Here is a 1,153,433-nt window from a genome sequence, read left to right as displayed (position 1 = left end):
ACTTGCTATGATTTCTCCCAGACCATCCCACTTTTAGGATGGTTGTGGTAAACTGGGGTTTGTCAAAGGAACATGATCAGTATGGTGAGAAAGGCGTGGTGCAGAGATCATGGCACCACACTGACAACTGTGGATGCTTATCATCCACACGCTGAAGGGCTTCTCAGTGGAAGAAGGATGATGTTTGTCATGGCTTAACATAGAAGGTCAAAGTGAAGATAAAATTCTAAGTCAGGGGACACCTGGGTGGCTCAGTGGTTGAGCGTCTGCCTTTGGCTCAGGGCGTGATCCCAGGGGTCCTGGGACCGAATCCTGATCGGGCCCTCCACAGGGAGCCTGCTTCTCCCTCTGTCTATGCCTCTGCCTCTCTCTGTGTGTCTCTCATGAATAAATAAATAAAATCTTTAAAAATTTCTAAGGCAGATTGTTGTTCAACATAAGAAGCCACTTTCTGAAGCCACCAAAATGTCCATCGAGTTAAAAATAAGTGAACAAGATGTGACATATCCACACAATGAGATATTATTCAGTGATAAGAAGAATGAAATACTGACACCTGCTACAATATGGATGAATCTTGAAGACATGATGGTAAGTGAAAGAAGCCAGATGCATAAGGGCACCTATTGTATGGTTCCATTTATATCAAATGTCCAAAATAGGCAAATCCGGAGACAGAAAGTAGATCAGTGGTTGCCTGGGCCTAGGGGTGAGGGGGGTGGTCAGAAGACATTGGGAAGTAACTGCTAATGGGTATAGGGCTTCTTTTTAAGTGATGGACATGTTCTAAAACTGGGGTGATGATTGAATAACTCTGTGAATATATGGAAAACCCCTGGTACATTTTATGTACATTATGTAAATTGTATGTTATGTAAATTGTATGTTATGTAAATATCTCAAAAAAGCTACTCTAAAATTCAGTTTACCTGTTTTTAACTTTGAAAAAACACAAACCTGCCTTTTTAACAGAGAGTGGAAGAATATACTAGCACATGCTTGACCCGTGGAGAGCCCTGGATGCCCTCTGGCTCACTTCACTTCTGACCCTCTGACGTGTCCAGCAATGGAAGACTTAGCTGAGGAAATCAGAACTGTTGTCATTCCTGGAGATACCAGCAAATACAGGGTGGCCACCTGAAAGGGGTTGTAGAAGGTTCTTGCAGTAAGAAGGAAAGGACATGGGTCAGGGTTTGGATTTCCTTGGGGGTAGAGTCTAAGGCAAAGACTTGGGGCCAGTAATTGATTTGAGAGGTGATGCCAGGAGCCAGTAGTTTGGAGCAGGACAGGCAGGGCAGGGAAAGAGGAGCTAACGTAAGGAGCAATGTCAAGTTCACTGTTGTGGTCCTTCTGAGAAATGTACAGAGTGCCTCTGCAGATGTTCTGCTTGAAGGGAGGAGGCTGGGCCAGCCACCCACCAGCTCCTCTTCCCACTGGCTGACAGCCCCATACTTCCAGGTGGTACTGGTGTAGCAGCCTGAGGGACTACCACCAGGCCCCAGAATCTGTGTACCGCATGCCTGGAGAGGAATGCTGTGAGTGAAGTGAAACTGAGCTCGCATGGAAATTTCCAGCACAGCTGTGATTGAAATCAGGGGTGGCTCAAGGAGACGTGTTACAGGCACCAGACACATCTGCCATAATGGGCAATTTTGGCTCAAACAAGCAACTTGATGGCTCTGAGGAGCATTTTTTTTGAGTGAAGTAAAATAAGATAGAAGTGACCAAATGTATTGCATCTGAAAAATACCATTTCAGGAAATTTTTGTTTCATTACATGCTAAACATGTTTGTGTGCATATGTATGCATTGGGTTGCGGCATAAGGAGTATTTGTTTCTGTGCGTCACAGAGAAAAATGCTGCTCCACTGGAACAGCCTCTAAATTCTTGCAGAAAGTGAAGTTCATTTTAGAGTCAGTTTTTAGGTTGTAGTGGAGTAACTTGAAGAGAGGTGTGTCCTGGTAGAAAGAACAAGAATGAGGTACAAGTCCAAGGAGATTTGGGCTCCGGTGTTGTCTCTGTTTCTTAGCAATAACAATCTGGGACCACCTACCTTATGTAAAGAGATTTATTTTGAGGAATGGCTTATGCAATTGTGGGAACTGACAAGTTCGAAATCTGTAGGGAAGGCCACTACTCTGGAAACTCAGGCAAGGTTTCTATGTTACGGTCTTGAAGCAGAATTTCTTCTTCTTGGGGAAATCTGTTTTTACTTTTCAAGATCTTCAACTGGTAAGATGAGGCCCACCCACATGACCAAGGGCAATCATCCTCACAATCAACTGATTGTAACTGTTAACCACATCTACAAAATACCTTTCTCAGCAACACCTAGATTCAAGTTTGATTAAGTCACTGGTACTATCATTTAGCCAAGTGGACACATAAGCGTGACTCTCCCACCAGACCCATAGAGGCCTTGGTTTTTTTCAGTTTGGCAGCCCCTTGAATTTGAACTCATTTCCTGACAGCCTTAGAGCTAAGTGCTTTAAGGAGAATGGCATTTGCAGCTGAGGCTTGGGTTCTGTTATTCTGAAATTCCAGAGTGTTCGAACCCAGCCCTGTCCCTGTTTTTCCAGGTGGGAGGACCGAGATACAGAAAGTCCAGCTCATTCTGTAGAGGTCTTGCCATGCACTTGTAGCCAAGCCCTTGCTCTCAGCAAGGCATCCTGTCATTCTTAGAGAGCATGAAGGATTCCAGGAGGATCGTTTGCTCCAGCCAAGTAGGGAAGGAAATACTCTGTCTTAACGGAATCTCCATGTTACCGCGAGTGGTTCTCATTCTCTTGAACAAGGGGAGAGTTGTGTTTTCATTTGATGGTGAACATTATTGAGAGCACATTTCCTATGGAGAACAGGCCCGGGATCCTTCCTTATGGGAGAAGAAAGGGCGGCGACAACTGTTCTGGGAAACTCAAGCCGCTCCAACTTGGATGGGTTGTCAGTCATCAGAACCAGATGTGCAAATGTGTCTGGGCCCCTTCACCTCGCCACAGGGTGACCGAGCCCGGAAGGGGGGATGTGGCCTCAAGAAGTATCTTCCTCATCTTGGATGCCTGTGATCCTCCAGTGCGGGCTGGAGGAGGGGGCCCTGTGGTTGGGAACTCATTGGCCTTTCTCCTGCATTTCCTTCCTCCCCACTCGCTGGTGTTCTAATCATTTCAACATGGAAGCAACCAGGTCCCCATCTTTACATGCGTTCCATTCTTACTGTAGCATGGCATCGGGGGGGGTTGGGATTGGTCAAGCCCCAGTCTCCCCTGCGTGGCTTGTAAAGAGCTTAGCTTAAGCTGCACTTTTATCTGTTTTATGTTGGGGATCTGGGTGAGATTTCACTTGAGTAACTTCCACTGCATATATATGTATAAATAAAACAATATATATAGTTATATATAAATATAATAAATATAAACAATAAATATAATATAAAATAATATATAAAACATTATATATATACTCATATATATATATATATATATATACTCTGAAAATCATTGCTGAGGATAATGGGAAATCATTTAAGGTGATGGTCTTAGATGTAATGAATGTAATACAAGGTTAAAACATGACATTGTGGCACCTGAGTGGCTCAGTGGTTGAGCATCTACCTTTGGCTCAGGTCATGATCCTGGGGTCCTGGGATGGAGTCCTGCATCGGGCTCCCTGCAGGGAGCCTGCTTCTCCCTCTGCTTGTGTCTCTGCCTCTCTCTCTGTGTCTCTAATGAATAAACAAATAAAATCTTTAAAAAATATATAGGAAAAATTATTAAATCACTTATGACCTTCCAAAATACTCTTTTTAATACCCTTATTTACAGTCTCCTCCATAAGAGTCAAAGAGTCAAGCATTCCTGTATACAATCAGAAATTATTAAAGACGGAAAGGTGTATGTGATACAAGGCAAAATACCTCTTACTTGGACAAAGCTGGAGGATGAGTGAAAGCACATGGTGCTCCTTATCCAAAGGAGCAGTACCTCACCAATCTCACCCCTGTCTCCCAGACCATGCCTGGTGAGTCTGTTCAGTTTAGCCAGCTGAACACTGGCTTTCCATCAAATGGACCTAATCTCCCAAGAGTCTCGTTTCACGCTCAGACAACATAACATGTCAAGCCAGGAACGCAACCTGTTTTTTAGATGAGAGAAAGTTCTATTTTTTATAGGAACCTCAAGACACCTCTAAATTCTGATATTTTCCCCCATGTGTATGTAATTAAACAAAATAAAAAGATATTGCTTGGCTTTGGAGGGAAAATAAACACTTTCTGAAATTAAAAAGGCTTGGCATGATGTTGACTTTTAGCTGGACTTTTGCTCGTGAGAAATAGTAGTGCCTTACATTATAACCAGATTTATTCAAAGAAACCATTTTGGCATTTCTCTCTAACTAAAAGGTGCAATGACCACCTGACTGCCCTATGGTTGGCTTTTGCTTATACTCTTGGGGATAATGAGAAATAAGCGTATGCCCTGGCACAGGGGTTGTTGCCAGGAATTGTAAGAAGCATCCAAGGAGGCAAAGGGCCTGGGGCAGGGGGTGCCCTATGACAGCCGGTAGTAGCACAGCATAGCTGCACAGAAGCTTGCCCTGGGCTCTGGAGTTCCTTGAGTGGAGCCATGGAGCCATCTGTCATGGAGCCATCTGTCATGGAGCCATGGATATTTCACAAAATCCTGTGGGTAGACTTGTGGATTTTCTGTCTTATGCATCGTCCCTCCACAATACTCATCCTCTGTCAATCACATCCATTTTGGATCCCAGGGGAAGGGAATGTTCTTATCTTGGGCATGTTTCAGGCCTTCTCTCTTGGGTATTTTACTTCTGTAGAGAACTGGAGGATAACAACAATGACCCAGTGGTTTGGCTCAGATTTCCTAGTTCCCCAACTTCCTCTGTTTCAGCTTCCACCTGAGAAACCCAAGTACTCCTACTGAGTATCTCCGCCTGGGAATTTGCATCCTCCCCCTCTTTTACCTCCCAGCTCCTTTCTTCTGAAGGCAGTTAGAAGTATTCTCTGCCAGTTGCCTGACACTCTACTATGGCTGTGGCCCTGGGTGAGGACCAGGGTGTTATAACACAGGTCTATAGGCAGAGATAGATCCTGGGAGAAGTCATGCTTGTCATGCCAGGATCAGCTTGGGCTGTTCTAATTATGTTTGCTGTCTTACTTAGGATCAAATGAAGAAAAATTAAATACTCTTCAACTTCAAGCAGATCTGGGCAGGTGGGTATAATGCCTTCCATTCTGCTCTGGTTTATTTTTCAGCTTGTATCCATCTATGGCTGTAGAGGTGACTTCTAGAAGCCATTCAATAAAGAACCTACTATTATTGCTACCGTATCTTTCATTTACTGAGTGCTGACACTCTGCCAGGGACTTCACATACATCCGCACCTATCTCAACCATGCCAGGTGTGTGTGATCTTCATCCCCACTTGGTGGAAGAGGAGATGGAAAGTCAAAGAGGCTAATCAATTTGCCCAAGACCACACATCTGCAGAGGCAGGACCTAAATCCAGACAGTCTGACTCCAAAGTGGTCTTTCTCTACTACTGAAGCACATTGCCATCAACATCATTTTTATTTCATCACATTTCCAAGCACATTCAAGTCAATGTCTTCTTTCTAGGTTCTCCTGTTCTTTCCTTTTCAGTTTCCACTGCTCTTGGTTGACTCAAGCAGAGTTTACTCATTTCTTCAGCAACATGTAATTATTGATTGCCTACTATATGGCAGCCACTGTTCTGGACACTTACACTAGAACAATAAAAAAATGAAACAAGCCCCCACCTCCATCATGGAACTAAGATGAGAGAGGCCAGTATATAAATGTTATGAAGAAAAGTAGAAACAAGGAAACAGAATATTTTCCAGCATAATCCTGATACTAAAACCAGACAAAGACATCACCAAAAACAAAACAAAATAAAACAAAACTATAGGCCAATATCCTTCATGAACATAGATGCAAAGATTATTATAGGAGGTTGATAAATTGAATCCATAAATATACAAAAAGAATAATATAATGCAACTAAATGGAGTTTGCTCTAGGAATTCAAGGCTGGTTCAATATTAGAATATCAAAACATCCTACTTATTAATAGTTTAAAGAATAAAAACAACATGGTCATATAAATTGTTATAGAAGAAGTATTTGACAGAATTCAACACTTGTTCATGATTTGTAAAAATCTAAGCAAACTAGGAAAGGTGCTTTTCAATCTGATAAATGATGTTTATGGAAAAACTGTAGCTGAAATCACACATAATGATAAAAGATTGAATATTTTTCCCTTAAGATGAAGAATAGGGTAGTCTCTTCTCGTCACTCCTATTCAACACTGTACTGGAGGCCCTAGCCTGTGTAGTTAGGTGAGAAAAAGAAAAGGCATACAGATTAGAAAGGAAAAAAAAAATTGCCCCTAGACAATATGGTTGTCTATGTAGAAAATCCCAAGGAATTTACTAATAAGCTTCTAAAACAAACAAGTGAGGTTCACAAGATTGCAGGATACATGGTCAACACACAAAACATTGGTCATATTTCTATATACTTGCAATGTATAATCTAAATTGAAATTTAAATTTAAAAATCAAGAAATTTTACAATAGCCCTCTCACTCCCAAAATGAAATACTGAAATACTTTTTTTGTATCTAACCAAAATTGCTCCAGATCTTTATGTTGAAAACCACAAAAACCTTTGTTTTCTGATAATGGAAACCAAAGAAAATTCAAATCAATGGAGAGACATACTATATTCATGGATTGAAAGATTCAATATAGTCCAGATGTTAATACACCCCAAACTCATGTGCAGAGTTAACATGATTCTAATCAAAATTACAGGAAGATAATTTTTTACAGATAGAGACAAGCTGATGTTAAAATTTATATGGCAAGGAAGATAAGGGACTAGAATAGCAAAAATGGTTATCAAAAACAATAAAGTTGGAGAAATCATGCTACCTGATTTTGAGAGTTACTATAAAGCCACAGTAATTAAGAGTATGGCACATAGGTCAATAGAACAAAAGAAAGTCCAGAAATAGGCCCACACAAATACACTTGATGCACAGATAATTCAAAGAAGAAAGTTAATGTTTCAACAAATGATGCTGCAACAGCTGGTTACCCATAAACAAAAAAATAAAACTTTACCTAAACTTCACATTTAGTACAAGAAAATTAACTCAAATGCATCATAGATGTAAGTTCAAAATGTAAAGAGTAAAACTTTTAGAAGAAAACATAGGGGAATATCTGTGACCTGGGATCAGGCAAAGTTCTTGGACATGAGATCAAAAGCATGATCCATAAAGTAAAATATTGATAAATTGGTCTCTATAAAAATTGATGAATAAAATGGTAGCGACACTTTGAAAAGTAGTTTGGCAGCTAAAAAAAAAAAAAAAAAAGATGAAAGAAAGAAAAAACTAAACATGCACTTACTATATGACCCAGGAATTGTTTCATGGGCATTTATCACAGAGAAATGAGACATAGAGCACACAAGAATCTATACACAATTATTCATAGCAGCTTTATTTGTATTAGCCAGAAACTAGAAACAGCCAAATGCCTTTCAATAGGTGAATGGATAAACAAATTGTAGGACCTTCATAGCACGGGCTATACCACTCAGCAATAAATAGAACAAACAGTGGAGAAACACAACACAGATAAATTTCAAAAGCATTATGTTAAGTGAAAGAAGCCATTCACAGAAGGCTACATATTGTATGATTCCATTCTGGAAAAGGCAAAAGTAGGGCAACAAAAATCAGACCTGTGGTTTCCATCTGGGGTGGAGGAGGGGATAGATTACAAAGGAGCACAAGGGAATTTTTTGGTGTACTGAAGATATTCTCCACATTGATTGTGGTGGTAGTTACACAACTGTGTACAGTGGCCAATACAAAAAGGGTGAATATTCGTCTATGTAAATTATGCCTCAAGAGGTACAACTTTAAAAAGAGTTGAGGATGGAGATGTAATATGCAGCATGGTGACTAGAATTAATAATACTGTGTTGTATATTTGAAAATTGCTAACGCCGTAGATCTTAAAAGTTCTCATCACAAAAAAATTGTAACTGTGTGGTAATGGCTGTTAACTGGACACACTTCACACAGGTGAACATTTTACAATATATACAATATTGTTATATTGTGCACCTGAAATTAATATAATAGTGTGTATCAATTACTTTGCTGTGTGTACTAATTACTAATTACTAATTACTAAGTGTGTACAATTATAGCTCAATAAAAAAATAAGGCAGAAGTATCTTCAGATTAAGCCTCCTTTCCCCTAAAAAATGAGTCAAAGTAAGGAGCCAGAAAGTGGCCAGAGTTCCAATTTAAATTAGGTGGCTGGGGAAGACCTGTCTGAAAAGATGGTATTTACACAATGAGGGCAATCAGCCAAGCAGGAATCTGGGGAGTGGCCAGCCCAAGGGCAATGAGCCACCCTGGAGAGTGAGAAACCTTCAGGGACTGGGGTTGTGTGTCTATGAAGGGAGGTGGAGGGGGCCTGGGAGCTGAACTAAGCACCATGGTGAGGACTTTGTACTTCACAAAGGGTGAGAGGGGAGCCCTGGAGCATTCTGAGCAAGAGGGTGACAGGATTATTTCAGGTCATTTCCATTTTTAAAGGTTCTTTCTGCTTTCTGTGTGAGTAGTCTGGTGGGGACAAGAGTGGAAATATGGACACCAGTTGGGCGGCCATGGCAGTAGTGTGAGGAATGAAGAAGGTGGGAAGATGAAGAAGAGGTAAGGACAGAAGGGAGAAAGACGGGCAAGAGGAGACAAGAGTGGCCCTGTAACATCCAAACCCCCTTCATATGCAATGTGACAACTAAGGGTTAACTCTGACTCAGAAGCCATTCTCTTGGGCTGTCCTAGAATGCAGAGAGAGTGGCCCCTTGGTGACTGCACTGGGTAGAGTGTGAGAATTCATGCATGAAAAGCAGGACCCCCGCCCCCAGCCTCCTTAAAATTAGTCACCATCAGGCACCCTGCAGCCTGGACTCTGGAGCCTCTTTCAGAGAGTCCAGCCTGTTGCTGAGGGGAAGAGGGAAGGATCTGGCCTCTGTTCAAGAGAACTAATGTAGGGCAGACTGAATAGAAACAAGACAAAGCTCACCGTCAAAGCTGATCATGATTCAGTATCCAGGTAATAGAGCTCTGAACTGTGTCTGATTCAGCATTTGGTTTTGGAAAGTTGTTTTCTGGCTCATCCAGTCCCCTGATGAAGTGCACGCTGAGACTGCATTTTAATGTTAGAAAGATTTCCACCACAGAAATTAATCACCAAGTGTCGACATTTACGGGGAAAATGATTTTAGTCAAGGAAGTGCCCCATCTTGGGGCTCCTGGGTGGCTCAGTGGTTGAGCATCTGCCTTTGGCTCAGGTTATGATCCCGGGGTCCTGGGATGGAGTCCTGCATCAGGCTCCCCACAGGGAGCCTGCTTCTCTCTCTGCCTATGTCTCTGCTTCTCTCTGTGTCTTTCATGAATAAATAAATTTTTAAAAGAAAGAAGAAAGAAAGGAAGGAAGAAAGGAAAAGAAAAGAAAAGAAAAGAAAAGAAAAGAAAAGAAAAGAAAAGAAAAGAGCCCCCTCTCCTCAAAGTGATGGGAAAATGTTTCAATAGAAGACAGAAAACCAAGGATTAAACATAATTTGCTTTCAGCATTGAGGAGAGGGTGACAAATAGTAGTAGCTGTCATGAACTCCTTTAGGGTGTTGCCCACTAAGCCTAAAAATAGTGTATGACTGGCAAGAACAGCTACACAATATGCAAAGTCCTTGGGTAACATTTAGGTTTTCAGCTATAAGATTGGCTTAGACAGTCGGGATTTATTATCTTATACATCGAGAGGTTGGAGATTAGCATTTGCAAAACTGGTGAACTCCATAACTTGCTGACATTAGAGCTTTATGCCTAAGATTTTTGGGGGTTTTGCCTCATGGTCACAACACAGATGCCAGCACTCTATGCACTGTATCTTTATATCACAGTATCTGAAGGCAGAAAAGTATGAGTGGGCACCTCTTTGTGTGCCTATTTTTACCAGAAATGAAATGTTTCCCAGAAAACCCCAGCAGATCTGCCTTTCTCATCTCATTGGCCCAAACTGGATCCCCTGCCAACTCCTAAACCATCACTGGCAAATCATGACTTACGTCCATGAGGTTTGGCACACCTTCACTAAATGTATTGCTGCTTAGTAACCTGAATGAAGTCCTAAGCTAAGTTTTAAATATATCTAGCGACATACCATAGTGCTATGAACTGAATGTGCACCCCCAGAACTCATACGCTGAAGCCCTATCCCCTAGTTTGATATTAGGAAGTAGGGCCTTTGGGAGATAGGTCATGAAGGTGGACGAGGCCGAAGAACTCTTTTTCTCTCTCTCTCTTTCTCTCTCTATCTCTCTCTGTCCTGCCATGTGAGCACACAGCAAGAAGGCAGGGTCTGGAAAGAAGAGGGCCCTCATCAAGAGCCCAACCATACTGGCACCCTATTTTCAGACTTTTAGCCTCTAGAACTATGAGAAATGTTTCTGTTGCTGAAGCCACTGAGTCTTCGATATCTGTGCTATAGCAGCCAGAACTAACTGCTAAACTAAACACACATCGTTTGTATTTACTGTGTAAATGGACCATGGATTATGGACCATGGACCATCAACCAGGTCCCTTGCTCTGTGTTCTGCGTGTATTATCTAATATTTATAATTCCCAGTGAGTTGGACATCTTCGTTTTGCTACTGAAGAAATCGGAGTTCCAAAATGTAAAGCAATTTGTTCATGGTCTCACAAGAATCTGGAATTGAAATCTTGTTCCAGTCAACTCCAATGCCTGTGCTGCTAATGGTATCCTATGTTAAAGAAGGGAGAATGGAAAACAGACTTACCAAGAACTTATTTTTAAGGGGACCCCTGAGAAATAACTCATTCTGAGTGAGGCATGCCCAGACTAAACCAGTGAGAAAACTTTGTTTGTCAAAAGGAATAGGCAATCTAGAACATAGCAGGGCCTCTGTTGGCTCAGTCCCTACTGTCTGAAACATTGTAGGAGATCAGGGCCAAAATATCACCCCTTGGTTACCTCTAACAAAAATGGAGCAATGTGTTAGTTTCCCAAGGCCACCATAACAAATTGCCTCAAGTATGGTGACTTAAAACAATAGACATTCATTCTCACAGTTCTGGAGGCCAGAAGTCCAAAATTAAGATGTCTATGACCAGACCTGCATTCCCCCTCAACCCCAGAAGCTCTCAGGAAGATCCTATTTGTTGCCTCTTCCAGGTTCTGGCAGATGCCAGCATTCTTGGGCTTGTGGCTGTGTCACTCCAATCTCTGCCTCTGTAGTCACGTGGTCATATTCTCCTCTCTCTTGTGTGTCTCTTAGAAGGATACTTGCCATTGGTTTGAGGACCAACTCAGGTAATTCAGAATGATCTCGTCTTACAACTCTTAACTCAATTACATATACAAAGACCCTTTCTCCAAATAAGGTCTGATTCACAGGTTCTCAGGATGAGGACACAGACAAAACTGTTTTTTGGCTGGGGTTGAGGGAAGGGATTCACCCTTCAACCCACCACAAGCATATAGGGCTCTTTTCGTTTTATGTGACAGAACCACTACCCAAATTGAAATAATCAAAAGGGAAATTTGCGTGTTCATGGACATGAGAAGTATGGGGGGGGGGGTTCTAGCTTCAAGTGGATCTAAGGGCTCTATGATGTTAGCACAGCTCTTTTCTAGTTTCCACTCCATTTCTCACCTCTACTTGTCTTAGCTTGACTTTGTTCTTTCTGCAAGCTTTTTCCATAAGGCTCTTCGAAGCTCACACTTGTTACCTTACAGTTGGAGAAGACAGTCTTCTTTGACAGCGCTTTAGAGCATTCCCAGGGAAGACTCTGATAATCATATGTCTCTTTTTGCAGAAATAAATGTGAGGAGAGGGACTTTATGATGATTGACAGCCCCACTCAAAGTATATGGAAGAGTAGAAGCATTCCCCAAGGAAGGGAGGCAGGGCAGGCAAACTAAATATGCCTACCATGGGACATTCTTCTCCCCTACACTATGGAAGGAGGGATAGCTTTATATCTAGAGAGCTCCAGGCTTCCACGAGAAGTGACTAGCAGATAACACACTACACTGGAAATTTGCATCAGAAAACGATGGGAATGGGGTGGCCCCTGAAAGGAGATAACTTACTCATGGCCACTTGTAAGAAAGACACCTATGAGGAGTCCCCAAAACACTTGTGGAAAACCTTAAGGGAAATGAGAGCCTGTGCATAAATTCACAGACTGGTGGCACCTGGAAATAATTTTAAAATATCCAGAAAAGCCCTGAATGTTTGAAGATTAAGCAACACATTTCAAAATAACCCACAGGTCCAGTAAGAAATCACAATGGTTATTAGAAAATATTTTGAACTGAAAGCTAAGTAAATTGTGACATATTACAGTGTATGGGGATGCAACTGAAGCCATCCTTGGAGGCACATGTATATTGGTTGGCATGAGGGGCTAAAAAAAATGAGATAGATATATATTTCAAAAAGTTGGGAGCTTGGCCAAACGGGGGGATTCATTGCCTCCTGTAACTAAAAAGTCCAAGCAACGTTCTGTTTTCAGACATACCTGGATCGGGGTGTCAGAACATGTCATGAAGTGTTAGTAGCTGCTCATCCTGTTTCTTTTCTTGTCTCCATGTTAACTTCCTTCTCAGGTAAGTTCTCTTTGATGATGAAGACACATTAAGTTTGTATCCTCCAAGCTTGGCAATTTCATGAAAAGAGGAATAAATAGCTCTAACTAGCTCCAGAAGAGATTTCTGGGTGGATTCTGAATAATTGGGCTGGGGACACAAGCTCTCCTCCGAACTAGTCAATGTGGCTTGGGGTTAAGGTAGTCCCATTAGATTTGAATATGAAACAGATTATTTGGACATTTTAATATTTAGTGATCCCTAGGAATCAGCATACTGTCTCAAAAAGCAAACCAACCTCATTTGTTTTTGTGTTTGTGTTTTTAGAGGTTTTTGTTTTAAAATTCAAGAGAACAGTCCTTCACAAAGCATTTGACGAGGACTACCATGATATCTTTGCGGTGGGAAGGATAGAATCTTAGTGCATTTATAGCTGAGTTCAGTTAACTAGCTGGTGACTGGTGATGATCACCTCATCCTTTTTCTAACAAACTTCCAAACCATGTGCTTAAAACTTGTGGATGATCAGTGTAGTAGGATGCCTCCCCAGATGACATTCTTTAGAGAATTGTCTTTAAAAGGGTAACCCACTGCTTTTTTCCTGCTTTTGGCAGAATTTCTTTTCAATGTTTCTCTTGGACAAAAGTTTAAGGGGATTTTTTTTTTTCAAATTTGATGATAGGAAACAAAAAGTCTAAGTTAATGTCATTGATAAGAGAGCATGTTGAATTTGACTAGAATTTTGTTTTGAAGGAATTAAGATGTGTTTAAACAATAATCTATCAATTTAAAAGCCTACATTCAGGTTATCCAAGTTTAGAAGGTGGGGAAACATAACTGGTGGTATTTTATGGGAGGAGACAGGATGGAAGGGAGCCAAGGGAGCGACTCAGCTCCTAAGGAAAGTAAATGCAGCCCAGCACCCCAAGCCCTGCTTTGAGGGGGACCAGACCTACCCTCCATGCTGCCTGCTATTCTCTTAAATTCCAAGATTGGGCTCCATTCCTAAAGCTTCAGTTTAAAGGGGATCCTGACAATCTTGAGAGTATCCCATTCAAGGCATTCTGAATGGTGAGGCTTCGGAACCATCCTGTTGGAATAATGGATGGAAGAACTGAATATATTTAGCCCAGGAAATTGGAGCCAAAAAAAAAAAGAACAGCTGCTTTTAGATATTCAAGGACTGCCATGTAGAGGAGGAAGCAACTTTGATCTTGTTACTCCAAAAGATGCAGTATGAAGATGGCAGGGACTTTTAAGAGAGTAGATTTGACTCCAACTGAGACACTGCCTGACAGTTACAGTTGGTTAAAGTGGAGTGAGCACCGCCTCTCTGTTTGCTGGAGAGCTCTAGCAGATGTGAGGGGGGAACTGCTTCAGGTAGAGATGGTGCTTTCAGGAGTTCCCATGTTGAGTAGGTTAGAGAGTTGGGACCAGCTGAATGAATGGCCTTTCCCAGTCTGAGTCCAGGTTGCAGATTAGGATTGAATGAGTTGGGTGCGCAAGTGGGATTGACACAGATATCTGATGGGACAAGTGAGGGAGAGAAGACCCACGTTGGAAAGGAAATGGGTCTCCTCTTACAACTATCTTCGGATATTTTGCCAAAGGGCATGCTGAGTACATCTGCTGAAGTTGAGGCCAATAGGAGTTGGATTTTACTGTGTTAGGCAAGGCAGGTTGTCTTTCTAAGAATTTTTGTTTGTTTATTTGTTTACATGCTGTCAAATGATGTCCTAGGAAGAGTCCTGTTAGGGATGGGCCTCCCTGCAGTGGGATCCCACATGAGGATAGGTCACTGGATTCTGGCTGTGGTCTAGGACCTGGTGACAGCTATGACAAATTGATTCTCTTGGGGGACTCACAAATGAGCTGTCCACATTGGCAGCCTATCTAATGCCCAACCTGTCAGGCTTTATCAGTTTGCTACCAGAGCTCACTGGCTCCAGAGAAGGAGACAGGAGGAGAAGGGACTGGTTCTTCTCTACAGTCTCCGTGGGATGAACACTGAGTGATGGCTCACCCTCTAAGTGGCTTGAGGGGTGGTGGGAAGGAGGATATGCCTGTACCAGGAAGGCAGCCAACTTGCCCCCTAAGAAAACTAGAACCTCGAGAGACACAGTGAGATATATAGGAAAGATCGGCTTCATGAGTCAGTTAGGACCATTCCTGAGTCTGAATTCCATCTCCATGTATGGAATTCATACATGAACTTGTATGAACTTGGGCAAATGACGTGGTCCCTTTGCACCTCAGTTTCCTCATCCATAGAGTAGAGGCAGTAACAGTACCTACCTCATAGAATGCAGTGAGGTAATACTTGTGAAAGTTAAAATAGTGTCAGGAGCATAGAAAGTGCTAGAAAGGTGTTTAAAACACACACAAACACACACATACACACAACAAATTGAAATGAGATAGACTCTGGTTCATACCCCAGTTCTGCCATTTTCTGGCTGTGTGACCTTAAGAAGTGTCTCAACCTCCCTGGGCCACTTCATCCATGAAATGGAAATGGGAATCCAACCTGACCAGTGAGGATGGTGTGAAACAGCATGTAAACTAAGCAGGGCAACCAGCCCTCCACCACAACCCTTGTTAGTAACCAAAGATGCTGAGAACAAGCAAGACTGAATGCCCTTGACCCTTGAACAATACCAGTTTGAACTGCATGGGTCCACTCATACATGGATGTTTTACAATAAACCCAGTCCAGTACTATAAATGTATTTTCTCTTCCTTGTGATTTTCTCAATAACATATTCTTTTCTCCAGCTTCCTTTACTGTGTATTTATTTGTAATACATATAATATACAAACTATGTTACTCCACTGTTTATGGCATCAGTAAGGCTTCTGGTCAACAGTAGGCTCTTAGTAGTTAAGTTTTGGGGAGTCAAAACTACACACGGATTTTTCAACTGTGTAGGGTGTGGGAATCAGCCACCCTGACACCTTCATTGTTCAAGGGTCAACTGTATTTGGCTTCACAATACTATTTTTCCTAAGTTTCCAATAAAAACAGGCTCAGAGAGTCAGAGATCATTTTGTAAGAGTGGTAAGGAGGACCAGGTGACCTGAAGTAATCATAACAGTAGCAAGAAGAGTGACAGCAGAAGCAGCAGGAATTTTCTATGTCCTAAGCCCTGGGCCAAACCGTTTGTGTACATATCCTATTGAACACTAGCAAGCCTGTGAGGCAGGGATGGTCACGATCGTGACCTCCATTACCTTGTCACAGATGAAGAACATGAGCCCCAGTGTAACTTGTTCAACCTCACACTGCTTTTCAGAGTGAAACCTGGATTGTAATGGGTGTCTTCTGACTCTATCCCCACACTCTAGACCACCAGGCACATAGCCTCGGAGCCCCTGAAGACTGGATTCATCAGGGTCTAAGAGTCCCATGAGGAGGAGCCAAGGGTCTTAATGTCACATTTCTGGCTCATTTAGCCTTGTGGGACTAAATAGCTACTAACCAAAAAAAAAAAAAAAAAATGATTTCACACAATTCTGGGCATGTTCTCATTGTCATCTGCCCCACCCCGAACTGGTTCTGGATGTTTGAATACAGTCACATTTTGGTTGGCCCGAGTTAACTAGAATTTTCCAACATCCTGGATCACCTTTAACCACAGTTTTAGAGATAACCCTTGAAATGCAAGTACTCCAGATCTGGACTGTAACTTCACTGAAATTCACAGATACTGAAGAACGAATTGCCAACATCTTTTCCCCTGAAGAATGCCTGATCCATGTCAAACTACCTACAGTTGCAGAGGAGATGAGAAGACTCAGATTAGGAGGCTAGGGCTTCTGAGGGAATCCAGTTTCCATCTTTGGTGCCTGGGGCTGTGGATGTAATCCCTCAAGACTGTGTCTTCCTGCTGGAGCTTCAGTACAGATTCCAGGCTGTTCTCTGCAAGTAACTAAGTAAATTCTCATTTCTCTCTCTTCCTCTCTCTTTCTGTCTCTCTGTCTCTCTCTGTCAGCCCTTCCACCTTGGAGAAGTGTGAGGAGAGACAGAGAAAGAGAGAGAAAGCACAAAGCCCACATTCCCAATCCACAAGGGAATCAAGGAGTGGGAGAGCCCCTCCCACAGAAGGGAGGAGACCAGGAGGGTAGCTGCTCTGTGGGGAAGGTCAAAGGAAAGAGAAGTTCATGAACAACGTGGTGGGGGGAAAGCAAGCATTTCTGATGAAGGCTTTTAAGCAACAGAAAGAATGACAGTGATAACTAACACTAGTGTGTATTTCTTGTATCCACACTCAGCCTCATTTTACGTGGATATCTCAGCTTACCAAGAAAAAAATAAGTAAAGGATGAAGCAGGCTTTCAACAGGAAGAGGTTGGTTCAAGTCTAACTTTCATGCTTTTCCAAGACCAATAATATTGACCCTGGTAGGCAGGAAATGTTATTGTCCCCAACTTACCGAAGAGAAAACTCAGACATTATAATTTAAGTAACTTGCCCAAGATCAACAGTAAGTGGTAGAGCTGGCATTTAAACCTGTGTTTTGGCTCAAATGTACCATATCATGCAGAACTGCCAAAGACATGAATGGATGGTTGCCACTGCGATGTGTGATGTAAACCTCTCTGGCTTCCCTATGAAATATTCAGCAAAATACTATTGCTTACCAGTTCTGGTATAAGGTTTCTTGTTGGAGCCTGGGAAGTGAGGTTGTGTCTTGCTGTAAGCCAGAGCAGTGATGAAAACAAAGGGCATGTGTGGAAGCAGATGACATCAAGGTCACACCAAGGCTATAATAAGGAGGGTGGGGGGAGCTCTATCTAAAGCATAGAGCAGAGGTAAACTCATCCCTCCACAGAATCTTCTCATGACCCAATAGTCTCCCTGCCTGTCCAATCTGAGATCAGCTCAGTAACAATGACCCCTAACCCAGAATGACTCACAGCCACAAAAGTTTGTTCTTGCTCAAGCTGCATGTCCATCTTGGGTTGACTATGTCCCTGCTCTTGTCCTCTTTTTTGAAATCTAGGCTGATGAAAAGCCTCTCTCTGGATCATGTCCACTTTGTAGAAGAGGGAAGCAAACCATGCACTACTTCTTAAAGCGTTTGCTGGACATCACACAGGTCACGTGACTTTTGCTTGCATTTGTTGGTAACCGCAAATCACAGTGCTAAATCTGACACTGGGGGTGAGGAGGAGAATAGCAGAGCATCGGGTCCTTCTGGAAGGGCCAGCGTATATTTTTGAATGATACATTCTAAAACAGTCTCAAAACATTAAACCCTTGAGGACAGACAAAAAGTGCCACCCCTAGCACCATGACCCAATAAAATGTCCTTGCTTTTCATTATAATGCATCCTGTGGGGAGGAGGGAGGAACAGAAGGGATGGGGAGCTGAGAGGAAACCCCTGGAGGCCAAGAGCATAAATTAGTGATGACAAGAAAAAGGGGACAGCCAGCTTCAGCTGATAAGTGACAAGGGTGAGTGCCCTTGGCCCAGAGAGGAGGAGAGGTTGCAGAGGAGACCTGTCCAGAAGGTGGGCCCAGAGGAGGGGAACCTGGTACTGTCTGAAGCTACTGTCTGGTTAGAAAATGGAGCAACTATTTTCTATGACCCAGTTTTAATAATGTGAGTTTGTAAAGAAGCTGGGGGAGCCAAACTTTAATCTCTAAAGGAGCTTAATTTCTATTTAAAAAAAAAAAAGCACTTCTCTACAGATAAGTGCAGTTCAGTTCAAGTCTTAGAATAGAAAAAGTAAGTCAGAGAGCAGGCCAGAGGGAGTGGCTCGTGGGGAGTGGTCCTAAGTCGGCTAAGTTCATGCCTTCTGGGGTTGACTGTTAAGAGGACCTGAAGTACAAAATGTATAAAGCAATGGCATTCAGCTGAGGGGCTATGGGGACCATGACCACATTTGTCCACAAAAAGTATGGCACACACACTAAGACATTTATGTAAACTGGGCCAGAATATTTTAAATTAAATTGTCATAAAAATCTAGGCTATAGGGGATCCCTGGGTGGCTCAGTGGTTTAGCGCCTGCCTTCGGCCCAGGGTATGGTCCTGGAGTCCCGGGATCGAGTCCCACATCAGGCTCCCTGCATGGTGGCTACTTCTCCCTCTGCCTGTGTCTCTGCCTCTCTCTGTGTGTGTCTCTCATAAAAAAAAAAAAAAAAAAAAAGAAAAGAAAAAATCTAAACAAAAAAATCTGGGCTATAGAGTTATGGTGCCAATAGGGCCTCCTACAACTCCTGAAACCAGGGTTCACTCTGAAGTTTCCTCTCTGGGCTAGAACCATCTGATTTGACCTCTTCATGGACTTGAAGAATTCAGATTTGAGAATCGAATATTTTTAAAAGAGTTCTGGGCCAACTTCCTGGGTGTAAGAAACCCTTTGGGGGAAGTGGTAGATTGTGTTGGTTAGCAAGGGTGGGGAACAGGCAACATTTGGGCATTTTGGCATGAAAAGGTAGGCTCAGGTTTAACTCTCACGGAGCTCAATAAGCATGCCTCATAAAATGCAGATTACTTATTGATCCTGTTAGGATCTATTGGTTCAGCAGTTTTAACAGAGATGAAAATAAGAGTAATTTAAACAAGATACAGGGTTGATTATTCTCTCATTTATTATTGCTTTTAAAAAGATTTTATTGATTTATTCATGAGAGACATACAGACAGAGGCAGAGACATAGGCAGAGGGAGAAGCAGGCTCCCTATAGGGAGCCCGATGCGGGACTCGATCCCAGAACCCCGGGGATCACAACCTGAGCTGAAGGCAGACCCTCAACCACTGAGCCACCCAGGGGTCCCTATTCTCTCCTTTAAAGTCTAAGGGAGTGCAGCTGCTGTGATCCACCAGGTCATGGAGGGATCTAGGTTTCCTCCTTCTCTCTGCTCCATTGTTCTCTGTGATGTCATCCTCATTGGAACCACTTCACTAACCCCAAGTCCACCTTTTAGCCCTGGTAAGAGAGGTGGAGGGCAAGCAGCCTCCCTGAAGGGCAGGACCCTGGGAAAGGCATACATCACTTTACAACATCCATTGACTGGAGCTAGTCACGTGGCCATGGCCCCTGCAGGGGAAGCTGGGAAATGTAGTCCAGCCAGGCAGTTCTATTGCTACCAGGAGGAAGGGAGGGCAGGTCCTGGATCGTGGTCAGTAAATGACATACATCCCAATGAAATAATAAACAAATATTTCATGTTGTCATAAATCTCTAAATAATTAGCTCTAGCTAACAACTGCAACTGTGAATATTTCTCAAAGCGAAAAGAGTTTATTCATGATCTCCTGCCCTGGGGCCTCTCTGTGGCACCTGCAAGGCCTTCGTAGCCACTTGGTAGCATGGTGTGTCCAGAAGGGATGTACCCTTTGTGCAGTGGTCCATGAGCCACATGTTACCTGGTCCTGATGTTCTTCACTCAAGGCAGTAAAGCCTTCAGAGGTCCTGAGCTACACCATGATCTCGGGGCAAAATTGAGAAGATGGAGTTTGAGATGGGACCTCCCCTCTCCACTGTGTCTCCAAGGCCCTGATCCTGCGCACGGGGAGGTGCAGCAAGACTCAAATGCCTCTCTTCAAAACCAAGTCTTCTGCTTCTGTCCTGAGCCTTTCTCTATGAGGGAACCAGGCAGCTTTCTCTCCTCCCTCTCTCTCTCTCTCTCTCTCTCTCTCTTTCCATCACTCCTTCCTACAAGTAATAACCCCAAACACCTAGGGACAGCAAACCAAAAGTCCCCAGGCAATTGGCAAGATAATCCATTTAAAATGTTAGTTTGTGTTTGTGCTTCTTTTTTTTTAAATTTTTATTTTTATTGAGTATAATTAACATACAGTTCCATTAGTTGCAAGTATACAACATAATGATTCAACAATTCCATACAGTGCTCAGTGCTCACCACAGTGTGGTCACCATCAGTCACCAAACAATGTTTTTATGGTCTAATTGACTGTATTCCCCATGCTATACTTTTCATCTCCGTGACTTATTTATTCTGTAGCTGGAAGTTCATGTCTCTTAAAACCCTTTATCTGTTTCACCCATTCTCCCACCCACCTCCCCCTCTAGCAACCACCTGTTTGTTCTCTGTATTTCTCTGTATTCAGAGTCTTGGTGGTTTGTATATTACCTGTTACCCCCATTTCCAGCAGGTGGCCAGGTTTTGTAATTCTTCACCAGAAAAGCAAGCTGGGGCCCAGGGAAGGTGAGTGAGGGCATCCCCCGAGCCACAGACAACACCTAACACAAAAGGTTGATCACTGTCCCTAAACTCTTGACATCTTGTCCAGAGCCTTTCCAGTGGTGGATCAGAATCCCACTAGAGTCCCCACAGGCACTCGGGTTTCCACAGCAACTGCAGCACTGTCCTCGGCTGTCCAGGCCCATGCCTCACAATGTCAGAAAAGCAGGCTGACTGTCAGCAGGGCGGCGGGTGTCCTGTGACAGTGGGGAGGGAGAGCCAAGGCATCGCCTGAAGGGTTGGGATGACAGCATGAGGGCCAGAGCAGTGTCTCTGCAAGTTCAGCTGCTGCTAAAAATGGCAGCGGAGACAAGGTTTGCAAAGTAGAAGGACATTCAGATGGAGACTGGCCTCCTCCCCCTTCCCTGGGGCCTGTGAGCTGTCTGTGAGCTGCATCCGGCTGGTGCCATTCTGGGCAGCCTGACATTCCTCATCTGTGCCTCTCACTGGGCCTCCTAAGGAGATGGACAGATGAGCAGATGGGTGAGGGCAGCAGCAGGGGCACAGGTAATAGAGGGAAGGAACAGGAGACAAGAGAGAGGAAGGGAAAGAAGCAAGAGAAGGTATTGGGGAGGGCAGGAAAAACAAGAAAGGAAGGAAGAATGGAGGAAGGGAACGGGGGTGGGGTGGGGGAGTCCTATTAACTCAGTTTAGGGGCTCAGGCATTTCCAACTCAAATTCCTTCTAATCCCAGTTGTTAGGGGTTAAATTATAACACTCATCCTCACCACCACCACCACCAAAAAAAGAGAAGGATATGTTGCTGTCCTAATCCTGAGTTCCTCAGAATGTGACTTGATCTGGAAATAAAACCATTGCAGATGTAAGATACCATAGAGTCCACTTACTCCAATACGACTGTTCTTTTTTTTTAAATTCAGGTATAATTAATATACAGTGTCATTAGTTTTAGGTGTAAAACATAACAATTCAACAACTCTATATATTACTCAGCTCTCATCTTAATAAGTGCACTTTTAATCCCCATCACCTGTTTCACCCACCCACCCCGACCTCTCCTCTGGTTACCTCCAGCTTGTTCTCTAGAGTTAAAAGTCTGTTTTTTTTTTTTTTTTCTGTTTGTTTGTTTGTCTCCATTTTCTTTATTTGTGTTTCTTAAATTCTGCATATGAATGAAATCAGTATGGTATTTGTCTTTCTCTGACTGACTTATTTCACTTCCCTTTATGCCCTCTAGTTCCATCCATCCATTCATATTGTTGCAGATAACAACATAGGTGTTTCTTTAAAAAAACACAGAGACAAGGGGAGAAGGCCAGGTGAAGAAGGAGACAGAGATTGGAATGACACTGCCACGAGCCAAGAGATGTCTGGAGCCACCAAGAGCTGGAAGAGGTGAAGAAAGATCCTTCCCCTACAGATTTTGTAGAGAGCGTGGCTCTGCTGACAGCTTTGGGCTTCTAGCATCCAGAACTGTGAGACAATAGATTTCTGTTGCTCTGAGCCACGCAGTTTATTGTACTTGGTCACAGCAGCTCTAGAAAACTGGAACAAGAGATTCTGGAATGAGGATGGGGAGCCCTTGAAGAAGGTGACCCACAATGGAGCTGACTGATTCTGGTCAAAGGTAGGTGGCTCCATGGGGGTTGAGTTGCCATGGAGAGGGCCCTTGGTGAAGAGCCTAGGGCAAGGAGATTGGCAGGTGATGGGACATTCACAGCTCATGAGGCTGGAGTAGTCAGCAGAAGATGATTCTTGCTGCAGGATGACTCCTGGACACTAGAACAGTGCCCCTTGTAGTGGCCGTGTTTTCAGACTCCTTTAAACTCCCCTCCACGTGTCTACCCACATTACCTCTACTGAAAGCTCTCATCTTCCCCTATAGATCTTTTGTGCCCAGATCTGGAAAATCCTTGGTGGGCATTAAAATCAGAATACATCAAAGTCCACAGGGGGTGAGAAATACAAGCTCTTGTTTCTAGGGCATTCCTACCTAGGGGAACAGGGAGGGTTCTTCTTCAGAAAAGTGTACTTGCTTCTTGCAAGAGAAGGAGTGCCTGTATTCCAGCCTGGGAATGATTTTCCTACTCACCCCTCTCCGCCCCCAAGGGCCAAGTGACATATCTAAAAAGAAAGGTTTGCAAGGAAGGGAGGAAGAAGAAGCAGGTGGTCTGCTTCTTGCAAATCATCCACAAAAATTGTGTCTCTCTTCAACCTGTGGTCAGGAAAATGATCACAGGTTGAAAATCCTTGAAATTTCATCTGGGTGAGAGCTCTGACTTCAGGGTTTTTCAATGTCCTTCACTTTAACAGACCCTGCTTTTAAAATGGGTTTAAAATGAAAACCTTTCTGAGTAAGTGAAATTGGCAGGGGGTTGGGAGGTATGGCAGCAAAGGGGACCCGGGATTCTGAGCCTTCCACATGCCAGGACAAAACAGGGTATTGTCATTCTTTCTCCATCAGAAATATTTATGCTACAAAATGTTGTTAATTCTACAAGAAGTATTAACCAAGCTTAGTAGAGCGTTCTCCATAAAAACTGATTTAGGAGGGCTTTTCTCAAAAAGCCGGTCTCACCACAGATCAACTGAATCTGATTCCTTGGACAACAGAGAAAAGGGACCTGATGTTTTCTCAAAGATCTTCAAGCGATGCTAGTGCACTGTGAAGTAAAGACCAATGGTCTGAGGTCTGTAGACAGAAAGCTAAAGAGAGGAAGAGCTCTTACTCAACAACATGATACCTGATGGAAAGGAAATACAGACCCCACACTTCCCAGGTGGAAAGGGTATTCAACTATCCTGAACTCCAGGTTTCCTTTTTCTTTTTTTTCCTTATAGCTTGTGCATCAATAGTCTCCCTGGTTACACAGGGCTGAAAGATTGGAAGGGATGGTCCCTTAGTTTGCAGCACAGCGCTTACTGAATGGGAGCAAGTTGGCCCACGAAGCTTCATGGAGACAGTTGTTTTTCCACATGTACAATAAACCTGATGATGCACCTAAGGCTCATTCTGCAGCTTAGAAACTGAGAATATCCTCTAAACCAAACCCCAAACCAAATAAGTTTAACTTGCAGAAGCCCTGAGCCCTTCAATGACCATAAACATCATTTACCCTGTCCAAGGGTGCCTATCTTATTAGCAATGGGTCTGGGATTCACATGTATGACTCAGTCTCCTTGCCCTGTCTCATAGCAAGGAGGGGGAACAAGAGTTGAAAAGTCAGACGGCAACAAAAAATAATTCAAAAGGATCCTAGACATTAATGTAAAATGCAAAACCATAAAACTAAGAGCTAACATAGGCAAAAGCTGACATGATTTAAGGTATAGCGATGCCTCTTTAGATATGACGCCAAAGGCACAATTCATGGAAGAAAGACTTGAGAAGCTGACCTCATTAAAATGAGAACTTCTGTTCTACAAAACATAGTAACAAAAGAATTAGAAGATAAGCCACAGACTATGGAAAGGAGTAAAGGATATTGTAGGGTCCTCACCACCAAATAAATAAAGATTTTCTTAACCAGAGCACATACAGAACAGATGGAAGTCTGGTCCAGAAAGTTGGAATAACCTGATCAGGACTCTATGATCTGTCTCCTCAGCTGTGCTCTTGGCCTTCACAGGAACTGCCCTAGTTTGGATCCTTAAGCCTCTGGACTATTTCACCTATGCCATAATTGGTCTCCTTAGCTCCTGTATCGTTTCCATATAATATTCTATATCACCTGCAATATTCTAAAATTGCATTAAAAATGCAAATCTAATTATGTCATTTCCCTGCTTAAACTTCTTTGATGGCTTCTCACAGCCTAGAAAACCAGGTCCAATCCGCTTAGCAAAGCACTGGAATCCTGGTCAACTTTTAACTCTCATCCTCCATTGCCCCTACATCATTACCCTAATAAGCTCTAGGCAGATGAAGACATTAGCAATTCTCAAAATGCTACAACCTCACACTTCATTACCTTTGTATGTGATGCTTACCCTGCATGTGAAGGCTCATCCCTGCTTTGTCCTTCTGCTGAGTGGATTCAGCTCAGTCTTCAAGGACTGAGGCTCAAGATGTAGCTCCAGTGTCCCATATGTGGGAAGCTAAGCTTCTTTGAGCCCCTGGGCAAGGTCAATCACACTGGGAATGGAGAGAAGTTAGCAGACCTTGGAATCAGACACATCTGGCTGCAAGAGCCCACCTTGGCCACTTACCAGCTGGGTGAACCTGGGCAATTTCTTATGCCTCATTTTTCTTAGCAGGACAGAGCTAATTATACCTCCAACATAACATTATTATAAAAATTAAATATGATAATATATATAATTCCTGACACATAAAAGATATTCAGCTCATGGAACTATCATTAAAATGATTACTCTGTGTGAGTTAGGGTAAAGCTAAATTGCTATAACAGAAATACTCTCAAAACATCTAGAGAAAAGAAATGACCTTTGCTTAATAGGGATTTTGGTAATGTGGGTGCAATGTTTGTCAAAATTCAACAATTATAATTATACAATAACAGTTTGTGCCTTTCATTGTATATGAAGTTTTCTTCAAGAGAAAAAGAATTATTAAATTCTAGTTAATAATACACATGCTGAAGTACTTAGAAGTCTGCAATATACTGTGAATTATGTTCAAAAAGAAGGACTGATGGCTGATCGATGAAAAGATGGGTAAAAAGATGGATAGATTTGGAATAATGAAGACAAATATAGTGAAATGTTAGTGGAAGAATCCAGACTGGGAGCAGATGAATGTCCATTGTATAATTCCTTTAGCTTTTCTATGTGTTTCGAAATTTTCATAATAAAAATAAACAGACTCCATCACAAAATGGTTTTAAAACTATAGTTGTTTTTTTTCCCCCTTCAAGTAACAGAACCAAAGTGAGTGTGCCAAGTGTGTGGGCAGTTCTGTTCCATCTGCTCCTTCAGGGGTGCCAGGCTGCTGGGCAGCAACTCAATCTCTTCCAGGTTGTCTAGTCATTGCTCCATCATTCCCGAGATCCAAGGACGTCGTCTTCATTTGTGGCCAAAGTGGGACCGCTGTGTCTCGGTTTCAGGAGGGAGAAAGAGTGAAGGAGGTATGTTCACCTCTTAAAGCCTAGACCCAGGTGTAGACAGCGTGACTTCTGTGTATATTCTGTTTTAAGAACTGAGTCATGTGGCCCTATGTGACCAAGAAGGAAGACTAGAAAATATCTAGTTCTAAGCTCAGGAAGAGGCTGAGTTTCTCCCACCCTAGGCTCTGTGAGAACATTCAGGAGGCCATTTATTCTGAATTATAGTCATTTGGAATCCCCAGTGGACTGCTTTAGGACACAGTATTTTACATATCTTGAAATTTCCAAAACTAAACATGGGGCCTGACATGACATAGGTCTTAAAGAAATGTTTGCTGAATAAAAGAGTTTGTGGAATAATAAATAGAAGAGTTAATAGTACAAGGTGAAGAGTTAATAGTGCCTTCTTGGACCATACATTTCCCAGGATGTACCTACTTTTATCTGTGGAAAGCAAGCCATCTCTTGATCTATAATACGCCAACTCATTCAGGGGCACTGAGGTGGCTCAGTGTGTTAAGTGCCTGCCTTCGGCTTAGATCATGATCCTGGGGTCCTGGGACCAAGCCCTGTGGTGGGCTCCCTGCTCAGCAGAGAGTCTGCTTCTCCACTTTCTATCAGGCTCTCTCAAATAAATAAATAAAATCTTTTAAAAAATATGCCAGCTCATTCAAGTCAAGCAATTCTTTATTAATTTCAGCCTCCCTCCTATCTTTTCTCCTCCCTCAAGTTTTATCTTCATGAGAGACAAGAATTACTATTTTCCAAGTTTACCCAACAATATTAGATGACCTGGAAGGAAAATATTTAAACTAAGAATAGAAATGATTTTCCACATTATTAAAGCACTTAAGTAACACCAGTTTCAATTAAAATAATGTGAAATGACATAGGAAAATTGTCTTCCCATTACAATTGACCCATAAGATGTCTATTTGGTTACCATTTTTAAAAAATTTATGTAAGTACTTGGAAGTAATATAATTGTTTTTCTTCCACTATATTCTGTAATTCTGTCATTAATTTATATGGGGCTCTTTGCCCATTGATTCAAATTATTGTGGTTTTACTGCACTTCTCCAGCATTTAATCTGAGACTTAAAGAAACATAATACTGTTGTAGATGGCTTTTTGCTCAAGTGTTAATTGGATCACCATTGAAAAAAATAGAATAGGAAATCTAATGTTCTCTCTTGCATATGATGGATTTGTCTTATAAAAGCTGCAGGATTGTCTTTTCCAATTCTCATGTCATTTCTTTTTGTACAATTCAGGGACTTCCTGCTTTTTTGCATTTACATCAAGACCGCCACATGTAGTTCTGTGATAAGTCATGAATTTCCTACATTCTTTTGGCTAGATCTCCTTGTGTCTGTATTTTGGAGTTTATCTGAGCAAGTTGGTGTGATATGCAAATGTTGGCATGAAGATATGGTAAATTCTGATGGTTCAGGAATTGATTGTTAGAAGGAGAATCTTATTTGGATAGGTATGAGCCTGGGGTGTGTGCCTGACCAAAAAAGGCAGTAATACAGAAATGGGAGATATTTTTATAAGAAGATAAATAGAAAGAGGGATGGTTTGAGAATGAGGCAGGGATGCCTGCAAAAGTCAGTGGTATTAGGAGACTGTTCTAAGCATGGGGTAACTTTGAAAACACCTGTTAATCAGGATGAGAATAATAATGCAATGTCCTCAAGGTTTGGGATGAAGATATTTGTTGCTTCTCATGGGAGTTCTGGCCAGGTAGGTTAATGCTGGTGTTCCACTTTTAGAGTTGCAAAGTTCAGGGTCCCCAAGACCACCCTCAGTTTTAGTAATTTGTGACAAGACTTTACAGAACTCAGAAAAGCCAAACGCTCTTGGTTATGGTTTATTACAGCAAAGGATATTGATTAAAATCAGCCAAGGGAAGAGGTGTATAGGCCAGGGTCCAGGAGTCATCAGACATGAGTTGTGCCTAGAACACCTTTCTCCAGGATACAATATTTTGTGTGGTGACAAGCAACAGATTATTACTAACCAGGGAAGTTCAAGACTTACTGTCTAGAGTTTTAATTGGGACTCATCCACATGTCTGAACTTTGTCTCCAGCTAGTCCAGACATCAAATTAATACCATATGGTCCGAGACCCTCTACTATAAATCACATCATTAACAAAGACCCTCTGGCATGGCTCAAGGCCCCCAGGTAAACAAAATCACTCTTATCAGTCAGGTCGTTCCAAGGACTTAGAGGTTATCTTCCAGGGGCTGAGGGCAAAGGCCAAACATTTATTTGACAAGGTAAATCTTATATTGCACACAGGTGTCTTTCTTGATCAAGGAGGCCTATCATTTGATCCCCAGGGAAGATCAAAGGATATAATATGTGTCAGAGGATCAGATAGAAACTCAGCTGTTCTTTATCCAAGGGGAAATCTCAGGATTATAACAGGAGATAAAGCCCCAAAACCTGGATAGGGAAATGAGCAGACATGATGGCGGCAGGAAGGTGGTCATACCCAGGGCTGAGAAACCAGGAGCTTCTTCTTATCGGGTGCTTATCCTATGATCCTTGGATGGATCTCTCTAATAAAAAAAAATCCAAGACTAGAGTGGCCCAACTGGAAAAAACTTTTTAAAAATCCAATGAAATAAGTATTTGGATTCACATTAGTTATGACAACTAATTTGAGCACCTGAAAGTTTCCAAGTTATATATAGCTTGACCTGTTTGTGGACCAGATAATTATATCCATAATAACTGACACTCCATGTGTGCTGATGGTCAGGCACAGAGCCGGGGTGTGGGGACAGATTATAGACTTCAAATGGTACACAAAGAGCACAAGCTTCCTTTCTCATTGGGGTGGGAAGCAAGAGTGACCACAGGAGAGTCCACGAGTCTTCAAGAAGATTGTTCACAAGCCCATGAATAGCAGATTCATGCCTATCCTGCCAAGAAAAAAATCCAATTCATAACCAAACTCCTCCCTTACCTCTCAGACCAGGTCATATTGGGTTTAAATGGGAGTGTCGAGTGTCTCTAGTGTCTAGTGTCTCTAGAAATCACATGGAGGATCCTTATATAAAGACTTTGGCAGAACCTGTAGCCAACACATTTATTTAATCAATCAATCAATCTGTATTTAATATCTATTGAACACCTTCTATGTGTTCATGGCAATAGATTGAGTTTCAGGGATATCACCTTAAAGCTTACCCTTACTCCCACTCTTAAGGAACATATGTATTGGGAATGCCTGGGTGGCTCAGTGTTTGAGTGTCTGCCTTTGGCTTAGGTCATGATCCCGGGGTCCTGGGATCAAGTCCCACAATCGGGCTCCCCACAAAGAGTCTGCTTCTCCCTCTGCCTGTCTCTGCTTCTCTCTGTGTGTCTCTCATGAACAAATAAATAAAATCTTTAAAAAAAAGGAACATATGTATTGAACATTCACTAAATCCTAGGAGTACATTCTCTTATTTGTCTGGGGTCTATATAGATTATGTGTGGTGTCACACATGAAAGGTGAAAGGTAGTAGTTAGGATCTAGTTGTCTCTTTACTTCCTCTTCCTGGATCCCATGGATTTTAGAGCTTTGGAGAAGTTCTAGAAGCCCTGGTGAAAATGCTAGTATGGGTGATCAAGAACAGGGTTGAAAAAATCAGCATTATAGCCAGTACTAAAGTAACAACTAGAGACTACTCTGATTGTAGGGTTCATCCCATACAAGTTGTTAAATATTTTGAATATCATCCTGGCTGGATCCTCTCCTCGTCTTTCCCTTTCCCAATGCTTTTTCTTCTCAAAGAGGAATATGATCTTCCTGATGGACAAAGATGGCCTCAGAGGACACTTTCTGGAAACTTCCACTTCTCTTCTTGGATGATAATTCTGCACACACACACAGACCCCGTCTGTGTCCTAAAGGGGTCAAGACCTTGGATTGACAAGACCTAAGGATTCACCTCTGGACAATAGGCAAATCTTCAGAATCATTTCACTGGTTCATTCTACCCCAGGGCACAGTGTGGTGTTTGGTTCTGACAGGGCTCTATTGTGTATGAGAAACTGTTCTGAAATCTCCTGACAAGAAACTAAGTCATATTACATTGCACTGTATGGGAAATCCACACCATTTCTCTCTCCCTAGCGAGGTAATCACTGCCAATTCACGGTGCTATTGTGAAAATGAGTCATTTGGGGGCATGCCAAAATGGCCAAAGAAAGGAGGACAGCAAATTGGCCCAATGGATTTGGTGGCATTAAATAACACAGATTTAAACACGATCTACTTTGTGTTGTCGTGTCTTTAATCCTTGCTGAGAATGCTGACCAAAGAAAGACATTACCTCGATTTGTGACATTTGGTCCTGTGGTTATATTCCCTTTAAGATTTCTTATTTGTCACTGGATAATATATACACATGTTTAAAAACTCAAAATGGTACGAAAATGTTCCCATTAAGAAGTCATGTTCCTAATCTCTTCACATCCACCCTCCTCCAACAGGTAACCACTTTTGTATCATTTCATATTTCGTTATGCAAATTCAAGTGGTGAACCTTCCTCTTTAAGTTAGGAGGATCCTACTTTAGACGCTAGAGCTCGCTTCCCCACTACAAGCTCATCGTAATAGATGCATTCCCAGCCTTCCCAGCACCTGTGGTGACGACATATGATCTAGGCTCAGTCAATCAAAAGCACTGTCTCCATATCTTGAATCAGAAGGTGGTGGCATAGCAAAGCAAGCATGGGGGAGAATTTTTTTTACATCTCATTTCCAGACACGGTGGTGCTAGTGGTTCAAACTGCAGCTTCTTGGATGGATCCAGGGCCTGTGGGGTCAATATGCATATGAAGGCATTTGCAGAACCAGATTACAGTAAGTCTAATGACTTAAATTTCCGGGCTCCTCACCTGAATGAGCCTCTTCCTAGGACCAAAAGGGGGTTCCTGCAATCTATTCACTGTTTTTATAGAATCTGCAAAAGCAAGCTATTTTAACTGTAATTGGTTAAGACCACTGATCCCTTCCGCTCCAAATACCCATTTGTCACACTTCCTTTTGTTTTGCATGGTGTCAGAGAGGCTGCCACATTTTGGGGAACAAGCTAAAGGGAATCTGGGTTAGGATACATCTAGTTTGGGTTTAGTGTGACACATTTATGTGCTTCATAATTACCTCCATAGTCTTTGCTAGCCACCCTAAGGTCAGAATGCTGCCAGGAACATTTCTACCACCCAGTGCCCATTCACTGAGCCTCACGAGATGAAAGGGCAGGGCCAGCTTTTATACTGAAGTATGGATATGTCTTTAGAGCCAAGCCCTGGGATTATGTAGAGAGTGGAGGACAGCAAGATTCAAAATGCACAGAGCCAGAAGCCGGTCTAGGAAAATTCTCCTAAACCTTCATGGCACAGATGAAACTCAATAGATTTTCCCAAATCTGACAACAATCCCACAACTTTTCATGATGTGGCCAGTGATGGCTGTGAACTGAAAGGAACTTTTAAAAATTATAAGTAATATAAGACAAATTTGGATCTCAACCAGGCGACCACGTTTACATCTGATGGAATAAAAGTGGCACTTTGTCTGTGAGGTCTTCCTCTCTAAACCTACCATCCTGGACTCACCAGGAGAAAAATATTAGACAAACCCATATTGAGGGACATTCTACAAAATCTCTGACCAGTAGTCCTCAAAACTGTCAAGGTTACCAAAAACAAGGAAAATCTGAGAAACTCAGGGTCCGGCAAAGCCCAAGGACACATGATGGCAAAATATAATGTGTTATCCTGGGTGACACCCTAGAACAGAAAAAGGAAATTAGGGAAAAGCTAATGAAATTCAAATAAGTGCAGAGTTCAGTAAATAGTAATGTATCAGTCAGTGTTGTTTCATTAGTGGCAACAAATGTAAATGGTGGAAAATGGGTGAGAGGTCACAGGAATTCTTTGTATTCTCTTCACAACCGCCCTATAAATCTAAAACTACTCTATATTAAAAAGACCACCTTAAAAAGACATTTAAATCAGCCATGCTAAAAGAACAAGTGACTTATCTCTTCTTTCTATGGAAAATATTATACAATTAGGTTTCATAACCCTGTTCTTCAACAACCAAAAAGGAAATGGAGAAGTCTATTGCAGCAGTATGTCAAGCAAAAAATTGAAAATATTAGAATACTATGTAGTATTTCTAAATTTTGTGACATTTATGGTATTTATTTTTCCCCTCATCCTACATATTTACTTTTGTGCCTAATTTTCTGTTTATGATTTTATATCTTTTTAACCGAGAGAAAAGATGATCTCAAGTGGCCTGTGGGCCCAAAGCCCCTGGATTTTAATATTAAATATTTTAATATTAAATTTAAATATGACTCCAACAAATCCCTTTTTTGCACAAATTATCCATGGGTTATTTCTGCTGCCTGTAAATAAGAATTTGACAAAAAGGTTGAGCATCTTTTAAGACAGTGCTTCTAAGCCCTGGTTACACATTAGAGTCCTCTGGAGTGGGAGGGGGTGGGGGGGTTAAAATATACTGATGCTCAATCTCAGAACAATTAAGCCAGCATCTCCAGGCATCAGTAGCATTTCAGACTCCGCAGATAATTCTAATATTGAGTCAGGGTTGCAAACCATTGAACAGAGTCTGGTCTCCAAGTGCTTCAAATCAGGGATTTATACTATGAGTCCTGATTTTGTGCCCATGGTGTCCTAGGCATGAGGGATGCATAGAAGTATGAAATAGACCATCAAGGAGCTTTCTGTCTGGACATCCTACACTGGCATTGAGTATCTGTTTTTTTCTTGAAGGAGAGGCTGAAAAGAAAATTGAGTTCAGACTGCCTGCAGAGAGTAACATATGAAATGTGTCCAGGATAACTGTGCTTTGCTTTATCACATCTAAAGGGTGTTGAGAGTTTCTGAAAGAGTGTTCTACGGATTCTCAGAAGCGTCCAACGAATTTGCGTCTATGAAGAACCTGCCATCACATCTCTTAGATTTGACATTAATGAGGGAAAAGTCAATCTCACATGGCCTGTGGGCCCAGAGCCCCTGCCCTCATGGAAAAGAAAAGCAAATGTACTAGCATCCCACCAGCAACTGTGGGTGTTGGGAAAACATAAAGGAAAAAATAAATCTGCTCACAATGGCAATAAAAATAAACTACCGAGGGGGGAAAGTATTTGGGAGCTAGGATCAGAATACCACAAAATTTTACTGAATAAAACTCACTTTATAAGTAGAAAGAACAGAGTTGGGAAAGCTTACCACTGAAAAATTATTTATTCGTCCCAAACTAACTGCATTACTCATTAGAACTTTAGCCTCTATCTCAATAAAGTTATTTTTGGAATTTGACAATGATTTCCAAGTTGATTTAACAGAATGTGTGAAATGGGTCTTTTTTTTTTTTTTTTTAAGAAGGAAGGGAACTTGTTTTGTCAGATATTAAAACAGATTTTTAAAGTGACAAAGATATAAAAGGCCTGACACTTAGAAACCAATAAATAAAGAGTAGAATAAAAACCAAAGAAACAGCTCTGCTTATATATAAGAAATCAGGAGGTAAAATAAAAATAGTGTTCCAATCAGTGGGGAAGGACGAATCACTCGATACATGATTTTGAAATAACTGGCTAACCATGTGGAAAAAATCAAGCCAGACCCCCTCCTCGTAACACCCATGGTAATAATGTGCATATGGGTTATATATTTTTTAAACGCATAAAAGTCTTAGAAGGAAAAAGAGGTAAGATTTTATGTAAAGTTGCAATAGGAAAAATGTTCTAAGCATAACAGCAAAGGGAAAAAAATCAATAAAACAACATATTGGGAGAAATGATTTTAAAAAATATTTTACTCTTATAAATCTAAAAATAGCATGAAAGGTAAATTACATCTGGGAAAACAGCTGTAACATACGACAAACACAGGGCTTAATATACTTAAAACACAAAGAAAGTGGACAGACAGTAGGAAAGAGGCAAATGGTTCAGCATAAAATAAACAGGAGAGAATAAGAAATACTCTTATAGTAAATAGAAATAGCCAAGTAATGTATGAGAAAAAGGGTTCGGCCTCCTTAGTCAATAGAATATATATGAAAACCAAGAGAAACCACTTTTTGCGTAACTGGGTTTAACAAACAGAATATGAAGCTAAGTTTTCAGCCCCCAAAATACAAACTGATGTGCCATTTCTGGAAGACAACTTAGCAGTAGGGCTTCAAAACCTGGCAAAGATGCATATCCTTTGGCTCAACCATCTCCTTTTGGGGGAGTCATTCTAAAAAATGATGGCACCAAAAGCACAAAGAGATAAAATTAAGTACGTGTCTAGATGTTAGCAAAGCAAAGCAACCTTCTTTCTTTTGAGAGTTACTTATTTGATGTTTCAAAAAAGTACTAGAGTCATCATCATAGACAAACCAGGATCTTGTGGAGCCTCCTTTATAGTTTACGATTGTTTTTATTTACTAATTTGAATTGGACAAGGGAACAGGGTGGGAAAACCCATGAATACTTTTTTTTTTTTTTTTTTTTTACTGTTTCAGTTATGTTGAGATGTCAACTACACTCTATAAAATGTTCAACTATGGCTCTTCACATCACCAGCACTTTTCCTGGAAAGACTTTTTTTGATACCCATGAGCAATATCCTATAGATTATTATTATTTTTCCCGAAAAATATGTTTTTTAGCCTTGTAGTCTGACATATTATATTGTTCTTTTATCCTTGTTTTTTTAAGTTCAAAATGCTTGCTTTTCATGGAAGAACAAATTGTGCATTTCTGGAGGGCCCTTATAAATGATTTAAAATCATTGTTTAGCAAAGATTTAGTGTAATCATGGTTACAGAGCTAATATTGATTTGTTTGCTTTGCTGCTTGACCTCAGCTAAGATTTCTTGTGGAGGAAGACAGAAGGGGCTAGTGTGGGGAGAGGCCTTGGCCAGAGGGTCTCTGGAATCCGAGGGTCTCTGGGTTTGGGGTATGTGGAGATAATGAAGGACAAAGCATGGCAGGCAGAAACCAGTGACCTCTCATCCTAGGAGAAGTCACAGTATGGAGGGCAGAACACAGGAGATTTACCTTCCTTCCCTCTGTGACTTTGACCTTGGCCTGCCCCTTTCCTCTTCAGAGGGTTCAGAACATGGCAGAGAGCCAGCCCAGAAAGCATGCGGCAAAGGACGTTCATCCAGTAAGAAGTGGAATCCAGTGAAATAGCAAGGCTTGGCTAACATTTCCTAGTTTTCCTATCACTTCCCAAGGGTTTCCTCACTTCACACCCTACTTTTCTGAACTTCACTTGGAGGAGGAGGAAGACAAAAGGAGCCTCTGCTTTGACCCCAGATTGGAGTGCGTGGTGTCTGGGAGACGACACCAACGTGGGCCCCCTGCTTGCTGTCTACACATCCAGTGTTGGCCACTGCCAACTGAGTGTGCTCCACACTGTGTGTTATCCTCAAGAATCCCCCTGCAGGTACTGTGAGGCCCACACCCAGGCTGGGGGAGCCCTGAGCAGCTGAGTCACCTGTCCTTGGTCACCAGCCTCGCTGGCTCTGCCCAGCTCACCTCACTCCTCTGAGCATCCAGTTGAGGCCTGTCCACTCTCACGTGACTGCTTACAACTTCCCATTCTGTGGAGGCCAAGGATATCCCTCAAGTTCTTGGAGTGGACTACAAAGACAAAATACCATTGGGATCTTCCAGCCCCAGCCCAGGGCACCTCTCACACTCCACCGGGCCTTAGACATGCGCAGCTTGGTCTGTGTTACAATGACCAGAACCATGGGGACCTCCCCTCCTTCCACATGGCCTCTGGGGCTGCTCAGGTTGAGGGATCTCCCCGGAAGTTCTGGAAGCAGCCGGAGAACTGAGATCAGCCCCTCTAGGATAGTCCTAATGGGTGTGCAGGGGAGTTGGAGGCCTCTGCAGACCTCAGCTAATTTTGCGGATGTCTCTAGCACCTTCTTGGGAAAAGTCTCAGGAGCAATCACATCCTTCAAGCAGAGGAAGGATGAGGGCTGATGTTTACTAGGTTTTCTCTCACAAAGGTGATCGACTTGGCAACAGCTGAGGGCAAGGAGTCTAACCACTCATGGGGCAGCTGAAGGACCCTGGAATCAGGCTGGTCCAGTCCCCTCAGTAAAGGGTGGAATGGACACTTAGAAGCAGCTTTTTGTTTTTTGGGGTTTTTTTGTACATAAAAACCCTTTATTGATATTTTAGGAGGGAAGAATGGATAACATCCTCCACCCCAATTAGATGGCCCCTAATCCTGTGTGGCTGGTGTTTTTAGAAAAGGGGGAAATCGGGACAAAGACACGCATGCATGCACCTGCACAGGAGGAACATTATGTCAAGGTGAAGGCAGAGATGGAGAGGGGCACACGTCCACAAGCCCAGAAACACCCAATAGGGCCAGCAAGCCACCAGAAGCCAGGAGAGAGGCCTGGAACAGATTTGCCCTCACAGCCCTCAGGAGGAAGCAACCATGCTGACACTTGATTTCAGGCTTCCAGCCTCCAAGACTGTCCAACCATCAATCTCCGTTGTGCAAGCTCCCCAGGGTGTGGGACTGTGTGATGGCAGCCCGAGCAGGCCGAAATGTCACCCCAGAGCTCCTTTCCTCGCCGCCAGTGGGACAGGCACATGCTCTTCTCTGGGGACAGTGGCCTATTTTGTACCTCATTACATGAGTGCAGGCAGGAGTCCGGCAGCCAAAGGGTTGCTTGCTGGAGACAAAGTCCTTCTCAAAATGTTCCGAAATGGAGCAGCTGTCTGCTCCAAGCCTCCTGGTGGAAACTAGCCCTCCTGGGCCCTGGGAGCCTGAGCTCTGGTGTAGGTTTAAATTACTGCCACATCGGAGGAGTGTGGCCTTTTCCCGGTCAGTGGTCAGAGCCCTTCTGCTCAGATCAAAGCACCCACAGGGCCACGAGGACAAAGCAAGGAAATAGAGAAAGAGACATCCAGAAGGGCTGGAAAGCCATGAAAGCACCCCCGCCCCCCACTAGCTCTGCCAGACTCCAAATGACCTGCTTTTAGGACGGGGCTCCCCTTTATCCAGACAATGGCTTAATTCAAGCCAGTTGGCTTCCCTCCTTGGCCCAGGGCTATGCCAACAGTGTGTAGGCTGAATGCACCTTCAAAAACCAGAGACTATAGACCTAAGCATCATGGTGTTGAGCCCTGGGGGAGGACCCAGGCGGAGAGACCCTTGGCTCCAGCATTAATCGCTCACTGATGCCTTAGTAATAAACAGCATCCTTCCAGCACTTACTCTGCATCAGGCACAATGGGCATTTCCTGTGTTTTATGCCTTTTTCATCTTTCAATCGTTCTGGAGGTAGGTTCTTTCATGGTCTCATCTTACCCATAAGGAAACTGAGGTGCAGAGGGTTGAGGGATTTGCTCAAGACCACTGAGCAAATAGATGGTGGACCCAAGCCACTGTGCCGAACAGCTTCCACCTCTGCTGTGTCCTATTCACTTGGGGCAGACAGGGGATGGGGCGGGGGGAGGACTGGGAGGGGCTCCTGATGTTCTGAAGACCCAGTATTGGCATTTTGTGTCCCTCTGGAGGCCACTGGCCCTGCAGAACGTAAAATCACACCCTACGGAGGTCGAGACTCATCCAGTCCCCATTTGTCTCACAAAGAGGCTGAGGTCTAGTGAGGTGACTGACTGGCCCCAAATCCCAGAGCAAATTAGTGGTGAACCAGGCCAAGAGCATCTGTCCTGGTTTCCCAACCAGCGATGTTTGTTAAATACTATGTTCTGTCTTAACGAGAGGGAGTGCTCCTCTTCCACAGTCTGGCAGATTCATAAAGGATGCCGAACAACCCATTCTGGTCACTAAGACGGTGATGTACTTGGTTGGCTTTGCAATGACAGATCTTTCATGGAAGTTTGAAAAGCAGGGCAGATACTGTGACTTCCAATTGGGACAAGCATTCAGCCCTTTGTAGGCAGACTCCCTTGAGGAAGACCAAATGTAGGTTGAAATATCCCAAGACCATATTCTAGATGTGGAGTTGAGTGAACTAACCTTTTGCTAAAAGTCCACCAGTCCTCCTATATTTATTGTACCGATCACTGATTAATGTCAGCTGAAGAGAAGGGAATCACAACACCATGTTCAGAGATAGCTCAGAGAGCAGATATCAACTGTTGGTGGTTCTTGAGACACACCTACAAAATCTGTCCATCCATCTGTACATCCACCCATCCAACCATCTATCTGTCCATCTATTAGCCCATCTGTTCATCCATCCATCCATCCATCCATCCATCCATCCATCTATCCCCCTACCCATCCATCTATCCCCCATCCATCCATCTATTCCCCCATCCATCCATCTATCCACCCATCCATCCATCAATTTACTGGGTCCTTACTTTGTGCAAAATATTCTGCTAGACCTTTGGATTTACAAAAGAACAGACAAGTTCCTTTCCTCAGAAAAGCTTGGATTCTAGTAGAGTCAGATTGGAAACCTGTAATTATAATTCCATGTATTCAGAAAGGGAAATAGCCAAAGGGCTGAGGAGGCTGGAGAGAGTTTCTTGGAGGGAGTAATGGTTAATTGAGTAAGAATTTGCTAGGTAGAAAATGGTGGAGAGGGAGCACGTTCCAGTTAGAGAGGCAAGGATGAGCAATAGGGTGGTGTGGCTTTGGCAGGTAATGATCATGACCCTTGCATTAGTTGAACTTCGAATTGTGTTTGCAAGGTACAGTGTTGACAACTCCTGTCTCGATCAATTCTCCAGCAACCCTATAAGGTAGGGGAGGGCGATGCCAGGAAAGGAAATGTGACATTTGTTCGGGGTAGTGGCACAGCACTAAACAGCTAACATCTGTCGATATTAGCTCACTATGTACCAAGCTCCCACAAGAAATCCATGAGACATTGGCTCTACTTCCTGGACTAGAAAACTGAGATTTAGAGAGGTTCCTGAACTCACCCAGGGTCACACTAGCTGGCGGCAGAGATCTGAACTGGACCTTCAGAGCCCAGTCCAGGTTACACACATCCATGGTCTCTCCAGGTGATGGGACAGGATGAGCTTGGATGATGGCATTGGTAGGAATCCCAGTACTGGAGTCAAAGCCTTGAGTCTTCACTCCCTTTTCTACTAAATGTTCCCACGAGTTGCTGTCAAAGCAGCAGACAGGCTGCCCCACAGAGATGGGAGTCGGGAAATCTGCATCAACAGAACACTGTAGGAAGGGGCCTGTGCCTCCTTGTCTTCATGTTTTATGACCACCACCCCCTGCTTGCGTCCTCCCAATGCCCCCAGTCACCCACCCAGTATCCTGATCGCTTTCTTCCCAGTGAAGACTAACAAAGTTCCAATGAAATGTGAGGTCAAAAAAAAAAAAAATGAGGTCAGCCCCATTCGTCATTCTCAAATGCAGGCAAACGAGGTCTGGTGAGGCTTGTCAGAGGGAGGGAACCCCCAGAGCTGGTGGTGGTTATAGGGTCAGTGCCTGATGGTGGGTCTTGGGTTCTTTTCTATCTTACTTACATTTTGCTTTGTAAAATGGGTCTGCAGGTCAGTATCAAACTGTGAAGCCACCAGAATATTAAGACCAAGATATTCATATATCTCTTGATAGTAAGCATTTTGCACTTCAACAGGCATGGCTAGGCCAGGTCACTAGTCTTGTCAAGAGACCCAGAGGCTAAAAAATGGACCCCCTACTCCCAGCTTTGGAACTTGAGGAACTGATGGTAAAAGTCCTGAGGGTGGAGAATGGACCTTGGTCTGATCTAGAGGCTTAGAGGCCATTCTGGCAAACGATTTCTCAAAGGATTACCTGCGGCAGAATTGCTCTAAAGGATGGTTAAAATGCAGGATTCTGGATGCAGACACAGAGACATGGAATTTGGGGAGATGGGCCTCTGAGAATCTACATTTTTAACAAATTCTATCCCCCGCCATGCCTCCCACACTGGCCACAGTGACACTGCTCCCGGGTGACTGTTTATCCCCAGCTCACTATTTTGACTTCACATCTCTCCTCCTAGGGGCCAGGAGCTCTGAGCATGGGATGGGGATAAGTGGATGACATTTGATAACAGATAGATCATTCATTTATTACAGAGCAATGTCGTCCACATGGATTGCTGGATTCTTTAGGATGTGTATAGGGTTCTTCAAAGAAGTAGAACCAATAGGATATACATACAGATGGATGGATGGATGGTTGGATGGATGGATGGATGGATGGATGGATGGATGGATACATAGATACATAGATGCTATCTTTCTAAAGAGATTTATTTAAAGGAATATGCTCATGCAATTATAGGGGCTGTCAAGTCCAAAATTTGTAGATTAGGCTGAAAGACTAGCCAAGGGGACACATGAAAACTAACCATCAGAGGACGCTTCTTAATCGATTTAATCTACCTACCCAAGGTAGACCTGTAGGGAAAGAACACTTGTTGCATAACACGCAGTAGCATAATTCTACAGTTTATGGCAACAGCTGACTTCAAAGAGAAAAGCACCCCACATCTGCTGCCAGATAGAATCTGTGTAAGCTAGTCAAGGCAGAGGGTCACCTCACTAATAAGAATCCCGGGTTCAGCAAGCAGGGGCCTTTCATAATCCCAAGGGGGTTTCCCCTCTCATCTTGCCTCCTGGCAGCCAATGCTCTGATCTCAAAATGAGCACTTTAATTAAGGTGAGTGTTTATAAGAACCAAGGAAAAGTAAAGCCTGTGCCTTAATTACTTGGTCTCCAACCAAATAATTTTCCCTTGTATTCTTTCTTTCTTACCAAGAATTTTTAAACAGACGAGCAGAGGGCGGGAGCGGGGGTGTGGTTGAGAGAAAGTTAATGAGTTCATTAGGTTGTGATTCTCAACATGGGTCTGTAAGTTCCCTGGGAACCCCTGTTATTATTACTTATAAACTGGGTGTGTGTGTTTGCATGCGAGTGTCATTTTTTATGTGAAGACAGTCCACACTTTAATCAGATTCTCAAAAGGGTAAGTGACTCCCCAATAGGTTAAGAACCTCCTTACAGAGTTTGGGAAGATAATAGCACCTCGTTTAGAGAACAGTGAGGTGGGTGATCAGCCAAGAGCCACTAAAATGCAATTTTTAGAAAATAAACTTTCCCTTTGAAGAGCAGATTTAGGTTTGCAGCAAAAATGAGTAGGAGGTACGGAGATTTTCCATACACCCTCTGCCTTCTGCCTCCATGCCCCCTCCACCATCAGCACCCCCCGCTGAAGGGACCTTTGTTATTATCCATAAAGCTGCATGGACACATTATAATCACCCGGTGTCTGCAGTACACCGTAGGGCTTGCTCTTGGTGTTGTACATTCTGTGTGTTAGGACAAATGTGTAATGACATGTATCCATCATTAAAATATCACACAAGGGCACCTGGGTGGCTCAGTCAGTTGAGCACCTGACTCTTGATCTCAGCTCAGGTCATGAGGTCAAGGTCATGAGATTGAGCCCCACGTAGGGCTCCATGCTCAGAAGTCTGCTTGAGGTTCTCTCTCCCCCTTTCCTTCTCTCTCTGCCCCTGCACCTTGCCCTCACACACACACTCTCAAAAGTAATAAATACATAAATCTTTAAAAAAAAAATACACAGTCATTTCACTGCCCTAAAACTCCTCTGTGCTTCACATACTTACCCTGTCTTCCCTCCAAACCCTGGCAACCACTGATCTATTTACCGTCTCCATGGTTTTGCCTTTTCCAGAATGTCATATACTTGGAATCATACAGTGTGTAGCCTTTCCAGAATCGCTTCTTTCACTTCGTAATGTGCATTTAAGGTTCCTTCATGTCTTTTCCTGGCTTGATAGCTCATTTCTTTTAAGCGCTGAATGATACTCCATTGTCTGGATGGACACTCACCTGCTGAAGGACATCTTGGTTGCTTCTGAGTTTTAACAATTAGGCATAAACTGGCATGTGCGTGTTTTTGTGAGGACATACGTTTTCAGTCCCTCTGGGGAAACATCAAGGAGCATGATGGCTGAATCAATATGAATATTATAGATTAACGAGATTTTCTTTAAGCTTTGACTTGCAATAGAGCAGCAATCAGCCCAGTGGACTGAAAGTAGATTGCCCATTCCTGAGAGTGGAGAAGCTTCTCTGTATGAGACAGTAGGTTCTCAGACTGTCTGGGCAGAGGGTTCTGAAGCTTTGTGACCCAGGTTCAAATCACGCCTCTGGCACTTATGGGCTGTGTGACCTGTGCGAGTTACCCACCTTCTCTGTGCCGGTGTCCCCTGGTGTAAGGTGGGAACAATACTAGTGGCACCTGCCTCGTCGGGCTGGGAGGTCTATGTGAGTCTGCACATGGAAAGGGCTTAAAGCAGTTCTTTGCACAGCATAAATGTTAGATGCGACCCATTTGGTGGGCAGTGGGTGGTGGTCCGTGGGTGGGCCTAGGAATCTGCATTTTCCACAAGCTCTCCTGGAGATTCCATCTGCAGGCACACGTAACCGCATCACTGTGAACACAGGACTAAACCCAATGTGCCTGTTCAGGGCACGGGCCCTGTTTTGTATGTCAGCACCCAGGGTGCACGAGGGCAGGATGCAATCCAGTGTCTCCTGGCAATGCGGTGGGAACCAAGGATGAGCAGAGCATGCCCACAGAGACACGGGGCATGCCGGCAGTTCCCTCTGGCCCTGCTCGGGGCCGCACAAAAGGCCAGTGCCTGCTGTCTCTGCTGGAGAGCACTTTCCCAGCTGCCACCTCCCGGCCTCTTCTCCCCAGACACCACAAGTCAGCCAGACCCAGGCCCCTCCCACGAAGACAAGCCACACAAATGCCATCAGTGGAGAGCCAGGTGCACAGGAAGCAGCACCTCGGTCCCCAGGCCAGGAAGAGTGTCACCAGTGTCTGGGCAGCCACTGCCCTGTTGGTGACACAGCAGGAAGGCCAAACGTGGGTCCAAGGTGGAGGTTTGCCGCAAGGACAGTCATAGGGGGCAAGAAGGAGAGCATGGCCACACTGGCAGTGGATTAACCCAAAGGTAAAGAAACAAGGTCTTCACCCATTCAAAGGGACCGCCTTTGGCTCAGCATTGCTTTGAAAACAGGGCCCGCGTCCACATGTGGACATCAAGTGGCTCCCACTGTGAGGGGGAGGTGCCCCAGAGGGCCTGGGACCACCGCAGAGAAGCAAGCTGCGGGTCCTGGTGCTAGCAACCATCATGACTACAATCTGAGGCACCTGGTAGTGTGCCTCAGACCTGAGGACATGCTGGACCTGCTACAAGGACCCCATACACCAGCCTTGGTGATGGAGGGCGAAGAGCTCCCAAGGCCGGGAATGGGGACTTGGAGCAGAAAGGCAGCTCTCCATTGGCTAGCTGTGTGACTGTGCTAGTTTCTTAATTTCTCTGATTCTCAATTTCCCAGTCTGTAATACGGGAATAACACAAGGAGTTCCTGCCTCCATCAGCTGCTGTTTAGGGTTAAGTGAAAAGATGCACATGAAGCACCAAGAAGGCACCTGGGTGGCTCAGTCGGTTAGGCATCTCCTTCGGCTCAGGTCATGATCCTGGGGGTCCTGGAATCGAGCCCCACGCCAGGCTCCCTGCTCAGCAGGGAGTCCACTTCTCCCTCTCCCACTCCCTCTACTTGTGCTCTCAGTCTCTCTAACAAATAAATAAAATATTAAAAAAAAAAAAAAGCACCAAGCAGAGTGCCTGGCACCCCAGGCACCCAATGGCAGCTGCTGGCACAGTGTCATTGTTATTATTATTCCTCGTAGGCTCACCCTGAGGGCTGTGCTCCCCTGGCCGGGTCAGGGGGAGGAAGAGGAACGGAGAGGTAGGCAGAGACACTCTTGAACAACGAGACCTGGCCTCGTTGAAAGGACAATGCTTCAAAAACGTGCTTGCAGCGTGGGTGGCTCAGCGGTTTAGCGCTGCCTTCAGCCCAGGGCGTGATCCTGGAGACCCAGGATCGAGTCCTGCGTCAGGCTCCCTGCAGGGAGCCTGCTTCTCCCCCTGCCTGTGTCTCTGCCTCTCTCTCTGTGCCTTTCATGAATAAATAAGTAAAATCTTTAAAAACAAAACAATAAAACCAAAACATGCTTGCATTTGTTTCCCTTTAGGGACAGAACCAAACACTTTAGGGACAGAACCAAACCGCAAGTGGCCTTCCGCATGATCTTGGAAATGCAGCCATACCACTGAGCAATAGAAACATCAAAACTTTCCTCAGACATTCTTGCAGGCAGACTGTCTGCAGAAGACAAGGAAGGGTCTTCAGTGAAAAATAAAATCCTTTACTCAAAACATCAATAATAATTCTACTGAGAGAGGAAAATAGTGTGGAAATAAAAGCAAAGTCCCTCAAGGCTTCTTGTAATCCTAATGTGCCAATCTTTGCACAAACCACCTCTACCCTGGCACGTCATCTATGTACGCTGCCAGAGCTTAGAGATAAAGAGCCACCGCACCCAGTGATCTATCTAATATGGTTGCATCCCTCTGGGCACCAAAAGGAGGACCCAAAACATCTCATACAAATGTCATCATGTTGCAAATGTAGATGTGGAATGTGGAGGAGCTATGTGTAGGGGGTAAGGATACGCAGACACATTGGTGGGTGCAGGCAAGCAGCAAGAGAACAGAAAGGAAAGAGAAAAACCCCTAATGGGAAAGGGCTGATGTATGGTGCATGTTTGGGGGAAAATGTTGGGTCATGATGCACTGACCCATCATGATTGGGGACCATGAACCTGCGGGGGGAGACTGAGGCAGAAGAACAGATTGCCTCGGGGTTGACTCCCAGGGCTGCCATTTCCCACAGGTGATCTTGAGCAAGTGCCTCCTTAACCTGGCAATTTCTATATTATAGAAATATAATAATTGATGAATTATTGATGAATTGATGAATTATGTTTCTAAAATAATTGATGAAGCAGGGCACCTGTGTGGCTCAGGGTTGAGCATCTGCCTTCGGCTCGGGTCATGATCTCGGGGTCCTGGGATCAAGCCCCACATCGGGCTTCCTGCTCATCAGAAAGCCTGTTTCTCCCTCTCCCTCTGCCCCTCTTCCAGCTGGTGCTCTCTCTCTCTCAAATACATAAATAAAATCTTTAAAAAATAATTGAAGCATGTTTATAATTATTATAATATTTATACATATATGAATAGAAATATATATACTTAAAAACGTCTGAGCTCCTGTCTCCAATGCACTTTGGAAAGGCTGGCTGGGTAAGCACTGGTAGGTTGCACGGTGGGTATAGGGTCACAGTCTGGAGCAGACACCCTGCCAGGCCTCCTCTGGCCTGAGTAGTAGTGAAGCGTCTGTTGGCCGCATGTTATTTAGACTCTGAGTTCCTAGGGGCAGGGAGGGGTGGTGAGGGTCCTGGCTGAGGTCTCACATTGTCCACACGGTAAATATTTAGATAAATCAAGTGGCAGAGTGGAAGCCAGCTGGGGGTGCTCACAACTAGTCCATGGAGCGGCCCAAGGCCTGGTCTCCAGGAGGCAGCGATGGATCTCTGGAAATTCCTGGGTAATGGGGTACCCGAGTACCCATATAGGCGAGGGGTCTGGAGGGGAGTCTTCTGGATAGTCAGTGCGGTTCCTCAACAAAGCACACTGGCACACTGGCACCATGTGACTGCCCCACCCGGAGACACCTGGCCCCATACTCAGGCTGGTAGGTCAGTGTAAGCTGGGGTTGTGTCTGAGGCCTCTGAGTGGGGGCCGGAGATGGCCTCTGTCAATGGCTTGTTGACCCTTGTTGGGGACAGGAGTTCTGTGGATGAGGATTTTAGTGCATTTCAGAGGATCACAGGCCCCTGGGGACAAAAGAACCCCCACCTAGGACTTACTGGCAGCTTTGGAGTGTGGCTCAGAGAATCTCTGCCCCCCTCTCCCTCCCTCCTCCCCAGCCTACCCCCTCTGCCCCCCATACTGCAGAGTGGGAGAAAATAATGCCCGCTAAATGTTTGGAAAGGATTAATGCATAAAGCCAGATCAGATGGTTAGCTCTGGGGAGGGGCAAGGGGGATGAAGTTACAGCCTTCATTTCAACCTAGACTGAAATTAATTCCAGATGGCTTAAAGAATTAAATATAAAACATGAAGCCATTAAAAAAGAAACTTCAAAGGTGCTGTGGGGTAGAGGATGAGACCAGAGATGAACCTCCCAAACATGAAAGCCAGGGGAGGAGTCACAAAGAAAAGGCTTGCCAGATTGGAAAACATAAAAACACAAACTTCTCCACATCAAAAAGACACCTAAAGAATCTTAAAGAGCAACTCAGAAAACACTCACAACTTATACAATAGTGTTAATATTATTACTATTTAAAGAGTTCTTACAAAAACAATAAGGAAATGAAAAAAAAAAAGTAAAACAGGGGCAGGGAATGCAAATTTCTATTTCACAGGAGAAATACAAACTTGGAAGTAGCAAAAACAACTGGAAATCAAATAAATATCACATGAACCGGGAATAAAATATCATTTTACTTATCAAAATTAGCAAATTTTTTGAAGATGATATTGCTCTTAGGCGGTGATTATGATCACGCAGGTACATTGTCGTGAATTAGTGCAACTTTTCTGGAAAAGCGAAGCGGCACTACGGATAAAAGATTTTAAGTACACACCTAGTCTTCGAGGGGCATCCCTGCTTTTGGACTTGACTGTAAGGAAATAATAAAAGACATGAAGACATAGAGGAAGCCTTAGATTTAAAGATACTCACTGTAGCATGACTTCCAACAATGGAAACTGGAAGAGGCCCAGATGTGCATTAGGTGGGAATTGGTTTGAAAAAGGCACATCCAGGGATGCCTGGGTGGCTCAGTGGTTGAGGGTCTGCCTTTGGCTCAGGTCGTGATCTCGGGGTCCTGAGATCGAGTCCTGCATCGGACTCCCTGCATGGAGCCTGCTTCTCCCTCTGCCTGTGTCTCTGCCTCTCTTTGTATCTCTCATGAATAAATAAAATCTTTTAATAAAAGAAGAAAGAAAGAGAGAAAAAGAAAGAAAGAAAGAAAGAAAGAAAGAAAGAAAGAAAGAAAGAAAGAAAGAGCAAGGTACATCCAGGGGCACCCAGGTGGCTTAGTAGGTTGAGTGTCTGACTCTTGGTTTTGGCTCAGGTCTTGATCTCGGGGTCCTGGGATTGAGCCCCACCTGGAGCTCTGCATTGAGTCTATTTAAGATTCTCTCTCTCCCCCTATATCTCTCCCCTCCTCAGATAAATAAATAAATCTTAAAACAAAAGGCACATCCATGTGTGGCGGTATCAACCCACCAGTGATACTCCTAACTCAGTGTTTGGTGAATAAAACGATGCGATTTGATATATAAATCATTCCAGTTTTGAAGTCTGTCTCTCTTCTCAATCTCTCTCCCTGCCTCTCTCTGTCTCTCATGTTCTTTCTCTTTCTTCTGTCTCTCTATCTTTCTCTCTGTCTCTCTGTCTCTCTCACACATGACCACAAGGAAAATAACCAAAATATTAATAGAGGTAATCTCTGAAAAGTGCATATAATAATTATACATTTTTGTGCTTTTTTTACAAGATGTAATACTTCTATGATCAGGAAAAACCCACCTTCATATTGTAAAATACACAGTGAGAACGAGGCCCTTCTCATAACCTGCTTAGGTGACCGCCCAGGCTCTGCTAGCTGGCTGCCCCGGAACTCTGACACGCTTGCATGCCCATGGCTCACCTAGATACGGAACACTGTTGGGATCTATTAGGAGACACACAAAAGGGTGACAACCTAAGGATTCTAGGAAATCCTTCCACCAGGAGCTTTAGTGCCAAGTTCCATCCTGAGAGTTACCTGATGAGACTTGTGACCCTGACTGCTGAGAAATGATGGGATGAAGTGCCTCAGGCTGGGGGAGCCACAGTCAGAGCAGCAGTCAGCAACTGTGACCCACAGGCCACTGTGACCCGTAGGCCAAATCCAGCTCACCACCTGTTTTGGTGCAGCCATGAGCTAAGAATAGTTCTTACATTTTAAATATTTATCTAAGTACTTAAATAATATCTTCTATTTTACCTCTTAGACCGTAAAGCTTAAAATATTTGCTAGCTGGCCCTATCCACTGCCCCCCACCCCCCGCAACTTGGCATTTGGCTATTTGGCATCAGAACATATGTGTACTTGAGGCAAATGTTAGTAACAATTTTCAAAAAGCAGTGCCTTCCTGAAAACCAAAAAAGAGTGAGATCACGTCTAGTTTGGGAGCACATAGACGCAGGGGGATTTCTCCCCTGATACCCCTGGGGAAGGTGGACAGTTTTGGTCCCCGTTGTCATGGTAATTTGAAATTATATCTCAAAAAGGCTTCACTATAGGCAACTTGTTTACTTAGCGAGTCCACTTTTTGGCATTTGTAGTAAGGAAATAAGTACGTATGTGCACAAAGATGTAGCTACGCAGACGTTCGCTGAAACATTCACTATGGAATTGAAAAACTGAAAAAAATAAAATAAAATAAAATAAAAGGAATTGAAAAACTGGAACCAGCCTCGAATGTCCAGCAATAAGACATTTGTCAAATTATGGACCATCCATTTGATGCACTATTATGAGGCCCTAACCCATATGCCGTTGATAGACATGCAAAGATGCTCATGATCTAGTGTAGAGTGAGACACAATAGCTAACAATCACACAGTGTGAGCCCACTTTTTTATGATTATTAGCATGCCTCAAAAAAATCCCTGGAGAATATAAACGGGGGGGCAAGGAATGCAAATTTATGTTTCACAGAAGAAATACAAACATGAAAGTAGCAAAAACAGCTGGAAATCAAATAAATATTACATGAGCCAACGATAAAATATCCTTTTACCTATCAAAATTAGCAAATATTTTGAAAATGTTATCTCTGTGTGATGGGATAGTGGATAATTTTCATTTTCTTTGCTTATCTGAACTTCGGGGTTGTTATGCAGGGAACATTCGTTGTATTTGCCTCTCTGTTCCCTTCCCACCCTGGACCCTGCCAAAGTAGACCAGAAACTGATGAATATACAATCATACCGACACGTCTTATAACTTCTTGCAGTGTGTTGTACAAATATTACTTGGAATTATTTTTCATCTGGGTTGAAGGGAAGGATCTACCTTTATCTCTCTCCTCCTCAACCCAGGCTGACCGGCTGATCAGGCTCTGTTGGCTGATCCTTTGCAAACGCTCCATGCATGTGACTTCTCCCTTTCTGTATATTTTGAAGGCATCGTGTCTCTCTTGCCTATTGCTGCAAAACAATATACCCCGAATTTAGTGGCTTAAAACAGCCACCATTGTATTATTTGCTCAAGGTGTTGCAATTTTGGATCGAGTTTGGTGGGGAGAGCTTGTCTCTGCTCCACATGATGTCAGCTTGGTAGCTTGACCAGCTAATGAAATGATTCAACTTGGGTCATATGTCTGAGGTCTCAGCTCTCGTTACTGGGGAGAGACAGAGGGTCCCTGATTCTCCTCCATGTGGCTTCTTCACACAGTTTCCACTTCTTTCCAGCATCTCATCTTAGGGCAGCTGGACTTCTTACACAGCAGCTGGCTTCCCTAGAGTACAAAGCAGAAGCTGATGGGTTTTTGTTTTTTGTTTTTTGTTTTGTTTTTTTAAAGAGCTAACCCCTAACTAGCACAGTGTCACTTCCACACATTTGTTAAAGCAGGCCTAGGCCAGCCCAGATTCAAAGCAGGGAAGACTACGATCCGATGGGGAGCCACCAAAGGAATAGTGTCCCACACTCAGCACTTATAGGAAAACTGTCACAAATTCTCTGAAAGGGTATACCAATCAATTACTAATATAATTTATATTTCCCTAGATAGGAGTTCTTAAACTCAGCAATACCTGTGAAAGGATGGTTCCAGGCACCTGAAGGGCTCTGCCAGTTAAGCCTCTGACTCCTGATTTCAGTCCAAGTCATGATCTCAGGGTTGTGAGATCGAGCCCTGCATCAGGCTCTGTGCTCAGCTGGGAGTCTGCTGGAGATTCTCTCCCTCCCTCTCTCCCTCTGCCTCTGCCCCTCCCCCTGCTTGCTCTTGCTCTCTCAAAATAAATAAATAAATCATCTTTTTTTTTCCAAAAAGGATGATTCATTATATATTTACTACTGATTTACACCTCTCATTTGAAATAGTGTGTATTCAATCAGTGCAAACATCTTAAAATGACTGCATTTGTATAGGCCACTCAATAAAATAACCATCATTAAAATATCAACAGCTACTTATCGTTCCCTTAAAAGCAGCTAATGGCAACCAATGCATTTGGGCTCAAATGTTGTTCAGGCTCCAGATGTCTTTGGTGAGAATTACCAGCCTAGGTGCCTTGGATATAAATTTCAAATTTTTTTTCCAGCCAGATCAGCATTTATCCCAGGTGTGTGGGAAGGATGGCAGGACACTGTAGACCTTCAGCCGAAGTCACTCTGGCCATGGTGGGCGGCTGAGGTATTGCCTAGTGGGTGCAGGGGAGCATGGGAACCTGGGGAGTCAGCAGCACACTCTCCCAACCCCCTACCACTCCCACCTACAACCCACACCACCTCCCAAAGGACCAGAATCTTGCTTCTAAGATTTCTCTGCTGTCTTGAGCATTTTCAACCGCTCTGTCTGCTGGTTCATTGCCAAAATATAAAACTCAAGTCCATCTGGGATTAAGACAGGAGCAGCACCACACACCAACTGTCCACTGCCATAATTGTCCTCTTTTCTCACCCAAGCCCTTGCAGAAAGGCCTGCATTCACTGTCCACTCTTCCTCACCTCCCACTCATGCTCCAGCCCTCCCCTCACCCCATCTTCCTTTCGGATGTCCAGGCAAAGCTCACCCATGACCACAACCACCAAGCCTCCATGAGATGCTCTTCAACCATGAACCTAAACTTCTCTATGAGCACAGAACACTTTGATCCTTCCATCTATCCTTCCTCGGACATTTTCCCCCTTGGCTTTGTCCCTAAGCATCTAAGTTTTCTTCTAGTCGTTCTGACCAGCCTCCTTAGCAGACTCCTTTTTCTCTGCCCACATCTTAAATGTTTATGTGCCCTCACAAGGCTTGACTCTCTTTTTGCTCTCGAGGGCAGGCCAGAGATTCTTGATCTTGAGTCCAGGACCTCATGATGTCCATGGTTCTAGAACCGAGGTCCATATGAAGATCTTTTTGAGTGTATTCTTTTTCTGGACAGAGGACCAAAGCTTTCAGTAGATCCCCCAAGAGTCATATGACCCATACAGGGCCAAGGCCATTGTTCTAGGCTAATTCACCTGCTGGCTTCATCGATGCTCCACAAGCTGATGACTTGTGAATCTTCATCACCAGCCCCTCTCTTTCTTAAGCTCCAGCCCTGTCTGTCCAACCATGATGTCTCACAATTATGTAATTGTCTTCTCCTGGATCCTTTTTCTCTTTCACCAAAATTCTCAAGCCTGAAAATGATCTCTTTTCCTCATCTCATATTCAACTTGTGGCCAAGCCCATCAACTCTACTTTTTTCCATCTGGGCCCATATCTTTCCACCACCTCCACCTTACTGGCTTGGTTAAAGTCAGGAGTTGACAAGCTTTTTCTATAAAAGGCCAAATTGTAAACATGGTAGGCTTTGTGGGCCATGTGGTCTGTGTCACAATCAGTCAACTCCATCAGTGTAGGTCAAAGGCTACATAATGTGGAAATAAATAAATGTGGCTCTGTTTCCATGAGCTATTCATAGACTCTGAAATTTGAATTTTGTATAATGTCATGATATATATCTTTCTCAACCATTAGAAAATGTAAAATCCATGCTTACCTTTCTGGCCTTACAAAACCAGATAGCAAGCCACATGTGGACCACGGGCCACAGTTTGTCAACTCCTAGCTTTAGGACATCACATCTCTTGCCTGAAACAATCTTCCTTCCTCCAGTATTCCCTGACTTAGACCTGCCATTGTGCTCCTAAAGTGATCTTCTTGAGAAAAAAATCTGTGGGGGCCAATCTCCAGCTTTTAAAACCCTCCAACAGCTCCAGTTACCATGGGAGTAGATTTCTCAACTATTGGTATTTGAGGTTGGATAATTCTGTTGCAGGGGGAGCTGTCCTGTACATTTAGGATGCTCAGCAGCATCTCTGGCCTCTACCTATTAAATGCCAGTAGCCTCCCTGCCTCCCTGGTGGTGACAATCAAAAATATATTCAGATATTGCAAGATTGCCCCTGGTTGAGAACCAGGAATCTGGGAGGACAGCACGAACTCCCTGGAAGAGCACACAAGGTCCTCCCTGACTCAGCCCTCCTTCCTCCCCATAGCACCTCTTGCTCCCCACACTCTAGCCATGCTAAACCATTTTTGGTTTCCTAAGTTTGGCAGGTGTTTCCCTCCTCTGTTCCCACTGAGCAAATGCCCACTCACCTTTCAACATCAGGTGTAGTCTGTCTTGTGCATCTCTCTCTCTCCTCCACGTGTCTCCTCCACGGGGACATGTGAGTTTTTCCTCCACTGTGTCCTCATGGTCATCCCTACTTACTTCCATCAAAACCCCTAAGATACCTTTAAACCCTTGTTTTCCTGCTTGTCTCTCATCTTAGATTGTAAGCTCCTTAAGAGCCTGGGTTTGTGCCTGATTCCTCTCTGTCACCCCAGCACCTGGTTGAAGACATAAATGGGTAAACTGAGGCTCAGTGTCTGTGAAGGTAGAGCCCAAGATCAAGAACATGCCTGGTACAGCCGGAGCCAGAGTATCGAACTACCTAACTCTACATCCTTCTACCTCCCCTCTGCCATGAAGAACTACCCACCCCCCCGCCCCGCCCGGCCCCACCAACCCTTAGCTGTTGGTTCTGGCATCTGAAAACTTTGCTCTCACCAATACACAGGAATCATTGCTTGGTGAGAAGGCTAAGTTGGAGAAAATTTGGGACATGCGTTGCCACATCCCAGGCCCATAGACCCCCCTGTTAAAGCTCTGGAATTTACTCACTCTGCCATGGGGGAGGGCAGACTAGCTTACAGTGTGGTGACAGGCCTCTGCAGAAACCCAGACCAAGATGACCTAAAGGAATAAAAACAGCAGCCTCTCACCAGAGGCCAGGTCATCCAAGGTAGGTGAGAAGTCAATAAACACAAGATGCACAGTCCCAGCAACCTGGATCCTTGCATGTCACAGGGAATTTGCTAGCTGCTGCGAGCTGAGAAAAATTACTATAATTAATCCATGCTAAAGAATAATATTATGACACACAATCTCTGCAGCAGGGCTTCTGAGCACCTCAGAGCCACCAGTGCCACACTGCTAACGGCAGCCAGGTGCTGTCTGAGACAAGTGGCTTGGAAGGAGTTTTAGAAAAACATTCATTGGACTGAAGACATCAAGCACCTGTTTTCTGTTTTGGAAACCCAAACCTGGATAGGTCATGGAGGTCACCAAGAGGATCATGAAACAAAGGCGAGACATTGAAAAGTGGCCTGGACCTTTTGGTCCTGCTGGTGCTTCTAAGAAGAGGCAGTGCCGCCAGCAAAGGCCATCTAGCACTGGCAACCTTACTGCACCCAACAGCCCAAGCCCTTGGGTTTGACACGGCGGATGGGCCATGAGCACTCAGCCATCTGGACTTGATTAGGAAAGCTTCCTCTGCCTGAGTCAGGACACTTCTCCTCCTTCTCCCATATTTCCTTCCTACATGTGCAAACCACCATCATTTTGTGCCCGGGCAGGAAGCAAGGAATGTCTTCTCTCTAAGTTTCCCTCAGAACCCCTACTTGAGAGCACACAGGAGGAGGGACTAGGGGGTCATAGACCCTGACAGCTGGAAAGCAGGCTGTGACCATCTCTCCAACTGCGTGTCTTACGGAGGAGGAGTCTGAGGCCACAGACTGCAATCACCTACCCAAGAGAGGGTCACTTGCTAGGACGAGACTGAATGGGCTCTAAAGCTCTGGTCCGGCACCTGGGTGGCTCAGTGGTTGAGCATCTGCCTTTGGCTCAGGTTGTGATCCTGGGGTCCTGAGATTGAGTCCCACACCAGGCTCCCCCCAGGGAGTCTGCTTCTCCCTCTGCCTATGTCTCTGCCTCTCTCTGTGACTCTCATGAATAAACAAATAAAATCTTAAAAAAAAAAAACAAAAAAAAAACAAAGCTCCAGTCTCTCCAAATGTCCAGCAATAGAGGATGTGTCCTGTATATAGTGGCATCTTCCCCAACAGAGAGCTCTGCAGGCTTAGAGATAGTGAGAAGACCCTTGAAGAGGCTCATATGGAACAATTTTCTTTTCTTTTCTTTCCTTTTTTTTTTTTTTTTTTAACAATTTTCAAGATACATTGCAAAGTGAAGAAGAGCAAGGTGCAGAACTTCACTTGGGGCAAAGAAGATATTGAATATTTGTATTTGCTTGGAAGCTGCAATGTTCTGAATTGTATCTCCCAGAAAGATAGGTCCAAGTCCTAATTCTCGGTACTGAGGGGTGAGACCTTATTTAGAAGTAGGGTCTTTGCAGATGTAAACAAGCTGAGGATCTTGAGATGAGATCATTCTGGATCTAGGGTGGGCCTTAAATCCAATTATAAGATAATAGAAAGGAGAAGGATATTTAATTTGCAGAAAGAAAAGCCACTTGGAAATGGAGGCAGAGGTTGGAATTTATGTTGCCAGGAGCCAAAGAGCACTGGAAACCACCAGAGGCTGAAAGAGGCCAGGCAGGACTTTCCTCCAGAGCCTGCAGAGGGAGCATGGCCCACTGCAGACTTCTGGCCTCCAGAACTATGAAAGAATAAATCTGTGTTGCTTTAAGATTCCTAATTTGGTCATTTGCTGTGGCGGCCACAGAAAACTAATCAGAAGCTAAATGATAAGTATTTTTGGAAATGAATCTAGATTTTATTGAATGCAAGATCAATATTAAAAAAGCAAAAATTAATAATATTTCTATATACCAATAATACATAATTAGAAAATAAAAAATTTAAGCTATTTCATTTACAACAGGGCCAAATCTATTAAATACACAGAATAAATATAACAAAGGACATGCAAGACTTCTACATAAAAATTTTTAAATATGAGGAAAAATTAAAGAAGATTTAAATAAATGAAGGTGTATGTTTTGTTTACGGATTGGAAGGTTCAATGATGTAAATAAAAAATACCACTTCTTTCCCAAATTGATTGATATAATTGCAATGTATATTCGATGTAGCCCCAATCAAGATCCAGGCAGATATTTGTGAAAACTGGTAAGCTGATTCTAAAATGTGTATGGAAGTTCAAAAGTTCAAGAATAGCCAGGACAATCCTGAAAAACAAGAGAGCGGAAGCACTTACGGTACCTGGAAATCAAGATTTATTATATAGCTACCGTCATTAAGGTGGTGTGTTCCTGGCAAAGAGATGAGACGAACAGACCAAGGGAAGAGAATAGGACATCCAGGTGCAGAGCCACATGTACAGGAACACCTTTGTTTTTGTTACACAATGAGAGATTCGTGCTGTAGAACAGGGGAAGTAGCAGCTTTTTGGTAAGCGGTTCTAAGCCAGTTGACTATAAGGAAAAATATTTCTCTTGCCAGCCACCTCACATCCTACATAGAAATCAATTCTAGACCAGCTGTGGCTCTAAATGAGAACAACAAAACCATAGGGATTCTAGAAATACAACAGAGGAATGTCTTAATGACACAGGCGTGAGCCAAGATTTCTTAAAGACACATAAAATAATGACCATGGTGGAAAATACTGATTTACTAGATTTCACCCAAATCAAGAACTTGTATTCATCAAAAGACACTGTTAGAAGAATGGAGTGTTGGTGGTGGGGGCCTGCCTGGGGGGCTCAGTTGGTTAAGGATCTGTCCTGGGTTCAGGCCATGATCTTAGGGTCCTGGGATCAAGCCCTGCATCAGGCTCCCTGCTCAGTGGGGTGTCTGCTTCTCCCTCTCCCTCTGCCCCTCCTCCTACTCGTTCTCTCTCTCTGTCTCTCTCTGTCTCTCTTTCTTTCTCTCTCTCTCTCAAATGAATGAATAAAAAAAAGAGTGAAACAGGAAGCCATAGAAAGGGATAAGACATCTGCATTCTACTCACCTGACAAAAGATGTATATCCAGACTCTATAAAGAAATTCTCTAATTAAACAACAACAAAAAGACAGCTCAAAGGAAAATAATGGTTAAGAAGTTTGAATAGTCGCCTCGGAAAAGAGGCTCTCCTAATGAGCAGTTTAGAGGATAGAGAGAGAGAGAGAGAGAGAAATGGATAGATAAAAGTTTGTGATAATTCGATATGGCAAATAATACAGACGCCGGGAACACTTTGGGAAACGAATTTAGATCTTAAATTTCTGTACTTCATGGATCTGCCATGGGTCAGGCCTTGCTGAGTCCACAGCCAGAAGATTTTTAATTGTGTCAAAAAATAAAATCAGTGAAAATAAATTAGAAGGCGCTCAGTCTCATTAGTCTGCAGAGAAATGCAAACTAAAGCCATAAGAAAACCCACATGCACCCATCAGAAAAACTAAAGTGAAAGAGACTGACGCTACCATTTGGGGGCAAAGATGTGGAGCAGTATCTCGGTGGTGGAAGCTATAACTCCACTTGGGAAAACCTTGGCAGCACCTCCTACAGGTGTGCCTGTCCGTATGTTTATCCAAAGATAAACAAGACAACAAGATAAAATAGCTGCATTATTACGGAAAGTGTGACACACTCATACAACAGGATACCAAGTAACAGTGAATGAACGTGTCACAGCTACAACCAGGAACACAAGGTAAGGGACAGAAGCCAGCCTCGAAATAAGGCAGATCTATCATATTTAAACAGCAACTTGCCAGGTTAGAATTCAGGGTAGAAGAAAGGACACGGCAATTGGGAGGAAGCCTCAGATCCTGATAGATTTCCATTCCTTGACATGGCTGTGGCTACACCAGTGTGGTCATTTGTGACGATTCACTGAAGTGTATATTTATGATGTTATGTGTGTGATTGAAATTTTCATGTGTGTATGTTGGATATCAATGAAAATTTTCTTCTAAAAAAACTTTAGGGAAGGCCTGAAAAGCTCAGACATCCGTTCCCCATCCCTCCAAAAAAAAAAAAAAAAAAAAAAAAAAAAAATCCTAAAAGATCTGAAAGCAATATTAATTGCTGAGGAGGCCAAAATTTTTAAAAAGAAATTATAATTACACCTTGTTCTTCCCCTCGTTCCTCTTGCTGTCCACCTTTGGGTAGTAGGAGCCAGCCAGCTACAGGCCAAAGCTGGCCTTGAGAGCTTTCATCCCCCATCATCTCCCTCCTCCTCCTCCTCCTCTTCCACACCCCCTTCCTTTCCCTGCCCTGCCCTGGCCCTGGCGAGGATGTAAGCTCGGGGGCCCAGAGGCCTCACCGCGTGCACCTGTCCAGGGGGCAGACTCAGTGCTGCTTGGATTCGACGTCGGCCAGCGAGCAGGTGCCCGTTGCGATCACTTCTTAGCTCCTTGAGCTCCCTCTGGGTCAGTACAGCTGCCACCCAGCCTTCTGGACCGCTTTTCTCATGAAGAGGCCCTCTGGCGACAGTGGCAGGTGCTCTCCCCAACTCCTTGCCTGCGTCTTTGGCCGGCCTCCCGCAGAGGCTGCGGATCTGACACTTGCGTGCAGCTCGTGCCTCGCCACAGGCTGGCCAGGTTCCTCTCGGGTGCAGGTGCCGCATTTCCTCCTCCGCCAGTTTTCTCTGAAGTTGCAGGATGTGTTCTTGGTGTAATTCAGGCAGAATTTGAAGCTGCAGCTTTAGCCGCTGAATCTCCCTTTCAAGCTGTGAATTTTCACGCTGCAAAGATGCTTCTTCGGTTTGGAGACTTTTATTTGTCGTCTAAGCTCTTCATTCCCTTCGCTTTTCTTCCCACGCTTGTCTGGCTAGTTCTTGATGTTCCTGGTCAGAGCTCTGAAGGGACACACTGATCCCAGCATCATCAGTGACACCCTTGTGCCCGATGGGCGGGGTGATCGCTGTGTCCTGCTCCCCACTTTTGCTGGACTCCCTAGGTCCCGGCACCCCGATGATCTGCAGGGAGGTCAGGCGAGGGGCGGCCTGCAGCCCGGGGCCTGCCCTGGGCTGGGACTGGCTGGCTGGATCTTTCGGGGCGGCTCCACGCCTGCCTTCCACGGCTCCAGCCTTTCTTCCCCCTCCTTTTCCTGACCTCTCTACTTCCATGTTGAAATTTCTTGGTTAAGCAGTACTGGACTTTTCTGGAAAATGAGTGTTTTTACTCAAATGATCCATTACTTTCTTTCCAAAGTTGTTCTCCATCCTTCTCTGATACCCTTAAGATGGGTTTTTTCACCAGTGACTTGGGGAAGTTTAGGAGGCTGGCCCATCTGTGCCTTTTTCAGAAAGTTGACAGTGTCCCGAAGTGAGAGCCTGCTCAGGTTTGCATTCATTGCTGACGAGCAGGTTTACAATGTGGGAGGACTGGCCTCCACCCCGGGCGGCCTGAGGGCATCATTGGCTGGTGTCATCTGTCCAGTGTTCTCACTGCCTCCTCCACGGGCTTTACCATGGGAAGAACACCTTTTGCCCAGCGCCTTCACACTTCTTAGAGTGAGTCGTCTCTTCTCTAGGAAAACCAGCACCTCAGTACATAGCAGCATCGCCCCAGGGAAACACAGGGACACTTGGGCTACGTCCCCAGCTTCCAGAAATCACCAGAAGTACATGCGACATGAGCTCCAGGATGAACTGGAAAGAGAATCCGGGGGCCAAAGGTGGGCCCTCCATGGCTGCGTAGGGCTCCACAGCTCTGCCTCCGAGTGCCAGCCCGTGGGCCACAGCTGACCACTCAGAACCCTATGGAGAGTTCCATCTCTAAGGTAACAGGTGTCTGGCAAACAGAGAAGATCAGCTGGGCTGGGGGAGGGGAGGCCAGCCACATTCTAGAGAATAGCTCCCCCCTAACTGCTCTGAAGTAGAAAGCACTGGGGGAGGCTGGAGGGGCCGATCCCAGGCTGGAGCTCACCATTCTAGGCCCCTGTGGCCTTCCTGCAAACCTATGGGGTCAAAGCAGGGCCAGACCATGTCCCTTTATGAGCACAAGAGAAGTCAGGGCAGAATGGTAGAGATCCTTCCCCTGGATGAGTCTCAGTATCTGGTTTAAATTGTCCTTCTGCTTTAGGAACTCTGGCGCTATCCACAAAGTTTCTGGGATCTTCCTTCTGTGAGGTTCCCTTTCTCCTTGTGTGTGGTCACTGTGGGTAGGCAGGGACCCAGGACTGAAAGGTATCCCCTAAGAGACCAAGAATCCAATCCTAACAACTCATAAGAAGTCAATAGGAATTGTCCAGCAGACCCAGGCTCAGAGCCTCCTTGTCTATCCCCTGAGACTCTGTCATGAGCCACTTGTCCCCTGTCCCTCTACCCAAGAGGGAAACAAGAGAACTGTCAGCCAAAGCCAGTCTGGGGCTCCCTAGGGGTGCCAGGGTTCAAGGTGCAGAGGTTCCCTGCCTTGGTACCAGTATAGTTACTCTCGCTTTCATTCCACGTTGACATGACATATCTTTCTCCCTCCCTTCACTTTTCATCTGATTATGTGTTTAAAGTAGGTCTGTTGCAGGCAGCATATCGCTGGGTGTTGTGTTTTGATTCCCTCCAACAGTCTCTGTCTTTGAATTCCTGTACTGTTGACGTTTAAAGCGATCAGTGATACATTTGGACTCATGTCTATCCTGTTACTGCTTTCCGTTCGTTGCCTTTTGTTTCTTTTTTTTGCCTTCTCTGGTTTTAGTTGACATTTTATATGATTCCATTTTGTCTCCTCTCTCAGCATATCAGTTACACGCCTTTAATAATTTTTTTTTTAGTAGTTGTCTTTGAGTTTGCAACATTTGTTCACCAGTGATCCAGGAAGGGGTCTTCCAACAACATTCTACCTTCTGACAGGCAGTACAAACATCTCTTAACAGGGTATTCACCTCGTCTCCCTTCCCATCTCTTTACACTGCTATGGTCGGATCACTTATCCAGTAAGCTATAATCACATAATGCATTGTTGTTATGATTATTTGGAACAGACTGTTCTCTGTTAGCTCCATCAAGAATAAGAAAAATAAAATATTTTATTCGACCTTCATTTATTCTTTTTCTTTTTTTAAAATTTTATTCACTTATTCATGAGAGACACAGAGAGGCAGAGACACAGGTAGAGGGAGAAGCAGGCTCCCTTCAGGGGAGTCCCTGATATGGGATTCGATCTCAGTACCCTGGGATCACGACCTGAGCCAAAGGCAGATGTTCAACCACTGAGTCACCCAGGTGCCCCTCATTTATTCCTTTTCTAATGCTCTTCCTTTATCAAGTAAATCTGGGTTCCTCACCTCTATCATTTTCCTTCCCTCCAAAGAAAGTCTTTGAACAATTCTTGCAAGACAGGTCTAGCAATAACAAGTTCTCTTGGTTTTTGTTTGTCTGAGAAAGTCTTTGTCTCCCCTTGGCTTTCAAAGAATAATTTTGCAGAGTACAGAATTCTCGGTTGTTGGGGTTTTTTCTTTCAACACTATAAATACGTCACTCCACTATCTTCTTTCTTGCTTGCACGGTTTCTGAAAAGAAATCCAATGTGATCATTATTCCTTTTCCTCTATAGGCAAGGGGTTCCCCATCCCCCATGAAATCTTTTCAAGATTTTCTCCATGTCTTTGATTTCCTGCAGTTCAAATATGATATACGTAGGTGCAATGCTACTACCCCATGTGTGCAGCTTTATGATCACTGTGTTCCTGCAGCAACAGAGCAGAGAATTCTCCTCTTGTGCACTCGTGTATGTGTGCACACACACAATCATACATACACATCACACTATGTCAAGAAATTCTAAATCAGAAAAATAAGAGGCTCCCTCAGCATCTATAAATCTTCCATTTTATGTGAACAAGTTTTCAAACCATATTTTATGGGATCCTGGAAACACCAGCCACAGTGACCCACAACCATCCTGTCTATCCCTTGGCCCGGCAAATAAACACTTTGAGTTATGCAGTATTTTGGGTTTCAATGGCAATGCAAAGTTCAGGGTCAGGGCATAGTCCCCACCGTGAGGTTCAATAATTCACTAGAAAGACTCATAGATCTCACTGAAAGCTTTATACTTATGGTTACAGTTTATTGCAGGGTAAGGGTACAGTTTAAAATCAGCCATGAGAAGAGGAGCACAGGGTGGAGTTCGGGAATGCTCCAAATTCGGAGCTTACAATTGCCCTCTCCTGGTGGAGTCAGGACAGCCTCACCCTCGCAGCAGACATGTGTGACAATCTGCAAAGAGCACTGCCAACCAGGAAAACCCTCCAAACCTTGGAGTCCAGAGTCTCTATCAGGGCTCCTTCAGGTCCCTCTATCAGGTTGACCTCCTACCTGGTTAGCCTCAGTATCCCTCTGGAAGGGATCTGATCCCAAGTAACCTGAAGCCCCCACCCTAAATCACATTACTGTAGCTGCAAACCTCCAGGCAAACAAACACTCTCCTGCCAAGCAAGATGTCCCAAGGGCTTAGACATCTCCTCCCAGGAGCTCAGGACAAAGACCAGACCTCTCATCGGGCAGAGCTGAATTCTCCACCACACAGAAGATGAGATTTCTCTCTCCCTTCAAAGGAACCACATCACACCTCCCATCCACTTCTCTTCACTGGGCCTCACCAATCTGGACAGACTCAATTCCCAGCCCAGTTGTCTTTTCTTGATCAGATGCCACCTCCATACTCTAATCCAAATAAGTCCCTGCAGTCCACCAGTGATGTGGATGGGGACTGGTGAGAACGGGAGTTTTGTATCCCTCTCCCAAAACTTCCTTGTAGATGATACCTAGGTGTTTTAAGTATAAGACAGATCTGATTCACTTTTTTCTTTTTGTAATCTTGGGAATTCATCAGCCAAGGTACAGGTCATGAGCAGACATAACATGAATTGGTACTATCATTTGAGGATATTATACTCTGCTATCGAGGACAGGAAAACAAATGGATTGGATGAAATTAATAAGGTGAAATACAGAGAATGAGCAAGCACGTAGTCTTTGAGACATAAGCAGAATTCATAAGGAATGTTAAGTGTAGATAAGAAGTTAGTAACTTGTAAGAGATGTATGTGATTTACAAGAAGGGGGAGGAGGAGGAGGAGAAAGAGAACGACTAGAGTGCTACTTGGTTTTGGAAAGACCAAGTCAATGGGTATGGGTCATGCCACCTCTAAGCAGATGGTTTTGTCATCCCTATATCGGCCACCCATCTGTGACACTCAATATGTCCCAGTCTGAATCCCTTATGTACCATCCAAGAAATGCAGATAAAACCCATAGCTGTTGGCAAATTATAGCAGTGGCCAGGCATAACAGCCCCTGCATCCCTCCAATAGAACAAGTGTACACGGACTCCCCCTGCTGAACCCCTGCTCAACCTTGACACCAAGCCATTGTGGCAGAAGGTTGACACAGGCCGCAGAGAGACAGGACAGGTCATGCAACCGGGATTCAGGGGGATGGCCTTTCCACTGCACCTGCACAACATCCCAACTGCGGTGACTACCCCGTGCTTCTCCCCCTGCTTCTTGCTGTGTGTTTTGGACTGATTTAACAAACCAGCAAACCACAAGAGGCAAGCATCTTAATTTGATCTGCGCATTCTCTGCCCAGAGACCACTGGAATGGTTTCCAGGGCAGTGTCCACAAGACCAAGGTAATCTCCCCACGTGGCAGCAGAGATTAAGTGCTACAAACTATGACAAGATAAAGTTCAGCACAGAGCTCAGCATTTCACCAACCTTTAAGGAAGAAAGGAGGAAGATGTGGGCAGTGCTCTGGAGGCCCTGGTGGCAGCAGCATCTGATCCCTCCCAGCCCAGGGGAGGAGCCTGGATGTTCATGCCAATGGTGAATCAGGCAGCTCTTGGCCTTAGCGATTTGCACACGGGAGGGAAAAATCACGAAGCCAGGATTTGGGTATTTATTTTGCTTCATACCAATTAGAATATGAGTATTTTACTTTTTAAAATAAGACAGGGTCACCATGAACATCTATGGCTTGTCCTCAGAGGAGTTGCACTGGAGAGGGGTTCAGCATCCCAGACTAAAGTTCCTCTCTCTCCAAGTGAAATGATTGAGAAGAAAAGGCTTGAGAGAATAAATGATCTTAGGAGAAGAGAGACCTCCCCAAAGAGACTGCACTTGGCCTTGGGGAAAACAGTGGGAACGAAGTAGAGGGAATCTAGCCCAGGAGAAAGGAAAGGGATGGGTTGCCAGGGCTGGGGATTGGGTTCGAGAACCTTCCTCCCACCCTCCCTTCTGCTCCTCCCCACACCATCCTCCACCACACGTCTTTTCCTTAATAACCCCCAATAAATCTAAAATTTGTTCTAGGAGAGAGTTAGCGAAATAGATGTGGCCAAAGGCTCTGGGAGAAATGTAAGTGACTAATAAATGTAAGACGCTCAACAGCACTAGTAACTCCAGAAATAGGAATTTAAAACAACACGATTCCTTCGGAGAGTTTGAAATAACTGAGGGAGACAGTCTCAGCTCTTTCCAAGTCTGGAGACCTTCAATAACTCCCTGGTATGCCTTAAGATGTAAATGATTCTGATTTTAGAAGTGAGGTTCCCACTCCCACCCCATGATAGTGAAATAACACTATTCTATCAACAGAAGTTGCAAGTATTGGGGGATTTAATAAAAGCATGGTATCCAGGATTTATTGAAATCGTAACTCAAGGTAGTCTTGTGAGATGACAGTCTTTTTTTTCTTTGCCATTGTTCGTGCAGAGATTTCATTTGGAGAAATCAGATCTGACAACTAGCATTGAATTTCTCAGGAGGAAATTATCCCATCCTCATATGCCCAGAGCCTTCTCTTTCTTTCTCCCTTGGACTCTCCCCCGACCCTCAGCCCTGCCCTGCTCCCTCCCCCGTCCACTGGAGCGTGGGCAGTAGAACTCATAAGCTATCAAGACCCAGTTACTTTTTTGTTAGCAGTTCCTCCTCCTTCCCTGTCCAGAGAAAATTGAGGTTTGGAGGTACAGTGAAGAGCTTTCTGGCTGGCGTGCCCATGAAATAAAGCTGAAACTACCTAGCATCATCTACGAATAGCAATATACGAGATGGAATGTCCACATGTTCCTTCCAGCCTTCACTTGTTGAAGACAGATTTTTATTCCATACGCCAGAAGGAATTTCCTCTCCTCTTCCTTCCATCTCCTCCTACGCGCTAGGAAAGAGGTTATCAGTTCAGAAGCGAACCTGAAGCTTCTAGTACTGCAGAGCTGCCAAAAGGCATTTCCCTTGTGCTTTGGTTTAGCCACATCCTACCTCCGAAAGTGACAGCTCTACAAAAAATGTCAAGGATGCAGGATGTGAGGGATCTGGCCCATCCCTTGGAAAGTTCTGCAACATTCCCCACAATGTGAAGATGGGAGAATTCGTGTATTGTGATCATGAGGGATTCTGGAAGCACTTTCCAGGATTAACGTAGGAAGATCGAGTAGGGCTTCTCACTGACCACCACCTTTGTGATCAATAGGAAAGTTCACCAAAATATTCTAATCAAATAGCAGGACTTCGAGAAACAGAAATGCTGGCCGAACCTCCTACTTGGGGCTTATTTTATTAACTGTTCTAGCTTCAGTAGTGGTACATTTTGCCTCAACCTTCGAAACTAACAAGTAGGCAGCAGGGAGGACCACAGACTCAGGTTTTGAATTTCCTGGTTGTTTTTTGTTGTTGTTTTTAATTCCCTTTTGCGTCAGCCCAGGGGCTGCTTGGCACCACATGGCTGGGAGCAGGCTGGGTGCCAGAGCATCCTGGCTGTTCCAGCAGCAGATTAGGATGTCTGAGAGGCTGCTTCATTCACAGTTTGCCTGCCCTTTGCCAACGTGAACTCCTGCGGGAACCTCCCCACCAGCCATGTAGAAGGGGGGGCAGTGCCCAAGACCCCCCTGCCACTCACACTCCTGGCTTAGACTCAGTGCAGTTGAGTCAGCAGCCAAAGGGAAAGATCAGCCTGGGGGGAATGAATGGGGGGCCCTGGAAACCCCCATCCTCTGTGCAAGCATGCCAGGTCCATCTGTGGCAGCCAAGGCAAGGGTCCCATTATCCACACAAGCACCGAGGCATCAGCTGGAGGCCAGAGGCAGGATTATTGCCCAGAAAGGCTCCTTTAGGCTTGTGTGTTTTGCTAATGTATTTGTGACCAGTCTTCATGGGGAGATGTTAGGGACTGAACTGTCTTCCCCAAATTCTCAAGTTGAAGCCTCAAGCCCCGATGTGACTGTATTTGGAAGCCTAGGCACAGGTAAATAAAGATCTTACCTGAGGTCATCTTACCATCTTAAGATCTTTATGATCTTACCTGAGATCATAAGACTGAGGCCCAGTATAAGAAGAACAGGTGTCTTTTCCCCAGAAGGGCCTGAGGTGACCTCTGGAGATGGTTTGCTACTTGCTGGACCCAGAAAACCCTACAAAATCATGCAAGTCAAGAGGTTCAAATCTTTGTGTTCACTTTAAGAACATGCGTGAAATGGCCCAGGCCATCAGGGGTATGCATATCCTAAAAGCCACCAAGTATCTGAAAGATGTCACTTTGCAGAAACAGTGTGTGCCATTCTGTCGCTACAATGGTGGAGTTGGTAGCTGTGCACAGGCCAAACAGTGGGGCTGGACATAGGGTCGGTGGCCCAAGAAGAGTGCTGAATTTTTACTGCACATGCTTAAAAATGCGGAGAGTAATGCTGAACTTAAGGGTTTAGATGTAGATTCTCTGGTCACTGAGCACATCCAGGTGAACAAAGCCCCCAAGATGCGACATAGAACCCACAGGGCTCATGGCCGGATTAACCCATACATGAGCTCTCCCTGCCACATCGAGATGATTCTTACTGAAAAAGAGCAGATTGTTCCTGAACCAGAAGAGGAGATTGCACAGAAGAAAAAGATATCCCAGAAGAAACTGAAGAAACAAAAACTTACGGCCCGGGAGTAAATTCTGCATAGAATAAATGCAAATAAAAATAAAAAATAAAAATAAATAATAAAAACAACAAAAAAGAAGAACAGGTGTCACTTATAGGAAGAGACTCCAGAGATCTCTCTGTCTGCACTTGCACAGAGTAAAGGCCATATGAGGGCACAGGGACAGCCAGAGTCGGCCGTCTACGAGCCAGCAAAGGAGGCCTCAGCAGAAACGACCCTGACAGTGCCTTGATCTTGGACTTCCAGGCTGGACCGCAAGAAGAGAAGTATCTTGTACAAGCCTCCCCATCTGCAGTAATTTGTTCTGGCGGCCCAAACAGACTAATATGATAGATATGATAGAGCAAAAGCTGGGCAAGTCCTGGGCAAACCCAGACACCCTCATCACCCTACCTAGGGGTCTGCACACCCTCCCGTACCCTTCCTGGAAAGCTGCAAGGGTATATAGTGCCAGCCCGCCTCCCACCATGGGAGGGCCAGCACCCCTACCTAGCATTATCTCCAAGGATTATGGGTCAGCCCTGGGTGACAGGCTCCCCAGGAGACACACAGTCCTGGAACTTCCTCGCCAGGCCCCTGCAGACCCAGTCGTGGGCCTCTGAGGGTCACAGGTACAAGCAGGTAGAAACAAAGCTATCTGTTGGCAAATTAAACTCCAATAAAAAAAAATATATATATATTAAATATAATATAATACATAATATATAAATAAATATAATCTAATATAATATATAAAATGTATTATAATATATAATATATATATATTTAAAAAAGAATTAAAAAAGAAAGAAAGAAACAAAGCTGGGGGGATGCTCGCACAGAACGGATAAATGAAATCCCTGGAGTGCTGGAAAGAGCAGCTCCTATATTTTATAGATGAACAAAGTGACCTACAGGGAGATGAAGTGATTTGCCCAAGACTGGAGAGTTTTGGTTTGGGGCATCTTGATTTTAGACTTCTGGCCTCTGAACTTAGGAGAATAAATGTTTGTTTTAAGCCTCTAGTTTGTGGTACTTTTTTATGGAGCTGGGGGAGGGCGGCTGGTGGTGGTGGTGGAGGTGGTGGTGGGAGGGGAGCCGTGATTATGGGTTCCAGGGCCTGGTTGTAAGGATCCTGGGCAGCCAAGGATCCTGCATTTTAGTGTCGGAGACAGCGAAGACCACTGCTGAGATCCCGAGGTCCACCCACCCCGGCTTCCCAAGCCCCAGACCAGTCTCCCTCCTGCAGACTTCTGTCTCTGAAACTGAGTGGGAAAAATCAGAGAGGGTGACAAAACATGAGAGACTCCTAATTCTGGGAAACGAACAAGGAGTAGTGGAAGGGGAGGTGGGCGGGGGGTTGGGGTGACTGGGTGATGGGCACTGAGGGGGGCATTTGATGGGATGGGCACTGGGTGTTATACTATATGTTGGCAGGTCGAACTCCAGTAAAAAAATATACCAAAAAAAATTAAAATTAAAATTAAAAAATTAAAAAAAAAGAACTCCATCTCCACCATCAGCTATTGTCAGTGTGAACCTCGTGCAAACCTAAGCCAACCCCAAACTGTTGTTTTCTTTCCTGAGCCTCAAGAACACATGTTAGGAATCAGAGTTCCCGCTGGACCTCCTACCGGGATATTTCCAAGGCTGGTGGTTTACTGCTCCGAAGAGCTGAACAGGAGCCAAGTGCACGCCAGGAAGCGTCCGTTCTCCCACTCGGCATCCCCTCGGCAGGTCACCCAGGACACAAGGGACCCAGTGACCTGCTGGCCTGGCAGCGAGCACCAGTAGGCTGCCCCAGCCTCCTGGAGGGCCCACTCAGGACAGGGAAGCCGAGGCCCTGGGGCAGACAGGGAAGCTGCCAAATAAAACAATATGTAAGGAGAGGTTTTAGTTACTGCTTTTGTTAGGTATTCGTATTTTATCAAGCAAATGAAACCAGTGGCAACAAAGATTGCATATGACTTAAAAAGAAAAGAAAAAGTCTTAAAGACTCATATAGTCTCGATAATGGTACTGTGGTTACATAAGATCTTATCACTGGGCGCAGTCATTAGGATGGCTGTCATCAAAGCACAAACAAACAGGGACCCTGGGTGGCCCAGTGGTTGAGCGTCTGCCTTTGGCTCAGGTCATGATCCCAGGGTCCTGGGATCGAGTCCCGCCACAGTCTCCCCGCAGGGAGCCTGCTTCTCCCTCTGCCTGGGTCTCTGCCTCTGTCTCTGTGTCTCTCATGAATAAATAAATAAGATCTTTAAAAACAAAAAACAAACACAGCAAGTGTTGGTGAGGATGTGGAGAACTCGAAACCCCTGGGTGTTGGTGGGGAGAACGTGAAGTGGTGCAGCCACCAAGGAAAACAGTATGGCGATTCCTCAAAAGACTAAATGTGAAGTTGCCATATGATTCAGCAATTCCACTTCTGGGTGTATATCCGGAGGCAGTGACAGTAGGATCTTGAAGAGGTGTTTTTGCACACTCATGTGCATAGGAGCTTCCTTCACGATAGTCAAGAGACGGGAGCAACTCAAGTGTGTGTGGACAAATGAATGGGTGAAGACAATGTGGTATATTGTCCACACCAAGGACTATGATTCAGCCTTAAAAAGGAAAGAAATTCTGTCACCTGCTATGACATGGAATAAGCTTCAGGGCATCGTGGTACGTGAAAGAAGCAAGTCACCACAGGAGAAATACTGTCTGCTTGCACTTACAGGAGTCAAACTCGGGGACAGAAGGTAGAAGGGTGGGTGCCAGGGGTTGCGGGGGGAGGAAATGGGAGTCAGTGTTTGCAAAATGAAAAGTTCTGGATGGGACACCTGAGTGGCTCAGTGGTTGAGCATCTGCCTTCAGCTCAGGTCGTGATCCCGGGGTCCTGGGATTGAGTCCCGCAGTGGCCTCCCCGCAGGGAGCCTGCTTCTCCCTCTGCCTCTGTCTCCACCTCTCTCTCTGTTGTGTCTCTCATGAATAAATAAATAAAATCTTTAAAAAAAGTTCTGGAGGTGGATGGTAGTGATGGGTGCACAACAATGTGAATGCGCTTATGCCACTGAACTATACACTTAAAAACAGTTGAACTAGTACATTTTATGTGATGTATATTTTTCCACAAGTTTAAACAATGCAAAAGAGAATATCTCTGGGGAAACCAGGCAAATGGGGAACGGCGACTCTTTATGCTAGTTTTGCAACTTATATGAGTCTAGAGCTATTTCAAAATAAAAAGTTAAACTATAAACCATTTAAAGGGTAAAAAAAAAAAAGTCTTTATAGATGCATGAGAAAAAAATTCCGAGTATATACCAAATGTTGTTTTTAGATCATGGGATTTGGGGGAGACATTTTTTTCCTTTTTTAAATGTTCTAAACTTGCTAAGATGCAGCAGTGTTATTCCAACTGGGGGGGAAAGAAACCCTACTTTTAGAAAGTCCTCTGACACTTTTTTAGTTAAACATAGAAACCTGAGTCTCTTTTGATATCCAAAAGCCGAAGCTGAGTCTTATTTTAAGATCTCCAGCCACTTGCAAAATTTATTTATAAACAAATATTTATAGATTTGCAAATCTATATTTATAGTAGCAAGTAAATTTTTGTTGAAGGAATTATGACCACCATCCCTGTAATCAGCAGGGAGATGAAAACAAGACAGACCAGCTGCTAAAAAGGAAATAGTTGTCAGCCGAGGCTAGTGGCGGGATGCTGTATTCTGAATGGGGAAAGAATGTCATTGCCACCAACAGACTAGGGTCTTGTCAGTGGCAATCGGGAAGCTTTTTGATGAAGCTCAGTCACGACGTAGGGACACAAAGGCTCCAGTGTCCTCCATCAGCCTCCTCCACCCCTTCCTCCATTGCAACCCGCAGCACAAGGTGCAGAGAAAAGTTTTCTTGAGAAAATCTGAGCAAAAATTCTCACCGCCTAGTTGACAGGCTGTTATGGGTTAAATTGTGTGTCCTTCCCCCACCTCCAAAAAGATACACTGGAATCCTAACCCCCAGTACCTAGCATGTGACCTTACTTGGAGACAAGCTGTCTTAGAGATGGTGACGTTAAGAGGAGGTCATGACGGCGGCCCTAGAGCCATGTAACTGGTGTCTGCATGAGAAGGGGGCATATAGAGGCAGACATGCACAGAGGGAAGAAGACATGTAGACACAGGAAGAAGACAGCTTACAAGCCAAGGAGCAAGCAAGCCAAGGCTACCAGAGACCAGAGATAGGCCTGGAACGAAGTCCCCTTCGCAGCCCTCAGAAGGAGCTAAACCTGCCAAAGCCTTGATGTTGGACCTGGAGCTTCCAGAACTGGAATACCAGATGTTTCTGATGCCTAAACCTCCTGCTGGTGGCAAACAAATACACTGGCCTTCCTGGCACTGCTGGGCCTGCTGCTTTCCCGATGGGCCCATTCTCAGGCCCCTAAGTGTAGGCTCTGCCTCTGGATTCAATCACTGCTGGTTCAAGCTCTCCTTTCTAGACTGGCATCAGAAGTAGCTGCTTTCCCATTCGTACCCGAAAGGTACCAGCCTGTCATCTTTTGCCCTGTTACTTTCAGATCTGGTTGATGTCTTGACAAACTGGCTCCTAACCCGTCCAGAAGACCCACCTCTCTCACTACAGCCTGGAGCAGGGACATAGGACCTAATAATAACCTTTGGGACCCAAGATGCTGGCCACGCTGGGAACCTGAAGGGCAGAAGGACAATGGGTTCCAAAGAGACAGTTATACAGCCTTGCATTTCCAAGGTCAGCAAAGTGAGTGGGCACAGCCACAGATCGGGGTGCATCTCCCACCCGTGCCAGGATTGGATGGTGGCTCCAAACCCACAGCTTGTGGCTCAGCCCAGAATGAAGGAAACGTACAGCCCGCTCGCCACTGCGGGGAGGGTGGCTGGTGAATTCAAATGGAATCACGAGCTCCAGCTCTGTGTGGTTTGGCAACAGTAAAAACCCAACAATACTAACATCTTCAAACCTCAAACCTCCTCTGCGTGAGGAGGAGGGACCCTCAGCGAGCCTTCCTTACCCCATTTCCAAGGGGCCTCCCTGCCTGTGCACCCCTGACCTGCATGCAGATCCTTGAAAATGGTACATGTTGCTCCTCTGGGGGCAGGGGTATTCCCAACAGCTTGTTGCGCCCTTTCTTCTCTGAATTAGTTACATTCTTGGGTGATCTCTGCACACATCAAGTCCAGCCAAAAGTTGGATCTGAAAGTTACAATAATGTCCCTATTTGATCACTCAACAAATGTTTGCTGAGCACTTCCTATGCTCCAGGCACAGTGGATACTGGGAATACAAGATGAGAAAGATAGGGTTCCTACGCTTGGGGAAGAGTATACAGTTGGAGGTAGAAGGGGAGAGAAGGATGCAGAAATAGATAATTATAAACTAAGATAATAAGTGATCAGAATATGTATATATAACCAGTTATGGGAGAATCAGAGAGGAGCATCGTGGTCAACCGAGTAATATCCTTGCAAAAGATAGCCACGTCCTACTCCCCAGAGCCTGTAAGTGCTATTTTTTATGGCAAAAAGAACTTTCGATCATAGATATGATTGAATTAAAGGTCTTGCTATGGGGGAGGTTATCATGGATTATTCAGATGGGCTCCATCTAATCGCAAAAGGCCTTCCAAGATGCGGGGATGAGAGCTTGAGTTAGAAAAAAGAGGTATATGATGATGGAAGTGAGGATGGGTGTGATGTGCTCTGTAGGGGCCATTAGCCCAGGAATGTAGGCAGCCTCTAGAAGCTGAAGAGGCAGGGAGACAGATTTGCCCTTCAGAGCCTCCCAGACAGACCAGCCCTGACAACACCTTGATTCTAGCCCCATAAGATCCATTTCAGACTTCTGATCTCCACTGATGCAAGAGGATAAACTTGTGTGGTTGAGCCATTAAGTGTGTGGGGATTTGTCACGGTGGCCGTGGGAAGCCAACCCAGTCCCAGAGGTTAAGGATAATGATTTCTCGTGGGAAAAGCGCCTCTGACACCGTCTTACAAAACAGGCAGGAAGGGGAGCCCAGCAGAGAAGATGGCAAATGTGCAGGGGAATATTCGAGCCGTTGGGCATGGCCAAAGCATAAAGTCAAAGGCAAGAAACAGTGAGAAGCAAGTTTGGGGGTGGGCAGGGCCCAGGCTGCCCAGAGCCCTGCATTCTGGCTAAGGGGTAGGGATTTTAGCCACTGGCTCCCAGGAAGCCAGGGGAGGGCCTGGAGCCAAGGATTCACGTGGTCAGAGCCTGCTATTATCAGGAAGAGCGGGGGCCAGGTAGACGCAGGGTGGATTTCGAACAAACTAGATGCTTGTTACAACGGACTTGATCAGAGACGATCAGGGTCGGTATAGAAGCCTCTGAAGGGAAGTGGCCCCAGTGAAGTGTGGAAAAGGCACAATCCTGAAGTGGGAGCTGAAGCACAGGAATCAAGTACGACAGCCAGGATTCTGGCCAGGGGGTGGGGTGGGGGGATGGAGGTGTCTCAGGGCCAAAGGAAACAGAACAGAGGAGTGAGAGCAGATCAAGAGGGGAAACCTGGTAAGTCTGGCTTTGTAGGTGCAGACGTTGAGGTGCCTATGGAGTCTCTGACAGACATCCCCCTGGAAATGGACACCCACTTTTGAAGGTCAGGGAGATACAGATGGCGACAACTTTGGCCAGCAAGTAGGAGCCAAGACAGTGAGAGAGGGCGGGATGGCTGGGGACAGGAGGGGAAACACCATTATTTAGAAAGCAGGTGAGGGAAGAAGAAATCCAAAGGGAGACAGAGAGGGAAGAGTCAGATAGAGAAGAGGAGAATCAGGGAGCTGGGGTAGGAGAGAGTTTCTGGAAGGAAAGTGTCAGCTTGGGCTGACATAACAAAATACCATGGGATGGGCTTGGACAACAAATACTGCTTTTCTCCCAGTTCTGGAGGCTGGAAGCTCCAGATCAAGGTGTGGGCAGGCTCCATCTCTCCTGGTAGGTGGCTGTCTCCTCACTGTCTCTCCATGTGGCCTTTCCTCTGTGTGTGAGCATCCCTGGTGTGTCCCCTTCTTCTTACAGGGCCACCAGTTCTATTCCAGTAGGGCCCACCCTTATGACCTCATCTAGCCTTAAGTACCTCCTTAAAGACCCTATTTCCAAATACAGTCATGTTGGCAGTTAGAGCTTTAACTTGGGAATTGGGGAAGGGGAGCAGAACTCAGTCTGTAGCAGAGGTAGTCCAGGGAAAAAAAATGAGAGATGTCCACTCTAAGCCTGTCAGTCTGGCTGCAGCTAACAGGCTCTGTTCCAGTGCTGCAGCAGCTTCAGGAGCACGTGGCTGACTAGCTGGTGGCTCTCAGTTTCAGGTCCTGGGAGGATGCAGGGGGGACAAAAAGAAAAACAAATCTTATGTGTTTGACAATGAGAAAAGTCCTAATGGTGCTGGAGAACAATTTCAGGGAGGCAGTGGAAGAAGATGCCAGAATGTGGTGGTGCACGGTGGATGGAACATGAGGAGACAGTGCAGCAAATGTGAGGACATCTATTTTTTTTTGAGGGGGGTGGAGGGGCAGAGGAGGCAGGAGAGAGAGAGAATCCTAAGCAGGCTTTGCCCTGGGGCTGGATCCCACAACCCCGGGGTCATAACCTGAGCCAAAATCAAGAGTCGACACTTAACCAACTGAGCCATCCAGGTGCCCCGTGAAGACATCTTTAGTGAGTGTGGCTATGTTGGGATGAGAAGGGAAAAAGAGAGAGCAGATACAAGTTGGAATGGTGTTGGGTCAAGACAAGGGGTGGCTCATTGTCGTTTCTGGGCTCTACAGAATAAAGCTTTGTGGGGAATTTGGGGGGTGCCTCCTAGCCAGACAGCACATGGCCCTCTTAGGCCAGTGTATTTGATGGGGTTTTCCGGAGGAACAGAACCAATAGAACCAATGTACATACATATTACCCCTATATGTCATATATGCGTCCACGAGAGAGAAACATTTATCAAGAGGAATTGGCTCATGTGATGATCAAGGCTGCAGAACCCCACAATCTGCCATTTGCAGAGGCTCGGGAAAGCCGGTGTTATCATTTACTCCAAGTTCAAAGACATGAGAACCAGGGGAGCATTTGGTGTAAATTCCAGTTCAAAGGCCACAGAGGATGAGATGAGACGTCCCAGCTCAATCAGTGAAGCAGGAGAAAAGGGGAGAATTTCTCCTTCCTCTGCATTTTGTTCTATTCAGGCCTGCAAGGAATTGGGTGATGTCCGTCTACACTGGGGAAGAAATTCTACTTACTGTGTCCTCCCATTTGGGAATTCAAATCTCATCTGAGAACATGCTCACAGACAGACAGATTAAACATTTAATCTGACTAGCACTCCACAGCCAGTCAAGTTGACGGGTAAAATTAATTACCCCGGGCAGGGTAAACATTTGAACTCTGCACCATGACTATCTGTCCACTGAAGTGGATTTCTGTGAGCCCAAAGTAGTGGCCTGTGAGGCCAATGGAAGTCAATGACTAATCTTAAAAGGAACTTGCTCCAACCCATCTACGTCTGGTGGCGGCAAGACCCCCCACACCAGGCAGGCAGGTCTAGGCCAGACGGTTGAAGAAGACGTGCCTGTTGCTTCATGCCCGAGTGAATGGTTGTAGTTTTAAGGGCGAAGGCTCTCCAAGTTTGTATAAGGCAAAACAATGGGCAAGCTAGACATCTGACGTATTAAAAAGAAACATTTGGAGAAGCCAAGAACAGATGGGAAAGAAGAGAGGCTTAAGGAAGGCGGGAGCCGGTTCAGTGATGGAGCACAAAGGAGTGGCCTTGTCACTCACAAGAGCAGTGGAAACACTGAAAGGTCAGCATGTGGGACAATTAATCGTGAGCGTGCTGGCTGACGTGTTACATTCACTTGGAAGAGAACTTGACCACCAGAGGAATTTCTGTGAAAACTTGCCAAGGATTCTGAATGATGAACTTAAAACTAAAAAGCCTTGGCATTTGCTCTCATTGTTCAGGGGTTGGGGAGATGGAGGGATGTTTGGGGGGGAAAAAAAAAGCACACGTTTTTGAGAAAAATAGTAACTGATCACTGAACATGGTGTTTCTATTACGATCCAGAAGCAAAGCGTCAATGTTTGTGGTAGGAAGCTTCAACGTCCCTAAGATTTAGAAGGAACACCCATTTCAAAAGCAAAAGTGAAGAATGTGCTCATTTGCTTCTTCAACAAATTGTTCATGCTCGCAAAAGAGAGTTGACCAGATTTTTATGCAAAACCACACACGATAATTAATGCTTCCATTGCATGTACTTTGTACCAGCGTGGGCTAGGTGTCTTTATAGATTAACTAATTAATCTCATTTACCCTATTACCCCCAAATTCCTATTTTGCAGATGGTTCTGGGTTTAGTACCATGCTAAATGGCAAGAGTGGAAAAAGAGTGGGTTTTATGCCTCCCACGTGGAGTTTGTACTGATGGCCCTTGCAAGCCCTCCATCTTCGGAGGATGGTAGCAACAGGTGCTTTGGGGATGTACTAGATGTGGGAGGTGAGGGGAGAGTGTGGTCCAGGATGATTCTCAGGTTGGGGCTTCAGGATAGAGTCTGGGATGTCCTTTACTGTGACAGGGAGCATGGGAGAAACTGGTCTGGGGCATGAGATCATTTGTTTTGAATATCCTTGGTTAATATGGGCCTTCTCTGGAGCTTGAGAAACATGCCTAAAGCTCCAGAGAATACTCTGTTCCAAAGATAGAGTTGATGACTTGATAGAGTTGAACTGGGTTTTGTGAGGACTCACAGGTCACATCAAGATTCCATAAACCCCTGGGCACAGCATTCCCAAATTGGATGTCCCACTCCCTTCCCCAACCCCTCCAGCTGTCCCTCTGTGAAAGTCTATGTCAAGAGGACACCAGAAATCTACCTGCTTCAGTGTCTACTCCTTTGGGACGGGCATGCCAGTCACTTCATGTGGTCAGGGGTGGATTCCTCTCCTCTCTGCCTCTAAGCATCCCAAAGTTTCCACCCAAAACATCACATCCTAAATCCTCTATTCTGAACATCTCAAGACATTGCAGAGTTGACTCCCCTGTGGTGCCCAAGGCCTAATGCCAAGTCCAAGATTTGCCAGGCTTCCGGCCCTGGTGACAGCAGGACGAGGCCCTTAACCAGTAGAGTGTGCTGAATAGTGACTCCTCCAAAACTCACGTCCACCTGGAAGCTCAGAATGTGCCCTAATTTGGCAGTAAGAGTTTTGCAGATGTAATTAATTGAGATGAGGTCATTTAAGATGGCTCTAAATTCAACGACTGGTACCTTTATATAAGCAGCCATGTGAAGACCTTCAGGGAAGAGTGTCATGTGAAGACAGAGCAGACATCGAAGGAGATTGGCCACCGGAGCTGAAGAACGCCAAGCCCTGCCTAGAACCACCAGAAGCTGGAAGAAGCAAGGAAGGATCCTCCCACAGAGCTCCAGAGAGAGCATCGCCCTGCTACACCTTGATTTCAAACTTCCTTCTCCAGAACTGGGAGGGAGTTAGTTTCTGTTGTTTGAAGTCACCAAGTTTGTGGTGCAGTCCTAAGAAACTAATACGGCCTGATAAATGGGGTGAGAAGCCATCCTACTTCCCTGCAAGATACAGAATGGACAAATGGACAATGGCTAGAATGGATACAACAGCTGAGCTCTGACCCACAGCCTCTGCAGTAACCTGAGCCAGACCACACCCTCTACACCAATCAGCCCAAATGGTTAGGACTTGGTTGGCAGGTTAGTCGCCTGCCAACTTCCCTAGGTTTGCCCCTGCTTCCAACTCAGAACCAATCAGAGACACCAAATATGCTCCCCGAACCCATCACCCTAGGACCCCCCTTCTAGTTAGCCTACTTCCAGCTTCTCCATGACAACAGTCGCCCAGCAGGGCACCCCTGAAACCTTCCCTTTATTCCACTGTAAAGCTTTCCTTCTCTGCCTGCCGCTGAGTCTCTGTCGAACACAAGTGATGGTTCTGACCTCTTTGCTACAGCAAGCTCTGAAAAATTGCCTCTGTTTGTTCTCATCAGCTGGTCTTCGTTATTTCCACACCTGCGATTTGTGGATATGTTAGTTTGCTGTGGCAGTCATGACAAAATAGCATAGCCTTGGTGGCTTAAGCAACAGAATTTTATTTTCTCACTGTTCTGCAGGCTGAAGATCAAAGTGCGGGCAGATTTGGGGGACTCTCTCTTGGGTTTGCAGATGGCAGCCTTCTCGCTGTCCTTGCATGATCGTTCCCCTGTCTTCTTGCATCCCTGGTATCTCTCATTGTAATCAAATCTCCCCTTCTTAAAAGGATACCATGGAATTGGGTTAGGGTCCACCCTCCCAGCAGCCTCTTTTTTGACTTAATCATACTTTCAAAGGCCCTATGTCCAAATACATTCACATCCTGCAGTACATGGGTTCAGACTTTGATATATGGAGTTTGGGAGAGCACAATTCAGCCCACAAGAATGGAGGTTAGCTGGGGGGAGACAGAGGTGTTTGAATGTCATCCCAATCAGCCACATAACCTGCCTCGTAAAAATGCATTATCTGTGTGTAGCTTGTAGATGGTTTGTGCACAATGAGGCTGGAAGCTTGGGGCGACAAGATGTGAGTGAGGATACCGGTAGTTCAGAGTCAGCATTAGGCTACAGAGTAGAGTCTGGGCCTCAGTGTACTGCCCCAGTAAACAACTGTGTGAGTAGAGTTGGTGGGCCAAGGAATTGGCCCCACATCTCACATTGTTGCCTCATGTTCTTGCCAAATCTCTCTAAGGTCACCAAAGGAAAACAGTCACATGGACGTACATGCATTTAACAGATGAGGACAATGGCTTCGCTGCACCACTAAGGTCCATGATTACTTGTTTCCCAGGTGGCGAATGGATTTAGAATAGGAGGACGTAGTGCTTTGGCTGCCCTCTGTGAAGGATATTGGTATCCAAAGTTTGTGCCCTATTTATTTCCCAGGCTCTTCATTTTTATGTTTAAAAAGTATTTGAGGGCTTATTCTTGGAATTATTTCCCTTGTCCTTAAGTGCCCTTCAGCCATCCACTAATCTAAGTCATTTAACCACTCTTAGCATTTACTCTCAATCCTATTCATTCATCATTTAATCCACCCACCTATCCATTCAACCACTCACCCATCCATTCATCTTCCCACCCACCCAGTCACCCATCCATCCAACCACCCGCTCATCTACCACTATCCATCTACCATCCACACCCCCGTCCATTCATCTCCCCAGCCACCCAGCCACCCACCCACCTATCCATCCACTATTTATCATTCACCCATCCAATCCAACCACCCACTCATCCACCGCTATCCATCTCCCATCCACTCACTCATCCCTTTATCTCCCCACCCACCCATCCATCCACTCATCTACCACCATCCATCTACCATCCATCCACCTACCCATCCATCCATCCATTATCCACTCACCCATCCACCCACCTATTCACTATTAATCCATTCATCCATGTGTTTAGATCACTGGTTATAGATACAAAGATGAGTGAGACAGTGTCCCAGAGCCCTGAGGACAGAGCAATGTGTTAACAAGTATTATAGTCAGTGCTACAACATGTATACCTAGGAGTACTCAAAGGCAGGCAAGACAAATGAGGCTTGGGAAGGTGGAGAGAGCACTTATACGTACCCTCTCCCTTCAAACACTCCTCACAAATCAGTTTCCTTCTTTCTATTATCATCACATATCCATTATGTGGCCCAAAAATCTGAAAGGGGAGCAAGTAGACCCAAAATCATGACATCCCTAAACAGCCTCAGCCTTCCTTTTACTCTGGGGTCTTTGCCAGGGATAGTGGAAAGAAAACTGACCATGGAGGCAGACATTGCCACTGCCAAATTGTGACTTCTTCAATGTATCATTTCTCCATTTTGGTGTCAAATACCTCATGTAAATCAATGTAAATGAGGAAGGTTGGCACTGACTTCTGCCTTTAAAATTATTCCCTTGTGGCAGCCCAGTGGCTCAGTGGTTTAGTGCTGCTTTCGGCTCAGGGTATGATCCTGGAGTCCCGGGATCAAGTCCCACGTCGGGCTCCCTACATGAAGCCTGCTTCCCCCTCTGCCTGTGTCTCTGCCCCCCCCCCCATGTGTCTCTCATGAATAAATAAATAAAATCTTTAAAAAATATAAAAATAAATAAAAAATAAAAATTATTCCCTGAACTATCCAAAGCAGAGAGGACAATGAGGGTTGGACTCACAAGACTCACACTGATATTGTAGCTGAATACATGACGCATGTTAGTTGTAAGTAAGAAAAATAATAATAAAATTTAAATTAGCAGTGAGTTATAAAAAACTCTGCTCCATGAAGTTGTTTTGTGCTTATTCTAAGAATCTATGTTTCTTGGTGTTCTTCAAGGACTGCCCCAAATTCCAGGGGACCGAGCTTAGGACTGGGTGACCCCCAAAGTCCCCGTGATTCTGTGACTCGGGCCCGAATGTTCTGGAAGTGAGAATGGTTCATATAATTGAAGTGGTCATGGGTGGGAAGGACTCTAAATGGGCTCTTTGGAGCTGATTCAGATGACACGATTCATCTTTCAGTAAAGGGGACACTTGTCCAGCCTGGCATGACACCGCATCATTCAGTGTGAGTAATGGCAATGATTCGTCTATGAGGCATCATCCAGCGTCACATCTGCTCTAGATTTAGGCTTGTTCCCTAAGACTTTCAGGAAGCTCTTTCTTTATAAGCAATAAGAACCCATTTTTGAGAGGCCATTCACAGAGAGAAAGGGGACATGGCTTGAATGGAAAATGATTTGCACCCCATAGCCATGCTCCTGCGCAGATGAAGGCAGGAATGAATCTGAGGGTGTGGACTCCATGGCAGTGGCAGACTTGTGACAGGGACAGCTTTCCTGAAGCACTGCCATGCCTGTTGATGGCAACCAACTCTGGAGATCCACCTAAAGTGATACAGGAAAGGGCAGCAAAGAGAAAGGCCAGAGTCTCTCCTCACCTCCAAATTTCCTTAGGTTAAATTCTAGCCCCTGGACCCTTCGCTGGTTCATTGCTATTAATGAGGACTCCTTCTGAGCACCTACGAGCCCAGATATCACAGGAGGAGCTTTCTTTTTTTTACAAGTGGCAAGTTCCTAAAATGAACACCTGTAGCGTGTGGCTGAAGTCCTGCTTGTGTGAGCCAAACTACCTACACTCACGTTGTCAGTGGCAACAGGACCACTTTCCAGGGTCCTCAGGAAGGTTACAACCTGAGGCCTCAGGGCCCCGTCTGCAGTGGCCTGTTTTTATGTGCCCACCAGGTAAGAATCATTTCCACATGTGTAAAGGGTTGTAGAGAAAACAACCCCAAAACTGCAAACACAAAGAATATATGACAGACTACATGGTCGGCCCCTAAGCATAAAATATTTACTACCTGGCCCTTTACAGAAAAAGTTTGTACGTCTCTGGATTAAAGGAAGACATATTCTTGAAAACAACTGCCATAGGGCTGAGCAACAGGGAACACTTGGAAAGGTGAGATTTCACTGCAGAATAAAAAATACTACTACTAAAAAAAGGATATTCTGTGATTTAGTTGTAAGAAAATATAAGTGGGATGAAGCAAATGGGACAAAATTGTCAGATTTGTGGAATGTGTAAATATTCCTATCTGGCCTCCTCACTGTGTTGGTCTTCTAGGGCTGCCATAACAAAGTGCCACAGACTGGGCAGCTTAGCAGAAATTTCTTTCTTTTTAGTTCTAAAGGCTGGAAGTCCAGGATCAAGGTGTTGGCAGGTTTGGTTTCTCCTGAGGACTTTCTCCTTGGTTCATGGTCTCACATGGTCTTTCCTCTGTCTAGTGTCCCTCTAAGTGTCCAAATTTTTTCGTCTTATAAGGTCACCAGTCAGACTGGACTAGGTCCCACCCTAACAGTGGAGTTATTTTAACTCCCCTCTTTAAAGGCCCTTATCTCCAAAGACAACCATATACTGAAGTCCTGGGAGTTAAGGCTTTAATATATGAATTTTGGGGGGGTACAATCCAGCCCATAGCACTTCCCCCTTAAATTAAATGAAACATTAATAAGCAACAATGCTTATCCCTTTATTTAAAACCAATAATCCGTACATACTAAGAGGTGCCATAGCTGTGTAACTACGGAGAAGGCCAGTCCAGTTTCAGGGGCCTATTAAATGTAGGCATCCTTACCTTCCCTGGAGCAGAAACAGGAACTGTACCCCAAATATCCCTACAAGGCCCCATATTTCTTAGCCTCTTGCTCACAGGAACGCCTCATTTTAGCCCTCAAACACTCAAGGGTAGGGGAAAGCCCTCCAGCTCACCCTTCCTCTGCCACAGCAGCCACAGAACCATGTTGAGTGGATGGAGCCACGAGGGCAAGGCAGCCTGGATCCTTGAGTCACCACATGGAAGACGGCTGCTCTGGAGTCGGCCAAACTGCATCAAAATTTGTGTGAGAAATAAACCCAACAGGTTGGGTTGCCAGAGAAGTGAACACTGATGAAAGAGTCACAGAGGCATTCTCCTCTCACACGTGCCACGAATTCACCACCTAACTTTGGGCAAGAAGCCTTGTTCCAGGCTCACATCCTGTCCTTTCCAGCTGGCTCTGGTAACAAGGCCTATAAAGAAGACGTTATTCCTGAGGGTTTATAATACCAGCCAAAGACTTTCCTTTTAAAATAGCTAATGGGTCATCTTCTGAGCCGGGAATATGTTGTGTAACTAGCTCGGGCCCTGAAGCCGGACCCATTTCTTCCTTCCACCTGAGAGTAATGCATTTCCTGGCATTGTCTTCTCTGAGACATGACATTGTTTGGTTTTTACACCATTAAAGTTCCAGCTGACCCCTGGGTTCGCTACACACCAAGCTCCTCTATGCTGCCGGAGCTGGTTGCCCCAAATGCCTCATCCACACACCAGCTCAGAAGTAGATATACCGTGGAAGGGGATCGCAAAGGTTGAAATACTCCCCATCCTGGCCCCACCCCAGTCCCTTGGTGCCACAGACATCTGATCTCGGAGATAAGTGTGTGTCACAAAAACAGGTCGACAGAAAAGAAGTTCAAATATATACCCCATTCATCTTTGGAACCAGATGTCTGAAAAGCTCCCTTGACGAAAAAGCTGCCACAAATAATGCACTCATTTACTACTCAGGAAATATGCTCCTTTCATTGAGAAGTGATGACATTAAATTGAACCAGCTCCCAGTACTGCTCTGAATTATTCTCACTGTGCCTGTAGCACATAGAGGGTCCTACATAGAAAACAACTATAATAACCGAGAGGCTTCCGGACCCCCCCCCTAAAAATATCAGTCTTGCGCTCTTTCTGAATTCGCTTCATTTTATGACACGGCTACTTAGAAAATGTTTTATTGATTTAATCTAGTAAAACCCAACGGCCTTTTAACAGCTAATGCAGATAACAAAGACTTCCAGCCAGGGGTTGCTCCTCACTTGGAAGATCTGTTGAGAAAGAAAGTCTTTCTCCAGCCTCAAGAGTCGGTGGTGGGTGGTGGAAAGGGCATTATGCACAGAATCTTAAGAAGCCATGCAATTCTGATAATGACCTGATACTGCAAAGACCCGGTCTATGTGAGGGCCTCAGAGATACCTGTTGCAAGGACAGCTTGATCTGCTGTTGACTCTCCACTCTGTTCATGACGGTCACACTCTGAGTTCTGTGTGCTCAGGGAGGAGCTCGGTATCCCAGACCAGCTCTGGGACCAGCTCACTTAGGGACTCTGGGGAGCTCTTAAACCATCCAGGACCCCGTTTTCTCTTCTTCAAGAGGATTGGGGTTGAAGCACATAATCTCAGGTCCCTTTCTGTTCTAGAATGTTCTGACCCCTAAGAGAAGATAGCATCACCAAAACCAGGTACTCATTGTGGCACCCCAACCCCATCAAACTTCAGGGTGCTTCGTGTGCACTTCCACCATGCCATCCTCTGAGCCACACCATACAGGGAACACAAGGCTTTAGGCAAGGTGGTCTATACGAAAAGCTTTTTGCAAACTGTGATGAATGAAGCCAGAACTGGAACAATCCAACCCTCCCATCCCACCTCACCACCCTTCTTCCTCCATCCCTCACCCATCCTTAATGCAAGGACAAAAGCTAGAGGCAATGTTCACAGACTGTCATTCTTCATGTGCCATTTTCAGAGCCTCCAAGAAAGATCCTGAACCCGCTAAAGGAGAAAAAAATGCTCATTTGTCTTGAACCGCCGGTTGCTGTACGTTGGTCAGGTAAGAATTCTGTAGATCGTACACCTGCTGCAAGTAAAATGAAGCGGTGATACAGGACCAGATGATGCCCTCAAATGTCCTGTGCCCCAATTCCCACTTGTATCCGGTCAGCGGTGGGGCCAAGGACTTTACCTAGAGGGCAGCCCAACTACTGCAAAGCACTCAGTGGATTAAGATTTATCCGATGCAAATAAACGAAGCAGTCAGAGAGAGGGAAAAGTGTATTTCACAGTCATTACAAAAGTACATATATTTAATAATGGTGACATAAATACAGTCCTTACTTATGACCAAATCGCACAATTACAGTCGACTTTTCCTCCTGGACTTTACACGGTGACAGGTCAGTCATTTCCGTTCGTAACTACAGGCTGACTGAGGTCATGGGCACAGGCTAATGAGAGACAGTCACGGGTCAAACAGACAACATACTCTGTACTTACCAAAGGGACGGTCAAGTTTCCCATATAAATATAATAAAATAATAAAGAATTTAACATTTCTTCTTTCACTCGGTTTCATAGATTTGTCAGGTGCTCACATACAAAAAACTACAGTTGACCCTCCCCTTTCCTCACTCCCCCCTCACCTCTCACTGGGTCTGGAATAAACCTGAGTTCACAGTTCAAGTTACCGATGGTGACACGGTTAGTCGTATGACAGCTGGAATCGAGGAACAGAAAACATGCCCGATGAGCTAATCCGCGATACAGGAAGACACTCATGTTCTCAAGGAAGGTACAATACAAGAAAGAGACATAAAGGGATAGATGTTCACAAGGCACAAGGACACAGCCTGCAAACCTGCAGAGCGGGACACCTGCAGCTAGCAACCATGTTCAAAAAAGGTTCCTTCACTGATCCAAAACCACACGCTTCACGTCACTTGGAGAGGTTTTTTCCAGAGGCGTTTCTTCTTTCTGCTTAGCAAGCTCCATTTTCGATGGAAAGTTCTGGAACCCGGTCTGGAGCCACACAAAGGAGGAACACCGACAACCTGGAGCCTGACTCCTTCCCAACAGGCCCCAGAGCCGGGATGACCCCCATAAGGGGGAAGCAGCAGCTCCGGGTCTCGTCAAGGGTCAGCCAGGACTGGGCCTCTGGGTGGCTTCCAGGGTCAGCCAAGTATCCACCGTTTCCTTGCTCAGTCAGAAACGTGTGGGGCCGACGGAGGTCAACATTGCGAAATGAGACAAGATGAAGAACCACCCCACGGCTCTCTGGCCCGGGCGGGCTGCCAGTGGAAATGAAGGCAGGCTTTGCCACTCCCCACGGCCACGGCCTGTTTCGGAATCAGGGGGCGGAGAGGCCTCGCCTGGGGGTGATCACAGCTGTGGGTTCTGCTCATGCCTGCACTCGTCAAGGAGCTGAAGACCCCAAGCCGCTGAGTGACCTGTCTCCTGAGCTAACCGCTCTCTAACCCATGCTGCTGTGATCTTTTTGTTCCAATTTTGCTCCTGACTGAGCGGCCCCCGCCCAGCGCCAGGGCCCAGGCCCCACGCGGAGACGGCCCCAGCAGGCCCCTTGCTAGCCACGGTCACACAACACTGGGATCTGCAAAATGTGCACACGGGATGGCGCAGACACAGAACCGGAGACGCATCTTTGGTTCGAGCCTTGGCAAAAGGTGTGAAAACAGAACGTGGACTCAGAGCACGTTGGAGGGACGCTGCCTTCCTCCGAGAAGCCGCGGTGCCGCATCCGAATGTGCTCGCCGCCCGGCGAGGCTGCTCGCAGCTTATAGCAAACTAGTTCAGCGCTAAACCACACTTGTTTCCTTGGCAGCGTGAAAACTGCGCTGGGCAGAGGTAATGAACGGTGCCTTCCGAATGCACCCACATCCAACCTTGGCATTTTCTCTCTTCCTAAAGAACCAACTGTAAGCATGTCCCATGCCTTCCAGAAGGATGAGGCTGCGTTGATAGGGCGGGAGAAACGCAGGGGCCAGCGCCCACGGCAGGCCGCCAGCCACTGAAAACATCACGGGGGTGGGGGGGTGGGGGGGGTCTGAGGCCCTCCATGCCTATCTTCTCGAAAAAACAGGAGTTTGGTAGGATCGCTTCTCATCTCCCCATCCAGGGGTTTCTAAATTACGCTACTTCGCTCTGACATCACATAAAGGGGGAAAAAATCATCTTTGGAAAAGATAACTCAACGCTTAGCAAGTTTCAACCAAAATAAGAAGATGGCAAACGCATGTCCCCTTTGGCCTTTTCCTTTCATTGGGCTGCCCGTGGTCTGGCTCCGTGTCTGCCCGGCTGCCCCTGCCTGCGCAGAGGGGCTGGTGCCGCTGGCGGAGGCTGCGGCCTGTCCTCCTCTGACGTGCCTGAGCCCTGGCAGTTGAGTCACTGGCTCCTCGGGCCTGCAGGGATTCACCCCTGCGAGAGGAAAGGTTGCGTGGCCTGCAGGAGGAGCCACCGTGTGACTGGCCGACTGCTGAGAAGCCACAGTCCTGAGAGGCACACACAGAGCAAAAAGTGAGGAAAGATCTTGCAACAGGCCGTGATGTGAGGAGCCCAGGGGCTGATGCACGGTTTCCACCCAGCAGCGGGCCCCGGGCAGGGGGAGGCAGGCGGATGGAGGACATGAACGATTGAGACTGCACCTGTAGCCAGCCCTCCTGGGAAAGCGCAGCATCTCCGGGGTCCCTGCGCAAGGCCGGGTTGTGCAGGCTTTGGGTCTGCGGGTTTCAGCTGTTCACAGTCGGGACAGGGCACGGCAGGAGGGGAGGAGACCTCAAAGGAGGCTCCCACGAGGCCTTCCGATCTTCACACCCCAAATCGTGCGTGGAACTCTGGTCATCGCTTTCTTCCGAAATCCCCAGAATCCTGCCAGTGGCCCAGGTTAGCACTGGCCTTTGACCCCGTCGGGCACGTCGAAGGAGAGGCTCACGGGGGCCATGGGCTGCAGCGGGGGCATGCTGGCCTCCAGGGGCCGGTCTGCGGGGGGCTGCAGGCTCTGCTGTCGCTTCCGCAACATCTGTCCGATGCCCATCATGGGGAACCGGCCCCGGCTTTTCACGCAATTCGGGCTCCCCAGGGGCTGCGTGCCGCCGCTGCTGGGAGCTGGAGGTGGGGGACACATGCCCTCCTCCTTTGGGGGGCTGTTCTTCTCCTCATGAGCAAAGGAGACCAGAGTGGGATGCAGAGGGGTCTGCAGAGGGGACAGGCTTCCAGGCAGCAGGGCCGGGGAGAGTGTCCGCTCCCCGGGATTCCCACGGGCCAGGCCCCCCGGCGAGCCTAGGATCCTGTAGTGATGAGACGGGGACGGCGGTTCAGTGTGGTCCTCGCGATCCACGGACTCGAAGGAGCGCACCATATCCAGCACCAGGGGGTCTTCCTTGGGCGGGACGCCAGCACCCCCAGGGCCCTGCACGGGGGGCTCTGGTCTCTTGACAATCCTGGGGGTCCTGGGGGGTGGGACGGGGATGAACTCCATGGAAGACGAAGCCACACAATTGGAATCTGAGGCTTTGCGGAAAATATTGCGGCAGCCGAAGGCATCTGCGTCCGAGAAAGCAAAGAAAATCGTGAAAGCCACAGAAACAGTGTGAACGGCCCTCCCCTGGCCGCTGTGGCCTCCTGACCCAGAGGGACCTTTGCTGGGGAGGCCAGAGGACACCACGAAGCAAAGCACCCCACGTCCGGAGGCCTCCACAGGGAACCACATGCTCCCTCTAGGACAGAGGGGACAGCAAGCCCCTGAGGCCAGTGACAAGAGGCCTCCCAAGTTCTAACCTGCCCATGGCGCCACCTTAACACCTGTTCTCCTTTGGTTGCTTAAAATTCTGGACCCTGCCAATGAGTCTTTGAATAAAAGAGGGACAGGGGAGCCTGGGTGGCTCAGTGGTTGAGCATCTGCCTTTGGCTCAGGTTGTGATCCGGGGGTCCTGGGATCGAGTCTTGCATCAGGCTCCCTGCGGGGAGCCTACTTCTCCCTATACCTGTATCTCTGCCTCTGTGTCTCTCATGAATAAGTAAATAAAACCTTTTTTTTTTTTTAAGTAAATAAAACCTTAAAAAAAAAAAAAACTCAACACCTGCCCCTTGTTCCATAATACTATGCACCCCGGTCTCTACTGCATCCTAATCTCTATCCCTGAAATAATCTGTGCCCCAATCTCTGCTCCCACAATACCACATACCCTGTCTCTGCTCCCACAATATAGTGCGCCCTGCCTCTGCTTTCCCAAACCCCGCTTGCCCAGCTGGCTGATAGCACACCGTCTGGACCTTGACTGTCCTTGGGTTCCCTTGGGCATGCTCACAGCTTTCCCACGGGCACAGGAATCGTGTGTGCCCCAGGGGCCCAGACAGCCACCCAAGGACACACAGTGACTGAGCAGCCCAACACCAGCGGCCTAGATGGTAGCCAAGGCAACTTTGCAAATGAAATGCAACCACTTCCATCTTCATGTCTACTCCTGTGCATTCAGTCAAGCCAAGGAGGTAGACAGCAAGCCCAGAGGGCCCTGAGCCATCCTGGGTGTTTCTGACCCACCTTTGTCGGGGAAGCCAGACTTGGGGGCCTTCCGGTCCTTCAGCAGAGCTTTGGTGTTCTGAATTTGTGTGATGAGAGAGGGAGAGGGCTGTTTGTGTGAGGGCAGGTTCTTGTCCAACTTCTTGGAAAACGGCCGATGAAGCAAATCTCCTCTTTTCTCTTGTTCTTTGGGCTTTTCATCCTTCAAGTCAAAGTAAACATACGTACTCAGACACACGCAAAAATACACAATGTGGCTCCCCTTTGAAGAGTCGTCCAAGTAGATCTGAGAAAGCCCAGCCTCTCAAATCTCTGTTCTCAACTGCGTGTCAAACAACAGGACAGCTAAGGCCCGGCGGATGCTCCAGGGACCCACCTCCCTCTCCCTGGGCCACAGGCAGGCTTCCATCATCCCCAGCTCCCTGCACGGCACTGTTCCCAGGTGCTCCAGCAAGGGCGAGCTCACCCCTAGGAGGTCAACTGGTCCAGAACAAGCTGAAGGAACAAAGGCAAAGTGCATGCGGACTTCTAGAATTCTATGGTCTTATTTAAAGCAGGGACCTGGGGCGCCTGGGTGGCTCAGCAATTGAGGGTTTGCCTTCGGCTCAGGGTGTGATCCCAGAGTCCTGGGATGGAGTCCAGCACCAGGCTCCCCAGAGGGAGCCTGCTTCTCCCTCTGCCTATGTTTTTGCCTCTCTCTGTCTCTCATGAATAAATTAAAAAAAAAAATCTTTAAAGCAGAGGCCTAAGATTTTGCCCACAGCAGTGGTTTTGCAAAGGCAACTTTGCAAATGAAATGGAACCACTTCCATCTTCACGTCTACTCCTGTGCGTTCAGTCAAGCCAAGGAGGTAGACAGCAAGCCCAGAGGGCCCTGAGCCATCCTGGGTGTTTCTGACCCTTCTGCATCCTTGGTCACGCGAGCCCTCGCCAATACGCTTAAAAGTGGCACGACTTGGCCATTTTTGCTCTAAGTCTTGCTTTTACTGAACTGTATTATAATCCCTTTGACAGGAGTGAATTTTACTGTTTTATGTAGTTTCAACCCCACAGCCTCTGGCATAAAGCCAGGCACAAAGAGAAGGCTTAATAAATAGTTACTGAAATGTCAGAAAAAAAAAAAAACAAAAAAAGCCAGTGAAAACCAAACTGAATGAGAATGAAGTTCGAGCTTCTGGGAAGGGTGCTTCAGCTCAGACGTTCCTTCTCTAGCCCTAAAGAGTGTTTGATGTTTACTGTTTCACAGAGGTGACTGAATTCCTGACCCCACCACCAGTGAGGGGGAAAAAAAAAGACAGTTTCACAGGTTTGCCTTAAATGTTAAGAACATTTGCAATTCAAGAGAGCTCATCCATTTTTCATTGATGCTCTTGAAAAGCTTCTTAAGGAAGCCTCTGCTGGTGCTCTAACAGCCCTTTCCAATGAGGATTTTCAAAGCTTTTATGGATTGGGGTTCATTACACCCAGCTGGCGGGTGGGAGAAGATGGCAGGGAAGAATTGCAAGTGGGGGTGCCAGGCCGGGGGGGGGGGGGGGGGGTGGTCACCGTGAGGGCCGCAGCTCCTTAGGGCTGCAAGTCTGTTCCCAGTGGAGGGCTAAGGGGGAAGAAAGGAGAAACAGCTCTGCAAACTCCTTCCCCTGCGTCCTCAGAGATTTTTTGGGGAGGGAACTTGGGGTGCCGGGGGTTACTCCTGAGAGCATGGCCCACGACAAAACAAGACCTGGCATCTTCTCTCACAAGACCAGGGAACAGCCAGGAGCGGTTAAATAATTCACCCAGGAGCTGGGTGAAAACGCAGATTCCCACAAAGTGGGTGTTCTCCACCCTTGCCTCCGCACACCTTCTGGAAGCCTGGGGCAGGGCCGGGCAAGAGCAAGGCAGCCACACTGGGGCTGGCGGGGGACAGGGACCAGGCTGTGGCCCCAGGGCTCCAGGTCGGCATCGGGGATCCCAAGAGGAGGCTTGCGCTCCAGGTCATTATGCAGGACGGTAAGGAGGGGGACCGGGACGTCTGCTCCAGCCCATCTCGGTCAAGGCCACGATCTTCCACTATTTCCTTCTCCCTGTTTCCCTGAAGACGCCAACAGCCTAACTTTGCTCCCCTAAGGCCAACGGGAGTGAGCGTTCACACTCCCCGTGCCCCAAGCATCAGAGGGCATGTGCCAGGCTCATCCTGAAAAGTCTGGCAAAAATCTCCTCCTCTCGTGCTGTTCTTTCTCCCTCCGTTTTTATGAGAAAAGTCACGAGTTCTACTGTTTATACTTTAAACAGCACAAAGGCAATCGAATGCACTTCTATGAAACACTGTAAAAAACGGTCTTTGGAAGAAAAGACAAAATCGCAGTTCCCTCCTTTTCAGGACTGTTTTCTAGAATGATGAGATCTGCTTCCTTTGGGGTGTTCTGTGATCCCTACTCTTTAGGGGAATGCCTGGCTTCACGGCTTCATCTTGGCTCCTCCTCAACTCTCTAGGTTCTCAAAAGCCAAAGGATCCCGAAGCAGTTTCTGGGGGTCAGTATTGCCACCTAACTAGAGTGCAGTAGCACTGAGAGGTGTGCCAGGCATGAATTTTCTGTAGAAAGAGCCCAAGGATGGCTCTAGAAATCTCTCCTGGTAACTGACAAAGGGATATTTGGCATCAAACAGAAAGCCACTGTAGCGGTAGAAGGATGGGAGGAATGGAATGAGGACACCTGCTAGGGCCACCTTGCAGAACTTAATTCTAGAATCCTGCACCCTGGTGTTTTCTCCCAAAGCCCCCTTTGTTGGGAGAACGTCCTTCTCCAGCCCAAAAGAATGAGTGATTTCACGGTGACCCGTTTCTTAGGGGGATACCAAGAATTCACCACCCAACAGATCCAGGCCGAGGAGAACTGCTGGATCAGTCCGTGTGGATGGGTCAACAGCCCACACGAGAAACTGTTTGTGTACCCCCAGCCAGTCTCAGTGCCCCCTGAGCACAGGTGACCAAATGCAGCCAACCATCCAAGTATACCTTTCCATTTGCACACCCTATTTTCTCCACAAGAGATCTTCCGGGGAGCAGGATGCTACACTGCTTTATGTAACAGAAACAGATCTGCAGAGGGACTCACTCTGCTCCCCCTTCGGCATGCCTACACCCACTCCCACGCTCTCCTCCCAGCAATGCTGCTGCCTGCACGGCCTCTTTGACTTTCTTCTGATTCTCACACGCTCTCCACACCCACCGCAGCCCCCCACCCCAAACTCCCCAAGGCAGATCAGAGAGGGGACCCCATGAGGCCCCACAAGCAAGCCCCCCACGAAACAGCTTCTGGTTTCCTTTAAACCACTTTCCACCCACTGCACGTGTGCATGGTCATTTGCAAAGCTGGGCACTTTGAAGATGTGGACTGGACTGTCTACCCAAAGCTCTTTCAGTGTCAGGACTGTGTGACAGAAGAGAGCTAGTGAGCAATGGTGCACTGGGCTCCTGGAGGGCGAGGTCTAGAGGCCCGACAGCCAGGGAGTGGGAGGAGGAAAAGCAGGTCCTCAGCCTCTGAGAGCTGAGCCCCAGGGCCGGTCCCTTCAGACTCGTCTCTGGGACTCCAGCCTCCTGGGTTCCAGAGTGGGACTCCTCCCCCTTTCTCCCTAGTTTTGGTCCTCGGGTGCAGCAGGGTGACCTTCAGCAAGTCACTTCCTCTTGAGAGAAGTGTCTTCCGATCTACAACCACAAGTATGCTCTTCAAGGATTAAAAACGAGCCTCACATCTTATCTGCTTCATGATCTGAAAAGCACAGGTGCAGCCACACCTCTTCACCACCCCAGGCTGCTGGGAGAACTGTTGCCCTGGAGAGTTGCCCTGCCCCTCACATGGTGGAAGCTGACCACAGAGCAGAATGCTTAGCAGAAGAGCCTGGGGTCTGGAGGTGAGCTGAAGTTGTTTTCTTTGTAGAACTATCGAGTCCAGCTCATCATGGCCTCTTCTGAAGGCCTGGTGTCCCTGTGAGGATGAGCTAACCTCATCTGATCATTTGGAACATCAGAGCCGGGTGTGGACAGGGAACACCTGGGATGGCCCAGGGGCCCGGATGGTGCTTGCTGGTGGCTTTGGGAAAGTCACAGAGAACTGAATCTGTCACAGGAAAAACACAACAGAGTTGAGAAAAAGAGGGCTCGGTTCCTAAGTGAGGCCCCTGAAGCTCTGGACTGCTGCAAGGCTCACTTCTCATACAGGTAGATGCACGAACGCAGAAAGGCAAGACAATAAAAAAATGGTCAACTAAACATAGAAAGCACCAGTCTGATCTGAGGGGATTCTGATAAACCCACTCATTTTGGATCCTGCATTCTAATTCAGGACTGAGTGGGGGGGTGGGGGGTCTGTAGAATCCAGAGCCCTGAGCAGAGACGTGAATTTCAAGTGTCAACGTGACTAGGCCATGGTGCCCAGTGTTTGATCCAACAGCAATCTAGATGTTGTTGTGAGGGTATTTTTTTTAAGATGTGGCTTTGAGTAAAGAGGATGACCCTCCACAATATGGGTGGGCCTTATGTAATCAGTTGAAGGCCACAAGAGAAAAAGACAGAAGTGTTCTGAGGAAGAAGGAATTCTGCTTCCAGAAGGCCTTGGGACTGAGCTGGTACATCCACTCTTCCCTGGGTATCCAAGCATGAGACACATGCACACACACAGTTTGTTGGTTCTCCCTGGAGAACTCAGACTAATCCATCATAACCCCCCAAGCTCTTACCTGCACAGCATGGAATTCAAGGTCTCTTGTCCAGGTGTCCAGGGAGGCCTATGAAAAGCAACATTTACAACAATTTAAGAAGCTGTACCTGCTGTTTATCCCCGAAACTCTATCCCCTATCACTTGCAGCTCTGATTGAGAATGATTGGTTTCAATGTTTAGAGGCAAGAAACCAAACTCCTAAACCATCATGCACGTCGGCAGCAGGTGTTCTAATTCATGCACTGAATAGCTTTTCTAGGTAAGTTTTTTATTAAAATCTAAGACACACAACGAGGGAATGCTCTACTGGTGAGGAAGCGGTTCAATCAGTGCATTTTCTCCAAGAACCAAAACATGCCTGAAAGCAGCACCCAGATCAAGATACAGAACCCAACTGGCAGCACCTGGAAATCCCTCCCACCCCCACCCCTGTCCTCTCCCAGTCCCCAAAGGTAACTACCATTCTGATTTCCAACAGCACAGATGGTCTGATCTGATTCCAAACTTTATTTTTACAAGTTGCCTAGGTTTGACACAGACGCCAAGCGAACATTTTAATATCTTACCTTTAAAGTTATTGCCCCTGGGATGGGTTGAATTGCATTCCCCCCGAATTCATAATCCCCAGGACCTCACAATGTGACCTTCGTGGAAGACAGGGTTAGGACAGGCCGATCGTGTCCACTTTGAGGCTTGGGGGGGGCGGGGAGGGCGTGGGAAAGCACACTGTCCTTTGCCCTTGAGGAGGGGGCCTGTCGGGCAGTCACCTTTACAGAGGTCGTCCAGCCCCAATGCAATGGGACTGGTATTCTCATAAAAAAAGGGGGAAACTGGCGCAGAGATGCACACACAGAGAAGATCAGGACAGTGCTATAAGCCGAGGAAGCCCAAAGTGGGGGACCCCAAAGATCCCTGCAGCCAGGTGGCACAGGACAGGTTCTCCCCTCACAGCCCTGGAAGGGAACCAGGCTTGATCTCGGACTTCTGGCCTCTGGAACTGAGAGATGGTGAATCACGGCCGGGTGAGCCACCCTCGGTGTGACGCTGTGTGACGGGACGGCAGCCCCGGCAGGCTGATCCGATCCCCCTGCCAGCCCCCTGCACGACACTCTTCCAAGGCTGCCACGTGACTCTGCTCTACAGAGAAGCCCTCTGAGCTCGATTTTGCATTGCTCTGGACATTCACCTTTTTTTTTTATTTTCCAAAGATTTTAACAAAAACAGCCTCTGGTTCTATGGGGTTTTATTTAATAAGCCAGTGGGAAAATGATGACTGCCCCTCCTCCACCCCACTATCCTCCAGGGCCTATTTTTATTTTTATTTTTATTTTTTTATTTATTTTATTTTATTTTTTATTTTTTTATTTTATTTTATTATTTTATTTTATTTTATTTTATTATTTTATTTTATTTTATTTTATTTTATTTTATTTTTTATTTTATTTATTTATTTATTTTTTCAGGGAAAGGAATCCCCGGAGCACATGCTCGAGGTGTTCTTAGATGAGACATGTGTCCCACTTTTACAGACATATTTGCCACCTTTTCAAGGAAGTTAGTGAAGTCATACAAGAACAGCACTGTGATCCCAAGGGGGAAGTTTTTTCAATTTAATTCAGCTCTTTGTCTCCTAGGAGAAAAAGAACTGGGACTAAGAAAGAAGGGGCCACACTCCCTCCCGGGGCAGGGACACATCATGGAGCCACCTCCCTGGCCAGCTTGTGTGCGACCTGAAGCCCATCCACCTCCTGGTGTCTTCTCCTGGACCAGCTGATGGCAACTGCAAAGAAGCCCACAAAGGCTCTGAGTGGGCTTTTACCTAGAAACTCTGGGCCCTTTCAGATCCTCCGAACACTTTTTCTAACTGGCCCCACTCCATTCCCCGGGTTCCAACAGAGGCGGGTTGGATAATCTAGTAATGGCCTGTAATTTAATTAGTCCAAGTACCACTACCGTTTGGAGAAAACAAATGGATCATAGAAAATTGAAATGCTCTTTTCCCATTAGTGTTCTTGTTTAAACCCTAACTGTTAAATATTTCAACAAATGTTTAAGACGCTTGCTGTGTGTTTTCAGGCCAAATGAGATAATCACCTGAGAAAAATGATCTGGGTGAAAAAAAAAGGGGGGGGCCCCTTTCCCATCACAGACGCTCTCAAACAATCACAAGGCAACCACGGACACAGGCGTCAGCAAAGTGGCTCAGAGGCCACTTGGTGCACCTGTGGGTGCTGTTACTTGAGTTGCTTGAGTCAAATGCAGGGGCACCTGGGTGGCTCAGTCAGTTACAGGTCTACCTATGGCTCAGGTCATGATCCCAGGGTCCTGGGATGGAGCCCCCCACCATTGAACTTCCTGCTCAGTGAGAGTCTGCTTCTCTCTCTCCCTTACCTGCTCCTCCTGCTTGTGTGCTCAATCTCTCTCTCTCTCTCTGTCCAATAAATAAATAAAATCTTAAAAAAAAAAGAAAAGCCAGATGCAGACCAAGAAGCAAGGGAGTCTTATGGTGAATCCTACATCCTCTGTACCCCAGCTGAGGCGACAACCTCCGAGCAAGTGACCAGGAGATGTCCCTGCCTGCCTTAGGGCACGGACACCTGGTAACGATGATGGGACATGGGTGCTAGGCTGCAGGTGTGCACTCACCCTGGCATCAGTCAAGCGAGGTGTCCCACCTGGATCATTCCACCTTCTCCCCTTATGGTCCCAATTCTACCTGGAGACCCAGGTCAAGGTCCATTTGATTCTTTCATGTGTTCATTTGGCAAATATTTGCTGAGCACCTACCACGTGCCAGGCATCATGCAGATTCTAGGGATATCGTGAGGAGCAAAAGGGATGAGGTCTCTGCTCTTCTGGAAATCAGGGTCCAGAGTGGGAGAGAGGTGTGGGTCAGACACTCCCGTGCAAACAAAATGTGCAAATGGGACAAGCTCAAGGATGCAGAATGGGGCATGATGGCCTGTGGAGAGCCGGGACCAAAGGTTGAGCACAGAGAATGGCAGGGATCCAGGAGGAACTGACCCTGCCTTGGAATCTGAAGGTAGAAGATATCACTCAGCAAAGAGAGGTGAGGGGAACATTCTGGAAGAGGGGACAGGGTGTGCACAGTGCTGGCAGCCAAGAGAGCACATAAGTCTGGAGGCCCCGTGGGACTGAGCATACAGCTAGAAGCTGGGTGGCATGTGGGGTCCGGGGGACAAGGCTGGAGAGGCAAGCAGATGCCAGTCTAATCCAGTGGCCATGGTACCAACTTTGCCTTCCAGGTTAAGGAAGCCTTCGAAGGTTTGGAGCAGGGAAGCGATGGGATCCCATCTGAGTGTGGACGGCTCAGCTCCGGCTGGCATATGGAGAGGTGAGAGCCAGGCATTCATGGGGGGAGGGGGGGGCAACCCGTTAGAGCTGTAGCAGACATCCAGGGCTGGGATGGATAGGGATGGAGGGGCCGGACAGGGTTTGAGAGGTTTAGGAGTCAAGCCGGCATAACCTGCTCCAGGGGTGAGGAAGAGTAACTCCTGGATTTCTGCTCTGTACTGAGGGGTAGGGATGCCATTTAGAGACAGACACTGGGGGCCGGGGGGGTTCTGGGCACGCCGGATTAGAGACCCTCGTTCACACAGTGAGCAATTAGCCGGAGGGCTCTGGAGCTCAGGGGACCCTCCTGCCCTCAGCCTGAAAGCCATGCATGGGCTTGCAGCTCAGCCTTGATGCACTGCCACCCCCCACCCCCCCAGCTTATCCCCATCCTCATCATGCTGGTGCTGCAGCCTGGTTCAGAGGAAGGAGGCCTCCAGCCTGGGGTCAAGGCTAAGCCCCCACCCCCAGCCCCAGCCATCCCTGGAGTTCCCCCCAATTTCCCTGCCCTCGATCCTCCCCAACCCCGGCATCCTTCCAGCAGGGGCCATGGCATGGCCTCTCCTGCTCTTCACTGTCAGAGCCACCAACAGAGAGGTCTACGCTCACTGTCTTCACTTCCCTTCTTCCTCTTCTGAAACCCATGCAATCTCTTTTTGCTTTTGCCACTCCCACGAGCCGGTCCCTGTTAGACCCCCAGGACAGCTAACTGCTCAGCCGACACCACTGACCATTTTAGACGTGACCTTTCCCATGGTCTCCCTGCCGCCACTCCCTGCAGTGTCTCCTGCACGCTCCCAGGCCGCCCCTGTCATCCCTGCTGGTTTCCTTGGCTGGGGTGCAGGGGGCTCCTCCTCTCCATCGCCTTCAATCTCACCGTCCCTTGGCTGTGCCCAGATGCGACAGCCGTGCCACTCATCCTGCCCTACCTCGATGCTCAGGCCTGGCCTTCCCCTGGCTCCCGTCACATCTACACATGGTGCCTGGTAGCTCGGCTCTCCTGTCACCTGTGTCACTGGACTGGCCTGGGCCATGCCCCGGTGCTCCCCGTCGCTGTCGAGGAGCCTGGCACGATGCTCAGTCACCATCCATGGCCTCACTCAGCCTTTGCTCAAGAAAAACCCGGGAAGAACTGCCTTCCCTGGGGTCAAGCCCTGCTCGTGCAATCAGGATGTAAACTGATCCGTAAAGGGAAGCGGGAAGCGGGCAGGCCTCATGCAGGGCACGGAGGAAGGCTCCCCTTTTGATCAAATGGAACCATTCCGGGGACACGCGGCAGAGGCTCTGGAGGGGAAATCAAGCAGATTCCCGGGAAAATTGGGGAGAAGGCAAAGGAGCTGCATCTAAGTGCTGAGTGAGGAGTCCTGGAAGGGTGGGTGGGGGGGCACCCTCACCCTGTGCCCCTCGCCCGGGATCCGGCTTTCCCAGGCACAGTCTCTTCACAAGCACGTATTTGGTACCACTTGCCACATGATACCAGTTTTTACTCTGAAATCAAAGAATCTTGGTATTTTCTCTTAGTTATGCACTATGTAGCATCAAGTTGCCAGGAACAGGTGCCTGGAAAAGCTTGCTTTCCCCCAAAACCTTTCCCTGTCCTTCATTTTACTGTCTCCTTCTGGTGCCAAGTGTTACACTCATGCATATTTTTGAGCATCTCCCTTTTATCTTTTGAAGCCCTGACAATGGTTTCCAACCTTGGCCACTCAATGGAATCAGCCAGGGAGCTTTAAAAATACTGACACCCCTCCCCCCCACTGCCCCTCCGCCCTTCAGCTCCCCTGCCCTGAGACATGAGATTCAGGGGAAGTGGTCTGAGGTGCAGTCTGGGCATTCAGATGTTTAAATGCTCCTAGGTGGAGATCCCTGGGTGGCTCCGTGGTTTAGTGCCTGCCCTCAGCCCAGGACGTGATCCTGGAGTCCCGGGATTGAGTCCCACATCGGGCTCCTGCATGGAGCCTGCTTTTCCCTCTGTGTCTTTGCCCCTCTCTCTCTCTCTCTCTCTCTCTCTCTCTCTCTGTGTCTCATGAATAAATAAATAAAGTCTTTAAAAAAAATGCTCCCCAATGACTCTAATGCATGGCCACAGCTGAGAACCAGAATCAAACTGATAGTGGCTTGACTGTAAACCATTTTGGGGGAGACTCATTTAAGCAAGTAAGTATTTGTCTTTTGTCCCACAATCATTGGTTTCCTTTCCATTCTGCTCTCAAAATGGAAATCCACTCTTCCTAAGCAAACCTGGCTTTTGCTCTGGGGGGTCACTCACCTCATAGGGCTCCTTGGTGGGCCTGCACTTTTCTATCTGGTAGAGCTGGGTCTTGTAGCAAACGCTGTCCTGGATGTCAGATTTCTGGATGTCAGAGGAGAAGGAGGGGAAAAAAGCAGGGCTTAACTCACAGGAAATAGAAACATCCACTAAGCAGTCATTAATTTTCAAACCAGCACTTGGCTGAGAAAGTGCCCAAAGTGGTTGGCAAGCCAGTTAATTGTGATGCAAAGCCTCGTCCGAGGGTGGCCTGCAGGCAGGATGTGGGCCTCTGGGAGAGCCCCAGACCCAGGGCCAGGCAGCTGACTTCTGTTACTGGCTCTGGCAGGACAGGGCCAGTTAGTCCTGGGCACGTCGCCACTCCTTGCTGGTCTCAGTTTTTTTCATCCGTGCAATGAAGTCTACTCTAAGATGTGAAAGCAGAAACCAATTATGTGAGCTAGAAAGAATAACTTATTTTATTGACCTGCTAAACAGGATATAGATCTTGCTTATTGGCTTATTGAAAAACAGCCCTCGTCTGCCTGCCCACCCAGTGAGTCACAGCACATTCATAATACAGTTTAAAGATGATGGAAAACTGTTATCTAAGAGATGTAGGTGCATGACTAAGGTGCGATCCTGTCTGGAGACGGGCAAATTAAATGACTAATTAATTTACCAACCAACAGATATTCACGGAGTGGCCTTAAAGGCTCCCACACAAAATCCACACTTCTTGGTTTTAGGAAGAAGAAATGAGAACTGGGAGACAAAAGGGAGAAATGGCAAATAATTAAGATATGTATTTTACTTTTTCATTCACTAGTTTTGGTTTTAAAATTACACATGGGTTGCTAGGTAATTGGTTGATGAGATTAATAGTTAGGACAGTGCGTACTGTGCAATTAAATCAGCGATGTGTGGAAATTACGGAGCAGACCAGCTGCAGCTGTTTGCAGGGATCAATTCACTCGAGTTAAAAGCAGCCCCTCGCCTAGGCATTGGTTCTCAGACCAGGTACGCCCCATGATTGAAGGGTTAAGTGCAAAACAGACACAATAAAGTAAAAACCTTGTCCAGCGAGAACTACACTCACTGAGTTTCCAGGGAACATGCTCAGTAAACAAAGCCAAGCCCAGCTTTGCCACACTTGCATGCCACCCCGATGCTGGGCAGAGCGGAAGAGCAGAACAAGCAGATGGCAAGAAACAATGACAAACAAGACACAGCCTAAGAGCATCAGGGATTGTTTAGGAAGAGTGTGAGTAACCAAAGTTTGTATCTGTAGATGTGGAGGTGGACAGAGGAAAGAAAATATTTTAAAACTGAAAGTCCCAGGGTGCCTGAGTGGCTCAGTCAGTTAAGCATCAGGCTCTTGGTTTTGGCTCAGGTCTTGATCTCAAGGTCAGGAGGTCAAGCTCCATGCCGGGTTCCACGCTCAGTATGGAGTCTGCTTGGGATTCTCTCTCCTTCTCCCTCTGCCCCTCCCCCTGCTCACGTGCCCCTGCGTTTTCTCTCTTTCTCTCTCTCTCTCTCTGTCTAAAAATAAATGAATCCTTTAAAAAATAATAAAGTCCCTTGGGGTGCCTCACTGGTTCAGTTGGTAGAACATGCAACTCTTGATCTCAGGGTTGTGATTTCAAGCCCCATGTTGCGTGTAGAGATTACTTAAAAATAAATCGATCGGCATCCAAAGAAGTTCTGCCAAAACAATGTTGAAATAGGCTAGCTTATTTAGGAAAGTAGCAATTTCATCCTTTAAATATGGAATTGTGAATTTTATAGTCAGCTTCATGGAGACACTTTTTTTAAAACTAATTTTAAAACTAATTTGAACAACAGACTTCATTCGAAAAAAAAAATCAGCATGTTGATCCTCTTTTGTTCCCTTTTACTTGACAGCTATTTATATTCTTCACTACTAACTTCTACCACAGTGGTCCCCAAATGGTGTGACCTTGAATCCCATATAAGTGAAAAAGGTATAGGAAGGCACCTACAGTACATGCATATTTATAGCTAGAAGCATACGCCACTGTACTAACATACGACACACATTATAAAACATAGATCAAATAGGAATTTAAAGGGATACAATAAACAAGAAACATGAGGCATGAGGTCTTCTTATTAAAAAGAAATGGGTGGTGCCTGGGTGGCTCAGTTGGTTATCTATCTGCCTTTGGCTCAGGTCATGATTCCCGGGGTCTTGGGATGGAGCCCAGTGTCAGGGTCCCCACTTAGTAGGGAACCTGCTTCTCCCTCTCCCTTGGCCCCTCCCACTGTACTCTCTCTCTCTTTCAAATAAATAAATAAAATCTTAAAAAAAAAAGGGGGGAAATGGGAAGCAGCTTTGAGCCCAATATCTTTTAAGTTCATCGTTGCAAGAGAATAGAGAACCTGGACACAGCACAAGAGATTTTCTGACTCCTATCACATAATAAAATGATATAAAAAATACAATGTGTTAGGGCACCTGGGTGGCACAGTCGGTTAAGTGTCCAACTCTTGTTTTCGGCTTAGGTCCTGATTTCAGAATTGTGAGGTCGAGCCCTGCATCAGGCTGCATACTCAGCTTGGAATCTACTTGACTCTCTTTCCCTCTGCCCTTCCCCGAGGCACTCATGTACATGCACACTCTTTCTCAAATAAATCAATAAATATTAAAAAAAAAAAACCACATCAAAGGTGCTGTCTTTCTGGCCCCAACTTCTCTCCTGCAGTAGCTTTCCTGTAACTGTGACACCATCTCTAACATCTAGTGTCAAAGCTGCATATCTGTCCCTATCGGAAGTGTCATCCCATCACTGCTTATACAGGGCACATTTTATCCCATAAAAAAACACTGCTCTTATTTTTAAAAGCCTTCTACTGTTGAGAATGTTTCTCCTGGTGTACATCTTTCCTTTGGCGATTCACCCAAAAAGTACTTCTGTGGATAATTTCAACTGTTGGAGCAAAATCCAGCAAATTCCCTAAGCTGAGTCAGCTTAGAAACATCTGCACGCTCATCCAACTATTTAACAAACCTCCCGATGAGCTGCTTCTTCTATTCAGCAATGTTTTCTACACATCTCCCAAATCAATTTACTAAAGAGATGCCCTCGGACCATCTCGTCTTCTGGGCGTTATTGTGTGATCATTTCTGCCACAGCAGGGAGAATAGCATTTCCCCAATTGTAGGTGGATTTCCATCTTTAGCTCTAACACAAAAGCCTCACAAAAGGCTTCTAAGCCTATTGTTTAGTGGAATTTTGTGAAACACTGCGTTGGCTATCACATGACTTTAAATTACACTGAAAAAAAAGTTAAAAAGCACTGAACAAAACTCTATAAGTTCTTCATGTTCTGTTTTCTAAATGTCTTCCTAGGGGCACCTGGGTGGCTCAGTGGTGGAGCGCCCCTGCCTTTGGCTCAGGCCGTGATCCCGGGGTCCTGGGATCGAGTCCCGCATCAGGCTTCCTACAGGGAGCCTGCTTCTCCCTCTGCCTGTGTCTCTGCCTCTCTCTGTCTGTCTCTCATGAATAAATAAGCAAAAATTTTTAAAAATTAATAAAAAATAAATGAATTTCTTCCTAACAGTGATAGCCCCACATCATCAGATCTCAAGGTGCCATATACACACATAGGGTGAGGGTCACCCTTCATGACAGTGGATTTGCAATCAAATCTCCAACAGGCACCTTGACAATTCTGAATTTCTCTACCCAGTGGACTTCCTGTTAGAACTGGCCAGTCTCCACTACTCCGAGTAGGAGAAACAGGAGTGGTATAGAGAACCATACTGCTTTTGATCAAGTTTTCTACACAGAATTATTTTTAAGTGGAGAGAGATGATTTAGTCACAGCTAGATACCGAAGCACGGAAATCCCTTCCCCAGGCATATATGAACTGCCTGTGGCAGAGGACAAAGGTGACCCAGGCATGAGGGAACCACTAACCCACCTCCGGCTTGCAGGACTCCCAGCTGTACCTCATCTGTGGCACAGGACACCTGTACCCTCTGATGCCCGGACTGAAGGCACCAGGGATCAAGCCAGTAAAGCACCATTTCATTTTTACTTTCCAGAGAAGTAAAGATAAATAATGGCCTCCTCATAAATCAGGCTTCAGGGATGAAATCGCCCGAGAGGCACTGCCCCCCAACATTTATGACCACAGAAGTCCCCAACACCTTTACCATGGGAACCCAAGGAGCTAAGAGGTAGACAGAAAAGGCAACAGAGAAACTGAAGGGAAAAGTGGCTTGAGTCTCTCATAGAGCTGCCCAGGGCTTCACTCTGTGGGAGGATATTTGAAAAACACCTCAGATAAAAAGCACTAGCTACCTGAGAAGCAGGTTTGGCTACTATTTTATCCCACATTCAGAAACTCAGCCTCCCACTAATTTAAATTAACAGCTCAGATCAAGTGTCAGCAAGTGAGAAATACTCTAGGTGTAAGAGCTCCTTTTTCCACAGCGAGCAGAGCAAAACTGCCACTAGGGCCCCACTCACCCCTGACAAATAGCGCTCGAGTTTCTTGTTTAAGAGGAAGTAGATGGCAAGGATGTGGCAGGCACGGTTGGAGAGCACAGTGTTGATCACGTCACTGTTCTTATAGCCCAGCTTCTCCGTCATGTGAAGCACCACACTCGGGCTCAGGTCCTCCAGGGAAATCCTGCACAGGACAGCGAGAACCTGTCACCTCTCCATCTCCACTGAGAGGCTCTGGGGCCCCCTCAGGGATGCTCACAAACATGGAGGCACAAAGTACCCCCTCTCCACCACCACCAACCAGGGCCCCTATGGAAAAAGTGTCCATCCATCCACCCATCCACCCATCCACCCATCCATCCATCCATCCATCCATCCACCCATCCATCTACCCATCCATCCATCCATCCATCCATCCATCCATCCATCCATCCATTCATTCACTTGACTTGCTATTAGGAACGATTTCACACACACAGAAAAGTAGTGAGAATAGTGTAAGTACCCTTTGTGCACCCAACACCGGAATCCACCACTGTTAACACAGTGGCCCTATTTTCTTCATTTATTTATTTATTTGTTAGCTTATTTAGTGCTCAAGTATTTTAAATCACAGACATCATGACCTTTCTTTCTTACACAGCCCAGTGTGCACCTTTAAGATCCAAGGACATCTCCTGCAGAATCCCAATACTGTCCACACACCCAATAATTTAATAATTTTTAAATAATTTCTTAGGATTCTCTAATATCTAGATTATATTCAAATTTCCCCCAATGACCCTCAAATTTCTTTACAATCTGGCATTCTTTTCTAAAAATGTGTTTATTGGACATGGGTAGAACCTACACTTGAGTTGGGTGTAAGTTGGGCTGGGAATGGAGCACATTTAGGGGCCAACCCAGACTGTGTTTAAAGAAACAGCGTGCGATCCCACGTTCATAAAGAGGGAATTAGGGGCTTGGCTATAAAGTGGGGTGCTCTCAGAGGATAGATCAAAGCTTCTTCACAGGAGTATTATGAAGATAAACTCCTTAGGAAGAAATACATGCCTGCCATTCATGTATCCACTCATCCACTCATTCATTTAATCATTCCTTCCACAAGTCCCTGTCTCGTGGAGACTACATTCCAGTGGGGAACAGAGGAAGTAAATTCATTTAGTCTTCAGGACAATCTTATGAGTAGGAACTACTATTATCCCTATGTTACAGATGGAAGAAACTGAGGCCCACAGCTTAAAGTGACTTGCTCTAGGTTACACAGGCAGGAAGGAGCAGCCTCTGAATGCAAACCCTGGTAGCCTGGCTCAGGGTCTAGATGCTAGACGTCTACACTCAGCAGCTCTCATATAAATAGACACGAGGAAGGCTATGGAGAACAAGAAAGCAGGCTGAGGAGTATAGTGTGTGTGTGTGATGGTAGTAGGGGCTTCATCACCAAATAGAACATTCTAAATCCCTTCAGGGAGCTATAAATAGGGCACTCTGAGCAGAAGGCAAGGCAAGGACATCTAGCCCTAGAGCTCTGTAGCCCGCCAACACTGCACCAAGGGTCCAAGGACATTTTTGTTATGGGACCTCAGACCATAACACCCCGGGAAACCACACAGAATAGCTTCATAATGATACAAAAGGGTAAGTTGGCTTGCCAGAGTCATGGGCCAGTTGGAAAGGGCAGCAAAAGCAGACCTAGGTCTGCAGACCCTCTTCCACCACCCATTGGTATAAACTATGGCAGCACTCCCTCCCTAGATATGGGTAAGTGCCATCCAAAGAAAACACGCCCAAGGAACCACAAAATCTGCCTCCCCGCCCCCCTCTGTTTGCCACAAAATCACTAATTTTAAATAATGGATGGGAAGGGGGTTGGAATGACTAATGGTAAAAATAACGTCTATTAAAAAAAGAATACAAATACTTGAAGTTTGCAAAGCACTTAACTAAAGCAGAAGACTAGATTTTGGAAACTACCCAGGAAGTGTGCAGGCGTGGCCCTGTCCCCTGGCCAATCAGACCACTGCCCTGTGCTCTGTCCTTGGCCAATCAGACCACAGCCTTACGGCCTCATACCTGGCCAATCAGATTATGGCTGTGTGAGCCACCCCCTGTCAGTCAACCCAAGGCCACCCTCAGCAGCCTGCCCTCCACCCCGGGGAGGGGAGAGCCATCCAGGAGAGGGGTGCCACCAGGGTGGGGCTGGGAGGTGGAGGGGAGACGGGGGTGGTCAGCAGGGGCAGGCACCCCATCTCTGCCCTTCATATCCACTGTCTTCAGAAACAGGAGAGCTCTGCCAAAAGGCACTGTCGACTCTATTGATTGAGGTACAATTTAACATTTGCAATAAGCGACCTGTACCTTTGGAATTCTGCAATACCAGTTATTTAATTCTTGCTATCTCCCCACGTTTGAACGATAGAGACACTAGGAAAATGTTCCAGAACACTTGGTGTAATTCTAAGTAAATTCGCATTAAATCCCTTGTTACACTACTATGGCTTAATCCCACCCTGTGTTACCCATCACCTTCTTTCCCTCCCGCCCACCTCCAGAGCTAACTGGATGGGGGAGACTGTCCAGCCCCCACCAGGGTGCTGAAGGAAGAAGGCAGCCAAGGTCGCCTCCCTAAAAATATCTGCTCCCAGCACAGGGAGGCCAGCCCGGTGCACAGCAAACTGCTGATTGACTGGCCTGAACTTTTATTATAAAAGGTTGACTTTTAAAGATATTTTCCTCTTGCCTTTTGGAGATAACTTGGAAGCCCAAATGACTTAACAGAAGGCTTTACAGAAGAGCGATATAAAACATAAGCCCTGTATTCTCACTCTTTCCCCAAAGCAAAACATTTTAACATCTAAAATCACTGAATCTGAGGCTAGGTATGTTGGGAAGCTATAAAATATAATACAGCCTATATTCTTTCCCTGATCACATGTTCTTACTGCATTTATCTGTGAGCCAGTGATGCCAGAAAAATAACGATCAAAAGCACTTTATTTACTTATTATTATTATTAATTAATTTTTTTTTTTTTTTCGCCCTACACATTTTTCAAAATAAAGGCTCCCGCAAGAGTTTAGATCTCCGGCTTCCGTACTTTACAACGGAACGTTGATTTGCCTCTGGAACAAAGTGAGCAGTGGGCCTTGTGTAACAGAAGACAGTAAGCGGTTGTTTTCTTTAATAAACAGGATCTTAACCAGTTTCACAACCCAACTGGTTCACGTGCAGCCTTTCGGCTTTCTGACCATGTCCAAATGCAAAAATTGCCGACCTGGCCAAACCAGGAGGGGCTCCCCGAATTGAAGTTTCAATCTACAAATGCCTGCCTACCACCTGTGGAAAAGCTACAGCACGAGGCGCCTCTTCGTGAGTGAGGATGCGGCCCACCAGGAGGGGGAGAGTGTACTTCCAATACCAGCTCCGCTTCCTTTGAACAGCTGCCACGTTGAGTGGATTGATTATGCTCATTTAGGCAGTGATTACATTAGCTTAATGACTCATGTGTCTGCCTCCAGTCGCCCCTCCTTTAGCAGAAAGCATACCTGTGTGCTCCCAGCCTTCAGGAGCATCGGTAATGAGGCATGGCTTCTCGTCTTTGCTTTCCATCTCACGTCGAGGTAATATTTCTGGTGTCTGTTTCAGACACGGGCCAAGCAGAGCCAGTGTTGGAAACCCGCAGTCTATTTCCAGGTTCCCTTGGTAACCTAAGTAACCTGGACTTTGTTTAAATTACCTCTCAAGAGTCAAATGCTAGAATTCTAGACGGCAACCGAGTGAAACCACCTGACCTATGGCCATGGGGAGTGTAAATCTGGCTCAGAAGCATGGATGCAGACTCCACCTGTGGCCTTTGGAGTTCTTCTAGAACTTTCTCCCCAAGACAGAGCCCTGCCTGCCTATTCTCTTTGGAGAACTCGGTGCGACAGCTTTCCTAAGGCTTGGTGGATGTTTCCAGGCCTTCCTGGACATTTTGAAAATATCTGTTCCCCCTTCACCAGTGGTCCCTGTTCTCATCTGAGCTTCAGACTAGAGTGAGCAGGCCTGGGACCTAGAGTATGGGTCCCAGGCCTGGTGAGGATCCTCATTCCTTCACTCGGGTCGGTTAACAATATGTCAAATGGGTAGGAAGAGGGTACAAGGAAATGTGTTCTGATGTTTGTTTTCCAATCTGCAGTCAGTACAGCAGCAATGGAGACATGTAGGCCACCAGGAGGTGCCCCTCAGTGTTTCCACGCTGTGGCAATGCTTGCTCGAAGCATTCTCCTCTTGGAAGCTCCTGAGGTGAAGCCCTCACCGGAAGCCCACAGGAAAACATGGCCTGAAGCAACTGTCTCCTTCTACTGCCTTTTCTTCGTGCCCCCAACATTCTAGGGCAGGGGACTTGGGGCTGAACCAAACATCAGAGCAGAGAAGCAGCAGAAGAGGAGTCCAAGGGGTGGTCTGAGAGGGGAGCGGGTCCATTCTACTGGATGCGGCCTGATGTTGGCAGGAGAGCTCAGGAATGGATCTCACACACACTCAAACACAACCAGCTATAGGCACAGACACACTCAGACACACATACACACTCATTCAGGCCACAGCTAGTCTAGACTAGACTAGACTAAATGGTCCCTTTGTGTGAATTAGAAAGAGGTGCCAGACTGTGAAGATGCAAGTCCCCGGGATGAGTGTGATGAGGGAATGTGGGATGGACTTCACCTTCCATCCACCCTCTCCCGGGTGCAGGACATACTCTGCACAACCACCTGGGATGGCCCTACCCACACTTCCCCTTGGGCACCGAGGTGGGCTTGTCTGTGGATGTGTGGGCTTGGAGTGGGGGATGGGCAGCCAAGAAAACACACAGCTTTTCCTTGAATCCCCTACAGCTTCCTGTCCAGAAGTATTCAGGGCTCATATGACGGTCCCATCTGGCCTCAGAAGGGGTCCCTCTGTGTGCATTTGATTACCTGTTGGGATAGGTGACATTACACGGCACTTTGCCCGTATAATTCTCATTAAGCCAGCGATTCGCCAATGCTTGCTGAATATTGGGCCTCTTCACAGGATCTGGTTCCAGGAGAGAGCGCAGGAAGTTGATGGCGCCTGTGAAGACAGTGGGCAAACATACTCATGTTATAGGCTGAATGCACATGCCACCGAGACTCGAGGCAGGTCCACTACCTCTCCTGAGTCACTGCCAGCATTGATCTATTCCCTGGATCTCTGGGTGCCTCAAGTCCAAAGAGTTTAAGATATTTGTCCAAGGGATGAAACTGGTACATGGTAAAGCAAGAACCAATTTGGGTCTCCCCATGCCCTGCACTTCCCAGTACAACCTGTGGTCTTAGCTTGCAGCGCATCTCTAAATGCGAGCCAAAGAGATGTTCTAGCTCCAGGCTTGGAGGATAAAAGAAAGTAAAGAGAAAATGCTTGTCCTCAAGGTGAATTTTTGAGGAAGTACTCAGAAAGGAACCAGAGGGTGAACGCCTTCAGAATTATACCCTCTAACTTGCAGCTCACCACGTGACACACAGAGTCTCAAGAGACTAAGGGAGGCCCTGCTTTCTTTCCAGTTTTTGTTTTGTTTTGTTTTTTAGAGTAGGGGAGAGGATAGAGGGGGCAGAGGGAAAGGAAGAGAGAGAATCTTAGGCAGACTCTACACCCATTACGGAGCCTGACTCGGGGCTCCATCGCACGACACTGAGATCATGACCTGAGCTGAAACACGAATCAGACACTTAACTTGCTGAGCCGCCCAGGCACCCCCGATCCTTTCTTTTAAAGCCATTGTGCATGGCCATCTGCTTAGTCTTCAGACCCTGTGGGCTACTGACAACACAGCACCCCAACCAGCCGGAGCCCATGCCCATGTAGCCAGGCCCATCAGAGAGCCAGTTTCAGGGAGAGTGTCAGTAAACTCTGTAACAGCCACCCAAGTTTTAAATTCCTAGTCTGTATACAAGGTTCCAGTAAGTGCCACACTATACACCTGTGTCTACGTGATGGGCCCTTTCCTGTTGTGCTCTCCCTTAAGATGAAGGGGCTGCTTGTGCGGAATGTATGCCACTCAAGTTTGTCTTTGTTTTGCAGCCCACTGAAGTTCACAGTGGTCACATCAGCTAGGCTGAGCCTGGTATGTAAGGAAAGAATATGAGAAGCAGCTGACAAATAAGAAAATCCCGACAGCCCCCTTTCCTTTTCATCTGAGGCAAAAAATGATTTTTTCAAATGCCCTGGGTCTCCTTTCGTTAAATGAATACTTAACAAAGGGCCTGCTGTCCACCCAGGGAGTGAGGATAGGAAGCCGGTTCATCTCTAAATAGATCTTTGCATCCCATGGAAAAACATGTTTATAATGCATAGGAAGGACACAGGCTCAAAACTGCTAGCAGGAGAATATGCATGAACACATATGGACCAAGAATGCTAGGGATTACTTCAAAATGAAGATGGTCTAAAAAAAAAAAATGAAGATGGTCTGTCTTGCTTGAGTTATGAGACTACGATTTTCCTTTTATTCTATGCTCCTTCTCTTATGGAGCACAGTCCTATCATCTTTGCGCTATAAAAAAATCTTTTTATGTAGCTTTGTCCATGATATCCAATTTCCAATATACTAAGGAACAGACTCTAGAACATAATCCTAATTTTTGGTTTTCAAAATTTTCTATCCTTCTCTCCAAAGCTATCTTTCAGTTTTCTTTTCTTTTCTCTTTTTTTCCCCCCCAGGGGAAAGCACGAATGCAGTCCCCCACTATCTTTCAGTTTTCTAACATAATCTCTCGAAGAGAGACTCTCAAAGAAAAGTCACTTTCTCACAGACTTTAGTTGTCATTCAATACTGTTCTGATAGAATGGTGGGTGTTTTCCGCAGGGTGGAAATCAAGCCATCAAAAGAGGGGCTGTGGTGATGCCAGAATCAACCCCAAAGAAACAACTTCTACTTGGTCATGCCACCAGGTAACTTCTCTAGTGGGTTCTGATCCAGTTGATGTGGTCACCAGAAGGTCATTTCTCATTGAGAATGGAGTGGGTAAAAATAGATGTGCAGACACCAGAGCAGTCATGAGGTACATTTAATTAATACTCTAAGTTTTATAGCTGGGTCTCCAAATAAAACTTCCCTAAAATATTCTTCAATGGTCTGAAAAGCAAACCGATCTCCAAAAAAATAAAGAAGTTCCTCTTTCTGGAAACTCTATCTCCCTTCTCTCAACTCCCTTACATTGCAAGAGCCATCTGGATGCCTAATCAGGACCACCTATTGGTCAAATCAGAAAGATGTGAGCTTAATCCATTAAAATGTGGAGGCTGTGAGTTCAAGATGTTTCTGAGACATCTCTGTCGCTTACCCTCAAAGGACCCATACAACCCAGGCTACTGCCAGGCCTTTTCAGAACATGATTAACCAGAAGAGCTAAGAACAGACTGGATGTGCGTTTTTGTTCTATTTTCAGAACCACGCACTCGGCATCTTCACAAATTGCTGATGAGCTCAAGTAATTTTAGTTCTGATCTCTACTGATGAATTTTATTTCTTTGGACATCACAAACACTGCATTACCATCCAAAAAGGACTTTGAAAATGTCGTTAGAGTTCTCTGAAGTTTGTCTTAGGGTCTTGAAGATCCCTATGTTTCATGAGCACAAGAGATTCAAATTCTCCAAGGTCTTGGAAAGCCATGGTGGGCATGGCCACTTACAACTCTCCACTCTTCTAAGCTGTAGCTTCCATTGAGGGCACAAGGAAAGGATGACCCACACTGACAGCTCCCTCTCTGTGTTCCACATCACATGCACACACACTTCTGTAGTGCAAAACCTTCTTTCCTCCACGAGGAGTGTGCTCTCTACTATCTGCACTCGCTTGTGTGAGCCCCATGACACTGTGCCTAGCTAGGGAGAGGGCTACAGGACACAGACATAGCCATTTGACTTTTCACAGTAATACAGTCCATCAGATAGATGCAAGTGGAGTCCCATCCCCAACCAAGGCTCTTTCCTCATCACCTCCTACGCAAAAGCAGCAACAATTATTTGACAGTTGAACCTTCTCAGAAATCTTAATTGGTGCTGGCTCAACCCTTGCCAATGCCAACACCCAGCCTTCGGCTTCACTTCCATGACTTCATGGTGCAAAACGCTCTTGATCAGAAGTGACTGTTTGGCAGTAGAAGTACCATCCCTGAGATGTAGAGATGTAAAGATAAACTGTCGGAAAAATGTGTAAGCCATGAAAGGCATTTCCAACTCTGTGATATGCAAGTGCCAACAAGCAGAAAGAGACTGTCTCGAAGCAAGAATTGGAAAGGCCCCAAAAGCTTAAGTTTTCAAACTACATGATAGAGATGAGGGACAATTCTTCGAAAGCATGCACAAAGGAGTCACAAGGGCAGTGACTTTTTTTATCTTTTCAACTCGGCAAAAATCCTCCCAACTTAATCTAAAAAAGAGTACTATTTTTTTCTTGTTTTTAAGATTTCATCTGTTTACTCATGAGAGACACAAAGAGGAGGAAGAGACATAGGCAGAGGGAAAACCAAGCTCCCCAGTGGGAGCCTGATGCAGGACTCCATCCCAGGACCCCAGGATCACAACCCGAGCCAAAGGCAGATGCTCAACTACTGAACCACCAGTCACCCCAAAAAGAGTACTCTTATACAGCTGATGTGTAGAAAGTGTCACAAATATGAGTGAGAGAATCTTTAAATGAAAGATGTGTTGGTGAGACACTTAATGAAACTGGTATATTTTCGATTTGGACATCTCAATTTTAACATTACCCAGAACATAAAAGCAATAGATAATTTTCCCCAAATCGGGGGTGCAGAAGGGGAAGCACCTCATACCAAATAAAATTTAAAAAGGGAGAGAGACAGCTCTGTATAGTAGGAAAATCCAGGTTTGGGAGCCAAGCAGACAGAAATTCAAAAACAGAGACGCTACATAAGCTCATTGAGACTTAGCATCCTCACTGATAAATTAGGACCAAGAGTACTTATCTTGCAGGGTTCTGGGGAGAGCAAATGATAATGTGAAAAGCACTTGCACTTGCACATGGACATTCAGCTACTCCTGTCGCTGGTGAATGAGTATTTCTGGATTCTAAATAAGATAGCACCACACGGTCTCCTAAATGAGGGTGGGCCAGGCTGGTTGGAAAAAAGAGGTAAACCTGGCAGGGTATTTTAAATTGGAGAAACAGGGGGCTGCCAGGAGGCCAGGGGCTCATCTCCAAAACAGAGGTCATTCACTGTGTAAACAAGATAAGGTGACCTGCACTGCTCCAGCAGCCAGCTAGCAGCTCTGGGCCCCAGTGCATCAGCTCAGCTCCTGTCCCCGAGCAGCTGGGCGGATCCATGGGCTGCCTTCCAGAGCCACACGCGTTGACCACTCAAATCAGCAACCTAGATCCCCTGAGCGTCTATACTGTGCAAACACTACGCTTGATACCTGGCACAAAGCTCCAGTTGAGGAGAAATAGGAGAAATACCTACACATCCCAATAGTTTAAAAAGTTTTTAAAAAAAGTTTAGGGGAGGGGTCCAGATTCCTTAATTGGAAAACCAAATCTAAAAATGCAATTCTTGGAGCACCTGGGTGGCTCGGTAGGTTGAGCAACTAACTTGGTTTAGGTTCTGGTCATCATCTTGGGGTTGTGAGATGGAGCCCCGAGTAGGGCTCCGTGCTCAGTGGGGAGTCTGCTTGTCCTTCTCCCTCTGTCCCTCCCCCTCCACTTGTGCACACACTCTCTCTCTAAATAAATAAATAAAATCTTAAAAAAAAAGAAGAAGAAAGAAGCGCAATTCTTGCTTGTTCATGCTTGACAAGTCAAGACAACCAAGTCCCTTAGGAATGTGAAGATCTTTAAAAAGCACACACAGCTTAAGGCCAAAGTCAAAGCTGTCTGCTCAGAGCAGGAGCCAACTCCAGTGGTGCTAAAATCGCTCAGAACATTTCTAATATATCTTCTTTGGAATTTCTTCTGGACTATTTTTTTAAACACCTTCGGGGTAGAGTTTTTACTTATTTAAGGTAAATTTAATTTTCACTATCAGAAAACAGTCATAGACCAGGGGTTAAAAGAATGTTGATTCTTTTCTTTTTCAAGATTTATTTATTTATCTTAGAGGGGGAGAGAGAGACAGAGACAGAGAGATAGCACAAGCAGGAGGGGCAGAGGGAGAGGGGGAGAGAATCTCAAGCAGCCTCTACACTGAGTGCAGAGCCCGACGTGAAGCTCAATCCCAGGACCCTGAGATTATGACCTGAGCCAAAACCAAGAGTTGGATGCTTAACCAACTGCACCACCCAGGCACCCCAAAACAATATCAGTTCTGAAGTTATGAGACTGACTTCTTGGGCTACTAATCTACCTGCCCCTGACCTGCTGTGCAACCCACCCCAGGGACTACCACAGATCGAACTGCCTGCTCCTCCTCCCACAGCCGGTGGCTCACATTCATGCTGTTCAACAGATATTTCTGGTTTTCTGCCTTTTAGACACACAGTAGGGCTGTGTTTCCCCAGCCTCTTTAGTTGGGTGAAGCCAGGTGACACGCTTCAGAAAGTCAGGACTTATGAACAGAACATTGGTGGGAGACTTAATTGCTAACGAGAGATGTTCTAGACTTCTCTTTTCATCCACATGGACCAGGTATGTTTGAAATGGTGTCTCCTCCATCAATCCGGGACCCTGACTGACGAGGATGGTCAGAATCCTCCAACCCTTGATCCAATTCTCCACAGACAGGTGGCATGAATGAGAAATAAGTCTTTGTTGTCTTAAGCTGCTAAGATTTGGGGGCTATTTGTTATTGTAGCATAGCCTGGCCTATCCTGACTAAAAGAATGAGAAGCCTTTCTCCAGCTCCTCAGGGTCCTACTGGGATTCAAAATGAGCCCTGTCTGCCTTCTCCAGGCAGGAGATTCTATCCTCCCTAGCAAAGGTGAAAGTACAGACCAAATTAGATCATTGCGTACGAGAATGCATTTCAGCTTGAATTCCATTTGACAAGCATAAATTCAAGGTTAGCTTCATGGATGCTTTATAAACTCCAGAGGGGGGGAAAAATATGTAACAGTAGTAAAATAAAAATTCTATATTTTAAATCATGTATTGTAAGTTGAAATTAAATGAATACTTTTTTTTTTTCTTGGTCACATGCCTTATCTCAGGGAAGCTGAGTTTATTCTAAGGAGCCAATTAAATGATCACCAGGGCCAACCTGAAGCCAGGAACTTGAAGTGAATTGTAATCCAAACAAAAGAACAAATTGTGCTAATTTACTGGATCTGAAACCAAATCTTAATGTGACCTGTTTACCGAAATGTGAACCTCCTGAAGTTTGAGAACACTTGCCAAACACACCTGATGATTCAGTCTAATCAAGTAAGTGAAACTACATACACTTAAAAGCTTTTGAACAGGCTCAAAAGCTCAAAGAGCAAAACAAATTACAGACCAAACTCGAATGAAAGTAATATTTCTTTACACTGAATTGACTAAGGAAAGCACAACAGAACTGTGATTATAAATGCTTTTTTCAAAGTCAACATTAGAATAGTGTAAGCATTAAAACAATCAAGACTGCAATCATTTCTCCAAGAGCCTTTAATGCGTGTGTTTTGTGCAGAAGGAGGAAGGAGGAAGTTAGGGGTTCAGAGTTATAACAGAGAAGGAAAAGATCAAGGTGAGATGAACGGTTGCTTAGCCATGGGAAACTCAACCACCTCTGAGTCAGGGTTTAATCCCATAAAAAGGCCTAACACCATTTCTGCAAAGCAAATACTGCTTCATGGATGGACCAAACCTGGTAAGCACACAAGTCCTGGAACCTGGAATCCAGAGAGGCGAGGGTGCATTACCTGTGGAGAGCTGGGTGGGGAGGGGATTCATTTCCTTGTCCACCATCTTCTGGTACAAAGCCCTCAGGCTAAAAGGCTCCACCGTGAAAGGCAGGGTCCCAGTCAACATAGCATACATGTTCACGCCTCTGAAAAGAGAGACACCAAAGTATGAGACCAAAATGAGGCTCCCGGGAGAGGAAGACAAATAGGGCACAGGCTTGGCACAGCTTTAGCCCTGTTGCTTTCATGCTGACCTCAAGAGGCCTTCTTTCTGGAAAACTCGGTGACGTACTGGAGGAGCAAAAGTGAAAAGCATGAGAAAGAGCTTGTCTGTAAAGACTTGGACAATGGACTGTGGAGATCAAAGAAGTCTATGGAACTTCAAGGGCTACCCCCTAAGGAAGGGAAATCATGTCCTTCCTTCTGGAAGGAAGTCCAGACCAAATTATGTGAAGAATACCAGCAGCAGGCTGGGAGCCTGGAATAAAAGTAGTCTTGCCATTATGTGGTTTTCCAAGTATGGCTGACAAGGTGGAGCATGGAGGAGGCCAGACCAAAAACATATATAGGGCAAGACCCTGCACTTGCATAGGAGGGCAAGCCACAGCCTAGCCAGCAGCTCTGGTTACTTGTAAGTCCTTTGAAACAAGAGTCTCACCCCCAAAATGGGCCTGTTGCTCTTCCCTTGAATTCTGTTTGGGCCTGTAACTATAGAATTCTCCAGGGTGGGAATGGGGAGAGGCGTCTCCTCCCCACTCTTAGTTTCTCTATCATTGTTCATTGTAAGATCCCAGCACCCTGGCCCCGTGGCCCAGACGTGGTCGGAATACCTTCTGAATGGGCTTAACTGCTTATATCCAAAGCCAATCTAGCAGACGGCAACAGCTTCTTGGAGGACTTTTATTTTCCTGAATGTGCAAACCTAATATCATTTTGATGAGATTTCCTGATGGGGATGAAATGCCTGCCTGCCAAGAGGTCTCAAGTGTTCAAAAGTGCCCGAGGGAATATGTTTTAAAAACAGGCAATAGGATTTCCAGTCAAAACAAATCCAATGAGACTGATTGAAATGAAGACCCTTGGGGCCCAATTCCACGGAGGCGCCTCTGATTTACAGTGCTCCAGATCACGACAGGTACAGAGCCCCCGTGCTCCAGCCAGAAATCATTCTCAAATTGCAGCCATAACTCTAAGACCCCGTTCCTCCTCTGTAACTCACAGTGCAGTTATGGCCACAGATACATAAACATTCAGTCCACAAACACTTGCTGGCTGGCTCTCCACCCCAGGCAGGGGCTGGGTAGGGATGAACCAGATGGAGCCCTGCCATCTTCGATTGTGGGGGACAGTCAACAGGTAATGTCTAAGCACAATCCTTTCAAGTACTCAGTTTATACTAAGTGCCTGAAGGCAGGTGGCCTCTGCCAGGAAGGTTGAGTATATGCACCCGAGCTTCCACACCTTAGGGATGGGGATGACAAGTTGGGAAGACAAGATATGGAGACCAGAATGAGCCAGACATACACATACACAGAATCTACAGGAGCACTTCCCTGTGTGTTTGATGGAACACGCTCCCCAGGACAACAACAGATGTTGGTTGAATACAAGTTCCAAGGCCAAACAATTTGGGGAGCAGTCATCTGGTATCAGGTGGATTTAAGGGGCTCAGGACAGGGAGCAGGAGCTCAGGGCAGTATATTGGCATGTTGCCACTGAAGCCTGAGTGGGAGGGATGGCGGGCCACAGAGAGAAAGGCTAGTAAGGAATAGGTATGGGAAGGAGATGTGTCACTTTGTAAACCTGAAAGAGTGATAGAACTGAGGAAGCCAGGAGGGGCGGTGGGATGGGGTACTAGGGCTGGTAACACGCTTGGAAACCTACCATGCAATGCTAAACATCCTGGCTCGGAGGATTCTTGGAGACCAATCAGAGAGAAAACTAAGGAACCCCTCCACCCCCCAATCATAGAATTTCTTCATTCAAAGGGGTCTTGGACACGTGGCTTTTATAATAGGAAACCCTCCCAGAATATCCAGAAAGTTACTGTTGGGAGCCCCTGAACAATTTTCAAGACACGTGTTTCCAACTTCCCCAGTGCAGTTCATTCCATTCAGGACAAGCCCAGGCACGAAGGAGGCCCCCCAAGTACTAAGCCACAGTCTCTCTCTTCTCCTCTTTGGTGGTACAATGAGATCTGTCCTCTCTTCTCTGCTCACTTCTGGGCACCTTTGTCTTGGTCTAACATTCATTCATACCTAAAACTGAAGAGTCTGGTACCTACATAATATCATCCCCCCCCCCCACAGGTAAATATTGTCTAATACCCAACCTATACTTGTTTCTCAAACTGAGATACATAGGACACATCCTCGGGGATTCAGCAATTCCAAGCTTTGATTTTCTTTTGGTGATATACTTAAGCATCCTGGAAACCGCAACCAGGGCCATTGGACAGTCACCCCATAACCAAGTGCATACTGGGTTTCGGCCACATAACCAAGTACACACTGGATTTTGGTGCTTGCTTCTGCTTTGGTGCTCACCAACACACAACCTTTGCCAGAATAGATCACTTTTATTGTCACAGGTAATGAGAAAGGTGCAGCACCAAAGTCTGGTGCTCAGTAGAGCAACAGCATCACCTGGAAATGTTGGATTTGCAAATTCTTGGTCCCCACTCCAGACTCAAGGAATCAGAAGCTCTAGGGGTGGGTCTCCGCAAACTGGGTTTACACAAGCCCTCCACGTGCTTCGGATGCAAAGTCAGATTTGAAAGCGCTGGAGGGGTGAAAACGGGGTGGGGGGGGGAGAACTGATCGAGCCCATGGCAATGAGCCAACCAGCTCAGAGAGCCTGTGCCCAGCAAGGAGAAGTAACGCCCAGATCTTTTGAGCAATTCAGCTCTCACCAATCAGTAGCCATGGCACCTAACTAATGCTATTCATTTGAATATTTGGGGATTCTTTTAGTCTCGGTTATATTTAACTTGTACATTAGTTTTGGGTTTTTAGTTGTACAGAGCCATAAATAAAAGGAGTTTAATTTTACATTCGTGTACATTAAGCAAAATTTAAATCAAAGTAACGAAAGTCAACACCAGGGGTTACCAAGAATGTTCTTCCTTGATAAGAAGAGTGTTCAACACTCCAGTTTGAAGAATACTGCCCTATGACCTTTTATATTTCCCCTTATCTTTAGGGGACATGGAGCTTCTTGTCACGGGGTGGGGGGGGGTTGTTGCATAAAATAGTGCCAAATGCTAGAGGAGATAGGCCATGACAGTAACGGAGGGAAATCCAAATGAAGGAGTTCAGTGAATGTAATATGTAATATGATGCCAGGGGGCCAACTCTAAAACCTTTACGAAAAGTCTCTGTCTTCGAGGTGTCGTTGAGACATCTCCTTGCCACCAAGTGGCTTCGAAAGATGATACTCTGGCCACTGAGTATCATTCTCCATTATCTGGCTGGGGCCACAGATAAAGGTAAAAGATGCCTGTTTTAAAGACTGTGCTGGTGAACTTGCACAAAGTAGTCCAACCAGGGCGAAGCAAGTGGTTTTTATAACTGATTATTTTACCAAACTGACTCCAGAATTTCATTTCACTTGGGGAAGTTTATCATCAAAGTCATCATTGAAAACAGTCATAAGTCCCTAAAGGGGACCCCGCTGTCTCACCCAGGGTCGCTCCTCTACAAAACATGGGTAACAAGAGTACGTTGGATAAGGGTCAAATGAACCAAGCCACAGAAAGTACTGGACGCTGGGCCTGGCACAGATTCAGTGCCTGATAGATGTGAATCTATCTACTGCTTCATCGGTAAAGTTTTAAAAACAACAGATACAAAGCTACAATTATATTTGTATCCTGTTGCCAGATAATGATGGAAATCTACGTGGAGAGTCATGCAGTCCCAGGAAATTTTACAAAGGAAACCAGATTGAGCATCTTCATTCCTTTCCCCCAGGCTTTTCATACATGTTTAATATCGGGATAAAGAGAAATCTTATCCCTTTGACATTTCAGAAGTATGTGAGGATACCAAGGGAAAAATGTGGAATGCAGTTTATAAACCTCTGTAATCCCATAGAATTAGTAGGAGTCCCAAGACATGTACAGAATTTCCTGATGTGTCTTTTGAAATATGGTCCAGGGGCTTTCTAACTTCTCCATGGCAGACATGGGAATCCCAAGAATCACAAATAGTGGGGCACCTGGGTGGCTCAGTGGTAGAGTGTCTGCCTTTGGCTCAGGTCATGATCCTGGGGCCCTGGGATCGGGTCCCGCATCAGGCTCCCCCCTCCCCCCTCCCCCAAGGAGCCTGCTTCTCCCTCTGCCTATGTCTCTGCCTCTCTCATGAATAAATAAATAAAATCTTTCCCAAAAAAATCACAAATCTTTTTTTTTTGTTTAAGATTTTTAAATTTATTTATTTGAGAGAGAGAGAGAGAGCGTAAGCACGGAAGGGCAGAGGAGAAGGGAGAGAGACCCTGAAGCAGACTCCACACAGAGCACAGAGCCCAATTCAGGGCTCAATCTCACAATCCTGCGACCACGACCTGGGCCAAAACCAAGAGTCGGACACTTAACCGACTGAGCCATCCAGGTGCCCCAAATCATAAATTGAGAAAAAAAAGGGATGAGAGACCAGAATGAAAGTCTCAAACAAATACGATATGTGAGTTTTTCCAAACAGAAAGAAAGAAGGCTGAGTCATTACTGGGTGACAGAAAATCCAAAGGTAACTGGCCAGTGTGGAATATGCTGGCATCAGAAGAAAAAGGTAAAGTGACAATGAAGAAAAACAGAAGGATGAGGGGATGGGGCCCCATGAAATATAAATGTGGAATCTTTGGGATTCAGTCAGGAAGCCCAAAGGTGGTCCCCATGTCCCATCAGATAATGAAATACTCCCTGGTGGGAAAGCTGGAGTGTCACTTATCATCCAAGAGAGGAAAGACAAGGAGTCAGACCACCCTGGAGAAGTTGGCCAGCAGCTTTAGCAGGACACAAGAGACAAGGTAATGGACAGAGCTGCGCTGGCCCGTGTTGGGAACATCTGGCTACTGTTCTCACAGGGCCAATGGGCAGCATCCTCAGGAACTGCCCAGTTTACACCAAAGCGAAGCTGTGAGAACCTTCAGCTGACACACCCAGCTTCTGTGTGATTCTTCAAGAAAAGAATTGCCTGTGAAAAACGTTTAAAAACCCTCTCTGCCTAAAAGCAACATCTTTCCATCTTTTAGTATCAACTTTCAGTCCAACTTCTGATTTTAAGTCTTGAAAGTAGACTGGGAAGAGATCTGTCCACTTGGAGAATCTCAAACTTCATGGCTACTCCTTAAAATGGTCTGTGTTCCACGAGAAATTACTATCTTGTGGATTTTCAGCCTTTTTTCTTCCTTTTCCTTTCCTCCTTCCCCTCTTCTACTTTAAATGCACAAGCTAACTACACACACACACAAGTCTTAGATTTTATAACTGAAAAATCTCAGAAGCTAAAGGAATTTCTCTGTTTAAAGTCAAAAGCCCTAAGCTACCCAAAAGAAGCCACAGGGCTCCAGTTTCCACCTCCTTCTCCTGTCATTTTGAGGGGGGTATAAATGGAGAGAAAATGCTATCCTTTCACATTTGACCACTGGCAGCTGGTGGTGTCTGGTAGTACTTTTTACAAAACAGAATCTAAGGCCTGAATGCCTGAGCAGGGCTGGAAACAAGATGGGTCCCCTGGGTCCCCTCAGCCAACTTGTCTACCCAAAGGGACAGCAAAGGGGAGAGATTTTTCCCACTAAGTGAAAAGAGATTCAGTGAGACTGGGGTGGTGGTCTGGGTGTGTTGTACACGACCTTCCACTAGGCACTAGGTCTTCACATAAATGTTTCGCCCACCCCGTGCACTCCCAGGGGAGCAAAGAGCAGCTTTGGTTGAAACAATACAGCATTTCCAATGCTTTGGGGATAGATCTCCTGATTCCCATTTTCCTTCCTCTTAGAGATTCACCAAAGTTCTCAAAAGAGCACTGCAATACTCTGAAAATAAAGTTAATTAGTATTCTTTTCATTTAAAAAGTACATCTGCATTAGTGTTTTTTTTTTTTTAATTAGCATATATGCCACTCTGAGGAAAAGTCAGTTAACCATAAAAGCAGTTCACTACCACGGAATGAACATTTTTGATTTCGTGCCTGAAATCTCAAAGTTCACTGGAGATCAAGATATTCCAGGCATCTCGATTAAAGGTAAGACGTGAATGATTTGAAAGATATTCATATATGAAAATGAAGAAAATAGTGGGAAAAGCCCCAAGACAGCATACACCATCCCACTGACATTGTTAATGCCTGATTCACTAGAAGAGGAGGGTCCCGGGGGCCCCATTTGTCGAAAGAGCTCTCCTTCCAGAGGTTTCCGTGAGTGACAAGCTGGTTTTCTTTCCACGTCAGTCCCAGAAGTCTTGGAGAAAGGCCCCAGCCATCCGTCAAGGTCCAAACCTCCAGAGGCAGAAGTTTGCTTTTGATTTGAGAAGTGAATTCTTCTTCATTCTGTTGTTTCAGAACGATAAAAAGGGATGTTTTATAATAACAGTGTCTGACCCAGAAAGAAAATTGGTTCCATTTTCACTCTCTTAAATGGCCTTTTAAATTAAATTCTCTTTGGGTTTTCCATTTCCAATTCTGCCAGCGAAGTCGTGGGCACCAAACAGGAACCTAACCAGTATCTCAGACACAACACCCCGAAGCAGTGGAGAATTAATCTCTTCCAGAAGGTTCTGAAGTTTTTCATTTTCTCCAGGATCAAGAATGATAGTAATCAGGTTTTCATAGGTTCGAGCCTCTGCATATGCTGTTCCCTCTGCCTGGAAATCTTCTTCTCGCTCCCACCTGGCAAATTCCACTTAATGCCTCAGAAGCAGATTAAATTCTCCTCTGATGCCTTCTTGATCTGAGCCAGCTATGCAGCTCTATTTGTTCTGTGTTGTACCTTCTGACAGGCTGTAATTGTTTGCAGGCAACACTCGTGAGGTAAGTAGGGGTCTTCGTCGGCTCAGACCTCCGTGACAAAATACCACAGATGGGGTGGCTCAACCAGCAGACATTTATTTTCTCAGAGTTCTGGAACCCAGAGTCTGAGATCAGGGTGCCAGCATGGCCAGGTTGTGGTGAGCTCTCTTCCTGGCTTGCAGAGAGCCACCTTCTTGCTTTGTCCTCACTGTTAGAGACCAAGCAAACTCTGTGGGGTCTCTCCTTAAAAGGACTCTTATCCCATTATGGGTACCTCCACCCTCATGACCTCACAAAGTCTCCACCTTCCAATTCCGCCACACTGGGGAAGTAGGGCTTCAATATATGGATTTGGGGGGGGGGGCGGATACAGTTCTATCCACAGCAGCAGATAAGTGTGGTGGATTATAAACAAAACAAAACAAAAACCCAAAGTCCACAAATTCTTTCCCACTCGCCCCACTACTGGGTGCAATCTGATGACCTCTCTCTCCTTGATTCCGGGTTGGCCATGCAGTCTGCTTTGAAAGGTTAGCAAATGTGACACAGATGCTTCTTGGAAAGTGTTTACACACCACAGCTTGCCCTCTTTTACTCCCGGGAACTCTTCCGCCATCGTGTGAATGAAATCCGGACTATCTTGTGGTTTTCATGCAGCCAGAAACTTATTACCTACAGGTAGCAGCAATGACTGAGAATTTGGATTTATAATTGAACCATGGAGTGCTTTCTGCTGGGTGGCTGATGGAGGCTCCCGCTCCCGCTGGCTAAGGGATGAGCAAGAATTCTGTGAGTCTACTTCGTTCATCTGTTAGTGACCTTGATTCAGTGCAGGAAGCATTTCATACTTGCTGGGAAGGAGGACAGCTCTTGGGATCTGGAACAGTTGAGTTGTTACTCATCAGTTTACTTTTGACCTTTCCCCAGATTTCAGAGCTTAAACAACAGAAACTGATTTTCTCACCGTTCTGGAGGCTCACAGAGTCCAAGAGAGTTGGCAGGGGTTGGTTCTTTCTGAGGGCTGTGACCGAGATACCTGTTCCATGCTGCTCCCAGAGCTTCTGGTGGTTGCTGGCCATCTGGTGTTTCTTCTTAGCTCGGAGATGCAGCACTATGATCACCGCCTTCAGCCCCACGTGTTCTCCCTTCATCTCTCTGTGTCTAAACTTCCTCCTTTATAAAGATATCTGTCATACTGGATTTTACGACGTTTTCACCGGATTACCCTGTCAAGATCTTCTCTCCAAATAATGTCACATTCTGAGACACTGGGACTCCTGCATATCTTTTGGGAGGAGAGCACAATTCCATCCATGACACGTTGTTACCCTCCTGCTTATAATTTTCCAGTGGCTTCTCACGACCTTTAGGGTGAAACCCAAACCCCTTCCCACACTCCCCCACCCACCCGCCCCTGGCCTTCCCACATCCTGTTCCCTGCGTCTCGGGCCTTCCTCCCTGACACCTCTCTCTTCCCAGAGTTTGGTTCTACTCATCCCAAGGATTTGGCTTTGAGGTTTCCTCCTCTGGAGGCCACCACCGTCCTCATTCACTGCATCCCACCCACTTCCTCCACAGCGGTTCCCACTCCCAGCTTATAGCTTTTAAATAAAACTGCCTGTCTGCCCCCTGAGACTGTAAACCCCACAAAAGGAAGCACACCATTGTAGTAGAAGCAGAAGAGATTGACAATTTAAGGCAAACTCTAGAGTCAAGCCAGCTTGGTTAAATCCTGGCTGTGTAGCTACTAGCAGTGCCACCTTGGGCAAGGGCTGAGAACTCTTCGGGCCTCAGTTTCCCTGTCTATAAAGTGGGATAACAGAGCATTCCCTTGAAGGACTGTGAGGCAGATGAGATGAGTTAATACTTGCAAAGCCCCTGGAACAATGCTTGTCACTCAGTCAGAGGTGTGTGAGCGTGAATAGCGATCTTTGTAGGAGCAGGGACCCACCAAGGCTACTTTACTCACCCTCGTAATTCGGCACAGCACCTGGCTCAACAGATATTTGCCGAAGAAACGGATAGTTGGTAAGCTGTATGCTGCTCACATGGCTTCTTTTTATTCTTTTTAAGCTTTAGCAACAGCTTCTAAAAGGGGCCTAATTTATGCCATCCCTGTGAATCAGGCATGGGTCATGTGGCCTCATCTCGTCAAGAATGTTCTAGGGTCAGGTCACCCAGACTTGCTCCAGGGAAACCTCATTTCTTAGAATAAAACATGGTACTCCGTGGCTTAATGAGAGTGAGAATCTCCACCTCAGCTCCACACCACAGGGCACTGGATCCCAGACTTGTGCGGCTAGAGTTTCTGGTCTACCCAGAGATCCTCCGTCAGCCCCCAGAGCTATGCCACAATCAACGGAAAGACCACAGTCTGTATAGTGTGTTACTATTTATCAAAGACTTTCCCATATACTACTCGAGGGCACCAGGATAAGAATGAGGCCTGATTAGAGCTTTTCAGAAGGCTTTAAGCTGCACATCACCTTCTTGGGGGTGGGGGTGGGGAACAGGCAACTATGTGGAGAGGTGAGCAAAGAAATGTCCAGCTGCTCCAGACAGCCCAACCACGACAGAAGCCAGGGCGGAGGAGGGAAGTGAGTGTTTTGGGGTCACCTTCATCTCTCTTGCAGCTTCCCTCCACCTTCCCTCCTTTGATGCCACCATTACTTCCGAGTAGAGTCACTGCTTCTGGTTGATGGATGGTGACACAATAGGTGTCAGGAGACCAGGCCCCTCTGCTGTTATCCCTGAGTCCCGAAACTGAACAATCAAGCACCTGTGGTCGCTAAATGCGGATTTCTTTCCCAAGTCAAGGGATTTGGCAGTCAAGGGACTGAGGCAAGGGACTCAGGCAAAGTCTGAACTTATACCTGCCCCACAGATGACACTGCCTTTTGCAGCTGGTGCTTTTCATTACCCTCCTTGGATGTCCCCAGACGGGAGGAGTGATTTATTCCCATCCCACAGTCAGCACGAGGGGACGAGATGTTCCACGCAGGTGATACAGGTCCAGGAGCTCTCTTGCAGCTTTGACAATCTGTAAGGCTCCTTCCTTCTACCCACACTTCTAGACTCTAAGGAGCTGCCTGCTTTGCCAGTCATGGAGTGAAAAGGTCCCCCCCTTCATAGGCTGAGCCCCGTTACCATGACAACTTGTGATGACACTTACTCTGTCCCTGAGAGAGCAGAGTCCCTGGGAAAGCAGGGCCGGAGGAGTAAGTCGTCACCTGCCCTCCAACCGCCGGCTTCTCTTCCCCGTGGTCATTACGCCTCCCACTCCACCAGTCACATCACGCCCCTGAACCTCTTGGCCTTTCAGGCTGCCTATTCTCCATAGCCTTTTTATTTTTGTGTGTGTGCAAAAATTGTTCCTCATATAGCTCTCCCTTTAGCATAACTGAGTTCCCTAACTGTTTTGGAGAGAAGGTGATTATAGACTCAAACATTCATATTCATCCGTTAATCAATATTTACCAGGGGCAGATCATATGCCCGACACGTGTGAGAGTTCTTAAGCATTGAAAGAGACCAAGAATGGATTTCACCTCAAGTATCGACTCTGATCCATGGGCAGCGATTCCTGATGGCTGTGTTAAGAAGGATTCTGAGGCCCTTCTGGGCACAGGATGAAGAATTTGTGAATCAGCAATGCTCAAACAACCCAGGGTACCTGGAGGAGAAGGCTTCCTCTGCTAGGGCTTCCTGCTACCACTCCCACCCACTCCAGCAGCCCCCAAGCCTTACCCCAGGGGGTCACAGCACACACTCTCCATTTACAGCCTCCTCCTGAGAGGTCAAGAAAGTAATGGGGAGCTCAGGCTTCTGTGTGAAGAGCCCTGAGTGCAAAATGTACCTCCACTGCTTACACACTTACCCCCGGGCCTCCCTCCTGTCTGTAAAATGGGCACGAGAAAGCTGCACTGGCTGTCCTGAGGATCAAAGGGGCAATTAGCTCTGAGCACTCGGCCTGCCCAGGAACAAGAGCTGACGCCCCACTAACTTTGTGACCAGCGGCACCCAAGTCCAGGGAATTCTGTTGTCCAAGTCCAGGGAATTCTGTTGTCCCCTGAATCTCATGCTGGGCTCCAGGTTCCCCTCACTTCCGACTAGAACCTGGACTCCCTTCACTTCTCGACGCTGGCCCTAGGTCCCATTGCTCTGTTCGTTTCCTCAGTCAACTAAAGCCCCTGACCCCGTAGCTTCTGTTCACCGGGATGAAATGCCTGTCCCTCCCCACCCCTTCCCTCCTTCCTCTATCCCAGGCTCCATGCCAGGTGTCCCGCCCCATCGGCCTGCAGTGCAGGGTTTCCGGTAGGTGAGCTGTGACCACAGGGGAGCACCAGGGGAGCAGGAAACAGATGAGACACAGAGGCTCAGAGCCAGCTTGCGAGAGGCAGGGAGGGCTGCCCTGGGGAAGTGGCATCCCAGAAAAGAAGAGGGAAAGAGAAGGAGTATGGGAACAGGAGCAAGAGCCCCGGCTGAAGGCACAGTGCGTGCAAGGGACAGGAGACACAGATGTGGAGTCAGATGGGGAGAGAAGCAGAGGGAGGAGGATGGCTCCCAATGAGGCGATGGGGCCATGTTCAAGAGTCAGGCCTTTCTCTTCAGACCCTTGGAGTCGGCCTGGTTCAAATCCCAGCTCCACCACTCAGTAGCCCCGTGACCTTAAGAAATTTTATTAATGTCTCTTGCAACGGGTTTTTTCTTCCATACAATGGGGATACGGAGTGTAACGGTTTCACTGGGTTACCATGAAAATGAAGTCCCGTGGTGCCTGCCGTACACCAAGCAGCAGCAAACATTAGCCTTTCTCCAAACTAGATAAAGGAAGCGTAGCGAGGAAGGAGAGACATCGGAGAATTCTAGAAATGTACTGGATCACCACACTCTTGGTTCAAATTCGCCGCTCTCATCCCCAGCTTCCATCCTAATCAGCAGCCCAATCTCTTTCTACAGCCCGTTTCCCATTGGTGAGGAACTTGGTCCCAACCCCAGAATCCAGGACCCTCCCCGCACCATTCACGCATGACACTGAGGGACCCACCCACCGGGGGGACCTTAGGGAGACAGACTCAGCAGCCCTGCTTACCACCCATGACTCATCCCTTCAGTGTGTCCTGAGTTTGCCCCTGGAGACCTGTGCTATGCGAGACACTAGCAAAGCAGACCTGAAAGGTCCCATCCTCACTCAGCATCCTTCCCAACTGGGGACTTGGACAATAAATGGATTAACGAACACTAAAATGCCAGGCCTCCATGGGTGCTAGAGAGGGATGTGTGAGGGTGACAGGAAACTCAGAGATGGTCTCTACAGTGGTGACACTGCATTCAAGCTGGAATGTGGGCAGGGACAGGCCACCTGAAGAGCCAGGAAATGCCATCCCAGACAATGGAAATAGCAGGTGCAAAGCCCAAAGGTGGGAAAGATGCAACAGAGGCCAACGTGCCTGAGGAATTGTGAGCAACACATGGAGTAGATGGCGGAGAGGTGGGAGCGTGGGCCAGGCAGGGGCTGCTTTCTTCTGACGAGGATGCAAAGCCATGGGACAATTTTCAGCAGGACAACCACAGGAATGACTCATGAAACTAGAACATGAGTTCTGTGAGTTCAGGACTTTGTTTTCTTGTCTCCCCAGCAACGGAATGAATTTTGGTACAAGCCTCTCTGGTGGTCTGGGGAGAAGGGATCAGCTGTTCCAGAAGGAACAGCAGTGGAAAGCCGGGTCCCCAAAGAATCATCGAATATCTATCCCAGAGCCTGTAATATAACACCTCCTCATCAAATACTCCAAGGTTATTTCATCAGAAAGGGAGAGCGGACACAACAGGAGGGAGTGTTCCCTTTTATAAGTTCCATAACTCACATGGACCAGACATCGATTTTGGGGCCATATTTCTTCCTGGCAAGAAGTTCGGGCGCGGCGTAGGCCGGGCTGCCACACTGCGTGCTGAACGGGTCGGAGTGGCCCAGGATCCTTGCACAGTTGCTCAAACCAAAGTCTGCAAAGGGGGGAAGACAAAGCCGGCTCTGGATTAGGAAACTGTGAAAAAGAAGAAGGAAAAAAAAAAAAAAACACAAAAACCAGGGGGCAGCAGGAAAGGAAACGTTCTCTCATGCTAACACATCATTTAGCATCCCAGAGGAGCACCAGCAGCTGCAGACCATAACCTCTGGATATGGATCTCAAGCCTGGAAACATTTTATATCAGGCCTCGCTATAAAATCCAGCTAGAGCTAAAAGTATGTTGAACCAAAACATTATTTTCATCAAACCTTGGAAATGAGTCATCCAGGAAAAAGAGAGGCTTCGCTTTCTAGGACTAAGGCAGGAAGGGAGAAGGAGCAGAGGCCCTGCAGTCAGCAAACTGACTTTCAAGTGGCCACGTGGGGGGAAAAGCTGAAGGAAGGTTCGTTTTCTCTGGCTGGGGTTGGCGTCACCCGGGGTGACACGCGATCCCACCATTTGGACTTGACTTTTTTGGCTCAATGTTTTCATTTCGTGCAAGTCTCTTAAAAATGCTCCTGATGCGTGTGGGGAAATATGGGGATTGGAAGAGGGAAAACTATACACCCAATGATTTAGACGATGCTGAACGTTGCTGGAAAGCTACCGCCAGGAAGATGGCAATGAGAACTGAACTAAGCGACCTCCTAGCGTTGCCTTGCTCTTGGATGATGGAGCCAAATGGGAAAAGTAAAGAAGAGCCCAGTGCATCCAAAGCTGTGCTGGGCGCAGTACACCTGCTGTGTCGTGCTTACTCCTTTGATCCTAAGGCCGCTGCGACTGGAGGGTAATCAGAGCTGTCAGTGTTCTGTCCTCATCTGACGTCTTTCCTCAATCTTTGCTGATTCCAGAAGGAAGATTGTGGCTTCTCCTTTGAACTTCAATGTGAATATTAGGTTCTAGTCTCCCAAACAGGACATTCTGCTCACAGGGCTCTCAGTGGCCAGAGACTGGCTTGAACCAAACCCTTATACTTTCTCAACTGGCAGGATTTAGACCTAATTTCACTACTGGGTTTTCTCCTTCACTAACGTGCCTCCACCTGCAAGCACATGATTACTATAAAAAAAACTCAGGAAAAGAGGAACATGGGACAGGGTATGAAGTGACTAGAAGTCCATAAAGTGACTCACACTCTAGTGGTCAGGATGCACCACTAGAAATTCTCCCTACAGTTGCTGTGGGGACTGTGTCTGGAGATGGGGTGTTCCCAAATAGAACCCCTGCCAAGCAGAGCTCAGAAAACTCTTCAAAGCTCTGGGCTTAGAGATGAAGAACCAGAACCTACCCCAGGGATTGGCAAACCACCCGGGGAGGCTGCATGTGGACACATTTCACTCTTCCTTTGTCTTTTATGATTCCATGTTTTTTTCTCATAACATCCCTTTGCTCTCTACTCTTGCACCCCCACCTCCACCCGGCCCCCAATTCCTTGCCCCCCACCCAGTCCATACCAGTAGGTCCCATATAACCTGTTCAAGAAAGTCCCTACAGGAGCCACGGGGCCCTTGGCCTCCCATCTCAAGACAAGATCTCTGTGCCAAGGACCTGAGGACCCCTGTTCTCAGACCTCTCAGACCTCTGTAGTATCAATGACACAGGAAAAAAGGAAAAGGGCGAATATTTTTCTAAGAGGAAAAATCATAGCATGTTTGAAACTGGACAGTTGCTTAAATGCTTTGGGTCTGCAAATCATCCTAAAGGAATTTTAATAAAACAACAAATACATAGAGGACCACGGGGGCAGCCCAGGTGGTCAGCGGTTTAGCGCCGCCTTCAGTCCAGGGCCTGATCCTGGAGACCCGGGATCGAGTCCCACGTTGGGCTCCCTGCATGAGCCTGCTTTTCCCTCTGCCTGTGTCTCTGCCTCTCTTTCTCTCTCTCTCTGTCTCTCATGAATAAATAAATAACATCTTTAAAAAAAAAAAAAGAGGACCATGGAATAAAGATTACATTGTTGGGGGCAACATTTTAAGGGAAGCTTTACAAACAGTCATGTTAAAGGTCTGATCTCCCTAGGAGTTCTGTAAAATTTCTCTCTAGATTTCTGACATTAAATCAAGAGACTCTGTGTCTAATCTCAGTGGGGTTCCATTAACAGCAAAGCATTGCCTCATTCAGGTCACTCCCTCCACTCCCCAACGGGGGTCTGTAAAGAACTGCTGGACACCAAGAGGGCAGGGCGAGATAAGCAACTGGGTCACCCCCAACCCCCCTCCCACCACCCGCCTTACCCTCCCTCTGCTCCCAGGCAAGCTTGAGAACACAGTGCCTTGCCTTATCTTAAGCACAGTTTCAAGAAGATAAATTAGCAGATGATCTGGTGAGGGGAGGAGAGAAAATCTGCATTTTAAATGACTTAATGTCGACCTAGCCAGAAGGGTTTCATTTAAAATATACTAGAGAAAAACAACTGGTCTTCTCCACACTTAAAAGGGTAATTATTAAAATATTATACGTGTGGCTATAATTAGAACCCTGAAACTACAGTGAAGTCCACCTGCCCATGTGTCACCCAGGTCTGCCTCAATTAGAGTTGGTAAATACATAAACCCACTATCATTAAGTTTTCCAAGAGCTGCAAAATGAATCTTGCAAAAACGCCCCAGGGAACGCTCCTATGGAAAACTGAACTGCAAAACCTTCTAAACTATCAGACATCAGATTGCTTTTTCTTAAAGGGAGGGGGGGGATCTTGATTAAATCAGATCTTACTCGCAGTTAACTCTAGTTTATTTGAAACATGGCGGACATGGCTTAAGTCAATTTATTTGAAATCAAATTATTTCAAAGAAGGAAAACTATTATAAGAAGAAATGGAAATAGCTATAATCCATCTTGGAAAAATAACTAGGTAATTCCTTTGAAGCAAAGGTTTGAAGAGCTTTCAGTTTGCAAAAAGACATTGGGATCCAAATGGCCCGATCCAGGGGCAAGAAAACGCACAAGACCCCAGGCCTTCTCTCCCTCCAGGGCCCACCACTATCTTTGTGACTGACCCATTGGGAAAAAATGAGGAAAAGCGGGTACAGGTAAACACAAGGCGATTCCCAGTTGTCTGCTCTGGTACTATAATGTCTCTTTTGAGTACAGATGTACGATAGGCCTTTTGGTTGATGCTGGTCACAGGGACTGGGAACCACATAAGAAGTTTAAATAATGGGAAAGCCAACGATCAGAGCCTCCTCTCCAGCAGTCTTAGAATCTGTGGTCTTTGACACCTCGCTTCCGACAGAACCCACCGATGTCCCAGCTTGCGTGCCAAGCCAGCAACTGCCACACTGAGCAGAGACTGAGCAGAGATGAGTCTGAGGCTTCTGAATCCAAAGAACCTCCTCCCACCCTCCTCAAGGGGAACTGTGGGCTCCCACTGAAATATATCATAACTTCCTCTTATTTGCATGGGTCCCCTCTGGGAGGGTTTGTTGGGCAATCTGTGAGCTAGTTACAAATGCATCCACTGTTCACAGAAATTGGTTCTTCTAGAATCTTAGAGCAAATTTCTAACCAATAAAAAGAGCTGTCCTTTAAAAAAAAAAACAGATTTTATTTATTTGTTCATGAGAGACACACAAAGAGAGGCAGAGACATAGGCAGAGGGAGAAGCCGGCTGCCTGTGGCCAGCCTGATGCAGGACTTGATCCCAAGACCCCCAGGATCATGACCTGAGCTGAAGGCAGATGCTCAACCACTGAGCCACCCAGGCGTCCCAGTACATTTCTAGTTTTTATACATGATCGTCTAGGGCTATCACTGGGGGGAGAAAGAGAGAGCAAGCCCAGAGGGGAGGGGAGGGAAGAGGAAAGGAGAGAGGCTATAGGAGCAGTGCCCAGTTAGGACACGGAAACTTCCCTCTGGTGACCTGCTTCAGCCTCTGAACGGTGCAAGATGGAAGTGAATTATTTTAACTTTTACTATAACAGACATTTGGCCTTCACGTGGCCTGTTTTCTTATCATCCGCTGCCATTAGGGCAACTCTGTCTCTGACCCCTCCACATTTTCTGAAGACAAGTTCCAGGTCAGCGCTGCCAGAGAACCTAAATAAATCTCCTTTCCTCGCCCCCCTTCCCACCATGATGGGCCTTTGTTTAATGACACGGATCCCGGAAACCAGGACCAGAAAGACATCCTGCAGGCATTTCAACATCTATCTTGTCTTAAATGCTTCTGTGTTTGGTTCTCAGGATAACTGAGATGCAATAGCGATGATAAAAAAGAAAATTCTTGGGACGCCTGGATGGCTCAGTGGTTGAGTATCTGCCATCAGCTGGGGTCATGATCCCGGGGTCCTGGGACTGAGTCCCACATCAGGCTCCCCTTGGGAAGCTGCTTCTCCCTCTGTCTGTGTCTCTGTTTCTCTCTCTGTGTCTCTCATGAAAAAAATAAGTAAAATATTTTTAGAAAGAAAGAAAGAAAAAGAAAGAAAGAAAGAAAGAAAGAAAGAAAGAAAGAAAGAAAGAAAGAAAGAAAGGAAGGAAGGAAGGAAGGAAGGAAGGAAAAGGGAGGAAGGGAGGAAGGGAGGAAGGGAGGAAGGGAGGAAGGGAGGAAGGAAGAAAATTCTTTGACTTGTCCATTTTAAGAAATATAATCCTTAAAATCTTTGGGGGGTGGATAAAAACATGTTTCCTCTTATTAGTTTTCTAAGGATCGTTATGTTCAGTCATTAACACCTGTCCACGGTGCTTAATCAGCCAGCCAAGGCGTCTGGTTTGGGGAGCCAAAGAATCTAATTCGTTATTTGAATGATATGTTTCAGAACCTAGAGATGGCTTTTAGTATTTGCCAAACAAAATTTCCTGCTTGGGTACAAGAGTTAAATTCACGACGTTCTATTGATCGTTCCCTTTTCTCCTAATATAAAGCCTTTTTCAAGCCATTGAGAGGGAAGAAATTGCTTGCACCTGAGGTGGGAAAAAAAGAAAAAAAAGAGAGGAAGCAACGATGGTGCTAACATCTAGGTGTAAAAATGATGCCATGAGACTTTAGCCAAGAGCAATCGTATAGGCAAACAAAAATGGAATTCTTCTAGAAAGTGAGTCATGGAGTGAACTCGCTTATGGCCTTTGAATTATGAACCAATTATGACTCACTTTATCCTGGAACCTCCTTCTGATTACCTTCCTTCTAAATTATCTCTCTGTGGGGACTTCCCTCTGCACAACCACCATTGTACGATGGGGCTTCAATAAAGATTATAATAAAAACGGAAGGTTAGGGGCAGCCCTGGTGGCTCAGTGGTTTAGCGCTGCCCTCAGCCTGGGGCGTGATCCTGGAGACCTGGGATCAAGTCCCACAACAGGCTCCCTGCATGGGGGCCTGCATCTCCCTCTGCCTGTGTCTCTGCCTCTCTCTCTCTCTCTGTGTGTGTGTGTGTGTGTGTGTGTGTGTGTGTCTCATGAATAAATAAATAAAATCTTAAAAAAACAAAAATAAAAAAAACCTGGAAGGTTAGTTGGGTTCCCTTTTACATGGGTACCCCATAGTCATTGAAAAGTGAATTAAGCCATGGCTAAGCTTAAAGTATTACTTCTGAACTGAACTATTTTCCACTATTTTTATGAAATTTTATGGTTAGGGGCACCTCGGTGGCTCAGTGGTTGAATGTCTGCCTTTGGCTCAGGTCGTGATCCTGGGGTCCTGGGATCAAGTCTCACATCGGGCTCCCTACAGGGAGCCTGCTTCTCCCTCTGCCTATGTCTCTGCTCTCTCTCTGTGTCTCTCACGGGTAAATAAATAAAATCTTTTTTAAAAAAGAAGTTTTATGGTTAATCCAAATAAAAATAGCCTCTATAAAAATTTAGGTCCATCTTTTTTTGCAATTTTTGCAAAGCTGAATTTTGAATAATCCAAAGAACCAATAACCAACAAATACTTATTTATAGCTGTGGAATTCATTTTATGGTCACTTTACAGTTTTTCTACCTTCCTGATTATGTTTACTATTAAAATTAATTCTTATTTTCAAAACCATTATTAAGTATTGGAGTGTTGTAAAAGGAGGTGATCTAGAGTATTGTCTGGGATTAGAAATAGACCATGAATAATTTTCAAAGTCAATAATCCAGCAATAAATAACAGAATTGATAACACAACACTTAAAGGATAATCTTGCTTTAAAAAAAAAAGTCATACCAATCAGCTTGATATTATTGTCTTCATCTAGTAGCAAATTTTCTATCTTCAAGTCCCTGAAATAAACAAAACCACAGAACATTACAGAGAGGCATTTGAAATCGTGGAATCAACATTTTGCTTCTGAAGGCAATCAAACTGTTTGAGAGCCACTTTGAACCAACCCAAAAAGCTTTCTGCCAAAACTCACACAATCGATAAGTAAATATTTATAAAGATGATATCATTAATTGCTGCAGACTGAAAAAGCCAAAGCATTTCAGAAAAGCAGAGAGCACTGAGGGCAAAACACATCGTGAGAAGTTTCCGGAAGGCGTGGGATCAAAGCTGAGACCTGGAGTTTAAATAAACGGGGTTGGGAGAGGGTGAAAGAATTATTCGAAACAGGCGCTGCCTGAACAGGTGGGGAAATACAAATGTGGCCACACGTTTGTGAGCTGGTGAGCCACCAACCAGCGTGAGGAACAGTTTCGAGGAAACAGCTAAAAAAAAAAGTGAGAGGTGACATAATTTGCCAGTCTTTCAAACTCCATGCATGGAGCCCAAGTGTCATCCACAAGTTGGCAAGTGAAAATCTACTTAAGCAAGCAGGTACCACGGTGGGCAGAAAACCACCTCCAAAGAGGTCAGGTCCTAATGCCTGGTATTACACCCGAGTAAATATTAATGTTACATTCCCAAAAGGAATTCAGTGTGTGGATGGAATGAAGATCGTTAGTCTGTGGGGGACTCTGATCATTGACACAGAGGTGACTTGAAGAGCAGAAGGAAAAAATGCACAGGCTCATGCTGGATGGGAGGTGACTTTGGCATCTGTGCTCGCGGACTGTAAGCGGGCAGGAAATATGTTGGCCTTGCTTACCACTGTACCCTCAGGACCTTTGCACATCCCAGGTACTCAGTAAACACACATGAATCTACATTACCAGAGAGATAGTTTGGGATTTCAGAAGAAAAAAAAGCCACATGGGCAGAAATACACATTTGGGGGGATGCTTGGGTGGCTCAGTGGTGGAGCATCTGCCTTTGGTTCAGGTGGTGATCCCGGAGTCCTGGGATCAAGTCCCGCATCGGGGTCCCTGCAGGGAGCCTGCTTCTCCCTCTGCCTATGTCTCTGCCTCTCTCTGTGTCCCTCATGAATAAATAAATAAAATCTTAAAAAATAAAAAAGAAGTATACATTTGGTCATCAAAACCATCAAAGTCGATGAATACAGTATAAGCATCTTTAAGCTGTAGCCTGTCAACTCAGATACACCTTGAGGATTGGATGTTAAGAACATGCTTCTCTTACAAACACACCAAGTTTTATTCCATGGTTCTGAAACACACAGCATTCTTGGTCCAGTTTTTCATTTTTCCCATTTTGAACAGAGAGGCACAGTCACAAGAAATCTTTTTTCCTCCTAGCCCTACTGAAAGGAACAGAATAGTGTGATCATAAGCAAAAATGGCAATGGACAGCAGTACTTCCAAGTCGTGAGACAAAAGGGAGCAGTTGCTAGGACTTTTGGTAAACGGGAGAGCAGTGTCCCATTTAACGGGGACAGTTGCTCCCAGCTCGGTCACGGCACCACCAGCTCCTCCTCTTCTCCAAGAGAAGCTAGAAATCTGGATTTTATCCCAAGTTTTAAATGCTAGCAACACATTCACATTTAAAACAGTAACAACCACACCGCATGGGCCAACCTCGCAGGCAAGACGTGGCCTGCAAACCACCAATTTTCAACCTCAGTACTGGGAGGGGGGTGCGGTTGCTGAGTCTTAAAAGGACAGGAGATGAGCACTGGGTGTTATACTACTATATGCTGGCAAATTGAACTCCAATTTAAAAAAATACCAAAAAAAATACCAAAAAAATAGACATCACCTATAAAAAAAAAAAAAAAAGACAGGATATTGCTCAGGGAGAAGATGGGAGGGGAGACGGGAGTCAGGGACACTGTTGTCACGGGAACATGAAAAGGAAGCATTTCAGGATGGAAAGAAGTCAAGTGTAGAAAAAAGTGAGCTCTCGGAAGTGTCCAATGTCTTTCAAAATTGGAAGGTGGCTGGGAGCCTTAGGGATGGGCACTTGGATGAGAAGGGAGGTCTGAACTGAAACTTGCAGCTAGAGAATATGAATATTCCCCAACGCACATGCCCCCACCAATGGGGGGAAGAACTGGATCCTTTCACCTGGATCCAGTTGAAACAACACACAGATGATATAAAAACTATGTCAGCCTTTAAAAGGTATCATCTATGTCCAAATGCAGGGTAATCCCAAAAATAAGGTAATCTCCCCCTCATTTTTCCAATGGGAGGATTCTCATTTCCCCCTCAGCAAAGGGTTTTTGGAAAACACAAATACATAATTTTCAAAAATGCAATGGAATTATCAAATGTCTATCTAGGAAGCTGCACCATCACCTTTAAGAGCATATGCCATATAATGTCAACTTTAGAAATATTAACCCCACACCTTCACATTTCGTGAAACAATTTCATTGAAATCCGTCACAGCCAGGATGTGAGCGGGATGACGTCTACGTGTGGCGTCACCAGGGCAGCACAATCTTAAAGTTGACCAGATGTTTGTCAAAAAGCACTTTTTGAATCACTTGCTGGTAATCTTACCACACGCTAATGAAATAACAAGCACCCATTTAAAATCTCTGTAGATTAACCACTCAGTGGATTGTTTTTAAGAGTTGTCTCCCAAACCTTCACAGCTAGAAGTTATTATTAAAGCTGCGTAAAGGGACACCTGGGTGGCTCAGTGGTTGAGCATCTGCTTTGGCTCAGGTTGTGATCTCGGGTCCCGGGATCGAGTCCCACATCGGGCTCCCTGTAGGGAGCCTGCTTCTCCCCCTGCCTATGTCTCTGCCTCTCTTTCTGTGTCTCTCATGAGAAAACAAATAAAATCTTAAAAAAAAAAAAAAAAAGCTATGTAAAATGTCCTGGCCTCCCCTTTCTGTCCATTTCTTCAGATTTCTAGAGCTTCCAAAGTCATAAGTGAGTCCAGGTGAATGTGTCTTTTCCAGCTAGTACTCTGTTGTTGGAAATGAGACACATTCTCTCTTTGGAGGAGAGCTAGGACATGATCTGATCTGACCTTATATTCGAACATATACGGTAATTCCAAAAAAAAAAAAAAAAATACTGCAAAGCACACACAAAACAGTGGGCCAGCATTAGCCCAAACTGTGATCCTGTGAAAACTGATTATAAAGCAGCAGTGCTATTTAAATCTAAAGGAAGGCCACAGTTTGTTTCTTGCAAAATTAAACCTCCTCCCCTGGAAAGAATGGAAGCCACACTAAGGTATTGAAGGTGAAATTTGGTTCAGAACATACACTACGGAGAAAAACACTTTAAAGAGGTGAAGGATCAGAAAGCAATTGCCAAGAATTATAAAGCCAAGCTGGATATTTCTGGGATGACAAAAGCCTAAGAGAACAACCATAATGATTAGAAGAATGATATAAATGAAAGACTAAAAATAAGAAAAAAATGCAAAAGACAAAAAAAAAAATGCCCACTTTTGAAAGCGGGAAAATGTCATAAAACCAGGGGTGGAATGAATAAAAGGTAATAATTAGGCGAAATGAGAAAAATAAAATGGGTTTTCATTTTCACCCACCGCATCCCATAGTAACCCTACTCCAGCCCCCAGGGTGAATACTCAGAACAAACCTGTTAACCCGTTGTCTGGCCATGTATGACCCTTTCGCCAATGTTTCTAAAAGATTTCAGCAATAACCCATGTCACTACCTAGAGATTCCATGACTCGTTAAAGGTGAGCTCCATTTGTCTCTGTCCAGGAGATGAGACCACCTAATGCACCCAAAACAAAGGAACATTCAACTGCTTTTGGCTTCATCTATTTCTATCTCTTGCCTTGTCTTTTGAAATAGTTCTAGAATGAGGGGGAGAGGTTTTTCCTTCTGACTCTTCAGGAAAAGGGCCTTTAAGATCCTATTTTTAAAAGTACATTTCACCTAGGTATTTACTCAAAAGAGTCAAGAACTTGTAGACATAAATGTTCACAGCAGCTTTATTCATAATTTCCAGAACTTGGAAGCGACCCACCCATCCATCAGTAGGTGAACAGATAAACTGTGGTCCACCCAGACAACGGAATGTTATTCAGCAACAAGAAGAAATGACCTATCAAGTTGTGAAAAGCCAAGAAAGAACCCATATGTGTGTTTCTGAGTGAAAGAAGCCAGTCTGAAGAGGCCACATACTGTGTGATTGCAACAACCATATATCCTCTGGAAAAGACTAAACTATGGAGACAATAAAAAGATCCCTAGTTGCCTCAAGGAGGAGGAGGATGAATAGGTGGGGCATATTTTTTATGGGTGGTGAAATTATTTTTTATGATACTGACATCATGCATTTGTCAAAATCCACAGAACTGTACACCACAGAGCGAACCCTCATGTAAACTATGGACCTTAGTTAATAATAGTGTATCAGTACTGGCCCATCAATTATAACAAATGTACTGCACGATCACAAGGTATTAATAGGGAAAAACAGTATGGAAGGGGGATGGGAAGGCATCCCATGTGGGGACGCTTACAGTTTCAGCACATTTTTCTGTAACCCTAAAACTGCACTAAAAAATAAAGCCTATTAATTCTTTAAAAGTAGCTTTTGGATATTTTCCCATTCCTGGGAGGTGGGTCCTAGGAATGTTACAGCTACAATCAAGTGCCTCATCCCGGATGTTCCCCCCGGAGGGAGCATCCTTACCACCTGAAATTAAGGATGAGTCCCATTCAGCACCATGGGCCACTCAGACCCAGCCCAGCTGTTCGACAATGGTCAAAGAGGCCACGAATATTCCCAAGAGGCCACAAAATTGGGAGACATCTTTCTGGATAATAAAAGAGGGATGAATCTATTCATAAGGTTTTAGCATTAGCGTATTACGGCTTATCTTTAAAAGAAAATACTCTGTTATCCAGAACACCTCCCTGCGGTCCATGTGAAAAGCACTGTACTAGCTCCATCCCAGAGAACAAAATATTTGGTTCTGTTAAGTGTCAGATTGGCCACCTAGGAAGGAAGGTTCTGGACAGCTGACTGGTTCGCACTTGATGATGGAGGCAATGCTCAATTTCACAGTAATGTTCTCTGATCGGATTAATCACTTTGTGGAGGGGAGAGAGAAGTAAGGGGCTCTTCCCACAGTCCTGCAGTGTGAGGAGCTTCTCCTTGTGGCAGGCAAACTGGAAGTTCAGAGTAAACTTATAACTCAGAGGGGAAAAAAAAAGGAAAGAAAAAGGCCCCTAGATGTGGAGAAACAGCTTTTTTCCCTTGGCCAAAGGAGCTTCAAAGAGGAGACAGGACAAGCAAGAGAGGGAACTGGCATGCCCTAATATAAGGGGGCATCAGAGGATGGGGTTACCTAGACAGCCCTGGGGTGGGGTGCATGTGTCTTGGGAACTTACTAAAGGAAATTACCATGTGTCTTGGGAACAAAAGAGGGAGCCAAGCCCAGAAGAGGCCTCCCGAGGTGCAGGCACAGACCTTTCTCTGGAAACTGGGCAGTTCTGGGAGAAACGCCCAAGGGTCTCTCATCACAGCGCACTGCAGATCTGACCTTGGGTCTCCAGGTGCACTGTGCTTCGGGAAGAAGGAGACTGGGAGAGGTTGGTGGATGTTTCTCCAGCGACTGAGAGGGCCCACGGGGAAAGCCCTAATTACCAGCCCTTTGTTCTAGTTTATTTCAAAAGAACAAGCTCCAACAGGGCTTAACCATTAAAGGTTCACCCACAGGCTCTCAAGCACACCCCTCACACTCCCCCTGCACCCACCCACTCACCCAAACTCTCCTTGTATTTCTTGAATGATGATAATCTCTAAGGTTTGGAGGCTAGCCACCAAGAACTCCAGTCACAGCCTTCCCAGACAGAGGGGTGTGTGTCAGGGAGGACCCCGTTGCCATAACAAACATACTGGGCCCTGGTGCTCAGTGGGGGAGGGGAGGAGAAGCAGCAGCTGGGCCTCTTCCGAGCACAGGCAGCCAGGAGTAGTAGTGGGGAAGTGCGGAGCTGAAGTGTGTGTGTGGCCGTATGTTTGTGCATGTGTGTGTGTATGCACAGGTGCATGCATGGGTACAAAAGTGTGTGCATGCATGTGTGAATGTGGGAGGGCGTGGCATGTGTGTATATATGTGGGGGGACACGTATGGATGCCTGTGTGCATACGTACATGTGTGTATATAGGCGGGTGTGTGTGTGTATGAGTGAGTGGGCATGTGTTCCTGAGTGTGTGTGTATGTGCATGTGTTCCTGAGTGTGTGTATGCATGGATGCATGTGTGTATGTGGGCAGGCGTGGCATGTATGTGTATATGTGGGGGGTGAGCATGTGTGGGTACATGTGTACATGTGTGCATGTGTGTATATAAGGGGGCATGTCTGCGTGCAAGCATGTGTATGTGTGTGCATGTGTGTGCATGTGTGTGGGGGGGTGCGCCATGTATGTGTGCATATAGGCAAGCATGTGCACACATGAACGCACGTGCACACACACCCAGAACACTAGGATGGGAGTAAAGGAAGAGGTTCTCCTTGGCCTCCCCAGGCCTGGCCCAGTCCCGTAGGGAAGGTCAAAAGGTCAGATCCCTAACAAACCTCAGGCCTAGACAAAGGGCCCCTGGAGTGGGTGCCACTTGGGTGGTGACGGAAGATGGAAGGAGGAACTGAGCGCAAGGTGCCGCCAGGGTTGACGGCAGCGGAGAGCGGATGGTGTGACCCATGAAAGAGGGGGGAGGACCTGGGGCAGAGGTGCTGAGCACAGTTCAGGGCAAGACCTGGAGACCAGTGACAAAGACAGACAAGCTCACTGAATGACAAGCTCGTGGCCTAGAACAACTCACTTAAACATCGAGTGCCTGATTCTGGTCTGAAAAACTGCATTCTAAAGAGTGGCCGCCTGGCTAGGGCCCTAAGCAGGAGGAAGTAGGAAAATGTGCTCAAGTGTTTGGTGGCCACTGGGAGGCTATCCAGGAGGCTACCTCACCGCTAGCAGAGAAGGGGTGAGAGGCTGGAGCTGGGGATAATAGAGGTGCTAAGACCAAGTGCACTGGAGAGCCCAGGGAAGACTTGAAAGGGTGATTAATTGGGTGATAAGCAAACAGCATCGGGGGCCATTAGCCCTTAAATGAGAGGTCAGAGAGAAGGAGCCCAGGGGGTGGCCAGAGCAAACTCATACAGGATTAGGTCTGGAGAAGTTTGTGCCGGTGGAGATGGATTTTAGCAATAAGCTAAGAATAAAGCATCCAAGAAAAGCACATAACTCCCCAAGGTCATCAGCATTTTGCAGGAAAATGAGAGGGGTTTTTTGGGTTAAGTTTATCTTCAAAAGCACTGTATTAAAAGCAAATGATATTTTTTAATCGCTGATTTACTTGCGATATGGGCATTTTGATAAAACACAAGAACAATTCGTTAAGCATGCACCTGATTTATTTATTCAAAACGAAACCTTTTATTGAGATCCTCCAGCACTCCAGAAACGAACCATTTGTAAAATGAGAGAGCTGCTCAGTCACTAGAAAGATGCCACTCTACCGATTGTGACCTGAAAGTAAACAAATTGGTACTAAGTCAATGCAGGAACTCCCTTGAAATTCCAGGGACAACGTGGAATATTCCAGAATGAACAGGGAACTGGCCACCAGGAAGCTTCCATCCCAGTGCTAACTCTGACACTAGCTGTATTCATTCAACTTCCTTTCTTTCATTCAACAAAGTCTTGCTGTGTGCCTCCTGGGCTCGAGGCTGAGCTAGCTGATGGCCCGTGCAGAAAATAGATAACAAGCAAAGTAAGTCATCGTTCGAAAAGGGTTTGGAAAGCAAAGCCTAGTTTAGAGCGAGGACCTGAAGGATGAGCAAGATGAATACAAGCCCAGGACATCTGTGAGGCCTCGAGCACACAGAACGCTGAGCCTGTTTCCCACGTACAGAATGAATGAGGTGGGATCAGTACTAATGATAGCAAACACGTACTCGGTACTCTCTCAGTTTTGACACTTTACGTGAATTGGCTCCTTCAATCCTCACAAGCACGTGAAGTGGATAATCCATTATCCTTATTGTGTAGGGAGGCACAAGAGCCGGAGGGATTTGCCCAGTGCAGCTTTTAAGTGGTAGAGCCAGCGTCTGGGTGCAGGTGGTCTGGCTGCGCAATCAACACCGCTGACCACTAGACATCACGCTCCACAAAGCTGCTGCGTTCGAGCTTGGTGAAATCTCCTTATTTCCAATCATATTTGTTAAACCCAACTTAAACACAACACCTTTGATAGATATAACCAGCACCTTCGATACGTACTCTCTCTTAGCAGAAGGCCCTGGGATCCCAACTAGTTCCCGACTGTGAGCAGAGGTTACCCTCTTCTCATCTGCCTCCCCCCGCCCCACTCCAAAAAACCTAAAAGTTAAAAGAACTTAATAACCTACAAGTGCTTCTTGTCAGGCCCAAGAGAACAAAGAAACATCCCTTCTCTTCTAACTGCATTCCTCTTGAGCAGAGAGGGCCCTTTCCCAATATTGATGAATGAGTAAGGTCATGGCCTTGGGAGCGGCAACGCTGACGTACATCCAAACACAGGCTCGCACTCCCTTTGATCATGTGTCTCTCTGTCCTGGTCCCGCAGGCCCCACGGCTTGTCTCTTCCTGCTTAGGGACAGCGGTATTGTGTTACCCTGTTATGTTTTGTCTGTACAGTTTGATTGGACTTTGTTATTTTGAATGAACAAGATGAATCTCAAATTAGCCTCTTGGTATAATCACACTTTTCGTTGATTGATGTCAAGAGTCAACGCTCCATATACAATGGGCAAATCATCAGGTTTTGGTATCGTGCTGGGTGAGCATGTTTGAGAGAGAAAAAAAAAACAAAAAAAAGGACTTGCTATATCTTAAATGTGGAGCATCTCAGGCAATCCTAACATGGGGTAATGAAGACACGAGACCGTACTCTCCTTTTGTAAAAGTTAGCCCCAGCCCGGTTACAGCAAAAGACACGACGAAGGCCCTGGCAGGTCCAGTTTAAAATGAGCTTCTCTGCCAGCTAAGGGAGTCTACTATATAGAGCTTTGGGTTCCTTTATTCTTTTTCCACTCACAGTATTTACATGATTTTTCGAGATTTGCTGCCTTTCAATGATATTTCAGTAGTTCTGAGTAGATAATTAAATATTTAGATTTCGTGTCACGGGAAATGAGGGCTTTGCCAACATTAAGTTGATGAGAACATGAGGATATAGTATCGGCCTAATCAGCAACTGCGCATTTAGAGCATCCTCTGACACACATAACCAAAAGCGTTTTAAGTCATTGTCTATGCACAGCCACCCGAATTCATCCTAAGTCCTTTTGGATGATCCAATCTATTTGCTCAGAAATCTTCCCACCAGCGACTCCGGGCCACCTCCGAGATACTGTACTCTCTTACTCATTTGAAAAATCTAACAGCAAGATAATCATGAAATTCATTCCATCTTCACAGCATAGAAGAGAAATCTCCATCATGGAGAGGGTCTACAGTAGAGTATACCAGCTATGAGCTGCGGCACGTATGCTAAAAATTGGTGTTAATAGCTTCTGGGAGAGTCAAGACATCCAGCTCAAGTCACCCACGAGTCTCTTCCGAGCAAACACTTTCATGTGATGTCTCCACCACCTAAAGCACCTCCTGTCTGTGTGCACTGGCGCCCGTTAACACGAGTTCTAGAGAGAAAAACGAAGAACTCCTCCTAAACAGCACCTATGTCTCCAGTCTCCCCTAACTTTAAAAGATCTGAGCCTCTGCCATTTGGGGCTTATGAATATCTTTCCAAGGACAGAGGGGGAAGTAGAAAGCCGGGGATCAGAGGGAGAAAAGCACACCGTCTTTGCTATCAAAACATTATTAAATTCCTTCCTTTGACATTCTGACAGTAATTGCACTGAGAGGGATTGGAATTTGTTAAAATTACTTTAAAAGGGTTGCTGAGAGTTTCCTGCGGGAGAGACCAGCGAGCCATGCACAGCCCTCACTGGTTTTCCCTTTCTTGTCCTCGGAGGCCTGCGACGCTGGGCACTCATCTGGTTTCTGACAGCACGAAACCCTTGTCACATAACACCCCGTGTGACACCGCCCCCCCCCAGCGAGCCCCACAGAAAGCCCTGCCCCCGCTTCTAGCCTCTGCTGTGACCAGCGGAGTCCGTTATCCTGGCTGATTCATTCGTGAGGTTTCTGCCTTTGTCATCGTAATAAACCAAGATAGAACCAGGCTCACTCACGACCGTCGTTTTCCTAATAATGGCAGAACCGTGACACGGCAGACTTCAGAAGGGTATTGTTGGAAAGAGCCAAAAATAGTGTTATTCACTTAAAATTTCTGAATGTTCCCTTCCTTGCTGATCTAAACTCAAAGAGTTCCAATGAACCGTGATTTCATGATGACGTGTGTAACTAAAAATATGTCCACGAAGAGACTCTCTCACCTTGGTGAGGAAATGATCCACCTGCAAAGTGCCCCACCAAGGCTGACCCCGGAGCAGCCCCAAGCCAGGAGGCCTCCCCCCGCCATGGGGTCCCCTAGGCTCAAGCACCAAGGGGAAGAGCATCCAATCCCATCAGCAGGGAAAGACCCTCTTCACCTCGAAAGCCCATAAATCCTGTTAATGAAAGGCCTAGAGCTGCTTTCTTCATCGGTCAGAATACGAATGGCTTTCAAACACGAGAAGTTGATATTACGTCTACTCTAAAGGTCGAACATCGAGCTGCCATATGACCTGCCAGTTCCACTCCTGAAAGTAGAATGCTGCAAACAAAGAGAGGACACACGTTCACACCGTAACTTGTATGTGAAGGTTCACAGCCGCATTGTTCGTAGTGGCCAAAAACATGCAAACGCCTGAATGTCTATCAACTGATGAATGGAAAGACAAAATGTGGTCTCCCTACCACGGACTAGGCTTCAGCCATAAAAAGGAGAAGTACTGATAGATGGCACGCCAGGGAAGGGTCTTGAAAACATGATGCTAAGTAAAAGAAGCCTATCATAAAAGACCACACACTGTTCTTTTCCTTTGATAGAAAATGTCCAGAACAGGCAAATCCATGGACAGAGAATAGAGTTAGTGGTTGCCAGGGGCTGGGAGGAAGGGGGAAGAGAGAGTGACTGCTGATGGGTACAGGGCTTCTTCTTTGGAGGGATGAAAATATTCTAAAATCAGATAGTGGCTGCGGTTGCACAGCTTTGTCAATAAGTTAAAAGGGTCTGAACTGTGCGCTTTATGGTGGTGACTTTCAAGGTATGTGAATTGCACCTCAACACAAAAAATATTAAACGTACGCATGCATGTGTGTGTATATATAGGTGTATACACACACACATGCACACAACACATTTCATGACTTGATCTTGCTTTTTTTTAAGATTTTACTTATTTATTCATGAATGACCACAGAGAGAGAGAGAGGGAGAGAGAGAGAGAGAGAGGCATAGACACAGGTGGAGGGAGAAGCAGGCTCCCTGCAGGGAGCCCAATGCAAGACTTGATCCCAGGACCCAAAGATCATGACCTGAGCCGAAGGCAGATGCTCAACTACTGAGCGACTCCGGTGCCCTTGATCTTGCTTTTTAAAAAGGACAATCTATAAACCATGACCCCTAACTTTTCTCAACAACCCAGAGTAATTATTGATCATAATTTCAAGAAAGAAGGACTATGCATTTATTGGTGAAATCCACATTTCCTTGGGAGGAAAAGGGGGCCACTTTTAAAATATTTTTTCTTTTCCTTTTCATTTTAATACATTTCATTTCATTTTATTTTAATACTAAAAATAGGTATCACCACCAATGGCAACCATCTCTAAGGATGCTATTTCCACTCCCTTTTCTTGTGGAGCTCCTCCTCAGGAAGGAACAGCCTGTTCAAGAAAAAGTTTGATTTTCATAAGGATTGGCATCTGGCTTGGGGGAAACACCCCTGCCTTGCAGGAACAAGTTCACAATTTAAATGGGGATTCAATTCAGTTGAATAAAACAGCTACTGAGCAACTACTGCATATAAAGCAAATACAGCGGAAGCACCATCCCTTAGCACTCGCTGAAAAACCATCTCATGCCATCTTAACATTGAGTCTTCTTTCAGGCTCCTGAGCCCCTGGTCTCATTACGCTTTGCAAATAAGAACAGCAGCCAACCAGTAACATGACCCTTATTATGTATACCAAGCAATGTTCCAAGCACTTTTCATATATTAGCATTCTCCAAATTAACCCTTACACCAACCATGAGGGAAGTATCATCATCATTCCCGTTTTATAGAAGAAGAGACTGAGGTTCAGAGTGGTTAACTAACTTGCCCAGGGTCACACAACTAGGAAAGGGGAGAGCCAGGAGGCAAACCTAGGCACTCTGGCTTCCGTCACCCACAATGGTGCTGTCAGTTCACAAAAATAAGCACGCAGAGGAATCATAAAGCACGCTGCAACACCTGAGCCTTGCTCAGAGCACACTGAAGCGCTGTGCCGTCGGGATAGTCAGCACAGGGTCATCGGCACGGCATGGCCCTTACCTGTGGACCACCCCAGCCCGGTGCAGGTGCTCCACCGCAGAGATGAGCTGCCTGATGTATCTGCGGGCTTCAGATTCCTCCAGCCGCTTCTTCTCATAGATCTTGTGCATCAGGTTGCCCCCAGGACACAGCTCCATGACCAGGTAATAGCTATTTTCCGTCTCCAAGATATCAAGGAGCTGGGTGATGTTGGGGTGGCGGATCATTTGCTGAATCTGCCCCTCTCGCCGAAGGTTCTTGGTGACATAGGTGTCCTTTTTGGCTCTCTTCTTGTCAATGACTTTTATGGCCACCTGAGAAGACACCAAGAACACGGCTGTTGTCAAGCACTGCAAGCAGAGGGTATTCCCTAACGAATCCCAAGAACTCTAGGAAAATGCGTAGCTACTTCTCTGTCCGAGGAAAAAAAAAAAAAAAAAAAAAAAAACCTTACCTAAAATAGCAGCAAGGGGGTAAAAGAGGGAAAAAATGTAACATCAGGAACCAGATCCAATTAATTTTTTTTTCCAGATCCAATTATTAAGCCAGAGAGTGAAATCAGGCAGACTTGAATGGTCATCAGGAAGGCTCAGTGAAGAGTCCGTGTCCAACTTGGTTTTCCACAGCCTGAAATGCCAAGTTCCACTCCAGCCAAGGGCTCCCTCTCAGGCCAAGCCATTATCCATCCAGGGGCTGGGTTCCCTGGGGGCCTCCACTTCTGAAAGAGCTAAATCTGCTCCCATCTTCAGTTCAAGGGCATGGTTGGGGACCTGGGGGATGCAATGCCCTCTCCTTCCACCCTTTCTCTGCCCTGCACCAGGCTCTGTGGCCCCCAGTGTTCTCCTTCCCTTCCCTTGCTGAGTTATGGTGTAGGTTAGCTCTTGGCCCTAAATCAGGATCCAGAAGGTTGCTGCTCTAGGTTATAATTTAACTATCCACAGAACACCCCTCCTGGGTCACTGCCCCTACAATCAACATGTCACATGCACAGACCCTCCAGCTTTGTATAAAGATAGGGAAAGGGGGGGGGGGGGGCGAAGATTGTCCTTTCCAGCCAAAACTGCACCCCTTCCCTTCAGTGGCATTCACCTCTCTGCTCACCAGGCCCTAAAACACACCACTGTTATTGCCCATCTACGGCTTCTCTCCTTTTACTAAATGACCAGCCACCAATATCATGTCAATTCCTTCTTTTTTTTTTTTTACGATTTTATTTATTTATTCATGAGAGACACAGAGAGAGGCAGAGACATAAGCAGAGGGAGAAGCAGTCCCACTGCGGGGAGCCTGATACGGAACTCAATCCCAGGACCCTGGGATCATGCCCTGAGCCCAGTGCAGATGCTCAACTACTGAGCCCCAGGCGCCCCTCCTTCACCCATTATAGTGGGGGATTTTCAGATCATTAATCCACAGACATGACTAGGAGGAGATAATCAGCCAATAGACCAGACAAGCTGGGGGCTGGTATGTAGCCCCAGTCAACCTGAGGCTAATGCTGTCTCCCTACAAAAGTTAAAGTGAGACTCTGGCTATAGTTTGGCCTCAACAAGGTTTAAAAACTGTACTCATTCATGACCCAAAAAAAAGAAAAAATACATATACATAAATATATATATACATACACACACGTACACACATGCACACACATACACACCCATAGACATACAGACATCCACGCCCACATATACACACATATAGGCAGGCATGTGTGTGCACACACGTATATGGATATATCCATTGTCTTGCGGGGGTGGGGAGGAGAGATGCTGAAAAGTACAATTAGATTCTGTCTTTGAGTCTATGTTGCAATGTTTTAAAAATTACACCCTTTGGCAACGAAATTCTTAAAAGTCCTATGAACAAACAATAGTTTGAAAGCCCGGCAGTAATACAATCTGCCTTTTGCAACAGAGCACACAACAATTACTAGGATCATTTATTTAGCTCTTCAACTGCCTGTAGTAGGTTATATAATAACGGCCACCCAAAGACTTTCAATAATCCTACTCCCTGGAACATGTGAATGTGGCCTTATTCGGGGGGAAAAAAAAAAAGTGAAGGATTTTTTTTTTTTTTTTTAAAGCGAAGGATTTTGAGATGAGATGAACCGGGACCATCTGAGTGGGCTCCAAATGTCAGCACAAGTGTCTTTATAAAATAGAGGCCGACAGGTGGGGAAGATCTTGCGCAAATATTCAGAGGAGCAGGGTGTGGAAAGGAGATGACCGCGACGGCCCACGAGCCAGGGCGCACTGCAGCCACCAGAGCCATCGGAGGCAGCACGGCCCTATCTACGCCCTGATGTTGGTCCAATGACATTGATTTTGGACTCCGGGCCTCCGGAGATCAAAAAATTTTTAGGAACTGCAAAAGAATCCATTTCTGTTGCCATAAGCCACTGAGCATGTGGCGCTCTGTTACAGCAGCCCCGGGAAACTAGCCCACCAGATGTGCCCCCCGGTCACTGGGGATCTTGGTTCCCAAGTCCTCCTGGTTCTGAGAGCCCCCCGGTGAAGACCCGGAGCCCCCAAGTCACCTCACCATCCCCCCTCTCCCGTTTCCACGCGCCACCCCGTTCCCAGGCTTTTTAATTCACCCCCTACCCCTTATCAACTCTGCCTTGATAATACTGAAAATGGAATGCCGTTCTTGATTACAGCAGCTTCATCTGTAACAACCGAAATGGGAAACACTGAGCAGGGAAATTAAGGAAAAAGCAGTCAATGATCAGCAAAGGGAGGCACCTAATTTAATTTGACAGTAATCAGAGATTTGCAGGCAGAGTAAGATCTAACGCTGATTCTATCCAGTTGAGGCTCGGCATGATGAGGGGTCTCTAGCAGAAAAGAGAAAGTGCTCGAGTCAGGAGAGTTTTAAAAGGTAAAAATTAAACGTGTGCAGACGCGCTGAAGACCAAATCTAAGGACCCAACTGGATGAGTGTGTTTGGGGAGGGCGAGGACGGGGGTGTCAAGGGAGTAAGGAAGCCTGCATGTCATCCTGAGCACATCGAGAGGAGCAATTTTTCGTGAAAGGTGAATCAGACAACTCCAGCTCTTCAACAGATTCAAGTTGCAAAATCTCCCGAAATCTTACAAAGGAATCCGTTTTCAAAAACTGCCCTCAGGTTTCCAAGAGGAGTCGCCGGGTCTCAGGGTGGTGGTGGAAAATTAGATGAGAGAGAGAGAACAACCTGGCTCCAGGATACCACAGTTGAAACACATTATTCACCAACTTCTCTCATTAATTAAAAAATTGCATTTCTTAAAAAAAAAATTGCATTTCTCACAACCTGGCAAGTCCTGCCATCCTCCCCACCTCACCCTACACCACCAAAAGAAAAAAAAGAAAAAAAATGCCTACCAATGATGGGGAAGACCAGCAAATGCAAATAGCTAAACTCCTAAGAAAGGAAAGGAAATCCTCCAAAGCCAAAATAATGAACATATCTAAGATGACTGGGTGGCCCCTATGGGGTGGGGAAATAAAAGAGACAACAGAGGGGCACCTGGGTGGTGCAGCCAGTCAAGCAAGTGTCTGACTCTTGGTTTCGGCTCAGGTCATGATCTCAGGGTCGCAAGACTGAGCCCCACGTCCAGCTCCAAGCTCAGCATGGAGTCCAATGCTTGAGATTCTCTCTCTCTCTTCCTCTGCTCTTGCACTTTCTCTCTAAATTAAATAAATATTTTTTTAGGAAAAAAAATGCAAGAGAGAAGGGGCGATTGCAGGCAAGAAGACCCTGAGGAAGAAGACGAACAGGTGGAGGAGTCCGCTCTGCATGAAAGGGGAGCACCACTCCCTCCAACATAGGAAAGGGGGAGGAACTCAAGCATGTGGATCCCAGTTCATCAGGAGAAAGATGAGTTGCAGAAAGGAATTCATGCTTAATGCCCTGCATTAGGAGAAAAAAAATTCCAACACTGAATCATACTCAGAAGGAGAGATGCACAAAAGCATCTGACCCCGTAGTGGCACGTACTGGTACCTAAGATAATGTGCGTAAGGCACTTAGTACAACGTCTGGCAGATAGTAAGTGCTCCTCAAATTGATGCTCTTAGTATCATTACCATGTTACTTTCACTGAAGCAACCTATGGAGAGGGTGAAAAAGCACTCCAGCTTAGTTCAGCCAAGGAAAAAAAATGTGCATTTCCTTCCCTTGCAGATGAAAAAAGAAGCCAGGACCACATTTCGGCGTCCCAAACTCTCTGGGATGGAGTTGCTTTTAAATCCCAAGGCAGTGGTTTAATATCAGTCTAGTCTCTCATCTTTAAATATTGACTTAGTTGAGACTGTCTACATAAGATCAGAGTTAACAGGATCTAAAAATGCATCCCTTCATCCTCGATCACCCTCCACTGCCTTTAAAATTCATTACTCTCCAACACATCAAGAATTGTAGATGTGTCCAATCTCTAAAATGAAAAGACAGATGTAAAATGGATCTTCCACATGACTAAGAAAAAGAATGCTGCCCAAAGACCTACTCTTAATATCACAAAAACATACATGCATGTTTGCCCATTCTACAATGTGGGCTGTGTTTTTGAAAGTTCAGGCTTTCTTTTTTTTTTTAAGATTTTATTTATTTATTCATGAGAGACACAGAGAGAGGCAGAGAGGCAGAGGGAGAAGCAGCCTCCATGCAGGGAGCCGGATGTGGGACTCGATCCCGGGTCTCCAGGATCACACCCTGGGCCGAAGAGGGCACTAAACCACTGAGCCACCTGGGCTGCCCTCAGGCTTTCTTTATAGCGTTTTTATACCATACTTTAAAATCAGAAAACATGGTCCAAGAGGCCATGACCAACTGAATTTTCTTATTATGTGGAAATTAGCCAAAAAAGGAGCTTTCTTCCAGAATGCTTTGGTTTCTTTTTTTTTTTTTTTTAAGATTTATTTATTTATTTGAGAAAGAAAGTGTGTGCACACAGGAGTGGGGCAGGGATAGAGAGAAGAGAGGGAGAGAACCCTCAAGTAGACTCCTTGCTGAGCACGCACAGAGCCTGACATGGGGATCGATCCCAGGATCTTGAGATCATGACCTGAGCCGAAATCAAGAGTTGGACCTCTTAACAGACTGAGCACCCCAGGTGCCCCCAGAACGCTTTGGTTTCTTAATGAATAATGTATACTAAACTCAAGTGACTCTTATCTTCTTCAGCAAACATTTATTAAGCACCTAAAATACACCTGACACTCTTCCACATGTCCCAAGTCCACACAAGGAAAGAGAAATGGATCTTCAGGCTCTCTCAGGGGGATAACCCAGGTGCTCTGTAGTGGTTCCAGATTACCATCTGTTATGGACTGACCTGTGTCCTCCTGCTGCAAAATTTGTATATTGAAGCCAACCCCCCAAGTGACTGTATTTGGAGAAAAGGGCCTTTAGGAGGTGATTAAGATTAAATGAGATAAGGGTGGGGCCCTAATCTGATAGGACTGGTGTCCACATATGAGGAGGAAGAGGGGCACCTGGGTGGCTCAGTGATTGAGCATCTGCCTTTGGCTCAGGTCGTGATCCGAAGTCCTGGAATCAAGTTCTGCATCAGGTTCCCCACAGGGAGCCTGGCTCTCCCTCTGCCTATGTCTCTGACTCTCTCTGGGTCTCTCATAAATAAATAAATAAAATCTCTAAAAAAGAAAAAAGAGGGACGCCTGGGTGGCTCAGCGGTTGAGCATCTGCCTTTGGCTCAGGGCATGATCTCGGAGTCCTGGGATCGAGTCCCACATCAGGCTTCTGGCATGGAGCCTGCTTCTCCCTCTGCCTCTGTCTCTGTCTCTCGTGAATAAATAAATATTTTTTAAAAATAAAAGAAAAAAGAGCCAAAGTGGCTATCTCCAGAGGTAATTCATATTAAAAAAGAGAGAGAGAGAGAGATACATAGATTTCTCTCTTTCTCTCTCTCTCTCTGTTCCTCCCTCCTCCCCCGCTTGGCCCCCTCTGCCTCTGTGCATGCATAGAGGAAAGACCACATGAGGACACAGCAAGAGAATGGCCACCTACAAACAAGAAAAGAGGCCTCACTGGAAACCATCTCTCCTGGCCCCTGATCTTAGGACATCCAGCCTCCAGAGCTGTTAGAAAATAAGTGTCTGTTGCTGAAGCCCCCAGTCTGTGGTCTGTGGTTATGGTCACCCAAGCAGACCACTAGATCATCTAAGCATCATACAATTCTATGGACTCCCTCATCCTGCAGAAGAATGAAAATATAAGAGCCAAGGGCTCGTGTCCCTTCACCCAGGGCTGGAGCCAGACCTCAGTTTCTTTCCTGATCTCACCTGTTTTCCACACTCTGGCACTTGGGCCTGCAGGCTCCAAGCCCTGGAGCCTTGACTCCAGAGCCTGTCCCTGCCACTTGGTGGCCTCTCTTAGCCTTAGTTTCCTTACTTTCAAAAAAAAAAAAAAAAAAAAAAAAGCAAGGAGGGATAATAGCGCCTACCTCCTAGGGACGTTGGGAGAAATACACGAGGCCACCCAGGAGGGTGTTCAGCACCAGGAGCATTCCTGGAAGCCCTCAGGAAGTGTTCGCTGTCAGGAGCTGCATGTTTTGTGCGAGAAGAATGAGTAGACACGGAGCCAGGAAGCCTGGCTCCCAGGCTTCCATGCCCACTGCTCCCTGTTATCCTCACGGGCAGGTCTGGGGCCCTCGGACCACCCAGCCAAGGGGTCAGAGCAGACTGTGCTTCTCCCCACAGCTCAGCCTCCTCAAGCTTCTGCCCCAGGCCTCTTCCCTCCTTACAAGACGATGGGCCACCATGCCACCCACTGACCTCTCCTTCCAGCTCCTTCACTTCTGCGACCCGTCTGCTCATGCCTCTTTTCTGAGCTCTGACTGCCTGTGGATGTCTCCACCATCCCCTCTGCACTGCCCGCTCCGCCCACCCCACCTCTACCTGGAATTCCCTCCCACAGAGCTCTCTTCCCTGGCCAGGTCCCACTCCTTCTGACCTCAGAGGACAGCTTACTTCTCCACCCCAGGCTGCCTCAGGTCACCCACACTTCCCCAGCTGTCACACCCGCCACATACACTTATCAGTCTGGGACACCTTCACTTAAAACCTCCGAGAAGGCAGCAGTATGGTGGCTTCTTGGTCACCTCTGCTCCTGCCTTGGGTAGGTCTAACCACTCAAGCCCTCCCCATCCTCAGCTACAAGACAGGCAGACCAAAATCCTTCCCTTGGACCATTAGTTGCAAAATGGGATGCTTCCCACTTTTTAGTTTCCCACTAAGTTGTGGTTCACACATGCCTTGACGTGTTTCAGCTCGTGTGTGATTATGATGCAGAGACACAGACTCTCCCTCTTGGAGAAATGTCACCTTCTGTGAGAGGCTTCCCAGACCCGCCTAATTCCAGCTGCTCCCATGTCCTCTGCCCCCACCATGCCACTCCCAATCCCTTATGCCATCCTGTGTTTTTTTTTTAAGATTTTTTTTTTTTTTTATGAGAGACACACAGAGAGAGGCAGAGACATAGGCAGAGGGAAAAGCAGGCTCCCTGTGGGAAGCCTGATGTGGGACTTGATCCCAAGACCCTGGGATCATGCCCTAAGCCAAAGGCAGATGCTCAACCACTGAGCCACCCAGGTGTCCCTCCGCCCTGTGTTTTGCTGTCCTTCCCTCCCAGCACAACATTCTCCCACCTCCAGACCCCCTTTGCAGACTCCAGGATCGGCCGGCTGGGCCCCTCTCACCTTTCTCCAGAACCCTCTTCTAGAAGCCCCTTCATGGCCCTAGCCCCACTGTCACTTCAAATGGTGGCTTGCCCTTGCGTGCCCAGTGCCTGGCACAGCCTCAGAGACAGAGATGCTCAATAAACATGTACCAGAGCCATGACACAGCCGATGCATGTGCCAGTTAAGGAAAGGAGGAGGGAAGGGGGTAGGACGGATGGCTACCGCCATCACCTATATGCCCTGGGAATGCCACTTCAGCCTGGACAGAAGCCATACAACCTAGGCTAAATGCTGACAAAAGCAGATCAGAGGACCCTGAACAAAGTGTACCTCTGGTGGCCCTCTCTGGGTGAGTCAGAGAGAGAAAGAAATTTGGGATCGCTGCCAAGCTAAAGGCAGTGGGCTGATGTCCCCTGCTCATCACACGTGAACTGGAACCATCCGCCATCCTCCTGCATAAAGCCATCTCTTGCTTCCTAAGCATCTGGCTGAGTATGGGAGAAGTCACCAGGGTGAAGAGCCCTGGAGAAGCGCCATGACTGGTGCTAAAGCATGTGTCTGGGACCCTGACATTCCAGCACAGAAGAACTGTCACTCTTCCGCAGCCACTCCCTTGTGCCACCCTAAGTCCCTGTCACCATGACACCTGACTCTGGACTGTCCATCTGCTGGGTAGCCTTTCTTCCTCCCAAACTTGTCTGATCCCAACTGTCATCTTCTTGAGAACTGATGGGGGTTGGGGGGGTCACAAAAGCTCTCCAAAAACAAGAACCAACCCCCATTTCTCCCAGAGGAAGAGTCAAAGTGCTCACGGTGCCCACAGGTCCCCATCATGCAGCCAGCTCGCCCCCTGACTCCATCTCGCTCTGGTCTCCCTCTCATTCCCTCAGGTCACCACCCAGTGCCTCCTTACTGTTCCTCAGATGTGACAGGTATATTCCCACCTGGGGGCGGGAGCCACAGACTTACTCCCTCACCTCCGAGACTTTGCTGAAATGTCACTTCTCAGAGGGGCTTCCCGGATCCACCTGTTTACAGCCACAGCCGCCTGGCACTTAATACAACCCCCTTACTCCAACCTGTTCTCCCCACTTAGTGCCAGTCACTTCTTAAAGCCTACACAGCTCACTGAGTGAGGGTACAACCTGCCTGACCCTCGGATGCTCTGGAAGGGAAGGCACAGTCCTCTGTCTCCTTCACTGATGTGCTCTCAGCATCCAGAACAGTCTCTGGCACATATACAGCACTCTAGGATTTCTCGAATGATGAATGAATGATGAATGAATGAATGAATGAATGAATGAATGAATGAATGAATAGCAGTATAGTTGGAAGAAAAAGATTCTATTAACTGTATCAGAATCTGTTATAGGCTCAATTGTGTCTCCCTGTCCAATTCACATGTTGGAGACCTAACCCCTTCATGTGACTATATGGAGACCAGGCCTTTAAAGAGGTAATTACACATAAACCAGAAAACAGGGGTGTCCCCTCATCCAATAGGACAGGTATCCTTACAAGGAGAGGAAGAGACACCAGGGGTTCACGAGCACAGAGAAAAAGCAGCAGCCATCTGCAAGCCAAGCAGAGAGGCCTCTGGAGAACCCACACCTGCTGACACCTTGATCTTGGAACTCCAGCCTCCAAAGCTATAAGAAGATAAATGTCTGTGGCTTAAGGCAACTGGCTGTGGCACTTTGTCGTGGTGGCTCTAGCAGACTAATGCAGAACCTTTTCAAAAGTGTTTAGTAATAGTAGCCTAGAATACTAAATCTCATTCTAACAATAAGGTCTGGGTGACCATACGGGACGAAATGAATGGGGCAGGGGTGAGCTGGAGGGACTGTCCCTACAGCCGTGAAGAAAATGACAAGAGCCCAGGGGCTCTGAGGCTCCAGGCTCCAGCCTGAGCCTGAGATGATGCAAAACGGCTGGAAACGGTGGTGATTAGCATGACCCAGTGGGGAATTCTGAAAATAAACTGGTTTCACGCCTTCTTCCCAAGAAACGATATGTGTAGATGCATCCGAGTGGAACGTGCGCCTGTGTGCCGGATACTTATTTAACAGAAAGCAGAAAATATCCTGTGCTGGCTTTATAATTAATTTCAAGGTTGCTCCAACTCACAGAGAGACGATGCTAGACAGCAAGCACACATCGCTGTCTTTTATAGGGGTCCATTAATTGCTGCTATTTCTGCAGCGGAGCGCGACAGCTTCTGACCCCTGGCTCCCTGCCGGCCACCCTCCCGCTGCTGCACGCTAAAATCTGTGTTCTTGTAAATGAGGGGAAAAAAGTTTCTTTCCCCAATTTAAACAACAGAGCTCATTAGGGCTGATTTGGCAACGATAGCAGAACCCAGCGCTGGGGAAAGGCAAAGAGCTCAACTCTGGTTGAAGGAAAAAAAAGTCGGCTCGAGAGGCACGCCTCTCCCCTGGAGATCTGGAACCACTGTCACTGGGATTCTCTGTGCCCAGACTCCGGCTCCGGTTCAGAAAGCAAATCAACGTCCTGACACCCTAGAAACGTCCTGCTGGTGGGAAACCAGAAAGTGGTTCTGGCAAGGAAGGAAAAATGCAAACTGGAGAATTTGCAGATGGCAAGGTGCACCGGTGGGGCTGCACATAAAGGCAATAGCAATGCAACTGGAATCCTTTATCGAGGCCTGTCTCCTTAGAATATGCACGCCTCGTTGTCATCAAAATGCTATTTATTATCTGCAGGATAAAAGTAATCCCAAATTCCAGTGCGCAGACTTCTCCACAATTCGGGAATCTTAAGGGGAGGTGAAGTATGAATTAAAACAGGGAGTGCCAAAATCATTTCTCTTTGGTTCTGGAAAAGAGCCAAAGGCCCAGCTTGGCCACAGATGACAAGTTTTTGTTGTTGTTTTTACACTGCGTAGAATTAGGCATGTTATTCCCCACCATGCTTGGCTCCTGAAGCGCCAAATATATTGAATCCATAAATACGTAGGTTAAAAAACTCAGTGTCCAGTTGTCTCAAATACCCCTCAACTCTGATCCCTCAGCAACCCCTTCTTGCTCCATTTCTCTTTCACTTTGGCCCCGTTTTTCATTACCCAGAGTATCACTTGGTGACAAGGGACAGGAAGCCTCGAATTACATCACCTGAAAGCAAAAAAATTGATGAATCCAAAACAAAATGCATTGGTTAGGCATGACTTCCCCTGGCCATCCATGACTGTCAAACTGCTGAGAAGAGCAGCTTCCCCGCTGGCCACGTGGACAGCCGAAACCCCAACCCTCCCTGGCCAGCCTCACAGAATCATAATTGTCACCATTCTCTGTGCTCTTGCCATGGAGGCCACCATCATCCCCACCTGGTGCCTGGGCAGCTGACTCTTTTCCCCCCCTCCCCTCCTGGCAACCAGTCATCAGAAGGTTCCTTCCTTGCCGTGTCTATTGTCCTGGCCAGCCTTCTTAGGGATTCCCTGCACTCCTTCAGGTCTTCCCCCACTTCTCCTGTCTTCACATTGAGGCATTAGACATTTTCCTTCTAAGGATGGTTATGATCATCCTTTAAAATAAACTCGATTCTGGGACACCTGGGTGGATCAGCGGTTGGGCAGCTGCCTTTGGCTCAGGGCATGATCCTGGGATCTGGGATTGAGTCCTGCATCAGGGTCCATGCCAGGAATCTGCTTCTCCTTCTGCCTATGTCTCTGCCTCTCTCTCTGTGTCTCTCATGAATGAATAAATAAATCTTTAAAAAAATTAATAAAATAAACTTGATTCTTTAATGAGAAATTTAAAAATCCTCCTTGATCTGGCAACCAGCCCCCCTTACCTCCTCCTCTGCTTTTTTTTTTTTTTTTTTTTTTTTTTTGGTGGGGGATATTTTATTCTGAATAGCTTCCAGCTTACCAACTTTCAGTGACCCAGCTCCCAGATGCTTTTGGTCAGATATTTTCACATAATAGTCACAGTGAAACATATGGTCCTTAGGGTCTTAGTTGTTCTTTTTTTATGATGTCTTTTGATAAGACACTTACCATCAAATAAACCACTATTAAATATGTTCACATTTGTTGTGTGGCCATCACCACCCTCCATTTCCAGAACACTCTTTTTTTTAAGATTTAATTTATTCATGAGAGACACAGAGAGAGAGGCAGAGACATAGGCAGTGGGAGAAGCGGGCTCCCTGTGGGAAGTCTGATGTGGAACTCGATCCCAGGACCCCGGAATCATGACCTGAGCCAAAGACAGACATTTAACCACTGAGCCACCCAGGTGTCCCCAGAACACTTTTCATCTTGCAAAACTGAAGTGTCTGTCAGTCTCTTCAACAAATGGTGCTGAGAAGACTGGACAGCTACATGCCAAAGAATGAAGCTAGACCACTTAACTACACTGTACACAAAAATAAACTCAAAATGGACTAAGGACCTAAATGTGAGACCTAAAAACCGTAAGAGTCCTAGAAGAGAGCACAGGCAGTAATTTCTCTGACCTCAGCCATGGCAACATTTTTCTAGATAGGTCTCCTGCGGCAAAGGAAACCAAAGCAAAAATAAACTATTAGGACTATATCAAAATACAATCTTCCGCACAGCAAGGAAATAACCAGCAAAACTGAAAGACTTCTCCATACTGAATGGGAGAAGATATTTGCAAACGACATACCCGATAAAGGGTTAGTATCCCAAGTACAGAAAGAACCGATGCAACTCAATGCCAGGAAAAACAACAACAACAACAACAACAAAAAACAAATAAAGACAAATAATCCAATTAGAATATGGGCAGAAGACATGAACAGACATTTCTCCAAAGAAGACATCTGGATGGCCAGCAGATACATGAGAAGATGCTCAACATTACTCATCATCAGGGCAACGCAAATCAAAACCACAATGAGATAGCACCACACACCTGTCAGAATGGCTAAAATCAAAAAAAACAAGAAACAACAAGTGTTGGTGAGGATGTGGAGAAAAAGGAACCTATGTACAGTGTTGGTGGAAATGCAAACTGGTAGCAGCCACTATGGAAAACAGTATGGAGGGTCCTCAAAAAGTTAAAAACAGAGCTGCCACATGATCCAGCAATTCCACGAAAACACTAATTCAAAAGGATGTATGCACCCTTATTGCAGTGTTATTTACAGTAGCCAAATTATGGGAAGCAGCCCAAATGTCTCTTGATAGATGAATGGATAAAGAAGATGTGATGTTATTACATATGTGAATGTTATTCAGCCATAAAAAAAAATGAAATCTTGCCATTTGCAAAGACCTGGATGAATGTAGGGAGTGTAATGTTAAGTGGAATAAGTCAGTCAGAGAAAGACAAATACCATATGATCTTACTCATATGGAATTTAAGAAACCAAACAAACGAACAAAGAGAAAAAAAGAGACAAACCAAAAAACAGACTCTTCTCTGTAGAGAACAAAGTGATCTTGGGAATTATTGTGATTGTTAATGAGATATTTTACATTTTTTTTTCATACTTTCTGAAGTCTGACATGTATTTCACACTTAGAGCACATCTCAGTTTGGACCAGGTACGTTTGCAGGGTTCAATAGCCACACGGGGCGAGGGGCCGGTGTGTTGGACAGCACTGTCCTGGCTCCATGGGTCTGACCAAGTCACTTACCCTCTGAGTCCCGGACACGAAAAAGTCTGAATGAATGAATGAATGAATGAATGAATGAAGAAATGCCCCATTGTCTCATCTACAAACTGCATAGGAGATTACCCATCACACAAATTTGTAGTGAGGATGAAATCACACCTTTTTAAATTTGTTTAGTTTCAATTCAATTAGCCAACAGAGTGTATCATTAGTTTCAGATGTAGAGTTCAATAATTCATCAGTCGCGTAGAACACCCAGTGCTCATCCCATCACATACCCTCCTTCAGTGCCCGTCACCCAGTTACCCCATCCCCTCACCCAGCTCCCCTCCAGCGACCCTCACTTTGGTTCCCAGAGTTAAGAGTCTCTCATGGTTTGTCTCCCTATTACTTCACACCTTCTAGAATAAACGCAAGGTAGGAGTCCCAGAACTGAGAAATCCTGGACCAGAAAAAAGCCAAACCCAGGAACCCTCAGATTGTTCATCTTGAGGGGGGTAATCGCGAGGCCAGGGGACATTACGTAAAGTGCTCGGTACACAGTAACCATTCATTAGCTGTAGTTACAACTGAACAAACACAGTGACAACACAGCGGGAGAGGGTATGATTGATCTCTGCAGATAGTGCTAATGGGGGCAAAAAGGAAAGGCAGTGCGGAGGGGGGAGAGGGGGCTATGGCCCGGAACCCTGGAGGGGTGGGCTGTTCCAGGTGGAAGAGCGTGGGGGAGGGCAAAGACCCGGGGTGGGGCTGGGGGGGGAGAGGCGGCTCCAGGAAGGGGGAGTGGAAATACTAGCTGTGCATTAGCTGAGCACAGAAATCCTTATCGGGCCTCCCTCTCCTGCCCCCGGGACTGCTGGTGACCCTTTCTCACATGAGGTCCTCAATAAACGTCCGCAGATGGCCTCCCCGGGCCACCAGCGCGCCAGGCTGCCCACCCCTCCGCCTAAATCACCCACTAAATGTCAGGGCCGGCCCCAGAGCCGGTGCTCATCAGAAAGAGAAAGCTAGGTCTTTTTTTCGGCCCTGCTCTGATTTATACGTGTACATTGATGATGTCAAGTCTGTATGAAAGCAGAATTTGTGTTCCTGCAACGACACCATAAATCCTCCCGGCCTCCCTTCCGCTCACTGGGAATACTGAATGCTCTGCTTCCACTGACAGCAGATAACGGCCCTTAGGAAGGGCAAGGAATTCACAAGCAGATAACAAGGGGACTCGGTGGGAGGTGTGTGCGTGTTTGCACACACGTGTGCACAGGCTGGGGGCTGCAGGGAGAAGGCCTGCCAGCAGAGCTCTCGAGGTCCTGATTCTTTTTTTTTCTTTCTTTCTTTAAATACAGACTGTTCTTTCCATCATTTTTAATAAGTATCTCCCCGTGTGTTCGTTTGCAAAAAGGCTGTCGAAACAACCACTTAAACAACAGGAATTTATTTTCTCACAGTGCTGGAGGCTGGAAGTCTGAGATTCAAGGGTCACCAGGGTCGGTCTCCTCTGAGGCCTTGCTCCTCGGCATCTACATGGCTGTCTTGTACCTGCGCATGACATGGTCTTCCCTCTGCCCCCGTGAGTGTCCTAGTTTCCCCTTAGGAGGACACCAGGCAGACTGGGGGGAGGGCCCATCCTAATGACCTCATTTAAAAGTAATTACCTCTTTAAAGACCCTACACCAAATAGAGCCACATTCTGAGCTCCTGGGGGGTGAGGACTTCAACAGATGAAATTTGGGGAGGAGATGACTGAGCCCGGAACATCCACCAAAACTTCTCACAAATTTTAGTATTTTTTGGTTTAAGCTCAGGTCATGATCTCAGGGTTGTGGGACTGAGCCCCAGTCAGGTTCCATGCTCGGCACAGAAACTGCTTGAGATTCTCCCTCTCCCTCTGCCCCTCCTGCTCATGCTTGTTTGCTCTTTCTCTAAAATAGGTAAATAAATCTTTAAAAAAATAAAATAAAAAATAAGACTTAAAAAATAGAAAGAAAGAAAGAAAGAAAGAAAGAAAGAAAGAAAGAAAGAAAGAGAAAAGAAAGAAAAGAAAGAAAGAAAACAATGGGATCCCTGGGTGGCGCAGCCAATTAGCGCCTGCCTAAACTGCCTAACGAGTTAGGGATCGAGTCCCACGTCAGGCTCCCTGCATGGAGCCTGCTTCTCCTTCTGCCCGTGTCTCTGCCTTTCTCTCTCTCTCTCTCTGTGTCTATCATGAATAAATAAATAAAATTAAAAAAAAAAAAAGAAGGAAAGGAAACAATTAATCTAGAAGATACTCACCAATGCTCCCAAGTGAGAGGCAATGTGATTTGAGTCAACTCAGTTCCAATAATCACAGTGCTTCGATTTCCTTTTATCTGTCACCTGTCTTCTCTCCTGATGAGTTTCAATATACATACTACTCTAAGTCATTAACTTTTCTAAATAAGTGTATATTTTACATCTTAACTTTGAACATCCCCTTGCTGCTTATCTCTAGAAAAGGAGGCCACCATCTTTTTATTTGCATTTGCAATGGTGGGTTTTTTGTTTTTGTTTTTTTTTTCCTCCTTTTCTTTGCTTTTCTTTTTTGGCTGCTTTTAGTGATAATGTGAAGTTTGGGAAACATCAGATATATATGCTTTCTACTCTTTAGCATTTGTCCATTTAAGGTTTAGCCAAAAACAAAGCAAAAGCAATCAGAGACAGAAAGGAACAGCAAAAGTAGAACCAAAAAGATTTCCTGAAGCAGATCCATGTCAAAAATCTGCCAGAATTTCAATCTTTGACCATAAAAAAAAAAAAAAAAAAAAAAAAAATCCTTTGTACTGAATAGTCATGACTTGAATACTTGACTAGAGGGCTGTGATTAATTGCTTAGCTTATAGGAATGAGGGGACCCGAGATGGTGCTAGGCAAAAACAGAACTGGTTTTTGGCTCCATCCTCCTTAAAGAGGGCTTCAAGCCTCTTGTAGTAACTCCAAGTATCAACTGAGAGAGTCACACCCAGCCCCAAAGGGGCTGTACTTTCTGCTGCTATTGAGTTTCCTTAAATGGTGTCATGACTTAATTGCATTCATCCCATTAGATACAATTCAAGTGTGTTTTAGAAAGAGTTTACTTAAAACCTTTCTCTTATTTTCTCTAAAACCCCTTTCATTTGTGAATCGCCATTTTTCTTAGTCAATCCCACTGAAAATGTCACCATTTAAGAAAAGATTGGGGGTTATGTTTTGTTTCCATTAATAAGACGGGGTTAACTGTATTTAATAGAGGTGTTGGGACTTGCCCAGGGTGACACAGTGTTAGCAATTCCCGGACTGGGACAATCATTCTGATTTTATCCAGGACACCAATGCTCAGAATTCCTTTTCTTTTCTTTTTAAGATTTTATTTATTTATTCATGAAAGACACACACAGAGAGGCAGAGACATAGGCAGAGGGAGAAGCAGGCTCCCCACAGAGAGCCTAATTGGGACTTGATCCCAGGACCCTGGGATCATGACCTGAGCTGAAGGCAGATGCTCAACCACTGAGCCACCCAGGTGCCCCAATGCTCAGAATTCTTGTAAAATATACACACGTTATTCATCATTAAGTCAACTGCCTGCTATAAATGTTATTTAGGGAGGGGGGGAAGAATAAATCTATTTGGAGAAGAATTAAAATTATTTTCAATTTAACATTATTTTCAGTACCTCCCAAACATTTTTTCTATTCCGATGGCAAAAAAAAAAAGTAACTAATGAAACAATATAAAATATATACACACAGCAACATGAATATTTATACAGTCAAATCCAATAAAAGAATCATTTCAAGAGAGCAGACTATACCGACTTCAAAAGGATGTTTCCCACTTAGAAGTATGTGATCGCTAACTCTGAAAATACATTTTAAATTCTGAGATATCTTTTCTTATTTTTCACAGTCGGGTTCCTGTGATTGGGGGATATTATTCTGTTTGTGATTTCCTGTGCTTCTGGGTCCCCACTGCAAATTTGGGTCAAGTGCCAGTTATCTACTTCTTCCATCAAAATTAATCAAGCTTTGTTATGTCAAAATCAGGCTGGAAAGGTTTTAATAGTGCCTTTTATAGGAGACAAGATATACTGGTTGCAAAGCTCACCTCTCCTCCTCCAACAAAAACAAAACAAACAAAAAGCTAGACACTTTGATTATTACCATAGCTTTCTAAAATAGATCAATAGTGATAATCTCATTATACTGAACACATTTTTCTCATTATATAAAGAAAAGATTAGCTAATAGTAGGAATAATATTAAAAATCCATGTTGTAATTAGGTCTGGGTCTCCAAGGTCCAGATCAATCAATCAATCAAGATAGACAACTGTCTGAATAACTCAAGCTAAATAAATAATCAAACCCACTGGAGATCCATTTAGTGATCTAAACTACATAGTTCAGTTATCTATAAGCATAAAATTAATGAGCTATTTGGACAATTGCCGTTTCTCTGTCAAATGCATAGTGTGAAAACAAGTAAGAAGGCACGCGTATGGATCGCAGTCCCCAAGCCATATAAATCTCAGCTTGGGACTAGTCCCATTTAGTAAGCACTTGACAAGCAAGACTCTGCAAGACATATTACGTACACTGTCCCTTGAAACTCCCACAACCCTATGAAGAGGATCCTATTGTTTTTCCTTCATACAGGAGGGAAAACTCTTGGTTTGCACAGATTAAGAAATCTGCACATAAGTTGCCCAGCTGGGTCATCGTACAGCCTGGATTGGATTTGACTCCCAACCCACAGCAAAGCTGCTTTTGCCCTGTAGAGGGGCCATGTGATCTGGTTTGGGGCCCGAGCTGGGCCACCCAGGGGGCGGTTGATTAAAGTAAACAGCTCAATCAGGAAATTCTATGTAACCAAGAGAAACAAAAACTTATCTTACTCTCCACATTGATCACTAGAAAAGCATAATTCCCAAATCTCTACATCATTTCACTGCCTCATGAGACGTGCTTGGCGTCACGGAAGTAGTTCAATCACGTCGATGATTAGAACTCGGTTAACAGAGGAAGCAATAGCGCAAGTGGAGTGTAAACAGAAAAGTGAGCTACAAGTTTAAACATTAGTTAAATGCAGATGTGACTGATGTTAGGTCCTTATCTCTGAGATCTCAAAAGCTCCTACCAAGATGGCCTAACAATCCCTCCCGACCAGAAGAGCAGGATTGACCACTGCCCATCCCCCAGGGCCAGAGGGTCACTCTTGCCAGCAGCCTGAAGCCTCCACGGAGAGGAGCAGCTGGCACAGCATCAACAGCAGACCCAGGATTGTGTCCCCAGGGACGGGAGGGAAACAGTGTGGACAGAACAGTCATCCCCTTCTTTCCACCTCCATCTTCTCTGAAGATCTATCCCCCTGACCTGGCAAGCTTCAGTGACTTACCCAAGTTGGACACGCTGGCACTCACTACTCGGTATGGGTTCAACTGTGTAAAATTTCACGTTGAAGTCCTAACCCCCCAGTACCTCAAAATGTGACCTTCTTTGGAACAAGAGTTGCTGGGCACCTGGGTGGCTCAGTGGTTGGGCAGCTGCCTTTGGCCCAGGGCATGATCCTGGGGTTCTGGGATAGAGTTCTGTATCAGGCCCCTTGCAGGGAGCCTGCTTCTCCCTCTGCCTACCTCTCTGCCTCTCTCTGTGTGTCCCTCATGAATAAATAAATTAAATCATTTTTTAAAAAGGAAATAGAGTTGTCGCAAATGTAATCAGGTAAGATGAGGTCAGTGGAGGGGAGGGCCCAATCTAATATGACTGGTGTCCTTAAAGGGGGCAAATTTAGACACAAAGACACACAAGTAGGGAGAAGACGACGGTCACAGTGATGCTGCCACAAGCCAAGGAGCTACTGAAAGCTAGGAGAGAAGCCTGGGACAGATCTGTTCTAGAGCTTTCGGAGAGAGAGCCCCCCCAATCAACACCTTGCTCTCAGACTTCTGGCCTCCAGGACTGCACCAGAATACATTTCTGTTGTTCTAAGCCACCCGGGCTGTGGTCCTTTGTCACACCAGCCCCAGGAAACACATGCAGTCCTCTGAGGTTACCTGGATCCCATCCATTCTGACACCTGGGAAATTCTTTGCAGCCATTCTGCGTCCAATCCATCAGGAAGTTAAATATAAACCATAGTAAACTCGGCAGCTGACTTGGGATAAAGGCTTATTTCCAGAGTACTGATTAACTTAGGTTTCACACAGGGCTCTACAGAGGGATGTTGTCCAGAGAGAACCTTTGGACCGTGACAAAGCCTTAACAGGGCAGCCAGAGCTTCCACAGGAAGACCTCTGTTCCTTTTTTTTTTTTAAGATTTTATTTTTTACTTATTTATGAAAGGCACAGAGAGAGAAGCAGAGACACAGGCAGAGGAAGAAGCAGGCTCCCTGCGGGGAACCCAATGGGGGACTCAATCCCGGGACCCCAGGATCACAACCTGAGCCGAAGGCAGATGCTCAACCACTGAGCCACCCAGGTGCCCCAGAAGACCCCTTTTCTACTGAGCTGCCCAAGGACCACTGTTTGTGAAACATCAGGATGGAAACAGATGAGAATTTTTCTTTTTCCATGCTTAAAACCTGGTTCTATCTAAAGAACCATACAAACATACACTCACAAATGTCCAAAATGTCACTGGGAACATCATGCGAGGGAAGGACATGCAGCAGGTGAGACAGAGGGTGGAAGAAAATGCTTCATTCAGGCTGGGCGGAGCAGGGAAGACCCCACGGAAGAATGGGGGGCATTTCGGTGGACCTCTCAGGGCAGGGGGTGGCAGGCAGGGAGCAGAGGCACCCCAGCGGGGGGGGGGTGGCCAAGAAGGACACTCAGAGGACAGAGAACCCACCTTGCCTGGATCAACACGAGGGGTGATGGGACAGAAACGAGAACGGAGCCCGGGGACTGAGCAGAGAGCCCTGAACACAGGGGCTGGAAGCCGGAATTCACTCTGCAGGGAAAGAGGGAACCAACCAGTCTAGAGCTTTTTTTACTTTTTTTTTTTTTTTTGAAGCAGGGCCGTTGCATGATTAGAGTTCATTTCTACATGGTTAGGATGGATTATAGCCATGAGCAACTGGAGATGCAGAGGATTAAGAAGCCTAAACCCGCATGTGGCCAAGGGATGGGTCAGTAGGAGGTAAAATCAGAAAGCAACGTGGAGGGGAGCCTGGGTGGCTCAGTGGTTGAGCGTCTGCCTTCGGCTCAGGTGATGATCCCGGGGTCCTGGGATCGAGTCCCACATTGGGCTCCCCGCAGGGAGCCAGCTTCTCCCTCTGCCTGTGTCTCTGCCTCTCTCTGTCTCTCATGAATAAATAAATTAAATCTTTAAAACATTAGAAAAAAAAAAAAGGAAGCACTGTGGTCAGGGGCAGCAGACAATGGATTGCGTTTGCAATGTATTAGGGGATGAATTATGTCCCTTCAAAAAGATCCTAACTCTCCGTACCTCCCAACCGGACCTTACTTGGAAACAGGCTCATTTTGAGTGTAACTAGTTACAGCAAGGTGAGGTGAGACAGGAGTAGGAACGGGGGTCCCTAGTCCAATAAGGCCAGGATCCTAATTAGAAGAGACAAGTGGGCTCCACACTGAGCAGGTGCCTGTTTCTCCCTCTCCCTCTGCCCCTCCCCTTGCTTGTACGCTCTCTCTCTCAAATAAAATCTTAAAAAAAAAAAAAGGAGAGAGAGAGAGAGAGAGAAGGAGAAGGCTTTGGGAAGATGGGAGGGAGGCTGAGTGAGGCCATTTCAAGCCAAGGAACACCCAAGATTGCTGGCACACCACCAGGGCCTGGGAGATCCCCCCACCGGTTTCGGTGGAAGCGGGGCCTGTTCGGACTCCTAGCCTCCTGAGCTGTGAGACCACGAGCTTCTATTGCTCTGAGCCACCTGGGGTGGGGCATTTTGTTGCAGGAAGCCCAAGAAAGTAACACAGGGTGTGAAAACAGAAGATCTCAGTAAGGTTAGTTCACCAGGGAAATTGCTGCCAGCCTTAAAATCACTTCCCCGCAGCATCGAGTGCGGGGAAAGCGTCTCCCCTTCTACTCACCAACCTACAGAGAGCAGTGGAAGGCGGTGATAACTTTAGAGCAATTTCCAATCATTAAAACCGTCTCTGCTATAACATACATTATAAATGTGCGTAGCATTAAGCCATCAAAGAGAGTAAGTTCACTAATGGTATTCCCCACGAGGCTCCTGACAAACTAACGAGGCATGCCAACTGGATGCTTCGTGGACATTAAGGGCTTCGCTTTCCGACCGGTCTCTTTCAGGATGGGCAGACGCTCCCCTTGCTCTCAGACCTCCCAAATTCATTGCTTCACACAAAGCTCTTCTGACAATCAGCCTCCTTTCACACTTCTGGAAGCCTCTGTCTCACCCCCCAGGAGTTCAATGCTGGACTTCTCCGTGGGGGTGACCAAGACAGGCCTCCAGAGTCCAGAAGGAGAGCGAGCTCACAAAACCTATATTCAACACACCTATCTTTGCCCTAATAACACCATGAGATGTAAAGCTTGTCCTGATAACCACAAACCATAAAGTGAATGTGCCAGGTGGGGAGTCACCAGGCCAGGCAGGCAGACAATGAGGCTGAGAAATACAGCTCTGTGTTGCTCACCCCTTTGCCTTCCCATGGAAGCCAGCCCACCTGGAGGGCTCGGGGCTCTCAAGGCTTCATCCAGGGTCTGGTGTCTCCTCGACAGCACATTAGCATAACCACCTGCATTTCTACATCACCTCTCTGTTCCACGCTGTCCCCCATGTTTCTCTCTCCAAGTTAACTGTCACTCCAGGATGAGCCCCAAGCACTCCCAACAGTGGCCAGCATCCCAGGAGGAAATGGAGCCAGATCAGTGTCCCAGGAAGTTAGAACACAGGGAGCAGGGGTGATGGAGCACCACGGAAGCAGACAGTGCTCTCCACCCAAACCCCAAGGACTCCCATTGTCCGGGTAATGTATCTTTTGGTCCTGACCGCTCCACCTCCTTCACTGTCCCCTTGACTGTGCCTGTCTCTTGCTTTTTGCTTTGAGGGTCCAAAGGCAATTAGGGGTTAGTGAATGAATGAGACAGGTTAAGGAGAAAAAAAAAATCCTAGCATGATGTAATGGATTGAATTGTATCTCCCCAAAAGATGCTGAAGTTCTAACTCCTGAGGACCTATGGATGTGGCCTTATTTGGAAATAGGGTCTTTGCAGATGATAAATTTAAGAGGTCATTAGGGTGGGCCCTGATCCAGTAGGACTGTGTTCTTATAAAAAGGGGATATTTGGCCACAGAGACGGGTGTACACACACACACACACACACACACACACACACACACACAGAAGATGCTGGGAAAATACCATTTGCAAGCCAAAGGATACCTGAGACTACCAGAGGCTACGAGAAAGACCTAGAACAGACGCTCCCTCGCAGCCCTCAGAGGTAATCAAACCTATTGCATCTTCTTTTTTTTTTTTTTTTTTTTGCATCTTCATTTTAGACTTCCAGTCTCCAGAACCAAGTAAGTTTGGTTGGTTTGAGATAATTTCTGTTGTCTAATCCACCCAGGCTGTGGTATTTTGTTATGGCAGCCCTTGGAAAACTAATACACATGACCAAATGCTATCAGCAATAACAATATTTTCAATGTAAACATTTTAAGAGATATACAGAACTGTCTTTTGGGTTCACACAAATCATATGCAAATTATCTATAAGCCCATGTGTCAATATCTCACAAACAAAGTTTAAGTATCTCTGTGGGATGTCTTCATTATTTCATATACCTAAGTGTATCCCTTAAGATATTCTAGTAGAGGGGCACCTGGGTGACTCAGTCAGCTAAGCACCTGACTCCTGATTTCAGCTCAGGTCATGATCTTGGGGTTGTGAGATCAAGCCCCGTGTGAGGCTCCGAGCTAAGCATGGAGCCTACTTGGGATTCTCTCTCTTGCCTTCTCCCTCTGCCCTCTTTGCTGCACTCACACACACGTGTGAGCACACACACACACACTCTCTCTCTCTCAAAAAAAAAAATTCTAGCAGAAATTTAAAACACTTTATTCTTCTGAATGCTATAGAAATAACTATACCAGAAATATAGAACTACTATTGGCATTGAGTATTTTCAGAGGGTTGGTTGGCTGGTTGGTTGATTGATGGATGCATGGATTGAACTATTCCTACAGGAAACGGCACGCAGCATCACTCACCAAAAACAGATCAGGAATTCAATCAGCAATATTAATTTCCTTACTGAGAGAGGGGGTCGTTTCCAGGTATCATACTACCTGGATACAATGCAATTCACTACGGCGAGGTTGCCCACTAGCATGATTCCGGAGGTTGGCCCTAGCTCTCAGGACACCTAGCAAATATGGATTATATAAACACTGTGTGTGTTTGCTGGAGCCACCATGACAAAATGCCACAGACCAGGATCTTAAACAACAGAATTTAGGTTCTGAAAGTTGTAGAGGCTGGAAGTCTAAGATCGAGGTGTCGGCAGGGTTGGTTTCTTCAGAGACCTCTATCCTCGGCTCGTGGATGGCCAAGCCATCTTGGCTTCTCCATGTCCTCACAGAGTCTTCCCTCTGGGTCTGTGTCCTAATCTCTTCTTATTCAGACACCAGATGGGATTATTATTATTATTATTATTATTATTATTCAGATGGGATTAGGCCCACCCACCTGACCTCATTTTACCATAATCACCTCTTCAAAGGCCTCATCGCCAAATACAGTCACATTCTGAGCACCTGGGGGTTAGGACTCCAACATAGGCATGTGGGGGGACTCGATTCAACCTAATCCAACACCTATACAGACGCAAGACATGAGCTACCACCACGTGAAGAAGCTCAGGACAACAGTGGCTTGACAAGCACTGCAAAACACCAGGCACCAGCTCACGAGCCCTTTCGGAGGCAGGAGCCACACTGAGCAACAATATTTAAAAGGTTGCTTATGCCTGTGCACCAATGAGGCATGGCCCACCCAGCTGTTGGTGATAAATCAGAAGTTACTTTCCTAATGCCGAAATTTTCCTCTGTCACGTCGAGATGGATGAGTCTCTCAGATTACACACAGAGAAACCCAAAACCATCACAGTCCTTTCCCAGGGAATAAAAAAAGAAAAAAGAAAAGACACACCTCTTTTCTAACCCTTGCTTTTGATTCTCTCCACTTGCAAGTAATGGTCACTGACCCCTTATTAAACTGTCACACTATTTACCCATCCAAGGAAGGAACTGGAAGAGGGGATTGATGTGTGATCCGCATATTGGGGGGATTTCTCTCTTTGAGCTTACAGAGTCGAACAGCTGTTGCAGCTCTCAATGCACAGGAAGTCTCAGCCTTGGGCCCCTCCATCAGGGTGAATGATGACTCAGAAGACAGAGGGATCACAGGTCTTGAGGCTCCAGGAAAGGGCATTTCCCCCAAGATCCTAATTGTTACATATGCTGGAGGATGTCTTGTGTCTCCTGGGCAGTGAGTGACACAAACAGACCTGAATTTATTTCTCATCTTGCATATCTTTCTCTTCGACAGCAAAGCAACAAAGGGGCTTTTCCAGACAAGAACCAGGACTAAGTCTGCAGAGTCTTACTTGAGATCCCCTAAAACCCTAGAACACAGAATCTGTCGCTCTTTAAAAAAAAAAAAAAAAAAGATTTTTATTTATTCATGATAGACAAAGAGAGAGAGAGAAAGAGAGAGGCAGAGACACAGGCAGAGGGAGAAGCAGGCTCCATGCCAGGTGCCCGACGTGGGACTCGATCCCAGGACTCCAGCATCACACCCTGGGCCAAAGGCAGGTGCTGAACTGCTGAGCCACCCAGGCATCCGCTCTGTCACTCTTTAAGGAGAAATTTCCACCGTAATGCCATAAGTTCTGTTTGTGGTTCACAGCTTAATTCTGACTCTGAGACCCACTTTCTTTGAGGGCAGATCGGATTCTTGTGCCTTCGGTGCCTTACACAAAATCATCCATTGCAGGGGGCCCTTTGGGACAGAAACCCAGGCCTCACTTGGCTTGCCATCCTAGGTGCTCTGCAGGAAAGGGTATATTTTCCCCCCAAATACTCACCAAATCACACCACAGAGCTGCAGCCACTCAGAAGGAGCCCCTTTTTTCCAACTGTCTACCCAGAGGGGATGCCTTTTTCTAAATGGTCTGCCTAGTGATACCTTTTTCTGATTTGTACAAAAGCCCATACAGGTTACCAGCAGCTCTGCATAAAGGTGATCGATAAATGTTTGAAAAGACATGATAATTTCCAATGGCCAACTAAAGGTAACGCTTTTTAAAAGATTTTATTTATTTACTTATTTATTTTAGAGACAGCAAGAGTGGGGGGTGGGTGCAGAAGGGGAAGGAGAGAGAGAATCTGAAACAGCCTCCATGCCCAGCACAGAGGTCCATGCAGGGCTCGATCTCATGATCTGAGATCATGACCTGAGTCAAAATCAAGAAACAGACACCTGACTGAGCTACCCAGGTGCCCCAAGATAACGATTTACTTATTTATTTTGTTAAAGATTTATTTATTTGTAAGAGAGAGAGAAAGAGGGCATGGGGGAGGGATAGAGAGAGAGAGAGCATCTCAAGCAGACTCCACTCTGAGCATGGAGCCTGATGGGGGGCTTCATCCTAGGACCTTGAGATCATAACCTGAGTCAATACCATGAATTGAACACTTAACTAACAGCCTCCCAGACACCCCAAGACAACTTTTTTAAAAAACCATTTACAACTGGGAAATTTCACTAGCAGTAACCATTCTGACCTCACAGTACGCCTAGCAAATGGCTTTAGATTAGGAAATAAATATTAAAAAAAAAAAAAAAAGATGTTCAGAAAATGAGAAAGGTTTTCCATGGGTGTAGAGGGAATGATTTTGAAAGGCAAGAAGTCATCATTTTTTTTGTGCTTTCCCTCTTCCCTTCCCCTAAGCCTTACATGACCTTCTCTTCCATAACAAAGAGATCTTAGACATGCTTTCTTCAAAATTCGACATTTAATACATAAACTCCAAAATTAGCCCTAATTCAAGAAGTATTCCTGTCCCAAAGGCAGCAGAAAACAATCAGTAGTGTATTCTCACGTCCTGAACAAAACTAGCAGCCAAATGTAGCTGAAAAGGTACATGAATAAAGTAACCTTTGGGTGGAAGGGGGTCTTGGGGGACACTGTAGGAGCCGGAAACACAGAAATTTTGACGATAATAGTCCAAGACAAAATTCTCAACCCAATCCTGGAATCTAAAGAGGTCTTAGATCACAGTGGCAATGGGGACTTCTAGCAGAGGGCCAGTCAACAAAAACAGCATCATACCTCCAAAACCACAAATGTAGAGGACCTCATAACCCCTATAGATAGTAAAATGTTTTGCTGAGTGTTGAATAAAAAGTTGGCTACCAAACCAAAACATGGGGAATTAAGTTGTCCAATAAATTTTTTCCCACTATACCGATCTGGTAACTCGGTGGGGAATTATCTCTAGATATCCTCTTTCTTCATCATTACAATAACTTTCTACTGTTTAAGGATGCTCTGTGCCAAGAAGGTGACCAGAAGGTAAGGCCAATAAGGATTCAATGATCATACCTTCCTAGCACTTTGTCACCAATCCAAGAAATGTAAGGGAACCATTAGTACTTAGAAAGAGCTCAAAGTAAAAACCAGTCAGCAAAGAAGCCACCAACAGTATGAAGCCATGAGGCAGAGAAGAGAGTGGACAGAGGAATATTCCCTGTGAGCCACGGAAGCTGCTGGAAGCTCCAGGCAGAGGCAGAGAGAAGGAAAGTGGGATTCTGGGAATGCAGGTCCTCAGGGAGGTGTTGACTGTGGGGCTGAGAGGTGCAGCCCTAATCTTCTTCCTCACTTTCCTTTATGCCTAAAATAAAACTCCAAGACCCATGATAAACTCAGTATCTATTTCTCAATCTGAAAAATCCTCATTCACACATACCTTTAATGGTTAAGTATAAACGTGAAAGTCTAACAGAAGAGAATAACCACCTGCCATTTGTACACTGACACAGTATTGAATATATTTTCAGGATAAATATGTGCTTCACGCAGATATACATATATAAAATATATACCTACATTGTATATATGTAAATTATATATACATAATCTACCTGTACATCACATACATGTGTATGTATGTCCATCATCTATATGTGTGTGTGTGTGTGTGTGTATAAAATATCAAATCCCCATTGAATACCCATGAGGTATCATCATTTTACAGACACAGAAACTAAAGTTTGGAGGACTTGAATACTTTATCCAAGATAACATAGCTACTAAGAAGCACAAAGGTGATAGGAACCCATGACTGTCAGCCCCTAATGCCTGTGCTAATATCCTTAACATGTAAAAAGTTTGTACAAATCAATAAGGCAAACAGGAGAAATATCATTAACAATAGTTAATAGAAGAAACATTTTTTCAATCAAGGACACAAATTATCCTTATCGCTAGTAACTACCAAAATGCACTTTTTAAAAGTCACTTCCAGGCAGCCCGGGTGGCTCAGCGGTTTAGCACTGCCTTCAGCCCAGGGCCTGATCCTGGAGACCCAGGATCGAGTCCTATGTCAGGCTCCCTCCATGGAGCCTGCTTGTCCCTCTGCCTGTGTCTCTGCCTCTCTCTCTCTCTCTCTCTCTCTCTGTGTCTCATGAATAAATAAAAATCTTAAAAAAAAAGTCACTTCCATACGTTGTATCTCTTGGCATAATCTTTTCAAAGTGCAATTTGGCAATATGTCAAAAGCCTTCTAAGCATTTATCATAAAGAATGGCTTCCCCAATGTGTATACATATAAGGATAGTAAGAGCAATATTATTTATGTAAGGGCATGTTAAAAATAAGCTCAATGGCCAAGAGTTGGGAACTAGTTTGTAAAATTACAGTAATTCTAAATAATGAAATGCTATTTATCACAAATCAAATTTTATTTTATTTTTTTCACAAATCAAATTTTAAAAGAATATTTAACATTATGGGAAAATGCTCTCTATATATTGAAGTGGGGAAAAAACTAGTAAGAACATTGGAATCTCAACTTCATAACATATGAATTCAAAGGGGAAAAAACCAACTGTGTGTATATGTATCTGTATTTGTATATGTGTATATGTCTTTGTATCACATGTACCGAGCTCAAACACCTAAAAATGTTCATAGTGATTATTGCCAGTTTGTGCGACAGCAGGTGATTTCTCCTCTTCGTGCTTCTGTTTATTTTTCACAAGGAACCACAGAAAAAAAATTCATGTTTAATTATTCAAAAAGAAAAAAAAGGACAACTATTTTAAGGTACCTAAAACAAAAGGGGAGTAGACAATGAAGTGTGATTATGAAGTATGAAGTGTGGTGGCAAGTGGCAAAGTTAATGATGAAGAGAGTGTACGTAAGTAGCTATGCAAGAAAAAAGGCATGACAATGAACAATTATTAGCCGGGAACAATTATTCCCAATTGAATAATAACCTCAAATATTCTGGAACACACCTGTAACTGGCCTGGTTCAAAGAATTTTAAAACACTTAAATGCCTGGTCAAAAATGCTTTTATTTACTTATTTTTAAAGATTTTATTTATTTATGTATTGAGAGAGAGAGAGAGATAGCACGTATGAATGTGTGTGTGTGAGCTGGGGAGGGACAGAGGGAGAGAGAAAGAATCCCAAGCAGACTCCGCACTGAGTGCAAAAGCTCAGCTCGAGACTCGATCTCACAACCCTGATATCATAACCTGAGCAGAAACTGAGAGTCAGATGCCTAACCAACTGTGCCATCCAGGCACCTCTGAAAATCCTTTTAAAAATTATTTTTAAAATATTTATAGTTGGTCATATGAAAAACTCATTTATATTAAATGATTTGTATTTGTTTTTAAATAAATATGCCCCTTTGAAATCTGGAAGACATTATTCTAAGTCTGATTATTGGAAAGAAACGATTTGTTACTCCACACACTCTCAGGCGCTTTCATTTAATGACCTTCTATGATTTAAAAAAAAAAAAAAAAAAAAAGCAAGCTCATTCTTGATCTAGGAAAAGAGCATCTCAGAGTAATGAATTAGGTGAGAGTACAACAGTCATATAGCCATTCCCTCCAGAGGGAAATGCAAGTTTCATTACCTCAAATTGGGCTTGAAATTGCAACTACTGCTCACAAATGTTAGTTTTTAATAGAATAAAATGTCATCCTGTGGGAATGACACTTTACAAACCTGGAGAAGTGTTTTCAAAACAAGTTTTTTTATTAGTATTACTAAATATAAATGTTCAACCGAGAACTGAGTCAGAGACTACTTTCTCTAATTAAATTTTTACCCTGGAATAAAGAATGCACTTAGAAAGCTAGACTTCTAATCAGAGCAGCAGTAATTCCAACTGAAAACCAGATTACATAAGTGATAAACACTTATCTTTATCCACTTGGTTTCACCAAAGTAAGGTTCAGATAAAATGCTAGAATATTCTGAGCCCACACTCCACAGCCAGCTTTCTTCCCTGATGCCTCTTCTTCACCTGGGCACTTTCTCATTCCCTTTGTCTCTAATGCCCCTTCTCAGCCGGCCCAAGGGGAGCTTGGAAGAGCTGGCCGAGCTCCAGACAGTCTGCATCATAAGTAAGGTGAAAGCACTGAGTGTTTTGTTGAGTTTTTAATAAATAATCTGTGTTCGTTCTCGTAGGAGGATGGTTGAACAGGACTCTAAGGGACTGTGCGGGCAGCTCCCTCAACACATGGCCTTACCTGCAGCTCCAACATTTGAGTCAAATACATCTCTCCTCCCTTAGAGATGTGTCTCCCTCCAGCGCAAAAGAAGGTACCAAAAGTAAGACAATTGCTAACCAGAGCTACTCAACGTGCCTACCAGTCCTCACCGCTCCTTCATTAAGAAAATCTGCTGCCAAAAAGTTATGCATTGATATTTACATTTATCATAGTATTCTAAGATTTCTATTTGATAGATACACACATTTGTGCGTATATATGTAATTAAATATATATTAATTACATATTAAATATATATTATTTATCTATTATAAGATTTCTATTTGATAGACATGCACACATTTGTGTTTATATGTATAATTAAATATATATTATATAAATATATATTATTATTTATCTATTATAAGATTTCTATTTGATAGATATACATTTGTGTGTATATATATAATTAAATATATATTATTATTTATTATAAGATTTCTATTTGATAAAGATACACATATTTGTGTTTACGTGTATATATAATTAAATATATATTAATTATATATTAAACATATATTATTATTTACCTATTATAAGATTTCTATTTGATAGAGATACACACATTTGTGTATATGTATATACATGTATACATTTATATGTGTGTGGTATGTGCACACGAGCGCACGCGCAAATCTCAAGCTTCTCATCTCATAGTGAACTCGTAAGACGTGGCTGACCACATCTGCTGTCCACACTTTCAAGACTCAGAGTGCACTGCGAACCTGGCACAGTGGAGCCAAAGGGTGGGGAAAGCACCCTTCACTACCCGCGACCACACAGGGAGGTTGTCACCCACAACAAGCTCCCCAGGTATGCCTAGGACTTTGGGCTTTGGTTTATGCATTGCTGACTCATGACCTGATTAGCTGCTCACTAGAACTTTTATTTGAAAGCCCTCAGAAGGATTCCAGACACTCTGACGAAATGTTTTCTAGGGTGAATCTGGTTTTGCCATTCTCTGAGGGGTTTCCCAAAATGTGGGATTTTCACTGCTTAACTTGAGAGAGTCCTGGGCACAACAGCATGGCTGGTGACTCGGCAAAATGAGCACAACAGTGCCTACCACAAAAGGCCACTGTAAGGAAGAAATTATTTTATGCAGCAAGCTAGGACCTGGGACCTAGGACATAGCCTAGCAGGTGGTATGAGGTCTATAAATGTGCATGATGATTATTGTTTTCAGTGTTACCTCTGGTGGCGGAAGCAAAGAGCAAGCATTCATTTCTTTCCTGCAGGTTTTTGGTGATTCGGGACCTCATGAAATCCCTGTGTTGCTCTAGTAGACAAAGGGTTCGCCGGGAGTCTAATTTCATCCTACCACCCCTACACAGAAATAGCAAGACTCCCTGAGGGCAGATGCTACAGCGCCTGCCTCCTTTGTCCCTCACCAGCCCGCTCTGTGCCCAGTGGGTACCCATCACTGCTGTCCACTCTCCCGTGTTCTATTCACAGATCCCCGGCAAAGGGCAGAAGTGACCGAGAGTGGAGCTTCATCGAACAAGAGGACCTAAGCAGAGGCAGAAAGGAAGCCAGACACCTTAGCAAAAAGCCATGGGATGGGATGCAAGACTACAAGGACTCAGTACGCGATAAAAGTGGCAGGGAGATGAAAAAGAATCAAATGGCTCAGAGAACAGGCAAGAGAAGCAAGCAGGATTGCCAAATGTTTTGGCAGCAATTTGGCTTAGGAGACTGATAAACTTATTAAAAAATTATAGTCAAAGAGACAGATCCAAACCTCCATATATCTCCATGGGAAACATCCAAAAAAATGTATGTTTGCAAATAGCAAATTTGCCATCTGTTGCAGTGTTAGTACATTTTCTCAGGAAAGAGCTGAGGGTCCATTAGCAAGTCCCATGACATTGCAAAATAGTCTTCTGCTTCTAGCTGGTCACCTGTCACTCTGATACCTAGGTGCCATCCGTAACAAATCCCTGCAGAAGGCACAGCTGTTCCGGGGCTAGGATTTTTCCCAAGGAACGCCACCTCGACAACCAAGTCCATCTAACACACCCCACACGCAGGCATACCTATGAGCCATGAGGAGTGGAGTCACAGTGTGTGCAGAACCAGTCCCTGCCAACTTGGACACTGTCATCCAGAGGCTGCCCTCATGTCCTAGAAATCTCAAAGCATTTTTTGATGCACTCAAAAAATATTTACTGAGCACCTTCTCTGTTCCAGGTACTAGTCTAGACACCAGTAAGAGAGTGGTGATCCCTTCCTCATGGGGCTTATAGTCCAATGAGGCAACAATAAATGTATCAACACACAAATATACACCATAGGGTCAGGTGACATTATAGGTTGAATTTCATCTCCCCCAAAATTCTTATGTTTAAGTCTTCTCCGAATCCATCCAAGCTGCTATAACAAAATATCATAGACTGGCTTATAAATAGCAAAAATTTATTTCTCACAGATTGGAAGTTGGAAGTCTAAGATCAAGGCACTGGAAGATTTGGGGTCTGGGGCTGTATTTTCTTGCTGTGTTCTTGCAAGAGTCAAGGGAGCTTTCTGGGGTCTCTTTTATAAGACTGCTAGTCTTCTTCATAGGGGCCCTGCCCTCATGTCCTATCACCTCCTAAAGGCCTCACCCCCAAATACTATCACACTGGGGCTTAGGCATCTACATATGAATTCGAGGGGCGGGTACAAGCATTCTCACTACAGCAAGTGCTAACCCCCACTACCTCAAAATGTGACTTTATTTGGACATACAGTCTTTACAGAAGTAATCAAGTTCATGTAAGGTCATGAGGATGGGCCCTACTCTAATATGGCTGGTGTCCTTATAGAAAGAGGAAATGTGGACACAGAGACAGATATACATACAAGGAAGGTGACGTAAGAGTCACAGGGAGAAGACAGCCATCTGTAAGCCAAGGAGAGAGGCCTGGAGCAGATTCTCCCTCACAGCCCTCAGAAAGAACCAGCCCCACCGACACCTTGATTTTGGACTTCTAGCCTCTAGAACAGTGTGGCAATATGTTTCTGTTTAAGCCACCCAGTTGGTGATGCTTCGTTACAATGCCCCCGGCTAACTAACAGAGATGGTGAGGGGGGGAAGACAAATTTTATCTATTGCCTTTCCCATGAAGAGATTACAGGATATGGATTCGGAGTTGTCCCAGCAAGAATCAAGGTTTTCCAAAGATCCATCCATACACCATCATGCCCCATGCCTGTGATCCAAGCACAACAAGAGCAGGGGGTCAGAATACCGTGCTCAGTCTGAGGTGATGGTTGTAGAGTCAGCCTGCCCAATCCAAGTGTAATCTGCAATTTTTGCCCAATCAGCACAGGCGCTAGCACACCAAGGTGACCCAAACCCTTATCCCAACAACACAGAGCAGACAGGGCTGGGCAACAAAGCAGTAGCTCTTAACTTTCTAGAGGGAAAGAACTCTTTTTAGAAAGAAAGTCATGGAATGGACACTCTCCTCAGAAATATTTAATTATCCACATACAATTTACAGGGGTTTGTGGACATACGGAGTTCATCTATAGTCCCTCTCTAGTTAGTGGGATCCAGGGAAATAATCTCTGCAATGGCACGAATCACCAAGAAACAAAGACAAAGAATAAACATGGAGCAAGAGAAGGTGGGCAAGGCTGCCAAACATATCACTGAAAGAGGACTGATTTCCTTAATATATAAAATGCACCTAGAAATCAATAAGAAAAAGACCCCAAACCCAGGGGAGAATGGTGAACAGACAGGAACAATGAACAGAAATGGCATGCAAATTGTTGTTAAACGTGAAAATATCCTCACTTGTTAATTGGAGGAACTATGAATAAAACCAGATACCATGTTTAATCTACAAGACTGGTAAAGATCAAAACATTTAAAGAGGGTTTGTATTGAACAAAGATACAGAAAGATACTCCCACAGCAGGTTACTGTGTGCAGAAATGGGGATAACCTCTATGGAAGGCAATTTGGCAATATTTTTCGATGGTTGAAACGGTCATAGCCTTTCACCTAAGACTAGCAACCAATCCCTCCGATATACTCGAAACATTTACAAAATAACCAACGGGCACAGATGTTTACTGCCGCAGCCTTTGAGAAGGACAAAAAATTCCATACAACCTAAATGTCCCCTCTTTAATCGTCCTTAATTCTTTAACTAATGTCCTTTGACTTAACCAACAAGGAATGATACAGCAAATATGTTAGCTCTATCCGATGAATAAAATGCAGTAATTAAAAATAATGAGCTGGGGCGCCTGGGTGGCTCAGTTAGTTAAGCATCTGCCTTCGGCTCAGGTCATGATGTCGGGGTCCTGGGATCAAGCCCTCTCCCGCCCCCCACCTCACCCTTGTCAGGCTCCCTGCACAGCAAGGAGTCTGCTTCTCCCTTTCTCTCTGCCATTCCCACCCCCCCCCACTTCGTGTATTTTCTTTCTCCCCTTTTCTCTCTTTCTCAAATAAATAAATAAAATCTTAAAAAAAATAATGAGGCAATCCTATAGTAGTTTGCAGGAAGGATGTGCAACACATATTATTACTAAGTGAGAAAAATCAAGACACCAACAGCACATAGGTGTAGAAGCATACTTTGCCACACCTGAATGCACAGAGAGCATCCCTGGAAGGACACACAGGAATCTGGAATCAGGGTTGCCTCTGGGGACAGAAAGGCACACAGGTAAGAGGCAGAATGACCTCTCACTACCTACCCTCTTGAAACTTTCGAACTGAAGAGCATGTGTCTGTATGAACTACGCCAAAACTGAACCAGATGAATCTTAAAACACACAAATATGATTAAAAACCAAAAAGAACCCAGTAATTAGGAAGGGCAGAGAGGTAAGGAGGGCAGAGCCAGCACGGTGAGGTGGTAAGAAGGTGTTAAGAAACGGCTCTGACCCAGGTAGTCTTCTGTCCGCTGGTATGGCCAGAATCATGAACTCTCATCGGCTATAATCCGGTTTCCCACAGCTGCTTCGACAACTCTTCCCACAACCCAGGAGGGGATCGGGGAGGGAGGGTCCCTCCCACTGTCTCTGAACTGGGCACGCTGGTCAACAAGAGCGCCCAGGGATTCCAACCGAAGAGAAACACGAGGCAAGAATATTTCCCAGGACACGGAGTGTTTGGAGTGTAGACCTCGCCGATGCTCCCTCGTGCCAGGCTGAGAGGGATGATGACAGCTGGGTCAGCAAGGTGGGGCGGGAAGCTACCCACTTCCTTTATGGACTCAGACTAAGACTCCCTCCCAGTCGGGCCCTGGCCCCATGCCCCCCCACCCCCCACCCAGTAAGCCAGTAAGCTGCGGACACTGGGCTGCTGCCCAGCTTCCCATTTAGGGCTAAGGAGCTTCCTCCCTGCTGTTGCTGGCTCTCAGCTGTGAGCCCCCCCAGGAACTGCCCTCAGCAAGTGCCCAAGGTCATGCCCCCTTCCCAGGGCAGCCCCCATCCAATGATGGGTCCATGCAGAGGCCCAGTCCCCTCATTCCAACTTGGGACCCCCATGTAGGACCATCTTGGCTCCACGGCATGGGCAGGGGCGTCGCTGAGACTGCACTGGAGCCCAACATCTCCCCCTGCCCTTCCTGCCGTGCCCCTCCTCACCCCTCCCCTCCCAAGTACTGCTATGAGGATAGCCCTGAGACCATATCCTTCTCCTGCTCAACGCCTGCTTCCCAGGGAATCGCCTGCAACACAATCCTAACAGTCTTTGGGGGCGCTGTGAGCTGAGCTGCGTCCCACCAAAAGACACGTTTGAGTCCTACCCCCTGGTACTTGTGAATGGCACCCTCTTGGAAACGGCATCTTTGCATATGTAATCAAGACGAGGTCCTACTGGATTAGGGTCAACCCTCTAAATCCAGTTATCAGTGTTCTTATACGGAGAGGCAGATTCGGAGACACAGGTGGCACCCAGGAGGAGGAACGCCACGTGAAGACGGAGGCAGAGACCGGAGTGGCAGAGCCACCAGCCAAGGAATGGCAAGGATTGCTAGTAAGTGGCAGAAACTAGAAGCAGCAAGGACGGGTCCTCCCCTAGAGCCTCCAGAGGGAGCACGGCCCTGCTGACACCTGGATTTGGGACTCCTGGTCTTCAGAACTGTGAAAGAATAAATGTAAGCCACCAGCTTCGGGATTATTTGTTACGCTGCCCTAACAGTAGAGAAGTGAAGGTTGCAGGGAAAACCTACTCAGGGCGCTCCCTCTACTTCATCAATACAGGTAAGGACCCCCGCCAGTTGGTTCTCACCTGCCCAGGGGCATTGCTAGCACGAAGTGAGAAAATGCACAGAGGGCCCCCCCCCAAAAAAAACCCCACAAAACACACTACACCTGCAAGAGCTGGCACTTGTGATAAAGGAGAGGTAGCAGCCCTCCCTGCCTTTGTACAGGTGATCAGCTTCCTCTGGTCCCATTCAGCCCCCCGGGGGTTCACCTCCCTCCCCCTGGTCATCTCACCAGCCGGCCGCACCCCATCCGAAGCGAGCGCCTGGAATTCAATTCAGGTGGGCACTCAGAAGTGGCCGGGGGTCCCCCGGTGAGCAGAGGAAGAGCTCTGGTCAGTTTGCTAAAAATCGGGCTCATGGATTTATCTATGGGTTTCAATGAGCCAAGAGAGCCGGTCACTGGGTTACCACGGATGCTCAGAGAGGGTGTGCGTCCCAGGGCAAATGAGACCGTGGCCAAGCCACCTTGTCACAGAGGACGACACCGGGGCTCCTGGTCATTCTGGGCAGATGCAGCTGCCACTGGCCCCCACCTTCTGGAAGGTAACGGTGGGGAGGGCTGACTGCCAGGCTTCACTCCAGACCGCCGTCATCATCCACCCCCCCATATGGGGACTCCACCCCTACAGAGAAAATGTAGGGCTGTAGGGCTCCAGCGCTGTTAGGCCCATTCCAAGCTCCCTTTGAAGTCCACGGCCCCGCGCATCAATGAACCCTAAGAACTAAGCCCTAAGTGCCAATTTCCATCATTCACACGGACTTCAAAAAGATGAGATGGGGCAGCAAGTTCAAAAAGAAATGTGCCCGCAACGGCGGCATGCAATCTCGGAAATTATAGGCACTGCCTCGCCACACGCGCCACACTGAGCAGGTGCCTTTGCCGAACGCCTCCTCCTTGCCAAGAAATCCCTGCTGCGGATTAATAGGAGTTTCCAGTTCTCTAAGCATTGCTTGTTCCTCGGAGCTATTACCCCTACATTTCTAGCACTTCAGAAAATAAAAAATAATAATAAAAAATACAGGATTTAGCACCTGTTTGTTTCAGAAATACTTGCTAAAAACAGATCTGCCAAAAGGCCATCTCTAAAATTAGTCATATTTCCTGTTCTGCAAAACATAGTAAACTGTATTTTTAGTAACTCCTTCACTCCAGGTATCTGGCACCGTCATGCTCCCAGCATAATTATTGGCAACTTACTAAGCAGGCAACCCTTATTTTTAGCTGCAGAATAGCTCCAACAAAAGTGATAAACAGGCTTATTATTTTTTTTAAGCAAGGGTTAGAACAAGATACTTAAACATCTTAACCAATCATTCATGTATCCAACTTTGTATCTTAGAAAGGTTTAATCACAAAAGGAGGTACTTTGTGGCATCAGCCAGGGTCCCCTTTTTGCAGCTTTGCCTATGAAACCAGCTCCCTACCTGAGATAGATATATACCCTGCTTTTCTCCATAAGCTTTTCCAACTTTATCAAGTTTATTTAAAAACATACAATAATAACCTATTGTATGTCAAAATGAGGCGTTTCATAGGTATCAGGATGAATTTCAGGGGCAGCAGACACAACCTCTTAGGTCTTTCAAAGTCATCACTTGGGGACGCCTGGGTGGCTCAGTGGTTGAGCAGCTGCCTTTGGCTCAGGTCGTGACCCCAGGGTCCTGGGATCAAGTCCCATATCGGGCTCCCTGCAGAGAGCCTGCTTCTCCCTCTCCCTCTCTCTCTGTGACTCTCATGAACAAATAAAGAAAATCTTAAAAAAAAAAAAAAAAAAAACCAAAGTCATCACTCAATTACCACTCCCACCCCCCACCCCCCCATCGGGGGGGGGGGGGGACTTGGTTTCAAAGCCACAGAGAATACTACGCAAAATCTGATTTTGTGGTCACTTTTCCTCCTCCAATGATCAGCCTCCAGTAGTCACAGACACTCTGCCCTAAGAACGTACCGGTTAAGAGTCTCACATGACCAAGAGAATTATTTATTTTCTTTTTCTTTTTTTTAAATAAATTTATTTTTTATTGGTGTTCAACTTACCAACATACAGAATAACACCCAGTGCTCATCCCGTCAAGTGCCCCCCTCAGTGCCCGACACCCATTCACCCCCACCCCGCCCTCCTCCCCTTCCACCACCCCTAGTTCGTTTCCCAGAGTTAGGAGTCTTTATTTTCAAAGCCATATTAACAGAGATGACGTTCACTCAAAGCTAAAGGAGGGCAAAAGTAGGTGTCACCCAAACCCATTCTTTCTTTTCAAGCAGTAACAGGGCCATCTAGATGCAAATAACTTTCAAACAAACAACTTCACAGGAAAGGCAGGCGAAATACTGCCCTGCCCAGCAGACAGCGGTGGCCAAAGGAAGCTACTTGATGAGATAGGATTGAAGCCTGAAATGAAAGTCAGGAGAAAGTGGTTTTCTATCATCTCAGACAGTAATTCCCAGCAAACCACGGAGGATATTGCCCAAATCTTTTTGGAAATGTGCACCGAGTCGAAACGCCACACACACACACACACACACACACACACACACACACACACACCCTAAGTGTCCTAAACCAACAGTACTCTATAGAGTTTGGCACAAAACACCCAAAACACAGTGTATAGTTTGAAACTGTAACTGTGAAGCTGGCGAAACGTAGGTACCCCTTCTTCTTCCCTTTCTCCATCCCACCTTTGAGCTTTTTCAAGAACTGATTCACCATCACAAGCTGCCCCGGTCCTGCCGCGGGGGATGGCATGGGGCCATGCATCCATTTACTACAGTGTTCATGACTTAATGTCTCTCCCACTGTGATCTATCTCCTTTTAAAAATAAAGGGAAGGATAAAAGTGAAGTGCTCTAACCAAAGTATGCGCCCCCAAAACGAGGGCAGTATTGGGGTGAGAGGCTTAACAGGGCCATTTTCATCACCCACTGGGAGGGTCAACTCATTTCCCTCCCCCTAGGGTACTGTCACCTCGAGGTTTCCCCTTGCTAGGTTCACATAAGTACCCCTTCGCCAGCCTGAAAACCCTCTTACTAGGTCCGCTTGTAAAAAGAGGGCAAGTCTGAACATAGCAGGAGGTTCACTTCACCTTTGTTTGGCTTTAGTAAGACAATATCCAGAACTCCAGTGTGGATGGGGACTCAGGAACTCAGTAATCCTTCCCCAAGTCATGCATGCGTGTGCATGCACATGCAGGCGCGCACACGCACATTTTAGTCTCCACGATCTGCCAAAACCCTAATCTATTAGTTAAGCTTTAAAGGTGTCAGATTTGGGAGATAAAAGCCACGAATGACACCCATTGTTTCCTTAAAGCTGGCAATTAAGGGAACTAAAATCCAGATTTCTGGTGATGCTTGTACTCCCTGAAGCACTGATTCTCATAGCTGGAGAACAGTCAGAAAAATCTCCCCACCTTCTCCCCAACCCCAGGAACCGCCCTCAATAACTAGAGCCAATCAATTAGTCTAGAATGACTATTTCACTTCCAATTAATGGTCTCTTCCCCACTGGCTGAAGATGCACTGAGAGCTCCTGACTTATCTTTGATGGTGAGACTCATCATTTAAGAAAGATAAGACGGGGGTGCCTGGGCGGCTCGGTTGGTTGAGCGTCGGACTCTTGATTTTGGCACAGGTCATGATCTCAGGGTCCTGAGATGGAGCCCCAAGTCAGCTCCCTGCCGGCAGGGAGTCTGCTTCTCCCTCTCCCTCTGCAGCTCCCCTGGCTTGTGCTCTCTCGAGTGCACACGTTTTCTCTCTCTCTCTCTCTTTCTCTCAAATAATAAATGAATATTCTGTTCCACTAATGTGTCTTTCGAGTTGAATACTGATACCACAGCTGTTTAAAAACATAAAAAGGAAAGACAGATAAGACAAGGGGCGCCTGGGTGGCTCAGCTGGTTGAGTATCCAACTCTTGCTTTCGGCTCAGGTCATGATCTCAGGGTCCGGGGTTCGAGTCCCAGGTCAGCTCCACTCAGCGGGGAGTCTGCCTGAGATTCTCACCCTCCTTCTCCTTCTCCTCCTCCCCTCCCAGCTCACATGCACTCTCTCTCCCTCTAAAATAAATAAAATATCAAAAAAAAAAAAAAAAGATAAGTCAGGAGCTCTCAGTGCATCCTCGCCCAGTTCAGCCAAGGCCAACAGCCTTATGTTATGGAGCAAAAATGCACCGGTGAGGAGCCGGAGGCAGAACACAGCATGGGAAAGTGGAGAGAAGCCAGGGGAGGCAGAGCGGCAGGGCCAGGCGAGATGGACGTGCTCCTAATGTTGGCCACATGCTGTCAGTTTAAAGTCTCGTCTCTTTTTGCTAAGTTTCAAGCAGGAACACACACAACCAGACTAAGTCCTATATGTTTCAAAGGAAAACAAAGTTCTCCCACCCGTGCCAAGAGGAATGTCCCCGGGGATGGGGACGTGAGTGCGCTGTGGTTAGCCAGGGGGGCCTGGGCCGGCCGCGCACCCTGGCCGCCTGTCCGTGGGCCAGCCCGACTGCAAACCAAAGGAGGAAAGTCTGCTGTGATCCCTTTGGACTAGGAGGAGGTTAGGAGTGTTTTTCCTTGAAGAGGTACCCGATTTCGAGGAGTGCATTCTGCACACTCCCTTTTTACGTGGAAATTCAAGAAAAAGGCACTTTTTAAACTACTCACTCTAACCGCAGCTACCCCACCAAGGTACCCCCCCACCTTCCCCTGCCCAGAGCAGAGGTAGGAACAGAGAACAAATGAGAAGGGTGAAATGCAAGGAGCTTCAGGACACAGGAGGGGGGAACCAAAGGTAGGTGAGGCTGGGGACACGGGTGCAGGGCAGTTCACCCTGGCTTCGAAGGTCCACAGTATGGCATCGCCAGGCATCCCAGGCTGGGCAGAGGATCCCAGGTCAGCGGGCAGAAGGGGAAGTAGGAACCTACAGCCTCCTGCCCCCATATGTGGATGCTTCCCTGATCAGTGAGCCAGCAGAAGGGGATACTCTCTGGCCATGGGCTGAGAGACTCCAAGCCTTGCAGGGGGAGCAGGGGAGAGGAGGGCGCTGGGGAGGAGGGAGAGCCTTGAGTCTCAGATGACCATGAGCTTGTGGCAAGCTTGGGCAGCCTCACTACTTGGGGTGACCCAGCATCTGGGCCACTCAGCTCCAAAATCAGTCATCACCTCCTGGTTTTCTTCTCACAGATCCAAGCTACAACTTAGATCTACCTTAGCAAACCCTGGCAAGGGTCACAACCATCCAACTTCTCACAAGTTGCGGAGGGTGCCCCTCTGGGGGCTCTGGGGGCTCTCCCGGAAAGATCGGAAGGCACCTCCAGACCCCCCTAAGCCTGGGGATATCAGTGTGTAGTTCTGTAGCGCCCCCCCACCTCCACGAAGAGGGTCCTTACAGCAGCTCCTACTCAGTGGCTTGAAGAGAATGGAGGAGGGATGGAGGGATGGAGGGACGGAGATGGAAGTGGTTGGGGAAAGAGGGGTGGGTCAGATCAGAAAGCAGGGGCGGGAGGGGGCCTCATCTGAGCACCAAAAGCTGCCCTAGCTGCCCCAGCCTACAGGTGGAAGAGGTCCCCGGGGTCTCGGAGCCCAGGAGGGGAACCTAAGGCTCCCCAAGGGCTGGCACCCTCCACGCAAGGGCCTGGCTCCAGCTCCTCCACGGATCTGGGGGGCCCCTGGGGGGGGGCGCAGGAACCGAGCCTCCCCATCATCCATCATCCCCCTCCCCCCGCGCTGGTGTCCACCAGGCGGCGCCCTCGGGGGAGCAGGAAGGCTGCGGGCGGCTCCGCGGGTCCCCCGCCGCCCCCCGGGGAAGGGGGGCTCGGCCCCTGTCTGCAGCCGCGAGCTCGGGCAGGCGCGGCCGGACTCCCCGCGCAGTGCTCCCCGCGGCCGGGCGGCTCACCTTCTCTCCGGTCAGCACGTGCAGCCCCTCGCGCACCTTGGCGAAGGAGCCCTCGCCCAGCTTCCTGCTGCCGATGAGGTAGTTGCCCACCCGCTTGTGGTGCTGGAAGTCGCGGAGCCGCTCGCGGGACACGCCGCTCACCCAGGCCGGCAGGAAACTTCCCTCGCAGGCCGCCGCCGGCCTGGCCGCGTCCTCCGCGCCGCCGCCGCCGCCGCCGCCGCCGCCGCCGCCCCCCGGCGCCGCCGGCTCGCCCAGCAGCCCGTCCCCCGCCGCCGCCGGCATCGCGCTCGCCCGCAGCCCCGCAGCCCCGCAGCCCCGCAGCCCCGCAGCCGCCGCCCTGGGCCCGCGCCCCCCGCGCCCCCCGCGCCCCCCGCCGCCGCCGAGCGCCGCGCAGACAATAGCGGGCGGCCGGGCTCCGGGGACCCGCCCCCAAGAAGTTCTTCTTCGGAGGGTCGCCCGGGGGCCCCAACGGGTCCCGTCCGGCGGCTGCTGACAGTCGGCCGGCTCGCGGGCGCGGGTCGCCGGGGTCGCCGGGGTCGCCGGGGTCGCCGGGGGTCCCCGGGGTCGCCGGGTCCCGGAGCTCGGGGCCGGCTCGCGCGTCCTAGCGGCGCTCCGGGGGCAGCGCGCGGCGGGCTGCAGGCGCCCTCTGGAAGGCAGCAGAAGAAAGCCCCATTCAGTTTGAATTTGCAGAAATTCAATCCGGGCGCGGGCGGCGGGAACAGATGCGAGCTGCACTCGGCGGCCCGAGCACTTTCAAATCCCTCGTAGCCCCTCCTTCGCCGCGCGCCGCGGCCGCGCTCGACCCCCGCCGGCGAGGGGAGGGCCCCGGGGAGGGGGCGGCGGGGCGCGCGGCGGAGTCACCTGAGCGCCAGACGGGGGACCCCGCGCGGCCTCGGGGATGCGCGCGCCCGGGCCGCCCGGGTCGGGCTGCCTCCCGCGGCGCCTCCCGCCCGGATCCCGGGCTCGGGCTTTCTGGACCTTTCGGCGAGGCGATGCGCCCGCGGCCGCGCCCGCCGGGGGCAGGGGGAGGGGAGGGCGGGGGAGGGCGGGGGAGGGCTCCCGGAGCCGGCGCTGGGCTCAGGGGCTGGGTGCGCAGCCCGGGGCCTGGCACACAGTAGGGCCCCGCGGCCCGGGCGGGAAGGCAGGATGGGGAGGCGGCGGGGCGTCCGTCGGGCTCGCGCGCAGCCGGGTCTCCGCTGCAACAATAGTGGCGGCGGCGGCGGGGGGGGCGGGGTAGGGCCGGGGCGCCTGCGGCCGCCGCTCGCCATTCACACCTCTGCTCCCCCGGAGGCGCGGCGGGCGGGCGGGCGGGGGCGGGGGCGGGGGCTGGGGCCAGGCGCTCGCAGCCCCTCCTGGCTTTTGTTCTGTGCGCGCCGCGACCGTGCGCATCCCCTCGCCCGCAGGCGCGGCTGCCCGGCTGGCTCGGGTTTTCTCCAGGATCCCACCCCACCCCCAGCCCACGCCCACCCCCACCCCCAAGCCAGCAACGTCTTCCCTGAAACGGGGACTCTCGTGAGGCCGGAGCTTGGGGTGGGGGCGAGGGGGGAGAGGTAAGGGGGAAGCGCTTACAAAATACTACCTGTTGAGCCGCGGAAAGGCGCCCGCGCTGCCTGCACGCTTCCAGGCCCTGGCAATTGCATCAGAGTTGAAAAGGATGCGGTCCTAACCCAAGTTCCTTGCTTTATTGACTGCTCCGGGTGGCCGGACCCCGTCAGTGCTCGGAGATGGGGAGAGGAGGGGGGGGTTTACCCGGGGTGGGCCGAGCTGTCATGAATCCAGTTGGGGGCCTTGTGGCCCATCTGAAAAGCGACCCCAAGAAACGCCTCTTCTAAATAGATCTGACGTCACATGTGCTCTCTAATGAACTACTCGCAAGTTAGGAGGCAGCAGCCTCGTTAGGACTGAGCTTGTGGGTTCCGGACACTCTGTTTTCCAATATTACATTCTTTTAAAAAGATTTTTAAGATTTATTTTTAGAGGGGCGCCCGGGGGTGGCTCAGCAGTTAAGCGTCTGCCTTTAGGCCCAGGGCGTGACCCTAGAGTCCTGGGATCCAGTCCCGCATCAGGCTCCCTGCATGGACCTGCTTCTCTCTCTGCCTCTCTCGGTGTCTCTTATGGATAAATAAATAAATAAATAAATAAACTTTAAAAAATAAATTCATTTTCAGAGAGAGAGCGAGAGCACAGAGGGGAGGGGGAGAGGGAGAGTCTTAAAGCAGGCTGAGCGCTGAGCTGACCAGGGGCTCGATCCCAACACCCCCCACCCCCATCCCCAGATCACACCTGAGATCATTCCACTAGGAGTGGAACATGTTAACCAACTCTGTGCCCCGCTCCAAGGCCCCCAACATTACATGTTTTTCTTGCTGTGCCGACATCCCAACCCCACAATTCTGTGTGTCGCTTTAATCGCTTTAATGTGTCTGATTCAACAATCAGGTTTGAGGACAGGGACGTGAGGTGGAGGGGAAGGAGAGAGCTGTATGATCGGTGCTGGTGCCTGCAAAGTAAAATGATCAACAAATGTCCAGTGAAGGGAGAATATGGAATTCACTTTGGGGTCATAACCATTCAGAAAAGATTTTGGAGTTTCCCCAATGTTGTCTTCATAGAGTCTGATTTTTTTTTTTTTAATTTTAAGACACTGGCTCTATATGAAAATTTGGAAGCTCCTTTTTTATGGTGTAAGGCAAATTTCAGAGTCGGTTCATCAAAGTCTCTTCATAGCCTAAAAAAATAAATAAATAAAGTCAGCTTCAGGCACAAAAATGGTGGAAGATGTTTACAATAAAACAGAGATTTTTCTTTCCTTTTAATTATCCTCTCAGGGTAGAGGTCAGAAAATGGGTGAAGAAGAGAGAAAATCCAGACCCATTAAATCTTTTTTCGAGCCTGATGTCTGGGTTTGATTCAAGTTCACTGCTAATTCCATCATCTGGGATGGATGCCAAGGAGAAGTCCAAATCCTACGTTTGCCTGGGCTTAGGAACTGGTGTTTGAGCTACAGGTCCTGTTCTCCGAAATGGTCTTGTTTAAGAAGGAATAACCCCCAGAAGTTCCTTTATGTAAGATGAATTAGCACCCCAAACAGGCTACTGCCCTCATAATAGATATGCAGAAAACATCTGGTTGAAAAGCAGTAGTCCAGCATTCTAGATTCGCTATGAATTATCTTACACTAGATATCTCATCCTCCTGTGGGATCTCCCTGGGCACTGCATTTCAGTTGTCTCCATCCAGGATCCGGCTTCCTCACCTGTGCACCTTTGCTCGTGCCACACCCCCAGTCTGCTGCCTCCCACCCATCTCTACCCAGTACAGATGTCCCCTTTCCCATGATGCCCTCCCCGGTCAGGGAGCTGCAAGAGGCTCATCTGCCCCACTCTCTCTTACTATATGTCATGCTTTTCACATTTTTCTTATGTCCCGCATTGCTTACCAAGAGTCTTTCTTCTCTGTTCGACTCACTGAAAACAGGACCTGGGTCTTACTTTCTATTCTGTCTGCCCCAGGGCGCCTAATCCAGTGTCCACGACATAGTCATCGTCCAATGAATATTTGTTGAATAAATGAATGAAAGTAATCATCCCCGGATTCTCCAGTGAGTGGAGTTTCATGGCTCCCGACTGCAAGACTCCATCTGTCCTGGGGAAGAATATTTCTAATAAGCATCTAAAACCATTTGCAGGGGATCCCTGGGTGGCTCAGCGGTTTGGCGCCTGCCTTTGGCCCAGGGCGCGACCTGGAGTCCCAGGATCGAGTCCCGCGTCAGGCTCCCGGCATGGAGCCTGCTTCTCCCTCTGCCTGTGTCTCTGCCTCTCTCTCTCTCTCTCTCTCTCTCTCTGTCTATCATAAATAAGTAAATCTTTAAAAAAATAAATAAAACGTTTTGAAGTTATATTGTTGGCTGTCTGGGGGGGTGGGTGTTGTCAATGGATCAAACGGTTCGGTTTGTCTTGCCAGAGATGAGCCACTAACTTGGGTGAGTTAACCCTTTAAAAACCGTGATCAAAGGCACCTGGGTGGCTCAGCGGTTGAGTGTCTCTGGCTCAGGGCATGATCCTGGAGTCCTGGGATGGAGTCCCACATCGGGCTCCCTGCATGGAGTCGCCTGCTCTTTCTGCCTGTGTCTCTGCCTCTCTCTCTCTGTGTGTCTCTCATAAATAAATAAACAAAATCTTAAAAAAAAAAAAAAAAAAACGTGACCAATGACAACAGGCTGGAAAGCCACTTTTGCCCTTTGACTTGTCCCAGCCCCTTCCTTCCTTCCCATCTCCTTCCCCATCTCCTCCCTCCAGATGGCCTGCGACTGTCTCTGTGCTCCCAAGAAGGCAGTGAGGAGGCCCAGCTGGAAGCAGTCAGAGACAATTAGAAGCCATCAGGCTGGCACAGGCAGGAAATGAAAGTTGGCTAGAGGGGGTTAGGCTGGCGGGTGACTTGGAGCCGGGGCTGAGCTAGCAAAACAAGGACAGCAGGCACGAATAAACGCTGCCTGATGACATTTTGTGAACTCTGCTCCTTAATTCTCCCCCAAAACAAAGCTTCCAATAAATACTCCGGGCAGGACTTGCACCCACGTCCCCAGAGTTCAGGCCCGCCGCTATTCTTCCGCGACATCCAGCTGTTGAATGTGCATAGTGCAAGGCTGAGGAAGGGAGGATCCCCCAGAAGGAAAGGCGTGGTGGAAGCAGCCTGGTGTGGTGCTGGGGAGCAGGCCGCGGGCAGCACCCCGCAATGAAGTTCTCTGATGATGAATCATGACTCACCACCTCCCTGTGCCTGGGTCTCCTTCATCTGTAAAGCTGGCAAGTGAAGGAAGTATGAAGATTAAATGAGATGATGCCTGCAAGGCATCCAGCCTGGTGCCCGGCACTTAGAAGCATAGGGTGACCTTTGGCAACACTTCTTTCGATACTTAAATCAACGCCACCCCCATCGCAACACGGAGGGAAGTCATCGGAGAAGGACCCAGAATTCCCCCGACACACTTGTCCCTGTTACTGAGGAACTCAAAGCATTTCCTCCAGGCTGGATCTCTTCCCTGAATCCAGAGTCGTGTAGCCAACCCCCTTCATCTCCACCAGGCTGTCTGCTGGGATCTCGGACTGAACCTGGGCTACACACACACACACACACACACACACACACACACACATCCTGCTCTTTGCTTCTTCTCCTTTCTGACCCTCAGCAAATCCTACGTGCTCTGCCTTCATGATACACCCACGTGTGACCACTTCTCACTCCCGCCCACCCCCCCGCCCCTGGCACCCCCTCCAAGCCCATTCTCTCTCATCTCCTAACTGGTATCCCCTGCCTCCATGCCCAAGCCAAAACCATCTCTTAAAAATGGGAATCAGCTCACATCGCTTCCCCACCTCAAACCCTTTAATGGGCCACCACCACGAGAAGATACCCCAAGTGACTCAATCTGGTGGGGCCCCTGCCTGCCCTCCTGAGACCAGCTCTACCTCCTTCTCCCTCTTCCTTGAAGGCACCAAGCCCTTTTCCATGCCAGAGCCTTTGCTCTTGCCACTCCGCGCACCAGCAATGCATTTCTTCTAGAACTTTGGGTGGACTGTCCCTCACTTCATTCAGGGCTCTGCTGTGGTGATCAGAGAGCCATCCTTACCCCCACACCCTGCTCAGTACTTCTCGTGCCGCTCCTCAGCAGCCGACAGAAGAGCGCGCATTAGCTTATTGTTCACTGTCTCCCACTCCCTCTAGCATTTAAGGTTCACGGAGCAAGGACTTTTCTGTATCCCAAGCCCCATGCATGCCTAGCATGTCGTGGGTGACAGCAACACCTGTGGAACCTCATGGAACTCCTGATCTGCCCTACAAGAAAGGAGAGAGCCCCAGGTGCAGCATGGCACCTGGAGTGTGATGGAGCGTTGTGGATCAGGTGGCACCAAGCCCGCCCTCCCATGACAGCGTCCCAGCATCTCTGGCCTGATGATCGGGACAGGAAAAGTCCATTGCTTGAACAAAATGCTAACAAAATGCTAACAGGCCCCTGTGAGAGCCTGGCTATTGCCATGATTGTTTTCCATCAGTCCTCCAGGGCCAAATGTCAAGGGCTATTTCCATAAGAAGAAGGATCCCCTACCTCCCAGCCATAGGGGAGCCCTAGGGCTGCAGACTCCACATTTTGAGGTTTGCCTTCATCCTCTAAATTTCAGACAGAGTCTATGGAGAAGGAATGGAAGTTAAAATATTCTATAGGAAGAGGCCCTCACACATAATCCTCTGGCCCGTTTCTCCTTGCATGAATTTCTCATTTGGAAGGGGCTTCTTGGCTTATGTCAAGTCAACAGCACCATGACCTATGAAGCATGCTGCCCAAGAGGGACCCGTGCTCCTTCCCTTGTCTCTTCATGTCTCTGGCCTCACTTGCTCTGTTCACACTGCCTGGCCACATTGGCCTGTTCCCTGCTCGCCATACATACCAACCTGCTACCATACTGGGCCCTTTATTCTCTCAGCCCCCTAGAATATCATTCTCCCAAATACCTGGAGAGATGGCTCCCTCACCATCTTTGCTCAAGTGTCACCCATTCTGCAAACGTGTCTGCCCTCTCCATGTACGATGCACATTTCCTCTGACTCCCTATTTTCCCTGCTCTGCTTGATTTTTCTCCATGGCCCTTAACACCACATGACAAAACCTAAGTCTCCCTTATTTATTTTGTTTGCTAGCTGTCTTCCTCCCTACGTTGGAGGCTCCATGAGGCCTGGGCTTTTGTTAAGTGCTCTATGCACTTAGGAAGAACTCAATACAGATTTGTTGTGGTTGAATGAATTTGTAATTCACAGGGTCTCATGCTGCAGTAGAGGAGACCATAATACATGAAAAAGTGGGTAAAACACACACACACACAACCAAACTGAGTTCTGCTGGAGAAAGCATGCGTCATCAAGACATATTTGAAAAAAAAATCAATATTCATGCCACAAAGATAAACCTCCATACAAGCTCCACATTTGTATTATGGCAGGAAAGGAAAGGCTATTATTAGCCCTAAAGGCTTGAAATTTATGGCCTCTGTTTATGGGTGCTACCGCCTGGCCATTTCTTGCTGGGGACGGGGTGGAACCGGGCAGCATCACCAGGCCTGCAGCAGGACCTGGCGGGGGAGCACACACATGGGGGCAACTCTGAACTGGGACACGCAGATGGGGAGGCAGTGAGAGAAGGAGACTCTGGAACTGAGTGGAGTCCCCAGCAAGAGCCTGGGAACCTTCTGGAAGCCTGATGGAAGAAGCTGGCCCTGGGTGGTCAGGGGACCTCCTGCGGCCCAGAAGAGGCAGGCGCCCCCTGCTGGTTGACTCAGCTCTTCTTTCCCTCCCCGGCAGGAAAGGAGGCCCAAAGGAAATGCAGACAGGACACTAGTGGGGAAGCCAAAACCTCCCTCACCAGCTGGCTCCGTGACCCTGAGCAGGACACTTGCCACCTGGGATCATCAGTTTTTCTCCAGCTGTAAAGGGAATAGCTCCTCTCTGTCATTCCTAGCTCACAGGACAGGTGCAGGGATAAAATAAAGCAAACATAAGTGAATGTGCCGCAAAAAGAGAGACTTTCTTGGTTATTGTTGTCTGAGGTCAACACGGAAAGTGTCTGCCACATAGATTAGAAAACAGTGGATTTAAAAATAAATAAATAGATGCAAACAGTTGAATCAAAAGGGTTGTTTAGCACCTCTTCCTTTCGAGGGGATAGTTTGCCGACGATCCTTGGCATGGCTTTAAGTATCTATGTTTTGTGCCCACGGCCTTAAGTCCATCCACATGCCCCTTCTTCAGGCCACCTCAACCCCAATCTTCCAGCTTTTCAACTGCCAGGCATCTGATCGACCGGCCAAGTCAATTTGTTACTGCCAGTGGGTCTGTGCATGTAGAGTGATGGATGGATGGTAGATATTCTTCATCTGGACCAAGTGGATAACCAGGGGCACCACAGAAGCCCCACCTCTTAGAAGGAATTCCTTTTCACTGTCATCTTTAAGGCCAATCCGTGGGCATCCAGAGCACAGTCACTGTCTATTTTTGGTGGGTACCCACACTTACCATCCGAGAACAAGCTCATGCTTTTTCCTCCTCCATTGGTGTGTCATGAGGGGATCTCCTTTCCCAGTGGAGCCACAGGTGTGAACGGGTAGAGAGCTGGTGGGACAGACAATGGGGCAGGTTATGGAAGTCTAAGCTGCCTGCGTGGGTGCTCACCCCACTCATGTTGACTTCTGGAGGCAGCACCTCGATCTTGCTGTGGAGGCTGCTGAGCACAGGTGGTCTTGGAACCTGATGACTCTACAGAATCCAGCCTGTGATGAGCAGTTCTGAAGGTGGGCCCCTCGGTGTCCCACATCAAGATGCTCCCTCTCCATTGGGGTCCAGTAGCAATGCACCAGGAGCACTTTTCTAAAGAATGTGAAATTCCCCCACTGCAGTGGGATGGCCTCACTCCAGAACCCTAGGGCTCTGTTATGATTCTCCCATTCAGATTTACTCTCAACTGCTCGTGGTGGTCTTTTCCCACCACTGATGTCTCTAGTAACCTAGGGTCTGCTGGCTCGTATGGCCTAAGCAAGCAGGAACACTTGTACTACATTCTGGATCTCCTCCAGAGCCTTCCCTCTGCCTGGCCCAGCAGCTGGCAGCCTTCTGTGTAACCCAGCCTATGTGTCAGAAGAATATTCCCAGGGACGCCTGGGTGGCTCAGTGGTTGAGTGTCTGCTTTTGGCTCAGGGCGTGATCCCAGGGTCTTGGGATGGAGTCCCGCATCGGGCTCCCCACAGGGAGCCTGCTTCTCCCTCTGCCTATGTCTCTGCTTCTCTCTGTGTGTCTCTTGTGAATAAATAAATAAAATCGAAGAAAAAGAAGAAGGAGGAGGAGGAGGAGGAGAAGAAGGAGGAGGAGGAGAAAGAGAAAAAGAGGAATATTCCCAGGCATGGAAAAGGCCACCTCTGGAATTATAGGACCTATGAGCATTGTGGTGCCTTCTTTGTGGTGGGAGATGTGAGATGCAATCATGTGTCCTTTATCATGCAGGGCACACTCCAGCAGTCCTCAGACCACTAGATTCCTACAGTGATGTAGCAGTCCTCTGAAATGTGGAGTCTATCTTCCATGGTCTGGAATCCATGTGACTAATCGATGCTCCCACTACACTCGCTGCTTCTTGCTCATCTATTTGAGTGGCATGAGGCATTGATACAGTCCTCTTCGGGGAGTCCTGTTCAGACTACATATGACAGAGAGTGGGATAGTTAACACAGCCCAAAGGAAAACTATTATCCGTTCTAAATAAATAAAAAGTATTTTTTTCTCCTTTCCTATAGTGATAGAAAAGAATACATTCACCAGATTAAGGGCCACAGAACATACGTAAAGATTATGCTCATCTGCTTTAGTGAAAAATACAATCCCAGACATAGTAACACACCAATTTGTGCTACCTCTGGCTGGGTCTGCACTGATTTACTGTTGAGGTCCAGGATCCAGTGGTTCTTGCTGGGCCAGACTAGTGAATTAAATGGAGAGATGTTGGGCCATCATAAATGCATCCTATAAATCCTATAATCCTATAAGATTGGAACTAATCTCTCCTATTCTTCTTAGCTTGCACAATTGTCTTGGCCTTCCCCACTACAATGTCTCTTGCCCCCATAGGCCAAATAATCAATGCAGTGGTTGTGGCAGTTACATATGCCCATTCCAATTGGACATTTGGTTTTATTTATTTCAGTAATCTTTACACCCAACGTGGGGCTCAGACTCATGACCTGGAGATCCAGAGTGGCCTGCTCTTCCAACTGAGCCAGTCGGCGCCCCTTATTTGGAAACTGGAAACATCGCTCCATGAGTCTCTGGATATGATGGACCCACTGTGAGCTGGACCTGCACCAAGATTCCATTTATTATCTTACTCCCATATACCTCTACTTTTTTTTTTTAAGATTTTAAAAAAGATTTTATTTATTTATTCATGAAAGACACAGAGTGAGAGAGAGGCAGAGACACAGGCAGGGGGAGAAGCAGGCTCCATGAAAGGAGCCCAATGTGGGACTTGATCCCAGGACTTTGGGAATCACGCCCTGAGCCAAAGGCAGATGCTCAACTGCTGAGCCACTCAGGCATCCCCCCAACACTTCTACTTTAACAGAGGACCCATGATGAGGCTCTAGGTGTCTGGAAATTAATTCAGGCCTAAAGAGTCATGGAAATATTTGGGCAATTCCCTATTAATTATCTATTACTATGTAACAAACTGCCCCAAAATTTATGGCTTAAAACAGTAATAAATATTGCCTATCTTACAGGTTTCTGTGGATAAGGAATTTGGGAGTGACTTACCTGGGAGGTTCTGGCTTAGGGTTTCTCATTAGGTAGCAGTCAAGATGTGGGCTGGGGCTGTGGTCTGCTGAAGGCTTGACTGGGGCTGGAAGATCCAATTTCAAGATGCACCGCTGGGAAGTGCATGCTGACTGCAGGGCAGGAGGCTTCAGTTCTGGTCATGTAGGACCTCTCCAAAGGGTAGTTCAACTATCCTCCTGACAAGCAGTTGGCTTTCCCCAAATGCAATGATATTTAAGAAAGGGCCAGATGGAAGCCTCAATATCTTTTTTCCCCTATTTTATTGTTTTAGTTGACAATTTAAAATTGCATCTATTTAAGAAATACCATTTGATGGTTTTATGTATTAAACACTGAAATGTTCACCACAATCAAGTTAATGAGCACATCTGTCATCACTCGTACTTACATTTTGTGTGTATGTGGCTCTGATCATCCCTTTTAGCAAATTTCAAGTCTACAACACAACATTGTTTACTACAGTCACATTGTGGCCCATTAGATCTCCAGAACTTATTTATCTTGTATAACTGAAATCTTGTACCCCTTGGCCAACCTCTCCCCATATTCCCCTCCCCTAGCCCCTGGTAACTACCATTCTGCTCTTTGTTTCTATGAGATTGGCAATTTTAGATTCCACATATAAATGACAACATGAAATATTTGTCTTTTTGCATCTAGCTTACTTTACTCAGCATGTCTTCCAGGTTCATCATTGTTGTTGCAAATGGCAGGATTTCCTTTGTGTTTGTGGCTGAATAACATTCCATTGCATATGTACTCTTTGTTTATTCATCCATGGATGTTTAGGTTATTTCAATATCTTGGCTATTGTGAGTATTGTTGAAATGAACATGGAAGTGCATATATCTCTTCAAGATAATCATTCATTTCCTTCAGATATATAATTAGAATTGAATTTGCTGGATCATAAGGTAGTTCTATATATATATTTTTTTGAGGAGCCCCCCCATACTGTTTTCCATGGCTGCACCAGTTTACATTCCCACCAACACTGCACAAATTTCCCTTTTCCCCACATCCTCGCCAACATTTGTTATCCTTTGTCTATCTGAAAATAGCCATTCTAACAGGTGTGGGATGGTATCTCACTATGATTTCAAGTTGCAATTCTCTGATGATGAGTGAAACCGAGCACTTTTTCATGTACCTATTGGCTATTTGTATATCTTCTTTTGAGAAATGTCTATTTAGGTCCTTTGCTTGTTTTTTTTTTTTTTTAAGATTTACTTATTTATTTGAAAGAGAGAGTTTGCATGCAAGCGAGGAGAGAAACAGAGAGAGAGGGAGAGAGAACCTTAAACAGACTCTGCACTGAGCACAGAGCCCAATACAGGGCTTGATCTCAGCACCCTGAGATCATGACCTGAGCCGAAACTAAGAGTCATATGCTCAAGGAGTGCCTGAGCCATTAAGGCACTTCTTCCTTTGCTATTTTAAAATCAGGTTATCTGTTTCTTTGTTATTGGGTTACATGAGCTCCTTATATTTTGAAGACTAACCTCTTATTAGACATATAAACCATATTTTCTCCCATTCCATAGGTTGCCTTTTCATTTTGTTGACTGTTTCTTTTGCTGTGCAGAAGCTTTTTAGTTTGATGCAGTCCCACTTGCCTATTTTTGCTTTTATTGTCTATGCCTTTGACGTCAGTTCAAAAAAAAATCATCACCCAGCTTGTCAGACCCAATATCCTAGGAGAGTGTTCCCAAATTGATGAGCTCTTCCTTATCCAACTTTATGTTCCACTCCCCTTGATTCAGCACCTGCAAATCCAATTCCTTTTTTTTTTTTCTTTTTTTTTTTTTGGCTTCTACCAGCACATGTTGGCTGGGTCTTACAGCTCCTTCAACATATGGTCACATTGCTCCCTTATTCAGACCAGCATTTCACCGGCTGTGTCATGTTGTGACCTAACTCTAGCTATTGGCCTCTTGGCCAAGAGAGGAGATTGGACCAAGGCTCTGCATCATCCTCAAGAAAGAGGAAGGTACTAGCCCTTAACAGGGAGATGAGACTACAATAGTAAAGACAAATGAGTTCTCCAGCTCCAAGATGGACATGAAAACTAAAAGAAATGTAAAAATGAAATGCTGTTTTTAGATCAAAAGCATAACATTCAAAGTAACAACCAATTTCAAAAGAGAAGCAATAAAAATAGGCACATTGATGCTTATACATATAAATCTAAATGCACAATAGCCAGTTCAGAGTCCAGACTTGTAACCAAAAACTGTATTAAAGATTTCAATGAAGTCTATCTTGCTTAAAGTCAAAATTATAGCTTTTCGGTGATGCAGGACAGTACAAAAGAAAATAGGCATAACATAAAGCTTTGGTAATTGACCAATGGTATGCATTTGCCTCTAAGAGAATGCTGAAGATTATCAAGGAAGAAAAACACAAGCACCAAGGTAAAAGCAAAAACTCGATGGAAATATGCTGAGAGGAAACACTGGGCAATTTTCCCCCACTTAATCCTCAGGAAAAAGAAATGTGAGAAGGAGCCATCGTTCATGAGTTGAGACAGTGGAGTATTTCTATTTTAATTTACTTATGCCATCCATGAGTTTCTGGGCTTCCTGGAATTTTAATTAAGAATAAAGATATTCTGGAAGCATTTTTCATAATTTTTGCAAACTCTAAATAGGATCAGACAACTATGATGTGGATCTGAAACGTGTGGGGCCCCTGGAAACATGTGGAACTCTTCACAGGCATCGGGAGAGAGACTCAGTTGCGGTGCTTCATGGCATCATGAGTTATGGATATTAGCCATTACTGTTACTTGGGGAAATTTCTTTGCCAAGGGACCTCTGGATTTTATAAAAATGACAAGAAATAATACAGACATTCCTAAGTGTCCATGGTTATCCTTCAGAACCCAAACATCCCAGAAACCCTGTTGATCTCACCTAGCTAGGACAACTTGTTTTCAATGCATACTCTTTGAATTATTCTATTCCCATAGTCCTAGCTGATACAAAGTACAAATACCTTGACTTGATATAACAGAAATTTGCTTGGTCTGACTTAATAAAAAATGTTGCCTGAATCTGTTGTATGAACTTACACAAACTAATTTGAACTAACCTGAAAAGAGGTTTATTTTTTTTTTAAATAGATCAAGCAGGGGTACCTGAATGGCTCAGTCAGATAAGCATCTGCCATTCGACTCAGGTCATGATGAGGGGTGGGGGTGCTGCTTAGCCAGACGTCTGCTTCTCCCTCTCTCTTTGCCCTTCCCCCCAGCTTTCACTCCCTTGAAGTCTCTCTCAAATGAATAAATAAAATCTTTTTTTAAAAAAGATTTTCAATCATTAGTTACTCTACCTTTTAAAACTCAATTTATACCTCCTTCATGCACTAATTTTCACCTTCTTCCCAGAGCCCAGAGAAATAACAGAGAAAGTGCCAATTTCCCAAATGTACTGGTGAGGAAAATGAGAAGGCAAGATTTGAGCCCATAGTCACAAACTCAATCATGGAAAGCTGTAGCTGAACCAACATTCAAACTATGTCAAAGGATTCCTCATGATGCCAAAAGTCACATAACCAACACAGAAAGAGGACACATTAAAAGGGCAAGAACATAGAAAGACATAGCAGGAAACTCCTACCGAACAAAGATCTCAATACTGTTCATTAGAGGCTGGCGTCAGGAATAGTGACAATATCATTGAAAATGAACCCAGCTATATAGAATAGTCATCAGCTGCTGCTATAATCCTGCCAAAGAAAATGACTATAGATCATCTCGATGAGTGCAGAAAAAGCATTTGACACAATTCAACATCCATTCATTATAAAAGCTTCCAACAAAGTGGATATAAAGGAAACTTACCTCTACATAATAAAGACCATGTATGACAAGCCCACAGCTGACATCATACTCAACAATGAAAAACTGAAAGCTTTTCCTTTAAGATCAGAAACGAGACAAAAATCTCCACTCACCATAGTACTAGACAGAGCAATAAGCCAAAAGAAAAGAAAAAAAGAAAAGAAAAGAAAAGAAAAGAAAGAAAAGAAAAGAAAGAAAAAGCATCCAAACCAGAAAGTAAGAAGTAAAACTGTTTTTACTTGCAGATGACTATGTATAGAAGATATATTATATATAGAAAACCCTACAGGCTCCATCAAAAACTGTTAGAACTAATAAAAAATTCAATAAAATTTTAGGATGCAAAATTAATGTATAAAAATCAGTCGTCTTTTTATACAACAAACTCTCAGAAAGAGAAGTAAAGAAAACAATACCATTTACAATTGCATTTAAAAATACCTAGGAATAAATTTAATCAGAGGTAAAAAATGTGTACACTAGAAAACTTTAAGGTATTGATGAAAGACCTTAAATTTAAGAAGACACAAATAAATAGATATTCCATGCTCATGAATTGGAAGAATTAATATTGTTAAAATGTCCATATACCCAACACAATCTACAGATTCAATACAAGCCCTTTCAAAATTCCAAGGGTGATTTTCACAAAAACAGAAAAAACAATTCTAAAATTTGCATGGAACCACAAGAAGACCCTTAATAGCTAAGGTAATCTTGACAAGGAAGAACAAAGCAAGAAGAATCGCACCCTCTGATTTCAAAGTATATTGCAAAGCTATAGTAACCGAAACAGAATGGTTGGCATAGAAAAAAAGACTCCTAGATCAGTGGACCAAAACAGAGCCCAGACATAAACCCACATATATATGTATGATCAATTAATTTATGACAAAGGAGGCAAGAATATCCAATGGGGAAAGGATGGTCTCTTCAACAAATGGTGTTGGGTTATCTATATAGCCACACATGAAGAATGCAACTGGACCATTACCTTACACCATACCCAAATATCAACCCAAAATGGATTAAAGATTTGAAGATAAGAAACCACAAAAATCCTGGAAGAAAAGATAGGCAGTAAGCTCCTTGACAACAGTCTTGGCAATGATTTTTTGGATTTGATATCAAAAGCAAAGGCAACAAAGGCAAAAATAGATAAATTAGGACTACATCAAAGCTTTTGTACAGCAAAGGAAACCACTAACAAAATGAAAAGGCAACCTAAAGAATGGGAGAGAATATTTGCAAACAATATAATTGATGGGGGTTAATATGTAGAATATGTAAAGAACTTGGGATGCCTGGGTAGCTCAGTGGTTGAGCGTCTGCCTTCAGTTCAGAGTGTGATCCTGGGGTCCCGGGATCGAGTCCCACATCGGGCTCCCTGCATGGAGCCTGCTTCTCCGGAGCTTTGCCTATGTTTCTGCCTCTCTCTCTCTCTCTCTCTCTGTCTCTCATGAATAAATAAATAAAAACTTATTTAAAAAAAGAATATGTAAAGAACTCAGACAAGTAAATAACAAAACAAAACACATGACTGACTTGAAAATGGGCAGAGGAACTGGACAGACATTTTTCCAAAGACATACTAATGGCCAACAGGTACATGAGAAGATACTCAGCATCACTCATCAGGAAACGCAAATCAAAACCATAATGAGATATCACCTCACACCTGTTAGAAATGGTTATCATCAAAAAGACAAGAGATAACAAATGTTGGCAAAGATGTGAAGAAAACGGAATTTTGCATGCTGTTGGTGGGAGTGCAAACTAGTGCAGCCACTCTGGACAACAGTATGGAAGCTCCTCAAAAAATCAAAACTAGAACTACCTTACGATCCAGCAATTCCACTTGTGGCTCTCTATCTGAAGGAAATGAAATGTGAAATGACTATCTTTTTTTTTTTAATTCCATAGCATTCATTATTTTTAAGTAAGTTAAACACAAATTCCAATTTCTTAGTTTAAATTTCGAATAAGTAAATATTGGTCAATACTATGCATATGAACAAAAGCTCTTTGGAATCTTCCATTGTTTTATAATTTATTTATTTTTTATTAGTTTCAGAGGTAGAATTTAGTGATTCGTCAGTTGCATGTAACACCCAGTGCTCACTCCATCAAGTGCCCTCCTAAATTCTCATCACCCAGTTACCCCATCTCCCCACAAACCTCCCCTCCAGCAACCCTCAGTTTGTTTTGTAGAGTTCAGTGTCCCTTATGGTTTTCCTCCCTATCTTAAGAGATATCTGTACTCTCATGTTCATTGCAGCATTATTTATAATACCTAAGACATGGAAACAACCCAAGTATCCATCAACAGATGAATGAATAAAACATGAGATTATGTATTATATAATACATTATACAATGATACATAATATTATTTAGTATAAAAAGAAGACAGAAATCCTGCCATTTGGGACAATATAGATGGAACTTGAGGGCATTATGCTAAGTGAAATAAGTCAGAGAAAGACAAATACTGTATGATTTCACTTATGTGAAATCTAAAAAAAAATAACTCATAGAAACAGAGAAGAGATTGGTATTTCTAGAGGCAGGGGAGGGAGTGCTGGCAGGAAATGGCTGAAGGTGATCAAAAGTACAAACTTCTAGTTATAAGAAAAATTAGTCCTGGGGATGTGACACACCACATCCACTATAGTTAATGGTACTGTATCATATATTTGAAAGCTGCTAAGACAGCAGGTCTTAAAAATTCACACCACTAGCAAAAGAAAAAAAGTCACTATATGTATATGAAGTGGTAGATAGTAACTAAACTTATTGTAGTAACCATTTCACAATATATTCATATGTCAAATCATTATGTTGTACACCTTAAACTAATACAATGTTATATATGTCAGTTACCTTTCACTAGAACTTGGAGAAAAGAAAGTTGCTATAAATCATTTTATTTTTGGTATAAAAACTTGGAGCCTTTAGTATTTTTTTTCCACTAATATCACTTGCTCTAAGGAAGATAGATAGACATAGAAAAAGATAGATGTATGTTTTAGAGGCCATCTTCCTGACACATTAAAGAAGTTAGACATCATGCTGGCTAAGCTAAATATTACATACCGTGAAACCAACCAATTCATAGAATGTGCCAATTTTAAGCATGTGGAATTTCAAATACAAGTTTAAGGAGAGCTTGGTTACACGTAGATTATAAGTTGTAAATGCAAGTTCAGCTGTGTCATATGATATATGATGTATGATATAATATGTAATAGCATTCTTCTTTACTCTCCAAGAGACTGGAAAAATTAAATTATATATAATTTATATATATATATATATAAACTCAATGAATATAACACCCATCACTAATATAACTAAAAGTATGCACAGATGAAAGAAACTGGATAATCCCTGACCAGATTAAAACACATGGACTACTATCATGTTCTAGGGGATAAAGTGTCATATCACTGTCATGAAACTAAAAACTTGAATTTTCTCTTCGTGTACATCTAGACTCTGGAGTCTTGTTCAAACAAGTTTGCAAGTTATGGGTAATGTGCTACAGTCACGCCTCTCACTGTGCAATTTTCTTTGCTCCTTAGAACTGAGATGAATTGGTTTGCAGTGGGATTCAATTGCTCGGGACACACTCTGTTTTAAATCTGAACATTTTTGCAAAGATGTGATATTTTTAGAAAGCCTCCTGATATTTCTTTTCAGAAGCACTTCTGATTCTATTGCAATATCAACTATAAACAAACCAAAAGCCATAAAGATAAACATTTAGAATAGATGAAAATGTATTTATGCTTTATTTTTTCAAAGAAAATAAATCTATTTCAAAACATGCAACATGACTTTTGTTGAATCTTCACTTTTGATTCCTCAAAAATGAGAAAATCATATTGTATGAATATGTGTCAGAGATCTTGGAAACATACATCCCTTTTGACCTAGCAATTTTACTTCTAGGAATTTATCCCTAAAAGAATTCCTAGAAAAGCGTTCAAAGCCATACACACAAATATGTTCATTGCAGTATTTACTTATTGCGAAATCCTGGGAAAAATCCAATTGCCTCATGCCAGCAGATCAAATAAATAAAATACAGTACTTTCAAAAATGTGCAACTAACTAGACAGCCCTATTGTGGTGTAGAAGAAAATTTGTGGACGTGGGAAAGTCATAACATTAAGTGGAAAATATTATACTGTTAATGGTATTTATAGAGCAATGGTATTTATAGGGCAATCGAGCAAAAAGAATATATGCATGTACAGACCATGTGTTGAAAAATTAATGGAATCATATTTTGATAGCGATTATCTCTAGGGAGTAGAATAAGTAACATTTGTCTTGTTTGGCCTCGGCTTTTTTGTGTGTGCAATCAACAAACATTTGTTGAGTATCTTCTATGTGCTAGGAGCCAGGTTAGGTGCGGAGCACGTGAGACAGTCTGAAAACATCACCTGAAACTTTTTTCCAGCTTTGTTGATAGACTGGACATATAACACTGTGCAAATTTGAAGCATACAGTGTAATGACCTGATATATGTATAATAGTGAAATAATTACCACAATAAGGTTCGTTAACACCTCCATCATCTCACATAGTTACCGTGTGTGTGTGTGTGTATGTGTGTGTGTGTGTGTGTGATGAGAACACTTAAGATGGATTCTTTAGGGACGCCTGGGTGGCTTAGCAGTTGAGCCTCTGCCTTTGGCTCAGGGTATGATCCAGGGGTTCGTCAGATCAAGTCCCACATTGGGCTCCAAGCAGGGAGCCTGCTTCTCTCTCTGCCTCTGTGTGTGTGTGTGTGTGTGTGTGTGTGTGTGTGTGTGTGTGTCTCATGGATAAATAAATAAAATCTCTAAAAAAAAAAACAAGATGGATTCTTTTAGCAACTTTCAAGTATACAGTATTGTTAACTCCAGTCATCATCCTGCACGTTAGGTTCCCAGAACTCATTCTTGTAGAACTGGAAGTTTGTGCACTTTGACCATCACCATCCATTTCTCCCAGCCCTAAGCCCCTGGCAACCACCAATCTACTCTCTGTTTTGTGAGTTTGGATTTTTTTCTGATTCCATAATAAGTGAGATACGGTATTTTCTTTCTTTGTCTTAGTTCACTTAGCATCGTGCTAAGATCCCATCCATGTTGTCCCCAGATGGCAGGATTTCTTTTTTATGGCTGAGTAAGTCTACTGTGTATATCCCACATTCTTTAATCCATGTTTGAAATCTTTTCTGATTGAGAGATCTGGGTCCCCTTGTCTTGAATCTGAGCTGAAGACTGCTTCCACCGCCGGGTACAGCAGAGATGATGCGCTGTGGCTTTTGAAACTAGGTCATAAAAGGCCAAGCCACTTCCACCTGGCTCTCTCTGAATGCTCCCTGTCCAAAGACCGCCCTTGAAAGTTCCCTCTCGGGGCACCTGGGTGACTCAGTGGGTTAAGCATCTGCCTTCCACTCGGGTCGTGATCCCAGCATCCTGAGATCGAGCCCCACATCAGGCTCCCTGCTCAGTGGGGAGTCTGCTTCTCATCCTCTCCCTTAGCCCCTTCACCCACTCATGTTCTCTCACTCAAATAAATACATAAAATCTTTTTTAAAAAAAGAAAAGAAAAGCAGAAACCATTCCCTCCCAGTTACCGTGCTAGGAGACCCTCAAGTCACATAAGAGGCCATGTGTAGGTGCTGCTGGCAAAGGCTCAGCTGGACCCATTCTTCAGCCAGCCCAGACAGGTGCCAGGCAGATGAGTGAAGAAGTCACCTGAGAAGTGGTGCCTGCAGCCTTAGCCCTCTCAGCCTCCCACCTTGAGTCTTGTCAGCTGAGGCCAACACATGATGGAGGGGAGAACCCTCATTCCCACGTTGTTTCTTTCCAAATTCCTCACCCACAGGATGCATGAGCACAATAAAATGATTGCTGTTTAATCTACTTTGTTACACAGCAAAGATAACCAGAACAGCATGTAACCGTGAATGATACCCTGGACGACAAGGTAGACGACAGAAAAGATCCACGGGCCAGTTACAGATGCGGTGAAGGAAACAAAGAAGGTTATGGATTTCCTCCCTTGCATTATCACTATCTGTGTCCTCTATCATTTATTTTACTTGTTTATCTTGCCTATTATATTCATCAGGATTCTCCAGAGAAACAGAACAAACAGGGGGTGTGTGTGTGCATGCGTATGAGTGTGCAAAATGAGAAAGAGAGAGATTTGTTTTAAGGAATTGGCTCACAAGAGGCACCTGGGTGGCTTAGTTGGTTGGGCATCCGACACCGGATTTTGGCTCAGGTCTGATCTCAAGGTGCTAGGATGGAGCCCGTGTGGGGCTCTGTGCTCAGTCTGCTTGGGGATTCGCTGTCCCTCTTCCTCCACCCCGCCCCCTGCTCGTGTTCTCTCTCTCTCTCTCTCTCTCTCTCAATCTCTCAAATAAATAAATAAATAAATAAATAAATCTTAAAAAAAAAAAAAAAAAAAAAAAGGAGTTGGCTCACATGATTGTGGAAAGGCAAGTCCAGTATCTGCCGCCGGCTGGAGACCCAGGGAAGGCTTGGTGTTCCAGTCTCAAGTCTTAAGGCAGGCTGGAGGCAGAAATCCTTCTCCCATGGCAGAGGTCAGTCTTTTCCCTTCAGGCCTTCAACTGATTGGATGAGGCCCACCAGGCAGATGCTCAACCACTGAGCCACCCAGGCATCCCTGCCCTCAGTTTCCCCACCCAGAAAATGAAAGTGGAATGAGTCTCTTGCAAGATTAACAAAGGTTCTGCCACAATTCTGACTCAACTGAATTTACTGCATTACTCAAAGCCTACAAATACAGATGTCAATCACATCTGAAAAATACTATCCCAGCAGCATCTACACTGGCGTTTGATCAAGAATCTGGGCACCACGGCCTAACCAAGTTGACACAAAATTAACTGTCACATCTGTTGTTTGACTCTGATCACAAGCAAGTAACATCCATGTGGGCAGCAATTCCTGCTTGTTGGATTCACTGTTTCAGCACACACAGCACGTGCCTGGCACAGATTCATTAAACATCTGTGGAATCACGAAGTAAGGGTGTGAATTGACCAGGCAGTCACGCCTTTAGGGGGGTTATATCTGGACCAAGACCCAAAGACTGAGAACGAGCAAGTCATGCAAAGAGCATTTAATGCAAAGAGACCCACGACTGCCCCAGCGTGGAGGTGGGAATGAGCACATCCACAGAAGGGAAGAGAGCGAGCTCCCTGTGGCTGGAGCACCTGAGACTCGGGACAGAGCAATGGGAGACAAGCCAGAGAGAGAGAGCAGAAGCCGGCCCACTAAGGCATTGCAGCCAGGGCACCTAGCATAAGTTGGAGAAAGACATCCTGTCCCCGGAACAGAGGGCCACCCTGTGGCAGGACACAGAACTGAGATCGGGCTGGATGTCAGCCCCTAGTCCACCTTGGCCATGCATGGCAAGCAGGATGCATACCAGCCAACTCTACCTGTGGCTCTGTTTACCACTCACTGTAGGGAGTTTTGACTTTGTTCTAGGATCCATGAGAGAGATGATTTTTGATTTAAAAAAAACCTGGGGGACCCTGAGTGGCTCAGTGGTTGAGCGTCTGCTTTGACTCAGGGCATGATCCCACATCAGGCTTTTTGCAGGGAGCCTGCTTCACCCTCTGCCTATTTCTCTGCCTCTCTCTGTGTGTCTCTCATAAAGTAAATTAAATATTTTTTAAAAATGCGAGTCTGACTCTTTTGGCAAAGTACAGAAGCAGGAAGTCCCTAAAAAGACTTCAATGCAGATGAGTGATAAAGGCCCTCTAGCTGAGTGGCATGGCCATGGAGGGGAGAGAGGGATCTAACATCGACTCTGGAAGGTGGGCTGATGGGACTTCCTGATAGATTCAATTAGGGAGGACACAAATAGGCTTTTGGACATGCAAACCCGGAGCTCAGAAAGGAAGAACTGGAAAAGGATGCAACCCGGGTGGGGGTGGGGGGGTCAGCCCACAGATGCATTTGCAGCTCCAGGCCAAGATGGGATCACCCAAGAACTGAGGGTGGAACACAGAAAAGGAGAACAGCCAGGCCAACCTCTCCCGCTTTTCTGCACTGGGTCTTCTATTTCCAAGTTTTATGCACTAAGCATAAATTACAATTTGAATCGGGTGTGGGGGGGAATAAAGATCATCTTCGAAATGTACAAGCGCATCACACCGAGGTGGCTTCCTGTTAGGAACAGTTGGCACCTTGGAAGGGGAAGATGGAAGATGAGTCCACGAAGGGAGGACCATCAATCAAAGCGTGGGCAGGGGGGAGACTGGGTGGCTCAGTCAGTTAAGCATCTGCCTTCGGTTCAGGTCATGATCCTGGGGTCCTGGGAACGAGCCCCTACATCAGGCTCCCTGCTCAGTGGAGAGTCTGCTTCCTCATCTGCCTCTGCTCTTCCCTCCTGCTTGAGCTTGCTCTCTCTCTCTCTCTCTCTCAAATAAATAAATAAAATATTTTTTAAAATGTATGGGCAGGGTTGAGGCAAAGCAGCAAGGGAGGAAGCCCACCAGGCTCTGGAAAGCAGGGGCAGCTCTTGGCACCAGGGCTTGAAGGAACAAGAAGAGGGAGGGTGTGCATCCCACCTTGGCCACAGGCGGAGACTAGCACCCACCAGGGAGGCAGTTGAGGGCTAAATGCTCCTCTCTTCTCTCTCTGGCCACTCTCAACTCTGGCTGGGTCTTCTGATGCCCAAACCCAGTGGGAATTCAGAGGGCAAGGAGCCAGTCAGAGCCCTCTGAGAAGCCTCAAGGAGGGTGGAGAATGCCAAGGGCAGCCCTGGAGGGGAAGCAGAGAGAACCACACAGGGCAGCCACCTCCCCTTGCTTCAGAGAGCAGCCAGCCATTCTCAGCACTCTGGAACACGAGGCTGTCCTGACGTGAGTCAAACAGCAGCCCGCTGGGTCCCTCCAGCTGTGGGGTATACAGAGGAAGTTGAGTGGTTCCATGGGAGCCCCTTTCCCTATTCTTAGCTAGAGGACCAAGCACCCCATCACCCTTGTAGAGTAGGGAGACTCCAAATTCATGAACCTTCTCTAGGAAAACCCTCCTCTAGCTGCGAGCTGACTTCTTTACACACCCTATATTGTTGAGAGGTTAAGGGTCACAATTTATCTTGAGTCACCCTTCTGCCAACCCTTCAAGGCATTCCCACCTGGTTTGGGAGATGCGGCTCTGCTCTCTTGAGGACCCAGCTAAAATAAGACAAAATAACTCTATTATCACTTCCTGCCACCCATGTATAAATGGGAATTCAATATTGGACACAACGAGTATTTCAATCAGAAAGAGAAAGACCAGCCATTCAAGAAATGGTAATGGGACACATGGTTATCACCTAAGGGAAAAAATTAAATCCCCACTTCACACCACTAATACAAATAAATTGTGTCGGGATTAAAGCCCTATTTTTAAAGTATTAGCTGGAAATGGAGGATAATATGTTCATCCTCAGCACTCTTAAGAGACAAAGAGCAAAGAGCAAAAGCCACCAAAAAAAAAAAAAAAAGATGGAGTTGGTCACATTTGTAGAAGCTGTGAGAATGTGCCTCATAGACTTCCAATTACGGGGAGCCTGACTGGCCCGGGGCCCCAATTACTGGGCTCTGAAAATCCATCACACATGGAGCTGACACCATCCTTCCCAAGGGCTGCTCCCGGGCAGTGCCTGAGTACAGTGGGGACACTAAGGCAGCCAATTCCTGGGGGGCAGTGCTGGCTCATGGGCACCAGACCCATGCCATCCCCTGGAACCCCACACTTAGAAGGGTCCAGTGCTTGGTTTAGTGTCCCACTGTTAACAACCTTTAACAACCAGTCCTGTGTATTCATTTCACACTGGGCCCCACAAATCACGTAGCTGTTCCTGCCTGGAAGACAGATGACTCCCAAATGAGCTCGAGGACAACCTGACATCCTTGCAAAATATTCCTTAAACTGAAAATCGGCCAGGGACACTCTGTCTCAACCTTTTCTCCATTCTCTCAAGGTCTATAAGCCCTCTCAAATTTTCCCTGATCTCCCTCTCCATTTTTCTCCCGGGCATTTGCCCTAATAAAATCCTCGTATGCTTAAGCCCATTTCAATGTCTGCATCTTGGAAGACTGAGGCTAGCCTCAGTGGTGCCCAGAGAATCAGACAATACAGATGGAAAGTGGGAATCTGTGACTCCCTCACTTGCTACCTGGTGGGCAGAGAGGATGCCATCCCTATTGGTAGGTGGGGGAAGGACAGCCCTGTCACGAGGTAGCAGATTAATTGTTAAATTTCACCAGTTAATGGCCTGGGAAAATGTCCCAGTGGAAGGGAACAGTGTGGTAGGTGCCATGATGTGGGCATATTAAAAATCTGGGGGACAGGGGCACTGGGTGGCTTAGTCAGTTAAGCATCTGACTCCTGGTTTTGGCTCAAGTCATGATCTCAGGGTGGTGAGATCGAGCCCTGTGTCGGGCTTCGCACTGAGAGCGGAGTCTGCTTAAGATTCACTCTCTCTCTCTCTCTGCCCCTCTCCCCACGCCCTGAATAAATAAGTAAATAAAATCTTTACCAAAAACCTCTGAAGACAATGCCTCCAGAGAAAGCAGTGTTGGCTGAGTGATACTAAGTCATGCTGGCACCCCACAGGAGGAAAATAGGAAATGGAGAGCTGGCCACCAGCAGCAAATGGCAAATGGCCAGAGCCAAAGAGTTTTGGTGGGAGCTCACAAAGAGGCCCGTATCAGCTGCAAAGGAAGGACAGACACTGCCCAGCAGGCTACGACCTAATTCTGTTGCACGTAGCTCCAGAGATGCTGGAATGCTCAGCCAAGGCAGGTGCATTCTGCAAAGAGCAAGGTCCAGGTGAGGAAAACCAGGATGGATGCAACCCAGCCTGCAGAATAAAGCCAAACAAAAATAAGGAAGATAGGGAGACAGAGACAAAGACTACACGTCGTTGCGTACCTAAGGTCAAATCCACCTCTGCGCTTCTCAGCTTTGAGAACTAGTAGTAGTTCCTTTTGCTCAAGACAGCTTGCACTACTGAGTCCAACCATAGCTTTTCTTCATTTTATCTCTTTGCACAGAGAAGCAAGTTTCCTCTGTGTAGTCCAGCTACATCAAAATTTTCAGTATGCTCTCCTTCATACTTTTGCACAAAAGGGGAAAATGACATAGAGTCACGGAGAACATGATTTCATCAATTGGTCTTGGTTCAATCAAGAAAATCCTCCTGGTAGTCTGGAAATCATTTCATTCCTTCATACTTTGCAACCCTTTGAGGCTTCCTCTTGGCGGACAATTTGTTTTACATAGGATGGCTCCAGATTACTTTTTAAGCCCCGTTTTATACAATCTGGCTCTCGAACTAAGCTTTTCAACTCCTTGGGGCTTACAGGCTGACTTTCTGCTGATGCAAATTTCTTCTTAATCCTCAGAAGTTCCAGACCTTCTTCCTGCTAATATTTAGAACGCATTTTGAAAAGGCAGAAGGGATGTGGGGTTGGGGGAATGGATGTTATGGTTTTGGTACCCAGTGTTGAAGAGTAGTTGTTACTGTGTTGTGGTCGTAAAAATCTTGAGATGGTTTTAACCTAACTTCAGCTCTTTTCACAGTTCACAAAAGCACACAACCGTGGACTTCTCAGAGAAACAGACTAGCATGCCTGGGATTTGGGAATGCATTGGTACATGATTATTTCTTGCATAGAGTTGTTTAATCACTAAATATTTACTGAGCACTATGGCACTTTGCATTATCACTCTCAAATATTTGCTGCCCCTCCCTATGAGAAGATTATATTTTCTTGTGCCAGTGACATCAGGCAAAGCCACATAACTTGCTTTAACCAATGAAAAGCCCATAGTAGGGGCGTCTGTGGTTTCCAGGTAGAAATTGTAAAACCAATGTAAATTCCACCATGTTCTTTCACCCCTGTCATGGGCCAGCAAAGATCCAGATAGAGCCTGCTTTGTCAGCTTGAGTCCCAAAAATAGGATGACATGTGAAGCAGAGCCACAGACATGCAATAGACATATAATATCAACAAGAAATAAACCTTTTGTGTTGGGGATCACTTTTTTATAGCAGCTGAAGATAGCCATCCTGAATAACACACACCCCCACTACATGTTCATCATTGTGCTGGATATACAATTTATTTATACCTATAACTATTAGGCCATGGTCCCAAAATAGTTTTGCTTAATAGAAACTTCTTTTATTTTTTTAATATTGTATTTATTTATTCATGAGATACAGAGAGAGAGAGTCAGAGACACAGGCAGAGGAAGAAGCAGGCTCCTCACAGGGAGCCCAATGCAGAACTCAATCCCAGGACCCCGGGACCACGCCCTGAGCTGAAGGCAGAGGACCAACTGTTGAGCCACCCAGGTGCCCTAGAAACTTCTTTTAAATAAGTGTACTACGTCACAGAAGATTTTGAACTTTCTTTAAACAGCAGAAGTCCCATACCCAGGACGCCAACTATAAAACAGATACCATCAGGGCTGCTCTGATTGAAAGAGTAAGGGCCAGAAACTTGGCAGTTCTATCTCCCCAAAGACCATGCTCAATCCAGTGCCAGACATCTGGCCAGCACTCAGTGAATATTTGCTGAATAAATAAACAGATAGATTATTTCCTGCAGGATTCTTTAAGGACTCTCTGGAGAACTCTATAGTTCTATAGAACAGGGTTTAAAATTCCCATAATAATAGTATATAGTCCTGTAGGAGGTTTCAGGTTCAGTTATCAAATTCATATATAGAGAGAATAAGAGTAGAGGTGGTGAAGATTCAGATCCTATTTTAGCCCATCTTTCCCGTATCTTTCCAATTACAATTCCATCCAAGATATTAATGATTGCGTACCTGTGATTTCGGCTCAGGTCATGATCTCAAGATGATGAGATCAAGCCCTCATCGGAGAGTTGAAGCTTGCTTGAGAATTTCTCCATCTCCCTCTGCTCCTCTCCCTGCTCATGAACTCTCTCACTCTCAAATAAATAGATAAATCTTTTTTAAAAAGGGATCTTAATGATTGACCTGAAAGTAATACAATGCTTTAGGTCAACTACACTGGAATTAAAATAAAAATTTTTAACGTAAATAATTGTTATAAAATAGTTCTGTTAAGTATTTCCTGTGACATTTTTTCCCATGGTCCAGCCAACAGTAGAGACATTAACAAATAGAGAAGAGGAATGAAGGCAAAAGATCTAATAATTCACCCATCAAGTAATTAGTCCTAAAACAATAATTCAACCCCCCACGTTCAGACTATATGTTTGGAAAACTGAAAAGCCAATAAGACCTAGTGAACCAGCTCAAATTATGCCTTCAATGTAATAAAAATTCTCCTTACTCTCTCTTCCTCTGTCCTCTCTCTTCCATTAAGTGCAGCCTGCTATAGATAGTGAGCTGAATATTCATATTATTCCGGTAACAGTGATCTGTTAGCAAAAAGTTTTTAAAAACAACGATGAGAGGGGCAAGATGGTAAGCTAAGATAACACAAACCTCCCTCAATAAAATCCTAGATACACTGCCTTTTCAAAACATAGGTTTTTAAAGTCTTTTAAAAATTTATTGTTGTGCTCACAAGGAAGTAGAAATCCCAGGGGACCACATAGAAGACAGAGCTGAAAACTGTCCTGGGAACTGACACTGTAGTAGGATGGAAGGTAGTTGTTGGTCCAAATGACCAAGAGACTTGGATTTTAGTGTTCTACTGGGGTAGATGAAGAGTGAGGAGCCAAACGCCCTGTGTGGAGCTGGATTGTCAAATAGCTGTCATCTTAGCCAAAGGGTGGACCAGAAAAACTTCATTCATCAGTACTGTCTGTAGTTAAGAGAGAAAGCTCATCTGTTTTCTTCTTAGTCTCTGGGTAAAAAAATAAAAAGAAATAAAAACCTTAAGCCATTGCCTCGTGTAGCTGAGATTTTAATTTATGCTAATTGTAGAGGCCATGAAACATCAATGCTAGAAATTAATGTAAAAATTGGTTCTGGGCTAGAAAAAGAAAACACAGCAGAGGAAAATGCAACATGCTCTCTCAGATTCTCTGCAAGGAAACCTCTGTAGACTTCCACAAAACAGAAGCCTTACTGAAGATGAACTTACACATATATATTCTACACACACACATATACATATACAATCCGCAGGTATAAGACAAAAGAAACAAGAGGATTGGAGACCCCAAAAATTTAAGATTTAAAAAATCAACAATCTGTAAAATAATACAAGTTAAATATGTTAAAAACAGGTTAAGAATGAAATAGGATATATGAAACCCTAAGAAGCAAACACATAGCTATAAAAGAAAACAAGTAGATTTGAAAAGAAACCAAGTAGAAATTCTAAAAATGCAAAATATATTCAATGGCATTAAATCTCAATAGAAAAGCAACAGATTATACACTGCTGAAAAATGACTTGAGGAAATAGAAGATAGATATGAAGGAATTTCTCAGAATGTAATACAGAAAGAAAAACAAATAGAAGGGTGGCTAAGAGATTTGAAGGATAAAGTCAGAATATCTAATGTAGGTCCTCAGAATTTCATGAGAGAGTGGAGATATTAGAATATAAAGTGGATAAGAAGATCCTAGTATCTTAGTATCTTAGATATGACAATAAAGGCACACACATCCCAAGGAAAAAAATAGATAAATCGGAATTCATCAAAATTAAAAGCTTTTGTGCTTAAAGAACATCACCAAGAAAGTGAAAAGACAATCCACCGAATGGGAAAAAAATGTTTGCAATTCATATATCTAATAAGGGGTTTGCCCCTACAATATAAAAAGCTCTTGGGATCCATGGGTGGCTCAGCGGTTTGGCGCCTGCCTTCGGCCCAGGGCGTGATCCTGGAGACCCGGGTTCGAGTCCCACGTCGGGCTCCCTGCATGGAGCCTGCTTCTCCCTCTGCCTTGTCTCTGCCCCTCTCTCTCTCTCTCTGTCTCTCATGAATGAATAAATAAAATCTTTTTAAAAATAAAATAAATAAATAAATAAATAAAATAAAAAGGTCTTACAATTCAACAATAAAAAAAGCCCAAACTCAGTTAAAATATGGGCAAATGATTTGAATAGATGTTTCTCCAAATAAAAACATAAACATATAGACATAAAGATGTCTAATAAGCACATGAAAAGATGTTCAACAGCCATTAATCATTAGAAAAATGCGAATCAAAACCACAGAGATACACCTGCTAGGATGACTATAATCGGAAGATGGACAATAACAAGGCTTGATGAGGATGTGGAGAAACAGGAACGCTTATATATTGCTGGTGGGAATGTAAAATGGTGCAACTATTTTGGAAAACAGTTTAATGAGTCCTCAAAAAGCCAAGCACAGAATTAACATGTGATCTAGTCATTCCATTCCTAGGTATGGACCCAAAAGAACTGAAAACATATGTTCAGACAAAAATTAGTGCACAATACCTGTAGTACCATTTATTCATAATAACCAAAAAGTGGAAACAAGCAAAGTATCCATAAACCAAAGAGTGGATAAACAAAATTCTGTATATCCATACAATGGAATATTATTTGGCCATCAAAAGGAAAGACATACTGATATGTGTTACCAACATAGATGAACACCAGAGCTATTGTGCCACGTCAATGAAGCCAGTCACAAAATATCATGCATTGTATGATCCCATTTACATGAGATGTCCAAAATAGGCCAATTGATAGAAACAGAAAGTGATTCACGGTTGCCAGTGACTGGGAGGAAGGAAGGAATGGGAAAGAACTGCTTAATGGTATGAGGTTTCTTTGTTGGGATGACAAAATGTTCTGAAATGAGATCATGGAGATTGTTGTACAATTCTGGAAATATGCCCAAATCCACTGAACTGTATACTTTAAAAGGGTGAATTTTGTGATGTTAACTATATCTCAATTTTTTAGAAGACATTAAGGTATATATGGGGAAATAGACAACCTTAAATACAATAATGCTTTGATTACAAAATAAAGAAAAGTAAGAGGTTATAAATTCATTCTGATGTTTAAAAAACAAAGCAACAATAATTGCAGAGCTTCCAGACAGTTTTCAACTCACCTTGATACTGATTTTTAAAAGGATCATCAGGACTGATCCTTATTTTGGGTCAGTGGTGGCGCTAAACTGGAAAGAAATGACTAGTTTTGGGGGGCTGCCACAGGGAGCTGTGGGCTTTGTAGAGAGAAAGGGCCAATCCACGGTGCCTGGCAGGGAGGGAAGAAGGTAAAAAAGAAAACCAAGTTCACTCTTCTCCCCATTGACCTCCTGCCAGTGCTTTCCACTGGCCAAATCCAAATGGAACCCAGAGGTTAAGGAAGTCCACTGATGTAGGCTATGAAGATCAACTTTCTGAGATGCTAAGCAGGATAGATGGCTGGAGAGTAGTACTGGAGAGACGAATGAAGAATGCCCAGTACCCATTCTTATGTCATTTTGCACAGGATTTAAAGTCAGAGGAGAACCCAGTTGCCTGGATGGGATCTGGCTCTCACCCCTTGGGCAGAGCATCTTGATTGACTGTCTCAGTAAGACATCAAGAGGTAAGTGAAGATAATTTTAAGAAAGTAAAGGTACACCGGTTGCCAGAGAGTGAAATCTACCAAGGACATCTTTTAGAACTCTGTTTTTTTTTTTATTATTTTATTTATGATAGTCACACACACAGAGAGAGAGAGAGAGGCAGAGACACAGGCAGAGAGAGAAGCAGGCTCCATGCACCGGGAGCCCGACGTGGGATTCGATCCCGGGTCTCCAGGATCGCGCCCTGGGCCAAAGGCAGGCACCAAACCGCTGCACCACCCAGGGATCCCCCTAGAACTCTGTTTTAAAGACATCAGGACTTTTGTCATCCCTAACAACTGACTACAACACAAAAATGAAAATGAAATGGATTGGAAAACCAACTGGTACCTGATCACTCTGATCATCACTGTCTGCAAACAGTGATGAAGGAATTAATCGCTTCACTCGTTGGCACCCTCTGTGTTGGAGTTTGTATTAGTTGAGGGGAGGTGTCTGACAGCCCACGTCTAGATCAGAGAGTTGCACTTCACGCCATCTCAGGGACATAGACATCTGATCCTTTCTGCCGAGTGTTGGGCAAGAGGTATGGAAGGTGGAGGAGAGAGTTAAGGTTTCCTTCTGGCAGGTTCTCCTGGCCACTGTGAGTACAAGTCTGAGACAGTACTAGTGAATGAATGGTGTGCTCTGGTGGGTAGGAACACTGGCCTGGGTCTGGGGGGGAAGGCAATCTTTATCTCTGGTGGTGCTGTGCCATCAAGGGCAGTGGAAATAAAATTCAGACAGTGAAATTAGCCCTGTGAGTGATTTCCAGAAATTGCCAGTCTGATACAGGTGGATGCAGGTTGGGTTGGCTATCATGCAGTTACCTTCCTTCACAGACTCAGAAAACAGACAGACACATAGGCCTGCAGAATCTTAGTGCAGGAGATAGTCTCTGAGACACCAAATACCTAACATTTGAGGGGTACTTATTATGTGTCAGGCACTCTCAAAGGATTTTGCGTGAAATCACCCAACAATCCCATTTTGCTGATAACAAACTGAAGCACACAGTGGTGGTTAAAGCAATTTGTTGAAGATCCCTCAAGTAGTATGTGGTTAATCCAAGATCAAAGGAACCCTTGCTCTCTCCAACATTCTAGGCTGCTTAGAGATAATCTAGTCAGATAAGAGACCAGAGTGGTGGTTAAAGTAATTTGTTAAAGATTCCTCAGCTACTATGTGGTTGATCCAAGATCAAAAGAGCCCCTGTTTTCTCCACCTCACAATACTGCGTAGAGATAGTGTAGCCAACGCTAAACTCAATGTCTACTGAGGCTACCAAGAACCAGAGACAAGAGAATTGCTCAATGTCACATGGCTGGTTACTGACAAAACTGAAATTAAATAATCTTCCAATGCCTGGACCAGTGCATTTTCCAGTACACAATGGAAAATGCAGAACATTGCATTATTCCACAGTTGCCTGTTCTTTTCATCATGAAATGGAAGCAAAAGGATTGAATGAGTAAGGAACAGGAGAGGATATCTAACCAAGCTCTGGATTTTATCTCGGTCTGTGATTCTGTATAATTCCCCTTTCTTTCTTTGGGGTTGCTTGAACAAAACTGACATAAATAGCTCTTCATGTTCTTCCAATACTGGAGCCCACCGTATAGAGCAAAGAGAGTATGCACCGTCAGAAACAGTATGCAAATTTGGATGTGGAGAAAACTCATTTGATTCTCCATCTGTCTCCCTGTTTAATTACTTAGCCATAAATTAGCACTTTTTATAAGCTACCCTCAGCAAATGTGATCAATTCCCCGACTTTAATGTCAAATATGGAATATTTTTACTTCCCAGTATTTAGCCTTTTGATTTATATTCATATTTTGAAATATAAATTAGCTATTGAAAGCTACCCAAATACAATGTTGGGGAATTTTTTTCTATTTACGTTCTCATTAAGACATTTCTTTGATTGAATCATTGATGAGATGTTTTTTGAAACATGGCATTTTTTCCTAAAGGGCAAGAAAAGAGAGTGTTTTAACATTTAAAGAATACAGTTAGGAAGCACACGGTGGGTAGTATGAACTAAAGCTTTAAAGACACAGAGTCTGTAACCCTACTCAAAGTTGCTATGGCCCGATGGGATGGCCATATCCCACTGTCTCTATGCTCACCTAATCAGACCCTATCAATAGAAGAGCAGCACCACCTTCTAGCACTCTCCTGCACATACTATCCTGAAGAAGTCAACTTTCTGGCTTGTCTGTTGATGAGATCACCCCATATTTATTGAGTACTCACTGTGTGTCCAAACCACTATATAGGCCCAATAGGGAAGTAAAGAGGACAAGTTGACTTCTGGTAGTCTTAGAATATCAGGAATGAGAGCAAGCTCACAAGAGGTAGAAAGTGTCAAGGAAACATAAGATAATATGTATGTGAAAAAAAAAAGATAATATGCATATGTATCTACTAGTATACACTAATATCCTATTTCTTCTTATTCCATAGAATCCCATAGAATCCCAATTTTGTTTAGGAAGTAATGGGCCCAGCTCCAAGCAATGCATCAGGATTGGTTGACAATCATAACAATCCTGTTCCCTAAATTGCTCCTTTGCAACTACAGCTAGCCATGGGACACAATTCTAACTAATAATGGGAAGAGTTCTGTGAGCTTCTAGGAAAGCTTCTGTCTTACTATAAGCTCTGGGATGCCCCTCCCGCCCTTTCCTGCTATGAATGTGGGCGTGATATTTGGAGTGGTGAAGCCATCTTAAGATCATAAGTGAAAGGCAAAAAGAACTGCAAAGATGCCAGCCCTGAAATCTTTGAGTGTCTGAATTAATGCCAGGAAACACCTACCTTCGGACTTCTTATTAAATGAGAAAACTACCTCTTCTGTTACATGCAACTGAATGCATTCCTAGCCAATAAATATATGAATTGAAAAATATATTTAACTACAAAAGTACTAAAATACATTCACAAAAGGGGAAGAGTTACTGGAAAGCTAAGAGTTAGTTCAGTGCTTCCCAATTAGCCTCAAAACATCCAGCTGGTTCAATTTCAGTTCCTCAATTGGGTGGTGATTCATCAACCCACTAAGACAGTGGGTTCTAAAGTGTAATCTCTAGACTGGAACAAATGTGAGAGAGGGATATGTTGGTGTTTTGAATGATGCACTCAGCCAGTACTGGGAGAAAAGATAGGCACTGAATGTTCCAACTGGCTAACTGCTTCAAACTCCCCATGGACAGAGCGCTGGGCAGTTGCTAAGCCTCCTGCCTAAGAATTTTCAAGGTCAGTCCCTCCGGAATGAGGTGAGAAGACTTCTTGATGGTCCTAATAGTCCAGGAAAAAAGCAAGAGCTAGACCCACAGTGATGTACAAATTCAACATACTCCCACCACTATTCCAACAACTTTTTTTAAAAAAATGTGGAAAAAAACAATCCTCAAATTTATATAAAATTACTAGGGGCTCTGAATAGTCAAGGAATCTCAAAAAGGAACGAAGAGGACTCAGATTTCCCAATTCCAAAACTTAAACTACAAGGCAAAAATAATCCAACAGTGTAGGACTGGCATATGGAGAGACATAGGGATCAATGTAATAGAACTGAGAGTCCAGAAAAAATATATATGAGCAATTGATTTCTGACAAAAGCTCCAAGATCATTCAATGGAAATAGAACAGTGTCCCTAACAGATGGTGCTGGGACAACTGGATTCCACATGCAAAGGAATAAAGTTGGATCCTTACCTGACACCATACACAAAATTAATTCAAGATGAATCAGTGACCTAAGTATAAGAGCTAAAACCATAAAGTTCTTGGAAGAAAGCATAGGGCCAAATCTTCCTGACCTTGGATTTGACAATGGATTCTTGTTATGACACCAAAGCACAAGCCATTAAAGAAAACAAAGAAAAACTGAGATTGATTAAAATGAAAATATTTTATCCATCAAAAGACAAAAGAAACCTGCAGAATGAAAGAAAATATTTGCAAATTGCATATCTGATATAAGTTTAATCATATACAAAAGTACTCCTCCACTCAACAACAACAAACAAACCAGTTTTTAAAAAATGGGCAAAGGACCTAAATAGGCATTTCTCTAAAGAAGATATACAAATGGCCAATAAGTACATGAAAAAAAGGCTCAACATCATCAGTCATTAGGAAATACAAATTAAAATTACAATGAGATACCACTTCATACATAAAAGAATGGCTATAATAAATTTTTTGTATATTTTTTATTGGAGTTCGATTTGCCAACATATACTATAACACTCAGTGCTCATCCCATCAAGCGCCCCCCTCAGGGCCTGTCACCCAGTCACCCCATCCCCCAGCCTGCCTCCCCTTCCACTACCTCTTGTTCATTTCCCAGAGTTAGGAGTCTCTCATGTTCTGTCTCCCTTTCTGATATTTCCCACTCATTTTTTCTCCTTTTCCCTTTATTCCCTTTCACTATTATTTATATTCCCCAAATGAATGAGACCATATAATGTTTGTCCTTCTCCGATTGACTTACTTCACTCAGCATAATACCCTCCAGTTCCATCCACGTCAAAGCAAATAGTGGGTATTTGTCGTTTCTAATGGCTGAGGAATATTCCACTGTATACATAGACCACATCTCCTTTATCCATTCATCTGTTGATAGACACTGAGGCTCCTCCCACAGTTTGGCTATTATGGACATTGCTGCTATAAATATTGGGGTGCAGGTGACTCGGTCTTTCACTGCATCTGTATCTTTGAGGTAAATCCCCAGCAGTGCAATTGCTGGGTCGTAGGGCAGATCTATTTTTAACTCTTTGAGAAACCTCCACACAGTTTTCCAGAGTGGCTGCACCAGTTCACATTCTCACCAACAGTGCAAGAGGGTTCCCCTTTCTCCACATCCTCTCCAACATTTGTTGTTTCCTGCCTTGTTAATTTTCCCCATTCTCACTGGTGTGAGGTGGTGTCTCATTGTGGTTTTGATTTGTATTTCCCTGATGGCAAGTGATGCAGAGCATTTTCTCATGTGCATGTTGGCCATGTCTATGTCTTCCTCCGTGAGATTTCTCTTCATGTCTTTTGCCCATTTCGTGATTGGATTGTTTGTTTCTTTGCTGTTGAATTTAATAAGTTCTTTATAGATCTTGGATACTAGCCCTTTATCTGATAGGTCATTTGCAAATACCTTCTCCCATTCTGTAGGTTGTCTTTTAGTTTTGTTGACTGTTTCTTTTGCTGTGCAGAAGCTTTTTATCTTGATTAAGTCCCAATAGTTCATTTTTGCTTTTGTTTCCCTTGCCTTCATAGATGTATCTTGCAAGAAGTTGCTCTGGCCAAGTTCAAAAGGGGTGTTACCTGTGTTCTCCTCTAGTATTTTGATGGATTCTTGTCTTTCATTCATTTTGAGTTTATCTTTGTGTATGGCATAAGAGAATGGTCTAGTTCATTCTTCTGCAAGTGGCTGTCCAATTTCCCCAGCACCATTTATTGAAGAGACTGTCCTTTTTCCAGTGGATAGTCTTTCCTGCTTTGTCGAATATTAGTTGACCATAGAGTTGAGAGCCCATTTGTGCGTTCTCTATTCTGTTCCACTGATCTATGTGTCTGTTTCTGTGCCAGTACCACACTGTCTTGATGATCAGCCAGCCTTATTAAAAAGAGAAAAGACTCAAATTAATAAAATCATGAATGAAAGAAGAGAGATCACAACCAATACCAAGGAAATGCAAACTATTTTAAAAACATATTATAAGCAGCTATATGCCAATAAATGAGGCAATCTAGAAGAAATGGATGCATTTCTGGAAAACCACAAACTACCAAAACCAGAACAGGAAGAAATAGAAAACCTGAACAGGCCAATAACCAGGGAAGAAATTGAAACAGTCATCAAAAACCTCTCAAAACACAAAAGTCCAGGGCCAGATGGCTTCCCAGGGGAATTATATCAAATGTTTAAAGAAGGAATAATACCTATCCTACTAAAGCTGTTCTGAAGGATAGAAAGGAACGGAATACTTCCAAACTTGTTTTATGAGGCCAGCATCACCTTAATTCCAAAACCAGACAAAGACCCCTCCAAAAAGGAGAATTATAGACCAACATCCCTGATGAACACAGATGCAAAAATTCTCAACAAGATACTAGCCAATAGGATCCAACAGTACATTAAGAAGATTATTCACTATGACCAAGTGAGATTTATCCCCAGGATGCAAGGGTGGTCCAACACTTGTAAAACAATCAACATGATAGATCACATCAACAAGAGAAAAACAAGAATTATATGATCCTCTCAATAGATACAGAGAAAGCATTTGACAAAATGAAGCGTCCATTCCTGATCAAAACTCTTCAGAGGGTAGGGATAGAGGGAACATTCCTCAGCATCTTAAAAGCCATCTATGAAAAGCCCACAGTGAATATCATTCTTAATGGGGAAAAACTGAGAGCCTTTCTCCTAAGATCAGGAACATGATAGGGATGTCCACTCTCACCACTGCTATTCAGCATAGTACTAGAAGCCCCAGCCTCAGCAGACGACAACAACAAAAATAAAATAAAAGGCATTCAAATTGGCAAAGAAGAAGTCAAATTCTACCTCTTTACAGATGACATGATGCTGTACATAGAAAACCCAAAAGACTCCACCCCAAGATTGCTAGAACTCATACAGCAATTCAGTAATGTGGCAGGATACAAAATCAATGCCCAGAAACAGTGGCATTTCTATACACTAACAATGAGACTGAAGAAAGAGAAATTAAAGAGTCAATCCCACTTACAATTGCACCCAAAAGCATGAGATACCTAGGAATAAACCTAACCAAAGAGGTAAAGGATCTATACCCTAAAAACTACTACAGAAGAATACTTCTGAAAGAAATTGGGGAAGACACAAAGAGATGGAAAAAGAGTCACTCCATGCTCATGGATTGGAAGAATTAATATTGTGAAAATGGCTATACTACCCAGGGCATTTTACACATTCAATGCAATCCCTATCAAAATACCATGGATTCTCTTCAGAGAGTTGGAACAAATAATCTTAAGATTTGTGTGGAATCAGAAAAGACCCCAAATAGCCAGGGGAATATTGAAAAAGGAATCCTGAGCCAGGGCACCACAATGCCGGATTTCAACTATAATAATTTTTAAATGGAAATAAACCAGTATATCAGCAAAGATGTGGAGAATTGCAAGCCTCATACATTGCTGTTGGGAATGTACAATGGTGTGGCCATCGTGCAAAGCAGTTAGCTTCCTCCAAAAGCTAAACAAAGAATTGCTGTGTGACCCAGCAATTGTGTTCTTACACCTGAAAGAATTTAAAACAGACATTCAAACAGATATGTGTACACTCACATTCATTGCAGAATTATTCACAATAGCCGAAAAGGTGGAAATAACCTAAGTGTTCATCAACAGATTGGATGGATGGGCAAAATATGGTCTATCCATACAATGGGATATTATTGAACCATAAGAAGGAAGGAAATTCTAAAACATGCTACAACATACTTGAACTTTGAAAATGTCATTCTTAGTGAAATAGGCCAGACACAAATGCACAATACTGGGTGATTGCACTTGAGGAATCCAGAATAGGCAACCCCATGGAGGCAGAAAGCAGATTCGAGGTTCCGAACAGTTGGAGAGAGGAAAGAAAGGGGACTTATTGTTTAATAGATATGAAGCTGGGGCAGCCTGGGTGGCTCAGTGGTTGAGCATCTGCCTTTGGCTCAGGTCATGTTCCCAGGGTCCTGGGATCGAGTCCCGCATCAGGCTCCCCACAGGGAGACTGTGTCTTTCTTTGCCTGTGTCTCTGCCTCTCTCTCTCTCTCTCTCTCAGTCTTTCACGAATAAATAAACTCTTTTTTTAAAAAAATAGGCATTAAGCTTCTCTTTGGGGTGATGAAAATTTGGGGGCCAGATAGTAGTGATGGTGGCACAACGTTCCAAATGTGCCTAATGCCACTTTAAAGTGGTTATTGTGGCACATTTTATATGTATTTTACCATAATAAATTTCTTTTTTTTAATATGAACTTTTACTTTTATTTATTATTTTTTTTAATTTATTTTTTATTGGTGTTCAATTTACTAACATACAGAATAACCCCCAGTGCCCGTCACCCATTCACTCCCACCCCCCGCCCTCCTCCCCTTCTACCACCCCTAGTTTACCATAATAAATTTCTTTTTAAAAAAGCAAGAGCTAGGGCCTGAGCCCTGGTGAAGGGGATGGTCACCCACGTGCTTTTATCTCTATGAGAACCCAAAGATTTCTGATCAAAAGCCCTGAAGCACATGTTCAGCAACCAAGCCTTGAATGTCTTAGGGCTGCTGCCCTGAAGAAGTTGGGTTTTTTCCCTCCCTTTTAATTAGTGATTACAAGTGGTTATAATGGAAGCATTTTTCCTGTGGGGTTTTTTTCCTGATGGAATATCCATGGAACAAAGGTGAGAGACACATATGGGGCCATCCTTTGGCCCAAACATCGACCTTATTTTCTTCCATACTCTTCTTCTATAATTTGAGTGGCTTCATAATCCCAGTGTCTGCTAACTAAGCAGGTCCTGTCCACAAAGCAACAAGGTTGCCCTTCCCCTACTTAAAGGGTCACCTTCCTTTTGGTCAGGCTTTCCAATATGGAACCCGTGTGCTCCGGGGCTACTCAGCCCAATCCCCTGGGATGAAAGCATAGATTGTTAGAACCCTCATGTTGATCTCCAGTCTCTTCTCTTTTTTTAACCTCAATTTTTACATGTGTTTTATAATGTCAATAGTATAGTAGAATATATCGACAAAAACCAATGCATATACATATATATGGAGAGGAGCCTCCATGCCTAAAATTTTTCTTTACTGATAGGGGTATTTAATCATAAAAGATAGGGCAGGATTCATGGCTCACCCTTTCTGAACTGAGGCTTACTATAGCCAGCTTCTCTGCTGGTTCCTGTCTCCTAACTGAACCCCTTGGGTCCCTTTCCAAGCTAGTTCCTAGGCTGGGCCTCTTCTTTATCCACAAACAACTAATGGCACAAGACTGGTCTGTAAAACAGACTTACTGGGAGTTCCAGAGCAGTAGAAAGAGATTATAACTCATAATAGTAAGCATCTTCAAATATTCATTACTTTTCCAGAAAGTTCCTTTTTATTTCCATCCCTGGAAACTTTGCTCAGTCCATCTTCTCCTCAAACCCTGACTACCTGCCTACCAAGTTGCTGGGCCTCTCCTCTCTTCCTCTTCTAGCATCTTCTCCTTCACAGGCTTCTTTTCTAACAATTTCTAGATTCTTATTACTTGATTATGCATGATGATGAGCTCCACACTGTCTTTGCTCCCATCTTCTTTCAGTCTCCATTCAAAGGCTTTGCCTTTGACAGCCCAAATCTGCCAGGTAAGATGCTCCTATAAACCAAAATCAGTTCCATCTTTTTTTTTTTAATTTTACCTATTTATTAATGAGAGACAGAGAGAGAGAGAGGGAAGGAGGGAGGGAGGGAGGGACACAGGAAGAGGGAGGAGCAGGCTCCATGCAGGGAGCCAGACGTGGGACTCTATCCCAGGTCTCCTGGATCACGACCCAGGCCGAAGGCGGTGCTAAACCACTGAGCCACCCCGACTGCCCCAGTTCCTTCTTTAAGCGTATTCTGTAGGCTCCCCAAATGATGATTCTCAAAGTGTGGGCCAAGAGCCTCAAGCATCTGAGTCATATAAGCATGTATTTAAAACACAGATTTCCAGGTCGCAGCCCAGCACTTGTGAATCCAATCACTAGTCGGGGGTGGCCTGGGATTCTGCTACCCCCAGTGATTCTAGTGCACACTGTTGTTTGAGAACCACTGGTGTTACAAGGAGGTGACTCAACCACAGACATTTCTTTTTCTTCCCATTACAGCTGATTTGCTACTGAATGTGTTTGGGCAAATCTATCTTTTGTCCCGTTATCCAACCCACATTTCTGTTCAGACTTTTGTAAACCACACCTTTGACAAGTGTTTAAATGTGACCCCTCCGGAGGATGAGCCCCATAGATACACAGTTTAATGAACTTATGGTACCTCTGCAAAAATTAGAGAAAAGCATCCCTTACTCTGGGGATACAGTCCCACTCCGTGGCAAGACACTTGCCAAGTGGTCATGGGTTGGGGTTCAGCCGGGAACTCTTGTCAAGAAACAACTTATACATCCTTGCCTTTGTTATAAACCAACAGAAAATAGTAATCATCTTAGCCTTCTCTCTCAGCCTTGTGCTCCCCAGAAGTGGGGTGGGAGCTAGTGCTGAAACTTCCTGAAACCAGCGTGGCAAACAGCTGAAAACATCTGCATTCAAGCTTCTGAGAGGTTCATCTTCTCAAAGAAGAAAGAAGAAAGTATTCTGATACTTGTTAAAACAGTAAGGAGGACTTTATTTAGGACTATTGCCATAGGCATCAAGACCAACTCAACAGGGGAGAAAGATGGGGCTCAACTCCTATTATAGGGATGGGTCAGAACTGATAGCCAAGGAGTAGGGTAAGGAGCTAGTGGGTACAAAATTATCAAGAAAATACACCAAGGGTAAGAGTATTCTTGTCGAAGCCTACCAGAGTGACCAGATATCAAGGGTAGGGGATGAGACATTTGATCAGATATTGGGGATGACCAGATATCAAAAGTGGAGGGTTCTCTCTAAACCAACTTAGCAGGATTCTTGCTACAATGAAGCTATGCAGACCTGGCAAGGACAGGACTGACATGGAGGCATCATCAAGAAGGGGGTTCAGAGGAGGCTGACTAAAGTTTGGTCAAGGAGAGACTCTTTGTCATTAACCAGTGATATCAGATATCCTTTTTTCTTAAATTTTTTATTTATTCATCTGAGAGAGAGAGAGAGAGAGACAGCACAAGCAAGGGGAGAGGCAGTGGGATGGGGAGAAGCAAAACACCCTGCCAAGCCAGGAGCCCAATTCGGGGCTCAATCCCAAGACCCGGAGATCATGCCCCAAGTCAAAGGCAGATGCCCAACGGACTGAGCCACCCAGGCGTCCCCAAAGTTTGTCTTCCTTGTTACTCAATGGTGGCTTTTTGGTCTGAAGCAGCTGGCGTCCTCAGGGGCTACTGGGTATGCTGGATGGGTTGTTCCTTCACCAAAAGTCTTCCCAAATTCGCAAGTCTGGCTCTAATGTTTTAGTTGTCATTATTCTTATTATTCAGTTAGCTGTCATCTTTGCTCTTGCCAGGACCCTTGTCTTTCCAATTTGTCATCTCCGGTTTGCCATGAATTAAGAACCAGACTGCCTGGCTTGCGTGAAATATGCCTGAGTAGAATAGTATTAACTGGGATTCTGGAATGCTGGTTGATTAGTCTTGGGAGACCTTTGGTTGAATTCCCCCTTAAAAGCCTGGCACTACCCATCCTCATCATTTATAGTTCTTCTCTCTCCTTCTGGGGAAAAAACAAATTAAATTAATACCAGTAGGTGTTGTATTCAAGGTGTACTTCTTGCAGAAATGCAAATTTCACAGCATTGCAACAAATGAAACCCATGTATGCTTGCAAAGCTCTTGAGAGAAATCTGTTCCACAAAAACAGAAAGGGGGGCTCCTTAAGCCTGCCCCCATCAGGTAAAGGGGATGAGACTAGACCCTGCTGCTGTCAGTCAAATTATCCCCAAGATAGAGATCCTGAAAGATCCAGCACTTGGTCCTCCTTCTGAGCAGACCCCAGTGGCAGGCTCCTTTCCAGCTGGGAGCTTGATCTGGTCTGCTCAGACACATGCAATAAGTAAATCATCTCACCAAACAGAACACAAATCTGCATGATTATATCTAAAAACTATTTTATATATTTTTTTTAGATAGAAAATAAGGAGAAAGCAAAAGGACTCTTCAAGGATTCTAGGTTTCTGGATATCCTAAAACATACACCTTATCATCAAGGGTTGGTCTTGACCAAAGGAGAAAATCCACCCCTGAGCCTGGCCCATAAATACAGTATCATAAAATGTTTTAAAGTTAAAGCAATGCATCTTTTTAAACTACTAAGGCCTAAAATGAGAATAAAGACGTTGTATGAGGGCCAGAGGAGCTTTCCTGTGACTACAGCTGGTAAACTTCAGGTCATGGATTTTATGATACTGAGGCTTACTGACTTGTAAACTTTCTGGCTTTCTTCTATGCTCCTGGGTACATTCCAAATGGCTGAGCTCACCGGGCAATAAGTTGCCTACTCTAAAAAAAAAAAAAAAAAAATCAATATAAATAATTTGTACTTAAAGAGTGTTGCTTTGTTCTAACATATTCTTTTGCCCTGAAAAAAAGAGAAACACTGGATTTCACATACAGAATAGATGTCTCCCTCTGCTAAGCCAAGGGCTTCTCTTTCTTGCCACTAGGGATGCCATAGGCAGCCTTTGCTTGCCCTTGTTGAGAGAGTCAGTGTCCTGTCACCATTGTCCTCACCCGGAGGGCTACAGATGGTGTCTCAGGCTCGCTTTCTGAATATGGAAATATTGTGGCCTTGTTGTAACCCAACATTCGTCAATAATTTTAGGCTGTAAATCTAGAGTAAGAGAGTGTGTGTGTGTGTATATGTGTGTGTTTGCATGTGTGTGTTTGCCTGTGTGTATAATTAAAATCAAAAGTCCACAGAATACTACTACTTATTAATTTGCTAGAGCTGCCATAACAAAGTTCCACAGACTGGATGGTTTAAACATCAGAAATCTATTTTCTCACAGTTCTAGAAGCTAGGAGTTCAGACTAGGGTGTGGGCAAATTTGGTTTCTTCTGAAGCCTTGCTCCTTGGTGTATAGATGACTGCCTTGTCCCTGTGTCCTCACATGGTCTTCCTGCTACATTATGTCATTTGGTCTCTCCAGATATGATCACACAGTGTATCAGCGGAACTGGGCTGTCCTTCCTCAAGGGAAATTTTATTCCTCACTCACACCAAGTCTCCCATAAATCAGACACTGTACTCTGAGAGTCTGCTTCACAATCAGCCCTCTTCCCCAGGCCTCAGAGAACTGTGTTTCGTGTTATATAAAGGAGCTCCTATAATTAGTGTTTCTAATTTGAATTATTTTTTTAAAAGAGATTGTTAACATCCTTACCTTTTTTCAATTTAATTCCTAGTGAATTAATTCTAAGTGAATTTCTCTTGTGCATAATTAGATTTTTTTCTTTTGAAAAAAAAAAGCCTTAAGTATAAAAAAAGGCAAGCTGGTTATTAAATATGAATTTAAATTCTCTCCACCTACATCTCAATGCTCAGTGAAGTTTCTCGGGCCAACAGCATCAAATAATCCTGCTTTCCAACCCAGTGAGAAAGGGGCTGTGTACAAAGCTGAAGACGCTAGGACATTCCCTGGGAGAAATTTAAGTACCCTGAAGGGGAAAGAGTAGACCTGGGGGTTAGAGACCTGCATATTTAGAGAAAAAGGAAAGTTCAGAGGCAAGTGCCCAGGAAAAAATCATGTACACAAGAAAACCTAAAGGGAGGCCCTCATTTGGATACAGAAGAAATGTGGGTCCCTTGGTGCCAGGAGGAGCTAGGACTGCAGGCATTTCTATCAAATCTGACAAGGGGTATTTTCACTTTCTGGCTAAGGAAATGAGGTGAGAGGCGCATTTGAGGAAGAGATCCCGCCAGCACCATTTTTAAGAGCAGAAAGGATACCACCTGTGGTGACGGAGATGAAAAGCATTTCTTCACCACTTTTTTTTTTTTTTAAAGTGTAGTGGACACAGAGCACTGCATTCATTTCAGGTGTATGACATAGGGACCCATTATGCGGTGCTCACCGTGGGCCTGGCTACTGTCCGCCCCCCTACAACGCTCTTACAATATCATCTGTGCCACTTCCTGATGGCATGTCATCCCTCCCTCTCCATCTTTCTCACCTGCTTCTTTCCGCCTCCACTGTCTCGCTCCAGTCTCTCATCCCACCACCCAGTTTCCAAAGTTCTCTTTTTACCTCTCTCTCCTTTTTTTCTCCTCCCCTTTTAGAGGCATCATCAAGCGTTCTCTAACACCATGCCTAAGCCTCCATCCCCTTCCACACACCTCCACCCCACAATGTGGAATTTGGGGCCCAAAAGGCTATTGATCTCGATTCTAGATTTGATGGTACACACATTACTGTGCTATGCTACACTTTGGCCCTTGTCATCTGAGAGCTTACAGTCCATACTAGACAACAGGTACTGGTCAGCTTTTGCTGGGTAACAAACAATCCCCAAATGTCAGAGGCTTCCAGCATCAAAGCTTTATGGTTTTGCTCCTGTTACATAAGGGCTGCAGGTCAGCTGTGGCTTTGTTCCAGGTCACAGGATGACTTTGGGTCTGCGCCCCGTGGAACCCTCCACTCTGGAACCTAAAATGAAGGAACAGCACCTATGCTTCACCATGTTCCCCAGCGGGGAGCAGAAGCAAGAGTGACCAAGGCAAACCACAGAATAGCATTTAAAGCTTCTGCTCTGATGTGGCCTCCATTATGTTCGCTCACATTCCATTGGCCAAAACAATTCTCATGGCTGACTTTGTCCATATTCTCCACCTACAGGGAGGGAATAAATAGTTGTAACCAAAAACCACAACTAACAAATGTGTGGGCATAAGCAGGAGACCAGAAACACACAGGAGTGGACATCTTGTAGCTGACAATTAATGCATCAGTCTTTCCACCAATCTAGATAATTCTTCCTCTTTAAAAAAGATGTCATTTTCTGGGTAAAAAAAGTTAATTGCGGTTATTATAAAAAGTTTGGAAAATGTGGAGGTAAAATAAAAATAAAAGAGAATAAAACCATCCATAATATCACTACCCAGAGACAATTTTAGTACATCTCCTTCAGGAATTTTATCTACAAGTGGGTGTGAGGGGGAGAGGGTAGTTAAATGGTGATTATATTTCAAGGTTTTGTATCCTGCTTTTCTTCATTAACATATTGCATGTCTTTCCCCATGTCAGTAAAATTCCATCACAAAACTCACATTATATAAATGTGTAATACTTATTTTTATAATGTAGAAGAACAATTTACATCTTCCTATTATTGGACATTGAAACTGCCTCTGACTTTTTATGCTACTGTAAATATTTCTGCAATGAACGTCCTTATAAATACATTTTTATGGTGATTATTTCTTGAAGATTATTTCCTAAATATCTGTGATTATTTCTTAAAGATAGGAGTTATTGAGTTATAATTGTGGTATATGGTAAGCTACATATAAAGTGTGCAATTTGATTAGTGCTGACATACGTAACCCCGAATGAAACCATCACAAGCAATAATGGATAATGAACATATCCATCATCTCCAAAAGTTTCCTTCTGTGTCTTTGTAATCTCTCTCTCTCTTACTTCTCCCCACACTACTCAACCTATTAAAAAGTTTCCTGTCACTACAGATAAATTTACTTTTCTAAAATTTTGTAAAAAATAGAATCATAAAATGCATACTTTTTTGGCTGGATTCTATCACTCACATAATTATTTAGCAATCCACACATGTTGCCATCATGATAAATATGTGGTAGCATCTCAGCGTGGTTTTATGATTTTTATTTTTTTAAATTTTTTTAATAATAAATTTATTTTTTAGGTGTTCAATTTGCCAACATACAGAATAACACCCAGTGTGCTCATCCCATCAAGTGCCCCCCTCAGGGCCCGCCACCCAGTCACCCCACCCCCCGCCCTCCTCCCCTTCTACCACCCCTAGTTCGTTTCCCAGAGTTAGGAGTCTTCCATGATCTGTCTCCCTTTCTGATATTTCCTACCCATTTCTTTGCCCTTCCCCTCTATTCCCTTTCACTATTATTTATATTCCCCAAATGAATGAGACCATATAATGTTTGTCCTCCGATTGACTTACATCAGCGTGGTTTTAATTTGGATTTCCCTAATACTAATGATACTGAGCATCTCTCGATGGGTTTATTTGCCATCCATATATCTTTTGGGGTGAAGTATCTGTTCAAATTTTTTGCCCATTTAAAAATCTAGATTATTTTCTTATTATTGGATTTTGACATTCTATATATGTTCTGTATATAAGACCTTTATTTGATGTATGATTTGAAAACATTGTATCCCTTGTCTTTTCATTCTTACAGGGGCTTATAAAGAATAAAAGTTCTTAATATTTTTAATTTAATATGGTAAGAACACTTAACATGAGATCTACCCTCTTTACAAATTTTTACGTGTATAATACATTGTTGTTGACCATAAGCACAATGCTGTACAGCAGATCTCTGGAATTTATTCATCTTGATTGATTGAAACTTTGTGCCCATTGATTAGTAACTCCTCATTTTCCCTTCTTCCCAGCCCCTGGTAACCACCAATCTACTCCTTGATTTTATGAGTGTGACTATTTTAGATACCTCATGTAAGTGGAATCATGTTATTTATCATTCTCTGACGGGCTTCCTTCACTTAGTATAATGTCCTCAATCATCCATGTTGTCACAACTTGCAAAATGTCCTTTTAAGGCTGAATAGTATTTCCATTGTATGTATATACCACATTTTCTCGATTCATCCACCTGTTGGACTTTTGTTTCCACATCTCGACTATTGTGAATAGTGCTGCAGGCATATTAATATCTATTGGAGATCCTGATTTCAATTCTTTGGGGAAAAAAACCCAGAAGTGGGATTGCTGGATAATATAATACTTCTACTTTTGATTTTTTTGAGGAATCTCCATGCTGTTTTCCATAACAGTTGCCCTATTTTGCATTCCCCGGACAGTGTGCAAGGTTTCCAATTTCTCCACCTCCCTGACAACACTTGTCATCTTTCTGTTTTTGTTTTTTTTTAATATATATAATAGCCATCCTGTTATACACCAACAGGTGTGAGGTAACATCTCCTGTGGTTTTGATTTGTTTTTCCCTGATAATTAATGATGTTGAGTATTTTTTCATACACCTGTTGGACATTTGTATGTCTTCTTTGGAATAGCATCTATTTAAGTCCTCAGCCCATTTTTCTTTCTTTCTTTTTTAAGATTTTGTTTATTCATGAGAGACACAGAGAGAGGCAGAGACACAGGCAGAGGGAGAAGCAGGTTACCTGCGGGGAGCCTGATGTGGGACTCGATCCCAGGACCCTGGGATCACGACTTGAGCCAAAGGCAGACCCTCAACCACTGAGCCCCCATGGGTGCCCCAGCCCATTTTTCAATCAAATTATCAGTTGTTGTTTTACTGTTGAGTTCTAAGAGTTCCTTATACATGAAGATTAACCACTTATCAGATATATGGTTTGTAAAATTTGCTCCCACTCTATGGGTTGCCTTTTCATCCCATAGATTGTTCTCTTTGCTGAACAGAAACTTTTTAGTTCGATGTCGTTTACTTGTTTTACTGTACTTTTAGTGCCATACTCATGAAATCATTGCCAAGACCTGTATCAGGCAGATTCTCCTCTGTTTTCATCTAGGAGTTTTACAGTTTTGGATCTCACTGTTAATTCTTCAGTCCACTCTGAGTGGATTTTTGAGTGTAGGGTAAGGTGAGAGTTCAGTTTCCTGCATTTGCATGTGGATATCCAGTTTTCCCAACACCATTTGTTCAAGAGGCTAAAAAGTGCTTAATTTTGATGAAGTCCAACTGAAGAATTTTTTTTTTCTCTTATGGGTCATGTTTTGTGTTGTATCTAACAAATTTTCACCTAACTCAGGGGCATAAAGATCTAATTTCATGTTTTATTCTAGAAGTTCGTATAATTTTACATTCTAAAAGTTGTATAATTTGCATATGGATGTATAATTCTCCCAGCACCACCTGTTGAAAAGACTATGCTTTCTCCTCCACTGAATTGCCTTTGTAACTTTTTGTAAAATCAGTTGTCTATATATACAGAGAGCATATATGAATGTTCTATTTATGAACTTTCCAGTCTATTCTATTTCTATATTTGTCTAGCTTTTAGCTAATAACACACTGCATCTTGGTTACTGTAACTTTATAATTAGTTTGAATCGAGGTGGTGTAAGTCCTCCAACTTTGTATATATTTTTGAAGCTGTTATTTTGGGTTCTTTGCATTTCCATATGGATTTTTAGAAATAGTTTAATCAATTTAGCCCAAAATAGCTTGCTGAGATTTTGATTGTACTGCACTGAATCTGTAGATTACTTTGGAGATCATTAACATTCTAACAAGATTGAGTCTTCAAATTCATCGACATGGTAGGTAGACCTAGTTAGGTCTTCTTTCATTTATTTCAACAATGTTACATAGTTCTCAGTGATAGGTCTTTCATGTCTTTAGACTTCCAAGTATTTCATATTTGTTATGGTTTGTAATTGGCATGTTTCTAAGTTTTGAATTTCTGATTTTTTAATCACTAATATGTAGAAATTCTATTGAGTTTGTATGTTGGTTTTGTATATTGATCCTGAAATCTTGCTAAGCTTGCTTATTAGCTCTGATATCTTTTCTACAGATTTCATATAATTTTACACATAGACAATCATGTCATCTGCAAATTAAGTCAGATTTACTTCTTCCTTAACAATCTAAAAGTTTATTTCTTTTTCTTGCTTTATTGCACTGTATAGAACCTCCAGTACAATGTTGGATAGAGTGTTGGGCACCTTTGTCTCATCCCTGATCTTAAGAGTGAAGCATTCTCTCTCTCATTAGTATTATGTTAACTGTGGATTTTCATAGATGCTTTTATCAGGTTGAGGGAATTCCCTTTTATTTCCAGCTGCTGAGAGTTTTATCAGGAATGGATGTTGAATTTTGTCAAATGCTTTTTCTGCATTTATTGAGATAATCACATGCTTTTTCTTTTTTATTCCATTAATGTGTATTATTCATTTTCTTTTATTGTTATTTGGTTAATATAAATTACACAATCAATGTAATTTAATGTTAAATGTTAAATCAAATTTGAATTCCTGGGACAAACCCCATTTAGGCATGATGTATTATCCCTTTTACATACTGTTGAATTCAATTTGCTAAAATTTTGTTCAGCATTTTTGTATTCATGTTCATGAGGTATGGGGGGATGGCTTTCTTTTAATGTCTTTTTCTGGTTTTGATATCAGAACGATGCTAGACTTATGAATTGGAAAATGTTCCTCTATCTTCAATTATCTGGAAAATTTTTGTGTAGAACTGCCAATAGTTTTTTTTTTTTTTTTTTGGATGCTTGATAGAATTTCTCAATGAAGCTAACTGAACGTGAAGTTTTCTCTGTAGAAAAGTTTTAAACTAGATATTAAATTTCCTTAATAGCCACTGGGCTATTTAAGTTATCTGAGTTATATTAAGTTTCTTCCTGGGTGAGCTTTAGTGGTTTGAGTCTTTAACAATTGTGTCCTTTTCAGGTAAGTTATCAAATAGCCTGGCATAAAGTAATTCATAATATTATCCTTGTAATATCTGTACAATCTGTAGTGATTGGGATCTTTCTCCTTCTTAATATTGGTGTGTCTCTTTTTTTTAAAATCAACTTTGAATTTTAAAATAGTTTTAGGTTTACAGAAAATTTGTGGAGATAGTACCGAGAATTTCTATGTACTTCCACCCACTTTCCTCTATTATTAACATCTCATATTAGTATGGTAAATTTGTCACGATTTTGGAACCAGTGTTGATACATTATTATTAACCAAAGTCCTTACTTTATTCAGATTTTCTTTGTTTTTACCTCATATCCTTTTCCTGTTCCAGGATCCCATCCAGGATCCCACGTTATGCTTAGTCACCATTTTTCCTTGGGCTCCTCTTGCTGTGACAATTTCTCAGACTTTCCTTGTTTTTGATGATTTTGATAGTTTTGAGGAGTACTAATCAAGAATTTTTCAAACATACCTCAATTTGGGTTTGTCTGATGCTTGTCTCACGATTATAAAGGGATTATGGGTTTTGGGAAAGCAAACCAGAGAGATAAAGTGCCATTCTCACCGCATTATATAGGGAGTGGATTCTATCAGTATGACTTATCACTATTGATGTTGACCCTGATCCCAGATGAGGTCATGTTCATCAGGATTCTCCACTGTGAAGTGATCCTTTTCTCATTTTCCATGGTATACTCTTTAGAAGGAAGTCACTATGTGCATTCCACACTTGGGGAATGGGCAATAGGCTCCACCTCCTTGAGGATGTAGTATCTACATGAATTATTTGGAATTTTTCTACACAGGAGATTCTTCTATTCTTTCTCATTCATGTATTCACTTTTTTATATTAGTATGGGCTCCTGGACATTTATTTTAGAGTTTGGGTTATAATCCAGTACACTTCAATTATTTTGTTGCTCAGATTGTCCCAGTTTTGGACCTTGGAAGGTCTTTCAGCTGGTGTCCCTTTGACACATGCCTATAGGGGCAGCAGTTAAGCACTTCCTTATTCTCTGGCACCACATGATGCTCCAGATTCATTTTACCTCAATCTTTCTACTGATCAGTCTGTCTAATAATAATAAGCTAAGTTCAAAAAGGGAATATTTCCAAAGTCAGTTAATATGGAGGCTAAACAAAACCAAGAACCCAGACTATTTTTGTTTTTCTTTTTACCACCCTTATGTGGGATTTTTTTTAATAAAAAATATTTTTTTATTAGAGAAGTGTGAAATAACAAGTCTGAGCTGAACAAAACCAGACAATGGAAGCCCAGAAGACAACCCTGCTCCGGTGGGATCCCATACCAGTCAGGTCTCCAGGGTATATACTGGCATATCCTTTGAGTGGGCTCTTCTAATGGTCCCAAAAAGGCTGCCATAGTCCCAGGCATCATCTCTTCACATACATACACCAGAAGCTGAAAAAACAAAACAAAACAAAACCATGCCCACCTCTTCAGAAAGCAAAGGAAAACTTCCCCATAAGATCCCTACCAGCTTTCCCGTCTCATCTCAATGGCCAAAATTGTCTCTTTTTTTTTTTAATTTTTTATTTATTTATGACAGTCACACAGAGAGGGAGAGAGGCAGAGACACAGGCAGAGGGAGAAGCAGGCTCCATGCACCGGGAGCCCGACGTGGGACTCGATCCGGGTCTCCAAGATCGCGCCCTGGGCCAAAGGCAGGCACCAAACCGCTGCGCCACCCAGGGATCCCCAAAATTGTCTCTTAAGCCCACTCATAAACTAATCCCTGGGAAGGAAAAACAAGATTCCCTACTCTGGGTCTGAGGCCATTGCAAGGCCATCCTAATCTGAATAGCACTGCCACACTTTGGAGGGTAATTAAAAATGGGATTCTGTTCACTTGGAATAAGGGAAGTTAGAGTGATGGCCATATGCATGAAAACTAACAGTGCTAACACCCATGGAAGGCTATTAGAATTAGATAACTCAGATATATGCCTTTAATGATAGAAGAGATATCAGTCCACTGCTGGGATTTAGTCAGAAAGTGTGAGTGAGGGAAGGGAGTCTTGGAGGTTTTGCTGAGGATAACTTGTGAATGCATGGAAATGCCAGTGATACAAAAGACTTCCTTGTATCTTTCCTTTTCTTTCATTACCACCGTCATTTTATTTTTACAACTGCCCTTCTCTCCTGTTCAAATTTCTCATGAGTTTTTTGCTGGAGGTCTTTTTCTTCTCAAAGAACCACGTCAGTTTCTAAATTATCTGCTTCCCTTCTGGGCACCAAACAACAAAATAAGTAAAGCATTTGTGAAAGTTTTCATGAGTACAATGAAAGAGTTTAGGTGTCTGCCCTGTGCCCTATTGGAAATTTTTTTTTTAAGATTTATTTATTTATTTATTTATTTATTTATTTATTTATTTATTTATTATAGACAGAGAGAGAGAGAGGCAGAGACACAGGAGGAAGGAGAAGCAGGCTCCATGCCAGGAGCCCGACGTGGGACTCGATCCCGGAACTCCAGGATCGCACCCTGGGCCAAAGGCAGGTGCCAAACCGCTGAGCCACCCAGGGATCCCCCCTATTGGAAATTTTCTGATAGCTTGACAAAGGTACAGTGAGAATCAACAAGGGGGAAATTTCTTCATATCAGTAGGGGTGGTGCATGTGGGCTTGATATGGGCTAAAAGAAAGAGAAGACGTTAGGTAAGTACATGTGGGTAAAAACACGGAAAAGAAAAAGTGAGTCTGTCTTTAAGATTTACAACACATAAAATAATTAGCAAACAAAACCACATTCCCACTGGTGCCTTTACATCACCCTATGCTCCAAATAAGTTCTCTCCTCCCTGATTTCTCCTCACTGCTTATTCTATCAGTCAGCACATGGTCAACTAGAAGTAATGGGAAAATGTTAACCCCTAGGGAATTTTTTTTTTTTCATGTATTTAAAATCTGGAGAGAAGCCCTTGCTGCCATTAGGTTAGCTGATCAAGCATATTAAGAAGCCAGCTTTTTCCATCCTGCCACCCTCTGTTTGTCGGCTTTTTGTCTTGATATTTATTGCTTCATGGTCACAAGGTAGCTGTCACAGCCCCAGGAATCATGGCTGCATTCAAAGTCAAGATGCAGTAAGGCAGTCAGATAGAGAGGGCTAATAATATTCTTACCATCAGGGTAATTTTAACAAGTCCTTAACAGATCTCTCTTTTGCTTCACTGACCAAAACTTGGTCACACACACCCACATACACACACGAGCTGCAAAGGGGGCAACAAAAGTGAGTACATGGCAAACAGTATTATCTTGGCCGTGACTGGGTTAAAATCAATCAATCACAAGTCTTCCCTAGAAACTGGATGCAATGTGCTTCCCCCACACGTTGCTTTCCTTACCCTCAAAATCAGAGTTCTGTTAGCAAGAAAGAAAACAGAGAAATGACAGGTAACTAGATCTGCCAAACTCATTCACACACATGTATCTTTTATCCTATTTGCCTCATCTATATAGTGGTGAAAGAGTTTAGGTGTCTGCCCTGTGGCCTGAACGTCTCACCAATCCCCTCCTCTTACTGAAGATCAATTCCTATTTCAAGGCTCCAGGTAACCTTACCTTTAGGACTTGCCCAGGACCTGCAGTCCCACCTCTGGTCCAGTGGAAAAGCCCAGGCCCTGGGGTCTGCTTTCCCAGATGTGAATTCTGGCCAAGCCACTTTCTACTTATAGTCTTTTAGAAATTTTTTTTTCAGTCTTTTAGAAATTGATTTAGGAATTGATTTGACCTTCTAAGAGTGAGGACTCTTCAATTTCTTCATCTGTCTAAAGAACATGAGTACAGGGATGCCTGGGTGGCTCAGCAGTTGAGCATCTGCCTTTGACTCAGGGTGTGATCCTGGAGTACTGGGATCAAGTCCCACATCAGGCTCCCTGCAAGGAGCCTGCTTCTCCCTCTGCCTGTGTCTCTGCCTCTCTCTGTGTCTCTCATGAATAAATAAATAAAATCTTCAAAAAAAAAAAAAACAAACAAAGAACATGAGTACAGCGGTTAGCACAAAGCTGTCTTCAATTTTTTAAAAGATGTTGGATGGATTGAATGGATGAATGGATGGTTGGATGGATGGATGGATGGATGATTGGATGGATGGACGGGTGGATGGATGGATGGACAGATGATTGGAGGGTCGGATGGATCATATTCAGCCCCACAGAACTATTAAAAAGGTTAGACAGTGTATATGAAAAGACTGAAAGATTCCTGGCGCACAGTAAATGCTCATTAGACACAAGTAGAAACTGATCGTATCACTTTCCTACTTCAAAACCTTCAATAGCTAGTTACCCTTAGGGTGAATGATCAAGTTCAAACTGCTTGCACAATCTGGCCTTTGGCTTCCCCTTGGGACCCTCCCTGTCAGCTTCACTCACACTGTCATCGGCACCTGCACACCTGCTCCTCCTACCTGGAACTGGATGAGCCTGCTCTTCCTTCAGCTTCTAGCCTTAGGAGACTTATCCTCCTGGGGATCTTCATTTCTGCTCCTCTCACAAGCTATGCCAGATAAGGTTCCCAGGGGAACAAGAAGCTGGGACATCCAAGAAGAATTTACTCAGAGAGAGTTTTCAGAGCTGGGAAGCGAAAAAGCATCCTCTCAAAATCTGCACTGCCAAGGCCCCAGGCTAAACCAATGGGACTCATCTTGTTCTGTATCTTGGGAACTTGTAGGAGTTGGGGACTGCAGATACAGAGAGGACTGGGATAGAGAGGATTGGAACTACAATGAACAGGCAGGTTCCTCAAGGAACCAAGAACAAGGCCCAGATAGAACTTAGAAAGACCAGTAATTACTCGGGAACCTACAATTTGCCAAGTTATAGTTGCAATCTCCTGAGATCCTTCATTTTATAATAGTTTCTTATACTCCATGGATATCCAAAGCTAAACTATTCATCTTCTCTTCCTTCCAGCCTCTCCTCCCTGACTCCCTATCTCTGCCCATGATGCTGCCATTCATCCTCCCAGACATCTTTCATCCCTGACTCTCACATCATCGGTTTCTGCACGGTGGTCCTCACACTATTCCTGTGGCACAGCCTCCACTGGCCCACTGCCCCTGCTTAGACCCTTCCTCATTCCCCTGGGGCTTCTCCCCACCCCAGGCCACTCCCTGCTCACAGAGCCCGAATCCTTTCTTAACCTACCACTCCCATCCCCTCAACTGACTCCCCATGTGGCTCCCCATTGTCTTTGTTAAATGCAACGTCTCACCTGGTGCTCTGGACTCTGCACCATGAATGCCAGGTAACTTTTGGTCCTGCCTCTCCTTTGGCCTCCTCCTCCTCCTCTCATTTTCTATTTCTTTATTTTAAGACATGTCATACATTCAAAAGATTGTTCCTAAGAGACGTACAATTATTTTTAAAAAGATCGTGCCTGCGAAAACACCAGTTGCAGTAAGACTCAGTTATGTCGAGTTTGTTAGATGGCCACTGACTTCTGTGCTCCCCCATTTACCTGCTGCCCTCCTGCCTCCAAGAACAAATACTCTCCTGACATTTGAAGGATCATTCTTTTCATTTCTTTTTTTATTACTGACATACAAGTGACATTCAATATCCTACGGTATCCCCACAAAAAGTCTAGTAATCATCTGTCACCGTACAAAGTTATTACAATATTATTAACTATATTCCTTTGATTTCTTTATAGTTTTGCCACCTATTCTTAAATGACATGTTGTCTAGTGTTGCCAGATTCCGAATTCTCTACAGATTGTATCATCTATATTTATTGTGCTGTGACTAGTTCTTTTTTTAACAGCCTTTTTGAGATAGCATTCACATACCATGCAATTCATCCATTTCAAGTGTCTAATTCAATGGTTTCGATATATTTGGTGTATGTAAGGTAACCGACATCTCAATCAAATTTTAAAAAATATTATCATCCCAGCAAGAACCCCTGCACTCATTAGCACTTCTTCAACCCTAGGCAAACACTGATCTACTTTCTGTCCCTATAGCTTGTCTACTATATTCTAGTTCATTTAATGGACTCGTACTCATGTGATTTTTGGCACACTCTGTGCTGTCACAAAATTGGAGCACTCTTCCCCCAAGCTGTGCCAGAACACTGGTCACTGTCGGGAGAGCCTCACAGGCCATTGGTTGCCCATCCAGGGCTGATGGCTTCTGCAGGACCCATCTCCATCCTCTCTCTTCCAGGAAGCCTTTCCTCTTTTCTACTCCACTCCTATGTGATTCTCCCTTTGTCAAATTCTCAAAACCTGCTGTCATGGAGTTCATGGATTCAGCTGAGTCCCGCACATAGCAGGTGTCCGATGAGTCTTTGCACTCGTGTTCTCTTGTGCACTAAGGGGACAAGAGACATGCATGTTACTCTGGCTGAGTTCATCATTGTGTGTGCATACAGTCAGTACTGTAAAGAGGGGAACTCACCAGGCACAATGAGAATACAATGCCTCCTTACCCTAAAAGAATGGTCCCACCCTCTGGAGGGGCTAGCTCTTTCCCTGCCCCCAGACGAAATCTCAGGCAGGATCTGTGGCTTCCTGCTTCTCTCAGATTATACATTCCCAACATCCAGCCCACATCATAGTCAAATGTCCATTTAACATGAAGGTCCCTCTCTCTCAGTTTGGGTCTCCTTCTGGCAGGCCCTGGAACTGTGCAGATGGCTTCTTCTCTTTCCCTCTTTCCCTCGCTTGTCCACCTGCACCTTTGACCTCCCCAAGGTTAGAATCAGGGAGCAGGGCAGAGTAAACTGCCATTGGCCACAGCTCACATGTGAAGCCAACTCTTTCTCCGAACCTCTCTCCTGTCCCCCCAAAACTGGGGATATTTCCCACCTGTCATGCCTATGAGTCAGGCAGAAGGGTCCCATCTAGCTGATCACTTAGAAGCCTTCCCTTGGTCCCTGGTCACCTAGCAATACCTCTAGCTTCTTTCTGCTCTGGCCCTTCTTTATGATAATCCCCCAGGGCTCGCTCTCTCTCTCTCTCTGTTTCTCTCTCTCACATGCTCACCTCTGGTCCACAGCGAACATACGTCTTTGGCCCGAGTTCAGTACAAGTACAGCCATACAGCTCTCTTCTCTGTGGCCTCAGCCAGCCTCTTGTCCATGAGAATTCACATACCTGAACCATACTCTGGGCCCCTGAGAACTCACAGACCAAGGAAAGAAGGTAGCAACCCACCCCCCCACCCCCATGGAGGGATAAAATTCAATGCATAATGCGTATTTCTCTTCAAAGAAGTGCTCTGTCTAAACTCCGAACCCTCTCTTGGCCTCTCCAGTGTGTTTTGTTATGTTATGTTTTGTTTTGTTTTGTTTGAAGTAAGTTCCATGCCCAGCATGGAGCTCAATGTGCAGCTTGAACGTATGACTCTGAGATCAAGACCTGAGTTGAGATCAAGAGATGGATGCTTAACGGACTGAGCCACCCAGGGAATCCCTCTCCAGTGTTTTATATCGGCTGCAGCTGGTGGTCAGCTGGGGCCTCAAATCTGGCTTCCAACACTCCCCTTTGCAGTCCTGCCTGGGAAACCACACACCTCCCTGTGCAATGTCATTGCTCTTGCCTCTTTTGACTTGCCACATCAGCCAAAATGGAGACAAGAGTCCCATTTCAACATCCTGTGCTTCTCTTTTCTTTCATGAGACCATGTGCCCCTGGGAGGCAGGAACTCTGCCCTACTCACCCTCTTGCCTTCTCCCCTCTTACCTGATGCTTAGCGGCGCCATGCTCTAGGTGCCAGGCAGTGTTTTGGAGGAAGACAGCAGTGGCAGTGGCCCAGCAGCAGGAAGGAGCCCTGGGGAGAAAAAGGCAGAAGAGTTCAATTTTAGGGCAATGGCTCAAAGGGAAGGGAAGGCTTTAGAAGTTCCATTTTAGAAGTTGCTCAGCTTGGTAGCTATTTTTCAATGAAGTCGGGGATCTATCTGGTCGGGTTGCCTCTGGTGTTGGGTCGAAAACAAGCAGATCACATAAGAAATGTCATAAAGTAATAGTCTCAGTAATGCTAAGAACATACAATGTAAGAATGATGAGGTTTAAGAGGGAACAAAGGATTACTTTCACTGCATCTACATCCCTCCAGTGATTTTTCTAGATAACTCTGTTCCTGAAAATCAGATCTGTCACCAATCTCTTCTTTGGAATATTAGGAAATATGACTGGCCCCTTGGTTTGGAGCTGATGGAGGTGTATGCTCAAGCGCTTGGGCACATACAGAAGCAGAATGTATTAGCAGAGTGAGGAGATCTGGAATAAGAAATTATTACCGTAAGTGTCAGACTTCTATCTCAGTAGCACTTGGCTGGATCTCACCACGTTGTGGTCGCTGTTCCTATTACATCCTGAACTCATGGGCTTCCATCCATACCCATTTATGTGTCAAACATTTATTGACACAAGGTAGGAATTTTGAGTTAAGGGTTCCAAACTTCTCCCTTCTAGTAAATTCCCTGCTTTACTTTTAGCCAGCAGCCTCCTCTCAAATGCCTCTCCAGTCTATCACCTTCTCCCTGTCCCTACGTGCCCCTCCCCTCAAATCCGGTCTTCACTATCACAGTGGGTTTGTTCAAAAGAGCTTTAAACTAGTTCACCACTTACCAGTCTCTGTTATCCAGGCTACCTTCAGCTCGGATGCCTGTTATGGCCTGAATTGTGCCCCCTGCCATCCCAGCCCCTGCTCAAATTCATTATTTTGAAGTCCTAATTTCCAGTACCTCACAATGTACCCATATTTGGAGATAGGGCTTTAAGGAGGTGACAAGTTAAAATGAGGTCATTAGGGTAGGTTCTAATTCAATAGGACTGGTGTCCTCACAAAAGAGGAAATTTGGACATAGGCATCCCAATAGAGGGAAGACCGTGTGAAGACACAGGGGAAAGATGGCCATTTACAAATTGAAAAGAGAGGCCTCCGAAGAGACCGAACCTGCCAACACCTTGATGTCAGACTTCCAGACTCCAGGATTGTAAGAAAATCCATTTCAGTTGTTCCAATCACCCAGCCTATAGAACTTTGTTATGGTAGCCCTAGAAGACTAACACAATGCCCACTAGCTTCCGACACATAGATCTGCATAGTCTCTTGTTTAAAACCCTGCTCTAGGACCCCTGGGTGGCTCAATGGTTGAGTGTCTTCCTTCGGCTCAGGTCATGATCCTGGGGTCCTAGGATCGAGTCCCACATCGGGCTCCCCGTGGGGAGCCTACTTCTTCCTCTGCCTGTGTCTCTGCCTCTCTCTGTATGTCTCTCATGAATAAGTAAATAAAATATTTTAAAAAAACAAAAAAAACAAACAAAAACCCAAGCAAACAAAAAACCCTGCTCTAGCTCTCAGACTTCCCATTTCCTTTGGGATCAGGTTCAAAGTCCTTAGCACGGCATATCTCGATCTTCCAAGCTCAACCTGCCTCTCTGAGGTCATCTCCTGCTGACCAATCCTAGCTCGTGCCATCATTCCTAGTACTATGACACAACATATAAGCACAAGTGTCAGAACACACTGTGCCTGGACCACCCCCCTGACCTGGCACATACTGTCAGCTGTCTGAGAGTCACCCTGACTATGCCTCCCTAGTCCTTCAAGAGATGCTTGTAATGTATACAATTGTTGAATTACTATGTTGTGCACCTGAACATTATATGTTAGCTATATCTCAATAATAAAATTTTAAAAAATAAACCTGAGGCAAAGAAATAATAATCTGTTAAAACTGTGTCATAGTTTACCTACCTGCTTATTATTTATTATCTTATTCTTCCAGAATGTAGTCACCAAAAGTCAAGTATTTTTGTCTGACTCATTGAGAGCCATAACTTTGGGCAGTAGAATAGGACTTACTAGACACTCAATAAACGTTTTTGATTGGGTGAATGAGGTCAGAAGGAAAGAGATGGTGAGAGAAGGAGGGAAGAAGAAAGGCAAAAAGGGGAAAAAAAAGAAAAATTGTCACTCAGATGTCTCATAACCTTAACCCATACACCCCCAGGGAGAGCCTGCCCCTCATTGTGCTCTCCCAGCACTTTCTCTACTAGAACACTTACACCTTTGGGTGGTCACTGTTTGCATTGAGTTCCTTGAGGCAGAGACAGGGTTTTATCCAGCACTTAGTAGGTGCTCAAAAAACATTTGTTGAATGGCCAATGTTATGTATCTATTATTTGTCTTCCCCTCCAAATTCATGTGTTCAAGCACTAACCTCCAATGTGATGGTATCAGGAGTTGGAGCCTTTGGGAGGTAATGAGGGTCATATGAGGTCATGAGGGGGGCTCTGGTCTTCCCTTATTTAATTTTTTTACGATTTTATTTATTTGACAGAGAGAGAGAGCACAAGTAGGGGGAGTGGCAGGCAGAGGGAGAGGCAGAAAGAGAAGCAGCCTCCCCGCTGAGCGAGAACCCTGATGCAGCACTCGATTTCAAGACCCTAGGATCGAGTCCCACTAGGATCATGACCTGAGACAAAGGTGAATACTTAACCCACTGAGCCACCCAGGTGCCCTCTGGCCTTCCCTTATAAGAAGAGAGAACAGAGAGCTTTCTTCCTCCCTCCCTCCCTCATGCCTCCCCTACCTCCCCTCTGCTCCCTCCCTCTCCCCTCCTTCCCTCACCACACCCTGCCAAGTGAGGACACAGAAAGAAGGGAGCCACCCATAGGCCAGAAGAGTGCCATCACTAGCAACCAAATCGGCCAGCACCCAACCTCCAGAACCCTGAGGAAAATGAATTGCTGTTGTGTAAGCCACCTAGGCTAGGGATCTCGTTGCAGCAGCCTGAGCAGATGAAAACAGCTGGATGGCTGAATAAATGAAGGGGACACTTTCTACTTTTTTAACCAAGGGCTCTTCCCCAGACCTGGCCACTGTTCCCTTACGTGCTGTCTGCGTGACACGCAGTCGTGGGCAGGCCCCATCCGTCTTGTCCTCCTGACACGGATGAACTGCCCTCGGGCCTCAGACCTTTTCTGGGTACCGTAGCATCATGTGTGCTATATCCTCTTTCCATCCACTTTCTCCTTTCAGGGCTCAATAATGAATTGCCTTTGACTTTTGCTAAAAAGTATGAAATTGACTTTCTCCACCCTGGAAATTCCTTGTCCCCTCCTTCTCCCCGGAGCCTCTTTGAGTAAATCCACCTTTGCCAATCATCAATCTTCCTCATCCAGGCTCTTGGCCAGCATCACCCGCGGTCACAGTCAGATTATTCTGTCCTGGAGATACGGTGTTTCCTCCGTTGGAGGTTTAGCTCCAGCCCAAGCTGCTTTCTTTCTGCTTTCCTTCAGTGCAAACCCAGGACTCTTCACGTTCTTCTCTGGTTACGTAATTGCAATTTTCACAATTTGCACAGGCTTCCTCCTAAAGGTTCATCATCGTGTAGTACCTTCAAGCAAACCTAACTTCTGTTAGTTCAAACGGGCATTAAAGCTGTAATGGAAATATCACGCACCTGAGACTGCAGCAGGCACCCCATTTCGGGGTGAGCCACAGAAAAACCTGTTGCATCAACAAACAAAACGCTTGGCGAGGAACTAAAATTTTCTTACCACGCTCCTGACATTTCAGTAAGCCTTGCCCAACACACCCTCCCACCCTCCGTGTGGAGTCTGAGAGCTGCAGAAATTGCGAGGCAACCAGAGGAGTGTTTGCTTACTTCCCTCTCTGTCAAGGAGCCTAGGAGAGGGGTGCTGAAGCGTGCCTGGATCACTTACGATAAAAAAAAAAAAGAAAAGAAAAAAAGAAAACCAGCCGAAGTTGGATTGGAAAGGTGCAGAGGAGGAGGAAACCCTAGGAGGTACGTATCTGCTCTACCACAATGCTGTTCCACAGTGTGGCCTGCAGTCACCTGCAGCTGGTTAAATTTAAATTAATTAAAATTATGTAAAATATTGGGGCGCCTGGGTGGCTCAGTGGTTGAGTGTCGTGATCCCTGGATTCTGGGATTGAGTCCTGCACTGGGCTCCCTAGAGGGAGCCTGCTTCTCCCTCTGCCTCTCTCTGTGTGTCTCCCAGGAATAAATAATTAAGATCTTTAAAAAAAAAATGAATGAAAAATTATGTAAAATTTTAAGTATGGTTCTTCTGACACAGTAGCCACATTTCAAGTGCTCAAGGGCCCCAAGTAGTGGCTACTGTATATTGGACAATGCAGTTACAGAATGTTTCCATCCTTGCAGAAACTTCTTTTGAGCAGCTCTGACGTCTATTGTAAGTAATATGGTAAGGAACACCCAAATGAGAATGAAGTTCCTACTGTTGAAATGAGCATTGGGAAAATATGCATCGGGAAAATATGGAATGAACTTTGGTGACTGCTAGAAGCATGATTTTTTTTTTCATCACTTGCAGGTTCTCTGTTAACACTAGAGAGAGAAAAGAATGAAAGGCAGAGAGAAGAAAGGAAGAACAGTCAGATGGTTATCAGTGTCAAGGTGTCTCACTGCAGATCAAGAGAACCTACAGTTTTTACACCAAAAGAAAGCCAGTGGCCGGAGGCCAACTTCTCTGAAGTCCTGTCAGGAGGTGGCACACAGTGTCCCATCTGAAAAAGTGACTTCAAACGTCTCTGCATGATCCTGCAGACATGGGTCATGGGTCACGCAGGTTTTTGATGTGGCAATTTAAAAGACAGAATATGAAAGAGGAGAATGATGTCACCTTTAAACAGCTCCTAACCCCTATTCACATACCACTTCCTTTACTTCTTCTTTAAAAAAAAAAAAAAAAAAAAAAAAAGATTGTATTTATTTATTTATTTGAGAGAGAGTGTGTAGGAGCAGGGGCAGAGGGAGAGGGAGAAGGAGACTCCTCACTGAGCAGGGAGCCCAGACAGACAGACAGACAAATGTGGGCCTCGATCCCAGGACCCCAGGATTATGACCTGAGCCAAAAGTAGATGCTTAACCAACTAAGCCACCCAGGTACCTCGCAGCACTTCCAGTCCTTAAGGCCACGCTGGATGACGGGCCAGTTGTGCAGTAACTTACGTGGGCACCGTTGCTGGGAAAGAACACTCACGTGCCCAGGACCTGGCTGCACCTGCCTAAACCTGACAGGAGACAAAGCCCAAGGAGGCTCTGATATTTGGATTCTGGGGCTCCCTACAGTGAGTGCACACCCACATTCTTGGCTTCTCCACTCCCCAGCCTGTCTCTCCAGGTTTTTAAACCATTGTTCTGCTTAGTAAGACTTCATTTCTTCCTCCACTGTCATGTAGGAAGTGGCCAGTGTGCATCCCACCACCGCATAGATTTGTCAAGACCTCATAACAGCAATCCTGCAGGAGTAGCCTCGACTTCTGGGCTTTGTGAAACATCTGAAGCCAACCAGCTCGGCTGACACCTCACCCCAGCCACCCCATGTGGTGGGCTGGCCGAAGCACGGAATTACCCAAAGAAGATCTGGAAGTGAGTGGGACCACTCGTGTGAGCGGTCACTCAGCCTCTCGCCAAAATGAGGAGCAAGGAAATGTCTCTGCTCCCACATTCAGGAGCTGGCAAGCTTCTTAATCAGCCGACACCAGAGCATAACCATCAACTCTTGGGGATCCCTCAAGAAGGCTGTGTGCAGGGGCGCCTGGGTGGCTCAGAGGTTGAGCATCTGCCTTCAGCTCAGGTCGTGATCCCCAAGTCCTGGGATCGGGTCCCGCATCAGACTCCCCATGGGGAGCCTGCTTCTCCCTCTGCCTGTGTCTCTGCCTCTCTCTGAGTCTCTCATGAATAAATAAATAAAATCTTTTTTTAAAAAAAGCTCCCCTTTTTTTGTGCATACTTGTATGTGCATGTACCATACACAGACACGGACATACAGATGCAATCTTCTCACACACACATTCACACTCACACATACAACATACACCATTCCCCCCCCATGCACACGTACACACCCATACACATATACACCTGCTCACACATGTACATGCTTTTGAGAGTCCAGCCCTCACCAGAGCCCTTTGGCCTGGACACCCAGGAGGCAGTAGCCACTGGCCTGGGCTCAGGGTCGAGAGGTGGTTCAGCGTTTTCAGCTGGACTCGCCACATTAGTCTAACTCTCCTGAAAAGATATGTACTATCTATTGATAGATTAGCTTATGGTCTGTGATGGTACAGCTATGGTACACACAAGGTTGATGATACACACAGAGAGGAGATCCGTGAACAGGCCAACAACCAGAGAAGAGGAAGGGAGGAGGAATGCAAAGCCTTCTAACAGGAGGACAACAACCTACTTCAGAAATCGGCCCACCCGCCGACCAGTCATGCTGCCTGGGCCCCCGGGAGGGTTTGCAGTCGCATTCACACAGGCATCGGGCAGTGCGGCCTGCCTCTGTTGTCCCAGCGAGAGGCTCACTACGAAACCTGCAGGCATTCAGCTATTTCAAAGGAATTGAGAAGAAAGAAGGGATGATGGAACTGCAGAAATGTGTGTTTTTTTTAAGGTGGTGCTAACAGGCTAATAATATCTGAGTTTTCAGGGTGTGCTGCACGCACTCGAAGCTTCTGCAAACATGAGCTAATTAACCTGAACTCAGAGGTAGGTGCACCTAGGAACTGTTAGCACTTGAGCTTGCAGAGCCACTTCTTGTAGCCACATGTCACACTTCTTGTAGCAACATGCCAAGTAATTGCCAAACACACGCAAGGTCTAAAATATCCGGATTTAAATGAACAGAGGGCTAGCACCATGCTGTCCATGCATTTGCATTAGCGTTCTCACTCTCCCCTCCCAGCTCTGGGCTGTCGTGCCTTCATCTAGCCTCCAACACCACTCAGCTATCTTCCTCCTCTGCAAAGCCTTCCCCAGCTGTTCTTGCCAGATCCTTCTCTATAGCGGCCAACTCTCCCGGCTGGCCCAAGACTGTCTCCATTTTAGTGCTGAAAACCCCACATGCAAGGAAACCCCTTAATCCTGGGCAAATGGAGCCCATTGGTCACCCTGAGTCTCTCACTGCCCTATAGGATCGGTAGCATGTGATTTGCTATTAATGACACTGTATGCTGTCTAATAACCTAACCCATGACATTGACTGAATCTGTCAAAAGGTTATAACTGCTCAAGTCAAGGGTCTTTTATTAATCTCCTTGGTATGCCTAATTTAGGTACCAAGAATTGCACATTGACTTCATTTCTTTTCATACCAGGTCTCTGCTTTGACACAGTTCAAAATAAGACCCCTAAAAGGCCCTTGAAAGACAAGACGAGCTTTCCCATCAAAAGGTGTCCTGAGCCCTGATCTTCAAGGTTGAAGGTCTAGACCAAGAAGGATCTATGGGTTTTGCCCTGATTTTTGAACTTGGTCACAGTAACTTCTTGCAAGATACATCCACAAAGGCAAGAGAAACAAAAGCAAAAATGAATTATTGGGACTTCATCAAGAGAAGAAGCTTTTGCACAGCAAAGGATACAGTCAACAAAACTAAAAGACAACCTACAAAATGGGAGAAGATATTTGCAAATGACGTATCAGACAAAGGGCTAGTTGTCAAGATCTATAAAGAACTTATTAAACTCAACACCCAAGAAACAAACAATCCAATCATGAAATGGGCAAAAGACATGAACAGAAATCTCACAGAAGAAGACATAGACATGGCCAACAAGCACATGAGAAAATGCTCCGCATCACTTGCCATCAGAGAAATACAAATCAAAATCACAATGAGATCCCACCTCACCCCAGTGAGAATGGGGAAAATTAACAAGGCAGGAAACCACAAATGTTGGAGAGGATGTGGAGAAACGGGAACCCTCTTGCACTGTTGGCGGGAATGTAAACTGGTGCAGCCACTCTGGAAAACTGTGTGGAGGTTCCTCAAAGAAATAGATCTGCCCTACGACCCAGCAATTGCACTGCTGGGGATTTACCCCAAAGATACAGATGCAATGAAATGCCGGGACACCTGCACCCCGATGTTTCTAGCAGCAATGGCCACAATAGCCCAACTGTGGAAGGAGCCTCGGTGTCCATCAAAAGATGAATGGATAAAGAAGATGTGGTTTATGTATACAATGGACTATTCCTCAGCCATTAGAAACGACAAATACCCACCATTTGCTTCGACATGGATGGAACTGGAAGGTATTATGCTGAGTGAAATAAATCAGTCGGAGAAGGACAAACATTATATGGTCTCATTCATTTGGGGAATATAAAAAAAAAGTGAAAGGGAATAAAGGGGAAAGGAGAAAAAATTAGTGGGAAATATCAGGGAGGGAGACAGAACACGAGATACTCCTAACTCTGGGAAATGAACTAGGTGGTGGAAGGGGAGGTGGGCGGGGGTGGGGGTGACTGAGTGACGGGCACTGAGGGGGCACTTGATGGGATGAGCACTGGGTGTTAGTCTACATGTTGGCAAATTGAACGCCAATAAAAAATAAATTTATAATAAAATAAAATAATAAAATAAAAAAAGAAAGATAGCTCTCAGGACACCTGAGTGGTTCAGCAGTTGAGCATCTGCCTTCGGCTCAGGTCGTGATCCGGGGTCCTGGGGCTAAGTCGGGCATCAGGCTCCCCGGCAGGGAACCTGCTTCTCCCTCTAAGTCTCTGCCTCTCTCTGTGTGTCTCTCATGGATAAATGCATGAAAAGAAAGGAAAGAAAAAGAAATAAAGAAAGAAAGAAAGAAAGAAAGAAAGAAAGAAAGAAAGAAAGAAAGAAAGGAAGGAAGGAAGGAAGGAAGGAAGGAAGGAAGGAAGGAAGGAAGGAAGGAAGGAGAAAGGAAGGAAGGAAGGAAGAAAGAAAGGAAGAAAGAAAGAAGAAAGAAAGAAGAAAGAAAAAGAAAGAAAGAAAGAAAGAAAGAAAGAAAGAAAGAAAGAAAGAAAGAAAGAAAGAAAGAAAGAGAGAGAGAGAGAGATAGCCTTCAGTGGCTGTTTCTTAATCAGTCCCTAGAAGTTTTATTTAAATACAGATTTCCCAGAACTTTGGATTCAAGACTGCAGCTCTTCAAGTAGTTCCTGACTCCACCAGTCCTTGAAAAACAGAGTAGAAACTCTTTAATCTAACTCAGGTGGAGGACATGTGGGTAGCTCAGGCCATTAAGCATCTACCTTCAGCTCAGGTCATGGTCCTGAGTCCTGGGATCAAGCCCCATGTCCAGCTCCCCGCTCAGCAGGAAGTCTGTTTGCCCCTCCCTCTGCTTCTGTGAGCTCTCTCTCTCTCAAATAAATAAATAAATAAATAAATAAATAAATAAAATCTTTTTTAAAAAGAAATCTAACCCAGGTGGGACTAGATGTTGGTTGCTAATCAAAAAAGGCCATCTACAGTGAAGATCCATATTAAAAAAGGAAAAACTACATTCTTGTCTTAAACACTTCAGTTTACCTTAAAATATGTAAATGTCCATTCCTTCACCTATTTTTTGATGAATGCCCAAAGCCCTTCTTGGGTAGGGACTTGCTGATTGGATGGCTTCGTTATTTTTCTTGTATAAATCACATCCATATATTTCTAGTTTTGACTTCTTTAAAATAGAACAAGAATTTAAAGATACTTGTGAAGTGTTCTGAGTGTGGAATCCTTCCAGATCCTTGCAATGTGTTTTCATATCTCTTTACAGTTGTCGCAACCACACCAAATTAAGCAGAACTTTTGAGCAACTCACATTGTTGAGTCTCCTGGCAGCATGCAACTCAGTTCTCAGAGACACAACTCTCTGAGATAGATTATATCTTTTTGCAAAGAACATAAGTTACATAAAAAAAAGAAATCTTGGGGATCCCTGGGTAGCTCAGTGGTTTAGCATCTGTCTTTGGCCCAGGGCGTGATACTGGAGTCCCAGGATCAAGTCCCACATTGGGCTCCTTGCGTGGAGCCGGCTTCTCCCTCTACCTGTGTCTCTGCCTTTCTCTCTCTCTACCTCTCTCGGTCACTCATGAATAAATAAATAAAATCTTTAAAAAAAAAATCTTTAGGGACACCTGTGTAGCTCAGTCGTTGAGCATCTGTCTTTGGCTAAGGTCATGATCCCAAGGTCCTAGGATCGAGTCCCACATCGGGCTCCCCGCAGGGAGTCTGCTTCTCCCTCTGCCTGTGTCTCTGCCTCTTTCTGTGTCTGTCATGAATAAGTAAGTAAAATATTTTTTTTAAAATAAATCTTTCTTGCTTTGTTGACCAATTTATTCCAGGTATGAGGAACAGAGCCTGGCACAGGGCCGATGCTCAATTTGTTCTAAAAAAGATGTTTCCCTGGGGGCCTGGGTAGCTCAGTCAATTGGCCGTCAGACTCTTGGTTTTGACTCAGGTCATGATCTCACGACTGAGGGATTGAGCCTCACATTGGGCTCTGTGCTCAGTGTGCAGTCTTCTTGAGATTCTCTCCCTCTTCCCCTTTCCCCACTCATTCTCTCTCTCTCTCTCTCTCAAATAAATAAATCTTTTTTTAAAAAAGATGATTCGGGGATCCCTGGGTGGCGCAGCGGTTTGGCGCCTGCCTTTGGCCCAGGGCGCGATCCTGGAGACCCGGGATCGAATCCCACGTCGGGCTCCCGGTGCATGGAGCCTGCTTCTCCCTCTGCCTGTGTCTCTGCCTCTCTCTCTCTCTCTCTGTGTGATATCATAAATAAATAAAAATTTAAAAAAAAAGATGATTCGCATAATATTTAATTAAATTAATTACAGTAATAGTACGACCAGCATAAAAATGTTTGAAAGCTAACACAACAGACTCAGTAGGCACAGTAGATAAATCAGCAAGCAGGTCAAAGTGGTCAACCATCTATGAGCATGAAACTTGCCTTGGGCATTGATTAGTATGTGTTTTGGGGGAGATGGGAGTGTCCACAAACTGGGGAGTCCATTAGGTGAAGATTTGTAATGAGACCCTTCTTTCCCCTGAAAAGTTAAGAAGCTTAGGTCAACGAGGGCTCAGAGAGAGAAAGTCAAAGAAAGGAGTCACATAGAATTTTAATGACTTCTGGTTGTCAAGAAGGTCTTCTCCCCCCAAAAAAATCATATGAATTCTTTCCACCTATTTGAAATAACTGGGGGCTGCTATGGTTCCCAGGTGGAAGAAGACATCTCACCACTGCTTTAAGAGCAAGATATCCACCTGCTACCTAAGTTCTTTATTCATGCCTTTCTTCACCAAGAAGGCATAAGGCATTTGAATAAAATCATTTGAAACCACATCTAGAATGGTGTCACGGAGTCAGACTGCCCTGTACAGATCCTATTGTTACAGCAGCAATGCTGATTCCTCAAACTAGGAATAAGTGCTTCCATGAAGCTGGAATGGTAGCGAATTCTGTGTGTGTATTGCCCTGGCAGGAAGATTGAAGTGGGGGTGGCAGCAGTAGCAGAAATGCCAAAGGAGTGGTGATTGAAGGCATTGAAGTCTTGGCTCCACCATGGGAGCCATGCTTCCAGGTGGGCTGTGGGACCACGCTCTCCCCTGTGTGGTGTAGTGGTAGGTATTTTCCTCCTTGCTTCCTGGTGCCAAGCTTAGTTCTTCAGGTCTTGAAGTTTCCATGAGATAGATACCTCCTTTGCTTGCAGTAAATTCCTTTTCTGCTTAAATCAACCAATCATTCATCTTTCATGCAACCAAGAATATGGACTGACTCAGCACATGTGAGATTGATAATCAAATACACATTCTATAGCCTGACCCACATCTCAGTCCTGAGGCCCATGACTAGACTGTCTCGAATTACTCCATCTTCCTCTTTCTTTTGTCACATTTCACCAATTGTCTCAATCCTGATCCTTGTCTCTGCTTATGCCCCTTTGCCTAATCCTTCTAGGGGCTCCTCCAACTCCTGGGCACCAGGGCATCTAGAAGAATAGGACTTCTAGACTCTGACAACTCTGGTTAAAAATTGAGATTGCATTTGGCTTGAACAAGGCTCACATAGTCTTAGCATTGTGCTTCTAAGTTTCCACCAAATGTCCTTCCTTTCTGTTATTTGCCATTTTTGTTCTTGTTTTCATTTTCTTCCCCCACTACCTGATGGCCTGGCTTCGTGCTTACAGTTTTGGCTACTGCAAAGTGACTAGCCATCTTCCTGCCACCAGTGTTGGTGCTTCCCAGCTTCTGCAAGGCTCTCACCACTGCTGTCTTCTCTTGGTGGTTGTACATTTCCAGGGCCCCAAAAGGTAGCCTCAGTCTTTCTGACTAGGCCAGAGGTGATTCGAGGGTCACCCGCTGGTACTACATCAGACACAGCGGTCACTGCACCAGAGCAGGAACCCCAGAACAACCTAGGCAACCCCAAGCCATGTTCCCTACTTTCCTGAAACACCTAGATGGCCCTTGACTATAGCCAAGGTGGTCAGGCTTTGCCTCCCTAATTTGAGCAGAATTGCCCAAGTAGGTATTCAGAGGCTCGACCACAAGTCCCAGGGATCTCCTTCCCATTTCTCCAAGGAGACGTGGAGTTCTCATGAAAACAGGACTTCTGGTAACCTTCTAGAATCCCAGCATCTTTAGGCAGGTAGACAGGTTAGCCTAGATTATGACTCTCACATGCAGTATGGTCAGTAGGGAAGCAAATTGTCCTGTTTGTGGCACCCAGGGCCATTCTGGTTTTAGTGTTGACAGTCCAGCATCCTAGGAAAATCTTCGTCTCAGGAAAACCAGGGCAACTGGTCACCCTAGCAATCAGCCAAAGTGAAATAAAGAATGTCTACAAGCTGAGGTCGACCACAGGTTAAGGCAAAATGATTTGATGCCCTTAATGTTGGCACAAAGCTGTTTTCTTTCTTTGTATCTACACACAGAGCGTCCTTTTAGACCTGCCAAAATGCTAAAGTAATTATGTTCCCTCTTTGTTGTAGCTTGAAAATATTCACAGAAGTCCTGGAGCCTGCTTTCTTCCAGCCGACTGACTACTTAGTGAAGCATTCCTTGCTTAGCTGCTTCAATCTTCCCTCTTTTCATCATTTTAGCTGATCTCTTCTGAACCTCTGCCAATTTATCTGCATCTTCTTGATACCATGGCACTCTGGATTGAACACCAAGCGCATTTATGTAGGCTTTCACCTCCTCGTCTCATTATATGCCCCAGGCAGCAAATGCAGCAAAACCATGTAAGCATCTTATCCAATTATTGTAATTGCTTTCAAGACACACGCACACAGAGACAGATATACTCTGTTAGTCAAGAGAATTAAACACCTTCTGAAGGTCAAAAAGCCACATCTCTTTGGGTTAGAAAATGCAGGGCAATAATCTGGGAAAAATGATGAGCAGAGTGGTAGGGAGGGCAGTGGATGGAGCTCCGAAGACCTTGCTAGCCATCTCTCTCTGCCCCCACCAGCTTGGACACTTTGGAGAAGTCAATTCCACCAACCTGGCTCTCCATTTCCTCATGAATAAAAATGAAAGGGTTGGACAAGTCATCACAAATGTCCTTTCCATCACTGCTATTTGAGGAAAGACAAAGATGGCTTCAGGGTAACACCTCACCCAGGGGATCTCAGTGGGAGCCGGGCTGAATCCGAATCGCCTGCAGCACTGTTGCGACATACACCTGCTTCTCCAGCTGGCCTCCTGCTGACCCCTTCCCCGCCCAGGGCACCTTGACATTTGGAGACATTATGAAAACTCGTGTGGTGATTATGATGGTGACTGTGGTAGGAAAATATTCCCCTTCTACTCCCTGGAACCTATGACTATGTTAGATTTGAGGGAAAAGAGGAACTGAGGTTGCATTCAGAATTAAGACTGCTAATCAGCTGACCTGAGGATACAGGATACTGGATTAGCCAAGGTGAATAAGCCAATGTAATCATGAGGATTCTTAAAAGTGGAGGGGGTGACAGAAGAGGGGGGCAGGGTGTGCAAGGTGGGGACTCCACCTGCCATTGCTGGCTTTGGAGACAGGAGAAGGAGCCACAAGCCAAGAACTTGGGCAGGTCTCTAGAAACCACAAAAGGGAAAGAACAGATTTTCCCCTAGAGTCTCCAGAAGGAACACAGCCCTGATGTCACCGTGTATGAGCCCAACGAGAGCCATTTTGAACCTCTGACCTCCAGAAATAGAAAATAATAATTTGTATTGTTTCAAGCCACTAAACACGTGGTCATCTTGTGACAGCGGCAACAGGAAATCAATCCGGTGACCTCTGGGGCCACTGTGGCACATGTACACTCGCTCTCACCTACCATTCCTTACACTCTCACACATCCTCACATACTCCTGTGGTCATGCTCCCACACATATCCCCACTCGGCCACACTCACACACACACACACACACACACACACACACACAGCTACACTCTCACACTCACATACACTGACACACTCTTTCACACATTCATACTCTCACACATGTACACTCACTCCCCGAATGCACCCCCTCACATACACATACACTCACTCCCCAAACACACCCCCATACACATACATATACTCCTCCCAAACACACGTTCATGTAGACTCTCACACACAATCACATACACTGACACACATTCTCTCACACGTTCACATACTCACACACATGCCCACTCACTCCCCAAATGCACACACACTCACTCAGACCTATGCACATTCTCACTTGCCTTTAACCCATTCAACTGTCCTGGGTTGTATGGAATAACATCTATGGACTTTTCAATGTTCCCAAGAGAAAGCCAGAACTCTCTTCTAACCATATCAAGAAGCAATTTGCAATGAAACATGCTATGGAATGTGAGGGGGGGCTCCTGGCAACCCCGACACCAGCGAGGCTCACCCGCCACCTCCCCAGATACACTGGAGACGCTCTTCCTGATACCAAGATCTGATTTTGTTTTCTTGGCTTAAAACTCCTTGAGGCATTCAGTGCACAATTCTGTACTGCAGTTGGTGAGACTCATTGGGGTCAGTGGCAGCTGATCTGATGGGAAAAATACTGAGCAGGGAGTCAAGAGGCTTATGGGCAAGTCCCGGCTTATCCTGTTATTTTGTGGTCACTTAATTACAAAATATGTCACTCTCCACAAAGTAAGTTAGGCTGCCGGCCTCTGAACCCCACATGAAATGCTTCTTCATTATTAGTGTGTTTTCATTCACAGGGAATGTTCCATGTACTCCAGAAAATAGAAGTTCCTTCAATGCATGAGGTGAGCCTCTATTTATTTTTAATTCACCCCCATACCTAGTAAAATGTGCCATACCCTGTGAGCATCCAGTAAACGTGGATTAGCTGATGGCTGGCCTCAAATGAACAAAGCCTGATTCGGTTCAAACCCTGCAGGTCGTGGCACAAATGTAGGTGTGTCTTTGGGTCTCCTTCCTAGCACCAGTGACATAGCAGGAATCTACCAAAATTTATAAAATAAATTTTGGCACGCTATAAAATAATTATTAGCATCATCTTATCTTCATGCTACAAATATGTTTTTAAGGCAGAAGTTGCTTCGTGTGGAAACGACTTAGAAACATCCTTATTCTATTGAGAAGGAAAGTCTTATGGACTAAAGTGTGCTCCCATCCCCCACAACTCTTCCCCCACCCTGCAAAATTCGTATGTTGAACTCCTAACCCTCAGTTAGTGAGGAGTCAGTATCTCGGAATGTCCCTGTACTTTTGAGACAAGGTCTTCATAGGGGTGATTAAGTTAAAAGGAGGTCATTAGGGTTGGCCTAATCCAATCTGACTGGTGTCTTTGTAGAAAGAGGAGATTAGGACACACACACACACACACATACACACACACACACACACACAAGGAAAACCATTTGAGGACACAGGGAAAAGATCCTCATCTACAAGCCAAGGAAAAAAGACTCAGAAGAAACCAATCTTGCTGATGCCTTGGCCTTGACCTTCTAGTCTAGATCTGGGACTGTGAGAAAATAAATGTCTATGACTCAAGCTGCCTGGTCTGTGGTACATTTTTATGGCAGCTCCAGCAAACTCATACAGCAAGTGTATAGACTGCTTTTGTTTATTTTAGATGTTTGCGGAAAGCAAAATTTTTTTTAAGATTTTATGTATTTATTCATGAGAGACAGAGAGAGAGAGAGAGAGAGAGAGAGAGGCAGAGACACAGGCAGAGGGAGAAGCAGTCTCCACGCAGGGAGCCCGATGTGGGATTCAATCCTGGGACTCCAGGATCATGCCCTGGGCCGAAGGCAGGCGCCAAACTCCTGAGCCACCCAGGGATCCCCCGGAAAGCAAATTTAATTTGAAATTACATACTTAATTGTTGCAAAAAATTTTTTTAAGATTTTATTATTTTGAGAGAGAGAGAGTGCAAGCATGTGAGTGCAAGCAGGGGGAGAGGCAGAGGGAGAGGGAGAGGGAGAGGGAGAGGGAGAGGGAGAGGGAGGGGAGAGGGAGAGGGAGAGGGAGAGGGAGAGAGAGAGAGAATCTCATGTGTGCTCCACACTTAGTACAGAGACCAGCTCAGATCTCCATCTCATGACCCTGAGATCACAACCTGAGCTGAAACCAAGAGTCAGACACTTAAGCAACGGAGCCACCCAGGCATCCCCCCAAAATTTCTGAAACAGAAAATAGAAACTTGATGAAATTTAAATTGTCCCTTCCCTCATTGCTGATGCATATCTTTCCAAAACTTTTTCCAAACAAAAATATATGCACGTAAATAGATTATTTTTTTAATTTATTTATTTAAAAGAGAGAGAGAGGGCAGCCCGGGTGGCTCAGTGGTTAAGCGCCATCTTCAGCCCAGGGCCTGATCCTGGAGACCTGGGATCGAGTCCCACATCAGGCTCCCTGCGTGGAGCCTGCTTCTCCCTCTGCCTGTGTCTCTGCCTCTCTCTCTCTCTCTCTCTCTCTGTCTCTCATGAATGAATAAATAAAATTTTAAAAAATAAAAAAATAAAAGATAGAGAGCACAAGTGTGGTGGGGAAGGGCAGAGGGAGAGGGAGAGAGAGAGAGAGAATCCTCAAGCAGACTCTGCGTTGAGTGCAGAGCCCCACATGGGGCTCAATCTCACAACCCAGAGATCACCACCTCAGCTGAAACCAAGAGTCAGATGTTTAACCAACCGTGCCACCCAGGTGCCTCTGTATATAAATAGATTAAAGTTTTAAATGAATAATACACAGTCGGGATCCCTGGGTGGCGCAGCGGTTAAGCGCCTGCCTTTGGCCCAGGGCGCGATCCTGGAGACCCAGGATCGAATCCCACGTCGGGCTCCCGGTGCATGGAGCCTGCTTCTCCCTCTGCCTGTGTCTCTGCCTCTCTCTTTCTCTCTGTGACTATCATAAATAATAATAAAAAAAATTAAAAAAAAAGAATAATACACAGTCTATAATCAGCTTTTTTACTATATATATATGTCAGTTTTATTCCCCCATTTTAATAAATACAAGTTTAATTTTAAATGGTTGTCTAGTTCTCCATTATGTAAATGTATAAAATTCACTGAATCAGTCCTCTATTGTTTAACAGCTAGATTTTTTTTTTCTGGTTTTTACTCTTATCTGATAAAAAATGCACCCTTGTTTATCCGTCTTTGCCTCTTTATCCCGTATTTTCCTTAGGGTAAGTACCTAGGAGATTGCTGTATCAAAAAGGAATGCAGTTTAAATACCTCAAAAAATTTTTTTCCAGGACTCCTGGGTGGCTCAGCGGTTGAGCATCTGCCTTCGGCTCAGGGTATGATCCTGGGATCCGGGACTGAGTCCCACATCAGGCTCCCTGCGGGGAAGCCTACTTCTCCCTGTGCTTATGTCTCTGCCTCTCTCTCTCTCTCTCTCTCTCTCTCTCTCTCTCCCTCTCTCTTTGTGTCTCTCATGAATAAGTAAATAAATCTTTTAAAAAAAATGTTTTCCTTTTCTAAATTTCATTTTTTTAAAAAGATTTTATTTATTTATTCATAAGAGACACACAGAGAGAGAGGCAGAGACACAGGCAGAGGGAGAAGCAGGCTCCATGCAGGGAGTCTGATGTCGGACTCAATCCCGGGTCTTCATGATCATGCCCTGGGCCCAAGGCAGTGCTAAATCGCTGAGCCACCTGGGCTGCCCTAACTTTTATTTTTTTAAAAACTTTGTTTATTGGAGAGAGAGAGAGTGTGTGTGTGAACAGGGTGAGGGGCAGAGGAAGAAGCAGATTCCCTGCTGAGCAAGGAGCCTGATTCAGGGCTCTATCTTGGGAATCCAGGATCATGATCTGAGCTGAAGGAAGATGCTTAACCAGTTGAGCACCCAAGCACCTCTTTTTTTCTTTTAGAGATAGATAGAGGACCTGTGCACACTTGCAAGTGGTTAGAGGAGGGACAGAGGGAGAGACAGTCTCTAGCAGGCTCCACATTGAGCACAGAACTGGACGCAGGGCCCATCTCATGACCCGGAGACCACAACCCAAACCAAAACCAAGAGTTGGACACCAATAAATAGAGCCACTTAGAGTCCCCTAAATACCTTTAAAGGGACTCGTTAGTTTTCCACCACATTCCTCATCCCTCAAACAAGGCCTGACACAAAATAGAGGCCAACCAATATTTGTTGAATTAATCAGTATTGCCAAATGAAATAGATGAACTCGTGACATGTTATTTCTAAATCTATCTGTAGATGCCATAAAATTAAAAGTGAATTGAAGACCTATTATTCTTGGTTAGCCAGCTAATGGTAAAAATGAGGCCTTCAACTTCATATGCATCAGTGACTCCTACCCGGTACCTGAACCAGAGCGATGCCTCTCCCAGGTAACGTTGTTCTCAAAAATCTGTGCTTTTAGCAATGTTTGAACTTAAAAAGAGTGGAAGTGGGTTAGACTAAATCAGTTGCCACAATCAGAAAACATATTAAACACTAAACACACACACTCACACCTACACACCCCACCCCAGCTCAACTTTTTACATCAAGATGCCAGAGTATGCCTCCATCTCAGCCCATTCAGGCTGCTATAACAAAGTACCATAAACTAGGTGGCTTATAAACAACAGAAACTTATTTTTCACAGTTCTGGAGGCTGGAAGTCTGAGATAAAAGTGCCAGCCAAGTCAGTGTTTGCTCCCTAGACAGCTGTCTTTATGTTATTACATCATATGGCTGAAAGAGGGACAGAGCTTTCTGTTGTCTCTTTCATAAGGGCACTAATCGCACTCATGAGAGCTTCACCTTTGTGACCTATTCACCTAATCCCGAAGGCCCAAATCCTAATGTTATTACACTAGGGTCAGGTTTCAGCATATGAATTTTGGAAGGATACAAACAGGGGCACCTGGGTGACTCAGTGGTTGAGCATCTGCCTTTGGCTCAGGTCAAGATCTGCGGTCCTGGAATTGATCCCCTCTGCCTGTGTCTCTGCTTCTCTCTCTGTGTCTCTCATGAATAAATAAATAAAATCAAAAAAAAGAAAAAAAAGAAAGAAAGAAAGAAGAAAGAAGAAAGAAAAGAAAGAAAGAAAGAAAGAAAGAAAGAGGGATCCCTGGGTGGTGCAGTGGTTTAGCGCCTGCCTTTGGCCCAGGGCGCGATCCTGGAGACCCGGGATCGAATCCCACATCAGGCTCCCGGTGCATGGAGCCTGCTTCTCCCTCTGCCTGTGTCTCTGCCTCTCTCTCTCTCTCTCTGTGACTATCATAAATAAATAAAAAAAAAATTAAAAAAAAAAAATTTAGAAAGAAAGAAAGAAAGAAAGAAAGAAAGAAAGATTCAAACATTCAGTCCACTGCAGCCTCCAACTTCCTCTTCAACAGAGACAAGAAAAACAACCCTTTGTCTATAGCAGTGGACCATCTTTACACCAAATATTTGAATCATCTACTTTACTATTCTGACATGAAATCCATACATAGCATGGCCAACCCAAGAGAAGACATCGGTAGGAATTCAGGTACTTGCCTTCCATGTAAAACTCCGAGAACAGGACAATGACAACCGCAGACTAAAATGGGTGTGTTGCATTGGCACCTCAAGTCTCATGAGCAATGTTGCCATTAGCAACGTTTCCCACAAAACAGAATACAATGTCGTTTCAATTTGCATGGTTGTTCCCCCAATTGGGTTCATTACATATTAAAAGTATATAAAAATAATAAAATAAAGAGTGGAGTTCAGATCTAGGATTAGATCACCCTCAACAAATTTTTCACTTACATAAATGACCAGCAAGACATTCCAAAGTAATGCAGGCTGGGGGACACTTCCTCATTGTGAGAGGGAACTTCACACACTGTGGGGTGACTAGCAATCCAGGCTCCCACCTGAAATTATTGTAACTGCAAAAACTGTCCCACAAAGATTTGGAGCAATTAGAACCCTTGTGTTTTGCTGGTGGGAATGTAGAATGGCATAGCTGCTATGGAAACAGTAGGGTGGTTCCTTAAAAAGCTAAACATAGTGGGGCACCTGGGTAGCTCCGTCAGTTAAGCATCCAACTCTTAATTTTGGCTCAGGTCATGATCTCTGGGTCATGAGATTGAGCCCTGTGTTAGGCTCATGCTGAACATAGAGCCTGCTTAAGATTCTCCCTCTCTCTCCCTCTGCCCCTGCCCCCTACCAACTTGCACATGAGGATGCACACACACACATGCTCTCTCTAAAAAAATTTTTTGAATATTGAACATAGAATTACTGTATTTCTAGCAATTCTACTTCTGAGTAAATCCAAAAGAAGTGAAACTAGAGTCAGATGCTTACACAGCCATGTTTATTAGCAGCATCATTAATGATAACCAGAAAGAGACACTTGGGTGGCTCAGTGTTGAGCATCTGCCTTTGGCTCAGGGCATGATCCCGGGGTCCTGGGATGGAGTCCCGCATCGGGCTCCCCAAAGGGAGCCTGCTTCTCCCTCTGCCTATGTTTCTGCTTCTCCCTGTGTGTCTCTCAAGAATAAATAAATAAAATCTTAAAAAATAATAATAACTGGGATCCCTGGGTGGCGCAGCGGTTTAGCGCCTGTCTTTGGCCCAGGGCGTGATCCTGGAGACCCGGGATCGAATCCCACATCAGGCTCCTGGTGCATGGAGCCTGCTTCTCCCTCCTCCTGTGTCTCTGCCTCTCTCTCTCTCTCTCTCTCTCTCTGTGACTATCATAAATAAATAAAAATTAAAAAAAAATAATAACCATAAAGTGGAAAGAACCCATGTGTCCACCAACAGATGAATGGATAAATAGAATATGGTACATACATATACATACAATGGAATATTATCCAGGCTTAAAAAGGAAGGAAATTCTCACACGTACTACAACATGGGTAAGCCTTAAAGAGATTAAACAAAGAAAATAAGCCATTCATGAAATGGCAAATACAGTATGATTCCACTCATGTGAGCTATCTAAAGTAGTCAGATTCATAGAAATGTAAAGTAGTGTGGTGATTACCAAAGGCTGCGGAAGTAGAACAGGGAGTTAATGTTTAATGGATATAGAGCTTCAGTTTGAGATGATGAAAAGATTTGGGAAAAGCTCAACAGTGTGAATGCCACTGAACTGTCACTTAAAAATGGTGAAAAAGTAAATTGCATGGTGCATATGTTTTATCACACACACATACACACAAAAAAAAATAAAACTGGAGGAGCTGATAACAGAAAAAAATAAAATAACACCAAAAAACATGCCTCATGGATTTCTAAAACACTCCAGTGGAACCACCCGACTAAGCATCACTGAATAAATATGTTCCTTAAAATAGGAAGTGCCAACCCTGTACTTGGAATGGGGAGTGATGGGAGAAGTGTGAAGTAGAACATCTCAGGGATGCCAGATTGGTTTTATCTCAAGTGCCATTGGCTGCTGGAAGGTGGCTGAAAGGCTGTATTGAGAAAACACCTAATAATGCCTTTGAACTCAGCAAGGAAGAACAATACAATCCATTAGCAGAGCCTTCCATGGGCAAGAGAAAGAGGAAAGGATGGCCCATGTGCCACATGTATGCAGGCCTTGAAACGTAAACCCTCTTATTCCAAACATCTTTTGCCTATGACTGGAGCCTAAAATCAAAATAGCTTTCTAGCAGTGCAAAAAAAAAAAAAAAAAAAAAAAAGCAATGGACACACCAAACTCTGTTTTCCCACATTTCACAAAACGTTTCAGAGTTTAGAGCAAAGAGGAAAACATTGGGTTCAAATTTTCAAAGCCATATGTACTTCACTGAACGAGAAAAACTTTACTGTGACGAAAAAAGAGGGAAAAAATAGGACTGCTTAGGAGATACATAGAGCATGGTCTAAGGAGCAGTCTGGAGGAATTTACACACAGGCAGCTCCCAAATTCAAGAACTGAATAAAATTCTTATATTTTTTAACTTTGAGCACATTTTCCTTCTAGGCATAGTCTGCCCTCTGGTGACATTAGCAAGCAGCAAACTCATGTGAAATTGAAATTACTGAGGAAAAGGAGCAAAGAGATTACTGCCCTGAGATCTTCTGATAATGGAGGAAAAACAACAATGCTGTGGCTGCTACTGCTGATGACACTTATGACAGTGGTAGTGGGGGCAGTGATGGTAGAGGTGATGGCAGTGGCAATGGTGGTAGTGGTGCTAGTGATGATGATGATGGTGGTGGTAATGCCAGCTGTGCTGATGGTGATGGAGGTGGTGGTGGTGGTGGTGGTGGTAGAGATGATGATGGTGGCTGTGCTGATGGTGATGGAGGTGGTGGTGGTGGTGGTGGTGGTGGTAGAGATGATGATGGTGGCTGTGCTGATGGTGATGGAGGTGGTGGTGGTGTTGGGGCAGTCATACCTAACACATATGTAGCATTTCTCTATGCCAGGCTTTAGTATAAATGCTTTACATGCATTCATTAATTTAATCCTCATAATAACTTGGGGGGTGGGTGCTTTTATGATCCCCATTTAAATGCGAGGAGACTGAAATAGAGAGAGGTTATGTCACTTGCCCAAAGTAACACAGCCAAGAAAGAAACAGAGAGGCCACTGACACCCTGCTCTAAAGTACTGATTAAACAAATTTTCCTAAATAGGAACAAGAGTTCTATTTAGAGTTTCATTAAGATATTCTTTTAAGGGAAAGTACAACATGGTAAGTGAAGGCTATCTGTCATTCACACATGTGAATCAAACATTACTCCAAATACCTGGGAGCTTTCACTGAAGGTGAGAACAGAGGGGCGCCATTGGAGAAGACGTTTGGGGGTTTGGGGAGGAGGGAGTCGCTATAGTTGGGAAGGCTTCTCTCTAGCAGCCAGAAGGCAGACACTTTTGAGTCAGGAATAGGATGTCTGAAGGTGGGAGGGTTGCAGGCATGAGGCCTGCCTCATGAATTTCCCAAGAGACTGCCAGTGGCATGTATGGCCTTGGTTAATTGTTCTCCACCTTGGATTCCCTCCTTAAATGGCTGGTTATAGCACATCCTAAAGACCTTGTATTGGTTCAATTGGAGATCACGACCATGATCATTTCACCTTCCTAGTATTTGCAGCAGCCTCTCCAAAAGCCAAACATGCCTTTAGGAATAGGCTTAGAGGAGTTTTCACATCCTGAGTCTTAACAAAAGGAAGAGGGGGCAGGGTTGGGAGAAGGGAGAAGCCAATGCAGGAAGGTTGGCCCTAATATTACTTATTATGACTTCCCCAACATTTGGCACAGCATAGATGCTCAGTAAATGTTTGCTGATAAATAACTAAAGGGATGAATACATGAACGATGCAAGGGATTTTGTTGTTCAACATTGATGACATCACTGTCATGGTATCCCATGACAAATGAGTAACTCATTTGTAGCCATATTTTGCACAGATTTTCCCCCAGACTCTGAAGTCATTGCGCCTCTAAGTGGAGTGACAATACTAAGGGGTTGTGGATGACATCTCTGTTACAAAACAGCATATGCCTTTGCCTTGATATGGTTAATAGAATTACATCAGTAGTTGTGATTTGAATATATGTGTTTTATTAAGGACGTGCTATGCTTTGTAGATGATCATTTCACTGAGCTGAAGTGGGTGGGTGAAAAAGAGTGACTGGCTCACTATTTTTGATTGGGGAATCAGGGATGGCTTCCTGGAGGAGATGGCATTTGAGCTGAGAATCAGATGCATGGAAGGAGTCAGCCACGAGAAGGAGAGCTCCTGTGTGCAGTGTCTACAACATGGAAAGAAGGTGAAGGTATGGAGTATAGGAAGGAGTATGGTGAAAGATGAGTCTGCAGATGCAGGAAGGGCATGATCAGGTGGGTCTCACAAAGCCAGGGAAGGGTCTTCATGGCTTTTAAGTGCAGTGAAGGGGGATCCCTGGGTGGCTTGAGTCCCGCATTAGGCCCCCTGCATGGAGCCTGCTTCTCCCTCTGCCTGTGTCTCTGTCTCTCTGTCTTTCTCTGTGTGTGTGTGTCTCTCATGAATAAATAAATAAAATCTTTTTTAAAAAAAAGTGCAGTGAAGAAGCATGTAGGGGATTAAGCAAGGGAGTGGCACGATGTGCTTTGTTTTAAAAGAACACTGGCTATTTTGAGGAATGGGCTGAAAAGGCCGAGACAGGGGGTGGGGAGACCATGAAGGAGGCTCCTGGCACAGGTCCAGGCCAGCAATCATGGTGACTCCTGGTAGACTGGAAGCAGAGAGGGCAGGGAGAGAAGGGCAGAGTCTCCAAAGGAGAGTAAGCAGAAACTTCTTTGGATTAAAGGAATAGGAAAAAGCCGAATCAAGGATTTGATTTTTGGCCTGAGCATCTGGGTGAATATGGGTGTCCCTCAGGGAGATGAGGAAGACCAGGGCTGGAGTGAGAGGGTTTATTTCTTTTCATTTTGTTGGAAATGGGATATGGAGCAGATCGAGCACTCTGTTTCGGTTTTGTTACTTAAGAAACGTCTATTCCACAGTGGGGAGGAATTCCAAGCAGAAGATTAGGGATGCAGACGTGCTGAAATTCTAGAAAGGGGCCAGGCCTGGAGAAAGGGCCTTGCACCCCATGCAAGAGGGCAATAACACGCATGCATGCAAGCATCTTATGGCTTACAGCACACCTGCTGTGTGCCGGAACTCATCAAGCTCATAGCAATCTCATGAGGTCGTTATTACTTCTAGTTTGACTGATTAATAACCATATTTTGTAAAGATTTTATGTATTTTATTTATTTATTCATGAAAAATACACACACAGAGAGGCAGAGACATAGGCAGAGAGAAGCAGGCTCCTAATGCGGGACTCGATCCCAAGACTGTGGGATCATGACCTGAGCTGAAAGCAGATGCTCAACCACTGAGCTACCCAGGTGTCCCATAACCACATTTTCATGTGTATCTCACCTTAGAGTTGCTAGAACACTTCCTCACAAGCTGTCTCTGTCCCCTTCTGCTCCTTTCAATGACACTAGGGAACAGAAAGGCATGGGTGATGGTGGCCACGAGCACAGGAATTATACCTGTTGCAACATATACCAGCAGAGACACACAGATGAGGACATACGGTTTGTGCACCTGTGCTTATTATGCTTTTCAAAAGCAGTTCAAATTTTTGTTACGTACATAAGAGCCCTCTGCTGTTCAGACTGAGTTTATCCATCAACCGAGATTTTTCAGCTGAGCAGAATAAAAGTATTCAGAGTTCTCTCTAATTTTTTGTGAAATGCTCTTGGGATAGAAATCCCACATGCTGACCATCGACGCTTTTTAGAATGGCTTAATTTGTCATAAATTTGTGATAAATATTAGAGAACCCAATATTCTCTTGTTCGAGAAAGCAACGGTGAATGAGAAAAAAGGTGCTTTTATGTCTGAGACCCACCTTCAGTGACTGGATATTTCAAAAAATTGTTGCGAAGTCTTGGCATATTCACCACTATGCCATACCCATTCGTGCAGAGAATAGCATCTGAACGGATCCCAAAAGGCTGTAGAGGCGTAAAAGGGAAGGGAATGAATTGGTCTGGTCCCTGATGATGTGGAGGTGGCAAAAAAAAGGTGAGGATTTTCCAGACAGCAAGAATTCCCCAAAACCAAGAGAACCCTAGACTTGAGCTGGGATGTAAAGCTAGAGGAATATCCCAGTAGGGCTGGAGGTGGGTCTTCAGCACCCACCGTGTTTGGCCTTCGGTGAGGACCCCAGAAGGCTCATTAACTGGCCAGTGACCTACGTCCAAGCAGGTCTAAGCTTTATTTAAGCTTTATTTTTTTAATTAATTAATTTATTTATTCATGAGAGACACACACACAGAGAGAGAGAGAGAGAGAGAGGCAGAGACACAGGCAGAGGCAGAAGCAGGCCCCATGCAGGGAGCCTGACGTGTGACTTGATCCCGGGTCTCCAGGATCATGCCCTGGGCTGAAGGCAGCGCTAAACCACTGAGCCACCTGGGCTGCCTAAGGTCTAAGCTTTAAAGGAAACTTTGGAAGGTGTGTGTAGGGTGGTCAGAGTAGGGAAGGGAGGACAACAAATGGCCATCTAGGTGGCTCTAAAAGCTTCGTGAAGGAAAATCACCAGGTCCTCAGCTAGTGTGGTGAGAGAAAGAAGAGAGAAAACAGAATAGAATTGAGAGGAAGGAAGGAGAAAAAGAGACGTCTGGGAAAACAGAGGAATGGCTATATAAACTATTATAGAAGTTCCATTGTTATTGATAACAAAACAAAAACAAATATTTTGTACTCCTTAGGCCTACCTGTATGCACTCCGTCTCCTTCTTCCTAATGCTGCCTGGCTTAGTGACCCGGGCTCATAGCTGCCCCTCAGCCTAGAGCCCATGCTAACCTTAGACAGGTGATCCCTGAGTAGTAATTGAGAGCATTACCACCCCACACAGGGATATTTGAAAATGCATGAGAGCATTTTCAATACGTACAATGACTGAGGCAGGGTACTGACATTTAGGGGCGGCAACCAGGAAGGCTAAGCATCCTGCAATATCCAAGAAAGTCCCACACGATGCAGAATCAAACCACCCATAATCCGGTAGACCCATCACTGAGGAACATGGATGCCATCTGTCCCCGGGTCCCAGTCTGATAATTGGGCATCTGCTGTGTTCTCTATACTATACCCGACAAGACCCCCTGAACACAAGTCTCCCAACTCCCAACTCCTGCAGTGAAGCCTGTGGTATTCTCAAGATACTCGGCATCACCGCCTCCTGTCTCTGTGTTTTGAGAATTTATCAAGTGCCCAGCACCGTAGTCACAGCTAGTAGCCAAGAGACGCAGAGAAAGAGCCCAAGATTTTATCCCTCCCCACAAAGGATTTAACACTCCACCGAGGAATAACAGGCTAGCCCATGAGAGAAATCCTTAAACCAGACTGGATGTACACATACCAGCATATAACTCAGAGCTAAATTGCTCCATACAAACTAGAAGGACTTTGGAGTTTCAGAAAAGGGAATGAATGAAGACAGGAAAAGAGGAAAAAAGAGCAGATAAATGCTCTTCAGTATTTCCCAAAGTGGGTTCCTTGGAGCACTGGTTCAGTGAAGTAGCAAATACTGTGACTGGTGAGGGGGAAAGGTTCTGTGGTCAAATAAGCTTGAGAATTGCTGGTTTGAACAAAATTAATCAGCTTTCTTTATTCCAGGACATCTTAGATGGTCCATAGAGACCATCTCCATTGAGAACCATCACAATTCTCTGAGAGTGGATTTTACTCTTCAGAATTCACTTGGTTTATTTGACCATAGCTTGCTCTCTCTCTCTCTCTCTCTCTCTCTCTCTCTTTTTAACAGATTTCATGGTCCTGAGGTTGTATGGCACGTACCTGGGAAAGACCGTTGTAATCAGAGTACCAGGCATAGGAAGGCAAGTGCAGGAAAGTCGGGAATGTGCATGAGATAGTGAGATGAACGGCACAGCCAGAGGAGAGGGGAAAGCTAGGCAAGAAATGAGTATATAGGTTCAAGTACTACCTCGGCCATCTACTAACCACATGAACTTGAGCAGGGCCTATTTGCTCACACATAATACACAGACAAGCTGTTGTTAGGATCAGATAGAGTAATATAATATAAAGCACTTAGGGCAGTTCTTGGCACAAAGTGATGTTATTGTCTCAGAATATTACAGACCTGGAGGCCAGACAGTGGAGGGTCTTTAAATTGGACAGAGCAATGTAAGTGCTATGGGCAAGACAGAGTCCCATAGAAGTTTGTTTTTGTTTTTTTTTTTTAAGATTTTTTTTTAATATATTTATTCAGAGAGAGAGAGACAGAGGCAGAGACACAGGCAGAGGAAGAAGCAGGCTCCATGCAGGAAGCCTGATGTGGGACTCCATCTGGGTCTCCAGGATCACACCCCGGGCTGCAGGCGGCGCTAAACTGCTGCGCCACCGGGGCTGCCCCAGAAGTTTTTTTATTTGTACAGCTAACCAACCCTTGAACAGCACAGGTTTGAATTGCATGGGTCCACTCATGCAGATTTTTTTTTTTTTATAAATACAAAATAGTACCATAAATGTGTTTTCTCTTCCTTAGGATTTTCTTAATGACATTTTCTTTCCTCTAGCTTACTTTATTGGAGGAAAACAGTATATAATACATAGGATACACAAAATATGCATTAATCAACAGTTTATGTTATGACTAATCTTTTGGTCAACAGTAGGCTATGAGTTGTTACATCTGGGGGAGTCCAAAGTTATACTGGATTAGAGCGCCTGGGTGGTCTCTCTTGGTTGGACATTCTGACTCTTAGTTTTGGCTCAGGTCATGATCTCAGGGTTGGGAAATCCAGCCCCATGTCAAGCCCTGCTTCAGGTTCCGTTCTCAGCAGGAAGGTTTGCTTGAGATCCTCTCCCTCTGTCCCTCCCCCCACACTTGCTCATTCTCTCTAATAAATAAATAAATCTTTACCAAAAAAAAAAACTCTGCTGGATTTTTGATTGTGCAGGGAATTGGTGTCCCTGTCCCTAACCCCAGCCTTGTTCAAAGGTTGATTATAGGGGCACCTGGTGGCTCAGTTGATTAAGCAACTGACTCTTGATTTCAGCTCAGGCCCTGATCTCAGGGTCATGAGATTGAACACTGCATGGGGCCCTCCTTCTGTGCCTCCTGTTCATGCTCTCTCTCTCTCTCAGATAAATAAATAAATCTTAAAAAAAAAAAAAACCCACAAAGGTAGACTGTATATTTTTCTATTACTAAATGTTTCATACAAAATGAAGGATATATGTATACATGTGGGTATGTGTATATATGTGCACCTTATGGACCCATTACCCAGCTAAGAAAATGACCATCACCAATGCCTTCTAATCCCCTCCTCTGTCTCTGTCCTTCCCCATCAGAGGGAACTACCAGTCTGATTTGGGTACTTGTGTTTCCCACATTTACCTTTATAGTTCAACTACATTCGTATGTTCCTCTACATATACAACTTAGTTTTCTGTTTTCTGAACATTGTCTAGATGCAATCATATAGTGCTTATTTTTATGTGACTTTCTTTTCTTGTTCAATTTCATATTCCAGAGACTTACCCATGATGATGCATCGACTCTAGTTCATTAGTCTTCAGTGATCTTTAGTGAAGTATTCCCTTGAACACATTCCATACTTTTCTATCCCTTCTCTGGTTAGTGGACATTTGGAGTGATTCCCATTTTTTGCTCTAACAAAAATGCTGGCAAGGGCATGTCTCCTGCTGTACCCGTGCAAGAGATTCTAGATGTCAGTATACCTCCAGCTTTTCTAGGACCTCCCAAATTGTTTTCTGAAATGATCGATCTCACTGGCCCCCTTATTACATATTCCTTTCTTCACATCAGTTACCCTAGAAACTTCTAAGTGAAAAGGACTGACCAGGCAAAGGCTACATTAAGGAAGATCTGTTTGCCAATGACAGAAGAAACCCCTGGCCAGCTAAGATGGATAAGAGAGCAGACGATATTGGGGTGCCTGGGTGTCTTGGCTGCATCTAACTTTTGATCTCAGCTCAGGTCTTGATCTCACAGTCATGAATTCAAGCCCCACGTTGGATGCTACACTGGGCATGGAGCCTACTTAACAAACAAACAAACAAACAAACCAGAGGAGACATCAACAGGCACATCTCTACAAAGACCCATGGACCCAGCAAGGAACAGGCTTCTTTGGGGGCAGAACCCCTATTGTCTCTCCTTTGTGTATGAGTTGGTATCCACCAATAAGTTCACGACCCTTAGAATGGACCTAGAAGTCTATATGACTTAAAGGAAGTCAAATACATAGCTAAAAACTGGGAATTCTAACATATGTTCCTGGCTCTCCTATAAGAATCTGGCCCCAGGCAAGGTACTTTGCATCTTCAAACCTCATCCTTGTCAAGTATAAATCAGGCATCATTACATGCACAATAGAATTATTATGTGGTATAATTAATTGATGGCAAAGGGTCCTTGGCACCTATAAAACCAGATGTAAATATGTAGTAGTGCTCTTAAGTAAGAACAGGTTATGCACACATTAGGATGGAAGTAGGTTGAACACAATTGGCTCATATGGTGCTTCCCAGTTACACCTTGAATCTCAACTAAATATTAAACTGCTTGGTTTTGTATCAGTAGGACTTTTCCCAAACCATTGGTTTCCTTTGTCTCCTACATACAGCACAGCGCTGGAGAGGGAAGCAGGTTTCCTGAGAGGTCCCATGTCTCCATTCAAGCCTGCCCAGCTCCCACCGACCAACCCTCTACTCCTGTACAAAGGCCTTGGCCTCATCATCATCACTGGGAGTCCAAACAGACGGCTGATGCAAGTAGGTGTTCTCATGCAGCCTAATTGGGATGCTGTTGGAGCAGCAGTGAGCCTCTAATTTGTGAACAACCACAGAGCAAAAATGAGTGCCAAGAGATGTGATTGCAGGACCCTCTCACCCACAAGCACAAGGATGGCTGGACCAAGAGGTTCGCTGCAGCAGTGTTTGTCCATCCAAAAACCTCCAGGCCCAATCTAAACACCAAAACTTCAGTAGAGGAATAGATAAATAAAATGTGATACAGCCGTCAGATAGAATTCCCTACAGCAATGGAAACACGTTATTAATTAGACCGGGGAGGGAGTAGTGATTAGTTCTCAGAAATATAGCGTAGAATGAAAAAAAATAACTTTCTAAATGAATATTTAGTAGAGCATGATCTCTTTTATAAACACATAAACTAATGTTCTATTTTGTTCATAGAAAATCTATTTAAAGGCAGAAACACTTAAAGTTGTGTAATGCAGATTTGTTATGGGCCAGAGCATATTCATCAAATTTATAGCAGAGATCATCTTTGAAGGAGAGATGCGGGGACTGAGGTAGAACCAACGGGACTTCCTTTCTATCTGCAATGTTTAACTTCTTATATCAAAAAAGAGGGATGGGAAAGCAAATATGGATGGTTAGCCAGTGTCCATCCTGGTGGTGAGAGAAAAAGGCAGAAGAAGGAGAGTAAAGATCAAGAGCCAACTGCCTTTATTTGGTCAACAGGGCTCTGGACCAATCTGAGAGAAGCCCTTCTCCCCTGCCCTATGAGGGCAGATGAACCTGTTCCCTCATCTGGGCCCAGGTGGGATGCTTCATGTAGCCTCCGCCCCATTTCTGCAGAGGCTCACAAGGATTCCCCCATCAGGCTGAAGGCCTGGCTGCTCCCACCTCCCTCCTCAAGGCCACACATGGCAACTTTGAATCAAGAACACCTATGATGTCAGCCTGGGGGTGATGTCTCAGGAAAGTCACAGAAGGGTCTTGTGGGCCAATGCATGCCCCTTCCTGGGAGCATGTTTTCAACGATAAAGCTGAAGTCTGCCAACAGAAAAGAAAAATAACAAGCTCTGATCCTCAGGCCAAGAGTAAATCACAGCCCTTGCATCATGCATGAGGGTCACTGTGACCATGTCTAGTCACCCCAGCTCAGAGATCAGTCCCCCAGTTCAGCCTGACCTTGCTCAAGGGCAAGGTTTTCTTTCTGCCCCACCCACCTCTTCACACACAAGGAGCATCCATGGTTGTCCGCCATTGTTTGACTTTGGGTTGATCCCAGCATGTCCCCTCTGCCCTAGGGACTCTGCTCCCTCCGCACCTGCTCCTTGCATCCCATATGTTCTCTGCTGCTGTCGCCTCCTGCTCCCTGCTCCTTCCCAGCCCTCAGCTGTCTTCCTCAGTGGAGAGTTAGCTTCCAGATCTTTCTTTCATTGAGGTTAGTGGTAACCACGCATCTGTTTGTGCTCCTGGGTGGCCTGGGGACAACCGCAGCAGAGAGGAAGGAAAGTGCACAGAAAACCAACTGTTCTTCTGCTCTGATAGAAAACCCGCTTCCCTTGTCCATTAGCTCGGTTGGACCTTCTACACTTTGGGAGGTGGATTTTGCCATTACTCCTACTTGGCAGGTGAAGGAACCAAGGCTTTGACTCTACCCCATGCCTGTAATCACTAAGGAAAATTTCCATTTCTTTCCTTCTTCCTCCATGCAAGGAGAATCTGCTGGGATGGAGACTTGGGAGGATATTGAGAGAGGAGAAGATAAATGAGAGGTGTGCAGGGGACGGGGCAGGGATGGGGCAAGTCTTTTGGGTGAGGTCTTTTGAGAACAGCTCCTGTGGTGTACCTTTTCAGTGAATGGGAGACAGAAAAGCAGGATTTCAGGAGCTCCTGGTGGGTGATTATGGCAGGTTTCCAGGTGTTCAAGAAATAGATAGAAACAAATCTGAGTCATTTTGAATTTATTTTGGGGTATTTAGACTGTCTTGTCTGAAGGGAACAGCTGAGCCACGAGGGTCCCACCTTTACAAGCTTTGTCGTATGAGGTGAGGGCCAGGAGCCAGCCTGAGGCCTCTCAGCTCTGGTACTGTATCCTTTCAGTAGTCCTAGGTGCCTGTTCACCATGTGCGAGGCCTCAACCCAGTCCCAGGGCAGTTGGCTTGCTGAAGAGTCCAATAGCTAATGTTCTGCCTCGGATGTGCAGAACCAGCCAGCAAGGCCCCCGCAGCATCTGCTGGTGACTGGGTGCTCCTGCAGGGTGGGGCTGGCCTTTAGCTATAGCATCTTCTCCTCTGGAAGAAATTCCGCTCCTGGGTCCTGAGCCTCTTGTCTCCTCTGGTTCAGCTCTACGTCCCCTTTAAGGTCCTTCCTAACCAGCCAGAGGCCAGGGAACCAGGACAGGGCAGGGACATTCCTCACTGAGACTGTGTATAAGCAAAAAACAAAACAAAACAAAAACAAAAACAAAACTAAACACCAGAAAAGAGTAGAACTTAGAACTTAGAAATGTGTGGAAATAGGAAGCCAAGGACCAAGATGCAGAAAGGGAATCTGAAGAGCCAGAAGCAGGTCCCAAAGCTTACAATTCCAATAAGCCTTCATCCATCCATCTTCTCCATTCATTCACTCATTCTTTCATGCACTCACTCCTTCTACAAATATGTCAGGCCCTGATCTATGTGCTGGGGACACTATAGAGAACTTCATGATGCCCCCAGTCCTTGAAGTGCTCATATGCCAGTGGAGGGGACTGACATCACACAGCCCCTTTTGTGAGATAAGGTCAAGTGATGGTAAAGCTACAGAGAAAAATACATCTGAACAAGAGGATGAAGAAAGTCTGGAGGGAGGCTGGGTCCTTCAGGTTGGGTGATCAGGGAAGGCCTCTGAGAAGGTGACATGGCTGCTTGGATAAAGGTAGAGGATGTTCCAGGCAGAGGGAACAACAGCAAGTGCAAAGGCGCTGAGGCAGTACCCGGCTAAGTGATGCCAAGAAACTAGTGGTGTGGCTCACAGGTAGCAAGGAAAAGAGTGGTAGAAGATGAGAAGAAGAAACAGTAAAGTTTAGGCCATGGAGCCCTTGTCAGCCAAAGGAAGGACTTCTCAGATTTTTTTGTTTTTAAGTGAGATGGGAACCCATTGAACAGTTTTTTTTTTTTTTTTTAAGATTTTATTTATTTATTCATGAGAGACAGAGAGAGGGAGAGAGAGAGAGGCAGAGACACAGGCAGAGGGAGAAGCAGGCTCCATGCAGGGAGCCTGACATGGGACTCGATCCCGGGACTCCAGGATCACGCCCTGCCATTGAACAGTTTAAAGCAGTGTAATAACACAATCTGATTTTTTTTTTTAATGTACCGTGAGCCCAGCCATACTCAGGTCAGCTCTCCTCACTCTGGAGTCCCAGAGCCAGAGGTCTCTGAGAGTAACCCACTTCACAGCCCTCCTGCTAGATTTAAATTTTCTAACCCTGCTTTCCAGCTGTTTGCCCTGGTCTTCTTGTGTGTTGACTCACACTTCCTGCCCCTAAGCCCTGCCAGCTCCAGCTTTGGCAACTGTTCTGTCTCCTTTCTGTCAATCTGGGGCCCAGGAAACACAGCAAAGTCACAAAAGGCACATTTGCATCTCACCCGCATGAGTAGTGCAAAAAGGGGGGGGGGTAGCTCTAATAAACAAATATTTGGAGTAGGAAGCTCTCAAGCAAAAAGAGAAGGGAAAAATGATCCAAATACAATGAAATAAAGATTCCCCTGCTGGCCACGTTGCTGAGGTGCTGACATGGATAGCAGGTGTTCACTTCTATTTAAGACTCTTTGTGATCATTCTGAAGCCATACAGCAAATGGGCCCTTCAGGAAAAAGCCCTGCCCATAGCTTTGTATATGGGAGCTTGAGAAGCAGGGAGGTGAAAAACTCACCCACAGTTACACGGTTGCATGCCAACTGTCAGGGCTCAGCTCCATCCTAGGCTCCGGACAACCAACTATGGCTTCTTTCAGCAACCCCATGTTGTCTCTCGGCAAAGATTTATGAAAAGCTGGACGGTAATAAAATTATCTTATGCCACACTTCCCCCTAATGCAAATGAAGAAACTGATTTGAGGAACAGAAACTCGGTTACGATTTGCCCACCAACAAACAATGTTGAGGAGAAAGTTGAATGCCTAAAATAGAAGGACATACAAGAAGAAAATAGCCTCTCATGTGACGGAGAGCATTATTTCTACTCTGAATAATGGAAATGCTGCCTGTGAGAAGTCATATCCTCAAACAGAGAAAGTTCAAGGTCTGATGCAAGCCTCTTCGATTTACCATAAAATCACTGCTATTTGTAGAGTTCAGTATTTTGCAAAACATGAGCATCAGACTCATCCTCTCATTTGCTCTTTGCAATAACCCTGAGAGGAGCTGAAAGTCAGTATCGTCATATCCCCATCCTAAAAATGAGGGGACTGAGGCTCAGCAAAATAAAATGACTTCCCAAAAGAGCCTTGAACCTGGGGCATTGGGGTGGCTTAGTGGTTGAGCATCTACCTTCAGCTCAGGTCATGATCCTGGAGTCCTAGAACCCCCCAGCAGGGAGCCTGCTTCTCCCTCTACCTATGTCTCTAACTCTCTGGGCGTCTCTCATGAATAAGTAAATAAACAATCTAAAAAAAAAAAGATCCTTGGGGATCCCTGGGTGGCGCCGCGGTTTGGCACCTGCCTTTGGCCCAGGGCGCGATCCTGGAGACCCGGGATCGAATCCCACGTCGGGCTCCCGGTGCATGGAGCCTGCTTCTCCCTCTGCCTGCGTCTCTGCCTCTCTCTCTCTCCTCTCTGTGCATTCTCATAAGTAAATAAATAAAATCTTTAAAAAATAAATAAATAAAATAAAAAATAAATAAAAAAAAAAGATCCTTGAAACTTAGGCTGCTGAATTCTTTCAATGAGGTATAGTAGAAGGAAGGAAGCATAGAAAGAAGTTAGGAAGTCATGGGTTGGAATTCTGACTTTGCTACATACTTCCATACCAAGCCTCAGTAGGCTCATCTGTAAAATAGGGAGAATAAATCACACCTACCTGGCAGCCGTTGTGAGGATCAAATGGGGAAATGTGTGAGAAGCACTCAGCTCAGTGCCTGACACAATGTAGGTCCCCATGGTTATTAATATATACAACATCTTCTCTTTCTTCTTCTTTTTATTAATTTCATTTTAAACACATGATTGGCAGACACAGAGGGGAAGTTCTTTTCCTACCTATGAAGTCACTGCTGCATTGATTGGCCTGGTTTCTTATTGAGAAAGATGTTGGCTTAGTTTAAGCAGAAATTCATTTAACAAAAGAATCCATTGAGGGGGGTCACCAGAAAGGAAATGTACAGGAGAAGATGGCCAGAACTTCATTCCTTCATTAAGCGCATATTAATGAAGCATTTACCCAAGTTGAGCTTTAGGGAGACCACGTAGACAAGGTGGGGATAACCCTGAGCCTCAGGGAACATCAGTTATTACTCAAGTCACATATGACAAATTTAAGTTATATATGATAAACATCAAGCAGGTCATTTGCATCACCAAGATGGCTGTCTTAGTCTGTTTAAGTTGCTATAACAAAACACAATATACTGAGTATCTCATAAACAATGGAAATTTATTTCTTATACTTGTCAAGGCTGGGAGTCTCGGTGTCTGGCGAGAACCCCCTTCCTGATTCACAGACAGCCATCTTCTTGCTATATCCTCACATGGCAGAAGGGACTAGGCAGTCCTCTGGGGCCTCTTTTATAAGGGCAGTAATTCCTAATCACCTGCCCAAGCCCCATCTCCTAAGACCACCACCTTGAGGATTAGACTCCAATATATGAATTTTAGGGGACACAATCATTCAGACTAGAGCAATGACTTAGATATGTCTGGTCAACCCTGGCTCTCTGAGAGCTCAGAATTAATAAACAAACAGAAGCACTTTCTTCCCCTCTGTTTCCTCCACTTATCTATAAAATCCACTCCCGTTAAGTGAGCATCCGATCAAGGCAGAGAAAGTAATAGTCCTTGGTGATTCCCATCACTGCTGCTCACGTTCCATTACTGATAACTAGTCACATGACTATACCTGGATGTAGTCCTTGACGGGGCAGTCACTTTCCACGCCAGGCAGTGGTGAGCAGGAAGCTTTGGTGGTCGATTGGCCACCTCTGCTGCAGTCAGAAAGGAGGCTGACCATACCAACACCTAATGAAAATAACACAGGAAAGTCGAATAGAAAGATATGGAAAGAGATAGAAAAAAGTATGCCAGATTCATACTAACACTATTCATTTCACACAAAGTAAAATTCAAAATGAAAAGCACTAAAAGGAATATCTCATAATTACAAAAGTACAACCTACTTAATATGTCACAAACCTTTATGTACCTAAAATCTTAGCCTCAAAATGTATAAAGCAAGCCCTGATAGAAATGCAAGTAGAGGGGATCCCTGGGTGGCGCAGCGGTTTGGCGCCTGCCTTTGGCCCAGGGCGCGATCCTGGAGACCCAGGATCGAATCCCACATCGGGCTCCCGGTGCATGGAGCCTGCTTCTCCCTCTGCCTGTGTCTCTGCGCCTCTCTCTCTCCCTCTGTGACTATCATAAATAAATAAAAATTAAAAAAAAAAAAAAAAAAGAAATGCAAGTAGATGCTAATGAGTTCTCATAATGGTGGCTATTTTTTAATTAAGTTTTTATTTTAATTCCAGTGTAGTTAACATACAGTGTTATATTAGTTTCAGGTTTATATAACATAGTGATTCAATAATTTCATACATCACCTAGTGCTCATCATGACAAGTGCACTCCTTAATTCTCATCACCTATTTCACCCATTCCCCACCTACCTCCCCTCTGGTGACCATCAGTTTGTTCTCTAGAGTTAAGAGTCTGTTTCTTGGTTTGTGTCTCTCATTTTTCTTTTTTCCTTTGCTGATTTGTTTTCTTTTTTTTTTTTTTTCATTTGTTTTGTTTCTTAAATTCCACATATGAGTGAAATCATGTGGTATTTGTCTTTCTCTTACTGACTTACTTCGTAGCCACTGTGGAAAACAGTATGGAGAGAAACCAGTATTACACTGTACTTCGACTACCTAGAATTTAAATAAAAACTTGAAACTATGAAAAAAATTAAAAATAAATAAAATTTTTAAAATTAAAAGAAACAATATGGAGATACCTCAAAAAGTTAAAAATAGGGACGCCTGGGTGGCTCAGCAGTTGAGCCTCTGCCTTTGGCTCAGGGCGTGATCCTGGGGTCCAGGATTGAGTCCCATGTCGGGCTTCCTGTATGGAGCCTGCTTCTCCCTCTGCCTGTGTCTCTGCCTCTCTCTTTGTCTTTCATGAATAAATAAATTAATATATATATATATATATATAATGTTGATATATATAAATGTTGATTATATAAGAGATGATATATACATACAGACAAAACAGAATATTATTCAGCCATAAAAAGAATGAAATCCTGCCATTTGCAACAACAGGGATGGAGCTAAAGAGTATAATGCTAAGTGAAATAAATCATGATAAGTGGTGACTTTAAACAAAGTCAGAAATTAGCTGATCAACTATTACAGGAAGGAATAAGACTCAAGAAGTCCGGGCTAATAAAATGAACAATTATGACCTAATAGATACATGGAGAGAAATAACTCTATATCCAACAGAGATTATACCTTCTTTTCAAACTCTCACCAGACATTCTGGTGTATTAGGTCACAAAAGCACTCACAACAAATCCCCAGAAGGAAAACTCCGGTAGTATAAATTCATGAACTATAATGGAACAACATTAGAAAAAGGGTACCTTAGCAAAAGGGTAACTAACAAAAATCTATTGTCTTGTGTATTTTACATGACTCATGAGTCATAGGCTTGAAAGAAAGTAAAGCCAGAAATGACAAGCTATTTAGAATCACATTAACAACAGTGTATATGTATCAAAACCCATGGGCTATGCTGAGGCAGCATTCAGAAGAAAAATAGATAGCCTTAAATGCTTAGGATGGAAAACCAGAAGGGTTAAAAATAAATAAATCAACCAAACTTTCAACTCAAAAAGCTGAGGGCAGAGATGAAAAGGGGAGAGAGAAAATAAATATAGAGAAAGTTGAAGGGGGAGGGGGAAATTAAGGAGGATAAAGGTAGAAAATAAAAACAGAACAGAAAAAGGAAATAGAATTGATGAGTTAAACTGGTTATTTGAAAGAACTGATAGAAAGACAAATCTTTGCCATACCTGTCAAAAGAAAGAAACAGGACAAAATCATAAGTCAAAAATTATAAGAACGTAAATTACAAAGTTAAAAAATTGTAAGAACCTTTATGGCAAGCACTTTGAAAATCACTAGTTGAAGTGACCAATTTCCTAGGAAAATATTTATAATAAAGATTCATTCAGGGAAAAGTAGGAAACTTGACTAGCTTCTTAACCATAGAGGGGTGCCTGGGTGGCTCAGTTTTTTAAGTGTCCAACTCTTGATTTCAGGGTTGTGAATTCAAGCCCTACGTTGGGCGCCATGCTGGGATTGGAGACTACTTAATACAAAACAAAACAAAACAAAACAAAACAAAACAAAACAAAAAAACCTTAACCATAAGAGAAATTGAACAGTCCTGGGATTGAGCCCCATGCCAGGCTCCCTGCTCAATGGGGAGCCTGCTTCTCCCTCTCCCTCTGCCACTCGGCCTGCTCATCCTTTCTCTCTCTCTCATGCTCTCTCACTCTCAAATAAGTATTTTTAATTTTTTAAAAAGATTTTATTTATTTATTTGAGAGAGAGAGAGCAAGCACAAGTGGGGGGGGGGCAGAGGGAGAGGGAGAAAGAGAGGGAGAAGCAGACCCCCCCTGATCAGGGAGCAGGACACAGGGTTCAATCCCAGGACCCTGAGATCACACCTGAGCTCAAGGCAGACACTTAACCGACTGAGCCACCCAGGTGCCCCTCTCTCAAATAATAAACAAAATCTTTTTAAAAAAAGAATCTATTAAAGAGATGAAAGTAGAAAAACAGTATGATCGTATTAACAGATGTTTTAAGAGCACTTGCTGAAATTTAACACCTAGTCATGATAGCAACCCAAGAAAAGAAAGGTCTTAAACCTGAAAAAGTGTGTTAGTAACCTAAATAAGACCATTTTAATGTGTCAAATATCATAAATCTCTCCCATAAAAGTCAGAGATAAGATGGGATTCCTATTCAACATTCTACTGCAGTTATGAGATATTACATTAAGAGGAGGAATAGGTCACACTATTCATCTTTTTTCTTTTCTTTGGATTAATGGAAACAATCCTGTTTGCACTTTACAATTTACAAAAGACTTCCATAAGCCTTATCTCCTGTGACATCCACCCCTCATAACCAAATGAGATCAGGTCCAAGTATTGTCATCCCAACTTTGGAATGAGAAACCCAAGGATCATAAAATTTTTAGATTTCCCTAAAGACACATAGCTGGTAAGCAGTGTTGGGGAATAGACCCCAGGTTTTCTTATTCTTAATCACATTCAATTAGGAATAAGAAACCAGGGATGCCTGGGTGGCTCAGTGGTTGAGCATCTGCCTTTGGCTCAGGTCATGGACCTGGAGTCCTAGGTCGAGTCCTTCATTGGATTCCCCAGGGAGCCTGCTTCTCCCTCTGCCTATGTCTCTGCCTTTCTCTCTGTGTCTCTCTTGAATAAATGAATAAAATCTTAAAAAAAAAAAGTAATAAGAAATCAGACTTTAAAAACAATACAGTTAACCTTTGAACAACATGGGTTCAAACAGCACAGGTCCACTTATATGCAGTTTTTTTTTTTTCAATAAATGCAGTGCAGTACTTTATTTCTTTAAAGATTTTATTCACTTATTTGAGAGAGATGGAGCATGAGCAGGGGGGGAGTTTGGGAAGGGAGGATGGAGAGGGGCAAAGGAGGGGCGCTGGAGGGGAAGGAAAGGGGGAAGGGGGAGCGGGAGAAGCAGACTCCCCAACATGGGGCTCGATCCTGGGACTCCAGGATCATGACCTGAGCTGAAGGCAGACAGGCGCTTAACTGACTGAGCCACCCAGGCACCCCAACAGTACAGTAGTTTAGATGCATTTTCTCTTTCTTAGGATCTTTGCCAGCCTACTTTACTGTAGGGATGAGTATATAATACGTATAACTACAAACTATGTGTTACTCCACTGTTTATGTTATCAGTAAGGCTTCTGGTCAACAGTAGGCTATTAGTAGTTAACTTTGTGGGGAGTCAAAGTTATACATGGATTTTCGATTGTGTGGGGCTCAGTACCCCTAACTCGAGTGTTGTTCAAGGGTCAACTGTATATCTCGTTACTACCAGTGATCGACCCTGACAAGGTCACTGTGCCTCTGAGCAAGCTACGTCAGTACCCCAGGAGCTGACTGGGGTGAGGATAGGGGGACACTGCACAGTGAATAAGACAGAACGAAGAGAGGGGGAGCACTAAAGACAAACTTCTTGGTATCAGGGCATATGTGCCTGGATGCCATTTGATGGGGCTGGCCGACACTCATGTTTGTGCCAATGATGCTACCAATGATGGCACTCTTCTGAGTACCCATCTATGTCAGCTCATAGACCCTCACAAAAACTCTGAGGCCAGCCCTATTACCATTTACCCTCATTTTACAGATGAAAAAAGTGAGTAATATATCCCAACTTACAGATTTAATAAGTGATAGTGCCAGGCAGCCTGGCCCCAGAGTCTTTGCTTATAATCACTACATTACAGTGTCTATAAGCCAGTACCCTGGTTCTAGGAGTGAGTAGAAACCAACCTTTCACAGGCATGTTATAGACATAAAAACATTTCTAAAAGAAAAAAGCCTTAATTTGCTCACTAAGTTTTTTTGATATTGAATGAGACCGGAGGGGGGAAAAAAGGTTCTAACACACACACACACACACACACACACACACACACACACACACAATCTGCTTAGAAACATCCGTTTTTATTAAGTATCTGGTTTGCTGCTTCCTAAAATTAGACTTAACTCAAAAAAGAAAGGAAGAAATGTTCTCCTTGGCTCATTTCCTTCAGTCTGTAGACCTGTACGCTAAGAGTCTTACTCAATAGAACTGTAAAACAGAAAAAAAAAATATGATTGCCCAATTAAGAATCTAGATAGAGGGATCCCTGAGTGGCTCAGCGGGTTGGTGCCTGCCTTTGGCTCAGGGCGTGATCCTGGAGACCCAGGATCGAGTCCCACGTCGGGCTCCCTGCATGGAGCCTGCTTCTCCCTCTGCCTGTGTCTCTGCCTCTCTCTCTCTCTGTCTCTCATGAATAAATAAATAAAATATTAAAAAAAAAGAATCTAGATAGGGACCAGAAAGAAGTGCTATTCTAAAGAATTACTTACATAATTATAATTCATTGCTCTAAATTTCTTTTAGCTACTGCTATCCCCCCCCCCCTTTTTTTTAATGTCAGAGGTCCTTGGTCTCTTTTTTGGCCCTGCAAACTGTTCTAGACCTTGCTTCATCTCCCAGAGGAAGCATATTAACACTTGCTTTTCCCAAAGCACATATATTTATGACTGCGGAGTTAGCTGGTCTGTGTTCATGTGGACCTGCTGGAGATTACCCAAACAGAACTACTTTACTTGACACAACCCATTCTTGAAACCTATCCCAACCTAGCAACAGCCTGCTTCCTTTAGGACCTATTTCACCTCTTCTAGGATGCCCTCCCTGATGATGCCATTGAATGCACTCCAGTAAAACCTATAGAACTCACTCAGAAGAGTAGTTTCTTTAGCACTTCCCATTTTGCTTTTTTTTTTTTTGTAATGAACTCCATGAGGGTAGGGACTCTGCTCTATTTACATCTGGGTCTCTACTGACTTTGGATTAAGAAATAGATTAGTATTTCAAGCCTAACAATTTGTTGTGAGAATTGAAGATCAGTGTTTTCAAGATATGAAAAATACATTATAGTTTTGTTTTGTTTTTTTTAACAAATGGGCCTTAAAGTTTTAAATTTCCATAAATATTAAATGTTAGTTAGAGGCATCTTGGAAACAATTTATAATGCTTCTAATAGCGACATTATAAATAATGTTTATAAGGAAAAAATAAAACAATGGTCCTTCATCATTAGCAATATATTTGGACACTTCCTTAAAAGTTTGGTATAAAAGTCCATGAACTATCTCAATAAATCAGCATGCAGACTGGGATTGAGAGAGCTACTGTCTTGTAGGTAATAATATTTCATTACCAAAATCGTGATTAGAGAAAAATATCCTTCAAGGAAATAGGTTAAAAAGAAAAATCTTTGAATTTATACTTTGCACAGGGGGAGAGGGAGAAAGAGGGAGTTATGAATGATTCTGATAGATTGATGGAGGAAAGATCAAGTATTAAATCTTACCCAGGCTGGGATGGCAATAATGTCACTTTGCAAAAGAAGTCAATGAAAATGTCACAGATAATAAGTACAAAATCTGTCAATCTGAATAGTAACATACATTAAAGATTTATGAAGCGATGTCATTGCATTATAGAGTGATAGGAATTATGTCTAGGGGAGACAGATTCTCAGAGTGGCAGGTACTGCAGAAACCAAGATAATTTTAAGAAGCTTTAAAGACAAATTGCTGAAAATGATCTGTGAAAGGCAATTCGACTAAAAGAACTAGTGTGGGACGATTTTACCACAGGCACTATCTAATAGATCATTTTAAATCATGAAACATCAGAACATTAAAAATACACAATGTTACAGCCACATGCCAGGCACTTATAGTGGGTCTGTTTATGCAGGAGACACGTGTCATGTGCCCCAAACTATTTTCCCAGGGGAAAAATCAGAAGGGATTTGACATGATCCATCCCAATTCTTCTCAAATCTCTTATAAGCACAGATTTAGAAGACCAATACCCAAGATGAAGGGGGTGGCTGCAATCATGAGAGAGTAGAAAGCTGAGTGGTATAACCCAGGATCAAACTTGAGAGCTGCTCTGCTGCAGGAAGTATCAGCGAAGTGAGGGGTGGGGAGGGCACGAGACCTAGGCCCCCCACTCTGGCTTTGATCTGATCTCAAGGGGAGATGAATCACTCCTTTGATCTCAAGGGAGAGCCTCTGATCATAAGACATGATTAAGGAGAGAAATGAGCCTCCTCACATACAGAAGAGCTGAATCCACAAGCTTCTTGGCAAGCATGAGCAAGGCAATGACAATCTGTACTTGACATAATAATAATAGATTGATGATAATAATAATAATTGCTCTTTATCTGTGATATAGGAAATGTGGGTGAAGTTTTGTGGGCATCATTTATAATTGTGATGTAATAGGAACAAAACATTTAGTTTTTTTTAATTTAAAATGTGTGAGATTTCCTCTTTTGAAGACTTTAACACTGTAAATGTGTCCCTAAAAAATATGTATCTAAAACAGGAATCAGCAAATGTTTTATGTAAAGGGTCAGATAATAAATATTTTAGGCTTTCTGAGCCATACTGTCTCTACTGGAACTACGTTTGAAAGCTGCAATATGCAAATGAATTGGCCTGGTTGTGTTCCAATAAAACTTTATTTATAAAAACCTGTAGTGGGCCTGTTCCAGATAAGGAAACTAAGGCATGAAGAGGCTAAGTCCTTTGCCCAAGGTCACAAAGCTAATCACCATAGAAATATTATCAGAAAACAGGATTAAAATTCTCCTTTCACCAATAACTGGCCAAACTGGTCTGCACACTTCTCCAAGTACCAGTTTTATCCTCAGAAAGTTTTGATCATAACGCAGCCCTCCCTCCTGACTGCACAGAGTTCCTGCACCTCTCAAACATGATTATGCATTTGAAGGTGCTTTATTCCTTCCTTCTGACCCTCACAAAATGTTAGTCATTATCAGTCTTCAGTTATCTAACAAAAATATTGAGAGAATATCAATAATAATGCACTGAGATATAAAGTCACACCAACAGACTTGCTAGCTTTTTCAAATATAGAAGCCAGCAACCAAAATAGGAAATGAAGTGTATATACTAGAACTAACATTCATGGATGATTGGTGTGACCCATCAGCCCCTGCAGGATCCGTACAACCATAAAACCTGTCTTTTCACTGCCATGGGCTCTAGAACAATTTTTCACCTATATGAATTAATTTGATGCTAACAATTGTTCTGCAGACTAGAAATCTAAAATTCAAAGAACCAAATTTACCTGCCTCAAGTCATATTAGAAACCAGTTCCCCGGACTCTTTCCAAGACTCATAATAATAAAGTAGTTCAGTGAGAGAGAGAGGGGTGTGAGGTGAGGCATCCCCGGTTTCTTATTTTATTTTCATAAGCGTTTTCTAAATGCTTAAGAGTGCCTCATTTATTTTATTACTTGGAACTGAATTGTCAATAGGCTTCAAATTTTTGGTAACTAAAGTGTATCTCTTTCATTATAAAAACTACACAACTCAATCTTCAATCAATATTTACTTCCTTTCATATCAATTTCACATTTGTTTCATTGCCTGCTTAGTCTGGGTTTCAGCCACTCCCATCTTGTAGGACAGTAGTGATTATTATAAAAGAACACCAATTCTGGAGCATGCCATTAGGACTTAGAAGATTCTATATTAAAACAATCTGGATATTTTCAATCATCAAGAACAGAAAACCCAACTCAATCAAACTAGCTTAAAAAATAAGGAAATGGATTGGATTTCATAACAAGATCAGGAGTAGTACGGGCTGGTTTATTTTATTTATTTATTTTTATTTTTTATTTTTTTTTGTCATTTGTCACTTCCCATTTTTTTAATTTAAATCCAATTTTATAAATAAATAAATAAATAAATATCCAATTAACATATAGTATATTATTGGTATAGGCAACTGATTCATCAATCTTATATAATACCCAGTGCTCATCACATCATGTGCCCTCCGTAATGCCCATGACCCAGTTACCCCATTCCCCCCACCCCACCGCCTCCAGCAACCATCAGTTTGTTTCCTATGACTAAGAGTCTCTTATGGTTTGTCTCCCTCTCTGATTTCATCTTGTTTTATTTTTCCCTCTCTTCCCCTATGATCTTGTTTTGTTTCTTAAATTCCACATATGAGTGAAATCATAGGATAATTGTCTTTCTCTGACTGACTTATTTCCTGTAGCCTAATACCCTCTAGTTCCATCTATGTCGTTGCAAATGGCAAGATTTCTTTTTTTTTTTCTTTTTAATTCAGGGTTGGTTTAATTCAGCAGATCCAGTTCAATTTCTCTTGGACAATCTTGGTTCTGCTTACTTCCCTATGGTAGCTTCATACTCAAGCAGGTATCAAGATGGTTGTAGGCATCCTATAAAGAAGATACTACTATCTTTTCTAGTTCTCTGGAACACAAGAAACTTTTCCCTCAGAATCCCCCAGAACACATCATTTTGCATCTAATTAGAACAAAATGTGTCAGATGCCTATACATACACCAACTTTTGAGGTCAGAGGAATGCCCTGTGCTATTAGGCTTAGGTCTGAGTTTCTGAACAAATCACTAGCAAGGAGATTACATTATTAAACTTGGCTTGGATAAAGCATGGGCTACATTTGGAGCTGGGATTAATCTTCTAAACCACATTGTTGTTAAACAAAAGAGGGGTGAAATAGATTAGGGAAAGCATGTGTCATTGTTTTTGGCTGAGCAAGTTCTGAACCTCCGTCTTATGTTTGGGATAAAAATCTGGATTTATTTCCCCAGATTATAAATCCTGGTGGAAAGCAGACTCTACTTCCACAACTGAAACTGAAAAACAGATCTGCGACTCCACAATTGCTTTTGCAGCTGGGATGTGAGCAAGTGACCCAGGCTTGACCAACGTAATAACTCTCTTTACCCAAAGCCACCCTTAGTGAACAGGAGCAAGTGACCCAAAGAAGCAGGGCCAAAATAGAATCATAATGGTCTGCCTTGCAGAGATCTTTCACCATGGCTAATTGACCATAGAATCTCTAGGACCAAAATCATGAGGAGCTCACTCAGGTCTGATAAAGAGAGGCATAATCTATGCACTGCAGTAGATTCTCCTACTTGGCTCGAATGAGTTCACAGACGCAGAACCTCTTGGATGAAGTAAAGACCAGAAACTCTTGCTGAAAAATACTACAATAAGATCGCAAAGATATATTGTAAATCTTCATCCTGATCTTCCTCCAAAACAGATACCATCATTTCAGGACAAATGTGTGCTATGGAAAAGGAAATACCTAGATCTTTGGAGGATTAATGGAAACTGGGTTTATGGCTAATGCTAATTCCCAAGGGCCCAGAATGCCACCGTTGTCCACCAGTCAGTAGAGCAATTCTGTAGGGAATAAGGCAGTAAACTGAATTTTGACTTAAGTTTGTCTTCAATAGGATTAAGGAGCCCCCAAATCTGTGTTTATGTCCTCAGTTCATGAAAGTGTAAGTAGAAGAGATACACAGAACAAACAGCAAAACCCCACATTGGCTGTCTACTGGGTGGTGGAAGGCCTATTATGATAGGAATGGCCGCATGTAAACTCATGGAGCTCTCCTTATAAAAAACAGCACATCACAACTGATACCACATCCCGCGTAGAATTTCAAACATTAAAAGACCTGAAAGATCCAGAGGTGATGACTGCTATCATATTCCCATTTGACTCTCTAGTTTGGCCAGTGAAGAAAACCAGATGGATCTTGGAAAATGACAATGGATTATCATAAACTTAATCAGTTACATCTGCTGTTCCAGCTGGCTTCAGTTGATAAACACAAACGTACAAAGACCCTGGCACATGGTATGCATCTATGGATTTGCCGAAGGCATGTTTGCTTTCTCTGTCCCATCACAAAGAACACCAAAAGCAAGTTTTTGTTTATTTGTTTGTTTCACCCAGCAAAGACAACAGTATACCTTTATTGTCTTACCTGAGTACTGATACCTCTCTGGTGCGGTGCCATGGTTTGGTCTGTGGGCACTCGGCCATTTCACAGGACGTCAAGCTGATAGAATCCAAGGAGCTGAAGTAGCAGAAACACATGATGCCTGGGGAAGATAATTCACATCAAAGAGTGGAAAATAAGTCTTACAAAGCAACAGTAGATTTGGGGCAGAAACGGGGGAAGGTTTCCAATAACCCAGAGCATGCGGGGCTCTCTGTCTCCAAATAAATGGTAAGATGACATGCCTTGCATGTCTTATCACTAGGAATCAGGTCCAATGTGTGTGGGTTTATACAGGATTATAGACCTGCACAAACTATTTAGGTGCACCATCTGATCCCATGAGGGACTCAACTGACTCTCGGCTTTAAGAACAAGAAGGTCCAGAGCTGGTCCAGGCTGCAGTGCAAGCAACTCTGCTGCTTAACACCTGTCATTCAGCTGATCCAATAAGTCTGAGTGTCGGGGCAGCCCCGGTGGCTCAGCGGTTTAGCTCCGCCTTAGGCCCAGGGCCTGATCCTGGAGACCCGGGATCGAGTCCCACGTCAGGCTCCCTGTATGGATCCTGCTTCTCCCTTCTGCCTGTGTCTCTGTCTCTGTCTCTCGCTTTCTGTGTGTCTCTCATGAATAAATAAATAAATAATCTTTATATATAAAATAAAAAAGTCCTGAGCGTCTCTGCTCCACTGGAATGCAGCAGAGCCTGCAGCAGGTTCTGCTGATAGAAGAACCTAAAGAGAAGACCCTGTGGTTCCAGGGAAAGTCAAGACCCCTCAGCAAATAACAAATCTCTAGAGAACCAGTTGGGCAGCCTGACATAGTCTGGGAGCTTGACTGACTCTAAGTTGCCCGAGTTTGAATCTCTTCTCTGCTACTCACTAGCTCTGAGGCTGTGGACCACAGCTTATCTTTCCTGTATCTCAACTCCCCATCTGTAAAACTGGCTTAATACTAGAGATTTGATGGGAGGATTAAACATGGTAACACATGAAAAGTGCTTGGCATGATGTCTGACATATACGAGTGCTCAATAAATATTAGTTATTGTACCCAGTATGTTAACAAGCATGAATCATGCCACCGACAAAACCTTAGTTCTGTGTTTTTCCCCTCGCTCTTCAAGCCTTCTTCAGCAGAGGTAGTCTTTTCATGAGCTTGGATGAAACTCTAGCAGGTCCCATAGCTTATCTACTCATTTCTGGGCAATAAATGAGCCACATCAAGTAATAAGCAATTTTAATTTAGTCATTAGAATTTCAGAACACTGAACTTGACAGTGTCAAAAGTTCCTTCCCTGACTTTTTGGCTGGGAGCTTGCAGTGGGGAAGAGTGGGTGGCCCTCTGCCCCATCTCACCCCCTGCTCACGTTCTCCTCAAACAGGGTGAAACATGCATGGAGAAAAGGGAGAGAGAAGGGTCTAGATCAGCTCTACCTTGGCTGGTGGCTTCTTGCTGAGTCTGTCGACTGGCAAGATGGTTAGTATTGGCATTTTCTCAAGGATGCTTTGGTGGGCTCTTCAGAGGTTCTTTTCTGGATCCTTTTCTCCCCCAGTTCTTTTGGCCAAAAAGACAAACCAATTGTGTGTAGTCTCTTGCAATTCTTTTCTTCAATCCCTGGTCAACACAGGCTCTTCCTATGCAGGTCTCCAGGTGGACTATCCAATGAAACCCAAAGGGAACCATATCACTGCTCTCTGTCTCCCACTCAATTCTGAATGCACTTCAGGAAACAGTCACTCCCCCTACTTATCCTAGATCCCAATGTCCCAGTACCTGCCACCAAAGTAGCTATTCAGCCCATTGCTCACCCTCTGGATCTCCTAGGAGTCAGACCCCAGTCCACAGACTGCCTTAGCTGCCTCAGATATGGTTTAGGCACCGTCCTCAATCTCTCACCACAGTGAACACATTTCAAAACCCTCCTAATGACACCTGAAGTCTTCCTCATGAGTCCTGAGGTCAGAATAGAGGTCAGAAAACTTCTTTCTCAAGATAGCCAGGGTATACTTCAGGCTTTATGGACTATCTTTCTCTGTCATAACTACTTGGCTTTGCTTTGCAGCTTAAAGCAGCCATAGATGACACACAAACTAATGAGCATGGCTGTGTTTCAATAAAACTTTATTTATGAAAACAGGCAGTGACTAGATTCGGTCTGTAGGCCAAACGTTGGCTGACCCCTAAATTAGAGGTAGCATTCCGCTACCCCTTCATTTCACTTCCCAGATAGGGGAGGGATGGGAGCCTGAGACAGGCAACCACTTTCTCATGACCAGTCTCCTTGCACCAATTTCTCTCTCTCTCTCTCTCTCATTCTCTCTCTCTTTCTCTCTCTGTTCCAGCCAATTTATTTTCCAAAAGTGGGGGAGGGTATTTTAAGAGTTGTGAAATACTTCCTCAAACCTTTCCCTTGAAAATCTTCATAGATGGATTCTACTCACACTTTTGTAACTGATAACAAATTGGCACCTGAATTGAAAAATGAGATGAGAAGAGTTTCAAATGTGTTGAACCTGAGGTAGCCATGGACCTGCACTGAGGCATCCAGTAGAGAACTGGAATCTATGCCTGCAAAGTTACAAGAATGACCTGGGCATAGTTCCTTTCTGGAAAAAGGCATAGCCATCCTCCTCCATTTCTATCATATGCTGCCGTGCTCTCTTAAACAGAGAATGCAGTGCATACCCTCAATTTCTTTGTTAACCAGGATCTGACATTACAGCAGCCTTGCTGGGACTTGCTGTAAAACACGTGCCACCAAGGATTATGGAGGTTCCAAGAACTAGTTTCCTTTAAACTCAATGGCCCCGGCAGCTGTGCCTTTGTACATTCTCGTGGCTGCTGTCTACAGATTTTTCTGTCTCCTCTGTCACTGTCAGCCTGTCAGCAGCCACTTCTTGTTGCTGCCAGTCTGCCTATCTCCAGCAGGCTCTTTCCCTATTCTGCTACTTTTAATGTACTTATACTTAAAAATCAAAGACTCAAGGGGTTAGAATTGTTAGATAATTATTCTAGGAGTGAGTGCTGAGTGTCCAGTGGGTGGCACGTGTGATCTTAATTTATGGACAATGAGATATCCATTTTTGCTGTTTACATACTTGTTTTCATGTATTTGTTTGTTTAGATGGAACACATGTTATGGCTGCTTACAAAATTGTTGGTTTATTCATTCATCATTCATTTATTTATTTTTTGCTTTAATTCAGTTACTCAGCCATGTTGCTGATATGTTGCCCCAAAAAGGACCTTTGTTTTGGAGGGGGCTGGGATCCCTTTTTTAATCTTCTAATTGGTATAGTATTCATATATGTACAGAATTTTATATAAATGCATACATGTGATCTATTTTTAAAGCACTTTTTTTCCCCCAGTTTTGCTGCTTTCACCTGGATTAAAACATCTTTTCCCCACTTTGATGTATCATTTGCCAACAACTGGGTATCTATCCTTTCATATTTTCTGCATGCTTATACAATCATAAACACACCCTCACACACATAGGATGTCTTTGTTTGTATGGCAGTCAATCTTGCCCACTCAACAGCCAAACTTCTGCTCCCTTCCTCCTCCTCTGTCCTTGCTAACAGAATTTTTTTGTTCACATGTAGGCAAATATCTCTTGGTCTAAAGGAAAAGCACCCATATTTTAGCTGACAAATCCTGGTCTAGTTTTAAACAGACAAGTCCATCCTTCTTTTCATTTGTTTAGGGATGAGCATGTGGCTCAGTTCTGGTCAGTAAGAAGTAAGAAGAACTCTGGAATAGCTTCCTTTCTTTACATAAAGAAGTGTAGTGTGATTGCTGGATTTCACAAGGGGCCCACTTGAGATTCATGGTCATGAATATTAATTGAGAACCAGATATCTCAGGATCCCTGGGTGGCTCAGTGGTTGAGTGTCTGCCTTCAGCTCAGGGCATGATCCTGGAGTCCTGGGATCAAGTCTCACATTGGGCTCCCTGCATAGAGCCTGCTTCTCCCTCTGCCTGTGTCTCTGCTTCTCTCTCTCTCTCTATCTCTCTCTATCATGAATAAATAAATAAAATCTTTTAAAAAAAGAGAGAGAGAACCAGATATCTCCATTAAAATATCAATAGATTTTGTTTTTTTCTCCAAAATTGACAATTATAAGCTATAAAGTATATAGGGAAAGGCAAAGGAACTAGAACAGCCAACATAATCTTGAACAACAAAATTGGAGGACCTACACTTAGGGATTTCAAAACTCTAACTATAAAGTACTAGGAATCAAATAATCAAGTGTGGTATTAGTGATCAAAGGAACAGAATAATGATTTCAGAAATACAATCCTACATATGCAGCCATTTAATTTTGACAAAGGTGCCAATGCAACCCAATGGGGGAAAGAAAGCTTTATGGTATACTGGAACAGAACTTATTTTAAAAAATGAAACTTGAACTCTATCTCATATATATACAAAAATTAATTTAAAATGGACCATAGGAAAAATAAATGGACCATAGACCCAATATGAGCACTAAAACTCCCAATAAAGCTTCCAAAAGAAAAAATAAATAAATAAATAAATAAATAAATAAAAATAAAAATAAAGCTTCCAAAAGGAAACATGAAGAATATCTTCATTATTCCAAGGCGAGCAAATATTTCTTAGACAGAATACAAAGAACTATAAAAGAAAAAATTAACAAATTTTACTCCATAATAATTAAAAACTTATGAAAACTTCTAATCATGAGGTAGTAACAAGATCCAGAATTGCCCTTCCACCATAAAACAAACAACCAAAAAAACCAGAAAACTGGAAAATATGCAAGAAACTAAACAACACTAATACTAATGTATTGTGGGTTTATAAAACATGCATAGAAGTAAAACAACAATAAGTGCAGGATTGGAGAAGACACAGACAGGTTAAAAGTAAAGGAATGGAAAACATATGTCATGCAAATACAAATCATAAGACCAGAGTGGTTATATCAATATCAGATGAAACAAATTTCAAGGTAAGAACTATTACCAGACAAAAAAGGAAATCTTCTTAATAAAAACAAGGTCAATTCATCAAGGAAAAATAATAATCCTAAATTTGTACACACCTAATAACAAAGATCCATCATACATAAAGCACATACTGACAGAATTGGAAAGAGAAATACAAGGGGCACCTGGGTGACTCGACTGGTTGAACGACCAACTCTTGATTTTGGCTCAGGTCATGATCTCAGGGTTGTGAGATCAAGCTCTATGTCCGGCTCTGCCCTGGGAGTGGTGCCTGTTTAAGATTCTCTCTTTAAAAAAAAAAAAAAAAAAAAGATTCTCTCTTTTCCTCTACCCTTTCCCCTAACCCACTCACTCATGCATGCACTTGCTCTCTCTCAAAAATAAATAAATAAATAAATAAATAAATAAATAAATAAATAAATAAATAAACAGATAAATAAATAAAATACATTTTAAAAAGAGAAATAGACGAATCCATAATTACAGCAAAAGGGATCAAATTTCCTCTCTAGGTAACTGAAAATGAGTAGACAGAAAATGAAGAGATAAATACTTAAACAATACTATCAACCATGCTGACCTAACTGACATTAATAGAACATTCTCTCCAACAATGGCAGAATAAACATTAATTTCAAGTGCATGTGGAACAATCATCCACATAGATGATAGGCTGAGGCATAAAACAAGTCTCAACAAAGTCAAAAGGACTGAAATCATACAAAGTCTGATCTCTGACCACAATGGAATTAAATTATAAATCAATAACAGAAAGGTATTTCTTAAATTCCCAAATATTTGCAATTTAAGCAATACATTTCTAAATAAATGTGGGATAAAAGAAGAAACCATAAGGAAAGTTACAAGATATCTTGAAGTAAATGGAAATGAAAGCACAACATATCAAAATTTTGAGAGGGAAATTTAAAGTTTTAAATGCTTATATTACAAAAGAAAAAAAGTGCCTCAAATCAATGATCCAGGCCTCCACTTTAAGAATCTAGAAAAGGAAGAGCAAATTAAATACAAAACAAGAGGAGGAAGAAAATAATAAAGATAATAGTGAAAATTAATAAACTAGAAAGCACATAAATAATGGGATTAGTCAATAAAATCAAAAGCTGCTTCTTTGAAAAGATCAACAAAATAAACAAACTTCTAACTACACTGAATTAGAAAATTTTAAAAAGAACATACAAATTACCAACATCAGGAACGAAATAGGAGACATCACTACAGACATTAAAAGGGCAATAAGAGACTATTATAAAGAACCGTATGGCAGTAAGTTGTTAAACTTTATTTTTTTATTTTTATTTTTTTTTAGTTGTCAAACTTTAAATAGACAAATTTCTCAAGATACCATTATCAAAATTGACCCAAGAAATAGAACATCTAAAGAGCCTTGTATCAGTGTTAAAAATTGAAATATGAATATGAAGCCTTCTCATAAAGAAAGCATTAGACCCAGGTGGCTTCTCAATTCTAACAAAATCTTAATGAAGAAATAATACCAATTCAACACAAATTGTTTCAGAAAATAGAGAAGGAAGGAAACTGCTCTCAACTCACTTGGTAAAGACAGGCTGCTCAGACACCAGAACCAGTACAAGATAGGAAACTACAGTCCAATATCACTCATCAACAGAGAAGGAAATATTCTTGACAGAATCTCTACAAATTGAATTCAGCAAAACAGGGCAGCCCTCGTGGCTCAGTGGTTTAGCACCACCTTCAGCCCAGGGTGTGATCCTGGGGACCCAGGATTGAGTCCCACATCGGGCTCCCTGCATGCTTCTCCCTCTTCCTGTTCTCTACCTCTCTCTGTGTGTGTCTCTCATGAATAAATACATAAAATCTTAAAAAAAAAAAAAAAAGAATTCAGCAAAACATATAAAGGGTAATACTCCACATCAGTGGGGTTTATTCAAGGAAATATTTAGGAAAAAATAAATAAACTGTCTATATTTTCACAAGACATGATCATGAATAAATGAGCAATATGCATATGAAAAAAAATGCTTAATGTCAGGGCCAGGTGTCAGACTCTGGGGAGTAGTTCTAGGAGAAAAGAACTTCTGTTTTTGTTTCCTATAGTATCTAAACACCTAGCACAAGTGCCCATCCTTGGAAGTTGTCATATTTATTTTGTGAATGAATGAATGATTGAATGAATGGGCAAATATTAGATTGAGGTGATTCAGTCCTGGAAGGTGACGTTTCATTTCAGCCGAGACTTGATTTTAATAACTTTCAATTTTGGAAAAAGTATATTAGATCCCAATCTTAAGTCAAAAAGGAAATTGCCAAAAGAAATTGTCTTCCTTTATCACTTACTTGTGATGGTTAATTTTAAGCGTCAACTTGACTGGGCCATAGAATGTCCATGTTAACTGTGACTTCTGGGTGTGCCTGTGAAGGTGTTTCTTGATGAGGTTAGCATTTGAATTGATGGAATCAGTAAAGTAGAGCGCCCTCTCCAGTACTGGTAGGCATCAGGTGATCTGTTGATGGTCTGAATAGAACAGAAGGTGCAAGAAGGAAGAATTCGCTCCTTTTTTTTTTCCTCCCTTAGTGCTGGAGCTGTGACATCTCATCTCATTTTTTCCTACCCTTGGACTAGAATTACACCACTGGCTTCCCTGGTTTTCAGGCCTTCGGTCTGGGGCTGACTGCTTGCTTTCTTGATTCTCCAGCTAGCAGATGGCAGATTCTATATACACATGCACACACGTTATGGGTATATATATATATATATATATATATATATATATAGAGAGAGAGAGAGAGAGAGAGAGAGAGAGAGAAGAGAGAAAATATATATTAGAATATGAGAATTATGTTATAAATTATATAATTACACTATTATATGTAATATATGATATAGCTGTATGTTATTAAATGTTATATATTATATTTAACCTTTAAAAATTATATTAAGATATATTAGAATGTATTTATATTCTGTATGTGTGTGTTTAGTCCAACACTTCTTTTTCTCTGGAGAACCCTAAGACATTACTCATACACTCCTATGCTTACTATCATAGCCGAGATCTTCAATCTAAAACATTCTAGGTTAGCTGCACACTTATCTGTATTTCCTTTTTTAAGGAGCTTACTCCTTCTCATAACAAAAGTAATACATGTTTTCTGCAGGGAGTCTAAAAAATGCTGAAGAATTAAGAAGGAAAGGAAAATTCCCTAAAATATCATTGTCCCAACCACCACTGAGTTCTTCCTCCTTCCGGTTCCTGTTTTTCTCACAATGTTCCACTAATTTGGCACCAACAGTCTACAGGCATGGAGATAGAGGTTGACATAAAAAGGAATCATATGGGTACCCTGGGGACAGAGGGGGACAACCATGTGGAATTTTACAGTGAGCAGTTGGAAACGCAGTCGTAAACCAGGAGAGAGCTCCAGTTACTATGTGGGGGGTAAGAGGGATCGCATAGGTGTCAGGTGAAATCTCAGGAAGGGGAGGAGGCTAGGCAGAGGAGACAAGCAGACCAAGGAGAAAGAAGAGTCTCTTCCAAGATAATTAGTTTAGAATTAGTTTAGAATAATTATACTTGTTCCAGAAAGTGTATGCAATAAAGCATTAGAGAGAACTTGATTTCTCTTGGATTCTTATCTGTTAAGTGTTTTCCTGGGCTCTTTAGGAGTGAGATGCTTTCTGTAGTCTCTACAGCTGTGGACTGTAGCCAGCATTCCTTTCAACAGAACAAGTTGACATGTGAAGGACATAGAATTAACCAGAAGATTACTTCCTGAATCTCATCTTTTCTTTCCTCTGAATATTGATTTCACCTACTCTTTAAAAACACAAGTATGTTTGGAAAGGCTTTTCAGAACTATTTTCACACCCACATTAAGAACACATGAATCTGCTTAAATCTGTGTTCTCTGAGAGAAGGCAAGTTTGCAAGTAGATAAAATGTCTTGCTGAGTTTTATCAGTTGCATGTATTTATCATCCTCTGGCCATCTTCTTAATAGGCTGCATCCCTACTGCTTCAAGGTCTGCTCACAAAGGACAGCCCTCCTGACTTTTTGTCATTTGCCAAAAACTTCCTCTTGGAAGATCTGACTTGTCTGCCTGGACAGATAAAGACCGAAGTCTAGCCATAGCTGTATGAATGGCTGCTGCATGTCCCCAAGCAGACAGAGGAGCTGCCATCTTCCCAACAAAAAAAGTGGGAGAATACCACCAAGGCACCCATGATCTAGCTGATAACACATGTTCCCCAAACAACGTGTTTAAAAGACTTCCCGAACTTGAGCGACACAAAAACCCAACAACCCATCTAGGAAAACTTCCCAGGGACGCCTGGGTGGCTCAGTGGTTGAGCATCAGACTCTCCACAGGGAGCCTGCTTCTCCCTCTGCCTATATCTCTGCCTCTCTCTGTGTTTCTCATGAATAAATAAATAAAATCTTAAAGAAAAAAAAATAGAAAAGAACTTCCTAAATCTAAATTATCCACCTTGAACACAAGAATCATAGAAGCCAAATCTTCTTCCTTATGCATTCCAATCTCAGTAGGACAATACATAGAAAACGTTCTCCTTCAGGCCCTCAATCCAAAACCATTATAGGCCCCAATCACCACCATGCATTGGATCCCAAAACAACACACTTAAAATGGTGCCTCTCTTTCTCATGGCCACAGCTCAAGATTTCAGCCTCTGATAGCCAAATCTACTTCACTGACTGACAAGACCAAAAAAAAAGACTGCTAGCATGATTTGGGGAAAAGGGATCCCTTTAGGCTTTGTAGGCCCATTTTTAAGTTCTGCCACTGTTCCCAGAAAGAGGTAGAGGCAGAGTGGGGGGTGCATAGCATGTCCAAGTAATGCAGATTTTTTCCCCCCAGATAACCGCAAAGCAAGGTAAAAAGTGCTATCGCCAGGTCATGGAAGCATATGGAGGGAACAGTTGAGCCCCGCTGGGAGGAGTGGGAAAGCTTTTCAGTGCAGTGCCTGGTATACAGTAAGTGCTCAATAGCAGATTAATGGTTGAAAGGAGGTGATGTCTGAACATCAACTGGGTGCTCAGTGGGCCTGCATATGTGCAGGAACAAGGAGGGATTTTACATGACAGCAAAGGCCAAGCTGTTGACACAGAGGTGTCCAGAGAATGACAACACGTGGTTGTACCCTGGCAGTAGGCTAGAAATATGGTGTGGGGACCTTGGATCTATTAAGCACATCATTTTCTAATGCAACGTGTGACAACTCTTATGGAAGCAACATGTGACAACTCTTCCATAAGAGTGGGTTTTAAAAAATGGTAATAGGAGCTGAACTGAGAGATTAAAAAAAAAAAAAGACAGTAATATGAAGTAGATGATGGGTGGGCCTGAAACGAATATTTGGGATCTATTTTGCTACTGCAGCAAATAATCAAGAATATGTGTCTCTCACCTTAAAAGACACAGGCATACCCTCCCTTCATCCTGTCGATTTCTCTTGGTGTCTTCACCACCTGCCTTCACAGCCAAGTGTCCGTGAACTATATCTCCTGCTGCCTTCCTCTCTTGGGTGCACATCAGTTTGGCTTCTGTCCTCCCCCCACTCCTACCAACGTTCTCCGAGGGATCCTAGATGCTAACGGGTACTCTCCAGTCCGTATCTTGCTGCTTTCTGCCTTCAGTGCCAGACAGGTCTCCTGGACTCTCTCAGCCTCTTCTTCCACCTTCTTACCTTCTCCACACCTATGCTCCCTGCCTGCTTTCCCTACTTCAGCTCCTCCCACACTAGCTGTGCATTAATGACTCCTAGGTTTCTACTTCCTCTCAGCCAGCTCTCCTGGCTGCACAGGTGTTTACCCAACTGCCTCCTAGACGTCTTCACTTATTTGCCCCAGGGGCACCTCCAACTCCACGGGCCCCAGAAGGAAATCATCTGGCTCTGGGCCTGTTAGTTAACGGAACTGGGCTACACTTCCTCAACTATAAAACAGGGCATCCCTGATAGCCACCTCATACAGAAGCCTGTTCCGGAGATTAAATGAAACAACACAGAATTGTATATTGCACAGACTCTGGCACATGATAAAAGGTCTACAAGTGTTTACCATTATTCTTTCTCTCCATCTCATCCCTTCCTGCTCATAAGAGTTCCAAATTGACTTACGAATCCAGCACCCACAACTCTCATCAACCCAGAACCTTGAGCATTCTCTTTGACACCTCAACCCCACCCTACCCCAAGGCGTTCAGTCCACTTCTTAAACATTGACCTCGTCTTTCCTTCTCCACTTCATTGCCTCAAATTCACAGCATCCCCTGGGGCTTAGAGCCATTTTTCTCCCTGCCCTCTCTATTGCTGCTCTACACCTTTGTTTTCAAAGAGCACATTGCAGGACACCACCCTCCTCTTAAAACCCTTCAAAGCTCCCCACCGCCTCAGGGACAAAATCCAAACTCCTTGGAAGGGCACAGAGGCTCTTGGGACCTGGGCTGAGTCACTTCCTCTCAGTTCACCCCACTCCCTAAGCTCCAGCTGATCCTCCTCGAGGGAAGGAGATGCCAAACTACTCATCAGGCTCAGTCAGCCTAACGGTGTCTCCTCGGGCCGCTGCTGCTTCTTCCAGATGTAGCTTGAGTGCCACGTCTCCTGAGAAGGCTTTTGGACTTCCAGTCGGATGATTATCCTTCTTCTTCGTCCCCTTGGGTCTCTGCCCTAACTGACCATCCTTTAGTTTGTAACTGCTCATTTGTCTGTCCTCCCCGCTACACTGAGTTGTCTGCTGCCAGAAACATTGCCTTTCATTTCCGCATCCCCAGAACCCAGCACAGCGCCCAGCAGCCAGTTGGTAGCCGAGGTAAGTGAATCAGGGCAAACGTGTCTCCACCAAAAAGGGAACGTTTGTTTGGGGGAATCCACTCCTTTCCGCGGCACACGGCGGCAAGGTGAGGGGGGGGGGTTCCGGTGGGCCTGCGTGGGTATCCACTGCCTGCACGTCGTTCTCGGTGCCTCACTCTCGCACAGAGCAGACACAGGGCTGCACGGGCAGAGAGGCTGCACACACAGACACAGGGCTGCACGGGCGGAGGGGCTGCGCGCACAGAGCAGACACAGGGCTGCACCGGCGGAGAGGCTGCGCGCACAGACACAGGGCTGCACGGGCGGAGAGGCTGCGCGCACAGACACAGGGCTGCAAGGGCGGAGAGGCTGCGCACACAGAGCAGACACAGGGCTGCACGGGCGGCGAGGCTGCGCACACAGAGCAGACACAGGGCTGCACGGGCGGCGAGGCTGCGCACACAGAGCAGACACAGGGCTGCACACGTGGAGAGGCTGCGTGCACAGAGCAGACACAGGGCTGCACGGGCGGTGAGGCTGCGCGCACAGACACAGGGCTGCACAGGCGGAGAGGCTGCGCGCACAGAGCAGGCACAGGGCTGCACAGGCGGAGAGGCTGCACGCACAGAGCGGGCACAGGTCTGCACAGGTGGTGAGGCTGCACACACAGACACAGGGCTGCACAGGCGTAGAGGCTGCGTGCACAGAGCAGGCACAGGGCTGCACAGGCGGAGAGGCTGCACACACAGAGCAGGCACAGGGCTGCACAGGCAGAGAGGCTGCGCACAGAGCAGACACAGGGCTGCACAGGCGGAGAGGCTGCGCGCACAGACACAGGGCTGCACGGGCGGAGAGGCTGCGCGCACAGACACAGGGCTGCACAGGCGGTGAGGCTGCGCGCACAGAGCAGACACAGGGCTGCACCGGCGGAGAGGCTGCGCGCACAGACACAGGGCTGCACGGGCGGTGAGGCTGCGCGCACAGAGCAGACACAGGGCTGCACGGGCAGAGAGGCTGCGTGCACAGACACAGGGCTGCAAGGGAGGAGAGGCTGCGCACACAGAGCAGACACAGGGCTGCACAGGCGGCGAGGCTGCGCACACAGAGCAGACACAGGGCTGCACACGTGGAGAGGCTGCGTGCACAGAGCAGACACAGGGCTGCACGGGCGGAGAGGCTGCGCGCACAGAGCAGACACAGGGCTGCACGGGCGGTGAGGCTGCGCGCACAGACACAGGGCTGCACAGGCGGAGAGGCTGCGCGCACAGAGCAGGCACAGGGCTGCACAGGCGGAGAGGCTGCACGCACAGAGCGGGCACAGGTCTGCACAGGTGGTGAGGCTGCACACACAGACACAGGGCTGCACAAGCGGTGAGGCTGCACACACAGACACAGGGCTGCACAGGCGGAGAGGCTGCGGCACAGAGCAGGCACAGGGCTGCACAGGCGGAGAGGCTGCACGCACAGAGCAGGCACAGGGCTGCACGGGCGGAGAGGCTGCGCGCACAGAGCAGACACAGGTCTGCACAGGTGGTGAGGCTGCACACACAGACACAGGGCTGCACAGGCGTAGAGGCTGCGTGCACAGAGCAGGCACAGGGCTGCACAGGCGGAGAGGCTGCACACACAGAGCAGGCACAGGGCTGCACAGGCGGAGAGGCTGCGCACAGAGCAGACACAGGGCTGCACAGGCGGAGAGGCTGCGCGCACAGAGCAGGCACAGGTCTGCACAGGTGGTGAGGCTGCACACACAGACACAGGGCTGCACAGGCGTAGAGGCTGCGTGCACAGAGCAGGCACAGGGCTGCACAGGCGGAGAGGCTGCACACACAGAGCAGGCACAGGGCTGCACAGGCGGAGAGGCTGCGCACAGAGCAGACACAGGGCTGCACAGGCGGTGAGGCTGCACGCACAGACACAGGGCTACACAGGCGGAGAGGCTGCACACACAGACAGGGCTGCACAGGCGGAGAGGCTGCACACACAGAGCAGGCACAGGGCTGCACAGGCAGAGAGGCTGCACACACAGACACAGGGCTGCACGGGCGGTGAGGCTGCACACACAGAGCAGGCACAGGGCTGCACAGGCAGAGAGGCTGCACACACAGACACAGGGCTACACAGGCGGAGAGGCTGCACACACAGACAGGGCTGCACAGGCGGAGAGGCTGCACACACAGAGCAGGCACAGGGCTGCACAGGCAGAGAGGCTGCACACACAGACACAGGGCTGCACGGGCGGTGAGGCTGCACACACAGAGCAGGCACAGGGCTGCACAGGCGGAGAGGCTGCGCACACAGACACAGGGCTGCACAGGCGGAGAGGCTGCACACACAGAGCAGGCACAGGGCTGCACAGGCAGAGAGGCTGCACACACAGACACAGGGCTGCACGGGCGGTGAGGCTGCACACACAGAGCAGGCACAGGGCTGCACAGGCAGAGAGGCTGCACACACAGACACAGGGCTACACAGGCGGAGAGGCTGCACACACAGACAGGGCTGCACAGGCGGAGAGGCTGCACACACAGAGCAGGCACAGGGCTGCACAGGCAGAGAGGCTGCACACACAGACACAGGGCTGCACGGGCGGTGAGGCTGCACACACAGAGCAGGCACAGGGCTGCACAGGCGGAGAGGCTGCGCACACAGACACAGGGCTGCACAGGCGGAGAGGCTGCACACACAGAGCAGGCACAGGGCTGCACGGGCGGAGAGGCTGCACGCTCAGGGGGCTGAGGTTAAGTCCCGCGCCCTTTGTTCCCGACAGCGGAGAGCCAATGGGTCCGTGCCCGCACGCCCGCCCGCCGCGCCCGGGGTGCACGGCCTGCTCCGGCAGAAATGGCTCGAAAGCGCACCGGGGAACGCCGCGTCGGGCAGGGGCGCGGGTGTGCGCGGGCCCTCTCCGTGCGCGCCTCCCGACTCCGGGGTCCCGCGCTCTCCGGCGCCCTCGGCGGGGCCCAGCCTCAGCGCCAGGCGACCTCCCGGGGCCTCTGCCGCCGCCGCCGCCGTCGTCGCCGCCGGCGGGAAAGCGCCCAGCGTCCCCGCGTCACGCGCCAGCAGCCGGGCGCGCGTTGCGCGGGGCGGGGGGCGGGGCCGGGGGCGGGGGCGGGGCCAGCGCGCCCGGGGCGGGGCGGGGCGGGGCGGGAGCCGGGCACAGGAAGCGCTGGGAGGCCCGAGCCGTCCCAGGGTGCCCCGCGCGGCGTGGACTCGGGCCGCTGCCGCCATCCCGCTGGCGAGAGGGAGAGAGAGAGAGGCCCGCCCGCTCGCTCGCCGGTCGGGCCAGTGTGGGCCAGTGCGTGAGGGCGCGGGGGGCCGTGTCAGCGAGACGCAGAGCGCAGCCGCCACCGCCAAACGGACATGTTGGAGCCCAGCGCCGCCGCCGCCGCCTCCTTTTCCTCATCCTCCGAACGGGACTGAGAGGGGGCCCGCCACCCTCCGCCTCGGCCGCCCGCCCCGCCGCCTCGGCCGCAGCCGCTTCCTGCCCGGCCTCTGGCTCCGCCGCTCGCCGCCTCCCCCCCGCCCCTCAGGCCCGGCCGGTTCCCCGGCCCCGCTCCGCCGCGGCGCGAGGTCTATGTGACCGGCGGGCCCGGAGCAGCCGCCGCCGCAGCGCGAACATGGACGCCGTCAACGCCTTCAACCAGGAGGTGAGGAGTGCTCGGGGCCGGGGCTGTCGGGCCGCCGGGGCCGCCGGGGCCGCCGGGGCCCCCGTGTCTCCCGTGTCTCCCGCCGCCGGAGGTTTAAAGCTTCGGGCGGGGTGGGGACGCTTCCTGCCCGGGGTTCCGGGGCGGCGGGGCCTGCGCGGAGCGGCCTGCGGTCGGGGAGAGGTCGCGGCGGCCCCGGGCCCCGGGCGCCGACCCCGCACCCCTCCCCCACCGCCCACCCCCGGGCGGCGACCTCGGGCTGCCCCGGTCGCCCCCTTCCGGCCTCCCCCGGCCTCCCCCAGCCCGCGCCGCCGCCGCCGCCGCCGCCGCCGCCGGCGCCTCTAACTTCGCCCTCTCTCCAAGGTCCGGGCGCTCCCGCCGGCCGCCCCCCCGGCCCCGCTACTGGCTTCGCGGTGCCGGGAGCCCGCAAGGGGCTAAGAAAGAAGCGCGGGCGGGCGTGTGGGGTTGGTTGGGGGCGGGGGAGCGGGAGCATCTGCCGGTCGCCGGGCTGGCGGAGCGGCGGCCTGGGCTCTCCTGTTGCTCAGGCCGCGGCGCGGCGGCGGCTGGACTCTGATCCCGGGCCCCCGGGGGCAGTTTGGAGAGAGGGTGTCCGTCCCCCGGCTCCCGACACTCACACGCACGCTCGGGGAGCGGGGTTCCCAGGTGAAGACGGGGTGGCCCCTGACGGTTCCCAGCCGGTGACCACGGCCCTCCTAATGGGCTCCGCGGCCCCAACGCGACACCTAAAAAGTTGAATGGGAGAGGAGTGCTTGCTCCGCCTCAGTCCGGCGGAAAGCCGGCTTCGGCCTCGGGTCCCCGTCCCCCCCCCCCCCCCCCATCCTCGCGCTCCTCCCGCGGTAGTTAATCCGCGGCTCCCTTCTAGGGGGAAACATTTACATGTGAAAACCTCCCCAAACCGGGAACAAAGCTGCCTGCCGCCTTAGAGCTCGATAGTTTTATCTCCAAAGTCATTCCAGGTGCTGGGTTTGGGGCGTAGAGTCCACACATTCTCTCCCGTCAGAATTTATTTGGGGGTGGGGGAGGGGGGGGGACTTGACCATTGATTTTAAAATACAGTTACGGGATGGAAACTGTTGGCGTGTGTTGGGTTGGATTAGCTCACTTCGCCAAACACTCCAGATAAACCCAGCATTGAAAAAAGTCAGATGTATGTAGTGCTGTAGCTCTAGAGAGGTCTTGATAGGGCGTTAACAACTTGCTGCGTCTCACCCTAAGATTTTGTGATTTTACTCGTGGCAGAATTGAGGTGCGGTAGCTTTTCTTTTAGATCTGCAGTGCCGAAATAATAGGGGACCCTCCAGTAACCCTGCTGTTAGGACCTTTTATTGCCTTAGCAGAGTATCCTGGAAATAAGTTGTCTTCAACCGATGGGTACATAAAATGTCTTAAACGCAGTAGAAACGGGTGTTGGACAGTGTGATGGTTTTCAAGATAACGAAATATTTCCTGATATTTACTTGATGGCTAGGGAATTTGTGATAATGCTCCCAAGGTAGGTTTGGAAGCTGGCTTGGTGTCCTGAAGGCAAAATTCACTGGAATGTTGACTCCATGAGGGCAGGGAGTTTCTGTTCTTTGCTCCTCCCCTCACCGTAGGAGGCATACTAGTAACTTGTTGAATGCATGAGAATTTTACAAATGGTACAACAGTTTTTTAAAGATGATGAGTACGTTTCTTTCTCGAGGTAAAACATTATTGACTTTTTTAATGTCAACTCTTAATGCACAAAGAGCGGGAATTTCTAGAGTATTCTTAAGATCCGAAGTATTTAATTCTGAGTTAAGCATTGTGGAAGTTGACATTAAACAAAATACGTTCTGGAAAACTGATCAGTAGTTTTTACTTTGGAAAACCAAAATAAGGTATGATATTGACTTCTCAAAAAAGGGAAATGGTATTTTAACCTTTTTAAAATACACAAAGTGAGAATTTTCATGTCATTGTTCACCTTTCTGCTCAAATACTTTTTATTTCCATTTCCACTCTTACTTTATGAACTACAAATTACATTATGTTAGGTGTGTTGCCAGTTTTGACTTTCTTCTGAAAAAAACTTTCTTCCAGAGAAACTAGCCTAACTTTAAAACTTACCTTGTACTGTTTGATTTGTAGTGCTTCTCTGTTACTTCTCCTCATTCGTGAAATGTTATTGGTTAGTTCCCTGTAACCTCAAATCTCCCAAATCTTACCTTAATTTTACAAACTTTTGAGCCCGTGCTCAATTAGAGAGCTGTTCTGTTACTACTAAGGGTCTCTGTCTCCTAGGAGCCTGATCTAATAGAGGACACAGGAGTTAGGCAGATAATTCTAACGTGTGATAGAACAGCCTCCTTTGGGGCTCTTAAAAAGTACTGTGGGATGGCTATGGGGGTTCAGTGAAGACCTGGGGAAGATAAAGTGGAGTCAGTTTTAGGATGTAGAAGGTGTAAAAAGTAGAGATTGAAGGGTAGTAGTGCTGAAGAATGAACAGTAGTTTGATTCCAAAGGCTACTACTGGTTAAGTAATTGGGGGGCATGACAAGCTTCATGTCTGTCTAATGTGTTTACATTTTTAGGTTCTGGATAAACTGAAGATTTTAAGTAGTAGGGTGATATAGTCACAAAAATTGCTTGATTTGTATATATTGTAGAAAGCAGAGATTTGAGGAAGATTGGCATTTTGAGGACTGAGGTAGAATTAAGTAAAATCTGAACTTGGCATGTGTATAAGTGGCAGGGAGAGGAGGAGAAGCATATGGGCCAGAGGAATCCATGGACTTTGCCATCTGATAGGCTTCTAAGCACCTTTTGCCCCCACTGGGTGCTTGGAAAGCGGTGATGCTATTAACACAAGTCAAGCAGTCATCAAAAGCGTATTTAGTGGAAGGGGGAAAATGTTTGGTTTTTGAACAGGTTGAGTTTGAGACTGAGTGGAAAAGTCGTGTAAATTTTTGGCAAGCAATTGGGCATGTAGAACTCAAACTTGGAAGCAACCAGGAAATAGAGGGAGACATCTGGAAGTCACTCCCAGATGTGCCCTGGAGAAAATTCAGAGAGGGTGAGAAAATGAATTAATATTTTTAATAAGCATCTATGGCATATCCGGCATTTTATAAATATGTACCTAATATTCCTACAACTTTCCACAGACGTCCATTTATAGACAAGGAAACTGATTTTCAAAGCAGTTAAATAATAATTGGCCCAGGGGCATGCTATTAGCTAATGGTGGAGTTGGGATTTGAATGCACATCTCCCCATCTTAATTGCTGCCTAAAGATAATATTTTGTGTAATACCGGGGGAGTGGTTACAGGTTAAGACTTAAGAAAAAAGCTGCTAAAATTTGAGAGTAATGGCATCTGAAGTTTAAGGTTGAAAGATGATGAGGGAGATGAGGAAATAAAGGTCACAGATGTAGTCTTTTGTAGAAGTTTGGTTTTAAGGGATTTAAGGACAAAGTCGCTTCAAGAATGAAGGGAAAGAACAGTTAACAGTGTAGTAGACACTGGTGGTAGGCTATTTGTATATTTACATAGGATGTATATGGTCTTAGCCTTAATAAGTGATATTGAAGCCTGGTCTCCCATGGGAGTAGAAGTTTGAGCACGTTGTGAGAGGGGAAGTGTAGAGAAGCACAGTTTAAAGCAATGAGAGGGCATGCTTAGAATAAAATTGTGGATAAAAGGAAAGGTACAGATCAGCACAGGTAAAAGAGGTCAGTATCTGATGAAGGAAGATAAAAGAATGAAGTTGTTAGAGATACTCATTAAACAGGGGGCTTTTTTGGTGAGATACTTTAAGTGTTGTAAAAAGAGTGGGGAAAAAAATGATCATTTATAGCCAATATTTGCTTTACGCTGCGTTTATGTACTCCTTAATGTGAAGAGTTTGGTATTTTGTAAGTTTGTTGAAAGAATGCAGGTTATAGATTGGATTTTTTTTAAAATCCATGTATTGCATTTTTAGCTTTTAACCAATATTCTCTAATCTCAAAAGAACGTATCTCCCCACACTGTTTTGGGAAGGGGCAGCATCTATGAGTTTTAAGACTTTTAATTAGGGGCACCTGGGTGGCCCAGTCAGTTAAGCATCAGATTCATGGTTTTGGCTCAGGGTCCTGAGGTCCAGCTTCACCTTGGGCTCCAGAGTTCAGCATGAGGTCTGCTTGAGACTCTCCCTTACCCTCTGCCCCTCCCCTCACTCGTGCAGTCCACACGTGCTCTCTCTCTTTCCCTCTCTAAGATAAAATATTTTTTTAAAGAAGACTTTTAAAGTATGAATACTCTAAGTATGAATTTATGTTGGTACACTTATCCACTTGGGATAAGTGTTGAACCAACTTATCTTGAACCAACTCTTACTGTGAAGGAAGAGTTGAGTTCCATATGGAACCTACCACCCCTTTCTTTTCCCACCGGAAATTTTTGTGTATGGACTATTGTATGTTTCGCCTATTGATTACTAGGTATGATTATCGTCCAGAATTTAAATCACATGATGAAGATGCTTTGTTAAAAGGTTTTGTTTTTTTTTTTTCTTAACCTGCTAATGTTAGTCTTTAGTTGTTTTTGATCATTCCCTTCTTGGAGAGGTCTATATAGAGCAGTGGACAGAGTTGACACAAGATTTTTACTGCGTGGAAGAGATGTAGAGGCCCAGGGCAACAGTTGAGGCAAAATTGGAGGTTTTCCTTGCCTCATTTGACCATATTATGCTGTTACCACAGGAGTTTTAGATATTAAAAAGTTACCGCGTTATTCCTCTGTTCTTTCTGGACTCTCAGAAAATTGCTTATCTCCAGCAACAGTAGAGGTCTGGTTTTGTGGTGAATGTAATAACGCTGGCTCTTCAGAGCTTTCTGTTGCAGCATTTATCACTGATGTTCTTGTTGAAAATATCCTCTTCTCTAGAAGTATAGCATTTCATTTAGTATTTTGGTTCAGAAAAGATTACATGGACACATGATAAGGAACGGATTCAGAGAAAAATTGGAATAATGGAAAAGTTGGCTTATAAATCCTGTGAGAGGGGCGGCCCTGGTGGCGCAGCAGTTTAGTGCTGCCTGCAGCCCGGGGTGTGATCCTGGAGACTCGGGATCGAGTCCCACATCGGGCTTCCTGCATGGAGCTTGCTTCTCCCTCTGCCTGTGTCTCTGCCTCTCTCTCGCTCTCTCTGAATGAATAAGTAAATAAATCTTTAAAAAAAATAAAAATAAAATAAATCTTGTGAGACAGAATTCAGGACATAAAACTACCTGGCAGAAAGTTGACAAAATGGTAGTTGGTGTTGGGGCAGGGTATTTTTTGCCAGATACAAATTACAGGTTCTCTGCCTTGGAACCCAAGTGAATATAATACACTTAAAGCATTCCAAGTAACTTCTGTAGATATTTGCACACATTGAAATCTTGTTTTGAATATATTTTGGTAACATGGTAGGAAAAAAGTTGTTACATAAATGATGAACCTTTAGTATTATTCATAACATTTGTTGAGATAATATATGCCAGATCCTTTTTTTTTTTTTTTTTAAGTATACTTCAGAGCAACAGCATACTTCTTTAATTATGAGCTAAAAACAAGCTACACTATGTTATCAGGTATACAGAATGAGTAATTTACCTATTTTGGTAACATTGGTTAATATTCTGTTCCTATGGAACAGGAAAAAGTAGAGTTTGGTGGTAGTTTTGCTTGCCTTAGAACTAGGCCTTTAGGGCAGACCCAGGTGGTTCAGTGGTTTGGCGCTGCCTTCGATGCAGGGCGGTGCAGGGCGTGATCCTGGAGACCCGGATTGAGTCCCGCGTCGGGCTCCCTGCATGGAGCCTGCTTTTCCCTCTGCCTGTGTCTCTGCTTCTCTCTCTCTCTCTGTGTCTCTCATGAATAAATAAAGTCTTTTAAAAAAAAGAACTAGGTTTTTAAAAGATTTGTTGAGGGGACCCCTGGGTGGCTCAGTAGTTTAGTGCCTGCCATTGGCCCAGGGCGTGATCCTGGAGACCCGGGATCGAGTCCCGCATCAGGCTCCCTGCATGGAGCCTGCTTCTTGCTCTGCCTGTGTCTCTGTCTCCCTCTCTCTCTCTGTCTCTCATAAATAATCTTTAAAAAAATAAAAAATAAAAAAATAAAAGATTTGTTGAAAGCTTAGACTTGAAGAGACCTATGTACATTTCTGTGTTAATATTACATGTGATTATCACAATTTTTGAATTTTTTGAACTATTAATATTTCACAAACAGTATTATAATTTATTATACCCTGATCACCTTCGTCCTGGTAAATATTTGCATGGTTTATTGATGACATTTTTTTTTAAGATTTTATTTATTTGTTTATGAGAGACACAGAGGTGCAGAGACATAGGGAAAAAAGCAGGCTCCCTGGAGGGAGCCCGATATGAGACTCAATCCTAGGACCTTAGTGGATCATCCCCTGAGTTGAAGGTAGACACTCAGTCAAGGTAGACACTCAGCCGCTGGGCCTATTGATTACGTTTCATTGCTTTACATCTATAGCTCCTTACTGGTACTTGTGAAGGCATAGATAAATACAGAAGCTTTGATATTCCAATGAAGCACATTGTACTGATTAGTAGCGAATTCTGCAGGAAATCCAATGTAACTCTGGAGTGAAGTTAAGAACTAGAAGCTAAGATTTTGACGGATTCATAGGGTGGTGGGGGTGGGGGAGATAGCAGGGCTCAATTAAAAGTAGAGGGCCATCCAAGTTCCTCTGAAAGTTATCATTTGTGTTTGGATAATTGGTGATTTTGGTATAAATCCATGTGGGTCAGTAATCCTAGTTGGAAGAGACTATAGAGCAGTGGCATACCTTGCATATTTGACATCCAGAGCGCAATTTTTCTTTTTCTTTTTAATACATCCCTCTTCTACAATAAAATTAATTCCAGAAACAATCATAAGATTGGCCATGAAAGAAACTTGAACTTTATGCTATTTGCAAATATATATTACAGTGGGAAAAAAAGGAGTTAATATTTTTTAATTGCATTCATACTTTTTGGGGGGAAAAGCAAGAAAACTTATCTACATACTGCTGTCATAATGACTTACTATGATATCCTAGTTTCTTTTTAAACCCTTACTTTCTATGTATTTGTCAGTGACTGTCAAGATGATCTTTACATATTTGTGTTTAGTAGACAGTTATAGCCCAGTTGATCAATCTTCACCTATAATTGATTGAAGAACACTTTTTATTAGTTTTAATTGTGAAAAGTTGTGCATAAAGCAAAAGACCTATACTAATTAGGGAATCTTAAACATAAGTTACCTTTGGTTAGAAATTTAGGAAAAAACCACTTCACAAAAATTCTAGAAATCTAGAATGTCTTTTTTTCAGTTTTATTGTAGCAACTTTCAAATGTCTCCTCAGTCAAAAAAATTCACTGAAAATTTTCCACCAAAAAATTAAATACAGATTTCTATTAGTTAAACATTCTTTACATGTAAGTGGCCACTTATATTTTGTTGAGTGGTAATGGCATTCTCCATGATTTTTGTTTATGGTTCTTCAAGCTCTGTGTTCAAGGTTGATTCTGGCTGTTTGTAAATATTGATAGCAGAAAAAAAGATTTCAGAAAGAGGAGTTGCACTCAAGTATCATATTCTGAATATACTGTTTAAACGCGCACACACACACAGGAACTATAGGATTGGAGAAACAAACTGAGCCTGGGTGCAGACTATACTAAATCTCTTTGTAGTGACTCTCCAAATGAATAGGTACAGCGAAATCTGTGTGTTTTAGTCACTGCCCGCATAAATGGAGGATTTCCTAATGAATTTCCCCTTCGAAAAGATAGTTTAGTAAAGGATATGTAGTAAAAATGTACAGATTTGGTGCTTATATATTGTTAAAACTTAACAGTAACCACAGCAATGGATTAAAAACTTAAGCATCTCAGTCAACAACATGTTTTAGGGGAAGGAATATTTTATACCTCATATTACTTAGAATTGCCAGTGCTTAGTGATGATAAAATGATTTCAATCAGTTTTATTATTTTATTTAGAGTCTTTAGAGACAGGTCACCCACTGATTGCCTGACCTGTATTGGCTTCTCCCGTTGTCCCACTGTCCGTACCCTGTTAACTTAGCAATAGTTGGCCAGCTCTATAGTCTGTAAATCTCTCTGTGGTATTTTTAATGTCTTTATGCATTTTATCATGAGTATTCCACTTTTTTCCTTCCTTTTGACTTTGTCAGAGCTGAGTTTTAGCTGAAGTAGAATTATACCCTGCTGAAAGGAAGCCTATAATATGGAAATTTACTGTAATATGCCTTTTAAGCCTTTAGGAAACAAAATATTCTTTAGACTTTAATGGCCATATATCACCCTGTTCACCTTAATTAAGAGATGCTGAGTGAGAAGAAGTCACTTTGGAAAGGACAGCCAAGTTTGGGGTTCATTGGAGATATGTTCAAATCTTTATAAAGGCTCTAATTATTGTTTAATGCCAAAAATAGGCAAATCCATAGAGACCTGGATTATTGGTTGGTGGCAGGGAGGAATGGGTATGGAATTTTTTGGAGGGGATCAAAGTATTCTAAAACAAAATAGTGCTGATGGCTGCTCAACTCTGAATATAGTAAAAAAGAAAAAAACCCACTGAATTTTATACTTTAAGGGGGTCAGTTTTATGGCATATAAATTATATCTCAAACTTGTTTTAAAAAATAGGAAAACGTTCATTTTTAGCACACCATTTTCATTGTTTTGTTGTTTGGTCGGATTTTCTTTCCATTGAAAACAGTATGTGGTAGCGACCAAGAGGTTCTGTAAATTTTTGTTGATACTGAATCCTAAGTTTGTTTTATAGGGTATCTTTAGTTTTTACATACTATTTTAAGAAGTAGTCCAATGGGGCTGTCCAGGAGAACGACAGACAGGAAAAGTATCGGGCATTTGCTCATTAACTACCAGATGACAGCTGATGGGCTAAGAGTTTTATATAGGTGTGCCTTTGTACTCTTTCCATTTTAAAGGTAGGGAAACCTAAGAGATGGTGTGAATTAACCAAGGTCACACTGTGTAGAAATGTCAGTTCTGAGATTTGACTGATTACTCTTAAGTACCCATCTGAGCCCAATCCATAGCCCCATATGGTTGTGCTGAAGTTTTTTTGAGCAGATCTTTGTCTACTCGAGTGTTTATGAGGGGAGAGGGCTCACTGACAACTTTTGTACATCTGAAGCATGGCAGCAAGTGCACTATAATGCATACTTTTGGAAGGATTTGTAGAAGTTTAAGAATAATGAAGCTTGGTAAATTTTTAAGTCATGCATATATGATCCATGTTTAAAACTTAAAGGCATTTGTATTTCTTTTACTGATTTATATTCAGAACTAAAATCTTAAATTGAGAATTTTATTTATTTTTTAAAAGATTTTGTTTGTTTATTCATGAGAGGCAGAGACATAGACAGAGGAAGAAGCAGGCTCCTCGAAGGGAGCCTGATGTAGGACTCGACCCCAGGACTCTGGGACTACCCCCTGAGCCGAAGGCAGACACTCAGCTGCTGAGCCACCCAGATGTCTCAAACTGAGGATTTTATAAATGCTAACATTTTCAGTTTTGTCCCATGCTTGTGTGTAAATCCATTCATAAGAACTTTGTGGAAATAACTGGTTATAAATGAAATACATGAAGTATGGGATGATTTTTATTTTTTCTTCTAATCAAATGATTCCATATCCAAGAACTAATTTTATTTCTTCTATTAAAGTCTAGGAGGAGGGATCCCTGGGTGGCTCAGCGGTTGAGCACCTGCCTTTGGCCCAGGGCATGATTCTGGAGTCCCAGGATCGAGTCCCGCATCGGACTCCCTGCATGGAGCCTGCTTCTCCCTCTGCCCCTCTCTCTCTCTCCCTCTCTCTCTCTCTCTCTCTCTGTCTTTCATGAATAAATAAATAAAATCTTAAAAAAATAAAATAAAAATAAAGTCTAGGAGGAAATACCTAATTCACAAAAATTTTTTTTTAAGATTTATTTATTTTAGAGAGAGAGAGTGAGCTAGCGAGAAAGCAGACGGAGAGGGAGGAGCAGATTCCCCACTAAGCAGGGAGCTGGATGAACGCTGGACGCAGGGCTTGTAGGGCTTGATCCCAGAGTTGAATTGAAGACTAACGTTTAACCGACTGACCCACCCAGGTGCCCCTCACAATAATGTTCTGTAGCCAATTTTGGGGGGACACAAAGTTCACTAATGAAGCACAGTAGAAGTAATTTTGCAATTTTGCATCTGTACTAGTAGAGCAGTGGCATGGATAAAATATTTGCCATTTCTTAAAGTCACCCTCTGGTCTATTTCTTGATCAAGTGAAAAGAAAGAAGTGGAGGATTGATTGTAGTTCAGTGAACCAAAATGCAGGTTAGAAATAGAAAAATGACCTGTTGTCCTAAGGTGGAACTGAATAGGTTAAAAGCTCTGCTAAAGAGAGGCCGCCTTGGTTCTAAAGTGAAAAGTTTGAGTGAGGGGCACCTGGTTGGCTGGGTCATTAGAGTATGGGACTTTCCTCTCCATCTTGGGGTTGCGAGTTTGAGTCCTACGTTGGGTGTAGAGATTACTTCAAAAGATTTTTTTGAGTTAAGGGTAGACTCTTGGAAATTGTAGGAGAGTTAGTCTTAAATGAGTAATAAATTAAGGACATATTTGATAAATTAAGTTGTCAGAAATTAACTGCTTAGAAAATTAGTTATGCCAGCAGCAAATGGTAACAAATGGGGCTTGGTGATAGAAGTAAAAAGTGGGGAATAATGCAGATGACATTTAAACTATTGTTTGCCATATTCTCTTTCCCCTTTTTAAAGATTTATTTATTTATTTTAGAGCTTGCGAGCTCTGGCAGAAAAGGCAAAAGGAGAGGGAAACAATATCCCAGGTGGACTCACTGTTAAGCACAGAGCAGACTCAGGGCTTTATCTCAAGACTCTGAGATCACGACCTGAGCTGAAACCAAAAGTTGGGCGCTCAACCAACTGTGCCACCCAGGCACCCCTGCTGTATTCTATTTTCTTAATGCACGTAGAGATATAAATAGTTAACTCAAAAGTAGTTTTATGTTGAATATTAAATATTTTTATTTGTATTTATAGATGTGTATTTTGTAAAACATTACTCCAAATTCTGGAACTAGGAGAAAAGTTGGAGAGTTTGTAGGAAGATACAGAAGGTAAAGCAATGTAGGAAAAGCTTGAATTTTTTTTTTTAATTTTTGAACTTGAGAATATTCTGTGCAGCTGCGTGGCTTGTAAAAATATCTGGTTAGGGTTCTTTAGAAATCTGAAAAGTGAATTTTGTAGAGAAATAAATGGAACTATTTTCTAGTGTTTAAGTCAAATGAAAAGACTGCTCAGTAGGAGCAGGGAGACAATGGTTTCTTTTTCCTGACTCTTTGTTTTAAAAAGCCTTATAAATTTGCTTCATCTTAGGAGTATTTCATATTAATACCAGACTGTCTTGTTTCTGTACCTTCCTCTAAGCAAGTTGAGAATTGGTTAAACATTTGGGTTTCAAAAGACTTGATTCTATGGAAAGTAAATAGAATTTGCTTGGCAGTAAAGTATGTCAGTATTAAAGGGGGTACTTTCTTCAACGCGCGGGGTCAGCAAAACACAAAGACAGTGATTTCTCAAATTTGGGTTTTATATCCACAAGAGCACCAGTTACTGCAAAGTTTAAAGAGGCAAAATTTTAAATCTATTTTTAAAAAATTGTTTTAATAATTTTGAAAAACTTGCTAAAGATTTACAAGCCATTGGGACACCTGGATGGCTCAGAGGTTGATCGTCTGCTTTCAGCTCAGGGTGTGATCCTGGAGTCCCAGGATCAAGTCCCACATCATGCTCCCTCTGCCTGTCTCTGTGTGCATCTCATGAATAAATAAAATCTTTAAAAAAAAGATTATAAGCCATTGACTTGAAAATAACTGAACTTCAGAGACAAGGTTTAATCTGTGAATAAGCTGTATCTGATAATGATGGTTCTATATGTTTATTATATTTATCATATTTATAATCAAAAGTTGAGAAATGGATTTTAGTCTCAGACACAAAATCTTTCATTTTTAAAATCAATGGATTTTAATATTTTTCCTTGTGAAATTAATGCAAGTTATGTAAATTTAAATTAGGAAATAAAAGAAAATACCATCCCATTGAATACCATTAATGTTTTAGAGTGTTTGAGTCTTTTTCTCCTTCCACTTGTGCTTGGAAATTTTTATATGGTTCCCAGAGATTTTTGATAACAAATTATTTTCTAATTTTTAAATGGTCATCATGGAAGATTTGAGGACCTGATTATTGTTTAAGATAAACGTCTAGACGTGGAATTGTTGGCTTAAAAGATATGGTTGTTATTGTTACATAGCTTTATTTTATTTTTTTTTTTAAAGATTTTATTTATTTATTCATGAGAGACACACAGAGAAAGAGGCAGAGACACAGGCAGAGGGAGAAGCAGGCTCCATGGAGGGAGCCCGACGTGGGACTGGATCCCAGGTTTCCAGGATCAGGCCCTGGGCTGAAGGCTGTGCTAAACCGCTGAGCCTCCAGGGCTGCCCTGTTACATAGCTTTAAATTTTTTTTCTGAAACTAAAACTCCCCAGTTAGGTCTCATCTGTAGAGGACCCTCTTTGCTTGATGTTGATCTACATTTATGCCAGTTAGACAATTGAAGAATTGTATCTTACTATTTGCACTTCATTGATTTTTGGAAAGGTTGAACTTTTTTTCCTGTGTTTATTAATTGGCTATTGGGATTTCCTTTGTTAATTGAACTACCTCTTTATTATTTTTAGTTTCACCATCTCTTATTGTTTGTACATGTCTTACCTTCAGGTAAAACAGCATAGGTGGTAGAATGGCATTGTGCATGTGATTGGTTTGCAACTCTCTTTACCTCTCAACCTATCTCCTATCATGTTGAATTGCTCAGAACTAAGGAAGTATTGGTTTAGGGATACCTGGGTGGCTCAGCGGTTGAGCATCTGCCACTCAGGACATGATCCTGAGTAAATGTATTGGTTTGAACAAACCTTTGATAAAATGTACTTAGGCATAAAGTACAATGCCATGTAAAAGGAGCTATTAGTTATCCCTTTCCTAATTGTTGCATTAGTATTTTATAAAGCTGTCTTTAAGCTGTAATTAGACAAAGCATCTTTAGAGAAAAAATGATTTTAAAAAGTTTTTTTTCCTAATTGTTTCCCTTTGTTAAGAAATGTAATGTGTACTTTTATAAAGTGTTTATATGTTAATAAGCATTAACGTTATGTTGGATTTAACTCTTTATTCAGTTACAGTTCATGTGTCTGATAAATTAAGTCAAATGAATGAAAGAGGAAGAAAGACTAGAATTAAACATTTTGATATCTGCATCTATCAGGAGGGAGATTGAGTAGCAACCTGTCGCTGTCAGTGTACATATTTCCTTTTGGAAGCATTCATATTTTTTGTTTAAAGTTTGTAATTAAGTATTAATAATAGGACCTTAAAGCAGAATTTGTCATCTTGGAGGTGATAATAGGAAGGAATATTGCATATATAATTAGTGTAATTTTTTATAAAATAAATTTCAGGAAAGCAAAATTTTTCAAGTTTAGGGAAAAAAATGTAGAGGTAAGTGCTCCATTGAAAGATTTCTAAAGGAAACATTGGGATTAGATGTTAGAAGGGTTATTTAGACTAATACAATCTTCTAATTCTTTTCCCTGCTTTGACAGCTCTCTTTCAAAGAATAGGAAAACACATATTCCAGAACTCAAAGACTCAATGCCAATAACTTTTATCTTTTCTGGTTCTGTTGATTTGTTTTATGAACTTCTGGAAATTTCTAATCTAGGAGCCAGAACAGATCCACTAACAATTCATAACTGACCGAATTAAACTTTTTTTCTTCTGTGAAGTGTTTTGTCTAGTGAGGACTATAAACCAGATATTTCAGAAAGATATTTGTCATGACTTCATCATGAATAAATTAGAAAAATATAGGTAGGATGAGAGTATTGTTACGTGAATTTTACCTGACAGGCAGTGTCCAAGGACTATCAGATAGGGTCATCCCACAAGTAGGTCCTGTTCTTATTAATTAAAAAAAAAAACCTTGATTTGGAGGAAGGCATATATAAAGTGTATTTATGAAAGTTCATGAAATGTATAAGCTGATTGGAGTAGCTGCTGCATCAAGTAGCAGAAAATTATTTCCAGATGACCTAAGCAGGTTGAAAGGACTGTTAGAAAACAATGCAAAGCCAACATGAAGATCGAATTTTGATAGAGATTCCATTGAAAACAGTTTGAGAGTTTTCTCTCTGTGTCAACTTTTTTTTTTTTGAAAGATCGATTGATCTTTCATTCATTTGTTCCTCCCCCATCCACTTCTGGAATCCTGGAATCTCTTATATGTTGCCTTACTGTGCAGATCTGATTGGGTTACAGATCTTGGGATGGGTTAATTATCCTGAATTATCTAGATGAGCCCAATGTAATCCCAAAGGTCCTTATATAAGAGAGACAGGAGAGTCAGAAAGTGATGTGACAGCAGAAGCACAGAGGTCGAGGAGGACAAGATGCTACCCTGTTGGCTTTAAAGATGGAAGAAGAGACCATGAGCCAAAGGAATGTAGATACCTTGCAGAAGCTGGAAAAGCCAAGGAATAGATTCTGCCCTAGAGCCTCCAGAAAGAATGTAGTAGCCCAGCTAACACCTTAAATTCAGACTACTGAGATTCTGACCTCCAAAACTATAAGATAAATTTGTGGTGTTCTTAAGCTTCTAAGTTTGTGGTAATGTGTTATTGCAGAAATGGGAAACTAATAATAATACAGTCCACTAGTTTCCGTTAACAGTAATGCATCTGGATGATGTCAATTTGGGAATACCATACAAAGGAATTAGCCAGGATACATCTAGAAATCATCATTTTACTAATAGTTGAAGAAGATAGTTGAGTGGGAAACATATTTAGTTCTCTTTAAATATTTTGTCATGCAAGAGAGATCACTATTCAGAATGGAAACGGGGAGGGAAAGTATCAGAAGGGAGATTGGGAGTTAGCACACAGGAGGCCTCTATAACCATCAGAGCTGATTAGTTATGAGATATTAAGCCTTATGTCACTAGGCAGGAGCTGCAGGTATAAAAGTATTTCTGAATTCAGTGTAAGTACCAGATTAGGTCCTAAAATGCTATTACAGCTTTAAGAGTCTTTGATACTACAGTATTGTCACTGTAGAGAAGATTTCTCTAAATGCAGTATTTGAATAGTAGGTGAAATACAAAAAAGATATTACAAAAAATGAACTCTGCGTGTGTGTGTAGATCTCAGGACATTGTATAGCTTTATTTAGTGAGTTACTTAATATGTCAGGTACGAGGCTGAGATTTATGTATATTATCATTTAATTCTAATAGCCTTATGAGATGAAATATATACTGTTAATCCCTTTTTTCATATTTGAAAGATCCTTGAAGTTCAGAGGTTAACTAGTCAGTTTATACTGTTAGCAAATAGCAGAGTATCATGTTACTTTGACGACCTCAAACTGAATTCTACAGGCATCATAAGCCAAATATTTTCATTCTTTACCTTTTTTTTTTTTTAAGATTTTATTTATTTATTCATAGAGACACAGCTAGAGAGAGAGAGAGGCAGAGACACAGGCAGAGGGAGAAGCAGGCACCATGCAGGGAGCCTAATGTGGGACTCGATCCCGGGTCTCCAGGATCACGCCCTGGGCTGCAGGCGGCACTAAACCGCTGTGCCACCGGGGCTGGCCCCATTCTTTACCTTCTCTTGAAACTATTCCTTATTGATATAAGGGATCATGATGAATTTTTGGACTATTTTGTATCTCAATCTTCTCTATATGTCATGTAGCAAGACTGTGTTTACATTTATTTATACTTTTTGTAGTTACTCAGCTAGTGACAGCAAAAAGCCAAACTCACATCTGTTTCCAGCAAGTACATTTTTTCTACTAATGCCTTCCAAGGGGGTCTTGTACCCTTTTTTGCCTACTGCTTCTGCTGTTTTATATGAGAATTGCATGGGTTTCTCTGGCTGCTTTGATATCCTTGTTTTCATTGACAGATTACATTTCTTGGGAATAGGGGCTATAATAGGGAGAGTGCTGCTCCTAGTGATACTTCTGGAGCACTTGCAGGTGATACACTAGTCATTCCATCTGCCAAAATGAATTCAGTTCTCATTGAAACCTCTGAAGTAGATTAACTACCATGTCCTTTTTACATATGAGGACACTGCACCCTACAGAAGTTATGTAATTTGCCCAGAATTGTGTACATGGCTGGACCCAGAATCAAAACCAGGTCTTTCTGACTCTTTGCAGAATACCTACAGTATCTGATTTTTTTTTTCTCCAGTAGAGTTTGTCGGAATTAAATTTTATGGTTCTCACACATTTATATAAAGCCAATAGGTTTTTTTCCTTGAGGTTTGTTGGCTGAGATTGGATGTTGGTCAGAAATAACTAGAGCCCAAATTATCTTTACCTTCTTTCTACTCTATGTATACTCTGTATTCTAAACTTGATTGAAAAGTAGGAAATTTTTTTTCTAACTTAATAGTGCTGCTTTTTTCCCCACAGTATGTTTATAAGAAATGTGTTAATGTCTTAAAGAATCTATTCATTACTGAAAGTTGACAGCAGTTGGTTTGGGCTTTATTTTCCTCATTTCTAAAACAAAAGAATTTTTCTCTGAGTCATTGCCTTTCACATTATTTGACTGTCACCCCTATACTAAGATATATAATTTTACATAGAGAGGTGCTTTTGCATACATACCCACACACAAAACTGAGAAATTTCACCAAATAGTACTTACCCTTGCTGTGTACAATGCTGTTTGTTTTATTTTTTACTCTATTCCACTAAAAAACTTGTGTCACACCCATTAAGCTCATTTTTATATTCTAATATATCTCAACCCACAGTTTGAAAAACACTCCTGGGTTATTTTCAGGATTCTCTCTCCTTTCAATAAAATTATGTGTAGTGTTAATAGTAGGTAACATCTATTGTGTACTTACTCTGTGCTAGGTGCCGCATTAAGTGCTTTTTATATGTGTTGTTTGTATAAAACTTCCCTAAAAAGTAGGGGCTATTATTTTCATTTTACGGATGAAGAAACAATTTCTCATAGCTAGCAAGTGGGAGAGTCACGATTTCCCAGACCGTTGATTATTGATCTTGTGTTCTGATCATTTCTTTAACAGAAATTTGTTTTTTAAAATTCAGGAACTATAGTATGAACCTTAGATCACCACAAGGTCATATACTTCTGAGAGATTCCTCAGCCAACATATCAATTAACTCTTTCTTACCTAAGATTATTGTCATCATCTTCAATGTCTGTGCTATTCATTCCTCCAATGGAATATAGCATTAATTAAATAATTTCTTTATTGTTAGATAGTTGTTGGAAAGAACTTGAACTTTGTGTAGTAGTGAACCACAGATTAAATTTACCACTTTATTAGCTTTATAGTTTTTTTTTAAATTTTTATTTATTTATGATAGTCACACAGAGAGAGAAAGAGAGGCAGAGACATAGGCAGAGGGAGAAGCAGGCTCCATGCACCGGGAGCCCGACGTGGGATTCGATCCCAGGTCTCCAGGATCGCGCCCTGGGCAAAAGGCAGGCGCTAAACCACTGCACCACCCAGGGATCCCTAGCTTTATAGTTTTGAGCAGATTCTTGAACTTTTGTGCCTCATTGTTTTCATCTGTAGAATGGAATTGAAATATCTAACTACCACAAAGGCTATTAGTGTTTCTATTTAAATAGGTGGTGTCAGTGCACATGGTTATAGGTAGGTGTATCAGTTTCAGCATAACTTTTGGGTCTCTATATCCAATGAAAGCATTGATCTAAATGTCTTGGAACCTTTTTGCCTTGTGAAAGGTGTAGACACCGATAAATTTGTGCTTTGAAGAAGTCAGTAAAATGTTAGTAACATTCATTGAGCTTTTAAAAGGTAATTTTTAAAATCTCTGGTTTTGAAACTTATCTGCCTGTAGTATTTTTCTTCATAAATTATATCAAATACAGATTTTCAACTTTAAGATTTAAGAAAGGCATTTGTAAAGGAAAGTAAAGAACATCTAAAAAATTTAAATTTGATAGAAGCATCATGGTGCTTACAAGTAAGAGGTATTTTAAGAATGGTCATTTGTAAGGCACTGAGACATGGCTCAATGTACCAGACACTGAACTTGATACTTCCTAATAAGCCCTCAGAAATTTGTTAAATTAATGAAAAATAATCCAAAACTGCATTTCCACCCCCTCAACTGCCACTTCTTTACTAGTTGACTTTGAAATCACTTTCAAAAACAGTTCTCTGTTTAAGCCACCAAACAAGGTTTGATTTGCACATCTTTCCATATTCGACCGTGCCAAATGCCTTTGATTTCTGGTATTTGTCCTGATGTTCATTTGTGCAGTCCCTTTCTCTATACCACAGTGGAATTTTTGGTATATGTTTTTGGCTTTCTTCTTACTACAGATTTTTCCTCACCTGTACTCCTGGCTTTTATTCTGTGACTTTTCATTTTCTAGCCTGGACCTTTTTTTTCTGTGTCCAAGATCCCTAATTTTATATCTGCCTTCATTTCAGTAGGCATCCCAAATTATATTCAGTATGTTTTGTCATTATCCCTGAGTCAGTACTATATATATATAGACAGGCACAGGTGCCTGCTTGATAGTTTGTCTGTATTCCCTATCATAGTTAAGGTCCTGTATGTATTTAATCCCTTAGCAGCATTGTGTTAAAGGTATGAATGTGCTATTAGGACTTTTGAGCTATAAAATCTACAAAGTATAGTTCAAAACCATTTCCTGGGCATCATTCAGAACAGGTGGGAGATAATCTGTGTTAGCTGTTAATATGATTTTTTTTCTCCCAAGTTTTTATATAAATTCTAGTTAGTTAACACACATGGTAAAATTGGTTTCAGGTGTAGACTTTAATGATTCATCACTTACAACACCCAGTGCCCATCACAAGTACCTGCTTTAATACCCATCACCCACCTCCTCCAATTGTTAATAAAATTAAATTATATATCACTGAATTTAATTCTTTCTTATACATTGTAGGCACTCAGATGTTGGTTCCCTCCTCTCTTCCAAAAGTCATCTTTTTCTTCATGAAGTGTTTAACACCTTTTTCACTATCTCTTAGATAATGGATATAGCACTTGAGGGTTCTCTTGCTGGTCTTTTGCATGAATGGTTATACTGCTATATGATGTAGTCTGTAATTTAATTTTTTTTAACAAGTTATGGAGTATTTTATTGAATGGCACACTAGTCTGTCTTGTGTGCTCAGTTGGCGGGGGTTTTTATATGGCAGGTTGCTTGCTGCTGACATAATCAAGTGCTTTTTGGTACATTAAATGAATATTAGCTTTTGCTTAGACTTCATGAAAATATGATTCTGTAAGCTTTTAATGACCAGAGAAATAGTTCTCGTTGTTCATTCTCAACATCCACGTATAAACATTTTTGCATTCCTCTTCTCTACATTAAGGTACAGAGAAGGAAATAGAACAGCAGTAATAAACAATTGACTTAATAAACTTTATAGCTTGTAAATGGTAAGAATATATCCTTTATAAATGCATGCAATAGGGCGGCCCTGGTGGCTTAGCGGTTTGGCGGCGCCTTCGGCCCCGAGCATGATCCTGGGCTCCCTGCATGGAGCCTGCTTCTCCCTCTGCCTGTGTCTCTGCCCCTCTCTCTCTCTCTCTCTCTCTCTCTCAATCTCTCTCTCTCTGTGTGTTTCTAATAAATAAATAAAATCTTTTTTAAAAATGCATGCAATATACTTTTTTTACATTGTTTACATTTTTATAATTTGGAATTAAGTTGTAATAGTTTGTTTTTTCATTTCCCATCAGTTTGTATAGTCTCAAAGTTTACGGTTTCCTTTTTAATTGTTATCTGTTAGTGGGCATTTATTCTCAAGGATAATTTTTATTACATTGATAAATAATAATCATGACATTATTTAGAGAATCATATTTTTTAAACAAATCCCTTTGTAAATATCTTTGTGTTTCTCCCTTTTTTTTTTTTTTTAAGATTTTATTTATTTAATCATGAGACACACACAACACACAGAGAAAGGCACAGGCAGAGGGAGAAGCAGACTCCATGCAGGGAGCCTGACGTGGGATTCGATCCTGGGTCTCCAGTATCATACCCTGGGCTGAAGGCGGCGCTAAACCGCTGAGCCACCAGGGCTGCCCTCTCCCATTTTCTTTTTAAATCTTAGTATTACCAAAGGAAAATTTCTACCTTTCTCTGCTTAAACCAGAGTATCTGGTTCTTGTATTGATTATTTCTGGTATTCCATACCTTTTCTAATATTATGCTTACTGTTTTCTATATTATCGTTGTGTTTGTAGTTGTGAAAAGCTGTGAAAATCCTCTGAATTTTTAGGATATGTTGCCAATTGTGGGGCTATTTATACTTTGGTACTTTAGGTTAGCTTCCTAGTGCTCTAGTAAAGATCTGTGTCTTAGAGTTTCCATATTTGGAATGTCAGCATAATTTGGAAAGAAATGGAAATATCATATAAAGCCCTAAAACTTAATTATTTCATAATGTCTTTTTAGGGGTGCCTCAGTTGGTTAAGCATCCAGCCCTTGATCTTAGCTAGAGATGAGTTCAGGCCATGCTGCATTGGGCTCCACACTGCAGCTGGCGCCCACTTAAAAAAAGAAAAGAACCCACAGATTACCTTTTTAGAAGTCCTAGGGTACATACCCATGATTAAACAAAAGTAAACAGTGGCACCTGAGTGGCTCAGTGGATTGAGTGTCTGACTATTGGTTTAGGCTCAGGTCATGATCTCAGGGGTCCTGGGATGGAGTCCCATGAGTGGGCGCAGGCGCACACTCTCTCTCTCATATCTTAAAAAAGAAAAAAAGTTTTTAAAGATGTAAGCTTCTTGATGTCAGAATTTTATCTTTGTAACTCTGTGGGCTCTCATTAAGTCTTGGTTGGATTTAAACTTTGGGGGAAGTATGTATATGTGGTTAAATCTCATGGAGAGCACGTGATTGTTGGACTTTCTGTTGTGAGATTTGTTGAATATGGCACTATTTTTATGCTGATTAAATCAAGAAATTGTTAATTCCAGCATTTTAAATTTCTTGCCTGATTGAATACATCTTTCTCCAAATGAACCTTAGAATTATTTGAAGTTCTCCAAAATCTCAATGAGGTTTGCATTAAATATTGAGTCATATTGTTGCCACATTTAGTCCAGAAACCCCCAGTAGGTTTCCATTTAAATTATTTTTGTGTTCTTCAGTAAAATTTTATGATTTTTTTCAGTTATAGGTTTTGTAATTTCTTAATATTTTTTCTTTTTTTGTTCTATTTAGTGTATTTTCCCATTGTATTTTCTTAGCAGTGATGCAGGTATGTAGGAAAGCACTTTTCTTTACTAGCTAAATTATTCAACTTAGTTCCAAAAGTTTGTTATTCTTTTAGTTAATAAATTACATTATCTTTGTAGGACTGGAGGGAATTGACCTCTGACTTTACCTTTATTTTTAAATTATTTTCGTTTTTTAAGCTCTTTTCACTTATGGATATGAAACCTCCCATCTCTCGAGCCAAGATGATTCTTATCACTAAAGCTGCTATTAAAGCTATTAAGGTAAGAATAAAATAAATATATTTAATTCAAAAAATGTTTTAGAAATTTTGAAAATAACTGAGAAATGTGAGAATTCATTCTGTTAGTTTAGGCCTGAATCAAAGAGTTCTAACTAGCTTTTGCTGAAGGCACATGATAATAGAGTGTGTTCAAACTGTAACGTATTATTTCAAAACCTGCTTTTTTCCTTTTTTGTTGTTTAGTATTTCCCCTTTATATTTCTTCAGCTTTGCTGAGGTATAATTGACAAATAAAATTGAATATATTTAATAATATAATAGAACATGTTGGTTTGATACACATAACACATTATGAAATGATTAACACAGTCCAGCCAATTAGCACATCTTTTGCCTCATATAGTTGCGTGTGTGTGTCAGAAAATTGAATTAACAGAAGTAGACAGGAGAATGAAAAGGGTTTTTTTCCTTTGTTTTACTTAATTCTTGTCATAAATCAGCCGAGTATTTGCCTCATATATTTAGAAAAAAGAAAAAAAGCTTAGGCTCCATGAAGTTAAATGTTTTCCTCAAGATCACACCTTAAATAAGTGACTCATATTAGAAACTGCATTATTTAGTTCCAGTTCCACTGTTTTTATCCCTTTTGTAAAGTTGTCTGATACACTGCTTTATTAAGGATTACTGATTAAGAATCTAAGAAAAAGACCTCCTTTTTGGAGGGATTTTTGTAATTTCTGTTTTGGTTCTCTTTAATTTATGATTCACTTATTGACAAGGGATTGTCATGGGTCATTCGGTATTATCTTGAGAATTACTCAGATTGTGCAAATTATAAGGTTTTAAGTATTTTCTAATACCATTACTGAAAATGTAGAAGTATATAAATTGTACAGTAATTTTCTTCTAATTTTTTTCAGCTTTATAAGCATGTAGTTCAAATAGTAGAAAAGTTCATCAAAAAGGTAACTATCCATTTTATTAGTATCTCATTTTAGTTATGATCAATATTTGTAATTTACTTTGTAAATTGTAAATTTGCATGCTTGCTTCTAAAGCCACTCTACAAAGAAAGTTGTCAGTAGATGTTCTTTTTAATTACTCAGGTTTGTATTTTTAACAAACGTTTATAGCAGTTCTTTTGATTGAGCACTTAGTCTGAGGTAGGCACTCAAGTTTCCTGTGTACTTGACACGACTCTTCCCTGAGCTTGATGTGCCTCCTCTGCTATTTGCTCTACTTTGTTGACCTTTAACTCATCTTGAAGTATTTCAAATGAAATCACTTTGTAAAGCTTTTCCAGCTTTTCCCTGCTTCTATCATAAATCATTTTTCAGTTTTGCAGTTGTATCTGGTTTTATAACCATGTGATTAGCACACATCTGTCTTGTCAGGTTTATACATCTGTCCTCTCCCCCCATGCTGGAGCTGTGCCATGTAGTACATACCAATACATGTGTGTAACATTGTCTTTGATCCATGGCCTTTGACTACTAGCTGAGAGGTAGGAGTTAGGAGTCCCAACAGACCAAAAACATGATCAGTAGAAGCTTTCATAGTAGCAAATCAAAGTCCAAATAAGTAAAGTGGAAAAAATTTTAAAATACCTACATGCGACCACCCCAAATTACTCTTATATTTATGTTTGGATCTATTCTTTTTTTATTATATACACGTACGTTCATAAAAAAACCAATGACATTCGGATGCTTGGGTGGTTCAGTGATTGAGTCTGTCTGCCTTTGGTTCAGGGCATGATCCCAGGATCCTGGGATGGAGTCCCACATCGGGCTCCCTGCAGGGAGTCTGCTTCTCCATCTGCCTGTCTCTCTGCCTCCCTGTGTCTCATGAATAAATAAAATCTTAAAGAAAAGAACCTCACTGACATTGATAACCTACTTTTCCCACTGAATTTATCATAAAATGTCTACAAAAAATTCCATTGCATGATTGTTTCCACAATTTATTCAGTTCCTTTTGGACATTTCACTTCAGTGGCTGGCCTGGAAGAAAAAATTAGATGCATCTTAATTGTTTTCCTTACAATAAATTTCTTAATGTAGAATTGTTGGATCAAATAAGACTTTGCTTTTATTGCTAAATCATCATCCATAAAGGTTGTACCACCAGAAATGTATACAGGTGTGTGTTTCTCTTTTCTTTTTATCTTGTTAATTTGATAGACCAAAAATGATCTCTCCTTTTAGTTTTTCTTTTCTCTGGTACTGTACTTTAGTAGAATTAAAATTGATGTTAAAATGGTCTTCTTGATAATTTTAAAAATTATTTTTTTAAGCAGGATGAATTAGAGTAGAGAGTATCATAACAATTGGATTTGTGTGGACGTGGCTTAGGGATTGGTAAAGTAATGTTGATTCTGGGAAATTGTGGTGAGTTAGAGGGGTCAGAGAAAAGTAAAATACTGGGGGTCTGAAGTATCAAAAGAATTGGTAGTTTGGTACAGACCTGTGGGAAATTTGGTAAGCTAGCCAAGAAGAGCTAAATATTCGAGCAGTTTCTAAATGAAAACAGTCACTAGATACACAGAGTTTTATTTTAAAAAGGGAGATTAATGGATGTCAAATTGTGATTTTGCTTTTATTAACTTGCATCTTTATCTTGTAGTGTAAACCAGAGTACAAGGTTCCTGGATTATATGTAATCGACTCAATTGTACGACAGTCTCGTCATCAGTTTGGAACTGATAAAGATGTTTTTGGGCCAAGATTCTCTAAAAACATAACCGCCACATTCCAATATTTATATCTTTGTCCATCTGAAGATAAGGTATAGTTAATAATTTTTAAATTAAAACTTGTATTCTTATTTCTATATTTAAGCCTATTTAAATGTATATTTGAAAGAGAATTGTATGATGATCTTTGTGAACTTGAAACAAAGCCCAGCGTTTTCTGTTGTGAACATCTCATCTTTGTGTATTTTCTTGTGAAGTCCTTCAGGAATTATGTACTGTTGAAAAAGGAGCTTTAAAAAAGACATTGTTGGAAAGACTTACTTGTAATTGAGTGATAAATTCTGCCATAGAGAAAGGCAGTACTCGTATTGTTGCTTATTTCAGAAGGAAGGGACCAATAATTGATGGCTTTCCCCACCATTTTGAGAGGCTGTAGCATAAATGTTATTCATTAACAATCAGACTACAGTATTTATTTCTTCATATTTATAGCTGATTTTATTATGTACTATATAAAGGTAGAAAAACATTAAAGACATAATAATTGAACTCCCAATAGGTGGGAGAAACACACTGCTAAATCTACTCTGAAGAATGAAGAATAAAGACATTTACAGGAAACAGTGTATAAATTTGAATGTTGTGGATTCTGTATTTATATTCTTGGAGGAGTGTTCTTGTGGGAAAAAATATACAAAAGTTAATTTGTTGATTAGGACATAAGGATTATTCCCATGAATAACACGTCTTCTCTGTATCTTCTTCATATGTACTGGTCTGTAAAGCAACTTACCTATCTGTTATAGACCAGTTTCTTAAATATTTTAACTGTTAAAATCATCCTGAAGAAATTCTTCTTCACTTCATTTACTTTTGTTAAGATACTATTTTTGTCAGTGATGGTATTTCTTTGTAATCATAAATATAATGAAAACTTGAAATAACAATTTTTTATTCTATTTGTTTTGATTAGGTTGTATTTCTTTTCTGTTTCCTCTCCTTTGTTTCCCCCTTCTTTGTTTTTTACTCCAGTTTATACTACTAAAGAAAGGCTGATTTAGAGCAGTTTAACCGGTTGTAATTCTAAAAATAAATTTATTTTTTCTGTTTATGAAGTGGACTTAGCATGGAAATACTAGCTTAGTGATTTATTTCTTTTTTAGTTAAAGGTATAATACATTATTTATGCAAATATTAATTGTATATTCATGTTTTGTTGCACATAACAGAGCAAAATAGTTCGTGTACTGAACCTTTGGCAAAAAAATGGAGTATTCAAAATTGAAATTATCCAGCCCCTTTTGGACATGGCTGCAGGAACCAGTAATGCTGCCCCAGTAGCAGAAAATGTTACGAATAATGAAGGTATGGCCAAGTATATCTGTGTACTTAGAGAATGGTATAACTTTGTACATGAGAAATTTTGGAGTCTTTTTATATTGGTGGAATTTTTCCATAAGAAGGAAATTTGAATTTATATCTTGGAAGGTATGGGTTTCTTTCCACAGTTCTTATTTCTAATAAAAATATGCTCTTTCATGTATTTGCTATAGTATCTTTATTTCTCCTATATGTTAAACTGAATGGAATATTACTTTAATAAAAAAGCTTAATGGAGTTTAAAAAGGAAAATTGGAAGATTAAAGTTTTCATAGATCTTAATGACCTTTTCTTATTTAGGTTCACCTCCACCTCCAGTTAAAGTTTCTTCTGAACCTCCCCAAGCCACTACAAACTCTGTACCAACTGTACCACAGTTGCCTAGCTCTGATGCTTTTGCTGCTGTGGCCCAGCTCTTTCAGACGACTCAAGGTCAACAGGTAAACTACCTATCTAAAGATTAATAAATTCCTTGCAGTTATGTGTACAATTGTCAGTTTTTATTTTCCATTTCTAACAAGTACATTTAAGGGAGGAAATATTTCTACTTTTCACCTAGAAAAACCTTCACTAGGAAGGTAATGGCATTGGATAACAGAGGAAATATGGGGGAGGTGAGAAATAAGGGAACCACACACTGAGCAGTAGCAATACCCCTGTGAAGAGAAGTTCAGAACTGCTGACTGGTTGGTATCGCTGCTCATGGTTCTAGCCTTTCAGATTAACTTCAAAATTATTTGGATTGGAGATGATTTTTACATTATTCTAGAAAACATTTCTTTACCTTTGGAAAAGCTAAAGACCATTTCTCTTTTTGGCTGTCATTTTCTGGGGTGTCAGCTTACATTTTTAACCTTAAATGACACACATTGTATCCCTGATATTTACAAGAGACTTAACCTTTACTAAAAGATGTATTCTTGGGCAGCCCAGGTGGCTCAGCAGTTTAGCACTGCACTCAGCCCAGGGCGTGATTCTGGAGTCCCACGTCGGGCCCTCTGCATGGAGCCTGCTTCTCCCTCTGCCTGTGCCTCTGCCTCTGTGTGTGTGTGTGTGTGTGTGTGTGTGTGTGTGTGTGTCTCATGAATAAATAAGTAAAATCTTAAAAAAAAAAAAAAAGTATTCTTTTTCCAGTTTACTTTGTGCCTGTGCTATTTTGAGTCACCTTTAAGATTTTTTTTCCTAGTAAATAAACCTTTGATACAACGATTATACTTTGTTATGTTGCTTATCAGTTTTCCCATTCTTTAAGCTTCAGCAGATCCTTCAGACTTTTCAGCAGCCTCCAAAACCACAGTCTCCAGCCATTGACAATGCTGTGATGGCTCAGGTCCAGGCTATCACAGCTCAGTTAAAGACAGCTCCTGCACAGCCACCTGAACAAAAAGCTGCTTTCCCCCCACCTGAGCAAAAAACTGCATTTGACAAGGTAGGCTTCTTATATAACCCACCTTAACTGTTTATACCACTCAACCTGGAATGTGGAAGTACTTCTCTATGTTCTGGGTTTTCATTTTGTTGTTTTGTGGTTTAAAAGATTTTCCCCCTTGACAACAAAACATTGGATTATTTTTCCTAGTTATAAATGTAATATGTACTCATTGCAAAAAATGTTCAATGAATAGGAAGTAGAAAAGTAAACAGGAGAGCTTTCACCATTAACCCCCAGACTTGGAGATGACTACTGTAAGTTTTTGCTGTATATCTCTTCTGGATTCACTTCCTGTTGATGTATTTTTATTTGGTCATAATATATGTGTAATATATAAATACATATACACAATCTTTTAACTTGCTTGTTTTGATCTTAATCTGCTTGTCTCTTTGTTGTCATTAAGGTTAATAGATCTATATTTTCACTGAGTGCTTATTATGAGGAGTATTCCATTGCATGTACACAGCACACAGTTTAGCCATTCCCCTACTGACAGACATTTAAGTTGCCTTTTGCTTTTTGCTCTTAGAACTTACTTACCATATGTATAAATTGAGTGTTTTGTTGGTTCAGTGTCTTCCAACTGGGTTGTTGGGCCCTAGGCATGTTTAAGGAGCTGCAACTAAGGATACAGATGTGCTGGATTTGCAGAGCTTCTTGTAGAAATGTTAACCCAGACCACTGTGTCTTAGCTGTTTTATGTCTTGTCTGTTTATTGGGCTTATGACTTTATAAAATCTCATTTCATTTTATCAGTCTCACTGCCAAAACCACAAAAGTTCGAAAACCCTAGAACTGTTAATCTTTTAGCTTTATCATCTCTAAAATGTTTTATTCTTTCCAGATTTTAAGATAAAATTTTATTACTGATAGTCCAAATTAAGAACCCATTTGGTAAATACTGGTTGTCATTATATCTTGGTGATTGCTGAACAACTACTGATTAAAAGAAGTTTGGATAAAATTTCAAGTAGATAAGGAATAATACTTACAAGAAAAAAACATAATACAGGAAGTTCTAAAGTAAAAAGAGAAGCAATTATCTGCTTGGAACAGATTTGTGTATGTTCTTTCAGAGTTTAGGAAAACTCTCCCCACATGTATTTTTTTATTTTGGTAGTTTTTTATTTTTGTTTTTTTGTGTTTATCTCTTCATTCCATCTGGAACCTATTTTAGAACTACGGGTTCAATATAGTTGAGTCTTTTTTTTTTTTTTTTTTTTCTTTTTAAGATTTTGCTTACTTATTCATGAGAGACACATAGAGAGAGAGGCAGAGACATAGACAGAGGGAGAAGCAGGCTCCATGCAGAGGAAGCCTGATGTGGGACTCGATCCCGGGACTCCAGGATCATGCCCTGAGCCAAAGGCAGACACTCAACCACTGAGGCACCCAGGCGTCCCAATATAGTTGAATCTTGAACTTTTTGGAAATAACCACTTCTCCCTCACTTTTTGTCATTAAATTTTAAATTCTCATTTGTTTCTGTCTGTGACATTTGGACTGTTGAGTCCCACTAATATATATTTTCTGCATCTTAACAACTTAAATACTTGAGGCTTATCTATGTGTTTTATATTTCATTTTCAAGTTTATCACACACACTGCTTCCATTTCAGACTCTATGGCATATGTATTAGTCTGTGTTCTCCAGGGGAAAAAAAAAAAAAACTCATTACACACACACTAGAGGGAAAGGGGAGAGAGAGAGATTGATTTCTAAGGAATTATTTGATGTAGTTGTGGAGGCTGGCAGATTGAAATTTGTAGGGCAGAAGGCAGGCTGGAAATTTAGGTAAGAGTTAACGTTGCAGTTTTGAGTCTGAATTCTACAGGGCAAGGTTTCTTTGTTGCTGTCTTGAGAGAATTCCTTCTTTAGGAAACCTAAGTCCTAACTAAGGCCTTTGGCTGAGTAGTTGAGGTCCACCCAAATTATGGAGGGCGTTTCTTTATTCAAATTCTGTTAATTTAAAAATAATAAATGTTAATCACATTTTTAAAAGACCTTCACAGGAACATCTACATGGATATTTGACCAAACAGCTAAGCACTGTAAGGTAGCCAAATTGATACAATTAACCATTACAACATATTTTTCAAGATGAACTTTAGCATAAATTTTAATATTTATAGATTAATTTAAGAAGTACCAAGAGCTTACACAGAATCTCTATTAAAATCTTTTTTCAAAAAAAATAAATAAAATAAAATCTTTTTTCATACAAGTGTTATGCGTTGATTGCATCATTTATTCCCAGAGTATTTAGTCATTTTTCATGTTCATTTCTTTTATCTTTTAAATGGTCATGACATTAAACACTTAGTTTTCTAGTTGATGTTCTCAGATTTCTGGAAAGCTACTAAATATGACTTTTCCTCTTCAATATCTATGCCTGTTTCTTTTTCTTAATGTACTGGGGGCTAGGACTTCCAAAAATGTTGAATAACAACCAAAAAAGTTGAATAACAATAATGCTGATGGAATCCTTTCGTTGTTGTTTTTAATTTGAATTGTAATTCCTCTATTTTACCTCAAGTGAGTTGGTTGGTCAGTGTTTGTCAGTTATGTGAAATTTAGAAAAGTAAAATCTTTGCTTTTCCTGTGAGTAAAAGGTCTGTTTTAAGCTAGTAGAACAGCTTGATTGGAAACAATTCATTTAGGCTGCTTCCTAGATGTTCAGTTTCCTAAAAAGCAAAAAAATGTCTTTTTAGATCTCAGTTTAATTTTGTGATTGCTTCAAATCATTTTCCAAAGCAATAGGTAGAAATCCAAAAACTTTAAAGAACATATCCATAGATGATAAATGTCAAAGACCAAAGGTTTTGCTTTTTTTTTAGACAATCTAAATCTGAGCTTTAATTTTGACTCCTGTCACTGACTCTGTCTTGATGCTGAGTTACTTATATATTCAGTGTGCAGCACTGTAAAGTAGTGATGGTAATGCCTACACTTAACTGTTGCTGTGAGGGCTAGATATGCCAGTGTATGTAAAACAACAAGGTGTCTGCCTGGGTCATAATCAGATCGCTCAGTTACAATAACTTAATGACATGACCTAGAATTACAAAGAAAAAGTGTTGTCCAAGAAGGAGACTTACTTACTTACTTACTTACTTTCTTTCTTTCTTTCTTTCTTTCTTTCTTTCTTTCTTTCTTCCTTCCTTCCTTCCTTCCTTCCTTCCTTCCTTCCTTCCTTCCTTCCTTTTCCTTTTCCTTTTCCTTTTCCTTTTCCTTTTCCTTTTCCTTTTCCTTTCCTCCTTTCTTTCTTTTCTTTTTTTTGACTTTCCTTTCTAATTTAGGAACCTGTTGTCCAGTAAAGTAGAATCATAATTTCTAGACAGAACAACGTAAGTTTAGGAATTTGAAGTTGAAAATCTATGGCCAGAATGGGCACAGCTTGAGGGAAAAGACTGCTTGTTGAATGCCAGGGACTGAGAGTTTTGAAGTAGTGTCCACATCCTAGTTTCTACCATTTGCTGACTTTGCAGCTCTAGTAATGTTTCTTAATCACCTGGTCCTTAGATTCCTTGTCTGTAAAAAGAAGAAACTGTATCTAAACTTCGTCTATGTTGCAGGCTTGTGTGATGAAATAGCATATGTAGGTATTTAAACACAGTAGGTAGTAATAGAAGTAGTAGTAGGTGTTTGTAGTGTTCCCTTCCTCCCTTTCTGAACAGAGGTCATCTTATTTTTAAATGACTCTTCTTCCAGACACGTGATCTTGTGAAGTGCTGGGGTTTCCTCCCTCCCTCCCTCCCTCCCTCCCTCCCTCTCCTCCCTCTCCTCCCTCTCCTCCTTGTTTCTGGTAATCTGACATGAGCTGTGAAGTCCTAAGGAAGAAACTAGAGCCCAGGTAGTAAGTTTTTCATGTCCCTGTCTATGCCATTCTTTTTTTTTTTTTGGTCCTCTCAGTATGTTTTTGAGCAACCAGCATACAGACATTTTTCTTTAGGCATTTATAGTGATTAATTAGATAAGATGGTCTTGGTACATTTTACAGTTAACTGAAAATGTATACCCATTTTCATGCATGCAAAGTTCCAAAAGTTTTTAGTGTGTAAAAGAGAGTATTTTCATATTTATATTGCTAAATTAACAAAATAACCATACACAAAATAATCAGAAAGAAAATACTGCTCTTCTAATTGGTGAAGAAAAGCAGAATAAAAAAATCTTTTTCAGATGGCATTTATGTGGCAGTGGTTTGTCTGTGAACCAAGATCCTAAGAGGCAAGTGGGAACGTGAGATGGTATATGACAGTGTGCTGGATCACAGATGTTAGGAAACATCCCTTGTTTTTATCAGTCTTGTGTAGTGTATCCGAATCCCAATTTTTAAATTTTTTTTTTTTTTTTTTTTTTTTAAGATTTGAGATTATGGGGGTTAGGCAGAGAAAGATGCAGACTTTTCACAGAGCGGGGAGCCCAACACAGGGCTCAATCCCAGGACCCCAGGATCATGACCTTAGCTGAAAAGGCAGACACCTAACTGACTGAGCCACCCAGGCATGTCCCCCCACATACCAGTTTTAAAATATTGATATACCTATTCCAGAAGCTACTTGATAGATTTGATTATGATGATGAACCAGAAGCTGTGGAAGAATCAAAGAAGGAAGATGCCGCCGCCACTGCCACCGCCACACCTACTGTGGCGGTTGCTCCTCCAGCGCCCACCGCCACCGCGCCCACCACCACACCTGCCGCTTCCCCTCCACAGGCACCCTTGTAAGTTTCTTTCCTGCGCTCCTCAGTGGGTACAGAGTTTGGGAATCATTATAAGGTATAACACAAGTGCATTTGACCCTTGCACAGCATGGTGGTTAGTTAGGTGTGCCAGCCTGCCCAGAATTGAAAACCCACATCATAACTTTTGGCTCCCCAAAACATAGCCTACTGTTCACCAGAGGCCGAACCTGTACACAGCTTGTATATGTATTAACATACTGTGTTCCAATAAAGTAAGCTAGGAAAAAAAAAATGTTAAGACAATAATGGAGGAGAAAATATATTTATAATACTGTACTATATCCAAAAAAATGTGTGTAAGTGGACTCACATAGTCATTGTTTTTTAAAATTATGATACGGTCTTCACTTGAATGGGGAGGAGATCCTACCAGATTTATAGTTAAAAATGGCTTTTATTTTGGGAACAATGGTAAATGTATAAATCAGTGTAGGCAAGTACATGATTCAGTAAGATACTGATTATTAATGACTTCTGAACAACACATTCTTAATGTCTCTGGTATAAAAATGTGGCTTAGAATCTTATGTGTTTTTGAATGGATAAAAAGATTGCTCATCTTTTTTTAGTGGGTTTCCTGGAGATGGCATGCAGCAGCCAGCATATACACAACATCAAAATATGGATCAGTTTCAGCCTCGAATTATGGCAATACAGCAGGATCCAGTGCACCATCAGGTATACACATTTTTCTTGCCGCTGAGTTTTAAAGTGAAAATCTATTCATTAGAGCATATGGATTGCACTTCACAGACCATTATATTTAGCTGTGTGTTTGGCTAAGTAGTACTGCAGCTGCAATCAAAGCTGTTGAGTATATAATTGATTTGAGTTTTTTTTTTAAAGCTTTAATTAAAACAAGCATACTAAATATTACATGCTTGTAATTTAATAATAGGTGTTTTTGTTAAAATCATTTAGAGATTATAGTTCTGTTTCAGGGACCTGGCTTGCTTAATGGTGTAGCTCTTTCTCTCTTGTGTTGAGCCTTTTTTGGTGTAAATGTTGAGATGCTGAAGAGGGTTTTTAGTTCTCAGCATTCAGGAATATGGTTTGTGAAATCTGCAGTGAAAGGAACAAAGTACTCTGGATAACCTCAAGTTAGTAAGGGTTTGTTTTTTGGGTTTATTTCAGCAGATCTTCTATTTAGAATTTCCTAAACTTGACTACACAGCTAAATTATAGAGGTATAGGGATCCACTACTGTAGTCAAATCTAAAGAATCTGTATTAAAATTCTGTAGATTCTCTTTTATAACCAGCCTTGGGAAATAACTACTTCATAGTCTTGGTTTAGAAAGAGTTCTCAGAAATCTCTTCAGAGCATATTCATCTTCTTATGTGTATTATGTTTGGTCCATTCTGTAATTTGCTAACAGGAAGTTAATACTGTGATTTTAATGACTTATTGATGAATGAAGTTTGGGAAGTCTTTTATAAGCTTGTTTAAAATATGTTTAACAGTTACTGAAAGCTTATAAATAAATTAGAAAGAATACTTTGTGACAATAATTACACTTCTTTAAAGATTTTATTTATTTGCAAGAACGAGAGAGCATGAGCGTAGGGGAGGGACATGGGGGTGGAGGGAAGAGAAGCAGGCTCTCATTGAGCAAGGAGCTCAACATAGGGCTGACACAGGGCTTGATTCCAGGACCCTGAAATCATGACCTGAGCCGAAGGCAGACGCTTAACCGACTGAGTCACCCAGGGACCCCTGTAATTATACTTTTAATATTGTCAGTATTGGAATGGCACATGCAGAAATGTGTTATGTTGTGGTTTATTATTAGGGTATTCTAAACCCTAAAAGTAGGCATGTTAATTGAAACTCCCCTTGGAATTTTTAAAAAGTATGAACCTGTACATCAGTGCCACTCTACCTCCCAAAAGGCCTTTGAAGTTGAAGGGAGACAGTTTGCAATGCAGTACTTCTCTGACTTTTAGTCTGTCACATTGTTCCTCATATAAATGCAATTGTCTTTAAATATATAAAGTCAAGCCTGTGTATTCATAATTTAAAAAATAAGTTATAGGATTTTTAGCCTGTGTACTTAGATATGTAACAGTTCTTCAAATATATATTATACCTATGGAAATGGTTAATCATTGGGTGTCACTACATAGTTTTTCCTTGATCAAATTTATTGAAGATATTTTAGTTTTATATCCAGTAACTAAGGATTTTTCGTAATTATTTTTGATATCTGTTATTTAAAATCTACTCACACACTTTCTTAAAAAACAAAAGGTTCCACTTCCTCCTAATGGACAGATGCCAGGATTTGGCCTTCTTCCTACACCTCCATTTCCTCCCATGGCTCAGTCTGTGATTCCTCCAACTCCACCCGTGCAGCAGCCTTTCCAAGCTTCTTTCCAGGCACAAAATGAACCACTTACACAGAAGGCACATCAGGTAAAACTTTATTCTCAAATTGCTTTTCCTTGATTTAATGTACAGATTCCTGCCTGTTTGCTTGTGATCCTCATTTTTAAATGTGAAGAAAGTTTGTTCATTGGGCCACATATTCACCCTCTCTGTGCCTGAAGCATCTGAAAAGTGGTCGTATTAATAACACCCATTTCCATAGGATTCTGTGAGGACTGAGATAGAGTATAGAATGTTTAACCAATGCCTGGTTCACCACTGTAATCAATGGTTTAGTAACATTGTATGTAACCTCTATGAGTTTCTAGAAGTCAAGAAGTGTTTCTTCTAATTTTGTGAACCATATAAAAAAATTTTTCCTCACTGATGGGAAGCAGTCATTAAAGTAGTAATGTGGTGTCAAGCAAGTAGAAAAAAATTGTCAAGGCAAGAGATTTGTAATTTAACTTTTTTTAGATTTTGTTGTCATCTTGCCTCTCTAATTTCCGGTTTTCTCATTTAATGATGTGTGGTTGTTTTTGTTTTTTGTTTTTTATTTTTAAAGGAAATGGAAGTAGAACAGCCTTGTATTCAAGAGGTTAAGCGGCACATGTCTGATAACAGAAAGTCAAGATCTAGGTCAGCATCCAGGTAATTGATAAAAAATGTTTTTCCAATCCTGTATGTTTTAGGAGACATTAAAATGAAAATGGGATTATTTTTAGATACACAGTGTTAATAACATTTGGTATATTTGTATGTCTGTATGTGTAGAGTGGGAGTAGAAGTAGTTCTGTAAAAAACTAAGGTCAGTCATCTTACCCATGCTTTTCCCCTTGAGTTGCTCCAATGTCTGTATGCATGTATACTTAAAATGATAGAAACTATGTATTCAAAGTTGCTTTACAAGCTTATCAGCCAACAACAGTGAAAAGGTAATTAGTAATACTATAATCATAATATTTTTAGTTGTTGCAGAAAAGAAGTTAACTGAAAAAATAGATACCAATAAGCAATTTTTCTCAATGATGACAGCTTCTTAAACTCCCAAGTACATAATTAACCATAGTGTGGAGTTATCAAAGATGAGAGACACTTAAAAGTTAGCAACCTCATTTAAAATACATGCATGCTTTTTAACTTACAACATATAAAAATTTTTTAACAAATTCTCTGCTATTGAATTATTACATATCCAAACATTAAACTACCTAGTTAACATTTTTTCTTTCTCAGATTAATACCTGCTTACATTTTCAGTTTTTTCTCTATGTTCTATCCATTCTCCACCTCATGAAAATGTTAGGTCACCAAAAAGAAGGCGATCTCGATCTGGCTCTAGATCTCGAAGGTCCCGTCATCGACGTTCTCGATCTCGGTCCAGAGATAGACGCCGGCATTCTCCTAGATCTCGGTCCCAAGAAAGGCGAGATCGAGAAAAAGAAAGAGAACGCCGACAAAAAGGGCTTCCTCAAATCAAACCAGAAACTGCGAGTGGTAAATTAACCTTTACATTCAAACTTGAATTATTTTTTTCATGTCCTGGGTTTAAAATGTTTTATAACTGTTAGTAAAATAAAGCTTTATTAAAAAAAATAATAATAAAGCTTTATTGTCTCTTGTTTGTGCTTTGGGGTACACCCTTGAATTTGCTTTGATGGTTAAGCTAGATGTAAGGCAGTAATAAGGAGTGAACCAAACAGTGGTAAGGAATAAAGTAATGTCTTGAATTTAATGTATGAAATGGAAAGCAATTAACTAGTTCTCCTATACATAATGGAGAAATTTTATTTTTTTCCAGATTAACTTTTATAAAGATTTAGCTTACAGAATATATTAGCTTGCATTATCTCCTGAATCTCATCATGTATTTAAAATTTAATAAGGTATGTTATATTATTGAGATTTACTAGTTATTATTGAAGTAGTTGTTATAGTTATTATTGAAATTTTAATCTGTAATGCAAGTAGAGCATATGTAAAGCCTCTGATTCCAGGAGGCTTATTACCTAGGACACAGCATAAGAGAAAAACCATTCAGGTATGCTTGGTAGTCTGTAAGGGACAGTGGTATTAGTGGAGAAAAGTGTGGGCTGGTTGTTGATTGAGAGAGTTGGGATTAGGTCTTCTGCTGCTCACTTGCCAAGGGTGACCTTGGGCAGATTATTGCACCTCTGGCCCGAGTTTTCATAGATGAAGTCTTTAGATCTGTCCACAAATGAGCCAGATTTTTTCAACTCTTACGTTGTTCACTATCCTATTCCATTTATGGAAGTACTACCACAGTTTTGTTTTGTTTTTCATTCATGAGAGACAGAGAGAGGCAGAGACACACAGGCAGAGGGAGAAGCAGGCTCCATGCAAGGAGCCCGATGTGGGACTTGATACCGGGACTCCAGGATCATGCCCTGGGCTGAAGGCAGGTGCTAAACCACTGAGCCACCCAGGCGTTCCCCACAGTTTTTTAGAATGTTTTTAGTTGTATATAGGATTTACAACTTAACCTTATAGTATCATGTGACTTGTGCTTTTTTTTTTCTGCAGTGGTTTTCTTTTTATTGTACAAAGTTACAGTGCTTATTACCACATATGTATATATTTATGATTATAATTTTATTTTAAGTTTGTAGCACTACACTCTGGGTGGGACAGCTGGACAAAAGGACTACTCAACAGGATGTTGCCAGTCTCCTAGAAGAGTTTGGTCCAATTGAATCAATTAATGTGAGTGTTTATTAAATTATGTAATGACAGTGGACAGGTGTGATTAATGTCATTTTATGAAATTAAGAAGTTGAGACCCAAGCTACATTTGCCCAGCTTTGTAGAAGATGTGGCTAGTGTAGGTGTTGAGTCCATATTTAGAATTCTCTATTTAACCGCATTTCTTAGGTAACCAAGTTTAATTTGAAACCCTTTTCTAGAAAACTATATTAACAAAGCTTGGAGAACTGTAAGTTTATTAAAAATTGGCAGTTGAGACCAAACTTGAATTGCCAGTTTAGGATAAGTTAACTTCGGATTATAGAACCTGTCTTGGTGTGGGGTGGGGAGAGGGGGGCAGGAGAGTGGGGGTTGTTGGAACTGGTTATTATTTATTCTATTGCTCTTTGGTTTTGTTATATTTTATAATATTAAAATGTTTTGGAGCAGATGATTCCTCCCAGAGGTTGTGCCTATATTGTTATGGTTCATAGGCAAGATGCTTATCGTGCCCTGCAGAAACTGAGCCGAGGAAACTATAAAGTGAACCAGAAATCCATAAAGGTACAGTTTTATACCTTATAATTCATTTTTTAAAAATTTTAACACATAATATTTTTTTTTTTTTTTAACACATAATATTGCTTGGCTTTCTAAAAACTAATTTTGGACACTGAGGTATTTCCTATGTATCTTTTTTAAAGAGGTTATCTCCTAAATGTTAACATTTTAAATGTTAGGTTCTTGTGGAATTTCATTTTTTAACAAAAAATGGAGGTAGGTTCATCAAGGTATTTTTATTTGTGCTTTAATATAATGTATTTTTTTTTTAAGATTTTATTTATTTATTCATGAGTGACACAGAGAGAGAGGCAGAGACACAGGCAGAGAGAGAAGCAGGCTCCATGCAGGGAGCCTGATGTGGGACTTGATCCCGGGTCTCCAGGATCACACCCTGGGCTGCAGGCGGCATTAAACCGCTGCACCACTGGGGCTGCCCAATATAATGTCTTTTAGTAAAGTATTTTGTCATTCAAGATTTCTTGGATTTTATACGTCTTGAACATTTTTTAAAGTTTTATTTAAGTAATCTCTATGCCTAATGTGGGGCTTTTAAGTCACGACCCCGAGATTGAGAGTCACATGCTCTTCCAGTTGAGCCAGCCAGGTGCTTCTGGATTTTATACATTTTTAAAGTTTGCTATCTCATTCTTAGAATAAGCTATTTAAAATACTCACTGGGATAGAGAAAAAGATATAGGTACATGGATATTCTTCCATTAGGGGCCAGAGTCTACATTTCCTCAGTGTCATAACACTCTGCTCTACCCTTTGATTGCACTGCAAAAGGATTTTTGTCTGATCTTATATAAATTCTAAGCTACCCAAGACTTTGGGACGTGGTCCCCAGTATGCTGGGCTGTGCAGGGAACTTCATTTGGCCTCTTCCTGATAACATTATTTTCCTTTTCTCTAAGTTTTATTTTGGCTAATTGAGAAGTGAGTGATTGGAGGAGTGGATAAGGGGGGTAATGCTGGTTAAATTCGCACAAAGTAGGAGAAAAGGTCAACCAGTTTCCTCACGTCAAAGTGAAATCTGGGGATAGTGAGGCCAGATTGCTTTGCTCTTTTGGTCAGGTCTGAGTGATTAGAAATGTGAGGAACAGTTAACTCTCAAAACTGATGTTCTCCTTTCCTTTCTTTTTATATTTAACTATTGGTGCTGTAGATTGCCTGGGCTTTGAACAAAGGAATAAAGGCAGATTATAAGCAGTATTGGGATGTAGAACTGGGTGTTACTTATATTCCATGGGACAAAGTCAAGCCTGAAGAACTGGAGAGTTTTTGTGAAGGAGGGATGTTGGACAGTGATACACTTAATCCAGGTAAAGCAGTATTTAATTTCTCTTAAGATTCATCTATTTTCTTGATTGTACATATGAAAAATGTACTTCACAATAGGAAGTGATTTTTGAGATTTCTCAAGTAACCACTATGTGCCAGTCTCTCCATTAAAAACTGAGGAAACAATGGTAAATAAGACAGATACAGTCTTTGCCCTTAATACAACTTCTATTTAGTATGATAAATTCAGACATAAATAATACTAATTGTGTTAATCATTATAGTGTAAATAGATCTTAAGTAGGATTTTTCACTGTGAAAATCTCTAATGTATCAAATGAGTCAAAGTGAACATTACTGGTACTGTGTTTTAATTCAGTGCTTCATAGTAATTTCTTTGAAAGCCTTTAAATGTTCAGAGAAGCAGTCGAGAGTAAATATGTATAGTTACTTGTGGCCTGAATATTAAAAATGCCAAATTGACAGACAGTAGGATTATAGTGGGGAAAACAGCAGGTGTGGGCATGACCTGGAGATCGATAGAGAGGTGGACAAGGAGGAGTGCAGGGTGATATGGCAAAAGAGAGTAAGTGATTAAAGGAGTTTCAAGCAAACGGAGTTGGTTCGAGAGCCAGAAAGTAGTGGAACAATGCTGGGCCATTCCCATACCTTGATCTCTTTCCGCATAGTGCGTGATGCTTTCACTTAAGGGTAGGGTAAGGTTTCTGTTCAGGCATAGATATCAAGACTCTCCTGTGTGTCAAGCTTTCTATGAGAGTAAAAAGAACCTTACTCCTCCCTCCCGGAATTTTTAATCCAGACAGTACACTATTGTGGTTAAGACCATAGATTCAAGCCAGATAAGTATATATTGAGTCCCGTTTCTGCCACTTATTGGTATGTGACCTTGTTTTCCTTGATTTCCAAATTGTTTTCCTCATATATAAAATGGGAGTAATAATGGAACCTACTTATAGATGGTTAGGAGAATTCACTGAATTAATACATATATATATAATACTTAGGTAAAAGAATACCTACCAATTGTGTGACAGGCAAAATTGGCATTCTTTTGCTTGTTATTGTTCATTCGTTTAAATAATTAATATTTGTAAGCATAGGAATTTCTTTTTTTAAAAAATTTTATTTATTTATTCATGAGAGACAGAGAGAGGCAGGCAGAGGGAGAAGCAGGCTTCATGCAGGAAGCCTGATGTAGGAGTCGATCCCGGGTCTCTAGGATCACGCCCTGGGCTGGAGGCGGTGCTAAACCGCTAAGCCACCTGGGCTGCCCCATAGGTATTTCTTTAATAATAATCATGCTGCTGGTTTTTATATAATCAGCATTTAAAAAATGATTTCTAGATTTAAAATATAAACTGAAAATGCTAAATTTGTATTGTTAAATTTCTTTAACTCTCATAGATTGGAAAGGAATTCCCAAGAAGCATGAAAATGAAGTTGCTCAAAATGGAGGGGCAGAAACCTCACATACAGAACCAGTATCACCCATACCTAAACCTTTACCAGTGCCTGTCCCTCCTATTCCTGTTCCTGCACCTATAACAGTGCCACCTCCACAGGTAAGAATATTTGGAGCACTATTTAAACTTGTGTCTGAAAGATAAACCTTTCTGAAACTTAGATGTATGTCTAGATTAATGTTCAAAGACATGAGTACATAAATGTGCATATTCATATTTTAGTGTGTTGAACTTAACTGTTTATAAACTCAACATATTTTTTCATAAACAATAAAATCAAAATAAATTCATATTGCCTTACATCTATCTAGATTATTCATTGTGTTTCAGACTTGAGGTGCAAACCTAATAGCATTTTTTATATTCGTCTTCCTCTTGTTTTCTTTTATTGGATCTCTATATTCTTCGGGGACTTTTATGTTCTGAGGAGACTTGAAAAGTATTTATCCCAGTAAGCCCGTTTTGAGGGGAAAAGAGGTGTTTTTTGAGAATTTCTTAATTTTCAATTTGTGGTGCTATCATGAAATTTTTAAATAAATGGCCATTTAACATGAAGGTATATTTTTAAACCTCTGCTATCTGGTCAGTGTGTTACTTCAGAGGAGAGAATCTGGATTCTGACAGAACATAGTTTGAATCCCAGCTCCACTGTTCATTTTCTACATTTGCTCCAAAGGTGACTTTGGGCAAGTCACCTAATCTAAGTTTTAATTTCCTATCTATAAATGCACAGAATCCCTTTTCTTTCTTGGCTTTGGCTCTGGTGTTCCTAGGTCAGAGCTGTTGTGGGGATTAAATGAGATAACGTATGTTAAATACTCAGCATGTTTCCTGTACCTTTTTTCACTTTTTTCAGATTAAATCTGAATCAGATAAATCTGAGCTATCACAAAAGTGGGTTGCCTCGCCCCTTGATTTTCCCTGTGTAAGGAGAAAATTCTATGCTTTGATACATTAGTTGTCATATTTTATAAACTTGATTTCCTACATTGGCAATTTTTTTTTTTTTTTTTTGGCAAATTCTTTAATTGATCTTTTGGACATGCCCATCCAGCACAGGCTCTAAATAAGATTCAATGTATAGCATCACTCATTTAAAGAAATCTGACTAATGCATTAAATTTGATCCTCTCTCTTTTTTTTTTTTTTTTTTTTTTTTAATAGCAACATTTTTGGGGTGTTTAAGTGACAGGCACTAGCACTTAACATGTATTATCTCTTTAATCCAAATAACATACCTCAGGGTCACAAAGCTAGTTAAAAGGGGAGAAGGTGGGATCCCTGGGTGGCGCAGCAGTTTGGCGCCTGCCTTTGGCTCAGGGCGCGATCCTGGAGACCCGGGATCGAATCCCACGTCGGGCTCCCGGTGCATGGGGCCTGCTTGTCCCTCTGCCTGTGTCTCTGCCTCTCTCTGTCTCTCTGTGACTATCATGAATAAATAAAAATTAAAAAATAAAAATAAAATAAAAAGGGGAGGAGGTAGAGAATCTGTGATCTTAAGCACTGTAAATTGCCAGGTAGCTTTTAGAGTTGCATTTCTCACACTTACCTTTACCATGGAACTTTTTTTTTTTTTGTGGATTTTTTAACATACCATATTCTCAGAACACCAGTCGATGCTCATGAGATAAAATGTGAATTTGCTGTCATAGAGTAGTGAACAAAAATTTGAATTCTGTTATTTATAGTGGGCAGTAATTACCATCTGTTATTATATAAATGTATTCACACAATAAGCACAATTTTAGAAATAACTTTTTTAACAAGATCTTTTCTTCATCTCCATTTACCATATGGATGGGAACATGTCTTCATTATTTTTTCTTTGTCTTCAGGTCCCACCACATCAGCCTGGTCCTCCTGTAGTTGGTGCTCTTCAGCCGCCCACTTTCACACCTCCTTTGGGCATTCCCCCTCCTGGTTTTGGCCCTGGTGTTCCTCCTCCACCACCTCCTCCACCATTTTTGCGCCCAGGATTTAATCCGATGCATTTGCCACCAGGTACACTGAGTTGTTTAAGACGACATTTTTTTAGGGCCCAAAATAAGGTACACATCATAAATTGACTTTTTTCTCGTTCTAGGTTTCCTTCCTCCTGGACCCCCACCTCCTATAACTCCACCAGTATCTATTCCTCCTCCTCACACTCCACCAATAAGCATCCCAAACTGTAAGCATGTTTTTCCTTTGTGTTCACTCGTCCTCTTGGAGTTGGGAGTAGGAGGGAGAATGGACCAATATAGGGTGTATAGTATGGCAAAAGAATGTTGACTGGGGAGATAATTATTCAGCTTCACATGTTGATGTAATTATATTCCTTAGCTACTATCGCTGGTATAAATGAAGACACTACAAAAGACTTATCTATTGGAAATCCCATTCCAACAGTGGTGTCTGGGGCTAGAGGAAACGCCGAGTCTGGTGACAGTGTGAAAATGTATGGCTCTGCTGTGCCACCTGCTGCACCCACGAATCTGCCCACCCCTCCTGTAACCCAGCCTGTTTCACTTCTTGGTAAGTTAATTTTTTTATCAGTTTTTTTTCCCCCACCCAAGTTAGGTTTTTTTTTTTTTTTTTTTTAAATAATGCTAACTAACATTGATAAAATGTTCTGTGAGACTGATATTTTTCTTTGAGGAAGATCTTCCTCTTAAATATGTGCACTTGGTCTTTACCAAGAGTAGCCCAAGAGACAACCTCAAAGATGAAATCATGTTTGTTTGTCCTGAAGAAAAGTGTGGATTTGTACATCTTAATTTGGTATAGGAAAGTGATGAATCTCTGAGAAGGAATTGGTTACGAAGTCTGTGATTGATATAACCCCAGACATCCAGCTTTTTAAGAGATAGCACTTATTTGACAACTTAGAATTTTTTCCTGTCTGGACCAATTTTTATAAAACCCTGGGCTGTGGCAGCATTCTCTGTTGGCTAGCAAAGAAATTCTCTGATATATTGTAATAAAATGGCTTTATTGTCTGAGTGACAGTTGTACAGTCTGAGGCAATGCTTTCTCACCCCTCAATTTTCTCTTGCTAGCTTATCTGTTGTACTCTTTACCCACAATTTTACTATAATCAAGGGAAGTATGATTTAGATTGTTTACATCTTTTAAGAGGCTTTACCCTTGCTTGCTTGAATTATAAATGCTTATTTCATATACTTGTTACGGTGACCATCTTTTAAATAAATTACTGTATTTTGAAGTGGTTTTGCCAAGTATCATTAACACCTGATTCCCCTAATGGATAGTTAATTCATCCTCCGTATTATAACATTCTAGTCCTGTGAGCCCATTTTTTCTTTCAGAGGTATATGTATGTGCACATGTGTGCTTTCATAATCTTAGATTTTTTTTAAGGTGAGAAAGAGCACATTAGTTGCCTCTGAGATGTAGGACTATTGAACATTAGTTTGTGATGCAGGACTTTCACTTTCGCCTACACCTTTCAGTGCTGTTGGAAATTTTTACTTTGTGCATATACTACGTTTATAATAAAAATCAATTTGTTTTCAAATAGCATGCTGTCTTCTGACCTCTCTAAGACTGAGCTTAGTCTGATAATAAACTTGCTTTTTATTTCCCTTAGTACACAGACCTGGTAATGGTAAAAGAGGATTTGGGATTAAAATTTGTCACCAGTAATGTGGCAGTAGTCCTCATAATGATAAGAAGTAGTTTGTTTAATGAGGAAGTTGCTTAAGAGGTCTACACCATAATGAAAAATCATGTAGTAGAAGGAACATTGTTCTAGGAGCCAGGAAACCTTAAAGTCTTTGGATCTGTTTTGTTAGCATTTTGTTTTTCATATTTGTAATAAGATGATTGCATAGGAATCACAGAATCTGAGTTGGATAGTATTTTCTGATAGCCCCTTTCCTCCACCTCACACTGACACTCTGATTGTGAATTCTCTTTGTAATGAAATTTCCTAGTCTAGCATCCATGGATATTAGGTCACCTGAAACTCCTTACAAAATGGCATGCATTTGTGGTTTTTTTCTGGTGTTAGTAAATTTACTGAATGAAAGCTTTCTTCATCCTCAAGAGTTTAATAACCACTACTTTCAAATAACCTTGAAGAATAAGTAGCCTGCCTCTAATTTTTAACATTTAGGTCTTGAAGACTCTGCCCTTTACTTCTTATCACTACTGAGATGCATAATTTAAACTCTGCATCTAACATGTGAAACAAGATAAAGCACAGATCAAAAGTTGGTGACCTCGAAAAACAAACTTAGGAAGTTAAGCATTGCTAGAAAAATAATTATATTTCTTAGCATCTGTCATTACCTGACATCCCTCTTTGTATGTCTTTACTGCCTTCTCTCTCCCAAATACGTACTAGAATAGAATCTTCATGAGAGAGGGACATTTCTTACTTAAGTAAACAGATAGATGGATGGTTTTCAGTGCAGGGCTGTTATACTTCTGATGATGATCTTTGTCTATAACTTTCAAAATAAAATTTAGAAATTAAAGGCTGTCCTAAGTCTGGAAAGATCAAAATATGACATAAAAATGAAAACTGTTTTGTTAAAATAAGTACTTTTAACTAAAATAACAGTTGAGTTCCCGTCATGAGAAAGAAAACCTTTCATTTTCCTTCAATTAGAAATCTTGAATATCCCATAAATTTTTAGCTTTAGAGAAAGGAGACTTTTTAATGTGTGTGCAAATAAAGGAAGATTTATCCAAAAGAGGAATCACAGTTCCAGCATTTTGATTAAAAAATGCAGTAATCACATGTAATACTGCGGCACTGAGGATTACTAATTAGGTTGGGATATTGCTGATATGTTAACCAAGTAATAGAATATTAGAATTCTAAGATGCTTTCAACTTTTCTTCTTGGTGCTCTAATGTTTTCTCTTATGATAATAAAAAGAAATGCTATGCTGTACCAGAAAACTTTAAGCCTAGAAGATGATATGAAACTCCAGTTTCTTCATCTGTTTAAAAAAAAAAAAAAAGAATAAAAATGACACACCAGGGTGTTGTGATTCTGTGGGCTTATGTATATAAAACGACTGATGTGGGACCTGCCACAGGGTAGGCCATTGGTGATGGTAGGTGCTTATTACAGGTAAGGAGTGTCTTGGGTCATATTTGAAAAATCTAAACAAGAAGATCTATACTTTGTAATTCTCATTATAGTACTTTAGCTATGATTCATTTTAAACTGTTCTATTTGTTAGCAAAGGAAGCAAACTTTTTAGGGGAAAAAATGTATCTTGACATAGTTGACTCCTATATTTTCATGGTAGATTAGACCAAGTCAGAAATTCACACATATTCAAGTACTATCACTTGGCTTACTGAGGGAAGTACATGTTAGTCATAATGGTATTTCTTTGAAATAGCATAATATCTGTATTCTCACTCATGATACTCAGATAGTTTTCTTTCAAGGGAAGATGAACCTATCCTTGGGACTTAACTGAGTTCTTGGATCTTAATTTCTGAAACATGGCAAGAATGTTTTTAAAGTAGCAGGGGCCAAACAACTGTTCATCAGATCTCCCAAAATTCAGTAGTAAGGGATAAGCACTGGGTGTTATGCTATATGTTGGCAAATGGAACTCCCAATAAATTTTTTTTTTTTAATTCAGTAGTAAGGCCTGATGATATGGAGAAAAGGCAATGCAGTTCTGCAAGGATTGGCTTAAAGAATTTTCTGAATGATCAGATGTTAAGTGTGGTTAGTTTGGAATAGATGATTACCTGTTTATGGAATTGGGCTGAGCTACCACCACACTACCAAATTTGTAGAGAACTAAACCTCCGTCTTATAGAGATCCTGATTATTTTAGTAACTGGTAGTCTGAAAATATGAAGTTATATGATGCACAGTAATACTTCATTATCACTTAATTTTGAAGAAATCCATTCTTAGTGCCACACACTCCAAAACAGGACAGTGGTGGTTTCATAAAAGCTATTGGTAACAGTTGTTGATCATTTAGGAGAGAAGGAATATTAATGATAATAGCAATTCAGTTTATTCTCTTTACTGTATAAGTGTATGTGTTTACTTTTCAAAAACTTGTATAACATGTATCTCTAATATGTATAGTTTATTTTTATTAAAAAGCTCATTGTAAATGTGAAATTTGGGTTACTTTGGTGTTGCAGACAATAAAAAAAATACACAAAAAAATGTTTGTTTGTGTTACATATCTCTGTGTTACCAGTATATCCAAAATAATCATTTCAAGGAAAAATTTGCTAACTTGGACTCCTTCCTTTTGTGGAAAATTAAAGCCTTTTCTCTTGTCAGATACATCTATTCATTAATTGTTAACATGCAGAGTCTCCCTAGTTTTGTCACATTGCTATAGATGATGGTGAAATTTATAAATAAGAATTGGGTATTTTTAAGATTGCTTCCTACTTATAATTTTGGTTACCAAAGATCAAATGCAGAAGTCACAGATTGGTGGCCTCCAGAGTGAATTGCTAGACAGTGGTATGATGCCCTTCAGACTTGGTTTCGACACATCCCTGCATGAACTCAATAAGCATTTGAGTTGATGTTCCCAAATTTGGACACTTCAAGAAATTATGTGTACAGAATTGGTTTGTGAGTTATTGTATACTTAAATGGGTGTGTTTGCTTTCATGCAATGGTTATCCTTAAAACTTCTTACAGGATAAATAGTTTTACCATCACATTCAGTAATTAGTTTAAAATTGGTATTTGATTTGTGGTGATTTCACTTAGCTTGGATTTCTCTGCCCAGAATTTTTATTTTTTTATAGTTAGTGTTTTTTAACATTTAAATTAGAACATTAGAGCACCAATCTAGTATGAATAACATTCAAAGAAAACTGGAAGAAAATTCTAGAAAGTAGTTTTTTTAATGATAATACCTAATTTTTAATAGAACTTTTTACATTTTAATATTTTTTCTTGTGAATTTTGCTGTAATGTTTGGTTTTAAGTTATAAGCTGGAGGGAGCTAGTAGGTATTTGATTTATTTGGTACCCCAAAAATCCTGTTGTCTTTATCCTATAAAGTGTTCTTTGTAGGCTTTAAAATATTTGAGTTGGTACTCTTAAGTATTAAATTGGTAATTATTCCACTAATGTTACATAGTGGAATGTTTCCCACATACTCACCACAGTACCTTCAATTTAGTATAGAACATTGTTCAGTAGATAATTAACAGCTATTAATCCACAACAAATACTTGCCTTGGATATGAATTGATGGATGAATACACTGTATTTTCTCAGAAGGTGAAGTACTTCAAATGAAACACATAGGGAAGATCTTGTACAGAAACTTGAAAGCTGCTTATCACATTGTCTCCATGTCCCTCTGCGCTTCCTAGGCTATAGAATTCCAGCCTGAAGAGTCTCTTAAATTTAAATCTGTGACATACATCACTCTGGGCTTGAGGAAGGTGGGAGGGGCAGACACTCCGGGCTGTAGATCAATTTTGGTAGACAAAGATGTTGCTGTGAAGAATTTCAGGTAAGATTTTTTTTTTCCAGCTAACATTGAAAGTAGAATTTCCTAGGGAAAAATCTCATTCAGTGATAGGTTAGCCATTTATTTCAGACTTCTTCACTCTAATAGTGCTACTTTTAATTAAGTCAGAGCTGTTACGCTTTGCCAGTTAAAGTAAAATAGCAATTTGTATACAAATTCTAAAAAAGCAACTATACATGAACTATAGGAAATAGACCAGACAGCCTATTGTACATTACTTTGCAAAAAGCCAAGGAGTCATTTTAAAATAATCTGTGTCTGATTTCTCTCTATTTAAAATTCTGGTTTTCACATATTGGATTTTATGAAAACCTGATGTACTCCTGTGCTAAAAACAGATCCAACTCTCGGTATACCTGCACTATTAAAAATTCAAATTTCTCTTAAAATCTCTCGTTAACATTCTAGTCACGGTTTTTTGTTTTTGTTTTTGGTGTAATCTTAATGTATAATACTAAAACGTGCTTTCTCATTCTTTGAAAACTAGCTCCTTACTCTTTTGTTCTCCCCAGCTCCCAACATACTACCTGTTAAAAGAATTGCCTGGGAGTCTTTTCAAAATAGTTATACTCTAAATGTTACTAAATAGTAAATCTAGGCAAAGGAAAGACATGTATGGGTTGTACTATTATTTCCATTTTCTGAAGGTCTGGGATGAAAAGACAGTGATTTTTAAAAATTACGTGTATGCATACCAAGGGATTTCAGGATATCAGTAGGAGAGAGAAGAGTGATAATTTTTTTTCCTTGTGTGGGAAAATTTTATTTTAGGTTCATGCAAATACCACAGTCACATTCATTTTATTGGGATCAGATCAAAAAAGGTGGAACTGCAACTAAGAACAGAAAAGGAGGTTGTGAAAGAAAATTCCAGCCTTTCTCAAAATAAATTTCAGATCTTTGTAAGTTAACAGCAGAAAGACACTCCGCATCCTGGGGGAGAGACCTGGACCTTATAGCCTCTGCTCTTGGCCTCCTGAGAGAGATTTTCTCCTTGATGAGTTTGGTCGTCATCTCTGCCACCACCATTCATTTGAACGTTTCAACATTTGTCTATTCAGTACCTTATTGTGTCCCAGGCACCCTTCAGGGTGCTAGAGATAACCCGAATGAACGAAAAAAAGCCTGTCTTTTTAGAGCTTATATTCTAGGAGGGATTTAGATAATAAACTAGTGTTTTCACATGGAGATTAATCCTATAAAGAATGAAGCAGGAAACACTTAGGGATTGGAAGAATGTCACAAGGGATGTGCTGTTTTAACAAGGATGGCTCAGGAGGGCATCTAAGAAGGTAATATGGAGAGAAATGATGGGGAAAAGCCATTGAAGTAGAGGAAAGACATTTCAGGTAAAAGACCAAAAGGAGGCCAGGATTGAGAATGAACTTGGCTTGTTTGAGGGGGGACCCAGTGACCTAGTGTGGCTGAAGCAGGGTGAAAAAAGAGTGTCAGGCAATCAGTTCAGAGAATGTCAAGGGCCTGGTTATGAGAGCAATGGGGAATATTGTAGTTATAACTGATGTATATTTTTTAAAGGATGACAGTTCTATATAGAAAACAGACTATAGGAGTTGGTAAGAGTGGAAAGGAGACTCTAGATGCTGTTGCAGTCCATGAGATGCAGGCTAGCCACTTGCATTGGGGGTGATAAAGTGAGGAAATGATGTAATTGGGCACTGAATTATTTTGCAGATTGGGCCTCCTTACTAAGTTATTATTTAAATACGGGATGAGAGAAGGGAGTCAAGAATGAGTTTTTGACATGAGCAGTTGATAGGATGTAATTTTCCATCCCTGAAGTGGGCAAATGTCAAGGAGGAGTGGCTTTGCAAAGAGGATATCAGGTTAGGATGTTAGGTATTTTAACTTTGAAATTTAGGTGCAGATGGTAAGTAAACAACTTGATGAATAAAGTCTAGAGATGTAATTTCGGGTGTCATCCACAAACACATCAGCAAAGCCACAGGAACCTGTGAGAGTACCTAAGGAGGGAATGTAGAGACATGGTAAGAGGGACAAGCCCAGGAAGCCTTCAACACTTAATAATTGAGAATACATTACTGAGAACTAAGATAGACATGGTTCCTTCCATATGCCAGGAACTCTTCTGAAGAGTTTGTGTCTGTCATTTGAGCCTTACATCTCTAAGAGGTAGGTACAATTACCCCATTTTATGGATAGGGATGCTGAAGCAGAGGAAGTAGCCTGGCCCAATCAACAGCTAGAAGTGGGGAATCCATAATTTAAGCTAGCATTGCTCCAACACACCTGTGGTTTTAACCACTGTTCTATACTGTTATATTCAGTAGAGGATACTGGAAGTTGCAGCCAGTGGGCTAAGGAGGTAAAGTAGAGGGTATTCTGGATGCCAAGTAGAGTTAGGGAGCAACCTTCAGTTATATTGATGAGTCAAGGAAGGACACTGAAGCTTGCTGCCTGGATTTAGTAAAATGAAGGCTCCCGGGTAACCTTAGAAATATTTCCTCGGAATGATGGATCCAAAAGCCCAATTATATGGGGTCAGGAGAGAATGAGAGCTGAAGAAGTGGATACAGTGATTTTTTCACATCTCTGAGATTTGTTACATAGAGGAATAGTAAAATGGGGTGGTAGTTGAAAGAGATGCAAGGTAACGGAGAGTTTATTTCTAAAAAATGGATGAAACTAAAGCATCTTTATTGGCAAATCAGTAGAGGGGAAGGTTTTGGCGCAAGAGAGGAGGTGTTTGCTAAGTTGATATCCTTACGTAGGTAAGAGGGCATGGGTTCAGGTTTTGATTAAAGGGCTTAGCCCTAGGAACATAATGTTCTCAGTAGGAGTGATGTGGATACGGGTAAATTGATAGATGTGGTGGTAGGTAAGTGAATGAAAAATTCTTCGAACAACTTTTATTTTTTTTCCATGGTAAACCAATGTAATGGTTTCCATTATAAACCATATAATGGAATAGTACTTGGTAATTTAGAAGCACTTTTACATGCTACAAGATGAGTAAACCTTGAAAAGATAGACTAATAAGTGAAAGAAGGTCTAGTCATCAGAGGATCACATATTGTATGATTCCATTTATATAAAATGTTCAGAATAGGCAAATCTATAGATGGAATATATGGTTGCCTGGAAGGGGCAGGAGGAGGCAATTGCCTGAAAATGGTGGGTGATGGCATTTGGGTTTCTTTTTGAGGTGATGAAAATACACTAAAGTTGATTGTGACGGTTGCCCAGCTCTGAATATACTAAAAACCACTGAATTACATACTTTTATGTGGGTGAATTATAAACTTGAGTTTATCTCACTGAATTTGTTATAAAACCCTTTAAGACTTGACAGGATTAAGAAGAAACCAGAACATGTGGATTAGATATCTAGAGAAATGAGAATGTGAACTGACTAGGAAAATTTAGGGCTACTAACCAGAATTAAGGAAGCATTTGTGGTTGTAGTTGTAAACTTTAAAAGAGACCAGTTCACATGTTGCGGGTGGGGTGACCCTCAGCTCTGTTGGTGTCCAGATGAGTAGAAGAGTTGCATCCAGTAACCATTGAAGGTTTTCCAGGCAGCTGTGGTGAGGGGGAATCATGAACTCTTGAGACAGGTAAGGAGGGGAAAGTAAAGACAATGAAGGGCATTGCTGAGCCTCATGGGATGGATAAAACCTTCCGAGAAGGGCGTCAGAGAGTGGGGTGCGCAGGTGAGAATTCGGCAGTGATACAGGTGTTTGTAACGAAAGTTCAGGACTTCCAAGAGGCAATGGCTTTGGTAGGATCTTGGCGAAGAGAGTAGAACTGCCTTGCTGCCTTAGATGTTCCCTCCACCCGTCCTCCCCTTTCACCTAGTTAGTCCTTGCTTTCCTTGAAGGATCCCACTTAAATTTATATCCTCTTTAAGAAGCATCCAACTAACCTGCAGCAGTTGGGTCACTGCCGAAGAAAGTATTACGAATTCAAACCTTGAGTAATTTTCTCGGTGTCTCCCTGTCCTCCCTGCCCACCGCTATGGTCCTTCGCAGAAAGCTACCTTTTGGGCAGACGTTGTGTCCCTTTATTTATGTCCTGGGATTTCCAGGTGCACATTGGACTCCAGCCATGATACCACCTTCCCCTCTCTCACTGCCCCTGTAGCCTTTTAACATACCTGTTCTTAATTTTTTTTTTAAATTTATTTATGATAGTCACACAGAGAGAGAGAGAGAGGCAGAGACACAGGCAGAGGGAGAAGCAGGCTCCATGCACCGGGAGCCCGACGTGGGATTCGATCCAGGGTCTCCCGGATCGCGCCCTGGGCCAAAGGCAGGCGCCAAACTGTGGCGCCACCCAGGGATCCCAACATACCTGTTCTTAATGTCACATAATTCCAGCTGGACAGCTTTGCTCTAGACAGCACTGGCACCTCCCCTTTAATCTTGACTTTTAGTTTTTAATTGTGAAATGACTGGGTTTTGGCTCGTTTTAGGAATATTCACAGTTCAGTTTTGGTTATTTCGAGTTAAATTCCAACATGTTTCTTGTATTCTCAAATTTGAAGGCAGACATTTGGGGCTGCCCTTTTTTCCTGCCTTAACATCTTGCTGTATTAAAATTTCAGACACTTTTGAGGTGGTGTTTGCCCTGAACTCTTTCTTCCCTTTTCTCACCGTACCGTGGGTATCACTGTGACTTCTCTTGTGAACTATAGATACACGTACCAGGTTCTTCCACACATTTCCACCAGATCTGACCCAGTCTCTTCCAGCTATCAGTAGAAATTTGTCATATGTCTCCCCCAAAGTAACTTCTCTTCTAAATTCCTGCACTGCATTGATACTTCCATCTGCTCATTCAGAACAGAGAGCTATGTTTCCTGCACCTCAAATTTCAGGCCTGCCCATTACATGTTTTATGTCTCTTCCTCATCTCTGTCCCCTCCAGTTCAGTCTCATTTCCGTCTCCTGGATTCTGGGGGTAAGAGTCTTCCTGCTTCCCAGTGTCTTTCCTCACCTGGCTCTCCTGTACACTGCTTGCAGGAAAGGTCTTTCAAATATGAACACGGGATGATCCCTGCCAAAAATGGCTTGGTCGTCGCCCCATCCCTTAAGTCAAAGTCCAAGCTTTCTTCTTGTGGCTTATCAGCTCTGAATTGTGCTAGCCCGCTCGCTCAGCCTCATGAACCTCTTTCCTTAACTGGTAGTAATTTGTATTCACACAAATTCTTTTCTTGCTGCTTCAGTAGTAAACCTCATCTTCTGTTTTGTTTTCTCTCTCTAGCCCAAAGGCACTGTTGCAGTTCTCTTGACTAGTTATGTCCTTTGTTTTGAGACCCCGTTCATACACCCTAGGCTTCGCACTCAGGGTCATGCACACATTCGGGTTCATGCAGGCCAGCAAGCAGTTCCACCTTTGCCACCATAGTAGCTCGTGCCATCTCTTCCATCACGTGTCAGATGTCTTTGTTTCTGGTTAGGCTATATATCCTGTTTGAAGGAATGGACTATGTCTTATTTATATCTCCAGCACATGAAATCTCTTAATGTAAAGCTCAGGTGTTCAACGTGTGTGAATTTTTTTTTTAATTTGTAACTCAAGAAAAGTTGTCAGTGGCATTGCACGTCCTACTTCCAGAGCAAATGAATAATTGTTTTGAATGCCCTTTAGACCTCAGTAACTCATAACTATATAGCCCATTGATGTATATATCATGTCTGCTATCCTAAAAAAATGAAATTCAGCTAGCATACCCATCAAGGGCTTATGCCATCTGGTATGCTTTTAGTTAAATACAACTTCTATTATAAAAGCAACACATGTTCACTGCAAATAATAATAATAATTCACAATTTTATCACTTCTGTGGCCTAAAGGCCCGCATTTAGGACTATGGGAATACTCTTGTCAGGAGAAGCTGTAAATGCCAATCCAGGAAGGATTAAATGGAAATCTACTTACTTACAAATGAGAGAAGGGACTTGAGTGTGTAGTGTTTTAGGCAAATAAAAATATCCACACATAATCAATGAACTAGGCAGTATTTTTGCTTTATAAAAAAGTGTGCTTTGTAGGTAGTTTACATGATTACCATAAATGTTAATCCCATTGAGTCAATCTCTGTACTCAAATGCATGTTACAAAGGATTTAAGAGATGTGTTCCTAGAGACAGGTTTATATTTTAAAGAGAAACATTGCCATCTGTTGTGTATAATGGTAAGGTGGCCTTACATCCTTTGGCCACTGTCAAGATTGGTGGTTAAGGGAAGCCAGTCTTCATGGGTAAATCAGGAAATAGGACTTTTCTATTGTCCAGCAAGAGTCACTGTTTTCTTTTAAAGATTCATTTGAACCTAATTCTTTTGTTATAATATGCTTTGAACCTCTTACCCATTTTTCTAGTGTTAATTAAAAATTTGGCATTGGCCTCTTGAACCTATAGATAAGTAACTCAAATGTGCCATAGTAATTTCTGTAAGAGAGTAAACTGGTCATGTTTTAAAGGTTGGTGGGGAAAGTAAAGCTCGTTTAAGTGTGTCTATGTGTGGTGTCTCTATTAAAAGGAAAGTACTAGATACAATACATTTTATATTTGAGTTAGAGTCTACAGATATTGGGACATTTCTTTAAAAAGTGAAAGGACATATCTTAGGTGCTTTTGTTACCCTGCTGTATGGTATACACTCAGTGTTTACTAAGGGATAGAAATAATGTTTGCCATCATGAATTCATTTTGATCTGAAATACGGATATGTGGCGGTTCTGTATATGTTCATTGGGATTTTCAAGGAGTCTGAAGAGTATGTGAAGAGACAAGGTCTTTGCCTCAATCGTCTACTTCGTAATTTCTGCTGTAACTTTACTGTGGTATTTATATTTAGCGTATTTTTACCTTTACACCTGACATGTGGAAGCTCATTGTGTTCACATTTTCCCAGCTACCAAAGTGCTGGACTTTAAATTCTGGTGGGTATTGGGGGATCACAAGAGGTTTTAGTATGATCTGAATCAGCAATGAAAAAAAATGCATCTATTTTTGTGAAGTCAGATATTTAATGTTAGGATATTTATCACCCATGAAAATAGATGTGATAATTTCAGCATTTTAACTATGGAGAAGGCTCTGAGCTCACTCTCTCATTTCTGAGGCACATGTCCAAAGTCATTCCTAAGTGAGATTAGATTTCACCAAACATACTTTTTAAGCATTTGAAAGAAGGTATTGTAAGTAAATACCAAAGCTGGTAAGTCTTCAGGTTAAAAGTTATAAACTGGTTTACATATATTTTTCAGGTACACTCTGTTTAGTCAAATCTGACAGTATCAAACAACATGTGAGGAGCACATACTGAAGTAGAAATTCTTGTTTATGTTTAGTATTGCCTGTACAAAAAATTTAGGAGCCAGCAGGACTTGTTAAATGTTTGCTGAAGCACATGAGAGGAAGTGGTTCAAGTTGAAACCAGAAAATAACCTGATGTTGGGGGAGAGGGAAAGAAAAATACTTAAAAGTATTGGGTTTGCTCTTGGGGGGTTTTTTTGTTTTTGTTTTTGTTTTTTTAATCCGTGTCACCCAGGCATTTCTCTACCATTGCTGGTCTAGTCATAACCCATAACTTGCACAAAGGGGTCAACAGTATATATTCTGACAACATATAGAACATCCCCAATGTTACAGTAACTCCTGTTGGCCATAGTATGTGCCTTGTGATGTTGATGCTTGCAAAGAAAGAGAGAGATGATGCCTTTCTGTTATTTAAGTCCTGATCCGAAACAGAAATCCATCCTGTTTGCCATAGCATTTTAAATGATGGGTTGTTGTATGACTTTCACCAAAACCTGAGGAAACCCTCATGTAAATGGGAAATAAAGCTAGTAAGTCCTTGCCACTGTCAACAGCACCAGCGTCTTGTCACCTTAGGAAGAATGAAGATGAATACCTCCGTCATTGTGACCTAGCAAGTGACACCTTATGCTGTGCTTTGAAAAAGGACCTGTAAAAATAAACTTTGCACTGGTGTATCGATCTTTATTTATAAGCATTCCTGTTTCAGGTGATGGTTACTGTATAGTAAGGCATTTGGATGACGTAGAATCAAAGAGCCCTCCCTCTTCAGTGGATTTTCTGGATCAGTGACCCCATTTGTTTCTAGTCTTAAGACTTTAAAGTGTAAAATTTCCTAAGAGTACACCTGAGCTGGCCTTCAGTTGGTTCAGATATTTTGCCCTTTCTCATTAGGCCTAGTACATCATATTTTTCAAATGTTTTTTAAGTATTTTTACCAAACAGCTACTAATGAAGGCTGTAGGAGACTTTAACATACTTTTTCCAAAAATCAGTATATTGCATTTTCCTTTTCCAGCTAATTTTGATCTCTCCCAGTATTAGATACTAATTATCTATATATTAGTAATACATATGTGTATATATATTCATAACAAACTTTAGTATGTGCTATTCTTCCATATATATGGTATGTAATAGATCTTTAAGAATGCAGGTCATTTGTTACTAGGCCCTCATGTTGAGTTTTTCACAGGTAAACTGGCAAACACCACGAAATCTGAAGATTCTGGATTGAACTTCATTCACTTTGATTCAGGCTCCACAGGAAACAAGTGAAAATAGAATGCCATCTTCTACATTACTTTATATATAGATTTTTATTTTTGCTTTCTTTTAGGTACTCAAGGAGTTGCCCCCGGCCCTGTAATTGGGCTCCAGGCACCATCCACTGGTCTTCTTGGAGCCCGACCTGGCCTGATCCCACTTCAGCGCCCTCCAGGAATGCCTCCACCTCACTTACAGCGATTTCCCTTGATGCCACCTCGTCCCATGCCACCACATATGATGCATAGAGGTCCACCTCCAGGACCTGGGGGCTTTGGAATGCCTCCACCTCACGGGATGAAAGGCCCCTTTCCACCTCATGGCCCCTTTGTTAGGCCTGGCGGAATGCCAGGGCTTGGGGGCCCAGGGCCAGGCCCAGGGGGTCCTGAAGACAGAGACGGAAGGCAGCAACAAGCACAGCCACAGCAGCCGCCACCGCCACAGCCACAGCCGCAGCAGCCGCCACCAGCGCAGCAGCCACCACCAGCTCAGCAGCAACCACAGCCGTTTAGAAATGATAACAGGCAGCAGTTCAATTCAGGTAGAGACCAAGAGAGGTTTGGAAGAAGATCTTTTGGAAATAGGGTGGAAAATGACCGGGAACGGTATGGGAACCGTAATGATGATAGAGATAATAGTAATCGTGAAAGGAGAGAGTGGGGAAGAAGGAGCCCTGACCGGGACAGGCACAGAGACTTGGAAGAGAGAAATAGACGCTCTAGTGGGCATCGAGACAGAGAGAGAGATTCTAGAGATAGAGAGTCTCGTAGAGAAAAGGAAGAAAACCGAGGAAAGGAGAAGCCTGAGGTGACAGACAGGGCAGGTGGTAACAAAACCGTTGAACCTCCCATTAGCCAAGTGGGAAATGTAGACACTGTTTCAGAACTTGATAAGGGGGAGTCTGAGTCTGCAGTTGTAAAACCTTCTGAAGAGTTACCTGCTGAGGCTACCTCATCCGTTGAACCCGAAAAGGATTCTGGCTCAGCAGCAGAGGCTCCTCGTTAGAGACTGGAATTTGTCAAAATGTGACAGTGACACTTCTGGAGTGTAGAGCTTGAGGTGTACAGATGCTGTATTATATTTGCTCCTGCTATATCACAGCCCCGCAGTAGTTGGTGGGGAATTGTAAGCAATTTGATTGCTTCCCTTCTATTTAAAAATAGCCACAAAATAACAAAAAATACTGAAAATATGAATAAATATTACCCTTTTTGCTGTAACTTTTTAAAAGTTTTGACTTTAAAAAGTTTACAAATCGTAATTAGAAGTGCTCTCTATTTTTTTTTTTTTAATTTAAGACAAGGTAACGGTGAAAGCTCCTCAAAACAATAGGGATGTTTTTAATAAACTCTATTTTCATAACAAACTTTAATGTGTGCTATTCTTCCTACACTGCACTAAGGTGGAAAAGGATTGTTCACCATCAAAGTTTGAGCTGTTAATACTGTATTGGGAGTCTAAATTAGACTTGTTTATTTGATGGAAATAGACATCTTTATGTAGTTCTTCTCAAACACTTTCATTTGTAATATTTTTGAATTTTAGCCTTTCAATCATAAGGTGTAAAGGTTAGTTTTAATGTTAATTGAAAAGCTTGTTAGTTTTGCAGTTCAATCAAGGTTATCTTTTTTGCCATTGGCTTTGTGGTAAATGTTGCCCTAATTAATTTGTAAAGAGAAATTTTGCTGGGGGAAAACTGGATCCCAAACTACCCAATTGTACTATAGAATTATCTGATTGCCTGGGTATTACTTATTTAGAAGGTTGAGTGTTTTCTTACCATCCCATTAAATTTTTCAGAAGGGTGAAAGAAATCAAGGTTAACATTTGCAACCTAAAAGCTTTTTGTCTTATTTTATATGTTTAAGGACTTAAATGCAACCTGTTGTTTCCTTAAAAGCCTTGACTGTTGCCTTTCTTTACCATTTTTTAAACTCCCCTGCTGGGCAGAGGTAGACTGAACTTTTTGTCACATACAAGAACATATATTTTCTTTTGCTTAAAATTGTTGGGTTAACTAGGAAAAATAGATGTAGGTTTCCAAGAACTATTATGTGAAGACATCCAAAGCCAAATCAAACCCTATATCTAACAAGTACAGAAAAGCAGTTCCACAAAACTGCTTTCCCCAGTGCCAAGGAAAAGACCTGTTACACAATCCAAGTATTTATGGCCTTGTTGAAGGCTTTTTTTTTATTTTTTAATTTTTTTTTTTACATTTTTAAACTCCTAGTTTTGGTACATTGAGCAGGTAACTTCTTTGCCCTCATCCCCAGGTGAAGCTGCTTTATTACTTTGGTTTTTAAATAGTAGTCTACAGCAAGATCTTTGTTTTGATGGGGAGAATGTATCTAGGACAATGTTCTTGTGTTCCTGACTTGAGAAAATCCAGGTTGATATCTACACTTGAATCCTAAAACTTGTCCTTCGTTTGTTGGCCCACCTGAGAGGTTTAAGAGTCCTAACTGAAACTGCTTCTGTAAAGAAATCTACATCTGATTATTTAGTCTATTATTATTATTTAGTTCAAGGACTTAAACCCCAAAACCCGTATTTCCAATTTTAAGTATTGGAAACACCCTATTTGCACATGACAAGACCTCCCCCCAAAGTACTAAGGTACTAAGTGGTAGTGATTACACTTGAGGCTTTGAAGGTCAGAAGCGAGGCCCAGTAAGAGTCTTCTCCCACATACATGCACCAAAATTGTACACTAGTGAAATCCATTACAGTTTTTAAATTCTGGCTGTGATTTTAACCACTTCCGAGGATGTTTATCACCAATTTTAATACTTTGAAAAACACTACAAATTGTCTTTTGCCAAATTGGCTTTTCCTCTCCTCACCAATATCCTACATTTGGTAAGTGTACCATATATTTATGATCAATCAGAATTGTAACATTTCTTCTGGTTTATCAGAAATAATATTCTACAGTTTTCAATAAATGAACTGTAATCCCCAGTCAAACCTGAATTAACATTTCATTTAAAAGCAGTTTCTCATAGGTACATAGTATTTACAATAAGAGAACTAGACTTAAATTTAATTGGATGTGTAAAATCTTAAGGAGCCATAACATTTCTTTGGTTCCATCTTAAAATGCTACGGTATCTTTCTTTAAACGGCTAATCTGAAAGCAGACTGTGCCAACCTCTACTCTTATTATAAACTAAATGTTCATAGGTGTAAGATATGTGGAATATGTGCCATTTTGGCAGGTAGGTGAATTTTTTCTTAGCTGAGGCTATTAACTTGCTGTTCACAATTTTGCTACAAGTTATCAAAGGGTTCTCTCAAACCATAACATCTACTTTTTAAAATAAACTTACTTACTTTTTGAATAAAAAAGCTAAAGTAGCTAATCAGGGAGACCACCTTAATTTCCCCCAAAACTGACAAAAAGGAGAGGAGATCTGTCCAACCAAGATTCCAGTTGAGGTTAGTGTTAGCTAAAAGACCAAGCTGCTAAAAATTTAAACATCTTACCTCATTTAAAACACTTTAAAAAGCGACCTCTATGAAACGGAGTATCTGTTAACATATTAATTACTAAATCTGTTCCGTTCAAGCTCTAATGTAGGAGTATGAAGAGCTAATTAAGAGTTTCAATTTGGATATTTTAATAGGTTAAGAATTCAGTGCCATATGTTATATTTGTTTATTGCGGGCTTGAATGAGAATTGAAGAAATTCAGACAATTAAGTTTAATACCCATATATGATTAAGCCTGGCAAAATACAGAGATCGTTGAAACATACATTTTAACTGAATAGGAGTTTTATAAAATTATACAAATCTTCCAAGTGATCATAAATCAGTTCTCATTACAGGTACTTAAAGCAATTAAAAAGTCACACAAATTACACTTTTAAGGTTACAATGTTTAATGTTTATCAAGTTAAATTTCTACGACTAGCAAGATAACATAGGAGTTAACTAGAACTCAGATCGCATCCTAGGGAATATTTACTTGGCGATCCCAATGACACCACAAGCCAAACGACTCCCGGCGTTTCCTGTCTGTGTACTTTCTTCATTGTCACCTTTGCCCAAGTCATCTCGTTTCTCGTGGACCTTTAAAAAGTTTTAAGAACATTAACGTAACTTAGCGCTATCAAGTGATCACCACCTTTTCCCAATACCCAAAAGACAAATTTTAAGAAGCACTTAATATTAGGAAAAAAACCATGTTCAAATAATCCTAGCAAGGAAATATACTATACTAATATTTAAACTAGTGGTAAACAACAGAAACTACTACTCAAAGTTTTTTCTTGATGATACCGACTAAGTTCATTATAAACACTAGGTATGTGTTGCTATCTCTAAATGAAATACTAAAAATCCTCCAGGTGAAATTTTAGTAGCCTGAGTTATACTATTAATAATCACTGTTTTGAAAGAAAAAAAACAATGAGTGAATTTTTAAAACCTCAAAAATGTGCCTAATGAAACTATAAGTCTGTAAATAAGTAATCCCAAAAATATCTTCAACTATTTAAACAATAGTATTTTAAGATTTGGCTCCTCAAACATTGATCAATGATTTTTCTGCTTCACAACTATAGCTGAAGAAAACTCTAGGGTCACCTGGAAGGAAAGGACTACAGAGCCTTTAACTGTCCTCTTGGGCAGGCAACACAGAGCCTAAGCTACTTGGTATCTGCGAGAACCAGATGCAGCTCCTGTGGGTAACTCTGGGCAATGGCTTCCCACACACTAAACAAGTGATGGTGACTTGCAGACATGAATAAATACTAATACTGAGGTTCATCTCAGATTTTAGACTTAAATGTTCTATTTACAAGGGGGACACTAAATTGTGGCAGGAAAATCTGGCCATCTTAAAACCAGAAAAGACTACTTCTGTTTCCACGATATAGATCTAATATGACCAAATGTAACCTAGTTAACCATCTTATCTTTGCAGAACAGTGTCATAACCAACCTACATCATTAATTCACCTTCACTGTAATCATCCAATAAAATAATTGCCCTTCCTAATCTGAACTAAAGGTACAATATGTATGTGGATCCTTAGAAACCAGGATTAACAATCATGAAATCGTGAAAAGATAGGTCTGTGTATTAGAAGAATTGGTATGCATATCCTATCATATGAAAACTCACCACCATGGTGCGGCCAATGATGGAATAGTCTCCTGAGAGTGCAATCAGAGAATCTTCTATGGACACAATAGCCACGCCATCCTTGCCAGCAGTCACATTGCCCAGGTCTCCAACATGCCTAACAGTGAAAAAGCATCAGTGATTAGGACTGATTCAGGCTAGTTTGTGAGCTAAATTAAAAACTGAGTCAGATACAGAAGGGTAGACTAAGAGGTGGACATAGTATGTATCAAATAGGACCCACTCCTGCAGATTGAGTGTTTTGGAACATACACAAAAACTAGAAACAACCTGACATTGTAGACACACTGCTCTTCAAACACAGCTTCAAATGTACAAAGTAATGCTCTGGGAGGAACTGTGGGATGGGGGCACATCTCTAACTTCAGAGGTAAAGTACCAAAGGGTAAACTCTGAGTTACTGAGTTATGCCTGTTAATTCTTGGCATGGCTAAGAATGCTATGCCCCAATGCCTGTTATAAAGATAAATTAATCCCTGCCCTTAAATTTAATATTTTCCTGAAAGGCTCTCAGGAAACACACATACAAATGGACTCACTGAATTTTCAGTATCCAATTTTCATCTATAAGGCTTCCTATGTTTCACAATGATGGTTTATGTTGCTAGTGGTTGACAGTACTGTTATTCATGACATTTCCTGTATTAGTTCCCTTTGGCACTTGTATTAGTTCTATATTCAATAAATGCTACAAAACCAATTTGTGTTAAGTGTCCCCATTTGTCAATTCCTCAGCCCAGGGAGTAAGCTACTCCAACACTTGGGAGGTGGGGGGGGGGGGGGGGGGGGACTTGAGGGACAACAAAAAGAGCAGAGGTGGGGAGGCCTACTCAGTTCTGCCAGCGTGCAGTCTGCAAGGAATACACCCGTACTGACCCCAAGCCACTGCCATAATTTTAGTAAGAGTTAAGCACTTTGTCACTTACCTCTCTTGATCTTTTGGCCCACCATGTTTTTTGGACAGAGGATTAAAGTGAGGACCTGCACTAGTACAGCCTATTTGCCCGAAAAAAAAAAAAGAAAAAAGCTGAATTATGAATTCAGAATACCAAAAAAAAAAAAAAAAAAAAAAAAACTGGCCATTGCTAAAACCTCAAATACAGAAAATACTGACATACATCATGACTTCTAGGTTCATAAAAACAGGAAGCAACACTTCAGTATCAACAAAATGGGCAGGCAGTAGAGACAAATTTTAATTAGCGTGTTAACACTGATAGAGATAATACCCTTCTCTGGGCTTTGGTTTCTTCGTTGCTCTGTAAAATAAAAGGGCTAGGACTTGATCTTAATGGTTCTGCTTTTATTAAAATTTCATGATTATGGTCTAAACTTATAAGGTAGCATACCTTAACTATAAGAGACTTACCTCCCTAGCAACATACTTCCAGCAACTACTGCTGGCGGCCTCTACTTGGTGCATGCAGAATATAATGGCACCTTGTATCACTGCCCCACAGAATTCCAAGGGGTGGCATTCAGAATATATTCTGTAAAAATGGCGCTTCTGTAATTCAAGGAAGGCCATTCTCACAGAACACAACCACAACAATGCAGGGCGTTCTTTTGTGACAGGCTTTCTTCACTCAGCAGGTGATGGGAAGTTTCCACTGTTTACAGCTTCTAACCCAACTCCCCCAGGGAGAAGATAACACAGGTTATGAGAAGTAGCAGAGTAAGTCAAAGACTTAGGCAGATGTCTCCCAAAGCACAGGGGCAGTAAAAAAAAGAGAGCAACTTGAGGAATTTTAATCGTCAAAATGGACCAAAGCTGGTCATTAATCGTAATTTCTAGAAGAACCAAATTATAGAACATAAAAACAAATCCAGCAAAATGAATCCATCAAGTTATCAGAAAAAGTCTAAACACCAAGTTACCTGAATATGGAAAATGATGACTAAATGCATTTTACCCCGTAAGTTTTCATTAAGTTGCTTTCTAATCCCAAACTGAGAAAATGAAACTCAAACAAAAGCACCAATAGTTTACATTCTTTTTTTCAGATTTTACCTTACTTCTGTCCCCCCTAAGGCTCTTGTGTTGAAGGTAGGGAGCTATTCTTAAACGGTAACAAAAATAAATGCAGACCCTGGGCGTGAAGCACTCACCCTTGACCCCCAGCTCACAAACACCTGAGATCACTATGGAAGATAAAAAGGTAGCTTAACTTCTTATTTTCTATGCTCTTAAATACTTGAGACTCTTATAATCAAAATATAATAATGATTTTTAAAAAATCAACTTCTGGGACACCTAGGTGGCTCAGTGGTTGGGCATTTGCCTTTGATTCAGGTCTTAATCCTGGAGTCCTGGGATCGGGCTCCCAGCTTCTCCCTCTACCTTTGCCTCTGGCTCTGTGTGTCTCTCATGAATAAGTAAAATCTTAAAAAAAAAACAACAACAACAACTTCTTCCCTTTCCTTTCCACACTTCAATAGAGTCAAAAACCGGCTTTGTGGATCATTTCCCTAAGGCTGACCTTAGTAATCCTATTGACCTTTTTTTTTTTTTGGCATGTTGAGGATTTTCAATGTTTAGGAGTAGCTCTACTCAGTCCTATCTTACTAGATGAAACAAATAGAAGAGTCACTAGACCAACACAACACCCACCTTGTGTATTATCTCCAAACTGATGGACGTGGAATCCATGCTCGCCTTCAGTCAGCCCTGTAATGGTTCCTGATACCACAACAGGCCCACTTCCCTTCAGTCAAAGAAAAGCACAAAAAATGAGAGAGCAAGTGCTTCTGAACAAGAAAACAGCTGTATTATCTTTACCAATCACAAGAAAGTGGAAGGAACATGGACTTGAGAGTTTAAAGATCTGTGCCCAAATCCTAGGCCCACCACTTTCTAGCAAGCTATTTAACCATTCTAGGCTGGGGACCCAACACAAGGGAGATGTGACCTTGTTCTAACACTCACAGCCCAGGAGCCCTGCAGCCCGCATCACAATTAATAAAATAGCACAGGAAAAGCATCTAGCAGTAGGGCAAGGAGAGTGAGCACTAAGGTGGTAGGTTTACAGACTTCATAGGATTTGACCTCCTTACAATGAATATGTAATATGAAAAAGTTACTTTGTAAATGCTTTCGAATACGTTATATTTGCACTCCCTGAATAAATGTATTTACATCAAACTTTTTAATCCAAATGTTAGCACACCATATACCTTGTTTTCTTCGTGCACTCTTCCATAGAGCAAACATATAGATTTGCCACCAAAAAAAGAAAAAGACACCCTGAAAATGTCCAACTGGTTACTCTAGGATCCCTGTTCTCCACTCTCCTCCCATTAGAGGGGGATTTATCAGTTCCCGGCATAAATATTTTTTATTAATAGAAAATATCCTATCCCACTTTCCCTGGGGGACTGATTCTGGTCTAAGCAACTGTTTTCTAAAGTCATTTTAGGCCCTCAAACCTAAATAACCTTTCTGCTCAAGACCAAAAAGGGGCGATAAAAACACTAAAGCAGAAGAAGGGCGCCTGGGTGGTTCAGTGGTTAACCATCTGCTTTTGGCTCAGGTTGTGATCCTCAAGTCCCACATCTGGCTCCCCTCAAGGATCCTGCTTCCCCCTCTGCCAGTATCTCTGCCTCTCTCTCTCCCTGCGTCTCATAAATAATAAATAAAATCTTAAAAAAAAAAAAAACGCTAAAGCAGAAAAACACACAGGTATCATGATGCAGGTAATGGTGATAGATAATAGAGCTGCAGGGCTGCATACAGAAATAAAGAAAGTTAACTATTACAGCTAAGAGATCTTAGGAACTAAAATAAAACATACACAGCATCCATACCACACGGTAATACGATGACGGTGTCTTTGCTTTTAACTTGGTTTGCTTTTTAATGGCCAGGGCCAACAGTTACAAGACGTGCTAGCCTTGAATTTTTTACTTTCCACTGGATAAACACTGCTGCTCAAAGTAGTGTGGTTTAACTGCTGCCCTTCTTTGCTTTTCTTTTTGAAAATACGTAGACTAGGATTCTTCTAAGTACAAGCTTTAATTTTGGAAAAACTAAAACATGGAAACACACTGTGTTACCAACAGCACAGGGACAAAAGGGCAGGTTTTTCCAAGCCTCCATTAATGGGTAATGCACAGAGCGCATAGGAGCAGTTCAACAGTAACCTGTCTGGGTACAACCCTATAGGGACCAGGCGGGCTGTTACCTTAAATGACTAAAACAGGTCAGGGAAGCAAAAAAGAAATATAAACTTGTCCTGCAGGGTGCTGCCCTGAGCTAATGAGGGCTCAGCATGGGCAGATCTCCAAATTTTTTCAAGGGAAGCTAGGAATTTGGACTTACAGCTGAAAATTTCTTATTTTTAAAGACAGGAAACTAATCAACAATTTTAAACCCTCTATAGAACAAACAAATATGGCTCATTTCCAATTTAACATTCTTGCATATTCGTAGAGCTGTAATGCTTCACTACACAAGGATCTTTTATCAGGTACAAACAGCACCACCCAAATGAAGTTTGGAACTTAAAATGAGGGAGCCACACACGCTACTCAGAGAAGGTGGGAAAACTCAGTTATGCATGGATTCAAAGCTTGGCTTCTGAATGTAATGCCCAAGCTAGTTCTCCATGGCCAGAGGAATCCCCTCACCCCCACCCCCACCCTTGAGATTTCTCTAGTATTGGCCAAGGAGGGAAGAGCAAAACAAAGTCTGGCAAATGAAAACAGCAAAATTTAGTCAAATGACAAAATGCCGTTAGCAGAAAATCTGGAAACCACTTAAAGGAAAGAATTAAGCTCCCTCCCATAAATTTCAAAGATCAGTTTTCCTGTTCCTGTCCTCTTACATTTCTGTAAGACACTTTGAAGATTAAATCTCATTCATATGTTAAATATTACGATCATCAAGCCAAATACAACAAACAATTTTCCATCAATTCCTAACTTCACTAAGATTTGGGGGACAAGTCTTAACCACAAGCACCTTCCTTGTAAAATGTGTTCTGCAGTATTATTATTTCTGTACATTTTATTTTTTTACCATCTCAGTAATGGGCCTGTTGGTAGAGCAATTTTAAGACCACTTTACAGAGAATTTGGTTAAATGAATGCCCCAACAGAGTCAAACGGAACTGTCCACACCTCCTGACTTCCAACTCCCAAACCCCATCCAGTACCCTCTACCAACATTAGTTCTCCATCTTTGGTGCAAACTAGCACTTCTGTGAAAACTTTAAAAACAGCAAAGCTCAGACCACACTCTGACAGATTTTGATACACCTGGAGTTGAGCCCTGATATCGACATTTTTATTAAAAAGCTCCCCAGGGACGCCTGGGTGGCTCAGCGGTTTAGCGCCTGCCTTGAGCCCAGGGCGGGATCCTGGAGACCCGGGATCGAGTCCCACGTCGGGTTCCCTGCGTGGAGCCTGCTTCTCCCTCTGCCTGTGTCTCTGCCTCTCTCTCTCTCTCTCTGTGCATCTCTCAGGAAAAAAGAAAAAAAAAAAGAAAAAAAAAAAAAGCTCCCCAAATGAGCCCACTGTGTTTTTTTTAAACCCAGGGTTTAAAAAAAAATAAAATAATAAATAAAACACATGTCTGGAAAATAACCAACAAGGGAGCCGTTTAGCTCTCTGGCTTCTGGAGCTTTGGAGGCGGAAAAGCTTTATCCAATGCCATCTCCTTTGCCTTTACAGCCTGACCCTGACCTAGAGCAACGGCTACCAAACTTTTCTGTAAGGTGCTACCTAACTAAGGTCTCTGTCCAGCTAAAATCAAAACCAAACGGGAGACCAGCCTTGAAAATTCCCTGATCGGACAAAACCAATTTTAGTCACACAAGCACAGCTTAATTGGCTTCTTTTGCAGGACTAACTCGACCTGGGTCATATCTTACCTACGCCGCTGGAGATCCTAAGCCTATGGAAACACTGTTTCCCAAGGCCGGGGTGTGGTGACCGCTAACCAATTTCTTATCGCTTAAGAAAACTGCCGTGACCCCCGTCCCTGCCTTCTCCCCCATTTAAGCCGCTTTAGGACAATATACGCCCCCACCCACCCCCTCACTCCCCCCGCCCCAGCCTCCTTCCCTGTTTTTGGTCTGAGTGCTCCCCGGTTCACGACCGCCTTCCGCTGTGCGCACAACAAACTTTTACTCATTACCACCACTTCAGGGATTCGATGGTTTCATTTCTGACTCCTGAGACGGTCGCAGGAGTCTGGTTTCCCAGGACCCTCTGAACTCACGAGGCACAAGCCACCCCCCTAGCTCCGGGGGCTGCGCTGCACCCGCCGCGGGACCGGCCGTGCCCACGGGCTGCGGGCTGCGGGCTCCCGGGCGGAAAGGAAGCCCCGACGCGGGGTAACGGCTGCGCCCGGCCCCAGGTGGCCCTGCCGCACTCCCCACCCCCACCCCCGACCTCAAGGGCGGGCCAGGCCCGGGACTGCGCCACTCCGAGTCCGCAGGAGCCTCGGGACCCACAGAGCGACCCCGCAAGGAGGGGCCGCCAGCCGCTGCGGAAACGTCCCGCCTCGGCCCCCGGGGCAGCCGGCCTCGCCCTCCGTCGCGGGCCCCCGCACGCCCCGCACCCGCGGGGGGCGGCCGGCGCGCCTTCCCCGCGCCCCCGCCCAGGCCTCGCCACGCACCGCCGCCCCCGCCGGGCCCGCGCGGTGACTCAGCACTCGGCCGCCGCCCCGCCGCGGGGTCCAGGCCTCGGGCGGCGCGAACCCGCAAACCCGGCGCCGCGGGGGCGTGACGAGGACCGCCCGAGGCCCGACCGGACGCCGCGCCGGGGCACAGGTGCGCGGGCGCCGCCCCGCCGCCGGCCGCCGGCCTCCGCCCCGCCCTTGCCTTCTGCACGAAGTGGATGGTGCCCTCCACCGGGCCCTGGCCCTTCAACACGCACACGGCCTTCATCTCCATGACTCGCGAGGGCGGGCGCGCTCCGGGCCGGGCTCCGACGGCTGCAGCAGTCCGAGGGCAGCGGAGGACGCCGCAGCAGACGCCGACGCAAACCGAGGCGGGCGCGCCGCGCGCTCTTATAGGCCGGAGCGCCGCGCCCCGCCCACCCCAGCCCGCAGCCAATCGCCGCCCGCGCATCCGGCCCGCGCCCCTGGGGGCGTCGGCACGTGAGTGGCCAGGAGGGGCCGGGGGGCGGGACCACGGGGGCCGCGCGGGGAGCCTCGCGCCCCGCGGCGCCGGCTCCCTCCGCCCAGCGGCTCTAAAACGCCCAGAAACATGGAACTGTGGAAAAATTCGGCCTTTCCCTTCCGATCCGTACGTCCGCGAGATTGCGACAGCGAGGTATCCGTGGCGCGCCTCCGATATCCTAAGTCGCTTTGTTTGCAAGTGTCCTTGGTGATACGAACGTGGCGAAGACGGGCGCATCCGTTCCTGGGAGATGGGGGGCGCGTCGAGCCGGGGGCTTTCGGCCGTTTCCATTGCTTGTCATGGTTTTTTTTTTTTGGGGGGGGGGGTTCTGAGGCTGCGTGAGGTCGGCGCGTCACAAGCCCCGGCCTCCCCTTTTCTTCGGTGGGTCGGCCCGCGCCCCGCGCCCCGCGCCCCGGTCCGGCCGGCGGAGTCCGCGTTCTCTTGGCCCTTCCCTGTGTGACGAGGCCGCGGCGCGCGCCGGCCTGGGAGCGCCCTCGTGTGTGGTCGGGGCCTGCTCCCGGGCGGGCAGGCTCATCCCCCCGGGCCGGAGGACTGCTCGGCCTTCAAGGGAGACCTTTCAAAAACATGTGAAATGAGCCGACAGGGCGCCTGAGGGGCTCCGGGGGCGAGCGTCTGCCTTCGCCTCAGGGCGTGACCCCGGGTCACGGGATCCTGTCGTCGTCGTCCCCCTCCCCCAGCCCAGGGCGTGATCCTGGAGACCGGGGATCGAGTCCCACGTCGGGCTCCCTGCATGGAGCCTGCTTCTCCCTCTGCCTGTGTCTCTGCCTCTCTCTCTCTCTCTCTCTGTGTGACTATCATAAATAAATAAAAATTAAAAAAAAAAAAAAAGAGGTGGGATTACAGCCTCCGGTCCATCTTTCCAGCACCCAGTGAACATGTTTATCCTCAGAATACACAAAAAATAGTTTGTACTGTTTGCTTATTTCATTTCTTTAAATGATTTATTTATTCATGAGAGACCCACAGAGAGAGAGAGAGAGAGGCAGAGACACAGGCAGAGAAGCAGGCTCCATGCAAGGAGCCCGATGTGGGACTCGATCCCGGGTCTCCAGGATCGCGCCCTGGGCGGGGGGAGGGGGACGACGACGACAGGATCCCTGAGACTGTGATCCTGAGACTCCAGGAGCACACCCCGAGCTGCAGGCGGCGCCAAACCGCTGGGCCACCCGGGCTGCCCTTTTTTAAGATTTGCATTTATTTATTCATGAGAGACAGAGACACAGGCAGAAGGAGAAGCAGGCCCCATGCAGGGAGCCCCACGGGAGACTGGATCCCAGGTGCCCCGGGTCACGCCCTGGGCCGAAGCCGGCACTAAACCGCGGAGCCACCCGGGCTGCCCTTATATATATATATTTTAAAGATTTTATTTATTTATGAGAGGCACACACAGAGAGAGAGAGAGGCACAGACACAGGCAGAGGGAGAAGAAGCAGGCTCCATGCAGGGAGCCCAACACGGGACTCGATCCCAGGACTCTAGGATCAGGCCTAAACCGCTGAGCCACCCAGGCTGCCCTGTAACACTTTTTACTAAGAATTTTTTTTTTTCACTAGGAGGGTGAATTTGTTGGCTGCAGTATGGCTTTGAGAATCCAACCCCGCCCTCCCCCCACACACACACTTTTTGTCCCGGAGAGTAATTTGATAAGCCCCAGGGGAGGGCGGGGAGGGAGCACGGAGGGGAGCAGAGTCTGCATCTTCCATCCCCACAGGGCATGCCTGGCCAGCAAAGGTGGCTGAACTGTTTTTGGAGGAAGTGATGGGCTTGCCTTCGTGTGGAAGTGTGCCTTAGACTCACCCCAGGGGCTCGGGCAGCTGGGCCTGGGATGGGAACCCAGTACTTAAACTCCTAACTCGTTCCCAGGCAGCCCTGGCGCTGCTGGTCTCAGACCTCACTTTGAGAACCCGTGACTTTGCAGGTGTTCGTCAGGCAGATTGGGGCCATGAGCTGGACCTGCTTGACTCCAAAGCACAGATTGGGGAAAGTGTCCTGAAAAGAAAAGTGGAAACAAGGAGACCCGGATGGGCGCCAAGTGAGAAGAGCTCTGCCTGCTGGGGATTTCTGTTGTTTGCTTTGTGGGATTTTTAAATCCTCCCCGTTTCCTGAGAACTCTTCACCACGAGCCATATTTCCCTCTTGGACTCAGGAGGATTCAGTTGTGAGGATGACAAAATACTGAGGCCGCCTTCAGAGCCAGAGTGAAACTAGGACAGAGGCTGCTTCAGCCACATCTGGGCTGCACTTGATTTTGTTTACTTATGTAGACCCTTGGACTCTAAGCCGTCCTCAATCAAAGATGCACAATCCACGTTTTTGTTTTTTTTGTCATCTATCTAGAAAGTGCACATATTTGTAATTTTGCTGCTTGTACTTACTAGTATTCTCCAGATAATTGGCACATACTAGTAAGTTGCATAAATGTGCAAATGCTAGCCAAAGGGCCTTTGCCCAAGGTCTAAGTTTCTTTGGGTTCCAGGAAGTTAGGGAGTCAGGTTTCAGTTCATTGTATGAACCTGCCAAAGCACCAGCCCAGGGGCCAACCCATGGATACAAAGAGTGACCCTGAGACAGAGAGTTGGTCCTCTTTTGAAATACTAAGATGAAGCCTGGACAGCCCCCCGTTTTGGTCAGTGGAAGGGCTTTGTCTCCCGAAGGTTTAGAGAACCCCGGAGGTATTCTAAATTCCTTCCCAGTACTGCCATCCCACCTGGGCAAGGGGGTCCCTGGCCCTGGGTCCGCATACTTTAGAAGGCCCTGTTCTGTCCCTTCCAGAGCCAGATCTATGGGGGAGAATCTGTAGAGCCAAGAGAGTGAGTATTCCTGCCCAGAACTTTACCCCTCTTTCTGGAACAGGGTTAAGGAATTTATTTATTTATTTTTAAAGATTTTATTTATTTATTCATGAGAGACACAGAGAGAGAGAGAGAGAGATTGGCAGAGTGAGAAGCAGACTCCATGCAGGGAGCTGGACATGGGACTCAATCCTGGGTCTTCAGGATCAGGCCCTGGGCTGAAGGCAGCGCTAAACTGCTGAGCCACCTGGGCTGCCCCGGTTAAGGAATTTAAATACAGGCATACGCCGTTTTATTATGCTTCACTTTATTGCACTTTACCTGCAGATGTTGCATTTTTTACAGATTGAAGGATTGTGGCAACTTGATGGAGCAAGTCTGTTGGCACCATTTTCCTTTTCTTTCTTTTTTTTCCCCAGAGATGTTATTTTTAAGTCGTCTCTACATCCAACATGGGGCTTAAACTTACAACCCTGAGATCAAGAATCACACACTCCACTGACTGATCCAGCCCGCTGCCCCTTGGCACATTTTTCCAGCAGCGTTAGCTCACCTCATGTCTCTGAGTTACATTTTTGGTAGTTCTCGCAAAATGTCAAACTCTTTTATTATCCATTATATTTTTGTTATGATGATCTGTGTTCAGTGATTATGACTGGCTGAAAGCTCAGATGATGGTTGGCATTTTTTTTTAGCAATAAGATATTTTCAAATTAAGGTTTATACTTTTTTAGACATAATGCTATTGCACACTTATTGGACTATTGTATAGTATAAAAGTAACTTATACATTCAGTAGGAAATTTTATGCAACTTGCTTTATTCCAATATTCGCTTTATTGCAGTGGTCAGGAACCAAACCCACAATATCTCCAAGGTATCTTGTGATCTTGAATAGTATTTATGTCCACCTAAAGTAGGATATCTCTGTCTTGACATTGTTAACATTTTGGTTCAGATAACTACTTGTGATGGTGGCTGTCCTGTACCTTGTAGGACAGCATCCCTGGCCTCTACCCACTAGATGCTCGTAACACTTCCCTCTTCAAGCTATGACAAACAAAATACCTCCAGAAATTGCAAAATGTTCCCTGAGGGGCAAAATTGCCCCCAGTTGAGAACTGCTGTTCTATAACACTCATTGAATACTTTAGAATTTCTTGGCACCCTAAGCCTGTTTCCAGGTCCTGGACAGACTAAAGATGGACTGTGTCATCATGGGTATTACACCTAAGTTTGACCATAGTGCAACATGAAACCTGCCGTGGGGAAAGAAGGAAAGACCGGGTGGGGGGCTTTCATTCTATTGCCTTCCTTCCTACATAGGACTCAAAGAAGTCCAAGAATTCCATATTTGAACCTGCCTTCTAGGTTTTTTTATTAAGATATATTTGTTAAAGCAGAAGATAGGATATATTTTAATTAGTTGTTACCTTGATTTATATCATTTAAATATTTAGTGTATGGTGTGGGGGGCTCCATTTGTGCTCTTGTCCAGTCTTATAAATGTTAGGGCAGGCCATATTCATTTTAACCTTGAGATTCCATAATGGCTTTGAAGTGCTCCTGCCGTAGAATTTAGCCCCAGAGTTCATGTGTTTCAAACTGGAGTATGACCAGAGAACTCAGGTAATTTTCAAAGGTTCACTCTTGTACCAGGCCAATCCTATTGAGAGTCATTATCTCCAAGAAGTCAAACAAATCCTAAAGTACCTTGGGTTGTCTTGAATGTGGTTGGAATCGGACAGTCAGAATGGGGCACGGGTAATCAGAGAGATTTGGATTTTATAGGGAATAAGGAAGAGGGATAGAGGACTCCCATCATACTGCAACTTGTGCAGATGACCAAGCAGCTTACCCTGTGTCACTCTGGCATTCCTCAAAGTAAGAGTCCGTGTTTGGGGACCTCTGTAGTTAGGAGGTGAGCCAGAAGGTAGACCAGAAGTTCAGTCTTGCATTTCCATTCTTTTCTTCTTCCTCTGTTTCCTTTCCTTGAGCTCATTTTTCTATTTCTCTCCTTTATCTCATCTTTTTCTCTAAATCATTTTTATTTCTGTGACTTAAGGCAATTTCCCCTTTATACCTTCATTGTTCTCAGTAAATATGTAGTTTTTTGTTAATCTCTTTCACATCACACATCACAAAGGGATTATCACCACAGCCTTTGATTATAAAAGACATATTTTTTTAAGATTTATTTTTTATTTTTTAGAAAGAGAGAGAGAGAGAGAGGAGGGGGAGGGGCAGAAGGAGAGAGAGCATCTCAAGCAGACTCCTCACTGAACTGAGAGCCAGATGCAGGGCTTGATCTCAGGACCCTGAGAGTATGACCTGAGCCTAAATCAAGAGTTGGTCAGTCAATTGGCTGAGCCACCCAGGTGCCCCCTGAAAGACATAATTTTTATGTGGATTGCAAGAAAATACCAGAGCTAGGGAAAATGCAAAGAACAAAGAGAGAGGTTTTTTTAATGCTGAGAAACAAATGCACCAACAATAGGAAGCAAACAAAAAACAGTTAAAAGTGGCATTAGCTAGTTCCGCCTGCAGATGTTAGTAAAGCCCCCAAACTGAAACCTATTACCAATAAACCCTGTAAGAAGATTATATCACAGAAGCATGAAGTATCTGAGCCATTCTTAGAAGTTGGAAAGTGAAAAGTGTAAATATTAATGTAGATTGTTAGTAAGCAGGAGTGAACCATCTACAATTAGAAGTTTGCAAACTGTATTTGCAAGGTAGCTGTATAATTAATAACCTTGTCAATAACCTATGTGATATATTTTCAGCAGTTCCAGCCTGGACTCTGGCTCAGTCTAGCCCACAGTATCTCCTTGGATAATTTTCTCTAGACCTCAACTATAAATCAGAGGTACTGTGGATACACATTAGGGTGACCTGGGAGTGGGGCGCCTGGGTGGCTCAGTCAGTTAAGCACTGACTCTTGATTTTGGCTCAGATCATGATCTCATGGTCCTGGGATCAAGCCCTGCATCAGGCTCTGTGCTCAGTGGGGAGTCTGCTTGAGTCTCTCTCTCTCTCTCTCTCTCTCTCTGCCTCTCTCCTGCTCATGTGCTCTCTCTCTCTAAAATACATCCATACATCCATACATTAAAAATAAAATAAATAAAAATTTAAAAAGGAACTACCTGGGAGGTTTTTTGAAAATGCTGGGCTTGGGCCCCAATTACATTCAAATCTTCAGTATACACATATAGTGTATATGAAAACTATAAGTGCACATTATGTTACTGTAAGACATAGGATACTAACAGTGGTTTGGGGCGCCTGGATGGTTCAGTTGGTTAAGCGGCTGCCTTCAGCTCAGATCGTGATCCTGGGAACCCTGCATCAGGCTCCCTGCTCATTGGGGAGTCTGCTTCTGCCTCTAACCTTTCCCCCATCCCCACTTGGGTTTGTCCTCTCTCTCTCAAGTAAATAAAAAAAAAAAAAAAAAAAAAAAAAAGTAAAAAAGAAACTAACAATGTTTGCATTGGGAATGAACCACTTATTTTGGCCCTTCATCCCATAAGAAAAATACACCTTTATTTGGTTAAATAAGCATAACCAGGTTTCTGTTACAGGAGTCAAAAGCAGTTTCTAACTGAAAAGATGAGAAGCTACCCAAGAAGTTTTAGCAGGAATATGAGTATGCCCATGCATATGTCCATGTATATGAATGATCACAAGGCGGGTGCCTGGGTGGCCCAGTCAGTTGAGTGTCAGATTCTTGATTTCAGCTCAGGTCATGATCTCAGGGACGTGAGACTGAGCCCCACGTGGAACTCTATGCTAGTGTGGAGTCTGCTTCTCCCTCTCCCTCCACCCACCCCACCCTCCACCACCACTAGTATGCCCTTTTTCTCTCTCTAAAATAAATATATAAATAAAATCTTTTAAAAAAATAATCCGGGGATCCCTGGGTGGCTCAGCGGTTTAGCACTTGCCTTTGGCCCAGGGTGTGATCCTGGAGTGCCAGGGATTGAGTCCCTGCATGGCTCCCTGCATGGAGTCTCCTTCTCCCTCTGCCTGTGTCTCTGCCTCTCTCTCTCTCACTCTCATTCTCTCTCTCTTTTTCTGTGTCTCTCATGAATAAATAAATAAATCTTTTTAAAAAAATAAAAAATTAAAATTAAAAAATGGTCCCTAGGATATCTGAGTGTGTGGACTGACCGGGTGGGGTGAGACTAAAGGCAGTGAGTCCATTTGGGAGCCATGATAAGGTTCTGGCCTAAGGCCATTACTGGAAAAAAAGGGGAGAGATAATGGAAATGGAAAACAAGCCTCAGTGACTATCTAAAGTACAAGGTGAGGGAGGGGGAAGGAAAATGTAGTTCCCCCATTTCAGGCCTGGGGCAATGGGTAGATGGTGGTGCCATTTACCAAGGAAAGCAAGTGGTGGGATAGCAAGAGCCTCATTCAGGACAAGGTGTATCAGGGGTGCCTGAGGAACCCAGAAGTGCCAAGCTGAAATTGTCCACTTGGATATGGGTTTAATCTCAGGGTCACTTCTAAGTCTGAGCTCTATATCAAACTTAACACACATGCTTTTCAGATTTATAAAGAAAATGTGGTTATTTATTCCCTGTAGGGGATGCAATTGTCTTCATGATCTTCTACTACTTTGGGTGGATAAGAATCAGGTAAGAATCACTTTGAAACATCCCTCTTGGACAGCCCCGGTGGCTCAGCAGTTTAGTGCTGCCTGTGGCTCGGGGTGTGATCCTGGAGACCCAGGATCGAGTCCCACGTCGTGCTCCCTCCCTGCACAGAGCCTGCTTTTCCCTCTGCCTGTGTCTCTGCCTCTCTCTATCTGTGTGTGTCTCTCATGAATAAATAAATAAAAATTAAAAAAAAAGAAACATCCCTCTTTGTCTCTAGTGGTGTTCCATGTCTTAACATCTATTTTAGCTGATACCTGTATAAGCCACTTCAACTTTCTTATGGTTATTATCTTCATGGGGTATCTTTTTACTTTCAGCCTATTTGTGTCCCTGAATCTTGCAGATAGCATATATTTGGATCATGCTTTTTGTATCCAATCTGAATATCTCTACTCTTTGATTGGGATTTGTAGGCTATTCACTTTAATGTAATCAATAATATGTTTGGATTTACATTTGCCATTTTGCTCTTTGTCTCCTATATGTCTCATCTCTTCTTTGTTTCTTTGTTCCTCTTTTATTGCTTTCTTTTGTGTTAAATAGGTGTTTTTTTGTATATCATTTAAATTCTTCTGTTAACTTTTTTTTACTATTTTAAAATGTATTTTCTTAGTGGTTGCTCCATAGATTACAGCATCTAAACTTACCAAAATCTAGTTGAGACTAATACTCATTTAATTCTGGTAAAATGTAGAAACTTTACTATAATATAGCTCAATTGTCTTCCCTCTCTTTTATATTACTGTTGTTATACTTATTACATTTATATGTGGTATAAACCCCAAAATACAGTGTTACAAGTATTGCTCTACACAATCTTATGTCTTGTAAAGAAATTAAGAAGAGGGGCACCTGAGTGGCTCAGTGGTTGAGCGTCTGCCTTCAGCTCAGGTCGTGATCCCAGGATCCTGGGATGAATCCCACAGGGAGCTTGCTTCTCCCTCTGCCTATGTCTCTGCCTCTCTCTCTCTCTCTCTCTCATAAATAAATAAATTAATTAATTAAATAAATGAAATCTTTTTTTAAAAAAGAAAAGAAATTAAGAGGAGAATTTAGGCAAATATATTTATAGAGTCTTTTATATTAACCACATATTTACCATTTCCAGTGCTTTTCATTCTCTGCTATGCATCCAGTTGCCATCTGATATCACTTCCTTTCAGTCTGAAAGACTTCCTGTAGTATTTTCTGAAAGGCAAGGCTGTCATCACTTTCAGTGACAGTGCCACTGAACATGGGTATCACCTACAACACCAAATCCTGTGAGCCCCCCTCAACCACAGTGGCGTGGCTGCTAGCCCTCATGGCCCTGTCCCCGCATAGCCTCCACACCATCTGGGCTGGAGGAGATGGAAGCAGTCTTAGGCCAGAATGCCTCAGACCTGCACTATTCTTACTCAAGGTTAAGCAGCTTTCAAGCATAAACACTTCTCAAATTGTCATAAGACTTTGGTTGGTTTCCAGAGCACTGAAATAGTCACTCTTGTCAATTTTGTCTCACTTTATAGTTGCATTCTGGGGAGAAAATTTGCTGACCTTTTCACTTAACCATAGCCAGAAGTCAGCTTTCTCCCCTATATTTCTGATTCTTTAGCTGGAGAATTTACATTTTGGTGTGTTCTCAAGTAATACTGTTGGCCCAGAGACCACACTTTGAAAGCCACTGCTTTAGATTAACTCAGAATCTTTTAGATACTCAAACAGCTTTCTCATGAATTATGAGCACACATAATATTTTATTTCAAATTGCTGCAGGGTGGGGTGCCTGTGTGGCTTAGTAGAGTATGCAACAGGATCTCGGGGTTGTGAGTTCAAGACCCACGCTGGGCATGGAGCTTACCTTAAGAAAAAAATGCTGCAGAGGAACAAGCATGGAATAAAGCCAGGTCAGAAATTTCTTTTTGGTAGAAACTTTTTTTTTTTTTTAAGATTTTATTTATTTATTCATGACAGACAGAGAGAGAGAGAGAGAGGCAGAGGGAGCAGGCTTCATGCCGGGAGCCCAACGTGGGACTCGATCCCGGGTCTCCAGGATCACACCCTGGGCTGAAGGCAGCGCCAAACCGCTGGGCCACCAGGGCTGCCCGAAACTTTTGTTAGAAGCAAAGGCGACTAGATAATATTGTTAATGTTAGGTTCAAGAAGACCTGTCAGGTGAATGATTGTCTATTCAGTGCCAGCCTGATGGTTCAGGTGATTCATAACAAGACAGTGCAGGTGAATGTAACTGCCCACAGAGGCTCTTAATCTCATCAGAGTCTATGAGAAAATTGCCTAATTATTTTCTAGTAAATGCTAGTCACTTTCCAGAGGAGGTGGTTAATTATCCCAAACACCACAGTTCTCAAGACTGCCTTCCTTAGACTGTGGACAGTTTCCTGTCTCACTGGTAGATGCTGAATTTTCTCCCATTCCTGTGATTGCACTCTAGGATGGACTCTGGGCATCTTGTTGGCAGCAGTGGAGGAGGGCACTCCCATCCGTGTGATGTCATCTGGGTCTTTGTTGGTTTCTGCTGCAGAGCTGCTGGTCCAGTCTGGTTCTGGACTGATGACAGCTATAGTGTGACTGGTCCGACCACTGTCGTCTGTGGTTCAGACCATTTGTCTTGTCACCAAGTCCTCACTTCTTTGCACTCCCTACAGCCTTCTTCTGGTCCACCAATTGACTCAGTCTTTTTGTATTCCAACACCGGGGCCCATGGAAACTTCTGCGTGCTGTAGATGCTAATCATAGGCATTGCGAAGCTCTTCAGACTTCCCTCTCCTGACACTGCCCTCTACACCTAGCTTTGCTGGCCTGGTGCCATGTTGTTATGTTTCCCATGGACCCTCGCCAAGACCTTTGATCTCTTTCCATTCATTGTTGTATACATGCCACTAAAACTTAAAGTTCTCAAGATCTTCCATTTCTATCTAGATGTTTCTACCTCAGCCCTTGGAACTCACAGGGAGAGAGGAAGTAAGGACCTATGTGGCTCACCCATGTGGCTTGCTTTCTCTACAGCTCTCCTTTTTCCTTTCTTCCCACAATATTGAAGAAAAAGTGTTTCACTTGCTCCACTTCATAAGATCTCAAACTTTTTTTCAATCAAAACCCCTGGAGAGCTTGTTAAAGCACATGACTCAGCTCCATCCCCCAGAGTTTCTGAAGCAGGTCTGAGATGGAGCCACCCCCCAGAGTTTCTGATTGAGCAGGTCTGAGACAGGGTCTGAGAATATGCATTTCTAACAAGTTCCCAGGAGATGCTGCTGCTAAACGACACTTTAAGAACCACTGTTCTCGGATCCCTGGGTGGTGCAGTGGTTTGGCGCCTGCCTTTGGCCCAGGGCGCAATCCTGGAGACCCAGGATCGAATCCCACGTCGGGCTCCCAGTGCATGGAGTCTGCTTCTCCCTCTGCCTGTGTCTCTGCCCCTCTCTCTCTCTGTGTGTGACTATCATAAATAAATAAAAAAATATTAAAAAAAAAAAAGAACCACTGTTCTCTACCTTCTACCCTGATTTCTTGCTACTCCTGATTTATAGTAAAATTCTATAGGCTTTTTAAAAGGTTTAACTTTTGATTTGTTTTTGTTTTTTTTTTTTTTTTTTTGATTTGTTAATAGATGCTAAGGTACTTAGCAAATCCTTTTTTCTCAAGAAAAGGTTTTCAAACTATTACCTTCTAAGGTGGGGTGATTCTGTAGTTTACTGTCCAAACTGGAACACCTTTGAGAGTAAAATGGATGGCTACTTAAAATAATGCTAAGACCACAAGTGTAGATGGGACTGTGCTAGACATGCCAGGATGGCTGGTCACCCCATTCTATGGCCCCAAGATAATTTACTTTGGAACTCAAAGCAATCACTTATTTCCTTATTCTGGGGGGTGAACAGCCTCTCCTTTTCTGTGACAAAAAGGCCCATGACTCAGACTTGCAGATGGGAGGCTACCAGGGACTGTGATTTCAGAGACAAACAAAAACACAGTAGTTTTATATTTTCAAAACACCACATCCATCATAAATATTTATAGTTATCCACCTGTGGTCCCAAAAAGCCTTACTAGTCTAGCCACAAATAAAGGTATTTTGCATTTTCTGCTTGGCATGAGCCCCCACCAGCTTGATTGGGTCTTTGCACTTCTCTTCATCCCCAGGTGTCTTTAGTTATTTCTGGGCATATCTCTGCTACTGCCCATCATGAGGTTGTTACTAACTAAGATGGTTGGGAAGACTGTAAGTGGAGCAGTTTTGAGGGAAGATATCAGTGGTTTCATTTTGGATATAGTTCAGTTTATGATATCCCTCAGTTATGTAAGACAAAAGTAATAATGGGCCTTCCTTTTCAACATCTATCCAATTACCATAGACAGAATTGAACTGAACTGTAAAGATCACTTTCCAAGGGCATTTGCATGGCTCAGTTAAGCATCTGACTCTTGATTTCATCTGAGGTTATGATGTCAAGGTCATGAGATCAAGCCCCGTGTGGGTCTCCATGCTGGGTGTGGAGTCTACTTAAGATTCTCTTTCTTTCTCCTGCTTCTCCCCACCCCTCTGTCTCTCAAAAAAAAAAAAAGTTTTTTCCAGTCCTAGCAAGCACTTTTGATCACCAGCCCCATAGCCTAGATTTCTTTTCAGAGTCTGCACCCCATCCCATGACTGGAGGAAATCCTGATTATCTAAACCATCGAGGGTCACCCCATTCTGTATGACAGTGATGAGTTTAGGGATAAGCCTGACACCTACCCAGTGCTGGTCAGTGAGACATGAGGGGCATGCATTTGGAGGCTTCTGGGAAATGTTCCTTTTCTTTAAAAAAGATATGCAAAATGGGGTGCCTGGGTGGCTCAGTCGGTGAAGCATCTGCTTTCAGCTCAGGTCATGATCCCAGGGTCCTAGGATTGGACAGGCCCCACATGTGGATCCCTGCTCAGAGGGGAATCTGCTTCTCCTTTTGCCCCTTCCTCCGATTATCTTCTCTCTCGAGCACGTACTCTCTTTCAAATAAGTAAATAAAATCTTTTTTTTTTTTTTAATGATATGTAAAATTAATTGGTCACCATCTTCTGGATGTCCTGGGGCAACCAACTTGCAAATGTGACAAGAGCTAAACTGAGCAAAACAAGCTGAAGATGGTACAGCTGAAAGATGGCAACTTCTAACCTGTTGCTTAACTGGCTGGAACTGCCCATCTCCAGAACTCCTCTTTAAGATCATGCACCGCTTCATCAGTGAAGCCACTTCTAGATGAGTTTTTCTCACTTGTTAAGGCATCACAACTGTACAACATACAAAAGGAAGGTCATCCTAAGGAAGAAAATACAGCAAGTTCCAGGCAGTAGATAGAGTCCCAATATGTTACTGGAAAGGTCCAGCAGGACGATTTCCAATGCAAGGACCTGACTTGCTCATGAACTTCCATAGAAACTGCCTGGGTGGTCATAGATCTATACTTTTCTTTTGCCAGTGAGGGCAGGAGTTCCCACATGAGGGTATCTACACCCGTGGTTCTAGTGAATGAGGCCTGCTGTTGACTCCAGGTTCCCCCCTCATGTCCAGAACTTTTCCTCAGCACCCAGAGTAGAGTCTGTGAATTATTCTCATGCTCCTTATTCCATGCAGTACTCACAAGCACTTGTTAGAAGACCAGGATGCTATCATAATTCCCACTTTATAAGTTGAAGATTAAGACTCAGGAAGGTGGTCATAGCCTAGAAAGGCTAAAACCCAAACTTGAACCCAGATACTCTGAATTCTAAGCCAGCACTCTTCAAAGTACCATGGGATTTGTTTTAAAGCCTAAAATAACATCACTGTCCTTGCTTGATTATTCTAATTTTGCATATTAAGTATGATTAAAGGAACTAAATATAACATGCCCATGAGTCTTGATTCAAACAAAACACATATTGAGTACCTAAGGTCTATAGGATATGTTATTGGTTTTACTAAACTGTTACCAAAAATAACAGTAATCTTTTTTTTTTTAGATTATATTTTTAATTAATCTCCATACCCAACGTGGGGCATGTTCCACTGACTGACCCAGCCAGGCATCCCCCCTCCAAATAGCAATAATTAATCTTCCTTCATTCATATGCCACTTTATCAGGACTCTTTTCCCCTCTTACAGTTTTCATACAACATGTGCTTTCTGTTAAGCTTTCACATTAATTCTAGAAGCAACCTTTTTATTACTCTTGACAGTGAACACAGATTTAAATTTATAGCAGTTCTGTTGCTCATGCGTTAACTGTACATCCAGTGTCCTTCCAACCTGTTCATGTGTGTTCTTTCTCTCAAATAAATAAACCTTGTTTAAAAAATCCCTTCTTAAAAAAAAGCTTGCGTTTATTTTCATTCCCACCCTCAGTGTTTGTTTCCCTGCAGCCTCACCAGACTTTTGTAGGACCAGTCTCTCTATCCTCCAGTCTGAGAGCTTAAAATAAAATCTCATTTTTCATTTCCATTTCTTTAATTATCTTTGTTAATGAGCACACCTTCATGTGTTGTCTCCGAAAGTCCGTAAATTGCTAGGGGCCTATTATTCCCCTTTTAACTGCTGGTCCATTTCTTATTTACTCTATTTCAGACACTTTACGTGCTTTTTTTTTTTAGATCACTATCTTTTTTTTTTTTTTTTTTTTTTTTGTTCTGTCATTTGAATGAAACTTGATCTTTTACGTAAACCTAAGGCAAGAGATTGTGGGAAACTATGTTTCTACAGTGAAGGGGAATTAGCTTCTTGGTGTTGAAATTATTTGATGCAGCTGTGAGGTGGGTATGGAAAACACCTAATAAAATTATGAATCTGTGCTGGGTGCAGTTTCTGCACACACACACACACACAGAGTGTAAACAGACCAGAAATGAGGTGCATTTGAAAGTATGTCAGTGAGTGGGACTTTCTATGAATCTGTAAGAAGGCAAAAATCCCTCTTTCTTTAGATGAGAAGGCTTCAGCTGGGTTATCAAACTGGTGGTAGTCCAACAGACTACCTGTCCATCCTGATTTTCTCTTGTAACCGAGTCATTTAGTTCCTAATTAAGAAAAGTGAGGAGAGCAACTCCTGGGCATATACCCAAAAGAATTGAAAGGGTATGAACAGCTGTCTGTATACCCATGTTTATAGCAGTCTGATTTACAGTAGCTGAAAGATGGAATCAAACCAAGTCTCCATGGACAGTTGAATGGGTAAGCACAACGTGGTGTAGAAATACAGTGGAATATTATTCAGCCTTAAAAAGGAAGAAAGGAAATTCTTACACTTGCTATTACATGTATGAACCATAAATTACCTTTCATTATGCAGAGGATATAAGACAGACACAAAAGGACAAATACTGTATGATTCCACTTATATGAGGGAGCTAGAGCAGTCAGGGCCATAGACAAAGAAAGTAGAATAGTGGGTGCCAGGAGCTGGGGATGGGAAATAGGGAGGTTTTGTTAAATGGGTACAGAGTTTCAGTTTTGCAAGATGAAAAAAAAGATCTGGAGGTGGATGGTGGTGATGGTTACACTAGTATGAATGTACCTGGTACCACTGACCTATGTACTTAAAAATGGTTCAGGTAGGGCAGCCCCGGTAGCGCAACGGTTTAGCGCCGCCTGCAGCCCAGGGCGTGATCCTGGAGACCCTGGATTGAGTCCCACGTCGGGCTCTCTGCATGGAGCCTGCTTCTCCCTCTGCCTGTGTCTCTGCCTCTGTGTGTGTGTCTCTATGAATAAATAAATAAAATCTTAAAAAAAAAAAAAGGTTCAGGTAGAGGGGCACCTGGGTGGCTCAGTCGGTTAAGCATCTGCCTTCAGCTCAGGTCATGATCTCAGGGTGCTGGGATGGAGCCCTGCATCTGGCTCCCTGCTCATCAGGGAGCCTGCTTCTCCCTCTCCCTCTGCTCCTCCCCACTGCTCGTGCTCTCTCTCTCTGTCTCTCTCAAATAAATAAGTAAAACATTTGTAAAAAATTAAAAAAAAAAACAACAGTAATCGTTATGTTATGTATATTTTACCACAGTTAAAAATTAGGTAAGTGAGTAAAGGACCAGTGAAGAGGGGTGATTTTTGCCCTGTTTCACACCAGATAATTTCACACACAAGGGCATACCCAGGACCGTGGCCCTGTGACCAGTGTACACTCGCTCCTTTCACACTGGGCCACATCTCCAACCTACTGGCTATAAGAAGTCTTACTGGAAATCAGAGATGGCTCCTTGTCCAGAAGTGACAGTGCAGAATACTGCTTGGAGTGTTCCAGAAAAATGGGTGACTCACTGGACCCGTGTGTTGTGAGGTCTGTTTCATTTTTGTTGTTGAAGGAAAGCACAAGAGAACATTGTTAGGGTTTGCTTGTTCGTATTAGAGGCATTGGTGGTGGCCTTGCATTGTAGATGATTAAGGAAGGAGGGACTCATACTTCCCAGCTTAAAGCTCTTTAGTTTCCAATTTGAGTAGTGAGAAGGGGGATTTTTTAAAAAGATTTTATTTATTTATTCATGAGAGATACAGAGAGAGGCAGAGACACAGGCATAGGGAAAACCAGGCTCTTCTAGGGAGCCCGATGTGGGACTTGATCCTGGGACTCCAGAACCATGTCCTGAGCCAAAGGCAGATGCTCACCCGCTGAGCCACCCAGGCATCCCAAGGGAGATGTTTTTGCCCTGGTTCTAACCTCAGGCCCTCATCAGCCCACCCCTTCCTAGCTCTTCACCTCCAAGGAGGAAGGGTGGCTAATTCCCGTAATTTACTTATCATGTTTATTTTTCACTCTGCCCTCCCATGTTAGAATGTAAGCTCTCATGAATGCAGAGTTTTGTCTGTTTTATTGGCTGGTGTATTCCAAATGTCTGGATCAGTGTCTGGCAATCAATAAGCATTTGACAATGAATGACTTCTATGTCTACTCCAAACAGCAAGTTGGATATGAGAACTCAGGGCCTCCCATGGGGCCTGGGGACTTGTCCTCATTCCTGCCCCTTTGTCCAACAAGCCAAGACCCTCTGGTCCAAAGATCTCAGATAGGACTGAGGAGGAAGGAGAGCTGGCTAGGAGGCGTTAAGCCCAAACCTCACCTACCAATCCTGGGGGAGGGAGCTGGAGATGGGGTTGGGTGACGAGCAAGGGGCAGACTCTTACCTGTGTACTTTCTAGGGCCATTTGACTTGGCCATGATCATGTACTGTGTGAGCTTTTCCAAAATTAGTATAGTTTTTAAAAATGCTGAACTATTGAAAATACTCCCAAGCAAATCTTTATAAGATACAAGATTCACCTTTGGTTGGGACTTAAAAACAAGGCAGTCAGCCTAAAATTGGGGTGCTTATGCTAAATCCCACATCACAAAACCAAGACTTAACTGAATTACAGTCTTGGTGCTCCCAGAAATGGAATCTTAAACCAGTCAGTCAGGAATCGTGCTAGTTAGGTATCCCCCTGACAGACCCCTTGCCATCCCCTACAGGATAGTAACCTTGAAGCAACCAGCCTGTTTTTTTTTTTGTTTTTTGTTTTTTTTTTGCCTCATATAATTTCCTTCTTCCTGCTGCCTTCTGACTATAAGAGTCTTTCATTTTGTGAAGCATCTCAGGACTCTTGTCTGCTAGATTAGATGCTGCTGTCTGATTCCAGTCGATTTTTGCTCAAAGTCTAAAAATGCTTAATGTGCCTGAGTTTACTTTTCACAAGACTGAGAGGTAAATTTTTCAGTTCTCAGAGAGTTTTTTCCTCAAGAATTAAAAACAACCGAAAGCCATCTCATACGGGTGTCTTTCTTCAACTTCGACTTTGCCTGTCTTGTTCATCATCAAATCTCTCTAGTGCCAGTATAGCGCTGCCACAGAGGAAACCCTTAATAAATATTTGATGGGGCAGCCCGGGTGACCCAGTGGTTTAGTGCCACCTTCGGCCCAGGGTGTGATCCTGGGGACCCGGGATCGAGTCCTGCATTGCACTCCCTGCATGGAGCCTGCTTCTCCCTCTGCCTGTCTCTCTCTTTTTCTCTCTCTCTCTCTCTCTCTCTCTCTGTGTCTCTCATGAATAAATAAATAAAATCTTTAAAATAAATGAATAAATATTTGATGAATAAATTAGTTGGTATCAAAAGAAAATCCAAGCTGCTTATATTCCTCAATTCTGCATTTTGCTAAGGAAAGGATATTTGTGTCAAGTGTGCTACTGTGATTATGTATATATTTGGTCTTCCATGTCTGGCCCAAAGCCCCCCCTTGAATTCCCTAAGTGATAAGAACATTAATGAAATGACTGCTGGAAGCACCTAAGAATGGGAACTGGTTGCCCTGAGAACCAGCCATGTGATGAGACGGTTAGAACTGGATGGAAGTCCCTGACCTACACTAGGGAGAAGGACTGGAGATTGGATCAATCACCAGTGGCCAGTGGTTTAATCATTCAAGCCTATCCAATAGGTCTCCGTAAAAACCTAAAAGGACTGGTCTAGAGAGCTTGTGGGTTGGTGAACACGTGAAGATTTAGGGAGATTGGCGCCCCTAGAGAGGGCATGGAAGCTCCACGCCCTTTCCCCAAGCCTGGCCCTGTGCATCTCTTCCACTTGGCTGTTCCTGAGTTATAATAAACCAGAAATCTAGTAAGTAATGTGTTCCTCTTAAGTTCTGTGAGCCGCCCTAACAAATTAATCAAGGCCAAGGAAGGGGTACTTGGAACCTCCAGTCTATAGCTGGTGGGTCAGAAGCCCAGGTGACAAACTAATAGGAAGTCCTATTTCAGTCATGTCATATTCATACTGAGGGAGCTGACCACGAAACGATCATGAAATGATCACTGAGATGGATCAGGTCTCTGGGATCAATCCACAGACTGCCACATTTGGAAGACTGTAACAGACCCCTATCCAGGAATATCAGCTGAAGCTCCAAACCAAGAATAGCAGTGACATGTTACAAGACCCTAACATTCTTTTTCTTTCTTTCTCTTTCTTTCTTTCTTTCTTTCTTTCTTTCTTTCTTTCTTTCTTTCTTTCTTCCTTCCTTCCTTCCTTCCTTCCTTCCTTCCTTCCTTCCTTCCTTCCTTTTTTCTTTCTTTCTTTCTTTCTTTCTTTCTTTCTTTCTTTCTTTCTTTCATTTATTTATTTGAGAGAGAAATAGAGAGCATGAGCAGGGGAGAGGAGCAGAGGGGGAGGGAGAAGTAGGCTCCCCGCTGAGCAGGGACACCCTTTCCACTCAGGGCTCTATCATAGAACCCTGAGATCATGACCTGAGCCGAAGGCAGCTGATTAACCCACTGAGTAACCTCAGAGTCTCTCAGGGTCCTTAGGGTCTCCTCCAAGACCCTAACATTCTTTTTTTCTTTTTTTTAAAGATTTTATTTATTTATTCATGAGAGACACACGGAGAGAGGCAGAGACACAGGCAGAGGAAGAAGCAAGCTCTCTCTGTCTCTCATGAATAAATAAATGAAATCTTAAAAAAAAAAAGAAAAAAGAATGTTAGGGGAAGTGGGTGGGGGGTTGGGGTGACTGGGTGATGGGCAATGAGGGGGACACTTGGGATGAGCACGAGGTGTTATGCTATATGTTGGCAAATTGAACTCCAATAAAAATTTTTTTTTAAATAATAGTAATTGGGGGGAAAAAAAAGCAGGCTCGACACGGGACTGGATCCCGGGTCTCCAGGATCAGGCCCTGGACTGAAGGCGGCACTAAACCGCTGAGCCACCTGGGCTGCCCTGACCCTAACATTCTTTTTTTTTTTTTTTTTTTAAAGATTTTATTTATTTATGATAGACATAGAGAGAGAGAGACAGAGACACAGGCAGAGAACAGGCTCCATGCAGGGAGCCCGACATGGGACTCGATCCCGGGACTCCAGGATCACGCCCTGGGCCAAAGGCAGGCACTAAACTGCTGAGCCAGCCAGGGATCCCCTGACCCTAACATTCTTAAGAGAGAGGTAGGGATCTCTCCTTATAAGTTGCTAAGAGGTGACTGGACCAGTTTTTTTGTTTTTTTTTTTTTAAGATTTTATTTATTTATTCATGAGAGACACAAAGAGAGAGAGAGGCAGAGACACAGGCAGAGGGAGAAGCAGGCTCCATGAAGGGAGCCTGATGTGGGACACGATCCCAGGACTCTAGGATTCCACTGTGGGCCAAAGGCAGGCGCTAAACCGCTGAGCCACCCAGGGATCCCCCTGGACCAGTTTTTGACCTGGAACCATGCCCTCCTGTGGGCTTTATAGGAGAAAGGGAGGGATCAGTCAGCCTGATCAGAGTGAGCATTTCTTTGAAGAACATATTGGCTTATAGAAGGGAAGGATGATTTTTTAGTGCTACCCCCCAGACTCAAGGCAAATAATGCCTGGAGTGTGGTGGTTGCCTGCCTGCCAAGGACAAAGACCCCCAGGCCAAACTGGAGGAGGTTCAGAGAATGGCTAATGGGGGACAGGAGTTGTAGGGGTGTTGTGGGGTGAGGAGGAGTTGGGAGATGGAGGAGGACTTTTTTTTTTTTTTAAGATTTTATTTATTTATTCATGAGACACACAGAGAGAGAGAGGCAGAGACACAGGGAGAGGGAGAAGCAGGCTCCCTACAGGAAGCCCAACGTGGGACTCTCAATCCGGGGTCTCCAGGATCACGCCCTGGGCTGAAGGCGGCGCTAAACCGCTGAGCCACCCAGGCTGCCCTGCTTTTCACTTTACTTTCTGTTCTGCTTACTTTTTTAAAAAGATTTTATTAAGTAATCTCTACACCCAACACAGGGCTCAAATTTACAATCCCGAGATCAAGAGTCACAAGCTCCAAGATTGAGCCAGCTGCTTAATTTTTAATTGTTAAAAAGCTGGTTAAATTTATTGCTTGCTAAAAAAAAAAAAAAAAAATATATATATATATATATATATATATATATATATATATATATATATATATTGCTTGCTTTGGCAGCACATATACTAAAATTGGAACTATACAGAAAAGGTTAGTATGACTCCTCCACAAGGATGACACGCAAATTCATGGTGTTCCATATTTTTATCAGGATGAACACTGTGTAATGTATAGAATTATTGAATCGTTATACTTGAATAAAAAGTAAAAAGACTGAATAAATGGGAAAGACAGCCCATGTTCCTGGATAGGAAGAATAAATATTATAAAGATACCAATTCTCAAATTATTTTATATTTTAATGTAATTCTAATGAGAATTCCACTGGGGTGTTTTATTGGTTTTTTTTTTGTTTTGTTTTTTGTTTTTTGTTTTTTGGTGGAATGCTGATAAAGGATTCGAAAGCTTGTTTGGAAGAATAAATTGGTGAGAATGACTTAGCAAATTTGTTTTAAAAGCTGGTTATATTTATATTTAATTTGTTTAAAAGCCACTTTGGCTCCTCTCTTATGAGAGTGACACTTGGAGATGTTAAATCAATGTTTCCCTAGTGTTTTTTTGTTTTGTTTTGTTTTGTTTTTGGCTTTTTAAGTCTTCGTTTTTTTTTGTTTGTTTGTTTGTTTTTTTAATTTTCTTATTTATTTGCGGGAAAGAGCAAGCAGGCACAAGCAGGGAGCAGCAGAGGGAGAGGGAGAAACAGACTCCCCACTGAACAGGGAGCTTGACATGGGCTCAATTCCAGGACACCGAGATCATGACCTGAGCAGAAGGCAGACAGAACCAACCAGCTGAGCCACCCAGACACCCCTGTTTTCATTTAATTCCGGTTAAGAGGCACCTGGCTTGATCAGTAGGTAGAGCATACGACTTGATCTTGGAGTCATGAGTTCAAGTCCCACATTGGGTATAGAGATTACTTAAAAAATATAACAACAACAACAATAATAATTCCAGTTAGTTAAAATACAGTGTTATAGTAGTTTCAGGTATGCAGTACAATGAATGCTTCCCCACCTCTCATGTGCATAAAATCACCTGAAGATCTTGTTAATACAGGCTCTGTTTCAGCAAATATGGGGTGGGCCTGATGTAACACATTTCCATCAAGCTCCCAGGTATCTGTCTACTGCTGGCACATGGACCACATTTTGAGTAGCAAAGGTTAAGTAACTTGCCCAAGGCTACCCAGCCAGGACTGAAATTCTGATCATTTTTGTACCTAAATAAAATTGATACTCTTTTTTTTTTAAGATTTTATTTATTTATTCATGAGAAATGCAGAGACACAGGCAGAGGGAGAAGCAGAGTCCATGCAGGGACCCCGACGTGGGACTCGATCTCAGGACTCCAGGATCACAACCTGGGCCGAAGGCAGGTGCTAAACTGCTGAGCCACCCAGGGATCCCTGACAAATAAAATAGGTCTACATATTTACCAAAAAAAAAAAAAAAAAAAAAGATGGACTCTTGCCTTTTTCTTTCAGTTTATGTTGAACAACCCCTAGAAACCAGAATGTTCTAGATGGTTGCAATGCCACCTGCATTGTCTGTTATGGTGGCTATTTCCATGTTGGTGTGGGGAATGGTTTATTTTAAAACAATTACAAATGATTCTGTTAAATCGCAACCTTCAGTAGAGTTATGTTTCCCCTTAAGCAGTTATGCAACCAGTTATATAATCAGCAGCGTGGCATAGTGCCCTTTGTACTTGCCAGGAGTTTGCTAGAAAAGAGCCCACCAGAGAGTAAAGATGTTCCTTACTCCTTTCCTAACCCTACCCCTGGGGCCACCAAAGGGAACCATGCTTATTCCACTGAACTGTCATCCTTGGCCATCCCAAGGATCTTGGGTGGCAATGAGTCACTCTCTGAAGTCCTGTGTGCCGGGCCATTCATTGCATGGTGCCCTCCTGGCCCCACTGAGTGGGAGTGTTCATTAGACTCCTTTTACAGATAAGGAAAGGGAGGCTCCGGCTCATTATTTTTTGCCTAAGGTTACAAACCCAGGACTCAAAGCTTCATCCTTCTGAGGCCAGAGTCCCTGCTCCTTCTCACTTCACTGTGCAGAAAATCATAGGGGTCCCCATCGGGCAAGTGTTGGAGGAAGCCCTGGAGCCTTTTTGGTGGGTTTCAGTAGAGCAGCCCAAGGCCCTTTTCTGTAATCTGCCTTTCCTCCTCATGGAGAGCACTGTAGCTTTCTTAATTTTTCTGTAAAGGAGATTCATTTCTGTTTCAAACATTTGGAAGTCACATCTCAGCCAGTTCAGTTCACCTTATTTGATTCCACATATTCTGGGGTGAGTCAGGGCTTCTTCATCAAGTCAAGGTTGTTTCTCTTTTCTTTTCCCACAGAAGCTCTTAACATTGCTGACTCATTCTTGTCTTTCAAGCCTTTATTTCAATGTCACCTTTTTTTTTTTAATTTATTTGTTTTAAGTAATCTCTGCACCCAATATGGGGCCTGAACTCACAACCCTGAGATCAAGAGGTACATGCTCTTCTAGCTGAGTCAGCCTTCTTAAAGAGACCATTGCTGACCACCAGAAAACCACCCAAACACTGTTTTACTCCCCTATAAACAGTGGCCACCTGCTAGTATGTATTTGGTTTATTTTTGTCATTTGTGTCTGCCCATCATCACTCCCACCAATGCTTGACATTAATGGGTGCTTGACATTAATGGGTAAATATTTGTTAATCAGTCAGTATGCCTGGGAGGAGGCTTTTGGTTCATTTGTGGGAATGAGACAGGGTAATGGAAGGGGGGCATCGATCACTAATGACAAGGCTTCTCATTATTTCAGTCTTGTGCCCAAAATAAGCACCCATCAAGGCTTTGGCAACCCAAGTGTTGAGTTTGGGTCTCTCCAAGCTTTTGTCTGTGTTAGGAAGAAATAAAATAGTTGCCTCTGGCTGTGGCTTCCTTTCCAAGGAAGGCTGGAAGAGAATGAAAATCCCGAGAACAGCTGGGATGGGTTTGGGGAACTGGACAGAAGTTCTGTCCTCCTTTAGGACACAGAGTTGCGCTTAGAGGAAGCTCTGAGGGAAAGTGAACAAGCCTTTTCTTCTCACTCCCAGCTCCCTGCTTGCCCCTCCTTCTCCTCCTCCCCTCTATTGTAAGGTTTGGCCTCATCTCTATTGAACTTTGTCCTATTTAGAGGTAGAATAATTTTCCAAGTGTCAACAACATTCCCACGGCTAAGATTTAAAAAGTGAATAAAAGAGGTGAATTTACACCTTTTGCACAAATTGCAAGCCAATTTTCATTGTAACAGTACCTCACCAGGAAATGTAATTTGATGAAGAATGAGGTTTGTTAATCTTTTGGATTCCTTTTTTTTCTTTTTGGCTGCCCAAACTGAAAGTGTGCACCCCCTAAGGGTCTGGCTGCACTCAATCAGAGAGAGATACTGAGGCCAGCTGGACCTGACCCCAGAAACAAGTGGGGTCAAGGAAGCACTTTCCTTCCATCCATGATGAGCAGAGGGAAGTATGGGACGCAAATTCTCAATCACCAGAATCGACTGCTTTTTTTGCAGAGGGCCGTTGTTAAATTCACTTCTGCGCTCCCCTATGCCACTCCTTCCTTCTGCTCTGCTCAGTTTCCATTTTCCAGGCCTGCTACGCAGCCAGGTTGGGATTTCTCCATCAAAGTTGTGCGGCTGCAGAGGCTGAGAGGTGCAGGTACTCCACTTGTTGTAATGGATTACAAGGGAAGGGCGTCATGCAATAAAGATTTAACCTTGCCCAAAGAGAGATCTGGTCTTTTTCCTGAACCCCCAGGGGGTGATCTCTAAACCCTGAGAATGTGCTGCCTGATAAGAGCGATTTTGTTTACTTGGATGTCTTGGGTCATGCCAGATAGTCTAACAATGCGATTTGTAGTGAGGGCTTTGGTCAGGTCGTATCGGCTCAGCCTTGAATAGACCGGAGACCGAGGTCAGCCATGTGGGCAGCCAACCATGTCCACAAGATCCCAAGAGCCCCAAGAAAAACTCCGCACTCATGGCTTGAGTAAACTTTCCTGGTTGGCAATAGTCCATGCGTATTGTCATGAATTGTTGCTAAGAATCAACACTCTCCACGACTTTACTGGGAGAGGACAGCTGAGGCTTTGTGTATGTATGGAACTCTCCTGGGCCCTACCTGACGCATCTCTTCCCTTGGTTGATTTTAATCTGTATCCTTTCACTGTGATAAATCAGAACAGTAAGTATAATAGGTTTCAGCAAGTGCTGATAGTCCTTCTTGTGAATTCTTGAACTTGGGGAGCTTAGGGTGGGGATCCCTAGACTTGCTCTGGGTGTCAGAAGTGAAGGTAGTCTTGAGAACTGTTCTGTAACTTTACAGGCACTTACTAGGAATCCGAATGTGTGCTCTCTAGTCCTGTATTCTCCACTTGCTGGCTGAATAAGCCACTTCATCTCCTTAAACCTCCTTTTCCTCACCACTCAAGGAGGAGGGTGTTGTCTGTGTGCCCTCTGGAAGAGATTGCTGTGCAGATTGAGATGGAAGCAAAATGTCTGGGCAAGTTGTCCAGTTCTATGCAAATGCACCACTGGCACAAATGTATCGAGTGCCCACTCTCATTCTAGGCAAATTTGATGATGATGATGATGATGATGACCGTGAGGACCCCATTCCTGCAATCTGACTAAGCTTATCTGTCTAGACAGGGAGGAAAAAGGGATTGGGGTTGAAAGAATACCTGGAACCTGAGTGGAAGCCATTTCTCTGATAGAATGTCTTAGGAGCCACTTATCGGGTGAAAGAGTGCAAGCTCTGTGCACATCACAAGACACACATTGAAGCCACAGTGCACCGTCACCAAGACAAAAACTCAGAATCTTGACAAACTACTCTGTGGCAAGTGGGGAAGTGGATATTCATACTTGACTGGTGGAAATCCAAAATGGTACATCCCCTGATGAAGGGAACAAAGCAATATCTAACAAAAGTATGTAGTATTTACCTTTGACCTAGAAATATCACTTCTAGGTATTATCCTGAATCACACATCCCCATATATATTTTCTCTATATCTTCCATCCATTCACATTTTTGGCCCATTTGCTCATTAACACTCTCTCCATATATGTACATATTTGTATACGTCCAGATATACATGTGTATATATATATATATATATATATATACACACACACATATATAAAGAGAGACATCTATCTTATGTAGTGACATTTTTGCTGAATCACTGAGACTAATTATATACTCTTTGCACCTAAATAATTCAGAGTATATCTCTTAAGAACAAAGACATTCTCTTGTATAATCTCAGAAAAATCATCAAATTCAAGAAATTAATATAATATTGTTGCTTAATATATTTCTCATAGTCACATTTTGCTGATTGTCCCAATAATATCCTTTATAAACCTTTGTTCTCAGACTTGGCTCCAACCATGGATTAAGCAAGATATTCAATTGTCAAATCTCTTTAATCTCCCATAATCTGGAAGCACTCCTCCGCCTTACTTTGTCGACATGTACATTTTTGAAGAGGACAAATGCCTCATTTTTTAGAGGGCCCCTCAATTGGGGTTTATATGATTGCTTCCTTGAGATTATTCTGGTTCCACATTTTGGTCTGGAGTAACATGATTTCAGTTTGTCCTGTTAGTGTTTGAGTATTGGACACTTGCTGTGGTGGTCAACATTATGTCTGGGATAGTTCTCCACTATAAGAGTATTTTTCCTCTGTATAATTAATAACTCACTTGTGGGGAGATACTTAGAGCCTTCGTTAGTATCCTACTCCAAACTGTCTCACCCCAAAGAATATGTTAATGAACTCAGATTTTGTAAAGAAAACGGAGTCTTCCCTGACATTGGCAAGATCCTAAAAATACACCCATCGGTGCTGTATCGATTTTCAGGGTAAACAAGACAGCTTCAAGCTCAGGAGTCTTTACCTGGTGTCCCCAGGGTATCCTTGGATAGAACTCAGGGGGTCCTAAATTTGGCTGAGAAAGCAATTAGGTTGATATTTTCACCAACCTCTTAGTAAAATTCATTATTCTTTTCAATTATGAATGAGACAACAAAGCATAACAGTACCAATGGCTGTGTCACCCATGGAAATTCCAGATGTTTTATATCACATTACAACTGACACAGAATATTATTTACATTCATCATTCCTTTGATATCCTAAGAGTTATTAGACTCACCACTAGTTATTCATTGTATTGATAAAGAAAGCCCATATATTACATATCAGATTTTAAATACGTTTTGCTGTTAGGATTTCAACAATATTTCCTTTGTAAATCTGTGTATCTTATTTTCTGCACTTGTCTTAATGTGTTTGGGCTGTTAGAACAAAATACTAAAGGCTGGTAGCTTATAGACAACAGACATTTATTTCTTAGAGTTCTTGGGGCCTGCAAGTCTGAGATCAGGGGATTGGCAAGGTCAGGTTCTGATGAAAGCCATTTTCTGTTGGCTGCATCCCCACATGGTGGAAGGGGCTAGGAGCACTGCCTGGTTGGTCTCTTTTGTAAGAGCACTAATCCCATTCATAGGGGCTCCTCTCTCCTGACCTAAGCCACCTCCCAGAGGCCTTGTTCCTAATTACCATCACACTGGGCGTTAGGAATTCAACATATGAATTTGTGGGGGACACAACCAACCAGACCATAGCAGCACTTAGGAACATTATCCAGAGCAGGAATCCATGGCATGGGAAAGGTTAACAACACTTGCCTCTGTCTTCTCTCCTTTCCAGCTAGTCCTCCTTACTTGTGCAGAATCACCTTTTGGGGTTTGTTTTGTATTGTTTTTTAAAGATTTTATTTATTTATTCATGAGAGACAGAGAGAGAGAGGCAGGGACATAGGTAGAGGGACAAGCAGGCTCCATGCAAGGAGCCCGATCTGGGAATCGATCCTGACACTCCAGTATCACGCCCTGGGCTGAAGGCAGGCGCCACACCGCTTAGCCATCCAGGTGTCCCCAGAATCACCTAGCGCCGCCTGCAGCTCTGGGTGTGATCCTGGAGACCCGGGATTGAGTCCCATGTCGGCTCCCTGCATGGAGCCTGCTTCTCTGCATGGAGCCTGCTTCTCTGCATGGAGCCTGCTTCTCCCTCTGCCTGTGTCTCTGCCTCTCTCTCTCTGTCTCTCATGAATAAATAAATAAAATCTTTAAAAAAAAAAAAAAGAATACACCAGCCCTCCGGGTTTTTCTCCATGGAGCCCGACGTGGGACTCGATTCTGGGCCTCCAGGGTCACGCCCTGAGCTTAAGGCTATGCTAAACCACTGAGCCACCTGATAGTTAATTTTATTTATTTATTTATTTATTTATTTATTTATTTATTTATTTATTTTTCCCGATAGTTAATTTTATGTGTCAGCCTGACTGGGCCCTGGGGTACCCAGACATTTATTCAAACATTATTCTGACTGTATGTAAAGGGTTTTTTTTGTTGGTGGTGGTGGTTTGTTTTGTTTTTTTATGAGAGTGACATTTGAATGGGTAGACTGAGTAAAGGAAGTTGTCCCCTCATTCCCCATATAGGTGAGACTCATGCAATCAACTGAAGACCTGAATAGTTCAAAAAGACTGAATAAGAGGGAACTTTTCCTGCCTGAATCTCTGAGTCAGAACATCCATCCTCTCCTGCCCTCCAACTGTTACGTACATCAACCCTCCTGGTTCTCCAGCTTGCCTGCTTCTCAGCCTCCATCACCACATGAGTGAATTCCTTATTTTACATATTATATATATATATAAAATATTATATATGTGTATATATATTATATATTATATATGTGTGCATGTATATATATATATATATATACACACACACACACACACACACATATGCACACAGGCAGTGTGCAGCCTATTGATTCTGTTTCTCTGGAGAATCCTAATAGACTTTGCTACCAAGTCATACATATTCCTTTATGTCCCTGTGCAAGCATGAACTTGTTGCATGATGGGCAGGCACATGCTTAAGTTCTCTGTGTTCTGAGGCCCCTCCCTCCAGGCTGGATGAACTTGGTTATGCAACTGCAGCTGTGTTGTGAGAGTTTGTGACACCTCACATTTTCATTGACACTTTATTTGCATTTTTTTAAGTTTATAGCATCTCCTTTCTGCTCGACAGCCTTACTGGCTGCATTCAGCAGGAAGTTGAACACGTGTCAAAGGGCCCACAGGAACTCATGTCCCACCTCCTGTCTTCCCACTGGGCAGCTTTTTTGCCCCATCTCTTATTCATGAACTACCCCCTCCTGCTTCTAGCCAAGTGGGCCTTGTGATGTTCCTCAGCCACACCCCTTGCTCCGAGCCCCTTGCTCTGCCTGGACAGCTCCTCCCACAGACACACTCCATCACTTCTCCTTAAAGATGTCTGTGATGTTGCAATTTATAATAAGAAATATGTATTTGGTCTTTGTCCTCAGCCCTGGCACAGAGCTCCTAAAACCCTTGGAATTTCCTAAGTGACAATAGTGATAAGGTGTCTTGATATTCAGAAGAAGCCCCTCTCAGGCACACTTGAGCTTATGTTAACACAGTGACTTTTGGAAAGCCTTTAAGGATGATGGCTGGTTGCCAGAAACAGATATATGATTAGAGGCTGAAACTTTCAGTCTCATCCCCTGACCTTTGGGGAAGAGAAAGAGGCTAGAAGTTGAATCAATTGCCAATCAGTGATTTCATCAATCATGCCTCTGTAGTGAAGCTTCCATAAAAACCCAAAAGAATGGGTTTCAGAAAGCTTCTAGGTTGGTGAATACATGGAGATGCTAGGGGAACAGTCACCCAGAGAAGTCATGGAAGCTCCGCACCCCTTCCCACAGACCTTGCCCTCTGCATCTCTTCCATCTGACTGTTCCTGATTATACTGTTCTATAATGAGCCAATCACCCAGTAAGTTAAATGTTCCTCTCAATTCTGTGAGCCTCACTAGCAAGTTAATGCAGCCCAAGGAGGGAGTTGTGGGATCCTCCAGTTAATAGCCAATGACCAGGAGCATAGATAACAACTTTGACTTGCAATTGGCATCTGAAGGGTGTGGGTGGGGGGAGGGAGGGAGAGTCTAGGGGGACTGAGCCCTTAACCTATGGGATCTGACACTATCCGCAGGTAGATAGTGTCGCAGATACATAGTGTCAGAATGGAGTGAACTGCCCATGGAGCTGGAGAAAACACATATTGGAATTTCATTCCGTTATCTTTGCCTCTGGTGGAGGTGAGCATAAATTCATATGACTTCCATTCACACATGTTTTCTTTCTACTCACGGTTTTTTATATAATCCCTTGTTTCAGTTAAAGTTATTAGTCTTTTTTTCACCCTTATAGTGTATTTATTAGATTAAGAGAACTTCTTTCCTGGTGATAATAATTTCTAAGTATCATTTTCCTTTTAATTGCAGTAAAATATACACAACACAGATTTACCCTTTTTAAGTGTACACTTCAGTGGCATTAAAGTATGTTCAGGGATGCCTGGGTGGCTCAGTGGTTGAGAATCTGCCTTCGGCTCATAGCGTGACCAGGGTCGTTAGGATCAAGTCCCACATCGGGCTCCCCATGGGGAGCCTGCTTCTCCCTCTGCCAATGTCTCTGCCTCTCTTTCTGTGTCTCTCATAAATAAATAAATAAAATCTTTTAAAAAAAAAGTACGTTCACATTGTTATGTAAACAACACCACCGTCCATCTCCAGATCATCATTCCTGGCTGTAATTATTTCTGCTCATTCATTCATCCATTCATTTATTTATTTTTTAGTCATCTCTACACCCAGTGTGAGGCTTGAATTTATAATCCTAAGATTAAGAGTCCCATGCGCTATTGACTGAGCCAGTCAGGTGCCACTTTTTTTTTTTTATTGTGGTAAGATATACCACAGTTAAATGCCACTGTGGCATTAAGTATATTCACATTGTTATGTAGCCATCACAACCATCCATCTCCAGAACTTTCTCATCATTCTAAACTGAAACTCTAAACCCATTAAACAAGAACTCCCCATTTCCCTCCCCCAGCCCCTGGTACCCTCCATTCTACTCCCTTTCTCTGTGAATCTGGCTACTCTGGTATCTCCTATAAGTGGAATCACATAGTGCTTGTCTTTTTGTGACTGGCTTATTTCACTTAGCATAAAGTTCATCCAGGTTGTAGTATCTGTCAGAATTTCCTTCCTTTTTTTTTTTTAAAGATTTTATTTATTTATTCATGAGAGATATATATAGAGAGAAGCAGAGACACAGGCAGAGGGAGAAGCAGGCTCCACGCAGGGAGCCCGACGTGGGACTTGACCCCGGGACCCCAGGATCACGCTCCCGGCCGAAGGCAGGCACTAAACCACCGAGCCACCCAGGGATCCCCAGAATTTCCTTCCTTTTAAAGGCTGCATAATATTCTGTTGTGTGTATGTACCACATTTTGTTTATCCGTTCATCCATTAGTAGACATTTAGGTTGTACAGTATTGGTTTTGATACTCAGATTTTCTCAGCTTGGAGCCTTGGGAACTCCATCAGATTAGTTCTGAGTTTTCATGACAGGACACTACTGGTCTTTGTTCTTGCTTTCCATGGCAGAGATCTCACTCCTCTCCTACATTCCCTGCCAAAGATCTGAGTTTGGTCTTTTTCAAAGAATCCTGGGTTTCTTTTAGTTGGTAATGGCATTTACACACCAAAATGTGGGCCTGTGTACTACCTGTGTCTTAATTTTCTTACTAGATTCTCTTCCTTGAAGAGAGCAGCTACATCTTATTCACCTTTGTTTCATTACAGTACTTTACCCATAGCAGGTATGGAATCAATTTTTATTCCTTTAGATTCAAAAAAATCTCTTCACTCTTGGGGTGCCCGAGTGGCTCAGTTGGTAAAGCATCCAACTTTTGATTTCAGCTCAGATCATGAGACCAAGCCCTGTGTCTGGCTCTGTGCTGGGCATGGAGGCAGCCTGGGATTCTCTCTCTCCCTCTGCTCCTCCTTTCCCCCCACCACGTGCTTGCTTTCTCTCTGGGGGAAAAAAAAAAAAAAGTTTTATTGAGGTATATAATTGACATATAATGTTATATTTGTTTCAGATGTACAACATAATGATTCCATATTTGTTTATGTGGGGAAATGATCACTAGATTTCTAGTTAGCATCTGTCACCAAATGTACTTATAAATTTTTTTTTCTTTTGGTGAAGACTTTAAAGATCTACTCTCTTAACAACTTTCAAATATGAAACACAGTATTATTACCTATAGTCACCGTGCTGTACCTTATATCCCCAGGACTTCTCTGTTTTGTAGCTGGAAGACTGTACTGTTTTGTTCCTCTTCACCTGTTTCTCCCCTGGCCCACTTGTCTCCCCAGCAACCACCAATCTGTTCTCTGGATCTATGGGCTTGTTTTTTTGTTTGTTTTGTTTTTTAGATTCCACATATAAGTGAAATGATATGGCATTTGCCTTTCTGACTTATTTCACTTTGCTTAATGCCCTTGGGTCCACCCATGTGTTACAAATAGCAGAATTTCATTGTATACCATGTTTTCTTATGTAGTCATCCATCAGTGGACACTCGGGTTGTTTCCATGTCTTGGCCATTGTAAATAATGCTGCAGGGAACATGGGGTTGCACATATATCTTTTCAGATTAGTGTTTTCATTTTCTTTCTTTCTTTTTTTTTTTTTTTTTTTTTACAGATTTTATTTATTTATGAAAGACAGAGAGACCACGAACGAGGGGTGGGGAGAAGGAGAAGTAGGCTCTTCCCTCAGTGGGGAGCCTGACGTGGGGCTCAGTCCCAGGACCCTGGGATCATGACCTGAGCCGAAGGCAGATGTTCAACCACTGAGCACCCAGGCATTCCAGTGTTTTCATTTTATTAGAATAAATACCCAGAAGTGGAATAGCTGCATGAGATAGTAGTACTATTTTTAATTTTTCTAAGTAAGCTCCACATCCAGTGTAGGGCTTAAACTCAAGACACTGAGATCAAGAGTCACACACTCCTTCTACCGAGCCAGCCAACATGCCCCAAAATACACCTTTTTAAAAAAGTAAGCTTTAACACTAATGTGGGACTTGAACTCACAACCCCAAGATCAAGAATTGCATGTTCTCCCAGGTAAGCCAGCCTGGCGCCCCTCGATTTTTAATTTTTTGAGGAACTGCCATACTATTTTCTATAGTGGCTGCACTAATTCTATAGTGGCTATACCAAAAAGGGTACCCTTTTCTCTACATCCTCACTCACATTTGTTATTTCTTGTCTTTTTGATACTAGTCATTCTGACAGGTATGAGGTGATAGCTTGTTGTGGTTTTGATTTGCATCTCCCCAATAGTCAGTGATGCTGAGGATCTTTCCATGTGTCTGTTGGTCATCTGATGTCTGTATATCTTCTTGGCGAAAATGTCTATTCAGATCCTCCACCCATTTTTAAATGATCGATTTCTTGCTATTGAGTTGTGTGAGTTCTTTATATATTTTGGATATTAACCCCTTATCAGATAAATGATTTACACATATTTTTCTCCCATTCAGTAGGTTGTCTTTTCACTTTGTTATTTCCTTTGCTGTGCAGAAACTTTTAAGTTCGATGTAGTTTAGGTACTTATGTTTGATATAACAAGGCCCTGTATCCTCAAGCGATTATTTTAGCTGATGCTCAATTGAAAATGAACATAGAAATAGCAATCTGCTCATCTCTGGTGTCAGGGAAGAGAACTATTTTGGACAGCTAATATGTCACTCATCAGCATACTGTGTTAAGATGGTCCCCTACTGAGAACTTAAGATTCATGAGGGTAATTCTGCCAACTAAAATCCAGCCTTTTACGTAGTCTTTAAAATTAAGTTCCTGGGATCCCTGGGTGGCGCAGCGGTTTGGTGCCTGACTTTGGCCCAGGGCGTGATCCTGGAGACCCGGGATCAAATCCCATGTCGGGCTCCCGGTGCATGGAGCCTGCTTCTCCCTCTGTCTGTGTCTCTGCCTCTCTCTCTCTGTGACTATCATAAATAAATAAAAATTTAAAAAAAAAAATAAATAAAAAAATAATAAAAAATAAAATAAAATTAAGTTCCTGAGAAAGCAGAGTCTGCTGTTATTATCCTGCAGAAGGGCTGTATCAGTCAGGGTTCTCCAGGGAAACAATAGTATGTATGTATACACACACACACACACACACACACACATAACACACACACATACACGCATATATTTTAAGAGATATTGATTTTAAGAGATGCCTGGGTGGCTCAGTGGTTGAGCATCTGCCTCTGGCTTAGGGCGTGATCCCAGGGTCCGGGATCTAGTCCCACATCGGGCTCCATGCAGGGAACCTGCTTCTCTCTTTGACTATGTCTCTGCCTCTCTTTGTCGGTGTCTCTCATGAATAAATAAATAAAAATCTTTTAGAAAACGAGATTGATTTTAAGAAATCTCTTTAAATTGATTGATTGATTTTAAGAGCTTGATTTTAGGGAATTAGCTCATATGATTCTGTAGGCTGGCAAGTCTGAAACATTAGGGTAGCCTGGAAACCCAGGGAAGAGTTACAGTCTTGAGTCTGCAGTTAGGCTGGAGGCAGAACTGGTTCCTCTTCTATACACCTCAGTCTTTTCTCTTAAGGTCTTCAACTGATTGGATAAGGTCCATTCATCTTGTGTAGGGTAACTGGCTTTACTCAAAGTCTAAAAATACCTTCACAGTCATATCAAAACTTGTATTTGAACAAACAACTGGTACCATAGCCTAGCCAAGTTGACACATAAAATTAACCATCACAGTGCCTACAATGGGAATCCACTGAATGAATAAATGCCTAATTAATTCCTTCATTGACTTCATTCCCTTTTCTTTGTCACCAAAAGCAGTAATTTGTTTGACAAACTGAAATCTAAATGATGGAGGAAAAATATCTACTGCTTTCCCTTAATATCATCAAGACATAGTCCTTGGAACTCTTCATGAATAATGACTGTACCTTGAGAAGTGAGAATAGAAGAGTTTGAAGACTAGTGTCCAAGGAGAATCCAAATAGATGGAATCACCAAAATCTATAAAGAACTTATCAAACTGAACACCCCAAAACCAAAAAATCCAGTCAAGTAATGAGCAGAAGTCATGAACAGACATTTCTCCAAAGAAGACATACAGATGGCCAACAGACACATGAAAAAATGTTCCACATCACTCAGCATCAGGGAAAGACAAAACCACAATGAGATACCACCTCACACTAGTCAGAGTGGCTAACATTAACAAGTTAGGAAACAACAGATGTTGGTGAGGATGCGGAAAGGGGAACCCTCTTACACTGTTGGTGGGAATGCAAACTGGTGCAGCCATTCTGGAAAACAGTGGGAGGTTCCTCAAGAAGTTAAAAATAGAGCTGCCCTATGACCCAGCAATTGTACTACTAGGTATCTACCCCAAAGATACAAATGTAGTGATCTGAAGGGGCATCTGCCCTCCAGGGTTTACAGCAGCATTGTCCACAATAGCCAAACTATGGAAAGAGCCCAGGTGTCCATCAATAGATGAATGGATAAAAAAGATGTAGTGTGCGTAGGCACACACACACACACACACACACACACACAAATAATTACTCAGCCACCAAAAAAGAAGACATATTGCCATTTGCAACAGCATTGATGGAACTAGAAAGTATTATGCAAGTGAAATAAGTCAATTCTTAAGTGATCTCACTCATATGTGGAATTTAAGAAACAAAACAGAAGAACATAGAGGAACGGATGGAAAAATAAAACAAGAGAATATCAGAGAGGGAGACAAACCATAAGAGATTCTTTTTTTTTTTTTTAAGATTTTATTTATTTATTCATGAGAGACACAGAGAAAGAGAGAGAGGCAGAGACACAGGCAGAGGGAGAAGCAGGCTCCATGCAGGGAGCCCGACGAGGGACTCGATCCCAGGTCTCCAGGATCAGGCCCTGGGCTGAAGGTGGCGCTAAACCGCTGAGCCACCCGGGCTGCCCCCCATAAGAGACTCTTTAAAAAAAAAAAAAAGATTTTATTTATTCATGAGAGACAGAGAGAGAGAGAGAAAGAGGCAGAGACACAGGCAGAGGGAGAAGCAGGCTCCATGCAGGGAGCCCAACATGGGACTCGATCTCAGGTCTCCAGGATCATGCCCTAGAACGAACATGGTGCTAAACCGCTGAGCAACCGGCTGCCCCATAAGAGACTCTTAATCACAGGAAACAAACTGAGGGTTGCTGGAGGGGAGGTTGGCAGGGGATGGGGTAACTGGGTGGTGGGCATTAAGGAGGGCACGTGATGTAATAAGCACTGGGTGTTATGTAAGACTGATGAATCACTGAATTCTACCTCTGAAACTAAGAAGATACTATATGTTAATTTAAATTAAACAAAAACAAGCAAAACAAAAAATAAACACATGGTAGTGATAATCTATTCCAGTCAACTCTTACCTTGTGGGAATATGGTATCTAGTGTTGCCACATCATACATTTTTTAAAATTTTATTTATTCATGAGAGACACAGAGAGAGAGAGAGAGAGGCACAGACACAGGCAGAGGGAGAAGCAGGCTCCATTCCATGCAGGGAGCCTGATGTGGGACTCGATCCCGGGTCTTCAGGACCACACCCGGGACTGAAGGTGGCGCTAAGCCACTGAGCCACCCGGGCTGCCCATTATGCATTTTTGTAAGAGAATCCAGAAAATCAGATTTTATGTGAAATCTCCAGATTTTTAAAAAGAAACAATTGGGATGCCTGGGTGGCACAGTTGGTTGGGTGTCCAATTCTTGATTTCAGCTCAGGTTATGATTTCAGGGTCATGAGATTGAGCCTGCATTGGGCTCCACAATCAATGCAGAGTCTGCATAGGATGCTCTCTCCCTCTGCCCCTCCCCCCAATAAATAAATAAACCTTAAAAAAAAAAACAACTTAAAATAAAGAAACAGATGGAATCAAAGGACATGACATCTGTTGACACTACTTTCAGCAGCTATAGCTTCAGGGATGCAGAGGCAGAAAGGCCTGGGGAAGGAGCTTCCACCAGGCCAGAGGAACTTCCTGAGGATGGATCCTGGATGTTGTCTTGCATGGAGCCATCTGGCTTTAGGGGCTGCTGAGAAATCCCATAATCAGCCTATTAAACAGAGTTTATCTTTTTAAGCACCAACAACATAGGATAAACCAATGGTCTATTTGTGAATTATTAAGTAGAGCTCAGCAAAATGTGGGGCAGAATGGACTTTAACTAAATCTGATTTATTTTGTTAATGTATTAATGATTTATATAAATATGTTTATTTCATTAAATAAATAAATTTGCTGATCTCATGGCGGAATCAGCCTGGCCACATTTTCTAGATCTCAAAGATTCCACACCAAGCCAGGGATTCTCACCAACAGATAAAAAGGTTGATTTCATTCAATAGGTTGACTTTTTGTTTTGTTGATGGTTTCCCTCACCATGCAAAAGCTTTTTATTTGAGTGTAGTCCCAATAGTTTTATTTTGCGTTTGTTTCCCTTGCCAAAGGAGATGTATCAGGAAAATGTTTCTACAGCTGACGCCATCAACGAAACAAAAAGACAACCTACTTAATGGGAGAAGGTATTTGCAGATGACATACCCGATAAGGGTTAATATCCAAAATATATAAAGAACTTCTAAAACTCAACACCAAAAAACCCCAAATAATCCAATTAAAAATTAGCACAAGTCACAAATAGACATTTTTTCCTAAAAAGACTTACAGATGGCCACAGACACCTGAAAAGATGCTCAGTTGCAAGAGCATGCAACTCTTGATCTTGGGGTTGTGAGTTTGAGCCCCCACGTTGGGTGTAGAGATTACTTAAAAATAAATAAATATAGGGCAGCCCCGGTGGCGCAGCGGTTTAGCGCCGCCTGCAGCCCAGGGCGTGATCCTGGAGACCCTGGATGGAGTCCCACGTCGGGCTCTCTGCCTGGAGTCAGCTTCTCCCTCTGCCTGTGTCTCTGCCTCTCTCTCTCTCTCTCTCTCTGCATCTCTATGAATAAATAAATAAATAATCTTAAAAAAATAAATATATTTTAAAAGATACAAAAGCTTCAAAAAATTTAATTTGCATGGAAAAAAATTGATTCCACTTTGCCCGAAGATTGGGGGAATTTATCTCATGGTAATGTATCTCTCCTTCACGCTCACCAGCCCCCTCTGAGTCCATCTTCGTGATGCTCCAGCAGGTGGAGAGAAAAATGAATGATGGCAGAACTCACAGAGAGCCAGCCCACTCTCCAATCCACATGGCTCCATTTTCTCTCTTTGATCTCACTGACATCAACAACGCTACATGTTAGTGACTAATAAAAGAGGAACACCTCAGTCCTGTGACCCCTTTCTGCCTTTGTCCATGGGCAGAGCTTTCTTAAGCTGAAGGCACACTCAAATGGAATTGTGGAAATACTTTAACACAGCATCTATTTACAAAGTGGCACTGCAGGGATAAGGGATACAGAGAGGGATAGTAAAGACCCATTAGACTGGTAATGATAATAGAGGCAAAGAGAGGGTTAAGTAGAGGCAAGAAGAGGAAACAGTGTTGCTGAGCTTTGTGGAGCCAGAGAGGAGGAGCCAGGTGCCAGTGCATTGAACAGGGAGATGCAATAAGAAATACCCTGGGGCTCTCTGATCTCTTCAGCGAAGCTGATGGATCCCTAAGCAAGGACCTCACCACTGCTGGTTCTCATTCCAATGCCTTGAAGTGCAGGCTGATGTGAAGAGCCCAAAAACCTCCCCACGGAGGGGTGTCTGGCTGACTCAGGTAGTAGAACAGTCAACTCTTGATCTCAGCGTTGACAGTTCGAGCCCCACATTGGGTGTAAGCATTACTTAAAAATTAAACCTTAAAAAAAAATACCTCCACAAATAAGGAGTATTGGCGAGGATGTGGAGAAACAGGAACCCTTGTGCATTGCTGGTGGGCATGGGAAATGGTGCAGCCATTGTGGAAAAGAGTTTCGCTTGGAGCTACCATGATTATTCAGCAATTCCATTGCTGGGAGTGTAGACAACAGGACTGAAAACAGGGACTCAAACAGATACTTGTGCACCATTCAGAGCAATGGTATTCACAATAGCTAAACGTAGAAACAGCCCAAATGTCCATCAACAGGTGAATGGAGAGGCGAAGAAGAGACATCCGTACCTTAAGAAAAACGAGGTTCTGATGCACATTATGTTCTGTCGGTTGTGCTGAGAGATGAGCATGGACCTGGGGCTCTGCCTATATTAGGGTCAGAGGGTGGGCTGTCTAGTGGCTAATTTGAAGCATCAGAGCAGGAATTGGGGCACAGGAAAGTGGAGGCAGGGTCACTCAAGTGGTCAGGTATCTCGGCAGTCCAGGGTTTCCATAAAAGGAGCATCATGGGTAGGGAGGCCCAGCTCCTCTGGTCGTTTTGCTCATAGCCCTGTCATATAGCTGGCAACATGTTTATTCAAAAGGAATGTCTTTTAAAATGAATGCCTCAGCATCAAAAGCTTAATGCCAGGTATTTACACTACATGCTACAACATGAATGAACCGTGAAGACGTGATGCTAAATGGAATAAGCCAGTCACAAGAAGACAAACACTGCATGACTCCACTTACGACGAGGTACCCAGAATAGGCCGATTCAGAGACGCAGAAATAGAATAGAGATTATAGGGGCTGGGGTACAGGAGATCGGAGAGTTGTTTAAGGGGTATGGAGTTCGGGTTTAGGATGATGAAATGTTCTAGAGATGGATGTTGGTGATGGTTGTAAAATACGGTGGATGTACTTAATGCCACTGAATTGTACACTTACAAATAGTTAAAATGGTAAATATTATGTTGAGCCTATTTTACCCCAGTAAGAAAAAAAGAATCAAAACAAAACCAAATCCCAGTTGCTTCCAAAGTGGGTGTGTGGCCAGGATGCTGTCTTCAGGGAGGAGCTGCCTCAGGGTGGGCTTGCCTCGCTCCAGCACCCCCACCCCCACCCCATTCCACCCCACCCCAACCCGCTCAGGGCCTCTGGGCCTCATCACTGAACTGGGCTTCCTTCCATAGCTCCCAGCAATGTCAGGGAGGCAGAGTCCACTGGGAAGTCATTTGACCAACCGCCACTTTGGTGCCCTTTGCTGTCCGTCTTAGAATCCTGGCCCCAGTTCTTTCTTCCTCCCGGGCATCGCTCCTCGCTCCCAGGTCCCCACCTTTTGCTTAATTGGCTTTTCATCCTTCAGGCTGGAGTAGAGTTGTAGGAGACCTAGCTGAAGTTTTGGTGATGCCTCTGCCTCACCAGGGGGTGTTGTGCCCCACGCATCAGCATGGAGCATCCAAGGGCCAACTCAAGCCAGATGGCTTGGCCCATACCCTGCTCCCCTGCTTCCCAGCTATGCAACTTCCAACAATAGTTTAACCTCTATGTGCCTTAGTATTCTCATCTGTGACACAGTGATGACACATGTGTCCCTCAGAGGATCACTGTCAGGACTTTGATGGTGACTGTGTCCCATGTTGCTCTCTGGCCATCTAGAGGTTGGCCTTTCTACTCTATGGTCTCTCATATGAGTGGCTCCCCTTCCCCCATCCATCTCCTGCCAGAGGTCCATCAATTAAATATAAGCTGTGGGAAACTCCTGCCTCCATCACCCCTCCTCCCCTGCCCTCCCCTCCTAACCATCCAGGGCTTCCCCAACCCTTGGATTGCCATCTCTAGTTCCACTTTTTTTTTTTTTTTTTTAATCATAAGAGACACAGAGAGAGAGGCAGAGACATAGGCAGAGGGAGAAGCAGTCTCCCTGCAGGGAGCCTGATGTGGGACTCAATCCCAGGACCCCAGGATCATGACCTGAGCTGAAGGCAGAAGCTCAACCACTGAGCCACCCAGGTGTCCCTAAAAACCATTTTTCATGTTAGGTTGTTGCAAAAGATGTAATTCCTGTCATATTGGAGATACTGACATTTCCAAGTAAAACTCTTAAATCACTTTGTTGAGTGTGTAGTTAACAGGTCTGTACTGTACACATAAGAATTTGTTTAGAGGGTAGATCTCATGTTAGGTGTTCTTACCACAAAACAAGCCTCTAGGATCACTCACAAATGTGTCTGATGGAACCTAAATACCCCAGAGATTTAAAATCCATCTTTGAAAAAAAAAATCCATCTTTATCCATTTACAAAGCACTGAACCATCTCTTTACCAGTCAGAAATTGGCACCATTTCCCCCTTCAAATTATACTTCTATTCCATATCCCCTACAGAATTCTTCCTAAAACATGCTTGAAGACCTTCTGTTGATCACCTACTATTTCTGTCCAATTAAGTTATCTAAATTGAAATATTTTCCATTTCATGTGATCATAAGTTATAAGGTCTAAATCTTCCTTAATTTGGATTAATTTACAATGGTCAGTAGTATTTAATTGATTAAAAGAACAAAAATATATTTTTTAAAGATTTTATTTAGGGATCCCTGGGTGGCGCAGCGGTTTGGCGCCTGCCTTTGGCCCAGGGCGCAATCCTGGAGACCCTGGATCGAGTCCCACATCGGGCTCCCGGTGCATGGAGCCTGCTTCTCCCTCTGCCTATGTCTCTGCCTCTCTCTCTCTCTGTGACTATCATAAATAAATAAATAAATAATTAATTAAAAAAAATAAATAAAGATTTTATTTATGTATTCATGAGAGACAGAGAGAGAGAGAGACAGAGACCTCTAGGGATAGGCAGAGGGATAAGCAGGCTCCCTAGGCAGCCCCCGTGGCTCAGCGGTTGAGTGCCACCTTCAGCCCAGGGTGTGATCCTGGAGTCCTGGGATCAAGTCCCACATCGGGCTCCCTGCATGGAGCCTTCTTCTGTCTCTGCCTCTCTCTCTCTCTGTGTCTCTCACGAATAAATAAAATTAAAAAAAAAAAAAAAAAGAAGAAGAAAAAGAAGAAGCAGGCTCCCTGTGATGTGGGACTTGATCCCAGGACCTTGGGATCAGGCCCTGAGCCAAAGGCAGATGCTCAACCGCTGAGCCACCCAGGTGTCCCAAAAGAACAAAAATATTGACAGCTATTAAACATAAAAAGTAATTTTATCAAAAGTACTTATCTTCATGAGATGGATGCTTTTTTGGTGACACTGAGTTTATCTTGTTGGTAATAAAAATTACTTACTGCTAGAATGAATCAGGCTTTGGCATCAGTTCTAGCCCTGTTCTTCATGTAGAAAGATGTATGCATCAGCATACAAAAAAATTGGATTCATGTGACAACTTGGATGGATCTCAAGGGCATCCTGAATACTAAAAAAAAAGCCAATGTGGTAAAGTAAAATACTGTATTATCCCATTTATATAACATTCTTGAAATGACAGAATTATAGAGATGGAGAACAGACGGGTGGTTATCAGGGGTTGAGGATGGTGGGGTCGTAGGGGTGGATGTGACCGTCAGGGGACAGTATAAGGAAGATCTTCATGGTGAGGGAATAGTTCTGGACCTTGATTGTGGTGGTGGTGATGTGAATCTGCGCGAGTATGAAAATGACATAGAACTTTACACACACATTGCACTGGCGTCCGTTTCCTGTTTTTTTTTTTGTTTTTTTTTTTTTAGTTTGCTCATGAGAGACACAGAGAGAGGCAGACACACAGGCAGAGGGAGAAGCAGGCTCCCTACAGGGAGCCCAATCGGGACTGGATCCCAGGACTCCAGGATCACGCCCTGGGCTGCCGAAGGCAGGTGCTAAACTGCTGAGCCACCCAGGGATCCCTCCTGTTTTGATATTGTCCTATACCTACATAAGATTAATCACTGGGCGAAACTGGGTGAAGGGTACATCAGATCTCTCTGTATTATCTTTACAACTGCCGGTGAATCTATAATTATTTTAATTTTTTTTATTTTAATAATGATTATAAAAAGGATGTGTCTTCTGAGAGACCAGCTTCACCTAGATCAGTAGATGGTCTGGAAGGAGTTTTATCACACGGATACCGTTCAATTCTTTTAATTCCTTCAGCATAATATGTCAGAAATCATTTAGTGATGTTTTATTAAATGAACTTTAATGAGCTAGTAATGAGCAATTCAATTAGGTCCTCTAATTTTGCTTAAGACAATGCATGGGAATGACCCGATTTATCAGGACTGGCTATATTGTCATTAGTCATTCACATTCTCACTGCAGGCACGGATATCTCCTTTTGTCCCTTTGTTTGGTGCCCCAGGATCACCCCCCACCCCCCGCCCATCCCTTCCTGGGGACTGGGCACTTTATTTTTTATTATTATTTTTTAGATTAATTTATTTATTCATGAGAGACACAGAGAGAGAGAGAGTGAGAGAGAAAGAGAGAGAGAGGCAGAGACACAGGCAGAGGGAGAAGCAGGCTCCATGCAGGGAGCCCAGCATGGGACTCTATCCCGGGACCCCAGGATCATGCCCTGGGCCCAAGGCTGCGCCAAACTGCTGACCCACCCAGGCTGCCCAGACTGGGCACTTTAGTTAGGCTGAGGGTAGATGGCAGGGATGCCTTCCTTCTGGGAAGTGGGAGACGAGAGCCTTAGGAAGAGGGAGGGAAACTGAAAACCAGCTTGACCCTTTATCCACACTGTTGTCAGATCAATCAGGGAACCAGGGCAAGAAGCAGCTAAGGATCTGGAAACTTGCTCAAGTAACCCAAACACTCTCCGTCACCCCTGGGCGGGTGTAGCCAGACTCCTTTCAAAGACCCTGTTAGTGGCTCTATTTTTACAGCAGAGGAAAGGAAGTTAAGAACGGTTAAGTAATTCACCCAAGACTACCAGCGAGTGGCTGAGCTGGGATCCGGACCCAGGTGACTCATCCCCAATTCCGTTTTCTTTCCGCCACGCTGTCCTGTGAAAACAAACGGTTTCCCCTAGTTTTCAAAGCCAGCTTCCGTCCCCACAGAATTGTTGCCTCGTGACCAGCAGGTGGCACCACCACCTCATAGTTGCCCTGGTCACCAAGCAGCTTGCTGCTGACTCATTGATTTGGGGAACATTCTGTTTTATGATCAGCTGGAGGTTCCGAGGTTCCAAGGTGCTGGTGACATGGGAACAGAGTTTGCAGCCCAATCTTCTCTCCCACTCACATCCTCCCCCCTCAAAGATGGGTAGCCTCATTATCTGACGCTCATTGACGGGTTTCCCTGAATTTCACTTCTTCGATGCCAAAGAAAATGTTAGCTGGGGCGCCTGGGTGGCTCAGTGGTTGAGCCTTTGCCTTTAGCTCAGGTCGTGATCCCGGGGTCCTGGGATCAAGTCCCACATCAGGCCCTCCAACCCCCTGCAGGAGCCTGCTTCTCCCTCTGCCTGTGTCTCTGCCCTTGTCTCTGTGTCTCTCATGAATAAGTAAATAAAATCTTAAAAAAAAAAAAGGGGGTGGGGATCCCTGGGTGGCTCAGCGGTTTCACGCCTGCCTTTGGCCCAGGGCATGGTCCTGGAGTCCCGGGATCGAGTTCCGCGTCGGGCTCCTAGCATGGAGCCTGCTTCTCCCTCTGCCTGTCTCTCTCTCTCTCTCTCTCTCTCTCTCTCATAAATAAATAAAAATAAATCTTTAAAAAATAAATAAATAAAAATTAAAAAAAATAAAAATAAAAAAAAACTTTAGCTAATAGTTTGGGCCATGATTAGGCGAAGAACAAATATATTATTGTATTATTCTAAACATTCACTTCCTGAAAGTTCACTGTGTACCAAGCACTTTGCTTGGATTGCCTCATATAATCCTTTCAAAAGACAAGGAGGCAAGTGCTGTTTTGATACAGTCTTTGAGGCCTGGGGCACCAAGATTCTGGCTTATTGTTTTACTCTTCAACATGGTTTTGGAAATGTTAATAAAATATTACATCAGTTTTTCTCATGGCAGATTTATTATTTATAAACTTTAATTGGATAAAGTGGTCTGTTCTGGGTGACTATAATCAAATGATGATGACCAAGTGGTTCGTAAATATTTTGATATTTTCTCTTATTACATGTACATGTATTTATATTTACTATGTAAATACGTATGTACGTGTGTGTGTGTATCACTGGGGTAGAGAAGACTGGGCAAGGTCTGTGGGTACCAATTCTCACCCACTCATCTGGTACCACATCATTAGCTTCAAGCTTTAAGGAAATATGTACATGATGTACATGGCTCCTTCCCAAATAAAATACTATTATTAAGTTTCACTATATGGTGAAAAGATTTCCAAGCCCAAGTAAATAGCTTACTTAGAATCATTAGATTAGGGTCACCTGGGTGGCTCAGTGGTTGAGCACCTACCTTCTGCTCAGGTCAGAGTCCCGCATCGGGCTCCCAGCATGGAGCCTGCTTCTCCCTCTGCCTGTGTCTCTGCCTCTCTCTCTATCTCTCATGAATAAATAAATAAAATTTAAAAAAAAGAATCATTAGATTGACCTGGTATTACTCAGCTAAACCCCTTACCACTCATATCAAGATACCATGTTCCAAAGAAGTGGTGATTTACTTTAGACCCCCTACCAGAGTTCCTTCCACATAGATAGCTCTGATCTTATGTAGTTAAAAAAAAATTCCCAGGGACACCTGGGTGACTCAGTCTGTTAAGCATCCAGCTCTTGGTTTCTGCTCAGGTCCTGATCTCTGGGTGGTGGGATTGAGCCCTGAGTCGGGCTCTGTTCTGGGCGCTCATTGCAAAGTCTACTTGTCTTTCTCCCTCCCTCTCTGCTCTTCTCCTTGTTTGCTTGCTTTCTAAAATAAATAAGATATTTTTTAAGAAATCCCAAAGATAAGGGTTTCTCATTTATCTCTTTTTAAATGTCATCTTCTTGCTTTGGGCTTCATGACCATTTAGATTTCTTGCTTTGGGCTTCATGACCATTTAGATTTCTTGCTTTGGGCTTCATGACCATTTAGATTTCTTTTTAAATATTAAATGTATCATCTAACTAATTGACAATATATCAAGTTTGGTGCTGTTTACAAATTTCATGTTTTCTATGCTCTCTCTTGTGACTTTTTAAAATATTTTATTATTTTTTTTAAAGTAAAAATTTATTTATTTGAGGGAGAGAGTACGCATGCATGCACAAGTTGGGGGAGGGGCAAAGGGAGAGGGACAAGCAGACTCCCTGCTGAGCAAGAAGCCTGATGCAGGGCTCCGGATTATGACCTGAACCAAAGGCAGACACACTCAACCGCCTGAGCCACCCAGGAGCCTCCTCTTCTGTGACTTTAAGAAAAATGTTGAGTGACCAAGTTTGATGCTATAACTTATATAAAAATTCCATTTAGGGCCATACTGATTCATCAAACCCAGAACTGGCTAATTTGTGGGCCCCAGCACAAAATGAAAATGCAGGGGCACCTGGCTGGCTCAGTTGGTGGAGCATGTGACTCTTGATCTCAGGCTTGTGAGTTCAAGCCCCACACTGTACGTAGAGATTATTTTAAAGATAAATAAATAAACAAAATTAAAATGCAGGGCCTCTTGTTCAAAACTTGTTCAGAATTTCAAGGTAAAGATAGAAGAGCATTAAGCCAAATGTGGACCCTTCTGTGTGTGGGCCCCTGTGTGATTGCACAGGTCAGATACCCAAGAAACCAGCTCTGATTTAACCTCTTTGGTTTCCTTCCTCCAACTTGCTACAAATTGACTTCTCTAAAGTAAGCTGGAATTGCTTCCAGCTGTAAGTAACAGCTATCCCAACCAAACAAGGGTTTAAACAATTAAGGTTTTACTTTTTCCATGTCACAAGAGATCCAGAGGCAGATAACGCAGGATTTCTGCCCTTCTCTACTCTTTTTAGAATCAGCTTTCTCAGGATGCCTGGGTGGCTCAGTGGTTGAGAGTCTGCCTTTGGCTCAGGGTGTGACCCTGGGGGTCCTGGGATCGAGTCCCCATGAGACTCCTTGCAGGGAGCCTGCTTCTCCTTCTGCCTATGTCTCTGCCTCTCTCTGTGTCTCTCATGAATAAACAAATAAAATCTTAAAACAAACAAACAGGTTTCTCCTGGCACAACAGAGCTGCAGAACCTCAGACCATCATATTAACATTCTAGGCAGGAAAAATGAGGCATGACAAAGTACAAAGAGCAAAATTCCTCTCAAGTATTTGCCTTCCTAAGTCAGAAAGAGAAAATCTCCCCAGAGATTTCTGCCTATATTTCGTTGGCCAAAACTGTCACATGGCCACACCTCACTAGAAGGGAGGCTTGGCATTTGAAAATCCCATTTTTGGAGACTCTGGTGTAGAGAAAGACAAGTCAGAAAGGATATAAGAAGATGTAGGAAGGATTTCAATGATCTGCTGCTGAACAAACTACTCCAAAACTTAGTGGCTTAACACAAACATTTTATTATACCCCATGACTTGGGAAGTCAGACATTTGGGCAAAACTCAATGGGTGACATTTTTGTTTCTTGTTGCATCGGTGGGGGTCACTAGATAGCTGAGTCTATGCATTCACATATCTGGCATGTGCTCTCTGTGCTGAAACTTTCATGGCTGTTTGGGACTCCAGAGGACTTTCCCAGAGTGCTCCAGCATGAGTGGGAGTTACACACCTTTATGACTGGCCTTTTGGAATCACTTCCACTGGACTCTTTTTTTTTTTTAATGTTTATTTTACTTTATTTAAATCCAGTTAATATTGAGCGTATTATTAGTTTCAGATATAGAATTCAGTGATTCATCAGTTATTTGTAATACCCAGTGCTCATTACATTACATGCCCTCCTTAATGTCCGTCACCCAGTTACCCCATCCCCTCACTCCTCTCCATTAGACCCTTGATTAAAGCTGCCACAAACCTACCTAGATCCAAAAGAGGAGACATAGATCCAGTAGGGTAGTGGAGCCAGCAAAATTTTCAAAAACTCTGTGAGTCAAGTTGTTAAACAGTGATCTTTGACATTGATCATGGTGGAAGTATTTATACCACAGGGGGACCTAGCTGGCTCAGTCAGTAGAACGTGTACCTCTCAATCTTGAGGTTGCAGTTTGACCCCCATGCTGAATGTAGAGATTACTTTAAAATCTTTAAAAAAAATTTTGTCCCACAGAAATTGTCAAGTACTCTAAATAGGGGCTTTTTTTTTTTTTTTTTCCCTCAGAGAGGTGGCTGTTAGACATGTAGCGGTGTGACATTGCATAGACCTCACCTTTCTTTGGAAGGGTATCAAAACATTTGCAGCCAGCCTTTAAATCATCCATAGAAAACCAACATCAGTATCCTCTAGATAAACTTTTTTGGGCCAGCCCACATTTCTCTTGGTTGAGAAGGATATCTTTTTTTTTTTAAGATTTTCTTTTTATTTATTCATAGAGACAGAGAGAGAGAGAGGGAGAGACAGAGACACAGGCAAAGGGAGAAGCAGGCACCATGCAGAGAGCCTGACGTGGGACTCAATCCAGGGTCCCCAGGATCACGCCCTGCATTGCAGGTGGTGCTAAACCGCTGGGCCACCGGGGCTGCCCTTGACAAGGATATCTTGAGAGATCTTTTTAGATACTTTCTGCAATCTATGGCCCATTAGCCTAGTAACTCTATGGAAAACAAAATTCAGATGCTTTTGGCCCAACTTATTCTAAATAAACCCATGCTGGCAGTCTAGCATCACCACTTTCAAATCACATGTATTGACGCTGTCAGTTTCATACCTTATCCTAGAATTTATTTTCCAAGGATTATTTTGGTTTGTAATTTCCAGAAGCCAGATTATTTCCAGAAGCTTCCATTTGTTTATTGGAAATTAGAACATGCTATTTTTTAAAGCTTTTTATTGTGTAACACATTTTATGCATTAACATGCATAAAATATAAATATGTACTAATTAATGAATAACTATGAGTCAAACATCCCTGGGACTATCCATAATCATTAAGTTGAATGTTGAGAGAATCCCAAAAGCCCAAGGAGGAATTGCCTCCTTCTCCGCAGGGAACATTTTCCTGCCTTTAGTGGAATTCACTCCACCACTTTTTCTTCATGGTTCCAGCAAGTTACTGCACATTCCTAAGTCACATAGTTGATCCAGTAAACATCCTATGAAAGGACTCAGACTGTCTGTATGATTGGGACAAACTTTGTCCATTGCTGACCATCTAGTTTCTCAAAGATTAATGAGACTCATTTCACAGTCCTAGTTGAAAAGTCTTTTAGACAGTTTTAGGCCCAAACCTAAATCTCTGATGTGCTGGCATGAGATTTTGTCAGCATTCACCAAAATGTTAGTTTTTCAGGAACTAGGAGATCGAAAATTTGAATGTTTTTTTGGTGAGCTGAGTCTAATCATTTGTCAAATCTACTTTGAGAAAAGAAAAAAAGAACAGTTACAAATATAATATGTATGGAACATAAATAATGTATAAAATAGTATACATAGTTATAGATATTTTACCACATAGTTTAGATCTACATTCTGTTTAGCCCTGCAGTTCCCACCGTGTGTTTATGTGTTTCTCAGTGGGGCTACCTTGACAAGACTCTCTCCTAGACCAAACTTCAGGTTCATCTGGGTCTTCTTCTGGGCATTGACCTTGACCCCCACCTCCAGTTTTAGCAAGAATATTGCTATGTAACTTTAAAGAGAACCCCTGTGCAGCCCGGGTGGCTCAGTGGTTTAGTGCTGCCTTCAGCCCAGGGTGTGATTCTGGAGACCCCGAATCAAGTCCCACATCAGACTCCCTGCGTGGAGCCTGCTTCTCCCTCTGCCTGTGTCTCTGACACTCTCTCTCTCTCTCTCTCTCTCTGTGTGCCTCTCATAAATAAATAAACAAACAAACAAACAAACAAATAAATAAATAAATAAATAATCTTTTAAAAATAAGTATAGAGAACCCCTTATGGGGGCACCTGGCTGGCTCAGTCAGTAGAGCACGTGACTCTTGATCTTGGGCTTGTGAGTTCGAGCTCCAAGTTAGGCATAGAGATTAATTTTTTAAAAATCCCCCACCCTTGCTATCTGATCAAGTTTCTCATCCCCAACCTTTGAGGTACAAGTCCTTGACCTGCCTTTTTTTTTTTTTAAAGATTTTATTTTTTTATTCATAGACACAGAGAGAGGGGCAGAGACACAGACAGAGGGAGAAGCAGGCTCCACGCAGGGAGCCTGATGTGGGACTCGATCCCGGGTCTCCAGGATCACACCCCAGGCTGCAGGCGGCACCAAACCGCTGCGCCACCAGGGCTGCCCTTGACCTGCCTTTAGTAGGAATCTCATTAGGTCAATTTAACAAGAATCCCCCTACTCTTGATGTCTCCTCTTCCTAATTTTCTACCGACTGGCCCCCTCACACATGACCCTTGACTAAAATTCCATCTGTCCTCAGAATTGAGCTTGGTCTCTCCCCTATTGCACTAGTCTTGACACGTACAGTGATCGTCTTGAATAAAGTCTTCCTTGCCATTTTAACAAGTATCAGAATAATTTTTTCTTAACAGCTTCTTAAATCCAGTTTTCATACCTGGTGTTTGCTGATTTCTGGTTCATTTCTTTCCATATGCCAAGTGCTGAGATCCCAGTGTTTCTTCTTCAGGCACCTCAAACCCCACTGATTAAATTTGGTGTCCTTTTTTAGACTTTTTTTTTTTTTTTGTCCTAATGTTCCTCAGCCCATTTTAGCCAGTCTCATACCTGGAAACCTGTGAGGGCTCAGAAGGAGGGGGAGAGAAACCAGCCTCCCACCCTAGGCAGCCATCTGTCCACTGCGTCCCTGCTCACAGCCTCATTAGACACACATGGACGCACACTTGCCTCCAAACACACACACACACACACACACACACACACACACACTCTCACCCATTCTGATACAAATGTTGTGTGGGACTTGGTCTACCCCAGCACTCTCAGGATGACTACCGAGACTGAGCCTCTCCTTTATTGTGGAGGATTTGGAGAACCTACAACATCTTCAGGCACTTTACTAGGCTCTCTAACTCATGGTCACTTTCTTTTAATTCTGTTCAACTTCAGACCTTTAGACATGCAGGTGCATGGAGAATGAACATGACTACAACCCACGAAGATAGTTCATCATGCAGTAAAAGAAGGAACGACAGATCTTTCTCCCTTCAAAACAACCTTGTGAAATGTTCGACACAGAGTGAGCAATTCACAGTCTAGTGGGGGCAGGGGATCCTTCCGCACCAAAATGAGTCTCAGGATGAGTAAGGTCTCTAAGATGTGCAATGTGACTTTAGGGCATGAGGAAGGCCTGGATGAGCCTGATTGATGGGGGAGGGAAGAGCTTAAATCAGAAGCACAGAAGCTGGCTTCCTCCTCCTGCCTTCCACCCACCTCCAGCCTGGTCTTCCTTGTATTCCCAATTGTGTTCATTTTCTAGGGCTGCCATAACAAAATGCACAGACTAGACGGCTTAAACAGCAAATGTATTGGGGCACCTGGGTGGCTCAGTCGGTTAAGCATCTGCCTTTGGCTCAGGTCCTGAACCCAGGGTCCTAGGATTGATCCCCATATCAGGCTCCCTGCTCAGCAGGGAGTTTGCCTCTTCCTCTCCTTCTGCCCCTCATCCATACTTGCTCATGCTCTCAATCTCTCTCAAATAAATAAATAAAAATCTTCAAAAAAAAAAAAAAGCCAACAAATTTATTTTCTCATAGTCTGGAGGCTGGAAGTCCAAGATCAAGGTGTTGACAGGGTTGGTTTCTCCTGAGGCCTCTCTCCTTAGCTTGCAGATGGCTGCCTCCCACTGGCCTCACATGGTCTTTCCTCCGTGCATGTACATCCCAGGTGTCTCTGCCTTCCTGGGTCCTGATTTTCCCCCCCCTTTTTTTTTAATTTATTTATTATAGTCATACAGAGAGAGAGAGAGAGAGAGAGAAGCAGAGACACAGGCAGAGGGAGAAGCAGGCTCCATGCACTGGGAGCCCGACGTGAGATTTGATCCCAGGTCTCCAGGATCGTGCCCTGGGCCAAAGGCAGGCGCCAAACCGCTGCGCCACCCAGGGATCCCCTGATTTCCCCTTATAAGGACACCAGTCATGTTGGATCAGAGCCCACCCATATGACCTCATTCAACCTTAATCACCTCTTTAAAGACCCCATCTCCAAATACAGCCACATCCTCGGGTTTAGGACTCCAACATAGGAATGTTGTGGGGACACACGTCAGCTTATAACATCCATCTCGGTCAGTGTTATCACCATTCAAGACCATGAGGTAACAAACATAGACTCAAAGTCAACATGTCAAGGACAGTGGAGAAGAAGGTTGGAAAACCTGGGTCCTTGAAGGCATCAGTATCCTATCTCCCTCCAGACTGCTTGTTAATCAAATAAATGTACTTATGGTTTAAGTCTGTTATGTGTCCTGTCATTTACTGCTAAAAGCACTCCTCCTACTTGATGCACTTCTCCAGCATTTAGCGCCATGCGTACAATACAGTAGGTACTCGATAAGCATATATAAGTAGGGATGCCTGGGTGGCTCAGTTAAGTCACCAACTCTTGATTTTGGCTTAGGTCATGATCTCAAGGTCGTGAGATCAAGCCCCGTGTTGGGCTCCATGCTCATCATAGAGCCTGCTTAAGATTATTTTTGTCCCTTTCCCTCTCCCCCGCCCCCAACCCCACTCCCTCCCTCTCTCTCACTCTCAAAAAAAAAAAAAAAAAAATATATATATATGTATCCTGCTGCTTTGGTAGCTCCTCTTCCCCTCGGTTGTGGAACTGAAACGCCTTAGCAGATTCTATAGGACTTTCTTCTGCTCAGCATCTAGTCTCATCCTGCATCTCCAGCTTCTTTTCCTCCATCCACCCCTTGGGCAGAGTCCATCCTTTGCTGGGGATAATTAATCAAGAGGGATACAGAGAAAGCAAAAGACCAAATATGTGTTTCAGGGGCTTAGGGAGTCAGGGGGATGTGTGAATGGCACAGAGGAGCCATGGCCCTAGAGTAGGAGGGAGCGCTCCTGGCAGACAAGCTGGATAGAAAGACACAAGCTTGGGTGAAAGATTGGGAGGTCTTTGTGGAGACACAGGAAGAATGACAGATCACAAGGTTAAGGGGAGATTAATTTCCTCCCACAAAATAGCCCTGTTGAAACGGGAGGTTGGGCTTCCTAGGGCTACCATAACACAGTGCCACAAATTGGTTGGCTTCAAACAGCAAAAATGTATTCTCTTGCAGTTCTGGAGTCCAGAAATCCAAAATCAACGTGTCAGTTTGGCAGATTTGGTTCTTTGTTGGACGCTCAAGAAAGAATTTAGTCCGTGCCTGTGTTTTAGCTTCCCTGACACTTCTTGTCTTGTAGCTATGTAATTCCAGTCTCTGCTTCCACTCTCTCATGCTGTCTTCTCTCCATGTGTCTCTCTGTCTCTGTGTCTCTTCTTATAAGGACATTTGGCATATTAAGGATCAACCTCACTGTTGTATGACCTCATCTTACTTTACATCCTTCTTTTTCTTCTTAGTAATCTCTACCCCTAATGTGGGGCTCGAACTCAAGACCCTGAGATCAAGAGTCTCATGCTCTTCCAGCTTGAGCCAGCCAGGTGCCCTATACATCTTAATTACATATACAAATAAGGTCACATTCACAGGTACCAGGCCAAAATCTATGATTGGCTCCTCCTGAGGGCCATGAGGATCTGTTCCAGGTCCCTCTCCTTGGCTTGGAGATGGCCATTTTCCCTCTGTGTCTTTTCACATCGTCCTACCTCCATGCATGCTGGGGTTCCACATGTCCTTTTGTGGGACACAGTTCCACCCCCGACAGTTCTTTGGAATGTTCCTTCCTGTTAAGTGAATTTCCTGAATGGTTGTAATTGACTGCCTGAGAGCTCTGTGACCAAAAGAATGAGGATTTTCCAAGACATTTTATATAATAGTCTTTTTTTAATTAAATATTTTATTTATTTATTTATTTATTTATTTATTTATTTATTTATTTAATAGAGAGAGACAGTGAGAGAGAGAGCATGAGTTGGGGAGAGGGGCAGAGGGATAAGCAGACTCCCCACTGACCAGAGAGCCCCATGTGGGGCTCAGTCCTAGAATTCTGGGATCATGACCTGAGCCAAAAGCAGACCGTTAACTGACTGAGCCACCCAGGTGCCTCTATATAATAGTCTTAAGAATGATTTGTTGTTTCTTTCTCTACTATCTGCTCTCTTCTTGTGCCTCATTTTTCTTTTATTCTGCAGAGCTCCTGACACAGTCATCATATGGAATAGGGGTTCAGTAAAAATCCATGGAGCTCACTGGACTTTTCCTGTGTACCCCCAGGAGCAGGGCTGGTGCCTAACATTTGTAGCAGAGGCTGGAAATTGGGAGGCTAGCCTTTCCACTAGACAGATTGGGTTCAGATCCCAGCTCTGTCTTGTTTTGGCTCTGTGGCCCTGGATTAACCCTCTAAGCTTCTTGCTCATCCGTACAATGGGAACCATAAACTGTTTACCCCAGTCGTAATGACGATAAAATGATTCAGTGCAGATGTAACATTCAGGATGCTGGCTGGCTCATGACAAGTGCTTAACAAGTACTAACTGCCGATGAGCACACATGAAAATATATTGACTTGAACTGTGTAGAATCACAATGTCCCCACTCCCAAAATGTATTGACCTTTCAGCACTTGCGTGTGGATCATAGAACATGGGGCAGTGCCTGCATTTTCTTTTGCTGGGTTCTTGCCTAGCTCCACGTGGCCATCTGCATGAAGGGCAGAGGAAGCTTCCAGGCTTTACTCACCTGAATGCAGCAGTCATCTGATGCAATAGTTCATTTCCATGGCTACGAACTTTGCTTTGGTTTGTTTGATCTTGGACTCCAGATCCGTGTGAGTGCATGTGTTTCACAACTCAACCTGGAAGGAAAAAAAAATCAGAGGAAGAGCCACTTGGCAGGAGGTGCACCTTGTTTGCCACACGCCACAGAGTGAGTGGGTGGGGTCCTGTTTGCCTAATACCCCCAAAGAGAAGATGGGAACCTTTGTTCCTTGTGCCCTTGGCAGATCGGAGCACAGAGATATGATGGGATTCGGGAGCAAGATTCCACAGGCTGAGGCAAAGTGAGGAACAAAGGAAGAAGTACAGAAAGCTATTTCCATTCCAAGCAGAGGGTGTGTGGATTCCACACCTGGCCTCCCCAGCTCTGCAAGATCTGATAGACCTGGGTTGACAGAGAGCTTGCAGAATAATTTTAGTGTCAACATGGATTTGGGGTTCCCAAAGGCAAGCGAATAAAGACAGGTGGGCAGAGGGGCTTGATTTAACATCAAGCTGGGTTCAGATCAGCTAGAAAGACCTAGAAAGACCCTCACCACCTCTGGGTAGAGAAAGTAGTTGGAACTGGTAAAGGAGGGTCTTTGCTTCTCTGAGTTGACGCTGAGATTTCCTGAAGGTGTGGGGGGCAGGGGTGGAGTGGGGCAAAGGATATTAATGGACCAAATACTGGTAGTAGGTTATGATCTTTCATTTCCAACAATGAAGACAAGGGTTACCATTTGTGAGATTTGCTGGAGGTCAGGCCCAAATTAGGTGATCTCCATATGTTATTTCTGATCCTTACGACTCTGAAGGTAGACCACCGGGATCCATTGATTTATGACTGCATAATAAACCAACCCCCTCAAAAGTGACATGAAAATATAGTCATTTTATTATGTGCAGAGATTCTTTGGGTCAGGATTTGGAAAGAGCACCCAGGGGACTGCTTGTCTCTGTTCTATGATACCTGGGGCATTAGCTGGTGTATTCCAACACCAATTCTCTGACACCAACTGGCACCAATTCTATCTTTTATAATAAACCAGCAAAGTAAAGTAAGTTTTTCTCCTAAGTTCTGTGAGTTGATCTAGCAAATTACCAAACCCGAGGAGGGTGGCAGTATGGGAACCTCAGATTTTTAGTCAGCCAGGCAAAAGTGTGGGTAGACTGGGTGGCTCAGTGGTTGAGTGCCTGCCTTTGGCTCAGGTTGTGATCCCGGGGTCCTGGGATCAAGTCCCGCATCAGGCTCCCCACAGGGAGTCTGCTTCTCCCTCTGCCTAAGTCTCTGCCTCTCTCTCTCTGTCTCTCATGAATAAGTAAATAAAATCTAAAAAAAAGAAGAAGAAGAAGAAGGAGAAGGAGAAGGAGAAGGAGAAGGAGAAGGAGAAGAAGAAGAAGAAGAAGGAGGAGGAGGAGGAGGAGGAGGAGGAGGAGAGTGGGTAGCCTGGACTCCCTAGTCGCAGCTGGCTTCTGGAGCAGGACTGAGCCCTTTCACTGTGGGTAGATAATGTCATCCCTCTGACTGCAGGCACACAGTATCAGCACTGAATTGAATTATTGGACATGCAGTTGGCAGAGAATTGGCTGCTGATGCAGAGAAAAAACTCCACACAGACTCCCATAAGCTTCTAAGTGCCAGCTTTGAGATCTAAACCCAATCTAGGGCAGCCCGGGTGGCCCAGAGGTTTAGCGCCGCCTGCAGCCCAGGACCTGATCCTGGAGATGCGGGATCGAGTCCCACGTCAGGCTCCCTGCATGGAGCCTGCTTCTCCCTCTGCCTGTGTCTCTGCCTCTCTCTCTCTCTCTGTTTCTCATGAATAAATAAATAAAATCTTTTTTAAAAAATAAAAATAAAAAATAAGCCCAATCTACCTGGATTCAAGGCACTCCTCAATCCATATCATTGCACCATGGTACCAAAATCCCTAAAGCTTCTGGGATATCATTTGCATATCAAATGATATGCATTTCTTTGCATATCATCCTCTCCCCCCTCCTGCTGTCTGACCATTATTTGACTTCCCACAATCCCCTCAATTCTCTTTTATCATCCATTGAAGTATTTATTCCCAAACTTCATATCTGCCTGGAAACAGGGACAGATGTGTTCTGTGCACGGCACATTCCCTTTGGGGTCCCAGGTCCCAGGTGGGGGAGCTCTGGGGACGAGTCACGGAGCTAACATTGACCTCACCCTTTCCTTTCTGCTCTCTAGAGCACAGGAGATAGCCCGAGTGGGAGCTCATTATTGGAATAAAACTGCCGTCCACTTTATTTTTTTTTTTAGGATTTTATTCATTTATTCATTAGAGACATCGAGAGAATGAGAGAGAGAGAGAGAGAGAGAGAGAGAGAAGCAGGGACACAGGCAGAGAGAAAAACAGGCTCCATGCAGGGAGCCCGACGTGGGACTCAATCCTGGGATTCCAGGATCATGCCCTGGGCCAAATGCAGGCGTTAAACCGCTGAGCCACCCAGGGATCCCATGCCATCCACTTTAAAACACATAAAAAGTAAATCCTTTGCCATATTGGGTACTTGAGTATTTTTCCTAATAATCAGTGAGCAACCCACTTTGCCACTGGACGAGACACTGTGGTTTGAGGTCACAGCGTAAGGTGGTTCACCCAGCAGGTCAAAGCTAAATTTTCTTTCTATAAATCCAATACGCAACCATTCCCATGTTGATTGTTTATTGTTCACACGTCTTACATGTTTTCCTCCTGAAAAGCCAAGGATCTTTTATCAAATACAATATGCCTCTAACCTCCTTCCGTTCACCAATTTCCAGCCCAGCATTCCTGTCCCCTCCCAACTGGGTCATTCCTTTGTCCTATGCCACTTGAAGTCCCCACATCCTCTTTTATTGATTCTTCCAAGGCTAAAAGCCTCCTCAAGAGGCTCCTAATGTGTAAGAAATTGTCAGAAATGTGCTGTCTCAGCTGCAGTGACCCAACTCAGGAGACACGAAGCCGTCCACAGCATTGATGGGCACAGTTTGGGAACCTGCCATTAGCTTTTAAGCTTCAATATCTTCCCCAGGGCAACCTGACTTTGTAAATGAGAAAACACAATTGATTATTCATTTGTGAATAAAGAAAAGAGGTTTCTCTCAAGATTTCCCAATTTCCCATTTCTCTTATGCAGTATAGAGCAGACAGGCTTGGGAGACCGGGTACCTAGGGTTTGGATCCTAGCTTCTCCACTTACTCGCTGTATGACCTTGGACACATAGTTTAACCTCTCTGTGCCAATAATGTTACCTACATTAGAGAATAGTTGGGGTATTATATGACATAAGACAGGTAAAGTATTCAGGCTTTTAAAAAATGTTAGCAGGTGTCTGAGCAGCTCGTTGGTTGAGCATCTGACTCTTGCTTTCAGCTCAGGTCATGATCCCATGGTGGTGAGATCAAGCCTCTGGCTCTGAGCTCAGCTGGGAGTCTGCTTGAGTTTCTGCCCTTCCCTGCTTTGTGCTCAGGTGTGCCTTCTCTCTCTCAAATAAATAAATAAATAAATCTTTAAAAAATGTTAACTATCATTTCTCCCATGTAATGGTAGAGGTGAGCTAGTTTCCTGTTAAAAGAGTATAAAATGTAGAAAAGGAAAGTGAAAGGGAAAGGCTGAGGTGGGAGGGACAATTGGGGAGGACATGGGGTTAGGACAAATGTCTAGAGGATTTGCCCACAGATCTAAAGCATCTCTGCCCCATAGAAATGTAGTGCAACCAAAAAAATAAATAAATAAAAGAAAGAAAGAAAGAAAGAAAAAAAAAGAAAGAAAGAAAGAAAGAAAGAAAGAAAGAAAGAAAGAAAGAAAGAGGAAGGAAGGAAGGAAGGAAGAAAGAAAGAAAGAAAGAAAGAAAGAAAGAAAGAAAGAAAGAAAGAAAGAAAGAAGAAAGAAAGGTAGTGCAACCCACAAATGTGAGCCACAAATGCTAGTTGCATATGGAATTTTAACTTTTCTAGTAGCCACACTAAAAAAGAGATGAAATCCATTTTAATCATGTTATTTAACCCAATTTATTTAACCTATTATAACCAATATATATATAATATATATATGTCCCAAAGAGAGAGAATCTTAAGCAGTCTCCAAGCTCAGTCTGGAGAGGATCTCCTCACCTTGAGATCATGACCTGAGCAGAAGTCAAGAATTGATCGCTCAGCCAACTGAACCACCCAGTCTTTGAAACCCAGTACACAGGGCACCTGGGTGTTTAGTCGGTTAAGTATCTGCCTTTGGCTCAGGTCATGATCTCAGGGTCCTGGGATGGAGCCCCATGTCGGGCTCCCTGCTCAGTGGGGAGTCTACTTCTACCTTTTCCTCTGTTGCTCCCCCTGCTTGTGCTCTCTCACTCTCTCTGTCAAAATAAATAAAATATTTTAAAGAAAGAAAGAAACCCAGGATGCATTTTATGCTTACGGCATATCTTTTTTTTTTTTTTTTCACGGTGGCATCATCGTTTATATGCGTATTTTCAGCTGCTTCAAGTTATTTTGCCGTTATGAATAGTGAACATATGGACATCCTTGCACAGAAATCAGTCTGTTAATGTCCTTAGAAGTGAAATTTCCAGGTCAAAGAATAGAACATTTTTAGGCTCCTGATGTATTTTGCAAGTTGCTTTCTAGAAATTTTTCCCTGTTTACATTCCTATCAGCTACATATGACTTCCATCAAAAACAAGTTTGTTAACTTAAATCATAATAAAGTGTTTTAAACTTGCCTTAATTTAACCTTTTCAGCTTTTAATGGCAGTTTTAACTTGCTTTCCTTTGATTACTTGTAGGAATAAACACTTAAATGTTTATTAGTCACCTGTATTTCCTCTGGGACTTGTTCATTCCATTCCTAAGGTATTAGAACATCAAATTTTTGTGTAGTTTCTATGGGACCTTTATGGAAAATAATGTCCCATGTTTATATAGTTTTAAATTGTATTTATGCCTATAATGTTATAAAAGCTGAAGCTTTTTACGAATTTGCAACTAGTAGATAAATAATTCTTAAGGTTTAATGCACAGCTTAGTTATTATGAATAATATTATATTATAAACTGTGAAGTGGCTAAGAGACTAGATCTTAATTGTTCCCACCACAAAAAAGAAATGATAATTATGTGACATGAGATAGGTGTTAGGTAACGCTATGGTGGTAATCATATTGCAATACATATAATAAATGCGTTAAATCAACAGGTTGGGGCAGCCCTGGTGGCGCAGCAGTTTAGTGTCGCCTTCGGCCCAGGGTGTGATCCTGGAGACCCAGGATCGAGTCTCACGTCAGGCTCTGCATGGAGCCTGCTTCTCCCTCTGCCTGTGTCTCTGCCTCTCTCTCTCTCTGCATCTCTATGAATAAATAAATAAAATCTTTAAAAAAAAATAAATCAACAGGTTGCATACCTTAAACTTACACAATGTTATATGCCAATTGTATTTCAATAAAAAAAAATTTTAAGAGAATGTTTCTAAGAGCCCCTACCTGGCCTGAAGTTCATTTCATTTACTTTTTTATTTTTGAAATTGTTTTTTGAAGATTTATTTATTTATTTTAGAGAGAGAAAGTGTACAAATAGGAGGGGCAGAGAGAATGAGAAAGAATCTCAAGCAGATTCCGCGCTGAGTGCAGAGCCCACGTGGGGCTCCATCTCACGACCCTGAGATCATAATCTGAGCCAAAATCAACAATCAGATGCTTAACCAACTGCACCACCCAGGCGCTACTACTTATCCTTTTTGCAATCAATATTTGTTTGTTTGTTTGTTGTTTGTTTAAATATTTTATTTATTTATTCATGAGAGAGAGAGAGAGACAGAAGCAGGCTCCACGCAGGGAGCCCGACGTGGGACTCGATCCTGGATCTCCAGAATCACACCCTGGGCTGAAGGCGGCGCTAAACTGCTGAGCCACTTGGGCTGCCCCTAAATCAATATTTGTTAAAAAAAAAAAAAAAAAGGAAAAAGAAAAAATCTAAAGCTTTTAATTTTTTTTTTTTAGGATTTCATTTATTCACAAGAGACACACAGAGAGAGGCAGAGACATAGAGGCAGAAGCACGCTTCTCACAGGGAGCCCAATGTGTCCTGCTTTTAATTTTTTGGTAGTCAAATCTGTTATTCTCTTTGTGATTTCCTGTTGTTCATACTCTTAGACATTCCTGCGCTATCCAGAAGTCACCTAGTTTTTCTACGTATGCTTTTGCTTTTAACTTTTTAATCCCTCAGGAGTATATTTTGATAAGTGAGATGAAGGACCAACATTCCCCTACCCACCCACTATGGCCATGATCCTTCCAGCCCATCCTCTTTCAGACTAGCCACATTTCAAGTGCTCAGTCACCACACGTGGGCCAGTGGCTACCATATTGGACAGCACAAGACTAAAGTTTCAGACATTCATTCTCATTTCTCTGGGTATTTGCCATGACTTGCAAACACCATATAAAGAGCATCTTTTTAGCAGCTGTTAACAAATTGCAACTCCAGGCAGCAACCCTCCAGCTGGCTGCCGCTGCCGTATTCTTATCCGGTGTCTGTCTCTTGTCATGATGTCGCTTAATTTCTTTTAAGGTGTTGGAGCACTTCTTTTAGCTTCCCACTTGAAGGCTGATATTTAAGGGCCTGTTTTGGTACCATCCTTAGTTTTGAATTCATGTAACCCATGGCAACAGTGAGACTCCTGAGCTGACTGCTGTGCTCAGTTCCTGCAGCACTGATAAGGAGTCTGAAAAAAGCAGTTGGTCACAGCAAGGACTATGGCAGCAGGGCCACAGGGAGACATTGCTTTGGCAAACTCGGTAGCATTGTTGGCCACACACACTCTCAGGGGCACGTGACTCCTCCTCAGAGCCTTCTTTAGTGGAATGAAGTCCTGAGAGCAGAGTTAAGCTGAGGCTAGGATCTGGGGGTCAAGTCCACATGGGTCACTTGGCTGCAAATGGAGAAATAATGTTTCCACAGCCACAGCCTACATCACCCACCTGGGTCAGTCTCTCAAAAAATGAGCTCTCGGGGCACCTAGCTGGCTTAGAAGGGCATGTAACTCTTAATCTCAGAGGTTGTACATTCGGACCCCATGTTGGGTATAGAGATTACTTACATAAATAAATAAATAAACTTTAAAAAAGAGAGAGAGCTCTTACAATTACACCTAGAAATAGCTTGGTAATCTCTTTGGGCACAGGACCACTGCACAACTCCAGGAGGTGCCAGTTGATTGTATTCCTTAGAGGCTGGTGGACCCTAGACTATGCATCTGCATGAAATACAATGAGAAAGGTACTCCCAACCCCCGTGGTACAGCTTGGCATCCTTGTTTGAGAAGGCGATTTGGGAAAGGATTTGGGAAAGGAAAAGAGACCTGGTTTTGATCCCAACTCCACCATTGGCTCATTTTGTGACTTTTCTCTGAGGTCATTTCTCATTGTATAGAGTGATTCAAGCAAGCAATTTGAACTTCAAAGGATTCTTCAAGCTCTAGCATATCCCAGTTCTCAGTGTATATGTTTTTGAGTATAAATAATCACCCTTGGGAAAACAGTCACAAAGAGAATAGATGGGTGGGTAGTCATCGTCATGGATCTCTTAGCAAACACCAACCCAGTGCCTACAGGGCTAAACCGAAATCTCTTTGAAGGTCCTTACAATCCTTCTTCTCCAAACTCATGCCCACACTTCCTAGTACAACACCTGCCTACAGCGATGCTCCTATGAAGTCTGATTTTTCTCTACATTCCCTCTGTGTTAAATAGAAAAAAGTAAAGTAAGAATGAATAAATAAGTGATTACAGAACCAATGCAGATTATACTCAGCAATGGATGTCTGAATATTCAGTGTCAAGATTGTTTTGTGTCTTGAGGGTAGAGCACAGAAACTATATATCAAGTTGCCATTGTACCCCATCTTCCCTCCATCGTTCATTCTGTTAGGTAGCTTTAGCAAGAGAGAAATGCTAAAATTTCTTTTGAATTGACCCATATCAACATGGATAGGCCTTTCCTCCTTATATAAAAACAAGATTTAGGGTGGTTAGGAGTCTTAGAGATAGGGTTGCCAGATAAAATACAAATATAAGACCACCAGTGAAATTTAATTTTTAGGTAAACAACAAATAGTTCTTTAGTATAATAATGTCCCAATGTATAAGGCCCTCACCATAGGAAATACACTAAAAACGTATTTATTGTTTGTCTGAAATTCAAATGTAACTGGTGTTCTCTGTTTTTGTTTGATACATCTGCTCATCCTTCCTAGAAACCTCCACTGATTTTTATCCAGGATAGAAATAGCTTTGATAACAGCAGTGACATGCGATCATCGTTGTTTTTTTGTTTTTGTTTGTTTTTTAAGATTTTTTATTAAGGGGACGGACACCTGGGTGGCTCAGCAGTTGAGCATCTGCCTTCGGCTCAGGGCATGATCCCGGTCCGGGAATCGAGTCCCACATCAGGCTCCACGCAAGGAGCCTGCTTCTCTTTCTGTCTATGTCTCTGCCTCTCTTTCTGTGTCTCTCATGAATAAATAAAATCTTAATTTTTTTTATTAAGTAATCTCTACACCCAGTGTGAGGCTTGAACTCACAACCCCAAGATCAAGTTATATGCTCCTCCAACTGAGCCAGGCACCCCCATCCTGTCTTTCTTAAACCATTCATCCTACAAGTTATAGTGAGGAAAAATCTGATTTCTATATTTTCCACCCCGTGATCTTCTAGTCTTGAAAAGCATCTCATTACTCTTCTTCCATAATAATTTTTAAAACTACGTATTTGTTCACGCAATGAAATCAACATCTCCCTGTTTCAGTCGTTCCCACCGCAGAGCATCTCTTTCTAAACTTCAGCTCTTTATTCTGGTAGATACCTAATAGTGCTCTTTCTTTGTTTGTGTCTGTATTTATACTTTTTTTTTGTATTTATACTTTTATTGTGAAAAATGTCAAACATAAATGAAAGTATGGAGAACATTATATACAAACTACAAGTACCTATCACCCGGTTTCAATGATGATCAACTCCCAGCCAATCTTATTTTACCTAGATTCCCATACCTCATCCCTCTCCTTTCTCCCACTGCTGGATCCAGGACATCATATTATTTCATCTAAATTCTTCAAATACAGCTACTTCTTTATTCAGCACTTTGGACATTGTCTATTGGGCCTGTGTTAGTCCATTAGGGCTGCTGTAACAGAATGCCACAGACTGGATGGCTTATAAGCAACAGAAATCTATTTCTCACAGTTCTGGAAGCTGGGAACTTCAAGATCATGGCACTGGCAGGTCCAGTGTCCGGTGAAGACCTACTTCTTGGTTCATGGATAGTTCACTCTAACCACACATGACAGAAGGGAGAGGGGAGCTCACTGGGGTCTCTTTTATTTTTTTTTTTAAGATTTTATTTATTTATTCATGAAAGACACAGAGAGAGACACAGAGACATAGGCAGAGGGAGAAGCAGGCTCCCTGCGGGGAACCTGATGCAGGACTCGGTCCCAGGACCCTGGCATCACGACCTGAGCCAAAAGGCAGACACTCAACCACTGAGCCACCCCAGTGCCCCTGGGGTCTCTTTTATAAGGGCATTTATCCCATTCATGAGGGCAGAGTCTTTTTTTAAATTATTTTTAAAATTTATTTTATTTCATTTATTTCTGATAGGCACACAGTGAGAGAGAGAGAGAGGCAGAGACATAGGCAGAGGGAGAAGCAGGCTCCATGCACCGGGAGCCCGACGTGGGATTCGATCCCGGGTCTCCAAGATCGCACCCTGGGCCAAAGGCAGGCACTAAACCGCTGTGCCACCCAGGGATCCCCCTTTTTTTTAATTATTAAAAAAGATTTTATTTATTTGAGAGAGAGAGAGAGAGAGCATGAGCAGGGGGAGGGCCAGAGAGAGAAACAGACTCCTTGCTTAGTTAGCATGGAGCCGGTCTCCAGGGGCTCTGCCCTAGAACCCTAAAATTATGACCTGAGCTAAAGTCAGATGCTTAACTGACTGAACCACCCAGGCGCCCCAAGACAGAGTCTTTCAAAGGCCTCACCTAATACTGTCACATCGGAGGTTAGGATTTTTTTCCTATTCTTTTGTTTTTATGCAATTTTATTTGAATTCAGTTAATTAACATATAGTGTATTATTAGTTTCAGAGGTAGAGGTCAGTGACTCATCAGTCTTATATAACACCCAGTGCTCATTATATCCTGTATCCTCCTTAATGTCCATCACTTAGTTACCCCATCTCTCCACCCCCAACCCCTCCAAGGAACCCTCAGTTTGTTTCCTATGGTTAAGAATCTCTTATGGGATCCCTGGGTGGCTCAGCGGTTTAGTGTCTGCCTTCGGCCCAGGGCGTGATCCTGGAGTCTGGGGATGGAGTCCTTTATCAGGCTCCCTGCATGGAGCCTGCTTCTCCCTCTGCCTGTGTCTCTGTGCCTCTCTCTGTGTCTCTCATGAATAAAAAAAAACAAAAAAAAAACAAAAAACAAAAAAAAACTAATAAAATAAAAGAATCTCTTATGGTTTGTCTCTGTCTCTGATTTCATCTTGTCCTATTATTCCTTCCCTTCCTCTATACTCCTGTTTTGTTTCTTAAATTCCATATATGAGTGAAATCATATGATAATTGTCTTTTTCTGATTGGCTTACTTCCCTTAGTATAATACCCTCTAGTTCTATCCACATTGCTGTGAATGGCAAAATTTCATTTTTTTGATGGCTGAGTAGTATTCCATTGTGTGTATATATGTGTATATATATGTGTGTGTACATATATACATATACACCACATCTTTATCCATTCATCTGTTGAAGGACATCGTGGCTCCTTCCACAGTTTGGCTATTGTGGACATTGCTGCTATAAAACATTGGGTGCAGGTGCCCCTTCAGATCACTACATCTGTATCTTTGAGGTAGATACCTTAGATAACTAGTAGTGCAATTGATGGTCCTAGGGTAGCTCTATTTTTAACTTTTTGAGGGATGGAGTTTAGGATTTTGACATATGAATTTGGGAGGGACACAAATATTCAGTCCATAGCAGGGTCCTAATATACAAGAAGATCATTTAGCACCTTGAAAGCATTAACTGCTCCTCATTTTCTTCTTCTCATTCCAATAGTTATATGATGAATTTGGGGTTAAATCAATGTTTCAGAGTTTACTTATTAAAAGTATACAAAATATCAGTCATTGGTAATCAACTAGTCTACCATGGCTGTATTTCCTTTCTTTTTCTTTTAAAAGATTTTATTTATTTATTTTATTTATTTATGATAGTCACAGAGAGAGAGAGGCAGAGACACAGGCAGAGGGAGAAGCAGGTTCCATGCACCGGGAGCCCGACGTGGGATTCGATCCCAGGTCTCCAGGATCGTGCCCTGGGCCAAAGGCAGGCACTAAACCACTGCGCCACCCAGGGATCCCTATTTATTTATTGGAATGAGAGGGAGCAGAGGGAGAAAGAGAAGCAGACTCCCTACTGAGCAGGGATTCCCTACTCAGGGCTCGATCCCAGGACCCCAAGATCATGACCAGAGCTGAAGGCAGATGCTTAACTGACTGAGCCCCATAGGCAGCCCTGTATTTCCTTTCTTATACAAGTTTTTGCTCTTCCTGAAGTTTGTAAGTACTTCTTTTTCCTAATAGTCCGTAGTACCCATCCTCCCCTTCTTCCCTGTCCTAATAGAAATCCGCCCACCCAGTTCAGAGAAACAGAACCAATAGGATATATATATGGAGAGAGACAGGGAGAGTGAGAGAGATTTTGAGAGAGAAAGCTCATGTACAAAGATCAGAATGGAATCTCAGAAGCTAGAAGACAACAAAGCAGTTACCTTCAAAATTCTGAAGGCAAACTATTTTCAACTCAATATTCTACACAGTCAACTTAATTCTCAGATTCTTTTTTTATATACAACATCTCTCTCTCTCTCTCTCAAAATTTGTCTTTCTGTCTCTGTTTCTCTCTTTCTCTCTCTCTGTTTCATCTGCATAATCCGAAAATGCCGCAGTGAGCTTCCCTGTGAGGTTTTCTTCCTGGCGGGCATACAGTAGGCTCTTGTAATTGGGAAACTCAATTCTCTCAATTCCTGAACCATTCTTGGAATGCTTATATTCCCAAGCATTTTCTCAAATTATTTCAGCGGTAAATTTTGGTATTCTTACTTCTTTGTACAATTTGTCTGATTTGGCTGACACCTTGTGGACGTCTCCTCTAATTTTTTTTTTTTATCTTATCTCTTCTGTTTATTTGCTTTTTTTTTTTTTTTTTCTGGAACATTTCCTCAATTTTATCTCTCAATCATTGGTTGAATTTTTATTTTGACTACAAAATATGTTTAATAGTAGATTGTTCTTATTTTAGGGACCTAAAATTGTCCTCTTACTTTCCCAAAGAAAGTAATTATAGGTTTAAAATTGTAGTCATTCTGTTCTCAGGATTGTCTTTGTTTTCTTCCAAACTTCAAAATACCTCTCTTTGGTTTTGGTCTTTGCTTTCATATTGGACACCAGCTACTTGTGATCATGTGACAGTGCTGGCCAGTGAGCCACAGAGGAAGGCAGCGAAGAACTGGATGGGAAGCTTTTCCTCTGTGGGTAAGAGGATGTGCGGCCTCCTCACCTCTTCTTGTCTTCCTGCTTTGTGTTTAGAGGAGATGACTGAAGTCAGAGGAGCCAAAAATGCTAGTTCTCAAAACTGTGGTCTGGGGGCATAGGGGTTGGGTGGGTGGGGGTAGCCCGGGTGGTTCAGCAGGTTAAATGGGTTAAGTGTCTGCTTTCAGCTCAGGTCACGATTCCGGAACCCTGGGGTCCAGCCCCACCTCAGGCTCCCTGCTCAGTGGGGAGTCTCCTTCTCTCTCTCTCCCTCTGCCCCTCCACCCCACTCATGCTCTATCGCTCTCTCTCTCTCCCTCAAATAAATAAATGAAATCTTTAAAAAAAACAAAACAACAACAACAAAAAAAACCCCACAAATAAACAGGGATGCCTGGGTGGTTCAGTGGTTGAGTGTCTGCCTTCAGCTCAGGTTGTGATCCTAGGGTCCTGGGATCGAGTCCTGCATCGGGTTCCCCACAGGGAGCCTGCTTCTCCCTCTGCCTATGTCTCTGCCTCTCTCTGTGTCTCAAATGAATAAATAAATAAATACAATCAATAAAAAATAAAAAATATCAAAATAAAAAAATAAAAAAATAAAAAACTGTGGTCTGGGGACCCATGAGGATCCTCAGGAACTTTCATAGGGCTTTATGGGGTCAAAATATTAATAATAATACTAAGACATTATTTCCCTTGTTCTCATTTTTTCATGAATAAACAGTCACAGCTTGCCTGCCTGGAGTCTGTCTTCCCTCTTGGCCTCGTCTGCTTTGCATCTTACCACCGAGTCACACTAATGACACAGATGTGGTTAACAGCACAGACCACAGGATGGTGCAGAGTTTTCTCCTCTTGCTTTGGTGAACTTAATTTATTTGTTTATTTGTTTTAAGGAGGCTTCATGCCAGTTTGGAGCCCAACACGGGCCTTGAACTCATGACTCTGAGATCCTGACTTGAGATCAAGAGTTGGACGCTAACTGCCTGAGCCCCCCAGGCTCCCCTTCTGGGAACTTTATTCAGTGAAGCAAGCCCACACCGTGTTTGCTTCAGTGAGGGGAAGCAGCGGTGTGGGGAGTGCAGGAAATCAGCCTGTCCATGGTTTTGGTGCAGACTGAGATCGTAGTAAACTGAACGTCCTAAGCCTTTGTCATGAGATCAGCTATTTTGGTATACTTGGTATTCTGAACCTGTGAGCCAGACTTTACATTTATCCTGATTAAATTTCAAATGTTAGATTTTTGTCCATTATTCCAGCCTGTCAAGATATTTTCCAATCTTAATTCAATCACTGGGGATAGCGTTTATCCCTTTGAGCTCCTGATAAGCCACCATCTCGGCATCACAGCATCGCAGCGACAACACCAGACGGAAATGGACAGCACCTCTGTGCTCACTGCTGCTGCTCTGCTCAGGTAAAGAAAGAACGGATGGTGGAAGGAGCCCTAACCAAGGATTTTTTTAAAAAGATTTTATTTATTTATTCATGAGAGATGCAGAGAGAAAGAGGCAGAGACATAGGCAGAGGGAGAAGCAGACTCCCTGCAGGGAACTCAATGCAGGACTTGATCCCAGGTCTCCGGGATCGTGATCTGAGCTGAAGGCAGACTCTCAACCACTGAACTGCCCAGGCGTCCCTAGGATTTGGTGTTTCAAGGATAAACTCTTGGATCCTTTTTCTTGTACTTCTGGCTGTCAGTACTAGCACTCAGTTTCTGGCCCTGCTCCCCAAAGTCTATGGACCAGAGATGGGAGTTCCAAAGGAAAGTCCCCAGTGTAAGTTTCTGAGAAGGCCCAGATATACTAAACAAAGAAGAGGTGGCTTTCTGGTCACTCTTTTTTTTTTTAAGATTTTATTTATTTCAGAGAGAGCGAGAGAATGAGACAGATCACAGAGGGAGATGAAGAGGGAGAAGCAGATTCACTGTCCCTCTGCTCTTTTTTTTTTTTTTTTTTTACTTCCTTTTCTACCCCTGGAGTCCACAACACAGATTACCAGGATGGTAGGCTTCTGGAGCTGCATTAGAGAGTGTACTAGAAATCAGCCACCTAGTTGTCCAAGTAGGTAGACGAAGGATCAGTGAAATTATGTTCCTGGCCTTGTGCACCCTGGAAGAGGGCAACAGAGCCAGGACCAGAACCCCCATCCCCTTGCTCCACACTGAGCCATGTCAGTCAGGTAATCATGATCAGATATGCCTGTCACCAGTTCCTAGAGAATGAATGTGCATCCAGAATCTAGGAGACAACATTGATTTCTTTTAAAAATATGCATGGATGGGGCACCTGAGTGGCTCAATGGATTAAGTGTCTGTCTTTGGCTCAGGTCATTATCCCAAGGTGCTGGGTTCGAGCCCCTGTCTGTCTCTCCCCTCAGAGGGACTCAGAGGGAGTCCCTCTCCCTCTGCCCCTCCCACTGTTCGTGTGCTCTCTCTCTCACTCTCTTTCTCAAATAAATAAATAAACAAACCCTTTTAAAAAATAGGCGAGGATAGGTTATGGCATGGAATGCAAAAATCACTCGGAGTTTCAAGATGAAAGAGGAGGATTCAGAGAAATGTGCATTTACTAGTTACTTGGGCCATAGATGCCAACTCTCCCCAACAACACAAAGATAGATGATTTTATCTCAGGAAACAGTTTTGAAGCAGAGAAATAAGACCTCACATAGACTTCATGAATGTAACAGCACTGCTTATAGAGATAGGTCTATGGGAAGTGCGTATGGGGGTACCATCATTCTTTCCCTGTATTATTATTATTGGCTATATGTAGAGTGTGATCAATGCACAGAACAGAAAAGAATGTGCTTTCTTCTGGGGTGCTGGAGTGACTCAATTGGTAAAGCGTCTGACTCTTGATTTTGGCTTGGGTCATGATCTCAGGGTCATGATCTCAAGGTCATGACGTCGAGGCCCACATCAGGCTCTATGCTCAGCAGGGAGTCTGCTTAAGATTCTCCCTCTCCCTCTGCCCCTCACCCAACTCACACACTTGCTCTCTCTGTCTCTCAAATAAATAAATTAATTAAAAAGAAAACAAGAGCGGCGGGACACCTGGGTGGCTCAGTGATTAAGTGTCTTTGGCTCAGGGCATGACCCCCCAGGTCCTGGGATCGAGTCCCACATCAAGCTCCTCTTGGGGAGCCTGTTTCTCCCTCTGCCTGTGTCTGTGCCTCTCATGAATGAATGAATCAATTAATTAAAAAAGAAAAGAAAAGAAAGAAAAAGAAGAAAAGAAAGAAAAGAAAAGAAGAAAAGAAAAAAGAAAAGAAAGAAAAGAAAAGAAAAGAAAAGAAAAGAAAAGAAAAGAAAAGAAAAGAAAATGCTTTCTTCCAGGTAAGAAGCTTTATGAGGTGGCTGGTATGCCCCTGAGTCCTCTCTGTGATATATTGGCACATTCATTTCACTTTGTGAGGACATTGGTCAGTCCTTGCTAAATTCCAAGGAGGCAGAAAGACTACATGATTGAGACTCATTTCCCCTGGCTGTGGACTGACTTTATTATCCATAATTAACGGTGAGTAACTCGGTGGATGGTATCCCTTTGCAGGCATGAATTTCTAACCAAGGAACATCTTTCAGCTCAGAGCGTTATTCAGTTGATGTTGCCATGGGACTGCGGCTGTTTATTCCCCAGGATGTTTTCCCAGAGAACTGCGACGTGGCTCTGGTGACGGAATGGATCTTTCATGGCTACGTGATCTTTTCTTATTCTCCCTTATTTAAAAGGAGAAAAGAAAGACCCTCACTATTTGTATAACATTTCCGTGGATGTGTTAGAATGCCAGAGGGGAGACCAATGCCAGAAATCTTGGCAGGGTAGAGGCCCTTCTGACTGTGTAATTTCTTTTTTAATCTGATGATGTGGTGGAAAGTAGATTTGCTTGGAAGAACCAAAGATCATCTCAATTTTGCTGAACACTCCGATCCTGTGCATCAGTGGTTACAAACCGATACGTCCTGTAATAAGAAGTCCATGGGTTCTAGAGTAGTATCCTCCTCAATCAGTACCTTGGTGTCTGTGTGTTTCACAATACAGATGTGTATAGAGAACATCTATTGGGCTTGCCTGTCTATTATACATTCCTTCTTTTTCAGCAAAAACACCTCAAATTTCTTTGGGGAATCCACGCCCCCTCTAGGGGTGATAGTCAAAATGTTTAACAACTGGAATGACACGGATATTCCCACACCCAGGCAATCGGAATGGAAGCTGACTGTGACAGCTGCTGAACCCAGACGTGCTCATCAGATATTGTTTTGATGGGTCCTGAAATCAAGATGGCCCAAGGGCCAAATCAAGATGCTTCTCCAAGGGCCAAGCATGAACCAAACCAGGCCAAACAGACTCCCTGTCCTGAGAATTTGCATATTGATCCATGACACAGAAAACATTTGGCACAGATCGATCCCAAAGGTTGCCTGAAAATGCCAGCCTCTGGTGTGCCTGCTTCCTGTCCTTTATAACATGCCCTGGTTCAGCTTTTTCTTTGTTCTATAAGCTACCACCATATCCATCCAATAAACTGTATTTATTTACTTACATACTTATTTCTTGCTTACGTTCGCTAGAATTCATTTCTTTTGCTTACCAACAAGGAACTCTAAAACGGTAATTCAGAAAATAAGGTTTTATTTTATTTTTTTAAAGATTTTATTTATTTATTCATGAGAGAGGGAGAAGCAGGCTCCCTGTGGAGCCCAATGCAGGACTCGATCCCAGGACCCAGGGATCATAATCTGAGCCAAAGGCAGATGTTCAACCACTGAGCCACCCAAGTGCCCCCAGAAAATAGGATTTTAAAACGAATTTTCTGCAACGGGAATCTTGCTTCCCTGAATCATTTTATTATAAAATTGTAAAAATGATTCCATGGAAAGAAATAAAAGCCTTCAATAGGTAGAAAATACGATAAAATGGATTTAAGAAAAGCAGGGTTGTTGGGGTTGAGGAAGGCTTCAGTTTACTCACTGAGTGGCAAGGGCCTTGAACCAGGTACAGCAGTAGCTCTTTGCTTAAAGAAATTAAAGTAGCTTTCTACTTCTAGAATTGCCCTTTGACCCTTAGTCACTAGATTAAATCTTCCAGAACGTTTCTTTTTAAATCATTTTTTAAAAAGATTTTTATTTATTGGGCAGCCCGGGTGGCTCAGTGGTTTAGTGCCGCCTTCAGTCCAGGGCGTGATCCTGGAGACCCAGGATCAAGTCCCACGTCGGGCTCCCTGCATGGAGTCTGCTTCTCCCTCAGCCTGTGTCTCTGTCTCTCTCTGTCGCTCATGAATAAATAAATAAAATATTTTTAAAAAAGATTTTTATTTATTGATTTGAAAGAGAGAGAGAGAGAGAGAGAACACAAGCAGGGGGAGCAGTAAAGGGAGAGGGAGAAGCAGGCTCCCCACTGAGCAAGGAACCTGACCTGGGGCTCAATTCCAAGACCCCAGGATTGTGAACTGGGCCAAAGGCAGACGCTTAACCCAACTGAACCACCCAGATGCTCCCCTGCCCCACCTTTTTAAAGATTTTATTTATTTGAGAGAGAGAATGAGTGAGAGAGAGAGAGAGAGCAGGGGCAAAGGGGGAGGGAGAAGTAGACTCCCTCCAGAACATGTTTCTTGCATTCTAATGCACATATGGTCACTTAGAGGATCTCATAAAAAGACAGTCTGCTTCTACATATCCATCAAGCTCCCAGTGACTCCAGGGCTGCTGGCCAGGACCACAGTTTAGGCATCAAGGATCCAGGTTAGAAGATTCCTTTTCAGCCCGGTTTCCCCAGATTCCCCGCTGAGGGTTTCCAGACCGCCTCCCTTTGTCTGTGTAGAGTCCTCTTGTCATTCCACCCCTAAGCAGCAGGTGTCACCAACACACTCTGAGAGCCCCTGCTGGACTGACTCCTTGCTGGGGACCAGTTGATTGGTTCCAAAAGGATTCATGCAAAGCAACTTTAAATTTCCAAAGTAAGGATATTCCATAGCATTTGGTGATGGTTTGAACCCCAAGCAAAATGACCAATGAGGGGAATTCTCGCTACGTTTTTATAAACATTTTTATTTCTTTCTGATTTTTTTAAATGTTGGTCATTCATTCATTCATTCATTCATGAGAGACAGAGACACAGGCAGAGGGAGAAGCAGGCCCCTTGCAGGGACCCTGATGTGGGACTTGATCCCAGGTCCCCAGGATCATGCCCTGAGCCGAAGGTGGCGCTAAACCGCTGAGCCACCCGGGCTGCTCTTCTTTCTGATTTTCAATTCATCTGTCCATGCTTCACTGTGGCAATCTGGCTCTCTGCATTTTGTAATGGAGAAATTAGAAGTGGTTTAGTAAAGCTTGTAGCAGTTCAACTATTTATTCATGAGAGACACAGAGGGAGAAGCAGGCTCCCTGCAGGGAGCCCATCGTGGCACTTGATCCCAGGACCCCAGGATCACACACACCCTGAGCTGAAGGTAGATGCTCAACCCCTGAGCCACCCAGGCATCCCAGCAGTTCGATTTTTGTAGAGGGCTTTCTTATGCATTCTCTCTCTCTCTCTCTCTCTTTTTTGCATTCTCTTATTGATAGAAGAATCTCCACTATTATTATTCCCAATTTCCAGATGAGAAAACACAAGCACAGAGGGGAGAATTTAGTGACTTGTCCACTGCAATAATGTTGGGGGGACAGAAATGAGATCCCACCTTGAGCTTCTTAATCCTTCACTTTATCCTACTGCAGATGGACAAGCAAAAAGACTATCAGGGTTCTCTTCTGCATTAAACCTTGTTCTCCTCAGCAAGATTGAAAGTTAACTAATCTTGGGGCACCTGGGTGGCTCAGTTGGTTAAGCATCTGCCTTTGGCTCAGGTCAGGATCCCAGTGTCCTGGAATTGAGAGCCCCTCGGGCTCCCTGTTCAAGGGGGAGTCTGCTTCTCCCTCTCCCTCCCCTTGCTTCTGGTCTCAAATAAATAAATAAATAAATAAATAAATAAATAAATAAATAAATAAATAAAATCTTTTAAAAAGTTTCAGGCATCAGGACCAATTGTCCTGGGCATAAAGTCTCCCCAAATACAATGATGCACTTTGGATGCAATTATCTGAGATTGCAAGGTTTCTATAGACATTGTGTCTATTCACCATGACCAAGAAGTCCCTGTCCCACCCATGGTATCAGAGCTCCTTTGGAGAAATTTGTGGGGAGGTTAGACATTAGTGAAGAGGTAACATTTTGACTATATTTAAATTAAAACAGAGGCTTTGTTTTTTTTTTAATGCCTGAGGAGAAAGGAGTTGTCTTTCATCTTGGAGAACCTCCCCCAGGTTTTGCAGGCACAGTAAACTCTGAGGGCTACTCCGATCTCATCCTCCCCTTGGTGCTCCACACCCCTGCCCACCCCACCCCCATCTGGCACAAAGCCTTTGTTGTCACTGGGCTGGCTGGGGAGTGCCAAATCTCAGGATAGGAAGTGCTCCCATGAGTGATCCCTAAAGCACCCTCTGGCTCCGGGAACCTCAAGATCCCCTCCTATGTCAAGCATTTTGCACAATGGTTTCTGCTGGATGTTAATATGGAAAAATCAGGAAGACAAATGCCTCTGTGGTCAAGCAAATGCAAGCAACGCTTGTTGTTTTGTTTCTAAAGATTTTATTTTTAAGTGATCTCTACACCCAGTGTGTGGGGCCCAAACTCACAACTGTGACATCACCAGAGTCACCCCCTGCACTGACTGAGCCAGCCAGGCACCCTGAGCGGCGCTTGTTTAAATGGAGTTACCTGCATTTCCTTTTCAGCAGGGCTTCTCAGAGGTTTTCCTGTGCACGGAGAACCTTTCAGAAAAGATTCTCCCAGTTAGGAGATGAAGGCAGCTTTTGTTCCTGGAACATCTGAAGCTTACAAGACACTCGCTGAAAACCCCGGCTGCGCTCACCTTCCTGTATGGGCTGGACGAGCTTCCCCGGGGGGCCACCTGCACAGCGTCGGGGCCTCACGTTTGGTTTATTGCTCTGCTGTCGCTGGCTTGAAATTCTTAATCAGTGGTGGACAAAAGCTCTGTATTTTGGTTTTGCGCTCAGCCCCACAAACAGGTAGCTAGGGCTGCCTGTGGAGGCCCCGGAGGAGGCCCAGGAGGAGGCCTGGGAGACCCAGGAGGATGGGGTCTCCTCCTGGCCTCAATGTTCCAGAGGCTTTCTGAGTTTCTCTCCCTGCAGTTTACCTCCCTCCTCTTTCCACCTGTGCTGGTGCTCACCTGCCCCATCCCTGCTGCTTCTCTTCCTCTTGTACCTCCCCTTCCTCCTCCTCCTCCTCCTTCTCCCTTCCGTCTTACCCTTTCCCATCTACCCTGGCACACAAGATCTTTCTCCGGCCCAGGTTTATGGATCGCTGGAATAACGTTCTCTGTTCCGAGTCTCCTTGGCGCTTTTAATTATGGAAAGTACCCTATGCTTTAGCCAAGTGTGGGCACCCGGGAGTGTGGTCAGATGAGGCTGGGGCGCCTGGGGGGGCTCCGTGGGTTGAGCACCCAACTCTTGACTTCCACTCAGGTCGTGATCTCAGGGGTCGTGAGATCTAGCCCCCGTGGGCTCCGTGCTCAGCGGGGAGTCTGCTGGAGATTCTCTGTCTCCCTCTCCCTCTGCACCCCTCCACCCCCGCTTGCACGCACACTCTCTCTCTCTCCAAAAATCAATCAATCTTGAGAAAAAAATAAATAAGGCTGGCATGCCAGCCCTGCTCTGGCCACTGCCACATCCTCTGGCTTCCATCTGGCATTCGGGGAGGCAAGCACAGAACAGAGTTGAAAGCAGGAAGGGAACACACTGCAGTGATCCTTAAAGCAGCGCTGAGACTAAGAGGCTCTTTTGTCTGTCTACACTTATAAAATCAGTGGTTTGAGGGACGCCTGGTGGCTCAGTGGTTGAGCATCTGCCTTCAGCTCAAAAGTCGTGATCCCAGGTCAGGGGATCGAGTCCTGCATTGGGCTCCCTGTGAGGAACCTGCTTCTCCCTCTGCCTATGTCTCTGCCTCTCTCTGTGTCTCTTATGAATAAATAAATAAAATCTTAAAAAAATAAATAAAATAAAATAAAATAAAATAAAATAAAATAAATGGTTTGAAGTGAAATGTTGCTGTTAGCCTCTTACTGTTAAAGGGAAGGATCGGTGTGGTACCCCTCAGGTCATGGAGGGAAGAATCAGAACTGAAGATGACGATAGCTTCTCTCAGCAACAAGTCCACAAAAGCACTTAACTTTTCATAACAAGGCGAACTTCCATGCCTGGCTTGCAGAGCCCTGGAAGACCACGCATCCCGCCCAACCCTGCTTCCTTCCACCTTCCTCTCCTACCTTCCATTCTTGTAAGGCTCTGCTTGTTGCAAGTAATGTAAACTCAGTTCAAACCACTGTAAAGAAGAAACATGTATTGTTACCTTATAACTGAGGAATATTGCTTAAATTGAGCAATAAAGCAATAAAAGGGTGTGAATGGCTTCAGGTATAGCTGGATTCAGGAGTCCAAGTGATACCATCTAGATTCCTTTCTTGCTCCATCTTTATCTGTGATCCCTGCTTTCCTTTAGGGCACATTCTGTAAAAGGCGAAAGATTTATACGATCTGAAGAGAAACCAGAGTATAGGGCACATTCTGTGTCTAGATCTCTCCACCTGGATGCCAGGACCATTCCCAAACACCTCTGGGCTTGCACTTTCTTTGTGGCTTGTGATCTATAGAAAAGGTCATTCTCTGCCCCGCCCCCAGGGTTCCATAGCAAAACTGAAGGGGAGATTTGGATTGGCTGCAGACTATGATCATATCTGATGAGCCCACCCCTCAGTTAATTACAGTGACCTAGAGCGTGGAATGCACTGCTGAGGGTCATGTGCCCACGTGGTGGTGCTGGTGATGCCCAAGGTATTAGAAGGATGAATGGGATCTTGTCCAATCACAGAGATTGGGTTCTCTTTACAGAAGAGGGTTCCTTGGAGCACCTGAGTGGCTCGGTCCGGTGTCGGCCTTCAGCTAAGGTCATGATCCCTGGGTTTTGGGATTGAGCCCTGCATTGGGCTCCCTGCTCAGCAGGGGGTCTGCTTCTCCCTCCCCTTCTCCCCCTACTCATGCACTCTCTCTCTCTCTCAAATAAATAAATAAAAATCTTGGGACACCTGGGTGGCTCAGTGGTTGAACATCTGCCTTTGGCTCAGGTCATGATCCTGGGGTCTGAGGATCGAGTCCCGCTTTGGGCTTCTGTGGGGAGCCTGCTTCTCCCTCTGCCTGTGTCTCTGCCTTTCTCTGTGTCTCTCATGAATAAATAAGTAAAATCTTAAAAAATAATAATAAATATCTTTTAAGAAAGAATAATAAACAAATGTCTTTTAAGAAAACATGTCTTCTTCCTGCTAGGAGAGAAAGATGTGTCAAGCAGACATAAAACAACCACTTTAGGTAACTACACCTTCTCAGTTTTGTTCCTTGACACTTCCTCTCCTCCATACTTTTCTGACTTCTGCTTCAGAGTCTGGCTATAATCACCTCCCTTCCTCCACGTTCCCAAATCTGATCAGACCTTCAAGGCTGAACCCACAGTGAATGCTCAGAAAGTGCTTTATGGACTCTTGGGGGCCAATGGAGCATCAAAGTGGTTTCATGAAGGAGCAGATCTTTTGTTGACTTAAAATGAGTTAGTTCTACTCTACTATTCCTTTTCATCATTCTTATGTGAGACTCTATGCTGACCAAGGCTTTTTAGTTAAAAAGATCAGCTAGACAAATGAATTAGTATAGAGGAAAGGGGTTAGACTGGAGGAGCTGAGGACATCTTGTAGAAGCAAAGAACGACTACGCCTCAGGGGAATCAGGAAGCCATTAAGTGATAGAATGAGACCCAGTCCTTCTAGTGCTCTGGAGAGAGACAAGGTCTCCAGCCCTAGTATCTGTCTGTCTGTCTGCATGGCTCTCTTGCTTTCTTCAGCAAGCTGCTATTGTTTGATGACTCATCACTGTGCTCTGTGGGAAAGATGACTTTCCAGCCTGGTACTATCACCTTTTAGAGTACATTCTCTGGGTCTCTTTGTTCAGCTTTCTGAGAAAGAGAGAATACATTTGGTCATGGACCAGCAAGTGTATTGGCTCTCCTTAGCCACTCCCCATCTGTCCAAGAATCTGTTCATTAGGGTTATATGGCACATGTATGGTTGCCTAGGCCATTGGTGGGAGCAGGTTTCCAAGGAGGGGCCGTGGACTGGGCAAGCCCCCCAAAACATGCTTCTTGTAGATACACACAGCAGCTGTTCCATAGGTTAATCAACTAAAGAGAAGAGAAGTTAAATGATGCATGCAAGGCCTCCCAGCCAGGGGAGAGGTCAAGGATGCTCTAAAACCCAGGTGTCTGCTCCAAGTGCTACTTTCTACCCCAAGGAAGGAGGGGGTGCCCAAAGCCCTAGCATGGATTCGTTCTCTGAAGGAGCAGGGATGTAGGAAAGGAGTCTAGGAAAGAAGTTGGACTTTGGTGAACCCCACAGAAAGCACTGAATGTGGGTGCCCACATGGAGGGGAATGGAATAAGATCCTTGGATTTGATTAGAATAGCCTTGGTGACCTTCAGGGGTCACCAAGCAGGTTTGGGGGTGCTAGAAATTGATAGTGGAGTTAAAGGGGAGGTGAAGAAAAGATGGAAATAAACAGAATAAAAGGGAGGAATGGATTATAAGAAATAACAAATGGTGGAATCTTGGTTCATGCTCTGGCACCATGGACTGCCCTCTGCTCCACTGAATTACAAGAAATTCTGGAAGAGCACACTGTCCAACAGTTTCATTAAAATGAGTGGGAAAACTTGCTACTTAGATACACATTAAGTTCTCAGATGCTGGTATACTTCAAAGAAACCAGGAAGTATGTGCTAAATAGGATCTGGGTTGAGAGGGTGCACTTAATAGAATAAAGTTCAAGGAGACGGCTCTATTGAGGGATTATTGCTAATACAGGCAAGGCCTTTTTCCAAATTATAGGGAAGTATCTTATTTCTTGTTGTATTAAATGCATTTTGCCTTCTAGAACTCTTCCTCAATTAGGAATGTTCTTGGGGGTGGCTGGGTGGCTCAGTAGGATAGGTCAGGGACCTTCAGCTCAGGTCATGATCCCAGGACCTGGGATCAAGCCCTGTGTCCGGCACCTGCTCAGAGCAAGGAGTCTGCTTCTCCCTCTGCCCCTTCCACCACTTGTGCTGTCTCTCACTCACTCTCTCAAATAAATAAATAAATAAACAAATCTTTAAAAAAAAAGAATGTTCTTAGCTGCTCATAATAGAAAATCTAACAAAGACCAGTTTAGATAATACAATCTTGTTGACAAATTGAACAATAAATAAATAAATAAATAAATAAATAAATAAATAAATATTTTTAAAAAGATAATAGAATCTGTCTCAGCAAAAAGGCCACAAGTAGGCATTCCCAGGGATGGTTCAAATGATCATATAATCCAGGTTCCAAACTATATTTTTCTTTCTCTCTTTCTTTTTTTTTAAGATTTTATTTCTTTACTTGAGAGAGAAAGAGCATGAGAGAGAGAGAGAGAGAGAGCTCGAGCAGGGGTGTTGGAACGGGCAGAGGGAGAGGGAGAAGCAGACTCCCTACTAAGCAGGGAACTCAACATGTGGCTTGATCCCAGGACCCCAGGATCGTGACCTGAGCTGACAGATGCTTAACCAATTGAGCCACCCAGGTGCCCCCAGACTATAATTTTCATTTCACCAGATTTTTCATTCCTTAACTGTTATCAAGATGACTATGGAAGAAAGGGAAAGAATGGCATCTTCAAGCCCCCTTCTTGCACTTGTCCCTTTATATTGGGAAACAAATTATCTTCTTCAGAAGTACCCCTGCAGATTTCCCAAAGTGTCAGTAAAGAGACCAGGACAGTTGGCCGATGTAGCTGCAAGGGAAGCTGGAAATGTAACTATCCATCAGAATGGAATGTGACAGATACCCTTGACATGCTCAGCTCAATCATGACCCATCCCCTGGAGATATGCCAGGGTTGGACCTATTCCATCTGAGTAAAATCTGTGTTCCTTTAACAAAGAAGAAAGAGTAAAGGATACTAAGAATATATTTTACAAATACTAACCTCTACTAGGGATACCATTTTAATAGTAAGCCTCTTCACCATGAAGACAAATAATGTTGAAAGCATTGTGCCAATGTGCCAATGGTGGAGCATGTGCCTAAATCAAAATGACTCCAATATTTGGAATAAGATATAATTCAGCAGAAATTACCAGGGAATACATAAGAACTCCTACTTGTCACTTAAGTAGCTTGGGTTTGCAGATAGAATGCTCTTTAGCAAAGGAATTATTTTATCTTTTTTTTTTTTTTTTTTTAAGATTTATTTATTTGGGAAGGGCAGGCAGAGGAACAGGGAGAAAATCTCCAGCAGACCCCCAGTGAGCATGGAGCCTGTCATGGGGTGATCCCGTGATCCTGAGATGTCCAGAACTGCAACCAGAAGTCCAATGCCCAACTGATAGAGCACCTAGATGCCCCAGTGAGGCAGTAATTTTTTAATGACATTTCTTTTTTTTTTTTTTTTTAAGATTGTATTTATTTGACAGAGAGCAAGCACAAGCAGAGGGAGCAGCAAGCAGAGAGAGAGGGAGAAGCAGGCTCCCCACTGAGCAGATAGCCTGAGGAGGGGCTCTATCCCAGGACCCTGGGATCATGACCCGAGCTAAAAGCAGATGCTTAACCGACTAAGCCACCCAGGTGCCCCTAAATGACATTTCTTACAGTTAGTTTATATAAAGGACCTCCATCCATTACAAATGTGTAATTGTGTGACATGTCACAATATCACCATTGGTTTAAGAATGAGTGGTAAGTGGCCTTGTCCCAGTGAGCAGAAGGTCATGTGGATCCTGACTTCCCCTTCAGGACTGGAGAATTTTTTCTCCCAGCTGCTGGGAAGGTTGTCCACTGACACCTCTCAGCCATCAGCCTTCTTTGGAAACTGGTATCACTAAGGGAACCTGCCTTGCCCAAAGACCCAGCCCTCTGTCAGGGCCCCCAGCACTCATGACCTCTTGTCCTGATAGATTAACTAAGCTCTGAGCAACCCACAGGGTTTCCTGAGGTCTTCACTGAGACTCTATTGTATTGAGACTTCTCCCTCTGCCCCATCTGGCCCTTCCCTTCCCAGGATCTCTGAATCCCAAGGACACTTCCTACAGGCTTATCTCCAGCTCAGTTCCTGCCTCCCCTGGAACATGATCTGTGACACTTGGCTCCTCTCTCTGTCTCCTTTCTGTGACCCAAGTCAGTGTATTTAAATGAGTCAGGCCAACCTAAGATAGTGACAACTTTTTTTTTAAATAGATTTTATTTATTTATTTATTTTTAAATTTTTTAAAAGATTTTATTTATTTATTCATAGAAACACACAGAGAAAGAGAGAGAGAGAGGCAGAGACACAGGCAGAGGGAGAAGCAGGCACCATGCAGAGAGCCCGACATGGGACTCGATCCAGGATCTCCAGGATCATGCCCTGGGCTGCACTAAACCTCTGTGCCACCGGGGCTGCCCTAGATTTTATTTATTATTTTAAAGAGAGAGGGATGGGAGGAACAGAGGGAGAGGGACAAGGGACAAGCAGACTGTGCTGAGCGTGGAGCCAGATGGAGGGTTCCATCCCATGACCTGAGATCGTGAGCTGAGCCAAAATCAAGAATCAGATGCTTAACGAACTGAGCCATCCAGGTGCCCTAATAATAGCAATCTTTGATGGAGAGATTGTCCTCATCAAAGATTTTCTTCAAGAGATGTAATTTGAAAGGAGCTCCCTCCCTTCACACACATTTATTAAAAATACAGCCTTAGGGGCACCTAGCTGGTTGAGTCAGTAGAGCATGCAATTTTTGACCTCAGGGTTCTGAGTTCAAGTCCCATGGTGGGCGTAGAGCTTACTTTAAGAAAAATACACACCTAACCAAAAAATGTATGTAGACCTGCAGAGGAACTTTCTGCAATGCCTGTTCGACAAATGAACCGCTTCTTCCACCTAGTATCAAACTTGAATGAGCTGGAAACCTCTGTGACAAGTATTTGATGAAACAGTATTCCACTAGCCCAACAGAAGACTGGAGGCCAAGACCCAGACCAAAATGTGTTTGCCTGGGTAGATGTCAGGATCCCATAGAGCCCCATTTTTAGAATCAACTCAAGAGTTGATATGAGGGACACCTGGGTGGCTCAGTGGTTGAGCATCTGCCTTTGGCTCAGGGCGTGATCCTGGAGACCCAGGATCGAGTCCCACATCACACTCCCTGCATGGAGCCTCCTTCTCCCTCTGCCTGTGTCTCTGCCTCTCTCTCTATGTCTCTCATGAATAAATTAATACAATATTAAAAAAAGAGTTGATATGACTATTTATGTATTCATTTATTATTGATTTATTTTTAGTTTTATTTTTTATAGAGGGAGTGGGGAGAGGCAGAAGGAGAGGGAGAGAGAGAATCTTAAGCAGTCTCTCTGCCCAGTGTGGAGCCTGATCCGAGTTTCAACCTCTCCACCCTGAGATCACAACCTGAGCCGAAATCAAGAGTCAGACGCTTAACCAACTGAGTCCCCCAGGTGCCCCAGTAGGGGCTATTTAAATAAAGCAGGTTCAGAAAGAAAAAGCAGCGGTTGGGGATGCTGGAAGTTTTGTTTGTTTTCCCTAATGATTGTAAAAAATAAAAGTCACTCAGTTAAGCCTTTCTCTTCTAAATCCGTGCAACCCCACACTGAAGGGTTTGTTTTATAGCACATATTTGGAAGGGCCATTCATTTCTATAAATAGTGGTAATAATACTGGAGCGGGTATAATAGAAGAGAAGATCCAAACAGATAAGAATAAAAAGGGAAATGATTATCTCCCTCTATTACATTTGCAGATGCCAGTGGGAAAGATGTCAACGGAGATCAAAATGACAGATGTTACACATTCTCCCAGGTGCTGCTAGACATAAACATTGTTTCCTCCTCACCCCCTACTCACTACTTCTTCTTTGAAGTATCTCTACCAAACTGTCAACCCAAACTCAGGAGAAAAAAAATTAGAGAAGTACAAATTCTGAATGTACTTAATGTTGTAACGATGATCATTTCAGGACCAGAATTTCCTCGTCTTGGCCTACACGTGTTTTCATGATCAGAACAAGAGGAACATTTGTCATTTTTCTACTTAATGACTTAAACAGAATCGGCCCTTTCCAGAATCTCCTACTACAAAAGCAACAAACCTAATACAAAGCCAGCTCTCTTCCCCCGGCCTCCCTCATCTCCAAAGCCATAGTGGAAATTGCAAGCGGTACTTAAAGATGGGGTTTTCAAAAAGGAAGTATTGACCAACGCTGTTAAGTCAGCTATAGAGCGAAACAAATTTAATTTGTCCACGGCGGAAAACAACTAACTGTGGACAAATTTATTGAATTGTTTCTTGACTAAGGGATCCCTATTCTGAGCCAACAATTAGAACTGGTAGGTTTCTTAGAAAGGATGATACTCAAGGATCTCTTAGTAGCAAGCCCTTTGGGGAAAAAGAGGGAAGTGCATTTAGCAAGAGAAGGAAAGGAATGGTATATACTATTTTGATCATGTTATATATGTGCAGATTGTTTGATTCCAATTAAGACCTAAGAAGGGATGCCTGGCTGGCTCGGTGTGTAGAGCATGCGACTCTTGATCTTGGGGTTGTGAGTCTGGGCCTTTTGTGGCATGTAGAGATCACTGAAAAAATTGGAAAAAAAAAAAAAGAGTAATAGGGAAAGAGCATTTTGTAATATTTGACATCAAATCACTATGTCGTACACCTGTAGCTAATATAATGTGTCAACTATACTTAAATAAAACAAATAGTAGGGGGAAAGTCTAATAAATCTAAACAGATACAATAAACAGCGCACACACACAACTCCTGAGATACACTGTATTTTCATTACTTGTCATTAAGTGGGTATAGTAGGAGAATAATGGCCTCCAAAGGTGCCCACATTCTAATCCCTAGAATGTGTGACTACTGTAGATTACCCAACAAGGAAGAATTAAGATGGCAGATGGAATTAAGGTTGCTAATTAACTGAGTCTGGTGTGGGGAGATTATCCTGGATTATCCGCGTGGGCACAAAATAATCACAAGAGTCCTTGAAAGTGGAAGCAGGAGGCAGAGCTGAGTCAGTGTCAGAGGTGTGCAGCATGAGAAAGGCCCCGCTGGCCATTGCTGCCTTTGAAGATGCAAGGGCTCCATGGACCAAGGAGTGTGGGCGGCCTCTGGAATCTAGAAAAAGAAAGACAACAGATTCTCCCCGAGAGCTTCCAGAGAGGAATGCAGGCCTGCCAACACCCTGATTTTAGCCCAGGGAGACCCATTTCAGGCTTCTGACGCCAGAAGTCTAAGTCAGTAAATTTGGGTTTCACTAAATTTGAGATAATTCGTTACAGTAGCAATAGGAAACCAGTGTAGCAGGTCAGTCAAGGAGAAGCAAAATTCACTCAGGAGGTAACCTCTTCCTTAAAGTGGTATTTATCACATGATCAATATGAACACACCTTCTACGCTCAGATATTTTATTCCATGTGACCCACTTCAGCAAAGCACCTGTTGGTCCCGTTTTGTACATTTTCTCTTTAGGATTAGAGCCAGAGTTTATTACATGAAACAATTTTTTTTTTTTTTTTTTTTTTTTTAAAGCAGGAGGGATTATTTTGTCCTTTGGTAGCTGGCTATTTGAAATGTCTTGCAATAACATCCAAGCTCTTTTTTTCCAATCAGGAATTACTTTAGAGTGGTAAATGCCGGGGGTGGGAGGTGGGGGGGATGGGGGTTGGATAGCGCACATTTTATATTTCCATCAGTTGGCCAAAGCAATACTATAGGAGTCCTAAGTAAGCACAGGGGGGGGCGGGGGTGGGGGGGAAGATGCCTGGGCAGCTGCACTGGGCAGTGGTTTCCAGTTACCAATTTTATGTGAGGAAGTTGGGGTTTGGCCAATCCAAGGAGCTAGTTGTAGTTACAGGGACTCCAAGGCCCTGGAATGTTGCTTCTCACATTCCACACGTTTTGAAACAATAAAAGCAACACTTGTTTTAGAGGGAAAAAAATTCACATAAATCCCAAAGGGAAGGATTAATGCAGCTATTGAAAGGCACCTATGGACTACTGGGTGGTGGTGGGGACTGTACATGCGGTGAGAAAGGGGCCTTCTCCCAGGCCCTGCCCCGCCCAGCTCCCCCCTCAATGCACCTGCTTCCCCCACTCAGTGCACCTGCCCTCTTTGCTGGACTCCTCTCTCTGACCCCAGAGTCCCTTGACTATGATTCTCCTCCACTCCCAGGCTTTCAAAGAAGCACTTAGAAATCCCAATAATGCATCTTGCCCTTTCCTCTTCAAAAAGGAGAGAAGAAATGCTTCTGAGGAGAGAGGACACTTTTTCAGTGACCCTTTGCTAACTAACCAAAGAATCCAATTGAATTCAACCAATGGTTACTCAGTCAGGAGAAGGGACCCAAATATGATGGGACAAGGGGATCTGCACTGACCCTTCATGCTCCGCAGCAGTGGGACTTGTTAGGGGCCGGATGGTGCCTCCCCTGTGAATCCCTGTGTTGAAGGCTTCACCCCAAGGGGGTTAATGATGTTAAGATGAGATCCTTCCCACGGGCCTAACTCCCATAGGACTGCTGTCCCTTAGGAGAAGGGGAGGCTGGGGCAGAGAGGGAGACACCAGGGACCCTTGTGCAGGATGGAAAGAACACGTGAGGCCCCCAGGAGACATCGACCATCCATAAGCCCAGCAGAGATGCCTCAGAAGAAACCAGCCCTGCTGACACCTTGCTGTTAGACTTCCAGCCTCCAGGACAACAAGGGAGTAAATTTTGTTGTTTAAGGCCCGACCCCCTGCCCCGTCGGTAGCACTTTGTCATGGCAGCCCCAACAGACTATTACAGACTATTACAGTCCTTTAAAAAGTCAAACTGTTATACTCCCTGGGAGCCAATCACTGTTTCGCCTTAACAGCAGCCCATGCCAGAGCTCTGGGGTTCTGGGGTGCCTGGGGGGCTCAGTCGGCAAAGTGTCTGCCCTCAGCTCAGGACATGATCTCAGGGTCCTGGAATCGAGCCCGACATCAGGCTCCCTGCTCACTGGGAAGTCTGCTTCTCCTCCCTCTGCAATCTGCTCCCTCAGCTTGTGTCCGCTCTCTCTCGCTCTCATGATCTCAAATAAATAATCTTAAAAGAAAAAAAAAAAACTCTGGGGTTCCAGTGTGGAAGTCTGAAGCTGGCTCCTGCCCCATGCTCAGCACTTCCCTTCCAGGCAGTGCCCCCCTTACCCCCCTCCCCCGCCCAGTGTTTCCATTCCTGCTTTCGATGCTGCTTGCCTCTCTCCTCTCTCCTCACCATGCACTGTGCACTGTGGAAGCTAGGAGAAGCCATGGCTTCTCTGTCTGTGCATTGCCCCTTGCCTTCAGCCCTGGCACATTACGTGGCACAGAGCAGACGGTTTTAAATGCCTGCTAAATCTGATCATGTCCCTAATCAGTGCACATTGCTTATCTTCCACAAAAAGCAGTACAGACAACTGCCCTGGACACCCTAAAGGGAGGCACCACCAGACCCTCTGGGAACGGAGGGCACTGGGTCCAGAAAAGAAATGAGGCCTTCCGGGATGCCTGGGTGGCTCAGTGGTTGAGCATCTGCCTTTGGCTCAGGCCATGGACCTGGAGTCCTAGGTCAAGTCCTTCATTGGATTCCCCAGGGAGCCTGCTTCTCCCTCTGCCTCTGTCTCTCTTTCTGTGTCTCTCATGAATAAATACATGACATTTAAAAAAAAAAAAAAGAAAAAGAAATGAGGCCTTCCGATGGCGATTCCTGTAAACACCTCCGAAATGGATCGGTCTTCTGCCTCAAATACGCTGTGCTAGGTGTCCTGTGCACTGGCTGCGTGTGTCAGCTCTGAAAATGGAGTGACAGATTCTGCTTGGGAGGCGGGGAGCAGGGGCTGGGGAAATAATCACAGGCCTCCCTCTGGGAGAATCACTCATTAGCACTCTGACCCGGGGCAAGTTAGTCAATCTCTTTATCTTCTAAACAGAGATTATAGACCATATTTTGAAAAGATGACGTGAATATGAAATGGAAAGTCGAATCAGAAACCGCAGTAACGTAAGGCCTCACACATCGCAGGTGATCAGTAGCCGTGAGGAAGAAGAGGGTCCCTGCCTTTGAATGGGCAGCAGGCTCACACTGGGCATTGAGGGCTGGGACACGAGGAGGTATTCCAGGCAGAGGGTGGAGGAGAGAAAAAGCTGGCCAGGGAGCCCTGGGTCATCTCGTGCAGACGGGGAGCAGGACAAGTTCGGGAGCATCGAGGGAAATCAGAAAGGCAGAGTGGGTCTTCAGGGCCCAGGAGAAATCAATGTTCTTTATCTTCTATTTAATGGAGAGGCTTTTCCAAAGAGTGAGTGACAGAGGGGTGGAGACCTGCCTTGGAGGGACCACTGAGAAGGCTATGGTCCTTGCCAGAAGGTGGGAGTGTGAGCTGGGGCAGGGGCAGGAGCAGGGGCCTGCAGATGGGAGGGGGCCAGAATCATTTCCAAGGTTGGATTTACCCATAGATAAAGCTTGGGCCTTTATTTACTGAGGAGTAAAGGGTGGGGCAAGTCCAAGCTTCCTCCCATTTTTCTAGCCTGAGCACTGTCTCTCTAGGTGGTAAGGCCAGAAAGTGACCTGGGAGACAAAAGACGTTATTGGGTGGGGACGCTTGGCTGGCTCAGTTGGTAGACATGGGTCTCTTGATCTCGGGGTTGGGAGTTCGAGCCCCACATTGGGTACAGAGATTACCTAAAAATAAACTCTTAATTTTAAAAAAAGGGGTTGTTGGAATTTGTCTGTTGTTTGGGGGAAGGTGGTGGAGCAGGTGCAATGAGATTATGGGCGTGTTAATTTCACGAAGCTTTTTGGGTACCTGCGAAGAGATGTGTGGCGAGCTGGTCAAAACTGGGCCGGACTCTCTGTAGGGGAGCTGGGATCCGTAGGTGTCTCTAACGTCGGCAAAGTGCTGGTCTGGGTTCTTTTTTTTTTTGGGTTCTTTATTGTATGGAGTCATCCCATCCCCATAACACCCCGTGAGATGGACAGTATCACGAGCCTCATTTTACCGAGGAGGGCTGTGATGAACTCAATTGTGCCGCCCTCCCCCAACTCATAGTTTGAAGCTATCAGTCCCCAATACACCTGTATTTTGGAGACAGGGTGTTTAGGAGCTACTTAGGGTTACCTGAGGTCATAAGAGGGGAGCTGGCGGGGCTGGAGGGGAGCGCAATCCACTAGGGCTAATGAGAAAAGAAAGAGACAGCAGAGTTCTCTCTCAGCACGCACACAGAGGAAAGGCCAGGTGAGGTCCCAGCAAGAAGGCAACTGTCTACAAGCCGCCAAGAGAGTTCCCTGGTGGCACCTTGATCTTGAACTTCTCCTCTCCAGAACTGTAAGAAAATTAACTGCTTTAATTTATTCTAAGTTAAAAATAAATGTGTAAGCCACCCAGTGTGTAGCGTCCTGTCATAGCAGCCCGGGATAAAACAAAGGCACTTAAGCACAGAGACATTAATTAAACTTCCTGAAGGTCACACAGCCGGTACGGAACAGAGGCAAGATCTGACTTAGGGCAGTCTTTGCTTTTAACCACTAGCCTCTCTGCTTTAACTCCTCCTCCTTCTTTTTAAAAAGATTTATTTATTTAGAAGATTTTATTTATTTATTCATGAGAGATATCCAGAGAGAGGCAGAGACACAGGCAGAGGAAGAAGCAGGCTTCCTGCGGGGAGCCTGATGCGGGACTCGATCCCAGGACCCCGGGATCATGACCTGAGCCAAAGGCAGATGCTCAACCACTGAGCCACGCAGCGGCCCTGAACTCCTGTTTCTCTAGAAGATGTGCATGCATGCGTGTGTGTGTGTGTGTGTGTGTGTGCACGCGCACGCGCGTGGAGGGGCAGGATCTCGAGATGGAGAGAAAATGGGCTGTCCCCTTCTTCTGGGAGGTTGACGTCTGTGGCTCCACTGCACCAGTGTGCTTCCTGGGATGAGCAGCTTCTTTTAAGTCCAGTGATTGTTTTGCTGAGGCAGCATGGCTGCCTTCCAGCATTTTCCATAGCGTGCTGTCAGACCCCGGGGGGATGGCCCTTGCGTGGAGCAAGAACAAGCGGCTGGCGCGAGGCAGGTGGAGCCGTCTGGCTTGTTGCGGCCGGGCGCCAGCAGCCCTGACCTCCCCTCTCGGCCTCCCCGGGTGTGTAAGCCACGGGACAGTCACAGAGGCACCGCCCGGGGATGTCATCGGCCAGGTCGTCAGAGCCCCGTGCAGGGGCAGGTGGTGGCCGTGCTGGCGGTGAGCACAGCAGAGCGTGCAGACTTGTCAGGTCACTATGTTGCACACCTGGATCGAACATAACACGTGCAACTATAATGCAAAGGGGGGGGTTGTCCATGAGGCTGAGACCTGGTAGAGCATCTGGGAGCCCCACCGCCAGGCCGTAGCTGTGGTTTGCAGGGGAGCTTTTGTTCTTTCCCTTGTCGATGAATTAATAATGGGGCGAGGGTGGGAGCACACAGAAGGAATAGCATCGAACTGGTTTTCTCTGGGAGACCCTCGGATGCATTCCCGGTAATTGTTTTGGATTTCCAGCTCTTTCCCCTTAAAACACATTTTAAGGAATTTCTTTTCTTTTTTTTTCCCCCGTAGTTGTTTGTTTGTCCCTTTGCCTTGAAGTTTCTGAAATATTCCACAGCGCTGTCCTTGCCAATTCTGCAGAAGTGTTGCTGTTGCTCAGAGCCTGTTCACAGCCAAGTGGGAGAGTTTCTCCACAAACTGCCATTTCAGTGAAAACACAGAAAATAAAATGCAACCAAGCACATTACACAGAGGAGGGAATGCTAAGTTCCCCGGCTGTGATGCGGCCTGGCTGTCTGGCCCTGCCTCCTTGACCTTGAGTTTCTTCGCATTGGTTGGACACGAGTCTGCGTGTTGAGGCTTCCTCGGTCTCTTCTCCACCATTGAAGGTTTGTCATGGCTGGGAAAGTGTGCTGGCTCCCTAGGTCCTTTTCTGGAACCTCCTTCACCCTGCTCCCAACATGTGTCCTCAGGTAAGAAACTAAAGAAATTCTTTTAGTAGGAAGGTTATTCTTACCATTTTTTAAAGATTTTATTTATTTGAAAGAAAGTGCGCACAAGCAGGGGGAGAGGCAGAGGGAGACGGACAAGCAGACTCCACGCTCAGAGCAAATCCCCACAATCTGAGCTGAAATAAAAAGTCGGGTGCTCAACCCACGGGGCCACCCAGGTACCCCAAGCAGTTGTTTTTAACATCGTCGTTCATCTCAGGTGTCTTTCATTTTCAAAGAAGGCTGATGAGTTTCCCAAATTTTATGTGAGGATGAATTATGTGAGGATTTTATAAAGATGTAGATTTGGATTCGGTGTGTCGGAGATGGGGCCTGGGACCATACATTTTCTGATACCGGCCGACAGTGCTGGTTTACAGACCACACTTTGAGTCACCAGATGTAGAGAAACACTGAATGGTTGAGTGGTTGTAGGGAATACTATTGGGGTGTACATTAGTCAAGGTTAAAAACAAATCAAAAGGAGATATTTACATATACACACTCACACACACTCACACACAGAAAGGTGTATGGCGAGAAGGTTTATTATAGGAATTAGTTCATGTGATTGCAGAGACTGACAAGTCCCAAGCTCTGTCATCTGCTTGCTGGAGACCCAGGAGAGCTGATGGTGTAAGTTTCCATCTGAAGCCAGCAGGCTCAGCCCCAGGAAGAGCTGAAGTTTCAGTTTGAGTCTGAAGACTGGAAAAGACCAATGTCATAGCTTATCCGGTCAGGAAGAGGAAAGCCTCCTTACAGAAGGGTCAGCCTTCTGGTTCTATTCAGGCCTTCAACTGATTGGATGAGGCCCATCCACGTTAAGAAGAGCAATCTGCTTTGCTCAGTCTGTTGATTCAAATATTAATCTCATGCAGAACAGCCTCATAGACACACTCAGAATAACGTCTGACCAAACGTCTGGGTACTCTGTGGCCTAGTCAAGTTGACTCATGAGATGAAGCACTATGAGAGGGTGTATCCTCTCTTGGGAGTCTTCTTCATGGCTCTTGGGTTGTCCTTGTTTATCTTCTTGGCATTCTTCGGTCAGAGGATCCAGATGCGTCCCCTTGTCAGCCTGATGTCCATGGCTGGACCCGATCTCCACGCTCTCAAGGGCAACTGTCTATATAACACCTGGGCCTGCCTCACGAATTCTGGCATAGAAACACCAGATGACACTTTACACTTATGTTGAACCCCATAAGGACCTTTCACACAGCAAACACCTAGTACAACTCGTACGTGAAGGACAGGCTACATAATGTGAAAATGTCGGGCTCCTTGTTCAAAACTTAGGGTTAAAAAAATTAGGATTTTCAAGACAGCAATAGCAGAGCAGGAAACCAAGTGTGCAGCCCTTCTGAGTGCAGGATCCTGTGGGATTACAGAGATCCTACATCCATTAGGCTTGCCCCTGTTCAAATGGACACCCGGGTCAGGAACAGAGGTGACACAAGTAAGCACGTGGGCCCATCTCTGCGGTGTAGCCTTACTAGGGAAGGCTACTTGTTGTGACTTAACTACATTTGTATTTCGTGAGGCTCTCAGTCAACAGTGGGGAAGAAAATGTTGACTTGGGGCTGGAGGTGAGGTCATGTACTAGAAACGTAATTTCTGCTCGTTCTCTTGTCCTACACCCTTAATTCTGCCTCCGACCGCTCCCTTTTCTCCTCTTTATGCCAACGCTGTGTTTTCTTTAGATGTCAACAGTGCCCTCAGGAGATGGGATGCTAGAACACTCTGCCAGATGGCATTTGTCTGTGTTTTAATCAAAATGCCCCCCCGCTCTTTGCCACAGTGTGAAGCAACAAGATACTGTGTGAAGCGGACAAGAAACAGCACAAAAGCCTGCGGTAGCTTTTGAGGTCAAGAAATGTACCCGAAGGGCGGATGAGCTGAATTCTGCTAACCTCCGGGGTAGCACCGTGATTGGGGGAGAGGCTCCCCAGGTCGGCCCGAGCAGATCCCGAGAGGCAAAGTCCTCATGTGTTGATGTGGGTGGGGCTCAGGGAGGGAGCGCATGATGGAAAGAACCCAAAGGGGTGCTTTCCTTTATATCCACTTCCTCCTAATGGGCAGGGCTAAGCCTTTCTCATATGGTCTTGCTCAGGGTTTTCAACCATGTAATGAAATACCATTATTCCATTTTTTTCTTTCCTTTCTTTCCTTCCTCCCTCTTCTTTTTTTTAAAGTCCTCTCTATGCCCAACGTGGGGCTTGAATTCATGACCCTGAGATACAGACTTGCACACTCTCCCCACTGAGAGTGCAAAATTATTCCATTTTGTTTTATTTATTTTTAAAAAGATTTTATTTATTCATTAGAGACACACAGAGAGAGAGAGAGAGAGAGAGAGAGAGAGAGAAAGAGAGAGAGGCAGAGACACGGCAGAGAGAGAAGCAGGCTCCATGCGGGGAGCCCAATGTGGGACTCGATCCCAGGACTCCAGGATGATGCTCTGGACCGAAGGCAGGCGCTAAACTGCTGAGCCACCCAGGCTGCCCCTCATTATTCCATTTTAGAGATCAGGACACTGACTCCAAGTCTTTCGTAAACGTAGCTAAACCCCAGAGCTAACCTTTATGAGTGCGCGCTGTGGGCCGTGCGTGACCTCATTTGAACCCCCTCAACATCCTTACGGGTTAGGTGGTTACTCCTATTTCATAGAAGGAAAAAGTGAGGCCTGCAAAGGATTGAGTATGCTGCCCGAAGCTTCAGAGCTGGAGAGTGGTGGAGCTTGGATCCACACCGGCCAGTGAACTCCTGAGTGCCCTTAACTGCTTTTCAGATTTCCTTAGAACAGCGGGAGCTGTGCCAAAGGCGATCAGGCGGGCCACTCGGGATTCATCTGAAGTTCACCTTGCAACAGTGGCACCTCCTTCACAACATGGCCACGCTGGCGGTGGCCCTGAGTGAGGCAGAGAGCTCCAACTGCTCACCTCCCGGGAAGCCTTTAGTTACCTCCCGCTGACACAGGGCGCCTCAGCAGCTGCCACCACGCGCGTCTCCAGTGGAAGATGTTTACCAATTGATTTTTCAAGATTTCGTTTACTTATTTTAGAGTGAAAGAGCACAAGCAGGGGGGTTAAGGATAGAGGGAGGGAACCTCAAGCAGACTCCTTGCAGGGCGCAGAGATGGACTAAGGGCCGGATCTCACGACTGAGACCATGACCTGAGGCCAAATCAAGAGTGAGATGCTCAACTGACTGAGCCACCCAGGCACCCTAGGAGATGTTTATTTAAGACACAGTATTTTGGGACGCCTGGGTGGCTCAGCAGTTGAGCGTCTGCCTTTGGCTCAGGGTGTGATCCTGTGGTTCTGGGATCAAGTCCCATATAGGGCTCCCTGCAGGGAGCCTGCTTCTCCCTCTGCCTGGGTCTCTGCCTCTCTCTCTCTCTGTGTCTCTCATGAATAAATAAAATCTTAAAAAAAAAAAGACTCAGTATTTGATGTTACTATATGCCAGGCACTCTTCTAAGCTTATGACTAATATTAACTCATTCATCCTCATGCCAATCCTATATAGTGAGCACTACTGTCATCTCAGTTATAACGATGGGGAAACTGAGACACAGAAGTCTGAAGTAACTTGCCCAAGGTCACAGCTAGATGATGATGGGCTGACTTGAAAGTAGGCAGCCTAGCTCGAGGACATGCACTTCTGAACATACTTTGCAAAAAACACTGTATTCATATTCATATATATATTCCCATTATATATATGAATATACACATATATTCTCCTTCCAATATGATGACTTGTAACTACTTAAGAAATTGCTCTTGGGACACCTGAGTGGCTCAGTGGTTGAACGTCTGCCTTTGGCTCAGGGTGTGACCCAGGGTCCTGGGATCGAGTCCCGCGTTGGACTCCCTGCAGGGAGCCTGCTTTTCCCTCTGCCTGTATTTCTGCCTCTCTGTATGTCTCTCATGAACAAACAAATAAAATCTTAAAAATAAAATTGCTCTTCCTGCTGGGATGAAATCTTCACCAAGGAACGATTCTTCATTGAGAAGCTTCAGCAAGGTATTGGCTGAGACGAAGGCAGTTTTTTGAAAGGGTATCTTTTGGAAAATTCTCAACAAACTTCACTCAGAAAGCTCCCTGCAACACCCATCCTGGCACCTGGTAGACATATCAGTCTTCAATCTCCTAACCATTCTCAAAATTGATGCCTAAGAAGCACTTCTAATCTTCAAAGGTCTTACCTCTAATTATAGCTCCTCTATATTTATTGATTAAATATTTTTGAGTGCCCCAAATATACCGGGCTTTGCTCTAGGCACTAGGAAACAGCAGAGAACGAGACAGATAAGATTCTGGATGGAATGGAGTGCTGTGCTGGGGCAGAAGACATACTTAATTGGCATTTCAGCCCACAGAATTCAGAGGCCAGCGGAGCCCTGGGGGTGGGGGGTGGGGTCTCTAACCTTGACTGGATACAGGAGGTTCCCAGTACCTAAAAGGCTGCTGCACAGTTGGAATTTGGCAAATGTCTACTGCATGCATGTATTGCCTGCAAACTGGGTTCTGAAGAATGGGTAGGAGCTAGTTAAGAGAGGGAAAAGTAGTGTGTGTGTGTGTGTGTGTGTGTGTGTGTGGTATTCTGGACAAAGGCAAGAGCCCAGTGGTGAGGGAGCAAAAAAAGAGATTTTTCAGTTCAGAAGGATGATTCTGCAGAGCAGAGATTTCAGGAGGGCTGGAGTAGAAAGACGTGGGAGGCCCTTGATGTGGTCGAGTGAGAGAAAAACCCGGAGGAGGGCATGGATTTGGGAAGTAGGCGACAACAGAGGGGAGGAGGAGGAGGGAGAAGCCAAGGAGGATTTTTAGTCCCCCCCCCGCCCCCCTTCGGGTTTACCCTCTAGGACACAGGCAATGCCTTCACGGTTCCTTTTGTTTTCAGCCACATGACCACGGGAGCCCAGGCCGGCCCACCTCTCAGGTAGTCAGGGAATGTTCCCCCAGCCTTTGTTCTCCTCAGTGGCGAAGTCCAAGGCTCTTAAAGTGAGGAGGGAGCTGTGGCCCAGCGTGGGGAAAGCCTGGTTACTCTCCACCGTGCCCGTCCCCGTGCCCGTCCCCGTGCCCGTCCCGGCGTCGGCCTCCCCCACGAGCTCCCGCAAGGTAAACGCAAGCCTCGTTTCCGAATTTTACGAGCAGGCACCAGGGGTCCCCGTGAACCGTACTCGGCCCCGTAGGGGGATGCAAGGCCCAAGCCCCGCGCTGTGATCTTAGGTCCATTCGCCGGCAAGGCGGGTCCGCTCGGGGAGTCGGGGCTCCCGGCGTTGGGGGAAGGCCGCCTGCCGCACCTGGCGCCCGGCTGGCGCTAGCCTCCCGCAGCGGCCGCGGGGCCGGGTGGCCTTGGGGTTTCCCTGCCTCCCGCAAAAAAGTTCCCGTCTCCCCCTAGAGCCAGGCGCACGCCTCCCGAGCCAGACCACGTGTCGCAGGTACGTCTTTCTGGGCTCTCCCCCGCCCCCGACCCGTCCCCCTCCCTCCCAGCCCTAGGTGGCAGGAAAATCCTTTACCTCCGACCAATCCCACTGACGCCGAGCCGCGCGCGCGCGCCAACCCGAGCTCCTTCTCCGTACGTCATTGGCCACCTCCACCTATGCGGAGTGACGGGCAGCTCGGCCGACCTATAGCCGGGGGAGGCGGAGGCCGCTCGGCCCTCTCGAAGCCGCTTTGTTAGGGGCTCCCTCGCCGCCCCCCAGCCCGCCGCGCCTCCGCCGCCTTCCCCCGCTCCCCGCCCGGCCGCGCCGCCGGAGCCCCGCCGGGTGGCAGCGCCGGAGCGCGCGGCGCCCGCATCCCCGCAGCCGGGCGGCCGGGGCCGGGATGCCGCGCGGGTACCCAGCGTGCTGCTGTTGTCACTCCGGCCCCAGTCCGAACGCCCCGCTCCCGCATCCGCCGCCTCTGATTGGCCGCCTGGAGGCGGAGCGATTGTCGGGCGGCCCAATCGGAGCTCGGTTTCCCACGGGCGGCCGTGGCCCCGCCCCCCGGGCCGCCGGCGGAGGCGCCCTGACAGCTCCCATTGGCAGACGGCGAGCGGGCCGGAGCGCGGCCGGGCCGAGCAGCGCCGCCGCCGTCGGGCGCGCAGCTCTGCAGCGCCCGCAGCCCCCGGAGCCCCGCGTCCCCGCATTGTCCCCGGGCCCGTCGCGGGAGGTCCGGGACGAGCGTCGCGGGTGAGTACGGCGGGCGGGCGGCGCGGAGCCGCCCCGGGGGCCGCGGCGAGGATGCCCCGAGCCGCCGCGTGCCCGTGGCGGGCACGTCCCGAGCCCCGGCCCCGCACCCTGGGCCTCCCGGCGGGTCCTAGCTCCCCCGGCCGCGCTCTCCCCGTATTGTTCCCGCGCTCACACCCGCGGGAGGTGAGGAGCGGGCGAGCCGAGGCCGGAGGCTGGAGGCTGGAGGCGACGGGGAGCCGCGGGGGGCGGGCGGGCCAGCGGCGCCCAGGTGCCCGGCGCCCGGCGAAAGTGACAGCGCCCGGGCGGCGGCGTTCGGGCTCCGCGGCGGCGGCGGCGGCGGCGGCGGCACTTTGTGTTTGTCGGCTGATTTTATCAACTTCGGGGAGGGCGTGCGCGCGTGTGTGTGTGCGCGCGTGTGCGTGTGCGTGTGCGTGTGCCGCGGCGCCCGACTTGGGCAGCTCCAGGCCCGGCTTTCCGGCGACGCCGCGGGCGCTCACCTTGGCGATCGGGGCGGGAGCCGCGGGGCGCAGAGCCCGGGGGCCGCCGCTCGGGGCCGGGGACCCGCTGCCCGCCCGGGAGGCGGCGTCTCTAGCGGCCTCGGCGCGCGCGCAGACAATGACTGGCCCGGGCGCGGGGTCCGCGGGGTCCGCGGGGTCCCCGGGGCCCGACCCCGACCCCGGCCGCGCCGCGCTGTCCCGCGGGCTCCGCCGCCGCGATGCTGCCCGCCGCGCGGTTCGCCGCCCCGGCCGGGGGGACCCGCTTTTGTTTACGGACCTCGCCCCTGGGCGACAGCCGCGCGCTGCGCTCCCCCGGCCCAGGCCGCCGCCGCCGCCGCCGCCGCCCCCTCCGCGCCGGGAGAAGTCGGTGCGCGCTGTCAGGTGACGCCCGGAGACACGCTGCGGGGAAGCCGGCCTGCCCGCGCCCGCGCCCGCGCCCCCGCCCCCGCCCTGCACCGCGGCGCCCCGGCCCGCGGGGGGCTCTGTCTGTCCGACCGCCGGCCGTCGGGGCTCGCACCGCCGCAAGCCCCCCCGTCCCGCTAGCATCCCGAGGCCTTGCGCCATCAGCCCCGCGGGATTCCGAGCCTGCCTTCCCCTGCGTGCTGGCGAGTCTTGAAGGACGCGCGCGAGCCCTGGGGGACGCCGGCCAGCCCAGCCCGCCTGACGGGAGGGACCCACGCGGCCGCGGGGCATCCGCGGGGCATCCGTGGGGCATCCGTGGGGCATCCGCGGGGCATCCGTGGGCCCGGCGCCGCGGTCGGCTTCCCCGCGCGTGCCGACCCGGTGCACCTTGGAGCTGGCGCTGAGGTCAGAGTCTCGGGTTCCCCGACCTGCCCAGAGCCCCTCGCGGGCTGGGTGAGCCAGGCCGGGCTGCTTAATCTGCATCTCCCCGAGTCTGTAAAGTGGGGATGATGTGTATTCCCGTCTCGGTGTGTGTGTGTGGGGGGACGGGGGGCAGGGGTTCAAAAGACAGTGAAAAATAATCAGTTTAGCGCAGTGATTGCCACAAACGAAACGCTGCAATGATGTTCCCCAGTTAGAGGGGATCTAATGATCTAATGATGTTCCCTAATGAGAGGGGATCTATCCAGGGGATAGACCCGTGTCTCTTCTCCACTTCCCTGGCTTCTGTTTCATTTTAGAAAGCTTGAAGGACTGTTTTCAGCCTCAAAGCCGGGTTTATTTTACTTGGCCTTAGGTTTGATTATAGTTATCTAATCGCTTTCGGCTCCTTTTTTTATGTGTTTGAATTTCCATTAGGTTTTCGTTGTTTTCTTCTTCCCTCTTCGTTGAGGCTGTGCTGAGGCCCAGGCCTGGGTTGGGAGGACACCTGGGCCAGGTGGGAAGCGGTTGCCAGTGAACCAATGGGCACTGTGCAAAGTGATTAGCACCCGGATGGAGGGAGGTTTGAACAAAGAGATACCTGGAGGCCGGGAGACAACACTTCCTGGTAGAACTGAAATTCGAGCCATGTCTTGTGGCAGAAGTTTAGTTAATCCTTGGTTTCTAGAATACGCTCTTTTGTACCCCCGCCCTAAAGAGCCCCACCAGGGAGGTTGTCTTTGCGTGGCAAACACCAAAGTTGCTAAGTAATGATCTTTGAGTACAGGAGAAAGAAACCCAAGGTGGAGGCTTGACTGTCCAGGGAAGGTAGAAGGAGAGACTTGATTTCACTGGGTCTTTAAAATGCCCTTATCTGTGTTTTGACTGGTTTTTCCTCTGCTCCACCAGCCCCGCGTTGCTAGTTTTTCTAGGCAAAGAGAGAAGCCAGTTCCATACAGGGAAAACAAAAACAAAAACGAGAAAAAAAGCCCCTCTACAGCCCCAAATCAGATAGTTTAAAAGAGGCAACCTCAGGTTTGGCTGCAAAGAAAGATCTTATTGGAAAAGATGTTTCCAGGTTCAACACCCTTTTGCTGGTTGGGGCACATGGTTGAGTTAGGTGCAGTAACACGGCTTCAGGGGTCTCGACCGGCCCAGTAAAGCACGCAAGCCCAAAGTAGGTGAGGGGCTTGCAGTCTGTCCTGGGGGCGCAGAGGCCCCCAGGGAATGCTCCCTATACCATGCTGCTCCCCGCGCCTGCCTCAGGCACCCCCAGGAGGCTGGCTCCCACAGACAGAAGAGCCAGGAGCGTTCTTGCTAGATAGATATCAATTAATATACGAGATAACCCATTTAATGTTCTGCTAACGATGATTCCGAGCCTTCTTGCACTTGTTCTGGGAATTCTCTGGCCCTTAGGGATGTGGAAAGGCAGCTGTGCCCCCTGCTGCCGTCGGGGGATCAAATCAATTGGGGGCCTACACTTAAAAGGGAGCACGTGGCTCGGAAATCTCATTAGCTGACAATTTCACTCCTCTCTAACGCTCGTCCAAAGAGCTTTGACAAAGACTTCCTCCCCCCCCCCCCCCCCCGCAAGTTCTCCCTCCCAGCTTCCCTCTCCTCTCCTGCCCCCCTGCCTGGAAGGAAAGGCAGCCCTGGACCAACCTTCTGCGGGTCAAAATTCCTGCCATCCAGGTGGCCTGCTGAAGCCCAGGCTTTCCGGGGGGTGGGGGGGGTGGGGTGGGGGGTGGGGGGTGGGGCCTGGTCAGAAATCCCATCCCCAGAGCTTTGCTGAGGGCCTACTGGGTGTGCTGGTTCACAACTGGTTGTTTCCTTTCCACGAGGAGCTTGCGGTCTGCAGGAGAAACGGTTTGTGCGACTGCACTTTAGTGGATGGGGAAGGTCAAGCCTGTGCTTCCCTTACCAGGAAGGCAGGTGAGAATATAGGAATCACATTGAGACCTCCACTGGGAAATATCAGAAAGGGAGACAGACGGTGAGAGACCCTAACTCTGGGAGACGAACAAGGGGTGGTGGAAAGGGAGGTGGGCAGGGGGTGGGGGTGACTGGGTGACGGGCACTGAGGGGGGGCACTTGATGGGATGAGCACTGGGTGTTATGCTATATGTTGGCAAATTGAACTCCAATTAAAATCTGTAAAAAAAAAATAAAAAATTGAAGTAAAAAAAGAACCCTCGACTGGAAGTCGGATATGGCAGGGTATTCTGCTGTTGGAGAGTGCAGGAGGGGCAAAGGCGGGAAGGCAGAAAGAGAGGCGGTTCCTATGGGCAATGTCCAGATTCCTGACCACCATGCAGGCTCGTGATAGAGAAAGATCCTTTTTTTTTTTTTTTTTTTTTTTTTTTTACGATTTTGTTTATTTATTCATGAGAGACACACAGAGAGAGGCAGAGGGAGAAGCAGGCTCCCTCTGGGGAGGCGGATGTGGGACTTGATCCCAGGGATCACTACCTGAGCTGAAGGCAGATGCTCAACCACTGAGCCACCCAGGCGCCCCAAGAAAGATCCTTATTTTCGCTGTCTCCAGCCATTGGACTCCTGTATCTAAAACACTGCTCTGCGGGGGTTGTGTGTATGCACAGTTGTGTATATCCGACAGTCCTGCCTGTACATATACATATTTTCCTTTCTAAATTAAGCAGATGGGTAGAGTATGTTTCTGAGTGTGTCTGTCTTGTATTTTTCTCAATATAGGACCAGAAAGAACTGGCCCCAGCAATGTTTTTCAGCTTTTTACAATTCTAGACTTCAGGTCATTTCATCTCTAAAAATTATTTTTTTTAAAGATTTATTTATTCACGATAGACACACACACACACACACAGAGAATGAGAGAGAGAGAGAGAGATTGGCAGAGGGAGAAGCAGGCTCCATGCAGGGAGCCCGATGTAGGGCTCGATCCGGGGACTCCAGGATCACACCTTGGGCCAAAGGCAGGCGCTAAACCGCTGAGCCACCCAGGGATCCCCTAAAAATTCAGTTTTTTATATAGGTAATCACTCCTGTGTTGAAAAAGAAAAGTTCTCATCATTGTAGGCCAAGTCACTTATTTAACAAAAAAAATTTTTTTTAAAGATGAAAGAAAGAAGGCCCTGAAAGATAAAGCAGTAGTTGGCCAGGGACAGAGTGTTTGAAAATAAAACAATGCCCCAGTGTAAAAGGTACGGGGTATTAGTAGTTCGGTGGGTTTTCCCCCTCCATCCCCTTTCCCACCTCCTGTACCTTCCTCCCCACCCCTCCAGCATAAGACTTGCACTGTTCCTGGGGTCTCCAGGGACCTCATTAAGAAATTCATAAAGGTCTAGACTGTGGTTACAGAAAGATTCCTCCTGTGCGTGGGTGAGATTCTTCTAGAAGACCTCGGAGCTCTTTTGCTCTGTGAAGAGGTTCCTCCCCAGTGGGCTGAGGCTGAGCTCAGAGGCTCGCATTCCCCTGCAAGTGGGGTCTCATTCATTCAAATGGTGGCAAGACTTGGGGTGGGGGGAGTGCACAATCCTGCTGTGATAGAGGAGCTGGTCAATTGTGTGCCTTCAAAGGGTGTTACCCAGAGGGATGATGCAGGGAGGAGCTCCGTGGGAGGAAGTTTCTTCCAGGCGAGGGCGCGCACCCTCAGTTACAGAATGGGCCAAGGCCCTTTGAGTTTTGGTGCTGCCACAGAGTTTCTTTCCATACAGGGAGGCTTGGGTGCAGTCGGGGAGACGGGGGTCCCAGCATTTTGCCACCCTCGAGCAAAACCAAAGTATGACATGAGGGGCATTGCATGTTCTTCTGGCCAGGGCCACTTTGAATTTATGAAGGAGGAGGGTTTTTAACAAAAGCCACCTATGTTATTTAGCACCAGGACCTGCCCCCACAGAATGTGATTTTATTAAAGACCTGCTGATTAGTGTACAGACGTGCGAGGAATTTAGAGGGTTGGAAGACGGTGGACCCGGGTGCCCTCCTTCCCCGCTTTGGCTTGGGATAGGCCAGGTCGGGGAGGGGATGAGACATTAGGCTATGGAGGTAAACTGAAGTTGCTTTTCCTTAAAAAACCCCAAACACTGTTCTCCATGGCGTCCATGGCAGAGACAGGCTGTCCCACGGAAGGAACCTGTCTTTGGGGTGGCTGTCTCCAGGCCAGAGCTCTCCTGTCTGCCCACCCACCCTCCCTCCTCCTTGGCTGGGAGCTGCTAACCTTGTAAATAGAGATCAATTCTGGTTCCTGTTCCTGGATTCCTCTGTCCTCTGCAGAGGCGATAATGGCCCTGGAAGGCCACCAGGTCAGCCCTGGGAGAGGGGGGAGGTTAGGGTCTGAGAATGGGGCTGGGAATTCATTCCTTCTATGGGATTGTTGGCACCAGGGAAATGGAGGCCTTGGGGTTTCCACCCTTTGCTCTTCAGGAGAGGGGCTGGCATGGGCCTGATGGCCACAGGCTGAGTCCCAGGCGTCTGGCTTGCCTCCCCTTTCTCCTAGCCACGTTGGAGGCCTCCCCGGGTCTAGAGGATCCCAGCCCCAAGCCTGACCCGCTCAGGGTGCCTTCAGATCCTGGAGACAAGATCTCTTTGACCCACCTGGGCTGGGTGGAGCGCGTTGGCTGAATTGCGGGCGAGTGGAGATGTCCAGCGGGAAGGTCTGGGAGCCCCTGGAACTCATTAGCTAGTTTCCACTCGCTTTTTGGGCAGTGTTTTAGAGGCCCAGAACTGTGGGTTTATTTTGCCGTTAACTTCTTATGTGGATTTGGGGTTTTTTTGGGACTTAAAAGGAGCCTGACCCAACTGAGCTAATGTGTTCATTTTTTCCTTTTTTTTTTTTTTTTTTTTGTGGCAAAGTGTGCATCTTCATCTCCTCCCATTTCGCAAGGTTGTCCTTGGAAAGTGAGGGCATTTAGCCGGCCGTAGGCCTCCCCCCCACCCCCCTTCTGATACCTGCAAGGGGGCCCCTTGCCATGCCAGTGAGGCCTGAGCTCTCCAGGTACCCAGGACACTCCTGCCCTGCCTCTTGCCTGGTGTCATGATTGGATTTACCATCTGACACCCCCAGAAGCACCCTACTCCCGCTGTCCAGAATCAAGTCCCGGGTGTCCGGGGATCCCTGGGTAGCTCAGTGATTTAGTGCCTGCCTTTGGCCCAGGGTGCGATCCTGGAGTCCCCTGATCAAGTCCCACATCAGGTTCCCTGCATGGAGCCCGCTTCTTCCTCTGCCTGTGTCTCTGCCCCCCTCTCTCTCTCTCTCTCTCTATCATGAATAAATAAATAAAATCTTAAAAAGAAAAAATTCCTGGGTGTCCGAGTTGTGACTCTGACGATGTTTTAAATAGCCATGGGTAGTACTTTCCTGGTGGCAAATTCTGCTGCGTTCTGGTGGTAAGCAGTGTGTCTGCCTTCACCCTTTGGTTTACATATTTATCTACTTATTTATTTATTTAGATTTTTTTATTCATTTGAGAGAGGGAGCTGAGCAGGGAACCTGATGTGTGAAGCTCGATCCCAGATCCCCAAGATCATGACCTGAGCCCAAGGCAGCCACTCAACCGACTGAGCCACCCAGGCACCCCACACCCTTTAATTTTTAATCTGTTGTTTAAACAGGGGTCCAGTGTGTGTGTGTGTGTGTGTGTGTGTGTGTGTGTGTGTGTATGTGGAGGATGTCATATGCACTTTCTTTCATCTAAAATGTCCTTTGGATCCCACAGCTAGTAGGTCTTTTGACTCTTCTTGCCATGGTGAGGCTCTGACCCAATGATGGTTCTTCCCCTCTGCTGTTCAGAGGGAAGGGCCTTGTACATGTTTTTTGTTCTCTTAAGGGTCTAACATACGTGCCTGAGTTTGCCTTAATCGGGATGCAGTCTCTGACTATGAAACTTGAGTCGATTTTGCTCAGTAGATTTTTTTTTAAATTAATTTTTTTGCTCAGATAGATTTAGATCGCAGTTTTACTCAGGGATGATGATCCAGTGTATTATTTTTCCCTGCCATCAAGTGTATTCTCCTATCATCCATATTCTTGCACTCCGGTAATGCCAAGTTTGATTTCTTTCTAAAAACGTGTAAATAATTGCATATAGCATTAAGAAACTCCTGGAACAGGCAAGCTTACAGGAAGAGTGTTTTGTTCCCATCCCTCTCTGTTCTCGCCCACTCCTGTACTCTCCAGAAATGATCACTTTTGTTCATTTTTGGATTTTTTTGCTCTTCTGGTGGTTGTCTTTGTATCTCTAAGTAATGTGCTTATAGCACTTTTATTTATTTATCTGCTTCCTGTTATGATGCAGGACCATTTAGCTGGCTTACCGCTTCTTACGCCCCTTCATTCTCCAGATTTTTAATGGTTATATTTATAGTTCTTTTTAAAAAAAGATTATTTATTCATGAGAGACACAGAGAGAGGCAGAGACACAGGCAGAGGGAGAAACAGGCTCCCTGCGGGGAGCCCAATGCAGGACTCGATCCCAGGATCCCAGGATCATGCCCTGAGCCACCCTATTTATAGTTCTTATATTGATTATTCTTAAGTCTTTGTTACTTATATAGACCTCTAATTTAGCTTTGTCAACTGAAGCCTGACTTTAACCTCCCCTTTGTAAAGTGAGCATATTGGCATCCTGACCAGTCTTTTCTCTCAACTTCCCACCTTCTCCCTTACACCCCCTATTTCCGGTCACCTTGGGATTGTTAAGAGTGTGTACTATAAGTGTGATTGAGTCTTCTATGGCCTTGTCTATAGGTTGCTTTTTTTTTGTTTTTAAGATTTCATTTTTAATCTCTACACCTGACATGGGGCTCAAACTTAACAGTGCTCAGGTCAGGAATCATGTGCTCTACCATCTGAGCCAGCCAGGCGCCCCTGGTTTGCTTTTGTTGTTATAACAGCTTTATTTATTTATTTTTCAAAGATTTTATTTATTTATTCATGAGAGACACTCAGAATGAGAGAGAGAGAGAGGCAAAGACACAGGCAGAGGGAGAAGCAGGCTCCATGCAGGGTGCCTGACCTGGGACTTGATCCCAGGACTCCAGGGCTGAAGGCGGCGCTGAACTGCTGAGCCACCCGGGCTGCCCTATAACAGCTTTATTATTATATAATTTACATATCACACAAATTAGTTCCTTAAAGTGTGCATTCAGTGGTTTTTGGTATCTTCACAGAGTTGTGCAGCCACCCCCATAATCAATTCTAGAACATTTTTTAAAAAAGATTTTATTTATTTGAGAGAGAGAGCACAAGTGGGATGAGGGGCAGAGGGAGAAGTAGACTCCCCGCTGAGCAAGGAGCCCTACCCGGGGCTCAATCCAGGGACTCCGGGATCATGACCTGAGCTGAAGGCAGATGCTTAACCGACTAAGCCACCCAGCACCCCTAGAACATTTTCATCACCCCCAAAAGAAGCCATATACCCATTATTATTCACTTCCCTCCCCATGCCAACCCCTCGCCTCTGGTAGCCGTGAATTAATTAATTAATTAATTAATTAATTTTTTGTAGCCATGAATTTATCGTTCTCTGGATTTGCCTGTTCTGGATGTTACATATAAATGGAATTATATACTATCTGGCCTTTTGTATCTGTGTTCTTTCGCATAGCATCATGTTTTCAAGGGTCATCCATGTTGCCCCTTGTGTCAGAATTCTTTTTATTGCTCAGTAATGTTTCACTTTTTGGATATGCCACATTTTGTTTATTCATTTATCAGTTGTTGGACATTTGGGTTGGTTCCACCTTTTGGCTCTTTGTGAATAGTTACTGCTATGAACATCAGTGTACAAATCTTTGTTTGAATACTTAAGAATTTTTTTTTTTTTTTTTGGTAAACACCTAGGAGTGGAATTACTAGGTCATAATAGTAATTCTATGTTTAATTTTCTGAGGAACTGCCAGATTGTTTTTGATGTGGCTGCACCATTTAACATTTCCACGAGCAATGTATGGAGATGCCAGTTTCCCCATGTCCTGGCCAGCATTTGTTCTCTCTTGTCTTTTTGATGACTGTCATTCCAACAGGTGTGAGGTGACATCTCACTGCGGTTTTGATTTGAGTTTCCCTGATGATGAGTGATGTTGAGCCTCTTTTTCACGTGCCTTTTGGCCATTCGTGTATCTTCTTTGGAGAAATATCTATTCAGAACCTTTGCCCATTTTTTAAATTGGGTTATTTGGGTTTTTGAGTTGTCGAGTTGTAGGAGGTCTTGATGTGTTTTGGATTTTCACCTCTTATTGGATAGATGTTTCGCAAATACCTTTTCCTCCTTTGTAGGTTGCCTTTTCACTTTGTTGGTGGTTTCTTTTGGTATGCAGAAGCTTTTAAGTTTGACGTAAACCCACTTTAGTTTTGATTTTGTTGCTTGTGTTTTTAGAAATGATTTCCAGAAAATCATTACCAACACCCACATCAAGGAGCTTTTCTTCGTATGTTTTCTTCTAGGAGTTTCATAGTTTCACTCTTAATGCATTTCAAGTTAATTTTTGAGAGTAGTGTAAGATGGGGGTCAAGTTTCCTTCTTTTACATGTGAATATCCAATTTTCCCAGCACCATTTATTGAAGAGACTGTCTTTTCTTTACTGAATATTCTTGGCTCCCTTTATTTCACATTTAAAAAAAGAACAATAGTCTGTTTACTTCAAAAACTGGGTGTGTATGATTCAGTTATTTTATTTATTTACCAAAGCTACATGAAGGAAATATTTGCAAAGTAATTTGAAAGTGAGCAGTCTTTGGGTATCAGCTTTTGGGCATTACATTTCTGCTGGGTGACATTTTTTGTTGTGTTATGTTAGGACAGAGGTTCTTAACTGAGGGCAGTTCTCCCCAGGGGGCCTTTGGCAGTGTCTGGAGATTTTTTTGGCTGTCACATTTTGGAGGTTATATTGATATCTATCTAGATATAAGGAGATACCAGGCATCTAGAGGCTAGGGCATTGCTGACATCCTGTGATGCATAAGACAGACCCCAGGACAAAGAATTACCTGGTCCACAGTAGTGCTGAGATTGAGAAACCCTGAATTCAAAAGACACAAATATTAATAGCATGCATTTAAATTTTTTCACTTGGGAGAGGAGCTTATGTTTGCTGGATATTTGGAAATGAGTGGTCAGATTAGTACTAATCTGGGGCATCAGATTATTTTGCTTATTATTTTAGCTGGCATAACTTAATACGGTATCTTTTTTTATGATAGAAAGTGTTATTGTGTGTGTGTGTGTGTGTTTTGTTGTTGTTGTTTGCTTAGAGAGGGGGAGGCAAGGGGCAGAGGGAGAGGGAGCGAGAATGTTAAGCAGGTTCCACGTCCAGTGCTCAATCTCATAACCCTGACTCATGACCGGAGCCCAAATCAGGAGTTGGACGCTTGGCTGACTGAGCCACCCAGGCGCTCTGAGGGTAGAAAATTTTAAAAATTTGGATAATAATTTCAGAGGTTTCGGGCCTCTTAGTGCTTGAGCAAGTTCACCCACTTAATGACTTCAGAATGTTGCTAATAACAGCGTCAGGAACGGCACATCCTTAGCCCTCAACTCTGCTGTGGTTAATGTTATGGGAGGAAAAGTATTTGCAGTCTGATCATTATAGCGTTACTCCTTTTAGGCAGTTCACGGAGTATTAAAAACATTTTCAGAAAAAAAGGACGGTGCAGGATCCACTGTGACATTTTAGGAAAATTTTTTGAATGTTAGAATAATTATCTCATCTTGAAATCTCTGATTAGAAATGATCATTTTAATCTATAAATATCAATTGAACTTTAATATCTCATTGTAATTAGAAAAATTAAAACCTCATAGCTGGTTTTTACTTAACTAATAATTTAACAGTCTATTGTTTTTGAATAGATATTTGTTTAAATTTTATTTTGTTTTAAAAAGATTTTATTTACTTATTCATGGGAGAGGCAGAGAGAGGCAGAGACACAGGCAGAGGGAGAAGCAGGCTCCATGCATTAAGCCTGATGCCCCATCCCAGGACCCCAGGATCATGCCCTGAGCCTATAAAGCAGACACTCCACCACTGAGCCACCCAGGCGTCCCAAGTTTTTAAAAACTGATCCTGTGAGTTTTTTCCCCCCCTTTTCTCTTCCCCTGCTGGCAGTTAATGCTTTAATGTGGGGATTGAATCTGCCTGCAACCTTGGACCTGGGAATCCTCACCCATAGTAGCAGACCATTCAAATTGCCTTAAAAAAAAAGATTTGTGGGAGCTGTTTGTTGTGGGGTTCAACTTACTTTGAGTAAGAACACCCAAATGTCCTTCTCTCTCTTTGAGGAAATGGGGTTAAAACCAGATGGACATATTTATAAATGTTGCAGGTTAGCATTAGGAACTTGGGAATCTTCTTGCCAAAGACATTAGAGATCTCAGTTAAAGGCCCATTCTTTACACCAGGACTAGTTAACAGCTTATTAGAGTGAGAAGGGCTAAAATTATCCCTCATGGACAGGCTCTGAATTTTAATTGTGGTAATCCATGTCTCCTCAGCCTGTGATACAGCCAGTTCTGAATCCCATCCAAGTCAGAAAAAGGGAATTTATGGGCCTCCTAGCAACCAGCATCTAGCAATGTAGAGCGCCCGGACTTTATTAGGGGCACGTGGAGCCCACTCCCCCAACATTCGGGGGCCCAGCCCACAGCAACGACAGCCGAGAGCCACAGGGGTTTCGGGGAGACTGGTTCTAGGAGCATAAGATATGGTCTTGGTTGCTATGTTATGGTTGCTAGAAAACCATACATGATTTGGGGGAAAATGGAAATCTCTGAAGGAACTATTAAGGTACAATTTTTCCATTTGGGAAAGTTACTTTCTGGAATTCAGAAATGGAGAGCTTAATTAGGACATGAGTCAGGTTAGATAGTTTCATACCCTGAGTATTGCAACAGCCTCTGTGACTCAGATTTTTGAATTTCTTCCTTCCATTTGAATAAAATCTGTGACATCTAGCAGCGTTGAAGTGGTTAATGGCTTTTGATTACCTGGGTTCATCCTTTTCCATTTTCCCCAGACAGTCTGTGGGGTTTTTCCCCTTCCCATTTGGTGGTTCTTCCCAAATATATCATTAGTGCTTTTTCCCTTTAATTACAAAGTATTTTTCTTAATTACATTAGGTACCGATACTGCAAACTGTGTAGCCAAAATACCAACAATAAATATCTTTCAGTTTTGAGATGAAGGGGAATTCCTACTTTCTTATGAAAGGTTTTGCAGTGAGTAGGGGTTCCTTTGATAATCAGAAAAATTGCATTAATTAAATCCACATTCAGCTTTGGGTTGGTGGTGGCCAGTGGGAACTTAATCTCCCAAGTCATATTTTCTTGTTCGGTAATCCACTTACACATGGGGATTAATAGCAAAGTGCTCCTCTCAACAATGAGGACAATGGGAAGAATAAAGAATATGTGGATTCTGGCTGGAATGAGCAAAGATGAGAAAGCCTGTAGGGCAGCCAAGAAGCCCAGTGATTAAATATCAATGGAAGGATTAGCTTCATTGTTGATAGGGCCTTTCAGGCTAGGATTGAACCCAGACCCTCAGTCATTAGAAAGTTGTTGACTTTGTAGTGTTGACTGCATCCCAGTCTTTAGAATGCTTCCCCAGAGAGTGGTCTTATATCCACAGTTCCAAACATGGTTGTGCCTCTTGACCTCGTTTTTTTTCCCCCTGGGATTGCCTCCTTGTTCATGAACTATCCCATCTTCTCCGAAGGTCCTAAAGCAGGGATGATTTTTCAGGTCAAGTGTAATTCATGTCTGTGTTTGTATTTTAGGGCTGCTGCAAAAGGAACTTCCAACTGGGTGTCTTAAGACAAATGTATTCTTTCATAGTCTCTTTGCTAGAAGTCCAAAACCCAGGTGTTGGCAGGGCCAGCCTCCCTCCTAAGGCTCTTAGGGAAGGGTCTTTCCTTGCTTCTTTGGGCCTTTACTGGCCCCAGGTGTTTCTGGGCTTGTGACAGTATCACTCCCAATCTCAGCCCTCTCCTTCACACAGCAGTCCTCTCCTTGGCTGTGTGTCTGTCTCTAGATCTCCTCTCTCTTATAAAGAAACCAGCCATAGGATGTAGGGCCCATCCTAATCCTATAAGACCTCATCTTAACTTGACTATATCTGCAAAGTCCTAGTTTCCAAATAGGGTCATACACATAGGTGCTAGAGGTTTAGGACTTAAAAATGTCTTTTGTGTGTGTGGCGGGGGGGGGGGGGGGGGTTGGGGAGGCACAGTTTAACCCACCAGAGTGTCCAATACTCCATTAGATTAGACTGCCTGCCTAAAGTGCTGAAGTACATACAATATGGATGTGTACTTACTGCTGAGAGATTAGATTTTCCTAAAGCTGATATGTCACCATGAGCCTATCACTGTTTGTTTGTTGCTTGTTTATTTAACAAAGTAGGCTCTATGCCCAACGTGGGGTTTGAATTCATGGTCCCAAAATCAAGAATCACAGGTTATATGGACAGAGCCAGCCAGGGGGCCCCTATGTCACCATGTGTTTAAACTTTCGAAGGTTCTTTGGTTCCCAGTCCTGCTTTCCCCATTTCATCTCTCGGGAGTCTTTTCTCAAAGACTATGAGCCAGTGAAACAAAAGTCCATTTTCCCCTGGGTTATATCCTATCCTAACCCATCCTATCATCTCCCTCCCTCCCTCCCTTCCTTCCTATTTGTTGCTTACCTGGCCTCCAGATCTGGACTGTTCCCATTTTTGCTCGTCAGATTTGCCTCTTCTTCCAGGTCTGGTGCAAACCAGCTGTCTTCGAGAAGTTTCCTTGGTGTTCCTAATGGTTCTGTTAGATGTGTTCTCACCATCTGCCTTGTGTCTCCTTGAACTCTTCTCTTGGACCTCAAACTCTTTGAAGGTAGGGTCTCAGCCGGATTTACTGTGGCTTTGCTCACAGCACCGCCATGGAGGAACTTGATAGATGGTTGGATAAACTTGTCCCCAGTTTACAACATCAGCAATCAGTATATATATGCCCAGTGAGTGCACGGGTCATTGCCAAGACGCAGGCCGTGGAGGGTGGCAGCTAAGAGATGAGCCCAAAGCGAAAAAGGCCTGTACTCAGGAGAGACTAGTGACAGACAGTGGAGTTCTGTAAGGACCCACTGGCAAGAGGAAGGTGTCTCTTAGCTGCTGGTGAGCGGTCTTTGGCCAGGATGAATCTGATGCTATAGTAGGAACCAAAATTAGACAGCATGCATTCTGGGGGAAAGATGGGTGGGTTGGTGTCTTAGTTCAAGCTGATCTAACAAAATATCGTGGACTGGGTGGATTACACAACAGACATCATTTTCTCTTGGTCTAGAGGCCGGAAGTCCTGAGATCAGGGTGCCGTCATGGTTGGATTCTGGGTGAGGGCTCTTCTCTTGGTTATGTCTTCATCTTCCTTATACTTACGGCCTTTCCTTGGTGCGTGCACGCTCAGAGAGAGAGAGATCCCACATTTCATTTTCTTTTTATCAGTTCCATCGAGGGGCCTCTTCTGTCACGACCTCATCAAAACCTAATTATCTCCCAAAGACCCAGCCTCCAAATACCCTCCCCCTGGTGATTAGGTCCTTACCGCATGAATTTTTGGAGGACACAGACGTTCAGTCTATAGCAGCAAGCAAGTGAGCAAGCAAGCAAGCAAGCAGGTCAGCATTTTGTAATTGGGAGGGGAAGAGAAACCTGCAAACCAAAAATCTGAGAGCACTGTGTCTGACGTGCCTTTGATTCCAAGGTGAGCCTGTGGGGACCTGGGCTGGGTTAGGGCTTCCCGGGGCTTGGGGCTGGGCAGCCCAGGACCTCGCCTGCAGATGGACGGGGAGGAATTTGTGCCTGGATACCGAAAGTATGTGTAGTAAATCATGGAAGAGTCTGAAAGTGGTAGTAAGCGGTGGGGGCAGGGAAAACAGGGCAGAGGCGTGCGGTCTTAGGAGAATGCACCTTGGCTGCAGGGTAGGATTGCTCAAGGATGCGAGCAGAGAGGGAGGCCGAGTGGAAAGGCGATCTTCACGGAGGGGGTGCCTAGGAGCGTGGTTCGCGGCTGGTGGTGGGTGTAGGGTCAGGGGCATAGAGGGGGACAGGTGGTTCCAGGGAAGGGGAACTGGTTCCAGGGGAGGTGAACGCGTTGCTGATTGAGACCTGATAAGGCTCCAGGCCTCTGCTGTGGCATTCTGGGCAGGGGCTGCGGGTAGACCTGCGCAAACGTGGGACTTCTAAAAAGACCTCAGGTTGCAAACGACTCAGATTATTCTTTTTTTGTTTTTAAATATTTTATTTATTTATTCATGAGAGACACACAGAGAGAGGCAGAGACACAGGCAGAGGGAGAAGCAGGCTCCATGCAGAGGGAGCCTGACGTGGGACTCGATCCCGGGTCTCCAGGATCACGCCCTGAGCCAAAAGCAGACGCTCAACTGCTGAGCCACCCAGGTGTCCCAGATTATTCTTTTTTTTTCTCGATTATTCTTTAAATGTATTTGTATTGGGGTGCCCGGGAGGCTTTGTCGGTTAAGCGTCCGACTCTTGGTTTCAGCTCAGGTGGTGATTTCAGGATCGTGAGATCGAGCCCGGCTCCGGGTTCTGTCCGGCTCCGGGTTCTGCGCTTGGGTGTGGAGCCTACTTGGGATTCTCTCTCTCCCTCGCCCTCTGCCCCTCCCCGCCATCAAAAAAATAAAATGTATTTTTATTTACTGCATGATGATTATGGGAACAATCAAATGCATTCAAAAGGAGACCTTCTCCCACATTCCTAGTATGGGAACATGCCGGTTGCTTTTGGTTTTCTCTGTTCCTTCTAATCCGTAATTATCAGGTTTTTTTTTTTTTTTTTAACGTATTTGTAACTCTTGCACAGATATATTTTGTTTCTTTTCACATCACACTGCATCATCAACATGTGTGGTTTGGCTGCATCTTCCCCAGCTTGTCATTTATGATGATCACACATTCCAGTGAGCTGATCATTTACTTAACCATTTTCCTCTAATTGAATATTTGTGTTGTGGTTTTTTTTTTAATCACTAAGAAAAAATTTTAAAGTTCCTTATACGTATATTGCTTTTTTTCCCCTTTTCTTTTCTTTTCTTTTCTTTTCTTTTCTTTTCTTTTCTTTTCTTTTCTTTTCTTATTTTTTAAAAGATTTTATTTGTTTGAGAGAAAGTGAGAGAAAGCAAGAGAGAGAGAGCACAAGCTGGGGGGGGGGCAGGGCAGCACTAGAGGGAAAGGGAGAAGCAGACTCCCCACTGAGCAGGGAGCCTGACTCGAGGCTAGATCCCAGGACCCTGGGATCATGACCTGAGCCGAAGGCAGACGCTTAACCAACTGAGCCACCAGGGCACCCTGTTTTTCTTTTTTAAAACTTTTTCTCTGGTTAAATTCCCACTATGTGGTATTTGTATTGAACATGACCTTTAAAAAAAATGCTGTTAATTTGAAATGCCCAGCTGCCTTCCAGAAGTCTTGATCTGTTCATATATAGGAATATATTGGACTCAACACAACCCAGCCAGCACGGGTCTTAATCATTAATTTTGTTACTCTTTTCTTTTCTTTTCTTTTCTTTTCCTTTTCCTTTTCTTTTTTTCTTTTCTTTTCTTTTCTTTTTTCTTTTTTAAGATTTTATGTGTTCATTCATGAGAGGCACACAGAGAGAGGCAGAGACATAGGCAGAGGGAGAAGCAGGCTTCCCGCAAGGATCCTGATGCAGGACTCGATCCCAGGACCCCGGGATCACGCCCTGGGCCCAAGGCAGATGCTCAACTGCTGAGTCATCCAGGCATCCCTGTTGTGTCACTGTTAATTGAATCTCTCTCTTTTTTTGCTTTCAGGAGGGGGGGACCTAACTTTTTGTGTTTATTATTTCGCATGTTGTTTTGAACTTTTAGCAAATACTGTCATTGGCTTGTCTTTTAAACACCTTGGAACAAAACAAATAAACAATCTGAAACAAGGATTTTATTGTTTGGGTTCCTGTCTGTGAGACAGACGGGATGAAGCCAGTCGTGCCTGAACGTCTTCCTGGCTTCCAGAGGCCCGCGTCTGACTTCATGAACCCAAAGTGTAGAAGGTCAACAAGACGTACCATTAGGAGTTCTGAGGCACAGGCTGCTCAAATGGTTGTGGGTGATCTGCTCTTGGATGGTTTTTGTTAACTTTGCTTGTGGACTGGTTTTTTTTTTTTTTTTTTTTTTGGAGCTGTTTTAGGAGAAGAGAGTTTCAGTGTACCTCCTGTCCCAACACACGCACAGCGTGCCCTATAGTCACCATCCCCCATGCAGTGGTACATCTGCTGCTCTTGATGGACCTGCACGGATGCGTCATTGTCACCCAGAGTCCATGGTTTACAATCGGGTTTGCTCTTGGTGTTGTACATTGTGGGTTTGGACAAATGTATAATGATGTGTACCCACCACTAATGTATCCTACAGAATAGTTCATTTCTCCTTCACCCCCTAGCCCCTGGCAAACACTGATCTTCTACTGTCTCTGTAGTTTGACCTTTTCTAGAATGTCATACAGTTGACCTTGACGGTCATTCCTTGGGAGTGTCTCTCCACCATTTCCTGCCCTCCTGCTTTTGCCTGTAGATTGGGATTTTATTGTATTTTATCATTTAATTTGTTTTCTTAAAATATTTTATTTATGTCTTCATGAGAGACACACAGAGAGAGGCAGAGACACAGGCAGAAGGAGAAGCAGGCTCCCTACAGGGAGCCCGATGCGGGACTCGATCCTAGGACTCCGGGGTCACGACCTGAGCCGAAGGCAGATGTTCAACCACTGAGCCACCCAGGTGCCCCTAGATTGGGATTTTAGAGTCGGAAGGATTGGTAAGGCCTCCAACCCAGGTGTCTTTTCTGTGACGCCGTGGCTGAGGAATGTCAGCTGAACCTTTGTTGTGGTTCCCACTATGAAGCCAAGGGAAGAATGGGCGCCCTGCAACAGAGAATCTGGGTTCCAGCCCCGGTGCCGACTCTGCTTAGCTGGTTGACCCTGGTGAAGCCACTTCCCTTTCTGAGAAAGGCCCTATCTGACCCCTCTGAGGAGTGACGCCAGAGCAGTGCCCACTCCCAGGGTGTAGGGGTGACACGGATACAATGTTGGCTGGCCTCCTTTAACCCCAAAGGAAGGCACAAGAGTCAACCAGAAGAGCCTGGACAGCCTGGCTCTTGGCTGAGCAAGTGAATCTTAGAAAGTTGCTCCCTGCAGGGGATGGAGGTCTGCTTCCCCAAAACTTCCACTGACGGTGACTCTGCCCTGGGGAAGAGTGGGGGCTGGGGAGGTTAAGTCAACCCTTCCACATGTAACCATCATGGTTGGTAGTCACGCCACCCCATCGAACTGCAGTAGCTCGTTTCAAGTGAACCTTCTCGGCGACTTTAACTGTCCATCGTAGCACATGGACTCTTCAGTTCTGTGAACACCCAATCCAATGTGGCAGCTTTTGGTGCAGAGACATGAGATGGGCTGGACCGTAGCCTCTGCCTTCAATTCCTGCGGAGGCCCCAAGCCACAGAGTGTGACCATGTTCGCAGGTGGGGCCTTTTGCAGGTGGCCAGCTTAGGATGAGGCTGTCATGAGGGCCCTCATCCCATCTGACTGACGTCCTCATGAAGGAGAGGGAATCTGGACCCCCCAGCGAGGCACCGGGACCCTGGAGCGCGGAGAGACGCAGTGAGACGCAGTGAGAGGGCCGCCCTGTGCCAGGCAAGGAGCGAGGCCTGGAGGAGCCAGCTCGCCTGCTCCTGCACCTCGGTCCTGGCCTCCGCAGCTGTGGGCATGTACACTTGTGTGGTTGAAGCCACGCACTTTGTGCTGTTTTGTGACTGCAGCCCTCGAAAACGAATGCAGGAAGTAATGCGATTTTTGGTTTTTATCCCCAATTCCAGGGATCCCAGTAAATAAAATCTTAAAAAAAAAAAAAAAAAGAATAGGAATCTGGAATGGTGCATCTGGTTGGACCCAAATGAAGTGGACAATATTGGGCATCCTGGGTGGCCCAGCAGTTTAGTGCCGCCTTCAGCCCAGGGTGTGATCCTGGAGACCCGGGATCGAGTCCCACGTCGGGCTCCCTGCATGGAGCCTGCTTCTCCCTCTGCCCCCCGCCCCTCGGTCTCTCATGAATACATAAATAAAATCCTTAAAAACAAACAAACAAAACCAAACCATAAAAAGTCCCTGTAAGTGGCTCTGGCTGTCCCGTTTCACGGATGAGAAAGTGGGGGAGCGGAGCGAGCGGGGGGCCCGAGCAGAGCAGATCCACGCACAGCGTGTCTATTGTGGGTCCCCGAAAGCCACGCGCGCGGCCGACGACAGCACGTGGGTGGCCCTGGGGGGCCCGGGGCTGGCTGAGTCCCCTCCCCGCCCCGTCGCGGCCACCGCGCCCCGCCCGTCCCCCGGGCCCCTCCGCGGAGCGCTGCGGGCAGACCCAGACCGCTACTGGGGAGTAGCCGGGCCGTTCGCTTTCCTCCGCTCGTTCGCTGCAACGCAGGCGCTCGGGGTACCCGTCAGAGGATCTGTACTGAGCAGGGCCATTTAAGAGTGGAAGAAATTTCCTGTTGAGAGGTTTTATGTATGTGGGGTGTGCGCGCTCCTGACGGCTCGCGGGGCTTTAAGTGTGTGTGAGGCGAAGCACAGCAGACTCCGGAAGTCTGGGGACCACTCAGGTCTGTAACCCTCGCTCTCACACCAGCTGGCCAGCCCCGCGAGCCCTTCTGCGTTTCCCATTTATGGGCCCTTTTACTGTTATGACACCTGTTTAAATCTGGCGTTTCCATTACGGGAGGCGCGCTAGGTGGCTGCCTCGAGCGGCCCCGCAGGTCGGAGCCGGGCTGCTCCTCCTCCTGCCACCTCTTGTGGAAAATCCATTTTTGGTGTTCTGTTTCAGTGAGAAAAGCATAAAAATATTTTCCAGGACCCCTCCCCCTTGCCGCCCCCCCACCCCTTCCTGCTTGCAGCTAAGGTTTCAGCCTTTGCCAGTGGAGGCCAAATCTCTCTTGAAACAGAGGCGGCGCTAATCAAAGCATCGTTGTCTCCACATTTCTTTTGGAAAAAGGATGATCATTTATTTATTTATTTATTTATTTATTTATTTATTTTTAAAAGATTTTATTTATTCATGAGAGGCACACACAGAGATGCAGAGACACAGGCAGAGGGAGAAGCAGGCTCCATGCAGGGAGCCCCACGTGGGACTCGATCCCGGGTCTCCAGGATCACACCCCGGGCTGCAGGCGGCGCTAAACCGCTGCACCACCGGGGCTGCCCAAAAGGATGATCTTTTAAAGCAGGTTGCGTGGACCGTGTTCTGCGAAATTCCTTGATGTTGAGATTGCGTGGCAGCAGCATTCTGTGTCATCGCCCTTAGACTCGTCGACGTCCTCGGGCAGGAGAGCTTTGTAGATGGGGCGATCGCACTCACGTTTTGCAGACAGGAAGTTACTCACCAACAGTTGCGTACGTAGGTGCCCATTTATTGAAATTGAAATACAGCACGCATCCGGAGAAGTGTACGTGATTGGAAGTGTCTGGTTTGATGGACTCTTACGAGCTGCTGTACTCATGTAACCGGCATTCTGATCCAGAAGCAGAATGTGCTGGGACCCTGGAACCTTCCTTGTGATGAGATGGAAGGACGCTTCCCCAGAGCCTCCAGGTGGAGCACAGCCCTGTGTGCATCTTCACTTTAGATTTGCCTCCAGACTGTGAGACCTGCATCGCTACTGTTTACATCACTCCCTTTGGGCTGCTTTGTTACAGCAGCTCCAGTTGGCTGATACGCTCTCCTTCCCCTCTCTCCTGGCCACACCGCTGCCTCCCCCCTGCCCTGCCGTCGTGTTTTACTTTGCATTTCATCTTCCCCGTGGAGGTGGGCCATCCCTGTAACGTGTGTCTGACCACAACAGTCCTGGCCTAGAACCAGCCAGACTTTCCCCATTGTCTGCTGGGTGAAGCCCAAGCTTCTTGACCTGGTGCATGTGCCCTGCTCTGCCCCTCCTGCCTCACCTCTCGCCCAGCCCAGCCTTGCCTACTCAACCCCAAAGTGGACACAGACTGGCAGCTGCCGGTGGGGTAGCTGTGTCCTCCTTGAAGAGTGCCGGGTGTGACTTTGAACTACTTGATGTGCATAGCTGACTCTTCTAAGGGCTCCAGTGGTCTGTCACTGACATTGTGACTTTGTTCAAAGGGTTTTGCATTTAAACTCCCTTCCTGGCCCCCAAGGTGGTCCAGATTACAGCCCGCACTCACAAGTCCACAAACACAACATGCTCCCACACGTGCTGGGACAGGAGTGTACTGCTGGTTTGTATCGTCCGCTTGGCTGCTTATGAACAGAATAACCTTGTTCCATGCCTCAGTTTTCTTATCTGTCAGATGGGGATAATAACAGTACCTACCTGGTAGGGCTGTCATGAGGACTAAGGGAATTAATTCCCGTAGATGTTTCCAGTGGGCTTGGCACCGGCCCAGAACCTCTTTTCTGAGTAGTGTTTTCTCCCCTTCTGGTCTATTCTTGCTTACTTTTCTTTTTTTTAAAGATTTTATTTATTTATTCATGAGAGACACACAGAGAGAGGCAGAGACACAGGCAGAGGGAGAGGCAGGCTCCGTGTATGGATCCTGATGTGGGACTCGATCCCGGGACTCCAAGATCACACCCTGGGCTGAAGGTAGCACTAAACTGCTGAGCCACCCAGGGATCCCCACCCATTGTCTTTTAAAAATCTGTTTGCGTGCCTCTCTTCCTCGGGGCCCTGAGATTCTTCTTTAAAAAAAAAAAGATTTTTATTTTTATTATTTGTTCATGAGAGACACAGAGAGAGGCAGAGACATAGGCAGAGGGCAAAGCAGGCTCCCCACGGGGAGCCTGATGCGGAGCTCCATCCCAGGACCCTGGGATCATGCCCTCAGCTCAACTGCCCTGGGACTCTGAAGTTCTTGAGGGCAGGTCCATTCTAGATTCCATCCTCCTCATTCCTGGCATGGGGGCTGGCACCCCAGAGGCCTTCAGTTTGATGCTTTCTCAGGAAAAGAATAAGGGCGGGGAGTCTGTGTGGGGTGAGTCTGAGCCCCATGAGCCATCAGAGTTGTAGGAAGAACAAGACTTGGGTGGAGAAGCTGGGCCTTCTGGGTCCTGCTGCTGTTGCATCGCTCCCCTGGCATGTGATAGACCTGGTCTTGGGGGGGACAGGCAGCCTTATTGCTCACCCCACTGTACCTCAAGTGGAGTCGTATTCCCACTGAGCTCTACAAAGCTGGGCATCCATACCTTCCATGAATTTTAATCAGAGTATTGGAATAAGCTTTCTTTTTAAGGTGATATGAGAAAAAAATTGGGTTAGCAAAGACTTCCCGGATCAACTTAGAGCAACAAAGACGCCGAGAAGAAAATGTCAAGCATTGCAAATACCCTAACAGTGGTGTTTCCTTTAGAGTTCTTGGGGTGGTGAAGATTCAAGTGATGGGCAGGCAGATATGAAGATTTTCATGTGCTGATTTTGGATTCTTTGGTTTATCCTGGAACTAAGAACAGGGCCAGGCCATGAACTCAGGGACTCCGTTTCCTGTAGTTAAAGATGTTTGCCTTCCCAATGCAGGCACTGAGATTTAATGACTTTTTAATAAAGCATGGGGCTCTACAGAAGAAAACATCCCCTGGCCAGTGTGTTGGGGGGCTTAGATGTTAATAGTGAGTTTGGACACATTTCTGTTTCAGCCCCTAGCATGGTTTTTCTTCCTTAGGAGTTACTCAATAAATATTTTGCATTTTCCATGATATTGAAGGTGTTAGGTTTTTGGATCTGAAACTCTGGAGTGTGGAGAGGTTTTCCTGGTTCCAGGCAGCTCTTTCCCACAGCCCCAAGGGCATCTTTGTCCCTTGAAAGGACAAAGTGAGGGGAAAGCTCAACACGTCCTGGAATTGGGGCATTTATGAGGTCAGGAATCCCTCACACTTGGAAAATTCTTCTTCTTTTTTTTTAAAAAGATTTCTATTTATTTATTCATGAGAGACACAGAGAGAATGCCAGAGACATAGGGAGAGGGAGAAGCAGGCTCCCTGTGGGAGCCCAATGCAGGATTTGATCCCAGGACCCCGGGATCATGACCTGAGCTGAAGGCAGATAGATGCTCAACCACTGAGCTACCCAGGTGCCCCACACTTGGAAAATTCTGGATTGAACTTCATTTCCTCCTGGCCACACATTTTATTCGGAGAGTCTTTAGCTGTCCTGCCCACTATGGTGACCACTAGCTACATGTAGCTACTGAGCCCTTGAAATGTCTGAATTAGGATGTGCTATAAGTGTGAACTATAGACCAGATTTCAAAGATGTAGTGAGAAAGAGATGAACGTAAGTTATCTCAGTAACTTTTTCTTCAATAACTTTTCAATTAAAAAATTTCTTAAAAAATTTTTAAGAATTTAAATTTAATTTAAGAATAGAAATTATTCTTTTTTTTTGGCAGTTTTTAAATTTATTTATGTAATCTCTGCACTGTCGTAGGGCTTGAACTCATGACCCTGAAATCAGGAGTTGCATGTTCCACCGGCTGTGAGCCAGCCAGGCACCTCTTAATAACTTTTGTATTGATTTTATGTTGAAATACTATTTATGGTATGTTGGATTGAATAAAATGGGTTATTAAACTTAATTTAACCTTTTTGCTTTTTAAAAACGGATTTTATTTTTATTTATTTATTTAGAGAGCACACACGTGAGCAGGGGAGGGGCAGAGGGGGAAGGAAAGAGAGAATCAGAAGCTGTCTACATAGGGGCTCGATCTCACAACCCTGAGATCGCGACCTGAGCCGAAATCAAGAGTCAGATGCTTAACCAACTGAACCACCCAGGCGCCCTTGTCTTTTTTACTTTTTTTTTTTTTTGATGTAGCTACTAGAAAATTTGAAGTTATGTTTTTATTGGCTAGCCTTGCTCTAGAGAATGACTGCCCACTTATTTTCCTGCGATAATAACCCGTGAGAGTGGGTGAGTTATCTTTTATTTTAGGAATCTCATCATTCTGATGGGCCTTGCAAAGCGTGTTTGAAGCCAGGGCGTGGGGAGAATGACAAGCGGAAGGGAGAACAACTTCCCAAACAGTGAGTTTTCATATCTAGCTCATGGGAAAGACAGGAATTTCCACCGCGGGAAAATTAAGTCAGGCAAATCTGGACGATCCAGAAGACACGACACCAGCGCCACATACTTGTTTGACTCCCCTTTAGAAGCCTGAGTATAGGGCAGCCGGGTGGCTCAGTAGTTTAGCGGCACCTTTGGCCCAGGGCCTGATCCTGGAGACCCGGGATCGAGTCCCACGTCAGGCTCCCTGCATGGGGCCTGCTTGTGTCTCTGCCTCTGTGTGTGTGTGTGTGTGTGTGTGTGTGTGTGTGTGTGTGTGTGTTCGTCTCATGAATAAATGAATAAAATCTTTAAAAAAATAAAAAATAAATAAAAGCCTGAGAATAAAGACATGCATGGTCACAAACCCCCAGAATAGTTTAAGAAAAATTAATCACGAGCGTACAAGCTGTAGCCTAGCGAAGGAAGGCGGGTGGCACAGCACGTCAAGGTGAGATTTCATAGGCCAGTTTGTCGCATCTGTCATCATGTGTCAGTGCTGGGCTTGTTTGGGGGTAGGTCTGGAGACCTGCGTGGTTTAGTTGGTCTGGGGGGCAGACTGGGGGGGGGGGGGTCTGTGAAATCTCCACTCCTGCGCCTTAGCCAGAGTCCTTGCTAGTCTCTGCATCTCCGTGGCTCCGCAGGAGAATGAATGATACGCCTGTTTGCGTGTTGGTTTCCTGTTCCTTTCCCTTGCCGCCGGTTGCAGATTTGTTCCTCCCGAGGGACCCCAAAGTTCTTGCGATGGGAGATCCTGTTTTATTTGTGTGACTCCTGTATTGTTGGGGTGGCCGGCTGGCTCAGTCGGTAGAGCATCCGACTCTTGCTCTTGGGGCTGTGGGTGTGAGCCCCAGGATAGGTGTAGAGATGAGTTAAAGAAGCAAACAAAGCCCCTGTATTGTTGCACGTGGCACGCACCTTCAGTTTGTATTTGTTTTTCTAGTTAGTGGTTAGGAAGAAAAGCACACCCTCCTGCCCTCTTTCCCCTTCTCATCCCACTTTCTCCGTTTCTTTCCCGCTCTTTCTCTCCACACTGCTTGCTTGCTTTTTTTTTTCCCCTCCTAAGGTATGGGTTACATGGAGAAGCCCTGAAAAACGTGCATTCACCTGGCCTGTCTGTCCCTCTCTTTTTCTGATGAAGCATTGCCTTCACCGAGCGTCACTTTAGTTTTTTCGTTGACCACCTCTCCCCTCCCTCGTGCAGGCGGCCCCAGGGGTGGAAGGCCCTCACGTGGGACCCAGGGGCTGGCTCCGCACAGGCCTGCCTTGGACGAGAGCCAGGCCCGGCGTTGGAGCTGGGCAAACACTGTTCCCCCGGGGAGCTGATTGGACGGAGGCCCAGGGTGGAGTACCCATGGGCTCAATGGAGGCCTGGTTTTACTTAAGATATTCCAAAGAGTGAAGGGGGGGAAGTAAACAGTCTTTGCTAATTAAATCTGTAGGTGGTCATAAATTTGGAGGTGTTGCAAAGCCCTCCACACACACAGAGGACGTTGGGAAAACACAAAGAGCTGTAGAAAGGTGAGACAAGGCTCGGGGAGATGAGATTTTGCCTGGAAAAGTACAAGCCGCCATCTGGAGAGCAATTAGCCATGGTAGTGTGCTCTGTGGGGCGTAAGTCAGTGGCGCTGTGATTGACTTGGAGCCAGGACTGTGAAGTCCTGTTTCTTGGTCTTGATAGTTAGTAGTAATCGTTTATTTTTTAACCCCTAAGTTTATCACTCAGGAATCAAGCCAGCCCTAGTGTACCCTGTTTAGAGGGCGTGGCCCGAAGGGCAAGCAGATAAGGCAAGCGTGGTCCTCAAAATCATTTGCCCATCCGCTTACATCTCCATTGCCTGTGCACCCCGAGGATGGCCAGGGGTCCAGGATCTTGGGGGTTGCTTCTTCTTTTTTTTTTTTTTATAAAGATTTATTTATTTATTTATTCATAGAGACACAGAGAGAGAGAGAGGCAGAGACACAGGCAGAGGGAGAAGCAGGCTCCATGCAGGGAGCCCAACGTGGGACTCGATCCCGGGTCTCCAGGATCATGCCCTAGGCTGCAGGCGGTGCTAAACCACTGAGCCACCTGGGCTGCCCTTGGGGGTTGCTTCTGAGCCCTGGAAGTACGGCTGGCCAGCTGGCGGGGGCAGGTGCCTGCTTGGTGTAGATCAGAAGGCGCCTTGCTTCTGGGCGCAGGCCCACCTGGAGGGCCCATGCAGTTGATTTCTGGGGCCCCCCCTGGTTTATAGGTTTACAGATCTCCATCCTCCTCTGTGGGCTTGCTTCTCCCAGGACCTTCATGATCGTACAAATACGCTTCAGTGCTCTGAGCGGGCTTCCGCCGGCCGGGTCGAGAGACCATATGCCAGTGATGGGAGACACGACCGCCTCGAGAGCAAAGAGCAGCATATTCCGGTGTCCGATCTCCGTTCGGGCCGCTGGACCACCTTGGCCACCTTGCTTGATTCCGCAGCCTCCCTTGCCTTCTCTGTCCAATGGCAACCGTAGGGTCAAAGCGACGTTCTAGATGGAGGACTTTGCTAGAACCGTGGCGTGCGGCTGGATGAATGGGAGCCATCCCCGAAGAGCATGCAGGCAGGTCACATTCGAGACCTTTGCAGTGTGAGTTCAGAGGGGACTACCAGGTGAGGCTGCCCTGGCAGAGGGCATTGACCCAGGAAGCCAGGAGACTGGGGATCGCGTCCCCGCCCCTAGGCCGGCGGTGCTCAGACGAGGCCTACGTTCCCACGGGAGTCTCCCGATGTGGTTGTTGGAAGGCCAGCTGCCCCCTTGCCTGCCGACGTGTGCTGGAGTGAACGAACGTTTGCAGGGAATTTATGAAAGCGGTGATCGAGAGCAGTAGCTGATGGGCTGGTTGCGATGGAAACTGATGGGGGTTCGTGGGGGGGGGAGGGCAAGATGCTGTGACAGCGTCTTGCGTTGTCGCTTATAGACATTCCCTGGAGGAGGAAGGGCCACGACCCAGTTTCTCTGGAGCCGGAGGAGGAACGATGTCTGGGTTAGAGGTTTCGGACTTTATGTTTCTAAACACATGTCTACATGCAGCTGCTTTGCAGTGACTGTCACTCTCTTGCGTTTGAGGAGGGACGATTTTGGGGGCCAGGGGCGGGGCTCATGGGTGACCTGATTCATTTCCTTTTTTCACTTCTGGCCAAGACTGGGCAGGGAGCCCTGACCCACAAGGTCTTAAACCGCCTGAAAGGAAATCCATTTGCTGATAGAGAAGATACACTGAGAGATAAAGAAGAGAATGTTTTGTTCCCAGCTTCCTCCTCTGCCCGGTTCCAGGTATCACAGACCTGGAGACTGGACCATTCTTTTTGGGTTCCTGAAATCTTACCCTTGGAACTCAAACCAGACCGTAATTACCTTGGCGATTGTCTCCTCATTGATTTATCTGCCTTCATTTCGTCTCCCCCACCCAGTGGGACGACCAACGACCCTTTGAGGACAGACTTCATGACCTCTCTCTATTTTCCACCATGAAGGGGCTCCCTAAGTACCTGGCTGAAGGCTCAAAGAGGGATTTCATTTTTCTGTAATTTATATCCTTCCTGTTTCCTAACAGGCTGAGATGAATGTGTGTTTACCTTGAAAAATATTTTTTGTTTCTATCTTGAGAAATATTTTATTTATTATTATTATTATTTTCAAAGATTTATTTATTGGAGAGAGAGAGTGTGAAGGGGGATGGCCAGAGGGAGAGAATCTCCAAGCAGACCCCCAGCTGAGCATGGAGCCCAATGACTTGAGGCTCGATCCCATGACCCATGAGATCATGACGGGAGCCGAAACCAAGAGTCGGATGTTTAATCGACTGTACTGCCTGGACGCCCTTAATTTGAGAAATATTTTAAATGAAGGTCATATGCTTGGTGCACTGACTCCCCTGCCTGCTCTGGAAGAAATGTCTTTATTGATTGTCACCCTCCCCTCCTCAGTCCCCAGTCTCTCTAGGTATCTGTTTCTGTAAATGAATGACTTGGTGTTTAAATATTGTGCTTGCTTCCACCCCCTTATACTCTGGGAAGCTCAGAGGCCACCACTGGTTGGGGCTTCCCATCTCAGGTGTATATATATATATTTTTTTTTTTTAAATTTTATTTATTTATTTATGAGAGACAGAGAGACAGAGACAGAGGCAGAGACACAGGCAGAGGGAGAAGCAGGCTCCATGCAGGGAGCCGGATTCGGGACTCGATCCTGGGTCTCCAGGATCATGCCCTGGGCTGAAGGCGGCGCTAAACCGCTGAACCACTGGGGCTGCCTTTTTTTTTTTTTTTTTTTAAATTTTATTTATCATCTCAGGTATATTAACCCGTGTATCAGCGCCAGCCTGCCAGAGTTTTGGGATGAACGGATGGAGGGAGATCCCATTCTGTTTCTGTGTGTGTGGAGCAGAGGAGCAGCTTCCTTTTGGGGGGAGAGTTTGTATGTGAAACTTAATAATGGGGCTTGGTCAGGGACGTGACCGCCAGGAGACTGAGGACCACGAGTGGTTTAGGAGCGTGGGGGCTGGCAGGTGGGAGATGTGGAGGGAGATTCCAGCATTGCATTGGAGCCGGTGAGGCCCTTTCTGTAGCTTAAGGTTTTATGATAAGTGGCAGGGTGAGGTGGGTTGGGGGAGGTGGCTAACAGATGGGGGATTTTAGCCCAAACCGTTCCCTCTGGGAGTCTCTGCACCTGCCTGGGAGTAAATGGTTAACGTGGGGGAGAGTCAGCTCTGAATTCAGTGATGCTTTAGGGCAAACTGCCTTTATTATTATTATTATTATTATTATTATTATTATTATTACTATTACTATTATTTTTATTTTATTTTTTTTGCTGCTCTTTGATGTCTAACTCATCCTTGTATCTATCCATGTAGATACACAGTGTTTGTTATTTAAATAATAAATTATTTGTAGTTTAAATTGCCTTTGCCTGAAGTCTTTAGGACTCTTTATTTTTAGTGCTTTCCACCAGGCATTGAAACTATGGCACAGGCTTCCTGTAAAGTGGAGGAGGGTCAGTGTCCTTTAGTGTTGGGCCTCCCCAAAGAGTCTAATAGCCTGGGTCTCCCCCACCCCCTTCTGCCCTTCTGGAACATGCCTGTGTGTCAGCATGAATCAGTTCCAGTGGATATGATGATGAGTTGCCGTTCAAGGGGATGCAAAGAAGCCCCGGCTGTTGAGTTAGCAGAGGCAGGAGATGTGATGAGTTTTGGGGGGTGGAGAGGGGTGTCTTCATCGATATACAGGGCTTCCAGCTCCAGCTGTTGCCAGGGTGTTGCATTTGGGCAAGAGTGTGCTAAACTGATTCTTTCTGCTGGAACCCACTTCTCACGTGTCTGCTCCAAAGTGGGTGGCCCAGACATCTTTGAGAGTTCTTGGAAGTTTAACAGAAGACCAAGAAACAGAGGCCACAAGCCTGTGAGAATCCCAAAGATAATCTATGAAGGTAAAGTATGTGATGATCTATGTATCCCCCACCTCAAACTTACTGAAGGACTCCTTCATATGGGCATTGGAGACCTGTGTAAGATTGAGGAGCATTAATGTATTGTTTTTTTTTATGATTTATTTATTTAATTTTTAAAAAATATTTTATTTATTTATGAGACACACACACACACACACACACACACACACACACACAGAGGCAGAAACACAGGCAGAGGGAGAAGCAGGCTCCATGCAGGGAGCCTGACATAGGACTTGATCCCAGGTCTCCAGGATCACACCCTGGGCCGAAGGTGGCGCTAAACTGCTGAGCTACCTGGGCTGCCCTATTTATTTATTTATTTTAACAATTTTATTTATTTAAGTGATCTTTACACCGGACATGGGCCTTGAACTCACAACCTCGAGATCAATTGAACTCAAAACCCCGAGATCAAGAGTCAGATGCTCTCCCACCTGAGCTAGCCAAGCACCCCCCTATTTTTTTAGAGTGAAGGGGAGACCTAGGGCCTTCCCCAAGGGACTTCCTCTCTAAGTGATCCGCTGAGCAATTCTTTTTTTCTATTCACATCGATGGAAAGTACTTAGAAGGTCATTAATTTTCCAAACGAACTCAGCCGTTAGAGCCCCTGGCCACAGACAGATCGTTACTTAGAAGCTGGACTAGAAGTTTCCACCAGGCAGTATGGGTTCATCAAAGTCAAAAGACACAGGTGATTTGGCCTTTGGCTTCTTTTGCTTGTGTTTCCTGCTCCCTACTGCCCCTACTTGCTTCTCGCTTCTCGTCCTTTCCTTCTCAGTTTGCTACTGTGGGTCCCTATCCCATGTGGTTACTCATCTGCCCAAAGCCAGGGGTGCCCTGGGGGAGCACACCTCTGCCAGCCAGGCCTGGCAGGTTAGCATGGTCATAAGTGCCCAGATGATGAGGCCAGGTAAACCAGGTTGGAAGCAGGCATGTTCACTGGGGGGAGGTATTTAACTTCTGCCTCCTTGGGGGTCTTCCTTCATTTGCAAGATGACAGATGACAAGAGTCTGTGGGTTAATAGCACAGACTGGCATTGAACTACCCGGGTTTGAATTCTGGCCTCATTGCTGCTGCTGTGCGACTTTGAGCCAGTCACTTGACCCTGCCTCAGTTGGCACATCCATAAAAGAAGGTGCAAATGGTACCTGTCTCACTGGGATGTGGGAAATGGTAAATGGCTATGCAGACACCAAGTACCGTGTAACCCTTTGGTTTAAGGAATTACCTAAAGGGACGTTATATAATTAAATGAATATAAAACACTTGGGAATCATACGGGCTCAGGACACTCTAGCCCTTCTGCTTATTAACCTTGGCAGAGAATAAACTGATGATTCCTTCTGACTTCTAATTAGATTTTCCATTGTCTTGTTTCAAAGCTCTCAGGATCAAAACTGTCACCAGCACATGAAGGGCAATCTTGGTGCTCCTTGCACCTAGGCAAGGAAGAGCACTGGCCTTGGAGGCAGACTCAGACTCGACTTTTGAGTTCTGGGTCGAGCCTACTGGCCGTAGGATTTGATCCTCTCTTGGCTTTTTTTTTTTTTTTCACCTGAACATTGTGAGTTAAATGCCTGGAGGGTAAGCTGGGTGTGCATTCTTGTCTCTACTGAGTGACCTTCAGAAGTTCGCCCGCAGTCACACAGTTTGTAAAGTGCTGACTGAAGCCCAGAAGCTCTTCAGCTTGTGTCCAGGATTGTCTGGGAGTCCCTCTGTTATGTCATCATGCTCCTGCTCTTAAATCATGTTCTTTTTTTTTTTTTTTTTAAAGATTTTATTTATTTATTCATGAGAGACACACAGAGAGAGGCAGAGACACAGGCAGAGGGAGAAGCAGGCCCCCTGCAGGGAGCCTGATGCGGGACTTGATCCCAGGACCCCGGGATCACGACCTGAGCCGAAGGCAGACACTCAACCAATGAGCCACCCAGGTGTCCCTGAGATTCCTTTTATAGATAGTGAGTTATAGACTCTGTGGTTGTCACTAAGACACTTGTCATGTTGAGATAGCAGGTAATATCAGTTACCACAATAGGGAAACAAAATTTTAATTTGTTGTTTAAATTGGTCAAGTCAAGGAGTGCCTGGCTGGCTTAGTCAGTGGAGCATGCGACTCCTGGACTCCTGATCTCTGAGTCGTAAGTTCAAGCCCCGTGTTGGGTGTAGACATTACCTAAAAAAACGAAATCTAAAAATAAATAAATAAATAAATAAATAAATAAATAAATAAATAGGTCAAATCAAAAGATACTTCCTAGTCATCACTATTTTCAATTCTTTTGTTTATTTTCTGCCCACCTCTACCATCTGTTTTCAGTTCTTGATATGTCATTGCCAGTGATCCCATTAGAATAAAACTATTGGCAAAGGACTGCTTCAGTTGAAAAAAAAAAAAAAAAAGGGAGCCTAAGGCCCAGAAACAAAGGCCTCCCTAGAACATAAATGAGAATATTTAATAATTTCATAGTAGGGACATCACAATGTCTTTTTTTTTAAGGTTTTATTTATTTATTTATTTATTTATTTATTCATTCATTCATTCATGAGAGACACACAGAGAGAAGCAGAGGCACAGCAGAGGGAGAAGCAGGCTCGCTGTAGGGAGCCTGATGTGGGACTTGATCCCAGGACCCCAGGATCAAGACCTGAGCCAAAGGCAGATGCTCAACCACGGAGCCACCCAGGCGTCCCGGGACATGACGATTTCTTAACAGAATCCTTCTCACCTCTACTTTGTCAAGGGGCTCAATTGTCTATACGTGTTTTATGTCATCATTTGTGATGTGAAAACGAAAGTTCCCATAGGCAAAGTAATTTACCCAAGGTCACACACACAGTGAGTGCTGGAACCTTCGGTTTTCTGGAATTTTAGAATATGATCTTTAACGAAAACTCTAAAAACTATTTTCTGATTTAAATGAAGACTTCCAGCTTGATTTTCTTTGGCCAACTTTTGTCCTTTCCAGGCCATAAAGTAAAGAGCCAGCCTCGTTAAGAAGTTTAGGATACGGGTACATTTTAGAGAAGGTGGTGGAGTTGAGGTAATTGAGAGTCAATCAAGCAATCTGTCCCTTCTTAAGAAGTCCGGAATAAGCAAGCGTAAAACCACTTGATGTGTGAGTTCATGGACTTGTGGAATGAAAGGAAGCAAGCATGGATCATTTATTAAGCACCTGCTCTGTGGCAGGCTGTGTTCTTTCACTCGTGCTGTGTATAAACCCCTGACATTTGTAAGCCGTGGGTCCTTTTCAGGATTTATTGTCACCATACGAAGCAGGTGTTGCTTCGCTTATGGAAAAGGTGGCAGACGCCTGGAGATTTTTTAATTGGTCCAGCAAGGGGAGTCGGTGGGTGAAGCAGATCTTGAATTCAGCTTCTGATTCCAAGACCAGCCTCCTCCTCCTGCCCCACAGCTTATGTTACATAATGTTTCTTTATGTTTATATGCAGTATAAATCTCTAATCGGACGGCTGGGAAGTGCTTTTGGCCGGCTTTGTTGCTTCAGCTGTCTGGAAGGAATGGCTTTCATAAACACGGGGGGGGGGGGGAATTGGATTTTTACTTTGTGATAATTCATATTACAGGAGTGGGGAAGGTCATTACCACGGGAATTCCGTTAATCCCTGAAGCTGGGGTCTTAGATGAGTTGGCTTGCCCTAGGACAGTCACATTTTTTTTTTTTCCTTTTTGATATTAAATGCCACATATGCCTTTTTTTTTTAAGAGAAATTTTTTTTTTCAGATTTTATTTATTTATTCATGAGAGACACAGAGGTAGAGATAGGCAGAGGGAGAAGCAGGCTCCACGTAGGGAGCCTGATGCGGGACTCGATCTGGGGACTCTAGGATCACGCCCTGGGCCGAAGACAGACGCCAAACCACTGAGTCACCCAGGGATCCCTTAAGAGAAATTGCATGAATGAAACTTTAGAACTCAAAAATAGAACCTCACCCATAAACTTAACAATCTTAAATAGTTCTTGTTACCGTTTCTGGTCCTTTATTGTGGTGAAATATATATAACATACAATTTACCATTTTAACCATTTTTAAGTGTCCAGTTCAGTGACATCAAGCACTCTCACGTTGTTGTGCAGCCGTCACCACGTCTGTGTCCAGAACTTTTTCATCTTCGCAGATGAAAATGCCATATGCGTTACACACTAACTCCTCACCCCCACTCCCAGAGTCCCTGACTACCTGCATTCTACTTTCTGTCCCTGAGTGACTGCTGTAGACATCTCATATAAGCAGAATCGTGCAGTATTTGGCCTTCTGTGACTGGCTTATTTCACTGAGCATCAAAGTTCATGCATGTTGTAGCAGGTGTCAGAATTTCTTCCCTTATTTTTAATTAATTAATTAATTTATGATAGAGAGAGAGAGAGAGAGAGAGAGAGAGAGAGAGAGGCAGAGACACAGGAGGAGGGAGAAGCAGGCTCCATGCCGGGAGCCCGACATGGGACTCGATCCCAGGACTCCAGGATCGCACCCTGGGCCAAAGGCAGGTGCTAAACCACTGAGTCATCCAGGGATCCCCATTTTCTTCCCTTATTAAGGTTGATAATATTCCATGGTCTGGGCAGACCACATTTGGTTTATCCTAAGTCATCTGCTGGTGGACACTTGGGTTGTTTCCATATCTTGGCTATTGTGAATAATGCTGCTATGGACATGGGTGTGCTCGTATCTCAAGTCCTCGCTTTTCGTTTCTTTTGTGTATACACCCAGAAGGGAATTGGTGGCTCCTACGATAGTTCTGTGTTTAATTTTTTGATGAATCTCCGTCCTTTTTCCACAGTGGACGTGCCATTTTGCATTCCCAGCAACAGTGCACAGGGGCTCCAGTTTCTCCATAGCCTCACCATTCCTTGTTTTCTGTGTTTTGTTAATGGCCATCCTCTTGGGCGGGAGGTGGTATCTCATTGTGGGTTGGTTTGCATTTCCCTAATGATTAGTGATGTTGAGCATCTTCTCATGTGCTTATTGTTAGTATTTCACAAACTAGTATGTCCTCCCAAGTGTTTTACCTTGACATCTGTTTTTATTTCATGCATTAATCATGGTCTGCACAAAACTATGTTTAGTATATTTGGTATTTTCTACCGACCGTCATCAATAGGGTTACTGTTGCAGTAGAATGTGAAGGTGTAGTTCAAACTCACCTGATTGATAATTTAGTGATAATTCCCACCGCCTCAAATTATTTTCCTTAGGACACCTATGATCATTGGCTTTAGCAGCCCTCTGTTGGTGATACCACAGGGTTGGGTACATTGTGAATACTCTTCTGGATTTCAAGTGGAGGGTTCTGGACTTAATTATGGAGTGACAGGAGCTTTAGGGCGAGTTACAACTTTTCTTTAAATGGTGATGCCCAGACAATAGGGGCAGCTTGTCTGTGCCATGTATGACCGGTATCTTGGATCCTTCAGTGAACGTGTTAATTGCATTGCTTCAGTTTCTAAGTGGAAGACTGGTCCCTGGGATGCGCACCCTCGTCTCTCCGCTGGTGATGTTCTCAACTTCCTCTTGTCTTCTGTTTGGAATCTGGAGCATGTTTTTCATGGAAACTGTGTTTCCGGGGTGACAGTTTCCCAGGTTACTTCTAAAGGCCACGGGAACCCACAGGAACCCACATGTCGATTTGCTGGAGCCAGCACGGCATGTTGGGAAGATCAGATGGATGGAGTTAGCATCTGGCTTGCTCTGTCCCCGTGATTGGGAGCCCGCTGTCCCATCCTGAGTCCAAGTTTCCTTGTCCATCCATAGGATGGGGATAACAAGAAAGGGAGACAGAACATGGAAGACTCCTAACTCTGGGAAACGAACTAGGGGTGGTGGAAGGGGAGAAGGGCGGGGGGGTGGGGTGTGACGGGGTGGTGGGCACTGAGGGGGGCACTTGACGGGATGGGCACTGGGTATTATTCTGTATGTTGGCAAATTGAACACCAATAAAAAATAAATTTATTATTTAAAAAAAAAAAAAGGATGGGGATAACACAAGCTAGTGTGCAAAGAAGTGGCCAGGTGATCAGTGAGTTTCCTAAGTCACAAACCTGGTAGCTTAAAACAATGCTCACTGATTCCCTCCTAGTTCTGCAGGCCAGAAGTCCATAATCAGTATCAGTGGCTCAAAATCAAAATTCTTGGCAGAGCCACGTTCCCTCTGATACTCTCGGGAGAAGCTGTACCTTGCCTCTTCCAGCTCTGGTGGCTGCCGGTGTTCCTTGCCTGGTGGCTGCGTCACTCAGGCTCTGACTCTCGTGCTCACGTTCCTTTGCTTTGCGTCCTTCTGCCCTTATATCTATGCAGTCTCCCTCGGCCTCTGTTTCATTAGGATGAGTGTGATTGCATCTTGGTTAAGATCCTTAACTCAATCGTATCTTTTCTCACATGAGGTAACATAAACAGGTTCTGGGGATCAGAGTCGGCAGATGTCTTTGGGGGACATTCCTTCCACGATGAAGGAAAAAAGTAATAGTGTTCTCCACAAATGTTTTTATGTGATAGGGATTGTCTTTTTTTTTTTTTTAAGATTTGTTTACTTTAGAAGAAGAGAGAAAAAGAGTGGGGGGAGGGACACAGAGAATCCTTCAAGCAGACCCCCTGCCCACAAGCACAGAGCCTGTTGGAGGGCTCGATCCCACAACCCTGAGATCATGACCTTAGCCAAAACCAAGAGCTGGATGCTCAACCCACTGAGCCACCCAGGTGCCCCATGTCCTAAGTTTTCTATGTGGATACCTGAGATCAAGTGATGGAGCAGGGAACTGGTGGCTTTGCCCCCCACCCTGTGAGTCTTTAAGCCCTTGGCACAGGGCCTGGTGCAGACAAAAGCCCAGTACATACTAACTCTTAGTTCTGAGAATGTTCTGCTGTGCTGCCCTGACTCTTACTCATTTTCATTCTAATTTCCTTTTGTCCATCTTCTTCTTCTCTTCCTCCTCCTCTTCCTACTTCTTTTTTTCCAAATCCAAATCATCTGAGCCCATAGCGTGTTGGGTTTGGCAGGGTTGGGACTTGGGATCAGTAGCTCTGACGAGGCAAGAAGATGTCATCCCATATTTTATTGCAGGTTGATCACCCTTCGGCAGTTCCCTTACTTGGGGAGCCCATGGGGATGATTCAGCTCTACTGTCCCCATGGAGCCAGTAGAGACCCCTTCTAGGACAGAAGCCAGTGTCGTTCCCAACCATCCCTGTGTGTGTTTTGACTTGCCCAAGGCAGCTAAAGCGTACAGTGGGCCATGACCGAGAGCCTTGCATTCATGTTTCTTAAGTCGCTTGTTCATGAGAGTTCTGACCAACTCTTGTATTCTGGAGGATTCCTGGGTGTTGGTGCCGCTGCGTGCCTCAACACGGAGGTGGAGGTTTCTAGCCTGTGAAGTTGCTTATTTCACATTGCCCTTTCCGGTTCTCCAGAAGAGGTTCATTAGGTTAATTCAACAAGCATGTGTTTCTCTGATGTCTAGCTTGTGCCAGGCTCTGAGGGGCTTACAAAGATGAAGCTCTTTAGAAAGTGGGTGAAGTAGACTAAAGTTTTGCTTATGACTCTAGCAGTGAGTGCCAAGCTTGGGAGGGCCTCAGAACCACCCAGAGAGCTTGTCAGAGCACAGACTGCTGGCTCACAGTTTCTGGGGTGGAGTGCCAGAATTTTGATACTGATGCTGCTGGTCCGGGGACCACTGTTTGAGAACCGCCATGCAACAAGGTCATGGAGGACAGAGTATCAAACTCAACCAGAGGACAGGAAGGCTTCACAGAGGTGGGGGTTTTCCAGCGGGACTTAGGATGAGTCTGATTTTCCTTGATGGATGAAAGAGGATGGGGCATTTCAGACCAAGCGGGGGTGTGTGTGTGGCGAGGTAGGGAATGGAGCGGTGGGTTGTGATCTTGGAGGGGTTACCTGTGGCTAGATCGTGAAGAATTCTGGAAAAGTAGAGAACAAAGTGTAAGAGTTTTTTGTTTTTGTTTGTTTGTTTGTTTGTTTGTTTTTGGTTGAGGGCACAGGATCTTGTGTGTCTGTAAAAGTGTGGTCAGTGTCTCTGGAAAGCTAAGAGAGAGCGCCTTTTGGCAAAGAGTTGCCTAACCAGGTGAGGTCCTTCTGCTGGCATCTTGTGTTGGAACTCACAGGTGAGTCTGGAAACCACCAGGACGAGTGTGATAGAAATGAGGAGAGCTGCAAGTGAGAATTAATGCGGCTCTACCTCCCTTCCCATCTCTCCCATCTTCCAACACAGGCTTTCTACCTGAACAGAGTTGGCTTTGTCCTGTCCTCCATCCCTCCCAGCTTCGAGCTCCAGGAGGCCAGTTTCTTGCAGAGAGAGGGCAGCTCAGTGATGATGACGGACCAGACCCCCCTGGACCAGGGACCAGACCCCCCAGACCCATAGGCACAGGCCCCACCGTTCAAATCCTGAAGGATTGAAGGACTTGTAGTTGTTTCAGAATTGGAATCAAAATGGGTTTTTATTTTCTTTTCTGCCTCGTAACTTCACGTTTTCCGCAGCTGCATTCCCCGCCCTGAGCAGCTGGTGGCTCACCTTTAGAACTAGAAGCAAGAACCGGGGAATTTGCAGATTCTCCCGTTCTACCAGTTTGGTTAGATAATTGCCTTTTCAGTTGAAAACAGTCTTTATTTTCTTTAGTCCTGGGTTTGCAGCACATTTTGGGAGCAAACAACTTTGATTCTATAGTCTGTTTTTTTTTTTTAAAGGATTTATTAGAGAGAGCAAGGTGGGGGGGTGGAGAGGGAGAAGCAGACTCCCCCACTGAGCAGAGAGCCCAACTCGGACTGGACTCGGGGGCTCCCTCCTAGGACCCCAGGATCAGGAGATCAGCATCTGAGCCGAAATCAAGAGTAAGGCACTTAACTGAGCCCCCCCCAGGCGCCTCTCTATAGTCTGTTCCTAATTTCAACTCTCAGATCATGAGGTGGAAGGAATTGGGGGTGGGGGGAAGGGTGGGATCAGAGCAGCTTTTCAGATACAAGGGGGTATTTTCTTCCCTCGAGAAATGTCCCTCTGTTGCAGTCCTTTGGGGGAATGTGCCAGAACCTGGCACATGGTACTTTTTAATGTACGGCACACGTGTGTAAATGTCTGTTAAACAAAAGAAATAAATTTCTAGAGGATAAGAATGATGAAAAAAAGTATTTATTTATTTGAGAGAGAGCATGATTGGGGGAAGGGACAGAGGGAGAAACAGAGCCCTGCTGAGCAGGGAACCTGATGCGGGTCTGGATCCCAGGACCTTGAGATGATGACCTGAGTCAAAGGCAGATGCTTAACTCACTGAGCCACCCAGGCATTCCTTTTTTTTTTTTTTTTTTTAAAGATCCTATTTATTTATTCATGAGAGACACAGAGAGAGAGGCAGAGACACAGGCAGAGGGAGAAGCAGGCTCCATGCAGGGAGCTTGGTGCGGGACTCGATCCTGGGTCTCCAGGATCATGCCCTGGGCTGAAGGCAGGTGCTCAACCACTGAGCCACCCAGGTATCCCCAGGCATTCCTTTAGTAACTTTTTAGAAAGAGCTGTTAGCCCTCTGGAAACCCTGCAAAGTCTGCTTTGTCCAGGCTTATGTGGTTTGTTCTAGAACATTCAAGATTCTTTCTGTTTAGAGATCATCTTAGACTTTGGAAAAGAAAAGGAAGGGCTTAGAGTGTTCTTTAGAATTTAGTTTCTTAAGTTAAATATGTTGGAGAAAACAGACAGGAAGAGTCTTGCAGAGAGAGGGTCATGCCCATGGTTTTCAAACTAGGTCACAGGGCATTTGTTGGTTTATTTAGGGCAGTTTAATTTAATGTAAAAAACTATAGTAGAATAGACAATTTCAGTGCATCTGACATAAGGCCAGGCAGGTGTCTTGTAAAACATTTTTTTTGTGTTCCATCCTGGGTGTCTGTAGCAGGTTGCCATGTGATATTTCTTTCTTTCTTTTTTTTTTTTTTTTAAGATTTTATTTATTTATTCATTCAAGAAAGACACACAGAGAGAGAGGCAGAGACACAGGCAGAGGGAGAAGCAGGCCCCATGCTGGGAGCCTCATAGGGGACTCGATCCTGGGTCTCCAGGATCACGCCCTGGGCCAAAGGCAGGCACCAAACCCCTGAGCCACCCAGGGACCCCCCCCCCCCATGTGATATTTCTTACCACCAACTGTGGTTTACCCTTGGACCCTGACTTACTACCCTCCTTGGTATCCACGGGGCTGGGATGGCGCCTCTTGTCTTGTTTCTGCTGGCTCGTGCTAACTGCCCGTCACTTTCAGATGGATTTTCGGGTTAGATTTTCATTTTCTTTTTTTTTAAGATAGAGTATGTGCGTGCATGAGCTGGCAGGGGGTGGGGTGCAGGGGGAAGCAGAGGGAGAAAGAATCTTTTTTTTTTTTTTTAATTATTTTTTATTGGTGTTCAATTTACCAACATACAGAATAACACCCAGTGGGGAGACAGAATCTTAAGCAGGCACTATGCTCAGTGCAGAGCCTGATGCTGGGCTCCATTTCATGACCCTGAGATCATGACCTGAGCCAAAATCAAGAATCAGATTTTTCACTGACTGAGTCAACTAGGCATCCCTTCTTTTTTTATTTTTATTTTTAAGATCCTGTTTATTTGATAGAGATTGAGAGCACAAGCAGAGGGAGCAGCAGGCAGAGGGAGAGGGAGAAGCAGGCTTCCCACTGAGCAGGGAGCCTGACATGGGGCTCGATCCCAGGACCCCGAGATCATGACCTGAGCTGAAGGCAGACACTCAACCCACTGAGCCACCCAGGCGCCCAGGATTCTATTTTCTTGAAAATATTTTCCCCTTGCTCTAGGAACCAGGTGTAAGTTTGAAATTCTGTTTTTCATTAAAAAAATTATGGTTTTTAAAGATTTTATTTATTTGAGAGAGAGAGAGAGAGAGAGGACCAGCAGGGGTGGTGGGGGCAGAGGGAGAGGGAGAAGCAAACTCCCCGCTGAGCAGGGAGCCTGATGTGGGGCTTGATCCCAGGACGCCAGGATCATGACCCGAGCCAAAGGCAGACACTTAACCCACTAAGCCACCCAGGTGCCCCTAAGCTTTTGATTTCAGTAATTTTGAAATATTTTATTAGTACTATTGCATTTTTCCTTTTGCTCTTTTCTGCCTGGAAAATGTGGTAAATTTTGGGGTTGCACATGATCAGTCCAGGATAGGAAAGGCCCGATGAAGGATTTTTAGGGGTGTTATAGACAACGGAGAGAAGCGTGCCTTGGTGACATAAATCTTTGTTAGGATTGATGAAATCCCTTTAGAGCTTGGACTCTATGTGCCAGGCATATGGAGCTTTCTAATAGTACCTCATTTGATTTTCATAATAGTAGTAGCTAGATATTATTATTATTATTATTATTATTTTTTTTTTTATTGACCCTCTTTTTACATCTGAGGAAAACCCAGGCCCCGAGGGCACAGCTCGGTCAGGGTAGGGTGGCTGGTCAGCGACAGAGCAGGGATCTGAGCCCAGGCTTCTGGCTATGGACACAGTGCTGATGATCACTCTGCTATGTTGTGTCATAAATCATTTTCTTAATTAAAAGCTAATCATTTTGATTGAGTCTCTCTCTCTATTGCTCAGTGCCACCAAACTACTCAACGCAGGGTTCCTCGGCCTTAGTCCCCAGGGTTGCACTAATAAGGTACCACATACTGGGTGAGTCAACACAACACACATGTGTCCTCTGACAGCTCTGGAGAGGAGAGCTCCATGATCCAAGTGTTGTAGGGCTTTGCCTTGTGCCCTCTGAAGATTGTAGGGGATCGTCCGATCAAGCCTCTCTCCTAGATTCAAGGTTGCTGGCAGTCCCTGGAGTTCCTCGGCCTGGAGGCACCTCACGCTAGTCTCTGCCTCCACAGCCACGTGGTCCTCTGTCCTCTTGTCTCTGTCCCTTCTTCCAAGGAGACCAGTCATGTTAGATGAGGCGCGCCCACTTCCCAGTACATCCTTAGTCCATTGCATCTGTGATGACCCCGTCATAAAAATGTCAACAGTTGGGGGATCCCTGAGTGGCTCAGTGGTTTAGCGCCTGCCTTTGGCCCAGGGTGTGATCCTGGAGTCCCGGGATCGAGTCCCACATCGGGCTCCCTGCATGGAGCCTGCTTCTCCCTCTGCCTGTGTCTGCCTCTCTCTCTCTTTCTCTCTCTGTCTCTCATGAATGAATAAATAAATAAAATCTTAAAAAAAAAAAGTCAGCAGTTTCCAAAGTTACTGTTGTGGCCCCCCGGCTAGTCATATGTTGAAGCCTTAACCCCCCAGAACTTCAGAATATCACTATGTTTAGAGACGGGGCTGTGAGGAGGTCAAGTTTAAAGGGTTGGCCCTTAGGGTGGGTCCTGATCCAGTCTGACTGGTGTTCTTACAAAGTGAGGACATTTGGACACACACACATACACACATGCACGCACGCACACACACATCATGGATGCTCACACACACAGGCCTCAGGAGAAACCAGTCCCCCAGCACCACGATCCTGGACTTGCAGCCTCCAGAGCTGTGAGGAAGTACATTCCTGTTGCTGAAGCTCCCAGTGTGTGGCACTTTGTTAGGGCAGCCCTGCCAATGAGTCACATTTGCGGGTAGGAGGGGTGAGGACGTCATCATTTTGGGGGGACAGAGCCGAACCCATAGCACCAGGGCTCCATTCCACCTGTCAGATTAGGACGTCCTCTGATGCCCCTGCCTCGTAATGATGCCAGTTGTGGTCTGGGGTCACAGGGAAGGGTGGCTTTGCTCTTTCCTGCCTGGGCACTAATACACCTGTCTGGGCACTATTATACCTGCCTGAAACACACACACACACAGGTGTCCTGCGGGGCGGGGCAGGGCCTGCAGGCAGGTGCACAGGCCCAGGCTGTCCCCCAGCTCCGCCCCAAGCTAGCAGGCTGTGGAGGCCCCGGGAACCTGCCAGCTTGCCTTCCCAGGTAGTTCCTGCTGAGGGAGAGGAACAGTAGGCTCCTGGAAGGGAACAGCCTCTGACTTTTATCCCCTTCAAAGATGATCTGATGCTCAGACCGAGCGCTGGGGCCTGACCTGGAGCTCCCCCTCTGCCAGGCCCCTGCCTCACCTGGCCCCTCATTGCTGCTCCTCCTCCCCTCCTCCCCTCCCCTCTCCTTCCTCGCCCTGCCCCACCCCTTCCCTTTCCTCCCCCTCTTCTCCTCCCCTTCCCTTCCCTTCCCTTCCCTTCCCTTCCCTTCCCTTCCCTTCCCTTCCCTTCCCTTCCCTTCCCTTCCCTTCCCTTCCCTTCCCTTCTTTCCTCCCCTCCCTCTCCTTCCTCACCCTACCCCTCCTCCTTGCCCTGCCCCATCCCTTCCACCTCCTCACCTTTCCCTTCCCCTCCCTCCCCCCTTCCCCTCTCTCCTCCTCCTCCCCTCCCCTCCTCCCTGCTTTCCCCTCTCAGGTCCTCCTGGGGAATGGGAGAGGCACAGCTCCCCTGGGGAAGAGGATGAGCCATCGCTATGAGACGCCTGGTTATTTTTGCTTCCTGCCTGGCTGTGGGCGTTTGTGTTGACAGTGGCGGGGGAGGCGGTGACGGGCACTGGAACAGTCGGGTGCCCGTGGAGCGGGTGGGAGGTGGCGCCTGTGCCAGGCAGGTGACTTGGCACTCACGTGGCCCCTGGAGCTTTGCAGGACTCTGGGGGAGCTGGATTTGCTGCTCGGTGCTGGGGGTCCCATTCTCTCCTCTGTGTCACATGTGGGGGTGGTGGTGGTGGCATCAGGCAGCCAAGGGGTGCAGTGGTGACAAAGTGGGGGTGATTCTCACTGGGGTGACCTCTATCTCAGCAGGCAGGGTTTGCTGTCAGTCCTGAAGGATCCTGCCGAGGGCTCTCCATCCCCATTGTCTTCATCAAATATGCGCCTAGTGCATTTAAACATAAATCCTGTGCTTACTCTGCAACTCCCCCCCCCCCCCCCAGTGGTTCTCAACTCAGCACCGGCTGTACTAGAAATATGTGTTTATCATATTGGGGGGGCGGTGGTTCGCTTGAGTTAATAGTATTTAGCCCAGTTGGCTAAACGTCCTGCAGTGTGTCCCACCCTGCATGTTGAAAAGGACCTTGGGACTGTTGAAACCCAGGTCCCTTCAATGTTAGGGTCACCAGTGTCACCTGAGGCACCTACTTATTCCACAGTCTTGGAAGCTGAGATTCAGGTCAACGGGCCCAGATCATAAGTGGTTGTTATTCGGTTAGAAAATTCAAGATGAAAGTCTAGTTCTCTGTTTCCCTATCTCTTTGGTCCCACCACAAGAATCCCAGTCTAGGGCTTTCCCCACTTTCCACCCTGGTTGGTTTCCTAGGACTGCAGTCACCAAGTAGCACAAACTGGGTGGTTTGAAAGTAGATTTATTCTCTCACAGTCCAGGAGGCTAGAGTCTGAAATGAAGGTGTTGGCAGCATCATGCTCCCTGGAAGACTCTAGGGAAGAATCCTTCCTTGCTTCTGGCATCCGGTGGGCCCAGCACTCTTCGCATTCTCCCACCTGGAGCTGCATCCCCTTGGCCTCTGCCTCCAGCTTGCTGGACCTTTTCTGTTTTGTGCCTTTGCAGGGGAGGCACACGCTCTCATCCTGTATGGTACTCACTATGGGGTGAAACAGATCATTTGCCAGGACTCTGATTCCCATCTGTCTGTCAGAGTGGACTGTAAACCCTAGCAAGACAAGGGACCCCGTGACTTGAACTCATGATTGATTTTACCCCTGGTACCTAGCCCAAGGCCTAGCATGTAGCTTGTGTTTTAAAATTTTAGTTGGATAAAAAAGAAAACTCGCTGTCCTATTAAATGGAGCTAGGGAGAAGTATAATATAACTTGTAAAAGATACATGTGCCTCCAAAAACAAGTTAAAAATAGAATTACTGTAAGATCCAGTAATTCCACTTCTGGGTCTATGTACAAAAAAATCGAAAGCAGAGACCTCAAGAGCTATTTGTACAAACTCATGTTTGTAGCAGCATCATTCACAGTAGCCAAAAGGTGGAGGCGACATTAGTGTCCTTGGACAGATGAATGGGTAACATGTATATATGTGCAATGGAATATTATTCAGCTTTACAAAGGAAAGGGATTCTTTGCTGAGAGAGAGAGAGAGAGAGAGAGAACGCAGAGGGAGAAGGAGAGTGAGGATCTTAAGCAGGCTGCACACTCAGCATGGAGCCCGACATGGGGCTTGATCTCATGACCCTGAGATCATGACCTGAGCCCGAACCAAGAGTCAGATGCTTAACCAGCGTAAAAGTCAGATGCTTAACCAGGTGTCCCCCAAAGAAAGGAAATTCTGGCACATGGATGAACTCTGAGGACATTATGTTGAGGAAAGAAGGTAGCCCCAAACAGAGAAACACTGTATGATGCTATTTATCGGGGTCACCGCGTCAGATTCAGAGACACAGACAGTAGGATGGGGGTCGCCAGGGACCCTGGGCTGGGGGACAAAGAGGAGGGGGCGTCTGTGTTTAATGGGAATGGAGTCTCAGTGTTGCAAGGAGGAGAGTTCTGGAGATGGATGGGAGGTACGGTCGCACAGCAGCGTGAATGTGCTTCATGTCACTGAACTGTGCATTTAAAAAACGGTTAAGATCAACTATATGTTGGGTGTAGTTGACCACACAGTGGAAAAAACAGATACGGCAGGAAGCACGCGTGCACACACACACACAGCTGCCTGTACACGTGCGTGCAAGAGAGAGGGTGGGTTTCAGGAGAGCGCCCTGGAGCAAGGGAAGGGAGATGGGACTGGAGAGGCAGCCAGAGGAGCCGGGGTGCCTGCCAGGATGAGAAGTAGCTGGGCTGGAGGGAAGGGCATCGGGGTAGTTATCAGTGCCCGGGGTTCTAATCAGAGCCCTGTCTCCAGCTAGCTGTGGGATCTTGAGCAAATCAATGGTTTCCCATTGCGGCCATCAGCTTTTAACAGGAGCTGGAACAGTAACCTCTGAAGATCTTTCCAGCTCCAAAACTTCAGAGGCTTTCAGCCTCTAACAAGGTAACGCTGATTCACTGATGTTATTTCACTATTCTCCGCAGTATCTACGCGCAGTGAGTGCTTTCCTGATTCTGCTGGCTCTAGAGTGTGTCTGTTTGAAGCAATCATCTTCCGGTCAGGAATTCTTTTTTCTTTCTTTCTTTTTTTTTTTTAAAGATTTATTTATTTATTTATTATGATAGACACAGAGGGAGAGAGAGAGAGGCAGAGACACAGGAGGAGGGAGAAGCAGGCTCCATGCAGGGAGCCCGACGTGGGACTCGATCCCAGGCCTCCAGGATCACACCCTGGGCCAAAGGCAGGCGCCAAACCGCTGAGCCACCCAGGGATCCCTCCCCGCCCCCGCACCCCCTCCCCCCCCCCCCCCCCCCCCCCGCCCTGTCAGGAATTCTTGGTATTTTTAATGGCACCCGTTAGTTTGCTGTAAGAAGAATCCATTCTTTTTTTTTTTTTTTTCTTTTTTCCTTTCTTGATCTTTCTACTTGCCAGGTCTTCTCATTTCAGAATCACCCTGGTCTTTTTTGCTTTCTTTCTCTCAACATTTGGACACCTTGATCTTGTATTCTAATTATTGATGCTGACCGTAGTATCTCTTTGCATGAATTATGTTGAATCCTTCTGGCAACACTGGTAGGTGGATTCATGATCTTTGTTTTATAGACGAGGAAGCTGAGAGGTTAAATACCTTGCTTGGCCTTGAGGTCACCCAGCTGGTCAGTGGTTGAGCTGTGATTGCCCTTGGCTTGTTCCCAGCTCTCTACCAGGGGGTACTGCCCTGGACTCCTGCAGTCCCTGTTCCTTCTGGATCCTGGGTCCTTTTATGGTGGGGATCTTTTTTTTTTTTATTTTTGGTACTTCTGGGGTGTCTAGTACTGGCCTGTCAGAGACTAATATATATATATTTTTTTTCAAAGGGAACTTGCTCATTTCTTTTAAGAGGCATCATTCCTGTCTCTCTGTGTCAGGGAAGGAATATCTGTTATGCTGAACAGATCACAGTGGTCAAGTTCTTGGCTTCTGGGAGAGAAGGGTTGGGGGGGTCCCCAGAAGTTTCTCCTTGGTGGACAGAAGAGCAGTTATTAGTGATCTAGCTTTAGATCCAGTGTTTTGGGCTAATTAAGAAGTAGGAGGTTTCCCCACTTTGGAAGTTTTTGTGTTGTAGTCTTTGAAAAGCTAGCAGAGGAGGGCCCTAGATCCCAGCCACCCGTATCGCTTTCATTTCTCAAGCTGGCATTTTTGAGCTTGGAGGGATGGGGGCATCGTTTTCAGAGTGGCTTCTGAAAGAAAGGCCAGGTAGAGAAGTCACCCATCAGAGCCACCTTCTTTCTGACAGAGTGGCAACCCATCCTTGGAGAGTATAAGGTGAGAGAGTGACCCCAAAGGATTGGATTCTTTGCCCTAAGCTGACATGCCCACTCTTCTGTGTATGCATCTTGCTTGCATCTCCGTGAGGATTAAGTCCGGCCTCTCGTTCACCAGCAAAGGCAACCAGTGTCAGGCTCATTGATTTTTCTGAGCAGGGCTCTGTGGTAATATAGGGTAGGTTGCTCTGTAGTGTACTTGTGGGCAAGCAGGAACCTGTAATTCTGCTAGCAAGTCAAGGCAGACAGCAGGCCAACCGTCAGCTCACTCCTATCTCACTTGAAAAGAGGTCATGCTTCCTTTGGAAGATGTAGGCCCTTGGTCACCGTCAGAGTGGGCATGGTGTGAGAGGAGAGACAGTGAATCTCATCCATTTGTACGTGATACCTCATAAGCATTAAAGGTCCGCTCTGGAAAGTGGGTGGGCTGGTCCCAGCTCCTGCATTAGGATACCTGGAGGGTTCAGCATAGTGAGTCGTGTCCTTTGAGTTTCGGTGGTGGAAGGGGCCATAGCTTGACCTCACATTTGATAGTTGAGAAAACGTCAGCTCTTCAGCACTTTGGCCCCAGGCGTGTTCCTTCATGGAGTGGGCTGGGTTAAGCTCTTCCTATAAGATCTTCCCCAAAGTTGTAAGCCATGTGCTAGATTGACTCCCATTCTGTACTGGCAGGATCCTCAGCCCTAAGCATCTTGTCTACCAAGATGAAAAGACAGCCTCCTAGTAACTTGGGGCGGGGGACAAGCAAGAGATGTATTCGTGATTCAGATGACATGGGAAGTACCAAGCTGGCAGTCCTCATACGCAGGGACCCTTGGGTCACCTTGGACTTCAGCTTCGTGTTCAGTGATTCTCGATTTATGGGACAGAGACTGGGATCAGTCTTTTTAGATGTGACGTGTGGAGTTGCTCGTCTAGAGGGTGTGTTCACACGACCCAAACTCAGGGGATAGACCTGTGCAGTCCGACAGGGCGAGGGCAGGCCCTCCTGGTGGCAATGCTGGGAACGGGGAGGGACGTATTCAACTTTTCCATATAATTGATTAAATTGCTTCCCTCCTTGAATGCGTGTAATCGGGACCAGACTCTTGTACTGAGAGTGGACCACAGCTAGCAGAGCCTCTTGCGATGTTCATTTTATCTTTTGAAGCCTCACCTGGCATAGGTTTGGTGCTGAGCTCTGAGCAGGCCTCCTGCCATACCTGTGTGTTCCTGGTTGCAGGTGGGACCAGGACGAGGAGTGCCCTGCTGGGGACCAAAAGCGCGGTCAGTCCATTAACAGGAACCATTTTTGTGATTTTTGTCTCGTTCTCAGTGGCCCAGTTCTCTTATCTGTAAAATGAGCAGAGAACCCCCAGTAACGAAATACTCTGATCCCAATATTCCAGGACTTTCCTTTCTGAGATTTTTTTTCCTGTCTTTTACAATACCCACCCCCACCCCTGCCTTTTTTTGAATCGACTGCTGCCAAAGCAAGTCCATCATCTTAACTCCACTAAGAGGTTTGAATGTGAGGATCCCTTGCCTGACTGATTGCTTCTCCCGAAACTTCCTTTGCCCACCCTCTGAGGGAGATGCTGCTAAGCCGAGAAATGGCAGGCGGCCCATGTCAGAGTTTCACCACCTGCATTAACAATCCTGGAATAATTAGGATCCAGTGTACAGGGAAACCATGGGACGCATTCAAGGATGCCCTCCAGGGTCAACCAGGAAACTGAAGACAGATGATCTGGGCAAAAAACATCTTAAGGCAGCTTCCTGATTGGAGCAGAAACTTCTAGAACCCGCCTGACCCATTTATCTTAGCATCATGGTTTCCTCTCTCCTCTGGTTGAAATCCTACTCTGTCTTCCTCCCTGGGGCCTGGTGCTGCCCTGGATTCGGCGGGTAGTGGTAGTGGTGGTGGAGGTAGAGACGGATACCTTCTTAAATTGCTTGCTTCCTGGCAGGGATTGTGTCCTCAGTGGCCTCTCTGGTATACCTGCCTTCACTGTTCCCTAAGATATGTCACCTGGTGGACTGGTTTGGTAACCTTATTAGAACCAGCACTGCTGGTGCATTTCCTGACCCTGGCGATTTCCACTGAGGCCTCCAAACATCTGGGTGAGAGCTGGCAAATCTGGGGAGAATAAAAGGATCTCCAAAGCCCACTCTTTGGTCACTTTTTTTTTTTTAAGATTTAATTTATTTATTTGAGAGAAAGAGAGAAAGCATGAGTGGGAGGGGGAGTAGCAGAGGCAGAGGGAGAAGCAGACACCCTGTCAAGCAGGGAGCCCGATGTGGGACTCGATCCCAGGACCCTGAGATCATGACCTGAGCCGAAAGCAGACGCTCAGCCGCCTGAGCCACCCAGGTGCCCCTATGGAGGTCACTCTTTAGTGAGTCTTCCTCCAGTTGGATCTTAACCAGGGCTCGTATCTGGACATACAGCCTGTTGGACACACATAAGCAAACAAACGGCTTCTTTGTTAGGAGTAAAAACCACTTGTGGGTTTTGTGGGTTCCAGCGAGAAGACTGGTTTTGTGTTGGTGGAGTAGCAGTTTGTCTTAGTCTGTTTGGGCTGCCGTAGCGAAATACCACACACTCATTGGCTTGAAAGCCACGGGTGGTTATTTCTCAGAGTTCTGGGGGCTGCATGTCTGAGATCAGGGGGTGGGCATGGTCAGTATGTGATGAAGGTGCTCTTCTGGGCTGTAGGGTGCCCACCTCTGGCTGTGTCCCCATGTGGGAGGGGCCGAGAGCTCTGCGTGGTCTCTTTTATGAGAGCCCTAATCCCCTTCCTGGGGGCTCCACCCTCCTGACTTAAGCACCTCCCAGAGGTTCCACCTCCTAATTGTATCACACTAGGCCTTAGGATTTCACCATATGAATTTTGAGGGATCAAAACATTTAGATCTTAGCACAGGTAGAGATGAAAGACCTCAGGAAGGGGGTGGGCTTGTGTGACTTTGGTTGGGTGAGTCAGACTCAAGCATCACTTTGCTTCCTTCTAGTCCCACAGATGCTGTGTTGGATCAACTCTGGCCCCCTCTTCTTTCCATCCTGATCGACCTGTGGCTTACTGTCAGCAGATTGTATTAAAAAAAAAAAATCCAGTGCCTTCCCTGCCCCATGGTGGCCTATTAGACTTCCTGAGGGGGTGTGTTTTGGGGTTTCCTGGAAGGTGGGCTGTGTGTAGGATGTGAATGAGTCTCTGCGGTGGTCGGGTTTGTGGTCCTCACCTTCTGCCCAGCATTAGAAGGTCATTCTTCAGCTGTGTCTTCATTCCTCTGGGAAATGCGAAGGACCCCAAATGGTGGCCGCCCCCAGTAGGAGAGGGGGAGGGAGGAAAAGGAGACAAAAGGAAAAAAAAAAAAAGAATCAGGAAAACACCGTTATATCTCAGATTGCTCTTTCTTCTGCAAAGGCTCATTACTGAAGATCGCCTTTCCCTGCGTGTTACTTGTATTTGTCAAAGTGTCCTATTTCCTCGGGGGATCAGGAATTTCGTTTTTCCTTAATTCCTTAAGAGAGCAGGAGAAGAGGATGGTTTCATTTCCCTAGCTGCCCTCACAAAACACCACAAACCAGGTGGCTTAAAATGAGGATTGATTTCCTCACAGTTCTGAAGACTAGAAGTCTAGGGTCAAGGTGTCAGCACGGTGGGCTCCTTCTGGAAGGTCTGTGGGATGGTCCATTCCTTGCCTCTTGCTAGCTTCTAGTGGTAGTGGCAGTCCTCGGAGCACCTTGGCTTGTGGCTGTGTCTCTCCAGTCTGGGCCTCTGTGCTCCTATGTCTGTGTCTTTCCTGTGGCTTCTTCCTCTGTGTCTCCTCTTCCATAAGAACACCAGTCCCGGGGATCCCTGGGTGGCTCAGGGCTTTAGCACCTGCCTTCCGCCCAGGGAGTGATCCTGGGGTCCCGGGATTGAGTCCCACGTCGGGCTTCCTGCATGGAGCCTGCTTCTCCCTCTGCCTGTGTCTCTGCCTCTCTCTCTGTGACTCTTATGAATAAATAAGTAAAAATCTTAAAAAAAAAAAAAGGAAAAAAAAAAAAAAAAGGAACACCAGTCCCATGGGATTTTAGAGCCCACCCTATTCCAGTAGGATCTTAACTACTGACTTCTGCAGTGGCCTTTTTTCAAATCAGGTCATAGCCTGAGGTATTGGGGGGTTAGGACTTCAACAAGTCGTTTTGGGGGGGATGCAATCCAACCCACGACAGAGGCTTTATGGAATGAGCCTGATGTAAATTGATGGGAGAGAAAAGCCTTGCTGGCCAAGGGTCTGCTACGTGGCAGGCGCTGTGCGAGGCACTTTCAACTTCTCTTGCTTGAATTCATTTGTTCTGACGGGTCTGAGGGTGGGTGGTGTTCTGTCCATTTTACGGATGAGGCAGCTGAGTTTCAGAAATTAAGTGGCTGGCCCTGCAACAGCCAGCCTGTCAGTGGAGCCCTGGGCTGGAATCCAGGTTTCTGATGGCGGGGTGCTCTTGGCCTTTCCGGCTTCCTTCCATCTCTGCTGCTGCCCATCCTAGTTAAGGTACGTCACCTGCAAGTACACATGCCTTCTTCAGACATGGAGCAGCACACCAGGCAAATGGCCCGAGCACATCCTTACATTATTTGTAATTAATGTTTGTCTCCCTCTACGAGACGGGGAGCCCTTGTCGTAACTTTCTCGGGGAGGAGGACCCTCTTTTACTGAACCTGTACCCTGCTTTCTGACCATTTCCCCAGCCCCTATTCAAAGGCAAATATCTATTTTTTAAACAAGATTTTATTTATTCATGAGAGAAACAGAGAGAGGTAGAGACATAGGCAGAGGGAGAAGCAGGCTCCCTGCTGGGAGCCCAATGCGGGACTCGAACCCAGGACCCCGGGATCACGACCTGAGCCAAACAGCAGATGCTTAACCACTGAGTCACCCAGGTGCCTCCAAAGGCCGATATTTATTGATTTTCTGATGACAGTTCATGTGGCAGTTTCAGGCACAGACACACACAAGTGTGTACACCCCAACAGTCCCCCAAAGCACAAGAAACTGGAGCCAAGATCTTGACTCAGAGCAGCCGTGGGTTTCCTAACGGGGGAGAGAGGTCCTGGGGGGAGGGTCCCTTGCCTGATGTTCTGACAACCAGAGAGCCACATAAGCTCCGCCACCTTCTCAACCTGGCTTCTCTGGACACTGTATCTTCTTAGCTTTCTACTGTTGTCTTTTTTTTTTTTTTTTAAGATTTTGTGTATTTATCATGAGAGACAGAGAGAGGCAGAGACATAGGCAGAGGGAGAAGCAGGCTCCCCATGGGCAGCCCGATGTAGGACTCGAACCCACGACCTGAGCCAGAGTCAGATGCTCAACCACTGAGCCACCCAGGAGCCCCTCTACTGTTGTTTTTGAACATGTTCTGCCCCCGTGAGGTTTAACAGAAGGTGAGTCTTGACCTGCGACTTGCCAGGCCCTTGAAATCCATGCCGTGGATCCTCTTGGAAACCCTTTTACAAACTACTCCTCCGATCCAAGAGTGGCTTTATTTCAGAGACCCAGCCACCGGCCGGCTTGCTGGCCGTCATTTCCAGGGGAGGGTGGCTGCCCTTGAAGGCAGATGGACGCAGCTGGTCTTCGGGGCTGCCCTGCCGAGGACCGGAGGCTCCCAGAGCCGTTCACCAGGGCCTAGCAGGTCGTGGTGTGCGAGGCGGGCCGGACGTGCCATGTGGCAGATGATCAAATCTCAGAACCAGGAATATGAGTGTGGGGGACAGGGCTATGGGGAACCGTCTGTTGTAAGTAAGTTTTATAGTTTATTTTCAGGGACATTTCTATCCAATTGAGGCTGAAACTTGATAGAACATGCTTTTCCAAGCCCCCAGCTCTACTTGTCTGGAGCGAGCCCTTTCTAAACAGGCAGCTGTCCAAGCACAGCGGCCCGTGGGGTCACATCTGGGCAGCACCCTGCCAAGTGGCTTTAATCCCGTGTGCTATGTTTCTCTGGTCTGAGTTACTCCAAACCATATGCTTGCAATATTATTTTCCTCTAACATTTTTAAAGGTCACTATATTTTATGTATATATTTGACTAGGTAATATATTCGCATGGTTCAAAATTCAAAGTATGCAGGCATTTATAAATATGTATATATATAATTTATATATAAATATATATATACATATTTTATTTATTTATTCATGAGAGACTCAGAGAGAGAGAGAGAGAGAGAGGCAGAGACACAGGCAGAGGGAGAAGCAGGCTCCATGCGGGGAGCCCGATGCAGGACTCGATCCTGGGTCTCCAGGATCACACCCCTGGCGGAAGGTGGCTCTGAGCCACCCGGGCTGCCCTGTATGGGCATTTATAATGAAAAGCTTCCCTTTCACCTGGCTCCTTGCTACCCCATTCTTCCCAGTAGAGAAGCTGTATGATGTTTCCAGTTCCTTCTGAGTCATTACAGGTATATTACACACAATGACTGCATCTGTGTGGGTGTGTATCTATAATTCCATCTACACACACATATATCCTTTCCCCCCCTTTCCTCTCCACCTCTTACACAAATGGCAACATTCCATACATTCCATTCGGCATGGATTTTTTTTTTTCACTTAACAGTGGATTTTAAAGATCTTATCAGTATTTAATTGCTTCCTCATTCTTGTAACTATTTGTTTTGCTATTATTTCAAACCTACAGAAATGTTGCAAATAATAGTATAAGAAACTTCCATATACCTTTTACTAGATTTCACTGATTGTCTATATTTTGCACGGTTTACTTTATAATTCTTACTCTGTGTATGTGAGTACATAGCATGTGCATTTACACCTGCACACATTTATCCTCCCATGCATGTGTGTATACACACACACACACACACACACACAATTTTCTTTCTTCTGATCCATTTGAGAGTGCGTTGGGAGCCTCATGTCCCTTTACTGTGTGAGTTCTTCAAGTGTGTCATTCCTAAGAGCAAGGGAGTCCTCCCACAGACTCAGCGTTTAATCCCATTGTACTTAATTTATTTGCACTTTCTTCCAAATCTTATTTTCTGTTGGTTATGTAGGTAAACTTATGTGGGTTAATTTTTAGAACCAATCTGCTGTGACATTTTTTTTGTAAGAGTATAGAGGGACCAAGATGTTTTTTCATATCGAGCCGATGAGAGGCTCTTCCTTGGATCTGTAGCCCTTTTCTGTCGTGTTTGCTGAGCTCCCATACTTTCCTGAGGTTCTTCCTCTGGGAGAAAGAGTGTTCTTCATTGGGAATGTGAAGGGGAGGGCTCTTCATCCTGGGTGCTCTGGCTTTGAGCCTCTTGATGGGCTCACTTGTAGTGGAAGACAGGCAGGAAGTACACCTTTTGGACACTGCATTATTATTGAGCTCCTACTGAACCTTTCCAAACTCTAGGAAAAAAATCAGGCCCTGTCCCTACTCCTAAGAAGTCTAGTTTGATTTAACACATATTCATAGAGCTACCTCCTCTGTGGCAACCATGTGCCAGCCCTGAGTCTATACTTCGTACTTCTGCCCAAGTTGGAGCAGAGGCCTCCACTCCTGCTTCTCCAGCCCCAGACCTCGTCACCCACGGCTGCTGGATTCACTCCTCCGAAGCGCAGCTCTAGTGGGTCATGGCCAAGTCACGATTTGCCTGACCCTCTCTTGCCTATCAGGCCAGGCAGGTGCCTCAGCCTGGCACCGAGTCCTGCCCGTCTCACTGTCTTCTTTTTCATTTTTTTTTCTGTCTTCTTTTTCAAACCCATGATTTACCTGGACATAAGCTGCATTCCACACCAACTGGGTGCTAAGCGCCACCCCAGGATTCTTGGGGCCCCTTCTCTTTGACTTCGCTTGAGCTGTTTGAACTCTGAAAATGCCTGACCGCCTAATTCCCATCCTTAAGGATCCGTTTCTGATGATACCTGTCTCATGAAGTCTTCCCTGAAATTCTCAACTCAATAAGATCTTTCTCTTTTAAAGTCCTTTGCCATCTCATATCCCTTTAATCTTTGTGTGCCCTAGGTTAAATATTTGTGTATTTGCCCCTCTCTTACTGCTTTTCTCATTAAATTACCCTTTCTTAGAAGGGTAAATCCATTCTCCCTCCCACCCTCCCTTATTTCCTGTGTTCCAGAAAGAATCCAGGTGCCACCTGGCCTGTGTCTGAAACATAGTTGAATTCTCTACAGGCCAGCACCACCCCTGGTATGTAGTTGACCCTCCACTATTACGGTCATTCAGTGGTTTTGGTAAATTTATAGTTTCAGGCACTGGAGATGTTTGGGAATGTTCATCTATACATTAACAGCTTAAACAGCTTCATTAAAAGATATACGTATGTTAACTGTCAACTTCATTAGAAAGGCAACTTCATTAAAACATACCTTAAGGATCTTTATCTACCCATATTCACCTCTTTGTTTTTTTTTTTTTTCCTCTTTGTTTTTTTTATTGCGCACATGTGCGCTTTTGTTTGGAACCAGTACGTATGTATTGTGATACCTGGGTTTTTTCCTCACTTAGCTTTTCATGTCTACATATTAAAGTAATTATTTTGAATGCTTAGGTAGTTTCAGGAAACTAGTTCTTGAAGAATAATTTGCAGGCAAACAGAGGAGAGATTTTCTTTTTAGTCAGATGCTGTTATCACTTCTTATATGTCTGTTTTCTGAGGATAGAGAGCCTTACATGAAATTCATATCTTTAGCAGGATGATTTATGTAGTGCCTATTATCTACCACTTATGCCTCTCACCAGCCTCCATTCCTGAACAAATTGCTTTGAAAATTTTCCTTCCCTAAGTCTTATAGATTCATGAGTCAGTTTATTTAAAGGCTAAATTTGGGGACGACTTTTAGCAGCTGGTAGTCTATGAATTGCTAAAGCAGAAGAGATAAATGTGTAAGGTCTTTGGAATTCTGGCTTGCATTGCTCTTCTTGGGTGGCCATAGAGCACCCATTTCTACGTCCTGATCATGTTTTAAAGGATGTCAGCTGCTTAACCTCTGTTGGAGTGGGCTGCAATCAGGGGGCGGAGGATGCAGAGTTGGAAACAGACCGGTGATTGACAGGAAGTCATTAAGAAGGTTCTAGTCACTTGTCTGCTCACTGACTTGCTGGGGATCTGGTCCTAACAGTCTGATACATTCTTTTTTGCTATTAAGTTGTTAGTAAGACCCTGGACTCTTGGTAGTAGTCTTGGTGTAGGGCTGTATCAGGATATTTTCGATGCCAGAAAACAAAAGACCCACCTAACAGTACCTTAAACAGTATCTCACATGATGATTCCAAGGTTAATTCGGCACTTCAGTGATGGCATCAGAATTGAGTTCTTTCCATTTTTTTCAGTTCCACTGTCCTCAGGGTGTTTGCTTGATCCGTGGGCTTATTGCCATACAGTGGTACAGGCGGTAGCTGGTCTTGCAGCAGTGGAGGAAGGTGCAACAACACCTGGCCAAAATACAAAGCTCTTTCCTCCACCTTGCCTTTTTTCATCTGCAGTGAAAATGCAACCCAGAACCGCTTTTATGGCATCTCCTCTTCTTCTAGCTGGAGCTGGGTCACGTGGCTGGCCCTAACCCAATCACAGGCCAGGAGCAGAGGGGTGCTCCTGATTGGTGTCAGGCCTCATTGAGGCCTGGGGAGGTGGTCTGCTGTCCACTGTGGTCGGGGAAGTGACCCTGAATGGTCCATGCACTGTTGGCAAGGAAGGAGGCCCCCAGCAGTGGCTCTTGGAGACACAGCTAGGGGTTTCTTATTTTTATTTATTTATTTTTTAAGATTTTATTTATTTGAGATAGAGAGGGAGCACAAGTGGGAGCAGGGGTAGAGGGAGAAGCAGACCCCCTGCTGAGCAGGGAGCAGGGTCCTGGTCCTCTCCATCCCAGGACCCCAAGATCCTGACCAGAGTCGAAGACTGATGCGTCATGACTGAGCCACCCAGCCACCCCGGGATTTATTATTTTTAAAAATAGATCTAGGCTTGCTGATGGTCTAACAAATATTATTTTATTCCCTGCCTTACCCAGTGGTGACATTTGGGCATTTTGAATTTCTGCCTTCAGAGGTGTGATATCTTAAACTTGAGACATTCTTCCTGAAACTTGATGATAACTGCCAGAATTTTTTTTTTCTATAACTGTGAAACACTTAAGCATTTTACGCAGGGTGGAGTTAGAGGGGGCCTCACAGGGACCCCAAATCATGGTGAGGGGGAGAAGAAACACCTTTTTTGAAAGGAATAATAACGAAAAGGTGCGATAGATAATGGGCATCTCTGCAAAGTGTAGGTTTTTATGGTGGAAATAGGCTTTAACGTAGTGCAAATACAAATTCTATGGGGGGGAAAAAACAGGAAAAGCAGACTTTTCAATGTATCCTAGAGTTATTTTCTTTTTTTTTCCCCCTAAAACAAATTTTCCTATTAGGCCCAGGATGAAAAATTCTTCTTTTTCCTGTTACTCCGACTGGTTAATAAAACTGTTGAAAGGAAATTTTAATGAGCTGGAAACCTTATTTTTCTGGAAGTCGTCTTGAGCATCTCGAGCATGGAAACAGTCAGGCGTGGAGGAGGGTCTTGACCTCGAACCTCCATGGCTCTCCCTGTCCCGGTACTCTCCGCTGTGAGATAGATGAGGAGCTGACAGGCTGTCTCAGATTCAGGGCAGCATCTTTGCTCAGAAGCAGATCTCTTGCAGGTGTGCTGTGTGAACAGCCTCCTGGGGTTGGCTTTCCCACATGGGCTGTCATCAAGGCAGTGATGGGCTGGAGTGACCAAGGGTGTCCCCTTATGTCTGCCAAGGGCGGGGGGGGGGGTGTCTACATCTCTTTTTCTAGCAGATTTGTTTTTTAAATTTCTTTATTAGAGAATGAGAGAGAGAGAGTACAGTGTGGGGGAGGGACAGAAGGAGAGGCAGAAGCAGACTCTCCACGGAGCAGGGAGCTCGACCTGGGGCTCGACCCCAGGACCCTGAGATCATGACCTGAGCTGAAGGCCGATGCTTAGCCGACTGAGACCCCAGGTGCCCCTCTAGCACAGTTAGAGATGCCTGGTGCTGACGACAGTTTTGAAATGTATGCTTGGCAGGAATTATTTTGTTTTGCTTACTATTTCTTTTCTGCCCATAAAAGGCATTTTTGTTGGAGAGAATGGAGAATACAGAAAGGCCCAGCGAAGAAAACAGAAGATGCCCAAAGCCCACCGCTTACAGACGTTTCCATCCGTCTTTTTACAGTCCTTCTCATATGTATCTCTGCCCTCCCTCCCTTTCTCTCTTCCTGTCCCTTTTTCTTCTCTTGGCACGTAATGAGGACCACACAGGATAGAGGTATCACGTTATATTTTTTTCTCCAAGTTAATGCACCATGTGGGGTCAGACAATCAATTCAAGCCACAGCTCCTCTTCTAAGCAGTATGTGATCTTTCTGGGCCTCCATTTTCCTAATCTGTGGAAGGGGGCGGGTAGTGGTTGTTTGAGAACTGATTGTAAAAATCTCAGTGGATTGCTCCATCCGGTGTCCGACATTGATGTCTCTTGACATGTGTTCCCTTATATCTCGGAGACTAAACTCTATCACACTGACCACTACCCCCTAGACCTCTTGCCCAGCTGTAAAGTAGGGCTGAAGACCTTAGTTTGCAGGAAGAGGAAAGCAGAATGTCTGTCCCAGGTCGCTTAGAACAGGGCTTCTCAGCCCTGGCACCACTGACCTTTTGGGTCTATGACTTTATCACTCAAGGGGCTGAGCCGTGCATTGCAGGGCTCTACCCACTGGATGCCGGGAGAACCTCCCCAACTCCAGACCTTGTCGAAATTGCCTTTGCTTGAGAACCACTGGGCTAGACTGCTCAGGATTTGTCACTTGGGGTTGCCCATGGCCATGCTGAACAAGACTGGCAGGCAGCCAGGATGAGCACCCTTGAAGGGTCAAGCACAGGCTCTCCCTGCCTATGTTCCCAGACTCTCTGAATAGCAGGCGTTTTGTTTCAAGGGGGAAGCTGCAGGATCCAGCTGTCCTCGGTAGCGTGAATCCAAGGGAAGATCTACCCGTGGCTGTGTCACCATATCTCAGCCAGGGCACTGCCTGTCCTTCTTGACTCCAGGGGGAGACACCTGTGGTCCCAGTGAGTTATCAGGGAAACGGGCCACACAGCAGGAAGTCCTCTGAGCAGTGACATCACTCCCCTTTCGTCTCAAGCTGTGGGCAAGGCGGCTTCACACAAAGTGCTTCTGTTCCCAGACTCCCCCAAATCAAAGACCACTGGGTTCTTTTTTTTTTTTTTTTTTAAGATTTTATTTATTTATTCATGAGAGACACAGAATGAGGGGCTGAGACACAGGCAGAGGGAGAAGCAGACTCCCTGTGGGGATCTTGATGTAGGACTCGATCCCAGGACCCTGGGATCATGCCCTGAGCTGAAGGCAGATGCTCAACCACTGAGCCACCAGGTGCCCCAGACTACTGGGTTCTAATGGTCCATGAAGAAGGGTGGCTCAGCTCATTCCCTCTCAGAGGAAAGCGTGATAGCCGGAGCCCTCCCTGCACTGGGCCAGACTGCTGAGCTACTGACCTGCTCCTGGACCACATCCGTGAGCGAAGCCAGGGCTCGTCGTCAGGCTTTAACATCCATGAACACATGCCTGCCTGACCACCACGCCCACACACCCAGCCCCGTTTCAGAGGTGCCATGCCAACCTTTGGTATCCACTTTTTATAGAACTCTTCTCTGGGCTGCCTTAGGCTGCCTATAGATTGAAGAGGGGACTGTGGCTGCAATGGTCCACTTCTGGGGTGGGGATTAGTCTTCTCTCTGTGTCTTACTTGGAAAGTAGAGAAACTTCAGGAAGAGAAACTTTTTGAACCTTTTTGGAAAAAAAAAAGAGTTCGAGGAGGAGTCAGATGGAACACTACTTGGTTCAAAAATGCACAGCTGAGCTGAGGGTGGCACCTAAGGACACAGGATATTTGTCAAATGTAAACGAAGTGTTTAATAAATCTTGCTCCTGCAGGCTGCCCGGGCTGCTGGGGCTGCCTTAGCCTCTCTCCTCATCCTGAAGGATAGCCCAGCCCAGCTGGTCATTTCTCCTGCCTGTGGTTCCCCTCAGGGGACTTAGTGGCGGGACAGTGATGGCACAGCTAACCTCCAGGGGGCACATGAGTTTTGTGAGGCCACTGACCAGCAAGGGTTTTCATTCTGTCCTGGGATGATCCAAAGTGGGAAATGGTCGTTGGTCCAGTCTGATAGTAGATGGATGGGGTGTGCCATTGACTGGCAGCTGATTTCTAAACCTACGAAGGCCTAAATGATGTTGATGGGCATGATCCTGGCAATCAGCCAATTCGAGCACCTCGAACCTCTGTGTGGCTAGGTGGCTGGCCTGGGCAGAGCTAAGAGGACAGGCTCTGGGAAGAGCTGTGACCTGCACTCATCAGCTGTGTGACCTTGCATGGGACACTTATCCTCTTCGAGTTTCAGTGTCCTCATCTGCAAAATGGGCATGATGGAAGCACCTGCCTCTCAGGAGTGTTCTGAGGATCGAGTGTGCTTAGACCAGTATCTGACCCATGTTCATGGTTAGCACTCGATAACTGTTGTCTGAATCATCCTTGGGACCCCTTTCCTTTCAGGAGTGTGCTGTCTACAGAGCGCAGGCTGTCTTTAGGGGTGTGGGGGCTTTATTGAGGTTCCTAAGGCAGTCCCAGCTATTGGAGTCCCCCAGAGAGAATATGGTCACTTGAGGTTTGAGGTGCCAGGTGTCAATTTTGACTTGTGATTCTAGAACTAGCCCTTCTCCCTGCATCTTATCTGGTGGTGGTGGCATGTGTTTGTGTGGGGGGGCTTGGAACGTGAAGATGACATGGCTGGAGTCAGGATCCTTGATGCTTTATAGACTCCCCTTCCTGGGAATCTGAAATTTCAGGACGCACTGTGCTTTGGCTTCCAGGGATTGGCTTAATCGCTGGGCCTTGAGTGGGTTTATCCAGCTGGAAAGTGGATGAAGGATTGGAGACCTGCATATTCCGCTCCTGCAGACTTCCACACATCCTTTCTGTTCCTCTCCTTGATTTTCACACTGGTTGAGAAGAGTCGATGTTCAAGAAAGGTCCTTGCTCAGGAGGCAGCTGGGTTTGGAGGCCACCCACAGCTGCCCGCCCCAGTCAACTTGACAAGCAGGTATCGAAGTCTTGGTGTGTTGAGCTCATACCTGTTGGGTATAAGCCCTCAGATGAAGTAGGAAACAAGAGACACAGTCCTCACCCTAGCCGCCTCCAGGTGGAGGCCATGGGGGCCATGAAGAGCAATAGGTGGTTGGGGCACAGCTCGGTGGGTTATTGTTCAGCGGTGATTGGCAATCTGGAATGCATTGGTTCACTCCCTTTTTTCCAAGGCTTTCCTAGTTTCAGCCAGATCCAGGGTGGTCTCCCCTTGGTCCTGGGTTGGCAGCTCTCTTGAGTGCTCGCAGGACCCACACCACTGCTGCCTTGGGTAGAGCAATGAATCTTTGCCCTTTGGGATCCCAACGTGAATGTCACAGAGCAGCTGCTTCTACTCTTAGACATCCACAAAGCAAGGAGTGAGTCTCACCATGTTGAAACTGTGACATGTGTTTGAAAATAAAAAGTTTTAATTAGAAGGAGCATTTCTCAGCCTCAACCTGGTGCTGGCTGTCTTAACATTGAGACTAAAATAAATCGGCTCCAACTTCTTGGCACAAGACCCACTCTGCCATTTACTCACTGACTCTTGGGTTGGAGCGTGTGGTGTAGTTGTCTTTTCGAGAGCTCAGACTTCACACAACAAAGGAGAGGGAGGGCGTTTGTCCCCAGGGTGGTGGGGTCTGCAGCACCATTTGCTTTGGGACCTGTCATGTTGTCCTATTTGTGTTCAATTATGTTTGCAAAACGCCTCCTTCTTTATAAATGTAGGAGCCATGAAAGGCAGCGTGGCATATGTAATGCCAGGGCCATGGCTTTGGGAGATACCCGTGGGTTCATATTCTTGTTCATTAACCAACCATGTGGCCTTGGGTGGCTCATTCAGTCTCCGAGCTTCTGTACCTTTATTGTAAGGTGGGTATCACACCTTCTTTGCCAGCCTAACGATGATGGTTCTAGATTATGTACACGTAGTGCCTGGCCCAGTAGCAGCTCGACGAATGGTACCTGTTATTATTCTAAAGTACTGGTGAAAAAAAAAAAAGTACTGGTGAGTGCAGTGCTCTGGGTCACTGCCATGGTCTCCCACGGTGTTTTCAGCACGGGGGTGGCCTTGACTGTGGATGCTTCTGGTTTCTCTAAGGACTGGCAAGCCTGAAATTAACTATGCCAGATGCGCATGGGCTGGCAAGTGGGTGTGCCCCTGAATGTCAGCCTGACTTGTTGTGTTAGCCTTCTGGCCTGCTTCGGGCTCCCACCCTGCACACACACACACACACACACACATACACACCCGCCTCCCAGCACAAGCCATCACGGGCACTAACGAAACAAAGGGGCCTAGTCCAGGGAACACAAAATAAGCCCTTTCTTGGTTTCCTTATGCCAGTCCCAGGTGACTAAGAGGTTGGATCTTGAGGTTTGTGTGCAAAGCAGAATTTCCACTCGAGATACATCATTAGCAGCAGGTCCCCTCTTGGACTCTGGGTTGGATTTTATTATTGAGCTGAAGAGGACACTGATGATCATCCCAACTCACTTTCTTCTTAAATGCAGGAATTTCCTCCTCCCTCCCTTTGTTTCTTTTCTTCCAGAAATCCTATTTATTTATTTATTTATTTATTTATTTATTTATTTATTTATTTATTTTTATTTATTTATATTTATTTATTTAAAGATTTTATTTATTTATTCATGAGAGACACAGAGAGAGGCAGAGACACAGGCAGAGGGAGAAGCAGGCTTCATGCGGGGAGCCCAGCATGGGACTCGATCCCGAGACTCCAGGGTCACACTCTGGGCTGAAGGCAGGTGCTAAACTGCTGAGCCACCCAGGAATCCACCCCTCTGCTTTTATTTTTATATTTTTTAAAGAGAGAGAGAGAGCACAAGCAGAGGGAAGGGGCAGAGGAAGAGGGAGAAGCAGGCTCCTCGCTGAGCAGGGAACCCCATGTGGGGCTGGACCCCAGGACCCTGGGATGGTGACCTGAGCCAAAGGCAGATGCCTAACCATCTAAGCCCTGCAGGCACCCCCAGGAATCTCTTTTAAAATATCTCTGACCTATGGACCCCATCTGTACCCCTGAATAAGGCAAGACAACCTAATACCATTGGCATGATAGCCATTGAGTGTCTGAAGGTCATTGCTGTGTCTGCCCTATACCTCTCTTTCAGGTTAAATTTTGCCATTTGCTCAAACTCATTCCTTGGGCTTTGTTTTTAGACCACACAGGATTCTTGCTGCTTTCTTTCTGGGGTTCTCCAGATTGTCACAGACTCCCTTGAAATGGCTTTCATTTCCTATAACTAATCCCATTATTCCAGCTGGGCTTTGACCATTAACCTTCCCATTCTCTAGATGTGTTCTTTTTTTGTTTTGTAAAGATTTTATTTTTAAGTAATCACTCCCCCCAACATGGGGCTCAAACTTGCAACCTCTGAGATCAAGAGTTGCATGCTCCACTGACTGAGGCAGCCAGGCCCCCCTCTCTACATGTATTCTTAGCTTTCGTAGTATGCATTTCTCTTTTCTCTTTTGCAGCCGCCTGTCCCTGTTGTCTCCTTTAGCTTCCAGTCACCCAGCCACTGTGAATCCCATCTGAACCTGTCTTCCCAACCCGTGCCTATGTTGTTTGTTGCATGTAAATGTACAGGTAGATGTTTGTATAGATCTAGAAATTTCCAGTGAGTCTAGATCTTGTCATTGTCTCTGTCAGCTAAGTTAGTGAGTCAGCAGCCATGGTGTTCTTTGGTTCTGTAGTTTGGACATAGGATGGTTTCTTAAGAAGTAGTTCATTTTGGGCACACGGGTGACTCAGGTGTTAACCGTGTGCCTTCATTCACTCAGGACATCATCTCAGGGTCCTGGGATCGAGCCCTGCATCTGGCTCCCTGCTCAGCGGGGGGTCTGCTGCTTCTTCTCCCTTGGTCTCCCCCTCCCCCCCCCAGCTTGTGCTCACTCTCTCTCAAATAAATAAATAAAATTTAAAAAAAAATTAAGAAGAGGAAGAGACACCAGAGTTCCTCTCTGTATGCCTGTGTCCAGAGGCAGGGCCATGTGAGGACATGTGATGAGCCAGCTGACTATAAGCCAAGGAAGAAGCCAGAAGCCAGCTCTGCTGACACTTGCTCCTGGGGGTCCAGCCTCCAGAGCTGTGAGACAACACACTTCCATGGTGTGAGCTCCCCCAGCCTGTGGTTCTTTGTAAGGCCGCCTGGGCAGACTGAGATACTTTCCTTTCTTCCAAAGGCCACAGCTGTGTGCGGCTCTGTTTGCAGTAACGCTGGCCCTGTTGAGGTCAGGTCCGGGGAGCCTGCCTTTGCTCTGGCACAGGGCAGCATGGGGGCTTCTGGTCTGCGTTATTTCCAGGCCCTGTCTTCATTTAATGGATTGGATAACTAAGGATGAGAAAGTGTAAGCCGTTTTCTGAAAGCCACTTTAGTAGATTAGGCAGTGAACCTGAGGGTGAATCCCAGTGCTCTCAGAGCTCGCTTGGGTAAATCCAGGACAAATATATTTAATTCCTTATTTAAAAATGCAATTCATAGTGACGTGTGGATGTCACTGAATGGCAAAGAAATGAAACAAAGTGGGTCAGTGACACACTGCACTGTTTTGTGATAAATGTAGGTTAACTGATTTAATGGAAAGCCACAATCTAAGGGAAAGTGGACTTGAAAAGCTTAAGCCCTCGAAAAATCTCTGACTATCCACTTATGCCCCAGAGAGAGTAGTGTAGCTCTTTGAGCCTAAACCTGTTATCAGCCAATTCTTTTTTTCTGCCTTAAGTTGAAACCATTGCTTTAATTTAAAATATTTGTATTGGATGGTGATTATGTGCCTGGCTTTGTGCTAAAGCATTAAACACCAGAGCTAAAATGTATGGTTAGAGGGCACCCAGATGGCTCAGTGGTAGAGTATCTGCCTTTGCTCAGGTCATGGTCCCAGGGTCCTGGGATTGTTCTCTCCGCATGGAGCCTGCTTCTCCCTTTGCCTATGTCTCTGCCTCTCTCTCTGTGTCTCTCGTGAATGAATAAATAAAATCTTAAAAAAAAAAAAAGTACGGTTGCTGTCCTGAATTGACAGCAATCTAGAGGGGCTGGCTAAGGGGCTACACTATGTTGTAGGGGTGACCTGAGAGGGCAGAGGGAAGGAGTTGTAGCATGCTATGGGAGTTATACATGATGGGAGGGCAGTAGCTCACACAGGGTGAGGGCAGACACCAGGGTTGGCTTTCCTAAAAGAGGTGAGACTCGAGCTGAGTTTGGGTAAGAAGTCCTGGTTATTCAGGCCATGCTGAATAATGGTGTTGCAGGCAGAGAAAATAGTAAGCGTATCAACATGGAGATGTGGGAGGCCACCCACATGGAGGACTGTGTGCATACAGATACTCCTTTCTACTCTTCATTTCCTTCTTCTCTTTCTTCAGTGATGTTTTGGTAAGCCAACTCTGTGGGGTGAATAAAAAGGTCTGATTTATTTCCATGGTATAAGTATACCGTCCGTGACTGATTCCAAGCTACCAACATGGTGTTGAAGGCCCCCTCAATTTCTAAAACTCTAACAGTTGGTCACAGCCTGTATAATCCCATTCAGTAGACCACTGCCTCCCATCTATGCGTCATCTGTCCATTCATCCATCCATCATCCATCTATCCATCACCCATCATCTGTCCGTTTGTCCATCCATCCATCATCCATCCACTTCCCCAGTATCTCTCCATCCATCCATCCATCCATCCATCCTTCCCATCCCTCATCCATCTGTCCATCCACTCATCTATCCATCCATCCATCGTCATCCACCCGCCCATCTGTCCATCTATCCATCATCCATCCATCCACGTATAAACATAGTTTTAACTAAACAGAATCTGAGCAATAAATCATGTTACAGATTTTAGAGTTCCTTTCGTCAAGTCTTCTGACTTTATAGACGAGAAAGCTGATATCTAGAGAGAGGAAGTGACTTTCTTAAAGTCTATTTGTAGAACTTAGATTAGGACTGTGGTCTTCAGAATTTAGGTCTGCAGCTGCTTCTCTTGAGTAAAGAATGCACAGCGTGAGATATAGCTTGGTAATTTCCAAGTTGGAGCAATGTGGAATCCATGGTGTACGCACCAGTTCTGTGAGTCCCTGCTTTTCTGTGATAGTCCTAACGCTCATCAGAGTGTTTTTGTTGTTCGTTGTCTCTATTGTTGCTGGTTCCCAGCAGGCTCACAGTTTCCTTCACAGGGGGTTCAGAATGTCCCTGTGTAAATTACATTCTTCTCCCAGTTTGTAGCACTGAGCTTCAGAATTTAATTTAGCACTTGGTTCTTGATATTTATTCAGTCTTTGATGTTTCTTGATTTCATTGGCCCCCCTCCCTCTCTCTTTTCATTTTTCTTCCTGGCAGTATAGACAGCTCTCCTTTGGGACTCCCAACTCAAGTCACCCATTTGTGGTTTTAACCGGTTGCTTCTTGGGAGCTTCATTCGTGCCAGGCTAAATTTCTGTGGACGTATTTATAGAGTTGAAAATGTCTCTCTTTCTTCTTGGGCTTCTAGCAGTGTGTCCTGGAGCTCTTGAGAGATGGCAAATTGACTCTGCTTTTGATGGTCTTTAAATTGTTGTTACCTCTGAGAGAGGAAGGGTCACTCTTACTCTCCGAGAAGCTTTATTCTGGAATCATGGACAGACCGGCTGGTGAATTGGATGCTGCAGAGGACTCTATTTAAAACTAGCTTCTGTGTTGTACTGTTGAGCAAGAAAAGCAAGCGTATGCTGAGCTACGCATAGGGATGCCACTTTTGTAAAAGAGTAAAGCAAACTAATTGGCGGTTACCTCTGGATGGTGGTGGAAGGTGGAAACCAGTTGGAGAGAAAACTTTCACCTTTTATTTCACCTTTTAACTTTCTATGTTTCTGCATCGTTTAATTTTTTTTATTTTTAATTATAAGCATGCCACGTAAAGCCAATCCAGACTAACCAGCCTGCTTATATTTTAATCAAGCTCATCTGGGCAGGGGCGTTAAGCTTTCTGTTGCCTTCTTGCCACAACAATTTGCCATTTGCCCAATATAAAGTTTACAAGTGCCTAGTTTATAAACTGTAACCTCGTAATTTTTAGATACAATTAATCTCGGTTGCTAGAAAGTGGTAATTGCCTTGGTATTCAAACCTGTTCGGTAAGGGCAGCATTTAAATCTAGGCTTCCCTGTGAATTCTCCCTTTACCTAATAATTTTAACCAATTCTTCCCTAATGAGGTTAATCATCTACTCGTATGCACCGCCTAAGCTGGTCATTATTCGGGGCTTCCAACCGAGATTCTAAAAACCTCCTGGAGACATTCCCTGAGCTGACATTGGGTCATTATTTTTTTCCAGCGCCCCTTGACTGCGGCGCTCCCAGCTGCCTTGGACGGGGAGTCATTAGATTTCACGGGCTCCCCGGGAATAGCCTCGTGTTCTTGATACCAGCGACCCTGCCTTCCCTCCTCCTTCCCCTTGAATGAACTCCTTTCACGTACTTGGCAGTTCTGTCCTCCTCCTTAGAACGGCCTTTGGCATCCCCGTTCTCGAACTGGGAGGAATAAATCTGGTCCCATTCCCCACGGCTCGGAGCATTTGACAAGGCAGGATGGTGTGGCTGTTTACAAGACCCAGATCGGTTCCGAAGGGTCCGAGAAGGGTCCGAGACGGAAAGAGAAACGTGACTTCTTGCTCAGGGGTTTGCAAAAACGATGCACATTGCCTCTGCCAGCTGCCTCCTGCTTATCAGAAGAGTTTTCCGAAATGTGCGGACGGGGCGAATGCTGGGTTACGGACTCAAAGCACAGTTGTGATGATGCCAGCGGAGGAAAATCATCCCTCTGTTTCACAGCCTTTGCGGACCTCTTTTAAGTTACTAGGTTGAACCGTCTGACTTGCCAAACCGAGCTGCTACGAGGGCAGTTTCATCCAGTTCGACCTGAGAGCGCGTCTTTGCTAAGTTGTCAGACATGGGAAATCTGTGTCTAACATCAGGAGAGGCACGGGACGGCCGTGCTTTAAGGAAACGCCTGTCTCTCACGGTTAGTGTCCTCCTAGCTGACACTTGGTTGTTGCCACACTAGCTTTCAGAAAGTATCTAGAGCAAAATGGGTTGCCTAGCAACGTGCTCCGGCCCACGAGGGTTGGAGAATGGGTCAGTGATTAACAATTATGTACAATCAAGTCTAAAAATGCACAGCGGCCTGCAACATCCGAGCTCTGACCACCGGAAAAACCTCAGCGTTCCGCCGCCCCAGGTGTGTGTGGCTGTTGTGTGTGAGTGGATTGCGACTGTGGTGTGGACCTTAGGGCTGTGGTCCAGACATGGGCGGATGGTGCCCCTCTGTCCGACGATCGAATTTGCAGAAGCATCTGACACCCATCATTTGGTCGGCTGCCTCTCTGGACACTCTTCCTCTTGGAAGGTGAAAGGAGCAAAACGGAGAGTTTGGATATTTATGGTTGTTGTCGTCTCAACAAATTTGGCCCCTATTAGGGAATCTGTAATTTGCCAGAGAACAAATACACAAGATGACTGACAAGGGCTCACTCAACCCGAATCATTCTTTCCAGAATTACGAATGCTGTGCAAATGCTCTTCCTGAAATGGCCCCAGCCCTTGATCGTTTCTCTTCCTTCCGTTCCAGCAAAAAGAGAAGACAAATTTTGCCTAATCCAGTCCTTACTTAATCTTTCTGTCAGCACAAATATCGATGGTGTAAATCCTGAAAACGGCAGTAAAGCTGGGAGGCATTTTTATAACTCTGGCAAAGCTAATAATGCACATTTCTTTGTTGAGAATCATTGAGTTTAATTGGCTAATCAATTTCGAGGCCCTTTCCATTTGTATTTTGTTTAATCAACAAAAATAAATCGCCCTGCCAACCTTGAAAGCTCCAAGTCGGAGAACAGTGGCAAATACTTCGTTTGTCCTGCCAAAAGTGCTTTCCAACCGAAATGTCTTAATTGAAGATGATTTATATTCAGAAGCGCGGATGTTTTATCATTTGTCTGAAGAAGGAAAGAGCTGTGTAAGCAAGCCGTATGCAGCCGTTTTAGGCATTGTTTTTGACATTTATCTACTCTCTTTATCCCTCAGACGTTTATATAAGAACGACCTTCCCCAGTCCTTCTTGCTAATGATGCAGGCTCCAGCTCCTGAAGCGGTTGTCAGGTGTTCCCTGTAACTAACGGGCGGTTTTGGCTCAGAGTGCTTCTAGAATCCTGACCTTTGCTCTTTCCTCCTGGGTTTTACTGCCCCGGACTCCTGTCTCTGGGCCCTTGGAGGGAAGTGGCTGACTTCTTGGTGCTGGAAGACTCTTAGGCCCTGTTCACCTCCTCCCGGGAATAGGGCCTCTGCCTGGTTTTGTCAGCGGGTGTGGTGGGGGGGGGAACCTCACTAGCGGTGGCTGGGGTCTCGGTCCACGGGGCCTTTGAGCGGGGTGGGCCACGGGGTCAGGTTTTGCTTTTGTTGCCTTCTCTGCACTCCGGGGAGGGAGGAGAGATGACAAGAAGCCACATGTGTTTAATTGCCTGTGTGATGCGTTCTCACTTCTTCCGACAGCCCTGTGTGGTAGCGAAACCCCATAAGTTGAGATGAGGTTCCGAGGCCATGCGTGACAGCTTGTACGTGGAGGGCTGCAACTGGAATCCGTCCCCAGGTGTGTTCCCATGTCCCTGGCTGCTGGAAGCTGGACCAGAACCCCCCTCCCGCCAGCATCACTCACCCCGTTACCCTTCCCGGGCCCCTGGGGTGCGGGTACCATCTAGCATGACCGTGGCTACGGTTCATGACTGCTTGTTGTGTGTCTGGCACTTTTCCAAGAGCTTCACATGTACTAATTTATTGAACCCCCACTCGCCTGTTAGCTACTGCTACCCTCATCTGACATGTGAGGTGCAGAGTGGTTGGGGCACTGACTCAAGGTCACACTCAAGTAGTTGGGGCCACCGGGATTTGAATCCAGGTGATCTGACCCAGCCCCCGTGCTCATAGGGGCCCACCCTCCACTGGCTATTCCCTTGCCTGTTCAGTACCCTACATGCCTCCAGTGCAAAGAAGAAGCAGCTAAGATGTAAGACGAAGGGAAAATACTTTGGTTTGATGGAACTTGCTTTGGACCTTGTTTTGGACAGTAGAGGCCAATGATATGCTCATTGCCTAATTCATGGCTCATTCCTTAATCTTTGGCTGAACTGGGTTGCCCTTCCTGCTACCGTTTCTCCATTCTGAGAGTTCCCTTTTAGCACCTCTGCTCAAGGTCCACCTTCCGTGGGGTCCTCTCTGACTGATGGGAGGCCAGCTGTCCTCTAGAGGCCACCAAGAAACCAGCATCATGACCTGCAAGTTACTGTGAGGGAAAAAACTTAAAAAAACCCAGGAACCAATAACAACAACAACTGCTACTGCTATTACTACTTCTACTACTTCTTTTTAAGATTTTATTTATTTATTTATTTATTTATTTATTTATTTATTTATTTATTTATTTATGAGAGAGAGGGAGAGAGGGAGCGTGAGCGCGTGCACAAGCACAAGGGGACAGGCAGAGAGAAAAGGAGAAGCAGGCTCCTCGCTGAGCAGGGAGCCCAATGCAGGGCTTGATTCCAGAACCCCGTCTGACCTGAGCTGAAGGCAGATTCTTAACCAACTGAGCCCCCAGGCACCCCTAGTTTCACAACTAAACAATTCCTGTAAGTACCTAGTTCCAGGAAGCCCATGGAATGGTAAAAACCCAGCAGCCGTGGTGTGTACGAGGGGTTTGACTTTTCACTTTGCAGCCCCAAGCCACAGCATCTTTGGGTACAGGGGATCAGGTGATCCCTGTATCAAGGAAGACTGTGGAAGACTCTTCATATTTGGCTAGAGTGGGAAGGCCTGCAGCAGCTCCGATGACTTAATGTCCTGATGATGATAATATCTGCAGAGAACCATTTCTGACACCAAGCCCCGTCCAAAGTGTTTTGCATAAATTAATCGTGAGTTTTCTATCAGTCCCATTAGGTAGATGCTGTAGTCCTCATTTTACAGATGAGAAAATCGGCAGCGTTAAATGTGCACGTGTATTGTAATTTTAGGAACATTAACATACAAAACACAGCTTCGAATCAAGGACATATGGTGCTTGGCTCGTGGGTTGGTGGAGCTAGTGTTTGGCTGCTCTTCGGAGCACAGATGCCTCCTTATTAGATGGGCCTTGGAAACTAGCTTAAATGTGTGGGGCAATACTACAGTCAGCATTTATTGAGTTACTACTGTATGCCAGGCACTATTTTAAGAACTTGGCATGAATTTTTTTAATCCTCACAGAAAGAGCTACTACAACTATGATTATAAATGAGGAAACTAAGTCAGAAGGGTAGTATAACTTGCCCAAAGCCACCCAGTCAGTACATGACAGGGCCACAGGTCAGGAGAGGCCATTGGGGTCCTGAGTGGGGCTCTTTTTTTTTTTCCCCCTTTTCCAAGTTTTATTATGGTTTTACTTATTTTTAATTTAATTTAATTAATTAATTTTTTTTTTATTGGAGTTCAATTTGCCAACATGTAGCATAACACCCAGTGCTCGCCGACTGGGGCTCTTAATCACAGTGGTCTCTGCCTCTGAGCTAAGACCCCTGGTGCAGCTGGGTGAAGGGATGGTGGCATAGGGGATGGACACAGTCACGGGGCCCTGTGTGGGTTAGAGGCTGTGTGGTGCCGGGCAGGTACCCTTGCCCCTGTGGCTTGTCACTTGTATAGGCATCTTCTGTGGTGTGGATTTGGAGGATGATTTTTTTTTTAAGATTTTATTTATTTGAGAGAGAGAGAGAGGAAGAGGGAGCATGAGCAAATGGGAAGGGGCAGAGGGAGAAGCAGACTCCCCGTTGAGCAGGGAGCCAGATGTGGGACTCGATTCCAGGACCCAGAGATCATGAGCTGAGTCAAAGGCAGATGCTCAACCACTGAGCCACCCAGGAGCCCCTGGAGATTGATTTTATCAGTCTTTCATAGGCTTCTGTTCATATGTAGCCAGGACCATCTTAGGAGTGAAGAAAATTAAGAAGAGCTCTGATATGAATTCTAAATCTCCCTGGAAGGCATTCTGAGTCTTGGATGCACATTTTCTCATTGAGCCCCACAGCAACCCTATGAGGTTCCTACTGAACGGTGGTCTCCATGTGGCAAAGGGGCAGCCCTGGCCCCGGGGGAGGGCCAGCCACCATCCTGGCTCACACAGCAGGGGAGGGGCCCACTAAGGGAAGGGCTGACTCCCCGTGGGGGTGCTCTCCCCGGCCCCTGGGATGGGGTGGCAGCTTTGCTAGTCTAGTGCTTTTTCCCTCGTGCTTATCTGCCCCCACACTCTCCCGTGCCTCAGTGTCCTGAGCTTTTCAGAACAAAAAGATGAGATTTTCCACAGCCCTGTTACTGTTTTTGCTTGTGCTTGTGCATCTGAACACCTGCTGGGCTGATGAGCTTTTGAAATGTCACTTGGCTGTTGGGAGGGAGCTGTGAGTGATTGGTGGGAACACACCATCCCAGCTGCCTCCGAGGAGTGGGTGGTGGCGGGTAGCAGTGCGGTGGGTCCTCTTCCAGCCCGGCCCTTGGTGGGGGGAAGAGGTTGTGTTTCTGCTCATGCAGCCCACGCAGGTACCCACTGTACCTTGCCACATGGAGGCTGTTTCTACGCTGTGTTTCTCTCACAGCATTGGCTCTGCGTTTTGGGGTCCGCTTTTGAGAACGCAACTATGTTTTTGACCTTTTTCTGTGTGAGTTACGCTTTTCAGAAAAAGACACATGTACATTTATATGCAATTCTGGATAGAAATTCTGGATTTTTGTTGGCACCCTCCTAACACCCAGAGCCTCTTTAGCCATATCCTACCCTCCATATTCACACCACCTAATTAGCCCCCAAGGTTTCACCTCCTAATGCTATCATATTGGAGGTCAGGTTTCAACTAATTAATTTGGGGGGCCACAGTCTATGGCACCCTCCAGCACCTAGAACTAAGGATAAGGGGGAGAGGGTTCTTGAGCGAAGCTGTGACCTGTGGTAGAGAGACGTCCAGGTGACCCTGCAGGGAGGAAGCAGGGGGATTTCTGCTCCTTCCTTCTTACCCTCCTCCTCTCCTGGCTTCTACTATCACCTCCCAATTGGCCAGAGGGCAAGGGAGCCAGGTTGATAGAGGCCACAGAGGTCAGCCTCCCAGGGCACAGCTCCCACTGGAAAAAGATGGGACTTAACCAGAGAATATTTAGCAGGTGACCCTTCAGATTCTTAAGTACCTTTTATCCAGTAGATGGAACTTCTGAGATTGCAAAAGGAGCAGCTTTGTCATCCTTAAATGCTCTCCTTGGGGGAATCCGGCATCATGGGAAATTGCTTAGCTTGTACTATGGAGGTTTTATAATCCTGTTCATGATTGGAAGCTTCCTGCTTTCATTCAGATGCTTTTAAATCCAGGCTTTTAGGGTTTTTGTTTTTCTTTTCCTATTTTATTTGTATGCCTGTTATTCCAAGATGACTTTGAAAGGCTTCATTATGCCATGATGGTGAATCAATTGTCCTCAGTATCAAGGAATTATATATAAATTACTCACATGGCGTTGTGTTCAAAGGTACTTGTCTCTTATATGATAGCGGGGTGTGTAGGAATGGGCATTTCTAGGTTTTGCAAAACAGAGAACTTGCATGGGGGGAAGCAGCTGAGAAATGAGTAAGCGTCCTGCAGTATAAGGTATGGTGAGGCAGCAGGAGGTGTAACTGACACCACCCAGCTCGGATCTGGGGGTCTGGGATCTGCTTCTGGGTCCCGCTTCCACATTGTGTCCTCTAATACCATCTCTGGGTGTCAGCATCTCTATCCTAAGGCGGGGTCACCGTCACTGACAATGACTCCTTAAGCAAACTTTGTTCAGGGTCCTCTGAGCCCCCTTTTTGATTAGACACAGACCTTGCATGGTCCGTGCCCTGCCTTTGGCGAGCCCAGGCCCATTTTAGCAAGAATCCTGCTAAATGAGTTTAGAGGCAATGCCCCACACTTGGCATGTCATTACCTCGGTAGGTGACATTGGGTCACCCTGGGCTGCCTTCAGCCAGGAATCCTATTTTCTGTTGGATTAGTAAGAACTCCTCCCCCCACCCCCTTGATGTGTCCTGTGACTGGTGACCCCCTTGCTCTGTTTGTTTGTTAGAAATCCCCAGGTGTCTTTGCTGCTTTCGAGGTCGAGCTCCATCTGTCCTCTATTGCAATAGCCTGGAATAAAGTCTTCCAGATCATATATTTTTTTTTATACATTATGCCCCCTAAAACCTTGGAACTGTTTGCATTCCTCTAGGACTCGGAGGCCAGCCCAGTCAATGTTGAGAGGCAGGTGGGCACTGCTGCGAGGAGCCCACTCAGCTGCTGGTGGGCTGGTGCTTCTTGCTACTGAGCCCTGCCTCGATCTCAAGCTCAAGACTCACCTTCATTTTTGCTCCTTGATCTCAGTTTTGCTTTTCCTTGGAACCCGTTTCCTCTCTCGTGAAGGGAATAAAGGAGCTTCTTAAATTTTAACCATCTTAATGAAAATAATTTTAAAGTGGTTTCGATATTGACCCTCTTTCTTTCTTTTTTTTTTTTTAAAGATTTTATTTATTTATTCATGAGAGGCAGAGACACAGGCAGAGGAAGAAGCAGGCTCCCTGAGGGGGGCCCGATGTGGGACTCGATCCCAGGACCCGGGGATCAAACCCTGAGCCAAAGGCAGATGCTCAACCACTGAGCCACCCTGGTGTCCCTGACCTTGCTTTCTTTAACAGGATTCTGAGCCTGGTTGGTACCATGTTGAGGACTCGGGGACCATGTTGTTACTGTAGAAGCTGTGTTGGGGTGATGCCCCCAGGGGCTGAGTCTGTGTGGACCGTCTTTGTTACAAACTCCTGGATGGCTCTGCTCCCCTGCTCCTAATTCTGAGCGCTCTGCTTTTTTCCTCTGCTGTTCCTTCTTAACGATGCCTTGTTGGATACACTTTTATAAATGAAATTCTTCCTTTTCTTTCATGGAGAAAAGTGCATGGGCTTTGTGAAAGCTTTGTCACTCAGAAGTATTTTTCTTTTTTAATTTCCAGATGGCTGTGTTCCAGATATTCACATTATCAGAAGCCTGACCTCCACATGGTGAGCAGTTTATATTCTCCTATACGCTTTGAAGGACTTTCCAGGTACATCAAGGGTATATAAATATATTTGCTGTTTCATTTATTTATTTGCCATATAGCCCTAAATCTGTGCCGGGTGCTTCGTTGATTTTCGCTGCCTATTCTTTCTGGCCTCACCTCATTTATGGGTACCTTTGAAAAGCAGTGAGTTCTATAGGATCAGAACAACCAAAGTCCTTTGCTTGAAGAAGAATTTTAAGATGTGGATTTAAGAAGAAAATCAGATTTATTTATAAATATTTTACTACGACTCTGTAAAGATAGCGTTCTTTTATACACATCAACACGCTGTTATCACATAAAAATAATAATTCATTTCTTAATATCACTGAATGCTCACATTCAGATTTCCCTGATTGTCTGATAAAATATTTTTTCACAGTTAAAAATCCCTCTGAGTCATCAAAAAACTGAAACAGAGTCCACATACGGCATTTGGTTGATAGTGTCTCTTAAGCCCTTTTTAATATGTGGGTTTCCTGTCCCTGTTTTGTTCTCTCTTGCAATGTGTTTGGTCAAGAAGCTGGCTCTTTTGTCCCGTGGAGTTGCTCGTAATGCAGACTTTGTGGCCAGTATGCCTGTGTTGTCATTAAACATGTTTTATGGTTTCTAAAATGTCCTATAAACTAAAGGCTTTATTAGATTCGGGTTCCTAGTTTTGGGCAACAGCGTTTCATGCATGATAATGCAACTTCATCAGGTGACATATTTTGTATCTTCTTGAAGTGTGACTATTGGCAGGTGCCTTGAATCTGATCCTCCTTTTTAGGGCCCTACCCACTTTGTCTCTCGTGGCTTCAGCAGCCACTGATGGTCAGTCCAGAGTGGATGCCTACATCATTTTTCATTTAACCCTATAGAAAAAAGTGTAAAAACTGAAAAAATGTTTACAAAAAAGTGATAATCTCATTCTGTCATTTCTTCTGCACTTTTTTTTTTAACCTGGAATGTTTTAATAAAGAACTTTATTTCAGTCTTTTAAAAGAATTACTTTGAGGTATGGTTTGTATATAACAGTCAAATAATGACTTGGTTCTTTTATTGACTAGAATAATGAATTGATTCCATATTATGCCTTTCAAGGTGATCAGTGAGTTTTTTTAAGAAAGATATTGTTGCAAACTCTTGGATTCTTTATGTATTTGACAATAGAGTCAGGATTTGGTAGAAGCAGTAATTTAAAAAGGCCTCTTTTTAGATGGATAAATCTATTTAATAAACACTTGCAGATAATAGGGACACCTGGGTGGCTCAGTGGTTGAGCGTCTGCCTTCAGCTTAGGTCGTGATCCCGGGGTCCTGGGATCGAGTCTTGACTTGGGTCAGGTTCCCCGCAGGGAGCCTGCTTCTCCCTCTGCCTATGTCTCTGCCTCTCTTCTGTGTGTCTCTCATGAATAAATAATACAATCTTAAAAAAACAAAACAAAAAAAACCACTTGTAGATAATAAAAGAAAGGAGGGAAGGGAAGATGTAGAGTGAGAAGGGAAGAAACAATCTATTAAGCATGAGGGAATGAGGATGAAGTTAGGGTAAAAGATAAAGATGCTGAAAATGAGGAATGGAAAGAAGAAAAAAGGGAATCATCTAAGATTCTCCAGGGCAGATAGATAGAAGGGGATTAATTTATTCAACAATTTATTATTTTTTCTTTACCACCCACCTGTGTGCCTGTTTCAGTTCTAGATCCTGAATTCCTGCCCTCATAGAGCTTACCTTCTAGTGTGTGTGAAGTCTGATCTAACGTGCAGCATGTCCGATGGTGATTCATGTTTTGGGGAGAAACGAAGGAAGGGTAGTAGTAGTGCATCTTGGGGGTGGGGTTGGGGGGTGGGACTGTGATTTCCATTGGGTGATCAAGGAGGATTTCTCTGAGGATACATTTCACAAAGACAGGAAGGAAGTAAGAGAGGAAGCCGGATGCCTTTCTGGGAGAGAGCATTCCAGGTCGAGACAGGAGAAGCGCAGAGGTCCTGAGTTTCAAGTGTGCCCAGACATGTCTGATGTGTTCAAGGAATGAAAGGAGCCTGTTGCCGCTGTTACAGCGTGAATGAGCAGGAGAGGACTAAGGGGGTCATTGGGGGTCATCGCCTAACTGCGATAGGCAATGGGGGTGTGTGTGTGTTGGGATCCAGCTTACATAGGGCCCTGCAGGCCCTTGTGAGGACTTCATATTTGGACTCTGTATGGACATGCTCTCACTTATTTATTTATTTATTTTTTAAATATGAGAATACTGTTGGGGCGTGGGCAGGAGCAGAGGCAGAATTAGTAAGACCAGTTGGCAGGTGGTTGTGACCAGTGTACTGGTGATGGAGCTAGTGAAAAGCAGCCAAATTCTTGATAAATTTTGAAGGGAGAGCTGATAAGATTTGCTGATGGATGGATGGGGTGTGAGGTGTGAGAGCTACACATATGTTGGGGGGGTGAGAGGTAGCATTGGTGGACCTCGTCTGCTCCAGGGTCTGTGGGCCCTTCCTGGCTATTCAGCAAGTAGGAGGAGTTCAAGGCCAGCCGTGGGAAGGCTTGCCTATGGAGTTCTTGATTCTTTTTTTTCTTTTTCTTGAAAGATTTTTATTTTATTATTTATTCATGAGAGACACAGAGAGAGACAGAGACACAGGCAGAGGGAGAAGCAGGCTCCCTGCGGGGAGCCCGATGCGGAAGTTGGTCCCAGGATCCCAGGATCACAACCTAAGCCAAAGGCAGACACTCAACCGCTGAGCCACCCAGGCGTCCCTGGAGTTCTTCATTTTTGAGTGGCTTATGGGTTGCCAGATGGGTGTCTTCCCTCGTGGACAGGTCACTTCTTTTAACTCAGTGACCACAACCTGTGCTCCTGGCTCTGGCCAACTGCCAGCCACAAAAATGGCCAGCATTGGAGGAGGTGGGTGCCGAACCTCTGATGGACGCCCAGTTCAGAAGGCAAGCCCCATGATAGAGTCAAAGGTGCTTCTGTGAGGGAGAAACCTTGTATCTTAAGAACACAGGGTTTTTTTTTTTTTTTTTTTCTTTATAAATTTATTTTTTATTGGTGTTCAGTTTGAAGAACACAGGTTCTTGAGGACTGACTCCTACTTCGTATATCTAGACTTGGTCTTGGTCTTGGAAAAATACTTCTGGATGTGAGGGGAAGACTATTCTGAGGCTCAGCGTCTTGCTGGGTCGTTTCAGATCACTCCTGTCTCTCTGCTTGTTCCTGCTACTTTCCGACAGGACTATTTGAAGGGTGCTGTTTCACTTCTCAGCACCCTGAGCACTGGACCAGGGGCAGGCAAATTAGAGCCCCTGGGCCTGGTTTTGTTGTTGTTGTTTTTTTAAAGATTTTATTTATTTATTCATGAGAGAGAGAGAGAGAGAGAGACAGGCAGAGGGAGAAGCAGGCTCCATCCAGGGAGCCCGACACGGGACCCGATCCCGGGTCTCCAGGATCACACCCTGGACTGAAGGTGGCTTTAAACCGCTGAGCCACCGGGGCTGCCCTTTTTAGTTTCAGGTGTACAGTATAGTAATTCAGCAGCTCTGTACATCACTCTGTGCTCATCTTGATAAGTACACCCCTTAATCCCCATCACCTGTTTCCGCCCCCACCCCACCTCCCCTCCGGTGGCCATCAAATTGTTCTCTAGAGTTAAGAGACTTTTTTTTGGTTTGTCCCTCTCTCTCTCTTTTTTTCCTTTTGCTTGTTGGTTTAGTTTCTCAAATTCCACACATGAGTGAAATCATATGGTATTTGTCTTTTTCTGAACGGCTTATTTCACTTAGTGTAATACTCTCTAGCTCCATCCCTGTCATTGTAAATGGCAAGATTTCATTCTTTTTTATGGCTTAATAATATTCCATTATAGACACGTAGTCTTCTTTATCCATTCATCAACTGATGGACACTTGGGCTCCTTCCATGTCTTGGCTCTTGTAGATAATGCTGCTATAAACACAGCAGTACGTGTATGCCTTTGAATTAGTGTTTTGTATTTTTTGGGTAAATACCTAGTAGTGTGACTGTGGGGTCCTAGGGTAGTTTCATTTTTAACTTTCCGAGGAACCTCCATCCTGTTTTCCAGAAGGGCTGCACCAGTTTGCAGCCCCACCAGTAGTGCACAAGTTTCTTTTTTTGTCCATCCTCACCAACACTTGCTGTTTCTTATGTTTTGGATTTTTGCCATGCTCCTAGGTATGAGATGGTATTTCACTGCAGTTTTGATTTGCATTTCCCTGATGAGGAGTCCAGAGGTCTGTTTCTCTAAGTAAAATTTTAAAGCCTCCATTCTTCTTCTTTTTTTTTTTTTAAAGATTTATTTATTTATTTATTTTTTAGAGTGAGGGAGAGTGTGCATGCAAGTGGGGGGAGGGGCAGAGATGGAGAGAATCCTCAAGCAAACTCCTCATTGAGTGCAGAGCCCGATGCAGGGCTCCATCTTAAGAACCCAAGATCATGACCTGGGCCGAATCCAGGGGTCAGCTGCTTAACTGACTGAGCCACCCAAGCACCCCTATAAATAAATTTTTATTGGAACACAACCACACCTCTTGTTGCCATTGTCCATGGTTGAGTTAGTGCTACATTGGAGGCAGAGTTGAGTAAATGCTTGGACGATCACCTGAAATATTTACTGTTTCACTCTTTATAGAAAGAAAGTTTGCCTACCTATAAGCTAGAAAATAAGTAGAGGGGGCACCTGAGTGGCTCTGTTGGTTAAGCGTCTGCCTTTGGCTCAGGTCATGATCTCAGGGTCCTGGGATTGAGCCCCGCATCAGCATCATTGAGCTCCCTGCTCAGTGGGGAACCTGCTTCTCCCTCTTCCTCCACCCCAGCCCCTGCTTATACACATTCTCTCTTTCTCTCTCTGTCAAATGAATGGATAAGGTCTTTAAAAAAAAGAAAAGAAGTAGAGGATGAATAAGACTATCTGCATATGGATTGCACAAAAATATTTCTTGTCAGTTATTGAAATGCTGCTCAGCCTTCGTGTGTGTGAATGTGAAATTCTATGTCTCACAAATTGTGGCTTAAAATTATTAAAATTTTACTCTTTTTTGCTCATTCTCCTACAGTTAGATGACATTATCTTTATACTTCAAAGGAAATATAATTCAGCATGGGTAGGTTCACATTTTGTTTGAAAGATTTTGTTTATTTGAGCGAGATAGAGCATGAGCAGGGGGAGGGGCAGAGGGAGAGGGAGAAGCAGGCTGCCTGTGGAGCAGGGAGCCTGATGTGCTTTTTTTTTTTTTTTTTTTAAGATTTTATTTATTTATTCATGAGAGACACACAGAGAGAGAGGGACAGAGACATAGGCAGAGGGAAAATCAGGCTCCATGCAGGGAGTCTGATGTGGGACTTGATCCCAAGGACCCCCAGATCATGCCCTGAGCCAAAGGCAGACGCTCAACCGCTGAGCCACCCAGTCGTCTCTCAATGTGGGGTTTGATCCCAGGACCCTGAGACTGTGACCTGAGCCGAAGGCAGATGTTTAACTGACTGGGCCACACAGGTGCCCTGAGTAGGTTCACATTTAATAATGGTCTCATTTCACTGGGAAGGTGGTTAAATATGAATATTCAATTACTATTAGTACCAAATATTAGCGTTGAATATTTAGTAATCCCAGAGTTTAGCATTTGAGTCCAGATTTGCTGTGTCCTTTTCCTTGGATGATAGAGAGCTTTCTCTTTCCTATGAATGGACGAGTATGTGGTTTGTTTTGCCTTCGTGTGATCAAGAATTCTCTATCCTTTCAGTAAATGCCAAGGGTTTTCAAAATAAGTACACTTGCATTTATTTCCCCTCAAATGGAACTCCGCTAGTTTTTATCTAAGTTGTTCCTTTTGTCTTTCGACTATATCATGTGCTATGTTATTGTGGAAAGGCTGTGGAATTCTTTATGTTAAAAAAAAAAAAGAATGAAGAAGACTTAAAATACAGAGGACTTTTCTTTCTTAATTGCATCTTAATGTAATAAAAGCCAGAGAGTAATTATTAAAAATGATAGAAGAAAAGAATTAAAATAATAAAATTGCTTAGCAAAGATCCTGTTTCATAATGCATTCGGATATAATTGGTATCATAATGTGTAATTAACGATCTTTCTTTGAGGTATGAAGCGTACGTTTGGGCAGGCAGGGGACCTCTTAGGACGACGTGGTGATGTCTGAATTGGTTCTTGCCGTAGCGCTTCTGAATCTGTGCAGCAATTGTAGCATCTTGCTTCCTTCCTGCCTTGTTAGTTGCTTTTTGTGGTAGATAATAAACTAAGGACTATAGGACAGAGGGTCCTCCAAGTCTAGACCAGCCAGCCACCCACGATTGCCCCGGGTTGGTCAGGTGAGAGAGGAGAAGACAGACACCTGCACACAGACTCTGGTTTTCACTCCAACCGCAGGGTAATTCCCTGGAGATAGACCCGGTGGAGGACTCTTTTTTGGTGCTGGTGTCAGGTGGGCCTGGAGCTTATGCTTTAAAGGGGCCGAGAAGCCTCCTTCACCTCATTTTCTAGACCCACCCCCATCCTGGCCCCAAGGATCTTATTGCAGGTATGACCAAGAATAATGAGTCTCAGGAAAAGTGCTCCCAGGAGAAAGAGGGGGGAAGGTAATGGATTTCCAGGCTCAGAGCCTCACTTTGTCTACTGCCCGCCTTGGCTCCTGTTGACTCTTTGAGGATTGGGAGACCAGCACATTCAAGAGTGTAAATAAAAGTCCTGGCAGAGAATATTCCAGGCGGATCGGAGCTTTTGCTTGCTATTCCTTTGGTTCTAGAGTTCCTTGCCCAGGAGGTGCCCTGTGTAGGCTTCTCAGAGGGGTGGTGGGTGCTCTGCATTGCCCCCTGGTGGGGGGAACTAGCTCTGTGTGCCCGTAAAGAGGCTGATGTCAGCCGCTCTAGGGCGTCTTTTGAAAAGGGTCACTCAGTGGAACCTGGGGAGGCAGCACTGGAAAGAGACTGCCTACCACTGGTCAGAGATCTGGTCGGAGATCTCCAGTCCAGATCTGGAATCCTTACCATCCTTCCAGATTTTTCCTCTTTGGAAATAGCTTTTAGAATCTGTGGCATGGTCTTTGGAATGTCTTCCTCAGTGGCAAATCTTTCTCTTTTTGGGTGGTTTTGATTTTCAGTAAAATTCTTTTTTTTTTTTATTAGAGATTTTATTTATTTATTTGAGAAAGAGAGAGAGCGAGCGAGCAAGAGAGCATGTGAGTTTGGGGGAGGGGCAGAGGGAGAGGACGAGAAGCAGACTCCCTGCTGAGCAGGGAGCCTGATGCGGGGCTGGGTTCCAGGACCCCGAAATCACGACCTGAGCCGAAGGCAGATACTCAACCCACTGAGCCACGTAGGTACCCCTGATTTTCAGTAAAATTCTCAACGCCAATTGCCTCTCAGTTGGTTTCTACTTGTATTCTTGTCCACTTGATGTCTGCTCTCTACAGTGTAGTCAGAGGGCTCTAAATGGCAATCACATCTCATTACTCCTCTGCTTGGAACTTCCAGTGGCTTCTGCTACCATAGGTTTGAAAACCAACCTCCCTGCATGGCTGCAAGGCCTGAGGTGATTTGTCCACTGCACCACCGCCCCCCTCCCCACCATTTCCTCTTAACTTTGGGCCCTTCCCCTACCTCCTTTCTGGGATTAGAATACAACCAGCCTCAGGCCTTCCTCCTGTGTGCTGGGGAGACTCATCTTCCAGCTCAACCAGTCCTTTACTTCCTCCAAGGCTCTATAAAATGTTCCCTCCCCAGACAGGCCTCCTAGACCATCCAATACAAAGTAGCCACCCATCAACACACAATGTCCCCCAGCCCCTTCTCAGCTCCCATTACACCTCTCTAGTCTCATCATGGCACTGGGGGGCCATGGGAACTCCCGTTCTTACTCACTGGCCTGTTCATTTCCTGTCACTTCCTTGAGAGCCAAGGAGTCCCAAGGTCACTAGTGGCTCATTGCCTCAACGAGGCTGCCAGAGTGCAGGTGCTGTCATCCCAAGATAAGTCTACTACACACGATGAGTTCTTAGTTGGGTGATGTCTTCCCAGATGACTACATGGAGGGAAGAGTTCTGAACTCTTACGAATTCACGTGAATGCAGAAATGTGTGTTCTGATTTATCTTGTTAACCAAACCAAACCAGAATAGTCTTTTTATCAAACGTCCTGTGTTGGAGTGGTCTGCAGTGCAGAAGCCTGTGATATATCGTGTGTATCCTGGGGTTTAGATGTTAGTGGCCTCCTGCTGAAACCCCGAGCACAGTATGGTTTCGCCTGGTAACTAGGAGGTTCTCGCAGGATTTCTCAACCTCTGAGCTGCTGACCCTTTGAGCTAGAAGCTTCTTTGTGGTACACACTGTCCTGTACACTGTTAGGTAGTTAGCAGTACCCTGGGCCTCTGTGACAGCGCATCACCGCAGCTGCGACACCCAGATTGTCACCAGATGTTGTCAGATTTCCCTGTTAGGAACCACTGGTCTAGAAACACCCACATACCCCAAATTTTACCATTAATTTGGTACCCTCCCTTGTCATTTATCCATTTATGTGGCTCAAATTTGAAACAGTGGCATGTTATTCAGATTTGGGTTATGCTGATGACTGAAGTTTTGTTTATAATCAGCATTTGTGGTCTTAGTTTTGTTGTCATTACCCTCCCCCAACAAAGGAAGGGGGTGTTCTTTGTTAACACATTGTATGACTTTGATACTTAAAATCATAGGCTTGGCTGGAAGGAATCTTGAAGGATCTTTGGGCACTAAATGCTCAGTTAATGTCAGTGTCTTAATTGTGTTGTTCATCTTCATATTTTAAACATTTTATTTATTTATTTGAGAGAGACAGAGAGAAAGAGAAAGAAGAAGTGTGAGCAGGGGGAGGAGCAGAAGGAGAAGGAGATGATCTTTGGCAGCCTCCAAGCTGAGCGCACGGTGATACAGGGTTCAATCTCGGGACCCTAAGGTCATGACCTGAGCTGAAACCAAGAGTCAGAGGCTCAGTCGGTTGAGCCGACTGATGACTGAGCCATCCCGGAACCCCTCATCTTTGTATTTTAAAGGTGAGGAAAGTAAGGCCCAACAAGGACAATGATTCACCCAAGTCATGGCTAATTGCAGAGTGTTGCTCAAATGGGTGTTTCTGGGGAATTTTCATGCGCTTTTGCTTTCTATGTCTGTTGATGGTGTCATTGGCCAGTAAGCTCTTGGCAAAGGCTCTTACCTCCTCCTCCTTCCCCTCCTCGGATCCCTGCTGGAGTCCGAGTGTCAAGTGCCACTGTCCTAGGTACATCCAGGATTTACCGACAAAATAGCTTTTAAAAAGATGATCAGAGAGGAGGTTAGGGGAGTCCGAGAAAGGGAGGGATAGAGGAATACCTTACATGGTATAGACATTTAGCTCTACAGGGGACATGGAAATGCAAAGGAAATAAAAAGAGAAGGATGAAGAAGTCCTGAAAAAAGGAACCAAAGAATCAGCTGAATGCAATTTGTGGATCCTATTTAGATTTTGATTTGAACAGACCCACTCTAGATGTGTGTGTGTGTGTGTGAGAGAGAGAGAGAGAGAGAATACTAGAGACATTTAGAAAGTAAATGGAAAATTAGTAGCAGAGAGGAATTTTTGGTATAAAAATAATGTGTTGATATTTAAGAAAAAGGTCCCTCTCTTTTAGTGATATATATTATGTATTTATGGATGGCATAATCTGATATTTGAGATTTTCTCCAACACGAAGAATCCAGTGTGGGCGGGTTATAGTGAAACAGTATTGAATAGTTGAAGTTGGGTTATGGGTACATGGGGATTATGTAACTATGATAAAAATTATCACAGTAAAAATTTAAAAAAAATTGGAAGCTGATCAACTTTAGTAAATTGCACAGTTCTTTGCAGTTTAAAAAAAATGTAAATACAGTATGAGACATTTGTCAATTTTGTCATCTTATCTCAGAGAGAATCTTCCGAGCCCAGCAGATGCTGCCAGTTTTGCTGGCAAGGTCCCTTTGTCTGGAGCTACAGGCGGATGTGGGAACCAGGGCTGGAGGAAGCTTGTCCTCACCAGGTAGGCAGGGAGGCTGATTCCATGTCACTCGTCACCAGGTCTCGCCCTGTCTGTGCCTGGGGTGTCCCTGGGGAGAGGTGGTGATGCAGGCTGGCAGGGACTGAGGACCCAGAGGCGGTCCCACAGGACCAGCCAAGAGGGTTCTTGGCTTTGCATAGGATAGAAATCAAATGCGAGCCAAGGGGAAGTGAGAATAGTATTTATTGAAGATACAGAGCAGATACAGAGCATCTGGAAGACTCAGAAAGGAGAGGAGAGCTAGTGACGTCTTTGCTTGGGGTCTAGGGTTTTCATTGAGGATTATGGTGAAGTGTACGTGTCATTTCTATGGACCAACTCCCCTCCCTCGCCCCCCACCAGATATTTTATTATTTAAATATCATATAAAGAAAACATGTTTTTAATAAAAACCATGCAGAGTAAAAATGAAACTTCCTTTCCTTCTGTTTCCCCCATCAATTTCATTGCCCTTTCCAGAAATAACCATTTATGATAAAGTGAAGGGTATCTTTTTAGGTTTTTTCTCGTTTGTTTTTTGCTATTACCTTCAAGACAGGGTTTTTAACAATGCTAAAAAAAAAAAATAAAAAATTGAAGCAGTCACAGAAAGTTGGGAGTACAGTCCAAGGGAGCTTTCTCCTCTGCCCTCCCAGAAGCCTCGAGAACATGTTACTGATTGATGCTCCATCATCTTGGAATTCTTAGTTGGTTTTCCTGCAGTCACAACGTCAGGAAATTAACACTGACGTTACCACCTCCTGATCCTCAGACCCCAGTCAGATCTCGCCTGTTCTCATAAAGACCTTTATAAGCAAAAGGATCTAGTTCCAAATCATATGCTGCATTTCCTTGTCCTGTCTCTGAGTACCTGTTGTGAGCTTTGCCCTGTTCCAAACCCTTGCAGTTGATCAGCAGAAAATAGAGGCAGAAACCTGTCATCGTGAGGCTTGCATTCTAGCAGGGGAGACAGAAAAACAGTAAGCATGACGAGTACTAAATGTTGTAGAATGGCAGAAGGGGCTCGACGCTGTAGATAAAAGTATAGCAGGGCACAAGGCAACTGGCGTGCGATTTTATTTTATTTTATTTTATTTTATTTTATTTTTTTATTTTATTTTATTATTTTTAAAAGATTTTGTTTCTTTATTTATGAGAGATACAAAGAGAGAGAGAGAGGCAGAGACACAGGCAGAGGGAGAAGCAGGCTCCACGCAAGGAGCCCAATGTGGGATTCGATCCCGGGTCTCCAGGATCACGCCCTGGGCTGAAGGCGGTGCTAAACCCCTGAGCCACCCAGGCTGCCCTGGAGTGCGATTTTAAATACGTTGGGACTGCCCGGATGAGAAGGGGCTTCTGGGCAAACCCCAGGGAGAAATGGAGGAAGGACATTCTGGAAATAGATGGTGAGAGCCGGTGCGGAGGCTCCTTTTTTTTTTCTTTTTTTTTTTTTTTTTTGCATTTTAATCCTTTTATTTCCTCTGATCATAGTGTATATGAAAAAAGTTAGAAGATACACAAAAAGTACATGAATATAAAGTATCTGGACATTTTCTAAAGATATGAGAGTGTTGAGAAAGTCATTTCCATATTCTGATCAGTGACCAACTTTGTTTCTGTTAGAGCTGTTCTATTAAAAGCTACAACATAAACAGTAAAACCAAAGTTACTCTTACACACATTTACTGGAAGTGCCAATTTCAAGAGGCTAAAGTGTTTTAAGCCCCAAAGAAATCCTAAAAAGGATTTATCTACTCAGTCATTTTTGCCACACAGCAAGCAGGGATGATCTACCAGCAGTTAGAGTTCCTGTACCTTGGCTTGGTACAGAAAATAGAGGGGAGGACCTTCTGCTCTGACTTCCTTGGTCAAGACATCCTCTGCAAATGTCTTATCAGCAGCCGTCAGCTAGTCAAGAAGAGGAGCCTAAAAAAAAAAAAAAAAAAAATAGAAGAGGAGCCTTATGAACTGTAATCTGGTATGGTTAAACTGTTCTTTCTACATTTTTAAATAACATTTTAAGGTAACTTATGACTATTAGCCTGGTCCTTCAAACAAGGTCACTCCGACAAGTCATATTTTGTGATTCATATTCTGTCAAACAGATTCTCTCAGTTACTAGGTTTTACTGATCAGTGTTCTTCTTCCAGTACCTTCCACTTTTATGGAAATGTCTACAGTTTTGTATTTGTTTCACTCTAGTTTGATTTTTGGGATTTGTAACAAGTGTACTTAAGGCTATACATTTTCTTCTGAGCATCCTGGCGTGTCTGAGCAAGGAGAGGCCAGGTAAGGTGGGCCAGATCCTTCAGTCTTGGAGGCCAGTTAGTTACCCCACCCTACCTCCCCTTTGGGCTTCTTCTTTTTTTTTTTTCCCCAAGATTTGATTTATTTATTTTAGAGAGAGAGTATGTATGAGTGGCAGGGGGGCAGAGGGAAAGAATCTCAAGTAGACTCTGCGCTGAGTCTGGAGCCCACTGTGGGGTTTGATCTCATGACCCAGAAATCATGACCTGAGTTGAAACCAAGAGTTGGACGCTTACCCAACTGAGCCACGCAGGTGCCCCAGCATGTTTGGCCTTTGAGGACTTAACCCAGCCTGTCTCCTTCACGGGTGCTTACTCTGGAGCAGATATCATTTTAGGCACTAAAAAATTACTTGATGAGATAATCATCAGGAGCAATCTTGGGCGATAGGTACTGTTATTTTCCCATTTTATGAATGAAGAAACTGGGATATGGAGAAAATACGTAACTTGCCCACGGCCACCCAGCTGGGAAGTGCTGGGGCTCAGTCCCAGGCATTTGATTCCAGCATGTGGGCTCTCACCTACCGTGTTATGGACACAAGTCCGTACCTGACTTCTCTCCTGAACTTGAGCCCAATTGCTCCGATTTCTGAGAGATGAGTATCAAGTAACCACAAACTTAGGATCTCAAGACGGCACGCACTTCCGATCTCGCTGTTCCGTGGGTCAGGAGTCTGGGCACCATGTAGAGGGTTTGAAGGCTGTACTCAAGGTATGGGCAGCTGCATTCTCAGCTGGCGGCTGGCCTGGGGAAGAGACGGCCTCCAAGCTTGCTCATGTGGTCAGCAGAACTCATTTCCTTGTGGTCACGTGGGACTGAGGGCCCTAGATTATTATTATTATTATTTTTTTTTAATTTTTTTTTTTTTTTTTTTATTTATGATAGTCACAGAGAGAGAGAGAGAGGCAGAGACACAGGCAGAGGGAGAAGCAGGCTCCATGCACTGGGAGCCCGATGTGGGATTCGATCCCGGGTCTCCAGGATCACGCCCTGGGCCAAAGGCAGGCGCCAAACCGCTGCGCCACCCAGGGATCCCCCTAGATTATTTTTTAAAGATTTTATTTATTTATTTATTCATGAGAGACACACAGAGAGAGGCAGAGACACAGGCAGAGGGAGAAGCGCTCCCCACGAGGAGCCTGACGTGGGACTTGATCCTCAGACCCGGGATCACGCCCTGAGCCAAAGGCAGACGCTCAACTGCTGAGCCACCCAGGTGTCCCAGGGCCCTAGATTCTTGACAGCTCAAGAATCTGGGGGCCACCCTCCCCTCCTAGCAGCCATCCACACTTCCTGCCATGGGGCCCCCCTCTCAGCAGTTCACAGCGTGGCACTTTGCTTTTTAAAGGCCCTGCCTGCTGAGACAGAATCTTCTATAATGAAGGGTAATCAGGGGGTGAAGTCCCATCACCTTTGCTGTATTCCATTGGTTAAATTCAGCTCACAGGCCCTACCCACAATCAAGGTGGGGGTTGAGCGGGCGTTTTATAAGGGTGAGGGTCATGGGGGGTGGGGAGGTCCCCGCAGAATGTGCCCTCCATAGAGCAGCTCACTGATCTGGGAACCTCAACTTGAAACCAGATTCATTTCTCCTCCTCCAACCCCCACATACCTATTAGCACGACCACTAGTCTTCCAGCACCTGATTTTAATCCTGCTGGTTCATGTTGACATCTCTTTTTGTCATTTTGTTATTCTTTCACTTACTGAGCCCTTAAATTTTCCTTGAAATGCTTTTGAAATGTCTTCCTAAACTGTGACTTTTGAATCCCTCTCTCCTTCTTTGTCTCTGTCTCTGTCTCTGTCTCTCTCTCTCAGACACATGCACATGCGTTGAGCCACCCTAGAGTCTGGCCTAATCTTCCCTAGCCTGATTGTCCAACCTTTACCCAATGAGCAAGTTGCCTCATTCTCGAATTTCTGCCCTAATAGTTCAAAGCTTGTCTGTCCCTCCAGGAGTGTCCTCAGCAGCGCCCTCTGGTTATCCACCCCTCCCAAGCCCTTTTGATTTTTCCTTTCTCTGAACTCTGCTTACACCTGGTGCTTTTCACCAACACCCCCCCCCAGCCCCACCCCCCATGTTGAAATCATCAGGGTCACTTGAATTGGATCGTTCACCCATGTGTAGCCTTGGCTAGCTTCCTGATACACAGTACTTTTTTTTTTAAATTAAAGTAATGTGGGGTGAATGATTTTGAATTAAAAAATTCATGGGAAAAATACAATTTACTCAATCAAGCATGCGCTTTGGCCGTCTGAGTCACCGAGTCCACCTGTCCCCGTGGCTGGCTCTGGCTCTGGCTGCAGTTGGGCATCCCAGACAGCGGCAGGCATGACTGATGGCCAGGCAGCAGAGTGCCCGGGGCCGTGACACTGTGACAGTCTCCCCGGCTGAGCTGTGCCTGCTGCCCGAGGCCTGATTTGTGCTCACCTCGGAGCTGCCAACCACTCCAGGGGGGAAGAACGATGAGGACGTCTGTCCTAGCGCGTGGGGACCTCAGCCTTGTCCATTGTGCGTGGACCATTTCCCTCTGAAATTCTCCGGTTGGCACCACAGCTTAATTGACATCTGGATCAATTAGGTGCTGCATAGTGTTGTCCAAAGCCCCCTCACCCCAAGGACTGTCCTCCTGGACTCTCAGAGAGAGGCCTCAGTGGACCCCCGTGTGGGTCAGGGCCGTTCTTTGCGTAGGGGTCTTTTTTCTTGGAAAAGATTTTATTTATTTATCCATGACAGACACACAGAGAGAGGCAGAGCCATAGGCAGCGGGAGAGGCAGGCTCCCTGCGGGGAGCCCGATGCGGAACTCGATCCCAGGACCCCAGGATCATGGCCTGAGCCAAAGACAGATGCTCAACCACTGAGCCACCCAGGCGCCCTGCATAGGGGCCTGCTGCGTGCTCTGCACTTGGCGAAGCCCTGGGAGGCAGGATGCAGAGAGAAAGCCCGAGTTCTGCCTCTAAGGCACTGAGATCTGGGCACCCCTGAGAAAGAGCAGCGCCTCCTGAACCGGGCGACGAGCTGCCATGGTTACACAGGACCTCCTTCCTACAGAGCACATCGGGGAAACCCACTGGCGAAGCATCTTAGACTTGCTTCTCTGCGGTGGGAGAGAGGCCCTCCTGTTTATGAAGGGGCCCCTTTGAAAGGAGATGATTTGGGGGATTCTGATTCTTTGGGTAGGCTCCGAAGTTGTCTTGGAAAGGGAGGGACTGAGCCTGCCTCTGTAGTGACAGCGTATGGGGAGCAGTTGGAAGTGCTCTTTTAGGCTCTGGGGGTCCCCTTGTCTACAGCTGCAGCCTTCACAGGCCTCCCTGAGGTTCTGCAGAAGGGAGAGGCGAGGCCGGCAGGTGCCTGGTTGCTGCCTGACACCAGATTGGTTGTTCAGAGGAAGACCCCCAGGCCCCACGCTCCTTCTTTCTTTTTCACATCTGGTTATGCCCATGGGTGAGCTGTTCTTGCTTACTCCTGGTCAGTCTGTGGGGGGCCCTTCTGGTGTTTTGTGTAGTAGGTCGTCCTTGATGCCAACAGAAAAGGGAGCTGTGATGGTTGCCAGGCAGGCTTCTCCATGGAAGTAACTGGTATTTTTCGGAGTGGCGACTTTGTGCAGGGAACTAGTGGTTCTTTAAAAACAAAATAGCAGCTACTTTTTTTTGTTTTGTTTTGGAGCATCTAGTATGTGCCTGGCATTGGATGAAGTCCTGACTGTCCAGTGCTTCATTTACTCCCCCGAATGATCCATGTAGGCGGATGCTATTCGCACATTTGCTGTTGCAAATGGGGAGACTGAAGCAGGGAGCCGTGTCAAGTACCTTGGTCATAGGGATCTTTAGTAGGAGTGGAGGCCAGGGGACTCTACTGGGTCGAGTTGGACTCTCTGACCCCAAAAACTCATGCCCAGAATTTGCGGATTTGCCAGCCCATCTTATTTTAGTTGCCCATGCCTTCTGAGAGCTGCCACAGTTCTGCATGTGGAGTCCTGAGTGATGGGGGAGCTGTCGTCCCAGAGCTGGAGCTGGGAGCCACACACCACCGTAGTTGGCCTCTGTCCTTGGGCTTCTCTACGGTGTCCTTCTAACTCAGATTCTGTCCTCTAATCTTGGCCCGTATAGATGTTTTAGTAGTAACCAGTGTTTCTTGCATGTTTATATTGGGCCCTGTTAACACTTTCAGTGCTGTGATGGTTGATTTTTATGTGTCAAGTTACCTGGGCCACCTGGTGCCCTGATATTTGGTCCAAATATTTTTCTGAGTGTTTCTCTGAGGATTTTTTGTTTTCTTAAAGGTTTATTTGTTCAAGAGAGAGTGAGTGGGGGAGAGTACCGGGTGAGGAGCAGAGGGAAAGGGAGAGGGACTCTTTTAAGCAGACTCTGCGCTGAGCGTGGAGCCCGACACGAGGCTCGATCTCACGACCCTGAGATCATGACCTGAGACAAAACCAAGAATTGGACGCTTAACTGACTGAGCCACAGAGGGAGCCCTTTCTGAGGATGTTTTTGAATTGATAAACTAAGTAAAGCAGATTGCCTTCCTCATGTGGGTGGGCTTTGTCCAATCAGTTAAAGACCCGAATAGAACAAGAAACTGACCCTCTCCCAAATAAGGGGGGATTTCCTCCTGCCTGACTATCTTCAAAGTGGGACTTGAGTCTTTTTCCTGCCTTTGGCCTTGGACTGGAATTATACCCTCTGCTATCTTGGGTCTTTAGCTTGCTAGTGGCAGATCTTGGCTTTATCAGCCTTCATAACTGTGTGAACCAATTCTTTAATAAATCTCCCTGTCTCTCTCTCTCCTCTCTCTCCCTCTCTCTCGCTCTCTCTCCTCTTTGTGTATATATATACATATATATATATATATAGTATATAGATCTATCTAGACACACATTTTTTTTCTATTTTTAAAAATTAAAAACCTATTTCTCCTGTATCTCTGGAGACCCCTGACTAATACAGTGCTTATGCCTGGTCAGTGCCCATCGCCTCATTTCTCAGGTCAGCAGTCACCTGACTGCTGTTCCCACGGATGCTACAAGGAGGCATCTGAGCCATAGTCTCTTTAATTCCATTTGGTTTCCCCGCTCCTTCGTCTCTGACCCCACAGCTCACTTTTTTTTTTTTTTTTAATTTTTTATTTATTTATGATAGTCACAGAGAGAGAGAGAGGCAGAGACACAGGCAGAGGGAGAAGCAGGCCCCATGCACCGGGAGCCCGATGTGGGATTCGATCCCGGGTCTCCAGGATCGCGCCCTGGGCCAAAGGCAGGCGCCAAACCGCTGCGCCACCCAGGGATCCCCCCACAGCTCACTTTTGATACAGATCATTCTCACATCCCTCCTCCTCATCTAATTCCTTTTCGGTGGCTTCAGGAATGTTTCTTCTCTCTTTCTCTGCTTGTTCCATCTTCCCTGGTCTTTTCTCATTTTCTCTTCCCTTGCTTTCCTTTCTTTCTTATTTTCCTATTTAGGATCCATAATGTCCCTAGTCATTGTGGTTTATAAAGGTTCAGGGTGATAATGGTATTGAAGATAACTTCACCTGAATTTTTTTTTTTTAAGATTTTATCCATTTATTCATGAGAGACAGAGAGGCAGAGACATAGGCAGAGGGACAGCAGGCTCCCTGTGGGGAGCCTGATGCAGGACTGGATCCCAGGACCCCAGGATCATGCCAAAGACAGACACTCATCCACTGAGCCATCCAGGTGCCCCTGCACCTGAAATTCTTTTTTTTTTTTTAAATATTTTTATTTATTCATTCATGACAGACACAGAGAGAGAGAGAGAGGCAGAGACACAGGCAGAGGGAGAGGCAGGCTCCATGCAGGGAGCCCGACTCAGGACTCGATCCCAGGTCCCCAGGATCACACCCCAAGCCGAAGGTGGTGCTAAACCGCTGAGCCACCAGGGCTGCCCTGCACCTGAAATTCTTAATGATGAATGAGGCCACAGGTCTCAAGCCCACTCCAGAATTTCCAGGAGTGACTCTGGCCCCCCTGTTTTTTCCTGTTTCAATCTGGTTTTCTTCATGCACCGGCTTTTATGATGAATAAAGTATTGCCTTTTGAACTTTTCAGTCTCACTTTAATTTGACTGCAAGCTTTGTAACTTTTCTGTTTTTAGCATTTTTCATTGAAGGTGTGCAGCCCATCTGTGACATTTGGGATTGAAAGGCTTCAGGGGGGTTGCCTGAGGGGGACCTGGGTGCTGCTGTGAGGCCCTTCCTTGGAGCGGAAGGCCTTTCTCGTCTTACTTCCTGACTATGGTGAATGAATACCTCTCATTGGCATGTTGGGGATAATCCGTGTTTATTTCCTGTGTCTTTTGCCTTCTCTGCATTTTTTTTTTTTTATTCATATTTCGGCTCTCCCTGGTCTTCACTCAGGAGCACCCATCATCTTGCACTTGGTCACGCCATGTGATGCTGCCAAGGAAGCCCGTGTGCAAACTTCACCTGCAGGCCCAGTGAGCTCCATGAGAATAAGCGTGGTGCATTGTAGGGACAGATGGTATGGTGTGTGCTGCCTCTGCCCCTGGGATGGATATTTGGGTCATGATACATGGGATAGCCAGAACTTACCTACTACCAGTCTTTGCTAGATAATCACAAGAGGTTGCTTATGATTTTTAGCTGCAGGAATTGTGCAGAGTTAGTTTAAAAAACAAAATAACAAAAAAATTGTCCTGAAACTACCCTCCCCAAACTCAAGCCAAAAATACAACCAACAAAATGCCAGTCTCCTCTTGGTTGTGCTCTTTCCCCTGGCTGCCTTGGTTTTCCTGGGTCAGGTTGGGCGAATTGATAAATTCAATGGATCTAGGCCAACTCAGGAAGTAATGGATGGTGGTGTTAACGATTGGATTTTTAGAAGGATTCAGGATATTGTAGGTCTCTTAGGAAGAGAACACACTTTTGGATGTTGCCAGGAGTTTGGGTGTCTGAAATCTCTGCCAGGGAGGTGGTGACGGGGCAATATGTGTGACAAGAGTCAGAATTCTAGGTAACTGTTAAAGGTCTGAGTGAGTCTCCTTTAATTGGAATTATAGACAACATCCAGAATGGCAAGGGGAGCTTAACATTTCCTTGATTTGCTAGACCATTTTCCACAAAATTGGCACCTTCCGTGAAGGAGTCTTCTGGAGCAAGCATTGCCCCCCCTTTAGCAAAACCCAAATGTAATATAATAGAGCTGTGGTCAAAGAACATTCTAGAAGACACTTGTATGAACCACAGTAAGGCTTGTCATGGCATTACAGAATGTGAAAGCCAGCAGGCACACAGTGATAAAATGAATTTAGATCCTTTATTTTACAGATTAAGGAACTGAGGCCCTTGGAATTCAAGTGTTTTGCTCAAAGTCAAGATCCATTCATCACCATAGACTGTTTCTCACATTAGCCTATGATGTTTGATGCCACCCTATACTGGGTGGTATTTCCCACAGAAACATTATCTAGTTGTTACTGATCATAAAATTGTCTATAGCAAAAGTGGTCGTTGAATGAGTATTCTTTTATTCTTAGAAAAGGTTGCTGGCATATATATTTTTTATTGTTCAGTATTTAGTAGCAGACTCCAGTTAATTTGGATATTGGATCATTATTTATCTGAGGTTCTGATAAACAGTTCAGTCTCATTTTCCTCAAGTTGACAAATTTTGCCTCAGTGCTTGTGGGGAATGTAAATATGAAATTAATATTGTAGCAATTAGTCATCTATCCTGAATTTTTTCCTTGTACATTCCCAGAGCATAAGCATGAAATTCATTAGTCGTGACCCCCTATGCTTTAAAACCGTTGTGGCATTGTAGATTTATTTCACTCCTCCTTTGGAATTTAATGTAGCAAGGAGTTTAGTAGAAACCTGCCATCTTTTTTTCTTTAAGATTTTATCTATTTATATGGGAAAGAGAGAGAGAGCAGGAGTGGGGAGGGCAGAGGGAGAGAAGTAGACTCTCCGCTGAGCAGGGAGCCTGATGTGGGGCTCGATCCTAGGACCCTGGGATCATGACCTGAGCCAAAGGCAGTTGCTTAACTGGCTGAGCCCCCAGGTGCCCCAGAGCCAAAGTATTGATCTACTACTTTTAAATCAGGAAGCTGTATTCCTCAGTTGCTGTTTTCCTGTGTTGGTGTAGGCTCTCCGTGCTATGCTTTGCACGGCGGGAAGAGCCAATGCAAATTCTAAATTGTCAGTGCCTCTGCTTAGGAGACTGTATTAAAGTCATTTGACAACCACTGGTGTAATTTCTGCCGTGGTGTCGTTAACACTGTTGGTCTAAACACAGGTCCCAGTTGCTGGGAGCTAAAGGGATTAGGATCGATTTTCCGGAATTTTTCACTTAATGAAATCTCATCAATTTCTACCCTCCCGGCTGTTTTAACTTGAGACCAAGGAGGGCCCAGGGATGAACGGTTTATAGACTGTGGCTTCTCTCTGGCTTTCTGGGAGGTAGCAGTACATGAGGTCCAGCTTTCTTGAAATATGTTGCGAATGACTTGCATGGGAGCCAGCTCTGTCTGATGTCTTAAATTACATAACAGGTCAGATTTATGTTGCCCTCAGGGAATTCCAAATCCTAGTTTTTTAGGGATTTGCAAGAGGGGTAGGGATATGGTTAACTTACTTGAGAAGGAGAACTTGGGAAACCATAATAATTCAGGGCTCAATGGAGAAACCATGGCTATGCAGTAGGTTTTTTTTTTTTTTTTTGTTCCAGATAAGCCTGTCAGAGATTGTACTTTGAGAGCTGAAAGAGATTCGCAACTTAAGGCCACAAAAATCTGAGGTCTGGGGATTTTATTCCAGCATTGGTGGTGGGGAGGGGTCAGGTGAATTTATTATAAGAGGACATTTGAACTGATCGAGTAGGACTTGCTGGTCAACCAAGTCTACAACGGGTGAATCAGCAAGGGAAAGGAAGTGGCTGGAAGCAGAAGAGGGCACTGAAGGAATATTAATGCTTCACTCTACGTGATTAGTTGTTAAAAAGCCATTTCAATGAAATCAACCCCCTTTTTCCAAGAGCAAAGCAATAAACTAGGGAGGATAAAGAGAAGAATGGTTGATGGGACTAAACCCAGCTCTGAAGTGTTTGGACTGTAGGGACATGTGACTCTCTCAGGTGAGGGTCTTGTGGGAAATGGTTACCTGCTTCCCATTGTCTAATAATGTCTGGGGAGCTGGCCCTGAAATGTCTGTTCATATTCCTGACCCATTACTGGAGGGTCTAATTACTCCCAATGACTACAGGCAGTTGGGGAATCTGACAGGCCTGGCCATGCCCCACATTGGGCTCTTGTGTAACCCGTTCCTTTCCATAGTTTTCTTTCCTTTGTTCTTCAGAGTTAAAGCTCTGACGGGAAGTGTAAGAGTCTAGGATTTTCCACTTTTTAGGTAGAGATGGTCTCTGCTTAAATTACTCTAAGGTAGTGAAAAGTTGCTCTCAATCCTGGATAACATCTGTGTACAGAGACACAGTTGAATTTGGTATTTTGTATATTAGTTCACTGAAACAGTGCATCGTACCTGAACCTGACTGAGTCCTGGCTCTCTAAGTATCTGGCTGGGTGGCCTGCCATGGTAGGGTACTTCTCCCCCTTCAGCTTGTTTTCCTTTTTACATCTCAGGGGGTTTGTTAACATGCAGAATTCCAGCGCCCTACCTTGACCAGGTCTCTCCTCTGGACCCGATTTTAACCAGCTCTCATTAATTGGGTTCTGTTTTTGACTAGGTCTCGACTTTTTGACCTGCCCAGCCTGGTCTTCGCAAAGAATCCTGCTGAGTTACCCCTACCCTTGATATCTGATCAAATTCCCCATCCCCCACCTCTTATGTCCTGGGCCTACCTTTAGCAAGAATCCCATTATGCCAGCTTAGCAGGAAATCCCCCTGGATGTCTCTTTGTCCTGATTTTTCTGTCCATTGACCCCCCTCACCCTGCTCCTCTGCCATAAATCCCCACTTGTCCATGCTGTATTTCAGTTTAACCTCTCCCCTATTGCAATCCTCCTATTGGTAATCCTTTTTTCCCACTATTTTTAGATTTTATTTATATTCAAGTTAACATATAATGTATTATTAGTTTCAGGGGTAGAATTTAGTGATTCATCAGTTGCACATAACACCCAGCGTTCATTCCATCACGTGCCCTTCTTAAAGCCTATCACCTAGTTACCCCATCCCCCCCACCTCCCCTTCAGCGTCCTCAGTTTGTTCCCAGAGTTAAGATCTGCTCCTATCGATAATCTTAAATAAGGTCTTCCTTACCATTTTAGCAGCTGTCAGAATAATTTTTTCTTTAACAGCCTCTAGAGTCTTCTTGATGTGTTCAGATATCTATGCATTATTGGCCAGGGAAGGCTGACTTCTGAAAGAAAATCCAAAATCATAGTGGCCAACAAAACTTTATTTCTTAGCCACACAAAGTTCTCTCCCAAATGTGATTCCAGGACCTGGTGTCCTTTTGTACTATGGCTTTGTCACCTCCAACACGTGCCCTCCTTGGTGACCATATTCCTGTGAGTCAAATCATGGGAAGGGAAGGAGCACAAAGGCTACACATTTTATCGGCTAGAATCAAGTCACATGGACACATTTCTCTTTAAAGGATGCTGAGAAATGTAGGCCAGAGGAAGAAGGAATAAGCTTGTTGAGCACCAGCCCGCCTGTCTTCATTTTAAATAAGTGTCCACGTAATTCTGATGGAAGGGTTGCTTGGGCCATACCACCATGTATGAAATGATTGCCATCTAGACCCAACGTTCTATGATCCTGTCACGCTGGGATTATTCACACAGAAAAAAGTGAATCCTTCCAAAGTGAAGAGAGAAGTTGAGCAAGCAAAATCCCAGTTGGTTTTTCTGCACATATTCTAGGTTTGGAAGAATGTGTTGACTTGTTCTGACCAGCTGATTAAATGGTCAAGGTTATCAGCTCTTCTTCCCCATGGTCCATAATTGTCTTGTTGACATTCCTCTGCTTCCAGAACAAACTAGGATGTTACCTTCTGATGCCTCATTACATAATGGAGTGCTGGGGACCAGAATGGGGAGCACAGGAAGTGTGCTTGTTTCCCTTAGCAACGAACTACAGTGAATGGTTTCTGTCTTTTATTTGTCTCTTTAAATCCATTGAAAACATAAGGATTTTATTAACCTCTTCTGCTTGGAATCACTGATCTGGGACCGTGAAAACTCTCATAGGGTTTGTTATTGATTTGATCATTTATGTTGTGATTTTTATTTTTATTTATTTATTTTTTAAAAAGATTTTGTATATTTGACAGAGAGAGAGCACAAGCAGGGGGAGCAGCAGGCAGAGGAAGGGGGAGAAGCAGGCTCCCCAGTGAGCAGGGAGCCCGATGTGGGGCTTGATCCCAGGACCACAGCATCATGACCTGAGCTGAAGGCAGATGCTTAACCGACTGAGCCACCCAGGTACCCCATGTGTTGTAATTTTTAAATGGGCCAAGTTTATTTTATTTTTGTGTCAGGGATCGGGTAGGGACAATCATGGGGCTGGGGAGGGACAGTGTATAGTGATGAGCTTTTCCTTAACTCGAGCAAGGAAAGCTGGTGAGTGAGAAGAAATAGTTTGGATCTGTATGAGCTATGGTTTGGGCAAATTGCAGTCCTATGGGGAAATTAGATCGTGAATATGGAGGCTCTGAATGAGACTCTTTTGGGTTTCTAATTTCTCAATACCATCCGTTGCTAAGCTACTGGCACATATAACACAGGCTTGTGGATGCTGTCTAGATTGAATATAGCACTGGCATCAAACAGGAGTAGCTAGCATTGATAGACTACTTTCTGCCTATAGTCTTGGTTATTATTTGCTCATCCTAACAACACTAGAAGGTATTAGTGCGATTTTATCCCTGTTCTACCCACTGAGGGAAGCTGAGGCTGAGGCCCAGGGAGCTGAGTAACTGTGCAAGGCTCCATTGTGGAGAATCAAGACCCTGCTCACCATCAGAAGTAGAAGTAACCCATGCTTTTCTTCTTTCTCAGTTGGATTTGTTCTGCATTAGCCCTTATATTCTTATACAACCAGTGGCTTTTGGAGAGAGCCTTCTCTCTTTCTCGTTCTTTGCACAGAGATTACATGGTGCAGAAGAAAGTGGTTCCACTTCCTTTCATGAAAATTATGGTTTGGGGGTTAGCATTCAGCACTGCCAGCTTTTTGAGGCTGTGTGGGTAGTGTCAGCTCTGTTTCTTACCAGCCTTTGATAATGTACATACAGCTTGCTGCAATAGTACAGGAAGTTTATAATTAATGACTAGCCAATTATGTTTCTTTTAGGGATCATTTCATAGAATGTTAGCAGTCAAATGCATTTTAAAGAATAGAATACGTTTGGGTTCTTGTTATTTTTCTTATAGTCAAGGGCAGATGGCTCTGGGTCTCTTTGCAGGCAAGTTTCAAACATTGCACCCATCCCCACCTCCTGTCCAGCTATTTTTGGTGAATTAATGGAAGTGGCAAATACCCATTCCCAACCCATGGCAGACATCATCAATCAACTGTAGCACTTTTTCCTGGACATGACATCAGGTGAACACTATCAATCGATCATAGTTAGCAAAGTAGTTGAGACCAAATTCTCAGTCCTGGTTGGCCATATCTCTGCCTTTATTATCAAATACCTAAATGGTTAATGCAATCAGAGGTTCTCAACTGGAGATGAAATTGCCCTCTTGGAGATATTTGGCAACGTCTGGAATTAGTTTGGCTGTCACAACTTGGGGGACTTTGTTACTGATGCCTACTGGTTGGGGGCCCAGTGATGCTGCTAAACATCCTACCATAGGCTGAAGCCCATCTACACGTCTCATGACAAGGAATTATCCAGCTCAAAATACCAACAGTGCCAAGGTTTTGAAACTCTGATTTGACCTTGGGAGGGCTTCTGAAAAATTAGTAGGGGATAAGGAGGAGTATATGGAAGCGAGATATCTGGGAGAAGAGGAGAAAAAGAGTTTACGCCTGACCATGTTAGCTTAAGGTGGGTCTGTGCACAGACCTGTTAACTGTCTCCAGTTTGAGAGACAGCATAGAGTGCCAAGTCAAAGACAAGATCACAAGTGCATGTATATGGCTTAGTAACATGGTCACCTCTTGGGACTTCTTGTTGTCTGGTGCTTGGGGGTTTTGTAAGGACTAGATGAAGAAGGTAGCTGTGTCTTCACTTCCAAATGGTGGACCTTTCATTAATAAAGCAATCTGAGATTTGGATAAGGGTCTATCCATATAATGCCTAGTCTAAGCTATTAGAAGTAATCTAATTGTCCAAACATGAAGAAATCGAGGTAGGCAGGCCAGGTCTGAGGACCCAGAGGGGATCCCACAGGACCGGTCAAGAGGATCCTTGGCTTCACACAGGATAGAAATCAAATACAAGCCAGGAGGAAGAGAGGGTAGAGTTTATTGAATAGTGTAAGTGATAGAATATGGCAGATAGAGTGTCTGGGAGACTCGAGAAAGAAAGGAGAGAGAGTCCCCATTGCTTAGGGTAGTTTGTTTGGAAAGGGGTCTGGAGTATGTGTTCCTTCAGGTATCCAGGGTAGGGTCTGATCATGGGTGAGTGTCAGGTCTTATTCCTTATTCCATGAATTACCAAAGGTAACGGATACTGACATCAGTGTTGACCAAGGTTTGTTTGAAGCTAATGTCCAAACATGTTCGGGACCTGGTTCTTCTTGGATGTTATCAGGTGTATGGGGGCCTACCATGAAGCTCAAAGAATGATTAACTTTGTTGCCTCCTCCTTGCAGTGGGAAGATAGCTTCTTTAGTTTACTCAGATGCAAGGTGAAATATAGAACTGGAGTAGATGAGGCCTAGCAGAGAAATAGGGTGGAGTCTTTCTAAAATAGTCCTTTCAAAAAAAGAAAATACATAAAAAATAAAATAGGGGCGCTGGGTGGCTCAGTCAGTTAAGTGTCTGCCTTCGGCTCAGGTCATGATCCTGGGGTCCTAGGATGGAACCCTGCATCGGGCTCCTGCTCAGTGGGGAGCCTGCTTCTCCTTCTCCCTTTGCCCCTGCTCGTGTGCTCTCTCACTCACTCTCTCTCTCTCTCAAATGAATAAATAAAATCTTTAAAAAAAAATTAAAGTAAAGCAGAACGGGATCCCTTCCCTTCAGTTTCTCAATCTCACAATAGTTAGGTAAATGATAGAATATGTATATAACATAATTTAAATAATTTTTAATGGAAGCATTTTTAGGGTGTGTTAATAATGTATATAATATGATTTTTAAATTGGTTTCTATTTATATCAAAAATAGACTTGGAAGGCTTCCAGTTTCAATAGTAGAGTACTGTTTTCTCTATAGTTTGATGTATTTTCCAGATTTTAATGAGGACAGTTTACTTCTGAGATGGGAAAAATGTAAATATTTTAATGTTAGCTGCAGTGATGAAGTTTCTATGTTTATTTTATTTTTAAAGATTTATTTTTTAATTTGAGGGGGGGAGAGAGAGAGAGAGAGAGAGTGTGTGAGTGCCAGCAGGGGCAGGGGCAGAGGGAGAGGGAGAGAGTCTCAAGCAGACTCCCTGCTGAGCACAGAGCCTGACACGAGGCTCCACCCCATGGCCTTAAGATCATGACCTGAACTGAAATCAAGAGTCAGATTATTAACTGACTGACCCCCCCAGTGCCCCTGAAGTTTATGTGTTTAAATGAATTTATCACTGGGGACAAGGATAATTTGGACAAGGGTTATTTGTTTATCAAGTAGCTGCTGTGTGAGCTATGGAGCTAGGCACACCATATGTGGATATGTGGATGGAAACATTTCCCCATAGTGGACCAAATGCTGATGTAGGGATGGGAATAAAGTTCTGGGGGAATAATAGAGGATGGTATAGCCAAGCTTCCTTACAGATAGGAAGGAAGGCTTCATGGAGGAGGTGGCATGTGAGAAGGGTCTTGATAGCAGACGAGGAGTTTACAAGGCAAAGAAGGGCTGAGAAACCCAGGCCACTTTTCTCATCGCTTCCTGGACTGTGGATGGGAGTTGCCTGGTCATCTATGTCACCGATCTGTGAGCTGCTCCGTGAGTGGAAGTTACTTTATTATTTAGTACTATCTATAGCAGAAATGTGCAAGTGATTTGGGACTGACTTCCCTCTGGTCCTTTCTCTACGACAACTGGATCGATCATTTCCCCTGCATTAATTTCAGTTTTGTTTGCATTAATTGACACGGCGGTTAGTGGCCTTATGGGCACGTATCTGTAGAGTTTTTACATTTCTGGGGCCCTAGAAGAAACCCCTTTTTTTACCTGTTGTATTGCCATGTGGCTTTAAAATCCAGGACTAAGAGCCTTTCAAAGGCTACCTTGAATGAAGTTGGATGTTGGTTTTAAAGACATGAAGATTCTTTGAAGTCTGAAGCTGCCCATTGTGGAATGTGGGTTCCATTGTTCCTCTACAAACAGGTTCAGTGCAAGCCAGCAGCCCCGAAGTTCCTGATGGAGTCCTGGTTGTCCCTGTTAGTGAGGAAGTCCAGAATTAACCAGCTAGGAACCGAAAGGTGTCTGACCGATCTGTTTAGGTTGACCTGAATGTGAATCAGTTATGAATTTAGAAAACAAGATACATGTTGCCTGAGACTCTTAGTCATATTTTATTCATTCACTAATGAATGAATGAATGAATGAATGAATCCAGGAATTATTCATTGTGTGCCTACTGTATGCTGGGCCAGGGGTCACCTGCATGGCAAACTTGACTCCCCAGAACAACGCAGAGAGTGGGAAAGGTCAGGCTGTTAACACAGATGACCCATTGATGCTCTTGGCTTCCTTCTGAAGCCTGCAGGTCTTGCACGGAGTCCACTCCCTTTCCCTCATGCTGTGGCGTTTGGGAATTAGAAAAAATGGGAATCATAATGAACTGTGATGGAAACACATCATCTGGTGACTGATGTTGGGGGGCGGGGGCGGCGGGCAACAACCTGTTAGAAAGAGAGGAAATGGGAAGCCATTATGAGAGCACACCTGGAGTTAGAGTTTACCAGCACCAGGAAGAAGACTTTCCAGCTATTGACCATGGTCTTAACAGTGCTAGAGTGTGATGGAATACCAGGTGACCATTTGGCATCAAGAAACACATGGTTTGGCGTTCAGTAAGCTCTTTGGCTTGCTCATTTCAAATGTCAAGGTGGCATGTGATCCATCCGAGCTTTGTCTCCTCCACGCTGGGTGGCCCCACCCGGGTTCCCTCTCCTGGGCAGTGGTAGGGCTCCTCTCCTCTGTGTCCAGTCTGTTAAGGATTACTGTCCCGCACCCCTGTTCTCCAGTGTCTGAGAACCATTGTTTCATATATTTTGACCGTTTTTAACAATTATTTCTGGAGAGTGTATACAACTGGCCCCTGTTACTTTGTCTTGGCTGGATGTGGAAGTTCTGTAATATATTTGACAATGTTTTCTTTCTGAATAGAAATAGTTAGATTTTAAGAAATTAGGGAAAAAAAGTCTGGACAATGGGAAATACTAAGCTTTAGTTGCAAGATAAATTCACATATGCGGAATAGCGCATGCCCCGACAGTCTTTGATAATTAACTTGTTTTTTGCATATTAGCTTGATATTAAGATGTGTCAGAGTATAATAAGTCAATTATCACCTTTACCTTAAAGCATAATTAAAACCTCTTTTCCTAGCCATAGGGGATCAGTTTTTTTTTTAAATCTGCTGCCTCTTCTTTGTATGTTTTGAGAAATTTGTTCTGAAAGAAAAGCTTGCGTTTCCAGAGTTCGGTAGGCCTTGGCCTAGCTTTGGACCAGAAGTGTGGACTATCAAACATAACTGCAGCTGAAGTATAAGTGAAATTACTTGATCTGTTTTCAGAGGCTCTACTCACAAAATGGCATAACTTATGGGTGTGTTTTCATCCTCTTTACACCCAATGTGTTCATTTAATTACTTGAATGTTGTTAATCTGGGGGTAAGGTGCATTTCTGAAGACTTTGGCTTTTAAGTAAAGAGCAAGGGAAATTGAGCTCTTCTGCAAAGTCTCTGATGGTATCAACAAATATATGGCATTGTTCCTTCTAGCAAAGTCTTTCTTTTTTTTTTTTTTTTAAAGATTATTTTTATTTATTCATGAGAGACACAGAGAGAGAGGCAGGCAGAAACACAGGCAGAGGGAGAAGCAGGCTCCATGCAGGGAGCCAACATAGGACTCGATCCCGGGTCTCCAGGATCATGCCCTGGGCTGAAGGTGGCGCTAAACTGCTGAGCCACCCGGGCTGCCCTAGCAAAGTCTTTCTTAACTATTAAAGGCCAGGTTTGTATCTTGGAACACTTACCGGTCTCCCTTGCTCTGAAGAGGTCTGGTTTTTCAATTATTTACTTAGCTTAAGTAGTTTTTGACATGAGTGGAGATGGAAGGAAAAGAGAAAATAAAAGACCTTTATTACTTCAATGGTTGATAAAGACATACCTCTACTAATTTTGGTTTGTTTCATGTTTCCTTTTTAATTTCACTTAAGCTTTTTTTGATTATCAGTAAAACAGAACACACCTTCCCCGAGGCCTTTTTTGCTCATTCATTCAGCCCTCAGAGTTGTTTCTCCAACATATGGGTCTGATCATTGTCACTCCCCTCTAAGGGGAGTTACTGCATCCAGACTAGAGTCTGTTTGTGACCTAGTATTTTAGACCCACCACCGTCTGACCCCAGATTGTTTTCCAGTCCTGGCTCCATCATGTGGTACATTTCAGCTATAGGGCAAACGTCTTGGTGTTGCTGGGACATGCCATATGTTTCAACGCCTCTGTGTGTTTGATTCCATTGTTTCCCTGGCAAATCTTTCTCCCTGTGCCCCTTGTCTCAAATCATGCATGCTGGGACATCTCCCCAGTCTTCACAGGAGGAATCGGCTTCCTCTCTTGTCTAGATTCCTGTAACTTTCTCCCAAACTGGCTTTAGGGTATGTCTGCGCAGCTGATGGTCACTGTTATTAGGAAGGTAATTTATAAGCCTGTAGGTCAGGTTATCTGAGTGCTGCTCCTAGATTTAGCACCGCCAGTCAACCATATAATTGTACAGGTAGAAGAGGAGGGACAAAGAGAATATATAGCAGGGGATTTGGAAAATGGTCTAGCCTTTTACCATTGAGAAGTTGGGAGCAAAAGAAAAGCCAAGTGTTCTCTGTCCATCTCCTATTTCTGGCTTCATTTCCTGTTGCCTGGAGCAACAGAGAAAAGCACAACAGTTATGTAAAATGTGGAGAGCTTTTCATAAAGAGTGTGTACGAATAAAAGGAATCTTGGATATTTGACATTTTCACCCTGATTTAGCACGGTTTCCAGATTTCACAAAGGTATAAATGAGAAAATAGCCATAAGATTTTGTCTAACTCTGCACATCATGTTATAGTGCATTCTAGTGACGATAGCCATAGTATTTTCAAGAGTAAAATAAATAGAAAATATCTTTAACCGATTCTGAGAACCTGCTAAGCACTTTTCTCAGGCCTTTGGGATGCTCCCATGAATAAAGCACAGTCCCCCCAGTTCAAGGGTCTCAACTGTTTTCACAGTGTGGTCCCTAGACAAGCAGCATTAGCATCAGCTGGGAACTTGTTAGAGATGTACGTTCTAGGGCCCCACCCCAGACCTGCTGAATCAGGCACTCTGGGGGGTGGAGCCTAGCAATGTGAATTTTAACAAGCCCTCCAGCTGGAGAGTTGGACTCATTCACTACCGGTCTGGCCAGAGAGGCTGAATGAAGGTCGAGTATACTGACGGGTAGCTGGGCAGAGGAAGTTGATGCCACTGGAGAGTCAGGTGGGTCTTCAGATGAAGGAGGTTCAAATTAAGCCTTAATTGGTGAGTGCTTTTGCAGATCAATAATGGCGAGAAGAAGAATGTTTTTAGGCCAAGAGAGCCACATGCAAAAGTGTAGAGCAATCAGAGGGATCACAATTATTATTCTTGTCATTATGTCATTATTACAAGTTATTCTTACGTCAGGGTCATATAAGATGAGGTAAGTTGGCAGGATCAGTGGCCATATCATGCCAAGAAGTTTGACTTTTCTCCCCGAAAAAAGCTGGATAGTTTTTTAGCAATGAAATGGAAAAATATCAGATTTGCAGTTCTGTTGGATATACACAAAAACAGGGCCTTCTTGAAATTAGGAAAAAGTTCTTTTTTTTTTAAGATTTTATTTATTTATTCATGAGAGAGAGAGAAAGAGGCAGAGACATAGGCAGAGAGAGAAGCCAACTCCCCATAGGGAGCCCAATGTGAGACTTGATCCCAGGACCCTGGGATCATGACCTGAGCCAAAGGCAGATGCTTAACCACTGAACCATCCAGGTGCTCCAAGAATGTGTTTGGTTTAATAAGAAACTGACAAACTGTTTTCCAAAGTGGCTCTACCATTTTGCATTCCTTCTACCAGGGAAGGAGAGTTCTTGTTGCTCTACATCCTTGTCAGCATTTGGTATTGTCAGTGTTCTGGATTTTGGCCTTTCAAATAGAAGTGCTGTCTCATTGTTATTTTAACTTGCATTTCTCTGTTGACATATGAAGTGCAACATCTCTTCATTTGTTTATTTCCCATCTGGTGAGGTATCTAGTAAGGTCTTTGGCCCGTTTTAAAAATTGGGTTGTTTATTTTCTTATTGTTGAGTTAGTTTTTTGCATATTTTGGATGAGAGTCCTTTCCCAGATGTGTCTTTCCCAAATATTTTCTCCCAGTTGTGACTGGTCTTCTCCTTTTCTTGAAATTTTCACAGAACAGAAGGTTTTAATTTTAAGGAAGTCCGGCTTTTCAGTTACTTCCTTCATGGATCGTGCTTCTGGTGTATCTAAAAAGTCATTGCCGAACCCAGGCTCCTTGAGATTTTCTTCTATGTGATCTTTTATAGTTTTTTTTTTTTTTTTAAGTTTTCATATAGTTTTGCCTTGTACATTTAGCTCTGTGATCCATTTTTGGTTAATTTTTGGGCAAGATCTATGTCTAGACTCTTCTTGTTACATGTGGATGTCTAGCTGTTTCCCTCTCCTTCTGTCCCTCCCCTCCACTTGTGCTCTCTTGCTCCCTTAGATAAATAAATAAAATCTTTAAAAAAAAGAGAAAAATTTAAAATTAGAAAATACTAGAAGAAAGAAACAAAAGCTATTTCCTAGTTCAGCCTAGATGGAACTACTGTTTAGTAGTTGGTTGTACTTTAATGTAGTCTTTTTTTCTCTTTGGTTTTTGTTTATTCTTTAGAGTATGAATAATAAATTTAAATTTTAGCTTGATATTTCCTCCCATCTAATGGGAAAAGTGGTCCTTAAATACTTTGTAAATGTTTGTTTTAACAAGCGTTTAACATTCCATGGAGGACTGTACTGGGGTTTACTTAGCTCTCATTTGCATGCATTTTGTATCACACACAGAGTTTGATTGAGTGTATTAGTCAGGGTTCTCCAGAGACACAGAGTCAATAGGATATATATATCCATATATATCCATAATCATGCAATTATGGAAGCCAAGAAGTCCCATTATCTGGCTGCTATCTGCAAGCTGAAGAATCAAGATAGCCAAGATATCAAGATAATTTAGTCTGAGTCTGAAGGCTGAGAACCAGGAGCGCCTGTGTCTGAGGGCGGGAGGAGATGGATGTTCCAGCTCAAAGAGAGGGACTTTGCCCTTCCTCCACCTCTTTGTTCTATTCAAGGAGTCAGTAGAGTAGATGATGCCCCTGTATTTTAGTGAGGGCAATCTCCTTAACTCAAGTCTACTGATTCAAATGCTAATCTTTTCCAGGAGCACCCTCAGACACACCCAGAAATAATGTTTTACCAACTCTCTAGGCATCCTCTGGGCTGGTCATGTTGATGTGTAAGATTTACCGTCACAGTGAGGGATGTGGAAGAGGGATTTACCAAGAAAATTTGACCCCTGTGCACTTGTTAGGGCTGGAAGTCTGTGGAAGGCTGTTGTCTCTGCCTCTGGCTGGTCATGTAGTCAGGAAGAAGAGATGAAGTTGGAGCCAGAAGAGCCACGGCGTGCTGAAGCTCAGTCTGCCTCTTCCCAGCCTCCACCTCAGTGACTTGAGGTGACTTGCAGAAGACCCCATGGCCTTGCCCTTGGAGCTCAGTGCACACTGACGTCAGGAGCTGGAAGGGCCGTGGCCCTCCTGTAGCCCCATATGGAGCTCACCACCCTGACCCTATTTGCTTCTCCACTTGTGGTTTCAGATCCTGGGCACAATCCCCTCATGGCTGGCCCTAACCCAGGACCCTCTGAGAGAGAAGATTCTGGGAAATGTAGCTCCCATTTAGCTATAGCAACACAGAACAAAATCCTCAGAGCTTATCTGTAATTCTGACTGTATTTTTACAAAATACCTCTGTGGTTGTTTTTATTCCATACGGCACCTTTTCTAAATTTTAGATCATTTCCTTAGGATAGATTTGCAGAAGAGGAATTACCAGATCAAAGAGTCTAAATATTTTTAAGAGTCTTTATATGTTACCAGTTTACACAAAAAACGTTGGATCGTCATGTCTCACTAGGCAGAGTAGGAAAATTCTCATCTTCCTGCATAACGGCTGGTATCGAGCACCATGATCTCTTTCCTTTAACATCTTGAGCTTTCCATTTGAATTGTTTATTCTTGTCTATTAACATAAAGGCATTTTAAAATAAAAAAATTAAATTGACATTGCGACCAGCAAAGACTCCTGGAAGGTGAGTGCTTTGAACCCTGAGAGAATCACAGGATAGATATTGTGAGTAATAGGTAAACCACCCTCTCCTATTTTGGGGACTTGCTAATCATCATGGCAATAAAATGAAAGGACTAATTAGTTGACACAGATAGAGGAATGGGGATTAGCAGCTGCAGTGAACGTTAGAAGCTCATTTGGTGCAAAGTTGCAAAGCAGCCACGCTTAGTTACTATAGAGTATTTTGGGATCGTTTTTGATGGCAAGGAGCCGATTCTTTCTCTTTTTAAAAAGTTTTGTTTTTTCCCTACAAGAATAGTTTTAATTTTCGTTGGTGACCTCTAACCCTAAAAACATAATCTGTCATTTTCATTCCTGGTTGTTTGTCTTTCCCTCTCTATCATCTGTCCCATTGATTGTGGGCTCTAGCCCCTCACAAACCTCTTATCATTACTGTTGGGGTGATTTTTTTTTAAACTTGTTAATTTTCACTAGGAACTGGCATGAAACCAAACCTTCGTGGAAACCAGTGTTGTCTATGATTCCATGTCAAGCAGAATGTTTGGGCTCTGTCCACGTTGTGGCTCTTGCCACTATGGCTTTACTGAGAGTCGAATTTGTGAAGCAGATGTTCAGCCAAATTCCACCAACTTCTGCGTTTTAAGTCTGATTTAATATTCCCTTTAAAGAATGGACCACAGTTGGTTTTTTCCCCACCTGCCCACAATCAGGCAGGCAACCTACTGACCCAGTTTTAACATAAATCAAACTTAACATTTTCATAAATCAGAACATTTAGAATGTGTTTCTTTTCCAACTCAGGCCAAAATAAGCTGAGCTTTATTGGCTTATGGTCATGTGCTTAGGGTCCTGAAAATAGAATGAGTCTGTGGAGCCCCAAGCTGCTGAGGGTAGCTTCTCATGTGGGGATCGGAGGGTAGGATGGCCTTTCATCTCTGGCTATCTGATGTGTCCAAGAGCGTTTCCTGGGACCAGCATGACACCTGTATCATCTGAGCACTTGTTAGAAAGGCAAAATCCTAGGCCTCATGCAGGTGAACCAGAATCCCCATTTTTTCCCAAGAAATGGACCCCAAGATTGATTCCTATGCTCGGTTCGGTGTGGGGAGCTCTGTCCTGGAGAAGGCTTTCTCCCTGCTCGGCACTCATCGCCAGCTATCTTTTGCAGCCATCCAGTTACTTCCTGGCAGGGCTTTGCTCTGGGGAGACCCAGACTTCTGAAGTGGCCTCTATTTTATTGATCTGCATACTGAGATTTGTTAAAATTCTTGAAATGCCTTGGAAGCAGTGGCCTAAATCCCTCTGATTTCTCCATTAGTGAAGTCTGACTGAGCAGAGCTGGCGCTCCTCACCTGGGCGTCTGGGGGGTCTGGGGAGTTATGCTGGAGGGTGTGGCCGGGGCAGGAATTATAGGGGACTTGAGGTCGAATCTCCTGTTTTTAAATTGTAAAATACACAAAACATAAAATTTGTCATCATCGCAACCCTTTCTAAGGGTACAGTTCAGGAGAAACAGTTTACCTTGTGCAACCAGTCTGCAGAGCTTCATCTTGCAAAACAGAAACAACAAACACCTAAAGCAGCAATCCTCATTCTCTCCTTCCCCCACACCTGGCCACCACCTTCTACTTTCTGTGTCTGTGGCCTTGGACGACTCTGCATCCCTCACATAAGTGGAATCACATAGTATTTGTCCTTTTGTGTCTGGCTTACTTCACTGAGCAGCATAATATCCTCAAGGTTCATCCATGTTGTAACAGGTGTCAGAATCATCTTCCTTTTTAAGGCTGCGTAATAGTCCATTGTCTGTGTGAACCCCGTTTTGTTTATCTGTTCATCCATCCGTGGACACCTGGGTTGCCTCTGCCTTTTGGCTGCTGTGAATCATGCGGCCGGGACTGAGTTTGGATGTTAAGCTGCCAAGCTGTGAGATCTCTGACAAATCCCCAAACCCAGGCACCTCCAGTACTTGAAAAGTGAGAAGCACAGACTTGATGCTTTCAGGCATTTTTTAAAAAAGATTTATTTATTTATATCAGTGGGGGAGGGGCAAAAGGAGAGGGAGAGAGAGAAGCTCAAGCAGACTCTGTGCTGAGCGCTGAGCCCAACGAGGGAGGGGCTTGATCTCACGACCCTCAGATCATGACCTGAGCCAAAATCAAGAGTTGGAGGTTTAACCAACTGAGCCACCCACGTGCCCCTCAAGCATTCTTTTAAACTCTAATTATTGGATACTAAATTAAATAAAATATGCCTCTGTTCACAAAAAAAGAACATTATATGTCTTCTGAAGATTTTCATGGTTTCTCCTAATATCATTCGCTGTCCTTTGAGCAGACTTCATTTTTTTCTGATTTTTAATTTTTATTATCTTTTAGTACTCTCTTCACCCAGTGTGGGCTTGGACTCAGGACCCCAGGATCAAGAGTTACATGTTCCAGTGACTGAGCCGGCTGCACACCCCAACCAGACTTTGTTTTTGGATATCTGTAACAGCAGAACTTCTAAAACTGTTCTGAACAGCTTTATGGAGATATAACTCACTTATTGTGCCATTTACTGCTTAAAGTGTACGATCTAAGGATTTTTAGCATATTTGCAGGACTGCACAGTTATTACTGCAGTTTCAAAACATTTCTATCACCCCCCAAAAACCTGTGCCATCAGCATTCACCCCCCCACCCCACTTCCCTCCTCTTGCGCCCCCCACGCCACTGATCTTCTTTCTGTCTCTGGATTTTTCTCGTTCTGGACATGTCATATTAATATGATTATGCAACATGTGATCTTTTGCAACTGGCTTCTCTCACTCAGTGTAATGTCTGCAAGGTCCCTGGGTAACTTTCTAGGATGTCAGCGGATCTCTCTCACACGTAAAAGATTGATTTGTCACCATCTGGGTGTTCCTAATGCCTTGAGCCAGATGCAGGGCTGGGTCTCTAGGCCCCAGCAGTGAACACCCGGCATGTCCCCTGGCTGCAGAGGCCTCTCAGTCTTATGGGGAAGATAGGCATTAATTAAATGATTACATAGATACTAATCACCCAGGGCTGATTTCTGTAATGGAGAAGACTTGGATACTCTGAAAATATGTAACAGGGAAGGTGAAGGAGGCTGCCCTGAATTACTGTTTGCATCTTTAAAACAGCACTGTCTGCACAGCAATCAGTGTTTACGAAATGACTGTTAGGCAGCGGTGACAGGTAAAGAGTCAGACCCTGTCTGTGTCCTTGAGGAGCTCACCCCGTCACAGGGCAGTACTGGTTGGCATGATGCTGGGCCAGGGCTGGTCTCCCTGTGAGGCCTTGATGTGTGTTTGATTGTGGCAATGATGGTGGTTGATTCAAGTTTTGAAGAATGAGTGAGATTTCTTCAGGAAGCCAGTGTATGCATGGGAGGAAAGCAATTTCTAAGGTCTCAAGAGGTCTTAAGCAGAAGTGGGAAGACACTTGGTGTGTTCATGGGGATAGACAGGGAGCCTCTGGTGGCCACAGCGTGGAGAACAGCCACAGCAGGCTGGAAGGGTGGGTTGTTGCCAGTTTGTGAAGCATCTTACAGCAAAGCTTAGAAGCTTTATCCTGTAGATTTAAAGATTTTACTTAGTTATTCATGAGAGTTGGTAGCATAGTTAGGATAATGAACTGTGGCCTTCCACAGTGACCACCGTAAAGGAGACACAGCTCATTTGAATGTATTGAGTTTTGGATGTATTTGTTTTATTAAAAAAAAATCATATTATTTTATAGTGTCAAAAGGAAGAACTAAGATTAAGATAATGTCTTTGGTTTTTCTATTGCTTGTTATTATGTAAAAAGAAGCGAGTGGCAGTTCAGAAGGAAGACTGTTGTAACTGAAGAATGACAACCAAGAATTTTTGATCATTAAATCAGATTTTATAAACAGTGGAAGGAGCATGGACTTAAAGCAAGACATGCTTATTTGGTTGTGTCAAAATTTTAAGAAAATATGTGATATATATTTATACTAAAACTATGTAATCCTTAGATTTAGGAAAACAATCAGTTAATGTCTTTAGCAGATTAAAGCAGTATTAAATACAGGTGCAACTTGGAAATTGTAGAAAACTGAAAGAAAAAGAAAGACAAAATGTCTCTGGTAGGGAATGAAAAAGTTTAAGATGTTATAAAATCATGTGTATTTTCTTCTCTTTTACATATATCATTTGTGAAAAATGTGCTACATTTTTTAAATAGGAGTGATAATAATTAGGACTTATTTTTCAATGTAATTTGGAGACCCTTTGTTACCCAAATACAAATGACAAGTTTCTGGAAAAAAAAACACAAAAAACAGAAAGAGGCAGAGACATAGGCATTGGGTGAAGCAGGCTCCCTGTGGGGAGCCCGCTGCAGGACTTGATCCCAGGACCCTGGGATCACAACCTGAGCCAAAGGTAGACAGTCAACCGCTGCCACCCAGGTGACACCTACTTTGCTTTAAAAAGAAAAAATCGCATGCATTCACAGACAGGTTAAACAAATTAACAGTAACAACCCCAAGAAAGACTCCCCACGGTTGAGAGGCATCCGTGGACCGGGTGTTTTCTTGCATGGTCTAATTTAATTGCCACTGTGCAGAGGGAGGAGGCGGCTAGAGGCAATCTGTTAGGTGCCCAGGGCCTCGTGCGTGGTGGGGCCGAGCTGGCTGCAAAGTGGAAGCTCCTGCCCAGCATGCGGTGGGGCCCTGGTCAGCGGGGTCGTGCCTGGCCCTGTCTGGGAAAAGAGGGGTGCAGAGAGTGGTTCTCTCGAACCGTCAGCCCGCGTTTACCAGGATAGACTACTCCGTGGGCAGCTGGGGGGCCTGGGCCAGAGCTGGGCTTCAAAGCCACCTGAGTGTGGAACCTTCACTTTCCTTTCTTCCCATCGGATGCAGTTAGAGAAAGGGCAGCTCCGTGAGGCCTCGCTACCAGCCAGCTCTGGAAGGCCGTCTCTGAGATCGAGTCCGGGGCAGAGGCCTGAGCCGCTGGGGTGCACAGGCCGCCTTTCTTCTCTGGAGGTGTGTTGTCCTCCCTATTTCCAGCAGGGCTCCCGGGAGAGGTTTGTTTCTCAGTTTCCTTTTCATCTGGGGTGAGCTCTGTGACTTGTTTAAAGCTGGGCTAAGCTTGCTGCTCAGCTCTCTGGTCATAGCTTCTGGGCCGCTGTCCTGAGAGCTGCAGGGGCTCCCCTTACATAGGAGTCCTGTGCTCTCCCTCGCTGGGCCCTGCTGCCTTGCTTCTGTCTAGAGCTGCTTCGGTGGGCGGGGTGGACACCCGGGGGCGTCCTGACGTCCAGTTTGGGAGCTGATGCATAGACCTCACTCAGGGTGGCCGCTGTTCTGTGTGTGTTTGGAAGCCCCAGAGCCTTCTCCCCTGAACTACCGTGCTGACCTCTGCATTGGTCCCTCTGCTTTTTTAAATTAAGTAATTAATTGAGAGAGAGAGAGAGCGAGTACAAGCAGGGGGTGGGGCAGAGGGAGAAGCAGACTCCCCACTAAACGAGGAGCCCGATGTGGGGCTTGACCCCAGGACCCTGAGATCATGACCTGAGCCCAAGGCAGATGCTTAACCAACTGAGCCACCCAGGCACCCCATCGGTCCCTCTGCTTTTGTCTTGCCCTCTCCCCTTCTGTCTGAAGCCAGTAGCCAGAGGACATCTTTTAGGTCAACCTTCCTGTGCTTCTCAGTCGCCCAGCATAAAGACCAAGGCACTCACAGTGGTTTCCAGGTGGACAGGCGCTGTCCTTCTACTCCTCTTCCCCTTACTTACTGTCCTCTGCTGTTGCTCAGACGTACTGGCTAAACGCCTGCCCCAGAACCTTCGTCCTGGCTGACCTCCACCTGGAGCACTCTTCTCCAGGGAGCCACACGGAGTGCCCCTCCGATCCTCCAGCTGTGGACTCTATCCTGTTTTTTTCAGTGAGACTGTGCCCAGTCATCCTATTGTAAACCACCCTGAATGTGCCCGGCCCCCCCCCACGCCCACGCCCTGTCCCTGACTCCTTAGATAGTATGTGGCCTTGAGTGTTGGCCATATCCGCAGGGACCATAGGTGTGAACCAGCACCTATGTGGGTGTTCTGGAATGTATGCGTCTGTTCTCTGCTTGATGGCGAGAGCTTTCTTCTCGCAGAATCCTTGGTGGCCATCAGGTGTTTCATTCCCGTGACTTGGGGTGATTCCGCATCAGACCAGGATCTTTGCTTGGCTTGTGTTAAATATAAATTTGATTCACTTCAGAGGCCACTACAAGGTGCCCTCAAAAAGTCCCCCAAGCTGCAGTCGCCAGATCTTTGCATTTTCAGCCGTGAGGCCCTCTGGCTGTGAAGTTGGTTGGTAGGATTTAACTCTCTAATTAGTAATGGGTGTGAGGCATTTGTGCTAAGTGAATCCCCAGGTTTATTTTGGCTCTCTGGGAGGTATCAGGTCTTGCAAACCAACAGGTTAGTACTCCTTGGTTCGGGGGCCTGGGTTGCAGACTGAAAGAGAACAGCTCTGTTGAATTTCAGGGGCAGGTTGATAGTTATGAAGGTCCTTACTGTGCACCGAGCAGCTCTTTTCGTTTGGGTCTGATCTGCTTCCAAGGTGAAGAGGAGGGTCAACTTGGACTCTCTACTCTTTCCCAGTGTTTTATTTTTATTTAATTATTTTTATTTTTATTTAATTTATTTCAGAGAGTGAGAGCGAGCAAGCACAAGTAGACAGAGCTGCAGGCAGAGGTAGAGGGAGAAGCAGACTCTCTGCTAAGCAGGGAGCCCGATGTGGGGCTTGATCCCAGGACACTGGGATCATGACCTGAGCTGAAGGCAGACACTTAACCAGCTGAGCCACCCAAGCGCCCCTTTTGCAGTGTCTTAATAAAATGTCTTCATTTCTAATTCTGGTGTGTATCTGTTTGTTGTTTACTGCGTGTGAAGCAATGGAGTTGGGTACTGGAGCTCTTGGGGATGACTCCTGTCTTCAAGGAGCTTATAATTTGCTGGGGATACTTATATCACACAAACCTTTAATCTGCGTCAAACTATAAGCAAAAGTGGGGTGAAAGCCCTGAGCAGGGAGTTCACTTTTGTCCAGGCAATAAAGATCACCTTGCAGGGTGTACAGCACTCGAGACACATCCTGCAGCCTAAGTGGACTTTTAGCAAGAACTGGGCGGGGGCAGGACCCCACGGGGGTAGGGAAGGCGAGCAGGGGTGGGCGAGCAGCACATGGGAAATGGTGGAGTGTTAAAAGGAGGGGCTCCATAGCAGAAGAGGAACTGTCCTCGGGGGCTGGGGGGCTGGCGGGTAGGGCTTGTGAGGGCCTGGGTGGGAGGGAAAAGGAAAGTGCAGTTGGGGTCATGTTGCAGAGAGTTTTAAAGAAGTGTCAAGGAGCTTGAATTTTATTAGCAGAAGATGGATCACCATCGGGAAGTCTGTCAGGAGGGTCTGATGAGAGCCTGTGAGTCTTTGGTAGAATGAGATCCATGATCTAATAGAGAAACCTTAGGGTAGCATCAGGAAGGCTAGTTGGTTGGTGGCAGTCAAGGTGACAGGGAAGCTTGTTAGGAGCTGGTTTCCACGGCCAGGTTAGAGATGAGCTTGAGCTGGGTGGTGGCCGAGAAACAGTCATGGAAGAGAAGGGTGGAAGAGATCATGTAAAGAAGGCATTCTTCTGGGTCATGGCCCCAAACAGAGAGACCAGTTTTCTTCTAAACTACTCAGGAGCTCAAAAGACTGAAATTCTCAGGGCGCCTGGCTGGCTCAGTCAGTGGCGCATGCAACTCTTGATCTCAGGGTTGTGAGTTCAAGCCCTACACTGGGTGCAGAGATGAAAGAAAGAAAGAGAGAAAGAAAGAAAGAAAGAAAAAGAAAGAAAAGGAAAGAAGGAAAGGAAAGAAAAAAGAAATCTTAAACAACAACAACGGGGGATCCCTGGGTGGCTCAGCGGTTTGGCGCCTGCCTTTGTCCTAGGGCACGATCCTGGAGTCCCGGGATCGAGTCCCGCGTCAGGCTCCCGGCATGGAGCCTGCCTCTCCCTCTGCCTGTATCTCTGTCTCTGTCTCTCTCTCTCTCTGTCTCTCTCTCTATCGTGAATAAATAAATAAAATATTTTAAAAAAAAGCAACAACAACCAAATTCTCTTCTCTAGCCAGTGAAGTAGAGTTAGTTAAAGCCAGAAGAGGCCTTAGAAGCCTATCTTCTCACCATGTGGAGGAGGGGGAGAGAAAAATCTGGGTATCTGAGAAAAGCAGCCGGGAGAAGGCCGAGTGTAGACTTGAGTCTCACTGGAGACGCTGGCTGCTAGCCTCACGAAGTGATCACCCGCCTCCCTGATCCCTGGATTAGAAATGGGAGGGAAAGAAGGAGCATGTGCTTCAAGTGTTTCCATGTGGACGTACTGACTTGAAGAGAATATTTTGGATAGCCATGATTTCTAGAAAGTGATTTGTTAACTAACTCAGTGGATTTGCTTTGGTTAGAACTCAGTTTTCATCTCTGGAAGGAACAATGCAGGCTTCAGCGACAGTCATGAATGTTATTCTTGGCGTTGTTAGTAAGATAATATTATCAAAAACATGACCTCACTACTGAAAATTCCCGGCCTGTGTTAAGCATTTTATAAATGCATCTTCTATAGAATTCTATAAGGATTCTCTCTCTCTTTGGAGCCTGGAGGGTAAGCAGGCCCTCTGAAATTCCCTCTCCAACCATTTATTTTATACTGAGTGGTTTTGTGGCTTTCGTTTTAGTTTTACAGGTGGAAGGAGACACTCATTTTTGGAAGAATCACAGAGAACATTCCCCATCTCTCAGGGGTGCACCTTTTCTAGTGGCTTCCTGACCACCTGACCACATAGGCTTTCTCAGGGGCCGTTTGCAGCGAGGCTCCTCGGGGTTATTGGCTATTTGCAACTGGTGATTGCTTTCTCCTCCTCTTGTGGGTGGTGTGGGTCCGCCCGCACATTCTGGGACTATCCTAGTTTGGTTGATAGATTTGTTTGGACATGACCTTTCTCAGTTCCTCTTCCCTGGGTTTTTGCCTGCTGAGGAAATGATCCCGGATCCCATCCATCTGCACTGGTGGCAAGAGAAGAGAGATTTTCTCTTTCCTATGGTCCAGGTCCAACCGCGCAGACACCTGTCCTTCAGGGGCTCATATTGTTCTGGTTGGTATCCCTTCCCGACGCAGAGAGACTTTTTTACTCCCTAGTTCTGGAAGTCATCAGGTTGGATGCGGGACAAGGAGGAGGCGCTAGAGGGTCCTCGGCTGACCTGGGATGCTTTTATTGATTGCACCCCGGACACATGGGAAGAACCGGTTCCCCCCACCTCCATCCGCAACCTGGCCCCGTGAGGACGCGTTTCCCGTCTGTGGTTGATTCATTCTGAGAGCTTTTCATGTCCTTTGGGATTGTTCCCTCTTAGATTTGAGAAGAAAAAGGACAGTTTCTCTTTTAAGTCTGATGGAAACCATGTGAGCAGGACATGTGTACAATATGCCGTAGACTAATGCTTTTCTTATGGGTACTCAATGACTCCCCTGGCTATTGAGGAAATCCGTAGGAGGAAGGGAACCTTTACTTTGGGACTCTTGGAGCGTGTGTCCTCATGTTACAAAGAAAATGAATTCTGACCATTTCTGAGGCTTCTCAGAGGTCTTTCTCTGCAGCTCTGGAATTTTCTGTCTTGTGCTTTCAGAGTGGCCAAATCTATGGGCTCCTGGGACTCTGGCTCCAGAGAGACCCATATGGGGGGATGAAGTGCAGGGCTGAGCCAAATCATAACTCTTGTAGGCCTTTGCCATCTGCCCAGTGTCATGTGTGCAGTCCCCATGAACTTGGAAAAGTGCTCCCCGAGCACTGCTCCCATCCACCAGGGTCGTTCTGTGGATTTCCAGATGCAGGTGACGTAACCCCAGCTGGTGTAGCAGGGGGGCCAGCTGAGTCACGCTCATGACTTGGAGATTGAAGGGCCATCTCATTTGGAGGCAGAAACCCTATGGAGGAAGATGGTGCTTGGTTTGTCTGTTTGCATGTTCTTCACCTGCATCTTTCCCCCAAAACCGAGGTCCAGACCCGGTGTCAAGTATAAACACACATGTTAGATGGGAGGGGATTGGCCAGCTCTGGATAGTACATTTCATTTGCCTTTTTTTGTTTTTTTTAAGATTTTATTTATTCATGAGAGACACACAGAGAGAGGCAGAGAGACCTAGGCAGAGGGAGAAGCAGGCTCCCCGCAGGGATCCTGATGAGGGACTTGATCCCAGGACCCTGGGATCCCAACTTGAGCTGAATTCAGACGCTCAACCACTGAGCCACCCAGGTGCCCCTTGCTTTTTTTTTTTTTTTTTAAGAAGCAGGATGATAATTCATCTTTATAATATCCCTTTCTCAGGGGCACAGAGATGGGGGCTTGGTTTTGGGGGGAGAATATAGCCCACGACATGATGTGTGAGGAAGAGCCAAATTGATGTGTGAGGTGGATGTTCCCATCTTGACACAAAAGTACCTGGGAAGGGAACATTAGTTTACTGATCATCATCTTGTTTCTTGAAAAGAGTGGAGGCGATACACTTTCTCCTGTTGCCCCATCCTGTGCCTCACACGTACCTGTTAGGAGCTGGCAAACACAGGCCATGGGCTAAATCCGTCCTGTCACCTGTTTTCCTAAATAAAGTTCATTGGAAGAGGGCCACCCCCATTCCTTTATCCTAGTGGCTGCTTTCACACTTCAAAATGGCAGAGTAGGGGATCCCTGGGTGGCTCAGTGGTTTGGCGCCTGCATTCAGCCTCTGTCTCTCATTGATAAATAAATAAAATCTTAAAAAAAAAACCCAAAAAACCCAAAAAGCAAAATGGCAGAGTTGACCGATTGAATGGGCGCCAAGGCTGGAAATACTTCCTCCTTGGCTTCTTACTGAAAGTTTGCCAACCTTTGCTGTATATCCGGACAGTGAAATCTCAGCCATCCACTCTATTTAAAGTCTCTAGTTTTTCACGTTTGTTGGCTGCTTTATTTATTTATTTATTTATAAGATTTTATTTATTTATTCATGAGACACACACACACACACACACACAGAGAGAGAGAGGCAGAGACACAGGCAGAGGGAGAAGCAGGCTCCATGCGGGGAGCCCAACACGGGACTCGATCCCAGGTCTCCAGGATCAGGCCCTGAGCTCAAGGCGGCGCTAAATCGCTGAGCCACCCGGGCTGCCCTGTTGGCTGCTTTAAACCCAACCCTGAGGCTTCCTCTTGTTCCTCTCCTCTTAGCTCTTGAATAATTTTAAGAGTTGCATTTTTTGGCGGCGTGCTCTTTCCCTCTCGAGGACATTGGAGATTGTGGAGGTTGGGTTATGATCAGGGGTCAGCATATTGTATTGTGGGGGCAGGAGAGGTTCCAGATATCCTCCAGGCTGCAGGACAGCCTTACTCCACATGGCAGGAGCACATTTGCTTTTAGCACCACTTACCTGGTTTTCGTTTCTGTCCATGAAGTTTTTCAGGGGATCTTTGTCCCATCTCCTGGCAATGAGATTGTCCTTAGCGCTTTGCCTACCTTATTTTAGTTTATTGAGTTTATTTTATGTGCCTGCCAGTAGCATGGAGAACTCACTCTAACTTATCTGTCATTACACACATACACACACACACACACACACACACACTCATACACCTTCATTGCTGCCTTCTATGGACCATAATGACTCTGCTTCAGTCAAATCCCAGGACAGGATGCTTCTTTCATTTCTCAGACTGTTGGAGAAAACTTGGATCTCCGGTTCTCTCCTAGGAATCACCAGCCTTTGTAAATCCTGCCTAAAAAATAAATAAATCAACATCTTCCTAACTGCACTCCCCTCCCCCCACCCCCTACCTGGCCCTCATGGCTTCTGGGATCAGGCTTAGAGCTTTTCCTCAGAGGAAGTTGGCCGGACTTGCCCACCAAAGACAGAGGCTCAGCGGGAGAGGGATGTTCCTCCAGCCCCAAGACTGCAGCCAGGCTTCCTTGAGAGGTGGGGAGCAGGGCAGGGCTGCCATGGCAGGAGGGAGCAGGAGAGCAGGGATTCCAAGGGGAGTGGGGTTTGGGAGGGGTGGGGCTCATGGGTGAAGGGCTAATGTGCTTGGCATTTGAGGAGCCAGAGTCAGTACAGGGTGACCCAGGACTGTGGACCCTCCGTCCACCTAGAGACTTGGGAGCAGTCACTGGGACAACCCGCTTCTGAGATTTCCAGAGAGATCTAAAGAAAGGAGGAAGTCTGAGTTTCAGCCACGTGGGGTGGGGTGGGAGGGTCATGGACACAGGTGGGGTGGGGTGGGGAGCCGTGTGTTTGACATATCCTTAGGACTACCAGCCTGGTGAAGCCCAGGGGACATTTGAGAGACACAGATGATGGGGTTTCTATGGCCTAGAGTGTAGTGCTCACTCTGCAGCACACACTGGAACCAGCTGGAAGCCTTGTTAAACGGAAGAACGCCTGCCCCTAGGGTTTCTGGCTCAGTAGGTCTTCATTAGGGCTGGGGAATTTGCATTTTTAACAAGCTCCCAGGTGAAGCTGTAGCAGGTCTGGGAACCACACTCCTCGCATAAAAGAGAGAAGCAGTGACACGAACCCGTTCGTGTCCGCAAAATGAAACTGAGCGAAGAAAGGATTCTAAGATGTACTATCAAGCGAATTATATATTAAGAACAGGAACTTGGTCCCCATCGGGCTGATTACTGTGTCATAATTTCTAAGTCCTAGAAAGGCTTAAGCTCTTCAAGTGCAGTGCTCTTGAGCAATAACATCATAGGGGAGACTTTCATTAAAATCTAATTCCTGTGCATTTGGGGAATTTATTCACTCTAAACAGGAAGAGTGTTTCAAAACAGAGTTTTGGCTCTTTGTAATTTTGAATGCTTTTAGCTGACTCAGTAAAGAGAGTCCCTCATTTGAACTTTTATTTATAAGAGAAGATAATTCAAGGGTCTGAGCAGCTCCCTTCTTTTACTGTCTTGGTTTGTCCTCTCAATATCAGGATGGACATTTGATGGCCTAAATCAGACAAACTCTGATTTTTTTTTTCTCTTTTAATTTCTTACTGTAATAAAGATTGCTGTAAGGTTTTGGCCACAATATAAAAATAAGTAAAATACAAATAAAAGAATGCAAGACAGACACATAATAAACAGTGTAACTGTATGCTGCAGAAATATCCTGAATGCTATGGAATGATCTAGAATAAATGCCATGTCTTTAGGAGCACTGATGGCGGTGCCTGAAGTTAGGATTTACTTTCTCTGAGATGGAAGCACATCGAAATGGCAGGGAATCTTTTAAAATGCAACGTGCTAATTTCAGAAGAGCTCTTAATTATTTCTCTGTTCACTTTAGCCAGGTCAGTGATTCATGGAGTCCTTGAAAACCCTTGAAAGGATTAATTTGAGTGCAACTGACTATTTTGAAAAGGAGGGTATTGAAAACCCTGACCTTGGAATTGGCACCTGCTCCTGGTGGCTTGAGCCATTGACTTTGGGTTTTACCCAGGGTATCCATTCGGTCCTGCCTCAGCACCAGTGGTAGCAAGAGGGCTTTGGGGCTGGGTAACACTCTGGGTCCTTTAGAGCTACATTTATTCACAAGTTGTTGGGATTTTGGCCAAGGTGCTCTGACATCTCCATGTAGCCATCCCACCATCTGTGAACCCTATTGACGGTGTATAAATTAATAAAGTGCTCTGTGAGCACTTTCAGGGTGCCAAGAGGAATCATAATAAATAATATTAAACAACTCCAGGGATTTTAACAATATTTACAATTTTGGCTTTCACATGCTTAGGGATTTGGAATCATTTTTATAAAACCGGCTTGAAAAATCATGCATCAGGCTTCCTTTATGTGATTGGCAATATTTCAGAAACCACAAGGATCCCGGCTTTTCAGAGTTGTTTGTGCAAGCCCCGTCTGTATGGGTCGAAATTCTGCATCCCTGTAAGGCGTTTCTTTATTGGAATCTCTCTCTTGATCCCAGGGACGTCGGTGGTGATGGTGAGTGAGCATGAATGTGTCTGCTGCAGAAGAGAGACAAGCAGGGGAGATAATGGTGTGGCTAGGAGTTTCAGTGTTATTGGGGAAGCTGGTGTCTTAATAGAATTATCTGCAGAACTTGAAAAACTTGCCTGACCACTCGGGCTTTGGGCTTTGTGAGAGACAGTGCCCTGTTTTAGGAATTCATTGAGCTTTAAGGTGAAAGGTGAGCAAGGGAGGGAGGAGTAGGACTTTCACAGGTTTGTTCTGTTGGGGTTTTGTCCGGTTTTTTAGATTTCTCAATCTTAGGGCTTTACCACCTGTGACTCACAGGTTCTACATGAAACATTCAGGCTAGAGGCCGAAGAAGTGGTTCTTTGGGCTGGGGAAGCCAACTTGGTCTGCTCCTTTTCCTATCCCCATATTTGATAATTTATGGATTCTTCCAGAATAATAGCGGTGCCGTCTTTTACCTTGGCTTTGTAGAGTTTGGGACCTGAGTGCCCAATAAAAGTTTCTTGCAATAATAACAACAGCAAAGATAATAATAACAAATGGCAATTTATTGCACTAATATTAATAGTAGACAAATTTATTGCATTAATAATAATGGACAACACCTTAGGGTGCTCGCTATGTGGCAGGTACTGGTCTGAAACCTTTTTAAAAAAATTTATTTAAAATTTATTTTAAATTTTTATTACAGTTTTTTTTGGTCTGAAACATTGACCGACCTTCCTTCCTTCTTTCCTTCCTTTCTCTCTTTTCTTTTTTCTTTCTTTCTTTCCTTTTTCTCCTTCCTTCCTTCCTTCCTTCCTTCCTTCCTTCCTTCCTTCCTTCTTTCTTTCCTTCTCTTTCTTTCTTTTCATTCTTTCTTTTCTTTCTTTCTTTCTTTCTTTCTTTCTTTCTTTCTTTCTTTCTTTCTTTCTTTCTTTCTCTTTCTTCCTTCCTTCCTTTCTTTCTTTCTTTCTTTCTTTCTTTCTTTCTTTCTTTCTTCTCTTTCTTTCCTTTCTTTCTTTCTTTCTTTCTTTCTTTCTTTCTTCCTTCCTTTCTTTCTTTTTCTTTCTTTTTTTTTCTTTCTTTTCTTTTCTTTTCTTTTCTTTTCTTTTCTTTTCTTTCTTTCTTTCTTTCTTTTCCTTTTCTTTCTTTCTTCCTTTCTTCCTCCTTCCTTCCTTCCTTCCTTCCTTCCTTCCTTCCTTCCTTCCTTCCTTCCTTCCTCTTTCCTTCTTTCCTTCCTTCCTTCCTTCAGGAGAGGGGCAAAGGGTGAGAGCATGAGAGTCCCAAGCAGTCTTTGCCCTGAGTGTGGGTCAGATTCCACCACCCTGAGACCACAACTTGAGCCTGAACCAAGAGTTGGATGCTCAGCTGACTGTGCCACCTGGGCGCCTCATGTATCCACTTATTTAATCCTCACAAAAGTCTCCTGGGGCAAGATCCTGATCCTATTATTATGTCCATTTCACAGTTGAAGGTTATTTGGGTGGTACATGGTGGGCTGTGAATCCAAGTAGATGCTACGGGGATTTGATCCCTAAAGCATCAGATTCTTTGTTTTTAATCAGTGCATGATAGACCCAATACCAAAGTTCTCACGAGTTTAATATATTATAGAGATGCTTGGATTTTTGTCTTGGAAATAGCTCACAAGTATCAACATTAGGGCTGATTACATTTTCTTTAAAGATTATGACTCTGAAGACATGGAACTCGGTTCATGTTACCTGACACAGCTGGTTCGGGGGCTGGACCATGAGCTGTACACATAACTGCTAGGGAACTATCGCCAAGGGGGCTTTGCAGATTTGTGTATCTTCCAGAAGAGTGAGGATGACAATCTTTTTGAGTACATCTTGTGTTTTGAAGTATGTAGGAGCTCAGTGGTTCAGACTGTTACAGCAAACTGGTTGAGGTTCATTCCTGTTAAGTCTTGGGAAGACAGAGGTGAATTTTGTGGCTGAGACGTTCTGCTGGGTTTTGTTTTTCTTAACGTCGTGTTTCAGTGCCCCTCATCTGTGTTGTGTGTTGGGGGTGTGTTTCAGTGCCCCTCATCTGTGTTGTGTGTCGGGGGCTAGGGAGGGAATATCAGTGGCAGAGCAAACTGGGGAGTTCTGTAGGGAATTGGTCCATGGTGGGACTAGGCTGAGGAATTGAACTTTCTTGAACTCCCGTGATGAGAGTGGTGAACTCTCGCTTGTAAATGCCCCCTTCCCAGGACAGGGCTAACATGTTTGCAGAATTGTATCTGCAAGTTTTTGAGGCTCAATGTCAAAGTGGAATCTAGGAGGAAAAAGGAACTGCTAGATGGGGACAAGCCCTGCGAGGCTAGCGACGCTTGTGATAAGTGACTTTTCTTTTGGACCTGAATAATCACAGACTCACCAGAAGCAAAGAAAAGAATACAGAGAGGTCTTGTGTACCCGTCACCTAGTAGCAACATCCTGTTTGACTATAAATAGTGTTTGTCAAAACTAGGAAATTGGTATTGGCCCGATGCAATTAACAAAGCTACAGAGCACCCTGGGATTTCACTAGTTTTTGCATGTACCTCTTTTATGTTTTTTTTTCTTTTATGTTTTTGATAGTACTGGTACATATAATTTTAACCAGTGTTTCTTGATGGGCAGGAGAACCTCTGACTAAGGCTGTCATAAATATTTTACAGACACATGATTTTTAGTTTAACGTGTAAGTGTTTTTAGCAGGGCAAACAGTAGAGTGGAATGTGAAGTTCAGCAGCTGAGTTAATGGAGTAGAAACCAAACTGTTTGATTATTTTCATTTATGGTCTTGAACTCTTTGGAGGATATTATCTTCATTTTTGTTGCCTTTTCAGAGGCAGGAGGCTTTCCAGAGATAAAGGATAATTCAAGGTTAGTATGTCATATTAAGAGCTCTTGCAGAGAATGATAAACAGATGCTGTTATCCTTGGAAAAGGGAGAGATTTTGAATAATCAGATAAAAGGTATGGACTGGTAGGACTCAGAGATCCTGGATGCCGTTTCATGATAAGTGTTAGAGTGGATTTACTTTTAAGATGACAGCCCTGTATGAGGTGGGCTAAATGTTGGCTGCCTGGCTCACCGTGATTGATTGCTTCTGGCTCTGTGGTCCTATCACACTTTGCTGAGACTTCCAATTAGCCTCTGTCACTGTCTGCCTTGGATTCGAGCTATTGGCGGGGGGGGGGGGGGGGGGTGCCTGTCTTCTCCACTAGACTAGGAATTCTTTGAGGGTAGGGACTGGTTCATTTTAGGACTTTGCTCTTTCTCCTTTTCTTCCAGTATTGAGCAGGATGCTTAGAAGTAAGGGATCTCTAGTTCTCTGCCTCTGGCAATCTCGAGACTATTCCTTGTTCTAGCTGCACTTCCTTATGCATTTAACTGGGCATTTGTTTGCATCTCATGTGTATTTGAAATCAATACAGCTTAATTCATGATAGATTATTGAGTAATTTGGGGCTATCATGAGATAGGCTGGCCTTGTTCTGTGGTGTTATTGATGCAGCATTAAAACAGCCTCAGGGCTTGGTAGATTTTCTTCTTGGATAAAGCAGTAGAAAGGTAGTGTTTGTTTGTTTCCCTGTGGTGTAGAATTTTTCCAAAAAGTTAATCATCTTTTACACTTAACTATTAACACCTGGGATAATTATTTAAAATTCTTCAGACCCATGACTGCCTTTTGGAATTGGGTACCAGGGATGTTGGCTATCTGTCTATGATTACGACCTCTCTAAATTGTCAGTGGTGCTGTGGAGCCTTGTCTTCCATGAGGACTTTAGGAAGGTAGGTTTTCCTGTCATTTTTTCCTAGTGGGGCAGTCACAGGGAGGGGAAATGCTGTGTCTGTGGGATCATTTGGTTATAGTGCGATGGAAAGAAGTTCTCAAATAAACCTATGCAAAAATGGTACTACTGAAGTAACAGGGGAGAAAATTGTGGGCAGCCAACGATAAGCCCCTGAGGGGATGAGAGCAGGAAGATCAGGAAAGGATACCACCCTCCCATTTTTCAGTGGCCCATGTAGTCTGTAATTTTGGCTTTTCTTGTTAGGCTCTGCCACTCTTTTGCCATTCTCTTGCCTCTGCCTGCAGACTGGCTTTCTTGCTTGAACTCTGGTTTCTCAGGTTCTCATATTTACTGCTTGTCAAATGGCTTTGACTTGGTATAAAGTCCTCTGGTTCAGTACTACAAGATCATTCTTTTAGATGACTACCTTGGTCTCTCAGTATTTCAGTTCAGTGGAGTCTGGCCTGTGTTGAGTCATGTTGCTCTACAGCCCTGGTCTTCCCAGTTGTTGCTGAATGAAGGGGTCAGTTTGTATGTCGGGTAGTCCCAGACTTGTCTAGGCAGGCTCTCAAGAAGGTGGAGTTGGTGGGAGGCTATGATTGGCATGGCTACCATATCCCAATCAAGGAACAATTCACCCTTGTTTGTATTTGGCTCTAGGTTGCATTAGGAAAATAGGACCATTCCTCATTGGCCTCATCTTGGCTTCCACCCTTCCCAGTTGGAATTTCAGGTCTGGGCTGTACAATGAGGAAGAGGTGTAGAAGTGCTGTAGCTATTTATTGGTAATGAAGAGTTGGCTTCTAACACTAATAAAAACAGGGGCGGTTGGATACATGGCATCACCTATTGCTATTCAATTTAGAAGATATTTTAACCCGTGCCTTTGGATTAAATTGATGCATTTGAATTTTTCTTTTTATATATACTTGTTTACCTTTTGAGTTGAGTTAAAACATACATACTCATTATGCAGAGATTCCAGTTTTACAGCCAAAGACTTCTGGTATGTGTCACAGTCATTGAATGACTGGGGTACAGTGACAGACGTTCCAGAAGAAGAGGGACAGGTAGGCTCTGAAGGCTTCATTTTCCCACTACCAAGCTGTGTCATCTTGGTGACTGAGTCCTTTGAAGCTCAGTTTCCATACTGGTAAAATGTGGCAAGAAAAGTATCCATTGCAGAATGTTGTTGAGAGGAGGGTTCAATGAGATAATATTCAAAGGCACATTTTAGGTACTCAACACACAGGAGCAAACAAAACATGTAACAATCTTGTCTTCCTAGAGCTTATGTGTCAGCATGCCACCCCTCTAGCTTATAAATCAAAAGAATAGTATCCTTGTATTACTTTCAACTTTAAAAAAAATTAGGTTTTTAAAAAAGTAAGGCATGGTAGCAGGCAGGGGGGCTTCTTTGTCTTGTGAAAATTAAGAGTATGTGAGTGCGTGTGCGTGTGGGTACATGATGAGGGGCCATTCAGAATCAATACAAATGTCAGCATTCTTTGAAAAAGGTCTGTTTTTCAAGGCAAACATTACATGAGCTTTATTCGAGTTCAGAGAATAAATAAAATTTGCCAGAGATGTTTTATGAGCTGATATCTTGGCTTTGATAACCTAGGGAAAGACATTCCTCCTGGTGCAGAGGATAACTCAGTTTGCTTTTATGAAATCAAAGTTAAAATTCTTAATGGATTTTAATAACCCTAAATGTCATTGAATTTAAATTTGGACAGTTTCAGGTAACACATCTTTATAGTTGCTGTGGTTTACTCATTCCTTGGGGTATATCATATAACTAGATATGAGGTAGATAATCCTTATAAAGGATTATATATCCTTATGAATGAAAAAAATCCTTCATTTTTAAGAACATTTCATGTTTTGCAACCTTTGCTATTGTGAAATAGAAACTTTTGGCGGGAGTGGGGGACAGGCTTTTTTAGAGGGAAAGAAATATATTTTTCCCCCGTGGATCCAAACAAATCATTCTACCAGCCAAAGGAAGCAATTTCCTTTCTTTGTCTTGGGATTTGAAGCAGTAATATATTATATACAATTATTTAACTTTGTTGACCTAAACTTTATTCTTTGTTTAGCATTTATAGATTGTTATATACCCTAAATTCAAATTGTGACAGTTTTTAAAATGGTACAAAAATTTTAAGGATATGCTGGTTGAAATTTTCGGGAGAGAACTTTTCCAGATTGGTCTAAAAAATAATTTTATTGCATTACAGACAAATTGTATAGATATCCATGGATCACTGATGTCATATTTAAAATGTTAAAGCAAGATCCGTTATAATAGAAAGTTCCTACTCTTTATCATACGTTGTTAGTATCATTTAGTAAAGCAACCAATTCCATCATATGGAAATAACTCTGGCTTTGTAATTTCTTTTTTATTTATGGCAAAGAGCATCATTAATTGTTTGAGAAGTGACAGAGCTTGGTGACAAGGGATGGTGGGATTTACATATTTCTTTCTTCATCAGTTTCATAGGACAAGTGATCAATTCCATATTTTCACATCACACTAACTCTAAAATAGCCAGTGCCCTTCTTATTATAATTCTTCTCCTTCATCGAAGGAACACACAGTAACTTTCAGACCCAGAAACAATGTCCGTTGCTGTGAGGATAGTAAAGTTCTGCGAGGAGCAGGAATTTAGCAGTTTAGCAATGACCCTTCCACCCCTTGTCCATGTGTCTGGCCATGTGCTTAGGTATTTGAATGCAAGGGAGGATAGAAAGATGTGGCTACTTCCAAGGGTTGTATTAGCTTCCATTTTTAGTGGATTAAAATTATGTGATGGTTTGTTTTAAAAATCTGCACATTTGCATCAGTAATGTAAACCGTTACCCTTGTGTGGGAAACCTGCCAGGTCTCCCTGAGGCCCTTCGCATCCACAGCTACTCATTCAAGAGGACGGCATAAAAAGTAAGATTGTTTAAAAATTTTCCACGCCATTCCGAAAACAGGTGCTTCCTTTGTGAGTTCAAGTTAGTGAATTTATGTGGTCATTTCGACCCAATTTAAACCCTCGTTCTAAAGAACAAAGACATTTTCTCTGCCCCAAAGATTGACATTTGCTTGCAGAGATTAGGCACTTCCTGTGACCCTGGGTCCCATTCTGCTGGTGCAGTCGGGGAGGTCAAAGGGAAGGCAGCCCTTGGTGCATGGTGTTCGTTTGCAGTGGGAGGTGCTCAGAGTTTGTGCCTGTCCCCACAGAGGCAGGCTGAAGCTTGCTGAGATATTTATCAGGTACTTTATGGTGCATCCATTCTGTAAGTTAGCAGTGAAAAGTCTGCCATCCTTTTGTTCTCCAAAAATGGTCAGTGTTGAAACCTGTTGCCTCTGTCCCTCTGATCTCCTCCTGCCCTTTCACTTTCCCTGCCAGAAAGCTGCCCCAGCATCTTCACATTCTGACTTCTGGAGTGGAATGAAAGAGTTTCTTTCTGTATAGAGAGGTTTGTTTTACACAGAGCTGTCTTTGACGGGTAGGGCTCCCCCCCCCAACTGATTTAGAACGCAAAGTGTTGGCACCAGGCCAGAGAGGACAGTCATAAATAGTCATTTGAACGAGGTTTCACCAAGTCTTTGTCCTGCCATCTTATTTCTGGCAGGGACTGTTGGGCATTCTGTTAAACCAATAGCTGGTTTGGTCAATACAACTGCAGTACTTTAAATTAGAGACACCACATTGAGATCCACAGGATGAGATTAAGGTACTCGGGCAGTTAACAAAACGTCCTAAAGAGTAGGAATAATCGTTCCAAATTGATGCTAAGAAATGCTTTTAATTTATACTAAGTTCTAGTTTTACAAGTAGCAGGATGTCTTGCCAACACCTTTTTTGTCGTGTCTTTGAGTAAGAGAATAGGTGATAGGATTTCTGGTTCATTTTAGAGAAACTGAGAAGGAGCTCTCTTGGCAGTTTTTAAATTCCTAGTCGGGGTAAAAAGGTGACCTGGAGCAAATCTGACAAAATGTAGTGTGTTTATTTGTGGGGGAGGGGCAGGCATAAAGATGTTTGTATATGGGTCTCTAGTTTTCTGAATTCTTTTCAAGAGAAAGAGAAAAAAGTAGGAGGAATGTAAGAGGAGAGAGAGAGAAAGGAAGGCAGCAAGCAAACTGAAGCATGAACAGTTAACAGTGCTCCTTGACGCAGAGGGACCTGTGTAGGAATTTGGGACTGTATGTGCGGCTCTGGCTAAGCCAACTCCTCTGCCTCTGTTTTTGTCATTTTTGTAAATGGGCATGATAGTCCTTTAAGAGATAAATATCTCTTTAAGTGCCTAGTACATAAAAGATGCCTCTCCCCCCACCCCCCCTTGGTTCCCTTCATTACCATTTTGATGTTGCCTCTCAGATCTTTAGCTGAATCTGCAGACATTTGTCTGCTTGGTCTTTTTTTTTTTTTTTTTAAAGATTTTATTTATTTATTTAAAAATTTTATCCATTTAGTTATTCATGAGAGACACACAGAGGGAGGCAGAGACATAGGCAGAGGGAGAAGGGAACCTGAGGCAGGACTTGATCCCAGGGCCCTGGGATCATGACCTGAGCCTAAGGCAGATGCCCAACCCCTGAGCCACCCAGGTGCCCCTGTCTGCCTGGTCTTATGATCAGTTTTGCTGCGTTGTTAATGCATTTATATATAGTGATACCACAATGATCGAAGGACCTCTTCCTTCTGTTTTTTTCCTGCTGTAAAAGGGTAGTAGGGTAGAAAAGGTGATTTTTTTTTTTTCTCTTTTAATTTAACCATATTTATTGAGGACCAGGTCAGGACCAGGCTGTGTTCTGGGAGCTAAAGGAAGCTGGGAGTAAGGTGGACCGAATCACTGACAGTCCAGAGGGAGACAAAAACAAATGTCAGGTGGCAGGAGTGGTTGAAGAAGACTAATGTGGGATACGAGGCTAAACGTCAAGGCATGGTTGTGTATGTATGTGTGTGTGTGTGTGTGTGTGTGTGTGTGTGTCTATTTTAGGCGGGGAGGACTGGGAATCCTTCTCTGACTGGGTATTGTCTTGACTGTCTACACAGCAGGAGGGAGACAGCCTTGTAGACATCCCGGCGGGGAAAGAACGTTCCAGGAGGAGGGAACTAGGAACATGTTGAAAACTGCAAGAGGCGAGTGTGGGAAAGGCAGGAAAGAGTAGAGACGAGCCCAAATCACCTGCAGGAGGTTCTCGCTTGGATTTTATTTGCCCGAGATGGGAAGCGACACAAGTCAGACCGCAAAACCGGCCGCTCTGCTACTCTTCCCCGAGACTTCGTGCAACGTGTTTTGCAGAGAAGATGGAAAATAATAGTGTATCTGTTCCTTTGATTACAATTCCCATCATATAATAATTAACTGCCAGCTGTAATTATAGGACTTCCTCTAATTTAGTTTAGCACCCTTGGGACCTCTATTAGCCTAGATCCCAATCAATTTCACAGCTAGGAAGAGAGAAAACGCTGTCTTTCCTGTTGAAATTTTAAATCTAGCGGGAGCCCGGGCTGCCGATCTGCTTTCACCGCGCCGGGCTGCTTTATTTCCTTGCGGCGCGTGAAGTCCCCCCCCCCCCCCCCCCCCACGTGCTGATTCGGGCATGTAGCATGTTGTTTTCCTAATTAGGATAGACTTGCAGAGATAGTTGTTAATGAATTCCATGCAGCTCACGTCCTTTCGGTAACCTCTCCGATTCGTCTAACAAAAATTCTCAGCTGCCAGCCAAGGGAACACGTGTCCCCTCCCCTAGACGGATGTTCTCGGCAGTATTTATTCTCACGTCTCGCACCTTTCACTACCCTCCCGTCCTCTGCGAAAGTTCATTTGTGTAGAGACGCGCAACCACATCTGTTTCCTCAGTCGGGTCCAACAAGAGGTTCTGCTGTCCTAGGAAACTCAGGGATGATCCTTTTTTCTTTTTTTTTTTTCCCTCTTTTGCCTCTTTGGCACCTCGGGTGACTTACTGTGTTGGGATGACCTTGGCCTCCTGAGGGCTCCTCAGTCCAGTTTTCTCTGCTGCTCTCGGGGCAAGAGCTGTGGTTGCCCTGGTGCATCTGTGCAGAAGTGGGTGCTCCGTGTCCCCCCCGATGGCTTCTCTCCGGAGAAGTCTCCGTGCTCTTGGTGACTTCACTAGAGGTAGCCCCTTGAGATGCAGGGCCGTCTCCAGACAGCTCAGGCTCATTAGTTTTGAAATTAAGCCTGTAGCCTGTGGGTGGGAACTAGAATCCCTGCATACCACGGGGGGGGGGGGGGGGGGGGGGGGCTGGGGACTGGGACTCGCAGGCGCAGGCAAAGAAGCAGTGTGGGGGGTGGGCCTGGGAATGATGGCCCAGTGCTGGGAGCCAGGTCATCATTCTCATGAGTCCTGAGTCCACTCATGCGTTCTGGTGGCAAGCCAGTGTGGGTGAATGAATGGATAGACTTTATTTTTAACAGTAGTTTTAGGTCCACAACAAAATTGAACAGAAAATGCAGGGAGATCCCATATACCCCTTAACCCCCATTCCCCAATCCCTCTCCCCCTACCATAGGGGGTACATTTGTTAGAATCCGTGAGCCTACACTGATGCATCATTATCACTCGGAGTCCACAGTTTACGTTAGGGTTCACTCTGCTGTACGTTCTGTGAGTTTTGACATATGTGCAGTGATGCATATCTGTCATTATAGCATCACACAGAATAGTTGCAAAGCCCAAAAAATCCTCTGTGGGCCACCTGTTCATCCCTCCTTGGCCTCTGACCCCAGGCAATTGCTGATCTTTTTTACTGTTTCTCTAGCTTAGCCTTTTCCAGAATGTTGTGTAGTTGGACTCATATAGTGTATAGCCTTTTCAGGTTGGCTGCTTTCAGTTAATAATATGCACCTATGTTTGTTCCGTATCATTTCTTTTTGTGCTAAATAATGTTTCTTTCTTTCTTTTTTTTTTTTTTTTGGATTTTATTTATTCATTTGACAGAGAGAGACAGCACAAGCGGGCAGGGCAGCAGGCAGGGGGAGAGGGAAGAGCAGGCTCCCCACTGATCAGGGAGCCGGATTTGGGACTTGATTCCAGGACCCTGAGATCATGACCTGAGCCGAAGGCAGATGCTTAGCCAGCTGAGCCACCCAGGTGCTCCTGAATAGTGTTTCATTGTATGATGTGCCCTAGTATATTTATCCTTTCATCTCCTGAAGGACATCTTGGTTGCTTCCAAGTTTTGGCAATTATGAATAAAGCTCCTGTAAATGTTCACGGGCAGATTTTATGTGGATATGATACACACACACACACACAGACATATGTATATGTATATACACACACGGGTATTATATATATGTATATTCATGGATATTGTATATATATTCATGGATATTCTATATTAATGAAATTTCATTTTTTCTGATTATTTGCAAAAGCATGTGCTCATCTGTGTAACACTTGGAAAATAGAGAAAAAAGAAGAAAAGTTAAAAAATTCATTCTGGGGCAGCCCAGGTGGCTCAGCGGTTTAGCGCTGCCTTCAGCCCAGGGCATGATCCTGGAGACCTGGGATCGAGTCCCACGTTCGAGTCCCACGTCGGGCTCCCTGCATGGAGCCTGCTTCTCCCTCTGCCTGTGTCTCTGCCTCTCTCTCTCTCTGTCTCTCATGAATAAATAAATAAAAATCTTAAAAAATATTCAGTCTGTATTAATTTAATATAATGAAACACATGAAATTGGAGCTGTCCTGGGAAATGCAGAACACAGGGTTATTGCATTTTGTAACAGTGGCTGTTAAAAACAGGAAAGATTTAAGGCATTCCAAACGCTGGTTCTGTTTCTATTAAAAGTGCTTCTTAGGTAACTTTTTATGATAATTGGCATTCAGGCAGTTAGTGTCAGCTTTACAAAATAACTTAGAAGTCTCTTGAACAACTGACCTCCAAGGAGGTACTGAAATTCTTCCATTCAAAAAATTCCAGACTAGGGATGCTTGGGTGGCTCAGTGGTTGAGCATCTATCTGCCTTTGGCTCAGGGCATGATCCTGGGATCCTGGGATTGAGTCCCACATCGGGCTCCCTGCATGGAGCTTGCTTCTCTCTCTGCCTATGTCTCTGCCTCTGTGTCTCTCATGAATAAATAAAATCTTTTACAAAAATGCGAACTTAAACAAAACAAAACAATCCAGAACGACCTTAGGAATGGCTCCTAGTGAGGGGAGTCCTTTTCATCCCTTTGGAATCCAGTGGTTCACATGCACACATATTTCATAATGCCTGATGTGACTGCTTTGGGTTGTAGGAGCATTTGTATGTCCTGGCCATCTTCTGGGTGGAGAGGTGGAGGGTGTTGCTGGGGGAGGGAGGGGCTAATAGAGTAGTGATCCCTGAAAAGCGACTCCAGAAGTGGACTTAAGTTGACCTGGGCAACTTTTTGCTTTTTGTTGTTCATTTTTAATGAGGTAACCAGAACCTAACTCAACTCAGAAATATTTTTTCGTGATTTCTATGAATGAGAGTATATGCCTGGCCATTTTTTCCCTTTTTCTTTTTAAAGATTTTATTTATTTATTTATTTATTCATGAGAGACAGAGAGAGAGAGAGAGGCAGAGATACAGGCAGAGGGAGAAACAGGCTCCCCATGGGGAGCCCGATGCGGGACTCGATCCCAGGACCCCAGGATCACGACCTGAGCCAAAGGCAGACACTCAACCACTGAGCCACCTAGACATCCCATTTCTTTTCTGTAAGTAGGCTCCATGCCCCCAGCATGGAGCCCAATTCAGGGCTCAGACCCATAACCCTGAGTACAAGAACTGAGCTGAGATCAAGAGTCAGACGCTCAATCAACTGAGCTACCCAGGCGTGTACCCCCCTCCCTCCATTTCTTTCTTTTTTAGTTGTAATTATCCACAGTCTCTTTTTGGTAGAACAAAGCAGATCTGAGGCAAAAGTACCAATGAAAGTTCATAGAACCTATGTCTAAATTTATACAAAAGTTGTAACTGAAGTTAACAAATTGTAAAATAAACTGTTTTCTTTTCCTACCTTGACAAATTTTCCTAATGACTTAGAGATCTGGATTCAAATGTAGAATGATTAGGCTTCTTGAGATACCACAAGGAATTTTAGAGGTGATGGACAGCCAGCTCCCAGCACATATCCAGTTTTATCCCCCTACACTTGGCTCCATCTTGAACCATATGAGGCTTCATGAACCCTACAACCTACACAAGCAAGCTTCCTCTACAGCCCTTGCGAATGGCTGCCCTTGGGAGCCATAAGAGTACACATGTCTCCTCCCTGCCCTTGGGAGGATAGAACTAGAGAGGCCTCATGGAAGGGCTTGGTGTGGGCACTTGGGCCAGGGTTCCTACGTGTTGTCTGGCGATGAGTAGGGCTGGACTCTGTGCTCTTGGACTCTGCCTGTTTTCCATGAAGAGCATGGCTGGTGGAGGGTCAGAGAAGGCTCTGCAGTGTGAGTGCCCAGGTCAGGAGTCCTTCATCTCTGGGTTTAGGGATGATTCTGGAAAAGGGAATCAAGAATCCTTTGCTACTAGGAACCTTTTAGCTTTGGTTTTGGTCTTAGGAAAGTTAGCCATTACTTTTAACATAGCAAAAGTAGAGTGAGAAGCATCCACTTCAAATACATGGGAATTCAGCAGCTTGCGGTTCAAAAGTTGTTGCTTTTATTTATTTATTTTTTAAATTTTTTTTAAAGTTTTTTTTTTTAATTTTTATTTATTTATGATAGTCACACAGAGAGAGAGAGAGAGAGAGAGAGAGAGAGGCAGAGACATAGGCAGAGGGAGAAGCAGGCTCCATGCACCGGGAGCCCAATGTGGGATTCGATCCCGGGTCTCCAGGATCGTGCCCTGGGCCACAGGCAGGCGCTAAACTGCTGTGCCACCCAGGGATTAAAAAATTAAATTTTTTAATTTTTTAAAAAAGATTTATTTGTTTACTTGTAGAGAGAGGGAGAGAACGAGAGCATGAGCAGGAGGGGGGAGGGGGAGAGAATCCCAAGCTGACTCCACAACAAGCGTAGAGCCTGATGAGGGAGGGATTCGATCTCACGACTCTGAGATCATGACTTGAGCCAAAATCAAGAGTCGGACACTTAACCGATGGTGCACGCAGGTGCCCCCAAAATTGTTGTTTTTAAGAGATGAATATATTGAATTCCAGCATAGGTTCATTTAGAAAGCTCTAGGCTTGATCTAGTAGTGAAATATACAGTATATTTAAACAAGTGTTTTTATTTTCCCCAAGGGAAAAAAAAAGAACCATAATAAAGATTTTCACTTTTCACGATGCTTAAGATTTAAGCATTTGACACTGTATTTTGGGGCTCGATCCAACGACCCTGAAATCATGACCTGAGCCGAAATCAAGAGTCAAATGCTTAACTGACTGAGCCACCCAGGTGCCCCAGAAAAAATTTTTAGAAAGCATAAAGACTTTCTGAAGCAAGAGTCTGCTTCTCTGCCTCTCCCTCTGCCCCTCCCCCTGCTTTCACATGCTCTCTCTACAATAAATAAATAAAATCTTAAAAAAAAGTTTTTTTCTAATAAGAAAAGTTTGTCTAAAAAGTCTCTTTAACGTGAGGGTGCTCATATTGAAAAGGGTTCTGTTCCAGAGTTTTCCCCCACTGCTGAAAATATTCCTGATTACGGAATGTAATGAAATAAATTTGTCATGTTGGACGTAATGCGTGGTAGAGCACAGAATGAAGAGCCCAAACCTCACAGTGGAGGCCTGACATTTATAGTTACAAATGTGTACCTTAGGAATTGATTTATAAAGAAGAATATCAGTGCTAAGATAGACAAATTGAAGCTTGTTCTCACTCTGTAGGTTAGATAGTTCATCAAATATTGGTTAAAAATCTCTCTCTGTGCAGGTTGAAAATAAGAGATTAAATGTCAGCGTCCAAGGCAGGGGTCTTGGAGGGTCCAGCTGACTGGTCAGTTCAGATGTGTATAAAATGTGGTTGGGCAACATGTGTGTTAGCACATGGGTAAGGAACTGAGGATGCAAAGACCAAATCTGGTCTACTACCTTTTTTTTTTTTTTTTTTAAATCCCTTATGCTGAGAGTAGGTTTTTCCATTTATCATGGCTGGAAAAAAAATCATAATAATACTCTGGGATATGAGAAAACCATATGACATTCAAGTGTCCACGAATAAAGTTTTATTGGAATGCAGCCATGACCATGCATTTATGCACTGCCTATGACTGCTTTCACGTTACGCTGGTAGACTTGCGTAGGTGCAGCAGAGACCATCTGGCCTGGAAAGCCTAAAATATTTACTATCTGTCCCTTTGTAGGAAACATTTGTTGAGCCCTGGCTTAGCAGAACCAGAGCTAGCTGCTGCTGACAGCCTGTGCCCTCTGTTCCCTCCCCTTATCTTTTTTCTTTTTTCTTTTTTCTTTTTCTTTTTCTTTTACTTTTTTTTTCCTTATCTTTTTTCTGATATGTGAGTGGATTGGTGCTTAATTGCAGTGATAGATAACACTTGTATAGTGCTTACCATTTTTCCATTTTATTTAACATCATAACTCTATTATGTTGTTCTCTCCATTTTATAGATAAAGGGATCAGGGCATAGGGACCGTAGAAAACTACAACTGGTCTTTGACATGGATTTTTGCTTAGCTTTTTTGTTGACTCTGATTTTTAGATTGAAAACAAACTCAAACCGTTCAGTCCTGAAATACAAAGTAAAATCTAGAATGCTTTAAGGAAGTTGGAACATTTGACAGAAATGTAGACATCTTCCTTCTTGATCTTTGACGCTTGTTTCATTTGATGAGATGTTTATTTGATTACTTTTATTTCCCAAATCCCTTCACATGTGATGTATTGACTCGAGTATCCTGTTAGATTCACTCATTCAACTCAGACCGACTGTGTGCCCAGCGCTGTGAACACACAACATCTGTGGACCCAACAGGATACACAGCTCAGAGTGAGTTACAAGAACATAATAACATGGTCAAGCGCCAGCAAGTGTCTTCACATGCTCTATTTAGATTTTAGCAATTTGTATGGCTCCTTAGGTGTTCAACTGGTATGATAATTTAGAAACAGCAGGTCCCAACAGATAGCAGGGCAGCTGTCAGATCAGGAAACCTGTCCATTGGCCCAGATTGTTCTGATGATTTGCGGCATAACCTTGGAAACATCATTTTATTTTCCATTCCAGATCTTAATTCTGGAAAGTGGAAAAGAACCAGCAAATTAAGCTGGTCTAGTGCCCCAAATGATGTCATATGCTCTATTTATATATTTCTCATGCTTTCCTTGTTTGCATGGACACAGTTTGTTGGTGTAAAACTTTATTGTATAGATGCTCTTTATAAGTAGATGCATACATACCACGTGATACATACAATCTGATATAGACACAAGAACTGTTTCCCTAGGCATACTTGGAACTGCTATTGGAGAGGGCTAGCCTGAACTAGGTAGGCATGCAGTGTGGACAAGGGCAGAGTCAGTTTGGGGAGTCTATAAAAGCACATTTGGAACTTGTTTCTAAGGAGTAGTGATAAACCTGTGCATGTGTGAAGAGATTCTGGGAAGGATTCATCCTACAAATGTTTGAGTTCCTGGTGAATGATCAGGGTCAGGCACAGAATAGGTGTTCAGTGAAGATCATTTTGTACAACTTATACTGCTCAGTGGCCCCCAGCACTTAGGGAATCACTGTATTTGAGACTGAGAGGGCCAGGATCAAAACATTTTATTCTGTTAAGTATTCTAATTTTATAAAAATGGTGATTATATTTTGTACTTTTTAAAGTGTTTATCATACTGAGAAATATGCTTTTGTTTATTTTTTTATGTTCTTTTTTCTTTTTTTTTTGGTAAGTTTTTAATCACCCAGTGCTCCTAAAGACAAGTGCACTCCTTATCCCCATCATCTATTTCACCTACAGCCCTCCTGCCACCTCCCCTCTGGTGACCATCACTTAGTTCTCTATAGTTAAGAGTCTGTTTCTTGGCTTCTCCCCCACCCCCCTGTTTGCTTGTTTGTTTCTTAAATTCCACATATGAATGAAATCATGTGGTATTTTTCTCTTATTTCATTTAGGATTATACTCTAGCTCTATCCATGTTGTTGCAAACGGCAAGATTTCATTCTTTTTTATGGCTGAATAATATTCCATTGTATATACATATGACATCTTTATCCATCAGTTGATGGATACTTGGGCTGCTTCCATAACTTGGCTATTGTATATAATGCCGCCATAAACATAGGGGTGCATGTATTCCTTTGAATTAGTATTTTTGTACTCTTTGGGCAGATGCCTAGTAGTGCAATTGCCGGGTCATAGCGTAGTTCTGTTTTTAATTTTTCGAGGAACCTCTGTACTGTTTTCCAGAGTGGCTGCATGAATTTGCATTCCCACCAACAGTGGGTGAGGGTTCCTTTTTCTCCACATCCTTACCAGTGCCTGTTTGTTGGGTTTTTGATTTTTGCCATTCCGACAAAGGTGAGATGATACCTCGTTGTAATTTTGATTTGCATTTCTCTGATGATAAATGATAAGGAGCATTTTTCCATGTGTCTGTTGGGATTTGTATGTCTTCTTTGGAGGAATGTCTGTTCATGTGTTTTGCCCATTTTTAAAATGGATTATTTGTTTTTTGGGTGTTGTGTTTTATAAATTCTTTATACATTTTGGATACTAACCATTTATCAGATGTCATTTGCAAATATCTTCTCCCATTCCATAGGCTGCGTCTTAGTTTTATTGATTGTTTTCTTCGCTGTGCAGAAGTTTATTTTGATGTAATCCCAATAGTTTGGTTTTGCTTTTATTTCCCTTACCTCCGGGGACATATCTAGAAAACTATTGCTATAGCCGATGCCAGAGAAATTACTGCCTGTGCTCTCTTCTAGAATTTTTATGGGTTTATGTCTCACGTTTAGGTCTTTAATCCATTTTGAATTTATTTTTGTGTACGGTGTAAGAAAGTGGTCTAGTTTAATTTTCTGCATGTTGCTGTCCAGTTTTCCCAACACCATTGGTTGAAGAGACTTTTTTTGTTCATATTAGATATTCTTTCCTGTTTTGTCAGAGATTAATTGACCATATAATTGTGGATTTATTTCTGGATTTTCTTTTTTTTTTAATTTTTATTTATTTATGATAGTCACAGAGAGAGAGAGAGAGAGAGAGAGAGAGGCAGAGACACAGGCAGAGGGAGAAGCAGGCTCCATGCACCGGGAGCCCGATGTGGGATTCGATCCCGGGTCTCCAGGATCGTGCCCTGGGCCAAAGGCAGGCGCCAAACCGCTGCGCCACCCAGGGATCCCTATTTCTGGATTTTCTATTCTGTTCTGTTGATCTATGTGTCTATTTTCATGCCAGTACCAGACTGTTTTGATTACTGTAGCTTTGTAATATAGCTTGGTATCTGGAATTGTGATGGCTTCAGCTTTGTTTTACTTTCAAGATTGCTTTGGCCGTTCAGGGTCTTTTGTGGCTCTATACAAGTCTTAGGATTGTTTGTTCTAATTCTATGAAAAATTCTGTTGGTATTTTGATAAGGATTGCATTAAATGTGTATATTGTTTGGGTAGTGTAGACATTTTAACAATATTTGTTTTTCCAATCCGTGAGCATAGAATATAAAAAAATATACTTTAAACATGCAGTACACTGTAATAGTTCACCAAGGTGAAAATGATTAATATTCTATCTCAAAGATACAGAAGAATAATTCTTAAACCAAGAATGTTGTGTGGGTAGCTGTTTTACATTATTTTGAATCATATGCTTTTATTTTTTAAGTTTTTTTTGCTGTGTTTTGTAGCAAATATTTTGACTTTGTATTTTATTTTCCCCAGCTTTATTGAGCTATAATTGACAAATAAAAATTCTATATGTTTAAGGCATACAACATGATGTTTTGATACACATATACATTGTGAAATGATGATCATATCAAGTTAATTAACATGAGTTACCTCACATAGTTATCATTGGCTTTTGGTGGTGAGAATACTTTAAGATTTTTTCTCTTAGCAAACTTCAGGTATATAATACAGTACTATTAACTATAGTTATCTTGCTATAATACCATTAGATCTCTAGATCTTAGTCCTATCGCATAGTTGAAATTTTGTCTTCATACCAGTGTCTCCTTATTTTCTCTTCCCCTACCCCTGATAACCATCATTCTATTCTCTGCTTTTATGAATTCAGTGTTTTTTTTTGTTTTTTTTTGTTTTTAGGTTCCACGTAAGTGAGATCATGCAGTAGTTGTCTTTTTATGTCTGGCTTAATTCATTTAGCACATAATGCCCTTCAGGTTCATCCTCATTGTTGCAAATGGCAAGTTTTTCTTCTTTTTCAGGGCCAAATAAAATTCCATTATATCTATTTGTGTTTATGTCTGTGTCTATGTTTGTATCTATACGTAAGTATAGATATAGATCGCATTTTCTTTATCTGTTCATCTGTTGATGGACACTTAAGTTCTATTTCTCTCTCGCTCTCTCTCTCTTTTTTTTTTTTTTTTTTTTTTTTAAGTAGGCTCCACACACCCAGCATGGAGCCCAACATGGGGCCTGAAATCCTGATCCTGAGATCAAGACCAGGAGTGTGAGATCAAGAGTTGGATGCTTAACTGACTGAGCCACCCAGGTCCCCCAAGTTGTTCTATATCTTGCCCATTTTTTATAATGCTACAGCAAACATGGGAGTACAGATATCTCTTCAAGATCCAGATTTCATTTCCTTTGGACACATCCTGAGAAGTGGAATTCTGGTTCATGTGGTAGTTCTAGTTTTACTTTTTGAGTAGACATTTCTTTGGAGAAATATCTATTCAACTCCTTTGCCCATTTTTAAATTGGATTCTCTCTCTCTCTTTCTCTCTCTTCCTCTCTCTTTCTCTCCCTCTCTCGTTGAGTTCCTTATGAATTTTGGATATTAACCTCTTATTAGATGTGTGATTTGCAAATATTCTCTCCCATAGTATGTCTCTTCACTCTGTCAATTATTTCCTGTGCAGGGTAGAAGCCCTGTACAGAAGCTTTTTAGTTTGAAGTAGTTTAACTTGTCTATTTCTTCTTTTGTTGCCTATGTCAGATCCAAAAAAAAAAAAATTGCACAAACCAATGTCAAGAAGTTGTTCTCCTATGTTTTCTTCTGCTAGCTTTATAGTTAACAGGTTTTACATTTAGGTCTGTAATTCACTTTTTAAAAAACTATTTATTTGAGAGAGAGAGAGCTCATGTATGTGCACAAACAGGGGTAGAGGGAGAGGAAGAGCAAGAATCTCAAGCAGAATGTGCACTGGGTGTGGAGCCCAATGTGGGGCTCCATCTCAGGACTCTGAGATCATGACCTGAACTAAAATCAAGAGTTGGATGCTCAACCGACTGAGCCACCCAGGGACCCAAAGTCTTTAATTCTTTTGAGTTGGTTTTAATATATGGTGTGAGATAAGGGTCCAGTTTCATTCCTATGCATGTAGCTGTCCAGTTTTCCCAACACCATTTATTGAAGAGACTGTCCATTGCCCATTGTATATTCTTGGCTCCTTTGTCATAAATTAACTGACCATATATGTGTAGGTTTATTTCTGAGCTCTGTAATCTGTTCCATTGCTTTATATATCTGTTTATGTCCACACAATAATATTCTGGTCACTGTAGCTTTGCAGTATATTTTGAAATCAGCAGGTGTGGTGCCTCCAGTTTTGTTCTTCTTGCTTAAAATTGCTGCAGTTATTCAGGGTCCTTTGTGGTTCTGTATGAATTTGAGCTTTCTTTTTCTAGTTCTGTGAAAAATGCCATTAGAATTTTGAGAGGGATTGCATTGACTCTGTAGATCACTTTGGAACATTTTAACAATATTAATTCTACTGATCCATGAACATGGGATATCTTTACATGTATTTATAGCTTCAGTTTCCTTCATCACTGTTTTATAGTTTTTAGTATACAGATCTTTCCTGTCACTAAGTTTATTCCTTAATATTTTATTTTTTTGATGCTATTGTAAATGAGATTTTTAAAAATTTCTTTTTTTGGGTAGTTTGTTGTTAGGGTATAGAAATACAACTGATTTTTGCGTGTTGATTTTATATCCCATAACTTTACTGAATTTGCTTTGTATTTTGAACAAATTTTTGGTGGAATCTTTAAGGTTTTCCTATACATAAGAACATTTCATCTGCCAACAGACATAATTTAACTTCTTCTTTTCTGATTTGGATACTTTTTATTTCTTTTTCCTACCCAATTGCTCTGGCTAGGCTTCCAGTAATTTGTTGACTAGAAGTGGTGAGAGTGGGCATCCTTGTCTTGTTTTTGATCTTAGAGGAAAAGTTTTCTGCTTTTCATTGTTGAGAATGATGTTAGCTGTGGGCCTGTTATCAATCCTTCTATACTTAAATTATTGAGAATTTTTATCATGAAAGGATGTTGGATTTTGTCAGATGCTTTTTCTGCATCTATTGAGATGATTGTATTTTTCTCCCCTTCAGTCTGTTAATGTGGTGTATCATATTTATTGATTTCCATATGTTGAACCATCATTAACATCCCAGGGATAAATTCTACCTGCTTATGTTTAGTGATCCTTTTAATGTGCTATTGAATTTGGTTTGCTAGCATTTTGTTGAGGATTTTTACATATCTTTCATCAGAGACATTGGCTTTTAACTTTCTTTTTGTATGATGTTTTTGTCTGATTTGAATTCTGGCCTCATAAAATGAATTTGGAAATGTTTCTTCCTCGTCAGTTTTTGGGAGAGTTTGAGATGGATTGACATTAATTCTTTAAATGCTGAGTAGAATTTACCACTGAAGCCATGTGTAAAGACTTTGACTTTTATTGACTCATTTTAAATATCACCAATTGACTGACAATCCTCTTTTTAAAATTTTGTTTTATACAGTTTAAAAAGAAAGAGCATGGATGCTTCAAGTATGTTTCATTTAGTGTGCTACATTCTTCTTATTGGCCACCCTTCAGAGAGCAGTGTCATTGGAACAGTGTCAACAGAGAACTTCCGTCTTTGAGAAGAAACAGACCATAGAGTTATCAAGAGGTTGTCAGGCTCTGTGATGATTTATTCTTTTATGCCTTTAATGAGATACAGAGGAGTCTGATAGCTAGTGGTCAGAAATGTTGAGATTGGAGATTTTATGTGTTTGATTTGCTGTTGTGACTTTGTTGAACTATACGATGAATCTCTCTACTGTTCATTTACTTGTGCCCTTAGGTTGGTACTATATGAGTCTCTATAGTCATGCTTTGTGTCACCTGTGATTTTAGGCTGTAGTTTTCATAACTCCTTGTGATTCTTCATACAGATATACAATGTGCTGGTGAGTCCTAAGACTTCAGCCTCACAGGCCTCTGATGTTTGTGTACGAGGTAGCAAAACATTGCATGTGAGATGTGCTTATCGTTTTGTTCCATTCTTTCCTCTTTTCCATCTCTGGTTCAGGAATTTCCAGTTGACCCAGTTCAAGTGTCTTCTTCTACACAAATCTCCTAGTGTTTCACTGATCTGCTTGGCATTATAGTTGAAGAAGCGGACTACATTATCTGTGTCCTCTCAAAGGGCTTGGTTCATTGCACATAAGTGCTTGTTGGTTCTGTTGTTAGTTTTATGTACATATGTGTTTATATATTCATAAAGTTAGTATCGGATTGCTGTTCTGTGCCAGGTACTTAGCAGTTTTTAGAAGTTTTTTAATTCATTTTTCACAACAACCCACTGGGAGAGGCACTACTGTTTTCCTCTATTACATATAAAGAAACGGAAGCTTGGAGAAGTGTGGTGGGGGCATTCAAGGTCACTTAACTTGTGAGTTGGGATTCAAATCTAGTTCTAATCCCAAAGCCCCTGTTCCTAACCAATCTGGTATAATGTCGGTTGTGCTGAATTAAACATATAGACTGTTCTATGTAAGTAGTGAGTGTTAAATTTAGGATTTGGGCCAACATGTTAATGAACTAGAAAAACTAGGGTACCAAGTACATTTCTTTTTTTATACCATGATTGGCAATGGGATTGATCATATTCTGATGGTCTTTTTCTTTTCTTTTTTTAAAATTATTTCCCCCCTCTCCTGGACTTTCTCTTTTAAACAAGTTTAATGAGCTATAATTCACATATTATACAATTCATCCATTTAAAGTAAACAATTCAGGAGTGTTTAGTATATTCACAGACTTTTATTTTTTTATTTTATTTTTTAAAAATTTTTATTTATTTATGATAGTCACAGAAAGAGAGAGAGAGAGAGAGAGAGAGAGAGAGAGAGAGAGAGGCAGAGACACAGGCAGAGGGAGAAGCAGGCTCCATGCACCGGGAGCCCGATGTGGGATTCGATCCCGGGTCTCCAGGATCGCACCCTGGGCCAAAGGCAGGCGCCAAACCGCTGCGCCACCCAGGGATCAATTCACAGACTTTTAGAACTATCCTCACAAGTCATTTTTAGAACAGGAGAAACTCTGTACCCATTACCATCCTCTTCCTACTTCTCCCCAGCCATCCCTACCCTGTCCTCAGCCCTCTGGCAACCATTAACCTAATTTGCTTCCAGATCTCCCTGTCCTGGACTTTTCATATAAGTGGATTTATACAACATGTGGTCTTTTGTAACTAACTTACTTCCACTTAGCCTAATATTGTGAAGTTTCCTCTGTGTCTTAGCATGTGTCTGTGCTCCATTTCTTTTTATTGCCAAACAGTATTACACTGTATGGATACACTGTATTTTATTTATCCATTTGTCAGTCCTTGGACATTTGGGTTATTTCCACCCCTTGGCTGGCTATTACCAATAATGCTGCCATGATACATCCATGTGCAAGCTTTTGCGTGGACATATGCTCTCATTTTTCTTTCTTTTTTTAAAGATTTTATTTCTTTGTTTTACAGAGAGAGAAAGCTGCGCACAAGCGGGAGAAGTGGTAGGCAGAGGGAGAAGGAGAAGCAGACTCCCTGCTGAGCAGGGAGCCCGATGCAGGACTTGATCCCAGCACCCTGGGATCCTGACCTGAGCCAAAGGCAGATGCTTAACCAACTGAGCCACTCAGGTGCCCTAGGCTTTCATTTCCTTAGGAGTGAAATCTCTGCATCCTTTGGTGACCGTAGGTTGACTTTCTTGGCGACTACCAGACTGTTTTCCAAAGTGGCTGCATCTTTTTATATTCCTACCAGTGACAGTGAAGGCCCCTATTTCTTCATATCCTGGGCAACACTCATTATCTCTCTTTTTGATTACAGGCATTCTGGTGGGCATGAGCTCATATCTAGTCGTGATCTTGATTTTTGTTTCCCGAATGGCTATTGCTGTTAGTGTGCATCTTTTCATGGGTAACTGGTTTTTACATATAGATTTTGTCTGTGTGTGCTTTCTGAAGCCAGCCACACCTGTGCCGGCGGCGAAATTTTTCTCGACTCCTTAATTCTTACCAACCTGGAGTTGAGTCTGGGGTTGGATATGACTTGCCTAAAGTCCAGCCTTTGTGATTCTTTGGCTAAGGGCACAGCACAATGTTTTGGAAGCAGAAATTATTCATGACTTCATTAACGTATTAGGTAATGTGTTGGCCAGATTGTGTGGCTGAACACACATGTGGGAGAAGGACAGGCTTTGGGGATTAGGGGAAGCCAAACAAAGATGAGGGGAAGACAGTTAAGTCTGGAGGATTAAACAGGTTAAAAACTTAAAATGTCTTGGGGAAAGATACATGTAGGTTGGATCTGAAGCTGGTTGGAACATATAGAGTGTTAATGAATCAGTACCATACTGGGAGGATGTATAGTTTACCCCACAAACTGCTCAGTACTTTAAAAATACCTGGCAATGGTGACGTACATGGGACACTCACTATTTATTTATTTATTTATTTATTTATTTATTTATTTATTTATTTATTTATTTATTTATCTATCTATCTATCTATCTATCTATCTATTTCTCTATTTTTAAGATTTTATTTATTATTTTTAAAAGATTTTATTTATTTATTCTTGAGACACACACACACACACACACACACAGAGGCAGAAGCAGGCTCCATGCAGGGAGCCTGATGTGGGACTCGATCCCTGGTCTCCAGGATCATGCCCTGGGCCGAAGGCAGACGTTAAACTGCTGAGCCACCCAGGGATCCCGGACGCTCACTATTTAAAGGAGAATACAGTCTGTGTTATAGAGGACTCATGTTTGTAGGCAACAGAAACTGACTCAAGATCACAAAAGTTTTTTGTGTGTTTGTTTTTGGTTTTAAAGAGATTACTGGGCAGCCCCAGTAATCTCAGCAGTTTAGCTATTTACAAAGCAGAATGTAATGTCCTACATGAGTTTGGGGAGAACAAGAAAGTTGAAGGGAGCGTTGTGTACATCTAGGACAGGGAAGGTAGGACCTGTAGCAATGCGCGTCGGAAGACTTGATATTGGTCACCAGAAATAAGTGAACCCCTTCATAGGCTAAGGGAAGCCTTGTGTCCTGGTCCACTGGATGTTCACCCGGCCAGCCAGCACTTGAGGACTGTCTAGCCCCCTGACGACCATTACAAGGAAGACTTTGAGCAAGTGGTAGAGTCTGAGGAGCAGAACCAAAATGATAATAGAAAACGGGTAGCAGCTTAACTTGGTGGCAGGAACAATAAAGGGAAGACAAGACCACTTTCTTCTGCTGTTTGAAGGGTTAGTGTGCAAAAAGGTTAGAGATTGGATCTGGTTTCTCCAGCAGATGGGAATTACAGAGAGGCATCTTTTAAATTCATCTAAGAAAAGACTTTTTGAGTCTTAGAAACAGAAGTTGCCCATAATTTTGTGCTTCCCAGTTGGGGCTATATTACTTACTCTTCCTCCAGGGTATTATGGATACATAAAATCATAATCTAGGAGGTGTTCTAGATTTCCTTGGTACTTTTCATATCATTTGATTGTGACGTTAGCCAGCACTTAGGCTTTGTAACTGGGTCACCGTGGTATGTAGTAGGTGGATGGCAGCTGCGTGAGAGATGTGTACGTGCATGTTTGGGCATAGATTGTGTTTTCCACGAACAACTCTTGGAGTTGCAAATACAGAAAATGTTCTTATTTCGGTCCATCTTCTATTTCTGCCAGCCTCCCCATCACCCAGAGAGCCTTCCAGTTGTCGCATCTGCGTTGGGGGATCACTAAGTGTGATGGTAGCCTAAGCAAAATGCAATCAGGGAGATGGTGTGCCAAACCCGCATCTGCTCCAGTGTTGCCTTCGTTAGTGTGCGTAATCAGGAGTTTGCTTTAAATGCTGGAGGACCCTCCCCACTAGAAAGCGAAGAAGTGAGTTTGTGGGAGGTGCAGTTGTCTGGCCTCCCCTGGGCCTCGAGCAAGGACGTGCAGTGCCCTCCGAGAGCACTGGTGGCCCCGAGACAGAGACTCAGACAACAGGTATTATTAGCAGCTGGGCAGGAGCATGCACGCGTGTGTGTCTGTGGCCACCTGTGAGTGTGCACATCCGTGTGTGTGGCATGTGTTCGCTCTATAGGGGGAGGCATGATTAGGGGAACAGAACAAGAGAGCTAAACCATCAACAAAGGGGAAGGATGTGACATTGCAATTTATGAGCTGGAGGATTAAACTTCAGTTATAAAACGGAAAGACACGTGAAGGGTATAGATCACAACGTGTTACAAAAGGCCTTTCTTTTCTTTTTACTCTTGGTGAACAGGTTTACTTTAGAAATGAAGCAGAGTTTTTCTCTTTTGACTGTATGGTTATTTTGGTATCACATGTGTGAAACTTGAGATATTTAGTGTCTGGGTTTTGTTTTTGTTTTTTTTGATATAAGGAGCTGAATGCCCATTGTAAACACATAAGTCGTCTTATATGTGATAAAAGATAAAGTTTAGTTTTCCTTTTCTGTGCATGAGTGATCATGTTGGAAAGTTTGAAAAACCAGATAAATATGAAGAAGGGGAAATAATTGCCTGTTTCTTTTCTTTTTTTTTTTTTTAAAGACTTTATTTATTTATTCATGAGAGACACAGAGAGAGAGAGAGGGTCAGAGACACAGGCAGAGGGAGAAGCAGGCTCCATGCAGGGAGCCGGATGTGGGGCTCGATCCTGGGACTCCAGGATCACGCCCTGGGCTGAAGGCAGGCACTAAACCCCTGAGCCACCCAGGGGTCCCCAATTGCCTGTTTCTTTACAAATAAATGTTATAAAAGCTATGATCATACTTGGGTATTTTTTCCATTCTTTCTCCTTCTTTAGTATTTGGATATACAGATGATGTGTAATATACGGAAGTATGTGAACATGCATGCACCAATGATGTACATTTTTGCCTACAAATACCTGAGTTTCCTGGATACAGATGATCATGCATGTTAGTGATTTTTAGTCTGTTGGTGGTAACTACCGTCACTTTTTCCATTAAACGCAGACCTTTTTTTTTTTTTTTTTTTTAAGATTTTATTTATTTGAGAGAGCAAGTGAGAGAGAAGAAGGAGCAGAGGGAGGGACTGAGGAAGAGGGAGATGCAGGCTCCCTGCTGAGCAGGAAGCCCGATGCAGCACTCGATCCTGGGACCCCAAGATCACTACTTGAGCCGAAGGCAGACGCTGAACAGACTGAGCCACCCAGGTGCCCCTAAACATTGACTTTCTGATTGTTTTTCTGAAATGTTAAATTCAACCCCAAACTATATGCTTCTTAGAATATTATTCAGTAGTAAAGAATATAAAGAATAAAACCCCAAAATTAGGAGTTTAAAAGTGGGCATATTTTTCTCTACTTGTATAGAAAACAGAATTCTGATTCAAGATCAAACGCAAAAGCATCTATTGTGCTGGTTATAAAGTATAGACCATGGTTTTCTAAAGGCCAGAAATTTTGCCCTTTCTTAGGCATTTCTTGCTAAGTTACTCCCTGCCCCACCCTTACCACTTAAAACCTAGCCCAGGCTTCATTTCTAATGGTTAAAAATAGAATCAGCCTTTTTTTTTTTTTTTTGTTTTTTTTTTAAAGAGGGTATAGGTGGGAGCATAAAGTACATTTAAAATAACTTAATGGCCAGAGGAATAATGAATATTTGTTTTTCTTTACAAATACACTCCAAAATTATTAGTTGCCTGGTGGTAGCTTTGGTCTTAGAAGTTGAATAAATTAATTCTGGGAATCAAATCTTGTCCATGTTACCTCGGGGAAAAAATTTCACCCTGCCAAGAACTTGATGTTTCCTTTCCTGCGCCATGGTGCTTTGACAGAATGGGCTTCTCTTAAGGGAGGTAGAGGGATGGGTGGGACACGCAGAACCTGTATCAGAATGTCCCAAGGAGTCTCAAGATACAGTGCTTAGCTCTCCACTCTCCATTTTTTAAAAAAAGTTTTATTTATTTACATAATCTCTATGCCCCAAGTGGGGCTAGAACTCATGAACCCAAATTGTATGCTCTTCTGACTGAGTCACCCAGGCACCCCAAATATGCAGTTCCCCTCCCCTCCCCTCCCCTCCCCTCCCCTCCCCTCCCCTCCTCCTCTCCTCTCCTCTCCTCTCCTCTCCTCTCCTCTCCTCCCCTCTCCTCCCCTCTCCTCCCCTCTCCTCCCCTCCCCTCCCCTCCCCTCCCCTCCCCTCCCCTCCCCTCCCCTCCCCTCCCCTCCCCTCCCCTCTCCCCTCCCCCCTCCCCTCCCCTCCCCTCCCCTCCCCTCCCCTCCCCTCCCCTCCCCTCTCCTCTCCTCTCCTCTCCTCTCCTCTCCTCTTCTCTGTAGGCCCCACCAACATGGGGCTTAAACTCAGGACCCAGAGATCAAGGGTTGCATGCTCTACCAACTAGACCAGCCAAGTGCCCCTCTCTTCTCCATTTTGGTCCATCCCTTTTCCCACCCTGAATTCTGGTCATTTTAAGGGTATATCAGATTCCTTGGTTCTGAGTGAGGAATAGAGTGTATGTATGAGGTTACAGAAGTTTCCTAGAGGGTTATTCAGTGTAGTAAAAGGAGAGGGCTCCAGTGGGTAGTGGTAGGCATGCACAGGGAATTTTCTGTACACAAAGGGTTTGAGGTGACCCAAAGAAAGGGAGCTAAGGGGACTTTGAGAAGAAATGGTCACAGCTATAGGAGAGAAAACGTACATACTAGTAGTGAACATAATTTTCATTGTCTATGCAGCATTCATTTCACATCTTCTTATCAGTGCCCAGTATATGATTTGTGGCAGTTGACCCTGCTGATTGAACACTTACCATGCAGTTTGGGAGGAACGGATTCTACACCCAGTGTTGATGTTCTAACAATTTGCCCAGCACTGATCATATCAGGCCCAAAGCTCACATGAAATTTTTGGTAATTGCTATAGAATTCCAATGAAGAGGCTTTCCTTAAGGAAGGGCGTGGCTATTGGTTTCTGGTGCTGTGCAAATACCAAGAAGGTGAAGACCTTTCAGAGTGAACATTGGGATGGTGTCTGGTGACTTTGGCTGGGATTACACAGTAGTGAGAAGAGAAGCATCCAGAAGGAGCTGTTGCTTCTGTGACTTTGGCTTTCAGGGGCAGGGGGTGGACAATAACTAGAGGGGTTGTAAGACCAAAGAAAGGGATTTTATTTTATTTTATTTTATTTTATTTTATTTTATTTTATTTTATTTTATTTTATTTTTAAAAAAGGATTTATTTATTTATTTTAGAGAGAGAGCATGTGTGAGCAGGGGGAGGGGCAGAGAGAGAGGGAGGGAGAGAGAGAATCTCAAGCAGACTGCACGCTCAGAGCAGAGCCTGACTCCAGGTGCAATCTCACCTCCCTGAGATCATGATCTGTGCCAAAATCAAGACTCAGATGCTTAACCAACTGAGCTACCCAGACACCCCGGGTTTTTTTTGGTTTGTTTGTTTTTTGAAGATAGGGGAATGGTAGGCATGATTTATGTAGAGGAATGTCTCCATCAGATCATTTTCTTGAATTACCCCAAGTTTCTTCTGCCCATTTGACTGCACCTCAAGCCTGACATCTCCCTGAATGAGGTTACTTTTCTCATCTCAACTTCTCCCTTTCAAAACAACAGCAACAAAATCCCAAAAGCATCCTGCTTCTCTTTGTGCATCTTCTCCTTATTCTCTTCTGCTCCCTACTATATCCTCACTGTTGGACATAGTGCCCATCACATATTAGGTGCCCAAGAAATATGTATTGTATGAACAGAGTAAGTTTGGCTTGTATCCTCAGGTCATCTGGGTTTGCAGCATCTCTAACTCCTCAAGCTCCTCCCCTTCATTCCTTCTCTTCTGTGTGGCTGCTGCACCAGTTGAGACTTTTGTCCTCCCTTGGCCGACTGATTCCCATGGCTGTTTTCCACAGGACTCAGTGGTGCTCAGGTTTTGGCCAAGCAGGGGTTGGCCACAGATGTTCCCTTAAGTCCACAAAGCCTCCATGTTTCATACTGGGGATTTGCTTCAGACCTTTTCAACTTACCCTGGTGAGCAAAGGATGAGTCCTAACCTGTGCCTTTATTCAACTAAGGTAGTATAACCACTGATGATTGGCTCTTTTCAAGTCCAGATGCTAAGAAAGCTGAAGAAGCCCAGCCAGGGATTGCTGCGGTGCCTTTAGACCGTGGATGGGAGAAGAGCATTGCTAACCTTGGGTATGTGCAAGTTATGAGAAAGTAAGTAAGGTGTGCCACACATGAGACCTCACTAGAGGATGATGAGAGCTCCCCACTGGAGCGTTAGGGGTATGACTTGTATGCCTCTGTCATATCTCATATACTGCTCTGGGTGTTTTTTCTTCTTTTGACTTGTTTGCGTTGAATTAATTAAATTTCAACAGTACTCTGTTGTTAACTGGGTAAGGTCACTTTGGGAAGTACCCAAGCTCAGAGGTGGCTGGAATATAGTGGTCACTGTAGGACTCTGAGAACTTCCTTTGATTCAGCTTCGTGGAACTGGATCCAAGGAATGAATGAGTCTGAGAGCTGTTATAGAGCATCCAGGTTCCAAGTCTTCAGAGAATCTGAGGAGTTAGAAGGACTGACCTTACTCGTTTTGTTGCTCAATGGGCAGACAGCTACATGTACAAGTGAGGAATGTTGGTTGGGTGTTAGGAAGTCTTGCTGAATGATCATTCCACAGAGAGTGGTCAGTTAAACAGGAATGTTAGAACTCAAGTGCTTCATTCAACCTTTGGGGTTGTTTTGTTTTGTTAGATTTTATTTATTTGTTAGAGAAAGAGAGAGCACAATAGGGGGAGGGGTAAAGGGAGAGCGACAAGCAGACTCCCTGCTGAGTGTGGAGCCTGACACAGGGCTTGATCTCAGGACCCCAAGATCATGACCTGACTCAAAGTCAGATGCTTAACCCACTGAACCAGCCAGGCGCCCAGCCTTTGGTTCTATGCAAGATTCAAAGCCTGTCTTTTTCTAGAGAAGCATCATACTGGAAAACTATTTTAAAAGGACTAAAAATACACAGGAGTGGATTACTGTCCAGTATCTGGAGAGTGTCTCTTGCTATGTTTTCACCCCCATCCCTTCCTCTGTTGACCTCCCGTAAGATGGGTGGGTGAATTAGTCAACCTCCATTGGCCTGACCCTTGACTGTAAGATGAAGGGGGCAGGTGAGGACCTGAAAGATCTCTCAGCTCGCTGGGAGTTTGGAGTAGAACAGGAGCCAGTCCGGTCGCCTGAGTGATAAGGAAAGGCAGCAGAGCTGGCCAGAAGTCCCAAGCCAAATCAGCTACAAGAACTAGAGCTTTCTTTTGCAATGTCTTCACTCTCCATGTGTTTCCAATCACTGCTTTGTGTAATATAAGCTAAAACTGTCCAAGTGCCTGTATTGAGGAACTTTTGGTTACTGTTCAGAACACAAAGCTCCAGTGGTTTGGGCTGATAGTGGAGCATGTGAATTTTGGAGACTCTGGCTCTTGTGTTGGCACTCTGTTACTGCTCTGAGGAGCCCTGTACACGGGGGGCCAAACTCAATGATCACAGCCCAAGGAGGCCGTATCAGTGAATGAGTGCCAGGGAGACATAGGGCGGTGGTGGGTCACACACCAGGGCTTGTTGCCATAGTCCAGCATTGCCAGACCTTATTATTTTTCAAGAGAAGTTGGAAGTTCTGTTTTTTATGTGAAATTATCTTATTTTTAAATGCTGGATCAAAAAAAAAATTGTAAAAGCAGTCCCACAATCCAAGCAAAACATGTCTACAGGCCACACACACCCACAGGCCACCCGGAGGCATTTTTCTGGGCATACAGACCACAGTATTTCTTGTATATCCCAAATTTTAAGAACCTTTTTATTATGGATAATTTCAAATATCCACAAGTGGCAAGAATAATATACTGAACCTTCATACAAACTCCTTATGTGGGATCCCTGGGTGGTGCAGCAGTTTGGCGCCTGCCTTTGGCCCAGGGCGCGATCCTGGAGACCGGGGATCGAATCCCACATCGGGCTCCCGGTGCATGGAGCCTGCTTCTCCCTCTGCCTGTGTCTCTGCCTCTCTCTCTCTCTCTGTGACTATCATAAATAAATAAAAATTAAAAACAAAAAAAAAAACAAAAAAAACAAACAAACTCCTTATGTACCTATTATCAGTGCTTCAGTGCTTGCTTCAGTGATTATCAACCTGTGGCCAATCGCTTTTGCCTATAGTCAACACACAGAGACACACAGACACACACAGAGAGACACACACATACACACGTACATACACACCCTAGATTGTTTTGATGTGAATCTCAGACATTGTATTATCTTGTCTGTAACTATATCAGTATATGTCATGAAAAGGTAAGAACATAAAAAAAATATTGACTGTAACTCCTTAATATTATAAAATATCCAGTCAGTTTTCAAGTTTACCCTCCTCTTATAATTTTTTAAACAGCAGCTGATGGACATGTTTCTTTAACTGTTACATAATCAGCAGGTTCCCCAACTACCTTCTTTTTTCCCCCCTCTTTTTACTTTATTTGTTGAAGAGACTTTTATAAGTCTCTGACCCATAAAGTTTCCTGTATTCTGGATTTTGCTGATTGAATCCCTAGGGATTTGGTCAAAATTTATATACTAATTTAATATCTTTAGTTTTATAGCGTGATGAAGTCTAGATACTTGTATTTTAGCAGCATTTTTCTTCTTCTCTGCAACTGCATGGTGTACAAGTTTCCTGTTTTACAGGAAATTTCTGTTTTACAGAAATTCTGTAATTTCTTTTTTACAGGGATTTTCTCCTGATAATATGATATTGTTAAATGTGTACCTAATGTCCTTTTGCCTTGACAAATAAAAGTGTGTGGGAATGACCAGATCTAAGATCTTGTCAGCCTGTAGCTGGCTTTTGGGATCTGTCCATGGATCTTTTTGAAGCCTTTATGCCTGAAGTGCTGTGTGCTGCCTTGTGATGTGAAAACCTGGTTGCTATTTTTAGCTTTTCAAACTCCTGGCAGCAAACAGGAAGCCTACCGAATCATTTTGGATTGGAATATTTTGGACTTGAAATCAAGGCTCACTGTGGCACCCTAATTAAACATGGTATGTGTGTGGCTCAGCTCAAATGAATAATTTGTTGAGCTACAAACAGTCACCCATGGCAGAAATGATTCACCTGGAATTTTAGAAAAGGTTATTTGAAGAGCTTAGGATCAATTATTTTGAAATGTTTAAGGTCTTTTAAGAATGGCCTAAGAAACAACGTAGAGAGTTACTGATAGTGACCTTAAATGCTTTCCCTTCAAATTTTTCAGGAAGTTAAAATAACTGGTGAATTTCTTTTGTCAGCTTACAAACAACATCGAGTTGTTTCAAGTCCCTCTAAGGTAATGCCATTAGGCTTGAATTTGAGGAAAGTATTTCCATATTAATTATTTTAATATGAATCTTTGCATGAAGTGGAACAAGGTGAGCCTGCTGTAGAAATGTACAGGTCGGCTCTTTGTGGATCTCACACATCGAGTTGCTGGGACTCAGCCTCTGATTCTGTTCATCTGGCATCCATTTGTGGTTCATGCAGCCGTTTAGAGAAGACAGACAACCAGTAAAGTTATATTGATAATACGACTCAAGTTTAGATGTTCTTTGAAGTAAAATATTGTAATATGGTGGCCTATGGGGGCACCTGGGTGGCTCAGTGGTTGAGTGTCTGCCTTGGCTCAGGGTCTGATCCTAGGGTCCTGAGATCGAGTCCCATATCAGGTTCCCTGCATGGAGCCTGCTTCTCCCTCTGTCTGTGTCTCTGCCTCTCTCTGTGTGTCTCTCATGAATAAATAAATAAAATCTTAAAAAAAAAATACAGTGGCCCATGAGGATGCAGAAAGTACCAGCACACAAGGACAAATGTGTAAATAATGTGCACAGTGAGCTGATCGAGGGCTGACAAATGATGGGAGGCTGCCACCTTGGTGGAGCAGCAAAGCAGATGTCTCTTGGTTGTCTGTTAGCCTAAGGAGGATGCATGAGGCTTGTCCCATTTCCTGGGCTCCCCACTACTGCGTAAGAGGAGACATTTCTTGCCAAATTCATAGGGCGGGTAAGCTTGGATTGAATAATACCAAGGTATTCAGGTTCAGTTGCTATGGAGATTGCTTTTCAAAGAAAGAGAATACACATACCATTTAAACTGGATTGCTGATGAATTAAGAAATGCATTATGTTCTTTGGTCTGCCTGCCAGGTACTTCCGGCTCCATTATGTTGACTAGGAGACTAAGTCTCAGTGCGATTTGATTCAAATCTAGCAGTTACTGAAGGACATCGAATAGAAAAGTGGTGTCAGCCTCCCCTAAGTTTTGGGACCTGTTTGCTCTTCATAGTACTTACAACCTCAGAGTATTGTTTGGTCCCATTATGAAGGCTGGGATGGGTATAGGGGTGGAGGGGGGAGTGCTGAACCCAGCCTGAGTTACACTGCTGCTGTCCCCTCTCCCTCCACTCTCCTTCTCTTCTGTCCTTCCTTCTTGCTTGCTTGCCTGTATGCCTGCCTGCCTGTGTCTGATAATGTCTCTAGAGTCATACTTGAGGATCTATTCAAATCTGAATAATCATGAATCATTTCTGTGCATATTCTCCTTGTGGTTCTTTATATTCCCTTTGTACACAGATTTGATCCCCGACAACTTCCAGTGATGTGTCAAAAGTAGTCCGAGGCAGCATCCTGTTAATAGACTCTGTCTTCCTGGGAAACATGCAGATATTGTAGATGCAGACTGTATGCAGGGTCCAGCTACAAAATGCTCATTTTTGAAGATGGCATTGACCTTTTTTCCTGATGGATGGATGGATGAGAGAGGAAGGAAAATGCTGGAATATGTTCCTTGCACATTGATCTTCGAACTCAGGAGTCAAGGACCACATGATTTTTTTGGTCCTCTGCTCATGGAGGGGAATGTTTCCTTTCATTCGGGACAATGAATGAGTTAAGTAACGTCCACGAGGCCATGGCAAGGATATCCAGTATTTTCTGCCTTGTTTAGTGCGATAAACTGAGAGTTGCTTTCGAAAGAGGTCAAAATCCAGCTTCAGGATGATGTGTGGGGTTTACTTTCTGTGCTCTTTGTCAGGCATCCCAAGGGAATAGTAACATTCAAGGCTCTGATACCAGACAGGGAGAGACACTGGGGTGTCTTTTCCTGGATTGCCCCTCATGTCATACTTTGATAGCAGAATCCTGTGATGTTGGGAAGTATGACCCGATTCAGGGAATATGTGTGGAGTTCCTGTTATGTTCAGGTAGTATGAGAGGTGCTAGATGTAAAGGAACCTGTGAGACATGCACCCTGCCCATAAGGAGCTCACAGCCCAGTGCACAGAACGGACTCACAATCACATACATGGAGAATGGTGTGTGATAAAGGCAGAAGGAGAAGTATATAGAGAACACAGATTACAGAATTGTCTGCTGAATTGGAATCTACTGGAGGGAGTCTCTTGTGGCCATTTTCCCGAGTGCTTGGAGAATGAATCCAGGATCCTCAAGCTATAGCCTGATGACCAAATTCTGCTTGCTTCTAGTTTTTGTAAGCCTATTATATTTTACATTGTTTAAATGGTTGGGGGAAGAAAATCACAAGAGATGTAATAAATGATAACATGTGAAAGTTATATGAAATTCAAATGCTGGTGTCCAAGAATAAAGCATTATTGGAACAAGGCCATGTTTTTTGCCTCCATATTGTCCATGTTGCTTTTACATTAAAATGGCTCAGTTGAATAGTTACCAGAGAGACTGTGTTGCGCACTGTTAATCTACTCTCCTGTCGTAACAGAGGACCACAGACAGGGTGCCTAAAACAATATAAATTTATTTTCTTGTAATTCTCAAAGTTAGAAGTTTCAGATCAAGTTGGTGATTCCTTCTGGGGCTGCTTTTTTTTGGTTTGTAGATGGCCATCTTCTCCCTGTGTCCACACATGGTCTTCCCTCTGTAAGTGTCTGTCTGAATCTTTTCTTTTTATGGGGACGCTAGTCATTGGATTTAGGGTTCACCTGTCTGAGCTATTTTAACCTAACTACTTCTTTAAAGACCTCTCTCCATATACAGTCACATTCTGAGGTACTCAGAGTTAGGACTTCAGTATATGAATTTCAGCCCATAACACTTACAGTGCCTAAGATATTTACTACCTGACTCTTCACAGAAAAATTTGCCACTCTGGACTACACCGTTACTTAATTATGGTGTGTTCCACTTGTCCTCCTTCCTCTCCCTCCGTCAGCACATACCCACTTACTTGTGACCATCACCATTCTCTTCTCAGTCCCTCTGTCCATCCAACTACCTGTCCAACTACCTGTCCAACCACCTGTCCAACCACTTATCCATCCATCCATCCATCCATCCATCCATCCATCCATCCATCCAACCACCTTTCCATCCATCTATCCATCCATCCATCTAACCACTTGTCCATCCATTCATCCATCCATCTATGGTTTTGGGCCATGATAGTATCAGCTACTGCAGGATTTGTTTATAGAGAATACAGAACTCTTACCAATAATTCCTGTAGGTTGAGCTGTACTTTGCCCTCCATCCATGACTGATGTTCCAGTATATTCTCAGTTCCACCATTTCACTCTCAAACATAGCTTCCTCCACTCCCCAACACCCCCTCCAGCTACATGTTGCTAAGTCCACAGAGTAGATATTCAGCAGAAACCTTTGAAGCACTTCTCATTTAATCACAATTTCAGGTTGAGAACTGGAGCCACATTTATTATGGCTCCAGTTCTCATAGTCCAGAGTAGGCAAAATTTTCTGTGAAGAGCCAAGTAGTAAATAACTTAGGCACTATGAGTGTTATGAGCTGAAATTCATATACTGTGAGAGAGCTCTCCACAAGCAATTTTATTTTCAAATGGCCCTTTGCTTAACAAATTTACTCCACCTGGAATACTTGTAAATTTTTGTGGCCCATAGAAATGTCAAACAATGCGGTGCTGGGGCCTCTAATCTTGTCTCTAGAACTTGCAATAGTGGGAAGCTCACCATGGGATTGAGAGAGCGATTGGTTGGTGTAACTAGGAATACATTTTGACCTTCCTGTAAAATGCTGAAATTATGTTCTTTATTATCAAAATAGTGGAGAGATGTGTGAAGTCAATGCAAATTACTTCTGTGGCCTTGAATGTTTGCATGCATCATGAAGCTGTTTTGCCCTACATGTTTCCCCGTAATGTTTCTTTCTTGAAATTGAACACCATGATCTCTCTTTAAGCAGGATGCTTCAGAAAATATACAGGAAGAGGCTTTTATTCCCTCTTTTCTTTCTGTGGTTCCATTGCATGCTGTGTGGTTTCAGAGGCACTTCCTTTGGTTGCCCCAAGCATGGAGTTTCCTCAAAACCAGAGAGCTCTCTTTTGGAAGGGCTCTAAAATCATAACCTGCGTACTGCAAAAGCATCTCCAGCCACTGCTCCCTGGTCACTTTTTAATTTGGGAGTGATCAGCATTCTCCCAGAAGAGAGAAGAATCTAAGACATTCACCATGTGGTCACTCAGCGTTTAGAAAAGGGGAAACAGGGATCCCTGGATGGCTCAGCAGTTTAGCACCTGCCTTTGGCCCAGGGGCGCGATCCTGGAGTCCTGGGATCAAGTCCCACTTTGGGCTTCCGGCATGGAGCCTGCTTCTCCCTCCTCCTGTGTCTCTGCCTCTCTCTCTCTCTCTCTCTATCATGAATAAATTAAAAAAAAAATCTTAAAAAAAAAAAGAAAAGAAAAGGGGAAACGGGCTCAATAAAGAAATAAAGAATGAGGCAGGGAAGACACAGAAAGTACACTTTTAAAAGAAATAAGAGAAAGCTTAGTGGCTCATAAAGGTTCCCCATCCCCGCCCCCGCCTCCACCACAAACATGGAATGCAGAGGTGTGATGTGACTCCCAGGGGCAGATCTCTGCTTTTTACCCCAGCAAAATAATAACACCAACAGCAAGACCATTCAGAAACAAACAAAATAAAACCCAGAAAAGAAACCTCAACCCTCTTAGTTTAGACCTTTCGTTGAAAGGGTTAGATGCCTGAGTTGAGTTAGGCCAAAGTGGAAACGAATTGGCCCCTGTAAGGAATAGGATAAAGGTGGATGTAGGGGACAGTTGAACCCAGAGAGGCCAGTGCATCAGGCTTCTCTTTCTAGTTTTCATCTCTGTATTTCCCTGTCTTGGATTAGTTTTTTTCGATCTGGCTTGAGCCTAGCATAGGCATGGCTGCCAGCAGCTCTAGGCTGACATCCTACTTTTTAAAAGTTCTCTGATTGGCTACTGTAGATCATTAACCATATCTGGACCAGTCACTATGTCCAGGGTGTTGAGGTTCAGTGATTTTCCTTGACTAGGTCATGCTCATCTTTGTGGCTGGGGGTGGCGGAGAAGAAAGCATGGAGGTGCTCTGCGGAGAACAGCAGTCACAAATACAGGAGGAAAGGAAGGGTCCCCACCACTAATCTTAGGCAAAAAAGACATTGGAGAACTTAATGTTTCTGTTATCTAGGGTGCAAACTAATCAGAAAATAAAGCAATTAACTGCTCACAGTGCAGGTAAGAAAGATGAGTGGTCATCGCCCAAGAGGTGATAGACGGACATTTCTTTACACATAAAAGCATAACATGTTCATAGGTAATGGGTCCATGATTTGTCATGAGAAGAAAGGCAGTATTGGATGGATGGCTTGAATCTTTGGGCTCTATATGAGGACAACCACTGCATCTTTCCCAATTCCTTTGTCATGCCCTTGAGTTGTAAGCATCAGATCCTGAAGCTCATCCGGTCCAGTGATACCAGAGAAGAGGATGTATGCACTGAACCTACTCTTAAACGCTGCTTTCATTTTTAAGTAAAGTCACAGCAAAGGGTATATTCTTCTGTTGGCCACACATACATTCATGTGTATATAAACATGTGTGGGTATTTGCATACATAAATATATACATACTTTGTCTATCTACCTATCTACCTATCTACCCACCTATCTCATCAATTTAACTGACAATATTCCTTAAAGAAGAGTCACCTGAATCTATAACCATATGATCTACTATTAGTTTAATGGTTGGAGGAGAATATCTTCATGAGTTAAATATCTCCTTTAGAACATGCATTTTATCTTATGTGTCATTAGCTGTCTTACTCATTGAACTTTACAGAGACTTAATGTAGTGCTAGCTGTACAGGATTTTATATCTAGAGCCTAAAGTTAAGAGGCTTTCTTATTTGGGAAGTGGGAATTATTATTTGATGGGAAATGTTTTTCTTTAAGAGAGTTTGTTTTCTTGTAATTTGATGCACTTTTCTTAACTGTGAAATATACCAACCCCTCCAGAATGGTACCCAAAACTTGAGTGTACAGCCCTAGTGGGTAGCACGGTCATCACCAGCTCAACAAGGGGAACGTTGCCAGCTCCCCAGAAGACCTCTCTTTCCATCCTCTTCCTACCTGTTAAGGGTAACAGCTGGGCTTGGCATGTTTTTGCTCTTCTTCATACTTCGGTGACTCAAATATGTATTTCCAAGTACTGTCGTTTAGTTTTACTTGCTTTTGAACCTTATATGAGTGGAATAATTTTTTATTTAGTATTCTAGGTCCGGTTTCATTTTAAAAAATGAGATTCATTTCTTTTGTATGTAGCTCTGATTTATCCGTATTCACAATTGCACAATTTTATTGTGTGCATAGACAGTGACTGATATAGTAGCCATTCTATGGCTGATGAACACTTGGGTGAGTTCTAGTGTTTGGCTATTGTGAGTAATGCTGCAAGGACTGTCCTGGGAAATCTTCCCCAGAGGACATGTGCATGCATTTCTTGGGGTATCTCTAGGAGTGGATTGCTGATTCTTCATCTTATTGAAGATGGGTGAGGTAGGTGACCCAGTTATATTCTCCCTGGAAGGATAAGTTAGGGAGTTCCTGTTGTTCCAGGTCCTCAGGGAAACCTTATTATCACTCATTTGAATTCTAGCTGTTTTGGAAATAAATGAATTTCTTGCTTTTCATTTACATTTTCCTGGTAATCAATAAAGGTAAGCTCCTTTACATAGGGCCATTTGGAATATCCTTTTTTTTTTTTTTTTTTTTTTGTGGGCTACCTATTCAAATCACTTGTCATTTTCTATTTGGTAGTTGGTCTTATTGATTTGTAGTGTGTAGATGTGTATATGTTTAAATAGTCTGGATAATGTGCCTTTGTTGGTTGTGTGAGTTGCAAATATGGTCTCCCAGTTTAGCTTGTCTTTCATTCTCTTATTTTTTTAAATAAAAAATTATTTTAAATAATTTTTAAATAAATAAATATTTTAAAATAAATAATTTTAATTTTTAAAATAATTTTTATTTAAAAATAAAAATTATTTAAAAAATAAATGAATTTTCAGTCTGAATGCAATTAGAATTATTAGTTATTTGCCTTTATGTCTGTCCTATTTAAGTAAAATCTTTTTTTAAAAACAATTTTATTTTTAAGACATCCCTCTACACCCATCATGAACTGATAACCCCCTAGATCAAGAGTCATGCATTCCTCTGACTGGGCTAGCCAGGTGCCCCTAAGATCTTTTGATCCAAGATAACCCATTGTTACCTTAGATGACAAAGTCATATATAAATTGGTACTTTTATCCCTCCCAGATAATACCAGGGCATTAAAAGTATTTTAGTTCCTTTTCTTCCCACCTGGTGGATAGGATATTGTTATGGCCTATCTTTTTTCTTTTATATTATTTAAAATCTAAGATATTATTATTTTATCTCTGTTCCAGATGGTCTTTATTTCCACTCAGTGTAGAATTCTAGGTTGACAGTTATTTTCCTTGAACACTTAGGAGATAACAGCTCATCCTCTTCTGGCTTCTTTTGTTTCTGTTGAGAAGTCAGCTGGCAGCTCAGGGGATGCCTCTTTGGAGGTCATTAGTCTTCCTCTTCCTGCTTGTATGATTTTTCTCTTTGGCTTTTCCAGTTTTGCTGTGACATATATAGTTTAAGTATCTTCTTATTTTTTCTGTTTGGGGTTTGTAGGACTTCTGGAATCTGTGGATTGGTGTCTTTTGTGTATTTTGGGGAATTGCCAGCCTGTATCTCTTCTGCCTAATTCTCTGTTTTTCTACATATTAGACTTTCTCACTGCCTTCTCTCTGTCTTTGAGTTTCTCTTTCTCTGTTTTCCCTATTTTTGTCCTTCCATGCTTTATTTTGCCAATAGACTGAAAAGGAAATACTATTTTATTCACTCAGTGGTTGGTCTTTTAGGTTCTGCTATGTGCTAGGCACCATCCTTTGTAGTTTGGATGCTTCCATGAACAAAAGAGACAAAGATCCTTGTCTTTATGATTTATTATTAAATGAGAAACAATTGTTTATTAGTTGTATTAAATTCATAGTTAATAGACTTTCATTTTAATTAACTTAATGCTATAATATGCTAGAAGCTGATAGGTACTATCAAAAAAATGAAAAGAAGGGGTGCCTAGGTGGCTCAGATGGTTAAGTGTCTGTCTTTGGCTCTGGCTCGGTGATGATCTTAGGATCCTGGAATTGAGCCCCATGTCGGGCTCCTTGTTCAGTGGGGAGTCTGCTTCTCCCTCTCTCTCTGTCCCTTCCCCCTACTCATGCTCTCTCTTTCACTCTGCTTGCTCGTTCTCTCTCTCAAATAAATAAAATCTTTAAAAAAAAAAAAAAAAGGAAAAGCAGAGCTGTTTTGGGGAAGGGGCAGCTTTTTTTTTGAGTGGGGGAGTGGGGCCAGTTAGGATATAATCATGAGAAGATATCATTTGAATGAGGACTTAAAGATAATGGAATTAGCTCATTGCATATCTGGAATGTTCTAAAAAGAGGGAGTATGTCTGGAAAGTTCAGGGAACATCAGAGAAGCCAAGTGTGGTGGAAGTGGCAGGAGCAAGGGGAGAAGGAACAGGAGTTGATATGACAGGATTTGTAAGACCCTCCAGGGAGTTTGGTTTTTACCCCTTGATTGATCGAGGGTGGTATGATCTGATTTGCACATTAAAGGGACCCCTCTGGCTTCTGGGGTAAGATCAGACTGTGTAAAGAGGGGGACTTGTTAAGGAGTTTTGCTGTAGCCCAGCAAGAGAAGATGGTGGCTCAGAGTGTAGTGGCAACTGCAGGGGCGCTGAGAGTTGATTTGAATTTAGAGATCAAAAGGCATCTCTTCCTACCACTGGGGACGCTCCAGGAGAGCAAAGGGATTTGATAATGTAGAGGAGAGATAATTGCTGAAAAAATGTCCTTAAGTATAGGGAGGGGGGTCTAGTCATAGGACGAGGGATAGCTTTTAGATGGGATATGAATAGTTAGTTATCTGTGATCACAGGCTTGGAAGTTGTGGTAGTTCTATCCGATTGCTTCTGTTTTCTTGGAGATGTAGGACAAGAGATCGTCAGCTGAGAAAAAAAGCTGAGGAGAAATTATTGGGCATTTGGGATGAGAAGAGTAGATGGGAACTTCACAAAGAGGTAAATGGACTAGCAACTCTGGTATGAGATCACCAGCTTCATTTAGGACAGACTTGACATCAATGGTCATTGAAAGTAAGACCAGTGGACTGTTCAGCTCTCTGGGTGCAGGTGCCAACCAGGTAGTTTGTTGGATCTCACCAGGTTGGTATCTTTGCCAAATGGATGTGACCCAGTGATAGAGGGACCAGGGAGTTAAGGAAGGAACTCAGTGATAGGCTAGGGACGACTGTGTGGCAGCATGGCTGTGAGGGCCACTGAAAGGTGGGGGGGTGGGTGGTTATTGGGTTTGAGATCTGACGGGGTTGGTCTGGACAAATGGGAGGTGGTGAGCTGAGAGTGGGATGCGTGATGTTGGCTGTATGGAGGGATCACTGGTCTTTCCCCCTTTTGGTTAACAGAAATGCTATTTTGGAGATTTAGTGTGCTGAGTCTTGAAAATTCTTAGTATAGGCCAAAAAGCCCATGTACTTGTGTATTATTGGAATAAATATATATTTTCCTCCGTGCTCCCTATTTCTCTTCTTGTTCGGGGTCTAGAAGGAAGTGGCAGAGGACTTTATTTCTGTAGTTTCAGGAGAGATCTCAGGCATGTGGGGTTTTGGTCATGCTTTCTGGTCTTGGTTATCATCACGAGGGTGTATTCAATCTAAGCCAACAAATATTTGAGAGTTGAGGTTGAGGATATACCACGGGCTCTCTTCTAGGCACCTAGGGTAGAGTTGGGAGAAAGATGGATCAAAATCCTTGACTGCGTGGGGCTTAGAGTCTAGTTGGGAAGAGAAACCATAAACAAGTAGTAAAATAAGAAAATTTTTAGTGTGTGTTTATAAGAGAAAAAATAAAGTAGGGAAGTGAGAAAGGAAATGTATTGGAGAAAGAGGTGGTAGGGATGGAGGTGTCTAGGAGGACCTCACTGAGAAGGTGATGGTGAACAGAGACCTCAAGTCCAGGGTCACATATTTACTCAGAATAAAGTCCCCATGGAAGCAAATAGTATGAGTTGGTGCACCAAGTCCTTATGAAAATAAAAGCCCATGTTAATGCCAAAGGCCAAGAATATTGTTTTCGGTTAATGAAATTGAACCAGTAGGATCCATGTATGTGTCAATATGTAACTATGAGACTCTGGAAATGGGCAGTTCATTAACAACTCTACTAGACGTTTTTTTGGGGTGGTGGTGGCATGGGCTGTCTGAGGGGGTGTTCCTTCAGGAAGTTGCTGCCCTCAGACCCAGCCAATCTGACTAATATTTGCCCAATGGAAAGTTATGTGGGCAAGGGATTGCAGCCATTCTTCAATGGACTGAGTTCATCTGTGGCCAGAGAAGAGAACAAAGGCTCTCAGGATGCAGGTCTTTGGCAGGAGCCACAAGTCTGAATCATAAGCCCGAGTCTACTGAGAAAGGTGTGTGAATTTGTTGGAGCAAGAAAAGTGAAAGCCAGAGATGGCTTGCCGTGGTCATGGCCAGCCCTCAGCAGGGATTCCGTTTGATGGGGTGGCATCTTTATGACCCAATGCTGAAGACTCCCTTTTCTCAGAAGCCAGACAGCTGGGAGTGGAAGGCTGAGCCTTGGTGTATCAGAGGATCCGGTGAAGTTTGTCAACCTGCTTGTGAGAGCCTACTCCACACCGACTGGTCGGTATGTGTAACTCTTGGCGCCTTGCCAGGAGTAGTGTGTCATCCTGTGAGTCACCTGCCATGTTTTATTGGAAGTCTGGGAGAGAGTGAGCAAAATTCTCTTCATTATGTATTCCTTTTGATTGTGAACCACCACTGTAAATAGTTGAGTATAAAATATCTCCACTATGGTTGAGATGGTTAATTATCTTGGTTCCAGGCCTTGAACTTGCCTATTGCAGAGGAACTTGGTTCTGCAAAAGGGCCCAGTGAATATGCTTATGAGATTCCTACACAGGCATTATGCATGTTCTTTGATTGTTACCCAATTTAACTTGCTCATCTTAGACACCTTGTTCATCATCTTTCTCAGACGGAGTGATGATTACCTGCCAGGAACTTCATGACGAACCCTGAAATATGTTGTTTGCCTGCTACATTTGGCCTTGAGAGAGGGACGAGATACCCCATGAGCAAGTGCAGGCTTTGGGGATCAGATTGAGCTCTCTGACTTGGTGAGCCCAGACCTGTGACTTCTAAAGGTGATGATAATAATCAAGTCACTTGCTAGCTGCCAAGACTGTAGGCCAGTCATAGCAATGAGATGAAGGAGGGCTGTGGTCCCAGCCTCAGAGAGACAGGTTGGAACTTCAGACCCTAACTCCTACTTGTCAAGCAGCTTTGGGCAGTTTGCTTAACCTATCTGTGCCTCAGTGTCTTTATCTGCACAATGGATCTAGTTATCATACTTTGTTGAGTTGTCATGGGGACCATGTACAAAAATGGATGAGCAGCCCTCAGCCCTGTGGTTCGCACAAAGTGCTCAGGAAATGTGATTCATCCTTGAGTAGTGTCACAAGCAGAATACTATTAAAACCCACTTTACAAATGAGACACTGGGACTTTACAAGTCTTAGGTGATGGACTTATGACCAGAAAAGGAATTCCTGGCCAGTTCAGGTCCGTTAAATGTGCAAAAGGTAGTTAAAATGTGAGCTATTCATGTATTCAGCTGCTAACTTGAGTTTGGTTTATTTCTCACACTCTTATGGTGCTGGACTTATATTCAGCCCTTCAGGTTTCTTGATTTGCTTTGAAATTGGGAATGGGAACAGATTAGGGGAAGCCGATGTACAGCAAGGGATGTGGTGCACAGGTGTGACACCTGGCATACTGTGAATGCTTTGCCTGTGAAGAGGTGTGCCTCGTTTCATCTTTATAATTGGAAAAGATTTAATTTCATAGGTTAGACAATCCCATTTTATCTCTTACAATCAGAGAAAATCACTCTTTTAGGTATGTGATTAAGATCATGGTGATGTGACAGGGAGAACAGGCACATTTTAAAGCCGGTTAATGTGCTTAGAGTTTTGATTACTTTTGTTTTTTAGCAATATTTTGAAAAGCTATGTGTTCCTGAGCCAATAGGTTGAAAATGAAGTGTTGTTTTGAATCTTTTTTATTTTTTTAAGATTTTATTTATTTATTCATGAGAGACACACACAAAGAGAGAGAAAGAGAGAGAGAGGCAGAGACACAGGCAGAGGGAGAAGCAGGTTCCATGCAGGTAGCCCGACGTGGGACTCGATCCCCGATCTCCAGGATCAGGCCCTGGGCTGCAGGCGGCGCCAAACTGCTGAGCCACCCCGGCTGCCCTGTTTTGAATCTTTAAAAAAAAGTTGTGGCAAAGTCTATGTAACATTGAATTTGCCATTTTGACCAATTTTAAGTATACAGTTCCGTGACATTAATTAGATTCACAGTGTTGTGCAATGATCACTGCTGTCTGTGTCCCAGACTTTCTCACAACTCATACATCAGTGCTATAACCATGAAGCGGTGACTTCCCATCTCCCCTGCCCCCCAGCATTTGGCAACCTCTGGTCCCCTTTTGGTCTCTTTGGTTTTTTTTTTTTTTTCTGTTTTTTGTTTGTTTTTGTTTTTGTTTTGTTTTTAAAGATTTTATTTATTTATTTGAGAGAGAAAGAGCACACATGCAAGCATTGGGGGGCGGGGGGGCAGATGGAGAAACGGATTCCCCGCTGAGCAGGGAGCCCAATGTGGGGCTGGATCCCAGGACCCTGGGTTCATGACCAGAGCCAAAAGCAGACACTTAACCGACCAAGCCACCCAGGCGCCCCCTTTTGTTCTCTTTGAATGTGCCTATTCTAGATATTTCTTATAGGTGGAATCATACAATAGTTGTTCTTTTGGGTCTGACTTCATCATTTGGCACACTGTTTTCAGGGTTCATCCATTCCTTTTATTGGCTGAATATTCCTCTGTTGTATGGATGGGCCACATTTTGTACATCCACTCATCCGTTGCTGGACGTCTGGGTTGTTGACGCTTCTTGCCAATTGTGTGCAGTGCTGCAGTGCATATTCACATGCACGTGAAAAGATGCTATTTTGCTACATCTGACATGTTTTCATTTCTTGGGGAGAACTTGGAGGAGTCTTGTCTTTGGCCGGGGTGCTCGCATGAGCCCTCAGGCATGTAGGAATCCATCCACATCTCCCCCAGACTTACCCGCAGTCTTGCCTAGTCTAGCACTGTAATTTGTTGGGGGAGGATGCTGGCTGCTGGTGAATCAGACTGCCTTCAGCTGTCCTGGCTTGACTGCGTCCTCCTGCCCAGGTCTTTGAGCCTCTTATTTGCTCGTCTGGGACTGACCCAAGAAATTTTTCATGCACCCACTTATTTTTATTTGCTTATTAGTTTTCGATAGGCTCAATTTATATCATTTTTTAATTTACATGTGCCTTATGTACTGTGTTGGGGCCCAAAATTATGTATGCATCTACTGCATTTAATGTGTATTTTATGGATTTTTTTTGTCCTAGGAGGGGAATAATTGAGTTGGCAGGACATGCAGCAGATTTGTTTTAGTAGATATGGGTTCTAGACTGAATTTACCATTATTTTATTATGTGAGCCTGAGTCACTTAGCCCTTCTGACCTCAGATGGATGAGTGATTAATCAGAACCCCTTTTTACTTTTATGTATCTGGGTCTGTGACTCTTTATGTGTCTGTTGCCTACCCCAGATCACTTAATGTTTTGAGATGTAGGCTTGTTGTGTTTTCTGATTGAAAATACTCTTTGCAAGGGGTTCCCCTTTCTCCATACAGGTTGCTTCCTGAGTTGTTAATTTTAGCCATTTTGACTGTTGTGAGGTGGTGTCTCGTAGTTTTGATTTGTACTTTCCTGATGCCGGGTGATGTTGAGCATTTTTTCATGTGTCTGTTGGCCATTTGTATGTCTTCTTAGGAAAAATGTCTGCTCATATCTTCTGCTCATTTCTTGACTGGATTTTTTTGGTTATTATTATTTTTTTTTTGGTGCTAAGTGAGATGTTCTTTATAGATTTTGGATACTAGCCCTTTATCTGATAAGACATTTACAGATATCTTCCCCTTCTCCTCCTACACTGTTGGTGGGAATGCAAACTGCTGCAGCGACTCTGGAAGACAGTATAGAAATTCCTCGAAAGGTTAAAAATAAAGCTACCCTACAGCCCAGCAATTGCATTACTGAGTATTTATCCAAAGTGTCAAACAGAATGATTCGAAGGGGCACCTGCACCCCAATGTTTATAGCAGCAATGTCCACAACAACCAAACTATGGAAAGAGCCCTGGTGTCATTGACAGATGAATGGATAAAGAAGATGTGGTACACACACATGCATGCACTGGACTATTACTCTGAGATCAAAACGAGTGAAATCCTGCCATTTGCAACCACGTGGATGGAACTAGAGTATATTATGCTAAGCAAAGTAAGTTCATCAGAGAAAGACAAGTGTCATATGATTTCCCTCATATGTAGAATTTAAGTACCCAAACCGGTGAACATAGGGGAAGAGAGGGAAAAAAAATAAGATAAAAACAGAGAGGGAGATAAACCATAAGAGACACTGAACTCTAGGAAACAAACAAAGGGTTGCTGGAGTGGGGGTGGGTAGGGGATGGGGTAACTGGGTGATGGGTATGAAGGAGAGCATGTGATGTAATGAGCACTGGGTGTTGTATGCAACTGATGAATCACTAAATTCTACCTCTGGAGATAAAAAAAAAAAAAAAGAAGAGACAAAGAAAATACTCTTTGCGTGTTGAATTTTTGTTGACATTAGAGAAAGTGGCAGCAAGTGCTCCTAGAGTCCATTAAATCTCATGTCGATGTTCTCAGAAAGGAAAGCACGAGTGGGTTCTCATTTGCATGTTTCCTCTGACATCAGGAGTCACCTAATTTTAATTGATTATGTGCCTGTCACTAGCAGAGGACTGCGTGAGATGTCAGGTGTTAGAAACACATCTACGGGCATGGTCCTTGTCACTTCACTGGTGTCTGGACGGTATTTCTATCCAGGACCAAAATAGCAATATCAACACAAACACCTCAAAAACATTTAGAACGCTAACCTGGTGGCTTATATACTTATTGGAAATTGTTTTTGTAGGGCCCCTTACCATTTGGATCAGCGCTTGTAACCCCATGGGTTGTCAGTAGGCCTTGATTTCAACTTCCCATTTTACTGAAAGGGAAGCCAAATGGCTTGCTATGAGTTATTTGTCTGGTTGTTGGCAGAGCCCGGATGTGAACAAGGCCTTATTTCACACCCTTACTTCTCCCTTGACGAAAGGAGGCCTCAGTGGGACTGCTTCTTGACCCCCAGTGGGAACACTCCCTGGGGGTTCTATGGAGGCCTGAAGGGTTATCCAGGCTGCACACTCTTCTTCAGCGAAAAGGCAGGATTGAAGAACTTATCTTCTTGTGTGAGTTATTCACACAATCGCGCTTTTAGTGCCAATAATAATTATTATTGTTTATTACTGCTGAGCAGAGAGGTGTCTAAAAGAGCCCACACCAGGGAAAACCCAGATGCTCTCGCCCCCACAAACCACATGTACCTCTTGTGCAAGGCTCACAGGGCCCTTGGCACCAACTGCCTCACTGTGTGTGTGGGCAGGACAGCATCTGGCCCCATATGGTTTCTTGCTAGTCAGTGTGCGAAGAGTTCATGGACTTTTCCTTTGGCCTCTTTGTTACTTTTATCCTTGGGTTGCACTTCCTTCCTTTCCCCCTTTTCCCTTCCAGTTACAAGCATGACTTCAGTTGTAAGTATGAGAGCCACCAGTGAATCCTGAAACTCTTGACTCGGGCATGTTTGATCAACGCTGTTGTGTAAGGAATTGTCATTTGGGGTCTTGAAAGCAATGGAATCATACATGGAAATCTATGATTGGAAGATAGAACCAGGAAGCCAGAGAATATTAAGTAGGATATTATCACATAAGAGTTGAGGAAATCGAAGCCTCTGGATTACAAGGAACTTGCTACACATTCAGTCTGTGGGTGTTCTGGATCTAGGTGGCATTTAAAGGCTGGAAGAGTGTTCTTGTCCTCTTCTTGACAGACTATATTTTTCAGGATTACTTCTGCTCATTTGTTAGGCATTCAGTTTTCAGAGGGAGAAAACTGTTCAAAGTCACTAAGTTTGGCTGGTGCAAGGTTTATTATTAATTTACTTATAGATTTTATTTATTTATTAGAGACACAGAGAGAGAGGCAGAGACACAGGCAGAGGGAGCAGCAGGCACCCTGCGGGGAGCCTGATGTAGGACTCGATCCCAGGACCCCAGGATCATGACCTGAGCCAAAGGCAGGAGCACAATCACTGAGCCATCCAGGTGTCCCTATTGGTGCAAGGTTTAATTTTAAGTTGTAAAACATCTTGGTGCCAAATCAAATTTAACGAGAGTCTGCACTTGAAGGCGTTGTCTAAAAGGATGAACCTCAGTTGTTCTCTCAGAGAGAAGTACGGGTTGGTTTTGGGGTGAGTCAAGGGTTTTAAACATGTCAGTATTCTTGGTAATCCTCGGACCACCAAGCACAGGGTGGGGTGGTGGTGGGATGGATCCATATACTTCTAATCTGTTTCAAATGTAAAAACTTGATTTTGGCAACCAGTCAGTAGCCAACCATAAAATGTATTCATAAAAAAGCTTCTGAATTTCCTTAGCAATACCGTATAATTAACGGGATCCGGATTTGGATCTGCAATGACGCTGGGAAGTCATCTTTTTGGATTCCTATCATCTGTATTAATCAACACCCCTGTTGGACTTCACCTACCTTGAGGAGGAGAATTCTCTTTTTCATTGGCTTTGCTGTTGGTTTGCTGTTGCTAGGTGACATAGGTGACATAGGTGATGGCGGGTTGACATGGGCACTTGTTTGCCTTGTTCCTGGGAACCCACCTTCCCACTGTCTTTGTGGGAAAGGTGGGGAGGTAAGCTCCTTTGCAGGAGCTGGCGTCAAATTCTTAGACCTTGTCAGCTAGGTGGATGGCAACACTTTTTTCTATTAAGCTGCCCTGATTTTTGATCAAGTTGGTTCTGAAGACCCTTGAACAGAAATCCAGAAGAGCCTTCCTTAAGGGGTTTGTGTCATTGAGAACACAATTTGAAAGGAATTTTAAAAGTTAGCTATTCTAGGTCAAATTTATAAAACAGCAAGATAAAGCCTGAATTAAAATCTATGGGGAAAATAAATAAACTCTCCTTTTTTTTTTTTTTGTTTCTGAGCATCAATTCAACTGATAAAGGGAGAGCTGTTTGACCCTTTTTGCATTTTCCCCTACATACCAAATGTTGTTTTCCAACATATATTTATTTATTCATTATGTGGGCTTATATCTGTGTGGCTAGCTCTTGTGTAAATATCCATGACCAGTACAAATACCTCATGAGGGTGTCATGGCTTAGAGTATTTCAAAATATTTTTACATAAATCTTTTTATTTGTGGGTAGAGTTTGATTATTTTTGTAACTCTGTCCCCCAAGTTTAGCCTGATCTTGGGAAATTTGTTAAAAACAAAAGTCAGCCGTGCTCCCTCTACTGGTTGCATTTCTTTGTAACAGCAACACTGTACATTTGTGATTAAGTTCATTGCTTCTGGTGGGACTCAACTCATAAGCTTTTAAAAAGCATGACTAGAGGCATTCGGTGCTGCAGGTAAAGAAGCTGGTGACGTAACGAGGGACTTCCCATTTGCATAGGGGTGTGTAGAGGGGACCCACGACCTGGCCTCCTTCCTTCCTTCCTTTCTTCCTTCCTTCCTTCTTTTGATGCCAAGAGCAGCTCAGCTCCCTCGTAAGGCTGGTGGCCACTGCCTGAGGACCTCTTGGGTTCTGATGCTGTAGGCTTTCTCCTGTGTCGAGTGTTTTGCAATCTGCCAGCCACTAAGTGAAACCAGCAGGTTTTCTGTGTGCTCCCAGGTTGTTCAGACTATTGAACTCTGGGTGCCCTGTGGTTCTCTCCAGAAGCAACTATAGGAGAGTCTTTATTTAACTGGCCTGAGAGATGGGCAATGAGGTGAGGACCGATTCTGTTCTGCCAACATGCACTTAATCGCATACCTACCATCTGTGAGGCTCCAAGGCACTTCAAGGGGAGCAAACCCACCATCCTGTGCCCTGTTTTGAGAAACGCTGAGCAACAAGGACAAGGCTCGTCTCCCCCTCCAAGCGGAAATGAAGTCCTATTAGAAAGGAGGGAAAAAAAGCACAAGTGGCATTCTGGAGTTAAAAGAAACACGTCTTAGGTAATGACAAGGCCAGAAGACTTGTAGAAAAGATGTCCTCACTTTTGTAGGTCCTCACCCTGACTGGTAGACGCAGTGGTGCTTGCATCGTTTTTTCCTGTAAGTGATTTGTAACTTTCTTCTCGATAAGCCGTAATGAGATTAAACATCCTTCCTGTTCTCAATGGAGCATCTCCAGCTAAAGACTGTCAATGGAGAAATGACTCTGGTGGCTGCGATAAGCCTGCCTGTCTGTGTATCTTTCACATCTCTTTCACAGCCCCTACCCTGCCTCCTCCCCCCAGATGTGCTATCTGTGATTCCAAAGCTGATACCCCAGCCTTATGTCATCCTCCTCCCCACCCCCTTCTTGATTATTTCCATCCAAATGTAATGCAGGCCCTTAGCCTCGCGAGGGCATGGGCCTGAGGCTGTGTCCCGTGCCCCCCAGTGCTTCTTTACTGCTTCAGACTCCAGTGCCCACTCTCTCCGGATCCCTCACAGGTGGTCCAGCCATCAGATGCTGCAGGGCCGAAAAGGAGGAGGAATGCTCTTCTGTGTCCTTGCAAGTCCCTGGAGAGTCTCTTCCTGATGCTGAGGATTATATGTGGAATGAATAAATTCAGTGACTGTTGGTAGTGAAACCTGTCTCCCAGGGCTTCTCATTAGCCAGCAGTATTGGCATTTGGGGGCTGGATAATTCTTTGTTGGGGGAAGCTTTCCCTGTGCCGCACCTGTGTCTTTTGCCTACGAGATGCCAGTAGCTCCCCCAGGTTGTGAGAACCGAGAATGTCTTCACTACTGTCGAGTGTTCCCATTGGGCAGAGTCGCCTCCTGCTAAGGACCGATGCTGATTTCACACACCCCATCTCTTCATTCTGCTCCTTCACAGTTCTCCGTGGGCCTTCTTTTGTTCATTTGCTTCATTCACTTAACAAATAGGTACCAATTTTCTACTTACGCCAGCCTCTGCACAAGGTCCTTGGACTATAAAGATAAGGTAGGCATCTCCTTCATGTTCGTATATATGTATCTATGAGTCAATTTTGAACGTATCACGGTTTCCACGATTTTGTGTTTTATCATTATTGTCTTGAAAGTTCCCTTTTCTGAATGTTATTCCCAGCCTACAACTCTGGCGGGCGATCGAGAGTAATTAGGACTTCTTGAATGAATGTTATGTTTCTGTTTCTGTAGCCTGGGTCTTTGAGGAAAGCCCCTTGCAGTGTGGGTCAGTATCCTTGGCTTTGACACAGCCATTAACCTTGTAAAATGATAATGCTCTATTAATCTATCAATTTCATCCATGAATGCTTCAACTGTTACAGATATGGCCTCCACTTATCATTCCTTATTTCCATTTTCCTGTATTGTGATTTCTTCATTTTCTTTAACCAGCCACCTGAGGCTTCATTTAACATGTGTGGTCATTTTTTAGTTTCATTTAATGAAACTTCTGTTTTGGAACCAAGGTCAGGCCTAGCGAAGGGATGATCATTGGATTACTTTTGGGTGGACTTTTAAGTTAGCAAGTGTCTGTTAGAATGCTCAAAACTGTGGTATGAATATTGCTTATGGGAAATCAGGTTTACGGCAGCTATTTTTCTAGGGGGAGAGAAAGGGGGATATATTTCAGGGAGGCGTTTACAGATGGCTCCCACTATGTTGGTAATTTTAATTTTTTTTTTTTTTTTGCCACGTGATGGATGCTTGAGGGTTCGCTATATGATTTTCAAATATACTTTTGCATGTCTGAAATATCTTGTAGTAAGTTTTCAAGGAAACATAGCCAGTTAAACGTTTACTTTTCAGTTTTTCCATCTCCCATTCTATTTAAGGAGATGTGTGGGAATTAGGTGCCTACCGGCTAACCTACCCACATTCCTGCCTGTGCAGAGGGGGCACCTTGCAATTACTTAAGATTTTTAGCTAGTTATTTATTTATTTATTTATTTATTTATTTATTTATTTATTTATTTATTTATTTATTTATTTATTATTTTTTAAAGGATTTTAAAAAATAGAGACATAGAGAAGCAGAGACATAGGCAGAGGCTCCCCTTTTGGGAGCCCGATGTGGGATCACACCCTGAGCTGAAGGTAGCCGCTCAACCACTGAGCCACCCAAGTGTCCTGATTTCTAGCCTTTTAAATCAAAAAAGAGACACTGCCTTCTTGCCCTGTGCTGGGCTGAAAAACATGTGACAGCGACTTAGGCTTTCAGCAGGGCGACCAGATTCATCTGTAAAATGGTTCAGGTCTGTTAGGAATAAATTTCCCTTAAGGTCGTGGGGGAGCCCAGCGCTGGGACCCTCGCGTGACAGCCCGCCCCGAGTTCTTGGTCTTGGGGACGCCAAGGGGAGATTTAGATTGGGGAAGGAGGTGGAGAGGAGAGAGGAGGGAGGCGACGGTGGGTGGGGAGGAGCGACAATCCCTCTCCAACACACCCAAATGACCAGATTCATCACAGCACGAAACTTCACAAGTTACGCCCACTCCCTCCGCCGGGAGCCGGGGAAGGCTGCTGCTTCCTCATTTCTGTTACTGGAAGTTTGGAGATGTGCGGCCGGCAGCATGTGCGCCTCGCGGAGCAGGGTGAGCCCATTAATTTCAAGCCCATTTCCATCGCCGAGTTTCTTTGTGTTGGGTGGTGAGGGCGTGCAGCCCAGGTGGCTGTGGCTGGGGAGAGGCTGCTGGGCACCCCCACCCTCGAGCTCGGTAGGGGTTGGGGGACCTGTGCGCCCCGAGCCCGGAGCCCTGCAGGATGGGTGAGCTGGGGCTCCAGGCTGTGCTGTGGCCCCCCGGGGGCGCCATCCGTGTGCATTCTGGCCCCGGGGTGAAGGGTGGGGGCTTGCGAGCCCTGCCCCTCTCCCCCCTGGCTGTCCGAATGCGGGGATCCTAAGGGGTGCGGCGGGAGGGAGGCTGCGGGGTCAGGTTACCCACCAGAGGCGCGTCCTGTCCCCGTCCTGTCCCCGCCGTCCGGCTGCACGGTCTGTAATCACAGGTCATTGCCCTCCAGAATGAGTCCCAGGGAAGGCTTGGGATTCAGTATTTCCGCAGGAATGTTCTGAAGCTGGGCGCCCGACAGCCTCCTGGGTCACTATGGGAATCCTAGAGGGAGGCACCAGACGGCTTGGGTTTCTCATTAATGTTGTGTCTGATTTAGTTCAGCCCAAGGGGACTTCCTAGCTCGTGAGGTGTTATTTGTGCATCTGGAACTTTTTGGAAAATACTCCTTTCTCTCTGGCAGCTGCTTTATCTCCAGGTCGATTGCCTAAGTCAGATTTGGGCGGGGTGGGGAGAGGAAGTTTGGGTGGAGGCTGGCACCCGGGGTTGGGATCATTCATTGCAAGTGACGCTTAATATACGTTCCAGCCAGTGATAAACTTGGCCAAAGGTAAAGTTTCTTGCAAATATTCTTTAGGTTTTATTAGAAGCCCCTCTCAGAGGTTGTGGTATTTGCTCACCGCATGGGGGTCCAGCGGAGGCTTTTGGGCTATTTTACCTGTTTCACCTATTTTATATCCGCTCAACAGGTTAGTACAGAGCAGTGGGAGCTCTCTCTGTGTGTGTTTTGTAAGCTAATCCTTCATAGGAATTTTTAGAGAATTGTTTTATTTTTAGGGCACCTTTAGGGAGGTGAAGAAATGTGTGGCCGTTACTAGGTTTATAGAAAGCCAGATTTCATTTTATAGGTGTTTCTTCCCAGATCTGGGGTGGGTGCAATTAGGAAGATGTTAAGGGCTGATTTTATTATCTTCCTGTTATCAGAATAGGACAGCCTGGCTTTCCTGAGGCACATTCCCCTTGAACTTTGGGGTCAGAGGACAGGTTGCTGTGGCCATACTTTTACTTAGTTTGCTTTCACCTTCCAGCTTCCCTGAAGTTAGTGAGACAGAAGCTAAAATGAAATGACTTAAACCAAAGCAGACACGTTCCAAGGAAGAATAACAGGTTGCGTGGTCCAGGCGGTCACAACTGCCAGAGCCTTGTTCTAGCTCCTTGAGGACTCAAGAAAGAACATGGCAAGCAGATGTGAACTTGATGCTGACATCAAGTGTGTGACCGGCCTCCCCCACCCCCAAGAAGCCTACTGTAGCAACTCACTCAACAGGAAAGACAACCAAATTGGATCTCGTGATAGTGCTGGTGAAGCTGACTAATAGACCCTTGCTCACATGGAGTTTTATGGAACAATAATCCTTAGCCAGAGAAAGGGAGTATATTATTCATAAAGGTATTTAGACATTGTCACATGGGACTGTTTCATGCAGACATCGGAAATTGGATTAATTCTACTATATGAATTAGGTAGGTGTGAGAGAATGTTATATATTTTTTTTCTCAAGGTCTCCTTACTTTCTAACAAATAACCTGGTTTGGCTCTGAATTTTTTGTTTTTGAAGTTGCAGATGCGATTTGTTTGATAGAAATAGGGGCATTAAGATGATCTTGTTTTAGTAACTAGTTTTTTATAGGAGTTTTCCTGTTTCGTGTATATTTTAAAATTTATTGGTTGCACATAGTATCGTTTTATAATATTTTAAAAGACTGTAGAAATGTTTCCTTTTTCTTTTCTTTTCTTTTCTTTTCTTTTCTTTTCTTTTCTTTTCTTTTCTTTTCTTTCTTTTCTTTTTCTTTTCTTTTCTTTCTTTTCTTTTCTTCTTTTCTTTTCTTTTCTTTTCTTTTCTTTTTCTCTTTCCTTCTTTTCTCTTCTTTTCTTTTTCTTTTTCTTTTTTTTTTTAGAGGGAGAGTGAGAATCTTAAGCAGGCTTCACCCCCAATGTGGGGCTCGGTCCCAGGACCCTGAGATCATGAACTGAGCTGAAATCAAGAGTCAGATGCTTTAACTGACTGAGCCCTCCAGGCCCCCCTTGAAATGTTTCCTTTTTTCATTCCTGGCATTGGTTATTTGTGCTTTTCTTCCCCTTGATCAGTCTTGCTAACTTATTATCAATTTTATTGGCATTTGGAAGAACCAGTTTTGGTTTTTGTATTTTAAATGAAACAAAAACACTGCCTCCTTTCTTAAGTTTACATGCATTTGAAAAGTCCTGTGCTGTGGAACACTGTCAAAAAAGATTTTAAGAGCCTTTAAAACTAAGTAACCGAGTCTCCTAGCTGTAGGGAGGCAGATATTATGTATTTATTTATGTGTCTTTGAAATAATGTTTCTAGGTTTTATTAAAATATATCTTGTGCTCTTGGGTATCATACACAGTGGATCACATTGTTCTAAGGTGGGTTTTGTATATTCACTGGGGCACACCCTGTGAAATTGTTTTGGAAACATCTAGCTAGAATTTCCATAAGATTTACTGGTAATTTAATGTGAATTGTAGGTGCTTTCAACCTACTTGACAATACAGATTTACTTTGTACTGGGGCAAGCAAATTTGCTGTAATGACTGAGGAAGAAAGTTTCATTTTGGTTCATATTTAATGCATGAGTCTTGGCATTTTAATGTTTTCTCAGAAAATCATTCTGAGTTTGTGACAGTGTAAGAACAAGAACTGTAGACTCAGAAAGAACTGGATCTGAATCCTTTTTGCCTTTTTTTTTTTTAAAGTTTATTTATTTAAATAATCCCTACATCCAGTCTGGGGCTCGAACTCATGACCCGGACATTGAGAGCTGCATGCTCTACTGACTGAGCCAGCCAGGCGCCCCTGGATCTGAATTCTTGCTCAGCTACTTTTAGCTCTAAAATTGCCTAACCCCTCTGAGCTTACATTTCCACCTCTTGTGAGATGGAAATAATGAAAACTGCTTAGGGGCTGTGATGAGATCTTTTTTCTTTCTTTCTTTCTTTCTTTCTTTCTTTCTTTCTTTCTTTCTTTCTTTCTTTCTTTTCTTTCTTTCTTCTTTCTTCTTTCCTCTTCTCTCTTTCTTGCTTCTTTTTTAAAGATTTATTTATTATTTACAGAGAAATAATGTGCGCAGGTACAAGTGAGTGGTGTGTGGGGTGGGGGAGAGGGAGAGGGAGAGTCCTCCAGCAGATTCCCTGCTGAGTTCAGGGCTCAGCTCATGACTTGAGCTGAAATCAAGAGTCAGACTCTTAACGGGCTGAGCCACCCAGCACCCCTGTTGGGAGATTTCTACATGAGTATTTATGGAAGACGCCTGTCTTGTGATTTGGAACAAAGTAGACACTTAATACGTTATAGTACATTGTGTGTTTCCCCTCCTGCCCTTTCTGGTTATACTTCCAACCTCACAACTTCTCTCAGTGCCTTCCTCCCAGACCTGTGAAAGGTTATTTCAACAGAATAAAACAAAACCACTTCTCCCATCTGTTCTGTCTTCATTATGGGCAGATGGGTTATTGGGATCACTCTCCATATTTTCAGTACTTGCATCTTATTATCCTAGTTGATCAGTGGTATACTGGCTGTATATTTTTTACACTCCGATTTTTGCCTTACCTTCCTGGGATGATGATTATTTTTTCTTCAGTGTATCTCACTTCCTCGAGGGTCCCACTGTTTTATTATTTCCTTCCTTCCTTCTTCCCTCCCTCCCTCCCTCCCTCCCCCTTCTCTTCCTTTGTAGAACTGAAAGGAGTACACAACTCGAAATGTGGCCAAGCTTGAGATGTAAGTTAGTGGAGTTGTTTCTATGAAGGCAGAGTTTGTTAGATTTCGTTATTCCAGAACTCCAGTTACTCTGGAAAAGACGCTCAACATCACTTATCATCAGGGAAATGCAAATCAAAACTGCAATGACACACCACCGTCTCACAAGGCAAAAGTCCAGAAATAACAAGTGTTAGGCTGTGGGGCAAAGGGAACCCCCGTGCACGGTTGGTAGGAACGTAAACTGGGTGACAGATAGTACTGGTGATATCCATATCTGTTCTCTATCGCCATTGCATTCAAAAAGAATGCTTTTTGCAGAGCTGAAAGTTCTTGGTACTTGGGGGGAAGCTTTGGGTTGTTTGATGCTATGGCTGACCTCATAACCAAGAAGGGAAATGAGAAGCATGGGGTGGAGGCCGTTGGCTGGGTAATCTTCCTCCACAAAGGAATATGGCATTATTGAAGTCATCCAACTTGAAGCCATTTGTTCTCCCTGGGGTCTGTCCATTGAAAAGATCCTGGGGAATATGTGGCATAATTAGTGAATGTTTCTTTAGTTGTCTCATAGCACAAGGGGCTGACCAAGGAGGGGGGGGCAGCCGGGGGGGTAGGCTTTGTGGTGCCCTGGCAACATCATTCACTGCTCTGCCCAAGGAGCCAGTCTTGGTTTACATTTTGTGTTGTGAATTGGCCTCAGCTGGGAAGTTATTCTCGAAGACAACAGATTGACTGCCTTTGGTCTGGCCCGTCCTCTCTGACCCGGTGCACTGAGTAACTGTGCTGCTGTTTGTACTGGTCGGTGTTTTTATGAGAGTGGGGAACAAGGAGGCGTATAGTCTTCATCAGTGTTGTGCAACACCACTCCTCCAGTTTATTTTGATTCTGTTGCTTGAAAACAAGTATTAGCGTGGCACTCATTGGTAAAACTTGGTGGGGAGAGATCATGGCTTTTGGTAACTTTTATGCGTTTAACAGATAGGGGTGGATTTGTGAGATCTTCTTGTACTGAAGCACAGAGCCTCAGGTGATACCTTGGAATCATATGCTCCAGTGTTTGAGATTTCTGACTTCCGTACATTCAGAGGCTTCTCTGGGCAAGAATAACCATGGCCAGAGTGCTTTCTACAAAGCCCGTAGTTGAGTAAGTCCCTGCAAATACTTCTTTGATTATTAAAATACTAATACTAAATACTAATTTACTGAGTGTCTACAACATACCCAGTACTTCTCCTGTGTGATCTTGTTAATATTTCAGAGGGTGATCCTGCAACCCCTGGGAAAAATGAGCACAAAACCCATTGTTTTCCTGTGTCTACTCCTGTAGGTAGAACCAGTGTGGACTGAGGCCTACCTTTCTAGACCCGAAAGCCTTCTGGAGGGTTGGTCTCGTGGGGTGACACTCTGAAGCCTAGTCCCTTACCTACGATGTGAGCAGCCTCTCCGAATGACACGTTTGGAGGTCTTGAGAGAAACCTCTTCTGTTTGGGATGGGATAAGCGGGGGATTTGCACAAGGCTGGGAAATGAGGACTCAAACTTTTAAATTCCTTCCTGTCTTAAGACCCTGCTCAGATCTTCCCATTCTGGGACAACAGGAAGTTCATTATTTGTGACTGCTGTTTTGGGGAAGCAGGGGTTGCTGATTCACCCCATGCCCAATTTGAGGCTTTGAAATGGATTTCCTGGGAACCTTTGGAGGTGTAGGGTCCCCATTGTAGGGTCATTCCTAGGACAAGCCAATCATTCAGGCTTGCTGAAGAGGGTGTGGTGGCACATCCCATGGCAGGGTCATTGTGCTCTGGGTCTGCCTCTGGGGAATGACTATCGATTTCTATTGATTCCTTATGCCTTTGAGTCATGAGGAAGAACATTCCCATTGATTCTCAGACTGTAGTGTTTCAGAGTCTTCACAGGTAATCTTCCCACCTTTGCCTTCCTGGCATCTCTTTTGCCTGCCCTCACGATTCCAGGAAAGGAGAAGAAGGAATTGTTTCGGGCTGCAACAGAGGAAACTTGGTATCAGGCATGGGCTTCTTCTGGGGCTCTTGGACATGAGATCACGTTACTTTTGGCAGGCAGGGTGAACCTTTGTCTAAACCGTGAAGTAGGTTTGGTTGTTGGGGAGTATTGCATGGAGGCCTCACTGCTGTGCTCAAATTGGGAGTCTTCATGGCATGCTAAGCAAGGAGCTTCCCACTGAAAGGATCAAGTGGTGAACGTGCAGCATTACAGGCACTCAGAGCAAAGAAATAATGCTACCTCCTGGTGGGGCGTGAGTCAGCAAGAAGGGCTGTGTGTGTTCTCTGGCTTCCTTTCTCTCAGGTGGGGACAGTGGCATGTCAATCCTCATTTACTTCCTAGGGGGAGAACGATTAAGACCAAAAGGGGCTTTATAACTCTACAGAGGTGCAATTATTCTTTTCAGGTTTGCCTGCCTCCCATGAACAAACCCACCCAAGCCTTGTTATTAGTAGCACGCTGCACTGTTTACGCTTTATCAGCTTTTGGTAGCATGCTGGCGGATCCAGAATTTGAACACAATTTGTGACTGCCAACTTGGTGGAGAGGAGGAATCAGAGATGCCTCCTGAAGCATGATCCCTTGTAGTGTTGTTGCTTTCTTTGGATTTTACCGCACCAAGAACACTTCACCTGACACCTACCCTCTTACCAGATTTTTTAAAAAAATATTTTATTTATTTATTCACGAAAGACACAGAGAGAGGCAGACACAGAGGCAGAGGGAAAAGCAAGCTCCATGCAGGGAGCCTGATACGGGACTCGATCCCTGGACCACAGGATCGTGACCCCAGCCGAAGGCAGATGCTCAACCACTAAGCCACCCAGGCGTCCCTCTTACCAGATTTTTAAAGGTACAACACAGTGTTAGTTGCTATAGGTAAAGTATTTTATGGTGGATATCCAGAACCTATTTATCTGGCATAACTGAAATAATGTCCCCGAGGCGCCTGGGTGGCTCAGTTGGTTAAGCATCTGCCTTCAGCTCAGGTCATGATCTCGGGGTCCTGAGATCGAGTTCCGCATCGGGCTCCCTGCTCAGCGGGGAGTCTCTTTGTCCCTTTGCCCCTGCCACTCCCCCTGCTTGTGCTCAAGCTCTCTCTCTCTCTCTTTCTGTCAAATATATAAATAAAATCTTAAAAAAAAAATGCCCCAAGTGATTAGTGACTTCCCATTTCCCCCTCCCTCCTGCTCCTGGCAAGCACCATTCTGTTTCCATGAGTTAGACTATTTTAGACTCCTCTTGTAAGTGGAATCCCGAGGCATTTGTCCTTCTGTGACTAGCTCATTTCACGCAGCAGAATGTTCTCAGGGTTCACCCGTGTTGTTGCAGGCTCGCCGGACTTCCTTCTTTTTAAAGGCTGACTAATATTCCATTGTGTGTACACACTGCATGTCCCCCGCATGCATCTGGTGCTGGACATTTAGGTGACTTTTGCATTCCGGCTGCTGGGAGTGGGGCTGCAGCGGACACGGGAGTGCTAATATCTCCTTGAGCTTTGCTTTCCATTCTCTCCTGTGAAAAATACCCCTCAGTGGGCTTGCCGGATCATATGGTAGTTCTATTTTTAATTTTCTGAGAAGCCTCCCTGCCGTTTTCCATAGCGGCTGCCTGCTTTTGCATTCCGACGCCTGCACTTCTTCGTTTCCCAGCCGGTGCTGCAGGCCCGGCCTGGCCCATCTTGCTGTGACTTGCGGCTCCTGTCTTACCTGTTGCTCCTGAACCAGCCTGACAGCCTTTGCCACTCCTTTCTTTGCGTGCACACGGCGGCCTGGAGCCCTCCCTTTCGGTATTTACGTCACCTTGTATTATCCTAATTGGGTTATTAGCTTTTTTCAAGGGGTAACAAAATGATATGAATGATAATAGTACAATAATAATAATAACCAGTAAGGGAGGGGGGCATGTGGATTTGAGGACAAATCTGAGGTTTCCTCTGTCCTGTTTCCAGAGACCCCTTGGGGCTTCCTTCCCCTGTTTCCCAGACTGGTGTTCTCTATAAACAAATTCTCATCACTGGCTTAAGTAACTTTTTTAAAGCAACAGAGTTAGGAAGTGGGGAGGTAGCATTTGGACCCCAGTCCCCAAGCTCCAGGGTCTGAATTTTTTTTTTTCTTCAAGATTTTATTTATTTAAGAGTGAGAGAGAGACACACACACAGAGCGCAAGCAGGGGGAGGGGCGGAGGCAGAGAGAGAAGCAGACTCCCCACTGAGCAGGGAGCCCTGAGTGGGACTTGATCCCAGGACCCTGAAATCACAACCTGACCCGAAGGCAGATGCCCAGCTGACTGAGCCACCCAGGCCATCCCCCCCAGGGTCTGTGCTCTTAATCAGAATGCTCCTGTTTATTTCTCACAGAAAGGGCTTCCTATCCTATTCTGTAGATTTGCTTCATTGTGCATTAGAGTGATTGCCATGGGGTGTTCTAGAATGACCCCTGTAGTAAGTGACTGAGCCCTGTCTCGGGGCGTGTGTCCACTCATTCCCACCCCCCACCTCCCCATGACATCCTATCAGTTGTCCTTCAGAGTGAATTCCAGCCCTCCTCCTCCTTGCCTCCTTGCCAGTCTGTCCCAGCCTCCTGTCTTTCCCCCCTCGGAACCAGTAGTATTTGTCAGATGTCACCTTGTGCAGTGGTCTCCCCTTATCTACGATTTCACTTACCTTCAGTTGATGGTCAGCTGTGGTCCACAAGCAGGTGACCCTCCTAACACTACATCACAGTACACACATCGCCCACCTCACTTCATCTTGTGACGTCAGCCTTTTATCATCTGCCATCAGCACGAGCAGAAGGGTGAGTACAGCACAGTAAGATATTTTGAGAGGGCCCACATTCTCATACCTTTTACTACCATATAGCATTATAATTGTTTGGTTTTCTTACTAGTTATTTTTCATCCCTTACTATGCCTAATTTATAAATCAAAATCATAGGTACCTTTGTATCGGAAAAAACACAGTATAGGTAGGGTTTGGTGTTATCTGTGGTTTCAGGCATCCATGGGTGTGGGAGGGGCTTGGAACATACCCCCATGGATAAGGCAGGACTGCTGTCTATCTTCCCTCCCTGCCCTGCCCATTATGACCATAAATCCTGGAGAGCTATGATTGTGGGCTCCGAACCACGAAGTAAGCAAGTGTTCAGAGACTTGATTCTTTGGGGATGAATCGAGAAACCTAGTCAGAGCTGTCCAAAGAAATGCCAAGGTTATTTCCAGGTTCTGTGAATGAAGGGAAATAATGTGGCCAAAGAACAAAATTGAAGGAACAAAAAATCGGCAAGGGACAAATCTAAAAATTGTTAGCCCATTTTTGTGTGAGCCCGTGTGTGCGTTTTCACTGCACAGCTGTTCAGGTTGAATCACAGAGTGGATGTCTCATCTCTTGGCTTCAAGCACAGTGGCTAGCCATCTCCCCCCCGGAGGAGTTTAAGCAGATTTATGTGATGAATAATGTGGGTTTTCTTCCAAGACTTGAGATGCAATTTGACAAACTTCATGTGAATAGTAGGTGAAACATGTCAAGTCTCCCCACGCCACCCCACCCGTTTGAACAATAACAGAGATGTTCCGCAGCAGAGTCAGTGTGTTGAATTTTGTTCATGGCCGGCCCCCTGTCCATAGTGACCTCCCCTCTTTGGCCAACTCAGATGTACTTTGCCTCCTGGGTGTGCCTCTACCGGAAGGTCCAGGAAAGCGGGTTAATCCAGAACTGAGGATGCAAAGGAAAAGAGACCACATCACATACGTTGAGCACCTCCTGTGCGCCTGGTGTTCTGCTAAGTGTTCTCTAGCAGAGTACATGACTGATCCCCACTGCCATCGTGGGATGTGCCATTCTTTCCAAGTCTAGTCAGTGGAACCCATGTGACTTCACTAAAATCACCCATGGTGACCCTGGATTTGAGCTGCGTTTTTTTTCTTTTTTTAAAAGATTTTCTTTATTCATGAGAGACACAAAGAGAGAGAGAGAGAAAGAGAGAGGCAGAGACACAGGCAGAGGGAGAAGCAGGCTCCATGCAGGGAGCCTGATGTGGGACTCGATTCTGGGTCTCCAGGATCATCCCCCGGGCCAAAGGAGGTGCAACCATTGAGCCACTGGGGTTGCCCCGTGAGCTGTGATTTATTTAACTTCTAAACCCACAACACATCCATTTTAGACAATGAATCTAATGGTCATATTACCTCTAGGATTCTCTGACTCCCGGGTTCTTTTCTGACCTATTCCTTTTCTACCTTAGCTGCATGTGAATTTGTTAAAGTTGGTATTGCCTGAAATACCCTGTTTGGGTGGGATTTTGGGGGAGCAGGGTGTGCAGTCTTTGAAAAACTGCAGAACTAGGGATCTGACTTTATTTTTAGATACCTACCCACAGGTGATACATACCAAGCCCAATCTTTGAACACCCTCAAGAAAGTAAAATAGTTTTATCTTTCTTTTTAAGAAGAAGGAGCCTCTCTCTCTTGCTGGACAGAGGGCTTCCTTGTCACGGTCTTGTTCTGTAGCACGTACAGCCTGAGATGTTGGTGCCTCGGGTCTGATGCAGCACGGTGCCCCGGATCCTTTGGCCCTTCTGTCCCTCTCCTGCGCACATTGCATAAACATTGGCATGGCAGGGACAGATGGCCACTCGGGAGGCTCCTTTGATGTCACATTTGGTTGCCTGGGTAGGAGGTAGGGGTGGTTGCAGCCAGTCTCCACGGGAGGAGAGGCTGCCTGGGAAATGCCTACTTGACAGTGGGTAAACAAAAACTTAACTCCAGAAAGGCTGGGTGCCCTGGTCCGTCCGCAGGCCTGGGCAATAATGGAGTTGGGTTTACATAAGTGTGTTTAGCTTGGGAAGAAGCCAGTTGGCTCAGAGCGGAGCCTTTTCTCTCTGCTCCTAATTGATGCTTCGTGAAGTTCTGTTTTCTTATGAGAGAATGTGAATGGTCTGGGGCGGGGGTGGGGGGGAGGGGTTGGGGTGGGGAAGAAAGTTCTGGGATTGTGGATGACTTTCAGAGCTAGAAAGTAAATTCATTCCAGAGGACTGGGTTAGCTTTGCTGGAGGCTTAGGTGAAAGTACCTGAAAGCCCAGGGGATTGAAGCTAGAGCTGGGGAGGCAGGGGGGCTTATTGGTGGGACTGTTGGCTGGTCAAGCAGCATCAGTCTGTCTGGTGGCTTTGATGCTTTGATGGAAATAAGAAGCATGGTAATGAAGAACACCCAGACGGAGTGCGTGAGGCAGCTGAATTGTGCCTGAAAGAAAAATCCAGAGTTGACGGTATGTGACAATCAAGCGTTTTTTTTTTTTTTTCTGGTTTTTTTTGTTTTTTTGTTTTTTGGTGGTTTGAGCTTTAGAGGGAACACTGGAGGTAATTACAGTTGCCTCCTTGCAAAGGAAGCATGGAGTTCAGTTAGAGTGGAAAAGCCAAAAGCCGCAAGCGTTGATTGAAAGCTTTTCCTATTCTAGCCTCTGGGTAATAATAACTGTTGCTATTTATTTTTCTAATGCCTTTATGGAAGTCCCAACAAACCAAAGTAAGGTAATACATTCAAGTTAACACAGTGACATCTAGTTTCCAGGCCTCATATTGACTGGGAAGGGGCAGGGTGGTCAGTTCAATTATTCATTCCTCCAACGAGTCATTCATTGGGTGGCTCTGGGTGTCATCATTGGAGGTGTCCGTGGAGGACGCAATGAGGTATGACACGCAGCTCACACTCCCTCAAGGGGCTTACAGCGTAGAAGGGAAGAAAAGATAACACGGTGGGAAAGTTAATGGGCCAGATGAGAGCTGTCATCTAGAAGTGTGGTACATTCCAAGGCTTAGGACATGAGCCATTCAGTGGTGGAATGATTGGGAAAATTGTTAATGATATTACTAATTTCTGTTGTGTATTAAGAGCTTACTCTCTGCCTGGCACGGTTTTAAATGCTTAACATGTTTTTTTTTTTTTTTTATAAAGTTTGTTTTTTTTTAAATTTATTTATTTATGATAGTCACAGAGAGAGAGAGAGAGAGGCAGAGACACAGGCAGAGGGAGAAGCAGGCTCCATGCACTGGGAGCCCGATGTGGGATTCGATCCCAGGTCTCCAGGATCCCGCCCTGGGCCAAAGGCAGGCGCCAAACCGCTGTGCCACCCAGGGATCCCTAAATGCTTAACATGTATTAACCACATTTAATCCTCCCAATGAGCTATTATCATCCCAGTTTCACACCGAGAAACGGAGGCCAAGAGAGGTAGAGATGATACAGGCCACTCATGGCAAGTCCAGGTGGACACCTGGGCAGTCAGCACTCCCAGCTCTTCCCATTTCTCATTTTCCTGTGTTGCCAGAACTGTCAGTGCATCTATCGTATTTATTTCTTTTTAAGGAATCAGGGATGGGGTGCCTGGGTGGCTCAGTCTGACTCTTTCATTTCAGCCCAGGTCATGGTCATGGGGGTCACAAGATCGAGCCCTGAGTCGGGCTCCACACTCAGTGGGGAGTCTGCTTGGGATTCTCCCTCTCCCTCTGCCCTGTCCACCCTCAAATAAATAAGTAAATAAATAAAAAAACAAATAAATCTTAAAAAAAAAATCAGAGGCAAACATCCAATGTGGGGGCTTAGTATTTCTGTTCCACTTCTTTTTTTAATCTTAATTTGTTTTTTTATTTTAATCCCTTATTTTTTTAAATTAAAGCATAGTTGACACACAGTGTTACATTAGTTACATGTGTACAAATAATGATTCAAATAGTGATTAATTTTTGAAAGATTATTTATTTATTTATTTATTTATGCTCACCACAAGGGTAGCTATTCCTCTGCTGCTCCATTCTTTCATCGTTTAGAGAAATCTAGTTTGTGCTCATCATGCCCGATGGGCCATTTAGTCATGAAAACATCTAACCCATGGACTTCTTTTTTTTTTTTTTTTTTTTAGGTCCTTGGAGGGTGATTTTAATTGTCATATAAATAGTATGAATATGAGTGTGGGAGTTTTATTACGCAGTTCCTTGGTGGTGGTTTGAAGGTTTTCTCTGGATGGTTCCCATGTTGGTGTTGATGCACTGCTGGAAGCTGCCTCTTGCCTAGGGCATAGCGATTTTTCTGTTTTGGTGAATGATCATTTTTATGTTTTTGGTTTTTTTAAATTAGGTGAGGGGGGAAAGTAAGTGCGGTCATTTGTGTTTAAACAAAATGGCTATCATTTTTTTCCCGTCAGTGTTTGTTTAATAAAATGGGAAGTGGAGAAGAGCACCAGGCTAGAAGTCTGGTGACCAGAGTGTTTTTGGTGTGCTCTTCCTAACTCTCTGACATTAGGAGAGCCAATGGTCGGGAGAGCAAATTATGTAGTCAGGGTCCTTGGGATGTATGGAAATCTCTTTCTGTAGGGTAGTCAGAGCCTGTGATAGGGACATTTTGTATCAGGACTCAACTTTTGGGGCACTTGGGTGGCTCAGTTGGTTGGGTGTCTGCCTTTGGCTCAGGTCATGATCCTGGGGTCCTGGGATCGAGCCCCACGTCGGGCTCCCTGCTCAGCATACATCTAACTAACATTTATTGGGCACCTATGATATAATAAGGGACTGAGGGAACAAAGTGGATAAGCATAATTTTCAACCCAGGAAACTCACAATTTGTCAAAATGAATGCAGGAAATGCCCCTGTTAGACACATTGTATAGAAGAACTTCTGTTCACAGAGAACTATTGTGTCTTCCTTTCCATGCACTTCCTGAGAAGGAGCTCAGTATTTGAAATGGGAATGGGGGGGTCACCTGGGTGGCTCAGTTGGTTGAGCATCTGCCTTTGGCTTGGGTCATGATCCCAGGGTCCTGGGATGGAGCCCTGCATCAGGCTCCCTGCTCTGTGGGGAGTCTGCTTCTCCCTCTCCCTCTGCTTGCTGCTCTCTCTCTCTCTCTCTCTGTGTGTGTGTGTGTGTGTCAAAGTGTCAAATAATAAATAAAATCTTTAAAAAATTCAACTTTTAATTTGTAACTTTTAATTAATTTTTGAAGGATCGATTATTTATCTATCTATCTATCTATCTATCTATCTATCTATCTATCTATCTATTTATTTGAGAGACCAGACTGAGCAAGAGAGAACATGAGTGGGGCAGGGGCAGGGAGAGAAGCAGGCTCTCCACTGAGTAGGGAGCCCTGACACGGGACTCGATCCCAGGACCCTCAGGATCACAATCCGAGCCGAATGAAGCCAGATGCCCAACCAACTGAGCCGCCCAAGTGCCACAAGACTCAACTGTTAACTTGTTATTACTACATTATTTATTTAAATATGGTGCTTTCCGATGCAGATGCTGTGGCCACATTTTATATTTTTTTGGTGTTCTACTTAAAACATGGTGTTTCCCTCTACTCGTGTTTTCTTTTCTTTCTTTCCTTTTTACTCCAGGAATATGGGGTTTCGTGTAGGACAAAAATGGAAACTAAAGAAGAGACAGAGTCTGGAAGTAATTTTCAGCAGCAGAGAAATTAAACAAAATGAGAAAACACACCGTTGTGCTGCTAGCCGGGTGAAGGGAACATAGGAGGGTCTACTTGCTTTTTCTCGGCTATTGGATACATTATACATGGATTACTTTTTCGTTGGGACTGTATAGCTAAAAGAAAGCAAAAAGCAGACCTGAAGGTTAAATATTTCCATCTTCTCAAGAGCACATCAAGTTCGCATTTAAACTCAGATCGCCTGCCTCTTATTTCTATAATTTGAAATCAGATTGCGGTCCTGCGAGTGAGAGCCGTCGTTCAGGCGACCCCTGTCTATTTATCCATCTGGCCTCCTCCAATTCTCTTTTTAACTCACAAATGGGAGTGGGTGGGAATGCCCAGGAATACTTTGAATGTGGTAAATACAGGATGTGGGAAATTCATCTGCGAAATGTCAGCCTTCGGTAGACATTGTGTGAATGTCTACATGTACAAATGGAAAATGGAAGGCCTGCTAAAATGCCTTGTGATTTCATTCAAGAATTTAAAGCTGGTGTGGTATAGTTGGGGACTCCCCGTCCTGAGCAGCGTGGCCCTGTGGGTGTCTCTCACACTAGGAATGCATTTCGACTTTAGACATGTTGACGGTGAATGTTGATTTAAGAAATCATTGAGAAAATGGTTTCTTCTGGTGTACCGTATCTTAAAACATGTTCAGATTCTTGGATATCATCTTTCATCGCCTTTCCCCTGAGAGATGGCAGGTGACAGTCCCTTGAGCAGTTTCAGCCTGACAGCCTGCAGTCTGTGTTTTGATGTGGTGAGTTTCCCCTTTTCAAGACATGGACCTATCTGACTTGAGATGGCCACATTTCTTAGGTTTCCTGTTTAGTAACGATAAGCGGATTTTGGTGCAATTGGTTGAATGGATGCTTGCTTTCCTAATCAATTTCGATACCTGTGTGGGGACTTTTATGAATCTTTGTTTTAAAATTTGTCATGATCTTGGCTGAATATTTGGTTGAACGTTCGAAACGCATTCACCTGTGGACAATTTGTTTAGCACCCGCTGTGTGCCGCACTCAGTGAGAGGCTCATGGAATTCAGGCAGGGTATGGCTCTCAGTGGAAGTCACAGGCCTGTGGCACCAGTTGAGAAAAATGGGCTAAAGGTAATAGAATTGCCAGTGAAGTCCTACAGACAGGTATTATTAATAGGGACAAAAGAAAATACTCAAAACCATTTTACATTGCAGAGTTTATGAATCCATTCGATGTGCTGGAGAAAACCATAGTGTCAGGACTGGATTCATGTATGTATAAAACTAAAACCAGACTTCTTTGATGATTTAATTTCTCAAAAAAAGATTCTTGGAAAGGACTTTCCTGGAGGGTATGGAGCTTGTTTTGCCTTTCCCTCACTAAAGTTGCGCTTTACATTTCTCTGTTATCTTTTTTGCTTCCTAAAATGCTGGTAAAAAAAAAAAAAACATACAGGCATGTGCACAAAAATCCGCACACAGGTGTCTATACAGCTCTATTCATAATCGCCCAAACCCAGAAGCAACCAGGATGCCCTTCAGTGGGTGAAGGTAAAAGTAAACCATGGTCATCTATGCGATGCAGTATTATCCCCCACTGAAAAGAAATGAGCCATCAAGCCATTGAAAGCCATGGAAGATGCTCAAGGGGGTCAATCTAAAAAGTATACATCCTATGGGATTCAACACTCTGATGGTGCTGGAAAAGGCAAAACGATGGCGACAGTAAAAGTCAGTGGTTGCCAGGAACTTGTCCGAGGGAGCCAGAGATGAACAGGATCAAGGTTCTGAAGGCGGGATTTTAAGGGCAATGAAACTGCTCTGTATGGTCGTTACGATGGTAGATATATGTCACTATACATTTGTTGAAACCTGGAGAATGGACATGCCACCAGGCGTGACCCCTGATGCAAGCTATGGTTTTGGGGTGAGAATATGTCAGTGTAGGCTCAGTGGAGACAAGAGACGTCCCAGTCTGTGGGGGATGTTGGTCATGGTTGGAGCTGTACAGGTGTGCGGGCAGGAGGCACACGAGAACTCTCTGTTCTGCTGGGAACTGTAAACTCCTCCGTGGATGAAATCTGTTTAACAACAGCAACAGCATCCAAGCTGAAGTTGAGGAAACAGCTGTGAATTCTGTTCATGCATCCAATAAAATGTCTCTTGACCTATATATTCCTTCTCGAAGTCCTTTGCAGCGCCTCTGCTTGGGCAGCAGCTGGTGGACAGCACGGAGGACTCCTCATGGAGCGGGAGGCTCTGCTGTTCAGAAAACTGGGGCGTGATGAGTGGGGATCTTCCCTGGTGGCTTCATAGCTATGGAAGCATTGATTTCAAGTTCCTATTTTGTCCTTCTGATCACGTGTTGTGCTAATGTGGTTGGTACAAAGGATTCAGCTTTTGATGAACTTACCCCTTGCGTAGCTTCCGCAGCAGTAGGACTTTTCCTGCATTGGGCATGGCTATGGAGCAATTGACTTTGGTCGTATTTGAGAATACTATGGCCTGGAGACCAGAAATCATCTGTTCCTGCCTTGATCTTGCGCCTTTTCCCTGGGGGAGGTGCTGGGGGAGCTGTGTGCACAGAGCACATTAACATGATGACACTGAGTGATTACACAGATCTTTCTGGAAGCTTACACACCAGGGTTTCTCCTGGCAGGTTGTCTGTCACTCTTCTGAAGCCATTGCTCAGGCCTTCAGCAAAAACATTTATTGAGCACTTCATTTTACACCAGGCCACTTCCAGGGTCTGGGGGTGTCAGAGTGAACAAGACCCAGGAGACTCTGCACACGTGTGACTGGCATTCTGGAGGCGGAAGACAGACAGTGGGCAGGTGATTAAAACACGAGTGTGCTGGCAGGTTAGCACTGCAGCAGGGAAATTGGAAGCAAGGAAGGAACCAGGAGTCCCTGAGTCCAAGAGTCGAGTTTGAACTTTCGAATGGGGGGATGGAGAGGACAAGCCTATCGCAGGAGTGACTTTGGAGCAAGGATGCTAAGGGTTTGAGGCAGTGAGGTTTTTTCCCTTTTTTTTTTTTTTTTTTTAAACAGACTGAGTGATCTACATAGAGAGAAGTAGGCCACCTGGGCCCACTGGAGAAGTAGCTTGGAGACCACTGGGGCTTAGGTGGAGAGAGCTTTCTGGTGAGACAGGCAGGTGAGGCCCAGAGGGAGGGTGGCAGGGGCAGGGCCTGTAGGACTGCTGATGGGAGGGGGAGCCTTGGAGGACTATGGCTGTGGCTGCCCTCCCACAGGATCCGATTTAGGTTTCAGGAGGATCTCTCTGCCTTGCTGAGAGGAGGTTAGAAAGCTCATTTTGACCCTTTGGCCAGTAACCCTGCAGTCTGAGCTGTGATGATTGTGTTATTGGTCACACAGCCGTGATCCCACTGGTGTGGTTGGGGCCTTATTATTAAGTATATATTTTTTTAACTTCTTTTTTTTTTATTTTTTAAAGATTTTTATTTATTTGTGAGAGACACAGAGAGAGGCAGAACCACAGGCAGAGGGAAAAGCAGGATTCCCATGGGGAGCCCGATGCCGGACTCAATCTTAGAACCCTGGATTATGACCTGAGCCAAAGGCAGGAGCTCAACCACTGAGCCACCCAGGCGCCCCTATTTTCTTAACTTCTGTAAATACAAATCTCTTTATTGGTAGTTAGTGAGAAAAGGGACTTTCCTCATGTGAGTGTAGTTGGCCGATGATTTCTTTAAAAAAGTTTTTTTTTTTTTAATTTTAAATTCAATTTGCCAACAAGCCGATGAGTTTAGAAATGTTCAAAAAGAGTACCTGGGTGGCTCAGTGGATTGAGTGTCACAGACTCTTGATTTCGGCTCAGGTCAGGATCTCAGGGTTATGAGATCAAGCCCTACATCTGGCTCTGTGCTCGGTGGGGAGTCTGCATGGGTTTCTGTCCCTCTGCCCCTCCTGCTCCTGCTCTCTCTCTCTCTCTCTCACTCTCACTCTCTTGCTTTCTAAAATAAATAAATCTTTAAAAAAGAAAAAGCTCAAAGATAATGTAGAGATCTCTGCAGCCCGGTGTTTTGTGTACTTTCAAAACATACCCCCTCCCCCCCATTTGGCTCTGTTTTGCCTCTGGGAGCCCCCTTCTTGCCTGTAACCAGATTCAGCTCTTCCCATGACCCCCACCCGCTTAGCTTCCAGCTGCTCCTCTGGAGTCTCTGTCGTTAGAGAAGTGAACCATGTGTCAGGTGTGTTACCGGCTCACCTGCACACAGCTAGCTGGCAGGTGTCTGAGCCTCTCAAAAATCCAAAGCTGAGATGATGATGATGATGATGATGATGATGATGATTTTTTGGCATTTGACCCTGGTTAGCCCATTTTAAGTGGCACACAGTAGATTTGTCCACAGATGTTAGTTTACCAGTGGACTTTGAACAGAATAATAATAACTTTCACATCTGGTCCCCTTTTCATCTAGGGATCTTAAAACCCCAAGTGCACATTAATTAAACCTCACATCACTGGAAGTTAGGGAAGGGGAAGGCCAAGTGCTTTAATCACCACTGCCGAGAACATAGAGGGACAGCCTGTGGGCCCAGCGCTAAAAGGCATTTTGCATTTCACCGATGCCTTTCATCTGGCTTCTTAAATACTTGGCAAGTGTTACCTGGTGGGAAGCGCATTATTATGCACATCTGTAGGGAGTGGGGACTATCCTGGTATCTTGAGACCTAGCTTTTTTTCAGTATGGTCATTTCAGAGGCCTTCTTCATCTCCAGTTCAGGAGTTCTTAGGGTTTATTGTGGATTATCTGGAGTCTCATGGTGTGAACTGAAGGATGGTTGTGTTGACTGGTAAGATTGTTTGCTTTTTTTTTTTTCTTTTTGGTTTGGTATGCAGATAGGGAGGGAGTTTTTAATTGCAACCACCTTCTAAGCTGGTAATGAGGTAATTCTCATTAGGACCCTGGGATATCCCCTTCACCCTGACCATCTCACTCCAGAAAGTCCCCCAGGTGAAATCAAACAAGAGAAAGGCAGGAGAGAGCCAGTGTCTCTCCCCAGAAGAAGCTGCTTGAGTCCGTTTCTGGTAAATGAGGGCATTGGTTTTAAAAATGAAACAGAAGGAAAAAAAATCGAAAATGTTGTGGTCATGTCATTAATAGGTAGAGAATTCACCTGCTATCCTATGGGAGGGAGTTAAGGATCTGGCTTCCGCTGAGGTCAGAGTGTTTATATACAGAGCCACAGTCCTGCACTGAGGGCTGGGTCATTCTTCAGGGGATGCTGCACGCCAAGCCTTGGCAGGACACGAGAATGGTGCAAGATAAATAGTTGGCTTGCAAAAGCATGGGTACTTTTGATTTTGAATAGAGTCCTTAGGTCTATTTTTAAAAAATTCCTCAATGCCGGTGTAAAGTATGCTACTGATTTTACAGTAAAATACAGCCTTTATTTAGAATTGCATGTGGAAAGAAACAATATAGTGGAAAAACATTGAGAAGTATGGGTTCTTTGAATGCCTCCTCCATGTGACCCCTCGAACCCACTGATGCCTCGTCTCTCTTTATGACTTACAAGGTAGAAAGATACCTGTATGTGTGCAGATAAAAGATAAACGTTTATGTATTATTTTAGATGAAGGCCCTCTGAGTGAATTCTCAAAGCACACCCCATGAGAATGTATCCTTCCAGCATGCTTATTTAATTGTATTCAACTGTAAATACTTCTGTTCCTTAATTTGACAATGTTGATGTGTTTTTCTGTTTACCTTAGTGGAAATACAGTGGAAAGAACTGTTCTTATATATGGTCGTGTGATAGGTATTCAGTATCTCCTTGTACTGTGGAAATACTAGTTGGCAGGGACATTACTGAAATGGTCCTTACACAGAGCAAACAAATGACTTAGAAATCTACTTTGTTATTTAGAAGCCAGTACAAACCAAAATCTTTGTCTTTAGCATGAATGTCATACTTTCAAGTAGAATAGTTAATCCTTTTGCTCATGGTAGTGTCAAGGGCCCTGTGGATGGAATCCCAGAATTCTGGGGTAGCTTTAAAGGAAAAAAAAATTATTTATTTGAGAATGAGAGTGCACAGGAGTGGGAGGGACAGAAGGAGAGGGAGAGAGAATCCCAAACAGACTCCATGCTGAATGTGGAGCTGCATATGGGGTTCGATCTCATGACCATGAGATCATGACCTGAGCTGAAACAAAGAGTTAGATAGTCAACTGACAATGCCACCCAGGTGTCCCCTGAGGTAGCTTTGATGCCATCTGAAAGAAGTCTAGCAGCTGTACACTGAGAATAAAACATAGGTCTACTGTTTACTGTGTGACCTTGGGTAAGTCACTTAAACTCTCTGTTTTTTAGATTCTTCGTTTATAACCTGGGGATAAGTACTCTCCTTCTAGAACTGCTAAAAAATTAATGTCTTTCTCTTGTCTGATTTATAGTATGTCCACACAAAGTATCAACTTCTGTTGTTACTGTCACTGTTGGCATTGTGGTCACCATCTCTCTGCCCTTAGGCCAGAGTCAATATTGGAGGGTTTTGTTTTGTATTTTAAGATTAATTCATTTACTTTTTGAGAGTGAGAGAGAGAGAGAGAGAGAGAGAGCCTGTGCACAAGAGGAAGGAGCAGAGGCAGGGAGAGAATCTCAAGCCGACTCTGCACTCAGTGTGGAGCCGGATGCAGGGCTCGATCACTTGACCCTGAGATTGTGATCTGAGCTGAAATCAAGAGTCAGATGCTTAATCGACCGCACCACCCAGGTGCCCCAGTATTGGAGTTTTAGAAAGATTTCTATTTCTTCGCTACTAAACCACCGTGGTTGGTTCACAACCCTCCTAGGGGCTTCCCAGGTATAATATGAAACTGGCCCCTGTACTCAGAGGGCAAGGGGTGAATGAAAAAAAGAGGCCACTCAGGGCTGGTAGGTGGTGGGTTTAATAGTCAAGGGAACTTACATACCAGGCTTGTGGTGGGCAGCAGCAAGAAAAGGGGTCCCCGCACCTACCCTAACACTAAATCTTAAAAGTTGTTAGAGAGACCCTAATTGGGTTCAGTCACTTGTACTGCACAGGTATTCTCAACGCCCCGTCACCATCTCAAGGTCATGTCCCTGGAGCAGCCTCTGGGTGCTGGAAAGGCAAGGGGAACCCACATTCTAAGGATGGGGAGGGAGTGAGGAGCCTCTGAGTACCTGCTCCAGCTCACAGGTCGGTTGGCAGTCATGTCTTTTTGATGACTTTCCCCAGCCAGGACTTAACCATTTCTGAGGCTGGTTCCCTCCATTTCCTGCCTGTGGAGTCTGGAGTCCCCTCTCCATTATCTTTTTTTTTTTTTTTTAATTTTTATTTATTTATGATAGTCACAGAGAGAGAGAGAGAGAGAGGCAGAGACACAGGCAGAGGGAGAAGCAGGCTCCATGCACCAGGAGCCCGACGTGGGATTCGATCCTGGGTCTCCAGGATCGCGCCCTGGGCCAAAGGCAGGCGCCAAACCGCTGCGCCACCCAGGGATCCCCCCTCTCCATTATCTACAGCAGATGGACACCGTGAGATTTGAAATCATGGCTGGCTTCTCCTTTCTGCTTCCTCTCTGGATGTTTCTGTAGCACCACGTTGTAATGGCTTCTCCATGAATTTTCTGTTCTTTCTTGACTTTGTGAAGGTCCAAAGTGTACATCCCTTTTCCCTGGACTTCACCTGCAAACCCCAATTCCCTGAAGAGAAATTTGGCTAACTGCCTGGTGGCTGAGGGAATCCTCTCAGAGCTATGTGGGAGAACCATGAAACCCGCTCTAATTAGCAGTGGCTGCTTATCCCCCTTACGGAAATAGAAATGGAGACTCGCATGTTGCATGAGCAAGTCATTTAGCGTTGAGCTGTAACTCAGTTCACTGAGTGTACTAGAGACCCGGCTACGGGATGGATCTTCCCAGTGGAGATTCGTGGGACACGGCTCTGTCTCACAGTGTGGCAGAGGCGACAGGGAGGTCAGTGCTCATGACAAAGAGCAAGGCCGTGACAGCCATAGGACTACATCTAAGAGGGCAGAGTGTTGAGGATGCAGGAGCCATCCGGCCTGGGTGTGAAGTCAGCCTTGTCAGGAGGGAGATCATGACCGGAGTGTCTGTGAGTGCCCGTGGTATTCCCTGTGACTGGAGTAGCTGTGGGCATGTGACAGCATTGTGGGCCTTCCATTCCTTCCCCTGTGAGATGGGGGATGGTGGTGCCCACCTCCTAGAGCTCTTGTGAGGAGCAAACCCACTAATTACCCTTTGTCGGGGCTGAGGGGGATGCCCAGCACATGCACACTTGAGGCACACTCATCCCATACATCATGGTGGGGCAGATGGACGCACAGTGAGGGATGGACGTGGATGCTGGGGGGGGGGAGGCGAGGGAGCAGGAAGGGAAGCTTACACCACACTAGCCTTGTCTTTCTCCAGTATTTCTAAATGACCAGACACATTCATTCCAGAAAGATCAGAATGTACAGATAAAGCAAAAAGAAGGCAGTCAAGGGGATCCCTGGGTGGCGCAGCGGTTTGGCGCCTGCCTTTGGCCCAGAGCGCGATCCTGGAGACCCGGGATCGAATCCCACGTCGGGCTCCTGGTGCATGGAGCCTGCTTCTCCCTCTGCCTCTCTCTCTCTCTCTCTCTCTCTCTCTCTCTGTGTGACTATCATAAATAAATAAAAATTAAGAAAAAGAAAAAGAAGGCAGTCAAAACTATCCTTTGGCCTGCTTCCAGAGGTTTCCACTATTTACAGCCTATTTCCGCCTGGACTCCTTTTGTCCTCCTCTGCTGAGTTAGTTTCTGAAGGATGTCAGGGAGGGTTAATGTTTTCCTACACTTAGTTCCACCAGTTTGGTTTCCTCTGCATTATCTAAGAAGCAAGTTTTACTTGTTTTCAAAATTCTCTCATGAAATGTTTAAAAAACGCAGAGGAGCCTGGTGAATAGCACACGCTGAGAGGGCAGTGTCTAGCCTGAGCTCAGGTGATGTGGAGAAGCCTGCAGGCTCAGGAGGGGGTGCAGGCCAGTGGACACTTGCTGAGAGTTTCCTTTGGCCGGTCCTGCACCGAGCACTCCAGGTAGGTGACTTTCTGTAGCCCTACAGAAACCTTCTGGGCTGTTCTTCCTCTTCTTCGACTCTATAGCTAAGGAGGCTCTGAGAGGCTTAAGGACTCGCCCACCATCAATCGCATGCACCTCAGTGCAGAGCTGGGATTGTCATGTGGGCCTGATCCTACGTCACCTGCATGCCCTTTCCTGCTCACACCTGCCTCAGTGACTCAACCATCCTTGCTCACAGCTGCTTTTTTTTTTTTAAATTATATTTGGAAATATAAAGTGTACAAACCCAGGCTCCCCTTTCAGGGTGTGTGGCAAGATACACATAATGCAAAATTCACCATTTTAAATATTTTAACAGTTCAGTGGAGTTACGTACATTTGTGATGTGGTGCAACCATGACCGCCATCTATTTCCAGAACTTTTTCATCTTCCCAGAAAGTCTGTACCTATTAAACAGTAACAGCCACCCCTTCCATGTCTATTCTATGTTGTCTCTGGGAATTTGCCTAGTTCACATAGGCAATTGCTCATATAAGTGGAATCATACAATATTGGTCTTTTTGTGATTAACTTCTTTGACTTAGCATAATGTTTTCAAGGTTCACTCATGTAGCATGGATCAGGAATTCATTCCTTTTTGTGGCTGAATAATACTTTATTACATATACATACTACATTTCCTTTATCCAGTCGTCTGACAGCGGGCATATATGTGTCCACCTTTTGGCTATTATGAACATTGGTCATACACTGACAACCACCACAAAAAAAAAAAAAAACAATTAAAAAAGTGGGCAAAAAGATGTTTCTCTAAAGAAGACATACAAATGGCCAATAAGCACATAAAAAGATGTCCAACGTAATTAGGCATCAAGCATATGCAAATGACAACTACAATGAGATGCCATTTCATGCCCAGTAAAATAGCTATAACCATAATCAACGAAAGGAAAACAAGTGTGGGGGAGCATGTGAAGAAATTGGAACCCTTGTACATTGCTGTTGGGAATATAAAATGTGGCAGCTACTATGGAAAACAGTTTGGCGGTTCCTCAAAATGTTAAACATGAAATTGCCATTTGACTCGGCAATTCCACTCCTAAATACACGGTCCAGGAGAATTGCAAACAGAGACTCAGAAAGATACTGGGACACCAGCTGAGCTACTTTGAGGTTGCATTATTATTGTTTATCAATTCATCCTTCTTAAGGATGATTTACTTATGTGGCCACTTGCTCATCTAGCATGTAGAGCAGCAGAAATTTGAGCTGCAGGGGAAAAAAAGCAACAACGAAAACCTTTCCATGTTTATGCTGATGTAATGATGCAGAACCTCTTGAGAAACTCAAAGTTTGGTTCAAACCCCAGAAGCCACCTTGTTGAGTTGACACACAGGAAACATCTTGAATACAAAATGAGGCTGAATCAGATTTTTTTCTTTCCAGTAACATTGTCAAGATAAGGACAAGTCGATGTATATATGGAACTCTTTTCTCCTAGCTCAGAGCCCAAAAGATTTACTTCCCAAGTATTAAATTTTGTTGGATGAACCATGACAAAATTGGCAGGTGTTGCTAATCAGAGTTGGAAATAGCAAATCTAAGTATGAAACAGAACATTGGTTTTGGGTTCTTGGATAGTTATTCTGTCTCTGCAGAGTAGAGTCTGTAGACCACCTACTAAACCATTGATAATTCATCCTGAACTTTATTAGCCTTAGGGGGTGTATCCAAATACTCACACTTGAATATTTGTTATTCTAGAAATTCACTTTGAACAGTAGAATAAAATACTCTCTCCAGAGACCTGGAAGCTCTAACTGCCCAAATTCTTGTTTAAGTGCACTCTGCAAGTCTGCCATCAGTTCTGTCACTGGGCAGGAATGTAGAGGAAAGTATCTCCTTTCTGAAATCCTCTCTTGCTCTGGGTCTGTGGTTATAGGCTTTGGTTTCCAAGACCTTCTTCGCTGGCTGGGGCCATGCGTCAGAATGCAGATGTGCAGTACGGTTGTGTGATCAAGTGTAATCTAAAATTGGAAAGTAATGGTTGAGTTGGGCACAGTATTTGAAGTGTCAGCCCACCTGAAGTCCAGAATATGCAGAAGACTGAGCTGGTTGGGATCGGAGAAGCTCTTATTGCTCTGCAAGTTCTGGACCAATTGGGGGAGACACAGGAGTCAGCAGATGGAGATCAGATGATCCCCTTTATTACTGACACACATAGGATTGGAGATTGTGACAAAGAGGTATGACAATGGTAAGATGAAGGAACAGAGTTAGAGGCAGACTGAGCATTGGACAAAAGTAGGTTTTTTTCCCATGAGTCAGGTCGTCTAGAGTTACCTACTACACAATGTAGAGCGGGCCAGTCCTTGGGTTCTCCGTGGGCTCAGAAGATCCCAAAGAGAGGGCAAGTGGAGGCTTGAGCTAGGCGTGTGTGGGTCATTCCCCACAAACAAGGTGTGTGACTCTGCCTCCCCAGAGCAAAGGGTCAGAGAGGCCAGAACATTTTCTGTAGTTGAAGACATTGCCTGTGGGAGAAAACCCTAGGTCCAGGACATGGCACACACAGTCCATCCAGCTGAATGCTATCTTAGTTCTGAAACAAAAATTATTTTATTTTATAGTCTTTGATCTAATAAGAAGCCTTGAAAAGTTTTTAGTGAGAGGGCTAATTGTGCCCAACCACAGGGTGAGAAGAAGGCCACATTTAAAAAATAAATGTTTTTAGGGCAGCCTGGGTGGCTCAGCAGTTTAGCACCGCCTTCAGCCCAGGTGATCCTGGAGACCCGGGATGGAGTCCCATGTCAGGCTCCCTGCATGGAGCCTGCTTCTCCCTCTGCCTGTGTCTCTCTCTCTTTCTCTCTGTGTCTCTCATTGATAAATAAAATCTTTAAAAATGAAAAAATAATAAAATGTTTTTAAAGATTTTATTTATTTGAGAGAGAGAGAGAGAGAGCATGCATGGGGGGAGGGACAGAGGGAGAGGGAGAAGCAGACAGCAGACACCCCACTGAGCAGGGAGCCCAACATAGGTCTCTATCCCAGGGCCCTGAGATCAGGACCTGAGCCGAAGGCAGATGCTTAACCAACTGAGCCATTCAGGCGCGTCCCCCCAATTTTTCTAATGAAAAGTGGAGACTCCTTTTTATCTGAAGGTGGCTACGTTTCATGATGATCTAAGTGTGGTGAATCTTCTTGACATATTTTGGCTGACAATTAGGAACAAGCAATGAATTTTAAAGTATCTTTTAAAAAAAGATTTATTTATTTGAGAGTGTGGAGAGTGTGCCTGACAGTTGAGGGGAGGGGCAGAGGGAGAGACTCTTAGGCAGACTCCATGCTGAGCACGGAGCCCAACACAGGGGTGATCCCATGACCCATGAGATCACGACCTGAGCCAAAACCAAGAGTCAGATGCTTAACTCGCTAAGCCACCCAGATGCCCCTAAAAGTAATTATCTTAACCTCCTACCAGTTCTGTGTTGGAGGTTGGAAGTATAAGTAGATGGCAGTATTCAGTTTTGCAGATTTTGGAGTCATGGTGTCCTAGTACTGGACCATCAGGGATATTAGGGACCCTCTTATTAGTCACCTGTGGTAGGCACTTGGTTTTATTGAGCAGATGAATGGATGTCATATATATGTTCTGCTGAATTTCTACTCTGTGTTTTATAGCACTTTCATGGCCAGCTTGGTTGAGATGCTCTCCTTTCCTGGCATGTTAACTTTATTCATATGTAAGAGAAGTTTTATGTGGTTTTGTGGCCAGGTTGCATGACCCTCATAAAGTAAATACACTTATATATAAAACTTTTGTTGGTTCCGCTGATTTGAAAAGCAGGTAAAAGACATGGAACCACACCTTATACAAGAGTGGAGATGACCATGCACATAATTTTGGATCCAATTCCAGAAGGTTCAAAGGCCTTTGAAAGTTCTCCAGGGAATCCTACCCTAAAAACCTTTGTGTTAGGTCTGTTCCCAGCACCTATTGCAAAATTGCTAAAGTTAGCAAGTCTACATGATCCCTACCCTTTAAAAGCATGATTGTTTCAAAAAATACTAACGGCTCCATTGGAAACTTGTAATTTCTGTCTGGGTAGTGGTTTTTTTTTTTTTTTTTTTAAGTGGTAGTTGAAAGCCTTTTTGGTTTATAAAGTAATTTTAGTGGTTTGGGGCCAACATTACCAAAACAATGTAATGGGATGGAATAGAAAAGAAACCAGGCTGTAGGTCTATATATCTATCTGCTGGGTTGAGATGAGAAGTATGGGTCCCAGTTCAAGAATAATAATGTGTGCCCTGCTTATTTTGCTGTATATTTAGGGCAGTGGGAGCAATTTAAAGAAATGCATGCTTTCTTCTCATTATGTTTGACTACATTGGCCCTTTTTTCTTCTCTATAAAAAACATTCATGAGTCCAGTCGTCCCACTAACAGTTTTATATCATAATATCCTCTTCCAAGTGATGACTTAGCCACAGTCTTTCTGGGGATACTTCTAATGTCAATAAGCTTAAGTCCTACTGTTGAAGGCTCTCCTGATTTTCCTTAGTATTCAATCTCTTTTTCTTCCCTCCAGCTAAGGATCTGTGCGATCCCCATGCTATCATCACTGAACTACCTTAGACAAGAGGCTTCGTGTTTCCTGGCCTCTGTGTAAATTGGCCCCCACAATGATAATCTCCTTCCCTTAAGACTGTTGAGGAGACTAAATGAGCTTATGTATATAAAATGAATGGCATAAATCCTCGAAAAGCATTAATCAGTATTCTTAGTAGTAGCTGAACTGTTTGTTAGACCATGCAGGAATCACATTTGAGACTTCCTTTTAGAATTTCTTAGAATCTGTTGAATCGTCCATTCTGGCTGCATTAACCAAGCAGATGAGCACTCTGGGCGTAGTAGTATTCTTCTTTTAAAAGCATCTGTTTAATCTTCTTTTATTTATTTTTTAAATGTAGTCTGCTTAACTCCCGATTTCTTGTATAAATTAGTTTGCCCCCACACATCATAAATGACATTAAAAGAACAATCTTTCTTTCCTCTATATTGTGAACCAACATTCTGTTCACTTACAAATGTTGCAAATGTTGATTATTTGGAACCCAGATGGGAGTCTCCTAGAAAACTGACTACCACTGAAATTCAAACTGCCAGTATCTGTTATTAAAGTGTATGTGTTTTAAAAAAAACAAAAAAAAAACAAAAACCAAAAAAACCCAAAAAAAACCCCAAAACAAAAAACAAAACAAAAAAACCCCATACACCACAAACACATAAGGAGAGCTAGGTAATTTTCTTAGTGTTCTTTTTTTACCCCTCAAGTACTTTTTGTAGGCCTTGTGTTAATCTTTAAGGAAAGAAGTTTATTGAATTCCCAGGATTACCAAACATACTCAAATGGCTACTCCAAATAACTATTCAGATTCTTAGAAAAGATAATTTACGCATGAAAACCTTGCCCCTCCATCACTCTTAACAGTATTGCAAAAAGCTGGGGATTCCTGGGTGGCTCAGTGGTTTAGCGCCTGCCTTTGGCCCAGGGCGTGATCCTGGAGACCCGGGATCGAGTCCCGCATCAGGCTCCCTGCAAGAAGCCTGCTTCTCCCTCTGCCTGTGTCTCTGCCTCTCTCTTTCTCTGTGTCTCTCATGAATAAATAAATTAAATATTAAAAAAAAATATTGCAAAAAACTTTAAGCTTGAGCTCGCTGTATCTTATAAAGTGATATATATCTATGCATACAAACATGCTTTTTGCACCAGGCTAGTGAGTAGCTGCTGCAAGTTAAGGGTTGTGTGTGATGTGGGTTTGAGAACTTGCCCAGCTATCTTTCATAGGGCTGCCCGCCCTTCCTTAAAATTGTGCCTCCTGACGCTCCTTTCTGTACCATGCCCTGCCCTGTTCACTCCTCCTGTTTATATAATATTTTCCTAATCTCCTTTCTCCCTTTTACTCTCTGGCTATAAAAACTTTCCCTTTGGAAGGAAAGCAGTTGCTAGTATCTGGCAGAGTTCTGTAGGAAAGGGACATTTGTATATAGGGCCAAATGGACCTTGGTTGGAATTTCTATTCACCCACTTCCAAGAATTTGGGTGACTAAGTTGACCTCTCTGAGCTTCAGTTGCTCATTTGTAAAGTGGGCTGCTTATTATCTCTGGATTCAGTGAACACTTCAGGCTGATAAGATTCAGGTTCATTTCTTTAAAAGGTGTACATTTCTTAAGAGAAAAATAAACCTCTAATGGTGGATTTGGAGGTTATTCAGTTGGGTCAAGAATGTATTTTGTGCATAAGAAGGAGGGTCTTTTTAGAACCCTTGGAAATGTCCATCACTTCTCACTTTTTTTTTTTTTAAGATTTTATTTATTTTTTTTCGTGAGACACACACACACACACACACACACACACACACACACACACACACAGAGGGAGAGGGAGAAACAGGCTCCAAGCGAGCCCGACGTAGGACTCGATCTCGGGTCCCCAGGATCACACCCTGGGCTGCAGGCAGCGCTAAACCACTGCGCCACCGGGGCTGCCCATTTCTCACTTTTTCTACTGTTTGCTAGAGTTCTGACATAACATGCTGTATAATTCATCCTAATGATAACTAACATTTATTGATCACCCTTTATGTTTCAAGCCTAGCATTATGTGTGTTTGCCTTCTAGCGCGCTAACCTTACTGGCTCGGTTGGGGCTGAGGTGGTCATGGTGAGGTATTATTAGGAAGAATCATTAGAACTTATTTCTCATCATTTACAGATGAGAAATTGAAGTTTAGTGACTCCTCCCCCCCCCCCCCTCCCCATAGTCTTCCTGGCCCATCACTACCCTGTTTTTCTCTGTATGAAGAAGTCTTATGGAGATGAATGGACTGGTGAATGAGGAGTAGAGTTTCCCTCCCGACATTCCCTTTCATGGACTGCTCTTTGTGCCCTGATTCATTCCATCATGGAGGAAGTGGAGCTGTTTTGACATTTTGGCATTGACTCCGGAGCTGAATCTTGAGAAATTATTCACTAGGTTTCACTGAGGGTGGTGGTAAACCACCTCTCATTGCTGTTTGGGCCAAAACCTATACCGTGAGTTCCTAGGAACCTTGGTGGGCATTTGTGTAGTGATGTCACTTCAGCCTTTAGAGCTTCAGTCTTTCACTGGGTGATGTTACGAAAGAGAAGACAATTTCTTAGTAATAGGAACTGTTCCCAAGGTGGAGTCTATCTCCTTTTTAAGAAGCTGGCAGCTTAGATCGAGGCCTCCTTTCTCACTTTGTAGCATATTAATCGACCTCCTGAGTTAGCAATTTTTTTTTAAGATTTTATTTATTTATTTGAGAGAGGGAGAGTGTGGGAGAGCACAGACATTGGAGAGGGAGAAGCAGGCTGCCCATCCAGCAGGGAGCCCAATGTGGGGCTTGATCCCAGGACCCCAGGATCATGACCTGAGCCAACGGCAGCCACTAAACTGACTGAGTCACCCAGGCGCCCCCTGAATTAACAGTTCTTGACTGTCTTCCTCTTATTGCACTAGCAGATAAGTGTCAGAAAACATTTCCTGACAGTGAAGACAATGGGCAAGAGGATCAGGATTTTCCTCCTTGGTTCTGGAGCAAGCACATTGGCAGTTCACTGTTTACATGTTGTGAGACAGTCCTGCCAAACCAGTACAGGTGTTGGCTGACTTGTTAAAACAGGTTGACTCTCTACTTTCTCTTAAGAAAATTTGGAATGCAGTCCTTTGTCACAGGATCACTGAGCTAAGAGGAAAATATATCAAATGCAAATCATACTTTGCTGTAGAAATCAACATTTTGGCATGCTGCCTTAAACAATTTTCCTCAATGAGTATCGTCAGCGGTGCCCTCTTGCTTGCACTGCGTGTTGTTGGTAACCCTTCCTTTAGGGTTATTGGCTACAGTATATTAAGAGAACACCTGTAGTCGACCTTGTCATTTTGGTGGCACTGAATTGTTAGAAGTAGCTAGGGATATCCGTTTGGGAGTAGTTGACTTCTGATTCTGAAAGGTAGCTGGGCATTCTGGGTTTTCAGGAGTTAAGTGTGTCCGGGCTATACGTTAATTTAATGTGTGCCATGATGGCACATTTCTAAGATTTATTTGGAGCTGTTACCTTGATGTCCATCCAGAAAATTCCCACAAAATTCATTAACCCAAGGCAGATAGTCTGACTCCTTTAATACACAATCCCAAATTTCAGTGGTTTTATACATTTAGAAGTTTAGTTATTGCTCTTGTCATAGTTTACTGTGGGTTGCTGGAAGAGAAGGTGATTGTTTCTCTCTCTCTCTCTCTTTCTCTCTGACCTCACAGGGTTGTTCAGGGCACTCAAAGCTTGCTCCATTTGGTTGGTCCTTGGTTCTTGGAGTTTTCTCCTGGTGTCTCTGCATTTGGTGTACAAGGAAGAGGAAAAGGTTCCTATAGGGTCTCCAGAGAGGTGTCGGGGTTCGATTCTGGAAGTGGCCAATGTTATTTGAGCACACATTTCACTGACCGTGAGCAAGCACATGGCCTCCACGTACGGTGACTGGGCTGGGAAGCTACATTTCCTTGCTTCTCAGGTGAAAAAAAGGAATTGACTTAATGTCTCTGCCACAGCTGAGCATTTACATTCAATCTTAAAGGTTTCTGAAGGTGAAGTGTTTCTGTTAGGAAGACCTCAAAAGAGGAATTTACTTGACTCGGTAGCTAGATATTGGAACTGAAGTCCAGAATCATATTTACCTGAGGTGTTTATAAGCTTCCCACAAATGGAGAATTGGGGACTTTTCTCCGGGCCTGATGATGTGTTTATTACCTGCTCAAAGATCCAGGATAAATGTCTCTGGTCATGCATGATATATTCTAGATATAATCAAATTCGGGTTTTTCACACAGTTCCTCTGGGGATCTGTGCTCATTTTGGAGATTCCCTAAAGTTTGGCTTTGTATCTGATTTGGCCCAGAGATTATCACCGACCGTGGCTTTTCTGGATTAGAAGGCCATGTCTTCATGTTTCATTTGAGAGACAGCTCTCTTGACTTTTCAGAAGGACTTCTTCAGCCAGACTTTCCATTCTGGGAGTGCAGAATTCCAGCTATGTGATTTTTACCTGATGAAAGATTTTTTTCCTCCCCATAGACTCCAAAGCTTTAAACTTTTAATAATTTTGGAATCATTTAAAACTTTTCATCCCTTGCCAGTCATGTTTAACAGTCATGTTGAGCATCAGTTAATCTTGATAATCCAGATTATTTTTTTCATCCTACAGAATCGATCATTGTCTTATCCTGAGATTGGTAAAGTAAAGGTTACCGAGGTTAGAAGCTGCAGAATGACGAGGCTTCTGGAGCTCATTGTGCTGGCCTCATTCCTCCCTGTCACATCCGGTGTGGTTCCGTGTCCCTACTTCCTCCTCCCCACTAGCCCTGCTCGCTCTAACTCTCCCTGCCGTTAATTTACTGTGGGCTGTCAAACCAGGTAATCAAGCTTGTTAAATTGAGAATCAATAGGCTCTAAGTGACTACAACAGAGGGACTCCCATTATCGACGGAGTCGAGTTCAAGCTCCTCATCTGGCATTTATAGCTTTTGGCAGCCAGCTAAGATGGCCCTTGCTGGGTTGCACAAGGTACAGCAACCCTCGTCCCTGTGACACACACACTGCCCCCTTCTCCCAAGCCATGCCAAGTTACAATCACCATAATCCATGTGCTCATAATAAATATCAGCAAGTGTTTATGGAGTCCTTACTATGTGCCAGGGTCTCTTACAGAAGGTTTTAAAACATTTAACCCTCCCACAGACCAAAACGTTTAGATTACATTAAATACAGATTGCATTATCAAATATTTTAAATAACCAACAGTTTCTTGTGATATGTAATTAACGTATTCTGTATCAACAATTTAATAATTAAGTATAGATTTAAATATTAAATATATAGGCATATGGAATACATAAAAGCATTTAACCCTTCCAAGGATGAGCTGGGTAATATTATCATGTCCCAAACATTATATGGTCTCATTCATTTGGGGAATATAAAAAATAGTGAAAGGGAATAAAGGGGAAAGGAGAAAAAATGAGTGGGAACTATCAGAAAGGGAGACAGAACATGAGAGACTCCTAATTCTGGGAAACGAACTAGGGGTGGTGGAAGGGGAGGTGGGTGGGGGGTGGGGGTGAGTGGGTGATGGGCACTGAGGGGGGGGCACTTGATGGGATGAGCACTGGGTGCTATTCTATATATTGGAAAACTGAACACCAATAAAAAATAAATTTATAAAAAAGATACTATCATGTCCCTCTTACAAATGAGGAAAGGAGATGCATCAGACTTTCAATTTATTTCTCTATATCAAATGAGAAAAGTTGTGCAGATTATGTAACTTGCCCATAGTTACATAGCTAGGGGGCGCCAGAGCTGGCCATCACCTGCTACTGGCTGCTTGAGGCAACTTGACTCATCCTGGTGAGAACTTCCCTTCCCGTTCTTTTATTCTACTTGGAGGAACTCTTAATTTCTCTCCTCAAAATTCAATGGAGACTCTTCATCTTCCTGTCACTTTCCTTTGTCTTACACTCTGTTCTCCCCGAACAGGGTCAAGTCTGTGCCTACAGCTGAGACCATTACTCATCACACCTGTTTGTAAGCCCCTCTCCCTCTGCTGGACTTGAGTTTCTTGAGGACACGGTCAGGATTGGGGAGCCTTGTATTAAACGCTAGTGGAATTGATCAGCATTAGAGACACTAGGCCCAGCTTCCCACGTTCTAGATGATAAAACCGAAGCCTGGTGAGGTTCCTAATTTAATCCTAATCCTAACCAGCACAGAGCTGTCCAGGGCAGATCTCAAACTAGAACCCATGTCTTCAGAGTCTGTGACAATGCAGACTTTGAAAGCAGAATACTCGACAGTGATTCCCACCCCCCTTAATTCCTGGCAGTGTTCTGGATGGCCCACCAGGACTCTTAAGATGTGGGAGATGTTTCTGAGCATTCTGTATATTTAATATGTACTCAGGATGTTGAGTTGTGGTAGTGGCTTGGCCCAAAAAGAGAAAACAAGACCCTGAATTTACAAACATGCTGACCGATGGTTCATGTGTTCTGGTGAGACAGAAGAGCATAGGAACACGTGTGGCTAAAGGGGTTTTATTTTTTTTCCAAGATGAAACTAGCCAATGTTATACTTTTTCATTAATTCTCATATTTAATGTAATAGGTTGCTTGTTAAGTTGTTTCATTATACAAATGATCCATAGCTGTTTTGTATCTGTGTATATGATTTAGAATAAATAAGCTATCATGCTTAAAATTTTGTTTTATTTTGAAACTGCCACAAGCTTGGAGAAAAGTTGGCAGTACGGTATAAAGAATTTTATTTTCTCTAAATCATTTAGGGGTAGGTTGCTATTACCCCACACATGAGTGTTTTTTTTCCTCCTCAGAAGGACATTCTTCTACACAACCGCCTTCCAGGGCTCAAATCACAAAATGGATAGATACATTACTACCAGCTACTCCTCACACCCCACTGGAGGTTTACCATTTGTCTCACGTACCGGAAGGATGGTACCTTTTTATTTACCTATCTATTTATGTATTTAATTTATTTTTAAAAAGATTTTTGTTTATTTGAGAGAGAGCAATAGTGAGAAAGAGCATGAGCAGGGGGGAGGGGCAGAGACAGAGAGAGCATCAGACTCCCCACTGAGCAGGGAGCCCAACTCAGGACTCAAGTCCCAGGACCCCTGAGATCATGACCTGAATCAGAGGCAGATGCTTAACCAACTGAGCCACCGGGCGCCCCAGACGATGCCCTCTTGAATAGCATATGTGTCCAGTTAGAATCATGTGTTGAGTTGTCATGTGTCTTTAGAGTAGACTCCTTCTGTCAGAACGCCTCCTGAGGCTTACTTCTCAGGACCTTGACACTTTTGAAGAGCTCAGGACAGTGTTTTGGTTGAATGTCCTTCCATTTGTTTTTGTTTTTTTTAAATTTTTATTTATTTATGATAGTCACAGAGAGAGAGAGAGAGAGAGGCAGAGACATAGGCAGAGGGAGAAGCAGGCTCCATGCACCAGGAGCCCGACATGGGATTCGATCCCAGGTCTCCAGGATCGCGCCCTGGGCCAAAGGCAGGCGCCAAACCGCTGTGCCAGGGATCCCATTCCATTTGGTTTTATTCAGTGTTTCCTACAGATCAGACCTGTGTTCTGCATAATTGGCAGACACAGGTGAGATGCTGATGGTGTGTCCTTCTTGTGTTGTCTTCTCTGGGAACTCCCAATTTTGACCTGTCTCATTCTTGATGGTGCCCTCTCACTCACCTTGGTCTCTTGGTTGGAAGATGTTGTCCATCAGCCTTATGTTTTAGGAAGTTACTTGTATAACCTTTGTAATTAGTAATTTTTTTTTCTTTTTTTCTAATATTTTATTTTTAATCTCCACTCCCCATGCTCGAACTCACCACCCTGAGATCAGGAGTTGCACACTGTACTGACTGAGCCAGCCAGGCACCTCCGTAAATGTTGTTTATAGAGCTATTTTGAGATTATGTAGATCCCCTATTTCTTACAGAACTTTCAGTTTGTGTATTTATATCTGTATAATTTATGTGTTTATATCTGTACGGACTCACAGCTTTTTCATTTAGTCAGTGGGTTATACTATGTTAGTAGTAGTGTTTATTTTGATACTCTAGTCATTCCTGATTTGACCTGTGGTGGTCCCTTCAAACAGGCTCCTCTGTCCTGTGTGTCCCCCCATCCTTCACTCTGCGTGGACTCAAGCACCCTGGCTGCTCCCCACCCCACCTCCACCTTGCTTGGACTCTGACACCCCCCTGCCAGGCCCATCCCTTGGGTAGATACTCTTCTTCACTTTAGTCCCTGGGGTTTTTTTATGCTTATCTTGGGGTCATTACACCATAGATATTTTTTTTTTTTGAAGGTTCAGGGGAGAATTGGTATTGTTAAACTGAAAAAGCAATGAAGTTTGTTTAGAATTTGTAAGCTGGCTTGGGAGCATAGTGGCTGTGCCCCCAGGCACATTCTTACACACGTTATTCAAAGACGTAGGAGAAGTTTGATCATGTTAAACCCAGGTTTAAAAATGTCGTCATCACCTTTTCTGTCCACAGTGAGATGTTGATAAGATTTCTAAGGCCATCTAGAAGGGTGTCTTGTCAAGGAGAGCCTTGACTGAGGTTGTGGGACAGGAGGGCTTGCCGCTGGCTGGAGGCTGTCAGAGGACCCTACTGGCTGTTACCCTGTTGTCTGTGGACAAAAGCTGGGAGCCAGTTTCTCTTTATTATGTGGGCTCACCTCTCCTTCCCCCTCTCTTGTTAGTTCTGTCCTCTTCCATGCTGCATTCCCGTTGACCCTGGGAGCCCTTCTCAGCTCATTCATTACCACTTTTCTATTTTATTATAATTTGCCACTAAAAATAATCAACTACAATTCTTGGCTCTAAATTTAATTTGAAAAAGTTGTGCATAAAAAAAAAAAAGAAAAAGAAAAAGTTGTGCGTAGATGCATGTTTTTAAAAAGGCAGCATTTTAGCGAAGCGGGGCTTGTAATGACCACTTACAGTTGCGCATCCTTGTTAAGCAAAGTATTTAACATTTTTATTATTTATGTTATAAATATATCTTCTCTCTTTATCCTTCCTTCAAACACACACACATACACATAGACATGCACATACACACACAGACCAGTGCGACAAAAGATATTTATCTGAGGCAGGAGTTGGGTAAATTTAGAAATTCAGACATGTCAATGATATAATATCCCAATCTGTTGTCAGAACTTGCTAGAGCTGGAAAAATTCTTTTTTGTCCTCTTGAGTTTTAAGTAAGCACACCTACATTTAAAGAAATCTTGACCAGGGGCCCCTGGGTGGCTCAGTGGTTGAATGTCTGCCTTCGGCTCAGGTCATGATCCTGGGGTCCTGGGATCGAGTCCTGCATTGGGTTCCTGGCAGGGAACCCGCTTCTCCCTCTGCCTCTCTCTGTGTCTCTCATGAATAAATAAATAAAATCTTAAAAAAAAAAAAAGAACTGGGTCCCCCATTTTGAGGCTGGTGGGATGGATTTCATGGAAACACGTTCTGTTTCAACCTAATGGCCCCCTAAAAATCATAGAGTATTTGAATTCTCAAGACTGAGATTCTTAATCCTGATTCCTTTGGGAGTCTAAGCTTCCAAGATTTGATATGACTTGATTTGATTTTCTCCTTTTTTTTCTTTTTTCTTTTTTCTTTTCTCTCTCTTCTCGTCTTCTTTTGTCTTCTCTTCTCTTTCTCCCTATTGTGCATCTTTCCTTCCATGGTGCTGTTTACCATTTCTCACACCTCTAGTACTAACTTAGAAAACCAGGAGATCAGTCTAGAGTTTCTGAGGAAATTGAACAAAGGGCTTTTTCTTTGCTTTAGGATCAAATAGAGGATATGAATATAGCTGGAGCTTTCGCAGCCAAATAGAGACCCAAACTCGAGTCCCACCAAGCAAATGTCTTCTCTTTCATTGCTTTTGATGAGCAGGAGCACGGGGTAGCGTTTCATATGTGTTCACTATATCATTTGCTTTCTGCTTTATCTTACTCATTTATTGCCAGAGGGCTTTTGTCTTTGCTTTTGTTTTGTTTTTTTTTTTTTAAAGGTCTTTCTTTGTTGTTTTAACAATTATAAGTCATTTTGATGCTAAGGATTTTGCAGGCAGTGCTGCTCTGTAGTCCAGATCTAAATCCGGAAGTTATTTAGCATTGACTGTGGGTACATTGCAGGACAGTATTGCAAGATATTTGACATCTCAATTTCAGGTTGAATAACAGTTGTTCTCTTCTCAGAGCCTAATATCCCACCTGATAGCCCGGGGGCAGGTCAACTACATTTGTCTAGTATACTTTGATGATCTCACCTACAGTATAATTCCTGGCTAGGTCCCCTTTTTATACTTTCCAATCTCAAGGGTGTTCTCATTTAATGGCCTTGTCTGTATCCCATAGCTAGGGGTTGCATAGTAAGAGGGTCTAGAGAAGCATAAGAAATAGAGCCCAGGGTTTTTATTGTACAGTTTTAAAATTCCACTGTATTAATCGAGCTCTTATAAATTGAGCCCAGAAGAAATAGGTCACTGGATTCCAGCCTTGGGCTCATGGTCTAGGTTCTTCCTGGCTGACTGGGAAGGATAATCATACCTGTGTCATAGACTTGATGGAATACCTTACCCTCTTCCCGGTCCTGAGCCCTGGGCACATCATATCTCATACATAATGGCTGTGGCTTATACTTGTTTAACAAAAAGTGAGTGACCGCATCATGTAATCTCACTTTCTGGTTGAACTCTGCTCTAAAATTCACAACTCAGATCAATCCTTGTTGTCACTTCCATGCATACCTTGGAGTTGTCGACTCTTGAGTCACATTTTTGGTGCTGGATTTTCTGAGTCCATTTGGCAGCAAACACATTTTATTATTGCTTCCTCCTACCGTGAGATATCAGGAATGTGTGCTTTAATCCCTTAAAACTGTGACCGTTTAAATCAGAATATTAGAGAATTAGTATTTGGTGTATCTGTAGTTTAGTATATCTCTGTCTAGTAGATCTGATTTGCTTTATGCATTCCTGACAGGTTCTGGGTAATGTAACGGGTACTGCCATTGGCAATATTCTTTCCAAGATATTTAAATTTTTGTCTCTAGTTATCTTCAATCAACACTGGTTATATTTAGTAGATGAAGTTTCTGTCTTTAATTTTGGGTAGCAATAATCTTTTCAAAAAGCTTGCAATAACATAAAAGAGCTGAAGACTTGGTATATTATTTTCCAAGGTTGTGGTCTTCTGAGTTGTCATTTCTCGTCCTTACGATTTATCACTGACAGGGAACACTGGATGCCCCTTTTGACTATTCTGTATGAAGGCTTCATGTGTTTTCAATGCAATCAGCAAGGAGTGAGATTTCATAAATTTATTTTTTTTAAAGATTTTATTTTATTTATTCATGAGAGATATAGAGGGAGAGAGAGAGACACAGAGGAGAGAAGCAGGCTCCATGCAGGGAGTCTGACATGGGACTCTATCCCAGGTCTCCAGGATCACACCCTGGGCTGAAGGTGGCGCTAAACCACTGAGCCACCCGGGCTGCCTGAGATTTAATAAATTTAGGCACTAACTCACAGATAATTTTTTCTTACTTGCTTGGGGTTTATTTTTTGAAAGTTTCTAATGATGGCGCAGGAAGCTAGAGATTATGATTACTAATCAATATCTAGATATAATGAAAGATCCCCCACATTGACCATCTGTTGATCACTTCTGTGGCTCAGATAGTACGTCGTGTGGTTTCCAGTGGATTGTTCCATTTACTCTTAGTATTTCCATTTTACAAATAAAGAAACTGAGTCTTCGCGGTGTGAACTAACTCTCCACAGCCATTTAGGTATTCAGTAGCAGAAGCAAAATTCCCACCTAAGTCTGCCTGGCTCTAAAGTTCATTCTTTGAGCATTAATCTCTTGGTTCTAGTCATCTGTGGTTTTTTTGTTTTGTTTTTTAAGATTCTTTCATTTATTTGACAGAGAATGAGACAGAGAGAGGGAACACAAGCAGGCAGATCAGCAGGTAGAGGGAGAGGGAGAAACAGGCTCTCCACGGAGCAGAGAGCCCAACATGGGGCTCGATCCCATGACCCTGGGATCATGACCTGAGCTGAAGGCAGATGCATCACCAACAGAGCCAGCCAGGCGCCCCTTGGTCCCAGTCACTTAATGGCTAATGAAATGCAGTGAAGCTTGCGAGGGCTCTGGTCTGGGAACAGTCCCTATTTTGACTGATGCTATGGGGTGTCTTTCACAATTGCTCAAGACCCATTCATTATCTGTTTCAGATTTCATTTTGAGATTAATAATTAACCCTTAAGGGCTTTTCCCATTGTGTCAAGTTCAAACAAAAGAAGCTGACAAACTCCCATTATAAATCGAACATACCTCACAAACAAATAGCACAAGCCCCAACAAGAAATAACAGTCGACAGGTTTGGCGTTTGCTCCACCGAAGCCCGGGCCAGTGTCAGCAGTTAATTGTGTTCTCAGAAATGTCGTGAAGTGGGGGAGGTTGGTGGTGTGGATACAGGGCCAGGCTTACTCCGTGAAAACCAGGGCTGTGCCTCCCTTCATTCTGAGAAGCATGGAGCAGATTTATTTTTGATTGAGTCCCAAAGGAGATGGTAGGGTGTTCTCGAGAATTAAGTAGGCCTAACATGTTACAAATGATTTTTGAGCAATTCATTGCTACGTCTTGAAGGTTTCTGGATGCACTGTGTTGTAAACAAAACAAGCCCACGATTAGAAATGTTGGCTTCTGGTTGTTGATGGTTTTTGTTTTAATTAGTGGGAAGCAACTGCTAGCTCCAAATCTCTATAAAATCACCTGTATAACTTGTATTCCTGTTCACCTGCACCTCCTCCTCCAATAGACATTTCATGCAGAGCAATATATTTGTTTCTTTCTCTGACTCACTTATACCAGGCCTTATAAAAAAGGGCTTGGGGTGGGGGGTACCCATAGCATTATCTCGTGATTCCTTTTAAAACACATACTCTAGTTATCCCATATACACGTGGACATGTGTAAACCCCCCCCCCCCCCAAAAAAAAAAAAACACATGAACCCTGGTGTGGATCTGGCCTATGCCCAGTGAGTAAGAGGTCTAAGAGCCAAGGATGATGCCTGGTTAGTCATTATTATCTTTCTCATGGTCTGTTTTATGGTTGATGGAGAGATTTGGATGAAGGAACATAGAAAATTATGAGGGAAGACTACCCGATGAGGGTAGTGCTGGTGATGATATTGATACTTGGAGCTGCCAATTAAGTAAACACCTTGATGACTTGGCTCTTTATTGGGCAAAAAGTCTGAATCTATAGTAATAAAAATGAGCACATTTTTGTTAGATGGTTCCCCGCAATAAGAACCCACAAAACACTCAGGGTCCCACAGGCCAAATCAGGTTTTGTGATTAAGAAAGTTCGGGAAACACTTGGTTTAAAAAAGTGAGATCCATTTCTTCACTACAGGAGCTAGAGCTTCCAGCTTTGACCATGGAATACATTTTCCTAAGGACACTTCTGAACATTTCCTGTGTTTCTATAGTGTGTGTACAAATATTGCAAGACAGTGTGGAGTTGAGAAATGAACACAGCACGTTTTGGGGGATGTAGACCTGGCTTCTGATCATGGTCAAGCTCTTGTTCCATCCTCTAGACAATAGGTATGTCACTTACAATTAGAAATGTTTGCCTTTTGGGATCCCTGGGTGGCGCAGCGGTTTGGTGCCTGCCTTTGGCCCAGGGCACGATCCTGGAGACCCGGGATCGAATCCCACGTCGGGCTCCCGGTGCATGGAGCCTGCTTCTCCCTCTGCCTATGTCTCTGCCTCTCTCTCTCTCTCTCTGTGACTATCATAAATAAATAAAAATTAAAAAAAATTTATATATAAAAAAAGAAATCTTTGCCTTTTTAAGGATTTAAGTGGTATTCCAGTTATAGATTAGGATACCAACATGGCCATCACCTTTTGGCCTTCTGAGTAATCATAACATTCAGCTTAAAAAGATCACAATAAACTGCCATCCTGTCCTAGTGTGTATATTCTTATAATCTATATGCATTTTTCACCTTGCCTTGTGAAGAGCATATATTTCACTGTAAAGAGTATTTGTGACATGAACATCCTCTTGGCATAAAGAATTTTATTAAATCACACCTCCATTTTTCATCTACTCTGAGCTCATTTTAAGTACTTAGTATTTGGGTCTTACACTGCCCTTTTTGGTTCTTGTCTTAGTCCTCCTCCACCCCCCAAAGGATCTTTAAGGCTGTTTAAGGGGCCTGACACCTTCCCTGTCTTAGCATCCCTGTGAAATCTTGAGCCCGTTGAGGGGAGGTGCTCAGCACACTGAAATGAAATTGGGTCGAGCTGAATTGAGCTTGAGCTCAGAAAGTAATAATTGGAGGAATTTTATTTTATTTTTTTAAGATGAGAAACGTCATGATCTTATTTACCTTTATGGAAAACTGAGCCGAGCTGGTACAGCACAGATGGCAGCCTGTTCCTGTGAGTGTGGGGACAGAGTGAGAGAAACAGAACAAAACAGGTGGCTGTAGAGCTGGCACCCTGGTGCCAACATTAGTTCAGGCCGCACACAGTCCCCACTTCCCTGTGCTCATTCAAGCGAGGCATCGGTAGGACCAGAAGGCTGGTATTATTTTGATCATCAAGCTCTATTTAATGAATCCACTTCCCTCCTTCTTCTCGGGGATGCTATTTTGAATGGAAAATCACTATTGGAAAAGCAAATCCTACATTGATTATGGACACAATACTTTCCCCCTCCCCCCCATTATATCCCTTATTAGTTGCTGAATTTTACTGAAGGAGGGATATGAAGCTGTGGAGACATTAAATAATTTGCCCCAAGTTGTCAAGTTATTGCTCCAAGAGGAATATCCATTGCCTACCTACTGTGAATGTTCTTTGGTTTGGTCCTTGAAAACTCAAGCTTCCTACCCTATGGAAAGGCAGGACTAGGACCCTCAAGCCAAATCTCTCAGCTTGTTTTCTCTCAAGGTGAATATTTTCAGAAGGGGGCATGCTTAGGGCTTGGGAAGGCTGTTGGTGACGCCTGAGCCTTCCGAGGGTTGGTTTGGTTTAAATGTGGACCTGTCAGTTCCAGCTAACTCCGGAGGAATTGCTTTCACAGTGTGATGCATTAGTCATGAGCAGGGCGTAGGAGGGTGTTGAACAATCATTCCGACCCTCCTCCCCATTCCTGGGCTTTCAAGCTCAGACTTCAAGCCCAGCTGCATTAGAATGGAGGACATGCTGGGGACACCCCCCCACCCCCAACCCTGCTGTGTGCTTGAAGTCTTGGCTCAGGGGTGGGAGAAGGTGGTGATTTCAGATCTAGAGCTGGTGTGGAAATGTCACCATGGGGAAGCTTGTGTACCCAGGACCTCCATAATTTGAGCATATGTGGTAGGGGGGGGTGAGGGGGGAAAGGATTAACAGTAGGAGCCGGTTGTATTTGTGTTTTCCAGTTTGCAAATGATACTGTTTCCATATTGAAGTAAGAGAGTCATAGCTCTTGATGATGTTGGCTACCAGGAGACATAAGCTCAGAGGGATGCAGTTATCTGGAAATATATGACAGGGGCCTCTGGCTTGCTCACTTGGTAGAAGCATGCAAGTCTTGAGCTCGAGATTGTAAGTTCATTTCTTATGTTGGGTATAGAGATGACGTAAGAATAAAACCTTAAAAATATGTTCTTAGGGCAGCCCTGGTGGCTTAGTGGTTTATCGCCGCCTTCAGCCCAGGGTGTGATCCTGGAGACCCAGGATTGAGTCCCATGTCAGGCTTCCTGCACGGAGCCTGCTTCTCCCTCTGCCTGTGTCTCTGCCTCTCTTTCTGTGTCTCTCATAAATAAATAAAATCTTAAAAAAAAATGTTCTTAGAACTATATGGCAAAGATGACATCATGAAAGGAAGTGATCTCTTCGTGCCCTGGAGCTTGAGGCTACCAGGAACACCCCTAGGAGATCTTCTTTTAGAGCTCAAATCCAATAGATCAGTCAAGAGCCCCTGCTGGATAGACGGTTGTAAACATTTGTGGGGGAATAATTTTTATTCCTTCTGTTCCCTCGGCTGACATTGATGCCATTCCTAGGTATTAGCAGAAAAGTCTGTTGGGCATGTGATGGTTAATTTTATATGTTAACTTGTCTAGGCTGTGGTGCCCAGTTGTTTGGTTAAACACCAGTTTAGATGTTACTACAAGGTAATTTTTAGATATGATTAGCATTTACGTCAGTAGGGATTGAGTAAAGTGGATTATCCCTGATAATGTAGATGGGCTTCATCCAATCACGTGAAGTCCCTATAAGAGCAAAGACTGAGGTCTTCTGGATGGAAAAAATTCTGCCTCCAGGTGCTTTTTGTACTCAAGGCAGCAGAATCATCTCTTCCCTGGGTCTCCACCCTGTTGGTCTGCCCTGAAGATTGTGAGCTTGCCAACACCTACAACTGCATGAACCAGTTTCTTAAAATATTGGCTCATCCATCCATCCATCCATCCATCCATCCATCCATCCATCCATCTATCCATCCATCATCCATTTGCATCCTGTTGGTTCCCCTTCTCTAGAGAACCCAGACCGACACAGAGCACATGTGCCATGGAACAACATGCCAAAAAGTAATAAGCTGTAATCCTTTCCCTCGAGGAACTGGTGATCTCCCTGAAGGGATGGATTAAGACTGGTGTTCCTATAACTGATAACTATGGGGATTCTGAGGAGAAAAGTGGTGAAGCAAGTCTTGAGAGACCAGAGCTTTGCACAGTTTTCCAATAAAACACTCCAAAATAAAAACAGAATTAGCTTCCAGCCATTCTATGTACCATTTTATTGGGGGGGGGGGGAAGATGGGTATTTCATCTTCAAAAATCATATACATTTAAAATTTTATTCTATTATCAACCAACCTCCTGAGTACATCTTTGAATAAAAGTGACTCTTCAGAAAGATGACCCTTTATCCCTAGGACTCTTCTCTTTGCTGGCCGTGCCAGGACTGTTTGTATGTTAGGGAGCAGAGCAGGGATTGAAGGGACTTCATTCTGGAAGGACGTTACATATATCTTGAATGTGTGCTAGTTCGGTTTTGCAGTGATGAATGCACTGAGTGGGCAGCAGAGAGGGATATGAGTGATGGAGATTAAAGGCAAGGAGACCTAGATTTAAGGATAGAAATAGAAGGAGCTGGCTAGGGGCACCTGGGTGGCTCAGTGGTTGAACATCTGCCTTTGGCTCAGGGTGTGATCCCGGGATCCTGGGATCAAGTCCTGCGTCGGGCTCCCCGCAGGAAGCCTGCTTCTCCCTCTGCTTATGTCTCTGCCTCTCTCTGTATCTCTCATGAATAAAAAAATAAAAAAACCTTTTAAAAAAATTTGAACTCTTAAATGAGAGCTCCTTTAGTTACCAGTGGTTTTCGGGATGGGAAGCTGGCCAGACAGAATGAGGATTTCTTCCAGAAGATGGAACCTTTTCCTCCCACCTAGGAAAACCAAAGTTTCATTCAAGAATATTTCAAAAATGATTTTTCTTTGTGTGTTATTGTTGTTGTTGTTATTGTTGTTGGCCTTTTTTCCCTCCAGACTATATAACTGATATTTCTTGGCTCCTTACCCTGTGTTTGAGGTTCCCCACACCAAAAAAAAAAATAAATAAAAATAAAAAAATATTGCAGCCATGGTTGGAAACTTGTTTTTGCCTATTGCCTCGTGGCCAGTCACTGTATTGTCTTAGAGGGGTTGGAGATAAGCAGGTTGCAGAAATGAGTCCCTCCTCCCTATATCATTTTCTTTTTCTACATATGGCATCATTTTAGTAAGCGCTGGTAAAGGGGTATTGACTAAAGCCTTGATCGCAGAAAACACAATTTAATGGCCCCCAGTGAGAGCTAATTCTATCAGCAGATAACTTCAGCACAGCCCCAGGGTTCCAGCACATGTTCACAGGCCTGGTGATACGTTACCTTCCTGAAGATTCTTGGAGATTTTGACACAGCCGTGATGTTGCTTTATAAGAAGGCTAAGATGCAGGTAAAATTTAGACTCTGAAGATGGGAAACTGAGGAATTTGTGAAATAGGCTTAAAAAACAAACATTAGCAACAGATTTGGGATTGTTTTTGTTTTACCGTAATGACCTTTTTTCTGCTGCTGGAGAGTTCTCTTGCAACCTGCAGACCCCACCTGTCCACCATGTCCCTGGAAGAAACAGTAAGCCTGGACCAAGGTGGAATAAGATAAATAGAAGGGGGATGGAAGGAAGGGAGGGGATAGGCACTCCAGGTGGTTTTGTTGGCACTGGGGTCATGTGGCCGGGGAAGGAGGCATTCCTTTGAGCTTTCCACATGCCATCTTTTCTTAGTTTCCCGGTCAGCTTTCTCTCTGTTCCAGCAATAGTCTTCAACGTCAGATGGATGTGCGAGATGCTCTCATTAGGGTATGAGAAGGAAATTTCAGAATTTATATTTCTTTCTATTTCGCGCACCTAAATTTTTGTGTATTTTTGTTTGGTTCACATAAATCACCTACATCATCAACATACACAGAAGTTTTAAAATGTGCATAATTTATTTGAACAGTAGCTCATGTACGTAATTTGTACGTTAATTAAATGAGCGATGACACACACTCCTATTGTTTTAGATGGGCATGCTCCGAACTATTTTATTGAATGAGGATGCTCATAAAACCATTTGCACAGCAGTGCCCTGGACAGGAGTGTACTCATTAGTTCTTAGAAGGCAGGCCGGTGTCTGTTTTGCTTGCTTTGTGTGTGGTCTCATAGATATTACTTGGCAATGAATGTCAAGCTTTTTAAGCTAGTTGCCGTCATACAAGAAACAGATTTGCTTTGTGATTTTATGTATCGGTTTTTCTGCATGGGGACTTTGATGTATCACTGTTTCAGAGGCGTTCCCATGGTTTCCCAGGAACTGTCTTTATGTGAAAGAGGCTGATTATCCTCTTTTGACTACAGGGAGTAGTCATAAAAAAGTCATTTGATTTTTTTTCTTCTTCTTCTACTTTTAAAAATCAAGTCTGCAACCACTTCGTGTGCTTTTTATTTCCCCCTCAGTTTTTAATTCAGTTGGGATGAATGTTGGTCAGTTACTCAGCCAAAAAGATCATGCACCAGTGTGTAAAGTAAGAATTGGTTGTTCCATCTTGCGTTTCTGGGGCCAAGCTCCTTGGCACTTTTTGCCTTAATTGAATCATGTATTTACTGGAAAGAGAATCTCACAATGGTTACAGTTATGACACAGGTTTTAACTTAAGCAGGTTAAAGAAACATGGACTTCCTTTCAAGTATAAGGAGCACAGAAACTTCTAGACCAGCCTCTTAATTTAAAGAGATGGCGGATGGTCAGGATGATGGGATTGAGTGGAGTTCTGCTGTTAGCTTCCCATTTCACTCACTCGTGGAAGGGGAGGTGATGGTCCTCAAATGCTACATTTGAAGTAGTGTCTGGTGGGCTGCTTTATGCGTCCCAGATGCATTTCCCTATGATCTGTACAGCTTTGGAGCACCAGCCTTGTAGTCAACAATCTTATTTAAATGATGAACCCAACCTCAGAGTGAGTCAGGAGCACAGTGGGTGTCCTGTGGACCTAGAGAATTTTGGGGGCTGAACTCAAATCTGAAATCTGATTTACATTTTAACTTCTTGGCACCAAACCTGGGGCAGCATTTTATTTTTGTGTGAAATTATTGATGTTATTTAATCTATTTATTATTATAGCCGTTGGCTTAGTCAATGGAAGGCATAGTTGAGATAATGTTTTCAACTTCTGGCCTCTCACAGGTCATCAGAGGTTGTGTGTATGTGAGTTTAAAGTTCTTCGATTATACGATATAACTGGCCAGTTTTTGTGTCTCCATAAATTCTTCTTGATCTAAGCTTTTCGGCAGGGTTCCTTTCTTCTTTTCTTCCTTTCTTCCTGCCTTCCTGCCTGCTTTCCTTCTTTCTTTCCTTTTCCCTTCCACCTAACCTACCTACCTATCTTTCCCCTCCCTCCCTCCCTTCCTTCCTGTCCGTGCTAATGTGTTCCAACCCTGGTTGCTCTGTGCCTGTGTGGAATGGACATCACATTTCTAGTAGGATCACTATGAATTCCCACCTCTTAAGGATAAAACTTTCGAATGGGTGCTCTGTATGATCTCACAGTGGGAGAGGGGTTATTGTCACCTTCTCTGTCAGTTATCAAACCAGAAACTTCAGAAGCATCTCTCCCTTCTTTTTCTCCTTCCCTCCTCATTTCTGACAGGTAACTATGTGGCCACTGAGTCCTGGTGACTCTGCCTGCCTTTCTTATTACTTCAAGGCTCTCACTGGCCCTGTCTAGGCCACCTTATCTCCAGCCAGTGACCACCTGATTGGTTTGTTGCAAGAAGCCTCCACTTCTCTTCCCTGCTAGCCAGAGTGGGCTGGGGAGAACATGTTTGATTGTATAACTCTGCTAATAAGTTCCTATCACATAGTCCATCACACATACTGTCTGATTCCTTGGTGTAGCATCCATAGCCGCAACTTGTCTTTTTAGCCTTACAATTTCCAGCTCCTTTCTATGCATCTACCTCTCTAAAGCATTGGACTGATGCTTTTTCAGCCCTGGGAGCCTTTGCTTTCTTTCTGTAAAGTTCTCCTTTTTTTTTTTTTTTTTTTTTTTTTTTTTTTTTTGCATACTCCCTCCTGTTATTGGTTATTTCCTCCTATCCTCACAAGCTAAGCCAATCATATTAGCCCATTAGGACCAAATGACAGCTTCTTCTGGCAGAATTAGCCTATTTCTTCTCCTCTTCCTCCTTCATCTTTTTATGAAGATCTTCTCATTTATTTATTCATGAGAGACACAGAGAGAGAGAGGCAGAGACATAGGCAGAGGGAGAAGCAGGCTCCCTGTGTGGAGCCTGATGTGAGACTCGATCCCAGGACCCCGGGATCATGACCTGAGCCTAAGGCAGATGCTCAACCACTGAGCCACCTAGGTGCCCCAGGTGCCCCTCACCTATTTCTTTTTATCATTCACTACTGACAATGCCAGATGAGCCTTTACAGCCCTGTCTCTGATTGGATAGGTGATCATCATTTACTCAGACTTGGAGCATCATAAGGAAAATGGTCTCTTTCCTTATCCTGAACATACAGTAGGTGATCAATAAACGTTGGTTGAGTTAACTAAGAAAGAAACTAAGAAAGAAAATGGCCCCAGTGAAACCACCCTACAGTATTGTGACTGTAAGGTACATTTAATTTCAGAGATGTTCAAAGTGAAAAATGTGTTTCTTAGAATCAGTGAAATAAGGAACCATGTTTTACCTGCTGGAGCTTGTAGCCTTAATTTTATAACTGCAAGAGAGTTGGAAGTGATTTGCAAATAAAAAATCGAGGTCATTTTAAAAGGCCTTTTTTACTTTCAAATGACAGAGTAAAGAAGCATTTTGGGCTGAGTGTCCTGGGACTACCTTGGGATGCTAGGCCTGTGAAACCTTTTCCTGTCACTCTTGTTTCATGAGTGAGCACTAGTTTCTCCCATTTTTATTTATTTTTCCCCCGTTTTTATTTTTATTTATTTATTTTTAATTATGTATTTATTTGAGAGAGAGGGAGAGTGAGTAGAGATGGGGAGAGGGAGAGGGAGAGAGGAGGAGAGAAAGAGACTCCCAGCTGAGCAAGGAGCCCTCTTAGGGCTCATTCTCACCACCCTGAGATCCTGACCTGAGCCAAAACCAAGAGTTGGACACTCAACTGACTGAGCCACCCAGATACCAAAACTAGTTTCTTCTTTTCTAGAAGGTGGGGACTTACAGGTAAAGAATCTACCCCATTTTGAAAATCCTTGGGAGGAATTCCTTTAAAATTTTGTTACAAATCATCTTATTTGACACAAGTAGAAGACCCTTTGCTGCACTAAAATGTTTTCCTTAGTCTTTGCTTAAAATTCTCTGTTACCACCTAAACACGTATCAGGATTAGTGTTCCTAATATCCCCTTACCAGTGGCTTTGCACAGGACCCATTATAGTGTCACTTTTTATGTAGGGCAGCTGTGTTTCCAGCTATCATACTTGCTCATTGAGTTTTGATTACTGAATTATGTTGTTAATCTAATATTCACACACACACACTTAAGATTTTTAGTTTCTCTTCCTTCCTCTCCATCCTTTAGTATCTGATTTACCAAAATCTCTTTAGCTGTTTTCTCTTAGAGAATTTCACCATCCATACATGCCTTCCGCTGACATGAATACTGCCAGAAGCAGAAACAGAACCAAAGAACAGGTATCAGCTGGAGGGAGTGATTCTTTCTGATGGGTCCTTTAGGCTTGAGCATGAGGAGTGTGTATTTGGGGTCTCTAGCCTGGTAACCTCTCCAGAGGGGTTTGTGGTCCTTTTTCCCTCCTCTGTGTCAAAGGCAATCCCAGCCCCTGTTGCCGGCAGGCATAGTTGCCACACCTCACCCAGGGAGCTCTTCCCTGACTCACGGAGTGGCCCTCCTGTGGGAGAGGCAGCTCTGGGTGAGGAAACTATTGTACCTGTAATAGTGGCCAACGGAACCAAATCTCCAGGGTGACCACATCTTACTCTGCTTCCTGATGAAGAAGGGGAGACCCCTTGACAGCTCGATTACATTTCAGGTTGAAGACTTCCCTCCTGGCTGCTCATCGAGAGAACAGGTGAAGGGAGAGGCCAGGTTGTAGGCGTTGGAAACCATCATGGAAATGGCAGGTTGCTGTTTAATGCCTCTCAGTCCCCTGGGAGGGCCTGGAGAAAATCTTGGAGGTGGACAGCAGCTGCTGAGTCTGATACTCCCTGCTCTTAGAGTGCCCTTCTGCTCAGCTGCTCACTCAAGGCCCTGTCCTTCAGAATGGAGACTCCCTGGTCTCCAGTCTCCACACTATAAACAGCAGGTATGGTGGAAAGCCAGAAAGAACCAGAACCAAATTCCTCCTCTGGAGCTGTAATCTTTGTGAAAGAGGAGCTGCCCTAACCCATCACTCATCTGCCCCAGTGGTTTGGGATCGGAAGCTTCTTCCTGTGTCTGGGAAGGCTTCTATAGCCGGTGTGGGAGTAGGAGACAAGTCGGCCTGAAAACAGGAACCTGGGTGACTTCATTTTGGAAAAGATGCTGTTTGAAATCTCTTCTTACTAAGGCATTGATGTGTTTTGGGGATGATAATTCTGGGGTGCAGTTTAAGGATTGTACACTCTGGTATGTCACATGGGAGGTATGGAAGCTCTTTCAATGGCATTCTGTCCTCTCCCACTGTCCTCTCATGGGCAGCTGGTTCTCTCCCTGGGAACACCCCATGAAGGTAAGCCACAATGTGGTGTAATGCTGAAGGGCAGATTTCAGCATTAGTAGTTAACCATGGTCAGCTCCACTTCCATTTTCTTTGGGAATCCAATGTCCCATTCACTCCTGCAGTGACATGGGTGGGCTTTATTTTTGACATGACTCAAACTTCAAATGGAGAATTTAGGAGCTAGGAGCCCAGAGCTGAGTGGGCTGTCAACATCACAGGGTCACTTCTCTTGGAGTGTTGTTGGGTGGAGTTCTCAAGTGTTCAGTAGCTTCATGGCTTCTTAGTGGGAATGAGGCTACTTAGACTTTTGAGAAATTATGTGGTTCTCGTGGTCTGTCCTGAAAAAGCTATTAAATTGATTTCAGTAAGCTGGGCCTCATGTGAGCCTTTGTTGGGCCAGGCTTGGGGCGGGGGGGTGGTGTTTGGGAGATTTGATGGCCAGCTGTGTAACATAGCCCTCTGGGACTGGCAATTTCCAAACTCCCTTGGACGGAGCTGGGAGGGAGCTTTGTAGTGCAATGTTGGAGTTGTATGCATTGGCAGTTGCCAGTGTCCAACTGTAGCTGCAAGACAATAAACACCAAGAACCGAGGGAAACTTAGAAGAATATTTTGGCCTAAAGCCACTGACACCCTGCCAGAGAGATAGTAAGCATTCCATAAATGGTAGATTGCGCTGAGTCGGGGTAGAACATGTTACTTCACTTTGAAACACACTGACTTTACTCCTATGAAATATGGTAATTCGGTCTGTCCCAGCCGAACCTGTTGGTTAAGTATTGCCAAAGATTCACTGTTCTAAAATTAAAGTTATTATTTTAGTAGAGATTTCTTGACTTATAGCTGGCTTGAAAATACGGATTCTATGAACATGTTTCCTCAGTTACCTTGAGATACATTTGGATCTACTAGGAAGTAGCGTTGCTCAAAACAAGTACAGTGCTTGAACATGGGAACTTCCAGGGATTTTGTTCAGCTGAGTTGGGTGTCTGGTTTCACCTGTCTCAAAACATGGTTGGGCTAATGCCATGTCATCCATGCTTTAGGGAGTAGGAATTTGGAGTTCCTATCATAGCTTGTTCATCTGTGCTAAGAATCCTGGTCCTACCTTGCGTGGTCATGTGGTTGGTTCTCCTGGGAGGGAAGGTATAGTACCTCCTCTTTGTGCTATAGTCCCAGTTTTCATACAAGGTGGACAAGCTCACCCCTGGTGCAACCCTCCCCTCATGCCAGATGGGATTGGCCATCTGGTAGCATGACCCAGCTATACCTGGGCACAAGCCTTAAGCTTACCACCCTCAGGACTCTGTGGAGAGCAAGAAGTGATTAAGGGGAATTTCCTGGAAGGTTATGCAGCCTTTCTACTCTTCAGCAGTATCCTACTTCTTCAGAACTTCTGTTACCAACTTGTGATTTTCTTTTTAAATCAATTATCAAGAACAAAGATCCATATGAAATGTGTCACTGAGCCCATGTGGAAGGATATGGTCCAGAACATTGCTTATCATATCACAGTGGCCTCAGAGGACCACAGGGGAAATTTCTATCTGATCTTAACACCAAGAATATTCATCCTTCCTCTGAGCAGTTGATTTGGAATTGTGAATTTTACCACTGCCATGTTTTCCCAATTGAGTTGGCTGTTACAGTGCTTACTGTAAATGGCACTAGCTGTGTAGTTTAATAGGGTGTGCATGGTTACCTTATTTTCTCTCTATCACCCTTTGGGTTTCTTTTGAGTTTTGGGGGATAGTAATTTCTTCTATTTTAGATTATATATATATATTTTAAAATATTTTATTTATTTATTCATGAAAGACACAGAGAGAGGCAGAGACATAGGCAGAGGGAGAAGCTGGCTCCAGGCAGGGAGCCTGATGTGGGACTCGATCCTGAGTCCATGGGATCATGCCCTGAGCCAGGGGCAGGTGCTCAACTGTTGAGCCACCCAGGTGTCCCAGATAATATATCTTTTTAAAAGAGGTTTTATTCATTTATTTATTTTAGAGAGTATGTGTGCACACATGAGCAGGGGGAGGGGCAAAGGAGGAGGGAGAAGGAGAGAGAATCTCAAGCAGACCCTGTGTTGAGCATGGAGACTGATGTGGGGCTTAGTCTCATGACTTTGAGATTATGACCTGAGCCAAAACCAAGAGTTAGATACTCAACTGATTGAGCCACCCAGGTGCCCTTAGATTATGTATTTTTGAAAGTCACTCACTACTGAGTCCTTTGTTGAATAAAGTAATAGTTAAACAATTAGTAAAGAAGATGAGCAGTGAATTTTCTTTAATATCTGAACTATGTAAAATTTTTCAATGCCCAAGATCCATCCATTTATCTATCCATCCATTTACCCATCCATCTATCTGATACTGAGTTTTAGATTAAGAATGAATACTAAAAACTAATTTTGTTTTGGTGCTTGTTATGTATGAAATAAATATTCCAGAATTTGGCTTGTTCAGGATTTTGATTCAAGACCTCTAACAGCCCCCATCCCTCTGCTCCTCACTTTTAAGATTCAAGGTAAGGGGAAACTTCCTGATTCTCATTAATTCATCTGTGAATTATGAAGCAGTTTGGGGCACTTAAGTCATGAACAGAGAGTTAATTAACATACTTTTGTAGCATTACATGGTTTGTATAATGTTTCGGGTTGATTCTCTGTATTTGCACCATCTTTTCAGGTAGTTTGGTAGTGGAGATAATCTTATATCTTCATTTTTCCTGTTGAGTTTCACAACAGATAATTTACTCACCCAAGGTCACATAAGTCGTAGAGCCTGGTACACGAGCTTGAGTATTTTGAGACCAAGTACAATACCCCTTTCTCTAAATTACTTTGGTTTCTAGAACTGGCGAGGACTTCAAATGATGGGATGCTTCTTATGAGGTTTTATTTTAAGAATTTATTTATTTATTCATGAGAGACATAGGCAGAGGGAGAAGCAGGCTCCCTGCAGGGAGCCCGATGCAGGACTGGATCCCAGGACCCCAGGATAACGCCCTGAGCCAAAGGCAGATGCTCAGCCACTGAGCCACCCAGGTACCCTTGCCCCACAACAAATTTGAGGTGATTTCGTGTCATCCAACTTCTAACACAGACCCAGATTCAGTGAGTTAGGCATGATGTTTTAAGGAAGCCCATATAACAGTCCCCTTCTACAGTGTTTTTTTTTTTTTTCAGTTTATGAATATTAAGTAATTGTAGAATCATAGCTAATGTTATTGCAAACCGACCAAGGGGTAGGCCCTCAGCTAGTGACGTAACATAGATGATCTTATTTAGTGATCGTAGTAACCAGTGGTTTAGGAACTATTCTGTTTGTAGAGGGCTGGTATCTAGAGTTTGCCCCAAACCACCCTGCAAGTAGATGGTGAGGCCAACACTTGACCTGATGCATGCAATAGAGCTGAGGCTCAAACCTCCAACACTGAACTTGGTGCATCGCTGCCTTCCGTTGAAACTGGAATCCTTTGCAGTTCTCGAAGAAAACTCAAGAGTACTAATCGTTCTCAGGGTGCCATGGTGTCTACAGGCCAGGGTGGAGCTAGGCCACTACAGGCAAAATGAGCACTTCTTGGCACATCACAACCATAGCATATCTGCCGACTGCAAAAGAACCTATACGAGGCTCTTCATTGGGCCATATCACGGGTCATTTCCGCAGCCTGGGCCATAGGGGACAATTTTTTCCCCACCAAGACCTGACAAAAGTTCGACCCAGTGCAACTCAGTTTTGTTTTCCTGCATGTTTTATGAATAATGTCCTGTAACTCTTACCTTCTTCCCCACGTCGTTCTTCTACTCAGGCATTAGAAAGATACAGATAGAGAAAAATTTTAGTTCTGGTAGATAGAATATGTACTTTTTCTGAAGTAGAAGAAAATGCATTATCAGCTTCTGTGGCGCAGGTGGAAGGGCAGCCGCCCGCAGGCCCCCATTTGCCAGCAAGAATCCCGCCTTGCAAATTATTGGCAGCTGGCACCGTAATGAGTCCATTTCAATATAAATGGGCTGTTGCTTATTAATTTCTGCCAGTTCCTAGGCAATTCAGGAACTGCTTTGAAAATTTGAAAATTTACAGAGAACAGCTTCAGGAGGATGCCTAGGAAAAGAGAGAGAACAAGCTAGCAATGGGGGGAATTATGGAAAGGGCACGCATTGTAGGGTAATAATGGGGTATTGCTGGGGACTTGGGCTCCCTTCCTGGCAAGCGTTGAGTCACCCACTTCAGGTTAAATAGCACATTTTCCGAGATAAGGAAGAGCTGCAAGTTGGCTGATTGTTCTGTCCTCTGTGGAAGCGTGCATTTATTTACTTCCCCCCTCTGGGTGGCTGCCTTCCACGGAGTAGGGAGTTTTCTCCCTCCGTGTTCCTGCTCAAAGTGTTTGGCACTTCGGGTTCTCGCCTTGCTGGGAGCAGCAGCGGGAACCCCCCCCCCCCCCCAGGGATGACCAGGAGGAGGGTGATAAGGTGTAGCCACCCCAAGGAGCCCTTGGACTCTAGGATTTGCAATTTCATCTCAGAAGGCAGGCTTTTTTTCTCCCCCTTAAAAAAAAAAAAATCATTCATACTGCTTGATCACAGGCCGCCCTTGTCAGTTTATCTCCTGTGTTAAATAACAGTTGAGATATTTCACTAAATTCTTTTCTGTACATATTTTTCATGAGTGGCCCCAGTGCTGGCCAGCTGTAAACGTGTCCACGGTGAGGTCTGTGTCCTTGGTCTTTTGTTTTACTGCCTTTTGACATTTTCTTCAACTTTTGTCATCAACGTAGCTCCGCTTTGATAGTAACTGAGATTTCCCTGTTTCCTTTTATTTATTATCTCTGTTCCTTGAGGCCTTTGGAAGATGGAAGAGGGAGCCGTGGAAATAATTCCATAGGAACTTGCTTCTGTTATCTAATACTTTTCTCCATAGAAATAGGGGAGAATGATAACTTTGTTTATAGGGCTATTTCTTTCTTTCCTTTTTTCCCCTTTCTTTCTTTCTTTTTTTTAAATTTTATTTATTCATTCATGAGAGACACACAGAGAGAGGCAGAGACACAGGCAGAGGGAGAAGCAGGCGCCCTGTGGGGAGCCCAATGTGGGACTTGATCCCAGGACCCCAAGGTCACAACCTGAGCAGAAGGCAGATGCTGAATCACTGAGCCACCCAGGAGCCCCTTAGGGCTGTTTCTTACCATAAATATAGTTACGCTTATGCTTATTTATATGTCTGATGATGCCTGGTCTTCATACCTGTTGCTCACTGTTGCACCATTTGATTCCGGGGGGTGGTATCGCACACAGAACGGATGTTGGAGAATGGAGGAGAGTGAGCTCCATCGAAAAGGCCCATCTTCTGTGTTCTGGCTGACCAATTCCTTTCCCTTTTCCGTCCTCTGCAGGTTTTTGGCACATCCTCGTAGACTCCGATGACACCACGATGGCCTCCCCGAGGGGCAGGTGCTGACTGATTCCTCTACCCGGTCCCTGCCGCTGTTCATCTGGACACCATTTCCAATCTCAGTATCTAAATGCCACAGTGCTCTTCGGGCAAGTTGGGCTGGGAACCACTGTTGCCTTGTAAGGTAGGTTTGTATATGTATTTTTTTTTAAGAGTTTATTTATTCATGAGAGACACACAGAGAGAGGCAGAGACACAGGCAGAGGGAGAAGCAGGCTCCCCATGGGGGGCCTGATGCAGGACTCAATCCCAGGACCCGGGGTCCACAACCTGAGCCAAAGACAGATGCTCAACCACTGAGCCACCCAGGTGCCCCGTATATGTATTTTTGATCCTATCTGCGTCTGCATGAATTCCTGGAAATACTCCCAAAGTGGTGGGACAGATACATTTTCGCGTCATTGGAATTGCCTTGTTGCATGTAGCTCGTGGGAAAAAGAATTTGGAACCACTTCTTTGGATTAGGGTTACACCCATCTAAGAATTCAAAAGCATTAGCATTAAACCTTAAGAAAAAAAAGAAAGAAAGAAAGAAAAAGCCAGTACCTATGAAATCTACCCCCCCCCCTGTGAATTGCCCTCAGGGTCTTTTAAATTTATCCCTGAGCTCACCATCTTTAGATTGGATTATGTTTGAAAACGACAAACCTAGCTGTAAAATCTTCACTTCAGAACAATGATAGATTTTGTTTCTGGTTTAGATAATCTTTAAAAAGCAAAATAAATACAGTCAAAATAATCATCTTTCTAAATCAAAGATCATCTTTTATTTGTTGCAAAACTTTCCTGTTTAGTCTCTTGTGTGAAGGGTGTTTGCGTGTGACTTGGCAAAACACTTTTCATGGGTTTGTGAAGATTTAGCAAAAACTTTCAGAACTTTGTCTCAGTTTAATCTTAGCTCCCCCCCCCACCCCCTACCCCACCCCTGTCTTCAAGCTCAGCCTCCAGTAGAGAAAAAACAGGCTTGAAACCAAGACCTCCCACTAGAAGCTAATTTTAAATTTGCAATCTGTTGTCTTGTGATTTTCGCTTCAAATTTAACTTTGAAATAAATACATTTCATCCTTTCTCCTGCAAATTTGGAGGTCTGTTTTCAAGTCATAGAAGGGTGATCATTATGTTTATTTTAATAAGTTTTTAAATACCTCAGGGGAGTGCAAAATTATATTATTAATAATTATCATTTATATGCATCATTAACTGCCTTGTGCTTGGGTTTCACAATGTCCTTACCGATGACTGAGAAACCTTGCTTTAGTAGTTCCCTTTTGAAATATGATATGAATTGGGTCATCTTGGGCCTGCTAATGAGCTCTAATGTTTTATATATTTGAAGAACGCTTGTTAAGAGGTGGTCTGCGTGATGATCACTCCCATTGAGGAGAGCTGTGTTAAGGTGTTAGTATATTTAGGTGACCAAGACAGGGATGTGTAAAGCATGGTCCTTGCCACTGAGCAATCATAAAAAGATGGGGAGGGGGTCCATACAAAGCAAGACAAGTGTGTCAGTGTAGAAATAACTGTGCTGCAGACACCATGTGAAGAGGTCAAGCAAAGTGCTGTTGGAATATAGAGAAAGCGTGATTATATCCAAGCTAGATAGTATTTTCTTTACCTTAGGTAATTTTTCCCAGCCATCTGTTTTGAGTTTGGGTTTGGTGTCGTTTGTTGTAGCTGTCAGCATAGTGCCCACATCCTCACTCTCTTCAATTATCCAAAAAACCCAGGGACTTCAAACATGTTAACATGTTTTATTTATTTTTCTTTCCTTAAAATGAATTACAGGTTTAGTGCAGAAACTTTTGAAAATACAAAAAAAAAGTATAATTTTTTGAGAATTGAAATTACCCACAATCACTCTATTCAGAATAGTTGCCTTTAAAATTATTATACAGGTCTGGCGTGTGTGTGTGTGTGTGTGTGTGTGTGTGTGTGTGTGTGTATGAGAGAGAAAGAGAGAGAAAGTGACATTAATATTCTAATATTCTTTTTTTTTTAAGACTTTATTTATTCTAGAGAGACAGAGACAGAGACAGAGAGAGAGGCAGAGACACAGGCAGAGGGAGAAGCAGGCTCCATGCAGGGATCTCGACATAGGACTCGATCCCTGGTCTCCAGGATCAGGCCCTGGGCTGAAGGCAGCGCTAAACCGCTGAGCCACCCAAGCTGCCCAACATTAATATTCTTAAAGGAAAATTTTAACCTGCTCAAAACCATTTTCTTGGATGTGCATCTCAAATGTAAATTTTTACTTCTGAGGATAAGAAGAGTTTTGCTCCAGTGATGTTTGACCCTACAAGAGAATTACTTTTTTTGTTGTTGTTGTTAGAATTATCTTTTTTGATTATCTACTTCTGACCAGGCCAAGCCTCGGCAGGCTGACCCATAGGGCTGGGCTTTGATTTCGTCTAGCCTTCCCATTCTTCACAGAAGGGATGGGTCACTCTGCTGTCTATTTGGGGTACTGCTTGAACTGTTGGTCTCATCTAGGGAATTTGACATCCTGTACCGTAGAAATATTATTACAGGCTCCTTAGTTCTCAAAGTAATGAGATTATTTCCAGTTACCTTTCGTATCTTCTTTCTCTCCCTTTTCCCCCTCCTGAACAATCTGAAGTTACAGTAGTATTTTTCCTTACTGCTTTCTGCCCAGAGACCTTGGCTGTGGGGTGATTTTCTATTAACTGGAATATTTCCTCATGTAAAACGGAGAAGACGTAACATTAGTGTGATAAGAATCGCAACTTGCGTGATATATCTTGGAACACACAAGTTTTACCTTTCTTTTTTATTTGTGTTCTGTTTCTCTACTCATATATAATAATTGACATTTATAATGATTTTGCATAGACATTACATGCAGTTATGTTTTTCATTTATTTCGGATGTTTACCCTTACTCAGCATAGTTATAATAGCTGCTTTATTTTGGTTTAGTTTTTGAAGAGGAAATTTCCGAAGAAAAACATTTATCTATCTATCTATCTATCTATCTATCTATCTATCTATCATCTATTTATCTATTTATGAGAAAGAGAGAGAAAGACAGAGTGCATGTGCCCATGCTCAAGCAGTAGGGAAGGGGCAGAGGGAGAGAGAGAGAAGGGAGAGAGAATCTTAAGCAGGCTCCATGCTCAGTGTGGAGCTAAACACAGGGACCATCCCATAACCCTGAAATAAATGACCTGAGCCAAAAATCAAGTCAGTTGTTTAACCGACTGAGCCACCCAGCCACCCAAAGAAAAACATTTTAATACAGAAGATTTTTTTCTCCACTTCATTGATGAATTTGGGTGTGTTTTGCATACATCTCCTATCATATTGAGTCCCAGAACACACTGGACTGCAGTTTCAACCATGTAATAGCTGCTTTAAAAGTCTTTGAGGGGCACGTGGGAGGCTCAATGTTGAGCATCTGCCTTCAGCTCAGGTCATGATCCCGGGGTCCTGGGATTGAGTCCCACATCTATGCCTGCCTATGTCTCTGCCTCTCTCTCTGTGTCTCTTGTGAATAAATAAATAAAATATTAAAAAAATAAAAAGTCCTTGCTTGATATTCCTTCCAACATCTGGGTCCCTTTAGGACTGATATTGAGGGATTGTCTTTTCTCTTGAGAACTGCTTAGAATTTCTTGGTTCTTTAGAATACATTGTGGGCATGTTAAGTATTATATTGGGACACACTAGGTCCTGTTAAAGTCATCTGGAAAATGTTGGGTTTCCTTTTTTGCTGTTTTAGCCCGTAGTCAACTCGGCTAGGTTCAGATTACCAGTTTGGTTTCCCCTTTGGTGGGTGGTGGCTCCACGGTCAGTTCAGTTTCACAGAGTCTTTGCTATGCATCTTTGGATTTGTCTCACACACGTGCCACTTGGCTGTTAGCCTGGGAGGTAGACTGTGGTTTTTATAATAATTCATTTCTCAAAGCCTCTGCCTTTGGGTCAGACCGAGGCATGTGCATCTGAGGGGTAAGCCTGGGAGTTCTGTCGATAAATGCACAGCATTAGTGGATTTGCTTTGCCACTTCTCTTCCTGTGGGATCCCCCTCACTCTTTGGGTTTCTTGGTTCTTTGGCCAGAACAACAGGGTGTGTCTTGGGAATTTTTGCTTGCCTGTGTCAGAGGTTTACTGGGTGCGCACCTTCCATGGTAAGTCTAGAGAGAAAACCTAGGAAACTCATTCTTGTATGAGTGGCTTCCTCAGGTTTTGACTGACTCTACTACTCACATGCTTATGCTTACACTTTGGAGTCTTTGGGTAGTTGCTTTTTTCTTTGATCCCAAGTTTTTAGTTTTTATCAGCGAGGGAAAGGTCAGTCCTAGGGCCTTATTCCATCTTGGCTGGCATTAGCTGTTGGCAATTCAGTTCTGTTCATACTTTATTAAGACAGAAGCGCTGTCCCCAGTTAATCAACTCTACCTCTCTGTTTAATCTCCCTCTGGGCCACGGTCTGTGTGTGCTTTGTATTTCCTGATAATAGATGCTAGATAATGCTCGGTGCATGCTTATTTCTTTTTAAAGATTTATTTTTATATTAGAGAGCATTGTGCACACACAAATGGGGGGAGGGGGAGAGGGAGAGAGAGAGAGAATCACTCAGCAGGGAATCTGATGTGGGGCTCGATCCCATGACTCTGAGATCATGACCTGGGCTGAAATCAAGAGTGGGATGCTCAACCCACTGAGCCACTCAGGCACCCCAATGCATGCTCATTTTTTTTATTGCCTAATTTGTTGAAACTATATTAGAATGTTTTAGATGGCTTTCAACTGTAAAAGCAGATTTTAAAACGTTTCATTCTGAAGAACTCTCATTATTATTTCATTTCATTTCATTCATTTCATTTCATTTCATTGAGGGAGAGAGAGCATAGGGACGCACGGTGGACGGGGAGAGAGAGCATCTCGGGCAGGCTCCATGCCCAGTGAGGAGCTCAACATGGGGCTCAGTCTCACCACCCTGAGATCATGGCCCAAGTCGAAATCAAGAGTCAGACACTGAACCCGACTGAGCCACCCAGGTGCCCCCGAAGAACTCTCACTTTTAAACAAATATTTTACTTAACCAGAAGATTTCAGTTAGTTATGGTTTTGTCTTTCAAATTTTGAAATAATTACAGTTTCACAAGAAATTGTACAGAGGAAGTATACCCTTTACCTAATTTCCCCTAATGGTTGCCTCTTAAGTAATTATAGTTAGCTATCAAAGCCAGGAATTTGACATTTTCTTATATGTATAAAAACATTTTTTGCATATGTATAGTTAAAATTTTGGCAGGCTAATAAATTGAAAAAATCAGTCCTTGAGAAATGACCACTTACCTGATGAATGCATGAACCTAATGGTGGTACCTACTGATAAAGTTCCTTAGGATACCTTTACACTTCCTCACTGAGTATTTAACGTGGTGGATTTAAAGGAATTTACAGTGATTACCTGAAAAGTTTAATGGATCATTTTAAGAGAAAGATTGTGGTGTTAGAAAAAATCACACTCCCTCTAGTGTCCTTGAGCTCTGGCCTTGAGAATCTTGATTTTCTGACCCTATACTACTGTCAGAAGATCCCCTGCCCATTGCATTGTGTCACCCTGTCTCCCTTGCTTCCATTTTGTCTGAGTCATCTGAGGCTGATCGTGTCTGTGCTTTTTACCTAGACCTTGGGGAGGGGCACCCTCCCAGCTCTGAATTCTTCCCTAACCTCTGCAGGAACAGCTCCCCAAAAAATGGAGGGCAGGAATTAAGGGAAATGAGGCTAGGCCTTCATTCTTTGGCTAGGTAATAGGAGATGGGGAGCACAGTGGAGCAGGGTTGAAGGTCTGGGATGAGGCATATGCACAGATTTTCTGGTGGGAGGGACCTGGGGAGCGATGGGAAAGTTGGGAGACCAGCGAGTCCTCGAGGCACCAAATGGAAGAGGCTGGCCTGTATAAGTCTAATGTGTTTTTTCTGTAGTCCACATTGTGGTACTGTTTCCTAACCTGCATCGTGGTAACATTCTCATCCACATTTTATTGGAATTGTATGCATTTCTGCATTTTAGATGAAAGTTGATTTTATCATTCGTTCATTCATTCACTCATTCATTCATTCATTCATTCAGTATTTTTCCACCGAACACCTTTTACCTTTCAGGCAGTGTTCTGGGCACAGAGCATACAGCAATAAATAAGACAAGCAAAACTTTTTAGGCCTTCTGAAGCTTAGGTTCCATGGGGAAGGCTAGAGAATAAAAAGTTACGTAGGTGAAATAAGTTGTCTGTTACAGGGGTGATACATGCTAAGGAAGAAAAGAAAAACGAGGAGGATGGGGTAAGGATTGAGCTCTGCAGGGAGCAGCTGTTATTTTTGGGGAGAGATGCCAGGAGAGGTCGCCCTGAGAAGGCGATATTTGAGTCAACATCAGAACGAACTGAAACATGAGTGAGGGTATTTGTGAAGGAGGGTTGCAGGCAGCAAGAAGAGCATGGGCAAAGGCCCTGGGGCAGGCTAGGGTAGCCAGAACTTAGACCTATGAGAAGAAAGTATGAGAAGTCAGACTGGATGTAAAAATACTGAGGGTTGTTCTTGTGATAAAATCTTGCTCCCTGTACCTCCTGCTCTAATACCACTACTGCTGAGTGTTCCCTGAAGGTGCAAGTTATTTGGAACACTACCATGCTACATAAGGAAGTGATGGTTGTTTTTTTTTTTTTTTTTTAAGATTTTATTTATTTATTCATGAGAGAGAGAGAGAGAGAGAGGCAGAGACACAGGCAGAGGGAGAAGCAGGCTCCATGCCGGGAGCCCGACGTGGGACTCGATCCCAGGTCTCCAGGATCATGCTCTGGGCCGAAGGCAGGCGCTAAATCTCTGAGCCACCCAGGGATCACCGGAAGTGATGGTTTTAATGAGTTTAAAACTGTGGCGGTTTCTGGCTTGCGATTGAGTGTTCTTCTCCTAATGCTCTTCTTTTTCATTTCTATCCTGGTTTTTGCATTTTAGCGTGACCTTAATCTTCCTTCCCTTACCTAGCAACAGTGTGATGATCGTGTCAGTGGGGTCCTCCTGGTCACCCGCCTTTTGTTTTTGCTATTGAAACGCATGAACATTTACTGACTCCTTGTCTGGAGGAGAGCACTTCCAGCCTCTGTAGGGGCTACCAAAGAACTGAAAGCTGCTTTCTGCTCCAAAGCAGCTTCCTGACTCACAGGAACAGAGCAGGTGCGAATGTAAAATACGAACTGACTATTTTTGTTTTGAAAGAAAAATAAATGATGGGGTCAAACAGAGAATAGGGAGCTACCCAGAGTATGGAAAAAGCTGGCTCTTTACATTTGTACAGGAAAAGGATTAGAACCTCCAATGCACCAATGCTCTGGGGGTGGCCTGTGAGGCACCCTGAAAGAGGAGATTGTGTCTGTCGGATGCCACGAGCAATTTTAATTTTTCATGCCGAGTCCCCCACCAGGGCCAACTGCACCCCTCATGGTTCTCACCGACCTTTCAGGAAAAGCTTTCAGATTAAGGGGTATTTCAACAGTCCCTAGAAACGTATTTTTCTTGAATTGCTTCAGACTTCCTGCTGACTCCGCTTAGGTCATCCCCTGAGAATTTCTCTTGGTAGGATTTAGGAGATTTGGCAATCATCTCTAAATTCTAGTTCCGAAGATAAAAATGGCTTCTTTCCTACCTTGGCTGGCTGAAAAGAATCCTGCTACTAAAAATGCTATTAATATAACAGGCCCGTCAGAGTGATGCATTGGGTGCTGTAATTCTTGAAGGTTGGGGCCATTTCCTTGAGGAAACCTCTCCTGAGGCTTTTAACTTGATTGCTTTTCTGTTGGCAGAAACGGGCCTCACCAAAAATTTGTTATTGGGAATATGCCTGTCAATTCTTATTTGCAGACTTTTGATACGTGTGACAGAAGAAGGTCCTCCTAGTGCACGTGAGGGGACAGTTGTGCTCTTCTCACACTCGGTTTCCTCCACCATCATTCTTTCCTTCTGTTAAACTTAAACCTGTGTGATTCTTCAAGTGGAACTATGCCTAACACTTGTTCTAAGCTTTTCATTATTTTTTGGCAAAACATATAGATATGTAGACACATCCAGGTACCTTAATGTACACTTAAAAAAAAATCCAGAACTCTAAGGAATGCATATTGGCTTTCAGTTATTGAAATGCTTATTTACTGGAGCACCTGCGTGGCACAGGCACTTAAGCATTCTGATGCCTGGTTTTAGCACGACCTGAGGGTCGTGATTTCAGGATCGTGAGATCGAGCCTCACATCAGCCTCTCTCTCTCTCTCTCTCTCTCTGCTCCTCCCATTCATGTTCTCTCTCTCTCTCTCTCAAATAAATAAATATTTTTAAAAAGGAAGAAATGCTTATTTATTTATTTTACTTTAAAACCGGAGCACATGATATTCATAAGAATATAGTTCACATACGTGGTTATATGTAGGAGTAGCTGATGTTTTTCTTTTCCCTCTAGTGAATTGAGTTGCGTGCGTGTGTTTTTTTCTTTTCTTTTCTTTTCTTTTCTTGCTTCTTAAAGACGCCAGCCAGAGAGGCATGAGCTTATTAACTGCTCTGAAATACACTTGCTGCCAGGAAAAAAAGGAGATTCTCCTTCTTGGAAAGTTCCCTCTGAGAATCACATGATGTGTGACCTGGTAGGGAATATTCCAATATGGGAATCGCTTAACATCTGGTGCCTTGTATGAGCTACCTCCTAGCTCACTGAGACATGAAATGGAGGTTTTCCCTTCCTGTTGCCACCGATTTTGTTTCAGCGAAGATGTGCTCCTCAGAGCTGATGCTCTGTTTTAGACTGAACAGTGAGATTGTAGAATGAATCTCAATCAATGTGAGGATGTATTATAGTGCAGGGTGTTTCAAACTTTGTCGTGGTCATAGTCAATTCATCCTGTTTCCCCCCATGCCTTTCACTATTTTATCATGTACCTTCCTTGGCTACAGTATGAGTTTCCTGAGAGTAGGGAAATGTGTCTCTTTTGTTCACTGTTGTATCTCTGGCTTCCAGAACAGGGTAGGTGCTCAGTATACATTTTCTGAATGAATGACTATGTAGGTGGTGGGAAGAATCAGCTCAGGAATATGCCCAGCTACTATATTTTTCCTCTTTTCCTTTCTGGCCACTTCTCTGTGTGTATCTTAAGTGCATACAATCTGAATGGTACAGAGAAAGAACAGAGCGAGGAGAATAGGCTGAGAGAGTCACAAGTGGTGAGCTTTGAAGGTTCTCACTGTGGGTAACAGTCACCAGGTCAGTGAGCGAGGCTGGAAAAATGTGAAGGAAGGACTCGAATTAACCTGGGTAGCCCCAAAAGGCTGAATCACATTTAGTGGTTTCATAATGTGAATTTCTGTTTGCAGGGCACTCTGTACCAGATTAATGTGCTCAGTTTGGATCTGCTCCCAGAAATAAACCCATTAGTCTGCTGCTAAGCAGGGAGCGGGGTTTCTATTTTGTGATGCCCATCTCTCTCTCTCTCTCTCTCTCTCTCTCTCTCTCTCTCTCTCCCTCCCTCCCTCCCTCCCTCCTTCCCTCCCTCCCTCTCTCCCCTCTTCCCACTTCACGCCCCTTCCAAAACACCAAAAGTTAAGGTGTTTTTTGTTTTTGTTTTTGTTTTTTTTAAGAATGCTGCTGTAGAATTTAATTGAATTTCAGGTAAAAAGCCCATTCTCTTTTTGACTTCGATGAACTAGGAAGAGTTGATCGGACTTCCCATCTGGAGCATTTCCAGTTTTGATTGATTTTGAAGTACAGGTGGAGTTTGAATCAAACAGAAACATTGAGAAGGGGGGGAGGTTATCCAACGCACCTCCGAATTTTATGATTGCTTTTTGAAATACATGTAGTTTCAAACGGAAAGTGACTCATGTGGTCCAGCGCTCCGTTTGTGCTTTCAGGGTTTTCAGTTTATGGATAGGAGTAGAACTTCGTAGAGTACAGAGTTTAGGAAGGAACGCAGGGGGTGGCAGCCCCATGAAAGCATCATATAGGCGGCGGGCACCATGGGCAATTACCTTCCGGGGAAAGACAAGTTTGATTCTCTAAATATCTTACTTCGGTTCTCATCCCCCTTCGCGGGAGGGCCAGTCTCAGTGGGTGATGTTAGTTCTCGCCTGCTCCCGTGTAAGGGTCCAAGCACCTTCCAGGCGGGTGGAGGGTGGTGCCCTGCTACCCGCCCTGCACCCTGAGCTCTGTCTGTTAAACTGCCTGTACTCCTTGGTGACTCACTTATCCCCTCCTTTTTTCTCCCCCTAATGCTACAGACCATAAAACCATGGGAAACGCAGAAAGTCAGAATGTAGAGCATGAGTTTTATGGAGAAAAGCATGCCAGCCTGGGGCGCAAGCACACGTCGCGCTCACTGCGCCTGTCGCACAAGGCCCGGCGGACGAGGCACGCGTCCTCGGGGAAGATGATCCACAGGAACTCCGAAGTGAGCACGCGGTCCAGCAGCACGCCCAGCATCCCCCAGTCCCTGGCCGAAAACGGCCTGGAGCCCTTCTCCCAAGAGGGCACCCTAGAGGACTTCGGGAGCCCCATTTGGGTGGACCGAGTGGACATGGGCTTGCGACCCGTGTCGTACACCGATTCTTCTGTCACTCCCAGCGTAGACAGCAGCATCGTCCTCACAGCCGCCTCTGTGCAAAGCATGCCAGACTCGGAGGAGAGCCGGCTTTACGGGGATGACGCTACATATTTGGCTGACGGAGGCAGGAGGCAGCATCCCTATACATCCAATGGGCCCACGTTCATGGAGACGGCGAGCTTTAAGAAGAAACGCTCCAAATCTGCAGACATCTGGCGGGAGGACAGCCTGGAATTCTCACTCTCTGATCTGAGCCAAGAACATTTAACAAGCAACGAAGAAATCTTGGGTTCCACCGAAGAGAAAGACTGCGAGGAGGCTCGGGGGATGGAACCCCGGGTGAGCCCCCGGCAGCTCAGCACCTGCCAGCGTGCCAATTCCCTGGGTGACTTGTATGCTCAGAAAAACTCCGGGGTGACGGCGAACGGGGGGCCCAGGAGCAAATTTGCGGGCTGCTGTCGGAACCTGGTGTCTGATATTCCCGACCTCGCAAACCATAAGATGCCACCAGCTGCCGCCGAAGAGTCTCTTCCGTACAGTAATTATAACACACTTCCCTGTAGGAAATCTCACTGTCTTTCTGAAGGTGCCACCAACCCACAAATTAGCCATAGCAACAGCATGCAAGGCAGAAGAGCAAAAACAACTCAGGTAAAGTGATCGAAATCTGGTTCAATATTTTGGAAATGGTGCATGACTTTACGTGCATGATTTTGCTCCCGGAAGGCTCCCCATCTTTTGGTTGATTGTACCCCGGGTGCCCGGTGGCTGCTGCAGCTGCTGCTGCTGCTCCTTCCCCAAGGATTTGCCTCTGCTCTGCTTCGCCCCCCCAATCCCCCCACGGTTCGGTGGCTAGGGGTGGGATTAAGGCAAGAGTCTGTGTGTAGGGGGTGATGTGGTGGGAGTGAGAATAAAGCTGCTAAGTTCATACTAGGGAACCACTGCCTCTCCAACTCGGATCTTGAACAGCATCCCACATGTTCTGAGTTTAACTTTCCACACCCCGGGCAGGTGGGCATGGTGGGTTGCGGACTCTGGGAGTCCCTCTCCAGTGCCGCAGGTGGGAAGAGGTTCGTCGGAAGCTCCTTTGAGGAGGCATTTTTGATTCAGGGCGGGCTCTGGTCATTTGTCAGCTTCTCTCGGAGGTTGGCAGGCTTCCTGCCTTACCAGGAGCCATTTCAATTTCCTGTTCCTTGCGATGCTGGCCAGCCCTGTCTCTGGAGGGAGGTGTAGCGGAAGGAATAACAGGGGTGGGTTCCAGTTCCTACTTTGCAGCCAACTAGTTGTTTGACCTTGGGCAAACCCTGATTTTTAGCTGCTCCTCGGGAAAATGGGAGTAAAAATGCTCAAGTTGTTTGCTCCCGGGGTCTAGGGCAGGAGAGGATGGGTGTGAAGACACTTTTCAAAGGTTTTCTAAAAGTGCGTTGCTAGCGACAAGAGGACTCGTCCCCTTGATGGGTCATGATACTCCCAAGGGCCTAGGGACCTGTCAAGCTCTGCTGCATGCTTTTCTGGTCCTGCTGTTCCCTGGTGCCAAGTTCTGGGAGTGCCGGCTTGTTGGGGATGGGTTGGTGGTGTGCAGGGGTGCTTCAGATCAGAAATCCAGATCAAGGGGATCCCTGGGTGGCGCAGCGGTTTGGCACCTGCCTTTGGCCCAGGGCGCGATCCTGGAGACCCGGGATCGAATCCCACGTCGGGCTCCCGGTGCATGGAGCCTGCTTCTCCCTCTGCCTCTCTCTCTCTCTCTCTCTCTGTGACTATCATAAAAAAAAAAAAAAAAAAATCCAGATCAAGCCCATTTGCCATGAAAGGCATGTCAGCCACCAGGGTGATCGGCTAACAGTGCTGCGGGCAGCAGTAAAGCAGCAGGTGCCTCCGACCTGACCAGCAGGGGATGGTGCTGTATCTCTGGCGCTGCTCTAGTACAAGTCAAACAGGCATTCCGTGGTTAAGTTCTCTCAGAAAGGTTGGGGGGGAGGGGGTCTATATATAATGGCAAATGGTGGGGAACCCAAGGAGGAAGCAAAGAAAATTGGCATGACACTGTCTGTGTTCTTGCTGGAGAGCAGATTTTTATAATTTCCAAAATCTCAGGTTTCTAATTTTATGTTAGAATTTTAAATTCTCATGTGCAAGTCATCAGGGGATAGTTTTTTTTTCTTTCACTACTTCTGTATTATTAGAATAATTAAAATTTACTGTATGTCCCTCCAGGTTTCTATGGGCTACAGGAAACTGTTGGACCTCTCTCCTCCTTTTCTTGATAAGATTATGTTTAACTGTGCTAAAAATACACGTAACAGTTACCATCTTGACCATTTTGAAGCGTGTAGTTCAGGGGCATTAAGTACATTCACACTGTGGTGCACCTGTCACCACCATCCATCCCCAGAACCCCTTTCATCTTGAAAAACTGCAAATCGGCCCCCAGTAATCAACAACCTGTCAGCGCCCCCCCCCCCAAGCCCATGGCCACCCCTATTCTATTTTCCATGTCTATGAATTTGACTAGATAGGGACTGCCTATAAGTGGAATCAAGTAGTATTTGTCTTTTTGTGACTGGCTTATTTCCCTTAGCTTAATTTCATCCATGTTGTAGCAGGCGTCAGGATTTCCTCCCTTTTTGAGGCTGAATAATATTCCAGTGTACTGTATGCAGCAGGGTTTTTTTAAATCCATTCATCTGTTGGAGGATGAGTTTTGGTGATGGCGTCTGAGTCAGGCATCGTGGTCACCTCATGTGGTTCACTTGGGGCAAAACTCTTAAGTCTCTTAAAGGCTTAATTTCTTCATCTTTTGGCTGGGGATCGTAGTAAGGCCTTTCGAGACAATGGAATGAAATAACACAGTGCCTAGTACTTTGGAAGCAGCCAGTAGGGGAGAATTTAGTAGCTGCTCTGTTCACTGTTCCTGGCGGTAGAGAAGTTGAGGGCTCAGGGGAGTTTGGTGTTTCTATCAGAGTCTTGTGTCTTAGAAGCAGAGTTGTTGAAAATGTTGACTCTGCACTCTGAGGAGGTGAGCATGAAGATGCATCTAGATGCATCACCTGAATTTTTTAAAAAAGATTTTATTTATTTATTCGTGAGAAACACAGAGAGAGGCAGAGACACAGGCAGAGGGAGAAGCAGGCTCCCTACTGGGAGCCCGATGTGGGACTCGATCGCAGGACCCTGGGATCACGCCCTGCACCAAAGGTAGACGCTCAGCCACTGAGCCATCCAGGCGTCCCTCATCACCTGAATTTTTACCCATCTCTTTTCTGGGGCGAGAATGTACTGGGGAAGGCCCAAGAAACAGAATAACCCCACTGGGAAGGGCTACTCCTGTTCTGTCAGTTTGGTAAGTTGGGAGACAGGTGAGATAGGTGAACTGGCCTGAGACCTGAAAGGTGCTGAGGGCTCTGTCTTAAAGGCATGGCCAGAATGGTTTTGCAGGGCTGATATGAAGAGAGGGTCTGCTGGCCTTCAGGATTCAGGGAAAGGGACATTGATATAGACAGTTGAGAAAGGAACATTACCTGTGACTGTCCCCTTTACCTGGAGCAATCCCAAGTTAGTATATATATAAAATGGGTTTTTTTCTTTTATTTTATTTTCTTTTTTTTTGTGGGGAAGGGCAGAGGGAAAAGGAGAGAGAGAGAATCAAGCAGCCTCCACGCCCAGTGCAGAGTCTGAGGCAGGGGCTCGATCCACAACCCTGGCATCATGACCTGAGCCAAAATCATCAGCAGATGCTTAACCCACTGAGCCACCCAGATGCCCCATGTTCTGTGTGAGATCAGAGGGGATGTGTCTGGCTGTATTCTGGCTCTCCAGCTCCATGTCTCCACCGCCGGGGACAGCTGGACCCCTGGCTCACCACACACACACCCCCGCTGGTGGGGGTTTGAGCCTTTGAGTCACCGCTGACTACACCCAGAAGAGAGGGACAGCGCAGTTCTCTCCTTCCGAGCGGTGCCACTGCAAGCTCTCACGTGTAATTGTTATATGAAATTTCCATCTCTGGCTTGCCGCCTTCTAAAATTGTTAATCTATGGAAGTGAGATCATCCAAATGTGGTGTCTCAGAAAGTCACTGCTTTGGCAGCTTCATGTAATGCGGAGCGCAAGGGACCCGGCCTCCTGAGAAGTCCATTTGCATCCTGGCTGGCTCTTCACTGACTGGTGACCTTGGGCAAGTCGATCCATCCTGTGTGCCCCGCAGGCTCCTCCTTCTCTGTGCAGGGCAAGTGACACCGGTGACAGGGCCATTAGGGGAAACAAGTGGGTACCGAGCATGGAAGCCTTTTGCGGAGTCTAGAAAATGAACGGAAGAATTATTTTCGTATTGACTTTATATGTTGAGTGAGGCTCTTTAATGACTTGAAACAAACCCCAGAATTATGCACAACACTATCCATCCACCCACGCTTCCTAGTCTAAGTTTGGCGTGTTCATCCAACGCGATTTCTTGAGAACCCACTATGTTCCAAACAGTGTATTTTAAGAGACAGTGGGTGTGGAAGCTTCCTTGAAAAGAATTCTTTTTTTGTGCTTTTTTTGTTATTATTTGATGGTGGTGGTGTTGGTTATAGTTTCTGACCCAGGGGATCTCTTCAGCGAGCTTGGATTGGAGATGTTCAAGTTCTCTCATCTGCCCTGGTGACGTCGTTGAATCTGTAACAGTCTGTCAGCAGTTTTCCTCCTCAGGAAAAAGACTTTCTGGCAGACCTTTGGCCCCAGAGCGTGGCCTCTGAGCCTGGGATGAAATATGTTTTGTCGGAAATAATGTGAATAACTTCATTTGATTTAAAAATGATCAAAAAAAGAGTTTTTGATCTTTTGCCCTGGTTTTGTATTTGTTCAGTAGTTGGACATGTTATTGTAATACTAGAGTTCCCATTTAGGTTTTAAAAAGTGACACACAGGGGCACCTGGATGGCTTAGTGGTTGAGTGTCTGCCTTCAGCTCAGGGTGTGATCCCAGGGTCCTGGGACTGAGTCCCACATCGGGCTCCCCACAGGGAGCCTGCTTCTCCCTCTGCCTGTGTCTCTGCCTCTCTCTCTGTGTCTCTCATGAATAAATAAATAAAATCTTTAAAAAAAATTTTTGAAAAGTGACACCTATTGCATGTCTGCCACACAGTGAGTGCTGTGGAATTATTTGTTTATTCAATATGTTTGAGTGTGTGTGTATGTGTGTGTGTGTGTAAAATGTGTAAAAACGTGTCTTGCAAGTCACTTTGGTATTCATTTGTTGGGTGGGTTTACCCACAGCACTTAAAGCAGAGTTTACTTGTATAGATTCCTGCAGAAATACAGAGGAGAGGGGATACCTGGGTGGCTCAGCGGTTTAGAGCCTGCCTTTGGCCCAGGGCATGATCCTGGAGTCCCGGGATCGAGTCCCACATTGGGCTCCCTGCATGGAGCCTGCTTCTCCCTCTGCCTGTGTCTCTGCTTCTCTCTCTCTCTCTCTCTGTCTCTGTGTGTGTGTGTGTCTCGTGAATAAATGAATAAAATCTTTAAAAAAAAGAAAAGGAAAGAAATACGGAGGAGACTACCCCTTGATTTAATGGATGTATTACTGGTCTTTTGGACTGAACTTGACTGTCTCGATATTCCAGTGGTTTACCAGATAGAGTTGGGGCAGCCTGGTATCATGTAAAGAAGTTCTGAAATCCAACAGAGCCGAGCTTGTCAGTTTGAGTCCTGTTTTCTGATGGTTATATAACCTGGATGGATCTCGGGGCCTCTTTGCTCAGGCTAATGTGAGTTCCACAGGGGAGTGAATTTGAAACTCTGACTTGCACAAGGTAGAAAGTCAGTCAGTAATGGTTATTAGCTGTGATGGGAATAGTTTGGCTTAATATTTCAGAGCTCAGCCCTCCCATGGCTCGGACTTCCAGTGGGTGAGGCGCAAAGAGAAAACCGCCAACTGATGGAGTGTCTTTTATCCAGGTTCTGTGTTTCAAAGGGAAGCTCTGGCTTGGGGCCATTGTGCATGACTTGTGAGGAGAGCTCCATTCATCCACTTAGGAGATGAAAGACTGGGAGCAGCCATATGGAGAATGTCTCAAGGAGCCACAGCCTTGACAGCGAGGGGTCCCTGCTCAGCGCCCCTTGTGGAGATGTGACACTGTGGATTGGTTTGTGTGTTTGTGCAATTTCTGACCCCTTCAGTGTTTCCAGAAATCCTTCATACCACAGCATGGGGAGTGGAAATGATGTAAGCCAGAGCTCTTTGTCCAGCCCCTTTGCTTTGCATGCGTATCTAAAGACATTAGGTGACAAGGTGTCACAACTGGATTGAAATCCAGATCCCCTGACTCACTGGCCAGGGTCATTCTTCAGAAGCCCACCTCCTATGCCGTACTACCTCCTCATTCTCAAACAGATTCCAACTCACGTGTCCTCAGATTGTAAGATCCAAGTCCTCAGTTCTGGTACAGAAGCAAAAAAGGGTGATTGGCTGAAAAGAACATAGGAATGTCCACTACCGTAGCCTTGACACAGTGGTTCCTGAGAGAGGTGTCCATAGTAGCTTTAGAAGAAAGCCCTTCTTTCATGTTTGGAAAAGCGAGTCATAGAGTCCATGATTTCAGCAACGAGGGGAGGGGGGGTGCAGCATTGTCAGAAGAGGATCTTGAGTTCCTAGAAAAGTTGCATTGGTTTTAAAATTTTGTTTTGCTTTATGCTTAGCTTAAATGGCTCAGGGATAGCTATGTTCCCTGAGCTGAAAACTGCCATCAGCATCCAAGAGATTCTTAACCTTTGGTCACAGACTCCTTTGAGAATTGGAAGAAAAATTTGGCCCTTTTTCTCAGATAAACACATGGACCACCCTTCTGCATTCAATTTCAGGGGCTCCATGCGTTCCCCAAAGTCCATCTAGAAGCTTCTGGTTAATAACCTCAGGTTAATTCTTCACGAAACAACATATCTTCATATAAAATTTATTTATTTATTTATTAAATCCCTCTTTTCCTTCCCTTCTCTTTGGACTGTTTGATGCCTCTTTTTTGCTTCCTCCCTTGATCTTCCTTTTTCTGGCGTGTAAGTCAAGCAATGAGATAGTTGTTTTGAAAGCAAGCCCATCCATTTTCAGCAGGCGTATCCACCTCTTTGCCAAGATCTTCTTTTGGGGAGTAGGAGGATGACTAGGTAGTTGAGGGGTGGCTCTCTTGGCCTGGTTGCAAACCCCTCTATGCTCGTAAAAAGTATGGTAGATTCCAAAGGGCTTCTGTTTATGTGGGTTATATCTATAAATATTTATCACACTAGAAATTGAAACAGGAAAGCAAAGAAAAAAAAACTTGTTGATTCATTTTAAAATAGTACCAATAAACCCATTACAATATTCACACAAGTAACTTTTTATTTACTTTTTAAAAAAAATTTCCTGGCAGCTTGGGTGGCTCAGTCAGTTAGGCATCTGCCTTTGGCTCAGGTCATGATCCCGGGGTCCTGGGATCAAGTCCTACATCATGGGATGGGCGGGGGCAGGGGGGTCCTTGCTCAGTGGGGAGCCTGTTTCTCCCTCTCCCTCTGCCTGCTGGTCCCCCTGCTTGTGTTCTCTTTCTCTCTCTCTTTCTGTCAAATCAATAAATGAAATATTTTATAAAATAAATTTTTGTATTTTCTAAAATTAAAAAAAATTTAAAAATAAAAAAATTAGAAGACAGGTGTTATTTTATATTTTGCAAATCTCTACAATTTCTGGCAATCAGAAAAACCTGGAGTCTCCTAGTGGCTTCTGCATTCACTCCCTTGTGATATACTATTTGGGTTGGACTATAGGGGGAAATGTGGCCTTGCTCCAGTAGTTGGAAGAGGGAGGGTCTGAGGGGCCTCCTGAAATTGGTCCACACTTTGAGAGCTGCCCATTTATGCTAATATAGGCTGGAGAAGTTTAGGTCCTCAAAATTCACATTTTTAGTTTAGTGCTTGAAGAGGGGACTGTCTGTGTCTCCTGATGAGAGTGCTGGTTTCCTAGCATCACTGAAAGAGGAAGCAGGGCTGGAATTGGGAACTTAGAATCTGCTATGAGGCCTGCTGGGAAGGCCTCAGAGGGCCTCCATGGAACCCCAGGTAGGAAAGAGCCAACAGGCTTTTCATCATCATATGGGTCCAGTTTGCTTTAGACGATTGCTGACAAATATGGGCCATGGGATAGGGCATCTTTTCTTACTTTATCTACTTTTGAAAAGAGTTAAAGAAAAAGATTTAAATTAACTCTGGTTACATCCATAAATGACACAAGAAAACTGGATTGCTTGAAGATTGCAAAGTTCAGCCTGACATCTAGAACCGATTAGTCAGCTCAACCATAGTGGAGCGTGAGCTGAACCTGGAAACGACTAAACCCTTAAATGAAATTAAAATGTAATCCGTGAGAAACTGTTCTTGTTTTGAGATTACAGTGGAAAATGAACAGCAGTACATTCATGCAAAGGTGGGCTTATATCTATTTACTTTTTTAAGGATCATTTTAAAAATATTTTATTTATTTATTCATGAGAGACACACAGAGAGAGGCAGAAACATGGAGAAGCAGGTTCCCTGGGTGAGCCCAATGCAGAACTCGATCCCAGGACCCCAGGATCACAACCTGAGCCAAAGACAGATGTTCAATCATTGAGCCACCCAGGTGCCCCTGAAAAGATTTATTCATTTGAGAGAGAAACAGAGCATGCACAAGCAGGGGGAGGAACAAAAGGAGAGGGAGAAACAGACTCCCCATTGAGCAGGGAACCCCCACATGGGGCTCCATCCCAGGACGGTGAGATCATGACTTGAGCCCAAGGCAGACTGTTAACCAACTGAGCCACCCAGGTACCCCACAAAGGTGGGTTTATTTTTCTGAAGGGCCTACTCCATGTCAGACACTGTTCTTGGCGCTTTGGGATATGTCAACAAGAAAAGATCCCTGAGCTCACGGAGCTAGTTTGGGGTGAAATGGGGGTGTGTAAGCAGAAAACAGCATAGCAAGCACTTGACATGCAATGGAAAAAAGAGCAGGGCAAAGAAAATAAGGTAATGGGAGATGTGGGAGGCGATTGGAGATGGGGTGATCAGGCTTGGCCCCCTTGAGAGGGCAGACTTGGGAGTCAACCGTTGATCTGTAAGGTGGGAGCATGCCTTGTGTACTTGAGGCAAAGCAAAGAGGGCAGTGGGTCTCGAGCAGAATTGGGGCAGAGAGAATGAGATGCTGCAGAGCAGTTGGCCTGGCCATTGGAGAAGGGAAAGAAAAGTCTTCTAGCTACAGAAAGGAGAGACGTGAGCTGAGCCTCGAAGGGTATGTCCTCCTGGAAGTAAGAATAGTTGGGAGCAGGTTCTCCCATTTCACTGCTGACTGGTGGGTACGTCCAGTGTGAAGATGGGACACCCACCGGGGGCTTGGAGAGGCAGGCTGAGCAGCTTCCACACGGCTCCTGGGAGGTTTACCTAGCAGCGACATACAGGGTACATTGAGGATGGTAGAAGAAAGAGTGCTCGGTGCTGAACCACGGCATGGCTCGAAGAAAGGACAAGAGCCCGCGGGAGAGTGATACATCATGGGCAGTGAGGGGGATGGATGACTATACAGTGTGAGGCACCTACGTGGAAAAACAGATGCAAAGAGAGAGGATGATTCATTGACTTAGCTCTAAGGCAGTCAGTCCCCAGCCTGGAATCACCTGAAGCAGCATTGCAAACTTTTACCAACTTACTTCTGGCCCCCTTTTTAGCAACAGTAAGAACTCTAGGTCCCCTGGTTATGATTGAGAGAAATTTTGAGTCACTCCCATTGGGGATCATTAGAAAAGCAGGGGAGATGTGTGGGAAACATAAAAAGGCATGAAGAGTGTGTCTTGGGAAAGGAAGAAGGGGGAAATAGCCAGATTTTAGGGGGCTGATCGTGGGAGGCCCGCTGGGTCAAATATACCAACTTCAGAATTTGAAATGCTGAACGGTGCTGGACCTTTGGGTAGAGAGAGAGGAAGAAAAAAACGTTACAATGATGGAAAAGTAACACTGCAGTATTTCTAGCAAATCAGGAATGACAGGGGCACCTGGGTGGCTCAGTGGTTGAGCATCTGTCTTTGGCTCAGGGCGTGATCCTGGGGTCCTGGGATGGAGTCCTGCATCAGGCTCCCCGCAGGGAGCCTGCTTCTCCCTCTTTGTATGTCTTTTCCTCTCTTTCTGTGTCTCTCATGAGTAAATAAAATCTTCAAAACAAATCAGGAGTGGCAATTATCAGTAACAGTGCCCAGTAATTATTCATTGACAGTGTAGGAAACATCACCATTTCCTTAAGTGATGAGGCTGTCTTGTGAATGTGAAAATAGGGACTTCATTGGCTCACACCAGCCTTGGTTGCCTGTTCTCCCATTTCCTCGGCAGCAACCTTCCATGTTAGTGCAGGACATAGTGAGTGAGGTCACACTGCCTTCTCTCCTTGGGCCGAGATGAAAGAAAGGCTGAAGGTGGAAATGACAGTCATCTTAGTTAACACTTTTGAACAGACACTATGTGCTGGGTACAGTTCCAGAAACCTTTGTTGGGTTAACTCAATTTCACAGCATCTTACAGAGTCTTAAAAGAGCAGATAACTATTGTAATCCCCATTTTCCAGGTGGGGAAACTGAGGCACCGATTGGTTCAGAGTAATTCCCCTAGGATTGGTACTGATGGTACTGAGATTACTAAGGGAGCATGTACTAAGACTATACCTACTATACCAAGGAGAGAACACTGGGAACCACAGACAGTATTCATGGGTGTGCATGTGTACGGGAGGGGGTACTTGCATTTTGGGGATAAGAAGCAGATGATAACTCAGGGGAGGAGTATTTTAGAATTTAACAAGGCAAAATTATTCTAATTCATAGCTTCTGCAGGCGGAAATTTCCTCAACCTGCTCAAAGTCTGTGAACTCTCTTTTTAGCTTCCCTATATAGCTATATGAAAGCAAATCTGGATTCATCAAGGAAATTAAAGTAACCAGTGAAATAGTTTCTTTTTTTTTTTTTAAAGATTTGATTTATTTATTCATGAGACACAGAGAGAGAGAGAGAGAGAGAGAGAGAGAGAGGCAGAGACACAGGCAGAGGGAGAAGCAGGCTCCATGCAAGGAGCCTGATGTAGGACTCGATCCCGGGTCCCCAGGATCAGGCCTTGGGCTGAAGGTGGCGCTAAACTGCTGAGCCACCTGGGCTGCTCCGAGAAATAATTTCTAATCACATTTGACTTAAAAGTGACCAATTGATCTTACTGTCCTTGGATTGTCCCAGGGCTCTTGAACTTTGTGGCTAATTACCTTTTCAAAACTTGTGTTCCTCTGTCATGGACACAGAAAACCTGTCCCTCAAAAGTATTTCTAAGTTGGCCCATGAAACCACTGGAGCTTTGCCACAATGTATCATTAGCCCACATTCCTGCTGAGTGACCCTTCAGTTTGCCAAGGCAGTGAAAATGGGCTTGAAATTTGCCCTCACCGGGCACCCCAGGTGGCTCAGTGGTTTAGCACTGCCTTCAGCCCAGGGGGTGATCCTGGAGTTCCAGGATCGAGTCCCATGTAGGGCTCCCTGCATGGAGCCTGCTTCTCCCTCTGTGTCTCTGCCTCTCTCTCTCTCTCTCTCTCTCTCTGAATAAATAAAATCTTTAAAAAAAAAAAATTTACCCTCACCTCCTCCATTTACCAGAGCTTATTTAAACGTTTGTGGTCCAGCTCTAGGACTACGATCACTCTGGCCTAGCAGCTGTGGCACGCTCTGGGCGATACAGCTGGCCACTTGTGCATCCGGTAGGAAAGTGCATGCGTTCCTGCTGGGAAACTGCCAATGCCATGGGAACTGGCGAGTGCTCTCAAAATCTGGCTTGGGAGGATTTGTCCAGGGAGAGTAGGATTTAAGAGCCTCTATACCCCCTGAATGTTGTGTATAATCGGAAACCTCTTCAGTGGAGTGTTTCTAACACGGGGAGAGTTGATTTTGAGTAATTTCCAGGAAATCTTGAACTGGATTGTGCTTCGTGTTGGGAGTTACCTCTCTGGGTAGCTAGAGTCTTACCATTTCCCTGAGTTCCTTTGACTTTTGAATTAGAACTCAGTATTTGATCAGGACTTCTGGGTGGCTCAGCGGTTGAGCATCTGCCTTGGGCTCAGGGAGTGATCCTGGAGACCTGGGATCGAGTCCCACATCGGGCTCCCTATGTAGAGCCTGCTTCTCTCTCTGCCTGTGTCTCTGCCTCTGTGTGTGTGTGTGTGTGTGTCTCTCATGAATAAATAAATCAAATCTTTAAAAAAAAAAAGAATCAGTATTTGATCAAATACTAGGACCTATCAGATGCTAAGATGTTCCTGCAGTAGGAACATACCTTGCATTTGCTACAGACACTGCTGAGGTTCCCATGGGACTCTCCTAGGGTTGGTCTTCTGGATTTCCTGCTGCTGGGAAGAGTGGGGGACATTTCAGGGGCTTCTGAGTATGGGGAAAATCTGGTTTCTCAGGTGTGAAGTGTCCTTGAGACCGAGGTGGGTAGGAGGAGGAACTCTTTGAAAGATGACCACTGGGAATGTTTGGATGCGAATGGTCCTGACTTTCTTCGGAGCTGCTGGAAGGTGCATGGCAGTGATAGGCATCCGGCATTTGAGAGTGACAGGGCATTTGGGATGCAGCCTTACAGGGATGCCTGGTGTTTTTCAAAGTGTGAACCCAAGAGCACAGGGTGATGTATGAAAATCTTGAATCACTATATTATACTCTTGAAACTAATACAACACTCTGTGTTAACTAACTGGAATAAAAATAAAAACAAAGTGTGAACCCAGAGCCTCGTGTCAGAGTGTCTTGCTTTGGTTTGTACTAGAGATGCTGTGACCTTGTACGTTTCTATTTCTTGTGTGGCCCTTAGGCATTTGGGTCACAGTTCTACGGATGATTCTTTCCAGAAACACAAAGTTGGGGATTACTGGTGCATGGCCTCTCATTGACCATTCAGGTGTTGAATAGTGCCTCTGCTTAGGTAGTCCTCATTGCCCATGATGCTAGAGCTTGGGCCTCTGAGTATTTGGGACATCCCAAGCTTCATGACCAAATTGGGGCTGAGGCTGGGCAACTATCATATTTCCCAACAGGCTGGGTCACATATAAGTGGGAGATGTGTACCACTGAGCCTGCTTAGTCACTTGTGGAGACAAGGTGGAGTCAGCTTGGATAATAGATCCAGAGCATTCCCCAGAAGTTACATGGGTTGCGTGCTCTAAAGGTATGCAAGCTCAGCTAGGGCCAGCAGGCCTCTTATCTGGAGTAGTCACTTCTTTACTTAGGCTAGTGGCCATCCCAGAGTTGAGCACACAGAGCCTGGGCCACTGCAAGATTACAGCATCCGTTGGCATGAGCAGATGTTCAGGTCTGGCAGAGAGGTGAGTGTCTACCAAGGTCTTAACTCTTAGTTTCTGTAGAGGCCTCAGGGTATTCTGTAAAGGGGTAAATGGTTTGTGGGAAAGTCGTAGACTGTTCAGACACATGCTCTTGAGGGTTTGGCCTGTCTGGTCTCTGCCAGCCTCCCTCCTCCTCTTTCATCTCCTCCTTCCTCTTATCCCCACTTTGAGATCTGAGCTCTTTGCCTGGCAAGTCAAGGCAAATAGATAGTCACCTAGGTTTTGCTGGGAAACCCTGGAAAGGGTATTGTTGACAAAAGAGTTGACTATTTAGACAGAACCTGGTCAGGTGCTACTTGCAGTGGGGCTGCCATAAAATAGTGGAAAAGGTGGTTGGAAGTGTGGGTTCCAACTTCCAGTCTGCCACCAGCCAGCTTGTGAGTTTCCAAGCCCAACCGTCCTCATCCATTAATCAAGGGGAATGCTTTTCAATGTTCCTTCCTATTCTAGGGCTCTGGGAATTAAAAGATGCCTTGAGTCCATTCTCTCCCTTGTTCTGAGGTCTTTCTCTTATGGACCAGGGAGGTTATCAGCATAGCTTCTCTCTCTCTCTCTTACAGAGAACTTCTCACCTCTTTGCATTTTAGAGGGGAGTTTGTAATGGATTCCTTCATTTCTTCCAGAGAAAGACTGAGACACATGAAAATATGAATCCAGATGTTTAGGAAATTCACCAGCTCTTCATCTCCCACTACTCATGGTTGTCTTCAATAATCAGTAATGGCAAATTTCCTTATTGTCTTATTGACATGGTCAGTGTCCCTGTCGGGAGAAGTGGGAGTTCTTAACCTTGTTTTTCCTTTTATATAGAGCATGTTTATCCACTGGATCTGGGCCCTGCATGACCCAGGTGGGTTGGTAGCTAGCACAGTGATGGGACCAGTAGTTACAGGGCATGTGCCCCTGAGCTGTGCCCACAGTTTGTTTGTTTGATTCTTTCTTTCTTTCTTTCTTTCTTTCTTTCTTTCTTTCTTTCTTTCTTCTTTCTTTCTTTCTCTTTCTTTCTTTCTTTCTTTCTTTCTTTCTTTCTTTCTTTCTTTCTTTCAAGATTTTTATTTATTTATTTAAGAGAGAGACAGGTGTGAGAAGGGGAGAGAGAGAGAGAAGCAAATTCCCTGCTGAGCAGGGAGCCCAATGTGGGGCTCGATCCCAGGACCCCAAGATCATGACCTGAGCCAAAGGCAAATGCTTGGGCAACTGAAGCCACCCAGGCATTCTGTGCCCAGTTTCTTTATCCCCCCTAAGACTCCCGAAATCCCAGAGCTCTGAATTCCATTGGAAATACAGTTAGTCCTCAGAAGCTATCTTAACTACTTCCTGCTGCCTGCCTGCCTTCCTTTCTTTCTTCCTTCCTTCTTTTCTTTTTTCTTTTCTTTTCTTTTCTTTCTTTTCTTTTTTCTTTCTTTCTTTTCTTTCTTTCTTTCCTTCAGAACAATTTTAGATAGCAAAGAGGACTCCCAGTTAACCTGGAACACCTGGCTGAGGTGGTATTCTCCAGATCTCTCCACTGTAAAATTACTTATTTTCCTCCCTTTGCATACTGTTCTCTTTGTTGTTGGGGTTTTTTTTTGAAAGTGCACAATTAATGATTTAATATATGTATACATTGTGAAATGATTGCCACAATCAAGTTAATTAACACATCCATCACTTCACATAATTGCCTTTTTTGTGTGTGTGGTGAAAACACTTAAGATCTCTACTCCCTTAGCAAATTTCAAGTAGACAAATGCAGTATTAACGATATGCACCACACTGTACGTTAGATTCCTAGAACTTATTAATTTTATAACTGAAAGTTATAAAAGACCAACATCACCCCATTTTCCCCCCACCTCCATCCCCAGCAGCCACTGTTTCACTCTCTGTTCTTTTTTTTTTTTTTAAGATTTTATTTATTTATTCATGAGAGACGCAGAGAGAGAGGCAGAGACATACGCAGAGGGAGAAGCAGGGAGCCCAATGTAGGACTCAATCCCTGGACCCCAGGATCATGACCTGAGCTGAATGTGACGCTCAGCCACTGAGCCACCCAGGCATCCCTCCACTCTCTGTTCTATGAATTCAATTTTTGGATTCGACTTATACGTGAATCGTACAGCATGTATCTTTCTGTGTCTCCTCTTGCTTGTCACACCTGTGCGTGCCCATCTTTTAGTTTTTCACTTAGTATCTCTTCATGACAAAGGGGAAGTTTGAAGTTCTCCCTTAGAATTGACCAAGCGAGATGCTTAGAGATCCAGGCCCGGCACCTGTCCTGGCTCGTGCAGGACTGTGTTAGTTTGTGGCTTGGTTCATTCTGCCCCATTGCCTCTCAGCAAATACCTGAGCCAAAAGCATTCATTTTTATGCCAACTCAGAATAGTCTGTTATCCGTAATTGGGTGCTTGTGAGACCGAAATCTCAAAAAGTGGTTGAATTCTCAAACCATGTCTCACTTTGCCATCTCTTCTATGTCACACCCGTGTTCCTGTTCTCTTCCTTTGAGAAAAACCAGCCTCATTTCTTATCCATAAGACCGTTGAACCCGTCCTGTCCAATATTGCTGTCATTATCCTTCCTTGATTACTAGCATTATTTAATTACTGTTTATGGATATGCCTGTAGCACTTTGGAGCAATTAAGGTTCTGATTTAAGAACAGACCTGTCTGTGTCCCGGAAATGTTCAGCTTGAGAGCAGGGACAGTGCTTTGGAACTTCCAAATGTTTTTAAACTGGGAATTGATACTTCTGCATGTTGGCAGTTGCCCTAAGCTGTCACTTGGCCCTGGGGCAGTGAGTAGCTTGCTTTGGGCTCCTAGCATCCCGGCTTTGAAAGGGCAAGGTAATTGGAGAGCCTGCCTTGGAGCTGTGGGCCCCACAGACTTATTTAGCTCAATGCAGAGTGAGAGGCTGCTTGTTTTCGAGAAGTGAAGCTGATTACAGCATGAGGACTCTTGCCTATTCGTGGGACATGGGTCCTTGCCGGGTGAGTGGGTGAGGCGCTGCGCTAGTTATCTTTATAGGCCCTACATTATAAAACAGACTCCTCACCAGGCCCTTTATTTAAAAAAAAAAAAAAAAAAAAAAGAGGGGTGTGGATATTAGCTGCAAAGACCTTATTATACATTGTAACCCCCTACCTCTGCAACAGCTAATCAGCCTGCAGAATTTTCCTGGAGTTTTGGGCGGGCTGATGAGGGTAAGGGTACTGAGCTCTCTCAGCACAGCGGTGGGAGCACCTCAATAGCTGAATCGCCAATTAGTTAATTAGCTAAGTCAGATAAATGATGAGTTCTTGGAAGAAGCGTTCCTTGTTCTTTAACACGTATTTCTCGAACGTTCCGGATTGTTCGCGTTCAGGCCAGGTCGGCTTAATGGTTTTCCTGAGCTGCTCTGCGTGCGAGTCGGGTCTGTGTGGGTCCGGGGCTTGAGGAGTAACCGGTCCAGGACAGGCTGGGAGCAGTGGTGCCCAGTGGGTCCCCGGCAGCTCCGCAGCCCCTGGCTGGCTTCTCTGCGTGATGCACGTCTTCTTTTTCTCCCTCTCTGCTCCCAAGGATGTTAATGCCGGTGAGGGCAGTGAGTTTGCGGACAGCGGGATCGAAGGGGCCACCACCGACACGGACCTCCTGTCCCGGCGATCCAATGCCACCAACTCCAGCTACTCGCCCCCCACCGGCCGCGCCTTCGTGGGCAGCGACAGCGGCAGCAGCTCCACCGGGGATGCGGCCCGCCAGGGGGTGTACGAGAATTTTCGCCGGGAGCTGGAGCTGAGCACCACCAACAGCGAGAGCCTGGAGGAGGCCGGCTCGGCGCACAGCGACGAGCAGAGCAGCGGCACCCTGAGCTCGCCGGGCCAGTCGGACATCCTGCTCACCGCCGCGCAGGGCACCGTGCGCAAGGCCGGGGCGCTGGCCGTCAAGAACTTCCTCGTGCACAAGAAGAACAAGAAGGTGGAGTCGGCCACCCGGCGGAAGTGGAAGCACTACTGGGTGTCCTTGAAAGGTAGGCCACCGGGGCACCTGGGTGGCCCAGCGATCGAGCGTCTGCCTTCGGCTCAGGGTGTGACCTCGGGGTCCGGGGATCGAGTCCCTCATCAAGCTCCCTACAGGGAGCCTGCTTCTCCCTCTGCCTATGTCTCTGCCTCTCTCTGTGTCTCTCATGAAATAAATAGAATTTTTAATAAAAAAAAGGTAGGCGACCCAGGGCCCTGCCCCTGGTGCCTGATGCACCTTGCGCACCCTTGCGCACCTGTGCACACCATGTGTTTTAGTGACATGGAGCTTGTATTTTATACCAGTTATAACAAACTGTTTTTATTGAGATAAGAACGCTTAGCCTGAGATCTACCTGCCCTCTTAAAGTAAAGTTTTCGGTGTGCGGCACCGTATGGTTGACTGTAGGGCCCATCTCCAGAATGTAATGGTCTCTTTTAACCAAAACGTTCTGCTCCTTGGTTTTTCAGTGACTCCTCACTTCCCCCTCCCCGCCAGCCCTGTTTTGTTTTCTTTACTCTTTCACAGCTAAGTGAAGAGGAGCATCACACATCGAGTTTTCTTGTATATACAGCTGCTTCTGGTGACAGTTTTGAGGGACATGTTCCAAAAGAAAAAAAAATTTAATCACTCAAGTTAGTGAAGTACCTCCTAAAATGACTGTTTGGAGGCACATTCATTTGATTTGGATGAAATTATCATATTTTTAAGGTTAAAAAATGATAGAGTGTCACGGATTTTGTAGGGTTCGACCTAATGCTTGTTAGAATGTCTGAGCCATCATAAGTCTGTGAAAAAGCCACTGTTTGTTTTATTTATTTATTTATTTATTTATTTATTTATTTATTTATTTATTTTTGATTTTTTAAAGATTTTATTTATTCATAAGAGACAGAGAGAGAGAGAGAGGCAGAGACACAGGCAGAGGGAGAAGCAGGCTCCATGCAGGGAGCCCAATGCAGGACTCGATCCCGGGACCCCAGGATCACGCCCTGGGCTGAAGGCGGCGCTAAACTGCTGAGCCACCCGGGCTGCCCAAAGTCACTGTTTTATAATCGCACTTTGAATATATGAGTGTGTGTGTGCGTGTGTAGATACATACACATGTGGGGAAATCACTGCCTTTTCATTAGGAAGCATAATACATTTATATGTTGCTATTCATTGTCATTTTACACTTTTAGAATATGTGTATATACTCTCGTGCATGTCTGCATAGGTCTCAGTAGTGTGAAAGTCGCAACACACCTGTGAGCTCTGACTTGAAAAGAATACTTGAAGCCCACTTGGACCTTCTGTCACAAGCTGAATTTGAAACAGGGATTAGGATAAGGCAGGACAGGCTTGATAGGTTAACAAGCATGAAAGACAAGCACAGGAGGGAGTCTGGGCTTGGGCCTACCAGGTGTGATGCACACTCTAGACCGTTCGATACTCAATCTCATTAACTGAGGTTGGTGTGAGACCATCCAACCCTAGAGGCACAGAATACCCTAGAGTCTGCACAGTGATGCGCACTCAGGCCAACCCTTGAAGGACAAGTAAGGTGTAGGTTGGTCCCATTACTACTAATGCCAACTGTTGCTTCAGTGCGTCAGTGAGCCAGGCAGGGAGCTTGTTAATTAGACCATATGTTTCCGTGCGTGTCACAGACCCACAATGACAATGCGTTAAGTGAGGTAGAACTGATTTCTCTCCTGCCAACCAGAGGTAGACCATCTGAAGTTGTTGTGGTGACTCCTTCCTAAGAGTCAGCCATGTCCCAGGTTCCTCCTGTTTCGTTGCTCTACCATTCCCAGATCCAGTCCCTCACCACCAGGTCCACATTCCTGCAGAAAAATGTAGTTGTGTTCCTTTGCCCTGTAGTAGGGCCGCTATAACAAAGTACCACAGACTGAGTGGTTTAACAAAAGAAATTAATTTTCTCACAGTTCTGGAGGCTGGAAGAGATCAAGATTTGAGTGGGGTTGGTGTTTTCTGACACCTGTCTCCTTGGCTTATAGATGGCTATCTGCTTCCAGTATCTTCACATGGCCTTCCCCTCTTACCTGTGTCCAAATTCCTCCTCCTCCTCCCTCCCTTTCTTTTTCTTTTTTTTTTTTTTTTAAGATTTTATTTATTTATTCATGAGAGACACAGAGAGAGGCAGAGGCACAGACAGAGAGAGAAGCAGGCTCCCTGCAGGAAGCCCGATGCAGGACTCTATCCCAGGACCCCGGGATCATGACCTGAGCCACCCAGGTGCCCCCAAATTCCCCTTCTTATAAAGATAGCAGTTAGATTGGGTTAGGGCCCATTCCCATGACCTCATTTTACTGTAATTACCTTTTTAGAGATCCTATCTCCAAACACAGCTACATTCTGAGGGTACTGGATTAGGACTTTAACATAGGAATTTGGGGCAATATAATTCAGCCCATGACAGGCCAGGCCCTGATTTTGTGTGTTAAGCAAGCTTCCCAGGTGATTCTTACACATAATTTGAGAACACCAGTGTTAGTGTCATAGACTGGGAATAATTAGGCGGTTTTTCACTTGGGACGTGGAAGAGGGCATTGTCTGGTTCAGCGATTCCCTTAGGGAATAAATGATACGCAAAGCCAGGGTACGGCATTTCGGAGCCCAGCTGAAGAGCCCGTTAGACGAGGGAGCCTTCACTTTCTTGGTGACCCAGATCTGAGTGACCCAATCTGTCAGGATCCAGGCCCAGAACACAGAGCCGTTGAGCCCTTCGTTTCTTAATCCTGACGGGTCCCATTATATGGTGACATGCTTGGGGCTGGTCCTTGCCACTCAAAGGCAGAATGTGCTGCTGTTTCTTTCGTTAGCAACACTTAGATTTCGAGAAATAGAAAGCAGAGCACCTGGGAGCTGGGGGTAGATTTCTCCAAAGATTCTTCTACTTTAGACAGAATAATTAATTTTTTCTAAAAAGATTTCATTTAGCATTCATCTCTGGGGCATTTCTGTTGGCAACCACTGAGCATACAGATGACGTTCAAGTGAAGATGAAGGCAAACGGCTGCTTTCAGGGAGCACATGTGTCCTGGATTTGCTGCTGCATGTTAGTCTTCACACCACAGCAAGTAGAAAATTAGAGTGAAAGCTGAATTTAGCCACCTCCTGTCATGGGTGATTGTAAACCAACATTATAAAACATATAAAAACAGCAGTTTGAGAAGACTGTAAAATATGCAATGTTTGTGCACGCCAGCGTGCGTGGATGTCACCTCTTCATTATCCACAGGCTTCATTCTCTGTTCCTCAACCTATGCTACCGCTGTGCTGCTCCTTTTCTTTTCAGAATCTGCTAATCATTAGTGTCACGTTAGTCCTAAAGATTAGAGCAGGATCTCTCAACAGGGGCACTATTGACATTTTCCAGATAATTCTTTGTTGTGGGGATGCTGCCCTGGCCATGGCAGGATGTTTAGCAGCATCCCTGTCCTCTACCTACTGGATGCCAATGGTACCTCCCACCTGTGCCCCACCCCCCCACCATCTCCCCACTCCACACACTTAGTGACAACCAACAATATATCTGCAACACCACCAGATGTCCCCTCAAGGGCAAAATCACCCTACTTCAAGAACCTCCGATTTGGAGGGAAATAGCATTCCCTGTCCATTTTCTTTCTTTATCTCTGAATCTATGCTAGCTTAAGAAGTGAAAATAGGTACAGATGATTCTGCAGTGTGTTGTATGTATTTCTAAAAAAGCCTGAGATTGTCATCGTAACGGGGATTATGGGAAAAAATAAGGTTGGGGCAGACTCCTTAACAGGCATGTCATTAAATTATATGTATGCAACTTTTTAGCCCAACAGTAAACAGATAGATAGATAGATGGATGGATAATTAAATACTCTGCTAAAAACACTCACATAGTTAACATCTTACTTTTTAACAATAAATATTATAGAAAATGTGGAACTTCCCCTTTAAGAAAAAAAGTGAATATAACTTGAATGGGTAGAAAGAAGAATCGAAACTCCTAAATTATTGAGACAAGGACAATGATGAAGAAATCCTAAAGCTCGGGAGCACCATACGACAGGACTTGTAAGGAAAGCTTTGGGGAAACCATGCCAAGGGAAAAGTTGTGAAATGAGTGGACGTGGCCTACGGGTCTGCTGCATTCAGCTTGAGTTTGGGGATTTGGCATTCAGCAGCTGTTAACCTGCAGATGTGAGATATGACGGGCTGGGGGAAATTGCCTTTGGACTAATGTGGCTTTTCCATCGATCCCCATCATTCTACATTACTAATCACACATAAGCAAATTTGCTTTATGAAAACTTGTATTGTAGCTGAATAGAGTATACACTCAAGGGCTTTGCTCTTCACATAAAGTGTGGCCGATGGTGGTGGTTGAGATGTGGAAAACTGACTGAGTGAAGAATGAAGTATAAAGTTGGGCCAAGGCTTCCCCTGAAATTGGTTTCGATTAGTTGACAGTAAATGTCCAGCCAGTAATTACTATTAAAGGGAGCCTTACTTTTAGATGGTGATGGAGGGTATCTCCTGAAGCCACCTTGCCACAAATCTCTGAGAAGTTTTTACTGTGAGTGTCTCATTAGTTTCACAGTGCAACTGAGTGTGGGCCAGGCTTCCAGCTCTTAATCTAGGCTTTCATATGTGTGCCATGCCATGTCTTCTTTCGGTAGGAACAAGGGTGTGGCTTCTCCAAGGGTGTAGCTAAGAAACCCAGTAAATTGTGTTGCCCAGTTGTACATCATGTGAGCTATCTGGAAGGGATTCTGGTGGTTCCGTATAGGTTGGCGGGTCTCACGTGGTAGCACGTGTGGTTCTGACCTGGGGAGCCGAGTGTCTGACTACCACTGGCCAAAGGAGCCCTAAGACTCTCATATACCTGGAACAAAACTCTCTAAGACAGAAAGTGAGAATCTTAAAGAGTTTGAGGGCATGCATGGAGGGAGTTCTGTGTGGGTTGAGAAACTATGACTTAAGAATCTTTGCCTTTTGGGGCTCCTGGGTGGTCAGTCAGTTAAGCATCTACCTTTGGCTCAGGTCATGATCCTGGGGTCCTGGAATCCAGCCCCATGTCAGGCTCCCTGCTCAGTAGGGAGTCTGCTTCTTCTTCCCCCTCTGTCTCTCCCCTTGCTCATGCTTGCTTACTCTCCCTCTCTCAAATAAATAAATAGAATCTTTAAAAAAAAGAATCTTTGCCTTTCTCCTAGTCCATCTAAGACTTCAGTACAAGCAGGGCCTCATTCTGTTTACTCTCTGGGTTTCCACACACTTTACTTTCCAGCCCTCCCCCTGTGACAAGACACAAGCAATAGCTACTACCACCGACCTCTTGAGCAGCCAGCACTCATGTAGACCCCTGTTTTGTTTTCTCAGGGTGCACGCTCTTTTTCTACGAGAGTGATGGCAGGTCTGGAATAGACCACAACAGCATCCCTAAGCACGCCGTCTGGGTGGAGAACAGTATTGTGCAGTCGGTGCCCGAGCACCCCAAGAAGGACTTCGTCTTCTGTCTCAGCAATTCCCTGGGTGACGCCTTCCTCTTTCAGGTTTGTTGAGCACTTCCTTTCAGGGCATTTCAAACCTCTGAACCAGCTATCTTCCTCTCCAGCCTCTGTACCCCACCCTGTTTCCCTCTTAGTGCTGGGTTTTGTCTTTTCTTCATTACAGAAACAGGAACGATCAATGACAAAATAAACATGTACGTTGAATTCAGAAATGAGAGCCCTCACCCAGAATGTTCCAAGGGAAGCCCAGGGAAGGATGTGAGTGGAATTAGAGAAACTTGCCCCGTTTGCCATGGGTTGAAGGATTTGTCAGTGTAGTCTTGGTACCATTTGTGTAGAGCCTTAAAAAGAGATAATGAATTCCTTAATTTAGAAATTATTTGAGCTGTCAACATCTTTTTACCATAATGTTCTCTTCTAATATTACTCATAGAGTGCAATAATGACATTCAAGAAATGACTAGCTATACCCAAATAATTTCTCTTCCTCATCTAATCAGAAATTTGTACCCAGTGTTCTTGAAGTTTGGGTGTTAATTGTGTTAAAAAATACTAACTGGCTAAGCACTTTAGGCTTAGCGTTTAATTTTGTAGGGAGTTTTTTGCAGTCTACCAGATGCAGTCTACCAGAACTTTTTGACGTGTTAGCTAGGAAGACTTCATCATGGATTTCCATGATGTAGGAATTTTACTCTATGCTTCCTACATGCTTCACACAGTGCTATTGAGAACAAGATTTTGACACAGTTCCTACTCTTAAAATGTGGTGTGGGAGAAAGACACAGGGATAGATCTTTGTAGGTTTGGAAAGCCTGCCTGTTAATATTAAAGGATGAATAAGGATAAATGGGGTGAAGTGGACAATGAGAATATTCCATGCAGAAGACAGAGCTAGATCAAAGGCAAGTGTAATAGGTTATCTCACTAAGTTTCTGGGTTTGGGTCCTAAGTTATTTCCATCTGGGCAATGAAAGTAAGAAAATGATAATCAATTTGTGAACAGGCAAAAAGCATCTGTTGTTTTTCTTTCTTTAAATCAGTGATATAAAACACACATAAAGAAGAACATACAAAACATAAATGTATTACTCAATGAAGTATCACAGAGTAAATACGTAACCACCACATAGGTCAGAAAACAGAAATTTCTAGCACCCTGCAAGCCACTCCCCACTCACTTATATACATGCAGGCTACTAGTTGGGTAGAGTGAATATGTATTTTATCATCCAAGCCAGGACACTTTTGTTTAGCTGGGAATGAATGTCTTCATTTATCCTTCATTTTTGAAGGATAATTTTGCTGGATATAGAATTCTTGATTGACAGTCTTATTGTAGTATTTTGAAAACACTATTGTATTGCCGTCTGGGCTCCATGGATTCTGTTGAGACATCAGCTCTTAATCTTCCATCTTCCATCTACAAGGAGCATCCCTTGTATAGATGAGCTGCTTCTCGGGGTGCCTGGCTGGCTCAGTCTGTAGAGCATGTGACTCTTACTCTCAAGGTTGTGAGTTCAAGCCCATGTTGAGAGTGGAGCCTAGTTAAAATAAAAAAAAAAATGCGTTCGATGAGTTGCTTCTCTGTTGCTACTTTTTTGTCTTTGTATTTAAACAGTTTATGATATGTCTCTAAGTATTGATTTCTTTCAGTTTATTCTACCTGGAATTCCTTGAACTTCTTGGATGTGTGGACATGTGTGTCTAAATCACATTTGGGAAGTTTTCAGCTATCACTTCTTCAAATAGTCCTCCTGTCCATTTCTCTCTTCTTCTTGGACTTCCAATATGTTTATGTTAGTTGCACTTATGGTGCAAGTCTCTGTGTCTCTATTCATCTTAATTCATTCTTTTTTTTGTTCCATTGATAACTTAGTCTGGATAGTTTCAGTTGACCTACTTTAAGTTCACTGATTCTTTTTTTTTTTTTTTTTTTCCTGTTCAAATCTGTTGTCGAGCCCCTCTGGTAAGTTTTTTATTTCAATCATTCTATATTTCAACTCCAGAATTTGTATTCGGTTCTCTGAAAAAAAAATGTTTTTTTAATTTCCCTATTGATATTCTCTATTTGGTGAGTTATCGTTCTTATTATACTTCACTTCTTTAGACATGATTTCCTTTAGTTCTTTGGATATATTAAAAGTAGGTGATTTACTGTCTTCGTCTAGTGAGCTCCCCATCTGGGCTTTCTTAAGGACAGTTTCTGTTGACTGCTTCTTTTTTTGTGTATGTGGGTTGGAAAGCCTGCCTGTTAATATTAAAGGATGAATAAAGATAAATGGGGTGAAGTGACCTTGTTGTTTCTTTGCAGATTTCATACTTACTTGTTGAAAACTACATTTTCAAGGATATAATGTGGTGACTCTTGAAAACAGATCCCTTCACCTCCAGGGTTTGTTGTGGTTGATTGCTGTCATTGTTGCTTATTTGTTAAGTGACTTTCTTGAAATCTATAAAATATTTATTCTTTATCATGTGCGGTTACTGAAGCCTCTGCTCAGTTTAGTAGGCAGCTAACGATTGGAGAGATTTCCTTAAATGCCTGGAAGCAATTATCTTCCAGTCTTTCCCGAGGATCTCTGTATCTTCAGCTCTCGGGCAGCTAGTTAACAACTCTGCCTTACATTCAACTATGTTTTCAGAGCCTCAGTGTCAGTCAGAGGGGTGAGTGGAGGGCCTTCTGAGGGTTTTGTGGATGTAGCACAGTCCTATACATGTATGTGACTTTCTAGATTCTCAAGACTACGAATATCTTATTCCCCAGCTTTTTAAAAAGTTTCTTAGTCTGCTACCTCTTTTGCCCCAATTGTCATCACTACCTCAGGCAGCTATGATATATAACAGTTGTTACTGATTATTTTCCACAAATTCCCCTTGGAGTAAGGACTATCTGCACAAGTGAGTGCTGAGAGATCAAATAGCAGCAAGCTCTGTGAATGGAGGTGTCCTGTCAACTGTCAGGTCACATAATGACAGTTCTCTGACAATAGTGTTTTGTGGGAGCTCATTGCCCCCTTCAGAAAAACTTCTGTTTTTCACATGATTGTGGAGATAGGGAGATGAAGATGAGAATAAGGCAAACGAAAATGTCCTCAAAACTTGCTATTCTTACTGGGATTCAGCTATCAATTTTTCTGGTGGAAGCACCTAAGATTCTGGTAAGACTCAATTAATTGCTGAGCTCTGATGAAAAAGTTGATTTTGACAACTTTTGCTATTGTTACCAATTTTACAGAGAAGCAGTTTTTTGAGGTCGATACTCTCCCATTTCCACTGATGAACCCATCAGGACACTTTACAGACTAGAAAGTTTTGAGAGATATACCAGCTCCATTAACAATTATGCCAGGAGAACAGGTATAAATTGCAACAGATTCAGGCTAACTGGGATGTGTAGCAGCCTTTCCATAGGTACATTTTGGTTGATCCCAATTTGGAGGGATCATGAGCAGTGTTGCTAGGGTACTCTTGAATCTGTACTCATGGTATGTTTGTCCACATTTCTCTGAGTGTATACCTAGGACTGGTATTGTTATATCATGGGATAAGTGTACAGCTTCAATTTTAGTAAACAGTTTCCAAAATGATTGAAATAATTTATGCTCCCATCGGCAGCCTAGGAGAATTCCAGTTGTTCCATATCCTTGTCCACACTTGGTATTGTCAGATCTCTTTTGTTTTTAATGTGTAAGCTATTAATGTGAAAGCTGAGCACATTTTGGGGAGTTTAATGGCCATTTCTTAGTATCATCTTTGTGAAGTACTTATTTCAGGTGCTTATTCCTGCCTACTTTTCTATTGAGTTGTCTCTCGTAATGATTCACGGCCATTCTTTACGTATTTTATCTATCAAATCTTTGTTGATTATTTGCATTGCAAATATCTTTTTTCACTCTGTGGCTAGCTTTTTACTCTGTTAAAAATATCCTTTGTTATACTGACTTTTTAAATTTAATGTATCTCATTTCTCAAGTCTCTCTTAATGGATAGTGCTTTGTGTATCTTAAAAACTCAACGTGTTCTGAGTCATGAAGATGTTCTTCTATATAGTTTATTAGCCATTGTTTTTCTGCATCTGGCATAGCTTCTTATTAATTATTTGGCTTCTTATTAATTATTTGGATGTCTTGTATATGAGGGAATGCCTAACTACGCTAACAGTAACAATAATAATACTATATGATATCAGCAACTATCGTTTACCAAGCCCTTATTGTATGACACCATCTTGAAAGTGTTTTACAATGTGAGTCACATATAATTCTTTAGAAAAAATTTTTAAGTATAGTTGATACAGCATGTTTTATTAGTTTTAGGTGTACAACATAGGGCCTCTGTAAGTGTAGTTACCACCTGTCACCCTACAACATTATTACAGTGTTATTGACTGTATTCCCTATGTTGTACTTTTCATCCCCATGACTTACTTATTTTATAACTGGAAGTTTATACCTCTTAATCCCCTTCACCTATTTTGCCCATCCCCCTACTTTCCTCCCCTCTGGCAACCACTGGTTTGTTCTCAGTATTTATGGGTCTGTTTTTGTTTTTGATTGCTCATTTGTTTTGTTTCTTCAGTTCCACATATAAGTGAAATCATAAGTTTAATTTGTAGGGCAATCAGTGAGTTAGATTGTATATCCATATTTTAACCAATTAATGTGGACTATGTCCCCTATTTGGTGAAGCTCGAGGTTTTATAAAGGCTAAGAATTATACACCAAGTAACACAGTTACTGAGTGTTGGCTGGATTCAAACCAAGTCTCTCTTTCTGTAGAGTCTTATCGTCTAAGTATACTATTTATCCCATTTCTTTTACTATTTACCCTTAGAGGAACATGGGCAGGAATCACTGACCACAGCCAAAAGGCACTAATCACATTCTTAGAATTAAGCCACTCATTGGGAATATTTCAGTATTTTGGCCGTTCTTGCCTCAGTACACAGTTTAGATAATCTGATCAGTTTCAGAATACTCTCCTTTTTACTTCCACACTGCTGATGTGAATTCTTTTTGAAAGGACCTTCCTGGCCATAAAATTGCTGGTACAATCTAAATATCCAATAGGTCAGAATTGAATAAAATTCTTTGTGGCAGCATAGGACCTTATTCATGAAAACCTCTGCATCCTCTTGTTTTGGTGAAATCTGTATGCTACTTACATGGGATAGAGCACAACATGAACCTTTTCAGATAAAATTTCTGCTGTTTGGGATCCATGAGGGCATTTTCTACCTTCTACTTATTGTAATTCACATGACTCTAGAGGGGCTAAGTTTGAAAGAAACCTGTGTGTGTAAGGAGTGAGGTTAATGCAAGGGAGATCAACCCTGAGTATGGAAGTAATTTGTAGGCTATTCCAGCCCTAGGGCTCAAGTCAGTGGCACACTTTACAGAGCCTGTATGCTGCTGATTTGTGCTGTTATTCAGGTTTGCCCATGGTAAGGAGATTCATGTTACCAGCAAAAGCAGAAAAGGGGTTTTGTGTGCAGGATGGGGTTGGGAATGGGAATGAATATTAGAGCAACTCATGTAGAAGAAGTGCTATGCTGTCTGCAAAGGGAGGCAATGCCTCCTGCATCTAAACTATTTTAGAGAGCCCTTCCCTCCAACTAAAAGTCAGAACCAGCACCTACCACCTACAAAGTACAATTTCATATTGGGCCTTCCATTGTCCACTACTGGTTGATGTTACATATGATTCCAAAAAGCTTAGTGTTTTATGGTAAGATGATTCCTGATTGGAAAGAACATCATATGCAATGCTACATCTAAAGAAGTGTAGAAGGGATTCCTGGGTGGCTCAGCTGTTGAGCGTCTGCCTTTGGCTCAGGGCCTGATCCCGGATTCCCGGGATTGAGTCCCACATCGGGCTCCTTGCATGGAGCCTGCTTCTCCTCCCTCTGCCTGTGTCTCTGCCTCTCTCTCTGTCTCTCTCATGAATAAATAAATAAAATCTTTAAAAGAAAAAAAAAAAAAGAAGTGTAGAAAATATCTCTAAGGAGGTCACTGCCTTTCATAGTAAGTTTTCTTATCATTTTGTCACTTGTATGAGGGTATATAGCATGCATATTAAAAAGACACTAGTGGGAAAAGAATAGTATTTACACCATTATGATGAATTAGGGATTAGATGTAATTATCTAAGTCAGATGTCGTATAGTTAGCAAATGCTCATTAAATGTTACAGTTCTCATTTTAATTATAAAGAAAAAGTGACTAGCCCCCTGTACTCCTCTTAAATAAGTATCTTTACAGAAGTTGAGTGTGGTTTCTCTGTGAAGAGGCTAAGGCTTTGAGTTTTATGAGGCTCTTAGGCTCTGGACAGTTATCTTGAAGCACCACATCTGGTTCTTTGTGGACCTGATGAAGGTCATTGGTACACATGCCCTGAACTGGGGCAGCCAGATGAGGGAAAAATCTGGAACTCATCTTTCACAAGGAGGCATCAAGTGAACTTGGAAGAAGAGACTCCAGAGGAGATTTAGTGTCTTGGACTTGAGTAGATTAAAGTCCTATCCTTGCTCTCATGGTGGGCACTATCTCTGCAAAACCCCTGACAGCTGGTCAGCCTTCTCACTGCATAACCACCTCCCTCCCTGGGAAGCTTCCAGCTCCTCAACCATCTGCTTTTGCTGGTTAGCTCCAGGATTTATCAAGTTTTTTGTTGTGTTACATTCTTCCTGGTGACTTTGGTCATATCCCTTTGTTCCCATATGTTTTCTGAGTCTAAAGCAAGTCTTCTTTCTTAAAACCTTTTAAATGCTTGAAAACAGCTCTGATCAGCTTCCTGCCATGTATCCTGTTTAGGCTTCCCTATTTAAGGTTTCTGAGCCATTCTCCCTACAATTCAGTTCTTCTCCTTGATGTTCCTCCTGATAAATAGTTCTGGAACCCAGCACCCTGTCCCCCATGAAGTTAGTCCTGTGCAGCCTGCCTACAGTGTGGTTCCTGCTCTTCTAATTTTTTTTTTTCACAATGCTAGTGTCAATTCCTTAATTTATTAGGAACCACACCAAACTATTGACTCATACTAAGCTTGTGGTTTATCAGACCCACAGCATTAACTCTTACAAGATCTCCTCCATCTTATTTTAATAGAAGTTTGAAGAACACAAAATACAGAAGTGAAATTTACTTCTTTGAAATTTTATGTTTGTGGTTTCTGTCCTTCTAATGAACTTGTCAAAATCTTCTTGGATCCTAATTTAATCTTCCCTCTTAACTTCATACTCTCTGCAATTAAGACAAACTGGATGTTTGGTCTTTGTTCTCTCTGTTGGTTTCAATGTTGCCTTAGTCTGTGGCGAAGTCCTGTTTTCCCACCATCATGGATCATCTTCCTGCCTCTAGCCAGCCACTTTGGAAATACTTATCTTTGGTTTTGGCATGGATTAGTTGTCAAGAAGGGTGAACTCCTAAGATGTAGGAAGCCCCAGGCAAAATTTTTTTATCTGTGTAAAAAATTTGACTCACCCTAGATCGACTTTATAAACACCATTCTGGTGGCTCACCTCATGCAATCTAGTGAAAGAAATACCGGCTAGGCTAGTGGGAACCACCTCTAGGCATAGGCTCATGTCCAGGAGCTCCTCAGCATATCTTATTGATACCACATATGGGATATAGGGTCAGAGAGCTCCATGAAGGAGAGGAAGTGTACTGGAGGGAAAGGGAGTGTTCTTTCTGGACCCTGTCCTTTTTCTGGAACCAGAAGGGGTCTTTTCAAATATGGGGCCCCATTTGCTTAGCTCTTAGGAGAATGTGGATGGAACGTATAGATATTGAAGTACAAAATGAATACACAGGGCTAGTAATCATTTACAACACATGACCTATCATTAGTGTATTAAGAGATCTCTGTACATATGTTAAAAGTATAGTGCAGAGATATAATAGTGGCTAAGCTAGATTTTAGCATATGACCTGTATATTATTATGTATTTACAAATAATATGTTACTAACAGTATTCAATTTTCATTTTACATTTTTTTAAATTTGTACAAAGTCAGTGTGAGCACATAGTTTTAAAGAATTCAATTAACCTTAAAAGACTTTAAGTGAAGTTCTCTTCTCATTCTTCCTGTGCCTCTTCCTCCATCCTTGTTCCCCCAGAACAACTGTGCTCAACTGTTTTAGCAAGTTTTTTTGTTTGGTTGGGTTTTTTTTTTCCTTGTATTTACCCTCACTTTTCATTAACATACAGTATTTCTCAATTGAGTTTAGATATTAACTACTGACTTTTCTGTGATGGTAGATATTTATTTAGTTGTATTATATATGAATTCTCCTTTTCTTACATTCCTATATAGTTATATGAACATTTAAGATTAAATCAATAGTCTCTATTACACTGTTAGGATGTTCTATACTGCTATGACCATATAAATAATATTAACTGCTGGGCTAAATAGCGTATCATTTTATTTCCTTCTTGAACAACTTTTTGTTTTTTTCCTGCAGTTAATGCCTGCCTCTTTTTTCTGCTCCATTTACTTATTTTTATGCTTACTTAGTAGCAGTATTTTCTAAATCTCCAATTTATCACCTAGTCATTTAGTACTATTTTGTTCTCTGAGACTGCCTTTCCTGGCCCTTTATCTTTCTGCTCCAATCTGCTCTCTAGGCCTCAGGCATAACAGTTACTTCACTTTAACAGGCTTTCCCTTCATTACCCTAGTTAGATTCTTGGATTGCAAGTCTTCCTTTTTTCTCTTTCATATTCATGAAAACAAACAAGCAAACAGACAAACATGTAATGACTTCCTATAAAGTCGTTCATATTTGAAAATGTCTTCATTCTACCTTTTACTTTAATCCTTGAGTAATTTGGAATTTTGGTTTCAAATTATTTCCCCTTTGTTCACTTATGTTCTGATGCCATTCTCATTTCTGATTATCTTGTGTGTGCTTTATTTTCTCTTTTGAAGCTGTAGAATAATTTTCTATAACCAGGGTTCTGATTTCTCAAAGTGATTTGCCTTCTGTTGAGATTTTAATTTTAGCTATTTTTTAATTCCTAAAAGCTTTTCCTTTCTCTCTCTCCCTCCTCCTCTTTCTACCTTTCATTCCCTCTCTTTTTCCCTGTCCCTTCCTCCCTCCCTTTCTATTTCTCTCTCTCTCTCCTTCCTTTCCTCCCTCTCTCCTTCTATCCCTTTTCCTTCTTCCCTCTTTTCTCTCTCGTTGTACCTTTTTCATTGTAACCTGTGCATTTGTTTATTGTTTATAGCTTTAGATCCTTTTGTGCCTCTGTCTCTGAGGATGTTACTGGGTTTTCAGGAGACTTTTGTGCTTCAGGCATTCTCTTTCTTCGTGATGCATTTTCTTCTGTGTGCTCTGGTCTCTGCCTTTCATGCTAGAGGCTTTCATCAAATGTGTGGTGGCCCTTGATTCCCTTGATTATCTGATCATATTTAAATGTGAGATACCAAAAAAGTGCTTGGATATTGTTCATGCCATCTACTGGGGTTTTTTACAGCATGAACAGATGGTAAGACCTTTTTGTTGAGGGTGTCCATTTGACAATATTTGTTGGTCTTTTCTGTGGGGCTACTCAGCTTTGCCAGAGATGAATCCTGCCATTGCCATTTACTGGGCAGGCTTCCATTTATTCCTCTGTTTGCAGCAAATGATTCCTTCTTTTGTTCCTGTCTTCCTAGAATCCGGAGCCTCTCTTCTTCAAAGAATTTACCTTGGGTGTGTGAGGGAGGTAGGGAGGTGTTGGAGGGAGCGGTGCCCAGTTGTATGACTTTTTCCAGCAAATGAGAAGAGACCCATAGTAAGTTTTCTTTACGGTTATTAAAAATGATAGTTTACTGGGACAGCTGGCTGGCTCAGTTGATAGACCATGTGATTCTTGATCCTGGGGTTATGAGTTTGAGTCCCACATTTGGTGTAGAGATTTTTATTACTTAAAATTTTTTTTAAATGACAGCTTACTTAAACCTTGTATAAATAAAATTTAAAAAAACAAGGGAAAAAAAGACTTTCAGAATTCACACAGGAACTTCATTTCCAACTAATCTCTTAAAAACATAAAACTTTTTTCCCTTTTTTTAATTGTTCTTTTTAAATGGAAAAAAGTTCAATCTACTTTATAATTATTCTTGTGCTTCTATAAACTCAAATTATCTGAAATTTTAGTTTCCTAGATCTGGCATATATTCCCTAGTATTTCTCTCGTTTAAAATGAATTTCCCTTTTCCTGCCACTCACGTAAACCATTGATTATCTGAAATCACTGAGTATCCTCCATTCAGTTGGATAATTGAACATAGATCTATTTAAATACATAATGAAGCCCCGAGCTTCATCTTAACTCTGCACTCAAAGGGGCTCTTATGCAAAATGCATTTTTTGCTGATTATATTCCTCTGTTGGCAAGAACTTTGCTTATTCCCTTCACTGAACTTTATACAGTATTTATAGCATCTCCAGAAGGCAAAAGGAAGAACCACAAAATTCAGTCTTGATACCTGTCTGCTGCTGTTTGTTTAATGGAAGCAGATTAGTGTGGAAGTCATGACCATTTGGGTGGAGGGAGTCGTCGTGTCTCCTTCCTGTCCTTTTGACCACTGGATTCTGACAGAGAGCCCTTTAGTAGACCTCATGTCCCTAATTAAACTCGCCTGGTTCAAGACGGTAATGCAAAGGTAGTGGCTCTGAAAAGCTTTTTCTAGCATGTCAGAATTTAAATCCTGGAGAGTCCACGCTGGGAGACATTCTATCAAGTTAGTGGTCTGCTGTGACCAGCTCTGAATTGTTAAGCCTGTAAACTGCCATGAACTATTAAGAGTTTTTCTACTTAACTCACTGTTGACAGCAGTCAGGGTAGACTTGGCCCACCCTCTCATTGACACATAGCTCTGGGTATGCCACCGGGAATGGACAAGTCCTTTCAAAAAGCTCATTTAGTGAATTGTGCTTCTTAGAAATAGATTTGGCCTAATGATAGAGAAAGGCAGAGACCGCTGTGTTGTTGAGACAGGACAGCAGGAGCAAAAGTTCCCTCTAATGGAACTGCCTTCAGCCACCAACAGGCTCCAGCAAAGCTTAGAAGCTTGAGGCATGCTTAATGGTTAAAATGACTGATGGATAAATTTTTCATCAAGCCTGTAATCAGACTTTTCTATCTCTCTCTAGGTTGTGGGGCTTGGTGCTTTTATTTATTTTTTAAAATTTTAATTGTAGTAAAGTACACATGACATACCATTTTAACTATTTGTAAGTGCCCGGTTCAGTAGCATCACCACAGTCCATCTCCAGGAATCTTCATCTTGCAAACCTGAAATTCTGAACACTAACTCTCATTGCTGTCTTCCCCTAACCTCTGGCAACCCCCATCTTTCTTTCTTTAAATAAATAAATTTCAGGATAGCTGCTCTGCCAAAATTAAATGTACATCTTCCAAAGAATGTTTAACTTCATGGACTAGTATCAGTCTTTCTTTCTACTTTTTTTTTTTTTTTTTTTTAAGTTATCTTGCCCCCACATGAGGCTCAAACTTACAACCTCAGGATCAAAAATTGCATGCTCCACCAACTGAGCCAGCCAGGTGCTTTCTTTCTACTTCTTAACTGGGTTGTAAACATAAATTCTCTGGCATCAGAATGGAGGGTATTCTCTGAATTTGACAGAGACCCTCAAAGGTGGAAGGAAGAAGGGACCCCGCTTTCAATAAGTAAAGAGAGGAAAAGGCTGTCATTGTGTAGAACCTGTCAGATTATGGTTTTTCTTGGAGATTGAAAGTGTGTTATATCGACGCTTTTAAAAGCATTGAAATAGGATTCTTACAGGGTGGTGAGATTGCCCTGTAGGAAGGAGCAGCCCTCATATCTCCATGGCTTAAGATACCTTTTCATTCCTGCCACATGTCTGATGGGCATTGGCTGTGAAGCTGTGTTTGTCCCAGACACTCGGGGACCCAGACTGACAGAAGGTTCATCTTGACACATTTTCCACGACTGTAAGCAAAGGGACAGGAATGGGCGTGAATTAGGCTTTTGTTTTGTGATGACGCATGTCACTTCTCTCCAAATTCATTGGCCAAAGCCAAGTGACATGGCCACACCTAACTTTAATGGGAGCAGGAAAGTTCCATCCTCCTGTGTCCCTGGGGAGAGCACAAAAGAGTCCATGTACAACAGGAATGACACCACAGGGGCCCAGGCCTTGGGGTAATTGATGAGGACTAGGGGTTCAGGAGCAGCATGGCGTATTTAACAAAATGATTTTAAGCACAGGATTGGTAAAGATCCAGGTTTATACTAAAGTGCTGTGTTATCCCTGCCTTTTTCTGGGCTTTGGTCTCTCCATTCATACAATGCACCTGGGCCCCTTCTAGATGAACATTTTTATTTAAAATTTTAAATTCCTAACTTAAATTAGCAGAGCCCGTATCAGGAAGTTTAAGATCTTACCATTAATTCCTCAGATCTGATATCAGGCGTGTAGGGATTTCCTTTCTTTACCCCATGCCTTGGGGCAGGAGGGACCTGGGAGCAGGGGGTTCTGACTGAGGTGGGGGTGGCAGGAGAAGCCATGGGGGAATGGATGCTGACCTCACACTAGGTATCGACCTGCCAGGTGTCTTTACAGGAGACATACCTACCCTCTCCTCCTCAGTGGCATGTGCCACCTCTGCGTGGATTCCATCTGAGACGCTCCCAACAGTGTCCTTTTGAAATAGGTGGAAACACCAGCTCCCCTAAAGTCTAAAAGCTCCTTATTTCCACTGAGCTGCACCTACAAAGGAAAAGCATGTTTCAGCCCAGGGAAGCAGCTGTTTCTCAGATGCTGCCTGCCACTGCACACTTCAGAGACGTGGCCCCGTGAAAGGGTCATGCTGTTTGGAATGTCCATTGCAATCTTCTAGGGACACCTTTTAAGGAAAAAACGGAGTCTGAAGTATATTATTTTTAGGAGAGTCACAGAAAAATGATATGGAAATTTGGGGTGCTGTATCTTAGAAGGTTTGTTTTTTAAAGCATAACATCTACACAGGAAAGTATACATTTTGATGGTGTTTCAAAAAGCTTGTACGCCCACATCATACGTGCATGTAGCCAGCACCCAGACCAAGGAGCTGAACATAGCACCCCAGGGACCCTGCTCGTGGTTCCTTCCAGCTGCTCCCCTCTCCTCCACTTCCAAAGAGCTCCTCTTCTGACTTCTCACAGTGTGTTTATTTGTGTTGCCTGGGTTTGTACTGTATGCAAGTAGGATCTTAGTCTATATTCTTGTAGGTCTGGCTGCTTGTCCTCACTGTTAACGTGTGTGATTGATTCACGTTGCAGCATCCATTCTCCTTGCTGTGTGGTATTTCATTGTGTGACGATACCACACGTTATTTATCCATTCTGTTGTTGACAGGTGTTTAGATGGTTTCCAGTTTTGTCCGTTGCAAATTGTGCTGCTGTAAACGTTCTGGTGTATGTGTTTTGGTGAGCATATGACTGCATTTTTGTTGAGGATATACCCAGGAGTGCATTTTGGGGGGTCACAGGGCGTGCATGTATTCAGCTTTTTTAAAGTAGTGTCAAGCAGTGTTCGAAAGCACAGATACCACTTTATTCTCCAGCCAGCAGCCAGCAATGCATGGGAATTCTGATTGCTTCATATCTTCACCATTACTTGGTATTTTCTTCCTGGAAGTTTTTATTTTTTAAAGATTCTATTTATTTATTTGGGGGAGAGAGAGAGAGAGAGAGAGAGAGAGCGAGCGCAGGGGGAGGGGAAGAGGAAGAGGGAGAAGGGAACAGACTCCCTGCTGAGCAGGGAGCCTGATGCCCAACTCAATCCTGAGGTTCTGGGATCATCTCCTGAGCCAAGGCAGAAGTTCAACTAAGTGAGCCACCCAGGTGTCCCCTGGAATCTTTTCTTTTAGAAAAGAATCCTTGCTAGATTGCTTTTCTGTCTGAATTAATTCATCCCTTCCTCGCTCACTCCCTCCCTCTCTCCCTCGATAGATAGATAGATAGATAGATAGATAGATAGATAGATAGATAGATAGATAGAGGAAAAATAACTCCACTTAGTAAAATACCCACTGATACTGAAGCACCAAGAGACTCCAAGGTCAAACACTGTACCCCAGGGCGGGTGCTTGGGTAGCTCAGTCAGTTAATATTCTGCCTTCGGCTCAGGTCCTGATCTTGGGGTCCTGGGATCGAGTCCTGCATTGGGCTCCCAACTCATCCAGGAGTCTGCTTCTCCCTTTGCCCTCCCCTCCTGCTCGTGATCTCTCTTTCTCTCTCATTGTCTTTCTCTCTCAAATAAATAAATAAAATCTTTTAAAAACACACACACACACACACACACACACACACACAAAAGCAACAAAACCACGCTGTACCCTGTACTAGGCAGGAGCAAGCCTGATGCATTTATCACGTGTGGGAGGACCCAAGACTGTATTTTCTTCCAATTGCTTGAACGTGATATTTAAAGATAAAAGTGAGATCGTGACTCTCTAAGAGGAGACACGTATTAGCAATTTGAAGCGAAGTTAAGCATTAAAGGTGAGCCTCCTATACAGACCTGGGCATCCCTACAAGTATTTACCTTGGATTTCCAGTGTCACTATCTCCTCTTCTCCCCTTCAGTTTTCACAAAATGATCTCATTGCTGCTGCTTCTCTAGCTTAATGAGGCCTTTATAAAGACACAGGCACATAGTTTGCTGTAAAGGTAACAACTGCCAGATTGTTTAGGTTTGCCCAATGTGTCCGGGCTCTGTTGGCTGACACCATGTGGCAGTTTCCTTTGTGAGATTCCAAACTGCAGAAATCATGTGGACACCTGGGGTGGTCTTGGTTGCCAGGGTGCAGAGGACCAGGCGGATTGGGACCAGTTATTGGAATATTATTCACAGACCATCACTCAAATGAGTTTGGAAACTAAGAAGATGCATCCGAGAGAGAAAAAAAAAAAATCAGTGTTTTGTGCATGAAAATGATGTTGGCTGTTAACTTCAGTACTACAGTGGCTGAATAGACCTTTTTTTCTTCAGTGAGCTAATTTCTGAGTGTTTATCAAACCTCTCCGGGCTTAAGGGAATACCCGGAAAATTCTAGCATGTCCTCACTTATAAATACTCATTGACTAGAGTTCCTAAAGTATTAGTAATGGTGTGTTACTGCAAATGAGCTGCCTCCCCCAAACACACTCTCTGACTTTAGCCTTTCGGAGCACCTTGAGTCACCTTGAGGTTGCTTTTCTGTTGCTAGGTAGGGGTGGCCATTGTCTTTAAAATGGTCTGGCTATTCCCCACTGCTGGGTGACCCCACTTCCTCGATACTCCCATGTGTCCCTGAACATAATACTGGGCCTGGCTGCCTTGAGTTTCTTCCACAACCAGAATTGTGTCATTGCTGCTTGACTCTGGCATAGATCCTCTGGATTTGGGTCGCAGCAGTTCACCGGGGGCGGGGCTGTTACGTCTTCCTTGGCTGGTAACGTAGTTTGGCCTCATTCTTACCTTGGAACTGACGAGCCTTCTCTGAAAACTGACCTTTGTTTCAGAGCAACCCTCAAAACTAGAAACTAAGCTCTCTGTATAGGATAATCACATATACAAGTGTCTTCATTTGGACTGCTATTAATATAAATGCATAAATAAATAAATAGATGGGTGGCTTATAAAGGATAGACCTTTATTTCTCACATTCTGGAGGCTGGAAGTCTCAGTTCAGAGTGGCAGCATGGTTGAGTTCTGGGCAGGCCTGCCCCCCTGATTCATAAACTGTGGCTCCTCGCTGTGTCCTCACTTGGCAGAAGGGGACTAGTTAGGTCTCTGGCCTCTTCTTCTAGGAGCACTAATCTCCAGCATGAAGGCTCCACCCTCACGGCCTCATCACCTTCCCAAAGGCCTCATCCACTAAGACCATCACACCAGGGGTTAGGATTGCGACATTTGAATTTGGGGGAGACACAAACATCCATTCCGTCACAAGTTGAGTTCAGTTCATACCCTGAGGGAGCAGACACGGAGACTTCATTCCAGACAGCTCTTGGAGGCTGGGGGTTGGTGGATGTGGTGTCTGACCTAAGACCAATTTATGTAAATTTCTCTGCAAGGGGCACCTGGGTGGCTCATGGTTGAGCGTCTGCCTTTGGGCTCATGTCCCGATCCCGGGGTCCTGGGATCCAGTCCTGCATCGTGCTCCCTGCGAGGAGCCTGCTTCTCCCTCTGCCTGTGTCTCTGCCTCTCTCTCTGTGTATCTCCTAAATAAATGCATAAAATCTTTAAAGAAAAAATTTCTCTGCACGAGGAGGTCAGGAAGGTTGTTAGCCTGACCCACAGGCTATACACACCTGTCACCTTGACTCCCGGCTACTGCTTCTCTGGAGATGCACTGGTTCACTGCTGATCACTTAAGAGTCGGCTGTTTCTTCTCGCACCCCCCTGCCCCCCCTTACAGACCACCAGCCAGACGGAGCTGGAGAACTGGATCACCGCCATCCATTCTGCTTGCGCAGCTGCCGTCGCGAGACACCACCACAAGGAAGACACGCTCCGGCTCCTGAAGTCCGAAATCAAAAAACTGGAACAGAAGATTGATATGGACGAAAAGATGAAGAAAATGGGCGAGATGCAGCTGTCTTCAGTCACCGATTCAAAGAAGAAGAAAACTATATTAGATCAGGTAATCGTTCTTCTGCGCTTAGACCTGGGCGGGATCGTTAGGTGCTGAGTTCCTCCGCTCCTTGGAATCACAGAGCATCGTCGGTTATGTGGTTCTGTCGTTGTCAGCCTGTCATCCAGGCTGCTGAATTCTTTATTGTGACTGTCAGTTTTCCTCTCCCATCGTTCACAGCCGATTGTTAGGAGCAGAAGGGCACAAATATTACATTGAATGAGAGACAGAAATCTAATAGAGGAGCCTTCCCACTCCCACCGGTGGCATATTCTAGGGCATCCGTGAAATTGCCAAGTCTGCAATTTGCCTTCCGCACCTTCTCTCGTTGACGCGGAGCTCGGCTGTGGCAGGGATGCATTCCTGACCTCAGTAAATTTAGAAAAGGTAGAGTCTCTTCTTAAAAATGCGTATGTGGTTGCAGTCAGTGAGCCTAAGTATAAGGAAAGATTTCGCGAGGTGACCGAGGACGTGTTTGCCTTCGATTCTCTTGTTTCAAAGTCACCCATAGCTATCTAGTCATGCTTTGAAACGTTGTCTTAACGTTTAGGACATAATTATGCGAGTAAGTGAATTTAAATCATTGAACAGTTGATGGCTTGGGCCAGCATGTGGTTTCCCATGGTTCTTGCCTTCTGTTCCCTGATACTGTGTTTATTGTCACGGAGGCGAAATTCACGTAGCATAAAATGAACCATTGCAAAGCCTGCAGTTCAGCAGCATTGTGTGAACTCATAATATTGAGCAACGAGTTCCCTATCCAGTTCCCAAACATCATCCTCCACCCCAAAGGGAGACCCCGTATCTGTTAAATTGCTCCCTTCCAATCCTGGCATTCGGCCTCGATGGATTCACCAATTTTGAATGTTTTATGTAAGTGCAATTACGTAACGTATGACCTTTTGTGTCTGAATTCTTTCCCTTTGCGTCACGTTTTGGGATTGATCCACATTGTGGTGTGTATCAGTACTTCACTCCCCTTTATGGCCATTATTCCATTGAATGAACACACCATGGTATGATGATCCATTTGTCCATTGATGAACATTTGGGCCATTTCCACTTTTTGGCCATTGCGAATAGTGCTAAAAACGTGCATACACCAACACTACATTTTAAGTGAAAGCAAAAGGTAGGTGTGAGCTGATAGTCGCTGTCCATATCATCATTAACATCGCTGAGCCTTCACGGAATACCAGGCCCTGTACCACATCTTACTTCTTGCATGATCTCATTTAAGTATCACTTCAGTCTTAGGAAGTAGGTATTACTTTGCAGCTTTGAAAAACGAGGACATATCTTGGATATACTCTGTGGTTGGAATTCTATTCCAGAGCCTCAGTCTTCACCTTCTGGTGTTTTCTTTTTCCCACTCTGTACTGTCTGCCTCCCACCTCTTCCCAAAAGCTCCTAGTCTCTTTGCCTGTGATCTTTAATTTGCCTCACTTTTCTTTTTGTCTTTGTCTTTCTATGGAAAGTCCTCTCCTGGTAAGTCCTAGAGTCCTCCCTCCAGTGGTAGAAATCCTACATATTTTACTTCCTTGGTTTTCTGCCCCAGAACTTGTTGCTGATGGACTGAAATGCCCACGAACATGACATCTGTATCAGGAGGACCCAAAGCAACTAACATATACTACTTTCTGTTTGCCAGACTGAATTTATGACTGTAGATCTTTGCGAAGTAACGCGTAAGCTACGAAAACAGACTTAAGCTTCTGTGCCCTAAGAAACTTGGGGTACCTATTGTTATCCCTTAGGATTCTAATCAATATCTTGAGAACAGATTTGTAATGTTTGTGTGGGATGAAGTTGTTAACATTTGTTTTCCCTTTTACTCACCTTTTCACCACTGTAGATTTTTGTTTGGGAGCAGAATCTTGAACAGTTCCAAATGGACCTATTTCGTTACCGCTGTTACTTAGCCAGCCTCCAAGGTGGGGAACTGCCAAACCCCAAAAGGCTACTTGCTTTCGCAAGCCGACCAACAAAAGTGGCAATGGGCCGTCTTGGGATCTTTTCTGTGTCATCCTTTCATGCCCTGGTGAGTAGAAGCTGAGGTGTGTTTAAGAAGTATTTATCTTGACTATTAATCCTGAGCAGGACTCAACAGGAGTCTCTGAAGTGTTTTTCTAGTTTTCTGCTATGTGTGGGTTTCTGACATGTCCTCCCTCTGAAGTGGGTACAGATCTTCATTTGAATCTGTCCTGAAATTTATGACTTAAGCTTCTCCTGATGGGCCCTAAATTATTGTGCAAAGAAACTACGAAAGGTATCATCTTAAGAGATCTCTGCATGTAGTGTTTGTTGATAACTCATGTCATCTTTCAGCACTGTCCTGGTTTTAATCCGAATGCAGCTTTTTTTATATTAACCTCGTAGAGATGTTAGTGGAGAGCTCTCTCATCCATAAATGCATTCTCTCTTTCTTTCTCTCTCTCTCTCACGTGCACACATGCAAAAATGTGTACACCATATATTGAACATAGATCTCTTTGGAGATCTTCCTTTTCACTTTATTTTTAAACATTATAATTCTAGAAATCAGTTATGTATAGTCCTGAATCTCTGATGAATTCGAGGAAGGTAAAGATCTTCCATGAGTTTCCAGCCCAGCATACACATTTGCTTGGGAAAGAGAATTTTCATCTGACCTCCGGAGCAGCAGATTGTATCGTCGTGTTGTGTGTTTGCAATCTGTAATTTTATGTACTTGCTAAATTGCGAACAGCTTTATGTACTTTTGGCTCCTTTCTTCTCAAAAATTGCTGTGCGAGTAACATGGTTTCAGCCCATCCAAGTCAACACCCACTTAAAATGTACTGCACCTTAGCACATTTGCTGCGGAATTAAATGTGAAGGCTCAGGTTCCAGAAACTGCTTTGGAAAACCTTAGCTGTGCTGCTCTTGGCTTGCCATGTCAGCTGTACCCTTCAATTGAATTCAGAGCTGTAATTCAGTCAAAGGCGTTTGTATTCTTTATAAATAGATTAGCGTCATCATTCAGATAATTAGGGGTAGATTTACATTTTTAAAGAAGTCTTAAACCAATTTCTGGAGTTATTAAAACTGGCATCCTGATTTGTTCTGCTAATTACAGCTCAGCTCTTGATCTTTCTTGGTCTCCCTGGCTACCACCTCTCCATATAGCTATTAAGTACCCCCCCCCTTTTTTTTAGTGATGGGTCAATGCACTGTGATGAATAAGCCTTGAAAATGGTTCTCAGTTTGAGAGTCTAGGACTGTTTCTCTGAGACCCAGACACCAGTTGACCAAATCCCAGTTCACCTCTTCTGAAAAAAAAAATTATTGGGATAATAATTCTTGCATTGCAAGAATGTCATGGATCGAGGTGGCATTTGTGTGAAGGGTGCTACTGATGCCAGTGATGCAGATTCACTATTAATTTTAAACCCAGGCATCCAAATTCCTTTTTATTTTTACTGGGCTCGATAGATTTTTGGAGGAAATAATTTTGCTGTCTACCTAGAACTTCTTTGCCTTGTTTTCTTTAAAGCCATTGGAGCTAACTTCTCTGGAACAAGTCAGTTACTGTATTGTTACCCTCCCATAATTTATCTTCAGACTGCCTAATTTCCTAATTTCCTTGATTTCTGTACCGTTTTTTTGTTTTTGTTTTGTTTTTGTTTTGTTTTGTTTTGTTTTGTTTTTTTGATGGGCAGGCAGTTAAAATCTGGCCCGCTGAAGATGGCCATGGGAGGGTTAGTAACAGGCTTTTTGGTCAGTGATTTTAAAGAATATTTAATTCCTTAAGTGTAGCTCTCTTTTCCTTTGGTGGCCCCCTCTCCTCCACACCCTGCTGCCTCTGCAGTGTGACTTTGGGTGTCCACATGTCTCTGTATCCTTGCAAGCTTCTCTTTTCCATGAGGGGTGTCACTTCAGACAGAACAAAATTAGGCAAGCTGGGTAGGTATCTGCTCCTGTTGGTTGCTCCAGTCTCTGCAGGAGATCCCAGGCAGGGAATTTTCCAGTCTGATTTATTGGATACTTATTTTTTCCTCCTCTCCTTGTCATTTGACCCCAGGGATTTTTTTTTCCCTTGCAATTGAAACAGGCTTCAATTTAGCCTTTGTCCAGACTTTTTTTTTCTTCTTCTTCTTTTAAGTTGGGGGCATGGGAGGAGGAGGTGTGAGGGCAGGCGGGCTGGGGGCGGGGAGATTTGGGCTACAATTTAAGTCCCATTCACTGGGAGGGCTTCCCATAATGCTCAGTGATTTGCAGTAATTAACTGAAGGGTTCCCGCTGTACTCTTTGAAAGAAGGTTATCATCGTTGTTGTTTGCACAGATGAGCAGAATGATAGAGTAATCAGGTTCCGGCCACAAAGGGAGGCATTGTCTGGGCAAAGATCATTGAGAAACTCTTGAGCTCTTGTCTCCTAGTTACTTTGCCAGCTTTTTTTTTTTTTTCTTCTTCCCTAAATCCCTTTGCTTATTTTGAGTTATTATTGTGTTGGGGGTCGCACTTCCTTTAGCCATTTACAAGGCCCCCGACAGTTTCGAATAGTTACTGTGAGAACCCTCAGTGAAGTGCCCATTTGTTAAACAGACTAAACCAACTGGTCAGCGGGTAACTGAGAATATTTATGGTTGTAGAAGTTTCTCTTCTGGGACAATCAAGAGTTACTGTTGTAACCACATATGTAGGATCGCTGCTTTTGCTCTCTGATATTGGTTGATTTATTTTATTCATTCAGTCACCAAATAAATGTGAGGCCTGGCATCCGTCCAGTTCTCCTTGTGATCAGGGTTAGCAGCAAACAACCCAGAGTTCTTTTCCTGTTGGAGATTATATTCTTGTGCGAGGAGATGCATAATAAAAAGCAATTAAATAGACATGGTAAGTCTGGGTATTGATGTGTACTACAAAAGAAGTAAACAAAGTATTAGTACACACACACACACACATATATATATTTATATGTATATGTATATATAAACAGGATAGGGGACAATCACCATGTATTTACATTTGGCTGCTTGTGTGTATGTGGATATGTATCTACAGGTGGTTTTACCTATTTATAAGTAGATCTATAAATATGAGACCAAATGGGCATTCTTTTTCCCTCTAGATTTTTAACTTTAACACCATTTATTTAGTGGTTCTTAGCCTCATTTTGTGGCGATAAGCTTAACCAGTATGGAAATAGTCACGTGGGCGTATACGCTCGTCAGCACCTATTCTTTTTTTTTAAGATTTTATTTATTTATTCATGACACATGGAGAGAGAGAGGCAGAGACACAGGCAGAGAGAGAAGTGGGCTCCATCCAGGGGACCTGATGTGGGACTTGATCCTGGGTCTCTAAGATCAAGCCCTGGGCCAAAGGCAGGTGCTCAACTGCTGACCACCCAGGTGTCCGTTTTTTTTTTTTTTTTTCTTTAAAGATTTTATTTATTCATGAGAGACACACACAGAGAGAGAGAGGTAGAGACATAGGCAGAGAGAGGCCTTTTGGTTTCTGATTTTTGTTGCCCTCAATGCCTTGAGCGTAATCCTAGATTAGAGCTCTTTCTGGAATGAGGTCTTGGATAAGGCATTTCTATATGCCCGGATCTGGGTTTTCTTATTTGTCACCAAGCTGGGAAAATAGAAGACTTCTCCCTCATCTTCCTGTTTTCATTTGGGACCAAAACCTTCCCCCTGGTAGGGGAAGCTGTTTGGATTCCTGTTTTTAGTCTACTCATAGAGCTTCAGGGGTACTTACCCTGTCAGTGTTGCAAACCCCAGAGAGGTGTGCCTTCTACCCACGTGCTGATGGCAGGGGGACCCCCCTACTGATGTTACCCAAAGGTGTTTTCACCACCTTAACTGCTGCCAGTTGGCAGCCATCACACTGGGAGTGGCCCGAGTGGGAATCTATGACAAGTAGGTTCCAAAACTCATCTCTAGCAACAAAGAATGGGTGGAGAGGTTTCATTTCAAGTCTGACTTGCTATACCTCCTGGCACTCCCTTATTTGAAAGGAGAGCCTGTGGGTGGCCTAGTGAGACCTCCTGGCAAAAGTTCCCTTAAGTTCCTGGGACTTTACTTATAACCTATAGGATAACACTTCAAGCATGAATGTTGCCTGGGAAGGAAGGACTCACTGAAATGCAGCCTTGACTTGAGCCGTTATCCCGGAGGTAGATTTAAATGTGGGGTGATGCGCTCAGAAATATTTGGGTTGTTGGCATCTTGTGAAAACCTCAACAGAGTTTAGCTTTTCTTTTTCTTTCTTCCTTTCCTTTCCGTTCCTTTCTCCTTCCTTCTTTTCTTTTTCCTTCCTCCCTCCCTCCCTCCCTCCCTCCCTCCCCCTTCCTTCCTTCCTTCCTTCCTTCCTTCCTTCCTTCCTTCCTTCCTTTCTTTCTTTCTTTCTTTCTTTCTTTCTTTCTTTCTTTCTTTCTTTCTTTTCACAAAACAGAACCCCCCTGCGCCCCCCCCCCCCCCCGCCACCACCACCTTTACCTAAACAGGACATCTAAGATTACTAAGGTGGCTTCACCATTTTCACACATCCAGCTCCCTTCCATCTAATTGTCCTGCCATCCTTGGAAAGAGTTCTATCTGAATGTCCTAGACGAGTTAGCTTCTCCTTGGTCGAGAAGGAGGGAAGTGAAGGATAGTGGAAATCCTCCCCCTCTTGAGGATGATGCCTAGAGATTGCACATAGCCCTTCTGCTTATCTCCCTTTGACCAGAACTTAGCCACAAGCCCATGTCCTGCCACAAAGGAAAATAAGTCAACTTTGGGAAGCCATGTGCCCAGCTACATGGGGTGTTGCTCTGACTGAGGTAGAGGGAGAATGATATTGGAAGACCACTGTCACTTCCCTAAGAAGGAAATTGTGTAATCCTGAGAAAATTAGTGGAAGAATTGGTAAATTTAGATTTTTCACAGGGAATCACAGGAACCAACATGTATTGTTTTCACTGTTTTTGGCCAACGCTCAGGCATCATTTTTCTAGAATGAGTTTGCCAGCCTTCCGATTATATTTTAAATCCACAAAGGGCCCTCAGAGTACCCATGTATATGAGCCATAGATTAAATGCTTTGGCAGTGGGCTGAGTGTTGGCTTTTTAAAAAATTTCTGTTAATTTGGAGATCTAATTGGCTTTATTAATGAGTTCATGAATGGGGCAGCATCCCATCTAGCACGTAGAGAGATGCTCCCTGGAGGCATGACTTAGTGGGGACTCTGAGGAACAGGTGAGTGGTCCTGATGCATATCTTTCATTGCTGTTGTGACTTGCTGTCCTTAGGTGGCTGCGCGTACTGGTGAAACTGGAGTGAGACGTCGTACTCAGGCCATGTCCAGATCTGCAAGCAAGCGAAGGAGCAGGTTTTCTTCTCTTTGGGGTCTGGACACTACCTCCAAAAAGAAGCAGGGACGCCCCAGCATCAATCAGGTAGCTTCCAGGGAGGATGAAAGAGCAAGCACAGATCGCTTCCCTGGCCAGCTCACTGTAGGGATGTGTGAGCATGTGTGTGTTCCTTTATTGATACTGGGTGTTATTTCAAATCAGCGAGTTGACACAAAGAAGTTGGTTGTACTAGATGCTTTTAATAGATCATGTAAACTCCCAACTTTGAGCTCTGCTATTAGTCTAACACCATGCTCCAGTCTCCCACCTGCATGCTTTCCAAACCCGGGTTAATTATAGACCTACTGAAAGTGCACAATTCATCCTGAGTCTTCAGGGAAAAAGTGGGGCTTGTTGATGAAGCCAAGTGGGCACCTGAGCACAGAGTTCTTGAAGCTGCTTCTGGCACCGGATCAAAGGCAGCCTCCAGAGAAATTGGATTGTTGCTTTGCCCTTTACTTTTTGGGATTGACATTAAATGGGCCATTCCTCTGCCTTCCAGTATGAGAAACCAGGAATCCCAGTGCCCTGACCACTGCCATGACGCCCTTCTACCCCGAAGCTGGGGCCTGAAGAGGATCTCTGTTCCTCTCGGTTCCAGTTAACATTGTTAATGGCACCACCAAGAGTAGTAGGGGGTTCGCCTCTGGTCACCATATGATGTGGCCTTGTTGCTTTTACCCCTTCTAGAATAGCCTGCCATCCTGCTGGAATCACTTCTAGAAACCTCTCTCCATTGTCATTATCTATCCTCCTCCAATGGCTTTGTGAAAGCAAGTGGCTCCAGGAGTGCTCATACAGGCTTTAGGGACTGAAGGAACATAGGTATTGGTCTTTTCAGGAGAAGGAGAATATTGGAGTCATACATCATGGTGGCTGCAAAGTGAGGCATTGAGCATCTTAGCAGTTGTGGCTAGGATCGCCAATCTGACCTCTTCACTCTGTGCCCTTACTGAAGCCAGTTGACCAACTTGATAAAAAAGATCCCTCATTATTAGTTCTCACAATTCCAGCCATTAGTTTAAGAACTGGAATTTAAAGGAGACATTAATCCTGAAAACTGATGTCCTGTGTTCTTAACTGACATCATGCTCACTATTTAAATGTGGGTTACCTACATCCTTGATGGAATTTGCAGGAAACCAGATGAGCAAATAATAAGTGGGCCGGGATTGAGCAATCACATGGTTTATTCCATGGTCCTTGGAGAAGGTGGAACATCAAGATGGCTACCAGGGGTTTTGCTTCTGTGTAATTTTAAAGAACAAACAGTTTCGAGGAAAGTCGTTATTTCATTAAAAAAAAAAAAAATCATACAAGAGACATGGAGGCTCTTGCCACGAAACAAGGACATTCACAGTCCAGATACCCCCCCACTCCTTTTGGGAGGTGGTGGTGGTGTTTTGTGTGAATCCTCCTGTGATGACAAATGACTCAGACCATCACTAAAATATATGCCAGGATTTGCAGTTGGCAACTTGGCTTGAACTTACTTTCCATCCAACGCCTTGATTCATGTGGTTCTGCTTTATCGGCATCAGGTTATGTTATAGTCCTATTGCTGTTGAAGTGGATGCTTGAGGTAACTGAGTCCAAGGGGATGTTTTACCTGTGCAATATGTTATAAACAATTCTTATTATTCTCTCTTAAAGCAAGGGTTTAAAAAAAAATAACTGCTTAGCCATAAGCATACCAACAGTAATTTACTTGTTAATTCTGTACTTTGAAATGGATAAAAATTGTATGTTTCTATTGATCTCATTTGCATCTGGAGAAAGGCTTTTTCTTAATCATGTGTCTTATCCTGACAGTACGTGATTGGTTTGAAGCCAATTTATATAGCGGTTCTCCTGTCTACATGTTTAGATTTTGACTACTTCGCAGAATTCATTTAATTTCAAGAAACGAACTTCTGTTTTTTAAATTAAAAAAAAAAACACCTTTTCTGTGGTGTTGTAGAAAGTACTATAAATGTATGTTCTCAAGTTCTACCCAACAGAGTATGAAAAATTAATTACTGATAAATATTTGATTGTGTATATGAGGGAATTGCAGAAACACTTCAGTGTGAACAAACCTAGTTCATTGCTTTTTTAAGCTGTTGTCTTTACATCTAAATGAATTATCCAGATCTAAAAGCCAGCTTACTTACTTACTTACTTAATTTGCTTGTTTGTTTGTTTGTTTATTTATTTATTTATTTATTTATTTATTTATTTATTTCAGTTGTCAAAGATAAGGGATGTGATCCAGTTAGAGGAACGTGTTTTTCATGGTCTACTACCATGAATTATGTTCCCTATTTAGAGATCTGAGATAGGAGTATCTGGAAACTTCTGGAATGTTTTCTAAGAGCCATATTCTTTTTCCGTCTCCCTCCCATACTTTGTTTGCCCTCTTGCCCAAGGTCCTTTTTAAGATGATACTTTTTGTATGTGCAGGTGTTCGGTGAAGGATCCGACGCTGTAAAGAAATCTTTAGAGGGAATATTTGATGACACTGTTCCAGATGGCAAGGTAAAAATAAACACATTCCTTTTCTAAAAGTACCACAAATGTATCGACATCACACAATTCCATGGTTTCTTGGGATCCTAAAATTATGTGGCCTCCGTTAAGATACCGAAATGCTCAGATCTTCAAAGTTATGTAACAGGTCAGTAAAAGATGGAAAAGCATTTTCTGTTTAAGACTTGGTAGCAGTAAGAACATGCTCCTGCTGACATAACATTTTCAGCACTTATCCTTTGGATGTGTGATTTTCCATGTAGAATTTAAGATGAAATTTGGGTTCTGGGGAGCTAGTGTTTTATGCCATTGCCAATTCCTTTTATATCCAATTTTCATCCCCAAGAGGTGAATTCTTATTACCCTCCCTCTCTGCCCACACATGCTGTTTTGTTCCCTTTAATTTCAAAGAACTGTTCCGATAGTATATTCTTTAAAAAAAAAAAAATGCATTTGCTTCCTGAAGACAAGTATTCAATTAAAGATTCACAGACTTGTTCCAACCTTGTGCTTGGATTTAAAAGGGGTTGTCAAACTGCTCTGATTGAAAGCCCATAAAGAATATTGATTTTTTTTTTTCTCCCTGGGCCACTTTTTTTCAGACTCTAAATAAATGGACATCCCTAGTTTTAAAGACCCTCGTGTAGTGATACCAGCAACCTCTTTGTTCAGGGGGTTCTGATGTTGATAATGTGACCTTGGAATGATCCTCTGGTTCTCGGACTCGGAATCAATATGACAGGGAGTTCAGCTCTTGGTTGCCATGCAACCAGGCGATGGAGGGTCAGCAGTAACACAGCCCCGCATTCTAGATGGGAGTTCAGCCTCTGAAACCAGGGTGTGATGGGGAGTTCCGGCCACTAGATAGGGAAGAGAAAAGGGTGGCCAGGGGCAGGCCTTTTCTCACTTTCATACTCAGACTACTCCTGGATTATGTCATCGTGGGTGCCAAGGCAGCTGTCCTTGGAAATACCCATCCACCGCCCTCTCTTTGAAAAACTCTCTCTGATGAGATCTGGTGTAATTAAATCACTGTATCTATGTGCCATCCAAGCATAGTTTCTGATGTTAATGAAGCCATTTCTGAAGTGAGGTAACTCATCTTGCATGCTATTATTAGTTCACTTTTAATGTTAGGATATCTTCTCCAGGCACACAGATCCTGGAACCTGCATTTGTTTTTTCCTTTGGATTTTTGTGTCCCTTTTGTTTTTCTGTTTCTCCGAGATCATTCCTTATTCCACTTCTTGGCTGGCTAGAATGCCTTGATCTCAAAGAGCTGGTTCAATGCAAAGCCTGGGTTGATCCAGTGCTAAGGGACACTTGTTTAACATGGTACATGAGGAGGGCGCCTGGGTGGCTCAGTTGGTTAAGCGACTGCCTTCCACTTGAGTCATGATCCGAGGGTCCTGGGATCGAGCCCCATGTGGCTCCTTGCTCAGTGGGGAGTCTGCTTTTCCTTCTCCCTCTGCCCCTCCCCTGTGCTTGCACTCTGTCAAATAAATAAAAATCCTAAAGTGCTCGCTTTGGCAGCACATATACAAAAAAAAAAAAAAAAAATCCTAAAAAGAAGAAAAAATGTCGTGCATGGGAGCAGTAGGAAGATTCCAGTTTTAGTTAATGGGATTCAGCCAAGTTGACTGCTCTTTGCCGATTCCTTCCTAGGGGTTCAATTTATCTGCAAAGGTGATATCCTTCAAAGCCAGAGCTGAAACTGTCTTGTCAACTGAATTTAGCTTAGTACCTTTACAAAAATATTTCACCCATGCTGGGATCCATTCTTTTTATGAATGGAAGTTGTTACATGGCTACCTCTCAACCTCTGTTTGGAAATTTGTTTCTCTCGTAATTTGTGAATACGAGCCTTGTTGTTGGTAACCTTTAGATATGTATTTAATGATCAGTGGCCTGGTTATGAACCACTAATCAAGTCTTGTCTTAGTACAACTTGCCCATCAGTATTCTTGCTTCATTGCTGAAATCTAACATCATTCTTTGTTTGCTTCTTTCAAAGAGATTGGGCTCCTGTTTCATTGCTACTGGGTGCTTTAGCTTAGCTCGCTTAGATTAATCCAGCTGCTGAATGTGTATGTAAGACACGTCTTCTCCCATTTCCTTACAAACTTGATGCTGCTCTCTGGCCCTCAGGTAGAGTAGTGGAGAGGGTGGAGTATGGCAACAGCCTTAGAAGGCCACAAAGCCCATGCCTGAGGGTCTCCTAACCTCAGCTGGGGAACGGTACTGTCTCCCTCCTGGAGCTGTCCTGGACGTCAAATGCAAGCACAAAAATGATGCTACCTGTAAATATGTAGTGCTAGAGCGTCTTTTCTTTAGAAGTTTCCTTGAGGCCTCATTGTCTCACCCAGTAGACATTCTTGCTGTAGGAATGCCCTACTCTATCTAACTTAAGATGGGTTTGTGGAAGAAATCCTAGCAAGAATGCTGAGCTGAATGGATGACCCGTTTCTTTCTTTCTTCCAAATTTTGGTACCCGCTCACACAGTGCCCACCTATGGATGCCGTGGACCAGGTATACGGTCTGCTTTGTATCTAAGAAATCTCTCCTCCCCATTAAAGCTCTTTCCCCAGTGGTTTCTTCCTGTCTCTGAACATTCCCCTCTCTCCTTAACCAGTGCCACCACTTCTGCTCTGGGCCATTTTCATGGAAATAATTAATCCCCATGTACAATCCAAGGAATCTAAGATGGCAAAGCCTGACTATTGTTGCCCGGCTAACTTTATTTCTTACCGTAGAGGGAAAAAGAAATGGTCTTGCCCAGCGTCCACCAGCACAATCCTGATTGCGACATTTGGGTCCATGAGTATTTCACTCCGTCCTGGTTCTGTCTGCCAAATAATCAGCCAGCCCTGACAGTCGTCCGGCCAGGCGACACTGCCCGGGACACCCTGGAGCTGATCTGCAAGGTATGAAAGTACTTGGGGTTATTTCTGATCTGCACGATATGAAAGTACTTGGGGTCGTTTCCTTGAGAAGAGCAGTGGGGGCTGGAGGCATCTTCCATGGCACACATGGAAATTGAGAAAGTGCAAGAGAGGAAAGCATTCCAAGTATACCTCCATTTTTCTCCCAGAGCAGCTTTGGATTCCTTTGTGATCATATGTATAATAAGTGGCAGACAGTTCTTTGGCCTTGGGAGGACAGGGATTCTTTTTCAGTGGCTTCTTTGAATATGTATATTTCATAGGTTTATAATAAATGTATTGCTTATTCATTGCAAAAATTTTTAGAAAATTTAGGTAAAGAACAAAGCAGATGATACGTACCCTTACAAGATCTAGAAGTAATAATGCAGACATTCTGGTCTTTGCCTTCCCTTCCGTTTTCTACACACACACGCACACACACACACACACACGTATTTAATGGTATGTGTACTGTGTGTTACCTGCTCTTTGACAGCAATGGACACACCATGGCCATCTGGGTAGGGAGAAACTGAAATAAATATGTGTGACCTCTGTGATGGGAAACTCCCTTTCCTATAAAACACATCATTAGCCTCTTTTGTGTGCGTGTGACAAATGCCTGAGCTCACTCTCTCTGCTTCCAGTTTAAGCTGAGAAACTTCCAAATCTTTTTCAAGGTCAACATGGTTTTATATTTTTTGCCCCTGAAAGGCAGCCGGATGAAGTCCCTTGAGAAAGGGAAGCAAAAGAGGAAAGGAAAGAGCTTTTCTCATGTGCCTGTTTTTACTTTCACACAATTGATAGCACTGATAGTTTTATTTAGTAGTCCAATTAAACCTGAGAAAACACTGATGCCCCACCCTCACCCCGCCCCATTATACAGATGGAGAAGGTGAGGCTCAGAGAGTCACAGCTCCTGGCCTGGAGACATCATAGGCAATTGCAAGGGAGAGACGGGGCCCACAACTACCTGGCTGCTCTGAGCCTGGGTGTTTCCTCCGGTACCAGGTCAGTCATCAGGAAGGATCAGAAGGGTCAGAAGAATCTAGAATATATTCTTTAGACAGTGTGATGGTTTTCCCCAGGGCCACTAACGCGCAAGTGGAAACCTTTCTGGTATAATTTTGCCCTAGAAGAAATTGGATGGGTATAATGACATTTTTAGGACCTCCTCACTCAACACAATGGTTTCTAAACACTAACTAACTTTCACGACCAGAACAAGCACCTTAGTGCTGTCTCTGTTTAATTCTACAATCAGCAATTTTTGAATTTGTTAAAGAAAACAATCACTAGGGCCTTTGTAAAGAAAAAAAAAATATGGCTCTTTTCTATGAGTGGGAGAAATGAAACAGTCTGGCTCAAATAAGCCTGATGTGGAAGAAATGGAGAAGGGCCATTTGTTTCAGGACAAAGCTAAAACCAGCCCCCACATAGGTGTTAAAAATAATGATACTCTGTTTCATGCTTTGAATCTTTCACGTACGTGAATTCCAGCTTTTTGAAGATAATGGTGTTTCTGTTCACATTTTTCATTTTAATTACTTAACAAAATTGGTCTATTGAGGATTTCTGCATTCTTTTATTTATAGATTAGCACGATTCTTTAGAGACCCATTAATATTCTGCAGAGCTATGGGAATTATTCTCAGAACTGCAGCTGTAGGTGTCAAAAGTAGGACTCTGTCGGGTTTTTGTTTTTGTTTTTGTTTTTTCATAAGCCAAACTCTGGGGGGTCCTTCTGGGGGATGGCATTGCTTTAGTGCCTCCTGTATGCATCAGCCTCAGACAGAATTAGGGATTGAAGGGTAGGTCACAGTTTTCCGATGACCATTGATTGGTCGAAAATTGAACAGTGAGTGGGAAAAAATAGTGATGGGCCCAATTTTAGGTACTTTTCAAGCTTTGGCCTTGATAGAAACTTAAAGGAATGAGGAATATTGTCACAGCGACTAGGGACCATCTTTAGATAGAGAGCAAGTCGGATCTGTAAACCCTAGAAAGTGTTTATTTCTGTCACTTGAAAGGCTTTTGATGGCATTTTGAGGGCATTCATCCCTTTCTCTAACAACCGAAGGCCGTCCTGCCCAATTTTCTTTGGATCCTCAGCTCTTTTTCACCAAATGTAGAAATAAAGACAAAAACAGTATGGTGTGGAACAAGCTTAATAAGTGTCACGAGTTTAAAAATGGAAAACTTTTGTGTGCACTTTAAGAAATTGATGGTCTCTGGGAAAGCACCCATGTAGGATAAATTATATAGTGTGCTAAGAGCCAGGTGCCTTCTAAAGCTGGCTTCTTCTTTGGAAAACACTTTATTGTAATTAGTGGAGCCAGTTTTACTCTTAAGAGGGGAAGAGATAATGGGGAAACAGTGCCACATGTTATTAATGATCTAATTAATGGTGAGTGTTTTTTGCTCTCAGAGGAGGGACTGAAAAAAAAAAAGGTGATTGTCAGAATGTCTGTCTCTTATTTCTTTATTGTCATTCTCAACGTTGGTGATGGATGCTTTTTCTAATATTTAATAATCAATCTCTTTCTTCTGTCTCTTGCATTCAGCTCATTCTCTTTCCTATCCTATCTGATCCACATCATTTCACATCAGTTTGTCATCTGCCATCCGAGCACCAGTCAAGTTCTGGTATAGTAAATGTTTCAAGATCTACATTTCATGTACAGTTCATGTTATGGATGTTACGAAAAAGATTGTTGCTAAATGTAGCAGGTAACCACGTTGGCCTGTGGGTTTTCGATATATTCTGATCATTGCAATTATCAAAATAATTGCCAAAAATCCACTCACCCATACTTAATTGATGTAATTCACATGTATCCCTCAGATCAGTTTTATTTCATGCCATCACTATGTTGGCTTATGACTTTGATTATTCTAATAACCACTGGCTTAAAAAAAAAAAGTCACCTTGAAGGAGAGAGTAAATATCTTTGGAAATTCCGTAGTAGCACTTGCGTGTGCGTGTGTGTGCGTGCATGTGTGTGTGTGTGTTTGCATTTGCATGGACTTCTATATGTGATAACTGCATGCTTTTATGTTTCCCTGAGAAGTTGGGCAGAAATGGAAGAGCAAACCCTAATGGATTGAAAGATCATATTATTATCATAATTGGCTCAAAGTATTTACTGAAAAAAGCTGCATTGTATTTTCCTTTTTCATTCTTTGAAGTAGATGCAAATTAAAAAAAAATGCCAATTAAACTAGTACTTGTTCTATGGTAATATTTATCTTTAGGTATAACTTGTGGCTGCATGGCCTCAAAATGAATCAAACACTCTGTAAATAACTTAAGTAAATGTACGTCGAGAAACAAATTGGTACCACTTAAATTTTTCCCTCACTGAATCTCTCTTGAGTTAGGAAGCTTTCTCCTGAATGTTTTACAAGTCTACAGCAGGCCAAATATTTAGAATTGCCATGTTAAAATATTCATTGATATTTGGAATTCTTTTTGCACAAAGATGCATTGTGAACATGGTAATTTGCTCGACCTGCTTTGGTATTGACTTGCAGATACTTGGGAAGCATAAAATTCTTCTTGAGGCTTCTGATGATCTGATTTAATTCGTTAGAATGAGGTAATTCATCAGTTAATTCATTAGGATTTTGCCTTCAAGTTGGAGCAGCCATGACCAGTGAGGGCTTATAACCGAGAAATATTTACCAAAATGATAGACACTCTGGTATATTGATCCAACGTCCCATTTTTAGGGTAACTGCTTACTGACCAATCTAAGGATGCCTTGGTTACAAGGAAGACCATTTAAAATTTCCTTTGTTGCATGTGCCATTTTAATTTTTCTAAATCATCAAGACATTATTGTAACTTAATGAAATTTGAAAAAGATGGTGGTAAAGGGGGTGGCAAGAATCAGTCTCATGACTATCGTATTTATCACTCTCTTGTTGTCTTTGCTGTGTTATGTTAAGTGAGGTACTTTGACAGCTGTCATTTGTCATTCTCTGTACATTGTGTAAATGTTTCAGCACAGTAGCATTTAAGGTGTGATGAGAATCTCTAGTCTTCATCGGGACCATCTTAACATCTCTGGTGCCTGACCGTGGGCCATTTGTCTCTCACACTGAGGGTTCAGGAACCAGAAGCTTCTTAGGTGAGGTTGCTATTTGGGTCCGACTTCCAGAAGACTGTCTAAGTGGCAGCCTCACTGGGAGTGTCCACAGAGTGTTTATTAATGATGACAGTCAGGTTGCCAAATAGATTTGTTCCTGTTAACCAAGACCCTATGGAGTTTCATTTCTCTTCCCTGCCTACCTCAGTCAGAAACAGATGGTGAAATAAATTTTTTCTTCCACTTAAAGATTTCAGTGAGGACCTAGGTAGGTGGGAAGCATTTGCAGCTTCTATCTCTGGAGGGAAACTTTCCTTATCATATTACTCTAAATATTATTATTTCGTTGATGTTTGTCTCAGCAGCTCTCCCACAAGCCATAGATGGCACACTTTAAAACTTGCCTGTTTTACGCTTCTCTGGGTTACCCATACACTCTTTTATCTTAGACCAGTCATCTGGGTCTGTCAGACACTGAGCATTTGATTTCCAATACAGACAGAGCCTGAAATCAAGGTACACAGGCTCAGTGGTGATCACACAGTGGGCTTCAGATGGTCACTTTACTCAGGAAGAGGATGCAGTGTGATTGGGGGTTCCTAAGAATCACTGATCGAAACTTCTTTATCATTCTGCTGGGTGTTTAGAACGAACTCATTTGTGCTTTCTGGAAGTGTGCTTTGATAATAACGCAGGATGCCAATTTTGCACGTATATTTATTTTAAAAAGCAGGGCAGCCCCGGTGGCTCAGCGGTTTAGCACCGCCTTCAGCCTGGGGTGTGATCCTGGAGTCCCGGGATTGAGTTCCGCACCAGGTTCCCTGCATGGAGCCTGCTTCTGCCTCTGCCTGTGTCTCTGCCTCTCTGTGTGTGTGTGCCTCTCATGAATAAATAAATAAATAAAATATATTTTTTTTAAAGCAAAGCCACCACCACCCTATCTTCCATTTTCTGCACACCCATTCCCCACAGTCATACATACTCCTGAAGGCTGCATTTATGTCTTATTATTTTCTATATCTACAGTGTTTCACATGGTGTCTGGCAGACCTAAGATTATGTTAGATGTGATTGATTATTATTGGAATAATGGTTGGGATGATCTTACTTCGGTCTTTAAAATGTTTTTGGGGGGATGGGCAGAGTAAATAGAAAGCAGATTAAACCAGTGAAAAATCAGTTTCACTTCTATTGAAACAATTCTCACCAGTGGAGCTTTTGGTGTGATTTTATATTTATGAAAAGTTTCAAATTTATTTAAGAGTAGAGATTCATGTAATAAACTCCTGCGTATTTATCGCCAAGGTTCTATGATTACCGAATTATGCTTCATCTGTTTACTAGCTCCTTTCCAACCCCTGCTCTGGATTATTTTGGAAGCATATTGCAGACATCATATCTTTATCTACTAGTACTTTAGGATGAATCTCTAAAAGATAAGAATGCTTTAAAAAAAAAAAGACTTGATTTAAACATTTTCTATCAATACATTTTCAGGCTGCTATGTAACCTTCTTTGAAGAGCACTTTCTTACTTTTTTCTCTTGCATCTTCATTAATATATACTGAGGATTATTTACAAAACTACATTGCCTCTATTGCTTTTTACCGCAACATTAAATCAAAGAGGACTTTCTAGAAGGGAAAAATCAGTTGACCTGTTCTGGACCAAAGGAGCAGGCCTGGAAATTTCAATCCTTAACTATTTTAGAATTGTTTTCTTTGGGCAAGTCATTCAGTGTGTTTCCAAAGCTGGACCCATGCCCGTCTGCACTGCCCCCGGAGGGAGTCTCACTCGGGGTGTATATAAATAAGACCAAAATCCAAATGCCTTGTCTTCACACTGACTTGCCTGCAAATGAACTGTTAACAACTGTCCCAGTGTCCCCATGTGGTTAGAAAAACAACTTTGCCAGGGCATAGCTTTTTTCTATCACTAGGAATACTTCCTTGCCTTTCTGTTACTTTTCTTCTTTAATCACCTTTGTAGGTTTGGAATTCTGTTGAAGGGCCTCGTTGATGGGTTTTGTTGCAAAACCGGTGTTAAAGAGCATAATGACTCAGATCAGTAGAAGTGAAGATGTGACTCAGTCATTCCTGTGGAACTCATAAGCTATCCATGGAATATTATTCATCTGTTCAATGAAAATGCTTTTAGACTTTGAGATTTAGACATAAACCTTCTAAGAGGTATAGGAACCTTACCCCCTCCTTAGTAAGAAATCTCTATGATTCTCGGGGGGTACATGATAGTATGTCAGTGGTACGCTAATTACTCTTATTTGCCATTGAACAGACATTGTCTCTTCTTTTTCCTTTCTTTTGTCCCAGACACATCAACTGGATCATTCTGCTCATTACCTGCGTCTGAAATTTCTAATAGAAAACAAAATGCAACACTACGTTCCAAAGCCTGAGGAGGACATTTATGAGCTGGTAATGTTTATGACTGTTGTCCAAGTACATTCTGTAGGAGATTATTTTTAAATTATATGTGTGCTCGTGCTAATTGTGGTTGGTGAAGTGGAATGAATTCTAAAATAAATGAGCCTCATTTGGAGCTCTAAAGTTTGTGGGGATGGCCGTACTTATCACAATGTGTCTGCCGAGTAGAAATGCCACCTTTGTTTATGCAAGGAGCAAGGCAACGTAATCATGAAAAATTGAAATCCAGAGCTGAGTCTCAGAATTTCAGTTGTTATTCCTAGCTTTCCTTGCAGCTCTGACAGTCCTTGGTTTTTAAATTGGTGACTCAAAGATCAGCTCGCTGTTGTCAGAAAAAAAGCACTAACTCCAGTTTTGGGTGACTTCCACCTGCAGATTGAAACCGATAGGTTGGATCCTGTGGGGTGAAAAAGCTGCCATGCGATTAAAATGTCCCGGTCTTTTGTAACTGTACTTAGATAGATTCCTGGGGACATTTATGTATGCTTGAGTTTCATTATGGGAGTTGGGTTCTAAACTATAGCTGGGTTTTATAGCGTCCTTACTGTTTACAAATTTTGTGGTATTGGCAAAAAACGAGGTGCTAATATACAGGTGATCTTTGAACAGTACAGGGGTTAGGGGTGTTAACTGCACAAAGATTCGAGTATAATTTTTGACTCCCCCAAAACTGAACTACTAAGGGCCTACTATTGACTGGAAGTCTAACCGATAACATTAACAGTCAATTAATACATATTTGGTATATTATATGCATTGTGTACTGTATTCTTACAATAATGTAAGCTAGAGAAAAGAAAATGTTATTAAGAAAGTCATAAAGAGGGGTGCCTGAGGGGCTCAGTCAGTTAAGCAGTGGACTTCGGTTCAGATCGTGATCTCAGGGTCCTGAGATTGAGCCCCACATTGGGCCCCGTGCACAGTGAAGGAGTCTGCTTCTCCCTCTCCCTCTGCCCCTGCTCATGCTCTCTCGCTTGCTCTCTTTCTCTCTCAAATAAATAAATGAAACCTTTTTTAAAAAACAAAAACAAAAAGTCATAAGGAAAAGAAAATACATGTGCAGTCCTGTAAAAAAATCTATGTAAATAAAAGTGGCCCCATGTAGTTCAGATTCCTGTTGTTCAAGGGCCCAACTGTGCTTAATTTCTAGGATTTTGTAAAGATTAGAGATAATGGTGCACATAGTAGATGCTCAATAAAAGGTGGTCATGGTAACAACACAGCGACAAGTTCCTTTTTTGTTAGCCGAGTGGTACATTTTTCAGTTCCAGGAAAGAGACATTTTGGGAACAAGGCGCCTCTTTATTGGAATTCATTCTTCGCTCTCTGCACTTAGTCATCCCTCTGGGGGCCACCGAGCTGCTTGCCACGGATACTCAAATGATAACAGCATGACTTCAGATGTGGTTGCACCACAGAGAGCAGAACTGAAAAACCCCAATAGCCTCTCTCTCTCTGAAAAGGAGAAGTGTGATTTAAAATTTAGTAGGGAATTTTGTTTTCAGTCAACTTCTTGGACGTTCACTTTATATACACTAGAGCTCGTCGATTTTTAGACCCACAATTCAATGAGTTTTAACCAACGCGCACCCTCCTGTTTCCAGTGCTGTAGTCATAACTTAGAACATTTCCATCATCCAAAAATGCTCCCTTGTGCCCCTTTAAGTCTTGCTAATGAAATAAGAGAGGGGGTGCGTTCATAGTTCTTTTCCGTGCCACGCAATCAATGGAAGAAGATCAAAATGAGGAGTCTATTTTCAACCATCGCCTAAATAATGAAGTGTTAATAGAAGAGAGAACTTTTCACAGAGAGTAGCTGATTTATTTACTTATTTTTTCCTCTGGCATGTGGAAGAGCCCCAATTTTGTTCTCTCTGAGCAGAAGAAACAAAAACCCTCTTCCTTACTTAAAAAAGAAAAGTTCATTGCTGATAAGACTAGAATAGCTATTAGATCATCCGCATATTTGCACCATGGTGGACATGACCTTCATATGTTGTACCTAAACAACTTCTGTGGCCCGTGTATCTCACACATAGTAGGTGCAGGAGACACATCTTTTGAAATTATATTGACTCACTTATTATTTTTGAGTCTTGGCCATCCTGTGGTTCATCCAATATGGGAGATGGAGGTGTGCCAAGCTTAGTCTGTTTGATCTACAGTTGCTGGACAGGTGTTCTAATTATAATTGTCTAAAAGAATCTAAAATGCAAAGGGAACATGGTATTCTTTCTTGCTCATTGCAAAAGGTCTCCAGCTCAGAGATCCCTGAGGAAGCGAATGCCATAGACTCATTAATGTTATTGTTCGGATTGCAAGTGAGTATTGCTTACTCACATCTCTATTTTTACCAAGATTCTGAACTTTTTTTTGTTCTTCCTTTTTTTTTTTTTTTTTTAAGATTTTATTTATTTGAGATAGAGAAAAAGAGAGAGCATCAGGGGAGGGACAGAGGGAGAACCAGACTCCTGAGTAGGGAGCCTTACAGTGGTCTTGATCCCAGGACCCTGAGATCATGACCTGAGCCAATGGCAGATGCTTAACCAACTGAGCCACCCAGGCACCCCTGAACTCTTTTGTTCTTTTTTTTTTCTTTTGTTCTTAAGATAGCTTGTGCAAGTTGGTAAAGCCTCTAGGTCCCTTGTCAGATTAATATTTTCAGTTGCATGAAATAAAAGATATAGGATTGCCTATAGCTTAATTATTTGGAAATCATTATCAAAAGCATTCTTAAAGTTATAGATAATATATGTGCTTCTTTCTGGGCTCAGTAAATAATAAGACCTAGCACTAGATCTGAAAGGTACCAGGGTTTCGAAGTAGTGACGAGCGTGAATAATACTTTGAGGTAGTAGTGGCAACTAGAATGTGTTTGGAAAATAACTATTTTTTACTTGTGACAAGGTCACAGCCACTGCTAAGACTGCTGTATTTGTTGCCTACATTTATTTAGGATCGAAGGAAATGCTAAAGTTTCAGTTACAGGTTAGTGACTATAAAGAAGTGTAAGTTCAGAGACCCCTTGAATTCCACCCAGGGGTCCCTGGTTTCCAATCCCTGATATAGGCCATTAAACTGCTACTGATGTCATTCCAAGGCAGGGGGTGTCTGAACACAGCATTCTTGGAAGCTTTTTAGAGTTTGCAGGTTTCAGAGTATTGACCCATGCTGAGCAGGCATCAGACTGTACATGGTTAATTAGTTCCCATAGCCCACCTCCATTTGATATTTGACAGACCAGGGAAGCTCATGGATGTATGAAGATGTTCAGATGTACAAAGATGTTTCCCGAAAAATAACTCATTTATAGATGACTGTCCCATTATGTTTTATTCTCTGACATCATTTTACCCAATGTTCTTTAGTCATAAAGACCAATAGTTATTAGCAAAAGTGTGTACTAGATTTTAAGGATTTGAGGGGTCTAGTATGTTTATTTTGGTGGCTTAGAGGGTCCTCTTGCTCATGAATGGCCATGAATAGTCAGTCATCTGCTCATCTGCTTGCTGGTTACCTTTTAACATATAAGTGGTACCAGTTTGGAGACTTTTTCATACTTAATTTTAGGCCCAGTTGATAGAATGGTAATAAATAGGGAATCACCAGCTTTTCAAAACCCATATTAAATGTGTTTTTCTTAAAGTGACAGGTGGGAATAAAGAGTTTGCAGAAACACTGGTAAATCGATTTCTTTGTCCAGCATGTATGTATTTGGCACTTATGTGTGCCCAGCACCACTGCAGCTGTTCTAGGCACCAGAGTACATAACCAAAAATCCCTATTCCTAGGGCCACCTGTCTGGCTCAGCCCATAAAGCATGTGACTCTTGATCTTGGGGTGATGAGTTCAAGTCCCCTGTTGGGCATAGAGCCTACTTAAAAAAAAAGATGGAAAAATCTCTGCTCCTTGTGGAAACTATATTCCAGTTTGTGGAGACAGATATAAAAATATGTAAATTTTTTGCATAAAGACATGTAAATGTGCAATGTTTAGGAGGATGTGAAGAGCTTGGAAAGAAAAGGTTAGGTCAAGGGGAGAGAGAGATGGGGCATCCAGAAGCAGAGAGTACCGCTCCTTTAGCCGTGTTTGGGTTGATGTTTGAACAGGGAGTGAGGTGACAAAATGAGTCATAGAGGTATTTTGCTTTTTTGTTTTTGTTTTTTATTTATTTATTTATTTTTTCATAGAGGTATTTTGGAGGGAAGTGTTCTAGGCTGAAGGAACAAAGCTGGGTAAGGTCCTGGGGGGGAGGGGTGGCAGGAGTGGAGGTGGTTTACTTGTGTGTGAGGAGAGCCAGTGGGTAGGGTAAGGGAGGGGGCTGGCTAGAGGGTGAGAGAGGATACAGGAAGGGAGGAGAAGGGGACCAGGAATGGGCCATGCAGGTCCTACGTGAGAGAGGAAACCCAGGGGAGAAAGGACATTAGTGGACTTCTGTCTTAGTAGGCTCAATGTGGCTGATGTGTGGCCAGTGGACCAGAGGGCATAAGAAAAGTCGCTGAGAGCAGGCAGGGAGCTAGTGAGCTCTAGCTGGGGCAGTGGCTGATGCTGGCTTGGACCAGGGCACGCAAAAGGAGATGTTGTAAGAAATTACAGTGATTTCATGATAACTCGAATACCTGGTGCTCAAGTGTTTTCCTAAATCTGATGATCTTTTGATCTGGTATTTGAAAAGTGACAAGGCAGGAATCCCTGGGTGGCTCAGTGGTTTAGCGCCTGCCTTTGGCCCAGGCCGTGATCCTGGAGACCCGGGATCGAGTCCCACATCGGGCTCCCTGCATGGAGCCTGCTTCTCCCTCTGCCTGTGTCTCTGCCTCTCTCTCTCCTCTGTAAGAGGAGAGGTACCTTTGGTACCTCCTTTAAATAAAATCTTTAAAAAAAAAAAAAGAAAAGAGGGAAAGCCTGTGACATCATTGCTTTAATGAAATAAGGGGAATGTGTATGATGTTTCGCTGTTAAACAAGTTCGTCTCAAAGTACGAAATTTCAGCTTTTCCAATTTCAGACATTGAGTGTAATTGCGTTGAAAATATATCTTCAAGGACAGACCCTTCTTGAGGTTTTTTATGTATTTTATTAGTGCTCTTCACTAAACAACGATATTCGTCTACTACCCTAAGAAAGGACTGTGGCCAAGGGGCTTATACCTAGATTTACACTAAGTTATTGTCTGAGTCTGGTAAAAGACACAGCAGCTTTCACACCAATCCAAAGACAAGTAGGAGGCAATATTATGAAAGAATAGAAAGATTATTCACAAAGCTATATTCCCACTGGATCCGTCGAAAACTATTTGGAACTTTGCAGAGATGATTGGAACACACGGTGGTAGACTGCCACCTAGGGTAGGAGTTCGGCTCTCGAGGAAATTTTTGAAAAGTTAAAAACTGGGGGATCCCTGGGTAGCTCAGTGGTTTAGTGCCGCCTTCAGCCCAAGGTGTGATCCTGGAGTCCAGGGATTAAGTCAGGCTCCCTGCATGGAGTCTGCTTCTCCTTCTGGCTGTGTCTCTGCCTCTCTCTCTCTCTGTGTCTCTCATGAATAAATAAATTAAAAAAAAAAAAAGTTAAAACCTAAGGCCTGAAGTAAGTTGAACCCAGTCCAGAGCATTTTATTGAGCATCCCATGGCGCTCGAAAATATGGCATGAAACTTTCCTGTATTTGGTATTTATCACTTCAGCAATTGTATTTTCTGGACTAAAGATCAGGTTTCTAATTGATTTCTTCTGAGTGTAAAATGTATTTGTGAGAACAGTTTTCCTGAAGTATATTAAAAAAGGGGGGGCACCTGGGTGGCTCAGTGGTTGAGCATCTATCTGCCTTGGGCTCAGGGCATGACCCTGGGGTCCTGAGATCGAGTCCCACATCGGGCTTCCCACAGGGAGCCTGCTTCTCTCTCTGCCTGCTCTCTGCCTCTCTCTCTCTCTCTCTCTCTCTCTGTGTGTGTGTGTTTCTCTCATGAATAAATAAATAAAATCTTAAAACACACACACACACACACTAAATGATGGCCACTAACACATTGCATTTGTCAGAGGCTGCGTTAAGTTAGGTGTTCTCGAGGACCCAGGATGTGTGGTCAGTGTTCAGGCCTCTGCTCCCTGGCTTTCTATTACAGCAGCCCCCGGGCTCTTGAGTCCCAAGCATTGGGGTCCCCTCTCCCACCTGTCAACTGCCATAAGTGAAAAGAAGGAAACCACGGTTCTTTTCTACTTGCTGGAACTACGTTATTTCCTGAGGAATGACCTTGTGGTGAGAGATGGGAGCAAACTTAGATAACCACCAAGACTTCCCTTCCGTGCTAAAGGACAGCCTTCTCTTACTAATGTTGGCACAGATAGATTTTCATTTCAAAATCGAATGATGCTTTTTAAGTTCCATATGAGCTTTGACACATCTCTTTGTTTTGGAATGTTTATCAAATTTTTGGAAATAGCTTTTGACTTGCTTACCTAAGAAGTAAGGTTTGGTACCTCCAAGTGAAAATGAAGGATATTAAATTGAAATACGTTTTCTGGTGTGTGAACTCTAGCTTTCTGTTATCTTTTTCCCCCCAGGCTTTCTTGGGTTTCTAGAGAACTGATTAATTCATGTGCTTTAGTTTTCTAGCTAATTTGGTATAATCCCGTGGCTAAAAGAGAATATCTTGCATTTATATAATTTTCTGTCAATTTCAGTGCTCTAATTTGTGGCCACTTATTTGTTGTTGTTTTTTTTTTTAAGATTTTATTTATTTATTCATGAGAGACACAGAGAGAGGCAGAGACACAGGCAGAGGGAGAAACAGGCTCCCTGAGGGGAACCCGATGCAGGACTCGATCCCAGGACCAGAACCAAAGGCAGACACTCAACCACTGAGCCACTCGGGCATTCCTGTCACCACCTACTTGTGTTACTATGAACCTTTTGGGCAGAAATGGTTTGTGAGCAGAAGAGAATGGAAGCACAGAGATTTCTCCTCTTCCTAGGAATTTCTTGTCAAGATCTTTATAGCCTCTTCCTGATTTTAATAATTTTTTTCCTCAGTACTGGAGAGTTCTTTTAGGCAGGGAGGGGCAGAAGGAGAGGAAGAGGGAAAATCTTATGCAGACTTCACATCTAGCACGGAGTTGAATAGGGGTTGGGGGACCTTGATCTCATGACCCTGATGTCATGACCTGAGCTGAAATCGAGTCAGATGCTTAACCTACTGAGCCACCCAGGCTGCCCAAGGACTGGAGATTTTTGATTCCTGGAGATTTTTTTATTTAGCAAATTGCGAAAAAAAGGATTTACAAGACGATGTCTATTCCTAATAAGTTATTTATAATGCCTTCCTAATCAGACTCCTCTTTGTCACTTTTCAGCTGTACAAAGAAATTGAAATTTGTCCAAAAGTCACTCAGAACATCCAGATTGAGAAGTCAGATACGGCCAGTGATAATTATGGTACGTTTATTTTCCTTTGATCTTTGGTGTTTTTCAAGATAAAGCGATTCCTGTGTAAACATGCACTTATTTACAATTTAGTAAAATTCTTTTGGGGCCTATTTAAAACAGATAGCACATCTGGCTTCTGTGTGGGGCAGAGCAGCCAATCTCGGGGGAAAAAAGAGATATTTACTGTGGGTACGATGGAGACTTCAGCCTGAATTTCATAACCTTAATCATCAGGGTCCAACTGCCATAAAAAGGAAATGCCTGTATCGGGAATAGATCGTGTCACACCTCTCTCCCTCAAGTATACTCATTATTCCCCCTTCCCCCTCAAATAATGTTAAAACAACTCTTTTTGGCATTGAGCTGGGGGGCCCCAAGACTGCCCCTAGATTTGCGGATTCAGTAAGAGGACTCGGCGAATAGTCCTACTCATGACCATGGATGGCTTAACACAGGGAAACTGTACAGAGTGGCCTAATAAAGGGGAAAGGCACATGGGGTGCAGTCTGAGAAAACAGGCGCAGGCTTCCAAGTGTCCTCCCCCAGTCACACGGGGCGTCCTTATTCCCCAGAACCCAGCAACGAGCTGATAATGCGCGGGAGCTGTTGTCTCGTGGGGAAGTTTGTCCGCGCCCAGTCCCATAGATGCCCTTGGCCTAGCATGTTCCAAAGTTTCAGACTCCCAGGGGCAAGGCAGGTGTTGAGCACAAACCATGTTATTTGTACAAATTCAAGGCCCAGCGAGCCTCGTTAGTGTTGTCGGGAACCCACCCAACATCCGAGTTCCCAGATGCCAGCCAGGGGCCAAACTTGGAAGCAGGCAGGCCTTTCAAAGGAGAGCAGTCAGGGTTGCTGTGTTGACGCTTTTCCCCTCAGTTGCCTGCATCCTGGCGTAGTTGACTATATAATCCCTTCCGTATGTTTAAGCCTACTTAGCCTTACACTGTGTGATTTGAATAGCAGTGGAGTTAAAAGACGTGGGGAAACCCGTACCACGATATTAGTTACGAGTGGTGAGGTTGGCCAAGGGGGCTCAAAGCAGGGAAATGTGCTTCCTGAATTCACCAGGCATCTTCTGTGGGTTGGCCGGGACTCTCTATGTTGTCCTCACTCCCGGACACAGGCCAGCAGCAGCTGCCACCTGGGGCATTGTCCATCTCTTGGCAGAGGGGAAGAGAGACGTTGGGAAGCCAGGTGCTGGTGCCCTCACAGAGCTGTGTTAAAGCAGCCCCAGGGCCCCAGCTCCCAGCGAGGGGCAGAGAGGCGTAGCCCTGCTCTGTGTGCCAAGGAAGAGAACCTAGAAAGACAACCGAGGGAAGGACACTAGCCTATCGTCTGTGCTCATTTACAGTTTCTCTCTGAATTAAGTCACTTGGCTTTTTAGCATGTGAACATCTTCAGATCCCTTACCGAACAGCCAGCGGGAGAGCAGACTAGAAGCTTTCTGCGATCGCTCCACGGGCCACCAGTCTTCATCCCTGAATGCTCCCGAGACCATTTGGCCTAATGAAGAGAGCCTAATTTTGAACCCTGGTCACTTGCATTACACCTTCCTGCTGTTTACTTCTTGACCTTAAAACCAAAGACATCATAAACCAAGAGGATGTTTTTGACGGCAAAGGAATTAATGTCTGTGAAGGGCTAATTATGCATCAGAAGTGTGACCTTGGTAATTAAAGCAGTAATTGGTAGCAGGGCTATAAATAAGGGTCTGGCTTCTCTAGAGGAAGATGCACCGTGCCTCTTCTTCTTTTCTCTTTAAGCAGCAAGAAGCAAGAGAGGGCTGAATTTAAAGCTCTTGAAATGGATTTTTTTTTTTTAAAGATTTATTTATTCATGAGAGAGAGGCAGAGACATAGGCAGAGGGAGAAGCCAGCTCCCTGCAGGGAACCCCATGCAGGACTCAATCTGGGGATCCAGGATCACGCCCTGAGCCGAAGGCAGACGCTCAGTCACTGAGCCCCCCAGGTGTCCCTTGAAATGGAATTCTTAAGATGGACTGGTATTTGGACCATGAAACAGAGCACAAAATTGTTTTTATATATTTTCTTATTGACAAGACTGAACCCATTGTTGCAGTGCATCAGGCATCAACCCAGAAAGTCTTGTCAGCAGTGCTTCTCAAACTATCTGGTAAAGAAGCAGGGTTTTTTGTTTTGTTTTCATTTTCAATCCGGTGTGGACCACCACTGCTTTTGTAAACTGCAAAAGCTTGGAGGTGTGGCAGGGTCACTCGGCTGGTTCTCAATGCTTAGTTTCAGTTTCTGTCCTTACATTACTGTCAGCAGCCAGCTGTGCCTCTTTCCTGGATTTCACTTTCTAGAGCCTGCTGCACGTGGCTGGTAACCTCAGCTCAACCATTTATTCTGAGTGACTGGTTCATGCTGGCGTAAGGTGTTCCTACAGCGTATTGATTGAGAAGTTCAGGAGTCCCCCAATCTGAAGAGACCTGGTTGCCTCTGACCCCAGAACTACCAAGGATGCTAAATTCAGCGCATCGGTATCTAATGTTGGCACCCACAGAAGTGTGGCTTCCTGCTGTATACTGAGCTCAGTGTATATTGCTAGTAAAAGTTACTAGCACGCACCAACATACAATAGTCTGACTACAAGGGTGCCTGGGTGGCTCAGTGGTTGAGCCTCTGCCTTTGGCTCAGGTCGTGATTCCTGGGTCCTGGGATCCCAAGTCAGGCGCCCTTTGGGAGGGAGCTTCTCTCTCTACCTATCTTTCTCTCTCTCTGTCTCTCTCTCTCATGAATAAATCAAAAATCTTTAAAAAATAAAATTATTTTTACTTGAGTGGAGCTTCTTGAAATGTAATCTGAAAGTTACAAGCTGCTATAAGAATGAAATTCAAGATAAGACAGTAAAATGAAGACCAGAAAGTCCTCGGGGCGTGGCTTGTGTTGTCCCCATCTGAAGGAGTTATGGTACTGTAGTGGGCGAGGACAGTTGGTAGTTTTGTCTGTGTGTGGGAATCTATTTCCTGGTCCTGTGAACTAAATAGAAAAACACATATTCGTTATGACATGGCCTGAAAAGTCCTGATGACTCCCCGGGCACCAGTCCTGTAATTATTCATTCCATTCTGTTGTTGTTTGCTTATCTGTTCTTTAAAACAGTGTTTTTAAAGAAAAAGACAAGAAAAAACACAAAAACTGTGTTTTTTTTCTGCCTTCAGCCATAAGTAAGTACCTATATTATGGGATTATTTTTCACCCAGACCTGAAACTATGTCAGATCTTTACAACTGTATTCATTCCCATTACTCTTTTAGGGGTGTTTGCCGAAATCTTTTCCTTAAGGCAAAGGAAGTAGTGGTTGGGACATTCCACTGATGGATGTTTGTTTGTTTTTTAAGTAATCTCTACACCTAGAGTGAGGCTCAAACTCATGCCACTGAGATCAGAGTCAGATGCTTCACTGACTGAGCCAGCCAGGCACCCTGATCAGAAAAAGGTTTTAATGAGACTGTCTAGAAACAGGTGACCAGGGCTTGTAGCCATAGGATCCGGAGCGCCTCAGATCCCCAAACCACCTGGAAGCTCAGGGCCTTGTTCTGCCTTTTTTTTCCTGAAAGGTGTAGCAACCCCAAGATTAACTAGCTAATGGGCTTTGGGCTCTGGAAGTCTGGACAGGTAATGAGATAACCTTATGATCACACACTAGCAGAATGTGAAATCAATCCATTTCAATATAAAGTAAGTGAGTTGCTACTTAATCCCTTTTTGCAGAATTTTGTTAAATTAAACTGGTGTCTATACAGCAATACATATGACTGAACACACACTATGCAGTTGTTCAGTTGTAAAATATCCCAGGACAAGGATTGGCTGAGAAAAGTCCAGAGGACCCAGGTCCGATAAGCTAATCATTCTGTTTGTGCTGTGGAGGGGACAGCGAAAAAGATAAAGCGATGGCATTTACCAGCAAGTAAGGTCAAACAAAATAGATTTCTTCCACTTGAGTTGACGGGTAGGTGGTGTGAGGATAGACATCGTACCTGGTATTATTAATTTTTACAAGTAGTGACTTTTTTTTTTTAGAGTCATCCAAAAATACATTTTTCTGCTTTTTAAAATAATCCAAACAAGGAGAAACCATCGCTCCAAACTGTAACCAAAAACATCAAACATACGTAGTTCACAGCAGGTACTTCCTGTTGTTTGGTAAACATTCAGAAGGTGTGAGCCCTACCATTCTGTCTTTGTGTTTTCTAGGGTTTTCACTTTCCTCTGTGGAAGAAGATGGTGTTCGAAGGCTCTACGTGAATAGTGTAAAGGAAACTGGATTAGCGTCCAAGAAAGGTAAGTCACTGAGTGTCTTGTCTGTGCATGCCTCTTAAAATCCCCTTGGAGTTTCTCTGGTTGGTGGATGAGAACAACCAAAGAGTCCACCTGTGAAGGTTTTTTTAATGCTGTCTCATTGAAAACCCTTCTAGGGAATATGGATATTATTCTCTAAATATAGGTGTGTATGAAAAGTCACATTCTTGAATTTTAAACCTGATTCTGAGCCCATTTCTTTGGGGCAAGTGGGAAATTCCATTCTAATTTGATATAATTGTCCTTCCCTATCATCTAGGATGGTGTGGGAGTCCTAGGGGTTTTCCTTTAGCAGAGCCTTTAGGAACACCCCTCTGTGCTACAGTGGCCACAGCTGCCTTTGGCTCTCACCTGAGCATGCAAAGTTCCTTCAAAGTGGATGTCATCTTGATCCCATTCCTGGAAAAATCTCTGCAGAAGTTGGGAACCTAGGGATCCAGGATCCACTCTTCTCTACCACAACCTACCTGCATCCCTCACTGGAGTCTGGGTTACTTGTGAAACCTCAACTCTTTCTACTTGGAGAGGATCTTTTTTAACCTACATTTTTTGCTTCCTGTGTTGGTTTCCTAGGGTTATAGTAACAAATTATCACAAACTGAGTGATTAAAAACAACAGAAATTTACGCTCTGATAGTTCAGGGAATGGAAAGTTGAGAATCCAGGTATGGGCAGGGTTGTTTCCTTCTGGAGCCTGAGGGAAGAATCTGTTCCCTGCCTCGTCCTACCTTTCAGTGGTTGCTGGTGGTCCTTGACACTCCTTGGCTGGTGGCTGCATCCTTCCAATCTCTGCTCTGTGGTCAGTGGCCTTCTTGCCTGTGTGTCTCTGTGCCTTTACATGGCCTTCACATGGCCTTCTTAGAAGAATACTGGTCATTGGACTTAGGGTCCATCCTATTCAGAATGATTCTTACCTTCATTACATCTATAAAGACCCTGTTTCCAGATAATGTCAGACATTCTGATATTCTGGGTGGACATGAGTTTTGGAGGACACTCTTCAACCCACCATACTTACCATAAACACATCAGACAGATAGGTAGGGATCAGAACCTGCCTTCCTTTCATTCTTCTTGCTATGGAATTTTTAGGCAGTGGCAAAATCATACCTGTCGAATGTCAAAGACCAAAACGTCGGAGTCAGTTGAACTTAGATGTAATGCCTTGTGTCTGCTCTGTTGGAAGGCTGCTGACTGGAGCGGCCAAGGAAATGGTGGAGTGCCCTACCTTGTCACCTCCTTCTGTGTCTCGGTACAGCTTAGCTCTGGGTGTTCTTGACGTACAAGCTACCTATGCAGGTTATTTCTCCCAGCCGTGGAGAAGAGCAGCCTGCACTTGACTATGCACAGAGATGGCAAGAGTGTGACAAATGGGAAATAAAGTCAAAGTCGCTGCTCTCATGGAGGAGGATTTTTCTTCTGTACTGTCCAAGGCCAAAGGCAGCCTGGAGGCATGGAGTCTGACACTATATCGAGGTCTGGAGGCCGAAGTCTAAGCTGTGTCTCAGCTAAGAGCAGAGATAGCAGGGTTTATTCACCTTCAAACCCGAAGACCGATTGTTATCTCTGGCAGCACGATGAGTGTGCCTGTTGGCGTTGGTGTGGAGGTGGGGAAATATGCTGCCTCCACTTCAGTCACTTCCTGTTTTAGTTCTTTGTGTCCAAGAACCCTAGTGTTAGATAAAAACAAGTTGCTGTCTGCAACCCCCTTACCCCGTGTAGCACTGTTCTCTCTAGATTTAAGAGTGATCTCCATTTGTCCACCTAGGTCACAAACACCATCCCAATACCCAGCTTATAGAGGACAGTGTCAAGAAAGAGATTTGGTTTTTGTTTTTTTGTTTTGTTTTGTTTTCTGATGTTAAATCTAGTCTCTATGTGCAGATTTCTGGGTAATAGAGAGGTCACTGTGGATCATAAGAACCTCTTCACGGACATCTCTAATCAGGAAACATTCTCCTCCTTTGGCTTCCATTCACTATTTTGCCTCATTCTTCATAGACAGCCTTGGATGCCCATCATGTTATAACTAAGTCTTTGGTTTGTGTTTGTTAGCCACCTTGGCCTTTTGGCTTGCCATGAGCTAATGGTTAATCCCCCTTTAATACCCACCTACCCCTCAGTTGGATCTCATATCACCTATACTTACAGAATTGAATTTTTTTTTTTTTTTTTTTTTAGGTTTTGTTTATTTATTCATGAGAGACAGAGAGAGAGGCAAGACACAGCAGAGGGAGATGCAGGCTTCTCACAGGAAGCCTGATGTGGGACTCCATCCCTGGACCTCAGGATCACAGCCTGAGCCGAAGGTGGATGCTTAACCACTGAGCCACCCAGGCGTCCCTGTGGAAGTTCTTTAAAACAAACAAACTCAAGGCACCTGGGTGGTTCAGCTGGTTAAGCGTCCAACTCTTGATTTTGGCTCAGGTTATGATGCTGGGATTGTGATATTGAACCCCACATTGATCTCTATGCTGAGTGTGGAGCCTGCTTGAGATTCTCTCTCCCCCTCTCCCTCTGCCCCCCCAAAACACCTTCAATCTCGTAGATGTTTAAGTCTTTCTTTTCCTTATATTACCTCCTCTCATATCTAACCAAAAAGGTTGCCTCTAAGAGAAGACTTAAAAAAAAAAAAAAAAAACTACTTTCACATGGGGAAATTTTATATTTTCAAACTCAAATGCTGTGATGGCAAAATCTTTTACCTAAAAATGGAGTGGTTGGCTTCCCAGAATCCCACCTCTGATACAGAGAGAAACATTCTCATTTCTCTTCCATTGCCTTCCCACTCAAAATGTTTCTTGGAGAGTTTTATGCTAGAAGATTGATGTTGAATAGTTTGGAAACCCGAGTACAGCTGGCCAAGGGGTGTGACTCGGTGGAGCTGGGAAGTGAGAATGCCTTTGTGGAAACACTTTTCTGAGGCATCAGAGGTGGGATCTGTGGATACCTGAGGAGTTGAGTGGCTTCTCGTTTCTGCAGTTTATTCCTTACCTCTGCTCTTCACTCACTTGGCTTTTTCAAGTTTGCTTTTCCACACAAGTCTATAAAAATAAGAGCTGGACTCTTGTTTTCTTCTTAGCTGAAACAATACTCTATTTCCTTTCACGTTCTCCTCTAACCTCTCCCTTTCTCAACCTGCTGGAATGGTCTTTTAATACAAGGTTGTAATGCCCCAGGGTCAGTCACAACCTCTCGTTCTTTTGGGTTGGGCTGGTTCAGAGCTGCTCCTTTGGGTCCCCAACGTTGGCAGCTCCACTAGCATGCTTTGCAAAAGCAGTGGAACCTTCAGGCACCTTCTAAAAGACTTCCACCCCAAGGTCCTGATGCAGTTAAACAAAGGGGGGAGTGCAAAAAATGATCACATTTGCTTCTGGAGATTGTGTTTGAAGTAGAGTGATTTTCTGTGGTTGTAGCCAGAAAGAGCTCACCGCATTCTGGTTCTATAGCTGGTCCCATAGCAGTGACCCAAGAGATGGTCGCGGGCTGTGCCACACGTCTACGCTGTAGCATGAGTGTGTACACAACATATTGATCATGGTAATGAGAGCATTTCTGCTTTTCCCCCTCAAAACCAAGGGTGACAGCCAGAATTAGCATTTATGAGGAGAAACTGGCAGATGCCCAGAGCATACAGATTCAAGAAAGAGTAAATGTGTTTAGTTGGTGTGGAAGACAGATAGGCATGCTGTGTCACATCGAGTCCAGAATCTTCCGAAACCGAGGCCCATGCGGTCACCTGATGATCACGGAGGAGGACTAGAGCCTGTATGCACCAGCACCGGGGCCGTGGGGAGCCGTGACAAGCGAGCCCCGAGTTCCCTTCACGGCGGGGCTCCTATGCTGTTGTGATCTGACTCGCCACCACCACCACCACTGCTTTTATGTGCGTGTGAAATTAAACATTTTCCACCTTGCGTTGGCAGGCCTGAAGGCGGGAGATGAGATTCTCGAGATCAATAATCGTGCTGCAGGCACCCTGAACTCATCTGTGCTCAAAGATTTCCTCTCGCAGCCTTCCCTGGGCCTCCTGGTGAGGACCTACCCTGAGCCGGAGGGAGGCTTGGAGCTGCTGGACTGCCCACCCCACCGAGCAGACGGCCCCGTGGACCTCAGCGAGAGCCCCCTGGCCTTTCTCAGCAGCAACCCAGGTATGACTGTGACGTTGACCTTGTGGGAGTGTGGGGGTGTGGGTGTGGGTGGGGGGTTGTGTTCCACTGGACCGGGGCCAGCAGGCATAAGGCGTGTGAGTGAGATGAACTGGTTACTAAATGTGTGTGTCCCGTTCATTTCCAAGGTTCGGGACCATGTGTTCTTGTGGAGTAAGTGTTTGGTCACCAGTCAACCTGTTGCACACGGAGAGCTTCAGTGTGCTGCTGCTGCTGTTTGTCATTGTGGGAAAGGTCGATTGGGTAGAGGCCACCGTCTCTGGGCTGTGGACAGAGATAATAGAGATGGAGAAACACCAGGAACCAGTAGGGCTCCAGGTCCTACCTCCGCCTTCCCCATCATCATCCCCCAAACCATCCAGCCCTGGCTTTCCCTTCTGCCTGAGAGAGGGCATACGTTGCCCAGAGCGCAAATGCACTCAGAGCTCACATTTGGTCAGCTTCTCTTGGGCTCTCCCAAGCTTGAGTGTGAGCGTGAGGCTATAGGCAGAAGCAAGCCCTGCCCCATCTGCTGTCCCCCTGCTCACAGCTTTTCTCCCTATCCTTTTGCAACCTTGTGCTCGTCCTAAAAGAAGCAACCAGAATGCTACCTGCCTCTTGACACCTTCCTGGGTGGGACCCAGCAGAGCTAGCTCCCTCCTCTGGGACCCTAGGACCCTGCAGAGACATCTTTCATGTGGGCCCTAGTCATATGACACTCTTCTTACTGGCGTGTCTTCTCTCTGTCCCGAGTTTGTTTTTTGGGACTGGGCTTATGCCTTCTTCCTGTTGCTGCACAGCCGCCACCTTCTCATTCAGCGAGAGCCCGTGAATGAGTATACCAGTCAACAGCATTATGTCACTTATTTCTCCATGACCTGATTCTAAAAATGGGGTTGGTTTCTTTAAAAAAAAAAAAAAAGAAAGAAAGATTTTTATTTATTTATTCATGAGAGAGGCAGAGACACAGGCAGAGAGAGAAGCAGGCTCCATGCAGGAAGCCTGATGTGGGACTCAATCCCAGGACCCCGGGATCACGCCCTGAGCTGAAGGCAGATGCTCAACTGCTGAGCCACCCAGGTGTCCCTAAATGATGGGGTTGGTTATATTAGTAAGTTGGCGTTTAAGATTTCGTTTCTTTTTAAAACTTGAGTTAAATTTTTTTTTAAAAGTCTGGGTTCAAACTCTGAGTGTGTAGGTACTTTGAGTCTCCTTGCCCTGCTATCATTTTTTAAATTCCCTTCTGAAGTTTAGCTTGATGAGAGTAGGTCACCCCCAGACCCCTTGTGAGAGTTCGTGCTTTTGCTCAGTGGCTGTCGCAAGGATTTGGCAAGTTGGGGCTTCAGAAAATTGATGGCACTTATTGCTGTTGACTTCCTTGAGTCATTATGTCATTGCAGTACCCACACCCCAGTCACATTTTTAGAACATGACTCCGGTGAGCTGTGTAACCAGAGTGGAGGGAATGGAAACGATGAAGGCCATTCTTTTGTGTTGCCACAAGATGGCAGCATCAATCCCATAAAACTCCATTCACAGAGAGGTTTCTGTAATAAGCCTTTAAAAAAAAAAAAAAGATCTCATTTATTTATTCATGAGAGCCACAGAGAAAGAGAGAGGCAGAGACACAGGCAGAGGGAGAAGCAGGCTCCATGCAGGGAGCCCAACGTGGGACTTGATCCCAGGACTCCAGGATCACACCCTGGGCCAAAGGCAGGTGCTAAACCACTGAGCCACCTAGGGATCCCCCTGTAATAAGCCTTTGAAGGAGGCATGTTGTGTTAGCTTATTTAAAGGATTTTTATAAGATCTGGATGTACATACTATGAACAACAGTGTGCGCACAACTTTATTTAGAATTTTTTTTCTGTCCGAGCCCTTCCTGTGGGTTATGGATATTAAGCAGGAGTTGGCGCAAACTACAACCCGCCAGCCAAATGCAAACCACGGCCTGTTTTTATAAATAAAGTTTTATCAGAACACAGCCATGCCCATCATTTGTCTCTTGTCTCTGGCTGCTTTCTCGTTGCAAGGGCAGAGCTGAGTAACTGTGACAGGGACTCATGGTCTGCAGAGCTGGAGATATTCACTCTCTGGCCCATTACAGATAGTTTCCCTGATAGAGTATAACTGAAATTGCTCACAATTTGCCCCTTTTAAAGATAATCACTGATTTGGGGTGTTTGTTCTCTTAAAAAAACTGCATACGTGCATGTGTGTGTGTGTGTACAGTTTGTGAATTTTTTATTAAAATTGTTTTAGTTAAAATATATTTGCATACAGGAATTTTAGAAATATTTGAGTATAGAATATAGAATATACGTTTATATAGTAGGCATCCCATCTTTTTTTTTTTTGATGGAGTTTTAAACTTAACAGCTGACCTTTACATGCTATATATTGCCTCTTTTAGGCCAGTCACTTTTGAAGGCTGAGTACTAAATCCACTGAACCTACAGGTGTTTGAAACACATTAAAATTTCCATTTTGGAATCATTCTTAGAAGATTCACTTATTCCTTGGAACAATTCGTTGGAACTGACATTTGTTGAGTCAGGTGCTGAAGAGTCAGCCTCGTGACTGGGCCGTGACTGTGTTCGCAAACTTAAATGTTAGTGAATATTTCTGTTTTTCCATCGGTTCACCTTTTAATATTTTGCAATGATTGAAAATCCTTACAAACAAAGTCTTCTCGGTCCAATTCAGATCATCAGACTGGTTCAAGACAAAGCAAGAGAGTCAAGTCGTCGTGTGGGTTTTCTTATCGGGTTCCTAGGTTGTCTTCAACAGTAGTATGTTCCAGAAGCATTCTCAGGTGCCCTGGGCAGTGGCAGCCCAACTGGAGTGGCTGGAGGGGGAGCCCGGGCCTCAGCCTCTCTGCCTTCTGGTTGCTGCCGCTTCCTGGTCCTCATTTAACCATGAAAAGCACAAGAGGCAAGTAAACAGGATAAAATAACCTACACGATTGCTCTATAATGAGGCAGAGATAAAGCAGTGTCCACTGACTGCTTTGGTTAAAATAGCAAAGGAAACAACTAGTAAATTGGTACAATGGGGAGGCTGGACTGTAGCCTTTGTCTAAATTTAGAAGTAGCTAAAAATAAGCATCTTGAGAAGCAGGTTTGAGGTCTGATGCAGGGACTATCTTAACGGTGGTCACAGTGGGTGTTTGGCAGCCTTGACAGAGAGCTAGCAGTGTGTCAGGGACACTGGGGTCCAAATGAGCCCTGGCCAGTGCCTGTCCATGGGAGGCCAGTGCTTTGCTGCTCACCCCATCCTACAAGCTCAAGTAGGCAGGCTTGGTCCAGTCCTGGGATTACCTTTCAGGGCTGGATTATTTCTGAGCCCCTTTTTCTCGTGTAAAGGTTTGTTTCCTCTCTGATTGAGCATCACATCCTAGTGGCTAAGAGTGGGTTCTGGGACCAGGTTTCTTGAGACTGGGTCCCATTTCTGTGTTTATTAGATTTCTGTCTTCGAACAGGTTACAGTTCATCTCATGCCCTGGCATCCTCATGCATAAGATAGGGATAAAACTATAGTACTATCCCATTAAGTTGTTGTGAGGATGAATTGAGTTATAAAAGTAAAGTGTTTAGGGGCACCTGGGTGGCTCAGATGGTTAAGTATCTGCCTTCAGCTCAGGCCATAATCTCAGGGCCCTGGGATTGAGCCCCACATCAGGCTCCCTGCTCAGCGGGGAGGCTACTTCTTCCTCTCCTCTGCTGGTCCCTCTACTGCCCCCTTCCCCCCGCTGTGCTCTCGCTCTCACTCGGTCTTTCAAATAATAAATACATAGAGTCTTTTTTAAAAAAATGAAACAAAAGAGTAATAGGTCTTAGGAAAAGTACTCGATAAATGTTACGTATTCGAAGCACAATCTCTTTTGGGGACGTGAAGATTTTCTGACTTGTAACCAGAGGCTGCTCATTTTTTATCTCATGGGTCTCTACTCCATCTACCTCAATCTGCAACAGGTGAATTGTCTGATAACTAAATTTATGAATACCTTACTTAAGTATTTTCCTTTCCTGGGTGGAAAAAAATGAATTCTGTAATCTAGATGCTGAGATGTCTGGGACGCTTCTCAGAGATCACGATTCACACAGTCTGGGCTGCAGCCTGGGGTGCATTTGTTGTAGTATGATTGCTTAAAACTCGGGATTCTAATGTGCAGCTAGGATTGGGATCCGCTACCGTAGGTCACCGACTATTCTTTGGTTGTCGATCCTCTTTTTATAGTCTTGGTGGAATGATAAGGTGATTGAAATATTACAGTCACATGCAAGCTATCTGTAGTGATATGTGCCGATATCATAATTGTGGTCTGAGATTTTGTTTTTTTAAAGATTTCCGTATTTATTTAAGTCATCTCGACATCCAACACAAGACTTGAACTCATGACCTGGAAATCAAGAGTTGCATGCTCCATGGCCTGAGCCAGCTGGGCGCCCCTGAGATGTTTGTATGAAAATCTGTTAGGTGACATGGAATGCATCTCCACCCCCCTCTCCCTTTACGGCGAGGCAGTGTGGTGAATGGATTACGGTGTCGACTTAGAGAACCAGGGACCCCTTCCTAAGTGTTCTCCCTAAGACTCTGTTTCCCACACACAAGTCATGACCATCCATGGGTCCTTGTTGAAATCTTTCTTGAGCTACTTTCATTCTTTTTTTTTTTTTTTAATATTTGTTTACCGACACAGTGCTAGGAAAATGGAGGAAGGATGTCTAGACAAAAAAGTCCCTTGAGTTGACTGTTATTATAGAAAGAACCTTGGGGCAGAAGGGAAGCTGGAGTAGGAAGTTGCAAAACCGTGTGAAGTTTCCAAAAAGCCTCTCAAATGTTCCTGTGTGATTTATTCTGAATACTGATCTCATCTGGAGCTACTAATGTTTTGGGCCGGATAGTTCTTTGTTGGGATGTTGTGGGGGGTGTCCTGTGCATTGATGTTTACCAGTATTATTACCAACTACTGTAAATCAGTAGTAAGTAGTCCCTTCTCCCAAGTAGCACTGATCCAGTTATCATCAGATATTGCCAGATGTCTCCCACACAGCAAAATCTCTTCCATTTGAAAGCCACCGGCCTGATGTATCAGAGGTAAACCTACCTCGCCCTGTTAGGGAAATATTCCAAGTGAACATCAATATGGAAAAGCAAACCTGGATCTTGAAATAACTTTTAAAGATTTTATAAAGCTGAGGGAATTCTTTTTTTCTTTTCTTTTCTTTTTTTTTTTTTTAAGATTTTATTTATCCATGAGAGATGCAGAGAGAGGCAGAGACATAGGCAGAGAGAGAAGCAGGCTCCCTGTGAGGAGCCTGTTGCAGGACTTGATCCCAGGACCCTGGGATCAGGAACTGAGTGGAAGGCAGATGCTCAACCACTGAGCTGCCCACGTGCCCCTCATTGAAGGAATTCTAATGCAGATACCCATTTCTGGCATCTCCCACCCCCTCTCCCCTTCTCTGAGTCAAGGGAAGAGCAGAGAACAAATCGATGCTTATTTCGAGGCCTTTCTCCCAAGTGTGAGCGAAACTGTTTTGGAAGAAGATTTTTATTTATCACTGAAATTAACTCATGAAACAGGTAATTATGCAAACCCCGCATTGTATGCAAGTTATAAGAATCAGTACAAGTGGCATCCATGGTATCTTTCCAAGGTTTCAAAATTTATCATGTCTTTCATTTTAAATTCTGCCATCAAGGCTCATATCCATTTCATTTTTATGGTGACAGCAGCTCTGCTTTATCTTCCCTAAAATTCCACCTGCCCAGTTGGGTTGAAACCGGTGCCCTCATTTATTAGCTCAGTATTCCAATAAAAACGCTGAGGCTCAGCAAACTGAAGTTGGTCCTTGTTGGGGAAGAAAAAAAAAAAAAAAAAGTCATTCCAGAAGCTGAGCCGGGCGTCAGCAGCTAACTCTGGCCCATACGAGTTAAAGACAATTGGGGCCTTCGTTGGGGTTTGGAGAGCCAGCTTCCCCCTCCCTTGATAGACCTCAGGCACATCTGTCTGATGCCAACTGGGAGATTGGAGTCTGTTTCAAGTACAAATATCCCTCCTGCAGGAAGTAGATTAAGCAGTATTTGTTGTAACAGGAAAAGCTTCTGTGACAGCTGGGAGAGTCGAAGGCATCTTGGTCAGAGAAGGAACGGTTGGGCGCCCAACATGGACAGCTGTTTGATTGGCGGGCAGAGCATGCTTCCCTACAGTGAAGTGGGAGTCTATTTCCGACTGTTGTACCGTGCAGATTGTCTGGGGCTTGATTCTGAAAACAAGACATCAGGCAGCAGGGAGAGGCAACAAAGAAAGAGGAACTGCACAGATTTATCTTCCTGCAAACAAATATGGCCCCGTCCTTCAGAGGCTCTAACGTCTCACAGATACCAGTAGCACATGGCCTTCTATTTGTTTGTTGATAAAATTTGGAGCCGGGGGCGTTTTGGAAACTGTCTGGGCTCCATGATTTTGTCACACAGCACCTGGCCTGCTTCCTGAGGCCCTGCTGGGAAGAGCCAAACACTTCTACATCTTGATTTCCAGCTGGATTGGGTTGATGATGCCTGTCAAATCCCGTGTGGGGCAGGGGGGAGAAATGTTTCAGAATTTAAGAGCCTCCATTTTTATATTTTTATTTTTATTTTCTTATTTTTTTTAAGATTTTACACACAGAGAGAGGCAGAGACACAGGCAGAGGGAGAAGCAGGCTCCCTGCGGGGAACCCGATACAGGACTCGATCCCAGGACGCCTGGGTCACGCCCTGAGCCGAAGGCAGATGCCCATCCACTGAGCCCCCCAGGCGTCCCCCATTCGTTTATTTTTAAAGAACATGAATGAACATGATATTATTTGACTTTCACAACCAATTAACCCAATCAGTAAGGCCTATATCTACAGTTATGGATTTAAAAATTTTACCTCCAGGGATCCCTAGGTGGCTCTGCAGTTGAGCGCCTGCCTTCGGCCCAGGGCTTGATCCTGGAGTCCCAGGATCGAGTCCCACGTCAGGCTCCCTGAATGGAGCCTGCTCCTCCCTCTGCCTGTGTCTCTGCCTCTCTCTGTGTCTCTCATGAATAAATAAATAAAATCTTCTTTTAAAAAAAATTCTCTCCAAAGAGAAACAGACGCTGAGATTTTGTGAAATTTGGCTGGAAAGAAGTTGTCTGTTAAGTTTAAGTTGGAGTGATAATACACTTTTTTCATAGCGTATATGAAGCTCTCCCCGGTTTTTTGTTTTCTTTATAATTATTTTTGTTTCTTAGCTTTGTCATGGAGAGGGTGTTTATGCTCATCTTATATTTAAATTGTGAGTGTTTCTATGGAATTCTTATAGAACAGTAAAAAGACTGAAAAGCAAAATAAAGTCCCAGCCTAGTGACTAAATTTCAGCCCAGTGTTTTTATTGGCAGTATCTAACCTTTTCTTGCCCCCTTGTCTTCAAATCATTTTTTTTTTCGCACAAAGATTTAAACTCAGGCATTAATCACAGCTTTCAGAAAATCAATGTTATAATTGCTTCCTCTTTGGAAATGTTTGAATTGGAGAATCTGCTTGTTTAATACATATTGTTAATACATCTCGAGATATAAGTGAAAGAGTTTTATCTCCTTTCTTTAAATTTAAGTCTGGAATGGACTTGAATGGAATCAGGCTGAATGTGTCTCAACCAAGTGAATTAAAGATAACTCTAAATGTAAGCTGACATTGATGTGTCCTTCCTTCCAGTGGTGAGTGGGATGTGCTAGTCACAAAAGTTTTCTCGGTCCCAAGGACATGTTTATGACGTGAAAATCATTCTAAAAAGTGAAGAAAGGGTGCCTGGGTGGCTCAGTCAGTTAAGCATCTGTCTTTGGCTCAGGTCATAATCTCAGGGTCCTGGAATCGAGCCCTGCATTGCACTCCCTGCTCAGCAGGGAGTTTGCTTCTTCCTTCTCCCCATGCCTCTTCCCACTGCTCATTTTCTCTTTCTCTCTCTCTGTCAAATAAATAAATGGAATTTTTAAAAAGATTTTATTTATTTATTCATGAGACACACACACACACACACACACACACACAAACATAGACAGAGGGAGAAGCAAGCTCCCTGCGAGGAGTCCGATATGGGACTTGGTCCCAGAACCCCAGGATCATGACCTGAGCCGAAGGCAGATGCTCAACTACTGAGCCACCCAGGTGCCCCAATATATGGAATCTTAAAAAAAAAAAAAAAAGTGAAGAAACGATCACATCCATTCACAACAATGCATCTTATTTATGGTGCCTGTGGATCTAGCTGGCAGGGCCTGTCCTGACCAGCCTTAGCCCTGCTCTGTGCTTCCTTATTCTCTGGGGCTGCCCAGCCCCCTGTCGATCCTTTGTCTTTTCAGAGTTGGCCCTGCTTCTCCTCTGTGCTGCCAAGTGGCTGCCGGGCACCTCCTTGATGCCAGATATTGTGCTACCTCTGGGGTTGGAGTGGAGGTGAGGCAGCGGTTCCCTTGCTCTGACTGCTTCTTCAGCCATCTCCCAGCCTTGTCTTGGGCTTTGCCATCTCTCTGATGGTTAGTGGGGCCATTGGTCTGTGTGTGCACAGTGGTGAGTAAATGGGGTGGGGGGGTTGGGGTGGCCAGCTAAGTCCAGGACAAGGATGAGTTTCCTTCAGTGTCTGTTTTTAGAGGAAAGTGTCTTATAGCGAAGGCATAGGGAGCTGTAGTAGGATGTTACAAAACTGCATTGGGGTTGCCAAAAAACTCAAAAGTGTTTTTCTGTAAACCTCTTAGGCTAGGGGATGTTCAGAGAAGGGCCTCAAAGCATAGAAGCAAGAGCGTGACCTTTTCTGTTTGAAGTTCCTGTTCCTGCCTTGCTGATACCTTTCTTCAGCTGTCGGTTCCTGCCTCTCTGGCTTTCTTCAATGGCTAAATACCCCTAGCCTGTTTATTGGTCATCTTCTGCTACGTATCAAACCACCCCAAGGAAGTCCTTTTATTTCCTCATTCTCCTGTGTTCGGCACTTTGGTTTAGGCTCAGCTGGGTGGTTGTTCTGCTCTCCTTGCCTGGAGTCACTTATGTGGTGGTGTCATCTGGTGGCTTGACCAGGGCTGGATTAAGATGGCCTCACTTGCATGTTTGGTGATTGGTTGACTGGGTCTCCTTCTGCCTGAGACCTCTCATCCTCAAGAGGCTAGCTTGTGGTTTCTTTGTATGGTGAGCTCAGAGATCCTGGAGGCAGAACCAGAGGCTGCAGAGACACTTGAGATCTTAGCTTAAAATTCATGTATCACCATCTATGTCACGTTTTGTTGATGAAAGCATGTCACTGGGCCAGCCCCAATTTATGGGGTAGAGAAAAAGTAATACAAAAATTTGTGCTCAAAGGAATGGATAGAATCATTGCTTTGAAAACTGTCTTCCACATGCTGCATTGTTCTTTCTCTTTCTTTTATTAATTTTTGTCTTCAGCTAAGGACAGAAGCATGGCTTCTTGGGGTGAAAAAGAATACATGTTTAGAATCAGATATACCTACAGATACTGACTCATAGGAGTTCCTTTATAGTCTAGATATTAACACTTTTGCCAGTTAGGTGTCGAAGGTAAGTCTTCTCAGTCTATAATGTGTCTTGTTGCTTTTGACAAAGAATTTTAATAAAATCTGATTTTCTATCTCCTATGATTTGTGCTTTTTATATCTTATTTAAGAGATCTTTCTCTTGCCTAAGGTAACAAACATGATCTCTGTATTTTCTTGCAAAAGATTATATTCTTTGGGCTATTCACATGCTTCTGGTTTATACCTCCCTCATATTGATTTTTGTGAACGGTGTGTGTGAGTCCAAACGTATATTTTTCCGTCTGCATAATCTGTTGTCATAACAATATTTATCAACTATACCATTCCTTTCCCTGGGATCTGCAGTGGCATATGCCTCTGTATGCAGGAAGGTGTTTCTGGGCTCTCTGTTCTGCTAGCCTGCGTCCTTACTAATTCTCCATTGTTTTATATTACTGCAGTTTTATGAGATATAATCTATTTTGATATCTGGTAGGAAAAGTGATCTTTTCACTTTTGTGAAAAGTCTTTTCACTTTTCTGATCACTTTCTGTGATCCAGCAGAACCATGATCTTGTTCTTCTTTAATACTACATTTGGTGGTGTTGGCCTTTTGCTCCTTCGTAATAAACTTAGTTCCCAAAAGGTGCTGCTAGTGTGGTCTGTAGCTGAATACAGATTCTTTGGTTCTGTGGACTTATGTTGTGATCTAACGTGTGGCCTGTTTGCATAAATTGCTGATCCTTGAGGAAAACATACATTCACAGTTTCTTAGGAGTAGGGTTTGAAATATATTCATGGATCAAACTAAATAATGATCAATACATTTTCATATCATGACTAAACCTATTTGTCTGACGTTTGTCAAGCTTTCTTTACGTTGGCCACCTGTATTTTCCCATCCCTTTACTCTTAATCTTCTGTGTCTTTGTGTTTAGGTTTGTCTCTTGCATATTGCTAGTAGGTAAGGCTTTGTTTTACATTGTTTTGTTTGTTCGGTTTGTTTTGTTTTTTTACCTAAACATAAAGTTTAAGTATCAAGTTTAGTTCACTTTGCGTGTATTTAGAAGTTCCGTGTCTTTTGACTCATTTCTGTCCTCTTATTTTGCTGGCTTTGTCTTTGCTGTTTTTTTTTTTTCTTTCCTGCCATAATTGCGAATGGATTTCTAAATCCTGCTTTCTCTTTTATTAATCTAATTCTGTTCTTTAGTGGTTGCCCTTAAAATGTAAACATGATTTCTGACATAACAAAGATCAATGTTAGTCTTTACTTCTCCATTCAAGCATCAAAGGCCCATGAAAAGGTTTAAATGTAATCACCCACACCATTGTTTTAGTTGTGTCTCGTATTTTGTAACCTACAATGTCCCTCCCTTTTTTTTTTTTGAGCATGTGGGGTATTGTTTTACATACTAAGACTTGCACATGTACGTATCAGCTCTTTATTATCTTATTGTATATCAGCTTGTGTGTGTGCGTGAGTGTATGTTTTTGTTTCCTCATCTGAAGTATAGGCATATGCTATTTTATTGTGCTTTTCTGTATTGCACTTCATAGATATTGTGTGTTTTACAAATTGAGAATTTGTGGTAACCCTGCATTGAGCAACTCTGTTAGCACCATTTTTCCAATAGCATTTGCTCACTTTGTGTTTCTCTGTTACATTTTGGGAATTCTTGCAATATTTTGAGTCTTCTCATTATTATCCATTGTATGGCAACCAGTGATTATGACTTGCTGAAAGCTCAGATTAATTAGTATTTTTTAGCAATAAAGTATTTTTAAATTAAGATGTGTACTTTTTGGGGCACCTGGCTGGCTGAGTTGGTAGAATGTGCAATTCTCGATCTTAGGGTTGTAAGTTAGAGCCCCATGTTGGGTGTAGAGATTACTTAAAAACAAAATCTTAACAACAACAACAAAAAATACAGTACTTTTTTTTAGGCATAATGCTATTTGCACATTTAATAGGCTGCAGTAAAATATAAACATAACTTTTACATGCTCTGGGAAACCAAAAAATTCATTTGACATGCTTTACTGTAATATTCACTGCATTGCAGTAGTCTGGAACCAAACTCTCAGGATTTCCTAAGTATGGCTATACATCTTTAGAGAGTTTTTTTAGGGAGGCTCTGTTTGTAGTGAACTTTCTCATTCTTTATTTCTCAAACAGAACATTATATTTTTCTTATTGAATAATATTTTAGCTGGAAATACAATTCTATATTGATAGTTTTAGCATTTGTAGATTTCTGTGCTTTAGTGAGGTCATGTCTTCAGATAGATCTTTTATTCTTTCTTGAACTTTTATTCTTATCTATTGGGTGTTTTTTTGTTTTTAATTAATTTTTTTAAAGATAGATTTATTTATTTACTTATTTATTTGAGAGAGAGAACACGAGCAGGGCAGAGGGGCAGTGGGAGAAGAAGAAGCAGACTCCCCACTAAGTAGGGATCCTGACACAGGGCTTGATCCCAAGACTCTGAGATCATGACCTGAGCTGAAGGCAGATGCCTAACTGACTGAACCACCCAAGTGCCCCTTGAGTGTGTGTGTTTGTTGTTGTTGTTGTTGCTGTTGTTGTTGTTTTAATTTGAGAGAGAGAGCATGTATGCATGAGAGGCAGGGAGGGACAGAGGGAGAGGAAGAGAGAGAACCTCAAGCAGACTCCATGCTCAGTGCAGAGCATCTGAATCTCACAGCCGTAAGATCATGACCTGAGCCAAAATCAAGAGTTGGACACTCAACCAACTGAGCCACCCAGACACCCTTCTACTGAGTGTTTTATTTGAGTGATTATAGTTCTCATTTTAAAAAATTCTATTAATTTACTTGATCTTTTTTGAAGTTTTCTCTTGTTCCTTCTTAAAAAGAAAAATATTTTAAATATACTTGACATTCTGTATCTGATGACTGCAGTACATTCCTTGGGAATCTCATTCTGTTGCGTATTGTATCTGCTGCTTCTCACTCATGGGGCCTGGTTTTTCCTGGGTTTTATGATAATGGATTATGGGTTTTTATTTGATCAAGCTTTATCTCTGAGCATCATGTGATACCATCATTAAGAGTGAATTCCTCCAGAGAGATTTTGATTATGTCTTTGCTGGAGCCCTTGGAATACAAATCTACACCAATTTTAAGGCAATTCTTCATCTTGAATGTCATGGATGAAATGTCTGTGTCCTGCCAAAATCCATATACTGAAGCCCTGAGCCCTGAGGTGATTGCTCTTTGGAGTTGGGGCCTTTAGGAAGTAATCACTTTTAGATAAAGTTGTGAGAGTAGCCCCCCATGATGGAATTAGTGTCTTTGTAAGGAGACGGAGAGAGGAGAGCTCACTCTTCCCTTGCACACACAGGGAAAAAGCCATGTGAACATGTAGGGAGATGGTGGCCTCCCACAAGTCCTAACCAAGAACTGAATCTGTGAGCCCCTAGACCTTGGACTTCCATGCTTCAGAATGAGAGAATAAATGTCTGTTATTTCAGCCACCACATCTGAGGTCTTTTGTTATAGCAGCCCAAGCTGACAAAGACAGGGAGTCTCCTGGATGCAGTACATGCTGTAAATTTGAGTCTCAGACACCCAGAGAGCCAGCCTGCAGTTGTCATCTTTGGAGAAAGCTCCTCCTTGCTCCCTCCCAGCTCTTGTGTCCTGGAGTGTAGGCAGAATCAGACAAGCCTCCTTTCCTTTGTTGGTTTGCTTCTCCTTCCCTGCTCCCTTCCCTCCCCTCCCCTTCCGTCCCCCCTTTTCCTATTGCCAGTGGATACTTTTTTCTTTTATCTTTTTGCATCTTTCTAGACTGAGAGTATAGCCATTAAAGGGACCCGTATGAATGTGAGGGATTCAGTTCTCACTTTCCAATTTGTACAGATCTGACACCTGTTTTCAGTATCATGTCTTCACGATTGAAACCAGAGTCTCCAGGGCATTGGTTCCCAAGCTGGGATGATACTGCTTTTGGGAAATGTGTGGGTGTGGTTTTATTGGCACAGAAACTGGGGGGTGCTAATTGTATTTAGTGCCCAGCACTGAGGGAGAGTCAAGTGTCTCTGCCAAGTGTGCAATTTTGCCCCCTCCACCCCAGATTGTTCCTTTCCTACCACCGATAGATCTTCCTCCCTCTGTGGGAGAGACTGCACTACGGTTTGGAAACTGATAGATTTACTCAATGTGGCCACAGCTTTCAGACTGGCATACCAGCTTCTTTTACTGTCTTCATTTGGGATTCTGGGTTTTTTTGGGGGGCTCAGCTCTATGTTTAAAAGGATTTTGTTATATTTCATTTAGCATTCCTAAGTGTTTTGTGGAGGTGGTTTCTTTCCTCTCTTTCCTGCTTGCTTGCTTGCTTTTCAGGAGACCTTGCCCCACAGTATCATTAATAATGAAAATCGTTTCCTTGGGCACCTGGGTGGCTCAGTGGTTGAGCATTTGCCTTTGGCTCAGGTTATGATCCCTGGGTCCCGGGATCGAGTCCTGCATTGGACTCCTTGCAGGGAACCTGCTTCTCTCTCTGCCTTTCTGTCTCTCATGAATAAATAAATCAAATCTTTTTAAAAAGAAAAAGAAAATCCTTTCCTTTGTTTTTCCAATATTTTGTGAGCATCAGCTATACCCTGGGTGATGTGTTACATGATGAGATATGCAGGGTCACAGCATTTGGTGGTTCAGTCTGGGGGTTGCTGTTGTGCAGATCGCTGTGTGAATGGAGCCCCAGCATGCTGTGTAGACTGGCTGCTCCAGATAGTACAGAGGGAGCCATGGTTTCCATGATCCAAGAGCTTAGTGCTCCTAGCAAAGTGGCCCTATGTAAGCTTAGTGGTTCCTCCACAGTGAGGATCCACTCTTGCCCGTTTCTCTGGCCCCAGCATCTAGGTCATTGCCCCCATAAAAGGGTTTAATCACCTTTTTCCCACGGAGATGACACGACAATACAACAGAGTTGATAACCACCAAGTTAACTGAGTATTTCTCTTTGACTGCTACCACCATATGTTAGAGCGAGCAAGTAATTAGAAAATGCTAGAGCCAGGGGCTCCTGGGTGGCACAGTCGGTTGGGCATCCGACTCTTGGTTTCCTCTCAGGTCATGATCTCAGGGTCATGAGATTGAGCTTCGTGTGGGCTCTGCACTCAGTGCAGAATCTGCTTGGGATCCTCGCGCTCTCTCCCTCTGTTCCCCCCCACCATGCACACACAACACACACTGTCTCTCTTTCTGAAATCAATCAATCAATCAATCAATCTGAAGAAAGAAACTCCGAGAGCCAGAGCAGAAGGGAAGATACAGACAGAAGCTTACATCTAGGTTGTATTCACCTCACTGGTGCTTTATTTCAGAGGAAGAGAGGGGGACTACAGGCGCAGCCTTGCTGTAGCATTTGCTTAGAGGTCAGCTTCCTCCCTGTTTTGCAGCCAACTTTGAATTTGAACATAAAGTGATGCCAAGCGGATCATGACTATAATAGCGTGCCACTGGATAAAGCAGCCTCTTTGCAAATGGAGACTTTCATCCAGAGAGTCAGAAAGTGGCTCCTTCACTCTCATTTCCTATCTGGTCCCTTTGTATGAGAGTGCTTCATCCCCAAACCACTGCCAAACTGGCTTGATTACCACTGTCTCATCAGATTAGCTAGAGGGTTTCAGATGTCTTAGAGCCTTGCTGCTCCAAGGGTGGTCCAAGGACAGTATTGATTGGTGTCACTTTTGGAGCTTGTAAGAAATGCAGAAGTTTAGGTTCAACCCCAAATCTATTGAACCTGCATCTGTAGAGCATGATCCCCTAGGAGCTCAGATATTCTTTAAATTTGACAGGCCTGCCAGAGGAGCGTGATTGTAAGGTTCTTTTCCTTCACCTTTGCATAGAATGTGGTGGGAAGTGTGGAAGTATGGTGTTACGTTTATAGTTCACCAGGCTTTGCAAAAACAGCCATCACACATATTACAGACTGAACGTTTCTGTCCTCGGGTCCCTCTCCAAATAGCAGTAGCATCACATGGGAGGTTAGGGCTTCAACATGTAATTATGTGTTATAAAAAGTAAATAATATCTATATGTACTATCATATAAAAACAATAATAGTCGGGAAGCCTGGGTGGCTCAGTGGTTTAGTGCCGCCTTTGGCCCAGGGCATGATCCTGGAGACCAGGGATCGAGTCCCACGTCAGGCTCCCTGCATGGAGCCTGCTTCTCCCTCTTCCTGTGTCTCTGCCTCTCTGTGTGTGTGTGTGTGTCTCTCATGAATAAATAAATAAAATCTCAAAAAAAAAAACAATAATAGTAGCAATAAACACAATAAATAAAATAGAACACGCTTATTGGGTCAAGATCGTGGAGCTCCTACATGGAGGGGCTAACAATATATGTACATGTCAGGAGCCTGACCCTGTGCCCCCCTTGCAGAGGCCTGGCTTTTAGCAATTGCTCTACATGCTGACCCACATTTTCTGCTGATTTCATCTTGCAGGACACAGCCTCTGCAGCGAGCAGGGCAGTAGTGCCGAGACTGCTCCGGAGGAGACCGAGGGGCCCGACTTGGAATCCTCAGATGAAACTGATCACAGCAGCAAGGTGAGAGATTTTCATTTTCACGTCCCACGTGTCGAACCACCGAAGAATCACAGCCGACACAACTGACACAATCACCTTTGCAGCCGTGTATGGTTAGGAGGCCTCTCCACGGGACCAAGTGTTTTTACCTCTGAGATGTCACGAAATAAAATACGAAATCCCAATTACAGCCTTGATAACAATATGTGATACTACACATGAGAATACAGGGCAGGAATCACTTTTAATGAGTTTGCATCTCATTTCACCTGTTTTCCTTCTTTGAAGAAATATCATCCAAAATGTGTGTGTGGCTGGGCCTGTTAGGCTTTCTTGCCATTCATGGTTCCTGCAACAAAATCGTTTTGCATTGTCCATGTTTGGCTTTTGTGAAAGGTGAACAGATTTTATGTGAAAGGAAAAGAAACAATGTTTTTATTTATTCATAGAGCATGTTCCTCAGTTATTAGAGGGCTGTGAAAAAGCCCTTATCCTAACTCTTTGGTAGAAGACTGTGAATTTCTTTTCCATAATTCATCATGCTTTTATTTTTTATTTATTTTTAAATTAAAAAAAAAGATTTTATTTATTTATTCATGAAAGAGAGAGAGGCAGAGACATGGGCAGAGGGAGAAACAGGTTCCCTATGGGGAGCCCAATGCGAGACTTAATCCCAGAACCGGATCATGACCTGAGCCAAAGGTAGACGCTCAACCACTGAGCCATCCAGGTGCCCCATCATCATGTTTTTATCCCACCTCTCAAACAGTTCCGTGGATCACCAGCCTGTTCTGAGCACACTCTCCAAAGTACAACAGTTTAAAAACTTGACGTTCCTCTGTCCAAAGGCCCCCCCAAGCAAAAGTAATTGTATAATTGACTCTTTCTGTATTTATTCACTTTTTTTTTGTAGTGTTGTTGACATATTTGTGTAGATCTCTCCACGTACCTTTCTTTCTTTTGTTTGACACTTACCAGTCACTTTCTGATCAAATCATGTCATTTTAAATTATACTTTCTTCTTCCCCTTTTGCAAGGTCAGGGTGATACTTGCCTTTGTTCAGTGATTGGATGATGGGGGGATGGGGAAGGGTGTTAAATAATATAATTGTAGTCATGGAAATACATTATTCAAATATGAACTAGTATTTTAAAAACCTACATTTCTCTGTGTGTGTCTGTGTTTCACCATGATTTTTGCCCATGTGTGTCTCTTTGATCATCATAGATAGGATCACCATTCTCAGTGTCCTTTCAAGCTGAGCATAGTATAACATTTAATGTTGGAAAGTAATTTTATTTTTTATAAAGATTTTATTTATTTTCATGAAAGAGACAGAGAGAGGCAGAGACACAGGCAGAGGGAGAAGCAGGCTTCCTTTGGGGTGCCTGATGCAGGACTCGATCCCAGGACCCTGAGATCACAACCTGAGCCAAAGGCAGATAGATGCTCAACCACTGAGGCATCCAGGTGCCCCAAAAGTAATTTTAATACTTACAAAAGGCTTTATGCTGTTGGTTCTTAATTAAAATACAGATGAATAAGTGGAAATGCACACATTTCATTTAAAGCCAAAAAAACCCTCAAAAAACTGCTTCAAATTACTTTTTAGGTGTGTGGCCATTTTATGCACTTAGGGTAGGGGTGGGAGGGGTCCCTCTCAAGAGAAATGGATATTTCCAAACTGAGGTAAGAGATTTAGAAAGGTATTTATTAAGTTATTTTGCTATTGAACTTAAGAATGTTAATTCTCAGTTTCTAATTTGATTTAGCAATGCAGCTATTTTTCCTATATCTAAAACACTTATTTCTGAATACTTTTTAACTTGGATCATTTTTACCTCACTGTCATAGGCAATGTTCTCATTCCTTGTGGATTTTGAGATTGTTTTCATTCGAAATTTGTGAGTCATGAGGTCCTAAACAGGGTCCTCTGTAATGTTAGGTCTGGCAACGGAGAGGAAGGAAGGGGCCCCAGGGTTTTGTTGGACTGACCCCGATGCCTCTCTGACTCAATGGTTCTTTCTCCAGAGAATAGGTCTGAAACCCACCTGGAATAGATAGGGTCAGAGGCAGGAACAGGCCACCTTGTCCGTGGATTTCACTGTAGAAATGCATGGCGGCTCTCATAACAAGAGAATTTCATCAAAATTACTGATGACAAATTTGGGTGATGATCAGTATTTTTAAAGCTAGTACAGTGACCTTCACTGAAACCATAAGTTCATATTCCTTTTCACTAGGTTGAGGAGCACTGTGTGATTCTATATCTAAAAATACTCTCTAGTTTTGGTTCTATTCACATTTTATCTTCTTTATTTGAGCTGTTTTGTCATGCAACCCAAGTTAGTTAATTAAATTGGCCTTTAATGAGTTAATTTCTCACTTTGGATATTTAGAAGCAAAAAACAAATTGAGCAAATGGTTCTTGGAGCCTGAGTCCTACTGTGTATCTCCTTCCTTCCTTCCTTCCTTCCTTCCTTCCTTCCTTCCTTCCTTCCTTCCTTTCTTCTTTCTTTCTTTCTTTCTTTCTTTCTTTCTTTCTTTCTTTCTTTCTTTCTTTCTTTCCTTCCTTCCTTCCTTCCTTCCTTCCTTCCTTCCTTCCTTCCTTCCTTCTTTCTTTTCTTTTCTTTTCTTTTCTTTTCTTTTCTTTTCTTTTCTTTTCTTTTCTTCTTTTAAAATTTTGTTTGGGGGGGGGGATGGAGGAGGGAGAGCAGCAGACTCCCCACTGAGCCAAGAGCCCAACCGAGGACACTGGGATCATGACTTGAGCTGAAGGCAGACGCTTAATGGGTGGAGCCACCCAGGCACTCCCTTACTGTGTATTCCTGATAGTAAATGGAACTAACACTTACTTAGTATCTTGTATATATTGGGCACCATCTCATCCTCACAGTACCTCTGAGAGAGAAATACTATTATTCCTTCTATTTCATAGGTAATGACATTGGAACAGAGAGGTTAGCAACTCAGTGAAGGTCACACAGCTCTGAGATGGCAAGACAAGGCCTTGTGTTGTCACCTGCTGTGCTACAACTACCTTCTGGCCAGATGTTAAAGTCTGGTGTTAAATTCTAGGTTTCAGAAAAAGAAGGAATTAATTAGTGTGCTATGCAAGTCAATTAGATATGTACTAATTAACCACTTACATATTTTCTTAATGCTGAACCTTTCTGGGTGTCTTTTTTTTTTTTTTTACTTTTATGATTTAGAGTAAGAGCAAGCACATATCTTGAGTTTCTTGATCAAAATGAAATATTCTTTTGACATGTCTCCTAGATCAGTAATTTTTCTTGAGAACAAACCACACATTAATTTTTAAGTCGCAAGCTACCTTAGACATGGAAGGATGATTTAGCCCTACTTTGAAGGCACCAGGCTGGGTGTAGAATGTAAAAACAAATAAATTAGCAAACGGATCAAGAAATGAAATAAAACAAGCAATCCTTTTTTTTTTTTTATTCTTGCTGAATCTGTAAAGGCTGTTGATTTGCTTTGTTTAATATTTTTGCTCTTCTTTGTAAATGAATTGCTTTATGAAATAATGGGCAGAGTAAAGACAATGCAGGTTGGAGTGTTGTGTTTTTTGATTTTTTTTTTTTTTAATAGTTGTTGCTCCTCTGGCCTTTTGGAGTTCAGCAAGTAGATAATTGCGGGCTTCCAGAGCATTGGTGGCACTAGAAAGTCACATCCATGGGGGTGGGGGTGGGGCTCTCACACGGGGACGGGGGAGGGAGCGGGGGTGGGGGGCAGTCTAGCAGCCTTTCTCTTTGTAAGCCACCTCCTTCCTCTTGTGTCTGTGGGTGCTGACCTCAACGGGGCCTCCTCCACTGGTCACTTGTTTCTGTGCTTCTAATCTAAAACTCTTGTCTCTGGCAATGAATGCTAATGAGCCCCCAGCTGTCCTGTTATGTATTCCTGGCCCCCCTGGCAGCTGTGATTCCTGTTTTCTACTTAGCAAATGTATTAGAATGATTTTCAGAACATTTCCATCCTGAAAGCCACCTTTCCTCTTTTTTAATCCAAATTGGGATTGTCTCGGAAATGTCTGCTTTAGGAACAAAGCATGAAGCGGAAAATGTGAAAACATAAACTGGTAAAAAAAAAAAATCTATCTATCTATCCTATATAGTTTTTATTCTTTATTTACTTATTTTTCTTTCTTTATCTTTTTAGTGCCTGCCCCCAGACTCAGTGAGGGGTGTCTTCAAAGTTGTTTGAGCCGGCGGGGTTTAATATCCCTGTGCAGTGCATGACGCTGGCCAATCAGCTGATCCTGGTCCGCAGAGCAGAGCGGCTCACATCCTGGGCAGGCTTTTTCTGCTTTGTGCTCTGGTCTCTTTTGGTTCTCTCTTTCTGGAACTTTTGTGGGTTAGCCAGGTGAAATCAAAGCATAAATTCCTGTCCATGCGTTAGCCTTTGACACCATCCCAGAGGCTGCTGTGCTGCTGTCCTATCTGTTGATGCAGCAGTAGGTTTCCTGGGCGAGCCGGCATGGGCTGTCTAGATGAGAGGATGCTCCCTTGGGAACTGGAAGGCGTTGGGCGCTCTCGGGGTATTTTAAGAAACTTCTGTTTCTGTGCGGAACACGTCAGGTGGTAAAATTACCATGAGAATATATTCCTGATGATGTCTGCACTGTGGAAAATAAAGCGCAAGCCCAGGATTGAAAACAATGACAAGTCCGGTGATTCTATATATCGGACACTTCATCTGGTGAGCATGTTTGAATTCTTTCTTGCTAACCTTGTTTGTGTTACGACTTTCCAGCTGGATTGCTTTTCAGCCCAAATGACAGTGATTGTGCTTGTCCCGTTTCCCCATCACTGCATCCTTTTACCCTCCGATCTCCCTTGTTGATAAAGAATATATAGTTTAGCACGGCAGGGTCGGGGGGAGGTAGTTGGGCATCAGTAGTTGGCATGGGGTCGAATTGGCCTAGAATCTTCACATTTATTTTTTTTCATTCTTAAATGTCATAAAGATGTATTATATAGTATTTTTTAAAACTGAGTGTCATTTGAATGCTTCTCCTCTCTTTTGGTTGTTGAGATTTTGAGTGTGTTTGTGTTAGGTGTATGGCACATTTCCCTGATCCCCACCTCAGACTGGGTAGCCTGAGTGCTTATTAAGCATTTCTGGAAGAAGGATGTCCACCTTGCCGCCTGTCAGGTTTTAAGTGTTTTGGGCTTTATTTCTGCTTTCTTGAGAAGGAGATGGTGATAGAAATGTTGGCCCAGGGGTTGTGTTGATGGTTTAGCATCAACCGACTTATATTGTGTATGTCAGTAAATGGTGAGTCCCTAGTGAGAAAGTCCAGCTGGTTAACGACAAGGAATAATTTAACCAAATCAAATTAAGCTTTTTAGTAGTTCAGTATTAATATTGAAGTCTGCCCACGATTAGATTTTGTGTCATTCAATGAAACTTGAAATCTGGCCGTGAGGACACCTGATTTACCCAACTGGAGCTTTCATCCTTCTTGGATGTTTCTTCTTCAACATTTGTTCAAAAGGAGACAGAGAAGGTGATGGGAAAACTAGAGGGATTACCACTGCATATAGTGGTCGCTGAAATTATAGAGAACATGACTTTGGTGTTTGTCTCCAAAAAACCTTAAGTAAAGGTTTTAAGAATTTAGGCCACTCTGGCCCCTTTTAAATCTGTGGGATGTGTTAAATCGGTCAGACTTAAAGGACAGTTTTAGAACTCTGAACTCATCTAGAGATAGAAATTGCCTTTAGTGGTTGCATAACAGGAAGAGCTTAAACAGCTGGGTAGCTTGAGTCAATAGTGTATACTTAAAAGCCTCCCCCCCCTCTCTTTTTGTACTTTCTTTTCATCTTCCACAGGAAGAAAGCGATATTATAAACATTGAGCTTCATGCTGGCCTCAGTAAAGGGGCTCGTTTCCTCCTGCAATTGTATACTCTTCTCCACACGTTGGTTGGATAATTCTTAGCCCTGACAGTGGAGTGGCTTCACTACCTTGAACAGTTTCAAGCTGGCAGCTCTGAAGTGCCCGAAAGTGCTTTTCTGTCTCCAGGGTGACTGATTGTAGTCCTCTGGTGGGGAGAGGTTTGTCCCTTGCCCAGTACAGAAACCTCCACTGTCTCCTCCTTCTTAGCAGCACTTCACTGTTTGTCCCAGTTCCAGGAAACTTGGCTCTGAGGAGTGTGTGGAGAACCTCCCACGGCAGCCACCTTTCCAGGCATCCCTGGCTGCGGAGCTGGGTGTGGAATAAAGAGGACAGCTAAGGATGCTCAGTGTCGGAGCGGTGGGGGGGAGTTCTGTAACCCCTCCTCTTATGTCCCGAGTCACAGCTAAGCTACCCAGAGGAGGTCTCAGTGGATCTCGATGCAAAAAAATCTAACCACTAGTATAGGGTCAGGGAGACTTAAAAGTTGGGCCACAACATATAAAATCTCTGCATTGGAGGTATTCTAGAAAAGACCTGCATTTCATACTTCCTAATGAGGATGTTTTTTGGGTAACATTTCAGTAAAACAAAAATTCTCCAGCTTGATGCCATCATTTTGTTTCCAAGTAAAAGTTTCATTAAGAGCCTTGCAAAACGTGCTGTGACAATATGCATTGTAACTTGGAATTCTGTTTTATAAATAGCATGTAATTGGGAATAAAGAGATTATGTCCATGTTAGGAATATGTCCATATCCCTTATGAGAGTTTATACCTCGAATCAGAGAACAGGGTGGTCTGTGTTGAGACTGCTTTGCCCTGTCTCTATGTAAGAGAGCACCTGGCTAAATCTATCCTAAATTTAGGATTGTATTTAATAAGAAAGGGATGCCTAAGGCTTTGAATTGTCAGAAGAGGATTTAAAGGAATTTGGGAGCGTCCCTGGGATGCTCATGATTTTTCCTATAATCCAGAACTTGGCTCAGAGGGGAAGAAAGATGAGCAGGCTGGGTGTTTGGGAATGAGGTTGGGTAGGATATGACTTTAGCTTTATGACATAGATTTAGAGCACGAAGGCCATAGCCCACAAGCCATTAACCTCAGCTCTTCTCTTGGGCCTGCTTAACATAAGGATGCCTGACCTTAGAAGTGGTGAACTTCACACAAAGTGAGAAACTCAACTTAGACTCTTAAAAATGGAAGCCTCAAGGCATTGATGGTGAAACAGTGGGAATGAGAACCTTAGAAAGTCCATCCATACCTTTCACTATTATATGCAGATATAGGTGACAACGGTAGCTGGTCAGTGCGCTGAGAATTAGGAGCACAGAGAGAAGCACCTTCTGGAATTTCCTGCCCTTGATATGTGCCTGAGTCCCCAGGTCATAACTTTGGCCCATCCTGAAAGTATGGAGCACCTTTTGTATACCCTCTGAGGACATTGGATCTCCCATAGCAACTTGTCTAAATGATAAAATTGTAGAAAAGCACATTGTGTCTCTGATGGGAATGAAACGATGGATTTATTTATCATGAGGAGTAGCTTTGATGTTAATCTGCATATAAATGACAGACAGCTGTGGTTACTGTTGGGCCCCTGAGAAATGCATTGTATAAGAGAAGGTGCCAATTATATGTTTGTTGTGTTCGGTTCCTTTGCAGGATGCCAAATCTAGGCAATAAAAGACAGGTGGGGAAAGCTGGAGGGCAGGGCTGTTAGTTATCAGTCTTTCTCTTGGTCTGTCCATATGGGATTTTAATTTTTTAATTTTGGTGAGGGTTACCTCTCCCCATCATATCTATGTTATAATGCAGTAGTGACCTATTACAGTTATCCCCAGATTATTTAAAAGCTATGTGAGCATTTTTTTGTTACAACGGGTCTTTTGTTTCTGTGTAATTTGTAAGACAAAGCTATATTTAGCCAGATGTTTAAGAAAGGAAAGGACGAGGTAGTAAAATACTAACATAGCTAAATAAAAAACTGTTTAGTTGATTTTTCCAGAAATAAGCTTTAATGAAATTCTTTCTTTTTTAACAGCCTTATTGACACATAATTCACATTTCTTACAATTCAGCACATTTTGGTGAGTTTTTGGTTCATCCCTGAAAGGAGAATTCTTTGTGGGGATAAATAGTGACTGGAACACTGAATTCATGGAGAGCATTGAACAGTGGCCCCCTGAGAGGTGACTGGTACCCTCTGGCACATAAGACTAGGGTCAGTAGTGGCAACAAAATAAGCTATGGTCATTGTAAGAGAATTGAAATAGGGGCGCCTGGGTGGTATAGTCAGTTGAGCAGCCGACTCTTGGTTTCAGCTCTGGTTGTGATCTCAGGGCCCTGGGATTGAGCCCTACGTCAGGCTCTGTGCTGCCTGAGGAGACTCTTTCCCCTCCTCTGCCCCTTCCCCCAAAATAAATAAATAAATCTTTAAAACACACACAGAAATAATAATCATGTGGATTTGGGTCCTGGCTTTCCTCTTTGCTGTCATGGCATTATCATGAATGCATCCTTGTTAGGTTCTGACTTCCCCTGTCCTTGTACTGCCTTTATTCTATGCTCCTTTCCCTCTGGGTTATGCCGGTGAGGGGAAGGCATGCTAATGTTGGCTGCCTTCTTCCTTTGTGTGTAAGGGGTTGCCTCCATGGAGTACCTTTGGTTTTAGCTTCTGTGCTCTGCACCAAATGCCAGCCTTGACTTCCAGCTCTGGGAGGATATTCTTATGTTCTTCCTGGGTGGGTGGGTGAAAGAAGAAGTACTTCTTTATCTGCACCCGTGTTTGCTGGGAATACTCTGTGCCTAGGGATGAATTAGACATTGGAAGCCAGGGAGAGGAGGAGGAGCAGACAGCCTGCCTTCAAGGAGATATCTAGCAAACATTTATAGAGTGGTACATTTGGACAAATATTAATAAACTAGATTTTGTGCTACAAAATAGCTTCTGGAGGCATTCCATCAGGAGCTTTAAACAATACGCTGGCTCATCTCTTCCTGGAGGTCCTGATTGAATTGATCTGGAGGGTGCACTGGGCATGCTCCCCAGGTGATTGCTATATGCAGCCCAGGTGGCCAAGTACTAATTCCACTCGGTTTTTAGCACCCCGCCTACCACCCATGCTTTGGAGAATTGTTTTGCATAACTTGAAGTTTGAATTTTAGAATCCTAGAACCCTAAACTTCTACCTGAATCATCCTGGACAGAGATTAGGTGGAGGCTGAGCTCCCCCACTGAAGCCTTATTCAGGGCTCCACAGCCTTTATTTCGAAAGAGGAGGTATTTTTCTGCTTGGGGAAGCTGGAGAGACAGAAACTTTTCCCTTTCTTCCCTTAAAATATATGAGTATCCATCATTATCTAGAAAGTTACCTTAGGTCTAATTTTTAACAGAGCCAGAAAGAATCTTAGCTTATAAAATCATCTTCCAGTATTGCAAAGTATAGTTTACTTAAGTGGGGGCTATGATAATTAGCCTTGTCTTTGGAGTGAATTGAGTTTAATTTTTCCATCTCTCCGTCTGCTTATTTGTAAGCTTCTTGCAGAGTAGTTATGAACACAGGCTTTGATCCACACTGCCTGGTTCAAATCCCAGCTCTGCCATTTTCGAGCTGTGCAAGAGCTGTGCAATTTCCGATGAGTTACTTAACCTCTCTGGGCCTCCTTTGTCTCAGCTGTTTCATAGGAATGCTAATAGCCCTTAACTTACCATGTGGGAAGAATAAATACATCAGACAAGTGCCTGGCATGTAGTGAACACTCAGAATCTGTTAGCAATTGTTGTTATGGTTTTTCTGAGTGTTCAGTGAGCTCTTACATGTGTAGAGCTGTCTGGGGAAAGGAGAGATGTAATTTGTGTGTGTGGCAGTTCATTAACTGGGAAGGACACCTTTAGGCAGAACAGCTGTCAGGTCTCTCTTGTGAGAGGTAACTTCCTCTGCTTTGCCTTTTCAACTGTGCTCCGAAGAGCACGGAACAGGTGGCCGCATTTTGCCGCAGTCTGCATGAGATGAACCCCTCTGACCCAAGCCCACCTCCTCAGGACGCCACCGGGCCTCAGCTGGCCACCATGAGGCAGCTCACGGACGCTGACAAGCTGCGCAAAGTAATCTGTGAGCTCCTGGAGACAGAGCGCACCTACGTGAAAGTACGTCTTGCTGGTCTACCCTCCCCCCCTCGTTCTTGAAGGAGGGGCTTTGTGGGTTTAACACTGTGTTTGGTCTCCTGTGGAATCTGGCCTTTCCTCTGAACATTCAGATCTCCTGCATGTTAAGGAAGCACATCAATTCTTAGGGCAATTCATTGACATTTGTCATTGATCAACAAAGGAGAGGATGGTGAATATTCAGTGAGCCCTCTGACTTTTCTAAATCTGTTGTTAGTTTAGTTTTTAAAAATGGAATTTTTAGTTTTTAAAAAATTTTAAGGTATTATTTTCAGTATCTAATTTGAGTCTAGACAGAAGGGTATCTGTTTTCTTATTATTCTCACTTGTGTTCATCTAGTTATCCCTGTAACTATGTCATTTATTCCTATATGATTCATAATGTCTATATAGTACATATAACTCATAATACATGCATTATACATATATTACAATACACATGTTGTAATGCATTCCTATAACTGTATTAATCATCTATTCCTGTAACTGTATAATTTAGTTATATGTCACAGCAGTGTGATCTGTTATTAATGATCTATTTTAGTCTTTTAACTTAGGGGGTCAGCAAATTATGGCCCTCAGGCCAAATCCAGCCCTCTGCCTGTTTTGACAGTTTTATTGGAACACAGCCACACACACACTCATTTACGTGTTGTCTGTGCTGCCGTAACTGGAAGCGGCTTTCCTGGTACAGCAATAGATTTAACATGGTTGTGACAGAGGCCACATGGCCTGCAGAGTCTAAAATATTACTGAAAAGATTGGCTTACTCCTGCTTTAAATGAACTTAATGACCCAAACACTGTAATGTTAGCATTTGGGACATAATCTGTTACTTTCCCCTTTAGCTTCCTTCTAGACTGTTAGATGTGCTAATGAAATATCCTTTCAACCCTTAGGACTTAAACTGTCTCATGGAGAGATACCTAAAACCTCTTCAAAAAGAAACTTTCCTCACCCAAGATGAGGTATGGTGGAAATTGTCTTAACTTTGTGAGGGTCGCAGCTTGACATGGTGAAGAGAAAGAAGTGAGGCACATTTGCAATACTAAAAACATTTTGAATTTGCTTAATTGTAATAAATAAAATGTGTGTTATGCTCTTGGCTTGCAACCAGAGAGTAAGGAGGGGCCTCCCCCACCATGGTAGGCTCATGATCTTAATTGATGAGTATTGATAGAAAGACTTTGAAATTGGAAGCCAATAAAGTTTCTGAACACTGATGAAATATGGGGTGGCTTAAATTCTTCTCCATTTTCCAGCTTGATGTGCTCTTTGGAAATCTAACCGAAATGGTAGAGTTTCAAGTAGAATTTCTTAAAACTCTAGAAGATGGAGTGAGACTGGTACCTGATTTGGAAAAGCTTGAGAAAGTTGATCAATTCAAGGTAAGTCTCATCCTCAGATGATGTCAGGCTGCCTCCTCATGTCATGGGCAGGTTACTCTGTAGGTCAGTTGAACCTCTTGATAACACATGGCAGGAGGCATATGCTCTTTTTGGTACGTGCTTGTGCTCGTGGAGTTGAGTCTCCATTGGATGTCTGGTGGGGTCAGTTCCTGAAGGGATGCTTAGAGGGGAACCTTGTCTGGGTGAGGTGACACAAATGCCATCAACTTGTATGAAACTAATGCCTCTTTTGGCTTCTGCTTGGGAAGGTAGACCAACCTTGACCTTCTGTTCTGGTGACGTGGGGCCCTTTAAGACTTGCTATTAGCAAATGAGACTAGCACCCATAGTTTCCCAGTAAACAAATTAATTTATCATGTTCTGAAAACCTTTGCTTAATGGAAATGCTTATTATCCAGGAGGAAGAAAGTCTTACAGCACATAGTGTCCTCATAGCTTTAATGAGGATTTATGACTAGGACCTCAGTGAGGATGCTCACAGCTTCCTCCTCCTCCTCGGCTGGCTCTCCTGTATTACAGACACTTCCTGTGCTGTACCTCCAACCGACAGAGCTCGATTCACGCACAGTGGTGTTGGCTTCGATGTCACTCTTGCATACTTTAAAAAACACACACACACACACACACACACAGCAGATTAATTCAGATGTAATTGACATACACCACGCCACATCTGGTCACATTGTACAATTGGATGAATCTTGCCGTATGTATACACCTGTGGAACCATCGCCACAATCAGGAGAATGAGCAGAATCAGCAGCTCTAGTATGTTTTTCCCTGCTTTTTTGTGATTCTTCTCTCCCGCCTCTTACTGCCTGTCAGCCACAGGCAAACGAGCTCTTTGATACCATAGGTTAGTTAGATTGGTTTGCATTCTGGAATTTTACATAAGTGGAATCAAGCAGCATATACTCTTTTTTTTTTTTTTTTTTTGACATGGCATCCTTTATTTGGTATAATCACGTTACATTCCATCCACTTGGCTACGTGTATCGATATGTCGCTCAGGGGTGTCCCACTTTATGGGTATAGTATGCTTTGTTGCTCTTTCACCTTTCCTGGGCACTTGGGCTGTTACCAATTTGGAGCAATTATGAGTAAAGCTGCTATGAAAATTTGTGTGTAAATGCTAGTATGGATGTCTGCTTTCTTTTGGCCAAATACCTGGGAGTGGAAGGGTTGGATCGCATGGTTATACCACTGTACATCGTCCTCACCTTCACGAGGAGGTCATGGTCCCTTTTTATAGTTGTAGCCATTCTAATAGGCATGTAGTGGCACCTCCTTGTGGTTTTCATTGTCATGTCCCTTATGATGTGACAGTGAGCATCTTCTTATGTACTAATTTGCCTTTAATACATCCTCTTTGATGAAGCGTCTGTTCAGATCATTTGCCCATTGACTTTATTGGTTGGTTGGTTTCTTGCTATGAGACTTAAGAGTTCTTTCTATATTCTGAATATAAGTCCTTTACTGGAACCAGGACTTGTAAATATTTTCATCTTGTTGTACAATGTCTCTCAAAGATCTAAAATTTTGAATTTTGATGAAGTCCAGTTTTTCAAATCGTGTCTTTTTTGGGTCATACCTTTGGTGTCATGTCTGTGAAACTTTTGCCTAAACCTAGGTCATAGCAATTTTTCTCCTGTTCTCTCCCAGAAGCTTTGTAGTTTGGCCATGGGCATTTCAGTCTTTGATCTGTTGCGAATTAAATTTGGTATGGTGTGATGTAGGAATCAGTCTGCTTTCTTCCATACGAATATCTGATTTTTCTAGTGCTGTTTGCTGAAATGCCTATTCTTCTGTCCTCTTCCACTGTATTAAATTTGCAATTGTGTTGAACTAAGGTTCAGTTGTCTATGTATGCAGAGCCCTCACATACTTTGACTTCTTCTAGAGCTTGCAGAAGTCTGGCTGAGTGATGTTAGCAAACACATTTAGGGACTGGGATGAAGGCTGCTCTTTATATATATGTTTTTTTGGGTCACTGCCTCTCTGCAACAGGAGGTACTCAGTATATACATAATATTCATACAGTTGGTGTATGAACATGTATTTATATATACTTATATATTTTTATTTGGATATAATTTGAGACTTAGGGAAAGTTTGCAAGAATAGTCTGAAGAATTTCTGGATATCCTTTACCCAGATTTCCCAAATGTGAACATTTGGCCACCCTTGCTTTATTCTTTATCTTCCTGTCTCTGGTGTGTGTGTGTGTGTGTGTATGACAACATGTGTGTAATTTTTTTTCTTTGAACTATTGAAGAATTTAGTTGCAGGCATAATAGCCCTTTACCCCTAATTACTACATGCAGTTCATTTTTTGTGTGTTCAAGTGCTGCTTGGTTGAGTTAGTTTTTTCCCCTCTTTATCTTCAAGGTGGTTATGCTCTCCATTTGCAATGACAGTTGGTTTGTTTGTGTTCGTTCATTTGTATTTTCTAAATTAGTACATTCATTAAGATAGAACTCATGACAAGGGCCAGTAATTTGTTAGTTGATCAGACTTGCTTCTGATCAACCTAGGGAGGATCATAATAAAAATGGATACAGACATTCCTTAAAACACTTGTTTTGCTTTTTTAAAGATTTTATTCATTTGAAAGAGAGAGCACGCAGAAGCAGGGGGAGGGGCAGAGGGAGACATAAGCAGACTCCCCACTGAGCAAGGAGCCTGAACTTGGGGCTCAATCCCAGGATCATGACCTGAGCTGAAGGCAGATGCTTAACCAACTGAGCCACCCAGGCACCCCCAAAACATTTGATTTAACTCTAAGACATCTAACATTGATTCTAGTCACCTAGCAGTCTCTTGCTGTGGGGCTAGGGTCAGTTAATCACTTGAGGAGAGTTAGATGGACAGGACTATGATGTGGACATGGCTGCATTAGGAGCAGAGTTATTCTAGGAGGGATTGGTGCATGGATTATTTTAGTGAGCTGTTTCTAAACGATTGCTGTTCTAAATTCCATTCAAGTGGGACTCTCTTCCCTGACCTTCACTGTACTGGTTGATGGCAACACCTGAGAATCTCCATTCTGTCCATAAGGCAAAACAAATGATAGATACCGAATATTTGTTCTAGCACCTTTCAGTTGGCTTCTGGATTGTCTGCATTTTCTCCCCAAACTATTGCTGTTGGTTGCACCATTGCTCCTTGGCTTAAATCCTGATTGTATATTTGGCCAAAAATATAAAAACCTGTTAAAATATTCAAACTGTGTTGCATAGAACACAAGTCCTAAGGCAGTATTAGAAAAAAATAGTTCTGAGGTCAGACAAATTTTGATAAAATATCCCCTTGGAAATTTGCGATGTCCATCAGCCAGTGAAAGGCTCTATGACATCCTCCAGAAGGGCAACTTTGAGGAAATTGAGTCTTTGCATATAAACCACTCGTACTTGTGCACACATTGTGCCCTGAGATCATTTTTTATGTCCGGAAGAATAAATGAATACCTTACTCTTTTATCTGTGGCTGCCTATTGGTAAGCCCTAAGTAGGTAGTAAGCTAAACAAATGAATGACTTCATATGGTTAATATAAGGGGTTACATTTGTCTCCCACATCTTTTCTTGTTTAATTATTGAGTGCGTCTCAAAGGATAACTGCACCTACGGAGTCCGACTGTCCCTGCTGGGACCTTCTCAGCACAGGTGGTGAGGTTGGGAGGAGGTGTGGGACTTGAAAAGGAGAGGAGGAAAAAGTAGAACGTGCAAAAAACTAATGTAGTCTCTAATTGCCCATTCTGGGTGGTTCAAAATGAACTTTTTGTTGTTACTAGACAGTCTATCAGAATTCTGTGTGTTGTTCATAAATTACACATTGAAATCCAAAACTTTTTTTTTTTTTTTTGCTTGGAACTTCACTTTTAATTCTAAGCCTGAATTAATCAGTCTTTGTCTTTCTTTCTGTCTCTTTGAACAAGACTAGATCAACGTGAAGATATTTTTCTGAGACTTGTTACATATATATTTGTGTATATACATATGTGTGTATGTGTATATTTATAGAATATGTATGTATATAAAATGTATAGGATACAAAATATGTTTAGGCATATCAAATTCTTTTTTAAAAAAAATTCATTTATTTATTTTAGAGAGCACACATGAGCAGGGTTAGAGGGAGAGGGAGAGAGAGAATCTCAAGTAGACTCTGTACTGAGTGGTACATACTGAGCCCAGTGTATGACTTGATCCCAGGACCCTGAGATCGTGACCTAAGCCAATATCAAGAGTCAGCCACTCAACTGACAGAGCCATCAAAACACCCTCAGTGTACTAAATTCTAATAAGGAAGCCTTTCACCCAGTTTTGATCCTTTTGAGACAGAAAGTGTGGCCTGGGATGGGATACCCATCTAACTCCAGAGGGAGGCGTGCTTCTTGCATTCTCACCTGCACCGTGCTAGAAGAGGGAGCGGTATTGGAGAGGGTGGGGTTAGTGACCAGGGATGTGTGTCTTCTATTTTGGGGGTGTATGCATTTTCTGCTTCTATTTGGTGTGTCACTTCTACCTCCCAACAGGAGCTGATGAGAGATTTCAGGAATTTTCTGCCTTTTCCAAAATGCCATCAGTATTTTCTCATTAACATTCACACATCCCAGCTGGGTCATTTAAAGATCAAGGCTGGAGAAGCAGTGACATCTCCCGAGTAATTAGTGAGAAGGCCAGCTCGGGTACTAGTACATGAACACATAAGCCTTCGCCCTTTCCAATAGGCAGTTTCAGGCCGTCGGTGACAGGTGTGAATGGTGCTGATTTGTGGGGAGGGTCGGGCAGGTGTGAACTCCCTCTGTGTCCTGCTGTTATTTCCAGATGAGAGTGAACATGAACTCTCATTGAGGTTTTTCTCGTTTTATCCAGAAAGTGCTCTTCTCCCTGGGGGGATCCTTTCTGTATTACGCCGACCGTTTCAAGCTCTACAGTGCCTTCTGCGCCAGCCACACGAAGGTCCCCAAGGTCCTGGTGAAAGGTAGGCACGTGAGGACCGGGTGGCAGGTGGGCATATCCATTGCAGATTCGGTGGTTGGGGGCGTTTGGACAGTAATCCAAGAGCTATTGATGTGCTAGGTGGATGTTCCACAAATAAGGGTACTGAGAAGTGAAATGCATGACTGTTTGGTGGGTTTGTTTTCTTAAGTGAACTCTATGCCCAACCTGGGGCTCAAACTCACAACCCTCAAGATCCAGAGTCTTACATTCTGCTAACTGGGCCAGCCAGGTGCCCTGATATCTTGAACTAACCACCTTGTTAGTTTTCTTTTTTATTTATGTAAAGATTTTATTTATTTATTTATTTATTTATTTATTTATTTATTTATTTATTTACTTACTTACTTACTTACTTACTTACTTATTTATTTATTTACTTACTTACTTACTTATTTGAGAGAGCACACAAACAGGGGGAAGGGCAGAAGGAGAGGGAAAAGGAGACTTCCCCATGGAGCAGGGAGCCTGATGCAGGGCTCCATCCCAAGACCCTGGGATGATGACCTGAGCCAAAGGCAGACACCTAACTGACTAAGTACCCAAGTGCCCCTTGTCAGTCTTCTTATTTTTTTTTTAATATTTTATTTTATTTTTTTAAGATTTTATTTATTTATTCATAGACACACAGAGAGAGAGGCAGAGACACAGGCAGAGGGAGAAGCAGGCTCCATGCAGGGAGCCCGATGTGGGACTCGATCCCGGGTCTCCAGGATCACACCCCAGACTGCAGGCAGCGCCAAACCACTGCGCCACCAGGGCTGCCCTGTTAGTCTTCTTTTAACGCCAGTTTTGACTCAGCTATTTTGGGCCAGAATTCAGGGGTCGTTTTGCAGTTATGCAAAACAGAGGGACTTTAGAAATCCCCTGCTTTATTCCTAGTTTTTACTCACTTCCTTATAACACCACACACATCATATACTTTTTGGTGGCATTCCATCTTTCCCTCACCCGTTTTTGTTCCTAGGTGTGTGACGATAGCCAACTCCCAGCACTAATAAAGTTGTTTCAGTTGTTCACGAGGATCACTCAAATTGCAATTATATTTTGCATAGAACAGAGTGAGTGGAATTTTCATATTGGCAGACTCCTTCTCCCCAGTGTCTTGGGAAGATGATGGATCATTCTGAGAGTCTCCAGAAAGCTGTTTTGCTTCCCTAGTTCAGCATGCAGTGTTGGTGATAGGTAAAAGGATTACAGCAAAATCTCCCAGGGGAAAAAAGTATGACCAGTAGAAAGTTTGATTGCAGAGAATCTCTGGAAATCAGCCTTCTCCTTCTTAACACTTCCCTGTGGCTGTCATGTGCACAGCTGCTGGTCAAGTCCCTGAATAGGTAAATAATTTACACATGTTATGCTTTCCTGCTAGAGAGAATGAGCTTAATTTAAAACCTATTATAGGAAATATTAGTACAATGCCAGGTCTCTGGATAACAGAAGAGCCTGCCCCAGATAATGACATACTTAATGGCAGAGATAGTTCTCGCAACGGTATCTACCTTGGCGTAGAAATTTCAAGGGCAGCTGGCAATCTCCGTGTCATGTTGTCTGGCCTAGACTGTATCTTCACATGTGCTCTACTGGTCATACCATTCTGCATCCTATATGTATTTCTTTTTAAACTTTAACTGAATGCTGACTGTTACGTGGTTGTTAATGTAACAATTTTAGAGCACTTTGTGCTACTGTAAAATCATATACACTTTACAGTCCTTAGAGCAACTTGTGTTGTTTTCAATCACTCAATTAGATGAAATTCTGCCCCTGTAGGTTTTTCTTAATTCAATGCCATTGCTTTTTTGCACCTGAAAAATATTATCGCATCTTTCAAAACAATCCCTTAAAACATTAGGTAGGTATGACCTACATTTTTCTAATGACCAGATGTGCCGGGACGCCTGGGTGGCTCTGCCTGTATCTCTGCCTCTCTCTCTCTGTGTCTTTCATGAATAAATAAATTTTAAAAATCTAAAAAAAAAAAAAAAAAAAAAAAATGACCAGATGTGCCAACAGGGTGAAGAGAAGCCTTTGAGAGCAGAAACTACTTGTCTTTGACTCTTCACAGGCTCACAGCTCAGCCAGTTGGGAGTGACACTCCTTTGGCTCACAAGGAGCTGAGAACAATGCCCTGTTTTGTTCTGACATGAAATGCAGCTGATGGATTAAATGCCCATGGCCATATTTTGGGGCTTGCAGATTGTGGAAGGATTTCTGTGCCCCTTGTAGATGTGGGCCTATATTCGGGATATCCCATGGAAGCCAGAGCTTTCACATGTATCAGCACTGGGCTGCGCCTGGCTTCCCTGACACATGCACCATTCATTCCCGGTGTCCTTTCTCTTCAGATTTGTTCTTTGAAAGGAGAAGAAATGGTGGCTGAACCCCTGGAGTCTGATTTCTCGTAATGGGGCTTAACAGGGATGAAAAGATTGTGGTCTTTCTGAAGCCACCGTCACGTGGTTGCTCTTTTAAAGCTAGAATAATCATTTTACAATTCATGATGTCCTTTTACAACATCTTCTAGTCTTAGCTCACGCTGCTCATCCCTGGAGATAGAAGTACATTTTTGGTCAGAAGTGTTTTAGAAAACGTATGCCCACTGTTAAGTCACTTTGATATGATGTCTTTTTCCCCCCATTTTTTGCACTGACTCCTTTTTCCCTCTCTACCATTTCTTTGCACCTGGAAGGCATTAATTAGCCTTGTCTTCCTAATTATGCACTGGTGGGTACCCACAGCTCCCCAGGGCTGATTTTCAGCCCAGCTGGGACACAGATAAAAACCAGGCTGGTGAGGAAAGCATTCCCTGAGTTATATGAGGTCAGATGTACGTTTCCCTCTGAGAGAACTCCCCAGTCCTGGGCAGGAGAGCCTGCCCTACAGATGCTAATAGCAGGTAGCACTGAATTAACATAGAACAGATCTTAAAAGGCGTTCACTGTGGGAGACCCAGCCCTGCTCCACTTCTTAGAGCTGCAGAGGTCTGCTGCTTCTGGGTCCCCCCACCCCCTTTCTCAAAAAGAAAGGCTCTACTGGCAATGAAAGGCTTGAAAGACTGAGAAAACCAGGGTAAAATGTAGGCTTTCTGATTATTCAGATAGGGCGAAGCCAACAGATCAGAGGACAATTGCCATTGAAAAGATAGTTTGTTACTCACAGTTTCCCAAGAGGAAGTGGCATGAGGAGCCACATGGGGCCACACCAGGTAGTGCCAGGGCTAGTCAGGAAGCCAGGGGGGAATGCGGGCACCTTTATTGTGGTTGGTGCAAGAAGGAGGAGCAAGGCAGGGTAAAGAGAGTTAGGCTTGGGTAATTTCAGTGGATTCTGGGGGTATCAGGGCTGTCCCAGGTTGTCCGGGACCTGGCCTTGAGGCAATTAGGGCGAGGGCACGGTGGCCCAAAGTGACAGAGCCCAATACAAGAGGGAGGGGCATAGGGGGCTCCAGATTGGTTGGTTTTGGAATGAATGGTGCACTCCCAGGTGAGTCCTTTACTACCTCTAGGATTTGGCTGGCCTTGGGAGGGGCTGTCTGCAGGGTCTCTAAGGCCCCAGATGTCAAAATATCAGAATAGAGGAATGCCCGCATGGCTCAGTGGTTGAGCATCTGCCTCTGGCTCAGTTCATGATCACAGGGTCCTGGGATCGAGTCTCACATCGGGCTCCCTGCTCAGCGGGGAGCCTGCTTCTCCCACTGCCTATGTCTCTGCCTCTTTCTCTGTGTCTCTCATGAATATAAACCAATGAATCAGTCTTTAAAAATAGCAGAATAGAAAGACATTCTTAGTACAGGAGGATAAAGAGCAGTCCCTGAACTGCTGGGGATAGGATTCACAGACCCTGTTATCCCTTTACTCAATCCCTGTTTTTGCCCCCGAAGAGATAAGACCAGGCCTTCCAGTTGTCTCTCTGGGGCCACCTTCCTTCCTCCTGCCACCCATTCTCCACTCAGACCTGGGGAAAGGCACCTTGGAATAAGTGAGGGAGATTGCAAGGAGGGGGGCCCTAGGGGTCCCACCCTGACAGCCTGTGTTTCTCTCTTCTAGCCAAGACGGACCCGGCTTTCAAGGCGTTCTTGGATGCCCAGAACCCGAAACAGCAGCACTCCGCCACTCTGGAGTCTTACCTCATCAAGCCCATCCAGAGGATCCTCAAGTACCCACTGCTGCTGAAGGAGCTCTTTGCTCTGACAGACGCAGAGAGCGAGGAACACTACCACCTGGATGGTGAGCCCCGGGCCCCGGAATCTGCCCACCCCATCCTCCCACCAGCCCATGCCCCCACAAGGGCCCTGAAATAGCCTTTTTTCACTTCCTGCCTATTTTCTTCCAGTGGCCATCAAGACTATGAACAAGGTTGCAAGTCATATCAACGAAATGCAGAAAATTCATGAAGAATTTGGGGCCGTGTTCGACCAACTCATCGCTGAGCAGACGGGTGAGAAAAAAGAGGTAAGAAAGCCGACTTCTCAGGTCACCCAGCCGCGAACCTGGGTTGGTTTCATTGTTTTGTGAAGATGTCCTTTAAAAGTAAAGTAGTTACGAGACTGTTACTTCTGTTGGTGGAACTTTTAGCCTGTATCCAAGGCTGCGGGTGAATTTTCTTCCGCAGCTGAATTATTTCTTAATATAGAAACTGTTGTTTCTGAGTCTCACCCCTAACCTCTCGGGACTTCTGATTTTGTTCTGTTATGTATGAGCATGAACTTCCAAACATAGCCTGGGCGGCTTCTGTAGGCACCATAAAAGGCCAAAGCTATGTCCCTGGAGATTAGAATAATGCTCAGCAGGTAGTAGGTGCTCAGTCAATATTTGCTGAATGAATGAGAGTTTCAAATGACTCTAAATCTTTTTTTTTTTTTTTTTAAGTCTACCTAAGGGGCACCTGGGTGGCTCAGTGGTTGAGCATCTTCCACTCAGGTAGTGATCCTGGAGTCCTGGGATCGAGTCCCACTTCAGGCTCCCTGTGAGGAGCCTGCATCTCCCTCTGCCTATGTCTCTGCCTCTCTCTCTGTGTCTCTCATGAATAAAATATTTGGAGGGAAAAAAAAAATTTGCCTAAAAGCTTACTTAGAAGAAACAGTGACGGGAACAGATAACACCTGAGAAAATCTTAGAGCGAACTTGGAGTAGTGCCTGAGTCATTGAGAAGAGCTTATAGGAATAAAAATTCTGATAATACTGAGATGAATCAGATGGATACAGTATATGTGATAACATTCATCACTCCCTCCGGACATTCAACTGGAATATTCTCCATGGTTTTGCTTTCTGCCTTTTAAAAAAGAAAAAGGAGAAAAGGCAGGAGACAACCAGAAAGAAAATCACTCCTGCCGGGGTGAAGGGGAGAGTTAAAGGCAAGCGGGTGAGGGGAGCTTGGTTGTTTAGTCTTGCGGAGAGAAAATAGCTTTATCTTCGAGGTATACAGGGTTCCCATCCAGGCTCATTTTTATGTCCTTAGGGAAACAAAACAAGTTTTCAGACTGCCAAAAGGTAATTTTTCAGAAAGAGGTAAACTCTTGGCATCTCCTATACACATAAAAGCAAACACATATTAAGAGGTTTATTTTACTCACATGACAGGAGGGAGCCAGGCAGATGTTGAAACAGATTGTTGGAAAGGTTGTAATAGCACAGGTGTGTGTATACGAAGTGAAGAAATACTGCCATGATTTGTAAGTGGAGGCACACTGGTTTCTCCACAGTGGGAGGAAGACTGTCAGGTGGGTGCCTGACAGGACATTTGCTGCCTACACGTTCCAGAGAGTTGCAGAGGAGCTCAGAACCGCCTGGAGGGCTGGAGTCTCATGGCCTGGGAGGGTGTGCTCTAGAGGATGCATCATTTTCTACTAAAATAATATATTTTTTTTACTGGTGTGGCAAGCAGAGCGTGAGCATGTTCTCAGTCGACCTGCCAGATAATTTCATCAGTCAAGAGTATAGGAAAGGTGGACACTGCGACTCTGGATTTAGTTCTCATTTTCTTTTCTTTAAAAAAAATTTATTTATTTATTCATAAGAGACACAGAGAGAGAGAGAGAGAGAGGCCAGAGACACAGGCAGAGGAAGAAGCAGGCTCTATGAGGTAGCCTGATGTGGGACTCGGTCCCAAGGCTCCAGGATCACGCCCTGGGCTGAAGGCAGGAGCTAAACTGCTGAGCCACGCAGGGATCCCCTAGTTCTCATTTTCTTATAAAACTTTGGTAAGAAGGGCAGCCCCGGTGGCTCAGAGGTTTAGCACTGCCTTCTGCCCAGGGCATGATCCTGGGGACCCAGGATCGAGTCCTGTGTCAGGCTCCCTGCATGGAGCCTACTTCTCCCTCTGCCTGTTTCTCTCTCTCTCTCTCTAATAAATTAAAAAAAAAAAAACTTTTGTAAGAAGAAAAACATGGTATGCTTATGAAAGGGCAAACACAGAAAAAGGCAAGAAGAAAAACCATCCCCAATCTCAAAGCAGAGACCTTATCACTCTTAACGTTTGGGTATTTATTGTGATTTTAAAAATTTGGTATCTGCCTATGCTTAAACAGTTATATTTTCAAAGTAATTTTATGGCTTGTGTTTTTATATTGGACAAAGAAATGTCATGTTATTTTAAATTATTGTGTAATAGTTCATTGTGTGGCTGAACAATGATTTACCTAATTCCTATCATTGGACAATTCTCTTGGCCTCATTTATTGACTGCTATGAATAGTGCTGCAAACATGATTTGTCATAACACTTCCCCCTCCGATGTTTTAGTTTGTTTCACTTTGACAGACGTGTATTTTACTGGGTCTTGGAGATGAACGTTTTCATTACATTTCATTCTATTGTTCATTATATACCAAACTAGTTTCTGGATTTTAATGACCTTGGGAGCAAAGGACCATTATGCTAAAGACTGGAAGATGATGTGGACGATGGATTGCAGAGCATTTAGGAAAAAAAAGATAACAATGATTCAAAAGTCAGGGACTATAAAAGGGAACATGGCTTTGGTGAAACTGCCCGTCCTCTGAAATGAAATTCTGACAATCAAGTGAGAAATCTCTCCAGCGAGGAACAAAGATACAGAGTGGTGTTCAAAATAGTCTCCTGTGAGCTGAGATTTTTGTAAAAAGAGATGCACAAAAGATGGAAGGAGGGACATGGAACTGCGTACCAGTGTTAAAGAGAAGGTAAATCCTATCTCCGTATTCGGACATCCAAAGTCCAGAAAGATAAAGGCTTGGAAAAGACGCCAAGGAGAGCAATAAGAGATTGTGTTTTAACGCTATAAGAAGAAAAAGAAAGAAAGGCTCCCAAAGCAGAACAGGGGTATCGTAGCCAAAGATGATTAATCACTCAGGGAGAAGAACTCCATCTCCATGCAGTCTCCCTTTGATAATGATCTTCCAAGCAGAAAGGATGGAATGGGCTGGATTTCACAAACCCACAACCCAAGGGAGGATGGGACGTGGGGCAATAGTGCGCGGATCAGTTGCAATTCTATCACCTGCTTGCAGCATACATTGCAACCCTTATGGAAACTTGGAGGCAGACAGTTGGAGGCGTGCAAGTTATGTCCTGGTTCTCACAAAGGTGATCCTTGATCATTTTAGTTCCCCTTTAATGGCAATATCCAGCAAAAACCGAGAATGGATTTATGAACAGTTTGTAAACAGTTACGAATCAGAACATTTAGCAATGTCTGTTGGGAAAGGTAGGTCACAGTTGAAATGGTGACATTCCAGGGATGCGAGGTGGCTGCTCCTGTCATTGGCCAGCTTTCCTGAAGGCAAACACTGTGATGAAGCCAGACCTTCAACCTCCTATTCCATGTTAAACCCTAGGGAGCTGGACTGGACCACATAGAACATCCCTGTTGCTTGAGTAGGAGGAAGCAAAGGCCAAAGAGGACATTTTCCCTTAGGAGAAGAGCTCAGAAGGTCCTGTGCAGCAGGATGTCCCAGACTTCTAAGTAGAAATTAGTCTTGCGGTTTGGGCAGAAGATTATGAAGGCAACCAGTAGAAGGCCAAGGAAGGTACCGTTGGCCAAAGGGGCAGCCCTGACCAGCGCTTATTCCATTTGCCATGTGGAAACTTGAACGAAACCACGTGCACTGGGACTGGATCAGTCCACATTTACGATGTTACAAACAACTCAACATCCTGTCTTCACACTCAAGTGTGTGGGCTGGCTGAACTTTGGCTTCCCTTGGTGAGCTCCAGCGTAGAAGACTCAGGTGTGCTCTAATTATCTGCTTTTTTGGATCCAGGCTGAAGAAGCAGTGGATGGCTTAGGCATGTCCTTTCCACGGCTGGAAGGGGGCAGCTCAGGAGGGCTGGTGGAAACTCGTTAGCCCAACTCCGTGGCCCAGGGCACATGGCCAAGCCCAGAGTCATCAGGGATTTACCTGGTCTAGTGGAAGGTGCCAGAAAAATCACATGGCAGAGGGCGCAGATACAGAATTATGTTGGAGGGAGGATGAAGTGTTTGGACAACCATCTGCCCTAGTGACCCGTAATCACCTTTAAGGACATACCCTCTAAGACTGTGGCCCGGAATGGTAGTTGGGAATTTGATGTCTGTGTATAAGCACTCCCATGTGGGTGCTTGGGGCATGGGTAGGAGACACTATCTAGTTCCCTTAGCTGGTACTGTCCTGGAGGTTGGTTGGCTAGTTATTTCATAAGTACAAACAAACTAATATGATCGATGACTTTTTTTTTTTTGCCCTTGGCTATACTAATAGAATCAGTATTAGGTCAGTAATAGAATAATTATTATCATGACAACCCGCCAGCCACCAAAGTGGCAGCAACACCACTGTATTTTGTACAGCTGAAGCCACGTCTCTAGCCTTAGAGTCTGGCTTGGTGACTCAGGAAGAACAATGCCACATGGCACTGTGTTCAGCGGAGGGCTGCTTGGAAGCTGCTGTGTCTAGAAACCCTGTCAGATCCTAAGCAGCAAAATAAACCAGACCTTTGAGTTGTCCTTGAGAAGCTCAACACCGGGTTTTTAAAGATTTGAAATGCTGCCTTGAGCTTGATTTCTGTGGATGCAGAACCTACTGACAGTTGATGGCATTTCTCAGTGGGGGGGGGCTGGGGTCTCTGATCATTACAAAGGCTTGTTCTCTGATGTTTGCACCGAGAGCAGGTCAGGAGACCAGGTGATCCTCCCACCTGTGAGTAGGCTGCTGGGTGGGTAGGAGGACGAGGTGTGGGTGGGCTTGCACGTGGGCACTGGACTCCGGTGAGAAAGGCAGACGTGGCTGTCCGGAGACATAAGCCCTGGACCTGCAGAGTCATGTCTGGATGGTTCCACGACCAGAAGAACTCATCTGGGACGGACTAGCGTTTGACCTCCCCAGCCATGCCACTAGACCTCATGATCCTGCGGATCTCAGAGCTCAGCCCACGACACACTTAGAGAGCACTCTTCAGACTCCTCAGTCGGCTTCTCTCTTCCTCTTCTAAAGTGGAATGAAATCTTCTTGAGAATGAGTTGGGAAAGGAAAAAATAATTCATTCCACTGCTTCCCGGCAAACCTTGGTCCCAAGGGGATTGAAAGTCACAGATGGAAAATGCCTGGTTTCCTGGGGGTGGATCTCTGTGATTCGTGGCCATTTATCTGTTTTGGGGAAACTGTCTCTGCTTGAACACAGAACTTTGCCAATTTTGTAGATCAGTTTTGACAGATTTACTGGGTGTGGATTTGGGGGCTCCTGTGTCTACCTTTTGCCACTTTATTCTTGAAATTCTTGTAGACAGACATGGGATAAAGGTGGAAAAAAAGTGACCAGATTTTTTTAAAGAAAAAGTAAGATTGACATGAAGTAAGATTGACATCGGCCTACTGGATTTTAAAACATGAAATTCTCAAAATGAATGAATGAATGAATGAATGAGAGAAATTCTCTATGTTTATACCACCACCCGGTAAGTTTTGCCCTGTCCCTGCTTTTCAGGTTGCAGATCTGAGCATGGGGGACCTGCTTTTGCACACCACCGTGATATGGCCAAACCCACCAGCCTCCCTGGGGAAGTGGAAAAAGGAGCCAGAATTGGCGGCCTTTGGTATGTATCGGAACAGGGTTGGGGCGCTGGGTGGCTCAGTCCATTGAGCATCTGACTCTTGATTTTTGGCTCAGGTCTTGATTCCAGGGTGAGATCGAGCCCCACATCAGGCTCTGTACTGGGCGTGGAGTCTGCTTAAGATTTTCTCTCTCTTTGCCCCTCTCTGTGCACTTATGTGCATGTGCGCTCTCTCTCTCTCTCTCTCTCTCTCTCTCTTAAAAAAAAAAACAAAAAACCCAAGAACAATAGGATTGGCGGCAGAGAGCACAGAGAGGGAAGCTAGGCTTATTTTTCAAAATAAGAATATTTCTATCTCAACACCCAGTTTATTAAAATTAAGTTCATTACAGTTATCTGAATTGGCCTCCCTTCCCTGGCCACCAGCATGTTGCAAATAGTAAATGAAACCCTTCCAGTCCAGCACGGCCAGTGTGACCACCCAGTTACGTGGGAGGGAGGGCATGACCGTGCTAAGTCTGCCCCATGTATAAACATATAGGCAGAGAAAGATTTTGTTGTCGTTGTCACTCTCTGAATATCTTTTCAAAATGATGGGGTGAATCATAAGCCAAGGAAAACTAATGTAGAAAATGAAGACAACGCTGTCTTTTTCTGAGACCTCAAGTCTGAGATCGTTCATCGTCTCTCTGACTCTGCTGCTGGGTGTGATGCTGGGATTCAGGGCATCATTCCACAGCTGACCTGTTGTGGCAACTGGGATGCCTTGATGAGTTGTGAGGTGCTTCTCAATCACAGGGAGATGCTTGTGAATGATTTATTTTTTGATAGATTAGCCCAGAAGATGTAATTCCTGCAGTCAGAGCCCTCATGTGGTTGTATTGCGATAGGCTTTTTGAGAGAGAAAAGTATGTTTTTTTAGCACACTGGGAATTGTGTGTAATTCAGGAAATCTGGCTTGTGGTTGCACGATAAATGCTCGTACAGCATGCAGTGCTGTTCTGAGTGTAAAACAACTAACAGTTCATGCTTTTGTTTTATGTTTTGTCTTTCTTGAACCCCCACAGAAGATTCCTGGGTAGGAAACACAATACAAAGGAAATCTAGTATTTTCATTCTCTTACCTTACCTTGTGTTTCTAGGGGCAAGGGGTGGCTGGTTGCTTATTGCTTCTTTAACAGGACACTTTTTTTTTCCTTTCTCCCACGATGTGAACACAGTATCCCCAAATGGAACATCCTAGTGATGTTAAAGCCAGAGTGTTTAACAGAAAGACTATTGATCTTCCTGCTTAGATCACTCAGCCTTTACTGAAAACCTGAGTGACGTTCCTAATATTTTCAAAGAGCCACTGGAGCTGTTGATGCCATTTCCTTAAAAATAACAAAGATGGATAGAAGTGAGCAAGGAAAATGTGTGACCAAATATGACATATAAAAAAGTACTGGGATATTGTAACATGTTGGTAGTTTGTGATGGGCGGCTGCTTTTGCCAGGGGTAGGTATAATTTTTTCTCCTACTACCCCCCCACCCCCACCCCAGTATTACCAGTTGTGCTTCTTATATTGTAATTTCTTCCTGGAAGGGCTGGGAGCTTTCTGATGCTTCTTGGTAGGTCACTTCTGGGAAATATGATTCGAATTAAATGACGCAAACCATCTATCTACCTGTTTCTGATTCTGGGCTACAGATGAAACATTCCAGAGTTCTGCATTGGGATTTTTCACAACTATCTCCTGACTTGTACAGATTTCCTGTGGTTAGAAATAAACAAATTAAAAAAAGAAAAAAGAAAGAAATAAACAGATTTAGGGGCAGCCCGGGTGGCTCAGCAGTTTAGTGCCGCCTTCAGCCAAGGGCCTGATCCTGGAGACCCGGGATTGAGTCCCACGTCGGGCTCCCTGCATGGAGCCTGCTTCTCCCTCTGCCTGTATCTCTGCCTCTCTCTCTCTGTGTCTCTCATGAATGAATAAATTTAAAAAAAAAAAAAAAAAGGAAAGGTAAATAAACAGATTTAGGGGTGTCTGGGTGGCTTGTTTGGTTAAGCGCCTGCCTTCAGCTCAGGTCATGATCCCAGGGTCCTGGGATCAAGCCTCACATTGGGCTCCCTGCTCAGTGGGGAGCCTGCTTTTCCCTCTCCCTCTGCCTCTCCCCTCTGCTCATGCTCTCTCTTGTCTCTCTCAAATAAATACATACAATCTTGAAAAAAAAAGAAACATTTAAAAGAAGAAAATACTTGGATTGGGTGAAAGGAGGGGTGGACCAACTTTCTTTGTAAAAGGCCACATAGTAACTGTTTAAGATTTCAAGGGCCAAGAGGCCATGTGTAGCTTTAAAGACAGTCATAGACAATATGTAACCAAGTAGGCATCTGTATTCACAGGCTGTCCTAAGGGGGCAGCTGGCCCCAGTTTGCCAACCAGGGCTTATAAAAGGTCCTGGAAAATGCTGGTTTTGAGTTTTGGGGCTTTAGCTGCCACTTGCTGCACAGGCTCAGATGGAGGATGGTGCAAGTTTCACTCTGTGTCACTCTCTTCCCCGGGGCTGGGGAGAGGGGTGGCTCCCCAGAAGGGAGCCCCCAACACCTGTGCTGGGTGGAAGTGGAAGCTGCACCTCCCAGCCCATTATCAGTGATCACGCTGCCAGGACATTATCCCAGGGGCCATAGTTAGCAAGGTGCGAAGGGCCCGAGGCCCTGTGGGAGGCTTATTATTAAGTCGTCTCCAGAGTAATAGTAAAGAGAAGCGGGATTATGAGTCAACTGCAAACTATCTTCACCATAATGTGATTATTTATGGATTCCCAGTCCGTAAAAGTGACATGTTTGGCAGTTTGGGTGTGGCTTCAGGTAGCAAGACAGAGCTAAATAGAGCCTTAGACGTGCCTTTCAAAATCAGCAGAGTAATCACCACGGAACAGGCAGCTGTTGGGTTAAAGCATGATTATGTCTTGTTTTGGTGTAAATCTCTAATCTCAGGAAACCGTGCAGGTTTCTTCTGAAACCGACACAGAAGTGCCACCAACCTTGTACCTTGATGTTTTACTCACAGGACAGCTCATCTGTGCTGAATGTTGATGACCATCAACCTTAAAAAAGAAGAGAGTGTGTCTAGGCTTCCAGGTTGCTGGGTGTTAGATGATCCCCTTCGGGGGTGTGGAGGGAGTGCTTGGGGCCAGCAGGGGATGCTGGGAGTTTCAATTCAAGGTGCATCCAAGAGATTGGGCAGCACCACAGTCAGCTGAGGGCGACTAGCACCAAGGAGTCAGGGAGGGTTTAAGGCAGAGGTGGTCATAGCCCCGGCTGAGGCCCACTCTGGCACCACCACTGTGATCCAAGATGATGGAGGTCCAGGTAAACCGAGGAAGGCCAAGGAGCCTTCAGAGAACCGTGGCAACCACCCCATTGGGCTGTGGTCCCAGTGACATGGTGGGTCTTCTGAGACTAAGGTCGTTGGACACCCCCTCCTGGGGTGGAGCTCCCTCACTCTTTAAAGGGATCTGTTGTCTTGGCCACTGTGAGGTCTGAAGGCTTCACGGTGAGCATGTAGGGCCTCTTTGGGCATTACCCAAGCTGGTGTGGCCTCCTTGGCCACTGGGAACTTTGGAGAGGGAACCTCTCTGTGGCTCCTCTGGGATTCTTAAGGGGTCAGATGCTGTGAGTTGTTTGAAGGGCCAGGGGCAATCCAGACCCAAAGACCAGAGTTGATTTCTTTATACCCTCAGTTCTTTTTGCAGTGGAGGTTAGGGCCATCCTCCACAAAGAGGAGGCTTGACTCATCGTAAATAGGATGGAAAATGAACCAGATACTTTGGGCTGGTTGCTACAGGGCCTGGGAGCCTGCCTCCCTCCCCAGCCCCCGCCTTGAGACTTTTCTGAATATCCATTCCCTTTGTAATTCGGGGTCTGGTACACCAGGTGTGGCCCTTCCCCCTGCCCTGGGACTGACTAGGGTCTGGCTCTGCCTTGGGGCCAGGACATGCTGGGGGGGACGGAGTCCCTGCCAGCCAGAGCCAAGGATGGGCTCACTCACCTTCCGGTCCTCTGGGCGCCTTGTTCTTCCTTCCCTGGAGGAGGAGTCCGAGTCGCTGAGTGGTCACCATGCCTGGCATTGTTTAAGGAATTCTATGGACTGTGCATAACTATTGTGTCTCCTCCACCCCTCAACGACTGTAAGAATAAACCGGCCCACTCCCTGTTTCTAGATACTTCCTGTGATTCAGCCTGTTTGGAAGAAGTGCAATTGCATTCTGCTTCATAAACTAATTTCCATTCCTTCAGGTCAGAAAGATGAATTCTGGGTCCCAAATTATGAACACTCTGTGTTGTGTATGTGTAATATTAGGTTGGTTGACATAAATCACTGTAAGCAATATTATTATTATTATTATTATTATTATTATTAATGTTTGTATCATTCTCCAGCTCCCGAACCAGTGCATTTTTGTTAAAATGTGTGTTGCTGGAATTTTAAACTTGAAATGACCCCATAGTTAAACTATATGTGACCCAAAAGTTTCCAGTGGGGCAGGGAGGGCTTATTTCTGTTTATTTCGGCTTTCTGTGTTTTATTATGGAACCTGGAAAGTCTCACCAGGCTTGGTGAATGGGCGGAAGGTGAAGTCGCTGCCTTCTTCTGAGCTGTGCTGATAACCAAAGTTAGCGGGGTTCAGGGGAAAGCCCCACACATTATGCACTGTAACCGCCTGTCTTATTTTTTTCCAGTCTTCAAAACTGCCGTGGTCCTTGTATATAAAGATGGCTCCAAACAGAAGAAGAAACTTGTAAGACTTCTTACTTCACCCCTGGGTTGAAAGGATCTCCTTTTCTATCTGCTTCTCCTTTTTAATCTGCATAATTGTCATTCTGCCCCTTTGTCAGGCACCAGGCTCTTATGATTTCCTTGTCTTTTTTTTTTTTTTTTTTTTTTTTTTTTTTGGTACTTTTTACATACATTTGAAGTGTTGCTCAGGAATGGAGGAAATTGCCCATCTTGCCTTCTCTCTGGCAGGCCAACACTGAGAGCATGAAAGTGAATAGCTATTGAACCTGCCTGGCCAGAACCTTCCTGACTCTTGTTTCCTTTCTCAGCTGTCCTTCCGGGGCTCCCTCTTCTCCTCCTTCTCATGTCCCTCTTTTACCTGGATTTGGGTAGCAAACCAATTTGCACACCTCGTGCCTATGTATCACATGGCCTCTCTCTTTCTGCTGGACAAACCAAAGTGCCATCCAGACAAGCACGGGGGTCCCAGCCTCACTGATCTTCTGTAAGGGGGTGGGGATCCGGTCTAGCCTAGAGCACACTGTTCTTAGGCACCTGGTTCCTTCTCTTCCTGCAGGTAGGATCTCACAGGCTTTCAATTTATGAGGACTGGGACCCCTTCCGATTTCGGCACATGATCCCTACCGAAGCTCTGCAGGTTCGAGCTTTGGCAAGTGCAGGTAAACTCTGAAATGTGCTTGGGTGTGTGTTTCCGACATGTGTGTGAATTGTTGCTCTGAAGCGATGCTCTTGGTTGAACCACCCTACCATCCTTTTTGCTCCTATATTTAACTCCCTCTTCCCTGTCTCTCCCTTGCCTCTTGTTTAACACCCAGACATTTATTAACTATTTGAATGAATGAATGATCTGAATGTATGGATGTAGCATCCTCAATATCATTCCAAGGAATTCTAGTCATTCTGTTGTATGTATTAATATTACAGTGACTAATGTCTGAGTAGCAATGAGTCTTGAACTTCTGGACAGAATCTTTGAGACCATGAGCAGATAAAGCCCATGTACAATAACTCACTTGCTTTTTAACCAGGAGACCAGAAAAGACCACCAAAAGCACAAAAAAGCCATTAAATGCATACTTGTGTGTGTGTAGAACATTACAAATCTTTGTATTAGGGTAGAGGCCTTTGAAATGTCAGGTGTTAGGATGCCTGGGTGCCTCAGTGGTTGAGCGTCTGCCTTTGGCTCAGGTTGTGATCCTGGGGTCTTGAGATCGAGTGCTATATCGGGCTCCCCACAGGGAGCCTGCTTCTCCTTCTACCTTTCTCTCTGTGTCTCAAGAATAAATAAATAAAATCTTAAAAAAAAAAGAGAAATGTCAAGTCTTTTTCTATGACCCAAATAGCAGTGAAGCGAGTTGTGGAAGAGCAAGGAATATATATACTTGTTAATATAAATGAGATGATGCTTGAAGCTCAAGAGAGGAGCAGTGAATCCCAGCAGAGTATTGACCAAGAAAAGGAATATTTCTGTGATTCGGAGGCCCCATCCAAGGCTTAATTTGAGGCCATTCTAGGGAGGAGCTGTCAGCAGTGGCTCTCCTGAGCGCACCCCAGAGGGAGCACCTTTGGGAGTCAGGTAGAAACTCTCAGCCCACACCTATTCCCTGTCCCAGTTGGACAGCAGGGACAGCCATCTGGCTGCAAAGCGGGGCCAGGAGAGGGATCTCCACACATACACAGTAGATCCGTTCTTCTATATCCTCTTCTGGCATCAGGTGTGTCTGCTGTGTGTTGCTCATTGTTTGCCCACTTGTACTTCTCACCTCCATGAGCAACAAAATTGGCTCTGCTCCTCCTAAAACCAAGTCCCTCTAGTCCAATGTCCTGTGGTATTTAGGAAACCTTCAATTACTCATGCAAATTAAACTAGGTGTAGCTTCTTTCATCGCTGTGATCCCTTGTAGTCAAAAAGGCAAATGCAAAACCCACATCGGACAAATGTACTCAGGATGATCATGTGCCTTGAGAAGGTGACTTCCTGATCCTCCAGCACAGAGGTTTACTCTGGTGCCTTTTTACTTAGGATTTAATTTCCGAGACCCTCGAAAGGTAGGTTGTAGGTGTAACACAGCTGTCGTAGCGTTCGGAGGCCTGGCTACCTCAGCACTGTTCTGTCTTCCTTCTGCAGTCTTAGGTTGCAGATTATCTAGTTCGTAGGACTTCCTTGTGCCTGGTTTATAAAACGGAAAGCTTATGTTTATAGCAAACTGCAGGCTTCTCAGCCAGACATTTTCCCTTCGTTGAGGACTACATACATAAAGAATTTAGTTTTGAAAACAAAGCCGTCTTTGTGATATGCCCTTCCATTCTCGCTGGTTTTCATTCAAATTAAGTTTAAAGCAATCAAGATAAAAGCTTATTTTAACGGAGTTATAAAGACTAGCCAACACGTTTCTCATTATGAGATACATGCCAGTGGATCAGGAAAACCCGAATGTGCAATTGCTTGATTTTTATCTTCATTGGGGAAGATTTGTGAAAATTTTGGCAGACGAGTCCTGCTTGGGGTTAAATAACGTGGGTACAATGAGGGCTTGTGACCAGGGCTGTGACCTGCCGGGGAAGGCCGAGACCTCACCATGTGCAGTCTTGATGTTTGCAGTGATTGTTCCTTTCACAAACACTCTATTCAGGACTTAAAAAAAAAAAAAATGTGGTACTGCGGGCGTTGTAAGGCTTAGAAATTAAAGTCTAACTGTTCCTCACCTTCTCAGCATCCCATTTTTGCTCCCCTCAGAGTGGGTAGCCTGGGGGCGCTGAGAAAGAGGAGTCCCATTTGTTTCCAGGACCTGCTTTTCCAGGGCACCGGCCTGGTCACTCACAGGGAGGGCTCCCAGCATGGACACAAGGACCTGCCTCTGTGGCACCGGCCTGTTGGCATCTGCCTACAGCTACTCAATTGAAAGAGTTCAGCCAAACAGGCCATGCGTCTAAAAGGCCAGTTCTTGAATCAGTATGATTGACTGATTGCCCTTTTAAACCATCGAGCAAGACATTTTAGCAACTGGAAATGTTCCAGGTGTTCTTTTTCCTTCACACCCATTAAGCTTTCAGTTTGTCTCTTTGAGATGACAGGGATGGTGGCGAGGCACCTCTGGTCTTAGGAGCTTCTGCGCTCTGGAATCTTACACCCAGGTGTAGGGAATGCTTTTGTAAAAATGCAAATGAATCTCTTTGAGACGTGCCCTAATCCCTCCTCGTGCCTAATCCCTCCTCGTCTTAATTTATCTAGATGCAGAAGCAAATGCTGTGTGTGAAATTGTCCATGTGAAATCTGAGTCCGAAGGGAGGCCCGAGAGAGTTTTCCATCTGTGCTGCAGGTAAGCCTGGGGCTGCGAGGGGGTGAGCGTGGAGGCCACACGGGAGGGGTGTGGCTGCTTGGGGTCCCCCTACCCACTCTGGGGTCCGCACACTAGCCGTGCATCCCCAGACACTGCGTGCTTTTCCTTGTGCGTTTCAGAAACGCGCTAACGCTTCTTAAAGAACATGAATTGGACAAGTTAAAGTGATTTTATCAGAACATAGACAATAACCTCATTAACTTTCTAAAAGGAAGTATGGGGACGCCTGGGTGGCTCAGTGGTTGACTGTCTGCCTTCGGCTCCGGGCATGATCCTGGGGTCCTGGGATCAAGTCCCACATCGGGCTCCACCGGGGAGCCTGCTCCTCCCTCTGCCTGTGTCTCTGTCTTTCTCTGTGTCTCTCATGAATAAATAAATAAAATAAAAATCTTAAAAAAAAAATTCAGAATGAAAGGCTTTGCCAGAGCTATCAAGAGCAGAATCTGGCAACTTCTGGATGCAGGGTCAGTCTCTTCATTCATGGGCCATCTCTCCCACATTACCTGCAGATGAATCACAAAATGTAAAGGAAAAGAAGTACGTGTTCTCTAGCACCAGCGATGAAAATGTGGCTCAGTGTAGCAATCGGAGTTGTGGCCTCTGTCTTTAAACTTTGGTCCTCAGGGATGTGTGTCAGGCTGCATCTGACAAAATTAAAAGCTCCCCGTGTGTTAAATACTTTCCCCCTGACATGTGTAAATCTTCTCTCTCTTCATAGCTCTCCAGAGAGCCGGAAAGATTTCCTGAAGGCCGTGCATTCAATCCTGCGCGATAAGCACAGAAGACAGCTCCTCAAAACCGAAAGCCTTCCCTCATCCCAGCAATATGTACCTTTTGGAGGAAAAAGGTTGTGCGCGCTCAAAGGGGCCAGGCCAGCCATGAGCAGGGCAGGTACTGTGGGAATTCAGACGTTCAAGATCCCTGTCACCCCCACTCCACTGTAGGACTCCAGCGAGCTTGGCATTTTTGTTGAGCAAGAATCAGATGTGGCCCTATGGGGCTCACGTTGGAGTACAGCTCTTCCCTGGTGTGAGGTTCCTTGCCCTTGCCTCCTTCCCAGCATCTCCCGGGGGATCCACCCTTCATTTATGCCTCTTGCCCTCCTTCCAGCTTCCCTTCGCTGCCCTCCTCCCTTTGGCTGGGGCCTCCTTTCTCACTCTCCAAGCCAGGAAGGGAGCGCATTCTCTTTCTGGAGGGGCTCTCTCAGCCTGCTTGTGGAATGAGGAGTCGCTGCTTTGCATGACAGCCAGCTTTGTCTAGCAAAAAGCAGTGTGTCACGTCTCAGCAGGGGCACAGCCCACCATTCTGAGAACATGGTGGCCTTGTAATCCAGAAGCACGGCCATGCCGCCTGCCTCAATAAGGATTCCATGTTTGGTAGACCAGATGACACATCAGATGTTTACCCTTGCCTTATGCTTGCAACTTAATTTTTAGCTTCCGTGTTAGGTTGGGGAAGCCTTGAGCTGCTATTGGTAGAGAGGAATGTAGGGTTTAAATGATCCCAGAGCAAATAGTCTTTTAGGACTGGAATCATCACTGTGGAGCGGGGAGGAAGGAAGACCTATACTACCGTCTATACACAGCAGTAAAATATATCTAGGAAGAAAGAGATTTTCATAATGTAGGTATTAATGACATTAAGATATTAACACTTTTATCACTCCTTTCTTAAGACGCAGCCCCGAATTTGGCAGGGAAGATTCCAATAAAAGAGGCTTCCCTTGCATTTGCCAAGAAGGTTCTGGCCTTTGTCTTGATGACATTTCCGCCTTTTCTCAATTTTGGTGATGAGGCACGGATAGAATTGTGAATGGTTGAAGGTTTTGGTAGACACAGCCTACGTTGCTTGACATGGGATATCATATTCCTAAGCACTTACGTTTAATTCATGTTGGAGGTTGGTTATCTTGAATCTATTCTCCAATCAGTTGATAACTTTATTGAAAATCTACTGCAGTGAACACCCAGTATTCTATTGGGTTCTCCAAGGTATCTTAAGAGTCTCACATACCTCTCTACCTACAATTTCTCTGGAGTCCTCATGTGAAGAAAGCTTTGCAGATCCCTTTATAAGCTCACAATAGAGCATTTCTCCTTAGAATTGTCTCACATAATCCCTTTACTTGCCTGGGGATGCTTAGATTAGGATTGAGAATACGTGTCCCAAACTCAGGAAACCCGCCTGTCATTGGCCAGGTTTTAACTGTTAATCAAGGGACCTAAATTCAAAGCTGCATTTACTTTGGAACTAAGCCATTTTAGTCTGTAGGACACGCAGAAGTTTTCCTGCTGAGACCCCTTTGGAAAGAAAACAAAACCAACCCACACATTATACCATCATGAAAACCAAGAGAAACCCTCCATGTCAGCCCATTGGCCTTGGCTTGATTGGAAGATTTTCTGCCTCATGGCTCATTTGAAGCTGAAGAAAGTCTTTACTCTTCTGCTTTTGAAACTCCTCAAGATCTCAGGATCTTCACATTAGGTGATTTAAAGGTGGTGCTTGAGTGGGTCAGCTAGCACTAGCTTGTCAGTCTTAACAATGCTCTGGACATACTCATCAGAGATTGTCTCTCTGAACCTCAAAAGGCTGGCCAGGTTTTTAGGTGTCCTTTTAATAAAGAATAAATACTCTTGTTTCATTATGCATTGTCATGAATATCCAGGTAGTTTATTTCTCTGTTCTATTTGAAAGGGACAGTAAAGCCAAATATCTTGCCGCCATACTCAGTCCAAAAGTACTATATGTCTGCCAATAACCCAATTAAAAATTGTTTTGCTTCAAGATTTTCTTATAATTTTCAGACATATGAGAACAGCTGAAAGAATTATACAGAACCTACCATCTATTCTATAATTGATATTTTTCTGTATCTTCCCCATCACATATCTATCCATCTGTCATCCATCACTCATCGTATTTTTGACACATTTCAAAAATACAGACATTAACCCATTTTACCCCTAAATACTTTAGCATGCATGTAAATCATTGGCAGAAATTTCCAATAGCCCAGTTTTGAGTTGAGGTAGTTCTAATATTCTAATATAGTGATTGGAGGGAGCTGGGCTCCACTACGGTGGTGTTGGGATTAAAACTGAAAGGGAACTTCTGCTTTTTCCTAGTGGAGTAGAAACAGTGGGGTTTTTACTCTTTTTTTTTTTTTCTTTTTTCTATTTTTTTCTGGAAACCTTTTTTCAGTTGCCCTCCTTGATCAAGAGGGAAGTCCATTTGTTCCATATTTTAAGAGGGTAGAGCACCCTGGAACCATGATGGGAACATGAGGCTCTGAGGCGGGAATGGGAGCCAACTCCCTGACCTGATGATACCTGCTGCGTTTGAAGTCATGGCTAGGTTTGGTAGTCATTGGGAATAATCCTCTTAGTTCTAGCAACACTGAAGCAATTTAATGGTTTTTAGGGCTTAGGTTTCAGGATCGCTGCTCCTGATTGGTGCCTAGGGTCTTGCCCTCCATTGGAAACCCCATGGTGCACTTCCCCTCCTTGGTTCTAATGCAACCACCACTCGACTAGCGAGGGAGAGGCAGCAGCGTTTCCCATTGTATGTGTCCTGTGTGTGTGTGTGTGGTGAGAATGTTCGTTTGCTTGACTGGGTGGCGTCTTGTGTGTTCGTCTCAAATAATTCTGGCTTCCTAGGGGGCACTAGGGTGAACAAATGAATTCCGAGATTTGTTTTTTCCTTAATTGTTAGTCACTTCATATGGCATTTTGAGAGTCAGCGGCACAGGTGACATAGATTATTTATTTCTCATTCGACTCAGGCACCGATATTTTAATTGCTCCGTAGAAGAGACATCGGTGATACACAGAATGTCATCAGGAGGGACTAAAGCTCACGTTTGCTTAGCTTCACAGTTCGTGTGGGGCTTTGTCAGCAAGAGGGCAGGGCAGTAACTGGAGACTTGACATCTCCGAGAGCTACTCTTCTGTAGGCGTGAGGGCTGCTGAGCCCTTAATTAACTGCAGAGCCTCCAGAAATGTGCCACTTGGTTTCCCAGAAAGCAGTATAACTTGGACCAGTGCCTCTGCCTCCTTGACACATCACGGTGATTTCTACAAAGACAGTGGAACTCTAGAAGCATCCCTTACCCTTACTAAAAACCCATTCTGGCTAAGTGACCCTGGGACAGCCCCTGGGGATCCCCAGAGCACTGTGCCATGGAACGCTCTCAGGGTTGAGGCCACTAACTCATCCCGAGGTCAGTGGTCCTCTTGAATGCAGCACAGGGTAGAGAAATGGATTGTTTCAGAGGGAGGTGAATCCTCTTTACCCCATAACCAACATGTCCCTCCCCTGTGTCCCTCTGTTCCCCCCACCCCTCCCCCTTCAGTCAGTTGCTATGACATCCTCCAAGTCCAGACATCCGTGTGAAGTAACGACTCTAAGACTGGTGAAATCTGGACTTTAAGCCCCGAACGACATCAAGGCACTAAATAAATACCGTGTAGCTTTTGTTTTTTCTTTTCTTTTGCTGTCTGGCTTTTCATCGCATGTAAAGCATGTGGGGGTTTTATTTTTATATTTTTGTGTGTGTGTGCAGTGTCCGCCCCAAGCAAGTCTCTTGGGAGAAGGAGGCGGCGCCTGGCTCGAAACAGGTTTACCATTGACTCTGATGCCATCTCTGCCAGCAGCCCGGAGAAAGAGTCCCAGCAGCCCCCCGGTGGCGGGGACACTGACCGGTGGGTAGAAGAGCAGTTTGATCTTGCTCAGTACGAGGAGCAGGATGACATCAAGGAGACGGACATCCTCAGTGACGAGGACGAGTTCTGCGAGTCGGTGAGGGGCGCCGCAGTGGACACCGAGCTCCAGGAGCAGCTTCAGGCCGTATCGATCGGTCAGCGGGAGAGAGGCCGTCGTGCCCTGGATAGTCACGCGTCCCGCATGACACAGCTCAAGAAGCAGGCGGCCCTGTCGGGCATCAACGGCGGCCTGGAGAGCCCAGGCGACGAAGTCATTTGGGTTAGGCGCGAAGACTTCGCCCCCTCCAGGAAACTGAACACTGAGATCTGACTGTCACTTTCCCCCCCTAGAGAGCGTGTGTAGATACTTACCCCCCACCTCGTCCCCGATCCCCCCCCCCACTCTGTCCCCGCGAGGAGGAGAATGTTCCCTTTGGTCGCACTCTTGCACACACGGTCTTGGCGGCTGACCTGGTTCCGAAGCCACGTGGCCACCCAACTTCATCATTTCTCACGACGTCCGAGAGAATTGTTCAGAATCCCAAATAAGCTCGAGTCCTATCTTCTGTATATTTCCAAGGGCTTTTATTTATTCTCGACGCATCAGGGCTGGAAGCAATTAAAAAACTAAGACAAAGATTCGACTGCGCTGGAAAGCGAGTGATCCCCCCCACCTCACCCCCAACCACCAGGAGTCTAAAGTCCTTACAGCTGGTTAGTTGAAAGGATAGCACAAAAAAAAAAAAAAAAAAAAGGAATAAGAATAATAAAAGTCACTGCACCTGAAATCAGCCCAGGAGCTATCTCTTAGTTGGGGAAACCACCTTCAAACACAAAACGCAACAAAGCAACTTGTACAGCTTACAGTGTTCTTACTCCTTTCCCTCTTTGGTGTCTGAGAATATCTGTGTATTTTGAGAATGTGTGAGGAGACGGTGGAGACGTATGTTTCGATGAGCTGTTTTTGTTTTGTTTTTGTTTTTGTTTTATTCCTCTTTCTCTTCTGTTTTAGTCTATGGCTGGTCTTACTCGATGTCAGTGTTCCGAAGTTCTAGTTTTGCATAGAATTATAAAGATGCCAAACTCTTTGAGAAGAGATCCAAATTTATCACTTGAGAAAAAAAAAACACTATTTTTTGTATTTTACCTGAGATACAGGGGCACAAACAGATGAGAATTTTACAGTGTTAGTGTAACTGAGTCTAAAAAAAAAAAATGAGGATTTTACCTTTTACAGAGAGAGTGAGGCATGGTGATTTATATTTATATACAAAAGGCCAAGGAGATGCTTAGGAGAAACTTTTTTTTCCAAGAAGAAGATTCCTTTTTGGGTTTTTTTGTTTTGTTTTGTTTCGTTTTGTTTTAATGTTTGAATCTCTATTTGAGATGGGAGCTTGGCTGGATTAAACATGACACCCGAATGGGCGTGTGTGTGTCTGTTGCACGTGGCGGGGGAGGGGAGACTCCTTCTCAAGGGGTTGCCATGGTGATCATTGGTTTTTTCCCATCAAAGCTGCATCTTCATCCATAGATTACCTATCCCTTCCCTGACCGTCCATACCAAACATCTTAACGAAACAGCCTCTTCAAAAGCATACCTTGTGTTTAATACTTTCTACAGGCCAACAAAACAGGGTAAACATGCTAAAAAAAATCTAATGTTCTAAACAGATTTCCAAATAGAAAGAACAAAAACAAGTTAAAGCACTTTCGATTTTTTTTACACGGTTTATAGCTTTTTTTTTCCTCCCATTTCACAGATGTCCACTTCCTAAGAAGGGTTTAAATAATATGAAAACTTTCTTTTTGGGGAAAAATATCTATTTGGTGTTTGACACATCAGTAGGTACTTTAAAGACCTGAATTTTATAGTAGCTTTAGGAATTATATTTTATAAAAATCAGTTATGACTTTATATTTCCAGACAATAGAGAGTTCAGAACATCATGCTCCTGTGCCCCTGCTTGCTTTACCCGCTTTTCCACCCTATATATCCCTCCCCTTTCGGGTTTCCAGGGCTTTGAGCTTGATCTTTTGAAAGTTTTATTCTATTAAATTTTTGCTATATCTTCTGATTTTCTTAAAAAGCTTTAGAATGGTTTCTATACCCTTTGTACCACTGCATTGTTCCATATCACCTCCAGTTCGATTGTGTCCGGATGGAAAACTGAAGCAGAGGCTTCTGATAGTCACACTTACTAATCCCAGTGCAACAGTTCTGTCTGAAAATGCTGGAAAGTCTGGTGCTTGGAGAGGGTGCCATTGTCTCTTGTACATAAGGTCATGACGTGTCTATGTCAAAAGTTCTTATATATTTCTTTTATAAGCTGAAAGAAGGTCTATTTTTATGTTTTTAGGTCTACGAATGGAGCGTTGTAAATGCCTGTCAAACAATAAAAATACTGAAAAGTACCTGGAAAGTCCTGTGCCTTTTTTGGACGGGAGGATGGAAGTGGACTTTGGCGGGAAGGAGTCTGTGCGAGGAAATTCTTGGGAATGCCTGTTTTTTTCTCTAAATAATTAGGAGCATCAAGGGAAAGCTGACTTGGTAGAGCTTTAAAGGTTTTTTGTGGGTTTTTTTATGAAGTTATTTTTTTCAAATCAAGGCATAATTGACCTACGGTATTTGTTTCAGGTGCACAACATAATGATCTGTACGTGTTTCTATTGCAGAATGACCAGCACAGTAGTCCGGTGAACATCGGTCATCACGCATAGTTATAAATGTTTTTTTTTTTTCTTGTGATAAGAACCTTCAAAATCCACGCTCCTAGCTACTTTCAAATATGCAATATGGCGTTTTAACTGTGGTCACCATGATGTGAATTACTTCCCCGGGACTTTTCATTTTATAACTGGAAATGGGTACCTTGTGACCCCTTTGGTTTTTTTGTTTTGTTTCGTTTTGTTTTTGTTTTTTTAATAAATTTATTTTTTATTGGTGTTCAATTTATCAACATACAGAATAACACCCAGTGCTCATCCCGTCAAGTGCCCCCCTCAGTGCCCGTCACCCATTCACCCCCACCCTCCTCCTCTTCCACCACCCCTAGTTCGTTTCCCAGAGTTAGGAGTCTTTATGTTCTGTCTCCCTTTCTGATATTTCCTATCCATTTCTTCTCCCTTCCCTTCTATTCTCTTTCACTATTATTTATATTCCCCAAATGAGTGAGAACATATAATGTTTGTCCTTCTCCAATTGACTTACTTCACTCAGCATAATACCCTCCAGTTCCATCCATGTTGAAGCAAATGGTGGGTATTTGTCATTTCTAATGGCTGAGGAATATTCCATTGTATACATAGACCACATCTCCTTTATCCATTCATCTTTCGATGGACACCGAGGCTCCTTCCACAGTTGGGCTATTGTGGACATTGCTGCTAGAAACATCGGGGTGCAGGTGTCCCGGCGTTTCATTGCATCTGAATCTTTGGGGTAAATCCCCAACAGTGCAATTGCTGGTCGTAGGGCAGGTCTATTTTTAACTCTTTGAGGAACCTCCACACAGTTTTCCAGAGTGGCTGCACCAGTTCACATTCCCACCAACAGTGCAGGAGGGTTCCCCGTTCTCCACATCCTCTCCAACATTTGTGGTTTCCTGCCTTGTTAATTTGCCCCATTCTCACTGGTGTGAGGTGGTATCTCATTGTGGTTTTGATTTGTATTTCCCTGATGGCAAGTGATGCCGAGCATTTTCTCATGTGCTTGTTGGCCATGTCTATGTCTTCCTCTGTGAGATTTCTCTTCATGTCTTTTGCCCATTTCATGATTGGATTGTTTGTTTCTTTGGTGTTGAGTTTAATAAGTTCTTTATAGATCTTGGAAATTAGCCCTTTATCTGATATGTCATTTGCAAATATCTTCTCCCATTCTGTAGGTTGTCTTTGAGTTTTGTTGACTGTATCCTTTGCTGTGCAAAAGCTTCTTATCTTGATGAAGTCCCAATAGTTCATTTTTGCTTTTGTTTCTTTTGCCTTCGTGGATGTATCTTGCAAGAAGTTACTATGGCCGAGTTCAAAAAGGGTGTTGCCTGTGTTCTCCTCTAGGCTTTTGATGGAATCTTGTCTCACATTTAGATCTTTCATCTATTTTGAGTTTATCTTTGTGTATGGTGAAAGGGAGTGGTCTAGTTTCATTCTTCTGCATGTGGATCCTTTTGACCCCTTTGACCCATTGCGTCCACCCCCCATTGCCCATCTCTGGCAACCACCAGTCTGTTCTCTGAGTTTGTTTTTGGTTTGGAGGAGTTTTTAGATTCTACATTTAAGTGAGATCATGAGGTATTTATCTTTTTTTAGCCATAGAACTTGAAGTTTTAACAAAAAAAAAAAAAAAAAGCAATTGCTGAGCATCTTGGTCTTTTTTTTTTTAAGATTTTATTTATTTATTCATGAGAGACACACAGAGAGGGAGAGAGGCAGAGACACAGGCAGAAGGAGAAGCAGGCTCCATGCAGGGAGCCCGACATGGGACTCGATCCCGGGTCTCCAGGATCATGTCCCAGACTGAAGGCAGCACTAAACCGCTGAGCCACCCGGGCTGCTCGGTCTTTTTTTTTTTTTTTTTTTTTTTTTTTAAGATTTATATATTTTTAGAGAGAAAGAGTGAGAGAGTGAAGATCTCAACCAGACTCCCCACTGGGTGTGAAGCCCAACATGGGGCTCAGTCCCACAACCCTGAGACCATGACCTGAATTGAAATCAAGAGTCAGATACTTAACCAACTGAGCCACCCAGGTGCTCCGGCATCTTGGTCTATTAGTTTGGGGCGCAATTATGTATCTATATCTATATTGAACACTTGTCCAGTCTCTTGCCCCCCTCCTGATGGGAGCAGACTGGTGAGGCGGGGTCCCTGGGGAAGTATTGGGGTGACCTGTAGAGCTCAGACTGGCCTGGGGGAGGTGAGCTCTTGAGCCTGTGATCTGCCACCACTTTTTGTCCCCGGGGGTCTTGCTGTCTGGGTCTTCCTCAGAATCACAAGAAAGGTAAATTTGGTCTTGGGCATCCCCTTACCTTTCAGAGTCCTCATGCACCTTCCCCAAAGATTACCCCACCGACACCTGCCGTCCAGGTGAAGGGGTTTTCTCCTGCCTGCTTTGTGCAAACCAGACCACTTCCTCTCCACAGCAGCAGGTGAGCACTGCTGCTTGGCACCCGCTCTGCAGAGTGGCTCGTGGACCAGCTGCATCAGCATCAAACCATGGGAGCTTGGGCGGACGTGCAGAGACCACCCCAGCCAGACCTACGGAACCAGAACTTGCCTTTTAACAAGATCCCCAGGCGATCCGTGTGCACGTTTAAGTCTGACAAGTGTTGGTTTGGCAATATCCAAACATTTTGATGTCGAGCAATGATTTGAAGCACATCATACTTCTTAAGATGCATTCCGGCTCTGCTGTGTCCCTCTATTTGTGAAAGTTGGTATTACACCACATGGCTTTCCCAAAAGATTGACATTTGTACCTGATTTCATTAACCGAAAGATTTCATTTTTATGAAAAAAGACAAAAAGGAAAACAGCATTCCTCCTTGGTTTTGCAGTGAACCCTGAGAGAGGCAGCACATACCCCAGAGAGTGGCGCCGCCAACCTCCTTGCCCACGAAACCACACTCGGTGTCTCTGCGTCAAGCATCCAGAGCTTTGAACTGCGCGGGCGCTGTGCTTTGTCTCGATTTATTTTGTGCATCTGTTAGCAAGATGCATCCTATGGATGATCAGAAAGACTCGAACCTTTCTCCTGTATAAATGAACACAAGAACGCTCTGCTTTGAGATAGGGGAAAACTGCATATATATTTTAAGACACAGAAACTTATATTTGTTTAAGATTTTATTTATTTATTAGAAAGAAAAATGACAAAGACCACAGGCTGGATGGAGAGAGGGAGAAGCAGGCTCCCCACTGAGCAGAGAGCCTGATGCAGGGCTTCAACCAAGGACCCTGAGGTTGTGACCTGAGCCAAAGGCAGACACTTAACCGACTGAGCCACCCAGGCACCCTAGAAACATTTCTGTACCTGTTGTATTCCTTTTAGGAGATGAGTGAGGCCAGCTTGGTGCTTGGTGAAATACTCCAACAGTTTGTACTTGGTGTTAGTGAGACTGGAGTCTGGGCTGCTTTCCTGTGCAATCTCAGTCCCTCCAGGTGGAGCCGTTGAGTGCTCCAGGTCAAATACACAGAAATAGCCTTGACTTTTTCACCCTGATTTAGTTTCTTTCTCAGGCTCATCATAGCCCTCTGGGGCTGGTGGAAAACACCCTCGGTTCCTGCTCCCTACAGTCCCTTCAGTTCCAGAGGTGACAATGGCGGAGGTGACAATGGCCGTGACCACTGTCCTTGCCCCTGAGCTCTTTCAGGCTTGGTGGCGGACTTTAGTGTTTCCATTAGCCCAACTCTGGTTCCCCACCCAGGGCACCTCTGTGAGTAATTTGTGTCCTGCTGGGATGTTGCCAGGATGCCTTGCCCCAATTCTTGCCCCTTCCATCCCTCGTCTCTCTCTTCCTCTCTCTCTCTCCCCCCTCGAATCCCCAGGCAGTGGATATGCCTTATCTGGGTGTATGCCTGGGGTTATGAGGGGTGGATGCTGTGGGGCCATGGGGGCCTATGTGTGTATGTGGGTGAGGCTATGTGTGTGGGGCTGTGGAGTGGGGGGGCTATGTGTGAGGATGTGGGGGCTGTGTGTGGGGCTGTGTGGGAGACAGGGTGGGGGTCTATGCATGGGAATGTGTGTGGGTGTGGGGCTGTGGGGGGTGTTGTGTGTATGGATGAAGGGCTATATGTATAGTGGTGGATGTGGGGGGTGGGTGTGGGGGGGTGGGAATGTATGTGTGTGTTAGGGCTATGGGAGGTGGTCTATGCATGGGAATGGGTGTGGGGCTGTAGGGGGTGCTATGTGTATGAATGAGGGGCTATATGTATGGCGGTGGGTGTGGGGGGGGTGTTAGGGCTATGGGAGGTAGTGTGGGAGTGTGGAGCAATGGTGGGGGTTCATGTGTGGGTCCATGTGATTGTGAGAGGGTGTGGGACTGAGGATGGGGAGTAAGAGGGGCCGTGGGGGGGGCCTGTGTGTATGGGTGGCGAGGTTATGTATATGGTTATGGGGGTCAGGGAACAGTGTAGACAAGCCCTTAGTTTTTTTCCCAGACTCTGTTGACACCCAACTTTTACCAGAGTCTTATAGGCAATTTCTGCTTTCCATCTCGACGCAAACCTATCCTGGAGGAGGGAATCCCTGTAACAATCCCTTAGAAGAGAGGTACTGGGCAGGTGGGGAAGAGGGAGGAATGAAAATACAGGCGGAAAAATTTTTTTTTAAATACTCAAAACATTCAGCCACCGATTCATAGAGTAAGTGGGATCAGAATTGTGGCATCATTGGCTTTTCTAAAAGAAGTCAATGTTTGAAGAAAGAAGAGAGTATTCAAAACACAAATCATGGGGCACCTGGGTGGCTTAGTATGTTAAGCATCTGCCTTCGTCTCAGGTCATGATCCGGGGGTCCTGGGATCGAGCCCCTCCATTGGGCTCCCTGCTTGGCGGGGAGCCTGCTTCTCCCTCTCCCTCTGCTGCTCCCCTTGCTTATGCTGTCTCTCTCTCTCTCTCTCAAATGAATGAATAAAACCTATAAAAGAACCACACACACAAATCATGAATGTGTAGGGTTTCGTAAAGAATATGGTGCTGTCGGGAAGGGACCATTGTTGGTTGACTGATGCAAAGACCCCCCCCTCCAAGACACATCCATCTCCGGGATCTCTTTGTTCGCATTGTCCCCCCCTCCGTGATCACCTCCCTGCCTCCAATATCCATAGAACACTGTGTATTAAACCTCCTACATGTACGATGGATTATTCTGGTCTACTCTGTCCTTCCTACAGTATGAAGCAAATGAATTGCCCTCTCTCAGTAAGGCAGTGCCTGTCATCACCCAGGTCCACCCCTCAACCATGTGCTCAGTGAAAGGTGATGAATCTGCCAAACCTGCAAATCCTCATGTCCCTGCTTTTAAGGGCAGACTCTTACTATGGCTTACTCTTACTACTTGTGGGCTGTAGTCTGGAGCCAGGAATATTGCCCACATGCACACCAAGCAGTGTCTGCAGAGCCCACTGCTCTCAGATCAAGGAGGCATGACACTTTTTAAAAAACCTAAACCCAGGTCCTAAATATTTTCAAGATCAGGATCCACTCTAGGACATAATCCATTAGAAAAGAATTCCATTTTCCATGTTTTTTCGACATGCTCCACATCCAGGTCACAGCAAAGTCGGATTTTCACCCAGCGTTGGCTGCCATCTGTGTGAGCCCCATCCTCTCAGGCTTCGGGACTTAGCCCATTTTCCTGGAAGCCACCTGGGGCTTCCTGAGCTGTTCCCAAGTTCTGAGTCTTTATCTTAAACAGAACGTCCTGTGTTGTCCTCAACCTGTGCTTGTGGTTTGTGCCTGGTGTCATTGCCTCGTGCTTTAGACGTTAATGCTTGGCTGATTATAACCCCTTCACTTTTCTTTTTTTTTTTTTTTAAGATTTATTTATTTATTTATTTATTTATTTATTTATTTATTTATTTATTTGAAAGAGAATGAGAGAATGGGAACAGGAGGAGAAGCAGAGACAGAGGGAAAGAGAATCCACAAGCAGATTCCCTCCTGAGTGTGGAGCCCTACATGGGGCTCAATCCCAGGACCCTGAAATCATAACCAAGGGTTAGATGCTTAACGACTGAGCCACCCAGGCCACCCCTGGTGTCGTCACTTTGCCACAGAAATGCCTATGGCCTTGCCATGGAGCCTGGCATTTTCACCTACATTTTTATTGAGATTCTTGGGCCGGATATGCCAGGTAAGCTGGGCCTTCTCGCAGTCCTGCCCTCCTTCCATTCCACACTCGGCTTTGCTGAAGCGTTTGGCCATTAGACTCAGGATTTGGGTACTTAACGTGCCTTAGGCTGAACATCCTTGCACAGTCTCCCTTTCAAAACTCCAGGGATTTTAAATAACCTCACTCCTTACGTGCTGCTTCTTATTTCACTTCCAGATTTAAACGAGGGATGAGCTTTTACAGTAGTGATAAAATCAATTTCAAATCACAGGCATGCTTGGGTAATCCATTCTTCTTCCCAATGTCTTCTTATATCTAATGAATAAAATGGCCTTTTGAAACAAAAATAAGGGTTGTTGGGGTGCCTGGTGGCTCAGTGGGTTAAATATCTGCCTTTGGCTCAGGTCATGATCCTGGAGTCCCGAGATCAAGCCCCCCATGGAGCTCCCTACTGAGTAGCAGGGAGCCTGCTTCTCCCTCTTCCTTTGCTGGTCACTCCCTTTGCTTGTTCTCTCTCTCTCTCTCTCTCTGTCAAATAAATAAAATTATAAAAAAATTAAGGGTTTATAGATTTTCCTCTTTTTGTTTTTTGCAAAAATATCAGAGAAAGTCAAGGTGGGGATAAGTGGTTGGGATGAAATTTATGTTTGAAACAAATCTTGATGTCTTTTACTAAAATTTGTTAGGAAAAAAAATTTGTAGAACAGAGAAAGGGACAATGACTGCTGGATTTTCAAAAAACTTTTTTTTTTTAAGCATTTATTTATTTGAGAGAGAGCAGGAGCAGGAGGGTGAGGTTGGTAGGGGGAAGGGGCAGAGGGAGAAGCAGACTCCCACTGAGCAGGGAGCCTGACTCAGGGCTCAATCCCAGGACCCTGGGATCATGACCTGAGCCAAAGACAGATGCTTAACCAACTGACCCACCCAGGTGCTCCTTCAGTAAATTCTTTAAGTCTCAGGGAGTTTCTCACCACTAGCAAAAGGAAGATGAACCAGACTCAACAGAATGACGATCCTTGAGCCAAAATGCGACTTTGCAGGGGGCTCAAGATGCAGAGAGTTTAAGCGGAATCCGTTTCCAAATTTCTTTCCTCACCTTTGTCTGCCTAGGAGCATGCTTGTGAGGGAAGTATACGTTTTCTCCCACCCTTCTTGGAATTCTCTCCCTCTTTATGGAAGAGAGACAGACTATTCTCATACTTTGCAGAGCACTCCCGGGAGCATGAACCTCTGGGACATCAAATAGACCCAGAAAAATAGTGTGCTGAGAAAGCAAATGACTCTACCTACCAGGAAGCTAATCCTTTTTTAAGTCTGGTGGTTTCAAATTTGCTTTCAGTCACTTTGAAGGACGACTGAGTCAAGTTGTCAGGTGATAAATCATCGCCAATAATTATCGATGATATTGATGATTTCTGGCATGTAATTTAAGAAGTCAAGGAATTGAGTGGCCCTGCCATAATAGAACTATTCTCACTCTCATACATTCTTCAAACAAGGTTTCTCTGTGCTTGCATCTGTAAACACGCGAAATAAAAATAGAATTGGCGCTGAAGTCTCTGGGTAGTTAAAACTAGGATCCCTTCTGGATACATGAACTAATTGAGAAAAATATCCAAGCAAAGCCAGATTATTAAGAGATCATTTCCAGAGAAATGTTACCTTTTACATCTAATAACTTTTTTTTATGGATATAGTTTTTCATATTGATCAATTGTACCAATAACAATTTTAATCCTAACTCAATCCAAAAGTTACTTTTTAAAAAGATTTTATTTATTTATTTGAGAGAGAGACAGAGACAGAGATACAGAGAGAGAGCACAAGCAGAGACGAGAGGGAGAAGCAGGTTCCCCACTGAGCAAGAGCCTTATTTGCGCTCAATCCCAGTATCCTGGGATCATGACCTGAGCCATCTAGGCGCCCCCCTAAAAGTGATTTTTAAATAAATAGTTGGAACCTTATGACCATAGAAATGCCAAAACATTTAACAAATATATTTATACAGATATTTTTATTGTAAAGCAGTATATTAGGGTAATAGGGGATTAGAAAAATAAATTCAAAGGGAAAAACTGATATGCAATTTTTGAGTTTTAGAATGTGTTTTTAGGGCAGCCCAGGTGGCTCAGCGGTTTAGCACTACCTTCAGCCCAGGGAGTGATCCTGGAGACCTGGGATCGAGTCCCACTTCGAGCTCCCTGCATGGAGCCTGTTTCTCCCTCTGCCTGTGTCTCTGCATCTCTCTTTCTCTCTCTGTCATGAATAAATAAATAAAATCTTTTAAAAAATGTATTTTAGGGGTGCCTGGGTGGTTCAGTTGGTTAAGCGTCTGCCTTGGGCTCAGGTCATGATCCTGGGGTCCTCCGATTGAGCCCCCACATTGGGCTCCCTGCTTAGCAGGGAGCCTACTCTCTCTCCCTCTGCCTCTCCTCCTACTCATGCATGCATGCACACACACGTGCATGCACTCTCTCAAATAATCCTTAAAAATGTATTTTTTAAAAGGGATGATGGGCATCTTTTTTTTTTTTTTATGATAGTCACAGAGAGAGAGAGAGGCAGAGACACAGACAGAGGGAGAAGCAGGCTCCATGCACTGGGAACCTGATGTGGGATTCGATCCCGGGTCTCCAGGATCGCGCCCTGGGCCAAAGGCAGGCACTAAACCGCTGCGCCACCCAGGGATCCCGGATGATGGGCATCTTAATTGGTACAGTATTTAAACTGTGTTAGGTACACTGAAAGTGACATAATAATTTTAAAATATGAACTTTTATGATATGTGTGTATCAGTTGCTATGTAACAAGTCACTGTAAAGCTTGGTGGCTCCATACATCAACATTTACAATGTTTGTGATTCTGTGGGTCAGCTGGAAATTCTTCTGGTCTTTGCTGGGTTGGCCAATCTCTTAGGTCAGTTGACAGCTAGCTCACCTGGGGTGGGGTGGTCTTCCTCAGGTCTTATGGCCTCAGGCACATGTCTGTCAGGTGGGAGGCTATTTGGTCTAATGGGCCTCAGCTGGGATAGCTTGTCTGCTTCATGTGGTCTCCCTTCCCCCAGTAGGCTAGCACAGCCTCCTTTCCATGGTGTCTGAGTCAGTTGGGGCTGTTGTAACAAAATACCATAGGCTGGGTGGCTTCTTTTTTTTTTTTTTAAGATGTTTTATTTATTTATTCATGAGAGACAGAGAGAGAGAGAGAGAGAGAGAGAGAGAGGCAGAGACACAGGCAGAGGGAGAAGCAGGTCCCTGCAAGAAGCCTGATGCGGGACTTGATCCCTGATCCCAGCATCATGCCTGAGCTGAAGGCAGACTCTCAACCACTGAGCCACCCAGGTGTCCCAGGCCGAGTGGCTTAAACAACAGAATTCATGAGCCACAGTGCTGGAGGCTGGAAAGTCCAAGGTAAAGGTGGTGGTGGGATGAGTGCTTGGTGAGAGCCCACTTCCCGGCTAGTAGATGGCCTTCTTCTGGCTGTGTCTTCTCACCTGGCCTTTCCTTGGCACCTATGGGTAGAGATCTCTAAAGACATTAATCTCATTAAGAGGGTATCACACACATGAACTAATCTAAACCTCTCAAAGGCTTCACCTCCTGACATTTTCTGCTTCTACCCACCCCTGACCCAGGACCGGGAGGTAGCAGGGCCTCAACCTCATGGCTCTCTCAACTTACCCGTGTCCTGAGGTGGTGACATGGTGCCAACTTTGCAATGGGAACTTCTGGCTCTGCTTTGGACCAATCTTTGCAGAGAAGCTAAAAAATGCTTTATTTTTATTAGGAATTTTCATTTACTTGTAAAGTTGTTCATCACCCTGTTAAATACATTTAAAAATATATAAAATCTATAAAAATAACACATATATTTAAAGGTAATAGTAAAGTTATTCATCATCCTGTTAAATACATAAAAATATTTTAAAAAGTCTATATTATAGACTTCATAGTGATACAAGTGATTAAAATAAAAGTTTTTATATAGAACTTTAGGGGCACCTGGCTGGCTCAGTCAGGAAGAGCATGTGACTCTTGATCTTGGGGTTGTGAGTTCAAGTCCCACTTTGGGTGCAGAGGTTACTTAAAAATAAGATCTTTAAAAAAATGGTTTTTATATAGAACTTTAACAAAATGGAAAAGTTACCTTGAAAATACATGAGTACATTTAATTTATGTGCTGGATTTTAAAAACAAACATGGAAGCTTTAATCAAAATACCAATTTGTAGATGTGTCCCATCTACACGCCACATTACTCACCACATTACTCAATGTAAATAACTCAGATGGTTGAGTCTGAAGCACCCCAATTTTGGAATGAAAAATGTATTAAAATCCATTGTACAATCCAGGTCTTAGCTAAGATAGGAAACATCTACTAACATCTTTTTTTCTGCTTGAACTTTATATTACTCATATAACTCTACACACATGAAAAATGTAAGTCACAAATATGCATAGAATTCCATCAACTGTTTTTCATTTTTTCCTTCTTTTCTTTACTAAATGTTGTCCAGGGCACATGCAATGTTTCTTAAGTTATATTATTGCGTCAATTTTTATAAGGCACACATTTGAGAATTCTACAATAGTCTTATTGATAATCCCCTTCCTCATTATTTTTGTAAGAATCTTCAAGAGGGGGACACCTGGGTCGGGGGGATGCCTGGATGGCTCAGCGGTTGGCCCAGGGCGTGATTCTGGAGGCCCGGGATCGAGTCCTACATCAGGGTCCCTGCATGGAGCCTGCTTCTCCCTCTGCCTGTGTCTCTGCCTCTCTCTCTCTCTCTGTCTCTCATGAATGAATAAATAAAATCTTAAAAAAAAAAAAAAAAGAATCTTCTAGAGGTTGGTACTTCCTGAAATTTTTTAAAAAGATTTTATTTATTTGAGAGTGAGAGAGAGACAGAAAGCATGAGCAAGGGGAGAGGGAGAAGCAGACTCCCCGCTGAGCAGGGAGCCTGACATGGTACTTGATCCCAGGACCCTGAGATCATGACCTGAGCTGAAAGTAGCCTTTAACAGACTGAACCACCCAGATGCCCCAGTTCCTGAAATTTTTTAAAGGTGATATTTAAGTTTTAAAAATTGCAATGGATTTATTTCCTTCTGCTCATTTTTCTTTGATAATTTAGAAAAGCTGGTGTGGGGATCCCTGGGTGGCGCAGGGGTTTAGCGCCTGCCTTTGGCTCAGGGCACGATCCTGGAGACCCAGGATCGAATCCCACGTCGGGCTCCCGGTGCATGGAGCCTGCTTCTCCCTCTGCCTATGTCTCTGCCTCTCTCTCTCTCTGTGACTATCGTAAATAAATTTAAAAAAAAAATTAAAAAAAAAAAAAAGAAAAGGAGGATTAAAAAAAAAAAAGAAAAAGCTAGTGTGGTTTTTATTTATAAAGAGCTTTCTTATGAAGACAACCGGTCCAAGAGAATTTCTCATGTTTCCATCTACACGTTCTAGTAATATCAACCAATCCTGGGAGCGGGATCATGAGACCACCACATTCATGTAGTGGAGACGGGGTGGGGTAAGCACGTTCTCTGCCCTAGATCTTGTTTTTAAAAGTGACTAAACGGTTAACAGCTTTCTTCAAGGAAATGTGTCTCTCATGAATAAATGAATAAAATCTTAAAACAAAAAAAAACCCCATGGGATGGCTGGGTGACTCAGTGGTTGGCCATCTGCCTTTGGCTCAGGTCATGATCCTGGGATCTGGGAGACCGGATCAAGTCCTACATGAGGCTCCTTGTGGGAAGCCTGCTTCTCCCTCTGCCTGTGTCTCTCATGAATGAATAAATAAAAAATCTTAAAAAAAATGTTTAAAAAACAAAACAAAAAACCCCAAAAAATTTCATTTGAGTGGACACATTGTAGGCCCCCTTGCTGACACATGAGTCTCAAATTTGAGAAATTTGGATGTTTGGATTATTTATGTTTTTGGCTAATCGTAAATGAAACACTGCAAAGCGACCCCTCACCTCTCCACTAGTTTCACCTGGCCTCACCTGGCGAAGCACTGTGTTACACACATTGTGTCTCACCCTCGTAAGAGCCCATGAGATGGAGTGCAGTGATAATCCCAATCTCCACAGTAGAGGTGAGAAAAGAAGGCTCAAAGAAAGTGTCATTTGCGCCTTGGCAGCTTTTCTGTTAGGTGTTAATGACCAGGATTAGACCCCACACAGAGAGACAGCCTGGGGAATCCCAGCATTTCCAGCTAGAAAATTCATTGATTGACTATAACGACCGATTGCTAGAATTACAGGGATCAAGACCCTGTCCCTGCTTCTTTGAAAAAGAACACACGTAACAGCCTAGCTTCTACAAGTTTCCGAAGGTATTTTCTTTCTGGGTTTATGCTATGGATAAGGATGATAGGAGAACCCCTCTGCCTTCCCCACAACCCTACAGTTTTTTTTGCAGGAGCTGCTTTGAAGGCACCACGTGACCACTAGTGCCCCCCTGCTGGACACTTGTCAGGTGGTCTCAGGCTTTTCTTTCTCAGGGTTGACACAGCAGCGGGGAGCTGAGTTTGCAGGAGTGAGGTGGGGGGAGGTGAGCGGGAAGCAGGAATCTGTCCCCAACTCTTAGCCCAAGGGAGAGCTGAGGCATCTCCCTTTGCTCTGCACTGGGGTTGGCATCTTTAGAAGCACGCAGGGGATTTTATTTTTTATTTATTTATTTTTAAATATTTTATTTATTTATACATGAGAGACACACAGAGAGAGGCAGAGACACAGGCAGAGGGAGAAGCAGGCTCCATGCAGGGATCCTGATGTAGGACTCGATGCTAGGACCCCAGGATCATGCCCTGGGCTGAAGGCAGGTGCTTAACCACTGAGCCACCCAGGGGATTTTAATGAGCTGGGAGCTACAGGTCTGTATCAATCATGGGCAAGAAAACCCTTTTCTTCCTGCCTGTCTTATAACTGGACTGAAAATTATTGGATCTAATTTGCTTTGAAAAAATCATACATCGGTCTCCAAGCCTGGCAGTGAAGAGCAGCAGTAGGATGCCTTTTACTTTAATAAAGTGAAGAGTCTAAAGATATGGAAAGTTGGCTGCTGCTTATCGTTTTTCTCAGACCTAAGGATGTGCTGGGGTAAGGAGGATTTGGAAAGCTCCTGGGTCCACCTGGGGAGCCCCCAGGGCACCTCCCCTGTGGTCCCAGGAGAAGGCGTCTCTCTGGTGCCCCCTGCTGGTGGATCGGCAAAGTGCCGCGTCCCCGCGCACGCGATGGGCCCTTAGAGACCTTTTTTCTAAGCCTCAGCTTGGACCGATGAGGAACTAAAACTAGACTCATCATTTCCACTCCTACTTTTTCTTCCTCCATCGTGTCTCATCTCAGTCACCGGTTTCATGTTTTACTGGGTTGGGCCAGCTGGAGAACTAGTCATCTCTGTCATCTACATCCAATCCATCACAGAGCCTTTCTCCTGCATCCTTGCCCACTGCCAATGCTTCCTCTTGCCTTTAGCCTGGAAAAGCTTTGGCAGTGGACACCTGCCAGCCATGGCTGCAGGATCATTTGACCATTCTTGTTGCATCTAGATAGCATCTCATGGTGGCAGTCTTGTCCTGCCTTCTCAAGGTAGAATTTGGTACCCTTCCTTCCCCAAGACCTTGTCCATCCACCTCTCTTCCAACTGGAATGCAGATGCATGTCCCAGATTTCACCAATCCAGTGCAAACAGCAGGTTGCAACACCAAAGTGAGCAATGCAACAGGGACTGAGGATGGAGCTGGCTGTTCATCAAAGCTTGAGCATCCTGCAGGACATGATGGGAGGATTTGGGAGGCAGAGGGAGCAGGGGACACAGAAGGAACATGAAGAGAGTGGAGATGTTGGATGATTTAGGGGAATTTAAATTCGGGGCCATGACTAGGGTGACCCAGACGTGATGCACTGTGATAAATTACTCAGGTTGTCTTTTGCTGATTTGTAAACATAGTTGCTTTTTGTAGAATGAGCGAGGACTCCAAGTAGAACTGATGAACTAGCAAAGCTGGCACAGAAGTTTGGGAAGGTGGGTGCTGAAGACCTGGGCAGGAGCAGAGTCTGGTTGGAAGCAGATCCTCATGTGTAAGACACTGAAGCAGATGCAGGAAGTGGTAATAAAGTAGGTAAAATGGTTATTTTCTTTCACCCCAAAACAAGGTATCCCCAAAGTGGACATAGTGGACAAATCGGACAAGAAGAAATAGATAAGCTGGGCTTTATCAACATTAAATACTTTGGTGTATCAAAAGACACTTGAGAAAGTGAAAAGACAACCCACAGAATGGGGGAGAATATTTGCAAATCATATATTTGATAAGTATTTAATATCTAGAATATAAAAAAAAACCCAACGCTTCACAACAAAAAGACAAGCCAATTAAAAAGATGGGCAAAGGGCTTGAACAGACATTTCTCCAAAAAAAGATATACAGATGGCTAATTAGCACATGAAAAGATGCTCAACATCTTTAGTCATTAGGGAAATGCAAGTCAAAACGGGTAAGGAAATACTCCTGGTTAGGATGGTGATGATAGAAAAAAAGAAAAACCAAGAAAATAACAAGTGTTGGTGAGGATATAAATACATTGGAACACTTGTACAACGAGCATTGGAATGTAAAATGGTGAGGATGCTCTGGGAACAAACTGGGCAGTTCCTTAGAAGATTAAACATAGAATTACCAGCTGAGCCAGCAATGCCTCTGCTAGGAAGAACTGAAAACAGACTCAAAGAGATACTCACCATTGTTGGTATTGTTCACAGCAGCATTATTCACAGTAGTTGAAAGGTGGAAGCAACCCAACGGTCCGTCAAAAGATGGGTAGGTAAGTGAAATGCAAGTACATACGGTGGAATATTACTCAGCCGTAAAAAGGAAAAACAGCTTTGACATATGCAGCAACACGTATGAACCCTGAACACAGTATGCTAAGTGAAATAAGCCAGCTGCAAAAGGACAAACACCGTATGATTCCAACTTACGTGAAAAATCCAGAATCGGTAAATTCGTAAAGAGAAAAGGTAGAGGTTATTAGGGTTGGCGGGGGTTGAAGGGTGGAGAGAAGAAGGGGAATGAGGAACTATTGTTTAATGGGTATGAAGTCTTTGTTTGAGGTGATGAAAATATTTTGGAAATATATAGTGATGGTTGCACAAAATCCCGAATGTATTAACTCATTTAAACATGGCTACAACGGTTTATGTTATGCATATTTTACCACAATAAAAGGGTATAAAAGAAATATCTCCAGTTTTTTTTAAAGAGATATGAAAATGGAAGAGCTAATATGCAAATGTTGGATGTACAATTTAACTAATGGTCTCTGTATTGTGCTCAGTGATAACCATCCCACGCAGACTCCTTGGAAAAACCCTAAGAGTGGCTGTTCCCATGCTCACTTTATAGTTGGGAAAACAGACCAATGCTTGGTCTTGGCTCAAAGTTACCCACTTACATAAACTCAGCTTTCAAATCAAGTCTCTCCTGCTCCTAGTGGAGCCCGGGGAGGGGTGGGGGGCTGTGACCTCACAGTGACCTCACAGGTCTTGCCATTTCCTGTTACTTTAGTGAGTGTAGTCTTTGCTCCTGAATTATATTTTGGAGAAGTTGCTTCACCGTAAGAGGATAAATTTGAGCTGATTTACTTAATTTAACTGGAGAAGGAGATCGGAGTGAAGGACAGATCCTGAGCGAGGTCATAATTCAAGTGTAATTTCTCACTGGGTCTGCTGGAACTCGTCACCCTCGGGACATTGACTGTGAGTTGAGTTTGCTAGTTTTGGGGGTTCATTTTAAAGCCCAGTGGCAGATTTATTAAACTCTGAATGCAGTTCTTTTTCAACGTAGAAATGCATCCATCTTTGAAGTTCAGCGGATTTTGGGGAGAAAGAGAAGTTCCTGCCTTACCTTCATATGAGCAGTAGAGGCCGCTCTTTCACTACGAATATTTTTAAGGCTCTACAGCAAGTTCCAGAATATTGCTCTGATCAAAAGTTAGCCTTTCATTCTCTCTCTCTCTTTTTTTTCTGCTTCTGTTACTCCCTCCGCTTCTCTCTCTCTCTCTTTTTTTAAAAAAATTTCTCCCCTCTTTATTCCAATCAGCATAACATATGGCAACAGGGGAGTGATGTTTCTGCTTAGCACATTCTGACAACATTGATTCATGGTTTGTCTGCTGAATAGGACCCCGCCCCATGACAAACTCCCAGAGTACATGGACCAAATGGCAAAGATATTTAAACTTCCTCTCACCAGATGGATGTGTGTAGATAAAGAATGGTCACATAGCTGGGGATTCTGTGTTTCTTTCCCCAACTATTCATTTCCGAGTCTTACCTGTCCTGACCCCAGGGATGGCAACGGGATTTGTTCAGAAAAATCCATTGTCACATATGGGGGGCACTGAGATTTCGACTTTTGATAGTTAAACTCATATTCTGCACGGAGACTATAGAGCTTTCCCGAAGATCTCTCATTAAGCCATTGACAGGAACTTTAAGGTTTTATTATTTTCTTAAGATCACTAATAAGTTATTTCAGAAAAAGTATTTCTTTTTAGTGTTTTCAACCAGGTTTTCACCTTCTCTGTCCCATATCTTCACATGTGGTATCTGAGAGAGATATCTACATTAGGCTTTTATATCAAAATCAGATTTCACCATTTAGCAAAAAAAATTGGTCAAATATTTTAAACAGAGAACACTGTAGCCTGAGAGACAATGGAAACAGGTGTGTGTGTGTGTATGTGTGTGTGTGTGTTGAGGGGTGGGAAAGGTGTGTTATAAACACAGATGTCTTCTCTATTTTAAATTACTTTGGTGTGGATAGAATTCATTAAGTGTGGGGTGGTTTAGAACTCCAAAGAAATGGTGCTGGTTGGTAGAAGTGCCTCATCCCACAGCTTGGTTAGCGAGAAGTTCAACAGAGCTTCGTATTTGTGTTTTGGCTCTACCGACTAAGTCAACCAGGTGTGCCACGACTCTGATTTATTATTCCAGTTGTATTGGTCAGGGTTCTCTAGAGAAACAGAACTAACAGGATGTGTGTCTCTGTGTATATATATATATGTTTATATATATTAAATCTGAAGAGATTTATTGCAAGGAATTGGCTCACATGATGAAGGAGGCTGGGAAGTCCTATGAGCTGCTGTCTGCAGGCTAGAGAGCCCAGAAAGCCGGTGGTGTAATTCAGTCCAAGTCTGGAGGCTTGAGAACCAGGAGTGCTTGTGTCCAAGGTCAGGAGGAGATGGATGTCCAGCCCAGGCAGAGGGAGTGAACATGCCCTTCCTTCCTCCTTTGTGTTCAGTACAGACCCTCAGAGAACAGAATGGTGCCCGCCTATGTTGGGGAGGGCCATCAGCTTTACTCAGGTCACTAGTACACACGTTAATCACTTCTAGAAATACCCTCAGACACATCCAGAAAGAGTGTTTTACCAGCTGTCTCTGGGCATCCCTCACCTACTCAAGTTGACACATAGAATTAGCCAGCATATCAAGCAACTGTCTCACATCACAGTAAAGGTAGAGATAGTCAATAATTATAATGTTTGCATTTGTTTTTCTCCTGATTCTGAGAAGCCTTTGGACACTGCTCCATGCCTTTATTTGGCCAGGAATAGGAAAAAGGAAAGGAAAAAGGCCAGGAATAGGAAAATAGGAAAAAGCATGCCCACTTACTAAGTGGGCAAGCTTTTGAAATGCTTTCTGTCACCATTTTCTCATCTCAAAAACTGAGATAAAAATAGTACCTGGCTTGTGGGATTGTTGAGATGAGCAAATTATTTAAATGCGTATGTTTGTGTTTAATAAATGACAGCTATCACCATAATAATTATTGCTCCTGCCAACTTATGTTTTCTAAGAGGTCAGTTTCATCCCTTTCCTACTTGGGACCCGCCAACCAATTTGAGGGGCACTGATTTTTGTGAAAAACACTGTCCTGGCCCAAGTTCCTGCCGTCCTAGTATTTGCCACCAAGTTGAAGGGTAAATCCAACATATCAATAAAATCTAAACTGATAGCTGGAGAGGAGGCTGTTTGAGGAAGGTGCGTCGGGGTCATAGGTCACATTTTGGGGTCTCCTCTGGTGGCTGTTTTGACAACACCCCTTCAGAGAGCAAGAACTGTCATGTTGGTGTAAAGAAGAGCTGGGATATAGAATACGCCTGGTATTATAGGCTGAAAACCACATGCCAAGATGGGAAAGGATAATTATAATATATATACAATATAATTATAATAGATATCATAATATATTAAATAATATATAATTATAATAGATATTATAAAAATATATATGATGAAGGATTATTATGTGTGATTTACAAATCAGTAAGAGAAAAACTCAAGACAGAAAAAGGACAAAATTTCGAACCGGTAATTCACAAAGGATGAAAGTTAAATGTGTAGTAACCAGGAAAGGATGTGCCATGTCACTAGGAATCAGAGGTATACAAATTAACACCACAGAGAGATGATGTTTTGCACCATCAGTTGAGGGAAAAAGGAAGACTAGTAATATCAGGCATTGACAAAGGTCTGGAGAAATGGGAATTATGAGTCATGACTGGGAGGATTGTGTCAATATAGTTACCTCAGAGAGAAATTTGTCACCATTTGGCAAAGCTAAAGATCCTCATGCTCTTGACCCAGTAATTCCACTTTTAGGCGGGAATGATATTTGACTATTTAATATCCCACAGGGCAAGCCACCCACCAATCAGAACCCACCCCTTCTCCAGCCAGAGTGGATGCTTCTTGCACCCAACAGGTGCGTGTGTGTTGCTGAATATCAGCTCTGTTTCTGACAATATTCCCTAGAATATTCCTTAAAAATTTTCCAGATTGGATAGGCAGGGGGAGAAGTGCATAAGAATGTTTATTACAACATTGTAAAAAAAAAAAGGTAATAACAAAGCAAACTAACTTCAGAAAAAAGTGGATAAATACATTTTGGTTTATTATCTAATAGAATAACATACAGTGAAAAGGGATGAAATTGAACCACATGTATCAAGTGGATACATCTTAGAAACCTAAAGTTCAGGGAAACACCAACGGCAAAGGATGTGTACTATAAGATGCCATTTATGTATTTATGTTTTTTAAAGATTCTATTTATTTATTCATGAGAGACACAAGAGAGAGGCAGAGACACAGGCAGAGGGAGAAGCAGGCTCCCTGTGGGGAGCCCGATGTGGGACTCGATCCCAGGACCCGGAGTCGTGACCTGAGCCAAAGGCAGATGCTCAACCACTGGGCCACCCAGGTGCCCTGTAAGTATGTTTTATTTATTTATTTTCTAAAGATTTTATTTATTTATTTGACAGAGAGGGAGAGAGAGTTTAAGCAGGGGGAGTGGCAGAGGGAGAGGGAGAGGCAGGTTCCCCACAGGGAGGTGTCCTGGGGCTCAATCCTAGGATCCCGGGATCATGACCTGAGCAAAGGCAGACACTTAACTGCCTGAGCCATCCAGGCACCCTCTTTCTTTCTTTCTTTCTTTCTTTCTTTCTTTCTTTCTTTCTTTCTTTCTTTCTTTCTTTCTTTCTCTTCTTTCTTTCTCTCTCTCTCTCTCTCTTTCTTTCTTCTTTCTTTCTTTCTTTCTTTCTTTCTTTCTTTCTTTCTTTCTTTCTTTCTCTTTCTTTCTTTCTTTCTTTCTTTCTCTCTCTCTCTTTCTTTCTTCTTTCTTTCTTTCTTTCTTTCTTTCTTTCTCTTTTTCTCTTTCTTTCTTTCTTTCTCTCTCTCTTTCTTTCTTTCTTTCTTTCTTTCTTTCTTTCTTTCTCTTTCTTTCTTTCTTTCTTTCTTTCTTTCTCTCTCTCTCTTTCTTTCTTCTTTCTTTCTTTCTTTCTTTCTTTCTTTCTTTCTTTCTCTTTTTCTCTTTCTTTCTTTCTTTCTCTCTCTCTTTCTTTCTTTCTTTCTTTCTTTCTTTCTTTCTTTCTTTCTTTCTTTCTTTTTCTTTCTTTCTTTTCTTTCTTTCTTTCTTTTCTTTCTTTCTTCTTTCTAGATTTTATTTATTCATGATAGACACACACGGGGGGGGGGAGTGGGGCAGAGACATAGGCAGAGGGAGAAGCAGGCTCCATGCAGGGAGCCCAATGGGGGACTCAATCCTGGAGGCCCGGGGCTGAAGGTGGCACTAAACTGCTGGGCCACCCAGGAATCCCTATATGTATTTTTTAAAAGTAATCTCTATACCCAAGGTGGGACTCAAAGTTACGGCTCCCAGATTAAGCATCCCCTGCTCTCCTGGCTGAGCCTGCCTGGCACCCCTAGAAGATGCCATTTAAATAAAATTTGAAAACAAAGCAATACGATGTTTACATGTAATAATTGTGGGACGCATTGGTGGGAATGACCATCAACATCCTGGATATTGGTTATTTCTGCGAAAGGGAAGAAGGAAGGAGGATGGAGGGGGCTTCAACCCGACTGCTTATCTCTTAAAAATGATGAGGAGTAAGCCTGGAAGACTATTAGGGTTTGATGGCCTGGTAGTGGGTCCTAGGTGTTCAGTGCATCATTTTTCTATATGATGGAAATATTTTACAACACAAATCAAAAGTCAACATGAGGGACGCCTGGGTGGTTCAGTGGTTGAGCATCTACCTTCAGCTCAGGGCATGATCCCAGGGTCCTGGGATCGAATCCCTTATCAGGCTCCCTGCATGCAGCCTGCTTCTCCCTCTGCCTGTGTCTCTGCCTCTCTCTGTCTCTCATGAATAAATATATAAATAAATAAATCTTTAAAAAAAGTCAACATGAGATTATGAGCTGAGGGTCAGTTTTCATTGGCTTGTGGGCATTTGGCTGCTGCAATGCGGACTTCTTTCTCGCTATTAACTCCTTTCCCAGGGCCCTTTGGGAAAGGTTTTTCCCCTTCTCCCCTCACTTCACTGTCTCTCAGAGCAGACCCCCCTTTCCTTTGCTGGGGCCCCTGGAGGGTGAGGTCAGAACACCATTCTGTGGCTCTTCTCTCGGAAGTGTGCCTCTCTGTCTCCCCCATCCCACTCAGAGACACCAGTGATCAGATGGCCCTGTGCCTGAACTTGAGACATCATTACAGAAGCCTCCAGAATCTTGCTTATCCTGGCATTCTTCATTAATCTGAGGTGTCTGTCTCCCTCTCCTCCTCAGCCAGACTTTGCAAACCTGCCCTGAAAGCAAACGATGCCTTTCCTCGGCAGCTCACCTGCGGCCTCTGCAATGCCCGTGGGCTGACTCCACTTGATGGGCATCGCCCAGGTAAGATTTATGACTCCACTTTAAAGCCTGTGGCTCTGGAGGACGCGACTGGGCACAGGTGCTTCGGTGAGAAAGTCAATTACATCTGAACGAGGCCCATTCAGCAGCGCTACGGTGTTGCTTAAACACACTCATTTCTTCCAGAGATAACCCTTTCCACCCTACATCTAGACTGTCACTTAATCCGTTCTGTTCCTTCTTTTTTTTATTTTTTTAAGATTTTGTTTATTTATTCATGAGAGACACAGAGAGAGGCAGAGACGCAGGGAGAGGCAGAGACACAGGCAGAAGGAGAAGCAATCTCCCTGCAGGGAGCCCGATGTGGACTCGATCCCAGGACCCTGGGATCACCATCGGAGCTGAAGGCAGATGCTCAACCACTGAGCCACCCAGGCACCCCTGTCCCTTTCTTTGTATCGGGTCAGACTTAGCTGTGCTCCTGGACAAACAGCAAAGACCAACTGGAGTTCATTTGTTGAATTACTATAATTTAGGAATTGTAGCTTCTGGGTGATTGGGGACACATCAGTCCCAGAATTTTTTGACTGGAGGTGGCAAATTGGAAGAGTTGACATTCTCTTTTTGTCTATTAATTCTCAATTAATAATTGAGAATTCTCTGGACCCCTTCCCGAGCTCCTGGGGTGAAGGAGAAGGAGCTGCATGTGTGTTTGGGGCAATATGGTCCGGCACACCAAACTTGGGCTCTGCAGTTAATCAGACCTGGTTCTGGAGCTCATTATGGGAACTTGGGGAATGTATTTTACCTCCCAGAGCTTTGCTTTCCTCAATAACAAAGTCAGGGAAGGATGCCGGCCACTAAGGAGTTGGTGCAACATACCCACCATACCCAAAAGATGAGTAAGGCAGCTCAAGCAGTACAGGGCACCTGGTTCACTCTCTCCTTTCCCCCATGTACACAAACACCCCAAATTCTCTGTGTCCTGTAGCTTTTCTCTTAGAGAGGGAGACGGGCAGAAAGAGAAGGAGAACTTTTTTTTGAAGATTTTATTTATTTATTCATGAGAGACACACAGGGAAACAGGCAGAGGGAGAAGCAGGCTCCCTGCAGGAGGTTGATGTGGGATCACAACCTGAACCAAAGGCAGATGCTCAACCACGGGCACCCCAGGGAGAGAGAATCTTAAGCTGAGTGCGGAGCCTGATGCAGGGCTCAATCTCGCGACTCTGTGATCATGATCTGAGGCTAAAATGAGGAGTTGAATGCTCCACGGACCAAACCCCTCAGGTGCCCATGTGTCCTGCAGCTTTTATTCCTTTCATCACATCCAAATCTGCTCCCAGGAAGGTTTTAATTTGAAGGCAGATGGGCAGAGACATAAGGGAGGATTGAAGCAAGAGGCCGCTGGGAACCAGTGTGGGAGGTAGGTTTGGAAACAGGTTGTCAGGTTTTTTCACAGTAATAGTGAATTCCTGCTTAATGTTACTCTTTCCAGTTTTTGTTTTTTTTTTTTTTAAGTCGATCTTGAATTATGAAATCCAAGGCTCTCTTGCTGCAATTTTTGGATTGGTGAGATTTGGGGTGGGAGGAGGTCCTGGGGGTTGAGGGTTTTCCCAGCTCTGGAGTCACACCATAGATTTGCTTCCCTCCCCACCCACACCTGTAGTCAACCACATCCTAAATGAAAAGCCTCCCCAGGCCTTTTGTTAAACCACCTGGGAGACAGCTGAGGGGATGCAACGCTTCATATTCTTCTATGGAGGCAAAAGCAGCAATTTGCAGAGTCACCAGACTGTTGCAATGTAGTGGGTCCTGGTTTTAGAGCCACTGGCTGTTCGACTTAGGACAAGTCTCTGGATTTCCCCGAGCCTCAGTTTACTCATCTGTAACAGGCAATGTTTCATTCTGTTCTGGCCTACCATTGGGGATATTAAGTACAAATGTAGAAGGGAAAGCACTTTTTTGGGGGGTGGGGGTTGGGGGGTGGGGGGAAGCTCTTTATATACCATAAAGTGCTGTCCAAATCTCAAATGTCATTAATATCTTTGCCAGCAGCCTGGACAGATGCTGCCTTCAGGTAAGAGGAGTATAAATTGGCTATTGTTTCCAGCAGGACATGAAGCAATATCCTTACCTAGTTAACCTGATTTTCAGTACATTCTGCTCCTGTTTTTTTTCCATATCAACAAAGCTATTTTTTTAAGCTTTATTGAGAAATAACTGACATACAACACTGTTTAGGTTTAAGACACACAACATCATGGTTTGAATTACATATTTTGTAAAATGATCACCTCAACAGGTTTATCTCATGCCCATTTTGTCATATCGATACAATAAAAGAAGAAAAAAGTAAAGGAAAAAAAATTATTGTGATGAGAACTCTTAAGATTTACTCTCTTAACACCTTTCCTATAGGTGATACAGCAGAGTGAACTACAGTCCTCATGTTGTATATTGCATCCCTAGTGCTTATTTATCTTATTACTGCAATTTTGTATCTTTTGACCACATTGGTCTAATCATCCATCCTTCCACCTCTGCTTCTGGTACTTTTTCTAGGAGTTTTTTTTTTTTTTTTTTTAAGGTTCCCCAGGTAAATGAGATCATACAGTACTTGTCTTTGCCTTATTTCACTTAGCATAATACCTTCAAAGTCTATCCATTATCACAAGTGGTAGGATTTCCTTGCTTTTTATGGCTGAGTGACATTCCACTGTGTAAATATACCCCAACTTCTTTATCCATTTGTCAATGCCGACGTTGTTTCCAAGTCTTGGCTATTGTAAATAATGCTGTTGTGAACACAGAAGTACAGATATTTTTTTTCTTCGAGTTAGTGTTTTTTGTGATGTATTATTAGAAGTGGAATTGCTGGATCATATGGTAATTCTCTTTTTGATTCTGTGAGGATCCTCTGTACTGTTTTCGATAATACCAATTTACAATGCCACCAATGGTGCATAAGAATTCCCTTTCTTCACATCCTGGCCAATATTTTTTTCTCCCTTGTCTTTTTGATGATGGCCCTTCTAACAGATGTGAGATAATATCTCACTGTGGTTTTGATTTGCATTTCCCTAATGACTAGTGATGTTGAGCATCTTTTCACATACCTTTTGGCTTTTTGTATATCTTCTGTGGAGGAATGTCTATTCAGGTCCTTTGTCCATTTTTTAATTGGGCTTTTTAAAAATTTTTGCTTTTGAGTTGTAGAAATTCTTTATATGCTTTGGATATTAACTCCTTATCAGATAGATGGTTTGCAAATGTTTTTCCTTTTCTGTAAGTTGTGTTTTCGCTTTGTTGATAATTTCTTTTTGCATGTAGATTTTTAGTTTGATGGAGCCACACTTGTTTTTATTTTATTTTATTTTATTTTATTTTATTTTATTTTATTTTATTTTATTTTATTTATTTTATTGCTTGTGCTTTAGGATCATATAAAAAAATCATTACCAAGACTCATGTCAAGGAGCACTGTTCCTGTGTTTCCTTCTAGGAGTTCCATGGTTTCAGGTCTTACATTTTCAAGTCTTTAACCTATTTCAGGTTAACTTTTGTGAGTGGTCTACAATAGGGATCCAAGATCATTCTTTTATATGTACATATGCAATTATTCTAGAACCATTTGTTGAAGTGACTGGCTTTTTCTCATTGAGTACTTTTGGTCCCTTATCAAATAGAGTTAACTGTTTATGCATGGGCTTATTTCTAGGCTTTTGAATCTGTTCCACTGGTCTATTTGTCTGTTTTTATGTCAGTACCATACAGTTTTTTAAAAAAGATTGATTTTGGGGCAGCCTGGGTGGCTCAGCAGTTTAGTGCCGCCTTCAGCCCAGGGCATGATCCTGGAGACCCAGGATCGAGTCCCGCGTCGGGATCCCTGCATGGAGCCTGCTTCTCCCTCTGCCTGTGTCTCTGCCTCTCTTTTTCTCTCTCTCTCTGTCTCTCATGAATAAAAAAATAAATAAATAAGATTGATTTTTTAAAAAGATTGATTTATTATATATATATTATATAATATATAATAGACAAGAGAAAGAGAGAGAGAAAGATTGAGAGAGAGGAGGGAGGGGCAGAGGAAGAGGGAGAGAAGAGAAGCAGACCCCCTGATGAACATGGAGCCTGACACAGGGCTTAATTTCATGACCCTGAGATCATGATCTGAGCTAAAATCAAGAGTTGAATGCTCAGCCAACTGAGCTACCCAGGTGCCCCAAGTACTATACTCTTTTGACGACTATAGTATTATAGTAGAGTTTGAAATCAAGAAGTGTAATACTTCCTGCTTTGTTTTCTTTCTTACAATTTCTTTGGCTATTCAGGGTCTTTTGTAGTTTCATGTAAATCTTAGGGGTATTTTTTCTATTTTTGTTAAAAAAAAAAAAGCCTTTGGAATCTTTTTGGGCTTTGCATTAAGTCTATAGATGACTGTTAGTAGTATTGACATTTTAACAATATTAATTCTTCCAATTCATGAACATGGGATACCTTTCTGTTTATCTGTATCATCTTTGGTTTCTTTTATCAATATGTTGTAGTTTTCAGGGTTGAAGCAAAGCTTTTAGCCTTTCACCATTGAATATGAAGTTAGCTGTGGACTTATCATATATGGCCTTTGTTATGTGGATATATGTTCCTTCTATCCCTAATTTGTTAAGAGTTTATATCATAAACTGGTGTTGAATTTTGTCAAATACTTTTTCTATGTCCATGATCATAGGATTCTTTTCTTTCATTTTATTAATGTGATGGATCACATTGATTGATGGGTATATGTTGAATATTCTTGCATCCCAGGGATAACCCCCCTGTCATGGTGAATGATCTTGTTAATGTCCTGCTGCATTCAGTTTTCCCATATTCTCCTGAGAACTTCAGCATCTGTGTTCATCAGGGATTTGGCCTGTAGTTTTATTTTCTCATGGTGCACTTTTCTGGTCTTGGTATCAGGATAATGCTGGCCTTACAGAGTTTGAGAGTGTTCCTTCCTCTTCAATTTTTTGTAAGAATTTGAGAAGGATTAGTGTTAATTCTACTGTAAGTATTTGGTAAAATTCACCAGTGAAGCCATTTGGTCCTGGGCTTTTCTTTGTGGTGAAATTTTTGATCACTGATTCAATTCCTTACTAGTAATTGGTCTATTCAGATTTTCTATTTATTCCCAATTCAATCTCCGTAAGGTTCTAAGAATTTTTCTGTTTTTTTTCTAGGTGGTCCAGTTTGTTGGCATATAATTGTTCAGAGTAGCCTCTTATGATCTTTTGAATTTATGTGGTATTAGTTGCAATATCTTTTTATTAATAGTTTTATTGATTTGGGTTCTTTGACTTTTTTTCTTGATTAACCTAGCTAAGGACTTGTCAATTTTATTTATCTTTTCAAAGAACCAATTCTTTGTTTGGTTAATGTTTTCTATTGTTTTTTATTCTCTATTTAATTTACTTCTGCTCTAATCTTTACTATTTCCTTTCTTCTGCTAGCTTTGAGCTCAGTTTGTTCTTGTTTTTCTAGTTACTTAAAAGTTGTTTATTTGGGGGTCTTTCTTGCTTCCTTGTGTAGGCATTTGTTGCTATGAACTTCCTTCTTAGAACTGCTTTTGCTGCATTCTGTAAATTCTGGTATGTGTGTTTTCATTTTCATTTGTCTCAAGAGTCTTTCTAATTGTCCCTTTAATTTTTTCTTTGGTCCACTGGTTGCTCAGGAGAGTGTTGTTTAATTTTCATGTATTTGTGAATTTCCCAGTTTTTCTCTTGTTACTGATTTCTAGTTTTATGCCATTGTGGTCAGAGAAGATGCTTGGTATGATTGTAGTCTTCTTGAACTTGCTAAGACTTGTTTTGTGGCCTAACATATGATCTAACCTAGAAAATGTTCCATGTGCACTTGAGGGGAATGTGAATTCTACTGTTGTTGGATAGAATGTTCTATATATATTTGTTAGGTCCATTTGGGCTACTGTGTTGTTCAAATCCTCTGTGTCTTTATTGATTCTCTGTCTGGGTGATCTATCCATTGTTGAGAGTAGGGTATTAAAGTCTTCAAATATTATTGTATTACTGTTTATTTTTCCTTTTAGCTCTGTTACTTTTCACTTTATATAGGTTTTTATTTAGGTGCTCCAATGAATAAAGTTATTATTTTGTATAGCATTTCCCTGAAGGTTGAAAGAATGGTTTAGAGATACTGATAGGAGGCAAGATTTAATCACCAACTCTGAGCTGAAAAGATGGGATAACACAGTGTTTTAGTAATCAGAACTGAGGCAAAGTCATAGAAAACTGTACCAAGTAAAATGAATGTATTTTTTGATTTGTTCTTTCATTCTTCTCTTGGTCTAATTTTAAAACCACAAAATGATAGGAATTATTGCTCTAATGAATATTGGCTTTCAGGTTATTCTCATGGAAAATCTCAGTTATCATTTATGTTCTTGGGGTCTGCAGTGTTTTGAGTTCAGAATTTGTTGGCTGTAAGTGAAAGAAAGTTAACTCAAATTAGTTAATTAATTTAAGAAAAGATTTTGTTTATTTATTTATGAGAGACACACAGAGAGAGGCAGAGACATACACAGAGGGAGAAGCAGGCTCCTTGCAGGGAGCCCAATGTGGGACTCTATCCTGGGATTTGGGATCATGACCTGAGCCACCCCAGCATTCCAACTCAAATTAATTAAAAAAAAAAAAAAAAAGACATCTTTATCTCACTTAACTGAAAAGCTCAGGGGTAGATTAGCTAGATTCAGGGACTCCAGGAATGTTTCAGGACTTGACACCCTCCTCTTTACCCTCCGTTCTGCTCTTTTCTGCACTGCTTTGTCTCAGTCTGATGTCCACCTGTGGTTCCAAGGTGGCTTTCCGATGGCTTTCACCTGTCTAGGGGCTCCTGGCTGGCTCAGTTGGTAGATAATGTGACTATTGATCTCTGGATTGTGAATTCAAGCCCCACATTGGGTATAGAGATCACTTAAAAAAATAAAATCTTTATATATATATAAAAAAGCCCTAACTAGTCACTCACGGTATTGAAAGGCTAACAGTTGCTTAAGATACGACCTTAGGCCATTCCTTATAACCCTGCCTCACAAATTGACTGACTGACAATAAGAAACCATGTGTGATAACTCTTTAGGGTCTCCTGGAAACTTAGGATCCTGTAAAAGTGCAAAGCTCAGGGTGCCTGTGTGGCCTGTTGGGACTCCAACTCTTGATTTTGGCTCAAGTTTTGGTCTCAGGGCTGTGAAATCAAGCCCTGTTCTGGGCTCCATGCTCAGTGGAGAATCTGCTTGTCCCTCTTCCTCTGTACTCATTCATGCTCTCTCTCTCTGAAATAAATATATAAATTTTAAAAAGTCTTTTTAAGAAGTGCAAAGTTCAGGGAAGCCCTGGTGGTGCAGTGGTTTAGCGCTGCCTGCAGCCTGGGGTGTGATCCTGGGGACTCTGGATCGAGTCCCACGTTGGGCTCCCTGCATGGAGCCTGCTTCTCCCTCTGCCTGTGCCTCTGCCCCTTTCTCTCTCTCTCTCTGAATAAATAAATAAAATCTTTAAAAAAAAATAAAAAGTGCAAAGTTCATAAACTTCCTATTCCTATAAATTTGCATGTCAAATTCCCTATCTAATTTATAATAAATTTTATTTTCTCCCATGCCAGGCTGGTTACCATTTCTGAGAGTTGCTAATGTCACTGGATGAAAAGATAATCCACCAGCTCATATGTTTACATAGGGGGGGAGGGGACGAAGTGCCACATTGTTGAGGAGCAGGTCACCTGCATTTTATTTTGATTCAGCCACTTGTGCTGGGCTCAACTGTACTCTGGTTATGGCTATGATTACTGTTGTTGCTTCTCCTAGCACCCTGTAGTCTGTAGTAATTAGCAAGAGCACATGGAAAGTTCTAGGAACTCCTTGAAAACTGAAATGCCCGCGGGTATTACTCTGTGACTAGAAAGAAGGAGTGGAAAATAACCCTGACCCCTCATAGTCCTCCCATCTTTGGGAATTAGCCCCTTAGATACAGTGAATTAAAAGTTTCACATTTGTCTGAAGCATTTGGGTGAGTGACGTGCCATGGCAAGGGCTTTGCAGAGTTGTATGTATGCACAGTTTTCTCAGAAAGGTGAATGAGGGATTAGGTTCATCTCAGTGGCATTGGTCCATTTGTGACACACTCCCTGAAAAACCTTGGGTCATTGTTCACTCCTCCTGCCATCTTGTTGTCTACTTTCAAGTTATCAAGTTATATTATCCGGTTTCAAGCCAGTGCCACTGCTTCTTTCATGTGAAAGAAGTCTGATACTTTTCCCTTCTCTTGGCCTCTGCCTCTCTTCACACTATCCATAGGATTATCTTCTAAAAATATGTACACATGTTTCCTCAGTGGATATTCTTCCCTGTGGCCTCAATGCCACTGAATAATGGCCTAACCCTACAGCCTGGCTCTAAAGACCTTCCTGGGTTTGGAAGTTACTGACCTCTTAAAAATATCTTTTTCTTTTCTCTTTAATGAATTCTCTATTCTTCCACATGTGCAGGCTCTTTGAATGACCTTTTCCAAACTGTGTGTCAGCTTCATTAGTTGGGTAAAAGAGTAATAATACTTCACTCTCCCAGACAGCACAGTAGATAAATGAAATATTTCCTAGATAGAGTCTGAAACATTTATGTGATCACAAAATGGTGGTTCCTATTATTAAAATCTTTCCTTCATGGCTTAGCCTTAGAGCTGTTTCTTTTCTGATATCCTTGGCCTTGGCCTGGGGGACTTTTTCTTCCCCCGGACTCCTAAAGCACTCAGTCCCCTTATCATAATTTGGTATTCTATAAAAATTATTATGTACTCAGGGTTTGTATCAAGTCCAACTTTATGTGCCTTTCTGATTTGCTAATCTTCAGATTCCATTGTATTAGACCTTTTCTTCCTCAGTGAAAGGGCTCTCTGGACACCTGCCAACCAGCCTCATGGCCTCAGGTTTACCTCCTCCACATCACAAAGCATGGAGACTATGACAATGCAGTGTGGCTGTTGTGACCGCCACTGTGCTCATGGAAGGAAGAGCCACAGCAGATCCAGAGCTTAAGGGATGCAAAGTCCTGGCTCTGTAGTCAAGAAGGGACAAGGTAGAGGCACATCCTAATTTGCTTGGGGATACGTTGTCTTAGTTTACTGAAGTTCTCAGTGCAGTCCCCAAAGAATGAAGTCTGGAGGGTTTGAGGCCCCAAGCCCCCACCAGGGTCTGTCCTGCAAAGGTGGTCCTAGAGACAGGAGGTCAATTGGATTTGGGTTTGGAGCTGACCAAGGCTCACAGGACTCTGGCCTTTCACTGCTTTAGAATTGAGTTAAAGGGCCATGTCTAAGGTATGAGATCTGGCTTCCCAGTGGCTTCCTGAGGGTACCAGGTAATACAACTTCAGTGAACTTGGACCAGTAGGAGCCAAGAGACAGGAATGAGCCCACAGAGAAATATGTCTCCTTTCTTTCAGGATCCAGTTTAGTTTTTAGTTTCATCTGGAAATGGTCCATGCAAGTGGGCAGAATGTACTTTATGCTGAAGGTGTAGGCAATGGGGTATGAGTCCACCTTCTATTTGCTATGTTTTCTACCCTACTATCCTTTCCTCCTTCCTTTGGCTTTTGCTACATTTTACTTCCCAAGAAAACAGTGTATAAGCTTCACCTACATTTCTGTTTCCTAGGAAATCCTGCCAAGAAAATCTTAATCTACATCTCTGTCTCCTCTCTGGACTCTCCTCTGCTCTCCTCTCTATTTTGTTCTAAGCAAAATCATAGACAGCAGAATTTCTGTGGAGGATTCCCAACATTTCTTCATCATTGAGGCTAATGCCTTATGAAATCATGGGGCACTAGGCTTTCTGAGTGGGATTCAGGAGGCTAAACTTCATAAAATAAATGTGGGTGTACTCTAATTTTAAGTAATCCCTTGTATGAAAATTCTTATTTACTCAAAAGATTAATTGGAAAAGTGGTTATTTTCTTTACAAAAGAGTTTCTTTGCATAAGCTTCTATCACATATAAATAATAATTTGATTAATACATTTTCAATTGTCAATGAACTTCTCAATTGTAACCCAAGTGTAAGAGGCGATGAAGAAGCTGGCTATTGCTTAGGACTGCTGCCCAGAAGACAAGGCACATACCCACACTTCCCTGGAAGATTTGCTTTTGCTTTTTTTTCACTGCCTCTGTGGTGGGAACAATGCTAAATACTCCAAAAACCCTCCACCTCAGCACTGGGGCTCTTCATAAATGTCTGACACAGCTACAGGGCTATTGTGTGTGTGTGTGTGTGTGTGTGTGTGCAGGGGGGAGTAGTAGGTAGAATAATGGCCTCCCCAAATGCCCATATCCTAGTCCCCCAAACCTGCAGTTATGTTACCTTTCATGGCAAAAGGGACTTTGCATATGTGATTAAGTTATGATCTTGTGATGGGAAGATTATCTTGAATCACTCAGGTGGTTCCTAATGTAATCATAACTATCCGAAGCAGGACTATTAGAGTCACAGAAATTTGAAAATGATGCCTTGCCTTTTTTTTTTTTTAAGATTTTATTTATTTATTCATGAGAGAGAGGCAGAGACACAAGCAGTGGGAGAAGCAGGCTCCATGCAGGGAGCCTGATGTGGGACTTGATCCTGGGACTCCAGGATCATGCCCTGGGCTGAAGGCAGATGCTAAACTGCTGAGCCACCCAGCCCTGCTGGGTGGTTTTGAAGATGGTAGCTTAAGGGGCCATGAGCCAACAAACATAAGGCATCTTTAGGAACTAGGAAAGACAAGGAAATGGATTCTCCCTCTGAGCCTCCAGAATGAAGATAGCCCTCCTGTCATCATGATTTTAACTCGATAAGGTTTTGACTAATAGAACTATAAAATAATAAATTTGTGTTGTTTTAAGCCACTAAGTGACGATTTGTTACGAGAGCCATAGGAAACTAATATAGGGGATAAAATATTAATTTTTGAGTTACTCATAACCAATCATTTAAATAATTTTTAAGCTTATCCTTGTTGTTAGGTATACTGGTCAATAACTTAGTCATGGCCCCTTTCTTCTTAGAGCTTCCAGTCTGGTATGGCAACTACACTAGCATCCACTATGTTCATAACTTTATCAAAGTACATGTTGTATTTGTTGGTTAGGATGTTTCTCTTTTTCCATGTGATTTTTTTTTTTCATTAAGAAGTCATTTCTAATTTAAAACATCAAACATTTCACATTTACTACATAGGAGGCATAGTAAGGATGCTAGGGAGATAAAGATTCTTTTTAAGAAATTTCTAACCAATTTGTAAAACTGGAAAAAGCCCAAAATATACAACTAACTGTATAAGGCAGTATATGAGTTTTAGTAGAAGATTCTCTTGAATTTTGATTCAACTTGATTCTCCCTCCCGTTGGCAACTCTGTACTAGACAGCTACCATATTGTACTTGGCCTTGCAGAAGAGGAACTCCTATTGCTTATGGACCTAGTTTCTTTGGAGATCCCAACCCTGCTTGCTAATCTGGGCTACTCCCAGAACTCCCCATGTCTCCTTTCAATGTAGGGTTATCTAGAGGCAGATCAAGGTTGTGCCAATTGCTAATATTGACCTGGTAATTTTTATCACATATAAGGAAAGGAGCTTCTTTTAAAAACAGACCATTCACCTCATCTTTGTTCCTCTGTCTAAACATCTCCCTCCTCGGCTCTATCAGCAGTGTAGCCCAGTTGTGTGTCACTGTTTTATTGTATCCTTGGACTTTGTCAGATCTAAATGGGAGGAGAAGGGCCTTAGGCTCTCCCAGAAGTCAGAGTATGTATGGCTAGTTATGCTGAGTGCCTCAAGAGACTCCTGGAATTTTGGGGCATGAATGGACCTCAGGGGAGGAATGCATTAGGAGGTCAGGGGGTCTCAGACTCTTTCATGGAGGGAACAATGTGTACCTCAAAGGATGGGGGTGATTAAATAGAACAGAGAGGAGGGGGTGTTGTCTAGCCAGGAGCCTAGAATGGACGAAGCAGAAGAGTGAGACTCTATAGTGTTTAGGGTCCAGATCCTACACTATTTTGACCTGACTTTGTAAATGCAATTTTAGTTGTCTGATTTGAGTCTTTCTCAAAATATGGCTGGTATTTATAGGATAGTGCTGCAGCTGAGATTCTTAGATGGAGTAACGTGATTATGGTCAGAAATTGAGAAAGCTTAGGACATGGATTTGTTCTTAATCCATTTTAATTGGAAGCACCCGAGGAAACAGCTGTCTCCAGCCCTATATTCACCTGCAGATTAAAGGAAACAGAAATTACTTGATAACTTCTCTTGTCCTTGGTTAAAAAGCCTATTTCAGAGAAGAATGTAATGAATAGTCAGCAAGATGGCTAGGATTGTTGTAGTTTCATACAATTGCACTATTAATGTGCAAAGAACAGGCCAGCAACATGAGATAATGCAGATGAACTTCAATCCTATGAATTTACTCTAGAGTTGTCTGCAGTAAAACCTGCTCCAAGTAGTGAAAAGGATAGGTGATATCATTTTTTTAAAAATAGATTTTTCAAGAAAAATAGATTTTTCTTTTAAAAATTTTAAATTAAACTCCAATAAATATGAGTGTGGAAGTAACCAAGCATAAATTGTCATGGTCTTAGGTACAACATTCAACAACTGGTTAACTAAGAATCTCTCAGAGATATTCTCTAAGTATAAGGTTCCATAAATTATAGAAATATTCTAGAGCAGAGGGTCCTGGATGACACTGTTTAGATAACAGTAATTGTTATAGATTGTTCTAGAACAGATTTCTATAAACCTGTTCTAGAACAATCTATCATAAATATATTACTTTTACTTTTTTTTACTTAGCATATATGTGATTTCATTATTGGAATCTCACTCCTATGTGTCTGCAATGTTTTCTAGTTTTCTTGGGTTTCCTACTGAATTAAAATTTCTTTCAGTAGATGATACAATTTGAGATATTGTCAGTTATGACCATTTTAGTTGGAATTAGTTACTTATAGCAAATTGGTCGTGCAAGAGCACATCCTGCAAATATAGACATCTGGGAGAGAAGGAGCCCTGAAGCCCAGTGTTACAATTTGCCAAGGGCAACTTGGCTTATCATTTCAGGTATTTTGGTTGCTATCAACAGAAACTGACTCTAGCCAATAAAGGGGGGTGAAATAAAGAAATACATGGAACTGAAGGAATAGATGAATAAATGAAATAAGAAGCACAAGAATCTGGGCAAAGCTGGAGAAATAATGAACTCAATGGGCTTGATAAGCTCTATTCCACAACACTGAGATCATGACCTGAGCCAAAATCAAGAGTCAGATGCTTAACTGACAGAGCCACCCAGATGCCCCAGGGGAGGGTGTCATGAATGACAGATAGCTTATCAAAAGCATAAACCAAAAACCAAAAAACACCAAAACAAAAACAAAAAGGGGTGGGTGGTTCTATGCCGGAAAGGCAAGGGGTTGTTTCCAAATCAAGTGAGTTGGGTTTCAGGTCCTGAACAACAGTAGACATCATCTCCAGACAGCTAGAAAGTTCTCTCATGTTTTCAAAGTGGGAGGACAGTTTTTCTCTATCCACCTTCATTATAAACTTCAGGATTTCCAAACAAGTTTGTCAAGGCCTAAATACAAAGGTGCTTGTCAACTAGGTACTAAACGTTAGAGCAGACAGACAATTGGTAGAGGCTGCAATAACCTAGAAGTCTCCCTTCTGAGATTCATGATTTTATTTTCATTCTGAAGCAAAAAGTAATATCTCATACACCTTAGTTCCAAGTTTCTAAAGGAAATTTCCATAATATTGTAGGTAGCATCAATGTAATATGGTGCAAAAAGTTTGGATACTGAGTTGGTGGTGTTTGTAAACTTGAGTTTTGCATTTAGGTTTTGGCAATTCTTTTTTTTTTTGTAGTAGAGAACTAGCAATATCTATCTCATAGGGTAGTTGCAAGGTATGTCAAGCTCTTGGTATATATTAAACTATTAATAAATGTTAGTTTCCCTCTTCCCACTGTGTGTTTGTGTATACATTTTGCTTTTTACATGAATCATGTGCTAATGTAGCTTACTTTTCCCTGTAATAAGCTGAAAACCAATTCTCCTTCCTTCAATTTTATTCTTCTGCTTTGGAGCTGATGTTGGTAACTAGAGCAAATAGCAGATAGGTCTGTCTCTATTCCGAGGTCCATTTTACAAAAATATAATCATCTTTCCCTTAATTGCAGATGGGGCAATTTATATACCTGGTTGTCTTAAACATCTCATACAGCAATAGTCAGCTATAGTTTAAAGGCAAAATGAAATCCTCTGTGGATCTGAATCATAGCTTGAAGCAAAATCATCTAGTTATGAGTGCTTGGTTGAGCAAAGAAAAAGGAATATCTTACAACACCTAAATCGCAATGGATGGTGGTAGTATGTCATTCATTGCAATTTAAGTATTCTAAAATATTTCTTTTTCGCTGCTCAGCCAATTTGTCATATTGAAGGACTTTAATGGGGTGAGTCTTCCTAATTTTTAAATGAGGCTGAAAATAGAAACTGGCATAAGAATAAACAAGAAGTTGCTTGACAGAGGCTTCTAGAGGGACAAGAAGATGGGTCTCCGAACACATAGAAGAAGGAACAAATAGTCTTGGAAAATACACAGGATTCCCAACTGTATCAAAAGTTTTGCTTTCTGCGGTTTCAGTGACCTTCAAGTAACTGAGGAAAGATGACCCTTCTCCTGACTGATTTTCAGAAGGTCAATAGTAGCTGACTGCTATGTCACAGTGCCTGCATCACTCACCTCACCTCATCACGTGGGCATTTTATCACCTCACATCATCACAAGAAGGGTGAGGACAGTACAATGAAATGTTTTGAGATGGAGAGAGAGAGGGAGACCATATTCATATAACTTTTGTTCCAGTTTATTATTATAACTGTTCTATTTTATTGTTAATTATTGTTAATCTCTCATTGTGCCTTATTTATAAATTATCTTTATCAAAGATATGTATGGATACAGAAAAACATAGTGTGTGTGTATATATATATATATATAGCTCAGTACTATCCAGGATTTCAGATGTCTGCTAGGGGCCTTGGGTCATATCCCTTGTGGATAAGAGGGTCTACTGTAGTAGACAAAATCCACCACTCTCACTCTGGAACATGGAGAATGGGCTTCACTGTCAACCAGAATAGGTTAGAATTCCAGCCCTGCTCCTGCCTAGGAGCTGATTGACTTTGTAATCATTCTCAGTCTCTGATTTCATTGTTCTAAACACTGTCCCCATGTAAAATGATCCTATATAATGACTCTGTTAGCAGGGTTACTGTGAGCATAAAATGATAATACAAAGCACATTGGAGTGATTGGAACATCCAAAACATTCCATACATGTTATCATGTTACTGGCTTAATATATTTAATAAAACACAAGTTCTAAACTGTATATTAAAATATGCATTTATTGGGAACATACCTGAAAATTATGCTTGACAGTCTCATTAATTCTCACATCCTAATACTGAAGTGTGATATGATATAGTGTAAAAGAAAATAACACAGACTCTGGGGTCACATGGATTTTGGCCTCTTCTGCTGGGAAGCTGAGATGTTTGGACAAGTCACTCTACCTTGCTGACTCTTGGTGTTTTTGACCACACAATGGAGATGATAAACTTTACCTCTTGGAGTTTCGGGAGCATTATAAAACAACCAATGAAAATTGCAAACACTAAACCACAAACACTAGTTCTATTCCCCTGTGGTATTATTCTGAGGCTATCATAATCCTGTTATACCTCATGGTTGCTTCAGAATATGGGCAGAATAGAGAGTCTCAGAATCTCACAAATGGTATATATTATAATAGAATCATAGAATATAAAATTTGCAAGCGAACCTCATGCAAATGAAGTTTAAATATTGGTAATAGATGTGCTAGTGCCTTCTGAAGCCTTCCTGGTAATTAAGTTGCCAATTAATTTCTGTTAACTGGTGCCTCACTCCCTTAGAATAGAGAGGCCATTCTATTTAGAGGCAGCTTTAACTTTGTCAGAAAGTTCTCTATGTTGAACCAAAGCCCCCTCCTGGCAATTTTCCTTCATGGTCATAGTTCCAGATCCTGACAATTTTTCTATCATAGCCCTTTGTTAATTTTGAGTGTGCTGGGAACCCTGGGTGGTGCAGGGGTTTAGCGCCTGCCTTTGGCCCAGGGCGTGATCCTGGAGACCCGGGATCGAATCCCACGTCGGGCTCCCGGTGCATGGAGCCTGCTTCTCCCTCTGCCTATGTCTCTGTCTCTGTCTCTGTCTCTCTCTCTCTCTGTGACTATCATAAATAAATAAAAATTAAAAAAAAAGATATAAATTTCCCTGTCAGAACTGTTTAAAAAAAATTTTTTTTTGAGTGTGCTCTCATAGAAGAGCACCTGGCCTGTAGTGGGCCCTCACCAAATATTTCCTAAATGAATGAAAGAGTGAGTGAACGACTGGGACAAGAATAAGAGCCATTTAACATTATGTGCTTTTCTGTTTGTGCTGAGAATGCTAGCACATTTTCATTTCTGTTACATTATAATGTATCACTCATGGTATAAGAGGAAAAGCAAAATCATTATGGGTTTTATAGAATAAGATTTATTATAGGATCGAGGCCTTCCACAATTATGGAAGAAGCTGGAAAAGTAGGGGTTTGAAAGGAGTTGCAGGATGAGGGAAGCATCACTAAGCAACTCTTCTGAAGCACTCATGCAAGTGGATGAAGAATATGGGAAGGCAGGGACATTACTTCAGGGGTGGGACTGGGAAGGAAATGTGGTGGAGGGGTTCTAAGGAAGGCTATGGCCTCTCCATCTGGTTGTAGGCCTGGAATTGCTATTGGTCAGTGTGTTCATCAGGGTTCTCCAAAGAAATAGAACCAAAGGGATCTATAAATCTATCTATCTATCTATCATCTATCTATCTATCTATCTATCTATCTATCTATCTATCTATCATCTATCTGTCATCTATCAATTATCTATCATCTATCAATTATCTATCTCTATTATCTATCCATCAATTATCTGTCATCTATCAATTTATCTATTATCTATTATCATCCATCTATGAGTCACCTACCTATCATCTATCCATCTATCAACCATTTATCCATAAATCACCTATCAATTATTATCTATGTATCTATCTATGTATCTATCTATCGTCTGTCTATCTATCTGTCTATTATCTATGGAATTTACTTACATGATTATGGAGGCTGGGAAGCCTGAAATCTCCAGCCTGGGCCAGCAGGCTCAGGACTGGGATTGCTGATGGCACAGTTCCAAGACTGCTGGAGAATTTTCTCTTGCTGTAGGAGGCCATAGCCTCCCTGTTTAAGCCTTCAACTGATCCGATGAGGCCTGCCTACAGTATGGAGGGCAATCTGCTTTACCCAGTGTTTGCCAATTTAAATGTTAATTGCATTTAGAAAACACCATCTATGTTGACACATAAAATTCACCATCACAGTTAGCAAGGCTGGCAGTCAAGGAGGGAAGAGCAAGGATGATAGCTGGAATCTTCTGGCACTCCCTGGCTCTATCCCTCATTATCCAGTCATGATACTCTTCAAAGAATAAGCGCTACTGTTCACTTCCACTTGCCAAATCTTACTCAAATTTCCCAGAAGGGGGTTCTGGGACTCACAGTGCCAGTAGATGGGCTGACGTAGTATATAACACTAGGGCATTCTGCTCATCACCTGGCATCAATATGCACCTTCCTTATCCATATTTAACTTTCTAACATGATGCAACCATCGGCCAAATAGCCTAAAACATGATTACTTTCTCTTCCAAAGTATACAAAGTCTCATTTGTCATTTAAACTCATCCCCAGGGGTTGTTATTGCTCCTCAAATTGCATCATATTCTTCCTTTGATGTCTTGTAACTTAAATACTGAGATATAAGGCTAACCAACTATTAAATCGTCTGATAATAGGGTAATGGGAGGAAGGGAAGAAAAGAAATATAATAGACTAATATGTACACAAATTTTCTTTATCTCTATAGGAAAGGAAATGTCCCAACATGAAAAATGGTGGACTTGGAATGTGACTTCACAGCTCATGTACTCACTACAGTGTTTCCCCTGGACTGTAAGGTCAGCTCCATCCAACTTGTGTAGTCTGTGAAACTTATCCAAGATGTTGGCAAAACTGTCATATTCACATTTGTGTTAGTTTGCTCAGGCTGCCGTAATAAAACAACCACAGACTGAAAGGAAAGAGATTTGTTTTCTCACAGTTCTGGAGACTGGAAGTCCAGGATCAAGGTGTTGACAGATTTGGTTTCCCCTGAGGCCTCTCTCCTTGGCTTGTAGATGGCTTCCTTCTTGCTATCCTCACCTGGTCTTTCCTCATGCATGTGTATCTTTGTTGTGTTTCTGTATGTCTAAATTTGTCCTTCTTTTTTATTAAAGGTATATTTATTTATTTTAGAGAGCATGAGCAGGAAGGGCAGAGGGAGAGGGAACTGGAAGCAGACTCTGCTCTGAGCACGGAATCCAACATGGGGCTCAATCTCACAACCCTGAGATCAAGAGCTGAGCTGAAACCAAGAGTCAGATGCTTGACTGACTGAGCCACCCAGGTGCCCCTAAATTTCTTCTTCTTGTAAGGGCTTTAGTCAGATTGGGTAAAAGCTTACCTGAGCAGCTTCACCAAACTTACTTTTTAAAAGGCCCAATCTCCAAATATTGTCATATTTTGAGGTACTAGAGATTAGGGCTTCAACATAGGAATTTTAGACAGTTCAGTCTGTAACCATGTTCCCACTGCCAGAGTTGGGCAGTGGGTTGTGTAAGACCCAGTTTGGAAGGCACAGTGAAACCCAAAGAAAATAATAAATTCTCTCTGTCCCCGTCCTTAAACGTTTTTCACACAGGGAAATCTGATGAAAAGTGACAAACAGGGAAGGGTTGAAAAAGGAGTAAATGTCATCTGATAGAGCCACTTTCTCTTCTCTTCCACCCTCTGCTGCCTCTCTGAGATGCCTGCTTATTGATCTCTCATTCATTCTTTTGTTCAAATACCATTTATCAGAACCCTTACTCTGTCTGTGCTGAGGCACTGTACTAGGCATGGAAGATAAAGGTCAATGTAGTATTGTCTCTGTTTGCATGGGGCTTGCCCTTCTGTGGGGGACAGAAGGTAATGAACAAAACGATTATACACAGGCACTATGTAGGCACAAACGACTATAACAGGTGGGTGCAGGAAGTGTTTGAAGTCGAATGATTGGTGATGGTTTGAGGTTGGGTGATTGGTGGTGATATGTAGGCAGAGACCTGAGCAATGAGGAAAAGTGACCTCATGAAAACTTGAAGGAAGAGGTTTCCAAACAGGAAGACTTTTTTGCAAGTGCAAAGTCTTTCAGCAGGGGAGGAATTTCTAGAAACTGAGAAGAGACCAGGGAGGCTAGAGCAGAGTAAGGTGGAGAGGAAAGCCGGACAGCATCCAGAAACTGATGGCTGTGGCAAGAGAACCCCAAACTGGGGACTATGATCCTTTTATAAAACCCATGCAAGAAGGTGAGCTTCAGGCAGAGCTGGCGCATTCTAAGGCAGATTAGACCATGTGTAGCAAGGTTTGGAGGAAAACCTGGAGGTGAGTGTGTCCTCACCAGAAATTCTCTCACAATCCTGAGCATCTGTCTGTAGAGTCTGTCATTCTATTACTAAAGAATCCTCTATCTTTCAAGTACCTTTGCTTTGCCTGGGAGGAGATGCCTGTTTAAGGGCAAATAGCCCTGGCCACAGAGCGCATTAAACCCATCAACAGCCTGACACCTGGAGGTGAGCGGCTCGTTGGAGAATGAGCTATGCCCTGGTCTCTGCCTGCACCTGGTCTGGCTCTGAAACTTGCCTCTGTGATGACATCACCTCTTCTTTTCCTTAGGTATTTCTGATATCCTTTTCCCTGTCTCTCCACTCCCACCCAGTCACCTGTCCTCAGATTGCAGACCCCTCTCTGTTGCCCCCAGTCTGTCCCCATTCCCTCCTGGTGTTTAGTTTTGCACACAGCCAGGACTTATCATGCCCACATCATGCCCTCCTTTCTGTCCCCGATTTCTCACTTTGGGAGCTTCCGCCACCCCTATAATGCGGACCCCAAATCTTGGGCCATCAGATTATCTGCTTTCACCATCCCAACTGGTTTTAAGACTTACTGAAGACCATCTCATAGCTTTGTTGATTGGCTGTGAGATCCCTCCCATACATCTTTGCCAGTTGGACCACCGTCCTTTTTCCAAACTTGATTTTATCGTTGAACACATTTCTTGAGGCTTCTTAGATATGTGCAGAGAAATAACTCATGCTTCAGAATCACAACCCTGGGTTCATAACCCCACTCTGCTCCTCTACTTACAGTTGTGTTTCTGGTTATGTTATTTTGCTTCCCTGAGCTTCAACTTCCTTACCTCTAAATGAGTTTAATAAAAGCTGTTTACTGTGCTGTTATAAGTCTGAATGAGTAGTGTGGCCAGAGTGAGCATAGATGACAAGCAATGTTGATTTATTTCCTTTTTCCTTTTCAACGTTCAAAGAGCAGATGCTGTATTGGTGTAGCATCCAGATCCCAACAAACATTAGGCAGCTTCTTCATATGAAGCCAGGCCATGTCCTGGGTGGGAACCTCTTGAGATTGCCAGTGTCAGAGGGAAGGTCACATGGGCTTCTTTTCTGTGGTAGCCCTGCTCTCCAGAGTGGTGTCCCTTTGCCAATCACAACAAATCACATTGCGGTCTCATAAATTTGAGCAACACTGCTAAATTTGCCTCTCTTTTCATTCAAGGCCAAAGTTCACATTGAATTTAATCAAGACTGCAGTGAGAACAGGAATAAGCAAACTGCAAGATATGTGTGTGACAACTAATGAATGTATCTCAGCAAAACTCCGCTGCCCGGAGAGGAGGAACGTCAACAGGTTAATGACAGCCATCAAAAAAGGAAAAAAAAAAATCAATGACAACAGCAAGAAAATGATTTCAATGTAATCAGGTTGCTCATGATACATATGTTGGAAAAATTAATTCAAAGGGCTTTTCTCCATTTCTTCTGAGTAGGTATCAAAGACACAGTACAATTAAAACAATGGAGGACATCTTATATTGTACTTATATTGTCAACTCCGCTTTTTTTTTTTTTTTTTAAGATTTTATTTATTTATTTGACAGAGAGAGAGCACAAGCAAGGGAAGCAGCAGAGGGAGAAGCAGGCTCCTGCCGAGCAGGGAGCTTGATGTGATCCAGGGATCATGGCCTTAGCTGAAGGCAGATGCTTAACCGACTAAGCCACACAGGGGCCCCTGCTCTTTTTTATGCAAAGATGAAATACAATTAAAACAATGTAGGTCATTTTACATGATAGCTACATGGTCAACTCTGAATTTTTCTCTTTAGTGCAGGGAGGGAGGGGGTTGAAGAAAATTGATTTGCATTAAGCAAAAAAGTATTGAGGGCCAACTATGTGCCTTGAGTAACCTCTAGGTTCTAGTAGTATATGAAGAAGTTGGAGGCAAAACACCCTATTGAGGTAGAGAATGGGCGCTTTTGAGCTTAGTTGCTGAAATCAAGAGATGTTTGAAAGTGGGAACCAGGAAAGAGCTGTGGTATCCAGGGAGAAATGAGTGAGAAATTTTGAACCAGGCTTCTGACTGGAGAGTGATTTTTGTTTCTTTCTCAAGCTAAGGAAGACTCCTAAATCCCTTTCGTGCCTGAGGCAGAAAACATTGTAAGAGACTTCCAGGTAGCTTTTTTTTTTTCTTTTTTAAAGATTTTATTTATGAGAGAGAGAGAGAGAGGTGGGGACAGGGAGGGAGAAGCAGACTCCTCACAGGGCAGGAAGCCTGATTCAGGGCTTGATGTTTGCTAGACACCAGGACCCTGAGATCATGGTCTGAGCTGAGGCAGATACTCAGCCAACCGAGCGACCCAGGCACCCCTTCCAGGGAGCTTTGAATTGGAAGATCATATAGAGAGTGAACTCTTTAGCATTTTAGCCTTATTAGAGCCAGAGCAATTTGGTCAATAAAGTATTTGTAATGAAGAAAGACTGCAGTACTCATAGTGATGAGGACGACAATATGAAAATAATAATTTCCATTTATTGAGCTCTTATTATATGCCAGACACCTAGCTCTACATACTTCCTAGCATGATCCATTTCATCCTACAGGATTCTTAGTCTGAGGCCCTTAATCCCTTTATCTATAATTTCCACTTAACCTCATCAGATCTCTGTTTCTCATCTGAAAAATGGGGCCATTATACAAGACAGAGGACAGTCTTTGGCACAGTGTTTGTTACCAAGTAAGCATTCCCCGTGAGTTGTATTCGTTCTTGTAATTATTACAGGGAAATGTCCTTAGGTACATGCCCAAGGGCTTCCATGACCTGGCTTGCCCTGCATGCAGTTGTGTCTGTTACTCTGTCACAGGCAAGTGTTTTCCTCATCCTTACTCAGTTATTACGAGTACAGAGTGTATTCCCTCCTCCAATCTCAATCTCTTAGATTTAGGCCATTACCTAGAAGAATCCTGGGAGATTTTATTGACACCCTGGCACTAATACACCATATGAATAGGTGACACCCTAGTCTGTGCTTGAGGGAAGCACCCAGATGCTTCATAAATCCTGGTATTATATCTTTTCCAGCCTCCCCCTGCTTTCACATCCCTTAACCCCTCACAAAACAGGAGGAAGAATGGTTTCAGGTGTATTTCTGTTTAAGTCGGTATTTTCCAGAGAAGCAGACCAATGAGATATGAATGTATTCAGCCATTTATTAAGCCATTCATATATATATATATGGATATACATATGAATTCTTTGTACATTTTCTCTTTATATATATATAAAATATATTCTCTTTATATATATAAAATATATTCTCTTTATATATATATATATAATATATACATACAATGAGATTTTATTATAAGGAATTGGCTCACAAAATTATGGAGTCTGACAAGTCCCAAGATCTTTTGAGTGAGTCAGCAAGCTGAAATGCCAGGAGAGCCAATGGTGTAGTTCTTGTCCATAGGCCAACAGGGTCAAGACCCAGGAACAATCAATGTTTCAATTTGAGTCTGAAGACAGGGAAATCCAATGTCTCAGTTCAAATGTAGTCAGGTAGGAGTAGTTCTCTCTTAATTTAAGGAGAGTCAGCCTTTTCCTTCTATTCAGGCCTTCAGTTGATTGGATGAAACCCTTCTCGCCCCCCAGTAGGGAGGGCGATCTGGTTTACTCAATCTACCCATTAAAATGTTAATCTCATCCAAAACACCCTAACAGAAATATCCAGAATAACATTTGAGAAAATTTCCTTCACTCTGTGGCCCAGCCAAGTTTGACACATAAAATTAACCATCATAATTTCCATTCTCATCTCTTTTTTGAAGCTCCCTCCCTCATCCTGCCAGTAAAAGGCATTTTTGCTCAAAGGTGTCAAGTAATTTAAATTTTGCCCACCAATGGGGGTGAATTTTTATTTCTGGGACAGAGATGGAAGAATGGGATAAAAAAGGAATGGCAGAAGTAATTAAAAGTAATTGTTATAATTACCTGTTTGTTACACCCAACTAATTGGCAAGAGCTAGCAAGGAGGAGGCCATTATGTAAATATGTGGCTGCTCTGTTCTGCTAGAGGTAGAGCTATCAGAGCAAAGGAGAGGTACCTCTCTACTGGTTAGTTTCTTGAGGGTCTTTTTGTTATATTTTGCTCTTTTTTTAAAAAAAAAGTTTATTTATTTATTAGTAATCTCTACACCCACCATGGGGCTCAAACTCAGGACCCTGAGATCAAGAGTCTCATGTTCTTCCAACTGAGCCAGCAGCCAGGTGCCCCCTATACTTTCTTATCAGTAGTAATACTTGGCCTCCACAGCACAGGTCTCTGCAATCTTAGTTCATTAAATTTTCTCAGCCTATACCAAACAGGCTGTATCCAGAGTGATCCCTGACCCTGAATTCATGCTGTTTGCCTCTCCATCACTAATTACTACCATCCTTTTGACTCATAGCTTAGGTCCCATCTTTTCCTTGACACTCTTCAGTCCTCAATGGCTTTCCTTTCCTCTGCATTCTTTCCTTCTAGCCTCTTCTGTACACTGACTGCTGCCATCTGGGAAGATAAACCTGCATGACCTCAAGTTATTAATGGCTTTCCCCCACTATCTTCCCATCAGCAGAAGGCAGAGTAAACAACCTCAAGATAAAGCTTTGGGTCTTATGTATCTCCATTAGCACTTATAGGAGTCCTGAGAATAAAGTCTTGCTAAACAAGCTCTCAGTTTTATAATAAGTGACACTAAAATGTAAGATTGCATCTCTCCTCTGATCAAAACTCTCTACTGACTCTTTCTCTCAATCATAGTGAAAGCCAAGCCCTATGACAATTGACAAGGGGTAGCTCAATCTAATCCCCAACCCCCTCTGATTTTGTCTCCCACAAGTCTCCCTGTTCAGCAGAGAATCACCTAGAAAAACCTGTGTCAGGAAGGGCCCTTCAGGTTTGGGGTTCCCTTGTACTATAAAGGCAAACACAAATACAAATAAGATGCTTAGTTCTTTCTGTTGAAAATCAGGTAAGAGACAGCTCCTTTCTCCAAGCATTTCATTTAGAAAACTCATAATTGTAAATTATTTTTTTGAAATGTATGTAAATCTTTTTAAAAGCTAAATAAGCCTCTTGTCAGCTTTATGACCCAAAAATGTCTTTCTCAAGTGCCCCATCTCCCAATTTCTGTGAGAGGATAGGGACCTAACTTTGGCAGGTGCCTCGCTCCAAAGCCACCTCCTGTCATAAAGATGTGAGAGGTTTATTTTTCCTTTGGAAAAAGCCAATTAGCAAACACAGATGGAGACCTCAGTTACCAGGTGAATCTGGGATGATCTATGTGTGACAAATGGTGCTGTCAGGTCCTGTTATAGAGGAGTGGTTATTGTTTATCTTGAGAACATGCATGTAATTGGTTGTATCTGCTTGGCTCTATAAAATGGTAAGCTTTTTCCCCTTCTTTGCAATCTCTTTGTAGATTGCCTGTGATACACTCCACATTCTGATTTAATGATTATTCAATGATAGAATGGCTTAATTTCCAACATCTGAGTCTACCAGGCATGTTTTTGGCTATGGAAACTCTTCCGTTTGGATTCCTCCAGAAGTCTTTAGACAAAGACTTGAGTGCAAGCAGTTTATTTGGAACACTGGTGGAGGAGTAGGGAGGTGAGCAAGGAAAAAGAAAGCCAATGTTGGGTGAATTATTAAGATAATTATTATGCAGTGAGTGGTGGGAGCTTAATCTCACATGGAAAGTTGGAGAAATGTTGAACATGCGCATAGGAATTATATCACAAAGGGGTCAGGAAGTTGGGGTATTTATTCACTCCCAAGAGTCAAGGTTGTATGTAGGTAGGTATTCATTCTCTGGCAGATCCAACCTGTCTTTCTTGTGGGCAAAGTTTCCCTCAGTGGTTCAGCAAGAAGCTGGCAGGCATAGCGATATGGATTCTGCCTGTGAGAAAAGTGCCCACCTTGGAGATCAGGGCAGTAAAGTCAGGACCCAGCAGCATCTACAACAGGAACCTACAGTAGGGTGCCAAGTTGACACCAGAATGCGTAGCCCAGATGCCCTCAGTGCTGGACTTGGACCCAGCCACTGACAGTATGGTGCCCACACAGTCTTCAGCTGTCATTTCTTTAGGACTGGCTTAGCATCAGAGCCGTGCCTAAGGACATGCTCACATCTGATGACTGATCTGTATGGGAGTGTAAAGGCTGGGCCATGTTGGCCCTAGCTGGCACAGTGCTAGACGGCTGTTCTGACCCAGCTACGGAGGCCACATACATTGTGACGGCATTGTGGCTCTTCTCCTTCAGCCCAGCTCTGCTCTCTGCTGCTCCCTCTCTCACGGTTCATCCTAGGATTCTGCTTAACAAACATCCTGCACTAAAAACCCTTTCCCAAGTCTGCATCCCACACAACCCCACCTACTTTAATGTGGAAGCAGCAATTCCAGGGATGAAAGCACATTGGCTCAATATCCTGAGATTATTATCCTCTGCTAAGCAACTGTAAAGGATCTACCCTACCCAGTTCCTCCAAAGTAAGCAATGTTGGGTCCTTATAAGGGCAATAATCATTTTAAATAAACAATTATCTCCATTCTTCTCAGGGAAAATTCTCTTCCAGTTTGGGCTGTTTTCTTTGTGCGTTGCATGGTTCTTGAAATGAGCCCTCTTTTTCTTGCTTCAGGGACCTCATTTCTCTTTTTCAAGGTAGTTCTGGTCAACCACATTCCATTTCCACCAACTGATTTCTAAGGAAATATTTATTTCTCTGCAGTATCTGCCCAAAGTTGGCTGCCACCTTAAAGAAGCATTGGCCTGAGGTTGTAGCCCATCTCATCTGAGTGCTGGGAATATGTGTGCTTCCTTCACCTGCTGCACTTGCTTTCCTATGAAGGCAATAGAAGAGGAGTTTGAATTCCCTTCAAGGAAGAAGCTCTTCCTCCTCAGTGGCTTGGCTGAAGACACACTCCCCACTGTAGTACATCAGAGAATGTTCCGTGATACTGTGAGCCAGCCCTTTGGCAGACTCAGGTCAAAGATCATGTAATATGCAGTATTTGGGATTTTATACCCTAAAACTTAAGGATGGTCCATCAATGGAAAGAAAAGCAAAAGAAATATTAGGGTTTTTATAAAAACAGAAAAATGTTGCTTGTTTACATTTACAAATAGCCTGCTTTTACAATTTGTTTGTGCTTTTTATAATATAGAGCCTTTTTTCAATAGAGCCATTTTTAAAAAAAAGATCTATTTGAGAATGAGACAGTGTGAGCATGTGTGTGAGTTAGGGGAAAGGCAGAGGGAGAGGGAGCCAAGCAGACTCCGGGTTCAGGGGAGCCCTACCCAGGGCTTGATCCCAGGACTCTGGGATCATGACCTGAGCAGAAATCAAGGGTCAGATGTTCAACCAACTAAACTATCCAGGTGCCCCTAGAGCCATTTTTAGTTCACCCAATAAGTATCTGAAACCTCATCCTAATTTTGGAATCATCGTGTTTTTTCCACAGACTCTGCTTATACACACGGGCATGGACACAGACACACACACACACACTTTGGGTAAATCTCTCTATCCCTGGGTACAATTGCTGTTTATTCCAGGGGCTGGAAAATACCTCAACAGTCCCATAATTGAGTAGCACTCTCTATGTACCCTCTTACAGAGTCAGGCATAATACCTTGCAATTTTCCAAGAAACATAAGTTAAAATTGTTTGCTGTCAAAGCAAGCCACAGGGTGGGAAAAGATATTTGCAACATATAAAAGCGGCAAATCTATGCTCATAGGTTCTCCTAGAAACAACCCAAATGTCTATCAACAATAGAATGGAAAAGCAAATTGTAGTACATTCTTGTAAAATAATACCACACAGTAACAACAAGGACCAAACTATAGCTTCCAAGACACCCTGGATAAACCTCATAAGCATAATATTGGGTGTCAGAACCAAGCATAATAGAATACAGCATGAGCCAATTTACTTAAGATCCTAGACAGGAAAAAGTAGATTATAGGGTTAGAAATCAGGATAGTGATTCCCTTCAGGGAGCTACTATTAGGGACAGGACCTGAGGCAGGGACTGGGGCTTCTGAGATACCGGATATTTTCCATTTTATTTGGACTTGGAGAGTGGTCAAGTGCTCTGTGATAAGTCATTGAACTGTTAACTTATTTTTGTGTGTGTATTTTCTGCATATTTGTTATATCCCAATTGAGAACACTACACATTTTAAGATGAGTTAGCTAAAAACAGAATTTACCAAACATTTTTTGAGTACCTACTATGTGTTCTTTAACAGGATAAGACATACGGGGATTTCAAATGAATAAACACATTATTCTTATTGTTAAGAAACTCAAAATCCAGTAATTTATAATAGGGGCATATTTGGGGGAGGGGGAATGAGTTCATGCTCTTCTAAGATCTCAGAGAGAATCAGGGAAGTTTTTCCTAATGTACCTATGCTCCACCTTTAGAATATCTCTACATTATTAGTATTTTTACTTTAGTCAGAGTCAATCATACCTGAAAGAATATGACAGAGATTTCAACAGTAACCACAAAAAAAAAAAAAAAAAATTCAAGTGAAGCATCTGATTTAACAAACTTGCTCATTTGTTGGTTTTGCTTTTTAGCTTGTACAGCAAACATATCCTGCTCAATGAATATTGAATGCATTTGTTGAATAAAGGCAGGCATCAGTATTCTGCTGGTGATATAAGTAGGAAATGGCTATTGTTAGCAGAGAAAATAATCTAGCTAAACATTAATCAGGACTTCAATGGGAATTTTGCTGCCTGAAAGTTGTTCTAGAATTTTTGAAAATTATATATGGGCTAAATTATTCCTTGGGATATTATGTGAAAAAAATCGTTATGTAACATGAAATATATTAAGGATAATGGTGTTTGCCATTTCTTGAACTAATTTATTTACTCTATTAAAGATGTTTGGAAAAGTAAAGACATGACGTTAATGTCCTTTGTGTTACTAAAAGATATTTTAGCTATTTTGATGACAAATATTAATGATTTTCACACAGAGCCTTCAGTATTTCAAGAGTTCACCTGATGGGTTTGGGATAGCTGATCAGAGCTTTAACAAAAGTGATGTGGATATCAAACATTCCTTAGGCTATTAAATATGCCTGAAAAATGTATATAGAAACACAATGATATGGTAACCAGGAGTTACTCATGAGGGCTGTTGTACTTGGAGACTGGCACAAATCTTGGCCAGGCAGTTGCTTTTATGACCCCACTGCTGACTAGTATCTTCTATTTGACAGAAATAATATACCACACATGAGCCTCTCACTAAATTCAGCTTTCCCTGAATGTTCACAAAGATTTATCTCACATAAGATGGATTGAACTTTCAAGGCTTAGGAAAAATTGTACATTTGTTCCCAACTTACCAGCTAAAAAGTATACCAAGCTCATGTCACACTTCAGAGGAAGGTCTCAAGGATCATTCTGATGCCCCAGGAAGGGAGAGCATACGATATTACCACCCAAGATCTTAAGACCGAGGCTTTAAAATACCCTTTTGTGGCCAAGCCCAAATGAGCATTAGTCATCTGGGCTATCATAAGTTTCCAGCCACTTGTTAAAAGTAACTTTTCAAGCCATAAATATAACTTTTCAGTGTTGCTTGAGAATTAGAATTTTTCATTAGGTTTTGGGTGACTACCATCTGGAAGTTGCTTAGAAGTACAGTTTGCCCTCGAATGATATGGAGGTTGGGGAACCAACCCCTATGCCACTGAAACTACATATATAGCTTTGACTCCTCAAAAAAGTAACTACTAATAGCCTACTATTGACCAGAAGCCTTACCCATAACATAAAAGTCAGCTAACACATATTTTGTATGTTATATGTATAATGTCCTGTGTGCTTACAATAAAGTAAGCTAGAGAAAAGAAAATGTTATTAAAGGGATCACAAGAAAGAGAAAATACATTGACAGCACAGATGTATCTATCAAAAAAAAAAAATTCACATTATAACTAGACCTGTGTAGTTCAAACCCATGTTGTTTAAGGGTCAACTGTATTTAAAGAAAGAAAGAAAAAAATCTATGTATATTTTGTAAATGTTCTCAATTTATTGGTTATTTTCTTATCTTTATAAATGGGCTATAAATGACAAATACCTAAAATAAAGAAGTAAGCTTTTGCTAACTCCTCTTTAGGTCTAATTTGTTGTAGAACAGTTGGATCCTGGTTGACGTCAGACCAAGGAATATTTATATTTATGGCTTGAAATGGTGTTTTTATATTAGGATAGCTAGACTACACTGTGGTAACAAATACATTCTCAAGTATCAGCGGTTTAATCCAGGAAGGTGTCTTTCTGACCCTGTGTCAGTCTTATTCAGGTCAGGCATCTCTCCTTGGGGAGGCTGTGGCTCAAGGATCTGAGTTGCCTCAGTCTTACTGCTCCTCTGTCCCACTGTTCCAGCCATGATGGAGGAAGAGGAGACAACATGTAGAAGCCATACCAGCTCCTAACGGCTTTGGATGGAATGTGACACACTAACTCTGTTCCCTTTCCCACCTGTGAGGACTCAGTCACATGTCTCTGTGTGCCCAGGAAGGGGACAATTAGTCTCTGTCATGGTTACTTTCATCAACCAGACTTGTATTGTTTGCATATCTCAGGAGCTCTCTGCGCCCCCCCCCCCCATTTGTTGCTTTCACCCAAATGTAAATATGATGGAGAAATAGAAAGATCAAGGATGAGCTTTCTCCACTTGACGTAGGACATTCTTTTCCAAGCTAACATACTTCCTTGTCACTTTAAATGGTACAAGTTGTCTTCTTGGCATTCCAAGATTCAAATAAATATGTAAATTCATGTATCTATCTACCTCTACATAGATACATGTTATAGGCATAAAATCTACAAAATATTTTGTTTTTTTTTATAAGGATAAAAAGGTGTTTATATTTTCTGCAGTATTTTTAAGGAGATTTTAAGGGATTAAAGGCATTTGAAGGGATTAAAGCTTATCTAATAACTATCAGTTGACTTATTTAATCAGGACCTCATTTGAGGTCTTCTTGTGCCTCAGCAATTCTGATAAAACATTATTGGTGTTACAATAGTTCAAGGTGTCTTTTTCTCTTGCTTCCATCTCTGTCTATTCAACTTAGCGTTTATATAATTTTCTTTCCTCGCCTGGTCTTTATTATCTGCACACACACACACACACACAAATCCACATACACAATAGCATTTTGACAGATTAGGACCTTAAGTGAAATTTTTCGGGGCAGAAGGGAGGCTTAGAGAAATGATCATATGAGATAAGGCAAATAAATACCTTTACCATCTTGCCTAGGAGCTCATTCATACAATCTAGCCCTGCCCAAGCTCACACTCTCCATATGTGACCCATTCATCATAGGAATCTCTGGAAGAATAGTCTTCTATCTCACTTCAGGGGGGTCTCTGGGAGAATATTCCCCTCCTGCTGTTCATTGCCTGCAGAAAATCTGCTTGTCTTTTAGGTGTCCTAGATTTTGGCAAATAAAATTTTCTCCGTCTTGTTACACATCGGCATATCCTATCTATGTCTTAACAAGCGTTTAGGTGATTTACAGTAAAAATCAGTTACAATAAAGCTGTGAAGCATGAGCATCAAAGGATAAGACAGGAATAATGAAGAGGAACAACAAAGCCAGTTAGGCCAGACTTCAGAAAAACTATTGTGATTAACTTGGAAACCTAGTTCCAAGCTTTCTGGCTGCTAAGGTTATTAAGGAAACTCATTAATTTTCATTTCAGTTAATCTGATATGTTTCTTTTTTCAGTTTGCCGTGTTCTTCTTGATTTGGGCTCTGTCATCTGATGTTTGACCCACCTTTGTTTCACTTATTCACCTTTATTTCTTTAACCTGTATTCCTCGTATGTCCTCCTTCATTGATCCAAGTCAATTTGGGTCAATTCAGATTCATCGACTAAGTCGATGAAAAAAATGTGAGCAAAACAGGGCCAAATAGAGCTTTGTGGAATGTTTTGGAGATAACTTTCACTATTAACTTCCACTCATTCATTCATTTGTTCTCTCAAATATTACCGAACACTGACATGTTCCAGACACCATGCAAAGCATTTGGGAAATAGTTATTAGTTTTCCCTGCTCCTAAGTAGATTGCAATCTAAAGAAAGTAAAGCTTAGAGAGGTTTAGCAACTTATCTGAATTTAAACAGAGATCCAGTCAAATTACAGAGCTAGAATTTGAAACTAAATCAGTCCTCATCAAAACCAATGCTCTTAGCTTTTAGCCCTCTACTGCGTCTGTGGGAGGCAGGATTTCTACAATGCCCTTCACAAAAATGTCCTTCCTGGTCCATAGAAGCTGAGAATATGATGATTGTTATCTGGCAGATAGCCTTAAGATTATTTGGGTGGCCCTGCCTGGTCACATGATTCCTTAAAAGCAAAGAGCTTTCTCAACTAGTAGCAGATGAGGAACTATGAGGTTCAAAGCATGAAGGAGATTCAGTATACTGTAGCTGCCTTTGAAGATGAAGGGGGGGTGTCATGTGAATAAATGAGGGTGCCCTCTAGGAGCAGAGAGCCCCTACTAGCGAACAGCCAGGAAGGAATTGGATGCCTCAGACCTACAGCCATAAACTAAATGAGCTTCGAATTATGCTCATGTCTAGAGCCTCCAGTTAATAGCCCAGCCTGGATGACCCCTTGATTTTGGTCTTGTGAAACCCTAAGTAGAGAACCCAGTCAAGCTTACTGGATTTCTGACCTACAGAATCGTGAGATCATGTATTATTTAAGCTACTAAATTTGGGGTGTTTGTTATACAGCAATAGAAAACAAACATGTCTTCTCAGATTAAAAAATAACAACAACAACAAAAAGCCCACCTTCTTTGGGTAGTTGGTAAATCCACTGTGAATTGAAACAGATGTGTCTGGGTGCCTGAGTGGCTCAGTCAGTTAAGCATCTGCCTTCAGCTCAGGTTGTTATCCCAGGACCCAGGGTAGAGCCCCACACTGGGCTTCCTGCTCAGCAGGGATTCTGCTTCTCCCTCTCTTCCTGCCCCTCTCCCTGCTTCTTTTATTCTCTCTCTCTCTCAAATAAATAAATAAATAAAATCTTTTAAAAAACACAAAAAACCCCAGATGTGTCGTACCTTCTACAAGAACTTAATGTTTTCTTAAATCATGAGAAACTTCCATGAAACCCAATTGTAGCTGCACATCAGACACATACTTCAAGCGGTTCTTTACATTCAGTGAGGTGCTTTCCTACATATTTCTCTTTGGGGAGCTAGGAATGGCAGGTGTCTCTGGTGCATTCGCCCAATAGGGAAACAAGGTCTCTGAGGTTTAGGAGACTTGTGTAATGTCACATAGAAAATCAGTGGTGGATCTGGATTTTTAAGTGTGTTTTTCTTTATCTTAAAAAAAGTCTTCTTTCCTTTAGGAAGCGAGATTCCTAAATCTGACTCTGGGCCAAAATTACCTCTAAAGGTGGATTTAATGTCTGATGCAGTTGTGACATTTACATAGGGAAATATTTTATAGTTGGTTTTTCTATTCTCATTTTTAGACATATTTCATTACCATAGCGTCTTGGGTTTTGCCAGCAAAATGTCTTCTAGTGACCTCAATTACATGCTTTTGATTTGTTTAAACCATGCCATTTCCATTTCAGTAGTGATCCAACTGGTTGACATTTGATAGAACCTCACACCCATTGTTATATGAATAGACACCGAAAATCATTTTGATGCAGAAAAAGAAAGCAACTAAGTTTAGATTACTAAAGAAAAGTCAGACCAAACTCTTTGACCTTAAGCCCCAAAGAGCACAGTATAAATACTGGGCAAACTATTTTTGTCCTCTGCTTTATAAATGAGTTCTTTTCTTTCTTCTGTTGACTACTGTCTGGCACAGCTGCTGTTTTCAGAGCATGAAAAGATGGGAATCGTGAAAGCCCGGAAATAAAGCCTTTCCTGAACCACGTTGGCCTGTGAATCATGGCCCGTGTCCCCCATTGCCTGCGTATAACCTCTAAGTCATTTGTGAATGAAGGAGCATAGGTTAGGGATGGCATCAAGAAAAGGAGTCAAGACTGATAGTTTCTATTTCTGGGTCTACATTGATGATAAAATGACTTTAGAGAAGTCATGTTAACTTTTTTCAGGGTCCCTACCTGTGAAATAGAAACACTTTTTTTCTTGAAGATGATATAAAAACCTTATTCTCACAGCTGGATTCTCTTAAACTTCTTCCTTGCCTTCAACCCTGTACACCAGCTCTGTGACCTATGCTTTTTCTTGGCAGGGGGGAATCTCAGGACAATAACCCAAATGACTCCGTTTTGATGTTGGTGCACTTGGAGATTCAAGCTCTGGTTGGGTTCTGGCTTTAGTTCTCTACTCAGAGGAAATCACTCCACTGAAATGTATGTTTATTATTCTCCGTGCTCCCTCTTTTTTTTTTTTTTTTCTCACTTTTCCCAGATGGTACTTGTATTTAATGTAGACAAAATTCGAGGGTATGTCTATGATAGTTGCTTTTTTAGTTCCACATTATATTCCTGAGGTTCATCCATGTTTTTACATATATCTGTAATTCATTAATTTTCACAAGAACACAGTGTTTCATTGTATGACTGCCATGCAGTTTATCTTTTTTACAGTCAACGAACATTTGGGTTGTTCCCATTTTTCTTTCTATTACAAAAAATGCTGTTATGAATATGCAATTGTCTTCTAGAAGTACTTGCTGGGTGATATAGTTTTCAAAGATGCTTGTCTTAATTGACAATTCCATACATGAGTAACTCCAGATCCTTGCCAACTTTATATTTTGCCAGAATTTTTAACTTTGCCAGTTTGATAGTTGTAACGTGATACCTCATTGTGGTTTGAATTTTTATTTTCCTGGTGAATAACATGGCTGAGAATCTCATATTTGTTGGCCTTTTGGCTTTACTCTCCTCTAATGACCTATTCAATGTGTTGTTTCAGTTTTCTATTGGTCATTTGCTTTTTTACTTAATGATTCATTGAAGTTCTTTATATATTCTAGATAGTATTCCTTTGTCAGTAATGCATATGGCAAACATTTTTCTAGTTTGTGCTTTGTATTTTCTCTTTGATATCCTTTAGTGAACAAAAGCTCTTACTTTTTTAAAAGATTTTTAATTTATTTTAGAGAAAGAGAGGGTGAGAGAGAGAGGGAGTGAGAGTAAGTGAGCAGGGGGCTGAGGAGCAGGGGGAGAGAATCTCAAACAGACTTCCTGCTGAGCATGGAGCCTGAGACAGGGCTCGATCTCATGACCCTAAGGTCATGACCTGAGCTGAAATCAAGAGTCAGATGCTTAACCAACTGAGCCACCTATGTGCCTTTAAAGTTCTTACTTTAATTTAGTTAATTTACCCATATCTTATGATTTACATTTTTTTTGCATCTTGTTTTAGAAAAAATTTCCCATCTTTAATATTACAGAAGTGTTGTTCCATGTTGTGCCTAAAGATCTTATAATGCTTCCTTTTTTATTTAAGTCTTTAGTCCATTTGGAATTGGTTTTTGTCATGAGGTAAAGGAGGGCTTAGATTTCATTTATTCCACATAATAATAATTGTTCCTGTCATATTTATTAAAAGCCTATTTTTCCCTACTCCTGTGCAATGCCTAACTCTGACATGTCAAGTTTCCACTCTTTTTTCCCCAAGTTTTTATTTAAATTCCAGTTAGACAACATATAGTGTAATATTAGTTTCAGGTGTAAGATTTAGTGATTCATCACTTCATACAACACCCAGTGCTCGTCATAGCAAGTACTCTCCTTAATACCCACCACCTGTTTACCACCTGTTTGGCCCATTCCTTTCCCGACCTCCCCTTCAACTCTGTTTTGACCTCTAATGTTTCGTTGATCTATTTGTCTTTTCCTATGATAATAGTGTCATACTTCTCAAAGCTTTATGAGAATTCTCTCTTTTTTTAAATTAATAAATACCTTAATCCATTTCACATACCACTTGACTTCACTTCTGGCAACCACTAATCTGTTCTTTGTATCAGTTTGGTTGTTTCTTTTTAGATTCCACATATAATGTGAGATTATATAATATTTATCTTCCTCTGTCTGACTAACTTCACTTAGAATAACATCTTCAAGTTCCATCCATGTTAGTTCAAATGGCAAGAACTCATTTTTTTTTTTATGGCTGAATAGTGTACCATTATATATAGATATCACAACTTCTTTATGCATTCTTCTATCAATGGGCACTTGAGTTGTTTCCATATCTTGGCTATTGTAAATAATGCTACAATGAACATGGGAGTGAAGGTATCTTTTTGAATTAGTGTTTTTCTTTCTTCAGATAAAGACCCAGAAGTGGAATTGCTGATTTATATTTTTTAGTTTTTTGAGGAAAATTCATACTGTTTTCCATAGTGGCTGCATGAATTTACATTCCTACCCATGGTGCACAAGGGTTCCTTCATTTCCACATCCTCACCAACACTTGACATTTATTTATTCATTTTTAAAAATTTTTAGTTTTTTTTTTTAAGACTTTATTATTTATTCATGAGAAACACAGAGAGAGAAAGAGAGACAGGCAGAGACACAGGCAGAGGGAGAAGCAGGCTCCATCCAAGTAGCCTGACGTGGGAGTTGATCCCAGGTCTCCAGGATCAGGCCCTGGGCTGAAGGTGGCGCTAAACCGCTAAGCCACCTGGGCTGCCCAGATTTTTAGTTCTTTTTTTTTTTTTTTTTTTTTTTTAATATTTTATTTATTTATTTGAGAGAGAGAGAGAAAATGATCAGGGTGAGAAGGAGCAGAGGGAGAGGGAGAAGCAGGCTCATCACTGAGTAGGGAGCCTGATGTGGGGCTGGATCCCAGGACCCTGGGATCATGGCCTGAGTGGAAGGCAGATGCTTAATTGACTGAGCCACCCAGGTGCCACCACACTTGATATTTGTTATCATTTTGGTTATGGTCATTCTAACAGGTATGAGGTAATATCTCAGTATGGTTTTGATTTGCATTTCCCTGATGACTAGTGATGTTGAGCATCTTTTCATGTACCTGTTGGCCATCTGTATGTATCTCTTCTTTGGGAAGATGTCTTTCCATATCCTCTGAGGATTTGAGTAGGATTGAGTAGGATTTTTTTATTCAATTGTTTGTTTTTGTTATTGAGTTGTATGAGTTCTTTATATATTTTGGATATTAACTCTTTATCAGGTATATGATTTACAAATATTTTCTCCCATTCAGTAGGTTGTCTTTTCATTTTGTTGGTGATTTTCCTGCTGTGCAGAGCTTTTTAGTCTCATTTGTTTATTTTTTTTTTTTTTTAAACTTTTTTTTTTTTAAATTTATGATAGTCACAGAGAGAGAGAGAGAGAGGCAGAGACACAGGCAGAGGGAGAAGCAGGCTCCATGCAGGGAGCCCAATGTGGGATTCGATCCCGGGTCTCCAGGATCGCGCCATGGGCCAAAGGCAGGTGCCAAACCGCTGCACCACCCAGGGAACCTTCATTTGTTTATTTTTGCTTTTGGAGTCAAATTCAAAAAATCATCACCAAGACTGATGTCAAGGAGATTACCATCTATATTTTCTTCTAGAAGTTATGGCTTAAGGTTTTATGGTTAAGTCTTTATTTTGAGTTAATTTTTGTGTGTGGTGTCAGTTAGTAGTCCAGTTTCATTCTTTTGCAAGTGACTGTCCAGTTTTCTCAACACTATTTATTGAAGAGACTGTAATTTACTCAGTGTATATTGTTGACTTTTCTGTTGTAAATTAATTGACCATCATGGGTGTATTTCTGGGCTATTCTGTTCCGTTATTATATGTGTCTATTTTTATGCCAATACCATACTGTTTTAAATACTACAGGCTTGTAATAGAATTTGAATTGCGACTGTAATGTCTCAAGCTTTGTTTTTCTTTCTAAAGATTATTTTGGCTATTTAAGGTCTTTTGTGGTTTAATACAAATTTTAGATGTTTTTTTTTTCTAGTTCTGTGAGAAATTCTATTGGAATCTTGATAGGAAAAATTCCACTGGAATCTTGAATCTATAGATTGCTTTGGGTAATATAAACATTTTAACAATATAAGTCTTCCAATCAATGAAAATGGAATATATTTCCACTTATTTCTATAAGTCTTACTCAATTTCTTTCATCAAAGTCTTGTAATTTTTAGTGTACAGGACTTTCACCTCCTTGGTTAAATGTATTCCTAGGCATTTTATTCTTTTTGATGCAAAGGTAAATGGGGTTGTTGTCTTGATTTCTCTTTCTGATAATTTGCTGTTTCTGTACAGAAGCACAACAGATTTTTTGCATATTAATTTTGTATCGTGCAACTTTACTGATTTCATTTTTAGTTCTAACAGTTTTTTAGGTGGAGTCTTTTAGTTTTCTCTATATAATATCATGGCATCTGGAAATAGTGACAGTTTTACTTTTTTCTTTCTCATTTGGATGACTTTTATTTCTTTTTCTTGCTTAATTGCTCTGGCTAGGACTTCTAATACTATGTTGAATAAAGTAGTGAAAATAGATGTCCCTTTCTTGTTTCTTATCTTAGAGGTACAGCTTTTCACCATGGACCATGATGTTAGCTGTTGGCTTGTCATATACTGCCTTCATTTTGTTGAAATACATTTCTACTATACCTACTTTTTGAGGATTTTTATCATGAATGGATGTTGAATTTTGTCAAGTGCTTTTTCTGCATCTATTGAGATGATCATATGACGTTTATGCTTTATTTTGTTAATTTGGCGTATCAGGTTGATCGATTTGTGATTGTTTTACCAGTCTTATATCCCTTGAATAAATCCCATTGATCATCATGTATGATTCTTTTAATGTGTTGTTCAATTTGGGTTGTTAATATTGTTTTGAGGACTTTTTTCATCTCTGTTAATCAAGGATATTGGCTTCTAATTTTCTTTACTTGTGGTGTTTTGTCTGGCTTTGGTATCAGAGTAATGCTCGCCTTATAAAATGAGCTTGGAATTATTTCCTCCACTTCTATTTTTTGGAATCGTTTGAGTAGGATTGGTGTTAAATCTTCTTTGTATATTTGGTAAATTTAAATATTATATATACATATATCTACACCCACATATATGTATGTTTATATATACACATAAATATGCATGTATATGCATATATATGTAATTTTTATTATAGATATAATTTTTTTACATTGTATCTATGAATAAGATTGACCTGTAATTTCCCATTTCCATGCTCTTATCAGTTTTTGATGTAAGGTTATGCTAGCTTTATAAAATTACTATGTTCCTACTTTGTTTTTTAAGTAAGCTCTAGGTCCAACTTTGGACTTGAACTCATGATCCCAAAATCAAGAATCACATGCTGTACTGACTAAGGCAACCAGGTACCTTTTTTTCACTTTTTTGTTTGTTTGTTTTTGTCTCTACTTTTTAAAAGAAGACTTTTGATTGATTAATTAAAAAAAATGTTAATAAGCATATTCATACATGCATATTGTTTTCTATTGCTTTTTGGGGCAGTTTTGTAAATTATATTTTTTAAGATCTGTCATCTAACTTTTCACATTTATTGGCATAAAGTTGTTATTATCTTTTTAATATTTGTAGCCTCTCTAACTTTATTCCATTTTCATAACAATATTATTCATTCAGTCTTTTTTCTTGAGCAGGCATGTCACACATCTGTCAATTTTATTAGTATTTCAAATGACCTAAATTTTCACATTTCCATTCCCTTCCATTAGGTGTTTGCTCTTCATTATTTCACATTCTTATTTTTATTTTTTCATTCTTTAGCTAGATAGATAAATTTTCAGCCTTTTCACTTTTCTATTATGTTATACATTCTACTATAAACACTACTTTTTAAAAAAATATATTCTACTATAGACACTACTTTGTGTTTCTTTTACAAGGTTTGTGACTTATGTACTATTTTTGTTGTAATTCAAATTCTAAATATTTTATACTTTCTCTTGTGAGGTGATCTGTGAGTTATTAAACTAACATTTTTAAATTTTCAAACATATAAGGATTTTCACTTACAGTTTTGTTTTTATAAGTAATACTTATGTAACTGCTTTGTAGTAAAAATGTGATCTACATGATATCAATCCTTTGACATTTTGAGTTACTTTAACTTTAGAAGTGGTTCATTTTTATAAATATTTTTCACGTACTTTGAAAGAATGTGTATTCTGAGGACATAGTGTTCAATATATGTGCATTAGATAATGTTTTGCATATTGTTCAAATCTATATCCTTACCCATTTATCTTGTGTTTGGTCTATTATTGGGAAAACTATGTTTAAGTATTGCACTTAAACTATGCACTTAAGTATTGCACTTAAACTATGTTTAAGTATGTTAAGTATTAAGTGGTGGAGTTATCTTTTTTAGGGTACTTCTGTCTATTTTTGCCTTAAGTGTTTTTTTTTATTTTTATTTATTTATTCATGAGAAACACAGAGAGAGAGGCAGAGACATAGGCAGAGGTTCCCTCCCTGCTAGGGAACCTAATTTGGGACTCGATCTCAGGACCACGGGATCACTAACTGAGCCAAAGGCAGATGCTCAACCACTGAGCCACCCAGGTGCCCCTGCCTCAAGTATTTTGAAGCTATGTTACATGGTATCTTGTTGCATCCTAATACCTTCTTTTGATATTAATGTCTAGGAGGATTGAGTTAATACAGCTGGCTAGGTTAGAGTTAATTTTCAGAGAACATTCTTCAGCTCTACTGAAAATCTTTCCTCTGTCTAAGAATTTATATCAATATGCATTTTAGGTGTACAAATAAAAGTAAGCATTAGATTAGTGGACTGTGTAAATAACACCAGCAGGATTTGTGCAAATTATTATTGCTTTTTGGTAGTGTTGGAGAAGCTCACTTTATATTTCTCTTGTTGGATTCATTAAATAGGTTTGCTACCACTTCTTTTCATAGTTGATACATTAACTTGTTCATGACTCTCTGAGTCTATTAGTCCCCTGAGAGGAAAAACATGATGCTGAAGACCATGAGTTGGTGATGGAAGAAAGATGAGGGAAGAGCCACAGAAAAGGACCCAGTTGGTTAATACCTGTCCAGAATGCTTTCAGTATCTTGCTTCTCCTTTGTAGCTTTTGGGGTCCTTGAGGAGGCAAGAAGGAGATGGGCTTTTAGAATCTGCTGTCCCAGTTTCAATTGTCACACAATAAATCATTAAATAACATTATACAGAGGGTGGATATGAATAACATTAAACATTGGACACCTAGACCAGCATTTTTGAAATCTTAGTTTCATGGCACCATTTAAAAAAAGTCCAAGTTACCTTTAATCCTAAACGTATTCAGAGGATGTTAGCAATTACCCATAATTTTGAGAGAGATGTAAGAACAATACATTTTTGAACCGTATAGTTTTGACAGAGCGTAGTTCCTTTTGAAGTGCTTTATCAGGAATGAAAATGATGAAGTGTGCTGAGAATATGCAAATACATTCAAGTGCACACAATTAAAACCCTGAGATGCATTGATGATAAATCACTTCACTGTGGTTGCAAGTATTCGCAATAGGAATTCAAATTGATAATTATGATTATATGATTCTTAGAATAGCTAACAGTTTTCCATTTTCATCTGCTCTTTGAAATAAAGGGAGGTATATCATAACAAAAAACCAATCTATAATAGGCAGATTGCATTTCAAATATACGGGAACTCTTTCTTCTCTCTGGCAGTCTTGTATAGAAGTGCCTTGAGAAAACCACAAGTAGGAAAAAAAAAAAAAAAGGCTGGTCCTATTCCCAGGATCTCACACTCCCAACCTCAGAATAAATCTCAAAAGTTCTATCTCCAAAATTATCTCCAATATAGGCTTTAAAGAACGAGAGTAGATGTTCTATGCACCCATTACAATGCAGAAGAGCAGTATTGGAATTTAAGCCACCTTCCAACCAATCCCTTCACCGAGCAAGTCATGACTGAGTCATGAACCACTGTATGATGGGAGTGTGTCTGAGGGTGTGTTAGGACTAATGTGGTTTTTTTGTCAACTGTGCCATTTCTTCTCTGTTTTTTGTTAGTTTCTTAGCTTGGAGGGGTGAGTCAAATTGAGTAGACAATCTTCCAATTCAGAACCCACAGTGATTGCAAATGGGATGGCTTTGCAGAGATACAGGAAGGCTAGCTTGGATGGATGCTGGGATCCCTGGGATCTCACTGGAGAGCTGGCTAGGTACAGTGAAATCAGCTCATTTCCTCTTGCACAGGATCTGCCTTAAAAAGGAGACTGTTCTGCTGTATACTCTCATCTCTTGTTTGCCTAGCCCCAGCTTACTTCAATGTTTAACTTTCAAATGTGCCGATTTTCAGATGTAGGCTCTATTATTGTTCAGGTATGATAAGGCCAACAGATCAGAGATGACTGCCATTGAAAAGACAGTATGTTACTCATGAACCATTTCCCAGGGGTGAGGGACATTCCATGCCCCACAGAGCCACACAGGAAAGCATCAGGGCCAGTCAGAGGCAGAGGGAGTGAGAGGAAAACATGAGCAGGAAACTGTGCTGTGGTTTCTGCAGGAATGAATGGGTGAGGGGGGTAAGAAGGCTTGGGATGGACCATTTTGAATGATTTCAGTGGGCTCTGGGGCATAGGACTGTTCTTAGTTGTCTGGGTAGAGAAACAGTGGCCCCAGAATGTAAAAGCCTGATAGAGGAGGTGGTTGGGGAGGGGGTACAGACACCATCAGATTGGCTGGCTTGCATATGAGATGCAGGCTGGGAAGTGAATCCTTTACTATCTCTAGGAACTGGCTAGCCCTGGGAGGGGCGGTCTCTAGTGAGCAAGCCCTCAAGATGTCAAAGCATCAGAATTGCATAGACCATACAGTGCTGTAATGACAAGTGTCCCCCTTCCCCTGGGTATTTCTCATGGCTTTGCACAATTGTCTAATGGTGACCCAGCTGATAGAGTCTGTATGCACTGACAGGACATCGTGTCTGAGTTAGGGTTCACCTTCCTGTCTCCCGCACTTAACCTGGGGTGGTGGATTCTGTATCGGACTTTGACTAAGACATCCTGAACCTCTCAGAGTTTCATCTGGGAACTGTGGACAAGGGCAGTCTTATCTATTGAGAATGAATCTGGAAAACAGACATGAAAGGGATTTAAAGCACAACATGCTGTACTGTGCAAGAATGATTCATGATTACTCGGTAGGGGAAGGGACATACCTCGAAAGAAGCATACACCAAAATAGAAATAACATACTACCAACAACGCAATGAAGTCTGTCTTTTTTAGTTTGATTTAAAGCTGACATAGTAAGCATGAACTCCATGTGGCATTCCTAAACTTAGAGTTTTGGCTCTGAATTGAGGTAATTTATAGAATTTGGCAACCCTCTAACTCACCATGGAGACGTTGGCCAAGTGTTGCAATTCTTAATCGAATCATCACAGTGCAGTATCTGTGTGTTCTTGTCTATTTCTTTTGAAGTAAGATTTGGGCAATTTCCCTGTATGCCCTTAAGCATTTTGGGTTTCCTCAAAACAGTTTCCACAAAACCTGTTTTCCTTTATGTCTGTGACAAAGTCCTAGAGAGGCTTTGATTATAGTGTTTGCCAATCTAGTTTAAAAAAGGCTTTCTCTTGACTCACTGGGGATCGTACCTGTAAGCTGAGGTTATTTCCTTGCATGCCTGGTGCATACTAGGTAGTAGCTGCTTAGTGTCCCAGATTTTATTTTATTATTTTTTAAAGGTTTTATTTATTTATTCATGAGAGATACATAGTGAGAGGCAGAGACACAGGCAGAGGGAGAAGCAGGCTCCCCCCAGGGAACCCGATGTGGGACTCGATCCCAGGACCCCAGGATCATGCCCTGGGCCAAAAGCTCAACCATTGAGCCACCCAGGTGTCCCAGTGTCCCAGATTTTAAAATAGAAGGTGGTGAGTCTTCCAGTAAGATTATGGCAATCCTCAAGAAGCAAACATAAAGAAGGCATAGAGAAGGTGATTATATTTGTGTTTTGAGGACGTTGGCAAGCAGACACAATCAAAATATACCATCAACAGAGAGGAAAGAGAGATGTGTGAGCTTGTAGAGCAGGATTAGAAACTGCATTACCCCAATAACAGGCAGGAAGCTGGGAACTGTGTTGACCATATGCCTGTTGTTTCCATTTATTATTTGAAATGTAAGCTGAGCCATCTCATTGTATAAGGAGGCCACGTGCACCAGCTGATGATACTAAAGTCCATAGAAGCTTCAAATTTCTCTGGAAATGCAAAAGAATGCTCTTCAATGTGGGCAGTAAAATAATTATGATTGTCAATGCTCAAGCTTTAAAAATACATTATATACTTTCATTTTTGGAATAATGTCTCTCAGTGGAAGGTGTTTTTCTCGATAAATAGGAAAACTGAAAATGTAGAAAGCAGTGGTGAGATTTACCTTGCTTAATGAGGAGAAAAATATCATCTGTAAAATGAAGATTAAAAACCTCATGCCCTCAGGGTGCCTGAGAGGCATAGTTGGTTGAACATTTGACTCAGTTTCAGCTCAGGTCATGATCTCAGGGTCGTGGGATCAAGCATTAGGCTTTGAGTTGAGCATGGAGGCTGCTTAAGATTCTCTCTATCCCTCTGCCTCTGCCCTCCTCCCCCAGCTCTCTCTCTCTCTTTCTCTCTCTTTGTCTAAAAATAAATAATTACACCTTAGTTTAAAAAAAAAGAACAACAAAAAAATCTGAATGTCTTCTGGAAATATCCATCAGCCTCCACATAAGTGGATCTTAGGCTGAATGACACAACTCTTTCACATTGCTAATTTCCCCATGTTTGCCTTACACGTCTGTGGATGGTCTTAGCCCTGGTTTTCTTAAGACTTTGGAAATTGTGAAGTAAGCAAACATTTGGTGGAGGCAGTTTCAGGCCCCTTGAGGGATTCTGGTCCCCTCCCCCTGTTACTTCCAGTGATCCCCTGGAAGTTCATATAGTTCAGGTCCTGAGGAGATAGGGGTTGGCACAGAGTAGGTATCTTTGGGTTTAATGTCAGATCCAGCTCTCAGTAGAGGCAGGCACATGGGCTCTCTGGTGATATCTTTTCCATCTCCCAGGGCTTTCCAAACCTGGAATTTGGGACTTTCTCCTTTCCTGACCCTTATACACTCATTCCTGCTAGGCTGGCTCTCCATCCTCATGGGAAAACCTTCCTTTACAATTCTTCTCTGTTGTCAGTTTTTGCTGCATTCAGCATCCTTTGCTTCTCTACTTGACCTGGATCCCACGGCCCAGTGTGTACAAATTCCTCATTCATATGTTAGCACACCTCAGCCCATATAGTATTGTCCTCACTTGTCACATCCATGCCTGGATAGGGACACTGTTTCCTGCCATTCCTAGGTGCCAAGAACTGATAGAGGAGGTTGAGGAATTTCTGAGGTGTCAATCCTCAGCTCTCTTCTGCCCCTAGGAAATTCTCCACTCTTACTTTGCTCAGATGATCATATCTGTCTAACAGGGACACCTTCATTTTCCCTTATATCACTTTGAGTGTTTGGAGGATATTTTTGAGATATTAACCTATGTCAACTTTATTTCTTCCAGAATTTCTTCTTTTTCTTGCTATGCAGAGAAGCAGTGAAGTGGCTCCACATTCATGGTCTTAGCAGAGGGTAGGACAGGGTGGGTTTGGTTACAGAAAATCCCCAAGCTCTTAGGAGAAATGGAGAATTGAGAATTGACACAATGTTTGGATGAAACAAGAAAGAAGGATTCTCGTCCCCACCTTACTCTAATCCTTCCTCAAACTAGAGGATTCCTTCGGGATGCTGGGGAGAACAGAGACTCTGTGAAGCTTGGAGAGAGGGAACCCACTACCTTCTTGTTCAACAGAACTGCAGGGAGAAAATGGAGTCATGGCATTTAAGTGGATGGGGCTTTAGTGTGACAGAGACTGCTATGGTCCTGGTGTGGCACAAAGGCCACAGCAAGAGTCCCCTGTCACTGAAATGATGTGGAAGCAGAGAAAGCCTCCAAACCAAAAGCACATGCATGTCTTAGTGGAAATTCCTGACCATGTTTTAGTGTTCTGAGCACCCTGGAACCTTGATAGAGCCCTGGGAAATGAAGTAGGGTCCGGAGAATCAACTAGGATAAAATTTCCAACAATTTAGTGGGTCGAGGGCTTTTAATGCAAATTAGGTTGAGTTACAGAAAAGACCATTTGTATTTATTGCACACTTGAGTTAAAGACTGAGTAAGATTCACTGAAGGGGCACCTGCACCCCGGTATTTATAGCAGCAATGTCCACAATAACCAAACTATGGAAAGAGCCCACATGTCCACAGACAGATGAATGGATAAAGAAGATGTGTGTGTGTGTGTGTGTGTGTGTATGAAATATATATATGAAATGAAATATATATATTTCATTTCTTGATGGCTGAATAGTATTCCACTGTGTGTGTGTGTGTGTGTGTGTGTGTGTGTGTGTGTCTATGTGTGCATGCAGTCATCAAAAAATGAAATCTTGGGCAGCCTGGGTGGCTCAGCAGTTTGGCACCACCTCCAGCCCAAGGAGTGATCCTGGAGACTCGGGATGGAGTCCCATGTTGGGCTCCCTGCATGGAGCCTGCTTCTCCCTCTGCCTGTGTCCCTGCCTTTCTCTCTCTCTGTGTGTCTCTCATAAATAAATAAATAAAAATCTTTAAAAAATGAAATCTTGCCATTTGCAATGACATGGTTGGAGCTAGAGGGTATTATGCTAAGTGAAATGTCAATCAAAGTCAACTATCATATGATCTCACTTACATGTGGAATTTAAGAAACAAAACAGATGATTATGGGGAAGAGAGAGAAAAACAGAACAAGATGAAATCAGAGATGGAGACAAACTATCTGGGGGAAACAAACTGAGGGTTTCTGGGGGAGAGGGAGGTGAGGGGATGGAGTTACTGGGTGATGGACATTAAGGAGGGCATGTGATGTGATCAGCACTCGATATTATATAGGATTGATGAATCACTGAACTCTACCTCTAAAACTAATAATTCATTATATGCTAATTAATTTAAATTAAAAATATAAATAAATAAGATGGAGGGAGGAGACTGAGATTCAGACCAACCTCATTGCATTCTGTTCCATTTTCACTTCAAGCACACCATGCCACCAACCTGAACTATTGTTTAATATTGTCTAACATCTACCAAATCTTTGCTACAACATACAGCCCTTCTTGTATTAGGCAACTTTAAGTCTCAAGGGAACAGGTGTCTAACTCAGACTACCTAAGACAAGAAGGTGAGTCTGCTGGCTCATGCGATCTAAGGACACAATGAATGGGAAAACCATCGGAAAGACAGTAATGTAGTCATGCCTCAGAAATAACTGGAACTTGGGTCTACTTGCCCTTAGGTTTCTTTCTCTTCATTTCTTCCATCCACTTCTCTCTGAAAACCAGAATTATTATCTTTCTTTGCAGACTGACTGGCTTATTCTAGCAGGGAAGAAATATGATTGCTGACAGCACCAAAGTTTTTCATGTTAAAATTTCTGCTATGGGGAAAAGACTGACTCATGCTTTCTCTTTGGTACCATATTTAGAAATCCACATATTCCTTGTGTCAGCTGCAGGGTTCGAGGTGGGGGTAGAAATAGTTGACAGAAAGGCTGGGCAAGGGTTGGAACTGATAGAATCATAGATGTCTATGACCCATCTTGAAGAGAGGTAAGCTGTTAGTACTCAGGGGCAGTCATTTAGGTGGGCTAGGAGCACACACATTCAATCACAGCAAGTAAATACTCATAAAGGAATAGGAGTATATTACTTGTACTGCTTTCACTTTTTTACTGCTTGTCCTCCTCAGTTTCTTGCAGTCTGTTTCCTGCTTTGATCACCAAGAAGACATTCTCTTAAAGGTCATTGTGCGTGACCTCGTAATTCTCCAATTCAGCTACCTCTTCTCTCTCTCTCATTTTTAATAACCACACTCTTTTATCTTTCTACAATAGTTGACTCTGTTAATGGCCTCATTTTGCCAAAACACTTTTTTCCCAGCTCAAATTCATGTGCCCATTTTTACCTGTTTTTTTTTTTTATGTCTCCCAGATGGTGCCTTCTGGGCCCTTTGCTGATTTTTCCTTTCTCTTTCAGCTCCTTAATCGTAGGCAATCATCATGTTTCTGACCTCCATCTGATTTTTCTCTGCTCTCTTTCCTACTGTGGCTCGAAGGCTCCAGTAGCATTTTATTTTCCACAGCATAAAACCAAAAGCACTAAATCTTCAAAAAGCTAAAGCGAAGTTAATATTCCAGAATAATAATATGATGGGTAATAATAACAGCAAGAATTGACAATTATTGAGCATCGATCACTGCTCTAAGCGCTTCACTTGAATTAAACTATTTGATGTTCATCCCACATGATGAATACTTTTCTCTGTTACTCTCCTTTTAACAGATAAGAAAAAGGGCATTAAATCCTTATCCAATGTCAAATGATGAAAAAGGCAATGTTCATACTTGGGGAGTCTCCTGAACATGCCTAGAGCTTCCTGGCATTCTCATTTTTTTTTCTGGTGATTGGCATCCATACTATCATTCAACATTCTGCTCCTCCTTCAAGGAAGACATTCCCAGATTACCCCTTCTCAGTGCTTAAATGATTCTTTCCCTCCTTTGAATTCTCATGGTGTCTTGTGTGTGCCTTGCTAATAAATTTGTAATTTCATATTCTACTTGATTATTTAAAATATGTCATCTTGTTTAGTAGACCATAAGCATCTGTAGGTTTGTGTGCCTCCCACCATTTCCAATTTTCCAAACACCATTTGTTGAAGAGACTGTCTTTTTTTCCATTGGATAGTCTTTCCTGCTTTGTCAAAGATTAGTTGACCATGTAGTTGTGAGTCTATTTCTGGGTTCTTATCACATAAAGTTCTGGGCACTTTATCATGGATGCTCAATTACTGCTTATTAAATGAATAGATAAGCCTTTTGTCAAATAATTAATACTTACTGAGAATCTTTTGCAAGGCTCTATTGACCGGAGCTGCTTAAAGTGTGGCCTACAGGTTGGTGCTATTCCTGGAACTATTTGGTTTTAGTGCTTTTGGTTTTATGCTGATGGTTAGGTAAGGAGCTAGTATCATATGAGTAAATCAACATATAGCCTTCTTCATTAAGAAAGTCCTATTAAGGACATCAAATCAATGTGCAATTTGCAAATTTCCAAAGAAGACATATAGACGGCTTACAGACATATGAAAAGATGCTCAGCATCAGTCATAATCAAGGGAATACAAATCAATACCATGATGAGATATCACCTCACACTTGTCAGAATGGCTAAATTTTACAACACAAGAAAAAACATGTGGTGGCAAAGATGCAGAGAAAGAGAACCCTCTTGCACTGTTGGTGGGAATGCAAACTGGTGCAGCCACTCTGAAGAACAATTTGGAAGTTCCTCACAAAGTTAAAAATAGAATTACCTTACGACCCAGCAAGTACACTAGGTATGTACCCAAAGGATAAAAAATGTAATTTGAAGGGATATATGCACCTTGATGTTTATAACAGCATTATCAACAATAACCAAACTATGGAGAGAGCCCAAATGTCCATCAACAGATGAATGGATAAGGAAGATGTGATATATCTATATCATCTATATCTATATCTATATCTATATCTATATCTATCTATCTATATATCTATACACACAATGGACTATTACTCATCCATTAAAAACAATGAAATCTTGCTATTTGCAATGACATGGATGGAACTAGACGATATGCTAAGTGAAATAAGTCAGTTAGAGAAAGACAAATGCTATATGATCTCACTCTTATGAGGAATTTAAGAAAGAAAACAGATGAACATTTGAGAAGGGGGAAAAGAAAAAAAAAGAAAAGAGGGAAACAAGCCATAGGAGATTCTTAACAACAGAGAACAAACAGAGTTGATGGAAGGAGAGGTGGGGGGAAGGGGGATGAGCTAGATGGGTGATGGGATTAAAGAGAGCACTTGATGTGTTGAGCACAGGGTGTTGTATGTAAGTGATGAATCACTGAATTCTACTCTGATATTGCATTGTATGTTAACTAAAATTTAAATAAAAAAAAAAAACCCGAAGTCCTGCTAGGAAAAAAAATGTCAGTTGAATGAAAGAGTATGCAAATAACACAGGAAGTAAAAAAATAGTTTGAAGGCCTGTATTTTGAGTAGCACTGCTCTAGGGGATAGAAGGCAGGCATGATATGACTTCTGCTCCTGGGGACTTATGTTCTAGTTGAAGATAAATAATATGATATTTTATTTTATGTTTTCATTTTTAAAAATTTAAAAAATATTTTATTTATTTATTTGGCCCAGAGAAAGAGGGTGAGAGAGCAATAGCACAAGCAGGGGGAATGGCAGGCAGAGGAGAGGGAGAAGCAGGCTCCCCGCTGAGCAGAGAGCCCAGTGTGGGGCTTGATCTCAGGACTCTGGGAACATGACCTGAGCCAAAGGCAGATGCTTAACCAACTGAGCCACCCAGGACCCCCTATAATATGATATTTTAAAACAGGAACAGCAACAGCTAGATCACAAGATGATAAGCATGCAGGTGAGAAAAGAATAAAAGAATAAAAGAATTAAAGTGAGTCCAAACTTTTGACCCAACTCTGATTACTGCAGATCAAGAAACAAAATCTCAGACACATTATTATAGGCAAGTCTTAATAATGCAAAATGCTTCCATGGAAGCAAAAAAATGAGAAACACAATTCAAAATATGACCAGATGTTAACTGTGATATGAACATTCATAACAGTTATAGCTGATATGGGTACCACAAAAAAATTCTCTGATCTTTATCTGTAGACACAATAAAATCCAAAAGTTTCCATGATGAAATATGACAATTAGGGTGTAAATGATTTAAAAATATATTTTTGCAGTCTTTCTGTCTTTGCTCTAAATTTATCTTGTTAAATGTAAATACTTAAGAAGCACTTTCTAAGTGGCTTAAAAATTCTAAATTTATCTTGTTAAATGTAAATACTTAAGAAAGCACTTTCTAAGTGGCTATATTTTCTTTGAAGGTCTTTTAAATGTAGATGTATGCAGCAAAGCTTTCAAACATTTGTTTGTTGGTTACCAATACAATTTTAAGTAGTCTGACAATCATCATTTTGGGGGGAAATATTATCAACAGGCATATACTTACTGAACCAGGCATTTTGCCAAAAGTAGAACTGATTACAAATATTGGGTTGAATATGCCAGATTTCTTGAACAGTCACTACAGAAATAGAAGAAGAAATGAACATATCTTTAGGAACAAAATATATAATCTGACAGTAGAAATTTATGCTGTTGTAGGTAAAGGAGGAAGAAAAATCTTTACTCTAAGACAAAGTCCATACTGTTGTGGTTCATGTGCTTCCTGACAAAATATTTCATCTGCCTGGGCACACACAAAATGGGGCACAGCTGGCAGGAGGTAGGGACAGATTCTAGCACAAATATTTCACACACTCTTACAGAGAGGTTATAAAAGTCATCTGATTTACATTCTCTATTAGCAACTCCATTACTGACCTAAGGGAATACAGATTCATTTTGGTGAAAAATGAAATCCCAAGGAAACCTAAGCAAAATGTAAACAGAAAAAAACTCTGAAAAAGATAGAAGTCCAACGTCACAGTGGGGAATTGTGGAGTAATTTTGCTTAAAAGCTACTTAAAGATAAACAAAGCAGATGAGGAAGGAGGAAAAATCAAGATGGAGAGACTTTCAAGCTTGGTCATTAAATGATCTTCATTGATTAGGGATGAACTGCAGATACATGAGCCCTGGGGGTAAGTGACATTTTTGTTTGGCACTTTTTAATCAACTCCAAGATCCAAAGAATCCAGAGGCTTTTTTCTTCAGACTATTACAAGGCTAAGGTAGAGGAATACTACAGAAACCTGTATGAGCTTTGCTCCTTTTTTTAAAAAATTTTAAAAGATTTTATTTATTTATTTATGAGAGACACAGAGAGGCAGAGACATAGGCAGAGGGAGAAGCAGGCTCCTCGCAAGGGAGCAACTCAATCCCCGTATCAGGATCATGCCCTGAGCCAAAGACAGACACTCAACCACTGAGCCACCCAGGCGTCCCATCTTTACTCTTGTTACGGACTGAACTGTGTCCCTAATTCATATATTGAAACCCTAACCCCCAAAGTGACTATATTTGGAGACAGGGGCTTTAATGAAGTAATTAAAGTTAAATGGTGTCACAGGATGGGGTCCCAATCCAACAGGACTGATGTCCTTATAAGAAGAGAGAGAGAGAGAAAGAGAGAGACCAGGGATGCTCACACATAGAGGAGACCATGTGAGGACAGAGCAGGAGAGCAGCCATCTGCGAGCCATGCCAAGAGCCCACAGGACAAACCAAACCTACTGACATCTTGATCTTGACTTCTAGCCTTCAGAACCGTGAGAAAATAAATTTCTGTTGTTTAGGCCACTCAGTGTGTGGCGCTTTATATAGTAATCCTAGCAGACTAAGACATTCTAGAGGTGTTCTACTTGAAGTGTGGCCTGTGGCCCAAAGCCAGTCTATGAAGTGTTTGTTAGCAGACCATGGTAGGTTAAGTACTGAAATTGAGAGTAAGATTTCAGAAATTTTTTTTTTTTTAAAAAAAAACAATTTACTTTATGTCTCTTGAATCAAACAGTACAATATTGAGACTAATAATATGTATTCTTTTGAAAAACTTCACTTTCCTGATAATTTATTTCTGCTCTATTTGACAAAAGCATCACTTTGTGATGGATTGGAAAAATAATCTGGTCTTTCAGCATGGGGATAAGGCTTGCAAGGAAACTAGTTTCCTCATCTCCCATCTGTATTTTGAATCTAAGACAGATGATTAAATTCTGTGATCTCTGAACTGATGTAGGTCCCAAGAATCAAAGAGAGATTGATTTGCATCTTCCCCATTCAGATTTTTGTTGAGAAGTGGGCCAGATTTATTTATTTTTTAATGAAGACAATATAAACTGGAGTGTAGGGCCCAAAGAACATGGTTATGACTGTCAGCACATACCAGGAGCTTCATGTTGCTTCCTCAGATAGCTTAGGAATACAAGAATTACCACACATGGCCCAAACATGATCCACCCAGCCTAGAAGTTGCTTTATCGTAAGAATTCTGGAGATGGATTATGGGAGGGCATGCTGCCTCCAAAGTCTCCAACCCCAAATATTTTCAGTTTCCAGCATGAGTATCTCTAAGAGCAAAGCCTCCATAATTCAGAAGAGTCCTTTTGCAGTATGGCCTGAAGAGAAGAAAAGAAAGTGGGAAAGAAAATCAGTGTTTCTGGAAAATCTACTTTGTAACAAGGCCTTGTGATGGGTGCTTTTATGTTAAGCATCCTAAGGCTCTCAACAACCTTATGAATTTCTAATGAGACAATCAAGAATTGGAAAGATTGAGGACTGTGCCTGAGGTCGCATCACTAATAAGGAGTGAAATGGAGTTGCTTTCTCTCCTCCATTGCATTCAACTAATAGTTAAATTTGAATGGTTCTGCCTCCTTTTTTAAAAAAGATTTTATTTATTTATTTGAGACAGAGTTAGAGAGAACATGATCAGGGGGAGGAGCAAAGGGAGAAAAAGAAGCAGACTCCCCACTGAGCAGGGAGACTGACGCCGGGCTCCATCTGAGGACTCTGGGACCACGACTTGAGCAGAAGGCAGATGCCCAAATCCGAGAACTCTGGGACCACGACTTGAGCAGAAGGCAGATGCCCAAATCCGAGGACTCTGGGACCACGACTTGAGCAGAAGGCAGATGCCCAACTGACCGAGCCCCCCAGGTGCCCTGGTTCTGCCTCTTAAGTGAGTTTCAAATCACTCTTTTTCTCAACTAGTCTTATTGCCACGAGTTTAGTTAGTTCATATTGCAGTGACCACTTAACTGGTCTCCCTACTTGTCTTACTACCCCTGTAAGGCCCAGATTTGATGATCATATATTCCTATGTTAAATTGTCTCTTCTTGGGGCTCCTGGGTGACTCAGTTGGTTAAGCGTTTACCTTCTGCTCAGGTCATGATCTCAGAGTCCTGAAATCAAGTCCTACATTGGGCTCCCTGCTCAGTGGGGAGTCTGCTACTCCCTCTACCCTGCCCCCCCTGCTCTTGATCTCTCTCTCAAATAAATAAAATCTTAAAAAAAAAAATAAGTTGCCTCTTCCTTATGTTGAAAGGGGATCATGGGAGAATAAGTTGCTGATTGATTTCCTCTTAGATCAGATATTCTGAGGCTTCCCTTAACCTTAAAGTAGCAATAAGCTGAACCCAATAGAAGAATTCCTTAATAAATTGTTACAAGCCCCAAGGAGGGATAAACACTAACAGGGATTCACTTCAGATGCATCTATCAAAATGACCCAAATAATAGTGACTTATATAAGATAGGTGCTTTATTAGCCTTTTGAATAACAATGAAGTCTTGGTAGGTAGTCCATAGTTGGTAGAGCAGCTCAAGGATGTCAAGATCAATTTCTGTAATTCTTTAGATTTTCTCTCACTGTCATTTGTGATATACTATTGCAGTTCAAGCCGCCGTAGCTGCTTTGCAGGTGGGGAGAAAAAGGGAAGCACAGAGGATGAACATGCCGTGTGCCAACTGATTCTACCCCATGGAGGTGCTTGCTGGAGGCTCCAAGTAAGAATTTCCACTTGTCATTGGCTAGAACTGTGTCACATGGTTATTTCTAGCTACAGTAGATACTGGGGAAGGAGAGGTTTTTGTCTTTGTATTTAACTATGCTCATTGGGTTCTGTTTGTAAAGAACAAGAGAATATGTGTCTAGAAGGCAGCCACAGATTAATGCAAATAATCTGAGGGTGCATCTTATCTATTTATTTATTTAATTTTTTTAAAGGGTGCATCTTCTAATTCAAGAAGTGAGCAGCTTGGCTGAGGTGCTAAAGGGAGAAACTCTCTGGATCTGGTTACCTTATTGCTCACTAAATAGGGTGACTGGGGAACATCTTTTCATAGAGACCGGCCTACAGCAGGAAAAGTCTTGTGGAAATTCCATAATTCTGTGTAAAATATATCCCCTCCCCTTCATCTTTGGTTTTTAGTAGCCTTTGCCATATGTGCCTAAGTGTGGTTTTCTTTGTGTTTGTTTTATACAGAGAGTGTCTCGAGTGCATAGTTTAGGGTTTTTCATCAGTGTTAGAAAATTCTCATTCATAATCTCTTCAAATATTTCTACTCTTCATTCTCTCTTCTTTTTCATTTTTTTAATAAGATTTTTATTTCCTTGAAAGAGCACAAGGGGATGCTTAACAAACTGAGCCACCCAAATGCCCCTCTTTCTTTTTTGGGACCTCATTTATACGGTTTAGGACTTTTTTACCTTGTTCCAGAGAGTTGTTCCACTCTTAAGCATTTTCCCTGTTTTTTTCCTTCCCTTTCTCATGTTTCATTATGGCTATTTCCTACCTAGGAATATTTTTCAGTTCATTAATCCTTTCTTCTATTTATCTAATGTGGTGTTAATACTATTTCATTAGTTCTTAATTTTAGCTACTGCATTTTTTTATTTTAAAAATTGCCATTTTTTTCTTAATAAACTTCAGATCCCTGATGGGATTTATCATCTTGCTATCTATATTCTTGACCATATCAGTCATATTTATTTTAAAGACATAATGAGCTATGTGTATATTTCTATTATCCAGTTTCTCTTCCTCTCTCTCTCTTTTTTTTCAATCATTTAGTCCTGGAATTTTTGATTAAATGTCAGGTATTACATATAAAAAATTATGGAGGATTTGGATGATGTTATTTTTCTCCAGAAAGGATTTAGCTTTCTTCCAGCTGGCAGGTGCAATAGAAATAGGTCATTTTGATCCAGTCGGTCTTTGGAAGGTTGGATCACCTTTACTCCTAGGGTGGGGCCTGTCAGGGTCTTACAGACTTGAACCCCAACCTTTGTCTTTCAAGCACTTCAAGCCTGATAAAGCCCTGCTTAACTTTCTGGATCCTCAGCATCCAGCTTTTCCTTGCTTTTTAGCCCTCTTCCTTGCAACCGAGAAATTGGTAAACACCTGGAGGGGAAATGTGGCAGAGAATAATAAGATCACATCAGTATATTTCCTTTCTCTCTGAATCTTGACCCATCGAGTCTTGGCTGCCTTCTTGATCTTTCATGGTTTCAAACAACTACTTTGAACAAAATTTCAACTTTTATAGTTTATTCAGGGGGAAGTTGGTTTGATGTAAGCTATGCTATCATAGCCAGTAGTTGAAATTTCATAATTTTATTTTGCTTTGTCTGAGGGGAGAGTTACTCCACATCAGAAAACACACTTTAAAGCACCTTGAGAGTACAAAGGAGCCCTCTCACCAGTTTGAGATGGGGAAGGTAGCACCCCACAGTCCTCTCCCTTTGAGGGGCAGCTCTCCACTAAAACATGGCAGCAGCTTTTGGCAAATAAATCTTCCTACTAAATGTCCCCTCTCTTATACTTTTCTATTCTTGAGATTGGTGAGGAGAGTCAAGAGTCTTGGAAGAGGTCTTCAACTCACATTATAAATTTTCCCTGTGTTCTGGATGTAGCTGTCACGCCTGTAGTCTTCCATGGTGCTCATGTCAACACCGAGGCAGGAAAACCACATCCTAAAACCTTATTGCACTTTAGTATATATAAACACTTGCTTCTGCCTAGCCTGAAAATAAAAATGAGAACTAAGAGTTTTTAAAAATCATTTTCCCTTTTGAAGCACATGAACCCTTGTTCCTAGAACCTCAAGTTCAGCTTTCTCTTTTGAGAATGGCAGTTCAGTGACATTACAGATTAAATAGTTTTGGTGCTTGTTTGGTTTTTTTGGACCAGCCTAGGATTCTTTCATTCATAATATTACTACTATGGGAAAATACTGCATCATGTAGCCAATTTATAGTCTGCAGAACATAGTCCATGTGGAAGGTTTGGTTTGCCTTTGTTAAACCTATTAATTCAGAACGTTTAAGATATGGAAAAGGGAATTGAGCCCCTTTGGAAAAAATTGTGCATTTTCTGAAGTAATTTTCTTCTTAACCACTTAAATAAGGCATTATTTGTGCCTTCCTTTAGCTGCAGTTCTATACATGAAATAAAAAAAAAAAAGTACATTTTTTAAGCCTGTTTCACACAAACCTGTGGAGCTCACCAGAGAAGCAGAAACTATGTTCTGGAGTATGATGGCTAATGGTGTGTGTCACCTCGACTGGCCTTGGGTGTCCAGACTAACATGGTATCTGGGTGTGTCTGGGATGGGGTTTCTGGATGAGTTAAACTATGAATCAGTGGATGCAGGAAAGCAGATGGCCCTCCCCAGGGTGGGTGGGTATCATCCAATCCACAGAGGGCCTGCATAGAATAAAAGGTGGAGGAAGGAGAAACTCATCCCTTTTTTTTCTGCCTCACTGTTTGAATTGAGACATTTAATTTCCTTTGCTTCTGCCTCTGGACTGGGATTTACGCCATAGTCTCCTTTGGTTTTCAGGCCTTCACACTTGGACTGAACTATACCCAAAGCTTTCCTGGGTCTTCACTTGCTGAGGGCATGTGGTGGGACTTTCATCCTCCATAATTGCATGAGCCAATTTCTCATAATAGATCTCTATTATTTTTAGACATATAAAATTCTATATATAAATGGATTTATATAATCTATATGTAAAATGCATATCTATCTATATAGATATATAGATATATGTAAATGAGATTATATATATAAAGGATATATATATACATATAACATGGAGATACATCTACATTATATATATATTATATGGTATTATATAATAGATCAGTAATTTAGGTATATCCCTAATTGGTTCTGTTTCTCTAGAGATCCTAACACACATAGCAGCAAAGGAAATTGTGAGGGCCAAAGGTTTTGAGCTTAGTTACATAAACAATCTTGGCTGAAACTTGGAAATTTCAGATCAGGGAAGCCACAGAGTTTCTAAGGTTTCTGAGTTTTGATGTGACTGTAGATGAGTGAGTTTTGGAACTGTACTCACCTTTTAAAGGTAATTTACTCTGGTGCTGTTTGCTTGAGTCTAGGGAGAGATTTTATTGTAGTCATTGAGTTAGGGACAAATGGGGCTAGGCAGGGCTGGGTAGGGGGCCATGTAATCAGCTCACAAAAATCCCAAAAATGTGGAGATGAAAGTAAACCAAAGATAAATAAACAAGACCATCCTGTCCCAGGTGTCAGAGGTGGGGTTTTGTTATAACAGCTACTTGTGACCAACAAAGAATTACCAGACCCTAAAAATGAAGTAAGCCATTAAAAATGTTATCACTAGTCCTTACTCAAGGGTGATGTCAGTAGAGATATTAAAAGGATTTAGGTTCCCTTATTGGCTTTCAATAAAAGACCAACCCTACAAGCTCTCAGTGGCAATCTTGTTGGGACCCCTCTCACTTCGGAGAGCTTTCTCTATATCCTTGCTTAATAAACTTCTATCACCTTACTCACTCTCCGTTGTCCAAGAAATTCATCCTTCGACTCCATGAGACAAGAGCCTAGCTCTCCTGTATCACCATATCAGTCCTATAGAAGACCATTTTGCTGCATATCCTGAATAAGGTAGGACAGGGTAAACTCGAGCAGAGGTATGTATAGGCTTTTAAAATTAGCTTGCTAGGAAAAATAAAAATAAAAAAAATTAGCTTGCTAGGGTTGCTGTAATAGAGTCCCATGGAAATTTATTGTCTCACGGTTCTGGAGGCTAAAGTCTAAGATCTAGATGTAGGGAAAGTTTGTTCTTTTGAGGGCTTCGAGGAAAATCAGTTCTGTGCCTCTCGGCTTCTGGTGGTTTGCTAGCGATCTTTGGTGTTCCTGAGCTCATAGATGCACCACCTCAATCTCTGCCTTCATCTTCATATGGTCTTCTCCCTGTGTGAATATTTATGTCTAAATTTCCTGTTTCTATAAGAATACTAGTCATGTTGGATGAGGAGCCTCCCTACTCCAATATAACCTCATCTTAACTAATTATATATGCAAAGACAGACTCATTTCCCACATCATGTCACTTTCTGAGGTATTAGGGGCTAGGGCTTCAACATAAGAATTTGGGGGGACATATTTAAGGTATAACAGTTGTGTTGGCTTGAGATTCCCAGACACTCTGCTCCTAGACTCCAAGCACCTTGCCAATGAGAGTTAAGAATCTGTGATACAGCACTTCACTTAATTAGCTATTATGGTTCACTCCAGGAGGGAGGCATTAGTTAACAGACTTTTCTGATAGTAGGAAGGTTAATCTATTAAGCGGTGAAATTGTTCTGAAGGCCACCGTTTCCTGAAATCAGGAACCTGGCACTGGAACCCTCTATCAGGTGTGCACAATTGTGTTGATTGATCTCCTGTTTTTAGAAACCAGCATTTTACAGGCATTCATTTTCAATCTGGTAATCAGGCTGATTAAACTTTGACAAGCATAAAGAAAAAAATAAAGGGAAATAAGAACTCTTCTGCTAAATTTTAACTAGAGAAGAAAGCTAACAGCCCTAGGAGGGAGACATGATGGGTATTTAAAAAATAAAATTTGAAAAAACAATTGGCATCTCAAGGGTCCTTGTTAAAACACTTGTTAAAATAATTAGTGATATAAAGCTTTGAATCTCAAATCCCCTCCAAGTATTTTTTTTTTAGCTTGATTAACAAAAGTAAAGTGTCTGAAAGTAAGTCATGAAGTTTTGGTTTTTTCTTTTTTCTTTTCCTTGCTTTATTGTTTTTTTGTGTTTTTGTTTTTATCATCAGCTCCTCACCTCTGAGTTTGGATGACTTTCTAATCACTTTGCTCTTTTCCAGTGATTTCCAACTGGGGGAAGTTTTGCCCCCCAAGCGACATTTGACAATATCTGGAGACAGTTTGGATTGTCACAGTTTGGGTGGACATTGCTACAGGCATCCAGTTAATGGAGTCTGGGACTGTTGCTTAATCCTTCATGATGCATGGATGGCACTAATCCCATCTTCCCTCCTACCATTTTTTTTTTTTTTAATTAAGTAAACTCTATACCCAACATGGGGCTCAAACTCACAACTCTCACAGCCTGCCAGGTGCCCCTTCCCTCCCATTGTTATTCTCTCTCTGCTCCCCTCTAAGCCAGACATTGAAGTTGACCTCCTTGCTTTTTTATATTCACAAAAACCTTCTTGTGAAAGGCATTAGTTGTAACAGACTTTGCTGACTTTGTTTTTTTGTTTGTTCGTTTTTTTTTGTTTGTTTTTTTTGTTTTTTTTTTTTTTAGTGTGTGTGTGTGTGGTAATATCTTGGAGAAGGGAATTTATTTTTTGTAGTCACAGAACAGTCTATTAAAATTTCTTTAGTCATCCCCACAGGTTGCTTGGCCATTTTCCTTCTTTTTCACAATCCTCTGCAGTTTTATGTACCTTCAACCTGCAGGTGTCCCAGTGAAATCCAATTCTCCTGGACTGGACTGAGCACAGTAATTTAGTATTCTAGGTCCATTTATCTCCAGATTTCCCTCTGTATAATTTGAGATTCAGTGTTGAGCATCACTCTACAGGGGGCCATCCCCTCTAGGTCTTGCTTTTTCTTACACAGAGATCAGATGAAGGGTTTGACCTTCTGATTTCTTCCTTTCTTGGTCTCTGATCAGTTTCTAAGAAAACAGAAAAAAAGGAGACCAGTGTGTGTCCCACTCCTCCATACTCCTCTTAGTTTAGAAGGGGATTGTTTCCGATTAAGCCAAGGCTAATTAGTGGTATTGGGCACCTGAATTTTGGCACGTGTTTTCTGATACTTCCTCATTGTGATGACTGGGAGGAAAAGACCCACATCCCAGTTCCCAAGGAAGTCTCTATATCACCCTGAGCATCAGTATCCCTGCTGCAAAAAAAACAGGAAAGGGTGGGATTAGAGGATCTCTAAGGTCCTTTTCAATACAAGCAATCAAATAATTATCAAATGTTGCTTGGAGATTCTCTGAACACTTCCCAAATTAGCAAAACAAACAAAAATATTTTTCCAACCATGTTGAGAAATTTAACTTTTCAGCTGTGTGACATTTTAAAAGAGACTTAACAGTATAATGGATAAAGAGCAGACACTCAACCTAAAATATCTGGGTGGGAATCCAGGCTCAGCCTCTTACTAGACAAGCTATGTGATCTTGGGTAAGTCCCTTAACCTCTCTGTGCCCTTGTTTCATAATCTCTAAAAGAGGGGTGATAATCATAATGCCTATCTGAAGATAGCTCTGGGGAATAAATGAGTTTATGAAGGCACTTAAAACAGTAGCCTGCAGGGATCCCTGGGTGGTGCAGCGGTTTAGCGCCTGCCTTTGGCCCAGGGTGTGATCCTGGAGACCAGGGATTGAATCCCATGTCGGGCTCCTGGTGTATGGAGCCTGCTTCTCCCTCTGCCTATGTCTCTGCCTCTCTCTCTCTCTGTGACTATCATAAATAAATAAAAATTTAAAAAAAAGGAAAAACAAACAAACAAAAAACAGTAGCCTGCAGACTGTAGGTACCATGTAAGCACTAACTCTTATTATTTCAGATACCTGCAATTGGTAGGCTACAGATCATGACATACAATAATTAGGTTAGAACAAGAAGATTATAGGTGTACACTCTTCACTTTACATATTCTTCTTTTCTTGCATTTTAAGAACCAAAGAGCAACTGCCTCAATTTATAAGAGGCTCTTATAGTATTATTTTTAGGCTCTTAAGAGGAGAAACTTTTAATCATACTTGCACTTGAGAAAACAAATTATTCATGTCATGACAATGTATCAGTTATTGAGGGTGGGCTGAAAACATCAAGATTGTGCTATGTAAGCACTTTGGCTTGGGCTGTTGGGTGAGGCTCTTTGGAATGTGTTACAGACAATTTATATTTCCTGCAGAAATCCAGAGGAAAGCCAAATGTTTGCACACTGGGGTCTGACAGCGTTGGTTTCTGAATGCAATTTTTCTAATCCTTGTAGTCAGGAGAGATGTGTTTTGCCTGGGGAACCCCACCTGTATTTAAGTTAAATTATTTTTAATTAGTTTCAAATTATTTTCCTGGGAGGTTTTTGCCCTGAAAATTCCTGCACTTGCTCTCTCTCTCGCTGTCTCTCAATTATCCCATTCAGAAGCCTCCAGTCAGACCTAGCGACCCAACCTTGGGGAAGAGTTTATCCCAAAGTCATTTGGTCTTAGAATATTTGCCAAATGAGATCCAAAGGTGATAACAGCTTGGGGATGGTTCTGGAACAGAAGTCCCCCAGCAAGGGCCCTGCTTGATCCAACACCTGGTGACTGCTTCATCAGATGTGATGATGGAGGTGTCCGTCTCTTGCCTTCCTCCTCCTGCATTTTGGAGAGGAGACCCGAAAGCTGCAGAGGTGGGGAGGTGAGCACTAATCACCAGCAGCCTCAGCCTCTGCCAGCAAGTCGAGGGGTGAGTGAGGAGGCGCCGCCAGTCACAGGTGCAGAGTCACCAGGCAGGCAAGAAAGAAATGTTTCAGGTCTTACTTGGGTCCTCTGTTGACAATGAAGGACAGCCAAGTCACAGGGTGTCACCTGTTATGCTGAGACAATTTATACATAAATCAGGCCCCATGAGGGGTGAATATCAGGTGGAAAATGTGCCAGGCCACTGAGTCTGCTCATTGCTGTGCCAGGTATGAATCTGTGGCTTAAAAAGAAAAATCCAAGCAGGCAGAGAAATGTCAAAGCAAGAACAAGGTGGCTCAGAGGGAGGGCAGGGCTTCCAAGATCTCCTGAAGACTCTTCAAATGTTCTTTCTGGTGTGTTGACTTCTAGAATTTCTGTCCTTCTTTCAGAGACCAATGGCTTCATCTCCTCAGTCTATCCAGATGTTTGTTCTCTTCCATGGCAATTGAGTGGCTGCACCCCCCAGGCCCCCTTGCTGTTAATGCTCACATTCTTTATACATTGGACTCTGATTTTGATCCTAGACCTTCTTTTGCAATGGCATTAGAAGACCACTGTGGAGAATGGAGATTTCTGTGGAAATATCATCAAGACCCAAAAGGTAAGCCACTGGTCTAGCATGACCCTCTGAGGACCCTTTCAGAAAAAAATTGCACTTCTAAACTTAGATCCCAGGGAAGTTCCCAAGGCTCTGCTGGAAGATGCCTCAGGAATCGGATCTCAGTATCAAGGAGAGCTGTGGAACACAATGGAAAGCCCAGGGAATCCCTAGGTGGCTCAGCAGTTTGGCACCTGCCTTCGCCCCAGGGTGTGATCCTGTAGTCCCAGGATTGAGTCCCACGTTGGGCTCCCTGCATGGAGCCTGCTTCTTCCTCTGCCTGTGTCTTTGCCTCTCTCTCTCTTTCTCTCTGTGTGTCTTTCATGAGTAAATAAATAAAATCTTAAAAAAAAAAAAAAAAAAAGAAAGCACAGGGGCAGCAGGAAATGGAATCGTGAAACAAAAGAACAGGAAGCTGAGCAGGGCCGGAAGTTGATCTGAAGATTTGCCAGAGATCCCTGGATGAATAAACTTGGAGTTCAGATTTCTGGACCTTTGATTCTCTAGCAGATTATATCATTTAATCTCAAATTTAATATATGGGAATTATTTGCACCATTCTATAAATCAAAAAGAAACTCAAGAGTAGACGTGGGATACCCACTCCCTGGGTCCCTTGGCTGGTGAACATAATGATAGTAGATTCCTTCCCTTCTGAAGAACATGGCATGTGACTCATTGACTCCACCTCTGCCTCCCCAACAGCTCGCTATGCTCTAGTCCCCCATCTCTGTAGAGCCTCCCTCAGTGCTCCTAGGTGGTCAGCCACCACCCTGAGGGCACCGGCCATGCTCAGCTGCCCCTTGTTTTGTGCCTTTCTTGGGGCCACCAAGTATGGCAAGGCTTTGCTCTGCTCCTCTGTCTGCTGCTAGCTAGTAAATCCCTTACCAAATAGAATTGTACCATAGCCATCTCTATGTTTATGCTTATGCCCCATATGGTACGTGGCATAAAGTAGGCACCATTTGTTTGTTACCTAAAAACAAAGTTATTCCTCAATTCCCATGAAGCTATTTTATTCCTCAAATGACATTGCATTAATTAATGCAATTCACTTTAAAATGAACATTTCCTTTGAAACTCTATAATTTTTTTAGGGGTTAGAGAGGATAGAATAGATTAAAAGGGTGCTGAATGCCTGACACTGGGTAAAGTGCTTTCTCGACAATATCTTATTTAATCCTGAGTTTAATATATGGGAACGAGTCACACCATTTTATAACTCAAGAAACAGAAACTCTGTAGTGGAAGTGACACACTCAAGTAAGTTATGGAGTTCAGTTTCAAAGCTAGTTCCTGCTGACTCCAAAGACTGGGCGTCACTATGACCCCATATGTACGATGAAGAATTTTCAGTGTATGATTTATTAAATCCTGAATCAGACTTTTCTCTCTAACTGGGTAAGTCCTCATTTCTAATTCTTGTAAGAACTGGTTTTAAGCATAAGAAACTTAGTATGCATGCACAATATATTTAAAAAGATAAATGTGCCTACAGAAATTCATGCTTGAAATGCAGAAAACTAGGGTACTTCCTAAATGAAATTCTTTCTTCCCCTCTATTAAAAAAAAAACAACAACAACAACAAAAAGTTTCTTCTCTAAGCCAAGTTAAAAGCCGAGTAAAAGAGAGGATCTTAGTAATGGACCATTCCTTTGAGAAGAGTGATTTGTCTTTATTAGTATTCCACTTTTTAGTATGCAAATTGTATGCACTTTTTCTTTCTGTCATTTATACCAGTAGCAAATTGTAATTCGTTCCCATTGAGGGAATGCCACTGAAAAATGAAAAGAACTTAATCTTTAAAATTAGCCAGACTTTCTCCAATTTGGGTGGGGCTCTAGTGGTCTCCCTGAATGCATGAGGTCAGCTAAAGGACTTGCCAAAGATTTTTTTTCTAGTCTAAGAGCCATTTAATTTTTCTGCTTTCTTGTAATGTTTCCTGCCTCACATTTTAATATTTATCAAATCAGAAGGCATCTTCTTATTGATATAGATGTTTAAGGTGTTGATATTTCTTTATTTCCCCCAATTTCTTTGGTTGTGTCTCACAACTGATGGCATCTTAGAATTGAGCGAATCCAGGAATCTGTATGGATAATTTGGGAGCTGTTCTGATTCTCTGTAAGCTTCTTTTCCCCCAATGAATGGACGACTTCCTGGAGTGAGGGCTGCTCTGGTAATATTTCCTTCCAAATTTTCTCCTGGATGGGTAATGTCACAACCCTCTATCATCCGTTAGTTGCTTGCCTATTAAATAATATATCGTGATAACCTTCTGCCCCATACATTTGGAATACTCTTCTTTTGTTGACTACTTAGGGTCTGCATAATTTGGGATCTTTTTTGATCTATTGATGCTGAGTGTGAAGAATCCAAATGCCAAGACATAGAGGTGAACAACACAAGATCCCTGGGCTCTGGAGAAGATAGGCCTCAAGCAAAAACATTGCCAAATTTGGGCCAGCCCAACTCCTCCTGGTTGTCATGGTGTTGGGAAGAAGCTAATTCAGGGGACAGTTTGGGAATGGGTGGACACCCCATGACCTCACTCAAGGGCCAGGCTTGCTCTGTGAAACCCACCTGAGCCTGAAACTTACATCAGATGAGTGAGTCAGGTCTACAGGAATCATTTCATAAGTCAGCTCTTCTTACTACTGAAATTGGCCAAAAAGCTCTATTGTTTGTCTGAGGCATCATCAAGAAGTGGGAACAGAGCTCAACCAAGGCAGGTTGGGAGTAAGGGACCTAGGAAAATAAGGCCTGTTCCTGATAATCTCATCAAGATCAGCTGTTCAATAAGCTGGTTACCTGGCTGAGGTCACAGATGCAGATGTTAGGGACAAGCTGTCAACCCACACTGCATTGCTTTCCTGAGCTGCATCCACTATTAAGATTTGAGGGCCTGCATCTTAATTCAGAGGCTCCTCACATTTGCTGGTAAGGCATCATTAATTTTTCTTGGAGTGAGAAACAGAATTATGAAATAATTATGAGAAATTATGATAACATGAAACACATAATAAATTATAATAACTAGTATCTGACAATATCAGGAGGCATATTTGGTTGTCCACTGTGGGATGGAGGGGAGATTGGGTTCTACTAGCATCTGGTGTATAGAAGACAGGAGTGCTGTTCACCATCCTATAAAGCACAAGACAGTCCCCTCAACAAAATGTCAATAGTCCTGAGGCTGAGGAACCCTGTATTAGGCCCTCATACCTTTATCACAAGAATGTAGCAATACTACTATGTTTAAAATAACATTTTAATTTTAGAATAATTTTAGATTAACAGAACAGTTGCAAATTCAGTGCAGGGAGATCCCTTACATTCTACATCTAGTATTTATATCTTACATCAGTATGATATGTTTGTCACAACTAAAGAACTAATATTAATACATTATTATTAACTAATGTCCATACTTCATATTTCCTTAGTTTTTACTAGTGTCCCTTTTCTGCTCCAGGATCCAATGGTCCATTTAGTTGTCATGTATCTGTAGGCCCTCTCTTTAGATTGTGACAATTTTCAGGCTTTTCTTGGTTTTGATGACAGTGACAACTTCAAGAAGTACTGATTAGGTATATTGTAGAATGTCTTTAGGTTCTGTTTGTCTGATGCTTTTCTTATGGCTAGACTGGGGTGACAGGCTTTTGAAGGAAGACCACAGAGTTAAATATGATTCTTAGCATGTTGTTTCAGGGGGACTTACTATTCACCTGACTGTCCACTGACATTAACCTTGATCACCTGGCTGAGCTAGCATTTGTCAAGTTTCTTTATGGCAGTTACTCTCTCCATCCTTTCCATGCTGTATTCTTTGGAAGGAGTTCACTATGTGCAACCCACACTCAAGGAGAGGGGAGTTATGTGCCACCTCTTTGTGGAGGGAGTATCTATCTACATAAGTTATTTGGAATTTTAAACTCTAAAGATTTGCCTACCTACCTCCCCCCCGCCTTATTTACCTATGTATTCAGTCATTTATTTATCTGCACAGTGGATTGAATGATGGCCTCTAAAAGTATATGTCCACATCTTAACCCCTGTAACCTGAGTGTGACCTTATTTGGAAAAAGGTCTTTGCATATACAATTAAATAAGAATCTTAGATGAGATTATCCTGGTTTATTTGGGTGGGCCCTAAATCCAATGACAAGTATTCTCTAGCTGACATACAATTTTATATTGTTTCAGGTGTGCTGTGTAGTGATTCAACATTTATATACACTATGAAATGATCACCATGATAAAGGACAAGTATTTTTATAAAGAAAGAAGACACAGACACAGAGGAGAGGCCATGCGAAGACAGAGGCAGAGGTTGAGGGGATGCAACCATAAGCCAAAGGCTGTCTGGAGCCACCGGAAGCTGAAAGGGGCAAAGAATAGATTCTCCCAAAGATCCCCACAGGAGCATGGCCCCACTGGCCCCACTAACATCTTGATTTCCAACTTCTGGCCTTTAGAACTGTGAGAGAAGAAATTCCAATCATTTTAAGCCACCTAGTTTGTGGTCATTTGTTATGGCAGCCAGATTTTATTGCTCAAATTGTTTCAGCTTTGGACATTGGGAGCTCTTTTTGTTGGCTGCAGAAGCTTTTCCTGGGCCTCTTTACCTCCTGTCCTGGTGTTTGTTGCTGAGCCTCTGAGTGCCACCTGGGAGGTCCAGGGCCTAATCCTGCTCGGCAGAGCCTCTGAGTCAGTTCTGCCTGGAATCTGGCCAACTCTGAATCCTAACCAGAAAGTGACCTTAATGCTTTATTATTCTTTAATCATTCTGCCACCTATCAGCTCACCTAGGAGTTTAAGCACCACTTTCCAGAAGGCCTGCCAGAGGAGGAAAGAATTAATCAAGAATGTTGGCACTGTGCAGGTTTTTCTTCACCCTAATTTTTTTTTTTTATAATCTTAGCATCATACTTGCATAGCATTAATGAGAGGAGGCAGAAGCAAAAATGTGCTTTCAGATGGCTTCAGAGTTGGCCTCTTTAACTGATAGGTTTTCATGAGAAGACCAAGGGAAGGAAAGGTTTTCTGTTGGTAAATTCGAAATTTCAGGTACCTTAGGTCAGGTGCACACGCACGTTAACTGGGGTGTCTTTAACTAGCTTAAATGAAAGCCAGCATCCTGGTTTCCCTGAGGAATTTCCTTACAGATTTTGAGGATTACGATCGAATGCTCTCCAGATGCAATATGAAGAAACAAAACCTTTTTTTGTAATTTTAGACTTCCTCTCTTTGTAAGCCGGAGGGTTTGGTATCTAGTTGCTACACATCTTGTAGTATTATTATGTATGTCGCCTTCACAGCAGACTGATTTGTTCTGAGAATTGAAAGTGATAACAAGAGTGGGGATGGTACTGAAAGGTCATAGGAAGGTCCAATCTCTGTTCCCCCAAATCTGCACCCCTCAGAATTGCCCATGTTCCTAAACACTCCTGGCTTATTAGCTTTGAGCCTGGGCTGTCACCTTTGGCCACTTCCTTTCCCTGCTCTTCATTCTCCTGCTGCCCCATCCACAACCAAGTACACGCTATTTTTCATTCTTTAAATTTCCTCTACCTATTTGGTATTTATACTCCTCAGAGCCGTCATCCTAACCTAGACCTTTATCATTTTATTTCTGTAATATTACAAGACTGTATTTAATTACCTGCTTTTAGACTCCCTAGTGTGTTTCCTTATGCACACAAATGCATAACTGCACTTCCTAAACACAGTCCTGTGTCTTGTTATGCCCCAACCCATCATCTTTCAATGCTTCGTCAATGCCTCAGCAAGCATACTCTTTACGGTTACTTTGAAGTTCTCCTAGATCCCCAGCTTAGCATGCCTGGCCAACTCTAATTCTTGTCACTCAAAAATGCCCCAAAATCTTAGTGTTCACTGAGCTGATTATTAACCCCAGGAAGATGCCTACTGTTATTATAATTTTCTCTCATTCTGCCCTCTATCTTGAATGCCTTTTCTTCTTCTTCCCACTAAGTAACCCATCATTTAAATGCCCTGCCCTAAGCCTGTGCTCCTTTCTTAAGGGCCTACATGTTGTCACAGCTTTGGATGATGGCTTCCTTCTTTAAATTCTTATGTCCTCACTGGCCATTCCAATACTTTCCAAACTGAGCTCTGCAGAAGCATGCTATGGCAGTGGTTCTCAAACTTTGGCTTGCATTAAAATCACCTGGGTGGCTTCTCAAACAGAGATTGCTGAGTCCCTGCCAGAATGTCTGGTTCCATAAGTCTGTGGTGGGACAGAAAATGGGCATCTCTACTGAGACCCAGGTGCTTTGGATGCTGCCAGTGTGGGCCCCACCCTCAGAGAACTGCTATCCTATTGCTTTAAAATCATCATGTCCATTAGCATCTCTTGGGGTGCTGGTAAAAAAGGTAGATTCCAGGGCCCTCAGCTTTATGGTCTGATGTGGTAGGTAGGGATGCGCCAGATCTTTTTTTAAAGTCAGACTCAGGGTAGTTCTGACTCAGATGGTCTTCATGTCTGCCTGAGAAGTCTTGTTCTGGAAAATGCAGGAGTTCTCATTTCTGAGAATAGTGGTGATCTCATTTGGCTTTTACCACTTAGCATCTTTGAGAGTTTGGTCCATTGTTTCAATTAGAGCCAGTGTCTTGGAAAGAGTTTCTTTTTATTCTCAGGCTCTAGCACAATTATTCCCATGGGATAGATACTCAGGACAAATCTTTTAGATTTCATACAGTTAGAAAACTAAGTTTTGTGAATTATTAATTTTTATGAATTCTTTTGATGTAAGCAAGGAAGCATTAAATTAAATGAGTAGGAGAGCTGGGGCTGGGCTTTGTGCAAAAGACTCAGGCCATTTTGAATTCCCAGGGTGCCTTCACTTTTCCTGATGTAGGCATATGAAGGGCACACCTCATATCTCTCTTACCGATCGAGGTGAGACCGAAATCGCCATATGCCTATGTTTAAGGTACATTCTGATCTCAAAGTTAAAACCAAGTCATTTTGTTTCTTATGAATGATGAGCTCTAAAAAGTGACTCCAAATGTCACATTCCTTTCAGCTTTAAGAGTAAGAAAGATTGAGGGCACAGGAGAAGTAAGGAAGATGAACTTTTACTTCTATCTTGAGTGATGACTTAAGGTTTGATCAAGAACCATGCATGTGGGATGAAGGGGAGCTGGAGAGAGAGGGGCAGGAGAGCGGGCAGTGCTGCCTGTGTTTGCCCCATGACACTGTGCACATGGCATAGAGGGTTTGCAGTATGAGGTTCTCTCTCTCTGGTGAGGACCAGACTGCTCAGGTATGTCCATGACTTCTTGGAGAAGCTAGGGGAAGAGATTAGGAAATCTCTTCACAAGGAAATCGGAATTTTAAAAAATGATATATTTAGCTTTAAACAGAATTTTCCCAGACTTACTTTGGTCATTAGTAGTATTTCTCTGGCCAGTCATCCCCAGAACACCCTGTAGAAAATGTTTGTGTAACTGTACATATCAACAACTGAATTTCTGTGTTGTAGTAATGGAAATGTGTTGGCACTTTTAAGCCCTTATTATAATTATATTAAAGGAGTTAAAGAAGTGTACACATTCCCTGTTTCAAAGAATAATTTTAGAACATCCTAATGCTCCTCCGGAATAGCTCAATGCTTTAAAGTTCAAATCCAAGGTAGTTTTAAGAAATTCAATTCAATAAATATTTATTAATTTGACCCAGAAAGTAGTTTGGTGTTTTTCTGAAAGAGCTGAATTTTATTTTAGGCAAATTCTAAATTTTAGAGTTGGAGGGAAGCTTCCAGTTGCAAACTGAGGTCCAGATGAGTGAAGTGAAATGAGTGGAAAAAGCTTGAATGGTCACAGGAAGGAAAAGAGGAAAAGAAAGGTGGGTGGGTGGGGGGGAATAAGATAGTGCACCTATGCAAAGGAATCTAACAAATGTATTCAAAAGAAGATTGGCCTAAAAAGGCATGCCCCTTTTTGAATAAAAACAGAGCAAATTACAAAGTAATATGTATAGAGTGATCTTAACTTTGCAAAAGAAAACAGCACCAAAACACCCAAACAAAACAAGAAGCAAAACCACACGTGAAGAAACATGTTTTGATATGTTTGAGCATCAGAAAAAGCGTGAAAGAATACTTCAAAATGTTGGTTCTGGAATGAGGAGGAAGCTTCAGTTTTTCCTTTAAATGTTTCTGTGTTGTTTGCTCAGGGGCACTGACTCTATATTGGTTTTGTAGATAAATGGAAAATTCAATAAGGTATTTCTTTTTAAAAGCATTCAAGAGAGGGAGGCCTTGAAGTGTTCCAAAATATTTTGTTAGAAAAGCTACTGTTTTTTCCCCCTACCCTTTAAGTGAGCCATGGTGAGCCATCAAATGTGAAGCAAACAAAAGCTTAGGAAGTTCTTGGATATACTTGCTTTGTTCTCAAATATGGACAGAATGCTCTTTCACGAGATGTTGTTGAAATGGTTAACCTGCCTTATGAAATGGGGACTTTAAGCAAAAGTGGAATTCACTTAAATGCCACCTAAATTATCTAAAAAAAAATTGCTTGAAGTGTTCAGAATATTGAGGTTGGAAATGTTTAATTAGATAATCCCATTTTAGAACAATTTCATAGCACAATGAATCTACTTAATGAGCATTACTATGTTAGTCCCAGAGTGATCCCAACGCAGTGCCCTTAACATTGTCCTTGGTCTCTAGGGAGTTTGTCCTGGGATGAAGAGAAAAGATTAAATACACATAAAAATTAGAGAATGTAGTGAGACAAAATGTAACCTATCTGTGCTCTGCTTACTTTCAGCGTTGTAGACATTTAAAAACTGGATAGATGAGTGAAGCCTGCTGGATTTGGATAAACACAACAATGCAAATTTTTGCATAACTAGAAATAAATAAAAATCTGAGTCTGCAAAATGCCACAATTACTTCAAGGAAAGTGATTCATTCAAAAAACCAGGATGTAAAAGAATCAGAATTCCCTTTAAAATTGTGCTGGTGGACAACATCTACCATTTGACCTTCATGAAGTCCTTCTTATTCACATTTATTGTGATTATGAAGGTGCTTGGCCATGTAGTTGAGCCTTTGGTATTATTTAAATATTTTCTCAGTTTCTTCTTCTTCTTCTTCTTCTTCTTCTTCTTCTTCTTCTTCTTCTTCTTCTTTCTTCTTTCTTCTTCTTTTTCTTCTTTTCTTCTTCTTCTTTCTCTTCTTCTTCTTCCTCCTCCTCCTCCTCCTCCTCCTCCTCTTCTTCTTCTTCTTCTTCTTCTTCTTCTTCTTCTTCTTTTCTTCTTCTTCTTCCTCTTCTTCTTCTTCTTCCTCCTCCTCCTCCTCCTCCTCTTCTTTCTTCTTCTTCTTCTTCTTCTTCTTCTTCTTCTTCTTCTTCTTCTTCTTCTTCTCCTTCTCCTTCTTCTTCTTTCTTCTTCTTCTTCTGGCTCTGAAGGGGAATATTTCTGTAAATATACAAACAAGATTGCTGCTGCAAGTATTCATTAAGGAAATGAAATGATTTCCCTGGCAATGTTTGTGTCTTCTGTGGAACTCCCAGAAATCATCTCAAGAGCTTTGTAGGCTTGCCTTCTATTCTGGGCAGCCATCCAACCAGGGCAGGGATTTGAAACATTTAGTGCCTAGCTCTTTGGATGCTAGTGTTTTCCCTGCCAAAGCTGCATGTGTGTAAACTCCTTTTTGGATGTCGTGATTACATAGAGTACCAGTTGTAATGATAGGTACTCATATCGTCTTCTCCATTTGCAAAGTGCTTTACACTGGTATTCACTTATTATTTATTAGATGTTAATGCTTAATTATAGGATGCCTTTGCCAAGCCTTAGAAGGGTTGCCTGGGTATGTTTGGCTTCTGGGGTGGAGTACCCAGCCCCTTTCCCCTACTGGGCTGAATGAATGTGGGTTCATCCAGTATACTGGATTTCATCAGCACAGTATACTACCAGCCTCTTGTGTGTCTGTGCCCTGATGACAGGAGAGTGGAGAGCAAAGCAGGGAAAACCTGACCTGATCCTGGGCTGTATTAAGTCTTTTGATACCAGGTTACCAACTTCTACTATGAAGATTGGGTACTTGCTACTTTTCTCAGGAGCAAGGACCACCTCCTTTCCTTGGATCCGACAAACGCAGTTGCAGTTACTAGGAAATAATTCTCCAGTCAAAGACATATGGATAGTTTAAAGAGTATTTTTAAATAATATAGTTGGAGGTATGTACCATACTGCTATGTATATTGTGCTGATGAATGTATATCTTTTCAAAAGGGGGTCATTTTTCCTCCAAATACACAAAGCCATTCCTCTTGTCTTGTTATCTATCAGTATTAACCGTCAAAATTCATAACCCAGTTGAGCAATGAGTAAACAAAACATTCCTTGTCCAGAGAAGTTTAGAAATGCAGTCTGAGTTTCTTTTAAATTATGAAACAGAAGCAATTGGGAATTGCTCTCAATTTTGATAAACTCTGGGATTGTGAGGGTCCTTTATGTGTGTGGTCTGAGAGAGTCAGAGACCATGTAGCCCAAGGCAAAAGTCAGTGTGTTGACCTCATATAATGGCATTATTGACTAGCCTTCCATATCTGGAATGGTGAGGAGTTGACAAGGAAACATTGCTGCTTTGAACATCTGTAACTGTTCCATTGCTAGTTAAGGATGCTCCAGTTCTGGATCACTTTCCTGCTGTTGCAGAGTTGAAGCAGAATGGTTCTGCACATGTCTCTCCATGCCCTTCATTATTAGAGTGAACATGGACATTTAGGCCTTTCTTCCTTTTACTGAAGCTTAATCCTCTTGCTGTCCTCTACCATTTTCCTACACTACCCAAACTACTACAGTTCAGTGGGACCAGAGCGCCTGTAGGGACTGTCCTGAAGGGATTTCAGGACATGATATGGACCTCGCTGGCTTCAGTTCTGGAAGGACTAAAAAAACATGAAGAAGTGAAGTGCTATTCCTCTATGAAATAGGATTGACCATGGGGCAGTTATATAGTTCTAGGTATATAGTTCCTAGAATCATAATGTTTCATTATGTATTTCCTCTCTAGTGTAATAGTGATATTTGTATTTATTTTGCAATTCCTTGAGAAAGGGGAGGCACCTCTAAAATGGACATTAGTCCAGCATCTGAAAACCATCTCTAATTTGGGGAAAGCTTAAGATTAGTGGATGCAGAACCCTGATTCCCACTGAAGTCTATTCCAGATGCTCTTCTCTCATTCCTTTGCATCTAGGAAACAGGTCTTTGACCAAAGCTAAGCTTATTGTCTTTCCTTAGACTTTGACTCTAGGAAAGTGATGCAAAGAAACAGGAGGGGTTTGGGAGTGAAAGTTTTTCTTCTACCATTTAAGGTTCTTCAAGCTGGTCTAAGAATTAACTTGACATGAGACAGATTAACATGAGAAAAAGCCCCAAAATGTAATTACATGTATGTGGAAGTCCAATAATAAAGTTGAGACCTAAAGAAATGATCAAGGCCGGCAGTTTTTATGCTTTTTAGGTGGAGAGACAAGACATCTGTGGGGAATTGACAGGGAAAATAAAAGTTGTTTGGGACCTTCAATTAGTGAGGAATTCTAAACAGAATTTGGGGTGGGGTAATAAATTAGTAGAAAGTAACAACATTTGTTTGAACACTCTTCTCAACTCCAAATTCCCTATCTCTATTCCTGTGTCTCTTTATCTCCTGGTACAGGGAGTGTACCCTCTACAAGGGAGATTTATTCTTGTTTTCTGGAGACAAACCTGGGGTCAGAGTGTTCTTTTTACACTGGCTGTTTCTTAAGCAAATTTTATTTAAAAATAATCAATATGCCAAAATGGTACATTTTTGGGTGACCTGACCTTGGTCCCCTCCAGGGGCATTCTAGAATTTGACTTAGAGGGATGGCTGTGGCTTCCAGTGTCTAGTGGCAGTGATGCTTGTGGCAGCATTCCCTGTCCAGGGCCAGCAGTGGGGCTGATAAAATGGGGCCATGGTAGGATCCTACATAGAGTCTTCCATTGTCATGATTTTGGTTATGGTACTGGCCACCTTTTTCTGCCCACTTTCTATGTCTGGTTGACTAGCCTTCGTCTGAATCTTGTGATCTATCCCACATCCTGCATACAAATTGCCTTATGCTTTTCAGTAATCAGAGTTTCCATTACGGAGCCAAGAATCCTGAACAGCACTCTTGCTCTGTGCCCAGTATATTGATTACCAAGGTTAGTAGAATCTGTCTGGCCCAGCACCTCTCTGTAACAGTAAGAGAAAGTTTTCTTTGAACTTGGGAGTGAGACTTTGTGTCAGCTAACATATGTTCCAAGTTAAGTCTCTGAAGTAGAAAGACCTTTAGCTACTGAGTTTCTATTATTTTAATGTTTGATGCTCTCAGTGACTAATTGCACATTGTACACAGATGCTGATGGCACAAAATTCCTCCAGATTCTTAATGCTACAGGCTCCTCTAATGCCGCTTGTAGCTCACCCTGCTGCAATTGTCTATGAATTCATGCTGTGATGAGAAAAATTCTACAGATTTTCTTGATTTTAGGAGGGAAATTAATAACTTCTAGTGGAGGGTTATCCAAAGAATATCTTCACCATTTGGAGATGTATTCTTTGGTTTGTCTTACTCCCAAATGCTCATTCAGATTCAAAAGTTGGAAATGGTCTGTGTTGTTTCTCTAGGAATTTGGTGTTTGCTTCATGCATATTTACAAATGGATTATATTTACTTGTCCTTTGTGGGAACTATTTTCACAGTGCTTATTTCACATGACAGATTCTCACTTAGTGACTGGATATTATTTTGGTCCATGTGGCACAGTATCTCTGGATTGGCCTTCCGGGACAGGTGGTATGTCTATTGTAGTTCATTCGTATGTTTAGAATTCCTTTTGTATTCCATAGTGCTGCAAATCCTTATTTAAATGAATATAACCATATTAAAAATATGAAAATATCTGGAATTATGTTATGAATTAATACAAAATTGCAATAGGAAATGAAAAATAAACTCTCTGAATAAATAAAACATTTATTCACCCAGTATTTATGACTGCAGCTTAACCAAGTACTAGGCTCTTTGAGCTTAACAGAATAGCTAATGTGCATCCCACCCTTGAGGAGGTATTTATTTAACTGAGGGAATTTACAGTTTCATTGAGAAGCTTACATTCTCATGGAAATTATGGGTTGATAGTCAACTAATAAGTATGAACTCCTTGTTCATTTACATGTTCCAGACAAATCTTCAGAAGTGGGCATTTGGAGACAGAAAAGTAATATCCTTTTAAAGTTTTCAGGTCTCTAATACAAAAGTCCCTGATATCTCAAAACTAATATTCTGAGGCTGACTTTTCATTTATTTTCATAAATAGGAAACAGCAAGGTTTCAAAAATCTGAGGCCTAAAGAGAATAAAACTAGAGAGGAATTCAGAGCTACTTTGACTAATTTGGTTAGTATAAAGCACGGGTCATGTTGCTTACCAGAAATTCAGGGTTTCAGTTTTTTAAATCATTTGTATGTAAGAAATGACTAAGGCAAATTTCTTGATTTTTTTTTCTTCCACCCCTTCTCCCTACTCCATTTTATTTTTCTGGCAAACTCAAAGAGATTCCCTGGGGGTGTCTTAATTTAGAGTAGAAGGCAGAGATGCCAATGCCAATTTGGAGACATTGGTTTAAGGAGTGAATTAGAGACTATGGTTTAAGGAGTGAATTGGGACACAGACTACCTCTTCCTACCAATGCAACCTCCTTGTCCGTGGCATTCTTACTAATTATAGAGCGATGTTTTCTTTCTCTGTAAAGGGACAGAAAAAATATTCTGGGTTTTGTGCACCATTTGGTCTCCTTCAAGATTACTCCACCCTGCTGTTGTAGTGTGAAAGTAGCCCTAGACAATACATAAACAAGTGAGCATGGCTGGCGGCCAATTAAACCATTTATAGAAACTGAAACTTGAATTTCACATAGCTTTCACATGTCATGGTTCTTTTCAACCATTTAAAAACAAAGTCACTCTTGTCTCATAAGTTGTTCAAAAACAGGCAGCAGCCTGGATTTGGCTGGTGGCCAGTAATGTGTCTGTTTGTGTGGTAGGGAATCATAGAATGTTCCTTGTATGTGCCCTGATGAATCTAGTTAGAATTGGTGCTCAAAGAAAACCAACAGAATGAAGATATAATCATTTTCAACATTATGATCTCAGCATTTTTGAAATCTTTTTTTTTTTCCTCATCCCTACATTTAGAGATGATTGGTGGTGGACCAGATACCTACACAATGTGACCCTGCTTTTTATGTCCCCTGTCAACCTCTCTTCTATGTTCATTCTAGTATCCAATGTACTGAATTATGCCCCATATTTATTTCTGCATTAAAAGAATTCTTCTCTTTATTTTCCTTTCTCCTCCTATTTGAGATTCTCCTTGGGTGATGTCTGTCAGCATTTGGGGAAGGCGGATGCCTGTTTGTCTAGTGGCCCCTCAATCATTAAGGAAAGTTCCCAGGGGAGAATTTTGGATGAAGCTCCATATAAAGAGGTGACAACGTAGTGGTTGGCAGGGCTTCAAACTGCTGAGTCATCACCATGTCATCATTTATAGGTTGCTGTCTCTATTACAAGGCAAATACGAGGGTGTGTGAATTTACATACACTTTATAAGATCAAAATCGTAATACATTTGCCCATAGCTTTATGCAGGGTGGATCAAAGTAAAGTCCAGAAGCCTAGAGACTGAAAAGAAAAATGAGATTAAGATTTCATCATGGTCCCAGATTTTAGCTATACTTCAAAGGTGTTTGTTCTGTTGGCTTGTTTTAAAAACATGCTTAAGTGGGTTATTATACAATTTATTTCCAAGATTAAGGATTATAAACACTGATAAACTAGAAGCATTATGAGAAAACCACATGTTTTTTGGTTTTGGTTTTTATTTTTTTGCATCTATTCTCAAATAAAAACATTACTAGGTAAATTTAAATGTGTGAGACAAATCGTATGCCTTTGATCAGGACTCTTTCTTGTCTCATTTTTGGTTGAGACTCCAAGGTAATAAGTCTTGTCTTCTCCCATAGTCCAATAGTGAAAGACTGGGCTTCCTCATCAGGACTTGCAAAGAAGGTAGGCAAAATCCCATTTTGTGACCTTTAACTGGCCACCTATGCCAGCCTACGAATGAGGTCATGGAGTCTGAGAGAAGAACCAGGAAGTCGGAGAGAATTTACTTGGGAAACCTGGGCTTTGCATTTCACATTTTGCCCATGTTTTATATCCCTATTATTTTCTACCTCCCAACATTAAAGGGATTTTTCTTTCTCAAGGCAAAAGAGGGGGCTTTAAGGAGTTCATTTGCAGAGTGTGAACTAAGAATCTTGGTTTATCATCTATGCCTACAAAAAAACCTGCATGTGCAAGAGGCTGGCTGAGTTGGCCTTTGGCAGCTAAGGACAGGGCTGTGTGTGGGAGGTGATGCACACTCTCTGATGGCAGGTCAGAGGTTCCAGCCACCTGGGGCCCAGGTGAAGGCCACATGTGAGAGTACCAGCTAGGAGTTGTTTTAGATCTTGCCCTGAGTACTTCTGGGAGAAGCAAGAAGCCATCATCAGAAAGAGGTAGAAGTGTGGTCCCAGATGCCAGTGGGTGAAGGAGCAATCTTCAACTTTCTGTGAGACAATAAATTTGCCCTCACCACAGCAACTGCAGGTGAGAAATCCTCAACTTGGAGATGTTGTCCAAAGAACTCACAAAGCATCCCACAACAGAATCAGCTTTAAGGATGCCTGGGTGGCTCAGTGCTTGAGGTCTGCCTTCTGCTCAGGGCATAATCCTGGGGTCCCGGGATCGAGTCCCACATCAGGCTCCCTGCACAGAGTCTGCTTCTTCTTCTGCCTGTGTCTCTGCCTCTCTATCTCTCATGAATGAATGGATAAAATCTTAAAAAGAAAATCAACTTTAAACACCATCTAGATTCAAAACTAAAGCATGGAGGTGCCAGTTCAGTGGTTTCTTCCGTGTTTCCTTCCCTCCATTTGCTTTTGCTCCAATGTCTTTTGCTCCATTCTGGGTGGACGTAGCAGCCACAGTGGAGAGAGCAGGGGGATTGAGGATAGAGGTCCTTTCTCCCTTCACCTTCAAATGAACTCCAGGATTCTAGCTCCTGCCTCACCATAGCATCCCCAGAGCCATCATTGCAAAAAAGTTGTCAGAAAAATAATTTTTAGAGAAAAAGTAATTCCATCAAAATAATGAAAAAAGAAAACAGTTAAACAAGTAGACACTATATACATGAACAGAATTTTCTATTATATTGTTTTTAACTTTGCCTCAGCAAAGTGTAAGACAAGATTTTATGGGTGACGGGGAAGGCACAAGTGGGAAGGTGAGAGGACATCATGATGGGAAAAGTCTAAATGTGAATATTTTAGTATCAAAGTGTGAAAAATAACCTGGAAGCCTAGGTACAGGATTATTACTATTGAGAAAAGAAAGAACAAGTTCTTGGGGAAATGAGCAGAAGCCTGGAGACAAATGAGACAGTGTGTAGGTGAGGTAAACTTATTTCATGCTTCATCTTTAATTTTTCAGATTCAAACTTGAACTTTTAATACAAGAATAAACATGCAATGAATTAAAACAAGAAAAAAAAAACCAGCATTAGAGCTGGTAGTGCAGGGTGATCGGAGTGGTGTTTCCTCTACATTTTTAGGTACTGTACAAAATTTTTATTAAAGATTTATTTATTTATCTCAGAGAGAGAGAGAGAGAGAGAGAGAGGAGGTGAAGGGGCAGAGGTAGAGGGTAGGGAAGCAGATTCCCTACTGAGTGTGGCACTCCGTGAGGGGATTAGTTCCAGAACCCTGAGATCATGACCTGAGCCAAAACCAAGAGTTGGCTGCTTAACTGCCTGAGTCACTCAGGTGCCCCTGTACAAAATTTTTATGATTAAAAACTGAGCATCTATGATATGAGCTCAGATAATTTCTTATTATTAAGAATAATCAAACCTCACAGAATCTACAAAATTTAGTTTATAATTAAAATTGAGGGCACCTGGGTGGTTCAGTAGGTTATGCACTGCCTTAGGCTCGGGTCATGATCTCAGGGTCCTGGGACAGAGTCCTGCATTGGACTCCCTGCTCAGTGGGGAGTCTGCTTCTTCCTTTTCCTCTCCCTATTTCTCCCTCTCCCTCTGCCTGCCGCTACCACCCCTCAGCTTGTGCTCTCTGTCAAATAAATAAATAAATAAAATCTTAAAAAAAATTGAACCTATAGTTTCAATGAACATCTTTGCCGCATCTTTCCTTAAACTCAGAAGGAATAATACTAAGCAGGTAAATTTTATCTTTCCTGAGTATAAAATTTCCCTTTTGGGATCTCTCTGGATCTCCCTCAGTTTGCTGGATTACTTTGAGTCCACCAGTCATCTATACTAGGGGCTGGCAAACGTTTTCTCTGAGGGCCAGATATTAAAGACCATTATTTGTGTCACAGCTAGTGAACCCTGCCTCATGTCCTTCAGGAGGCCACAGATGCTATGTAAATGAACGGGCACTGCTAGGCACCTAAAGTGACACTTTACTCATGGACATTGAAACTTGCATTTCATATAATTTCCATGTGTCATGGAATAGCATTCTTCTTTTGATTTTCCCTCCCCTTAAGCCATTTAGAAATGGAAAAGCCATTCTTAGCTTGCTGGTTGTACAAAAACAGGTAGTGGGATAGATTTGGCCCATGTGCTGTACTTTGCTGAGCCCTGATTTGGAAACAGGAAGGGGGAAAAAATGAAAGTGAGTTTTTATCATGAAACTGCTATAAAAATTATTTTTTGTCCTTGCAGGATCAAGAGGAAGAATTTTTTTTTTTTTTTTTGTACATTACTGTAATAGTAACAACAGTCAATACTTGCATAGCACTTCCTGTGTGCCTGGAACTTTTTGACTTTACCTCTACTTTACCTCTACTTACTCAATTCTCATGAGAAGGCAATGAGATAAATACTATTATTACCATGCCCATTTTACAAATAAGGAAACTGAGGCACAGCATTTAAATAATTTGCTCAAATTCTCAGTGTTAGTAGAAATAGTAGTGCCAACATGGGAACCCAAACTGTCTCATTCCAGCCTGGGTGCACTTATCTCCAGTTGACCCTTGAACAATGTGGGGGTGATGGGTACCCACCCACCTCTCCTGACACTGTCAAAACTCCATGAATAACTTCTGACTTCTCAAAAGCTTAACTATTAGTAGTCCACTCTTGACCGGAAGCTTCACTGATAACATAAACAGTCAATTAACTCACATTTTGTGTTTATGTATTATGTACTCTATTCTTACCATAAAGTAAGCTAGGGAAAAGAAAGTGTTATTAAGAAAATTATAAGGAAGAGAAAATACATGGACAGTCCTATACTGAATTTATTGAAAAAAAATCCACATGTAAGTGGATCTGCTTAGTTCAAATATATGTGGCTCAAGGGTCAACTGTACTGTTAGTTTCTCACTTATTTTAGTCACACATCTGGTAAAGCCTGCCATGTGTTTCTCTGCAAGATGCAGACAATTGAGTAGGATGTTTTCATCTGGAACCTGTCTTTGAGGTGGTCTTTGAAGTCAGAGGGAGAGAAAACTGCTGAGCCATCTTTTATTTCAAGTTAATACATATTTTTAAAAAATCATTGCATAAAAAAATTCTTAAGAGTTTTAGCAAATAAGTCAGTCACCATAGGGAGGCTTCCAAAAATTTTTTGAAATGAAAATTAATTGGTCAATTAATTGATTGATACTGAAGATAGGGAAGGCTTCAAGGGTTTATGTCTGTTATTTGAATTTATAATAAAATGTGCTGTTGAGGTGGGGTCCACTGGGGACCTGGTGGGAATGGTTGTCCTTGGGGAATTCCTAGGGGAATACAGGCCCCGAACCAGCAAAATGTTTTAATTTCAATCAAGTTGCAATTCACTCAGTAATCAAAATAAGGGCTATAAACCATAAGGAGAAAATTGGTCATCAAAGACCCCAAGCCAGTGAAAATTTTCTCAAATATATGGCCAATTATAATCAGTCTCCGAAACAAGCTATGTCTTAGGTGTGTGTGTGTGTATGTGTGTGTGTGTACACCCTTGTGTGCGTTGGGGAAGGGCACTCTTCGTTTATGTGGGGAAGACAAGATGTGCCCTGTAGAAGCCTGTTGGTGCTGCTAAATTTCAGCTACACCACTTTTGAGTTGATTAACATTTGGCAAATTCCTTTCCTTCTCTAGTGTCCAATTACTTCTCTGAAAAATGGAGATGATAATATTACAAAACTCACAAGCTTGCTGGAAAGGTTGAATGAGATAATGGATGTGCATTGTAAACTATGAAAGAACCGTACATATATTAATCTCTTTTAATAAAGTCAGTGGAAAAAGACAAATCGAGCTGTACCATTTGGTTTAAATGCAAAGGAGCTATATTGCTGCTTGCATCAGCAAATTCAGATAAGACATTTGCTATTTATTTATTTTTCAACAAGAGCTGGAAGGCAGCTAATAATACAACCACTCGCAGATGGTTTTGGAGATCTGTGAAATTAGAGAGTTGGTGTCACCTCAGAAATGTCTTAGGGGATAGATTTTATTAAAATATTTGTTCTACATTCCTTTTGATGACAAGCATTTTTCTAGTTTTGCTCTAAACTTTTTTAGAAGAAAACTCAAATACTCAAGTTAAAAATGTGTGTGGTGGCTTCTCGGGGGAGGAGGCATGCTATTTACTAAAAATCTCAATACTTTTGGTGGTTCTTAATCTAGGGTTCAAGAATGCTATTCTAACATTCAAGAATAAATTGATGTTTTATCCTTCTGCTTGGTGTTTTTAAAAACTGCCATGTTTATTGTATTATTATTTGCAATATATAGAAACCAAATTATGGAAGCAGCCCAAGTTTCCATCGATAGATGAATGGATAAAGATGATGTGATATATATATATATATATATCACAGAATATTATTCAACCATATAAAAATGAAATCTTGCCATTTGTAATGACATGGATGGAGCTAGAAAGTATTATGCTAAGTGAAATAAGTCAGTCAGAGAAAGACAAATACCATATGATTTCACTCATATGTGGAATTTAAGAAACAAAACAAATGAACAAAGAGGAAAAAAATGAGACAAACCAAGAGATACACTCTTAACTATAGAGAACAAACTGATGGTTACCAGAGAGGAGGCAGGAAGAGGGGATGGGGGAAATAGGTGGAGGGAATAAGGAGGGCACTTATCTTGAGTGCTGTGAAATGTTTAGAATGGTCGGATCGCTATATTGTACACTTGAAATTAATATAACACTGTATGTCAATGACACTGGAATTAAAATAAAACTGAAAAACTGCCAAGATTGTTTTTCTTCCAAGGTTAATCTTTATTTTTACCAGCCCAATCCGCTATCATCTAAAATTAAATTACTGGCTTTTTAAAAAAAACTGTCTTATATTTAATTGATAAAATTTGCCTTCCCCTGGTTCAAGATGGGTGGAGTATACATAGGATTTGGGCTGTGCATTATTTAGAAGTGCAGCTCTTTGGGGGCAAGGATCATACTGAGTGACTTCTGTTACATGCAAACACACACAGAGAAGAAAGGGAAATGGACACACACCTGTATGTTTCAGCTCAGATTGTCATAACAAAATACCATAGACTGGGTGTTTTAAACAACAAACATTTATTTCTCATAGTTCTGGATACTGTGAAGTCCAAGATCAAGATGCAAGTTCATTTTGTTCCTGGTTAGGGCTTGCTTTCTAGCTTGTAGATAGCTGCCTTCTCATTCTTATTGTGTCCTTGCATGGGAGAATGATGGAGAGAGAGAGAGAGAGAGAGGGAGAGAGAGAGAGACAGAGACAGAGACAGAGAGAATGTACTTTTTTTTTTTTTTTAATAGAGCACTAATTCTGTCATGGGATTCAACTCTTGTGACCTAATTATTTCCTAAGGGCCCCAGCTCCTAATACCATCACACTGGAGAGTTAGGCCTTCAACATACATATTTTAGGTAGGGGAGCACAATTCAGTCCATAGCTGTAGAGGCAGCTTCTTTGCAGCAGATCCTCAAATGGGGTTGTTCCTACTTGCTTTGGAGACAGAACAAAAACAATTACTCTAAAGCTGATTGAATAGTCACTGCAAATTGAACTGATGTGGAGAAACCACATAAAATTTTGTCTACAACTTTTGAGCACAAGCTAAGTGGTCCTAGGACTCCCCTGGTATGAAGATGATTTGGGTAAGCAATAGCTCGTGAATACTGGTAAAGTCTCGTTTTAATGAATTTGAGGGAGTTGCAAGTAGTTTCGTTATATTCCAATTATATTTAAATGGAACCCATTAAACAGAGCACAGAGGTGGTGTTATTTACTTGATTTAGTTTATCTGAATAAAGCAGGCATTTCGTTTCTAGGTCTTAGTTTTGCTATCTCTTTCTTTTTCTAAATAATACTTCTTTTTTTAAATCTCCCTTCCTCTGTACCATATTAAGGTAACTGCCTTGGAGATATTCTATCCCTGACCCTTAGTTCTGGCAATTTCCTCACTCTCATTTCTCCCCAACCTTCTTTACTCCTCTGAGACCCTAATATAACAATACTGTAACAGTATAAAGCACTAATTCTGAACCATAGCAGTGTTTTCATTAAGCAGATCAACTGCTATGTGGACAGGGACTTGTGAACACATCTGTTCTACAGGATTTTTCATTTAATATGATTTTCTGAAACCACATCAGCAAAGTACTATTATAATAAGCCATCCCCAAAGACATGGATATAGTTTTGCTAAACAGAACTCTAAATTAAAATGCTATATAATCATGGGTTTCTGCTCATATTTACTTGCTGCACTCCTTGTATGAAGGTAAACTCTGAGCTGTGTTATTTAGATACAGATTTCATGTTTTGCTCTCCTCTGGTTATTGCTCTGGGTCTCTGTGGAGTTGCTTGTTTTCTCTTGCAGGGTCCCTCTGGATCATTTGGCACATAATCGCAAGGCTGTTGGGCTTGGTTAGGGAAGAAACTTTGTGAAAGAACAAGCTTATTTATGCCAAACTATTAACTGGTCCTTTAGAAATTGTATCTGTTTTAACCCCATTTAATAAAATTATGATTGAGTTTACAAGAGCCAAGAGCATAAATAACATTGCTTCAATAGTTTTGCCATTGGTTGGCTTGACTGATAGCATTATTTCTTGAGTAATATCCCTTATTTCTTTCCCAAAGTCTTGTAAAGTGCATTGTAGACTAAAGACACAATACAACTGTCTCTCTGACCCTGAATTTCAGAAAAGTGAAACCCTAAAGATACTGTAATATTTTATATTTGCCTGGAACAAAGGTTTCCCATGAGAAGAAATTTGACTCTAGGTGGGCAGTCACTGAAGTTTTTAGGATGGATTTTAGCCATGTCAGTTTATATCTGTGGTTCTTTTTTCCCCCCTAAGATTTTATTTATTTATTCATGAGAGACACAGGGAGAGAGGCAGAGACATAAGCAGAGGGAGAAGCAGGCTCCCCGCTGGGAACCTGATGTGGAACTCAATCCCAGGACCCCGGGATCACAACCTGAGCCAAAGGCAGATGCTCAACCACTGAGCCACCCAGGTGCCCCTGGATTCATGGTTCTTAATTGGGAGCAACTTTGTTCCTTTCCTCCTCTGCCAGGGACATTTCGCAATGTCTGTAGACATTTTTAGTTGCTGGAATTTGGGGGTGATGGTGTATCTGGTGAGCAGAGGCCAGGGATACTGCTAAACAACCCGTAATGCACAAGACAGTCCCCCACTACAAAGCATGATATGACCCAAAATGCCAGTAGTGCTAAGGAAGAGAAACTCATATTTTGAGAAGGAGCACGTTTGATCCTTAACAGTCAAAAGCCTGAAAATAGCTCTGACAGTTTATGCTATGGACTATAAAGTGGCTACTAAAGAGTGACTTGGATCCATGTGTTTTAATTTTGTAGAGTCTTGCATGATGTAATAAGTAAGTAAAAGCAAGTTACCGAGTGAAAATAATAATTATTGTAGCCAATCTTTATTGAGATGTTTGTTACCCTTGGTCAGGCATCGTGCTAAATGCTTTAATTACATCATCCCATTTAATTCTTCCAACAATATGGGAAAAGCATTATTAGCAATCCTACCTTATAAATGAGGTCACTGAGGCAGGAGATGTTCGATGAAGTTACCTAAAATCACACAGATGGTAAGGCCTCCAGAGTTCATGTACCTTATCACCTCATCCATATGCATGGAGTCAATTAGATGGTACCAAAGATTTTATAAAAAGCAATAGTCTCTCCCCTACATCTCTCTAAGCAGGGGTTCCATTCCTCAGAGAAAGTCCTTTAATCAATTTTGTTTTACTTCTATTTCTTAAGTCCAAAACTCAAAATAATTACTTCATTAAAAAATTTGGTGCAGTTTATTGATTTATTTATCTCAGTGATGATAAAGGTTTAGCTCACTCACACCATGTGATCCCCTTGTTTCTCTCATCTCAGTGCTTTTGGGTATTATTTACTGCTATTGGTCATCGATGTAACCTTAAATTATAGCGCAGTCCTTCATTTTTGCATTCCATAAATCTTATCACAGCTCCCTTCTCTGTATATTATATATTGTAACACTCCTGTCTGTTCTCCAACTTATTCCCTGGTCTGGTCACATCATTGCCAGAATCCTTAACTTTTTTTTTTTTTTTAAGATTTCATTTATTCATGACAGGGAGAGAGAGGCAGAGACGCAGGCAGAGGGAGAAGCAGGCTCCGTGCAGGGAGCCTGATGTGGGACTCGATCCCCGGTCTCCAGGATCACACTCCGGGCTGAAGGCGGCCCTAAACTGCTGGGCCACCAGGGCTGTCCCAAATCCTTAACTCTTATATTGTTCTGCAAACATCGTGTTCTGCGGGTGTCTGGAAGTTGACATGGAAAGGTGAAAGCCACTAGCTAGAGTTTACATGGCTGTGAGGAGGAGTTATTCCTGACCTCTGCAGGGGCTAAATTACATTTCCCTCCATGTTCAATGTCTCAAGCCTGTGCAGAATTGGGTGAGCAGGGTTTGGGTGCCAATAGGTGCTGTTCAGTGTAAAGACCATTTAGGAATCCCCAGTTTTCAGCCCATTTCCTCCTCCTGTTCACTCTGCACTCATATCTGCAGGCCCCTGGATTCCAAAAAAGCCAATCTTCTCCAGATATGTCTGTGGTTTCTTCATGGGCTTAGTGCTTTCAAAAACTCTATTGGAATATGTATTTTACTTTCTTTCACTAATATTTTATTTCTTCACATTTAAATTATTTTAATGGATAACAAAGTGTGTAGAGACAGCCTCGATTATAGTCTCCCAGAGGGGAGTTTCGATGTCTTTTTTCCCTCTGATTTGTGAGCCCAGCGTGGTCCCTTTTATTACTTTGAGAGAATTCCTCAGGGTCCTTTTGAACTTTGAAGAAGTCTCTGTGGAGACTTGACAACCACACTTCTAAGATTGTTGCTTTCGGCAACCATTAAATTAAAAGCTGGAGTGTTCCCTTAAGATAGCAACATGGTGCTTCAGAGGATTCCCAGGTGAAGGGGATTTGGCTCTGTACAGAAAGTCTGTGCATGAAAGCTTTGGAGTCCACTGTGCATCAGTTCTGACCTTGGACCAGTCTCCACGTAAGCTATGTCATGCCCCCATGTAAGCTATGTCATGCCCTGCAAAGTGAAGGAAATCACACCAGGAGGAGACCCCTGGGGTCAGTTTTCACAAGTTTTCCTCTCAAAAACAGGGGTTCCAAAAGACTTTGTAGGGCTCTGGGAAAGGAGACTTGAGATCTAGCTGTTCTAAAGTGGGTGATTGTCAGTGTGGGAGGGGATATAAACTGGCTAGGGAGATGTTTCTGTTCCTGTTCTTCTACCCCCACTTGTAAATAATCCTCTATAATGATTTATAGACATTCTATCACAATTCTCCTGACATAGGCAGAGCTTGAATATGTGCATTTAATTTTTAAAAAAATATTTATTTATTTGAGTGAGAGAGAACTAGTGCAGATGGGGAGGGCAGAGGGAAAAGGAGTCCCAAGTGGACTCCTCACTGAGCATGGAGACTGATGTGGGGCTTAACCTCATGTCCCTGAAATCATGACCTGAGCCAAAATCAAGAGTCTGACACTTAACCTATTGCATCACCCAGGTGCCCCAAATGCATTTAATTTCTATTCAGAAAGACTTTCAAAGAGTTTCCTAATATATAGAACCTTTTTCCTCCCTGTGGGGGGAAATCTGGCAATGATTCTCTCTAAAAGGAACTTTAGAGTAAAGTAGTGGCTTACCTACTAGTTTATTTATCTAGACAACACATAGTAAACTGTCACAAACACAAAAAAAGAGACTTGAGAACAGAACACATATGATATCCTGTGACCATGCAGAGCTCTGGTCTCCTGTGAGGAGGTCTCTCAGTCCTGGGAGCAGCAGAAGAGGAACTTTTGTTGAGTTCATTGAGGAGAGCCAGCCGCCATCTTGGGGGAGCTGGAAACCATCTAGCAAGAATGACAGTCATGTGAGAGACAGGTCATCATCGGAAACCCGGCTAGGGAGAGCTTATTGAATCTCACAATCTGATCCTGTGCTAAATTACTGCTTGAGATGCCCACCTGGAACATTCTTACACCTGTGGAACTTTCCAGAGTAGCATCCGTGCACCAACACATCTCCCCTCACTTTCCCTTTACACTTTCTCTCTTTTGAAGTTGTAATCCTTTGGAGGTGTTTTGGGACACAGTCTCCAGTCATCAAAAATTCTCTAGTGAGAGGACCAGGGGGAAAAAAAGGAAAAACTCTCCTACTTTGTAATTTTAAGTTTTAGTATCATGTAATTAAAAGACCTCTGACTTTGAAAAGCCATTTCTCTCATGTTTGAGGTTAAAAGTCCTTTTCGTAGGCTCCTGGAAAAGCAATTTTGATGGAGGCTCAGAGTAGGTAGTTGCCCTTACCTGAGTGAATATTCTAAGGAGAGCTTATGAGCTTTCAGATTGACTCCTGATTCTGCTTTTTGGTAAGACCACCTTGGCATATCCAGAGCAATAATTTTTTGACCCAGCTGCATATCAGAATGACTTGTGACACTAACGGAATTCTCAGGTTGAGAATACCCCTGAGACCCAGATCTACTGAATCAGAATCTCCAGCTTGTGGGGCAGGAACCTGCACAGTTTACAATATCCCCAAAGATTCTGAAGTGGAGATATTTGTAGGTCGCTGTCTTAATATATATTAATCCCTGCTAGCAATCTGTTTATAAGCCTCCAAGATCTGGATGCCATTTGATGAGCTTTTGAATTTTATTTACTCTAAGCATCGGGACTGACTACATAATTTGTAGGGCCCAGCGCACAATGAACATAGGGGCCCCTTTTTTAAAAAGTAAGAATTTCAAGATGGGAGCAGTAGAGCATTAAACCAAGTGCGGGGCTTGGGGCCACTACACAGGCAGCAAGCCTATGAAACCAGCACCGCTAAGCATCTAACAGCTGGCAATGATTATAGGAGACATGAAGGCTGGGATTAACAACACTTCCAAAATTCAATTAGCAGCAAACCTGGAAGGTGAAGACCATTTATCTATGGGCAATTTTCATAGAAGATAGCTCCCTGTGTGAGCGAACAAAGTATTTAGCCAAGTCAGGCTAGCAGGTAGGGCTGGGTTGTTCTGCTGTGTGTTGCTCTAGAGGATGTCAATCTGTGTGATGTCATCCTCTTGTGTATGCAGTGCTCAGCCTGCATAGCCACACAGGGTAACCCTGAGTCAAGATAGATGCTGACTGGTAACCTGTGGGACATGGCTGGGAAGGAAAATGCATGGATGTCTCTGGTCAAGGTTAAGATGGATCGATTATTTAAATTTAAAGTCCTTATTTATTTACTTCTGTATTAGATAATTAACCAAGACTTCACTGAAAATGATTACATCCCCTTCAAACTTGTTCTTTTAAAGTCTGACCAGTTGTGTAACAGGAGTTTAGAAACTATAGGGAGAGAGATTGAGCTGGACACAAGATATAAAGTTTCTTTAGGAACGTTTCAAAACCTAAAGAAGATCCAGTACTGTGCTTGAGGTATTTTGGAAAGGGCTTCTGCACTAATAATACCAATTGAGATTCACATAATACTTTCAGGATGTTTTCTTCTTATACCATCTTATTTAATTATATCTATATCATATTTGCCATTATCTCCTTTTGATAGATGAACAATCGAAGGTTCAGAGAAGCTAGAGTTTAGAGGTTAAGCAACATCTGGAAGGACTCTAAAGCAAGCGGGTGGGAGATCTGGGGTAGGACCTGAGACCCCCGATACCAGACCCATTTCCTTCCCTTTTAGAAGGGATTTCTTTTCAGCGAGGGCAGTTGGCTCATCCACTTTAAAATAGCAGATCAATCATAAGGAACTGAATAAGACTTCAGGAAAAATCTCTCACCATGAAAAGAGATTATTTAGATCTTATCCAGAATGGTGGGTCTCAATTCTTGCCAACTTAATTTATCCCAATTTAGAAACCCTCTGGTATAATCCTCTTGGACTGCCTGTAATTGAACTTCACTTTATGTCTTAGCCCAGGCTGCTATAACAGGTATCACAGGCTGGGTGGCTTAAACAACAGACATTTATTTCTCACATTTCTAGAGGGTGGAAGTGAGGTGCCCACAGATGTGTCAGATGAGAACTATTTCCCTGTTTAACAGACCTTCTCAATGTGTGCTCATGGGTCCTTTCCTCAGTACACACCTGTGAACAGAGAGAACTCTCCGTCTTCCTCTGCTTCAAAGGGCACTAATCTCACCCTCAAGACCTCACCTAGATCTAATTATCTTTTCAAAGCCCCACCTTTGTCCAATACCATCATCCTGAGGGGTAAGGCTTCAACATACGAATTCTGGAGGTGGGGAGGAGCAAATATTCAGCCCAGGGCACTTGGTTCATACACACGTAAAATTTCTCTGATCCCAGAATTGCCTTATCTACATTCATTTTTGCTTACATTTACTGAGTGCCAACATTGTGACAGATTATTTTATTTTTATTTAAATCTTAGTTAACATACAGTGCAATATTGCTTTCAGGAGTAGAATTCAGTAATTTACCACTTACATGCAAAACTGTGTGCTCATCACAAGTGTCTTCCTTAATACCCATCACTCATCTAGCCCATTTCCCACCCACCTTTTTCCATCAACCCTCAGTTTGTTCTCTTTTTTTTTTTTTTTAAGATTTTTATTTATTTATTTATTTATTCATGACAGACACAGAGAGAGAGAGGCAGAGACACAGGCAGAAGGAGAAGCAGGCTCCATGCAGGGAGCCCGACGTGGGACTCGATCCCGGGACCCCAGGATCATACCCCTGGCCGAAGGTGGCACCAAACCACTAGGCCATCAGGGCTGCTTCCTCAGTTTGTTCTTGATTGTTAAGAGTCTGTTATGGTTTATTTCCCTCTTTCCTTCCTCCACCCTCCCATATATTCATCTGTTTTGTTTCTTAAATTCCATTTGAGTGAAATCATACAGTATTTGTCTTTCTCTGATTTATTTCACTTAGCATAATACACTTTACCTCCATCCATGTCATGGCAAATTGCAAAATTTCATTCTTTTTAATGGCTGAGGTAGTCCAAGTAACATTATCAAGAATAGCCAAAGGTCCATTGACTGATGAATGGATAAAGAAGATGTGATATATATATAATATTTTATAATTATATATAATTATAATTATATATTAATATATTATTTATATATTTATTTACATTATAATAAATTATATATTTATAATATAAATATATAAATAATATATTAATATATAATTATATATAATTTATATATATGATATATAAATTAGTATAATATTATTAGAAGAGATGACATTTTGTTTTGTTTCTTAGCAACACTGTCCTACATGCAGCCTGATGTGTGTGTGTATATATATATATATATATATATATATACACATATATATATATATCATGTGATCCTTTGGGTAAATACCTAGTATTTACTAGCACTTGCTGGATTGTAGGATAGTTCTATTTTTAACTTTTTATTTTATTTTATTTTTATTTTTATTTTATTTATTTATTTATTTTTTATTTTTAACTTTTTGAGGAACCTCCAAACTGTTGTGCAGAGTGGATGTACCAGTTTGCATTCCCACCAATAGGGAGAGGGTTCCTCTTTCTCCACATCCTCACCAACACCTGTTGTTTCTTGTGTTGTGAATTTTTGCCATTCGGACAGATGTGAGTGGTATCTCATCTTGGTTTTGATTTATATTTTCTTGATGATGAGTGATGTTGAGCAGATAGATAGATGTTTTTCTTAAGTACTTAGTACTTTATGCACATAACTCATTTACTTCCCATGACAAGGCTGTGAAGTAGTTCCCATTTTTATCCCCACTTCAGGGATGAGGACATTGAGGCATATAGATTAAGTGACTTGCCCAAAGTCACACAGCTAGCAAGTGTTTGAACCAGGATTTGTACTCAGCTTTTAAAAGCATATATATTGGAGTACCTGAGTGGGTCAGTGATTGAGCATCTGCCTTCAGCTCAGGTCGTGATCCTGGGGTCTTGGGATAAAGTCCTGCATTGGGCTCCTCACAAGGAGCCTGCTTCTTCTTCTGCCTATGTCTCTGCTTCTCTCTCTGTGTCTCTCATAAATAAACAAATGAAATCTTAAAAAAAAAAAAGCATATATAACAACACTACTTCAGAATCATCATCAATAAAGACAATCTTTTAGCAAATCAAATTTCAGTTTTAAAGAGGCAAAGAATAGTGATTCTCAACATTGGTTGCACATTAGAATTGTCTCAATAGCTATTAAAAAATACCTATGCTGGTGCCTCACCTGAAACTAAATCAGAATCTCTAGTGTCTTAACTTTCATTTTTTGAAATATGAAATTTAAATAATTAGAATAGCTGTTGTATTATTTGGTGTATGCACAGCTGCATTCAATGTCCCATTTCATTCCCTTTAAGTATACCTGGGCTGGTCACACAATCGCACTGTGGAAGAATATAAAATCATCCGGAGATAAATGTACTTCGTTTCCGGGATCCCTGTAGATTAGTATATCATTAGTATATCCCTAATCTGAGTATACATACAGATTGCTTGGGGATCTCATTAAGATTCAGATTCTGATTAAAGAGTTCTGCAATGGGCCTGGGATCCTGCATTTCCTAGATGAATCCAATGCTGTTGGAATCCATAGCAAACTTGTAACCAGATTTTGCTTTTCTACTTCTAGTCTTACTTCCTTTGATTCATCAGCCTTCTTTCCCCCTTGGTTTGGCTCCATACTTGAACTTCAATTCTCTTTCTGTTCTCTTTTATTGATGAATCTGTTTGCACTTGATATGCCTGCAATATTTTCATAGCACATAAATTCTAATATAACCATCTGGTTCTAATACTTTACCAGGCATCTTAGTAACATCACCTCATGGCCATCCTAGACACTGTTTAACTCCTGCCAGTCCTGCTTTTTATCAGTCCTCCCCAATAGGGGAGAAGAATGGCCCAGCCAGAGCAAATAGGGATATAGATATACTTCTTTGTACTGGTGATCAGATTTTTGTATCAATATATCAGTCAATGTTATTGATCCTGGCTGCACATTTGAAATCACCTGGGGAGCTTTAAAAATGCTTTATGCCCATTAAACTTTTAGACATTATGAAACAATTGGTCTGAGGTGGGGTCCTAGGCAGCCATAGTTGTAAAAGCTATCCAGGCAATTATGTTGTGCTCTCAGGGTTGAGAATCATTGATCTATGCAAAGGCTTAAGAAGCTACTGAATGTTTGGGCTTATTAACAATGGATTAGTCAGCTACTGCTGTGTAACAGACATCCACAAAAATCTCACTACAATAAGCATTGTCTACTCATGTATGCATCTCTGAGGGTGACTGGGCAGCCCTCATGATTGTGGTTGGCTTCAGACCACAGGTTTAGTTTGTCTTGGGTTCATGTGACTCTTATTCTTTGGAGAACTGAAGGTTATTCAGAGCATGCATTCTTCATGGCAAAGACAGAATTGCTAGGAAAGTGAGTAGAAACACGTGATGTCTTCTAAGGCCTATGCTTGTACTGCCACACTTTCACTTATGCTCATACTCGACTGGCCAAAGTAAGTCACATGGCCTAGCCTAACAACAGTGGGCTCTGCAATCTAATAGTACTTTTTTTTTTTTAAAGGATTTATTATTAACCAATACGATTTAAGGTTCTTAACTAATTCAAGTAAATGTAACTTCATAACTAAAATTGTAAATATAATTGTTAGATAACAACATTTAAGTGGAAGTTCTATTGAATGCCCTCTGTGACCTCAGAACATTTATGAATATTTAGTTTTAATCAAGGATGATACATTTCTAGATAATATTACTAAAATGAGTTTTTTTAAGTCACCTTTTGTCAAGAATCTTGACAAAAACTTTTTTTTTACAATATCAAACAAAAGGATTTATTTATTTAGAGAGAGAGAGTATGTGAGCAGGGAGGGGGAGAGGGGCAAAGGGAAAGGAGAGAATCCCAAGCAGATTCTCTGCTGAGCATGGAGTCTGATGTGGGGCTCAATCCCAAGACCCTGAGATCACACTCTGAGATAATGGCCTAAAGTGAAATCAAGAATTGGACATCCAACTGACTGAGCCAGCTAGGTGCCTCTAATAGCTCTTTTAGGCTACTTTCCTTGGCTGTGGCCTCACTGGAGATATTTTGAGCAGAGCTACAACTGAGTTATTATCTCATGCTGCAATTCCCTCCCAGGCTTAACAAGATTCCAGGAAGGTAATTATTGTTTCTTCCATCTAGTGAAGCTTGTAATTTAAAAATAATCTCCCAAATCACCATCTTTCTACAGCCATGCATTCACCCTCCTTTTTTTTTTTTTTAAATATTTATGTTAACTCTCCATTGGTCTCGTCCAAAACCATATTGGATCCTGAAGCAAAAGGAAAAAAAAATTAGTAACACTAATCCTGTGATTATTATGATATTTCATCAGGAACTTATTTTCACCACTTTTTATTTTTTTAAGTACTGCATTAAAATATTATTTATTTTATGGCTGAGTTTTTCCCTCTCCCTTAGTTTAGGCCCTGTTCTTCAGAAATGTATGCCTGGGTGAATTGTGGCTTCCAAGGATCTGATGCTGCTCCCTCTCAAGAGGATACTGCTGAGTGTACCCAAGAGATTACTTTCTACCCCAGCTTTTTATGTAAACTGCTTTTCTAGAACAAAACTCTGAAGTCTTTTCATCTGACAAGTAAATATGTTCATGTGCTATGGCCCCCCTTTCTGTGTTAAGATGAGACAGGACACCCTCCCTCATTCACCACAAGGCTGACTTCCAGAAGTTCTGGTGTCTGAACTCAGGAATCTGGAAAAATCAGCAGTCAGTTGACACAGTTCTTCATATGTCCCTCCACAGGGCACCAGGGCGTATGGTAGGTACAAATTAAACATGGTAGTAACCTGGATAGCTAATTATTCCCTGAGGCAAATATGTAGATGAAGCATGCTGAAAACGCTGGGTTACATACTTAAACCCTTTGCTGTTAACTTTATGAAATATATATATAGAAAATCTTCATCATTTGAATAGCCCTCAGAAAGGTGACTCTTGGATAAATAAAGTCCCGAGGTATGATGACACAACATGGATTTTGGAGTCAGAAAGAGAAGAGTTTGTATCTTGGATCAATCAGGTATCAAGTGTGTGACTCTGAGAAAAGTTCTTAACCTCTTTGAATCTCAATTTAGTGAAGATAATGCTCTCTCCCTCTGAGGAGGAGAAATAGGTACATAGCTCATGGCATATGACAGAGCTTAAGAAATGTTAGTTATGAGGTACTTGAGTTTTTGACCTAGAAAAAATATTGTTGATTTAAGCATCAAAGCTTCTTAAAAGTGTAACCCTTTAGATAAAAGTCCTTAAAAATTCATTACACATTCGCTTTCCTCCTTACCTAGAATAGACTGAGTTTACTTTATCTCCATGCTCCAAGGCTGTTAATAAGCACAGCTGTTCTTGAGCTCTGATGAAATGCCCCAGGACCTATTGATTCATGAAGGCCAATTTGTCCTTGTGTACATCGTTTAAGATGTCAGTGTGCTTATCTGCTTTTTCTGCTCTTTGGCCTTCTCCCTTGCTGTCACCAGTCTGCTGTCACTCGTCCTTGCTACCCTATTTGCCTCTCTTTACTTGTGAGTCCTGACTTGTGGTAGGTTTGCAAACCAGATGGCTAACTTACTATGCTTATGGGCATTTCAAAAGCATTACTAGGTTATGAGTAAGGACCAAGGGAATCTCCTCCAGGTAGGGCATGCATTTTGTGGCATCTATTTTATAAGGAGTTTGCTTCTTGGCTGGGTCCTAAATAGATAAAGCTGTCAGGCATCGGGATTGGGGAGGAGGAAAGTGGAATTATAACATTTCATGTGGTTTTGAATGGATGGAAGGGCTTAAATAGTTTCTTTTCTTTTCTTTTTAAGTTTTATTTATTTATTCATGAGAGACACACACACAGAGAGAGGCAGAGACATAGGCAGAGGGAGAGGCACACTCCATGCAGGGAGCCTGATGTGGGACTCAATTGCAGGTCACTCCCTGAGCCAAAGGCAGATGCTCAACCGCTGAGCTACCCAGGCATCCAGGGCTTAAATATTTTTTTCAGTGAGGCAGATGGCTGCTTCATGAGAACCAGGACTCTGCTTTGTGTCACTTGCCATCATTCACAATGCCCAGCATATTCTGTATTCATAATCATTGTTAAATAAATAGTTGCTGTCTTAAAGTAATTTTAATATACTTGTCTAGAGAAAAGTAAATGCCCTCAAATCATATTAATAAAGAGTTATAAAAAAAGAGTTATAAAAAGCATAAATGTTTTAAAGGGACTTACTTCTTCTTTTGAAAAATTTAAAAGTGATTTAAGAGAAACACTGTTTGTGAAATAGTGTTGATGGGTACAGAGATGCCACCTCTTCACCATGGTGTTCAGTTTGCCACTAACTGTACTGACTTATGTGGGAATGCCCCAGGCAAAAGAAATTTTAAACTAGAACAACACGTAGATCAAATATCCTGGCCTTAAATTACTTCCTGTATGTATTGCTAGAGGTGGGTAAAAGTGAGCTATTGAGCTGTCTTGGAATTCAGGTAAAATTCTGTGCCTAAATATGCTTCTAGAGAAACTCATACTTCTTGAAGAGACACATGTCAATGAATGTTCCCAAAGGGAGATTATGTAAATGTCCATCAATGGTGAAATGGATAAATCATGGTACATTTACGCTATGGAATGCCATGTAGTTATGAATATTACATATAACATGATTGAATTTCAAAATATAATATTGAAAAGTCACAGCAGAGCATTCACCACACTTGCTTTTATGTAAAGATAATGGGCAAGCAAATGGAACTATATTTTACTGCAGGTGTACTTACCGGTGATGAAGCTCTATTGAGAAACCAAGGGTTGTATCAATCAGAGTATCCTTTATTCTCCTGCAGCCACCAACAACCTCAAAACTTCTGTGGCTGGAAATAAATTTTACCACTCTGCTTTCACATTATTATCTTCATTTTAGGATCCACACTGATGGAACAGCCACCATATGAACCATCGCCTGAGGCAGACAGAAAATGAGAAGGTGGCAAAGCACACACTGACTTTCAACGCTTCTACCCAGTCCCTTCTGACCACATTTTATTTGCCAAAAAAGTGATATGGCCAAACCAAACTTCTGATGTGTGGGCAAGTGCAGTCCTACAGTGTGGCCAGAAGGAGAGAGCCAGCATAATTGTGAGCAAATCTGACAACAAACAAAGGGATGATTTACCTAAAAATCAACATACTTTTAGAGGCTATAAGTAAAACACAACTTGGGAGGGACATCTGAGGGCTTCTGATATACTCAATGGTCTCATAATCTGGTTGGTGAGTTTATAAAAAAAAGTATTCTTTAAGCTGTACATATATATTTTCTCATATTCCTCAATATCCTATTTCATAACAAAAGATAAACTATAAAAGAAGAACCGTTCAAGATATATAGATTATATATATGATAATATAGTTAAAGTATTTGAAAGTATTTAAGAGATACTGTTAACTCAGAGAGGGAGGAGGTATTGGGAGATGAAATGGAAAATTTTGCATTTCATAGCTTATGCTTCTGTCTAAACTTCTTTCTTATGGTGTATATGGTTTGCTTATACAACGAAAGACTGATTTGAAAAAAAGAATGAAAAAATCAAGACATGGGATAAAAATACGTTCCTGGCCTCTGTGTGAGACATGTGTTTGCTCTCCAACTCTAGATGATGACTGGTGCTGGAAGAAGATGGAAGAAGGCTCTGAAAGTGTTTCTTGAAACTAAGAGGAAGGAGTGGACAGTCTTCACGGTGGATGGGAAAGTATCATAACAGCAGGAAGAGGGGTGGATGTGATTTGGCACCAAGCCATCCCAGAGTGTGGACCTCTGAAAACCCATCCTTGGGGGTCACTGTCCAACAACTCAGAGCCTCGCAAGTCCACAGGATGTTGAAGATGAAGGCATTGGTCAATTTGTGAGGATGGGTATCCATCTTCTGGCCCTGGTTGACTGAACCACATCAACTGGAAATTTCCTGCTGGAGCAGTAGATTTATTATACCTGTAATGAGAAGTCAATTTACATAAAAATAGCATTGAGGAAAATTAAAAACAAAACCTTTATTTAGACATTGAAATTTGAGCCCAAGATGTGGAGAGCATGACTTTTGAATTATTCCTTGAAGTCTGCATATGTTTTATTTTTGAGAAATAGGGTGGGCAGAGTGTGCTAGTCAGGAAGGCATGGTGATGGAGACATGGGTTGTATGACAGTGACAGGGATGCCACTGTGGCTGTCCTCAGGGGGCTTGAGGAGGAATAGAGAAAGAAGGAGGGCTTGACTCCCTGTATTAATTTCCTGTGGCTTATGTAACAAATTACCACAAACTGGGTGGTTTCAGAAACAGAAGTTCACTTTCTCATGGTCTTAGAGGCCAGAAGTGCAATCTCAGTTTTATCAGGCTAAGATCAAGGTGTCCACAGGGCCATGCTCCCTTTGGAGGCTCTAGGAAAGAATCTGTTCCTTATCTCTTCTAGCTTTTGGTGGCTGCCAAAATTCCTGTATCAAAGGTGATACCTGCTTGTACCTGTATCACTCTGAACACTGCCTGTCTTCACATTGCCTTTCTTCTCCATGCCCAATCTCCTTTTCCCTTCCCTTTAAAAGGACACTTGCGATGACATCTGGAGCCACCTGAATAATCCAGGATCATCGCTCTACATTGAGATCCTTGGCTTAATCACATCTGCAAATATCCTTTTTCCTTTTTTTATTTTATTTTTTATTTTTATTATTTTTTTTAAATTTATTTTTTATTGGTGTTCAATTTACTAACATACAGAATAACCCCCAGTGCCTGTCACCCATTCACTCCCACCCCCCACCCTCCTCCCCTTCTACCACCCCTAGTTCGTTTCCCAGAGTTAGCAGTCTTTACGTTCTGTCTCCCTTTCTGATATTTCCCACACATTTCTTCTCACTTCCCTTATATTCCCTTTCACTATTATTTATATTCCCCAAATGAATGAGAACATATAATGTTTGTCCTTCTCCGACTGACTTACTTCACTCAGCATAATACCCTCCAGTTCCATCCACGTTGAAGCTAATGGTGGGTATTTGTCATTTCTAATAGCTGAGTAATATTCCATTGTATACATAAACCACATCTTCTTTATTCATTCATCTTTCGTTGGACACCGAGGCTCCTTCCACAGTTTGGCTATCGTGGCCATTGCTCCTATAAACATCGGGGTGCAGGTGTCCCGGCGTTTCATTGCATCTGTATCTTTGGGGTAAATCCCCAACAGTGCAATTGCTGGGTCGTAGGGCAGGTCTATTTTTAACTCTTTGAGGAACCTCCACACAGTTTTCCAGAGTGGCTGCACCAGTTCACATTCCCACCAACAGTGTAAGAGGGTTCCCTTTTCTCCACATCCTCTCCAACATTTGTTGTTTCCTGCCTTGTTAATTTGCCCCATTCTCACTGGTGTGAGGTGGGATCTCATTGTGGTTTTGATTTGTATTTCCCTGATGGCAAGTGATGCAGAGCATTTTCTCATATGCATGTTGGCCATGTCTATGTCTTCCTCTGTGAGATTTCTCTTCATGTCTTTTGCCCATTTCATGATTGGATTGTTTCTTTGGTGTTGAGTTTAATAAGTTCTTTATAGATCTTGGAAACTAGCCCTTTATCTGATATGTCATTTGCAAATCTCTTCTCCCATTCTGTAGGTTGTCTTTTAGTTTTGTTGACTGTATCCTTTGCTGTGCAAAAGCTTCTTATCTTGATGAAGTCCCAATAGTTCATTTTTGCTTTTGTTTCTTTTGCATTTGTGGATGTATCTTGCAAGAAGTTACTGTGGCCGAGTTCAAAAAGGGTGTTGCCTGTGTTCTCCTCTAGGATTTTGATGGAATCTTGTCTCACATTTAGATCTTTCATCCATTTTGAGTTTATCTTTGTGTATGGTGAAAGAGAGTGGTCTAGTTTCATTCTTCTGCATGTGGATGTCCAATTTTCCCAGCACCATCTATTGAAGAGACTGTCTTTCTTCCAATGGATAGTCATTCCTCCTTTATTGAATATTAGTTGCCCATAAAGTTCAGGGTCCATTTCTGGATTCTCTATTCTGTTCCACTGATCTATGTGTCTGTTTTTGTGCCAGTACCACACTGTCTTGATGACCACAGTTTTGTAGTACAACCTGAAATCTGGCATTGTGATGCCCCCAGATATGGTTTTCTTTTTTAAAATTCCCCTGGCTATTCGGGGTCTTTTCTGATTCCACACAAATCTTAAAATAATTTGTTCTAACTCTCTGAAGAAAGTCCATGGTATTTTGATAGGGATTGCATTAAACGTGTATATTGCCCTGGGTAACATTGACATTTTCACAATATTAATTCTGCCAATCCATGAGCATGGAATATTTTTCCATCTCTTTGTGTCTTCCTCAATTTCTTTCAGAAGTGTTCTATAGTTTTGAGGGTATAGATCCTTTACATCTTTGGTGAGGTTTATTCCTAGGTATCTTTTTTTTTTTTATTGGTGTTCAATTTACTAACATACAGAATAACCCCCAGTGCCCGTCACCCATTCACTCCCACCCCCCGCCCTCCTCCCCTTCCAACACCCCTAGTTCGTTTCCCAGAGTTAGCAGTCTTTACGTTCTGTCTCCCTTTCTGATATTTCCCACACATTTCTTCCCCCTTCCCTTATATTCCCTTTCACTATTATTTATATTCCCCAAATGAATGAGAACATATAATGTTTGTCCTTCTCCGACTGGCTTACTTCACTCAGCATAATACCCTCCAGTTCCATCCACGTTGAAGCAAATGGTGGGTATTTGTCATTTCTAATAGCTGAGTAATATTCCATTGTATACATAAACCACATCTTCTTTATCCATTCATCTTTCGTTGGACACCGAGGTTCCTTCCACAGTTTGGCTATCGTGGCCATTGCTGCTATAAACATCGGGGTGCAGGTGTCCCGGCGTTTCACTGCATTTGTATCTTTGGGGTAAATCCCCAGCAGTGCAATTTCATTCTCAATGGGGAAGCACTGGGAGCCTTTCCCCTAAGATCAGGAACAAGACAGGGATGTCCACTCTCACCACTGCTGTTCAACATAGTACTGGAAGTCCTAGCCTCAGCAATCAGACAACAAAAAGACATTAAAGGCATTCAAATTGGCAAAGAAGAAGTCAAACTCTCCCTCTTCGCCGATGACATGATACTCTACATAGAAAACCCAAAAGTCTCCACCCCAAGATTGCTAGAACTCATACAGCAATTCGGTAGCGTGGCAGGATACAAAATCAATGCCCAGAAGTCAGTGGCGTTTCTATACACTAACAATGAGACTGAAGAAAGAGAAATTAAGGAGTCAATCCCATTTACAATTGCACCCAAAAAGCATAAGATACCTAGGAATAAACCTAACCAAAAATGTAAAGGATCTATACCCTCAAAACTATAGAACACTTCTGAAAGAAATTGAGGAAGACACAAAGAGATGGAAAAATATTCCATGCTCATGGATTGGCAGAATTAATATTGTGAAAATGTCAATGTTACCCAGGGCAATATACACGTTTAATGCAATCCCTATCAAAATACCATGGACTTCCTTCAGAGAGTTAGAACAAATTATTTTAAGATTTGTGTGGAATCAGAAAAGACCCCGAATAGCCAGGGGAATTTTAAAAAAGAAAACCGTATCTGGGGGCATCACAATGCCAGATTTCAGGTTGTACTACAAAGCTGTGGTCATCAAGACAGTGTGGTACTGGCACAAAAACAGACACATAGATCAGTGGAACAGAATAGAGAATCCAGAAATGGACCCTGAACTTTATGGGCAACTAATATTCGATAAAGGAGGAAAGACTATCCATTGGAAGAAAGACAGTCTCTTCAATAAATGGTGCTGGGAAAATTGGACATCCACATGCAGAAGAATGAAACTAGACCACTCTCTTTCACCATACACAAAGATAAACTCAAAATGGATGAAAGATCTAAATGTGAGACAAGATTCCATCAAAATCCTAGAGAAGAACACAGGCAACACCCTTTTTGAACTCGGCCATAGTAACTTCTTGCAAGATACATCCACGAAGGCAAAAGAAACAAAAGCAAAAATGAACTATTGGGACTTCATCAAGATAAGAAGCTTTTGCACAGCAAAGGATACAGTCAACAAAACTCAAAGACAACCTACAGAATGGGAGAAGATATTTGCAAATGACATATCAGATAAAGGGCTAGTTTCCAAGATCTATTCCTAGGTATCTTATGCTTTTAGGTGCAATTGTAAATGGGATTGACTCCTTAATTTCTCTTTCTTCAGTCTCATTGTTAGTGTATAGAAATGCCACTGATTTCTGGGCATTGATTTTGTATCCTGCCACGCTACCAAATTGCTGTATGAGTTCTAGCAATCTTGGGGTGGAGACTTTTGGGTTTTCTATGTAGAGTATCATGTCATTGGCGAAGAGGGAGAGTTTGACTTCTTCTTTGCCAATTTGAATGCCTTTAATGTCTTTTTGTTGTCTGATTGCTGAGGCTAGGACTTCCAGTACTATGTTGAATAGTAGTGGTGAGAGTGGACATCCCTGTCTTGTTCCTGATCTTAGGAGAAAGGCTCCCAGTGCTTCCCCATTGAGAATATTTGCTGTGGGCTTTTCATAGATGGCTTTTAAGATGTCGAGGAATGTTCCCTCTATCCCTACACTCTGAAGAGTTTTGATCAGAAATGGATGCTGTATTTTGTCAAATGCTTTCTCTGTATCTAATGAGAGGATCATATGGTTCTTGGTTTTTCTCTTGCTGATATGATGAATCACATTGATTATTTTACGGGTGTTGAACCAGCCTTGTGTCCCAGGGATAAATCCTACTTGGTCATGGTGAATAATTTTCTTAATGTACTGTTGGATCCTATTGGCCAGTATCTTGTTGAGAATTTTTGCATCCCTGTTCATCAAGGATATTGGTCTGTAATTCTCCTTTTTGGTGGGGTCTTTGTCTGGTTTTGGAATTAAGGTGATGCTGGCCTCATAGAACGAATTTGGAAGTACTCCATCTCTTTCTATCTTTCCAAACAGCTTTAGGAGAATAGGTATGGTTTCTTCTTTAAACGTTTGATAAAATTCCCCTGGGAAGCCATCTGGCCCTGGACTCTTGTGTCTTGGGAGGTTTTTGATGACTGCTTCAATTTCCTCCCTGGTTATTGGCCTGTTAAGGTTTTCTATTTCTTCCTGTTCCAGTTTTGGTAGTTTGTGGCTTTCCAGGAATGCGTCCATTTCTTCTAGATTGCCTAATTTATTGGTGTATAGCTGTTCATAATATGTTTTTAAAATCGTTTGTATTTCCTTGGTGTTGGTAGTGATCTCTCCTTTCTCATTCATGATTTTATTAATTTGAGTCTTCTCTCTCTTCTTTTTAATAAGGCTGGCTAATGGTTTATCTATCTTATTAATTCTTTCAAAGAACCAACTCCTGGTTCTGTTGATCTGTTCCACAGTTCTTCTGGTCTCGATTTCGTTGAGTTCTGCTCAAATCTTTATTAACTCCCTTCTTCTCTTGGGTGTAGGATCTATTTGCTGTTTGTTTCTCTAGCTCCTTTATGTGTAAGGTTAGCTTTTGTATTTGAGTTCTTTCCAGTTTTTGAATGGATGCTTGTATTGCGATGTATTTCCCCCTTAGGACTGCTTTTGCTGCATCCCAAAGATTTTGAACGGTTGTATCTTCATTCTCATTAGTTTCCATGAATCTTTTTAATTCTTCCTTAATTTCCTGGTTGACCCTTTCATCTTTTAGCAGGATGGTCCTTAACCTCCACGTGTTTGAGGTCCTTCCAAACTTCTTGTTGTGATTTAGTTCTAATTTCAAGGCATTATGGTCTGAGAATATGCAGGGGACGATCCCAATCTTTTGGTATCAGTTCAGACCCGATTTGTGACCCAATATGTGGTCTATTCTGGAGAAAGTTCCATGTGCACTTGAGAAGAATGTGTATTCAGTTGAGTTTGGATGTAAAGTTCTGTAGATATCTGTGAAATCCATCTGGTCCAGTGTATCATTTAAAGCTCTCGTTTCTTTGGAGATGTTGTGCTTAGAAGACCTATTGAGTATAGAAAGAGCTGGATTGAAGTCACCAAGTATAAGTGTATTATTATCTAAGTATTTCTTCACTTTGGTTAATAATTGATTTATATATTTGGCAGCTCCCACACTCGGGGCATATATATTGAGGATTGTTAAATCCTCTTGTTGAATAGATCCTTTAAGTATGATATAGTGTCCCTCTTCATCTCTCACTACAGTCTTCGGGGTAAATTTTAGTTTATCTGATATAATGATGGCTACCCCTGCTTTCTTTTGAGGACCATTCGAATGGTAAATGGTTCTCCAACCTTTTATTTTCAGGCTGTAGGTGTCCTTCTGTCTAAAATGAGTCTCTTGTAGACAGCAAAAAGATGGGTTCTGCTTTTTGTCCAGTCTGAAACCCTGCGCCTTTTGATGGGGTCATTAAGCCCGTTCACATTCAGAGTTACTATTGAGAGATATGAGTTTAGTGTCATCATGATATCTATTCAGTCCTTGTTTTTGTGGATTGTTCCACTGAACTTCTTCTTAAAGGGGAATTTTAAGAGGCCCCCTTAAAATTTCTTGCAGAGCTGGTTTGGAGGTCACATATTCTTTTAGTTGCTGCCTGTCTTGGAAGCTCTTTATCTCTCCTTCCATTTTGAATGAGAGCCTTGCTGGATAAAGTATTCTTGGTTGCATGTTCTTCTCACTTAGGACCCTGAATATATCCTGCCAGCCCTTTCTGGCCTGCCAGGTCTCTGTGGAGAGGTCTGCTGTTACCCTAATACTCCTCCCCATAAAAGTCAGGGATTTCTTGTCTCTTGCTGCTTTAAGGATCTTCTCTTTATCTTTGGAGTTTGCAAGCTTCACTATTAAATGTCGAGGTGTTGAACGGTTTTTATTGATTTTAGGGGGGGATCTCTCTATTTCCTGGATCTGAATGCCTGTTTCCCTTCCCAGATTAGGAAAGTTTTCAGCCAGAATTTGTTCAAATACATATTCTGGCCCTCTGTCCCTTTCAGCACCCTCAGGAACACCAATTAAACGTAAGTTTTTCTTCCTCAGGCTGTCGTTTATTTCCCTTAATCTATCTTCATGGTCTTTTAATTGTTTGTCTCTTTTTTCCTCAGTTTCCCTCTTTGCTATCAACCTGTCTTCTATGTCACTCACTGGTTCTTCCACCTCGTTAACCCTCATCATTAGGACTTCTAGTTTGGATTGCATCTCATTCAATTGATTTTTAATTTCTGCCTGATTAGCTCTAAATTCTGCAGTCATGAAGTCTCTTGAGTCCTTTATGCTTTTTTCTAGAGCCACCAGTAGCTGTATAATAGTGCTTCTGAATTGGCTTTCTGACATTGAATTGTAATCCAGATTTTGTAACTCTATGGGAGAGGACTGTTTCTGATTCTTTCTTTTGAGGTGAGGTTTTCCTTCTAGTCATTTTGCTCAGTGCAGAGTGGCCAAAAGCAAGTTGTATTGGGAAAAGGAGAAAAAGAGAGGAGAGAAAGAAGGAAAGAAAAGAGAAAGAGAAAAAAAGGGAAGAAAAAAACGAAAAAAAAAAAAGAAGAAAAAGAGAAAGAAAAAGAAAGAAAGGAGAAAAAAGGGGGGTGGGGGAAGGAAACAAATCAAAAAGCAAAACAAAAAAAAAAAAAAAAAAAAAGAAAGAAAAAAAAAAGAACCACTGGGGAGTATCTTCTAATTCTGTGTTCTTTAAGTCCCTTGGCTTCCCCTGGAAGTTGTCCGTCTAGCTGGTCTTCTGGGGGAGGGGCCTGCTGTGCTGATTTTCAGGTGTTAGCAGTTGGGGGAGCTGCTGTACCCCTGCCTGGTGCAGGGCTCGGTGGGGGTTGTTTACCCCGTGAGGCCCCAGGAGCAACAGCCCTAGTGGCGGGGCCGCTCTGGAAACCTGGAGTCAGCTCCCGCAGGAACTCCGGAGCTCTCCGTCTGCAGGGTCTGGAGGCTCCGGGCGGGGCCGCTGATCTGCTCAGCTGGGGCAGGAGCGTCCTCGCGGTCCTGGGCCCTCCCGGCCTCTGCCTGTCCCGGGGGGAGGCCGGATCCTGGGCTGTGTCCCGGCGCCCTGTGCTCCGGAGCCTGCGCTGGTGGATTCGCGCTCCCGCCCCGCAGCCCCCTCCGCGGAGCCGCCCCCGAGCACCCCGAGCTGCTCCCGCCCCGCAGCCCCCTCCGCGGAGCTGCCCCCGAGCCCCCCCAGCTGCTCCCGCCCCGCAGCCCCCTCCCTGGAGCCGCCCCCGAGCCCCTCCGAGCTCCCGCCCGGCAGCCCCTTCCACGGAGTCGCCCCCGAGCCCCCCCCGCCCCCCGAGCTGCTCCCGCCCCGCAGCCCCCTCCGCGGAGCCGCCCCCGAACTGCTCCCGCCCCGCCCCCCCTCCGCGGAGCCGCCCCCGAGCCCCCCGAGCTGCTCCCGCCCCCGAGCCCCCCGAGCTGCTCCCGCCCCGCAGCCCCCTCCGCGGAGCCGCCCCCGAGTCCCCCCGAGCTGCTCCGGGTCCCGCCGTGCGCGCTGCAGCCCTTAGGGAGCTGGGCGCACTCCCCCGGGGCGCAGGTGCCTGTTAGCGTCCCCGGAGCCCGAGGGCATCCCCGCCCTCCTGGGTCCTGCTCCACCTCCCTGCGAGCCCCTTTCCGCCCGGGAAGGTCGGTGCAGCTCCTGCTCCTCCGGGACGGGGCTCTCCTGTCCTGGGGACTCTCGCCCCGGCCTCAGCCCGGCTCCTCGCGGGGCCCCTCCCCCTTGGAGGCCTTTTGTTTCTTTATTTCTTTTTTCCCGTCTTCCTACCTTGATAGAAGCGCGAACTCTTCTCACTGTAGCATTCCAGCTGGTCTCTCTTTAATTCTCAGGCCGAATTCATAGATTTTCAGGATAATTTGAAGGTTTTCTAGGTAATTTGGTGGAGACAGGTGATTTGGAGACCCTACTCTTCCGCCGTCTTGCCCCTCGTCGTCCTTTTTCCTTTTAAGGTGACATTTATAGGTTCCAAGGATTAGGATCTGGTGCCTTGGGGACCATTATTCAACCTATAAGAACCCAGATCATGAAAGTGAGCCCTTGAGCTTTCTGTGCCTAGAAAATGAGGATTTGGACCATGCAAGGATTTATGAATGTTATTATAATGTCATCTAGTAAATAAATCCTTCTGCATTCACCTTGGACAGGTACTTTTTATTGGCTTATTGCACCTACCTTGTGCCTTTGGGCAACAACAAGTATGTGGCCCTTGGACCTTGTAACCCCTTCAAGTTACTCTATGCCTGAGAAAGAGTTTTTATTTGATAGCTCCTGGTACTATTATTATTTCTTTAAAAAACAGGGCAGGGGACATTTGTTTTAGACTCATTTGGGAGCCAGCTGCTGTGTACATTTAAATGAAAGGGCACAAATCTTTTCTGAGTTCAGTTTCCTTGTAAGTGAGCATACAGCATATTTATTTAGAATTATAATTGCATTCCTTGGCAGAACCACACGAGCTGGTACAGGACGCTGGGGAGATCCTGGTATACATATTCCATTTATTTCTATCTCAGTTGGAATCAGTAGTGCAAATCACAAATAAGAAAAAAAAGCAATTTTACTAAATGTGTTAGTATGGGAAGATAGTTAAGTGTTGAAAAAGAGAATAGAACAATTGTTTGTAAGCAGGGGCAAGTGATATATATATTTCACATCGTGATCAATTTTTGATTCAGTAAAAAGTTGCTGCCTCTTCCATTATTGTTTCTGATGCCTCAATCTTTCATCCCTTCTGGAAGTGATTTTGTTCATCTCTCAGTTGAAAGTCTTCTTTAAACTTCTAAAATAGTATTGTTGGCAGTATTGTGTGTGTGTGTGTGTGTGTGTGTGTATAAGATTAATAAGGCAGAAATGGAATTAGTTCTTGTTTTCAGTGTTTCCTTGGTTACAGTGTTTAAATGTGCATTCCTTTTGCATTTTCAGGGTTTGCAAAGTGCACACCAAAGACTCCAGAGAAGACGTTGCCAGTTCATATCACAAATGTTGTTCTCTTGAAGCCCATGAGTGAGTGAAAGAAGGTAAGACCCTGTGTGAGGCCACAGAGTGGAAGGGACAGCCCTTGTAAAATTACCAAGTCCCAGAAGATGTTGCATGCAGCAAAGATATAAAATTAAAAAATGCTTCAATATCATGGGAAAATAATTTGATAAATCAGCATCAGGGAAGAATATTCTTAACATGTTATCCAGTTTACAAGTTTCTTTCATATATGAATATATTATAGTAATCTGAATATATACAGTTCTATGAGACAGGTAGAACCCAGTGTTCTTTTCACTACATTACACTACTGTGATGGTTGACAAAACCCTTCTCAAAGGCTTAACACTGACACACACACACACACACACACACACACCCCTACCTCTGCATTTCTTGTCTAAATGCTTTGACTGGAATGTACAACTTGCCCCAGTAAGAATGGCATGTTATAACAGGGAAATGATCTTTGTTGTTTAATCCAAAAAGATACTGGGGCAACACTGCATAAAATGTTAAAGAAAAGGAATACTTTCTTCCTCAGATAAGTACCCCTCAGGCATAAGCTGGGATGCTTACTAAACATTAGGATTTTTCTTTGTTGCCCAGACCTCTGAAGCAGACGGTAATTAAGCATACTAATATTTGAGTAGCACTGTCCTTGACTAACTTGCTCTTTGGTTGATATATGTATATATATATATATATCTCCCTTCCCTATTACCTACCATGTCCATTGAAGATACCAATGTTGCTATGGTAGAGATCAATTACAGACTTATTTTGCTGTGGGCACTTAGCCCATAACTCCTTCATGTTTAACTAGTGATAGGAAAAGGAATTATAGTCTGATCTAAAAAACCTGCAAAGGGTGCTGAGTTATGCCCTAGACATCCATGTGGCTGCATCCCCGTCTGTCTCTTGAGTGCATTCCACATAGAGGATGGAGGTCAGACTTTGATGGGGAGAGGGAAGATAAGAGGGAGTCTCAGAGAGACTCTGGTAATTATCTGGGGACTGAGATCTGTTTTGATTCCTATGTGTGCTTTTTGTAAGTGGTGTCCTTTTAGATAAAAAAGACAGATTTTCTTTTGTTTATGTGACTTATGTTTGGGATTATTGTTTTTTTTTTCTATTAGCAGTTCTGCTACTACTTTCGTATCAGATTACTCTCCATCTCTTGCCTCCCCTCTCCCTTGTTAACCAAACACTATCTTGCACAAGTTTCTGCTCTTTACATGAAAGCAAGTGTTAGAATCAGCCACAAGGAATGGAAAATGGTTGGTCTAAGTCAATCAAAGAGGATCTGTGTCCTTGTCAAAGATTGGTCCAGGCAAGGTCATGTGACATCATTCTGGTCAATGCCATACAAAGGGAAGTCTGTGGAGGGGGTTTCTGGAGAAATGTTTTCTTCATTCTCAAAAGCAGATGTTCATGAAGAAGCAGATATTTTCTGCTGCTGACATATTTCTTCCTGCATGTGTTGCTTGGAACTGTGGCTGTCATCTTGAGATAATAAAGGAACTAACCTGAGGAGACCATGCTAAGTATGACTGAGCGGAAACATAGAAGGAAACCTGGGTCCTTGTCAAGCTCATGGGGCTTCCTGATTGACTAAGCCTACAACCTCCTCATCTCAGGACCTCTTGTCATATGAAAATCGATTTTGATTCATGATCTGAGTTGGAAAGAAAATGGCACCTACTCACATTTGGAGTTCATGGACACAGCTCAGAAGTTTGAGGAGACAACTTGTACGTTAGCATGGAGATTCCAGGGCAGCATTTCCAAAAACTTAACGTGCATTTGAATCTGAGGAACTTGTTAAAGCACAGATCTGATTGAAGAGTTCTGGCCTCAGACCATAAATTCTACATTTTTTGTGTGGTCCCAGCAGATACCACTGCTATTAGTCTACAGACCACGATTCCAAACATTGGAGGCTAAAAACCCATTCAACTCAACTTTCCTCTACCAGGGTTCCATTTGGGTCAGGCCACCAAACATTGAGCCAATTACTATTCTGGAAAAAAAAAACACCAAACCCTTTTTTTTTTTTTTTTGGTAGAAAGTTTGAGATTGAGTTCTCTAGGATACAATACTGTAGAAATGCTATTTGACTCAGAGAATAGAAACCTGAGAAGTCTCATTTTGATTTTATGCTATCTTGTATCTGTGACAGAGACAAACTTCACCCCTCCTAAAAGGAGAAAGATTTTGAAAAAGTAATGCTCTTTTCCTTCTATGCATAAAGTGCAATAGGAAATGAGTGAGCACACGCCAGCAATTGAATGTAAATGTTTAGACAACCATAGCAAACCTAGAATAATGGATGTTTCAACTTTAAGAAAATATGTTGTCATTTAAACTCAGGGATAATGCCACCATCAGTCCCTGCAAGCAGCACCTTTTCTGAATAGTGGTGAGGGAATGACACAGAGTCATTTAATATGAAATCTGACTTGTCTCATGTAAGTTATGAGGGCATTGGACTGGTCAAGGGTGCAGATGCTGCTGTTAAGGAAAATGTGACTAATGTGTCTATATGAATCTTGAAAGTGTCACTTTAGTCTCAGGAATACTCTGGTTCAACTAAATTACAGTCCTTCAGTTTATTCATTAATTCATGGAACAAATATTGAGAATTTTCTATGTGCCAGATACTGTGCTAGGTGCTATAAAAAGCTATAAACAGATAAGTTCTCTAATCTTTAGGAATTTAAATACAAACAGTGAAAAACACTGACATGGAGGTACATTATAGTAAGTTATAGTGAAATTATAGTGAAGTTATAGTATAAGGCAGTCTGTGGATGTAGAAGCTGTGGGGTTCTGGAGAGTATTTGCCTCATCTAAAGGCACTCAACGGAAATGAAAATTAAACTCTGTCTCCCCATCGTATGCCTCACAGCACATCCGTGGCAGGATTTGGCTGATAGGTTTGTTATGTTTTGGTTACTCTTTTGGATTAATATTATTTTAAGGAGGAATATTCTGAAGTTAATACTATTTTGTTTGAGGCTAGGAGCATTAGGAGGCTTCAATCAGGAACTTGAGGGGCCTATTTTGGACCCTGTGATTACATTGGAGTCTAGAGATAAAATCGAGTGGTCAGAAACCTAAAACCTACATTGGATTCAGCAGATTGGCAAATGGTATCATGGCTGTAACTGGGGTCTTCAGATTTTAAGCTAACATTCCTACCCTCTACTTGCTTGGAAATAAATTTAATAACCAGCCTCTCATCACTGGAGTCACTTGGTAAAGCAAAAACCAACTTCTGTCTCAGAATGTTTTAGCATTCCCCCGGGTAATATGCAGGATTTCCTAAGTCTGGGTATCTGACTGTTCTGCTGGTAGGAGCATGGAGATGGGACCCAAATGTCAAAAGGGCTAAATCCTTCAGTGCATTTGAGAAGTGTTAGGGAGAAATTATAAGGCAAGTGTAGGAATGGACCTCCTCAGAAACAGTCTGTGGATACCTACAGTGTTAAATAGGTGATGGGGTTGAAAGAAGGCACCTGTGGTGATGAGCAGTGGGTGTTGTACGGAAATGTGGAATCACTGTATTGTATATCTGAAACTAATATTACACTGTATATTACCTAGCTGGAACTTAAATAAAAACTTAAAAAAAGAGAGACACTTGCAATAGTAATGTGATCTATTCATTCCACCGTGAGCTACCCTAAGGGATGTGTCTTTAGGGACTTGAATCTGGGAGAGATTGTAAAACGTACTGGAAAATTTTTTTTTTCTTTCTCATAAACTTTGGTAAAATTATCCATTGGAATACAGGCATATCTGATCTCCTGTGCAGTTGTAGGCACTAGGATATTAATCAAGTCCAGTAGGTTTTCACTATCTAAATCTGTCTCTGTTTTCACTGAAGTTGTCCCAGAAATCTGCAGGACCACAAGCCACAAAAAGAGGATCCATGCACTGCTGGAGAGTAGGGCTGCCAGATTTAGAAAATAAAAATATGAAACAGTCAAACTTGAATTCCAGAAAAATAATAATTTTTTTAGCATAAGTGCCTTCTACATACTTCATTAGACTTCGGGTCTTTGAACATTATTGTATTCTACAGAGTTCTGCCTAAGAGAAATTGTACCAGAAAGCCATTTGGAAATTGACTTTCACCTAATATGGGAATTAGCTATCAAGAAGTTCCTGGAATTATAATTACCCATTGTAAACCAGAAGCCTTTCCATCATTCATGTTCATAGAAGGAATAAACCTTTTATGCTACAGAGGGGCCTTTATGAAGGAGAGATGACCTGACTTGTAGAAAGTGTAGGAGTTAGTAATTAGGATGGTTTTATGACCTCCTTTCTCAGGAAAGAGGAGCAGTTGACAATTTGGCTTCTGATCCCCATTTACAAAAGGTGTCGGAAGTTACTGTTTTGAGGTTTGTAGCATTAACAATTTTGTAAGACTTCCAGAGTCTTTGTGATTCCTCATCTCTTTTATTTTAGTAATCTCTGATTTCCCAGAGCAACTGGCAGTGAAACCCTTAAAAAAATTAAAGAGTGGGTTTCTGGTCCAGGAAGCATGGCGAAGTAAATTAACTAAAAATTCGCTACTACGGTTTTCAGAAGTGTGGGGTAACATCTAATGCATATTATTCTAAATGCATAACTGAGAAAAGCAAGAAAATAAAATCTCAGGTGTTGGAAACTAAGCTAGAATGGGAAACCAGAGCAGAAAACATGTGAATTGCTGTGGCTGACTGAGTTGAGGCTGTCAGCTTTGATGTTACAGCATGGATTTTAACCCTTGTGAAGTGAAAGGGGATAAGTGTTGCTCCTTTGTGAGGTGGCTCTTACACATCTGCCCTAAGTTAGACACTTAAGTGACCCACCTGTGGACTAGAAAATTATTTCCCACTGGGACAAACAAAACACAAGGCATTTTTCCTGTTTGTTGGGTTCTTAGTAAGAAGTCAAAACTATAGATGTCAGCCTCCATCGTTTTGGGGTTTGAGTTTTATAACCACTGTAGTCTGAGACTTCAATTCTTCCACTATACAAGTGAGCAAAACAGATTTTGGTGGATATTTAAGCAATTTCCTCTGCATTATTCTTTTATATTTTAATAATTTCAGATTGTGGAAGGCCATTTTTATATAAGTTGCAAAACCCCTAGGCCATAAAGAGAATTGATTAATTTAGCTCTATAAATATAAAAAAATTATTATCTGGCAAAATCACCATGAAGAAAGTAAAAAGATATGATTAATCTGGGAAAAATAAAACTCATTCTGTTAGAGAAGGTTCTAACTCCCAGATGTATGAAGATGGCCTGAATCAAAACAAAAGAACTATGTCTATGTATTCTTCTAAGGGTTTTATAGTTTTAGTTCTTACATTTAGGTCTTTGATAATTTTCCGAGTTCATTTTTGTATATGGTGTGAGGTCGGGGTCCAACTTTATTCTTTTGCATGTGGATATTCATTTGTTACAGCACCATTTGTTGAAAAGGCTTTTATTTCCTCATTGAATTTTCTTGAAATCTTTGTCAAAAATAAATTGACTATAAATGTAAATATGTACTTTGGATACTCAATTTTATCAAATTGATCAATGTTTGCCCTTTTGCTAGTACCACACAGTCTTGATTATAGTAAGTTTGTAGTAAGTTTGAAATGAAGAATTATGAGTCTTCCAAATTTTCTTTTTATTTCTTTTTAACTGTTTTAGCTATTTTGGGCTCTGCACTTCTACATGCATTTTAGGATAGTCTTATTCATTGCTGCAAAAATATAGCTAAGAGTTTAGTAGGGATTGCATTGAATCTGTAGATTAATATGGGAAGTATTGCCATATTAACAATATTAAGTCTTTTGATTAATGGGCATGGAATGTCTTTCCATTTGTTTAGGTCTTTCATTTCTTTTAACTTTTTAAAGAAATTTTCAATGTAAAATTCTCACACTTCTAATGTTAATTTTATTCCTGTTTTATTCTTTTTTTTTTTTTTTTTGAGAGAGAGAGAGAGAGAGAGGGAAAGAGAGAGAGAGTGTAGGTAGGGGAAAGGAGCAGAAGGAGAGGAAGAGGTACAGAATCCCAAGTAGGCTCCATGCCCAGCGTGGAGCCCAACACAAGTCTTGATCTCACAACCTTGATATCATGACCTGAGCTGAAATCAGTAGTTCGACACTTAAATCTATTGAGCCACACAGGTCCCCCATTTTATTCTTTTTGGTATTATAATAAATGAAGTTGTTTTCTTTTCTTTTTTTTTTAAAGATTTTATTTATTTATTCATGAAAGACAGAAAGAGAGAGAGAGGCAGAGGGAGAAGCAGGCTCCATGCAGGGAGCCCAAGGTGGGACTCGATCCCCAGTCTCCAGGATCACGGCCTGAGCCAAAGGCAGGCGCCAAACCACTGAGCCACCCAGGGATCCCCTGTTGTTTTCTTAATTTCATTTTCTTAATAATAGCTTTCTTAATTTTTTATTGTAAAGGTGTATAAAACTTCAATTGATTTTTGTATATTAACCTTGTATCCTGCAAATGTGCTAGATTCATTTGTTAGCTTTACTAGTTCTTTGTGGATTTCTTAGGATTTTCCTCATACAAGATCACGTAGTTTACAAATAGAGATAGTTTTACTTCTTCCTTTGCTTATCTTTTTTTAATATTTATTTTTTTAAAATATTATTTTAATATTTTAATATTATTTTAAATGAGCAGAATTCATTTATTTGACAGGGAGAGAGAGAGAGAGAGAGAGAGAGAGCACACAAGTAGGGGGAGTGGCAGAGGCAGAGGCAGAAGTAAGCTCCCCACTGAGCAGGGAGCCCAGGATCATGACCTGAGCTGAAGGCAGGGGCTTAACTGACTGAGCCACCTAGGTGTCCCTCTTCTTCTTTTTCAGCTGGATAGCTTTTACTTATTTTTTACCCTGGCTAGACTCTCCAGTATAATGTTGGATAGAATGGCAAGCATAGATATCTTGTTTTGTTCCTGATCTTAGAGAAAAACACTTTTAGTCTTTATTAAGTATGATGTTAGTTATAGCTTTTTTGTAAATTTCCTTTATCAGGTGAAATTCTCTTCTATCCTTTGAAAGTTTTTTTTTAAATAATGGAAAATGTTAGATTCTGTCAAATGCTATTTTCTGTAGCTATTAAAGTGATCACGTGATTTCGTTCTTTATTAATATAGTATATAGCATTGGTTAATATTTGCATGTTGAACAAACCACGCATTCCTAGGATAAATCCCACTTGACCATGGTTTATAATCTTTTTAATATGCTATTGGACTTAGTTACTGGTATTTTGTTGATAATTTTTCATCTATATTCATTAGGGATATGGGTCTATAGTTTTCTTATAATGGTTTTGTCTAGTTTTGGTATTGGGATCTTCTATTCTTCATAAGAATTTGTGAAAGATTGGTGTTAATTCTTCTTAAACATTATGTAGAATTCACTAGCCATCTGGGCCTGGGCTTTTCTTTGTGGGAATTTTTTTGATTACTAATTGTTTCTTTACTTTTTTGTGTTTCTTCAGAGTTTTATTTCTTTTTTGGGTCAGTTTTAATCTTTTTATATGTCCAGGAACTTGGCCATTTTATGTAGGTCATCTAATTGGTTGTCATGTAACCATGATTAGCATCTTATTTTCACAAGCAGTTGTAAGAGTTGCTGAAGGTTGTAGTATGGGAACATATGATGAAGATAGTTATGGATTAGGGGAAAATAAGAAAGAACCCACCAAAATTGATTTGTCTATAAGAGATAGGGGGAAAAGTGTAACTATGATATTTAAGAATGTTTTGGAATAAATATGGTGCTCACATGCAGATGCCATGCAGTTGTACAGGTGTATCAGTTGCCCAGTCTACATCCATGGGAAGTGAGCTTACTTTCATTCTGATTGGTTAGTGCCTGCACTGTACCAATCTTAAATTTTTAAAATATGACTCTTGGATAAATACTAGAAGCAAATGTAGGATAATTAGAATAATAGTAATGTTCATTTAATAGAATGCTTAATTCTAGAGTATGTGATGTGAAGAACTAGACATTATGAATTCTCTGCTGGACAAAATGAGAATGCACAAAAAGTTAGACCATTGATAGTCAGAAGTAGGAGAAGCTATTGCTAGAAACTAGAGCAATAAGGAGCATTTAGAATAGGTAGTCTTGTTAAAGGAGAAAATAAACAGTGACTAGAAAATTAAATCTTTTAGAACTTCAGAGAAATAAATGTAAGATGGTAAATTAGTTTAGAGTAGATATAATGGAGATAGCAGAGTTGATTCTTGTTTTATATATTGATGAGCTTTCCCAAGTAGGGTTTTCCCTTATGTGTGACACTTAGAATTACAGAAGGGACATCTGAGGTCATGCAACTCCTCCATCTCTGATGAACAATATATGTTTGTAGTTATAAATACCAGCTCCTGACTTCCACACTTTCCATACTGTGTAAGGCAATGTGCTTCTGGTTCTCACCTGTGGTTGAAGGATCTGTTAGCCTTTTTGCTTTATGTTTAATATTTCTTGAGGCCTTCCAAGGAAAAAGCCATCTTTGCTGTGATTTCTATATAAGATTAACATATCAATTATATTCTTAGACTGGATTTAAGACAGCTAAGAAAATGATCCCAAAGCATTTTGTGATTGGTCCACTTCCTAGGATACCTTACTTGTCTTAAATCTTGAAAAATTGAGCTACTCCATGTAACTTAAGTTTTCCCAAATGTTATTTAAGTATCATACTTTTTAATTTTAAGCATCTTAAACAGCATCTTTCTGAAATCTGTTACACTTCTCAGCCTTGTTGAATAGAATATATAGGACATGATTTTATCTTTTTTTCAGAAGAAAAAAGATTTTTTTATGATTATATAAAATATTTTTTATGATTATATAAAAATTTTTTTATTGTTCACACCACTTAAAAGATTGTATACTATTCACTTGCATGAAAATTTATAACTTACCAAAGAGTTTTTTTTATTGTTGGTTGATAAATCTATTTCAACTTTTTTCCCTCCTTTTCATGAATGCTATCATGATGAGCACCTTTATATAGGCTATTATTAAGCACATATATTATGTGGTGTTACTTAAAATCTGGTGTCTTTCAAGGTCACTGAAGAACATGGGGTTACTTGGCATTACCCTAAAGGTATAGTTAATTATGCTTTTATTCTCATAATTTCCTATTTTAATGGTTTTCTTTTCTCCCTTGATGTCAGACTGTTCCTCCCTCCAAATGTTCCTGTTTTCTTAACATTTATCTCCTGAATTCTATTTTTTCATATTTCAAATTAGTTGTAAAATGGGAAACCAGGTAACTGAGTATGATATACTTGCATATGAAGAAAGGTAGGTATAGTGTAAGGAGAAAATTACTCATGTTTTATTAAATAGAATTATTTACCCAGACTAGAAAAAAATTTTTAAAACAAAACTTCTGGTTTGTTGGATGAGGTTCTTGTTACTTGACAAAATAAAAAAAAAAATCTAAAAATAATAAGAAGGTTTCAGTTGAGGCATGCCCCTGGTCACAAGAAAGTCCGTTGAGATTTGTGAGTGAGGAGAAATATCTTATTTTTATGACCTGGTGAAGTGGTGTGAATCCAGGAGGGTTTAGGAAGAAGGGAAGCATTAGAATTTATGGATTTGAGGAGATTGGGATGATCTGCTTGGTTGCACTCTGGCACTGCTCACTCCCTAGATGTATAAACTGCCACCTGATTTAATGTGTTGTTGAATAGTCATTTCATCTAGGGCTCCATGACATTTGTTCCATGACACACAGGCCTCTATCTGATCTATTTGGAATGTAATATATTATCAGTCATGGCGGCTAATGCTAATTGCTGAATATCAAAGCTTATAAGCTAGCTTCCACTTCCTAGGTGATTATCCCAGCAGTTCACAAGGGAAAGTACAAATGTACAAATCATTATACATGACTTTGAACTCCCTTGCAAAAACCCTGGGGTAGTATTTTTGAAGTAGATTTGGCTGAATACAGGGCACAGAATTGCCAAATGTAAATTTTAAGATTGGATGCCAGGGGGTTTCTTACATGGCTAATGACACCTAGAAAGCTTTTCCATGAGAAACCAGGATCTATCTTCTAGAATAGAGTTGACCAATAAGGCAGGCTGGGATGGCCAGAGAGTTCATATGAGGCTGTCTCTTGTCCTCGGTAGACCCTGTGTTTGGCAATCTCTGTTTTACCCCAAGACGCCCCTAAATTCATTTGGGTGGGGATATGAAATATGACATCTCTGAGTGAAAATGATACGAGAAAATGTTATATAATATGAGAAGACAGCTTTTGAACTATTTTACTAAATGTGAAACTCACACATATACAGAGACACACACACAAACAGACAACACACACACATACACACTCACACACACCAAACCAGAAGATCTGAGTTTTAGTCCTGGCTATAGCAATCATTTATTCTTTGATCTTAAGTCACTTAACTTCTCTGTGTCTCATCTATGAAATAAATTGGAATAGATAATGGGCAATAGTTCAGTTTATAATAGATTAGAAACAGTGTGCTAACTAGGGAGTAGGTGAAGTCGTTATAGCAAAAAGATGTTACTGGACTTCCTTTAAAAATTATGGGGGCACCTGAGAAGCTCAGCTGATAAACTGTCTGACTCTTGGTTTTGTCTCAGGTCATGATCTCAGGGTCATGAGATGGAGTCCTGCATTGGGCTCTACGTTCAGGAGGGAGTCTGTTTCCCACACCCCATCCCCGGGCTCATGCTCTTTCTCTCTCTAACAAATGAATAAATCTTTAAAAAATTATGTAAAAGCTTTGATTTCCCCAAACTATATTTCATAAAATTTCATAGTACTCGCTAGAGTGGTCAGTCTAACAGAATGCAATGATAAGATATTCTTTATTGACTTTGTGTTCATCCATTCTTTTTTGATTCTATATAAAATAATTATATTCACAGATTCACTTATCTTAGTACATACAGATTTACAATCCATACTCATGTTAAGGTTCTGCTCACCTTTTGTGTTTACATTATTTTGAATTCCATCATTCATAGTCCTTTAAAAATATCTACTTATGCACTTAAAGGACCCTCCTTTGAGTCAGTGGTACATGTACTTTAATTGGGAGAAAAATGTAACCTAATGGTAATGATTAAAATAAAAAATTTACCCTCAAATATAAGCTAAGGATAGGAACCCCACACCTGAGATAAACTGCATCTTGTTAACTAAATCTAATCTGGAGCATAGTGACCAAACTGGTCCTTGCAGGGTATGCATAACCTTTGAAAAAATGACAATTAAGAAATTAATGAGATGTCTGTTGAAATCCTAAATACATTTACATTCAAATTTGTAAAACATAGTTGAACAAAAGAGGATCATTGCCTTTCTCCTCTGAAATCATCCCTTTATCCACCATAGTCTGGTTAAGAAACACCGGTCTTCACACAATATCTTGAGACAAACAAGAAGCTGCATTGAAGGCACTGCTACAGGTCACATGGTTGAGTCCCACATAAACCAGTGGTTCTCAAACATAGCTGGATGGTGGAACCCTGGGGGAGCTTCTAAAACATATGGATTCCTGGACCTTATTCCTATCTTCTGAGTTCGAATCTTGGGTTGCTGGGTCTAGAAATTGGTACTTTTTTAGAGCTAGCCTAGCCCTTAGCTGCACAGAAAGATGGGCATACACATTATTTTGAAAATTCTATAGGAACTTTTTAGTTTCCTCAGATATCTTTGGTAGCATGATTTCAAACGTAACAACTCTTATAGTTTGGAAATTCATTTTCAGATCTAACCCATGTACTTCAAGCTCAGATTAAGTCTATTTTGTTTTGGAGACTAAAGAACAACTGAATATATTCAGGCATCCTTTGCATATGGGAGCCTGACAAGCCTCACTATTTCTTTTGTTTAGATAGCTAGTTTTATTTCCTTTACTGTACTTTTTGCATATCATTTCTATTTCCTAACTTTTAAATTATTTAATATTCTCTTTCAATGCCCATTCTTCTCCAGCTGGAGAGAAACAGGGAGTGTAGAATAAGCAAGAGACAGGACTCAGAAAGCCTTCCATGTGTAAGTTGCTAGGTATCTTACCCTTGTCAAGTCATTCATTTAATCATTCATTCTTTTGAAAAATATAAATTGGCTAGCTATTGCTAAATAATGAACAACCACAAAAAAAAAAAATCTCAGTAGCAGATAATGAATGTATTTGGCTTACATATCCATGGTGTCTGTTGATCTCTGCTGAGTTTGTTCATTTTCCTGTGGGTTGGTTCAAGGTTACCCATGAATGCTGGGTCCAGCTAATGTGGTCCTACAATACACATCTCTTGTACTCCTGCCTGGCCCAGTAGACTGACCTGGACATGTTCTTCTCATGGAGATGATAGCGGGACAAAAGATTAATGGAATTATACATTGTCTTCCAGCATTTGGAACTGGTAATGAAACAATAATTTAATTTGCCACAAGTGTCTACCATAAATGTCTTCCAGGGCCATTTCTTTTTTTATCTTTTGTAAAATTGAGACAGTGATGCCTGCTTTTGATTCCCAACCTTGGAAGTTTTTTGGATGAAATCTGAAACTGGTTCCTGTATGCAGAAGACAGAGAGAGGCCAAAGAAAGAGACCACTGCAGATCCATAGGTAGCAGGTGGGTTTTTTTGTTTGTTTTTTTGCTTGTTTTTTTTTTTGTTTGTTTGTTTGTTTGTTTTTGTTTACAGAGAGGGCAGAGAGGAAGACAGAGAAAGGGAGAGAAAGGAGGGACAGAGGGAGAGAGAGAATCCTAAGCAGACCTGTGCCCAGGACAGAGCCCAATGCAGGGCTGGATCTCACAACACTGAGATCATGACCTGACCCCTGACCCAAAATAAAGAGTCAACACTTAACTGACTGAGCCACCCAGATGCCCCTATAGGTGGTATATTTAGTAAGTAAGGAAGCTGACACATGAGGGTTATTTTGGGGGCTGCAAGATGAGTAGATGTCAGTACCCACCTGCCAGATCTTAAGTTTATATAGAGGACTTAATGGGGTTAATTCATGTACACGGGGCAGATGGACTCAATAACACATTATTCTCTCAAGGCTGCATCTTTGAAAATGGCTCCAGCTATGGGGATGGTGGGTAGAGCATCCATTCCAAGGACAGGGGCCAGGGTGAGGAGCCTGTGATTGCCTGTGTGCAGCTCTAGGGTCAACTAGAGGTCATGTCCTCTCGATGTCCTCCTTCAATACCTACTTTGGGAACTTCATCGTTTTGTAATAGGATTGAATGCGATGTTAAATAGCTTAGTCAGCTTTTTTACCATGGAATCTTTGGGCTTTCCAGACCTGGTTTTCAGCAGAGCCTACTAAGGACAGTGGAGGGAGGGCAAAGCTGCCAGACACTAGGTAGATAATGGTCAGGATGGAGGCTTCTGACTTCATGGAACTTATAGACAGACATGCATCAGAGAGTCATAAATGAAACGCGCACACACAATTTAAGGTGCCAGGAGAGTATATATTGGGAGTGATTAACCTCCCAACACAGAGAGGTCAGACAGGTGTTCTCCAGGCCATTGAGATAGAGATGAGCCCTTAGAGTTAACTAAGACCTCACTTAATCAAAAAGGTTGTGCTGGGGAGGGGATTGGGAGCCTAGGAACATGGCCAAAACTGATAGGTGAGAGGGACTTACAAGGCATGAGGCCAGGCAGGTGAGGCGGGGAGGAATTTGAGGGACATAGATGGGCACTTTTGTCCTGTAGCGTGAATCCTAATGGGCTGTTTTCTAGACTGCATGCTGAGGTGCTCTGGGATGCCGTGATGAATTCACAGGGGTGTCGTGTTTTAAAATCTTGAGGGAAACAGCAACCTCTGTTGGACACCATGTGAACTACTACTCTAACTTGCCTGCACCTAATTATTTGATAAATGGAGCAACTAGGTATTCTTTCTGGCCTAGGGGCTCTGGGGAAAAAATGCTGGGACATAAAGTCACTGTGAGCTGAGCAATTTGGGAACCTGTCCTAAGGGTGACCTGTAGCCATAGAGGGTGACTTTTGTTCTAAAGAGGATGCTGATAAGATTTGCATATGGAAAAGAGGACTCCAACTAAAGGTGGGGAGTGGCTTAAGGGGAGCTGATACAGAGCTGATGTGGAAGCACAGGGATAATGAGACAGAAATAAGAATGAGTCTGGCCTGGGAGGCCCTGAAAGCCAGGTCAAGGGTACCCTTGGCTCTTCCTCTATGGTCCAACACATAGGTTCTAATCCTTATTTGACCTGCACAGAGCATGTGTCCTAATGTTTTTTTTTTTTTTTTTCAAATGGGAAACTTTGTCTTGGGTGTTTTTTCCTAGATATAACCTGAAGTTGAGTCTAATTGGCCTATAATAGGCTTGCAGAAAGTTCTGAGTTGGTGCAAGTTCCTATACCCTATGCACAGTCTTCCTTTACCCATAGTAAGGAAAAGGACATGAGATATATGACATATTCCAGACCAGATCACATGAATTGAAATTCCAGCTCTGCTACTTACAAATTCTGTCACCCTTGGGATGTCATTATGCTCTCCTGCCTCATGCACTTCACAATTGCAAAGATTAGAAGACAGCCACATGAATTGCTGAGAGCAGAGTCTGGCACACTGTTAAGATTTTGCAAACATTAGCTATTGTCATTGTTAGAATCATGCTTACCTCCCCTGGATACTTAGGTCTCATAAAAATTCCAGAGGCATATAGGGGTGCCTGGGTGGCTCAGTTGGTTAAGCATCTGACTCTTTATTTTGGCTCAGGTCATGATCTCAGGGTCATGGGACCAAGCCCCGCATTGGGCTCCATGGTGGATATGTATCCTGCTTGGGATTTTCTCTCTACCTTTCCTTCTACCCAACCCCTCGCTGTCTCTCTCTCTCAAAAAGAAAACAACAACAACAAAAACAACAAAAACAAAACAAAACAAAACAAAACCAGAGGCATATAATACCACGTACAATCTCATCCACAAATGAGAAATAATAGTTGGAATGGGTATAACAAGATTAGAGTACCGTGTTATGGATTTTGATACCAGTGATCTGGGATGCCTTTCTTCTAGGTCAGGTTGGAGCAGATTCTTCTTGAGTTTGTGGTGCTCACACACCATACTGTGGTAGAGGTGGCCATCAAGACTCCATGTTCACTGCAGTGTAGGCTACAGGTTTGGGCATTTTCATCTGGGCAGCCAGTTTGCTCAGCTTTGTAAGTATGAGACCATGAAAAATCACGTCTGTTGTTTTTTTTGGGACAAACACATTATTGCGTTGCTTTTGATCTGTGAGATTACAAAGGATGCTGTACTGTGTCCATGTAGTTAAATTAGGTAATTGTGATGAGTGGGAAACACCAGGCTCCTCACATTCTGTATAAGGTTGAACAGGGATTGATTTGAATTTTACCCAAGCATCTTTACTTCCATCAATCCTTCCCCCAAACCTCTTTAAATAAAGGGAAAACAAAATAAATTTCTTGATACAAAAAGGATAGTAAAAATGCTTTAAGAATAAATCCTTACAATTGTTCCTAATATTTAGATACATAAAAGATGTCAGATAAGACAGAGTCTCAATATATTCTGGTCACAACTGGTGGGTTGAAGACTCGCTTTTCACTGTTCTTTGTTCATGACCTTGTGACCAAGATTAAATAGTGTGAGAGTCAGCAAATGCCAAGGGTGACATTTTGAGCGGGTTGGCCTGCCAGTGAAGTGCCGTAGCGCGTCTCTTCACACTGTGCAGCTCCTCTCAGCCTCGGCCAGCTGCTTGGCTGTTAGATGTTTTTCTTGTGAAAAAACCAAACAAACAAGCCTGACCCTTAGAATGGTAAATAGGAACAGGCAATCACTGAAAACACAGCTAAAAAGAGAAACCATTTGAACAAATTCCAAGAGAACAAATGGCCTTGGACATATTCTCCTCACATATGGAATGAAGAGAATTATGTTTTTAGAGTAATGGTTCTTAACCCTGGGGCACATGTTAGAATCATCTAGGACTCTTACAGAGCACCAGTCCTGGAGCCATAGTGCTATGAAGTCAAGGGATGGGAATGGAGGAATGGGAGGGGGAACAGGGGCACCATGTTCTACTGTAACTAGGGTTGGGTGCCCCCTCCTGATACAGGAATGTTTATGGAAGTAAGTAGTAACAGACGATCGAGAATCCTGAGATCTCCAAAATAGAGGGGCTGTATTTAGCATCTTGGAGTCTAAATCCTTATTCAGCCGATCATTACCCGAGTTACTTTGGGAAATTGTCCAACATCTGTTAGCTTCAATTTCCTCCTCCAAAAAATGATAATGATTGGCATGAGAATGCCTATTCCAACAGGTTTTTGGAGATGCCCATGAGATGTGGCCAGGCAAGTCTCTGTCCCCACCCCCACCCCCCTCATATTTACCACAAAGCAGGACTCTGGCATTTTCTGTACATTGTTGCACACCCCAAAGCAAATCTAAAGTCACACAGCATTAGCAAGGGGGGAAAGATTTTGCTGACAGCCTCCCAGAGGGTAAGAATGATGTGGGAAACAAAAGAAAAAGAAAAATTAAATTTCCTTACTACCTACAGCCCACTGACAAGTCCTTGAAATAGGCAGAGTGACCTTCCTCTAGAAACTCAGCTGCCTTCAAGTTAATACTTTGCTAAGGGCAAAAGGCAATCTTAGCCCAACCCCCGGGATCCTGTAAGTCTACTTTAACATATAAAAATTCCTTTGGAAACTTCCTTTATCTCCCCTCCTCCACCCCAGAAATGTGCTGGCAATCATCCTCCAAGGATACGACCCACTGATATACCTCTGAAGGGTCTCATGACTCAGGTTTTATTAGACAATAATATCTAACCTTCTCCCAACAATAACTAGCCTCCTCCAGATCCTGGAAACCTTGCCTCCAAATTCCCTAGAGACTTAGGCTATCCCTAACCTCCTCTTAACTTGAAAGGATATAATGGGCCACTCCTCATGACCCCAGGGCAGCTCTTTCTGCCCAGGGGTCCTGTCCCCATGCTTTAATAAAACCACCTTTTTGCACCAAAGATGTCTCAATAATTACTGATCCTAGGCTTCTAACTCTAACATCTTTCCTGCATCAAGAAGACATGGCTTTCGTCTTCTTCATGTAGCAAAACTTAACAGTAACTTCTCTCTGACCTCTCTGACCTTCTCCAAATCCCACAGCTGTCCCACCTCCTCAAATGTCCCTCCTCCAGGAGATCCCAGTCTGTTTGGAAGCCTCATGGCTATCTGCTCTGTACCCCCCCTCCCCACAGCCCAGGTAGCTGGCTATGTGGTTGTTGGCCTAGAGTAGAAGAAATGTGAGGTACAATCTGAGAAAGTGGAAGGCCTGGAAGTTTCCTCCTTCTATTTCTTAAAAGTTTGGGAGACTGAGGGACATGGAGAACACATTTTTCCTGTAGGGTGTGGTTTCTCAGCAGAGGCACTGTTGATATTTTGGAGTAGATAATTATTTGTTTTGTGGGGGATGTCCTGTGTGTTTGTATTGGTTTTCTATGGCCATATAATGAATTACTACAAACCTAGTGGCTTTAAACCACATCCATTTATTATCTCACAGTTTCTGTGAGTCAGAAGTGCATATGGCTGGGTGCTCTTCTCTGGGTCTCACAACGCTGCTTGGGACAATGCTCACCTGAGGCTCTGTGGCCTCACGGTTGTAGGGCAGTGGCCTCTACTTCTTCCTGGCTGTTGAACGGGGCTTGCTCTCAGCTCCTTGAAGCCGGGGGCAGTTCCTGCCTGATGGGTCCCTCCATGGGCTGTTCTCAACACAGATGTTTGCTCCTTCCAGGCCAGTAAAAGCATGTCAGCTGCAGCTCCAGACCCACATGGATATTCTCCCCTTTGCTCAATTCAAAGTCAGTTGATTAGGGATGTTCATGCAAAAAATTCCTTGTGCTATATCAAGAAACAATCATAGGAACCATGTCCTATCATATTTGTGGGTTTCCTCCTAGTTAAGTGGAGGGACTGATGTAGGACATATGTAGCAGCAGATGGAAGTGGTGTCCACCACAGCATTCTAGAATGTTCAGCAGCATCTTTAGCCTCTGCTCCCTAGATGTGAGAGCAAACCCTTTCCCTTTCCAAGTTATGACAATGAGAATGTCTCTAGACATTGTCAAATGTCCCCTGAGAAACAAAAATACCACTATCATGGAGTCTAAAATGAAATTACCTCAAAGATTTCCTCTTCACCAACCCAGGACAGACTAGCAAAGCGAAAGCATATAGAGATGCAAATGGGTTGAGCTTTCCTGAAGCATTCGTGGCAGGCACAACACTCATAACCTCTTCTATGCACCCACCTCTACTGGAAGGGAACCAAGAGCCAGTCAGCCTGCTGGGTGGGGCAATGCCAGACTGCACCTGAGGCCAGATACTGCCTGGAGAGCACTAGAGACTCCAAAGTCTTAGGGAGTGAGATGGTTCAAAAGTCCCATAAGGTAGTGGTCAAAGCAAGAGGAATGAGACTTTAGATCACACCAGCCACCAAATCCAGCCATGCGTGCCAACAGGAGGACTAGGAACATTGGCCTAGAGACCACAGGAGCCAGAAGACTCCTTCACCCCATTGCCAAAAAGTCACATGAGCCACCCATCTTCAAGAGAGTGATGCTGAGACACAGCACTATAGTTAAAGAGGCTGAGAAATCCAAGAGATGTGATTTAAACCGGCTTTGATAGGGATTGGACCCTGAACAGACTAACCAAAAAGAGACAATTTCAACCAGAAAAGACCAAAATGTTGATTGGCTGTTCTGATTTGTGCCTTTGTGCACACAAACATCATTTAGAAGCATAGGGGGTAATAAGGAATAGGGGGCTTTTAGTGAAGAAATGCTGACATGCATTTTTTTCTGAAGTTTTATGTGTAGTGTGAGTAACTTGTGACCCTGTAACAGTGTGATAAGTATTGTTAGAAGAAAAGTTCTGTGTAATAAACAATAGAGAGATAATGCTCATTGAGTTTTTTTTTTTTTTTTTTTTAAGATTTTGTTTATTCATGAGAGACACAGAGAGAGAGAGACAGAGGGAGGAATATGCTCCTCACAGGGAGCTGGATGTAGAGCTCAATCCCCAGATCTGGGATCATCTAAGCTGAAGGCAGACTCAACCACTGAGCCATTCACGCATCCCTGCTCATTAAGATTTGATACCATTGCTTTGTATTAATCCGGCATCCTTCCAGTTGAAAATAACAGAAAACACACTAACAATAGCTGAAACAAGTGGCTTCCAAGTTTAGTTGCATCAGAATCACCTGGAGGACTTGGTAAAGCATGGAATTCTGGGCTCCACTGTCAGAGTCTCTCATTCAGTAAGCCTGGGGTGATGCCCAGAAATTTGTATGTCTAGCAAGTTCCCAGGTGTTGCTGATGCTGGTCTAGATACTTAATTTTCAGAACCACTGGCTTAACTCATTGGACATTCATGGTTTAATTAGCAAGAAGCTGCAGACAAGTGATTCTCAGAGTTGGCTTATCAGCTCAGTGATGCATTGGGGACCCAGCTTCTTTCTATGTTTTGAGTCCACCAGGCTTCATGTGCTAACTTTTCATGTCACGCATATCCTGTGACCGTTACAACACAGCTGCTGCTGTGCCATCATGTGGTCATCACACTCTTACCTGGCCTTCAAAGGCAGGAAGAGGGGAAAGGAAATGGGAAAAACCCATAAATATTTTTCAGGCTAGTTCCCTGGATACATGTGTAATTGGAGATAGCTAATGAGGCCATTTTAGGACTGGCACATTATCACACCTTGGGCATGTTTTCCTTGTCAGAGAGGGTAAAAATTGGGTTATTAGTTGATCTATGGTCATGTTGCTTTTATGGAAGCCACATTTACCTCCCCTGCTATTGTTTTGGAATTATGAACTATTGATATCCTTGAAGGAACTGACCCTGTCAATGGCTTCCCATAAGTTAGAGTCTTTGGATCTTTTTAATATAGCCTTGAGAACATCCTTGAAATGCTATTTCTGTCCTTATCTTGAACAGACATTGATTGAATTGGGAAAATAAAACCTCTTTGAGAAAACCTCTTGATACATGTACTAAATTTTATCATATGCCATATCTTAATATCTCATGTTTTTAAATCAGAAAGTCTTTGGCTTGTTTTGGTTTTGCTTCTGATTTTTCTTATCAAAACACTGTAAACATTTTTCTCTTAATCTGATCAAAACTGGCTAAGTCTGAAATTATAAATAATTCTTGTTTTTATATGTTTGGGATGTCATAAAATTGTGCTGTAGGCAGAATGCTATGGACTGAGAAGATAAGTCTGCTTGAAAGGGAAGGAAATATATGGTCTCTGAACTCCATCATTTCCTTAAAGGAAAAACTGACCTGTGCCTTTAAGATTCTGATTAATTCATAGGCTTCTGTTCAAAAATTTCAAGGGGGAAATGTGTCTTTGGGTTGGGTGTTTTGCTTCCTAGTTTGGGTTACTGCCAACTGGAGAAAATGCTGTTCTAGCAGTTTATAGGCCAACTGGAAGCACAGGATCTGTGCACTCTCCTGGGAAAGTATTGTCTTGAAATTCCCAGGGGTTGGTGTACATTGAAGCTAAGAGATTGACAGGAACATCTGGCTGGAACTGGTGTGTGTTTCTCTGCTGGGGGAGCCCAGCTAAGCTGGAGCCAAGTAGTATGTGCTCTTAAGGTGCTTACATGGGACCCCTGAGTTGGCAGTGGCTTTGTCTGGGGGCCACTGAGGCAGGGACTGTGCTTGATTCCAGCCAGATTTCTTTCTGTGCTCTCAGGACACTTACCGGCAATGTTTCTTTAATGGGCCCATTGCATCTCCTAAATTGGGAGTGGGAAGGCTACTTCTGAAGATGGACTGGGAACTTGGCTTCTCATTTCCAGTTAAAGTCTCTGCTTCTCAACCTAATGCAAACTCACAGACAAGGTGTGTCTCCTCTTCTCTTGTTTTATTAGCTCCTGTGGTTAAAGACATTGGCTATTGATTGAAACGATAGGAAAGAGGACAAGACCCTCAAACTTACAGACTGGTGGAGAAACTTGGTATGGGAGATTTGTAGATTAGAAGCAGGAAGGGTGGTGGGGAGACTTCTCTGGTGGAAATCAGGAGGAATGAGTCAAGAGTAGCATTCTTTCTAAATTGTATTTGTGGAATTTGAATCACAGGGGTGTTCTTTTAAAACAAAACAAAACAAAAAGAAACCCACAAAGGATCTTTGACCCCTGTTTCAGATTAATTGGATCAAAATGTGGGGGGTAGAGAGGAATATCTTACAGGCTGAATTGTGTCCTCCCAGAATTCATATGTCAATGCCAGCCCTGATCCCCAGGACCTCAGGATCTGATTGTATTTGGAAATGGGGTCTGCAGAGAGGGAAATGAATTAAAATGAAACCATTAGTGTGGGCCCTAATCAAAGTGATCTGACTGGTGTCTTTATAAGAAATGGTAAGACCACCTGAGGACACTTCGAGAAGGTGGCCATTCAGAAGCCTAGGGGAGAAGCCTCAAGAGAAACCACATCTGCTAACACCGTGATCTTGGACTTCTAGCCTCAGAACAGCAAGAAAATAAATTTCTATTGTTTAAGCCACCCAGTCTGTAGTACTTTTTATGACAGCCCTCACAGACTATTACAGGTGGAAATGCATTTTTAAGATATCAAGCAAGTGATTTTTATGTATGCTAAATTTAAAGAATGAACATTTTAGGGTTTAGAGAATGGAATTGAGTGGAGCCCCATTTGTTTTTTAAATTCACCTGGGCAGCTGATTAAAATGATCAAGAAGAGTAGAAGGTCGAGGAGGGGTGAGGACACTCAAGCTCACAAATCCCTATTGAGTAATGGCAAAACACAGGTCCAGGATTATGTGGGGTTTGTTTGGCCTTCAAACCAAGAGGAACCAGGAATTCAGCAGACACTAGAACTTGGCAAAACACAGCAGAAATAAACAATTGGCAGTGTCCTTAAAGGTGGATGGGCTGGTTCGTGTCACACCGCATCAGGGCTTGGACCAGGAAGAGGCAAGCAGGTGACTAGGGCACAAGATTTCAGAGACAAGGTTGGACAAATGCCGACCACCTATGTATACACCAAAAAGCTTGGGGCAGAGAATATAAAAAGACACTCACTTCCAGGGTCCTACAAGGACAGGGTAAGCCCTAGTGTGACCTTGCCTTTTTAAGTTGCAGGATTCCTCACCTGCTTGTCTCATCCTGGTCCAGGGCCTGGCATTCCTGGTCCATTTCCCTCTGAAGAAATTGCCCACTGAATGTTTATTTTTGCAGATAAAGAAGGCAGTGTGTGGATCTGGCTGAGTCATAGAGGGTGGCAGGGACGTTGTGTCCCTGGAAGCTGTGTCCCTCTCAGTGTTGTGCCAGGGCTGGGTGTCTGCTTAATCCCCAGTTCTTTTTGGAACTGAAGACCAAACAAAACTCAGCATGTTTGTTGACTGTGTTCAGGTTAAGTGACGGCTTAGGGAGAGGTAGGGACAGTTCCTCACCCATTCTTTGTGCTTTGTCCTGGCGGCATCTTTGCCATCCTACCTGCTAAGTTTAAGAGAGTGCAAACAAAAGCTGGCAATGGTTTTTGTGGAGTTTTCTGTTGCCTGGGGTGTGTTTCTCCCACAAGGTAAAGTGTCATCTAGGGATTATCCAGTCCAAGGACCAACCCCAAGGAGGTTTCCAAGTTCATCTCAATATCAGCTCTCACAGTAAAGGATTCTAGAACTTTAAGGGACCTTAGGGATCATTAAGCTGATCCCTTCATTTTGTGGATGAGATCATTGAGACAGAAGGGAATCAAGATACCAGGCAACATAGTGGAAAAAGAGGGCCTCACGGCTACATTTAGACAGACCAATATCGCCTGTCCTACACTAGGTAGAGTCAGACCAAGCAGACAACCAGGTGGCTTCTTAAGGGATCCAACTGATGTCTTTATATGTTAAGGCCAAAACAGAAGGACATACTCTGTGCCTTCCTGATAGGCCTCAGAATCACATGTCTTCTCATGGGAGGTGCTTCTGAAATACTGTTGAATGAGTTAATGTGCTACGTTCCCTCTCAGCTGTCACCAAATAGGTGATTTCTTCTGAGAGTAAGCAAATGAATTAATTCGTCAAGAATGAAAGAATTGTCCTTGAGTACTACCCTAGAGTATTGCACCTAGAGACTCACGATTGCCCTAGAGCCAGGGGCTCATACCCTGCTGCCCGCAAGGAGTCTCTGGGCCTGTGGAGACCATATGGACACTGTTGTGTGTTTTACAGGTTGGGGTTCTGTTGGTGAATCTTTTGCATCAACTTGACTGGGCTAAAGGGTGCCCAGACAGCTGGTAAAACATTATTTCTGGGTGTGTTTGCCAGGGAATCTCTGGAAGAGATGAGCATTGGCATCTGCAGACTTATAAAGATGAGGCCTCACCAGTGTGGTGTGTCTCACTTAATCCATCAAGAGTGTGAATAGAATAAAAAGGCAGATGGTGGGATTCTCAGCTTCCATAACTGCAGGAGTTAATTCCACATTAAAAACAAAATAAAACAAAACCTTTGTCCAGGGGTGCCTGGGTGGCTCAGTCAGTTAAGTGTTTACGTTCAGCTCAGGACATGATCACAGGGTTCCTGGATGGAGTCCTGTGTCTGGCTCCCGGCTCAGCAGGGAGTCTGCTTCTCCCTCTGCTTCTCCCCCTGGCTCGTGCTCTCTCTCTGTCAAATCAATCAATCAATCAATCTGCTCTCTTCCCCTCTAACTCTGTCAAATCTATCTATCTATCTAACTTTCACAAAAAACCCCGAAAACCTTTGTCCATTATATATATATATATATATATATATATATATATATATATATATCCTAGTAGTTCTGTTTCTTTGGAGAACTCTAATTCAAGTTATTTCTTTATTTGCATTTTCTTCCTCTTCAACAGCACTGAGCGTGCCTTCAACAACAACACTTCAAAATCGTGCCACAATTAACAGAAGCAAAGTAAAGTTTTATTTGTCTTGTGGATGCTTCACTTGGGAAGGTGAGGCCCCTCCCTGCCCTCAGTGTGTGGACTTAAGTGAGTACCCTTGGACCTGAAATGAGGTGCAAGCAACCTCCTGGGCCTCAGCTAGGAAAGATGGCACCAGTGGTGCAGTGGAGTAGAAAAAGAAGAATATCTGATCAGGGTACAAGGGCTTCCTGGTACGCATTCAAGGTGACCTTGCCTCTGATTGAGAGACAGCCCGTTGGGAGGAGTAGGGAAAACTGCACCATTTTCTGAAAGCTGACTCTGTTTGAGACCAGCTTTGTCACCAGGGAAAACTGTATGTTACAGTGGTTTCAAAGTGTGGAACAGAGAATTAGATTGATCGGGTCTCAATCCAATTCTGCTACTAGTTGGAGAGGTAACTGGGCCAGCTTATCCAGCATCTGTGTACCTTTAATTTCTTATCTGTGCAGTGATGACAACCCTAGCACCTATACCTCACTTGAGTGTCCTGAAGCTTAAGTCAGTGACAACACAGAGCTTGGTACATGGAAAGCAAACAAACATTAGCTGTTCAATTGCAAGGGACAATGATGTACATGTACCGATCCTGAGGGGAACCATCATTAGCTCTATAAAAATATATAGTCTTGTCAAGGTTTACGTGTCGTTTTTCTTTTTTAAATTTTTATTATCTACATTTTTTATTTTCTTGAAAAGACTTTATTTATTTATTTGAGAGAAAGCACAAGCGTACAAGCAGGGGGAATGGCAGGCAGAGGGAGAGGGAGAAGCAGACTCCCCACTGAGCAGAAGACCGATGTGGGGCTTGAACCCAGGACTGCAGGATTATGACCTGAGCCGAAGGCAGATGCTTAACCAACTGAGCCACCCAGGCGCCCCATTTTTTTTTTAAGATTTTATTTTTAAGTAATCTCTATACCCAATATGGGGCTCAAACTTACAACCCTGAGATCAAGAGGCAAATGCTCCACCAGCTGAGCCAGTCAGGAGCCCCTACACCTCAAATTTTCAAGTTAAATTACTTTATTTTATGCTTTCAGTAAGATAGTTTGGTTTGATTTATTAAAAAAATTCTCATTCTGAGTAGCAAAAAGCATTAGAAAGGGGCCCATTGTATTAACCAAATGCATTACTTTGTCCTCATAACTTGGATTCTCCGAAAAGAGGAAAGTCTGGTGGCAAATTTAAGTGCTTGTTTCTAAGATTGTTGAAGTGTTATTTCTCAATCAAGTTCTGGCAGCATTACTGAAACCACCGAACTCTCCAGGGCAATTCTCTTCATCTTGCTTTTGGCCAACGTGATGCCCAGTGGGCAGCTGACACGCTAGCACTGCCTCCTTAATCCTCCACAGAACTCTGTTCCCGTCTTCTCTATCACCCGCAAGCACCAACTGGGATGCAGTTAATTAAGTTTGCCCTTTGGAAAACTCCAGAGGTCAGGAAATTTAACCTGCTCTCTCCCCTCTTTGTTCAGGTAAGGGACCCAAGCTGCCAGGTTTTAGAACACTGAAGCATTTTGCGCCATACCACCTGCTCCTTAAATGTCAAAACCAGCAGCGGTGTTTACAGTTCTATACAACAGATATTCTCTAGCAACCCCAAAAGCAAATTTCAGGGCGTTATGTATCCACTGCCAGGTGAGAAGGTTAAAAGACTAAGAACCACGAAAGTAAATATTTGGCTCTCTATGTACACATAACACAAAAATCCTCTTTTCTTCACAGTAGCAGTTTTAAACTAAATTGTTTTATTAATGCTGATAAAATTAAATGATATATTTCTTTGGTGTTTAATTTTAAGACATATAAGAAGAAAGCTGGGGTTCTGTATTTTGCTATTGTATAACACTCTTGTTCATTTTTGTCCTTTGCTTTAGGCCTGGGCAGAGTCAAGATAGTGCTGAAATTTGGGGAAATGAATGTCTTTCCAATGCTGCCTCTGGTTTACTGATAACACTGATGCAATGAATAAATTCTCATGCTATTTTGTGTATCCTTCTTTGACCCCAGGAGAACATTCCAATTTTATGTAGTAAGTCTGTACATCACAGGTGCTGTTGAAAGAGAGAGAACACCTGGGGACAGAGACCGGCCAGGTATCCAGTCTGCCAGCCTTCTGCATGGGTTTTGGGAGCCTGCAGAGAGTTGCTTGGGATGCAGCAGTGGTTCTGATGCTCGGAGTTCAAGGTGAGGTCAGATATTTACTTCACTTTCTTTCTTCCATGGGGACGGTGTCTCTGTTCTGGGCTGCTTGGGCTTGGGGAAGGGAGATAGAGGAGTATGAATCTATCAGTGAGTCCTTTCTTATCCCTGTGTTTCTTCCCTCACCTGGAAACCTCGGCTTTTGTAAAAGTATTTTTCTTCACGGCTAGTTGTTTGTGGTAATTCTGGGATTGGGGAGAGGGGAGAGAGAAAACACTGGAAATTTCTATGCTACCATTTTGCTCACATCACCCTTGTACATAGATTTTTGAGAGAATGTTGGAAGCAGCAAGAACTGATGTAGTCACAGAGTTTCAGGGCAGTGGTGGGGCTTGAATCAAACCTTGAAGAGTAATTAAGACTAATAGGAATATAGGAAGGAAGAAAACCTTTTGGAATTGAGATCAGCCTGAAGAACAGCCTGAGAGTGGGAAATAAGATGAAGTATTTTGAGGAAGATTATTGATTAGAGAAGAAATTGCATCATGAGAAATAATGGCTGATGACAGATTATAAATAGCCTTGAACAATCAGGCACAGTTGTTTGGAGTTCGTACAGAAGAGAAAAGGTGACGCTTTGGGTTCTTAATATTTGGAGTGATGTGAGAAATATTGTATTTTAGGAAGAATACTGTGAAAGCATTACTCAGAACATATTTCTAATGACGTGGTGGGGAGGATCTGGGATAGAGGGTAGAGAGACGGGTAACAAGAAGATAAGCATAACATCTGTCTCCCTGAAGCAGCAGTCTTCCTAACCACCTAATTTATATCAATTGAAGGTACTTTTACATCTTCTAGGCAAGAAAACTTGGAATCATCTTTGCTTCTCTAATCTTTATTTTCTGAGTCAGTGGAGTCACCAAATAGTTTAAAGTGGCACTTTGGCACATACATCTCTCTTTCCATTCCCAGTGTCTTGGATCATTAGTTTAGTTAGGATGAGAAGTTCATTTGAAAGTTCATTGAGGGCAGCCCCGGTGGCTCAGCGGTTTTAGCACCGCCTTCACCCCAGGGCCTAATCCTGGAGACCCGGATGGAGTCCCACATGGGGCTCCATGCAGGGAGCCTGCTTCTCCCTCTGCCTGTGTCTCTGCCTCTCTTTCTCCCTGGGTCTCTCATGGATAAATAAATAAAATCTTAAAAAAAGAAAAAGAAAATTCATTGAAAGTTTAGTTAGGATGAGAAAGTTCATGAAAGAGTTTCATTCAAAAGTTCATTTGAAAAATCACATCGAGACTGGATATCTAAATGGAGAGGTCCTCTAAGGAGTTAGAAATATTAGGTGTAATCATAAATCATATTTTCAGACTAGAGATGAAGACGTGGGAATCATCCACACACCCTGCTAAAGGAGTAGATACATTTATTGGAGAGTGTGTATGAAGGGGATATTTGTCCTGACAGACACCTATACAAAAGCATGTGTAGAGAGGGCAAGGTCCAGGCAGATAAGAGAGGAAAGAATATAGAATGGTTAGAGGACTAGAAGGACCATACAGAGCAAAAAGAAAGGAAAAAATAAATTGAAAATGCATTTGATGAAAATGAAAAGGAAATCTCGAGTAAAGAATTAAGAGTTGAATGTTTCAGAGAATTTAGGAAAGTGATGATGGAAAGAATACTGGGTTTTATTTATTTTTTAAATTTTTAAAAAGATTTTATTTATTTACTCATGACAGAGAGAGAGAGAGAGAGAGGCAGAGACACAGGCAGAGGGAGAAGCAGGCTCCATGCCGGGAGCCCGACATGGGACTTTGATCTCGGGTCTCCAGGATCAGACCCTGGGCTGAAGGTGGCGTTAAACTGCTGAGCCACCAGGGCTGCCTGAATATTGGGTTTTAAAACAAATACATTTTTGTTCTCCAGCAATGAACAAGGCAATTTGAATTAAACCTCACGCTAAGAACAACTAGAAAACCTGAACAAATATTTTTTTAATGCTTTATCTATTTATTTTTTTGGCATAAATATATTTATTTATTTATTTATTTTTACATATATATATTTAATTGGAGTTCAATTTGCCAACTATAGCATAACACCCAGTGCTCATTCCATCGAGTGCCCCCCTCAGTCAGTGCCCGTATTTATCTATTTAAAGTCATCACAGAAACAACAGGGTTGACTCATGCTGAAAGGTGAGCCTTACATTCGGGCTGTTTTTCCCTTAGACAGATCTGCTAAATCTGGAAGAGATAATTGAGAAGTGAGGATACTGGGCAGAAATTTTGAAACCATTTGTGGTGAGGGATAAGAAAATTAAAGTTCAGAACCTTCTGGTAGGACATGGTAAAATTCCTTTTTTGGGGTTGAGAACCCAAATGATTAAATCCTGGGAGTTAAGGGGAATTGGAGGTAGATCAGTCTGGGAAGCGACTAAAGTCATGCTTTGGATGATCTCAATTCATGAAATTGAATCAAAGGCAATTCCATATGGAAATTAAGTACATGGGAAACCTACAGCTGCAAAATGCAAAGTGAAGTATGAAGAGTTAAAATTAGAAACAGGAGAAGAGAGTGTAAACAATACTGCAAAAGAGTTGGAGCCCCTGGAGCAGTGAAGACAGATAATGAGCCAGAAACACTGTGCAATCTGATCAAATCTGAGAATTTTCTAAGGTTAGCAAAAAGTATTGTCACATATTCAATCATCTTTACAGACTCCAAGCAGGAGAACAACCAACAAACCAACCAACTTAGGCTCCTTAAAATATAGCATCTGAAACCAAAAACAAAGAGGAAATCACAAAGGCATCCAGAGGATGGAAAAAGCCAAACTACTCTCAAGGAAGCAGCTATTAGAATGACAAGCTGACTTCAGAATAGAAACAGTCAAAGCTTGAAGGTAATGAAATGTTATCTCTAAACTGTTCATGGTAAATAAGTGCTGCTAAGAATTCTCTTGCCAGTGAAAATACCTTCCAAAAATAGATAAATAATAACATTTTCAGATAAGTAAATACTGGGAGAATTTATCACCTGTAATCTACACCAAAGACAGAGAGAACATTATTCAGGTTCCAAATTTGAGATACCGGAAGAAATAAAGTACAGTGAAAATGAGAAACAGATGAATAGGTTTAAATGAATAATGACTATGTTAAAAATAATAGTAGAGCCTTATGAGAAAATATGACAATATCACAGAAGAAGAAAGGGAATGAATACAATTAAAATCTTCCAAGTTCTTTGCACCGGTCTGGAAGAGGGAAAAAATACCAAAGAATATCAGACTTTGATAACTCAAGGGTGAGTATTGTCATCTTTAGGGACATCACCAAAAGAATTTTAAGGGCAGATATTACTACTAAAATAATAGTAAGAAAGGAACGGAATAATAAAATGCTTAATCCAAAAGGAGAAAAGAGAAAAAAAAATAATGAGGAATAGGTGAGGCAAATAGAAGGGACTAAGTCTGAAAGCAGATGGAAACCCAGATATGTCACTAAATATATTAACCATAAATGAACTAATCCTCCCATTTGAACACAAAATTTGTCAAATGAGATAAACAGTTAACTATACAGCTTATAAGAAAAACATCAAAAATACAAAATTAAAGATAAAAAGAAAGATGAGAGAAGATACACCATGCAAACTCCAACCAAAACAGAGCTTGTGTGTGTGTGTGTACACATACATACACCTGACAATATACATTGTAGGCAGAAACATAAACAAAAGAAAGATAGAGGGTTCAAAATAATATAATACTTCAATGAGAAGATATAAAAATTCTATTTCTGCATACATCGAATAACTGAGACATGTAAGGCAAAAATTAACAGAAGTGGAAAAATTCCCAATCATAACAGAGAATTTTATTTTTATTTAAAATTTTTAAAGATCTTATTTATTTTAGAGAGAGAGAGAGTGGGGAGGAGGGGGAGGAGGAGAGGGAGCGGGACAAGCAGACTCCACACTGAGCATGGAACCCAGTATGGAGCTCAGTCCCATGACCTGGAGATCAAGACTTGAGCCAAAATCAAGACTTGGATGCTTAACCATCTGAGCCCACCCAGGCATGCTGTAACAGAGATTTTTAAAATGCTTTGTTCAAAAAATGTTTGAGGAAGCAGACAAAAAGAAAAAAAGTAAATGGAATATTTGAAAAATGTAAATAACTACTATACTTCCTAATTAGAGATATAAAAACTGTAACCAACAACTATGAAGAATATACATTTTTTAAGCACACAAGGAAAATTTACATAAATTGACCATATGCAGGACCATAAACCATTTTCAACAAATTTCAAAGCACTAAAATCATATGGAAAATGTCACTCAATACAGAGCAATTCAACTATAAAAATAAGTAACACAAAGTTAACTAGAACATCTCTAATTTGGAAATGAATACAGTCCAAATGACCTATGGCTCAAAGAAGACGTCATAAGGGAAAATAGTACATCTTTTGAAATAAATAATAATAAAAAATACTACTTATCAAAATTTGTGAAATGCCATTAAAGCTGTGTTTTAAGGATAGTTGAGAGCCTTAAAAACACATATTTAGGAAAAAAAAAGTTTGAAAGTCAATGACATAACTATTTCCAAAACATGTATCTGACAAAAGGCTTGTATCTAGAATGTACAGTGACTTCTTACAACCTGGAAACAACCTGAAAGTACATCTACAGTAATATGGGAAAATTGTGAAATAGTCAGTTATATAGTACAAATGCCTGCAAAACTATGAAAATGGAGGAACTTGTTCCTTACATACAGTGGGATGGGTGCATCCAATGGCATAGGTGAATCTCGCCATCAGAATGTTGAGTGATATGAGCCAGACACAATTCCATGACAAGGCCGACACATGATTCTGTCCATAAAAAACTGAAAAGCAGGAAAAACTAACCGCAGAGGATAAGGATAGATATCTTTGGGGAGGAGGAAGGCATTAGTGATTGAGAGGAAGCATGAGGGATTGCTTATGGGAAGTTGACAGTGTTCTATTTCCTGGAAGGTGGTGCACGGCTGTTTTCTTTGTGATAAATTATTGATGTTTTTGTTTTATTCAATTTTCTGTTTGTGTTATACCTTACAATAAAATAAGGAAATACTATAGGGCAGTCATTGGTGATCTTCAAGAGAATGATTTCAGCAATGCTACAGAGACAGCTTCATGAAGGGGAAAGCTGGGCAGAATGTAGAAACAATGGTGAGCCGACCCCTTTCACCGGTGTTTGGCAGTGGAAGCAAAGGACAGAAAATAAGATTTCCAAGAGTGGGAAGACATAAATCTGTGTTTTTACTTCCTGATACTTTTCTGTGAAATCTTAATGCTGTTGGTTCCTTATCTTTTATTTGAATGCCTATTTAAATCACACTAATATTAGATTTTGGAAGAAACAGACTTTCTGTTATAAAGAGCTATTTGCTGTCATATAGAATGAGCGTAATTTTGCTCATTCTGTATGACAGTGAGGACAGAAAATTGAGGGAAGGCAGGGGATATCTCAGCTGCACAAAAGAAAGATAGTTGCTCAAATTTTTCCATTTTTCCTTTGAGGATTGCTGAAAGGACCTAGTATTCCTAGTGTTGCATAGGATTCTCTCTGGGCGAGGAGACTTTGCTGTATCCGATGGCCCCTGAAAGCATCTCAGCTCAACCAGCTGTCTAAAACAATCCGTGTGCTGATAACAAGGGAAATTGAATAGAAGGGTGCCTACTGTTGTTAGGGCTTTTATCACATTTTATTGTATGAACTGCTTCCATATTTAAGTCTCGGAAAAAAAAAAAAAGGTAAAATGAGAGTTAAAATTGGTTACACAGCAGTTTCTTAGAGAAAGACTTCTATCTATCCTGGCTTGGAGATGAAAACAAAGTGGGTCAAGAAGAAGGAGAAAAGAAACTTCACAGATCCCCAGCTAGAAAAGAATTGAGCCAGAAATGGGTAGAATTCTGAGGGCTCAATAGAGGAATTGTTTTATTCGAATTCCTTTTGGTTGGAAGGAACCATCATTACCATGACTTTACTGTTTTGATCAGAGTCAGAAAATATTAGGAGATATGCAAAATCTAATCAATTGTCATTTAATTGTCTCTATGTGGTGAGGCCCTGCCAGCCAAAATTTCATCTGACCAAACATCTAGATCAGGTGACTAAATTAAGAATTTTGCCAGTGACCAAGAAAATTTATTACGGGTTTTATTACAAGAACATTAATATTAAGAATTTGATTTATTCCATCATTTTGTACCATGGAAGCACTGATACCATTCCAAGCAATTTGGGCTTCCTATTTCAGCAGATTGAAGTAGAAAATTCATTCTAAATTATAACTCAAAAACTTATTTCACCTGAAATATATGAGTCATCAACTTTTCAGAGATTAAGTTTGATCTTAAACAACTCCATGCAATAACTAAGGACCTATAGCTAAGTATTCTGTGTTAAACATCAAGCATTTAGATGGAGGGAACAGAATTTGTTTCAAAAACATTCAGTGCAACTTGAGCTATGAGAATCCTTAATGCACTGATCTTCAATCAGTGACACATTCCTAACCATTATTGTGAGGAAAATATATCTTTGATTTCTAATTTACTATGGCACATCATTATTTAGAATCCTGGTGACCTTGCACTGCACTTCTAAGCGTTGATTTTATGTTGTCATTTCAGAGGACCTTACTTTGTTGTTTCCATGTAACTTATATATGTCTACCTCCAGGTACAATCCTGATCCAACTCTCGTTCTTGTCCAGGACTTGCTATTTTGTTAGAGAATAATCTTGCATTGCATCAGATTAGGGCAAAGATAGATTTACCACAGTCTCATGGGTTACTGGGCTATGAGCTAATTGTGTTTAACTATTGGTAATTAAATCTCATCTATTTATAATCATGATTATTCAGTGACTCAGTTTCAACTGTTTTGGGGTGAGTTGACCAGATGTTCTCATTTGAGTGAGTAGTGCTAGATTTTAGGGCCCTCAATCAGGGATGGGATGTGTTAGAAAGTAATCATTCAGCTGAGGATCATGGTTCAAACAGTAGAGGAACTGGCAGGAAGGGAGTACAGTAGACTGACGGCATTAATGGCCTCATTCTACACCTCTCCCAGTTCCCACTCCTTTTGCCTTGTCACTCTGCAGTGTCCTCTTGATTGGGCATTCTATCCCATACCTCGACTCTGGGCTTAGCCTATGTCTTGCCTTGGACAATGGCATGCTTGCAAATGTGACCCCCCCCCCCCGCCCCCACGGGGAGATCTGAACAATGCTTACATATTTTTCCTTGTTCTGTTGCTCCTCTCTGATTGTGGTGACCAGGTGCCTGGCTGGCCTGCTGTGAGGTGGGACATGTGGTCCAGAGCCCAGTTGTTCCAGACATCCCAGCTTGACCCCAGAGCAGCCAATAACCTGCTACCACCAGACTGGAGAAATCAGCCTAGCTGAGGCCAGAGCTGCTCAGCTAAACCCAGCCCCAATCAACAACACACACACACTCTTAAACAAAATAAGTGCTTATTATTTTAGGACCCTGGGAGATTTGCCATATATCATTATTGTAGGTAACTGACAAAAGGTAGTACTGTCAACATTGAGTTTTTGGTTCCGTTGGTGGTGTAGCACTTCCCAGACTCATTCATTCTGCTTACCTGATGGTCAGAGAGGGCGAGTAAGGACCTTCAACACATTTGAAGCTTAGTCACTTGGAAGTACAGAAACGTAAGGCAGAGATCATTTTGCCCCTTCTCAACCTAGCTTAGTTCTGGGTTTGGGGAACAGTGGGTGTCAAGTCAGATGAAGGACTCCTCCCCGAAGCTGTAGGCTTTCTTTTCAGCCCACCAGCAAGTCCAAATAGAAAATGATTGTTCTTCCTTTGTGTTTCATGGGCTCCCTTCTTCATTGATGGCTCAGAAGCCTCCTTACTTCATGTGAAGAGGAAACCACCAAGAAGCATTTGAAATGTGTACATCATGCCTTTCCAGTTGCTAAATAACTATTCCAGCTGGTTCAGTACATTATGGGGGACCTAGGATCACATACATTTTAAGATTTTAGATTTTAAGAAAGATGTTTAAGTCCATCTCGATGTTTTTACAGTGTAATGTGGAACATGGTGCAAATGAATTTCTATAAGTGGATTCTTATTTAATGATCCTAATAATACTTATCTTTTTTTTTCTATATTAGCACCATAAATTTCTGCATACTCATCTCAGTTAAAGTTATCAGGGAGAAAGGAAAAGCAAAAGCTCAAAATAACCCTGAGAAATACTGTTTGGGTGATTCTGCTCACAAATCATCTTATTTCACAAGATTTTGGAAAGCGTCATCACTCCCTGCTGCAACTGGGCCATTTTGCAGCTTGAAGTTTTGAGGTGAGTCACCTGAAAATGGAGCTAACAGCCGACTGAATGAGAAGGCTCAGCAAAATGACAGATGTGATGTGTGAGACTTACCAAGAGAGAGGCTGTGCAGTGTTCTCTGTACCTCACTGTCATTGCTTGTCTGTCTGCAGGGTTGGCCCACTTGGAGAACTTTGGAATTTCTAGCTCATTAGGTGGTTTAAAAATATTTATGTTATGACTTTCAGATAATGACGGCTATTATAATTTGTACACTATTCCACTTCTACTATCTTGACTGACAGAATAATGGAAAAAATTATCAGGAATCAGACATCACCACTTGGAAATTATAAAAAGGAAATGCTAAAAAGCTGGAAACACTTCTTTTCTACTTAATGCAAGTTTTTCCAAAATGAAGCAGGGCAAGGAGGATATAGGGTTGATTGATACGCTCAGAAATGTTCCACCAGTGGCCAGTTTGGCAGGTGAGCCCTACAGACCATGGTGGACCTTAAGGAAAGTCAGGTATATCCACTGGATGCCTGTTCGTGGATGGGGATCCACACGAGATGAAAGCACTGCAGGAGGGAGACTTTAGAGTTCACGCAAGATTCACATGAAGCTGCTAGTGAGGTGAGATTTCTTCTGGACACATTTCGTTTTCTATTTGATGTAGTAAATAGCAGCCTGGGAAAGCAGGTTGGGCAAGATTTTCCATGAACCTGGCATTATGGGTAAACCAAAAAGAAGAAAAGACCAGAAGCTGACCCTTAGCAAAGTGGATCCCTGGAAAGAGTTTCTTCTCCATTTCCTCAGCCTCTGACAGCTAGCTGCACATGGAATTTATAGACAGCAACCTTGCTGCCTAACGTTTGCAAGGAAATTTTTAAGAAAAATAGAAGAGTCAGCGATGGGGATCCAAAGAGCATGAACCATCCTTATTAACTATGGATGCACTGAACAGGGCAACTCAGCGCCAGACCAAACCAAGTGTTCTGAGGCCTGAAAGGAAGAAATGCTCAAGTTTTATTTCTAAAAGAAATAATTTTCCAGAGGAAGAAGAAAAGATTCACAATAAGCTTTTTGTGCTTTCAATAAAACTCTAGAAAATACAGAAGCATACAGTAATAAAACAAAAGACTGGGTTTAAAAAGGGAGCCAGGTAGGGGTGCCTGGGTGGCTCAGTCTGTTGAGTGACCTACTCTTGGTTTTGGCTCAGGTCATGTTCTCAGGGTTGTGGGATTGAGCCCCAAGGGGGGCTCTGCATTTAGTGTGGAGCCTGCTGGAGATTCTCTCTTTTCCTCTCCCTCTGTCCCTCCCCTGTTCTTGCATGTACACACTCTCCCTCTCTTTCAATAAATAAATGAAATCTTAAATAAAGGGGAGGGGGGTAAGCTAGGAGACAGAGCACAGAAACACACCATTGGACAAGGTAGGGAAAGAGGAAAGGCACTAACATGTAATAGCTGATTCAAAATCTGAAAATAAGTCAGAGAAAGACAAATATTTGATTTCACTTATATGTAGGATCTAAAAACAAAACAATTGAATAAACAAACAAAAAGCAGAATCATATCTATAAATACAGAGAATAAACTAATGGTTGTCAGAGGGAAGGGGTGGGAAGAGCAAAATGAGTGAAGAAGAGTAGGAGATACAGGTTTCCAGTAATGGAATGAGTAAGTCATGGGAATGAAAGATACTACATAGGGAATATAGTCAGTGGTATTGTAATAGTGTTGTATGGTGACAGATGGCAGTTATACTTGTGGTGAACATAGCGTAAGGTATAAACTTGCCAAGTCACCATGTTGTACGCCAGAAACTAATGCAACATTGTGTGTCCACTCTACTCATATAAAAATATATTTAAAAATCTGTCTGAGGGGCGCCTGGGTAGCTTAGTGGTTGAGCATCTACCTTTGGCTCCGGTCACGATCCCGGAGTCCTGGGATCGAGTCCCGCATCAGGCTTCCTGCATGGAGCCTGCTTCTCCCTCTGCCTATGTCTCTGCCTCTCTCTGTGTGTCTCTCATGAATGAATAAATAAAATCTTAAAAAAAAAATCTGCCTGAGAAGGACTAAAATTTGCATTAGGAGAATTAAAATGGAAAGGCTTTTTCCCCCTGATGCAAGGAGTTATAAAGGAGAGGACAAGTTTGAAAAGTTTTTTCAGAATTCAGATGAAGAAGATAAAGGGATGACATTCAAGAGGAAGGAAATAATTTGGTCCATGCATTCTAAAGATGTAATAGAAAGACCATGATCTTTCTTTCTTTTCTTCTTCTTTTTTTTTTTTTTTTAAAGATCTTATTTATTTTAGAGAGAGTGTGTGTGAGCAAGAGAGAGAGACATACAGAGAGAGAGCCAGCAAACATATGAGCAGGGTCAGTGGGAGAGGGAGAAATAGATTCCTCCACTGAGCAGGGAGCCCAATGTGGGGACTTGATCTCAGGATCCTGGGATCATGACCTGAGCAGAAGGCAGATGCTTAACTGACTGAGCCACCCTTGTGCCCCAGGACCAGTCTTTCGAATGTCCTCACTTTTGGTGTCTTCTCCGAAACACAGACTAAAAGAATAAATGAATTAAGGCTTTCAGATTTTAAGGAAAAAATGTTTGTCCTGAGAATTTTATGTTTAACTGAGTTTTCATTCGAATGAGAATTAAAAAGTACATTTTTAGATGTTAATCAGCTACAAAAAGTATATCACTAATAATGTAAGTTATTTTAAGCCACAAGAGATTTATAAGAAGATAGAAAAATAAAGGCAAATTTAGAATGGGACTATTTTTATAAAAAACAATTAATGGCAAATATTGAAAAACTTTGCAGCAAAATAAAATCGAAAGGATTACTGTGATTATAGTATAAAATCAGTTATGGTTACTGAAAGCTGTTAAAAAATTTTTTAAATTAGAAACGAGGTCATGTTAACAAAAACAAAGTAGGAGGTGAAGATAGGGTATAGGTAGAAAGATAAATGTTTTCAGTTATATGTAAGAGAATACATAGGTATATATTTTCTGATATGATTTTTGAGACTACAGTTATATGTGAGGTTTTTCTTCATTGTGAGATACAACATTCTATACAGAATCATGCACACAATGGATGTGTAATAATTGTAAAGTAAATACCAGTGTAACCACCAGTCACTGAAGAATGAACTTTATCCCAACCACTCAGAAACCTGCTTTGTTCTGATTATACTTCCATTCCTTCCCACTAACTTCCCCTCATCTGAACTTCCCTTGCCTTCAAATAAAATAGCATTGCCACCTATACCATATGGTGCACTTTCACCTGCTTTTTAGCTTTATGTAAATAGAACATAAGCATTATTTTGTATTTTATTTTTGTGTCATCCATATTGATATAGGGCAGTTTGTTTGCTTTTATTACTTTGTAGGATTTTATTATCTATTCATACAATTTATTATTCTTCTGATGTTTGTGAATTTTTGGCTTATTTGCAGGCCTTGGCTCTTATGAGAGGTAGATCTTTAAATATTTTAAAAGGTGATGATATAGAGAATTGAAAACAAAGATGAATAGGTGAAAAAATGAAACATAATTTAAACATCAAAATAATGTTAAAACAGCAAGGAATCTTAAAATGGGCGCTATAAAGTGGAATGGCAAAAGTAAACCCAAACACATGGAATAACAGAAGATGCTACTTTTTATTAAAAGGTGAATACTAGAATTGGGTTAAAACATTATCTGAGAGCCTCTGATCACAAGTACTTATACAATGAAATAATTTAAAAAGGTTAAGTATGAAAGGTTAGGAAAATCTACATAAGCAAAACATGAACAAAACAACTGGAGTTACAATAATAAAATTAAACAATTAGGATTCATTGTGAAATCATTAAATAGGATAAAGAAGGTCCATAATTTTTTAAAAGAGTATAATAAATTGTGTGCTTCAAATTAAAAAACCTCACCAAATTATATAAAAACCAAGGTCCATAATTTTTTTAAAGAGTATAATAAATTGTATGGTTCAAATTAAAAAACCCCACCAAATTATAAAAACCAAGCTGTTAGAAATTCAAGAATAATTTTTAAAAATATTTTATTTATTTATTCATGAGAGACAGAGAGAGAGAGAGAGACAGGCAGAGACACATGCAGAGGGAGAAGCAGACTTCATGCAGGGAGCCTGATGTGGGACTTGATCCCCGGTCTCCAGGATCACACCCTGGGCTGAAGACGGTGCTAAACCGCTGAGCCACCGGGGCTGCCCCTAGAATAATTTTTTTTCAAGAATAATTTTAAAACACAATAGAAGTGTAAGATGTTAATATGTTTTCCTCAGTACTTGACAGATTAAGTAGGAAATAAATGGCAAAAACATATCCAAATAATAAAATACATTTAGATAATTTATTAGATATATATTGAGCTATTTTTTCTATAACAAAGGGTGAAAAGAAAAGGTACTCAGCACATAACTAAAAAATTAGGTAAAGAATAACAAAATATAGCTTACAAAGGAGAATAAAAATTATGCAAATAGCAAAAATCAATGAGGTTAAAAAACATAAAAATAACTGATGCCTCACTACAAATGAGGACAGATATTGAGAGATAAAAAATTATAAGCAAATATTATTTGATTCTGCCCTAAATAATTTTCAAAACTCAAAAAACAATGAATAGGAGGAAATATAAATCATAAAAGGGATTCAATAAGGAGAAAAAAACAGAGTCTGAGCATATAAACAAACAATTGAACTACATATTGAGGATGTTTGTCAAAAATAACTTTCTGAAGGGGTGCCTGGATGGCTCAGTCAGTTAAGAGTCTGAGTCTTGATCTCAGGGTCATGAGTTCAAGCCCCCCTTTGGCTCCACATTGGGTGTGGATTCTACTTAAAATGATAAAGCAACAGCAAAAACCTATCTGAAAATGCTTTGGGCCAGAACACTGGAGTTCTGTTACTCTGTGAAGGATAGGTAAGAACATTCATCAGTACTGTGCTCTATGAACTCTGCTATGGCACAGAGATAACTGAAAAAACTAGTTATTTTACAAACCAGTATTTCCCAAATTGGATCATGAAAGCACAAACAAACGAAATAAAAACTAATTTCATTTATAAATATATGATCAACATTCAAAGTAAATTTATGGTAAGTTAAATCCCAGAAAAAAATCATACAGTTAGTTACATATTAAAAATAATTTTATTACAAATCTAGTAAAAAGTGTGGATGAAACTTTTGGAGTGGGCAAGGTCTATTTAAACATAACAACAAAGGTAGAAACTATTAAAAATAGTTCATAAATGTGTATCAACAATAGAATGATCCAAAATAAAATATAACAGCCAAAAAGGAAAATAAATGGCAAAGTTCTGTCAAAGCACTCATATGCTTAATATGTAAAGAGCTCTTACAAATAAAAAAAAATGCTTTAATAGAAAATTGGGCATAAGTGCAAGCAGACAATTTACCAAGAAATTAATGAGCATTATTAATAAACAACTCAGTTTCTCTAGTAATTGAAACATTAGAAATTCAAACAACTATTTGGTATCAAGCTATGGTCAGTTCATTTTGACCTTGTGAAATTCAAAGCTATTTAGGAGATCCTGATGTATTCTTAGGGTTTATATTCTCAAGTCATCCCTGACTCTGAGTTTTCATTTCCAGGAGTTGTTTTGGGAATCAATCTGATGCATGTTGATTTTGTCAACATAGGGAAAATTAGGCCCTTTTCAATAAACAGACAAACACATACACACATGCACACATACACACACCCTTCTCCACCATTTGGTGGCCTTTTTCAGGATGATGCCTCAGCATTACCATACCAGGTTGTCTTATTTCTTCCTCCCCCACCGGCACTCTCTCTTTTTTCTCTGCACCGTCCCCCTTTCTTCCCCAGCAGTTCCTCCTATGCCGGTGGTAGAGCAGGTTAGCAGCCTGCTGCCTTAGCTTCTGCCTTCAACTGTCCTGTGAGAGTCTCATCTTCTACACCAAGGAGTTTATCAAAGCAATGTTCTAACAAGACAGTTCTTTAAGAAAAATCTGTTGGCTTTTAGGATAATAATGCTTCTGCTACTGTATTAAGACCAAACGCAAGATTTCAAGGAAAATGTATTCGCTGTGGGCTACTTTAGGTTACCTCCCACAGATCTCTACTAATATTTTCTTGGGACATTTGTTTGCTTTCTACTATCATCAGACAACTTTGAAAATCCCCCAAGTGAAGTATTATTTACCAGTTCAGGAATCTTCTTTCAGAATTTTGGTTTCCAAAGTTTAGGAGGACCATTCTTACCTTTGTCCCCATGGTGACTAGTGACAACCTAGTGAGCTGGTCTTGGTCGTAGTTATGGCGATTTATATTAAGAGATCTAATCATCTTTAATTATATGGAATTTAATTATATGGAATTCAAGGATTTATGTTGGAATCCTGAGTCCTATTCATGGTGGTCCAAAATATGGAACTGTAACTATTAAGCATTTCAAGTCATTTGGGCTCTATATTCATTAATTGCATGTTATGTACATATGGCCAAAAAGTTATATGTGATTAAGACTCTACAATTTTAAATAAATTGAAATTTTTATTTGGGAGAAATCAGACCCCTGCAAATCCTTGACTTAAAGAAAAGAGGAAGGAGCATGGAGAATGATTATTTCTTGGTTATCTAAATGTCCCAGGTATTACTTTATTTAATGCTCACACAAACTCTATGTGGAGGGTCCTATTATCATTTCCATTTACAGATAAGGAAAGAAGTTTTGGGAGGTTACTGCTTTGCTCAAGGTCACACATCTAGTTAAGTCAGACAGCCTAGTTTTTGTATGTAATCTTCACAGGAAACTCTAAGATAATTTAGACAGACAGTGGTTTTTGTTTGCTTCATCTAAATTACAGAAATTACCTGAATGAGTGGGTTTTCTGTAATGGAAATCTAGCAAGGCTATTGAGAACCTGGAACCAATTTTCCAGAAGTCTCTTGGTCACCCTGAATCGTATTAACTACCTTTGCTTTAACTTGTTTTTTTTTTTTTTTTTTTAATCATTGTATTGGCTGCTTTTTAAAAAAAATTCCCTCTTTTGTTCTTTACTTATTGCTGACTTCTAGTCCCACTTTGTCTATTACAGCCAAGACACTGACATTCACCAGTAGATCATTGCACTTAAGACACCCTCTTAATTGGAAGAGGGTGAATGTTAATCATCTGAATTATTATTATGATATTTTCAGTACCAAGGGTGCCCAGGAGGCTTTTTAATATGGAAATCCACCAAATGATAATAGGAAAAAATTTATTTCTTCCCTGTGCAGTTATAATTTAAAGGTGAAAATAAGTACAATACAGCTAAATGGAATTATTAGTTGGTGTTAAACATTATAACTTTACAAGCTATGAATAATGAATTTCCCCACAGCCTCCTCCTGAGCTGTTTGTAGGAAATTGAAAGCACAGCATAGATACCTCACCATCACTATATATAATTTAGAATTCAGTTTTTTGGATTTAATGTCCTTGAGTATAAGAACAAATCTACTAGGACTAACTCTTAATTTAGTTACCCGTAAGACATGAAAATTACTGCTTCAACTTCAGGAAATGTAAAGTCAACATCAGATTTCGGTAGGTGGCTGATGATTAGGAAGGTTTCTCATCTATAGCTCGCTTGGACTATATTCCAGTGGGTAATTGGGAAGTGGCACTTTCTTATTGCCAGATCCCAAAGCCAAGAGTTTACTTTATGGCCCTCTCAGTTTGTCTCCTTGTACTGATCTGTGAGTGATGTTTCTAGTTCTGGGGGAAAAAACCCCACAACAAACCAAACCAACAACCATGAATCAGCAATTGCCCACCTTAGTTTTGAAAATTCTCTGGCTCATCATGCTACTTTCATATCTTTCGGAGGCTTAGGATATTCATCTCTCCTTACTTGAAAACAATTGGGATGAACACGGTTGGTAAGGCTCAATGACAGCTTGCTTTCTTATAGTACCTTTTATGTATGAATCACAAAGCCTTTTCTAAATCATAACTCAGTTCTTGCAGCTCCTCAGAGAGGCAGGTCCCATTAACACTGTTTTACAGATGGCCATGAAACAAGTCCAGGGAGTGTCAATAAGCAGCCTAAGGTCAGGCAGTGAGTCAGTGGGAAAGTCTGGGGACCAACTTGTGGTACTTTTGACATGTGCCTCGAATTTGATGCCTTAAGAAGGGTGAAGAATTAATAAATGAGCAAGATAAATGGACATCCACTTGAAGAACTGTTTTGCAATAGGCAATAATTGTTCCGATGAATCATTCAAATTATGTCTTAGCTTAAGAGAATCTGAAATTGCAGAACATTTTTCCTGGCAGCCCACCATGGCATACAATTTTTTTGGTAAATTAACCTTTGGGTTTTAGCATTTAAGTTTATAAGTATATAAATGTGAGATCACAGGATCACTGCTAGGATGGTATTTGGTAGTTTCTGTTATGTGATGTAAATAACTAAAGAGGGAGATCTTTAAAATACCCCACAGTAGAAAAATGCAGTGGGAGACACAAAATAATTTCAAGTAATACAGTGTAATATTTGGAGATGCAACAATAAACAATTAAAAATTGGAAGCTACTTTTTTCTAGAGGTCATTTGGTTTGTCCAACCTCTGCTACCCGTAAACCATTTTACTTAAAAGAGGATTATTCTATTTGCTAAGAGCACTTGGAGAAGGAGGTCTTCTTTAGACAATGTTATAAAATGGTCTATTAGCAGGATGTGTAGCTCTCTGGTGCAAATAAAATTATTTCATCATTGAGGGAGGTAGATTGGCTATCTAAATTGGGTCTGTTGTCTGCACTATGTTTAGAGTCACTAGAAGGCCAGGGCCTGCTCCTCAACTTTACATGCTAGGCCTTTTAGTTTTGTTAGTTTACCCAGGGTTAGCAGCCCCTGGAGGACTGAGTCAAGTTAGCCAAACCTTAAAGAGACTGATGTATAAACTACACTGGCTATTTAACTCACATGAAAATCAGATTAGCTTATTTGTGCTGGATACTTGGTACATTTTATTTCTAATAGGCTAGGCCAATTGGAAAACCAAATTAATATCAGAATTCTATTTGAGAGTCCAGTTCGAGAGGTGAATGATCTGAATGACATGTTTATTATGTCTGAAAAAGATGTATTTGCCTAGTGGCCAATAAGAATACCTGCTTGGCTCTCAGATGCCCTGCAGGTCTCTACCCTTCTACAAAGATCACATTACCCTTCAGATGTTTGCATTAGTTGAAATGCAGTTTCTCAAATAATTATCATTTTGCCTCAGTGTAGAAGATGTAGATGACAATTTAGTCTAAAGAAAAAAAAACATTTAGAACCTATCTCTTCCAAAATTGATTAATTCTGAAGATGTCCACACATTTCATTCATTTTATCTCTTTCAGTTTTGATGGATTCAATTAACCTCTATTTCCATTCCCACCTTCAGATTCCGGGTCAGCACTACATTGGGGACTACTATTATTCTTGAATTATATATAATACATAATTTAATCCCTTACATTGAAAATTAATCATTGCTTTTAGCTCTTCTTAGTTATTTTTTAGTTTTTTTTCTCTTGTGCCCATTTATCCTCCAACACATTAGCTATTTTTGCATCCCTCTTAGAATAGTATCTCTATCTGAAAGCTACAGACTGAAAAGTTGTTTTGGCTGTGGAGCCCCCAGTGGGTTTCTAGGCAAAGAAAGAAAACTTTGTAGCTGTATTAATATCAAGAGGGGAAAAGGATGCTGAAGTTAAGAGATGATGTGAAAGATGAAAATGGCTATCTCGGGTCCAGTTGATTCTTTTTCTGTAGGGTCATTTTTTAATCAACCTTTAGTTCTTTTGTTATTTAACAAAAGTAATTGCTGGCTTTAGGTTCACATCATAGTTCAGTAACAGAGATAACTGTGGTCAGAAAAGCAAGGACTGAGCAATAGTCTATGGTTAGTTTAAGAAGACTGAGCCTTGACCTTGAGCGGCCATCTTAACTATGGCTAAATTGCATGTGGGGAAAGACATTATCTTAAAACACAAAAGATACTTGTGTTGTTTCACCCTATCCCTAAATAATAGGAATTCAGTAACAGTAAGAGACATCCTGAGGACACCAACTCTTAGAATATAAAATTGAGGCCAAAAATGAAAGGGCAATCTAGTAGTTGGGAACAATTCACTCTTTCTGGCATTACTGCTGGTATTGAGTATTTCTAGTGTTAATTCCACCTTCATAATTTTCAATCCACAACAAATTGCAAAGCAATTTCACTGAAAATCTAACACTGCATTAGTCTTCCAAGGGCTGACCTAGATTGGTAGAGTTCCCATAGTTTTGAGTAACACCTGGGGGTCCCATGTGTCTCACTACTCCTTCTGTTGTGGAAGGCCTTGAATTCACATATTCTCCATAGATTCTGGAGTTTCATAGTGTTTCATGAGAAATAAAACCAGAAGAAAGATTATTTCGAAGGGCTGAAGCTACTTGAAGCACTGAGGACTGCCTTTAGCTAGACTCACTGCCTTTGGAGCATACACCTGCAGCTAAGTGACTGGAATCCCAAGGCAAAGCCTTGTCAAACTGGGGAGTCAGAGAGAGCTGTTTAATGCACAGGTACTAATTCCTATAGGAGTCCCCATCATAGGAGATTCATGGAGGTAATGAACCACCTATTCACTTTGAACATTCTAATAATGAAGAACGTGAAATTCAGATTTTCTGAGAGGAAACGAAGTCTCTCACAGAGATTTCTAGTTCTGACATCCTGGCAACTCTGTCAGCACAGTAATTTTGATTTCATGGCCAAAATGACATTTTCAGTCCCATGTACTCAGCTGGAATTTTGTTCCTCCCTCACCAACAAGGAGTCTATTTTGCCTTCCCCTAGACATGAGCCTCTGGGACACCTGTGACAGAGCATGTGGAAAAAGGAATGCCCCATGACTGTGAAGCCCAGGTCAGAAGAAACACTAAAGCTTCATCCTAATTCTCTCTTCTGGGACTCTGGCTTTTGAAAGTAGCCACTATGTTGGAGAAGTCCTTCATGGTCACATGAAGGGCCACGCATGGGTATCTCAGCTGCCAGTGTCAGGGAGTGAATGAGCTTTCAAGTGAATAAGTCCCCAGATGCCCCATCTCTTCCTTGTGTGGGCAGCAGAGGCAACCCAGCCTTGCTGTGCTTTGCCCAACATCTTGAGCCACAGAACCCCAGGGCACCCCAAATTTGCTCTTTTAGCCATTAAGTTTTGGGATAATTTGTCACAAAGTAATTGATAAGCAGAAAAGAGAGAGGGGTCTTTTGGAATATATATGCATGTGTGAGCGGGTCTTATTAAGTGGTCACATTTTCTGAATACAGAGTGAGTTGAATTTTTAAAAATATTTATGAAACCACTTAAAATATTTATTATTTAGATATTTATTCAACCATCTTAGTACACCATTAAACCATTTAAATACTTTTTAAAACACCATCATGATTCTTATGCTAACATTTTTGCCATATTTTTATATCAAGTTCATCATTATCCAATTAATACTCTTATTTATATTAACTCACTTTCTAAACAAAAAAGCTTGCTTCAGCCTCAACCTATGTAATGATATCCATAAAATTGTGGCTTAGATAATTCAGCCATATTTTATTAATACATTTGAAAATAAATATGTGACAATTAAAAGTAAAAAGTATTTATCCATTATTACCTAAAATGATCTTGCATTTCATAGTTAGCTCACATCTCACTTTGGGAAAAATGGGTCCTAAATCTTGAAAAACAACTGTGATATCAAACTGACAATAATAATGTCTTTGGGGTGTCAGTTCTTTTTTTTTTAATTTTTTTTTTAATTTTTATTTATTTATGATAGTCACAGAGAGAGAGAGAGAGAGGCGCAGAGACACAGGCAGAGGGAGAAGCAGGCTCCATGCACCGGGAGCCTGACGTGGGATTCGATCCCGGGTCTCCAGGATCGCGCCCTGGGCCAAAGGCAGGCGCCAAACCACTGCGCCACCCAGGGATCCCTGGGGTGTCAGTTCTTAGGGACTAGCCTATATTGAGGAAATAACACAGTGTGATTGGCATTACTTGGAGGAAATTTTTATAATCTGCTTATGATCTAGCTGTGTTTAAGAAATCTTGTAGTTTTTTATTTGCTCTTTACAGAAACTCCTCTGGAAATCCAACTGTTACTTGTTTGATGCTCAGTTTGCATACAAGATTTTTCCTAGGGTTGCATAGATAGAGACATGGATGTTTCTTTAGGGGCTCTGAGTTAGGGTTTAGGACTGTTTTTTTTTTGTTTTTTTTTTTTAATCTTTCAGATGGAAAGTGTTTGAAACATGGTGTCTTGGTCTGATTTCCCCTAAAAGCAGGGCTTGAAATAGTTCATTTGGAAATTTTATTTCAGGGACTGCAGCACATGGGGAGTGACACAGAGGAGGGGGAAGACACCACAAGAAAGTTTTAGCAAGTTGGCCATGATCGTGAACAACTCATGTGCGATTCCAGGGGACTTTTTGGAAGAATTTCATACCTGTCTACCTGGAGTTCAGAAGGTGGAAGGATCTGCCCATTGGTTTGCATTCCCCATTGCTTAAGCATCGGTCCACTTCTGGGTGGGCCCAGAGCATAGGCTTCCCTTGCCATGACATAGAGAAGACACAGGACAAGAAGCAAGAAGTAGACAAATGACCTTGACATGAAGAAGCAGTGTACTGGTGCACCCCCATGGAGTTGGCTTAGCCTGTGCAAGAAAGTACTAAGAAATGGAATGACACGAGCTTGAACCAACGCACAAGAAGATCTGATACACTTGACAAAGATACTCCCTCTCTGGGACTTATTTTGTTATCAGTCAGAGGACAGCATTGGACTTTAAGACCCAGTTCTGATAGTCTAATTATTAGCGTGAAGTAGCGCTGGCCCACACTACGCTCCTAATCAGGCAGATGGGACCAGGGAGGCAGGAATGTGTTGAAAGCACAAAAGCATGGGTGTTGGGAAGGTCACCAAAAAGACATGACCACCGACTGACCCGAGAGCTGGACTCGGGCACTCAGAGTCTCCTCACCCCCTCCCCTATCCTTTGATGTGGGTTCTGCTGTCCTCTCCCACTCCCAGAGGCTGCTTCAAGGACACAGCCTTGAGATAATGATATGGTGTTGAGAACACCTACACAACATGTGTGAATGAACCCAGTTAAGGCCTCTTTATCAACTTTTAAGATTTGGTGGGCGGATGCGGGTACCATTTGTCTTGCTGCCGCCCAAGACAAGCCTTCTATATAAGTTCCCTTTGCTCATTAAAACTTGCTACCTGCCAGGTTGGAGTGGCCCGCCTCACTCTTTGCTCTCTCCCTGCCCTCCGCATTGGGGGTGCCGATTTGGGAAGCTCTGAGAGAGTTGCCAACCAACAACTAGGTCAGCTAGGTGATGTGAAGAGCAGATCTACTTTACACTTCTGTGTCCTACCTAGCTCCTAGCATCCTGATCCTGCTAGGTACCTAGTAGGTCCTCAGCAATCCTGAATCAGGGAAGGATAACACATTTTGAATGATTTGGAGTCTTTTGTCTCAGGCCTATACAAAAACATTACTCATATCTGGTCACAACTGGGTTTACCTCTCATATTGAAAGACTGGGAAGGGAACAATGTCAGCTACATACACATGGGACCCTCCCACATGACAGTGTGTCATACCCCAAACTTGAGATTCTGCTCATTTTTGTTGACAGCACCCTGATTTTGATCCCCAGTGGAGGCACATATGAAAAATTACATGAATTTGCAGACAGGTATCAAGAGTAAGAGAATGGTGGTTTAATTTAGGATTTTTCAGCCTTGACGCTGTCCTTGGAAGGTTTATTTTTATAGAAGTCACGTAGCTGGTGACTGGTATTCTCAAGTTCTAAATGCAGAAGTTATTTTGCTGGTTTTCATTTGTGTCTCTCACCTTCTGCTTTCTGCCCTCCAGTCCCAAAGACTCAGACGTTCTGTGATTAATGCTTTTTGAAAAGAGTTTGGAAAATAAATTTCAGTTCAGTTTTGTGGTGCAAATCACTCAGCCTTTGGGGGTTCATAATGTCTTGGTTAATAAGGATTCTGGTGATTCAACTCAGAGGTCTGTGTGAAGTGGAGAAAAAAAAAGGCAGAACAATTCAGCCAAGATGTATTTAATTTTTAAAACAACCATTATGTTCTGTGCTTAAATTTTGAGTTCCTTTTTTATATTTCTTAAGAGATAATGAATAGCTTCAATTTGAGAGTGTGAGCATCCTGGAAAAATACAGAATGACAAAATCTCATTTTATTTTTATTAATTTTTCAGCAAGTCCACTCTTCTCCCATTGATGAGACTAAGTAAGTTTTTTGAACTGGCATTGGTCAACATTATTACCAACTTTGTGATGAATAATATCCTTCTTGCATATCAAACGTTCAGCCTCCCACACATGCTTAATTCATTTTATTCTCAAACGCTTGGCCTTGTAAGTGATTGCTGTGATTCAGTTTTGAATGAAAGAATTGCTCAGTTGCAGCCTGTGATAATTATTGTATAAGGCTTAGATTGTTTTTTACAACCGAGAGCAAATTCTCCATCAGTGATGAAGATAATGGGTAGCAGGTCTTTAATCTCTCCTCACCAGCTCTCACCACACCTCCCTCACTTCACACTCTACAGACATGAGGACAATCCTCCTAAGGCTTTTCCTGGAGTTGAAACTTCATGTTGCATGTAACTACATGGTGATAGCTGCTGGCCAGATCTTTCTTACATGCCAAAGAAGGGATGATTTGTTGATCTCATATAACAAGGTTGTAGAATTGTGTGGAGTTTCTTCACTGTTGCAACTTATAGTCAGTCAAAATGATGTGTCTAAATGGTTGCAACTAAAAATAGAATGCACATGGGCATTAGTAGCTTTTCTCACTCTGCGGTGGATAGAGTAAGACACCAGTCTTAGCTGTTACCTAGAGAGCCTGCCTGCCCTTTTGCAGGTGTCAAATAGCAATCTGTTGAGTAGGTCCCTAAGATTTAATTACTGAATGAAATAATTGATTTGGGGTACCTTGTGAGTGGAAGAAGACTACTTATGTAGTCTTCCATGTAGACTATATGTAGTCTATATGTAGACTACCTATGTAATGATTTCAGAGTTTGTGAATCCTGTTGTTTTTTTCCAAAAGGTCTTACAACTTAGACCTGCAAACTCAGTTCACTTCTCTGCTGTTGCTGAACAATTAGTTGCAAGTCTTTGCTGTTATAGATAATTGTAATTTCAAATTGTGGCTCCAAGCTATTGATGGCTCTCTGTCTTTTCCTGCTTGCTTTGTAGTAACCTTGCATTTCATTCTAATGAAGGAAAAATTGTCAAAGGTGTATAAATGAAACAACACATGAAGTACAAGGACAGCAGTGCTTTTAGCTTACTATTTAAAAGTTTTATTTATTTTTTGTTATTGAGAAGCTGGAAGAGAAATGAAGACTATATTCTTTGTAGTATCATTAATGGAACATCGATCGATTGGTTCTTTTTAGAACTTTTTGCTGGAGCTTAAATGAAGGCATCTCATCATATTTAAATATACCCAGTGCAGGTTGATAGTTCGTGGCTCTGTCTTACTTGAATCTCAACTTAGTCAAATATAAACTGCGTGATCTTGGGAAGGCATTCAACCTCCCTGAACATTAGCTCCTTTGCGTGACATGATACCTACTCCATAGGGTTGCTGGAAGCATTTAATGTGATAGAGAATGGAAAGCCTCTAACTCGCTGCCTGGAGGAGGGTCATGTGCACAAAAAATGTTAATTTCCTTTTCTCCTAAAAATGTTGGAAGAGATTTTCTAAGATGCTTTTATTTGCAATTTTCAACTTTCAGTGGAAAAGAGGAATCAGGACAGAGTAATGTTATACAAAAATCTCTACCATCTCAGAAATGTGGTAATGGGTCCTGCAAACCAAACTTCTGTGTAACCTTACTACTGACTCTCTTTTTTGCTTCTGTCACTCGATTAATTTGCATGATTAAGTACTTTTCCATCGCAGGCAATGAATTCATAGCTGGTAGAAGCCTGTAAACTACTCATCTATTTAAAACAAGGAAGCCAGCCCCTGTGACCAGGGACTCTGACCTTCAAACACTAACTGGGACATTCCCCAAAGTGGGAAGAGCATAGTTATAACATTGTGGAAAGCAGTCATCTTGTTAATTTCTCCCTTGGCCTGAGAACACGCTGCGAGTCACTGAGGGAGAATTGGTCTGATCCCTGGGAATTATAATACAGCTCACAGCACAGCACTGTCTTATTTGGGTGTGTTACTGGCTTCCAATTAGAAACTTGGGGAGCTTCCGACATGGCTTTAGAGTAATGAGTAGCGATGGATGAAGCCTCTTGCAAAGGGACTTCTAATGAGTCCTAACATAAAGCTGTTTACTTTGTGGATGTCTAAAACATAGCCTATCTGTAACCGTCAAAACTATGTAAATCCTTGATTGTCCCTCTCTCCTACTCGCCCCCCCTCCCGCCCCAAAAGCCAGTTTACAACACAAGTTGGGTCTTACAGCTGTTTTGATATAGAAATATCCCTGACCCCTTAAGCTATGACAGTGAGCTATGTTAAAGTGACTTATTTTGCCAGAGGCAGAATGGTTGTGAACAGGTAGGTGGAGAGATCGGCCTTTTAGGTGTTCAGAATTGACTGTCTTGTAGGGAGACGAGATAAAGGAGAATGATATCCTTATATGGTTTCCCCAGGAATACAAAAGAATAATTAAATATTATAGGGCACTGTTCACACATTCATCCATTACCAAATACTGACTAAGTGCCTGCTTGTTTACGTGCTCCTCCCCATATCCCTGATGTAGACAATCCCGTCAAGAGCCTTTCGTTTGTCCACGATAAAAATGCATGCTATCTACATGTGTCTGTGCAGAAAAAAGAAAAATTTTGGGGGTATATTGAGCATCTTGGGAGAAAGACACTGTACCCTTTTAAATTAACATTATAATAATTTTAAAATTTAAGTCTGTTTCACTGGCATATTAATGATTCTTATGAGTCACTCTTATCCATTGTTATTAGACTAAAAATTTTAGAAATAAAGCTCATCCGATTTATTTAGAAAGAGACTTGGCTACAAACGCAGACCCACTTAATTAGCTTCTAATTTGTTTTGCTGCTTGAACATAATAGGTGAGTCCCACTGCCCTCTACCCTTCCTGAATGTGTCTTGCTCTGGTCACTTGATTTATCTTCTGAGCCAGCTCATACTCTAAATCTAGGTCCTTGTGTCCTTTTTCCTGACAGGTGTTCTCATGGTCATCTTGAAGCCTATTCAAGGAGGTTCCATGTCTATTAGAAGCCCCGTTAGCTATGGAAGAGTGGCTGATTAAGTTATACTTAAAACATATTAAGTGCCAACAACAAACCAAACAGGGCGTGGGTTTGTAACGAGTCCTGGCTGGAAGGGAGAGAGTGTGTGATGGTAGGATGGTGGCATGTTTGGTGTTACCATCAGATCACCACTCATTGTATCCAAGCGAGATGAATAAGGGACAAAGTGTGGGCTGGGATGACCTGTAGCTTTGAAGCTGTCAAGTAACCTTCTTAATCCTGAGACCGAGTGCAGTACAGAAGCCTTATGATTTAGTTACCAAACTACTAAACTGTCTTTATGAGGATGAAGGCTTCTCAAGACACAATTAACCTAGAGATTCACAAGATGTTCTAAAGCATGCTGGTCTGAGCCAAAGAGGCCAGGCAGACCAGGGCGGGAGCCCCACCCACCTGCAGGGATATATAAAAGCTCAGGACCTGAAGGGACATTCACAATTCAGGAGCTAGCTTCAGCAAGTTACCCACTGCTCTCTCTCTCTGGCACCATGTCCTTCAACTGTTCCCCAAGGAACTGCTCTTCCAGGCCGATTGGAGGACACTGCACTGTCCCAGTAGCTCCAGCTGCCACAGCTTCTACCCATGATGCTGACTGCCTGAGTGGCATCTATTTGCCCAGTTCCTTCCACACTGGCTCCTGGCTCCTGGACCACTGTCAGGGGACTACCTGTGAGTCTGCTGTTTGCCAGCCAACCTGTTACCAGCCAAATTCCTGCAGCTCCAGCTCTGGACAGGTGACCTGCTCTCGACAAACCACCTGTGTCTCCAATCCCTGCTCAACTACCTATAGCCGACCACTCACCTTTGTCTCCAGGGGCTGTCAGCCCGTGGGTGGCATCTCTACTGTGTGCCAACCAGTGGGAGGAGTCTCCACTGTCTGCCAACCAGCCTGCGGGGTCTCCAGGACATACCAGCGGTCCTGCATGTCCAGCTGTCGAAGAACTTGCTAAGTGTGTAGGAGCCAGTGAGCGAATCAAGACTCCAGGACCTGCCAGCGGTGTTTCCAGGCTCGTCCAGCATGCTGCCTGTCCCTGAACAACTCTTCATTGCTGACCACTGTTCTGACTGCCTGACTGCTTGGCTGCTAGCTCTGAAGAAGCTGCCTTTGGCAGTCTATGATTTTTCTGGCTAGCACCAAGCTTATTTTAAGGGTTGATCACTGGTGGCGCATATGCCTCTGGATGTTTCCAGAAGCTTTACTCCCCATATCCCAGTCTCTGGTGGTTTTAACATGTTTTGACCTTGCTGCTGTGTCTTCTGGCTTCTGCTTCTGTGCCTCTGAGGAAGGGAACTTGTCTCGCTCTGTATTTTCTCAATAAACCTGCTTACTTGGCATTGCAAATGTACGTCTCAATAGAGTTCTTTATTTGCCAGGGTTTTCGCTGTCTATGAATCATCCTTGCGGATCAGAGTTTGACTTTCTTTTCTGAGCATAGAGTATGGGTTCAGTCATTGTATTTCATGACAAGCAAAGGAATAAATGATATTTTACCTGGTAGGAGAGTCTTTGGACATGTAGTGATAGAGAGTGATGGGTCCTCTACATTTACTCTGGATTTTATGGGTGCACAGAAGGACTTCCATGTAGGAAGAAGAAAAGTTACCCAAGTAGTTTCGGAAATTATAGAGTGAAGGAAGCAGCAGAATCAGAGTCTCAGAGTCTTACTTTACCAGAGGACTGCAGTGGAAAACTCTGTAGAAGATGCCTCCATGATCAGACGAGATGGAGGGAAAGGAGGAAGGGTGGAGAAGTTGTTTTCATGGCATCAAAGGGTGGTTCCAGCTTTCGATATTCCCCTCACTTCCTGCAGAGGTTCAGTAGATCCCCCACACCCTTCCCCTGGCCAAATGCTCTGAATAAATCCAAGCTCCAGGTATTAGTAAATCTGGGCAGGAGAGACTTAAAAACAAACTTCAAAAACACATGGGGGTTTATTTTCATAAGAGCCTTGTTTCATGCTTATTTTCCCCAGGAACCAACCCGTGTACTGATAAAACAAACCATCTAGACTGGTGGTCGACACCCTAACTCCTTTATTTTGTTTTGTGTTATACACATAAGGTGTGTGTGTGCTGAGAGCAATGGGCACCTTTTCTTATAATGAAGAGCTCAGTACCTGGAGCAGACTGATCTGCAACCCCTGTTGTCAGCAAAATGGTTTTCTCATTTCACTCATGGTTTTTCAGAGAGGTACGGATGATTTCTGGATAAATGGAATATTTTCAAATTTTTCCTACTGCTCATTCTATGCTTAGAATTAAGGCTCTCTTTAATCAGACATGTTAGGATGTCTGACTCACAGTAATATCTCATTAAAGTAAGATATGGTTTTCGTTATATATTATTCCCAGCCCCACTACCTTTATTTTTTTTTTTTTATTTTTTAAAGATTTTATTTATTTCTTCATATAGAGAGAGAGAGGCAGAGACACAGGCAGAGGGAGAAGCAGGCATCATACAGAGAGCCTCACGTGGGACTCGATCCAGGGTGATCGAGTGTCTCCAAGATCACACCCTGGGCTGCAGGCAGCGCTAAACCACTGCACCACCGGGGCTGCCCCTATCCCCACTACCTTTAAAAGCAAAATTCTAGGTTTCAGATACATTCTGGTTTATTCTAAATTATAAGTCACCAAGAGAACCCTTCATGGTTGCTTGAAAGCTGTTGCTTACATGACTGAGATATAGTCATTTCACATATGATCCGGAAAATTCAGTTTTTTAGAGGTTGAAACATTATTTAATTTTTTTGTTTTTTATTCTTTAGCTTTCTAAGCTTCAATATAAGTTATAAGGATGAAGATGCCTTCCTTTTCTTTCTTATTTAGATGGCTAATCCTCTTAATAGATCCATGTATTAGTAATTTGTAACTACAGGTTTTATGGGCTGCTATGAATAAACTTTTGCTTGGGCAATTTATTATGATGGTGTGAACATCCAAGGATGATGTAGCTATCCTGCCAAGCTGCTTCCTTGCCTTTATTTCTGTTTGGGGAATTGTTCTATTTGTACTTGAACTTTGAAAGTTCTATTCTTTGCTTTATCTCACAAAAATGATAAAGTTTCTGTGTTTGCCTTTGAAGACCATCTTTTACAAGATAGGGCAATGATTTCTTTCTCTTCTTGGTCTGGGGCAAGAGAATATGTATGTATGTATGTATGTAATATCCCATAGCTGTGGGGAAGCAGATCCAGGGCCTTTGGTTCAAATCCTTGTTCTGCTGCTTGGCTGCAGGTTTGTTAAGCTACCTAAGCCTTAACCCATCTGTCAAATGGACATGATGGTGGCATCTCCTGCCTCTGTCTTTGGGAATAAACTGAGGTAACATGTGTATCTCCCAGCTATCAGCTGAGGCATCCTACATTTTATATTAAAGTGAACCTGGTGTTCTTGGGGCACCAGAGTGGCTCAGTTGGTTAGGCATCTGCCTTTGGCTCAGGGCATGGTCTTGGGGTCTTGGGATCAAGCCCCAAGTCAGGCTCCCTGATCAGCAGAGAGTCTGTTTGTCCCTCTGCCTCCCCTCCTGATCTCTCTCTCTCAAGTAAGTAAATAAAATCTTAAAAAAAAATAGTCAACCTGGCATTCTCAACTCTTTTGGCTCTTTCGTAAAAGTCCTGGCTCTTCCTGGCATCTCTGGGGGGTCTGAGTCCAGAAGCTGGGAGGAGTTGATTTACTGTTTTCTTTCCTCATGCCTTTGGCTCTGAACTTATACTTTAGAAGAATGAGTTCATTTTACAGGTCTTCTGATTCCATAGTCTGTTTCTGTTCAGACTATAATGATTCAGACATCTTAGCACTACTTCTTTCCCTTGATGTCCATGAAATCCATTTACACAGGGCATCTGTGTTTCTAATAGACTTTATAGAAAGTTTGAGACCTAGATGGCATTTATGTTTTAGTGAGGGAAACAACTTAAAATGGAATTTTAGACATTAAGAAGTTCCTGGGCCATTGTCTCTGGAACATTATCATATTCAGTTCAGAAGCAAACCTTTCCTTCCCTTCCTCCCCTCCTCCATCCCACCCTTGTTTCCTCAAATCCCAAACCTCTAGTATTCCAGCTTCTGTGCTGAGTTTGGCTATGTGGTGGTAAAGAAAACCTCCGGGATTCTTGCCCTCATGAAGTTCATAGCTGAGCTTGAGTAATTTCTGTAGAACTTTGATATTTTCTTCTGTATCTTCCTCTACAAATGCTTATCATTGCTTAGCAAGGTGCTGTATTACATAAGTAGGTTCTTTGAAAAGGGTAGGTTTTTTCACCTTTTTTCATATATGATGCTTATTAATATTACAACTATGATAAAAGCTGAGAATACAACCAACCCCTGGGACATTTGGCTATAAATCCAGGAGACATAAACTTGTGAAAGTCAAGGGAATGTGCTGGTAATCGATCAAATGGCAAGAATAAAAGGTTGACAAACTGGGATGTGGACTAAGACTAGTGCCCTCTAAAACAGCACTCTGCCTTTTAGAGAAGGTAGGCTCTGCTAGAATATCTGCTTGGTCTCTTTATATTTTTTGGAAACTACCACTCCTGCTTAAGAATTTATAAATGCTTTCATATCTGAAGGGCTTTGTACTAGCTTTCACGGGGTCAAGATCTTTATTTATTAGGATCACTAGCTCCAACTTCTTTTATATGCTCTATTTTCCTATACCTAACTGCCTGCTAGACATTTCCAGAAATATGCTTTATAGTAAAATTAAAAGAAATTTTCAAAACTCAGATTGGTCATAATATAACATTAATTGCGGATATAATTTGTGTTGCATATTTCAGATTATATAACAGTTGTGATCAGGAACCAGCTCCCATTAGCACAGGCCAAGAGCTATTATAAGCAAATATGAAGGTTTTATGGAAGTTGTTCTGTGCTTTATTATGGAAATGGATGATAAAAGGGACAACACTAAGAATTGTGTAAGAATTGTGCTAATGGTAGTCCTGGTGACTGTGAGAAAGGCTGGTGATCATCCTGAGCAAAAACTGAGTGTGGTCAGGGTAGGATTTATTTAGAGGTGTGCTGGTTTCATAGCTACAGACTTTCTACCATGAAACAGTTTTCTATTAAAATTCCTTCAGAAAAAGTGACTTTATTAGCTTGGATCTGAAAGTTGAGTTCCACTAAACCACCTTTTCCAACAAACGTTTTATTTTATTTTATTTTATTTTATTTTATTTTATTTTTTATTTTATTTTATTTTATTATTTTATTTTATTTTATTTTATTATTTTATTTTATTTTATTTTATTTTACTTATTTTTTTATTTTATTTTTTCCAACAAACGTTTTAATACAAGTTTTCTTGGGAACACATCAATTGCAGCGTGGCAGAGAAGACCTATCACTCAAATGAGATACTCTTTTACAAAAACTTCTCATTATATTAATTCTTGCCTCTTGGTTAATGCTGCCACTATCTTCCAAGTTAACCAGGATGGAAATCCCATGACTGTGTTTTACTTCTCTTTCCCCTAACTTCACACATTTAATTCCTTTTTTTTTTTAAACATTTTATTTATTTATTCATGAGAGACAGAGAGAGAGAGAGTGAGAGGCAGAGACACAGGCAGAGGGAGAAGCAGGCTCCATGCAGGGAGCCTGACAGGGGACTCAATCCTGGGTCTCCAGGATCATGCCCTGGGCCAAAGGCAGGTGCTAAACCACTGAGCCACCCAGGGATCCCCACACATTTAATTCCTAAGAGGTAACAATTCTTTGTTTCCTCAGCATTTCCTCTACCTCAGCCTGCTGTGGGCAGTCGTGACTTACACTACAGTAGAGAATTAAGCTCATAAGAGATTTTAGCATTTCTATGTCCTTTCTGGAGAGCTCTAACAGATCTGTCAGTATTAGCTCGCCAGGGCTGCCATAACGAAACACCAGAAACTGGGGAGTTTGAACAATAGAAACTGATTGTCTCCCGGTCTGGAGACTAGGTATCTGAGATCAGGTGTCAGCAGGGTTTGTTCCCACTGAGGCTGTGAAGGAGAATCTGTTCTATTCCTCTTCCTGAGGTTCTGGTGGTTTGCTAGCAATCTTGGGTGTCCCTTGGCTTTTAGAAGGACCCTGATATCTGTCTTCATCTTCATGTGCCATTCTCCTCGTGTGTGTATGTGTCTGTGTCTGTGTCCAAATTTCCTCTTTAGATAAGGACACCAGTTATGCTGAGCTAGGGGCCCACTCTACTCAAGTATGACCTCATCTTAACTAATTATATCTGCAATGATCCTATCTATTTCCAAACAAGGTCACGTTCTAAAGTCCTAGAGGTTAGGACAGCAACATAGAAATGTTTGGAAATAGAAAGCAACTCATAATACAATCAAGGCACAACTCTGATAATGTCACTTTTGTACTAAAAAATATCAAAACATGCTTACTGCCTAATGAATGCTGTTTAGGCTTGCTAGCCTAGCATTCATAATTACCAGCAGAGTACTTAATAAATGCTCAGTAATCATAAGAAGAGTATAATGTTTGAGTTTTGGGATTCTTATTCATTTCTATAATTGAAAGTCTAATTAATATTTGATATACTATATTCGTTGTGGTTCTCCAAAAAAATAGAACCAATAGAAATATGTAAATATATGTTATATATATATAGATATATATATATACACACATACACATATATTTATATTTATGTTTCTTATATATAAAAGAATACTTATGTTCACACTCCATTGGCAAGTTCCAAGTCATATGACTACACTAAAGTGCAAAGAATTTGTTCATATGGTCCAGATGTGGGTGAAAAAGGAAGAGAAAATGGGTTTGGTGAACAGAGACCCTGTGTCTGCAACATTTCATCATGTGGTTATAAGAATGAAGAGTGTAATATGGAAGTCTGACTCATTGCAGGTACCCAGAAAGTTGTGAAAAATCTGAATTAGACTTCCATTTCCATCTGTCTATCAGAGGAGACCTGTTGCAGGAAAATATCCCTTTATGGAAGGGATGTTTGAGCAGTAATCTAATATAGTCAGGGGTTGCTTGTAGCAACAGATTTAAGGATCTGTCTTTCTAGGAGACATTTTTTTTTTTTTTAAATCCAAGGAAAATCCTTCTAGACAAAAATTGAATGTAAACAATTAGTGCTCATTTAAAAGGAGTTAATTCTCATAATGGCTACAATGAGTGGGAATAATTGAGATGTTTCTAACTTGAAATAAAATGGAAATTGGCCCAGCAACAGTTCCGTAAACGAAACACTATTCTATTTCCCTCTAGTTAGCATAAACTACATAACATTATCTGAAATTATCTAGTCCTCCATTCTGGCCCCTGTTTTCATTGTTTAACTATTTTCTGAGAGATGTCAGTGCTAGAAGAGACTTCCAGAGTTACATACAACTCCGTTATTTAAAAATGAGGAAATAGAAAGGGAAGGACTTTCTTGTCCAATAAACATAGTTAGTAATAGATCCACTAAATGCCTTCTGATTTTTTTTTAAAGAAATATGAAGATTTTGTGGCTTCTTATTCATTCTCCTTTCTTGTCGAGTTATCCTGCAAGTAGTCTATCCAGGAGTATCATGTGCAATGGCACCACTGTTAGTTTCTATATTCTTCAACAAGAGCTTCATACACTTGTAGTTTATCTCAAATTCAAATGTAACTGGGAGTCATATATATATACACATATGACTTTATTTAGCCAGCATGTGAGCAGGGGGAGGGGCAGGAGGAGAGAGAGAGAGAGAATGTCAAGCAGACTGAATTGAGTGCAGAGTCTGATGCAGGATTTAATTCCACCACCCTGAGATCATGACCTGAGCCCAAATGAAGAGTCAGCTGCTCAACCAACCAAATCACCTTGACACCCCGGGATTGTATATTTTCATTTGGTAAACCTGGCCACCCTAGATGTGGCATCCACATCTAGCGTCAGTGTACACTTAGGGAGCTGCTGTACTCCAGAGGACTTAGCCAACTATCCAACACAAAGGCTGACCAACTCTTCTTGATGTTCGGCCTATCCTGTTTGACATGACCCTCAATAGTCCTCAGGGGCATATGAAGGTGTAATAAGACTAAATGGACATACAACTGACCAGTAACAAATTGGTCAAGCTGAAGATTCTGTTGTAGCTTGTTGTCCTTACCCACCCAGGACATCTTCCCTATGCTCTTCATCCTCCACTGTGTCTAATTATCTGTACATCTAGCCTTAGTCTTTTTTTTTTTTTATTGAAGTTTGATTTGCCAACGTATAGTATAACACCCAGTTCTCATCTCATCATGTGCCTTCCTCAGTGCCCGTCACCCAGTTACCCCGTCCCCCTGCCCACCTCCTTTTCTGCAACCCTTTGTTCGTTTCCCAGAACTAGGAGTCTCAAGATTTGTCTCCCTCTCTAATTTTTCTCACTCATTTTCTTTCCTTTCCCTTATAATCCCTTTTACTATTTCTTATATTCCCCATTTGAGTGAAACCATATGATGATTGTCCTTCTCTGAATGACTTACTTCACTCAGCATAATACCTTCCAGTTCCAACCACACTGAAGCAAATGGTGGGTATTTGTCCTTTCTAATGACTGAGTAATATTCCATTGTATACATAGACCACATTTTCTTTATCCATTCATCTATTGAAGGACATCAAGTCTCCTTCCACAGTTTGGCTATTGTGGACATTGCTACCTAAACATTAGGGTACAGGTGTCCCAGTGTTTCACCACATCTGTATCTTTGGGGTAAATACCCAGTAATGCAATTGCTGGGTCATATAGCCTTAGTCTTTTTTAAGTAATTTTTTTAGTATTGGCATGCCCATTTGGGACAAGTACCAGGACATACTTATATTAAAATTTTGTTGCTTATCTGAAATTCAAATGTAACTGGGATTCCATGCTTTTTTCTGCAAAATTCAGTGGAAGTCTTGTTTGATATCGTGTTAATTTTAGAATGGAAAAAAGGAGTCTGTTGGGCAAATGTTTGAGAAGTTCAGATTCAATTACTTTTGCATGGTTTGTTTATTCATTCCTTTCAGATTTTTAATATTGCTACAATGTGCTGTGAATCTCTACTAGAGAGAGCCATATGATGCAGGTGTTCATCTATTAACTATCTATTATCCATCTAATTAACCTATTTTCTTTTCTTTATTACTTCTTTTTTTTTTAAAAAAAAAATGAAACCTTTTATTGCAGAACATCTGGCAGGATGATCATTTTCTGAAAGTATTTTGGAAAACACCGATGAGGAGCTACAACTGGGTGACTCCGGGAAGTCAGCCAGCAAGGTAGATTCTATGCTTCCTGTAATGGAAGGTAACAGTGAAAAGACCAAGACAGTTACACCAATCTTAAGATAAAATAGAAATATCCATTTGATTTGCACAAGAGCCAGTGCAGCAAAATTTTGATGAATCATTAAATTGTTCTATCTTCTACACTGTGTAATATGAAGAGTCAGAGACAGGCTGGTTGATCAAATTCTTCTCAGATTCAAAGTTAAGGCCATTCCACAGGTACTGCTAAATTAGCATGTCTAAACCATGTTCTCTTTGAATGGCTCTCAAGGCTGCCTATATCTCTGGTGCAATGGCAATTGGAAAGGCAAGCTGCATTTATGAGTGAATAGTGCTGACTGAGCTATGTAATACTTTGATGGGTAGTTTTGGGCCTTTCAAAGTGAAATGTGACATTTGAATGCCAAATAACCCCTTTGCAAAACAACCCCAAACCTTTGGCATTTTAGAATAGTTTCCTGATTCTTTTTCTTCAGAGAACTTATTTTTGTGTAGAGCCTATCAAGTGAGTGATTTCTCAAAGCTGCTGACTGGTCTTCTCAAGGTCAAGGGAAAAATTGATGGTTTAGAATTATGATTAGATTCTCCACCTACTCCTTTCCTTCTTTTATTTCTTACTTGATGGCTTTATTTTCTCATTTTATCTCCTAAGTTTGCATATTTCCCTGGGATGGAAGGTGGCCTCAGAGACTTACTGAACAGAGAGTTTCCAGTATTTTTGAGGTATCATTTACACATTTAAGATCAGAGGACGCTAAAATGACCTTATAGTTTAAAGCAAATGTTCAGTTAATCATTCATTCATCTAGCTAATATTTTTGAATATATGATAGCTCTTTGACAGTCTCTCTTATGAAGATTTAAATATAGTGAGGAAGCAGATATATAAATAACCAAGTAGCATGAAGTAAGTGTTATAATAGGGAGGCATATATAAAGTGAAATAAATTTGAAAAATGCTGAGTGAAGGAAAGTTAACTTGGTTTCTCTACTGTAGATTTTATCTAAGTTTTTAATAGAGTAGTATACGATATGACTCTCTAAGAGTGGAATAGAGCTTGGAACGTATCTGAAGCATTTTTCCCCCCTGGAATATCTGGAAGGACCAAGGTCCTGTTAAACACATTCTGTAAAGCCATACATTAAGGTGTATATACCCAATTGGAAATGGATGATTTTTATTAGAATGTGGCTTTCTATATTAGCTACCATTTTTTTTGAGTTTTCAAGGTGTGTCCAATCTCAATATTTTAAATAATTACTGTATAAAAAAGTAGTTATTTTGAATTTCAGGGTTCAATCTTAACTTACTCTCTCTCACGCTCTGCCAGACTAGAAATAGTTTCTTTTAGTTCTTTCTATATGTGTGGTACATGTCATCAAGGAAAGCTTTTTGCTCATATAGGTACAATATGTTTAGGTATTGACCCATGTGTATATATGTGTGTCCAACCGATTTTAATAGTAGGATTTTTTTGTTCGATTTCAAATAGGCTAAATCCAACCTAATATTAAAGGGAGGTTAGGAGTTGCTAGTCCTTCTGGCGGAAAAAGAGACATGTATTAAATTGCTGGAAGATTATGCTAAATGGATAATCAGGAAGAAACATACTATAGTCCAGTAGAAATGAATGCACATAATGTTTATATACAATTTGAAGTGGGAAAAGGATTTAAGAGAATGTGACAAAATTTAGGGAGACAGAAGACACTATTTAAAATATGTTGGCTCTTTCTCAACATTTCCCTCATGCACACTTGTGTATTGGCAGTAACACCGCCTTGACTCGGGTCCCTTATTATCTCATACCTAGCTGTTATAATAGCTAGCTAATAAGTTTCCATAATTATAACCTCTTATCCAAATTAATTTTCTTACTGCACTGTTGTGATCTCATAATCAAGCTTTATGAGCTCTAATAATTTATTAAAATCATCAAGGTGTAATGGATAAGACATTGAACTTCGAGTGAAAAAGTTATGTTTTTGAGAGCTACTTATGAGGTGTATAACCTTGAGCCTCTTTCTCAACATCTAGAGGCAAAACTTTTTCTACCTATAAAATTCATATAATAATACCCTTGCTACCTAATTAATAAGTTTGCCATAGAATTTCAATACAATGTGAAGGGTCTTTATAAATCTTGAAGCAAAACATACATATGAACTTATTGTTTTTGCTCCACAAAATCTACATTTCTTAGGCTGGCAATCAATGCCTTCCAGGCCATGATTTCCTTTCCACTACATATTGACCCTTTGCTTGCATGAATAGGGCAATTCATTCAAACTAGAATGCCTCAGGCTTTCATAGCTAAACATCTTTGTTAGTTCCTTTCCTTTCTCCTGCTGATTATTCTTGCATCCTTTAAAGTATTGTTATATCTCCATGATGCCTTCTGTAGAAGTTTCCTGTGGCTACTGGAAAAAAACTACTCCACTTTGGATAGTTGAAGACAACAGAAATTTATTCTCTCACAACTGTGGAGGCCACAAATCCAAAGTTAGGGTGTTGCTGGGTCATGCTCCCTTGGGAGGCTCCTGGTAAAAAAAAAAAAAAAAAAAAAAAAAATCTTCCCTTGCCTTTCTTTACCCTCTGTTGGCCCCTGGCATTTCTTAATTTGTAGAAATATCTCCAGTCTCTGTTTCTCTCTCACTTGGACTTTCCCTGTGTCTGTGTCCTCTCTTTTGCTGTCTTTTACAAGGAAGGGTATTCGTCTTGGAGTTAGGGTCTACCTTAAATCTAAGATGATCTCATCTTAAAATCCTTAACTTGATTACATCTTCATAGACTCTATTTCCAAATAAGGCCATATTTATGAGTATTGGGGGTCAGGACTTGGACATATAATTTTAAGGCCACTATTCAAACCACTACACCTTCTTTGGTTATTCCAATCTGGTTTGTTGTTGTGTGGCTAGCATGTACTTCATACACAAACTTGAAATAGCTGAGAGGAAACCACTGATGATGAGCCAATTAAATGGGCAAATTGCAAGAACTATTTATGAAGGAAGAGTTTAGTGTTTGGGTCATCCAACTTTTTTGTTTTAAGATTTTTATTTATTCATGGGAGACACAGAGAGAGAGAGAGAGAGAGAGAGGGAGAGAGAGGCGGAGACACAGGCAGAGGGAGAAGCAGGCTCCATGCAGGAAGCCTGACTTAGGACTCGATACCGGGTCTCCAGGATCACGCCCTGGACTGAAGGTGGCGCTAAACCGCTGGGCCACAGGGGCTTCCCTGGGTCATCCAACTTAATTGTTTCTCAATCATAACTACATTCCAAATAAAGAAGTAGCACTATTTAACTTTCTATCAAGAAAGTTGAATTATGTAAGTACTTTTTAGAGCTTTAAACACTAGAAAGAAATTTCCTCATTTTTCACACACAATTAGTAAAGCAGAACTACACTTAATTGTAAAATATAAACCTTTTAAAAGCGTTATGGCTCAGCAATTTAGAAAAAAATTGTATTATTATTATATTATTATTAGAAAAGCTAATGCTATTACTCTCACAAAATTATCTCTGAACTGGGTACAGATGAAAAGCCCAACCTTGACATTGACCTTTTATTGAGATAGCATAGACTGCATTAGCTCAATACACTAGGGATTCATGCTTATTGTGAGCAATACTTCTTGTGAGCTCAAACCCATTGCCTTCTGTAATGGTGGCCAGAACTCCTCCTCTCTGTTCTCATCCCTTTGGTGGGCTTGTTCCTCTTTGGTGGCATTAAAGACCAGAGAGTACATCTATGGCTACAAACCTTGAAATTATTCATAGCCCAAACCAATTTACAAAGCTTGGGTTTCTGTAGAAAGCTGATACCAAGTAGAGAAGGGGGCAATGTATGTTCATGATTATTTTGTTTATTTATGGAGTAGTCCAATATTCTAGAACTTGCTGTGCAGTATAATCCTTTTTATTTGTAATAGATTCATGATCTCACCCTTTGCTACATTGCAAACCTGTCCCCAACATTTTTTCACTTGCTTTCCTAAGGTAGAGTGAGGTAGGCAATGAAGCTTAAGAGAATCATGTGGTTTTTGTTTTTATGGTAAGTTCAATATGGAATGTTGCTTTTATGACACTTCACCAAAAGTTAACATTTTCGTCACTCACAAGAATGAAAATACACAGTAGCTTCTTCATCTTGTCTCTTTCCTTGGCCTTGGTAAATGATAGAGAGAGGTCTTGCTAAATGATAATCTTTTGTATTTACTTAGCTAACATTATATTTCTACTAATACATTTCCAAGAGCTTTCCCAAGTGTCCATAAACATGTAACTTTTAACTTTACAAATCTTCTAGCTAAACACATTGCATTGCTTAAGTTACTCTAATGAAATAAGTTTCTCTTTGGTTCAATACTAACAGTCCTTTTTGACCTTTCCTTTCCCCTGCTGAAACATAGGGAGGTGTTGACTAGAGGTGGAGTGATGAAGAATGGTGTCTGGCCACTCACAATAATAGCCTTCATGATAATATTTCAAACATTATCCTCTTGCTAGTAAGGAGTGGATGACTGGAGAAGAGAAGCCAGGGTACAGGTGGCAGAGACATGGCCCATGTGTATCTTTTTCTGTTCCAGCCACAAGAAAACCATACCAAATCCCTAACTGGAATGAAGTGCAGAGTCCTTCTTCACATACCTTGAGAATAAGATATTATATTAGCCTAACTTTGAGTTTCTCATTTGAATATATATATAAAATTGTGTTTTAAGATGTAACAGGAAGGAAAAATAAAGTGCAAGTAAGTTAGCCAAGGAATTAAAAAATTTGCTTCTGAGGAAGGGCAGAGTAAAGCATTGTGCCTCTTCTCCCTGCACAGATGAAGGTTTGTAGATGTTTCCTTTTAAATGTTATATATTTGATTTATAGAAGTTAAAAAATTTTAAGTCCAACTTTGCTCTTGAGATTTTTCAATTTTATGCATAAAAAGCATTTCAAAAGTTATTCTGCTTATTTTCAAATTGTTTTGGGAGCTTGATATTTTTAATTTAACTTCAAATCAATTTATAATTTAATATGGTTTATGGTGTAAAGTTATTTTTTCCCCTTCAAAAGTTGACCAGTTATTTTGGCAGCATTAAATGAGTAAATGCTTTTCTTACTGATTTATGGTTCTGCATTTGTCATATATTAAAATTTAAACCTATGAGAGTATATTTGTGTGTTTTGAGGCTCATAATCTTAAATAATATAATAATAAATCTTTTTTACGTCTTTTCCTGATCTTTAACAAACATTAAAATATGATAATCAGCATTTAAAAAAACATTCAAAAATTTAATCTAAGCAATCATGCAAATTAAGCAATTAAATAGCACAGGGTGACTTTTAATATAAAGTGAGAACCGTTTTCTCTACTCCTTTCCAGGCTTGATCCCTAGAAGCAGCCACCTTATCTTATTTCTTTAATAGTTATTGCACTAGCCTTAATTAATATAGTGTGCTATTATTCTTTATTTTTCAGATATAAGATTATCTATAGACTTCCTATATGATAGCTGAAAATTTAGCTCTCTTACAAGACCCATTCCTGGATAACTCTGCATTAACAAGTTCTTCCTTTTTTGCTATTATTTGGTGAGTCAATAATCATTTTTACAGATATTTTGTAGAGACAAGTAGTACACTACTATTATATTGCTTTTCTTAAATAGCTTTTTATTTTTCATGTACATTCTAATCTTGTTTTTTTTTCTTGCACTATGTCCTTTATCATATCTTATTTTTGACGTCTCTTTTTCATTGAATTGCATGTTTTCCCATTTCTTCCAGTGAACTCCGTATTTTCTGTCTTCTTTCTGCTCAAATGAAACTGCTACTCTTTCTGATGCTCAGGTGTCATCCTAGGATTCTACTCTTTGGTTAAATCCTTCAGTTAGTTGGAGCACGTTCTCAAGGCAATCTCTAAGGGTGTGTAGAGAATAACTTTCTGAACCATTGGGTGCATCTGACAGTGACTTATTATATTTCATACTCGAGTGAGAGACTAGTTATCAAATAATAGGTTGAAAATAATTTTCTATCACATCATAGACAATTTTCCTTCTCTGTCTTTAGCTCCCTGTGTTTTTGATGTACAATCTGTTGTCAGATTGCCTCTCTTTCCTTTGTACTCACAAAGTACACAGTCACTTAAAAAACATTTTTCTCTGAAAGCATTTAGAGCTTCCTTTTTGCCTTGGCATTCTGAAATTTCACAGCAGTGCAGGTAGGAGTTCTTATTTTAAAACCCAGCCCCCAAATTCTTTGACATTTTTCTTATCAAGCCATGGGGTCCATATCCCCTCCTCTTGAACCTGTATAGGATTGGGACTGCTTCCACAAATAAAGTCAGTACAGAAAGTGACACTGGGTGGCTTCTGAGGCTAAATTATAAAAGATTTTGCCCTTTTACCCTGGTTCTCTGGAACCCTTGCTCCCCAGAAACTCCAACTTGGAATTCTCCCTCTTGAAACCTTACTTGCCCTATTGTAAAAAGCCAAGACCATGAGAAGTCCTATGATCTCTTGATAGTGTGAGCTGAGATCAATCATTGAGTTATCCCAGTTCAGGTGGCAGACACAATGAGTAGAGAAATCTTTAGATGATTATACCCTCTAGCTGTTTGGGTCACTCTCAGCCATTCAAATCTTCCCAGCAGAGGCTCCAGACATCATGTGGCAGAGTCAGGCCATCCCTGCTGTGCTCTGTCTGAATTCCTGACCTGCAAAACCATGAGCATAAAAAAGTGGCTCTGGTTTTAAGCCACTGACTTTTGTTGGGGTGAGAGGAAGGTTAGTAATAGATAACCAAAACTCTTATTGTGGGCAGTTCATAATCTGAAAGCTTCTTCATTCATGTATCTGGCACTTGGGGTGTTATTCAAAACATTTCCAATTACATACTCAGCCTTAATATTCTACAAGGCAGAGCAGTATCATCCTTGATTTTATTCTTCTCGTGAATTTAATATTATTCTTCTTCCCCATCAGTTATGCCATCTTCCAGAAATATGTTGAAACATTATATCCTATGATGGCCCCTAAGAACAGTTCTGCATTATTGCAGACCCATTATTGCAGTCTATTATTGTGGATCAATGGCTGTTTTATTCCTTTACTACCATTTTAATGGACTCTCAGAAGGGGAGGAATATAAATTCATATGATACGTCTATTATCTTGGAACTTCTGAAGATTGCATAACAGCAGTGTTTTGGGGATTATGAAAGACTTCTAGTTGGTTATCAATATCCATTCTCTTTATTTTCCATGACAACAGAATTTACCTGGCCTGTGGTTGCCCAGTTAAAGCCTACATTTTCCAGCTTCCTTTGCAACTAAATGTGACCATGTGACCAGGTATTGACCAATAGAATGAGAGTAGAAGTGATGTATCCTCTTTCTTTAATTTTCTTAAATGAGCTGGGTAGTGTATTCCTTTGGCAAGCTACTTGTTTGCTGAGAGGTGGCAAAAGTTAGGATCAACTAACTTGGGCCTCTATGTGGAATCTATTTTTGGAGATGGGAGAGCTGTCTATCAACCTTGCCTACCTTTGTAATGTTGTACGAGAGGAAAAAAAAAAAAACTTCTAACCTTTGAAATCATACTTATATGGCCTCGGTAAAATATAACTTACATCATGCAAATATAAACCTCACTAGCATAATGTTTTGTGATTAGAATTTAGAGGCAAAATTTAGGATAATAATTATAGTAATATAATAGTAATGCTAGCTAGTGCTCGTTTAGAACTTACCACGAGCAAGCACTGTTCTAAGACCTTTAGTGGATCAACTAACTTACTTTTCACACCCCGACCCTACAAAGTAATGCTGTAATTGTTCCTATTGTGCAATTGTAAAATATTGCAAAGATGGTTAGCTAGTGTGCGAAAACCTCCATAACTAGTAGTATTGAGAGAGTTAGGTTCAACAGGTAATCTGGTTCTGGAGCCCAAACTGTCAATCACCTTGATACAGTGTTTGTTCTTTGTGGTATCTGGCCTTTGTAGATTGGAAATAGATGCAGTCGGGAGCCATTTTACCAAATGTTATAGTCAGATGTTAATTTGAAACCATTAGTGATAGGGAACACTTACGTCCAGGGAGATATTGCTAAACATATTAAATATGGGCTAAGAGAAGCTAATGAATAAGAACATACTTGATCTACTAAAATCACTCCAGTGAGGAGTGAACTGCAAGTTTATTCCCTTCCCTTGACTTTTTAAATGTAAAATGCATTGAAATATAATGTGAAAGCAAAAAAGTACACATTAGTTCGGCAACACAATCAATTTTCACAAAATGAACGCACTCATGTCATTTGTACCCAGACAAAGAAACAGGGCATGACCAGCCCACAAAGGATCCCTGTGCCCATTTCCAGGCAATACACATTTTTTGAAGGGACATTCCTTTTTTTTTTTCAAATTTTTATTTATTTATGATAGTCACACAGAGAGAGAGAGAGAGGGGCAGAGACATAGGCAGAGGGAGAAGCAGGCTCCATGCACCGGGAGCCCGACGTGGGATTCGATCCCGGGTCTCCAGGATCACGCCCTGGGCCAAAGGCAGGCTCCAAACCGCTGCACCACCCAGGGATCCCTGAAGGGACATTCCTAATTTATTCTGTCAGTAGTTAGACTTCTATCTTGTTGTACATTTGTATAAACTGTATATGTATTCCTGTCTCCTTAAAGAGATAAATCTTCCAAATAAGCCAGATATGGACTTTGAGAAAGAAGAGCTTCAGATGAAGTCACATCTCCAGTGACTGGGAGAAGAGCTCTAATAACCTGGCTCCACAGACCTCATCCCCGACTCTGGATACACAGAGCCAAACCTCATATTCTGGGAATGCCATGCTTTTATGACACTATTTTCCCCTCTGGTTCTTCCATCTTGGGTTTTCTCTATGCTGAAGTTTATCAACCTGGCTATATCAGCTCTGCAGGTTTTTGATAATTTCTTCTTGGGCTATCGTTTGAGTTTGGCAGTGTTAACTCTGGTTTTTGTGGCCTTGGCTCTGGTTCTAGAAAAAAGAGAAATGATGGCAGTGCTATGTCTTTGGGATCTGGCTCTGGCTTAGGATGTGGCAGTTACTGAAAATTGAAGATTCAGCTGAATTTGAGCCAGTGGCATCTATCAAGTTCCATGCTTTGGATTTTAGGGATTCTGGATATATATAGATTTATCCTATTGTTTTACATTTACCAAGCTTCAAAAACCATTTCTTAGCTAATGACAGACTATCATCTTGGTCTTTCCAATGTAATAGGAACAATCTGTGATAGTCAAAATCTGGATTTTATTTACTCACAGCTGAGGTGCATGTATGTTGATTGATTAATAAGGTCACTGTTCTTTTTTAAGAGAGAAAGTGCAAGTGCAGGGGTAGGAGAGGGGCAGAGGAAGAGGGAGAGAAAATTTTAGGCAGGCTACATGCCCAATGCAGAACCTGACTGGAGGCTGGATCCCAGGACCCTGAGATCATGACCTGAGCTGAAATCAGGAAGCTTAACCAACTGAGCCACCCAATGCCCCAATAAGGTCACTTTTTCTAAAAGGAAATTTGGAGCATGTCTCCATCTTCATTTCTACTCTACTTCTCAAATAAATATATTGACCTCATCATACTCAAAAAGATAATCATATTCATCTTTATTTGGTTAGTTTCATTAGCAGATTTTGTGTTTTCCACGTAGGAGTTTAAAATATGTGATAACGAATGTTGACTACAACTCTGAAGGAGGACTTTTTAATTGTGACCTTGGACACTTGCTCAGGCTTCCTCTGACATTTCTGGCATTTGAGAGGGTGTGTGTAATTCCAGGCTCTTGCCATGGCCCAACTGGGTCTGGAGTGGGGTTGCAGGAGGTCCAGTCCTGCCCAAAACTGTCAGGGTAAGGAAAAGAAAGAATTGTCAGATCAGCTAGAGGCTCAAGAACATCAAAAGGAGCCATGAATTACTTTCTTTTACTGGGCTGGGTTATTGGTCAGAACTCAGTTTTTATATTAGAGGTTGACAATCCCAAAAGAGACACATAAAATAAATCATTTCCCTTCTAACTAACAACTTTGTTGACTTACATATTAAGATTATGAGAGATTTTAGTACAGAAAGTTTCTATTCTGTTTCTACCAAAATCCTAACTACAAATTTCATGATCAATGTGTCTAAGCATAAGAGATCAGCTAACTTTTAGATCTGGGATCATGGAGCTCTTCCAATAGTCTCTGTGGCATTGGGAACTTCAAGTCCATTCACTCTAAATGGAGCTAGTTTTGAAACCAACATTGTATTCAGGTGTTGATCATGTTTTTTTTCTTTTGCTTGGGTTTCTGAGCCCAGCTTTTCTGTTTCACCCCTTGATTGGATACAACTAATTTGTTCAAAGTGAGACTGTGAATTCTCTTCATATTCTTCCTTTTGGCGAAGTCACAACTGATAGATCTTGAAGTATGATCTGATTGGATTCCACACATCTTTTCAGACCTTGTCCCTGATTCCAAAACTGAAGCCCAGTTAAAAGAGAGCCTGCCAGGAGCTCAATTCAGTGCTCGTTATGAGTCAACAAGGCTTCAAGATGCTTCTTTCACCCTATTGTGTCACATGGCTCTTGTTTGCAAACTATATTATAGCAGCCCTTTTATATATCTATACTTCTTTTGGAATTAGTTCAATAATTCACACCATTTTAGAAGTAGGTATGGTCATATATTTATAGGAAATATGTGCGGTATGTATGTATACATGGGATTATAGCTATATATAGTTTTATACTATTGTTTTATGTTTTCTGAGCTTCAGTAACATTTCTTGGTTAATGACAAACTGTTGTCTTGGTTTGGGTCATATGTATATATATGTATGTAGGATATATGTGTAGGATATATATAAATATATAATATTTGTATATATAAAGGAAAGAGAGAAAGATAAAGAAATTTAACATAAGAGAAATTAAGTTTTGGGCAGGGGTTGACAGTTGGCAGACAGTAGGCCTCATGTAGCTAATCTGCATCCTCTTTTGTGCACGACATTTGTAAGATTTAACTTTTGAGGGTGTTTAAATAGAGCATGTGTTCTCTCATTTGCTGGAGTCCCTAAAGCCTTGATCGTCTTTCATTCACCACAACTCAGGTATTTATATTCTTGTATAACTCTTACAGATATTTAAGTTTATCATCATTGTTCCGGAGCTTTTAATAAAAAAGCAAGCATTTTTATTTTTTTAAATATTGAGGGTGGGATTTCAGACTCCAGAGTTACATCTCCGTTCCATTCTGTTGTGGTTCATTCATTTCCAGGCAGAACTAGGACTATTATTACTTTTCTTATCCTTTAAAACAAACAAACTGGAGCAGACTGCTCAAGTTCATCCTTTGTTATCCAGACTTACTTTTATATGCTGTTAATTCTGCTCTAGATTCCATGTAATAAAGATTCAAATGCTACTACTCCATTTGGGGGGGGAGATAATATTTTATTACATTTTTGGCAAACTTTTTGTTGCTACTTGCATCACGAGAAAGCTCCCCCACTCATATCATTTTGTCTTTTTTTTTATCTTATTTTCATCTTTTACTTTCTATTTTATTTATTAAATTTTATGGAGAGCACATTTGCATTCTTTAAATTTTTCTTCTCTTTCCTACAAGAGGTCATTTGCAAAAGAGTTGGCTTTCTTTCTTTGAGTGCAAGAATTTTTTTTTTCTCATTTGTCACAGAATTGTTTCATAGGCAATAAAACAACTTCATTTTGTGGTGAGATTTTAGCATTTCTAAGACCAGCTGCATTTCACCCAACCATTTATAGTAAATCTGCACTAAACTTTTTGCCCTAAGTTTACGCAAATAGCTACCATATATAATTTTTCATAATCCAAATTGTATCTATATAAGGAACAAAATATTCACTGTATGCTGAATAAGGATTTGGTTTTTTTCTTTTCAAATTTAGCATGTGTCTATTTCTTTCCTGCTTTTTTGGGTTTTGTGAATGTTTCTGTTTCCCAAATAAATATGCTTACTCCAACAATGCCACCCTGGGTTTGCATATAATGTGCTATATCCCTGTCATTTGGGCAAAACTTGTGTGGGTTTTGGAAGCAAATGATAAATCATCTCTCTTCCCTTCACCACATTATATAGAGCCAATTTCAGAAAATAAACATAGGTTGCTGACAGATGGGGATTCAAGCAAAAGTCACAGCTTTGTTACTTATAAATAAAATTAGAAAGTGCAGCCCAGCCACACCTGGACTCTAATGCTTCTCTGCTGCCACCTGCAAACAATGCTTCTGGCATGGTCGCAGGTAAGTGCTGGACACCTGCAAGTCACTACATTAGGCAGCTGGAAAGCCACATGGCAAAGGAGAAGAATGTATGTATCTTCTGAGACAGAGCACTAAAAGAACTGATTCTCAGGGCACCTGGATGGTTCAGTTGGTTAAGCAGTTGACTCTTGACTTCGGCTCAGGTCGTAATCTCAGGGACCTGGGATTGAGCCTTGAGTCAGGCTCCACATTCAGCAAAGAGTCTGCTTAAGGATTCTCTCTCTCTCCCTTTCCCTCACCTCTCTCTCTCTCTCAAATAAATAAATAAAAATTAAAAAAAAAAAAGAAGGAACTGATTCTCCCCTGCATAGGTTTGAATTCCAGCCTCATCGATAAGGTAATCAAAGGGAATGAATGGGGCTAGAAGTGTTATTCCTACACCTGTCCCTCTCAAGAAGGGGAAGTTTTATTATTCTTAAGGAAATGGGAGGATTAGGGAATAATTGCTCTCCCTCATAGCACAACAGATCATCTAGTTTTGATTAGCAGTGGGGATACTGAGGGACACTCTGCAGCAGGGAAAGCCTGCAAGGGTCCTTTGTATGTATCTCATGGAAGGACATTTAGCATATGGCCTGGTTGTGTGTGTTTGTGTTCTTGTGTGTATCAGAGCGAGATAGAGAGAGAGGGAAAGAGAGATATAGGAGTTTTTTCATATTTTAAGTTTGTGAAAGGACAGTTTTTTCTACCTACAAAGCATAATGTCATCTCTAAGTTATAGAGCTATGCCAGTAAAAACTGCAAACAAGGACCACATAAATTGTTGCCACACTTCAATGGAATATATACTGTATTTCTTTTACATTAGATTGTTAAAGAAACAAGTTACAGCATCATAAAATCTGAATTGTGAGGGACCTGAAATGCGAGGGAATGTGGCATAATTTTTTCCTTCCTCAATTAATATTTAAATTCCATCAACAGGCAACCCTGGGTGGCGCAGCGGTTTGGCGCCTGCCTTTGGCCCAGGGCTCGATCCTGGAGACCTGGGATCGAGTCCCATGTCGGGCTCCCGGTGCATGGAGCCTGCTTCTCCCTCTGCCTGTGTCTCTGCCTCTCTCTCTCTATCTGTGTGTGACTATCATAAATAAATTAAAAAAAAAATTAAATTCCATCAACAACATCCACATTGTCACCCATCCTCTTCTTCAATATCATTCACTGCTCTTGAAACAGATGAGATCTATGTGCCTATAGTTACCTGCAGTTATTCCTAACTCTCTTGTTAGGGAGTAATTATAATGGCTATTTAAATATTTGGAGATAACTGTTATTTCTTCCTTGTTTGAAAACCTAGACTCAACAGTCCAGTCCCTTTAATCTTTCTGGACCGCATTAATGTTCATTAATTTTCGTATTAAAGTGTAATTCTAAGAACTCACCATAGTGCTATAGCTATTTTCTGGTACAAACACAATATAACTTTGTACAATATGATTCTATAAATAAAATCTAAGGGAGAGAAATAACTAAATCTTAAAGATCATTTTAATTTTTATTCTCTTCATAACATAAAATCTATTATTGAAGCCTATCTAAATAAAAGTTTCATTTATTTTGTCTTTGTGATGTTTGTATTATATTATTAGAATATTAATTATTATATTTAATAAGAATATTATTAAAATCTTACCCATTGATCAAACTTTGCCAGATTTAATGTTTATAAAGTTTAGAATTCTTTTTTTAAAAGATTTTATTTATTTATCCATGAGAGACATAGAGAGAGGCAGAAACAGAGGCGGAGGGAGAAGCAGCCTCCTCACAGGGAGCCTGATACAGGACTTGATCCCCAAACCGGTATCATGGCCTGAGCCGAAGGCAGATGCTCAACGGCTGAGCCTACCCAGGAATCCCAAAGTTTAGAATTCTTAACATTGGATAACTTATTTCTGATTTAATATGATAAAAATTTATTAGACAGTGACTGTTTAGGTTATGCCCTATCTCATTTTCTAGTTAATATGAGATTTTAAGACTCATTTTTTTTTGTCCTTGAGGTTTAAATATATAACACAAATGAATTTTATTCACCAGGTTATAGAACTCACTCTTGGTTGTAGGAGTCCCACATTAGTTATGAGTAGTTGACAACGACAAATTATGCTTCACTATTTGTAAGATATAGTTCATTCCTAATCATCTCATTTAACTGTTAACATTTTCACATTAGAGATGAGCAAACAATGGCTAGTTAGTGTCTGATTTAGGGAGACTTCAACCCCTGCTTAACCAGTTCAGACTCTATGTTTTTCCTTCTGCCACTGTGACTGCTCTGAAACACGGATTTGAATTCATCCATCCATTACTAATGCCTTCAATGGGATGTCCATGTTATTAGCTGCTGTTCATGGGGCTGTGGTATTGTGGGGCTACCATAGGTTGCAATGACCTTGAGTCCCAGGTCATGCACAAGGTGCTTCTTTGACTAGCTAGCACCTTTGGCTATGTATTCTCTGCAACAGCATTTTCCAAACTGGCTCAGTTTCAAAGATCAATTTTTAGTTAATCGTTGGTGTCAGCACATTAGCTGCATTCATAGTTCTTAAGAATCCAGCTTGTCTTTATCCAGAAATTATCCAGAAATTAATGTTGAGTGACCAAGGACAAACTGGAAATTTTCCTGTTTATCTGTTTTCTCCATTTGCTCTATTTAAAGGATTTTTCTGTTTCTGTTCTCTAGTAATCACCAATGGTAAAGCAACTGTGGTGTTCACATCTTTTCACTTAAATTGCTTCAAGTGGTATACCTTGGGCCTGCCGATTGCACCCAACTCAAAGAATCATTTTCATTTCTATTTTCTTCAAAGAGTTTACTCTTAGGTGACAATAATGAGCAGTATGCTAGAAGTATATACTTTATATAAAAGATCAAGCCTTTATTAAATGTGATGTGCACATTAATTCTCAACTCCATGTTGTGAGATCTTGGATTTATTATCTCAGTCGAAAGATTTTTAATCTTGAAAGTGTAGAAGCAAGTATGCTATTTTAAATGTCAGCATTCTTCATTAGCCAAGTTTTTGACCGGGCTAATTCAGTTGCTAATTCAGTAGACTGCAAGCCAGGCATGGAAGAGAATGAAGAATATTGCAGATTTCTTTCCTACAAAGCCGTGCCCAGAGTCAACTCAACTGAGGAGGGAATAGTACCTAGGAGGTGATTTACAGTGCTCTTAAGGTCCTTTGAAATGAAATTTTCACCTCATCAAGTTCTTCCCTTCCTCTATGACTAAAATTTCCCCAATTAGAGATTGATGGTCAAAAAATTAATTCAATATAATTGATTTATTTAGAGTCTTCTGCCTGTTTTCCAAATCCCACATCCCACCGTTCATACCCAACTGGCCTTGAGAGAATGGAAATCTTCTGAGGAAGGAGAGATGCTATTTTAGATTAAAGTGTTAAGTATTAAAAATAATTGGCTGTGAGGGACTTGCAGTATCTTAGGGTTTTCTTAGAAGACAAAACATAAATTTATTAATATAGTGATGGATAAAAACCTCATTGACTTAAGCTCCTGTTAAGTTCAGTTATGATTCTTGCTTGAGACAAATGAGTTTGTTTTATTCATTTATTTATCCCTTAGTTAATCAAAAAATAATGACCTTTGCTAGGGTAAAGTACAGCCCACCCAAGTAGAGCTAGACCTTGTCCAAACACAATTCTGCTTCTTAGGATTCTGAATATTTGATGGAACATGATGGCACATATTAATTCATTCCTTAATTCAGTTAAGCTACTGTTTTTCTTTGATGATACCTGATGAGTTTCATTTTATATAGGAATCTTATAAAGACAATGACATTAATAGTAGGGAATGAATGAAACAGTATCTAAAACCTAGTTTTAGCAGAGTCAGCCTATACACCCAAACCAACCAATGATACACCAATGTTGACATTGTGTGATTCTGATTGAACCAAAACACAATGTAGCTGGACTCCCTTGTATCTGCTATGTTCTCACCAGCACTGACCTAATGCCAAAGTCTTGCAAGATGTCACATTATCACACATTTCAATGTCAAGGCATTTGATGGAGAATGAAGAGAAGGGGATTATATTGCGCACCTTGCAATTTCCCAAATCCCTCTTTTCATCATTCTCTCCTTTTCCATGTTTCTACTGCTGTTAGCAGTGTCACTTGATGTCTTCTCATCACCAGTGTTTTCATCTTTTCACCCCTTACTCTGTATCCTTCTCCTCCACTTCCTCCTTGCTTTCTTCTTCAATCATAATTCCTCCAGTCTCCTTCCTTCCTTCTGAGCCTTCTCCTCCATGACACTTCCTGTTCTCCCCGTTGTTAGGTAAGTTAGTTCACAATTCTCTCTCTTAGTTTCCCAAAATTTCACCCACATGCCTCAGTCAGTCAACAAAGCAGCAATAATTCAGAGGTATCTACTTTTAGAGCATTCAGTTAGAGAGGATGGGTGGGTCTATTTTTTATTTTTAATTTCTCTTTTTCCTGTTGCATAACCCCCTTTCATTGGAACTTTTGCAAACCCACAACTGAGTGAATCTAAGAAACAAGTCTGCAATCCTCCCTTTAAGGAACCCATAGTTTAATTCAGGTAGAGAAAAAAAACAGAAGAGGGGTGCCGGGTAAAGCATATAATACTTGATCTCGGACCGCTTAGATGGCTCAGTAGTTGAGCATCTGCCTTCAGCTCAGGGCATGATTCCGGATTCAAGTCCCCTGCATCATGTTCCCCACAGGGAGCCTGCTTCTCCCTTTGCCTATGTCTCTGCCTCTCTCTCTCTCTGTCTCTCATGAATAAATAAATTCAAAAAATCTTTAAAAAACCAAACCAAAACAAAACAAAACCACTTGATCTCAGCTCAGGTTTTGCTCTCAGGGTCATGAGTTCAAGCCCTGTATTGGGCTCCATGCTGGATGTGGAGCCTACTTAAAACAAAAAACAAAACCCAGAAGAGGTACATTTGTTCTAACAGTGGTCCAAAGAGCTTGGCAAAATCATTTATGTTGGATTGGTCAGGTTACTTTCATAGAAGTGGCATTTAAGTGAATTATGATTTAAGTGGGGGCATCTCAAAGGCAGAGATGAGTTTAGAGAAGGGGCCTTCCAGTAAGCAGAGTCAGTGGGAACTAAATTTTTTAGAGCAGGAATCAGCAATGAACATATGGAAATGGTAATAATTCTGGCTGCCTGGTGCACAGGAAGGAAGAGGGATAATGGATGATTTGCTTGGAAAGTCTGGCTGGGGATAAATTCTGATGGGGCTTAGCAGCTAATGAGAAGTTTAGACTTTAGTAGCAATGGGGAACCAATGATAGGTGTTGAACCTGCAAATAACATAATGATGCAAGGCTTTACAAAGACATATTTGAATAAATTAAAGGACGGGTAGGAAGAGGAAAGAGTCTGGAGGCAGAGGTATTAGAAGTCATTGTGATATTGCAGGATAGACATAAGATTTTCAGTAATTTCTCACTGTAGTATCTGATATTTCTTCATCAAATGTGAAGAAGAAAGATTTTCTTTTTTTCCCCTCACAAGCTGATTTAGAGCTCACAAATTTTGGCTTCCTGTTTGAACAGATGTGTTGGTTCATTTGTTAATATCTCCTCAAAGTTCAATCATTTACTTGGAAAGATGTTTTAGAAGTTTCATATTCCCTTGAAAGGAACTAAAAGGATAAGACTACAGTATTTCTTAGAATAGTATTTCAAAAGTGAACAAATGACTTGAACAGTACATGCCAAATATGTAAAAAGTATAACCTATCAACTGTTGTCGACTATTTAATCAGTTTTTCTACTAAGAGATAACATCCAGAAGAGTGTTTCTGGGAATATTAGAAAGTTAAATGAAAAATCTTTATCCTTTACTTAAGTGTTAGAACATACCATGTCACACTATTATGCCTGTGTAAGTTCCTGAGTTTTTTGCTAAAGATAGCAAAAACTTTAAAATGCAAGGCAGGTTTCTATAATTCAGCGATTATGATAGCTGACTCTGGAGGACTGTTCATTAAATTAACATTTATTCACTTATTTATAAAATAAAGCCATTGTAAAAAAAATTTGTTAAACTTTTAAATTTCTCAGATGGTTCATCATTCATTGGTAGAAGCCAACGTATTTTAAGGAAATCTTTCATTTAATGGTAAGATACTGATTTTAATTTCTCACACTCCATACAAAATACCCCTCAGAAAGGATCCCTAGTCATTGACACAGGTCCAAGTACTCTTTTAGCACAGGATGCCATTTTGCCTCAATTTTTCAAAGAGAAACTACGGGTATTAAAAATTATTAATGAGGGGAGGAGGGGCGAGATGGCGGAAGAGTAGGGTTTCCAAATCACCTGTCTCCACCAAATTACCTAGAAAACCTTCAAACTATCCTGAAAATCTATGAATTTGGCCTGAGAATTAGAGAGACCAGCTAGAATGCTACAGTGAGAAGAGTTCGCGCTTCTATCAAGGTAGGAAGACGGGGAAAAAGAAATAAAGACACAAAAGGCCTCCAAGGGGGAGGGGCCCCGCGAGGAGCCGGGCTAAGGCCGGGGCGAGAGTCCCCAGGACAGGAGAGCCCCGTCCCGGAGAAGCAGGAGCTGCACCAGCCTTCCCGGGGGGGGGGGGGGGAAGGGGCTCGCAGGGAGGTGGAGCAGGATCCAGGAGGGCGGGGATGCCCTCGGGCTCCCGGGGACACTAACAGGCACCTGCGCCCCGGGAGAGTGCGCCGAGCTCCCTAAGGGCTGCAGCGCGCACTGCGGGATCCGGAGCAGCTCGGGGGGCTCGGGGGCGGCTCCGCGGAGGGGGTTGCGGGGCGGGAGCAGCTCGGAGGGCTCGGGCGGAAGAAGAGGCTCCGCGGAGGCGGCTGCAGGGCGGGAGCGCGAATCCAACAGCGCAGGCCCCGGAGCACAGGGCGCCGGGACACAGCCCAGGATCCCGCCTCCCCCGGGACAGGCAGAGGCCGGGAGGGCCCAGGACAGCGAGGACTGCTCCTGCCCCGAGCTGAGCAGATCAGTGGCCCCGCCCGGAGCCTCCAGGCCCTGCAGACGGAGAGCTCTGGAGCTACTGCGGGAGCCGACTCCAGGGCTGCAGAGCTGGCCCCGCCACTGCGGTTGTTCCTTCTGGGGCCTCACGGGGTAAACAACCCCCACTGAGCCCTGCACCAGGCAGGGGGCAGAGCAGCTCCCCCAAGTGCGAACCTGGAAATCAGCACAACAGGACCCTCCCCCAGAAGACCAGCTAGACGGACAAGTTCCAGGGGAAGTCAAGGGACTTAAAGTACACAGAATCAGAAGATACTCCCCCGTGGTTCTTTTTGTTTTGTTTTGTTTTGTTTTGCTTTTTGTTTTGTTTCCTTCCCGCACCCCCTTTTTTCCCTTTCTTTCTTTTTCTCTCTCTTTTTCTTCTTTTTTTTTTGTTTTTTTTCTTCCTCTTTTTTTCCTCTTTCTCTTTTCTTTCCTTCTTTCTCTCCTCTCTTTTTCTCCTTTTCCCAATACAACTTGTTTTTGGCCACTCTGCACTGAGCAAAATGACTAGAAGGAAAGCCTCACCTCAAAAGAAAGAATCAGAAACAGTCCTCTCTCCCACAGAGTTACAAAATCTGGATTACAATTCAATGTCAGAAAGCCAATTCAGAAGCACTATTATACAGCTACTGGTGGCTCTAGAAAAAAGCATAAAGGACTCAAGAGACTTCATGACTGCAGAATTTAGAGCTAATCAGGCAGAAATTAAAAATCAATCGAATGATATGCAATCCAAACTAGAAGTCCTAACGATGAGGGTTAACGAGGTGGAAGAACGAGTGAGTGACATACAAGACAAGTTGATAGCGAAGAGGGAAACTGAGGAAAAAAGAGACAAACAATTAAAAGACCATAAAGATAGATTAAGGGAAATAAACGACAGCCTGAGGAAGAAAAACCTACGTTTAATTGGTGTTCCCGAGGGCGCCGAAAGGGCCAGAGGGCCAGAATATGTATTTGAACAAATTCTAGCTGAAAACTTTCCTAATCTGGGAAGGGAAACAGGCATTCAGATCCAGGAAATAGAGAGCTCCCCCCCTAAAATCAATAAAAACCGTTCAACACCTCGACATTTAATAGTGAAGCTTGCAAATTCCAAAGATAAAGAGAAGATCCTTAAAGCAACAAGAAATCCCTGACTTTTATGGGGAGGAGTATTAGGGTAACAGCAGACCTCTCCACAGAGACCTGGCAGGCCAGAAAGGGCTGGCAGGATATATTCAGGGTCCTAAGTGAGAAGAACATGCAACCAAGAATACTTTATCCAGCAAGGCTCTCATTTAAAATGGAAGGAGAGATAAAGAGCTTCCAAGACAGGCAGCAACTAAAAGAATATGTGACCTCCAAACCAGCTCTGCAAGATATTTTAAGGGGGCCTCTTAAAATTCCCCTTTAAGAAGAAGTTCAGTGGAACATTCCACAAAAACAAGGACTGAATAGATATCATGATGACACTAAAGTCATATCTCTCAATAGTAACTCTGAATGTGAACGGGCTTAATGACCCCATCAAAAGGCGCAGGGTTTCAGACTGGATAAAAAAGCAGGACCCATCTATTTGCTGTCTACAAGAGACTCATTTTAGACAGAAGGACACCTACAGCCTGAAAATAAAAGGTTGGAGAACCATTTACCATTCGAATGGTCCTCAAAAGAAAGCAGGGGTAGCCATCCTTATATCAGATAAACTAAAATTTACCCCAAAGACTGTAGTGAGAGATGAAGAGGGACACTATCTCATACTTAAAGGATCTATTCAACAAGAGGACTTAACAATCCTCAATATATATGCCCCGAATGTGGGAGCTGCCAAATATATAAATCAATTATTAACCAAAGTGAAGAAATACTTAGATAATAATACACTTATACTTGGTGACTTCAATCCAGCTCTTTCTATACTCGATAGGTCTTCTAAGCACAACATCTCCAAAGAAACGAGAGCTTTAAATGATACACTGGACCAGATGGATTTCACAGATATCTACAGAACTTTACATCCAAACTCAACTGAATACACATTCTTCTCAAGTGCACATGGAACTTTCTCCAGAATAGACCACATATTGGGTCACAAATCGGGTCTGAACTGATACCAAAAGATTGGGATCGTCCCCTGCATATTCTCAGACCATAATGCCTTGAAATTAGAACTAAAACACAACAAGAAGTTTGGAAGGACCTCAAACACGTGGATGTTAAGGACCATCCTGCTAAAAGATGAAAGGGTCAACCAGGAAATTAAGGAAGAATTAAAAAGATTCATGGAAACTAATGAGAATGAAGATACAACCGTTCAAAATCTTTGGGATGCAGCAAAAGCAGTCCTAAGGGGGAAATACATCGCAATACAAGCATCCATTCAAAAACTGGAAAGAACTCAAATACAAAAGCTAACCTTACACATAAAGGAGCTAGAGAAAAAACAGCAAATAGATCCTACACCCAGGGAAGAAGGGAGTTAATAAAGATTCGAGCAGAACTCAATGAAATCGAGACCAGAAGAACTGTGGAACAGATCAACAGAACCAGGAGTTGGTTCTTTGAAAGAATTAATAAGATAGATAAACCATTAGCCAGCCTTATTAAAAAGAAGAGAGAGAAGACTCAAATTAATAAAATCATGAATGAGAAAGGAGAGATCACTACCAACACCAAGGAAATACAAACGATTTTAAAAACATATTATGAACAGCTATACGCCAATAAATTAGGCAATCTAGGAGAAATGGACGCATTCCTGGAAAGCCACAAACTACCAAAACTGGAACAGGAAGAAATAGAAAACCTTAACAGGCCAATAACCAGGGAGGAAATTGAAGCAGTCATCAAAAACCTCCCAAGACACAAGAGTCCAGGGCCAGATGGCTTCCCAGGGGAATTTTATCAAACGTTTAAAGAAGAAACCATACCTATTCTCCTAAAGCTGTTTGGAAAGATAGAAAGAGATGGAGTACTTCCAAATTCGTTCTATGAGGCCAGCATCACCTTAATTCCAAAACCAGACAAAGACCCCACCAAAAAGGAGAATTATAGACCAATATCCCTGATGAACATGGATGCAAAAATTCTCAACAAGATAATGGCCAATAGGATCCACAGTACATTAAGAAAATTATTCACCATGACTAAGTAGGATTTATCCCTGGGACACAAGGCTGGTTCAACACCCGTAAAACAATCAATGTGATTCATCATATCAGCAAGAGAAAAACCAAGAACCATATGATCCTCTCATTAGATGCAGAGAAAGCATTTGACAAAATACAGCATCCATTTCTGATCAAAACTCTTCAGAGTGTAGGGATAGAGGGAACATTCCTCGACATCTTAAAAACCATCTATGAAAAGCCCACAGCAAATATCATTCTCAATGGGGAAGCACTGGGAGCCTTTCCCCTAAGATCAGGAACAAGACAGGGATGTCCACTCTCACCACTGCTATTCAACATAGTACTGGAAGTCCTAGCCTCAGCAATCAGACAACAAAAAGACATTAAAGGCATTCAAATTGGCAAAGAAGAAGTCAAACTCTCCCTCTTCGCCAATGACATGATACTCTACGTAGAAAACCCAAAAGTCTCCACCCCAAGATTGCTAGAACTCATACAGCAATTCGGTAGCGTGGCAGGATACAAAATCAATGGCCAGAAATCAGTGGCATTTCTATACACTAACAATGAGACTGAAGAAAGAGAAATTAAGGAGTCAATCCCATTTACAATTGCACCCAAAAGCATAAGATACCTAGGAATAAACCTAACCAAAGAGGTAAAGGATCTATACCCTCAAAACTATAGAACACTTCTGAAAGAAATTGAGGAAGACACAAAGAGATGGAAAAATATTCCATGCTCATGGATTGGCAGAATTAATATTGTGAAAATGTCAATGTTACCCAGGGCAATTTACACGTTTAATGCAATCCCTATCAAAATACCATGGACTTTCTTCAGAGAGTTAGAACAAATTATTTTAAGATTTGTGTGGAATCAGAAAAGACCCCGAATAGCCAGGGGAATTTTAAAAAAGAAAACCGTATCTGGGGGCATCACAATGCCAGATTTCAGGTTGTACTACAAAGCTGTGGTCATCAAGACAGTGTGGTACTGGCACAAAAACAGACACATAGATCAGTGGAACAGAATAGAGAACCCAGAAGTGGACCCTGAACTTTATGGTCAACTAATATTCGATAAAGGAGGAAAGACTATCCACTGGAATAAAGACTGTCTCTTCAATAGATGGTGCTGGGAAAATTGGACATCCACATGCAGAAGAATGAAACTAGACCACTCTCTTTCACCATACACAAAGATAAACTCAAAATGGATGAAAGATCTAAATGTGAGACAAGATTCCATCAAAATCCTAGAGAAGAACACAGGCAACACCCTTTTTGAACTCGGCCACAGTAACTTCTTGCAAGATACATCCACGAAGGCAAAAGAAACAAAAGCAAAAATGAACTATTGGGACTTCATCAAGATAAGAAGCTTTTGCACAGCAAAGGATACAGTCAACAAAACTCAAAGACAACCTACAGAATGGGAGAAGATATTTGCAAATGACGTATCAGATAAAGGGCTAGTTTCCAAGATCTTTAAAGAACTTATTAAACTCAACACCAAAGAAAAACAATCCAATCATGAAATGGGCAAAAGGCATGAAGAGAAATCTCACAGAGGAAGACATAGACATGGCCAACAAGCACATGAGAAAATGCTCTGCATCACTTGCCTTCAGGGAAATACAAATCAAAACCACAATGAGATACCACCTCACACCAGTGAGAATGGGGAAAATTAACAAGGCAGGAAACAACAAATGTTGGAGAGGATGCGGAGAAAAGGGAACACTCTTACACTGTTGGTGGGAATGTGAACTGGTGCAGCCACTCTGGAAAACTGTGTGGAGGTTCCTCAAACAGTTAAAAATAGACCTGCCCTACGACCCAGCAATTGCACTGTTGGGGATTTACCCCAAAGATACAGATGCAATGAAATGCCATGACACCTGCACCCCGATGTTTATAGCAGCAATGTCCACAATAGCCAAACTGCGGAAGGAGCCTCGGTGTCCATCGAAAGATGAATGGATAAAGAAGATGTGGTTTATGTATACAATGGAATATTCCTCAGCCATTAGAAACGACAAATACCCACCATTTGCTTCAACGTGGATGGAACTGGAGGGTATTATGCTGAGTGAAGTAAGTCAATTGCAGAAGGACAAACATTATATGTTCTCATTCATGTGGGGAATATAAATAATAGTGAAAGGGAATATAAGGGAAGGGAGAAGAAATGTGTGGGAAATATCAGAAAGGGAGACAGAACGTAAAGACCGCTAATTCTGGGAAACGAACTAGGGGTGGTAGAAGGGGAGGAGGGCGGGGGGTGGAAGTGATTGGGTGACGGGCACTGGGGGTTATTCTGTATGTTGGTAAATTGAACACCAATAAAAAATAAATTAATTAATTAATTAAAAAAATAAAAATTATTAATGAATTACAGAGTTCTCCTTTTGGTGTCTGACATTCTAAATTTCTTTCTGAAATGTTTTGTTACTTTCCTCTCCTACATTATAAACATAAATAAATGTACCTCTCTCTCTTTTTTTTTCCTCTTAAGTACACTCTCTTTATATTTCTCTTAGCTTAAATATTTTAATAGGAGTTAGATATTTAGGTCGAGTCAGAATAAAAGTACTGTTTCAATCAGATTCAAATCCTGTGTGTAGCATAAAAATGTAGAATTATGTAATTTTCATCTGTTACTTTATTAATGGTGAGGGGAATAAGCTGAGGAATATTTGTGAAGTCTCACTACTTAAGGCAAATGAAAGAGATGGAACTCTCAGAAGTCAACGGATTCTTGTAATAATAAATAAAATATAACAGTGGTTAGTGCCATTATTTTTTATTAAATTTTATTATGAAAAATATAAAACTTACAGAAAACTAGAGACTAATAATATATACACTCTTAAATTCTTGTACCCATCATAGCTTTAACAATGATCAACACTTGCCTATATTATATTGCTTATCTTCCCTCATTTTTCTTGGCTTAAGTATTTTAAAACAAATTTTAAGAATCATTTAACTTTAAATAGCAGATGTCCTCATGTCTCTCTGCATGTTGCCATACACCAGTCCCTATAATCTCTGGGACTGAGTGCTTGCTTTCTTTCCCCTGGAACTGCGGGGAGCTGTTGAACTCTTGCATGAACAGATTGGAATGATACAAGGAAGTCAGTGTGTAACAACTCCAGCTTCCTTTTTTCTTTCCTCTCCACCCTCCTTTGCTTCCTACTCCTTCCCTGTGGGACTGATGTCTCAGGCTCATTTTGTACATTTCCTGTTCTGGACCCGGAATGTCATTTTCTTTAGAATTTCTTTCTTTTTGATACAAAATGGTGCTAAGAGCACATAGTCTGGATACTATGTGTCCTCATTGCTACTGATCTGTCATTGTAGACATTTTTAGTAGATGGAGCCAGGAACTATTTTTTAAAGAGAAAAATATGTAATGAATTTCTTTCTGATATTTCTAATTCAAATTGTAAGCAAATATGGATAAATTCCTTGTAAATCCCCATTTCTTACTCAAAATGTAGCATAATGACAATACTCTGCAGTGATCTTTTTTCCTTAGTAAATTTTGGATACAACTCCCTATGAGAACATAGAGCTGTTACCCCATATTCTTTAAGTTGCTTGCTACCAAATTATATGGATGAAGCATAGTTTATTCAAGCAGTCTACTGTTGGTAGATATGTGGGTTGTTTCCAATATTTTACATTACAAGTAATGATGCAGTGAATTGCTTTGTGCATAAGTCATTTCTAATTTTTTGTCATCCCATCATTGGGATGGATACTTAGAAGGAAATCCCTGAGTCAAAAAGTTAATGCATGTGAAATTGTGCGAGAAAGTGCCAAATAATCCTGCATGAGAGTTGTGCCATTTTGCTTTCCCAATGATGACATTATTAGTCATTTGCAGTATTAAGCAAGTTCTTCTACTATGAAAGTTGCACAATGAAAGAAGGCTATTTTCCTCTTCCCTATGTACTTACATGTCAATCCAGTTTTATCTAGATACCACTGTTACTCAACTTAATTAGACTTTTAAAAATTAGTTTCAGAGGTAGAATTTAGGGATTCATCAGTTGCACATAACACCCAGTGGTCATTACATCAAGTGCCTCCTTAATGCCCATCATCCCATTATCCCTTTCCCCCCACCTACCTTCCCTCCAGTAACCCTCAGTTTATTTCCTAGAGTTCAGCATTTCTTATGGTTCACGTCCCTCTCAATTTTCATCTTATTTTATTTTTCCTTCCCTCCCTCTGTGTTCATCTGTTTTGTTTCAATTTAATTAGGCTTTTTTGAGGTAGCTCAGCATCTCTTGCCATCCTTAACTCCTTTCTTTGTCACTAGAATTCAGACATAGGGGATTCACCAATCCCCATCTTCTATTCCTTCTTGCTAAACCACTGTTTATTGCTAAAAAGTTCAATAAAGTCAGAATACAAAATACAGATTCATGTGACCCAACTCAAATTTTAACCTTGATTTTGTTCTAAAATATATATATTTTTAGACTCTTATTTATCCCATCACTTCTTTTTATCATTCCTTTAGAATACTTGGGTTCAACTCCTGGCTCTGATGGTTAAGAGCTATGGGACCCTGGGCAAATTATCTCACCTCTGTATTCCTTAATGTCCTTGACTGCACTGCGAGAATAGTACTAGTAGGTACCTTACAGGGATTTTGTGAGTATTAGAAGAAATAATGCATACCAACTACTTAGAGGAGTGACAGACATTATAGTGTGTTCAATAAATAACCATTTTTTAATTGTTATTGGGGTCCATTTTAATATTAGTAATAATGAGTCTGTCAGAAAGACTTCTTGGGTCTATGGGAACTCTACTGATGCTCCAAATACAGCCAGAAGGTGTTTGTGTTGGGAAGGTAAAATCATAATTATTAAAAATTAAAAACTCCAGGAGCATCTGGGTGGCTCAGTCAGTTAAGTGTCTGACTCTTGGTTTCAGCTCAGTTCATTTTTTTTTTTTTTTTTTATGATAGTCACAGAGAGAGAGAGAGAGAGAGAGAGAGAGGCAGAGACATAGGCAGAGGGAGAAGCAGGCTCCATGCACCGGGAGCCCGATGTGGGATTCGATCCCGAGTCTCCAGGATCGCGCCCTGGGCCAAAGGCAGGCGCCAAACTGCTGCGCCACCCAGGGATCCCTCAGCTCAGTTCATGATCTTGGGGTTGTGATTTAGAGCCCTGTATCTGGCTTCAGGCTCAGCAGGGAGTCGGCTTCAGATTCTCTCTCTTTCTCCTTGCCCTTCCCCTGCTCTCTCTCTCTAAATAAATATATCGAAAGAAAGAAAGAAAGAAAGAAAGAAAGAAAGAAAGAAAGAAAGAAAGAAAGAAGAAAGAAAGAAAGAAAGAAGAAAATCCAGGTCTTCATCTTGACAAATGATCACAATTTCAGCTTTTTTTCCCCTTTTTACTTCTATCTCTACCTTTCTTCCTGCCGAATGAAATAGTGATATTTCTACTTCCTTGCTTTAGGGAATAATCTGAATTTTATAGGTTTTTGGAAGACATCTCAAAAAGCTATAATATATTAATCCAGTGCTCAGATTCTTTGTGTAGGAACAGTTCTCTTTTCTATCCATGCCATGAGAGAGTGCTCAGCAAAGAAAAGATGAAAACAGCCTATATCTCAAAAACATTTGGGCAACTTGCCTGGGACTAGTGAAAAGTAAGTATGGTTTTATTGGTAAGGAGATGTTTCAGTTTTCTGTTAGACCTCCGAAGACAGCTTGCTTCTTCAGGCTTCATAGTAATACTCTATTCCTCTGTGGGTTCATTAAGCCAACTATTAGTATTATTTCAAAGATCAAGTTTTTCTGGACTTGCTACTTGTGTTACTCTAGTTTATAGAAGTGATATTTTATCTTTATTTACATCACAGGTATCATCATGCCATCCTTCATTGCCCTGTCTGCAAACGATTTTCATGAATTTCAAGTCACTAATCTGACTTGCATCCACCCCCACTTTCAACTTAGACGAGTGAATTTTCTAATGCTACTTGGTGTTCTTACATATTAACAGAATTTTGATCTATCTCCTTCATTCCCTGCCCCCTTTCCATCCCATTCACAAATTTCTTTGAGATTGTGACTGTACTTTTTAATCTTGATATTCCTAACAGTGATTAGGAAAGTACTTTGTACACAAAGAATGCTGAATCAATATTTGTTTACTGTATGATTAAATACATTTAATGATTATTTTTCTTTTGAATTGTAAACCAAACCTTTTTTTTTTTTTAATCTTTTAAGGGTTCTTTAGAAAAAATCTTTACTTATTTGATGCTGGTTTTGAAGTGTCCAAATTTTTCTGTCAAACTTCAATTTTATGGAAGGTGTCAAGCCTGGTGTAAGAAAATTCTTACAGTTTTGATGTAGTTGTGTGCACTGCAAGAGTGTTCTGTTGATTCATATGAAAGAATGCAGAGTCACAAGACCAATCACTGCAAGGTAGCCTAGGGCTTACTGTTTGGGACATTTAGGAACTCTGATAATCTGTTGTTTTTAATTTTAATTTTAATTAATTAATTTATTTTTATTAATTTTTATTTTTAAAGGAATCTCTACATCCGATGTGGAGCTCAAACTCACGACCCAAGATCAAGAGTCCCATTCTCTACTGACTGAGCCAGCCAGGTACCCTGTTGTATTTTAAATTAGCTTGTATCTCCTCTTGGGAAACTGGGGAAATTGGATATTTTTAGACTAAATGAGCCAACAGTTATCTTTCAGTCCTGGCTAAAGCCCAATGCTATGTTGTTCACTAGCTGAGGAATGGAGAAAAATAGGAGAAGGGATAGCAAGGGGCAATATCATGACAATTGTTCTAGGACAACCTCTTCTTTAACAGATGGATCAGAGACTCAGAAAGCTAGGTGAGTTAAAGTAAAGGTATTTAATAAGGATTTATGGATTGCTTTTGGAGAGCTAACATTTTCTGGTCCTACAATCTATATGATGCCTATGGAGATACAGGGACAAGGAGATCAGGGCTAGTTCAAAGTTAGCTGACTTGTGAGGACAGCTCATTGACTGAAGACTGCCCAGTGCTGTGTGGCTCCTGTGCGTGGGGTCTGTGATAACTGCTCTGTCTGCAGAGGGCCGTGGGCTCTAGGACAGGCTCCTAAGAGAGTTCAGCGTTAGTATCACCCGGCTGCTATTGAAATGCTATAATATTGATTATATTCAGAATAATTTCTTTTTTCCTTTACCAATTAGTAAATTAGCACCAGTTTATTAATATATTTTAAAAATTATTATTGGGCCCTTTTGTGGGTCAGGTTCTATGATGCCAGTGTCTCAATGCTTAACATTTTAGCGCTTTTCTCATGTTCCTCTTTCTTCCATTGTTCCCTTGATCTGTTGTTCCTTTGTTCAATTCTCTTGGGTCCCTTCTGCTCAGGCCCCATTCTAGTTCTTTAAGAATCAGCTTACTTGTATCCTACTTCAGGAAGCCTTCCAAGATGTCCATAGCCTTGTTTAGTTACCCCCCCCCCACCCCTTTCTACATCAGCTTTCCCTCTCTCTGCATCTCCTCTCAGTCTCATATGCTTTTCCAAGATCTGTTCTCAGCCCCCCTTTCTATTTCTCTGTGGATATCATTCTTGTGGACATCATATGGTTTTAAATTTTGTTTCAACTAGGAGGAAGACTCAATATACAGGTTTTGTACCGTGTTATTAGTTATCATTGTTGTGTGAGGATTTGGCAATGTCATTAAATATTCTTCATAAATATAATTTGTAGTGGCTGCATAGTGCTTGCAGGAACCATTATGAAAAAGTCCCTGCCAAAATTCAGTTCCAAGAAAAATATCTACAAATGGATTTTGGGGGAGGCAGCATAATACAGTAAAAATTATTCTGGAAGGGGTTTTGTATCAAAATGACAGACTACACACAGATGCCTACCTCCTACTCCTCCATATCCCTAGAAATGATAGAGTTTTTTTTTTTTTTTTTTTAAGAAAAAGAGAGTGAAAAAGAGAGTGGGTGTGCGAACCAGTCAGGGGCTGAGGGAGAGGGAGAGAGAATCAAGCAGGCTCCACACTCAGTGTAGAGCCTGATAGGGGGGTTCCATCTCATGACCTGGAAATCATGACCTAAGCCGAAGAGTTGAACACTTAGGGTGCTTGGGTGGCTTAGTCAGTTATGCATCTGCTTTTGGTTCAGGTCATGATCTTAGAGTCCTGATTGAGTCCCATATCAGGCTCACTGCTCCCTCTGCTTGTGCTTTCTTACTCGAGCTTTCTCTCATAAATGAATAAAATCTTAAAAAAAAAAAAAAATCATATGCTTAACCAACTGAGCCACCCAGGTGCCCTGAAAAGATCTTTTTTTTTTTTTTTTAAGAAGAGGACAAATCATAACAATCCTGGAAAAATAAAAAGATCACCATCAGAGGAGAGGAGAAATATAGAATTCTTTAAAGACAGAAAGTGGCCAGGGTTGGCTGTGTGCTGGACTGCTGAGACAATGGGAGCAGTTTTGATAACCCAGCACAAAGGTGAGAGGACAGTTATTTAGGAGCAAATGGGTGAGCTGGCCTGTGCCTTTTCTTTCTTATGCCAAGAAATGTGCAGAAGAGTAACTCACCTCAAGTTTGAAGCAGTGAGTAAAGAGCAAAAAGATGGGCAGCCTGGGTGGCTCAGTGGTTTAGCGCTGCCTTCAGCCCAGGGCATGATTCTGGAGACCCGGGATTGAGTCTCATGTCAGGCTCCCTGCATGGAGCCTGCTTCTCCCTCTGCCTGTATCTCTGCCTCTTTCTCTCTCTCTCTCTGTCTCTCATGAATGAATAAATAAAATCTTTTTTTAAAAAAAGAGCAAAAAGATACTGCCTGTTGGTGGCTGGTTATGGTGGAGGTGGAGAAATGTGAACAGATTTGCACATATTTCAGAGCCTATTGGACAGTGGCAGACTGGATCTGTGTGCGTGTGTGTTGGGAGGTGCATCTTAGTGTTCTCTTGCTGTGTAACAGCATCACCACAAGTAGTGGTTTGAAACAGCACACAGTTATCCCAGTTCTTCTGGGACAGGATTGTGGGCACAGCTTTGTTGCTTCTGTGTTTCAGGGTCTCATCCGAAAGCTGCAACCAGGGTGTCTGCTGGGGTTGCATTCTCATCTCAAGACTCGATTAGAGAAGAATCCAATTCCAAATTCATATAGTTGTTGGTAGAATTCAATGCCTTGTAGCATTGGACTGAGGGCCTTAGACTCTTTTGTTGGCTGCTGGCTGGAAGCGGATTCCTGTTTCCTGCAATGTGGGTCTCTGCAACATGGAACTAGGTTTCCCGCAAACCAGCAAGATCTCTTGGCAAGACAGAGGTTAGTCTTTTGTAATATAACCACAGAAGTGACGTCCTGTCATTGTCATTATATTACAAAACATCATATTCTATCCATTTTATTCATCATATTCTATACATTTATTATATTCTACTCATTCTATTTTGTGCAAGTCCCAGGTCCCACACACACTCCGGAGAAGTATTTCTCAAAGGTGTGAATATCCGGAGACAGGGGTCATGGGGCCACCTTAGGTCTGCCCACTACAGGAGGGAAGGTGCACAAAAGGAACCAATAATTTTTTCTGAGAAACTGGTTGGATTCAAGTCTGTAATGGAAAAGGACAAAGGCTTTTTGATTTTAAGCTCAGATCAGCACAGACAATGCAACAAGGGTATGACACTTTCTTTCCTGAATCTCATTTTCCGTGTGTATAAAATGCAAGAGTTGGACTAATGTTTCTAACATTCAGATGTCTTACATCATATATATATAAAAGACCCTACAAATAGCAGAAACTACTGCTTGATCCTTCTACCATTTAAGCTATCTTTTCTCATCATTTTTCTTCCCTGCCTTGATGACCATCTGTGAAGGATAGTCTACATTTTTTAGTTCTTCTTAAAATTAGTGCTGCCAGGGCAGTGCCTGAGTGGCTCAGTTGGTAAAGCATCTGACTCTTGATTTCGGCTCAGGTTGTGATCTCCGGGTGGTGGGATTGAGCCCCATATGGGGCTCTATGCTGAGCAGATCTCTCTTCTCCCTCTGCTGCCCTCTCCACATCATGTATGTGTTCTCACTCTCTCCAAAATAAATAAATAAATAAATAAATAAATAAATAAATAAATAAAATTAGTGCTGCCATTCTTAATCACTTATGGTGCAAATTCTCACCCTTTAACTGAATATTTTTTCTCAGAGATCATTAGTAACTATTTTTGCCAAATTCAGCGAAGTGGTCTCATTCCTCGTCCTCCTTGATTCTATTGCAGCATTAGGTGCCAGTGACTTTTCTGACCACGAATTTTCCCACTTATTATAGCACATATTGGCTTTCTGCTACTCTCTGAGTCTTATTGACTGACATCTCCAAGTTCCCTTGTTCCTCATCCCCCTGGAAACAGGTGTTCCACATGTTCTATTCTGTCTTTCTTTTATCTGAGGGATCTTTTTTTAAAGATTTTATTTATTTATTCATGAGACACACACACACACACACGCACAGAGGCAGAGACACAGGCAGAGGGAGAGGCAGGCTCCACACAGGGAGCTGGACATGGGACTAGATCCCTGGTCCCCAGGATCAGGCCCTGGGCTGAAGGCGGTAGCTAAACCGCTGAGCCACCTGAGCTGCCCTTAAGATTTTGTTTATTTATTTATTCATGAGAGACACACACAGAGAGAGGCAGAGACATAGAGGGAGAAGCAGGCTTCTTTTGGGAAGCCCGATATGGGACTCGATCCTAGGACCCCAGGATCACGCCCTGGGCCAAAGGCAGGTGCTAAACCGCTGAGCCACCCAGGTGCCCTCATTTGGTGGATCTTATTTACCCACAACATTTGAAGTATTACCTTAAGGAAGTCAAAGGCACAATTGTTTCATTTAGCTTTTTTTTTTCTAAGCTATTCTTATTTATTTTCAAGATTTAATTACAGGCATGCCTTACCTTATTGCACTTCACATAGGTTTTTTTATATGTTGAAGGTTGGTGGCAGCCCTGTGTCGAGTGAATCTATCAGCACCAATTTTCCAATAGTATTTTCTCACTTTGTGTCCCTGTGCCACATTTTGCTAATCCTCACCATATTTCAAATCTTTTCATAATCATTATATTTGTTATGATGATCCGTGATCATGCTTACAACTTGCAGAAATCTCTGATGATGCATTTTCCAGCAATTTTCAGCAATAAAATATTTTTTAATTGAGTGTGTACATTGTTTTTGTAGGCAAAATGCTATTAAACACTTAACAGACTGCAGTATAGTATAAACGTAATTTTTATATGCACTGGGAAACCAAAAAAAATCATTTGACTCATCTTACTGGAATATTTGCTGTATTGTGGTGGTCTGGAACTGAATCTGCAATATCTCTGAGGTGTATGACTATATCACTTCCTTGGCACAAGTGACGCCTCAAAATTAACATCCTCCTCCTGACTTCCCTATTGCCATAACCAGATGTGCATTTGCCCTGTGCCAGGAGTGAGTCTTTGGGTTCTTTTCTTTCCTTCATGGTGACATCTTATTCATTGCTAAATAAGTCTTATACAGTTTTCCTCTACAATGTCACTCAACCCTGTCTTCCTACCCTATTTTTATTGCTACCAGCTTAATTCAGATTCTCAATTATTTTTTGAATTAAACAATTCAATGGAATACTAATAGCTGTCCCTCCCTCCATAGCTCTCTCCTGCAACCTATCATTCACAAGAAGGCAGGTCTAATCACATCATTTCTTCAATTAAATTCTCTAGTAACAGCTCTTTATCTATCCCCACACCTGTCAAGTACATAAGGCTATCCCTTCTCTAACACTGACACTCATTTGCCAGAATTTTCTTCTTAATTCCCTGCATAGTACAGTCCTTCATCTGAATGGATCAGCTCACTGATCCCCAAACAAACCAAGACAATCCTGCTCTGCCTTTGCCTGTGATATTCCTTCCTCCTAAGTACCTTTTTCCTTTTAGCCTTCACCTATTGATAGCATGCTGGTCTTTGATGGCACACTCCAACAACCATCTTATTCATTCCTTCACTGAAGAGATTAAGATATCCTAATGAGTTCCAACTATGTGTTAATCAGGCACATATAAGACAAAGTGCCTCCCATCAGGGCATTCTAGTGAGGAAGACACACAATGAGGATCCATTGTGGCTGGATGACAGGACGGGAGGAAAGTAATATGAAGTGAGGTCAGAAGGTTGACAAGAATCAGACCTCGTAAGAAGTTTGAATTTTGTTTCCCTAAGAGCACTAGGAAATCACTAAAGGCTTTTTGACTAGGGTAAAACACACCTTATTTTGAAAATGTCCTACTAGTTGATGTTTAAGGAAAATTCCTTGGAAGAAGAGTGAATGTGGGAGAAGGGGACCCAGTGAGGATGCTATGGCAGGAATCCTGAGTAGAGACGGTGGCAACCTGACTAGGTGATAGCAGATGGGAAAGGAGAAATGTGCATGAATTTGAGGTGTATTTTGGAGACGGAACTGACAGGTGGGATGAAAGAATTATAATGAAGAAAGAAATTAAGTTTTTGTTCTGAGCAATTAGATGGCAATGCTATTTTATGAGATAGGAAAGACCAGGAAAGGAATAGGGATGTAGGAGAAAATTAGGAGCTCAAGTTTTGACATGTTAAAATCATTAGTACATGAATGTTCATGGCAGCATTTTTCATAGTAGCCAAATATTGGAAACAACCTAAATATCTGTCAAAACTGATGAATGAATAAACAAACGTGGTCTATCCCTACAATGGAATGCTATTGACAATAAAAGGGAATGAAATATCAACTCATGCTGTAACATGGAAACTTGAAAACACACTAAGAGAAAGAAGCCAGACACAAAAGGATACATATTATATGATTAAATTTATGTGACATGCCCTGAATGACTTAACTATTCAGGTACTTAGATTAGTGACCGTGAATGGGGAGTGACTTTTAATGGTTATGAGATTTCCTTTTTAAAAAATATTTGTGTGTGTGTGTGTATTTTAAAGATTTAATATTTATTTATTTATTTATTTATTTATTTATTTATTTATTTATTTCGATAGAAAGAACACAAGCAGGCAGAGAGGCTGGCAAAGGAGAGGGGGAAGCAGACTCTGAGCTGAGACCTCCTCCCCTCGCTCCCCACCTTGGGCTCTATCCCAGGACCCTGGGGTCATGACCTGAGCCAAAGGCTGATGCTTAACTGACTGAGCCATCCAGGCACCTCGGTTATGAGATTTCTTTTTGGGATGATAGGATGATGAAAATGTCTGAAATCAGATAGTCGTGAAATGGAAAGGTTGCACAAATCTGCATATACAAAAGTCACTAAATTGCACACTTTAAAAGAGTAAATGTTATCATGGGAATTATTTCTCAAAACAGGTATTATTTTAGACAATTTTTTGAGCTACCGTTCTGGTCTACGTTCTCCAGAAAACAGTTTCAGATAAATGGCTTATGCATTACTTCTTTTTCAGGGAACAGCAGTGAGGGGCAAGAGGATGAAGCAGAGAAGGTGTGGATAGTACCAATCAGGATGTGTTACTGAGTCAACCTCAGCTAAATACAACTTTGTGCTTGATTCTATGGAACCATTCACCAAGAAGATGTCTAACTGTTAGGACATCCCATCTGCAGAGCAGATGGGAAGCCTATATCCCCTGACTCTCATCTCTCTGGATCAAATAGAAACATTGATGCCCCTACACTTCCAGATTATATACATGCCTGGGCACCACATAGGCTTGCCAGTATCTTCCCTAGATGTGAAAGGTGAAGTCCCTGGATGGGAGGTATGAGATGTCTGATGATGGAATGAGGCAAGTACTATTATTTTATACCAGCTTGACATAGGTTGGAACCTATACAAAGATGATTTCTGTAGGAACAGAAAGTCTGTGAAGTGGAGCATCCCTGTCTGATAAACATGCCCATTAAATATCCGAGTGACTATGTCAAGCATGCCTCTTCTTCCTCATTTCTCCCTCATAGACACTATTGTGTTGATTCATTTTCTCTTTTGAATATACACATTCAAATAAGTAAAATGAAATTTGGTAGTAGAACTCATTTCTTTTTTCCCAAATCAGTTGGTATTGAGGGGTTTTCTTTGTAAAACTATTTCTTTTTTTTAAAGATTTTATTTATTTATTCATGAGAGACACATACAGAGAGAGAGAGGCAGAGACACAGGCAGAGAGAGAAGCAGGCTCCATGCAGGTAGCCTGATGTGGGATTCGATCCCAGAACTCCAGGATCACGCCCTGGGCCGAAGGCAGGCGCTAAACTGCTGCGCCACCCAGGGATCCCATAAAACTAATATTTATGACAACTGTCCCCTCAATTAGATTACAAAGTGGCCAGGCCGATAAGGAGGAAAGAAGAGAAAGAGAAAAAATTAGAAATATCAAGCAATTTACGACCACATGAAGACTGACAGTGAATGAATTGCTTAGAAAGCTGTATATTTAAAATTGCCCAGTATCAGAACTATTTTAAATTATACTCTTATAATCAAAATAAAATAGTAAACTATGCTATTTTAATTCTATGGTTGTATAATTATGTTAGTCTTAAAAAAAAAACCCTTTTTACTTCTGTGTTCATCATATCTTCTAAACTGTGGGAAATGTGTTTAAAAACATTAAAATATGTTTTACAAATTTCTTCATGTGCGTCAGGAGGAATAGAAGCTCTCTGTGGAAGACATTAATGCTGTTCTGTGAATTATGGATTTCTTGCTTCTGGGTATGTAGCATTGTACTTCAGGAACCGAGAAGCTTGGTGTGGCTTGGAACTGACTTTACAGAATGAGAAGACTGTGAAGCCAGTGCATGGCATTTGGCGGAAGTCTTTGGGAACTGGCACGTGATTTACCACTTTCTCTTCCCCTGTCGGCAGGATTCTAGATAATGAAGGCTCTGTCAACTTGCGTCTGTGAATGAGAACGATGCCTATCCAAGACACCCACCAACCTGCGAGAGATGTGTCCTGTGAGCAAGAAATAAGCCTCTGATCTTAACAAGCATTGAGATTTGGGGTGGTTTGTTACAGCAGCAAAACTAGCCTTTCTTTATTGATGTGTTCTTCAAGAAAATAACAAAGTGATCTCAGGCACTTTATAAGCTGAAGCCCTTTCAAGTATTAATGACATATCAAAGGCATTTCAGCAAAGTCGCTAAGAGCATGGCTTTGGAGCTTGATTCTGCTTATTAGCCATGTGACAGTGAACAATTTATTTAAACTCCCTGGCTTCAGTGTTCTTATGAAATATCACAATACCCACATCATAAGATCACTGTAAAAATTAAATGAATTAATACGTGCTAAGTGCTTAGAAAAGTGCATAGTAAGTCCTCTCACTGTGTACAGTGATAAAACATAAAATAGTACATGTGAAGGGTTCAGAACAGAATCTAGCATACAGTAAGCCTTCCATGAATATTGATTATTACCAATATTTATTTATTTATTTATTTATTTATTTATTTATTTATTTAAAGTTTTATTTATTTATTCGTGACAGACAGAGAAAGAGAGGCAGAGACACAGGCAGAGGGAGAAGCAGGCTCCATGCACCGGGAGCCCCATGTGGGACTCCATCCTAGGACCCCTGGATCTTGCCCTGAGCTGAAAGCAGTTGCTCAACCACTGAGCCACCCAGGTGCCCTGATTATTACTAATATTTAAAATAAAAACAAATAACGATCCAATACTTGGCTGGGAATTTTTCTCTGGGGATGTCTAAAAGGAGATAGGAAATGAAAACAAGCAAAAGGGGAGTGAGTAGGAAACAAACTCATGGTTCTGCTCTGGTGGGTTTTGCCTCTGGGGAGATGCCTGGCTACATCCCTATTATTCCTTTTCTATTCAGGTATGTCCTGAGAAAAGAAACAGAACACAGGGGAATGGAAAACACAAACTAAGTTTTTTCTTTAATTATCTCTGTCACCCAGAGTAAAAGGAAACAGGCCACCTGTGACTGACACTGCACATGCCTGTCCACGGCAGATAAGCAGCTCCGGGCCATTTCACATAGCCAAGCAAAGACAAATTCCTTGAAACCTCCTGAAAGGCTGGCTGGGAATTTATCAGGATGATTTATTCATGAGAATCACTTGAGATGTTCATTAAAAATATTGATTTCCAGTATCTCATGGTGGTAGTGGGAGAGGATTGCTCTGGAAATCCAAATTCCAAACAAGTTCTTTAGGACAATTGTTCTTCCCACTTGTTTTTTGAGAGCCGGGGGCAAGTCTGGTCCTGCAGCTCAGACTGAGTCGCTGAAGTACCACTGCCACCAGGGGGCAGTAGATCCAAATTACAGGTTCCCATGGCATTGTGTGGGAGAATCAGAGGTTCAGTGTTTCAAGGAACCACCCAACTGCCGCATTAAAATGAGGGCTGTTGGGATGCCTGGGTGGCTCAGTGGTTGAGCACATGCCCCTGGCTCAAGTTGTGATCCTAGGGCCCAGAGACCAAGTCCCTCATGGGACTCCCCATGGGGAGCCTGCTTCATCCTCTGCCTATGTCTCTGCCTCTTTCTCTGTGTCTCTCATGAAAAAAATAAATAAAATCTAAAGAAAGAAAAAGTGAGGGCCATCACCTCACCAATATAGTTCGAGTTTTCTGGGTTAGCTGATGTAGAGTTTATATATATCTTGGAAGCTATATAGACACAGACTTTCATCATTTTAATTCATTCCTTTTGTTAAAAACTGAATTTGGAAAAATAGACCTTATCTTTGGAGTCTCTCCAACTCTAAACCCTCACGGCATGTAATCAGTTTGTAGAATAAAAGAAACCATATTTACTTATGGAACATTACCTGTAAAAAGTTCTTCTTTTTTTTAAGTTTTAATTTAAATTCTAGTTGTTCATGTACAGTGTAGTATTAGTTTCAGGGGTACCATACAATGGTTCAACATTTGCATACATCACCCAGTGCTCATCACAACAAGTTCACACTCCTTAATCCCCATCACCTGCTTCTCCCATGCCCCACCCACGTTCCCTCTGGTAGCCATCAGATTGTTCTCTATCGTTAAGAGTCTGTTTTTTTTTTGGTTTGCATCTCTCTCTCTCTCCCCTCCCACTTTGCTGTCTGTTTTGTTTCTTAAATTCCACATATGAGTGATATCATCTGGTATTTGTCTTTGATGACTTATTTTGCTAAGCATTATACTCTCTAGTTCCATCAATATCATTGCATGTAAAAAGTCCTTCTATCAAAGAAATGAGAGTGGTGACATTGCAATAGAGAGATAGATGTTTGACTGAAATAATTAGTTTTGACTGTTGGACTTTATGATTGTCCATAAAACACAAAATAAGCACAAGGACTTGATATTTACAGCATTTTCTTTTTCTACTTTCAAAGAATCCAGACCCTTATTCACCAATAAAACAAGATTATTTCCTAAACATTTGAATTGGAATAGATTTAGCTTTGCTGAGCTCATATTCTTTGGGTTTACCTTCGTCGTGAGAAATGGTCACACAAGGCAAAATGTGAACAGAAATAAGTGTTGCATCCTTAAATATAACTGACCTTTCATAATGGATCACAGCATCCAAGCTCATTTTGCTAGGAGTTTGTAAGAAGCAAGCATAGTACAATGTGATTTTAAAATTGAGCATCATTCCACTCACCCTGCACCCCGCATGGGGCAACTCCACAAGTCAGCTTGGCAATGTTCAAGATAATTCACAACAAAGATTGTATGTTCTTCATGGGGGAAAAATGCATTAACAAGGAAGATGCTCGTAAATTAAATACACAGCCATCCTATTATTTGGTGTCCCTGCAGCCTCTGTAAAAAGACTTGTTCTGATGGATGCATGTAGCAATGTTTTAAAAACTAACAACTAAAAAAGAAAAAAAAATATTGAGGCAAAATCCGCATAAAATAAAATTGAAGTATCTTAAAGTGAACAACGCGGTGGTGTTTAGTACATTTACAGCATTTTACAACTGTCACCTCTAGTTCCAAATAACTTTCTTCTCTCCAAAAGAAATTTCACATCCTTTGAGCAGTTGGTATACCCATGTTTTTGAATGCGGTAGGGAGAGAATTTCAAAACTCTGTAGAACTGTTCACATTGTTGCCAAAGCTGTTTTAGTCTATGTCTTGGGAGGAGTTTATAATCAGAGGATTTAAAGAGTCTCACATGATGCAATCAGTATGGTAGTTAAACTATGGGACACTGATGAAAAGAATTCAGTGGCCTGTCAAGGATGGCCCTTGGCTTTGAAGATACAACACATTCCTTTGCAAATAGAAAAGCCAACAAAAATGTGGGCAATGAGTCTGTGGGTTTCTTTATATGCATTTTATGACCAAATAAGAGACTTGTTTATGCAAATTAATGGAAAGATGTTTAGACAACTGTGTCATGCCCACCAGCTGGACGTATAAAAAGCCTTCTGCAGGAGGACACCTGCATTCACTCTTGGGTAACCTGTCCTTCTCCATCCATCCTAATCCTCCTCAACTCCTGCCACCATGACTCGTTTCTTCTGCTGTGGAAGCTACTTCCCTGGCTATCCTTGCTATGGAACCAACTTCCACAGGACCTTCAGAGCTACCCCCCTGAACTGTGTCGTGCCCCTGGGATCTCCCCTGAACTATGGTTATGGATGCAATGGCTACAGCTCCCTGGGCTACAGCTTTGGTGGTAGCAACATGTACAACAGGGGCTGTTGCTATGGTGGCAGCTTTTGCAGGCCATGGGGCTCTAACTCTGGCTTCGGCTACAGCACTTACTGAGAGACCTGTGGCTCCAGGCAACTGCAGAACTCTCCATGGATTCTTCTGTGTGTGAGACAACCTGAAGAGCAACGACTGTCTTCCCGCCTCCAGATGTGCTTGGGAAATACATCTTCCGTCTTCTTGCTGACTTCTTACCAAGCTCCTGGTCTTTGATGATGCTGAACAAGCCACCCACGCATCAAATGCTGAACTAATAACACCTACAGCCAAAGAGGGCAAGATGTATTTCTCTGACATACCTGAATTTTAGCTGTGAAGCAAGTAGTTTGCTTCTTCTAGTTGCTCGGGCCCTGCATTATTAAATTCTACATCAATTTCAATGTATTTCAATTGGGTGTGGGTAGAAAGGGGTTTTGCTGTCAGTCTCTTAATAAATCTATTTCGTTCAGCACAAATATTTTTGTTTCTGGTTATTTATTTTACTCTGCTTTTATGCTTTTGAATTTGTCAGTCAGTTTCAACCTATAATGGCTGACTTTAAGCCAATCTTATTTTGATTTCAGACTATAGACCAGGATAGGGTAATGCCTTATCATTTTGTCCCTTTATGTTGAGATTTCAATTTTTGTGAAGGCCTTAAAAATGTCCTCAATTAAATCCAAGATACACTGCCACTGTCAGTGTTTCTCTATGCTGATTACAAATAGGAACATTTCTTAGCTGTTGAATGCTCAAAAAATTTCTTTCCTTCTTTCTTTAGTGATACAACCCTGTTTTGATTCTTTCTCCTTTTCTCTGCTATTTATAGAACTCAGCTCTGGAGAGATTTGAACCCCACAGCCTATTGGAAGAATTTCAACTAAATGGACTTAGTTATGAATCTTTGTTTTTAGGGATTTCTAAGATTTGGTCAATAAAAGGAAGCCAGCAGCTAAAATCACATAATATTTTTTTTTCCCTTTTTGATAGATGAGTTTTATTTTTCCCATCCTCTTCACTTCTGATTATACATATAGCTGTATATAAAATGAAGCATTTATTCTTTAGAATGATAGTTGCCATCAAAAGCACTTGAAATGATATGTGGTCTGTATTCAAAAAATGCTTCTTGTCTTGCCTCCTGAAAAATCTCTGCTTTATTGAAGCAAAATACTTCGTTTGAATGAAAGCTTATTCATTCACATATCAAGTATTTATTGCACCCCTGCCTCTTTCAGAGAAGGTACTCAATAATTGTTCATTGACTTGTTAAATCTCTGCTTTATGGGTACAAAATATAGTGTAGTCTAATAGAGTTCATTCACATATGCATGAAATACTACTGGGCTCTGGCCACTGTGTTAAGAATTTGGGGACTATAAAAAACACACCTAAGATAGAGATTGGCCTGAGAAGCTGAGTGTTTCCAAGAGATGCTTACTCTAATAGACACTCACCAAGTAGACACAATGCAAAAATTGTCTTAAGATTTGGGGGACATAGAGATAAATAAAACATAATCCTTGCCCTGAAGACTTAAATATACTTTATTCACTATATAAAGGACACTTCATAGTCTCCTATTTTATACCAACTCATGTGCTATAAATGATTACTCAAAGATAAATAGATATTCTTTACTCATTTCCTTCCAAGGACTTAAAATACAGCCAACGATAAGAACCATATATGGCACTTAGCCTAAGAGCAAGGAAAGTGTAATTATTAAAATTAAAAAATTTAATAGTGATATAATATTATCTAATATACAGTACATACTCCAATTTTTTTTCAATCACTCCAATAATATCCTTTGGACTTACTATTTGCCCTTGTCCCTATAACCATAGCATAAACAGTGTGGTAAGCTTGTGTAGAAGGGAAGTTCAAGTACATAGACATGACCATGAGAGAGGTGAGTTAAGAAATACATATCAAAACAGATAGGGGTGTGCGAAAGGGGAAAGAATAGGGTTATTTGGAGATGAAATGGGCCTTCACTGGCAAAACTCCAACACATAGGTAGATTGACCTACTGGTGGGGAGATTTGGGCATCAAGTATTAAATGGATGATTGGGGATCTCTAACAACCACAAGATTCTAGATTCTATCATAGTGCCTAACATTTACCTAAAGCTATAATTGTTATAAAGCCATAATTGTTTTTGTGTTTTGCCAATTAGATTTTTTTTTTGGAATAATTTCAGATGCACAGAAAAGTTGCCATGATAGTACAAAGAAGTTGTGAATGCCCAGATTTATTAAATGTTTACACCTTTCCCTGATGGCAAGTGATGCAGAGCATTTTCTCATGTGCCTGTTGGCCATGTCTATGTCTTCCTCTGTGAGATTTCTCTTCATGTCTTTTGCCCATTTCATGATTGGATTGTTTGTTTCTTTGGTGTTGAGTTTAATAAGTTCTCTATAGATCTTGGAAACTAGCCCTTTATCTGATACATCATTTGCAAATATCTTCTCCCATTCTGTAGGTTGTCTTTGAGTTTTGTTGACTGTATCCTTTGCTGCGCAAAAGCTTCTTATCTTGATGAAGTCCCAATAGTTCATTTTTGCTTTTGTTTCTTTTGCCTTCATGGATGTATCTTGCAAGAAGTTACTGTGGCAGAGTTCAAAAAGGGTGTTGCCTGTGTTCTTCTCTAGGATTTTGATGGAATCTTGTCTCACATTTAGATTTTTCATGCATTTTGAGTTTATCTTTGTGTATGGTGAAAGAGAGTGGTCTAGTTTCACAATGAGATACCACCTCACACCAGTGAGAATGGGGAAAATTAACAAAGCAGGAAACCACAAATGTTGGAGAGGATGTGGAGGAAGGGGAACCCTCTTACACTGTTGGTGGGAATGTGAACTGGTGCAGCCACTCTGGAAAACTGTGTGGAGGTTCCTCAAACAGTTAAAAATAGACCTGCCCTACGACCCAGCAATTGCACTGCAGGGGATTTACCCCAAAGATACAGATGCAATGAAACGCCAGGACACCTGCACCCCGATGCTTCTAGCAGCAATGTCCACAATAGCCAAACTGTGGAAGGAACCTCGGTGTCCATTGAAAGATGAATGAATAAAGAAGATGTGGTCTATGTATATTACTATGTATATTCCTCAGCCATTAGAAATGACAAATACCCACCATTTGCTTTGATGTGGATGGAACTGGAGGGTATTATGCTGAGTGAAATAAGTCAATCAGAGAAGGACAAACATTATATGTTCTCATTCATTTGGGGAATATAAATAATAGTGAAAGGGAATAGAAGGAAAGGGAGAAGAAATGGGTAGGAAATATCAGAAAGGGAGACAGAACATGAAGACTCCTAACTCTGGGAAACGAACTAGGGCTGGTGGAAGGGGAGGAGGGTGGGGGGTGCCCGTGAATGGGTGACAGGCACTGAGGGGGGGCCTCACGGGATGAGCACTGGGTGTTATTCTGTATGTTGGCAAATTGAACACCAATAAAAAATAAATTTATTATTAAAAAAATTTAAAAAATAAATGAATAAATAAAAATAAATGTTTACACCTTGCCTCATTTACTTTACCACTGTATATAATATACATACAGTACTGCATCTGGGTACATATATATATATTTTTTGTAATATATATAATATTTACAGAGTGGCAAATTCATTTCAGAATAAGTTTCAGGTATCATGCCCATTTATCCTTAGAACAAAGGCAAAAGAATTATGAATATTAGAGAATTTAATATTAATACTGTTCACTACTCCACAGTATGTACTCAAACTTAGTTGATGGTTCCAATTTGTCCGTAATAGTTATTTTTCCCTTTGTCCCTGCAGGATTTGAGCCAGTATCCTGTGTGTCTCCTTTGTTCTTTAATCTGGATCAGTTCCTCAGCCTTTCTCTGTCTTTCTTGACCTCAACCAGTTTTCAGGCTGCAGGTTGATTATTTTATAGAATGTCCCTCGATTTGGGTTTGTCTGACTTTCCTCATCTTTAGGTTCATGTTAAACATCATTGGTAGATATGCCATAGAAGTGATGCTGTGTTCTCCTTGATGCACCCTTTTAGGAGTCACATGACAATGGTTTATGCAAATTTGATTGGTATGACTTGTGATCACCTGGTAAAAGTAGTGTCCTTCATGCTTCTTCACTTCCTTTGTCATTAGTAATTCGTGTGTTGATACTCTGACACTATATAAGCATCCTATTGCTTATCAAGCTTTTACCCACTAAATTTAGGATCCATTTGTAACTTTCTGATTTTATAAATATTTCTACTATTTATCATTTGACATTCTACCATAAGAAAGAACTTTGAGAGAAAGAAAGAACTTAGTTTTCCCAACTACGTATTTTGTGTGCTTATTTATTTGTATCAATATTTATATCAATATAAGCTTGTGGATTCTTATTTTACTCGGTATGTTATAATCTGTTAATGTTATTCTTAATTTTGATGCTCAGATTGCCCCAGATTTGGACAGTGGGAAAACCTTCACACAGGCTCCTTAGTTCTTTAGAAATGGCCCCATCACTATGCGATCAATTCTTTACTTTCTGGCTCAACAGAATATTCCAGGCTCATCTTTAACTCCTCTGCTCCAGCGAGGGAATCAGTAATTTCTCCAGAACTTTGGATCCCTTAAGTGAAGACTGCAATTTGGAAACTGTTATTGCTATATGTGCTCATTTATACTTTATCATGTGCTATAACAATTATCGCTATGACTGTCAATCATCCTTTCACATTTAATAATAACACACTAAGAAGCTTCACTGGAGCTCTGTGTATAAGGGGAAATTTTTTTTTTTAAGATTTTATTTATTCATGAGAGACACCGAGAAAGAAAGAGAGAGATGCAGAGACACAGGCAGAGGGAGAAGCAGGCTCCATGCAGGGAGCCTGACATGGGACTTGATCCCAGGTCTTCAGGATCAGGCTCTGGGCTGAAGGCAGTGCTAAACCGCTGAGCCACCCAGGCTGCCCAAGGTGAAAGTTCATAAAGGACCCATTTAAGGTAAGAGAGGGGCTGTCTGGCCTTTAGGTTGGGGGGTTTCCTCCCGAAATGCCAGAGTGTGAAGGTCATTTGCTCTAAAGTTTAAGTGACCATACCTGTTGCCCTAGTACACCTCTATTCTTCAACTAGATTTTCATTTAACCACCCTATCTCTGTTTCAGCCCCCACCCTTATACTTTTCTATGTGTTGCAAGTCCTGATTCTCTCTGAGGATTTGAAGGGGAAGATCAGCTTGCTCTTTGCTTATAGCTTCCTTTCATGGTCTCTGCTGTAGCTTCCTCTTTCTGTTTTCTTCCTATCTCCTTCCTATCATCCCGAAACTTAGCTAATCCATCCTCAAACAATACTGTTCCTACAATTCTGTCATTGTTGGCTTCTACCCTTTACTATAATTGAATGGATTTTAGGGAGGGGGAGGGGCAAAGTCTGTTTGGTCTGTCTGCCATTTTTTTTTTAAAGATTTATTTATTTTAGAGAGGTGGGGAGGGGCAGAGGGAGAGGAAGAGAGAAATTCAAGCAGACTTCATGCTAGACATGGAGCCCCACACAGGGCTTGATCTCACAAAACTGAGATCAGACCTGAGCCAAAACCAAGAGTTGGATGCTTAATTGACTGCACCACTCAGGTGGCCCTGTCTGCCATCTCAAATCTAAAAAGTATAAATACCTTAAAAAGCACAAGAAGGGATTAAGTACAACAATTTGTCTCCTTTCCTCCTGTATTAATGATATGGCAGGCACAAGAATAAATAATCTTACTATTTATTTGCATGACAGTGTTTTTTGAGGTCATCTTTATTACCTACTCATGTTACCAAAGAGAAAAGTGATATTAGAAAATTAAATAATTTGTTGGAGCTGTCTCATTTATTTATAAAGAAAAAATTCCAAGGTATAGCCAAGAAGTGTCTAACTCCAAATCCATCCCTCTACTCTAAAATGAGTTATACAGCATTTTTAAAGTTATACAACTCTTTCTCAGAAATATCCTAGTTTAATATCACCTCTAACACCATTGATAATTATGTCTTATATTTACATAGTGATTTACAGTTCACAAAATATTTTCATGGAATCTTATTTAATTCTTTTTTTTTTCTACACTCTACATGCTCTTTATTACAAGACTACCCAGCATATTATTTAATTCTTTTTTTATTGGGATATAATTGACAACATTATATTAGTTTCGATAGTACAATATAATGTTTTGATATTTATGTATATTATAATCATCACTGTCTAGCTAACATCCATCACCTTACAGGTATATATATTATTTCTTGTGATGAGAACTTTGAAGATTTACTCACTGAGCAACTTTCAAAAATATAATACCATATTAATTATAGTTACTGTGTTGTACATTATATCCCCAGAACTTATCTGTAACTGAGAGTTTGTACATTTTTACCACCTTCATTCATTTTGGTCACCCTCCTTGCTCCGGCAACCACCAATCTGTTCTTTGTCTATGAGCTCAGTTTTTGCTTTTTCTATCTTTAAGATTCCACATATAAGTGACATCATATGGTATTTTTCTTTTTCTGTCTGTCTTTTTCATTTATTTCACTCAGCATAATGTTCCATTCATGATGTTGCAAATGATAAGATTTCCTTTTTTCACATGAATGAAATTCCATTATATATCATATATATATATATCCATCATACACCTATCTATATCTATATCTATCTATCACATTTTCTTTATCCATTTATCTATCAGTGGATACTTAGGTTACTTTCATGTTTTGGTTATTGTAAAAAAGGCTGCAGTGAACATGGAGGTGCAGATAGCTTTCTGAATTAGTTTTCATTTTCTTTGGATATATATCCACATGTGGGATTGCTGGATCATATGGTAATTCCATTTTTAAGTTTTTTGAGGACCCTCCATACCGTTTTCAAAAATGGCTGCACCAATTTACATTCCCAACAGTACAGAAGGGTTCCTTTTTTCTCCACATCCTTACCAACACTGAATTCTGTTTAATTTTGAAATTATCTTGGGAGATTAGGTATCATGAGCAAATCGGTGGAAATTAAGCAATTTTCCTGTGGACAAATATTCTGCAAACGACAAAGCTGAGACTTGAACCAACTATCGAGCTGGGATTTACAATTCTTTCCCAACCCATCATTCTACCAATGATAAGAGTGGCAGAACAGTTAACTCTGTGTTTGCTGATTTGACCGTAACTGAGATTTTCAAGACCCTCCATTATTTCACAAGCTTGCCCAATAAATTTTAGTGCCAATTGGGCTCCATTTTCTATCTTGATATCAAGTCCTTAGATTTTTCCTCCTCATTATGCCTGAGGGATGCTGTTAGATCTTTATTCCCAATATTTCTGCCTTGATTCATACCTTTGTCATTTCATGCCTGGATTACTATACCAGCTCCCTATCCAGTCTGCCAATCAGTCCTCAACCTAATCACCTCTCAAAGCATGAATCTAATAATATAGCTTCCTTTCACAAACTCAGGTTATTTTTTTGGTTACTTACAGATTCGAGGATAAAGATCAACTAGTGGCCCACCAGACTACTGATTCCTCTAGCTCCATTTCCTTTCTGTCCCTACCATACTTTGTTTTCTCCCACAATTGGACCTGCTGTAGTTCTTTGCTCCCTCTTGCCTTCTTCTTCATCTATGAACTCCTACAGATCCTTCAGAAGGTCTTCCTTTACCACCAGGAGCTTCCCTTGCTCCAGATTAAAAGCCCCACCTCTATCCACTTTTATATCGTACTCTTCACACTGCTGCACTGCCAAAGCCCACCAAGACCACCAGGAACACATCTGCAGTCAAAGTTGGGTTTATTAACTTGTTGCAAGAGCAGAAATTATGCAACATGAGAAACTGTAGGGTTTCTCAATAAGGGGGTTTTAGAAGGGGCTTGTTCTAAGATTTGGGCTTGAATGAGGTAATTCTGGAAAGGACTAATGGAAGCAGGGTCGTTTCTGGATTGTATACTCCCCTTTAAAAAAATTGCCACAAACTTATTGGCTTCAAATAACATGAATTTATGCTCTTACAGTTTTGGATGTTGGAACCAAGAAATAGGTTTTACTGGGCTCAAATCAAGATGTTGATAGGTTTGCCTTCATTTGATTTCTTAGCCTTTTCCAGATTCTAAAGGCTTTCCCTCAATTCTTTGGTTTGTATCCCTTCCTTCATCTTCAAAGACAGTAGTAGTATGACATCTTCAAATACTCTCCCTGATTCTGACCCTGACATTCCTACCTGTTTCCTTAATTTTTTATTACACTGGGGCCACTCAGATAATCCAGGGTGATCTCCCTACCTTAAAGCCAGTGGGTTAGCAACCTTCATTCCCCTTTGCCACGTAGTATAACAGATTCACAGTTTCCAGAATTAGGATGGCAACATCTCTGGGGGAACTTATTCTGCCTTCCAGAGGTACTGTCAAGCACAGACCTAATTCTATGATTGGGTGTTTGAACAGTTTTTGCTTAAGAGGTGGAATATGGCTAAAGATGTTATTAGTCAACAGGCAATGGTCACAGACAATGATTCCTAGTCATTTGGGTTTGAATAGTGTTCCTATTTCCTTCTGTTCTTGGACATGATTACAGAGTGGCCTTGTTTTTGTCTTACTACATCGTCACAGACTAACCTCATCTGATTTGATGTTCTGAAGATTGTGTATGAACATAGGGAATGTTCTGGTTTATCATTAATGAGGTGAGGGCTGCAGATTATTTCTTGTGGTCATTGGTTCCCTCGCTATCTTGTGTACGCTGTAAGTTCCTTAAGGACAGCATTGTGCTGAATTCACTGTTCTATGACCAGTGCTGTGTCCTACATAGTTGATAAATATTTGCTGGATTAATAGAATTATTTAGAACCCTAGAGAAAAAGCTCAATCCTTTGCTCTTTAAAATATGGTCAGAGGACAAGCAATGTTGGCATCACCTGGGAGCTTATTCAAAAGGCAGAATCTTGGGTTCCTCTGTTACTCTGCACTTTTACAAGATCCGAGGTGATTCATGCACACATAAAGTTTAAGCACTGGCCCAGTCCTTTTGATTCTTATCCCGAAGGCAGTAGAGAGGGACATACATCTCACTCTTGATTTTAAAGTATAGATGAAATGGTATTAACATTTTCAGCAAAAAGTTAAAGTTTTTACAAGTATGATTTTTCCTATGCTTTGGTTCTATTTTTATTACTATTTACAGAAAACTAGTTTATGTTTTTCATTTCCATTGTGAATAGGGGAAAAACCCTTAAAATTGAAGCAGAAGAACATTCTATTAGATAAATGGAAATATTTTTTGCTTCTAAAGCCTGCCAGGCAGAGACCTCTGAGGATATTCTATAAGACTCCTGAATGAGTTGAGAATCGTTGTCTTCAAAAATACCCTGTTATTTCTCAGACACCAGTTCCTTTGCAGTGACTTGTCTCTGAGACTCCTGACATTATCTTTGACAACAGTGTTCGCAATACAGTGCCCTGTTCTTTCTTCTTCCCTTTCCAGTCATCCTCCCCTCTTAGTAATCTCTTTACAAGTGTGCCTCATTATCTCCATTTTGAAGCTTGGGTGCGCAACGCACTTAGTTGCAACTGCAGAATTTTCAAGTCTTCCCTAATCAGTAGACTTCAATTTTAAGATAAAGAAAACTTTGAGACATGGGTCCTAACTTTTAAATTTAAATTTATTTATTTGTATACTTGGTTTCTGGTCAACAAAGATTTGTGGACATGATACTCCCAGTAGCTCAAGATTGCCATCATTAAAAAAAAAAAAAAAAAAAAAAGATTGCCATCATTTATTGTGTGGTAATAATACAAAACACGATTTTAAAGGTCATCAGAAAGACATAACCTTAGGCCTTCCAAAGGGTAACCAATGAGTAAATATGTTGAAGTGTCATGCCTCCAATCATCAGTGAGGGTCTTTAGCACTGACATAGCACGATAGATCATAATTTCTTTTATTTTTGGACTAAATCAGCTTACAGGTTGGTGCTGTGCTTTCAGTTTGCACACATTCCTAGTTTCTGGGTCTAATTCTCCCTTTGTGTTCAAAAAGTGGACCTCAGCTCCTTGTTTTGCTACTAAGGATAGAGAGTAGATGCTAAAAATGACCTTTACATACCACCAGTGACTAAGTAGTCACTACTAGTGCTGGTAGCAAAAACATACCTTCCTTGTAATGACTTTTCATGTTGGTTGTTAAACACCTGTGAGGTGTTTCTGACAAGAGTCAGTGAGCTTATTATGCAACCAGGCATTATTGTAGTGCCACATTATTTCTTAAGGATACATCATGGGTCCTACATCAAATAGCAAGCTTCAGTAATTAGGTCTTTGCTCTGATCATTAACCAAGTGGCCTCACAAAGTGGCTTAGCCCCACAAGTGCTGAGATATCAAGGCATTGAAATTGTGTCTCAAGTTAGCCCTAAGACTTGGTCAGCAAGTTCTGGCCTTGTCATGTGACGCTTTGGAGGTATATTGTCTGGCAATCATATTTGACTGCATGCGATCTTGTCGTCAATCCATTGTTTCTTGAGCTTGCCTCTACTGACATTTTGGGCTGGATATTTTTTTGCTGTGAGAATTCAGGGGGTGGTGCTGCCCTGTACATTGTAGGCTATTTGGCAGCATCCTTGTCTCCCACCCATTAGATGTTAAGCAGCATCCCCCACTCATGACAAACAGAAATGACTCCAGAGATTGCCAAATGTCTCCTGAGAAGCAAAGTTTCCCATAACAATAAGTCACATTAGCTCTGGTTTATTAAGCCTGGCTAAAAAGATGTCTCCTTTTTTTTTTTTTTAAATATCTTATTTATTTATTCATAGAGACGTAGAGAGAGAGAGAGAGAGAGAGAGAGAGGCAGAGACATAGGCAGAGGGAGAAGCAGGCACCATGCAGAGAGAGCCTGACGTGGGACTTGATCCAGGGTCTCCAGGATCACGCCCTGGGCTGCAGGCAGCACTAAACCGCTGCGCCCCTGGGGCTGCCCAGATGTCTCCTTTTTATCCTTCACCATCTTATGCTCATCTTATTTTGAGTTTTGTGTTTTATTAAAGAGGATACCTTTTCAGATAACTTACCTTTGAATACCACAAATTTCTCAAGGTATGATCACTGCCTTTACTGGAATCTCTTGGGCTCTTTATTCCTTAGTCCTACCCCCCCCCCACCCCCACCCAGTGAGTAAGAATCTAAGGAATGGAGCTTGGAAATGTGCATTTAAAACAGATATCCAGGGAGATTCCCCCACAGACTAAACTTTGAAAACTATTGTAGTGGAAACTTTTGCAGAGATTTCAACAATTCTTTTCTGTGATTCCACCACTGTATTTTGTTTTTTAAAGCGATGGCAGCTGGGAGCCCATTACTTTGTCTTGGCAGGGGTATGAAATATGGTGAGCAAAAGTGTATAGTTGTATCCTTAATTGACCAAATTCCAATGAGAGAGGGTTGCATTGCTATCTTGGCTCATCTGTGATTTTGCTGTGAAAATCATACCATGGTTGAGGTGGTGAGTCTTAGGAAATCAACTTACCTCATTTTACAATCAAATGGCTTGGGGCCCAGAAAAGTGATTTGCCTAAATTCTCCCAGCAAGTGAGTGGCTAAATTAGGTTTAGAATATTCATTCATTCATTTACTCAGTTGATATTATTGAAAATTTACACATGACTAGTAGTGAGCTAGGCACTGAGGGATCAAGGCTGATGGTTTAGCAGGTTAGTGAAGCAGCTTATCAGTCACAAAGATCAAGTTAAAGGACCACTGTGAAAAGGACTGCAGATGTGGGGGAGATGGTGGTCTGCCATAATACTGTAGATGGATTTAGCTAATTCAGGGGAAGGCAGAAAGGCCTTCCAAAGGAAGTGGTTGAGCTGGTGTCTGGAGGTTGGTGGGAGAGGGAAAAGAATTCCATCAGAATAAACAGCAAGTGCCAAGGCTTGGGAATAAAGAACATGGTACCTTTGAAGCACTAGAAGACAGTGAAGGTTAAGTATTGAGTTGGGGGCTTCTAGGTTAGTTAAAGATACATTTTTAAAATTATTCTAAAAACAATGGGAAGCTATTGAAATATTTTAAGTGTGTATATGTTTGTATGTATGTTTGTGTGTGTATACCTGTTGTAAACACTGGTTGTTGAAAGCAGATTATAAGGAGGGAAATTGTCACCTGACTAGGTCTGAGGTGTAGGTACATCAATAAATAACTTGCCGTGGGTAATGTGGCAGGCTGAAAAATGGGCTCCCAAATTGTTTACTCTAATCCTCACAACCTGTCTATATGTTAGGTTGCCTTACCTTACCACTACCATACCTGCTAGTGAGGCAGAGGTGAATAAATTAAGGATCTTGATTCAGGGAGATTATTTTAGATAATCCAGGTGAGCTCAATGTGATCCTTAAAAGAAGGAGGCAGGAGGATCACAGTCTGTTGTGTAGAAGAAGCAAGACATTGGAGGGGGGCAGGGAAGGAGCTATGGGCCAAAGAATGCAAATAATCTTTATAGAAGCTAAAAAATACTAGAAAACAAATTCTCCCCTTAGAACCTGTAGAAGAAATTAGTCATACATACATGTTGATTTCAGACTTCTGACCACAGGGGTTTTAAGATAATAAATTTGTGGGGGTTTAATTTTTAATCTTTTTAAAAAAGATTTTATTTATTTATTTGAGAGATATGAAGAGTGAGCATGAGAGGCAAAGGGAGAGGAAGAAGGACAAGTAGACTCCCCAGTGAGTAGGGACCCTGGTGTAAGGCTGGATTCCAGGACCCTGAGATCATGAGCCCCTGTCAGCCACTTAACTGATTGAGTGACTCAGGTGCCCCAAATTTGTGTTCTAAGCTACCAAGTTTGTGGTAATTTGTAGCATTATGAAATAATAAGATACAAACAGACATAGTGAAATGGAGATTCATAGAAATTAATGGATTCAAAAGATTTTTAGAAGGCAAAATTGACAGCACTCTGCAATAGATTGGATTTGCAAATGAGGGGGTGTTGAGGGTGACTCTTAGGCATTGATTATTATTATTCAGATAGTATCATCTCACAGCATGGGTGTAGATCTCATTTTCATATTGAAAACCAGATACGGTTTCTGAGTAGGAGGACCTAGACGATAATAATTAAATTAGTATGCAAGTTAGTAAATTAACTGAAGGGAAGTCATATTTTGAAGATTATGGTATTTGATTATCAGAGAGTAGTAACTGAAAAGCAATGGTTAGGAGGATTAAAATCAAGGGTCTGAATGAACATCTTCCCTGGGATAACTTTACATTATTGAAGTATGACAGTTTTCTTTATATGCTTCCTGTAACAGTAATTAGATGTTGTCTCTACAGGCTATTTTATTATCTCTAATTGTCCCAAGTACCTTACAGACCTTCCTAATTGGAGGACCTCAGCACTGAATTACAGGTGTGCTAGAGGTGTGCCGGTCTCAGCCCTGGCTGATTTGGGCAGGATCTGGGTTTTTCAGAGTTAGGGGCATGGCTCTATCCTCTCAGTGAGTCTCACCTGATTATTCCACTATATCCTAAAGACATGTAATATACTGGGTGTGCTATATGGGAAGAAGAGCACTGACCTTTGGTCTTCCTTCTATAATGTCTCCCATGGGTGTCTATCTTCAGAATCCCTGGTGGGGATATTGGGTGACAATCCTGACAGACGATTGTTAACAATTGTTAAATCTACCCCTTTAACAATTCTTAAATTCATCCCTGTGTTCATACTGCCGCCTGAGTTAGGCTCCCATTCTCTCTTGCCTAACTTAGTGTGATGGTTTTCATGCACTTCTATTGATTACCAATCCAAAGACCATTCCTTCCCCCTCTTGCTAGGTTGGCAGAGACAGCTTTGCACTACGGCAGCAAGAAATGCCTGGTACATGCTTTTCCAGCTTTCTCTGTAGCTCAACCATGAAATATGATTCAGTGCTAAACGATGGGAGCCATAGGGAATCTACTGTAAGACAAATGTGAAATGAATTCTTTGGGGATTGTAAATACAAAGGAACTGTGGGAGAAGAGGTCCTCTTTTTTTTTTTTTTTTTTCATTTTTTTGCCTCCTGGTTTTGGATGTTGATGCATATGAATATGAAGCATGGCTGCAGAGATCTTGCAGCCATGGGGAGAGCACTGAGAGGATCCCATCGAGCCAATGTGTCTGACATTATCAACACTATATTCTTGTCTCCTAGTAGTTGTGAAAAATAAACCCTTTTTAAGTAGACTTTAGCTTGGGTTTTTGTTACTTGCAGCCAAAAGCATTGCTAGTGGATACGATTTTAAACCCAGCCTTCATACATACCTCTAGGATTTCCTCATTCCAATTCATCCTCTACACTGATAATGTATTTCTGAAATGCAAAGCTGATTATGCCACCCACCCCTTGCTTAGTGCATAGGTGGATCCCTTTGCCTCCATGGCACATATACTCTCACATGCCCCTGACTACCTTTTCAGTCCCAGCTTCCATTAATTCTCCTGTCTCTATGGATATGGCCCCTTTGAATTGTCTGTGATTCCTGCAAGACACTGTACTATTTAATACCTTTGACACTTTGCTTTAAAACATTTCTTCCTGGAATATCTCCTAAATCCACTATCCCCCTAAAGAATACTCACCTATAAAATACCCATTTTAAGATCTAGCTCAAATATTTATCCCTTCCATAATGAAGCATTCCATGGCCACTACTCCCTAGTTCAAGGAGACTTGTTTACTCTCCCCATCATCCCTGAAGTCTATGGAAGGCAGTACAGACTTCCAGGGTAAAATGCATAACATTGTTATATATACATTATTCATTTGTTTATTGTTTTCCTTTTAATTACCATTTCTCATTCATCTTCAGATCCCTAGAACCTAACAACATACCTGGATCATAGATGTCAAATAAATGTCTGTAAGAATAAATGTTTGAAAAGATGAATGGCAGATAATTTTTGTATTACAGAGTAACCACTGATGTGTATTTTAAAACTCATTTAAAACATTCTCTTGTAATTTCTCTCTCATTACTAATGAATTATAATATTTTGAAACTGGAAACTTTATAAAGTTTATAAGACAAGAACTATTTTTTTATGTGTGCTGGAATTATCTCTGCTTCTAAGATCTGTACACAGTATGTTCCTTGCTCCTCTGCCAAAATCAAAGAGCAAGACTTTCTCCTATCTTTATTCCTGTCAGACCTTATTTAAAATCAAAGAAATATGAAAGGAGAAATCAAGTTATTTATTAAATTATATCTTAAGATTGTTATTAAAAAAGAAAAGGATCATGAACTTTATCCAAACCAATAAGTATCCAGTAATGATTAGTCCAATACTGAGTCATTTCTTATGTGACAATATAATGTATTTTTCTTTATCAAACCTCCGTGTCACATGACCCTGTTTTTTTGAGAAACTCACAAAAGCAAGCCATTTTTTACTACAACTGGTTTAGATAGTTATTGCTTTCTATGGGGGGTTTCCTACATCACACTTCCCCTCATGTTGGGAGGCTCTGGAGGGCCATGGGCCTTTCTGGCTTAAGGAGAAGTTGACTAGTCCTCTGGTAGCAGAGGAGCAAGGAACATACTGTGTACAGAACTTAGAAGTAGAGATAATTCCAGCACGCATAATAAAATAGTTGTCTTATAAACTTTATAAAGTTTCCAGTTTCAAAATTTGGATAAACTTATGTGGTTGGCAGTCACTTCTGTGTCTCATTGGGCTATTTGGAGCCATCCTTGTGTGGGATGGTTTCCAGGAATTCTCTACCATCCATTCCCCTAATTCACCCAAAGTTTTTGACATGATAAAATGCAGGACCAGAGGTCATATGCCAATATGAATTTGCACTATGGCATTCAGCACAGGATGGGTAGTAGAGAAAACAGAAAGCTAGTCTATGGGAAAAAATTATAGAAGTATGACAGGCAGTTAAGTAGTAAAACTACTTCAGAATTTTGAAATATTTATGATTTTTGTCACTGTTTAATTTTTTGTGATTTCTTTTAGCATTTAACAAAGGTTTAATTTTGTACTTAATTTTTATATTCTTTTTAATTTTTTTTATTTTTAAAGATTGATTTGTTTATTTATGATAGACACACACAGAGAGAGAGAGAGAGAGAGAGAGAGGCAGAGACACAGGCAGAGGGAGAAGCAGGCTCCATGCCGGGAGCCTAATGCGGGACTTGATCCCGGGACTCCAGGATTGCGCCCTGAGCCAAAGGCAGGCACTGAACCGCTGAGGCACCCAGGGATACCATATTCTTTTTTAAAAAAAGGGTTCTCAACATTATATAAACTTCATGCTTTACAAAACCTAGATCTTCCCTAGATATACCTATGTCAGAAGATTGCTTTCATAGAACCAATGTAGAATTGAGCTAGCTATTGGTTATGTTTTTATTTTATTTTCCTGTTCACTTTATAGAGGTGGAGGACATAGATAAATCCTCCCTCTCTAGATCATGGCAATTTTAATTTATCCCAAATTTAGTTATGTTTTTAAATGACTTGTTGATAATGTGTCTCCCTAAATTTTTCTTGTGTTAGGATTTTAATAGACTTTCTGGAGAAAATTCAAGATGTTTGCTGTAAATAGGGCCTAAGTTATTTTTATTTAAAAAAAATTTTTTAAAGATTTTATCTATTTATTTGAGAGGGAAAGATAGGGCACAAGCAGTGGGGAAGGGCAGAAGGAGAGGAAGAAGCAGACTCCCTGCTGAGCAGATCCTATGATCTGCTGGATCCTAGGACCCCAGGATCATGACCTGAGCAGAAGACAGATGCTTAACTGCCTGAGCCACCCAGGCCCTCCAAGGGCCTAAGTTTTTAAAAATACAGCATATTTTAATTTTTATTCACCAGTACTACTGAGAGACAAAGCTGGGTATTGTGCCTTACAGGGCATAGCTCTAGCGTCTCACCAGACTGTGTAGGCAGATGTGGGAGGAACTCATTTCAACAGAGCCTCATAATTGAACTTTGGCAAACCTTTTTTCCATCCCATTGTATAATGCTATTTTTTTGTTTCATTTTTCTTTTTTTCCTAAGGTTATTTTTTCTTTATGGAACAGAGCAATATGATGACAGTAGAGATATAGTGTAAATCATTCTGTGATTTTCAGGGGAGGATCTGCTGTTGAATACCTTTATATTTTGGGAGCAAAGCTAATTTTAATTCCCTGAACTTATTTCACTGTAAATCACATGAAGTGTTTGAATTTTAAGTCCTGAGTCACCGCAGGTGGTCATGGAGCTTGGTTTCTGAAGAAAGATGGTAGCACAACCCCGGGTATTTTAAAAAATGCCTCTCCTGTAATTAATCAATTAGTGGTTAGAATGCTGGCATAGTTTTGTGTTTTTCCAGATATTTCACCTTGCCTTTGGATTCAACCTGTGACTTCAGTATACTCCCAGAAATTTAGGTCTTAGTTGCTGGTGACAGGGACGAAAGCTATCTCTGGGATCTACAGTAAAATTTGGGGGGCCAGTATGTAATACATATTATTTCCACGGCCTTCTAAGAATGATTCATTATAGCTCCATGCCTTTCTGTTTCTCTGCCATGTGTCCTATTTCTGGTGTATATTCTGTAAATTTTCTACCAAGGGCAATCTCAATGTAAGTATCTGGAATAGTTTATTAGGTCTTGCATGACCCAAAGTAGTTTTGATCAATCTTGTCCCTTCTTTCACTCCTATTTGAAACTAAATTTCTATTTAGAGAGGAATGACTTTCCTTCCCACTCCTGGGGTGTGAGGAGTGAAATGTTGACTATATGCCACCTGGCCCCTCACAAGATTTGACATTTGTCAGATAATCTGCTTTTATTAGATCCAACAACAAAAAAATACATTTCAGGATAAAATTTGTCATTCTTTTTTTTTTTTTACTTTGTTACTATTTTTAATATTTATTTTAAAAAGTGTACCAGATCAACAAGTCATATTTTTTAAAATTATTTTATTTATTTATTCATGAGAGACAGAGAGAGAGAGAGCCAGAGACACAGGCAGAGGGAGAAGCAGGCTCCATGCAGGGAGCCCGATGTGGGACTCGATCCCGGGTCTCCAGGATCACGCCCTGGCCAAAGGCAGCGCCAAACCGCAGAGCCCCCTGGGCTGCCCAAAAAGTCATTTTATTTGACCATTCATTTCAACGCCTTCATTGACCATTCATTTCGATGCCTGAGTGGCACGGTTGGTTAAGTGGCTGGCTCTTGGTTTCAGCTCAGATCATGAACTCAGGGTTCTGGGATCAAGACCTGCATCAAGTTCCACACTGGGCTCTGCGCTTCCTTCTCAGCATGAACTCTACCTCAGGATTCTCTTTCTCCCTCTGACCCTCCCCCAGCTCACTTGTGCTCTCTATAAAATAAACAAATCTTTAAAAAAATTAATCCACAATCTAATTTTTTTTTTTTTTACAATTATAAGATTATTAGTTCAGACAGTGGTCTCAAAATGTGATGTAGATATATAGTTCAGGTGGGGATTATAATTAAGATTACATTTTTAACCAGTTTTTAAAACAGAATAGCTATAGGGGCACCTGGATGGCTTAGTCAGTTAAGTGGCTGCCTTCTACTCCGGTCATGATCCCAGGGTCCTGGGATCTACTGGCCTCAGACTTCCTGCTGAGCAGGGAGTCTGCTTCTCCCCTTCCCCCTTCCCCCTGCTCCTGCTCCTGCTCCTGCTCCTGCTCTCTCACTCAAATAAATAAAATCTTATAAAAAACAACAACCAAAAAAACTAGAGTAGCTATAGATAGGGAAAGAATAAAAAGGAGACTTTCCTATGAGCCCAGTGGCATTTGTCTTGCACACTACCAAAAAGAATTCTTTTTTTTTTAATTTTTATTTATTTATGATAGTCACAGAGAGAGAGAGAGAGAGAGAGAGAGAGAGAGATTGAGAGAGAGAGGCAGAGACACAGGCAGAGGGAGAAGCAGGCTCCATGCACCGGGAGCCCGACGTGGGATTCGATCCCAGGTCCCCAGGATCGCGCCCTGGGCCAAAGACAGGTGCTAAACCGCTGCGCCACCCAGGGATCCCCCAAAAAGAATTCTTTAACCAAGTGAATACTATGAAATATCTCGAGTTTAGTTGGACTTACTATGTATTTATCACTTCATTTATTAATTTATTCCAACACATATTTACTGAACTCCACCAGTGCATTCTGGAAATTCGGTGAGCAAGAGGACTGAATAAGAGCTAACAACCTCAGAGCATTTCTTGGTTTTATAAAGTCTGCTTACAGAGAATTCTATCTAGGGTCTATAGGACCCAGGGCTTTGAAGTCACTGCAATGCTTTTTTAGTAAAGGGTCACACTTTGAAGGGATCCCGTCCCTATATTCCATGACGTGAGAGGTTTCTTAAGCAGCTGTAAAGACATCTAACGCAAGAGCAAATCAAATTAACGAGCTTTTTGTGGTGTCAAGAATGAAAATTGGTGCCAAGAATGAAAATGAGGGCCTTGTGCTTTTAACCACACCCCATAGGCAGGGTATATAAAGAAGGTTCTGAGACTGGAGAATCATCACACAGAGGAGTCACCTTCTCCTGCTACCTGAGCCCTCCACTCCTGACACCATGCACTGCAACAACTTCTCCGGTGCTGTCTTCCCAGGATGCTACTGGGGCAGCTTCGGCTACCCCCTGGGGTACAGCGTGGGCTGTGGCTATGGCAGCACCTACTCCCCAGTGGGCTATGGCTTCGGTTACGGCTACAACGGCTGTGGGGCCTTCGGCTACAGAAGATACTGGCCATTTGATCTCTACTGATTTGCTGAAATTGCTGAGGCATAGAATCTTCTCTCCCAAGGTTAAGAGGCACCCTCAACGTTCCTCCTTTGCTCCTTGACCTCCCAGTTGCTGCTTCTCAGACCTAGTACCAGAGTCCAGAGGGAAAGAAATGAAAAAGCAGACGATGCCTTACCTGCCTTCCCTGGATGATGTTCTTTGAGACATTTTCAGAAACTTTATACCCAAACATGTATTTCATCTGAATTTTTCACCATGCTCACGACTCTTGATAAAGTTGTGGATATGTGTGTTGAATTCTCAATAAACTTGTCTCAGCCAGCATAATACTCTTACTTGAGCAGAGTTTCTTTTCTTGGCATGTGCATATTTTCTGTTACATTGAATGGGGAAGGAAGTGGATTTATTTTTTCTCACCTGGGCTTTAGAAGCAGTAAGAAAGCAAATAATCCTTGATCTAGTGTGATAAATAGGCAAGAGGGGGCTGCTTGTGAGGAGGAAAAAAAGCCTGTCTTAACCTTTTACCTCTGACATCACCTCCAATCCTTGGTCCAATGGTACACCATTCAGTACTTGGTGTTTCTCATCTCACTGCTTATTCCCTCCTCAAGGAAACCCAACATGGGGAGGTGGGGGGCTTTTCAGTTCTTTCCATATTAGTGCAAATGAAATCCACTGTGTTCCTGCTCCTGGGGAGGAGAGAGTGTAGAATAAAATACCATTTTCCCTATTAAAAGATTCTGAAGCCTCAAGTAATAGAAAAGCTATAGACATATTTTAGGAGTCTAAGAGTCTTTTAGGGGAAGGGATTATTCCATAAAACCTATGGTGTTTATTTTACAGCTTAGAAACTCCAGGTTAAAAACAAGGATGGGAAGCTTCTTAATCTTTGTACAATAGATACTAGGTAGTAAGTTTTACTCTTTAAAATATGAGTAACTTTTCATAAATATAGGGGAAAAGTAACCATAAAGAAGTGTTTCTGAAGATATATTAGCCTTTCTCTGTATTCCTTTAGAGAAAAGAGCTACATTCCTTTTATAAACCAAGTCAAAAATGTACCAATTATTCCTGTTGAAAACATTTTATGTATAGCACAAATATTCTTGGTGACAGCAGGATTGGGCTTAACCCTGCTCTTTTATTGAATATCTGCACATGGCTATATTGTCTCTGATTCACCTTGTAGCCAAAAATGTAAAGGCTATTTGGAGAGATTATTTTAGAAGAGAGTATTTTCTCCACCATATTTCATCCAACAGGTATCTTTTTTAAAAAATTCAAAAAGATATCCTGTTCAAGGATTTACTTAGTAAATTCTTTCCCAGTAGACTATTGTGACAGCTAATAAAGTCTCCAGTTTGAAACTTTCTAGCAGCCAGATATTAATCAATGCTGAGAATTATAATTTAATCAAACAGGCATGTTAGAATAGTATAGGAAAAGTAAAGAGAGAAATTACAGGGTCAGATTGAAACTAGATGTCTAGTTTCATCATTCTAGAATGATGACTGAGCTATATAAAATTTGTGCTTGAAGAGATCTCAGAGAGGTATCTTACCTCCGTGTTTCTGAAATTGTGTGTACAAGAGAATCACCTGGGGAGCTGGCCTAAAGTGTAAGTTATTATGCTTCACCTCTAGGAAGTCTGACTTGATACATATGAGATGTGGTCCAAAAATCTAAATTTTTCTCAACTTAATTGAAGTATAATTGACAAATAAAAATTGCATAGATTTAAGATGTGCAACATAATGTTTTGATGTGTGTAGACATTGTGAAATGATTACCACAGTCAAGCTAATTAACATATTATTCACCACCTCATATGGTTATGATTTTTATTTCAAGTATATGAAAGGGTGCTCAATATCACTGGTCATTAGAGAAATACAAACCAAAACATAATAAGTTATCACCTTACATGTATTAGAATGGCTATTACCAAAAAGATAAAAGATAATTGTTGGTAAGGATGTGGAGAAAAGAGAACCTTCACATACCATGGGAATATAGATTGGCTTTACCACTATGGAAAGCAATTTGGAGATTTCTCAAAAAATTAAAAATAGATCTACCATATAATCCAGCAATCCCTCTTCTGCGTATATACTCATAGGAAATCAAGTCATCATCTGAAAGAGCTATCTGTATTTTCATGTTCACCACAGCATTACTCATAGTAGCTAAATACAGAAATAATATCTCTTTATGGAGAGATGAATGGATAAAGAAAATGTAGTATATATACAGTGGAATATTATTCAGCCTTAAAAAAAGAAGGAAATCTTGTCATTTGCAATAACATGGATGGATCAAAAATCTAAAGTTTTTGGAAGTATCCCAGGGCTTCTAGCTGAGGTGGCATAAGTTCCACAAAGTAAGAAGCACTGTTTCAGGCCATTACATGAGCGTGCGCGCGCGCACACACACATACACACACACTTGTCATCTATTAATCTATCTAAAACGAAAATCATTTACATCACAAACTAAGGACAAAGGAAGAAATCCTTTATATTGACAGATGTATGAGATGTACATTGAAGTACACCTTGCTTGGGACTTTCCAGTCAAATTACTGGGGCTGAAGATACTGATGCCATGTTCTGCTTAAAGGAGAAAGGGTATTATTGGATGATTTTATAAACTCGTATTTCCCTACATAACATGAAAATGCTCTACATTACTTGATATCATTCAGTGATTTTCAACTGTAATTCATTTCTCCAACCTATGGTTTTAAAAAAATGCATATACTTAGTCCCTGCTTTTCACCTCCCTTCTGATGAGAAAATCTTATACAGGGTCTGGGAATTTGTATTTAACCAAATATCCCTAACTATTACCTTTGCCCCCAATTTGGAACAATTACAGAGTCTTTTATTATGAATTGCATTTCCCATCCTTTTTAGTTTCTTCTATTTATTTTGAATCTGGGAACTAATATTTTTCATCTATATTGATGTAGGATCCATAAAAATGAAAACAGAATAAGTAACATTCTACAGATATAGTGAAAAGGAAATAGGAAGAATATTTGATGCTACATCCAGGCTTAGCTGTGATCTTTAGGGGGTGTAGTTAGCTATTTCTTTCTTTCTTTCTTTTTTTTTTTTAGAGGAGGAGAGAGAAAGAGAGAAAGAGAGAGAGAGAGAGAGAATATAGAGAGAGAGGAAGGGCAGAGAGTGAGTGAGAGAGAATCTTAAGCAAGCTCCATGCTCAGCTTGGAGCCCAACACAGGACTCAATCTCAGGTTCCATGAGATCATGACCTGAGCTGAAATCAAGAGTTAGTCATTTAACTGACTGAACCACCCAGGCCCCCTTGATATTTGTTTCTAATCGTACATGAGTTTTGCCGTTGAACTGAGCCAAGTTTAGTGCCCTGCACATAGTAGAAACTCCATAAATATGGGTTATCTCACAGATTTCTTTAAAAAGCATGAAAAAGATGTTAAACATCCATTTGATAACATCTCATAACTCTCCTTTAATTCATAGCCATTTGTGGATTGGAAGTCTGATGTTTGCACATTTGATGGCTTGGATTAATCTCAGGTCACACATGAAAAATATTGTTTTTCTTTTTTTTAAGATTTTATTTATTTATTCATGAAAGACAGAGAGAGAGAGAGAGAGAGAGTCAGGCAGAGGGAGAAGCAGGCTCCATACAGGAAGAAGCCTGATGTGGGACTCAATCCTCGGTCTCCAGGATCACGCCCTGGGCTGAAGGTGGCGCTAAACTGCTGGGCCACAGGGGCTGCCCTTTCCTACCTTCCCATTGTTTATTGCTCCTAAGTATCTGAAAAACTAACTATTGTATATTTAAGATTTCCCTCCTGAATAGAACCTGTAGAACCCAGACCAGTTATTTGAATATTAAAGGAATCTTATCTACAGAAGAACATTTGAGAGAAAGAGAGAGGGAGACAAAGTGAGAAATCTTTTCCTTCAAATTTTGGGATAGTACAGAGTAATTTTTCCCAGAAGAAAGGCATGCCTAGAGGATATTCCGATGTACTCCTTGAATTATGAGACTGCGACTAAATGTTGCACAGAAAAAAATTGCATGGCATCAGCCTCACTTGAAAGCAGAGGGCAGTGTTATTTCTACTCTGCTTACCATTTTCTTAATGACTTATTTCCATCTCCATAAAGGAGGGATGTTGAATGCTGCAAGTTTCTTTGTTTTGAGCCTTTTTACATTCTATATGTCAAAGATATATTCTTAGGTCTTTCACTAATACCCACCACCTGGTTTCAGGCTTCCTGTCCACTCTCCTAAGCCCTCTGCCTTAATCCTTAGGCTCTCTGTTCCTTGATTACTCAGAAGCAATGATTCATTAGTTGTAGCTAAATATATGAATGCTAAGTATATTGACCCATTTTGTTCACAGGAGAGGTTTAAAGTCCCAAAGAATTTTCCAGGGCTAATTTGATAGAAAATATGTTATGTGATTTCCTGTTCAACATTTCCCAAATATTCTCTAAAGACTATTTTGAAGGTTTCTAATATCTGCCCTTATCAAATGGTTGGTAGAGAAATGGTCTTCAAATATTACTTCTTATGTGAGCACAGTATTTGATGAGTATCCAATGAAAATTTTGGCTATGAAGTTATGACCATCAAGAATGTGAATGAAGATGGTGGAGTCATAGTGAGTCTATATATGTAGGAGACCCTATGCCATATGTACATTGTTTTTGCATATGTGAAGTGACCGAATGATTCTCCCTTTCTTTCATTTCTCTTTTGCCTGCATTTTCTTGTTTTTTGTTCTATACTTTTGTGCTTAAGTTTCTTCTTCTATTTTAAGATTTTATTTATTTATTCATCAGAGATACAGAGAAAGAGAGAGGCAGAGACAGGCAGAGGGAGAAGCAGGCTCCATGCAGGGAGCCCAATGTGGGATCATGCTGAGCTAAAGGCGGACACTCAACTGCTGAGCCACCCAGGCATCCCCTTAAATTTCTCACTTCTTAGCGAATCCTAAGAAAACAGAATTTTCTTCTATTTTCACAGATCATATTAAGGCAGGGCTAATTCTTAAGCAGATTTATGAACAGATTCTAAGAAGAGTGATCAAGAGAAGCACCTTCCCAGTACAGAGAAATCTTACAATCAAAATAAGTCATCATTTTCAGAGATTCACACCAGCCCTGCCCCCCAAACCGCCTCCCACATAGGGCTTTCAGCTACAATGGACACCTCAGGAAGACTGTTAAATACCTTACAAGTCAGAGTTTTCCTTTACTTACTAAAGATACAAAAGAAACATAAACATGTATCACTGAGGAATAAATGGATGACACAGGCATTTGATAAAAAATTTTAAAGTGAAATTCTTTTTTTCTTTTTCCAAGAAGGGTTTGCTTGCTCTTTTGCCCAAAACTTCAGACACAAAAGCAAAGCAGAAACTGGAAATGCTTCATACTCACATGGATGTTATTTTTGATTTTCCATAATTCTCCTTTAGCTACAGGGTGGTCTTTCTCAGAGCTAGCCAAGCTATAATAGTTGCTGCCCAATGGACATGTTCAACTCATGACTTTCTGATGGCAAAGGTGCAAATGAATCATACTTAAAACTAACCAACCAACCAACCAACCAACTTATGTACTCGACAACAGCATATCTACTTTTGAGCTAAATGTTTATTTAGTAAACATATATTTCTTCCCATTGATCTCGTATGACACTGAAAACCTTCTAATGTGGGTTTATCCCAGATGAAGCCATCATTTTAAATCTGATTTTTCAGTCGTTCCAATGACAAAATAATTAGGCAAAGAGAACTAATATTTAGTATGTTCCTGAACTTGTAGTAGTTCATTACTCCTCTTTATATCCTCAGGAGGTTGGTTTTCTTCCAGATTTTATTTGCTTCATGAGGAAGCTGAAATTTAGAAAGTTCAAATGATGTGTTCATGTCTCAAGGCTGGAGAAAGACAGAGTAGGGTTCTAATCAGGTGTGTTTGATGCTAAGGCCTTGCTGCCTTGCTCTTACTAACCAGAATTGACTTCAATTTTATCCTGTAGAACTGTATGCTCCATGAATGGTTCTTAACTGTCTGTTCATCACTGTGTCCCCAAAATAAAGCACAGCAGTGAGCTCATATTGAGTCTCCAATAAATACATTATGAATGGAAAGGCAGGATGTTATTTTTTTTCAAATTAAACTAAAGAATCCCTAATCATGCAATAAGTTCCTTTGAAAATCATTTGTTCAAGTCTGAAAATGTTACTATATGGCTAGGGTTTTTTTGTGACATCCAAGAGAGATTTCATAAGTGTGTGGACTCTGAGCCCAGAAACACTCCTGATGTGGAGGAGAGGGCTATGGATGCCATTTGGTCAGGAGTACCAAAAGCATGAAGTGATAACACCATGTAGCAACTTCACTTCCCCTAGCTCGGTCAATGACATTCATTCAACTATGTCTCTTAGAATTTTAGAGAAATCAAATACAGTATATTTTTCAGTACAATTCATCATAAATGTAATAATGATTTGATGTTCTGCCTAAGAATGATGAGATGAATGAGCTGTTCAAAGTTGCACAGCCCAGAAATAGAAGGCCAATGGAGAAGGCAATAAAGGGAAGGAGAAGAGGCATGTTTATCTGACAAAGATTTTCAACTTGGCCAAACTAGGCAGGCTCCTCTGAACTCTCTTCTCAACTACGCTCTGACTTTTGGTCTTCCATGTTTGTCTCTGCATTGTCAAATTTATTAAGAAATCTGCTAAGTGAGTTAAGCCACACAGACCAACCCCACCCCACCCCCATCAATATCTGATGACCCTCTATATCAGGCTCCTCATCCTCCACCATTTACCAGGTGACATCTGATCACCTTGGCCTGCCTTCAGCAAGAATCCTACTAGATCGATTTAGCCTGAAACCAACCCCCTTCCTTCTTACCCTTGATACCTCCCTCTTTGTAATTTTCCATCCAGTGACTCCTGCCCTGTTCCATGGCTATAAATGCCCACTTTTCTTTATATTTGAAGTTGAGCCCAAGCTCTCTTCACTATTTTAAAACTCATACTACTAAACTATAGTTGTTCCCTTGAATAAAGTCAGGCTTTCCGATCTTTAGCAAGTGTCATAAATAATTTTTTAAAGCACCATCTCAGCTGTCCACATTCCTTGTCTGCTTTCGAATTTTGTTTTTGTAATTTACAACATCAAGAGAAACTTTACTTTGTCACCTGAGTGCTATGCTACACTCTTCCTGGTCCTCAAGGCTTAATTTACTGGGCCATTTTATATATACACAAACTCCTACTGTAATCCCTGCCCCACTGTGTCCACTCAACATTTTATAATTATGGCATTTAGTTGTATATATTTATTTTGATTGTAGGCTTATTTGTCTTGCTTTTGCTTCTAGTTTAAAAGGTTTGTTAGATCTATAAACTCTTTAATATCTATACCTCAAATGCTGGAATAGGGTTTTATGAAGCATGAGGACATTCAGTAAATTCCTGTGGACTAAAAATATGGTTTGATATTGCAGCAAGCATATTTTTTGTTGTTGAGAAGTCTGATAATTGGAGGCTTAAATTTGGAGTCTGTTTTAATCCAAGACTTTGAAGACACAGCCGTAATTTCTCATTACAGGGACAAAACCCATAAAGAAGAATTCCTTTTTGGCAGTTAGTCAAGCTCAAACTTTTTTCTAAAATAATGAGGATCTCTTGTTTTCCCAATGAGATCTATGAGATTAATGAGAACTTTAATTCCCTTGATTTAAAGAATTAGGGAGGTACATTTCTTCATCATAGCCCTCCATTGAGGTTATACAAGTCCCATAGGAAGAAAGATCCCATTACATGCTGTAGCCCTCAGCCTTAATGCCTGATCAAATCTTTATCCTTGGGCAAATATATTGTGACCTCTTCCCTGATGACTTCAATTCAAACGGCTACTGGAGAAGTTTTGGGTATTCCCTGGGCCACAGTCCTGACTATATATATGGTAGCACTTTCTTACCTGTGGGCAATGTCCTGGATTATGGCTATAGTAGTTACTGACCACTTGGCTACATTGGGCAACAGCAGTCTACTGGTTGATCTGCATGTCTGAGACCTTGGCACTTCTGGGACACTTTGTTCTTTTGTTTTCAGTCTGATTCTATCTTTCTTTGAGTCCCAAGATGGTGCTTGGCCAAATGCAGCTTTTGCATACACTGGACCAGATTCACTTCAAGACACATCACCTTCAGCCTTTACGTCTTTGAACCTTTTCCAGAAGTTCATCATTTAGGTTTGTGATTCTTATTTGATGCATGTTCTCCCCTAGCATATTTGTCAGTAGTTCTTCATCTTGAGGGCACTTCTGTTTTCTTCTTAAAAACTTATCTGAGTTGATATAGGACATGTGGTTTAAATACGTTTCTGGCAGGCACATTTTATTACATCGTACAAAGAAACAATGTTTTAAATCCGTAAAATGAAGATTGACTTTTATATTTTATCAGAAGGTGTTAGCCCTAATATCCAGGCTAATTCAAATGCGGATTTGATGATGTCCTGGTTAATTTTGTTTGCATTTCAAAATCCAAAGTCTAGTAACAAAATCCAACCAATTCACTTTGGATCCCAAATAATACAAAATGACTGTCTATTTTGAAGTATACCTCACATACTCGATCAATTTGAAATTCACTGAAATTAAATGTATTAACGTGTGGTTATGAACATAGATTTCTCTATCATATTATTTAATTTTATCTCATCTCTAGAACCATGTTTTTCAAAGTGTGGTTTCTGAACCAGTAACATTAACTCTGGGAATATTTTAGAAAGAAATTCTCAAGCCTTCTGCCTTTTTTCCTCTAAGATCTACAGAGTCAGCAATATGTGTTTTAATAAACCATTTAAGAGACTGTGATGCTTGCTGCATTAGTGCAATACTGCTTTAGAACATTAAGTGCAATGGTTTATCAAATTAATATAGAATAATTTTAGTTAACCACTTTTAAGAGTTAGATTTGGGGCAGACCTGGTGGTGCAGTGGTTTAGCGCCGCCTTCAGCCCAGGGTGTGATCCTGGAGACCCAGGATCGAGTCCCACGTCGGGCTCCCTGCATGGAGCCTGCTTCTCCCTCTACTTGTGTCTCTGCCTCTCTCTCCCTCTGTCTCTTATGAATAAATAAATAAATAAAATCTTAAAAAAGAGATTTGGAATAAACAAAAGAAAACAATGATTTTAATATACATATCTGTTGTACCTTATGATTTCACTGTATACTCATGTAGATTGCTTTTTTAGAACTTCACAAAACCTCTTAAATTAGAAAAGGCACTTATCTCTTCTTTACAACCTTGCGACCAAGGCACAGAATGTGGTGTTACTCAAAGGTCAGGCAAACAATAAGCAGATCTCAGAACAGAATTCAATTCTTCCAATTCTACTACTGTGGTTTTGTCATTATATTACATATTAACCAAATTACATTCTAGTAAGTGATAAAAGAAATACAAGCAAGTCCATGCAAGGTTGAGATACATCCTTGGACACGTTATACATTTTATTAAAGGAAATAAAGAAGTACATTGGTATATTCCCAACTTTGAAGCCAACACTTTGTTCTTCCACCTCATATTAAAAATAGTTCCAATAGGATTCTTTTTTTTTTTTTTAAGATTTTATTTATTTATTTGAGAGGGAAAGAGTGAGAGCAAGAGAGAGAAGACAAGCAGAGGGAGGGGCAGTGGGAGAGGAGCAGACTTCTTGGGAAGCGGGGAGCCTGCTGCCTCAGTGGGGCTCAATCCCAGGACACTGGGATCATGACTTGAGCTGAAGGCAGAGACTTAACCAACTGAGCTACCCAGGCACCCCTGCAATAGGATTCCTGATATGATTTGGATCCTTATACAAAGGTAGACTTAAACATGAGCAATTCGAGGTTAACTAAAAATCTGAATATGTTCTTTTCATTAACTTTTCTAAAATATATATCAAGTTCCATACCATCTTCTGTTACACTTTTCTAAAAAATGGGGTATTTTAAGAATTAAGTAAAAATTAGAAGAATTATTTTTATTTTATTAAATTTGTACTTTGATATTATAATCTAGGTTTTTTCTTATTTCAGTCATCTCATGGGACTTTTCCCAGTAATAATTGATTATATTCTTGGGAGTATTTAAATAAGTGAAAGCCAGTTGGCTTGATAATTTAAAATATGTAAGATGTAGAGAGACTGTTCACAAAATCTTTAAGTTTTGGTTGAAAGGCTAATGTTACATTTCTGATATATTTTTCTCATTCTGAGTGCTGACCTATAATTAGTCATACAAAGTCATGTTTCTTGAGGATAGATTATTGAGAGAAACTATATCTGTCTTTTATCTCACATGGTTGGCCCTCTGAAATACTTCGTTCTTTTCATTATTTTCTCATGCCGGGTAGATCTTGGTTAGAAACAATGTTATTTAATAAGTTAGAATCTAAACATGGTTCATAATTCCATGAAAAAGAAGGAACAGTTAAGAAACTGAAAATTCATTAAAAAGTTAAGGAAGGTAGCGGTCATCCTCAAAAACTCATAAATATAAAATATATTTCCTCATAATTGATAAATATCAAGCAATCATTGAATGCAAAATATTTGGAATTACATTGTGGAATAGATTTTTTAAAAAGATTTTATTTATTCATGAGAGAGAGAGAGAGAGGTGCAGAGACACAGGCAGAGGGAGAAGCAGGCTCCATGCAGGGAACTCAACATGGGACTTGATCCCAGGACTCCAGGATCATGCCCCAGGCCAAAGGCAGCACTAAACCGCTGAGCCACCCGAGGTGCCCAACTTTTTAAAAAAGATTTTATTTATTTATTCATGAGAAACAGAAAGAGAAAGAGGCAGAGACACAGGCAGAGGGAGATGCAAGCTCTCCACAGGAGCCAGATATGGGACTTGATCCCAGGACCCTGGGATCACACACGGGGTGATCTGAGTCAAGGCAGATGCTCAGCCACTGAGCCACCCAGGCATCCCTGTGGAATAGATTCTTAATGAGAAATAAACACTCTGGATCTCATGAGATATGATTAACAAAAGATTTGCATTAGTTTTGGAAATATCTATAATGGGCTCAATCATGTATTAAAAGAAGGAGAAGAATCTCTTAGTATCTTTATTTAACCCCATAGTTTAGACAGTGTTAGCAGTCCATTTTGTGTGACCAAAAAATATCTGTAATCTGTAAGCAATGTTAAATAATACAGTAAGAGTATTTACGATAGGGGGCAACTGGGTGGCTCAGTGGTTGAACATCTGCCTTTGGCTCAGATTGTGATCCCAGGGTCCTGGGATGAAGTCCTGAATCAGGCTCCCCTCAGGGAGCCTGCTTCTCCCTCTCCCTGTGTGTCTACCTCTTTCTGTGTCTCTCATGAATAAATAAATAAAATATTTATATAAAAAAAGAATATTTTTGATTATTTGGAAGCCTGATTTTTTATGGTTAAATGGCAATCTCCTTTTACCAAAGACTAATGACTTTCCAGTAGCTTCTCCATTGAAGGGCAAACTCAATAGAGGTGGTTGTTAACCTCAAATCATTTTAAAGACCAATGAAGACTCCAAGGAATGAAGGAGGTATTTGTTAGGACATTGTCTAGTGGGGGTGTATGAAAGACCTTAGACAGATGGATCATTCTCAGGAAACATGGTCTTTTGCTACTAAATACTCATTTCCTAACAAAATGTCCTTTGGCTTCTTCAGTAGGTGCATCTACCCAGGATCCTGCTGAGGCAGTTAGGGTTAGGGGGTAGGTGTTGGCTGTGGTTATGGACACACCTACTCCCTAGAGGGCTATAGCTTTGGATATGGATATGGAAGCTTCTAGCCACTTGACTACAGGAGATATTGGATATTTGACCTCTATTGATTAACCTCTGACCATGTGAACTATTTAATAATCTGCATTCTCAGGAGCCAAACTTGAAGCGATGTTTTATGGACAGCTTTCTTGAGGATAAAATGTGACCTTCAAATTCTCTTTGTATTTAATTGTGTAAAGCAGAGTGATCTTGAATTTTGTGGGTTGAACTTTAATTGAAGTCTTAATTTTTCTTGATAGAATGCTGTACCTTAAATTCCCTCAGAGTTTTTATTTGATTTTTAGTTTTTCCACTAAATTCTGGTTTCCTTTTTTTGGGTTTCCTTTTTTTTTTTTAACTGATTCCTTCTTCTAAAAAATATGCTTAGCTTAGGCTATTAATATGATTTTCAATTTTGTTCTTTTCACTTGATTCATTCTTTGTGGATATATTTTTCAACTGCATTTTGCAATGAACACAATACTTTGTTATTCAAAGCATTCTATTAAAGGGGTATTGAGATTTAAGAAAAAAGCAGACATTCTATGGTAACTTTGCATGGACTTTTCTTGCCTTCCTCTTTTTCATATTGTACTCTCAAGTAAGAAATCTGGGGACTAATTAGCCCTAACCTCTCTAATCTCCAGATCTCCAGTGTGTTGTGTTGTTCAGCAAGGCTTTTTTAGCCTTTCCAAAAATTTTCACTTTTATTTTTATTTTTGAGAGAGAAAGAGAAATAGAGAGTGAGTATGGGAGGAAAGAGAGAGAAAAAGAATCAGTCTCATGACACTGAGACCATGACCTGAGCCAAAATCAAGAATTGGATGCTCAACCAACTGAGCCACCCAGGCGCCCCAGGATTTTTAGCTTTTAAAGAATGGCTCCAGTTTCCTGTTGTCTTTATTCTGCCTCAATGCTTACAATGTCAACTAGAAGAATCAATGTACAGAAGCTATCTTGAAATTTACATCCTTTCTATGTCTATCATATTCTGCTTTCAGTTCACTTTTTGTTTATATGGCTATTTTCTTGAGTATGTATATGAGTTTAATGGTTAAAACATTAGTAATAGAAGGACAAAATTGTGAATTACAGTAAACTCCAATGATGTTAGTGTGGTATTTGCCTCACACAGCAGGCTCAGAAAAAGTTATTCTTTTAAGTATTCTTGACTTATTTCATTGATTACATGAAAGAAAATGAGAAATACATTTTAAAGTCCTTTAAATATAAAAGGTCAGGAAAGGTGAACTTTGTTATAATGAGTTATATTTCACATTCTGGTTTATTCCTGAATCACCAAAGTTGACATCTTAAAAATTGACAAAAAATGACAAACGGCAGAAAAATTCACTGTGTTAAGGGATCAAACCAAGTCCCCAGAATAATATTTGTATCACCCTGGATCCTAGGCATTGTGCACTCATGGTCTTGCATTGAATTAGATGTTAATGCTAAATAATCTTCTTTAGTTTTAAAAAAATATTTATTTTTAGAAAGAAGGAAAGCAGGGGGTAGCAGCAAAGGGAGAGGGAAAGAAAGAATCTCAAGCAGACTCCCCTCAGAGCATGGAGCCCCATGTGGGGCTCAGTCTCACCACCGTGAGTTTGTGATTTGAGCCAAAATCAAGAGAGTCTCAACCACCTAGGCATCCTTAACCAATCTTTTCTTTCTTTCTTTTTTTTTTAATTACCATCATTACTATTAAATACCACTTAAAGAATACTTTCATAATTGCCGTTATAAGGAGTTTCTATTTCTTATAATCCCCTGCAATGTCAGCCTATGTGGCAACATCAAAGCAAAATTTCATATAAGGCATTTGTATAAGTAGTAAAACAATATAATATAAAGTTAAAACTCTAAGAAAAACAACACTTTAACAATATAATCTGTACCATCAAAATGAATGGAGGATTATGATGCCTTTAGGGAAATTCTCTATCAAGCTAGATTTTAAGTTTTTTTTTAAATCAAGATATAGTAAAATTGTGAATGTGTTTTGAAACATGCCTGAACCTATATATTCATCAGTACAATCAGGATACAGAACAATTCTATCACCTCAAAATATCTGTCATACTGAAGTGATTTTAGTCACACTCTCTCCCTAATTCTTGACAACCATTGATCTGTTCCCTGTCACTATAGTTTTGTCTTTTTGAGAAGGTTGTATGAATGGAATTACATAGTATATAACCTTTGAAATAGACTTCTTTAGTTGTGTCCTATATGGGGTTTGCTAAACTCCTTGAATCTGTCTTTGGCTAAGAATAGCCTAAGAGCAGAATTCCTTCCAGAATTTGGGGTAGACCTGAACTTCCAGGTTGACTGGCCTAGTCATTGAAGGAGAAAAAAATATAGGGATAGAAAATCTCAGTTTCTGTAAGTGTCTTATCAACCTTGACAGTTATGTAACATACACAATATTATTTTAAAATAACCTGGATTCCATGCTTTTCAGATCTGACCATGCCCTTCCTCAGCCCTGTTTTATACCATGATGTGAAATTACAGAGTTTCCTGCCCAATGATGATAAAGATGAGGCTGTCTATTCATAAGAGAAAAAAACCCACCAGCATTTACTGTATGATTATGTGCCAAGAACTGAGCCAACCTTTTTACGCAGATTTCCAATCCTTACAACGACCATTATATACATTCTAGCCAAGCTGTTACAGGATGCACCCTTCAGAGCTCTGCCTCCATAGATTCTGGGGCAGTAGTCCAGGGGGCACAGTCTATTTACCTGTGGTTTTAACCAGCACCAAATGATCATGAAGCAGGTGGTGTCAGAATTACCTTTTAAGACACACTAATCTCGATAAAGAAATCAACATGTTCGCCACATCTTTTCAGCGTTGCTCAATTAAGTGGTATTCCCAAACTCCTGAAATCCATTTCAAAGACAACTCAAAGAAAGTGAAAAGCAGAAAGGAAAGTTGGCACTAAAGGGACAAGCACGAGGCAGTGCCAGGGAAAGATGGAGAAATTTTGGCTCAGGAAATTACTACAGAAACCAAATAAGTCATATACCAGGAATGAATCAGCAATGTAATGTGTAATTAAAAAAGAACCTGATGCAAACGTGAGTTAATAGAATTAGGACATGTAGGAGGTGATAATTAATTCTTCTGCTATTTGGCACTGTCCAGACCCATATTAGAATACTGATTCTATTTTATCATCTGAATTTCATTAAGAATGTAGGAAATTGAGGCAGGGTCTAGAGAAGAGCATTACAAATTATAAAAGGGAAAGAAATTGAGCCCCATAGGGAAAGATTAGAAGACTATGAGGTTGTGATTTGCTTTCATAGAAAAACAAAAATATTCTATTTTTTAATGAGTAATTGCTCACTGAAAACAGTACAGAAAATAAAGAACATAAAAATTATCCATTAATCAGAAGTAACTAATAGCTCCTTTGTGACCGTAAGCAAAATAATTTTTTTTAAAATATTTTATGGTGTGATTATTTTGAATGCTCTCTTATGTAATTAAAAATTATTTGAAAACATAATTTTAAAATGACTATCATATTTCTCTACATAAAAACAGCATATTTGATTTATTTAATCTCCTATATTTCGGGTATTTTCAAACATTCATCACTTGCAATACTGTTTCAATCAACATCACTAAGTAATCACTATTCCCATTATAATGATTTCCCTTAGACTCCAATTAGAGCCAACACACCAAATCAAAGGTCAGAAATATAATTAGGGTTCAGGACACATGTTCTCATTGAATGCCAGGCTATTAAAATGAAAATAAATTCTACTCCTTCCTTCCTTCTAATTCTTCTATCCAGTGATAACCGTCTTCAAGCACCTCAGACATTTTTTTTACACTTAATCATATCTACAAAGTAATTTTATTCTGTCTGAAGTTTTCGTTTTCTCAATTTTACGTATAATTTATTGGCTTCCTATTATGTGAGATAATAGGATTTACTTCTCTTTTTTCTTTTAAGATTTTATTTATTTCTGATTTGAAAGAGAGAGAGAAAGCATGAGACCAGGGTGGAGGGATAGAAGGAGAGAGAGAAGCAGACTCTGCACTGAGCAGGGAGCCTGATGTGGGGCTTGATCCCAGGACCCCGGGATCATGACCTGAGCTGAAGGCAGATGCTTAATGGACTGAGCCACCCAGGTGCCCTGAAAATTTACTTCTCTTATATATACTTATTCCAGGATACATACACTTTCCCCACTCAGCCTTCCCAGATGGTTATATCACACACCAACCTGACTACTTAAACAGCATTTATCCTAAAACCATGGGGTGTCAGAATGGTGTTTCCTCTCTAGGAATTAACAAATTCCCTAAGTTTACCACAAACAAGCCCTCCAATCTCTTGGACAGAACTGTAAGATTCCTTACCATAGGTTTGCACATGTCAGGATCCATTGGTTCCTTTTTCCTCCTAGAAATATTTCTTTAGGAACTCTGGCCTTCTACTGCCTCTCAGACCTGAACTTCTGCTCTCTGGGCTGGTGGCATAGCTCAAACTGCCGTACCCCCCATTTTTCACCCCACTTATTGCCTGGATCCATGTTTAGATCTCTGGGTGTGTCAGAGTACATCCTCCAGCAGTTTTCTGAGCTAACAAGGATTTAGGTAAACTTTCTGAGATCCTGTGTGTCTGAAAATATTTTATTTTACCCTGATGGTTCGTTTGTAGATTGATTAGTTTTCAAGGTTAGGGATAATTTTCTTTCATTTTACTGAAAGCACTGCTTTCATTTTTCTTCCGGCTTTCAATGCTGCTTTTGAGATAATCTAAAGCATTCTGATCTCTCATCCTTTGTACTGTAGGGCCCCAGGGTGGTCCATCCCAAAATGTGCCACTTGGTATCTTGATTATTTTAAATAACAGGTAAGACACAGCCTGTGCTGTTTCAGACCCTTTACCCCTCTGGAAGCAGGAAATAAATCTCCCATGTGAAAAGCATGCACTCTCTGTCAGGAGGTAAAGATGTATCTTTAGCACCAGATATAGGAAATTTAAAGCTGAGAAGGCTATATAAACAATGTTGGTTACTTTTTATTAATTTACTGCCCCAGTCCAAATTCTGTTTAGAATTCCTTCCTAATCTAAGGTCCCAAAGTTAAGGTTTCTTTGTCCTGGCAATTCTTCACAGATTTATTGTCACATTGTTTAAAAAGTCTTACACTGCCTGCCTCGGTCACTTCTTTGGGTCATAGCATCATTATTGGGCCTCTATGTACAGGTAATTAAGCTTTTTTTTTTGTCCTGCTATTCTGTCTCATGTCAATTTAATTGATAATCCAGCTAGAACCTTGGACTGAGGAAAATTTCTCCCTTCCCTTTGTATGCACACTTTTCCTCCTTTCTGTGAAAGCTTTCAAGGTTCTCTTTTTACAGGAAATAATTTTTTTTAAAGATTTTATTTATGTATATCAGAGAGAGACAGAGAGGCAGAGACACAGGCAGAGAGAGAAGCAAGCTCTATGCAGGGAGCCTGATGTGGGACTCGAACCCCGGGACTCCAGGATCATGCCCTGAGCCAAAGGCAGGTGCCAAACTGCTGAGCTACCCAAGGATCCCCTACAGAAAATAATTTTTAAGATAAATTTTACTACCAGGTAGATCACAGAGGGGCCCCTGTGATTTCTTTTCTTCTAGAATATTACATTTATGAATATATTTGTGTTCTTTTTTTTTACATGTTGATGTGTTTTCTTTTTCGATGCTCAATCTTTTTTCTTTTCTTCTTTTTTTTTAAATTCTGTTTCTCTGAGAAGATTCTTGCCATTTCTCATGAACCATGGCACAACTCAAAGGCAAAAAAAATAAAATAAAATAAATAAATAAATAAATAAATAAATAAATAAATAAATAAATAAATCCATTTAAAATTATCAATAGGATGAAATGAGAAGATAGGGGCACCTGGGTGGCTCAGTGGTTGAGAATCTGCTTTGGCTTAGGTCATGATCCTGGGGTCATGGGATCGAGTTCTGCATTAGGCTCCCTGCTTCTCCCTCTGCCTATGTGTCTGGCTCTCTCTGTGTGTCTCTCATGGATAAATAAATAAAATCTTTAAAAAAGAAAAGAAGAAGAAGAAGAAGAGAAGGTGATAAAATATCAGTGATCTTTCCTGTAAGTTGACTGGTTGGTTGAGCTGAACATTGTTTTGTCAGTCAATAAAATGGTAAGCCAGTGTTCAGGCCAATATGACACTCAGGTTAAACACTACCCTATGGGACGTGAACAACAATAAATCCTTATAAGAGGCAAGATTGGGTGTGAGAGCCAAGAAGTGTTAGTGACAATATTAAGGAAGATCACATTCTGACACTTGCCAACATGTTTCTTACAATCTTATATTTGGATGAATCCTGTCTTTAAGGTTTGTCTAATTCTATTGATCCTTCCTATAATTCTAGCCTTTTTTGACAGCCACTACTCTCCTGTCATGTGCCTGGGTTTCTGGCATATGATTTTTGCTAGCAGATATTATGTAAAACACTACCATAGGCTCTAATTTTGCTTTGAAAGTAAAAGGACTTTCTTTTTTACTGAACTACATATAGCAATTCCGGTTTACTTTCTACACTTCTATTTGTGATAGCAGAAGAGTTTGCCTTATGTTTGCACAGCAATTTAGAGTATTTCATTGATGGTGCTAGCACTTTGGTGATTGTCTAAGAATATATCAGCACTTTGTGGTTCTCAACATAATATTAAAATGAATAGAAAAGTAGAACTCTGAAGCCAGGATGAAATTTCTGTAGGTTTCGAGGTCCTGTCCACAGACCTATTGAATATATATGGTTTCTTAATGTTGCTTTACTGTTATGGTGGATGATAAATCAAAATGTAGAAGAGGCTTCTTTTCAAATGTGCTTCTCGAGCAGGACCTTGGTGTCTTTATCTGGCTTTTCCTCAATTCAGGGACCAGCAGCTATAAAAGTTTAATATGATCCCTATTGAGCAAGAGTAGTCATTAAAACACTGTAACGTCCTGAAAAGCAAGTGAAGCCATTTATCACCGGGATGCTTATTAAGAGAAATAGCAAGCCATGGTGACAGATCCATAGTGTTAGTTAATGCTGGCAGTTACCTTGCCTGGGATCTGTCAGTATCTCCGGACAATATTTGTGGGCAATTGCTACATTTGGTCATGTCCTGTTGGTCATTCAGTTTTCCTAGCAGGAGTATAGGTCTGTGCCAGCAGCATCCAAAGCCCTGTGTTGAGAAAGGCAACATCTTATTTAAGTGACATTTGTTTAGAGATCCCCATTTTTGGGAGAAGGTTCACCTTGTCAAAGGCTTTGAGAGGGGATGTGAGATCTTATTAGGAGATAAAGAAATTTCAGGATTTTTGAACAGACTAGAACACAGCCTAGTTTTGGAGATCTGGGGGTCACAAAGATTCTCATTTCGTGGTGTAGATAACACCTTGTGGTAAGTTTGGGGTCATTTTTCTATGCTGGTTTTTCTAAGTAGTACAATTGCTTTCTGAAAGAAAGCCAACCTCAAAGTTAGCTAGTAAATGCTTTATTCATTGTTTCACTGAGGACAGCCCAAGGGACAGGATTTCAGATTGCCCTGAAGAACTGCTCGGAAGCTCTAAACTCATTAGCTACAGAGAATTAAATATGCCAAAAGGGGAAGGGATATATGTGCTGGAAAGCAATTCTCCAAATACTTGGCACTGCACAAGGTATCATTTTTACAGTGGTAAAAATTAAGGTTTACTGATTTCCACATAATCACATGAAAGATCTTAGGTCATCTTATACATTATGTTTCTATCATATCTGATTGTTTAAAAAATATTGCATGCATGCCTCTGTGCAGGTTTTTTTTTTTTTATTTTTTTTATTTTTTTTTTATTTTTTCTGATTCTTCCAGGTTTTAATTATCTCCTGAGGTCACTTGAGACAGTCACGGAAGGCTGACACATCAGTTACCTACTCTCTACTTTGGGTAGCAATTGCTGATTCTTCTTTCTGGTTTTGGGGGTCAATTTTATTATATTATTATTGTTATGTATTTTTTAAAATTCTGCTTCAATTTGGATCCTGGGTTCATGTGTACGTGCTGGATCCCAGAATAGTTTATCTGCCAGTTTTGCTTACTTCTTTCCTAAACTTGCCCTCTGTTTGACTTGTTTGTGATTTTGAATTTTCAGATGTTCATATTTGGGTAGAATTTTTTTTTTTTTTTTCCTATTCTGAAAAGCTGCTCTGTTCTATGCCTAGGTTTTGGGCTTTCTTTTAAGATTGTGGTTCTCTCCGCGTCCTCTTTATTTATCACTGTTAAAACGGTGTTTTGACATGTATGGTGTTAAAGGACAAAAATTCAATTGGGTAAATGTGCAGATCTAATTGGTTTTATTAAATGATTTGTGAATCGGCCTGCATCCCTTCCCAGAGGGGGAGTTCTGAGTTGTACAAAATGGAAGAGTTTTATAGGAAGGAGGTGGAGCAAAAGAGTTATTAGTAAAAGAGAAGAAAGAAAAAAGGATTGATCCAGGTAAGGTCACCTTCTCTTAGGGAGAAGGGGCAGGGGATCTTACTGGTGGATGACCTCATCTTACTTTGGAGGATGGACAAGGCCCATTGGACAGATTACCTTGTTGGTGCTGATCAGAAATTCCTGGCTGACTGGTTAAGACTACATTTTCAGCAGAGGTTGAAATGGCAGTTAGGTTATGCCTTAAGCCCTGGATTTGGTTTCTTGGCCTAAATGATGCTATTTTGGGCCTGTGGTTTCCAGTTTAAAAGTGGTACCAAAGATGTACAAAGAGAAGCATTCCCGTGTCCTGAAATAATGTAACACCTCTCCTTTGGAACCAGAACTTAAATGGTACCTAAGAAATCCTACAGAGAACTGAACGTTTTGTTGTATATACTAGAATATTCCTAAAATTCAGTAAATATCAGCAAATAAATTGCTAATTATCAGCAATAAAAGATTGAAGTCCCTAAAAATTATTAGTCTTCTAGTTTTTAAATTTGTTTTAAGGGTTAAATACCTAGAGAGATAAATGAATAACAAATACTCCTAAAATGTAGCATCAATAGGCTGTGAATAACGGCCATATAACTGATTCTTGCAGACTATATTTTCTGATTTGGTCCTGAGCATTTATAGATTACAGAATTGATTAAGAATCATGTGCATTCAGAGGACAAAATCGTATCTATTATATAAAGGCCTTTTAGTTATTCCTGTTAGTTTTAGGGTATATGGAGATAAAATGATTATTTTGTTTTAGATTTTTATTTTATTTTATTTTATTTATGATAGTCACAGAGAGAGAGAGAGAGGCAGAGACACAGGCAGAGGGAGAAGCAGGCTCCATGCACCGGGAGCCTGATGTGGGATTCGACACCGGGTCTCCAGGATCGCGCCCTGGGCCAAAGGCAGGCGCCAAACCGCTGCGCCACCCAGGGATCCCTGTTTTAGATTTTATTTATTTTTTGAGAGAGAGAGAGAGAGCAGGGGGAGGAGTAGAGAGAGAGGGAAAGAGAGAATCTTAAGCAGACTCCATGCTCAGTGTGGAGCCCTATGCTGAGATCATGACCACTGAGCTGAAATTTAGAGTCAGATGCTTAACTGACCAATCCATCCAGGTGCCCCCTGGGATAATATTATTTCTAAAACTTATGCTATTTCATGTGATATTTATTAATTCTCATTCAAAAAGCACACTACACACAACAATCTTTGTTATCATATTTAGTGTGTCAAGTTGTTACTACAGATTATTTTATAGAAAAGAGTACGTGAGAAGATGGAATTTATCCTGGCAGAAAGACATAGCATGTTCTAGATTGTACTTTGAGAACATGTCCTGTACTCATACATGAGCAGATATTATGTTTGGAGAGGAAAAGTAACAGGGAAAGGGCAAAACTGTATATATAGAATAAATTTAACATTTGCCTTGGCTTCACCTTCCAAGATTCTGAGTGGCTCAATTTCCACTCGAACCTTACTTGTGGTGGTTCTGAACTTTTCATCTTTCTTGGTCCTGTGATGAATCCAGTAGTGTGATAGTGTTGGTTATCCTGATAAGGCTTATCGCTGAGATTTGTGATTATTGTCTAAATATTTACTTTCAGCTATTAGCTGGCAGTCTAGAGGTAAATTGAGGTGCTCTTGTTTTTGTATATTGAAATGCTATCTGCTCTTTGAGGTATTCGTGATCTTAAGAGAAACCTGATGCAGTAATGAGTGACGATTATGAAAGCTGTTGATTTTTGTATCTAAACTGTTAGGAACTGATAAGCATCTAAATAAAGAGAAACATTGACAACCAATCCATATACTATGAGCGTATGCTATGTAGATCAGTGTTTGTCAAAGTATAATGTGAGCCTGCTATAGTAATAAATGTCTAAAAAAAAAAAAAAGAAACAGGCTCAAGTGATGTAGGAACGATGTTAGGGTTTGAAGCCAATGGTCAAGAAAGAATTCTTGAGATGTCTTTGGTGCAAAATGGTGGTTTTATTAAAGCACATGGACAGGACCCAAGGGTAGAAAGAACTGCTACTGCCTGCTGCTCCCTGCTGCCCTGGGATTGTGAGGAACAACTGATTATATACCTTGGTGTTGGGGGAAGTAAAGATCAGGGAAGTTCTAAAAGAATTTTCATATGCTAAAGAAGAATCCCTGGAACAGGAGGCATGGCAAACATCAAACTAAGGTTGCTTTTCCTTCTAGCAAGGCATTAACATTGAGTTAGGAGCTTCCTGGAGAAACATTATGCTCTGCCTGCCTTAAGTATTTGTCTATGGGCCGCAGGTTATAAGGACATTTAGTTTTATCTACATTTCCCTCTGCCTTAGTTTCCTACATCAGGACACATCAATCTCGTTGTCCTCCCCCGCCCCACACACACACTCCTGCACGCACATTGGAATTGGAAGCAGAACCACTAAATTAGAACCTACATTGTGTGAGGTTTTTGTTAAAAATCAGACTGATGAAGTGGGTCTAGAATGGGGCCTGATCATCCTTTTTAAGTAAGCCTCCAGCGAATGCTGATATTGGCCACAGTTGCCATACCAAGGATCTAGATAACTTTAGGGTGGATACAGTGCACCCTTTGAGCTGATAAATATTTTTAAAAATTTAAATATTGGTGTAAGGCAGAAAAAAAGTTTGGTTTAGATATTTTAAACTTTGTAGGATTGTATGTCTCAGCCTACAGAGCACCAAATCACACTTTTTAGTTTTATTACTCAGATACAAGTGTTTCAAGGAAAATTCTATATGGGATTTTGATACATCTTCTGAGAATGAAGTAAAAATTAAGTATTAAAATATTGAAAGTCAGTACCAGCAAATGTTTTAGAGAAAAAGCATCCAAAATATCTTTGACCTTCACTGTAAGATTCAAAACAACAGACTTCAGAAAAATGCTCAAGGAAGATACTGTTTTATAATTTTGACTTTATGAAAAATATATATGGAAATTGATGTAGGAAAGATGTTAGGGTTTGAAGCTGACAGCCAAGAAAGAATTCTTTAGATGTCTTTGGTGCAGAAAAAGGTGGTTTTATTAAAGCAGGGGGACAGGACCCCAGGGCAGAAAGAGCTGCCCTGGGGTCATAAAGAGGGGCCCATTATATACTTTCAAGTTGAGAGGAGGTAAAGGATATAGTAAATAACCTTCCAGGAATTTTGGAAACAAGGTTTCCAGGCTCCTGAGAGGGCTAGCTATTGTTAAGAAAGGTCTTTTATTAAACTTGGTCGTGACACCCTTCAAATGTATGTCAGTGGGTCATGGGTCATATGCTTGGGGATGTTTGCCAACATATATCTTGGGGGTGTAGAGATAAAGGAAGTTTCCAAAAGAATTTTTATATGTTAAAATAGACTGACAGGATCCTGAGGGTTGGGCTAAGATTACCTGTTGCCCTTAGCAAGTATTAACATGGAGACGGTTTCAAGGACTTTTCTATGAGCTGTAGATAGTAAATAAATTTAATATTTTTTCTTCTGCTTTTATTTCCCACATCAGAAATTAGTGCTATAGGATCTTCAGCTGAATAATATTTTTTGGAAAAAAAAGTATTCCTCAGGTTTCCCAAGATACATATTTTCTCCTAGAAAATATTTAACTTAAAATTATTCCCCTGAATTATGTTCTTCTGTTCCCCTACAAGGTTAATGACGATGAGGAGCAGAGGGCAAGCCAAAGGCAAAGCACTGAGCTGACACCCTGCAACCTCCACCCACACTACTGGGTGGGAAATGTGGGCCATTCCTTGGGTACTTCTGGCTGCCCTAAAACTAAGGGAAGGAAAAACAAATGATTATCTAATAGAGATCATAGTCCTGCAGATCATGAGTCTTCCTCGGTTTCCTATTGTCTTCGTGATTTACAGGAAATAAGCATTCTTATAAATAGCCTAACTTTCAGAAATCTATAGACTCAATTTCCTGGAGCCCCACCATCACCCTCCCAGTCCAAAGTGAACTGGGAAACAAAGGCAGATGAGAATGTAAATAAAATTCAATTTCCTTATAACCTGCCGCCCACTGACATACTTGAGGTAGGCAGAGAATAACCTTCCTCCAGGAAGCTCCCAACTGTCTTAATGTTAATGCTTTGCTAGAGGGAAAACAACCTCAGTTTGACAATAGCCAGGCCTCCAGTATCCTGAGGGTGGTCTTTAGCATGTGAAAGTCCTTTTGGACGCCTTCCTTTGTCCTTACCTCCCCTAACTCCCAAGCAGATAATCATCCAACTCACAATCCTGGGGCTGCAGTTCTGCTTACAGGTCTTGTCCCTGTGCTTTAATAAAATCACCTTTTTTGGGACCAAAGAGGTCTCAAGAATTATTTTTTGGCTGTAGGCTCTGGATCTCACCAACATTCCAAAACTACATCAATGATATAATTAAATACATAGTTTTTGTATTTTATAAATGAGACATTTGGGCACAGAGAAAAAAATGAAAAAAATCTTTCTTGAGGTTGATAATAGATTGCATTAATGATGAAACCCACCATGATTCTATGTTATTCTTTCCTTAAGAGATCCCTGGAATTCACACAGTGAACAATATTGTGACTCAGGTGGAAAAATATATTTGTAGAAAAAAAAAATCAGTAAAGTGATTAAAACTGCCAGTAACAATAGGAAAAATACAGTGAAGGTGCTGAGTGATTTAGTAATTATGTACATTGTGATGTTTATCCTCACTCTTCAGTTTTATGTTCAGGGCATAATTGTAGCACACAGTAGAGAAACAGAATTATTGCCCACTGTAATCAGTAAGATAGTGAGCCAATTAAATCATTATTCTTTAGCCAAGGACAAACTGCATGATGTAAAGAAAATTTTGGAACTTCTTTGTCATGTGCTTATATAAGATGTTCCAAATAAGATGAAATAGCATTTATCACGTTAAATGGTGCTTAAGAAAACAATATTGCACTTGACTGATAATACAATATAGTAGGACACCTGATTGCTTACAAATTGTTAATCCTCTTGCCGGAATCTGCTGCCAAAGAAACCAAACTCATGCATGTATTTCTTCCATCATTTCTGCTTCCTGTCATTCTATTCTCCAAGTAGAGATGCTGAGCTTGGTATGCATACAATGAAATCTGAGGTATAGGTAGTTCATAATAGTTTATTTTGAAAATCATTAACACTACTCCATCACTATCTGATATTTAGAGAACAAATTTTCTCAAGTGATTGAATGCAACAAGTATGTGCAAGTGCATTAATCATGTCTTTTGTTTCCTATATTCTGATGCTTTGATATCTGGGGCCCTGCTGATGCTAGAAGGACCGTCCCTTTCTGGGCCAGCCAATTAATTTCTTGAGATAGCAAACAAATCACCATGAGACTACCTTTCTAGTGCAAACCAACCAGTCCAGAGACCACACCTCCAACTACCTTCTCAGGCTATCATGCTCCAGGCTACTCTCCATCTACTCAAATCACCCAGGACCAATTAGCAGAGGGCTAGGGACTGATCTTACTGCCCAGAGCCTGCTGAAAGGATCCCAACTAGCAAATTCTAAGCCTGTTTAACCTGCTTCACCATTTATTTCCATGAAATAATTCCAGGATCTGATGTGGGAAACAAAGGCAGAAGAAAAAATATTAAATTTCCTTACTACCTACAGCCCATTGAGAAGTCCTTGAGGCCAGCAGGGTGATATTCCTCAAGGGACTCAGCTGCCTGGATCAGTTCTTGGTCATGCCCCTTTCGAATGAAGAGGGAGACCAGATAGTGGTGGGCAACAAAGCAAGGTTTATTGAGCTATAGCAAAGTGATAGTACAAAGCTCCTGAGGAGGGAGGGGACCTGAGAGGGTTACAACTGGAGTTTCTAAATCTAGGAGTTCTTACGGGCTTGTAACAAGTGGGCTGTTTATTCGATTAACCCTCCCTATACCTGTCATCCAACCAGATTTTTGTCACCTATCATACGGGAAAGGCTGGAGGGCTCTTTCCAGGGTGGTATAAAATCCTTTTTTAGGGTGGTTTCCTTTTAGGGTGGCACCCCCTCTGCTCACCGCCCCCTTACCTCCCCCCTCCCATCTCTGTCTACCTGCCTTCCTACTGTCATTGGTCAATACTTTGCTAAGGGCAAAAGGGAATCTTAGCCCAACCTCTAGGACTCTGTAAGTCAACTTTAACATGTAAAAATTCCTTTGGAAACTTCCTTTATCTTTACTGCTCCTCTGTCTTTATCTCATATCCCCCAAGCATATGACCCACTGATATACATCTGAAGGGTCTCAGGACTCAGGTTTTATTAGACAGTAATAAATAACCTTCTCCCTCGGATCCCTGGGTGGCTCAGTGGTTTAGCACCTGCCTTTGGCCCAGGGCGTGATCCTGGAGCCCCAGGACTGAGTCCCGCGTTGGGCTCCCGGCATGGAGCCTGCCTCTCCCTCTGCCTGTGTCTCTACCTCTCTTTCTGTGTCTATCATAAATAAATAAAATCTTTAAAAAATAATAGTAACCTTCTCTCAACAATAGCTAGCCCCCTCCAGGTCCTGGAAACTTTGCTTCCAATTCCTTAGAGACTTACTCTATCCCTGACTCTCCCAACTTGAGAGTATATCATGGACTTTTTCTGCCCAAGGGCCTGCCCCACGCTTTAATAAAATGACCTTTTTGTACCAAAGATGTCTCAAGAATTCTTTCTTGGCTGTTGGCTTCAAACCCTAACATCTTTCTGACATCAAAAACCACAATAAAGACACTTGCTCCCATTTCTCATCCCTCTCTGTGTCTCCTGGTTGACCCTACTGCTTCTTTACATGGCCTTCTGGGGTGTGGTGCACCTGCTCTTCTTGGGATATGTGAGTATAACAAATTAGCTTTTCATTGGTCTTATCTGTTGGCCTCACCATACCTAAATAATAAGAAAATCTATATTATGTTCAGCAAAGATATTAGGGATTAATTTAATAGAAAATTGAGGATGGAAACCTTAAGTCCATCTCTGAAAAAATTCAGAAAGTATCATGTGAAGTTTCATTTTGTGAGACTGCTTCAATAAAAATGCATCAATGCCAATGACCACATTTTTAAGTCAAGAGTTGAAGAAGAGATGCTGTTTCCTTAGGTCCTGAGAGAGAGGAAGAGAAGGGAGACTCAGGGATGATGCAGTTGATGCAGTCTTCTGCAGAGCACTTTGTCAGTTTGCAGAACAACTTGCTTTCCCCTGCCAATGGACTTATTGAACATCTACTTGGTTGTGCAAATGTCCTGTTTAATGACCCCGTGGGCAGTCTTTCAGGGGACACTGCTGAGAAATTTGTCTTCTAAGGCACCTGGGTGGCTTAATGGTTGAGAATCTGCCTTTGGCTCAGGTTGTGATCCTGGGGTCCTGGGATCAAATCCCACATCAGGCTGCCCACAGGGAGCCTGCTTCTCCCTCTGCCTATGTCTCTGCCTCTCTGTGTCCATCATGAATAAATAAATAAAATCTTAAAAAAAAGATATTTGTCTTCTAAACAAAAACACCAAACATTTGTGTGATTTTTTAATAGATTTTTTTTTTTTTAGATTTAGATTTATTTATATACATCTGAACTTTTTTCTGTCATAGTGGTATTTCATGTTGTTCTCTGCTTCAAATGAGTCTTTTTTTTTTTTTTTTAAGATTTATTTATTTATTCATTTGAGTAAGAGAGAGAGGGCCCAAGCTAGAGCAGGAGCGGGGGTGGGGAGCAGGGAGGAGGAGAAGCAGACTCCGCACTGAGCAGGGAGACCTATGTGGGTCTTGATTCCAGGACCCTGGGATCTTGACCTGGGTAGAAGGCAGACAGTTAACCGACTGAGCCACCCAGACACCCCCAGATGAATCTTGATTTTAATTATGGCCTTTGGGCTTCAGTCAAAATGTCTTTAGTTCACTTCAAATACTGGGCTTATAGTACAAGTACATATTAATGATTGATGGTAAGTATAATTTTTTATGCAGCTTTTCCTATATGCCTTGCAGGTGAATTTAATATAAACATGTTAAAGATGAATAATTGAACAAGAAGGGATAAACAAGTGTCATCAAGGAGATTTGTGCTCAAATAAAAATGGATTGGCAGTATCCAATATTCTTTTGGAAAAGTTGCTTAAAATATTTCTCACATGAGTCTGGATAGATGTTCAAGAAAATGAATAACACTAATTTACCTCTGGTATATGTTCTTTTTACGTGAAGATATAATAGTGATTTACTGGTAGTGAATATGGAAATTTTCCCCCCTCATTATTGATATCGTTCAAAATATGCAATAAGACCTAGACCAACATGTTTTAAGTTCCCAAATGTGCATTAACCCCTAAATTTCCATTTTCTGACCTTAAATTTCTCCTGCACGTCCATATTGCTTTGCTTCCTTATTTGCTCAACTGTCTTCTTAGAGGCACACAGATAGATTTCAAAGTTAGTCTCAGCTGAGTTTAATGTTTTCCCTCTCAACCTTAACCAGCTCTTCTGTGCCTACTACATCACTACCTGATCTGTACTGTTCCCCAGGCTAAAAACCACTCAGGTGGCCTTGACCATTCTCTCCTCAGTGCAATGAATCTCTAATTTCTGGTGACAGGTCTTCTGTCCACCTCAAAGTTTTCACTTCATCATGATCTTCACAACTCCTTACATAGTCTAGAACCATGTCCAACTTGGAGGGTTTGTGTTGGTGTCCTGATTATTTTCCATACCTCTAGTGTCTCTCTACTCTGTGTCATTCAGAAGTAGTTCAGCAAGTAAGTTTTGTTGCTATCAAATGCTCTCTTAAAAACACATGTCTGCCTATGCTGCTTCCCTATTTAAAGTCCTCTGATAGCTTCCAACTGCCGTTGGGAAAAAAATCCAAACTTACTAGCATGCCATATAAGTAGGGAAATTATACAATTTACCACCCAAACTGGAGTATTTTGGACAGGTTAAGGGAGACTGCTATGAATGTTTGTGCCCCCCATTCATATGTTGAAATCCTAATACTCAATATAATGGTATTAAGCAGTGGGACTTCTGGGAAGTGATTAGGTTGTGAGATCAGAGTTTTCATCCATGGGATTAGTGCTCTTATAAAAAAGATTCACTTATAAATGCTCTTATAAAGTTATCTCTAACCCCTTCCACTATGTGAGGTTATAAGGAGAAGTCTGTGACCCTCAGCTGACCATGCTGTGTGCTGGCATCCTGATCTCAGACTTCCGGGCTCCAGAATTGTGAAAAACACAATTCTGTCTGTTGTTTATAACTTACCTAATCTCTGGTATTTTGTTATAGCAGCCCAAAAAGAGTAAGACAAAGCCCTATTAATAATTATAGCAAGAACCACAGGGACTGTCTTTCAAACCAGAAAGTATGGTCACTTGTCATGTAATTATCCTTTTGTAAATACAGCTTAGATTTCAAGCTTCATCCCTTATGGAATTTTGCCATACACCTTGTTCATCCACTAGTTATTTGTTCAACAAATAAGCTTTGGGAATCAACTCTCTGATAATTAGCATTCTAGATAAAAGTCACTATACTTGTAGAACTTAGGTTTTAGTATTGGAGACTTAAAACAAGTAGAAGATACCATGTCAGACAGTGAAAAAAAATAAGGGAGGATAATAGAGTGCCAAGGAGAGGAGCTGAAATTTTACTTTTTTTTTAATGACCCTGAGATCGAGACCCGAGCTGAGATCAAGAGTTGGGCACTTAACTGACTGAGCCACCCAGGTGCCCTGGGGAAGTGAAATTTTAAGTAAGCTGGTCAGTGAGGGTCTCCCTGAGAAAATGGCATTCAAGAAAATCTTGAAAGAGGATAAAGTGTGACTCCCCTAAGAGGAAAACATTTGAGGCATAGTGAAGAGCAGGTATAGAGGTGCAAAGCCTGGGTTCTGCATAATGTATTGAAGAAAAATCTTGAGTCCAGACAGAGATCAGTGAAGCTGAGCAGGTGGTAGGAAATGAGGTCAGAGAACCTAGAATAGGGTTTTAGCTTTTATTCTGAGATGGGAATCCATTGCAGGGTTTGGAGAAGAGGGACAACCCGACTTACATTTTAATTGGCTCTCTGGCTGCTATGTTGATCACATCCTGCTAAGGAAAAAGGATGGGTAAGAGTTGAAGCAGAGAGACCAGTTAGAGGGCTATTGACTATTACAATTAGGTATTGGTGATAGCAGAGGAAATGAGGACATATTTCGAAGGCAGAATTTGCTGAATGATTGGTGTGAAATATGAGAGGTGTTAAGGATGATTCCAAAATTTGTGCTGAGTGACAAGAAAGATAAGACAGTCTTAAACTAAGATAAAATACACTGCAAGAGATGTGGATATGTGGGGCATGATTAAGAGATCAATTCTGGACTTCCTATATTTGAGAGACTCATCAGATATCCAAGTAGAGATGTTAAGCAATTGGGCATGTAAATTCAGAAGGAAGTGTGGGCCAGAGTTTTACATTTGGTAGTTGTCAGAGACATGGAGGAGTATTTAAAGCCATGAGACTGGATGAGATAATAAAGGGAATGAATGTGGGCAGTTAGGGAAAAGGACTAAAGACAGAATTCTGGGCACTCCATGTCAAAATACCTGTTGCATCCTAACTGTATCATGACTCTCCCTATTCTTTACCCTTATATACTTCTTTCTCTGTGGAATACTTTCTTTGGTTCTTTATTCTATGGGGTCTTATTTATCTTTTTGGGATTTTTCAGAACTCTCTGGCTTGAGTTAATACTTATATCTATGTTCTTCATGTCATATTATTTTGGAATTGCTTACTTACAAGTTTATCATATGTATGATCCTTGGGGACAGGGATTATATTGCATTGCCAGGACTTAAAAAATGACATTCAAGTAAAACATTGCACAGGGATCCCTGGGTGGCTAAGCTGTTAACATCTCCCTTCAGCCCAGGACGTGATCCTGGAGTCCTGGGATCAAATTTGTCAGGCTCCCTGCATGGAGCCTGCTTCTCCCCCTGCCTGTGTCTCTGCCTCTCTCTCTCTCTCTCTCTGTGTCTCTCATGAATAAATAAATAAAAGCTTAAAAACAAAAAAAAAAAAAAATTGCACGAATGAATATATACTTTATTTCTTTAATAAAGATTTTATTTACTTATCTATTTATTATTTATTTATTTATTTTGAGAGAGAGTGCAGAAGAAGAAGTAGCAGAGGGAGAGGGACAATCAGACTCCTCGCTGAGCACAGAGGCTGGCCTGGGGCTCTATCTCCCTACCCTGAGATTACAACCTGAGATGAAACCAAGAGTTGGATGCTCAACCACTTAAGCCACCCAGTTGCCCCACAAATAAATGTAGGCTTTAGTTCATGTAATGCATCTACTTATCAGACAGTTATAATGAAAAACCAGAACAAAGTTTTTGAAGATGAGGTCCAGCATGTATTTTCAATATTAACTATTTTAAAGACTACAGTCTTATGCTACTACGAAAGAGCCTTATATTTAGAGCAAGGAAACTTCAGGTGCAAACTTCAGGTGAAACTTTGCTCCCCTATTCACTATTTGTTTGGCCATCTTCAAATAGTTTAAGGTCTCCAAACTTTGATTTTCTTTTCTGTAAAATGGAATTCATAATTTTTAATCACAATACTAGTTTATATACATGGAAGCATTTTGCAAACTGTCAAATACTATAAAATATAAGATGTTAGTAATTTTCGGTTTGGAAAGATATCCATGATGAACCTATCTTCACCTGGGTATTGAGTGTTAAGATAAGGTCTGTTTAGGATTAGTGTGCTGTGTTCCAACGTGCCACTTATAGCTGACACAGCATATGGCAGTCGAGTTTCTATTAAGGCAAATCTTTCATTTCACAGACTGTAATGCTCCACCTGCCTGCTATTACATTTTATATGTTGTCAGTTACAGCTTCCAGAGCAAGCTATCATAGTGATGTCAGCTGCAGATTAAAAGAAGGTAGTACTGGCTTTGAATAAAAGAGATTGTAATGTTCACGAGTTGGATCCTTCAGTTGGAACATGTTTTTCTCCCTTGTGGCTCACCAGTATACATTCTGAGCATATGCTGGCTCTAGTCTGTGATCTCCTGTTGGATATCAGAACACATGCTGCTTTATAGAGTTGGGTGACATCAGGGAACTAACTGGCTTCTCTTTCATATTTGAACTACATAGGGATTATCTTTAAATTCTCCCTCAATGTCTGGTCTGGCTGCACCTAGAACAGACACCTGCCTTCACGAATGAAAGCTCCCATGGCTTCCTGCTCTTCTGTGAGGCTCCTTTTTCTCTTGAGTTCAGTTCAACAAAGACTAGTTGGATCCACTGCTCTTTGTCTCATGGAGGAGTAGGATTCTATTTTGTCCAAGCTTTTTTCGTTGTTATGGGAATGAAGACATTTCTTCATCTTTGATATGCTAACCAAAAGCAGAAACCTCATCTTATAGATCTCTTTTCACATTCTACCTGCAAATCCACTTGGAAGTTTTTGGATTTTTCTGAACTTTTCAATTTAATGATTGCGACTATTTTGATTTTTCTATATTTCCTGGCACAAATGAATTCTCTGCTGGGGAAAAGTCAGAACTTTGGAGCAATACAGAATGTAAAAAAGTATCTAGTCCAATTAATGTTTCTTATCTATGGTTTTCAATAATGTGGGAGTCATAGGCATGATTCTTATTTCGGGGAATTGAGTGTAATGTATTCCATGAACATGGCAACATGCAAATCAAAGGTGATTAATTTGGATTGGAAGTTGAGCCATTTCCAAAGGGAAAAATATGTGTTAATCATTCCTAATCCCCTGTTGCTTCTAGAAGTAGTTACTCAAGTATACCAATGGCTTATTTCCATCATAAAAAGGAAAACCTGTGTAAATGCTAATAGAATTAGATAAAGCTGTTTAAAACATGCCATATACCTTCCTGAAAATGTTTTTAATTCCTAAAATTTTAGATTAAAATTCCTAGAATTTTATATTTTAATTCCTAGGTTTACCATAGAAATATTAGTAGGTAGCATATTAAACCATTCTGTAAATGAAAAATTCTAGAAATTGAATCAATTTTCTCATTTTGCACAATGCCTTCATAATCCTGGGGAAAAGTATCTTTAAGTATTGTACTTTGGGGCAGCCCGGGTGGCTCAGCGGCTCAGCGCTGCCTTTAGCCCAGGGCCTGATCCTGGAGACCCTGGATCGAGTCCCACGTGGGGCCCCTGCAGGGAGCCTACTTCTCCCTCTGCCCGTGTCTCTGTCTGTCTGTCTCTCTCTCTGTGTCTCTAATGAATAAGTAAATAAAATCTTTTTAAAGAAAAAAAAAAGTGCTCGATCTTTCAAAAATAAAATACATAAAATATTTCATTAAAAATTACTTATTCATATTAACAATAACTTATTTGTATCTGTTTCATCCTCAGAATTTTCTAAATGTATCCTATTTGTATTCCATGATTGTTAAACTAGAACTAATATTCAAATCCAACTGTTAACATTTCTATGGCATATTAGCATACATTTTGCCTCAGGTAAAATGTAGCAAAGCTAATAACTATTTCCTTCTAAAAGTTTTACAATCCCAAAGGTCCCTATTAACATTCTCTGTCCTTAATGCTATGCATAATCAAATAATACTGTTTTGGTTGGTTTTCTAGCTCATATTTATTTTACTTCTAAAGTGCCATAGGCCATAAGGACATGTTGCTCCCCTCTCTCTGGGTGTGTAATTGGTTTTAATATATGCAATGATAACCATAGCTAACACTTAATAATGTGATAATTACCATTTCTAGACACTGTTCTCAATGCTTTACATGTATTATTTCATTTAATTCTTAACACTTCTTATTCTCATCTTCAAGAATAGATAAAATAACTGAGAGACAGAGGTTGCACTTATCCAGATTAACACAAATGGTAAAAGACAAAGCTTGGGTTTGGACTTTGACAGCCTGGCCCTAAAAAGTCAGTGATAATAGGATACTGATATCTAAACTGGGATGCCCTTGAGAGTAAAAGATGATAATGTTAATAATTACACCAGCTAATAAGGTACATCGTCCTCCGAACTTTTACTTGTGAATGCACTGTGATTATGATGTCTCTGAGTAAAACAATACATTAAAGATGTATTGAATTTATGATTATGTCATTTCTTCATTTGAATACAGCTATATTTGATTCAGTTGCCAGCAGATGAATATGTTTGGTTATGGGAAAAGAGAAACAGAATGAAGGGCAGAAATTTGGAGAACACTTTGAGAGGTGTGAAACATTCATTACTAGGTTTACCATAGGAATACATTTTGAATGATAGAAAAACATAAGACAACTACATGAAGGATGGATAGGTTATCAAAACGTTATGAAGAGCCAACAAGTTAGGTAGATGAGATATTCCAAGGAGAAGAAATAAATTATATGTTTTTAAAGAATAATTTTTGACACACATGTTGATCACTTTTCTCATTAATTTATAGATTCGATGGCACATTTGACCTGATCACCACTGTATGTTGTTTTGAAAGCAAGTAAGACACAGACATAACTCTGTCTCAGTGGCTTTCTTCATGCATGTGAATACTGACCAATTTGATGTGTTAAATTGTAACAAGAAAGAAGCTGGGTTTATGGCGTTAGGTAAAATAAAAGGATGATGAAAGAGACAAAAGGGTTTGTTGGAGTAGTTCTCAAGAGGACATGTGTTCACATGGGAATTTCGCATTAAAAGAAGGTGTCACACTGCTGCTTAAGGATGATAAAATCTGAGAAGTGTGTTTCATAAAAATACAACTTACTTCAGAGTGAAGGTTTATTTGGGGGAAATCCAAGTTAGCAGGAGGTGACCTAAAAACTTCCTTTACCTTCTGTAACAAAACCTTTTTTTAAGAGAACATCACAAAATAAGGAAAGCTGCTACACAAGCTGATAGGAGGAGGAGAGACAGAGTGTGTATGAGACATGCCCTGCCCATTCCTGGCAGTTGGTATGTGTATATATATAGGACTTGGCTCTCTGAACCATCAATCTTCCTTTATGACCAACTGAAACTTTACCAGCTGACTGCCAGGCATTCCAGTTATGACAGGAAATCTTGGGGAGCTGGTGGTTGTGGCCATGACTGTGGCTATGATATGGATGCAGAAGCAGCCCAGGAACAGGCTTCAGTTAAGGCTCTGGATATACTGGTGGCTGTGGGTTGAGCTGTGACTGTGGTTACAGGTCTGGCTCTGGTTAGTCTCCCTCCTAATCATCATATTCCCATAGATGTCAGTCACCTCGCTGCTAATTTTTTTTTAAAGATTTTATTTATTTGAGAGAGAGAATGTGCAAAGTGGGGAGGAGCTGAGGCAGAGGGACAAGTAGATGCTGTTCTGAGTGCAGAGCCCCCAGGGCGCTATCCTGCACCCCTGAGATCATGACTTGAGCCAAAATCAAGAGTCTGAAGCTCAACTGATTGAACTACCCAGATGCCCCAACTTGCTGCAATTTTTGACTTTCCAGAGTTCTTTTTGCCTCTCACAAGTATCTTTTAATGAATTTCAAGAAGCCTGTGTTGATTTTCCTTATGTTTATCTTCATCTCCTGTGGACAGCCACAGATAACATGACATTGCAGTTTATTCCCAGACTCTGGGGCAGTTTCCAACATTTTGATGCAATCAATTTTTAAACATTTGCTCTTCTCCTATTAAACTATAGCATTCTAACACCTGTATTTAGTTTATGTATTATATTATAGCACAGTTCCTAAATAAATGCATTTAAATTCACCTTCCAGGATATTTTTCTATTTATGTTTGTCAAAAACTTTATGACTCTTTTTACCATTCATAAACCATGACACTCATAAGAGTTGAAATGGTCCAGAAAAATCTGTATACCTAGAGAGCTGGACATAGGAGCAAACCAGGATTAAACCAGATAAAAGAGCTTCTGTTGTTTTGGTCTCTGCTTCTAATCTTTTATGTCTTATATGCCCAATTTTTAAGTTTCAAGTCTTATAAAACAACACTAATTGGGAAATCTTAGTCTTGATTTGTTAAAACATAGAACAGTTATTTTTTTTTCCTATTGAGATGTTTATAAAGATCATAGGCTTTTTTTTTTTTTTTTTACTGCTGCAAACATGATAATATTGTTTATCAATTACCATTATATGACTTATCTTGAACACTGTTTATTGACCAATCTGAGCTGTGGATACATTATAAAATAAACTATAGATGCCTTTCTTGTAATTTAGAAAGTCTTTTCTTACCTCTTTTGTAGCTCAGGTATAATGTTCATACTTGACATGTAGCTTATATTTCAATGAATCTTTTTTTTTTTTTTTTCTTTTTTTGTTTTTGTTGAATGAATCTTGATAGGAAATTCTTTGGGCAGGTGAGCCCAGATCCTTGAGAAAAAGAGAACATGAGAGAGTATGCTTATGAAAGAAGAAAATGGCATGTTAAAAGTAAAATGTGAGAAGCCTTTATTAAGGCTTTCAAAAATAATGTGTTCCAATAAACAATGAATTTTACAGCAAAAGTTCACTTAAAAACCAAGTTTGTATGTATAGGACCAAACATTGGGGCTTCTCCACCCCCTATTTTTACCATTTTGTTTATTGCCTTATTAGCCTTTTAGATTTTTGAGTAATTGTTAATGTATGCAAATTTGAAAAACAAAGGGGCACAAGGTCTAAATTTACAGCCATCAAGAGACTGAAAGTTTGTCTTCTAATTGGAAGCTCTATAAAGTCAGAGATTAGGTCTTATTTCTTGCTTACCTTTGTATCCCCAGCCCCAGCACAGTATCTGGTAGATATGGACTCAATCCACTTTTGAGAGATAAATCATGTATGAATTCTTTATTATAATGATGCAAATTGTATTGTCTTCAGTTTTAATACAAAACAGATTTGCAAAACACATTTCATTTTTTTCCTCATAATAATCTAATGACATAGGCAAGATTGGCCTTAACATCTCACATTTTATTTTTTATTTTTTATTTTTATTTATTTATTTATTTTTATTTATGATAGGCACACAGTGAGAGAGAGAGAGAGAGGCAGAGACACAGGCAGAGGGAGAAGCAGGCTCCATGCACCGGGAGCCCGACGTGGGATTCGATCCCGGGTCTCCAGGATCACGCCCTGGGCCAAAGGCAGGCGCTAAACCGCTGCGCCACCCAGGGATCCCTCACATTTTAATTCCCCCACAATATGCTGTCCCCTTCCCCTCACTCATTTTAAAAATGGAGAAACTACATCTCAGTGAACTTGAATGACTTATTTAAAGTCATATAAAAATGACTTTAGCTTCAGTGTGACTTTCTGATTTCCAAAGCCATGGTCACTTCACTATATGACTAATTATTATGGAATTCTAGGACATTATTTCATGTGTCTTAAAAATATTAAAATAATAATTTTTTGTGTGCTGATTCCCCCTGTACATTTTAATCTTAAAAATTTGTATGTTTTAACTTTAGTCCTCTGCATAAAATTCAGTATTAGTTGAATAAAAGAGAATGATTGAATAAATTAAAATAGTATCCTTAGATACTATAGAATCCTTATAAAACATGTTGCTATAAGTTGCATATTTTGTGACTGTCAGTATATCCTTTTCATAGTTATAAAAGAATACTTCATTCGACAAAGAATGCCAGAACAACTGGATGATCCTAGAACTAAAATATAGCAGTAAAATATAGCAGTAAATAGAAGAAAATATAGCAGTAAATCTTTATGATATTTAGGCAAAACATTAGTTAAGATCCTGAAAACACAAGTGACAAAAGAAACAAATAGATAAATTGGACTTTATCAAATTAAAAATTTCTTTTTTCAATGGACATGATCAAGATAACTCACAGAATGGGAGAAAATACTTCAGATCATAGATCTTATGAAGGAATTTATCTAGAATATATAAGGAACTCCTATAACTCAATAATAAAAGACAAATAACCCAATTAAAATATGGGCATAACATCTGATTACAAATAGCATCTGTTTATACAAATGACTAATAAACACATGAAAAGATGCTCAACATCATTAGTCATCATAGACCGGCAAACCAAAATCCCAATGAAACATTTATTTCATAGCCAGTAGGCTGACTATAATAAAAAAGTCAGGTAATAAGCATTGGTGAGGATGTACAGAAATTGGAACACCTCATTCCCATGCTGGTGGGAATATAAAATGGTGCTGGTGTTTTGGAAAATATTCTAGAGGTTTCTTAAAAGTTTTAAACAGAAAGATACCATATGACCCAGCCAATTAACTCCTAGGTATATATTCAAGAGAAATGAAAACATATGTCCACACAAAACATTTGTATACTTGAACATAGCCTTATTCATATTAGCCAAAAATTAGACAAAACAAAGTGTCTTCCAACTTATGAATGGATAAATAGATGTGATATATCCATACAATGGAATATTATTTAGCAATAAAAAAATGAAGTACTGATTGAAGAAAATGTAATTGTGCCCCTACCCGCCATAGGAAGCATTGTGTATATATATACCTGAGCATTAAAGGCTGTATCACAATAAGCTATTCTTCATAAGATAGGTAGAAAGAGGATTCATGATGGTTCTCTCTGCACTATGATACTTGACACTGCATTGTGACACTTGATAAATAAGCCCTATTTTTTTCCCTAAAGTTAAATTAGGCTTGCTGCTAATACCAAAATCTCTATTTTATAGGAGTTATTTCTTCCTACATCTAAGGGAGAGATGCCCCACATCTCCATAAGTCCTTGGTATATCCTCCCTCTTTTTTCTTTTGTTTATGTTCAAGTGTTTCTTGGGTCTCTGGCAATTCTTGCAGAAGTTTGTGTTATTCATCCACAAGGTGATATTGAAGAAATCAAAAAAGACTATTAAATAATATGGTGATTCCTAAGATAGCAAGAAAGAGAGATCTCATTTCATTAGTTATTGTTGGCACTATTATCATTTGATTTCCAAAGGAATTTATTGGGAAGCAGTTGACTTAACAGGCTGATGTTTCAAATCTTGTGTTTTTGTGGAAGATTTTCCCTTTATTTATTCATTTTATGTATGCCTATATTTCAGGATGTCTGTCTCCATAGATCACCCTGTACTTAGTGTGGACTGAATACCAAATGAAGTTTTCCCTTCTGGAAAAAAAAAAGATATGAGATTTAATACTATTTTATTCCTCCTCAGCTTTAAGCTGGAGTTCTTAAATTGCCAATAAAATCAGGGAGTGCTTAATCAGATGTAATGGTGTGGTACTCAATTGATTGCTTTAATCAATGGCTGGAGGGGTTCCTTGGAAGTGGTATGTTACAGTACTCCATCACATGGTCTCACTGATTTTTTTTTTTTATGTGTGTGTGGGGGGGTAGGAAGCATGACAAATATTTGAAAATTAGAAATTTTAGCAAATGTAGAAAGAAGTAAACATTCAGATTTTGAAATAGCTATAATACTGTCTAACACATTTTTTTGGATCTCAGATAAGAATTTGATCATGTAAAGACAGGGCCTGGGTATTTTCCTAGTTTGTTTGCTTATTTATTTATTTGAGAGAGAGAGAGAGAGAGGGATAGAAAGAGAGAGAGAACATGTACGAGCAGGGGGATGGGCAGAAGGGCAGAGGGAAAGGGAAAGAGAGAGAATTTCAAGCAGGCTCCATGTGCAGCACAGAACCCCATGCAAGGCTTGATCCCACCACTCTGAGATCATGACCTGAGCTGAAATCAAGAGGTGGATGTTCAATCCACTGAGCCCTGGTATTTTCCTAGTTTAAGTTGATGAAAGGCTCAAACCTTTCAATGAGTTGGATTATCTGAGATGCTGATAATTATTTCAATTTATCTTATATTTAATCAAGCATTTATTTTGTAATATATATTACCTGAAGTAATAGTTCACAACTTAAAACCTAGGTAAGAAGATAAAATCTTGCTAGTGTCACAGGGAAGGAAACAAAGGTACTTACTGGTATGAAAAAAAAAAAATTCATCTGCCAAATTGTATCACATTCAGAAACTATTTTCCCTTTGGACAATGTTTATACTATTTTTCATCTAAAATAAATAAAACAAAAAGTAAACAATAATCTCCACCTATCTCTGCTCCTTTTGTCTCACTCAACGATTCTCTCTTTTTTGACTTTCTAGTTTCTTTTAAGTATTTCTGTTTAACTATAGTAACTTTCTAACTATTTCTAACGATTCTTGATAGGAAATTGATTTGTTGCTTTCTGCATGCAATTTTTAAATAGAAAGTAAATCAATTTGGTTCTTGTTAAGATGAAAGTTTAGGAAGAGTCAAATAAATTAAAGGTAGCCTTGCAATTTCTTCATGTGTTTCTGAATTCTGTGGACTTGCAAAAACAAAATTTGGTTTTGGATGTAATTATTCCAATTACCTGTTAAAATATTAACAAAATACCCATAGACTTAAACAATAGGAATTTATTTTTCATAGTTCTGGAGGCTGAGAAGTCAAAGATCAAGTGTCTTCTTGGCTTGCTAGATGGCCTGCTTCTTCCCATGTCTTTTACATGGTAGGGAGAGAGAAAGTGAACTCTCTAGTATCTGTTCTTATAAGGACACTAATCTTTTCACAAGGGACCTCCTCATGATGTTATCTAAACTTAATTAGCTCCCCCAAGCCCCATCTCTAAATACTATCACATGGGGGGTTAGGGTTTCAACATATGCATTTGAGGGTGGAAGAGACACAATTCAATTCATAGCAATAACCTTATGTTAAATGAAAAATCAGGCTAGTTTACCAAGTGTCATAGATAGTATAGAGAATCATGATCACTCTTACAGCCTGTTCTTTTTGTTTTGTTTTTGTTGTTTTTTTTAGTATTTTTTGACTATTTTGCAGCATTCCTAATTGGTGTGAAAAAAGGAAGAGAATCCTTTTATTTTTCTGAGTAATCTAAATTTTAGCATTTTATCATGGACATTGTAAAACATGGATAAACCCCTCTTTTGACCATTCCTCCTCCCTTCCCCATCAGCAGGGTTGGGTGCAGATTTGGGAATGTTGCACCTATCAGTGCCCTCTGGGGTGGAGGGGAGACCCAGTGGTAACTTCATGGTTTTAGAAAGCTCTGGAAGCCAGGCCTGAAATTGCCCCCTTCCCTCCACATTGGCCCTGAAAATGGCAGCTCCTGAAGGGTCATGTTTCCACGGTGTCAGTTGTTGCTGACAGCATTACAGTGGCCTCAGTGGGTAAGCTAGGAACAAACTTGTCATCTGCCTTCCTCTCCAGACAGTGGAGACCTTTATGAATTTTCCATTTCTTACTTTGGATCATGTTTTCTAGGCATAATATTCCTACTGACTTCCTTATAGGTTTTTGCTTATTTGTTTAAATTCAAGGTAATTAAATATAGTGTAGTATTGATTTCAAGAGTAGAATTCAGTTATTCATCACTTGCATATGACACCCAGTGCTTGTCACAACACGTGCCTTCCTTAATGCCCATCACCCAGATACCCTATACCCTATCCCTCCACCCACGTCCCTCTAGCAACCCTCAGTTTATTTCCTACAGTTAAGAGTCTCTTATGGTTTGCCTCCCCTTCTTTTTTGTTTTTTTAAATTCTACATATAAGTGAAATAGTGATACTTGCTTTGCTTTAACTGACTTATTTCACTTAGTATCATATCCTCTACTTCTGTTCACATCATTGCAATTGGCAAGATTTCATTCTTTTTTGATCATCAGGTAATATTCACACCACCTCTTCTCTATCCATTAATCAGTCGATGGACATTTGGGCTCTTTCTATAATTTAGCTGTTGTTGATAGTGCTTACAGTCCGTTTTAAAGTCTAGTTTATTGTGAGTCTTTTCATGGATTTCAATTCTTGGCTATATACAGAACATTTCCTAGGATTATAAGGGCACAGTTGTATCTTCTTTGAGATAATTTGTTTTTCTTTCAGTATCACGTACAGTGTGTTGCCATAGTTTCCTCTTGAAAAAGCCAGCAAAATTATTTAATTGACAAAAAATATATTCTGGCTATAAAATGTCACATAGTTTGCCATTCAGTCCTAATTTTGGAGAGTTGTTGGTTGAAAACACAATGTTGGAGCTTGTGAAAAAAACATTTCTTGCTTTTCTGACATCAGTATCAGCACAATTTAGGCCACGAGACATGCCTTTCCTTGCATTTCTGTTCTGCACAATTTGGGAGCACGGTGCAACTGGCTTCCCTGGACTCTCCTATAATTTTTTTTAAAAGAAGTAATGACAAGTTATTGAAATTTATGGTCTTCCCGAAATTTAACCAATTACAGTTTGTTGGTGATCTGAAGCTTCTAAGAAATAAATTGTCTGATATAAAACTGGTAGTGTCATTCCTAACAGGAATACTTAGAGAAGCCTAAATTATACTTTGTCATGATTGCTCCACTTGCTGTTATACTAAGATGACAAAATAAATGATATAATGACTATAACTGTGTTTATAATAAGGAATTGTGGTGATTACAACAATAGCCAGAGGTGTAAAGTTAATAACTAGATCATTCTTTTTATGAGCATTTCCTGGGTGTGGAATACCTAGCGGAGATGAATTATCAGAGCTTTCATTACTCATTTTAATTATTGTTATTGCCAAGTAATATAACGTCTAGGCCATTTTCTCACCATGCTTTGTGGGAATCCTTCCTTGATACCAAAGAGCTTACACATAGAGAGTTGAAATTGTCTTTACTGTAAAGTAAAAGAATAAATATTAAAATTGTTATCATTGCCAAGTTGCAAAGTTCTGAAAATTTAACACTGTCATTTATTTCTCCTTTTTCTTCACTACCAGGACCAATCTTTTGCCAAATTTGGTTTGTATTTTTTTATAACTTCCTCTTCTTTGGAATGCCAGTTCAACTGTTCTTCACTAGAAATTTCTTGCCTTTTATTTTGTGCAATAACCTCATAAAGTTTCTCTGTGACTTCAGGTTGTCACCAATTTATACTAGACATTATGGCAAGAAATAATTTTTGTATCCAACCCAATTCCATTCTATTCCACAAATAATTAATGAACACACACACACACACACACACACACACACACACACATACCCAGTTGCTGCATTTGATAGGCAATGGGAGAATATTAGATAAACAGAAAAAAACCACATTGTATCCATGGTATTGACAGACTTAAGAAAAGAAACATAAAAATAAGATGAAGATTTTAACAAAGTTAAACCCAGAATGCTATGTGATTGTTTTATTTTTATTTTTTTTACATTAAAGAATTCATTTATTTGGGGGGGGGGCAGAGGAAGAGAGAAGAGAGTCTTAAGCAGACTCTATGCTGAGTGTGGGCCCCATGTGGGGCTTGATCTCATTGCTCTGGGATTGTGGCCTAAGCCCAAACCAAGAGTTGGATGCTTAACCTACTCAGCCACCCAGGTGCTCCTATGTAGTTGTTTTTAATTAAGACTTCTCTATGGTTCCTCTTTTCTGGCTGGAACCACGGAGGATACAGAAGAGAAGAAAAAGAAGTTTCCTGTGGTGCCAGAAACCCTTAAGAAAAAGCAAAAGAATTTCACAGAGTTGAAGAACAAGCATCTGAGAAAAAAGTTTGCCCAAAAGATGCTTCGAAAGGCAAGGAGGAAGCTTATCTATGAAAAAGCTAAGCATTACCACAAGGAATACAGGCAGATGTACAGAACTGAGATTCGAATGGCGAGGATAGTGAGAAAAGCTGGCAACTTCTATGTGCCTGCAGAACCCAAATTGGCATTTGTTATCAGGATCATAGGTATCAGTGGTGTGAGCCCAAAGGTTTGAAAGGTGTTGCAGCTACTTCGCCTTCGCCAGATCTTCAATGGCACCTTTGTTAAGCTCAACAAGGCTTCAGTTAACATACTAAGGATTGTGGAACCCTATATAGCATGGGGGGTACCCAAACCTGAAGCCAGTGAATGAATTGATCTACAAGCGTGGTTATGGCAAGATCAACAAGAAGTGAAATTCCCTGACAGATAACACATTGATTGCCCAATCTCTTGGTAAATATGGCATCATCTGCATGGAGGATCTGATTCACAAGATCTATACCACTGGAAAACGTTTCAAAGAAGCAAACAGCTTTTTATGGCCCTTCAAATTATCTTCTCCACACAGTGGAATGAAGAAAAAGATCACTCATTTTATAGAAAGTGGAGATGCTGGCAACAGGGAAGGCCAGATCAATAGGCTTATTAAAAGGATGAACTAAGGTATCTACCATGATTATTTTTGTAATCTGGTCAGTTAATAAATGACTGCTTTCAGGTGGAAAAAAAAAAGACTTCTCTATGAATCTTCACTCTGTATATTAGATTCAAAATGTAATAAAACAACAGATAAAAGTAATTCCTCTTCTTAATTCATGTGTTTACTCTTCTGAAAGTCATTAATGTAATGTCGCAGGTGGACACTGCCTGGTATGAAAAAAGGAGGTCCTAAAAACTTCACCAAAGAGGTGAAGCCTGGGTTTGCCAGACAGCCACCTGATGGTGACATTCTAGGCAGGCAAAGTAGCTGGTGAAAAGGTATGCAAGTGTGGAAAAACTGGGGTTCTTCCTCCAACCAAGGTCAATGGTAATTTATTAAGAAACTCCTGCAGTCTATGATTCACATCATTGTCCTGTGAGAAGTTTGGTAAGGTCAAGAATATACAGAGTATGTCATTTTAAGTTCAGAATTTGTGTTTCACTGTTATGGTGATGGGGAGTATTGAATTCATGAAAACACACCATCAAATTTATAGCTTGGAAAAATTATGGTGGTGGTTTATAGGATGGATTGGTGCCAGAATGATCAAATAATTTGTTTCAATAATGTGGGAAAGATGGGGCACTTAGGTGGCTCAGTCTTTTAAGCAGACAACTCTGGATTTCAGCTCAGATCATGATCTTGGGGTTGAGATCAAGCTCTGTTTAGGGCTCACACTGGGCATAGGGCCTGTTTGAGATTCTCTCTCTCTCTCTCTCCTTCTCTCTCTTTACTCTGTCTCTCAAGTAAATAAATAGATCTTTAAAAAATAATGTGGAAAAGATGATAATGATGATATATAAATAGAGGATTGCCTGAGAAGGTGGTACAGATTTTAGAGATAAATGTAGGAGGTAGAGTCAGGGTTTGATGACTGCTTACTTGTTGGTAGTTGGTGGAAATATTGTGAAGCATGACTTGGAGGTTTGTGGCTTGAGTGACTGTGTTACTTTAACTCACACATAGTGATAAGCTTGTAGAGAATGAGAAATAACTGGTGAAGGCCGAGTTAAGGCAGCCCTTAATTAAATAGTTAAAGGATGAGCAGAAGGTACATTAAAGTGAGACAATGAAAAATAATTTTTCAGAGTAGTAAGATTGGAGCTAGAAAAGCCTGTTATCAAGAAACCAAGGATTGCAAGTGTTTAAGACAAATTAGACAGATAAAAGAGGTACTGAAGATTGGAACATGGGTCATAATTAGCATTTTTACCAAGAGCAGTTGCAGTGGATGATAGGATTGGAGTACAATTCTGGTGTGGAGACAATGTGAAAAAGAAGCACTGCTGGGTCACAGATAGGTGGTGCGCAGGGTCAAAGGAGAGTTCCTGAAATACAAATTTAAACCTAGCAGCAGAGACACATATTTTTAAAATTCAAATCCTGATGTCTCTTATATTGTACGTGTTTAATACATGCTTACCAGTTGTCTGATGACCATAGAAAAGCAAGTAAGAAAATTAATACAAACAAAGATTATTGTAATAAAATCTACTTTGTGGTAATGATAATGGAAAAATACATTTATATTAAATCCTGGAGTCTAGAAGGATTGATATTTCAGAAGATTATAAGAAAGAATAATCATAGCACCTATAATAATTAAACAAAGATGAGGAAGCTTTGAATAAAAGGTGTGTCTTTCAGAGGGAGGTTGTGGATTTATGACACTTTATATGTTTCAAAGTCAAAACTTCTAGAAAAGTCAATGTTCTTTGTCCCTAACTCTTTGTTACGCACCTCCTTGTCATAAAAATGGAGCCCCTTGCCTGCAGCCCAGGGAGTATCCTGGAGACCCTGGATCAAGTCCCACGTCAGGCTCTCTGTATGATGCCTGCTTCTCCCTCTGCCTGTGTCTCTGCCTCTCTCTCTCTCTCTGTCTCTATGAATAAATAAATAAAATCTTTAAGAAAAAAAAATGGGGCCCCTTCCTCCAAAACTAGAGAATAGCATAGTGTTACCACAAATACAGAATGCCTTGAGTTTGAAGTGTTCACTTTGTAGCAAGTGTAAGAGTTAGTCAAGGTGGTCCAGATATGAAGTGTTAATGGTTCAACTATAGTGGTGAAGATCAAAAAAAGAGCTTAAAAAAAAAAAAAAAAAAGATTTGGGATATAAATGAAAAAAGTCATCAGTGTTTGTTACTTGTCAGTGACAGTGTTTGTGATCTTGTCAGTGACTTAATCTCTGACACCAGTTTCTTCCTTTTTTTAAAAAAAATTTCTTTACTTTTTAAAGATTTTATTTATTTATCTGAGAGAGTGCCCATGAGAGGAGGGAGGGGCAGAGGGACAGAGAGAAGTAGATTCCCTGCTGAGCAGGGAACCTATGACTCAGGCTGGATCCCAGGACCAGCCATCATCATCCCAGGCTGAGATTATGAACTGAGCTGAAGGCAGGCGCTTAACCGACAGAGCTACCCAGTCACCCTTGTCAGTCTGTTCATTTATAAAATGAGAAGAACAAATTAGAAAACATTTCATACAGAACTCTGAAAATAACATGGGCTAACATGTATGGGAGTGTTTACTGATCAAATAAAATTGTTCATATTTGTGGTTATTTTAACTATTACTGTTGAAATTTGTGTTTTTGTCTCTATATTAAAATAACAAAATGGAAATTAGAATTGAAAGGATCTTCAATATTATCAAATCTAATGATTCCTGTCTTTCATTCATCAACTAATTCATTTTCTCACTCATTCTTTCATTTAAAACTTCATTGCTCAGTGCCTTCTTTGAATCACACATTGGGTTAGGTCTTAGGGATAAATAAAATAAAAGGTATTTCTGGTAAGCAAATGATATTTGGCAAGAAAAATTGATAAGGCAAAAATTATAGTGTAATATGCAAGGATCATCATAGAGATAGTATTAGGCTATAACCTCAGAGAAGGGGTATGTGGATCAAATTGTGGGAATCAGAGAGGGCCTCCTGGAGAAGGTGAAGTCTGTTGAGACTCAAATGATGTTGGAATCTGCTAGAAATTACTCTGGTGGAAGTATGTCTTAGGCATTTGGAGCATCATATAGGCATGTAGGAAATGCTGAAGTCAGTTTTTGGCATTCCTGAAAGTGCTGTGGAGGCTAATGAATGTTGATGTTTAAAACCAAGGTTGTTGAATATGTTTTAATAGCACAGACATGGGTGATGTCGATGACCTTCAAGGCTGGTGACTGGCTTGACATACTTTTTCAATAACAGCAAATTAAACTGAAACTTTACAACGAATTTGGAGTCTCCAAAATAATGAGATCATATTATGCAAATTACTGTGGTGATGAAAAGCAGAGTCCTACTGAAGTAAGTCCCACCCATTTCTCACAGTATGGAAAAGTCCCAGGTGTGTGGGTGACATCCAGGTGTTAAGAAGTTCCTACTACAATTTACTAATCCTGAAACTGTGGGCTGTTACTGTTATGGAAACTACTATAGAGGCTGTGGTTATGTACCTAGCTGGGGCTGTGGACGGAGCTACAGAGGAATGATTGTGGATATAGTTCCAGATATGGCCATGGATTTGGATCCAGATATGCCTGTGGATATGGTTCTGGCCATTTTGCTGCAGAAGATGGTATTTTTTCTTGCTCTTAGATCAAGCACATCCTTTGCTTTTGAAGTGATTCTTCCCAGTCAAATCTATATCAAGGTCCTTATCTGACAAAGCTATGTCCAGCTTAGAACTAGGTCACCACCTACTTGAACCCATTTGGGCTTAAATAGTTGTTCTCATGAATAGAGTCTAAGTCACAGACTTTGAAGTCAGTGAAGATTGGAGATCTCAGTTGGATTATTTTTATTATTATTATAATAAATATAAACATAATGCTATTATTTTTCATTTTCCATTATGACAAAAATGACTCTGCATGTGATTTAAGGATTATTTAATAAATTATACTAGTCATTGAATATCCACAGTTTTGAAAAAGAAACTAACACCTGTCTTAAGCCATACACAAAAGTCCCTTAAAAAGAAGCATAGCACTGAGTACACTGAATATTGTATGTAAATGATGAATCACTAAATTCTATACCTGAAACTAATATAGTATATACTGATACTGTATATTAACTGGAATTTAAATAACAATTTGGAGAAAAGGGAAAAAAAAAGATTTTATTTATTTATTTATTTGAAAGATAGAATATAAATGGGGGGAGGGGCAGAGAAGAAGGGAGAGGGAGAAAATCCCTAGCAGATTGTGCACTGAGTGCAGAGCCCTATGGGGGCTCAATCTCATGACCCCAAGATCATGACCTGAACTGAAACCAAGAGTTGTATGCTTAGCTCATGGAGC

The 1,153,433-nt window shown here is 42.8% G+C and overlaps 8 protein-coding genes, 8 long non-coding RNA genes and 2 pseudogenes across 62 annotated transcripts; 13 read left to right on the top strand and 5 right to left on the bottom strand.

Moving 5' to 3' along the window:
• Positions 1-20,030: 20,030 nt before the first annotated feature.
• On the bottom strand, positions 20,031-48,030 carry LOC144301837 (uncharacterized). 3 transcript variants are annotated; one of them, XR_013368738.1, is made up of 5 exons: positions 47,814-48,030; positions 47,576-47,720; positions 35,567-35,671; positions 24,915-25,059; positions 20,031-21,763 (listed from the first exon to the last, which is right to left on the bottom strand). It is a non-coding gene; the product is annotated as an uncharacterized LOC144301837 (long non-coding RNA). The 3 variants fall into 3 exon arrangements; XR_013368737.1 differs by lacking the exon at positions 35,567-35,671 and having other exon boundaries at positions 20,031-21,418; positions 21,692-21,763; positions 47,814-48,004; XR_013368736.1 differs by lacking the exon at positions 35,567-35,671 and having other exon boundaries at positions 47,814-47,976.
• A 35,362-nt stretch (positions 48,031-83,392) lies between these two features.
• On the bottom strand, positions 83,393-189,836 carry HUNK (hormonally up-regulated Neu-associated kinase). 2 transcript variants are annotated; one of them, XM_077878989.1, is made up of 11 exons: positions 189,728-189,836; positions 146,011-146,303; positions 133,431-133,486; positions 127,157-127,292; positions 114,304-114,431; positions 107,403-107,538; positions 102,469-102,631; positions 97,990-98,073; positions 92,385-92,432; positions 87,690-87,870; positions 83,393-86,692 (listed from the first exon to the last, which is right to left on the bottom strand). In XM_077878989.1, the coding sequence occupies exons 2-11, from the start codon at positions 146,214-146,216 to the stop codon at positions 86,034-86,036; spliced, it is 1,797 nt and encodes a 598-aa protein (XP_077735115.1). In that variant the 5' UTR covers positions 146,217-146,303; positions 189,728-189,836; the 3' UTR covers positions 83,393-86,033. The 2 variants fall into 2 exon arrangements, with proteins under 2 accessions (XP_077735115.1, XP_077735114.1); XM_077878988.1 differs by lacking the exon at positions 189,728-189,836 and adding an exon at positions 188,149-188,430.
• LOC144301835 (uncharacterized) lies at positions 121,592-122,922 on the top strand. The gene is made up of 2 exons (XR_013368735.1): positions 121,592-122,078; positions 122,217-122,922. It is a non-coding gene; the product is annotated as an uncharacterized LOC144301835 (long non-coding RNA).
• A 49,651-nt stretch (positions 189,837-239,487) lies between the features above and the next one.
• Positions 239,488-309,989, bottom strand: LOC144301830 (uncharacterized). 18 transcript variants are annotated; one of them, XR_013368719.1, is made up of 12 exons: positions 308,410-308,573; positions 301,078-301,453; positions 295,191-295,412; positions 293,743-293,860; positions 283,677-283,871; positions 282,914-283,032; positions 246,021-246,108; positions 245,322-245,459; positions 244,563-244,647; positions 243,545-243,709; positions 242,739-242,861; positions 239,488-239,728 (listed from the first exon to the last, which is right to left on the bottom strand). XR_013368719.1 is itself a non-coding variant. In XM_077878978.1 (10 exons), exons 4-10 carry the CDS (start codon positions 293,773-293,775, stop codon positions 239,709-239,711), a joined length of 903 nt encoding a protein of 300 aa, XP_077735104.1. In that variant the 5' UTR covers positions 293,776-293,860; positions 295,191-295,412; positions 301,078-301,453; positions 308,410-308,568; the 3' UTR covers positions 239,488-239,708. The 18 variants fall into 18 exon arrangements, 11 of the variants coding, with proteins under 11 accessions (XP_077735104.1, XP_077735111.1, XP_077735105.1 ...); XR_013368720.1 differs by having other exon boundaries at positions 243,545-243,673; XR_013368717.1 differs by having other exon boundaries at positions 242,739-242,904; positions 244,338-244,647; positions 308,410-308,567.
• LOC144301832 (uncharacterized) lies at positions 247,788-252,042 on the top strand. 9 transcript variants are annotated; one of them, XR_013368727.1, is made up of 6 exons: positions 247,788-247,951; positions 248,627-248,772; positions 249,328-250,096; positions 250,478-250,508; positions 250,650-251,406; positions 251,518-252,042. It is a non-coding gene; the product is annotated as an uncharacterized LOC144301832 (long non-coding RNA). The 9 variants fall into 9 exon arrangements; XR_013368726.1 differs by having other exon boundaries at positions 250,478-250,520; positions 251,518-252,041; XR_013368731.1 differs by lacking the exon at positions 250,478-250,508 and having other exon boundaries at positions 247,789-247,951; positions 249,328-249,866; positions 249,972-250,096; positions 251,518-252,039.
• Positions 258,734-277,123, top strand: LOC144301834 (uncharacterized). The gene is made up of 5 exons (XR_013368734.1): positions 258,734-258,952; positions 259,081-259,332; positions 261,303-261,350; positions 264,781-264,914; positions 276,685-277,123. It is a non-coding gene; the product is annotated as an uncharacterized LOC144301834 (long non-coding RNA).
• On the top strand, positions 308,710-371,471 carry SCAF4 (SR-related CTD associated factor 4). 3 transcript variants are annotated; one of them, XM_077878972.1, is made up of 20 exons: positions 308,710-309,198; positions 330,842-330,925; positions 331,806-331,850; positions 333,511-333,672; positions 334,810-334,945; positions 335,261-335,400; positions 336,213-336,389; positions 340,952-341,124; positions 341,715-341,823; positions 343,396-343,560; positions 344,078-344,163; positions 344,819-345,009; positions 346,136-346,236; positions 346,666-346,779; positions 347,945-348,101; positions 349,486-349,643; positions 351,380-351,545; positions 351,628-351,714; positions 351,933-352,058; positions 365,690-371,471. In XM_077878972.1, exons 1-20 carry the CDS (start codon positions 309,169-309,171, stop codon positions 366,619-366,621), a joined length of 3,339 nt encoding a protein of 1,112 aa, XP_077735098.1. In that variant the 5' UTR covers positions 308,710-309,168; the 3' UTR covers positions 366,622-371,471. The 3 variants fall into 3 exon arrangements, with proteins under 3 accessions (XP_077735098.1, XP_077735096.1, XP_077735097.1); XM_077878970.1 differs by having other exon boundaries at positions 351,867-352,058; XM_077878971.1 differs by lacking the exon at positions 308,710-309,198 and adding an exon at positions 330,664-330,684 and having other exon boundaries at positions 351,867-352,058.
• On the bottom strand, positions 369,264-377,768 carry SOD1 (superoxide dismutase 1). The gene is made up of 5 exons (XM_077878973.1): positions 377,596-377,768; positions 373,383-373,476; positions 371,698-371,767; positions 370,751-370,868; positions 369,264-369,693 (listed from the first exon to the last, which is right to left on the bottom strand). Exons 1-5 carry the CDS (start codon positions 377,665-377,667, stop codon positions 369,586-369,588), a joined length of 462 nt encoding a protein of 153 aa, XP_077735099.1. The 5' UTR covers positions 377,668-377,768; the 3' UTR covers positions 369,264-369,585.
• Positions 377,769-377,857: 89 nt separating this feature from the next.
• On the top strand, positions 377,858-471,691 carry LOC144301833 (uncharacterized). 2 transcript variants are annotated; one of them, XR_013368733.1, is made up of 5 exons: positions 377,858-378,048; positions 379,835-379,948; positions 385,297-385,348; positions 467,276-467,676; positions 469,496-471,691. It is a non-coding gene; the product is annotated as an uncharacterized LOC144301833 (long non-coding RNA). The 2 variants fall into 2 exon arrangements; XR_013368732.1 differs by lacking the exons at positions 385,297-385,348; positions 467,276-467,676; positions 469,496-471,691 and having other exon boundaries at positions 379,835-380,222.
• On the top strand, positions 398,260-398,360 carry LOC144302121 (U6 spliceosomal RNA; annotated as a pseudogene).
• A 2,057-nt stretch (positions 471,692-473,748) lies between the features above and the next one.
• On the top strand, positions 473,749-852,112 carry TIAM1 (TIAM Rac1 associated GEF 1). Of its 8 annotated transcripts, none has more exons than XM_077878962.1 (28): positions 473,749-473,876; positions 549,380-549,428; positions 708,890-709,072; positions 719,231-720,204; positions 736,491-736,938; positions 742,296-742,468; positions 758,850-759,074; positions 760,921-761,106; positions 766,327-766,473; positions 768,871-768,945; positions 771,691-771,861; positions 778,283-778,387; positions 785,741-785,822; positions 790,034-790,120; positions 794,065-794,289; positions 810,292-810,395; positions 820,261-820,440; positions 821,358-821,426; positions 821,721-821,846; positions 826,744-826,852; positions 830,913-831,092; positions 831,199-831,317; positions 836,808-836,916; positions 841,599-841,657; positions 842,213-842,315; positions 844,889-844,976; positions 845,716-845,888; positions 849,562-852,112. In XM_077878962.1, exons 4-28 carry the CDS (start codon positions 719,242-719,244, stop codon positions 850,029-850,031), a joined length of 4,776 nt encoding a protein of 1,591 aa, XP_077735088.1. In that variant the 5' UTR covers positions 473,749-473,876; positions 549,380-549,428; positions 708,890-709,072; positions 719,231-719,241; the 3' UTR covers positions 850,032-852,112. The 8 variants fall into 8 exon arrangements, with proteins under 8 accessions (XP_077735088.1, XP_077735091.1, XP_077735090.1 ...); XM_077878965.1 differs by having other exon boundaries at positions 549,380-549,472; XM_077878964.1 differs by lacking the exon at positions 473,749-473,876 and adding an exon at positions 543,851-543,947.
• Positions 852,113-882,781: 30,669 nt separating this feature from the next.
• LOC144301643 (uncharacterized) lies at positions 882,782-894,894 on the top strand. The gene is made up of 4 exons (XR_013368383.1): positions 882,782-882,852; positions 888,453-888,600; positions 891,813-891,903; positions 894,596-894,894. It is a non-coding gene; the product is annotated as an uncharacterized LOC144301643 (long non-coding RNA).
• An 87,345-nt stretch (positions 894,895-982,239) lies between these two features.
• On the top strand, positions 982,240-1,080,528 carry KRTAP11-1 (keratin associated protein 11-1). Of its 9 annotated transcripts, none has more exons than XM_077878958.1 (5): positions 982,240-982,330; positions 1,006,279-1,006,377; positions 1,008,398-1,008,533; positions 1,016,704-1,016,891; positions 1,034,209-1,035,637. In XM_077878958.1, exon 5 carries the CDS (start codon positions 1,034,784-1,034,786, stop codon positions 1,035,243-1,035,245), a length of 462 nt encoding a protein of 153 aa, XP_077735084.1. In that variant the 5' UTR covers positions 982,240-982,330; positions 1,006,279-1,006,377; positions 1,008,398-1,008,533; positions 1,016,704-1,016,891; positions 1,034,209-1,034,783; the 3' UTR covers positions 1,035,246-1,035,637. The 9 variants fall into 9 exon arrangements, 8 of the variants coding, with proteins under 8 accessions (XP_077735084.1, XP_077735085.1, XP_077735082.1 ...); XM_077878956.1 differs by lacking the exon at positions 982,240-982,330 and adding an exon at positions 994,737-994,969; XM_077878957.1 differs by lacking the exon at positions 982,240-982,330 and adding an exon at positions 997,430-997,545.
• LOC144301826 (uncharacterized) lies at positions 1,030,627-1,038,192 on the bottom strand. Its single transcript, XR_013368713.1, has 3 exons — positions 1,037,875-1,038,192; positions 1,035,098-1,036,207; positions 1,030,627-1,031,785 (listed from the first exon to the last, which is right to left on the bottom strand). It is a non-coding gene; the product is annotated as an uncharacterized LOC144301826 (long non-coding RNA).
• LOC144301825 (uncharacterized) lies at positions 1,038,292-1,050,962 on the top strand. Its single transcript, XR_013368712.1, has 5 exons — positions 1,038,292-1,038,545; positions 1,042,786-1,042,823; positions 1,043,463-1,043,554; positions 1,049,049-1,049,161; positions 1,050,845-1,050,962. It is a non-coding gene; the product is annotated as an uncharacterized LOC144301825 (long non-coding RNA).
• Positions 1,080,529-1,084,428: 3,900 nt separating the features above from the next.
• Positions 1,084,429-1,085,223, top strand: KRTAP7-1 (keratin associated protein 7-1). Its single transcript, XM_077878712.1, has one exon. The coding sequence runs from the start codon at positions 1,084,562-1,084,564 to the stop codon at positions 1,084,823-1,084,825; it is 264 nt and encodes an 87-aa protein (XP_077734838.1). The 5' UTR covers positions 1,084,429-1,084,561; the 3' UTR covers positions 1,084,826-1,085,223.
• A 19,109-nt stretch (positions 1,085,224-1,104,332) lies between these two features.
• On the top strand, positions 1,104,333-1,104,870 carry KRTAP8-1 (keratin associated protein 8-1). Its single transcript, XM_077878711.1, has one exon. The coding sequence runs from the start codon at positions 1,104,373-1,104,375 to the stop codon at positions 1,104,562-1,104,564; it is 192 nt and encodes a 63-aa protein (XP_077734837.1). The 5' UTR covers positions 1,104,333-1,104,372; the 3' UTR covers positions 1,104,565-1,104,870.
• Positions 1,104,871-1,148,346: 43,476 nt separating this feature from the next.
• Positions 1,148,347-1,149,207, top strand: LOC144301639 (large ribosomal subunit protein uL30 pseudogene; annotated as a pseudogene).
• The last annotated feature ends 4,226 nt before the right edge of the window (positions 1,149,208-1,153,433 follow it).

The sequence above is a fragment of the Canis aureus genome, chromosome 30 (assembly GCF_053574225.1).
Source record: "Canis aureus isolate CA01 chromosome 30, VMU_Caureus_v.1.0, whole genome shotgun sequence".
Taxonomy (NCBI): Eukaryota; Metazoa; Chordata; class Mammalia; order Carnivora; family Canidae; genus Canis; species Canis aureus.
The sequence above is the reverse complement of the archived record's forward strand: the minus strand, read 5'-3'. Positions and strand labels throughout refer to the sequence as shown.

What these genes read in the sequence shown, in the direction of transcription:
- KRTAP11-1 (XM_077878959.1), top strand. Translation starts at nt 1,034,784, where the DNA reads ATGTCCTTCAACTGTTCCCCAAGGAACTGCTCTTCCAGGCCGATTGGA.
- SCAF4 (XM_077878970.1), top strand. Translation starts at nt 309,169, where the DNA reads ATGGACGCCGTCAACGCCTTCAACCAGGAG. An exon ending in TAACAGTGCCACCTCCACAG is followed by an intron (nt 349,644 to 351,379) that starts GTAAGAATATTT and finishes CTTTGTCTTCAG; the next exon opens with GTCCCACCACATCAGCCTGG. An exon ending in ACCAATAAGCATCCCAAACT is followed by an intron (nt 351,715 to 351,866) that starts GTAAGCATGTTT and finishes TATATTCCTTAG; the next exon opens with CTACTATCGCTGGTATAAAT.
- LOC144301830 (XM_077878975.1), bottom strand. Translation starts at nt 293,775, where the DNA reads ATGGCACCGCACCAGAGAGGTATCAGTACTCAG. An exon ending in TGATGGTCACCAGAGGGGAG is followed by an intron (nt 283,033 to 283,676) that starts GTAGGTGGGGAA and finishes TATTTTCATTAG; the next exon opens with GTGTTGGTATGGTCAGCCTC. An exon ending in ATGTTCGCTGTGGACCAGAG is followed by an intron (nt 244,648 to 245,321) that starts GTGAGCATGTGA and finishes TTGTCCCCTTAG; the next exon opens with TGCACAAGAGAACACGAGTG.
- SOD1 (XM_077878973.1), bottom strand. Translation starts at nt 377,667, where the DNA reads ATGGAGATGAAGGCCGTGTGCGTGTTGAAGGGCCAGGGCCCGGTGGAG. An exon ending in GTTTGGAGATAATACACAAG is followed by an intron (nt 371,768 to 373,382) that starts GTGGGTGTTGTG and finishes TCGGGCAAATAG; the next exon opens with GCTGTACTAGTGCAGGTCCT. An exon ending in GGGCCAAAAGATCAAGAGAG is followed by an intron (nt 370,869 to 371,697) that starts GTAAGTGACAAA and finishes TTTCACTGTTAG; the next exon opens with GCATGTTGGAGACCTGGGCA.
- KRTAP8-1 (XM_077878711.1), top strand. Translation starts at nt 1,104,373, where the DNA reads ATGCACTGCAACAACTTCTCCGGTGCTGTCTTCCCAGGATGCTACTGG.
- KRTAP7-1 (XM_077878712.1), top strand. Translation starts at nt 1,084,562, where the DNA reads ATGACTCGTTTCTTCTGCTGTGGAAGCTACTTCCCTGGCTATCCTTGC.
- HUNK (XM_077878988.1), bottom strand. Translation starts at nt 188,430, where the DNA reads ATGCCGGCGGCGGCGGGGGACGGGCTGCTGGGCGAGCCGGCGGCGCCG. An exon ending in AAAATCGATGTCTGGTCCAT is followed by an intron (nt 114,432 to 127,156) that starts GTGAGTTATGGA and finishes CTCTCTTTTCAG; the next exon opens with AGGCGTGAACATGTATGCTA. An exon ending in TTGAATTCCATGCTGTGCAG is followed by an intron (nt 87,871 to 92,384) that starts GTAAGAGCTTGG and finishes TTTGACTTGAAG; the next exon opens with GATGAAAAGCCCAAAGAACA.
- TIAM1 (XM_077878962.1), top strand. Translation starts at nt 719,242, where the DNA reads ATGGGAAACGCAGAAAGTCAGAATGTAGAGCATGAGTTTTATGGAGAA. An exon ending in CCCCAAGGTCCTGGTGAAAG is followed by an intron (nt 826,853 to 830,912) that starts GTAGGCACGTGA and finishes TCTCTCTTCTAG; the next exon opens with CCAAGACGGACCCGGCTTTC. An exon ending in GCCAGCCATGAGCAGGGCAG is followed by an intron (nt 845,889 to 849,561) that starts GTACTGTGGGAA and finishes GTGTGTGTGCAG; the next exon opens with TGTCCGCCCCAAGCAAGTCT.